This window comes from Felis catus, chromosome C1, assembly GCF_018350175.1.
Source record: "Felis catus isolate Fca126 chromosome C1, F.catus_Fca126_mat1.0, whole genome shotgun sequence".
NCBI lineage: Eukaryota > Metazoa > Chordata > Mammalia > Carnivora > Felidae > Felis > Felis catus.
In genome coordinates, this window is record NC_058375.1 from 143,804,110 (window position 1) to 144,815,152 (window position 1,011,043).

General features: G+C 35.9%; 1 protein-coding gene, 6 long non-coding RNA genes, 2 other non-coding genes and 1 pseudogene across 14 annotated transcripts; 5 read left to right on the top strand and 5 right to left on the bottom strand.

Annotated features, from left to right (window-relative positions):
- The first annotated feature begins 5,863 nt into the window (after nucleotides 1–5,863).
- On the top strand, nucleotides 5,864–110,983 carry LOC123379152. The gene is made up of 3 exons (XR_006583208.1): nucleotides 5,864–6,155; nucleotides 108,756–108,875; nucleotides 110,736–110,983. It is a non-coding gene; the product is annotated as an uncharacterized LOC123379152 (long non-coding RNA).
- LOC123379724 lies at nucleotides 82,666–82,769 on the top strand. The gene has a single exon (XR_006584611.1). It is a non-coding gene; the product is annotated as a U6 spliceosomal RNA (small nuclear RNA).
- A 108,143-nt stretch (nucleotides 110,984–219,126) lies between the features above and the next one.
- GALNT13 (polypeptide N-acetylgalactosaminyltransferase 13) lies at nucleotides 219,127–801,050 on the top strand. Of its 6 annotated transcripts, XM_045033831.1 has the most exons (15): nucleotides 219,127–219,236; nucleotides 228,148–228,229; nucleotides 292,739–292,809; nucleotides 326,110–326,355; nucleotides 480,318–480,486; nucleotides 580,304–580,470; nucleotides 581,079–581,286; nucleotides 584,372–584,542; nucleotides 597,435–597,552; nucleotides 627,906–628,086; nucleotides 736,574–736,713; nucleotides 749,262–749,360; nucleotides 788,104–788,238; nucleotides 792,491–792,520; nucleotides 796,112–796,912. In XM_045033831.1, the coding sequence occupies exons 4-15, from the start codon at nucleotides 326,214–326,216 to the stop codon at nucleotides 796,295–796,297; spliced, it is 1,746 nt and encodes a 581-aa protein (XP_044889766.1). In that variant the 5' UTR covers nucleotides 219,127–219,236; nucleotides 228,148–228,229; nucleotides 292,739–292,809; nucleotides 326,110–326,213; the 3' UTR covers nucleotides 796,298–796,912. The 6 variants fall into 6 exon arrangements, with proteins under 6 accessions (XP_044889766.1, XP_023115100.1, XP_019693678.1 ...); XM_023259332.2 differs by lacking the exons at nucleotides 219,127–219,236; nucleotides 228,148–228,229 and adding an exon at nucleotides 254,531–254,649; XM_019838119.3 differs by lacking the exons at nucleotides 219,127–219,236; nucleotides 228,148–228,229 and adding an exon at nucleotides 254,647–254,776.
- On the bottom strand, nucleotides 309,464–311,866 carry LOC101087938 (annotated as a pseudogene).
- LOC123379153 lies at nucleotides 604,725–624,655 on the bottom strand. The gene is made up of 3 exons (XR_006583209.1): nucleotides 623,136–624,655; nucleotides 621,675–621,717; nucleotides 604,725–604,858 (listed from the first exon to the last, which is right to left on the bottom strand). It is a non-coding gene; the product is annotated as an uncharacterized LOC123379153 (long non-coding RNA).
- LOC109502698 lies at nucleotides 628,038–635,690 on the bottom strand. The gene is made up of 2 exons (XR_002161464.3): nucleotides 634,518–635,690; nucleotides 628,038–628,113 (listed from the first exon to the last, which is right to left on the bottom strand). It is a non-coding gene; the product is annotated as an uncharacterized LOC109502698 (long non-coding RNA).
- Nucleotides 801,051–846,549: 45,499 nt separating the features above from the next.
- On the top strand, nucleotides 846,550–946,848 carry LOC123379154. The gene is made up of 3 exons (XR_006583210.1): nucleotides 846,550–846,741; nucleotides 868,843–869,014; nucleotides 946,184–946,848. It is a non-coding gene; the product is annotated as an uncharacterized LOC123379154 (long non-coding RNA).
- TRNAK-UUU lies at nucleotides 883,973–884,045 on the bottom strand. The gene has a single exon. It is a non-coding gene; the product is annotated as a tRNA-Lys (tRNA).
- A 939-nt stretch (nucleotides 946,849–947,787) lies between the features above and the next one.
- LOC123379155 lies at nucleotides 947,788–991,745 on the bottom strand. The gene is made up of 4 exons (XR_006583211.1): nucleotides 990,324–991,745; nucleotides 986,313–986,366; nucleotides 969,175–969,313; nucleotides 947,788–949,178 (listed from the first exon to the last, which is right to left on the bottom strand). It is a non-coding gene; the product is annotated as an uncharacterized LOC123379155 (long non-coding RNA).
- Nucleotides 991,715–992,806, top strand: LOC109503149. The gene is made up of 2 exons (XR_002162049.3): nucleotides 991,715–991,993; nucleotides 992,525–992,806. It is a non-coding gene; the product is annotated as an uncharacterized LOC109503149 (long non-coding RNA).
- Nucleotides 992,807–1,011,043: the final 18,237 nt, after the last annotated feature.

Genomic DNA, 1,011,043 nt, shown 5'->3' on the forward strand with positions numbered 1-1,011,043 from the left:
TACTTTATAATATACCAAAAAACTAACAAGAAATAGATTATTGAACTAAATGTAAAAAAATAAAATCAAAATGTTTCCAAAAGGAAATATCAGAGAAACATCTTTGTGACCTTGATGCAGGCAAAGAATTCTTTGGAAACACACAAAAAACATAAGCCACAAAAGAAAAAAAAATGTTACATTGGACTTTATCCAAATTTAAAAGTTTTACTCTCTGAAAGACGCCTTGAGCAAAGCAAAAAGGTAAGCCGCATAAAGGGAGAAAATATGCATATGTAAAATATATGCAATACTTTTACGAGTCAGTAATGAGAAGGCCAGAAGAAACCTAATAAAAATGGACCAAAAATTTGAATAGACACAAGAAAAATGTTCAAATGACCAAAATGTTCAATGGAAGAAGATTCTCAACATCTCAGTTGGGAAAATGCAAATTAAAATCACAATGAGGTACCACTACACAGCCTAATCAGTCATGTCACAAAACAGATACAGTTTTACTTGTTTTTATTGATTTTTTGGCTTTCATTTTCTTTCTTTTCCTTCATTATAATGGCTAAAATGTAAAAGATGGAAAATAGTATTGGTGAAGATGTGGACAACTGGAACTCTTATACACCCACTGGTAGGACTGAACCATGGTGCAACTACTTTAGAAATATGTTTGGCAGTTTCTTAAAATGTTGGACATTAGACCTACTACAGGTCTACCTACTACAGAAGAGTGATCTCTTCTGTTCCTTGGCATTTACTCAAGTGAATGAAACGTTTGTCCACAAAATGACTAATCCAAGAATATAGAATTGCTTAAGTCATTGTAACCCAAACCTAAAAACAACCCTAATTTCCATCAAGATATGAATGCAGAAATAAATTTTTTTCTATGCATACAACAGAACCCTTCAGAAAACAAAACAAAAAGCACAAAGAAACCTACAGCCACAAACAACAAATTGGACAAATCTCAAAATGTTAAGTGAAAAAACCCATACACAAAGAGTCCATAATATTTGGTTTTATTTCTATAAAATTCTAGAGAATGCAAACTAATTCATAATACCAAAAAACAGAACAGTGATTTCTTGAGGCCAGGGGGGAATGATGGGCTGCAGAAGGGGCATAAGAAATTTTTTGATTTTGTCTTGTTTGTGATGGTGTTTTTCTGTGTATCTACCATGGTCAAAACTTACCAAAGGCTGACTTGAGAGAAGCAATGAACTTTCACTGAGGGAAAAGTTAGTGTGAAGTAACATTGCAGGGAAAGTGCCAGGAAAACAAATATCCTGACCTCACTTTGCTTCTTCTCTTGGTCTTTTGCCAGATAAAGTTCCCATTGACTCAACTGACTGGAAATCAGAGGTTATGGCAGCCCTATTGATGTTGTCCATACCAATCAGTCTGCAGCAGAAGAAAGCAGGGTGGAGAAGGGCTTGGAGTAGAGATGAATGGGGCAAATGGAAGATACCCAGCACTGATGATCTGCCAGTGTTCAAACAAGATTTTAGAGTTTGACTCTCCCCAAGCTTCATTAACAGCCTCTATTGCAATATATTCTTCACAGCATTGTCCCATTTTCTTTAGCTCAACAAGTTCACATAAACCATGGTTTCGGCTAAGAGAATGCTTTTTGAAGGACACCCTAGTGGCAGAGGGGAATCAATATTTAACTGCCAGGAAATCTGGGAGCGTAGCTTGAAATTTACTGTGCATATGAAATTTCTTCCATGTTTCTTCTGGTTTGTTTCAGCTAAATAATTGATGTGAGTTTTGAATTGTACTGCATAAAACACTTGTTTGTTCTTATATTGAATTAATTACAAAAAGGAAAAATCAAAACCAAAAAACGATCTTACCTTTTTTAGATGTCTTTTCAGATCTATCAATTTCCAATAATTATGTAAAATTAAGATCATGTTTTCTTTCTTGAATCTAATATTAGAAGCCATAAATATTAAATCTTCACATTCTTACCATCCACTGCCATGTTTCCTACTACTTTTCAGTAGAACTCTGCTCAGTGAGATACTGGTATTCCTTAAAACGGTATCACTTGTTAAATAAGACACGAAAGGTACTGCATTCCCCTTTTAGTGAGTTACAATCCACATTCAAATATTAGAAACTGAGGAATTCTGCAATTAACAACAAGCCTGTTGATTTTTTAAATAGCCAAATGTTTTTCAAATTCATTCGACCATGGAATTCTTTTCTGCTGAACACCTATTCACATCTCAGAGAGCACTGAATATAATTGATAAATATCACTCTAGGCTAAAGAAGAACAAGCAATAAACCACCTCAAATGTGTATATTTATACATGAGTTTTTTTCAGATGAAGATCAGCTATGTTTCTTTTGGGGCTGATATCCACTACCTAAACCCTTTATGAGCCTCTTCCTCTATATTCCCACAGTCTTTGTTTATATCCCCTTCATGTGTAGATCTCCTGGTGCCTACTGATGTTTGACACATGGAGGCACTTTATAACTATCCTGAATTTGAAACACATTAAGCCCGTTAGGGAATTTTTTTTTTTTAATTTTTTTTAACATTTATTTATTTTTGAGACAGAGAGAGACACGGGGGAGGGTCAGAGAGAGAGGGAGACACAGAATCGGAAACAAGCTCCAGGCTCTGAGCCATCAGCCCAGAGCCCGACACGGGGCTGGAACTCACGGACCGCGAGATCGTAACCTGGCTGAAGTCGGACACTTAACCGACTGCGCCACCCAGGCACCCCGGGAATTTTTATTTTCAAGTCTCTCCCAGCATCTTTTAAAAGACAGACCACTTTTGGGATGAGCACTGGGTGTTGTATGGAAACCAATTTGTCAATAAATTTCATATAAAAAAAAAACAGAGACCATTATTTACTCATCAATTGCAAATATTTCTATTTGATATTAGGATTTGGGGAGGGGGGAATTGATGATGAAAAGAAAACTTACAATGTTTTGTATGTACTTTAATGTATAGAATTGCTGGCAGAGCAATTCTGCCTGTGAAAACTATTTTATTTTTATGGATGCAATTGACCAAATACAAGCAAAGGGGCCTGCTTTTGGGGAACCATACCTTGAGATTATTTTGTACCTTTGTTAATCTTGCCTATAAGGATTGCAAAGAAACAGATCAAATTACAGCCAATATTTCAGGTCATGCAGTGACATCTAGTGTGTGTAGGAGACAGTATGTTGTAGTCACATATCTACGTGACTCTCAAAAGAATTTTTCTTCTTTTTATAGTCTTTAAAGGTTTTGCCCTAAAGTTGTAAAATAAAGGTAGTGATAACCTTTGCTTATATTTAAGAGTTTGAAACTGTTGTAAATAGTTAGATTAATGTACAGGCAGTACAGAAAAAGCAGGATAAACTATTTAAAGACATTTTGCAAATAAATTGAGTAGATGGAATTTGTTAAAAGGATTGTTATGGAAGGTCATTTAATTGCTAACATATAAACAAGAGGTATCAGATTTCACCAAGCAATATTTAACTCTGTGTGTGTGCGTGTGTGTGTATGAGAGAGAGAGAGAGAGAGAGAGAGAGAGAGAGAGAGAGATCGATCTTTGTTTAGCCAAGGGATTGGCTGACTTTGATTAATTAGTTACAACTATTTTCTTCCTCTCTTGGATTGGATTACAACATGCAAAGCTTTAGCCCCTAAGAGATTCTCAGAATAGACCAGCAAAAGGCCTTTCTCTCTCTCTCTCTCTCTCTCTCTCTTTTTTTTTTTTTCCTCTGTAGATTATATAAAGTTTTCAAGAAGTCCAGCTTCATTTCATTAGGGTGGGGGGGAGGAGACGGGTAGAGGGGATAGCGTTCTGCTCGTAAATTAAAATGCTTAGTGCAGGTACAGAATTGAATTTGGACTTTAGTGACACTTATTTTGCTATCAAATATATCTTGATCTCATTTTCACCTTGCGCTATGTTGTTTGACTTTACTTATCTGCTGAATGTTTTTGTAACCATGCTAGGATTTATCCTCAGGAGCTGTGGCCCTTTAGGGTCTCAGGGAATTTAGAAAAGAGACAGAGTATTTAAATGCAAGCAGAAAATGTTCCAGCCCAAAGGTGACTCAGAGAATGCACATCTCACAATGATTTATTTTAAGCCACAGTATTGCAATATCTTTTTTAGTCTTGTCCCAATTACATTTCCCCATCCAAATCAAAGGGATAATCCTAATGAAAGGGGCCAGGGGAAAGGTTTCTGAGGTATATATTGTTTCCAAAAATCTTATCTGGTCTTTTGATGTTCTATTATTTATAATAGCACCACACACACTATGGCCAGAAGCCTTAGCTCCCCAGCTTGACTTCTATTCAGCAAGTGATTATGGAGTACCTACAACATGCCAAGAACCATGCTTAAAGATCTTGTCCTCAAGGAGTTTGTGCTTTATTTGGGGAGACTAAAAGCAAACATATATAAAGCAAAGATGGGTAATACTGAATGCAGGTTGAGGAAGTATTATTTTACATAGGTTGGTCAAGGGAAGACCTGGGTGATGAGATGACATTTGAGTGAGTCATGGGAGATACTTGAGAGAAGAAGTTTCCATCCAGGCAGATGGAATGCCAAGTACAAAAGCAAGAGTGTGTCTGGCATGCTCCAAGAATGGTACAATACCTGATGTGCTAGAATAGAAACAGAGAGAGAATGGAAGGAGATGAGGTCGACATAGTAGCACGGAGTCGTGTCATACCAGGAGTTCAAGAGATTGTTGCTATCGGACAATTCTAAGCACTGGTGTGACATGATCTAAATAATGCTGTAAAAGGAACACTCTGCTGTCTTGGTGAAGGGTAGCAGCAAGAAGACCAGTTAGGAACCATAGTAATAATGCAGAGAAAAAAGATAAGGGCTCAGATCAGATCCTAACATTGAAAGTGGTGAGGTAAGCAATCAGGTTCTGGATTTGTTTTGAAACAGAATTGGCTGACGGTTTGAAGATGAGATACAAAAGAAAGAGAGTCATATATGATGACTCCAAGATAACATTTACTCTGTGTGGGTCCATGTAGCTGGCAGGATAGAATTGGTAGTTACTGAGTTGGGGATGAAAGCAGAGGGCACGTTAGCTTTGGAAACTATGTTATCCATCCCAAAGTACGTGACAACAGGAAGTTACAAATGAAATTCCAGAGTTCAGGAAAAAGGTTTACGCTAAAGCTATACATTAAGAAGACACCAGGTGTTGGAGTATCTGAAACTGAGAGATCGGATAGGATCACCTACAGAAGTGCAGATGGAAAAGATTCAAGGTCTGAGACAAGCCCTGGGGCCCTCCTGTGTTTACAGCAGTACTTTTCATCCTGGCTGCACATTAGAATCACCTGGGGACTTTTAACAAAATTGCCTAAACCTTTCACCTTGCCTCCAGAGAGTCTGATTTAATTAGTATAGCTGAGACCTGGGCATGAATGCATTTTTAAAGCTCACTAGATGATTCTTTTTTTTATTGAAGTATGTTTGACACAGTGTTTCAGGTATACAACATAGTGATTCAACACGTTTACATGTTATGCCCTGCTCACCACAAGTGTAGCCCCATTTGTCACTGTAAAACACTATTACAATACCATTGACTATCTTCCCCATGCTGTACCTTTTATCCCTGTGATGTATTCATCCCACTTCCCTTCACCCATTTTGCCCATCTCCCAGCCCCTCCCTTCTGGTGACCAACAATTTTTTCTCTGTATTTATGGATCTGTTTCTGCTTTGCTTGTTTTTTTGTTTGTTTTGTTTTGTTTTGTTTTGTTTTTAGATTGCACATATAAGTGAAATCATATGGTGTTTCATAAGGTCTTTTATATGGTCTTTTTCTGACTTCTTTCCCTTAGCATAATACCCTACAGGTGCATCCACAGTGCTGCAAATGGCAACAGGTGATTCTTATATCATCCAGAATTGAAAAGCACTGGTGTAGAAGCTGTAGAGAGTGGAGTGTATCAGCAAAGGAAGCAGAAACAGTGTGGTCAGTGAGGCAAGATGCAAACAAGAAAGCTTGTTACAGATTTCAACCGAAGAAAACGTTTCAAGCAGGAGAGGGTGAGAAGTCAAATACTGGAGAGAAGAAAGAATTGGCCACTGTAGTTTCAGGCAACATGGAGGGTGCTGTTAGACAAGAGCAGACTCATTCCAGAGGTAAGGATAAAAAAACTCTCCCTGTCTCCCCATCTCCCCCCATCTCCCTTCCTCCCCACCCTCCACCCCTTTCTCTTTTCATCAGAGCTATTAAAGTGTGTTCACATGCTCGTGGGGATAATCTAGCAGAAAGGAAGAAATTGATGAGGCAGGGCAAAAGGAGGAATTTCTAAAAGAATGTCCTTGAGTGTAGAGGAGGGACGTTTGTATTTCTTTTGTTTCAATGAAATAGAAAGTCAGAGGAGAATGTGTTTGATGTCTGAGGCAAGAGAATATCGTAATTTTAGGAGAGAAGGAAAATGAATGCACTGGGACCACATGAAATCAGTGGTCATGAAATTAAATATAAGCCAGTTAGCATGGTTGTATATTTTTCACTAGCTACTTTCAGCTGTGTGAGTAGAAGTTCAGAGTAAATGAAATGAATAAGAGAGTTGATTTTTACCAAGGTTGGGTTTGTATCAAATGCATACGAGAAAACTGAGTAGGAGCATAAGTTTTCTGAGTGACTACACAAGTGTTCATAAATTTGAACTATGTAATGTCACAGTGGTAACAGGGAAGCTAAGACAGGAAGGAGATGGAGGGTGCAGGAATAGGTGGTCAGATAAAATAAATCAGGTCTCAGTGGTGAAGAGTAATTGGAGTCTGGGTACTATAATTAGAGTGCTGGAAACAGAGGTTGTGTTATTGCTTGAATGTGAAATTTTGAAGGAGATGCAAAATCAATTGCTTGATATAATAAAATACTTTTTTTCCAAATTTTTAAATTAAAAAAAAAATAAAGTAGTGTTCATTCATGGAAAAATAAGAGGAGATGCAGTTATTTGTAATCACTAGTGACCTACTGTATGAGAGGGTGAGATCTGATGGGGACCGTGTTTGAGGGGTGGAGGAATTGAACTGAAAGTCCAGGGAATCATACAGATTATCTGTAAGGATCCTGAAACCACTTGGACACATGAGTATTGGAGACAATGACAGTGATCCAGGGGCTGAGTCATTAAGGAAAGGAGGAGGACCCTGCAGTTTGTAGTTGACTCCTTCAAAGCAAAGCAGCATGTGGTGGAAACTGATGGTTGGAGCTTCCAAAGTGGTTTTTTTTAGGGAAGAAAAGGCAGTAGTTTGGAGGACACAGTGTGGCGGTGGGGAGGTGAAAAGCACAACTTTCAGGCATAATGAACAAAATCTGCAGAAGAAAAAAAACAGCTGTTACTTGAGAGGGCTATGGACTTTTTACACCAGATGAGAATAAAAGCAATATTTGTAAATTTATTGACAGCAGCAATATGTAATGATGGTTAACAGCATAAGCTCCAGAGCCTAATTGTTTATATTCCAGTCACGGTTCCTTTACTTACTAACTCTGTGGTATTAATGCCTTAGTGTTTTGACTTCCTCATCTATAAAATTGGGAGAATAACAGCATCTGTCTCATAGGGTTACTGTGCACAGTAAATGAGTTAATACATGTTAAAAAGACTTAAGATAACACCTGGTATGTATTAAGAACATGTAGTCAAATGTTAGCTGTGATGATTGATGATGATTACTCATTTTTAATTTGCCTTTGAGGAGCAAAGATTATTATTATTATTATGACTATTACTCATTTTTAATTTGCCTTTGGGTAGAGAAAAACAGATGCCTGGCAGAGAATGAGTAAAACTGGTTTCTGCCCAGCTGAGTTGACTTCAATGTTGTTTGAACATTTGGTCTCCATATGATTTATATTAGGTTTCTTCAGCAGCAGCCTCTGTAATATTAATTAATAATTCTCAACATATGTTATTTGTGAACCTAAAAAAAATTTCTATAATCTTCTGAGAAAATCCAAAATAGAATCCAGAGCCCCAGACGTGGTATTGAATTTTAATCTATAGGATAAAATATCCATTCAGTTCATAGTGATCAAGATAAATAATTGAATAAATACATTTCCGTTTTGTTTTTAGTCTCTGAATTCTTTTGGGTTAAATATATTTCTCACAGACAACATCTTCCTGGTCCTTCTTCCAATTTGAGAGTTTCTGAATCTTATTTACTTTTATAGATTGATATTTATTGAAATTGCTTCCCTCCTAGAACTTAATTTTGTCTTCCTATTCAGGGAATTTTATTTTCCATAATTCCTCTTTTCTATTTTTTTGCCTTCCTCATTATCTTGAACAAATCAAATTCTTCTGTTTCTTTGGGAGCACACTTTCAAATGTATCATCTGTGGTTATCCCTAAGTTACTCAGATCAAAACTTTATCTTTGTTAATGTCTAAATTTATCAATATCTGTCTAGTGAAAAAGAAAATAATCTGAGCAAATTTTCATGTCCCTTAGGTCACTTGCTCTTACCCTCCTCTTAAAAAAACAAAACAAAACACTTTATTAAGGTATGGTTGACATGTAAAAAGTTGTACCTGTTTAATGTACACAACTCCAAAGTTTAGTTATGACACGCCCATGATATCATCACCACAATCAAGACCATGAATGTACCTATTACTTCCCCATGTTTCCTCCCATCCCCTCTATTTCTTACCCTTTCTTTGTCATGTTAGTACCTAAATTTTGGATTTATTTATTTTTCCATTGGTCATATACCCAGACAAGAAAATACCTGATTCAGTTACTCTTTTACTGTTTGTATCTGTTTCTTCCTTATGAACACTCTCCTTTTTGCTAGAGTGCAGCCATCATATGTTTTGTTTTCACAATATACTTTGTAAATTACCCAAACCTTCATGCACCAGAGAATATATTTATTTAACATTTATTATTACTTTTTATTTATTTTTATTTTACCAAAGTCATTTAAATTTTTATTTATTTATTTATTTTTATTTTTTTAAACTTACATCCAAATGAGTTAGCATATAGTGCAACAATGATTTCAGTAGATTCCTTAGTGCCCCTTACCCATTTAGCCCATCTCTCCCTCCCACAACCCCTCCTGTAACCCTCAGTTTGTTCTCCATATTTATGACTCTTCTGTTTTGTCCCCCTCCCTATTTTTATATTATTTTTGTTTCCCTTCCCTTATGTTCATCTGTTTTGTCTCTTAAAGTCCTCATATGAGTGAAGTCATATGATTTTTGTCTTTCTCTGACTAATTTCACTTAACATAATACCCTGCAGTTCCATCCACGTAGTTGCAAATGGCAAGATTTCATTCTTTTTGATTGCCGAGTAATGCTCCATTGTGTGTGTGTGTGTGTGTATATATATGTATATATGTATGTATACATATATACATATGTATATACATATGTATATACATATGTATATATGTATACATACATATATACATATATATATATATATATAATACACACACACACACACACACACCACTTCTTCTTTGTCCATTCATCCATCAATGGACATTTGAGCTCTTTCCATACTTTGGCTATTGTTGATAGTGCTGCTATAAACATGGGGGTGCATGTGTCCCTTCGAAACAGCACACCTGTATCCCTTGGATAAATGCCTAGTAGTGCAATTGCTGAGTCGTAGGGTAGTTCTATTTTTAGTTTTTTGAGGAACCTCCATACTGTTTTCTAGAGAGGCTGTACCAGTTTGCATTTCCACCAAGAATGCAAAAGAAATACTCTTTCTCCGCATCCTCACCAATATCTGTTGTCGCCTGAGTTGTTAATGTTAGCCATTCTGACAGGTGTAAGGTGGTGTCTCATTGTGGTTTTGATTTGTATTTCCCTGATGATGAGTGATGTAGAGCATCTTTTCAGTGTCAGTTGGCCATCTGGATGTCTTCTTTGGAGAAGTGTCTCTTCATGTCTTTTGCCCATTTCTTCACTGGATTATTTGTTTTCTGGGTGTTGAGTTTGATAAGTTCTTTATAGATTTTGGACACCAACCCTTTATCTGATATGTCATTTGCAAATATCTTCTCCCATTCTGTCGGTTGCCTTTTAGTTTTTCTGATTGTTTCCTTCACTGTGCAGAAGCTTTTTATTTTGATGAGGTTCCAGTAGTTCATTTTTGCTTTTGTTTCCCTTGTCTCTGTAGACACGTGGAATAAGAAGTTGCTGTGGCCAAGGAACAAAGAGTTTTTTTCCTGCTTTCTCCTCAAGGATTTTGATGGCTTCCTGTCTTACATTGAGGTCTTTCATCCATTTTGAGTTTATTTTTGTGTATGGTGTAAGAAAGTGGTCCAGGTTCATTCTTCTGCATGCTGCTGTCCAGTTTTCCCAGCACCACTTGCTGAAGACTGTCTTTATTCCATTGGATGTTCTTTCCTGCTTTGTCAAAGATTAGTTGGCCATATGTTTGTGGGTCCCTTTCTGGGTTCTCTATTCTGTTCCATTGATCTGAGTGTCTGTTCTTGTGCCAGTACCATATTGTCTTGATGATTACAGCTTTGTAATACAGCTTGAAGTCTGAAATTTTGATGCCTCCAGCTTTGGGTTTCTTTTTCAAGATCGCCTTGGCTATTCGGGGTCTTTTCTGGTTCCATAAAAATTTTAGGATTGTTTGTTCTAGCTCTGTGAAGAATGCTGGGGTTACTTTGATAGGGATTGAATTGAATATGTAGATTGCTTTGGGTAGTACTGACATTTTAACAATATTTGTTCTTCCTATCCAGGAGCATGGAATCTTTTTCCATTTCTCTGTGTCTTCTTCAATTTCTTTCATAAGCTTTCTATAGTTTTCAGTGTATAGACTTTTTCACCTCTTTGGTTAGATTTATTCCTAGGTATTTTATGGTTTTTTGTGCAACTGTAAAAGGGAATGATTCCTTGATTTCTCTTTCTGTCACTTCATTGTTGGTGTATAGGAATGCAACCAATTTCTGTGCATTGATTTTTATATCCTACAACTTTGCTGAATTCATGAATCAATTCTTTTGGGTTTTCCATATAGAATATCATGCTATCTGCAAAGAGTGAAAGTTTGACCTCCTCCTGACCAATTTGGATGCCTTTTATTTCTTTATGTTGTCTGACTGCAGAGGCTAAGACTTCCAATACTATGTTGAATAACAGTGGCGAGAGTGGACATCCCTGTCTTGTTCCTGACCTTAGGGGGAAATCTCTCAGTTTTCCTCCAGTGAGGATGATATTAGCGTTGGGTCATTCATACATGGCTTTTATGACCTCGAGGTATGCTCCTTCTATCCCTACTTTTTTGAGGGCTTTTATCAAGAAAGGATGTTGTATTTTGTCAAATGCTCTCTGCATCTATTGAGAGGATCATGTGGTTCTTGTCCTTTCTTTTATTGATGTGATGAATCAAACTGATTGTTTTGCAGATATTGAACCAGACCTGCATCCCAGATATAAATCCCACTTGGTGTGGTGAATAATTTTTTTAATGTATTGTTGGAGCCAGTTGGCTAGTATCTTGATGAGGATTTTTGCATCGATGTTCATCAGGGAAATTGGTCTATAGTTCTCCTTTTTAGTGGGGTCTCTGTCTGGTTTTTGAATCAAGGTAATACTGGCTTCATAGAATGAGTTTGGAAGTTTTCCTTCCATTTCTGTTTTTTGGAACAGCTTCAAGAGAGTAGAGTAGGTGTTAACTCTTCCTTAAATGTTTGATAGAATTCCCCTGGAAAGCCATCTGACCCTGGACTCTTGTTTTCTTGCAGATTTTTGATTGCTAATTCGATTTCCTTACTGGTGATGGGTCCGTTCAAATTTTCTATATCTTCCTGTTTCAGTTTTGTAGTGTATGTTTCTAGGAATTTGTCCATTTCTTCCAGATGCTCATTTTATTGGCATATATTTGCTCATAATACTCTCTTATTTTTATTTCTGCTGTGTAGGTTGTGATCTCTCCTCTTTCATTCTTGATTTTATTTATTTGGGTCCTTTCCTTTCTCTTTTTGATCAAACTGGCTAGTGGTTTATCAATTTTGTTAATTCTTTCAAAGAACCAGCTTCTGGTTTGATTGATCTATTCTACTGTTTTTTTGGTTTCGATAGCATTAATTTCTGCTCTAATCTTTATTATTTCCTGTCTTCTGATGGTTTGGGGTTTTATTTGCTGTTCTTTTTCCAGCTCCTTAAGGTGTAAGGTTAGGTTGTGTATCTGAGCTCTTCCTTCTTTAGGGAGGCCTGGATTGCTATATACTTTCCTCTTATGACCGCCTTTGCAACATCCCAGAGGTTTTTGGGCTGCAGTGTTATCATTTTCATTAGCTTCCATATACTTTTTAATTTCCTCTTTTAACTTCTTGGTTAGCGCATTCATTCTTTAGTAGGATGTTATTTAGTCTCCAAGTATTTGTCTCCACTCTAAATTTTTTATTGTGGTTGATTTCAAGTTTCATAGTGTTGTGGTCTGAAAATATACACAGTATAATCTCAATCTTTTGTACTTGTTGAGTCCTGATTTGTGTCCCAGTATGTGATCTATTCTGGAGAAAGTTCCATGTGCACTTGACAACAATGTGTATTCCCCTGCTTTAGGATGAAGTGTTCTGAATATATCTGTTAAGTCCATGTGGTCCAGTGTGTCATTCAAAGCCATTGTTTCCTTGTTGATCTTTTGATTAGATGATCTGTCCATTGCTGTGAGTGGGGTGTTGAAGTCCCCTACTATTATGTTATTACTATCGATGAGTTTGTTTATGTTTGTGATTAATTGATTTATATATTTGTGTGCTCTCACATGTGGCGCATAAATGTTTACAATTGTTGGGTCTTCTTGGTGGATAGACTCCTTAATTATGATATAATGCCCTTCTGCATCTCTTGATACAGTGTTTATTTTATTTTAAAGTCTAGATTGTCCATATAAGTATGGCTACTCCAGCTTTCTTTTGTTGACCATTAGCATGATAGATGGTTCTCCATCTCTTTGTTTTCAATCTGAAGGTGTCTTTAGGTCTAAAGTGGGTCCCTTGTAAACAGCATATAGATGGATCTTGTTTTCTTGTCTATTCTGTTACCCTATGTCTTTTGATTGGAGCATTGAGTCCATTGACGTTTAGAGTGAGTACTGAAAGGTATGGATTTATTGCCATTATGATGCTTGTAGTTTCTGATGCTGTTCTCTGGTCCTTTCTAGTCTTTGTTGCTTTTGGGCTTTTTCTCTTTCTTTCATCTTTTCTCCCCTCAGAGAGTCCCCCTTAAAATTTCTTTCAGGGCTAATTTAGTGGTCACGAACTCCTGTAATTTTTGTTTGTCTGGGAAATTTTTCTCTCTCCCTATTTTGAATGACAGCCTTGCTGGTTAAAGAATTCTTGGCTGCGTATTTTTCTGATTCAGCTCATTGAATATATCCTGCCACTCCTTTCTGGCCTGACAAGTTTCTGTGGATAGGTCTGCTGCAAACCTGACCTGTCTTCCCTTGTAGGTTAGGGACTTTTTTTTCCCCTGCTACTTTCATGATTCTCTCCTTGCCTGAGTATTTTGTGAATTTGACTATGATATGCCTTGTTGTTGATCGGTTTTTGTTGAATCTAATGGGAGTCCTCTGTGCTTCCTGGATTTTGATGTCTGTGTCTTTCTTCAGGTTAGGAAAGTTTTCCGCTATGATTTGCTCACAGAACCTTTCTACCCCTATTTTTCTCTCTTCCTCTTCTGGGACCCCTATGATTCTGATGTTCCTTTTTAATGATTCTCTTATTTCTCTAATTCTTAAATTGTGCTCTTTTGTGTTCATATCCCTCCTTTTATCTGCTTCATTATTCTTTATAAATTTGTCCTCTATATTGCTGATTCTCTGTTCTGCCTCATCCATCCTTGCCGCTGCAGTATCCATCCGTGATTGCACCTCAGTCATAGCATTTTTTATTTCATTCTGGCTACTTTTTACTTATCTCTGCAGAAAGGGATTCTAATCTGTTTTTAGCCCCAGCTGGTATTCTTATTATTGTGGTTTTAAATTCTGGTTTAGACATCTTGCTTGTATCTCTGTTGGTTAAATCCCTGGATGTCTTTTCTTTGTGCTCTTTTTTTGGGGTGTGTTCTTTTGTCATTTTGAAGGGAGAAAAGGAATTAATGAGTTAGAAAAATTGAACTCAAAAGAAATTGCAATTAAAAAATTAAAATTGAGTTTAAACACACACACACACACACACACACACACACACACACACAAATCGATGATGCTAGATCCTAGGTGTGTTTTGGTTCAGGTGTTGAAAGTGGTTTGACAGATTAGAGGGAAAAAAAGGTGGGGGGGGGAGGAAAAAAGAAATCATTTGAGAAATTAAAAAAATGAATACAGTGAAGTAGACTAAAATGAGATGATGGGAGTAAAATAGATTTGAAAAAATTTACACAAAATAATATAGTGAAAAAAATTAAAAATACTTTTAACAAAAATTATAAATAGAACGATTTTTTTCTCTTTATCTTCAAGAAAAACGAAGAAGAGAGGATAAAAAATAAAATAGTTTGAAAATTTGAAAAAGTGAATACACGATAGTAGACTAAAATAAGATGATGGAAGTAAAGTAGAATTTGACAAAATTTACATAAAAGTAAAAAAAAATAGTTAAAAATATTTTAATATAAATTGAAAATACAAATGAATTTTTTTCTTTCTGCATTCAAGAAAAGGAAAAGAAATAAAAAGAGAAAAAAGAAAAAGAAAAAAAATCATTTGAAAATTTGAAAAAGTGAATACACTGAAGTATACTAAAATAAAATTTGGAAGTAAAATAGAATTTGAAAAAATTTACACAAAATTAAAAATATAGTAAAAAATATTTTTAATAAAAATTGAAAATAGAAATTAATTTTTTCTCTTTCTGTATTCAAGAAAAGGAAAAGAAGTGAAAAGAGAAAAAATAAAATTGAATAGATGGTCGTGCTAACAGATTGAAATAGGACTGAAATTATTTCGTTTTCCCCTAGAAGTCAGTCTATGTAGCGCTTTATAGTCCATAAACCAAGCAGCCGTTGAGACTTGTCTTCCGGTTGGCCCAGTTGGGTGGGGCTCAGTGTAACAGCTCCGTTCTCCACTAGATGGCACTGCTAGCCTACTGGGGTGGAGTGTTGTGGCGCTCATAAGTGCGTATGTGCATGTGCGGGAGTGGTGAAAATGGTGCCATCCAGCTACCCAGTTTCTAGTATGGGAACTCTGTTCTCCCCGATCAGCAATTGTGCACCGATCGTCTGTCTTTGGCTTTCATCCACTCCCTGCTTCTTCATGGTCTGTGACCAAGCTCCAGGCAGTACCTCTCTCCTGAGTTTTTTCTGTGATGCGGCTGTTTTCCCCTGCCCCTTACTTCTGAAGGACTGTGGCTTTGACCCATTCTGCCCCTCTGTGGGAGGGTCTCATGGAGCAATGACCAAATACTGGCTGCACCCAGGAATGCTTGTGGGACCCTGCTGCTGCCAGTGCCCCGAGACTGCAGCCAGGTGCCAGCCCGCCCCAGAGAAAGTTCATGAGATAGTGTAGCAGCAGCATTTCAGGGATTATGGAAAAATCACAACACACATCTGGCACGAGGCTTCACCCTTAACGACCTTGTTCCAGTACCAGCAAATGAGGCCATTCTCTGGGGTCTGCTGGGACCAGGTGGCTTCAACAGTCTCTACCAAATGTCCTTTCAGCAGTGGAACTGCTTTTCCCTGTGTGTCCCAAGAACCTCCTGGACTCCACTCTGCTCAAGCTGCTGAGTTGCAGACTCTGCACTCCCCTTGTTTACAGTGTTAATGGAATTTAAGCCCTCTCCTTTCTCCTTTCTTCCTTTTCAGTTTAGTCACTGCAGCTGTTTCCAATTTACCACTTTCTCTCCAGCTGCTTTTGGGGAAGGGTGCTTTTCCCGAGTTCTCCCCCCCCTCCCCAGTCTCTGTCCTTTCTCTGCCTGCAAAGGCAGCTCCCTGCCTGCACAGCTTCTCACTCCCCAAGTTCACCTCTCTGCACTGTGTACCTGCTGAATTCTGTAGTTCGGGTTGTGCAGATTGTTGTGTTAATCCTCTAATCAGTTTTTTAGGTTTGCAAGACGGTTTAGTGTTGGTCTGGCTGTATTTCATGGACGCAAGACACACTAAAAACTTCCATGCTGTTCCACCATCTTGGTTCCTCCCCCTATTTATTTAACTTATAATGGAAATTTTAACTCTACATAAAGACCTAAGTTCAAAATTCTTTTTCTTCAAAGCTATTAAGAGAATACTCCATTAGCCTCTTTTATCCAGTGTTGTTGTTAATAAACTTGGTGATGCTTTCCTTTATAAATGATCTTTATCTCTGGAAGATTTCAGGTGTGTGTGTGTGTGTGTGTGTGTGTGTGTGTGTGTATGTATATGCATGTGCATGCGTGGAAGCACTTATGTGCATTTCAATAGATTCTGGAGAAATTTGAGGTTCACAACAAAGTGTATTGGAAGGGACAGATTCTCCATATACCTTCTTCCCCCACACATGTATAGCCTCCCCCACTATTACCATCCTCCACCAGAGTGATATATTTGCTTCAACTCCTGAAACTTCATTGACACATCATTCTCATCCAAAGTCCATAGTTCACTTTTGGCATTGTACTTTGTGAGGGTTTGGACAAATGTACATTGACATGCACTCACCATTACAGTACCTTACAGAGTAGTTTTACTGCCCTTAAAATCCTTTGTGCTACACCTTTTCATCCCTCCTTCTCCCCTAGTCCCTGGCAACCACTGATCTTTTTATTGTCTCCACAGTTTGCCTTTTCCAGAATATTAGAATCCTACAATATGTAGCCTTTTCAGATTGGCTTATTTCACTTAATAACATGTATTTAAGTTTCCTCCTTTCCATGGGTTGATAACTCATTTCTTTTTAGCACTAAATAATATTACATTGTCTGGATGTACCAGTTTATCCATTTACCGACTGAAAGACAGTTTGGTTTTCCCAAGTTCGGGCAATTACTATGAAAAAAGTTGCTATATACTTCCATATGCAGGTTTTTGTGTGGACATAAGCTTTCAATTCCTTTGGGTAAATACCAAAGAGAATGTCTTTGGTGGTTTAAAAAAAAGGATACATTTTACTTGAAGAGGGTGAGGGGTGGGGTCATGAAGAGAATGTCTTTTATTAAGTTTCGTATTTGTACTAGATCCAGTTAGTGGACCTACCCAGATTTTCTTGACCTTTCCTGTCCCCAGCCTTTGGCCACTTTTTAACAGACTCTGGATTCTACCAAGGCTGATGACTGTCTCACATTCCCCTGATTAAGGCCATGGCTTCAGCACAGCTTTGAATCATGCCAACTGTGCTGGTTTCACTGATCAGGGTAGGCCTGACCAGACTCATGGAGGTTATGAGTTTTCCCGTTACTTTCTCGAGTTCAGGGGAATCCCAGAAGTGTGGGGAGTGGCTTCTAGAAGTCACAAAGGTAGGCAGTTGGGGTGGGGAGGGGTACATAACACAAATCAGAGGTTCAGGGATGTTAACATCCTGTGAGGAAAACTTTGATCAATGAAGGGCAGAAAATGGGAAGAGCTGGCAGATAAATCCTATTCCCTGAGCCCACTGCTTCTCTGGTATATGTACAATATATATAACTGAGCACCGAGCTGTGATTTACTTCAGAAAGCTATGGTGAACTTGGAAACATACCACCTTGTATTTGCCTCTTCTCTTTCTTTGGTTCACTTCCCATTTTCACCTACTCTTGCCACCTTAGAATTGCAGTTTCCAAAAAATCTTTAGCCTGTAAGCTTTGCTTCAAGTTCTGTTTTCTAAGGGATATTTATATCATTACATTACTTCCAATTTGAGATATTTTATGTTCTCTAATTTTGGGGAATTCTTTTTCATTATTTCTTCAAATAATCCTGTTTGTTCTTTGTTCTTGCTCTGGAATTCTTAGGTTGACATTTTTATTAAATTCTTATGTATCTTATCTCCATTATTTCCTCCCTTTTATCTCTTGTTCATTCTTTCTTGAGGACTTCCTTGCCCTAATCTTCCAGCTTATGAAATCATTTTTTAGGCCTATTAAATCTTTTTTTTTAACACCTCCACTGAGTTCCTTATTTTGATGAATATATTTTTCCAGCCCACTAACACCAATTGGCTGCACTCAGACTTCATGTTCCTTCTTTATCTTGCTCATATCTTTCCCCATCTTTGAAAATAAATGGTGATTTTGTGTTCTTACTTTCTTTGCTCTGCAGTCGTTAAGGTGGTTTTTGCACTGGCTGGCCAAACCTACAGCCTCTTCTTTCTAATAACACTAACTTCGAAGCCTGGGCCCTGGCTTCTGCAACTCCAGGAGAGTTGGGAGGTTGGGAATAAGGTTCATAGATGAGAATTTCTAGAGTTAGAGTCCAGATTCAAATCTCCCTTTTCTCTCTCTTCCTCATCCTTCACCACTCCATTCCCAGAGTACTTACAAGGATTTCCACTCCAGTCTTTGCTATTAACAAGGGGCTACTACTCATGTTGAAATTGTCCAAAGAAAAAGAGGTTAGAGTGGGAGAGAGCCAAAGCATAAGAGACTCTTCAAAACTGAGAACAAACTGAGGGTTGATGGGGGGTGGGAGGGAGGGGAGGGTGGGTGGTGGGTATTGAGGAGGGCACCTTTTGGGATGAGCACTGGGTGTTGTATGGAAACCAATTTGACAATAAATTTCATATATTGAAACAAAAAAGAAATTGCCCAAGGATTTGTAAAGGAATCAGGATTAAGAACACTCAGACACTGTTTCTTTATTCTGTTGGCTACTCTCACCATGCTCTTGGATGCTGCTATGATCCTGAGGTTTCTAGCAGAATACTACCTTCCTGCCCCCAAATCCTGGTCAGTCATCAGTCCAGAGCAATGTGGGAAAAGAAAAGCACACAGATGGAATGCTTTCCCCTTCCTGGCTTGTGGCTCCTTGCCTTCTCCAAGGTCCAAATCTTTTCTCCCTCCCCACCACCCTCTGAAGATCTGAGAGTTTCTAACTGTTATGGTTAGTTGGTAAATATTATCCTAAGATCCATTAAGCTTCCCATCTTTTTGGTCCATTTCCAGGTTGAATGTTGAGAAAGAATATTTTTACCCAAACTGGTTCACTATCTTTGCTTTATTAGCAAAATTATTGGGGTTTAAGTCCTTCAGTGGCTTCATATAAGGTATACTCTGAAGGGGAAATTGCTTAACAGATCATAGAGCCCATCTTATTCTGGTCCATTTTCTTTCCAGACAGATATTCCCACTTTCTGACCTGCCTCACTCTGTTCATACAGCAGGGGGTCCTTGGCAGTCTCCTGAACATGTGCGGCTATTTCAGGCTTCTGTGCTTTGCACTCACTAGTCCCTTTGCTATGAACATCCTCCTCTATCTACAAAATTCCTAGAAAAATTTACCCCTCTATGTTTTGCCATCAGCAAGCAATGAACCATTCTGATTGTATATTTAGTGAACAAATATTTGCTGAGCAACACCCATGTATCAAACACTTGGATATAACACTAAGATAACAGTGGTAAGCAAATGAGTTAGAACCTCCTTTGGTGAAGAAGTCCAGTCAGTAATGAATGGAAGTTATAAAATGTGATTGGTGTAATGATAAATTATATGATCCTACAGGACCACCTAATACTGGTGCCCAATGTACTTTAGGGAAATTAGGGAAAACTTGCTGCTCAAATTAAGTTAAATGCTGGTTAGAAGTTACCTGGACAAAAGGGATAAAGAAGGTATTTTCTACAAAGTGGTATTTCATATTCAGAGATCCTTAGATGAGAGAGAAAAGGAGTGTCTGGGAAATTAGGAGATCTCCTTTTGGTGGGAAGCAAGAGGCTGGATGGATTGACAGGTGCCAGGCACTGTGCCCCCTGGTATACATGTTAAGGAATTTTGTCTGTATTCTACCAATAGTCCATGACAGCAATTGCATGATTAAATTTATTTTTTGAGGAATCATTCTGGATACTGTGTGCAGAAAGAACTGTGAGGTTGGGGTGACCATAAAAGAAAGAATAATTATGACACCATTGTACTTTAGTCTAAGAAAGTGATATGAGTTGAAATAGAGTGGGTGAGGGCAAAATTCTCATTCCTCTCTGATACTTCTGAGTAGATCCATACCAATATTCTTTCATGGCATGGTATTTCAACTACGTCTTTATCTGTCTGCACAACTTAGACTAGAACTGCTAAATGTAGCTGTTGTTTATTTTTTTGGACAATGGATTCTCAGTGCCTAATGTATGATAAATCATCAGTAAATAGCTGTGGCATGAAAAAATTATTTTACTGGATGATTCATTTGGCTAAATGGATTAAGGAGGCAAAGGGTCTAAGGCAGGGACCTAGTCACTTAGAAGTTGGGGAATTTGCAGCAGTTGGGGGATGGAGGAGGATGAGTGTTGGCCTTGAATGGGAGTAGAGACAATTTTCATCATAATAGTTGGGAAAGAGAAGTATGAATATAGTTTTGGGTAGATTGCACTCAGATCTATGGAAGAACAATACAAAGGATAAAATTCAAGGCCCACCAAAATACTTCTAGATTCTCTTTAGTCTTTTCCAATTTTCTCTTGTACCCAGTACTCAGTTGGGGCTCTTTTGTTTTCTCCTCACAGTTAAACACCTTTCTCTCCCATAGGGTTTAATTTTACCTTCCCTTTCACTCAGTTCTCATTTCTTTATTTCTTTTTAAAACAATTTTTAATAAACAAAATTTTTTATGTTTTTATTTAATTTTTGAGAGAGAGAGAGAGAGAGAGAGAGAGTGGGAAGGGGCAGAGAGAGAGGGAGACAGAATCTGAAGCAGGCTCCAGGCTCTGAGCTTTCAGCACAGAGCCCAACGCGGGGCTTGAACTCATGGACTGCAAGATCATGACCTGGGCTGAAGTTGGATGCCCAACCGACTGAGCCACCCAGGTGCCCCTCAGTTCTTTATTTTTTAATTTAGTAATTATTCTTTTATCCTAAGTTCTTAGCATCTTCCTCTGCCCAGGCTTTGATTCTAGGTCAGAAGAGACTAGAGGTTGATCTTGATAAGAGACAGAGAGCATCCAGAAAAGGAGTTCTATTGGACTTGTTATTGCAGGATGGATAATTTTTTTAATGTTTCCAACTTCATTCTTTATCAGGCCATAGATATAGCAGATACTTTGCTTACTTTTTAGAACACTAGGTCTCAACCATGTAAAAATAATGCTTAAAAAATGTATATGCTTACTCTGTGGCTTTTTAAAAATTCAGGTGTCTAGGCTATGTCTTCAGAAGTTCAGATTCAATAGATTTTGACTGGTTTCAAACCCCTCAGGCAAATCTAATATGTGCTCTGAGTTAAGAATTACTTCTCCAATAAAAGGAAACCACAGCTTCCAGGAAAAGTGATTGGTTTCAGGGCTCAGATAAAAAAAAAAATATAAAATGAGCCTAGAACCCTTTGTGGGGCCAGAAAACAAAGAAATGCTTTAAAAAAAGGTTTGTTGAAACAATAGGGTGGACAAAAGTTAAGGAAGTAATGGCCAAAGCTGGAATAATTTGAGCAACAAAATAACTAATGACAATATTGAATTTTAGCCGGTATAATAAATCTCCATGAATCCTTAGGCATATAAATAATTGAATACATAAAAATTGAATGAATAAATAAATAAATAATTGAATAATAAAAAAATAAGCACTTTCTTACTGTAGAATTTCAATTAATAAATGTAAAAGGAAAAGGAGAATAGAAAATAACCATTAGGCAAATACTACAGTAATAACTATTGCAGATAAGATCCACCAATGGATGCTAAAATTAGTGGGCAACCGGATTTGCACAGTCCCAAAGTACGTCTCAACTAAGAAGAAAAATGTTAAATTTGCACTAGAGCACACAGCACACAGCAACTTAATGAAATAATCACAGGTACCATCACGGGTTATAAGACTGATGGATAGCATGAAATCCTTGCTTTGACACAGAGGAGAGTATATCGTTTTAAAAAAAAAATATTCTTGGGGCGCCTGGGTGGCTCAGTTGGTTAAGTGTCCGACTTCAGCTCCGGTCATGATCTCACAGTTCGTGAGTTAGAGGCCCACGTTGAGCTATGTGCTGACATCTCAGAGCCTTGATCCTGCTTTGGATTCTGTGTCTACCTCTCTCTCTGTCCCTCACTCATGCTCTGTTCTCTCTCTCTCTCTCCCTCTCTATCTCAAAAAATAAACATTAAAAAATTATTTTTTAAAAATTATTTTTTAAAAATTAATCTTGACAGAAACAAAGACTCTCATTACAGCCCTGAGAAAGAATGATAGTGCCTTAGGGCCTTCACACGTTTTCTCTTTCTGGAATGCACTGCCTCCATTTCCTGACCCCTGCCTAACACACATATCTTGTACTCTTGCTCTGACTGGTTCTTTTCATTTTTCCAGCTTTGTTCCTCCTTAATTTGGACATATTCTCTGACTAACCAGTCTAAATATACCCTCTTAGTAATTTTTTTTAATCTTAGTTCTTGTAGTCCTTATCATAATTAGAATCTTAGTGTCTGCAGTGTGCTCCTTGATGGGAAGGACTATATTTGTTTTGTTTATCAAGCTATACTTAATGCCTGGCATGGTTCCTGAAATGTATACAGAACACATAACAATTGTTGAGAATGGGATTGAATGAATAAACAGAAAAAGTCCTATTTCTGAAATTGAAATAATGTATTTTTCTCAACATATTCTTTTTAAGTGTCACAACACATAGGTTTGAATCATATCTGCTACCTACTTACTTTAAAATCCCTGGCAGGATTTTACTTCTTTGTATTCTAGTTAACCAAAACTATAAAATGAAAGGTTTGCAGGAGTTCCTAGTGTTGCGGAAAGATTACTATTTTTTTAAAAATTTTATTTAAATCCAAGTTAGTTGACATATAGTGTAACAATGGTGTTGGGAGTAGAATTTAGTGATTCATCACTTACATCACTTGTTGGGCTCATCCCAACAAGTATCTTCCTTAATGCCCATCACCCATTCACTCATTCCTCCCTTTCCTTTAACAACCTTTAGTTCTTTGTATTTAAGATTCTCTACGGTTTGCCTTCTTTATGTTTTTACGTTATTTTTCCTTCTCTTCACCAATGTTCATCTGTTTTGTTAAATTACACACGAGTGAAATTATGTTGTTTGTCTTTCTCTGACTTATTTCATTTATCATAATACATTCTAGTTCCATCCACGTTGTGGCAAATGGCAAGATTTCATTCTTTTTGATTGCCTGGGGGGGAAGATTATTATTTTAAATGGCAAAATTGTTATTCTAGCTTTGGCTCTGTAAGTATTTAATGGTTTCTAGAACAACACTAGCATGTGTGGACCTCATTTTTCTTTTCCCCCCATCTATATTGAGGTATAATGGACCTATAACATTGTATAAGTTTAAGGTGAATAATGTGTTGGTTTGATATACTTAATACTTAGCGAATACTAAGGTGGTAATCACTTTGCAAACACCTCCATCATATTTGTTTTTTTGTGGTGAGAGTAGTTAATATCTACTCTCTTAGCAACCCACAAAATATTTTAACTTAAACTATAGTTTTAAAAGCTGTATATAATACTGCAACATTAACCATAATCACTATTCTGCATATTAGATCTCCAGAACTTATTCATCCTGTAACTGGGAATTTTTACTCTTTGACCAACATCTCCCCCATTTCCCCATCCCCTTGCCCATGGTAACCACCATTCTAGCTCCCCACCCCCCAGGAGTTCAGCTTTTTTAGATTCCACGTATACCTTATTTGTCTTTCTCTGATTTATTTCACTTACCGTAATGCCCTCAAAGTTCTATCCATGTTGTTCCAAACGCGAGAATTTCCTTCTTTCTCATGGTGGAATAATATTCCGTTATACATGTGTGTATGCTTGCTCATACACATGCAAACAGCTCACACGTGGGCACGCAGATGGTAGCGAGTGGGAGTGGGCAGGGCTGGCGCTCTCTCTCAGGTGCAACTAACTGCTTGGGGGGCCAGGGGCTGGGCTCAGAGAAAGTGGTTGCAGTCTGGGGTTTGCGGAGTTCTCGGCTGGGCACACCCATCAGCTCTAGCAAGTAGGTGGGATAGTTCCAAAATGGTACTGCAGGAATGGACCTTGGTAAGGTAGAAAGTCACAAATACGGCATCTGCCCATAGCTCCATCCTTGGAGAAAGTCCTAATGGTTTCCTTTTCTCTGGAAGGTACTTAAGTGGATCTCCTTTACATACGTTATTGGTGCTTTCAAATTGGTGTTTTTGTGCTGGGTCCCAGGGCAAGTGAATGAGCCCTTTAAGAGCAGGTTCTCTTTTCCCTACAGTTCTTCAGTTTTCCTGGATGTAATTCCTGTTGGTTGTCAAAACCCAGTGTTTGTAGGACTCCACTCTCTCATGTAGGATGTAAGGGTTGGGGTGCCTGAGGTGAAGCATAAACCCTTCATTCCTCAGGGAAAAATTTTGAATTTTTGAGATCCCTCCTGACTGTGGATTGCTGCACCTGAGATGGGGTGTTTTTAGTGAGATGGTGTCTCTGTGCCTCTCCTACCTGTCTCAGTGCTTTTTTTTTTTTTTTTTTTTTTGTGGAGGCTCTGTTGTTTCAGGTTTCTGTTTCCCCCCCCCCCCCGCCCCGAGGAAAATAATCCATATCTAATATATATTGTTGTATCTGTATGTGGGAGTAAGTTTAGGATCTTACCCACTGCCATCTTGAACCCATCTGTTTTTTTTTTTTTTTTTTTTTTAACGTGTATTTATTTTTGGGACAAAGAGAGACAGAGCATGAATGGGGGAGGGGCAGGAAGAGAGGGAGACACAGAATCGGAAACAGGCTCCAGGCTCTGAGCCATCAGCCCAGAGCCTGACGTGGGCTCGAACTCACGGACCGCGAGATCGTGACCTGGCTGAAGTCGGACGCTTAACCGTCTGCGCCACCCAAGCGCCCCCCACATGTGTTTCTTAATGTAGGCATTTACCATTAGGAACTGCCTTCTTAGAACTGTTCTTGCTACATCTCCTAAATTTTGGCATATTGTACTTCCATTTTCTTTTGATTCAAGATACATTTAGAGGCTCCTGGGTGGTTCAGTTGGTTGAGCTTCTGACTTCAGCTCAGGTCATGATCTCAAGGTTGGTGAGTTTGACCCCAGAGTCAGGCTCTTTGCTGTCAGCGGAGAGCCGACTTAGGATCCTCTGTCTCCCTCTCTCTCTCTGTCCCTCCCCTGCTCATGTGCGCTCTCTCAAAACTAAACTTAAAATATATATATATTTTTAAAATTTCTGTTTTGATTTTTCTTCCTTGACACATTGGTAGTTCAGAAGTGTGTTGTTTAAGTTGTACATATTTTTGAATTTTCCAACTGTCCCCTGTATGATTTCTGGTTTCATACCGTTGTGGTTGAAAAAGATACTTGCTAGGACTTGAGTCTTCCTAAATTTGTTAAGGCCTATTTTGTGGCCTAGCATATGATCTATCCTGGAGAATGTTCTGTGTCCATTTGAGAAGAATGTATATTCTGTTTCTGTTGGATGGAATGTTTTAGAGATGACTGTTAAGTCCATTTGATCTAGTGTGGTTAAGTTCTAACATTTCCTTCTTGATTTTTTTCTGGCTAGGGGAATCTATTCATTCACCAAAGTGAGGTGTTGAAGTCCCCTACTATTACTGTATTGTCTACTTTTTCTTTCTTATCTGTTAGTATTTGCTTAAGATGTTTAGGTGCTCTGATGTTGGGTGTACATATATTTTTGATACATCTTCTTGCTGAATTGACCCCTTTAGCTTTATATAATGACTCTATTTGTTTCCTGTTACCATTTTTGCCTTAAAGTCTATTTTGTCTGATATTAATATAGCTACTCTTATTCTCTTTTGGTTTCTGCTTGCATGAAATTTCTTTCTCCATTCCTTTACTTTGAGGCTGTATGTCTCCTTAAAGCTGAAGTGAGTATCTTGTAGGTTGGATGTAGTTAGGGCCTGTTTTTGTTTTCTTATTCCATCAATCCAGTCTATTTGATATATTTTATTGATATACATTATAGATATAACAGTCTCTTTTACATTAACATTTTAACTTTAATGGCATACAATCTCTACCCTTCCACTCCCTACTTTTATGTTTTTGAGATAATTTACATCTCTCAGGCTCTGAGCTGCCAGTGCAGAGCCTGATGTGTGGCCTGAACCCATGAACCATGAGATCATGACCTGAGCCGAAGTTGGATGCTTAACCAACCAACTGAGCCACCCAGGCGCCCCTCCCTCATTCCTTATAAGGCAGGTCTAGGGGTGATGAAATCCCTCAGCTTTTGTTTGCTTGGGAAAGTCATTACCTCAGCTTGATTTCTGAAGGACAGACTTTCTGGGTAATGTATTCTTGGCTGCCAGTTTCTTTCTTTCAACAATTTGAATATATCATCCCTTTCTCTCCTGGCCTGCCAAGGTCTGTGCTGAGAAATCTGCTTATAACCTTATGGGAGTTTCTTTGAATGAGAGAAATTGTTTTTCTCTCCCTGCATTTAGACCTCTCTCCATGTCTTTGATCTTAGACAGTTTCATTATAATGTGTCTTAGAGAACATCATTTTGTATTGAAGTCTTGGGTGAACTACTGTAGTCATGTACTTGGATGTCCAAATCTTTCCCTAGGGATAGGAAGTCCTTAGCCATTATGTCTTTAGATATACCCTTTCCTCCCTCTCTTCTTGTGAGACTGGTGTGCACACAGTGAGCTGCAGGTGCCTGCGTAGTGGCAAGGGTCAGTTGTAGACACTCGTATAGTGGTGGGCCAACTATGGACTCACTGGCAGCTGCAGGTCTGGGGCCAACTATAGACTCACTGGCAGCTGCAGGGACCCTGACTGTTGGCATGCACTCCTGTGCTTGCTGCATCTCACCAGGGACGCGTGGCAGTGGAAGAGGGTGTAGGGTTTGGGTTGGGGACGTGCGGGTGTGCAGTAGGAGGGGCTAGCTGCAGGTGAGCACAATACTGCAGGCCACTAACAGAGACGGAGACTAATCTTGGCCCATAAGCAGCTACATAGGCCCTGAGTGTTGGCAATCACTCCTCTGGCGATAAACCTCCCCTGGACATGCCCATTATAGTGTAGGCCAGTGATGGGTGTCAGGCCAGTGGCATATAAGTGCATAGCTAGTGGGGCTGGCTCTAAGTACGTGCATAATGGTGGGGGTGAGCCAGGGTGTCTAGGCTGGTGTCTTATGCTGCCATAGCTGCAGAGGACGGGGATGGCTATAGGTTCAGTTCCTAGGCTCCAGTTAGGCGGGGAGGTGGTGAAGACTCAGGAGGCTGGTGTTAGTGGAAGTGAATGCCTGTGGGGTGAAAGCTGTCGAAATCTGCAAGGGATCCATGGAAGCAGCTGGCCATTGGTTTCTTCAGTGGCAAAAGCTGCTGGATTTGTATGCAGAGCAGGTCATGGTGAACTGTGATTACTTTTGCTGCATGGCTAGTGCTGGTATCCCCTGCTTTTTTTTCTTATTCCTAGTTGTCTCTGTATGCCTTAGTTTGCCAGTCTGGATGAGGTGAAACTAAATCAGTGCCTTTGTGTGGTGCCCCAAAAGGCTAAGGAATCTGGCTACTCACCTTCCTCTTTCTTTCCCATCAAGGGAAACTCTTTCTGGCTGGGAAGTTCCTTGACCACACCAAGCAATGCCAGTGTAGGAGCTGGGATGATGCAGGCAAAACGAAGCTGTCTTACTTCTATTCTTGTGTGCTATTCTCAGTTTTTTTGTTCTACTGTATTGCTGAAGTTTCTTAAGTGGACTCTAGAGCTCACCCAGAGCTGGTTTTTGATAATTGTCCAATTGTTGCTCTTTGTAGGAAAATGAAGGCTGGTCTCTTAGGTGGTCATGTTGGTGACATCACTCTGGGCCTTATTTTTCTTATTACTAGGAATGGAAAATTGGTTTCATCTGAAACGAGAGCTTATTGAAAAAGCTTTTATTGGTTCAGCAAAATATAGTTCTGTAATTGGTTAGTGATTTCTGCCTCAGATACATAAGGGTATGTAAGATCCATATGTTAGCTAGATGATTTTCATCCTTGTAATAAATGACTTATGTTTCTTCAATTTATGTTAATCGTGTCATTCTATACATGATAGATTGCTTATGTCTATAACTGCTCCTAAGACCTATATGAATGGGATTAAGGGTGAACCTGTTGGGTTCAAGGCTCCTAAGACCATTACAGACTCATTCAGCCTAATTTTACACCAAAGTGTTGCTATTCCACACATTTTCACATTTAAATAGGGTTCTTTTTATGAACTCTAAGATAGACATTTTCCAAAGTTAAATGGCTTTATTTAATAACCCACAGGGTTGATAGCATGTTTGTTATGAAATATTGATTGTTGATATTGTTAGCAGAGTTAATCAATAAGTCCTGTGGGTGTAACAGTTTACTTCCTGTTCTTTGATGATTGAAAACAGTTGGGCACAGCATGACATAATGCACCAAAAAGACAGGAAAAATTCAAATAAGAAATTAGAGGTAAGTAAACAGTATAGTAGGAGTAGTTCTTAAATTTCCAATTGGCTAACAATGATGGATTGCAGCGCCACCTGCTGGCAAGAAGCATTGTTTTATTACTGTTTTGTGAGTTTGTTGCCCCCTCCTGGGCTTTTTCTGTGTATTTTATCTGTGTATGCAGGGTTTATTCACATAGAATTTTTTCAGATGAATAAGCTGGCAATAGAATGGTTTGATTTGTCATTTTTTGCTGTAAAATATACAACAGTAGGCTTGAGTGGGAAACATTTCATGTGACAAAAATTCTAAATCCTACTTTTTCTTCTATCTTGTATTACAAACAGAATGCTAGTATCCAAAGCTGAAGGGAATAACAAGGCACTGTTGGAATCTATATTACATTTGATCGTTCTGGGTTTGTTTCAGCACTTCAAGGATAGTATTATTCCTTAGATGAATCTAGAGTAAAGTGTTCTGGATCCATCACAAATGCATTCCAGCATCACATAATGTGGCCTGAAGGTCTTTGCTTTTTGGAGTATGACTGCCTTTATTGGCTATTACTATCTGCAGATGTGGCCCATCTTTAATCTCTCTCCCTACAGGGTTGGCCACAAAAGCAGCAGATGCTAGATTAAACGATTAGACATGATCATGTTAGCATGAGCTGGACATCCACCTGTCTTACTAGAAAAAAAAAATCACTCGTTTTAAAATGACATATAACAACATATTTGAGCTATTATACGTTTTAATTACCTTGATAGGTATAATGAATTTTATTTCAGGCAGTAAGGTACCTAAAGGAATGGAATTGTTGCATTTTTCCCCCAGAGGTTATAAGAATAAGTTGGACACTAAGCAATTTAGGCTGGTTGAGATGCTGATTTGTTGAGGCGCTTGGGTGGCTCAGTCGGTTGAGCTTCCGACTTCGGCTCAGGTCATGATCTCGCGCGCGGTCTGTGGGTTCGAGTCCCACGTCCGGCTCTGTGCTGACAGGTCAGAGCCTGGAGCCTGTTTTAGATTATGTGTCTTCCTCTTTCTCTGATCCTCCCCTGTTCATGCTCTCTGTCTCAAAAATAAATAAATGTTAAAAAATATTTAAAAAAATAAAATTTAGAGATGCTGATTTGTTGGGATGATTAGCAGATAAATTTAGTGACCTCAGAAGAGTAATTTGAAGTTTATAATTCTCCAGAATTTTCTGGTAATGAAAGAACTGAGCTGTTTTCTCTAGTTCAGGCTCTGTGAACTATGGATTGTTAGCTTCACCGAAAAATTACAGATGTATATGCAAACATGTAACCTGAATGAATCTGAACTCTGTCCTCAAGAATGCTTCATTTCTTTCTTCTGATGACAGGAGAACTCATTAGTGGTTCCAAGCATGAGTTTCATCTCCATGCTTAAAAAATAAATGTAAATCTGAAACATTGGTATAGTGGCACCTCCTATTTTCTTGGTATTGCTTCCTTGGTGCTTATCATTTGTCTTATTAAAGGCTCATGTTCAAGACAATTTCTTTTCTATTTTGATAATTTCCAAAATAGTTTAAGAACACATGTAGTGACACATTATTATCTTGATGGGGGAATTATTAGAATGTAATCATCAAATCTGAATAATCCTGTGATCACAGACAAAAGTATATGCACAGAAGAGACGATGAGATATTATGTAAATCACAATTAAGTTATTTTGTTCGTAAATATGAACTCATTGAGATAATTGAATGGAAATTGCTTTTAAACTGCACATTTTATTAGTGGACTTTTATGACTTCCATTATAGCTTCAAAATTTTTCTTTTGGTGCACAACAGATTCAAGTATAATCTTGTTCTATAGTTTTAAATATGCTTATTTTCTTTTAAAGGAGTACGGTGACATTTAGGAAATATACCTAAAACCACTATGTGAAGGACGCTTGTATGTTACATTTGGTATATGTTGTAGGTGACTGAGTGCATAGTGCTTCTTACGAAAGAGTTCCAAGCATATTTTAAAGCAGTGTAACTAATTTACACAGGGACACTATGCAACGTGGGTGATAAATACTTTAGATTATTTTCCTAATGGAAAAGTTATAGCAGGATACTTAAGCTCCTTGCCTTGTTTATAGAGTTCAAGGGCATAAATTGCATACATTTTTAAACTGAATAAAACATCTGTTTTGTTATTTATCGCTATTTGTTTTGATATTTATTTTTTAAATGTTTATTTATTTTTGAGAGAGAGACAAAGAATGAGCAGGGGAGGGGCAGAGAGAGAGGGAGACACAGAATCTGAAGCCGGCTCCGGGCTCTGAGCTGCCAGCCCAGAGCCTGATGTGGGGCTCGAACCCACAAACCACAAGACTATGACCTGAGCAGAAGTTGGATGCTTAACCAACTGAGCCAGCCAGGCACGCTTGTTATTTCTGTTTTTGACTGTGATAATCCTTTCCACTTTAGTTTGTCACTCATTCACTTATTTATTCCATTATTTTACATTGGGCATATAATAGTATAGAACTTTACATTATCAAATAAGTGATGTTTCTATTCTCTGGGTACTTTTACTTTAGGAAGACACACAGACATGTGAGTCAAATTTTTAAGTAGTGTGATAAAGGTTTTTAGTTTGAAGATATATATAAATATAAATATATATAAATATGTATATAAATATATAAATATATATGTGTATACACATAAACATATATAAATATATATGTGTATACACATATTAATATATATAAATATGTGTATACACATATAAATATATATAAATATATATGTATAAAAATATATAAAAATAAAAAAAATTATATAAAATTATGGACATAAGACAATAAAAATATGTAACATGAAAGAATTATAAAATACATTATATATAATAACATGAATAAATATATTCTTATGAAACAGTATGATCAAGGATTTGACAGTATTCATTGTTATGCACATTTGGTTGAAAGCTAACTAGATCTGACTGAGAAATCACAACACAAACTGCCCCCCGACCCCAGCTTTGTTGATACATAATTAGTATATAACATTGGTATTGGTATTGAGCTGCTTTTCAAAGGACAAGTAGGATTTAGTAGGCAAAGTAGGTGAAGGACAATTCAGTAAGAAATCAGTGTGAATTCCCAAAAGTGTGTGTTGCCTGCTGTGTTTAAGGAAATACAGGTAGTTCTCCCCTGGTGAGTGAGAGGGAGAGATGAGGCTGCAGGGATGGGTAGGGCATGAAAATGAACACTAATCTCGCACTTGAACTTTGGGAGATCATTAAAGGATTCTTAAATGGTAGTTGGTTGGATTTTCCAAGGAACACTCTGGCAGAGAAAAACCTGTTTAATGCTTTCGCAACTACCAGGCAAGAGCCTGAACTAAGACTGTAGCTGTCTGGGCATGAGGAATCTCTTTGGAAGATAAAAGCATCAAGGTCTCTTTGGTAAGTGAGTGATTGTGCAGGTGCAATGCATCTTCTCTCTTGGGTGCCTTGTGAATACTGGGGTCATTTACTGAGTTGGGGAATGCATCAGGAGGAACAGATCTGGCAAGGAAGATTATGACTTTTATCCTACTACCTGGAGAGGTAGCACATATGATTTTTATTTTGCATTTTATACCTCATCACTAAACATACATATCTAATGAAGTTTTGAAATTGCAACCAACTTTATATATCTATATCTATATCTATCTATCTATCTATCTATCTATCTATATATATAATGATGATTTACATGATGTGGGAAACAATGACAGAAGGAAATATAGGTAAAATTAAATTTTGTTGTAACCTGCAACCTATTGACAAATACTTGAGGCTGGCAGATAAGACATTCTTCCAGGAACTCCCAACTGTCTTAGTGTTAAGCGCTTTGCTAGAGGGTAAAACAACTTTAGCTTGAAGATAGCTAGGCCTCCAGGAGTCAATGAGTCTTCCTTAGCATCTGAATATCCTTTTGGAAACTCCCCTTGCCTTTACCTTCTCCAGCTCCCAAGTATATAATCAGTCACTCCTCACAATCCTGCTTTCTGCCCATCGGTCCTGTCCCGGTGCTTCAATAAAACTGCCATTTTGCACCAAGGATGGCTCAAGAATTCTTTCTTGGCCATTGGCTTCAAACCCCAGCACTTCAAACTACATCATTACATACTTTTACAATTTGTGTGTGATGTACATTATTAATAGAAATCTTAAAAGGCTGAGATTGAAAAACATCCATAGATAGAAGTTCTGGTACTTTCTTTCCACACACCATTAATTGCTTTGTAACTGCAATTTGAAAATCCCTGCTTTAAAACAAGTCTATAGATGAGGTCACCCTCATCCATCCACAGGAGGATCAATTGTTGAGTGAAAAGTTTGGGAGGGTGAAGGTAGATCTCACATTTATGAACACACTTTAGATATTAAACAGAGGATGGGGTGCCTGGGTGGCTCAGTTGGTTAAGTCCAACTTCCGCTCAGGTCATGATCTCATGGTCCATGAGTCAAACCCCACACTGGGCTCTGTGCTGACAGCTCAGAGCCTGGGGTCTGCTTTAGATTCTGTGTCTCCCTCTCTCTGCCCCTCACCTACTCATGCTCTGTCTCTTGCTCTCAAAAATAAACATTAAAACAAAACAAAACAAAACAAAACAAAAAAACAAACTGAGGAAAAGGAGACTACAAAGGATAGTGAGATGGTGTGGCCAGAGAGGTTAAGAACAATATCATGGAAGTTAATGGAAGACCAGGACTCTTGTGTTTATTGTGCTGATCCACACTTCAATTTATTGAATGTGTGCACTGTGGCAGGAACATTCCAGGGCCTGGAGATTCGGGGTAAAATAAGACCTTGTCCTGCCTGAGAGATGCAAAAGGAAATGCAAATATTACAGGGTGATAAGTATTTTAATAAAAAATATACACATTGAGTCTTAAAGTGCATGTTTATGCGTCAGGGAGGTTGGATATTTAATGTTTCTCAGAAGAGGTAGTGGCTGAGCTGAGTTTTTTTCTGCTGTAGTTATTCAGCCAAGTGTTCCGTAGAGAAAGCTTAAAATGTTTGTGACTTTGATTCTCCAGGAGAACAAAAGTTTCAGTTAGGCACAAGGAACCATCTTTCTGGTGTCTGTCATCATCAGGAATACATGCAAGTACTGGCTCATTTATATTCCTGAAGGGAATTACAATTTTCACAAATTGTTACAGATAACAGTCCTCAACATTTAAATGAAAACTTTTAAATACCTCTCTCTATTTATAGCAGGAAAGGAAAGAAGTTCCCCAGTTCTGCTCCCTGGAGGCATTCATTAGGGGAAGTTTAATGAAGCAGGCAAACAGGTGCTTTTTATGCTTTTTATAAAGGGTTGCAACAGCTTTTCCCATCCCTTCAGCTTCCAACTGGGAGCACACGTCATCCGCTAAGCTAATAGCTCACAGCAGGGTCCTTTCGTGTGTTCCACATAAATATTCAGTTTTATCTTCCTCTGCCTGGTGATCGATCATAAGCACAATAGACAGAGAAAGATGGAAAAAGTAAATACAGAAATGTATGATTTCTGAGTCATAAATCCAAAGTTAGTGTTGGTAAAGGAAGATCTAAGAAATGTACACTGAATATAATGTTGGTACGTGAGTTAATAAAAACCCTGTGATTATATTTAAATATTTTTCTAAATCCCCAATATCTAGGGAAAAATAAGTCTAACTAGTAGCCATGTTTCTTTTCTGTTGCATGTTTTAAAGAGAGAACAAGTGGGGAGAGGGGCAGAGAGAGGGAGAGAATCTTAAGCAGAGATCAAGACCTGAGCTGAAATCAAGAGTCAGGCACCCCTCTTCCATTGCTTTTTGATCTTTCTCCCTTGCTAACAATTCATATGTCAGTGGGCACTTACAACATTTACAAGCATTCTTACCAGGTTGGACATAATGTAAATATTGTATGAAATCTTTGTTGGTTTAATTATTTGGGTGCTTGAATACTTGTCAATTTGGTAGTACTGTTTCCTTCTAACAGTAACAGAGTGGAAAATCACTTTAATTCATTTCATAAATGCTCACTTAATTTTTCTCATTCAGGTTATTTTTTAACAACAATGATTGTCTAGTTTGGATGGCAACTCATGTTTCAAGTAAGGCTTCTCATCGTTTAGGATTTATTTGGAAAACTTTCCCCAACAATTTCTACTAGGTTACAAGAATGAAGTGTTCTATAGCTGAGAGTTCAATCTCCGTGTTATGGTAGAGACTGAACCAAACTGAAGTATGTAGTTACTCTTAAGTGGTAAGCAATCATTACCTCTTACCAGGAATCATATATTAGTAAGATTATTTATGATCATTTTGGGTTATATAAAGTAACATAAAGGTATGGCAAAATGTAAACATTGAGGAATATTCTCCAGTAGTTTAAAGGCAAACAGAAGTGGAAAAGAGGTCTGGGGATTGGATAAGTTATCACCCCAACAAGGATCAGTGGTAAATGAGGTAGCATAAAAACCTGGTTATACTTTTTATGCTGTACTTAGGATTACAGTTTGGCTGTGAGAAGGAGACTCAGAAAAGAAAGACTTGAAACAAGTTAGGTGTGTATATATGTCTTTCCCTTAAGATTGGTGGTGGGCAGTCCACAGCTGGTCAGATGGCTCTGTGCCATGAAATCCAGAGGAACACAATTCCTTTGAGCTCCCTGCTCACTCATCCCTGAAGTATGGCCCTTGTTCTTAAGGTTCAAGACGACATCTGGAGCTCCAGATATGCTATCCATGTTCTGCACAGCAGAAGAAAAGACAAAGAGGCAAAGGATGGGTACAGATGTTGATTCGATTTATACATCATTAGCCACTATTTAGTCACCCCTCATAGTTAGCTGCAAGGCTGACTAGAAAATGACTACTTTATCCCAAATGTCCTTGTGCCTAGCTAAAAGGTGAAGGTTCTGTTACTATAGAAGAAGTGGAGAATGGATATTGGAGGGCAAAGAGCAGTCCCTGCCCAGGCTGCCTCTATAGTAAATGATGTATTAGTAAGCAAAACTATTCCACGGGCATGGGACTGGCGCAGTGCATAAGTCCCTATGGATGGGTTCTGGGTTGCTCACTTCTTTATCTCCTGGAATCCTGGACCCCGTCTGGCCTTGCCTTCATCCCTACCGGCCACCACTACTACCCTGCCCTCCAGAGAGGGCCTGGGTGTGGGTATGGCAAAAATTGGGGTCATACTCTTGCATCTGGGGAGAGGAAACCTGGTGGCAGCCATCCCCACCCTGGCCTGGCAGCTCCACAGGAGCCTCTCACCCAACCCTGACCCGATGTGGGTACCCTGCACTGAGGTTACAATGGCCTTGGTTGCGGTGTGTTGGAGTCTTAGCCCTTAGGGGGAGGATGTGGCTGACTCAATTTCCCTGGCTGGCTGGAAGGAGAACCCAGCTGTGGTCAGGTATCAGCACCTGTTAGCTCTGGGATGTGAGCCAAGCTCCTGGTAGCTGTGAGGGTCTGCACTTGCCACATGGATATACAAATTGATGTTGGGGGACATTTTCTTCCTGAATCTGGCTTGAGTTTTTCTCTTCTGGTCCTTTCTGTGGACTGTTAAGGGACAAGTCACAAAATTAGTCTTAATCTCAGTTGTTCCTAATAGGAGTTAAATGCTCTGTTAATTACATTTAAAACTGGCATTTCATCATACAAAGATAAATGGTAAAATTCACGCTAATAATTTAAAATCTTAACATTCTTAGAATGAAATTAAGTAGTAAATATCGCATCATCATGACAAATTGGAAGACAGAGTGCAGAAGAGAGTAAAAAGCTTTAGGTTTTAATGCCTTTAATGGCATTTCTTCCCCTCTTCCCTCCAGTGATTTGGAACAGGAAACCTTGCATTTTCATTTTGCGCTGGGCCCTACAAATTATGTAGCTGTTTCTGTAGGTGAGTTTCTCTATTTCAATAAGAGTATCTTGCTTTTGAAGTTTTGGAGGCAAGTTTGTAAAATTTCATGAAAGGATTAATTAGAACAGCTCCCCTTTGGCTGTGCAGGTGTGCCCTTTTTGTCAGGTGTCAAATAAGATTATGCAGTCCCCTTCATCTCATTACCTAGTTAGCCATTTGCTATCCACAGTCAAATAAGATATTCTCATTAATGCCAATAAGACTTGTGTGCAGATCAAGATTGGTATTAGCATTAGATGCAGAATAGCTTTGTCAATAAATCAGTGTGGATGTTGCCTCAATAACCACAATGTAATTTTCAGCATGTCTGATGTAGATTTATATCCTTTTATTATATAAAATAAATGATGAAGGTCTTCTGTGTTTTCCTAAATATTTTTGAATAATTGTACCCTTTCCTACCTCTCTCTGACTAATTCTGACAATTCCTGTACGTATAAATGGATAAGACAATTTCTCCTCTAAAAGATGAGATTATATAAATGAATGTATTCTCTTGTTTCCCTTCGGCTATGGCCCACCTACTCAGGGTTCTATTTATAAAGCTAGCTTGGCATGTAATTTGGTTGTCTAATGGAATGGAGGTGAATAACAAGTGGTCCCACTGTAAAATAATCATGTGAAAGATGGATGAAGTAGAATGTTTGGTTTCAAGAATTTCTTGCACTATTAGTCCCTTGGGTAATACATCTTAACTTCTCCCAATGCATATTGTGTCCCTATTATGCTGCACATTTTCAATTTTTGCAAAATGCACCAATGTGCCAGGCCCACACTGACATTTCCACATTGATGTTTCCTAATAAAACAACAACTGACAAGATACATTTTTTGCCCCAATACAGCTCCTTCAAGGTTGTACTGTGTCAAAATGCTCTGTGATAAGATGGCTTGGTGAGATGTTACTGCTCATATAGAACACCATATTACTTCTGTTTTCATTGAAGATAAATGCATCAGTACCACAATAAACCAGCCATTAGCATTCATATTACAGGTAAATTCCAAGGTTGAGAAATTGGATGAAAAATGAATGAAGATGAAATTTCTCTCATTTTAATAAGCTATGGTTAGGGTTTTGATGTATAAATTAGTTTGGTCATTCAACAAATTTAGTGAGGCTTAATGTTTGCTAGGTACTATTCTAGATACTGGAGATATAGCAGTGACAAGGACAAAAATTCCTACCTTCGTTTCCTGAAGCTTGTGTTCTCATGAATAGATAAGAACACATGTAACTAGTTAGGGAAGCTTAGACATTATACAGAATAGATCTTTTTTTTTTTTTTAATGAATTAGATTATGGGAGTGTTATTTGCAGAAATTACTGAGCAAGATAGAGTAGTGGTGTGGAGCTTGAACTCTAGAATCAGCTAAACGAGAGTTTGACTCCTGGATCTTTTAAAAGCTGTGACTATTGGCAAGGAGCTTGAGCTCTCTGAGTTCTAATCTTGATACCTGTAAAATAGGACAAAAGTAGTTGATTGCCATAAGAATAGAATGAGAAAATTCTTGGAAGCACTTGGTGTAGTGCTTGAAACATAGCTGACATCCAGTAATTGTTTTCTTTATTGTTGGTAATATTATTTAATGTCTCTATTCTCATAGGTAGACTTTGGAAGACTGAACCTCCAGCTTTAAGTTCTATCGGAGCTGGATAAAATTGCTATAGGACATTGCCTCTCCAACTTTAATGTGCATGCAAATCCATGGGGGCGGGGGTCTTGTTCAAATGTAGGTTCTTAATGATGTAGATCTAGAATGGGGCCTGACATTTGACGTTTCTAAGAAGCTCCCAGGTGATACCTGTGCCGTAGCTACTACTCTGTGGATCAAGCTTATGCAGCAAGGCTTATAAAGCACCTTGATTTCACATTGATAGGAGAAATAAGAGATATAGGGCACTATAGGGCAATATGAAGCAAAGGGTATGCTTCCAAACAATAGGGGATGTCAATGACCTCAACTGATGATACATATTAATAACCCCAAAGAACAGTAAGGAAAATACCTTGTTTATTGTAAAACACACAAATGTAGGTGATGGGTTAGGGATCACTGCTGCTGCCTCTGGAAAATTGTCCTGTCTTAACTATCTTGGACAATAGGAATGAGTTCAAACTTCCTGGGAAAAGGGCTCCCAAACCTTTCCATTTGACCTACCCTACCAGAAACCTGTATCAAAGTGGACTTTTGTTTCCACTTTTGTATCTTTAAGAACGTATAAAACACATTGGTATGCTTCAATCAAGCAACCATACAGTGAAAAATACTTGATATAATATTACATCCAATAATTCCACTTCTGATATATACCCAAGAGAATTAAAAATATGTACACACAATTTGTACATAGATATCCATAACAGCATATTCACAATAGCCTCAAGTATAAGCAACCCGAATGTCCATAAATTGATGAATGAATAAATAAAATGTAGTATATTCCTATGGTAGAATATTATATTCAGCCATAGAAAGGAGTAAAACGCTGATATATTTTACAATATGGATGAACTTTGAAAACATTGTGGTAAGCCAGACACAAAAGGCCACATATTACATGATTTAATTTATGTAAAAAATCCAGAAAAGGCAAATCCATAGAGACAGAAAATAGATTAGTGGTTGCCAGGGGCTGTGGGAAGGGGAGAATGTGGAGTGCCTATTAATGGTTATGAGGTTTCTCTTTGGGGTGATAAAAATTAGATAGTGGTGGATGGTTGCACAACTGTGTGAATATACTAATAATCACTCAAATGCACACCTTAAAATGGTGAATTTTATGGTATATGAATTATGTCAATAAAAATGTAGAAAATAAAAGCATATCAAATGCCAGATGCTTCAGCAGCTGGAGACCTGTAAACAAAAAACTTGAAGACCTTATACATATTCTTTAATTGTGGTTTTAAGGACTCAGTTTCATTATATAAGTCAGTGGTAGATGAAAAATAGGAATAAATTCTTTGTGATTCCTCAGTTCCTGAGGTGGAGTCCATTTTGCCACTCTTTAAAACTGGGATGGTCTCTTGGCTTGTTTTGTCAGTAGAACATGGCAGAAATTACGTGTGAGAGCTCCAGGCCTGGGCCTCAAGAGCAATTGAAGTTTCTACTCTTGCTTTCTTGGAACACTGCAGGTGATATGGAGAACAAAGGAAAAAGAAATCTAGAAAAAAAAACTAAACCTCCTTATAACTTACAGCCAGCCCATTGACAAGGACTTGAGGCAGGCAGAGTGACCTTCTTCAAGTTGCTTAGCTGCGTGAGAGAGACTGTGAGAACAGCCTCAGCTTTCCTAGCCATCCCGGCTGTCTCAGCTGGAGGCCCAAATTCTACAATGGGCTCAGCATAGACAAACTTTCCAGTTTGTCTGAGCCCAGTCCAAATTGCCTACCCATGGAATCTGGAACAAATGCATAATTGTTGTTTTTAAATCACTAAGTTCTGGGGTTGCTAGTTACATAGCAAGGTCTGTTTTGTGAAGTAGCTATCGTTTCTTAACAGGACTTTGCTGATGACCACATTAAAATAAGAAAGACTAATGTATTTGGTAGTATCTAACCAGAGTTTTCTTGGTATCCCACTTTCCATTTCCAACCCCCCCCCCCCTTTTTTTTTCAAGACCTCTCTAGCTTTGCCTTCTTCTGAGTTAATAAAGGCCTGACCTCTGAGAGACCGTGGCAATATTTAAAAGACTTCATGGGATAGGTCCAAATGGGCACTTGGTCTTGTACCAGAGAGAAGAATCTTGACTGAAAGGTCATTGCTTTCCTGCTTCATGTTTCTGGGAATACCATTTATGAGCCTGGCTCTACAAGATACCAGCTAACTAGTAACAAAGTGATTTCTCAGTTCTGGGTTATTTCCATACATATTTGCATATTGACAATGTATAAAATGTCTTGGTTATGAATCCCCTAAGTTTTGATTTAGCTGTTCAAGTATGCAGAGCACTCTTCACTGGTCTTTAGAGCATTCAGCAGGCATCACTATAATGCCCATCACTATTACTGTCACTAACAGGCACTTCCTAAGTGCCTAGTACATGTAATGAACCTTGTCTACATCCAAGTCAGTCTCCAAATACTTCTATCATTGATAATCCTCGACTTTGCACAATTTATATAATTCTTTATCTTTAATGACAGCATTGTCATTGCATACATTGAACAGTGTGATTGGTATGTAAATGACTTAATTCACTAGTCCATTTAACAAATATTTATTAAGTGACTACCAGGTCTTGGCAATTTTCTAGACACTGGGGATACAGCAATGAACAAAAAGATCTGCCTTCATGGAGAATATATTCTATTCAGGGCAGGGATAAAAATTAAATGTGTAGATTATAAATATGCCAGACAGCAATAAATACTATGGAGAAAAATAAAGCTGAGAGGGTCTAGAGAGGGCTGTTGGGTAAGATATTGTAATTTTAATTGGATAAGACAAATTGTAATGTCCAACAAAACCTTGACCAAGCCAATGGGGATCCCGGAACAAACACAGCTCATCAGAGTTGTCTTATATCAGGCCAAAATGACTGGGCCTTTCTACACCTGCTTTGCTTAGTTGTTAGATGCAGGTGAAGCAATTTTTGCACCTGATGTAGATCCTGAGGGAGTGACAACAGAGGCTGTCAGATGACCACACTCGACATTTGGGAGGCAGTTTCCTCATTGAAAGTGCGTCTCATGGTACATCTTATATTTACCCCAGAAACCAACAGAGCTTTTGGACCGAGGAGTAGTGAGCTATAAGTGATAACATAAAACAACGATACTGGATGCAGTGTTGTGAATGGACTGTGAAAGAGACAAAGGAAGGGAATCCTGGGTGGCTCAGTTGGTTAAGCATCCGACTCTTGATCTCTTCTGAGGTCATGATCTCACAGTTCGTGGGATTGAGCCCCATGTTGGACTCTGTGCTGACAGGGTGGGGCCTGCTTAGAATTCTTTCCCTCTCTTTCTGCCTTTCCCCTGCTTGCACTTTCCATCTCTCTCTCTCTTTAAATACATAAATAAACTTAAAAAATAAAAAGAGAGACAAAATAAGCCTTAAGGAAAGACAAAGGCTGGGTAAAGGAGACAGAGTAGAAGACTATTGTAATACAGAAGAGATGTGATTAGGGCTTGGACCAAATAGTATCCATGGTTTTGGTAAGAAGGAGTAAAATTCTGAATAGATTTTAAAGTTTGTGCTAACAGTGTTCACTGATGAATATCAGATGTGAGAAAGAAATCAAAGATAACTTAAAATTTTTTAATGTGATGAGCCACTGAAAAAAATGCAGTTTTCATTATTGAGATAAGGAAGTTTGTGAGGAGGATATCAGGAATTAAGTTTGGGACACATCAAGTTTTGTCCATTCAGTATCAGTATATGATCTTAGGCTGGTCGTTGGACATATGAATCTGGAGGTCAAAGCATAATTATATTTTGTAGATATATGCTTTGGAGTCAGTATATAGATGGCCTTTAAAGACATGAACTGACTGAATCAAGTCAGAGTGTAGACAGAGAAGAGAAGCGTGAGAACTCAGCCCTGGTGTGCCGCACTCTGAAATGCTTATGGAGACGGGGAGGAATCAGCAGAACCTCAAAAAGAGAGGCCAGTGTAGTAGAAAAACAAACAGGAGAGTGGAAGATCCTGCGAGCCCAGTGAAATAGTGCTTCAGGGCAGAATGGTCAGTTGTGTCAAATGTTGCTGGTAAGTGAAATCCAATGTCAGTTTTTACAGAAATAGAAAAATACTCTTAAAATTTGTAAGCACAAAAGACCCCAAATAGCCAATGCAATCTTGAGAAAGAACATAGCTGGAGGGACCACACTTCCTGATTACCAAACTATAGTAATCAAGACAGAATGGTAATGGCATAAAAACAGACACATAGGCTGATAAAACAGATTCGAGAGCCTAGAAATAAACCCATGCATATATAGTTAACTAATTTTGACAAGAAATGAGTGAAATTCTTGACAAGAAATGAGTGAAAATGAGTGAAGCTTGTCAAAAGGTATAGACTTCCATTTTTTTCAATATATGAAGTTTATTGTCAATTTGGTTTCCATACAACACCCAGTGCTCATCCCAAAAGGTGCCCTCCTCAATACCCATCACCCACCCTCCCCTCCCTCCCACCCCCCCATCAACCCTCAGTTTGTTCTCAGTTTTTAAGAGTCTCTTATGCTTTGGCTCTCTTCCACTCTAACCTCTTTTTTTTTTTTTTCCTTCCCCTCCCCCATGGGTTTCTGTTAAGTTTCTCAGGATCCACATAAGAGTGAAACCATATGGTATCTGTCTTTCTCTGTATGGCTTATTTTGCTTAGCATCACACTCTCCAGTTCCATCCACGTTGCTACAAAGGGCCATATTTCATTCGTTCTCATTGCCACGTTGTACTCCATTGTGTATCTAAACCACAATTTCCTTATCCATTCATCAGCTGATGGACATTTAGGCTCTTTCCATAATTTGGCTATTGTTGAGAGTGCTGCTATAAACATTGGGGGACAAGTGCCCCTATGCATCAGTACTCCTGTATCCCTTGGGTAAATTCCTAGCAGTGCTATTGCTGGGTCATAGGGTAGGTCTATTTTTAATTTTCTGAGGCACCTCCACACTGCTTTCCAGAGTGGCTGCACCAATTTGCATTCCCACCAACAGTGCAAGAGGGTTCCGTTTCTCCACATCCTCTCCAGCATCTATAGTCTCCTGATTTGTTCATTTTGGCCACTCTGACTGGCGTGAGGTGATATCTGAGTGTGGTTTTGATTTGTATTTCCCTGATAAGGAGCGACGTTGAGCATCTTTTCATGTGCCTGTTGGCCATCCGGATGACAGACTTCCATTTTAAGATGAGTAAGTTCTGGGGATCTAAAATACAGCATAGTGACTGTAGTTAAAAACAAACAAACAAACAACAAAAAAACCTAACCTGTGTTGTATACTTGAGAGTTGCTATGAGATCTTAAAATTTCTCAACTTCCTTTCCTCCTAGAGATAACCATGTGAGGTGATGTGTTAATTTTATTGTGAACATTTCACAATATATACACACACCAAACCATCCTATTGTACAACATAAACTTACACAATGTGACATATCAGTTATATCTCAATGGATGAAATGTTTCTGATCAAATAAATATGACCAAAAATTTATCACCGGATTTAACAACATGGATGTTATTTGTGGACACCAGAGAGAAGTTTCAGTGGCGTTGTGGCGCAAATGCCTGTTTAAATGGATTCAAGAACAAAATGAGAGCAGAAGACTTTAAGAGAGTAACAGAACTCTGAGGTTGGCTACCAAGGATAGAAGAGAAACAGAGCAATAAGTAAGGGAAATGTGGGTCGAAAATATTTTTAAAATGAGAGAAATTTTAACACATTGATGTGTTGCTGGGAATGATCCAGTGGAGAGGAACAGATTGAAGGTGCAGAAGAGAGAAAGGACAGTTTCAAGGGGGGTGTTCTAGAGCAGGAGAGAAGAAGCAGGATCACGCGCGAGGTAATTGAAACTGACAGAGAGGGAGCCAGAATGGCCAGCTTCTTAGTCTCTGGGGGGTGGTCAGGGTTTATAAACACAGATGCAGACAGGTGAGCAGTGGAGGTGGAGGGAACTGGTGAGGGTCTTCTGTCTAATTCCATTTGTTTTTCCTCCATGAAATTGGAATCAGTCTCATCAGTGAGAATGAGGATGATAGAAAGAAGATGTTTGAAGTGAAGGAGAGAGCAATGGCATAAAATGGTTTTCTAGGAAGTAGGGAAACCATGGTTAAATAATTCTTGGATTGGAGTGTATTAAAAAGAGAAAATTGGAAAAAGAAGGAAATAATGGCCAGTGAGTAGCATGTTGGAAACTAAGATTATAGAGGTTATGTTTATTGGTAAAAACCAAGTTTAGATTGATCATGTGTGTGAAATTGGGTGTAAAGTTCACTGGAAAAGACCATATCAATGAACAGCCTGGACTGTTTGCAGGATGTTAAAATCATCAGGACGTATGATAAGGATATTCCTGGAAGGTATGAAAGTGAATGTGAACCTTGTCAAGGAATTAGGAAAAGTACGCCTAATGGTAGAATTCAAATGGATGAAATAAAAAACTAGGTTTTAGGAAGGAGAAAGTGGAAAGATCTGGAAATGGCAATGGGGAGCCAGGATAACAGCTACCTACTTTCAGGATTAAGAGGATGATGGGTCGGGGAGCCTGGGTGGCTCAGTCCGTTAAGCATCTGACTTCGGCTCAGGTCATGATCTCACTGCTTGTGAGTTTGAGACCTGCGTTGGGCTCTGTGCTGACAGGCTGGAGCCTGTTTCAGATTCTCTTTCCATCTCTCTGCCCCTTCCCTGATCACGTTTTTCTCTCTCTGTCTCTAATATATATATATATATGTATATATATATATATATACACATATATATATATATGTATATATATATATATATATACATATATATATATATATATGGATGATGGGTGGGGGAATAAAGAAGCTTCAGGTGAGCGTACTCTGGTGAAGCAATGTCCTTTGGGGAGAGTCAAGCTCCAGACAGGGGAAGCAGGTGAAAGGAGCTTCCATAGATGCTGAAGATATAAGAGGCTCTGCCCAGGATGGACTGAGTCTCCATGGGTTTCCCAGATTGGGGAGTGGATGAGGTATACCTTAGGCAGCTTGGGTTTCTTATGGTGTTTGACATGAAGAGGGATACAGGAGATAATGAGAGCTAGCTACTGTGTCTTCCAAGAACTAACTTGAAAATCAAAGTTTTTGTGATACACTCAAGTTAAAAGGAAAACACAAAGCTTGGTCAGTTGCCTCAAATGTGGCAGTTGGTGCCACACAGATGGGAATGGTGATAGTGACAGAAGCTATTTATGCTCTGTCATGCAGTTTCTTCTCTCCTTAACTCAGCACTTTGTAGATGCATTTTTCCAAAGCATATTTGAAAGAAATGCATCTGGAGTTTAAAACAGTTCCTAACATTACAAATCAGTCTTTATGTTGAATCATATATTATTGTCTCAGAAAGGGCTTTTACCACAACCAGAATCCTGGAATGCTGTGTGCATGTACTTATGTGCACATATTGGGTAATATACACATACCATATCGACTGTATACACAGACTGTCTTTTGTGTACTTTCTTGGAGGACTGAAGTGACCTTTTCACCATGTGTTAATTCTTAGCTCTAGTCAAGTCCTCCTACCATATGATATCCTATGCTTTCCTTTTGTGATATTTTTTCAAAATGTAAAATTATTGTTTGTGTGTGAATGTGAGAGACAAAGACTGTGTGTATGCGTGTGTGAGCGACAGAGATAGTGTTTGTTTAATGTGTATCTCTTCATTTGCATATAAGCTGTGTTTGGGCAGAGACTGGTGTGTATCCCCAGACACAAAATATCACCTAACACATAGTAGATACTCAATAATATTGGTTGAGTAAGTGAAAAACATGATTACAGTCTGTGGTGCCTTTCAAAAATTTCATTTGATTGTGTGTTTCTATAGCTCACATGGGTGGAATGGATTGTATTCTCCTTTCTTGATCTTTTTGGGCTGTTATAACAAAATATTATAGACTAGGTAGCTTGTAAATAACAGACATTTGTCTCTTACATTTCTGGAGGCTGGAAGTCCAAGATCAAGGCTCAGGGAGATTCACTGTCTGATGAAGAGTTGCTCTCTCATACATTTTGCTCAGTTCTCACTTGGTAGAAGGGGAGAGGGCATTCTCTTGAGCCTCTGTAAAAAAGCACTAATGCCATTCATGAAAGGTCCACCTTTGTGATACAATCACCTCCCAAGGCCCAAACTGGAAGTAACATCTCTCTGGGGATTAGGTTTTCAAAATATAAATTTTGAGAGGACGTAAACGTTCAATCTGTAGCATCTCCCAAATATATTTTGGTGTTCTTTTGATTATAATTTCATGAGTGGGAAACAAAAGCTTTGGTTTTAAATAATAATAACAAAAGTAATAGTAACAAACACTGTTTGTTACCTGCTAGACATTACTGTAAGCACTTGCAGTGATTAATTTGATTCTCATGACCAACTCCATGAGGTAGTTAGTGTTATTATCCTATTTTACATATGGAGAAACTGAGACATAAACTATTGAGACTCAAACAGTGGGAAAGCAGCAATGTTTGACGCCTGAACCCAGGCAGTTTGGACCTGCGCTGTGCATGCTCTTAACCACTTTGTTATGGTGCTTCGGAATGATTGTTCTTAAGAACAGATTTAATTTTCTTTTAATGTATAGTTGAACCAATTACAGTATTAAAGGAGAAAGATGATAATTGCATAAGATTATAAGAAGATTATTATTAGCACGTAACTTATTTGAATACTCATTAATTCAATGCATTAAATACAGCATAATGCCTTTGCCTAAAGCTGGGGAAAATAAATTTGTTGTGGAAGGACAAATGCCACTATAAATTTTTATTATAAGGGTTGCAGATGAATGATGATCCTTTGTCATCCTAATATTTCTTTCTGCAGTTAGAGTGAAATAACTTTTTTTCAGTTAAGTGCTTCCACACATTTTCGATATTTTTCATTCCTTATTCTCTTTTTATAGATGGTGATGCTGGAAATTATATAATGACTTCCCAGTTTTTCAAAATGGGACCATGTAGGAATGAAGAATTACATATGATAGCCTAATGAAATAATTTCTATTATATTTAGGCTATTGTAATTAGAAAAAAATGACAGTAAGATGCATTGTAAGTTAAAAGAAATTTATACCTCATTTAAATGTCTATTTCCCCATTAGAGTATAGACTTTATATCCTTAACACATCAGAGAAAAATGAAATTTAAAATGAATATTCTACAGTGCATAACGATCATGGTTCAGATAATGTAAAATACATCTTTAAGCAAATATCATTTTCAGAATTTTACAAATTTTTCCATAAAGACATAATACTTTTTAAAAAAGATTTCTGTCCTAACCCTTAGCATTTCAGCCATTTTCTCAATTTCTTTTGTGGGCTTCATGGGTCTCTACCCAAATGTTCAGTATGTAATGAAATTGTTCAAGACTACCCTACATCCTCTTCTTTTCTCCAGCCATGTTACAAAAACTGAAATGCCTTTAAAACAAGCAGGTATTGCAAATGTACTAAGAGGCCTGGTAGAAAAGAGAGAAAATTGTTAAACTGGAAAATGCATGTAATATAGAAATATTCTTAAGTTCAGAAAAATTGAAAACATTTGGCTGGTAAAAATCAAATCAACCTTCCCTGTTGACTTGATTCAGCTCACTGAGGGCCCTGCTCTGTACCGTCTCCCTTTAGGATATCTTATTTTTGCTTCTGGCCTCATTTACCATCTGGCTAATGCCTCTCATATTTCTAGACATTCCTTTGAGCTATATATATTTGCATTCATTTGTCCATTTGGCATTTCCAATAAAGTGTCCTGTATTCAACCTATCTCAGACCTAACATCTCCAAGCCTAATTTTCTTTGAATGTTTCTAATCTCCACAAATGTGGCCTCCACCCATCCGACTGCACAAACAAGACACATAAGGGGTTTCCTTGACAACTCCCTCTGCCTTACATCGCTTGACCCATTCCCCATTCCCCCGTCCCCTAAGTAATCCCTTCCCAAGTTATGCCTTAACATGTCTCTTAGGCTTTCTCGTCACCTCCACTGCCACAAACTTTGTTTTATTTACTGTAATATCTTGCTTGGACATTTGCAACACCCATTTACTATCTTTCCATGTATTCAACTTTCTTTACAGTGCATTCTCCATACTAAAACTAGAGTGATTTTCTTAAAATAGAGACTTGATCTTGTTACTCCTCTGCTTAATATTCCTCAGTGACTTCCAATTGCTCTTAAAATAAAATCCAAATTCCTTAATGTGGCTACAGAGTTTTTAAAAGTTAGGCTTACCTCATTCTCATTTATACTCATTCTCCTTGTAGTTCTGTTATGGGCCTTCCGTCCTCCTGTAGCTGTATGTTTACTCCTTCAGTACCTCTGCCTGGAAAAGTTTCTGCCATATCAACTTTTCCCAGAGCATACTGTTTCTTCCTTCAAACCTCAGATAATTGTCCTTCCCTGGGAAAGCCATTTTGGAATCCCTAGCCAACTAAAGGATCCCTTTGATACATACTCATAAAAAACAAAACAAAACAAAACTTATCACAGTTTGTGATTTTATGTTCCTCATGCTCATTAGTGTGATTATTTGATAAAAGTATGTTCCCCCACTTGACGAGAAGCTCTACCAGAGCAGAGTTTTTCTGGTTTTGCTTAGAGATCACAGGTATCATAAATATGTTTAAGTGCACAGATGTTTAAATAAATAAAAGTATAACCTAATGCTCAGTGCAAATAGCACTTAGAAAGACTTCCAACTTAGAATGTAGGAACACCTAGCAAACATCTGAGTCCCTCATATGTTTACTGTTTGGGGATGCTGTTATTTTCTACTGCTCTGCGTGAGCCTGAGGCAGCTCCATATATCCTTAGTGGGCAGAATTTGCAGATAGGCCTAACGGGGCTTCACTGAAAACAGAGCCAGCAGCAACTCATGAAGAGTTGTTCTGTCATTTGTAATAGCTCCTCCAGCTGTAGCCCACATATTTTAGAGATGGCATCATAAACATCCGCTGCTGACCTCCTTACTGTGGTTTCTAAAAGTGGTTTGTACTTGAAGTAGCAAATTGAGCCCTGCTGTCTTTCCTACCCAAGGTCCCTTGTAGGTTGACATTTATAAGTGTACATCTAATTCTATTGTTTTTGACAATAATCCCGAGACAGGTGCAGAAGCAATCAACTGCCTTCAGGTGATGACCCTCCCCAAATCAGAAAATAATTCTTCACTGTTCCTGTACATAGATACCTTCTGTTAAAATATACTGGTTGTGTACTCCTCAAGTTATGTGTTACAGCTCCACTGAAAAATCCTAAACTCTTGAGGGTCAGGTGATCATCAGTTTTGCCTTTGCTTCTTTCCCAACAGACAAATGCAGTGTTCTGAAGCAGTGGATATTTTATAAATATCAGTATGTGAAAAGTTAGGAAAAATGGCCAATGACACCAATAAGATGTGGTAGTGTGTCTGGGAAGTTGGATATTTTGGCATACAGAAATTTCATTATATTTTTGTGGTGATAAGAATGAATATTGGCAACTCTGAAAATCTCACAGGTATTGCTTTGTTTTCAGGGTATATATATATATATATATATATATATATATATATATGTTATATATAAGTGTGTATGTGTACACACACACATTCAAGTTTATTTATTTTGAGAGAGAGAGGGAGAGCACAAGTGGGAAAAGGACAGAGAGAGAAGGAGAGAGAGAATTCCAAGCAGGCTCAGCAGTGTCGGCATAGAGCCTGATGCAGGGCTCGATCTCAGGAACCAATAAATTATGACCTGAGCTGAAACCAAGAGTTAGACCCTTAACCGACTGAGCTACCTCGTATGTCCCTGTTTTCAGAATTATATTAAGGCAACTCCCAGGTATTATGTTATTTCACCCAGAAATACATGAGTATGCTTCTCTAATGAATAAAGTCATTCATTTTTGTAATTTTGTAATATAACCACCATTATTACAGCTAACAAAACTAGCAATCATACCCTAATTGTATTTAATACCCAATTCATTTTGAAATTTTCCTAATTGTCTTAGGTCTTTTTACAGTTGGTTTGAGTATAAATCCAAGAAGGATGCCACAATGCTTTTGATTTTTATGTCTCTTAAATATTCTTTGTGCTCTTAACAATCTCTAGTCCTTTTGCTTTCCATACCACAGTTGAGTTGGAGAAATTGAGTCCAACACCCTCTTCATCTGATTGTTTCCTTTTAGTATCATTTACCATGTCTCTCTATGCCCTTATTATAAAAATTGTAGAAATATATAGATGGATAATTAGATTTGGATTCAGTTATTTGACAAGACATCCTCATCGGGTGTGCTCTATACTTCCTGGTGCATCACCTTAGGAAGAACAAAAATGTTCATTTCACTTTTTACTAATGCTTACATTTAAGTATTAACAGCCTGATCCCTCCATTAAAAGATTCCCATAAACTTTTTACTTAGTAATTTTAGAATCCATGGATTGTTGTCTGTATTCATTATTTAATTAGCATTTGCAAAATGGTGATTTTCCAATTTTACCACTTTAGCTGTGTTGATTAGCTATAACTCTCTCTAAAGAAGAACTGACTTTGTTGTTTTTCAATAAGAAAAAAGGATGTCTTTTAATTTTTTATTAAAAGATCAATTTTCAAGCTAGTAAGTTGTTTTCTAGCAAATTTTATAGTATCTAATCAGTTTGTAAAATATTATTTCTTACAGATTTTACTGTATCAAGTGTTCTCATCCATTACAGTGTCTATACTTTTTGATGCTCTATGTCATGTAATTTAGGACAGTGGGAGTCCCACCAAGTTGACACTTATAATCTTTAGACATGGTGCCCTAGTGTTACCTTGTACACTACTCGCCCCAGACCTGGTATCAGCCATTTCTTCAAAGAGTACTAGTACCCTTTGGTGGGAAAAAATAAAGACCATAATATGAGTCCTGTAAGTATTCTCTGCTAGTGGGCTGACATTGCTTTAGGGCTTTCCAATGGACAAAGCTAGGAAATAGATTCATCTTTTAAGGGAAAAGTTTCCAGTGTATATAGATGTTACTAATCAAGTGTACAATTACAAGGTTATAAGGTGTATACTTTGATTTTTTTTTCTTGTATCTAATTCCTTTAATGCTCCATGGATGGATGGATGCATGGATAGATATATAGAAAGAATTTTTTTCCTCCCAGATTAAAAAACAAATTCACCAGTTTTCCAGTACTTTTGTAAATTTATTTCTTCCTTCTTTCCTTTCTTTCTCTCTTTCTTTCTCTCTTTCTTTTTTCCTATTATTTATTTATTATTTTTAAAGTTTTTTAGAGAGAAAGAGCAAGTGTGAGTGGGGAAGAGGGGCACGGGGGGAGGGGAGAGAGAGAGAGAGGGAGGGAGAGAGGAAGGGAGAGAAAGAGAGAGAGAATATCTTAACCAGACTCCATCCCCAGCACAGAGCCTGGTGTGGGGCTTGATCCCATGACCGTGGGATCATGTCCTGAGCTGAAATCAAGAGTAGGGCACTCAATGACTGAGCTACCAGGTGCCTCATAGTTTTATTTCTTTATTTGGAAATCTCTGATTCACTTGGAATTTATCCTACTATATGATAGGAGGAATGGATAAAATTTTTATTAGTTTTTGTATGCTTATCCATTTGTCCCAATGCCATTTATTAAAAATCTGTCACCCCTTGACTTTAGATAACACTTTTATCATTACTAAGTTCTATACATGCTTGATGTTTTGGATATACTATTCATTTCCATTGTTTTTTCAGTTTATTAGTGAAATAATACCATGTTGTTTTAATTATTGAGCCTTTAAAGTTTTTTTTTATTTTTTTATTTTTTAAATATTTTTTAATGTTTATTCACTTTTTGAGAGACAGAGTTTGAGCAGGGCAAGAGCAGAGAGCGAGGGAGACACGGAATCCGAAGCAGGTTCCAGGCTCTGAGCTGTCAGCACAGAGCCTGACGTGGGGCTCAAACTCACCAGATGTGAGATGGTGACCTGAGCCGAAGTCGGATGCACAACCGACTGAGCCACCCAGACGCCCCTAAAGTGTTTTATATTAGGAATGATAATTACCCCCACCACATACTTTTTCAGCATCTCCTATGCTGATTTGGCTTGTTTATTTTTCAATGAACTTTGTGATCAGCTTGTCTTATTCCAAGGTAAAACATTATGGTATTTTTATTGGGACTGATTACATTCCAAAATTAGCTTAGAATTGACACCTTTATGAAGTGGAATTTTCATATTCAAGACTAAGATATACACTTCTGTTTGACCATGTATCTTTCACGTCTTTCTATATTTTTCCTTTTATCTTTTATTGCACTTTTACTTATTTATTTATTTTAATTTTTTTTAAACGTTTTTTATTTATTTTTGGGACAGAGAGAGGCAGAGCATGAACGGGGGAGGGGCAGAGAGAGAGGGAGACACAGAATCCGAAGCAGGCTCCAGGCTCCGAGCCATCAGCCCAGAGCCTGACGCGGGGCTCGAACTCACGGACCGCGAGATCGTGACCTGGCTGAAGTTGGACGCTTAACCGACTGCGCCACCCAGGCTCCCCCTATTGCACTTTTAAAAGTTTGTACCTAACAATTAATAATAATTAACATTATTATTATTATTATTATTATTATTATTATTATTATTATTATTATTATTATTTCACCATAGAGAAAGCCTTTCTTTCATTGTATCTTGAAAGTGGTGTTGTTATTGCTTGTAAATGCTAAGACTATTGATTTTAGAATGTTAATTTTATATCCCACCATTTTATGAAATTCTTACTGTTTAGAGTAGATTCTCATTGATTCTGCAAATGAAAATCTTTCAAATTTTTATGCCATATCTATCTGTCTAAAACCACTTGGGTTTACATAAGGCCTGCAATTTAATGTGAAAAACAACTGAAGATACACCTAACTTGTTCCAGACTTCATTGGCAATGCTTTTAGAATGTTCCCATTGAGTTTTGAGTTGAAATAATACAAATTTTATTAAACAAATGTCTTCTTAAATCTATTAATGTGAATTATGTTAAAAAACTTCCAAATTTTGAATCAAACATATAAAACAACATTTTCAGGGGTGCCTAGGTGGCTCAGTCGGTTAAGCGTCCGACTTCAGCTCAGGTCATGATCTCGCTGTCCGTGAGTTGAAGCCCTGTGTCGGGCTCTGTGCTAACAGCTCAAGCCTGGAGCCTGCTGCAGATTCTGTTTCTCCTTCTCTCTCTGCCCCTCCCCTGCTTGTGCTCTGTCTCTGTCTCTTTCTAAAATATCAACAAACACTACAAAAAAAAATTAATGAAAACAACATTTTCCGCAATTATATAAGAAACTCCTATTTTCCTTTTACCAGTATTCATCAATGTTTTTTACATTCTGCCTCTTTATCATTCTCTGTCTCCACCTACATGTGTGTACACATTAATGCATGTATCCAGGGCACATGTATATATTTTTTTCTGAACCATTTGTGATTAAGTTGGAGATACTGTGCCTATTTTCTGTGTTTGCTTTTTTCTAATAATTACCTTAATATATACAGTTAGTCTATTTTAATGATACTGTCTACCACTTTCATAACAATGATGAAATGAGTAACTTCCTTTTTATTCCTTTTGTTTCTCTCAGAATTTAATTAGATATGATAACCTCTTATACCAATTGGCATCCTCTGAGTTAGTGAACCATACACTCTGCCTTTTTTACTATTAGCTGTAAAATGTATTTTTTTTTTTGGTCACAGAACATGTTTACACCCTATTTGCTCATGTTATCAGCAGCGATTGGTATTAGTTGTACAATTACATTTATTGTAGTCATCATTTTACAATTGAAATGCTGAAACTTGCCCTGAATTCGTGGTGTTGGGCTTCTCCATTTTAAATTCTTAGGAATAGATCTGGTGATCAGTGTTCTCTGTGCTCTTGCAAATTTATAACAGTATGATTGAAAATCAATTTGACTTAATTTAAAATCCTGAGCTCACACTTCTCCCTTAAGTATTTATATCTCAATTGTCTTATGTTATGAAGTGTTTCTGTTGATGCCTACTTCCAATGTAATTATCTACCTGATTTCGTCTTTTGCCTTAGATGCTCAAGAATTCTTTCTTTAATTTTAAACCCAATAGTTTTACTTGAAGTTGTTGGAATGTTGGCCATTCTTCAGTAATTTCTTCCAACTGTATGAGTACCTTTACAAATACTGCCTTTTATTTTCCAGGATTATATGAATTATATTATTTATGATGATTCTTTTCCTTGGGATCATGTATTATATCTATGTTATACTTGTTTTCTATGTCTATCTAACCATCCATATATACATACATAAACATTATTGGTCAGTTTTACTCCTTTTTATCCTTTGCTTTCCTTCCTTTACCTCCTGTAAGGTATCCCTTCATAACAAGTTTATTCTACATGAGCTTTCCATACTGACAGCATGGTTTTGTTTTTTGTTGTGTTTTGTTGTTTTGTGGGGTTTTTTTTGTATTTCTTATTTGGTACTTCTAAAAAGTCTATTTGCAAAAGCTCCTCTTGTTTTTTAATCTTATTTTTAAGAATTTTCTATTTATGATTTATATATTTCATGAAGCACTTTAGAGTTTTCTTGATTAACATTTTTTTCCCCTCTGTTTACATGCTGTGGTACTGTTTAATTCTGATTTGTAGGCAGGCTTTTTAGTGGACTTCCATGTTTTTATATTTACCTTAATTTCCTTTTCTTCATTTTTTTCTTTTAATAAATGGTTTTCTTGTATTTTTAAAGGAATGCTTTTGTGATAAGTGGGTCAGACTGGCTTCACTTCTTGATAGCCCTCTTCCATTTTAACTGTAATGTATTAAAAATAGGATTTCCTTGTGGAATCATGTCCACAATTCTAAGCAGCACCTCCTTGGGACCTCCCTCCATCTATTACCTAGAATCTGAAACTTCTTTTTCCTTTATTCCTTGGGTTTTTGCCTTACTCAGCTTGCCTTCTATACACCGAATTTTTAAAAATCCTCTTGAGTCTCTGTCCTTCTGTCCTTCCATAGAAGAGTTTTTGTTCTGGGGAGCTTGGGTGACTCAGTCTGTTAAGTGTCTGACTTCAGCTCAGGTCATGATCTCACGGTTCATGGTTTTGAGCCCCATGTTGGGCTCTGTGCTGACAGCTCAGAGCCTGGAGCCTGCTTCGGATTCTGTCTCCATCTCTGGCCCTCCCCTTCTTGTGCTGTCTCTCTCTGTCTCTCAAAAATGAATAAACATTAAATTTTTTCTTTTAAGAAAGAGTTTTTGTTCAATAACTCAACACCCTTCTTTGGTGGACTTGACTAGTGTCCTTGCCTAGTTCTTTATGTTGGAACTCACTCTCAAATGGGAGCCAGTGTAGTCTTTTTCAACTTTCACTATTCTTAGATCTGCATGGCTGAGAATTCCAGAAAGAGACTACTCTCTTCTTGCATGTAAGTTTTTTTGGAGGGGAAAAGGTGGGACTACTTACTGTTTCTGAGCTCTTAGTACCACTGGAGCTACCCTTTCTCTGTCTTAAACTACTTTTGTCCTATACAGGTCATGCTACTTACGGTTTGACACCACCAGCCTATATTCTAAGAAATTGATAGCAATATTTTGTCAGTAGATTTTTCCCAAATGTCCATGTTTTTTTTTTTTTTTCCTTTTCACTGTCCTGGTTGTTTGACTTTATGAAAAGATTGGGAAGATTTGAAGAGTACATTTATAAAGCCCTTTATTACATACTATCTATGCTGTCTCAATGTTCTATCCTCTCCATTTTCATAATTTGCTTTGATAACTAACACAGTACTAAATGAGTATTCATTTGGCTTTTAAAATAAGTGGAGAAGTAGACATATACTTTTGTTGTCATTATAAAGAAGAACAAATTTTTCAGTATAAATTTTAAACAGAAAAGATAGTATTCTCATGAGAACCATGCTGTTTTTTGACAACATCAATATTTTATAAAGTGCTTGTCAATCAAACATGTGAAAACAGTAGATGTAAATATTTAAATGACTCTTTGGAGATACCGTTTAAGTGGGGTCAACATATTAGCATTAATTTCTTTTTTTGGAAAAAAAACATTGTTTCTGATTAAAAAGTAAACTTAGTGGAGTCTGTACTAAAGGCTAAAGGTGGGCAGTGTGGGTAAATTGGGCTAGTGATCTTTGAAAAGGAATTGTTAACCAAAAGTATAATCATACAGTGTGGACACACCCTAAATTGACTCCCAGGGTGTCATATCTTTGGATTAGATTAGATTATATTGCAAAGGTGATGGGATGTTGCTCTTATGATTAAGTTAATGTTGTATATGACTCTGTAGTGGCAGAATGGAGTCAGAGATTCTTCTGCCGGCCTTGAATAAGCAAACACCCTGTTTATGGAGAGGGCCACCTGGCCGGGAGCTCTGGGCTGCCTTTAGCACATGAGGGTGTCTTCCAACAGCCACAAGTAAGTGCATTCTTTTGACAACCTGATGCAGATTCTTACCTAGTTGAGCCCTCAGATTAGCACCTGTGAGAGCCTGAGCAGAAAACACATCTAAGCTGTTATGCCTGGACTCCTGACCCGCAGAAACAGTGAGATAAATAGATGTGTGTTGTTTTAAGGCGCTATGTTTTTGGTAATTTGTTGGGCATCTATAGACAACAAATGCACAGAACATTACACAAAGAAAAAGTGAAGCGTGAGGAGAAGGGAAAGGAAAGCGAAGGAAGGATCACAAGGAGGTAAATGCTTGACTATATGATCTCTATAAGTGCTGGAAACTCTTAAATCCAGAGGCTTTTCTCCAAATACTTTGGTAAATGATAATAGGCGTTCTAAATTAACATTAATGAGTGGATATTTTTCCTTCATTGTTAGCAAATCTTGTGTGTAATGTCATTTGCTTCCAGATTAGTTTTAAACGAACTTTAGGGGACTTAAAATTGGGTGTGTATGTATAGATAAAAGCATATATTTATATCTCCATAACATATATATTATATATTTTGTACATAAATATTTTAAATATATATTAATGTTTATAAATAATAGATATTATTATATAATATATGTATTATATATTATATACATTATAAATTATTATATGTACATTATATAATATTTACTGTCATAATATAATTGTCATATATTACTTGTCATATAATATTGTCAAATATATACTACTATGTATTACATACATTATATACTATTATCTCTAATATATATTTTATGCATACCTAAGTGTGTACATACACAAATGTACATACACATGCATACATATGTGCCTCTCTATATATGCACACAGATTATTTAATCTGAAGTTATTTCATATTTAATTTTCTGTGACTTATAATGAAAATATCCCTCTATAAGGTTTGTTAATTATGTTAGGCAAAAATAAAAGACAAATTCCAAATAAAGTTTGGTAGGTAAAAAATGCAAAGGGAGACACCTGCAACTTCATGTACCATACTGCTGCTTTTTAATGTAGTTGTATTTCTGCCTTCTTTATGTCTCTTAATTATATGATATCAAAGGTAATAAAATACATCTTTACTAATAAAATCTCTTTTGCTGTTTTATTTAAATGTTTGTTTACTTTGAGAGAGAGTGTGTAAGCAGAGGAGGGGCAAAGAGAGAGAGGGAGAGAGAAAATCGAAAGCAGGCTCCACACTGTGAGCACAGAGCCCAATGTGGAGCTTGAACTTACAAACCATGAGATCACGACCTAAGCTGAAATCAAGAGTCAACGCTTAACCGACTGAGCCACCCGGGATTAATGATATTTTTGAACTCATGTGGCTAGGGGTAAGGCTAAGTTAAGTTCTAGTGTGGCCAAAGCTTGCTCTTTATAGTTAAAAAAATGAAAAAAAAAATAAAGCAAAGATGAATGAATATACACTGACTGATAAATAGGGCAAGGCCAGAATGAGCAAATAGTGGAGAGGTGGCTATAGAGGTAATGTGATCTACAAAGGAGACTTAATAATAGCAGATGAATGAGAAACAGCAGTCCACAAACTGCCCTAACATATTCCTCCTTTTATCTCATACTCTTCTTTCTTGCCTCTTCTTTTGCTTTTCTCAGTCTTTCCTTTTAGTTCCATCTCAGTGTCCTAATGCATGCTCAAATGGGACAGGATTTGGTAAACATTGCCAGGGATGGGGAATTCTAGGCCAGTTCTTATCTTGTTGCATCTCGAGGCTGACTGAGTAAAAAACAAATGTATTTTGCTCTGATTTCTGTTGCCTTCTCACTGGAGTTGTCAGAGGAACTGGCTTGTACTGGTTGGGGGTCAGAGGCGTGAAGAAACCACTGGATTTGGAATGCACACCAGAAAACAGCATTTTGAGATTCTAGAGAGGCAGATGCATAACACATGCCAGAATGTGGCTCCTAAGGGTGTCTTTCCAGGTGAGGTGAGGTGAGGAGGTTGGAAAAGAAGTCTGAAATCTAGTATTTGTGGTAGTTCAGGCAAGGCTATGCAGGTTGGTGAAGAGTGAGTGCCACGTGAATGTCTTGGCTTGTAGGCAGAGCATGATTTTGGAAAAGCTTGGAAATAGGCATAGGTCACTGTCCAAGGACATGCTGGCTATCAGCACCAAGCAAATCCAGTGAGAATCTCACAGAAGGCAGGTCATGAGAAAAATGAGAAGCAGCACAGTGGGACTTCCATTCAGGAAGTATTGAAATGTGAAGCAAGGCACCATCAGGATATTCCTGGACAGATATTTCTGGTCTCAAAACAGAAACCAAGTAATGGGAACCAGGTTACTAGGCAAAATTGCTTAACAAAGAAGAGACCAGAGCTAGTTATAAAAATAGGTTATATATACAAAAAAGCTGGTGATAAATAATGCTAGCCTAGGGAAATATCAAGAACAGTAGGATTTAACATTATCAAACTACTGAATTCCTGGATAGGATTCTTTAAAAGTATTCCTAGTTATTTGACCCCAGGATCTGTGAGTAGGCTGAGCATGTAAGGTCATGGAGTTTAATTAGCATTAGGTTTGGGCATCTGAGGAATGCAGGACAGAGAAATACTTTAGCTTCCTTATGCTTCCATTAAATTGTTTCCTCTTATTTTGACCAAGTGATTTCTGTTATTTCTGCTGTTTACATCTCTAACTCTACTGAAGGAGATTCTCAAATGGTAGATTGAGCCTGAAACTCTAATTTTGGATTCTGTCTCATAGAGGGAAAGTGTGTTTAACTTTAAACTTCACATGTTAAGCATAGATTGACTTGTATCATGAGGCCAAAATATCATTAGTTCTTTGAATCTGCTATTTTGTGTATTAAAATTTAAATATTTTATCAAGGTTTCTATTAACATCAGAATCTGAAACTGTTACTTGGATACATGGCCATCAAGTAGTACTAGATTCCTAGACTATCAAAGAAAGAATGTTTTTTAAAAAAATTCACTCATCTCCATAGCGGTGAATTTTTATGCTTTGTTGAATAAAAGTATAGTTTTTTTAAATACTCAGTTTTGAGATGACATTATTCTGATTGTATTGTGATACACATGCCTGAAGGTGCATCTATTACAAATGTACAGCTCAATACATTTCCAAAAAGGTGAACGCACCCATGAAACCAGAGCTCAAGTGGGGGAGAGGGGAACAATACTAAACAATACTAGCCCCTAGCCAGTATGTAGTTCCTCCAACGGGATCACCAATTGACCTTGTAGCCTCACAGATTAATTAGATTAAGGATGAGTTTTTTTTTTTTTAATTGTTGTTGCTGTTCTGAGATAAATCTCACAATTTCATAATCTAATACAGTAATATATAATATAGTCACGATTAACTACTAAAAATGAATGTTATTAATACATATATAATTCTTTATTGTATAGTAATAGAATAAATATTCCTTATTAGCATATTCCTTGAGTCTAAATTTTTCTTTCAACATGTCTTGCAATTCATCTGTAATATTGAAAGAAGTTTATAGCTCATTTATTCTCATTGTTGTATTTCATTTGGTGAATATGCCGCAATTCATTTATCCTGATGAACATTTGGGTAATTTCTGACTTAGGACTGTTGTGAGTAGTACTGCTGTAAACATTTTAGTACATGTCTTTTGGAAAATATATGTATGTTATTCCTGTTGGGTGGAGGGGAATTCTAGTCCATAGGTTATACTTACGTTCAATTTTAGTGGAAGCTGCCAAATAAGTAGTACTTGAGGGTTTGACTTTTTTCTATATCTTTGTCAACACTTATTTTTGGTTTTTCTCATTTTAGCCACTCTGAAGTCTGTGTGCTGATGTTTCTTTGGGTTTTAACTTTCATTTCTCTGATAACTGAAGAAGTACCCAGCTTTTTGTATGTTTGAATAGTTGCATATACACTTTTCAAAATTGTTCAAGCCTTTTGTGCATCTTTTCATTTGATTGCCTTTTTTAGTTGATTTTGAGTTTTCTAATGTAATTTTACATGAATCCTTTGTTGGATATATAGCATAAATGTCTTCTCCCACTCATTGGGCTTGCCTTTTTATTCTTTTTTATAATTTTAAGTTTATTTATTTTGAGAGAGTGCATGTGTGTGACAGCAGGGGGGAAGGGCACAGAGAGGGGGAGAGGGAATCCCAAGCAGGCTCCATGCTGTCAGTACAGAGCCCAATGCAGGGGCTCAGTCTCATGAACTGTGAGATCACGACCTGAGCTGAAATCAAGAGTTGAACGCTTAACAGACTGAGCCACCCAGCTGCTTTGGGTGGCTTGCCTTTTTGTTCTTAATGGTCTCTTTTGATAAGCAGAGTAATTAATTTTAACATAGTGAAAATTATCAATGTTTTCGGTGATTGCTGGTGTTTTTAACGTGCTGTTTAAGAAACCTTTATTTGCTTTCCACATTACATCTGAAAATCATTTAGAATGGACTTTTTGTGTGTTTGGTATGAGGTAGAAGGCCCAAGATACTTCTGCACCCCTCATATGTGTATTAGTTACCCCAGAACTACTTACTAAAGACACCATCTTTGATGTATTTTGACATGGCATTATTAGAGGAATTTTCACAAGAAAAGAATATTCATGGCATGTGCCATTACCTTTCTTATGATACTTAACCTTTTCTTTGATTTATCCTAAATTTTAGATTGCAATGAAAAAAAAAACACCTCTTAGCAAGGTCTTAAAATTTCAAAGCTACAGTGTCGAAGCATTGCTGGATTGCTTATCATTTACAAGCCAAACATGCTTTCTTTGGCAGACACATTTCCTTAACACTGCCCTTCCAGTAAATTAAAGGAATACCTGTGGTTTTCTTTTCTTTCTTTCTTTTATTTTTTTTTAAAGTTATTTATTTTTGAAAAAGGGAGACAGAGCGTGAGCAGGAGAGGGGCAGAGAGAGAGGGAGACACAGAACCCAAAGTAGGCTCCAGGTTCTGAGATGTTAGCACAGAGCCTGATGCGGGTCTCAAACCTAAGAACTGTGAGCTCATGACCTGAGCCCATGTCAGACGCTTAACCAACTGAGCTACCCAGGTGCCCCCTTGATTTGCTCTTCTAACTCACAGAATAGCTGCTTCCTTTACCTGAAGCAGAAAAAAAAAATTAGTATATAGTATTTCTCAAAAAGAGAAAGACTTGATTTTCTTTTTTTTTTGTTTTTTTGTTTTTTTGTTTTTTTGTAAGTACCTTCTCCCTGAGTTGTCTTTATTGGGTACTACAGCCTAAGAGTGTATGTGTGCATAGTACACACACACACACACACACACACACACACAAGATACTCTTAATTTTGTAACAGTCTTAGACAAAATTGGATTGATGGCTTTATGCTACTCACTATTGTTCAGACACATTCCTTTTGTAAAAGACTGCATTCTTGGATGAAATATTGTGGAAAAAAATTCAAAATGTTTTAAAGATGAATATAAAGTCTTTTGTTTCCATGTCTGAAAATTTTACTTAATTATTTTCAACAAATGTATGTTTAAAATTTATACTCTAAACATGACAAGCCATCTCTGTATACATATGTATTTATAATTGTGCATATACATATACATCCAAAAGCACACATAAAAGACCTTTTTATTCAAGGATCTTGTAATCAAAATGTTTATTTGTATATACATTTATATATAATTTTATACACATGCATATTATTTTGTAAGTATTGATGTATCCTTAGAATCATTTTAAACATTTTAAACTCTAAATTCTTAAAGAAATATAACTTTAAAATAGTTCTCTTTGCACATTTACCACCAGTTTTAACATAGTCCAATACATGGCACCAATATATGTGATTTTTTTATGTCACTCCTTTTGTTTAAGCGTCAAGGGTAAATCTGTAACTGAGTCAATAAAACAGTTTTTCTTTCATGCTGGATTGTAATAATTTAATCTCGGGGAAAATAGCATATATAAAACTAATTTTAATCTTATTCTTATTCCAGTATAAGATCTAAAATCTAAATTCATAAGCTGTAATATCAACTCAAAGACAACGTGTTTGGTACAGAGTCATTGTAATAGCCTCCTAGGACAGTTGATATCATTAGATCATAGGGAAGTCAAATTACCCTAGTAAAAGATAATGTGCCATTTGTTAAGTCAAACCTCCTCTCTGTGCTGAAAATTCACAAAACTGTATGAAGAAGCCTGATTGGCAGTGACCTTGACTGTCAGTGGAAATAAAGACCTTAAGATTCTGAAGGCACAAATCCAATAGCTTTAGCTGTTTAAGTCTAGAAAGACAGCACAAAATGAGAAAGTTGACTGTGATTTTGTCTCAGAGAATGAGAACCATTTCACCTGTGGGATAGTAGAGATCCAGGGACTCGAGGTCAGCTGAGCAGAATGTTGTGTGACTTTAGGAATGGTCAGTAAGCAATATTTTATGGCATTATTCTCACAAAACTAAGACTGCTCAAGTGTGTGAAACACATTGGTGTTACTCCTGGAATTGTTAACAGTCCTTTGCAATTTACAATGGATTTATACAGGAGAATATAAAAAAGACATAAATGCTATGAGCACTTACATAATTCAGCTTTCATTGCTAACATGACAATTAAATCAGACAATGAGTAAAAGTCTTTTCGTCGTGGGCTAGTTTTCTGTCTAATATATTCTGGTCGATCTCAAGTAGCAACCTTAAACTTACAAAGGGTCTATTATCTCCTAAGGTTCTCCTAGGCATATTGTTTAATATTTAAATGTTTTATTTTTGACAGAGGGAGAGAATGAGTGGGGGGAGGGGCAGAGAGAGAGAGGTGGACAAGGAAATTAAACAGTTTCTGTACAGACAGCAACAAGCCCGATGCAGGGCTTGAACTCATGAACCAGGAGATCATGACCTGAGCTGAGGTCAGATACTCAACTGACGGAACCACCCACGTGTCCTAGCATATTGGTTTTTATTGAGTAGGGAGCAGGGAAACTCCAGCTTTCCCAGAGTATAACCTCATAGCTGGGAAAACCTAAAATCCCTCTTGTTAGGTGATACAGATTTTTGTGCTACTCTCCAGTTTAGGAATTAAGATCGATCCTAGGTGTTGTCAATCCCAGATTTACTGGAAGATTTTACCAAGGCATCAGAGGGGCTTTGCCCAAGAGTCATGGGGCTAAAAGAAAAAGAAAAAAAAAAAAAGAAGATATTTAGTAGAGTATCCCAAAGTTTTATTTGCTTGCAAAGTTTTATGGCTTTCTATTTATGTTTAAGGTGATTATAAAATGTGTTGTTAAGCCATCAATAGAAGTGAGGTCAATCAGAGAAAATCATTGGTCTTCAGAGAAACGTTTTGGGAAAGGAATATGCTATTGTTCTATTTGTAATGGTATTTTGAATCATTTAAAAAATTTTAATTTATAAAGTCACCTACATGATAAAAATGTAAGCATAATACAAAGATAATTGATAATAATTTAAGACCAGGAGTAGAATTGCATGAATGTTTCCCTGTTCATTCCTTATGGACTTTTACATAATTCATTGGCTTGAGTATGGTGAATTATAATCTGCTTTCTTCTTTGTGATTTCATGAGATAGAGAAAGCGTGCCATCAAGAGCACCCAGGAAAAGCACCCATGAGTTTCAATTTAGCTCACTCAAATTTAATTTTTAGTATTTCTTATCTCCTCAGGGAAATGGTGTCATAGCTACATAAAAACACAGAATGGGAGGGAAAATGAATCATATATGTGGACCCTATAGTTTTCTGCAAAGTAAGGCATCTTTCATACACTTGAGTCCTCTGTACATTATTTCATTCTATAGAAAATTTCATGGATACAACAATTTCTAGATCAGCTAATTTGAACAGATGCTTTCCAACAGCACAAAAATCCATTTGACCAAAAAAAAAAAAAAAAAAAAAAAAAAGTGCTGCCAGAGATAAACCACACCATCATGTTTCCAGCTGTCTTTAGAGAACTGATAGAATAATCAGTAGGCCCACCTGGAACTCAGTTTTAGCTGAGGAACTCCAGTACATCTGCTTATACAGCAGGTGAGAGAACCAAGAAAAGCATTATGGGAAGTAAGTTTTTTTGCCAGAAAAATCTACACCTAAGTGAACAACTGATGTGAGGGGACATAAGAAATTGTGGTTTTATAAAAACAATACAGGCGTGTCTGGGTGGCTCAGAGTGGTTAAGTGTCCTGATTCTTGACTTATGTTCAAGCCATGATCTCATGGTTTGTGAGTTCAAGCCCCACATTGGGCTCTGTGCTGACAGTGAGGAGTCTGTGTGGGATTCTCTCTCCCTACCTCCCTCTCTCTGCCCCTCCCCACTCCCTCTCTTTCTCTCTCTCAAAGTAAATAAATAAATAAACTTAAAAAAAAGACTACAGACAAGAAGGGAATGTAATTTATTTTTTCCATTTTATTGAGATATAATTGACATAATTTCCTGTTGACAATATTGTCAATGTATTGACGTATATTTCCTGTATCACACTGATTGATTTGCAGATGTTAAACTAATCTTGCATCCCTTGAATAAATCCCAGTTGGTCACGGTATGTGATGTGCTGTTGAATTCAGTTTTTGTTGAGGATTTTGCATTTATGTTTATCAGGGATATTGACCTGTAATTTCTTTTCTTGTAGCATCCTTGTGTTGGTATCAGGGTAATGCTGGTTTCATAACATGGATTTGGAAACATTCCCTCCTCTTCTGCTTTTTAGAAGAGTTTGAGAAGAGTTGGAATCCATTCTTTTTAAAATGTTTGGTAGAAGCCATCTGGTCCTGGACTTTTCTTTGTGAAAGGTTTTAATTACTGATTCTGTTTCCTTGCTAGTAATTGGTCTTTTTGGATTTTGCATTATAACTTCGTAATTCAGTGTTGGTGGGCTTTATATTCCCAGGAATTTATCCATTTCTTCTAGGTTGTCTAATTTCTTGTACATAATTGTCATCCTAGTGTCTTATGATTCTTTGTATTTTTATGGTATCAGATGTAATGTCTCCTTTTCCATTTTTAATTTTGTTTTAGTGTTCTGTCTCTCTTCGGTGAGACTAGCTAAAGATTTGTCTATCTTAAAAAAAAACACAAGCCACCTGTTTCATTAATCTTTTCTATTGTCTTCAGTCTCTATTTCATTTATTTTTGCTCTGATCTTTGTTATTTTCTCATACTAGCTTTGGGTTTTTTAAAAATTATTTTTCTAGTCCTTGAGGAGTAAAGTTAGGTTCTTTGATGTCTGTCTGTCTGTCTGTCTTTCTTTCTTTCTTTCTTTCTTTCTTTCTTTCTTTCTTTCTTTCTTTCTTTCTTTCTTTTGCAATGTAGGCATTTATTGTTGTAAACTTTCCTCTTAGAACTTTATGGTGAATCCTATAATTTTTGGTGTGTTGTGTTTCCATTTTCAGTTGTATAAATATTTTTTTAAATTTCTCTTTTGATTTCCTTTTTGACATATTGATTTTTCAGTAGCATGTTATTTAGTCCCATGTATTTGTGAATTTTCCAGTTATCTTCTTGTAATTGGTTTTTAGTTTCATACTATTGTGGTTGTTGCAAGATGCTTGACATGAATGCAATCCTCTCAAATTTTTTTAAGACTGTTTTGTGGCCTAATGTATGATCTATCATGGAGATTGTTCCAAATGTTTTTGAGAATAAAGTGTATATTGTTGCTGTTGGATGGAATGTTTTATAACTATGTGTTAAGTCCATCTGTTCTAATATGTAGTTTATGTCTGACACCTTCTTATTGTTTCCTTCTGGATTTTCTATCCATCATTGAAAGTGGGGTTTGGACTTCCCTACTATTATTGTATTACTGTCTATCTCTCCCTTTAGGTCTGTTAGTATTTGCTTTATATATTTAGGTACTCCTATATTGGGTGCATAAATCTTTATAAATGTTATATGCTCTGGTTGGATTGATCTCTTTAATATTATACAATGACTTTTTTTTTCGTGTCCTATTAGTCTGTGGTTTAAACTCTATTTTGTTTGATAGAAGTATAGCTACACCTGATTTCTTTTGGTTTCCATATGGAGGGATGTATTTTTCTAAATCCTTTCTAAATCCCAAATTTCAGTCTGGGTGTATCCTTAGAGTGAAGTGACTCACTTGTAGGTAATATGCAGTTGGATATTTTTTAAATCCATTTGACAAATCTGTGTCTTTTGATTGGAAAATACAGTTCATTTACATTTAAAGTAAGTATTGATAAAGTAAGTATTGATAGGTATGTATTTATTGCCATTTTGTTCATTATTTTCTGGATGTTTTTTTTTCCCCCCCTTTGTTCCTTTTTCTCTTGTTCTCTTCCTTTGTGATTTGAGGATTTTCTGTAGTGGTATGCCTAGATTGCTTTTTTTCTCTTATGTGTCTCTACTATAGGTTTTTACTTTGTGGTTACTATGTGGCTTATAGTAAACATATTTATAAATGTCTATTTTAAGCTGCTAACAATTTTGAACACATACACAAGGTCTACATCTTTACTCTCCCCCTGCACATTTCATGATTTTTATTTGTTTAATGAAGTGTTTGTTTTCACCTCAATTACAAAACGCCACTCTAATAGCAGAGTGCCAAATATCAACAAGCCAAGACATTGGTATTGAATCTCAGATTTTACACCAATAAATAAATCAGGAACTTGACTCTCTACATTAGTCCAAAACATCAAAGTTGAGAACGTATAAGGATCTGATAAGCTAGCAGATTTCTTCTCAATTTTGGCTTAATTCTTTAAAAAAATTTTTTTAATTTTATTTTTTATTTTTTATTTTTTAAAATTTACATCCAAATGAGTTAGCATATAGTGCAACAATGATTTCAAGAGTAGATTCCTTAGTACCTCTTAACCATTTAGCCCATCCCCCCTCCCACAACCCCTCCAGTAACCCTCAGTTTGTTCTCCATATTTATGAGTCTCTTCTGTTTTGTTCCCCTCCCTGTTTTTATATTATTTTTGTTTCCCTTCCCTTATGTTCATCTGTTTTGTCTCTTAAAGTCCTCATATGAGTGAAGTCATATGATTTTTGTCTTTCTCTGACTAATTTCTCTTAGCATAATACCCTGAAGTTCCATCCACGTAGTTGCGAATGGCAAGATTTCATTCTTTTTGATTGCTGAGTAATACTCCATTATATATGTATACTACATCTTCTTTATCCATTCATCCATCGATGGACATTGGGCTCTTTCCATACTTTGGCTATTGTTGATAGTGCTGCTATAAACATGGGGACGCATGTGTCCCTTCGAAACAGCACGCCTGTATCCCTTGGATAAATGCCCAGTAGTGCAATTGCTGGGCCGTAGGGTAGTTCTATTTTTAGTTTTTTGAGGAACCTCCATACTGTTTTCCAGAGTGGCTGCACCAGCTTGCATTCCCATAAAATTTTTTTTTAATGTTTATTATTTTTGAGAGAGAGAGAGAGAGACAGAGAGAGAGAGACAGAGAACAAGCAGGGGATGGGTAGAGAGAGAGGGAGACACAGAATCTGAAGCAGACTACAGGCTCTGACCTGTCAGCACAGAGCCCAACTAGAGGCTCAAACTCACAAACTGTGATATCATGACCTGAGTTGAAGTCAGCCACTTAACTGACTCAGCCACCCAGGCGCCCCTTGGCTTACTTCTTAAACACATTTCTTGTTTTAATGTCACAATTTACATCTTTTTAGCTTGTGAATCCATTAACAAGTTATTGTAGGTATAGTTATTTGTAATACTTTATCTTTTAACCTTTTACTAGATTTATAATTGATTTAGCCACCACCATTACAACATTAGAGTTATTTTTTTAAGTCAACTACAAATTTACCTGTACCCAAGATTTATACTTTTATATATCTTCCTGTTACTACTTACCCTCCTTTTGTTTCAGCTTAAAGAAGTTCCTTTAGCCTTTCTCATAAAGCTGGTCCAGTGGTGATGAACTCCTTCAGCTTTTGCTTGTCCTGACAACCTTTTATTTCTCTTTCAATTCTGTAGGACAGTTTTGCTGGGTAGAATCTTCTTGGTTGCCAGATTTTTTCTTTCTTCTTTTTGAATATATCGTGCTGTTCATTTTTCACCTGCAAAAATCTGCCAATTATCATGTATATGAACAAGTTGCTTTTCCTTTTCTCTTGCTGCTTTTAAGATTCTCTCCTCTTTAACGTTTGTCAATTGTAATGTCTTTGGTGTGATTCTTTTTGGATTCTTCTTGTTTGGAATTTTGGATTCCTGTCTCTGAATGTCTGTTTCTCCAGGTTAGGGAAGTTTTCAGCCATTATATCTTTGAAAAAGCTACCTGCCCCTTTCTCTCTTCTCCTTCTGTGACCCCAATGATGCAAATATTGGTCCACTTGATGTTGTACCATATGTCTTGTAAGATAACACATCCCCCCCTCCCCTTTTCTGGATAAATTCCACTGCCCTGTTTGCATCCACTAATCCTTTATTTCTACTTGGTCTAGTCTATTGTTGAACTCCTCTATTGAATCTTTCAATTCAATTGTTTTCTTCAGCTATGTTGTTTTTGTTTGGTACATTCTTATATTTTCTATCAGCTGAAATGCTCTTTTTTCATGCATTGTTTTTCTGACTTCAGTGAGCATATTTTATGACCATTATTTGGAACTCTTTATCAAGTAAATTACTTATCCATTTAATTAAGGTATGTTTCTGGAACTTTATCTTGTTCTTTTGTTTGGAGCATATACCTCTGTTTCTTCATCTTATTTGATTCTTTGTACAGTTTCTGCACATTAGAAAAAAAATAGTCACCTCTCCCAGTGTTGACAGAGTGTTTTTTTTAAATGTTTATTATTTATTTTGGAGAGAGTAAGAGACAGATCATGAGTGGGCAACGGGCAGAGAGAGGGAGACACAGAATCTGAAGCAGTCTCCAGGCTCTGGGCTGTCAGCACAAAGCCTGACGTGAGGCTCAAACTCACAAACTGTAAGATCATGACCTGAGCCAAAGTCGGATGTTAACTAACTGAGCCACCTGGGTGCCCCTTGACAGTGGTTTTGTGTAGGAGATGAAACTTCTACCCTGGTTCAAGCTCTTGGTTGTCTCTCAAACCTTTGTGATTGTCTGAGCTGCCTTTGTTCTTAATAGCTCTCAGTAGTTGGGGGTGTGTCAAGAACTTGTTCATGTACCAGTGGGCAGTATCTTGGTGAGCACCTAGATGTAGACTAACTGGAAGCTGGACCCTCAGGCAGCATCTTTTAAACTACGCAAATAGGTATGTTTCAGGGAAAGACTGGAAGATGGGCCTTCCTGTCTGCCCTCTGTGTACTGAGCCCTGGGAAAATGGCTTGTTAAGAACTCTCATTTGCTACAATTGTGTGGGACCTGTGAATGCAAGCCCTGCTGGTTACCAGAACCAGGCAATCAAGGGTGTGTTCCCTGGTGGCAGCTGCAAAGACTGGTGTGTCAGATGTGTGCAGAAGCTCTCTCTAGGGAGACACTGGTATCCTGTTGTGGGCCAGAGAGACAACATGGAAGTGACACCCTCTGGGCTTCCCAGTTCCTAGAGAGGATCACAGTCTCTAGAAAAGGTTAGAGTCTCCAGATGTGTGCTAAATGAGATGCCTGAACTTTAGGCAGCAACTTTTAAAGTTTGCAAATAGGGCTTTTTCAGAGAAAGATAGGGAGATGGATGTTTCTATCTGTTCTGTCTATGCTATGCCCTGGGTGATAGACTGACTGAGCTCTTGTGAACTCACCAAGAATTGTGTCTTTGTTTGCTATGCTCTTGTGGGTCTCATTGATGCATGCCCAGCTGGCTTTCAGAGCTTAGTGTTTTGGGAACCCATCCTTCAGGTAGAAATTTTAAAAGTTGGGGCCCCAGATGTTGTGTCCAAACTCTTTATTCCTCTGGGAGAGGTTGGAGAGTTTCTTCCTGATTGCATGTTGCTGTGTGAGGATGGGGTTTATGGTGAGAATTTGTTTCAGCCTCTTTTGCCCTTTTCCATGTGAGTTCATCCAACATGTATAAATCTCTTAGCCAGTTTCTGGATTTTTTTCAGAGGGAATGGTTCCATGTGTAGATTTGGTATGTCCATGGGGTAAGTTCAGGACCTTCTAATGGCGCCATCTGGGACTAGAACTCTGAAAATTTATGAAAATCAAAGTAGTTTTGCTGGATCTATAAGAAAAATAAAAATGGAAATATAACCTTTCAGTAAAAATCCTTTTAAAATTAAATCCATTGTATAGACTTTTTGTGGCAAATGATTAAAAAGGAACAACTATGGGCACAAAATTGTTATTAATAGAAGGACCAACAGTAAAATGTACATTGTAGTAGTGATATTGGTTACAGCAGTATGATATACTCCAGTCAGTAAATCGTTGTGTGTAAAGGAATTGTTTTATCTTTTTTTTCTCTTGAAATATTAGATATTGGTGTTCATATTTAAAATTCCTATCCATCCTCCAAGGCTATTTCCAAATGAAACTTCCTCTCTTGCCTTCATTTATCTAATGCATATCCTCCTCCCTTAAAGATCTTTACACATTCTTTATTATAGTGTTTGACTTTCTGCGTTGTAGATCATTGTTCATATGTCTTTGTCTTTGTATCTTATGTCACGTTTATGACCTGTTATGAGATGTCCTTATGCTTTGTTGGGATCTTTAATATTTGGACATTGTATAGGACATTGAATTGCCCAATAAATGTTGATTGTATTACTAAATATTTTGAGAAAGTACTCTTTTCTAGAGTGGCACTTGATTTTTAAAATAATTCTTGTTTTGAGCCAGTCATTTAACCAATGAATAAATACAAAGTACCTAGAATTTTGAGGCAGTCTTCTACTCTAGTGTGTTTACCATCAGTAACTTTGATTTTTTTTCTCATTTCTTTCATTTATTTATTTTTTCTCCATTCTTTTATTGGTAAATGCTGAATTGTTAATGTTAACCTTGTCTTTTTTCATATTCTTTCTACAAGTGTGCATAAAATAGGTATCTCCAAAAGGATAATAAAAGTTGATATTTCTATTCAAAAATAAATACTAGTACCTAAAACTTTCTTATTATCTTCTGTGTGTGTGTGTGTGTGTGTATGGGTATGTGATTGGTTATTTTATCCTGCACTATTCATTAGGACTGAAACTGTAATAATTAGATGTAAGATTCTGGATGTTCTTTTGATAAGAGAGAAGCCTGGTGTGTAAGAATAAGAAAAGATAAATAGCCATTAATTCATTTATTAATTCATTGACTTAACAAAGATATGTTGATGCCTTGCTAATTTGTGAGAGACGGTAAGCCTACAAAAGACCTGGGTTGTGCCCTCAGAAATTATTTTGATTTTCTACCTCTCCCCCGCCCACCCATTTTTTTTTTTTTGCCATAGTGTAATAAAGAATAATTATTGTTACTTTTATTTCTTTTCTCTTTCCTTTGGCCTTGATCTCTTCATAAACAGTAAATATTTAGATTTTATTGTTTCTAAAAGTGAGTTGTGGAAGGAATTTTTAGTCTTCCACTGTCACTTACAAGGCAAGGCTGCCAATTTCTGTAAGAAGACAGAAGTTTATATTCTATGTACCTTTTAGTATTTGTAGTCTATTTGGAGTGAACAGCTAGAACATCTGGGAAAGTAGTCAAAGTTTCCTGGGTATTTGCCAAAATATTTTCAATTTCTTTGCATGCTTATCATGCAATACAGAATCAGCCATTTTTCAGTTTAGTCAAGAGAATATTTGTAGTTCCTAAGCCATTAATTGCATTCAATTTTCACTTGGCTTGATTAATGTTCTACATTGATGACCATCTCCAGAGTAAATACTGATTTGCCTAGTCTGGCATATAGTGGTTTCTAAGGGATTTTATTTATCCATGTAAATAATTATGCTGTTATATATGTTATTGGCTTTTGAATTATTTGAGTACCCGAGCAGAGTGTTTATAAATTAGTCTACTAGAATTGATTATAAATTAGTAATAGTAAAACTCTGGTTATATAGACATTCAGTAACTTCAGGTACCAAAAACCATTTAAAGTTTTTGGCCAAAAGAAATATATTTATCCAATTTACAAGAAATAAAAATCTTTCTTTAAGAACTAAAATTATATTACAATATTCTTAGGGATCACTTTTTACCATTTAGTTACTTTAAAATTTATAAGAATATGGTTACATCAATAGAAATGGTATCTTTGATAACAGGATCTATAATTCACTATCTATAATTCACTCACTGTTGATTAATGAGTCAGATTAGCTCTACATATTCTTGAAATAATGAATAAACAGACGGGAAAAATAAGCATCCATTTTCTAAGTACTAAGATATTTGAGTATATAAGATGCTTTTAGCTTTTTAGATGCTATGTTTTAACTTTACTGGGTATAAATTTTAAGTGCAGAGTACCCTTAGAGTACCCTTATTGAATAAGGGTACAAAAGGGTGCAAAATAAATATTGTATTTTTAAGATTATTCATTTCTTCCACCTTTCAGTTATTTGACACATACTATATGCCAGGCATAGTACTAGGTACTGGAGACAAAAATGGGTAAAACAAACATGGTTTCTATGTTCCTGTTGCTTAAAGTCTGATGAGCCAAAGAGGCATTGATTAAATAATCACAATTATAAATGTAAAATTTCAGCTATGAAACCTCTTATAAAGGAAGTGTGCATGAGTGTCCATGGGGGAGAGAGGTAACTTAGTACGGAGGTTGCCATGGTCTGAATATTTGTGTCCCCCCAAAATTCATATGTTGAAAAGTAATCCCCAGTATAATTTTGACGTGGGGCCTTTAGGAGGTGATTAGGCCATGAGTTTGTAGCCCTCATAAATAGGATTAGTGCCCTTACAAAAGAAGCCCCAAAGAGCTCCCCTGCCCTTTTGCTTTGTGAGGACACAGGGAGAAGGTAGGTGTTACCGAGGCAGCAGGCTCTCACAGATGCTGAATGTTCTGGTTCCATGAAGTTGGACTTCATGAACTGTGAGAAAGAAATGTTGGCTATGTATAAGCCACCTAGTTTATGGTAGTTTATTTATAGCAGCCTGAATGGATTAAGAGGTCAAGGAAAACTTCTAAAAGGAAGCATCACTTACACTGAGATCCCAATAAGCAATTGGTCTTACATGATGGAAGAAGGGAGAAGGGGAGCCGCTGACTGAGGGGCAGATGCAGTGGAGTGTGTGAGGAGATTCATGGAAATAAAATTATCATTGTTTATGCATGAAGCACATGAAATTACCGGGATTTGACCGTTTGTGACATATAACATGGCAATTTCGTATTTCGCCTAATGTTAATGTAACAAATGTGGAAGAATTAACAATACAAAATATCAAATTTAGGAAAACAGTTGCTCTGTTGTTCTTAGGCCTCTTGATTATTTTCTCTGTATAAGGTAGAAAAAACAAGGCAAGGTGGTTAAGTAATCAGTATAACTGCACAGGTGTTATTATAGCAAGGTAAATGGCCAGTTTTAGATTTTCTCTTTGAATTATAGAACCACTCAGCCAAAAGTTGCCTAAACTACTCAAGGTAGACATAGTTCAGCTATAAGCAAAAGTGCCTTTAAGAACCTTGCAAAGTTTTAACTACAAAATACATAGAAGTTGTAAACTAAAAGTAGAAAGATAAATGTTTCTTTTTCTTTTTTAATTTTTTTTACGTTTATTTATTTTTGAAACAGAGAGAGACAGAGCACGAATGGGGGGAGGGTCAGAGAGAGGGAGACACAGAATCCGAAACAGGCTCCAGGCTCTGAGCTGTCAGCACAGAGCCCCACGTGAGGCTCGAACCCACGGACCACGAGATCATGACCCCAGCCGAAGTCAGCCGCTTAACCGACTGAGCCACCCAGGCGCACTGAAAGATAAATGTTTCAATTAGATTAAAAGAAGTCACTTAGAGGGCACCGGGTGTCTCAGCCGGTTAAGCCCTCTGACTTTGGCTCAGGCCATGATCTCGTGGTTGGTGAGTTCCAGCCCTGCAATGGGCTGTTTGCCATCAGAACAGAGCCTGCTTTGGATGCTGTCTCCCTCTCTCTCTGCCTCTCCTCCACTGGTGCTCTCACTCACTCTGTCTCAAAAATAAACAAAACAACAACAAAAAACCTCAAGATGCTGGGGAAATGGATCCTATGAGCACGTGATTAGGTAATCCTTTCTGCCTATTGTGTCAACAGTATCCTTTTCTCAAAATCTTTCATGACCCTGTTGTTTTTGTTTAGGTTCTTTGCCAGGTGTTTCCTGTCTCAACAAAATGTTGTTTATTTGCCATCCTCGTGAACAATTTCTGCCTGGTGGAGTGAAATGGGGAGTAAGTGTGAGGGTAGAGGAGATGGTGGCAGGGTGGTGGAGAAGACACGAGAGGGCTTATACCCTTTTTCCCTAACAGCACGGATTCCTAGAAAAATTATGTTTCCATGATTTAATATGCAATGTTCCCCACTCAATGTTACACTAGAATGTAACATAAAATACAATCACTGGGTTTGATAAGTCACTGACCCATTCTCTCCTGCAATAAGAACTCTCCCAGCAGCTAGTGGCCTTTCCATTTCTCTAAAATCACATACAGAGTAATGTTCTACAAGTCCATGAATGCTGAAGTTTCGTGAAATGGGGTTAGTTTTAGCTAAATAACTCTCCACAAAATAATCTGACCCATATTGACGATACATATCATAGATATTCTGTACTTGGTAATTATCTGTCCATGATAGGCAATTTACATCAATGAGGGTAACTAATAATCCATACAGCCAAACCAGATTTCTAGTTTACTTTGCTGATTATTTGAAATCTAAAAGTCAAATGAATGTGGAAAACGTTTTCCTTGATGTTTACATATTTCAGTTTTCTTGCACTCTCCCTTGGTTTCTCACATACAGTTTACTAGATATTAATTCCAATTACAGTGCCCATGACAATCAGAATTTTGCCCACAGCACTCTACTAAAACTGTTGTAATAAAGGTTACCAATGACTAAAGGCACATGATGAAGGTTTATTTTTTTAATTAAAAATACTAGAACTTACTGTCTGACTTACAATATGTGCTCTGGGTGATCATACCTTGCTTTGGGAAACATCTTCTTCTGCTTCCACAACACTGATTTCTCCTGAATTTCTTCCTACCTCTGACTGTTTTCGAATCTCCTCACGTAAATTATTTCTTTTCTATTTCCTTTTTAAGTGATCACCTTACACAAAAATCTATCAGTTATCTATGTTTAGTTTTGGTGATCCTCTCTTTTCCAATAAGTTCAACTACTCCATATATGGTAATAACTCTAATACCTTTCTTTACCTTCTGAATCTGATCTTTCTGCTGAACTACAGATCTATATTTCCTATTGAAAGTATCAACAGAGTGCTCTAGGTAAAAACGTTTGTTCAAAACATATTTTTTCCCTAAACCTTCCTCCTGACCATTTTGCTAAGTATAAATTTTAAACACAGCAGATTTTTTTTTTTTGAAGTACAATTGACACACAGTATTTCATCAGTTTCAGGTGTACAACATAGTGATTCTGCAAGTCTATACATTACCCTATGCTGATCACAAATGTAGCTACCATCTGTCACCATACAGTGCTATTAAGTACTATTAACTATATTTCCCACACTACACCTTTTATCCCCATAATCTATTCGTTCTATAACTGAAGCCTGTGTCTCCCACTTTCTTTTACCCATTTTGCCCCTCCTCACACCTCTCTCCTCTGGCAACCATTAGCGCTGTGTATTTATGGAGCTTTTCCTGCTGTTTGTTTATTCATTTGTTTTTTAGATTCCACATATAAGTGAAATCATACAGCATTGGTCTGTCTCTGACTTCTTTCATTTAGCATAATACGCTAGAGGTCCATCTACATTGTCACTGTGGCTATTGTAAACAATGCTGCAATGAACATTGTTGGGGGGCATGTATTTTTTTTAAATTAATGTTTTTATTTTCTTTGGGTAAATACTCAGTAGTGGAATTACTGGATCATATGGTTTTTATTTTTAATTTTTTGAAGAACCTCCACACTGGCTGCACCAGTTTGCATTCCCACCAACAGCGCACAAGGGTTCCCTTTTCTCCACATTGTCACCAACACTTATTATTTCTTGTCTTGTTGATTCTAGCTTTTCTGACAGGTGTAAGGTAATTTCTCATCAGAGTTTTGATTGGCATTTCCTGATGATTAGTGATGTTGAGCATCTTTTCATGCAAACACAATAGTTTCATAAGCTAGAAGCAATAGGGAATCTGTGATTAACCCTTTTACTAATTACCCCTTTCACCCTCATCCAGCTTAGAACAAATTTATTCCCAAACATGCAAAACCTCACGTTTATAGAACCCAGAGTACTTGGGGTAACTACTTGATTACAAACTCAACCAATCAAGAAGCAAATCAAAATCAGAGTGTCTAGAATGATAAAGCTATAAGAAAGAATACTAAAATACTAAGAGTAAATAATAATATAAATAAATTTTAGATCCATAAGAAATATAAAATGACATGTCTAGATAAAATATCAAATGCTAGTTAGTATGACATACTGGGGGATGGAGAGAGTATGAGAAAGTCAAGAAAATATAAATGCATATTTTTATTTATATATATTTACATTAAAATTTTTCTTTATGTTTTTATTTTTAAGAGAGAGAGAGAGCACAAGTGGAGAAGGGACACAGAAAGAGAGAGACACAGAATCCGAAGCAAGCTCCAGGTTCTGAGCTGTCAGAACAGAGCCTCACACGGGGCTCAAACTCCTGAATGGTGAGATCATGGCCTGAGCCGAAGTAGGATGCTTAACCAACCGAGGCACCCAGGTGCCCCAGTATAGTTTTATGTTTAAAGAATTTTTTAGAGCTGATGAATTAAGAAATGTTTAATTATATAATTTGAGGTGTTAATAGTACTTACTAGAAAATTAAGCATAGTCTGTAAATCTTCTGGGTACTTTGATAGGAAAAAAAAAAACACTCAAAAGGGATAATATAGACCGGGTACCAAATATTAGGAAAAACAAGATTAAAAACATAAAACATAAAATTATTAAACTCGACCATTTTTATGGCATTAAATGTAAATAAGAGAAATCATCTATTAAGAAAAAGTCTCTCAGATTGTATAACAAAACAAATCCAATTATATGTTACAGAAAATAATAATTCATCAGAAATATTATTCCAGAATGACTGAGCAAGATGCTTTGAAAATTTGATAAACCTGAATAGCTATTCATGATATTTTAAAAAGCTATTTAAAAACTCTTAGTAAAGTAAAAATACAGGGAACTTTCTTTACAGTGGTTTTGTTTAAATCCAGGTAAGATATCTAGAAGGATTTTCATTGACATTAGCAATAAAACAGGAGACCTATATTGCCACTGTATTTTCACCTTGTTCTAGATGTATTGGCCAATACAATTAGACATGCAAATAAAATAAGTAGTATAAAAATAGGTTGCAAATGGTATATGAATTCATATATGAGAAACCTAAAAAGTAACTTAAAATCGACTAAAAATAATATGGGGGTGCCTGGGTGGCTCAGTTGGTTGAATATCTGACTCTTGATTTCAGCTCAGGTCATGATTTCAGGGTTGTGAGATCAAACCCCATGTCAGGCTCTGTGCTAAACATTGAACCTGCTTAAGATTCTCCCCCCACTCCCTCCCCCTTTCCCTTCCTCCCTATGCCCCTCTTCTCCCCTGGTGTGTGCACGCTCTCTCTCTAAAAAGAAAAAAAAAAAAAGAAAGAAAATTCAACATAATGAGTTCTTAAAATTTTAATTTATAAAATAAATGATATATAAATAATATACAAAAGTGGTCTTCTTGTATGAACAAGTGAGCAAATAACAAGATGGGAAAAAGGGAAAATTTTCTATTTACACTAGCCATGAAAACACAAATATTTAGTGTTCCAGTTATTCACTGCTTCCTACTAAAGCAAACTTAGTGGACTAAGACAACATATTTTTTATCTTTCACGATTTTACTTCTGATTAGGCTCAGCCAGGTAGTTCTCATTTATTTGCTTCTAAATGACTTCTTAAGTAGCACTTTCAGTAGCTCTTAGGAAGTTCAGTCTTCTGTGGCCTTAGTATTTAACATTGAGATAGGAGTCAATACGACTTTATTAGCAATTTTAGGAAATCGCAGTTGACGTTGTAAATGTGCCAGGCACTGTGTTAAGCCTCTCACATTTAAAATCTTACTGAGTCGTTTTGTATCAGGAAAGTGCTATCTTCTCCATTGTACTAATTGACCCAAGGGTACACTTCTAGTTAATAATAGAGCTGGGATTTGAACCTAAAGCCAGACCTCTTCACTACTGCTCTCTGAGGCCTCCTGACTGTTTTACCATATGCATTATCACATTTTGAGAAGTGAAAGATCAAGATGTGAAACCCCCCAGGAGATGCCCGAATATAATTAGGGGAGGCTCTGAAGGTGGCTGGACGCTGTAGTAGGAAGGTTGGATTTTCATTATTACGACTCTGCTCTTTTTAGTTCCTAAACTGGTGTGACTAAGAAAGGATAATTTATACATGTCTCCCGATTTTATTCTCATTTCACAAAATCACTTGTAAACAGGTTCTTGAATGGATCACTTTGTCCTGCTTCTCAGAGCTGTCACTAAAGCATCGCAGCTGTAGCAACAACTTTGGATGATATCCGCGGCTACAGGGCTGATGGACACGTCTTAATGAGGTGGCACAGCTGAACTTATGTAAACATTCACCCACTCCCACCTCCACATCACTACCATCCCAACGCCTTCAGGCACAGAGGACTAGATAAATTCTGTCCCAGCCATGAGAAAACATGTTTCTCCTCCGCTGGTGTGAACAAGAGAAGCCAGAATCAAAGAGAGGGGGCAAAGTGAGGTGTTTTATGCATTTGTTTAGTTTATGCTATAAACGCACAGCCTGTGTTTCTCTTTCCCAATTTCTTCTTGTCTCTTTCTGATAGACTGTGGAGTGGAACATTTTTCTGTTTCACACTATCTAAAAGTAACACTTTATAATGAAATATAAAACACAATTTGATTTTCTTCCAAAGTCCCACTGAAACATATAAATATATCAATCAGGACTTCTGCTGCAAGTATGAGAAAATCTATCTCAAATGGGCGTAAACTAGAAGGAAGTGTTTGGTTTGTGTAACTGAATATTATGGGCGTGGTGCTAGTTGCAGTATGATGTGATCTCTGCGTTCGCGCAACGTTTCCACCCCCTGGTTCTGCACTTACTGCGTGTGTGCTTCCTCCTCGAGCTCTACGGGCCCCTAGGAGCTCCAGCTTTTCATTCTTCCAATCTCACACTCCCCAGTAAGGGAGACTTTCCTGACTGGAGTTTAAATCCGAGAGATTTAAATTCTGCCTTAGTACATTCACTGTTTCAAGACAATGGATGCATCACACACGAACAATTAACTTTTTTTCCTCGGCATTTTGCACGTTAACAGTGAGGTGCTGTCTCTGGGATAATTGAGAATGCAGTCATGAAACCATTTGCCGTGTTGTGATTCAGGTGAGGAAGACCAGCTGAGAAAGGCTGAGGGAATTCTAAAAAAAATATCTGGATCTCACTCTTAATGGTTTGAGTTATGCCACATAATCCCCCATGATTCACTTAGTATGGTCAGAAGGATGAAATACACAGATGGGCCAGGCCTAACTCATAAATACACACGAAGGTCATAGACCGAGTGGCTTAAAGTACAGAAATTTATTTCCTCACAGTTCTGGAGGCTTAAAGCCTGACATCTGGGTACCAGCATGGTTGGGTTCTGGTGGGAGCTCAGACAGCCAGGGTACAGACAGCCCCCCTTTCTCTGTCATTACATGGTAGAGAGATTTTTTTCCCTCTCCTCCCTCCTCTTGTAAGGGCAAAATCCCATATGGAAGACCCCTCCTGGGGTGCCCAGGTAGCTCAGTTGGTTGAACATCTGACTCTTGATTTCACCTCAGGTCACAATCCCAGGATCATGGGATTGAGCACTGTGTCAGGCTCCATGCTCAGCGTGTATTCTCTCTCACTTCTCTCTCTTCCCCTTTTCCCCTCTCCTCCACTCATGCTCTCTTTCTCCAAACTAAAAAAAAAAAAAAAAAAAAAAAAAAGAAATTAAAAAGATCCCACCCTCATGACCTCATCTAAGCCTAATTATGTCACAGATGCTTGTCTTCCAAGTAGCATTTTAATAGGGTTTAGGTCTTTAGGTCTTTAACATGTGAATGTTGGGAGCACAAACCTGCAGACTATAAGAGTCGTGAAAGGAGTCAAATCACATACAGATTGTGAAAGGGGAAATGATGGTACTGGGAAAGAAATAGAAGGCATTGTTAACCAGAGAAGAAGAGGCTAAACAGAACAGTAAGTCTCAACCACACCATGTTTAGACACACTTACTATCTTTAAATTTACTTCTTTTGTAGGCTTTTTGTTCTTCCAATTTATAGTGCAGTATTGGTTAGAAATTTATTTCTAAATCGAGAGCTATGTTAAGTGCCTTAGCCACTGATGAGTTTTCCTGCCATGATTTTAATATTACATGTTCCTGAAGCAGTTTATAGCAGTAATGATGGGAAAATATTGTCTTTTGTGATTTGAGACTATACAATGTAATAAACCTAAACTCTATTAAGTAAACTATAAGAAATAACTTGCAAAGGATGCTGACACTTTTAATTGTTAAAAAACATGATATATATTTTTTTCCTTGAGGAGAGGAGTATAAAGAATGACATTTTTCTTCCTGTGACAAATTTCACTGTTTTTCTTTTCTGGTTTCAACATTCCCACATATTTCCTTTCACTTCGTGTCAGATGCAATTTCTCAAGCTGAACAGGAGTAAACTCTTTTCATTTCCACATTGTCACTCCTGTTCAGTTTGGTTATAGATGAAATGAAAGCGTGTTGTACAATAGACATTATGTGTGTTATAATGCCAGAAAATGATTTCAGCGCACGCACAGAAGCAAATGTTGTGTGTATTTAGGCCTCATATAATGTTTTAATCTCATATGGGCACACAAAAGATGCACCTCTTGGGAAAAATGAAAAAAAAAAAAAAGGGCTCCACCAAATGGAAGATGGAGTGCAAATTGAAAGACAATATACACCAAATAATATTAAATATGTAGGCAAGGAAGAGTGCTAGAAAGCTGCATTATTCCTATGTAATCAAAAGGGACTTAACCATGGTGAATCATTTGATTCATTCAGCCATGTGTAATAGGTCAATTAAAATGCGTACATTGGCAAATTCTCAGAAGAGCAAATGTTTAGTCTGATGTGGATCTGTATCCAGCTGATCTGTTGCTATTGCATAAATAAAACAAAAATAAAGAAAGGCAAAGAGCAAACCATGAGGATTTATAGATCAGCAAATTTCCATTAACTATGGATCTGGCTTAGCAAACAGAACAGTAGATATGAGGAGTTCACACAGGTCATGTTCTATGCTTTTTATGCAAAGATACAACATTAGTTTCTTTGGCAAACACATTATGCATTTTCTATATTATAAATACTGGTCTAGGTACTAAAGATGTAGTGAACAGAAGCCTGAAACCCCTGCTTTCATGGTGCTTAATTTTGGTTTGGGGAGACTGACAATAAACCGAATATGTCAATAGAAGTTGGTGAAAAGAGCTTAGGAGAAAAATACGTGTGTGTGTGTGTGTGTGTGTGTGTGTGTGTGTATACACACACATGCCAATGAGCGAAAACTATGACCAGGAGAGTAGAAAGTCATGGAAAACAAGTGAGGAATGTTCTTGGAAAAAATAATCAACTCTACAAAATACTGCTGATATACCATACTATGATAGAACTTGACACCTATTGCCCTTTTGAATGTAACGGACTGATTCTTTGTTCGAAGAGTATTAATTTTGAAATGGTTGGCTTTGTGGTTGTGCTAAATTTGAAATTCTGACCTGGTTTACTTTATGATTAATGGAATGCATTTTTAAGATGGATTTTGGGGAATGTTTTCTTTTATAAGCAGAACCAAAGACACTGACCTTTCAAGAGGCATGATGTCTGGGATTTAATGTCATCAATACCACCCTCCAGTCAAGGAACTTAAGAATGGGTTCAAATGTTCATCATTAAAAGATAGGTCTGGTGCTCGCTTCGGCAGCACATATACTAAAATTGGAACGATACAGAGATTAGCATGGCCCCTGCGCAAGGATGACACGCAAATTCGTGAAGCGTTCCATATTTTTAAACCACACTCAGATACCACCTCACGCCAGTCAGAGTGGCCAAAATGAACAAATCAGGAGACTATAGATGCTAGAGAGGATGTGGAGAAACGGGAACCCTCTTGCACTGTTGGTGGGAATGCAAATTGGTGCAGCCGCTCTGGAAAGCAGTGTGGAGGTTCCTCAGAAAATTAAAAATAGACCTACCCTATGGCCCAGCAATAGCACTGCTAGGAATTTATCCAAGGGATACAGGAGTACTGATGCATAGGGCCACTTGTACCCCAATGTTCATAGCAGCACTCTCAACAATAGCCAAATTATGGAAAGAGCCTAAATGTCCATCAACTGATGAATGGATAAAGAAATTGTGGTTTATATACACAATGGAATACTACGTGGCAATGAGAAAAAATGAAATATGGCCTTTTGTAGCCACGTGGATGGAACTGGAGAGTGTGATGCTAAGTGAAATAAGCCATACAGAGAAAGACAGATACCATATGGTTTCACTCTTATGTGGATCCTGAGAAACTTAACAGGAACCCATGGGGGAGGGGAAGGAAAAAAAAAAGAGGTTAGAGTGGGAGAGAGCCAAAGCATAAGAGTCTGTTAAAAACTGAGAACAAACTGAGGGTTGATGGGGGGTGGGAGGGAGAGGAGGGTGGGTGATGGGTATTGAGGAGGGCACCTTTTGGGATGAGCACTGGGTGTTGTATGGAAACCAATTTGTCAATAAATTTCATATAAAAAAAAAGGTCTGTATTCAGCACAACTTGGTTGCCATATGAGGTTATTATGTCTTGGGTAGCTTTAATAACAGGATATATTGATCACTCATCTAAAAAATAAAAGTGTTATTCCAGTTTTCTTCTTTATTCTACATATCTGCAAGTACATATGGCTGCTTACAGTAAGACTGACTGCTGTCAGGTGTAATCTTACCATTAAGTTCTGGCCTGTGGAACATAGGAAGTATTTATAAGTACTGGGAAGTATCTTCTAGGAGGGAACATATCCTTCTCTTTTCATTCCATACAGATATAATGACTAAGCAAAAGAAGCTATTTTGGAACATCAGGTAAACTTAGGAGTGACAGCTTCTCATGATCTAGAAACAAGAGGAGAAAAGCTGGGATCTTGAGGAATTTGTGAATCGGAGCAGCCATATGCTGACAGCCTACATCAGGACTAATTCTAATTGAATTAGGTCTATTCTAGAGTGGATACCCAAATGTCACATGTTTATGTATATAATGTGTTTAAAGAAAAAAAAGACACAGTAAAGAGGCACCTGGGTGGCTCAGTTAGTTGAGTGTCCAACTTTAGCTCAGGTCATGACCTCATGGTTTGTGGGTTTGAGGCCCATGTCAGACTCTGTGCTGACAGCTCAGAGCCTGGAGCCTGATTGAGATTCTGTGTCTCTCTCTGTCCCTCCCCTGCTTGTGCTCTCTCTTTCTCTCTAAAAAATAAATAAACTTTTTTTTTAAAAAAAGAAAATAGTTATTTGACTCAAGGTGATCATAACCCTATTCTTTTTATGTTGGTATACATGGGGCATAGTATTATTTTATAGACTAAAAAATTTCAGTATTTCTTTCATTTTCAGACTCTTTTGGTAAACTCTACTGTAATATTTGCTGTGAAAATAATTACTCCTCAACATCTTTTATGAGCAAAGAGAGAAGGATGTCCCGTGTTTTATTTCACTGAATATTTGCAAATAAATTTCCCCTTAGGCTGATTTAATATTTTAAAAACAAAAGGCTGGAGGTGAGATTATACATGATGTAGAAATGGTAAAACTCCATGTAAAATGGTCTCAGGCTTAGGTGTCAGGAAAGGAACCATGTTATTTTAGAGTTTTGTTTCAGCTTGTAGACACACATTAATTTTTTTTAATGTTTGTCCATTGTTGAGAGAAAGACAGAATGTGAGTGGGAGAGGGGCAGAGAGAGAGGGAGACCCGAATCTGAAGCAGGCTACAGGCTCTGAGCTGTCAGCACAGAGCCCAAAGTGGGACTCGAATTCACAAATCTTGAGATCATGACCTGAGCCAAAATCGGATGCTTAACTGACTGAGCCGCCCTGGGACCCCTACACCCACATTTAAAACTCTGGATATAGGAAAATTTAATGTGTATACATCATTATCTGTGTTATCATTGTTAGGAGAGCTTCCCCTTCCCCACAGATACCTTTTACATTTATCTTTAATAATCTCTTTCATGTATGGCCAGAAGTCAACATACTACTAACTAGAGAAAGTAGTTAGAGAAGCTGTAGCATTTCCAAAGGTTTTCCCTTTCTTTCTGTCGTTGTCTCCCCCTGCCAAGTTGTGTTCTGACTGCCTTGGGGGCCATCACCCTATGTCCTTAGCCCTTTGATTGTCCTTAGCCCTTTGATTGTAGTGAGTGTCACAAAGGACTTAGCCCCATACCACATCTCTTTCAAAGGGGCATCAGTGTAACCTGAGAGTGGCATGTGGAAATTTTATGCAAATGTTGTGTTTACCAATCACTCTCTCAATCTCTCTCCTATTCACATAGGACTTTCAGAATAAAAAGAATTGCAATTAGACTTCACTGCAGCCAATGATTTGGTTTCATTCTTCAGTTATTTGGCTTTGATCATTTTTATCATGACAATCTCAGTAGAAACAAGTATCCCCTCCTGAACAAGATCATTATTGTAACTGGTATCCATAAAAATATGTTAGAAAGTATTGGTCATACTTATTAGTTGCATTCTACGTCAAAGTGCCATCTCTATGAAACTCTTAATATTTATTTCAAATTATGTGTGGTTTCCTTAGTTATGTAATTTGTTATTCTAATCAATGTACATTGTCAATATGTATCTTTTATGAATTATTTTAACCTCTAAGTATATACATGCATGATGTTTTTCTATCAAGAGAAATGTAACATAGTTTTTTTTTTTTTTTTTATTAGCACAAGGAGCACTTATTAGATCCCTACTGTGTACCAGGCTCATTACTGAGGCAAAGAAGAAACAAAGTTTTTATTTTCCTGAAGCTCATAGACTAGAGCTCAGAGAGTATCTAGTTCAGTTGTTCATTTTTATGTGTGAGGAATATAGGGCTCAGGTAAGTTAAGTGACTTTCTTAGGATCATGCAGTTAGAATCCAAGCCAAGGCCAGAGGTCAGGTCCTCTCACATTCTGTCTGCACAGGATGATTTCTACTATAATTTTCTGCCTCCCTCTGTCCACCCTGGGTGCATTAAGGCACAGGAAAAGAAAAACTCAATGTGCTCGGTCCATTTTCCTCCATTCTTGAAATTCCAAATAGCTTTCTGGCAGCCTTCTATTCTGCTTGGTCTAGACCCCATTCTTTTTGCTCTCAGGTAGCAGTAATAGATAGGCTTTTTTTTTTCCTTAACACAGAGCTGGTAATCACTTCTTGACTCCAGACCAAAATTAAACTCTTGCTAAGCAAGCTCATCTGACTTTATGGATAGAGGCTTTTCAATTACCTAAGGCCATCATATATGCTCCTAAATTGTCTTGTTTTCTTTATTATTATACACTACTTCAGCATACTGCAGTGAGCTATTAGCTCTCATGGAAAAAAATGATTTTTTAACTTAAATATAAGGATGTTCTTTGAGAGAGCATGGCATATTTGATGAAAGTTTTTTAGTAGAACTTTTTCCCTTGGCTGATCCAGATTTAAACAGTCTAAAATCAATTCCTCTGGAGCCACTTGTCATTTCTTGTCTTCATTTTAGCAATGTGGGTGAACGTGTGTCAGACTTTACTTTTACCCAGAGTTAAAAAAAAATTGGTTATCAGTTCTTGGCCTTGCTTCTACTTCTGTATAAAAATAAACTGGCTTTTTCCCACACATTTAAGCAAAACTGTCTGCAAGAAAGACTGGTCAGAGTTTTGAGGATAAGGTAAGCAAATGTTATTGCTATGTTTGATGAATTGTTCTGAGTCCAATCACTCTGAAAGATTAGGCTCAGAGGAGAAAGGGGAGCCAAATTTGCACTCGTGCTGAGATTTCATGCAGTACCCTCATATTCATGGACTTCATAAATTCTGGCACTAGAGTCTCTTGGGTTGATATGAGGACCCTTATAATTAGAGCAATAGTGAGGAGGAGGTCAGAGGCCAAGTTCTAAACAAGGTGATATTCAACACCCTGCCCCCCCCCTATTTGCACTCTCATATCCATCTGTAAAAGTGGTAATAGTGAGGGAGTGTCATGCAAGATAGTGAGCACCCATTAGATCCGAAGCAAGAGTGGGTTAACAAATATATATACTGCCCTGCATGCAGTTGAAGCCTTGGGAATCTGTGGAAGATATTCTTTCTATAGGTTATTTCTGACTAGTAGAAGTAAAGGCTTTAAGAGAGCTCTCTGCAGAATTATCCAATACACCCTAATCTAACACTGTGTTTTGGAGACCAAGAAGACATAACCTTGAACTCTCAAGACAAACCAAATGTTCCTAGTAAGTTACCCATTGTGAAACCCGGATTAGTGACCAACACAGTAGCATGACTAGTAGCCACATGGCCCAGAGCCAGGTATTCTATTTCTTCCTAAAGTTGGAGATGTGGCCCCTGTTTACCTCTGCTGTCTCTCGTCTCACTTCTGTCCTCCTCACGTTCTATTCTCCAGACTTACTGAGCTTCTTACAATTTTCTAAAAATTCCAAGTGATGTCTTTCTCTGGGTTGTTTTTTTTTTTTTTCACACACTGTATCTTTTGCCTGATGTGTTCTATCTCCATGCCTTCCATCAACAACTTCTATTCTCCATCTCCCTTTGCCTGAGTAATAACTACTTATGCTTCATATTTCAGTATATATATCCATTTTCTCTTAGGAGCTTGTGTGAGATGCCTCTCAGCAGCCCCTGTAGCACTCAGTACCATCTCTGTATTAGCAGTTATTGTGGTGGCTTGTCAAATTTTCATCCACTAGGACCCTATGTTCCGTGACTTATTTGCCATTAAATTCTCAAAATTAACTCATGGTAGGTGTCCAGTACTTACCTGATGAGTGACACCAAAGGTTAGGCATACTCTTCGGAATAAATTTAAGGGTGGCTCCATTCCTGCATCATTGAGTAATATTTATTGCTACCTTCTACATGCAAAGAACCATGCTAAGAACTGGGGAAACAAAACAATGATGAATAAAAGATAACATCAGACAGTAAAGCAGACTTCCTTCATGGTTTGTATAGTCTTGTTTTCTAAATATGTTATTAGAGAAAATTCACATTAAATGGATTATTCTGTGGTTTAAGCCTATGATAAGAAAAAATTGCTGCAAATGTTCAAGTATGACTAAAGGCAGAAAGTATCCAATTAAGTATCTTTTGTATTCAGAACTCTTAGCACCACCAAAGGAAGACTAACAAAATTATCATTATCTTTCATTTCAACTGAAATAATATATATAAAACATCACATACATTTTTATAAGAACATATTTTCCTAGGAAGTACAAAATTGGACACAGAGCCTAAGTTGAATGTAAGTATGTATTTGCTTAGAAATAGACAAGGCTCTGTTTTCTCTTTCTTTTAATTTGACAAACTCAGCTATAAGGTAATTTTAGTAGGAAAAGGTGGTGGTATTTGCTATTAATAAAACTGACAAATAGCTATTTGTAACTTTGGTAGCTATGGTCTCCATAGTTCTTAAACATATCCAAAAATTTCCTTGGAAATGTTTGTAGAAATTTTCATCACAATTTAGAAAATGATAGTGCAGACTGAGAAACAAGCATACGAAACAGATGCACATATGAGGGTCTTCCAGAAATAAGTATGAAAATGAAAGGGGATAGTGCTATTATCTAATTTTAATGAGGCTAAACAGATTTTTTCCCCAACTCCTACATATAGAGTTCTTGTTTAAGATGCTAAGAACTTCCCTGGAACAAATAGCGAGAGGTACTTTAAAGCATAGCTGATATTTAAAGGAATAGCCACGTATATTTAGCTAGATTTCCTAAAATTTTTGTTTGTATCCAATATATATGTATGTTTTTCCTCCCTTGAAACTATTTTCCTTCCGTAGCCCACCATCAACTTTCTTTCTGTTCTTGAACTAGAGAGGCAGCCTCCGGGAGAATTAAGGACTTATTTGAACCAGCTGGAGGGACTTTAATCTGAAATGTTTACAGCAGAGGTGTTAGATTCTGAAAGCCTTCTAGATTGTTCCCTGTTTGGTGACAACATGCTGCAGAGGAGGTCAAGAGATTAATAGCAGATGAATCACATTTTAAGTATCTTCTAACAAATTGTATTTAAGCTTGTATCTGGTTCTATAACCTATTTAAAGATGTTTCATTTCTCTGAGGGCTTAACAAAAGTCCTAAGGACAAGTGTTCTATCTTACATCCACAGTTTTTCTGTCCTGTATCCCACCCATGGTGGGATACAGTACTGAGTATAGATTGAAAAAGAAGGAACATTATGTGGCAATTTTGAAGCAGGTAGAAGATGAAAGGAAAATACTTTGTTTTCCTTTTAAAAGCATATTCACACACATGCCTTAATTGCTTCTGAAATTCTAAAATGGTACCTGAGGACCCATCACAATGATAGTGCTTTATGCTTTAACAGCAACAATGGTTTGATAAGATTGAAGGGACTTAAAGACTATTATTTTAGTACTTAAAATATGAAGGTATATATAATATATAGTATATATACACACATATAAATATATATACCTCTGAGAATCCCAGAGGTAGTCACACATTTATACATATATAAATTATATGTAAAATATACTCAAATATAAATAAATTATAAATATAAATATATGAATAAATATAAAATATACAAATATAAATATAATGTAATTATATATATACTTGAATATATAATAAATATAATTTTTATATATAATAAGCTATGTATATATAACATACATAAAATCTGAGAATCCCAGAGGTAACTACAGGTGCAATAAAATGTTCTTTAAGCCATACTAATTTCTGGCTCTTGGGTCACTCTTCCTAACTAGCGAGAAGTGCTAGGGTGAAGGAGGTGATGATTTAACTACTAATCAGAGATACTGCCTGCACTTTGAAAGCTGTTCTGAGCTACAGTTTGGGAACAGAGCCAAACTTCTGGTCTGCTGTCTGTTGTTGACTGCTGGGAGTGAGGTGAAAGTCCCAGAGATTATGCTCCCATCTCATTATTTTTAGTGAAAGTTGTTAATATTACCAAAGTAGATGAATAAATAGGATTTTTAACATATTATAGAAAGTTAGCAATATAGTGAAAGCAGAAGGAAACCATCCAAAGTATCATACTAAAACATTCACATACAAACACGCACAGAAAAGAAAAAAAATATACTAAGGGAAAGAAAGTAAAGGATTAGGAATGCAGAACACGACATCAAAGAAAACATTTTAATTTAACATTTGCGAACAGATTGGGTCAAAAACTAAAACCCAGCTGTAGGCCGTTTACCATAAATGTAGCTAAATGAAATGTTTCAGACATAGGAAAAGTAAATTAAAGTGAAAACAAACTAGGAAGATGTCAACAGTAAGAAAATATGAATTGTGTTATTAATATTAGAAGATGTTGATGCCAAGACAAACCTTTCCAATGAGAAAAGAGGAAAAGGAAATTTATAAGAGATTACAGTTCACAGTGAGGCTCAAGAATTTTTTTTGTACCAAGAAGCACAGTATTAAAATACAGAAAAAAATATAAGAAATACAAAGAAATGTGACAAAATAGTCCAGTAATGCATAAATTAGATAAGGAATGTAGTTCTGATAAAGATCAAATGTCAAATAAGAAAAAGAATTATTATTTTAATTAAGTGGTTTTTCAGACAACTGGTTAACCATTAAAAATATAAAGTTAACTCCCTAAATTGTACTATATACCAAATTAAATCCAAAACAATTAAAACTTCACCTATAAAATACATAATAAAAATACTAAAAGAATAGCCAAGTATTGTAGGTTCTAAATGACTTCTTTTTGACCTAATATTTATGATTTAATTGCACAAAGTAGCATACCTAAAATGTAGCTGACTGGGACTTGAACCTCAATAAACGAGCTCCAGGGTCAAAGCATTTAATGTACGCCATGGGTAAAAAAACAGAAACAAAGAAATTGCATATAACTCTAGGGTGGGGAGTGCATGTTAAGAGTAACATGGAAAACTAGGTCTTCACAGAAAAAACTTGATGGATTTGACTACCTGAAAATTATAATCCTTTCAAAGTGAAAAAATACAAACATAAAAAATCAAAAGTCAATTGAGAAAGTAGTTGCAATATATATGATAAAAATTAATATTTGTAATATATTAGAGGTCTTATATCAATGAGAAAACATAGTATAGCAGAGGGAATATAGTCAATAACATAATACATTTATCATGGTAAGCATTTCATAATATATATAATTGTTGAATCACTGTTGTATACCTGAAGCTAATTTACCATGTGAATAATAGTTCAATTAATTTTTTAAATATTAAAAATGAAATGTAATATAATTACAAATATTGTGGAAATAGTGAGTGAAGAAAAACAGGCAAAGAACACTCACAAGAATACACAAATGGTTAATGATTTGGGCAGTCACAAAATTAATTGCCGATCCAGTCAATAAAAATGATCTTGTAAGAGTCTATTCATTTCCACAGAAAGATGAATAATCTATTGCTTAAAAAAATGACAAATAACATAATATTTGTACATTAATATTTTCCATGATGTATATGTATATGTGGCATAGAAAATTTAATGTATAGTTATTTGTAACTTTAGCTTTCCTTATTTTTTTATGGATGATTTTGTAGGGCCGTATGGGAATAATACTAATATGTATTGCAAGAGCGAGAGAAGATCAATAGAAAGGGCACATAATAACTACTGTTGGTTTCCTACTCAAAATTATGCCTCTTCTTTCTAAACAGATCAGCATTTTGTCAGATACTTCATAGGCTCCTCTCCAACCTCATGATTTGAGTCTTGATTATATCAGCTAATTATAGTCTGTCTTGCAGATGTATAGGTACATGACAAAATGCTAACCAGTGGGACATTAAAATATCAGTTGGTGGGGGCGCCTGGGTGGCTCAGTTGGTTAAGCGGCTGACTTCGGCTCGGGTCAGGATCTCACGGTCCGTGAGTTCAAGCCCCGCGTCAGGCTCTGTGCTGACAGAGCCTGGAGCCTGTTTCAGATTCTGTGTCTCCCTCTCTCTGACCCTCCCCCGTTCATGCTCTGTCTCTCTCTGTCTCAAAAATAAATAAACGTTAAAAAAAATTAAAAAAATATATCAGTTGGTGGTTCTGAGAAAATGTTCTTCATTGTTAAAATGGAACATGCGTAAGGGTCTTTTTTTTTTTTTTTTTTCCTGCTTTGGATGTTTTAGGGTTAGAATGTGATATTTGGAGTTGTTGCAACCATCTTATTGCCATAAAAAGAGAACAAAAATTGAAGAACAACCAAACTGAAGGCCTCACATTTTTGAGCCACTAAGTAACTGCCCTGAACTCACCTTGCCTCTATTCTTATTTAGGAAGATATGTTTTGCATTATCCATGTGACTTTTGTTTGACTTTGTATTTGTTTACTTGTGGCTGAAAGTATTCTGATACAAAGAGGGAGATACTTACGGAAAGAATTAGTTTGGAAGCTGACAGGAAGGAGAAGTAGAAGAGGGATATATAATCAGTGCAGATTTCAACTTTTTCTATAGCACTTTGAAGGCAAGAAAGCCATAGATTTTTTAGCAGATAGTATGAGGATTTGGCAGAGTATACAGCAGGGCATGGAGGTTTTATAGAAGTTGTGCTCTATGTCAATACAATGAAATTATCTCTGTGCTGTCTACTTGAGCGCGTTCCATAAAGATGTGCATTACTTTCTGAATATTAAGTTTGCATTGGTCTTTCTGTTGGATGTATCACCACATGTAGAGTGGCATGAGCTTTACTAGGGCTTTTGATTAGATGAGAAAGTCTTTCCTTTTGAATAATAAGTCTAAAATATATTCTACAGAGACAGATTTTATGATCAAATTAGTTCAGGAAAACCTTAAAACATTCTTATTTTATAAAAAAAATATTAAATCTTCATACAAGAAAAGTGTGTAACCAAGAATTTCCCACCTTGAGACATGGTTAAATCACTGAAGGAATTCCAGGAATTATCTGAGTGGCTTCTCCATGGGGGTGAAGGTTGGATGAAAGGATGATTATTCCTTGACAGTGAATCTTAAATGTAAATACTCAGACCACTCGACAGATGACCAATGCTAAATCAATAATAGCATTTGAGTGAAGTCTCATTTTATCTTTGAAGACATTACATGTAAAATGGAACTCATACAATATTTACTTGATAGGACTGTTCTGAGAATTAAATTAGATTATTGTGAAGTTTAAGGAAGTATTGCATTTAGAAAGTACTTAGCCCATTGAAAATATGCATTGTTATTATTTTAAAAAAATTTTAATGTTTATTTACTTCTGAGACAGAGAGAACGTGTGAGTGGGGGAGAGGCAGAGAGAGGGAGACACAGAATCTGAAGCAGGCTCCAGGCTCTGAGCTGTCAGCACAGAGCCCAATGCGGGGCTCAAACTCACAAACCATGAGATCATGACCTGAGCTGAAGTTGGTCGCTCAACCCACTGTGCCACCCAGGCACCCGCGTTGTTATTATTATTGAGATGATTACCACTGTTATAATCATCATGTCATGGAGAAAATAGTAGCATGCAAGTTTCTCCAGAACATTGGGAGAAGTAGGTTAGAGTCCTCAAGCAGAATAGAGTTGATGTTTTGGGTTGGGGTCACCTCTAACCTCTAGCTGACACAGGCACAACGACTTGAATGATGACTAGTGTGCCAAGGACTATTTGGGACTTTATGTCTACTTTTATACTAATTTTATATTGTTATTTTCTCAAAATATTTTTTTGATTTTCTATTTTGGAATCCCTGTCAATTCTTGAACACTTTGATTTTGGGTCATAATAAAGTGAAATGTGCAGGGTAACATTTAATTTTTGGGCAAAAACATCAGTTAGAAGTTAGTTTGGCAAAGTGAGTAATACATTGGATCACAACATTTTTGATTATAAGTAAGGTATAACTCTAAAGGAAGGCCACACTGGGGAATATTTACACCGATATCTGTGGTATTTTTGAAATAGGTAGCATCATTGGAATTCACTTAAGGTGTTCAAGGGGACAACTTTGAAGAATAGCATTTCATGAATATGTAAGTCCTAGTATGTTAATTATAAATAAATATTACTATTTTATAGTTCTCTTCCCCACCGCCCATGAACAAACTGTGGATTTTCTACTGATATTAGGTATAAAAAGTGATTCAAATTTCACAGAGATCAAAAGGTCTTATTTACTAAGATCTTAAGTGATTTTGACAGGGAAGTGAGTCATATAAATTTATACCTAAGAGGTAAGAATAAGGTCATATTTTAAGGTATTCCTGATATCTGCTAAAGTAGTTGTTTGAATCCTGAGGCATTGGAATAGCCACAAAAGCACATTTTATGGCATTTCTTCAAAAATTGAGTGTGCATGCTATCTCAAGGTTGAGGTAAAACAGAGATGATTTGTGTATTTAATTTATGGTCTAGCCGGAGGGTCAAGGCGCTATGATTATTGGTGCCAGAGATACACATAATAGATATGGTAATGGACATTCCATAAATTTTCCTAGAAAAGGAGTCCAAATGTCTCAGGAAAATGCAAGCACAGTGTCCCGTATCACCCTGCTGATAATTGTATTCGCTATTTATTATGTGTGCTCAGAATTTTTCACAAAATAAAAAACAAAGATCTTATTAATGAAAGTTCTATCTTTAATAGGTAGTGCCTGGAGGTCTCATCCTTTACAATTTTTCACAATGACCTTGTGGCAAATATATTCTGCTCTGATCTTTATCCCAAATGTTAAAATTGCATTAAATGGCAGACAAGTGGCAATAGAATTTTTAACCATATATATAAAAGTAATACATATGTACTCTGGATTAAGAATGATTTTTTGGTGAATAAATGAATGATGTGGTCACCCCTGTTGAAAATAGAAGAGCTTAGGGAAGTCCTGTAAGTTCTATGATAATACAAATTTTCTAGTTTTTTTTAATGTTTATGTTATTTTAGAGAGAGAGAGAGCGAGTTGGGGAGGGGCAGAGGGAGATGGAGACACAGAACCGGAAGGCTGCAGTCTCTGAACTATCAGCATAGAGCTCGACATGGGGCTTGAACTCCAGAGCTGTGAGATCATGACCTGAGCCAAAGTTGGATACTTAACCGACTGAGCCACCCAGGCTGACCCCAAATTTTCTAGTTTTTATGTTTAATATATATCTTGAAATATATAGGTAATATGATTATTCTTTATTAATTTTGATGTTCAGCTATTTAAATACACATTCCCCACTGAAATAGGTTCCTATGATGGGAGGCTATTTATTCCTGCAGTAGAAATGCTGTAATATGAGTGAGTAGTTTGTAATTTCTAGAATCTTCCTTTTCGCTGTAACCTGCTAGGGCCCTAGTCCAAGATCAGCTGACTACTTTGACATTGGGCAAATTACTTCATACTTTCCTCAATCTTGCTTTTCCTCAACGTAGAATAAGAATACTTAGCTGTACTTATCTCAACGGTAAATGTGCTTTATTAAAGACCTATTAGCTTTTTGAAGTATAAATTTATAGTGTTGGTGAAGTTTGCTATACTATGGCACTTGGCATCAAATCTTTTCAAATCTTTATAAATGCCACTCTGTTTAAATGTGCTTTCCAAGGACAAGTGAAAAGGAGTTTACTGTGCTACAAAGGAGGACACTGCCTTTATTCTAACAATAGCTGAACCTAAGTAGGTTCCTTCTAAATAATGGCAAATATTCTTTAGGTCTTTAAAGTAAAATAAAAATGGCATAATTATATAAGGAGAAGAGGACTAAATATAATTATTATGAAAATATATGGCTGTGATAAAGAATAATATGCTTCAGTTTATTTAAAATGTTGTTTGACTTGGAGAAATCCTATAAAAGAGAAGCACTTGAATTTCTAGGACAAGATAAATACAAGAGATGATTTAAAGATCAGAGATAAAATTTTACACATCATTAAAAATTAATTTCCTGCCTGCCTTTTAAAACATTTTTACCAGTGTAATTTTTATTTAGGATCTATGGAGCCAGGTATTTGTTTTACAACGGAGGAATGATAGGAAGTTTTTAGAGATGGTACACTCTGAGGAGCCAATAAACAGATTGGCTTAAACATAACACCTGCCAGTATTGTGTGGCAGTCATTTGGAAAAACTCTTGCCTATCACAGGCCCCAAAATTTGTTTTAAACGTGAAAATGTTTTTACCTCGTCTGATAAGGACGGTGTAGAAAGGTCGGGCAAGGGAGTTCGTTTGGAGATTGGAAGAAGGAAACGAGATACCTAACTTATTCCAGACTCTATGTTGACTCTTTGAACACATTATCCCTAAGGATTCCAAAGTTAAATGGAAAAAAAAATGTAAGGACTTATTATGATTCTTTCTCTCCTATTTAAGAGCTTTTATTGTGATCCAAGGAGTAACTCATTCAGGAAACATAATCTTAGAAGGAGCCTCCTGCTGTAGAGCATTTGTCTTAGACTATATTTCTGGTATATACGGCCTTCCTCCCTTTCCTCCTCACTGATTCCCTGTGACCTGGTGCCCCCCTCTGGTGGGAAATACTTCCCTGCCCTTTTATTTTGATCAATGGATATGAACAAATGGGATGTATGCTTTGAACGAGATTTTGTAATTCATCTCACTTGCTTTTGCTCTCTTCCATAAAAACCACATGTCCCAGACAGGGACTGCACCTCCACACTGAATGAGAAGACTCATAGAAGAGCCAAGCAGAGTTGAACACTGACATAGTAGTCATTGCCAAACCACAGTTTGCATGTAATGTGAGAGAAATAAAATGCTTTCTGAGGTAATCCACTGAGCTAAGGGGTTATTTGTTACAGCAGCAAGAATGTCCAATTGAGAAATAGCTGTTAAATCTTGTGGGCTGCTGTAACAAAAATGTCAAATATATGTGACAGAGATTTCGTGGGACACCAGGAGGAAGAGAAACGGTTATTGGAAACTAGGAAAGTAAAGTATTACATGGTGGCAAAATATTTTGTAACATTTTTGTTTGAGACAGTTTGGAAGGCAGTTGATGTATAATAAAGGGTCATGGCTTTGGGCAGAAAGGTTTCAAAACTGTACATTACTAGCATGAGTTGCTTGTTGTTAGGTGCATTTGAGAAGGCACCATAAGAAAGCTGAGATCAGAAAAGAAATGGTGTGTCTGGAAGTAGAGATGAAAGGAGATGGAGAGCCCAGCAATCCTAGAACTTGCAGAATTGGAAAAAGGAATGGTTTCTCAATTCTCATCATCAGACATAAAATTAGGAAATCTTTTGTCTACAGTCTCAGGGTAAATACTAAACATGGCCATGCCACATTCCACGTTAAGATTTCTGAGTGGATTCAGGTGTTCTTTCCATTGGACAAAATGTGGTAAAGAGAAGGGCATAGTTCCACAAAAATCTGACTCAAAGAACCTGAAATTAAGTCAGGAGAAAAATCTACTTTCAACAGGAATTGTGGGGCTAGTGATGGCTTATGGAGCTGACTGTCATAAAACTGAGTTTTAAATAATGTTGTTTTTGAGAAATTTGTGTTGACAAAAGTAACAGGAGCCTAAAACAAAGACATTGTGACTGTTCAAGGTATCACAAAACCCTTGATCCTCCAACTTTAATTTTCACGTTGGGAAGCAGGCTGAGAAAGTGGCTTCATCCAGGAGAATTTAAAGCTCAGAGAAGTCACACAGTCACAGCACTTTTGAATTTTGAGAAAACATTGTGAAAAGTCCTTGTGCTGGAGTGGGCAATGATCTTTCACTGGGCCGCTGCTCTGCAACCCTGTTCACTGTTCTGCATGGATTTTGGCTCCGTGGTCTGGGAAGTTCTCCCTTTCCTATTATCCTTCTTGGTTACTCCCCCCCCCCCCCCCCGAAGAGACCAATGGAGAATCTTTAAATATGATTGCTTGGTTCATCTTGGTCTTTTCTCATGCCTCTGCCATAAAAACAAAATGTCCTCCATAGGAGTTTATTCTCCACAATGGGTTCTAGAATGAGACTGTGTTGGAGAGCTGATGAGTTCCAGTGCATCCGCAGCCCCCCTGCAGGATACATGTTACATGAGGGGAACTAAATGAAGGTTGATGGAAGCCACCTACTGAACTTTTGGAGTTGTTTGTTGTCCAAAACTGATTTAGGGCATCGTTAATCTTTCCTGTTTACGCACCAACTTCTTACTAGTTTCTATGTACTCCTTCCATTTTGCAAATTGAAGAGGATGTTCTAAAGGGAAAACATTTCTCAAGAGCGTGAAACCTATACCCTCATAAGAGGTGTATTCCATGGAGATACCATCTCAACTGCCCCAATAATAATCAATCACCAGTTACCAAATTCTCACATAAGGACTTGGTTCCCAGCTGCAGATATGGGAATTCTTCCAACTCAAAGAAGGATAAACTTATTCATGGGACACATAGAAGGTGAAAAGTGAAAAGAGGAAGACACTAACACAAAGATACATGTTATTGTAATAGGAGCATAGAACTCTTTGAGTAGTTTTGTACATAAAATAATCAACACAGAATAATTCAAAGGGAGAGAGAAATAAAACATACATACTTTTTCTGAATATGGGCTTTAAAAATAACACTTCTGGATGCTTTGTTCTTTTCATAAGGGATCTTCTGGATTCTAAGGATTCGCTATATTCAGTGATTTCCTCTGATTCTACAATTTTTTCCTCAGTTAAATACCTATTGTTTGAATAGGAACCTGCCTCACTTTTAACATGGTGGCATTTTCCATGTCTGGCACAAAAGCAATGCCCAGTAATATTTATTCAGTTGAACTGTGTTCATGATAAAACATGAAATATTGTATCGTTTTGCATCATTATTGTTGAAAGCTAGTTTTTGCACAGCCTTAAGCTAAGAATGGTTGTACAATTTTAAAGAGTTGTGAGTAAAACCAAAATACAACAGACAATAGGGATTCCATGTGGCCCTCTTCAAAGAAACATTTGCGTACTCCTGGTCTAAATTGAAAAAAATATTTCCTGGACCTAGTGCCAGACATAGGGAACTTAGTTGGGGACACACATAATGATAATTCAGATTAAGGAACAACATGACAAATAGAGGACGATGCATATGGGAAAAAGAAGTTGCTGGAAAGTTATTCTCAGTCATAAAAAGCAACAAAGGAAGAAATGCAGTCTTTTTCTCCTTTAAAGTCTTTGAATGTTGTGTGGGGATATCATACTTGAAGGTTCTCATAGTCCTCTTTTGACCGCAAGAGGACAAGCCAAATGATAAAAAAACAGCACACTTGATGAAACTTAAGCCAGACTTATGAAAAGGAGAAAAGACCCAAATAAATAAAATTACAAATGAGAAAGGAGGTAGAAAAATCAACCCCACAGAAATACAAATAATTAGAATATCATGAAAAACTATATGCCAACAGTGGACAACCTAGAAGAAATGGATAAATTCCTAGAAACCTACCCTACCAAAACTGAAACATAAAGAAATAGAAAACTTGAACAGATCGATAACCAGCAAAGAAATTGAATCAGTAATCAAAAAACTCTCAATAAAAAGTCCAGGACCAGATGGCTTCACGGATGGATTCTACCAAACACTTAAAGAAGAGTTAATACCTGTTCTTCTTAAACTGAAAATAGAAATGGAAGGAATGCTTCCAAATTAATTTTTATGAAGCCAACATTACCCTGATATTAAAACCAGATAAAGACACTACAAAAAAAAAACTATAGGTCAATATTTCTGATGAACATAGATGCAAAAATCCTCAACAAAATACAAGCAAACTGAATCCAGCAATACATTAGAAAAAGTTATTCACCATGGGGTGCCTGGAAGGCTCAGTCAGTTAAATGTCTGACTTCAACTCAGGTCATGATCTCGAGGTTTGTGAGTTTGAACTCCACATCAGGCTCTCTGCTGTTAGCACAGAGCCCACTTTGGATCCTCTGTCCCCTTCTCTGTCCTTCCCTCACTCTGTGTCTGTCTGTCTATCTGTCTCTCTCAAAAAAATAAACATTAATTTTTTTTTTAATTATTCATCACAATCAAGTGGGATTTGTTCCTGGGTTGCAAGGATGGTTCAGTATTCACAAATCAAAGTGAAACATCAGATTAATAAAAGAAATGATAAGAACTCTATGATCATTTCAATAAAGACAAAGCTTTTGACAAAAGTACAGTATCCATTCATGATAAAAACCCTCAACAAAGTAAGTTTAGAGGTAACGAATCTCAACAACGTAAAGGCTGTATATGAAAAACCCACAACTAATATCCTCAATGGGGAAAAACTGAGAGCTATTCCTCTATAATCTGAAACAAGACAGGGATGTCCACTCTCACCACTGTTATTTAATGTAGTGCTGGAATGTAGTCCTAACATATCTAATGTAGTCCTAACCACAGCAATTAGATAACAAAAAGAAATAATAGGCATCCAGATCAGCAAGGAAGAAGTAAAGCTTTCACATTTGCGGATGACATGATACTCTACGTAGAAAACCTGAAAGAATCCACCAGAAAAGTGCTAAAGCTGACAAATTCAGTAAAGTCTCAGGGTTTAACCCTGATCAGGGGTTAGTATCTAAAATATGTAAAGAACTTATAAGGTGGCCAATATACCGATGAAAAGATACTCAGCATCATGTATCAGGGAAATACAAATCAAATCTACAAGAAGATATTACCTCATACCTGTCAGATTAGGTAAAGTCATCAACACAAGAAACAATAGGTGTTTGGTGAAGCTGTGGAGAAAGAGGGAACCCTCTTGTGCTGTTGGTAGGAATGCGAACTGCTGCAGCCACTCTGGAAACAGTATGGAGGTTCCTCAAGAAGTTAACTAGAGGGGCGCCTGGGTGGCTCAGTCGGTTAAGCGTCCGACTTCGGCTCAGGTCACGATCTCGCGGTCCGTGAGTTCGAGCCTCGCATCGGGCTCTGGGCTGGTGGCTCAGAGCCTGGAGCCTGCTTCCGATTCTGTGTCTCCCTCTCTCTCTGCCCCTCCCCCATTCATGCTCTGTTTCTGTCTGTCTCAAAAATAAATAAAGGTTAAAAAAAAAAAAGTTAACTGGAACTACCCTACAATCCAGCAATCACGCTACTAAGTATTTATCCAAAGAATACAAAAATACTAATTCACAGGGATATATGCACCCCAATGTTTATAGCAGCATTATCAACAATAGCCTAATTATGGAAATAGCTCAAATATCCATTGATTGATAAATGAATAAAGATCTGGTGTATATACACACATATAAAAAGAAGCTGTGGTTTATGTATCCATATACATATCCATATGTGTGTGTGTGTATATATATACACATATATATATATACACACACATATATGTACATACATATATATGAAAATGTGTATACACACACATGCATAATGGCATATTATTCAGCCATAAAAAAGAATGAAAATTTGCCACTTGCAATGACATGGATAGAGTGTGCTATGCTAAGCAAAATAAGTCAAAGAAAAATACCATATGATTTCATTCATGTGGAATTTAAGAAACGAGTGAGCAACGGGAAAAAAAGAAAGATAAATCAAGATAAATCAAGACACTCTAACAGACTCTTAACTGTAGTAGCAACTGATGGTTACCAGAGGGAGGTAGATGGGGGGGATGGGTAAAATAGGTGTTGTGGAGTGAACTTGTTGTGATGAACACCTGTGATGTATGGAAGTGTTGAATCACTATGTTTATATACCTGAAACTTATACTGTATGTTAACTGGATTTAAATAAAAACTTAAAAACAAAATTGAAAGATAGGGAAAAAAAAACCCAACACACTGAGTATTATAGAATGAAAAGATGAGAAGAATCTGGGTCCTATATCATGTTGTGAAACCTCACAGTTACCAAACGTAAAATATCATAAGTATGTATCTTGCTATGAGTGATAATTTCTTCCTACTGTTTAAGTCTGTTCGTGCAAATTTTAAATTGCTTGCATCCGAAAGGATTTTGAATGATACTGTAATTAAATCTGGTTGGGATACAAACACCATGCCTTTTTGTAACCACCGAAATGACTTAACCCCCTTCTCTGACTAACATCAGTAACTATTGCTTCTTTAGCAATGGTAAAGTAAGGTTTAATCCCTCACTTCTTAAAGATTATTAAGATACCCATTGTTCTTGCCTCTGATGACATTCAAGCCAGAACTGGCTCAACTCTTTCCTAGAACCTCTTTGAAATTATCAAGCTCCAGGTGTGTGGGTGGCTCAGTCATTAAGCAGCTGATTCTTGATTTTGGCTCAGGCCATGGTTTAATGGTTTGTAAGTTCGTGCCCCGCACCACACTCTGTGCTGACAGCTCAGAGCCTGAAGCCTGCTTCAGATTTTGTCTTAGTCTCTTGCTGCCCTTCCCCGACTTGCACTCTATCTCTGTTTCTCTCTCTCTCAAGAATAAATAAATATTTTTAAAAAATGAAAAAAATTACCAAGCTCAAATCAAAATGCTATTAAAAGCCTTCCTGAGTCCTTGTAATAGATAATTTCCCAGAGTTCTCTAGTTTATGTTTTTCTTGCTGTAAAAAACATAGTAATTCTATTATTTTTTACTTCAAGTATTTTCCTGGTGGTCTTTTAACTTTTTGTTTTTAATTAATAGACTTTTTTTTTTAGAGCTGTTTCAGGTTTACAGAAAAACTGAGCAGAAAATACAGAGTTCCCATATACTCTCTTCACTCAGTTTTCCCATTACTAGCATCTTGCATTGGTGTGGGATATTTATTATAATTGATGAACCAATATAGATAGATATTATTATTGACTAAAGTCCATAGTTACACTAGGATTCACTGTTTTCATTGCACTTTCTGTGGATTTTGCCAAAGGCATGATGTCTTGTATCCACCATTAATTATCATATAGAATAGTTCCACTGCCCTAAAAATCACCTATGCTCCACCTGTTTTTCCTTTCTATCCCATGCTGTGAAAAGCATTGATCTTTTTACTGTTTCTGTTTTTGCCTTTTCCAAAAGGTCATGCAGTTGATCATACAGCAAGTAGCCTTTCAGACTGATTTCTTTCACTTAATAATATACATGTAGGGATCATCAAGCCTTTTCATGACTTGATAACTTATTTTTATCAGTGAATAATATTCCATTGTTTGGGTATATCAGTTTATATATCCATTCACCTACTAAAGGATATTTTTATTGCTTCTAGTTTTGTAAATTATGAATAAATAATTACTTTTGTGAGGGTTTTTGTGTGGGCATAATCTCTCAGCTTATTTGGGTAAATACCACAGAATGTGATTGCTGAATAGTATGGTACAAGGATATTTAGCTTTGTAAACAACAACAACAACAAAAGCACACACACAAAGAAACCCCAAACTGCCAAACTCTTCCAAGGTACCATTTAATTTGCAGTCACACCAACAATACACGTGAGTTCCTGTTGCTCCGCTCTCTTGTCAGCACGTAGTGTTGTCAGTGTTTGGGAATTTAGCCAGTGTAGTAGATGTGGAGTGGTATATTATTGTTGTTTTAATTCACAGTTCCCTACTGGTGGTATGTGATATTGACACCTTTTCATATGCCTGTTATCTATACATCTTATTGTGAGGTGTCTGTTCAGGTATTTTGCTCAGTTTTTAATTGGGTTTTTTTTTTCATTGTCCGGTTTTAAGAGTTCTTTGTATATTTTAAATGAAAGTCCTCTATCACATATGTGCTTTGCACCTGGCAGTCTTTTGTTGTTGGGCTTTAACAACAGAGAGGAGACTTACTTTCTGAACAAGGCAGATGTCTCAGCTGCAACAAAAATTGAGAAATTATGAACGAGGATTAGAATTGGTGGTGACGGAGGGAGGATGTTTTTGAACACTAAGTTGGATTAAGGTTTGTTACAAATCTTAATATCTAAACAAGTCTAAAAATGTTTCATTATTTCCACATTTCTAATGGGGATGGCTGAGTTCTTCCCAGGTGTTAGTTTCATGCTTAATGAAACTTCTTTCAAAGCTTTTGATTTTATCATTAATAGCACTTTTCACTCGTATTTATTACAGAGTTGCAAGAAATCAGCAGGACATAGAATAGCTATGTAGATTTGAGAGTGGTTATGCCTTTTGCTTCTCATCAAGTTGTCCAGTCAAATTTCAAGGAAATTGCTAAATATACTTTTAATTTCTAAAATAGATAAACAAAAAGAAAATTTAAGCTATGTCTTCCCCACAAATTGCATGTAGTTCAATTCATATTTGTAAATTGTATAGCTGATAATATAAAATTTTCTTCTTAGGAGAAATGTGCTTAAGCCAGAAGAAAATGAGACATTTTCTCAAAAACTGTCAAAAAATTCAGTTTACTTCCTTTCATCATTGCAGATAATAATAAACTTGAGTAGATATTAAGTCTTTTCCCCTTCAAGATTTTAACAATGTTTCAATTATAGAGAGACTAGAAATATGTTTGGATACTTTATGTTATTTTTAGATACTCTAAAACCATAGTCTCTTCCAAAAAATGTTTTCTCTTTGTTTGCCTACTTCAGTAGTCCTTTCTTAGCCACCTTGCCAGGAAATATTCATCACCGGGTGGTGAATAACCTGATTCATTTTCTTAAGTTGGTCCTCTTTGACATATTTTTAAGAAGTGGTTGACTAATGGGTCCAGTGCGTAATCTATTTGTAAGTATGGTGTTCGTAGCTTATTTTCAGAACACTCTAATCTTTGAAATTTTGATGGTGTAGTTCCAATAAAAACCTGTAATATTTCTTTGGCATCCTATATAAAACCCTCTGGATTTTTCATAGAAAAATATTTTGGTACTTTTTTTTTCTCTAATGTTGTGGTTTTACAAATATCATTTTGTAATCAATAAAGTCTGTGGACAGAACTGTCAATCTCTTTCCTTTTAATAATTCCCGATGTCTGACTTTTAAATCTTACATACCCTAAAGATTTGAAAATCTAATTAGCTACTTTTTCAGTGCTGTTGACTTAAAGATCATGATTTTCCATCATCTCATGGAAATATGTCAGATGCAATGTAGAAGAATTTCCATAACTTTGTGTGGTATATTGACAAATTGTCAGGAAAATAAACAGAAGTTATACAGGGACTCAGTAGTCCAGAACCACTGGGAAAATTCTTCAATAAAAGAGTCATACATAATTTTGAGTTTATGATTTCACCCAGAAGACACACATGTTGAGCATAAATAAGTAAATAATCATACACAAGTGATCAAACTCAAATTGTTAACTTGTATGCTACCTATATTCAGGTTTTTAAAGTTTATTTATATTCAATATTTTTATTTTATTTTATTTTATTTTATTTTTTTAAATTTATTTTTTAATTTGGAGAGAGAGAGAGAGAGAGAGAGAGAGAGAGAGAGAGAGAGAGGTAAGAAACCAATGAACAAGTGGGAGAGAGGGGCAGAGGGGGAGAGAGACTCCTAAGCGGGACCCAATGCTTAGCATGGAGCCTGATGCAGGGCTTAATCCCATGACCTTGGGATCATGACCTGAGCCGAAATCAAGAGTCAGATGCCCAACCAACTGAGCCATCCAAGGCACCCCGAAAGAGCATTTTTGTTGGAAATAATATAAATGTGTTGAAAGTAATAGAAATTTATGGCTGTCCATTCAGCTCATACTATCCTCTGATAATACATTGTTGGGATATTTTTATACTTGTTCTTTATGATTTTTCACTCCAAGAGGTGGATACATGAAACCACTACTCCTAGAGAATCTCTTCTTCATCTCTACATCCTTGGGAGAAGTGACAAATTATGTCATTAATATATGATTTAATGATTGAAAACATATGACTTAATGATTGAAAAACAAAAATAAAGATCTTTATTGAGCATAAGTTACACACTAAGCACTATGATAGATTTTTTTTTTCCTCATGTATTGCCTCATTTTGGTTCTCTGTCTTACTTCTGGAAGGCAGGCATCTTTAGGTCCAGTTTGGAAATGTGAAAACTGAAGTTGGGAAATACCAGGTGGTAAAAAAGAGTGATTTTTGCAAAGCAGATTGCCTAGGAATCAGGAGACAATTACTTTGGAGGAAAGTGTATGTTCAAAGAGAGGAAAAAGAACTTTCCAAGAAAAGGTAAAGGGGCGAGCCTCTTGGAATCAAACACGTGCTTTATTATTTTCCCTTGTCTAGTTCTTTTAGTAGATGCATTTCTGGGCATCTGCTCAGCCAAAACTTGTTCTTTCTTGAGAACTGTTACTGCTCCTCATGTGGTAGTCATAACAGCACAATATCTATCACAATACACCTCTTTTACTTCAGGTAGTTTGAAGGGAGTACCTGGCATTTGCAACCAAAGAAACATATATGGAGGAATTTTTTTCTATAACCGCCTACCCACAGCGTAGTAGAATTTTTTTGTGGTTGTTGTTTTCAATTTACCTTTTCAGCATTCAAGATTAAAGGAAACTGTTATTTAGTTGACTAGAAGAAATTCCATGACACTAAAAGTAAGCTAGGGCAGGAAGTTGGAAATGTAGATATTTAAAAATGTATACCAAGGTATTTGGCCAAAGGATGAAGTTTGCAGAGTTGGAGAGGTGCCTCTCCCTTTCCCTCCCATGGAAAGATTTTGTGGTTCTGTGTCCGTGTCTGTTCTGCCCCGGATTCTACTAATTTTGTGTACTGACTAGAGATATGTGTAGACTGCTTTTGTAGTTTCTGTATTGCATAAGTCAGTAAGCTTCAAAGGCCTTGCAAATCATTCTGGGGCTTTGTTTCTAGTATCATATTTTATGTTTTAGAAAATGGGTTTTTAAATTTCAGATGTTTTAAGTCAGGGAGAAAAAGGAAACGAGAAAATGCTTCATTTGAATAACATTGATCAGAAACTGAATGTGTGAACATGAGGTGCGTGTGTGTGTGCGCGCGCGCGTGTGTGGAGGTGTGTTGATGTGTGATGGGGAAGACTATGAAGAGGAAATCCCAGACTCCATGCATTTCTGTATCACATTTGGTGATTACATATTTAGCATGCTGCGAAGGAAATCAGGCACAAAACACTCATTATGTGAGAAGATTTTTTTCTGTCCAATACCCCATGCACCCTGCTGAATACATACCCGTTTATGTTTAATTTTACACAGCCAAAATGTAGTCACATTTTGAATGAAAAAAGAGTTTAAACAAAGACAGGCAGTTACCTAGTTATTTTCTTATGTCATCCTCTGCTCCCTATTACGTTATCTAATAAAGACATGAAAAGCACAATATGCATTTTAAAAACATTAAATATGCCTTTCTAAACAGGCTCAAAAAAGTCATATTTAATAGTTTTAAACCCTCCTAAGAAAGAGAAATTTGATCTTCTCCAGTGACATTAGTGTGTAAAAAATTCCTCCTGTAGCTTTTCTTTCATGGAGAAAATTTCCTCGTAGACTGTGGTTGGCAGGAAATGTATAGTTACAAAAGCTTTCTATTTCATGACGCATTCTCCTACCCCAATCAAAGACCCCCTTAGATAAAATGGGGTATTCCTCTGGTTTTTAAAATTTGGATACATTAAGACTCAGGGTGGTAAGTCCTTTGTCCAAGGCAACTATAAAGAATAATTAAAATAACTCTAGAATCTAGGCTTTTCACTTCCTAGGTCAGGGTTCTTACTGCTTCTCTATCCTATTGCACACCATTTAAGCCCTCTGAAATAGTGTGTCCAGCTATTGGTCCCTAAATTTCTAGGCATTTAAGAAAGAAAGAAATAATAGAGAGGACTGACAGAAATGATTACAGTCAGAAAGCAGAATCTATGAAGGAAAGAGCAGTTGACATAGTTTAGCCTGGAGAAGAGAAGTGGAAAGGTGACTTGATACGTGTCCTTGAGTAAAATGTTCCTGTGAAGAGGTATTCTATATCTCTGTCAAGGAGATAGTGTAAGTTATAGTGATGAACTACCGGGTCAGATATAAGGTAACACTTATGGGCAAGGAGTGCATTAAATTCAAGAGTAGGCAACAAAATGGGTGAAACTTCTTTTCACATTGAAGTACATAAAATAAACTCTTAGGATCCTTCTTACCTTTGTATATTATAACATTGTTTGTGGTTATTCAAGCTTGTAATATTATTTCTCTGGTCATATACCAAATTGCTGAATTTCTAAAATGCTTGTATCTTATGTATAATCTATATGATGTGTTAATTCCCTTTGAAGTCTTCATTGCCTCATCCCTACTGAATTAAGTATTCTAACTAGAAGGAAGCTCAAGATATTGCTTTCTGTTACATGGTGTGTAATTAAACAACAATACCTGAGGGTAAATCCAAAAGATCTGCTCAGGCAGGAGGAAGTCCAATTCTGGCTTCCCCTCTCCTGCCTTTCTTTCTCCTTTTGCTTCACTTTTCTTTTGCATAGACACAGTAGAACTGAGAATTCAAGGTTTCCTAATGTGATCACTTTTTACTGGACACTGTTTAAAATAGCAGAGGTAAGAGAGGGAAATATCAGCAAATTGGTTACATTCTCCTTCCTGGAGCTTTTAGATCCATGTTATCAAAGAGTATTTTAATCTATATGCAAGATTTTATGAGCACCTGACAGTAATTGAGAAATAATTAAAGTACAGTGGCAAATGTAATATAAATTTAAAATATGGTCTTTACATATGAGTTGAAACTGGTAACTATTGACAGAAAAAAACCTTTATAATTAGGTGTTAACTGACATGATATAGGCTTTAAGTGTTATAGAAGCTTACAAGAGAACAGGATTGATTGTGCCATTTGATAATAATTGGTCATATACTATGTTTATTCATTTATTCATGAATTCAATAATCTTTCACAGAGTGCCTACTAAGTGTCATATACAGAGGCAGAGCCATGAATTCTTGCTGTCATAGAGCTACAGTTTCACTGAAGGCTGGAATGAGAAGGCATATGATAAATATGAAATAAGCAGATATTGGTGAGTGTCATAAAGGACACTAACGTGAATTAAGGGGGCTAGGGAGTGTGAGGCATGGAGGAAGGGTGCCGTATTATGTAGATAGCCAGGGAGACTTAAGTGATTCCTTGAAGAAGCTAGGTACCTTGGCAGGGTCATTCCAAGAAGAAGGAGGTCGAAAGCAAAGGCTGGAGATTTGGGAAGTGATTGAAATGGAGCGAAATAGGGTCATAGCAATAGAGAAGATAAGAGGGGTAGACTGATAGGCAGATCATTTGGGGCTTTGTAGATCACTGTAAAGACATTGGCTTGCTCTCTGTGATAGGGAATCATTGGAGGGATTTGAACAGAGGAGTGAAATGATCTGAGTTATTTTGGGTGTTGCACAGTCATTCTGGGTGGTCCACTGAGCATGGGCAGTAGGAGGGCAAGAGAGGAGGCAAAGCAGGGACACACGTAAATAGTTATCAACTAATCAGGCTAGATAAAAATGTTTGCCTGGGCATCAGGAGTAGCCGTAGCAAGAATGAAAAGTGGTTAGATTATGGATATATTTCGGAGTATGTAGCAATGCTGTTGGTTGGCGTAAAGTGGGAGAGAAGCAAAGAAATAAACTTAATAACTTTAAACATGGTTAAATAAAAAAATGAAGTTTAAATTTGTTGCTATTGGGATAGTGGTACAAGGATCAAATTTGTAGTGGGTGGAAAGATCAGAAATTTTATTTTGGGACATGTATAGTTTAAGGTACCTGCTAGCTACTCCAAGGAGGATACTGAATAAACATTTGCACGTACAAGTCTTGAACACAGATCCAGGCTGGAAACATAACTTTAAAAGCTGTTGGCTTAAAAATAGCTTGTAAAATGTGATACATGACATTATCAAGGGCTTGTGTGTAGAAAGAGAAGAGGTCCATAGACGGGTATATTGGGGAATCTGTCAGCAATGGAGACTGAAAAGGAGAACCCAATGAGATAAGATGAAAACCAAGAGAGTGTGTCACACAAGTGGAGAAAGTATTTTGGGAATAATAGAGTAATTGATTATGTCAAATGTTGCTGATAAGTATATAAGATGAAGACTGATCATTGGATTTAGCACCATTAAATGCATTGGTTATTTTAAAAATAGATATTTCAATGAATTGGTAGAAGTAGTTTGAGAGAATTTGAGTTGAGAAAGAAAAATGAGAGACATTTTAAACATTAAATATGAGTAATGTTTGAGGAACTTTGATAAAAGGGGACCAGATAAATGAGATGATAGCTGGAGGAGGATTGAGATTGTGGTATGTTTTGTTTGTTGATGAGAATAATCACGGAGAATGAGCAAGTGATGAAGTAGAGAAAGGAAGACAAATTGCTGGAATAATAGATCTTTGCATAGGAGAGGACAAAGTCTAGTACACAGGTGAAGGGTTGGTTGTGGACAGGGAAATGACAGTTCTTCTATACTAAGAGCAAATGCAGAGTATGTGGAATAACTCTAATCTTAACCTTAAACCTAATTTATGTGGCCACAGTAATAGGTAGTAATGAAAAAATAGTGATGGAAGCTTCTGGAAGTTGTCTTTTGATGTCTGTTTTCTCAATGGGATAAGAATAAATGTCATTGGCCAAGAGTATATATGGGCTAGAGATTCTGGTGATTTGAAGAAAATTAAAAAAGTCTGAATTTTCCCTTAAAGAGAGTGGGTGAATAAAACAACTGTACAATAAGGCTGGATTGCTGAGCAATATTAAAAGTCCATTCGAGGTTATTGGTCATGCAGTTAATGTAAACTGGAGAACACATTTGTGTATTTTTTCCAGTCATGATAATTGCATAGGCCTAGATAAAGAGTATTTGAAGAGTTAATGATAACTGTGTTTTTTTCAGGCACTGTTGTAAAAAGAGGAATGGTGAAGGCAGTGATAAACACAAGAAGATGATTGTAATGATTGTACATGGTTTTCAGTGGGTGAAAGGAAGACCATGATCGGTGTTAGAGCCAACGAAAAGGAGTTGGGATGGCAGTGCCTGGCTGGCTCAGTTGGAAGAGCATGTGACTCTTGATCTCAAGGTTGTAAGTTTGAGCCCCATGTTGGGTGTGGAGATTACTTAAATAAATACATAAATATTTAAAAGAAAAAGAAGTTAGGATCAATAGATCTATATCTTGGTTTAATTAAAGTTTTACTGGAGTTGAACAACAAATGGAATGAGCTGGAAAGCAAGGAATTAGTAGGTGGAAGAATTCAAGATGCAAGGAATCACAGTTTTGGAGGGAACATAGTAATTGATAATGCCAAGGTTTCTAAGAATATGATTGAGTGTTTGATGTGGGGGAGGGGGGACATCTCAATATATAGAAGAAAAGAATTCAAAGAATGGGATGGCTGAGAGTTTGAATGACCATGCACATGAACATTGGAACCACCAAAAATAAAACAGAGGAGTTGTTGGAAAGAGTGACAGCAGGGTACAAGGGACTAAAATTATTAAGGAGTGAGGGGAAGTGGCCATGACTGCTCTGGCAGAAGATGCAAAGGTAGGAGAGTATAGGGAAGAGAAAGAATGCTCTGAAAGTGATAGTGAAGCACAATCCACTCTATCTCAAGGACTTGTGATGAAAGAGGTGGATGAGGGTAAACATTTCCAACTTGTGAGGATTAGGCTTAAATGGATTTTGGTTAAAACAAGAAATGGAAAGTTCAGAAAGGAGTTTGAGGATGTGGGGGAATTTGCTGATTACTGACCACCAGTTCAGAGTACAGGTTTAGAAGAAGGAGTCAGAAGAGTTGATATACAAGGCAATCTGAGGATTAGAGTCTTGAGGAAAAAGGAGGACCTGGGAATTATCAGCTTCTTGTAGTAATGATATATGCAGGGATACATTTCACAATGAGATTTGTCCTGATGGTTTCAAGGCAGAAACTGATGAAGAAGTTTGAGAGCTTATAAGGGGTAAGATGAGGTAGTTGCTAACTTATACCGTGTTCTGGAGGCCTGATTACCTAGTGATGGTGATACAGAGGTTGAGAGAAGGAAATTGGTCTTAAAGGGAGCATCAGGATCTCTATGGCTTCCTCTTATCTTTAGTTCTTGAAGATGAGGAAGCTGGAGAAAGGCAGTCTTAACCAAACCTTGGAGAACACCAGCATTTCCTGATGGCTCCTTCCAGTGGAGACCTGGTGGTCAAATTGGTATTACCACATCCTCAGACACTGGACCACTCCCAAATTCAGGAATAAAAGGTGGTATGAGAAACACCCAAGAGGGCATGGTGTTCTGCCCTGTTTTTATAAAGAGTTAATTGTAGAATTACTTTCTACTGAGCTTAAATGTTGACTATATTTGAGGATAAAAAGTCAGTATAACTTGTATGGTATTTCCATGTTTAATTTTGTGAAGAACCTCCATCTTTTCTACCAACTTACATTCCTGGGCATTAACTCATAGAAAACAAAGCCTACTTTGAAAAGATAGATGCACCCGACGTATACTGCAGCAGTATTTATAATAGCCAAGGTATGGATGTATGGATGTAAGTGTTCACTGATAGATGAATGGATAAAGATGTCACACACACACACACACACACACACACACACACACACACGGAGCCATAAAAAGAATGACATCTTTGCATTTGTGATAACATGGATGGGTAGTATGCTAAATGAAGTAAGTCAGACAGAGAAAGGCAAATACCATATGATTTCACTTATATATGAAAGCTAAAAAACAAGGAACAAAGCATAAACATACCTATACATACAGAGAGCAAACTGGTGGTTGCTGGAGGGGAGGGGAGTGGGGGATGGACAAAATGGGCGAAGGGGAGTGGGAGATACAGGCCTCCCGTAATGGAATGAGTAGGTCTCAGAGATGAAAGGTGCAGGATGTGGAATATAGTCAATGGTAATATTGTTCTGTGGTGACAGATGGTAGCTATGCTTGTGATGAGCACAGCACAACATATAGACTTGTGGCATCACTGTGTTGTACACCTGAAAGTATTGTGACATTACTAATGTAACATAGTATGTCAACTATAAAAAAAACTATTACTATAATGCTAACTTTGACATTCATATATGTACGGTTTCCTAATTCTCACCCATTCTCTCCACCCTCTTTGGAATTGCCCAAACCAGGAAGGAAGAGTTACAGTTTTTTTTTTTAATTCAGTGTTAATGCTTGCTCTGTGTTTACTTGTGACAGGGGCCACAGTGCGTTAAAAGAATATACTTACTGGTATCGCTCTCAGAGCAAGCCTGATAGTTTATGTGAGTTTCCTTTATGATTGTCTGCTTCATTTTTTTTAATGTTTATTTATTTATTTTGAGAGAGGCTCAAATCTCATGGCTCTGGGATCATGATCTGAGCCCGAGAGTTGGACACTTAACCAACTGAGCCACCCAGGTGCCTCTGTTGCAGGATTTTTTTTTTCTTTTTAACCTCAATACCTGGGATTCGTTGTCATGCTGCTTCGAAGAATGAAGAGGTGGACACAAAAGAAAAAGAGCCGCAGGCAAAAGTTTATCAGAGTATAACATCAGAAAGTAAGAATAGTAAGAAAGCTCTCTTTACAGAGAGGGGGCATTCAAAAGTGAATACCCACAACAATAGGCAAGGGACTGTTTTACAGGGTTTTGGGGGTCCCCTTTCCTTTTCCCTTGCTTCTTAGGTTCTACACTTATTGGCTAGGTAGCTCTAAATGGCTAGTCACTCCTTTTTGATTGGCTTGTTTCCATATGAGAGGTAGTTTATGGCTATACCATTCGTTGTGGGTCATGCGTTTTATGGTATACTATACTGCTTATTTTTAGTTAAGTCTTTTGTCTAATTGCTTAGAGGAAACGGAAAAGGAATAGGTATCTGTTAACATTCTTTTTTTAAATGTTTACTATTTTACTTTTTAGACAGACAGACTGTTAGCGGGAGATAGGCAGAGAGAGAGAGGGAGAGACAGAAGCTGCAGTAGGCTCCAGGCTCTGAGCTGTCAGCACAGAGCCTGACACAGGGCTGGAACTCAAAAACTGTAAGATCATGACCTGAGCCTTAACAGACTGAGCCACCCAAGCGCCCCAGGTGGCTGTTAACATTCTTAAGAGGAACCTTAAGCCTGAGGGAGTATGCTTGTGGTCAGCCATTCCCAGCATTGTCCTAAAACACGTGCTTTTCCCAACCAGGGACCTCAGGTCCTAACATTTTCCTCTCCGCTGATTTTATCCTATCTTTCCCTATCATACCCTATGATTTTCTGCTTTTGTTGTCATGCTTAGAAAATACTCACATTTTCCTTGACTTGTATTATTTTCTTAATGATTATTTTTGGCACTCTAATCTAAAATCTTTGGGGGAGGGGCGGCGCCTGGGTGGCTCAGTTGGCTAAGCATCGGACTTTGGATCAGGTCGTGATCTCATGGTTCATGGGTTAGAGCCCCGCATTGGGCTCTGTGCTGACAGGTTGAAACCTGGAGCCTGCTTCAGATTCTGGGTCCCTCTCTCGCTCTGCTCCTCCCCTGCTTATGCTCTGTCTCTCTCTGTCTCTCTCTCAACAATAAATATATAAAAAAATAAAAATAGCAAAATCTTTTTGGGAACATAGCATGAGAAAAAGTACAAATCAGACTGTGTATTTCTTGTCCTATTATTTAACCACTTTTTTATCTTAGTATATTCTAACTATTGTTTATAATATCCCACTAATAAAATTCATATCATAAATTCTACTTAATAATATTTTCAAAGGGCTTAACATTTCACTTCAATCACATATTAATTTTTTATACTTATTTAGATCTTTTTTAGATATACTTATTCGGATTTTTCTGTTTTCTTCAGTTAATTATATGTTTATCCTGGTGGGGGCACTAAGTTATTTAAATTATTTTATCTTCACGCTATACTTTAAAACCTGGTTTTCAAGTGCTGACTCTGTTATTCCAGCAGTCCCCCTTCATCTGCAGTCTTGCTTTCTGTGGTTTCACTTATTCCCAGTCAACCAAGGAAGCAGATGATCCTCATCCTGAGTATTGTCAGGTCAGTAGTAGCCTAACACTATGTCACCATGTTTGCATCAGTCGCCTCACTTCATCTTGTCACAGAGGTATTTTATCATCTCATAGCATCACAAGAAGGGTGAATACAGTTCAATAAGATATTTTGAGCAAGACCACATTCACATAAATTTTATTATGGTACATTGTTATAATTGTTCTATTATGTTATTACGTATTGTCGTTAATGTCTTATTTGCCTAACTTATAAATTAAACTTTATCGTGGATATTTATATATAGGAAAAACATAGTGTATGTAGAGTGTGGGACTATCTGCAGTTTCAGGCATCCATGAAGGGTCTTGGAATGTATCTTTCTCAGATAAAGAGCAAGTACTCTATTTTCTAATATTTTCTTGGCTATTCTAGGAGACATTCCTAAGCTTGTTGCCTTTTAATAACTTTTAATCTTCAGTGGTTTTCAAGTTTTTTATTAAGTTCCGGTGGTCTTATTTTGTGTTTGTATGTATATATATGTTAATTGTGATAAAACACATTTTATTCTGATTTTATAAGTTGTTTACAATAAACATTTAATGTACAAGAACATGGAAAGGTATGAAGGAAAGAATGAAAATATATGTAGCAGGCAAATACTATCTAAACAAAAAGTAGCTATTTTAATCAGACAAAATAAATGCCAACAACAAAAGTCATTTCTAAAAAACAAAAGTAATTGTCACTACAAAATGATGAAAGGTTTCATTCTCCAGAAAGATACAGCAATTCTAAAATTGTATGTACCTAATAACCTATCTTCAAAAACCTATAAGCAGAATTTTATAAGACTATGGGATGGAAAAGAAATTCACCATACAGGAGATTTCCACAACATTTGTCAGTTATTGATAGGACAGACACTCAACAATTATTGAGCAACACAACAATAAGTTTGCCTTAATTCAACCCACAGTTAAAACACATATGATTTTAATGTATAAATGAAACCTTTAAAAATGTTCATGAACTTGATATAAAGTGCATTTCAACAAAATTCATACCAGTTCTGCAATCAAATGCATTTATATTAGAACTTGATAACTTATATAAAACCATATATTTGTTAAGGAGTACACATCTGTTGCTAGGCCAAGAAATTTAACAATAGAACATAAAAATTATTAGAATTTACTAGTAATTTAAATACTATTGTAATTTGTGGGGTGAAGGAGGCCTAAATTCTCAAACATTAAATTGTATGTTTAAAAAAAGTTTGAGTAAAAAATTCAGAAAAATGTAGGGAAAGAACCAATTAGAAGTAGAGATATGCAGAGTTTAACAGCAGGAATTAATAAAACAGAAAATAAAACATGAAAAGTAGACCCGGAAAGAAAAAAAAAATATTTCTCTGTAAATAAACAACACTAGTAGGAGGATCTCCAGATTTTTGTTTTTCTCCAGCAATTGTTACTATCCAGGCTGCAGGAAAATTGTATGTAATGAATTATGTGTCCTGGCCTCCATTCCAGACATAAGGTGTAAAACTGACACCCCTTCCTCACAGCCCCATCACCACCACCCCAACCACCACCAAAGCTAGGCCTACTTTGTGACTCACTGGCTATACCCTCAGTCTCCTTAGTCCTGTAGGTTCTCCCTACATTAAAATCCAACATGGGCGTGCCTGGGGTGGCTTTTAGTTAAGCGTCGTACTCTCGATTTTGGCTCAGGTCATGATCTCATGGTTTGTGAGTTTGAGCCCCACGTTGGATTCTACACTGACAGTGTGAAATCTGCTTGGGGTTTGTTCTCTCTCTACCTCTCCTCCACACCCCCCTCTCAAAATAAATGAATGAACATTAAAAACATTAAAATCCAACATGGTATTATAAGCGTGTTTTCAAGATCAGGCAAAGCATATGAAAATTCTACATTCAGATTGGGGCTAGGGCAATGATAGCACTAATTTGTACTATTAAGATCACTTCTTGAGCTTTTTATATTGTTCTTTCTGTCCACTTTGCTTCATGAACAAATGTGTCCGTAGGGCAAAATCTGTCAGCACAATATCCTACATATCCCTTTGCTGTGCTTATATTCCCATTTGTACTATTTTAACACTGCTCTGAAACATTTGCCATTGTGCTGCTGCTTTTAAAATTCATATAACAGAAAACTCTATCTGCATATGGCAAGTTCCTATATCCTCACTATAGTAAAAAATTTTCCCTAATTAAAAACATTTATAAAAATTAACCGTAAAGAGTTAGAGGCAAGGTTACTTTGGATTACATCCTATAAGAATATGAAGAAAAATGTGTACTTCATGGTAGAATGGTCTCTGCTGAGCAAGAGACTGGATGTGTCTTTGCTCAAAGCTTGAGTTATATACTTAATTTTACACATTAAAATGTAATGGCCTTTTAAATGTAATATGCCTTTACAAAATAGACTTTTTCTTTTTTAATAGTGTAATTTCATAGTCTTGTAATAATAATATTCGGGAGCATAGTTGACAGGTTTTTTTCCCCAGTATACAATTAACTGGGTTTTTTTGTTGATTTTTAGAAGCTTTTTTCTTTAATAGCACTAAAATTCCAGTTAAGTTATGACAAAATCCTGAGATAAAATGATTTAAAACAGAATAGTGTGCTTCTTTTAATGTAGAGAAAGATTAAAATTGGGCAAGTACAATACTTTTCGTTGACTTGTTAAATCTATCATCATATGTACGTATAGAGTTGTTTTTTACTCATCAGGATTTCTTAATTAAAATGATCTTAGTGTGGAGACCGCACATTTTGAAAAAAAAAAAAAAAGACTCCAGGGGTTGTCAGGGACAGCTAGACTAGGGAAAGCATTTTTATAGGTGGGATAAATGCTTGTTTCACAGTACACTTGTTTCCAAATGTTCTTTCCAACACTTACACAGGATCTTAATTCTACATTCCTTTCTCATGTGTACTTTTTTATTTCCTACACAAAAATGAGGTAGTGAAAAGACATTAAAGAGTGGCAGGGAGACCTGTTGTTACACTAGGTATCTAGGCAACCAGCACCCAGTTCAGTGTTTTTGCACAAAATGCTACTAAAATCTTAAATTTGTGGAGAGAGTTTTACACTTTACAAAATGAGTTCACATTTACAGGGTCACATTTGACTCCTGCCTTATGACGTATGCAAGAAAAATATTATCATTGTCTCTGTTTTGTGGATAATAATACCAAATATGGAGTAGATTGAGGCTATTTTGGATATGATAATTAATGGTAAAGATAAAATGTGACTCGGGAATTCTGATGCCTTATCTGTTCTTCCTCTACTTCACTACACACAGTGAACTACCCAATAGGTGTTGGCTGACAGGCCGAATAAAAATAAAATAATACATTCTCACTGCTTTAAATAAGCATGTATAAATAATTTTAAGAAAAGTTTAATAGCTTGTGAAAAATATTATTCACTAGAAGGTTACAATTTTAAGATTTTGGAGGCATCTGTATTTCTAATGAAATTACTATTTATTCCAATAACAAATGTTTAGCAACTAATGGAAAAAGATCTACAAAATGAAATAATTTAGAACTATGAATAATATTAGCATTACAAAGTTTCTTAACTGAGGCACTGTGTTTAAACTATTTTCAAAAAGTAGGTATCCCATTCAGGTTTAAGAATTATAAGATGGAAACTTGGGTGTGTTGCACATTCATGTCCTAAAATCAAAATTGTACTGTTGAGACTGCTTTGAACTCATGTCCAGAGTAAGAGTCTGATGTGAGATAACAAAGGATTCGAGGGAAGAAAAAAAGGGGGGTGGGGGAAGAAATGCTGTGGTATAAGAGGATGAAAGAGGAGTCTGGAGACTTGATGGGTACCGGAGGTGAGAATCAAATTTATAGGATAGAGTCTGTTTCCAGGGTAAGAAAAAAATTTTAATGAACATGTGCAAGGACAAATTGTGTGAAAGAAGTCAGGGATCATACCGGATTAGATGGAACAACTGTTGGCATTTGCAACAGGGCCATGGTGAGTGAATGAAAAAATCCTTTAATGGCTCAGGGCAGAATAGACAATACTTTGTCTAGCATTCCCCCAATATACCATTCTCTTTCCCTGGTCAAGAATATCCTGAGTTCACCTGCACACAGCCCTTAAATACTTTTATTCATTCTTAAGTTGACAAAAATCTTGAAATGGAAGCATTCTGTACATTGAAAGGACAATGATGACCGTAGTAATGAGCATTGGCACTGACCATGGTGCTGTTGAAATGTACTTTTCCTTTATGAGAACAGATTTGAGCAAGTGTTGAGAAATGGAGTGTGTGAGGAAGCTAGGATCCTGATAAGGTGAGCAGAATAGATAAATGCCATTAGGTTGATGGCATCCACTACCTAAAATGTACTAGGTGGTGATCACACAGTTTTTATCAAAGGAGAGGATATGGTATTTGCATGTCAGCTGTTTGTATGTTTGCTTCTGACTACCAACTTCAACGTAACATTTGCATATTTTTTTTGTACTAGTGGGTATCATTCTGCATGAATGACCTGTAATCTTCCCAGATATTATCTAGCTGATGAAGTTCCAAATGGTCAAAAAAAAAAAAAGACTGTTAGCACCAAAGATAGAAGCAGGTAGTCATCATTTCAAAATCCTTTTCTTCCTCTTTTTAGTCAATTCTATTCCAGTTTACATATAAATAAAATTTTTGTTGTATGTGTCTCATAGGTCATGTATAAAGTTAGATTTCCTGAATTTTTCATGTTGGTGATACTTCTGAGGGCTTAAACAAATATGTTTTATTATACTGTGGCACATTCAAATACCTGAACCCAGTATCACAGGTGTAAAAGCTTTTTACAGTTGACTTGAACTTGATAATAATTTTATAAAACAAATTTAAAGGCAAAAAGGCCAATACTTAGGATTGATATACATTCCTTTGCATCCTTGCCATTAGTTTAAAAAAATGCAATAAGGTCACCAGTTTTTCCAAATGTAATTAGTCCCCTATGCATTTAGAAATTCCTTCTAATTTTTCACCATTTGAAGCAGAAATTCTGATGTCATTCTAAAATTTGGAAGAGCTATATTCAGATTAATACTATGTTATCAAAGAATTCATGATAATGCAGTAGAAATTCATATGTTAATTGATTTTTTTCCTTTTTAAAATTTTTAGGTGTAGCTATTGTTAATAAAAATAAGATAGTCTAAATTTTATCTGTCTATGAATTTACGGATCGGAAAAACAATAGGTAGAATATAATTTTGAGAGATTATCCTTGCAATTGGGTCAGGTAGTCAAGTAATTTGAGGTCCAAATTCATGGAATATTTGTGCTGTGGGTTGGATTCCCTAGAAGAGGCTGCTAAAATAACAATTGAGCTGAAATATATTTATTAGTAATCAACACCATGCTCGCTTTGGCAGCACATATATTAGTAATCAACACACGTGCAGGGCAGGAGGAAGAAGCAGGACTAGACAGAAGAGAAACTGATTCAGGTTGCCATTAACCCACTGGGGAGTTTTGAAGACAGAATTTCCCTTTAAAAGGAGGGTCCCACACTGGGACAAAATGGCTGAACTTTTATAAACCTTTCTTATTTGGTCATCAGATGCTGGCTTCCTTGGGAAAGGCATGACCTTGGGTAAAAAATTATTGAGAAACTATTTGGCTCTAAATACTCTGCTTATGTTTGGAAAAGTATTTTAGAAGTTTTTGCTTATTGAAATACTTATGAATGTAATTATATGCTGTGTGAAATCAAGATAAAATTGAAAAAAAAAAACCAAGAAAAGATCTGATTTCAAGTAGTTTCCAGTGGCTAAAGAGGAGACAATTTGAGCATGCCCCCCTCCCCAAGACCACAAGGTGTCAAAACACCTAAAGTATATATGCATATGTTCATAATAATAATTTTTTCGATAATATTTTAAAATAGTATCATATCAGGAGGTTGATTGGGCACCTACTCATTATTTTGAAAATACATAAGGAAAACAACCTAGCACTTTTTCTGACTTTTTTTTGTGCAACTATATTTCATAGTAACCAAGTTTTTGAGAAAAAGTTCTTTGTAAGAGATTTTCAGGTAATAAATACCTGAAAGAAGGATGACAGAGAAATTATTTAGCAACACTTAATAAGATAATGGATTTAGGCAATGGTCATCAAATACTGCTCAAACATTAGGCAAAAGATTGATGGAGAAACTAAAGGAATCAGGTTGAAACAGTTGAACCCACTGTCCAGGTGGAGAATTTACATATTAAATGTTTTATATATTATACATTATATGCCTCCTGATAAGATGCGCTAAGATGTTCTTGGCATCTCCTGTGCTGTATTCCCACTAATAGTTAAGCCTACTTCTGATTAAGTCTTTAGTTCAGAGTTTAGAGAAAATATGAGAGGTGGAGAAAGAATATAAATAATAGTCAAATCCAAATCCTAAAGTGAGAATATGGGAAATATTATAAGACACAGTTTTTCAATAAATAATTGGTATGATAAAGAAAAGGAAGAAATATTATAAATTTTCAAAGACTTATAAGACCTATTAACCAGATGCAATTGTATGGATCTCGTTTGAATCCTGATTTGGAAAAAAAACAACTTTATATAGAAATTTTAGCATAGAATAAGTGTTATATTAACAAAATATTGTTGTTAACTTCATATGTATAATAACGTCATCATGGTTATTTTGAAAAGGCCTTATTAGAAATGTCCACTGAGTGATTTTTCCAGTTTTATTGAAGTATTATACAAATTATGCAAGTATTATATGAGTTATTTATGGGTAGAATGGTTAATAGTGGTAGTGAGTAGGGGAAGAAGTGAAATGAAATTAGCAAAGGTTGAAAAGTGTTGAAACTGAGTTATATGTGGTAAGTACATGGAAATTTATTATAGCATTCTCTTTTATCTATGGCTAAGAATTTCTCTAACTGTTAAGATATTAAATTATTTGCAGGGACACATAGAATAAATTTTTATCAAACCAGCATACCCAAAAATATCATAAATGATATTTGAAAATATGTTGAATGGCAAATCTGGATTCAAAGGCACCTTGACAGTCCTCATTATAGGCTGAATCCCACAAGATAAAATTAGACACAAATGCCATTGCAAATTGTCAGAATGAAGGTAAGCTTACTTAACTGAAGTTTGTGAGGAAGAGCCCACAGAGTTTATATCAAATGAATAACACTGTATCTATGAAGATTTTTTAAACAGTGGAAGCATAGAAGTAATTTTTATTTTCTTATTTCATAATAATAGGCTACCTAGGAGGCTTAGTTCTGCAATTTTTGTTATATAATTAATGGGCTTGAAAATTCTGTTGCCTTCCTATCATCTTAAGTAGGGTATATTGAGTATATTTTGTGCATTGTCTTGATGTCTTACATCACTTTTGCTCATCAAAAGTACTTGTCTTAGTATACTTGATCTCTGTGGATGCTGAGTTGGGATGAAGAGTTTGCTTTACAATGGTAGTTCTGCTATCCTTACTACCTCTGTAGCTCATTGCTAAGTTCTCACTTCTCAATATTTCAGCTATCCAGAGCCTGCTCAGAGCATGCTCCCTTCCCAAATGCCCTAATAATGGAGCTATGCTGCTCTGCTTTACCAAGCGATAGTACAGTTTGAGGATATATCTGTTTCATGAGGGTAGTTAGACTAGGTGTCTTGGGAGGTGTCTATTTTTTTAGGGTTTCCCATTATTGAAATAACTGCCTTCTACCCCAAATTCTTTGATTTCTATATTGGCCAGCACAGCTCTGATTTCTCTTGAGGAATAGCACAGATTTAGATTGTAGAATTGAATTATTTATCATATGTAATTCACTCATCCCCAAATATTTGAGATATTAAACATTTTTGTGTTTGTTAGTTGATGAATTTAAGAGGCAGAGAGCAGATATTTTTCTCATTCTTGAAAGTATTCAATTGATTTTTAACTAAAATAGTTTCCACAGATGCATTTTCCATTTATATTTTTAAATTTTGGTATTCTCTAACAGTCACTTTTGATCCTTTGATTCAAGAGATTGTCATGCTTTTTTTTTTTTGCTGTCAAAATGATGTTGCAATGCTCTAAAATGAGAGATTTTTTATGACTAATAATAAATACATCAAGATCATGAACATAAGAATTGTGGCTAGGTATTTGAAAACTGCTACCCTAAATATCAGGAAAAATGGCCGAAGTGAAGGTAGGGCAGGGCACACAAAGCCATTTAGAATTATTGGTGCTTTGAAGATCTGGGAATAGAATAGTTGTGTATTATGTCAGGAGGAAACTGAAATGTGACATTTTATAGAAGTTGGGACATGTAAAAGCTGGCAGCTTCTAAATCTTAGTTACTTTATATAAGAAAAAAAATCTGACTCCTATTAATAGAATACTTCATGAATGCTCATTTACTTGTAGTATGATTTGTGTGATTGGGAGAGGGGGAAGGGTGGCTGAAAACCAGGAGGTGAGAGTAAGGTAGATATCACAAAGTGAGCAAATTTACAACCCAGGGTGTATAATTCAAGAGATATCTAGAATTAAGTCCTTTAGGTAACGTGTTTTCACATATAGAAATTTTCTATCCGTATTTCATTTAATCTTTATCAATAGAAGGCATTGCCTACTATGTTGAAAAAAATGTTAGCGATTAAGCCTTACCAATTAAATATTTTAATTAGGTTATGAATTAGATTTGAAATGTCTTAGTAATAGAGAACTCATTTTAAAATCCTGCCAACAGGTTTATTGATTCTGCATGTATTTATTTAGCACCTACTCTATAAAAGATGCATTGCCAGATCCTAGAGAATAAGATGAATACAATAACTAGACAGTGTGCACACATTTCAATTACAGCAACTGTCACAGTGCATTGTAATTGCTTTTTTACATGTTTGACCACCTGTGCTTCCATTATATATGGGTTTGTGTGTGTGTGTGTGTGTGTGTGTGTGTGTGTGTGTTCATCATGTAAAAAAGTATTCTAAATGGATATAATCGAAAAGGTCGGAAAATACTGCACTTAGGTATGAGTTGCTTAAAAACAGAGAACTGTGGGTTACGTGAGAACAGAGCCTGTTTAAACTGTTTTTCTTGTGACCCACACTATAGCTGGAATGTGGTAGACACTCAATGTTTGTTGAATCTTAGACAAGAGAAAGAAAACGAATTGTTGTTAGAATAGTGATAGAAGGTTCTTGAGGGTTCTTCTAACCATTAACCCTCAAGACAAATGATTCCATAAGCAATAAAGTTGTATTATTTTTGTTGTAAATGTCATCTAGGTATTTTTTTTTAAGTTTATCTATTTTTGAGAGCCCAAGAGGCTCCACGTCATCAGTGCAAAGCCTGATGAGGGGCCTAAACTCACTAACCATGAGATCATGACCTGAGACGACATCAAAAGTCAGGCACTTAACTGATGAGCCACTCAGATGCCCCATCATCTAGGTAATTTTAAAGCCACTAGTCAGAGGGAAAAAAATTCAGAGAAAAAAAAAAAAACATTCTCCACCATGGTGGAGAATGTTTTTTGAATATGTTAATGCAACTTGCTTGGTAATAATGTCAGAGCTGAGAAAGAGAAGAGGTATGTCAAATCTTGGGTCAAAATTTCTTGAAATGGGCAACAATCAGACTTTGGAATGAAGTTGAAGATGTGAGGTCAAAGCCTGCCAATGGAATAGGAAGTGCTACTCCAGCTTTAAGAAAGTAAGGGCTTGTTATCGTAGCAGTGCGAGAGAAAAACAAACAGTAAGGCAATGGCAAGAGCCCAGATCCTCCCTCAGCTGGATAATGACCAGATAATGATGAAGAAAATAGAGGAAAAAATGAAAAAGGGATGCATGAAACTTGCAGTAGGGTTGCAGGTAATAGTGACCCTTCAGATGTATCCCCATGAAGTTATCAGCTCTACCATAGCAAACACACAGCATATTGAGAAAATGTAAAATATGCTCGATTTGGTAATATGAGGATGTTCTAGAAAAATACACAGCAAAGACAGGTTTCAGGTGCAAAGTCCAAGGTAAAGAAAGGAGAATATTATTCTGAGGCATTATTACGTTTTTGAATGGAAGGGAATTATTATGCTTTTGAATGGAAAAGTTAGAAGATCAAAAGCGTGTGTTATGGCACTGTCCAGAATGAGCAGAAGAGGGAAGAGAATTCAGTATGGTAGGGAAATACTGAAATAGAAGTAAAAATAATAACCGTTCCTAGGTGGCGTGCATGGTACTAAGCATCTTATATGCATTGCTCCTAGTTAATTCCATAATAATCTTATGAAGTAGACAACAATTTTGTCTGTTTCACAGTTGTCGAATGTGAATTACAGGGGTGCCAGGTGGCTCAGTTGGTTAAGCTTCTGACTCATGATTTTGGCTTAGGTCATGATCTCACGGTTTGTGAGATCAAGCTCTGCACTGACAGCACAGAACCTGTTTGGGATTCTCTCTCTCCCTCACTCTCTTCCCCTCGCCTGCTCTGCCGTGCGGGCTCGCTCTCTCTCTGTCTCTCTCAAAATAAGTAAACATTAAAAGTATATAAAGAAAAATGTGAGGTACATGTGTGACATGCTAAATGTATGACATGCCAAGATCAAAGTGCTAGAAGATGAGAGGGTACAGCCAGGAAACAATGCCTCTTTGAGTATAAAGACTGAACTCTCAGTTACCAAGCCACATTACTTCCATAGATAGCATTCTACATCCGGAATACATTATATTCATTACACATTTTAGAATAAAATAGCTCTGTCAACCAAGTTTCTCAAGTTTAACTTCTTTTTTAATCTCTAATTAGTGTCTTATAGCATAAACCAATTAGGCATATGGTTGAGACCAACTTGGCAGATTTCACTATGGTATAACAAGCCTGGGCTCTTATTATCCCTTCCATGTGTACCCTTCAGAGCCTTACATACAGCCTCTGGCTGGCTTTGGGTATTGATTCCATTTTGCTGCCAACATCCTTCAATTGATGTAGAAAATCCAGGCTGATCTATTAATATACCCAAGTCTACCTTCTGCAGCCTAGGCTTGAAGTGAATTTTTAAAGAACATGCTTGCAGGCAGCTGTATTTCTAGGCTTTTCACATAAAATTATATATAAATTGACATAGACACTGTCTTATTCAAGACCTCCCAAAATATTGTCTTCTGGAACTTGTCTAGCCACATCTTTTCTGTTGTTTTATATAAACTTTTCATTCTGTCATCTGACCTAACTACCCTCTGTTCTTGAAAATGCATCCCTTTTAATACAGTTACGTATCTGAATCCCACTCATTCCTTCAAAATCAAGATCATGCAGGGCGGGGGGGTGATGGGCATTGAGGAGGGCACTTGTTGGGATGAGCACTGGGTGTTGTATGGAAACCAATTTGACAATAAATTTCATATTAAAAAAAAATCAAGATCACATCCCACTTCTGCTTGTGGCCAATTACGTACGCCCTGGTGTTACCTCCTTGCACTTCCATAGCACTGATTAGATATAGTATTTATTAGTAAATTTGTCTCTGACTCTCTTACATGGTTAATCATATTTTTATATGACCATATTAGTCTTAGCACAGTAGATTATAGTCACTCCCCTACCCCAACTAGAGCAGGGTCTTGGCTGTAACATTTATATTTCTGCAAACCATACGCCGAAGTATTTTTCTCATAAACCTTTAGTAAGTATTTTTATTTGATTGTCATTTTTAAAAGTTATCAAATAATTCTTATTTTGTTGTTATTAAATATAATAGCATGTACCGTATATGTATTGTTGGAGTCCCAATCTCACGGAGAAGACAGATAAAAGTTTAGCAAGTCATTTAGAGATTACATGCCTTATCTAAAATGGGAAACACTTTAGTGGCAAATTATAGCAATATAGGAATGCATGTTCAGTGTTACCAGATCTTGTTTATTTTTCAAGGCAATCCAGAAATCCATACTTGTGAAATTTCTTCAGTGTTGAATATTTGCTGAAACAAGTTTTAAATGCCATGCAAGGCAAAATACACCCATATGTTGGTCCATGTTTGTGCCTTCTAAAGTATGTATCTGTCATTTCAATATATTTAGAATGCTGTACTCACACAGTGATCATAATTTAATGTATTAATATACACTATTTTTTCCTATAGGCCACAATGTAACAAAATAGAAAAAGACCTAGCCCTATTGAAAAATTCCATTTCATATATATATTTCAACAAGACTTGATGAACAACTTCCTATTGCACAGAAATGCAGTTGTGATGGGAAATGCAACCATCAATTCTAGCCAGAATTACTGTAGCATTTATACAGGTATTGGTATATATATCTGCCAGGCCCTAACTCCAGTTGCCAGAGTCTATATCTGCAAAAATCAAACATTTGTGTGAAAACCCAGGAAGTATAATTCTTGCTCTCTGCTTTTTTTTCCAATCTGCGTTTAGGTTTTCAGTTTAATTCAACCAACATGTATTAAATGTCTGCTTTGAGGGAGACCTCATGGCAAAGGCTGTAGAGAGCACAAAAATAAGTAAAATGCTCTACCATTTCTGCACTTCTGTTCACATCTTCTTTGCCTATCTAAATTCTACCTATTTCCTCAAAACCCAAATCTTATCCAACTTCCCTTGAGTCTAGTTGAGGGACAAAACAAATACTCAGTTAAGTATAGTAGAAGAGACACTATAGTAAGCTCCTTAAAGGACATAACAAAAATGTTATCTGAGTGCATAAACATTGTAATATATGAAAATAAGCATAATAGTAAATGATCAATTAGAATTGAAAGCAACATTATTTAGGTTGGTTCTACAAGTTCTCTTTGAGATGTTGTGAATGGAGATCTAGTAAGAAGAAGCTAACCAGAAATGTGACTAGCAGGGAGCCAGGCAGAGGGCACAAATTTGGCGTATTCTATGAGGTGGAAGAAGAGAAGGACCAGCATGAGCAAGGAGGAGAGTAGTAGGAAGTGAAGGCAAATCACGCAGGGTTTTGTTAACCAGCATAAGGACTTTGGAAGTCATTTGAAGTGCAATGTGCAGCCATGGAAGGGTTTTAAGCAAGGAACTAATACTATGTAATGTATATACTTAAAAGGTCACTTTGGCTTAAGTGGACTGTGTTGATGGCATTCATTTGTTGAGATAAAAAATAGGTTGGGGGGAGCAGCAGATACAGAGTATTTGCTCTTCTGTGATAACAAACCCCCGAATGGCTGTGGTTTACAAAACCATTTCTCATTTATGTTATCTGCCAGCTGCTGTAGTTCAACTGATGTGGATCTGTTCTGTGTGCCTTTGTAACACACGGCCAGGTTAAGGGAGGAAACCCTATTTGGGACTTACTATTTTCAAAGCAGAGAGAAAAGAGCAAGAGTTAGAGCCTACTTTTGAAATTGTTCTTAAAGTTTCTGCCCAGGTGGGGTATAGTCACATCACTCCCATTAGCTAAAGCAAGTCACATGGCCAAGATCTACAGTGGGAAGGAGCAGCATTCTTCCATTGGGAGGCTCTGCAGGTCAAACAGCAACATGTAAGCATATGTAATCATTTTACAGAGGAGGGAGTGAATACCTGGGAGCAGTAGTGTAATCCACCACAAGAAATTAAGGGGATAGGTTTAAATGGATAAATATAAAAGTGCTCATGGGAATATCTTTAGAAGAATACAGATCTCCAGTACTGGATTCATGTGACAGGAGGCAGAGTTACCTGGGATCTAACATTGCTTTGCCAATAATATACTTGTGACCCTGAGAAATTCACTTACCCTACCTGAGCTTTATTTTCTTCAACTGTGAAACAATAAAGTTATACTAGGATGGGGGAAAATTAAATTTGCTTTTGAGAGATCCATGTCCCCTAATGTTGTACTTAAATAGATATTTATCTTTATCTGACATCTAACTATGTACATTTTCTGGAGAAAGATGCTCAGCTTCTCAAAACCAGTGGGACATGAAGAAGGTTACAAACACTAGGAAAAAAAATAATTTCTTTGATTCACAGTCAGCTTTAAAATTCTTCAAACATACCTTCTGAGGCACATAGAACCCCCCAGTTTAATTAATCTCTTTTTTCAATTTCCCTCCTTTTTCAGTGAAAGCATACCAATTATAATAAAAACAATACAAACGAGCAATTAGTGGTCTCCAAGCAACCCTGTAAATAATTGATATTAACTCCCTGGTATGAATTCATCCATGCTATTCTCCATGAACATACAAGCGTATATGGCCACTTGAATAATGCAGACTTTAAATCTTGCTTTCTTTTTACAAAAAAGGTAATGCAAATATATTTGTGCCAAACACATTTCTGCAGCTTTTTTTTTCGTTTACATAGTATACGCAATATATTGTGAAGATCCTTCCAGAGTAGTGTATATAGATCTAAATTCTCTTCAATAGCTTTATAATTGTTCACAGTGTGTGTATACTGTAATGCATTTGATTCACCTACTTAAGCACATTAATATTTCTTTATAAAATTTCCACTAGAAAACTGTTGATATATTTTTATGTATAATTCTTCACATATTACTCCCTCTATTTTTTTTATAATACGTTTTCCCAAGTAGGATTGCTGTGCCAAGGATATGTGTACTCAGTTTTGTTGAAGTAGTAGATGTGATTCTTGCACAGATCCTCCAGATCTGTGTACCTCCAGAACCATGGTACACATTTCCCAACTGCTGGGAGTGTTGATGGCCAACTTCTCTTAGCTGAGTTTCTCTCTGAATAAAAAGAGTTGAATAACCCAAAGGTTCTTGAATTATGACCCAAGGGTTATTGGGTTATGAAAAGTCATGGGACATGACCCATGGGCATTTCAAGAAGCCATTGCACATGTAATGACTGGTTGATGCAGAGATAGGAATGTCTAGTCTCTTTGCTCCAAACTGGGGCAAATCTAAAGGGCCATCCCAGCTCCAGATTTCTCAATATGATTGGCAGGGTTTTGATTGCAACTTTACCAAAATTCAACTATTCCATCTGCCCAGTTCAGCTTTCTTTGTTCCCCCACAGGTGCTTATACTGAGAGTATTGTCCATTAGACTGTTGCACATTAATCCCACTAATCTCCATCTCTTCTCCCTAGGGAACTTAGCCTGTGACAGATTGATTTATGTAGTGACTATTTAGATCTCTCTGATAACCAGGAAGTCAAGCCTAACAACATTGTTCTGTGGACTTTAACAAAGTATAGTTTCCATAGGAGGGAGCATCCTGTCACTCAAATTTCCCTCAGCAACGATTTGTTTATCTAATTATAATGAGTGTTCTCTCATGAAAATACACTGCAGTGAATAATTTGTTCCTTTTGTCCAAATAGTAATCATCTTCCATAATCAAAGTGCCTTGCTATAAGATCTTTATTTAAATCCTTTATCTGAGATGAGTTCAGAGAGCTGAGTTTACTACTTGTAGGAAGTGAAGCAAATGTTTACAAAGTATTTATAAAGCCAGAATTATGTTTATTAGGTATGCAAAAGCAAAGGACAATGTCTTGAGGATACCCTCATTTTCTATGCAGGGCTGGACTTTTACCATTTTGTCTGAAAACTCAATACTATTTCTGAGACTGAGACTATTAAGTAGGCACTTTCAAGCCATCCATTCCCATAGCAACCCTTTTGAGGGCTCCTCAGCTCACCTGTCAGTGTATCAGACACACCCAGGGAGACTTGTGGAAAGAAGATACAAGGACAACAGAAAGGGTGGGGAGAAGGAACTCTTTCAAAGCAACAGGAAAAATAAGCTCCAGGATGGCTCTTTCTGTAAGGCATTGACTATCTAGTAATAATTTTGTCAGAATATTTGATTTTCCATAGACCTGCCTGATTTGAGAAGTTTCAGTAGCCATTAACTTTTACTTTTAAAAGTGTAAAGATAATACAAAATAGGTATATACAGAAGCATAAAATGTGCTTATTAAAATCAGCAAAGGGGTATGGTACAGTAACTACAATGTTATAAAACTAGACTTTTTGAGATTTCCATTAGGTGGGTAAGAGGAGGCCAATGTGGAAAGAATATACTTTAAGTTTATAAGCTTCCTTGTAATGTGCTGACAATAAATCACTATTTAATTTGGGCCATGTCAGAAAAAAAGTGAAAAGAAAATGTTTACCGAGCTTTAAGCTATTCCGTGTGCTGCACAGAAATATAGTAGATCAATTTCATTACCTGAAAGTAACTGATTGACATTTTGCATGTCAGTTTGAAATATGGCTGCAACAACTCTCATCAAATTAAAGAATTCCCTCCAAAGAACAATCTTTTGCACTCTATACTGAGTGAGGGACAGTATTGTGCTTAGGATAATAATGTAAATGGCAGCAGCTGACAATAAGAGTGCTTCTCCGTCATTGTCGACATCCTGCCCTTGTTAGTGAGCTCAACCTCACCCTGGGGAGAGCTGTCTGTTCCGGGTAAGGGAAGTTATTCTTTCTCATTGCCAGTTTGCTTCTAATTCCTTCCTGAAAAGAAAGTGTCAGTCATGCTTAATTGCATTAAATTAGGTGTGATAGTTTAAAACAGCATACAGTCTTCTGCAAGCTCAACTAGATCACTCAAATTCTCACTTCTTCCTTGAGCCCCAGGTTGGGGTTTTAAGTCATGTCTAAGACGTGTTACTCTAGGAAATTAAATGGCATGTGTGTCCAAGGTCACCTAAATTCATTGTCTGACTACATGTCATAATCATCATCAAGAGGAATTAAATACTACCATGTGTATGGAGCTCTCCTAGGAACAGCCAGAACAACAGGGGCCTGGCATGGCTCTTTAGTAGAATTCTGAATCAGACAATATGGTTCATCACACACACAAGTGTAGTGATGAATACAAAGTCATTATTAATTTGAATTTGACTCATTTGGAATCACTAATTGTTCATGCCACAGACTTTACCGCATCTTTGAAGGACGCATTTCTAAGGAAAGTAACAACACAAACATTTCACAAAACAAGCTTGCCTACATAAGGAAATATGTTTTCCAAACACACATATATTTCTGCATTCATTTATGTATGAAAGGATTCATTGAACCTTGGTTCTAAGTGTTCATTGGATGCCTTCAGTGATCACACAGAGATGTTCTAGGGCCTGAAATGATAATACAGTAAAGGTGATACAATTACATGGTCATTTTGTTGGAGCTTAAAGATATTTGCTGTTAACAACATTGTCTTGAACTAATAGGACATATCTTCTCAAGGTTTTTTTTTTTGGCTTATTTACTTTAAGGTTTAAAGTTTGATTGTGCAGAATAAAGTTTTGCTTTTCATGTTAACCTGAGCTGATTCATTCTAGCTGATACTTAAAATTAATTCTAAGAGATACATTATTTATTAAGTTATCTGAATTTTTATAGACATCATTAGCAGATCCTAAGATAAACAGCATTCACAAAACATACACATGTGTATACCTGTCCAGATATAGGTATGCATTAACTTTGAGAGCACTTTTATTTATTTTTTAATTTTTTTTAATGTTTATTTATTTTTGAGACAGAGAGAGACAGAGCATGAACAGGGGAGGGGCAGAGAGAGAGGGAGACATAGAATCTGAAACAGGCTCCAGGCTCTGAGCTGTTAGCACAGAGCCCGACGCAGGGCTCGAACTCACGGACTGTGAGATCATGACCTGAGCCGAAGTCAGACACTTAACCAACCAAGCCACCCAGGTGCCCCGAGAGCACTTTTAGTACCAAGCACAAAATGTGCATTCACCTAGTATATATTGATTTAGCCAACAACAACAAAAAAAGTGATAAAAAAATTCCTTATCTAGGTACTACACTCAACTAGCTTAGCTTAACTCACTTTTCAACTTATTTTCCATATAAGGCTTTCAACTTCCTCAGATTTCTCATTGCATCTTTTAGCCTAGTCTTTCTGACCCATGTCCCTGAAAGAGATGAGAGTTATAGGAAGGGAGTCATTGAAGCAGGTAACCTCTATATTGTTGGTAAATACATTTCATCTAAGTGTTACTTTATACTACATTAGAAAAAGCAAAGCTACTTTTGAACTTTATTTTTACATAATCAGAGTGTTAAAAGGAGATCTTAATTTCTACTATGATAACTGACAATGAAGTCATTTATATTCTTTATTAGTTCATCCACCTATGAGTCTGCCCATCTATTGATCTATCTGTACAAACGAGCCAGTCATTCAGCCATCCAGCTATTTTATCGAACAAAATATGTTTTATAAACTACCATAAATATAGGAGTGGAAATACAACATATATTCACTGTATTAAAAAATCATAACAATTGGGGTGCAAGGAAAACAACATAAGTATTGTTATAATTGGAGACAATAGATAAGGGTAATAAATAGAGGTTAATAAATAAGTTGATGGCTCAAGAAAGGGAAAATTCACCTCTAGAAAAAGGTATTTTGATATGCTTTTTTTGGGATCTCAGTAACCTTAATAAAGATTTGTTGAATGAGTGAATGAAGAAATACATGAATTAGAATTAAAGCTGAATCAAAAAATAGCAGAATCTTGATAGAGATACAAACTTAGGATGTTCTTGGAAGAGAAAACAATATAAACACCTCTGTTCATACTTTAAAAAGTACAGGGTAATTGGAAAACTGTGTGTGGTCTAAGTAAACAGAAATGTAGAGAATATGAAGGGAATCACAAACCATTATCATAGTTTCATAAAATGTGGTCCCTGGTTCTTCAATATTCTTCCATCAGAAGTTAGGGTTGATATACCCTCTCCTTGAAATAGGTCAGTCTGATGATTGCTTTGACCAACAGTGGAATCAATGATTCATGCAGCTTCCCCAAGCCAGGTCATCAAAGACCATACTGCTTCTTTCTGGTTCTATTAGAATGTTCACTCTGGTGGATGCCAACCACCATGTAAAAATATTACCTCCCACCCCTACCGAGACTGCTCTCTAGGAAGGTCATGGATAGTCAGTCGGGTTGATAGCCCCTTGAAATGCAGCATCAACTGCTATCCCTATAAGTAGACCCTTTTTATGACCAGCCCCTGCAGCTCACTACTACTACCCCTGCCAACATCTGGCTGCAAACAAATGAAAATTTTCCTAGTGGTCCTCTCCCAACTTCCTGACCCACTATAGGCAGTACTCCTACTGACCCAAACCTTTAGGAAATAAAGATTAGGGGCACCCTACCTGGCAAGGACTTACGCCCAATGGAAGTGCTTACCGAAGGCAAAGAAAACATTGAATAGGTGAAGAAAATTCTAAGTATTGGCTTAGCCACACAATCAGTTGCAAAAACCAGAATCGGCAATAGTTGTAAATATTCCTTATTTTAGGTGAATATATATGTGTAATGTGAATCAGTTATCTTCCTCTACCACATCCCAGTATTAATATGGAATGTATTCTTAGTAGCTAATGTTACATCTCATTATTTAAACTGTAGGGATACCAAAAGAGGAGAGTGACTCAGCTAGAAGAAGAATTTGTGTTATCCAAAGATGGATAAAGGGAGTTAATACACTGTTTTGGGGATAGGGCCAGCACACTTTTGGTTGTATTAGCATATTTGCATCATATTAAGTACAAACACAATTTTGCTACTGTATTTATTTGGAAGTTTTAGGTGCAATTCAAAGAACATGGTTTAAGATGATTCAAGTATGGTGCTAGATTGTCAAGGGATAGACTGGTGGCTTTGTATTATGTCAGTTTAGCTAAATTAGAGCTACATTTCCCTGAATCCCCTTTCTCTATGCTTCCCAATAAACCACAAAAGGAATTAACTCAGAGTTTAGAAAGTGGAAGTGAAGGAGCAGCTATGTCTTTATGCTCTGTAGGTCAGGACAGAGCCAGGTACTGTTGAAGCTCATGCACATTGTTGATAATCAGTTGGTTCACCTTGTTTGTGTGGTGCAATGGTTGTTTTAGCAGCTTCCAGTTTCTGTTGGATCTCTTCCTTTAGCTCCTCTAAATTCTGGGCCAGGTTCATGACCAGTTGTGGAGGGAAGAGGGCCAGCTTATCATGCATACCACTTGCATCATCATGATTGGAGGTTGTGAGAAATAGGCATGGGTACCAGTTTATCTTTGGAGGTTCCTGTTTGTCCTCACAGATTCCAACTTTTCCTTCCTTCCCCTTACATAAATTTACATATCCTTCCCAAATTCCAGCCCTGCTGACCTTAGGAAAACACGAGATGAAGAGGCAATGGCATTACGCTCAATTGCCTAAGCAGCTCTCACAACTGTATAAAGCCTAAGTTCTATAAAGATCTCTAATTCTACTAATATTCATAGTGATTCTGCTCTTTTGATCAAATCCTGACTGTTAAAACTTCAGAGACTTGTAATAGTTTGATGAAGAGAATTCTGAACTTGTGTTTTTCTCCTGTCTGTAACCATTGACCCACTAAATGGCTTATCTCTTTGCCTCAATTTCTTCATTTGGAAAATAAGAAGATAAACACAATTCATTCCAGAAATGTGCACTTGTTAGGCATAATACATGTCATTCACTTTTTTGTATTTTCAGTTTTAACAAATCTGTCCAATTCTGGTCCTTTTCTGAGATTGTCTTCACCTGATCATCCTTCCCAAAACTTAAACACAACATATCCAAAAATAAATGTAAGGTCATTTTTTCCCCATAAATCTTCTCTTCTGACTTTTTAAAAAAAACCTGCTAATAATACCACTGTTTTACCAGTAATCCAGACCTCCAGATCAGTTTAATTCCACAAATTATTATGTACATTCTTTGAATTTAGGATATAATGTAGCAAAATCTATCATGTGCCTTCTTTCCCCATTACCCTCCTACCCCCACCTTTCATTCCTCAGTTTCAGTCCAAATTCAGTTTCTTTCATGAATCTTGCTTAAACTTTCCTTGATGTACTTTTATACCTGTAAAATGAATTCTCTCCAGTATAATCCTTTGTTATTTTGAAGTCCATAACATAGTCTTTATCTGTAGAATTTATCATCTGCCCTAGATTTTATTGTTTGGGACATTTTTCACCTGTTTTTCTACCCATATCTCACAAAACTATAGGTGGAGACCATGTTTCATCTTCCATTAAGAAAGCAATAAATATTTGTTGAATGAATGGATGAGTGAATAAATAAATATAGGAAAAATATGGGAAGAGAAGTTTAAAAATTGGATAAGTAGAGTGCATTGTGAAATGGGTAAATGTTGTGTCGTGTCATGTGACAAATGAAGAGTGGAAGGATAACAGCTGTTTTATCTCTTGTCCTATATAGAGAGAAAATAAATGTGCCTATTTCTACTACCTCAAAGGAAATTAAAAAAAAAAAAAGGCTTTCACCCCCTACCTATAGGGAAACAAAATGATGACAATTTTTAAAAGTAGAAGACAGTAAACAGCAGGTATCAATGTACAAATATATATATGATAAGATTAGAGTTTATATAAAAGAGTGGAAATATGCTCAATGTGCAAATGGTAAGAATATACAATTATGGATTCCTCTCTGCACACAAACTTTGCACAAATACATATCTACTTTCAGAGAATTACAGAATGTCCATTAGGCGTCTTAAACTTGATCACCTCTGATTTAAACATGAATAAATGCATTTCTAGACTGCTGCATATAGAGTCAGTAAGGGTGACCATGAAAATTTTAGTTGTCTTTATGGGGTGTATTTTTTTCTACCTCTCTGCCCACTTTGCCCACATTCAGTGTGTTCCTAGGCCAACGCTTTTCACTCAGGACAATATAATATTTGTCTCTTCTATGAGATGTGGCTGTATATGAATAATTTACCATGCTGCTGTTTTCATCACGAGTCCATACCATTGAAACAGTGATTAGAGGTACACTGTACATAAAACCCAGATACAATTAGTATTAGTTTACCAGGAATAGCCTTTAGTAAAGCTAGATAACTTCTTATTTTATACCTTAAAGGATGTAGTTCAAGACCCTGCCTCTGATTCTGGGAAGACAAGGTCATAGAGACAAGTCCTCACACAAAATGGCAAACATCCACCAATTTCCCTAAGGACATACACACTGCAGTAAATCCTTGATTGAGCTACAAAACACATTCCAACCTGACATGGATAGAGAAACTTTGTAGAGGGGGAAATAAGGACAAAGCCTCAGTTCTGCAGGAATTACACTGGCATCAATTGATAAAATTTCCTTGATAAATGATACCTTTCTGAGAAAAACCAAGTAAATATTAGATTCTGTGCTGAAAAGACCTCCTCGTGACCTTGGATTATGTCATCATAACATTAGAGGTATCTGGGAGACTAGACTACTACTTCTCTGTAGTTTTCTTGTTATCATTCCTCTAATCTCTGGAATGTTCTTCAACCTATAATTTCCTCTCTTTAATATTCTCGTCTTCAGTACTGACTCCTTCACTTGAATCTGCAAATATGCTCATCTCCATACTGCCCACTATTAAGAAAGACAAAAACAAAATAAAAATCAAAGAAAAACGAACAACCAAAGTTTTCTCTTCAGGCAATCACACCATTTTCAATTTCCCTTCAGTGTCCCTTCTCTGAGTACTCTTGATTCACTATCTCTGTTTCCTCATTCTTCTCCTCCATCACCCACTCTGTGACACTTCTGCAATCTGTTTTCTGTTCGCAACATCCTACTAAAAATGCTTTTTATCAGTCAGCATGATCTTCCCCACTGTGAAATCTAGTGGCCATGCACCGGGATCTGAGACTTATTCCAAAAGTTCACATTTAGAAGATATACACCAAAATTATGGTGTCAGATTTTTCTTCAAGAGAAAAATGGTCTGGGTTTTAAATGTCACAGAACATGAAGTTCCTACACAGATATGCACAAGTAAGTTACTACCCCTCCAGTTTTAGGAGATAATCTTTGATAGTCCTCAAGCTTTTTCTCCTATCTACTAGGCTTGGATGGTGTAGACCCCTTTCAATTGAGTAGGATTATTACACATTCCTGCCCTAGCAACTAAGCATCATCCTGAATGTTTACTTTTATGACATATGCAGTATTATGCACTGTATGCTATTTCTATTTAGAGAATTAACGTTGAGATCATCAAAGCGTAGTTTGGTGACTTGCCTATGGATGCCCCATAAACTATTGTTTATTCCTATTTATTTTGTTCTTCTGCCATATTTATGGCATTTGTTTAACAGTGGAAAGTGTTAATGTTGTTGTCTTTGGGTCTCCAATTTCCTTCCTTTAAACCTCTCTTGTTACTTCTGATTACCCATATTTCTATCATATTCTAGTAACATTTACCTCTCATTTTATACTCGCTTCTTTTATCATTCTGTAACCCAGCTATTACCTTTGTATACATTCCTCAATCAGCATCTTATCTTCCCTCCTGAACTCCAGCTCAGATTTCCAACTGTACTTGGCTTATCCACATTCATCAGGACAAACTATGCATGCTTTTCTATCCTCAAAAGACAGTTAAAACACCTGCTCTCAAATAAATATGGATACAAATTGATAACCTAGTTCCTTAGAAATTTATATTTAACATTTGCGTCAATGATAGGATGAAACCTCAAGTGACTTTCTCATGAAATTTGCAGATTACTGGATAATGTGACATATGTTACATGCAGCTGAGTTATCTTGAAATATTAAGCAGGTCAAAATTATTTGATGTGCATAATAATATGAAAAGTAATTGGGAAAAAGTTAAGTCCTATTCTTGGTTCTGACACACACATACTCCTACAAAAAAAATGTTGCCATGGCTAAAGACCATAGCCTAAATTGTTCTAAAGTAACAAGACTCCTGTCCAATTTGATTAGAAATGAAGTGGCCAGAAGGAGGGCATGATTTGCTCTATTCTGAATCAATTAGAACACATCCGGATTATAGTGTTTGGTTACAATTTCTACACTTAGAGATTTTCCACAAATGGAATGAAGGATGTTATGAAAACCAGGTAAATGGTTAGGAAGAAAGAAAAAACAAAACAGAATACTTCAGGAAATATCACAAAATTCCATTATTTGGTTTTAGTTACTTAAAAGGTTTTTATGTAGATCGAGATGTACAGCATACTTAGTGATGCCCAAGTTCAGATAACAAGCAAACCTGGATCCAGATCTTGGCTATGAGATTCCATAGTTGTGTGAAATTTGTAAAAGTCCTATAACCCCCCCAACCTTCAGTTTCCACAACTTCATTAAGTGATTGGAAGAATCAAATAAAATACAGGTGAAGTGCTGAGTAAAATGTCTAACACATAGGGAGTGGCCAGTCATTATAAGTTATAATGTTAGTGGAAATTAGAAAAGCAAATACTTGCAGTTTTCATCAAAAGTACAGTCTGCATGCACATAATTGGAAAGTTAAGAAATTTCTCTTGATCAAGTTCAAAATGATCTTCATCTCAATAACTTTCAGTGTTTGGAGGGGAGTTAATTGTACTATATATTGTCTAATATCTGCTGTAATTCTAATCTATCCTGATTCTCCAGTGTTTCTAATCCAAGAAAGCATTTTATTGGAAGGAATAAATAGAACAGTAAGGCCAATGAGAGAAATGTCCTTGGCCTTGTGATGCCTCTCAAATTGTACCACTGCTCCAAGGATGCTCTTTCTGCCTCCAGGTACAATCTGCTTATGTAGGCTTTGAAGTAAATGGTAAAAATATCTCTTGCCACTTTCCATCCTTTCTAATCTTTTCAGAGTAACTACTTTTTCTAGGATCTGTATATCTTCAATGGTAAATGCTTTTATATCTCTTGAGAGGTTCTGTATTTTCATTTCAAACTAGTGATGGTAGAATGAAGCAAATAAATGGATAAAAGTGTGTAACAAGAAACAATTACCCCTCACACCCGGCTACCTCTCTCCTTCAGAAACCAGAAGTCAGTATTAAAAGAAGTCACCTGGTAGAAGTTTTTGGTGACATTGGCAGCTCTCTCTGAAGTCTTATCTCAATATTTTCTCTTCAGAATGAAAATACATGCATATCTCAGGCCAGAAAAATAGTTAAAGCACTTATTTGAAAAATTATATATCATTTTACAGATATCCTGGTAGAAGTTAAAATTTGACACAGATAATACACAAATGATATTCGTGGGAGCAAAATGATCAAATCTGTTATGGTAATTATTAGTGTGAATTTATATGTATTATCAGTGTGAGGTTTTCTGCATATTGTTTTCACATTGTTCATTGTTCCTAGCCTTTTTCCATAACAGTTGTGAGTTACTGTGTCTGTATTATGCCTCTTCTGACTATCATTATGTGTGAACTCTTCTTGCTTCATAGGGGAAGGTAGAGTATTTTATTCCAACTAAGTGCTACAGAAGTGGTGATTAACCTATTTTTTTTTCTGCTTGAGAATCACATTGCGTTACATATTGAAATATTGAACTTGGGTATCAGACAGCTCTATGAAGCATTCTACCATGCAGAATGGTGACAAATGGCATGAAACATCATGAGAACACACATTTATTTTGGCCCCACTGATTCTCTCAAATTGTTTTTTTCTTGATTTCGTTGTTGGTAGTGTCAAAAGAAGAAATTTTCACCTCTTATTCAGAATTATTTCTTTTCTACCTTAAAAACTTTTTACGTAGCCTCGCATTCACCCATATCAGTACACTGGTTTTTACCTGCATAAAAATTAATAATGATTTATTAAATCTTTGATCCTGTTGGAGCTTCAGTAACTCTCTAGTGCAATAACTTGGATCCATGTGGAAAACACAAAACCCATCAAAAGCAAATTATTACTTAGCATATATAGAAGAATCTCTCAGCTTCCAAATGTAAGTGCTTTCAGATAACACCTGAAAGTACAAATTGCCTTTAAAAGTTACAAAAATTAAGAAGTAGGAAGAAAAGTAAGTTTTCAATATGTTCCTTAGACATACCCTTTTACATTCTATCTTATGGAAATTAATGGTTACTTTTGAAGATTTCATATCTACTAAAATAACGGTAGGAGACACCTAGGTAAATATTATTATTCCCAGTGTTGAAAATATGCTGAAGTTACTGCACAGTGTTTTTAATCTTAGTGAAATTCTCAAATCCTTTTCAGAATACTACTTTAAATTAGAGTAGGGGTCAGCACATCATGGCCTACCACCTGTTTTTGTAAATAAAGTTCTATTGGAACATAGCCACATCCATTTATTTACATGTTGTCCCTAGCTGCTATCATGCTATGGTGGCAGAGTTGAGTAGTTTTGAAAGACTATCTGGCCTACAAAACCCAGAATATTTGCTATCTGGTTCTTTACAGAAAAGTTTATTTCTGATGGTAGAAAATTTTCCTAGAACATGACTGTCTTGAGGGGCCATCATGGTCACTGATCTGACCAAGTTGGTGGAATACCATTATCACTAAATAATTTAACTCTCTTCTTAATTTTTTAAAATGAGATTTTTAAGTGAACTTTTTATTGAAATATGGTACAAATACCAGAAGGAATATAAATTAAGTTGACAGAAAATAAGTGTTGGTGAGGATATGGAACAGAAATTCCATACATTGCTGGTGATAGTAAAAGTTAGCACAGCCACTTTGGGAAAAAATGTTTAACAGTGTCTAATAAGTTTGAACATATACATGCCCTATGAGCCAGAAATTCCATTTTAGGTGTATACTCAACTGAAATGTATACTGATAGTCTCCAAAGACCTGTATCAGAATGTTAATAGCAATGCTATTTGAATTAGCCAAAACAGGAATTAGCCCAAACATGCATTAATAGTAGCTTGATTAAATAAGGTGTAGTGTAGTTAGAAAATGGAATATTATACACTAATGGAAATGAAAGATGTACAACTCCACACAGCAGTGTGGATCAATCTCACAAATACAATATTGAGCAAAAGAAGCAAGATACATAAGCATACACACTGTATTATTCCTTTTATATAAATTATGTAAATAAGGAAAACTAATCTGTATTTTTAGAGGTGAGGATAGTGGTTACCTATGCGATTGGTAGTAACTAGAAGGGAGCACAAAGTAGGTTTTGGAAGTACTAGTACTATTCTGTTCATCTGGCAGCTGATTGAGGAGTTTGGCCTTAGAAATTTATCAAGAAGTATACTTTTGAGCATTGTACTTAGGTAGATTATAATTTTTAAAAAGAAAAAAAAACAGTTGCATCCCTGGAAATATCACAGATTGATTCTACCTTCAAAGACTTGAAAGCTATGTGTATGATGATTCTATTTGGTCAGTACTGAAGTCGAATGCATTCTTGGAGAATGAAAATGTCTTATCATAAACATAATTGCATTTTGGTTTAAATCGTGCCACTATTTCAGACATTGTTCCTATAGTTGGATTGAATCAACCCAGGGTCTAGTTCCTGGTATGCAGCTATTGATCTGGTGAAAACTGTTTTCTCTTTATTGATTAGCAAACACCACCAGAAGCAATTTGCTTTCATTTAGCAGGACAGCAGCACACTTTCATCATCTTACCTCTGATTGTTTGTCTTCATCTAGTACCCAGCAACGTTGACCAACCTGCTATTCCACATATATTGGGGACACGTGTGCAGTCTATTATATTGGTTTTATTTTACTGTTTAAAAATTATGAACAGGTTTCCTACGTGCTTGTGTAAGATACATGTGTGCTAGAGGGTGGAGAATATTAAGCCTCAAGAAAACTCTTGGGCCACTACCTCAGAAATTTCTAGAGATTTAATACCAAGGCTTATGTTGTAATATTACCTCCAAGTGCAAGCTATTTTGCACATTATATTCCCAACACTAAAATGTTGGTGGGACTTTTTCAATATTAGAATCAATATATAGCATATTTGAGTGTGCTACAATCCATTCAGTATTTAATCCAGCTTTGAGAGTATTCCAGAGCAAGAAAGAAACCTTTGAAGCTGGTCCTGGATACATGTGACCTGTTCTGCATATGAATTTTCTGACCCAGCAGATCCAATGATAATTGAAATTTTTGGAAATTATTCTTGGAAATGCTGTCTATTGTCTTTTGTAGATCCCAAAAGTAGAATCAAAACACACATCCTTTGAGTTTGGCAAAAGTCCATGCCTTAGTCAAGTAATAATTCTTATTTTTGTGAAACAGATTTAGGTTTACTCCTGAGCTCTGGGAGTTCTAAGAAGTCTGTTATCAATGAGTATTATCTTGCTTATCATGTCATAAAGCTGGGCATATATAGGAGCCGAAGATCAAATGCATCTTAAATTGGCCCCAGCATCTCCTAAAGGTACAAGACGGTTGCTTGTGTGGGTGATTCTAGCATCCCATGCATCTATGTCTGTTGCTCTGCCTATTCTCAAACTACATATGTGACCTAAGGAGAATTTCTTAAGATCTCTTGACAGAAATGTAAAAACTAGTGCTACATAGGATTATATCAATGAATCTCACAGATATAATGAGAAGCCAGAAACAGAAAGGTACATTCTCTATCATGCATGCCTTTTAAAACATAAACAGCTGATTTGTGGTGTTAAAATAGGGTTTATCTTTAGGGGTATTAGAAACATATGTTATCTTGAGATGGGTGAGTTACATATATACAGATGGTACCTGATTTACAACGGTTCAACTTAGATTTTGTCAGCGTTATGATGGTGCAAGAGTGATATGCATTCAGCCGAAACCATATTTTGAATTTTGAATTTGGATGTTTTCTTGAGGTAGGGTATACAGTAGGACACTCTCTCCTGATGCTGGGCAGTGACATCCAGCCTGAGCTCCCAGCCAGCCACAGGATCACAAGGATAAATAACTACTAATACTTAACAATCATTCTGTACCTACACAACCATTATTCTTTTTCCCTTTCAGTAGTTTTTAATACATTACATGAGATATTAGACACTATTACAAAATAGGCTTTGTGTTAGGTGATTTCACCCAACTATAGGTTAATGTAAGTGTTCTGAGCACATTTCAGGTAGGCTAGGCTAAGCTATGAATTTCAGTAGGTTAGGTGTATAAAATGCATTTTTGACTTACAATGGATTTATTGAGACATAACTGCATTGTTAACTGAGATAGGTCTGTTTTGTAAACGTCATTGAGTTAAACACTTAGCATTTGATTTTCTCAAGTAAAAAAATTAAACATAATAATGAGTGGTAAGAGAATTTTCACAAAGCTAATTTCCATTTAAAGGGACTATGTAAGATACTATTATTGGACAATAAGCTTTAAATATATTTTTCAAAAATAATGAAAGGTACGGCAACATCGTAGGGACCCCAAGACAATGATCAGGTTCAGTGATTGACTAGGAGAACACACATGAGTACAGCATATAGTCGTGCTCACTGATGTGATTTATTACAGCAAAAGGATACAGAGAAAAATCAACAAAGAGAAAAGACACACAGAAGGAAGTCCAGGGGAAATCAGGCACACGCTTATAAGAATATTGTCCCAGTAGAGTCAGTCAGGATGCACTTAATTTCTCCAGCAATGAGTTGTAACTACATGTGAAATATTATCTACCAGAGCTCAACAGAGACTCGGTGCCAGAGTTTTTAGTGGGGGCTTATTGCTTATGCACCTTTTAGACATGTAGCAAAATTATAGATTTCCACAAAAAAAGCAAGTATTCAGCATAAACAACATTGTTTGTACAAACAGTTTGGATACTGTGAGCCATTCTTATCAGGAAATGATTGGAACCTTTCCCCAAGTCCAAGTTTCCAGGCACTAGATGACAAATATTGCAAGCAGGCCTTTCTAAGGATACTAGTTCCACACCTGAAGAATTACCTATTCTCAGCCCAGCAATCAAATATGGACAGGTCCACTACAGTCTCCAGTACTTTAGGAATGAAGATTTGATTTAGTCTACTAAGTGAGAATCATGACCAGCTGAGATAATGGATGAAAAGTAAAGACGTCCAAAACATATGGTAGAAGACAGAAGATAAAATAAATATCATTTATGGCCTCCTGACCACTTTCAATTTCAGAAAGGAGGAAATTAGTAGTTGGTGTTCTCTTCCTGCCATTAGAATAGTGTTTTTGTTGATTTAATATACAGATTAAATTGTAGTTTTATAAATGTGAGTTGTAACTAAATTCGAACAATCATCACAAAGAAGATAGGACTTGGGTCTTCATTTTGAAAGGAAGTAAGCACATTTTTGTTTTGCAAGAGTTCATTGCATTATGTTAGGCAGAAACATGTTCTTGATATTTTTTATGCAAAGATAACATGATTAGCATATGGATGCTGATTAACCAAAGTAGAGAACTTTTTCTCTTGGTAACTTTATCCCTTTGTAGATCTGCCTCCTTTTCTGATGGGCCGAAAATGGGGGATCTACATGTTTCAGACACTCTTGTCTCTAAGGATCTGAATTCTGCCACATTTTGCCAAGGAGACATACTCTCATAAGAACTGAGAGGGAGACAAAAGTCAGAAGCCATTTTCTAAATGTAATAACAAAGATTGGTGGCAAATGTGAGGTTTTGCAGAAGCCATTATGTGTTTCCCTGAAGGAAAAGCCCTCCATTGCTGCAGGGCATCTGTGATTTCTGAGTTAGTTCCTCACAATTCTAGTGTAGTACGGCAATTTCTTTCTTCTGTGGTGCTTTCTTTCACCACTGTGGTTCTGAACCTCACAGCTAGCAGTGGTCTTTTCTGCCTATTGCTCCTCTAGCACTTACATTGGCTTCGCAATCACTTGATCTCCTACATTAAATTCTTTTGGGTTTTAAAACCTAGAGTCCTTTCTGCTTTACTTGGCTTTCTGCCTGTGCTTTCTTCAGTTATAAATTCTGCAACTTTGTGGCTTCCCCAAATCAACACAGTGTTTTCATATTCACCATAACAGGAGGAAAGAAAGACAAGAGCATCCTGCAGGGTTTAGCCCAGAAATGATCTCACTGTCACTCTTACCTCATTGCCTATAACTAGTCATATGACCCCAACAAACCGCAGGAGCCCTCAGAGATACAACGTTCTCTGATCAAGAAGGAATGGAGAACTAGAGGTTAGTGAGTATGACACGTGAATATGTTGGGGGGAAATATTCCAAACAAGGACAAAATAAATTACAAGGATCTTGAGGCAGGAAGATATCTGACCTATTCAAAAACTAGTAAGGATGCCAGTGTGGCTGGGGCTGAATGACAGAGGGAGAGCAGCAGGGGATAAGGTCAGAGAGAATGGTGGGTCAGCTCCCAAAGTGATTCAAAAGTCCTAATAAGGATTTTGGCTTTTAATCTGAATAACATGCAAATGTACCCGAGAGTTTTAAATGTAGGAATGACATAATCTGACTTGTATTTTAAAATCAACTTGCATTTGTCACTCCAGCAAGGAGATAAGCAGTTGGAATTTATTGTCATAATCCAGATGAAAGATACTAATGGCTTAGACTAGGGTAATAGCAGTGGGAGTAGTGAAAAGTGATGAGCTTCTGTACATATTTTGAGTGTGTAGTCAACAGGATTAATTGGTGGACTGGATATAGTGTATGATAAAAGGAATGAATCAAGGATCACTTCGAGTTTTTGGCCTCAGTAACAGCAAGAATAGAGTTGCTGTTAACTTGCATGGCACAGTCTTCAGAGGAATCAATTTGAGAGGATATTGGGACCTGGTTTTTAGACATGTAAAGTTTAAGATGATAATTCTGAGTCATCGAATATAAGATAGTAATCAAAGGCACGAAACCAGGGATCACCTGGAAAGTGAGCATAGATAGGGAAAAGTAAAAAAAAAAGGACTGAGCTCTAAGACATATCAATAGTAAGGCGTAGGGGAGTTGAGAAAGAACCAACAAAGACACTGAGAAGCAGAGGCCAGGAAATAAGAGAATGGTAAGGCTTAGGGTATCCTAGAAACATAAGGGATATGTTTCAATGGAGAGAATGAATAGATGAGCTAGGTGATTTTGGTAGTCAAGGAACAAGAAGCTTGGGAACTGACTTGTAGCTTCAATAATGTGAAACATTTTGATAGTACCAGTTTCTTTGAGATAGTTTGAGTTAAAGCATGATATCAGTTTTCTATAGCCATCATATACTTTCAAAATGCTTTACATCGTCTCTTTCTCCTCCTCATTAAAAAAACTTAATTTATTTTTCCAGTTTGCTGACTCTATTCCTTACTGCATCTCATTTATTTATTATTTCTTAATGATGTAAGTTTTTTTCTTTCATTTGCTGTATTCTTTTTTTTAATGTTTATTTATTCTTGAGAGGAGAGAGAGAGACAGAGCATGAGCAGGGGAGGGGAAGAGCGAGAGAGGGACATGGATCTGAAGCAGGCTCCAGGCTCCGAGCTGTCAGCACCGAACCTGACACAGGGCTGGAACTCCCGAGCCATGAGTTCATGACCTGGTCTGAAGTTGGACACTTAACCGACTGAGCCACCCAGGTGCCCCTCTTTATTCTTTTATTCTCATTTCATATTCTTTCGATTCTTTTACATTCCTAGAGGGCATAAATTTGTATATGTTTCCTTTTGTTTCCTAAGGGTGTATATTTTTCTAGAACAGATTTTTCATCTTTCCTTTTTCTTTCTTTCTTCCCGCCCTTCCTTGCTGTCATTCTTCTGCCTGTCTTCTTAGTATTTTTGAAGAGTTGCTTTCATTTTATTTAGTTTAATCATGGACATCTCTAGTTAGGAATTCTATTTGCCTAACCATAGGGCAATTAAATGGTGCTTGAAATCTGCTTCCTCTTTGCCTATCTCGGGTGGTCCTATTTAGGTTTATTCTTATCAATCCGCACTGAAAGTAGAATTGAATTAATTGCATCCTGTGCTTTCTTTGTACCAGCTATCAAACACACAGTGCATAGACGCCAGCATGTACACTGCTTAGTTAGAGACTGTATCAGATAACGGAGACAATGTGGATTCTACCATCATGGAGTAGCAGCAGCGAAGTCACTTCAATCATTTTCGCACAGCTACTTCAGAGTAAAATAAGGTATTAGATTTGATTATTTCTTTTCTTTTCTTTTCTTTTCTCTTCTCTTCTCTTCTCTTCTCTTCTCTTCTCTTCTCTTCTCTTCTCTTTTCTTTTCTTTTCTTTTCTTTTCTTTTCTTTTCTTTTTTTTAAGTACTATCAAGAGCCTAAGAGAACCTAAGCTTTTTTATTTAACCTGGTGGTTAAAGCCAACAGCATCATTTGTTAGAGAGGCCTGGAAAGGGTGCCTGGGTGCTTAGTCAGTTGAGTGTCCCACTTTTGGTTTTGGCTCAAGTCATGATCTCAGAGTCATGGAATTGAGCTGTGCATCTCTCTCTATGCTGAGCATAGAGCTTGCTTAAGTCTGTCTCTCTCCCTCTCTCCCTCTCTCCCTCTCTCCCTCTCTCTCTCTCTCTCTCTCTCTCTCTCCCTTCCTCCCTTTGCTCCTGAGATCTCTCTTTCTCTCTCTCTAAAAAAAAAAGGCCTGGAAGAGATATAAGTGAGCCCCTGTCTTCCTCCTTACTCCCAAGCCCCCAACTAGCCTCATTTGTCAAATTGAAATTATGCAAAAAGGACAAAATGTATGCAGCATTAGAACCAGGAATTTAAATTACCTTCATCATGGTGTAGTCTCGACATGAGACTCTCTTGAATTTGGCTTTTCAACAGAGTTTTTGCAAGCCATTGATATTTCAGAGACTAAGTGGGAGTAATTAAGAGCATGGTTCTGGGTTCTGGCAGATCTGGGTCCCAGCACTGCCACATACTCCCAGGGTAAACGGAGCCTCTGTTTTCTCATTCATAGGATAGTAACTACTTTGGAATTGGTGAAAGGCTTTAGTGGCAAGTGAAGCTCTTAGTACAGAGCTTAGCATATGCCAAAACTTATTAGATATGAGCTACTTTACTTTTTATTGAGTGTTAAGATAATTACTATTGTATGAGCAAATGAATTAATGAATGAGCTAAAACTATACTTGATTTTACTTTGTTTTCTTCCCAGGCTTAGACTAGTTATCAGTGATTCTCAACCCTGGCTGCGTATTAGAATCACCCTGGGAGATTTAACAATTGTTTAGTCCTTACCTAAGAACAGTTGAATCCCAGCTTCTAAGGGTGGCGCCTGGGTATCATATTTTTCAAAAGCTCTCCAGGTGATTTTAATGTGCAGCCAGAGTTGTGAGCTACAGAGCTCTACAGAAATGAGGAAGATACCCTTAGGTTAGCTAAGCTACTAGACAAAACTTCCAGGGTAGGCAGTACTTTACTGCTTTCTTCCCACCCATCTGCAAACAAAAAGAAAGACAACCAGGGCCACCTGGTTTGACTCTAATGTGGTCCTGCACTTATCTTTAGCTTGAACTGACTCTTGCCCAAATCTGACCCCCTTTGTTGGCTTTCCCCAGGGTGGCTCAGTCAGTAGATTTTATTATTTCTGAAGACCATTCCAGATGGAAATTACTGTGTTTCTAATTACTTAAACGTATTCCTTGGAATATTAACATAGAATGGAATATTCCATTTTTCCAATTCTACAAATGTTTTATTATACTTTTGCAATATGTGGGGTCTTAAAAACACATTCATTCCTGAAGAAAAACAACTTATAGAAGTACTAATATAATAAGAATCACAGGAAATGACTCACATTTACATATAATGTATTATATTATCCAAAACTTTCATTTTTTTTCCTTATCACCAAAACGTTCAAGCCCAAATATCCCTCAATAGTTTGACTCATAGAGGATCATTTTTTTGGCTCAATTCCAACAATTTATGATTAAATTTGTAGACATTTTAAGTAGGATTTTTTTCTACTTTTTAAAAATTATAGTTAAAAAAAGTAAGCCATTCGCTCAATTGACACAAAGCACAGCTATATTATTTGAGCATCATATTAACTTTTCCTTAAATGCCTTCAAAAACTACCTCTAATTTTATTCTAATTTTCAATGCACAGTGAATGGCATGAGTATAATTTTCTCATTGAGAATACAACACACTTCCCTTTCAGTGTACAAATGCACCTCAGTTTTCAGTGCAGGAGCAAAAAAATCTCTTTTTAAAGCTTTGGAGCTTACTGCAATTATAATAAAATAGGCAAAGCGGCTTTTGTGTGCGTATGCATGCGACTTCGGAGAACTGTTTTGGAAAGAATAATATTTTCATTTTTCTGCTTCTTAACAGCAACCACCTCCTTTCTGGAATATAAATGCCATCTGAACCAATGACTTATTTCTAGTCAGATAGCAAATATGGGCTGATGTCTTGCAGTTAGGTTAATAGAAACTCAAATATTTTCACACAGATTAACGACACAAGGAATTTACTACAGCAGGAAAACAGAGCATTATCTTTCTAATATATATTTTTAAATGTAATAAACATATCCCAGGGGACTGCCACCAAATAAGTTCTTGGATGCACTCGCAAGTCATATGATAAACACTAACAGTAAAGCTAAACTTGTGGGGGAAATTCAATAATCTCATTCATACCGATTGAGTTAATTTTGGAATGGTTGTGTCAACCACTGAACATTGCATACCTCAGCATTCTTTAAGGCAGCCAAGTATATTAGACTGTACTAAATATTTTGCTCTGTGTGTAGATTCAGCAGCTGATGTTGATTTGGTGCAGAAATTTGTTCTTGCGCCATATATCTAACACAAATAGGATTTGGAAGAGAGCACTGAGTTGGGAGTAAAAGTTGGGTTTGAATTCTGACTCCTCCACTAACTAGTCTTGGGAGAGTCACTTGACTTTCTTTAGCCTATGTTTTCTCTCTGTAAAATAAAGGTTATAATACTATCTGCCCTGATGGGTCAGTAGGTTTGTTGATAAGAGCCATGGCAGCATTTCCGGGAGAGTTTAGGAAGACATTTCTGTTCTTTGATGGAGGTCCCAGTATTAAACAACATAATGAAGCTACTGTCACTGATAACAAACCACCATAAAACTCAGTGGTATGCAAAAATATCCATTTGTTCTTCACTCATGCATCTGCAGTTGGCTGGCATTCAGCCCATCTAGGCTTCATTTGTTGGGCTTGGTTCCAAACTATGCGTTAAGTCCAGGTCTGTTCCACGTGTCTTTTATTTTCCTTGGACCGACAGCTATCTGGAACCTGTTCTTCTTAAAGGGGAAGGAATGAACAGCAGAAGGCAAAGCCAACTGCACAAACACATTTCGAGTCTTTGATCTTAGTGTAACTGCTAACATTACATGATCAAAGCAAGTCACATGACCCAACCCAACATCAGCAGGGCCAGGGAAATGTCCTCTGCTTCCTGTGGGAGAAACTGGAGAGCAGCATGGCAAAGCGGGTGGATACAGAGGGGAGAAAAGTATTGAGAACAATATGTAGACTACAGCAGCAGTAAGATTTTTTCCTTAGCATGATTTCTCTTCCACTTAAATATCCATTTAAAATAGCATCTGTCATAGTATTTCCCTCTTCAATTAGCTTTTGCAAAATATATATGCTTCTTATTTTAGACTGTGTCTTTTACTGTGATTATTTAAATGTGTTCAAAAGACTACTATCCCAACTCTAGGACAACTATGAAAAATAGTCTTTAAAAATTAAAACCCTATAAACACTACAAAATTTTCTTGGAATTGAAACTGTGGGGGATAATTTTTCCACTAGAGATCAATATATTGGATGAATTAAATGTTATCAAATCATCTTAACATTTAATGACCTAGTGAGATGGGCTGAACAGTGTTTCACTCCAAAATCATTTCCATTAAATCATATGTTGTGCACATAAATACATACCTGTAGGAACATATTCATCATGAAATAGACCTTCACATTCCTAAACGTATATTCTGTATCTCCAGCTGAATGAGCCCTTTTCTTAGCTCCCTTTCCCATCATTTTTACTGTCCTTATTTTTTGCTTCCCTTACAGAATATAATTTCTGCTGCAATTTTTGTTCTTTCCCAAGATAGCCTAGAAGAAAAGAGGATGGATTGTAGAATGAAGTTCTCTGGCATTTACTATTTACTCCACACTGAATGAACTACCTACTTTCAGTATGAACACTTCTTACCTATTTTTTTATTGAAATACAATTGGCATATAACATTGTGTAACTAACTTTAAGGCATATGACCTGTCTGTCTGATACATTTACATATGGCAGTATGATTCCCACTGTAGCAGCAGCTAACACCTCTATCATGCCACATAATTATCATTTCATTTTTGTAGTGAGAACATTTAAGATCTAGTCTCTTAGCAACTTCAAAATATATAATATGGTATTGTTGATTATAGTAGTTACAATGCTATGCCTTAGATATCAGGAACTTAATCATCTTCTAATTGCAAGTTGGTACCCTTTGACACACATCTCAGTTCTTCTACCTGCAATCCCTGGTACTCACCATTCTGTTCTGCTTCTACAAGTTTGCTTTTTTTAGACTCCATATAAAAGTGGTATCATACAGTATTTGTCTCTCTTTGTCTGACTTATTTCAGCATAATGCCTTGTGGTCCATCCATCTTGTGGCAAATGGCAGGATTTTCCTTCTTTCTCATGCCTGAATAATATGCCATTGTGTGTAAATACCCAGAAGTGGAATTGTTGGATCATATATTAGATTCATTTTTAATTTTTTGAGGAACCTCCATATTGTTTTCCATAGTGGATGAACAAATTTTCATTCCCACCAGCAGTACACAAGGGTTTCCTTTTCTCTACAACCTATCCAACACTTATCTGTTGTCTTCTTGATGATAGCCATTCTAACAGGTGTGAGATGATATCTCATTGTGGTTTTGATTTGCATTTTTCTGATGACTAGTACTGTTGAGCATCTTTTTCACGTACCTGTTGGCCATGGATGTTTTCTTTGGAGAAATTTCTGTTCAGTTCCTCTGCCCATTTTTAAATTGGATTGTTTGTGAGCTTTTTTGTTACTTATTTGTATGGATTCCTTATATATTTTGGATATTAAACACTTATAAAGGGTTTGCAGATATCTTCTTTTCAGTAGATTGCTGATTGTTTCTTTTGCCATGCTGAAGCTTTTTGGTTTGATGTAATTTCACTTGTTAATTTATGCTTTTGTTGCTTGTGGTTTTGGTGTCAGATCCAAAAAAATCATTGCCCAGAAATTCTGTATGTTTTTTTTTTTTATCCTTAGAATAACGTTGGGAAAATAAGATCTAAATTGTAGAGTTTAAGAAGAAATGTCTTGATTTCTACAACATTGCCATTAATCAAAGTCAAAAAGCCATATGCTTTATCTTTATCATCACACACATCGTTCCTCATAATACTGAAGAAATCAAAGAATTCTATGGAGACCTTCATCATATTTGTAGTTCTCATCCACCATCCAAATTTGGAGAAATACTCACATTTTAAATTCAAATCAAGCCAGAATTTTACTTCCCAGCTTCTTTTGAACATGGATGCAGATATATGATCTAAGTTCTCCCTATCACGTGAAATAGTAAGAGACCTCAATGTATGTGCTCCTGCATCCGAGCCTCCCTTGTCTCTTCACTGCTGGGCTGCCTTGCTTGAGAGCAAGTTCACTTGAGATAGTTACTTTCAGTGGGAAGCCAATTATTTTCATGCTGCTCCTTTACCACCTCTCAATATTGCCACACCTATTACTAGGGTCATAGCCTATCATGTCCTTTGTGATTAATTACAAAATCAAACATGAAAGGAGAATATACACATGAGCAAAAATGTGGGTTATACGTGTTAGTATGGACACTATGGATGTTAGAACAGGAGGAGCATAAATTTTTATCAGGCCAAGGTTATTGATTTGAATGTAGTACCAGGAGAGTTCTGGATTGAATTTGAGCTCCAGCAAGTGGGGGTGGTTACATAACTTCTTCTTGGTCGAGTAGACCAAAAACCCAATTACCATTGCCTACATTAAATGACATTAGGATTCCAGAAGTTTTTCGATATAAAGAAGGGAAGGGAATCCACAGAAACAGAGAGAAAGATGGCAGCATTAGAGAGGATTCAGCGTGTTGAAACAGTTCTCTCCATCCCCATTCTCTGCATCTGGTTAGATATGTATTAGCTGTATTTTATGTATAATCAACTCAGAACCTATCCTACATTCACTCTTTCAGTTTCATCAGGTGGTGTAATAATCCGCTAACAACCTTAAAAAATAGAAGCACTGTTACTTTAATGTAAATCAGTGGTTCTCCCTATCCCTTTACATACCTAAAAGTTTTTTTTTTGAGGACCCAAAGAAATTTATACAGGTTTATCTATTCATATTTACCAATTGGTAATTAAAACTGAGAACATTTAGAATACAAAAATACAAATGTACACATTCCATTGGCTGTCACAGAGATGTTATCCTCACACCTTATGTAGTGTCTAGAAATTCAACATACACTCAGAACGGAAGTAAAACTAAGTAATATCTGGTTATTATTATGAAAATACTTTTGACTTTGTGGGTTCCTTAAAGGTCTCAGTGACCACTCGGAGTTCCTAGGAACAATTGGTTTAAATCATTTTCTCTCTTCTGAACCCTAGTATAATTATCATCTGAACTGTACATATTAACCTTTGAAGGAGAAGGAATATGTATTTTTATTTCTGAATTATAGCTCCTAAAGGGCCTATCTTTTTTTTATGCTTTTTCTCCACTGGACAGTAGTATGTATCCAATCATCCAACAATCTTGGTTCATTTATTCCATGTGTAGTTCTTGAATACTATTATCAATTTGTCAATAAAATGAATATAAACATCAGGAAGTATTTAAGTGAAGTTGTTATGGTAAATCATATATGTCACACTCACAAGTTCATACATGTCATTTCTTATTGCCGTTGTGAATTTGATTACTTTTAAGAATCAAGTGGTCTCCAAGAGTACAAATTTCCAAGAACAATGAGATCGTATGCAGCAAAAGATCACTATTTTCTAGTCTCTTTTTATTTTTAGTTTCCTTTAAGAAAGGAAATCTTGGATACAAGATTTGATGTTATTGAAGAAATAGACAAGAAATACTTGTATCATGAGTGAAAAGATCTGTCTTTAAAACACTATATCAAGGCCTTTATTTTCCCCAGCTTTGCCACAGGAACTTTGTTGTACAATAACTCAGCTCTAAACTCAGCTCTCTGAACCATTTTCAGTCACTACTAAAGCCAAGTTTTTGAAAGAGTCATTTATCAAAATTACTAAGATCAGGATGCTGAAATGGATTCATAAAAATTGCTATTATAATTTGGCCTAAATCTGTAGCTTTATAACATTCATAGTGTGCATGGGGTTACATTAGTAGAAACATTAAAAAAAAATCTGGCCTCAAGTTAGAACTTGATGTCATTGTAAGTAACCTGAAATAGCTGAAGCTATAGTCTTCTCAAGGAGATAATTATTGTAAAAGCTGCCGCATATTTTATAGCTCAATATGACATGGTAGGAACTGTGTCCGGTCCTTTGTATCTCTTCACTGTAATTCATGCAGCCACCTTGGGAAGTAGTTACCATAATACTCATTTCATAGAGGAGTAGATGGAAGTCTAGAGAAGTTGAGAATTTTAGCAATGTCACCTAGCTAAAAAGTGGCAGAACCACTATTTGAATTCCTGTTTGAAATTAAAGCTCTGTTTTCTAATAAATTACTGGTATTTTTTTTAGCAAAAAGGTTAAGCAATTGTACCAATCAAAAGCAGTTCAGTTAGTAGTAGCAAATAAACCCAAATTCATGATGGTGCAATGCAATAAAGGTCTGTTGTTGGCTTGTGCTACACGTCTATAATAGGACAGCTGTGGGCTCTGCTCCATATTTTCTTTACTCAGAAATGCAAGTTAAGTGGTGTCTGTCCTTTGCATTATCACTGGTTTCTGTGACAGAGAAGGGGACACAGAGAATTATAGCTGTTAAAGTCTTCAATTTTATTCACATTTTATTTGCCAAGGCAGAAGTACCCACCTAACTGTACGGGGATGGGGATATTCAATCTTCTTGGATGCTGGGAAAAAAGAAAACCATAATCCCAGTAGTCTTTTTGGAATTTTGAGTAAAAAGCTACTACCTCTCTAAATATCGTTCTTTTGAGGCCACTAAAAAATAAAATTGGTGGTTTGTGATTTTTGACATGATAATTGTATTTGAAATTATAATTGTTTCCTTCTTTAGAATCTTCAGGTGAAAATAAAATATCTAGAAAATATAAAAGATCCAGAGAATAATCTACAATTCTTATACCTCCGGTTCTTACTAGCAAGTTTAAAAATGCCCTTCAATTAGATGTACAACATTTCTATTATTTTAATATGACAGTTATACTATTGTATATGATACTCTTAGAAATTATGGCTTGCTTTTTGAAAGGAGCTACCATTTTATTTGTCCTTCAAAGAATAAGCTCACTGAGATTTAATAAATTTATATATATATATATATATTTTTTTTTTTTTTTTCCTTGAGAGAGAGAGAGAGACAGAGAGAGAGAGTGCAGGAAAGGGGCGGGGAGGGGGGTGGGGAGAATCTTAAGCAGGCTCCATGTCCTGAGCGGACCCTGAAGCAGGGCTCAATCTCATGACTGTGAGATCGTGACCCAAGCCAAAATCAAGAGTCGGATGCTTAACCAACCGAGCTACCCAGGCACCCTAGATACCATGTTTTTAAATAATGAATTTCTGCCCTCACTCACCCAATTATTTCATCATACATGGCCATAGACTTTTTTTTTTTTTTTTTTTTTTTTGGGTGGTGAAACATTGGAACTGTGAAGCTTAAATAATTGAGTTGCAATTAAGGAAGAGGAAAATAGGCAATGATCAAGTGCTAAGTAAAAGGCACTTCATGTATCTATTCAGTCTTCCCGAGAGCACCACCAGCTAAATGAAGTAATGCAAAGTGAAGATGGTAAAATCCTGTTTCCCACAGTTTGTGTTTTAAGGCTAATTTATTTTATCTTAGTATTTAATCTGGGTCTAGATCATCAAGAAACAAACAGGACTATGCTACTTTATACTTTTACCTCCTCTTTTCATTCACTTTGAGTCTCCTTTGTACCTTTTAGTAGGAAATATTACCATAAGTTGTTAATTGAGAGCTAATTAAAATTTCAAATGCCAATTGGAGACTTCACATTCCTTATTTCTTAAGTTTATCCATGAATATAAAATGTATGTCTGACAAGGTTATCTTCTCTGTCAGTGTCTAACATGTGTCATTCTATTCTACCATGGCTCTGGGGGGCATTGCTCTTAGTGAACTATCAGCTTGCAAGGAACAGGAAGGCTCTGAATTCCAAATGGTTTACCTCAAAATCAGGAGGTAAATGGTGGCTGGGCTCATGCAGCTCTGTTGCTAACTTCACTGGGATGTGTGCAATTCCATTTTAATTGATCTGTAAGGGCTAATTGTAATCAAGGGTAGTTTTGTGTGCCTACTAAGTGTTAATTGGTACCAATGGCTTTTGGAGGTAATTAGATCTGGGAATGAAGTCTAGAACAAACTGTCTTTGGAAATACACAGAGTCTCAGAGACAGTGGCTTGATGGCTGTGTACCCCTCCAGTCTCCTGAGCTCCCCGGGGGGTTTTAGCTGGCTCAGCTCCACTGCAGTGTGTCAGCAGCTCTCTCAACTGTGACTGGTGCACTGCCTTTTAACAGCTTTAAATGGTAGATGCTAATGGCTCTGCAGCCTTGCCTTCTCCCAGCAGGTTTCTGTGCTTTGTATTACTTTAAACACAATGTACTTTGAAAACATACATAAATTAAGGCTGTAATTCCATCTCTAGTCTTTGGCATATGTTACTTGTTAACTTTTTAAGAGGCAAAAGGCTGATGTAAGGCATTCTAGCAGGCTTGTGTCAGAATATTTTCTCCTTCGGCTTCCCATCTAAGTCCTGGACCCTCCATCTTTAATCTACCCATTCCTCTTATCTTACATTAACACTCTCAACCCTAAAGTCACTGTCTCATTTGGCTTACCCTTTAGTCCTGTTTTCTATTCCTAGGTGTTTTGCGTGATTCACGGATTGGCTTTCAGAGCTGAAAGTGGCCAAAATTTCAAGTTGGCATTTTTTTCATTTTATACACACATAGGGAAAACAGCCAAGGGAAGGGTTTCTGAGTAAAGGACTTTGGGATACTGAGCATTTCTTTTGTTCTCATATTGTTGAAAGGTCAGCGATGTGTTTCAGTTGTAACTAAGGATTGAGAATTGAGGAGAGATGGGAGAGATAGATGCAAAGAAAACTCTTGCTCTGTTGAATATCAGTTGATTGCTTTCTCACCTGTGACAGGACCTACCACCATTACCTAAAGAAGTGAGTGAGAGAGAAAAAACAAGATGGAACTTAATTGGGATGGAGGAGCTTTGGTCTCATGGGCTATTTCAGAACCTCTACAGCACACTCAACGGGGAATGGTAGCTCCCAGGCAGCCAGCCATAACATTTCATTCTTTTTTTCTTTTTAATTTTTTAATGTTTATTTATTTTTGAGAGAGACAGAGAGAGAGACAGAGAACGAGTGGGTTAGGGCAGAGAGAGAGAGGGAGACACAAAATCCGAAGCTGTCCGCACAGAGCCCGATGCGGGGCTCAAACTCACAAGCTGTGAGATCAGGACCTGAGCCGGAAATCAGACACTTAACCGATTGAGCCACCCAGGTGGCCCATTAACATTTCATTCTGAAGTTCAAAAACTTTTAAGTCTTTATGAGTAGGAAATATATCTTTTAAATGTTTTTTTCTAAATTTATTTTGAGAGAGAGAGAGAGAGAGAGAGAGAGAGAGCAGGGGAGAGGCAGAGAGGGAGAGGGGAGAGGGGAGAGGGGACAGGGGAGAGGGGACAGGGGAGAGGGGACAGGGGAGAGGGAGAGGGAGAAAGAGAATGAATCCCAAGCAGGCTTCACACTGTCAGTGCAGAGCCCAACGTGGGGCTTAAACTCACAAACTGTGAGATCATGACCTGAGCCAAAATCAAGAGTCTGACACTTAACTGACTGAGGCATTCAGGTGTCCCGAATAGGAAACATTCTGAATTGCACACAGCTCAGATTAAAAATTCTAAGTGAGGTGTTGCATTATTGGGCACTGCTGTCCACTAAAGACCTGGGTAGTATAATGACCGAATTTAGGGGTCATGACAATGACCACCAGAGACCTTCTAATGGCTCACTAATGATTTACTCAGTTTTCAATACTATACCACTTAACACTGGAAACGCACTGCTATGTCTGTCTCATTAGCAGACCTGTGAGTTTAAAATTTCTTCTAGCTCCATAGAAAGTGAGCTAAAAAATAAAGTTTCCAGCTTCTCTGTTCTTAAACCGGCCAGATGAGAAAGCCTCCTACTCAAAACATAGAATAGAAGGGTAATATTTTCATGTTCTTCATAAAGAGATGCTATTCCTTTGGAGATTAATCCCGAATCCTAGTAAGAACACTTATTCCAAATACCATTGGTTTACCCGCATCTCACCTGGCATACTCTGAACCACACACCCTTGTCACTTTATCTGTAAGAGTGAGAATTAAGGGGTAGGAAGTGCTTTTAACAACTGTATTCAATGTCCCTGAGACACTTTGGAAGCAATGAAGTTTCCCTGCCTGGTGGCACTGCTCATTCCCCCGCCACAAAAACATTCCCTGATGAACCTCTCAAGATAATAAACATTCTGCTTTGCCTTTTTTTCTTCCGTTGGCTGTTTGTCAGTTGTAATTGCTAGCAGTGTTGCCACTGATGGGAAATAAGAGGGCATATTAACCAGTTCTCCTTCCGTTCTGCACGGATTCCACTCCGCTTCAGTATTCTTTTAGACAATAAGCAGAGTGGAATTTATGCTACTGCTGTGGCATTTTTAGCAGAGATTTAAGATTCTATAGAAGAAATAACTTCTAAACTATTCCAGGACACTCATTTATGCGTTTTTTAGGTAGGATGCTTTCTCAGGTATTGCTCCTAAATTATTTGGAATTTTCTTGTCTGGAAAAAAAAAAAAAAACAAAAAACCTTGAACACGGTGTGATGTGGAGAAAGAATACAACTTGAAGAATTATTTCAATATTATCTCCTACATAAAATAAACACAACTTGAGTGCCTATATATAATATTTATAACGAATTTTAAAATTTCTACATACTAATTTTAATCCTTTCTGCTCTGATAGAACATTTCATAACAAGAAAAAAAAAGGAAGAGGTACACATGTTTAATATTTTAATAATATGCTGAATTTTTAAAGACCAACAGTTTTGTAATGACTATAAAGCTAATATAATAGCCGTCTGGTAACTGGCTTGCTTTGAGTAAAAATTGAACAGATTGTACAGCAACCAGCCAGAAGTCTTATTTAAGCATTGAGTAAAACCTTTCTCAATATTTAGTGCTTGGTCATTAATTATTTACAGCTAGATTTACTTACAAAGTTATCAAACCTAGTAGAGACAAGAAATAAAAATAAAACTGGTACATTTTTTTAAATGTTTATTTATTTATTGAGAGAGAGGGAGAGAGAAAGCACAAGGGGGAAAGGGCAGAAAGAGAAGGAGAGAATTCCCAAGCAGTGTGGGGCTTGAACTCACAAACCGAACTGTGAGGTCATGCCTGAGATGCAAACAAGAGTTGGACGCTTAACTGACTGAGCCACTCAGGTGTCCCAACATTAGTAAATGTTTTACTCAAAGCCACAGGATGTCTACAAACTTTCTCCTCTGTTGGTGCTCTGGAATCATTTGAAATTCTGAGAACGCTGCTCACCTCTCCTTTTCCTTTAAGCATGTCAATAAGATTCCCTGTGTTTTGTTTTTTTTTTTTAACTGAAGAAGTTCATACATTTTGGAAAATGATTTTGAAAACAAATGCAGTTTAATTATTATTACTATCACAATACAAACCTAAAATGGCTGCTTAAAAAATAAGGTAGAAATCATATGAGGGATGGAGAGATTAAACTAGTTGTTAAGAGTCAAATACAAAATGAAATAAAATGGACACAGACAAAAACAGAAGAATGATAAAGCGCTAGGACCAGGACACAAAAAAATGAGACAGTGAAATTTGTCTTGAGTGTCTTTCAGTGTCTCCTATTAACATCTTCCTGCTGAAAGGTATTCTGATATAAAGTTAAAGGTTTTTAGTTTGTTTTTTTTTTCCCTTTATTTTCACAAGCTATTCTTAAAAAGTTAGAAAGCTTTTAAGCGCCACAAGAATAAATCCTTATTCTGGAGTTTAAGGCTCACAAAAGTAATGGAGGCGATGTTTGCAGCTCTGGGCGTCCTCGGTATCCTTTACACCTTGCCCCACAGCCCTATGCACATTCTCATACCTCCATGATGTGAAGAGGCAGCGAAGTGTGGTCAGGATTGGACATGAGAAGAAATCCTGAGGGAGGATTTGTTTCCATTCTTCACCAGTTATAGGAACTTGTAGCTCTTTTACCTTTATGAACCCTAGCTTTCTCATCTATGTATTGTTAGTAATAACTTTTATTCTGCTGACCTCACAGTCTTGTGATGATCAGGATTAGAATGCATTTTGAGATTCTATTGATCCCACTGCCTTACTGACATGGTGTTTGAGATTCCCATGATATGTTACTTTCATTAATATCCAGGTTAAACTGAAAACGTATTACATAGAGGGAATAAACACTATTAATTTCTAAAATAAGAATGCGTTTTGAAAGCAGAAGGCACTAGACAAACATAATGCACTGCTCCTGAACAGGATGTTTGAGGTCTGTATCTAAACCTTATGTTTTTACACTAGATGTCTCATTAAACTCCAGGATTCCACGTTTTATGTAGGAAGGAATGCCATGGAGATTACCCTTTTAGTTCCAGGAAGGATTGTCTGTTGGTTGCAATGAACTAGATGAGGTTAACTCCCACTGGCACCCCTTCCCTGTTTTTATTCCAATGAACCTGTGATGATGATATCAGGGAGCCTAAGCGTTGGTTTTCTGTTTTTACAGTCGGTGCTGATATTATCAGAAAGATTGCATCAACTATCTAATCAGTGGCTTAAAGAAGCTGAGAATGTTTAGCTTGGAAAAGGGAAGACCGGGATGATAAGTTGAGATAGAAATTATGGCTTGGATATTGGATTATTCAGGGTTCCCCAGAGGAACAAAACCAATAGGATAAAGATACATAAAAGAGGAGATTTATTACAGGAATTGACTCACAAAGTTATGGAGGCTGAGAAGTCTGCTGTATGCACACTGGAGAGCCAGGAAAGCTCATGGTGTAATTCAGTTGAGTAAGGCCTGAGAACTAGGTATGGGGTGAAGTAGGGGTAGGGACTTAATCGGGGGTGGGGGGTGGTACTGGTATAAGTCTCACAGTCCAAAGACCTGAGAACCAGGAGCTCTGATATCCAAGCGCTGATGTCCCAGTTCAAAGAGAGAGAGAATTAGCTCTTCCTCTTCCTTTGCCTTTTTGTTCTAGTGGGCCCTCAGATTGGATGTTGCCCGCTCACATTGGTTGAAAGGGGACCTTATTTCTTCATCCAGTCTACTGATTCAAATGCTAATCTCTAATCTTTTGGGGAAACAGGCTTGCAGACTTACCCAGAAATTAAGTTTTTTACTGGCTATCTGGACAGTTCCTTTTTTTTTTTTTTTTTTTTTTTTTTTTTTTTTTTTTTTTTTTGGCATTTCTTAGTCAAGTTGATGGGTAAAATTAACCATTGCAGGTGTTATCAAATGTTTGAATTCCTGTCACATGAAAAGAGACTGGGCTTATCTGTAGTTACTCCAGTTCACTAGATGGTGTGTTGATGTGGCTAGCCTGCATAAAACCTTTTTTGGTGGGGGGAGGGGTACCTGGGTGGCACAGTGGGTTAAGTGTCCAACTCTTGATTTCAGCTCAGGTCATGATCACAGGGTTTGTGAGTTCGAGCCCCGTGTCAGGCTCTGTGCTGATGGTGTGGAGCCCTCTTGGGGTTCTGTCTCTCCTTCTCTCTCCCCACTTGTGTGTGCAGGTGCGCTCTCTCTCTCTCTCTTTCTTTCTCAAAATAAATAAACTCAAAGAAAATGTTTTAAAGAAGTCTTTTTCTGGGGGCTCAATTGAAATTGACCAGAAGATGCTTCTTTACTATGTAATTGGTCATGAAGAGATATCTGTCTGCTCTGTTTTTTTCCAAAGTCCCTTTAAAAAACTAATATAACCAAGATGTTGTTGTTCTGCCTTTAAACTCCAAGATAAGATAAAACCATGAGAAGTTTTCAAAAATTAAATGAAAGGTTGAGAAAAGTTCAAGGAGATTTTTTGGGTGGAAAAAAACATAAAGCGTATGATAGCCTACCCCATAGTGTCCAAAAATCTAGTCCCGTGCTGCCAGCTTCACAGATGTTACTTCTGAGGAAGATGGATGCCACTGGCAGTTGGTTCCAAAAATGTAATTAGAAACTTTAATTGGCATTCCTAATGTGCTACACATTTTAATCCTATGAAAAAAGGGGTGTTCCTTGAATTTCCACCCTGCAGAGTATTCACATTATGCTGAATGTTTAAAAGGTCTCCCCAATCCTGTTTGGTTGGAGTAAATTATAAAACATTCCTTGTACTATCTTGTGTGTGTAAGTGTGGCAATCTTAATTAGTAAGAATTTTTTGGTGTAAAGTGTTACTAGGAAATGCATCAAGCCTCTATTTTTTATTTAACAATGACTTTTCTGAACTGGTATGGAGTTGTTATTCTGTTGAGGAAGATTTTAATTCCAACATAATCTTAAAATGAAGACTTCTGAGGAAAACCTGAACACATTTCATGTATGTTTGGAATAGTTTTTGTGGTCCTTTAGTAGCAGCACACATAGAAACATATGCAGTCACACACACGTGTGGAAAAATGACTCAAATGTGATATAGATCTCCATGTGCATGGGCTTCATACATTAGTTTTCCTAAATTATAGCTTGAGCCATTTGGGAAGGTTCAATTAAAGTGATTGATTGGAATCAATACAAGTCAATGCCTTGTAATTCTCTAGTAACTTTCATAGAAATGACTTCAGTAGGTTTTAAAAATTGCAAGTTTTGGGGCGCCTGGGTGGCGCAGTCGGTTAAGCGTCCGACTTCAGCCAGGTCACGATCTCGCGGTCCGTGAGTTCGAGCCCCGTGTCGGGCTCTGGGCTGATGGCTCAGAGCCTGGAGCCTGTTTCCGATTCTGTGTCTCCCTCTCTCTCTGCCCCTCCCCCGTTCATGCTCTGTCTCTCTCTGTCCCAAAAATAAATAAATGTTGAAAAAAAATTTTTAAAAATTGCAAGTTTACTTTTTTTCATAGGGAATAAATGCTTTAGGTTAATTATTCTTTAGCCATCCCCTAATACAGCCATAATTTGACTGTAAAGAAATATGACTGAGTGAGCCACACTTTAATGAAATTCCTGCAAATTAACTTTAATAAACGTTACTCCAACCTAGGCGATGATAGGTCACATAAGACTCATTCAGATAAAGATGGCCTAAACTTTTACCTATTCTATGTGTCACATGAGAAATTTCTTTATTTTGAAGATGTACACAAATAATGCATAGCATTTAACTCACAAGTTTTTTACCTTTATTTTCCATGTTAAGGAAACAAATACTAAGTAGCTGACTTCCTGTTCAAAATTATTATTCGCAACTCATGGGGTCCTGGTTGCTGACCAGAAATCGCACAATTAGAACTTCTAAATAGCAATATTGAGTCTTAGATGACATTAGCTAATTATCATATGAATTTCAATTATTTGATATAGATTCTAAAGCTTACTTTTCTCAGAAACCCATAGGCAAAATGACCACACTTAGGGTTATTCTGAAGTCATCTATTTTTCTTGAATTATCTTAAATCCTGCTACTTTGCCATTATTAACTTTTGTCATGAGTAAATACTACTCTGATCTCTAATAGAATGGATTGGTTTTGTCTGTTTAGAAGCTTTGCATAAACAGAATTATAAGGTATTGTTTCTGGCTTCTCTTGCTCAGTAGGTTTATGATATTTATCCATAGCTTTGTGTATAGTTGTACATCATTCATTCTCATTGTTGTGTTATTTATTATTCCACACATGAATAGGCCACAATTTATCCTTTCTACTGTTAATGGCTATTTGGTAGTTCCTTTTTTGTTTTTGACCATTATAAATGTGCTGCTGTGGACATTCAACATTCATTTCTGTTAGGACTGGAGTGGAATGGAGTTGCTGGATAAGAGTGTAGGCACATGTTGAGCTTTATTAGATAGTGTGAGTCTGAAGTGGCTCTATCAATTTCCACTTGTACACAGTCTATGAAAAATCTAGTTTCTCCAAGCCTAACACTGGGTACTTTCTGTATTTTTTATTTTAGCCAATCTGGTAGGTGTGTCATAGTATCACATTGTGGTTTTACCTTACATTTCCTATTGACTAAGGTAGTTGAGCACTTTTTTTCTGCAATAAGCATATAATAAAGCTATTTGGATATTTTCTTTAATGGAGTGTCTGTAAAAACCTTTCCCCATTTTTCTTTTGGATTTCGTGAACTTTCCTTATTGATTTTATAAGAGTTACTTAAGATATTTTGGATATTAGTATTTTGTCAGATGTTTGCATTATGAATACCTTTTTCCTTTTGGTGGGTTGAGTTTTCATTCTCTCAATGCTATCAATAAACATAAGTTCTTAATTTTAGTATAGTCTAACTTATTATTTTTAATTTTATGGTTACTGTCTATTGTGTCCTGTTTCAGAGATATTTGCCTGTTGCTGTACAGAGTTATTGTGCTGTGTTTGTCATTAAAAGCTTTATAGTGTCACCTTTCATATTTAGAGCTCTGTCCTTCTGGAATCAATTTTCATACAGATGGGGAGTCAAGATTTATTTTTCTCCAATTTCACTTGACCTAGCACCATTTATTGGGAAGACCATCCTTCCTCCATGTACTGTGTTGTTCCTCTGTCATAAATCGAATGAATATATTTTTACCATGTTATATATGTGCATGTACATATATACTTACACATATATACATATAAACTATTTACAAATAACAAAATTTAAAAAATATTATGGACTCTGTTTTCCTCTATAGGTCCGTTGTCTGTCTATGCCAATAGCATACTTTCTTTGCTTCTGTTTTTTGTTCATTTGTTTCAAGTTTTTAAATTCTAATTGGTTAACATATAGTGTAGTATTGGTTTTGGGACTAGAATTTAGTGATTCATCACTTATATATAACATCCAGTGCTCATCACAACAGATGCCCTCCTTAATGCCCATCACCCATTTAGCCCATCCTGCATCCACTTCCCCTCCATCCATCCTCAGTTTGTTCTCTATAGCTAAGAGTCTCTTATGGTTTGCCCCCCGTCTCTTTTTTCCCCTTCCCCTATGTTCATCTGTTTTTTTCTTAGGTTCACATATAAGTGAAAACATATCTTATTTGTCTTTCTCTGACTTATTTTGCTTAGCATAATAAGCTGTAGCTCCATCCACATCATTGCAAATGGCAAGATTTCACTCTTTTTTAATGGCTGAATAATATTCCTGTGTGTGTGTGTGTGTGTGTGTGTGTGTGTGTGTGTGTGTGTACATGCATACAGGCACACCATATCTTCTTTATCCATTCATCAGTCGATGGTCATTTGGACTCTTTCCATAATTTGGCTATTGTTGATAAAATGCTGCTATAAACATTTGGATGCATGTGCCCCTGTGAACCAGAATTTTTGTCTTCTTTGGGCAAATACCTACTAGTGCAATTGCTGGGTCATAGGATAGTTGTATTTTTAACTTTTTGAGGAATCTCCATACTGTTTTCCAGAGGGGCTGCTCCAATTTGTGTTCCCACTGATGATGTAAGAGGGTTCCCCTTTCTCTATATCCTCATCAACATCTATTGTTTCCTGTGTTGTTAATTTTAGCCATTCTGACAGGTGTAAGGTGATAACGTAGTTTTGATTTGTATTTCCCTGATGATGAGTGATGTTGAGCATCTTTTCATGATACGCAACATGAAAAGGTGTCAATAACATACTGTCTTAACATTTTATAAAATATTTTGTTCTCTGGTAGGTAAATCATCCAGCTTTGTTCTTCCAATTTGCCTTGGATATACTTGACCTCTCCCTTTCCATACAAATTTTAGAATCTGATTTTTAATATCTACCAAAAAAATCTCACAAGGATATTAGTATGCACTGAATGGAAAGATCAGCTAACTAATTTAATATTGAGACAGCCAATTCATGAACATGTTATACCCCCATTATTTGTTTTCTTTCATTTCTCTCATGTTTTGTAATTTCAGACATAATAATTTGGCTAACTTTTAAGCATGTTTTTAGTGCATATAAGAGTCCCAAAATAATAATAATGATCCCTTTATGAATTGAATTTTGTGTTGTAAAGAAAAACAAAAAACAAAACAAGCTGTGATCTATAAGAATTCAGTTTTAGTTTTAGCTTTGCTCTCAAACTGCAAGTAAGTCATAAAGAAGTGTCCTGAGTGTCCTCAATTATAAAACTAGTCCAAATCTCAAATCTCATCTAGCTCTGTCTCTGATTTTAAATCTGTAAGTTTGGAAAGTTTATATGAAGCTGGGAGGGTGTATAGATGCTGTTTTATGAAGTATGGAAATGCTATAAATAACTTTTACTATGTAAAAAAGGAGTACATTTGGTGCACATTATTCCATGTATCCAGCTTGCCTATTTACATCTAAACATGGCAGAAGCAGATTGAGGCTTGAGTTTAATATCAAAACAACATGGAGTTTCATTGGTCCCAATAGCTTACTCATTTTCCAGGTCCACACCTGACTAACAGTGGAGCTTGGTATTACTGAAGTATATTATATTGACAGAGTGATATAAATATAGGATCCGAAGCTTACCATGTAGAAGGCTAAATATATTTTTGTTGGTTAAATCTATTTTTTAGATAATTACTAAATTTTACTGTTAAACTAAGATTTCAAGCTAAGGGTTGTGGTTAGGAAATAGTTTATATTTGTCAATTTCATATTTTGACATAATTTTGTCTCCAATATTTAGGTACTATATACCATTGTGAGAAAGACGCCCTGTAAAAAGAACTGGAGAACAAATTTCTTGGCTAGTGATGATACTAAATGCACACAAACATTTTATGTTTTTTGTTGTTGTTTGTTTTAAGTAATGTGCTTTACTGCTATATGCATCAGCATCCATTGACATTCCCAGTGCTAATAAATAGTGATATAGTCATGTGCTTCTTTCTGAAATGAATAGAATACTCTTTTCTCTCATATTAGAAAAAAAGAATATAAGAGTCCTTGACATATCTGACATACTCTACAGGGGAAAAACAATGAGTAGTAGATCCAGGAAAATTCATCATTCTAGAAGTTTTACTGGGGTGAAACTATCACTGGCTTGTATGTGAATTTAAATAGATTCACTTATGCTAAGTCCACAGCAAATCATTAAATGGGGTTCAAGAATTCATCCCTAAGTTTTTGGAACAGACATTGTAACAGCCTCTTGTAACATCTGTCGATTTCACATTTACTGGTTTTGAATCCTTTTCCTAACTCATGTGAGCATGTGAATGTGTACATTAATGTTGAATGAAAATACATAGAACTTAATACATTATAACCTTGTTTGGCAGCCATTATCACAGTTGATTATTATAAAGGGTTAATGAGGCAGAAGTCATGGGTTTAATTTTTGGATAGAGCAGTTTCTATGTTGTAATATAATTATAAACTCTACCCTAGCACCTTCTCGGCTTGAAAGTGAGTGCAATGGCTGAGTCATATTTTTCTATCAGCAAGTGAATAGGAACATATGAGAAAAACCCATACCACTGGCGAATGTGCAAATGGGTATGAAAACATGTGCAGAAACTATGATTGCCCTTAAGCATTTCTTCCATTTTCAGTAAACAAAGCAAATATTTTTTAGGTAACGGATGGAGGACTCTGAATTTCCAGAAGGTGGTTTTGGAGTCCATACTGGGAATGGGCATGTGATCCAATATCAGCCAAAAATATAAGGGAATTTTTGTCAGTTGGGACTTGTGGAATGTTTTGCTCCCTAATAAAAGCACTGAGACAGAAGATAAGTTCCTTCTCAGCTGTGGCCACTCTCCTACCCTTTCTTTCCACCTTTTAAGGTGTTGTGTTACTTGGAGTTTTAGTAGCCATATTGCAACCATTAGGCAGCAAACCTAAGGATAGGAATTCAATATGTAGACATGGCAAAGAGGAATAGTGGAAAGATGGATCAACATTAACTACTGTTCATCTTAGTATCCTGTAATACAAGGAAAACAACCCCCTGTTTGATTAAGCCTTGTATTGGAATGAATGAAAGGATTCCTACTTAACAAAATATAAATGTTGTTGGGTTGCAGATAATCTTTCCTCTTCATCCATTGTGTATTCATTGATGTAGATTAGAATGTGCAATAAACTGAGCTAGTGAGGTTAGCCTGCCACTTAAGTTACTCTGTAAACTTGAAGAAGACAGGATCTGTGTTTCTTTATTCATATATAGTTCCTTAAAGGTAAAAACATTTTAATATTTGTAAAATGATTTTCTTTAGACCACAGTGATAAGATTAGTTGGGTACTACTCTTCTCTCCCTAATTATCTCTTTCACACCCAACACCCACATGCATACATATTTGCACATTCATGGTACCATGTTGCATCATGGGCTTAACATCACTTTAAGGAAACTCTTTCCTGTTCTCTATAAAAGGGCTAATTCCAGCAACAGTACAATTCAGCCCTTTTCAGTGAAGACTTTTAGAAGGAGTGTGATTAAGTCTCAAAGGTAGCTTCCTGTCTGTGTAAGGCATTTATAACTGCTATTGAGCAAATGGTTGTTGGCAATAATGTGGTGGTCTAAAGTGGAAGCCACTGCAGGCATGTTGTGGCAAAGTATTCATTTCATAGCAGGCAAACATGTAGAGTGAGACTTACTGTAAGTTAAATCATTCTGAGTAACTTAGGAGTGTGAACTTTCCAGCAGACTGTCCATTTAAAACATCAAAGTTCCCCCCGCCCTGCATTCAATAGCATTCTCTTTGACATTTTCAATTCATCTCAGAGCCATCCCTTTCCACCCTTCAATATTTATGCTTTCTTCCTCCTCAGGGAAGCAGTCAGGTTGCTTGATTGTCTTAGGCACTCGGGCACAGCTCAGGACCATGTTGGGTACATGTTTTATTGTGCAAGTAGATATTGTTTGACTAAGTTTTGTGACTCCCTTAAGCCATGTGTGTCACAGACTACAGTCCAAGTACCTCAATTAACTATGCTGGCCTCTGATGACCTCTGCATACACCCCAAAAATGTGCTTGTTTTTTGTTTTGTACTTAGGGTTCTTCCCTCTACCCTGTAAAACTTTTACCAGGAAGGGATTTTGCTTTTCAGTTTCATAATGTGTTATGGTTAGCATGCCTTCACACAAACAGTTGTTTTCCCTTTTCCCTTATGTGTGAACCCGGTGTTAATCTCCCCGAGAAGAATCATAGCTGCAGTTGGGTAAACAAAAACAGTAACCTGAATTGGAAGTGCTTTGATTTAGCTTATCAAAACACAGTTGTGTCAAATCTGGTCTCCTGAATTTACAGTAGGCAAACAAGTTTGGAGTGGAATCTGAAGCAAGAGCTCAGGAATAGGTTTGCACATTGAAATGGCAGACCCTGTGAATGGTTGATGTCATGCAAATGTACTAATATCCTAAAGGCCAGTTTTGATTGACTGCAAAAGAATGGATCCTGCCCAATAACTTGGGCTGCTTTCCTTTTTAGGAAAGGAAAAGGTGCAACCATGGGGCTGACAAGTGTAGCATTCATTCCTCTCTGGGCTGTGACTCTAGATACAACTGTATTCTGTGCTACTTTTGAGGTTGGAAATTATACTCTGTCAAGCTAAATCAGAGTTGAACATTTTTGGGCCTTAGTTTTTTGTTGCTGTGGTTGTTGTTCCCTGTTTTTTTCTTTTTTTTTCCCCGTACATGTGGGCATTTTGCTTTTTAATTGAAAATACCAGCTTTTGAATTTTGGATTGAAGGCCATAATCAAGACCAGATCTGTCTTTTCTTTAACTTTAATTTTTTTTTTTTTTTTGCATCTTCCTCAGAATCTGGTGATGTGAACTTGAACCATGAATTTACCATCAGTACCTCTAGCTCCCTGGCTGCTCTCTACAGTGACAAAATCACTGCTTGATATTACCTGAAGGACAAAACATAACAGTCACCACTGTAGGGATTCATTACAGAATGTTCTGTTGTCATGTTCTGAACTGTATTTTTGAATTTGTATTTTCAGGGAGTTTAATTAATATCCATAGGCACACCCTACCTGCTTTTATTTATAACAGCCAGTCTTGCTTACTTGAGTTTTTTTTTTTTTAATAAAAGAACTTGGATTTTTCGTTCTGAGAGTTTACTGTTTTATTGTTTTTTTTTAATCTAAATTATTTTAAGTTGTTTTTCAGAGAGAATAGACTTTTTCCCCCAAGCTGTCATGCATCAAAAGTATTAAGCTGTCATATGCATAGTATATTACTGAGTGACACACAGAGTAAGATGCCTTTTTAAGAAGTTGCAATTTGAAAATTGGCAAAATCGTGTTACTCAAAAGAACTCTAAATACAGGTTGTTGTTGTTGTTGCTGCTGCTGTTGTTGTTGTTGTTGCTGTTGTGTGTATGTTGTGATGATGCCAGTTGTCTTAATAATGTCCTTGATGAGAACAGGCATTGACTTTGCTTTTGTAATAACTACAGTGAGACAGCTGTTGCTACTCTACATTCCACAGACCTGCTCAAGCCTTACCAGTTGTCCTAACAATGTTCTTCACAGTTAAAGGATCCAATCCAGAATTGTGTGCCACACTCTGTTGTCATGTCTCTTCAGGCTTCTTCCATCTAGACAAATTTCCTAGTTCCTCATTGGGAACGTTTTTTTTAAAGCTCATTTATGTGGAGAAAGAGTGAGTGGGAGGGGAACAGAGAAGGAGAGAATGCCAAGCAGGCTCTGAACTGTCAGCACAGAGCCCAGTGTGGGCTTCGATTCAACTTACCAACCATGAGATCATGACCTGAGCCAAAACCAAGAGTCTGCTGCTCAACCGACTGAGCCACCCAGGTGCCCCTGGAAACTCTTTTTAAGATGACAGGGCAGTAACTTTGCATAATGTCCCTCAGCCTGGTTTGTCTGATGTTTTCCTAAGATTAGATTCAGGCCTTGAATCTTTGGGAGGAAATACCACAGAAGATACTGTGATCATTTTAGTGCTTTCTGGCGGGTAGTACATGATTTTGACTTATCCCATTACTGGTGATGTTAGCTGTGAACACTTGATTTAGGTTGGTGGTTGACAATTTTCTCCACTGTAAACTATTCTTTTTAGATTTGGAAATAAGTATTTTGTGGAGAAGTGCTTTGACGTTATTTAAACACTCCTTCCTTATCAATTTTTTACCCACTAGTTCAAGCATCCACTGGTGTTTTGAGTTTTCAAATGATGGGCTTTTCATTTCCCCTCATTTATTCTATATTTGTTAGCTGACAATCCATCACAAATTAGTGTTTTCTTCTTGCACTTCATTTATTCATCCATTCATTTAAATCAGAGCGAACTTATGAGTGTATTTTCTGCACACTGGGTTTTAATCTACTGCTATCATTATTTATTTTTATGTCCAAATTGTCTGAGTTGGCCAGTGGGAACCCCTTTAAGATAACTTTTGTGTCCTTTTGACATACCCTATCAATCTTTAAGATGTTGTGGGTTCACATTGTTCTTTCTCATCTTCAACTCTGGAATCAGAAAGTTCTCTCTCCCAGGAACCTTGGTTATTTTCAATGTTAAATTGTATTTAGAAACCAAGTTCTAGGAACTAGATATGTTTATTGCTATTGGGATATTGCTGCTCCTATGACCTATCAATAAACAGAATTTTGGATTACATGTATAAATTGACAATATATATATTCACACTCAAATACCCACATTTTTATGTGTATTTTGATCAATCTATCTTTTAAAATTAGTTGCACACTAATAATCTAATTTTGATCTAACATTGTAGGATTCATTTTACATTTCACTTTTCAAGGTACTCCTATTTGTCTCTTCCTTTTTTGACAGTGAGAAATCCATTTCTCAAATCTCTTTGAATGCAACTTAGCACCTGTCATTGCTGTCACGGATGCCACATGCTGCCATGTAGATGTCCTCCTCACTACTTTCAGCCTAATTCCAGGACCGCTGTCATACATTGCTTCATCCCTGACTATGTGGATCCCTTTTTACTCCCACAACCTCTAACAACCTATCCTGGGCTGCTTCTATGACTCCCATAATTGCCATCACCCTCCCAGTGGAAAGCTCTCCTCGAACCCATTTGGGATCCAACATTCCATGGTAGGATTCCTTCTACCACAGATGTCCTCTTTATCCTGTCAGGGTCCTTCACCTCACACTGAGTCAGGCGTCCATCCTAGACATGCACTCTGAACAGCTTATAGACTTAGGGAGGAGGGGAGGCAGTCATGAAGACAATAATTTTAAAGGATCAGGAAAGCCAGGACACTAGAGATGGATAGGAATGTGTTTTTTACATTTTTTTAGTTTTGGGAATTTCCATTTTTATTTTTTCTACTCAATATCTTTGGTTACATATGTTGCTTTTCAATATGCTTTTATGTATATGTTGGAATATGTTTGGATTTTTTTCATCTTTTGGTCACCTAGCATATTATCAGTGTTTTGGATATTCTCAATGTATTTTGAAAATAAAGCAAACCTTCTGTTTGCATTGTAAAAAATTGATAAATATCTATGAGATTTCAAATATTCTTTGATATTCAAATTTTCTTCCTTATGTTAATCTGTCATTTCTAAAAACTTAGAAAAATGTATCAGAATCTTGTGTAATAGTTCTATTTCAATTTCTCCTTAATATTTTAGTGGTTTTATTTACATATTATAATACAATATTATATAGCACATAAAGATCTATGAGAATTTACCTACTATAGTACTTAAACCTATGGTTTCCTCATCAGCATAATAGAGATAATTATAATTGCTTCATGTGTTTGTTTGCATTAAATTGTAAAGTGTTTAAATTAGTGTCTAGTTCCTAATACATACTATCTAAGTATTTATTATAGAAATAAATATAAGTAGTGTTTATGGGGATTATATATTTCATAAATATAACCAAATCTTAATCATTATTGTCCCACTTAATACCTTTCATCTTGAGGTTAACTTTATCTGATGTTAATCCTTCTATCTCTTTTCTTTTGCTTTGCTTTGGGTTTTTATTTTTCCAGTGTATCTTTGTTAATATTTTAATTCATTTATTTTTATGAATCTTTTTTCTCTTATATGGAACATTTATGGGGATTTATTAATCACTGAAGGGTCTTTGACTTTAATATATGATTTGAGTATATTGTTCTTATTTTTATCGTTTTTATCTTATTTTTATCATTATCTTATTTTTGTCGTTATTTTTATCTATTTTAAAATTCCTATTTTCATCATAATTTACATTTTCTGATTTTATTCTTACCAGTTCTCTTTTCTATTTAAGCCTCTCTCTGTATTATCCATGCTTTCTTGAAAGTGACACTGCCCTGTCCATTTCTCCAATACAGCAATTTGAAAGTTATATAGTTTATGTTTGCTAATCTCATTATTATTTTAAAAATGTTATATCACTGCTTAAACTAATATAATTATATTTTTATTTATTAGCTTCTGAAGTCTTGTGTCTCATATGAATTATTTAAGAAATTAATTTATATTTCTTTCTCTTTATTTGTGCCATCTGTGACTTTTTTTTAATTAAATTTTTACATTTTATTTATTTTTGAGAGAGAGAGGGAGAGAGACAGACAGAGCACAAGTGGGGGAGAGGCACAGAGAGAGAGAGAGACACAGAATCCGAAGCAGGCTCCAGGCTCTGAGCTGTCAGCACAGAGCCCAATGCGGGGCTCAAACCCACAAACCGTGAGATCATGACCTGAGCCAAAGTCGGACGCTTAACCGACTGAGCTACCCAGCCGCCCCTGTGACTTCTTAATGACATACAATGAGATTTTTGTTTTAGTCTATCATAGTTCTCATATTTATGTTGGTTTATGTTTTTTTTATTGTGACATTTACAATTTATTATATAATTATAAATGTAGATAAACATGATAGCTCTGTAACTTTTCTTTCTTTTCCTCCTTTGGTTGGATTATGCATGCAACTTGATTTTTTAGGAAAAATAAGTAATTTAGGCCCTCTGCTTTTTAATATTTGAACATGAATATCTATTGCCTATATATGTTTTAATTGACTTAGTATACAATCCTTGAGAGATCTACTTTACCCTGAAAACATTGTAGATATTCCTCCATTGTCTTCCCCCCCCCAGTATTTTATTATGAACATTTCAATCATAGAGAAAAATTGAAAGAATTTTACAGTGAACACCAAAATACTGACTACTTGGGTTCTACATTAGTTTTTACCATTCTTGCTTTATCACACATTCATTTATCTATCCATTTTTGTATCCATTCATTAATCCATTGTATTTTTGATGATTTTGAAATAAATTGAAAATACTAGTACCTTTCTCCCACCAAATACTTCACATGTGTATCACTAATCAGGTTTTAATATTTATAACTTGTAGATGTATAAATTACATCCAATAAAATGCACAAATCTTAATTGCATATTTGCAACATTTTGATACATGGATACCTCCATATAACCTAAACCTCTCTTCAGGTACAGACTATAACTCCTACCCCAGAAAGTTCCCTAATGCCTTTCACAAGTCAATCCCAACCCTATTTTCTGAGGTAATAATTAACAACTTTTTTTGTTTTTGGATCAATATAGAATGTTCTAAGTTTTTAAAAACTCTACAAAAAATGGAATTATTGCATTTTTATTATTTTGTGTAAGATTTCCTTCATTTGGCATGCTTTTCAGTTTTGTTGCGAATCTGTTGATGTATTTTTCAGTTTTTTTTTAAACTGTATTTCATTATCTTGATTATTGAAGTTTTATAGGAAATCTTAAAGGAAGGTAGGGCAAGTATTTCAACTTTGTTCTTTTCCTAGAATGCTTTTAATATTCCTGGGTCTTTAACCGTTCATATTAATTTCAAAATCAGTCTGTTAATTTCTATAAACATCTGCTAAGATTTTAATCTTATTTTTATTTTTTATTTTTTTTTAAGTTTATTTACTTAGCACGTGCATGTGTGAGGGAGAGAGTGGGGGAGGGGCAGAGAAAGGGAGAGAGAATCTCAGGCAGACTCCACACTGTGAGTGTGGAGCTGGATATGGGGCTCGAACTCAAAAACCCTGAGATAAGGACCTGCGCATAGGATCATGACCTGAGCTTAAATCCAGTGTTGGTCACTAAACCGGCTGAGTCATCAGGTGCCCCATTTGTATTTTAAATTTTATTTAAACTTTAATTTAATCGAGCCTATAAATTATTTGTCTACAACAGTGAGTCCAAACTGTGAAAATGGTTTATTCTCAATTAAATTAGATTTCCTCTTATGTATCTTAGCACTGTTTTATAGTTTGCCATTTAGAGGTCTTACACATTTTCTTAAATTTATTCATATATATTTTTGTTGCTATGGCAATGGAATTTATCAGTGTTTATTTTTATTTTTCAATATTTTGCTTGACTATATAATAATCAACTTCTGTAATTAACCTTGAAACCTGACATTTGAAAATCCCGGGGAGCAATTATAATAGTTGTTTTTGTGGATGCCTTAGGAAATTTCCTGTAAATTTTTTCATTTGAAAGTAGAGACATTTTGTTTCTTCCTTTCTAATCTTGATACTGTTTCTTTTTTCTTTTCTCTTATTTTGCTCTTCAGCAATGATTAGGATTTCCACCATAACAGTGAATACAAGTCTGAGAGGGGGCTCTTTGCCCTTCCTCAACCTTAGAGAAAAACACTAGTTCATAATTATGCATGACGTTAGTTTGTATGGTTTCATATATGCCTTTGTCATACTGGAAAGTTCTCTTCTAGTCCTAGTTTTATGAGAATTTTTATCATGAATAGTTCTAGAATACTAAAATGATGTTATAATGTTTCAACCTTTAGTGTTTTAATATAGTAAGTTATGTTGATTTATCAATGTTATCACTTAAAATTGAGATAAACTCTACTTGATCATAACAAATTATCATTTTTATTGTTGCTGATTTTGATTTATTTATATTTTGCTAAATACTATTGCATCCATAGTCATGAGGGATACTGGTGTCAGTTTTGGTTTTGTTGAGGAATAATACATGTTGGTCAGGTTTTGCTAGTAGGTATACGCTGGTCCCTATCTTCTGATAGAATTTTGCATAATGTTTGTGTTTTTCACTTATTAAATGTTTAATAGAATTCAGCAGTGAACTAACCTGTGCTTGGAGTTTTATTTGTTGGAAAGATTTTTGACAAGTTCAAAATTTAATTTCTTTAATAGATAGAGGAGTATTCAGAATTTTGTTTCATCTTCTGTTGGTTCTGGTAAATTGTATTTTGCAAAGGATTGTCTATTTTGTCTAAGTTTAAAAATATTTTTTGCTCAGGATTCTCTAAGTTTCTTTTTTTTTAAATTTTTTAAGGTTTATTTATTTTTGAGAGAGAGACAGACAGACAGAGGGTGAGTGGGGGAGGAGCAGAGAAAGGGAGACACAGAATCTGAAGCAAGCTCCAGGCTCTGAGCTGTCAGCACAGAGCCTAACGTGGCTCGAACTCATGAACCACAAGATCATGACCTGAGCTGAAGTCGGATGCCCAACTGACTGAGCCACCCAGCGGCCCCTCTAAGGTTCTTGAATCTTTAAATTTACCTTTTCACTACACTTGTGAAACTATTTTCAAATACATTTTCTGCCTTTTAAGTTATCTTTTTTTTTTCTCACTAGGGTGCTGATTATCTATGTTATGAAATTCACTTCAGATTCTTTTCTGTCTCCATTCTGCTGTTAAACCCACCACATGTATTTTTAATCACAGATATTACACTTTCATCTCTAGAACTTTTGTTATGTAAATGCAAATTTTTACACTGAAAATTCTTAACTTTTTGTTTTTGTTGGTAGCTTATTTTTCTTTACTTAACGGCTACTTTTAAATCCTTCTTGACTAATTCCAACCTCTGAATCATTTTGGTATGTCTTTTCTTTCCAGATTTATTAAAAATTTCCTGGCTTATTTATGCTGAGTAATTTGGGATTTTATCCTGGATATTATGAATGTTTTGCTGTGGAGAACTTCATTCTGATAATATTCCTTCAGAGAGAATTTTTGAGTTCAAATCTTCAGAGAGATTTTGTGTTGTTTCAGATGGTTATTAACTTTGTCCAATTCAAACTGTAACCACTATCTGTCTCTTGGGTGGCAGCTCGGATCTCACTTGGGCTAATTTGTGAATGCTCTACATATGTGCAGTTCAGGTTCAACCAGAAACTTGAGCAGAGGCCATGCATAGAATTGGGAGCAGTCCCTTTCTAGCCCTTTTCCAAGATTTCACTTTGACTTTCCAGTGGCTCTGTTCTTAAGACCAGAAAGACTCTAATTTTTCTACCAGAGTTTTAACCTTCCCATTCAGTGCCTGTGCTTACTAACACCGTTAAAAGTGGGGATCTTTGCCACACCAGAAGCAAAAGCCCAACTACATTGTATTTTGTCATTTAATATTGATTCACAGAAGCCTGCAAATATCCTGTATTTTTCCAATGTGTTGAGCTACTTCTGTCTAGGTTTCTTAAGATGATTTGTTTGATTTGAAGTTTATGTCTCAGTATCTATTTTATTATTTTTTTGAATTATGATGAGTGCATTTGATCTTCATTCAGTCAGGAAAGAGATCTTGTCTTATATTAGGAATGGTTTTCTGTTTTAGTATTTCAGTTTTCTTTTCCTATAATATCAGTTATCCATATGTTAATCTACTTTGCCTTTCCATTATATCTATCAGTTACTATCTAATATCTGTCATATCCTTATCTTTTGCTCTGCTCTTTGGGAGATTTTCCTTTAAAACTGTTACATATAATTTTACTCCGATTCCCAGAGTTTTTATTTTTTTTTATTATTTTTTTTTTAAAATTTTTTTCAACGTTTTTTATTTATTTTTGGGACAGAGAGAGACAGAGCATGAATGGGGCAGGGGCAGAGAGAGAGAGGGAGACACAGAATCGGAAACAGGCTCCAGGCTCCGAGCCATCAACCCAGAGCCTGACGCGGGGCTCGAACTCACAGACCGCGAGATCGTGACCTGGCTGAAGTCGGACGCTTAACCGACTGCGCCACCCAGGCGCCCCCCAGGCGCCCCCCCAGAGCTTTTAAATCTATCCTTTAGACAAGACGTTTGTGTATGATCTGTGTTTATTTCCTTCATTCTTCATTCTTTCCTACCTCCTAATCCCCAGAAAACATGCAAGGTGCTTAATACAATTTGTTGTTCAATAAAGAATACACATTGAAATATGGCTGGCTAATATTTCTTACATTTTATGATATGAGGCTAGAACCATTGCCTGGCTTCAGTGTTGATGTATTTTTCTCTTTTTCTTTCTTTCTTTCTTTCTTTCTTTCTTTCTTTCTTTCTTTCTTTCTTTCTTTCTTTCTTTCTTTCCTTCCTTCCTTCCTTCCTTCCTTCCTTCCTTCCTTCCTTCCTTCCTTCCTTCCTTCCTTCCTTCCTTCCTTCCTTCCTTCCTTCCAGGTATTTTATAAAAGAGAATTATGAATCTGTACATACATCGTAATTTTCCCCAGAAATGGACTTGTGAACTTTCCATAGAGCATTCTAATTTGGACCTTTAACAATTTAAGTTTGATGACTATTTAAATTTTATTTCTTTATTTAACTAGACTACATTTATTGTGGTCGCTTATTTTAAAAAGATATCCTGGCAAGATATTTATCAGTATCCTTTAAATATAATTTCATTAAATGCCCAAATCCCTGTCTCCCACTTACGTCTTTAGTAGAGCATAAAGTGATGGACATTCTCTGTAGCCTTAAGTGACTATTCCTGATTAAGTTTATACCATACTGATTTTGCAAGAAGTTACTTCCTATCATTCGCTGCTGCATTTCCAACAGAGAATGCCCCTTATGCAGGTTGTTGAAAAAGTAATTTCAAAAATCTTCAATCTAAGAACCCAAGGAATAAGTTATAAGATTATATAGTAAAGTTGGAGGAGTCATAGAAGTATATATTTTATCTTTCTTAAGTACTTACAGTTGATTGAGAACTAAATAGCATTTAAGCTTAAGGTGTAAAACTTTGTCTTCAGAGGCTAATCATATAAATAAGGTCACATACATGAATAGTTTACAAGGATCAATTTAATATCTTTTTTGGAAAAGCCAATTATTTAAATAAATATTTTGCCTTATTCAGAACAAAATGAGAAAAATGGTTGGTGACAAAATGTATTTATAAACCTAGTAAAACCATTAACTCAGATTTTATTATTTCAATGTATTTAAACTTGGTTTTGCTTTTAAATCACACATGAAGATTGCCCTTAAAATACAACTATACAAGTAAACAAAACTTGCTTCAAATGCCTTATTTCTATACATGTTGGGCATGTGTTTATTTCCTACCTAATGAAGAACATTTTCTATGTATTTCAACATCCTTTCCTGCTTTCTAGACATGCCATTTTAGGACTCACTATTGACTAGACCTTCCATTCTAGACCAGCATCTTCAAAATGCTCAGTGAAATTTATCAGTCCTTTATCTAATCTCTCTGGGCCTTCGTCAGCAAAAATACAAAATATGTGCTCGAGTGCCTTAGACTTCATTTCTATTGCACTTTTTTTTCAAGTATTTATTTTTTCTCACCTAGTCCCTGTAACTTTCACACATTAAACACTTCTGTCACAATCAAACCTGTCCTTTTTACATCACTGGAAATCAAATTAATCATTTATCATTTTAATATAATTCAATGAGGTTTTTTTTTAATATCAAGTGTATTTGTATTTAAGCTTTATGTAGTATAGAAGATAAGATTCCCTTATTGGAGTAATTTTAGTATCAGGAAGAAAATATTTCTCTTCTTTTTCTTACTCTTTCCTTTTCTTTTCAAGAGAAGAAGTGTATTCTGAGTTTCCCTAAGGTCATGCCATGTAGGCAGCCACCTCAATATTTAAAAATTTCAGATATCTGAAAAGTAAAAACAGGTAGATATAATACAAGAGATTATTTTAATTTCTCTCTGGAGAAAGTATTGCTACTTTCACACTTTAGAGAGAGTGTCTAATCAAGTTTGTAGAGTGAGTGGCACCATTACAGGCTGCTGAAAAAAAACGAGTATTTGAAGATTTCTGAAGACCTCACGTCACATCTTATTGATAGTTTAATAACTTTATCGTCTTTCCACTAAATTAACCTATACCAAAACTTAATGTGAATTCACACACATACGCTTTTTAGAAACAATACTGGATTAGAAAGCCTAAATCTAATAAAAACCTAAGAGCAGATTCTAATAACAAACCATGTATAACACTAATTATAAACTTGACCCTAATCTTAACTCTCTTATAAGCCCAAATTTAACCATTAATGTATACCTAAATATAAAAGTAATTTAGGATACACAGAGCCAGGAACACCAAATATATATTCATTCATTCATAATTGATATTAGTTTGTATAATTAACAGATGCTTGATTAATTAATAATTAGTTATACATTATTGGGTAGAATTAATTTAATGTTTAAGAAATCTTTTTGGAAAAGCTGTTGAAATACCTACTAATGCCCATTATGTTATATAGACTAACTTATAGCCTTTATATATAAAAAAATTTTATAATGGAGAAAGTAATCGAATAAATCATTAATATGTATAAATAAATTTTAACAAATGTTATCTTGAAACAAATCAAGAAAAAATTCTGAAGTCTAAAATTTGTTTAATGGATATCACTGGATGGTGGGGTTATAGATGTTGTTTCTTTTTTTTTTTTCTCCTTTCTCCCTTTCTAAGTTTCCTCAGATATATGTAAATTAATTTCATAATCAGAAAAAAATATTATTTAATAGTAGAAGGCACCATTGCAATTATAAAGAAAAATAGAAGATAAAATATAAATTTGATTATATCTTACATACAAGGAGTTTTCAGTGCTTTTCAGGTGAATGCAGAGTTTACTTGGTTCAGCAAACCATTTATCAAGTTATAAAATCTGTACTTCTATGTTTCCATTATCCCTTTGACAGGAAAATTCCTTTCATCTTTTTTATATGTGAACTTATCCATGTGAAAATTTACCAAAAGATAAAAATAATTTCTTGTCTTGTAAGTCTGATCAGTATTGCAAATGATCTAGTATATCACCTGAAAGTGGAAACCATCTGAATCATATTCCTTTGTTATAGAAATAAAAATAATTAATCCAAAGCACTTTTACAAAGAGGGACGTTGGTTTAATGGGTCAGATAAGAGGTAATGAAAAATTATTTTCCTTTTTGTAAGTCAATAGAGGAGGATGGGGAGAGGCAAAGGCAGTGGAGGAAGTTCCAGCACTCTTTAGAACACCTCATGTGTTACTAATGTTGTTATAGAGACCTAGAAATAGGTTGTAATACTTTCATTTTGTTTTTAATTTAAATCAAAGTTTGTTAACATATAATGTAATAATGGTTTCAGGAATAGAATTCAGTGATTCATCACTTACATATAACACCCAATGCTCATCTCAAAAAGTGCCCTCCTTAATGCCCGTCTCCCATTTAACTCATTCCCCCAACCACCTCCCCTCCAGCAACCCTCAGTTTGTTCTCTGTATTTAAGAGTCTTTTATGGTTTGTCTCCCTCTCTGTTTTTATATTATTTTTCCATCCCTTCCCCTGTGATCATCTGTTTTGTTTCTTAAATTCCACATACAAGTGAAATCACATGGTATTTCCCTTTCTCTGACTGACTTATTTCACTTAACATAATACCCTCTATTTCTATCCACATTGTTGCAAATGGCAAGATTTCATTCTTTTTGTTTGCCAAGTAATATATATTGTATATATCTCCATCCTGTGTGTGTGTGTGTGTGTGTGTGTGTGTGTGTGTGTACACACAGTCCCCAGTCTCTCTCTTTTTTTTTTTTTTTTTCACAGAAAATATAGGTTCATTCAAGAAAGTGGTTTGGATCTGGCTGTCTTTTTCTCCTCACCAAATATTAACTGAAAGCTATTAGAAACCCACAGAAGGAACAATACATTTTTAAAGTGACATTTTAGGGGCGCCTGGGTGGCGCAGTCGGTTAAGCGTCCGACTTCAGCCAGGTCACGATCTCGCGGTCCGTGAGTTCGAGCCCCGTGTCGGGCTCTGGGCTGATGGCTCAGAGCCTGGAGCCTGTTTCCGATTCTGTGTCTCCCTCTCTCTCTGCCCCTCCCCCGTTCATGCTCTGTCTCTCTCTGTCCCAAAAATAAATAAACGTTGAAAAAAAAATTAAAAAAAAAAGTGACATTTTAAAATGTATAGACACACACACACACACACCACATCTTTATCATTCATCATTCAATGGACATCTGGTCTCTTTCCATAATTTGGCTATTGATGATAGTGTTGTTATAAATACTGAGGTGCACATGCCCCTTCAAATTAGCATTTTGTATCCTTTGGATAAATACCTAATAGTGCAATTTCTGGGTCATAGGGTAGCTCTATTTTTAATTTTTTGAGGAACCTCCATACTGTTCTTGGGAGTAGCTGTACCAGTTTGCAATTCCCACCAGTGCTTTCACTTTTTAAATCTGATTTGGGGCATTAATTTGAATACAATATATTGGTAGAAATGAAGTCAAGTCAAATATTGACACTGAACATAATATTATTAAATAAGTATTGATTTATTTATTAAGACATTTTGAAATTTAGTTTTCCAATGTATTGTCAGAATCAACAAGGAGGTTGCATAGTAACCCCACACGTCCTTATTCATATATTGCTATATTCCCCCCTCTTTTCAGATTTCTAGTACGGGTGAAATTCCAACTTACTAAATGGAGAGCACTCATATTTTCATATAACCTATTTGCTTAATAATAACTTCCCTTTTTCCTATAAACTTTCTTCACTCTTTTCACAAACATAAACTTACTCTGGGCCACAATATATAATTTCCAATTAAGATTAAAGACACGAATTTTAACATTTTTTGTCATAACAGCTTATATTATACTACTTACATTTAATGTTATGCTGCCTAAAAATATTTAAAAGCTGTATACATATCTCTGTAAGACTAAGAATCATACCACGCTTCTATGGCCTGTCTCAAACATAAAGCAATGCACTGAATAACACTGAATGAATAGTTCTGTACAGTTGCCAGAAATTGTTTGTACTAAATACATTCCTCAAAGATTTGTTTGAAGGTTTTTGTTTTTGTTGTTCCTTTTTTAATCCACTGTATGATTTTACCTTTAGTAAGACCTAGAATTATTGAGTAGAAAATTTGTTCATAACAAATTATGAAATCACCCTTCAAATGAGGTGGTGACCCCAAAACTGAAAATGAAAGAAAATAAATAGGAAACAAGAGAAGACTAATTTTAGTAGAGAGACTAGTATTAAAATAAGGAAAATCTGGGGTGCCTGAGTGGTTCAGTCGGTTAAGCATCCGACTTTGGCTCAGGTCATGATCTTATAGTTCGTGGGTTCGAGCCTCGCGTTGGGCTCTGTGCTGACAGCTCAGAGCCTGGAGCCTGTTTCAGATTCTGTGTCTCCCTCTCTCTCTGCCCCTCCCCTGTTCACGCTGTCACCATCTCAAAAATAAATAAACATTAATAAATAAATAAATAAATAAATAAATAAATAAATAAATAAATAAAATAAGGAAAATCTATTCTGCCTGTTTAACCACTTTTAACACAGAATTTTGATATAGCTGAGAATATTATTGTGGAAATTAAGTAAAAGACAAATAACTAAATCTATTTCCACTGATGTACCCTTTGTGAAAGTGGTTTAGATACTTTGGAAGTGTGTATCCACAAATTTTTGAAAATTAAAGTACAAAAGGGGGGAGAGTTTATTTGTCAGAGCTGGTGTGTACCTTTTCTGAAAACATATGTATAAGACTGGGGTTGCTTCTCTAACTCAGTTTGAGAAGCTCTGAAAATTTCCCTAAAACGTGTGGCTCAGACGGTTCAGTCGGTTGAGTGTCTAACTCTTGATTTTGGCTCAGGTCATGTTCCAGGGTCATGGGAGAGAGCCCCACATAGACCTCCATGCAGAGGGTGGAGCCTGTTTGAGATTCTCTCTCCCTCTGCCCCTCTTGCCAACTCCAGCACTCTCTATCTCTCTAAAATTAAAAAAAAATAAAAATTAAAAAAACATGCTAAGAGAACCAGCACTTTAGGTTTCCCCCTGTTTATCCTCCCCATAGCACCCTCTTAGCTTTCTCCAAGGACAAACATTCTCAGTGCTTACTGCAACTATTAAATGATTTTTTTGTAACTCCAAAATGTCAATTCCAGCAAAGCATTAACATCCAAAAGAAGCTTCTTTCAATTTCTCAATTGCTCATGGCTTTCATTCCTGATGCTATCTATTGCAAAGATTTCTGGACTACCTCTGAAGCACACGCTTACTGAAAACATTTGTAAAGTGAATGTTAAAGAAAAAAAAGCCTGTCACCTTCCATAAGAATCTTTGTAGCTTGTCTTTGCTGTGCAACCCTGACATTTCAGTAATTGCTTCAACCTTAGTGCAGCCAGGCTTTGTGCCTTCCCTAGATGAAACATTTCCTAGACTCTCTATTTTAGAAGTTCTCCGCTTTGATTACTAAGGCACTAAGTTTCTCCTCTGACCGGCCAAGGCTGCTTTTAGCCTGTCAACATGTCTGAATCAAGTTTTTCCTCAGTGAAAATGGAGTACCCACAGTGAAAAGTGGTTTCATCATTTCCTGTCTTCTTTAAGCTTGTTCTGAGTGAACTAAATTTACTTGTGGGAGTTTGTTTTTCTTTTCTTTTTCTTTCTTTCCTTTTGTTGGCTTTATTTTATTATTTTTCAAATAATACTGATTGGTATTTGGTAATAACTGCAAAATGACTGAAAAGAGAGGTTTATAATAAGTACACCCAAATGTGAGGGGCTTTTTTTTTTTTAATATGGGATTTGTTGACAATCAAGACTGTTTCAAACTGAAATAAAACTCTGCAAGGAATTATAGATGCATGGGGGAGAAATTCACCAAAATTAAAGGAAAGAGTAAGAAGTCACTCATATTATCTTCGTTCAGTGCACCAGACACTTCCCAGTGTCTCTGTTACCTGTTAGAATGAGAGGTGGTGGCAGGGGTGGCTAGTGGAGAGGAATTAGATGTAGCGCCTTTGAAAGAGGTCATGGCTGGAATTATAAACTGGTACATTTTCTGGGGAGATCTAATGGAATCCTTTCCTTAAGGATTTCCTTAAATTTGAGGGTAAGAGATGATCCAGATACCTAGTTAAGCAACTATAAAGGGTGTGCTGGCAGAAGCTCTAAGCACAACAGTGATTAGAAATTTTAAAACTTTGAAAATCAGTTGAACATTTTGTTCTCGCTTCTTGTTTGGAAAATAGATTCAGGATGTTGCCAGTGGTGGTAGAAAGGACAGTATTGTGATTAATACTCGTGTGTGTTTCTTCCCATAGTTTCTTTTTACTTATGACCACCTTTACATGCAATCAGTTAAGCATTCTGCACCTTGCTTCAGGGAAGAAATGGTACTATAAAAGGAAAAGGAAACAAGGCAAGAAGTCCATTCTTGGGTTTTGAGTTTTACAACCTAGGCGACAGATAAATAAACATTTAAGCTATGAGCAATAGTCTTGGAATATCATGGCAAATATTGCAAAGTATCCCTGCTTCAACCTCTCCTTCTATTCCTACCCTATATTAGATATTTTTCTTGACTGTAAGGGGGAAACAGAATGAAGATAGTAAAGGTGGAGAAAATGGCTTAAATGTTAAGTTTAGTGGCTCTATTTACCAAGCTTACATGCTAAGGCAATAGCCCAGAAATTATCACATAATACTTCTAGGCCAAAGGAGCTTGAGACAGGCTCTCAAAATTTCTCCATACCATGGCAATGCCCAGGATCAGTAGGTCTTCTCTTGTGTACTTCAGGAGTAGCATGGGAGTAGTACAAGGCCTTGGGCAGTCCTGCCCTATGTCCTTACACTTGAAAGGAATGGGAGCATAAGACAGAAAAAGGAATGGATCCCCAAATGGCTTAAGGTCCAAAATAGGGACCAATGAACATGTACTTGTGGACTGAATTTCATTGGATGCCAGTGAGAACAGATGGTGAGGCAGACCAGTTATACCCACCCACATTTTGTACCATCTACACTACCTCTTTACCTGAAATCTCAGGAATTTACATATGTAAATGGTCAAGGGTACCCATTTTAAAATGACTTAAGAATCCTCAATCCAGCTGGAGTGAGAGCTCATACTTAAAATTAAACGGCACTACAGAAAAATAAAGTTATATTTTACTCTCTGAGTTAGTGAACTAAGACTACAGTAATTTTACCACTTGTTTTTGTAGTGGCAAGCCAATTCCATTGTGTATGCCTAATACAGAACTTTTATTTTGAATTGTATCTAAAACCAGAACAGAGAGACTGCAATCTTAATATCAGAAAAATACGGTGTTACAATAATTTTCAGAAGCATCAAGTCAGTATGTTGAATTCACTGTTAGTCCTGGTCTTAGCAAAGAGAAGGTGGTAGCTATTTTTTTTTTAATTTGGCAAATATTTTGAATTCACAATACATGAAGAGGTCAGAAGTCATGTTCTCCTTTGTACTAAATGTCCTACTTTTGTTTCCATCTCTATGTGGCTGTGGGAAAATGCAGCAATAAAGGATTGTCATCATGATTCTCTATTTCTTACCTTATCACTGGTTTCTTTTCTTCCTTAGTTGTTTTCATTTCTCTTTCATTCTTCTGTATCATCTTCATCTTACCTCCTGCTCATTCAGTTTCTCCATTTCCCTTTTCTCTCTCTTCTCAAAAATCAGCAATCAATATGGAGAACAAACAGAGGGTTACTGGAGGGGTTGTGGGGGGGTGGGGTATAGGCTAAATGGGTAAGGGGCACTTAGGAATCTACTCCTGAAATCATTGTTGCACTATATGCTAACTAACTTGGATGTAAATTTAAATAAACAAACAAACAAATAAATGAATAGCATCAACAGGATATACATAAAAATACAGCATAGAACAAAACTGATTTAGATAAAAATTCACTGATGTTTTTTGATACACTAAATAAACCTTCCCACTCACATTAATTACGTTAAATCATGATTAAAATATTAATAACAGGGATGCCTGGGAGCCTCACTCAGTTAAGCGTCCCTTTTTTGATTTCAGCTCAGGTCATAATCTCACAGTTCAGGGGTTCAAGCCTCCTGTCAGGTTCTGTGCTGTCAATGCAGAGACTGCTTGGAATTGTCTCTCGGTCCCTCCCCTGCTTGCCCGTTCATGGTCTCTCTCAAAAATAAATAAATCAACATTAAAAAATATTATGAACAAATTGTTTATAAAAATCAACATTAAAAAACACTATGAACAAATTGTTAAAAAGTTGTTTATGTTGATAGTCAAAACAGTGTCAAAAATATGAAAGGCACTTGATCTCATTCATCATTTAAAAAAGCAAATCAAAGAAAGGCATTAACTTTTGTATACAAGACTTGGAAGGTTTTAAAGTTGGTGAAGTTTTACACTTAAAATAATTTAAAATTTTATTTGTCAGCTACACTCTAATAGAGTGGAAAAAAATTTGTCGTTGAGACCCAGTTCAAGTTAAGTAAGGGGTGAGGAGGCAAGACACATGCATGCACTGTTGGTAGAACTACAAATTGATGCAATCTTTTTGGCAATATCGATCCAAATTATTAAAAATGCACAAATTACTAGGTGTAGTAATTCCATGTCTAAGAGTTTACCTCTAAGATGTATTTGCAAATTAATGACAAGGTATGTGAAAAAGAATATTATTTATGCAGCAAGACGCGAGACAACTCCAATGTCCTCCACTAGGATACTGGCTGAATAAAATTCTTGGCGACTATTATAAAGATTAGATATGTGTTGGTATGCAAAGCCTTCCATAGTTATTATGAAGGTATTATATTTGCATGATATGACACCTTTTGTGTAAATACAAATACATCTATATGTCTAGAATTGAATACATAGAAAGCTACATAATACGAAGATGTAGAATGAAGGACTGATGACATTAGATGCTGTTATATGACAAGTTTTTGGAAAGATATAAAAATGGATAACAGCAGTTAAGTTTGGTGAAAAAGAAAGAGGGCTGGGACGAGGGAGCCCTTAAGGCTTTAGTTTTGTGATTTTCTAAGCTATTTAAACATTCTTAACTTATGTACATGTTTCTTTTTCCTGTCAAAAGCAGTTGTCTGGGCTGGGACATTAATAAGCACTCATTTTATACTTTTCTATATCAAAAGAGACCACATAAAATGTTACTTTAAAAATGAACAAAATAACCAATCTCTAGGTAATTTCTCTCATGCACTTTAAAGTATAAGATTTTAAACAGTAAAATCTGTAGTACAATCTCCTTTGGGGCCCTGCCTTCACTTAGCATGACGCTGAAACTACCTTTTGATGGTTTTCAACACTCTGCTTTTCATCGCTCTTCTAGAGTCTTTTATTAGCTGTTTTACAGATTCTCCCTTCCTTGTTCTGACTTGGAGTTGCCCAGGCACTTATTCCAAAGGCATGCCTAATATTCGCATGGAATTACTGTTAGCTAGAACTATCTAATATACATTGAAACATTGGTGATTGATACACTTTTATGTATCATCCTTCCAAAAATGTTTGCATTTTATTTTTTTTTTAATTTAAAAAAAAATTTTTTTCAACGTTTTTATTTATTTCTGGGACAGAGAGAGACAGAGCATGAATGGGGGAGGGGCAGAGAGAGAGGGAGACACAGAATCGGAAACAGGCTCCAGGCTCCGAGCCATCAGCCCAGAGCCTGACGCGGGGCTCGAACTCACGGACCGCGAGATCGTGACCTGGCTGAAGTCGGACGCTTAACCGACTGCGCCACCCAGGCGCCCCAAATGTTTGCATTTTAAAGACAGTAATTATTAACAGTGTATATCCTCCGTTATGGCAGAATTTCAAACATGATTTGTATATTTAAAGGATATGTATCAGAGAAAATTCATATTTTCCCTGAAATGGGGTCATATGAGAGTGGCCTAGTCTGTGTAGGAGTAATAATATCTGTACCAGTTAGGATAGGGTAGGATTTCTATGGTAATAAAATGATAACCTGTCAGTGACTTAATACAACAGAACATATCAAATGAGCTCCCTTGATAGTTATGTCAGGAACAAATGGGCTGGAGAATTGAGCAAAGACAATTCAGCATGTTCATGCACAGAACGGACACCTTCCTCTGTCACTCCCATTTCATTGGCCAATGCAGCCCTGTGGCAGGCCTGACCCTAAAAGATATGGGAGCACAATTCTCGCTGTGGAACCAAGAAGAAACAGGTGGCTGGCTGACTCTGTCAGTAGAGCATGTGACTCTTAGGGCTCAGGGTCATGAGTTCAAGCCCCACACTAAGGGTAGAATTTATTTTAAGAAAAAGAAAGGAGAAGAGAACAGGACATTGGAAACAGTGGAAAAGTCTATTAAAATGGTCTTTTCTCTAACCTCCTGAACTCTATTTCCAAGTATTTGATGACTGATAACAGATGAAACTTAATACAAAAATAATCATATTAAAAGACTTTTTAGTCCCATTTTCTTTGCTAAATAATTCCAACTCTTCTCAATCTTTATTATAAACTCTATTTCTAAGTGTTTAATTAATTTTTTATCTTTTCCTTAACTCTTCTTTGAAAGCCAGAAGTTAATCCATATAGCAAAGTAAGAACACAGAAGAGAATAGGAATAGGAAAGCAAGTATTTGAGGCAGATCGAGCCTCAAATCGCAGCTCCAAAATTGACTAGTTATGTACTCCTGGACCCATTACGTTCCCTCTCTAAACTCAGCTTCCTCAGATGAAATTTCAGACAACGTACTATTAGGGTTTTATAAAGGGCAAATAATGTTTGTGAGTTCTTAACCTAGTGCCTACTGCATAGTATATACTCAATAAATTAAGTGACTTTTGAAATGGGCACATACATTGGGTGATGAAATTTTTTTCTCCTGTTTTCTCTGTAAAGAATTTTATGCATAGAGGTGAAGAACGCATGTTCATTGATGCTGTTTCTTGAAAGTTTGAGTTCTTTTCTGAGCCTGTGAAAAGATGCTATTTAGTAGTTAAAGTGTAAGAAATGTGTTGTCTTTCACTGTAAACTGAGCCAATGGCACTGACACAATTTTAAAAATTAAATATGTAAGTAAGAGACACTGCATCTGATTCTCTGGTGTCTGTTTTTTAAAATGCACTAATGCGATTTATTTCTTAAAGTGCACATATCATATTATTAGTACTTAGATATAAAAACTGGTAAAATTGAATATACAATGCATTTCAAATAACGTCTATTTTAACTTCAACTACCATGGTAGTTGAAGAAAGATTTTTAAATAGTACATTTAATATTTCAGTATATTGTTATGAACAGGGATGTCTATGTTAGTCCCAAATGCATTACTGTGTTCCATTTTTGTATTATAAAAATAACCTGGAAGGCTAAGCCGCAATGTATATTTCCAGACTCGCATTAAAAAAAAGGTGTAATTTCTGATGAGTGATGGTTTTGCTAGACACTACAGTTTTCATAAAACATCTGGATTACAATAGTTCAGTTGGTTCTGGTTTTTATTAGTTGTAAAAGTAATATTCATTCACAGCACAACAAGAAGATTTTCAACTTTTTTTTTTTGCCAGCCCCTGTAGTGTCTGAATAAATCAAGAACTGTTTACATTTGTTCAGTGTCCGCTTCATTTCCATGTAGTTTAACATGTGTGGCGAATGCAATGTATTCATTTTTCGAAAAAATTCTCTCTTCTTCTGACACCATGCAGGATTCAGCAAGATACCATCAGTGTCAATGATAGCTTTAGTGAACTGCCCACCTCTCTGACTACACAGAAAATAGTCTTACAAAGTAGCTGGCTTTTTTCTCTTCCACGCCAGTGATCCCTTCTATAATGGCTCCATACAACATGTATCTTAAATCATGCGATCCATGGCAATATAATCTTTTGGACAGACTTTTAAGATTTATACCTTTGAAGCTATCTTTCTGCACACTTGACCTTAATCTAATTCCTCTTACACTTCACTTTAACCTACTTCTTGAACCACCAAAGTCATTTAAAGGATCAAGGTGAGCTACTGATCTCTCAGTGCTATTCACTGTAATCATACTGGGCAGTCCTCACCTGTGCCTAACCTCTTATTGCCACAAATCTTCCTACCCTCCAACTCTTAGTTCTGTGTTCCCAATTTCAATCATATTTCTGGCCCTTAGGATTAAGTATAAATCTTTGCGTTCACTAACAGACTCTTCTATAAAAGAATCTTTTGCTCTCCCCATGTACACTATCTTCTTGATGTTTACAGAGTCAAGCCCTAACACCAACAATTAGATAATACCTTATAGATGTTGATAAGAGAAATACTTCAGGGAAGCACTGGGGGCATGCAATTAATGTTCCTTGGAGACTTTTTAAATTATACATTCAAATGATAGCCTATTTTCCACTCAAATTTGAGAAGAGCAAAATATCCCTTACTTGTGGTAGTATATGAGTCTTGTCACGTGCCAAGCACTGCATTGGATGCCAGGGATACAGTGATGGCTAAGAGACACATTATTCTTGCTTCCTCAGAGCTTAAAGTTTATTCAAGAAGATGGATAACTAAACACGTAATTATAACAGAGCAGGACAAAACCTATGATAATTTGTTAGTGAACATATGAAATGGTCAGATGGATATTTCTGAAGGACAATCATATAAACTGGGACCTGAGAGACAATGGGTGTTGGCTCAGTGAAATGACAGTGGTGTGAACATTCTTGACAGAGTGAACATCATGTGTAAAGGGACTGAGGATTTTTGGTCATTTGCTTTAGCAAATTGAAGTCTCATTTCATAAAATACTAGAATCCTCACACAGCCTTGATATTACATTTTGCCACTTTGTGGAGTCAGGCATATTGGACTGAAAACCATCATGGTGTCAGAGACTATAAAGTTGTTCAGCAATGTGGCGTGACTTCCTATTGTCTCATTTTCCTCATCCTCACCCTGCTGTCTCCCATCATTTTAAGAAAATGCACTGATAGACTCTGTGGTGTCACAAAATTCCAATGAACGTATCTGTAGAGAATTGATTAGTTTTCCTTTTAGCTGAGATGTATAGCAATGCAGTGGAGGATACAGCTTTGGTGCGCATGCCAGGCGAGAATATGTAGGCAGTTCTTTCCTGGAGTGCAGATTCCTTCTCTGTGGCTAGGGAAACTGCCATTTAAAAAGGAGGCTTTAGTTCAGCCAAATGTGAAGCCAAATATTCTCAATTTTCAAATGGAAAGAATACCAAAGAACGGACATTTATTTTGTAGAAGCCTTCAAATGAGATTTAAAAAAAAAACATAAAATCTGAATGTAATAGGATACCAGATGTGACATTTTCTGTTGTCCTAGAAATACCTAGTAGTAATCAAGGATGAAGACAAAGAGATGGCAGTTACAGAGATTATAAATAATTGGGATTAGAAACCGCTTCGAATGAATAGAATATGGCAAAGTGATAGTTCCAAGATTCCAAATAATTCCAAGATTAGGTTACAAAGAGACGCTGCTCTCTGTTTTGTTTATTTATCATTTATCTGCTCACTCTGAGGGAAGCAAGCTGCCCAATTGTGAGGTACCCTGTGGGCAGGTGACAACACAAGGAACTGACATCTATGATCAATAGCCAGTAAGAACCTGAGGCATGCTAGTATGAGCTGAATTGTGTCCCCCCCCCCCAAATTCATATGTTGAAGTCCTAACCCTAATATCTCAGAATGTGATTATACTTAGAGACAGGGAGTAATATGGACCCAGGTACAGAGGGAAGAGAAGGTGAAGACAAAGGTAGAAGATAGCCATCTATAAGCCAAGAAGAGAGGATTGGAACTGATTGTGCTGCACAGCTCCCAGAAGGAAACAGCCCTGCCATCAGGGCTCAGACTTCCAGCCTCCAGAACTGTGAGAAAATCAAGTCTGTTGTTTGAGCCACCCGGTGTGTTGTACTTTCTTAGGGCAGCCCTAAGCAAACTAACATACCTACCAACAACCATGTGAGCTAGCTTGTTAGGGAATCTTTTGAGGTCTGTCAACAGCCAGGTCAATAAGTTTTGAAGATGACCCTCCCCCAAACTGAGCTTTGAGAAATGCTTACAGAAGCACTTTTGAAATGGGTAAGTCAGGAAAGGGAATTTAGTGTGTAGTGAGAAATGATGAACATGTTGACTTTGGTGTTAAAGTGGAAGGGAATTCATCCAAAGAGTTCCTGGATATTTGAGCCTGAAGTTTAAGAGTGAGACTACTTCAAAACACGAAAACAACAACAAAAAGAATAAAATCTTGCCATTTGCAACAATGTGGATGGAACTAGAGTGCATTGTGCTAAGTGAAGTAAGTCAGAGACAAATACCATATGATTTTACGCATATGTGGAATTTAAGAAAGAAAACAGATGAACATAGGGGAAGGAAGAAAAAAGGGGGCAAACCATAAGAGACTCTTAACTATAGAGAACAAACTGAGGGTTGCTGGAGGGGAGGTGGGTGGGGGGATGGGCTAAATGGATGATGGGTATTAAGGAGGGCACTTGTGATGAGCACTGGGTGTTATATGTAAGTAATGAATCTCTAATTCTACTCCTGAAATCAATAGTACACTATATGTTAACTAACTAGAATTTAAATACAAACCTGAAAAAAATAAAGCAATACATAGCTGTATTTTATGGGTTTAAATCTACAGGGGGAAAATAGAAGGATGTAATCTATTTTCATTCAAATAAATATTGAGATATCTAGACTGTGTACCATTTTTTGTTTTCTATTTAGCACCCTTGTTCTTGGCATTTATGTTTCTTCTGTTTATTTTATAAAGAGACACTATCTTGTAAAAAAACAATGAATTTCAATATCATAGTAAAAATAAAAGAGTGAGGCTGATATATAAAACTGTGTATCATGAGACTACATTGTGTTTCTGAGGTAGAAAATACATGGCAAAAAACATCAACATGGAAAGAATAAAACTTTGGAAAAGAAGATTAGAGTGGGAAACAGGATCTAGTAGGAAAGCAAAGGAAGGAAAGATCTAGAAGGTGGCCACTAACACATGTATATTGAAACTGAAAGGAGATGGCCTAATCTTGAAGTTAATAAAATTTAAAAAAGAACCTCCTGAGAGTAAATTTCTGTTTCTTTTCCTAGATAAGAAGATATACCAAAAAAATCTTCTTCACTCATTTTCCTCACTTTTCTTCTTTCATCAGTCCCCTCCACTGCTCCTTATTGCTTTGATGGTCCATTTTAATCACAGTCTGGTTTCCACTCTTCCTGTCAGTTCATTAGTTGGCAAGGCCCAGCCTTACTTCTACCAAATGGGTAACATTTACTCAGAGGAATCCTTCTGCGCTGGCTCATCACATCTCCTTATTACACCTTCTCTATACAGTTGGCTATTTCTAACTCCATATCTCAAAAACTTAATACATGCCTAATTTGAGTGTTGTGCCATTCATGTTCTTTTCTCTATGTTTCTGTTTGAAATATTTCATAATTTATTAACTCGATGAAAAAATATTTGGAAGCCATGGAAAATTAGTTTTTATAAAATAGAAATTGTTTGTAATTCTATTGCCTGTTGGTAATCCCTATGAAATTTTGACCTGCATCTTTCTTAGTTTTTTTCTCGATATATCTTATTTGAGTATTTCTTGAGTAATTTCTTATTTGAGTATTTTAATTGTATTGAGATGACATTTGATAGTATACTGTAACCTATTTTTTATCACTTAAAATTCATGCAGAAAATTTTTACAACAGCTTTAAATATTTTCCATGCAGAATTTTTGAAGGCTATGTACTAAAGCTTTTTATACCCTAGTTTGTGTAATCAGTCTGCTATTCTTGGTCATGAAAGTAATTTTCCTGTCACGTAGAAATGCTTATTTGTATCGTTCTCTGTCTTGAGAGAAATTTCTACAAGAGGATAAGAATGTTCTTAAGGCACTTGATTTGCATTGTCAAATAGTTCTTCAGAAAGTTGTATAATCAATTTGGGAAGAATTGGCAATTTTATAATACATATGCTATTCCTAGTAGAAACACAGTAGATCTCTCCATTTATTTAATTTCACTTTGGTGTTCTGAGGTAATATTTTATAGGTTTTTTTAATATAGGTTCTATACATTAAAAAAAATCTATGCATTTTTAATATTGTTCTTTGAATTAAAATTGTTCTAGTACTTCCTCTCTGCAGCCCAAACTCACAGCATCTTTCAGAAACCGTACATAATGTCCAGCAATCTAAAACTTAGCTTCTTAACCCTTTACTTATACAGAAGAGTGTTTCTCAACTGATACTTCTTCAAATGACATGGCCAAGTTTAGTACTTCCTACTGCTGTTTCTGTCTGTTTTCTCACTTGTGGAATCAGTTATAAAAGTGAAAGGTTTTTTTTTTTTTTTTTAGAAAATACCCTTCTAAAATTGGATAATGGACTTGTTAATTTTCTTGGTTCTTTTCCATGCAAGAAAATAGCCTTCCTGTCCTCCATGTTATGTACCAAAGGAAAATTCAAATCTTTGGATTTAAGGACTAATAATCTAACCTGGCAAGTAAAATGAAAGGCAGAAAGCATTGCCTTCTATTTTATCCCTACAATATTTCTTGCATCTGTATAACACCTAAAAGGCAAACAAAACAGAAACACATCTTAAACAGATGAGTGAGTATTCTAGAAATTTGGCAGTCATGGGTATTTAATTTCCCACAGTATATATAGATTTTCTCTTATAAGGAACTTGATTGTATTAATGGTATATATATATCGTTGGTACCTCTTAGATTACTTTGAATTTTCAGAAGGTAGAAGATTGTCCTTTTTACTGTGAAATGTCTGTTTTAGTAGTTGGTACCAAAAAATTGGCTTCTACTTCAGTTTGGAAGCCAAAAAAACAGATGGACAGCTCTAATGCTGAAATTAAAAATTATTTGTCAAAAAGGACTTGTTTTTCTGTCTTAAGATCTAGGCTAATCAACTTTTAAATTAAATTTCACCTAAAATTCAAAAACATACAATTTTTTTTTATTATAAAACCTTAACATGAAAACATTAGGTAATAATTTAGCTCCTTTCCTTTTTATGTTGTTGTCAATTTAGGAAATTTCACTGGTGGTTCCCATAAATGTCTCTCCCTTCTAAATCTTTTCCCTTTTACAATTAGCTTATTGTCGGTTATCCAGAAAGATTGCTAGCACCATAAACAGTAATTTAATACAGGAACCTGAAGCTAAAAACAACTGTGCTTAACATTTTGAAACCCAGTGAGTGATAGCTGAGCTTCTGAGAATATACTCTGTTAAGTATAGTAGGACACTTTTTATTAAAGCAATATGTCAGAGATTTTTTGAAGCAAAAATAAGATAAATTTAAGCAATGATAAACACGGTAAAAAGCTTCATTCTTCCTATTTTTAAGGGAAGCCTGTATTTATAGATAAAATAATGCTCCAGCACAGTTTGTTCTATGTGTTCCCTACCACAGTTTCAAAGCACAGGCAACATTTAAATGAAAAATACAAAGAGAAGGCTAAACAGACCCAGCAAGTTTGACTTTTATCGGAGGATGCTGGTGAGTGGCCTAAATTTATTTGAACCTCTTTCCTCACTGGGTTAGTCTGTCTTCATTTCTCTTTAAGCGAGCTGCACTTATCACTATCTTGCTATTGACAACCCATTTATAATATTATAATTTATAGACAAAATAATGTTCCTGCATTATTTAAACTGTTTAGTTTGGTTGGAAAATTGGCTGAAAATGGAATCAATTTGGAGAAATTATAGCACATTAGCCAATTTTGTGGATACATTCCTCGACTGAGGCAGTAAAAAATGAGCTCTCTGTTTATTAACATCAAAGCCGAAAGGATTATTCTCAGTGGAGGAAACAGTGAGCTGAATTACTTGACCTTGGACCTGATACACACCTGCCAGTGATCACAGTAACTACCTGACGACCTACTGAACCCAAAACAGGTGATGTATTCAGGAAAACAAATTCAACTAGGCAAATGTTGGTCCCATTTCCTATAGTTTTGGTGAGCAAAGCGCATCTTGTAAAAATAACCTGTGAAAGTTTGCTTTATGATTTCTACATAAAATATGCATAAATTCCTCTTGGATTCCACCCAATTTCAGGTTGTAATTGTTTCCTCAAAGAGAGCCTGTCATGGATATTCATTATTGGAAGAGATTATTTCACATATTATCATCAGGTCTGTTTGCTTGTTTTTTCCCATATGTAAAAGGTTACTTTCAATGCCCTAAGCCTCTTAAATTCAACTACTATATCAAGGACAAAAGAACTATGCCCACAGGCAGTCAATTCAAAATTATTTACTTAAACCACATGTGGACATATTACACTCATAATAGCTATGTAGGTTGGAGTGCTCTCTTACAAGCATGTGTTCTTTCCTCTGCTTATGCCCTTGGCTGGCATGCATTGGCAGAGCAAATTCTACCAGAGCACAGGGAAGAAGAGAGCCTGTCCTTGTTCAGCATACAGTGTTCTTATTTCAGATCAAAAAGTACAAATAATCACTTCAGTTGTTTTTCTTGCACACTTGCAATCTTAGCAATGAAGGCATTCTTTGCAGATGGGGACTTGATATACATGAAATATTTAATGCAGAAAGGGGCTCATTACAATGCACAGCATCCACATTGTCCACTTGACTCATTGCCCATGATCAGGCTTCTGGGATGCTACAGATTGGGAGGATAGGGGCAGCAATTATTGTGTAATAGAGAAGAGGAAAGAGGATAGAGTGCAGAATATTTATGCCCTAATACAATGTGTTACACACACACACACACACACACACACACACACACACACAGCAAAAGTTATCTATGCTGAGATCCTACATTATGAAATATTTAATGAATCATATCTGTCATAACTCAACATAATCTGATGTTTATATTCCATAAACCATCAGGTGACACTGAAATTGCTCATATTGGAGTAATTTATATTAGAAGCTCTAGATTATTAATTCCGTGGCAAATGATGACTTATAAAAATAATCATTAACAAAAGTTATGTCCCCAATTTACATTGAAATTTGAAGAAAATGTCCATCATACTATAAAATGTTTGAAATCCAGCATGTTTCTAAACAAGCGTAGAAGATACTGATATAAAATACATTTTTATAGGTTTATACATTTTATATATAGTTTTATAAATTTTCTGTTTCTAATACAAGTTTGTGTAGTATCTCACGAAGGTGAACGTAGCCTTGTCTATATTTTCTTTGGTGCCATGTTAAAAAAAAACAATAGGAGGCCTTCCTCTCTTGCCTAGAGTTACTCAGCCCTTCCATTCTGAACAAAAGCTATGTATTATAATTTCAGCAAATGAATGTAAATCTTTAAAGGCAGAAAATTCTCTTCCTTTACCTATTTGATGCAATGAATTGAAATACTTATTTCTAACATTTCATTTTAGTCACATTTTGTGATGAGTGAAATGTTTCAAGCTTTAATTTTGTGTGATCTATATTATCAAAGGAAGAGTTAAAAATGCATTTGATGAGCATTAACATGAAAGCTAGCACTGGAGCCACAATTAATGCTTACCTTGTCAGCAGACACAGGAGAGAGGTGAATAACAGACTAATGGCAAGTCTGTTAGATATGCCATTGACAGAAGACTTTTTTTTTTTTTAACAGTCAAAGCATCTAGCACCCAGCTTCAATCTGAGAGAGAAAAATGCCCAGAAGCATTGCCATTAGGCTATAAATCACTATTGGAAAGGGGTAAGCTCTGTTTCCATAAGTAGTTAGAAAAAATGACTCTGCAATACTCATGGTCCTTTGAAAAGTGTTCGGTTGTCACCTGACCAAAGGTCCTTTTTGAATGACTCTCTAGACTGACAAAATAACATTCACTTTATGCAGGTTACAGAAGATTAACCATCCTAAAAATTAATCACATTGGCTCAACACATTTAATTTCACAGGATCCCTCTAGGACATTTCCTATGACTCTGCTTCCTATTTCACCTCCAGTCAGCATGGGTAGAGATCAGAGGCTCAGTGTATTTCCCTGAAGAGCCCATCAGCAACATTCTTTTTGGTCACTGCAAGAGCCTTGTAAAAGAATTGAAAACCTTCCCCTGCGAACACAGGCTAGTACTCGGGTGGGATTCAGTTATACCTTCAGACAAGAATCTTTGAAATGAAGTAAAGATAAAATTACAATAAAGACAGCAGTAAATAATTGATTGTATAATTTAGTTTAGCAATAAAATAGAAAGAGAAAATGACAATGCTCTTTGCAAACAGAAACTCTCTCTCTTTTTTCTCACCATGGGAGTGGCATGTACCATATAGGAACTGTTCCTATGACCTATGTTGTACATAATATGAGGGGAAAATGAGCATGTTTTTATTAGACATTAAAAATTTAGGTTGTTTGTTACTGTAGCATAATCTTGCCTAGGAGGACTGATAAGGTGATTTGCTATTCTCTGTCACTATCAACTAATTTCTCTTTCATTTCGTGTTCCCACCCTCTCTTTCTCCCCTCACCCATACGTATGTTTTTCCCTTATTCATTGTGTTTGCATAGTATCACTTGCTTCACATCTCTTCTGGAGTGATTTCAAGTATTTCTTTTTCTTTTTCTTTTTTTTTTTTGTCTCCTATGTCTTTTTTTTTTCTATTTATAACCCCTACCTACTACCAACCCTCTAAGATTCCCAAGAGCATAAGTAATTTTGTCAGCCTTGTTGTGTGGAATGTTCATCTACAGCCACTAGTCAGCCTTTATATTGATACATACGAGGACTCTCTGTGGTATGTCACTTACAATGTGGATAATATTTTTGTTATCAATTTGCACGATTGAGAAAATGTCACATGCCCTTAAGTTTTCCTAGAAATAATGAATAGTTATTACAGTCTCTGTCTTCAAGGCTTTCTTTAAACGTTAGCATCTATTAATGGAGTTATTGTACCATTATTATGAAGTTTATTCAAGAAATCATATGTAACCAGATACTACATCAAAACTGAAAAGAAAATGGAATATTTCTACTATGCTTCCTCTATATTAGCCAGGAAATACATATTTTAATGAAAATCACATTAATCTCTTATTTTAGGATATTTGGTTTCCTCTACTATTAGTCACCCTAGTATTAGTCACAGGAGATGAATGATGTCATTCGATTCAATGACTGTATTATAAACTTCATAACAGAGTAAAAGAGTTCTATATAATCTCCAGCCACTGCTCACTCTGCTGTTTATGAGTCCATCTAATTCTTATAGTCACCTTTCAGGTTGACGATTCTTAAAACATCAGTGGATATGGATGCCAATTTCATGAAATATCCCTGAGAATAATACAGCCTGAGTTATTTTTATAACTTAGAGTATTCATCCTGCAGAGGAGAAATAGCTTCAACATTCTTTCATTTTTGTTCAATCAGTTTTCACAAATTCATATTCCTACGCAGGCTTATTTCATTTAGTCACAGCATTGCAGAAACCAAAAACTCAAGATACGTGAAACTAGTGAATGGAATCCACTCAAAATAGAACCTCAGGCTCATGGCTTAACATCTACCCTCAGAAAAATTGTGTGGTTTATAATGGCACCATAGGGAGAGAGAACGTGTTAGAAACAACACTGGTGTTGACCTACAATATTTCTAGGGGGAGTTCAGATTCTCCTACTTTCTGGGTGTGTGATCTTTGCTCTCCTGAGTGTCAGTGCTCTCAAACATAACACAAATTGAACTCAGTGTTCATTACAACCATTTAGAGGTTCTTGCTTAGCTGACATCTTGTTTCCCCCTAATTCAGTGTCTGTAATTTCAGGCTGCCTCTGTAAGAATAGGGTCTTTCTCAGAACCGGTGTTAGTTAGCCTAATAGGCTAAGCAGTGTCATACTTTTTACCTTTCCCCATGTTCCAAATCAAGATGGATATTTTCATTGTCTTATTTCAGGTAATTAATTTATTTCATTGTATTGATGCTATGGATAGAATTGTGTCCCTGTAAAATTCATAGGCTGAATCCTAACCCTCAAACCCTCAAAGTGACAGCCTTTGGGGACAGGGCTGAAAGGAGATAATCAAGGTAAAATGAGGCCATCAGGCTGGAGTCCTAATCCGATAGCAATGGTGGACTCATAAAAGAGGAAGAGCAAGACTTTCCTCTCTCCCTGTGCTTACAAATAAGGGTCTTGTGGGCACAGTGAAATGGAAACAGCCTACAAAGCAAGAGAAGAGTCCTCAGAATGAAGCCTAGCTTACTTGCATTTTGATCTTGGACTGCCTAGCCTCTAGAACGGTGAGAAATCAGTTTCTGTTGTTAGAGCTACCCAGTCTAGAGTACTTGCTACAGCCCCCTGAGCTGACTAATAGAATTAAGAACTACCCTACTTTCCATCCTCCTAACCCACAACCTGCTGGAGTGAACACATCTCCATTTGTCAAGAGCTTCTTTAGACCTTCTTAAACCAATGGAATGGCATTAGTAGGAGCAATAGAATGTCTGGCTTAGAATGCGGCAATGGAATAGAAATTAGGTTAATATGAAGAAAACCAAGGGGCAGATATAAGTAAGACTCTGCCAACAAAGGGAATGGTGGAAGGTGACAAGAGTTATAAGTGAAAATCCAGTATCTGATTGTTCTGATTTTCTTCCTTGGTTTTCAAAACACATAGTGACTAGTTAAAAAGAGAAAAAGTTTGTTTTCTTCATTGTTTAAAACAAATGCTTCATTTTTTTTTCTCTGAAGAAGTTCTGAATAAATGATTTGGAAATGACTTGAAGAAAAAATGTAACTAATTCCATGTAAAAGAGTAAAAGAGTGACCAGAAAATACAAGGTCAAGTCCCACATATGATATTACATAATAAAAAAGAAAGTGAGGAGCAGAATGATATCTACAGAGGATAAAAGCACACTAGAAAGATATGTTCATATAAAATATGAAAAATTTTACATTTTATTTCTAAATAAGCTGAAAGAGCTAAAAATATTACAAAACAAAGGGAATAACTATAATAAGTATTAGAAAAGCTTAAAAGATAAGTGAAAGTAATTAAGAGAAAATATTGAATAGAGATTAAAATTAGACAAACTTAAACACAAGAGCAAATGAACATAATATAAAATATAAATGTATATGTAATTATGTAAAATAAGTATCATAAAACATAGGAAATATGGTATGTAAGGGATGTGAACATATAAATTATGAAATAGAAAATTAAAAGAAAAATCAAAAAGAACTGGGAAAAGATAGATTAAATTAGGAAACGAAAACTATTAGGAAAAGAAATTAGGAAAAGAAAAGTCAACATATGGATAATGGGAATCTCTGGAAAAAAAATCAAAGGAAGAGTACACTAAATATCCTTGTATTAATTATTATAAATTTTACCTTGTATTTAATATGAAAATAGCAAAATACAGCAAGCGACTTGTAAAGAAAACTGTGTTATCATCAGACTTTAACACACCAATGTTTTTTACCAAAAGAAAATTGAGTAATAACTCAAGAAATGAAAATGTGCCCACAAATTTTATATCTAGCAAAATAAACTTTTTCACATAAAGTTAACACAGTGTTGTTGAAATGTAAAAACTCAGGGAATATTGTTCCCTTTTCTGAGAAGACTACTAGAGGGCAACCATTAAGACAATCAAGATGACCAGGGAGACATTGACATAAAAACTAGTAATGAACATTAAACATAGTTACATGTAGAATTAATTCTAAGTGAGAATTAAACAGGAGAGAGTATAGTATACTCAGACCATGTGGATGTAGCACAACACCAAAAATGGGGAGGAAGTATGGGAAAGATACATATCCAAAAATATTTTTGGAGAATTCTCAGTGGATGTGCTGACATTATTATTGATATTCTAAACATATGTGTGGGAAATTAGTAATTATGGATTTGCTAATTCTGTAATCCTCAGTGGTCTTTAAAACCAGGATTTTGATTCACTTTGAGAAAGAAAGCAGATTCAGATGTAATACAAATGGTTAAGTTTTAAATCCTATGTATTAAATTTGAAACAGAAGTTCAAGTATGAAATCAAGAGTTTATATATCTATGTGACATATGTGTGTGTGTGTATATATATATATATATATATATAGTATGTGTATATATGTACATTGTATTGTGTGTGTGTGTGCGTGTGTGTGTATACACGTATTCATTCCTAGTTTTAAAACCAGAGTTCAGATACAATGACCAACTCAGGAACAATTAGAATCTATATCACCTAGTACCCAGGTTGTAGTCTTGAAATACCACTTACCATCAAAAAATATTAGCACTGCTTAGAAAAATATCTGATAGTAGATCTGGGGCAGAGAAGTTCAAGTCTAGAACACTTGGTTATAAAAATTGGTGATGAAGCTATCAAAGATTACTTGGGTTTTCTCAAAAGGAGGCAATTTGAAGAAGATTCCACTGACCAAAGGGACAGGATAATTTATATTTTAATAAGGATAATAATTAAAATTGATTTAAATCCATCAATATGCCCTCTTTTTAAATTTTTTTTTAAATTTACATCCAAATTAGTTAGCATATAGTGCAACAGTGATTTAAGGAGTAGATTCCTTAATGCCCCTTACCCATTTAGACCATCCCCCCTCCCACAACCCCTCCAATAACCCTCAGTTTGTTCTCCATATTGAAGAGTCTCTTATGTTTTGTCCCCCTCCATGTTTTTATATTATTTTTGCTTCCCTTCCCTTATGTTCATCTGTTCTGTGTCTTAAAGTCCTCATATGAGTGAAGTCATATGATATTTGTCTTTCTCTAATTTCACTTAGCATAATACCCTCCAGTTCCATCCATGTAGTTGCAAATGGCAAGATTTCATTCTTTTTGATTGCCGAGTAATACTCCATTGTGTGTGTGTGTATGTATGTGCATATATATATATATATACACACACACACATATATATACACATATATATGTATATGTGTGTATATATATATATACACACACACACACACACACACACATATGCACACACACACACACACACACACACCACCTCTTCTTTATCCATTCATCCATCAATGGACATTTGGGCTTTTTACATACTTTGGCTATTGTTGATAGCATTGCTATAAACATTGGGGTGCATGTGCCCCTTCGAAACAGCACACGTGTATCCCTTGGATAAATGCCAAGTAGTACATTTGCTGGTTGTAGGGCAGTTCTGTTTTTAATTTTTTGAGGAACCTCCATACTGTTTTCTAGAGTGGCTGTACCAGTTTGCATTGCCACCAGCAGTGCAAAAGGGATCCCTTCTCTCCGCATCCTCGCCAGCATGAGTTGTTAATGTTAGCCATTCTGACAGGTGTGAGGTGGTATCTCATTGTGGTTTTGATTTGTATTTCCTGATGATGAGTGATGTTGAGATTTTTTCATGTGTCGGTTGGCCATCTGGATGTCTTCTTTGGAGAAGTGTCTATTCATGTCTTTTGCCCATTTCTTCACTGGATCATTTATTTTTTGGGTGTTGAGTTTGATAAATTCTTTATAGATTTTGGATACCAACCCTTTATCTGATACGTCATTTGCAAGTATCTTCTACCATTCTGTCGGTTGCCTTTTAGTTTTACTGATTGTTTCCTTTGCTGTGCAGAAGCTTTTTATTTTGAAGAGGTCCCAACAGTTCATTTTTGTTTTGTTTCCCTTGCCTCTGAAGATATGTTGAGTAAGAAGTTGCTGTGGCCAAGGTCAAAGAGGTTTTTGCCTGCTTTCTCCTCAAGGATTTTGATGGCTTCCTGTCTTACATCTAGGTCTTTCATCCATTTTGAGCTTATTTTTGTGTATGGTGTAAGAAAGTGGTCCAGGTTCATTCTTCTGCATGTCGCTGTCCAGTTTTTTCCAGCACCACATGCTGAAGAGACTGTCTTTATTCCATTGGATATTCTTTCCTGCTTTGTCAAAGATTCGTTGGCTATACGGTTGTGAGTCCATTTCTGGGTTCTCTATTCTGTTCCATTGATCTGAGTGTCTGTTCTTGTGCCAGTACCATACTGTCTTGATGATGACAGCTTTGTAATATAGCTTGAAGTCTGGGATTGTGATGCCTCCAGCTTTGGGTTTCTTTTTCAAGATTGCTTTGGCTATTTGGGGTCTTTTCTGGTTCCATACAAATATTAGAATTGTTTGTTCTAGCTCTGTGAAGAATGCTGGTGTTATTTTGATAGGGACTGCATTGAATATGTAGATTATTTTATGTAGTATTGACATTTTAACAATATTTTCTTCCTATCCAGGAGCATGGAATCTTTTTCCATTTTTTTTTGTCTTCTTCGATTTCTTTCATAAGCTTTCTGTAGCTTTCAGTGTATAGATTTTTCACCTTTTTGGTTAGATTTATTCCCAGGTATTTTATGGTTTCAATATGCTCTTTTAAAAAGAGATAAATAGGGGGAGAGAAATAAGTATTTATCCTGAACCACAGAAAAATAAATAATGTCTCTTTATTATAATATTTCAACTAAAAAGTAATATTATTCAACAAAAAGTAAGCAACAAATTATAGAATTGGAATATCATTAATTTGCGATCCCAAGTAATTAATGGATCTAGGCATTGAGTATCAAGCTGCCAGCATCACACATGCGCACACGCACACACACACACACACACACACACACACAACAACCATGTGTTATATGCCTATCTAAGAAAAAAATCAGTACCATTACAGTCTTGTCAAAGAGATTGAACATGGGTCATGTTAAACCTCTGAATTTACCTGTCCATTTGGAAAAAATAAACAGAAGAACACGCAGATCTTTCAAATGAGTGTGAAGTCCACAAATTCCAGACTGTGAAACACTGTATAGGCCGAATGGCTCAGATTCTTCAACTGATAAATTGTAATGGCAAAAGGAAAGGAGGGGAAACTCGTCCATTTAAGGTACTGAAAATCATACCAAATTTTGTTTTAAAGTTGGGCAAAGCTACGATGTCTAGGGATGTACGCTTTTGTGATAAAACTATAAAGAAACAAATAAAAATGACTACCATAAAAGTTAAGAGAGTAGGTACCCTGTGGGGAGAAACAGGGATGTGATTGGGACTGGGAATGTATAGGCTTCTTGGTGGCTGGCAAAATTCTTAACCTGGGTGATTGTTATAAGTATTCATTATCGTTATTAAATGTGTGCGACTCATGTTGTATTCTCACAAAGTAAAAAGTGAATTTCTTCTTTTAGCAATCTCCTCTGTCACAGTAAGCCATTACTTGTAAAACACTAATGTAATCCTCCCAGATATTTTTCTAATTTTTACATGTATACTAGATAGATAGATGATAGATGGATAGGCAGGTATGTATAGGTATACAGATACATATGTAGTAATAACTACAAATATAAATTGAATTTTCATGTATTTTCTTTATAGAAACACAATCAGGATGTACATATTACTGACGGACAACTTTTTCTCACTGAAAAATAGGTCTTTGATATATTGTCCATTAATTACTCTAACTTCATACTTTTGAATGGCTATGCGATGTGTTTTAGAGTTGCCTATAATTATTTAGTGGTTAGATTAAATATTGTGTGTTTATAAACATTTATAAAAATATGAAAGTTATAAAGAGTAATAATACAGTGAACATTTGTGTTCCAATCCCCAGGTTTAAAAAATAATCATTAACCTTGAAATTATTTGTATGTTAGATTTTCTCTCATTCTTTTTCATGGGTTGCTTTACAGATCAACTTGGGTATTCTCAAAGTTTCTTGTTCTGTGCTCATATCTTCAAGATATTATTACATTTCTTTAAACATATTATACATAATTATTTTAAAATATGTGTCTGATAATTCCAATATCCAGTTTTGAGATCTTGAGATTATGCTGTCTGGTATTTCCATTTGTCCATGGTATCAATTTCTTGTACATTTTGTGAATTTTTTTCACCATGAGTTCATAATTTTTGGATCTTTAATTATGGAAATTCAGTTTGAAGCTTGGATTAGAGGTGGGGTTTTTTTGCTGGTTAAATTTGCATATGCTTTTGATAGATGCCTGGCTGAACTATTAATGTGAAACCATTTTCAAATGAATTCTCAACTTGAGGCTTTTAAGGCTGCCCCACAAAGGTGAATTTTCTCATCACTGGCTCTTCAGTGTCTACTTAGGAGTGCATGGAGCAGAGTAAAAAGTCAATACAAATAGCCAAAAGAGCAATATTTAATACTGTGGTAGACACTCTAAAATGTGAGTTACAGGGATATGACTGTTTTTTGTTCTATTTATAATGCTGACAGCTCTCTTGTCTTATATGTTATCTCATTTTATCCTCAGACTGCTCTAGAAAGTCAGTATTAGCAACATTCTATAGTTAAGGAAACTGAAGTTCGTAAAACTTAGCTTTTTCCTGGAGTATTCTCAATCTCTTTTTCTGCCACATCCCACTACCATTGGGCCTGGCAATGTGTATCGTCCTCCTTATTTCTCATTACCACTTGCAGCTCATTTCTCCTTTCTGTTCCTTTTTTTCATTGACAGTCCTTTTGGAGTGCCTGATTTCAGGCTAGATCTGGTGGTTCTCCTGTCATCTCAAGGTTTTAAGGTTCTTCTTTTGGTTGTGAAACATGAGTCCCTAGCTCACTCCCTTTCTAACTTGATGCCTATTATTACTCCATGTAACTTTACCCTCCATTTTATTGATGTATCCAATATTTAGCCTCTCAAAACTCTCATGCGTAAGTACCCTACTCTGACCACTTACATGCTCTCTTTCAAATTCACTTTAGCTTCTTCTCTCTAACAATTCTTTTGCCTCCATTGAAATATCCAATCCTTTGACCCAAACTATTCTTCACTGTCATCTGCCTTATCTTATTCTCAATTTTCCCTTTACTCATGCTAGCCTCCATGATTAATCACTTTAATCACTCCCTTGTAGAGACCCTTGACTCCTCTGCCTTCCTCTAGTGGTTTCAAAACTTGCCTGGCAAAGTGTCAAACCTGATTAAGCTCATCATTTTCCTTACTCCGCGCACGCACCTGAATATCTGAACGTGTCTGAAGAAACAACAGAACCATGCTAACTGTTTTGCACTTTAAATTTATAGTCCCTAATCTTCAGTGGGCATTCAGGAGTGCTAAGACGCCTTATATTTCCCTAGTAAAGTTACTTGCCTACCCACCAGAAGGACTTTCATATTTCCCTTTTCTCAAATATCTTAAACCCTCTCACTTTCTTCACAGTCAGTAAAAGCTATTCTTACTCCACTGATAACCTAGAAGGCCCTGGGAGAGAATACTCATCTCTTTTTATCAGCAAATCTTTTAGCATCCGTCTACATGCACCCATTGTTAATTGAACCAGTTATGATGCTTTTGTCAACAAACAGCACAATACACTACTAAAATCTGTTTTAAAATAGGGTTTTAAATATCACATTAAAGAAAAACAGAGATATGTGGTTTCCAGGATGGGTAATTCTGCAGTTCAAAAATGTGAGAGTCTGGGGGAGCTCCTGTGTGCTCCTCTTGATTGTAAGATAGCTGTCACAACTCCAACATCATGTCCTAATATACCCAAACAGGGAGAGCAGGAGTTTCCCCTTGAATGTCTCTCCTTTTTAATCAAGGCGGAAAAAAGTTCCGCACAGTTTTCAATAAACTCTCTCTGGTATCTCTTTGAGTATATTACATCCTATACCTACCCCTGAACCAATTGTTGCCCAAAACTAAATATGGTTGGTTAGTCCAGAGAAGGGGGTAAATCGATCCTAGGCATATCTTAGCATAATTTGAGTTAGGTTAGAAGGGATGAAGGAGCAAATAGTAGTTTTGGAGACAGCCAACATTATGTCTTGCTCCTTTGCATTTTGCTTTCTCCACTGTTACAATGGATGACCCATCTCTATACCTGTTGAAGATCAACCCCTCGATTTATGCATTGGACCCCATCTCCTCTTGCTTATTCAAGGATTTTTGTGTTTCAAATAACTTCTGTTTCCTTTGCATCAACAATCTCTCCCTTTCTAATCAGTTATTCCCATTCACATACAAATGTGCTATAATATTTCTTAGCTGAAAATTCCCCTTTTTGACCTGAAGACTCCCTCCGATTACATCAGAGAAAGAAAAAATATTTAAAATGTGTGTATAACTGTCTTCAGTTTTCCTTATTCTCTTTAGTCTGATTAAGTCATTGCTAATCTATGTTGCATTTTAAGAAATTTTATATAATAAAGTTATAATTATTGTGGTTTACCCTCACCACAAGTGCTCTGAATGTACTTCCTTAGGTTCTGTTTTGCTTAAATCTTTGTCATTGTACAATAGCATTCATTATTTCAATTAATACCAAGTAGAACAAGGAAGGCTAGGGAGTGAGAACCGAAGAAGAAGAAGATAATGAGGCTGTGGAAAAGATCAGCAGAATGGAAAAGCATGCAAATAGATGGGGAGTCGAGGGAAGACCTTCTTATATGAGGGCCTGTCATGGCTGTTGCTTTTAGAGAGGGGTGATCCTTTATTAAATCAAGACAGAATACCATTTGCATTTTTGTGGACTCCAATTTGTCTAGTAAAATGCTTTGCTTATAAATAGGTACAAAATAGTTTCTTGTGAATTTTAATTTTTCACACAGCAGAGTACTTTCAGTAAGACTAACCAAGCATCACATGTGATTTGCATAATCACTTGCTGAATTAGGTTAGAAAAGAATTGATTATCTTTGTTTTACTACATGTTGATTTGGAGCCAGTTATTTATCTTCTCTTACCCCTAACTCCATCATCAGTAAAATGGGTATAAGGGCCCTTATTAGTAAGGCTTTAGCGAGGATTGAATTAACTCAGCACCCAGCACATGTCAAGCGTATTTGTGTTACCCGTTAATGTTATTATCATTATTATTTTAGTTTGTAAGTTTATGTTGAGAGAGACAGAGAGTAAGTGGGGGAGGGGCAGAGAGACAGGGAGACAGAGAATCCCAAGCAGGCTCCACACTGTCAGTGCAGACAGAGCCTGACATGGGGCTTGAACTCACAAGCTTTGAGATCGTGACCTGATCTGAAATCATGAGTTGGACGCTCAACCACCAAGGTTGCCACCCAGGTGTCCCCATTGTGATTTTAAAGACAGGGAAGTTGTGGTTCATAAAGTTTGGAATTACCTAACTGCACAGTGATGAGTTCTTGACCAAAATCCTGGTCTTTTCATTTCAATTCAACGATGTTTCTACTTCTACTTCACCATCTTGTTGGATTCAGTGGGTGATTTAGACATAAATTTAATTCCAGACCAACTTTTATTTCCTTTAGGGGGACTGATATTTGTCTTCTTTCCTGACAATGAGAATTAAAAAATACTGATTAGCTTTACCTCTGTTCACTGGCTGCTGAGAAACTGAATCAAATTTAAAGTGTAATCATAGCAATTATCTGTCTTTATTGCCTTTATCTTTATTGCCTTTATCCATGTCTTATTTGTATTCTGCTTTTTCCTGGTAATTACTTTTTACATATATTTTCTTATTAGCTGTTCTTCTGAATTTCTTAGAAGAATTACTCACCATTGTTGAACAAATAAATCGCCGCAACTACCATTGTTAAAAGTTGCAATGTAGAGCTGCCCATGTGAGAAGTAGATAAATTGCAAGCCAAAGCCCACAGTTTGGAACTTCCACCCTTGTGGCTCTTTATTTAGGGCTCATAATTGAAACCACTATTTGTTTTCTCTGCCTGTGATGTCTTAATATATGCAGGACGATTCTTCCAATTGTCAGTTACACAAACCTCTTTTTGTTTCTCAGGCTCAGCTGCTCTGGGGAACAACAGTCTTTCTTTTGAAGTGCTCACACCAGGGTTCTTCAGAATTAACACTTGTCACAGAGTCTCTACGTACTTTCAATTGCTATCTCCTTTTAAGTTAAGATATAATATACATATAGTAAAGTGTGTAAAGTCCATTACTCTTAATTGGGCAGTTTAACAATTATTTGCACATGTTTACATTATTTTAATCGCCGCCCTGATCAAGATATAGAACATTTCTAGGATTCTATCAGATTCCTTTGTTCCCCATCTTATGTACACCCCCCACCTCCAACAAATAACCACTATTCTGGTTTCTATGATCATCAGTTAATTTCACCTGTTCTTGAACTTTCTCTAAATGAAATTATACAGCATGAAGTCTTTTGTGTGTCTTTGTTTTTTTTTCCTACTCAATAAATCTATGAGTTTCATTCATCTTTTTTCTTGTACCTGTATTTGGTTGGTGTTGTTTTTCACTATACCTGTAAATAGCTGTATTTTACTAATACAATAGATTATTTTTTATTGTTATGTCATATCTCATTGTATGAATATCCCTCAATGTATATAACCATTCTCCTTTTTTTATGTTTATTTATTTATTTTGAGAGAGGGAGAGAGAGAGAGAAAGCACAAACAGGGGAAGAACTGAGGGAGAGAGCGAGAATCCAAGTAGGCTCCACACTGTCAGCACAGAGCCCAATGTGGGGTTCGAACTCACATACTGTGAAATCATGTCCTGAACCAAAATCAAGAGTGGGAAGTTTAACTGACCGAGCCACCCAGGCATCACTATGCACTCTCCTTTTGATGGGCATTTGAGTTGTATACAGTGTGTAGGACTGCCATTAGTAAACCACTTTGAACATTCTATATTGAGTGTAAACCTATCTACGTGTTTATGTGATGCAAAAGAGGCAAAGTTATACAAATATAAGTTATTTTTGTTTCCTTCACTGCTGAGTTTTTCTTGCAAATCTCTCCAATTTTTTTTTTTGTAAAAATATGATAAAGATGGAAGTCTTGTAAAGAAGGAGAAATGAAACTAAAAGTCCCAAAATACCAGTGAGAAGGATAGGATAAGAAAATCTCACTTACTATTATAAATGTTTCCCTATACCATTTCTTTATAATCAAAAGCAATAATTTTAGTTTTTTACACCCCATTCTCGCCCTATTTACTTTGCACCCAAAACATAATAGAGAGAAGGAAAGGCTTATTTCTCTGTGTCCATCTTTACAGATTATTTTCCTACCCAACCCTAATTTATATTCCTTTTCCTTTAATACTGTGCCCTTATTTCTTTCCTTATCTGAGGTCGAGGCAAAGAAAACCCAGTGCTTTTTCTATTCTGATATTATCTGGAGCACACTGGCAATTTCTCTCTACATTTATATACTGCCTTCCCTGTGCACACAAAGTATTCCCTTTCTTATCTTATGTAAATGGTAATATCTTATAGGAATGTTGACTATAAAAGATCCTCCAGGTTTTCTGTATCCTTACAAATTTCCAAACCATTTTACATACAGACATACAGTTTTTGTGCTATCTTATTCACCAATATTGTTGATAGATTGAAATATATTAAAAATTTCAGAATGATTTTTCTCCCTTTATCTCATCTTTTTTTTCTTTTTGTCTATATGCTTCATTTCTTATCAACTTTTTACAGAAATCTGAATTCTTATTGTGTTCATCATTGCATTATCATTTCTTACTTAGATTAGAGGCTGTGTATGAATTTTGAACTCTTATCTATTTTTTCAGGGGCTCAGAATCTAAGTATACACTTGTCTATTACAAATGAGCAGAATAATATTACTGAAGTAGAGGTAGGAAGGTGTGGATGAGTGTAACACATAGCTGACTTCTGGCTGTGTTTTTACACGGCCTTTCTTTGGGGTACACACACACCACACCACATTCCACCATACCCCACCGCACCACACTCGACCACACCACACCCCATAACACCCCACCCACCACACCAAAAAAGGGAAAAAAGGGAAGGGGAAAGAGAGAGAGGGGGAAGGAGAGAGGAATATTTTTTCCTCTTCTTCTAAGGCCACTAATCTCATCATTAAGGCCTCAACCTGATGACCTAATCTAACCTTAACTACCTCTCAAAAGAAATCTCCAAATACCATCACATTAAGGGGCAAGGCTTCAACATATGAATTTGCGGGGTGGGGTACAAGTTGTCAGTCTGTAATAGCCTCGTTATGGTTTATAGGGGAAAACACACTTTATCTCATTTTCCCCCTAAAAGCAGAGGACCTGGAAGAAAGTTCCTATAGTAGTTAAGTATCAGAAAGAACCTCAAAGGCCATTTAGTCCACCTTTACCTAACCTGTGCATAGGGTATTGAATATCACCAGTGGCTAGAAATCTCAATCTGACACAAAACATTTTCTGATCATAAACACTTAGTGTTTCAGGTGTCCATAAATGTAGAACAAATAACCCCTCAATTTGAGGGCTTTTAACAACAATAATTTTCATTTCCCATAATTCTGTAGGTCAGGAGTTTGGGCAAGAATCAGCAAGGCTGTTCCTGTAATTTACATATAGTCAGCGGGGTCACTCATTCACTTGCATTCATCTGGCAGCTGGGCTGGGCCTAAAGATTCAAGGTTGGCTTCTTGGCACTTTGGTCCTTCCTCATCAACTCTCTCTTTCATGTGGCGTCTCATCCTTCAGACTCTCTGTGGCCCTCTCTCCAGCAGGCTAATCTGTAACTCCTTGTAGCATGGCAGGTCCCTTTCATGAGCGAAGACAGAAGCTGCCAGGCATCTTAAAGTCTAGGCTCAGAACAGACACATCATTGCTTCTTCGCATTTTATTTATTAAAACAAGTCACAAGCAGTCTGGCTGCAAGAGATGAAGTGGAGGGAAGCAGAAATAGACTTCATATCTTGATTTGAGGAGCCACGAAGTCTCATTGCCAAAGTTGTAGGACTAGAGATACTGCAGCCACCTTTGAAATCTCTTTACCGTGTCCAAAATGTAATAAAACCGGCCAGGACCACCTCTTCTCCCTTACTCTCTACCAATCAATGTCCCTGGTTGCTTTCATTTCCATGTTCTCTCCACACAGTTTCAAAGACCTTCTGACTCAGTCTTTATGAACTCTAATCTTGATCCCTAATTCTGGCCCAACTGAATTAAAAAAAAAAATCAGTAGACTTTTTTTTTTTGAGCAGTTTTAGAGTCTTAACAAAAGTGAGTGGAAGGTACAGAAATTTCTCATATACTTCCTGCTCTCATGCATGCCTTTCCCTATTATCAACATTCCCCATCAGAGTGCTCACTTTGTTATAATCGATGAAGCTGCCTTGAAATATTGTTATGTTTGGACCCAAAGTCCATTGTTTGCATTAAGGTTCACTCTTGGTGTTGTACATTCTATGTTAGGACAAATGTATATATATATGTGTGTATATATATATATATATATATATATATATATATATATATATACATATATATATATATGTGTGTGTGTGTGTGTGTGTTTGTGTGTGTATGTAGTATATCTACCATTATAGTATAAAATGGCCAAATTGAATTACTTAAATATATATTTTTTATTCTTTTCATAGTCTGAGGTAGAAAATTCAATGTCATAAAAGGGGATGGGGAAGAGTTGAACAGGGCTCTTCATATCACGTTAAGACACTTGTACTTGTCAGAAAGAGTCACCGCAGAGTGAACGAAAATCCAACTTCCTGTAAATATTAATTGTTCTTAGTTCTATATGTAAGTGCTCTTTATGTACTAAAGACAGCTACCATGCTCCCACACAAGCTTTTGCCTGATGTTTGTGATACACGCCCCGTCTTCTGTCACTGTTTCCAAATCCTTCTCTAGCCTGACAGTTCTCTTACGTATAGGCTACATTTGGCTGATATATCTCTTAATGGGAACAGAGTTCATTTGGAGAGTCTGAGCAGTACAAAATAGATAGTGTTATCTATGTCCCAGTTCTGGGCACTATAAATCTATTGATACTGTTGTCTTCTATTGAGCTTGTGAAAAAACAAAATTGGGTTTTGTACACTCTTTCTGTTCACTCATCTTTCCCTCAACCTAGAGTTAGTACACCCATCTTGTTGTGTATACACCTGGTGTGTATAAACTTAGGTAAAGTGTCTGGGGACATTTGGGGAAACATTGAGAATTTACTTCCATCTCATTCCATTCAAGTAGAGCCTAACAACCAAGTTAAGGGATATATACATCTTCAAATAAACCTTCCAAATGAGAAATTCATTTAATACCGCTAAGATGTACTTCTTCAGACTCATACTCTCCAAAGATGCAAATCCTGAATACTTTTAGTTAATATCTGTAAGTGTGGTATGCAGGTCTGGTTAGGTAAAGTCAAAAACTATGCATGTCTTAAATTAAGAATGTTTCCATTCTGAATATTTTTTGCCCTAAACATAATGGAGCATCAAGAAAAAAATTCTTCAAATAGTTACTTGTCATAAAATCCTAAGGCAAGATTTTGTTATAGGCCTCAACTCCTATTATTGTGTTCCATTAAAATGTGCTAAAGGTTTATTCTTTTATATTAAGAAAATACTTCACACCTGAGATTCTTTATTCTAATATCAACCTGAGTTTTTAAAGCCTACACAGTAGGATACGTTTATTTATTCAGTTAAAATGTCAATTTATTCTTTCTATAAAATGACTATCCATGACAATTCGTCTATTTTCTTCATTCACTCATTCAGCCTGTGTGCTAGATGGAAAACATATACCAGTGAGCCAGTCAGGAAAGTTCCATGCTTCTGTAAAATTTACATTCTTATGGAAGAAAATAAATAAGTGAATGGATACATATGTGCTATAATTTCAAATATAATTTCTATAAAGAAATAGAATGTAAAAGAATTCAAAGCAAGAAGTAAATGGAGGGAAGAACTATGTCAGAGGCAGTCAGCAAAATGTGGAGGCGTTTGAACAGAGACATGATTCCTGCAAAGGAGCCAATCTGAGGAGATGTATGTGCAGAGCATTCTGGTCAGAGACACAGAATTTATAAAGGCTTGAAGATGGGTCAAATTTTGCACGTTCTAGAAGCAGTAATAAAGTCATGGTAAGCAAAAGGAGAGTGATAGAAGCTGAGGTGAGGAAGGGCAGCTCATGAAGTGATTTCCATGCCATGCCACATATTGTTCAGCTTTGAGGTTTAAATACAAAGACAACTGTAGCAGACACTGCTGGTGTTACACATAGAAGTATTTCTCTGATCCATTTATCTGGCTACTCAGAATGATGTCAAGTTTTGAGTAGGATCTATAGCTAGAGACAATTTTGTGGCAAGTTCAGATTGTGGTGTAAGCAGTGTTGCTTTTTGGTCCGTGTGATCTGGCAAATTCCAGAGTTCTAGAAGTATCTGTGGTAAACAGTGGCAGCATGCTGAGTCTCAGGCGAGCTCCAGTAGAAGATTCTCCAAGCAGATTCCTTGGATTCTGGAGCAATGTCATATATTTTGCAGAAGAGAATTCTTCACTGTTCTAAAAGCATCTCCTGCTGTGGTATTAGGCCTTGGTTAGAGTATCTCGATGACAGAACATCAAATGTCTATGTAACTGGAGTTTCCATGGTAAGCTAGTTGTTTCATTCACCAAGTTATAAGATCTGGTAGGAGCAGCAACAATCCACTATACAAAAGAAGTGCTTCATTTGGGATCCATTCTAAGCTGATGGTTCAGAGCTTCAGGGTATCTGTTGTACCAATGGCTGTCCCTCACTGTAATCACATGCAGGGTTTCATGGAATATTTAAAAGGACCATCTGATGAAGGAGAAAAATTTGGCCAAGTTCTAAGGTATATCGACCCACACAAAAATTGCACCTGAATGTTCATGGAACCATCATTTGTTGTAGCCAAAAAGTGAAAACAGCCCAAATGTCAACAACTGATGAGTAGAGAAAAAATGTGATATATCCATAAATGGAATATTAGTAGTCTTAAAAATAAATTAAGTATGAATGAATACAAGCTACAACGTAGATAAGTCTTGAAAACATTATGCTAAGTGAAAGAAGCCAGTCACAAAAATCACGTATTTTATGATTTAATTTATATGAAATGTCCAGGGTAGGCAAATCTATAGAGACAGGAAGCAGATTAGTGATTTTCTAGGGCTAGAGCAGCTGAAAGTTTTAGGGATGATGGATAAGGGCTTTCTTTTTGGGGTAATGAAAATGTTCTAAAATGGATTGTGATGATAAATGCACAGCTTTGAGAATATACTAAAAGTCATTGCATTGTACACTTTAAACAGGCGAATTGTATGGTTCATGCTTTATATCTCAAAAAAAAACTATTTTGAAAAAAAAAGATGAATTGGCTCCTAGTAATGCTGAAAGCTTAAAATGGATTACCAATACACTATAGCTCTAGGTACTGGTGGTCCTTAAAGTCCCCAATAGGGAAAATCCTTCCAGTTGGTGGAACTTTGAGCAGGATACCTAGTTATCACTTTAGAATGGAAAGAGAAGTTGTTAAAATTAAGAATATACACAGATTTCTAGCTGGTTGAACATATTTTGGTTGATTGGTCAGGAAACCAGAAGGAGAAAACCTTGAAGACCTAATCAAATGAGGTCTGGGAAAGAAGCATGTGGGAAGATCTATGGTCTGCACAAAATATGCAGATCTTTTTGTGTTACATTAATGACTACCAGGAATAATCCACCATACTAAATAATTGGTGATGAATTCCATCTCCTGAGATCAGCCAGCTTCTACCCTCAACCACTCCATTGCTTGCACAATGGACATAAAATGGAGAGGCCCTGGAAACACAGATAGAGCACGTGCATGTGTCTGAGCCTGATCTAACTCCTGTTGCTGCTGAGCATATACCCAGCCTCAGAGAAAAACTCTGAGACCCCATTCTTCCAGGTTAACAAGAAGTTAGCACAAACTCATTATATCAGACTACATCCACCCATAGTGGGCCATCAGTTCTTCATTATTTAGATAGATACATATTATCAATAGGGGTTTACCTTTCATGCCGACGGTGACTTAGCTAGCATTACTATTCATAAGTTCACAGAGTATTTCATTTATCAGGATGATATCCAGCATGATACATTCTTGGACCAAGGAATCCACTTTTCTTTTGTTTGGTTTTTTTTTGAAGGAAGTATGACAATAGGCATATGGCCATAGCACCCACTGCTCCTGCCTTCTACCATATCATGGAGAAGCTGGTAGATTGAGAGTGCATTGGAATAGAATTCTAAGATGGATCCCCAAGATTCCAAGCCCCTGGTATGTATATACCTTCTCCCATTATTCAGTCAAACACTAATCTAGGTTTTCCTATAAAGAGATTTCGTATATGTAATTAATATCCCAAATCTGTTGATCTTAAGATAGGGTGATTATCTGGGTGGAGCTAATTGCATGAGCCTCACAGACTGACAGTTTTCTCTCTTCGGTGACAGAAGAGAAAGTCAGAAATGCAAAGTACCAGAATGATTTGATGTACTGTTCCTGCCACTTGGCAAGGAATGTGAACACCATTGACGAGCTGAATGTGGCACCCAGATAACATTCAGCAAGGGAACAGAGATTTTAGTCCTAAAACCACAAGGAACTAAATTCTGCCAATAACCTGAATGAACTTGGCAGTGGATTTCCCCCCAGAGCTTAGATAAGAATGCAGCCCAGCCAACACTTTGATGTCAGTCTTGTGATACCCTGAACCCAGCCAAGCTATGCTGAACTTCTAACCTGCAGAACCATGAGGTAATAAATGGGAGTAGTTTTCAGCCACTAAGTTTGTGGTCATTTGTTTGCAGTTATAGAAAACTAATACAGATAGCCCCTCAAGGGTGTATTTAGAATACCGGCCTCATGGAGTTGGGGCATTCTCTTTCAAGTTGCAGTATATATTTTGAGTCAATGGCTATTATATGGTGTTGTCTTCCAGCGGGTAGAATAATTGGGTCTGGGAATAGAGACGTAGAAGTTGGAGTGATGTATCTCACTGTTAGTTTTTACTTTTCACTTCTACAACTTTAGGTTGTTTTAGAATAGAGTTCTTGGTTCCAGGCATGGGATGATAAGGACTTCTACCAGGAGACACAGATCAAGTTCTGTGAAACCTAAAATCCAGGGACTGCATGGTAACTTACAAATCCCTCATACCAGTGGACCTGCTGATAAAGTAAGGAATTATTTACTAGCAAGAAGAATTGAGCCTGATCTCCATGAATAAATAGGTCTACTGTTATATAATGGTAGCAGACATAGTTATGCCTGAAACTCAGGGAATTCACGGAGTCTTATCTCTTGTATGCTATGATTTGGCAATTAGAGCTACAACGTGACAACAACCAGAGGTTTAGGCCCCTAAGGACAGATGGTAATGATGACCTAGTAGGCTATTCACCCAGTGATTCTTCATGAGTGTGGGGGGTAGTTCCCCCCCCCATCCTAGGAATATTTGGCAATATCTGGAGACATTTTTGTGATCACAACTTAGGAAGAGGTATGCTACTGGCATTAGTCAGTTGAGGCCTGGGCTTAACATTCTACAATGCACAAGACATTTCCCATAGCCAAAGAATTATCTGTCCCCAAATATTAATAATGCTGAGGCTGAAGATATCTGACTTAGACCAGCAGAAATGCTGACCAAGGTTAAAGAGACTATAGAAGCAGTGATAGATATATATCAGTTTTAGCTTTGGGATCAATTATAGGAATGGACTCCTACTGTTGTGTGTCTATATGTATGTAAAAAATATAGCAGGCCATTTTCTTGAGATTAAGGAAGAGATTAATGGATCACGGAGATACAAAGTTGCACTGATTTGTAGCTCTCAGTGTCCCATCTTCAATGTCTTGGAATTTAACAATTCTAGGCACTCAGGGCTGATTTCTAACCACCAACGTCTGAGTGCTTGTTCACTCAATCTGTCCATTGTGGCCTGCTCCACCTGAAAGAATAGCAAGCTGGATATGCTGCAGAATTAGTGCCTACAGTCCCCATCCACTACCCCTTAAAATGATTAACAAGAACTGGAATCCTTGGCCATCCAGAGTAACACGAAGCCCGTGTCCTACACTGGCTGTTGGAATTCCCCAGGGGATTCATCCCCACTTGCTTATAGTGGTAGCTTGCTTGGTAATGCAGTGTTTATGACTTCCTCCCTTTCTAAATCTGACATCCCCAGTCTCCTACTAGTATTCTTTGGGGTTACCTGTCAAGTGAACTCTTTGTACTGCCAATCTTTACCTGCTTATGCTGAAAGAAGATCTGCCTCTGGGGAAACCCAAACTAAGGCAAACTTTTGGAGACTTTTAAGGCAGAGAATGACATTACTTAATTGTTACTTTGAAATAACCACTGTAACTATTTTGTGAAAAATTGGCAGTTGGGAGTGTGAGCAATAGCTTAAGAAGGGAAACTAGATAGGAAAGCTATTTCGTATCCAGGAGATATGCTAGGGGCTTGCACCTAGGTAGTAGCATTGGATTGGGTTAGAATTGGATGGATTAAGGATAGAGGTGGAGATAAAAGTATAAAATTTTGGCATGAATAATTAGGTATGTTCTTTTTTTTTTTTCAACGTTTATTTATTTTTGGGACAGAGAGAGACAGAGCATGAACGGGGGAGGGGCAGAGAGAGAGGGAGACACAGAATCGGAAACAGGCTCCAGGCTCTGAGCCATCAGCCCAGAGCCAGACACGGGGCTCGAACTCCCAGACCGCGAGATCTGACCTGGCTGAAGTCGGACGCTTAACTGACTGCGCCACCCAGGCGCCCCTAATTAGGTATGTTCTTAAAAAAATAAGGAGGAAGAAGCTGATGATGCAGGGGTGCTGAACAGATAGGACAGGAGGAATAAAAATGTCTTCTTTGCACGTATTCACTTGGTGAACTCTATTAGACTTCTAAGGCTAGATGTAGACAGTTAAAATATTTTAAATTACCATCATTGTACCACCCCAAGCCATTTATATCTATAAATGTACTTGGGGGAAAAGGACATCAGTTGTACCATTTGCTATGCTGTTTGTTATCTCTCAATCCCAACCCTACTCCTCTATACTCCACCTTGGGATCCTGGAGCTAAAACAAATCTCTGAAAGCCACATTGCCTCCTTGACAGCTGCTCTGTGTCAGACTCTGCCAATAGGGAGTCCTAGAGGGAGGCTGCAAGGCTAAAAGAGGGTCAAGGGACTTTCTCCTTCTCATCTGCTTCCTGTGGGCTCCTAGTAGACTTCTGTTCCTGTGAGCTTCTCCCTAGTAACACCTCTCCCCTTTGGCAGCAGTAATTCCTTCTGCCTATGTAGCAGAGGAGTTGTAGCAGTGACTGTATCCACTTTGCAGATTTCCCAACCCCCACAGAATCGTCTTCTGTATATCTCCCCAGAGGCCCCAGCACCAACTGCCAGTGCCCCTTTCTCAAAGGTCTGAGTTTCATCTTTTTCAAACCCTGTCCTCAAACTTCACAGTGTTAATAAATCCAGCATCTCCCCTTTGTTTCTTCAGCCCTAGGAGTGGTAACTGTTTCTGAAGTTGCTATCTCTGTGATTCTTTTTACCTTTTCACCTTTTCAGTTGCCTACTTAACAACTTTATACCTCCCTATTCTAACGGGGTTGATTTTTTTTTTAATAAGTGGGACTCAGGCTAAAAATTGGAACATAGTATTTCTCCCCTGTATGAGTCAGAGTTCTCCAGAGAAACAGAATCAATCAATAGGATGTGTATTTGTATATTATTATATATGATTATGAAGCAGGCAAGTCCCAAGATCTGTAGGTGAGTCAGCAAGTTTAAGACCCTGGGGAACTGATGGTTTACTTCCAGTCACACTCCAAAGGCCTGAAAACCAGGAGAGCTGATGGTGTAGCTCCTGTCTGAAGCCCGGAAGGCTAGAGATCACAAAGAGCCATTACTTTAGTTCAAGTCAATCAGTGAGGAAGAATTCTCTTTTACTTGGGCGATTATTATCAGCCTTTTTGTTCTATTCAGCCCTTCAACTGATTTGAGTCCCATCCACATTAAGGAGGCAATTTGCTTTACTTGGTCTATTTCAATGTTAATCTCATCCAAAAACAATCGCATAAAAACACACAAAATAATGTTTGGCCAACTATATGGGCTCCCCGCGGCCCAGTCAAGTTGACACATAAAAATAGCCATCATATCCCCATTGATTCACTTTTTTAAAGTTTTTTTTTTTAAGAAGAATTTTACAGTTGTATTTCTATGTTCATATTACAAATTTCTATTTAGATGTGAAATATTTTACACTTTGCTGTTTGTATGCAGGGCGTAACTTTCCAATACATTTTCTAGCTGGTTATTGCTGGAATAAAGGGAAACTTTTTTTTTTAATTTCCATTTTAAGTAATTATTTTTTTTTCCTAAAGTTAATTAAAGAAGAGAATTATACATTTGGGGGAATAATCATTGGAGATGTTTCTACCCGAGTATATGTTAAAAGCTGACACTGGCATAAATTGAAACTATTTGCTCCATCAATGCTAGAATAACCTAACTATGTAGGCAAATGTCTGTATCATAATATGTATTCACTGGGAAAAATTGGGAAAGGCATGGTGGAGACTATTAACACAAGAAATATCACATCAGACAGTACTAAGAAAGGCAACACTTTCCCAAGGAAATACTATTTATGGTGAATTACAAAAGTTATTGGTGATGTGATCTGTAAAGGTATAAAAGAAAATTTCATTTTTTTCAGTATGAGAGTCTTGATAGGTCAGTTTTACCATGATTGAAAGAAGTTTAAAAACAAGTGGGGTTTTTATGAGATTTAAGTTGTTCAGAGAATTAGGTATGTAGCTGTGAAAGGTCTTTAATTTGATTCAAATGCTTATGTAGGCATTGAGGAGGGTACCTGTTGGGATGAGCACTGGCTGTTGTATGGAAACCAATTTGACAATAAATTTCATATTTAAAAAATAAATAAAGGCAAAAGTACAGAAATTAAAAAAATCCTTATGTAGGGACTATGATTAGCAGAAAATAAAAGTTGGGAGTTTCAGCGAAGAAAGGCAGAGTTGATTGTTTGCTAACAGATTTCAGTGCAAATAAATGTTACTGATGATATTCTGTGGTAGTTCTTCATTTCAACCAAGGTCAAAATAAGAGAGTTAAATTGAGTTCAAGCAGAATTTATATTAGGCAGAGGAGAAGTTGGGTTATAAGGGCAACTTTGTAATATATTTTGGGTACCTAGCTATGTCTTTCTTTAGAACAGGGAGAGGCAAACATTTTCTGTGAAGTGTCAGATGGTAAATATTTTAGACTCTGCAGGCCCCACAGTCTCTGTCACAGTTATTCAATCTGACTACGTAGTGTGAGAGCAGGCTTGGACCATAGTAAACAAATGGGTGTAGCTATGTTCCAACAAAACTTTGTTTATGAAAACAGCAGGCCAGGTTTGGGCCATGGGTTATAGTTTACCACCCCTGCTTTAGAAGAGTAGAAGCAGAGACTGTAAAATCAATTTTCCGGGGAGAAATATTTTTGGGGAATTTTGTTTTGGCATCTCTCAAAATACGATGAGAGCTCAGGGGTTCTGTGCCACCAACCTTTCTATTCCATGTGATCCCCTTCTGAGGATACTATGAGATTGCTGTACCCTTCAGCCTTCAGAATTATCATGCTGAAAAATGTATGATTTCTAAGCAGTGTTACTGATAAAAAGTTGTTGAATCTTCTTCTGATGGAAGTTTTTATTTTGTTCTTGAACATATTAAAGTGTGTTTTCATTATAATAAATTAAATAGGCTAATATAGTGGTCAACCTATCCTCATCATCTTGCAAGGGCAATTGCATAATCTATAGGTTCTTGTGGCTCTATTTTCCATTTTAAAGCTGCCCTGACTTTCAGGATCACTGGATTGTGTACTTTATTCTAGGGAAGCGCAATAACAGGCTGGCCACTGTGCTAGCATGTACTTGGTGTGCTAACATGAGATAGACCAGGAAGGGCAAACTGGAAAGCTCCCAGAGGTCAGGCAGATACTGTAAAAGACTGAAAGATTCCAATGACAAGTACTGTCATTAATTTTCTGTTGCTTAGAGGCACTCCTCTGAAATAAGCCAGTGCATAAAGACTTAGATAAACGGCAAAAGAATCTCAACTTAGTGTGAGGCACAGCTGGGAGTGGTCACAACCTGTCTGGGGGACTAGAGCTAATTTGTTCAAGGAATTGTTATCAAGAAAAAAAAAATGCCTGGTATTGCCAGAACTCCTGCTTTTTGCAAGAGATGGCAGACATTAATATATACATTTTTTTTCTTTTGGCAAATGTTTCCCAATGTTTAAATGTTCAGAATAAATTCAATTATTTAAAGATCTGTGAGGGGGAAAACAGTGTATGTGCTTGAAACCAAACAGATCTGAATGCTTACAATGAACTTTGAGTCATAATTTACAACTTCTGTAGTAGAGAGCAATTTTCTTTTTGCAGAACTTAAATTTGAATCATAAAGAGGCCTATAATAGGCTTGGGTTGTGTAAGACACATAATAGGTGGAAAGAAACTGATGGAAAGTGAGACAGAGTTGGAGCTATGTCAAAATGAAGCCATCTATACCTAGAACATAGTCTGTGCCTAGTAAATATTTGCTTTTCAAATTGAATAAATTGAGTAAACAAATCTTCAAGTTAAACATTTGAAATACCATAAAGTATGAGTAAGCAGAGTGAGTTGGCAGTAAGTCAAGTGAGAGAAGAGCAGACAAGACATGCAAAGAAAAGTAGAAACTCAAAAGAAGATCATGAGAGAGAAGGGAAAAGAATCTCATCCCTGGAGTTGCCTCTTTTCATGACGATTTTCTCATTCTAGTTCTAGATCTTTGTCACCTGTAAGCTTGTAATAAAGTCTTCTTATCCTTAGCTAATCAAGTAGATTTCTATTCTTGGTAACAATCTGAACCAAGCATATAACCTTATTGACTAATCTGGTTGTTACAGAATTAGTGAATATGGGGACATGATGGGCAATCTTACCTGTGGGGTCCCAAGGAAACTCATATGCAAAATACATACAATTTCAACATATAAGAACGTTCATTACTCAATGATGTACATTGTTGTCGGTTAATTTGAGATTATAAAAGTTGTTACTTATTCAAAGGCTCTGATACAATCTTTGGTGATATTTTGAGCAATAGAAAATAATTCAAAGAATGAAGTTCTATGCTATACAAAATATTTTATATTTTGGTTGTATGCTATACAAAATATTTAAATATCATAGTTTCTGGTAAACTGGGATTTGAGTTTTTTCCCCGTTTAAAATAATGTTATAATTTTTTTACAATGAAATTTCATAAATTTGAATTGCTGTAAGAATTCATAAATGTGTTGTTATAACCCAGTGAGTCTACACTTCATAATATAAGAATGAAATTCATCCACTTATCACATATATTTACATGATTATTTTAGTTCTCTCATTTCATGTCATATAAAAATATTTTAAATATAAATCTCAAGAACAAGTTTTAGATTTATGGAAACCAAATATTAACTCCTGGTTTTTGTTGGGTAATAAGGCCACTTGTTCCACATGGCTTGAAGCAGTGTGGCTACTCTAAGATTGATTATTGGATTCATCTGTGCTAAGTAACACATGTCCATTTTAGCCATGCCTCTTTTTAGAGTAGTGAATTTAGCAAGAGCATTGAATTTGCCTTACTGTGCTGAATAAAACAAAGCAATATGGATTGATCTTTTCCACTGATCCTGGGTTAGGATAAAATAATTTTAAAGACTTTAATCCTAGACTTGCTTTTCCAGTTGGCAAATTACCTAAAGATTTCTGAAAACAACATGCTACTTTAGCTATTGCTTCAACACCTGGAAGCAATTAAGGTGAAAGAACACATGGAGGATTTATTGATGTGACGAGACAAGGAAAAATATTATAATTAATCATCAACCATTTTACATTTCTGAACTTGAAATCCTTGTACTATTCATAATTTGCAGCTTCATTCGATGCTGAACTTTTCCTCAACTGTTTGGAGTATAAATATTTATTATTTTTTTTTATCATTGATAAAATTAGACCCTGGAAAATCGGGGTCTATGCTAGCCCGGCTCTGTTTCCTAAACCACTAAGGAGTCATTGTGTGTTCATGAACTAACAGACTCACGACTTCAAAATGTTGAATAAACAAAAAACTATTTTAAATGTACTGGTAAATGTACTGCCACAAACATGACAAGGTGATGCTATAAATAACTAAATTGCCACCAGAGGATGACAAAATAATGGGGATAATCTGACTTAAAACATTTCTTTTAAAAAGTGGTGGGAATTAAGAACAGAGGAAGGTCCTCCTGGTAGGTGACTATACTTGTTTTCTCTACTCCCAATTAATGTTGTTAGCACATAATAGCTATTACTTGTTCATTAATTTGCTTTGTTTCTATGTAAATTTGCTCCAATGCAATGAGGAACTTTGATTACAAATAGAAAAATAAACATACAAATAAAACCAATAAATAATTTAATATAAATCCATTGGCAATGGCATTTCATTGAGCTGTTTTGGATACATCATTTTTCTGGATTTTGAAAGTGTTTGGTACTATGTTGTTGTTACCCTGAAGTTTTTTCAAATGTAAATTTGCTTTTACATTTAAAACTACATTTTAAGAGAGAAAAAATAGGAATAAGCAACATTATGCAGGAATGGCCTTAAGAACATACTTGAGACTTGGGTCATTCTATATAATGTATGTAATAAATCAACACCTTTCTAAGCAGCAATAATCTGATCACCATTGAAGAGAAAATGTTGACTAACAAAACACAAAGAGCTAGGCTCCCAGTTAAAGTTTGGTTTCCATGTGCATCAAGGTCCAAACAGAAAAAATAAAAAAATAATAAATAAATAAATAAATAAATAAATAAATAAATAAATGACACATGCAATTGGGTAATTTGAGGAATGCTTACTTGATAAAGGGCAGAGCCACAGGTAAACCACAGGTATAGTGCGGTACTCTGAGGCTTTGTAACAATGGCTTCAACAGCTACATGGTGATGGCTGACTGGCAGAAAATATAATCTTAAATGAGAAATAGTCAGCCTAGAATTACCCTTGGGGAGGCAATGGGGGGACTATATACCCTCACCTCACTCTACTGCTTCCCTCTAATCTCTTGATAGTGCTGCCTAGTGGATGAAGTCAACCAGAAGCCTTTTAGACCACAGCACAATATGCAGAAGGATGGAGAATGCAACTGAAGAGGTAAATCAAAGGTATTCAGTACAGATTTTAATCTGTGATTTTCTCAAGACTCTTTTTGTGTGTAACCTTGGAAAGTTACTTAACCTTTCTATATCTGATAATTCTTATCTTTTAAATAAGATCCCTTACAATTCTACACTGGCCATGATTCTCTGAAAACAACTTCAGAATTGGAAAACAACTTCAATTGTCCCTAAATTTACAGGGTATTGTACTACATAATGGAACATGTTTTAAAGACTTGTAACAATTTAAAGGTTTACTTTCAGTTACTTCTAATTTTTATATGGTTTTATGACCCTATTACTTTTGACAATTAACCTAACTTTTAAGTACGAAGGCTCTACAGTAAGAACTTTAGCTATTTAATATTTTCCTTCCTATGAAAGAATTCTTTTGAACCTCAAGTAATTTTCTGCTACAGTTTATTTTGTTTTATGTATAAAAATTTTCACCTTTAAAAATATATAGGTATTCTTTTTAAAATAATCTGTTCTTTTGTAATTTTAAAACCTAAAATCCCATCACAATTCTAATGTATTTCTAGCTACTTTTACTTAGCATGGGAAATTGTTTTAAAAAAATGAATAAGTGAGTAATGTTGATTGAGTCAAGGATATTTTGAATTACATATTTATACATACTTCATTTAAACTTTCACACTCATATAAATATCAGAGACATTTCACAGAAAAGGAAACTGAGGACTAGAGATATTAAATCCTAGGTTGGGTAGGTAAATAAATGGTCAAGCCAGGATTTGAGCATGTATCCATCTTACCCCAAAGCTGAGACATTTCCTAAAATGTGCAGCATAGTATTTACACTCTCCCTCACTTTCTCTAATAATTTTTACTACACAATATTTGCCTATGTTTTGAGAAAATCACATGAGCATCTGTGTTATGGTTAAATTTCAAGTTTGAAGCAGAACATCTGTAGGTACAGAATTATTCCAAGGTTCTTGTTTAGTAAGTGGTCTGTGTCTATAGAAATATATTTTTGAGATCTAGAAAGTTGAAATTAATACTCAACACAAAGTACACAAAAGATGGTATTTACCTTTATGATCTTCATTGTTGACATATTTCAGGTTTAAAATTTAAGCTTGTTAATTCAACAGAAGACAAATGAGGCAAGAATTGAAATCTTAGGGGATGTGCTTTCCTATACAAAAGAAAATTCAGTGGGTATAAAAAAAAGAGAGTGGATGTTTGGAGAGATTCTATTTCCAATAATGGTAAAATAGCTTGTTGTGGCACAACATTGTCACTGAGAACACCTAGGAAAGATGGAGCCTGCCCCTGCAAAATCTGACCCACAACATCAGAGAACTGGCAAGGTGGCCAGGGTGAGAAGGAAGGGAAGTAAATTGAAATAAACGTGGCATTCCTTATCCCTTTTCCTTTTAAAATTATTTGCCAGTTCATGTCATATGCAACTGAGAGGCCAAGAAGTTTAAAAAAAAAAAGAGGCACTTACTGGACAAGAAACAGCAGATTTTTGACAGTATCAGAGGCTGGTGAGAAAAATACTGGAAATCAAGGAGTATATAAGAGCAGATGTCCTGGAAAACACTCAAGATGTGCATTTAGGAACCTGAAATTATCACAACCTAAGAGGAAGGGTGAATTAGAAGTATACCAGCTCTCACAAAGGGCTGAAAAACAACTTCAAACCAGCTCAGTCCTAAACTGTATGGTCATCTTTTGCTACCCACACTGCTTGCCATGAAGCAAATATATGTTTTTTATTTGTTTGTTTGTTTTGTTTTGTTTTTCTGGAGAGAGATTACATCAGCCAGAACCTGAGTTCATTTTCTTTCATGTTTTTTTATATGCAGGACTGGCATACAATAAAAAATAAAAATATCAAGGATTCCAAAAGAAGGCAAAATAACAAAAAATATTAAAATTAGAAAAACAGTCCACCAAGTAATCCAAATATGGAGTAATCATACATGGACTTTTTAACTGAGATTAAAATGTCCAAGAAAATATACAACAAAATTGAAAAAGTCGCCAAGAAACTGGAATATATATATAAGAGAATATATTGAGCATTCTAGAACTGAAACAAAATCCAATAGCCTTAATTAAGAATTTCATACATGTATTTAATTCAAATTAAGCACAGAAGAAGAGAAGATTAGTGAACTAGAAACTATGTTGATAGGAAATAGCTATATTGAAGCATAGAGTAAAAAGGATGGAAAATACAGAAACAAAGAGATTCTGAGACATGATAGAAAGATAAAGCATGGTATTCTGGGTATCTTCTGAAGGAGAAGAAAGAGAATGAGCAGAATGAATATTTGAATAAATAGTGGGGAATATTATCCAAAACTGTCAACAGATATTATCATTAATTTTATGTGTCAACTTGATTGTGTCACAGAATGCCCAGATAATTAAGTCAAATTTTATTATGGCTCTATGTGTGTGAGGGTGTTTCTGGGTGTTATTAACATTTGATTCAGTAGACTGAGTGAAGCAGATTGCCTTCCTAATGAAGGTGGGCCTCATCTAGTCAATTGAAGGCCTGAATAGGAAAAAAAGGGTTCTCTAAGGGGGAATCTCCTTTCTGACCACTTGATCTAGAACACTGGTCTTCTTTGGCTTTCAGACTGAGACTGAAACATTGACTCTTCTTGGGTCTTGCATCTGCCAGCTTTCAGACTAGAATTTACACCACCTGATTCTTGAGCCTTTGGACTCAGAGTGGAACTACACATTGTCTCTCCTGGGTCTCAGTTTGCCAACCACAGATCCTTGAACTTCTCAGTTTCCAAATCACTACATGAGCCAAATCCACTATACACATACACACACACATGCACACACACATGCATCCCATTTGTTGTAGAGAATTCTTATTAATATAGATATTAAGCCACAAATTCAAAAATTTTCTTTAAAACCCAAGTCAGATAAGTATAAAATATCCTGCTTGTGTATATCACTGTCAAATGATTATAAACCAAGCGCAAATCTTAAAAGCAACTGGGGTGAAATATACTATTAACAAAGAAGAGACAATAAGATAGGGAACTTATTTTCTAACAGAAATAAGGGAAAAAATAAGACAATGAAATGATATCTTTAAAGTACTAAGAAAAATCGTCAACCTACAATTCTATATCCAGTAGAAATATGCTTCAAGAATAAAGACAAAGTAAGGTAAAAGCTTCTCTGGACAAACAACAATTTAGAAACTTTTGTTCCCAACAGAGAGACACTAAAAACAAATAGTAAGGAAAGTTATTCAGACAGAAGCAAAATTATTCCTTATGAAACATAGGAATATAGAAATAAATGACAATGTATGAAAAAGATAAACATATGGGGTAATCCAAATGAATATTTCACAAAACACTTATAATTATTGCTTCAGAGTTTTAAATATACGTACAATTCAAATAGAGGACTATAATATATAATAGGTGGGAAGAACTTAAGGGAGATAAAGTTGTCAAAATGCTGACATTGTCAGGGAAGAGACAGAAATAGAATGCGTGTTGTAATGCCTAAGGAATGTTGTTATGTGTAGGTATTCACTAAGAAAATAAATGAGCGCATAATTAATGAGTAAATGAGAGTTTAAAAAGTGATGAAAAAGCTAATTTATAAGAAAAGAGGAAATTGGGAGGTTAACTAGAAAAAAACTGTAAGATGTTAGATTTAAATTTAAGCAGAAATTACATTAAATGTAAGTATTCTAAATAATTTCTTTTGGAGATCATGTTAATAATTTTCATAATAAGTTATTTCACAATTCTTATACAGAACTAAACACTTAGTAAAGAGTTTATTTAATTCATACTCATGAGTAAACCTGGCATATATTATATAACCATTTCAAAAAAGAATCCTAAGAACAAGCGCTTTTATAAATCAGGAAAGATGAAATGAATATGTATATACTGACAAAACATTTTTCATAGGAAAGGAGGGAAGGCAATTGAATCTTCACCAAACCAGACATAATTTGCATGTCTATAAATTTACAGGCTTATACCCAGAGATAATAAAAGGTTAGAATTAGATAACCCGGAGAGGTGTCCACATTATTACACTTCCTCTCTAATAAAGATTTCTAGAATGAATGTAAAAGCAAAATAGGATTCATGCCCTTTGTAAGAGAAACATCTTAAATATGAGGGTTCATGAAAGTTTAAAAGAACCAAAAAATATATTCCATGTAAAAACTAATGAAAAATTCAGTGTAGTCAAATTTTCATCAAAGACCTCATGGTAACACATTTCACAATGATTAAGGGAACTATCAGGATAGCTTATTCATACTGCAATTATAAATTTTAATGCATCTAATATTGCCCTCCCCTCAAATTATATAGAAAACAATAGACAATAGATTTGAGTCAACAGACAAATATACAAACATAATAAAATATTTTGAACATGTTTTTCAGTAACTTATACAAACAGATAAAAAAATAATATAGAAAATTTTTAATACCATGGTTAACAAGTATACATCTCTTATTTTTTTTTCTAATCTCATATAGTTCTGTTCTAACAAGTACATGTGCTTTTAAAATGCATACACGACACACATAATATTGCACTCAAAAGTAAGAAAGAGTAAATATGGAATAGATACCAAAATCTCAACAAATTCCAGAAGAATGAAATCATACATAATATTTTCTATGATCATAGTGGAAATAAGCTAAAGATCAATGGCAAAGAGGTACCATGAAAATTCCTACATATTTGGACATATAAGCAGTATACATCTAAATAATGCAGGGGTAAAGATATAATTATAATGAAAGTTAAAAAATATTTTCAGCTAAGTGGTAATAAGATATATGTCAAAGTAGTGTTATCCAGTTAAAGCAGAGCTTGTAGGAGAATGTATAGTATGTCTTAAGTTTGTTTCTCCCAGAAGCACTCCCTAAATCAAAGATTTATTGTGAAATTCTCCAGACAGACACTGATGAGGGAGGGGAGAAATCAGGTTGCTGAAATGTAAAAAGCCAAGATATATGTGATTTCACGTAAAAACTCAGCCTGTTTGATCCTGTGGAGAGCTCCAGAACTAAACATTCGCGTCAGTGTGATGTTTCTCTTCTAGAAGCAAGAGACCTAGCTTTTCAGTCTCTGGATCAGCTTGTAACTGACTGTTCCGGGAAGATGTAAATTCTTAGACACTTCAAGATGTAAATTCTTCGGCACTTCAAATTCTCCAAATAATCAAAGTTGCTCTGGTAATCCAAAGGCAGTTCTCTGAGAAAGGTCTCAACTGCAAGTTGAAACTGGATGATTGAGAGAAACTGGTATAAGGTAGCTAAGGAAATTTGTGTGCCATTAAAGGGAGATTTAAGTTCCTGGTCATTTACAAATCTCCATATGGGTAAGATAGTTTTAGTTCCTGATGGTAATTCTCTGGAGGTTATAGCCACACACTAATAGCAACAAAATATAGAAACAGGGTGAAGAGCACACAGCATTGGGGCTTACAGGAGGGTTTAAGCAGGGCATCATGGTGTCAATTAGATTGTTTTAGGCTGAAAATTAATCTCTAAGATTGATTCCCTCTCAAGAAGTCAGAGAAATAAAACTGTATTAAATACAAACAACGTAGAAATACAAAAATGATAAATATGAGAATAGAAATTAATGACTAGAAGGCAGATATGAAACAGCAAAAACCAACAAAGTGAAATATTATTTCCTAGAAAATACTAATGGAATTAATCTGTTAAAATTATCTATTTAGAAATGAAAAGAAATACAAATTGCCAATATCAGGAATTTTAAAAAAGGTAAATATCACTATAGATCTTATGAGTAGTAAAAACATGAGAAAATAATTTAAAAAACTATTCCATAAATATGAAAACTTAGAGAAGTAAACAAATTCTTAGGAAAAAATAAACTAACCCCCAAGGAAACATGATGAAATAAAAATATGAAGTTTTTATAGCTACTGAAGTAATTGAATCTGTATTTGAAAACCTTCCCAAAGAAATTACAGGCCCAGACGATTTCACTGGTAAATTTTACAATATACATAAGGAAGATATTATACTAATATTATGAAAATTCTTTCAGAGAATAGAAAAATTTATTTTCCAGGGCTAGCAAAATCTTGACCCCAAGATCTGACCAGAACATTGTAAGGAAAAAAAAAATTACAGGACATTCTCTTCCATTAGTTTATCTGCAAACATATTTAAATACAATATTAGTAATCAAAACAAGTTAAATATGGAAGTATACTATAGTAAGACCAAGTTGGATATATTTCAGGAATGTACAATTACTTTAACATTCAACAACCAGTCAATGTAATTCACCACACTAACAGAATAAGGGAGTAAAAACTATATTATCATCTCAATGGACACAGAAAAAGTATTCAAGAAAAGTTAAAATCCATTCATGATAAAACTAGGAATAGAAGAAACTACCTTAAACTGAAGAAGAGCATTATATCAAAAAAATCATAATAGTGAAATATCTAAAGCTTTCCCTTAGAGAATAGGAACAAGACTACAATGTCTGCTCTTAAACCTCAATAATGAATAGAACCTAGTATTGTATTTCACTTAGTAGTGAAATGACACAGAAAAAGGGAATAAAAATAAAATAAATTAGAATTCTGCTTGTGGCAAAGTATATAAAACAATAGTTTTCAGACAGTGATTATTGGGCAATGGTAGACAGTGATTTCTGAGAAAGGAGAAACAAACAAGGTGAGTCCCACAATTGCCACAGTGTATGAGGAGAATTTAGGGAGGGAAAACTGTAGAGGATTGCAACAGTCTACCTAAGTTGATTGCAACAGAACTGGAAGGCCAGGGAAGCCAAAGTTAAGTTTACAAGGCAGAGATCTGGAGGGTAGACAGATGTACAGAGAACTCTAGAAATCTGTAATGGGTCTTTGAGTATTTGGCAAATAACTAATGAACATGTGTGTAAGAAAATACGTGAATCTGGCCAGAGCATAGAGAGCATATCCTTGGAGTTCCCAGAGGTCTGGGAATGTTTCTATGTCTACTAGCAGGACACTGGTTAGAATAATCAGAATGGGGTTTAATCTCAGTGATGGGAGGAAAGCCCTAAAGAAAAGCTGTCTGATCCTGCCTAGCAAAGCTTGAAAGCTAGCATTAAAAACAACAAAAACAAAAACAAAAACAACAACAACAAAAAACATTTACCAAACAAATTAGCTGATTTTTAGAAGAGAGCCCAAGGAAATTTATAGAAATAGAAATACTCTAGCAGTCTGTAAAATTCACAATGTCTGTCAACCAATCAAAAATTACCAGGAAAGAAGCCGGAAAATATGATTCAGAATGTGGTGAAAAATCAACCAGTAGAAACGGGTGCAGAAAAGACATGTAAGATAATTAGTAGACATGGACACTGAAAAAATTTTATAATAATATTCCATATATTTAGTTGAGAGAGGAAAGATTGTGCATAATTAGGAGATACAAATGTATATAAAAAAGAACCAAATAAAACTTACAGAGGTGGAAACTAAAATTCCTGAGATGGGAAATGCACAGGATGAGATTAAATGCATGTTAGACATTGTAGAAAAAAAATATTAGTAACTTGAAGAATAGGAACCAAAAGTAAAATTATGATACAGGAAATAAAAGATGGAAAAAAAGGCAGGTAGAGACTTCCAGGGTATGTGGAACATCTTCAAGAAGTCTTGGTATAACTTGAGATACTAAGTAAGTGTGGAGGGAAATAATGAGAAAATTTTAATGACAGATTTACCAAATCCTGTGGAAACTAAAAACTCATAGTTGTAAGAATCTCAACAATCCCAAGGACAAGAAACAAGAAAACTACACATCAGGTTATCATAATCAAATTGCTTAAAATAAGTAATAAAGGCGATCTCAGAATTAGCGAGAGAACAAGACATTATATTTAGAGGGACAAAGATTAAAAATGACAATATTACTCTTGTTGGAAATAATTCAAACCATAAGAGAGTACAGCAATATCTTTAAAATACTGAAAGGAAAACACAGTCTGAAATTCTATGTCCTTATCCTATCTAAGAAAAACTATCTTTCAAAAATAGCTAAAATAAGGAATTTTAAGGACAGCAAAGCTGCAAGAATTGGTTGCCAGCAGATCTCCAGTACAGCAAATGGTAATGAAAATCCTTTAGGCAGAAAGAAAATGATTCCAGGTAAAAATCTGTATCTACACAAATGAATGAGGAGTATCAAATTTGTAAACATAGAGATAAGTATAAAAGACAATCTTTCTTAGTTTAAAATTTTATTTTTAGGATAATGTACTATTTGAAGCAAAAGTAATAACAGTGTATTGCGACATTTTAGCATATGAAGAAATAAAATTTATGACAAGAATACTACAAAGGCTGGAAAGGAGAAAGGAACCATATTGTTTAAAGGTCTATACTGTGTGTGAAGTGATACAATATTACTTGAAGGTAGGCCGTGATAACTTACAGAGGTACACTATTAACCTTAAACCATGTTCCAAAATAACACAACACGGAGTTACAGCTAATAATAATGATAATAAAAAAAGGATATAATGGAGTCATAAATTTACTCATTCTAAAAAGAGGCAAAAATAGAAGAAAAAGGAAACAAAGAAGACATGGATTCAGTAGAAAACAGAGTAGGATGGTTGATTTAAATCCAACCATATCGATAATCACCTTAAATGTCAATGATCTAAGGACAATTAAAGCCAGAGATTGACAAATTGCATAAATTTAAAAAAAGAAATAACAAACAAACAAAGACCCGAGTATTTACTGTCTTCAAAAAAGACACTTTAAGAGCACCTGGGTGGCTTAGTCGGTTTAGCGACCCACTATGAATTTTGGCTCAGGTCATGATCTCAGGTCATGAGATGGAGCCCTGTGTCAGGCTTCATGTTGGGCATGGATCATGCTTAATATTCTCTCTCTCCCCCTTTAGCACTTGCGTGTGTTCTCTCTCTCTCTCTCTCTCTCTCTCTCTCTCTCTCTGAAAAAAACCAAAAAAGACACTTTAAATATAATGCTAATACTAATCAAAAGAACATTAAGAACATTGCAGTGGTTATATTAATACTAGATAAAGTACTTAATTCAACAAGATTTTCAGAGGTTCAAAATACATAAAGCAAAAATGCATAGAACTGAAAGGAGAAATGGGAAAAATTACAAGTAGCTGGAGATTTCAACAAACCTCTCACAAAAATTGTTAGAAGTGCATGCAATATCAGTAAATATGTATAAGACTTCAAGAACACTATTAATTGACTTGGCTTAGTTAAAATTTATGGAACACTCCATGGAACAATACCAGGATACACAATGTAAGATAGTGTAATTACTCAGGAAAAGAGTATGGTGATTACACAAATGCTCATAGCACCTTTATTTGTAAGACCCCAGATATGAAAATAACCAACTATCCACAACAGACAAACGGATAAACAAGTTGTGATATGTATATAGAATACTCAGCAGTGAAAATGAATGAACTATTGATACATGCAACAACATGGATGAATCTCAAAATAATTGTGCCGTGTGAAATAAGTCAGACCAGTAATATATACTGTATGGTTCATTTATGTAAAATTCTAGAAAATATAAATTAATCTGTACTGACATAAAGCAGAATAATGGTTGCCTAGGAATGGTAAGGGAGTTGGTGTGAAGTTCATGAAGTGGTTACAAAAACACATGAAGAAATTTTGAGGACTGCTGGGTATGTTCATTATTTATTGTGACGATGGTTTTAAGAGTATATACATATGTCAAAATTCACCAAATTTTACATTTAAATCTGTGAATTTGTTGTATTTTAAGTATACTGCAATAAATCTATATCTATCTATATAAATATTGGAAAGAAATACTATACAATTGTCATTATTCCAGATATATAATTAACGTTCACAAGAATAAACTCAAAATGGGTGGAAGACCTGAATGTGAGACAGGAAACCATCAAAACCCTAGAGGAGAAAGCAGGAAAAAACCTCTCTGACCTCAGCTGCAGCAATTTCTTACTCAACACATCTCCAAAGGCAAGGGAATTAAAAGCAAAAATGAACTATTGGGACCTCATGAAGATAAAAAAGCTTCTGCACAGCAAAGGAAACAACAAAACTAAAAGGCAACAGACAGAATAGGAAAAGATATTTGCAAATGACATATCGGATAAAGGGCTAGTATCTAAGATTTATAAAGAACTCACAAAACTCCACACCCAAAAAACAAATAATCCAGTGAAGAAATGGGCAGAAAACATGAATAGACACTTCTCTAAAGAAGACATCCAGATGGCCAACAGGCACATGAAAAGGTGCTCAACATCACTCCTCATCAGAGAAATACAAATCAAAACCACACTGAGATATCACCTCATGCCAGTCAGAGTGGCTAAAATGAACAAATCAGGAGACTATAGATGCTGGAGGGGATGTGGAGAAACGGGAACCGTCTTGCCCTGTTGGTGGGAATGCAAACTGGTGCAGCCACTCTGGAAAACAGTGTGGAGGTTCCTCACAAAATTAAAAATAGATCTACCCTATGACCCAGCAATAGCACTGCTAGGAATTTACCCAAGGGATACAAGAGTGCTGGTGCATAGGGGCACAAGTACCCCAATGTTTACAACAGCACTTTCAACAACAGCCAAATTATGGAAAGAGCCTAAATGTCCATCAACTGACGAGTGGATAAAGAAGATGTGGTTTATATGTACAATGGAATACTATTTGGTAATGAGAAAGAATGAAATCTGGTCATTTGCAGCAACATGGATGGAACTGGAGGGTATTATGCTAAGTGAAATAAGTCAGGCAGAGAAAGACAGATACCATATGTCTTCACTCATATGTGGATCCTGAGAAACTTAACAGAAGACCATGGGGGAGGGGAAGGGGAATAAAAAGTTGCAGAGAGGGAAGGAGATGAACCATAAGAGACTCTTAAATACTGAGAACTAACTGAGGGCTGATGGGGGATGGGGGATAGGGGAAAGTGGGTGATGGGTATTGAGGAGGGCACCTGTTGGGATGAGCACTGGGTGTTATATGGACACCCATTTGACAATAAGTTATATTTAATATATAAAAAAACATAATATCTTGCTAGATACAATATTGCTGGAAAATATATAAAAGGTGTTTCTATATATTAGAAATAATTTAAAAAATAAATATAAAATACAATTTATATTATAAAATAAAATAAAATCTTATAATGTATTGAAAAATGTATAAAATATTTACAAGGACAACTTCAAATATAATTGAAAGAAAGCAAAGGAAACATGATAAATGGGAGCATATAACATTAACAAATAGGGAGAGTCAGTCTTTTAAAAATTCAATTATCCAAAAATTAACATATGGTTTTAATATAACTCAAACAAAACCATACACATTGGGGGAGAATTGATAAAATGATTCTGAATTTATTTACAAATACAAAAGACCAAGAATAGGAAGAAAATGGACAACTTCCATAACAAATCAAAACAGTGTCATAGTACATTAATTTTGACAATGTGATATTGTTGTGAAACAGATCTTCTAGACACCAGGAACATTCCTACATCTATATAAACATAAATTTGTGGCAAATTTGGAATTTAAGAGCAGTGCAAAATAGATTGTTTTCCCAGTAAATGATGTTGAATTGCTTACTCATGTAGAAAGAGTTAATCTTGACCCACACCATCACATAAATATTAATGCCAACATATTATAGTTCCAGATGTCAAAGGTAAATCAGTAATGCTTCTAGATATTAAAATTGGAGAATATCTTCATGACCTAGGAGTGGGTAGAGGACTCTTAAATAAGCCATTGAATGCATTAAAGATTCAAAATGTTTTTGTGAACTCTTAGAACTCAATATAAAAAGAAAAATAATCTGATTAAGAATGGGCAAAGGAGGGTTGCCTGGGTGGTTCTGTCAGTTAAGTGTCATACTCTTGATTTTGTCTCGGGTCATCATCTCATGGATCATGAGCCCCACATAGGGCTCTGTGCTGGCAGCATGGGGCCTGCTTGGGATTCTCTGTCTCCCTCTCTTTCTGCCCCTCCCCCCCTTACGTGCTCTCTCTCTTTCTCTCTCTCTCAAAAATAAATAAACATTTTTTTTAATGAGCAAAGGAAAAACATAAATGAACAAAGTCCCTGAATAGACATTTCTCCAAAGAAAGTTACAAATGCTAATAAACACATGAAAAAATGTTCATCATCAGTAGCCACCAGAGAAATGCAAATCAAAGACACAAAAAGATACCGCTTCACACCCACTAGGATGGCTATAATCAAAAGAACATAATAACTACTACTGTCAAGAATGTGGAAAAATTGTAACCCTCATACATTGTTGGTAGGACTGTAAAATGGTGCAGCTGCTTTGAAAAACATTCTGGCAGTTCCCCAAAATGTTAAACATGGAGTTACTGTATGGCTCAGTATTTCCACTCCTAGGTAAATACACAAGCAAAAGGAAACCATATGTCCACACAAAAATGTGTATATGAATGTTCCTAGCAGCATTATTCATAATAGTTAAAAAAGTGGAAACAAACTCAAATGTTGAATGGATGAATAAAAAAAAGTAGTGTATTTGTACAATTGAATATTATTCAGCTTTAAAGAAGATTAAAGCATTGGTACAATATACCACATGGATGAACCTTGAGACCATGATAATAAATGAAAGAAAACTGTCACAAAAGACTATATAGTATATGATTCCATTTATATGAAAAATGAAGAATATGGAGGGGCAGAAAGAAGATGTGTGGTTACCTAAGACTGGTGCGGCCTTCTGGGAAATGGGAAGTCACTGAAAATAAATATGGGGTTTATTTTGATGGTGGTGAAAATGTTCCAGAATTTGTCATGATGATGGTTCCACAATTCTGTCAATATACTAAAAACCATTGAGTTATATATTTTAAATGGATGAATTGAAAGGCATGTGAATTAAATCTCAAAGCTGTGGTAGATAGGTAGGAAGGTACAAAACTAGACAAATGACAGATATATAGATAGATTATTTTAAAACAAAGGACTTCTTCTCATTCAAGATCTGCCTTAAAAGCATTAAAATGCAGGTCCCATAGTGGGAAAATATGTTTTCAGCAGCTGTAATCAACAAAGGTCTAGCATTTGGAATATGTAAAGACCTACAAATCAACCACGTAACCTAAAGAAAAATAAACCTAAGACTTAAGTTGACCACTTCACAAAAGTGAATATCCAAATGGTTCACTAAACATATAAAAATGTGCTCAATCTCACCAATCATCTGGGAAATAGATTTAAATCCAAATGAGATATACCAGTATGCATACAATTAAAAAGGCTGAAAATCCCTTCCCTATAAAAAGGTGTGGAGAAACTAGAATTCCCACATACTCTAAACAGTGGTCCCTTTGGAACCATTTTTGGCAGTTTCTAATAAACCTGCTATATCCCCTGATCTAGCAATTCTCCTATGAAGAAGGTGTGGTGAGTACTTCTGTGCAAACAGAGGACATATGTTCACCAAAGGACATGCATAAGGATTTTCATAGCAATGTTGTAACCAATGATTATAATAATCATATACTGTAATAAACAATGATTAGAAACAAACCAAAGGTGGGGCTTCTAGGTGGCTCAGTCAGTTGAGCATCTAACTTCGGCTCAGGTCATGATCTCATGGTTTGTGGGTTGAAGCCCCACATCAGGCTGTATGCTGACAGCTCAGCAGCTGGAGCCTGCTTCCGATTCTGTGTCTCCCTCTCTCTGTGCCCCTCCTCCACTCATGCTCTTTCTCTCCCTCAAAAATAAATAAACATTAAAAAAAATAGAAACAAACCAAATGTTTACCATGACCTACTATACGGAAAATGAGTGGCCTACCACTACTTGCAACAAAGGGATATATTTCATAAACACAAAATTGAGGAAAAGTAACCATATGCAAAAGAGTGTGTATTGTTCCTTTGTATTATGTTCAAAAATAGATGCTGGAAGTCAGGATGCTGGTTGACTTTGGTGAAGAGGGGGTGTAGCCATTAGGTGGAAAACACCATAGGGCTTCTTGGGTTTTAGTGATGTGTTGCAGTTGTCTTGCATCAAGTTGCAAGAATTGATTGTTAAATGTTGGAAGTTTGCAAGCTGGTTGACATCGAGTTGGTAGCTTGAAATTGGCCATGCTGAGATATTTATATCATGGAAATTGTGTTTTTTCAAGGTGCTTTTGTTTAGTTTTGAGGTGGGGCAGCTGGTTGCTATATACTTACCAGCCTAATACTGGTGCAGGATGTACTCGCTTTGTGAAATTCACGGAGCTATGTACACGCGATTTGTGAACTTTTCTTTATGCTGTACTTTAAAAAAGTAATTGATATTTCAGAGGAGGAAAGATCGGAGTCACTGTAATTTCAAACAAGTATCCCTATAGCATCGACCAACTCAAACCCAGGGAAAGTAGAGCAGGAGAGCTAAGTAGGCTCTATGAGAAAAGCAGGAGAGCCGAAGTACTAATAAACAGATTGATTTCTTCTCCATTTTCACCACTTAAATCAAGAGTCATGATCTTTTATTTTTACAGAGGTCAGACAGATGGTGCAGAAAATGAAGACAGAGTTAGCATATTTATTCACATAGCAACATTCTGCACCTCCTCACAGAACTGTTCTTTCTAATTCTTTAAAAATCGCGTACCTCTCCTTGATACTGTAACCTAAAGATTTAGGATATTGAGCCCTGGTAACAGACTGCTTTTTATCTTTGAGGCATGTGATCTTGGACAAATTGCATGTCTAACTTCTAGTTTTCCTCCTTAACAAAGTAGGGAAAACCATACTCCATCACTTATTCATTCATTCAAAGCAGTTTATGGAGTGAGGACTATGTGTATGGCATTATTAGAGCGGGGGATATAGCAAGAAGTAAAATATACAAAGATGTATGACATAAAGTTGCTGATATTATAAGAGGGACACAGAATAAATAAGATATATAAGTAAAATCTATATGTGGTGATAACTATTGAGGAAAGTTAACTAGGGAAAGAAGAAAAGGTGTGTCAGTTGTATGGGTGGCTAGTTTTCACTGAAAACACAACACTTAAGTCAAAACTTGAAGGAAGAAAGACAGCCAGATGCAACTGTCGTCATACGCAAAGGGGACAGGAAACGCAAAGGTCCTGAGGCATAATCATGCCTGAACTGTTTGAGAAGTAGCAAAGAGACCACTATGTCTAGAGCAGGGTGGTAGAGGGCCAAAAAGATAGTCCACTGTAAGGACTCTGCCCTTTACACTGAATGAGGCGTGAAAGTGTGTAGAATTTTGAGAAGAGTGAAACTTGGGTTTAATGGGATTAGTTTAACTACTTCCTTGAGACTAGATTTGAAGAAAACAAGGTTAGAAAAAGGAGGCTGTTTTAATAATCCATGTGAGGTATAATAGCTTCTTGGTCCAGTGAATTAGCTCCATTTTGCATGTGATAAAGTGGGTTCAATTTTTCCATATCTTCTAATTTTTAAGACAAGCCAGATATCAAGGTTTTTAAATAAGAAATATCCTGATTTTCTAATATTGGATCAATTTATTTTGTTCAGTTTTGGTTTTTAACCCATGAAGACGCACATCTACAAAATTCACATCCACAGATTTTCTTTTACTAGAATCATTGTGTCACTGAGACACTGCTCCTAACCCTCATTACTGCTTTTTGTAGCCAGGTCTATTTTTCATAAACAGAGAAGTCTCCAAAATGTTCTAGCTTGGTGTCTCCTTACTTGTTCCACACCTTTTGGTATCTATTGCTTTCAGTTTTCTGTACCAAGTCTTGAAATATGACAACTTGAGAAACAGAAGAAACAAACAGGAGACTGACTAGTGCTCTTTTAGCGCCCAGTGAGCTATTTAATAAATAAATGAATGAATGAATGAATGTATTTTAGAGAGGGAGAGAGAGTGAAAGCAAGCGAGGGACGGGGCAGAGGGAGAGAGCAAGAGAATCTCAAGCAGGCTCCATGCAGAGAATGGAGCTTGATCCCACGGCCCTGGGAACATGACCTGAGCTGAAATCAAGACTCAGATGCTCAACCAAGTGAGCCACCCAGGCACCCCTCAAAGAGGTATTTTTGACACTTTTTTCCTTTGATACTTATCTCAAAATATGAGAGGTTAGTAACTGATAAAACAAGTAGATGAATGAAACACTGTCCACGTTTTGCTTAACATTAAGAAAGAAGAAGAGTAGCCACATAGATTGGCTCTGAACCACAGATAGTAGCTATAAAATACAAATTGGGGAATACTTTCTAAATGTTATTGAAATATCCATATAAGTTTCTATTTAAAGAGTGTGTACTTGTTTTAAAATCTAGAGATCATCACTTCTATACTTTCTAGTGGAAGACTTTGCAAAAGCCTTGTAGTAAATGCTGCAATACTATTCAGTATTAATAGAATAATTGGCTTAGAATTCTATTCAGATAGTTCTGTGGGATGGTATATTAGGGGTGAAGTCCATAATTTATATGTATAAAACTGGTTCTTCTTTCCATTGACACTGATAACAAAAACTCAATAGTTTAAAAGTAGATAAAAAAGTGGGAAAAAGTTCTAGATAATCTGTTTTTCAATAATAGGTGAGAAAATTACATGCAAATGCATTAATTTATTCAGGAGTTTATACTTTCTTCTGAAACTCTAGAAACTGGACTGACAAAAGACAAAAAAAATGTGGTAAAATGGAAATTATCTTCCATAATGCTTTTTGAAGAAGTTCTGAATTGGAAAATGTTAGAGTTATTATCAAAGTGCTTTGAGTCCTGAGTAACTGATCATGTTTCTATTTCTGTTCTTTCTTAAGAGCTTGCTACATTTTTCACATCTTAGGCAGTTTAGGGCATCTTTGTAGTTGCTAGAGTTGGCTAAGCAAAGTTCAGGCCAAACTAGGAATATGGAGAAGAGTTACTTTGTTGAATTGGATGAATTCTATCCTCCTCTTCTTTAAAAAAAAAATTTTTTTAATATTTATTTACTTTTGAGGGAGAGAGAGCATGAGTGGGGCAGGGGCAGAGAGAGGGAGATACAGAATCAGAAGCAGGCTCTAGGCTCCAAGCCATCAGCACAGAAGCCAATGCGGAGCTGGAACTCACCAACCCTGACATCATTGAGCCACAGTTGGACGGATGCTTAACTGACTGTGCCACCTAGGTGCCCCTTTCTTCTTCTTTGTGCAATGTTTATGGAGGGTTCAGTAGGTAGTTTTGGCAAGATGATCTTCTCTACAGAGAAGAGCACTCATTGCCTATTTAGAAGGCTATTAAAAAGGCTGATCGTGAAGAGACTGATAAAAAGCCTTTTTTTTTCTTGAATGTAGGAGTTGTTGAGAGAAGAATATGATGATTTATGCTATTTATTTGGCCCTTATTAAGTGGCACGCACTTAGTTCTGTCTACTGGGATATTTCTATGACTAAAGCAGACAAAGACCATGGAACTTACATTTTAATGTGGGAATCTGTGTGCTCATGTGAGCTCATGTATGGTTGTGTATATGATGGGGAGGAATTAGGGCTAGGTGACTATTCGTAGTACAAATGCTTACTGCGATTCTAAGTTAGGGCCATTATTGAGTTTAGAGACTTGAAGCAGGGAAAAGCAGTGAGAGAATTTTTGATATGTAGCCAACTGGTGTTGATCACTTTACTTCCCTTTCCTAAACTGTCCCCATAACAGGGAAAATGAAATCTTCCTGGGTTCACCTTAAAGCCTAATTATCTTTGAAAATTGATTAAGAGCATTTACAATACAAGAAACACAGAAAGTATCACTTATTGAGTGTCTAGTATGAATCAGCTGTATATACTGCATCTTTTATTTCTCAAAAAAAATCTGTAATAGTACATAGTATATAATACTTATTTTACCCCAAATATTCCTATTTCTCAGAGAGGTGCATGCCTAAGGTCACTTGGCTGCTAAGTGATAGAACTGGCCTTTTGATACATGTCTATTTTGCTTACATACTCATATGCTCACATATACATACATACATTTCATATATATTATGCTAAAATTGCTAACATTCTAGAATATAAATTATGAAAAGCCAATTCCATGTTTATTAAATTCTTCTCAGAGAGTGTACCATTAATACCTTTATGGATAATTACCTTGATTGCTTTTATATTATACTAATGACTGTTCCAAGGCAATAGTACTTCAAAACATTACTATATACTCTACCCTAACATATCTTCCTTCATACTGTCTATTGAGTTTAGAATCATGGGGTCTCTTGTTTTATCATTTTTCTTGTTCATATTAATCTGCTAAGTTTTACTTTTTACTTGTTATTATTATACTTTACATTTATAAAATGCTTTCTACTTTTCAAGGGAACTACATATATGTAAGGTATATTATATATATAATATATATTATGTGTATATGTTATATATATATATCTCCTTTGTAGATATCTTAATAATTATTACCTATTTATGACTTAATGAATTGTTACACCTTTTAGGCTAATGAATGAAAAAATCCTAATAGCATGTTCTCCTTTTATATTTAATTTGTAGTATAATATCCGCTTCTATTCTTTCAAAATAAAAATATGTCCCTTTATTTATTTACTTAAGTTTTGTAAATTCCTCACAGTTAGTTGTGGCCATCTTCTCCTAGTAAATGATAGTCATTCTTCTGTCCTTTAATGTTGAGAAAATTGCCTTATCACATCAATTTGGCAATGCAGACAAATTTAAAGTGAAACAGATTCTTTCCTTTTCCTCCAGATTCTAATGAGATATTTAGTTAAAGTCTAGGACCAAAATTTGTGACACTGTACTTAGTACTTTCTAATTCTTGTTCCTTGTTAAACGTTGAATAATGTATGAGTTTGCTTTTTTAAAGTTATCCAGTATACATAATTTTATACATTGTATAGCAACATAAATAATTTTCTTTGAATGGGATAACTGAAGAAAAATAAGACTGAGGAGGACAATTAAAATTTTTTTTATTGCATTTCCTTATTTTTGAGAGGCAGAGAGAGACAGAGCATGAGTGGGGGAGGGACAGAGAGAGAGGGAGACACAGAATCCAAGCAGGCTCCAGGCTCTGAGCTGTCAGCACAGAGCCCTACATGGGATTCAAACTCATGGACCATGAGATCATGACCTGAGCAGAAGTCGGACACTCAACCCACTGAGCCACCCAGGAGCCCCTGAGGAGGACAATTTAGTATGATACTGGGAATCTTTTCAAATGTTAAAATTTAATAAGTGTCTTTGATAGATTTCTTTGTTACTTATATCTTACTTCCTCTGTAAGACAATGACTTACATTTGTGCATTGATGGGGTAGGCAGCTGTAGTAGCTATTGGTGGACTAAAGGATTTTTGTGGTTGTTACATTTTTTTAATATGCTGGAGTATGGGTAAAGGTTCAAACAACTAATTAAAACACACTGGAAAATCCTTCATTACAAGAAGGTGGTATTTTAAATATGTTTAGATGTGTTTATGTTTTAAAATATGAAAACAAAATTTACCTGCTATGTAGCTATTTTTGATAAGCATTCATATTGAAATTTTAAATAATTAGATTTATAAAAGTAGAAATACTTTTACCAATATAATGGATTATTCATGAGCTTTAATAAGCAAGTGAAATATTATTTACAGGATGATGTAATATATTTGCTGTATCTATAATAAATTTAATGTATATATTTACTAAATAAATGGGTGTCTATAATGTGATAAACATTATATTCAGTTCTGGAAATCAGTAATACAGCCCCTGCTTTTCAAGGACTTACCTTCTAAAAGAGATATATCTATATGGGGTACACAAGTAGTGACGTAGTGAATATGTAATTGCTTTATGCTTTAAACTCTGATTATGTTTAACATTTACTTCATATTTGCCTTGTTAAAAAACTATTTATTTTTGAGAGAGAGCAAGTGCTAGAGCATGAGAGGCAGAGGAGCAGAGAGAGAGAGAGCGAGAGAGAGAGAGAGAGAGAGAGAGAGAGAGAGAGAGAGAGAGAATCCCAAGCAGGATCCCAGGTGAAGTCCCAAAGCATGGCTTGATCTCAGAAACCATGAGATCATGACCTGAACTGAGATGAAGAGTTGGATACTCAACTAACTGAGCCACCCAAGGGCCCCTCATATTTGCCTTTTGATTTAATGGAGATACAGAGATGTTAAGTGACAGCAAAACCACATTCCCTTAAGTAAATGCCAATGCTTTCCCATGTTGTTCTGTTTTCCACTTATTTACTTATCTTTGTTTATGAATGCTCAATAGTAGCATAGTTATTATTATTATTTTTTACGTGTTGCCCTACTTTCTACCTATTTACTTATCCCTGTCAACGTATGCTAAATAATAGCCTATTCAGGCTGGCATGGCCACAAAATTGGTTGGGAGAGGTACTTATGTCGCTCTCCGTGGTGCTGAAAGATTATGGTGGGCTGAAATTAGTTGTCTCCTCTCATTCTTTGACACTAATGATTATTGCCCTATCAAGAATTCAAAACTAGGAAAAGAAAAGTATGGTGGGGAAAGGAAAGATGAAAAAAAAGGGAGGTTTAAATGCAAGGCTTAGCTATTGGTTAATAGATGGTTGGGTTAATTTATTTGAATTTTACAACAGGCACTGTGCTTAGAGTGAGGCTACAACTTTGCATTTCCACTACTGTCCTGCAAACCTAAACTTTATATTGGTGTATCCCACTGTATATTGAAGAAAATAGACATCAAGCACACAAGTATGGAAAAATGTAAATTTGAAACTGTGGTAGATGCTAGGAAAGATACAGGGCTTTATGGATCATGAGATAAACTAGAGCAAATATGAGTATATCAGTATAGAGCTTGATTGAAAATTAATTACTTTGCTCTCATATTATTAAATTATTATTATAAAAACAATATGTTAAAGAAGATAAGGTCTAGTGAATCATATAAGACTTCCCAATAAAATCTTTAAAAAAATAATGAGATCTTGCCTCCATGAACTGAACTTTTTAATAACAGATTTTTATACCTGAAATAGCTATATTTCCTGATCATGACATTTTTTAATTTTTAAATTAAAAAAAATTTAATGTATATTTATTTTTGAGAGAGAAAGAGACAGAGAGTGAGCAGGGGAGGGGCAGAGAGAGAGGGAGACACAGGATCCAAAGCAGTTTCCAGGCTCTAGCTGTCAGCACAGAGCCCAATATGAGGCTCAAACCCACAAACTGAGATCATGACCCGAGCTGAAGTCAGATGCTTAACAGAGTGAGCCACCCAGGCGCCCCCTGATCATGACATTTTAAATGATGATGTAATAATTATCATCACAGGTGGGAAAATTTGTTTGCACAAAGTAGGTGTAAAAGATTTTAAACTTTTTCTTTTATGACAAAACATTTATATCAGCTAAAATGATATTTAGAATATATCAGCTTTATTTTTCTTTCCTATCAGTTGTGATCTTGAATTTTTGTGGTTAGAAGTAGATTTCAAATCTATTAAATTTTTATCAGCAAGTTGAAAATAACTATAAAGCTTAAATTTGAAAAAATATTTAATCATTATTAAAGCAGTCAATCTGCTGCTGACGTGGCTAACACAAAAATAGCAATTCAACATATGGTACAGAATTATAGTATATTTATGTTACTAGAGCTTTGGGTCATTAACTGAAGCTGTGCTCACTAGAGTTTTCTGCCCAGGCTCCCTGCTCCCCATATGCAATAGGCTACATTTTGAAATGTATGCAATATTTCTTGGCCCCTAAAATAAAAATCTTTAAACCATTCCATGAGCTTTTGCAAACCACTGGGTCTTTAGCTGAATGCTAAAGTAGATGGTTAGATGTAGACACTTCTTTATTTATGTCACCATCAGAAAGAATGGGACTCATGCTCAGATTCCACTTGTTCAGGCCATCCTGCAAAGAGCCTTAAACAAGCTTCTGACCTGAAGCTACCTGTCTGTGAACTCTGGCAATTGTGGCAACTCCACTTGGCCGCTTTTTGTGGTTCAGGTGGTCAATATATCATGGGATATCTGTAAACTATTTGTGATACACTCGTTGGAAAGCTCAGCTCATAGCCTCTTTCAGTTTTCTTCTGAGAATTTATTACCACCTGATATAAGTACATATTTTCTTTTTGTTTAGGACATATTACACTAAAATGTATCATTCATGTAAGTATAGTCTTTATCTTTTTGCTCACTGTTGTATTCCCAGAGTATGATGTAAACATTCAATACATATTCACTGGATAAAGGGCTAGACTCTAAGTTTCATGAGGGCTATCTTCATTTTCCTGTTTTTCTTTTAGTACCTACTCCAGTGCTTAACTCATTGTATTGCACTCAGGAGATAAGCACGATCAAGAATATAAATATTCTTCTTGTAAGATGTGTTAAGGCTTTTAGACTATATCCTAAAAATAGTGAGAATCCACTGAAATATTATAATTTATAAAAAAATGTTTTTAGTTTTTTTATTTTAGAAAACAAAGTTGTTTCCTGCATCTCTAAATAATGGTATCTCCATTCTCTTACTCACCCAATTTTAAACTCTCACAGTAATGTAACACTTTTGTCCTTCTTCACTGCTAATAATTTTTCAAAACCTGACAATCAAACTTCAGCAATATGTCTCTTCTTTTCCTTCCTTCCTTCCTTCCTTCCTTCCTTCCTTCCTTCCTTCCTTCCTTCCTTCCTTCCTCCCTCTTTCCCTGCCTTCCTTCTTTCTTCCTTCTCCCCTCCCTTCTTTCTTTCTTTCTTTCTTTCTTTCTTTCTTTCTTTCTTTCTTTCTTTCTTTCTTTCTTTCTTTCTCTTTCTTTCTTTCTTATTCATCATCCATTCATCTGTTTATCATCCATCATCTATTCTTCTGACATCACCCTTTGTTTTCCATTTTAATTTGGGCCTTGGTTAATCACAGGTTGGTCCGTTGTATCTGCTGAACTCATATTTCTGTCTTTAGTATATTCTCCATCTAAGTCACTTTATGCTTATAGATGGTCAGTTGCACAATATTGACCATCCTGTTTATCTAAACAAATGCTTTCAATAACTCTTACCGATTAAAGATAAATTCCTAGCTTTCTATTTGAAAAAAATTACAAAATAAATTTTTATTACTTTTAACACTCAGTCACATAAATTATTGCATTTATTTTTGTAAGAGAAGCAAAGAATGTTTCTCTTCCCATTTTAAAAATGAATTTGAACTTTAAAAATGTTCAAAATTACTACAAAAATGCCTTAGTAATCTTCATCTAAATTTACCAACTGTTAAAAGTTGGTCACATTTCCTTCATCACTCTCTCAATAGGTATTTCTGAAAAGTTGTGAATAAAATACAGGCTTTATGCCTTTCTTACCCCCAAATATTTCATTGTAGTAACTATAGTAAAATTATCAAAATGCGAACATTTGATATTGATACAAAATTAATTATAATTTAACATAAATAAATGGTATATAAATTAGATATTATAGACTTTATTCCTATTTTGCCAATTATCCAGTAACGTTGCTATATATTTTTCTAGTCTAGTATCCAATTCTTGATTAGACACTGGATTTAGTAGTCATGTCTCTTTAATCTCTTGTAGTCTGGAATAGTTCTCCAGCCTTTCTTTAATTTTCATCAGAATGATATTTTTGAAAAGTACAGAGAAGATATTTTGTGGCATTTTCCTCAAGTTGGAATTTTCTTTTGCTTTTTCTCATGGTTGCAGTCAATTATTATTATTATTATTATTATTATTATTATTATTGGTCTGAAATACGAAACAAATTACATTGTGTACTTTTTCGTACATCACATCGTGAGGTTCATGATTTCACCTGGTCCTATTACTGATAATTTTAACCTTGATCACTTGGTTAGAGATGACGTCTACCAAATTTAGTCTCTAGAAGGAGACTAGAAGGAGCTCCTCTAGAAGGAGCTTATGTGTAAGCATAATCTTGAAGTGCTCTACCTTGGAGGTTGCACTCCATTGTTGCATTTTGGAATCCTGCATGAACCATTAGTCAGGAAAACAAGGCTAGCCTATTGAAGAATAACAGCAGGTTGAACAAAGATGAGCCCTCCCAGCTGAGCCCTGCCCCCAATCAACTGGCCAACCAGCAGATATGTGAGTGAGGCCATACTAGACTATCCACCGCAAACTAAGCCAGCCAGAGGAGAAAATTACCCAGACAACTCACAGAACTTTGAGAAATTATAGATGTTTTATTTATAGATACTGTGTTTGTAGGTGTTTTTGTTGCTTTTTTGTTTAATGGTTTGTTATGAAGCAAAAGTTAATAATTCCCAGGGAGATGTTTTGAAACTACTTAAATATCCTGTTCAACATACAGTCTTTATCCACCAGAATTATGCTTCTTGCTTCAGTTAAAATATTAGTACAAAAATTGCAAAATGGAATTATACTTTTTTAAGAGATGAAGAATGTAAGGATGGGGGGTTATATGTCTTCAAAGGACACATGTCTGGTAGGTGACTATGCCAGCATTAGAACCCAATCTTCTACTTGCTGATCCATACTTTTTGTTCAGTTTGCCATGCAGTGGTGAGTAGACTGATGGTAGAATTGCAACTCCCAAGAGGGAGCAATAGAGAGAAATTCCAGAGTGTCCGTGGTATTAGGAGTGGCATCCTGTGTCCTCATACATGCACAGAATCACCTCTGGTAGATGCTCCTTGATTGATTGTTGGAAGGGGTGGCGGGATGGACAGTGTAAGAGAAGACATTAAGTATAACATATCATACCAATTTAGATGATAGTTGATTCATGAAAAGATATAACATTTCTAGAAATTTCCTTTTATGAGTACAGTCAAGAGTGTCATTGACATACTAGATAAAAATAATAATAGATACAACATTGCTCTTAATATTTTTGAAGCAGCTATTTTATCTTCCCCCAGTTTTGCCACATAAACTAAGAAGAGGGACCTACCACAGGTGAGTGACCCTGGGAGAGGAGGAAAGGACCCATATTTTACTCTCTCTTACAAATAAGAAAACTGAGACCAATGAAAGTCAAGGGCCAAAAGTAACCAAGGGCTAACAGTGAATAAATGGCAAAGTGGGGATTTGAACTCAGCAATGCCAATTTCCTAGAAGAGTACCTCCCACATGGCAGTGAGGGATAGGTCCTAAGTCATCAGATGTTAATAATATCCGAGTCTTGTCTGTGCTTTGTGCCAGGCATTGTTTTAAGATCCTTACGTACATTTTAACTCATTTCGTACCAAAGACTTCCGCTTACATTATACATTAACTTGACTTAGGAAGGACTTCACATTAACTTTACTTTGAAATGCAAGCATTCCGGCACTTCAAGGTGCGTCCATGAGTGTGTTAAAGCCCATACCACGTTGACTGAGAAAGGAATTCAAAGCCTCACTTTTTATTTTTTTTCTTTACTTTCCCTCAAAAATATAAGAGCGCAAGGAAGCATTTTTGCGTTCCCAGATCTCTTACACTGTGCAGGCTAGACGCAGCTGTCGCCAGCCAGAACATTAGAATCTTGTCAGGGTGAAAGAACTGTAAGGGACAAGAGGCCAAACTCTTGTCTGTCCTTTCTTCTTCAAGGCTCCAAACCTCAACTCCCCCGCAGCATCTCTCTGGGGGAGAGACTACGACGGGGGTGGGGTTGCCCCAGCTTTCCCCGAGGGCAGTCTCCTATCCTCTAGCACCCCTATAAGAGGCTCGCTGGTGCACTGGGCTAACACGGTGTGTGCAAGCCTGCTTTTCCACCATGGGAACCCTGGATGGCCAGGGGCCGCGAAGCTCTCTGTGGGGGGAGAGGAGCCGACCCCACAATTGCTCTTGGGGGCCGTGCCTGCCAAGTATCGCGGGACTTGTGCACATCGCTGGAGCAGTAGCTCCAGGAGCAGCTGGAGCGCGCTCGGTGCACACCGCCCCAGCCCGGGGAGGAGCGGGAGCGGGGAGGGAGGAGGGCTGGGGGGTGCTGGTTACGTAAATGATACTAGCCCAGTGAGAGGCCTCCAGGCTGGGGCTACGGGAGGGGGAGGGACCGCGCGAGGAGGAGGGGCTGGGAGGGAGAGGGCTGGGGTGGGAGGGGGGCGGGGGCCGGGGGCGAAGTGACCAGGCGGCGGCGGCGGCAGCTCTGCTGAGGTGACAATGTGCTAGGAGCCCTCGCTCGGTCTCCTGTGCCTCCTCGGCCTCGGCGCCCGCTCTCGCGGCGCTCCCGGAGCCCTCTAGCCCGCCGCTGCGCTATGAGGGCGCCTCTCTTGGGCTGGCCCAGGCCGGAGCCGGCTTGCTCTGCTCCAGGGGAAGTGTGAAGAGAGAGGCGCGGGCGGGAGACGGGGCTGCGCGCGGCGTTCGCGGACCGGCGCGGGTTCCAGGTGAGCGCGGGCTCGGCGCACCCGGTGTTCGGCGCGGCCGGCGGGTGCCTGCTGGGCTGGGTCAGAAGCTGAATCCCGTGCGTGGACTGCCTTTCCCTCTTCGCGGGATCCTTGGCCACGATAGCAGGTCTCCGTCTCTCTCTTGCTCCCCCTCTCTTCCTCGTAATTGTCTGGGGCGAGTCTCCTCTGGGTGGCCAGGGTGCCCGGGTGGGTGCCGCAAAGTCCTGCAGCGAGTGTCGGTCGCCGCGTCCAGCGCCCCGGGCTGGACGGGGGGTAGGGGCGCCCGCGGACCCGGCGAGACTGCCTCCCGGAAGCTCGGAGCGTGCTAGCCGGCTGCTGCAGGTGCGGAGGGTGGATCGAGCGGCGCGGAACTTTCTGTCGCCACCCGCTCTCTACTCCTTTCTCCGCTACTCGCTTCAGATCCGGGGCGCTGGCCACCCTCTGCGCCCTGGTGGCGCTTGGCGGCGGGGGCAACTTTCTCCCCACCAGCTGCGGGCGGCCGGGGCTGGCTGTGCGCGACGCTCCTGTTAGGCTTCACACCGGGGACGCACTAGAGCTTGGGTATCTTCCTCGACGGTTGTCTTCCTTCCTTTCTGCCTCTCTCTTTCGGTGCCCCTCGACCTCATTCTCTCTGCGAGTCTCTGTCTCTGACTCAGTTTCTTTCTCTGACTTTCTCTCTGACTCTGGCTCCCCCTGCGACCTCAGGGTCTGTTTCTCTTCCATTCTTTTCCTCCTTGTATCTCTTGGGATGTCTCTCTATTCCTGTTACCCTGTCTCTTACGCTTGTCTCTCCGTCTTGGCGTGTTTTCTCTCTGCCTCTCGCTGCCTGTCTCCGTCTGCCTCCTTCGTCTCTCCTGCCTTGTTCTCCGGATCCCGAGGCGCCCCGGCCAGTCGAGCACGCCCCGGCCCACCTTCTGGGCACCTCCAGGTACAGAGATCTCCCTGCTCTGAGCCAGAGGGGATGCGGGGGTTGCCCTTGTATGGGTTTGCATGGAGCAGAGGGGCTGAATGAAGGGCTTAAGGGCCAGTCTCCCCTGCCCGGGTCCGAGGGCCCTGTGCGGCAGACAGCCGGAGCGCACTGAGGCTACTGGCAGTGAAAGCGGCGTGCGTCCCTCCCCTCAACCCGTAAATTGACTAAGATCGGTTGAATTTCCTGGTAGAGAGTCTACACCTCCAGCCTTTACAGGTAGCCACATAAGAGACGGTAGGCAAACACAGAAAGCTTTGGCATCCAGGGAAAACTAACCTCGAAAGGGTGGGAGCTTTTGTGAGGCAAAGGTGTGCTAGCGGAGGAGAGGAGCATTGGGGACTATCTGCCATAAACTGCCATAACACTCAATCCTTGAGCCGTTTCCTTGGGAGAGGTCGCGGTCACTCTTCCTAGGAACACAGCGTGGTGATTTTATTTGCAGGGTAAAGACACTTGGCTTCCCGAGACGCCTGAAATCTCGGGTTTTCTTTGGGCCCCCAGATCTCTAGTTTTATATGAAGGCTGCCTTTGCTTAGGGTCGCTCCCCTCCCCGTGTGTGTGTGTGCGCGCGCGCACGTGTGTGTGTGTGTGTGTGTGTGTGTGTGTGTGTGCGTGTGCGTGTGTGCACTCGCTTCCTTGCATTCATGCCCTCTAGTGTTAAAGAAACCAGCTTGTTTGAGAACACTGAAAAGTAAGGTCAACCTACTGGTGACATATTTTGGACCTTTCACCTTCTCAGGTCATTCTCCTTGCCTTCACTCAATCTTTCCTTTTTCCTCATCGTGACTTTTGCATTGCATTATTAATTTTTCCTTTTCCCTAATCTCTACAAACTCCTCTCTCCTTCAGAATTAGAACCTTTATGTTGAAACCCTGTTTGAGTGACTTCACAAATGGATAGATTTGGAGAATCTTCATAGCCTAAGGCAGGCTTTGAACATGAGAAATGTGCATTTCTCTGCACTGTTTGCCACAAGCTGGGATTCCACATCTCTTCCTTATGCCCCTGCCCACCTTCAACTCCAATGAGGATTTTCTCTGGCTGCTCTTGCTTGTTTAAATAAATGCTTTTAATTCTCCGTTTGTGTGATGTTCATCCCATTTCAGGGCTTAAGCCGCTTGCTTAAGTAGAGGCACTGTGTCTGAGATCAGGTTTGGGGAGGAAGAAAAGAAAGCCTTTCCAAAGGAAGTACAGTGTTGCTGGTGTAGATTAATTCTGGATTCCAGAGTGCAGAGTGGACCCGGATGCAGTTTCAGATACACAGACCTTAGCACAGTGTGGGAAAACTAGTAAATGCTTATTAAAAACTTGTTCTTTGAGTGATTAGCATGCAGCTAATTATAGGCTTTGATTACCCAGCTATGTGAATGAGCTTCATACAAGAAGTTAAATTATGCCTCTTTTTTTTTTTTCTTTTTTGTTTCATTTATTTAGTGTTTTATGAATGGGAATTGAGGACTACTAGTAGAAGCCATGTTGAAACCTGAGTGCCTTTTTGGCTCATTCACTTCTTGAATTTGCCTCTCTTTGCAAGTCTTTACCTTGGCTGATGTTCTTTAACAAGTCACTGCAGAATTGAAGAAATGATTTTAGAGACTCTGATAAGTGGCATCTCTTAATCTTCCTATGAGAAAGCAAACTGGAACATGACATCATTTGTTAGTGAATACTTTCTTGTGGTCTTTCACAAGTGAAAAGTTTTCTCTTTTAACATAAAGAGCAGATCTATCAGCTTGAAATATTAGGGTGCTATAAATTGATCTCTCAAACTGACTCACTTACCTTAAATAATTTATAGGCTTCCTTACTGCTTCAAATATATATGAGAGGTGTGATGCTACATACATATGAAAATTTGCCAAAGTACCTGGAAATATAGTGCCTCCTGATACAAGGTACTGGTAGGAATTCATAAGCTGCAGTATTGTTTTTTTTTTTTTTCAGTGTTGTTTTTTTGATGATAGAGTAGTCACCTCTTTAAAAATTTGAGGATTTACTGTGAGTATTGTACAGGAGCGTGATCAAGGCAGTTTTGCTTTAAAAATGTTACTTATAGATGGCTTGATACTGTACCCAATGTTTTGCATTTAAAAAATAGCAAAGACACACTGAAGGTGGAAATTCTGCTGCTGGTTGAGATAGGTTCTGATTTCTTACTGATAATATTGAGACACATTTAACTTTTTAACTTCCTGTGCATTAATTTTAAGTTAAACAGTTTGTCAGAGTGAAATACAATGTTTCATTTTGCTTATAGATTTTTAGAAGTGGTGATGCTTGCTTTCTTTCTTTCTTTCTTTCTTTCTTTCTTTCTTTCTTTCTTTCTTCTTTCTTTCTTTCTTTCTTTCTTTCTTTCTTTCTTTCTTTTGTTCATTCAGAGGTAGTAGTTCTGACAGGAACATTTCCATGTAATAGAGATTGTACAGCTTTTTAATCTTGGCATTTTAGGGAGAGGGTGAGAGAACAAGCAATAAATGAATATTTTTATTCTTTCTCGTTGGACAAATGAAGAGAATATTGGTGTTTTGGAATAACACCAAGTAAAAGTAAAGAATATTATTGAGAATAAAGCATGAATAAAGTCCACTATGGGAAACAAATAACAATGCCACATGTCTTTGATAAGTGTTCATTGTGCTTTATGAAAATGAACAATCTCTACAGTTTTGTCCTTTAACTATTGGTGTTATTAGACATTGTATTCTCAAGTGGCACCTCTTGCAATAAACAAGAAATTCTTGACTGTGACTTTTAATATATGACCTTCTTGGGTTTAAATTGCTATCAGTAGTAGGAACATGTACACATCTTAAATCTAATGAGGCCTAACAGGATCACTACTTTGAAATCTGAGTGACCATATGGCTAATTATAAAAGAATTTTAACTGGTTTTTGGTTCTCAATTCTTCCTTCTGCTCTTGTCATCCGAATAAACACATGCGAAACGTCAAATCAAGACTAAGTATATGCATTCATGTTGACTCTGACAATCTATTTCATGGCCTTTCTTATAAATTGTATTTTTTTTCAACGGTTTTTTTTTGTTTTTTTGTTTTTTTGTTTTATTTTTGGGACAGAGAGAGACAGAGCATGAACGGGGGAGGGGCAGAGAGAGAGGGAGACACAGAATCAGAAACAGGCTCCAAGCTCCGAGCCATCAGCCCAGAGCCTGACGTGGGGCTCGAACTCACGGACCACAAGATCGTGACCTGGCTGAAGTCGGACGCTTAACCGACTGCGCCACCCAGGTGCCTCATCATGGCCTTTCTTAATATCACCCCCCACATCCTCGCATGGACACATACACACTAAGTATATGTTCAAACACAGAAATCACATTTAAAGATCTGGTACTGTCTGCTTTGATAAACCTGTTGTCATTTTAACAGATTAAACTTCAATTTACAATTTCTATCTTAAATCACATTATTTAAGGATGTCTGCTATTCAGTTGAAGGCATGTGTGTTTTTGAAGAGTCCAGCTTTGTATTGTGAAATTTAATACTTAGAGAATTCAAATAACTTAGTGAAAATGAATGCACACATTATTTCAGTAGTAGTTGATCATCCATTCAGGGCATTATAAACAATTACCCTTTAGAGCAAAATATAAATCAAGTAGACTTTATTCATTTGATACTTGTTTGTCCTGGATTCAGATTTAGACCTGTGTATATGCTTTCAATGTAGTATACCATAAAAATATTTTTTAATGTATCTTTGCTTGATTACCAAGAAGTAATTACAGGTGGCTAAAGAGACCTGTGTGATTAATGTATGTTCCAATTCCGTTGTAAATGAATTAGCTAAAATTCATTTTTAGATATGAGTTTTCTAATAATATTTTCTTTATGTCACTCAGGAACTATTTATTTAAGCTGAAATACGCAATTTTGAAAAATTTTGACTACAGATTATTAAGAGATTTCTGGGTTCTAACACCTAAAATGTTAGTTAAAATAAGGAGATGTGCCTTTCCTGTATGGGCCCAACTTCACTCAAGTGTGCACATATAATTATTGTCCTTATGAACTCTTGGGTTCTCTCTTAATGTTTACTCTACTTATAATTTTCCACCGTTAACAAAAGACCTAAAGCAAGCTGCAAAATATCATTTGTTAAAAGTTGTTCCACATTATGGGGCACTTGAGTGGCTTAGTTGGTTAACCATCTGACTTCAGCTCAGGTCACGATCTCACTGTTTGGTTTTTGGGTTCGAGACCTGCACCAGGCTCTGAGCTAACAGCTCAGAGCCTGGAGCCCGCTTCAAATGCTCTGTCTCTCTCTGTCTCTCTCTGCCCCTCCCCTGCTTGTGTGTTTGTGCACATGCGCTCTCTCTCTCAAAAATAAATAAACATTAAAATCTATCCCATTGAGAGGGATGGAGAGAAAATAGTGACTGTTACCACCCTAGATATGAACATATTTGTGATTGTATAATTAGTTATGTGAGAAAAATAAAACACTGCCCATACTAAATATTCAGGCTTCTTTGTATTTGTTTTTTTTTTTTTTTTTTTAGAACTGCTTACTGTTAAGATAGATGGGAACTGTCCAAGATATAGCATATCAGTGTTTTAACATGATGTGGAATTAATTAGGATTCTGTTGGATACATTAAACTACACTGATGTCACTTAAATCTTACTTAAGCTCTTATAGAACATTACAGGAAGTGTGATTAAACTGCTAGTTGGCATTTTGGTGATCATAATACATGTGCTCAGTAGCCACTGTAAACAGAAAGAAGAATTTAAAGCAAAGCCTGAACATTCAAAATCATCCAAATTACACCTCAGAGATAGTAGTAAATGTCAATTTAATCTCTTGCCTAATATTAATTGCCTTGATATTATAACTACAGGACCTCTTTTTTTTGTTGTTGTTAAAAAAATGGATTTTGACATATGGGGAGGATTGTGCTCTTGTAGATCAGAAGCATAATAACTGACTTAATTTCTTCTTCAGATTTTTATTATATAATTAGTTTCAGATGGAAAGGATGAGAGTTATATGACTATCAAGACCCCTATGCAATACTACCATTACTCTGATGAAACAAAAATGGGAAAACATACTTGGGAAACAAATCTCTGGGGAGGTATAGCCATTTGATTTTACTTATGAGGGAGCTAAAAATGGTGAATTGAGTTACAAATTGAGAAAAGAGCTAAAATCTATTGGATACTTACTTTGTCCTTGTACTGTGGATACGTAAACATCTGATAGGTCTTGCCACATTTTATCCTCATAGCCACATGAGGAGTAAGTAGAATTACTGTCCCCATCGTATAAACAAGGACTCACTCACTCAAAAGCGCACAGCTAATATGGTTTAGTGCCAAGGAGCCCATCAGTTCTTTTCTGTCTCTGAAGCCAGTGCACTAGTAGTTCTCAGTCTGACATTTTCACTGACTAATAAAATTTTTAAAAAATTGAGTGCCAGCCTCCATTGAACATTTTCTTTTGCATGGTAAGAATGGTTTTAAAAGTCTACTTATATCATCATCTTATAAAAGAGTGGGCATTTTAACACCAGCTAAGATGGCAGAACTAAATATCAAAATATAGTTCTTAAAAGAACTATATTTAGCTTCCTGTGCATTTTTCTACATTGCACTTAATTTTCAAATTTAACAAAGACTGATGAAAATTTTATCACAGTCTGGTAATTCATTTCACCATATTCTGTAGTTGATGCTTAGGAACCTTCTTAGTCTGAACCAGTATAATATCCTATTTACCCCGTGCACCCTGTGTATACAGAGAACACAGGCCAGCATGGTAGTCATATCCATGACTTCATGAAACCTACATAGCACTTATAGCTAGCTATTCCATTCTCTTACTAGTCACTGGCCTGGGCAATAAAATTTGGACCCGGGAAAGATGCTAACAATCGCTCTAGCCTCAGTTTACGGTGTCAATGTTTGTTGAAAGGATTAGAGAATTGGGGGTGACTTGTTCCTTCGTGGTATTTAACTGCAAATCACTGTCACTTAGCTAGTGCCAATCTGTGTCCTGGGACAAGGAATGAATGAATGCCTGGCAGAAATAAGGGAACATGTGTCAAGAATTTACTCCTCTGTCCTTCCCCACTAACCAATGTGTTCTAGCCTTAGGGATCTTTTTTTTTTTTTAATTTTTTTTTCAACGTTTATTTATTTTTGGGACAGAGAGAGACAGAGCATGAACGGGGGAGGGGCAGAGAGAGAGGGAGACACAGAATCGGAAACAGGCTCCAGGCTCTGAGCCATCAGCCCAGAGCCTGACGCGGGGCTCGAACTCACAGACCATGAGATCCTGACCTGGCTGAAGTCGGACGCTTAGCCGACTGCGCCACCCAGGCACCCCTGCCTTAGGGATCATTTTGTTCCTTTTTTACTTCTTTGGTGGCCTTGGTGAGGACAAAGAAGTTTTGTTTTAGGTAAGAAAGAGAAATCCAAAGCTAAACTAACTGCTTTTGTAAAACTGACTGATGCTGTTAAATGGCAAGTTTCTTTGGGTAGTGACTATTGTGGCCACCAGAGAGAAAAAAAATGATGGTGTGGGTATGTGAAATGTACCTAAATTGTCCTTGTTAACAAAACAGTCTTTACATTGAAATAACTAACGAAGTTTTTGTGTGTGTGTTTGTTTTAATATAGATTGTCAGATCCCACTCATACAGATTCTCATTTGTCTCTGATGAGTTTATGGAATTTATTTTTTTAAATACTTTTCCAGATGATTCTGATATACAGTGATGTTTTAGACAACTGATCTAACTCATCATTTTTCAGGTTAACTTATTAATTTTTATTTATTTAAAGAAGAAAGAAGTTACTTTGTTCTGGACATTATCCTAAGTGTTACATATATTAATTCATTTCATCATAACAACCCTCCAAGGTGGGTTTTATTGTACATCCATTTTACAGACAAGGAAATTGAGATACAGAAAGGTTAAGTAAGTTGTCCCAGACTAAGCTGGTAAGTGACAGGACAAGGACTATGCTATTTTGATGAAATTATTAATAAAACAACTTGCTTTATGTCACAAATTTTGAAATAGCTGAATTGAAAACGGAGCCCAGATTCCTATGTCTTGTTTCCTATTTGAGTAAGTTTTACCTTTAAAAATGAAGGAAGAAAACCTGACCAACAAGGTGGATTTTTAGAGCTGGAGACAAAATGTTTGCCTTTTAGAAGTCATGGCACTGGATTAAAAAAGACAATTATGAAGAAGACAATGGATATGGAAAAATTGGAGTAGATTTCTTCCAAGCACATTGTTGTTTCTACTTAGATACGCACTGCTCCCTCCTACCCTCCCCGTCCAAATAAGAAGAAACTAACACATAGTGATGCAGGCAGAAAGAAAAAAAAATTAAATCTATAACTGAATAAGATTTCTCTACATAGACTTCAATTCATAACTGAGATCTATATCTGTAACTAATCTAATAAATAGTTTATTTTCCTGTGATACTGCTAATAATTGTTTAAATTACATTAAGAAATGTTCATATTTATGAAAGCACTGGGGAAGTCCTGCTGAAATTTCTGGATTTTTTTCCCCATGTGTTTTAAGTTTTTTTTTGGGATAGAATATTTGCTAATTTGTGATCACTAGTAATCCACAAAACTGATGTATTAATCTTTGATACGATACATTTTCTCCTTGCAAGCTTTGGTTGATTTTCAGCAACTTTCTCTTGCTTACTATTTTTGTTTAATGCACTAAGACAATGTTTTAATGTTTTAATGATTTTTCTTTAGTCTTTAAAAAAATAAATATTTTAGGCTGACTGAAAGTTGGTTAGATTATGTAAATTGTTTCAATTATATACCTTCAATAATGAGTCACTCCACCTTCCTGGATTTTTTTTTAAGGTTTATTTTTTTATTTTGAGAGAGAGAGAGAGTGCGAGTGTGCAGGGGAGGGGCAGAGAAAGAGAGAGAATCCCAAGTAGGTTCTGCACTGACAGTGCAGGGGCTTGAACTTGGGGCTTGAACTCACGAAATGTGACATCATGACCTGAGCCAAAATCAGGAGTTGGACACTTAACAACTGAGCCACCCAGGCGCCCCTGGTTTTTTTTTTTTTTTTTTTTTTTTTTTTTAATGTTTGTTTTGGGAGGGAGTGGGAGGGACAGAGAGAGACATCCCAAGTAGGCTCTGTGCTGTCAGTGATGGCAGAGCCCAATGTGGGTCTTGATCTCACAAACTGAACTGTGAGATCATGATCTGAGACTAAATCAAGAGTCTAGTTAACTGACTGAGCCACCCAGGTGCCCCAGCCTGATTTTTTTTTTTTTAAACTGAAGATCTGCACTTAAAACAATGCTGTTTTCAGAGTCTATAAATGAAATGAAGGGTTTATGGGATTACTAAGGAACCCAGTATCAAAATTCAGTACAGTTTTTTTTTTCCCTTTTTCTTGCAGGAATTCCACCTCTTTTTTTCTGAATCCTCAAGCCTCAATAATCTTTGATTATCTTGATAGTTCAGTCTCAAATGGGACTAAATGTCATTTGTCCTAAAAAATGGTAGAAGCCAGACTGTCCCTGATTGTGGTTCAGATGTTACTCATCTCCTCTAGGTTGTCACTGTGCCTTTGTATTTTCTTAAGTAAATAATGTGTTTATTATTTCTCAATACTCTTTTTCTTTTCCCTATCTTTTCCTTGTTCCTTTGTTCCCTTTCTTCTTCATGGTACGCTCTACTTTAAATGGTCTTTCTTCTATGGCTTAGTAAATCCACTTGTAGCAGGACTAGATTATTACTGCTCTTGAATAGTAAATAAAAAAAGAGCTTCTGTTCATTTCATCAGTTAGTTCTGAATAGGTAAGAGACAGACGAGCTAGCTTCTGCATCTGGGTCATTTAGCAGGAGGCTGGGGATGCTAAATTCACATCTCATTACCTCTGTCTACTTTTAGAATTGTGTGCCTGGGCCCTGTGGTCAGTTGGCAGTTGGCCGGCCCAGGGCTCAGAGGGAATGCTGTGTTATTTGAGGGGATGCCAACTTCAGTTGCCACATGGCTTTCTCGTTTCTTGGTCAGATTTTCCTCATACATCCTCCAATATGTGTTTTCTTACTAACTCTAGGCTATTGACTTCATGTCAAAAATTTTTTATATTAATGGATAGATTGTGATGAACAATTTTAATAATTTATATTCTATGGCTCCCACTCCCCAACTTTGGGTAGTAGTTCCTCTACCTGATAAACCTAGAGCAGACATTTTGTCACGGATTTTTTAAGAGTTTTATTGTTGTGCACTAAGTTGAGATGAATCGTAGGTAATTGGATGGTGCAGCTGAATTAACACATTGAATTGCTAGTTATGAGACACTTCATTTGCCGTTGCAGACGACAATAGGCCCATTTTGCTTCTACAATGCACAAATTCTTATTATCTATATAGAATTCTAATTCGAGTGGGATAACATGTATGCATCATTCCCATTCCTTTTGTAAGGAAAAATAACCTTCACAAATGTAATATACTTGCAACTATCTCATTAAATACTTTTGAACTTTAATAAATCTCTTTTTTTTGAGAATGTTAATTCTCATTCTCCACAAAAAGGACAGAGTATAAGGCATTTCAAAAACATGAAATCAGTAGTATTGCTGGGTACCATAAGACCCGTGCAGATGTACAGTTTGCATTCATTTCAACAGAGCACCTTGTTTGAATCACTCAAGACAGCATTGTTGCTATCATTACTCTGGTGATATTCAGTAGTCTAATAGTTTTGTTTGTTCTTGGGTTTTATTCATTTTAGATGTTTTAAGGGTAGTTTCTCTAGGTCAGTGGAATTGCTTTTCAACAAGTGATTATCCATTTGAAGAGGAAGAATGGAGACATGTCTTTATTTATTATACATCCTTTTGAAACCTCATTAATTTAAATGTTAAAGGGTCAAAAAGATATCAGACTGTTAAAAATTGGATAGAGTAAAGCAAGACACAGGAAACTAAGATATAGGAAAGTGGCCTGAGGTTGAAGAGGGAGACACTGTGCCCTGAACAGTCCCCCCAAGGCTTGAGTTCCATGCCAAGAAAAAAGGAGAGCAGAGGTGAGACACTGAGTCTGAAACAAAATAATTAATCAACAAGTATAGTTGGAATAACTAACCTTCTACTTACCAATTCTACTTCTTAGGCAAATGTCCCTATAGCACATTTTTCTCACCACCCCTCTCACTACACTCCTTAGTACAAACTAATGAAATTGCTTACATGGCTGAGGGACAATAAGGGCAACTAGGGACACATCCTAGAACCATAGGATAAAGTCCCTTTTATTTTGACACTTAGACTCTACAAGCCTAAATGATCAGCAAGTTGCTTATCCTAAAACAAAGTCTTCTAACCAAGAAGACCCACTCAAATACAGAAGACTCAGTATTTTCTGTTCCCTCATTCTTTTTTTTAAATTTTTATTGTTTATTTGAGAGAGAGAGAGAGAGAGAAAGAAAGGAAGGGAGGAAGGGGCAGAGAGAGACAAAGACACAGAATCCGAAGCAGGCTCCAGGCTCTGAGCTGTCAGCACAGAGCTGGATACAGGGTTTGAACCCATGAGTGGTGAGATCATGACCTGAGCCAGAGTTGAACACTCAACTGACTGAGCCACCCAGGAGCCCTGTTCATTCTTAAATATAAAGTAGCAACCATGGATTACCAGACATTTAAAATATAATGTAAGAAAAAAATACTAAGAAAAGTCTGCAACATGAAAAGAGAGACCAAGATAATTGAAAAACCACTAACAGTAAAATGACCTTGTAGGGAACAGATAATTAAAAGATCATAAGAAAGGCAAAAACGTTAAAATCCTTGAAGAGATGGAAGAAAATACTTATAAAACAAGGATGATATGGAAGAGACACAATAAATGAAGAAACATTATGGAAATTAAAGATTTTCAAATTAATAGTTTAAGAGACATTTTATAATTTCTGATAAAGAAAATATCTCAACAGTGCAAACAAAAAGAAAAAAAAAAGAAACACATAAGAATCATGGTGAACATCCCTAAAGTGTGACTTTTTACTACTTAGAGTTCTGTAAGAAAACTAAAAATATAGTTAGAACAAATATTAAAGAATTAATATGAGACTTCCACAAGATGGGGGCATAGGAGAACACTGAACTCACTTCCTTCCGTGGACACACCAAATCTTCAGTTACATATGAATACCATTTCCCTCTGAAAAGATTCTGAAAACTAGATGAACTTCTCTAAATCAGAGGATAAAAAAACCATATTGGGAAGGGTAGGAGAGGCAGAGACACAGTCTTTCACAAAATCGGCGCCCTAGCCTGGCCACACACGATAGGGAGGGATCTTACTCATGCAGCACTTCTCCTGGAGGAGCAAAGCCTTGATGTCTCACATCAGGCACCCCAGCTTCCCATGGTCCACACCAGAGGTGCAAGGCCCCAAAATGTGAGTGGGGCTGATGCCCAAGAGACCCAAAATACCAAGGAAACTGAAATTTCCCTGTTCAATGGCGCATGTATAGTCTCCCTCACCTCAGACCCAAGGGAAAAAAACAACTGAAAAGCACCTAGACTACATGTGGAGGAGATTTATTTGCTGACCTGAAAGCATCTGCTGGAGGGACAGAGGACAGTTGAAACTCTCCCCAGAACTAGAGGCGCTGGCAAATGTTCTGCACTTTCCACCTACCCTGCCATCAGGTGGGTAAGCTCATACATAGTGCCCTCCCACTGCCTCTCTAGGACAGTCATGGGCTAGCAGTCATGGCACTATCCTGCTGCTGTGTGAAGTCAGTGGGAGTGGTTGTAGAATTTCCCTGCTCCCTGGCTGGGGCAGGTGAGTGTGAATTGTTGTGGGATTCTCCTGCTCACTAACTGAAGTTAGTGAGCTGAGCCGTTGTGATATTTTCTTGCTCCCTGGCTGAGGCTGGCAAGTGTGAGTGGTCATGGCATTCTTCCACTCCCAGCCTGAAGCCAGTGGGGTACAGATAAAGCCCTCTCCCATCATATTTTCAAAGCCCACGGGCATGCATACATACATTTTCTAGCTGTCTTTTTGAAGTTAGCAACCATGACCTACTCCCTACCCTCTCCAGATGCTCCTAAAGCCAGCAGATGCATACAGTCTATAAAGGGGGAGACGCTAGTGGCCAATGGGACTGGCATTCCTGAGCTCCTTGGGAATGCAACACTTGGAAAGCCAGTTCTTGGCAGGCCGCCACCTTCAGGGCACTGCACAGACAACAGACCAAAACACAAACCCAGTCTTCCTGTGAAAAAGGCCTCTCAGCCTGGAGCTTCAATCAGAGGGAAATGACTCAGACTTCATGCACGTCTATAGATTAAGGAGGCACTCCCTTGGGATGTAAACAGGGAAACACCATCCTTGCATTCCCTCTTGCCCTTGTTACAGTGTGACAAGGCCTTCCAGAAAAGAACTTATAAACTCATCTGGAGCCCTGATTTTTGGAATTGTCACCCAGGGACACCTCCAGATCTCCTGGCCTAGAGACCACCAGGGATTATGATTGTGGCCCCGCAGGGCTATATGTATTTGTATACTTCAAAAGCTGCTGTGTGAGGGTCTGACTTTCCAGTCAATCTGAAACTAGGTGCTAAATGAGATTCCTTCCTTTGGACCACTGACAGCTCTAGCCACACCCTCAAAAATGGGGGAATATGAAGAATAAATCAGGCAAATTTAGATGGTCAAGGATTTGAGAGACAAGCAAAAGCTAGGGCAAGGTTGAATGAGAAGTTTCATCACCTCCACGAGGCCACTCCTTTAAGACAGAGAGGTAGCTGTTTCACCTCATACATATAAAAAGAGAGTCAAGGAAAATGAGGAAACAGAGAAATATGTTCCAAACAAAACAATAAGGGAAAACTTCAGAAAAAGATCTTAATGATATGGAGATAAGTAATTTACCTGATAAAGAATTCAAATTAGGTGTGCCTGAGTGGCTCAGTCGGTTAAGTGTCCCAACTTCAGCTCAGGTCACGATCTCACGGTTCGTGAGTTTGAGCCCCGTGTCAGGATCTGGGCTGACACCTCAGAGTCTGGAGCCCACTTCGGATTCTGTGTCTCCCTCTGTCTACCCCTCCGCTGCTTGCACTCTGTCTCTCGCATTGTCTTAAAAATAAATAAAACATTAAAAAAAAAGAATTCAAATTAATGATCATATAGATGCTTACTGAGCTCTGGAGAAGAATGGATGAACACAGAACATCAACAAGAAGGTAGAAAATACAAGATAGTACCAAATAAAAGTCACAGAGCTGAAGAATACAGTAACTGAACTGAAAAATATACTAGATGCATTCAGTCGCAGACTGGTAAAGCAGAACAAATCCATGAACTGGAAGTAAAGATAATAGAACTCACCCAGACAAAGCAGCAAAAAGAGAAAAAAAAAAAGAAAAGAAAGATAACTTATGGACCTGTGGGACAACAGCAAGTGGAATAGCATTTGCTTTTTAGGGGTCCCAGAAGTAGAAGAGAGAAAGGAGTAGTAAACTTATTGGAAGATAATGGTTGAAAACTTCCCTAATCTAGGCAAGGAAAGAGATATCCAGGTTCAAGAAGCCCAGAGAATTCCAAATAAAATCCAAAGAGATCCACACTAAGGTACATTGTGAAGACATCAAAAGTTAAAGAGAATATTAACAGCACCAAGAATTAAACAAATTATTTCATACAAGGGAACCCCTATAGGAGTATCAACAGATTTCTCAACAGAAATTTTGTAAGCCAGAAGGGAGTAGCATAACATATTCAAAGTCCTGAAGGAAAACAAAAAAACAAAACAAAAAAAAAAAACAAAAAAACAAAAAAAACAAAACAAAAAAACTTCCAACCAAGAATATTCTACTTGGCAAGATTATTATTCAGAACTGAAGGAGAGCTAAAGAGTTCTCCAGAGGAGCAAAAGTCACAGGAGTTCATCACTGCTAAATCAACAGATTTAAGCTGAAAACAGATGGCACTAATTAACAATAAGAAAACATAAGAAAGTAAAAATCTCACTGGAAAATATATATGAAAGGTAGTGGATCAAATACTTTTATAAAACTGGTATGAATGTTAAAAGAAAAAAAATAGTAAAATTAACTAAAGCCACAATAATTAGTTAAGGGATACGTAAAATACAGAGATGTAAAGTGTAATATCAAAACATAAAATGTGCAGGGGGAGTAAAAATGTAGCTTTGGAATGTGTTTAAATTTCACTTAACATTAAATTAAAATAGACTATTATTTACAGAAGATGATATATGTTAACCCATTGGTAACCACAAAACAAGAACTTATAGCAAATACACAAAAGAAAATGCAAAAGGAAAACTAAACATAAGCTAAGGAATCATCAAGCCACAAAAGAGGAGAGAAAAAGAGACTAAATTATCCAATTAAAAGACAGAATAATTAAAAACAACAACAAGAAACAAACAAAAACAACACCAGTCTATATGCTGCTTACAAGAGACTCACTTCAGAAGTAAATACACACAAAGACTGAAAGTGAAGGGATCAGAAATATATTCCCTGCAAATGGAAACAAAAAGAAACCCTTATCAGATAAATTAGACTTAAAACATTCTATAATAAAAGACAAAGGGGGCATTGCATAATGCTAAAGGGGTCAATCCAGCAAGAAGATATATTTTTGGAAACATAACAGTCTTCCAAGAATGAAACTTGAGAAAATAGAAAATCTGAATAGACAAATCACTAATAAGAAGATTTTGAATAGTAATGAAAACCTCCCAAATATGAAAAATCCAAGACCAGACTGCCTCGGTGGTGAATTCTACCATTCAGAGACTTATCCTTCTCAAACTCTTCCAAGTAACTCAAGAGAAAGGAAAGCTTCCAAACTCATTTTACCAGGCCAACATTACTCTGATACCAAAACCAGACAAGGACATCATAAAAAAAGAAAATTAGAGGCCAATATTCCTGATGAGCATAGATGCAAAAATCCTCAATGAAATATTAGGAGATCAAATTCAGCAACACATTAAAATTATCATATCCCATGATCAAATAGGATGTATTTCAGGTATGCAAGGATGGCTCAACATCCACAGTCCATCAAAATGTTAACAAAATGAAAGCAAAATACTATACAATCATCTCAACAGATGCAGAAAAAACATTTGATAACTCTCAGGATTCATTTATGATAGAGACTCTCAACAAAGTGAGTCTAGAGGGAACATTTCTCAACATAATAAAGGGCATATATGACAACCCACAGCTAATATCATACTCAGCTATGGAAATCTGAAAGCTCTTCCTTTAAGGTCAGGAACAAGACAAGGATGCCCAGTCTCTCCACTTTTATTCAACATGGTAATTTCTCCCTAGCCAGAGAAATTAGGCAACAAAAAGAAGTAAGATGCATCCAAGTTGGAAAGGAATTCGTCAAACTCTTACTATTTGTAGATGATATGGTATTATATATGGAAAATCCTAAAGGCTCCACCTAAAATAGCCTTTTAGAGCTAATAAATTAATTCAGTAGAGTTGCAGGAATGAAAATCAGTATACAAAAATCTGTTATGTACACTAATCACGAATTATCAGAATGAGAAATCAGGAAAACAATCCCTCTTACACTCATTGGTAACAGATTGGTGGTTGCCAGAGGAGAGGGGGATTGAGGAAGTCAAATGGGTGCAGGAGGTCAAGAAAGTACAAACTTCCAGTTAGAAAGAATAAATTGCCTTGGAGTAAATTCAGTGAAGGAGGTGCATGAAAAGTATGTAAGTATAAAAGATTAAACTGAAGAACACAGAAATAAATGGAAAGGTATTCTGTGCTCACATATTAGAAGAATTGCTATTAAATTAATATTAAAATGACCATACTACCAAAAGCAATATAGATTTAATGCAATCCCTATCAAAATGCAATGGCTTTTTTTTTGAAACTTGAACAAATAATTTCAAAATCTATATAGAAGCACAGAAAATTCTGACTGGCCCAAAACAATCTTGATGAAGAGAAAAAGAGCCAGAGGTATCATACTCCCTGATTTCAAAATATTCTATAAAGCTGTGTAATCAAAATAGCATGATGCTAGCTTAAAAACATATACACAGATCAGTGGAACAGAATAGAAAACCTAGAAATAAATCCGCCTATTTTTGGTCAATTAATTTTTGATAAAATGGATAAGAATATACAGTAGGGATAGCACACTCTTTTTAATAAATGATGTTGGGAAAACTGGACAGATATATGCATTAGGATGAAACTGGATTACTATCTTTTTTTTTAAAGTAGGCTTCAAGCCCAGTGCAGAACCTGATGTAGGGCTTAAACTTATAACCCTGAGATCAAGACCTGAGCTGAAATCAAGAGTTAGATGATTAACCAGCTGAGCCACACAGGTGCCTCATTATCTTATACCATGTACAAAAATAAACTCAAAACGGATTAAAGTCTTTAATATAAGACCTGAAGCCATAAAACTTGAGGAAAAAAATATGGACAATAAACTTCTTGACATTGGCTTTAGCAATCTCTTTTTGGATCTGACTCCAAAGGCAAGGGAAACGAATGCAAAAATAAACATATGGGACTATATCAAACTAAAAAGCTTCTGCACAGTTAAGGAAAGAAGCTACAAAACAAAAAGGCAACTTACTGAGTGGGAGAAGATATTTGGAAATCCTATATCTGGTAAGGAGCTAATATTTAAAAAATATAAAGAACTTAAAACTCAATAACAAAAACAATCTGATTTAAAAATTGGCAGAGGATTGGGGCTCCTGGGTGGCTCAGTCGGTTAAGCGTCCAACTTCGGCTCAGGTCATGATCTCACGGTCCGTGAGTTTGAGCCCCACGTCGGGCTCTGTGCTAACAGCTCAGAGCCTGGAGCCTGCTTCAGATTCTGTGCCTCCCTCTCTCTCTGACCCTCCCCCGCTCATGCTCTGTCTCTGTCTCAAAAATAAGTAAACGTTAAAAAAAAATTTAAAAATTGGCAGAGGATCTGAATAGCCATTTTTCCGAAGAAGATGACTGCAAGCACATGGAAAGATACTTGACATCGCTATTCATGAGGGAAATGCAAATCAGAATCATACGGAGATATCATCTTACACCTATCAGAGTGGCTATTCTCAAAAAGATAAGAAATATCAAATGTTAGTGAGAATGTGGAGAAAAGGGAACACTTGTGCACTGTCGGTGGGCAAGTAAATTGTGCAGCTGCTATGGAAAGCAATATAGAGGATTTCAAAATATTAAAAATAGAAATGCCATTTGATCTAACAATTCCACTCCCAGGTATTTATCCAAAGGAAAAAAAAACCCCACTAATTTGAAAAGATACATGCACTGCTATTTTTATTGCTGTATAATTTACGATAGTCTAAATGTGGATGTGGAAACAGGCTAAGTGGCTATTGATGAATGGATGAAAAAGATGTGTATGTATGTACACATATATACATACATATATACATATATATACATACATACATACACAGTAGAATACTACTCAGACATAACAAAAAGTGAAATCTTGCCATTTGAACCAACCTGGATGGACCTTGATGGTATTCTGTTACGTAAGTCAGAGAAAGACAAATACCACATAATTTCACTTATATATGGAATCTAAGAAACAAAACTAAACAAAATCCAGTCTTGTAGGTATAGAGAACAGGTTGGTGGTTGCCAGAGGAGAGGGGGATTGAGGAAGCAGGAGGTCAAGAAAGTACAAACTTCCAGTTAGAAAATAAATAAATACCTATCAAAATATATTATATTATATTATATTATATTATATTATATTATATTATACTTATTATATTATGTACAACATGGGGAATATAGTCAATATTGCGTTAACTTTGGCAGGTGACAGTTGGTAACTAGACTTATCGTGGTCATCATTTCACAATGTATACAAATGTTGAATCCCTATGTTGTACACCTGAAACCAGAATAATTTGCATATCAATTATATCTCAATAAAAACAAGAATTAATAGATAATTCTCAGATTTCTGAAGAAAAATGATTTGCAACTTAAATTCCATATCTGCTCAAAATGTCAATCAAGTGCAAGGGTAGCATAAAGAAATATTTAGACCTACAAAGACTAAATTTATTTTCCACAAATATTAACCTTTCTCACAAAGTTACTTGAAGTCCAATTCCATCAATGTCTAATTAAGAGAAAAGACATGGCATGCTAGCTGTGAAGTAATCCTGAAAGGCAAACAGCTTAGGTTGCTCCAGTCTGGTATAGGATTAGTGTAAAAAATGGAGTGCTTAGGTCAGTGAGAGTCTCTCTGACAAAAGGAGGCATTATAAAATGTTTATTGTTCAAGATGTATTTGGAAAGAAAAGAAAAATCGTGCCAGGGGAAAAAATAAAGGTAGTATCTCCAGGAAGAAGAAAAGGATAGGCAAGAAAGGAAAATAATCCTACAACTTTAGGGGTGCTTGGGTGGCTCAGTCAGTTGAGGATCCAACTTCCGGTCAGGTCATGATCTCGCGGTTTGTGGGTTCGAGCCCCATGTCAGGCTCTGTGTTGATAGCTGGCAGCCTGGAGTGTGCTTCAGATTCTGTATCTCCCTTTCTCTCTGCCCCTCACCTGCTCACACTCTGTCTCTCTCTCTTTCAAAAATAAATAAACATTAAAAAAAATCAAACATCAAAAAATAAACATTAAAAAAAACATTAAAAAAATCCTAGAACTTTAGTTAGCTCTTAAATGAACATAGTTTTATGTTAATTAAATATAAATGGTGTTTACTCGTTCTAAATTTTTAGTATCAATATTTAGATGAAATGTAGAAGATAATCAGGACTACAGAACAGAATGCAAACATTATCAGCAATGATAATGTTACAGTACACATAAAAATGGTGGGGGCTGGGCATTTGGTATGGGGTTTGGAGAAAGCAGCAGGAAATAGTAGGGATTGGAAGATTAGCTTAATACCAAGTGGGGTGAAGAGACAGTCTACAGTTGATGACAAGAAATAGCAGTGACGGTGTATTCTTTAAAGTTAGAAAGAAAACCAAGAGGAGGAAGAATGAATATATTAGGAGGAGGAGTACAGAGAAGTGGGGAATGTGGCATGTGAGATAATTTAGATAATGTCCAAAACACTTCAGATACATTTGTTTAGTTAAAGTATGCTTTGATTTCATTTTTTAAAAATGTGGCTGCTTTTGGGGCGCCTGGGTGGCTCAGTGGTTAAGCATCCGACTTCAGCTCAGGTCATCACCTTCACAGGTCATGAGCCGGAGGACCGCGTCCGGCTCCGTGGTGACAGCTCAGAGCCTGGAACCCGCTTCAGATTCTGGGTCTCCCTCTCTCTGCCCCTCCCCCCACTCGCACTCTCTCTCTCTCTCTCTCTCTCTCTCTCTCTCTCTCTCTCTCTCCTTCAAAAATAAATACACATTAAAAATAATTAAAAAAAATAAAAATGTGGCTACTTTTAAATGGTTACATACTCTCAGATTTCTACAAATTCCAGTTACTTTCTTCTGTTAAATCACCCTGGTTCATAGAGACAGTCTATCTTTTTATAAAGTCTGGACAAATTTAAGAGTTCTGTTGTAGAAGTAATAAGCAACTAATTATGGTTCCCACTGGGGAGAGGAACTGGCTGGGCTTGAGGGAGGGGGCTGCACGATATAAAGAAATAGAAATACCGAACTGAACACTAGCACAGTAGCATTCATCCCTTAGGGAATTGGAAAGATCACGGGGCTAAGAGAAGAACTGGATTCTAGTGTGGATAAAATCCATTCATAAAGTCTGTAGCATGCCATTTCACTTTTCTGAAGTTCAGTTTCCTTGTCTTTAAATAAAGCAACTGGTATGAGCAAATACCTGGTATCACTCTATATCCTAGTGTGTATTTTTTACAAAGATAGGCCTATTATTTTCTTGGAGAATGAAATGAATTCTTCTAGGTATGATAGTTCTTAAGACTGACTCAGGCTTCTTGCTTGCTCTAGCTCTTTATTAAAGGTGTAATTGCCTTTTCACCAGTGGTCCTCATTCTCCTTTAACTTTAGTTTTTGCCTTGTGTCTCACTGAATTGATCACTCAAATCAGAATCATGCTCTTTTATACAGTTTTGTTAATCTGGAATAATCACTCCCTAGATAGAGTTGTTTCGATAGGATTTTTATTTCATTATGCAACACTTTATTTTCTTATAATTAAAACAATGTATTTTTTTTTTTGCTGATGTAAAGATGCAGAGCATTACCAGAAGCTTCTGTAAAAGATCTTATCTTCATTCCACCTCTGTTTTCCTGACAAAAGGAAATATTTTAATGACACTAAGCAATAATTTTAAACAACTTTTTGTAGTGGTTTCCAGATATAGATGGTAAATTTTATAGTCCTCTGTGTCATTAAATTATACCAGTTACTGTGATTACCTAATGTATCTGCAGACTCACAGAACTGATAGATGAAGGATGGGCATTTCACTGTTACACAGATGTGAGAATATTGCCCTCTTAGATTGGCAGCTGCTCTTGAATTTCTCCCTGCATCTTATCATTTGGCTAACATTTTAGTTTCATAGCTAACCAGAAATAGTTGCTGTAAATAAAGTTGGTAGCTATTCCTAATGAATGTGAGAACACAGATGCATTTCACAAGAAATTACTAACCTGCTAGTTGTTGGAAGAATTGTGTGTGTGTGTGTGTGTGTGTGTGTGTGTGTGTGTGTGTGTGTGTGAGAGATATGTGTGTGCATGTGCATATGTGTATATGTGTGTGTGCTTTAGCATCTTCAGACTATGAACATCAGTTCAGCAAACCAAAAGAAAATTTGTAGTAGTGAGAGAGACAGAGTCGGAGAGAAAGTTTCCTAGTTTTCCTCCATAGCTTGGAACATAGGTAACACAAAAACGTACTGTGGAAAATTAAGAAAAAAAAAACCCTTACTTTTAATTGATATGTTAAAATCTAGTATTTTTATGGTATGGAAGGATAGGGGATTCTGAAGTCAGAAAAGTCAAATTAACCGTGAGACATTCTTTAAAGCTGTGAATATCTGGTTTCTGTGGACATCTTGTGATTACAATCTCCTTTTACCATTTTCTGAGTGATCTGGTTTTTGAACAGTGACATAGGTGCAGTGAGAGCTGCTTTGTCCTGTTACATCACTTAGTTTGATGAATCAAGGGTCTGTTAAATTCCCTTTTAAAGGTAATGTTCTTGGCAATTCATTAGAACATTTAAGTATATGAACTAGCCCTTGATTGGAAGGTAGAAAAAATATAGCCATTCAAGTTTGGAGGAGGCAATGAAACTTGGTTGGGTTAAAGGCACAAGTCTGACTGTGGGGCTTGCATAAATACAGTTCAAAAACTATGACTCATCCAATTACTAACAGAATGGCAAATGACAGTTACATAGCCTCTATGGAATTTAGTTACCTGATCTTAAAAATTACAGTAATAGAAATAATAGCTAACACTAATACAACCTAGGTCTCTAATTGGACATGAGGTTCTCTTTTAAGAACTTTTCATAGGATTAGCTCACTTTATTTTCACAATAGTAAGAGCTAAATATTTATTTTCACCCACCTAAGTATTTTAATAGGTTGTCATGAGGGTTTAGGTGGCATGCATGTAGTGTATCAATTATTGTTCTTGGTATTTAGCACATGCTCAACAAATGCTAGCTATTATTAATGCTATCTCCTGTTCCAGGATCCTCTACTGGCATTTAGCATGACAGGTGCCTAGTAAATCTGGCCTGCTTAATTAGTTTCCAAAATAAAATGATCAAACCTGGAATTGCTATTGTAAAGAGTAACTGCAAAATCAGATCCCAAGAGACAATAAATAAATAGGAGTCAAAGATAGGATTGAAGCCAAGTAAAACAGAAACCCAGTTAAACTGTATTAGCAAAATATTTAGAAATTTTATCTAAGAGAGAAGAGAAGGTAAATGTGTGAAGGCAAAAATACGTCATGATGAATAGCATATCATAATATTGTACAAATTGTTCATAGTGCTTAACACTGAATGGCTGCTTTGCAGAGAGTGCATCTAGCTTAGCAAAAGGGTGGGAAGCTTCTTCTATTTGCTTTATTTGGAAAATTCCAGTGTCACTGCTGATTTTTTGTTAGGTGTTCTTAGTTAAGTTGAGCAGTCGTCCTCCATTTTCCCTTTAGTTTTCTGATCAGCTTTGACTGTGTTATTATTTTTGTTTCCTGGAGGATGATCCTAAGAGAAATTGAAAGATGAGAGCTTAGTTTGTGTGTGAATCCGAAAAATAGTAAAAATTTTAAAATGTATCGCCTTCCGAGCCTTAGCGCCTGAATGAAAAAGATGTGACATGTTATTATTTTTTGTGCTTCTGAGTTTCGTATTCAATATGTGATGTCTAGTTGTTTTAATGATTTTTTTACCAAAGGTAATTGGAGGTTTTCTATTCTTTTTTTTAATTTAGAAGAACACATAATTTGAAATAGCAAATTGTAATTGATTTCCCATTTAGACATATTTGAATACCAATTTTCTTATCATATGAAGAAAATGTGTTGTTTTAAACACTGATAGTTTGTCATTTCCTCTACAGTAATTTGAACAAATGATAATTGTACATAAATTAATAAACTACTGATAGGAATCTAATGGTGCATCATGCTGTTTTTGATTTATTTTGGAATGATTTTCAGACTGTTGACATGTTCCAGAACTAATTGTTTAATGTAACCTACAAGTTCCTTAACTGCAAAAACATGCTCAGTAAAATAGAATAGTTATTTTTAAAAAGTGACAAAGGACTAACTTACATTATGTTTTGTGAGAGTTAATTATATAAGTGGTTTTATAGGTTATTAAACAATGTATGTGTTTTATGTGTTTAAGAATTCATTTTACATTACAAATAATGATATTATTAAAATAATTTTTTCTTAATTTTTTCTTATTGTGATTCAGACAGTTTTCTAGTGCAGCCTAGAAATAATGTTGAGTCCTCAGTTTGTATTTGCTTAGTAGTCCTTTTTCCTCCCATCATGATGTTTTCTGTGCCTCCTGAATAATATTTTGAAATTGATGAAAAAGAAAACTTTATTATCAGCTTCAACAACCCTGTAAAGAATTTCTAAGTGAGAAATATTTAAAATCAAGTTATAGCTCCTGTGATGTGTGGGAACCATGTATGAGGTTAACAGTTTTCAATAAAGTTTACATTAAGTCACAGACTGTTGGTTTTCTTGTACTGTTGTGTCTATCGGCCAAGATACTATACCACCTGTAATTACTTTATAGTGTGATAGTCCACTGATAATTAACCTTGTAAGCTTGCTTTATGATCAGTTTTCATTTTATTTAACAAGTGTTTTGGAAGTTAGTTACTCACAAAAAAAATTCCCCATCATTATAAATATAAAACCAAGGTATAGGAAGGAGAGCAAAGACTGATTTTACAATGCAGTTTTAATTAACTCTAAATCAAAGATATATCCTGTACTTCCTGTTTCCTGTCATAGGACAGGGCTAATGGCTACCGTGTGTATGTGTGTGTGTGTGTGTGTGTGTGTGTGTGTGTGTGTGTGTGTGTTTCCCAAAGGGCTTCTACTGAAAATTGAGTGTTCATTTCTATGGGTTCCCTGGGTGTTTTGAAGTGTGACCTCTGCCATCTTGTGCTTGGGTACCACTCAAGCTAAATATAAGTTACTGATCTTATTTTTTGATAATTCAGTTTTGAGTTTTTCACCAACCTTAAAACCTTGTATATAAGGTTATATATAAAACCTTATATACCTTATGGTATATACATATACACAAACACACACATACATACATATATGTCACTTCTCTCCATAATAATACACCACACCTAAAACTACCACATTAGTCATTTTTAACTGATGTTTTCTTTCCATCTATTTTTTAATTCATATATTCATTCTATTTATTATATGTACATATTACATATGTACTTAGCACTTGCCATGATAAAATTTACTTTGTGAATTTAATCAATATGTATTATAATCATCTGTGTTTTATTACTGTCTAAATCTCATACACTTTTAATTAGCCAAAGGGCTATTTCTCACAAGAACTCGATATATACAATTGTGGGCCAATAAACTGTTGCTGCATTTTAATACAGAAGTACCCTTGATTAGTGCATGAAATGACTCCTTCTTAAGCAGTCAGTGTACATAATTAATAAGTCTAGCCAGTGGTTTTTGGATCCATTTATTTTAAGGTACCACGTAAATGGTGCAAGGTCAGGTGCTTCCAAAATTTCATTAAGGGGCACATACTTACAAATGAGTTTTCAGCAATGGGTTCATGTTCACTGCATGCAATTACTGAGTGCTTTTGCAATTCTAAAACCCTGGGGGTCCCCTAGGCAAAATCCCTTTTTCTCTGCATCTGCTCTTACTGCTTCCTGTCAAGTTTTTGCCTTCCTGAAGTCTCATACTATTAAAAAGATCATTTTCTCATTCTGGCTTCTGAGGATTATTTTCTTATTCAGAGATGAACATCTGCAGAATAGAGCTGCATGTTTTCATAAGGCCATGTGTTCTAACAAGAAAGAGCCTCGTGCCATAAACAAATATAATTATCATCTTTATGTATCAACATTATAAACTTACAATTTATGAGTACATTACTGTGTATTGGTATTTTGTAGAAATTTTACTTTTTCTTCTCTGTGTTTTCACCACTTGTCTTCATACCATGTTATTCATGACTGTATTTTGTAGGAAAACATTCACCTCATTTGTTCATTTACCACTGAACAGGGGCTTGAAGGACAGTGAGGTTCTTTATATCAAGAATTGCGATCTGATGATATACTTGGCTGATTGCCATCAAGCAACTCATTCAGAGGACTTAAGGATTCTGATGTCACACACTATATATTAGTCTAAAGGAAAAAATTCACACTGCACCCCAATTTCTAACTTTTTCATGTGTTAACTTTCTCAGTCTAGGTTCATACTTTATTAGGTGTTTTATGAATTCTTACCTTTTGCTGTTACCCATATATAGATCTCCCTGTGCAAGGCTGCATGCGCACGTTGAATTGCCCAACACCAATGACAAGGAAAGCAGGAAAGGAAAGGAGCTAGTACCCGAGAACTGATGCCGTGTCATGGTTGGCCCATTTCTCCTTCCTTTAAGCACCTGCAGTCCTATGGCATGTTGTGCCTCGGACTGCTTCACTGACCTTGGCTTTTAGCACTGTTAAAGCCAGATAGAGCTTAGATTTCCTTTTTTCTTATAACAAGTCTCTGGAGTGAGATCTGGTCACTGATATTTATTCTCTGACCCTTAGCTGTGCTTTTCTTTGAAATGACTAATCAAGGAGTTGTCCTGCATATCAATGCTCATGAAGCATTCAATGTAAGTACATGTATTTTTGCCTGTTCCTATAGTTAAATGAAACCTTTCTTCCATCTTCATAAATTATAGATGTATATCTACATCTGTCAGTCTTTGATAGATTATGAAATCCAAGAAGGCAGTCCAACACAGTTTTTTTTTTGTGCTGCACCTAGCAAAATGTCCTACACAATTAAGTCCTTTCTACATGCATTTAATTAGATTGCACATGTAAGGATATGTCCCCTGGGCCTTCCAAAGCAGTAGATGCTACTTTGGAAAATGGCGCGGACCGAAAAGGATTTAGGTCACTCAAATTTTTATGGTTTTTCCAGTAAGATAGTTGAAAATGCCTTCTCCCTGTGCTATGTTAATATCTTCCTTGTGATTTTTTTTCTCTCAAATTCCACTATCAGCCAGTCAAGATTGTACACTTTATATACTTTTTTTTAAATGTTTGTTTTTGAGAGAGCGAGTGAGCGTGCGCACGAGTGGGGAGGGGCAGAGAGAGAGAGAGAGAGAGAGACAGAATCTGAAATGGGCTTCAGGCTCTGGGCTGTGAGCACAGAGCCTAGCATGGGACTCAAACTCATAAACCGCAAGATTGTGACCTGAGCCAAAGTGGACGCTTAACCAACTGAGCCACCCAGGCGCCCCTATATACTTCTTGTTAAATACATCGGGTGTTTGAAATGACAGTGTTGTTATGATTTTCGCCATTGTGGCCTGAGAGTTCTGCCACTTCTGTCATGTATAAGAATTTGTCTGGATCACTTTTCTTTTGCAAGGGACAGAAATTAGAGTTTCAGGTTGAGAAGGATCTTGAGGGGTGATCCTGTCACCCTACCTGCCCTCAGTCAAATTTGTACCTAATCTAAACCCAAGACTAACGTGCTTCTCTAAAGAAAGCCCCCCCACACTGTCCAGTCCATTGCATTCTCCACGTTGTCAATGGAGGGATCTCTCTGCAATTTTGAACATGTCATTCCTGGGTGTAAAACCTTCAAAAGCTCTGCAGAGTAAATGTCAAATCCCTTAGTGTATCGTTCCAGATCATTCATAGAATTCTATCCCAAATGACCTTTGTAGCTTCACAGTTCATCTTTTAAACCCTCCTAACCTATTTTCAGGACTCTCTGGATTCTGTGTTACCTGGATATGTCATCGATGTCCATGGCAGCTTCTTTGCTCACACTGCTTGTCAGCTTTGAATTGCCTGTCCCCTCACACCAAGGATCAAATACTTCTTTTTTAAGGAATTTTTTCAAGTCTTCAAGCCAGAGTTATTCTGTTCTTTTTTTTTTCTGTTCCCATAACACTTTTTGCCTATTGCTGTTGCTAACTTACACCATGTTATCACAGTTAATTGTGTCCTCATCTTGCTCCCATTTTAAATTATGTGCTTCCTCACAACAGAGGCGTTGTATTTCTTATTGTTCCCCCGAGGCTTACCAAAGTCCATAACATAGCTAGTCATTCAATAAATGTCTTGAGAAATTGTTAAATATTGATTCAGTGGATAAAGGGTTATGAGTTTAATGATGCTCTATTTGAATGAATCTTTGCGACATTCCTGGTATCTTTTTCTGGAATATGACGGGGATGTAAAAATATTAGTGCAGTGTATTCCAAAGTAATCACAAATTTATCAAAATCATGGATTCAGAAGGGTGCTTAAAAACCATTTAATTTCAGCAACTAGCCAGTACTTGAGGTCTCTTTCCACATTTCTGAAGTATGGATTTTTAACTTTTTCTCAAACTCTTCCTTAAGCCCTTTCTTGGGACAGCCCATTCTGTTTTGGCATTTCTCACAAGAAGAGAACATTTCCTTGTGGTGCGCTTCAATATGATTCCTTTTAAATTTTCTCCTTGGTCTTATTGGTTTCAGTTATGCTTTGGGGGAGAACAGAAAACAAATTTAAGCTTCTTTCTGTATTGTCAGTTCCTCATATGGGAACGGCATTCAGGTTTCTGCTATATATTCTTTTTTATAAGCTGAATGGCTGCCCCAAAACACTGTGTGTGTTTGTGTGTTTGTGTGTGTGTGTGTAGCCAGAAAACCATTGGAAATAATTTTAATTGGAAGTAAGATAACTTGCATAGATAAAGCTAGAGACAGAGACAGAAAAATAGAGAGATTATCATAAAAACAATTCACATTCTGGTCAGTATATGTTTATATATATAATTTCATGTAAATAAATAAAAGATGTTAGGTTATTGCCTCATAACTTCCAGATTTTAGACTCTAGAATGATCACATTTTTTTTCTTGGTTATCTTATTGCTATGCAAGAGATTGTCCTGAAATTTATTGGCTTAAAGCAACAGTTTATTCATAATGTCTCATAGTTCTGTGGACTGACTGGGCTCAGCTGGGAGCTCCCCACTTGGGCTCTCTCATGTAGTTGCCGTCAGGTGGTGGCTGGGAGTGAAGTCCTCTAAGGCCCGATGACCTGGATGTCCAATATGGTTTCTTTGGTCACATGTCTGATGCCTGATTGCTCCTCAACATGGCAGAGTAGCCTTCACTTTTTACATGGCAGTTGAAGGCTCCAAGGGGCAGAAAACAGAAGATTCTAGGCCAGTGAAAGGCCACACATAGTAATGATACAGTATTTCTTCTACCATATCTTCTTGGTCTAATGAGTCATGGAGTCTGCTCAGATTCCAGGAGGTAAAGTTATACCTTCATCTCTTGAGGGGTGGGATGTCAGGGTCACATAGAAGAGCATGCTGCATAGGAGATGTTGTGACCATCTTTGGAAGATACAACCTGCCACACCATGTATTTGGATGGTGTGGTTGAGGTAAGGATGCATTCTCTACAAATTTTAACTAATTCTCAAAAGAAGTTAATACAAATGTTACACACTTAAGCAATGACATAAACCATGAAGAAAAACACAAATATTGACCATAAAAATACAGAATAAAACAATCACTACCTAAAGTTCATCATATATTCATACCATATTTCTGATTGGATCTCATGATTTGAAAGGCCTCAGTTCTAAATGTAGATTTAAAGATGTTTAAAAGAGTCTTTGTTTTTTTAAAAAATAACTAGTATCTAAACAATTTTTAGTTTCTGGAAATTCATTTTTAATATGTAATGTAATCTCTTCTGCTACTATTAATGCTATTTCACTGTTTGGAATTTAATTTTAAAAATCCTTTACACACTTAAATATAAACTATTCAATATTTCTTTTTATGAAATATAAATTTCTCACTTGAGTCATTATTAAGGTATCCTAATTTCCTAAATGTTAATTCTTTCTATTTCTCTTCTCTGCACTCCTTTAAATTCTTCTTCATTTTAAGTATTATTTGGCATATGAATCTTAATATTTGGTAATCCATATGCTGGTCAAGTAATCATTACATCCATCACAGAGAAACATTTTCTTTATTCATATCTGAAAACCCTTAGATGATAAGCATCACTTAGAAAGTGTAGCCAGTGTATCTCCCACGTAGCCTAAAGAAATTAGTGATTTATTTTTTCCTCACGACATATGAAATCTTAATATTGGTAACCCAAGCGTGATAAGATGGCTCTGTCATGTCACCAGGGGGCTAGGATCCTTGTAGCCAGCCGAAGATTTATGCACTCAAAACAGCTGCCCAGAGTTCTAACAATTTTATCTACATTTTAGACAAAAGCCAAAGGGCATAGGGTGAACGTAATAACCAAGGAAGGAGAGAATAGATATTGGGGAGGCACCTGACAAGTCCAGCCGCATCACATTTTAAAATATGTTTTACTAACTTTTTGACGGTTGCATCTTATTATGCCCTACTTTTGTCTATGCTGGTCTCCAGCTCTTTCAATGCGAAGGTTTTGTCTGATTTATAGCCGTGCGTTTGGTTCTTATATATGTACTTTGTTGCTTTTGTTCCCTCTGAGTTTTTGTAAACTAGTATTCTTTCTTTTTGGATTATAACATGATGTATATTTTTGCAGAAGATTTGCAACATTAAGAAAAGAATGAAAGATTAATACTGCTTATATTTTAACATCATTCAGAGGTAACGATTAACATTTTGCTATATAGTCGATCTTTCTGAATTTTATATACATATATGTAAATATATATTTATAATTATTTATGCAGTTGCCCCTTTATTCATATTATTTTAGAAAGTAAACTGTTTTAAATATAGTTTAGATTTCTGCATATAAATAAATACTATTTGAGACATGAGTTTTGTGACTACATAGAATTCTATTATCTGCACAAACCACAACTTATGTAGTTGACGTCTAATTGTTAGACACTCTGATTGCTTTTAAATCTTTACAATAGTAAATATTATAAATTGCACTGATGACATTCTCTGAACATCGATCTTTGCCAGTATCTCTAATTGGTTTAGAATAACTTCATGCAAGTGGAATGGGTCAAAAGATAGGGATATGTAAAGGAAAAGGTAAAATTTCTGCAGAAACTAGAAAATGCTAAAGCGAAGGGTATAAAATATGCCATGCTTTACTGTGTGTTTGCTGAGAGTGGGGTGGAGTGAGTTAAGCAAAACTGTTTTAGCTTTCAATTTACAGGATAAAGGATCTAAATTTTCTCATCTCCATGTAGACAGCAGCAGGTGATGAAGGGAAAGGTATTCAAAGCTCTTTGAATGGAGAGACAGGTAAAAGGCACTTTGCCAGTTCCTTGAACATTCAACGAAAAAAAAAATGACAGGAAAACAAGAATTGACTAGGTTTAGGAAAAGGTCTTGACTTCTCCCAAACTGGGCAAATAGAGAAGAGGGATAGATAAACATTTTTCACAGCATATAGACTATACAGTGTAGACACACTGTCAGAAATCAAGGGGCGAAGGTTCCCAGGAAGTTGGTCAAAGCATTACCTATGCATTTAACCATGGAGTATAGACTGGATATGGAATTATGTACTCATATCAGTTGGTTAATGGTCTTCAGGAGAATTACATGGAAATAATGTACAATATTCAGGAGCTTCTGATTTGTCATGCTTTTCATGATTGAAATTATCATGGGATGATTATTAAGTTGTATTTGCAATAGAAATTGTGCAAGGGAGTTAGCTTAGGGTTCTTGAAGGCCACGTGAAAGTGTAGGGAGTGGGGAATGATCAGGAGAGGGAGAGAGAGAAGGAGACAGGGAGGGAGAGAGAGGGAGAGAATGAGAATATACTAGTGATGACTTTAGATGTTATAGATTAATCACCGTGCTTTGATATCTAGGAAAATAGAGGAATAAATAAAAAAGGGAGTTGATGCTCACACATCTCAAAAGGGCAGAACAAATGGGAATAACAACCAACATGATTTTGAGAGAAGTAAATCACTCTGATTTAATCTAATTTTATTCTTTGACACAATGACAAGGTTTAAATATGAGAGGAAACAAGAGTTTGTCACTCTTCACTTTGGTAAAGTTTAGCTTTTGTCTCACATGGCATGTGAAGGGAGGCATAACTTGTGCTTGTCAGCGGCTCGGTGACCTGCCAGGGAAGACCAGCGAAGACTTTAGAAGGTTGATGGGTGCTTATATTGAATGAAATTGGTATTAATCTCCAGAATTAAAGTTAAAAGAATATAAAGTATGTAATCTACAGACCAGAAAGTTGCTAAATCTGTAGGGGAGCTGCAAGAATCCAAAGTGAACACAGGAAGAAAGAAGAGTGGCTGCAGTAAGTTGAAGATTGGTGCAAGCCATCAATTAAAATGACACTTGAAAAAAAAAAAAGGTACTATTTAGTGTAGTAAATGTAAATGGTAATAGGTCATGTAAATAAAATGACAGTATGCAGACATTCTGACACCATTCTGTAATTAGAAATGAGACATGGAAGAACTGCTTGGATTATTCAGGGGACCCTGCAGTGAGTCCCGCCTTCCCCTTACCACCTTGCCATGTGGCAAAACAGTTACAAGACTGTAATGCATGTTTGTCTATTTGTACTTATATTCCTTCTTTAAGTCCTATGAAGTACTTGATTGTTGCTTTGTAAGAGAAGGAATTGTGTTAAATCCTCCAAAAATAAATAATTATTTAATTAAAATGTTCTGTTTTTTTTTTCTCATAGAAACAGTTTTTTAATTTCAAGTCAAACTTTGCGGTAACTTCTTTGAAAGTTCTACTCAATATGTATAATACCAAGAATGCGTGGAATCAATTCAAGACATGACAATATGAAGAACTAGGGCCAAGTCGAGTTATAAACAGACAACAAATACTATGTCAGGACCACCCCTGGCCGCAGGGATTATAAAATATAACCTGACTGTGTGGTTCAAATATGAAAATTGCGCACATATGTATTAATAAAATATGTCAGGTATTATTAACATAATTGATATATTAATGAATGCTATATTATTTAACTTACTATATTAACATATTAATAGAGTAAAATATTATCAAGTCTCAACAGCCTCATGCTGTTTGACTTAACAATTCCCTTTCTATGTATTTTAGCCTAAGAAAACAATCATGCTCTGGCAGAAGATATATACAACAGTATACAGCAGTGTTCTTATTTTTAATATTTTTGGTAACAGATGTGAAAAAGTACAAAATAAATAATGGCATGCATGGGATATCAATCAGGAAAATTGTTCTGCATTTTAATGATAAAAAGCATGATATTGCTACAGAAAGAAATTCACAAGTAAAAAGAGAAATTAATTATAAAATAATATGTATATATAATTCTTTAAAAAATGGTCTGAAAATAAAGACAGAATAGTTATACATAAAATATATTGTTTAAGGAATTAAGGTTGATTTTATTTTTAATTTTTTTCTGAATTTATAAAAAATAACTTGGTAATTTTTTATTTACCAAAACAACTATATAAGGAATAACCACTTATACTGATACCCTTTAAATACTATCTGATAATCTTTTTCTTTATTTTTTTCCCTTTAGTTGTTGATGATCTTTTTTGTTAATAAAATTTCATTATTTAACTTTACTTTTGCTGGATATAATATTTTCTGTACTATTTATGTAAAACCCAAAGCTAGACTCCAAAATTATTTTCATTCTGCTCTATTTTATGTATTAATATGCAAATACAAATATATAGATTGTAAATAAACAATATTTTATTTTAAATATAGGAGTATTTAATATATAAATTATATATCAACATAAAATATGTAAAATGAAGGAGGATGTATATAGAGAGATAGATAAAATGGATTTTTGTCATATTAGCTGTCCAAAACCTGGCCAATGATTCTATTTATTTTTAATTTCTTAATTTTTTTCTTGATCTGAAAACATGTCATTGATTTATCTGTTTGACCACTTTTTTGTAATCTCAAAATATCCTAATGAATGTAAAACATTTATTTACTTCTACCTTTTTTCTCTAATTTACAATTTTGATATACTTTCAAACATATAGAAAATTTGCAATTATTGTACCTAAGACCCTAAATGCTATTTGTCCAGATTTGTTAGTTGTTTACATTTTGCTCCTTTTTCTTTATTATTTCTGCTTGCTCTCTCTCCATATGTGTGTGTGTATGTGTGTATATAGCAAAATTACATAATTGTATGTTACATATATTACATATATGTTACATATATGTAACAAATGATGTAACATATTACATACACATGTAACATACTTAGCATATATATTTTTTCCCTGAATCTTTTGAGAATAAGTTACAGACATCATGATTCTTTATTTGAAGTATTTTAGTGTGTATTTCCTATAAATAAGGACATTGTCTTACATAACCACCGTAAAATTATGGGAATTAAGAAATTTATTATCAACAAAATACTGTTATATAACAGTATATCTAGGATAATATGTGCATTTGGTTGTCATGCCTTTTAATCCTTTAATCTGGAACATTTTCTCAGTCTTTCATGACTTTGAATTTGAAGATATCTTCAGACTTTCCTCATTTTGAGCTTGCCTGATGTTCCCTAATGATCGACTTGGGTTATGCATTTTTGGCAAATGTGTGTACCACAGAAGTGATGTGTCCTTTTTAAGTGCATCAGACCTGGAGGCACATCATGTTTATTTGCTCCATTATTGATGTTGTCTTTGATTGTTACAGTGGTCTCTGCCAAGTTTCTGCATTGAACGTTATTATTTTATTTATTTTCCTTTTTTAAGCTTATTTACTTACTTTGAGAGAGAGTGAGTGAGTGAGTGAGCAGGGAAGGGGCAGCGGGTGGGTGTAGAGAGAGAATCCCAAGCAGGCTCCATGCTGTCAGCCTGGAGCCCGACGAGGTACTCAAACCCACAAACTGAGATAATGACCTGAGCCAAAATTAAGAGTTGGACACTGAACTGACTGAGCTACCCAGGTGTCTGTGGAAGTCATTATTTTCCCCATTATAATTAATAAGTGGTTTGTGAGAAGATGCTTTAAGACTATGGAAATATCTTGCTCAACCTCATACTTTTACCCATGAGTGTTTTGCTGATCCACAGGTGTTTTGTTGACAGTTACCTATCATGTTTGCTTAATGGTGATTTTCTAACTCCATCAATACATCTACATTTTGTTAGGTGGCATTCCAGGCAAAGGAACAGGTTTTTCTTCTTCCCTATATACTTTATTCACTTCTGTTATTTATATTTACTATAATGAATTTTTTTCTCTATGATAATTACGTATTTCAATTTTCCACTTGTCCCAGATATGACTATTAAGAACTTTTTGAAGCTGAAGTCTATGTCTTTTTGACATAGCCCATCATTTTTAAATGCCTTACTTGTCCCTCAGAAAAAATTGTCACCTTGAAATTTATGTATTTTTGTCTCTTCCCTGTGTACATGTTCTAAAATGCCTGGATAGGTTTTTCACATTTTTATAGTTTTAGTAGACATTCTGAAAACGAGTTTTGTGTAACTTTTAGGACCTTTGCTTTCTTCTTTTCCTCACTATTTTTCTGGACTTCTTAGATCTCTGTAATACATATAGTGTGAGTTTGAAAGGTAACTCTGTTATAGATTGGTGTTTAACTTTCTATTTGCAGATAATTTGACAGTTTTTATTATTGTCCAACTTCCAGTTATACTGAAGGCCTAGGATTTGTGTGTTTTTATTTGTTTTTGTTGGCTATATGTGTGTGTGTGTGTGTGTGTGTATTAAATGTTTATTTATTTATTTTGAGAGGGGGAGACAGAGGGAAAACACATGAGCAGGGGAGGGGAAGATAGAGTGGGAGAGAAAATCCCAAGCAGACTGGGTGCTGTTAGTCCAGAACCCTACACAGGGCTTGATCCCATGATATGTGAAGCCATAACCTGAGCCAAAATTAGGAGTTGGACACCTAACCAACTGAGCACCCAGGCACCCTAGCTGTATATTTTTGCAGAATGTGTGAATAGTTTCAGATTTAGGTGGCTGGTATTACCACAACTACCCAGAATTTCAGGTCTGTGTTTTTTAACATTATACAAAACATATTGACATTTCAAGTTATTTGCAATATGTCATGATGTAACCAGAATTTATGGTTTGCAGATTTTCACCTTCAGTGGTCTGTATTCTCTTAATCTAGTTTATTTAGTTAAATTGAAGTTTTCTTTATTATTACAATTGTTTTATCAAATAGTACACCTGCCAGTCTATGAAGTAACTTTCTGGAAGATATGTTCATGGTAAATATAATCATTATTTTAGATTATTTCATCCCTTGATTTGTCCCAATCAGTTGGGTTTATAAATTTCTCTCTCAGCTTTAAAAATTATCAAAAATATATTTGAACAAATGTAAATTCAAGTCCATGAAACTTGAAAACGTGTATAGATTAAAACAACATAATCAAAAAATAAAATAAAACAGGATAATCAATAATACCTGATTATAAGAATCCAATGAAATGTCATTATAAACAATTGCCTCTTGTAATGAAATAAGCTTTTTGACTATAAATAAGGAAAGTTCCTCCTCTCCAGCTTCACAGCAAACAGGTCTTACTGTAGTTGGTACATAGGGATCAGGAACAAAATACTTTAGTGCTAGCACATGGCAGGGTAGAAGGCAGCTTGCGAAAGTAGGAAAGAGGCAAGTGTAGAAAGTGTGCACATCCAAGAGGGGCAGCCATTTCTCTGTTCTTGGAGGTTGTGAGCCCAGCCTTACAAAATCTTTGCTCTTTCAAAGAGGGTAGAAATGTGGGTTCTTATGAGAAACCTCCTACTTTAACTAACTAACTAACTAACTAACTAAATAAATAAATAAATTGTTTTAAAACCATGGCATGGGATACACAAAACATGTCAGTAAGCAAGCCAGATCTAGTTATTATGTTCCAGTTTGCACCCTCTATTCTGGACACGTTGTAGGGACTAGCAGGTGCTGTAGTGAGAAGAGTCTGTGTTAGAAAAGCTTTTGCTGAGCCTAGGATCACCTCTTAGCTGTGTCAAATTAGGCAAATGGCATGCATAGCGCTAACTTCAGTTCTCTTGCCTAGGAGGGTGAATATGCTAAAATATGAAGAAATATAAGGTCTGGCAAATTGCTAGAACTTTATAATTCTTTTGAAATTATATGTGAACCTGAATTTGTATCTTCTATTAAGCTCTAAGTTTTACACATACAAAAATGAAATTATAAACATGCATAGCTTCTTAAAAGTGTCTTCATTCACTTTTGGCATTTAACTGTAAATTGCTAACTCTGTCTAGTTTCCTCTTGTTTGAGAAGCTTTGTGTTGAGTATTAGTAAACTCATCCCTTCTTGGGCCAGGTAGAGGTCTATGTCATCTTGTCTTCCATTCACTAGAGGAAGAAAAATGCCTCTTCTGCTTGTCAAACTGTTGATTTGATTACACTTGGTTTTGAACTCAAAAAGTACACACCCCTCATTAGTAAGCTCCTATTTCTGTTCAGTACTGTAAACCAAATCTCTGTGGACGGAGATTCTGCTGGTCACTGAGAATGCCACTAACGATGCTTGCTACTTAAGAGGATTTTTATTTCTACCCTCCATAGTGTGTTTGATCTGCCTGAAATAACACATTGTACTTTAAAGGGTTACATATGTCATCAGGTTGTGTTTGGTTTTGTTTCCTTTTAGGTATTTCTTTTATAACACACTATACCCAGTAGAATAAAATCCATTGAAGCTGAAAATATTTTGAGGTTTGAAATTAATGCGCTTTTCCCAACACCTCTTCTCTAAAACAACTTAATTACTAGAATCTGACGAACTTTCCCCTTAGTAGTGACCTTCTGAGAAGAAAGAAATGGATGTTTGTGTATTTTTGTAAGGTGTGCAAAAGGCATGCATGCGTTTTTCTCAGTGTGTGGTTTTCAATTAGAATCGAAATGCAATTACAAAGCGAATTGGTGCAATTCTCTGGATAAATCAAGCAAAATTCTTTTCTAACTTAGTGATCTTCATGTATTAGACAAAAGTACATTTTAAAAAGCTTGAATTATTTTAATAAGCACCTCAAGTCTCCAACTTAAATTTACTTATAGTTATGCTTTTGAATTGCCATGTTCTGGGGAAGCTGTGTTTGTCACATAAATTCTTGAAGTCAATGTGCAGACTCTTCTTACCTCTTAAGAGTATTATCTTTGACTTAAATACGGGATATTTGCATACAGTTGGGAATATTTCTGTTCATCAGCCCATTATACTTTCCTAGGTGTATAAACTATATTTTGCAAAACCTTATTTCAGTATGTTTATGTATTGTCTAAGTTTCTGTTGGTCTGGATTAGTTTTTCTGTGACCTTGGCAAATCGCTTACTCATTTGGATTTTTTTCTCTTCACAGATGCATTTTGTAGGAGTATTTTGAAGATGAATGTTTGCAAATCATTTTGAAATTGCCAAACGCCACATACAGTAAGTAATATGTATTTTTATTTTTCCACTCAATTGCAGTCATGCTGAATGAATTTGGCAGTCATAAAAGAACACATTTCTATTTATGGTTCTTGATATTTGTGAATATTGAGGCAAAATGTATATAAAAGATAAAAAATTTGATGAGCTGTTTGCTAGTCTGAATTAAGTTGTATAAATTCAAGATTTCTGATGACAAATTTTACTATTGTTCTACTTATATAACTTGCACATGGTATTTCTCACTTATATATAAATGAGATGTTTTTCTCTTGATCATAAGTTGAGTAGAGGGTAGAAAGCAGGTGTTATTAACCAGTGTTGATACGGAAATTTTAAAAAAGAGAATTAAATTAATTATTAAGATTTGCCCAGTATTAAGATTTACTGTGAATCAGGTAACTTATGTGTGTTGCCTATAATTCTCCCTGAAATATTTTAAGATTATTATTTTTATCCCCATTTTATAAATAAACCTGAGACCTAAGAAGTTTTACTACCTTACTCAACATCTTTTCAAAGTGGTGAATCTGGGCTTTGAACCAAGACTTTTCAGAAAATATGGTCTCCATCTATTAATGTAGACAGTTAAATAACCTATCTAAGAGGCTGAATATTTAAGAGTTTAAACGTATTCTGATAATTTATTTATATTTCTGTTTTGTTTAAGCATTATTCTGAAAATGTATTTTTTTCTGTATTGTCTATCATGTCATTGCTTTCTTGTCAAATGACACTTTCCAATCTCCAGTCCAACTTGGAATGCTTTAAATTTTTTTTAATGTTTATTTATTTTTGAGAGAGAGAGAGAGAGAGAGAGAGAGAAGGGGAGGGACAGGCAGAGAGGGAGACTCAGAATCTGAAGCAGGCTCCAGGCTCTGAGCTGTCAGCACAGAGCCCGACATGGGGCACGAACCCATGAACCATGAGATCACAACCTGAGCTGAAGTTGGGATGTTTTACCGACAGAGCCACCCACACACCCCAAGCTTGGACTGCTTTGAACTGGTGTGAAATAAATGAAAATGTAGGTCCTGAAAAAATCACCTAAGGTAATCTTTGATAAAAACAAACAAACACAAACAAAAACAAAAACAATAACAACAAAAAAACAGGTTTAGAATTAGTATTCTGAAGTTATTCAAGAGTTTTCTCTCATTCATTAAAAAAAAAATGAAATTAAAGCCTGTTATTATTTTCAGAGTTTGGAGGGACCACAGAATCAGACTCCTAGATTTTACATGCTTGCATTCCTTGTTTGATGAAGTGAGATGTTTAGGAAGACAGTTCTAAATTAGAATTTCCAAAAAATGTAGAAACAATAATGGTAGCATTGATATTTTTATGTTGTCTCCCAATATAACTACTTTAAAAAAGTAGTCTAGAGTATGTTTAGGAATTCAGACCACCTGGCTTTAAATACTGGATTTATCACTTATTAGCTGTATGACTGAACAAATTACTTAATGTCTCGGGGCACCTGGGTGGCATAGTCAGTTGAGGGTCTGACTCTCAATTTTGGCTCAGGTCATGATCCCAGGTTTGTGGGATGGAACCCCATGTCTGGCTCTGCTCGCTCGCTCTCTCTCTCTCTCTCTCTCTCCCCCTCCCTCCTCCCTCTCCCTCTGCCTCTCTCCCTTGCTTGCCCTTTCTCTCTGTCAAAAAAAATACTTAATGTTTCTTTAAAATGTATGTAAGATTAGATGGAACTGGAGGGTATTATGCTAAGTGAAATAAGTCAGGCAGAGAAAGACAGATACCATATGTTTTCACTCATATGTGGATTCTAAGAAACTTAACAGAAGACCATGGGGGAGGGGAAGGGGGAAAAAGTTACAGAGAGTGATGGAGGCAAACCATAAGAGACTGTTAAATACTGAGAACAAACTGAGGGTTGATGGGGGGTGGGATGACAGGGAAAGTGGGTGATGGGCATTGAGGAGGGCAGCTGTTGGGATGAGCACTGGGTGTTATATGGAAAACAATTTGACAATAAATTACATTTAATATAAAAAAATAAAATGGATGTAAGATTAGGAACTATTTCGTTTGTAGTGTGTTAACACATGTAAAGTATAGCACAATTCCAGGTACAAAGCAAGTTGATAATTCAATTTAAGTATATTTGTTAATAAGCATCCTAATGTTACATAAAGTACACCACAAAAGTACTCAGTGAATACTGTTGATTGACATGTGCCAAAAGAAACTAAAGTTCAGCCTTCTTTATAAATGTAGACATCTTTTTACTTTTAGTGAAGAAACAAACCATTTAGGTAATCAGCATGTAAATATACAGTATATAAAATCAGCACACATATATATCCTATTGTGTGTTGTTTGTATATCTAGGCTGAAACATGTGTGCTTTTTGGAGAAAAGAAGAGGCAGTGTGAAGTGTTTCCAGAGTCTGAAATGCTTATTTTGAAAGAGACAGGACAAACTTACAGATATAAAGAAAATATTGAAATGATGGTCAATTAACTTGAGGTCATAATCTCATCTGATGCTTTATGAAACAATTTATGGACATTGAAGCCATGTGGACAAGGAAACAAAATTTATTAAGTATTTACTCTATCCCATGTACTTTGCATTAAATATCTCATTTAATCTAAGCAATAATATGATGAAGTAGGTATGTTATTGTCCCCATTGTTTTGTTTGAGGAAAATGCACAATAGGAAGTTTCAATCTATCATTCATGGCAATGAAGCTTTGAGGCTGATCCAGTTCTAAAGTCCTGTTTCTTTATATTTTTCACCTGAGTGTTAAGGACTGAAAATTTGTGGTTGATGTAACTTTCTTTTATTTGCATAAAAACACTGCTCCCAAACCTCAGATCATACATAAGAATTCTTTAGTATATAAGTAGTTGATTATTGAATTTCAACTAAAATAAGTGATAATTGCCTTTCATTTGTAATCCAGCCCAAGCTTATTCTGCTCCCACAGGACAGGCGGCAAGTCAAGAGGCAAGGGGTTGGGGCAAGGAAAGCGACTCTATTCAGAAAGACAGCAAACTGAGGAAATGGCAGACTACCATCCCAGAGAAGCATCTTCCGTCAGCATAGAATTTGAGCTGCTTGTACATTAGCAAAAGGGGATGGTAGAAAGGAGTTGGAGTCAAAAGGTGACTAATATCTGTAGAAATCCAAGAAAGGTCATGTAACTTCTTTGTCCTTGCTCAGTTCATCTTTGTGTACAGGAATCTGGTCATGCCATTCCTATAAGTGTTAATCATAGAATAATCATTTCTGTACTTCCTTATCTTCTGGGTGAAGTAGGTTTTGGGTAAAGAGTGGTTTCTGCAGATCTTAGCTATAACGTGCCTACATACAGGGCTAAGCAGAATTACTAAACTATACATCACAGCAGCAAAGGAAATAGCAGTATGAAATCAGACATGCTAAGTTTCTCGCTGTTACATATTGCTAATAGGACCACTTGGCAATCTGAAACAAATCGCCTTTAAAAAATGCTGCTTGTGGGTGCCTGGGTGGCGCAGTCGGTTAAGCGTCCGACTTCAGCCAGGTCACGATCTCGCGGTCCGTGAGTTCGAGCCCCGCGTCGGGCTCTGGGCTGATGGCTCAGAGCCTGGAGCCTGTTTCCGATTCTGTGTCTCCCTCTCTCTCTGCCCCTCCCCCGTTCATGCTCTGTCTCTCTCTGTCCCAAAAATAAAAATAAACGTTGAAAAAAAAAATTAAAAAAAAAATGCTGCTTGTGTAAAGAAAACTTAAAACGTGAAAAAGTTCCCTCTCTAAGGCAGAGACCGTATCTTATGTTTCTCCTCAAAATTTGAAATGCCTAACTACACTGTTTTCCTGCAGTTCTCCTGCCATTTCATGCAATGGAATGAAGAGTTTAGCTAGACTTAATTATCGCCCTCCCTATTTGTCCTCGTAAAGTGTGTCATCACTGAGGGACGTGCTTATGACACCACACTGACCACACTGATACTTTCCCTTTCCATCTCTTTGGTGATCTTCATCTTTTTCCATTTCAACCATCCACTGATCCCAGTCCTTTTACACATAACTTCTTGAAACAAACTGCCAGCAACATTTTACCTGAGGGATATTTTCGAACTTACTGGTATTTAAAATATTATTGCCCTAAGAGAGAATAGGTCACTCTGTGTTCTCACACTACTGTTGGTTTTGAGAATAAAGGACTTACAGAATGCTTCTCCTTTCAATTTTCGTGTTTGGTCTCTGAAAAACAAAGCTAGTGATTACAGTTAGTGATAATATTTCACTTCATTCAACAGATATTAATTGCATGCTCCGCTAATATGAGAAACCATGCTGGTTTAGTACTAGAGCAGCAAGTAGGAGGGAAAGACAAAAATGACTCAAGAAAATTCTGTGTTCAATTTAAGGAAATAACATAGGCACAGGCATAAACGAAGGATGTGGTATTAGGATGTGGTGTCAGGAGAATGGCCTAAAGTAATCGAATTGATAAAGCCATTTAAATAATTTGAGAAATAATAAAAAAACAAGTCCCTATACCTGAAAAAGAATAAAGCATTAGAGGAGATTTAAGAAAGGTTTAATTCTGAACAGCATTTGCTCAAGATTTCATCATGGAGGTTGCATTTGCACTAGATCTTGGTGCAGGTGGAAAATGTTCACTGAGAAGTCAAGGAAATGGCATAAAAGAGCTTAGAATTGAAGTGGCATACTTGACATTAATTAGGCAGCAGGATAAGTTTCCTGTGTTGGTCTCAAAACAGATAACACTGGAAAATTAAGGCTGGGGCTAGGCTGTAGGAAATAGTGATAAACACATTTAGAACTTTGAATTTAATTGGTAGGCAATAGAAAAAAAAACCCAAAGAATATTCTGGGAAGGCCAATCATGTGAACAAAAATTTCTATTTGAATACTAGCCTGGTGGTGTCTTCACAATGGATTCCAGTTGGAAGACTTGTAGATAAGATAACAAATTTTAGGAAAATAGAGCAGTATAAGAATAAGAGTGGAGGGTAAGACCTGAGGTAGCAGCAGTGGGAATGGAGACAAGGACTAGATGGAATGGACAAGGACTAGGCTTTGAAGGAGATGGGGACAGGGAGTAATAATAACCAGAATCCCTTGTGTGGTATTTGCTGTGTAACAGACTCTGTTTTAAAAAACTTATATTTGTCATTTAATTTTATATCAGACAACTCTGAGAGGTAGATACTGATGTCATCCCCATTTTGCACAAGAGAAAACTGAGGCAGAATTTAGCCAAGTAAATTGTTGTTGGTTAAATAGCTAGAAAATAGCCAAGGTGACACTTGAACGTGTTAAGTCAAGCTCCAGAATCTGTAACCACTGCACATCATTTCTGTAAAAAATAACTGAGATTTCCAGGTTGAATGAACTGGAAAATGACGTTACCAATAGTCAGATAAATAGTTGTTATTTGTTTGTTTATTTTGTTTTATTTTGTTTTGTTTTGTTTTTCTTCAGGGTTTGCCCCTTCTTCAGTTAAGTCTTTGGGGTAGGGAGAAACGTCTTCTGACTTTTAGGGAGAAGTATCCCTTATGGTTAGTGATGAATCTCTTAGATACATTCATTCCTATGCTGGGCAACAGGAACAGTGTAATTTATGATATTGCTCAATTATAAATTAGACTAGTAAATATGTCATCTTAATATGATTTGTCTTCCTTCCTTAGCAGAGCTTAAACTGAAACAAGGATAGAGTGCTAAATTAAAGGTTAAATATCTTGGGTGCATGAAAGACCAATATTTTAGAGTTAGTTTACCATCATACTAAACAATAATTTTGACAAGGGAAAAAAACTAACACCCAACATAGAGAGTATCTCTCTTTTCCTATATTGGAGAAGTAGCATAATAGGCTGCTTAAAAGCCTGGCCTCCAGAACCATACCGTTGCATGGGTTCAGATCCCAGAATGAAGCGTCTTTAGCCATGTGACTTTTGTAATGTGAGATTTTAGCTACGCGACTTTAGCTGTGTGACTTTTCATGTGTCAAGTATGTAAGCTCTCTGGCCTCAGTTTCTTCACCTTTGAAATGTGATAGGAGAAGTAGTATGTTTTCTGAATAATTGTGAAAGTTAAATAAGGTAAAGCACCTACAGGGACCCTTGGGTGGCTCAGTCGGTTAAGTGTCTGGCTCTTGGTTTTGGCTCAGGTCATGATCTCATGGTTCATGGGTTCAAGCCCTGCACTGGGCTCTGTGATGGCAGCACAGAGATTGCTTGGGATTCTCTCTCTCTCTCTCTCTCTCTCTCTCTCTCTCCCCCCCCCCCCCCCCCCCCCCCCGCCTCTGGCCATCTCCTACTAGTGCCATCACTGTGTCTCTCAAAATAAATAAATAAACTTAAAAAATTTAAAAACAAAACAAAACAAAAAAGATAAAGCACTTACAGTGGTCCCTGACACATAGTAAATTCTCAATATATGTTACTTATGTTCATGGAACTCTATCTCATTTATCATAATTTTAAATTTATAAGATTTAATTCCACAATTATTGACATTTTGCATGTGTTTACTGTGAATTTTTATGCATTACGAGCACAAAACAATTAACTTTACAAGCAAAGACCCATGTAACTTCATTGTGCAGATCAAGAAATATAACATTTTCTGGAACACCCAGGGGGCTCAGTCGGTTAAGTGTCTGAATCTTGATTTCAACTCAGGTCATCATCTCACCATTTGTGAGATGGAGCCTCTTTTTCAGGCTGTGTACTGACAGCATGGAGCCTGCTTGGGATTCTCTCCCTCCCTCTCTCTTTGCCCCTCCCCTGCTCATAGATGTTCTCTCTCTCTCTCTCTCTCTCTCTCTCTCTCTCTCTCTCTCTCTCAAAATAAATAAATAAACTTACAAAAAAGAAATAGAATATTTTCTGCATCTCAAAAATCCTGTTGTTTTGCCTCTAAACATTACTCCTCTTCCATCAATTCCATAAGGGTAACTTTTTCGTGACTTTTGTGATCACTTCCTTGCTTGTCCATTGCAGTTTTAACATTTTATCATGCATCCCTAAAAACAAAATGTTAGTTTAGCTTGATTTTTTAAATTTATATATGTAAGTCATACAACATGCATTCCTGAATTTATATATCTAAGTTTCATTAATGTTTTTGTGTGATTCATTAATTTTCATTGCTAGGTAGTGTGCCATTGTAGAAAAATACTACAGTATTTATCCATGTATTGTTGATGGACATTTGAGCTATTTCTGGATTTGGGCAATTATGAATAGTGCTGCTATGAACATTCTTTTAAATATGTTTTGCTGTACATATCCATGCATTACTGTTAGTGATGAAATTGCTCAGTTATATTGAATACAACTTTTCAATTTTAGTAGATACTGTTAAACGGTTTTCCAAAGTAGTTACACTAATCACATTATAGTCAGTAGTGTACGAGAGTTCCCTTTGTTTCATCTGTATCCATGCTTGGTATAGTCTTTTTAGTTGTAGCCATTCTGATGAGAACAGAGTTTACATTTCCCTATTGTAAATGTGGTTTTGTTATGGGTTTAACTGCCATATAGATATTATTGTCTGTAAGTTGCCTGTTCAAGTGTCTTGCCTACTTTTCTAGTGCGTTGATTTTTTTATTGTTAATATGCAGAAGTTAATTGTATTTGAATTGAGTCCCCTTTCAATTACATATTGCAAATACCTTTTCTTCTCTGTGACTTGCTTTTTCAATGTCTTTTTTCTTTTATTTAAAGTTAATTTATTTATTTTGGGGGGGCAGGGGGAGAGAGAGAGAGAGAGAGAGAGAGAGAGAGAGAGAGAGAGAGAAAGAGACAGAGAAAAGGAGGAGGGAGAGAGGGAGGGAGAGAATCCCAAGCAGGCTCTGTGCTGACAGCTCTCATGAATTGTGAGATTACAACCTGAATTGAAATTAAGAGTTGGGTGCTTAACAGGTTGAGCCACCCAGATGCCCCAACTTTCTCAATTTCTTAATGGAATTTTTGATGAGGAAAAGTTTCTAATTTTAATTATAATCATATTTTTGCCTCTTTACATTTAGATCATTTCCTTTAAATTTATTTTTGTGGCTGGTTTGAGGTAGAAGTCAAGTCCTATTTTTTCTTCCAGCTGGATATCCAGTTGTTACAGAATCATGCTGAAAATTCCTCTCTTTGCCCACTGCTCTCAAATGCCATCTTTATCATAAATTGAGTGCTGTATATGTCTGTGTTTTGGGGGCCTACTACTTTTATTTGGGCAATTAATTTCTTCTTTCTAATTAAGCCACTATTTTAACTATTGTCATTTTTAAATTATTTATATTGTCTATTAAAACAAGTTCCCTCACTATGTTTTAATCCAGGAATCTTGACCTTGCCTTATTTCATACAAATTTTAGAATTACTCTGTCAAGTTTGACACACAAAAAATAATTGTTGGGATTTTAGTTGGAATTGCATTCAATCTATTGTTAAGTATATTTTTAAAGAATTAGTATGCTTAAAATATTGACTTTTTAAATCTGTGAACATTAAATTAATACGCTTAAAATATTGACTTTTTAAATCTGATTGACTTTTGGGGCGCCTGGGTGGCGCAGTCGGTTGAGCGTCCGACTTCAGCCAGGTCACGATCTTGCGGTCCGTGAGTTCGAGGCCCACGTCGGCTCTGGGCTGATGGCTCAGAGCCTGGAGCCTGTTTCCGATTCTGTGTCTCCCTCTCTCTGCCCCTCCCCCGTTCATGCTCTGTCTCTCTCTGTCCCAAAAATAAATAAAACGTTGAAAAAAAATTTTAAAAAATAAATCTGATTGACTTTTTAAATCAATATATATACTTCATTTGTTTAGGTCTTTTTAATTTGTCTCAATCATATATGTCTTATACTTTGTAGTTAATTTGTCCTAGATGTTTTATGCAGTCAGATATTCTTATATATTATCTAATTTTAAAACCTTATTTTCTTTTTGTTCCTTTAATAGAGTTTTGTTTTAAATATTGAGCTTGCCTGCAGCAGATCATAAACTCACTTATTAATTCTAATATTTTAAATAGGTTCTTTTGGATTTTCTATATAAAGAGCTATGTTTTCTCTGATCACAGATAATATTATTTAATACTTTTCAAGCTTTACACTTTTCTTTTTCATATTTTATTCAATTGGCTGCAATGTCCAGAGCAATGCTGAATGAAAGAAGTGGGAAGAGTGGACATTATGCTCTTATTCCCGAGTCAAAGGCAATACTGTCACCAATTTACTGTTAAGAATGCTATTTACTGTACTAATTTTTGATAAATATCATACATTAGATAGAGAAATTTATTTTTCTCTTGTTTTGCTGGGATTTTTAATCATAACTGGGTTTTGAATTTTATCAAATGCTTCCTTTGCATCTATTGAGGTTATCAGATGATTTAAATTTTTTTTAATGTTTATTTATTTTTGAGAGATAGAGAAACAGAGCATGAGCCAGGGAGGGGCAGAAAGAGAAAGAGATACAGAATCTGAAGTAGGCTCCAAGCTCCGAGAACTGTCAGCACAGAGCCCCACATGGGGCTCTAACCCACAGACTGGAAGATCATGACCTGAGCCGAAGTCGGATGCTCAACCGACTGAGCCACCCAGGCACCCAATTTTTCTGTTTTTACTTTGTCAATCTGATGATTTATATTGATTGGTTGTTTTTTTCACAGATGTCACGTTCCAGAAGCAGAGCTGCTGCTTTCTTGGGCTTACTGTGGGACCTAGAGTGCCAGAGGATTTCTTGTTTGTTCTCTACCCTTCCCTCTTTTAGGATGTGTCCCATGCTTCCATAGCAAAGTTCTTGTTGCACCCTTGTACTCCCAAGTGGCAGAGCGCTATTGCTTGTTACCAAGAATAGTGCTCCTGGTGGGTGCAGGAGGATCCTGGGTTCCTTTCCTCCAGTCTTAACCTTAGACATGCCTTGCGCATCTGGAACTTGGGAGAATGGCTCTTTCTGCATTCCTGCCCATTCCTCCCATGGTGCCTGCCCAAACTTTTACTTGTCTCTGTGGGGTTCTTTGGTGGAAGAGGTTCCTGTTCTTCCCCCAGTGGTAGCAGATCTCTGCTTTGTGTCCTAAAAGGCTAAGTTTTGCTTTGCATTAGAGAAGGGTCTGGGGAATCAGAAAAGATTTTGTGTTTTTGTGACACCAAAGTGCTTTTTCTGGTCTCCTGCCTTGACCTCAGTCTTTCTGCTAAGCAGCTGGTAGACGTCTGAAAAAAAAAATGCTTACACATGAATGCATATTCCTTTGTGTCTGGGTGATCCCAGGGTGTCTATATTGTTCTGGTGACCCATTCTGGCCTTCAAGTATTTGTTACAATTTTAGCTATTTTCTTCTTACCTTCTTTCATAATGAGCACCTGTTCCTCTCATGTTCTATCAAAGGTGAAAAGGCTCATATGTCCTGTCTCTCCTCAGAATGACTGTTACCCTTTGAAATTTGGTTAATCTCTTTGCCTTGCAACTCCAGCTCTCTTATGAGCTCAAGAAAAGTTATTATTTTGTAGATTATCTGGCCTTTTCTTACTGTTAGGGTAAGAGCAATATTCTCTGGTGGCTTTTGACTTTCAAAGTATTAGAAGCAAAACTGCATTTTTTCACATATATTTTAACTCAACTTTTCAAGTGTTCCAAAGCATGATGAGTTTTTTCCTTTACATTACTTAGTCGGCAATTACTGGAGCCAGAAATCTCAAATTAATGCTATCTTCAGTAGCATTTCCACACAAAAGTGAGTTGTTGCTATCACTGTTTTGTGAGCAACTGAAGCTCAACGGATTATGTGTAACAAGATTTCATTGTTTTAAATAAGGTGAAGTTCAAGTTTTTTCCTGCAAAAGGAACTCTGGCCACTGGCATTGTGGAGCTGGGATTGTGGTACCTTGTTCATTAGAGAATCTAGTCTCCTTCTGTAGTCCTATTCTACCATCTTGGTCATATGACTTCATCCTCAAGGGTTTTCCAGTGGTTTAACATGACTACTGGAGCACAGCCATCAGTTGTATTTGTATTCTATGCAGCAAGAATGGAAAAAAAAATACTGCAATAGCAAAGGGGCATGCTACCAGCTGATTTAGCTTTCTTCAAGGAAATTCTGTGTAAACTCTACCCAATATTTTCTACCTAAGCATCATTACTCTTTGTTGTAAAAGTAGCTGGTGTGTATAGTATTTTTGCTGCACACACAATGGCTCTGAATATGTCCCTAGCAGGGGAGACGATGGTAGCTATTTGGTGGGCTCTTAGCAATCTCACTCGCAATTAGAAGATGGGAAAAAATGCATTCTGGTAATCTAATTTCTGAAGCAGGATGATGTGCGTTAAAATGCACAGATTCTATCATAAAACAGAGATGTTGATCTCTGGGTTCTGATCTCAGCTCTGCAAATTGCTAGTTATGTGACCTTGAGCCAAGGTTCTTATCCTAACTTGTTCTACTTTCTCAGTTGTAAAGGGGTATGATAATTAGTATCTTAAAACATTTTGGTGAGGATAGAATATGATAATATATGCAAAGGGTCTGTCACATAGGAAAGGATCAATAAATAGTATGTTTTATATTACTCATCTTATATTAACATTAGATTCAGTTATTTAAGGGAGGACAGAGTTTATCCAAGCCTAATACTGATTGATAGGGCAGGAAGGCAATTTACCTTGTTTTTCTTGGATGAAGCTTTATCTTTTAGATGGGATTGAGAGTCTCCATTTCTGCCCTTTAAATATATCATTTTTATACTTTGAACCATAGTGAAATATTGCTCAAAATTTAGGTTTCTGATAGCAGTACTTTATGTAATGTCGAACCAAGAGACAGATAAGATGACTTCCAGTTTGAATTCTACCATTAAAAGTTATGAAACTTGTGAAAGTCATTCTAACCCTCTGGACATCAGTTTTGTCAGCTGACAAAGAAGTTAGGTAGCTGAACTGACCTCCACCACCTATGTGACAGCTTTAAAGCACCATGATTCTATGCAGTTCTCCTTGCCCCAGACATAGCCTCTTGTCAAAAGAAACATCCTAAAGATCATCAAATAAAATGATAAAGACTTACTTACTCGAATCGAAGTTGAATTTTTACAGGAACTGGCTTTGTTGTGAAGTTTTGCCAGTTCTGAAATGAAAAATAGGTATTAACTGAACAACAACATGGTGTTGTATTTAGAAAACTGGCTTCCAGTTCTGGTTGTGGAGATTGCTTGCTTAGAGAAAGTGTGTCACTTTGGGAAAGTCACTTAAATTCTCTGTGCCTTAGATTGCTCATTTATAAAATGGGCAATATATATTAAGGGCATGATGAGGATCAAATGAAATAAGAACAGTGTGAAAGTACTTTGAAAAATTGCATAATTTTAATGCTAAACTCTTTAAAATTTTTTTTATGTTTATTTATTTTTGAGAGAGAGAGAGAGAGAGAGAGAGAGCGAGAACATGAGCAGGGGAAGGGCAGAGAGGGAGACACAGAATCTGAAGCAGGCTCCAGGTTCCAGCTGTCAGCACTGAGCCCAATGAGGGGCTCAAACCCATGAACCATGAAATCATGACCTGAGCTGAAGTTCGAGGCTTAACCAACTGAGCCATCCAGGAGGCCCCTCAATGTTAAGCTCTTTAGAAAGTCCAGTGGGTAAAGAACAGAAAAATGCCCACATTCTGTAACATGGAGATTGTACAATAAAATGTTATAAATAAAATGCAAGGAAATGAAGTGACTAAGGACCTCTGTTTTATTTTACTTTTCATTATTTTGTTAAGTTTATTTATTTCTTTTGAGAGAGAACCAGAGAGTGTGAGCAGGGGAGAGGCAGAGAGAGAGGGAAAGAATCTCAAGCAGGCTCCCTGCTACCAGCACAGACCCTAACACAGGACCCCAACCCAGGAAAGTGTGAGATCACAACCTGAGCCAAAATCAAGAGTCTGATGCGCGGCTGACTGAGCCACCCAGGTACCCCAGACCTCTCTTTTTAACTTTATGTTACATTTTGCAAATCTATTTTTCTGTACACATTACTTTGTAGGATGTTATTGGTCTTAGACACTTCAGAAACCAGACTAGCAAGGCATATCTATGACTTTGTGCATGAAGTGTCTTCTTGAGATAAATTTCTGGATGTGATCTTTGCATCTGAGGCATTCCGCTTTGTTCCAGTGTGGCTGAAGCAAATAGCAAATCTTTTGCAGTGTGTGGCTATTAGTGCTGTCTGCTCTCCTCAATTTGCCCATCTGAATTGACAGTTAAAGCTCCTTTTCTATAAATAGCAAGTTATTAGTTAAAGCATGGTTGCCATATGGCCAAATAGTCTCTATTGTTAAAGTGATTAAATGCAGTAGCGATGCCCAGTCTTTAAGAAGATACTATGTTCCGTGATAAAAGCCTGGAGATTATTTTTATTCCCAAACTAAAATGTATCAAGCTTATATAGCCTCTGTTTCTATATGCGTATGTGTATTTATTCATCTTGTCACTACTTTTTAAAACTCTCAAAAAATGCCGTATGTATATTAAAGTGTGCAAAGTGCACTAATATTAAGTATACAGATTGATATATCTGTACTTTTTACATAGCTATACACTTGTGTTACTACTACCCAGACCAAGATATAGAACCAATCCCCAAGAAGTTCCCCATACTTCTCTCCCTGTCAATAACCTTTTGGTTTTTAATATTTAAAAAAAAATTTGTCTTTATGCTAATAAGCTTCCAAAAAGTAATTAAGTATTTGGAAGCACAGTTCCAATCTTATAAATTTGCTGGAAGTATTAACAATTATGATGACAAATAAAAACCTCTGTACAATGCTGAATAATGCAATAAACTATAATAATGATATTGTAAGTAATAAACTTCATTAGATGCTCACTGAAATCAAACAGAATTGCAAAGCGGAAACCTCATACAGTTCTATCCAAATCCCCCACCTGCGAACCAAAAAATAGAGCTGCCACACAGGCTGGTGAATGTTCTATTGGTCATGTTGCCAGGCAACCTCAGTCAGTACTGGAGACACCCAATTGAGCAGCAAAGACTCAGACTAGAAGGTGTCTTGGAAACAGAAGTGTCCAGCTGAAGGAGAGGAAGGGAGGAGGGAGACAGAAAAATCAAGAGTGCCACTTGAACATTTATACATATTGGTCATGACCACAAACAATATTTTTCCTAGCAACATGCAGCTAGTTTAGAGTGAAATTCTTGGGGTTTCTACTTCCTTCGCTGTGTTTTCCTCCCTCGCTGTGTCTACAGGTATGAGTGCAAAGGTTTGGTAAGATGCATCATCATTAAGTCATTTTCAGCACATTCAAGCCATGCTGACTAAAAGTTCATTGAGATTTGAATCAGACAGTATTATATCTGATCTGGTCACGCTGAAAACAATCTCACTTTTAAATTGATATACGTTCTTTAAAAAAGATGGAAAATACAACATGAAATCCTCACCACCTGGAGTTAATCCTCTTCTTGGAAGGTAAAAGTAAAAAGGAAGAGTGAGGGAGGCGTGCCGAAGTCCTCTGGGAGGGCGTCAGAGGAGTGCTGCCCACCAAGGAGATGGGGCAAAAATCTGGGATGATGACCTCAGCTGAGCCCTCCACTCTGAGATGCAACTTTTATGTATTTTTCTAGAAATTTGTCTTCCATTCTCCACAGTTCTCTTTTTTTAAGTTTATTTATTTTTGAGAGAGAGAGACAGAGAGAGCGCGAGTGGTGGAGGGTCAGAGAGAGAGGGAGACACAGAATCCGAAGCAGGCACCCAGCTCAGAGCTGTCAGCACAGAGCCCAACACGGGGCTGGAACTCACAAACCCTGAGATCGTGATCTGAACTGAAGTCGGACACTTAACCAACTGAGCCACCCAGGCTCCCCCGTTCTCCTCAGTTTTATATAAAAGCTTTTCTACTTTACGATGCTCTACTCTCCTTTCTTCTTTCTTAACTGCTGACATACAGGGAAAACAGCCTCCGTGAGCCAGGAAGCTCCTGCTAATTTACCACTACCCACACATTCTTTCATTCTTCCCTTCTGATGCTTCTTCCTCTTTAAGCCAAAGCCTTCACGCATGTTCTGGATCTTGTACCTGTGCATGTTCTAAAAGCCCTGACTCAAAGAAATATTTTCTTTCTTCTGCATCTTTAGCCTTCTTCCTCTCCCCTGATTTCCTGATTTCTTCCCATTGGCATTAGACATGTCAAAGGATCGTTCCCCTTATAAACAAACCTGCATCCGTGCACAAATCCTCCCTTTATTCCAAGTCCAATTTCACCTACCCGGGAACTCTTGTCTCTACTCATAGCTAGATGTTTCCCAGAATATGTATTTTCTCAGTCTTAAATCTAAATTCTCCACTCACCCCAGAACATACCGGGAACTTGCTTTTTCTGTTTGTCTGAAATTGTTCTTTCTAAGGCCACAAAAATTAGTTCTGGGGGTGTCTAGAGAACATAGGTTTTTGATCTCTTGGCATAACTTTGTACCATTGATCACTTCCTCTCTTTTAAAACATTCTTTCTGTTGGAATTTACAATGTTGTGTGCTCCTGTTTTTGTTTTTGTTTTTCTTTCTTCCCCGGATAGCCCTTGCCCATTCTTACCTGTGGGCTTAGCTTTCTTTTAAATTGGTACTCTATAAGGTTCTTTGTGGCACCCTCTTTTTTCTTCCCCTCACACTCACACTCACTGAACACATTTGTCCAACTTCCATGGCTTTAGTTAACGCTGGTTTGCTGACTCCCCAGCTTTCCCTCTCCTGAAATTCGTTTCTTATACTCACCTGCCTTGGCGGCTCCACCTGTGTGTCCCATAGGAGCCTTTGGATCATCAGTCTACCAGCAAATTTATGCATACTCCTATTTTTTTTATAGTAAACTTAGTTTTTCAAAGTATAAAAAAAGTGATGAAATGCATAAAGAACAAAATAAAAATAAAATCAGTACTCTCTTTTAAAACTTTAAATATTTTTTTTACAGAAAAGTTGTCACATAATTGGATATTTCTCTACTTTGTACACAATTATTCTTACTCTCTACAGAAAGGCTGTTTCTTTTTTTTTATTTTTTTATTTAAAAAAAAATTTTTTTTCAACGTTTATTTATTTTTGGGACAGAGAGAGACAGAGCATGAACGGGCGAGGGGCAGAGAGAGAGGGAGACACAGAATCGGAAACAGGCTCCAGGCTCTGAGCCATCAGCCCAGAGCCCGACGCGGGGCTCGAACTCACGGACTGCGAGATCCTGACCTGGCTGAAGTCGGACGCTTAACCGACTGCGCCACCCAGGCGCCCCAGAAAGGCTGTTTCTTAACTTTTCATCTGGTGATGGGGTGATGGCAAGCACCAAAATCCTGCTTTTAACAGAATGGTAGTAAAAATGCCTCAGCGATTTAAGTTGAAAGCGGTGCATTGGTACATAGCTCTGACACTCGGTTATCGGGAATGTACAAATGTCTTTTTATTCAAAAATACAAAATAAATTATCCAGAAGCATGGACAATGACTGCGGTAAACCATTACATTGTTGTCAACTGAAACCAGTAACTGATGGTTATAGTGATTTTCTTAAATAACAGCGAGCCTTTTCTCCGGTCATTTCCTTCATCTGACTTTTTTGAAGTTATTGTTGAGGACCTCTGCCTTGAGTACCCTCTCACAGTTCATTCATAATGGTAAAGCACTATTCTAGGAATTAGAACATGCCACCTCCCACACCACCTCCCCTTCCACCCATTCTGCCCATTCCAGGGTCCTTCTCTTTAGGAATTCCGGTGATCACAACTTCGGCTGTAGTGAACTGAGAGGCCACCGCAGCAGCCTTCAGTAAAGCAGTTTTAGCAACCGTAGTTGGATCAGCGATTCCTTTTTCAACCATATTCACAAAATCTCCATGCATAGCATTATAACCAACTTCTGAGGAACTTTTGCGTAGTTTTCACAGCTATCAATGGTCCTTCAACACCTGCATTTTCAGAAATGGTCATTGCGGGAATTTTGAGTATTCTCTTAATAATGTCTGTACCAATTTTCTGGTCTTCGTTAGCTGGAGTTATGGAATCCAAGGCTGGAATGCACTGAAGCAGGGCACAACCCTCTCCCAGAACAGTGCCTTCTTCAACAGCAGCTCGTGTAGCATTGAGGGCATCTGTAATTCCTTCTTTCCACTCACTTCAACATCATTTGTCTCACCAACCTTCAGCACACCTGCTCCATCTGAGAGTTTTGTCAGATATTCACTCAGTTCTTCCTTTTCATATTCACTAGTTGTGCTATCTAACTGCTCAGTGATTTCTTGAATACATTTTTTATTGTGAGCCTTGTCATCTTTCGTCATGATGACCTCTCCTAATTTTCCTAAGTTGTGAGGATGAACATCTTTAAGATTTAGAGGCAATCCTTCTTCTCCCAACACTGCACCATCGGTAGCAACAGCCACATCTTTAAGCTGGTTCTTTCTATTGTCACCAAAACCTGAAACTTTGACTTGCTACAACCTGAAGACCAACTTTTAGCTTATTCAAAACCCGTATCCTCAGAGCTTCTCCATTAACATCTTCAGCATTTTATGACCAAAGGCTTATGATGAGCGTTGGCAATTTCAAGAGCAGGTACGATGGACTGAACATTGGACATTTTCTTTTTGCTCAAATCAACATAGGCATCTTGGACTTTACATTTCTGACCTTTTTATGTACTAACAAAGTTTAGAGAAATATAACCTCGATCAAACTTCATGCCTTCAGTAATTTCTAATTCATCCTTTAGTGTTTTTCCATCCGTTACTATAATGACACCCTTTCTTCCAAACCTTTTCATTGCATCAGAAACGGTGTCGCCAATTCCTTTGTCTCCATTTGCAGAAATCATAGCAATCTGAGCAATTTCTTCAGGGGTATTCACGGATTTAGACTGCTTCTTAGTTTAGCAATTACAGCATTAACAGCTGACATGACACCTCTCCTGATTTCCATAGGATTAGCACCTTTGCTAATCTTCTCGAAGACTTCTTTGGCAATAGAGCGTGCCAGGACACTAGCAGCAGTAGTGCCACCTCCAGCCTCTTCAATTGTGTTATCGGCAAAATCCTGAACAAATTTAGCACCAGTATTTTTATATTTACCTTTTAAGTCAATGGACTTTGCAACAGTCACACCATCTTTTTTTACTCTGGGATTTCCCCAACTCTGTTCAGTAATCACTGTTCTTCCCTTTGGCCCCACAGCAATGGCTACAACATCTGGTAAAAGGTCTACACCTTGAAGCTTGGGCATTCACACCAAATTTTATGTCTTTGGCATAGGCCTGAGTGAGATGAGGAGCCAGTGTTGTGGACACTGGCCTCATTTGGTGAAAGACTGTAATGGAAGCAGTTCTGCGGGGCAACAGCAAAGCCCGTGGGCCGTGAGGCAGGCCACTGGAAGTGAGTCAAGGCATCAATACTCTTAACAGTGGTGTTGACCCCAGAAATCTTAATCTTGAACAGGTCTTTGATTTTATCTGGAATTGCTGTATTATAAACTCAGTGAAGTAAGTTGTCCCGTATCTAGCAAAGGGTTGGAAGCATATAGGTACTTCACTTTGCTAAATGAGAGAAATAAATAGCTTCTATTTGAATAAATCTTAAATGCTTCTCTCTTTTTGAGTTGTATTAACAAATTATTTTGTTCATAATATCGATCACAATAATAGTGATAGCTAACATGTACTGATTAGTTACTGTGTCCCATTTCCTCTGATTCTCATTCTATGTACGTAACTTTACCATGCCCTTACAAGCAGGTATTGTTCTTATTGCCATTTTGTAAACATGGGAACAACTGGGGTTAGCCTGGGCAAATTAATCTCTGCAGTATCTCCAAATGAAACGGTGGTGGATGTGAGGACTTAAAGTCTGTGTAATACTCCTAACCATACTATATTGTGATGAAGTTTAGAGAAAAAGAAATAAAACACCCCAACACTTTATGTATTTCTGTCTCTTTGGTACAAATATGTATTGTTGTGGTACCTGTGCTGTTATTTCAGCATCTCAGTACTCGCACTTAATTGGCCCATGACTATAAACACAGTCTTTCGTAGGTGTTAAAATTACCATTTTGGTTTGGTTTGAAATGAAGAAGGAACTGAGAATATACAGTCAGGCCTGGAATAAGAGAAAAGGAGTTTCTGTAAAATGGCAAGTGGAGATGATGGGGGAACTTTGGGATAGCCAGGGGAGATGGTGTCATCTCCACAGAAGAGGAAGACAAGAACTGGAAAGTTGGGGAAAGAATGGAAGAAACATCTGATGATATATCCCGCAGAGCCGATTTCAAATTGAAGTGAAAATTCCTGGTTAGGTGATTTTTATAAGTTAAAAAAAAAAAAAAAGGAGGAGACTATGGAGAGGAAATGAGATGAGTGAAAAATGAATCTAAAAATATGGTGAAGAGAAATAAGATTTAAATATGATCAAAGAGAAATATAATTGAATAAAATGAGAAGAGTGGGAATAACCAGGAATTAAAAATGGCGTAAAGAAAAAGATCCAATGCATCAGTAATAGGCTTCATTGATTCAGATTGGCTTCATTGATTCAGATTGCTGCCTTTGTAGGTATCTGCCAGAAATGTGGAGCAAAAAGAAAAATAAAATGTTGATTACTGTTCTGCGCTGGGGTGGAGCTCTGAATGAATGTGGGACATCTGAGCATCTTTATACTGATTGCATTTTTTTTTTTTTTTTTTTTTTTTGCAGCAGAGGAATCATACTAGCATTTTCTTTCTCAGTTTGAACAATGTGTCATTCCACAGAAATTAATAGATAAGACATGTGGTAATGGAGCACACTCACTGATTTGTTTGGATGTCAATCAGTGGTTAGAATGTATTTACTAGGATTATCAAAATCAAAAGAAAACATTATAACCATCCAGCCACATAAAGTATAATCTTCCTGTGGGCGAACCAGATGTTATTGATATTGAAGCATTATACTTTTGCTATTTGAGCTATAAAACTATAAAACCTTTGCAGAAAATTTATGAACTATTTGCTTTTACAATTTGAACTTTGACTCACAAACTATAATAAGAAAAATTGTCCATTAATAACTCATTGTTTCTCACTGCAATATTGTAAACTACAAAAATCTTATTTCTAGAAAAGATATCTAACAATTGAGGCAAAATTAAGTAGGGTGGTAATCATTTCTCTCCTGCCCCCCACTGTTCTCCAGCCTCCCACTATATTCCACATAGCTCATTTCTGGTAAATAATTCTGAAAGAAAAATTATTTCCAGAAGTTGATTTAATTGACAATGACTGGCACAAAGTGATAAATGGACATACAGTTTTTGGTGACCTAGAGACTTAGTATTATTTAATTATTGCATTAAAATGAGAATTAAGGTCATTTAAAATAGCATTTTTAGATTAGACATTTAAAAACAGACCATAGGATAGATTATATTCGTTGTACAGTACATCTTTTACATTTTTTTTTGTCTCAGTGGAAACAAATAATATGGGTGCTTGCTTTTAACAGGGAGTTTTTGCTCGTGGTAATTTGCTTTTTGAATCTAATCATTCTGTCATTAACTCAATAATGATTTTTTTCAGATTACAGGATACTATTGATGGAGACCACGTTTTTCTGTAGCAGCAATCACTGTAGTTCTCAGGCACTTTATTTAGCATGCCATTTTAATCTAAATCATATAGAAGGGAAGAGCCTTTTGGGGCTCAAGTAGGTATGTCTTTAATATATTAAAGTTTCCTTACATGAGCAACATAAAATTCATTCATGTTGTTTCTTCTTAGTTGAATTTGAGGAAATATAGGTTACAACAGTAAGAGTGATTAGAAGTGAGTAGTCTTCTTCCGGAAACCATCAAAATCCTCAGAGGAGGACCCAGGCAGCAACCTCTCTGACCTTGGCTGCAGCAACTTCTTACTAGGCACATCTTTAGAGGCAAGGGAAACAAAAGCAAAAATGAACTATTGGGACCTCATCAAAATAAAAAGCTTCTGCACAGCGAAGCAAACAATCAACAAAACTGAAAGGTAGCCTATGGAATGGGAGAAGACATTTGCAAATGACATATCTGATAAAGGGTTAGTATCCAAAATCTATAAAGAATTTCTCAAACTCAACACCCCAAAAACAAAGAATCCAGTTATAAAAAGGGCAGAGGACATGTGTAGACACTTTTCTAAAGAAGACATACACATGGCTGACAGACATATGAAAAGATGCTCAATATCACTCGTCATCAGGGAACTAAAAATCAAAACCATGATGAGATACCACCTCATTCCTATCAGAATGGCTAAAATTAACAACACAGGAAACAGAAGGTGTTGGTGGGATGCGGAGAAACCCTCTTGCACTGGTGTCAGGAATGCAAACTGGTGCAACCACTCTGGACAATAGTATGGAGTTTCCTTAGAAAGTTAAAAATAGCACTACCCTACAATGCAATGATTTTACTACTAGGTATTTTCCCAAAGAATACAAAAATACAGATTTGAAAGGATACATGTACCCCAATGTTTACAGCGACACTGTCAACAATAGGCAAACTATGGAAAGAGCCCAAATGTCCTTCAACTGATGAAGTGATAAAGAATGTGTGGTATATGTACACATTGGAATATTAGCCATCACAAAGAATGAAATCTTACCATTTCCAATGATGTAGTTGTAGAGTGTATTATGCTAGGTGAAATAAGTCATAGAAAGGGAAATACCATTTGATTTCACTCAAATGTGGAATTTAAGAAACAAAACAGATGAACATATGGGACGGAGAAAAAGAGAGAGAGAAACAAACCATGAAAGGCTCTGTAAGATAGAAAACATACTGAAGGTTGATGGAGGGATGTGGGTGGGAAATGGGCTAGATGGCTTATGGGAACTAAGGAGGGCACTTATTATGATGAGCACTGGATATTGTACATAAGTGATTGACCACTGAATTCTACTCCTGAAACCAATATTCCACTGTATGTTAATTAACTAGAATTTAAATAAAAATTTGAAAAGAAAAAAAAAAAAAAAGAAATGAGTAGTCTTCCCCAATTTCAATCATTGCTTTTAAATACTGGTCCTGATGGTTTTGGGAAGGTATTTATTTGGAATAAAAACCACAAATGCAACCAAAAAAAGATAGTTCCTGAGTCCTGCATGAGACTCAGGTTTGGAAAGTTAGCTAGTTTCTTGAAAGGAATGTAGAGTTTTAATAGAATTTTATGTGGGGACTAACTTTTATCTTTCCAAAGTCACATAGATTCTGTAACAGTAGACAGTTTTGGAAACAAAAAAGAGAAATCTGGAAACAGAATGCTTAAACCAGGCTTAATTTTAATAGGGAGTTCTGCCCTCCTTTTCCTTCTCACTTTCTTTTGACAGTCCTTTGGGTCTGTTCTCTCTATGTGTTACATTTCATCATAGCTCCGTGTGTGCTCATACACTCACGTATATGTATGCACAAATATCACATCGCTAAGAATTTTATACTTTATCACTATTACATGGTAATTTTCTTACTTTCAGGCAAAACATATATTTGCCATCATTCAGTTAATATATACTATTTCTGGATAATTTGAAAACTAGTAAAAATAATATGAGGAATGAAAAAAAAATCCACACATTCACCTCTGTTCTTTCCAGTACTTTTATAAGAAAAAGGTAAAAAAAAAAAATAGTTGTGATTATAGTCTATAAGCAAGTGTGTATGTTAAATTGTTGAATTTTACAAGTATCATATAAGCTTTTTTCATGTTATTACAAAATTGCATAAGTTTCTAACAGCAGCATAATATTCTGTCAATTAGTTACGTATCTATTTTCAACTCCTTTTAATAAACAATGATGTGATACTATCTCCCTGTAAAAAGCATTTTCTCTCCTATAGGGCTTTTAAAGAGAGTTTTCCAGTTCAGAAATTATTGGTTCAAAGTATATGATTATTTTTAAGAAAATAGGTAATAGAGTTATACTTATTTCTGATAAACCACACTTTTCCCAAGAAGTTTCTATCATTTTACATTACCCACAAAGTAAAAAAGGACCCACTTCATCCCACCTTTGCTAATATATAATTTTGTCAAAACCAGTATTTACTTTTTATGTACAGTTCTCCAGTTAGCACAATCCTAAATTGAATTAATAGGTAGTTTTCCCTGAAGACAAGGAAAATGTTGCTTTGTTTTTGGTCTGCTTGTTCATTTGCTTGTACATTAATGGTAATCTCTGCCCAACTTTTATATCTTGAAAAAAAGTTATATCTTTCCATTTATCATGTGTTTTTGGGAAATTTCCCTAATTTATAATACTTCTATGTTTTCTGTTATTGGACTATATACTCCATTATATTAGATTCCTTTATATTGATTAACAAATTACACTCTTCAGCAATTTGATAAGACAAGATTGCTTTGCTGATACGAATACGAATTTTCATTCTTTGGGTATCTACTAATTTTACTTTACTGTTAATTAATTGGAGACTAATTAATCAATATTCTGATTTTTAATTGTTTATTTATGTCTTCCCTCTAATTGCCTGTCTTTTAAAGCCCTTAATTTATGATTAATAACTTTGCCAGGAAGCTTGCAGGAAATAAAAAAAAAACATAAACTGAAGTTGCAAATCAAAGTAGTAACTAAGTATATGGTAGCTTTATTACAGTGGGCTTTTTTTTTTCCCTTGGAGTGGAGGACTGAATATTTTACCTGTTATTTTTGGAAAGAGTGGGCATTTCTTTCACATATCAATTACGCTTAAAAATTCACTATATTAAAATATTCAAGCAGGCAAATAAAATTTTATTTACATTTATGCAGCTCTAAGGTAAAATTTCAGAAAGCTCTAACCAATTTTCTAGAGTTTTCTGTGGTCAAATCTCTTTTCCTTTGTGCTGCTAGGGTCCTTTTGTGCCCTAGAGTTCTGGGCTTTTCTTTGACTCCCCCCCCCCCCTTTTTTTTTTGTATCCCACTAATTGCCAGCTGGAGCAGAGTGATTCTGATATAAATTTAAAGATAATTTAATATTATTTTTCATTATATTCTACAAATAAATGCCTCTGTTTTGGAAAGAAAGCCTAGAGAAGAAATAGCCTCTGTATGCTCCCCATTTCAAATAAGGAACACTTGTAATTCATTCCTTACACCTTTGGTTATGAAGAATTGAAAAGCCTTAAGGCCAGCGAGGAAGCTGAGGTTAAGGTTTTCTAATGGTTTGATATCTCAGTGGAAACATTTATTTTCTTTTTAATCATGTGATTTATGGCAGAAGATGGCCAGCTCACTGGCAGATGTCTGCTGGGAACTGTCTAAATGCTCTACTGTTGTCTTAAATCTCTAGGTTTTATATCCAGTTGAACATTTTGGATTTCTGTTTTTCCCTCTTGGTAACTGTTAATGAACAAGGTTAAACTACTGGTATGCCATTTTATAAGACGAATACTGAGCTGTCACTAAATACCTGAAACAAATAAATGATGAACAATTTTTAGGTTGACGAATACACTTTTTAAAACTATTGAATTTCATTATCTTTTTGAAGGTCATATATACTTTTTACAAGCTTTCTTTATGAAGACTTAATTTCATTATGTTTTAATGATAATCTATTGCTTGTTAAGTCTCATTAAGATATATTTTAGGCTTTGACATTTGTAACAATTTCATAAAATGTATATTCCTATACCCAACCATGACTAAAAAGACCAGCGTGTAACAGACCGTCTTAACAAGTGGCATCTGCCTTATAAATATTCTATATAGAGTTTCACTCTTCTTTCAATCTCTCTATGCTCAATAATTCCATTTTTTTTGCTGCATTGTCTCACATTAATAATTGCATATAATAACTACATTAAAAAGAGTTTCACATATTGGAATCATTCCTAATGTTTCACATATTTCCGTTCTTATCTCTACTCCAATAGTCTTCTGTGACTCCCCTACTGGGTCCCAAACCAGAAGGCAAGGCTTATGTCTTTCTATATCTTTTATCTTTCGTGCCAAGCACATTGACGGCATCTGTGTAGGCACTCAATTGTAACTGTAGGATAAATTAAAGAAATACTTAAATTTTTCTAACTAGGTTAATAGTTTTATGCCAAAAGTAATACATGCTTATATTAAAATTCAAACCTACAAAAGACTATAAATCAGTTCTACTCTTGAGAAATTATCGAGGTTTAGGTGACAAATGTAATAGCAGTCAGACTGCCAGCCACAAGAGCTGGTTCACTCGAGCAGGCCATGTGATGATTTTGCCAGGCTCTGAGGCTGGATTGAGGTGACAGGGAGAACATGAACTGTCCCCACCCCTTTCCTCCATCTCTTGGAATGCAATCTGTTTTCTCCCCAGGTGTCAAGGTTGTTAATCTCCCTTGAAAGCCATGACATTTGGTGTGTCTTAGCTCAATAAACATAGCTGCATCTCTGTTTTCAATTATCTCCTACTCTGATCCAGACCTTTCATATGGAAGAGGTAAATGTAAAAAGGAAGAATATATTTTTACAAAATTACAGATTCCCTTCATGTTGGCTCACATGCGCCACTGTAGGGGCATTCAGTTAGCAGTATACACAACCAAGAGCTTCTTGCCCTATGGTCTGGCACCATGTTGATCAAGAGGAAGATGACCCAGAATTAAATTGGAATACTCTAGTCCCCTTTTGTCTGGGCTGTTACCTAAAGGTATACTTGGGGCGCCTGGGTGGTGCAGTCGGTTAAGCGTCCGACTTCAGCCAGGTCACGATCTCGTGGTCCGTGAGTTCGAGCCCCGCGTTGGGCTCTGGGCTGATGGCTCAGAGCCTGGAGCTTGTTTCTGATTCTGTGTCTCCCTCTCTCTCTGCCCCTCCCCCGTTCATGCTCTGTCTCTCTCTGTCCCAAAAATAAATAAACGTTGAAAAAAAAAATTAAAAAAAAATAAATAAAGGTATACTAGTCAGGCTGGCTTGGGGTTCTTACTACGGCCAAAAAAAAAAAAAATGTGCCATGGACTGGGTGGAATCCCGTATTTTCAGAATGGTTTCACAGAATTTCCTACCCTTTTCATTAGTAGGTAGTCAAAAAAAGACCCCTTTTTGGGGAAAGGCCAAATTTAGTAAGCCAACTGCCTTGCTCAGGTGGGTGGACTGGGAGTTGATTAGAAGGTTGGTTAGGTATCTTTTTTTCGGTCATTTTTTGAGGACGTCATTGCAACAGTCAGCAAAAAACTTTGAATGGTAGGAAGTGTAGAAAATCCATCTGATACCATGATTATCATTCCGTTTTTGGGTGGCCTTTGTGACAAGAGACATACCATTGTCAGACTGCAGATGGCCTGAAAATAAGAAAACATGACCCACTTTAGTTCTGTGGGCCACAGTGGTGTGGCCATAGGTGGCTGAATGGACTAAGACAGCAACACTGTAACCTGAGACCAGGTAGGCTGTGACTTGGGTAGGTTGGTAACTTAGGTGTCTGTACCAAACACCGCCGTATTCAAACAGAGCTGTTCAGAATGGATAACTCTACATAGACAGAAATTAGATTAGTGGTTACCTAGGGCTAGAGTCCATGAGAACATTAGGAGATTATAGCAAAGGGGAACTGTTTTCTTTTGGAGTAACAGAAGTGTTCTAAAATTGTGCATAGCTCTGTGACTGTACTACAAGCCATTGCATTGTACACTTTAAATTAGTGAATTATATTGTCTATACGCTGTATCTCAATAAAGCTGTATTTTTAAAAGGGAGTTAGGAGTGGTGGCTTGGTGGCAACAGTGGAATTGGTAAGAAGTGAGTCAAGTCTGAAAGCAGAGCCAATGGAATTTGCTGCATGATCAAATAAGAAATTAAAAAAAGGAAAAGAGAGAGAGTTCCACGGGAAACATGTGTTGTCAAGGATTTGGAGAAAGGGGAACCCTCTTATACTGTTGGTGGGATTGCAAACTGGTGCAGCCACTCTGGAAAGCAGTATGGTGGTTCCTCAAAAAGTTAAAAATAGTACTACCCTACAATCCAGCAATTACTCTACTAGGTATTTACCCAAAGGATACAAAAATACTAATTTGAAGGGATACATTCACCTCAATGTTTGTAGCAGCATTATCAACATTAGCCAAGTTATGGAAAGAGCGATGATGGGATAAAAAGTTGTGGTATGTGTACAAATCTTGCCATTTGTAATGATGTGGATGGAGCTACAGAGTATTATACTAAGCAAAATAAATCAGAGAAAGACAAATACTGTATGATTTCACTCATATGTGGAATTTAAGAAAGAAAACAAATGAACATAAGGGGAAATAAAAGAGGCAAACCAAGAAGCAGACTTTTAACTATAGAGAACAAACTGATGGTTACTGAAGGGGACATGGGCAGGGGATGGGTTAAACAGGTGATGGATGTTAAGGCAGGCACTTGTGATCAGCACTGGGTATTGTATGCAAGTGATGAATCATTAAATTCTACACCTGGACATAAAGAAGAAGATTTACAAAAAAGAGCACAAGGTTTTTGACCACGCTATGTCAAATGCTGCTTAGAAGTTATGTAAAATGGTGCTTGACCATTGGATTGACCATTGGATTTGACCATTACACTGGCTGTATCAAATAAGGTTTCCATATAGTTGCAGGGGCTAAAGCCTTTTGGGTTTAAGAGAGAATAGGAAGTTAGGGATATGGGATGTATAGACAATGATTATACACAATTCTTTCCAGAAGTTTTGCTTCAAAGGTAACCAGGGTGCTGGAAGAATCACTGAAGAGGGATGTGGGGTCAAATTAGTTTAAGAGTATTATTCATGTAGCATCTTCGTATTGGTAACGTTGACTTATTAAAGAAGAAAAAACGATGCAGAAGAGACAAGTGCAATCAGTGAAACCCTATGTGAGAGCAGAGGGTGTTGCCCTCCTAAAAGGACAGTCATCTGTTCTAGACCTGGGACTTGCAGATTTAGGGTTGGCAGTAAATAGGAACAAGAAAATTTATAAATTCAACATGGCAGTAGGCAAAATACCCTTCTTATTGTTTATATCTTCTCTGCTAAGTGTAGAAGTGTAATGATAAGCTAAGAGGAAAAAGTGCGGAGATGGCCGTCTGAGGAAGGCAAGCAAGGTGGAGATTGATTTGAGTAGGAACTGTTGCAGGATTGCAGCAAAGCACAGAGAGTCTACTTGTAGTGTGACGTGAGTTTATAGAGTTAAAATGAGAACAGGCAGCATATTCTGAGGAGGTTCTTTCCGGTGATGTTCGTCTATTTGCATGTTAGGAGTGGAATAGGGAAGAGTTGGATTTTTAACCTGGGTATTATTGATAAGGCTGCCATAACAAAGTATCACAGATTGGGTTGCTTACACACAGCAATTTATTCTCTCACAGATTGTAGAAGTCCAAAATCAGTGTGTTAGCAGATCTAATTTCATTCTGAGGTCTGTCTCTGTGGCATATAGGTGGCTGCCTTCTCTGTCTTCACATGGTCTTTCCTCTGATTGTGTCCTAATCGCCTCTTCTTGTAAGGATGATTTGGATTAGGGACAATGCATATGACCTCATTTTACCTTAATTACCTTTTAAAAGACTGTATCTCCAAATACAGTCACATTCTAAAATCTTGGAGATTAGGACTTCACATACAAATTCTGGCTTGGCAAAATTCAGCCCATAACAGCCAGTGCTGGAGTTCTAAAAACATAAAAATATTTGAGGGAGAATGGGGGTATATAAGAGATATGAATTCTTGTTCTCATATAACTTACTATTTAATAAGGAGGGACAGACAATAAACAAATTTAAAAACTAATTTTTTTATATATGTTTGGGGGTAAGAGGTACAAAGGAGAAAGATTAAATGAGGTAAGAAATCCAGAGTGACTAAGTTCTGTGTGTTATTTTAAATGCGTTGATAGGAAGGCTCACCAAGATTTGACATTTGAGCAGGGGGAAGTAAGATCTGAAGGAAATAAGAGCAGGCAGCCATGACCAACCACATCAGTGAACAGAGAAAATAGCATATGCATACGCCCAGAGGCAAGGTATTTGTAAGGAACAGCCTGAGACCCAAGTCACTACCATAGAGAAAAAATGGTAGGAAAGGGGTCAGAAAAGTATTAATCAGGGAATCAAATGATTGGTACATAAACATTTTGTTTTTGCCTTAAAAATATAGATGTAATTTACACAGAATGAAATGCACAAATCTCAAGTGTATAGTTCAACGAGTTTTGACAATTGCAAAATCCTGTGTAATTCATCTCCATCAGAAACTCTTCTAAATATATTTTGAATTATTATATTTAAATTATTGTAATTTGTAATACTCATAAAGAGTGATATTAAATATATTTGTGATGTTCATCTTGTCCCCCGACACCCTGAATACACACAGAGTATACACTACTTCTGGAAAGGTGGGCAGAGAATTCTTACTCTTTTTCTCATTCCCTTGATGATGTTCATGTTGATAATAATTTTACTGTTACTACTAATAATCGGTAATGTATATTGAGAACCTCCTAAGTTCCAGGCACTCTTATAAGAGTTTTGCATGTATTAATTAATTCAATACTCATCATAGGCTGTGAGGTAGCTATTATTGTTCATATTTTCTGAATAGAAAAACAGAGGCACAGAAGATTTAAATAACTTGAATTAAGCCATACAATTAGTGAGTGTTGGACTCAGATCCAACTCATGGCATTATAACTGTGCAATATATAATTTTAGATCTCATGCTAGGTTGCCTCCTAATAGTCAAATTTTATGTTATGAATATTCAAACTTTCCTTGGTTTAAATGCCAGTGAGGCCCTTTTGGTTTTGTTTTTTGTTTTTCTTTTTTTGCTTCTATTCCATTTTTCCCCCATAGGCATTCATTTAACATTATCTTTGCTTCTTTGTCTCATGGTATATCTTCCAGTGTGGTATGATTTTTAGAGTGGATCCTTTGTTTAAGCTATGGGTAGATGCCTCTAGGTAATTTTAATTTTTAACCTTCCTTCATACAAAGATCAGTCTTCCTGTCAATCATACCTGTGGCTAATGCAGCGCATTTTATTTTCAGTGCTTACACATTAGATTTATTAGTCTGTAAACCAGTTCTGCAAATTTGTCCAGTCATCAGCTCACAGAAGCTCCTGCATAGCTATTTAAAACATTTGAGGTACGTTGGTGCCTGAACCTTCTGGGAGCACTACCAGCAGTCTTACACTAGTTCCCAGGATGCTTTGGCAGCCTCACATATAGCCTCACAAAATAGAATGAATAAATTTGCACCTATTATGCAAGTTTTACGAAATAAAATAAATGAGTACAGATAAAAATATGTCTAATAGCAACTAAACTAGACTCTCCATGGAAGTGATAACCTCCGAATTTTAAAACAAAAAACTCTTTCTCCTTGTTTAAAAACATATTTACCAACTCCTAAGCTTTATCTAGATTGTTTTATATTTGAAATATGTTTTTGATAAAGATAGGAAGATGGTATATATCTTCAGACAAAAATCCTGTAACGCATCATAGAATATCTGATGGATATAATGATTGGTGGGCAAGAAGAAAAAGAAAGGCAATCTGACTAGCAAGATGGTACTTGATGGCTTTCTCTTAAAAGTACTCCCACCCAGAGAAGTACTTTTAAAGAGAGAAGGAACTGTGCTCAAAAGATACTGAAACAATTAGGAAAGGGGCTGTGTTTTCAGATAGAAGAGCCTGTAGTTTATGCAAGTTAGTCATGCTCCACATTGGTTTGGCAAGACAGGGATATTGCAGAACTTGGATTTGGCTTCAGAAACTGAGAAGTGTTTGCAAATAAATAGAGGCTTACTGGAATAAAAACATAATACAGATGCTGATTCTCTTAAATAAACCTGGGCTACCAACTGTGCTTATGTTGGTTAGTGTTACTGTGTGTTTTGTACCATCCTTCTGCTCCCATCAGTTTTGTTCTCATGAAGAGTATTGGAATACAGTATATGAGATTACCATTATGCAAGTGCCAGCAGATATGGCTCAATGAATGATAAAATTTAGTGCATTTTCAAGGTGGAGGCAGGTGTTTTCAAAGTAGAGATAGAATTCGAAACTTGAAATATAAATGAAAAAAATCACACAACAACTTAGTTTTATCAGTTAGAATAGTGGGATTAGACTTCTCTTGGTGCTAATGACTTGATATATAGCTCATTCAGGCTATGAAATTAGAATAATTTGAGTAATGCTTTAAATGGCAATAAGATATGATTTTGACTTTCTATTACAGCTAAAATTTATATTAAATTCTGAATAACATTAACTGTTAGGCTCCTATTAGGAAATGTCTTATCTTAGACATTTTAATATTTAAAGTTAAGCGATTTCAGATTTTTTATTATAATATTCTTTATATTTTCTTTTAAAAATGTTCTCATTCTTTATCTTGCTTAAGCCTTTACAATATTTTGCGAGCTGAATAGGACAGGAAATATGTTATAAATAAAGACAATGAAGCACAGAGAGGCAAAATCCTGACCCAAAGTCATCATTTCATTTTATTACAGAGCCAGGGATGGTGCTTTTATGCCTTTCATTATAGATCTTTATATAACATGTAAGATCTTTATGATAGGATCTTTTATTTTAAGATATTCCCATCTTAAATCTGGGGATGGCTATTTGGCAACCATCAGTGTTATATATACTTTTCTGTGGGACTTTTTTCTACAATAAACTGAAGAGAACTACTTCATCATAGGACCAAGAAACACAGAACATTTGACAGTTTGAATTGTTTCATACCTTGTATTCAGTAAAGCATGCATGCACAAAGTAACAGGAAATATGCGTCAGGGAATTCTTCACTTGTTACCAGGTTTAGAGGCTGAGTTCCAATGTTTAGTTATACACTTTACAGGAAAATGAAGTTGAAATGAAATAAAGTAAATAATTAGCATGACATTTGTTTCCAGAAAAATCATAAGCAAACAGATAAACCCCACATATCATATATTCTGTAGACTTGCACATTTTATACCTTTTTAAAAAAATATGCTGCATAAATGTAAATTTAATGTAGACAGTGAAGATAGACTCTGTTATGTTTTCAGCTGTCACTTTATGTAAATTTTGAATTCCTTGCTAGTCTGGATAGGTTGTTACAGGCAGTAGCCTTTGTATTGCTTTATGATGCAAAGTCAGCTGCTATTAATTTAAAGAGCATTTGCCTCAGCAAATTGCACTTTGATGTTTTTGAGACAGATATTTATGAAGTATTCTGAGTACCTTTGTATTTTGTAGCTGTTCTTCTCAAATATCTTTCAAAATTGTATTACTTATTCACCTCAAAAATTTTAAACTTCAGTTGATATTAAGTGTAGCAAATGGCATGAACCTATCTTTGGCCTGTTATATTTACGGTACATGACTTAACTGTCAATTTATTGTAAATGAATTAACCAGGTAATTATTGCTTTTTATAGTGTCAATAAAACAAATATGTTTGTGGTATTAATTCTACATTTATTTAGAATACCTCTCAATAGGTAATTTTGCACATATCTGTATGCCTTTTAGACTTTGTGCTTTGGTTATCTGAAGTCACTTTAAACTAATATGTTGTCTTCCCTCTCATAATTTTTTGAATGTATGCTATCCATTCCAAATTACACATTTGTTGTGGATACTTTCTATGCAGACCAGATGGAGTTTTTAAGGTGAAGTAACTGATGAGTTATTTCGTGCAATGGTCCTTTTTGAGAATTTGAGAGTTTATTTTGTTTTATACGTTAATAATTATCTGTCTTGCAAGATGCTTAACAAGCATTATTATGGCTAGTCCTCATAGCACATCTTAGGTTTGGCATTGTTATTCTCATTTTATAGTTGAGAAAACAGGCTTTTTAAAAAAGGGTCCCGCAGATAGGAGGTGAATAGACACAGGCCTATCTGTGTGTAAAGTCCAGTTCTTAGTTACTCCAATTTATTGTATCCGGGGATGATTTCTGTTTTGGCAGTTATTAGCTCCTCAAAAGTGCTGAATCAGGGTAAATTCAAGGATGCTCTATTTGATAACCTACTGCTCTACAGAATATCATCATAGGGCTTTTTAAGAAAAGAGTACAACCTGAAAAAATCAAATAGTTGTCAAGTGCCCAGCAGAGTAGTGACAGATCTAGGATTAGCTGGTAGCGTTTTAGCCACCTGGTTTGCTTACAGTTCTCACTTATTTAGGCTTTTCATTCTGAATTTGAAGGTCAAGTGCTTATAAATATGGGAATATTAAATACATCATGTATTTCATGTTTTATCCCCTTTATACTAAAAAAAAAACCTATGCAATAATGACATTTCTTTTCCTTCTTTTTTAATATAGTGGGATGCATCCTGCTTTTTTCCTGGAGTTCACCCCTGTGGCTTGGATTTATCACTGTAGCATCTGTCTTCGATCTATGTGTTAACTAGAAATCAAGGGAAGACATGAGGAGGTTTGTGTACTGCAAGGTGGTTCTGGCCACTTCACTGATGTGGGTTCTCGTCGATGTCTTCCTACTCCTGTACTTCAGTGAATGTAACAAATGCGATGACAAGAAGGAGAGGTCCCTGCTACCTGCACTCAGGGGTAAGTGCTTACGAAGCAAATGTTGCTTACAGAGATGACAGCTCTGGTGACTCTTGACAAAACGTGAAACTTTGAAGTAGGGATTTTTTTCAGCTCTTGCGTTAGCAGAGCATTTTGACAGAACTGTTAATGTACATTTAACCGGGGGAAAGTTACTTCCTTCTCTCAGCCTCAGGTGTCCTGGTGGGAGAAATGAGAAGAGTTAGGTAACCTCTAAGGTACCTTCCAATTTCATAATTCCAGTGTTCTGTGACTGTATGGAAAGAATAATTTAGTGAACATTCAATTGGACAGAATTTAAAATTTAGGCCCCCAGAAGCAAAAACCCTTGGAGGCTAAGCACCTAACAAACAAGGGGACAACTACTTAAGTAAGATGGTGGGGGTTGTAGCAAAATGCAAGGACACATGACACCCAGACTTCCAGAAGCAATAAACAGATGAACAAACAAACAACTTTTTAAACAAAACACATGTTGATGGCCAGATTCAGATTCAACAACCAGATTATTGCCTTGTGTTAAGTGCAAAAGGTAATGTCAGGTACAGGATAACATCACTTTAACTCAGTATTTCCCTCTTTAGGGATCGGTTTCATTGACAGCATAAGAGTGAATGATAAAGAAACGTAAAGATTTTTATACATGGTGGTTTATTAAGTCAAGTCGTAGGGATTCATTTTCTGCAGTTTATTAGTGCAGAATAAACTGCATTAGTGCAGAATAAACTGCAGTTTATTATTTATTACAAAAAGTAAGCCTTCAGTTGCATTTGAAATGTTTGTGCCTTTTGGGGCACCTGGGTGGCTCAGTCAGTTAAGCATCCAACTTTCATTTAGGTCATGATCTCGCGGTTCATGAGTTTGAGTCCCTCATTTGGCTTTGCACTGACAGCTCAGAGGCCCCTCCCCCGCTCGCATTCTGTCTCTCTCTCTCTCTCTCTCTCTCTCTCTCTCTCTCTCTCAAAAATAAATAAAACATTAAAAAAAATTAAAAAAATTAAATGTTTGTACCTTTTGCAAAAGTAAATCTAAATGACTGGCTTGAGATTTGCATTTATTTGCAAAAAGCAGATACAGTCTGCTTTTAATGTTACAGATATTTTTGAGGTCATCTATGAATCAAAATATGTTAATAAGCAACTGTTGGTTATATGAGGCTTGGGAAACACAGAAGAGCATTTCAAAAAATTAGTTTTTGTGAAAAAGTATTTTGGACATTTTTTTTTTTTTTTTTTTTGCATCAGATTGTAGCAGTGCTCTTACTCAATTGGAGGTATTCTGATGATCTTCCTCTTTGTGAAATGAGTTTCTTTCACTGTAGTTTTTGCCTAGCACAAAAAATCGAAAGTACCTTGGAAGTGACTGAGCCTCGACCCATTTAGGTAGTTTATATGCATATTTTATGCCTTTATACTAGAATTATTCAAAGAGGAGAACTTTATGAGTCTATCGGTTTTTGATAAATGAACATGAGGATTGATATGCTGATCTTTGGTTAAAATCCCAGAAAAAAATCCTCCTTCTCTGCTTCTTTGTTAACTCAGTTGAGCTGCTGCTTGGCTGAAAGTGGAAATGTGGTTTGTTGGATCTCATCAGTTTGGAATGATCACTTTGTCATTTGTTGAATAGAGACTTCTAGATTGGTCACAAAAAAAAATGTCATAATCTGATTCAGCAAAACTATGACAGCTTATTCTGCAAGTACCAAAAAAGTACAGCTTTGCTGATTTAAGTCCTTAATGCTCAGTCTTAAATCTCAAAATGTGAAATTTAATGACGCAAGGCAAAAATAGTAATTTTTCCTTATACTTAAGTTGTAAAATTAAACTATATTCTCCTTATTTTTAAGACTTAGTTAATGCTGTACATTAATATTTGTCTTGAATAAATGGGACTAAACTATAGGGTTTTAATTTTATTTTCCAATGTTACTTATTATTTCAGAATATTGCTCTATGTAGGAATTTCTCCACATATTTAAAATAGTAACTTATTTACAGGCAGAAGATGCTGTGCAAAGCGTATGTGCCTCAAAATTTCATGTCCTGCACATGTTAGAAACAGTCTTTTTGACTTAAAAAAATGTTGATCCTTTTGGACTTAGGTGTCTCCATTATTTAAAAAACAAGGTTTTGTACTAGGTGATTTCTCAGATCCCTTTTAGTGCTAAATTTTAAACTGGTTTAAAGTACCCGATACTTGCATACACTAATGAATTCATTTTTAAGATACTCGTATTAATTTATTTATCAATTCATCAATTATTTAAGTGCCTATTGGGTCGACATTTTGTACACCTTAAACTTATATAATGTTCTATGTCAATTATATCAAAAAAAAGAAAAGAAGGGAAAAGCCCAGTGATGGACAAAGGAAGACAAATTTCAAGCACCAGGACTTCTCAGTTCACATTTAGTACAGATTGCCACATAGTTAAAAGCCCAGATTTTTTCATCAACCTGGTCCTTGTCTCCTCCCCCTTGATCCAGTTGTATGACTTTGGCAAATCCCTTGGCAAAATCTTAATGTTTTCACTTCAGATCAGAACCTGAGAAACAGTAATTCTGCTTCACAGGGTTGCCTTGAGAATTAAATAGGATAATGTGCATAAACCGTACAGTGAAGTATTGGTTCATGATAACCCTTTATCAGTATCTGCTAAATGTTGTGAAGGTGCATGAATAGTCTGGATGATGCTCCAGACAGACTTTGCTCTTCAAGGTGAGTCAGATCCCCAGTGGGGCATGTGTGTGGGGGTAGTGGTTATTTTGGGTGTAGCCCCAAAGGAGGAAGTCACTCAAATAAAATATTTATTAAGTATCTACTAACTGCTAAGACCTGGTGGTATAAAGGAACTGAGGTTCCTACTATCTGGAACTTATAGTCAATAATAAAGTAAACATTTCTCTCTCCCTCTCTCTTAGTCTCTCTCTCCCTTTCTCTCTGTAAAAAACATAATTTAGAAATGATTACGAAGCATAATGTGTGCAATGGATATTAGGATGAGGAAGAGGGATGCTCTCAGTAGAGAAAATGTGTCTAGATTCTTAGATAACATTTCACAGAGGCTGTGGCATTTAAGCTGAGTCTAAATTATGCAAGAAGGAAATAGCTAATTAGAGAAGAAGGTACTAAAATTTTTATGAAATAATAGAGATTACAGGATAATTCTGAATGAGATAATACAGAACTCTTATAAGATTAGTAAGACTGTAATATTGGTACAAGAGATCACAATGGGTAGACAAATTGCCTAATGGAATCGCATACACTCTAGAAGTAGACTTATGCATGTTTGGGCATTCAGAATGTGACAGGAGCACTGCAGATCAATGGGAGAGAGAAGGGCTTTTCAATAAATGGATCTGAAAATAAAATGGTAATCGATGTGGAAAGCATGAAATTGGATGCCTACCTCATGTCATAAACCAAGACAAACTTTGGCTTTATTAATGTCAACAATAAAACTAAAACTTTTAGCAGAAAAGTATTTAGACATAAGGCTTTGAATTAAGGGAGAATTCTAAAAATACTAAAGAAATAACATTGACCATAAAGGAAATTATGGATAGATTTAACTATATTAAAATTGAGAAAGTTGTTTTATTCAAATATGCCTTAAAAGAGAAGTTACAAACTGTAAATGTTAAAAGAGCATGCAACTGAGAAACTATTAAGTGTATGTATGTATATACAGATGTGTATGTGTGTGTGTGTGTATACATGTATATATATATATATATTTATACACATATATATCCTATTAATAAGAAAAGTACAAATAACCCAATAAGAAAAAAATGGGCAACAGCCATGAAGAGACACTGCTTAGAAAGGGAACACATATAGCAGAAAAAACTTATGAAGAAATATTAAACATCAACTGTGATCAGGGAAACACAGACCGAGGCTACAATGACATATTATATCTATTCAGTTGGCAAAAATCAAAAAGGTTGATAATACCAATTGTTAGAGGTTATGCATCTCCACATTTTTTATAACTTTAGATAACAGTTTATTTCTGAAATCTGAACATTGATATGTAACCCATGAATTATTATCATATACTTAAGCAAATTTCTTCCACATAGACAAATATCTCATAGTACTCCTGTTCATAAAAGTAAAAGCTGAGAATAACCCATGGACGCATCAATGGGAAAGCTGATGAATGAATTGTGATATATTAATGCGAGAGAATAGTACATATATTTTACAATGAATCTATGAATGAATTTTGATAATACAATAGTAAGTTTTATCCCTCAAAAATGATAAACAACATGGTACAGTTTGAAAAGCTGTAAAAATTTTTAACAATTGCATTTTAAGAATATGTAGAAATGCAACAAGACTGTATAAAGTGAGCAAGTTTAATTATGATAATAGGATTTAGGATGTTTATTGTCATGTGTTGGATGAGACAGGGTCATGAGATGGGGATGAACATTTTGACTGAATGTGGGGCATTAGTAGTGCCCTAGATTTTTTTTTGTTGGGGGTTTAATATGTTTGTTACAGTATATGGATAACAAATGAATAAGAGCCAGTGAATGGATTTAAAAATTGGGAACCCAATGAATGGCTTTAAAAGCGAGCAGATATGATTTCCTTTATGTTACGGAAAGATCAGTATGGATTCAGTATGGATTCAATTGTGGAGAATGGATTGGAGAAGAAACAGTCTCATTAGGGAGGTTGGGTAGGAAGTTGTGGTAGTGTTCCATCAATTTTGTGTAGGCAGTGATGCCTACTTAGAGCAGAGGAATGGTGGTGAGGTGTTACGGAAGTAGATAAAATGGAGAGGTATTTGAGATATGGGAGCTGGATGCATGATTGGCTCTGGCAGGTGTAGGATATGGGAGGGTTAAGGACAAGTCTTGGGTTTCTTGAGGGCATTGTTTGGCCCAGTTTCCTCAAAGGGAAAAATGTAGGAGGAGAGGATTTGAGAGCAGACAGGAGTTTATTTTAGATAGGTTGAATGTGAGACACCTGTTAGGCAACTAAATGGAATTGTTCAGTAGGAAGTTGGCTACATTATTAAACTCCAATATCAAACCATCACTTTTATGGAAACTTTTTTTCTAAAATAGATTACATTCTTCTTTATTAAATAAGGCATATGGGATATAATTGAATCTTTGTTACTGAGTCAGCATTATCATTTTTTAACATCAATTATTGAATGATGCTTTTTTAAAAAAAAGATTAAAAGATTATTTCAGGGACTTTATGGGAGCATGCAGACCTGTTCCAATATTAAATACAGACACGTAAATCCTTTTTCTTCTTCTATTTTCTAAAGGATTGCTTTTTGGTGACATAAGTACTTGTTAGGGGAGGATGTTAGCTTTTTATGCCACCCTGGGGCCACCTAGAACTAAAATGCACTGAAGGATATTTTGAACTCCTAAATGGCATGGAATACTAACTAGTGGTACTCCCAATTTGGAAGAATTAGATATTTGAGAGAATAGGCATTTAAAAAGACCAGTGCTGCGGCAGTGCACCTAGATACATTGTGGACAAATTTGAGGTCATGTGGCAGGTTTGCTTGAACACTCTGTCATAGTGGATCCTACTCCTGGCTGCACTACTAACAGTCTATATCTGAAGGCAAGTTAATTCATCTCTCTGGGCCTCAGTTGCCATCTGTGAAATGAAGTGAATATGAGTCACGATTTTAAAAATCATGCTGGTCTTTAAATGAATGATTATATGTTTATAGCTCTCCCCCCCCACCCCACCCAATGAAAATATGAAAAGTGAACTCTTTTACTATCTAGCTTTTGGTCAGTCTACAAATAATGTGTGGTCCAAGAGGAGAAGTAGTGATATGGAGGTGACATGATGGGTGGATTTTGCTTAGAAACCCCAGAGGGGTTCTTATCATTACAGAGAACAGGAAGGATATAAAGTTATGATATTCAAGACAGGGGGTAACCTAGCTTTCTTTACAGATCCTGATATTATGCATACTTAGGTATGTGTATAGTATATTACACATACTTAGGGAATGAAATGAAATTTACTTTAAAAGGGAGGGGGTTTCTGGGGCACCTGGGTGGCTCAGTCGGTTAAGCGTCCAACTTTGGGTCAGGTCATGATCTCACAGTCTGTGAGTTCGAGCCCCGCATTGGGCTCTGTGCTTACAGCTCAGAGCCTGGAGCCTGCCTCGGATTCTATGCCTTGTTCTCTCTCTGCCCCTCCCCCACTTGTGCTCTGTCTCTCTCTGTCTCTCAAAAATAAATGAATGTAAAAATAAAAAACTTTTAAAGCGAGGGGGTTTCTAAGAAAGAATTGTTGCTTGTATGTAAACAAAGATAAGCACATAAGCCAATAATGATCAGAATAACAGTAATTATAAACTGTTAACTATTCTCCATTAGTTACAAATGTTAACTCATTAATTTTTTAACAAAGTATTTGTGAAGTAGGCATTATTCTTTTACATATGAAGAAACTGAGGCGGCATAAGTATATGGGAAAAATACTCGGGTGTTTTCTTTTACTCACACATAGAATACAACTAACAGTTCCAGATGTGTGGGCTTTATCTCCACACCAAGCTATTGTCTACATTAGTTGAGGGTCCTGTAATCCTGATACTATCTCCTGGAGTGAGCATCAGACCTCACCAGATAAGGGCTCATCCCATAAGACTGCTCCCACTTCAGACACCAATCTCAAGTCCCAGACTGTCACCTGTACTTTTGACCCACCAGCTATGAATTGGGGTTTCTAGGACTCCCTTTTTAAGTTTGATAATTTGCTAGAGTGCCTCACAGAAATCAGAGAAATGGCTAGTTACATTTACTGGTTTATTATAAAAAATATAATAAAGGGGATGAACGAACAACCAGATGAAGAGATGTATCTACATAGGGTGAATAAAGTTCAGAAGGGTCCCAAAGGAAGGAGCTTCTGTTCCCATTGGATTTGGTGTGTGCCACGTCCTGTCAGGTTGACGTGTTTACCAACCCAGGAGTCTCTGAACTCCGTGTTTTTGGGATTTTTATGGAGGCTACATCTCATAGAAGTGACCAATAATTAACTCAATCTCTAGCCCCTCTCCCCTTCCCAGAAGATAGAAGTGAGGCTGAGAGATCCAGGCTTCTAATCATGGCTTGGTCTATCTGGTGGCCAGCCCCCAGCCAGGAGCCATTTAGATGGCCACCAAGTGTTGCCTTATTAGGACAGAAACCACTTCCATCACGCAGGAAATTGCAAGAGATTTAGGAGCTTTGTATCAAAGACCAAATATTAGAACAAGAGATGCTCCTAGTGCTGTTATCATTTAGAAAATTACAAGGGTTAGAGGTGCTGTGTGTGTGTGTGTGTGTGTGTGTGTGTGTGTGTGTGTTATTATATAGAGTTTGTTTAAGGGGGAGTGCCAGAATTTTCACAACCAATAGAATAGGATTTGGTTATTAAGGTATTGGTTACTAACACTTTTATTACATAAAGTACTCTGTTATCAATAAATGTCAGTTTGTACTAGGACCATTCTTTCATTTGGATACCAGTATGGAGTACATATTCTGAAAACTTGAACTGAGTGTTTTGTCTTTACTCTCAGAGGCACTGTAGGCCCTGCCAGGTCTCCCTGGCTAGTATGATGTATAAATTCCAATGAGGAAAATATTTCCTAGGGATCCTCTGTTTTCAGATCATTTATCTAACACTGTCACCTTATCTGGCATTTTAAGGTTTTACAAAGTTGCTGTTAACCCCTTGTGTCGCTTAAGACCTTTTCACTGCTGCTCTGAATTAGGGGAAATGAAGAAAATGAGTGGAATTGCTGACCAGTAACCCCAATTTAATACTTCCATGTTTCCCTTCATTCTGCCTGGGAGAATGACTTGTTTTGTTTTGCTTTGTTTTGTTTTGTTTTGTTTCCTCATAAATCCAAGGACGTCACAGGTAGCCTTGTTCTCTTGGAATCCTGACAGTGGGCTATTGCATCAGTCTTTTATTTCTTTCTAGATGATCTCCTCATTACATTAACACCCATCCATGTAATCATTTATTAAACAGTGAATGTTTGATTGATCTTTGGTGCTTTAAAGAAGAATTCCTGTGTACAGGTGTGAGGGAAAACTGAAAACTGGTAAAGTGTTCAAACTAACACCAAATTTTCCTTTTTTTTTTCAAAATAAAAATATGGTTTCAACTCTTGGGGGCAGGGTAGAAAAGTGAGATTGATTAAATACATTGTCAGTATTGGAATCGCCCTGAATAAATTATGATGACTGCTGGAGCTCTCAGGCAATAATATTTATAGTCGTTCAAAAAGTAGGACATATCGACACAGTTAGAGTGGAGAACATGTATTTCCCAGATAGGTTTCAATCAGATTTATAAATAGTTTTCAAAAATCAATAGACCTTATAGAATTATGACCTTTGATATTTTCTTTGGCCTTCTATACTTTATCCACAAGTCCCTCTGATCTCTCTTCCAGACCGCATTGATATATCAATGTTGGGAATGAAAATAAATTATAATAATGAACTATTATTTTATAATTTAAAATAAATTATAATAATGAACTATTATTGAGTGTACTTTTTCAGGTTACTATCTGACACAGTAAACTTAATTTTACATGTGTATATATATAGTTTTGATTAATTCTTAGTGTAGCATTGAGGAAAGGTACCATTATTATCCTCATTTTCATAGGTGAAACTGAGACCTCAAATGGTTAATTGAATTCCCCAAGGTTGCAAAACTGGTACGAAGGAAAAAGGGACTCACAACCTGGTTTGTCAGACTTCTGAGCCCGGACCTTGAACTGTACTCTGTGTCCCTGAATTAGGTGTGCCTAGACTCCTTTTAGGGAAAACAAATAAATAGCATTTATGTGCTATTTATGAAATATTTACATAAATAGGGGTATTGCTAGAGTTCATAGAAGGAGGTGGCCACTGACCTTGGGGGAAAAATGTCTTAGTTAATATACTTAAGAGACAAGTATTCTGACAGGCACTTTGCCTTATTTCAGACTTTAGCAATTTTGCAATTATTAAATATCTACAGTGTATTAATTTATGTTGCAGTTTTCCTCAGCACTTGTCTTTGGGGCTAAGCCTCTGAAGTCTTAGAAAGAATAGTTAAATTTATGAACAGTAGTGAAACATTAATTTTTTTTCAAAGCTTAATAAGACCAATTGATACAATTCTTTCATCCATTTATTCACTAAAAGTACTGGGCTGGATACTCAGAAATATACAGAATTTAGTCAAATAAAACATCTGTCTTCAAGAATTGCAGCCTAGTGGAGATATGACATGTACGTACATGATGCGTATATAAATAACTACATTACGCAATAGAAAGTAGTGGCTGTTGAGAGAAGGATACCAAAAATGAATTACAAGGAGAGGACTTGAAGTATATAAATTATGTGGACTTGTGAAAATTGGGAGGGAGTGAATACAGGAGGAAATAAAGTGCCGTTTTCAAAGTGAGGATGTAAGAGGACAGTGAATTGATTGATTGAAGCAGAATCAGACATAAAGGGAATTTCTAGATTTTATATTGAAAGTTGGGAGACAGATTTTAAAGGACTTTGAGTGCTGGAGAAAAAAGTTTCTAACTTTGTTTTCTAGGAAATGGGGCACCACTGAAGGTTTCTGGAAAAGAAAGTTATGTTGATCATCAGCTGAGGGTTAGCAGAGAGTGAAATGGTGTCATATATACACACACACACACACACACATACATATATATATATATATATATATACACACACACACACACATGTACGTGTATATATATATACGTGTATATATATGTATATATAGATATATATATATACACACACACACACACACATACACATATATTTAAATTGTTCACTTTGCAAATTCATTGGTAGGCACAAGAAAATTTTATGTTTTGTAGTATCAAATTTAGATAGTTTTAATAAGTTTTCTACTCAAATCTTAACTAATTCAGTATTAAACAAGCTGAGCCAATTCTTTCAATGCTTAATTTGCACCAGAGCTGGGGATAGAGAGATAAAGAAGCCATTCTTGTTCTCATGTTTAGGAAAGGGAGAAAATAATTCAGAATTGTATGAATGAAATGTCAGCATATCAATGCTGTACTATCAGGAGGAGAGAGAATTTATGACATAAAAATAAAAAAAGAAAAAGAAAAAAGTATCACTAAGACACTATCTGTCTTTTGATGGCAAGATCTAATTTTCAATTCCATAAAGACTTGAGTTAATTGACGGATAAAACTATTTGCATATTAACCCACCAATAAAATGGGAATGGGCAAATTTTATCTCTAATCATTGGAAACAATTTTTACTAAAGAGCTATGTTGCAGCAGAGATAATTGGCTAAACAGAATTTTTATCAGTTTTGTCCACTTCTGTCCTTAGCACCTGAAACACTACCTGGTTCATTGTGGATGCTCAAAGAATAATTATTGAATGAATAAAGAATAGAATGTGTCATCAGCTTGATACTTTCCAAGTGTTCTCATGATTATAGGATATCCAGTTTAGGTTGATAATCAAGAAATTTGGAATAATTCACTTATCACGGCAAAAGTATTTTTTGTTGTTTACATACCTGGTCCAAACTACTTCTTTTATCCTTTATTGGTGTATTTTACAACCCAAATGATATATGTATAGCCAGGGGACCATCTTTTTTCTTTCAGAATTTGTCTTGTGTTACACTATACATACTGTCTCTGATGCAGAGGCATGTAAGATCACTGCATACTGACATGTGGTATTTCTCTGGATCAAGCATGTGTATCATGTGAGATATGTGGAATGAATCAATACATAGAGGACACAGAGGAATGTTTATGAAAATTAGATTAAGGAATTTTGAGAAAAAAAAGATGTAGATATATGGTATATTTAATTCATCTGTGAAAAGAAGCTAGGGGAAATGGAGATGACAGAAAACAAATATTAGAAAGTAATATTGGAAAGCTTTACAAATGAAAAATCCAATCAAAAAGGAAAATTACCGAGGATAAGTTGCACAACAGGACCCATGGTTAGTCAGTAATCAAGGGTATATGTAAATATAGCTTTGGGAATGAATGAGGATAGTATTTGGTTAAAGAATATTTTTGTAATCAATTTTGTTGAGGTATAATATAATGCTCAACTTTAAGTATCCAGTTGAAAGAGTTTTGACAAAGAAATCCCAGGGTTCAACCTCACAATCAGGTATGTCCCCCCAAAAAATTCCTTCACACTCCCTGCGCAGGCAATTCCTCCACGCTAGCCACACAACCACTGATCTGGTTTTTGTGACTGTTGGTTAGTTTTGCTTATTCTAGAACATCTGATCAATGGAATGTACAGTATGAGCTCCTGTGTATCTGGTGACTTTTGCTCAGCATAAGGATTTTAAGATTAATCCATGCTATTGAGTGCATCAGTCGTTACTGCTGAGAAGTCTCCTATTACTTCTTGCATACACTACAATTTGTTTACCCTTTCGCCTGATGATGGACATTTGGGTTTGTTCAATACCTGTTATGACTAAAGCTGCTGCATTTGTACAAGAATCTTTGTGTGGACATATGTTTTCACAACTCTGGTAAATATCAAGGAGTGATAGTGCTGAGTCACAGGCTAAGTGTATTTTAATTTGGTGACATAATGCCAGTTTATTTCTTCAGGTTGTTAAACTATTTGCTTTTCTCATCAGTGACATAGGAGAGGTCTGGTTACTCCACTTCCTGGCGAACATTTCATAGCCAGTGCTTTCAATTTTAGCTATTTTTGTAAGCGTGTGATAAATATCTCATTTGAGTTAATTTGCATGCCTGGTAACTAGTGATACTGAATAACTTGTCATGTTTTTGTTGGCCAGTCTTCTCTTATGAAGTGTCTGTCATATTCTTCTGCCTATTTTGTAATTGGGTTGTTTGTGGCTTGCTTTAAAAAAATGTTATCTTTTAAAGAGCAGAGATTTTTAATTTTGATGATGTCCAGTGTATCATTTTTATTTCTTTTATGGTTCCTTTTGTGTCCTATCTAAGAAATCTCTGCCTATGCTAAGGCCATGATGACTTTCATCTGTATTTTCCCCAGAAGATTTATAGTTTTAGCCTTTAAGCTTTGAGTTAATTTTTGTGTATGATGTGAGAAGAGTCAAGATTACTTTTTTCCTAAAATAAAAACCCAGCTGTTCCAGAAACATTTGTTCCTTGAAGATAAAAAAAGGCATGGATTTTCGAAATCAGCATGATATTTTCATGTAATACTCCCCAGTATATACCTATACATTTTCCTATTATATGTATGACTTGGGTTCAAATACTTGAGTTTACTTTCTAGAATTCATTTCATATTATCCTTACTGGTGTATTTATTATGTAGCTTGAAAAGTATCCAAAATGTTACTAACCAAATCTTCTTTAGACATTTTTTTTATTAAAAACATTTTTTTAATGTTTATTTATTTTTGAGACACAGAGAGACACAGCATGAGCAGGGAAGGGACAGAGAGAGAGAGAGACACAGAATGTGAAGTAGGCTCCAGGCTCTGAGCTGTCAGCACAGAGTCCGACGCAGGGCTCGAACTCACGAACTGTGAGATCATGACCTGAGCTGAAGTGGGACGCTTAACCGACTGAGCCACCCAGGCGCCTCTAGACATGTTTTTTTAATTTGTTTTCATGTTTATGTATTTTGAGAGAGAGAGGGAGTGAGCACACACACACTGAGGAGGGGCAAACAGAGAGAGAAAGAGAGAGAGAGAGAGAGAGAGAGAGAGAGAGAGAGAGAGAGAGAGAGAGAATCCCAAGTAAGCTCTGTGTTGTCAGCGCAGAGCCCACATGTGGCCCCATCCACAAACTATGAGATCATGACCTAAGCTGAATCAAGAGTTGGACACAACTGACAGAGCCACCCAGGTGCACCTAGACATTTGGATTTGAAGGCAAATGGAAATCTAATATAAAGCTATGTTTAAAAATATAGTAATATTTTTTCTGATAATAAAATTAATAAATATTGTAGAAAAAATTTAAATACAAATAAAAATAAAGAAATATAACCAGGAAATCCATCCAGAAATTGGCATCATAAAATAAAATTTAATATTTTATTTTTTTGATGAATATAGCATGAGCATTTTGTTCTGCATGAAATATTTGTTCAAAACATGATTTTAGCCATTGCCTAATAGTTTATCGTATGTATAAACTATAATTTTCATAATGAAGTACTTTTTAATTTTTATAGATTACTTGTATTTTTTTTACCACAAAATAATGTTATAAACACCTTTAGGAAGTTTGAAATATTGAAAATGTTGCTAATTATATACTTAGGTTAGATTTTTGGTTGTGGGATTTACTTTTTTCAAGGCATACATATTTTTAAAAGGCTTTTCATAGATATTTCTGATGACTTCCTGTAAAGCCTTTTAATCTTCAAATCTCATCATCAATGTATGAGGACACTTATCTCACCACACTATTTATAATTTAATTTAAAACATATTTGCTAATTAGAGTACTTTCTACTCACAATTTTTTTTTACAGTTCTCAGTTTTTATTGTACTTACATGTAAATTTTATCATTAAATACTAAGTGTAAGTATATGCTGGCCTTCTGTACAGATTTTTGAATTAAAAAAATAAATGGAGGGTTGGCTTAAAAATGTTATATATCAGAGGCACCTGGGTGACTCACTCGGTTGACTGTCCAGCTCTTGACTTCAGCTCAGGTCATGATCTTGCAGTTTGTGGGTTCCAGCCCTCTGTCATGCTCTGCATTGACAGTATGGAGCCTGCTTGGGATTCTCTCTCTCCTCTCCTTTCTGTCCCTCCCCTGCTCACTCTCTCTCTCTCTCTCTCTCTCTCTCAAAATAAATAAATTAAAAAAAAATTAAAACTGTGATATATTAGTCACTGTAGATATATTCAACAATGATAAAATCTAGGTGGTGGTAAAATTTTGTTTCTATACTATGACACATTTTGCAGTACAAGTAAACTCCATGGGGCAGGAAAAACAGCATAAAACTTTGGGCTGCAATTGGAGGAAAAACCTGTTCAGGAATAAACGGAGAGGTCCTTGTAATCCCCAGTTCTTTTAGTTTTTGTTTTTACACTTTTTTTTTTTACGTTAAGTGATTTGATCCATATGTATTTTGTTTTAGTGTAGGAATGAGGGTATATTTTTTTTCTATAGTTACTTGTGATAGATATCTTTCCCTTCATCACTGATTTGTAATGTTAAAAAGAACATTAGATAGACAGATTAGATAGAAAATCTTTGTATCTACCAAGGTCTTTATGTCAGTCTGTTTATTTGATTCTATTGATTTGTCTTCTAATTCATATCTCAGAGCTAAACTCTTTTGATGATTTAACTTTATATTATCTGATGAAACTCTTGACAAGTTTGCAGACTGCTCTGGTCTGGAGAATGAGAACATTTCACTTCTAATCTTGGCTTTGCTACTCTCAGTGTGTTGCTCATATCACTCTATCTTCATCTGTAAAATGAGAGGCTTGCTACAGACCTATTCTTTTTCTATATTTTACAATTATATTTTTATGTTAACTAATGGGAATATTTAAATCTTACCATATTTAAATATAAAAAAAAGTATGATAAATAAAATCAGGCTGTAGCAATGTACAGAAAATGCATCTAAAACTTGTATTTGGCATTACTATAACCAGTATACTTTATCTTTTTTGTTTCATACTGTTTGGAGATACATTTATGTGTGTTTTCTTAGAGATCTGTCATACTGATTCCGTTAGATTGGTAGAATGAGTGGGGATATTGGGAATAAAATATTATAGTGACAAGAACATTGGTGCTGTGGTTGTGAGATATGGATTTCATCATGATTCTGGATTTAACAAAAAGTGTGATCCAGAGAAAATTTCACTTCTCTCTTTCCAGGATTAAATATTTGCTTTAAGAAATGTAAAAGGCTCTATAGAACAACATTAGTGCACAACATTCACCTGAAGTTAATAGTTCTGAAAACAAAACCTTGTTCCTTGAGTATAAATGCTTTTAAAATATTGTTACTAAAAATCATTTAAATATATGATTCTTTCTCTGGAAAATTAATTCTCCTTTCAGGTTATAGTAACACATAATATTTATTTAAAAATGTTTTTTTTTCAATGTAAAAAAATATAAGATAGGATATAAAAAAACACCTACAAGCCAGCCACATATAGATTATTATAATTAAAGTTTTGGTTTATTTCTTTATGTTTCTAATAGGGATTCTACTGTGTTTTGTTTCATATATCTTGCTTTAATTCTCTCAATTTGTATTTTGTACATTTATCTGCATCATCAAATGTTCCTTAAAAGTTTCACTGGCTGTACATTATTCTAACACATCATAATTTGTTTAAGCATTACTGTCTTTTAAAAAGGGGATAAAAAATTAAAAGTCTTTCTTTATTAGTTCCTCATTTATAACTGTCCTTATTATTTGCTGCTATATAGTATGGTTCTTTTGTAGTTTTCTTTCTGTCTTTTAATCTGTCAATTGTAATTTACATCATTATTGGTTATACCCATTCTGAGCGTGCCAAATTCTACCAATTATTATATGAGCTGTGAACTAGATCACAAAAGATCAGATTCCAGAAGGTGAGAAATTGTTCTTGAGGAACTTGGCACTCTTGTGGAATTGGAAGGATCGTGTGCATTATCAACATCTTCATCGTTAGAGCTACCTCATTGTCCCCTTTATACCAAGCCCTACACTCTGAGTACCACGTGCCATAGCATTAAGGCTTCAAATATCCTTATGGAGAAGGTAAGAGAGAATCATCTTGACAGGATTTTTTGGCACTTAGTGTCTTTGAATTATCTGTTAAATGCAGGCTACTCCAGTAAGGTTCTTTTTACCATGACTCCACCAAAAATGCTTTTACAAAGACCACTTTATGAAATCTTCATCTTGCTAAATCCGAGTGCCAATTCTCAACCTTTATCTTACTTGACCATGAATAACAGTTAATCATTTCTACCTCCTTGTAATACTTTTGTTCTTGTTTTAAAGGCCATCACAGTCTCCTGATTTTTTATCTCACTGACTGCTCCTTCTCAATCTGCTTTACAAGCTCCTTCTCATCACCTCACTTGTGAAGGTTGAGGTCACCCAGGAAATGAGATTTGATTTATCTATTCTTTCTCTATGCTCACTCTTTTAGTGATCTCATCTAATATGATCTCTTTGTTTTATAGGCTATCTTACAATTTTACAACCTCCAAACTTATATATCCACCCCACACTTTTCACCTAATTTTTGGACATTTATGCCCAAGGCTTACTTGATACAGTCCATTGGATTCTAAAAGATATCTTAGTCTTACTGAGTCCAGAACTGAACTTCTGATCTTCCACCTAAAGCTTCCCTACCTGTAGTCCTCTCCACCTCAGTTTTAGCGGCCCCAGAACTCTAGTTGCTTAAGCTAAATATCTTAGTCATCCTTAACTTTTCTCTTTCTTTCACATTCCATTTTAGCAGATCCTTTTTCTTCTTCCTTCAAAATGTGTTCAGAATTCAAACATTTCTCCCCAATTCACTAGTTTCTCCGCTTCTATCTTTGCTCACCTATAATGTATTCTCAACAGACCAGCTAGAGTGATTCTTTTAAAACTTAAATCAAGGGGCGCCTGGGTGGCTCAGTCGGTTGAGCATCCGACTTCAGCTCAGGTCATGATCTCTCAGTTTGTGAGTTTGAGCCCCGCATCGGGCTCTGTGCTAACAAACAGCTCAGAGCCTGGAGCCTGCTTCAGATTCTGTGTCTCCCTCTCTCTCTCTCCCCCTCCCCTGCTCATGCTCTGTCTCTCAAAAATAAATAAATGTTAATTTTTTTTAAATAAAATAAAACTTAAACCAAATCATGCGATTCCTATGCCCAAACTACATCATTGGCTCTCTGTCACTCAGAATAAAAGTGAAAGTTCCTAAATGGCAGAACCAAGTTCTGTAACACCTGTGCTAAAGTCCTGTTAATCTCCCTTAGTTCATTCTACTCCATTCAGCCTGCCTTTTTTGCTATTCTTGGAATATGTCACCTCAGGGCCTTTTTACTTACTGACTTTACTGTCAATAATGTTCTTTCTCCAATTGTCTTCATGTCCTATTTTTTGCACATTTCCTCAAATGTATATGATAGAGTGTGGCCTCCACTGTGTCTACTATTTAAAAATTTAAATTGTTTCTTATCCCTGAACTCCTTATCTTTCTTTTCTGTGTTGTTTTCCCCTGCAGCATTTTTACCACCTGAAATATTATATGTTTTTCTTATTTACATTATTTTCTCCCTCCCTGCTGACAACAAAAAAATTGATCTATATAGTTTACTGTTGTGATTCTGGTGGCTACAAGTGCCTGGCACATCAGCTGTGTGAGTGAGGCAAGAAATACTGACTGATTACTTGCTTTATGCTATCATGCTACCATGATAAAGGGATCTGTAGAGTAAAAATTCAACTTTTGTTCCATAAATAAAGTACTACTGTAAAGAATCATTTCAAATCATAACTAAAAATCTAATCAGAGGGGCGCCTGGGTGGCTTGGTCGGTTAAGCGTCCGACTTCGGCTCAGGTCATGATCTCACTGTCCGTGAATTCGAGCCCCGCGTCAGGCTCTGTGCTGACAGCTCAGAGCCTGGAGCCTGTTTCAGATTCTGTGTCTCCCTCTCTCTCTGTTCCTCCCCTGTTCATGCTCTGTCTCTCTCTGTCTCAAAAATAAATAAACGTTAAAAAAAATAAAAAAAAATCTAATCAGAACATAAAAAGTACATAAACATGATCACTATATAAAGAAAACATGAAATTTTCAAATACAGGTTTTCCTCAGCTGAAAGCATATTTTTTTTCACGTAACTTTATAATATTAATAAAAATGTATGTATTATCATAGGTGCTATTTTTCATATTTCAACAAATTGGTAGAATACTTCAAACAAATTGGTGTTGTGGGTTGAGTAGTGTCTGAAAAAAAATTCTACCTAGAATGTCTGGATGTGACCATGTTTGGAAATGGGACCCTTGTGGATGTAGTTAGTTAAGAGATCATACTGGATTAGGTTGGACCCCCGTTGCAATGACTAGTTTCCTTAAAAGAGAAAGAGTGACCAGAGAGAGAGACACAGAAATGAGACCATGAAAATGAAAAGGAGACCATGTGGAAACAGAGACAGAGATTGGAATTATGCTGCCACAAGTCAAGGTGTTCCTTCTAGAAGCTGGAAGAAGCAAAGAAAGATTCTTCACTAGAGCCTTTGAAGGGAGCATGGCCCTCTGACAACCTGATTTTGGACTCCTAGCCTCCAGAACTGTGAGAGAATAAATTTCTGTTGAAGACACGAAGTTTGTGGTAATTTGTTATGGTTGCCCTAGGAGACTACTAGTTTTATTAGTACTAGTAACTATTTTTTAAATACAACTACTAATAACCATTTTTTAAAATGTTCCACAGTCATAAAAGTACAGGAAGAGTGAGACATGGCATGTCTCAAGTCACAGAGTAGTTGTCAGGATACTGAAGATGATATTCGGAAATCTTCATCAAGATTCAAGATGCTACTACAAATACACTTCTCTAATCTTTCTAACTTTAATATCAGGATAAGAATAAAATATTTAGAGTTCTTTGAAGATACGAATATATATTTTAGAAAGTCACCTATACTAGAAAAGAAACTAAGAAATATTAAATTATACAGACTTTAAGTAACTTCTATAAGCAGACTGCTGAAATGATCATTTATATTATACAATTTGAAGTTCTCACTTCTCATGACAAATGGAACTACAAATGAATTGGAAGCTATATCATAATTTGTCCATGGAACTCTTTTTAGTAAGTACACAGAGTAAAACTTACTAGTAAGGATCACACAGGGTACTCTATGAAATGGCCTCATTGAAAGAACTTTATGTATATAACATTTTGGAATTGGTACCCACATGACAAAGAACAAATGAAAGAATGATGTAAAGATAGTTATTGCATTTTGGAGATTGTAACAGTCTTAGAAATCATCTAGCCCCACTATTTTCAAATTTCTCAAAATTTTCAAAGACCTAGAATACATTTTTGAGTCAATTCTTACATAAATACAATTTATAAATCAATAAAATAATATATAGAACTTCTATATGTAAAGGAGGAGTTAGTGATCCATATCTTTTTGTTTTGTTTTGTTTTGTTAAAGGGAATGGAGATCCAAGAGAATGAATCACTTATCAAAGTTAGACCAGTACTAGAGGCTAAGGTAAACCTACTGAGGATTCCAACCTAGTGCCCTGTTCAGAAATTATAGTAACTGTGAAAGGGCCTATACGGTTCGCAACCTTGTTTTCGGCCTCATGAGTTTTGTAATATCTCTTGCTGAAATGTATCACTATCATTATATCTACTGTGCCCAATATCATTAAAAGTTACTGATATTTACCAAGAACTACCCAAAATCCATTAATACACTATTTTTGATGTTCTCTGGTGGAATGTATTTTATAGTTTAATTATTAACAATTCACTGAAGATTTCTGCAATCTAAGCTTAAGGTAACCAATGTTTTTCCTCTTAGTCTACATAATACCTTATCTAAGCTTCTTCCATTATAATCTCTTTATTTTCAAGCTATTTATGTGGATTTTTGTTGTTCTACTAAGGGCGCTTTGTATTTAGGACTTAAGATCCATCTGTGACTCAGGAAATCATGTGCCGTAGTGTCTTTCATAGAGCAAGTATAGAACCAATACATGGTGAATGAATCAACTTTGATCTAGTTTGTATACCCTCTTCTACTTTTACTTTATGGTGGTTCTTTGAAGATCCGTAACTTGTCTGTGCTATTCTCATGCCCACCAAGTGGAATGAAATGAACATGGCTATATATAGATGATCTTATCTGATCACTTGACATAAAATGTCTGGAAGAGTCTATTGATGGCTGTTATGAACATTGTGTGCCCTCAATAAATATTTGTTGAATGAACATTTATAATAGGTCTGCATTTCAAAGCTGAAGACTAATTTGAGGTTGCCAATGATATATAGACTTTACTTAGACTAGTTCCTGAAATTATCTTTCACTTGTGCTTTTTTCTTTGAACTGTCTTGCTGCCTTGATGTTCTCCTTCCAATCTATTCTACACACTGATGGGAGATAAATCTTCATGAAACACTACTTTGATGCTGTTACTTGCCTGCTCAGTGTCCTTCAATAACTTCCTACTAATGGCAGCTCAAAGTCATAACTCCTTACTCTGGCACTAGAAGTTGTCTATAGTCTGTCCACTGCACATAATACTAGTCTTAGCCCTAAATGCTTTACGAAATATTCAGTGTATAGTGGTTAACACATGGACATTAGCGTGAAAAGGATTTTCATTTTAATCCTAAATTTGTCATTTCATAAAGGTGTATGTGACCTTGTACAATTCATTTGCCATTATAAGCCTGTTTCTTCATTTTGAAAATGGGAATAATGACCTCATCTACTTTCATTTGTTCCTTCAGTAAATGTCTATTGGGTACCTACTATGTGCTAGATGCTTCTCTGAGTATTGGGATAAATCAGCTAACACAATAGACAAAATTACTGTGGAGTTGCATGCTAGTGAAGAGGACAGTGTATTCCAGAAGGTATAATTACTATGAAAAAAATGTGGGTGAGGACTATCAAGAATTGGGAGGAGGTAGTGGTGAAGAGGAAGGATGGAAATTAGTCTTGGAACAACTGAAGTATTCTTCCTCCCTTACTTTTCAGAAATCACAGATCTACCATAAGAATTCATATTTTAGAGATAAAACTGATTCAAACTTTCTATTACTTGTTTTGTCAGAAGGTCCTAGGGAATTGTAGTTATGTGTAAGAAAAAGAAGTTGATTTTGACAGCTTAATATTCCTAGGCCTTTATAATGTAAAATAGTCTAGATGAAGAAGTGAATATTTTTTGTTTCTACTTGATGAGTGAGAGACTTTCAGAATTCTCGATTAGTATATTGTATGGGTATCACCCTTAGATAATATTTTATACCATTCTCTACTTTGCATCTGACTGTCTTTGTTGTTTTCCTTTTGTTTGTGTAAAAATGCACAAATTAAGTAGGGGAAATGGGGAATTTGCGCAATGAATTTCAAATCAAAGTAATATGAATTTACCTGAATTTCAATTCAAGGTAATATACATCTTCATGACATTATTATTGGTTTTCTTCTGCTTATAACCCTTTCATGGCATACCTTGGCAATAGACTCAAACCCAAATTCTTACTGTGCCTTGTAGTCTGTGGATCACTGGTTCTGAACACTGGATGCATTGGATGCATATTAGATTGATTGGAGGCCCTGGAAACAAATGCTTCTGTTTGAACACCACTCCACCCCCCCACCCCCCCCACCCCCCCCCATCTCTGCTGATACAATGGTCTCTGGTAGAACCTTGGCATCAGTGCTTGTAAAACTCGTCAGGTGATTTAATATGCAACCTGGCCTGGATTTAAGCGAACTAACCCGTTTTTCCTCTCTAACCTCGTCTCCATAACTTACTTTTCTCTGCTCACAGGCCTTGTTTCCATTCCTTCAAATTACATGTTACACTCATCTCAGGGCCTTTGCATTTTCTGGTTAAAATGTTTTCTCCCAGATGCATTCATTTTACATTTCAACAAATATTTATTGATCACCTCCTCACCCTTTGAGGATAAAACTGAAATAAAATGAAATAAAATAAAACAAATCCCTGTTAGCCTGGCTGCTAGTTTCTTTTCATTAAAGGATTCAATTTAAATATTAGATTATGCACCTTCCCTGGCCATGTCAGCTGAAATAGCTACTCCTAAGCTATTCTCTGTCCTCTTACCCCATTTTAATTCCATAGCCCTATCTTCTGTATTCTGGATTTGCCTTGATCTGTTGTGTCTCCCACCTATAGAACATATGTTCTATGATGATGAAAATTTTGTGTTTCATTCAAAATTTCATTCTCAGTGCCTAGAATAATAGTATTGGCTATTCTATGGTTTTTGAATATAGTAGGTATTTGATAATTAATGAATTAATCAACTATCTAATATAATGAAATATGAGCTCTATAGTTACTAAACTGAGTTTCATTTACCGTGAAGCTATTGGAGCATAAGCTTTGGGGTCCGATATGATCAGGAACCATTTCCAATTTTGTATTTTTTTGTAATGAGATCCTTCAAAATGAGTAAGTTTCAAGGCTTATAAAACATGGGTGTCTCCTATACCTAAACTAAGTTTTCTTCTAAGCTAATGAGGCATTGACTTATCAGAAAAAAAAATATTTGTATGGCTTTAGTTAAATAAGTAAAATAACTTTGCTCTAAAGAGCAGGCTATGTTGGAATCATGTGAGCTGGGAGAATAACAGATGAATAAAACATTTGGAACTAATAATAAATGAGAAATAGCTCATTTTGGAAAACGAGAGGAGTTCATTTTAGCTTTTATTGCAGAAACAGGCTTTTCTGTTAATCTTCTGCATTGGGCCATTTACAATAAGTTACATAATACATATATTTAATTTCATACTATTAAGTAATTAATTGCTGCAGGGCATTTGATGTTTGTATTTTTAAGTACATTTTTGATAAAAAATGAAAAACATGGAAATATATGATTGGCAATCTTCAATGCTTGATTGAAAGTGGTGTGAATTTAGACTTTTCAAAAATTAATCATTTGAATGTACATTTAAAATACATTAGAGCTTTAGTTAGAATAAAGTCTTGAAATAATTCCATCTAAAGAGTATTTTTAAAAGCGTATTTTTCTAATAATAGAAGGCGTGGTAGCCTTAACTAAAATTAATCATTTATGTTATAGTTCTTTTAAACATTGCCCTGGTCAATTTGAGGGGATATTTTTCTTTGAGAAAGGCTTGGAAACAAGTAGTATATTTGCAATAAAATCTCACACTAATAAGCTGTCATTCAAGGCCCTTCATAGTATGACTTAAATATTCCTTCCCATCTCTTGTTTCCCCAGGAAAAGGGTGCTACTGACTCTCTTCAAAATGCGTATGATTTTGTCCTGCCTTGTAGATTTGCTCATACTGTTTTATATTTCTAGACTCACCTTGCCTCTCAAAGCATGGCCCTTAAGCCAGCAGTATTGGCATCACCTCAGAGCATTTTACAAAAATGCAGAATCTTAGATTCCACCCAAATCAACTGAATCAGAATCTCCATATTAATGAGGTTTCCAGGTTATTCATATACATATTAAAATGTAGAAGTAAAGTCTAATTTTTGATCTGCTAATTTTTCTTCCTACGCATACCTCTACCTATTGAAGTCTCCTCTGAATCCTCTAGAGAAATGTGATGTCTCAAACCTGGAGGTTATTGTATTTTTAAAAATATTGCCTTTAATTATTGCTATTTATGTACAAGCTTCTTCCCTGAGGATACTATTCATGCTTAAACCATCGCCTAAGTAAATGGATTGTTTAGATCTTCCAAACATGTTCTGTTAAGTGATGATATACACGCTTCCCAGAACATTACAAATGGAGTACTGAATTTAATGCAAACTAAATTTCTCTGAGGTAAGAAGACAGATTATTGTCTATAAACTCCCTAAGCTATTGTTTAATTGCTGACATTGCTGGTTCTCAGAGTCAGAAACTTTCCATCTTTTCCTCTAAAATGGTAATGGGGAAAGGAAATCTGAAGACGCTCCCTTCATTTTTCTTATGGCTGAGACCCTATGGAATTAGGCCTGGATTATCATCTCTGATTTCATTGAGGCAGCCTGACTGTGAATCCCTGCTTTTCTTCCTTGCTTTGGGTGACCTTTAGCAAGTATCTTAGCTAAGTTTCCTCACCTATGAAATGGGGATAATGGTAATATAATAACAATACCTACTTCATAATTTTGTCGTTAGGATTAAGTTATATCTGCAGACAATGTTGCATAGTTTTTAGAATGTAATGAACACTCTGAAGTGACTATTATTATTGATATTATTGTTAGTTTGTTATTTTAAATCTAGGTTACTTTAGTGTACCTAAAGGAAGCTCATACAAAATTTCTTGAAGTCAAATTATTTAATTTATATTTACTTTTAACAAATTGCCCCAAATCAATAGTTTTGATCTTTAAATATGGATATTTTCATGAATCTTGTCAGTAATTCAGCTAGCCACACTTATTTAGATGATTTGCCAGATTGCTAAGGGGCATAGGATCCAAAATTAATGTAGCACTAAAGACTTCCTTGCTTTTGAACAGATCAATATCTGTACGTGAACCAGAGGCACTTACAACCTAATATCCAGGAATAAATTAAAAATAGATTCACTGTTGTTAGATGGAGTTAGGGATCTAAGATTATGGTCTCCGCCAAAACTTAGTGACCCAAATACATGTTCCTCTTATACTATCTCACGTTCTGTAATGTTTGTCAATTTCAGTAGGCATTGATATGCCTGGATGCTCAAAAGGATATTGAAGAATTGAGCTCTTTAATCAGTAATAGCTTTCAAAATACAAATGCAAATCATAATCATTCTCTAATAGAATCTTTGTATAGGACACCATACATACAAATAAAACATTTTGTATATATGATTCTAGACATTCTTCAACCACATTAAAGAGGTTGAAAAAATAGAGGAAAGCAATTTCAGAATCTAAAATGAGACTGATCTGCCTCTTGAAAGAAGACTAAAAGGATTCAAATTTTAAATCTGGTCGAAAGTCTATGAAATCAGATGAAAGGTAGGCCATATTTTCATCCATATTCCAGATTATCACTTAGTAATTCAACTGACAGATACTCCTGGAGCTCTGTTCTGTGCAAGACACTATAATATATGCTAGGATACAAGGGAGAGCCAGAGAGTCCAGCCAGCATGGAACATAAACTCTAAAAATAGAATTGCATGTTGATTTACAATTATGATAATGTTTCCAATCCAAAATGATATGACAGCATGTAAATGGTGACCTGATCTTATCTGTGCCAAGGCCCTGGGGCAAGGAGGAATTGCCAGATTTGAAGGACTGAGAAAATGCTAATATTGCTGGCAGACAGAGATCAGGGAAGCTAATGGTATGGTCAAATTGCTCTAGGCTATAGTAAGAGTATTGCTTTTAATTCTAAAAGCAGTGGGTCGCCACTGAAGGATTTTAAACAGGGAAACCCAAAGGTCATAATTAACTGCTATGTGAAAAAAATATATTGGAAAATCTGAAAAGTGGGTGAGAGGGAAGACCTGTTGGAAGGTTACTGCAGTAGCTTGGAAAATGACATAATGGTAGCTTGAACCAGTTTAGTGACAGCAGAGATGGAGAATAGGGAGAGTAGATGGATTTGAGAACAGAAGATTTAAGAATAGTGGGCATAGCTCAGAGACAGTTGGAAATTGGGGATGACTGAGTAAGGAGGTGATTAAGATGGTTCCAGGTTTCCTTCTTGAGCTATTGCATGGATAATAGTGATCTTTGCTAAGAAAATTAGTTTAGTCTTGGATAGGTTGCTCTTGAGATACCCCTGAGAGGCTGATGTAAAAATGCTCAGTAAGTAGCTGAATACACATTTCTGAAGCTTAGAGAACCATGAAGCAACTTTAAAATGCGAAAACTATCATTATAAAGCAAATGAAGGGAAATACTTCTGCAGTAATCATATAAACCTAAGTAACTTGTCTTCTTACCTTTCTTGAAGTGCAAGTAGAAAATAGAAGTAGGCTTTCAAAGGATTTAGGTGCATGCAGTGGTTTGCAAGCTTTGTTTCTCAAGTCCTAAGGTATCATGAAGGAGCCTCAGGGCATCTTGGGTGCTGAGGAGGTATTTGGGAATAGGAGACCAGGCCCTTAACCTTCTTTTCTAGGAAAGGGGCTCTGATTTTATCAGCTATATTAGCAGCAATTCAAATTATACTTTACTTTTAAAAGGATTCATTTTTAAAATTAAAAATCTCTACATCTATGGATGGAAATTCTCTGATCCATTATTAAGGAATAGGGCGGGATCTGAGTTCACATAGGGCAACTACTCATACTTATCTTCGAAACTAAATATTAGATCGGAAGGACTATTTGGTCTCGTGCAAAGTTATTTGCATCTCTGTGATATATTTGAAAGATCATTTTCAGCAACAATAGGGCAAAAGTCGCTCCAGTCCACAGTTTCATACTGTGAGTTTTGCCTTGTCACCTGAGACCAGTGGTTCATTGTACCAGATCATATCCTTTCAGTTTACAGATTTTTACCAGTTGCATGGAACACACACTAGTGGTCCATTTCCAGTATTCCTCTGCTTGAGATGGAATAACCTGAAATAAATTTTGTCTAGCTAGTCACCTTTTCTATTGTCTATTGTCTTATTATTAATTTACTGTATATTTTATCATGTCTATTACTGTAATGGCATTTTCGGGATTAGGAAGTGGTTTAGCCCTTTTTCTTGCTACGAAGGACAAATAATTACCATGCACAGAATGCTCCTGTACTACAGGAACTGAAAAGGTCTAATTTCAGCTTTCTAGTGCTCTTTCAAATTGACACTCAACTGTAACAAATGTGTGCTGGGAGAAATTAACATTTTTTTTCTCATATTTCACTACAATCCACAAGAACAAATACAGTTCCAACGTTGATCATTTTAGGCCAGTGAAACGTTAAGAATCAAAGTGACAGGCTCAGAGAGAAGTTATACTGTGGAATTAAACTTTATGATCCATTTGCAAGGATTAAAACGTACTTGGCTCATCTTAGTAAGTAAATACTGCTACATTTATTTAAATATTGATCTGTTTTCAGTGGAAGGATTAAATGAATTTCAAAATGTGGAGGTTATAAATGTATGCAAAACATTTTCTACTGCGATACAAATCCTGTGCCATTTCACTTTACAAGTCTGTAAATAGGTTGCTGATAGCTGCAAATTCTGTTGTTAAGTTGTAGCCATCATCTGTCACCAAGTTTGTATGTTGAAGACAGGGAGAGATTAGTTTCTGCATAACATCTGTCAGTGAAGATAGCTACTTCCTTTTGTGGTTGAGAAGCTTAACTCCCTTTAGCAGGTAATATAGGGACTATTCTAAGATTCACTCTGTATTTGCTTTAACAAGTGGCATGTTGAAGCTATAACTTCTACCTGGACTTTCAGAAATATGTTGAATGATCTTCACCAAACATTATGTTTCATTCCATTTTTCAAAATAATTTGTACATGGTCTCAGAAATATAACTTATACAAAACAAAAGAGAGAAGAGTTGTTTTTAATCTGCCTGGAGGGAAAAAAAAGTATGTATTCAATAAAAAGTTTGATATTTTCTGTACCAGAGTGCTGAGAATATTTCAGGTACTAGTATATTTCAGATGATGAAAAATTTTGTTATTTGAAGAGAAAAAACAAGACTAAATTTACTCAATTTACTGAAAGGAGAACTATGTCTATTTGGCAATAATTTAGGTGAATATTAGCTATATTTTATAAAGTTGATTTATCAGAAACATGAAAGCAATCCTGATTGATATAAGCCTATTTTATTTATAAACTAATTTTCTTTATGTGGATAGTGAAATTTGGCATCAACAGTGAGTAGTGAAATTTGCTATAGTTTCTTTAATTTTTACTGTTTTTTAAAATAAATACTGGGGTGCCTGGGTGTTTTGGTTCATTTAGTGTCTGACTTCGGCTCAGGTCATGATCTCACGCTTCGTGGGTTCGAGCCCTGCATCAGGCTCTGTGCTGACAGCTCAGAGCCTGGAGCCTGCCTCGGATTCTGTGTCTCCCTCTCTCTCTGCCCCTCCTCTGCTTGTGCTCCGTCTCTCTCTGTCTCTCAAAAATAAATACATGTTTAAAAAATTTTTTTTAAATAATAAAATAAAATGTAAAATAAATACAAGTGTTACTTTTAGTCTTTACCAATTCTGAGCTGGAGTAGCACTTCCAAATAAATCTAATGCAAGTTATTATAGTAGTTTAGAAACATATAATTATTTATGGCATTGAAATGTTTTCTCCAAATAATATAACTTTAAATGAGGAAATGGTTTTCTTTTTTTCTTTTCTTTTCTTTTAAAAAGAGGTAATTTCTATGTAAAAGTTAATTGTTAATCAGGCTAATACAGATATTTATTTATAAACCATGTAGGTTTTAGAAACTACAACTTAGAATATGCATTTACCATAATGTGATTTAATTCCCTTCCTCCTCTTTTCTCCATTTAATTTTTGGGTTGATTAAGGTTATTTGATAAAGCTGATCTGTGACCATATGCTGAAGTGTTCAATGGATGGTTTATGTTCACAGAAATGAAAGATTTAGGCTTCAAACATTCCCTTACACTGATTTCTAAATATGACAAATAAATGTGATTTTATTTGCATAATAAAGTAATAAGAAAGAATTTGAGTGTAATTTATTTCATTGCAACCCTTTATGTCTTTGGCATTCTATTTTAATTTTTAACACCCATTTAACATGTGGCAGTGTATACGGTCTAAATGAACATATTTCATTCTGTGCCCTTTGTAGTGAGACATACTGGCAATTTCAAGAAAGATGGTGTCACTTACCTTGTTCCCTTTAGAAAAAATATTGTGCTTCTTCCTAAAGGAAAGGAAAGATCATGTGAGAATAAAATGGGTAATATTTAATGGTATCACAGAACTGCAATAAATTTTACTGGTTAGCTTAAGGAAAGATCTATCAAATTTGATTCTGTCATCTTTAATTTTAAATTTTTGTTTTTTACAATAAAATGGTTCTTAAAGGAAATCCATTGAATGCTAATTTTTACTTATAGGAGCTAAAGCTTTAAAAGTTTAATGAAGTACTTAATTCTTAAAGTGTATTATGGTCGGAGATGATTACTAATTATGTAATGCTTTCTTTGAATTCCTATGTCTTAGGATTTTTGTGGAATTTGAAAGGAAAAAAGATAGATGCCAGGTTTATGCAAACCTTAAATTATTTTTGTAATTGACTTCTTGGCTTATCAGCGGTATTTCTGATGCAGAACACAGCCTCTTTGTGTATAGTTTCACCTAGATATTTGGAAGTGTATTTGGAGGCTAGTGTTATAAAGGGTATTACATTAGCTCGAGAAGACTTTGATAGACTAAAGGCACCCAGAAAAATTAGCATTTACATATAGCTAAGAAGTGAAATTTAGAGAAACAATTACCTTTAATATTACCCAAATATTATTAGTAATATTATCAATATTAACATTAATATTAGTTATAATAACACTAATATATTAGTAATAATACTTAATATTACTATTACCTTTAAGAATATTTAAATCTCATTATTTGAATTACATAAATTCAAACTTTAATTTTTCTGAGATGTATCTTTTTTAAAGCCAAATGGTGAGTTTCTCGCTATTCAGTTTTTTCTTTAATCAGGTTTATTGAAGTGTGACTGATAAACCATTACATTCACCCATTTTGATGGTGCATTATGATGAATTTTGACAAGTGTATATATAGTTTTGTAATCACCAGCATGATCCCTGAAAACACTGATCTGGTTTTTGTAACTATAATTTACAGTCTAACATATCACTGATGCTTCTGTTTATATTTTTAGGGTGGTTTTCCTTTGTTTTATTTTTGATAGTGTTCATTGCTATCTTGGTCACTGCTCTTATCTTCTGAAGTAGTGAATCTGCTGTTAATTCTACCTAGTTCCATTGTCTCTCTCTATAAATACTTCTGTAATAAAATATGCATAATTTTTCAATTGGCTATTCAAGACCAAATCCTGTCTTTGATGTTTGAACTTAGAGTCTTTCACCTGAAAAAAATGGAAAAAAAATTATTATGTATGCCTCATAAGATTAAATTCAATTATCCATGTGTAGCCCTTAACAGTAAATAGTAAGCTCTTGATGAGTACTACCTGTTATCTTTATTATTACTTAGTCTTCATGACTTATTAAATGCCATTTCTTAGATAATTAAATATGCTTATTATTTCCAGTTCTCAGCTAAGAGCATCACTTTCCTAGGAAGATGCCTCTTGCTTCCTGGTTAACTCATTTTCCTTACATGATTAGTTCAAAGGCCAATTTCTTTTGAAGTCCTCTGGACAACATCCTGCCTAGTCTCCCCTTGATACATACACTGTACTCTCTCCATCGGTAGTTGATTTGTGTGAGGAATTCCTTTCCTGTTTACTTGCTATTCCTCTTTTATATCAATTTTTTACATTAAAATTATGTTTACTTATGAATTTTCCTTGGGACTAGGAGCTCTTGGAGGAAGTGGGTTTTCATTTTATTTATTGTATTTTCAGCACCAAACATAGTATCTTGCATAGTAGTTACTTAATATTGAAGGGCAACATACAAAATAATAAACAAGTTCTGGAAAAAACAATTAACTTTTACATGCATCATTTTCATTTTTCTCACCTATCTCAGCAAAATGAAGAGTTGACCCCAACAACTACTTGACAATACATGAAATCATGTCTTGACTGAATGTCTCCAGAAGACTTGCAGGCCTATTTTGCCTGATGCATTTCCTTGTTTCATTATTTATTAAAATGCTATTTAAAAAGCTGGATTTGGTGATGGTTTTCAATGCTGCATTTTTTATTGGAAATCTTTGGCTGTATTTAGTTTCCTTGATGTAAATTGTTATGTGATCTTAGCACAGTTGTCTAGGTCAGAGCACTTTTGTACTTTTGTGGTAGTTCTAAAACTGGCCCTTGGCCAGATTATCAAGAATTATCTACAAGTAATACGAAATTTCTAGATACCATTTCCACTGATGAGGTACTGAAACACTGAGCAGGAGCCCCTGGAGGCTGGCTTTCTCCTATTATTTGATTCTGGCAATAAAAAAGACAACTATGCCTCTGTGACTTTGCCTCTTTTCTAAGTCATTACCTTATATTTGCTTTTTATAGTAAATAGTTGGCTTCCAAATATCAAAAGCTATGTGTGTTAAAATGGAGGTTGGCTTGTTTCAGAATAAACTTAAGGCTTAAAATATTTTCTTTTTGATTTTGGACCTCCAAATCAGGGGAAAAACATTCTATATTCAAAAATATATATTACTTATTAAAATAAAAGGGAAATATTGTTACTTTTCCAAATAAGATGTTCTAGTTTTAATTAGTTATGATTTATAGTAATCAATACATACTAGAGGGGTCCCTGCTGGCTCAGTCGGTAGAGCATGAGACTCTTGATCATGAGGATTTGAATTCAAGCCCCACGCTAGGCAGAGAGTTTACTTAAAAAAATAATAATAAAATAATTACTAGGACTGTAGTAATAAGTTTGATCATATAACAAACATCAACTATATAAATATCAGGATTTGGTAATCACACATTTGAAAATCACTGACATGGAGATATACTCTTGGAATTCTAATTTGAATTTATGGACACTCACAATTGTAAAGTAGCTTGACATTTATTTTTAACCTCTCTACCCCTAAAACCCTTTATTTCAAGTTTGTCTCAATCATCCCGTAACTAGATTTTCACATTAGAGTGGAAGACTCGATGTTCTGTAATAGTATTTTGAAAAGTAAAACACACCCTAATTGTGGAAGCTTCTAAGAAGAGCTCAGCATGCTCAAGGAATTAAGGCCAAATTGGGTTTAGCCACATGGATGAAGGGTAGAATTATAAGAGGCTACTATGGAAAGTTAGGCAAAATGCAGATAATGATACAGGTCTAGGTCCTGGTAAAACTGAATTTATTTTCTTTCTTTCTTTCTTTCTTTCTTTCTTTCTTTCTTTCTTTCTTTTTTTTAATTTTTTTTTAATTTTTTTGTAATTTTTTTTTAATTTTTTTTTCTTTTTATTTTTTTTCTTTTTTTTTTTTTTCTTTTTCCAACGTTTATTTATTTTTGGGACAGAGAGAGACAGAGCATGAACGGGGGAGGGGCAGAGAGAGAGGGAGACACAGAATCGAAACAGGCTCCAGGCTCTTTCTTTCTTTTTTAATGTTTTATTTATTTTTGAGAGAGAGACAGAGACAGAGTGTGAGCAGGGGAGAGGCAGAGAGACAAGGAGACACAGACTCCGAAGCAGGCTCCAGGCTCTGAGCTGTCAGCACAGAGACCGATGTGGGGCTCGAACCCACAAACTGTGAGATCATGACCTGAGCCGAAGTTGGTCACTCAACCAACTGAGCCACCCAGGCGCCCCTTGAATTTATTTTCTGAAGTGTAATGAAAGATTGAAAACTATGAACATTAAGAGGAGGGGCATGAGAGGGAAATAACATAATTAGATTCGCGTTGGAAAAAAATCTCACTATGGATATTATTTGGCAATTAGTTTGGAGTGAAATATGAAGAGAAACATGAGGACTATTGCAGTAGTCTAAGGGGAGAGAGAAAGGTGCTTTGAACTTGGGAGGAGGAAATGGAGAGGGGAAGAAATGCATGGAGTTGAGATACATTTATACGTAGAATGAATATGTCTTGATAATAGATTGGATTGGATCTGACAGATGAAAGAGTGGGAAGAATCACAATGAAATCCAGCTCTTTGGCTTAAGCTTTGTATAAAAGCTGAGGTCATTTATATAAAATTGGACAAGCCAATTGGGAGTGGAATTGTTTGGGAGTAGAAGGAAAGGTGATTCTTGTGAAACCAGGGTTTGGTGTTGGCTGTTATATTTGAGAGGCTCATATTCATTTTAGCAGAGTTGTTAGGTTATGTAGTTAAAAATTAGTCTAGGCTCAGGGAATAGGAACTTTTCTGCCTCTACTTCAGGAATAAAACAAATACATAGAAAGGGAAAGGTATCTGTCCAGGCATTTAAGGGGCAAATATTGTTAGGCCCAACCCTTGTGTTGAAAGATCTTGTACTTTAATTGGAGAGATCACGTGTATATACACATGTTTAAATGGTCCAAGGATAGAGCCTATTCTTATGCTTATTGTAAGAAATTTGGGCATGTTAGTTTATGCCAGAGCAGGACATAGGAATTATATTCTGTAAAGTATCTTTGGAAGAATTTTGCTGCAAAAGTAGGTGCTAACAGGTTACCTCATAGATGATCACAGAAACAGGATTTGCGCCTTAATTTCCTGGGCATGGTATTAGATGAAATGGAACTCATGCTGAGTTTCAGGATACTTGATATCAAGCCAATGAAAATATCTTGTTTGAAGAGAAGGATGTTATGGAATCATTCATTTGTTTTTCTGACCAACTCTAATGCATGTTTGGCAACAGAATTATTTTTTTCTTTCCATTTTTATTTAAATTCTGGTTAACAAACAGTGGAATATTGTTTTCAGGAATAAACTTTAGTGATTCATCACTTACATATAACACCCAGTGCTCATCATAACAAGTGCCCTCCTTAATGCCCATCACCCATTTAGCCCAACCCTTACATACCTCCCTTCATCAACCTTCCAACTCTATGGTTTGTTCTCTCTCTAGTTAAAAGTCTCTTATGGTTTGCTTCCCTCTCTCTCTTTTTTCCCCTTCCCATGTGTTCATCTCTTTTGTTTCCTAAATTCCACATATGAGTGAAATCATATGGTCTTTGTCTTTATCTGACTGACTTGTTTTGCTTAGCATAATACACTCTAGCTCCAGTCACATCAGTGCAAATGGTAAGATTTTATTCTTTTTATGGCTGAGTAATATTCTAGTAATATATTTTTTTCTGGGCTCTTTCCATAGTTTGATTGTTGTTGATAATGCTGCTATAAACATTAGGGTGCATGTACCCCTTCCAACCTGTATTTTTGTATCCTTTGGTTAAATGCCTAGTAGTGCAATTGCTGGGTTATAAGGTAGGTCTATATTTAACTTTTTGAGAAACCTCCATACTGTTTTCCAGAGTGGCTGCACCAGTTTGCATTCCCACCAATAGTGTAAGAGTGCCCCCTTTCTCTACATCCTCGCCAACATCTGTTGTTGCCTGAGTTGTTAATTTTAGCCATTCTGACAGGTGTGAGGTGGTATCTCATAGTGGTTTTGATTTATATTTTCCTGATGATGAGTGATGTTGAGCATGTTTTCCTGTGTCTATTAGTCATCTGGATGTCTTCTTTGGAAAAATGTCTATTCATGCCTTCTGCCCATTTCTTAGCTGGATTATTTATTTTTTCGGTGTTGAGTTTGATAAATTGTTTATAGATTTTGGATACTAGCCCTTTATCCGATACGTCATATGCAAATATCTTCTCCCATTTGTAGGCTGCTTTTTAGTTTTGCTGATTGTTTCCCTCACTGTGCAGAAACTTTTTATCTTCATAAAGTCCCAATAGTTCATTTTTGCTTTTGTTTCCCTTACCTCCGAAGACGCGTCTAATAAGAAATTGTTGTGGCTGAGGTCAAAGAGGTTGCTACTTGTTGTTCTTCTCTAGGATTTTGATGGTTTCCTGTCTCACATTTAGGTTTTTCATCCATTTTGAATTTATTTTTGTGTATGGTGGAAGAAAGAGGTCCAGTTTCATTCTTCTGCATGTCAACATAGTTGAAGAGACTATCTTTTTCTCCGTTGGATAATCTTTCCTGCTTTGTCAAAGATTAGTTGATCATATAGTTGTGGGTCCATTTCTGGGTTTTGTTTTGTTCCATTGATCCATGTGACTGTTTTTATGCCAGTACCATATTGTCTTGCTGACTACAGCTTTGTAATATAGCTTGAAATCCAGAATTGTGATGCCTTCCACTTTGCTTTGCTTTCTCAGGATTGCTTTGGATATTCAGAGTCTTTTGTGGTTCCATATAAATTTTAGGGTTATTTTTTCTAGCACTGTGAAAAATGCTGGTGATATTTTGATAGGGATCATGTTAAATGTATAGATTGTTTTGAGTAGTATAGACATTTTAACAATGTTTATTCTTCCAATCCATGAGCATAAAATTTTTCCCATTTCTTTTTGTCCTCTTCAGTTTTTTCCATAAGCACTCTATAGTTTTCAGAGTACAGATATTTTACCTCATTGGTCAGACTTATTCCTAGGTATCTTATTGTTTTTCGTACAATTATAAATGGGATTGATTCCTTGGTTTCTTTTTCTGATGCTTCATTATTGGTGTATAGAAATGCAACAGATTTCTGCACATTGATTTTATATCCTCTGACTTTGCTTAATTCATATGTTAGTTCTAGCAATTTTTTGGTGGAGTCTCTGGGTTTTCTACATAGAGTATCTATCTCATATGCAAACAGTGAAATTTGACTTCTTCCTTGCTGTTCTGGATGCCTCTTATTTCTTTGTGTTGCTTCATTGCTGAAGCACATAGAAGGAAAGATCCTGACCCTAGAAGGAAAGATCTGTTTTCCCCCCCTGAGGGTGATATTAGCTGTGGGTCTTTGGTATATGACTTTTATGATGTTGAGTTATGTTTCATGTCTACCTTCTTTGTTGAGGGTTTTTATCAAGAATGGATGCTGTATTTGTCAAATGCCTTTTCTGCAACAGAATTAAATAGAAACGATTGGTAAAATAAAAAGTGTTGTTTTATTACAGGGTTTACAGAAATACATAGAAGCTCCTTATGAACTTGATGGGAAGGAGCACTATGAACCAGAAATATAACATATGTGTAGTCCTGAAGTAAAGCACTGGCAGTGATGTCTAGGTCAGCTGACATCCTAGGTTTGTGGGAAGCAAGGATATGAATGATCCTCCTGAGTAAAATGTACCTACCCTGTTCTAGAGGAAAATTTAAAAATTTGAAAGAATGGTGAAGACCTAAAGTGCTAATACTACTAAAAGCTTTAAATTAAAAAAAATGTTTAGTTGTTTATTTATTAACTTTTTTTATTTTTTACTGAACTCAGGTGACTGGTTGAAAGAGAAGTATAATTTATTCATAAATCAGGAAATAATACTAAAAAATAGTAAATGCCAGGGATGGTAGCAAAAAGGAATGATCCCCTATCCCTGAGAGAGTCATCAGGTTGGATTTAAACTGAATCTTGGGGCGCCTGAGTGGCTCAGTGGGTTGTGTCCGATTTTGGCTCAAGTAATGATCTCACGGTTCGTGGGTTCCAGCCCCGTGTTGGGCTCTGTGCTGATAGCTTGGGGCCTGGAGCCTGCTTTGGATTCTGTGTCTCTGTCTCTGTTCCTCCGCCACTTGCTCTCTGTCTCTCTCTCTCTCAAAAATAAACAAACATTAGAAATTAAAAATAAATAAGTAAGGGGCGCCTGGGTGGCTCAGTCAGTTAAGCGGCCAACTTCGGCTCGGATCATGATCTCGCGGTCCGTGAGTTCGAGCCCCGCGTCGGGCTCTGTGCTGACAGCTCGGAGCCTGGAGCCTGTTTCAGATTCTGTGTCTCCCTCTCTCTGACCCTCCCCCATTCATGCTCTGTCTCTCTCTGTCTCAAAAATCAAAAAAAGAAAAAAAAAGAGAAAAAAGAAAATAAAAAAAATAAATAAGTAAATTGAATCTTAAAAACTGGGGTAATTTATGTCAAATTTGGTTAATCCTGGTCATGCCACATGCTTGCAATGATAGATAGAAGTGTAATTACGGGGTGACAACTAGCTATTCTTAAAACATCTTGACCCATGCATCTGGAATACCTGCATCCCTCCTGTTATAACTTTACTAAGCATTTTCTAAGGGATTAATGCATAATGATTGAAAACAGCGTAAAGTAATACTTTACAATGGTATATTTGGTTCTAATGATAACTCTATTATCTGATTTGTTTGCCCTCAATATTCTATAATCAGAGTACAGTGAGAGGTCTGCATCACATATTTAAGCTCTAAGTGGAATCCTGAATCTCAAATCATACCCCTCTATGCTTGAAAAGGACACATCCTGTAGGGCCAAGGGAAGAAGTAGAGTGGAGAATGTTTAGTATTTGCCTTACTATTTGTTTGCTTTCCTCTAAAGTATCAATTTTTAAATATATGTTGCCCAATTATGATGATAAAAGTCAACCCATTTAATTTCCCCCTTTGGGGTAGTTGCAAGGTAGCATGGAGATGAAGTGAATTGGACTCCCTTCTCTTTGAAGCTACCTGATGGCTAGAATTTAGATATCTGTAAAGACATGGAAAGATATTTTCGGCAAAGTAGATTGTGGGAGGAAATGTAAATGAGTGTGGCAAAGTCCAGGGCAGTTTTACAGAGAGAGTGAATATCACAGAGAATGATTTGTCAAGCATTTTTTCACATCTATTCACGTTGCAAAATACTGCGGCAGTAAAAAGATGCATATCCCTTTTCCTGCCCTCATGGGTCTTAGGAATTTAGTTAGAAGTGTTAGGAAGTGAAAAATACTGGTTGAAGTGATGTTTTAAGGTATGTTGGTATGATATCAGAACATTTTTTGGACGAAGTTTAGAGAAAGAAAAGTCTAGGAGTAAATAAACTTATCAGAGGACAGTGGTATTAGTTCTACTCTAAGAAGGATGATATTAGCCTGCAGAGATAAAACAAAAAGATCAATAATGTATCACAATATGCTCATTGAAATGGAGCAAAACATCAGAGTTTAATCTTTCTAGGTCTCAAGGAGGCAGACCATTGATAGCATAATAACTAACATTTACTGAAGGCTTCCAATGAACAGTATTTTTATTTAACCTATTTATAGGTTGGTGCTCCCCCCAGCCTATATATATCTATATCTATATATTTATCTATATAGGCACACATAGGTTAATAACTTGCTCAAGATCACACAATTATTAAATACTGGAATTGGCATTCTGTGTGAGTTAGCTATCATTTACGAAAGATGAAGAAGTGAAAAGGGTGTACAAAGGTGGAGTTGTCACAGAAAAGCAAGAGAGAAGATATATTTATCAACAGTGTATTCTTTGTATGATAATTTGTATTTAGAAGACTTTCCACACTTAATTATATGGATTGCCAATGTTAGATTCCTAAATCTCTGTTGTATAAGGCACACTTGTAATAAATAAATGAGTAGCTAATATGCATTTTCAGTTTCTTAGAATAAAGTCTTTCCACGCATAATGCAGAAATGAAAATGAATCACTGGAGGATGATAAATTTTATAGATCCTTGTTATAAGAGAATTAGGCTCACTTAATCATATTTAAAAATCTGTTGTAGAGTCTGACATGACATTCATTACATTTAGTGGTGATCTGTTACTTTGGAAAATAAAACAAAAGAGTAGGTTTGAGAATATGGAATGATAAACATCCTAGAACTATGCTAGAAACAGGTCTAAATGAATAATCTAATGTGGATTTTCCTAGCCAAACAGCTAAAAAAGCAGAACTGAAAACTTTCTTCTGCAACTTTGAGCTAGTTCAGACTAACATTTTAGAAAACCGGTGTACAAATTGTGATAGCTATTGTCTCAACATTTGATAAGCAGACTGAAACACAAAATTGGCTATTAGCCTAACGCCCAAAAATGCTTTGTAGGAAGGGGAAAACAACTGAAGCTAGCAAATTGACTTCCATTTGGGATGGGTTCCCAGAGTTCTGACTAAATTCACTTGTGATTTTCAGATCTCTGGGGACTTATGTTCTACTGGCCTTTGGGAAATGGAGCAAAGAGAATCAGGGAAGCTTTAACAAAAGTACTCTGGGAGTTTCACTCAGCAAAACCTTCTCCAAGATACTCAGTCAGAACAAATCATCACATAAATCTCATAGAAATTGAATCCCTTCTGGGAGAAGAGCAGAAAAATTCTTTCATGATGTTGGGATTAGTTTACAACTCATTCCAATAAACCCTTGGCTGGGGCTGGATTGCAATGGGACAGGTAACGTGAGAAGGACCTGACTTTTGGCCGAGTGGAAAGCTTAGGGTAGAGAGGTCTGAGAAGAAGTCTGACTGGATAAATAGAGTGAGGGTCTAGGAGTTGAGAGAGTCAACCCAAATCAGATAACTTGCGAGGAGTGAGGCTGCGTTGGAGGATGTGGGCAAGACTCAGAGGAGAAAGGGTGAGCTTGTCCTAAGGTCCAAGTCACAAGGGAGCCCATGGTGGGAGGAGTACACCGAGTATTTCTCTCTCAAACTGGGCTTCTCTCTTCAAAGAAAGTGCTATTGAAGCTCTTTGGGGCTATGTTACAAGAGAATTAATTTGGTGTAGTTCATGCCATAAACTATTGGTGGAAATAGACCTATAAGCAAATAATTATTATATAAAGCATTAAACACAGATATTATTGTGCAGTGGTTAAAGGAAATGTCTTGACCTACACTGGATTCTTCTTTCTGCCATTCCTGGCCATGTTAACCTTAAGAGATTATTTACTCTTTAGACTTCCATTTCCAGTTTCTTATAAGAGAGTGATGAAGTTACTGACGTTATTGGCCTGCTTTGGATCAGTGTGTTGAAGATGATCAGATGTGGGGACAGGATTGGACTCAATGACAAAGAAAAACAATGTGGAAGGCTAGTGGCTTCAATAATGTGTTTGCATGATAGAAAAGTAAACCACATAAATGAAATAGTAATTTGATAATTGTTACCCTGTTTGGGGGAACTAAACTTTTTAGAGACATAATAATATCTGAGTATTTTGTCCTGAATTTTTTAACTGAATGAATTAGCCGTGCTTTTTTTTTTTTTAATGCTATGCTTTCAATCTATGATATCTTCTAAATAACTAAAATATCAATTGATTGGGTTTGGGGTGATGGGGGTGCTCAGAGCTGATGGCTAAGAAAGAATTCTTGAAGACTTCTTTGGTTCAAAAAGGTGATTTTATTAAAGCACGGGGACAGGACCCTTGGGCAGAAAGAGCTGCACTGGGGTTTTGATGGGTAACTGATTATATACCCTCAGGTTGGGAGGGGGTCAGGGATAGAGTAATTCTCTAAGGTATTTTGGAAGCAAGGTTTCCAGGACCTTGAGAGGCTAGTTTAGGAAAATACCATTTATTACCGTTTAGTAAAACCTCAGTTGTGAGACCCTTCAGATGTATAGTATATCGGGGGCGTGGGGGGCAGGAGGGTCATAAACTTGGAGTATGATTGCCAGCATATATCTTGGGGCAGTTGAGATAAAGGAAGTTTCCAAGAGAATTTTTATATGTTAAAACATATTTATAGGTTCCTGGGGGGTCAGGATGATGTTAAGCCAAGATTTCCTTTTGCTCCTAGCACAGTGTCATCATCGAGGCAGCTGAGCTCCTAGAGGGAGGTTACTCTGCCTGTTTCAAGGACTTGTCAGTGGGCTGTAAGCAGTAAGGGAATTTAATTTTTTATTGCCTTCGTTTCCCACATCACCATGGCAAGCACTTAAACACCTTTTCTTTGTTCTTGGGTAGCCAGGAGTGTCTGAGGAATATCAGACCTATTCCACCTTGGGGAACGGGGTGCTAGCTTATACTTTATCCTCAGCTTGTGTTATGCTCCCTCATCATCAACCACTGTGTTTATTTCAGTATCTGGATAGCACAATGTAAAAGAATGTGAAATGAAGTGGTAATTAATATAGTTAAATGTATCTTAATATCACATATGCCTGTTTATAATTAGTGTGCTAGGATAGTATACACTTGTTCATTTGACTAATTTCTAAGGGAAAAATCCAGGCACAAATTGTGCTTCGATGAAAATAAAATGAAGTGAATGTCAAGAATTTTTAATGCTATTTAGAATGCATGTTGCAATCTACCTTACTGTGTGGACACATATCTGGAACTAAAGTAGAGTAGGACCAGGTAATTTAATACTCAATTATTCATTTTATATATAATTCATTGAAAAATACATGTATGGATAAAGTTGGATTCAACCCGAACCCTGAATGATCTGATTGTATAATTTGTTTCCGGGCTTCTAGGATCACAGAACTATTTCCATAGCAATAGTGGTAGGTGGTTCTGGAATATGGATATCCCCTCCTATCACCCTTCTCAAAACAAAGTGCATTTGTAACATATTGTCTTAGATTATCATTTTATTCTGGGAAAACATAATAGTACTTATGCTTTCCCCCCCCTATTTTAGAAAAGAAGGTGGAATAAAAAAGCAGAAAAGTCATGACAGCATTAAGTGCTGCCTCATCACCCAGACCTATTAGGCAAATTAATTATTTTCCTTGAGGCCGATAGAAGTAAACTAATTTTCATGATTTTTTTGGGGAGGGGGGTACATCTTATGTCTTTCTGTAGTACTCAGTTTTCTTCCATGATTAAAACTTAAAACCTTACAAATGTCTACTTTGAGAAGATAATACTGTGAAATCAGACATGATAGAGTATAGGGAAGCATTAACTTGCTTAGGAAAGCTTAGTCCCAACTTTTCTTTGTGAAGTAATTTTGAGAAATTCAGAAGGTGCTATATATATGATTAATATATTTTAAATTCTTAGCAAGTATGGACAGTTTATAAACACACAACAAAAATGTAGATACTTCAAACCTCAGTTTATAAACACACAACAAAAAATATAGATAATTCAAACCTCAAACTGTACAATTATTAGATATTTTAGTAACTATCGATGTTTGCTATAAATTAAATATCCAGTTTACACTGAGTAGATGGCATAACATTTTTAAAGATGGCTATACATTTACTAAATAAAACACATTAAAATATTAGTATTATTTATTGAATTGATCATAACAGATACAGTAGTAGAATTAACAAATTATTTCTTCCACATTCAAATTCTCCCTAGAAGCCAGTATCAATATGATCAAATTCCACTAACATATTAGAAGGTATGCTATAAAAATACATTTTGTGGTAATGATTTTTATTCTCTTTTCAAAAAAAAATCTGTATAAGCCCACTATGCATCCATGACCATGACTTAATTAGAATAAGGAAAATTTGTATTATTATAAAATAATGTTATAATTTAACTCATATTTTCAAAAAGTATTTGTTATTTTTATAGTATTTTTATAGTATTTTATGTCTAAGAAATCATCTAAGAAAGTTGAAATTTTTAGTAGCATGAGCTCATATATTTCTAAATATGATGAAGGATATTATCATGGATACCCCTTAGTTTAGTATAGATACTTTTGAATTATTTGCATCTACAAAAGTTGTTTATCAGCTTTTAAATAGATTAGTTGTGAACATTTGCATATCTATATTAGAAATTTTCTATTTTTAAAGTTCACTTATATAGTTAATAATTTTAAAATTCCATACTGATACTTGTTTAAAATCTGTAAATCAACTCTTGATTGCTTATATGGTATAAAAAAGAAGTTTAAACAATTCTCAACACATTTTTGCATGTATGTATGTATATATTTATTTTAGAGAGTGTGTGTGTGCAAGCAAGGGAGAGGGGCAGAGAGAGAGAGAGAGAGAGAGAGAGAGAGAGAGAGAGACACTTCTAAGCAGGTTCCACTCTCAGCACAGAGCCTGACGTGGGCTTTGATCCCACAACCCTGGGATCATGACCTGAGCTGAAATCAAGAGTAGGGCTCTCACTCAAGTGAGCAACTCAGGCATCCCATTTCTCAACTAATTTTAATTAAAGCATATTTTACTTTATTAAGTTTTCTAAACTTAGTGCTGAGTCAGATATATAAGTAAATACCAGCTGCATATTCATTTGGAACCCATGAAGGGTTATATGTAAATTAATAATAATAAATCATTGCTATTGCTCTCAAGGAGCTTAGGGACAACTTAGAAATATTTGCATTTATTTAATTACTGATAGTTTGATTTTTCAAAATTGTGTTGAATACAAAGTCTTGTTATCTTTTATTTTTTTCCCATAGGACTATTCCTATGGGTTACTAGCTTACTATGGAGTATCCAAATAAAGGATTCAATTTGCCTGAAGTACAAAACCATTTATTGTAGACCCGACTTCATAAAATGGAGTTAAATCCAGTACATTGAAAGACAGAGATTAGTTTCTGACAGAACATGGAACTTAAAATAATTTGGGGTCAGTCTTTCTGACTACGTACTGTAGATTGACCACTCTGTGTTTTTATTTGCAGCTACTGTCTCCATGGGTCCATAGATCAGGACTTAACCTTTGATGGTTTCACTGCCACAAAAATTGATCTGCTGTCTCTCAGTTAGCTCTGATCATTGATAGGACCAAGTTTGGGGGAACAGGTATTAAAACCTTTCCGTTGGTGAGGAGAATACTTTTAGCATAGTTCTCTTTCAAATATGTATCCTTGATTGCGAAGAGAATAAATCTTTACATGGTGCTAATAAGCAAAATACCAGGTAGATGATTGGTTAGTAACATCAGCATTTTGTATATTATTTTATTGCTTGTAGTCTTAGGAAAATATGTAATCACTGAAGAGTATATTTAAACTTAAGAAGAATGGAACAACAAATTCAGTAATTTTTAATATAGGATTTCTGTAATAGGTGGCTTTAAAATTCCATCAATGTGAGGAAAGCAGATCATATTCTGTGCATGTTTCACTTTTTGACCTTAGGTTTTTCTGCTTTCAAGTTCTGTGAATACTGTAAGTTTTTGAATTTTTTCTTTTTAAACCATATTAAATAATTAAACTTTATGTTTATATCATGGTTTTACTGAAAGTAATTTCAAAGTGTTGGCGAAATGTGTAAGTCATATTGATATTGATATACGAGCAGTAGTTATCTTCTAGAAGAATTACAAGCAAGATAGTCCGATATTATAGTTTGGGAAGTTTGATTACTTATGTCTTTTATTGTTTATAAATTTTATCTTCAGGGTAATGCTTTTATTCTGAGTGATTTTAAGTAAGTTGGAAACTTGTGCCCACTGTTGTATTTTTTTAAATCCCCTTTTAAATTCCTCACTGCATATTCCACAAGACTGAAGTGCTAGTATCTTTGATTTATTGTTCAGTTTTCTGCGCTATGATGGAATTTATGGCCTCAAACCATCATGTGGAAATGAGAAATAACATTCGAATGTACATTCAGGCTCTGGCCCTTTGCCCTTAGTCCCAGAGGCCTATCCAAACATGGGATGGGTTTATTGTCTTTTTCCTTGCTGATGGGACAGTTTGTTGACTAATTCAAACATAGGCTTAAATATCAGGGGAAATTTTCACATGTGTATTTTGATCTATTTGTTTTGCTGTTAAAATCAAAATTCCCATTGCTTTCAAGATGAGCTAGGTAAATGCTTGTCACACTTGAGTGTGCATAAGAATCACCTAGAGAGACTGTTAAGACAGACTGCTAGCTATAACCCTGAGATTCTGATTTAGTAGGTCTAGAAGCAGGGTACTTTAGAATTTTCATTTTGGATAAACTATCAGGTGTTGCTAATGCTGCCTGGACAAGGACCATATTACGAGTAGCACCAAGGTGGATAATGTTAACCAGAGATATTAGCCAAATGTTTAAAACTTTGAGGAGAATGAGTACATTAATTAGGCTCACAAAAGCATTTTCCACATGTTTGGACGTTACTAATTAACAGACTGTAAGGGTGCAAATTTGGTGGTAATTATGCTGAACATCTATTTTGTTCTATAAAATTTTTACATTAGAATAACCCTGTAAGATTCTTAATTCCCAACGCTTATTGAATGAGTTTAAGCCTCAAAATGGAAGCTGCTTCTATTATGATCACTTACTAAAAAAATAATAACATGAAAATTATAGATTATTTTAAAGAGGACATTTTTAAAAATAACATTTCTGGTGCATGTACTAAAATTTTTGCTTAATGTCCTTGGTGGTGTAGAGTATCATCCATAAAATTTACATTTAAGTAGAATGATTAACATTAAAAGCTGATTTCTAAAATTTATTTTCTAATGCTGCACAGATTTTAATGATAAAAAAAGAAGTTAACTTTCTTTCAAACTAAACCAGTTGCCAGCTTGTTACTGCTGTGCTACATCTGGTAAATTCACCGTCTGTGAATTAAATCTCATAAACCACCAGAGAATTGACTTTGGGTTTGAATAATGGTGGACCTGCTTATTGCAGATTAGCATTCCTAATAGAAACAACCAGAAAACCTGGATGCTATTTTTAAAAATGAAATAAAAATAAATTTAAAATACACCACAGCCAACATGTGTCTGAAAGTTAAATAGTTACCAAGGTAGGGAGCACATGAGGGGTCAAGGGTCCTGGAAAGGAAGGAAGCAGAGATTGGAGCCAGTATTCAGCACAGATTTATTTTTCTGGTAACTGCCAATTTGCAAGTAAGAGTTACTTGTTAAGAAGCCAAGCAAAGCTTCTGTTGGTTTTTCAGAGTGATGGAGTATAACAAGGAGCATACCAAGGTAAATACCCAAGCTTTCAGTTGATAGCACTGAAGAACTACACATTGGGTATAGGGGTTTGGTAGAATTTTAAGATGATGCCCCAATGTTGGGGTCAGCAGAATTCTGAGATGGCCCTCAGTGACCCATATCTGTATATCTTTCCCTCCTCTTAAGTGTTGGAGGTCCTCAAAATATGATGGGATATCATACAGTGATTAGATTCAGTGCTATGGCAAAGGTGAGGGATTTGCAGATTATTCTGAGTTAATCACAAAGGTGGTTAACCTAGGTGAGCCTGACTAATTAGGTAATTTCTTAAAAGAATGACTGATTCTTTTCTGAGAGATATTCTCCTACTGGCCTTGAAGTGCCAAGCAACTATGGTATGAGAGGGCCCTGTGGCCTCTAGAAGTTGGGAGGAGCCCCTGGTTGACAGCCAGAAAGAAAGCAGAGATCTTATTCCTATAACTACAAGGAACTGATTTTGACAACAGTCATGTGAGCCTACTAAATTCCAGAAGGGAACATGGCCTGGCCGACAACTTGATTTCAGCCTCATGAGACTCTGAGTAGATGGCAGAGCTAAACTGTGCCTAGACTCCTGACCCATGGAAATTGTGAGAATCCTCAGTAGTACTAATGACAGGTTTTGATTAGGTAATTTTAACAGTTCCTTTCATTTCTAAACATTATGTTCCCAAATTGTGTTACTGTCATATTCTGAACTGATGGTTTTAGAATTGACTCTATATGATTTGTTCTTTGTTTTATTGAAAAGGATTTTGTAGATGTAGGAAAAGCCATGCAAGAATATTCACCAGACTCTTAATATTTAATATTTTAGTAGCTACAGTAGGATTAGGAGGTGGTGGATGGGAGAAAAAGAAGGGAACTTTAATATTTTCTTTATTCATTTATATACTTCTGATTTTTTTTTTTTTTGTATAAGGAATGCTTCCTCTTCAGTCTCTGGCACCCTGATATCAACTTTGATCTAGCAGTATGATGTACTAAGGTCAAAAATTATTACCATGCAGAGTATTGAGGAAGTCATGGAAGTCCCTTATCAACTATAGCCTCATCTAGACTTAATGCTGGTGGGAAATCCTTTCTACATTCAATGAAAAGATAGAGCCCTCACAAACCTACTCCTTCCCTCTATCTACTACTTCCTTGGCACTTCCCAATTATACCCGTGTTCTTCAAATACTGGCCTCTGGATGCCCAACCTCAATTTATAATTTACTTCGTTATGCTTTACTGGAATCTCATTATAGTTGGCAAGTTCTCCAAAAGCTTTCTGTCTCTAGAGACAGGGAATCAAGTCAGATCACTCAGCTTTCCTTTAAGGACATATGGGTTATCCATTATCTTGCAACATAATATCACCTTCTTTTCCATCTGACCTTACAATGATTTCTTCCTACTTGAGGTCCATTATGTTTTTTGCTTTTCCTGCAACTTTTTATCTTTCTGACAGTTCCCTATATCTACCTGACTCTAAAGAAACTAATAGAAAAACATATAACTTCCTTTTGTTGACATATACATGAAATAGAAAATCAAAACAAAACAGAACACGTGCTATCTACAGGTAAATATGTGTCCAATCCTCATAGGTAAATATCTAATTAACAGTGGGATTGTACAAGGCCTTATACATGTCAGCACAAGAAATAAAGGAGACTAATAGTTACTGCTTTTCCAAAATCAGAATTTGAGTACTTCAATTCTTTAATATTTGCCACAGTAACTTAAAATACAAATTACTGCTATTAGAATGAATCTAATTTAGCATATTTAAGCAGTTTTATTTTTAAGTCATGGATTGAGAGTATTAGAAAAAATAAAATAAGTTACTTCCTAATACTAGATAAGACAAAGGCATGGCTTCGTGAATGAATTTTCAACAAAAATCCATTTGCTGAAGGGGATGTTTCTAATCAATGGGTAGGATTCCATATCATTTATACCCATAAGAGGTGTCTGGTACATTGTGGCTGGTAAATCATTATGTCTCCTTTTCCTTAGCGATGTCTCTTGTGGTTGCCCCCCCCCCCCCCTTACTTCAGGAGAAAACACAGCTCTCAGTGAGCAACTTTTCTTCTATTTTTCTGGATTTTAAAAACTATCTTTCCTTTTTTACCCTTGGAAATATATATTACTGACTACATTGCCTTCTTTTGTACTAGCTCCTCTAAGGCTTGCAGGAAGTAAGCAAAAGCTTAAATTAAAAATAAGATTATATCTACAGGGAGGATTTTACTTTTAGGTATTTTGAATGTTCCTAATTGCAATAAATTTTTTCCCTCCAATATTTAGCTTGTTAGGGCCATGATTTTGTACTCTCCTACCTGAAAAAGAAATCCTGTATTATCTCTTAAAAATTTTAAATCTTTGTAGTCCCCTAACATTGTACATAACAATAAACAATTACCCCTAACTATTTACATGCTGATGTGAAAATGTGAAAGTGTAGGTGCTATGGCTACAAGGCAGATACTGCACAATCAGTATCTACTTGTTCTAGGCAGTTTACCAACACAGATGGTAGCAAATTAGGCTATTCTTCGGCTTAATGTATATATTAATGGTGCATAATTGTATGTTTTCTATGCTGGGCAAATACCTGACCAAATGACATGAACCATTTTAGAAACATGTGTCCTTGATTGATGATAGCATGGGAATACTTAATATTACAACTGTAAATTAATTTAATACATTCTAAATGATTTTAGATGGCAGCCTCTCCATCTTACTTGTCTGATCTTACTTTTCATATTTGGAAGCTGGGACAAAGTAAACAAAATGGAAGTTCAGTGTGTTTGTTGAATATATGATTATACTCGAGTATCGGGATCAGTCATTTAGAAGCATGGGGGCAATTTTTACAGATTCATCTTTTTTTGTTTCTGTTATTTTTTTAGAGAGCAAGTGAGAGAATAAGTATGAAGAGGGCAGAGGGGCAGAGGGAGAGAGAGAGCATCTTAGCAGAATCTTAAGCAGGCTCCACACTCAGTGAAGGGCTTGAACCCATTACCCTGGGATCATGACCTGAGCTGCAGTGAAGAGTTGGGTGCTCAACCAACGGAGCCACCGAGGTGCCCCCAGATTCAATTTTTGAAACTTAGTATTGATGATTAGCCTCCTGAAAAGAGATCAGGCAGATATTCTTTGGGCCAGACCCTTAAACTGACAAATCAAGCAAACCAGATAATACGAATGAATTATATGAAACAACCAGAAAACTGAATAACAATAATAAATTTTACTTTTAAATGATGAGCAATCAGTATTTGAATGCTAAAAGGTGTGATGTAGACGCTCATTATTGAAAGGGAAGTGTTATTAGTCAAGGGGAAATTTTTCTTTCTTAAGACGTGGGAGCTTAAGAAGGAAGAACATGGAATTAATAAAATTTTCTGAAAGTGTGGGTAGGAAAGTACAAGCAGAGACTTGGAGAAGGTGCAAAATATGTGGGCAGAAAAGAGCCTATTCTTTTGGGCAGGATTATCATATTGATATTAAAAGATTAATGAGAAACCCGTGGTCTTGGGCAGAACAAAGAATACTGTATCTGTAGGTAACATGGTACTCCAGGGAGAACACTGGAATAGGAATATAGAGACCCTCTTTTTTTTTTCATCTACAAAATGGAAATTGTTGGGGTGCCTGGGTACCTCACTCGTTTGAGCATCCAACTCTTGATTTCGGCTCAGATCATGATCTGATTGTGGGGTTGAGCCCAGCATTGGGCTTCTTGCTGAGTATGGAGCCTGCTTAAGATCATCTCTTTCTCTCTCTCTCTCTTTCTCTCTCGTTCCCCCTGCCCCCTCCTTTGCTTGCACTCTCTCTCTCTCTCAAAAAAAAAAAAGGAAATTGTTGATTCTGTTGACTCTGACAAATATTAAATTTGTGACTATATTTTGAAATTGTAAGTTATTAAACATTATAATTGTTATTAAGTGTTAACTACAAAGTAAGATTATATCCACATATACCTTTAATTTACCTATATGAGTAGGAATAGGGAGTATGGAAGTACTCAATAGACATTTTTTTTTAACTATCAAAAGCCATTCTCTTATTAAATAAATGATTGCTATGACATTACAGTATAAACTCAAGAATTCTGTCTTTGGAAATTACTCAATAGATACACTATGTTGGTCCTTATTTAAAGTTTTGTTATTTATAAATTACTAAAGTGTTATTTGTTATAATAACATTCAGAAGTCTACATAGTCTCCAAGGAATTTGGGAAAACTGTAATGACCAGCTTTTTTATTGTCTGAACCCACAAAAATTAATGTGCCCTAGTTGATGGGCAAAGATACTCAGATTTCCTTGCCAAGCATAAGCAAAACTTCAGTCCTTCTCTGCTGTATAGAGTTAACTTTTCTTCTCTAAACAAATAATTATTTTTATTATTTTTGAAATGTGTTCTGTTTATATCTTGCCGCTGAAGCTTGACATGCACATTGTGGACTTTATTTTGGTTCTGGATATGGAGGATGTTTGGCATTGCATGATCTAGCTATCTCCTGAAGTGCTGAAATGAACTTCGGTTCTGATAAGTATTATCTTCAAACTCTTATTTATATTTTTAGTACAGATGGAAATAAAGTTCTTTGTTGACATTTGTCACTATATGTTGCTGAATTTTTTTGCCCCCAAACTTTGTTTTTTATTAGTGTACCTTTAATCCACTTTAACCTTCATAGCGGTACAAAAAAGTAAGCATGTCAGGCTTCAGTCTCTCTATTTTGCAACTGTGGAAACTGTCAATCAGAGGAATTAAATGATTTACGATTGTCATATATATACTAAACGGAAAAACTGGAATTAGACTCGGGTCCTCTGATGTCATGTCTGGTGGACTTTGCTATATATCTCTCTAATTTGTTTAATGAAATCTGAATGATTTTTAGAGAGTCAGACATGTATGTAGTCAAACAGAAGAGCAAACAGTGTATGAAGATGTATAATTATTTTTGTTAGCAATATTCTATTGCTATCTAGTTTTATCTACTTTTATGTTTAGATACTCAAGGGTAAAAGAAAACCTAAGAATTGTTCTTTTTGAAATATCATGTAGTATATTCTCAATTATAAATTCATGAACCTAGTAAATATATGAGGGAAAATATTTCATATTTTTACTTCTTTTGCTGTTATGAAATTGTTATTTCTTGTTTGGGATTTATTCTCTCCTATAACCTGCCACTCACGACCATGTGAGAAGGAATGCGTTTGTAAAATCTAATTCTGTGGGACCCGCCTCAGCAGCCTGGACACAGCTGATTGGCTACACCTAATATAGGCTGGGCTAATTAGATTCTGTCAAATGTGTGGAATTGAGATTTATACAAGTTGGTCCCTGTGGTCATTCAAACTAAGGTGGTATAAACTCAGGATGGAAGGTTCTATACACATTGGCCTAGGTACATAGAAAAGCAGAGAAAATCAAACCAGAGGGGACAAGAAGGGTTGGGGAGATTGTAGGAAACAGATGTACGGAGAAGAGCAGGATCAAGAGATTAGGTTTCTGCTGGGAAATAGAGATCCAGGTCACGGCACTGTTTTCGTTCCCTGATTTTAGTTCCCAGAATCATGATTGCACCTCCCTATTCTTTCTTGGCTTTCTTGAGGTCCACCCGTATTGTTTTTTTCATTTATTTTGCTTCATTCTTACACCTTAAGAACCGTGACTAAAATATAAATCAAATCAGAGTTTTACTACTCTCGTGCTTTGAAATCGAAGGGATTGTTTCTATTTTTAGACATTTTAATTTCATTTAATATTTTGTCTTGCTATAGGAATAATAATTTTGTTTGTCATATTTTTAAAAAGTACACATAGTTAACAAAAATAAAATAAAATTTACCCATAATTCACCGTATGAAAGTAGCTTCTGTTAATGTTTTGATATATTATCTGGCAATCTTTTGTGTATGCCAGCATGCATGTGCACACACACACACAAATTCTTACTGAACCATGATCAACAGTCTATACAGTTTTATGTTCTACTATTTTTATTTAACACAATGATTTGTGGAGATGTTTTTTATTTACTATAACACCGTTTAGCTATTTTCCTATTTATAATCATTCTGCTTTTTAATTTGCAGAATATTAACGGTAGCCTCACTGGAGCTTTGGTTCTTTTTATTCCTTCTTTTATTCAAGAAATTTTAATAAGTGCTACCACGTAATAAAGTTCGATACAATAAGATTTATTTGCTTACCTTGAGGAGATGAGAGCCTTACTGTGAAAGAGAACCAATAGGATCATCAAATTCAGGCCAGTCAATTCTTTGAGAAAAGGGGGTGAAAAATGTTTGTGAGGGGGAAACTGGGTCTGAAATGAGTCTTGACATATGAATTAATGACTGGCGAAGAGAGTACATATGAAACAAGAGGTAAATTAGAAATGTAAGAACGACCCAGATGATGGTAGAGGACGGCTTGTTTGACATTATATAAGCAAAGGATAATACTGAAAGTTTTGAAGTGGGGTGGGAGCTTGGTAGAGTTGCATTTTCATCTGATTGTTTTTATAGCAGAAGATGGATTGCTCAAGTGTAAAACTTGAAGCGAGGCAGCTACTGGAAGTGAGAAATCTACCGAAATAGTCCACGTAGGAAATGGGATCTAATATTGCCACACTGGTAGTGGAGACAGATTAAGTTATGGCAGTATTGAAAAGAAAATTTATGGTGTTTGATGAGCAGTTAGCATTCAGAAAGTGAAGGGTAAGGAGAATCTCAAATTTTTCTCAATCTTCTGGCTTCTACTATTATATAAGATATAGAATACAAGAAGAGAGCAGGTTCAATGGAAAGATACTGAGTTTCTTTCAAGACATGTTTGGCTGGAGATACCTGGTGGATATCCAGGTAGAGATTATTAGCAGTCATCTAGGGTATTAGCTCAGATAGCCATTTAAAAAAATGCTCATTGTTGGGATGAGCACTGGGTGTTATATGTAGGGGATGAATCACTGGATTCTACTTCTGAAATCATTATTGCACTAATATGCTAACTAACTTGGATGTAAATTTTTTAAAAAATAAATAAATTCAAATTCAAATTAAAAAGTACCCTTAACTGGGTAGTTTAAACAACAGAAATTTTATTTTCTCATAGTTCTGGTGGTTGGAAGTCCAAGATTAGAGTGCCAATATGACCAGATTCTGGTCCCCCTTCTCTCTGTGTCCTCACATGGTGAAGGGAGAGCAAGCAATATCTCTCTCTCTTCTTAAAAGAACATAATCCCATCAGATTATGATCCAACTTTAATGACCTCATTTAATCTTAATTAGCTCCTAAAGACCCTACCTCCAGAGTCTACTCACCCTGGGATTAGGGCTTCAGCATATGAATTTTGGTAGGATACAATTCAGTCCATAGAAGCTAGATATAAATCTGGAACTTAAGCGACATCTTGGAGCTAGAGTAGAGATATAGTTGAGTATGCCTCATCATGAGAATAGATGAGTAAGCCCAGGTGGGCATCTAGAGTAAGAAAGGAAAAGAGTCAAGAACTCAAACATTTATGCTGCACTTAGAAGACAAGATAGCAAAGGAGACTGAAAAGGAAAGGTCAACTAGAGGACAAGCAGAAGGCAGGATATTTCTGAATTTAACAAAGTAGAGAGTTTAATAATAGAGTTGAAAATTCAACAGTATCAAACAACATTTAGAAGGCTAAGAAAATGAGTCAGAAACTATTTTACCTATCTAAACAAATTTTTAGCTCTTGGCAACATATGGTAGTGATGGTATTCACCCAATCCTCAGTTTTTCTGTGTTCCTAGTTTTGCTTTGGCTACTCATTTGTCCTATTTTACCACTATTCTGTGTTATGTTTCTTGTAATGAGCAATGTTAATGGCACAGCATTAGACTTATCTAATATGTAGAAATCTTGCTTGATATCTATTCTTCTGTAGTAAGCAGATTATAATTTTTTATGTTTGATCTTAAAAAAAAAAGTGATCCTTGATAAAAGGTTGCCTGGGATTTGTTGGAACAGTGTTGAATAAACAGAATATATCTAATTGGAGAAAAATCATCACTGGTGATCCCTCCTTCAGATGCCAAACAATACTGGTTCTCTGTTTGGAGTCATTTGAATAACATGTGAGATATATAATGCAGAAGACATGAGCTTACAACTGTTTAAGCATAACCTTTCCTGGGAGAAATAAAAATGTTTTAAAGAGCTACTTTTTTTTTTCAGAAGGAAGGATATTGAGATTTGATGTTTAGAAAACTTAACATTCCCAGTGTTAAGAAACGAATGTTAGTAAAAAGTGTACAAAATAAATTCTTTGTAATATCTGGAATTATCATGGGAGGATAGATAAATAGAAACTGGGAATATTTCTCCAGATATTTTCACAGAAAAGTTTTATGGCAAAGGTATTTCCATAAACTTGAATTTAACATTATTTTGAATAAAAAACAGCAAGAAAATAAACAGAATGTTAGTTGTAAAAATATCTCACATTTTATTACATATTATATATCAAAATATTTGTGAATGGAAGAGATCCTTTTTTGTCAACTTTGCCTCAGAAAAATATAAAATTTGGGGTTTGGTTATCAGAATGAACCTTGGTCTTCACATGGTTATAGCTGCATCTCTAGAGCATTGTGGCCAAAGAAGGATGTTAAACTCTTAGGTAATGCTGAGCATCCTTGCATGTAAAGGCATTTATGATACACACAGTGATATTAACTGAAGGAAATGTTGACATTGTCCTAAATAATACATTCTGGATTTTTAAAATTATTTCATTGTGGGCAAAATCAGAAGTTATATAAGGTCACTGCCCATGCTGTTTTGCTAAGGAAATAAATTTTATTAGTCTGATAAATTTATTCTTCACAAGGGCTTGATGATTTTTTTTTTTTTTTTTACTCAATAGCCTGTAATTTCATTAGAGCTCACAAATTGACTTTTTGTTTTATGGTATGCACCAGTATATATCCAAGCATGAAATTTTAGATAGGTATCCCTATCATTTAGAGGATTATTCCTTCATTTTCTTTTTTCTACAGAGGCAATATAATTGCCCATTTCCAATCTTCTAACATCTTAAAATATTCCATGTGTTAAAATAAATAATAGATAACTTTTCTCTGATTAGTTTAGCCAATTCTTTAGGGTAATTGAGGCTTTCCAAGAGTACATAAAATTTATTTATTATTTAACCTGACATATCTTTATTAGAATTTGCTTATAGTTTAGTCCTAGCTTTTAATTTTGCTGCATTTTATGGGACATAATCATGCCTTCATAAAGGAATATGATACAATATATGGATTAATAACTAATAAGAGACTTCTGCTTTCTGCTTAGGCTATAGAAAGCTGGAAGCAGTATCATTCTCAGCTTTAGAACAGTAACAACAACAACAAAAATAAAACAATAACAAGAAAAATTTGAAAAATCTTAAAATTCACAATTTATATTGAACACCTCAGAGAGCTGAGGTCATAGGACAGGCAACTAACTGGAAACTTAAGACAGGACATGAGCACTTGTTTGCCTGGGGTAGATGCCACCAGTCAGGGGTTATGTATGATATCGCTTATTTGTGGAATCTAGAAATGCCAAATTCATAAAAACAGAGAGCAAAATGTTAGTTATCAGGAGTTTGGGGTAGGAAGGAGAGATGTTAAAGTGTACTGACTTGCAGTGAGCAGTAAATAAGTCCTAAGGATCTAGTGCACAGTATAGTTAATATAAACAATGATATTTATAATAATCACCAAACTTGCTAACAGACTAAATCTGAATTATTCCAACCACTAAAAAAATGTTAATTCTGTGATGAGATAGATATACTAATTATTGTTGCAATGGCAGTCATTACAACATATAAATGTATCAAATCAATAAGTGTATACCTTAAATTTATACAATGTTATACGTCAGATATGTTCAATAAAAATAAATTTAATAAGGAATTTAGCTAAACTCTTTATCTAATATATAAAGGCATTGTGGGCTAGAAAGAGAATACAGTACCCCCAGGGACTGCAGATATAAGGGAAATTTGCATTCACTAGCAGGCTTTTCTTCATGGTTCTCAATGGATGCATGCACATGCACAAACACACATGTATGCACACATTGGTTAGAGTCCTCAGAAAGCATCTCCTCTAATACCAGGTTATTTTAGGATACAGCAGCCACTCCAGGAAAGGAAGAAAACACCATCTGGATCTTTCTGTCCTTCTTCTTTGTAGAAAAAAGGCCTTAAACTGCTGGTGGAAGAACAACAACTATGACTATTAAAGTCCCCAAGTGAAGCTGGGGGAAGGTAGCAGAAAAATACCCTCTTTTCCCTAGAGACAAGGCAAGAAAAGTTCCTACTCCCAGAACTACAGCTGGAAGAAGAAGTTGGAGTGCTGAGAAGGCCACAATCTCTAGACCCAGGGGCACACAGTCTAGTTAACACTGACAGTTAATCAGAGCTACAAAATACTCACCATACTTATTCTGCACCAACCGGGCCAACAAACTTCAAATAACAAGTGACAGTGGAATACTGCTGGATTAGTGAAAGAATGTAAAGAGAGACTTTCTCTGAGGAACAGAGCAAAGGGAACATCTAAAGTTGAGGGTGGAGAAGCATTCAGGAAAAACTGTCTATTCAACTGGCCCCTATCCTAAACACAAGATAATACCAGAGGAATTTGAAGCCTGTGGTACAGAGAGTAACCTTGGTAATAGCAAATCCTAAACCTAGCTGAACTCCTAAATAGATTGATTGAAACCCAGCACTAGCAAAAGGACATTCTCATTTAAAGACATAAAAACTGTTTACTCATTCTCTATTATCCTACACAAGATGTTTAGCTTCAAAAAACAAAATCTATGAGGTACAAATAAATGACAATAAATAAATGACAATAAAATGGACACACTGCCAAGATATAAAAAAAAAAAAAAAAGACCTAAGGGTGCCTGGGTGGCTCAGTTGGTTGAGCATCTGACATCAGCTCAGGTCATGATTTCATGGTTTGTGAGTTCGAGCCCCACATTGGGCTCTATGCTGAGAGCTCAGAGCCTGGAGCCTGCTTCGGATCCTGTGTCTCCCTGTCTCTCTCTGCCCCTCCCCCACTCATGCTTGCTTTCTCTCTCTCTCTCTCTCTCTCTCTCTCTCTCTCAAAAAAATGACCCAGATAATGGAACTATCAGATAGAAAATTTTAAATAACTATTATTATTTTAAAAACTCTAATGTAAAAAGTGAAAAATATGCACATCACATGGGTAGTTTTAGCGACCTAGAAATCATAAGAAAGAATCAAACAGAAATGTTAGTAATGGAAAACATCAGAAGGGAAATGAGGAAAGCCTTTGATGGGCTCATCAGTATGCTTGTTACAGCTGAGGAAAGAATTATTATACTTGAATGTAGGTACACAGAAATTACTCAGACTGAAAAAGAAAGAGGCAAAAAAAGTTTAAGCACATGGAAAAATTAGAACACATCAAGAGTTATGGTACATTATCAATTGTAATCCCAGATGAAGATGAAAAAACAGGACCAAAGAAATATTGTGGAAATAATGGCAAAGAATGTCCAAATTTAATCAGAAAAAATGTTGAGAATTTAATGAGGAAAAAATCAGTGAGAAATTAAAGCATCTGTTGAATACACTCAGAGAACCAATTAATACACACACAAACACATACAAGGCAAATAATATTCAAACTAATAAAAAACAAAGACAAAAAGAAAGTCTTGAAAGCATCCAGAGGAAATGACATCGCATATAGCAGACTTCTCATCAGAGACTAAGTGAGCCAGAAGATGTAGGAGTGATAACCTTAAAATGGTGAAAGAAAACAATTGTCAACTGAAACTTTGATGCCCACCAAAATTTACCACAGAGAAGGAGAAAGAAAGGTGTTCTGTGGCAAACAAAAATGGAGAGAATTCATTGTCCTCAGATTCCCTTTAAAAAGTGTTAAAGGAGGCACCTGGGTGGTTCAGTCAGTTGAGCATCTGACTTCAGCTCAGGCCATCATCTCATGGTTTGTGAGTTTGAGCCCCACATAAGGCTCTCTGCTATCAGCCTGTCAGTCTAGAGCCCACTTCGATCTTCTGTGCCCTCTCACTGCCCCTTCCCTGCTTGTGCTCTCCCCCCAGAAATATTTTTAAAAAATGTTAAAGGGGTTCCATTGGGATGTGGAATATGATACCAGATAAAACCTGACTGTATGGAAAGAAAAAAAAAAAGACACTCGAAATGAATGAAGGTAGAAATAAAATTCACTTTTCTCTTATTTTTACTTTGAAAGAGAACTGTCTAAAGAAAGTCAGAAGATTTCAAATAAAATATATTAATAAGGTTAAAGAAGGATAGTAAACAATGGTAAGAGGTCAATTTTCCAAGAACAGTTAATGATCCAAAAAACGCATATACTTAACATTGATTCAAAATATAAGACAAAAGTGAATAGAATTGAAAGGATAAAAAGACAAGCCCAGAATTATAATTGAAGCCTGCAGTATTCCTCTCTCAATAATTAATAAAACAACTGGAAGGGAAATAAACAAGTATAAAGGACCTTAGCATCATAATCAACCAATTTTGACCAAATTAACATTTATATAACAATCCATACAACAATAGAAAAATACACATTTTTTGGAAGTACACATGGAACATTTACCATGATAGACCATATCCTAGGTCATAAAATAAACTTAATAGATTCAAAAGAATAGAAATCATAGAAAACATGTTCTCTGAAGGTACATAATTAAACTAAAAAATAAAACAGAGAAATATATCTGGAAAATCCTCATATATTTGGCAATTAAACACACTAACAGTTAAGCCACAGAAGTTTCTAGAGAAATTGAAAATATCTTTAATATTGAAAATATGAAATGATAACATTTGTGGGATAGAAATAACACAACTCTTAGTGGGAAAATCATAGCATTAGATGTCTATGTTAGAAAAGAAGGAAATATATAAATCAGTAAGCTAATTTTCTACCTTAAGATACTATAAACAGAAGAGCAAATTAAATCTATATGAAGCAGAAAGATGAAAATAGTAAACATAAGAGCAACACTAATGAAATTTAGAACAATAATAGAGAATAATAATAACAAAATTAATAATAGAGAAATTAAGGTAAAAGCTGGTGTTTGAAAAAAAAAGAACCCCCCCTCCCCCCCACACACACACACACTGAAATTGACAAACCCCCAGTTGGGCTAACCAAAGGAGAAAAAAAGACAGAGATGGAGGGAACTGTCAAAAATGGAAATGAAAGGGCATATCACTACATACCCCACAATGTTAAAAAAAGTATTCAAATATTATTATATACTATTCTATACCATATATTCAAAAATTTAGATAAACTAATTCCTTGAAAGACATAAAATGACAGATTTAACTTATGAGAACAGATCACATGTGTTTGTGGTTAAAAACCATTTGACAAGGAAAACTTCTAGGCTCAGATGGGTTAACTGATAAATTCTACTGAACTCTTAAGGAAGAAATAATATACATTCTACCTAGTCTTCCAGATTATGAAAAGAACACTCCCAATTCATTTTTTGAGGCCAGAATTTATCTAGTATCATAACCAAAACATAAACATCACACATACACAAAAAGCTACCAACTGATGCTAGGTGATAGAAGATGCCAAAGTCTTCAACAAAATTTTAAGAAAAAAAAGTCCAGCAATATATTAAAAGATTATATCAGGAACAAGTGAGTTTACCCAAAATATCCCAGACTTATTTAACATTTCAAAATCAAAGCAATACATCATATTAATGGAATAAGGAAGAAATTCCACATGTCATCTCAGTAGATGCAGAAAAAAAATCTGACAAATTTAATGGGTATTCATGATAAACCTTTGAAAATTTTAGAAATAGATAGATAATCCTTTAATGTGGAAAAGACATTAAAATAACTAGCATCATATTTATTAATGAAAGGCTAAATGATTTTCCCTTAAGATTAGTAACAAGGTATGTGAATATACAATTTTTTGTTTTGTATCAATCTTGTAGCCTGCGACCTTAGTAAATTCACTTAGTAATTCTAGGAGTTGTTTTATAGATTGGAATTTTCCACATAGAAACCAATGCTGTCTGAATAGGTCTTTGGGGAAAAGATAGATTCCATAACTAGACCTACACCAATATTGTCAAATTTTCTAAACAGTGTGAAGGAAATTCAGTAGAGAAAGATAATCTTTTCAATAAATAGCACTGGAAACAATTGGACGACATTGATTCGTATCTGACACCTTATACAAAAATCAACTCAAAATAATTATAGGCCTAAATGTAAAACATCAAACTGTACAAATCCAGGAAAACATACAAGAAAATATAAGAATGAAGAATTGTTAGATATTATGCCAACGTCATGATCCAGAAGAGAAAACATTAATACATTTAACTTTATCATAATAAATTGTTGCTCTGTGGATGACTCTGTTAAGACAATGAAAGACAAGCCACAAATTGGGAGAACTTATTTCCCAGTTGTTAACAAAAGATTTGTATCCAGGATATATAATGAATTCTTATGAATCAATGATAAGATAAAGAATTTTTGGCTGCATATTTTTCGTATTCAGCACATTGAAAATTTCCCACTGCTCCTTTCTGGCCTGCCAAATTTCAGTGGGCAGATCTGCTACTAACCTTATTGTGTCTACCTTTGTAGGTTAGGTATCTTTCGTCCCTAGCTGCTGTCAGAATCCTCTCTTTGTCCTTTTATTTTCCAAGATTCAATACAATATGCTGTGTATTGACCTGTTTTTGTTGATTTTGAAGGAAGTTCTCTGTGCCTCTTGGACTTGGATGCCTGTTTTCTTCCTCAAATTAGGGAAGTTCTCAGCTATCGTTTGTTCAAATACTCCCTTTTTTCCTACTCTTTTCTTCTGGGACTCCTATGATACAGATATTGTTTCATTTCTTGGAACCACTTAGTTTTCTAAGTCTCCCCTCATGATCTAGTAACTTCTCTTCCCTCTTTTTTTCAGTTTTATTATTTTCCATAATTTTATCTGCTATTTCACCTGTTCTCTCCTCTGCTTCTTCAATCCTCACTGTCACTGTGTCTACTTTGTTTTGCATCTCAGTTATAGCATTTTTTAAATTCATCCTGACTGGTTCTTAGGTCTTTGATCGCTGCTGCTAGGGTTTCTCTGGTGATTTCTATGCTTTTTTCAAGCCCATCTAGTAGTCTAATAACTGTTGTTCTAAATTCTTGTTGAGGTATATTGTTTATATCTTGAACAAATCCCTAGCTGTGGTTTCTTCTTGACCCTTCCTTTGGGGAGAATTCCTCTATCTCGTCATTTTGGCTAAGTTTCTGTCTTTAGCATGTTTTAAAATCTTGTTATGTTTCCTGCACCTGAGAGTACTACTATGTTAAAAGGGGTTATTTACGGGGCCAGGGCCTGGCCCTCCAGGAAAAATAAGATAAAAACTGACAGGGAGACAAACCATAAGAGACTCTTATGAGAACAGACTAGGGGTTGTTAGAGGGAGGTGGGTAGGGGGATGGGCTAAATAGGTGATGGGCATAAAGGACATCACTCGTTGGGATAAGCACTGGATGTTATACGCAAGTAATGAATCACTGGGTTCTACTCCTAAATCCAGTACTACACTGTATGTTAGCTAACTTGAATTTAAAAAAATATAAGTAAAAACACTCCACACATCAATAATAAGAAAACTTATCCATTTAAAACAAATGAGTAAAAGATGAACAAGTTCTTTACCAAAGAATATATATGGATAGTAAATTTGAGATGCTCAAACTCCTTAATCCTAAAGGAAATGCAAATAAAAAATACAATGAAATATCACAACACACCTTTTATTGTAGTTCAAAAAAGAAAGACAGACTGACAGTAATGGATGCAGAAGAGGATATGAAACCACTGGACAATATGGATATGGAACAATAGGGAACAATTCTCACATTGCTGGTGAGAATGTAAAATGGGCCACTTTGGAAAATAGTATGTCAGTTTCTTATCAAGTTCAGCGTACAATTACTGTATAACCTAGCAATTGCACTAAGAGGTATATATCTGAGAAAATAAAAATTTATGTTCATGAAAACTCTTGTACATAATTGTTTTTAGCAGCTTTATTTGTAACCACCAAAAAAGTGAAAATGATCAAAATGCCCTTCAACCAGTGAATGGTTAAATGAACTGTAGTACAATCAGACAGTGGACACTCAGCCCTGAAAAATAATGAACTATTGATATACACAAAAACATGAATTAATCACATATATTTTGTTAAGTGAAAGAAGGCAAACACAAAAGACCACATGCTATATGATCCCATTTGTGTGATATTTTAGAAATGACCAACAAATAAGTTTTCAGAATAAAATTAGAGTCAGTGGCTGAAGTTTCTCATGGTTTGGTCATCCTTCATCATATCTCTATTCTCATTATTCAGTGGTGTATGTGCATGTGTGTGTGCGTGTGGTAATTTTTAGTAGTATATTATTTGCCGTGGAGATGAATGTGAATAACCTGTAGCTTAATTCTTTTCATTTGCTAGAGTGGTCAGTCGGAAGTCAAATAGACACTGGGTTTTATCGTATTTATTTTTTTAATTTAATTTTTTTCCTTTGGACACTGGGTTTTAGTATAATCTAGAGCATTAGCCCTATAACTAGATTATATTTTGTTTACACTGGTTAATGTCACTGCAAATTGTTTCTCCATCACTGAATTACAAATAGAGGAGTAGTAAGAAAAGTAACAGATATGTAGCCTGTTATGATTAAATAATAATTTTGTTAAAATAGAAAACTTAAATATTGGAGTAGTTTAAACTATTAATTAAGGTTTAAGTTTAAACAGGATGTTAGATCCATGAGGGCAGACATGCTTTGATCACTGTGTTATTTATTAATGCCTAGAGCAATGTTTGGAGCATAGTACATATCTGATAATATTTGTTGGATAATTTGTTGAATAAATGAGTTTTTAATGAGAACACATCCTAACTAAATATAAACAAACATTTTTCTAAGATACTTTTCAGCAAAATCTAGAATGCATCTATACCTTGAACATATTTTGCGATTTTAGCATTATTATAGTACAGATACAAGTTGAACCCTTAGTTGCATTTCGGAAGGGAAAAATGAAGAACAAAAAATCCTCTTTGAGGTAAAGATCTCATTCCATGCCTAATATTGAAGATACCTAACAAGTCTTCACTACTATTAGATTTATAAACCTGGCTTTCTATTATTTACTAATTTTTTGATGATTTCTTTGTTCTGGTAATTTAAATTTTTTTAAATTTAAGTTTGTTTGTTTGTTTATTTATTTATTTAGAAAGAGAGAGCAGGAGAGGGGTAGTGAGAGAGGGAGAGAGAATCCCATCGGGCTCTGCTCTTATAGGGGCTCAAACTCATGAATAATGACATCATGACCCTGAGCAGAAATCAAGAGTTGGTTGCTCAATGACTGAGCTTCCCAGCCGCTCCTGTTCTAGTATTTTTAACTTGTCCATAGTATGAGCTGATTGGTTATTTCTTCCTCAATATAGATGTAAATTTATCTATTCTGAAGAACTATTTATTAAGACAAATTGGATTTTAGTACCACCTACTGATACAAGTTGCCAGCTGTTAGCGTGCAATTTAAGAATAATGCTATAGCAACAGTGAGTTTCCTAGAGGGCTTTTTTTAATCATATAGTGAGAATATTTTATATTATAGCCCTTCTGTTTATATTTATGTATACCTAAAATAGCAAAATTGATCCCTTGATGTACCTGATATATCCTAATTGCCTTGAATGTGAACCACAGATTCTGAATTGCAGATATTGTCATAGTAAATGCTATTTAACTTATGCAAAATTTATACAATGATGACAAACAAAAGCTTCTGAAAGAATAATTGTTTTACCACAGGTAGTTTATACATCCCAGACTCAATTCTTAGAGTGTAAATCAGCCTTGACTTATCATTGACTCATTTATGCACACAAGTAATAGCAAGAAAATGTTCTTAGTAGCCCATGTGTCCATATGGGTGTGAACGTGTGTTTGAGTGTTTAAATAGACATAACTTTTTCACATACCTTCTTTTTTCAACTAAAACTTTTTTTTCACTTTCCTTTGCACCATCATGTGTTGATTGTTACTTTGACCTCTACAAACTAACAAAAGCTACCCTCTAATCCAACAAGGGTCTAAATAAAACACTGCAAGAATCTAGGTAAAGTCTGAAGGATGGTCCGCAAACTTGGCTTCACATTGGAAACACTTGTGGAGTTTTAAAGAAATACTGATACCTTGAATCTAGCCCCTGGGGTTCTGATTTAAAATTTACTGTGAGTAGACTGGATATTAGGATTAAACAAAAGAAACCCCAACTCCCTGGATGATCCTAATGTTCAGTGAAGTTTGAAAACCACTGCTCCAGAAAACATAGTTTGTATAAGCACCTAATAAACAAAGAGCTTGGGTATTTACAAGAAGAAACCATTTTATTAACCTTTTATTATTTAAACAATGTATATATTATTTTTTGAGGAATTTAAGGTGATTTGATGTACCACATCAATGTTAAAGAAAGGGTATGAATTAAATAAAGTATAACTTGTTCTTTTTGTGGAGTGTATGGGACGGAAATGGACCCACTAAGAGTCAGAAAACATGGTTTTGAGGAGTGATTTGCTATTTTCTGAATATATTGCATTAGCTGAACTTCTTATAACACTTACTTTCCTATGTATAAAGTGCAGATAGTAATGTAGTCCCTATGGTATTTTGAAAATTAAATGGTATGTGTGAAGGTAAATCTTAAAAGCTTTAAGCACTGTACAGATTTCAGGTATAATTATTCACTGCCATCCACAGCCTGCTTCTGGCCTTTCATGTGTATAAAGTATGTTTTTTTTAATGTTTATTATTTGAGAGAGAGTGAGACAGAGAGCAAGCAGGGGAGGGGCAGAGAGAAGGATACACAAATTGGAAGCAGACTCCAGGCTCTGAGCTGCCAGCACAGAGCCTGACGTGGGGCTTGAACCCACAGACCACGAAATCATGACCTGAGCTTAAGTTGACTGCTTAACCAACTAGACACCCAGGTGCCCCTAAAGTATGTTTTTTGAAATCATTTTACTAAAGAATATATTTATGTTAACTCATTCATGTATTTGTTTATTAGAAAATCATTCATTCAAATGGCTGTTGTGTGTTTTTCAGACACTTGGTGGGTGTTGTAGATACCTGGCTCTTGTCTCAGTTCAATCGCTGTCTAAAACAGAAGAAAGACACATGTGTGCATGCACACGCATGCATTTGTATTTTGGACGGTGGGGGAAAATCCAGAATATGCACAACTAAACCATGAAAATGGTAGATCAAGAAGGTCATTTTGGAGTTCTTTAAAGCTTAATCCAAAAATACTTAACTTTAAGGCATTTTTCTGATGCCTATTGGGCATTGACATGGTGGTGCATTAAGTGAGTTATTCTGTGATTAAGAAATGTTTTTATTGGGAGGTTACAAACTAATGGATAAAGGTATAAGCTCTGAAATCCTATTGTTTCGGCTCAGATCTTTGCTCCACCACAAGTCAGCTGTATGATCTTGGGCAGATTTTTCAACTTCTGTGTTTTACTATCATCTGTGAAATAAAGTAATCATACTACCTGCTTCTTGGAGCTATTATGAGGATCAATGGTGGTGATACCTTTAAATTTTCTTGAATGATGCCTGATACATAGGGAATGGTCATTATTCACAATTTATTATAAAATTAGTTTGATTATATTGCTTATTCAGGAAGAATATTCTTTCTGATTTTTTTTATGCATCAAAATACTCTTACGGCAGGTGCTAGTAATTACTCAAATGGAGAAAAACAAATGATTGCATCAGTAAGACATAGGGAAATGTTGACAAAAGTAAAATACTCTTATTTTAAATCAACATATCAATATTTTATTTTTCTGCCTTCTGTCTCCAACCTAAAAATTGTTATTCAGAAGACACTGGCATCCTCTATATAATACTGTGTGGTAATTTTAAAGAGAACATCTGTTTACATAGAAAGTGATGCTATGAAACTTCATTAGTAGAAAAAAACAGCAAACCTATAAAAAGGGACTGTAGCTAAGGCATGGGAATATATTCATTTGGTTTGACTATTTATTATTAGTAGGACACAATTATAAGCTAAACCATGCATTTCAGATGTATTGGTATTATAAATTCAGTGGTTATCTTGTTCTTTGATAAAAATCTTTATTTTATAGATTTCACAGCCTCTGAAGGGTTTTATAAAATGTGTATTCTTCCACACCTGAATGTGTTTTGCTGTAGAAATTACTCAAGCTAGTTTAAATGAAGAACCTTTAGGACATTTTTTAGACTACAGTATTTTGCTTGTTTTTTTACAATAAGTACATCATTACTCTTAGGCATTCAGCTCTTGCTTCTGACACCAGAATAATATATTTGTATATATATCTGTATATTTATGAATATACAAACAATAAATTTATATTAACATATTTTAAGTATATATAATGTAGATAATTATATATAAACTTTAAGGAGGGAGTCTGATAGGCAGAAAATGCAAAATTTTCATTGCCTTCTAATTATATTTTTTATCTTAGAAAATGTGCTGTGTTTTCTTTCTGGGCAAGTACTATTACAGACTTGATCAAAACCAATGTAAACACAGTATTAAATTTATACACAAGAGAAGAAGTACACCGTGAGTTAATTTACATAAATCTTTAAGATGACCATTAAACATATTAACAAATGAGAAGTTCAGAGTTCCTTCAGCCTGGCTTATCTTGCTGATATTTAGAGTATATTTTTTAAAACAGACATAAGAATTTATACAGACACTATAGATTTTTCTCTTATGGTATAAAACATAATTTGTATGTAGTTACTATTCTTATAGGAAACTGATAATGTCTTTCACAACCATCATCATATTGGAGATGAAATTTATAATGCACATGTAATTCAAATATAGGTTTTACTGCTTTTTCTTTTTGCTTCAGTATAATCTTTTAAACCAACCAAACTGTTGGCTAAAATATGATGTTTTCCTCACTATTATTTGAGTTCAGCCACAAATCAACTGCTAATTTTAATTTTTACTGATGTCTTTTTTTAATGTTTATTTATTTATTTTGAGAAAGAGAGAGAGAGAGAGCAAGCATGCGTGGGGGAGAGGTAGAGAGATGGAGAGAGAGAAATCCCAAGCAGGCTCCATGCTGTCAGCGCAGAGCCCAACGTGGGGCTCAGTCTCACCAACTGTGAGATCATGCCCTGAGCCAAAATCAAAAGTCAGACGCTTAACCAACTGAGCCACCCAGGTACCCCTTTTTTCTGATTTCTAAGAATCAAAGTCATACAAAAAGAGAAAAATTCAGAATAGGTAAAATCATTTTGCCAATTTAACAAGAAACACCTAATTTATTCAGTTAAATAGCATATAGATGCATTTTTACCTTCGATTATAAGCTTCTTTTAGACTCTAGGAAAAAGGTCTGTGTATTTTCTTTTGTTCCATACCCTTGAACAGTCCTTTAAATATTTGAATGCTGCCTCCTCTGTGTTTCTCTTAAATTTCATACCTTATAGTGTGGTTAATAGTTAGTTTTTCTCACGTTTGTCTTCCTGACTAGTTTGTAAACCTCATGACAATAATCACTATGATTAATAATGTTTGTTTCCTTCCATGGTGTTATATAAACTAGATGTTTGATAAATTTATTTTTTTATTTTTGGGGCTCCTGGGTGGCTCATTCGGTTAAGTGCCAACTTCAGCTCAGGTCATGATCTTGTGGTTTGTGAGTTCGGGCCCTCATTGGGCTCTTTGCTGACAGCTCAGAGCCTGGAGCCTGTTTCAGATTCTGTGTCTCCCTCTCTCTCTGCCCCTGCCCTGCTTATGTTCTCTCTTTGTCAAAAATAAAATAAACATTAAAAAAATTAAAATATTTTTTATTTTCACTCCTAATATTTAAAACTGGAATGTTTTATTATTGGTGTATTAAAATCATAATATGCAATATTTGTTCTATACAATAACTGTGTCTTTAAATATATCTACTCTGTGACTTGATGCAGCAAACTTATTGGCTGTATATCATAGCTCTTAGAAGGAGGGATTCAATGGGTGGAAAGAGCACTGGAGGAACTCAAGTAGAACTTGGGTTCTCCTCTGAATATCCATTACCATTTCACTTCTTTGGATCTGTTACCTTGCATGTAAATTGGAAATGATGACATTGGCCCCATTAATCACACAGTTTTGTTTTTTTTCTCCAGCCACCTTAGAAATATGTACTGAGTGTCTATTATGTGCTCTCAAGATTCTAAGTAGTGAGGATTTAACAACCTGCTTTCAAAGAAAGATCTTACAATCAATGGGGTAGACAAACTAACAGATTCTTACTACAGGGTTAGATGTTATGACTATCAATTGAGTCTTATTTCTTGGTCACAGCCTAAATGTCACCTCCTCAGAGAGGAGATCCCTGACCATTCAGTCTAAGGCAATCTCCCAGGCATTATCATAATCATTTTGAAAGCACACAACATTCTGTAAATCATCTTTTTTATCTCTCTCTCTCTATATATCAATTTCTATGACTATATATACAATTTCAATGTCTATCAATTTCTCTATTATCTATTTAATTTGTTTTCCTCAATGTGAGGTTAGACCTGTGACAACAGATACCATTTTATTTATTTTGTTTCAATTTTGTTGAAAAAAATTGACATGTATCACCATATAAGTTTAAGCCATACTGCATGATGGGTTAATTTACATGTATTGTGAAATAATTACCATAGACTAAGCTAATATCCATCTTCTCATTTAGATACAATAAAAAGAAAAAGAAGAAATCTCCTTGTGATTAGAGCTCAGGATTTATTTTCTTAATAACTTCCTTAATAACTTTCCTATATATTGTTCAGCAGTGTTAGCTATAGTTACAGAGTTGTGCATCATACCCCTTGTACTTATTTACTTATTTTATAATTGGAAGTTTGTACCTTTTGACCATCTTCCTCCGTTTCCCTCTCCCTGCTTCTGCATCTGACAGCTACAAGTTTTATCTCTTTTCCTATGAGATTTTGTTTTGTTCATTTTGTTTTTTAGATTTCATGTATAAGTGAGAGACCATATAGCATTTGTCTTCCTATGTTTGACTTACTTCACTTAGCATAATGCCTTTTAGGTCTATACATGTTGTCGCAAATGGGAGGACTCTCTTGCTTTCTTTTTATGGCTGAATAATATTCCTCTGTGTGTGTGTGTGTGTGTGTGTGTGTGTGTGTGTGTGTGTATCACAACTTCTATCCATTGCTCCATCGTTGAACACTTAGATTATTTCCATCTCTTGGCTATTGTAAACAATGTTGCTATGAATATCAGGGTGTAGACATCTTCTCAAGTTAGTGTGTTCACTTCCTTTAGATATATTCCAAGAAGTGGAATTGCTGGATCATATGGTATTTCTATTTTTAATTTAAAGAATCCTTCTCACTGGTTTTCGTAGTATCTATACCAAATTTACACAGTACGCATAGGGTTTCCTTTCCTCCACTCCACTCCAGCATTTGTTATCTCTTGTTCTTTGGTGATGGCCATTCTAACAGGTGTGAGGTGATTTCACTTGCACTTCCATAATGACTAGTTATGTCCACCATCTTTTCAAGTACCTGTTGGTCTTTTCTATAATCTCCTTTGTAGAAATGTCTGTTCAGGTCCTTTGCCCGCCTTTTAATTGGGTTGTTTTGTTGTTGTTGTTGTCGTTGTTGTTCTTCTTGTTGTTGTTATTGAGGTGTATAAATTCTTTATATATTTATAACTTTAACCACTCATCAAATATATGATTGCAAAATATTTTTCCCAGTTTATTAAGTTGTCTGTTCACCTTATTGATTTGGTTTGCTGTGCAGAAGCCTTTTAGTTTGATGTAGTCCCACATTAAAATGTTTGATTTTGTTTCTTGTGCTTTAGGTGTTATATCCAAAAATCATTACTGAGACCCATGCCAAGGAGCTTTATTCCCATGTTTTATTCTAGGAATTTCATGGTTTCTTGTTTTATATTTAACTCTTTAATCCATTTGGAGTTAACTTTTGTGAGTAGTATGCAATTTTTATATGTGAATATCTAGTTATCCCAACAACATTTATTAAAGAGATCATATTTTCTCCATTGAGTCTGCTTGGCACCTCTGTTACATATTGCTTGGGCTTATTTCTTGGCTCTTGCTTCTGTTTTATTACTCTGTTTGTCTCCTTTTATGCCAGTACCATACCATTTTGATGATGATAGCTTTGTAGTATAATGTGAAATCAGGAAGTATACTACCTCTTGCTTTATTATTCTTTCTCAGGGTTTCTTCAGCTATTTGAGATCTTTTGTAGTTCCACTTGTAAGAGTGTTTTTTTTCGACTTTTGTGAAAAAAAACTGTCATTGGAATCTTGATAGGGATTATGCTGAATTTATAGATGGCTTGGTTCCCTATAAATGTGAGACTATAGGAAGGGCTCTACAGTTCCCTGAATTTTGTGGTCAGGTTCCCTAGATGGTTGGACTGGGTGCTATATTCAGTAACAGATGCAGCACTGGCAGGTCAGCAGGTCAGAGCCCACAGCCTGTATAGCTTATTGTTGAGAGGTTTGAATCAGACCAAGTGTACACTGAATTCTTTGATCAGGTGAGGCCACTAGTTTTGCTCTGCCGATGAGGGAAGCCACAGGCTGTGCTCCTTTGCAAGTGCCACGGTACATAGTGCTGTTGAAATGGGCTTCACAGCTTCCTGTGTGCTCTGGTTAGAGTTCCTGGTTAGACTGGATGAAGGCTATATTCAGCGATGAGTGGGGCTACAAACTAGATTCTCTACCTGGGTGCAGTGAAGGAAGCAGCTCTAAAGCCAATGAAGCTTTGTTGTCTTAATTCAAACTGACCTGTACCCCAAGTCCGCTGCCCTAACAGCACCACTGGCTTTTCTCTACAAACTGTTGGCTCTGCCTGTCCTTCTCTTTGCTAAGGCACCAGTGTGCAGCACAGCTTTCAGGTGTTTTCACCAGCCCTTCTGGTCAGATGGGGCTGGGAGCCACAGCAGGTTGGGCTAAGTCCCAGTCTCCTTGCTTGTGTGGGAAGGGGAGGGGCCTCTCCATGCTATACTCAATTTCCCAAATAGGCTGTCTGTTTGGGAGGACTTGGGAGCTATCCTCTACCTTGGTCCTGAATTAATTAATCCTCCTGACTGTGTATGTTATGACAAGCCTTCATGCTGGGTACTGGCTTTGCTGTGCAGGTGATCAGCTCTGCTTGCTCACCTCTCAGCTGGAGCGCCACTGAGTTGCATAGCTTCCAGAAGTTGTTGCCAGTCCCTTGGTTCAGATGAGATGAGAAGATGCTCTCTACTCTCCAAGGGGCTGTGATCCAGCACCTTGCCTGGGCATGGGCAAACTGGGCTTTAAGTCAGGTAAAATTCCTCATTTAAGGATCCTCCAAATCTGCATCCCTCCATATTCCCTGCTCAGAATGCATCTTGACCTGGTACTGCAGGTAAGCAAATCCACTGGTTGGGAATTGCAGGTATGAACTTGGTTTGCCAAGACCCATGTACTGGTTGTTGCAAGCCCCTCCCCTCTTCTCTATCACAGTCAGATTCCCAGTGGCTGGGCCCCACAGACTCCCTTGTAAGGTCCCCATGGTGCAAGATCATTGTGGGAGCTCCCACAGTGACCCACATCCTGGAGGAGGCTGGTTGTCCCATCTGGGTTATCTTTTACCATTGTAGGAACCAGAAGCTCAAGGGAAATCTCTCCCTATGGTATTTGCTGGTCTGAGGGAGGGGCAATGTGGTCAGTGTGTAGCCCCTATTCTTACCCTTCTAATGCAGTCTGTCATGGTCTCTGAGGTGCAGATGGATGCTTCACTTTCAACCCCACATTCTAGCATTCTCTCAGTGGTATCTTGTTCTTGAATAGATGTTAGCTGGCACAAAATCAGGATTGACCTATGCTGCTATTTTGGTGATGTCACTTTGTTTATTCACTTCTTTACTTCAGCTCTTATAATTATGTCTGATATGTATAAGGCTTTCATTGAATACTTGTTAAATACATGAGTGGAAGAATATTTAAAAATACTTGTGCCGTGGCATTACAGGCAAGAAGACTTCACTAATTTCATAGATATTTATAATGTGTCTGCTATGTTCTGAGAATTCTATTCATCTTAGTTGGGTGGATAGACAGACATCAACCAATTACATAATTAAAAACAATTGTAAGTACTATGAAGGAATAGTCTAGAGTGACATGTGAGTATATAACAAAATTTTTAACCTGATATGAAAGTTCATAAAACTTGTGAGGAAGCTCCATTTGAGCTAACATCTGAATGATTTGAGTTAATCATACAAAATTAGTGAGACATTTATGTGCGAAGGCACCATGATGATGGCAGCCAAGCTCTTTTTTTTCTTTTTCAGTGTTTATTTTTGAGAGAGCGAGACAGAGAGTACAAGTCAGGGAGAGGCAGAGAGAGAGGGAGACAGAGAATATGAAGAGAACTCTGCTCGGCACTGACAGCAGAGAGCACGATGCAGGGCTTGAACTCACAAACCATGAGATCATGACTTGGGCCAGAGATGGACACAACTGACTGAGCCAGCCAGACACCCCAGCAGCCAAGCTCTTTTAAGGAAATGTAAAGAGGCCAATATGGATGAACTCTAGGGAGAAACTGATATAGTGGGAGAGATGTGACTGACACACTGAACACAGAACTTATAAAGTTCTGGGTTGTGCTCTATGTCAATATTTGATATCAAAAAGCAAAATGTATATAAATGGAATAGTATGAGCAAAGGAAAAAGAGAAAAAAGAGTCAAAGAGTCAGTGATACATAGCCCTTGTCCTGGTATATAACTGGGCTACCCTGAAAGATCAACTTTTTGTAAAACTATTCTCACACTTTTACTGTAAAGATATTAAATGTTATACACACATGCACATAAGAAATCTAAGAAACAGTCGTCAACAGTGACTAAACATGTAAGTCTTTAAAAAAATAAAATGCTATCTGTCCAACTGTGAAGCAAGTTGAATTGAAAATTATGTCTACTGGGGGTCCTGGGTGGCTCAGTCAGTTAAGCGTCCGACTTCAACTCGGGTCAAGATCTCACGGTCTGTGAGTTCGAGCCCCGCATTGGGCTCTGTGCTGACAGCTCAGAGCCTGGAGCTTGCTTCAGGTTCTGTGTCTCCCTCTCTTTCTGTCCCTCCCCCGTTCATGCTCTGTCTCTCTGTCTCAAAAATAAATAAACATTAAAAAAAAAGAAAAAGAAAAGAAAATCATGTCTACAGTATAAATAATAGAGAATTGAGAATTTTAAATACATTAATAATTAAGTCAAAATATTTATTGAATACCTACTTTGCATAGAAGGGGAAAGTCTAGTTCTACTTTCAAAAACCAGCTGAAAATTAAAATTTATATATGTGAAAGTATCAGAGCAACTATGTGACTGATACGTACTTTAAAAGGGAAGAGATGAGCAAGATCTGGACTTGGTTAAAGATATAAAGCTCTGTAGGGAATCAGATTTTAATTAAGTTTTGAAAACAGAAGTGGATGTGTATTGATAAGTAAATGGAGAGAATGGGAAAGATGTTAATAACACAGACACAATGTCCAAGTCTTAGAAGTAAGATTTAATAAGATTTGTGAAGTTAACATATAAATTGATTTTATGAAAAGACTAAGTTCAAGAGTATGAAAACTAAGTCTGTAATTGAAAGCTACCTTGACAAAATAATTTTGATGAAGTAGATATTGGACTATGAGTTTAAAAAGGAAAAAAAATTCAACATCTAGTTAATATTCTAGAGAAAGTGGCTAAAAGTCTTTGTGAAGCATATTATCACTTATGTGCAAGATTTTGGATTAGCTTCAAGTGTAATATAAATTGATATCGCTTAAAAATATTGCCTTAAAAAGTATTTTTTCTGTTTTCAAAGTAAATATCTTACTTGTTTTATTGAATTTCCTCCTAACATACTGTCTTCATTTTCAAATAATATTGAGCATAAGTAATAATTTTTGATTAAAATATGAAAAGACTATCACAAGGCCTTTGAAAATAGCAAAATGTTGCTTTTCTTTTGTTGAATTGGTTACAGACTGGTTGTTCACTAATAAATGGATATTATTTTACCATGTATCAGTTTCCCATCACATATAATTGCAGTATATTTTCTTGTGATCTAGGATTTTTGTGAAATATTTCACATGTAGTAACCCATTGTTTTTACTAAAATATTATTTTTATTAGTGCAGCTAACATACTTCTACTTATTTTAAATGTAAATCGTAAAATACTAAGGCTTACAATCTTATTAAGCCTCAGAAATTAAGTAATGCTTTAGGCTTTTAAGGAAAACATCAAAATTATACTTGCATCTATAAAAATAGTCTGTGGATTGTCTTTTTAAAAATGTTTCTAACTAATACGGTACTATACATGTAGTAGAAAAGTAATCCTTATATGTTCAATCACTTACCATGTACCTACTTAAAATGTGAAATAATTTATCTGATAATTTCTGGGAATATATACATGAAAAATGTATGACCCAAACCAAATTACTTATAGGCCACTCACAGGAATAATGTGTGAGGGCTACATTATAACATTATCAGTGTCAAAACAGAGTTTGTATAGAATACTCTAGAATTATGAGGAAGACATGACCCAGTCTGCCTGGTGAAGTCAGGGAGACTTCATCAAATAGGTGTGTGTGAACTGCTTTAAAGAATGTATAGGAATTTATCTAAAGGAAAATGGAAGAAAGGACATTTCAGATAGAGAGCTGCCTTAGCTCCGAGATACTTAAGGTCAGTCATGTTATATGGTGATATTGCTAGCTTGAGGATTTCAGAGGGGTAGAGGTTGACCACCAGTCCAGGTGCTAGATCAGGATGGGGGTTGGTTGCCCTGTTACAGAGCTATAGTTTGGTTCATTGAGAAAGGATGGAATGACAAGGAAGAGATGGCCCTAATGCAGTGGGCCAGGTGGGAAAGCAGGAATAACAGGGAAAAAGTTTGAAAGAAGTGGGACTAGATGTCAGAGGCTTTTAAGAGGTCAGTTCAGTAGAGTTTAGTAAATGATTGGATGTGGGGGTGGGTGAAGAGGAAGGAGAATGAAGGATGATTCTCAGGTCTGTCTTGGCTAACTGAGTATTTAAAGGAAAGCCTGAAGCAGCTTTTTGGAGGAGATAATGAATTCAATATTAGTTATGTTTCATGTGAGGGAACTTGGGGAGATACAGGATAAGAGATCTAGAGGGTAGATGGAGAATCAGGCCTGGCTCTCATATTATCTATTTGGAGACTGTCACTTGGGAATAGATTGGATATTAGCTGAGCTTCAGAAAATGAGATGTCTATGGTCAGTGCAGGGAAGAAGAGAGGACATTCTGGCCTGACTAGTGACATGGTCTTAGAATAATGAGGAGACAGGTATTATTAAATTCAGTGTGTGTTGGAGTAATGCATAAGAAGGATGGATATGGACCTGTAGGGTGAAACCAAATTATGGAGGGAAGGAGTAGAATAATTAAGAGCTGATGTGCTTTTAAATTGTAGAGCCTTTTAGAAAAAGGGAATGAAACCACATGATGAAAAAGCTGTTGAAGTACAACTAATAAGGGAGAGATTGAAGGGGGAGACTGTATTACAGTCAAACTCAAGCAAGTTTTAGCTGCTGTTGTTAGAAGAGATGGGAGAGGAACATAACAGCCATGATAAAGGAGACGAAGAACAACAATGAAATGGAAATTTATGTTCAAATAATTGACAATCGTATTAGTGATTTGTTTACACTTAACAAATGTTCTGTGTTGTTACCATGTTAGGCTTCTTATCTTTCTTCCTCTTGGCTGTGTTGTCCAAGAAAATATTGCTCTGTGACCCTTGTTTCAATCCATTTGGTCTTTTCCTTCTGTTCTGCTTTACTCTCATCTTTTTCTCTTTGTTTTTGCTGACCTGCTGAATAGGCAGACAGCTCTGGAGGCAAGTTGTGTTGCTTCAAGAGGAGAGGGGAGAAAAACATGTTCTGCAGTTATGATCCTGCTTTCTTGGCGGGCATAGAAAAGCAGGCTTTCGATTCTAGTGAGAACAACTGCCTTAAATTCAAGGCAGCACTTCTGATGTTACTGTGACTTTAGAACCAAAAAGAAAAAAAGAAAAAAGCAAAAAAAAAAAGCAAAAAAGCAGTAACAAACAAACAAAGAAGAAACCTAAGTGAAAGCAAAGGAACTGGAGATTGCATTTATCTCTTTCTCACACTGGTATAGACAATGATCCATGTACTTTGGCTATCATTGTATTTTTGCCATCAAAGTCGTTTATTTGTTTGTGTGTCTGTCTAGTAACAGCAGGGAAAGCATTGTAGGACTACAGATGAGACTGTGATTGCCAAGCACTAGCCATTGCTTATAGACACAAGCCAATTTCGAGTTTTCTGGCAGAGCATTTATCTTTAGGTTTAGCAACTGTGGTGCCGCCTTGGGATGACATGGTTTTATTTGTTCTCATAGCTATCTTGTAGATTTAAAAATATATATTGGACAAACTATTTGTTTAGTCCTCCATGAAACAGTTCTTGGCGGGTTAAGCCCATGTCTTCTTAGGAACTGTCCTTGCCATATGTTTAGCAGAATTATGGACTCTCAAATTCTAATGTTGAAGTCTTAACCCAGTATCTCAGAATATACCATATTTGGAAATATGGTCTTTAAGGAGGTGATTAATTAATTAATTTTTTAATGTTTTTTTTTCTATTATTTATTTTTGAGACAGAGAGCATGAGCAGGGGAGGGGCAGAGAGAGAGGGAGACACAGAATCTAAAGCAGGTTCATGATCTCACAGTCCATGAGTTCGAGCTCCGCATCAGGCTCTGTGCTGACAGCTCAAAGCCTGATGCGGAGCTCGAACTCATGGACTGTGAGATCATGAACTGAGCTGAAGTCGGACGCTTAACCGACTGAACCACCCAGGCTCCCCATAAGGGGGTGATTAATTTAAAATGAGTCTACAAAGGAAGGCCCGGATCCAATTTGACTGGTGTGCTTATAAGAAGAGGAAGAGACACCAGGGATGCACACACAGAGGAAAGGCCATCTGAAGACACATGGAGAAGGCAGCCATTGGCAAACCAAGGAGAGAAGCCACAGGAAAAACCAGACCTGCACACACCTTGGACTGCCAGCCTCTAGAAGTGTAAGAAACACATTTTTGTTATTTAAGCCACCCAGTCTGTTGTGTATTGTTATGGCAGATATAGCAAACTAATATACTATACTTTCTAGTTAGTAAGTTTGTCTTTCCCTCAGTGAATTTTTGGTAGCATATAACTTATTTTTGCTGTACTTGGGAGTATGAGATGTTCTGATGATTCAATGAACCTTTCTCTTCCACTAACTTGCATTTACACTTGTAATATTATACCAGAGCTAAGTGCTTTCTGTTCTCATTTTCTTGTTAGTGTGATATGTTTCACTTAGTTGCATTTTTCATTTTTGTAGACATTTTGAGTACGTTTGCTAAAGCTGAAATGAGAATCTCAATAAATTAATAAGTAATGATTTAGTGACATCTGTGTGCTTGAACTTTTATTGATCTTCAAGAATGAAATTTTCCAGTAGAGAATAATACATTAGGGGATTTTATAGATCGTATTAAATACAATTTTTAGAAATCTATATCAGAAAGCAGGTTCTCTGATCAACATGAAGACAATATAGTGATGTAGTCAAGAGTCTGTGATCTGGAGTGAGCAGACTCATTGGCTCAGCCTCTTGGAAGCTGGGTAACACTGAGCATGATAATTAATGATATTAAAGTTTCATTTTCCTCATCCATAGAATAATGGATGTAGAGCACAAATGGCAGGACTATGGTTAATACCGAGCAAGATAATTAATAAAATAACACCTGGTTCATGGTAAATACTCCCTGCATCTAAGCTATTTTTTTTATTAGATTTATTTTATTTTTGAGAGAGAGAGAGAGACAGAGCATGAGCAGGGTATGGGCAGAGAGAGTGAGGGAGACACAGGAGCAGAAGCAGGCTTCAGGCTCTGAGGTGTCAGCACAGAGCCCTACATGGGGCTTGAACTCACAAACCTTGAGATCATGACCTGAACTGAAGTCGGCAGTCATCAGACTGAGCCACCCAGGCACCCCAGAGCTATTATTATTTTTTTCCCTAAAGGTTATTGTTTGCTAATTTGAAAAATCATTTTGAATAAATCTTATTCCTCTTAGAACCTTACTGTGATATTAACTTAAATTAGGATTTCTCACCCTTAGCTCTGTTGATATTTTGGGCTGAATAATTCTTTGTGGTTAGGGCTATCCTGTGCATTCAGTATGTTTAGTGGCATCCATGGCTTTATCTATTATATTCTATTAGCTAACACCATGCCCTCTTAATATCTATTGTTAATATGTAAAAATACCCCCAGTCTTTGCCAGATGTCCTCTGGGGCACAAAATTGTCTTTAGCTGAGAATTACTGAAAAACACTTGATTGACAAATAAAATTTTTTGAAAAAAAATTTCATCTATTCCCTGCTTCTTTTTTTTTTAACATTTATTTATTGTTGAGGGACAGAGACAGCATGAGCATGGGAGGGACAAAGAGAGGGGGAGACAAGAATCTGAAGCAGGCTCCAGGCTCTGAGCTGTCAGCACAGAGCCCAATGTGGGGCTCAAAGTCATGAACCATGAGATCATGACCTGAACCAAAGTCGGATGCCCAACTGACTGAGTCACCCAGGCGCCCCTCTATTGCCTGCTTCTTATACAAGCTAACCTGATGCTTGATTTATTTTTTTAGTGTTGAGACTTGGTAAAATAGGATTTCTTTTAAAATATAATTAAAACAGGTCAGCCGAGGAGCACCTGGGTGGCTCAGTTGGTTAAGCATGACTCTTGATTTCGGCTCAGGTCATGACCTCATGGTTTGTGGGTTCCAGGCCTGTTTCAGGCTCAGCACTGACAGCATGGAACCTGCTTGGGATTCTCTTTCTCCCTTTCTCTCTGCCATTCTCTTGCTTGCATGCTCTGTCTCTCAAAATAAATAAATAAAATTTAAAAAAAAAACAGGTCCGCTGAAATGTAACACATAATTTATTATGGCATAAGGCCAAAATATCTTGGTATGTCTTTTTTTTCTGAAATAATAATGTGTAGCAATGAAAAAGTATAATTGACTTAAAATATTGATCACATACATTTTAATGAAGGTCTCTATTTGGATGAAACAAGTTACAGCTACATCTTATCATAGCTAACTCAAATGTTATCACCATTGGAAGTAATTACTGCCTGATATTTTTCATGTACTGTAGAGCACTTTGGCTAAAGTAGTATTGGGGGGGTTGGAGAGAGAAATTTAAGTATTCATCAAAGTGTGCTGTCATATTTCATTGTTAAATGTGTAGAAAGATGAAGTATGTGGGGAATCTTTTAAATTGCCATAGAGGCTCTCCAGTCAAATGTATACCATCCTTCTAATTATAGTATAAGGGGAAATTATTGTGGTTCAAGAACCTAATAGGAAGTTAAAAAAAAAGTTCAGTGTATATATGGGAATCTCAAAGTATAACGTTATATTAAACCTTGTCTGTAGCATCTCTTTTGGATCAGTCAAAATGATCAGCACCTGTTAATTACTATTAGTAATTAGTTAATTACAATTAGTCCTATGCTGCTTGAAAATTGGGGTGCATCGTTACTGATATACTGGTCTGTGAAATAGGCTTATCTATCTCTATCTATCTATCTATCTATCTATCTATCTATCTATCTATCTATCCCTTACTACAATGTAAAAGTCAAGAGATATAGGTACCAAATGGATCCAGATTTCAAGGTTTACCAGATATAATGAGAGATGATTATCTTTCTTATTAAAAAAAATTGTAAGTATGGTAACTTTAAGAGCCTAATGGGATGTCCACATGTTTAGTATTTACTATAGTAGGTTTTCGTGCTAGGAAGTTACATAACCTTTTATTGTCAAGGTGACAAGCCGGAAAAGAATGTGCTGCCTCTTTATTGCTTATTCAGTCTGTAAGAAAAAGTTTCTTTTGTTGCTGCTTTGAAAATGGTACCCTGCAGGTTTTGTCATAGAATTTTTTTAAAACATCTCTTTTCATTTTGTTGGATACCCTTTCTCTTTGACCGATACTAGCAAGTCTTTCCAATGTAAGGGTATAGTTCTATATAAATATATATTTTCCTTCCTCAGTTATATTAAGTGTTGATTATTGACTTTGGTAATTTTTTTGTCCATATGTTATTTGAAACATACCACCTAAAGATTGGATGTGAAATTTTTGTCAACCCCATTTTTTTTTTCCACTTTCATTCTTTTTGTCTTACAGAGTCAAATTTGAAATCAAGAAGAGAGACAAACAAGGGGTTTTAAATGTAACAGTAATTAACAGTTGTATAATTTTGCTATAATGATTTTTTTTATTAAATTTTTTTTTCAACGTTTATTTATTTTTGGGACAGAGAGACACAGAGCATGAACGGGGGAGGGGCAGAGAGAGAGGGAGACACAGAATCGGAAACAGGCTCCAGGCTCTGAGCCATCAGCCCAGAGCCCGACGCGGGGCTCGAACTCACGGACCGCGAGATCAGTGACCTGGCTGAAGTCGGACGCTTAAGCGACTGCGCCACCCAGGCGCCCCTATAATGATTTTTTAAAAATCATAATAGTACTGTGATAAATGTGTGGGGGGAAGAAGTGAGCCTTTGGGTGGACAAGGTAGAGCAGAAAGTGGCAGAAGTTGTACTGATCCTCTGGCTCCAGTGCCAGTACCCTTACGCTCCATCACGGTGCCTGCTGGATAAACTTTTCTCAAAATTGTTGCTGAGGAAATGAACTTCAGTTACCAATTGCAATGTGCCATTCCCCTTGGTGGCATCTTCCAAAGACTGATAAAGACCATCAGAGGTTTTGGAGAGTGATGTGGCTCTGCTCCCCACTTTCTGTTTATTTTTTGTTTTATTTTACAAAGCCTTGAGGATCTCTCCTTCTGATGCTGAAAAACACAGCAGCCAATTTAGGAGGGAAATATTGAAACATGAATATTGAATATATGAATATTCATAATATTGAAATATGAATCCACATTTAAACAGCTAAGTTTCAGATATGGTGGGGTGCTCAAAGAGGGAATATGTGAATAGATTGCTGCTTGCTTTCTGAAGCTTCATAATATCATAATATCACACACACATATACAGAAACACATAAATACTGTATATATAAACTATATATTATATATAACATATATAATATGTGACATATATATGATATATACTATATATGATATACAGAAAGTGAAATATTCTAGTACTTATTATTTTTGTTATTGCTTTCTCCTACACACTCATCATCTTTAAAATAGTCTCCACTTCAGAAATACTGTCTTTATATTGTATTGTACTAGGAAGTAACAAAACATTATTGAAAAATTTAGAAGAAATCACATGTCATTTCTTTCAGCAACAAAGGCTGAGTATTTTGAGTCTGCTTTCTACCACAGACACAATATTTGACCCCCTATCCAAGGACACAGTATATTATAAACTCCGGAATAGAATATCCTCTCGGAAACTTGGGGAGCATCATGTCAGACTGAGGAGTGATGCTCAGATAAGAGCCAGCAGTAGTTCAAACTCTCAGTAACAATATCTCTCCTATCATCTCATGAATCAGACATTGTCTGAGTGGAAATCAGAAGATAATGCCAAAGAGACATCAGATGTGCAGAATGTTCTATTCTGTAGAGTAAAACTTGTTAAATTTCACTCCTGTTTAAATCTCAATTACTGAAAGAAGCAAATGGTGAAAAATTATCTCATTTCTTCTTGAAGCTGAAGCTCTTAACAATTAATTAATAATGAGGATTCAAATCAAATTAAAGAGTTGTTTTATTAAGCTTTTGTCTTTAAATAGAGTATACATACTCATTGATACAGGTATCATTGGATGGATGGATGTCATTAGGTATATAGATACAAGAAATTTTCCTTTCTAGGTAAACATATTAAAAAATCTATTCCAACATATGAACTGTATGCTGTCTATGTGCAAACCGTGTGATTCCCTTATTTAACAAAGGATTTCATTCAGCGTACTGTCCTACCCTAACTCCCAACTTTCAAAAGTTTATTTAGAATTTTTTTTAATTTGTAAAACTATATATTTCTCAGTTTCCACACTTTTTAGCAAAGTCAGCATTAGGATGCACAAGAAAATATTTTTTGTATTTATTTTTTTACTTCTTTTCATGGTTAGGCTAATACCTGACTGCTCGAAAATCTTCGTTAATAATCATTGCCTCTTAAATAAAGTCCTAATTCCTAAGCCTCTAGTCTTTAACCTCCACAAGGGCAGATACCTTGTGTGTCTTCTTTGTGCCTACTATTGCCAGTGCTTGCTCTTGTGCCTGTCTTGTAGTAGGCTCACAGGAAATATTTGCGAAGGAATAAATGGCACAACAAAACACTCATTTATCTGACCTGTCTACTTTCCCAAGGTGATCTCTCAGAATTTATCTTCATATATTCTATGTTTTAACCCAATTAGCTATTTTCCTCGACTCCTTACATATGTCCCACTTTCTTCCATGCATTTTAGGTGCTGCTTCTCCTTAAGATGGCTTGCCCTCGTATCCTCAGGCTCCATTTTTCCTATCATTCTGAGAAGGACCAGTTCAAATCACCTATAATTTCTCTAATCTCCTCATTTAGAATTTTTTTCTCTTCTAAAAACTCCCTGAGCACTTCATTTCCATTTCTTTTACTAAATTTCTTTCTTTTTTCTTTTGAATCACAGTTACTGAATATATCCTTTCTCTCTTCTTGAGGTAAGTGAGTGTAAGAGCTGGAGAGGGTCTTAAGTCCTCTATCTTCTAAAGCATCCAGCCCAGGACCTTTAATGTGCTGGGTGCTCATTAAATGCCTGTTGAAGGAACGGACACATGGCTTCTTTGTTCACACTTAACTATAGAATCGATTCTTTCTTTGTCCCTTTTCCCCCTAAGTATCTTCAAAACTTCCCACAGCTGTGATTACTTAAAAGTCCAACAGAACTTGCCTCTTAAAGATATCTGAATAATAAATTTTGGGGCGCCTGGGTGGTTCAGTTGATTAAGCATCTGAATTCAGCTCAGGTCATGACCTCGTGGTTCAGGGGTTTGAGCCCCTCATCAAGCTCTGTGCTGACAGCTCAGAGCCTGGAGCCTGCTTAAGATTCTCTGTCTCCCTCTCTCTCTCTGCCCCTCCCCCACCGGTGCACTCGCGCTCTCTCTCTCTCTTTCTTTCTCAAAAATAAATAAACATTAAATTTTTTTTTAAAAGTATAACTTTTGGTTCCAGATATATAACAAGATTGAATTTGAATTAGGAGAATCTTAACTTCTATGACTGGCTTTTCTAAAGACTAGTTGAGTGCATTTGCATCAGAATTGATTAAAAAAAATCATATCATATGCAGAAACACCTAATATGGTACACGTCAAGAGTAAGTGTTCAATAATTGCTCCTTTTTCTATTTCCCATTATTATGTCCTTTCTCCTTTCTCTTTTTCTTTCCATTTCCTACCTATCCTCCTTTTTAAAAATAGTAATTTTCTTAAATAAATCTTAATTCCTATTAAATTTTCAAGTCCTTTTGAAACTTTTATGATCTTGATTTTATGTTATATCAATTTAGCCTTTTTCTTTTATGGCCTTTGACTTCCCATATACAAAAACTGGAAGAAAAATCTATTTGCTTTGTATTGAAAAGCAGAAGATTAAAAAAAAAACAGTGCCTTAAGCTCCTAGGATGAAGTGTATAAATAAAAACTTAAATATAAATTAAAATAATGTGTAAAAAGTATAATTGGCTGGCAATATCTAGTTGTGCTGCCAGCATCTACTTCCTACGTCCCCTTCAGAAATTAAGTGCATACAGAGGCCATATCTAGACACACCTACATGGTTAATTCATTTTCAAAAAAACATACAAAAGCTATTCACAGAGAAAGGTAGCATTTTCAAAAAATGCTTTTAGAACAATTAGCCATCCATATGTAGCATTGATCCATACTTTGCATTATATCCAAAAATTCACTCCAAAATGGCTCACAGATATATATGTAAAAGTTAAACTCTAAGACTTTTAGAAGAAAACATAGTAGAAATTTTTGTGACCTTGAATTAGGCAATGGTTTCCTAATACAACTACAAAGCACAGCTCATAAAATAAAAATGGTGATTAATTGGCCTTCATCAAAGTAAAAATACCTGCTCTTCAAAAGACACTGTAAGGGAATGAAAATGTAAGCAGACTACTTGTAGAGAGAAATTGAAGGAAAATAATTCTAAGTCATATACCTGATGAGATTTTTTTTTTTTTTTATAATTTTTTTCAACGTTTATTTATTTTTGGGACAGAGAGAGACAGAGCATGAACGGGGGAGGGGCAGAGTGAGAGGGAGACACAGAATCGGAAACAGGCTCCAGGCTCCGAGCCATCAGCCCAGAGCCTGACGCGGGGCTTGAACTCACGGACCGGACCGTGAGATCGTGACCTGGCTGAAGTCGGACGCTTAACCGACTGCGCCACCCAGGCGCCCCCCTGATGAGATTCTTTTATTCAGATTTTATAAAGAAATCTCAAAACTCAATAATTAAAAAAAAACAAACATATATACCTGTTAAAGTGATTAACAGCAACAAAATGATAGTACCATATAGTGCAACTTGATCCATACATTGCTATGGGATGCGAAATAGTCATTTAGGAAAACTGTTTGACTGTTGATTAGAAGGTAAACTTACAGTTACATGACCCAGCAATTCCACACTGAGTATTTACTCAAGGAAAGTGAAAACTTATGTTTACCAAAAAATACCTGCATGCAAATACTTATAGCAACTCTTTTCATAATCACCACAAACAATAATCACTGCAAAGAAGTGTCTTTTAACTGGGAACTGGGTAACAAATGGGTGGAACCATACAATGCAAGAGTTCTCGGCAGTTGAAAGTGACAAACTACTGATAAATGCAACAACATGAATAAATCTCAGATTCACTATGCTAAGTGAGAAAAACTAGACTCAAAGAGCCGTAATCTGTGTGGTTCTTTTTATATGACAATCTGGAGAAAACAACAGAAAACAGATCAGTGGTTCCCAGGGTAAGGAAATAGAGGGTAAGTAAGATTTTCCACAAAAGGGCACAAGGAAACCTTTTGGGGAGATGGACCTATTTTATGTCTTGATTATGGTGGTAGTTATATAGCTGTGTGTGTTTTCCAGAACTGCTACAGCTATACATTAAAAAGGGTGACTTTGGTGTGATGGAAGTATTTTATATCTTGATTTGGGTGGTGGCTACATGGCTGTAGCTCATAGAACTGTACATCAAAAACAGTGGATTTTATTGAATGTAAATTAACTTTAAAAAAATAATTAAGGGGCGCCTGGGTGGCTCAGTCGGTTGAGCGTCCGACTTCAGCCAGGTCACGATCTCACTGTCCGTGGGTTCCAGCCCCGCGTCGGGCTGGGCTGACAGCTCAGAGCCTGGAGCCTGCTTCCGATTCTGTGTCTCCCTCTCTCTCTGCCCCTCCCCCGTTCATGCTCTGTCTCTGTCTCAAAAATAAATAAAAAACGTTAAAAAAAATTAAAAAAAATAATTAAGTATTTTATATTCTTTGGGAAAAGGATATCACTTCTGATTACCTTGGGACCAGAATTACATGAATAATGTTAAATAAACTATGGTTTAAATAGAAAATTGGAGGGTAAAGACCAATGTTAGCACAACTGATGCCGTATCTAGGTCCTATTATGGATATCTGTATCTTAAGATGTCTGAGAGGTGGAGCATTATTGGGGAGTGGGTGTTTCTACTTCGATGCAAATGGTAAATGGGCAAGGGAGCTGGCTGAATTAGCCTGCAAGAGGTAAGCTGGCCTTGGCTGATCAAAATGACAATTGATCATCCACTTTGTGGCTTATTTAGTGAAGAAGAGTCATGTCTTGCATGGCTTCTTTCTTTACACTCACAGATTCAGGCAGAAAAATATTCTTTCATATCCTTGCAGACAAGTGAATGTATTGAATAAATATGAAGACAAAAGGAAGAAAAAGTTTGTTTTTTAGGAGAAAAGATCTCCTGTTGTCATATTGCCTTAAGCTGAATCACTCTTTGATACTACTGAATTCAAATGGTCTCTGTTTGAGACCTAGAGAATTTAGCTATTGTTACAAACATTTGAGGCAAATTTTATGATTAAAGGAAACTGAGGCACATCTAATAAAGTTTAAATAATTTGCATAGCTAGTTAGTTGCCAGGTTAACTCTTTAGCTCACAAAGCTTAATGTTTAAGAGCTCAGCCTTAGCTTAAGTTCACATTCTTCTCACCTCCCTCAGCCTTCAGGAGGTACATCCTTGGGCAAATCACTTAACTAATTTATACCACAGTTTTTCAAATTAGTTGTAATGATAATTCTTATCCCATAGGATTAATATTAAATAATACAAATAATAGTGTTGAGCACATAATTATTGAATAAATTTAGCTTGTTTTTATTTAAAATACATTCTCTTTCTATAGGACTACCTTGCCTCCCAAGCTCAGACAGATACCACATTGAACATTTTTGCATCAGGGCTTTTAGATTGTGTATCAAACCGTGGAGTAGATATTTGTAGATAACAGGATACTAGTAAAGGGTTTAGGTAATCTGTGGCTTTGTGGCTTCATTTTAAATAAATAGAATTTAAAGAAATCTATAGTTTGAATCTGGGTCCATAGTGAATGAAAGCCCAGTGTTGAGAGTCATTTTTTTATGTAAATGCTCTTTTTTTATTTCTTTTTCTGACTTTCCTTTCCTTCTAGAAATTGATAGTGCATGTGTCTCACTATGTTTTGGATGATGATAAACGCATTTAACAGAATTGAGAGATTTCCTATTATTTTACCTACAGATAAATGCCAGGTTCTGGACACAACTGTCTCCTTTTATCACTTTTTTTGCCTGAGGAATTCTGATTTATTTATTTTCTCTTTATTTTATACTCAATATTTTTCTCCCTTGCATTTTCTCTCTACATAGGAATACAATGCGTTGTTCTTGCATGGAACTTAAAACAAAATAATTCCAGTGTAATTAACATACAGTGTTATATTAGTTTCTGGTGTACAATGTAGTGGTTCAAAAATTCTATAGATTACTCAGTGCTTATGATAGGTGTACCCTTAATCCCCTTCATTTATTTCACCCATCCACCCCCACCTCCATCAGTAATCATCGATACTCTGTACTTAAGAGTCTGTTTGTCTCTTTTTTAGTGTGTTCATCTGTTTTATTTCTTAAATCGCACATATGAGTGAAATCACATGCTATTTCTGTCTGACTGATTTCACTTAGCATAATACCCTCTAGATCCATCCATGTTGTTGCAAATGACACGGAACTTTTTTTTCAAATGGATTCACTTTTCATATTTTATCATTTGAATCTATAGGATGCAAGGAAGTTTTCCATATATGTGATTGTTTCCTTTTTATGGTACAGGTGTAGTTCTTTTTCTTGGTTTTCTTTTTTTATATTTCCCTACCCCCCCCCCAATGGTTTTTAGGCTTTTTCCTTATTTTTTATTTCCCAGAATGCTTTCTGAACAAGTGCATTGTTATTTTCCAATAATTGTTTTTATTTTCATGCTCTGAAGTGACACTCTCTGACTCTGCTACTATCGACATGAGGAGCAAAGATGGAAGATCTTGTGATAAAATGACTGTAAACTCCACCATGAAAGTAACTGCCAACTGATTACTTATTCCAGTGTTTAAGAAATTTATTCCTGAAATATTTTGTTTTTCTCTTAAAAAAAAAACCCTATGTCAAATAGGAAAGAAATGCTTATTTCCATTTTAAAACCTTGGCAGACATATGCATAATTCCTCAGAAATTATCTTTCTGGGTATAAATATTCACAAAGTAGTTTCCCCTTTCTTTACTGGCTCCTTTCTTGGCAGACAGGAGCGTGGGTGCCTTATTCTTTCATTTATAACATCATTTGAAGAATGCATACTAGTAGCCAACAGAGAAACTTGAATGTGAGGGGAGGGGATCAAGCTGACAACAAACTTATTGGTAGAAGTTCCTTCATAGGAAGCTTTATGAAGTGAACATGATATCCATAATAAAATAAGAAATTAGAAATTATAAGCACACCTTAAAATGATCTTTAAATGTTCTGTAGGATTACAGTGCACTGTGTGACATGTTCAGTTTCTAATTATATTGGTAAAATATGATGTGAGACATAACTTTGTTAAAAGTAAAAGAACTCCTATTGTAACCCTTTGCATATATATGACAAATTGCTCTCTTTAGGCAAAATTAATTGGAGGTTTGATCAAGGATCTAGACTCTCTGGTTCAGTAAATCCCACATAATTATTTCTCTACTCATATGATTTCCCTCATAAGTAGGGATTTTTATCATATAATGTTTTATTTTGCTACTTCACTTTTGTAGGTACAGCTACCACGTGGAAGTGGAAGCTCCACCTATGAGAAAGCAGGATATTTTTGATGCATTTGTTCATAGCAGGAGTCCTCCCTCTGGAGCCATGTATTCCAACACATAGCTACTTTTCTTTTCTTCTTTTTAATTGAACCAGTATTTTTCATGGTATTACTTACGGTTGTGTATGGATTGAAGTAAATACAATGCCTTTTTTATGGGTGTCTGGTCAGTTCATTACCCATCTGGAATTTATTATCTGACCACAGCATTCATAGTAATTTAAACATATTCCTGCCTCTGTAACATATACACATTTTCGGAGACAAAACAAATGTATAATCATTAAAACAGTTAGAGATAAGCACATAATTACAAGATTGCATTGAGTTTCAGCTTTAAGAATGGGAGTGACTAATTGGAGGAAGTATCCTAGAGGTGCAATTTTAAGGAAGAAAGCTCTAGGGATAGGAGGAAGGATGCTGTTCCATGCAATTAGAATAGTCTGAGAAAAACAAATGGGATTTACTTTTAAAACTAAGGAGCTAACTACAAAGACAGCAGTAAGGCAAGCAAGTGTCGGTACTCACAAATATACTTTTGTTAAATTTCTAGTTTCAAATCCATTCTCTATTTTGTAGTAGACCTTTTGTAGACTTGTGACCTAACCAGAACAAAGGCAATGGGGTTGTGATCTAATGGCCATTCTCCAACTTTAATACATAATATATCTATCTACTGGGTCAAGTATTGACTGTCCCCTCAGGCAAAAGAGATTAATTGAAATCTAAATTTTACTGTTAAATAGGCCAATATTAAGTTTTATCTTTGTGTTATAATTCCGTGAAAGGATTTTTTTCATGTGAGAATTCCTGATCTCCCATAAAGCTAAAAGCTTAGGTAAGAAAAATGTGTTAAGCTGATTTTCTCCTATTTCTTAGACTTGGGCATCTTTTTATATTATCAAATATGAAAAGATAAGAAAAGAATTATTTTTCTATGTAAAAGATAATTGAAAACATGTTGCTGCAAAGCCAATATAATTCTGTTGAGTTTGCCATTCTTCAAATATGTCTTCTAACTTGTTAAAAAATAAATAAATAAATCCCCAGTCTACAATACATTTTGTTTTCTTATAATAATTTAAGTATGACTGGATAGCTAGGTTTACCTTATTCATCATAGAAATATCATAGTAGCATCCTTCCATTTTTAATCTAAGGCAAGATATTGATCAACCTATCCTAGGACATAGTTAATAGATTAGTTGATCAATTTCACTGCCCTGATAACTTTAGGTTCATGCATACATCAGGTGTTTTTTATAGTACTTAAAAAATCCTTGAGTTCTTTGTACTTGAATTAATTTTCAATCTTTCTTCTTGACGTACTTAAAGTTATTGATGGTAGAGTCATCATTAAATAAATGGGAATTAGGAATCAAGCCTATAGCTGATACTGATGATAAGAACAGCTCAAATTTTAGTTAAACACTTAAATATGTCTTTGCTTAAAACACTTTGCCTAGATTCCCTGAATTTGTTACAAACTCATAAATTTTTCATGATATTTTAAGGATGATAAAGAGTGTCAAAAAAGTAAAAGTGTTAGCATATTTATATTATTTTGAAAGTAGTCAATTACCTAGATGTAAAACTAAAACATTACAAAAAATTAGGAATATATATTTTAGTCTTAGATTGAGTTCTGATCCTTTTACCTGGGCTTGTGTATGGGTTTCTTTTACCTGATTACTTAAAACTAAAGAAACATTAAGAAAAAGGCAAGAAGGAAAATTAGTTCTTTTGTAAATTTTTTTAAAATTTTGAAACAATTGTACATTGACAGAAATCTGTGCATTTTCTTATTCTCTTTTTTTCTCCCTGTTATTCTTTAAATATTTACACAGTGCTGACTTTAAGTGCTGGAGAAATCAAGGAGAATATAATAGACATTGCCTAGGAAGTTTCATAAACAATTGTGGAATAGACACTGTTATGCCCAGAATTCGTGATCCTCAAAGACCACTAGGGATCCGATGCAAAAGCAAAGAGCCTTTATTCGAGCTAGCTCGAGCTCAATCCCCTACCTGCACCGACAGCGGTGAGATACCAGGGAAAGAGAGCCAGTTTCAAAAGGACAAAGGTTTTATTGGGGCCTGGGGGCAGTTGGTGAGGTAATGGCTATGGCTTCAGCCGATTGGCTGGGGAAGGGTCCTGGGGAAGGGTCCGAGTCCTGTTAGGCAGGTGAGGGAGGGTTTACTCAAGGGGAGGAGGTGTGGTCAAGGTGAAGGACACAGAACAAGATGGAGTCAGCTGGCGTAGGCCCGCCCTTTCAACACATTAACAGATAACCCCAATTAAATATATCAAGTGACATGGTGGAGAAAAGAGAAGTCAGCCACCTAATCCAGCTGGGAGCTAAGATGGGAGTATAGAACAGAGACAAGAGGGACCAATGACAAGGAAATCTTTCATTTTTTTATGTTTGAAATATTTGTGCAGAAATATTTAATAGAATTTACTCAGAAATTTAAAAAAAATTGTGTGTGATAAAATCATATAATATGATTATTTTTAAGTTTATTTATTTATTTAAAGAGGGTGGGGGGGGTCAGAGAGAGAAGGAGAGAGAGAATCCCAAGCAGGCTCTGCATTGTCAGCAGGAGCCAGATGTGGGGCTTGAACTCATGAACTGTGAGATCTTGACCTGACCGAAATCAAGAGTCAGACGCCTAATTGATTGAGCCATCCAGGCACCCCTGTTATTTCAATATCATTTCGATTTTGTGGTTAATCTACAGAGTAAATGTTCATTAAAAAAATACTTTTAGAGTATACAACAATTTTTTTTTTCAACGTTTATTTATTTTTGGGACAGAGAGAGACAGAGCATGAACGGGGGAGGGGCAGAGAGAGAGGGAGACACAGATCGGAAACAGGCTCCAGGCTCTGAGCGATCAGCCCAGAGCCTGACGCGGGGCTCGAATTCACGGACCGCGAGATCATGACCTGGCTGAAGTCGGACGCTTAACCGACTGCGCCACCCAGGCGCCCCAGAGTATCCAACAATTCTGAAGGCATTTCAATACACATTTGTTGAATAACTCATCAATTCATTTCATAAATATTTATTGAAAATTTGGTTAGTGCCAGTCATTGCACTTGAGTCACAGGAGGCCGTCAATAATGAGTGCAATGCATAAATGATACAGAAAGTTATAAGGCAATGACCCTTGTGGAACAAGAAAAAGTTAGAAAAGAGAGGGGGATAGGAAGTGGTGGGATGAGGAACATCTTACAAATATTAAATTGGAGGTATGGTTCAGCCTCACTGAAGCGGTGACATTGAGCAAATGTTTGTCTTGTGGCTATTTGGTAGTTGATAACAATTGGCAGTGAGAACAGCTAGTGTCAAGGTGGCATCATGCCTTGTGCCTTTGAGGAGCAGTAAGGAAGCCAGTATGGCTAGAGGAGAGGAAACTGTTGGAAATTAGTAGGCAGTGAGTTTAAAGAGGTAATGGGAACAAGATCACACAGGGGTTTGAAGCAATTATAGACTTGGGTTTTTACTTTGAGGAATAATTGTAGAGTTTTGAGAGTAAGTGTGACATAGTCTGTTTTACATTTAAAGGGATGACCTGGCCATTGTGTTAAGAATAAACTTTGATGGAGGCCACATAGAATAAATAATACCAATAGACTATTATAGTAATTTCGGTGAGAGAAGGTGGAGCAGTAGAGTAGGTGACAAGTAGTCAGATGTTATGTTTTAAAGTCAGAACTAATAGTTTTTGTTGATGGATAGGATTTGTGTTGTGAGACCAAGAGAGGAATCAAGGGATGACTGCAAAGTTTTGAGACCGAACAACTGAAAGATGGAGTTATCATAAACTCAATGAAAGAAAACGTTCCCTTTTATCTAACTTGCTGATGTTAATATTCAGTGGTTGTATTCAGGTGGATTTGGTTATAGAATATGAATAGAATATTTTGAGAAAAAATAGAGGAAAGATAAAGAAAAACTAGGAAGAATAGTCATGGTTTTGTACTTAAGTTAAAATTTTGCAACTTCTTTTCGTGAGAATAGTCTTTAGGGTCTTGAACCTGGCTGCAAGCGAGTGATAAAAGTTAAGTGATAAGAATTTACAATATGAAGACGTGATCAGAAATAGTGTGGACTCCATTTTGTTGTTAAGGCATTGCCTTTGGTATCCACTTATAAATATTTAATTCCTACCAAATTGTATATGCACTATTATGTTAAGATACTCTATAGAAATCTTTTGAGAAACGTGATACTTTTTTAACATGATTAAACTAGTTTCATCTATTTTTCATCTGTAAAACAGCCCATACAGATATTTCAAAATGATTAATTTTTCATACTATTTCACTGCTCTAAATTGCATTTTTCATAATATACTATTTTGAAAATATTTTAAGTATTTAAATACATTACATTTTTTATAGTTTTTTTCCCCATTAGTATTATGAATCTTGCAGACAAGATTCCTGCAAGAAAAAGATAACACACTGAAAAAGAGTGAATGGGGAAAGCTAAATAAAGGAAATATTTACAAAGGTGTGGGCTGGATTAAAGGAAACCAGTAAGAGATAGTGAAGCTTAGAGAGTAGGCTCACAAGGCCAAGGTTGGTTATTATACTTCCTAAACAAAGGGAAGGAACAGTTTTGCAGGTACCCAAAGATAGTTATAGCCTTTAGTATAGTTGTATTATACATGATGGCCACTCAAAAGAGACAGTAAACTTTGATAGAGGAATAGAGCATGGAACAGTGCCAACTTGATCTAACTTGTCTTACACGTGGTGATGCAGTTTAAAATTTAAATATGTGTGAAACATCAAATGGACATGTTAGAACTGAAAAATGCAATCTGTGAAATTAAAACTTCATTGGATGAGAATTAACTGAAATCTAGATACAGCAGAAGACAGAAATAGTGAACTCACATCAGGCTAATGGAAAGCATACACCCTGAAGCATAAGACTAAAAAACAAAGAGAGGGAGGCAAACCATAAGAGACTCTTAAATACCTAGAACAAACTAAGGATTGCTGGAGGGGAGGTGGGTTGAGGGGGATGGGCTAAATGGATGATGGCTATTAAGGAGGGCACTTGGGATGAATACTGAGTATTGTATGTAAGTGATGAATCCCTAAGTTCTATTCTGAAACCATTATTACATTATATGTTAGTATATATGAATTTAAATAACATTTAAAAATAAATACAGTTTTAAAAAGAAGAAGAAAAACAAAGTAATATTGTTAGAGATAATCATGCAGCCAAGGGAGATAAAAATACAAATGATTAAGATCACAGAAAGAAAAGAGAGAGACAGAATGGCACAGAAGCAATATTAGAAAAATAGTGCCTAATAAGCCTTTTTTTCCGAATCTGATGAAAAACATCAATCTACAGATTTAAGAAATTTATCAATCTGTAAGCAGTGTAAATATAAAGAAAACATGGCCAAGCCTAAATGGAGCCAAATATTGGAAGCTAATGATAAAAAGGAAATCTTGAAAATACCCAGAGTAAAATATATGCATTACATTTATAAAAGCAACAGTAAGACTGACAACTGACTCTTTCTAATAGATGCAAGAAAACATGAAATGATGTCTTTAAAGGGCCAAAAGAGAAAAAAAAGTCAACGAGGAATTCTATACTTAACTCTCTGTTTTTCAAAAATTTGTACAAAATAAATATTTTTAAAACAAATATTTTAAAGAAATATTTGTAAGCAAATATGTTTAAACAAAAATAAATATTTTTTTCAAAAAGAAAACTCTGTAGCAACTTTCACTACCAGAAATGCTAAAGACATTTCTTTGCCTTGAAGGAAAATAAATCCAAATGAAAGCATATAACTGCAGAAAGAACAAAAAAGCTCCAGAATGGTCAACTATAGATCAGGTCAATATATAAAAGTCACTTCTACTTTTATACCCTAGTGACAAAAAATGGTAAAATGAAATTTTAAAAATACCATCTATAATAGCATGCAAACATAAAATATCCAAGCATGAACTTACTATATGTGTGAGCATTCCTTAAGTAATATTTGAAAATATTACTTTACTTAAAATATTACTTTTATTTTTTTTTTTTTAGATTTTTTTTCAACGTTTATTTATTTTGGGGACAGAGAGAGACAGAGCATGAACGGGGGAGGGGCAGAGAGAGAGGGAGACACAGAATCGGAAACAGGCTCCAGGCTCTGAGCCATCAGCCCAGAGCCTGACGCGGGGCTCGAACTCACGGACCGCGAGATCGTGACCTGGCTGAAGTCGGACGCTTAACGACTGCGCCACCCAGGCGCCCCAAAATATTACTTTTAAAATATTACTTTAAAATATTACTTGTAGAATTTAGTGAAGACCTAATTAAATGGAGAATATAATTGATCTATAGATTTATTACTATTCTAATCTATATCCAACTATTGTTTTCATTTTGATGGACATTAGAAAATTCTAATATTTACATGGAAATTCAAAGAACATAGTATAGCTAGAATACTCTTTAAGAACACATGCTATCAGATTTCAGGACTCATCATAAAGTTAAAGAAGTTAATAGAGTATGGGATTAGTTCAAGGATCAAAAAGTCAACCAGTAGGATAGACTGTATAGTATAGAAATAGATCAACACATATATACTGGGGAAAGGGCAATCTTTTAATGAAAATGGTGATTCCTTCTTTCTACACATAAAAATTAACTTGAAAATGACCATTGAGAGACATATATAGTATCATTCATTTTCTATTTCAGATGGTTTGCACAATTCACCACACATGTTAGATATTCAACAAATCGTTGATGAATCTGTGACACTTAAATCTCGTTATTGAGAAAATTTTATTAGAATGCGTAATTAAGACCAGTAACATGACTGACCCAGAATTTAGGATCCTGGAACTTTCCTTATTGAGAGTGAAGGAATATAAATAAGGGCTGTTCCTATAGGTGCTTGATATGTTACTCTACATTTAAATTTAAGGGGATTCATAACTGAGCTGCCATCCAAGAATTTAGAAATCTACATTTATTGAGCCTATCACAAAACAGAGTTCTTTACTTGGTGTAGGAGTAAAGAAGAAATGAAAGGATGATCTTTCATGTTCCTTCTTTGTCACTAAATAAGGGAAACCTCATTATATAAGATGATTTCTAAATTTCTGAGACTTAACATGATACCATCATATAGTTCTATTTTTTGATAATCCCATATAAAATAGTTGACTCAAGAAGGCTTAATCTAAATTAGCATCAAAACGAGACATAGAAGAGAGTAATATGGATGAAGTAAAAGGCTGGCATCCTTTAATAAAGAATATGAAAGGACTTGATAAAAGATACAAAGAAACTGTTAAAAGTCACCAAAAAGAGAAAAAAATAATAATCTACTATCCTTTCCTCTTTCCTATTGTGATAAAGATTCAAGTTTGAGATAAGAAAGGTTTTGGCACTTAGCTCTTAATAAAGATATCTTTTTAAAAAATTCTTTTAATGTTTATTTATTTTTGAGACAGCACAAGCAGGGGAAGGGCAGAGAGAAAGGGAGACAGAGGATCCAAAGCAGGCTCTGGGCTGACAGCAGCATGCCCAACACGGGGCTCGAACTCGTGAAGACCATGACCTGAGCTGAAGTCAGATGCTCAACCGACTGAGCCACCCAGGCACCTCAATAAAGAGATCTTAACATACTTATGAATTGTTTAAAGTGGACAAGAAGAAGGATTTTCTGCAAATTATATTTTTATGTTTATTTGCCTTTTCTAAAACATCTATAATCAGTCACAGTAAAGAAAAACTGATTTTTCAAAAATGATTTTCAAAATAAAATTTAATGCTTCAGAAATGTTTTCTGATTTATGACTTTTTTGTTGCAAGTTAGCACTTTATCTTCATTAATTCAAACATCATGGCTTCTCTACCCATGTTTCATTCAATACTAAAAACTGAAATAAGGGGAAGGGGCGCCTGGGTAGCTCAGTCGGTTGAGCGTTTGACTTCGGCTCAGGTCATGATCTCGTGGTCTGTGAGTTCAAGCCCCACGTTAGGTTCTGTGTTGACAGCTCAGAGTCTGGAGCCTGCTTGAGATTCTTTGTCTCCCTCTCTCTACCCCTCCCCTGATCACATTCTGCCTCTCTCTCTTTTAAAAATAAACATTAAAAAAAAAAACTCAAATAATTGAAGTTTATTTTCTTTAATTGGACCTATCTTGAGAGTTGTTGGCATTTGGATGAAGAGCTCATATTTAAAATTGTCCACAGTTTCTGGGTTTTTAATGTTACACCATGTGTAACAAGCTACTTTACTACCTTTAACTCCACCACAATATCATATGTCCCTAAAAAACAGGAGTTTATAGATGAACACTTTTATTACTTACAGAAAGAAAATACACTTGGAGTTTTTTCTTTCGTTTTGCTTATACCATTTTTGTAATTCCAAATACCTTTGAACTTTAAATACTGTTTAGGTACAGTCAATCCTCATTAATCATGAATTCTTTGTTTGTGAGTTTACCTACTCACTAAATTGTATTTGTAATCACAAATCTAATACTTAATGGCACTTTTCCAGTCATTCTTGCATATACACAGAACAACAAAAATTTGAGCTGCCCAAGGCACAAAATGCCATCTGAGAACAAGGTAATGCTCTGTTTCAGTCTGTCTCATGCTGTAAATAAGTGTCCTTTTAGCACTTTATGTAGTGCTATGTTTTTTGGGTTTTTTTTTTTTTTTTTTTTTGCATTTTTGTGAGGTTTGTTGGCACTTTCACTTTTGAAAATGGCCCTTGAGCATAGTGCTGTCTGGTGTTCGTAAGTGTAAGAAGGCTGAGATATGCTTTATGGAGTAAATATGTGGGTTAGATGAGCTTTGTTCCAGGATGAGTAATGGTGATGTTGGCCCTGGGTTCAGTGTTAATGAATCAACAGTATGATACCTCCAGAAAAAGGAAGAGGAAATTCGCTGATCATACATGAGGTCACTCTGCAAAGTGCTAAACTAACATCTGTAGTGAATGATGCAGCCATCAGAAAGATGGGAAAGTGGCTAAGCGCGTGGGTTCATGAGATGATCACCAATAAAATGCATAGTGGATAGCATTGCTGTGAAGCCGGTAGCAAATAAATTTACAGCCACGTAACCCAGGGTCAGGAAAATACTAAAACTTTCTCAGCTAGTGCTGGCGGGTTTGCACATTTCAAAGGGTGATACGACATGAAAATGTTGGACTAGACTTGCAGGTGAAGCAGGTTCTGCGGATAGGATGCTGTAGAAGAACTTTAAAAATGTCTGCTGAATGTTATCCAGGAAGAGAGTTATATGACAAGCAGATTTTCAAGGCTAATGTGACTGGCTTATTTTTAAAGGACTTTAGCAAATGAACCTATATGATGCAAATAGTGTTTTTGGTGACAAACATGTTATGACCAGAGGCTTGCAGGAATAGAACTCTGTATTTCCCCTGAGAACAATAGTTCACTATTTGTTAATTCAGGGTTCACAGCAACTTTATAGAACGTGGCTACTGCAGATAATGAGAATCCACTGTACTTGATCTAATATGGGCATGATTGTTATGTTTGAACATGGGACTTGTATATATGACTGGTGTTTATTTTTGTGATGGAAAGCCCTGACATGTAGCTTACAGTCTGTTATTTACTATCAAAGAGACGGGCTAATTGCAACCTTTTCTCTTCATCACCATGTATTCAAGACTTGGCTCAAAAAATCACAACCTTGCCCTGCCTCTCATAATGATTAGCAGTTGTCCAGAGCCCATAGGTATATTTCCTGGTTTAACACTGCTTCATTCACAGTGTTTTCACCCAAGAGATGATGAAATGCTTTGCAGAACCAATAGAACATTGTTGCCCGGTCATAAATAACGGAGGACTGAAGCTACTCATCTGTTTATCCCTGTGGAGCCTTACAGCAGGTTGGAGGTGGGGTTCAACTTCACCATTTGCAACCTGTGGTGATGACATTGCAACCTGAGGCCAGATTTTTTATTGGGAAATTGTTCACTAGTTATCAGGGAAGAAAAAAAATAATTAAGCGAAGACAGGAGAAATTTCTTTTAAAAGGATCAAAGTATGCTAATTTCCTACCTGCCACAGAGGAGTAAGGATATGCGATGCTTGATGTCAGTGATCATCCAGTCAGTCTATGGATCTCTAGAGATCCCTCTGAGACTTCTTCAGAGCATATATGATACAAAAAATTTTTTTCATGGTAATACTAAGATATTCTTTGCTCATTTCATGTGCACTAATGGAGACAGCAAATCGTGCTGTTGCCTTTGCGAAAATGAAGGTAGTGAGTCTATCTTTTATGATGAAATGGGAAGCAAGTGCAAAGTACTTCCACTTGACGCTGTTGATGCAGTGACTGTCGGGAGAAAAAGCTCTTGTGCAGATGTTTGAGTGGAAGCTGAAGTAGCTACCTTTTTCAGAGAACATCACTTTAATGGGAAGAATGACTGCCAGAGAAATTATGGGGCTTTAAAGTTGGGTACTTGGCAGGTATTTTCCTCGAAATAGGAAGTGAATCATTTACTTCAAGGGAAACAAAAGCAATATTTATTGCCAATGATAAAACTCAGACTTTCAAGTGAAAATTAGAATTTTAGAAAACTTACATTCATCACTGTGAGCTGGATACTTTAATCCTTTTCTAAGGATAGTCATGATGGTACAAACAAATATATTGCTTTTTATATGTCATCTGAAATGTGTCAGCATTTGGAATATCCGCTTAACTCCATGAGCAGGTATTTTCCATGCATGATGTTACATTACATGATGTTGCAAAATTATGCATGGCTTTAAAAAACCTGCAAAGTGCAAGATAGACCAATAAATTTAACCTAGTTGAGTATGAAATATTCATTGTTGTGGCTTCAAGTTCCACAGTGCAAATAACCTTTAAGAAACTCTTGCTTGTTGAGTTTTGATGTAGTATCAAAAGAGGGTATTCACAGTGATAGGGAAAATGCCATAAAAATACTATTCCTTTTTCTAACTGAATAAGTGGGTGAAGCGAAACAATGTAACCAAAATAATCTATTGTAAGCGATTGAACTCAAAAGTAGACACAAACATACAGCTCGCATTTTATTAGGATGAATATTACAGAATTCAAAAAAAATTTTTTTAATGTTTATTACTGAGGGACAGAGCGTGAACAGGGGAGGGGCAGAGAGAGAGAGGGAGACACAGAATCTGAAGGAGGCTCCAGGCTTTGATCTGTCAGCACAGAGCCTGACGCAGGGCTCGAACTCACAAACCGCCAGATCATGACCTGAGCCGAAGTCAGACACTTAACCGACTGAACCACCCAGGCACCCCCAGAATTTTTTAACATACAAAATATTACTCTTCTCACTAGATTTTGGAAAACATAATTATTTTTCATTAAAATGGTTTATATATTAATATAGATTAGGTTTATTAATTTTACATTAAAAACTTTAAAAATTATAGTATTAATTTGTAGTACAGTAATTTTTGGTAGATATAGCCAAAACAAACAAAAATGCTCTTTGGGTCCTTAATCATTTTTAAGAGAGTAGAATCCTAAGACTGTAGGTTTGAGAGCTACTGCAATTCTTCTGAATATCTCAATTGTATAAAGTTTCATTTTTGTGTTTTAAAAAGTTATTCTTAAAAGCAAAAATGGCGGGGCACCTGAGTGGCTCAGTCGGTGAAGCAATAGACTCTTGATTTCAGATTAGGTCATGATCTCACGATTTGTGAGTTCAAGCCCCTGTGTCAGTGCACAACCTACTTAGGATTCTCTTTTCTCTCTCTGCCCCTCCCCTTTCACTCTCTCTCTCTCTCTCTCTCTCTCTCTCTCTCAAACATAAATAAACATTAAAAAATAAAAATAAAAATGGCAGTTACACAGGACAATTAAAAGGAGGCTCTTAAGACTTAGTGACTCTTATTACCAATTGGGGTAGTGCTATTTGGCACAGTCCCTGTGGTAAATACATGGAAAAGAGAGGACAAAAAATTCCCATTAACTTGTTATATGGTGAAAAGATGCAGATAAACCACAAAAACTGAAAAAAAAAATCTTTGCTTGATGTCTAAAGCATCTGCCACTGGTACAGTGTAATACCTCTTCTTTTTCATGAGTGGGTGTTAAGATGATAACATCTATTGAGAATAATCAGGTTTTCACTTTCATGATTTTATTTCCTTTCCATACAACCCAATGAGGTGGGTACTACTATCACCATTTTGTAGATTGTGGAAATGTGTCTCATCAACTAAACTGAAATCATATAGAGGGTTGGACACTCTACACTCAGACTAAATATTTTCAGCACCATAGTACTTTCTATTTCTGTTGCACTGCATTGCTATGAGAAAGATTTCTTTTTTTTCTCCTTTTTTTTTCCAGCCACATCCATACAATAAATGAAACCTAGTATATTTGAATTTTAAATTATTTATGAAATTACTGTATATAGATACATAGATATATACACATGATATGTATTAATAAAGTTAACATTTTTAGGTGTTATTAATATTCTTCTACAACAGTTTTAGTTTCCTAAGTAGAACTTAACTGTATGCTATACCATAATTTATTTAATGAATTCCTATTATTGGGAATCAGATACATTTCCAACATTTTGCTATTGTAAATAATGTAGCAATAGATACTCTTCGATTATAATTTAATGTTTATTTTATTTTTGAGAGAGAGCATGAGTGGGGAGGGGCAGAGAGAGAGGGAGACACAGAATTGAAAGCATGCTCCAGGCTCTGAGTTGTCAGCACAGAGCCTGACACGGGGCTCGAACCCACAAACCGCGAGATCATGACTTTAGCTGAAGTCGGCCATTCAACCAACTGAGCCACCCAGGGGCCTCATTAACCAACAATGGTTCTTAAAACTTCTCTGCATAAGTGGTATTCACATCGCTTTGACCAAAAGAATCCAAATGGTGAATCCTGTCTTAATGGGATGAAAATTCCATGTGGATGGTTACCACAGGTCACAGGATCAGTCATGCTTTCTATGGGGAAGGGAAAGTATAACTTTCTTATTAGAAGCCTTGCAAATATTTAGGAGCAAAAAATAAAATCTATCACTTTAGGTACAGGCATGTTCCACATTTTACAGATGAGAAAACTGAGATACAGAGATTAAGTAATTTATCCATGCTCAGAGATTTAATAAATGGTGGAGCAGAGTGTGACCCCAAGAACTATGGTTTCAGGGACTGTGCTCTGGCTCAATGATGGGAAATAAATTATGCCCAGTAAAAATCACCTTGCATTTTATAGTATTTTATAAATATAGTAGTCCTAAAAATTTTTTAAGTTTATTTGTTTAGTCTGAGAGACAGAGAGAGAGAGAAGGAGAGGACACAATGGGGGGAGGAGCAGAGAGAGAAAGAGAGAGAGAATCCTAAGCAGGCTCTGCATTGTCAGCACAGAGCCTGATGTGGGGCTTGAACTCACAAACCATGAGATCATGACCTGAGCTGAAATCAAGAGTTGGATGCTCAACCAACTGAGCTACCCAGGTGCCCCTAATAGCCCTATAATTTATAGTCAAAACATGGACCCTTTTACTAAGTGCTAAATCTAATGGAATGCATGGGCTAGTTTTAACCTGGGTCTATGTCAAAGAAATCAAGATGAGTGGTTAACCTTGAAGCAAATTTTATAAAATGCTCTACTGGGCAGTAATTAAAGGCTTTTGGAAGTTTGGGTAAAGAATCCTAATCATGTAAATACTAAAAGAGATTTCGCTGCAAAACACATGACTAGTAATAACCTCCAATGCATAGTAAATTTCTAAGTTGGTTTTGCTTCTTTGCTCCATACTATAATTGGAAATTATTAATATTTGTAGTGTTTCCCAAGATGGTCCCGAAAATCTGTTCTATTTTCATTCATTTTAGATACCATTTATAGTAATAAATATTCTTAAGGGAAGCCAAATAATAATTCTGAAGTTTTAATAGCTAGAGTACAATGAATACTAAAATATACACTAAGAATCGATTATTGTAACAATGAAAAGGATCAAGATTTTCTGACCTGAGATTCGGTGCTCATTGTTTTCTGTGCTCCATGGGGGAATTTATAAATGCAACTGGGTATACAAACTACAAAACCTCATTAATTTCAACATCGCTAATTCATGTACTAAAAACCTTTAGGGGATTTTTGGTTTATAAACTCTTATAAGTTTACCAGACTCAGGAGTTGTTCTCGTACAACTTATATTTACAAGGTTCCCATCAGTTTTCATCTAACATTTGAAATTGGAAAACTTAAGTGACACATAAATTCCACATAGAGAACTGATCACAGGATCTGAAGCAGGTGATGCTCAAAAGAAATATAATGATAAACAATAATATATTTCATACTATTTGTGACATTATTTGTGAATAAACACCACTTTAGATTAAAATAGGAAACCATTTACATCTACCAAATAGGCAAAGATTAAAAAATAACAGTCATTTTTGATGGAGGTGCAGTCAAATGTGCATTGTCATACCTGATAGTTAAATTGACATGTTTAGGAAAAGTAAACTAAAATAATAGGGCAATATTTTATAAATAATTTTAACATTGACATCAAGGAATTTATCCTTTGGAAATGCTCATAATTTTTAATTATTTATCTACCAACTTTATTTCTAACATTGAAAAACTGGAAATAATAATGAAGGTTAAGCATATTATGGTCTATGTGAAGAAATCTTAAATAGTAATTTAAAAAAAATGCCTTCAAATAATTCCAGAGGAAATATTAATTGTTCAGTGTTGAGTGAAAATAGCAGTCTATAAAATTTTTTTTTTTTAGTTTTTTAAACAATACTTATTTATTTTGAAAGAAAGAATAAGCATGAACAAGTAGAGGAGGGCAGAGAGAGAAAAAGAGAGAGAGAGAATCCCAAGCAGGCTCTGTTCAGTCAACACAGAGCCCAATGTAGGGCTTATACCCATGAACCACAAGATCATGACCTGAGCCGAAATCAAGAGTTGGTTGCTCAACTGACTAAGCCACCCAGGCACTCCTATAAAATTGCTGAACAGAGGATGATCACAATTTTAACAAGTAGGAAGAAATATAAATAAGTTTTTAACATCAACTTTTAAACTTTTTTAAAGTTTCAAGTATTTAACAGCAGTTAAATTGTAAGCTGTGTTGTGGGAAAATGGGTGACTTGTTTCCAAAACTCTGGGTATTTTCCAAATACTCTCCAAAAAGCTTTTATTATAATCAGTGTTATAATCATAAAATAGTCACTAAATGAAATTAAACCATTAGAAATTTAAATTTACCAGTAGAATGTTGTTTTTGGAGGAGTGTATTTTAATTTGTTGACCATCATCTGATTTGCTAAATATCTCCAAATCTATAAAATATTATTTGTTTAGTTTATTTGCTCCAGGTACAATCCTTCTATTTGTGTTACAGTAGAATCTATGTTTAATGAATTGAATTTGTGTTGTAAGTAGAGAAAATTAAAATGATTTTCTCATTTCAGATTCATCCATTTCCTTTCTGAGATGAAAGTATATTTCTCATACTATAACTGTTGGTGGGTGGCTGGCTGGCTCGCTGGCTGGCTGGATGGGTGGATGGATAGATAGATGATAGACAGAGAGACAGACAGACTGACAGACCATTTAAGGAGGCAAGCAAACTATAAGATATCCAAGTAGAGTTAAAGTAGGTTGGTTGAAGTTTCCTCTTTTATCCTTCCCTATCTCTGAATAATGTTAGAACTGATGAAGTATCTCTCTGATTACTATTGTTGACATCTTGATTCAGAAAACAGTAATTTTGCCTCATGGTCATTTAAATGTACTTATGTTTTTCCTGTTTGTTTTATGCATTTATATGATGAACTTTTTGTGGACAGGGGTCCTAATTTCCTTCCCTTTTCTATCTGTCCAAACTACCGAGTACATGGCATATGTGAGATAAATGATAATATGTTACTAAACACATGTTTGCATTCACACAGAAAAGCAGTGAATGCAGTGGTTGAGAGAGCAGACTCTAGAGCCAAATTGCTAGTGTTTAAATTTTAAGATTGCTGTGTGACCTCAGGAAAATTACCTCCCTGTGCCTCGGTTTTCTCAAGTATAATAATAGGGGGAAAACAATACTACCTATCTTTGGAGTTTTGAGGATTACATGAGTTAATTAATGTTTATAAGATGCTTAGAATAGTGCCTGGCACATGACATGTGTAGTTATTATTATTTCAAATTAATTTTTTGGCTAAGTGACTATAATGATTACAACCCACGGCTATAGCTTTGAGAAATACATAAACATATTCAAACCTGGGAATAATTTTTTGGGAGCTCTATTGTTACATAGAGGGATGTAGAAGATAATCAACATACATAGAGTTAATCATCAAGAGATTTCTGGATATAGAGAAATGCATAATAACCAGAATGTTTATTGATGAATTTGTAATTAGAGAGATAAAAATTATGAATGTTATGGGATATCATTAAAGAGCTTTTAGAAAAGGAAGTTCTTATGGGATTCCCAAAACAGTGTGGTGATAAATATTTGTGGAACAGAATAAAAGCAGATCTTTCAATCCTGACAGAATGCATTTTGTAAGTAGTTTTCATTCATTGAAATGATCTTTTTTTTAATTTAGATACTTGATAAAAATAATAATTTTAAAAACATAAAATAACTTTTTAGCAATTTACACATGATTACTACTGTTTCCTTTTAATAATATCATCAAACATAAACAGTTAAAATGAGGTAAAATTAAGTTAGATTGAGGGGTACCTGGGTGGCTGTTGGTTATGTGTTTGACTCTTGATTTTGGTTCAGGTCATGATCTCATGTTTCATGGGTTCAAGCCCCATGATGGGCTCTGCACTGACAGTGTGGAGCCTGCTTTGATTCTCTCTCTCCCTCTCTCTCTGTCCCTCCCCCACTTGTGCTCCTTTGTTCTCTCAAAATAAATAAATAAACTTAAAAAAACTTAGAGTCTTTAACAACATTGACAAAATTGAGAAAGAATATTGAGCAAAATAAACATTACATTTTATCCTTTTGTTTATATAGTTTTTTATAGGTAATTAGTATTTTGGACTTGAATATGTTTGGATATAATGTACTCAAATACTTTGGACTCCTTTCATCCGTTTGATTTCTTAATGTTCTTTATTTCATAGAGTTGATGCACTGTGCAAGTATCACTTCAACAAAGGGTGCTGGGAAAGAGGTATACTGTGGACATTTTTATGTAGGCAACTTGACTACTTTACTTGCAACATCTGTTCATCTTGTAAAAATTCACCAGACATAAACTAGAATATAGCAACTCCTTTCTAGTCTTACCCCCTGATGATTGAATGAAGCTGGAGGCTGGGGAAGGTGGGGAGAAGACAAAGAGGAGGAAGGATTAAGTATTTATTGCATTACCTTTATAACCAAGGTGTTGAAGTGGGTCCTTAGTTTTTAATGAAAAAAAAAATAAAGGGAAGAAAGAGTTAAGTAGCAATAAGGAAAAGTTAAAATGCACTTAGGGCACCTAGAAGACCCAGTCCATTAAGCGTCTGACTCTGGATTTCAGCTCAGATTATGATCTCAAGCCCTGTGTAGGGCTCTGTGCTGTCAGCGCAGAGCCTGCTTGGAATTCTCTCTCTTCCTCTCTCTGCCTTTCTTTCCTTCTCTCTCTCTCTCTCTAATAAGTTAACTTAAAAAAAATAAAAGGCATTTGGGCTAGGATATCAATCTGTAAATATGATTCAATGCTAGAGCCAGAATCAATGGAAAGAAGCTTTCAAATGTTTTTTTTGTGTGTGTGTGAGGGATCATTTAAAAACATGATATCCCTCCATGGAAGTGGCAAGGGGAGGAGTGTATCCTTGATTTACAACTTTGCAGGTTTTAAGGATTCTCTTGACATATTAATATTGACCAAATTCCAGGGTATACAGAACCCAAAGCACCCTTCCATATTCTACAGACACCTGTATTTCTCTCTAATCTTTGGCTGTTCAAATGATGTTATCAAAACAATGATTTCAGCTCTTTTTCCTCATAAATTGGACCTTATGTTAACTGAAGTAAATAGCTCATCTTATCAGTGTTTGAAAATTTTGCAGTTCCTTGGGAAAACTCAGAGGTCAGGATCCCTCATATTTAGTCTCTGGGAGGGAGGGCAGGAAATAGTAGATTTTGAAGAAAGTTTAGTATTTCATGTCTTCCATGGCTTCTAGTGTAAGTCACCATGCTATGTGGTTACATTAAAGCATTTGGTATTATATTTTATATTATTGTGTATCCAAGATTCACCTAGACTTCTAACTCATAGACCAAGTTTTCTGTCCTCACTATCTGGATGCACCTGAGGAAGCTCAGCTGATCTAGCTGATTTTAGTAAAAACTTCACATAGAAGTTATAAAGCCTACGGACTCATCTTCTATACAAGCCTCTCCTTCCTTTCTGGGTGCTGATCTCCACCCTAGCACCCTTCTCTTGATGTTTTCACTTTCATTTTCCGTCGACGTTGTTTCCATATTTGAAACCACCACAGTATTGGCATACAGATCTGTCTTCCCAAGACACGAGCAGATATTCTTGTACCTTATTACCTTCTGCTCTGTGTTCTATAGCTACATCTCTTCGGGACTTACCGTCTCCTAGTGATTTGTGTCACTTTTGATTAAGGAGTGTCCTTGTGTCCTTTTGCCAGAAAATCCACATCACTGCCCATCACTTTGCTCTGTGTGGCAGCACCAGCAGTTCTGTTTTAGTCCTTGCCATGAGTGAGTGCGACTCACTGAAATGGACTATGATGGATGAAGCATTATCATTCCAAAAGTACTCATACCTAACACTCGGGCCGTAGACCTTGAACACACTGCAGTTCAGGAGTCTTTTTACTAGTAATCCACACTCAAATGATACCACTTTACCTCACACTGCAATGACTTTTCACATGGTATTGAGCAACTTCTCACAGATGTGAATGTTATCAGAGATCCAAATGTACTTTGCTTTGAATGTAGGCCATTGTCAATGACCGTTGATTTATCTTATTCGTGCTTTGACAATATGTCTTGTGTTTAACAATATAAAGTAGCCTCAACCTTTAATGGACACTTGCGGTTGAACCACAATAAAGAAGTATGCTGGAGCCTTGGGTTTTCTTAGTCTCAAGGCTCTATTTCAACCAATTTCCTGTTCATACACCAAAAATTTCTTTAAGCACTTTATGAATATGGCAGATTTCTTCTAAGATAGCCTAAGTTATTACTTCCTAGCTTCTAGATTAAAATGTAGAAACCAGTGTACTTTTCCCCATCCAGGTGGATTCCCTAGGTATAGACTTCTTTTTAACTTTTAGGAGTTCCTTATATACATGGGTCTGAGAGTTAAAAGAAAAAAGAAGAAGAACTTGATTCTGATTTTATGATATATGTTTATTTCATGATTTTCCTTCTTTGTTTTATAAATAACATAACATATGCAAATTTTATTTTCATCTTGTACAAAATGAAGCTGAAGTAAAATAACTTACCTGAGGTCATAAACATGACTGAGCTGGCGTTTGTCCTGATGCTTCAAAGCAAGAAATTTTCTCCATTTTATGCACCAGAGCAGTTAAAATTTATGAATGCTATTAAAATCTCTTCATTTTCATTTCATAAACCTTGAAAATTGATCTAATTGCTGATTCGATTAACTTTTTTGTACCTGTGTTTCCTCACTTTTAAATTAAGGGTGTTAAACATAATGGTGTCTGCAATTCTTTAATGCTCTTGCTTTCTGAATTAGCAGGGGCACTTGTGTTTTGAGCATAGCTTATATGCATACCTATTATGATGAATACGACGAAGTGTAACAAACAGCTCCTTCCCTCAAAGGAACAAATGATAAATATCCAAAGATTGGTTCAAGAAATAAGTGCACTGTTGTTTGTCATCTCTCTGAGCTAGAGAAGGAACAGTCTTCCTTGAGTGGCTTTGAAGGAGGACTTGAAAGATGAGAAAGACATCTTGCTTCCATCTTCTGCTCTCTGATCTGTGGATACCTGTTTTCAGGACTCACCTTTACATGAGGTCTTGCACCCCTGGTAGTGAAGCTGCACCTGTTTCTTCTCTTATCTGTTAATGACATCCCTGCCTGCAATTTCCCATTACATTGACAGTAACAGCAGTTCTGGTTTGGTACCTGCTAAAGTGAAGAAGACTTCAGAAGTAATGGTGTGGGAGAAAGGGTGACGATGACAGGCTTTAGTGACAAAAGGAGATTGCCAATGCTGAGTGTTAAGTTAAGTGTCAGGATGAATAACGCAACCTTGACGTTTCCATGGACAGCAGGAATGGAGAAGAGCAGTATTCTGAACCTAAGGACTAAAGGGGCAGGTGTTTTCAGATTGTGCATCTGATGGGAGTGGAGAGCATATTGAAAGGGTTTGAGTGAGGCTGCCTCTAGAACACTAAAGAAAGAAAATGCACTTTTCAGTTTTTACTGTTGGAGAAATTTAGCCTAAACACTATCTGATGGTTGCTGTTTTTAGAATCCCAAGCAGTAATGGGCCAGAAATAGTATTTTATGTGTAAATGTCATTTTTTATTATAATAAAGAATGTTACACGTTATTGTTACTATGTTCCTTACATTTGTTTTCCTGGACATTCTCTCTACAATAAGCTAATTTTTAACATGGGGAATTTGTTGCTGAACTAGTTAATGAGATTCTTGACTTACATAGTTTCTACTATACAAATCCTATCTGAGTTTTATAAAAATTAAATTGATATATCTTAAATGGGAAAAGGACTATTTAAAATTGAGTTGTAATCCACAAAACAGTAATAACAACTCTAAAGTAAGCCCACTAAATTTCAGGGAATTGATTTTAGGTTAAGTATAATATAATCCTTAAATTAATTAAATATACTTAGATCATATTATGTTCTAAAACTGCTTACTGTAACACTAATGCTTTCACTTGCCTCTATCACAAATGCTTGAAAACCCCATGTGTTTAAAACAAATCTATCTTTCATGCCACCTATAACACAGGTATTTATTTTAGCTAAAATAATGGGAAGCTCATTGCTAATGTTCAGGTGAGATTTAATGCTATCAGTACTAAGAAAAACTTTATGCATAATAAAGATTTCCTTCTTCATGCTAAATGCCATTCTTTTGTTTTTACCCCCTCAGTATAAACCAATTAGTTACATCATATTTGAAATTTTTTTTAGAAATCTCTTATATTTTGAGTATTTTACCACAAGCATTGATATTAGACATGCATACCAGATTTGTTGCTTAAGAAATCCCTATAATCTGTCACTGTTTGTTTATTTAGTTATTTATTTTTGCTCTCTAAGGCAATCTAATTGCTTTTAGTAATTTCAAGGTCACACTTAGTTGTTGCTCCTCTGCCTGTTCCTGCAGAACAGTTTCTGTAATGAAAATGCCTGAGACCCCAATTGCACACAGTCGATCTGTACTTATATTTTTGCTGAGCTGAGTCCCCCTTCACTCTCGTACTCAAGAGTACCACCCCCTGCCCACTCAAGAAATAGAAATATTTGGTAGGGCTAATTCTCAAAAGATAAAAACACTCTAAATGAAAGAAAAATGCCAATTGAGATCGTTTCTTTGGATGAAGAAAAATGTTCTTTATTAATTATTATTATTATTATTATTATTATTATTGTTATTTTGCCTAGGTTTGAAATCGTGGCAATTGAAAATTGTGAATTGGAACTAATAGCCGAGTAAAACAGTTCAATTATGTTTAATGTAAACTGTAGGAGAGCTGTGTGAGAATGACTCCTTTGTTCATGTGAACCTTTACTGTTTTCAGATGCAGCCTAGCCTCACAAGGCTAGTTGTAGAGATAATACCATCCAGATTCACAAATTGGGAGAGACATAGACAGGGACTTCCTTCAAAATTCAGTGACTTTCGAGAGATAAGGGTGTGTGAATGAGTCTATATGATCTGATAAGGTGTATTGTAAAGGAAGGTCTTAAAGGTTTGAGTGTCCCAGAGTCTTGGATTTGATTTATGCTTCCATTATTTACTTTATGTAGATGTCAGGTGAGTTACCTAAACTAGCCTCAGTTTCATTTTGGTTCACACAACAGAGCTTCTCTGAGGATTGCATGTGATAATAATATATTTTAGGCTTTATGCATAAATGGAGTTCATCTCCCACCTTCTGAATTTCTTTTAATGAAGAATTCATTCATGAAAATTGTATTTTCTTAAGTAGTTTGTAATTTGGCTTGTTTAATTTTATACTGATGCTAGTTGTATACATTGGGAAGTTATTATATTGTCATTGTTTGCTCATGGTCACTCGATGGCATTATACCAAGCTATAATATGAAACTGACTATACCCTTTTCTCCTTTTTATGTAGTGATAATTGTTTTCTCTGCATAGAGAAGTCTCTTTATATATATATATATATATATATATATATATATATATATATATTAGATTTAATAGATTAATAGATTTAATAGATTTAATAGATTTAATAGATTTAATAGATTTAATCTAATTAATAGATTATTAGATTATTATATAGTATCTTAGCTATAGATATGAGCACTTAAAGATTTATAAATGTAATCAGTGTTCTACATATTCATCTGCATAAACTATTGATTGTATTCAAATGTATTCAGAACATTGATTTTTTTTTTTAACCAATAATGTAATTTTCTGTCTACAGAGAATTTACTTTTGAATTTATTTTGGTGATATTTGAAGCATGGCTTGACTTTCAGAAAACCAATAATTAAAGTAAAACTTGGCAACTGAAAATTTACCAAAGTAGAGCATACTAATCTATAATTTTAAATTTTATAAATATAGTATAGAGGGACCCTGCAGATTGATGTTCGCCAGAAAGTAACTTACATTGGCTAACGAAGATCAAATGAACTTACATTGGCTAAAGAAGATCAAATGAATTTATAGGTATAAAAGACCAAAATATCTTATACAAAACTAAAATATCTTTCTGGATGAAAAAAAAATCTAGGTTGTGATGAAATGGATGCAATGAGTTCACCACATGCACTGTGTCATCATTATTGGTTTTTCATGAGAGAATGTAGTTATTTATATTGAATGTTTGCAGGTGTGAATTCAGGTCCCTCAGAGGGAAAATAAAAAGATAAATTGTTATTGTCTGAGAGGAAGTGAGGATTGTTGACACTGTGCAGATTTTATATTACTGAGAAACCTTGACTATTGAAAAAATAAATGTTTTTCTAACAATGCCACATGTGCCATTGGTTCATAGGCTAATTTTTCAGACTATTCTTCATATTAATGGAAACTTACATAAATGCTATGGTAGATTATTTAAAAAAATTCTCTGAATAATTGAGCCTTAAAATATATTGCATATTAACTGAAGGCACCTGTTTGTAAAATTTATAGCACATATTATATTCTGATTATACGGAGACCTCTTTTTTATAGGAACCTTTTTAACTTTTGCATTCACAAGTATCTTGGAGTTCCTTCAAATTAATTTTATTTCAGTGGTACTATGATTTGATATTACAATCCATTGAGTTTAGTTGTCCAAGTCTAGCTGTTAATTTGTCTACCTTTATCACTTCCTGACTCTAAATAGCTGAAAGACTTTATTGCTCTAAAGTGTGGTTATGTTAGCTTGGTCAGTAATCTTCAAATATATTTATTGTGTACCCCGTAAAGCAATAGAAAAAATGGTGTGAACTCAATAATGTTCAGATCTGATCAATTTGATTTAGGATACCACTACATAAGGGTTCCATTTTCCTGTCATTACTCAATATTCTCAGAATGAGTTCATATGGGAGATGTTTCTATCAGACCTCAGTGCTAGAACAGTAGGCTGGCCTTCAGAGCAACAGTATACTTTTCTTGGAATAAAAATGTGAAACTCTAACTATTCATATTTTCTCATTTTTTTGTCAAGGAAAAAAAAAAGGAACCAAACCTGTATCCCAATTGTGTTAAATCTTATAGCATTTTTGTAGGATTTATCCATGGCTTTATGCTACTGATTGTATTTCACTTTCCGGCAATGCTTTTGTATCAGAAAGTTTTAAATGTTTCTGTAAATTGCCTTATATCCTTTTTGAATGAAGTAGATCATAAATAAATAAATATAAACAGATAACTACAAAACTGTGAAAAATTTAAGGACAAGTGGCCGTATGCTGTGTCCCGTACTCTGTATTTCTTTATAATAGCCTTGAATCTCTAATTGATTTTACCAATGTAACCATGGCCTTCCTCTCTTGTGTTTATATTCTCATATTCCTTTCTCTTGTTTCCTCTTTAGTAGACATGAAGAAGAAACTATTGTGAACTTCAATTTTAACTAGATTCAGACACTATTTCCTTCTGCTCATTAATCCTACTTTAACCTTCAAACCCACATATTTTAAAACCATTTTGTACATGTTTTCTAGAAAAGTGCTATATACACAGTTAATCATTTCTACATACAGTTAAAAAGTAGTGGTAACAGTGCTTGTTTTAAAATAAAGTATCAGAACAATTTGGGGAGGCAGTGTGCACAAAAGGATCAGACCTGCTTTTTTTCCTCAACACCAGTTGCCACCTGATTGCTCTTTGTTTTCAACCTGTCTGGGCATATAAATTGTTCCTGAATCTGATCCAATTAAATTCAGACTCCTTTGCACGAATAGCGTTAGAGACTAGTCTTTGAGATTTGTTCTGAATTCAGGAGGACTCTTATTGACTATCTCTTTACCTGCTTCTCTATGGTGAACTGTAAACTGTCTATACTTTAGCTTGCTATTCTCTTGGAGCGACCAGCCTCTTCTTAAATGCTCACTTCCAAAATCCCCATTGTTACAGAGAACATCTTTAGGCTTTATTCTTCCCCATATTCTGTTCCAAAGTCATCCCTTTGGGGAGAACTTTGGAACTCTCTCTCTGTTCTTAAGAACTGTCTTAACTCCTGTGCAAAGTCTCTGTGCCTCACTAGTGTATAGCTGAGGGCGGAACACTGGTCTCCTTTTCTTGGGTGACACTCCTGCTTCTCCAGCAAGACATTTGGAGGGAGTGGTAGTTTCTTTTCTTCCTGGTTTGCCTCCCCTAGCATACAACTTTGGCCCTCATAGTGTGATTTGGGGCAAATATAACCAGGGCCCTTCTATTCTTGGCCCACCAGGTGTTTTCTCAGCCTGTCATATGTGTTGTATACCATACCTGTGAGTGAAGGCTAGACAAAAGCATAAAGCCTCGGTCTCTCAGCATTGTTGTATGGAATAGAGCTTCTGCAACACAGACTTGAGGTGGGGGATGAGAAATGCTGTCTGCCTGCAATTTAAAATATATTTTATCAATGCAAACCCAAAATATAAGTGCATAAAAAAATAGCTAACTTAATTTACTCATTCTATCCTTTTGAAAACCTAGATTTCCTATCCTACAAAATGTGTCTTCAGCACTTCTCCCAGTCTATTTTAAAATAACCTCTGTGATTGAGCTTCTTCCAGAGTCTCAGGAAGCTGTTCCATAATTCATTTATTGTTCATAGTTAGGATGTCAGTCCAGATATTCAACTCAAATTTCCTTTACCTTTATAAAAATAACTTTTCCCAATTAGGATATTTTATATTTATCCTGCTCACTTACATGACCCTAATTTTGTTCCATTTTGCATAAATATGTATGTCACGATTACTCAACAGAAATCTCTATACATCAGCATTAAATCTGAAAATTCTAAAATGCAACACTCACAAATTTAAACCACTGTATTGGATAAGATTTCTTTGATATAGGAAGAAACAGCAAATGTTTTTATTAGAAGCTTTTGCATAATGGCTTAGGGTTTTTTATTTGATGTAGACTAATTATTAAATATAAAATTATCAATATTGTTAGCAGGAATGAAAAGGAATAATTCAGTAAGAGCCTACTCTTGTCACATTAAAAATTGCTTTAAATGTCTTAGACTGCATAGATTATAGTAGAATATTATAATGATATGCAATAACTAATTCTGTTTTACTGCTAAAGTTGTATTTGAGGTCTACTGCTCAAGATATTTGGTGAAGTCTCATAATATTTTTGTTAAGAGGATCTCCATTTTGGGATAGTGATGATACCATATATGCTAAATGATACTTTAAACAAGTTAATTTGTTTTTTTGTTTTTTTTTTTACTTTATTGAATTGTGATAGGTTTATTTTGAATACCTATATAATTTTACATACTTTTATAAGTGCATAAAAATATTTGATTTATATTCATTTTTTCCTGTACCTATTGATTCCCTTTATCTATTTCAGTATATATATATATTATCAATATAGATAATTTTAAATTATCTACATTCAATTTTTAATCTTCTACTCTTATCATTGATTAGAATGAAGACAAAAGAGCATGCTAATTGCATATGTAAAATATGGTTGACTTGGAGAAGATATTGATTATAATGGTTCAAAACCTCAAGATACTCAAAATGATCTTCACAAGCTGAAGTAAATGATCATATAAATATATGTATTCTCTTTCAGGCATTTTAACATGCTAAAGAAAAGGGATGAGTTACCTTTTATCATTTTTATAGCTTACATCATACTTTCTGGTTATATTTCATTATTATACTTATGTTTTCAGCAGTTTTAAATAGAAGAATTTAAGGTAATTAATCCAAACGTGTATGTCCTTTTCCACATCTTTTGTAAGAGGAGATCATTGTATTAAATCATTTTAAATGATTTAATTCATCTGTAAAAATGTTAATAAACTCTTTTCCTCAGAATTACAGTCATATCTGTGTGAAAACGACATTTAGCAGTTAAACTGAAAGTTTTTATTTTTCAGTCTATTGAGGTAATTTTAAATTTTCATTGAGATGCTAATTAATGACCTGATGAGACTTACCAAGTAATCACGAAAGGCTCTATGGTCAGTAACTAAATGGTTCATTTAGATTACGGGACTGCTTTGAAATAATCAGATATTTAACGATACTCTGAGAATTGATTATCAAAATTCAGGTGGGCAGAAGCCCTGTCTGGCAACCCTATTGTCAAAGCTAAGTATAGAGAATCTTGCTGCCAGTGGAGGCATTTCATGCTTCATGTCTGCAAAAAATGCTGTCATTTGGTTGTGTACGGTTGTTCAGATTGGTTTCAAGTCGGTGCTTTGACAGTCTCCGTTCCAGCTGCTCAGGCCTATGAGTCTGTCCTCCTGTGAAAAACTAAACTCGCAGCCAAGTTAACGGCAGTTGTTTTTGATAGATCTCATCTACACAGATAAGAATTACTCTACACTGCTCTCTTTAAAACTAATTTGGTTCTAAAATAAGAACTAATTAAAATTATTAAGGGGAAAATTGAGGCGAATGTTTGACATTTTGTATGCATTAGAAAGCCCTATCTTTTTTGTGAAGGTGTTTTGCTAGATGAAATGAGATATGCAAAATGTCTGTTATGATATGGATCTTTTGGAGTTTAAAAGCAACTACTCAATTTGAAATGCATGCTCCTTGTAGGCCGTATCTCCTGCAATGCTGAAAATATCTTCTCAAATTAACTTAATTAACTGAAAACTGTCACTATTGGAATTGCACTGGCATAGCCAAGTACTTAAAATGCACAAGTATTCTTGCTAGAATCATAAGCTGCTTTAAGCATACCTAGGAATGTACTTAGGGACTAGTTAACAGTATCGAGACTAAGAGAAATTTAGAGTTGCACAGGAACATCATTTATTCAATAATCAACACTAACAATGGTAATGATGTGAGGGCAGGCGAATGAGCACCGAATTTTCTATGAGAAAAAAATGTACCACGTGTACTTGGTGAATAAGAAGCATGGAATTTGATGAGTGCAGGGAACATTATGGGGTGTTGGCAACTGATGGTACTTCTTTGGTGTGAAGGACTCCATGTAGAGAAAAATGACACTAGTGTGTCTGCCATGCCCAAGTAAATATTTGGATTGTGTCCTTTCCTTGTTCAAAAAATAAATATACAGTGCTCAACACATCTATTTTAAAAGCAGTTAGTACAAAATTTTAAATATAAATTCAAGTACTTAAAAACTCAGATTTCATGTCCCATTAAATGAACATAATATAGTCCTACTTATGTCTCAATAGATTCTCAATTGTGGAAGAAATAAAATAATATGAACAAAGAAAATGAGATGTGAAATAGACAGTAAATGGTGAATATACATTTTACACTGTATATTTTATAAACTATTTGAAGACAGAGGATTTTCCTTTGTCTCTTTCTTTTGTGCTTTTTCTTTTTTTTTAGTGATATCTGTAACCAAAATATCAATGATTGCAGAGATTAAGACAAACCCCAAAATATGCTTGCCTGTAATAAAAACTAATGTCCTTAAGCATTTTTAATTTTTTTAAGATTTAATTCAAGTATTGTTAACATAGAGTGTTAACATTAATTTCAGGTGTACAATATAGTGATTCAACAATTGCATACATCACCTAGTGCTTATCACAACAACTGCACTCCTTAACCCCCACCACCTAGTTTCATCCAACCCTCACCCACCTCCCCTCTTGGAACCATCAGTTTTTTCTCTATAGTTAAGAATCTGTTTCTTGGTTTGTCTCTTTTTTATTTTTTTTTTCTTGGCTCGTTTGCTTTGTTTCTTAAATTCCATATGAGTGAATTCCTATGGTATTTGTCTTTGTCTGACTGACTTGCTTAGCATTATACTCCATGTATGACTCCATCCATGACATTGTAAATGGCAAGATTTCATTATTTTGTATGGCTGAATCATATTGCATTATGTATATATGCTGCATCTTCTTTTTTTAAAATTTTTTAACGTTTATTTATTTTTGAGACAGAGAGAGACAGAGCATGAATGGGGGAGGGACAGAGAGAGAGGGAGACACAGAATCGGAAGCAGGCTCCAGGCTCTGAGCCATCAGCCCAGAGCCCGATGCGGGGCTCCAACTCACAGACCGCGAGATCGTGACCTGAGCTGAAGTCAGACGCTTAACTGACTGAGCCACCCAGGCGCCCCATGCTGCATCTTCTTTATGCATCATCTATTGATGGGTACTTGGGCTGTGTCCATAATTTGGCCGTTGTAAATAATGTTGCTATAAACATAGGGGTGCATGTATCCCTCTGAATTAGCATTTTTGTATTTGGGGGGTAAATACCCAGTAGTGCAATTACTGGATTGTAGGGGTAGTGCTTAGTTAGTTAGTTAGTTATATTAATTTTTAATATTTTTATTTATTTTTGAGACAGAGAGAGAGCAGGGGAGGGCAGAGACAGAGGAGACACAGAACCCAGAGCAGGCTCCAGGTTCTGACCTGTCAGCATAGAGCCTGACATGGGGCTGGAACCCGTGAACTGGTAGATCATGACCTGAGACAAAATCAGACGCTCAACCAACTGAGCCACCCTGGTGCCCCATGTTTTTTGTTTGTTTTCATGTTTATTTATTTTTGAGAGAGAGATAAAGTACACACACGCACGCTCAAGCAGGGGAAGAGCAGAAGGAGGGAGACAGAACTGAAGGGAGCTCTGCTGACAGCAGAGAGTCCCAGGAGGGGCTGGAACTCATGAACCACAAGATCATAACCTGAGCACAAGTGGGACACTTAACCGGCTGAGCCACCCAGGTGCCCGGGGGTACTTCTAATTTTAATTTTTGAGGAACCTCCATACTATTTTCCATAGTGGTGGCACCAGTTTGCACTCCCACCGATAGTGCAAGAGCGTTCTTTTCTTTCCACATCCTCACCAACACTTATCGTTTCTTGTGGTTTTGATTTTCGCAATTCTGACAGGTAGCAGGTGATATTTTTTTTTTTTTTTTTTTAGAGAGAGAGAATCTTCAACGTTTATTTTTGGGACAGAGAGAGACAGAGCATGAACGGGGGAGGGGCAGAGAGAGAGGGAGACACAGAATCGGAAACAGGCTCCAGGGTCTGAGCCATTAGCCCAGAGCCTGACGCGGGGCTTGAACTCATGGACCGCGAGATCGTGACCTGGCTGAAGTCGGACGCTCAACCGACTGCGCCACCCAGGCGCCCCAGCAGGTGATATTTTACTACAGTTTTGATTTGTATTTTCCTGATGATGAGTGATGTTGGACATCTTTTCATGTGTCTGTCTTATTTGGAGAAATGTCTATTCATGTCTTCTGCCATTTTTAATTGGATTATGTGGCTTTGGTGTGTTGAGATGTATACATTTTTATACATTTTGGATACTAATTCTTTATCAGATATGTTATTTTGCAAATATCTTCTCCCATTCAGTAGGTTGACTTTTAATTTTGGTGATTGCATTCTTCGCTGTGCAAGAGCTTTTTATTTTGATGTAATCCCGATAGTTTATTTTTGCTTTTAATTCTCTTGCCACAGGAGGCAAATTTAGAAAAATATAGCCATAGCTGATGTGACAGAAATTACTGCCTGTGCTCTTTTCCAGGATTTTTATGGTTTCAGGTCTCACATTTAGGTCTTTAATCTATTTTCAATTTATTTTTTGTTTGGTGACAGAAAGTGGTCCAGTTTCATTCTGTTGCATGTAGCTATACAGTGTTCACAACACCATTTGTTTGAAAAGACTTTTTCCCATTGGATATTCCTCTAGCTTTGTCAAAGATTAATTGCCCACATAATTACTGGTTTATTTCTGGGTTTTGTATTCTGTTCTGTTGATATGTGTGTCTGTTTTTGTGCCTGTACCCTACTTTTTTGTTCACAACAGATTAATAATATAACTCAAAGTCTGGAATTGTGATAACTCTAGCTTTGCTTTCTAATTTTTTTCCAAATTGTTTTGTTAATTTGGGGTCTTCATGGTTGCATATAAACTTAAGGATTGTTATAGTTCTGTGAAAAATGCTGTTGGTATTTGATAGGGATTGCATTAAATCTGTAGATTGCTTTGTATAGTATCGACATTTTAACAATATTCATTCTTTCAATTCATGAGCATGAAATGTCTTTCCATTTCTTTGTGTCCTCCATTTCAGTTTCTTTTATGAGTGTTCTATAGTTTTCAGAGTACAGGTCTTTTACCTGTTTGGTTAGGTTTATTCTTAGCTATTTTACTATTTGTAGTACAATTGTAAATGGGATTCTTTTCTTAATTTCTTTTTCTGCTGCTTCATTATTAGTGTATAGAAATGCAACATATTTCTTCAGATTTGTTTTGTATACTGCAACTTTTCCTGAATTCATGTATTAGCTCTAGTAGTGTTTTGGTAGTATTTTTAGGGCTTTCTATATAGAGTATAATGTCATCTGCAAATCATGAAAGTTTTGCTTCCTCCTTACCAATTTGGATGCCTTTTATTTCTTTTTGATGTCTAATTGCTGTGGCTAGGACTTTATGTTGAATAAAAGTATAGATAATGGACATCCTTGTGTTGTTCCCGAGCTTAGGGGGAAAGCTCTCAATTTTCCCCTATTAAGGATGATGGGTTTTTCACATGTGACCTTTAGAATGTTGAGGTAATTCCCTCTAAATCTACTTTGTTAAGGGGTTTTATCATGAATGAATGTTGTCCTTTGTCAAATGCTTTTTTTCTGCATATGTTGAAATGATCATATGATTTTTATCCTTTCTCTTATTGATGTGATATATCACATTGACTAGTTTGTGAATGTTGATCTTCCCTTGCAGCCCAGGAATAACTTCAATTTGTTCATGATGAATGATTTTTTTAATGTATTGTTGGATTCTGTTAGCTAGCATTTTGTTGAGGATTTTTCTATCTATGTTTATGAAAGATGCTGGCTTGTAGTTCTCTTTTTTTGTGGTGTCTTTCTCTGGTTTGGGTATCAGGGCCTCATAGGATGAATTTGGAAGTTTATCTTCCTCTTCTATTTTTTGGAATAGTTTGAGAAGAATAGGTATTTAACTCTTCTTTAAGTGTATGGTAGAATTCGCCTGTGAAACTATCTGATCCTAGACTTTTGTTCATAGGCAGTTTTTGGATTACTGATTGGTCTCCTTGCTCATAATTGGTCTATTCAAATTTCCTATTTCTTCCTGCTTTAGTTTTACTAGTTTATATGTTCTAGGAATGTATCCATTTTTTTATAGGTTGTCCAGTTTGTTGGCCTATAGCTTTTCATAACATTCTCTTACAATTGTTTGTATTTCTGTGGTGTTGGTTGCTATTTCTTCTCTTTAATTTTAATTTTATTTGAGTCCTTTCTCTTTTTTTTTTTTATGAGTCTGGCCAGAGGTTTATGATTTTTGTTAAGATGTTTATGAATTCTTTATAAAGAATCAGCTCCTGGTTTCACTTATCTGTTGATTTTTTTTAGTTTCTATATCACTTATTTCTGCTCTAATCTTTATTATTCCCTTCCTTCTACTGGCTTTGGGTTTTGTTTGTTCTTTTAGCACATTTAAGTATAAAGTTAGGTTATTTATTGGAGATTTTTCTTCTTGAAGTAGACCTGTATTGCTATAAACTTTCTTCTTAGAACTGCCTTTGCTGCATCCCAAAGGTTTTGGACTCCTGTGTTTTAATTTTCATTTGTTTCCATGTACTTTTGGATTTCTTTTTTGATTTCTTGGTTGACCCATTCATTTTTCGGTAGCATGTCATTTAACCTCCACATATTTGAGGTCTTTACATATTTTTTCTTGTGGTTGATTTCTACTTTCATAGTGTTTTGGTCAGAAAAGATGCATGGCATTATTTTGAACTTTCTGAATTTGTTGAGACTTATTTTGTGGCCTAATATGCAGTCTGTTCTGGAGAATGTTCTATATATTCCTGAAAAGAATATGTACTGTGCTGTTTTAGGATGGGATGTTCTAAATATATTTGTTAATCCACCCGGTCCAATGTGACATTCAAAGCCATTGTTCCTTTGTTGATTTTCTGATTGGATTATCTGTCAGCTGATGTAAGTGGGGTGTTGAAAATCCCCTATACTTACCATATTACTATAAATTAATTCCTTATATGTTTGTTGTTAACTGTTTTATGTATTTGGGTGCTCCCATGTTGTGTGGATATATATTTACAATTGTTATATCTTGTTAGGTTGTCCACTACATTATTACATAGTGTCCTCTTTGTCTCTTGTTGCAGTCTGTTTTAAAATCTATTTTGTCTGGTATAAATAAGTATTTATACTCTGGCTTTCTTTTGACATCTGTTTGCTTGATAGATGTTTCTCCATCCCCTCACTTTCAATCTGTAGGTGTCTTTATGTCTAAAATGAGTCTCCTGTAGACAGCTTAAACATGGGTCTTATTTTTTTTATCCGTTCTTTCACCCTGTGTCTTTTGAGTGGAACATTTAGTTCATTTACATTCAAAGTAATTATTCATAGATATGTATTTATTGCCATTTTATTACTTTTTGTGGTTGTTTTTGAGGTTTTTCTCTGATCCTTTCTTTCTCTCATGGGTTACTCATTTACTTTAGTGATATATTTGGATTTCTTTATCTTTATTCTTTGTATATATAATTTAGTGGTTTTTAATTTGTGGCTACCTCTAGGTTTTTACATAACATCTTCTGCATAGAGCAGTGTATATTAACCTGATGGTCATTTAAGTTTGAATCCATTCTTTACTCCTCTCCATGTTTTAGACATATGGTGTTGTATTTTATATCATCTTATTTTGTTATTCCTTGACTGATTTTATACAGAAGTATCTATTTTTACTACTTATGTGCTTCCTATTTTCACACTGTTACTTTTGGTCTTTCCAGTCAAAAGGAATATTAATATTTCTTACAGGGCTGGTTTAGTGGTTATGAACTCCTTTAGTTTTTGTTTGTCTGGGAAACTCTTTTACTCTCCTTCTATTCTGAATGATAGCCTTGCTGGATAGGGTATTCTTGGCCTCAGATTTTTTCCCCTTCAGCACTTTGAATATATCATGCCCCCTCCCTTCTGGTTTGCAAAATTTCTGCTAAAAAATCTGCTGATAGTCTTACAAGGTTTCCCTTGTATGTAATTATCTTCTTTTGTATTGCTGCGTTTAAAACGTTTTCTTCCTCACTGCATTTTGCCATTTTAATTACAATATGTCTTGGTGTGGATCTGCTTTTGGACTTTCTTGGGGGTTCTCTGTGCCTTCTGAATCTGGATATCTGTTTCCTTCTCCAGATTAGGGAAGTTTTCAGTTATTACTTTTCAAATAATTTTTCTATCCCCTTTTCTTTATCTTCTTCTTCTGGGATTTCTATAATATGAATGTTACTACTTTTTATGGAGTCACTGAGTTCCCTAAGTCTATTCTCTTTTTGCATAATTCTTGTTTTCTGTCTTTTGTTCAGCTTGGTTATTTCAAAGTCCTCAGTCTTCTAGGTCATTAATGCTTCTTCTAGCTTGCTATTCATTCCATTAAATGTGTTTCTCATTTTGTTTATTGAACCCTTTATCTTTGGTCTGTTATTATTTACCTTTGTGTTGAGAGTCTCACTGATATCCTCTACTCTTCTCAAGTCCAGTAAGCATCTTTAAGATCATTTCTTTAAATTCTCTGTCAGGCTTATTACTTATATGTGTTTCACTTAGATATCTGGCTGTGGCTTTGTCTTATTTGTTCATTTGGGATAAGTTCCTCTACCTTCTCATTTAGTCTAAGTTTCTATACCTTTTTTTCTGTATGTTAGGAAAGCCAGCTATATCTCCTGTTCTAGAGGGTAATGGCCGTATGAAGAAGAGGTCCTGTACTGCCCTGTAATGTCCCCTGTTCCTCAGGAACTGACACTTCAGAGAATGTCTCCAGTGTGTGCCGAGTATCCTCTGCTGTTGTGCTGTGGCCACTTTATCCTTCAGACCAGTTATCTGCAGAGGCTCTTTTTGCCTATTGTGGACAGTGTTGGTCCCTAGTCTGAATGTGGCAATTTTTTTAAAGTTTGTTTTTAACATTATTTATTTTTGAGAGACAGAGAGAGACAGAGCATGAGCAGGGGAGAGGGAGAGAGAGAGATTGAGAGAGAGAGAGAGAGAGAGAGAGAGAGAGAGAGAGAGAGAGAGAGATACAGAATCTGAAGCAGGCTCCAGGCTCTGAGCTGTTTGTTAGCACAGAGCCCGACGAGGGGCTCAAACTCACGAACTGCAAGACCATGACCCGAGCCGAAGTCGGACGCTCAACCGACTGAGCCACCCAGGTGCCCCACGCGGCAAGTTTTAACTAGGAATGTTATGCTCTGCTCACGAGGTGCATCCTGCCACCACCGCTACTGGAAGCAAGGCCCCTCAAAACTCCCGGGTTAGGAGAGGTGGTAGGCGCAGCAGACTGTCTCACTGGGACTGAGTCAAGCAGAACTGGAAAGGGTGGCTCTCCTGGAGCATGTGGGGAAAGGGCTTGGTGTCAGGAAGTTGGACAGCCACTGTGCTGGCTCCTGCAGGTGGCTCTGTGCTCATGGTGAGGGGCGGGGAAGGAAAATGGTACAGGCCAGTGTCTTTGTTCCCAGAGGGGTCACTTTGTGAATGCTTCCTCTCTGGGACAGGCTCCTGGGTGAGTAAATAACCTCCCCACTCTATGCAAGAGGCACTCTGCAGATGACTGTGTATATGCCGTATGCCTGTGGGCTGTTTGCCTTGCCTTCTCTCCAAGTACAATCCCAATGCCTCTGAGCTCTCCCGGAGCCGAGCACAATGACCCTTAGAATGCCAGGCTTAAAGTCCTGCTGTTGCAAGAACTCAAGAAATTCAGACCCTCTCTCACTTTCCAAGCCAACTGTTATGGGGACCCGTGTGTTAGTCTGCCTCTCACCCTTTTCCATGACCTCAACTCTTTCCCCACCACACTGGCCATGATCCATTTCTCTTCCGAACTACATCTCTGCACTCCCTACTTTCTTCCGTGCGGCCTCCTCCTTACTTTTACTTGTGGAGTTTGTTCTGACAGTGTTCAGGTTGCTTCTGGAGCATTTAGGATGATTTCACAGTCCATGTATTTGCATTTCTGGGACAAGGCAAGTGTAGGGCCCTCCTACTCTGCTGATATCTTCCCAACCCTGCAGTTTTTTAAATTATTAATTTTAACTTAATCCAATTCAGTACTTGTTTAGCATCTCTAATATACTTTGCTCTAATATACTCTATGAATAGTGCATAGTTTCTGTGTGTGTTTGGTGAGGAAGATGAATTAGCTTTATATTCTTATAAACATTTGCACAGACAGGGTACTATGTAACCACAAAGAAGGATAATCGTCCAAACTGGGAGTTGAGGGGAGACTTCTTAGAAGAGATGCCGTATTAAATATAAAACAGTTAAATAAAAATGAATACATAAAATCATTTATGAAATACCCTGTAATGTTTAAAGCATTTTGCCAGACAGTATTTCATTTGAATCTAAGGGGGTTCCAGACATTTCATAGGGTAGTTATCTTCCTCATTTTGCAAGTAAGAACATTTATGATAATATGACGAATATCCTTGCCTAATATACATATACTCCAGTATACAATTAATATATCAAAGAGCATAGCACAAACCCAGGTAATCTTGTTCTAAATACTAGCCACCTCCCCCAACACAACAAGATGCTTGTTAAATTGAATAAAAGCAGTATGTAAATATAGCCATGTAAGGCAATAAATGGAACTTGCTCTTGGTGTGCTAAAAGTAAGATCTTTTGATGTGGTAGTTTTGTGGCTATTTACTACATATAAAGCCTGTCAGTGTTTAGCATTTGGCATTTAATTTTCAAAGATATTGCATAAAGAGTCATCTTATCATTCATAAATGTAAAGTGCTTGAAAACTGAGCACATGTTCTGCATGGATAAGTTATTATTATTGTCTCTTTCAAGCTTATTTCTTTTGTGCAAAACTCTGTGCTGTTGAACAGCCCATTAAAGCCAGCTAGAGGAGTTCCTATAAAACTAGGCCACTGGTGGGGCACCTGAGTGGCTCAGTCAGTTAAGTGTCCGACCCTGGCTCAGGTCATGATCTCACAGTTCGTAGGTTCAAGCCCCATGTCGGGCTTTGTGCTAACAGCTCAGAGCCTGGAGCCTGCTTTGGATTTTGTGTCTCCCTCTCTCTCTCTGCTCTTCTCCCACTTGTGCGCTCTCTCTCTCTCTCTCTCTCTCTCTCTCTCTCAGAAATAAATAAACATTAAAGAACAAAAACAAAACTAGCCCACCAGGAAGTTTCCAGGGTAGCAAAGTATAGTGCCTTCACAAGAAGAAGAACAAAAAGTTCAGTTACAAAAGGAAATATTTGGGTGATGTCCTGTTCCCCTCTGAGGTTATTTGCTGTACTCAAAGTCTTAGTGTTATGCTGCATAGCTTCACCATCTATTCTTATCATCCTTTATTACTTTAGTCTCTTGTGATTAATTCGGCATTAGTTTTAAGACACAATAGTATAGCAAATATGTAAAACTTATTTTCCAGCAGTAACTCTTCCTTAAAATTGTCTAAAGACCTATTTGGTTGAGGAAATAAGTTTCTGTTAAAATAAAAATTAAGATTTTTCGTTTTAATTGGTGTATGATTTTGTAATCAATTTATCTCTTTCTCTGTTTCTCTGTCTCTGATTCTCTGTTTCTCTCTTGCTCCCTCCCTCCCTCTCTCTCTTTCTCTTCGTGTCTCTCCAAAATACATTTCAATATTTAACTTGGCACTGAGTAGTTATGTACAATATTTAATTGGCAGACTGACTTCACTTTCAAAGGAAAATATTATTCACTTAAGACATTCTCTTGGCTTAAATATAAACTATTTTTTTTTCCCAGTTAGCTATCTTGCTTGGCCTTACTTTCAATATTTTCTATTTCCAGAGCTTTTTGTCTCACCTAACCTATATCCATAAAACAGTAAGTTATTCTTAAATTAAGGAGAAAAGATAAAGTATATTTTATGTTCAATATAATGCATTTAACTGTTTCTTTCACTATGCAGTGTTTCCTATCAGTTAATTTCCAAGCAGCTACGCCTATTTCGTTGACTCTAGGTACAGTTTAAAAGCTGAATATTTTTTATACTTTTTTTTAAAGTTTAGTTATTTATTATGAGACACACACACACACACAGAGAGAGAGAGAGAGAGAGAGAGAGAGAGAGAGAAAGCCAGCAAGCATGAATGGGGGAGGGGAAGAGAGAGAGGAGAGAGAGAGAATCCGAAGGAGGTTCAACACTGCCAGCACAGAGCCCCATGTGGGGCTTGAACCCATGAAGCCCTGAGATCATGACCTGAGCCAAAACCAAGAGTTGGACATTAACCAACTGAGCCACCTGGACACAACTGTTTTTTTTGTTTTAATAGAAAAATATACTTTTATATGAAGGATAAATTTCTTCAACATTTTTTTTTTTAATTTATTTTTGGGACAGAGAGAGACAGAGCATGAACGGGGGAGGGGCAGAGAGAGAGGGAGACACAGAATCGGAAACAGGCTCCAGGCTCCGAGCCATCAGCCCAGAGCCTGACGCGGGGCTCGAACTCACGGACCGCGAGATCATGACCTGGCTGAAGTCGGACGCTTAACCGACTGCGCCACCCAGGCGCCCCGATGAAGGATAAATTTCTTTACCAGCTCTACCTGATACATGATTGATGGATGTGAGAAATGTTTTTGAAGTCAGAATGCCTATTGCGAATGCCCAAGACTTAATAGATCTGACCTATGTTCTTCATATGTAAGCAATTTAATGTTCCAGTGACATTTTTTTAGTGGCTGTTCTTTTTGTGATTCCTTCAGCTGTCAGCGTATTATCTAGATGTGCTAAAATCGTTAAGTATCATTTAGTCTCATCACTACTTCATAAATGTTGGTGATACTAGATTTGCTACTAGATCATGTTATATAATGTGTTAGCAGAGAAGAATCCATACTACTGTATCACACATCTCTAAAAACATTTTAACTACTTATATTTTAATAGAGTTGGTTTCTGTTTTAACTCGATATCTTGTCTCTATTTAAAACATTAATCTTAGGTCTGCCTGGCTCAATTGGTTAAGCAGCTGACTCTTGATTTTGGCTCAGGTCATGATCTCATGCTCCTGAGATCAAGCCCTGTGTGGAGCCTGACACCTACTTAATATTCTCTCCTTCCTTCTCCCTCTGCCCCTCCCCCACTTGTGCATCCTCTTTCTCCCTCTCTCTCTCTAAAAAATTAAGACATTAATCTGAAGAGAGCTACAGGAGCTTCACTAGAATACCAAAGGGATCTATGCAGCAAAGAAGGGTTAAGAATCCCTATTTTAGAAGTTTTAATTTAATATTTACTTTCAAATCATTGCCAAAATAGGCTAATTTTTGCATTCCACCTCCAATTCATTCTTGTCCTCAAATCTCTTTCATTATGCATAATGCATATGGTCTCTCTGCAAGAAGAAAAAGAAAAAAAAAGGATCATTTTTCTTAATATCTCAATAGAATGCAATGGTATTTATTCAGTTCTATTTATTCGTGGGTTATACCCAAAAATGTTCTATTTATTAAACTTAAAAAGAAGTGAACAACATGGATTATTTATAGGTTAAATTAGAATTTGTATAATTTCCTCTGAATAAATCATAGGAAATTAAGTAATTCACATATTTTATTTTATTTTATTTTATTTTATTTTTTTTTAATTTTTTTCAACGTTTATTTATTTTGGGGACAGAGAGAGACAGAGCATGAACGGGGGAGGGGCAGAGAGAGAGGGAGACACAGAATCGGAAACAGGCTCCAGGCTCTGAGCCATCAGCCCAGAGCCTGACGCGGGGCTCGAACTCCCGGACCGCAAGATTGTGACCTGGGTGAAGTTGGACGCTTAACCGACTGCGCCACCCAGGCGCCCCAAGTAATTCACATATTTTAAAATATACTGGCTTTAATATTTGTAATATTGAATGTGTTTTTGATTTTGTAGCTTGTGAAAGGTTTAAGCATTAAGCATAAACCCTTATAAGTTGAATACTGTCATTTCAAAGTGCATTTATCAGCTTCTGCAAACCACAAAATATGTAGATTAAAATAATTGGTTTTATTCTCCCTAGGTACAATATCTATAAAGCATGGCTGATGATGTCTTCTTAGCATGGTGCTAGACAACATAATAACTTGAAGTTTCTTTCAACTCTAAGAACAGATAATCTATTCTATGTATTATTAGTGTATATATAGTAAGGAAGAATTCTGTTTATTCTTAAGATATCTCTTTTATTAAACTATTTATTTGCTTTGGACAAGCAAATCAAAATAGAGTTTCAAGTCTTCCAGTGGAATTTATATAGCATATTCAAAGAAAATCAAATCACAGGTTCTAGATAGTGTTTTCATTCCTCTCACCCCTAGTCCCCTGCTCCTGTTCCTGGTGTTAGTTAGGTACATGCCCACTTGCCTTCTGACTTCTGGTTTTGGAACATATCGAGCTAGCATAATTAGTAGAGTGGAGAAAAGAGACAAATATTCTTGCAGTGAACCAGAGGTTCATAAGACACTTGCCATCTTTTCAACTGGTTATGGGCAGTGACATTGAAATGGTTTATAGTAATCTCAAACTCAGTTAAAAATAACAGAAAAAGTCTCAACACTGAACTGGTTCTCAAAGCCTTCTTATCTCTTGTATATACAGATTCAGGGGCTTGTATACGCAGAAGTGTTTGTCATTTTTTATAATATTTTCTTAACTGATATTCTTGCTTCTAATTTTCATCATAAACAAACATTCCCTATGCCACTACTGATTAGTTATAAAATACTATATTTACACCATGTGGTTCAAATACTGTTAATAACTTCTTATTGTCTCCAGGATAAATCCAAAATTAGTAGCACAGTATGAAGTCCTTGGTGGCAAGGACTGTGAGAAATACCAATCAGTAGCAACCCTCTTCCCTAAATGAGTTCTAAAAATTGAAAAATAGGACAAAATGTTAGCAGTTGTAGGTTAAAGTAGTACTTTTATTAATGATAAAGATTAAATTGCAGGACATAGCTTAGTATGAGAACCAACTGAATCAGAGAATCAAGGAAACCTAGCCAATGTGACACGGAGTATTTGGGGAAGAAATATCCTATATCTTCAAAATAAATGCATAAATAAGAAAGTAAATAAACAAATTAATTAATTAATCATTTTTAAAGCCTTAAAGCACACAGCAGATCACATCCTGTTTTCTTGCAACACTAAGAAGATTTTATTTTCACAAGAGTTTGCCATATTACACAATTTTCTGTTTTCAAATTAATGTCAGGTTATTGTTTCAGTGAAGTTTTATTGAGTGCTCACTCCACACAAAGCATTATATGCTAGGCTTTATGGGGAAATCTGGTATAGGCTTTGGTATTCTCCTGTGGCTTTTCCTTGTAGTTCATAACCTAGTGGATGAGACAGACACATAAATAAAACTAAACAATAACACAAAACGTTTAGAATGATGCAAAATATGAGAAATACTATTATAGGTGAATGATGTGCTATGATGGTAGGAGGGATGAAAAGTTAATTTTCTATCCAATAACAGGTCCCCCTTAGAAGAAAATGTTATAAATAAATCAGAGTTAATAAAAGGCCTGTTTCTGTATTTATCTTGATAAACCTAACATGGAAGATAATATACACCGTTCATTAACAACATCCAATTATTGAAATATCTCTCCAGAAATATTTTTTTCTGAGAGAGACAGAGATGCGTGGGGGAGGAGTAGAGAGAGAGAGGGAGACACAGAGTCCAAGGCAGGCTGCAGGCTCTGAGCTGGATGCGGGACTCCAACTCACAAACTGTGAGATCATGACCTGAGCCGAAGTCGGACACTTAACCGACTGAGCCACCCAGGTGCACCTCTCCAAAAATATTCTGAAATGTGAACCTTTATTAATCAGTCCGTGGAGACCCTTCCTTCATTACATAATGCAGTGCTCCGAATTTCATGAAATATGCCTAATAACCATTAGCTTGTGAAAGTTTCTTCAGAATTAGACCTTTGCTGAGAAATTAAGGATCTTAGAGGCACCTGGGTAGCTCAGTCAGTTAAGTGTCTGACTTCAGCTCAGGTCATGATCTCATGGTTCAGGAGTTCAAGCCCCATGTCAGACTCTGTGCTGACAATTCAGAACCTGGAGCCTGTTTCAGATTCTGTGTCTCCTTCTCTCTCTGCCCCTCCCCCATTTGTTCTCTCTCTCTCTCTCTCTCTCTCTCTCTCTCTCTCTCTCTCTCTCAAAAATAAATAAACATTAAGAAAATTAAAAAGAAATTAAAGATCTTAGCAAAACTGGGAGATTATAAATATATACATACATATATGCATATATGTATGTATATATATGTATGTATATATAGAGAGAGACAGAGACAGAGAAACGGAGAGAGAGAGATGGAGAGAGAGAGAGAACGTGAGTGGGGAGAGAGAGAGAGAGAGAGAGAGAGAGAGAGAGAGAATGAATGAATGAATCTTAAGCTGGCTTCACATTCAGCATGGAGTCAAGGATCATGACCTGAGCCAACATCAAGAGTTGGATGCTCAACCGACTGAGCCACCCAGGTACCCCCCAAACTGGGATTTTTAACATTTATACAGAACTTTGACAGGATAACAAAAGTCCATTTTGACCAGTATAGAGAAACAGAAAGTACTGTTTCATAGCACTTTTTTCAGTAATGGAAATGTTTTAAAATTCTCACTGTCCAATATAGTAGCCTCTAGCCCCATGTGAATCTTGAGTACTTGAAATATGGCGATAGCAACTGAGGGACTAAATTTTTATTTTATATCAATTAATTCAAATTAAAAAAACCCACATATGCCCAGTGGCTATCATATTGTATAATACAGCTCTAGAATGAACTTCTGAAAATTAGCTAGGGTATTCTTGGTTAATTGATGAGGTAAGGAAACCAAAAGTGACAAACCAAGGTGGATACTATTGGAGCCTCTGCTAGTCCCTAAAGCCCATTCACCCCTGACTTTCCCCTTCAATGTACAAAACTAATGTGGCAAGCCTGCCACTTGATACTAAAAAAATCAAGTGATCCTGACCATTGGAAGTATGATAAATGATGCATCTTGTGGGTGGCAAAGTGTAGGAACTTCCATCAGGAGAGTTACCTCTAATGAATTTCATCATTTCCTTTCTAATATGTGCTTGTCCAACAGGAAACAATCAATAATTGCCTGCTGAGTAGATCATCAAACAAAGTGAATTAGCTATACAATTGGAAAGGAATAAATAGGAAAGATTGCAAATGTAGAATGTATGTAATTTGAGATTTTGATTGTTTTGAGTTTATACATTAAGTTGGGAATAATTGATATTTTACCAGTATTGAGTCTTCCGATTCATGGACATAGAATATCTCCTATTCCTTTGTGTCTGATTTGTTTCATCAAAGTTTTATAAATTTCCACATATAGATTTCATACATCTTGGTTTCCAGTGTAATTCCATTGTGGCCTGAAAACATATGTCATATGCTTTTTATTATTTTAAAATTTTTATGGTGCATTCTGTGTCTCCAAATGTGGTGTATCCTGTGGAGTCTGCCATGTGATTGAGAAAATGTGTAGTCTGCTGTCATTAGGTGGAGTATTCTATAAATATTAATTAGATCAAATTGATTCATTGGATTCTATATTCTAGTGATTTCAGGTTCAGTCATCTATATTCTTACTGATTTTCAGCCTGCTAGATCTACCAGTTATTGAAAGAGAGTTGTTGACATCTCTAATCATATATACATTTTAAACTAATCTAAATATACTACAAATTGATGTTCTATTGCTTCACATATAGTATAGGTAATTTTTAACAGAGTTTACTAATTCCCCCCATCCTAAGCCTTATGACAGACACTTCTTTCACTCATTTCACTTGTCTATATGTTATATAGCCCAGTACGCTATTACTGTTATTGTTTTAGACAATTATTGGTCAATTGATTTTTAAACAACCTTGGCAAGGAAATATAGGAGAGGTAGAATTGTCTTTCCAACAAGTGGTGCTAAACAATTGACTATCCATATAGAAGAAAATATAGGAGAAATTTCAGTGTCGTAGGGTAGGTAAGTATCGATCAGGCAGGACACAAATGAGCAAATCATAAAAGGAAAAAGACAGTGATAAGTTGGGCTTCATAAAAATTTTAAGTTCTGTTTTTCAAAAGAAGAAAATGCCACAAAGTGGCAGAAAACATTTGCAAAACATATAGCTTATAATAGATTTTATCCAGAATGTATAAAGAACTCTTATAATCATAATGAGATAATAAACTACCCAAATAAAACAAATGGGCAAAAAATTTGACTAGACACTTCACCAAAGAAGATAATGTGATAACAGACATGCATATAAACAGATGCTCAATGTTATAGCATTAAGGAAATGCAAATTAAATCCAAAAGAAGAACATACATCTACTAGGATGGCTAAAGCCTAAAGACTGAAAATACCAAGCTCTGGCTAAAATGAAGAGCAACTAGAAATCTTATTAATTGTTGTAGAGATGGAAAAGATACAAACACTTTGGAAAACAGTTTGGTAGTTTCTTATGAATTCAGTCATATATTTACCTTATGCTTCACCAATCTAATTCTTTAATGTTTAATTTTATATATATATATATATATATATATATATATATATATATATATATCCACACAAAGATCTCTGCACAAATGTTTATAGCTGCTCTATTTGTAGCATGCAACAACTGGAAGCAAATTTCCATTTACTGGTGAATAGATTAAATGAATTTGGGTACATATTTACTGAGAAATACTACTTAATAAAAAGGGAACAAATTGATGCACAGAAGAACATGGCTGAATCTCAAAATATCACATTAAGTGAAAGAAGAAAGACACACAAAAAACACAGAAACCTGAATGATGTGAGATTCTATTAATTTGAAATTCTAGGAAAGAAAAAAAAAATTATAGGAACATAAGACAGTTACAATGACTATCAGGGGCTGGAAATGTGAAGAGCTGATTGTCTGCAAATGAGCACAATCAAACTTATTGATCAGGAAGTAGTCTATATTTTGATTTGGTGGTAATTATATGCTGTCAACATTTGTCAAAAATAATCTTAACAAGGATAAATTTCATTACGTCTAAGTTACATTAATATATATATAACTTTAATGGAATAGAGTAAACATCAAATAAACCAACTCTTAGCCAGATTCTCATAAATTCTTACAGTAAAGACTTCTATACCTCAGTATCTATTGTCGTATACAAATTTGCCTTCAGGAAAAAAATTATAAGCCTTGCCAAAAAGCAATATAAAACATAATCTGAAGCAACAAAGTCATCATCAGAACCCGATTCAGATATGGTTCAGATGTTGAAAGTATCAGATGTGGAATTTAAAATAATTAAGATAATACATTATAGAATCTAATGGAAAAGGTAGGCAACATGCACCACCAGATTGATAATGTCAGTAGAGATATGGAAACTATGAGAAAAAATTCAAAAGAAATATTACATATTAAAAACATAGTAATAGAAGTGAATAATGCATTCAGTGTACTCACAGCAGACTTAACCAAGGAAAGAAACAGCAAACTTGAACATAAGGTAGCAGAAATTACCCAAACTGAAATGCAAGGAGAAAAAAGATTGGAGAAGGGAAACAAAACAAAACAAAACAAAACACCCAAGACTATGAGACAAAGTAAAAAGCACAACATTTATGTAATTGGAATAACAGAAGGAGAAGAGAAAATGAGTAGATGAAATATTTGAAGGCATATGATTTATTTCCTCAAATCACAGATCCCAGAAGTTCAGAAAACACAAATAAGATAAATATCAAAAACACAGATGTAGGAATTTCATATTGAAATTGCAGAAAACTGAAGACAAATAATAATCTTGAAGGCAGCCAGAGTGGGGTAACCTTATCTACAGAGGAATGACCATAATTAGAGCCAGCTGCTCATCAGAAACCACACAAACAAGGAGAGAGTGGAGTCGAATAGAGTATTAAAAAAAAACAAAAAACAAAAAACAAAACAAACAAACCACTCTCAATGTAGAATTCTATATTGAAAGAAATTGTCATTCAATAATGGAAGAGAAAGAAACATTTCCCAAACAGTAATTGAGGAAATTTATTGCAGACATGTATCCTAAGAAATTTGAAAGAAATTCTTTTAAAGGAGTGGGATAACATGTCAAAAACTTGGACCTACATAAAGAAAGCAAGTATATCAGAAAAGAAATGCATATCAGTATATTGATATATCTCTGCAAGAAAGATCTCTTGTTATAAGTAAGGACCATGGGAAATAGAAGGGACATTCACAGAAACTTCTGAGATCGAAACAATTAGAAATGGGACCATGATTAACTGACATACAGAGATACCTCGGATAACCTCTATGATATCAGCCTGGAGAAACAATTTCTGCCATGTTGACATAAGGTATGTTTCTATAAAGTCCTCTCTAGAACAGTACAGGGGATTGAAGAGAATTGTTTGTCTGTTAATGCCCCTACAGTGCCTCAGTATAAGTTCGCCTCTGAACATTGGTCAGACAGATCAAGATGACAAAGATAGACACTATAGCATTAGTCTAAATACTTACAATGTATAAATCAAAATAAAACTATTAAAATATTTTTACCCTCAAAAAAAAGCTACAATGAGATGTCACTACCTACTCATTTTTAGGACCAAATCAGAATGGATAACAGTATCTAGTAATAGCAAGGATGTGGAGGAACTGGAGCTGGTAAGAATGTGATTTAGAGGAAGCCTTGCAATTTCTTATAAAGTTAAAAATATACATCATACAATCCAGCAATTTCATTTCTAGGTGTTTACTCAAGAGAAATGACTACCGATGTATTCAATAATACAGATGAATCTTAATATGCTAAGGGAAGAAGTCAGACACAAAGAGCTACATACTATATCATTTTATTTACACAAATGCTATAAAAACAAATCTACACTGTGGTGACAGAAGACATATGAGCAAGTCTGAGCAGTTGTGTGACTGGAAGCAAACATGGGGACTTTGAGAATAATGGATATTCTTTGCGTTTTGATTGGAATAGTGGCTAAAGGGTATATACATTTGTCAAAAATTGAACTGCACACATGCAATGAGTGTATTATATTTAAATAATACATTACTGATGTTAGTTTTGAAAAATGTATCTTCAGGTGCCTGGGTGGCTCAGTCGGTTGAACATCCACTGCGGCTCAGGTTGTAATCTTACGGTCTGTGAGTTCGAGCCCCACATTGGGCTCTATGCTGACAGCTCGGGGCCTGGAGCCTACTTGGAATTCTGTGTCTTTCTCTCTCTCTGCCTCTCCTCCACTGTCTCCTCTGTCTCTCTCTGTCTCTGAAAAATGAATAAATGTTAAAAAAAAATTAAAAAAAAGAAAAATATATCTTAACACTGAGGGCCAAGAATTAACCTTAAAATTAGTAACATATCTGGATCTCCTTCTCTATTTCTCTCTCTCTTTTACTTGAAGATGGGCATAACTAGAACCCCTTAATTATCTTAAGATATATTTAATCATCCAGAGGAGGGAAATCTCATTTATATGCAAAATAAGGAAGCTATATATCTAATAATTATATGGATGTGATAAAAAAGAAAAAAAAAGACATATCCACCGTTTGCACGTTTCTAGGCAGGAGGAATATGCTTACAGGCTGGAACGATGGATCCAGAATAAGAACCAGGTATCTTTGTCATTATGTATTAAATTGATTTACTTAATCTGATGTAGTAAAATTTCCTCTTTTGTAGTTTGTTATAGGTCTGTGTCCAATGAACAATATGCAAATAAGGTCACTATCTAAGTACTTTATATTTCCTGCAGAAATAATTATATGATTATTAGAATCATTTTTTCCAGGACAAAATATTTGGAAATGTAGACTGCCTATGCTTTGTCACAGCCCAGAAAAGTCATGGCATTAAGGACTAGTAAAATATATACATTATTCTCTTAATACAATATATCCTCACTTGTAGGGAAAATTTAATTATTTTTAACAGATATGAATTCTGAATTAACATGAACAATGGTCAGTTCAGTATTAAAGAGGAAATTTTTAAATCAGTAACCATGAAATTAAGTTAAATTGGTTAAGAAACAGATTACTGTGCTCTGAGACTTATTAAGTAGAATTTGATGCCTTTAAATTGACTTTAAATATACAGCATAATTACAGCTAGATCAGAGATTGTGAACTGAATTTTGGATTACTACTGAACAGATAATTAAAGTAACCACATTAAAAGAAATGGTAGATAAACCTTTCAGGAGAGATTTTGGACAAATACATGTACATATAGGTAAATAGCACAAAATCTGAGGTTATACTGCCTGTGTTTGATCAGGGCTTCACCTGTCAACTGGGCAAGCATCGGAGTTTTTTAGGCTTTCTGTATTTTTGTGTTTCCTCTTCCATAAAATTGGGATGATGAGAAATAGTGCCCGCCCCATATATTTGTTATGCAGATTACATGAATTTACATATATAACACACTTAGAACAGTGCCTATTATTAGTGGTACTAATAAGAACAGATAACATAGAAGGAAATGGAAATTGTTGGTGGTTGAAACAGAACTGAGGAATGTATATTAAAAGATGTAAGAAGCACTAGGGTAGGAATATTTTTCTCTATTGATATATGCCAAGTATCCCAAATAAAGCCTAGCGTATAGAAGTCAATAAACACTTGTTGAATTGAAATTAACCTGAAGAGACAATTACATCATATCCAACACTTTTATAAGTTAAACATTCAATTACATCTGAACAATTATAACTAAACATGTAATATACATGAAAATAGAATTGGAAATTGTTGCATGAATACTGTCCCCAACTTGATAAACAAAATCTTCATGAATTAGATAATCTTCAGGTAGGAAAAAAGGCTACAAAATGTCCTTATACGGAAGGAATTGGCATCTGACAGGACAAAGGGAAGATGGCAATAATTTACATTGCTGAGGAGAAAATGAGAAGCGATGGAAGAACTCTAAGATGAAAATTTTTTTATTGATCTAGAATTTCTGAGTTGTATTCTTTGAGGAGTGTATCACATTGAACCTTGCACAATTAAATTTGACAAAGTTTGGTTCCATTTTACCCACTTCCTTTTTGCCAGTCCATGTGATTAACAGATAACAAATAGGAATGGAGTTTCCCTAAATAATTATAGTGAAAATTAAACTTTTAATTTTGCCTTGGACCTCCATGTATAGCTTGCTTTAAAAATCTTAGGAGCATCTTTTCATATGAGCAGAATGGCTTTACATAATGGTTTCAGATGCTTTGTTACAAGAGAGATAATGTACCTTCTTCCACATCTCAAGCTGAGGATCCCTGATTTCTTTTCACTGAATAAACAAATTATGTCAGTTAATAGGCAAGTTGCTACTATTGTGTGATTCTGTTTAGTTTGATGTGATACTTAATATGAAAAGGAACTTTACTGCATTACTCTACTTTGCTATTCTCCCAACAGTCTATTTTTCCTGAAACACATATGCTTACTCTTTAAATTATCAGAAACTTGTTAAGATCGTGGATGATTTGCAAGACTGACTTACACTAAACTCGACTTTATTTTGTAAATAGTTAATGTAAAGAGAGGTACTCTGGCTCTAAGCAATTCTCTATTCAGAACACTTTTTGTGCAATCAGGCAAAAAAACCTAAATTTCCAATTTTGAGATATTGTGAGTCTATAATTTTATAAGATATGCAGGAATGTGCGTTTTGATGAATGCAAGTCAATATGGACATGCATCTGTCCAGATTCAATCTTTTCATCAACTGGTCTCTTTTTGGAGAGCTCATGAAATAGGACAGTACATAAGAAAAAGGAAGCCAGAGTGAATAAATAGAGCTGGAAGGAAATAATATCTAAGGGGTAGTGAAATCTTTGTCTTTTTTTTTTCTGTGCTACAATGGAAGATGAACTAAAATTTGATCAATAAGCAAGCTTAAAGGCCACTTTTAAAAGAACACTCACCTTATAGCTGAACTTAAAAAAAAAAAAACCTCATTCTGAAATTACTAGAGTCTTTTTACCTCTGTGTGCTATGAAATAAGAAAGGAAATAATTCAAATTAGTTCAGTGATGCAAGAGAGTAAATATAACTGTGAAAATATAACAACATAATGATAGGTAGTAAATGAGTTGTCCCTTCCCAGTAGTATGAATAAAGAGCTATTAGCCATAAATTGCAATAGAATTACTTATTGGATGACAAAACCCCTAATATAAAGAGATTTTTAATCTGTTTCTTAAAGTGACTACAACTACTTACTCTTATAGAAAACTGGATCTATTACTGAACATTGGCAGGCAATTATGCCAGAGTAAACTGCTTTTTTCTTCAGATTAAAACAGGTTCATGGGAAAAATTCCTCAAAAATTTCATAGTTACCTTGAAAATTAAGTTCAAGTGCATAATCTCCATCAAAAAATGTTAATCATGATAAGTCTTAAGTAGTACAGGATTTAAATTAACAATGCATATATGATGAAAAGTAAATACTTTTGTATGTATTTATGAAAAAGTGAAGATGAAATAATCAAATATGAAAGAAAAAAGTAGTATCAAAATGATATTTTAAATATTACCACACAAAATCTGTATATATTCATATATGTGTGTATGTGTGCATTTGTATGTTTATATAATTTTTTCCATACATATAAGCATATATATATTACAATATGTATACTTATTATATAGTCAGGTAGAATGTTAAAGATTTTAAGAGGAAACTATAAAGAAAGAAGAAGGAGGAGGTTACTGTTTATCCTCAGCCTGTTATTTTATATTGGTTTACTAATTTAATCTGTAGCTTGTGTAGGTGAATAAACATCTACAATATGCTTTTGACCTTGTAATGTAACCAAAATTTCCTTTAAAAAAATACAAGGTTTATATAATAAAAGCCAGGGTATATTTGATAATATTTAATGTAGTTCTGATGAATTTTATGAAAGATTATGTTCATGTAAACATAAAACATGTTGGTTGAGTATTTTGATTTTTATGAAAAAATTTAAATTTTAGAATTATCATATTTCTTTGGCACAGACAGCAAATACTTATGAAAATGAGTATTGACTTAGGTCTTGGGTATTTTGAATGGTTGAGTTCCTGGAATATTTGGATACTTTAAAAATGGTAAAAGTAGTATATGATGGATTTCTGAAACTTTAATGGCATATTTACATTATTCAGCCAGGACATTCTGTTTAACATTTTTGACTCTTACATAAAGCCATCCTTTATTATAGTACAATATTAATATCCTGGTTGCTTTTATTAGTAACTAACAGAAAATGTCCAGAGGCAGTAGAAAATTCAAAACTTAGTGTAAGTTAATACTAAGCAATAAGATTTGTAATTGTGAATAAATGCAAAGATCAGCAGCTGGTTTATACAGATGGCCAATAAAATGTTGGAATGCCCAAAACACAAACATAAGGAGTGGCAGTAGGAGGCAGGTAGTGATTAGATATGTGATGGCTGAGGTTAGCTTTTAGTTTGGGTAGAACACTGGACTTTTTTCTTCTTCCAGTAGAAATTTTCTCTATGAAAAAATAATTATCAAAATATTACATTTCACATGATGGTGCCCCTTGTAGCAAATTTTATTAATTATTTTGATGGCTTGAAATTATTGCTGGAGCTTCTGAAGACGATCTGATTTAAAAATCAAGTAACCATTTAGGTCCATTACTTGTCGGCTACATTGAAGACCTGACATAATTTCATTTTTATAAGTTTACTGATGAAATATGCAAGCTTTCTTTTAGGGTTACATCTGATCATTCAGAAATGTAAACCTTAAAAACCTTCATTAACTTCAGGATGTTTTTAGTATCCATAGAAACTGGCAGTAATTTAACCTGACTTCAAAGAATACATTCTGTTAGTATTTAGAATAAAACAGCAAATTGTACTTTTATGATCCCACTCTGTGTGCCACACCATTCTAAACTTCCTTTTCCAGTTTTTGTATTCTGCCCAACCCAACCCTTCCTACGACACCACATCAGAATATACACATGTATATAGTACCTTAACATACTTTGTTCCATGAAATGTGACAAGGGTATTATCAGGAAAGGCAGAAAAGCAGGTGTATGACTTGAATCTAATTTATAGTTTTGTCCTAAAAAATCCTATACATTAACTTTCTCTTTTTCTTGATATTGTACCATTAAGTATAGTCAAGTAAGAAGGTCAACCCCATGCTTGGCATCAGGTGGTGAATACCAAAAATGAAATAGTATCTACATAACAGCCAACCAACCAACCATGTCAACAAACAGCAATTTTTGAGTAAAATGTCTTGAGACAAGAAGAAATGCATGTTATGATCAATTTATTGACAGCGTTTCCAAAATGTACCAAATGCACCCCAAGGATGCCTAAGATACTTCCCTTGGGTGGGAAAAGAAAATATTAGAATTGTTCTTTATTTTTTACCCTACTTTAAATTTTCTATTTTTGGTTTGTTTTAATATCTATATTAATCATCAATAAATAAACATAATATATTACAGATACATGCTCATATACTTTTAATTGGTTGAAGAATATAGCCCTCCAAAATGTTGAAGACCTTTAGGAAGTCATATTAGAGAGTTAAATTGAAAAGTAAAATTGAATCCAGAGAAAGTGATGGGTTAAGTGCTTGTTAGGGTGCTTTAACTGTAAACTTTATTATGTAAGTGGGAAATCCACTACACCTCTCCCATAACGTTCCAAAAATTTTTAGCAGTGGGAAATAGATGGCACACTTCAAGCAAGTAGCCATGGAAAGTATAATACAAGAACCATTTATGAAGGAGTCAACAGAGTTTAGATAAAGCAACAAGGAATGGTTGTTTGTATACTGGGCTAGAAATCAGAGGTTATGTCATCTCATCACTATTCCTAGATCTTAAATGGAAAGGGAGAAAGGAATTATAGGAATTCATAAAAAAAATACCTCTTTGCAGAGGGCAACTTTACAGAGACTGTGGCCTTTGGTTAGGAGACAGAGCTGACGGCTACTATCCAAGGAAGAACCAAGGGAATAAATACCTTGACTCTATTTTTGTGCTACTCTCCAAACTCTTACCGGTTCCTCCCACTGGCCAGATGTAGTCCATATAGGTCAGCCTCCTCAGGCCTAGTTTGAGAAAGAGAGTGGAGTGTGGATCTGCAGGAACAAATTGAAAATTTCCTGCATTCCACTTGTCTTTATTTTCAGCATCTTCTCTTTTCCAGATGAAAAATATGTGTCTCTAATGCAAGAGATACATAAATCCCATCACCAACATATGCTCATGATTTGATGGCAGATTAGTCATATTCCCAAACAAATTCTAAAATGTTAGCAAACCTCAGTGCTCTTTACAGAAGATAATCTACAAAAAAAGTAGGGAAAGAAATTCTTTTTTTTTTTTTTAATGTTTGTTTATTTTGAGAGAGAGAGAACAGGGAGGGGCAGAGAGAAAGAAGTGGAGAGAGAAGACCAAAGAGGCTCCATGCTTTCAACATAAAACCCAACACGGGGCTCTATCTAATGAACGATGAGATCATGACCTGAGGCGCAATCAAGAGTTGGACGCTTAACAAACTGAGCCACCCAGTTGCCCCAAGAAATTTTTAATTGACATAAAATATAGCTTCCATAGTCTCATGATTTACATAGCTACTCATGAGAACTTCAATGATAATTATATATTCTTTTTTTTAATTTATTTAATGTTTGTTTATTTTTAGAGAGATAGAGAGAAAGCCCAATCAAGGGAGGGACAGAGAGGGAAAGAGAGAATCCCAAGCTGGCTCCATGTTGCCAGGGCAGAGCCCAATGTGGGGTTTGAACTCACAAATCTTGAAATCATGAGTTGGACACTTAACACTGAGCCACATTAGTGCCCCAACAATTATGTATTCTTTTAGCTACACTCATTCAAGTTGAATTCTAAGCTCTGTCAGTGACTAGTCTGTAGTATTCTTTACCTGGTGATATGATCCTGTGGTATGAGCCTTTGATTAGTTCTGCCTTGATTGGGTTGCTTCATTATTCTGTTACCCAGCCTATTACAGAAGTGAGGCAATCTAGAGAAACCTCTAGGTTCCAGAAATAGTTTTTCTTGCCTCAATTGTGTGGTAGCAATCTGATTTCCTATTGTTAAATGACATCAGTCACTTCAACCATTATTGTATTCCCATTCTCTGCCTATAAATTTAACAGCTTGAGGATCTTATGATGGCCAGGGGGCATACTCAACTTCCAGTTTAACAGAAATTGTGTTGTCTAGTGGAAGCATTTCTTCCATTGAAACTAGTGCACTTCTTTCTACCTATAAAGCCTGAAGATAGAGATAGAAAGTAAATATCCTTTTAAGTAGTTATTTGCTGAAAGAGGCCACTCTAACTTTCTTTCTTAGTTCCTTAGTGCATTCTGTCTGTAGGAGAGATGACATCATACATTTGATACTGGTGTAAGGTCTATAACATCCAGTTAGACATCATCCCAAATCCACAAGATTTTGTCTCTCAAAAGATGCTATAGCAGTCTTTAGCAGATTATTCCATTCTATCAGGTCAGCTGCTTCTAGTTGGTGAGACCAATGGGTTTTGGGTGAGCCCATGGACATATTTCTTTTGTTACAAATTACTTCCCCTTGTCTGAGGTGAGATTACGTCAAAATCCAATGAAAATAAGAGTTTTAAATGCCTACAAGTTGTAGTGCTGACAGAACTGTGACCAGAGAAGACATTCCAGATATGTCTGTTCCTACAAAAAAAAAAAACAAAAAAAAAAACAAAAAAAAAAAACATTTTTCCTCATAGTGATGTAAGGGGTCTGGTAGAATCAACCTCATATCAGTTAGTCAGGAATGTGCCACATAAATGGCTTTGCCTTGTCTTCTGCTATTGGTTAGCTGGGTGGCCATAACCGTATCAACTGTAGTGAGAAGTTCATGGTGTCAAACCTCAGCATAGTATTCCCTTGTGTTATTGTTATTGTTATCCTGGCCTATTAAGTATCTTTTCCATTGAATAAATACTTGGATTAAGTGAAAACAGGCACTGACAACTACAGGACAGATAATTTCGTATGTCTGATTATTGAGAGGGTCCTCTGTATTGAAAGCCTTTGCTGGAAGATTACATAGTACAGAAATATCAATATTCTGTTCTCTTTTTATGGGGACCACTCATATACTTTACCAGAACTTCTTGTCATCAACTTTACAATCAGTTTCCTTTAAATCTCTTAACCAGCAGCCCAACCTGTCAGCTACTGCTCACAGGTTAGTGTAGATCCCTACTTTAAGCTATCTCTCCCTTCATGCTGGTTAGGAGGTGGGTGGGTAAAGTAGGTATATTTTTGTAAATTTGATGAATCATATGTGTGATGGTATATCAACTGCCAAGAGTTTATCACTGTGTATCTTAATTTATCTTGAATGTTGAGCTATGTCAGGGGCTTCTTAAAATGACCATTGTTAGGTCACCTGGGTGGCTCAGTCAGTGGAACATCTGACTCTTGATTTTGGCTCAGGTCATGATCCCAGGTTGTGGGATGGAGCATGCACAGCATGGAGCCTGCTTAGGATTCTCTCTCTCTCCCCTTCTGGCTCTCACCCCATTCTCACTATCTCTCAATTAAAAGAAAATAATAATAATAATAATAATAATAATAATAATAATAATAATAAATAAATTACAATGATCATTGTTCCACTTAAAATGTGCCTTTACAAAGGCTACCCAAAGCAGCCGACAGCCCAAATTGATACTTTTGTTTCCAAAGAATTTTTTTTGTTGTTGCTGTTACTGTAGGCAGAGGTAGGAAGATAGGATTTCCTACTTAAAGCTGAAACTAAGGCTATTACTAGAGCCATTGCAAGATGAGAGCCTTTTAAATACTTTTAATGAGGAAGCTCATTCTTAATGTAGAAGGGAATAATTTCATATTTCAGCATTATTTTATTACCTTAGTGAACACTGAACACTTTAAATGCTGGGCCAGTTGTTTCCAGGAAACATTTATGACTAACATGTGCCAAACAACTTCTTACTGTATGTAAGAATAGAATTGGCTTAATAGATGTGTACAGTGTTTTGTAAGGATGACTGTGAAAAAAAAAAAAAAGTAAAACATTTGATGCTAATATAGGAGTTTGCTTCTTCCTAAAAAGAAACCAAGAATATTGCTACTTGTCCTTGCTCAGCTACTAAATGCTTTCCTTATCTATAAATCATAGTAAACTTCCTGTGAAGAACTTTCTTGCTAAAAAAAAAACATAATTCCTTATGGGCGATGTTCTACCTGTATGCCATCTTATCTACATTGAGAAACTTTCCTTCCTTCAGGAACTCTGCCCAACACGGGTCCCTCTGTTTTCATGCCCCCAGCATCTACTGACTTTTCTTTGTACCTGTCATGTCATAGCAAGTTATGTCTGTCTTCACTGAAGACAGATTTGTGATTCATATGTGACTGAAATCACCTTATGAGGTGATGAACTGATTTAGAAAATACAGATAATGCTAAAGAAATAATGTAAAAGCTCCTGGGATGAACCACTGCTAATCTTCACTGGTGACATGTGCAGATATATCATGCAACTTAACTTTTTTATAGAAATGAGTTATTATGTAGCATTGCTTCATGATCCTCTTTTCTCATTTTTTAAGTTTATTTATTTGTTTTGAGACAGAGAGAGCACAAGCAGGAAAGAGTCAGAGGGAAAGGGAAAGAGAGAGAGAGAGAGAGAGAGAATATCAAGCAGGCTCTGTACTGTGAGCACAGAGCCAGATGTGGGGTCAAACTGACAAACTGGTGAGATCATGATTTGAGCTGAAATCAAGAGTAAGACACTTAACCAAATGAGCCACCCAGGCTCCCCTCCTCATTTCTCATTTAATATGAACTGTATGAACATCTTCTCAAATAATATGAACATCTTTCATATCATTGAATATTTTTGCACAGAAAATTTTTTATTACTGCATAGTTTTATTTGTATATAACACAGTTTATAGTATTTATGGTGTGTGCGTATACATATATACCTGTACATATATACAGAGAGAGAGAGAGAATATAGATTTATTTTCACCTGCATGTACAAACACATAATATTAATTTAATCATCTATGTAGGTAAAACTTTGGAAATATATAGCCTTCCTTAGGATATATATATTTTTAAAAGACTTCTTGAGTCATAATTTATAAGCTCTGCTTCATTTTCTTGTATAGAACATTATAGAAAGGTATGCTAGGATGTCCACTGTAGTACTTATGTGCATTGGCATATAGCATAAATTCAAACAACACCATGAAGTTATTTAAATATTCTATAGGAGAGGAAATTGTGGATGAGAAAGGCAAAGTAACTGGTCCATGATTTTTTTTAAGTTTATTTATTTTACTTTGGAAGAGAGAGAGGGAGCACACGCACAAGTGAGGAGGGGAGGAGTAGAAGAGAGGGAGAGAGAATCCCAAGCAGGCTGCTTGCTTCAACACGGAGCCCAATACAGAGCTCCACATGGGGTTCAATCACATGAATCATAAGATCATGACCTGATCCTAAATCAAGAGCTGGTCGCTTAACTGACTGAACCACTCAGGAACCTCTGGTCCCTGATTTTAAGGCTCAGAGCTGCTGATATTTAAACAACCATACTTTGTATTGAGTTACTATTGAGAATCATTTGTAATAGTTATACAAACTATTATTAAAAGTTACCATTGGGGATTGAAAATAAATTAATCAAGTGTTCACTTTATTTAAATGGCGGTTTCTTTATCTGCTTAGGATCTCACTTGTGATATAATTAAAACCCCTTAAAGACATAGGCTTCATACATTTTAATTGTGTGCCACTATCAGAAATTTTTGAGCTTGTACTAATGAATAGAAATTTATTTATATTGTATAAATTATACAACCCAAATACTACACACTAGTGAGGACTAAATTTTAATATAAAAAATAAACTAGAAGTTTTACATTTTTCAGATACCATAATGGAAACTTTTGTGCATCTCTGAGATGGGGAAAACCTGTATTTTAATTACTCTGTTCCTCAGTCTTTGCACAGAACTAGATCGTCTCAAAATTTTATTCTACTTTTTTCAAATTACTCACTGATTGAATGAAAGGTACCAGGCATTGAGTTGAAACAGAATGCATTGATGAGTCTTCATAGAATAAAAGGGAAAGAACAAAATGCATTAATAAAAATAACACTATCAAATAGGTCCAGAATCCCAACAATTTTACAAAATAGAGTTGATTTTTTAAATATAAATTATGCAACATATATACCTGATAAGTCAGTGGTGGTCCTCCAAGTGGTGATTCACATACCCATGTTACTGCCTTCCTGTGATGGCCCTGCTGTTTATACATTCTGGCTTCCAGAATTGCTATAGTGAGAGAGAAAACATGGAGAATCACACATGGGAAGTTTTTATACACTACACTTGGACTTAACTCATATCATTTCAATCCTCAGTTACAATACCACATTTAACTGCAGGAGAGACTGGGGAATGTGTGTCCAGGCAGGAGAGAAAATGGGCTCAATAGTTAGACTCTCTGCCATAACATATAAACAAGTAGTGGTAATGTAGTTTTATAAAAGGGTAATGGAATAAAGTAAAAGTGCTATACAATCATAGAGGAGAGAACAATTATCTTTCCTTAACGTTTGAACTGATGAACAGGGACTATTTTGGTCATCAGATACAGAAGGAAGTTCCTGGCCAAAGGTATATATGGAAAGTCAGAGACGATAAAAAGAATAATTCCTATATAGCATGGTTAATATGTAATTTCTTCATTAAATTCCTGCCACCTTTTCAAAATAAATTTTCAGACAGATCTATAAGGATGTATGCCTAGGGAAAAATATTAATTGAGTCATGGTTTATAATAGAAATTATAGAAACAACATAAATGTTCAATGAAAAGGTATCTGTTAAATAAATCATTGTATAGCCAAGCTATGGCATATTTTGCAGCCAATAGAAAATGTATGGGTTCACATGCTTATTTAGAAAGATTCCCACAATTGCGGTTCACATGATAAAAATAATCATAAATAATAAAGATAATGACAAATGATAAATTTTAGTGTGCATGAATGATTCTATTTTAAATATAGAAGTATGTTTCTGCATAGATTAAAGTGAATCATCCAAGCAGTGGTTTCATTGTTTTTACATAGTGCCCACCTACTTCCCTCTGTCTGTCTCTAACTCTAGTCTTTGTCTATATCTATCATCTTTCTTCTTTCTTTTGTTATCTTTTATTGTTTTTTTTTTAATTTAAAAATAAGTGAAAATTTGGAATCAGTGTTCCCTTGGTTCTGCAGATGATCTCTCATTTAGCTAGCTGGTGAAAATACTACCTTATTAATATCTAACAGAGGCACCCTCCTAGAACACAGTAGTTCCGTCTGTTGGACTTGATCCCGTCAGAGCTAGCTTTTTACAACTTTCTGCTGCATAAACATCTAGTTACTGAAATGTAATGGGCACAAATCAGAACACCACATATGGCTAGGATAAGAAACAAAAATAAAATGTTACTGTGAGATGTGTCAGATTTATAAAAGTTGTATGTAATTCTTTTTCAAAGAGATAGTAAGTAAATTGCCATTAATTTATACATTAATTAGTATGAATTTGGTTGTTTAATATATATTAAGCTATATGTTATAATATCAATACTATAATATTCATATTTGAAGAATATGAATTTATTATTTCTAATGGAAATGAGCCTAAGTAAGTAGATATAAAGTTCCTTGTTCCTAAATAAGAGTTACCCTTGACAAATGCAAGGTCTTTAGATTGGCACAAGAGCATGGCCCAGGGAACCCTGAGTGGAGGGCAAAATGGTTTGTTGTCCCAGTGCTGGTTTGATATTCTGCTCTCTGACTCCACCCAAAAACATTTATGATTGACAAGACAAAAAGCATTGTCTTAGAGGAAATGCTTTACTGGCAATGGAGTATAAATATTCTAAGATGAGAGAGACTAAAAAGCAGGGTTTTAAATTGAGTACAGTTGACAAATTGGTAGTGATAACAGTGAGAGAAAAACTATAATTTTCCCCCAAAAGAAAGCTTTTAAAGGCAAAAATACAAAAATTAACAAATTGAGTAAATTTGAGAATAGAAATACCATTTGAAGTAATTTCCTGGAGAGTGTGAAACATGGAATAACATTAGATTTTGGTTCAATATTATGCTTTTACCAATATACATCGTATATTACTGTGTTCTTTAACAGAATAAAGTAATTAGTCTAGAATCAACTTAAAAATTTTCTTACTTGGGTATTTTTTTTTTTTTAGAAAAAATGTAGATTGTCTTATCTCTCTTTTTTCAAATAAACAATGCTCATTGTTAACGGGACATTTCTACAATTGAAAAAAAAATATCCATAATACAGTGTACCTAACCAACAATGAGATTAATATATAGTGTTCCTTTTGGTAAATTTATCAGTTGGTTTGTTTATATTTATATTTTTATATTTTGGTTATCCTCTTTATCAATACAAATTCTAAGATTAAAGTGAATCACCTTGAAATCTTTGCAGTATGTACTATGTTAAAAAATAAGATGGATATATATATATATATATATATATACACACACACACACATATATACACACATATATGTAATGATTCTACTTTTATATTTCTGCAAGCTTTACAATGTCATTTTGAATGACGTTAATTATTACCTTTTAATCACTTCACCATATAATTAGGAATAAAATAACTTATAGCACAACATATTATTTTTCTAGTCCAAACCAGCTTTGGAATTGGGTTATTTCCATTCATGTTCAGACTAACAATCATGAAATCATAATTTAGATTTTGTTGCCTTTTGTATTACGTTTGCCTGTTAGAGCAGTAAAGTCAAATAAATACTTCAATGATTTTTTTTTAAGGTTGGCTGTGGGGAACATGATATTGTCAGGTTGTAGGTAGCTTTTTTTTTAAGCTATGTACAAGAGAAAGATTAACAGGTTAGAAAAGAAAAATAGGAGTTGCTTTTTAAAGCAGACCAGCAGACCAGCCTCATACTCAATTGCATAATCTTTCCCATTTCCTATTTACACTATTTGAAGAAAACATTCTGTTTTTCTTTTTCCTAGCAAGATGCATTCTTCCAAGTAAGACCCAGAAAAACAAAAAGGCTAGTTCGACATTGTAATTATTTAGCATTATTTTTGCTTAAATGAGGTGAAACACACCAGTAGGTCTGCTCGTGGAAAAGAAAAAAAAAAAAACATTTTATAAAATGTCAACTATGCATTCATTAGTGGCTATTATAGAAAAATGTTTAACTTTAGGGAGGAGACATTTAACCCGATACACATTAAGTTGTTTCTATTCTCCGCTAAGAAAATGAGGATAATTAAGGAAAATTATTATATGTGCTTGCTAACTGGTTTTAGGTATAAGGATACTCTTTATGACAATTTTGTTTTTATTGATGATAATTCCATAACATGATCACACTTACTCTAACGACCACTGACAAAACTGTCATCCTCAGAGTGCTAAGCCAAGCAAATGGCTACACCTTTGAATAAACTGCAAAACCCAAATACTTTTGTGTGTCTTAACTTGATCTTCATGCCCTAAGATGTAGCTGAGTGCCATGTCTTTTCCACGTAGAATAAATGTTAACCCTGCTAGCTTCCTACACGTGGAGCATTATGTTGACCCTGGTACATTTTTCTGCAATGGAATAAACCTGTGTTGGAGTACATAGAGGGCATTTAAAAGAACTGTAAATTGCTTTCTTAATTTCTAGAAATTCTTAACCTCAAATTTTTAAATCACTTTTTTATTTTCTGAAGAATTTTCAAAATTTTATTTAATGAAATTATTTTGAACAGCGATTCTTTTAATATTATTTTTCTCAGTTTTTCCCTTGAGCTCTCTGCTCTGTTTTTATTTTTTTATATATTTTTAATTTTTTTTACTGTTTATTTATTTTGGAGAGAGAGACAGAGCATGAGTAGGCGAGGGGCAGAGAGAGAGGAAGACACAGAATCTAAAGCAGGCTCCAAGCTCTGAGCTGTCAACACAGAGCCTGATGTGGGGCTCGAACTCATGAGCCATGAGATCATGACCTGAGTCAAAGTTGGATGCTAAACCGACTGAGCCACCCTGGTGCCCCTCTACTCTGTTTTTAAAATATCATGTGTGTATGTGTGTATTTATTTATATCATGTTACTGTTTAAAAAGTCTTCTCTCTTCCCATAACTGCCATCATTTTTATGAGAAAAAGTCAATTTTAAATGGTGCATGCTCATTCTTCTCTTGTCAGTTACCTTACCTTATAGAATTGAATAACTGGAACTTGCTGGTAGAATGGCACCTAGTTATATTTAAGCCAGAAATGAATTCCAAAGGTATTAGGGGTAGAAACAAAACAAAGACTTTGGATATAAATTATGATAAAGAAAATAATGTATTATATTGTATTCAATGCATTACATTGAAAAATTTAAAAAAAAACACTTTTTTTTGAGAATCTTATGCCCTTTCTCTAAAGCAGAGATGATAGGCCGTATATGAGCTATAATCTAACAGCTGATGACAACAATGATATTTAAATATACACATTTTATTACAAAAACAGTGAATTATTAAAGAAATGCAAATTGAAACAACACTAAGATATAATATTTTGCCTATCATATTGGGGCAAAAGATAATAGATACTACACAGTGCTGGCAACAGTATGGAGAAAGCAGTGCTCTGATTTTTCTGTAACTGGGAGTGCCAACTGGAAAAACTTTTTTGGAAGTCAATTTGAAAATACATGTTTAAGTCCAAATATTGCATATCCTTTGCCTCAGCAATTTTATTTATAAATGCACCATGCATGCATACTAACACAAACATACAACAATGTATGTACAGAAGTATTTGCTGAGTGAGTGTTGAGCTTTGGCTCCCGAATCAGACAGACCTGAGTTGAAATTACCATTCCATTACTTTCTAGATATGTGACCTTGGGCAAGTTACATAGCATGTCTAGATTTCACTGTCCTTTGAGGATTACATGAAATGATGTCTATAAACTGTGTAACAAAGTGTGTAACACCTTAAGAGATGTTTTTACTCCTTGTAATGATGACAATGTTATTATAAATATGCAGCATCACTGATAATGGTAAAGAACTAAAAACAACCCCATTATCCATCAACCTAATAAACTTAGATTGGTTGAATGGAACACAACATAGTCACTAAGAAGAAAAAGAACAATCTACATGGAACAAAAGGCAAAAAATACTTCGAAAAAATCAAGTTTTAGTATTAATAGTATTATTCCATGTGCGTGAAAAGGCACAGTAATAGGGGCACCTGGGTGGCTCAGTTGGTTAAGTGACTGACTTTGGCTCAGGTCATGATCTTGCAGTTTGTGAGTACAAGCCCCGTGTCAGGCTCTGTGCTGACAGCTCAGAGCCTGGAGCCTACTTCAGATTCTATGTCTCCCCCTCTCTCTACCCCTCCCCTGCTCATGCTCTGTGTCTGTCTCTCAATAATAAATAAACGTTAAAAAATTACAAAATAAAAGACACAGTAATATATTTTGCTACTTTATATCAACAGAGAGAGAGAGGAAAAGGATATGAACCAATATATTAAGAGTGATTATGTCAGGGAAGTGAAATAATAGGGCACTTTGTTTTCTCTATTGTAGTTTTGATATATTTTATGCTTTTAAAATCATTCCTTAGTGTATCCAAAAGTCAAAAATTATCAAAAAAATAATATTTATGATTATGTTCTTTACCTGAAAATTAGAAGGACTCCTGAGAGAATTACAAGTATTGTGGAATCAATACTTAAGAAATCCTAGAAATGGAAGGTACCTCAATACTTATCCTAGTCTAGCATCTCACAAAGACCACAAATTCACTGAAAACCAACTCCACCAACTTAATCTGATTTTAGGGATAATAAGCTTACTAAGTCCCAAAGCAAAGTTTTACTGTTAGAAATTTCTTTTTTTTCTTTAAATTTTTTTTTTTTACATTTTATTTATTTTTGAGAGAGAGAGAGAGGGAGAGAGAGAGAGAGCACAAGTAGGAGAGAGGCAGAGAGAGAGGGAGACACAGAATCTGAAGCAGGCTCCAGGCTCTGAGCTGTCAGCACAGAGCCTGGCACAGGTGGGGCTTGAACTCATGAACCATGAGATCATGACCTGAGCCGAAGTTGGACGCTTAAACGACTGAGCCACCCAGGCGCCCCAGAACTTTATTTCTTAAATTGAATAAAATGTGCTTCCTCATAAAATTCCTGCTATCATTTCTATTTTTGCTTCATAAAGTGAATGAGGCTTTTTATAAACTTTCTTTAAATGACAGCTTTTTAAATAGTTTGAGGTTGAAGCATATATCTTTTTCATTTAAAATTTTCCTAGTTGTTACTATTTTTCCGTATATAAGAGGATTTCCAGGCTTATCACCTTCTTGGTACCCCTATCTGAAGGTACTTGGAGATACCTAGTGTCTTTTATAGGCTGACTCATGACATTCCAAAGTCAGGATAACCTTTCAAAGAGAATATTAAACTAGGTGGCCCAACTGTATATTAGTACTAATAATATCCAGTTTGATGTTCTATATCTATGAATGTCAAGTCAAATGTTTCTTTATGTTCTGGATTTCAAACCTATTCTGTTATTTTGGAATTATATTTTTATGAAAGGCTATAATTTACAAATTATTTTCATAGGCTTTATATCCTTTATAGTTTTTATAATTTTTAAGATAGTCTGGGTCCAAATATTTGCCCTTTTAAGTAATGTGGGAACTAATTTCAGTAAGATTAAGGTGTTAGAAACTATAATATGGCAACATATTGGAAGAGTCAAGATCAGCCTTCCTTTCATTTTAACTTAATTTAACATCATTTATGAAGAGTAAATTGAGGTTATATTAGGATTGACTGGAACTTTTTTCTATTACATATTTATATACATACATATGTGTGCAAACAGACACACACGCATGTACACGTACACACACACACACACACACACACACACACACACACACACACACACATTGACGCATGCATTTCGGAGCAAGAAGGGACATTAGTGTAGTGATATCTTGCGAAATATGACCAGAACATTAGCCTGTATGTGTGATCCTGAGTTCTCTTAATAATCTTTTTAATATTGATTTATTTTTAAGAGACATAAAGAGACAGAGTGTACATGGCGGAGGGACAGAGAGAGGGAGACACAGAACACAAAGCAGGCTCCAGTCTCCAAGCTGTCAGCACAGAGCCCAACATGGGGGCTAGAACTCACAAACCGTGAGATCATGACCTGAGCCGAATTCGGACAATTAACCTGCTGAGCTCCCAGGTGTCCCCTGAGTTCTCTTCATAAACAGTCAAGCCCAGAACCTTGTGAAGTTCCAGTTATGGAGCACATTGTGTCTTAATCTAACTTGGCATTTGAAATTATATGTCACCACTGTGAAAGTTCTCTTAGTTTTTGAAAATGCTTTGACAGAGAAATCAAATTGCATTTGGGATGAAGGATTATCAATGTTGCTTGCTTTTATAAAGACGTAGTGGCAGTAGATATGTCAGACATCAGACCATTGAAATGGATGTGAACATAAATTTATCTTGGTATATTTTCAAAAGTTCTCTTTTATTTTGTTCAGTTTGGTCTGCCTAGTGTCCAAGTTCATCCCTTCTCTAATAATTTTATATTAAAAACTATGAGAGAGAAGTTTTAAATTTTGGTGGTTTGTATTGCTTAACTATCAAGTCTTAATGATTAGTCAGATCTTATAATATGTCTAGATTTAAAAGACAGCGTGCAGCACTGAGATAATGAATTAAAATATGTTGTTTCATTAGTATAGTATATGGTTGTAAGTAAGCAATAAAGACTTGATGATTGTATTATTAAGCCAGTGTGTATAATAGACATCAGACTCTAATTAACACATGAGTTTATTTATTCAGTTCATTATCTGTGTGTTTGTATGTGTGTGTGTACCTGTGTGTGTCTTACAGCTGTTATTTCGAGAAACCAAGAAGGGCCGGGAGAAATGGGAAAGGCTGTGCTGATTCCTAAAGATGACCAGGAGAAAATGAAAGAACTATTTAAAATCAATCAGTTTAACCTTATGGCCAGTGATTTGATTGCCCTTAACAGAAGTCTACCGGATGTAAGATTAGAAGGGTGAGTTTACATGTGTTATATAATCTTATTTTTAGTAAACTCCATATCTCACAGTAGCTTAGAACTTCTAGAACTCTGTTTTTGAATACCTGTGCTGTAGTGGGGATGAACTGTGCATGCATATGATGGGAAATATAAACCAGTTTCTTCTCCGGCAGAGCAGAATATTTTACTTGCAAAGATATCGTGGGAGACACAACACTAACAGGTTTCTCTTCGTGAGATCCTTTTTTTTGTTTTGCTTTATCTTGCCAAATACTGAGTAAACAGGATTTTTGATAGGTTATGTGGTTGCCTGTATAGAAAGGTCTTATACTTTGTATTTGAAAACTATAGGCTTTGCTGTTCCAGTGTAAAAATGGCCAGTTGCCAGTATGATTCTTTGACCTTTTAACATTATTTATTATGGATTCCAGCGAATTATGGTACTATTTTATAATTAGAATGCTCAGTTATCAGCCATGGAAGAAATAGTCACTTGGAAATAATAATACTGCATGCAAAATAATGTTGAAAAATTCAACTTGTTTGTGATTAACTGTAAGTCATGCTCTAGATAGTTGAATGAATTTTAAATGGATATAATAAAAATTAGAATATTTAGTGGCAGTATTGTCATCCTAATAATATAGTCCTTAGAAAAAATGGGTCCTGAGACTTTAGAAAATCTCCAAGTTTACAAATATGTTGCAGAATACATTTCTACGTAAACAGAAGTTGTTCTTTTAGACATCTAATGACTTTCTCCATATAGAATAAAATAACAGTTAATGCAAATAAAATTTACCACCTATAATGGGTTGTATTACATTAGTAACATAGTGATATTATCATATTTATCATATCTCTTTTTTTTCCTTTCTAAATTACTTCAAAAAATACCAAAGTAACCAAATCTTGTTGAGATGGTCGGGCTGGATTGTCAGAAGGTTCATTTGATAGCTAAGTACTGGTTTTGTACATCCTTGTATGCTTTTGTCTCTCTCAAAAAAAAAACTCATAAATAAGTACATATTTTGCACATTTTTGGTCTCTAACAAATGACTAAAACATGAAAATTACATTTGTGCATTTCAAAGATCTATAGCATTTTATAGGTAGTTATGTCTATATCTGCATATTTGTACATAGACACATTTGTATTTTTAAAGACCTACAATAAGTTTATTCTTCTAAACAATTTTGAAACATTTTAGATGCTAAGCTTAAGCCATAATAATTGTGCATTCCTCACTTTCTTTTATATACTATGTTGTAATAAAATGGATACAGGTGATACCTTTTCAGGAAAACCACCTAAACAGTATTTCAAATTTTTATGAAATCTTTATTTGCAACTATCAGACCATAAATTTTATATCAGATCTGGGATACTTAAGGTAACAACTGCCTTAGTACAGAGCCATCAGTTTAAAAAAAGGAGAAGGAAAATGTTCATTGAGCATCATTTAAAATATTTGTGGCCAATGGCATTTCTTCTTTTATGAATCACTTAGTAAATTAAGTGCTTGAGTAATTATACCTTAAAATATAGAACAATTCAACTTTTTAAAATGGAAAATTCAAATGGAATACTGTAAATATTACACAAAATGCAATATTTACTGTGGTTGTTTTTATTTATTTATTTTGTGTGTGTGTGTGTGTGAGTTAGATACATCTTTATTACAAGAATTTCTAAGCACCATGAGCCTCTTTTTTTAGGTTGAGATATAATTGTATAAGATTGTATTTGTTTCAGGTGTACAACATAGTGATTTTATATTTGTATACATTGTGTAATGATCACCATAATAAGTCGAGTTAACATCTATCACCACACAAACTTTTTTCTTGTGATGAGAAACTTTTCAGATTTACTCTCTCAGCACCTATCAAATATGCAACATTGTATTATTGACTATAGTCATCATGTGTACATTATTTATTTATTTTATATGACTTATTTATTTTATAACTGGAAGTATGTACCTCTTGACCTAATCCACCCATTTCTCCCAGCCCCCAAACTTCCTCCCCTCTTACAGCCACCAATCTGTTCTCTGTATCAGTTTATTTCTTTTGTTTTTAAGATTCTATCTGTAGGTGAAATCATACAGTATATTTCTTTTTCTATTTGACTTATTTTACTTGGGCCATCCATGTTGTTGGAAATGGCCAGATTTAATTCTTTTTAATGATTGAGTATTCCATTGTATATATACCACTTCTTTATTCATTTATCCATTGATGGAAACTTGGGATATTTCCATACCTTGGCTATTGCAAATAATGCTTCAATGAACATAAGGAGGGTGCATATGTGACTTCAAATTTGTGTTTCTGTCTTCTTTGGGTAAATAGAAGAGAAATTGCTGGATCATATGCTGTTCCTATCTTTAATATTTTAAGGAAACTTCATACTGTCTTCGATAATGGCTCCACCAATTTACATTCCCACCAACAGTGCACAAGACTCTTTTTTTTCTACATTTTGTCAACACTTATTTCTTGTCTTTTTGATATTAGCCATTCTGGCAGGTGTGAGGTGATATCTCATTGAGGTTTGGTTTCCATTGATTAGTTATATTAGACATATTTCAGGTGCCTGTTGGCCATCTGTATGTCATCTTTGGAAAAATGTATGTACATATCCTCTGTTCATTTTTAAATTGGATTATTTGTTATGTTGTTGTTTTTTATGAATTTGTTATATTTTGGATATTAAGCCCTGATCATATATATGATTTTCAAATATTTTCTTACATTCAATAAGTGGTCTTTTCATTTTGTTTGTGGATTTCTTTGCAGTACAGAAAAATTTCAGTTTGATACAGTCCCAACTTGTTTATTTTTACCTTTCTTGTTTTTGACTTAGGAATCACAACCACAAAATCATCACCAAGATGATGTCAAGTAGCTGACTGCCTGTATTTTCTTCTAAGAGTTTTATGGTTTCAGGCTTTAACATTCAAGTATTTTAATCCACTTTGAGTTAATTTGTGTGTATGGTGTAAGATAGTAGTCTAATTTCATTCTGTTTCTTGTGTTTGCCCAATTTTTCTAACACCATTTGTCTTTTCTTTAATGTATTTTCTTGCCTCCTTTGTTGTAAATTAATTGGCCACTATATGTGTGGGTTTATTTGGGGGCTCTCTATTCTGTTCTAATGACCTCTGGGTCTGTTTTTATGCCAGTACCATACTGTTTGATTACTAAAACTTCATAATATACTGTGAAATCAGGGAGCATGATGCCTCCAGCTTATTTCTTCTTTCCAAATATTGCTTTGGCTATTTGGGATCTTTTGTGGTTCCATACAAATTTTAGGATTGTGTGTTCTGTTTCTGTGAAAAAAGCTATTGTAATTTTGAATAGGGATTGCATTAAATCTGTAGATTACTTTGGGTAATATATGCATCTTCCTTCACCTATTCCTCCTCTTCCTCTTCCCCCGTCCCTCTCTCCCCCTGTCCCCACTCCTCCCCCTTCTTCCTTTCTCCTCTTCTCTTCCTCCTCCTTCTTCTTTTCTAATTGCTCAAGTTAGGACTTGCAGTGCTGTGTGGATTAAAAGTGGTGAAAGTGGAACTTTTTGTCATTTTCTTGATATAGAGGAACAGCTTTTCACTGTTGAGTATATTAGCTATGGGCTTGTCATATATTGCCTTTAATATGTTGAGGTATGTTCCTTCTATACCCACTTTATTGAGAATTTTTATTTTAAATGGATATTTAATTTTGTCAAATGTTTTTTTTTTTCTGCATCTATTGAGATGATCCTATGATTTTTATCCCTTGTCTTGTTAATGTGGTATGTCGTATTGATTAATTTGCAGATGTTGAAGCATCCTTGTGTCCCAGGAATAAATCCCACTTAGTCATTATGCATAATCTTTTTAATACTGAATTGGGTTTGCCAATAATTGTTGAGGATTTTTGCATTTATGCACATCGGGGATGTTGGCCTATAATTTTCTTTTTTGTGGTGTTCTTGTCTGGCTTTTGTATTAGGGTAATGCTGGCCTTGTAAAATAAATTTGTAGGTATTCATTCCTCTTCCATTTTTTTGGAAGAGTGTGAGAAGGATATGTATTAAAATTTTGAATGTTTGGTAGAAAACACTGGTGAAGCCATTGGATCCTGGACTTTCATTTGATGGGGGGTCTGATTATTAATTCAATCTCCTTACTGGTAATTGATCTGTTCAAATTTTCTCTTTCTTCATGATTCAGTCTTGGAAGGTTGTATGTTTCAGGAATTTATTCATCTTTTCTAGGTTGTCCAGTCTGGTGGTGTATCATTGTTCATAGTAATCTCTTTTGATCCTTTATATTTCTGTGGTATCAGTTGTAACTTGTGCTCTTTCATTTCTGTTTTATTTATTTGTGTCTTTTCTTTTTGTTGTTGTTGGTGAGTCTAGCTAAAGGTTTATCAATTTTGTTTACCTTTTTAAGGAACTCACTCTTTCAGTGATATTGTCTACTGCCTTTTAGTCTTTATTTCACTTGTTTCTGCTCTGATATTTATTATTTCCTTCCTTTTTCTAACCTTGTGCTTTGCTTGTTCTTCTTTCTTTAGTTCTGTTTAGTGTACAACTAGACTGTTTGAGATTTTCCATATATTAAGGTAGGTCTGTATCACTATGAACTTCCTTTTTAGAACTGCTTTTGCTGCATCCTGTAGATTTTATATGTTGTATTTCCATTTCCATCCTCCAGGATTTGTTTGTTTGTTTTAGTTCTTTTGATTTCTTCAGTTCCACATTAGTTGTTTAGTAGTATGCTGTTTAATCTGCACATATATTTTTTTAAAGTTTATTTATTTTGAGAGGGGGAGAGGGGCAGAGAAAGAAGGAGAGAGAGAGAGGGAGAGGGAGAGGGAGAGAGAGAGAGAGAGAGAGAGAGAGAGAGAGAAAGAGAATCTCAAGCAGGCCCCATGCTTTCAGAGTGGAGCCTGACATGTGGCTCCATCTCACAAACCGTGAAATCATGACCTGAGCTAAAATAAAGAGTTGGTCACTTAACCAACTGAGCCACCCAGGCACCCCAAGTCTCCACATACTTAAAAAAATTTTTCAGTCTTCTTAAAAATGATTTCTACTTTTAAACCAGTGTGGTTGGAAAAGATGCTTGATATGATTTTAATCTTGTTAAATATATTTAGACTTGTTTTGTGGTCTAACATAAGATCTATCCTGGATATCTATCCATGTGTCTCTGAGAAGAATGTGTATATTGCTGTTTTGGGTGGAATGTTCTGTATTTATAGAGTCCACCTGGCCTAATGGGTTGTTTAAAGCCAATATTTCCTTATTGATTTTCTGTCTGGACAGTCTATCCATTGATATAAGTAAGGTACTAAAAACCCTATTCTTACTGTATTACTGTTAATTTCTCCCTTTAGGTTTGTTAATATGTGCTCTGTATATTTAGGTGCTTCTTTATTAGATGCATAGGTATTTACAAATTGCTGTATCTTCTTGTTGGATTGATCCTTTATCATTATGTAATACCCTTCTTTGTCTTTTATTATAGTCTTTGTTTTAAAATCTGTTTTGTCTAGGGGTGCCTGGATGACTCAGGCAGCTGAGTGACTGCCTCTTGATTTCGGCTCAGGTCATGATCCCAGAGTGGTGGGATTGAGCCCCACACCAGGCTCTATGCTGAGCATGGAACTTGTTTAAGATTCTCTCTCTCACTTTCTCTTTCTCCTTCTGCCCCTCTCCCTTGCTTATGCTATCTCTCTCTCTAAAATATGAATAAATAAATAAATAAATAAATAAATAAATAAATAAATAATCTATTTTGTCTATATATAGCTACTGCAGCTTTCTTTTGGTTTCCATTTGCATGAAACATCTTTTTTCATCCCTTCACTTTCAGCCTGTGTATATTCTTACATCTGAAGTGAGTTTCTTGTAGTCAGCACATAGGTTGGTCTTATTTGTTTCTTTGTTTATTTTAATCCATTCATCCAGGTTTTTTTTTTCCATTGGAGAATTTAGTCCATTTATGTTTAAAATAATTATGGATAGGTATGTACTAATTGCCATTTTGTTAATTGTTTTCTGACTATCTTGTAATTTTTTAGTTACTTTCTCTTCCTTTTTTTCTTCTTTTTCTCTCTTCCCTATGGTTTCATGACTCCTTAAAGTTATGCTTAGATTCTTTTCTCATTATCTTTCATGTATCTTCTACAGGTTTTAGATCTGTGATTACCATAAGGCTTACATATAACAGCCTATATAATCAATAGTCTATTTAAAGTTGACAGCAAGTTACATCTCAACATATTCTAAAACTACATTTTTACTGCCAGCCCACACATGCATTTTAATTTTCATGTCATGCTTTTTATTTTCATGCAAACTTCATTTGCATCTTTTTATTTTGTGTATCCCTTAACTAATTATAGTTGTTTATACTGCTTTTGCCTTTTAACCATCACGCTAACTTTACTAATTTAATCCACTACCTTTCCTATATACTTACCTATACCATCAAGATTTTTACTTTCATATGTTTTCTTGTTACTCGTTAATGTTTTTTCTTTTCAACTTAAAGTAGTCCCTTTAACATTTTTTGTAAGTCTCCTGTAGTAGTGAGGAACTCCCTTAGCTTTTGCTTGTTGGAAAACTATCTTTCTGCTAATTCTGAATGGTAATCCTGCTGGGTAGAGGATTTGTGGTTGGAAGTTTTTTTGTTTTTTTGTTTTTCCCTTCAGCTTTTTAAGTATATCCTGTACCTGGTGAAAAGTCTGCTGATCATTTTATGGGGGGGTTCTCTCATACATATCAAGTCCTTTTTTCTCTTGTGGGATTTAAGATTTTATTTTTATCTTTAACTTTTGATATTTTAATTATAATGTGTCTGGTGTTGATTTCTTCCAGTTCATATTATTTGGAACTCATTTGATTTCCTGGATCTGGATGTCTGTTTCTTCCCCAGGTTAGAGAAATTTTCAGCTATTATTTCTTCAGATTAGTTTTCTTCCTCTTTCTCTCTTTATTCTCCTTCTGGTACCCCTGTAATGTAAATGTTTTATTTGATGTTGTCCTATTGGTCCCTTAAGCTACTTTCTCTTTTCTAAATTTTTCTTTTTGCTACTCTGCTTTGGTGAGTTCCACTACCCTGTCTTCCAGATCAATAATCCTTTTTCTACTTCCTCTAGTCTGTCATTGAAGCACTCTTATGTACTTTTAGTTCAATTATTTCATTCTGCAGCTCTGTGACTTCTGTTTAGTACTTTCTTATATTTTCTATCTCTTTGTCAAAGTTCTCACTATGTCTCCTGGTTCGGTGAACATCCTTATACCATTACATTGAACTCTTTATCAGTTAAGTTACTTATATTCCTTTCATTAAGTTTTTTTTTTCCCTAAGGTTTTGTTCTTTTATTTGGAACTTATTTATCTGTTTCTTCATTTTCCTTGATTGTTTGTGCCCATGTATTAGGAAAGAGGCCTACCTCTTCCAGTCTTGAAGAAGTGGCTTTATATAGTAGATTAATCTTCTCTTTCAACCTTGTCCTAGCTCTTGGTTGTGTCTTGAACCTTTGGAGTTGTCTAAATAGCCTGATTTATTCTTGATCGGTCCCTGTTTTTGAGGTTGTATCAAAACCTGTCATTGTTTCAGAGGGAGGGATCTTAGCCCCTACTTTCAGGCTGATTGGAAATGAAACCCTCAGGCAGCAGCTTTTGAAGTATGGTAATATATACAGTCCTGTAGGACTACAGTTGTAAACCTGCTGGCCTCCAGATTGGGGGTATTTCCTTGGCAACATTTGCAAAAATCAAAACTCCCAATGATTGTATAAACTTCTTTCTGGGAGGTGCTAGCTGGCTGTAGCAAGGTCCCTGGAGAACACAAAGATGGCATCCCCTGGCCTCTGTTCTCTAAGATCAACTCTATTCCCTCTGTAGATATCTGCTGAACTGGCAGTCTGCCCCTCAGACTAAAATTCCAGGACAAGCAAGTAGGCCTTTTCACAGAAGATTCAGGTGTTTCAGTCTTCTGTCTGTGTTGTGCCCTTGGGTTATTAGCCTGCCAAAAACCGCCTTTTCAATTGTTTCAGTACTGTAGGGCCCACAAATGCAACCTCCCCTAGCCAACATAGATCAACACTCAAGAGGTATCCCCTATATGGATTTGGCACACCAGCCAGCTTTAATGGAGCAATGGGGATCATGCGCTATGTTCCCATTAGTTTTAGTGTGTTGTGGGTAGTGCTGGGCCTGGGCGTGCCTGCCAGCTTTATTGGGTCTGTAGGATAGCACTGAGGTGGGATGTACCTCCCAGCCATAGCAAAGCCATGGAGAGTGCAGGGTTGGGACATTCTCTCTGGCACTAGCAAGATAGAGGGAGAGTGTAAAAAAATGACACCCATAATTAGTGACACTACTAAGTAGAATGAGATCCCCCAAATGGTTCTCACTGGCATCGCCATCTCCATAGAGTCCCAACAGGCTCCTGCCTCTCTAGCAGACACTTGAAGATTAGCAAATGAATCTCTTTCACATATGGTATCATGATTTTCAAACTGCTGGTTTTGCACAGGTCTTGGGTGCATGAGTCTACATGCAATCTCTTTAAGTGTAGATTCTCAGCTTCCTACATCCCTTTGGGTTTCCTGGACACCAATTCTGTTGGTTTTCAAAGCCAGCCATTCTGCGGCCTTGTCCCTTCAGTACAGGTCCTAAAGGCCAGGATGCCTGATGTGGAGCATGTACCTCTTGCTCATCAGGGAGAAACTCTGTATATGTGAGATCTGATTATGATCAGATTGTGGATTGTTGATTGTGGGTTGCTATGCTGGGGTGAGGATTTTGGTGAGACCAAGCCTTTGCCTTTCCTACCCATCTTAATGTAACTCCATTATCCTTTGTTGTGGAGAAACTGACAAGCTGGTTTTCAGGTCTCTTTTTTTAGAAGGAAGTGTTCTATATGTAGCTGTAGATTTGGTGTCTGTGGGAAGAAGTAAGCTGAGGATCTTTTGTGTCACCATCTTGAACTACCTCCTGTGTACTGTGATTATTAGTGCTTGAATTTTGAGATTTTTAAAATAGTCTGTGAAATAATATTAATGAAAAGAATACTTTTCTATTTTATGTGCCACCATAATTTATGATATCAGTAAGAAAACATAAATGCCATCCAAACTTTCTAGACAAATCATCAAATGTGTGGAGGCTTATTGCAGATATTTGCAAGTCATGTTGAATGACTCAATTGTGTGACTGTCTGGGAAAAACTAATGTTGAAAAACACATCATGAATCAGATATCCAAACTGTTAGTTAAAAGATGTACAAATCTGTCAATACTTGCTTAATGTAGAAAATATCTTTTTTTTTTTTCAATTTTGGTATTAAAGTTCAATTTTTGAATAATTATATCTTAAAAAGATATGAACACATTAAAGTAGCCAAGTGATGACTGATAAATTATATAAAGGTGTACAAAATTGGTATTGAGAAATAGTTGTTAAAAAGAACTTAGTTTTAGTGGAAAATTTGAATTGATATCTACTTACAAAGTGTCTGAATGACACAAGCAGTGAATTCATTCAAATATCTCAGCCTATTTTACTAGAATATACCCTTAAACTGGATTGACTGAATTCAGAGATTATCCTAAAAGTTTAATGTTGTGTGTACCCTTAATATCAATCTACAAATATTTGAAGATATGTACAGAGCAAAAAAATTAAGCAAATATCCCATGTTTTCTCAGAGAAGGGACAAGATGAAAATATTTTTTCTTGGAAGTAATTGTAATGAAACATCAGGACAAATTAGAGTTGAGTTTTGGAAAATACAATCCTAGTGATTGAATATTTACATTAAGTTACTTCTTTATTTGACATATTTAATGTATTAAATGTATAACAAATTTATATATATTCTAATTACTTGAGCAAATGAAATGATAGTATTAATAACAGTCATGGTAACAGGATATTTTAAGTGCAGTTAAGACTGAAGACCTTACTAAATTTCTTATTTTCTTGAAGTCCCTCCATTTCTGGGATTCTTGTTGTATATGATTATAAATAAACTTTTTATAAATAAAACTTTTTATGTATAAATAAAAATACATATATTTATATAAATATAAATAAACTGACAGCTGTTATCACCTCCTTTTCTCTTTTTCCCATCTTTCCTAACAACAAAAAAAGTGAAATGTCATAAAATTCTGATTCAGAATTTTGAGGAAAGTGAATATTTTCCTCAATGGTCATCATTGAGGTTAATATGTTAATGGTCATCATTAGAGATTTGTTACCATGCTTCTCAATAATCATGGTTCTAAGGGGCTCAGTTGGTTAGCATCCGACTTTGGCTCAGGTCATGGCCTCATGTTTCGTGAGTTCAAGCCCACATCAGGCTCTGCAGACAGCTCAGAGCCTGTAGCCTGCTTCATATTCTTTGTCTCCCTCTCTCTACCCCTCCCTTGGTCACACTCTGTCTCTCTCTCTCTTTCTCTCTCTCTCTCTCAAAAATAAATAAACATTGAAAAAACAATTATGGTTCTAAGATTTTGTAAATTTATGTAATTTATATTTAAGAACAGGGATAAAAATTTCTCTTTTCAGGATGTCATTTGTTTTTTTTAACATAAGATTTTTATGTTAATATCTGGAGAGAGAGAGTTACCAAATAAAAAAATCCATTTAGAGACATTAAATGCACTTTTGTTGAGCATTTAATATATTAATATGCACCACATACTGTTCTCTGTGCCTGGGATATAGCAGTGAACAAAATTAAGTCCCTCCTTCATGGAATTTGCAATCAGTAACAGACTAAGAATGGTAAGGTATGGAGAATAGAGAAGTGAGGGAAAGCCTCTTTGAGAAATTCACATTTGAGTAAGTTAATAGACTTTAAGAACATAAATATTATAATTTCTTTTTACCAATACACAGAGATATTAAATATTTACTGGGTGCCTGGAACAGTCAATCCTAGAAATAAAATGAATCTATGGATATGTAAAAGTCCATAAAAACTCAAAAGCCAAGGAGTGATCATTAAGCAAATGTATAGGTGTGTGTGTGTGTGTGTGTGTGTGTGTGTGTGTGTATTTGCATTACTTTTGAGAATAGTATTTGAATTGCATATTCAATGAATGCCAGTAAAAATCATATTTTAGTTGGCTTAGGCATCAGTAGTCAGTATTATCTCATGCCTGTAGGCTGTCCTAAAGTAGAGAACACGACTATGATCATAATCACTGAGGTAGGTACACGACTCTATTCCATTATATGCAAAACATATATGAGAAGAAAAAGCCCACTGTGGAGAAATATTCTTCAAGTAAATGGAAAAAATCTCAGCTATGGAGCCAAAATCTGTAGCTTTGGAGCCAAAACTATAAGTTTAAGATCTGGCTGTATGGCTCACTATTAGACCTTGGGCAAGACATTAATTTTCTAAACCCCAGTTTCCTTTCACTGATTAAGCCAAAAAGTCAGTCAACCAATCAAACAATCTGTCATTTACCTAATATAAGCTTAGCTTTAAGAACAAAACAAATGCATATAAATAACAGCCCCTGACTGTGAGGAGGTAAAAGGGGTATATTTACATAAACAACTAATTAATGATATTGTATGAGCATACCTATAATTGCAAAAATAACAAAGTATATATAGGATTGCCCTGAGTTCCTAGTGAGATTTTATATGTTTTATTATTATTACTATTATTATTATTATTATTATTATGTGGAATTCTCATGCCCTGGGCTCCATTTGTAGACTAAGTGTGGGAAGTTTTTAAGCAGTCTGATTTTCCCTTTACTCTGCAATTATTTTTGAATAAGAAATTAACAGTAATTATTGGATGAATATTTATAAAAACGCTATGGGCAATTAAAACAAAATGCTAAGGTTCTTTAGCATTTACTTGTATTCAGACATTAATAGTACTTCAAGTTCTGGCATTGAGTTATTTGAAGGTTATAATGCAGCTGGCATTTAAATATATTTCATCAGGGAAAAAATGAAGAAATAGGAGATTTATTTCAGCTATTTATATCCTAGACCAAATAACTGCTTCTTACGTATGCACACAAGCAAGCTGATAAAGAGAAAAAGACTCTAGCAGTCTTGCATTATTAGTGGAAGAGCTACAGCATACAAATTCTGAATAAGTTGCCCTCGAAGGACAAGTTTATTTACTATATAAAACAAAAATAAACCATAGGATATATTTTCTCTGTTCTCAATCTCCTAAGTGTACCTGCCCATATATATGGATTGCCTTTCCCATGAATTAAAATATGACAAGTGTAGCATTGATTGCACAAAGGAGAAATGGAAAATGAGAATTTTAATTGGATTTCTGATCTCTGTTCCACATCTTTTCTTTTTCATTTGAGAATTACTATAACTTTCATATGCTGGCAAAAATTCTGGCAATAATAATAATTTCTATGATATTTGATTTATGTAATGTGCTCATGTGTGGAATTAATTTCACTGCCTAGATTAAAAGTGGTGTGTAAGAATATTTGTCTATGTGTGTTTGTGTATGTACTTCAATACATATATATTTGATGAAAATGGAGATGATAGGTGTTATTATTATCTTTGGGTTAATATTATTATACCATAACTTTCTTTTCAAATAAGAAAGTGGAGTAAAACATTTCTAGGTATTTTCTCAGGGACACATCTGTGTACCACTATAGGCAAAAAGCATGCTGCATAACCCAATTTACACTTGAACTACCCCTCAACAGTCCCTTTATTTAATTTTTGGACACTATTACATTGGATTTTTTAAATTATGGTAAAATATATATAGTATAAAAGGTATTGTCTCGAGTGTTTTTAAGTGTACATTTTAGTAGTGTTATGAAGAAGGGGATAAGAATATGTCGCCACAAACCATACCACTTTTTTTTTTCCAAACTGCAAATTGCTCCATGTTTTATTTGTAGTCCATACAAAAGGTAAAATGCCACTTTGACATAAAGCTTATTTTAAGTTGAAAGCAGCTGAGAAAAGGCAGATACAGGAAAAGCTCTCTTCAACTTCCCTCTGCCTAAAAGCAAAGCATGCATTTCCATTTCCAAGATGTCCCTCTATCTTGAACCAGGAAAGGAACAACCTTTCTCACTGTAGTCAGAGCTATTCCTGCATAGCTATGACTACGCATAAACTGAACCCTACTAACTAGCCCTTATCTGCCATTAGTTTCTTCCACATGTTTGCTTTCCCACAATTTATCACCCCTGGGGACACAAATACCTTGTTGCGTTTTGTTTTGTTTTTTGTCAGGTCATTTCTCCACAATTTATCACCTCTTCTTAAAATGATATATAAACTCCCAAGTTTAACCACTTCTTTGGGTATTCACTACTTTTCTATGAAGACCGCCATACACATAAATACCAAAAATAGTAACATCAAATAAAATTGATATGCCTTTTCTGCTGTTACTCTTTCATTTGTCAATTTAATATGTGGGCTTCATGTTCTAAAAACTAGAGGGTAGAGAGAAAAAGTGTTTTTTGTTTATTTGTTTTTCCTCCTCTGTAAATATATTCACATTGTTGTGCACCCAGTCTCCAGAATTCTTTTCATCTTGCAAAATTAAAACTGTATATCCATTAAATGACTACTCCATATTTCCTCCTACCCCTAGCCCCTGGCAATCACCATTCAAATTTCTGTCCCTGTGAATTTGACTACTCTTGGTACTTCATATAATTGGAATCATACAGCATTTGTCTTTTTATGACTGGCTTATTTCACTTAGCTGAATGTCCTCAAGGTTCATCCATGTTATCGCATATGTTAGAATTTCCTAACTTTTTAAGACTAGATAGTATTTCATTTTGAGTATATACCACCTTTATCCACTCATCTGTTGATGAACATGAGGGTTACTCTCACCTTTTGGCTACTGTGAATAATCCTACAATGAACTTGGGTTTACAAACTCTCTTTGAGGCTCTGTTTTCAATTCTCTTGGATATATGCCCAGAAATGGAATTACTTCATCACATGCTGATTCCGTTTTTAATTTTATGGGGAAACACTATACTGTTTACCATAGCAGCTATACCAGTGCACAGGGTTCCAGTTTCTCCATATCTTTGCCAACACTTTTTTTCTGTTTTGTTTTGTTTTGTTTTTTCTTTTCTTTTCTTTTCTTTTCTTTTCTTTTCTTTTCTTTTCTTTTCTTTTCTTTTCTTTTCTCTTTTCCTTTCTTCCCTTTTCCTTTCTTTTTTCTTTTTTTTTAAGACTAACCATCCTAACAGATAGAGGTGAGGATGGTATCTTGTATTTTTAGTTATTAGTGATGTTGAACATCATTTCATGTGCTTTACAGTCATTTGTATATTTTCTTTAAAAAAATATCTATTCAAGTCATTTGACTGTGTTTTAGATTGTTTGTTTGCTGTTGAGTTGTAGGGGTTCTTTACATATTTTGGATATTAACTCCTTACAGATATGTGATTGGCAAATATATTTTTCCCGTAGGGTGCATTTTCACTCTGTTGCTTTTGTCCATTGATCAAAAACAGAAATTTTAAATTTTGACATTATCTGTTTTTGCTTTTTTTGCCTGTGCTTTTATGTCATATCCAAGAAATGATTGCTAAATCCAATGTCATAAAGCTTTTTCCCTATGTTTCTTTTTCTAAGAGTTTTATGCTTTTAGCTTCTGTATTTAGGTCTTTGATTTATTTTGAGTGAACTTTGCTATATGGTATAAGGTAAGTGTCCAATGTGGATATATCATTTTACCAATATAATTTCTTAAAAAGACTGTACTGTCCCCATTGCATTGTCTTGGCACCCTTATTGAAAACCATTTGACTGTATATGTAGGGGGTTATTTCTGAGCCTTCTATTCTGTTTGATTGATCTATATTTCTGCTTTTATGCCAGTAACAGACTGTTTTGTTGTTGTTGTTTTTTAAACGTTTATTTATTTTTGAGACAGAGAGAGACAGACCATGAACGGGGGAGGGTCAGAGAGAGGGAGACACAGAATCTGAAGCAGGCTCCAGGCTCTGAGCTGTCAGCACAGAGACCGACGCGGGGCTCGAACTCACGGACCGTGAGATCATGACCTGAGCCGAAGTCGGCCGCTTAACCGACTGAGCCACCTAGGCGCCCCAATAACAGACTGTTTTGAATACTGTAGATTTGTAATAAGTTTTGAAATCAGGAAGTGTGAGACTTCCAACCTTGTTTTTTGAACATTTTTTATGATAGATTCTTTCTTCCCACAGTTACAAATATAGTTTTCATACACAGCCTCATCTTACTATAAAATGAATTTTTAAATCATTTTTATATATTCATCATTTATCAAGATCTGCTTGTGTACTTATGAAAACCAAAAGGTAGTTCTTCATTGTAGAACATTATGCATGAAAAATAGAAAATATCCAAAAAGTTTAGTATAACTGACCCTTGAACAGCATGGAGTTAGTGGCACCAAACCCCATGCAGTCAAAAATCTGCATATAACTGTTGACTCCCCCAAAAACTTAACTAGTACTAGCTTACTATTGATCAGAAGCCTTACCAATAAAATTAATTGTCTATTAACACATATATGTTATATGTATTACATATGGCATTCTTACAATAACAGGAGCTAGAGAAAAGATGTTATTAAGAAAACATCAAGAGGAGAAAATACATTTATAGTACTGTACTGTATTTATTTTAAAAATCTGTGTATAAGTGGACCCGCACATTTCAATCCTATGTTGTTTGGGGGTCAACTGGACCTAGAAGTGTGAATTTAGATGTACCACTGTACGGAGGTGAAATGAAGGAAAACTTTATAAGTGGTGTATTTGAATCCTAGCTATATAGAAATGGATATGTATGCAACCAGGCTTAGACAGAAAGAAGATAGCTCTCTGTGTAAGAATAAAAGCACATTGAGAAGGAAGCCATTTTTTTTTTTTTTTTTTAAGAAGAGAGCCAATGAAAGTACTTGTTAAGAATATGGAGGGGCGCCTGGGTGGCGCAGTCGGTTAAGCGTCCGACTTCAGCCAGGTCACGGTCTCGCGGTCCGTGAGGTCCGTGAGTTCGAGCCCCGCGTCGGGCTCTGGGCTGATGGCTCAGAGCCTGGAGCCTGTTTCCGATTCTGTGTCTCCCTCTCTCTCTGCCCCTCCCCCGTTCATGCTCTGTCTTTCTCTGTCCCAAAAATAAATAAATGTTGAAAAAAAATATTAAAAAAAAAAAAAAAAAAAAAGAAAAAAAAAAAAAAAAAAAAAAAAAAAAAAGAATATGGATTATAGGTCAACTTGGGTATGTTCCCTGACTCTGTTTTTATTTATCCTTTTAAGAATTTATATATCCAAATTGACAAATACCTTTCTTTCTTTTATTTTCTGAATCCTAATTTTAAAAATCAGATAATTTAATCATATAACCCAATCATATGATTTAATCATATAATTTAAGAGTGATTATACTTTTATTTATATTTTTCATAATTTTAGGACTAAAATTTGTATATTTACCCATTTTATGTCTATTAAAATTTTCTTATATTTCTAATTTTTTGTACCCTACATTGTCATTCTATGTGACTTATGGCAGAAATGTTTATATCTGTAATCTTTATTAAAAATCAGAGCTCATATCAATAAAATGTGGTAGATTTTATTCTAAAAAATTTTTTTTGAAATAAAAGCCATTTTTAAAATGCAAAGATTTTGGATAATTGAGGAATGGAAAAGGATGATAAAGTTTAGACAGTTAAGTATATGAGGCCATGTGAGGAAACAGCCCAATTAGAATGCAAGGTTGTAACTATCCATTCCAGATCATTGGCCTAAGGAGGATGATGAAGAATCTTAAAAACAATGCCTTTGCCTTTGTTTAGACATATCATTGTAGGCAACTAGGAGGTGTGAGAGGAGAAACATGACATGAAGGAAATGATATTTAGGAAGAACTATTTCTGCCATTTTATGTGGAGGATTTGATAGAAAAACTTGAATTTAATAGGATTTGCTATTGGCTATTATATTCATGTAGATATTATTAGATAAGGAGCTTGCCTAGGATAGTTGCCTTAGAAACATAAAGCAATATGTAGTAATAAATTAAAATGAAGGGGAAAGATAAACACCAAATTCAAAAGTGTTTCAGGAGGGATGGGCATGTAACTGAATTTTCAATTTTATGTGTGTGTGTGTGTGTGTGTGTGTGTGTGTGTGTGTGTGTGTGTTTTAAATCTGAAGCCAATTAGGCGAAGGGAAAGGAGATGATTCTATGTACATTTTGAAATGCTATTTCAGAATTGGTGACTGGATACAAGAAAAGAGAAAACAGAGGAACCAAAACATGACTAATGTTTCAAATTTAGGTGACTAGGAGTTTGGTAGTATTGCTGATTTTACACACACACACACACACACACACACACACACACACAGAGTCATACTAAATACCAATTTTAATCGGGGTAATGAAATTAATTCCATACATGAGCACATTAAATAAAGTATTGTGGAAACTATTGTTACCAGTACAGGCAAAGTTTTTGCCAGCATCTGAAAGTTGTAGTATTTCTCAAATTAAAAAGAAAGGATGTGGAACAGAGATGAGAAATCTAATTAATATTCTCATTTTCTATTTCTCCTTTGTGAAACTGATGCTACATTTATCTGTATAGTGTTAGCATAATTGGGTAAAGTGTAATTTTAAAAAAATTGAGATTCTAATATTTCTAAAATTGGCCCTTGAAAAGTAGACTTTGTGGCAAAATGTATAGTTTTTAACTTCCCATATGAAAAGTATCTAATTTAGAAAGTAAAGATAGCTTTTAACAAACATTTGCAGATTGATTCAACTAAAAAAACAGAGTTCTGCTATTGTTAGAATAATCCTATTATTTGACTTCTGTATGAAATTCTTCCTCACTATTTTTTCCCACAGACAGATGCTTCCTGTATACATATCAGTTCCTTAAGCAAAGCCTAAATTGTTTCTGTTGTCAACTTCCAGTGTTATTTTGCTGAGGAAGATCTAATTTCATAGTCAGTATAGTTTAATACAGATATGACATTAAGTCATCGTTTTATTGACATGGGAGATGTTGGGATATGCAATTAATTATTCACACTGTATATCATAATTAATATTTTCATGACCTTGCAAAGTCTTCTTGCTGAAGCCAATATACTGTCTTAAGGATAATTGCTATATAAATGAGAAAAGTTGTGTCCAGATTTCTAATTTTAATATTTAATACCTTAGTATTCCCATGTTATTTTGTTGCATTAAAACATATTAAAACATTGTAAAAAATAAAAAAGCAATTCAAAAATTTCAAGTTATTCAAAAATAACTTGAAATACATGGAACATATGTATTTAATGGTTATGATCTTAGGGTAAAAAATATATGTGTATAAATATATTGTCCACTATATGCTTATTTACTGCATTTGTCATGTCTTGATTTATTTTTCTACTGAGGAAAGGCATTCTTTCTGTTTTTTTTTAATGTCTTTTTCTTTATAAGTAATTATGCGGTATAAATATAGAGATATTTTTACTAAAAAATCACAGGAAGCTAGGTTGTTATATTTAATGAGTTAGTTAATTTTCTAAGTAATTCAAATGGAAAGATCCATTATAAAATAACTGTTGTATCATCGTGCTATGTAAGATAAAGTTAAATTTTACAATGTAAGTTAATAAGTAAAATATGGCTTTGTAAACACTCATCCAGTTTTTCCTTTCTGACCACTACTTTCTGAGAAATTTAAAAGCAAATATAGCACACAGTTCATATCTTTAATGGGGTCATGTAACTTAGTGATTAATGAAAGATTTTCCCCATGAATCAATTAATATACCTGAATTAAGAAATGAGGTAATAGTAACTAAAGCTAATTGTCAATATTTGTTGAACTTTTTCTACTTCGCAGGTGTTACATTAAGTCGTTTACCTGCATTTTGTCAGGGAATTCCCCAACAAAAGCCCCTTGAAGTATATCCTGTGTTTTGTTGTGTTTGTTTCATGGATTGGGAAACATGCTTAGAGAGGTTAAGGAACTTCACCAGTCATACAGCTGACATTTGAATCCAGGCAGTATAACTCTGAGTATGTGTTCTCAGTCACTAGAGAACACTAGTGAATATAAATAGAGGAAGAGACAAGACAGAGTGTTGTGTTACTAAAAACTTCAGAGGAAATATGAACCATGGGTTAGCCCTTAAATAATAGGCAGAACTTATGCAGCTATAAGGAAGAATATGGAGTTTCCAAGGGAAAGGAACAGATGAGAAGATGCACCAAATAGGATGTTATACAGTGTGTTGAAGAGACTGATCTAATGTAATAGTTTATTTTGAGGACTGTTCCTATGATCATGCTGACAGTCGTGCTGACACATGATCACTACTGTCAAGCAGGCCCTCCAGCAGTCATGGGACATTTCCCTTTTCTATTCTCTCCTCCACTTTATAACTTATTATTTCATAAGTTTGGCACTCCCCTCACACCTCCAGTACATCCTTCCTCTCGGTTTATGATCTTACTTTCTATTTTATTGAGAAAACAGAAGCAAATAGAGAAAATCCCCACTGGTCTCACCATCACATCTACTTCTTACTTGCATTCGTAGCCCTCTACCTTCTCTCCTGTTGCTGTGAGTGTCTTGTCCATGCTGGTAAGGACAACTAGCCCATCTATCTCAACCTAGATGCTATCCCTGAGTACATTATTCCAACAATTCTGTGTACCTCTTCAGTCATTAGTTCCGTTTCTCTCTTGAGTTATTCTCACAAGGAGTGAAGCATGCTGTTTATTCTTCCTTAAAAACAAACATGTAAACAAAACACCCTTTAGACAACACTTCTCCTTACAGATATATCTGTTTTTCTTCCTTTTCAAAATCTTCTTGAAAGAATTGGCTATAGTCACTGCCTTGAACTACCCCACACCTCCAGTTTGTCTTAAACCCACTTCCGTTAATTTTAATTCTCACAGTACCAGCAAGACTGCTCCTGCCAAAGTCACTAATGCTTCTTATTTGTTCCATTTACTTGAAGTTCTCAGTCCTCATGTTTCTTGAGCTATTAGCATCAAAATACAGCTGATTCCTATCTTTTTTTTTTGAAACAAATTTTTACTTGGGTACCAAGTCACTGGTGCTGCCCTAATTTTTCTTGTACTTCTGTGACCATTGCTTCTCTTTGTTATTTCATGGTGCCTTTTCTTCTCTGAAACCTCCAAACATAGGTATGTCCCAAGGATAAATCCTTGGAGCTGGCCTATTTTCTGTCAGCATTCACTCCCTTGGTAATCACAGAAGATCCCTTCATTTTAAATATCATCTTCATCTCCAGTCAAGACCTCTCCCATTACATCCAGAATTGAACATCCACCAGTGTTCTTGATTTATTCTCTTGAATGTCTGACACTAATCTGAAACTTAACACGTTCAGAACTCAGTGCCACATGAGGTCCCTATAAAACCTCCTTTTTTCTCCTCGTTTCTTGGAGTTTATCATCTTAGGAAATGGAAACTCCATTCTTCTAATTGCTTGTGCCAAACCCTGAAGTCTTATTTGAGCAATCTCTTTCTCCTGAACTCCACATATGCTGCCTCAGGAAATTCAAAATATTAATTCTTCTTGTTATCTCCACTGCTATCATCTCAGCCCAAGCTACTACTATTTTTATCTGAATATTGTAGTAAGAAAGTGTTTTTTTTTCTTTTTTTGAGAGAGAGAGAGAGAGCATGAGCGGGAAAGAGGGGCAGAGGGAGAGGGAGAGAGAGAAAAAGAATCTTAAGCAGCCTCCAAGCTCAATACAGAGCCCAATATGGGGCTCGATCCCATGACCCTGGGATCTTGACCTGAGCCAAAATCAAGAGTCAGACACTGAACTGACAGAGCCTCCCAGGTACCCCTCCAACTAAGTGTTTTTATTTTGTTTTTGTTTGTTTGCTTCCTTTTGGTAAAAGGGAAGAGGAAGACTGTAGGGTTACAGTCTCAAAACAGCATAACAGAGTGATCCTACCTCTACTTTGTTCTTTGCTACAACTTTGCTTACCTCTTTTCAGTGCTTTGCATCTCTTTCGGTGTAAAACCCACCCTTTGCAATGCCTACAAAGCTCTACATGATGTAGCTTTCCATTACTTCTTGCATGTTCTCTGTCTGTATTCACCCACTTTCTCAGTTCCAGATATGGATGAACACCAAGAACACTACCACTTCAAGGCTTTTGCACTTTCTTTTCCCTCTGGCTGGTATGTTTATTTGCTGAATATCCACATGATTTGTTCCCTTCTCTTCAATGTTTTTAATCAAATGTCGTCTCTCTGAGGTCCTCTTTGACACATTATATAAAATTACACCCACATATGACGCTTTCTATATCATTTCTCTGCTTTGTTTTTCTCCTTTGTACTACTGGCTACTTCATGTTGAGCACATTTTACGTATCTGTCTTCTTTATTATCTGATTCCTTCATTGGAACATAAGTTCACTGAATGCAGAGATCTAGGTTTTATTCACTGCTTTATCCCTTGCTCTAAGAAGAATTTCTTTAAAACATTTCTTTAATGTTTGTTTGTTTGTTTATTTATTTTGAGAAAGCAGGAGAGACAGAGTGCAAGCAGGGGAGGGGCAGAGAGAGGGGGAGACACAAAATCTAAAGCAGATTCCAGGCTTTGAGCTGTCAGCACAGAGCCTGATGTGGGCTCGAACCCACAAACTGGGAGATCATGACCTGAGCTGAAGTTAGACGTTTACACTCCTCATCAGGGAAATACAAATCAAAACCACACTCAGATATCACCTCATGCCAGTCAGAGTGGCTAAAATGAACAAAACAGGAGACTACAGATGCTGGAGAAGATGTGGAGAAATAGGAACGCTCTTGCACTATTGGTGGGAATGCAAACTAGTGCAGTCGCTCTGGAAAACAGTGTGGAGTTTCCTCAAAAAATTAAAAATAGACCTACCCTATGACCCAGCAGTAGCACTGCTAGGAATTTACCCAAAGGATACAGGAGTACTGATGCATAGGGGCACTTGTACCCCAATGTGTATAGCAGCACTCTCACCAATAGCTAAATTATGGAAAGAGCCTAAATGTCCATCAGCTGTCAAATGGATAAAGAAATTGTGGTTTATATACACAATGGAATACTACGTGGCAATGAGGAAGAATGAAATATGGCCTTTTGTCGCAACATGGATGGAACTGGAGAGTGTTATGCTAAGTGAAATAAGTCATACAGAGAAGGACAGATTCCATATGTTTTCACTCTTATGTGGATCCTGAGAAACTTAACAGAAGACCATGGGGGAGGGAAGAAAAAAAAATGGTTAGAGAAGGAGGGAGCCAAAACATAAGAAACTCCTAAAAACTGAGAATAAACTGAGGGTTTATGGGTGGTGGGAGGGAGAGGTGCGTGGGTGATGGGTATTGAGGAGGGCACCTGTTGGGATGAGCACTGGGCGTTGTATGGAAACCAATTTGACAATAAATTTCATAATAAAAAAAAATTAATAAAATGAAAAAAAAAGTAAAATGAAGTTAGATGTTTAACCACCTGAGCCATCCAGGCGCCCAAGAAGAGTTTCTATTGTATGACGGACACTCAATAAATATTTGTTGATGGAACGTATAAATTGATGAATAATTATATAAATTCTGGTACTATATAGAGTATATTATATACAGGATGTGACTTTGATTTCAAAAAAGAGCTGGGGGTGCCTGGGTTGCTCAGTCAGTTAAGCATCCAACTTCAGCTCAGGTCATGATTTCATGGTTCATGTGTTGGAGCACTGTGTTGGGCTCTGTGCTGGCAGCTTAGAGCCTGGACCATATTTCAGATTCTGTGTCTCCCTCTATCTCTGTCCCTGTCCTGCTCCTGCTTTGTCTCTGTCTGTCTCAAAAATAAATACACATTAATTTTTTTTTAATAATGAGAAAAAAAGCTGTTATCAGCTTTCATAGGGATACTGACATGATAAAAGAAATATAGATCTGTATTGGGCTAAGTTAGCATTTTTGTCATCTTGTTTTTCTTTTTCCAACAGGAAAGTTTAGCCTGGAGCAGAGTAAGAAAATATGGACCCTGGAAATTGTCCACTGTTGGGAATGACTACATTGTGCTAAGTAGATCAGCGCAAAATTGAAGTAGTTGGAATTTAATGATAGCTAAGAGAGGACTAACAAATTGTTAACTATAAAGTTGGGGGTCCTTTTTTAGCTTCCATTTATCGAGAAACTAGTAGCTGCAGATCACTATGCTGGGTGCTCAAAAATTCTTAACCTTAATCCTCAACTCCAGTGTTCAAATTAGGCTTAAAAAGGAAATGGCATTATTCCCATTTACAGTAAAGGAAACTGAGATAAGAAGAGACATTTTGCTTGAGCTGAACTTTTCTCCCATAATTTCTCCCATAATTTCTTCTAAATATGACACTAGATCTCTCTTCCCAGGCTTTGGTTGACTTATCTGCAATTTTCTAGCCATTTTAAGCTAATAGAAAAGTTTTATTTTCAAATAGTAATGATGCAGCCTAGTGTGGAGTAACAGCGGGTGGCCCTTATACCCTCCCATGTGACAAGCATCCACATTTTAATTTTTAGTGAGTTGCCTTTTGAAGACTTCTTCACTCGATAATTGCCGAAGACTCCCAGCTAACTACTTTGAGTGTCCCCATTCAGTTACTGCTTTAGATGATGTACTTATGCAATCACTTGCTTCTGGGGCTCCCTCGCCTCAGCAGGCAACTCTGGAGAGCAGAACCCATTGAGAGGCTGTGAGTCCAGCTACTTTCTACCTTGTCCACTTGCCCTTAGAAATTCATGTCCCCATGCCACAAATAACATGGAAATGGGCTTCTGTGACCATTGACTTCTTTATCTCACCCTGCCCTTACAGACTCCTCTAGAATGCTTCCTGCCTTGCATGTCTCTAGACACCAAGCAAGTCAGATCACAGTTCTTCAAGTACTTTTTCATTGCATTCTGTGATGGCCCCAAAACATCATTTCAGGTTAAAATTAAACAACCAGTAAACCTCTGTTCAAAGAGTGAGACCCTGATCTCTTACATATAGTCACAACCTCTGAGAATGCATATTTTTAAGTCTCTATGGTTTAGCTTAAGAAGTACTTTTCTCCCTTGCCTTAGATGTAGGAAATACCACCACATACCCAATGTCTTTGATTCCCTCATTTCACTGAACTTATCTCCAAATTCCTCATCTTCTCTGGTAGAAGCTAAGGGTGAGTGACAGAGATTCATAGCCACTGTATTAGTTCTGTTATCTTTCCAGCATTAGCTGGTTTATGTTTTGAGACTTGCTGAAATTCCAAGAACAAGTTAGTTTTTTAATCCCATTATACCCATCCACATTTATCTGTTCTCAGGCAGTATAGTATACAAGTTACATGGCCAGAAATTGTACAAGGTTCTCTGACTCCAAAGTTATGCTCTTGCCGATATTCCTTACTTGAGTTCTGTAAGAGGGCAGAGGACACTGAAAGTACATACAACAGTGAGGGGGTAATGGTAAGAAGATTGAGATCATAAAAGCAAGCATACGTATCTATGGAATGCTCCTGTGTGCCTTGTTCAATGAATATATACCCAAGGTCCAAAGATTGTGTACTATACCATTAATGAGCATTCAACTAGAATGACTATGTCTGCATTTAAAGCATCTAGAAATTCATGCCAAATGCATTTCCAAACCAGATGATTGGAGTGGACTCTGGAGTAGAAATATAAACGTGACTACTACCGTGATATCATTTTAGGGAGTCCAGAATTGATATGCATTGTGGTGGGAGCGGGGACAAGAGAGAACAACAGGGATGATTAAGTGGGTGGCTGAGACAGATGGTGTGGATTTCAAATAAAGAAACCCAGAGGGTGGTGGGCAAATAATGGTGTGAGTAGCACTGGGGAGTAAGGAAGAAAAGGATAATCCCATCCCAAGAATTCAGAAAATATAGGATGAGATAAGACCTTTACATCTTTGAGAATAAAAACTATGCAACACTTTTTCAATGTTTTTGTTAAAAATGTCTTGTTATAGCCAAGAGGATCCATTTATAAGAAAAGATAAAGCTGAGCAACAGAACAGAATCAAGTGTATTTTTTATTTTGAAAAATTTTGTTGCAGTTTTCCATCCTAACATAAATACTCTGAATCAGAGACCAACAAAAACAATAGAGTTAAGGAAAAAAAAATTGGTCTTTTGTCAGAAGTTAACTAATAAAGAAATTTGTACTGATGGAAGAACCACCAGTGTTTATATGTGGGGAAATATTGATTTAACTGCAAAATTTTTGTGTCATGTATAACTCCAAAGTAACATAATAACTTTTAAAAAGGCATTTAGTGCCTTTCATACACAGTTTCGGTTGTCTGAGAGTCAGTTCAGCTGTGAGTGATTTTAACAGAAGTGAATTGCTTCAACTGTGTGCTTAATAGACTGTGTCACAAAAATGCAGCCCTGAAAACAGGAGGCTGAAAGCCAGGAGGTATACATGAGATGAGTATGTTTCAGTCATAGCCTGGCTATGGCAGATGCTTTCGAGAGAATTCGGCTGAGACCACACAGCTAACATATCTTCATATTTATTCTTGATGATATAGTGGATAGTGATAGGGTCTTCCTAATAAATAATATTCATTTATTTTTATATGCACATTGAATATTTGTGTCTTACAAAGAACATTGTTAAATAAAGAAATAGAGTTAAGTAACACAAGTTTCCCATCCTAATTATGCTTAAAAATGGCAGCCAAAGAATATTTGTTGGCAAATTATTAGTTTTATTTTCATAAAGTTATAATGATGAAAGTGTTAGTTTGGTTCCACCTTTAAATATGTGACTAGATTTCACACTATCTTTATTGTGTTTATAGTGACCCATATACAATTATTATGACCATTACCATGAATTATATTTTCCACTTAACAGTTTATCACATTCAATACACAAAACATCAGATGAGTTACTGTCATCACCATCACTTATAGTGGTTAGCTGAGTTTCCAAAATCATTTATGAGAAAGGATGAAACTATGTCTCAACACATATTCTTTGAATACATGAGTGTTTCACTATTCATGTCACTGCCATTGTTTGCTTGACACCTAGGCTGTGGTGGCTGTGTGATCATTGGGGCAGTTTTTCATTTGACATATAGTAGTTAGGGTGGCTGTGTGTTCTTTGGTGCTGTTCTATATTTTATACTTAATGCCTGGGGTGATTGTATATTTCTTCAATTTTCTTTCTTTTTGCTGTAACTTTTTCTTTTCTTTTAAGTTTTTTTTTTTGATGTTTATTTATTTTTGAGAGACAGAGAGAGACGGAGCACAAGTTGGGGAGGGACAGAGAGTGAGGGAGATACAGAATCCGAAGCATGCTCCAGGCTCCAAGCCGTCAGCACAGAGTGCAATGTGGGGCTCGAACCCACTAACTGTAAGATCATGACCTGAGCTGAAGTTGGCACTCAACCAACTGGGCCACCCAGGTTCCACTTAAGTTTTTAATTTTAGATCACTGGTAGTTTTACAACAAAATCAAGAGTAATGTAGAGAGGTTTCTCTTATTCCACCTATCCCCAAACATGCGTGGTTCCCCATTATCAACATCTCCCATTAACTTTTGTTTCAACTGATGAACCTATTTTGATACATCATAATCACCCAAAGCCCACAGTTTATATTAGGATTCACTCTTGGTGTTGTGAATTCTACAGGTTTAGACAAATATATTTTGATATATAGCCACGATTATAATATCATACAGAGTGGTTTCACCACCCCGCAAATTGTCTGTGCACTGTCTGTTCAACCCTCCCTCCCCAAGCGACAATGCTTGGCAACCACTGGTTGTTTTTGCTCTCTTCATACTTTTGCTCTTCCAAAATGTCCTATAGTTGGAATCATACAATATGTAGCCTTTTCAGAATGCCTTCTTTTTAGTAATATGCATTTAAGTCTTTTCCATGTCTCTTCATGACTTGATAGCTCATTTCTTTTTAGCACTGAGTAATATTCCATTGTCTAGATATGCCACAGTCCATTTATCCACATACCCACTAAAGGACATCTTGGTTGCCTCCAAATTTGGGAATTATGAATAAAGTTGCTATAAACATCCATGTGGAGGTTTTTGTGTGGCTATATTCTTAAGTTTAGAATGGTGTCTACATAGTAACAACACTGAAAATATCATAGGAAAAGGAATAGTAAGTATAAATATCCCTAGGCACAAGATCATAACAGTGGGAAGTTGGTGAAAATGATGGAATCATTAAGTAGGGGCACATAGAAATACCTATTTTAAATTGGGGTCTAAGAAATACCATTATATAAGCGTTCAGAATTCATTTTAAAAATATCATCCTCTGTCATAAACTAGTTATATCACATCATTTACATTCTATAGGTCTTGTTTCTCATTTGTAAAATAAAAGCATTTACCTTGATGTCATTTGAGATTTCTTTCAGCTCTAAGATTCTTTCTGAAAATGAAGATTTTGTAAGATGTAACCTCTGCCTAATGAAGATCACTGGACCACTTTGCACGTGAGATGGTGGAAGGCATTTACGTCACAGTGAATTACAAATACTGGGCTCTTTATTTATATAACCTATACAATAAGTAGACAGCTATGCAGACATAGTGTAGGCAATGTATTAATTATTCTAATGTTCCAACACAGAAGGCAGAAAAATACAGTCAGAATTATTAGTGGAAAAGAAGTCATGAATCCGGATATTCACAATATTTTTAAGGCCAATCTGATAATAGTGGTAAATTATCATAAAAATAGTCCAAGGGCTCCTCGGTGGCTCACTTGGTTAAGCAACTGATTTCAACTCAGGCCATGATCTCATGGTTGTGAGATTGAGCCCCACGTTGGGCTCTACACTGAGCATGGAGTCTACTTGGGATTCTCCTTCTCCCTTTCTCTTTGCCCCTCCCCTGCTCATTCTCTCTCTCTGTCTCTCTCTCTCTGTCTCTCTCTCTCTCTCTCTCTCTGTCTCTCTCTCTCTCTCTTTCTCTCTCTCTCTCAAGATAAATAAATAAGCATTATATATATACACACATATTGGATGATAAATAACTTAAATGTAACTGGAATGTGCATAGAGTATATATAACTTTCCATTTCTGTATTACATTGATTGCATTTGATATTTGGAATTATAGCTTAAATACTCAGAATATTTTTATGATTTCAATATTTTTATGATTTAAATATTTGTTAAAAATATTTTTTAACAAAAAGTAATAGAGGCAGGAGGCACCTGCCACCCAAATGAAAGATATTTTAAGTTCATTAAAACATATAAAAAAAAAACCTTAACTTGGCATTCCAGACAACAAAATATAGGTTCCATTGTTTGGGAATAGAAACTGTATTGACTAAATAAAGAACTGTCATATTTGGTTAAAAGAATTACTCAATTTATCTACTCAAAAGTTTTATGTAATTTTAATATTGAAAAATTATTCATAAGGAACAGAAAGCACATAATGTGTCAGCTTCAAATACTAGTAATTTAAATTTAGAATTTGAATATAAAATACAGGATTTGAATTTGAATACACACACACAGAATATATCCTAATTTAGAACTGAGAAAATTGAAAGGTTTGGAAAAATCAGCCATGTTATTTTTAAAAACCAAAAAAGTTTATTTATAATAAATCTTAAGTTTAAGGAGGACAGGAGTTGGGACTTACTTTTTTCATTATTGCAATTCTGAAGTCTCCAAAGTATTTAACACATAGTCTATACTCACTAATTATGTATTGAATAAATTAACAAAGAAACGCTGAAAATCCAAGTGAAAATCCCACACCAAATGAAAATTGTGCCAATTGTCTCAAAAGAGTTCCAAAAGAGAACTCGAAGAAGGAAAGCAAATGAAAATAGTAGAATTCTACTTTTTTCTCTTTTAATCAGTATTAGTGTGAAAGGATGATCAAATAAAAATATTGTTCTTTAAGTAGTAGAAGTTTGATAGTTTGATATTTTTGTTTGGAGGTTTTTGCCTCTTTGTCTATGAAAACAAAAGGCATCAATAAATTTGGAAAGAATCATCCAATTTTCCTGATTCTGTTTGAGGAAATGTCCTTTCAGTTTGGTGTTTCTTTCCTTTCTTTTTCTTTTTTTCTTCTCACCAAAATGCACATAAAATCAGCTTTAGAAAGGGCAAAACATTGATTTGGGTATCTAATCATTTTAATATGATTAAGAATGCTATGAATAAATATTTACATTTAATCATTTGAGCTTTTTAAATTCAGTTTTTATGAGTATTCAGAATTGTTGGAATGTAACTTTCTGGCATAAGATATAATACATGGTTCTAATCCTTATAGTGAGAAAACTTATGGGATATTCTGGACCTTTCTTTTAGATGAAGAGGGAGTCTGAAACAACCATTACTGAGGGGCACTGATTGTAGTTTTTGGTAGAGAAAGTGAAATTAAAGCAAGATCTGGGTTCCAAGCTGAGAAGAAAATTACACAAAGTAAAAAGCTGTTAGAAGAACTCACTGGCAAGGATATCATTGGGTCATACTCCACAGGTGGCAGAAGACTTTTACTTGATTATGAGCTCAGCAGAGTAGTGGGCAGAGGCATGTTTTCCTTGCAATCTCTGGGCACAAGATAGTTATTATCTCAGGCTCTGTGTGAGGTGTTTGGATGTCATAACCTAGGTCTGGTATGCCAGTCAGTTTCTCCCAAAGTCTCATAAGCCTAACAAAATAGCTTTCTGTTTGTTCTGAAAGACTGATCTAAAGGAACTCAAGTAACTCACTCACTGAGAAATGTTGTTAGGATCTACCAGGAGTCAGGAACTGTACCAGATCCTCTGATTGCAAATATGAGTTAAACATGTTCTGCGTCATGGTGGAATTTGCATTCTAGCTGAGGAAAAGTAACAAGTACACAATAAATGCCTTACGCGTCAGAAAACTTAACACAAACAATTGATATGTTTCTCCAACATACACACATAGCACTTTAAAAAATTATATTCTTCTAGGACTGATAGAGGAATATTAGCACTAATTGAACCTTTCATATTTAAAGAGTTTTCAGGAATTAGTTTAAATGTCTGAAGTTTGAAAAGAAAAGACAGTCTCTTCTTGAAAGAACTGTTGGGGAGGATCACAACAGCAAATAAAGCACAAGGCCTTTTCTCCTCTCCTTCCCATTTCCCTTCTCTTCCTAAACATGTCAGTCCAAAAGCCATTAATGGTGGGGCTGATCAGGGGGGGAGGAACATTGTCAGCTGATCAGATAGGATGAAGAAGGCACCCTTGTGTAGTGCAAGGCATCAGAGCCTGTAGAGTACAATGAGGGCAACCATACGGGCATCAGAACCCAAGCTGGGTGAGTGAAGAGTCCTCATAGAAAGGCAGATTTGTATCTGGTAACAGAACCTCTGCAAATTTGGGCCCCTGGGTGGCTCAGTCAGTTAAGCGTCTGACTTCAGCTCAGGTTATGGTCTCGTAGTCCATGAGTTCGAGCCCCGCATTGGGCTCTATGCTGACAGCTCAGAACCTGGAGCCTGCTTCAGATTCTGTGTCTCCCCCTCTCTTTGCCCCTCCCCCTGCTCATGCTCTCTCTCTCTCTCTCTTTCTCAAAAAGTACACATTAAAAAAAAACAAACCTATGCAAATTTAGGATAGCAATCCCATTGGAGGTGGCATGGCCTGGCATGTCAGAACCTGAATGGCATGAAGAAGACATCATCATAGGGGGGAGCTTCCTAGAAAAGAATTTTAGAGCCTGAGTGAGATGAAGTGTGCTTTCACGTGGGGGCCAGTTTGTGGTTTCAAAGCCAAGTCACGTGTGCAGGGAATCATTGCGTGAGGAGAGGCATTCAGCATGAGCAACTGGACTTAAGTGGTGTGAATGGGTTTTCCATGCAGGTGCTGGCCCAGGGAAGGTTGTTGGAGCCTGGGTAATGGAAGGAAGGCTGCTGGGTGGCAGAATAGTCCAAAGCTACATATCAGAGGATGAGTAGAGTGGGGAGACAACACATAAGACTAGAGTGGCGCTCTGTACTGAGTTTCAGAGCTCAATTTTATGGGGAAGAAGATGATTGTGGGAGATTTGTTACACACAGTGGGGGTTGATCAAATAAGTCAGCCTTCTTACTGTTAAAAAAATGGAGATTAAAACATGGAAATGGAAGAAGTAGGATGAAATATTTTTTGAGATGGAATTGGGGATGTCAATGTTCACTTTGGGATTTTAATGTATATATATATAGAGAGAGAGAGAGAGAGATTTAAAAAGGTAAGTGTGCGAGTGCATGCATGTGCAAGTGCACACACACACACACACACACACAAACACACACTGCTGCTGGGTGACTTGGCAACAATGACATCCCAAGAACAGGGAGCATACCTACCACCCGTATCTTGGATTTCTTAATACCACTCTCTACTAAAAGAAAGAAACAATAGTTCCTTAGAGAAATGGCTGATTGCTGGCCTGGGACAAGGATAGTATAAGATGATCTTGGAACATCTTGTTGTACCAGAGAACAAAGGCAAGGACATAAAGAATGATGGAGGATATAGAAGCCAGGTTGAAGGAGTTCCACCTACCCAAATTTGGGAAAAATTTTGCATCAAAATAACTAATGCTATTATGGACTATAACCTACTGAATAACATACGATTTCATGACTCTATACTGTTGTGAATAAATGAATATATAAATAGGCATTTTGATGAGCAATGGGACGTTTAAATGGTTTCAAAGGTCCTTCATACAAAAATACTTATTAATTACAAGGGGAAAATGCAATGCACTGCCTTAATCAAATGATGAAAGTGAACACCATTAGCAATGGGATGAATCAAAATCTTGCTCCACCTGAAACTGTGTAGCAGCTCTTCTGTGACATTCCTGCTGGAGATGCATAATTTGAATGTAATTATAAAAAACATTAAACAAATCCAAACAGAAGGACATGCAACAACAGTGACAACAAAAAACTGACCTATAAACTTGAAAATGTCAAGGTCATTGAAGTCAAGGATAACCTGAGTTTGAAGGAAACTAATGAGATATGACAATCACCTGCAACTCACAATTTTGAACGAGGCTTTTGCTCTAAAAGCATTATTAGAGAAGTCAGTGAAATTAGAATAGTATCTGAGGATTAAATAATAGTAATGGATCAATTCTAATTTTTTTATTTTTATTAAAACAATTTTAATGTTTATTTTTGAGAGAGACAGACAGACAGAGCAGGGGAAGGGAAGAGAGAGAGGGAAACAGAGAATCCGAAGCAGGCTCCAGGCTCTGAGCTGTCAACACAGAGCCTGATGTGGGGCTCCAAATCACAGACCGTGAGATTTTGACCTGAGCCGAAGTCAGATGCTTAATAGACTGAGCCACCCAGGTTCCTCTGATTTCTTTATTTTAATTGTTAATTTGTAGTTATATAAAATGACACCCTTATTTGTGAAAAAATTCTAAAGTATTGGAGTTGATAGCCCATTGTATTAGCAACTTAGTCTTATACATTCAAAAAAAACTTCTTTGTACAATTCGTGAGGTTCTGAAAATATAAGTTTGGAAGTATTAAAATGGGCTCAAAATTATTTCAGAATTTGATTAAAATAAAATATAGCATCGTGTTACATATTATTGTTTTGTGTGTATGTGTGTGATGCAGGTTGAAAGATTATCTTGCAGTAGGTTTACTGGGGATTGCTCTTGGGTTCATTATCTTTGGGAAGAAAGAGAAGGAAACAGGAGTGGACAGAGGGAGAATTCCAGTGGTTTGCGGATAAATGTTTAATATCTGGTTCTCTGGAATCATAGTGATTTTTTAAGCCCTGATTTATAGTGTTTGTCCTTTTCTGTTGTACAAGTATTCTCACTATGGCTGATTTTAAGCTACCCATTTGATATCACTGGATATGAAGTAGAGAAGAGTTAGATGCACAAGTCAGCTCTCTGAGATGGTACTGGCTGGTTCCAGCATATCAATGTGTTATGCTGTGTTGCAGTCTGAATGGAAGCTTCAGCAAACCCTATGGCGTTTTGAGGATGGGAGGCCCCTGCAGAGCTGTCCCAGATTGGCATAAGTGGGCCAGATCACCATACCCTTTGGGTGATCAATCATTGGTTACAGACACCTTAGGGAGGGTCATGGCTTTGAAAAAAGGAGCCCTCTTCATTCTAGGCAGTCTTCTAAACCAACCTGCGATGGGAGCTATTTGTCCACAGTCCTCCAGAAGCTTGGATAAGTTCTTTTTTCCTAGATGAGGATTTGGGCAACCCTTTATAGCACCCATCATGTTTAACGATGAATCTCAATATTTAGCTCTGACTAAATTCATAAGAAGCAACTGGGGATGATATACATATGGAGAGACTCTAACGCTAAAGAACTCTCTCACCCCCAACTTTGTATCTGTTCATACTATGTCAGGAGTTCCAATTAGTCTTGTTTAAAACTTTTGACTTTGGTGCACTAAATGACATTTAAAACAAAACAGTTGGCGGGGCGCCTGGGTGGCTTGGTCGGTTAAGCGTCCGACTTCGGCTCAGGTCATGATCTCACGGTCCGTGAGTTCAAGCCCCGCGTTGGGCTCTCTGCTGACAGCTCAGAGCCTGGAGCCTGTTTCAGATTCTGTGTCTCCCTCTCTCTCTGCCCCTCCCCTGTTCATGCTCTGTCTCTCTCTGTCTCAAAAATAAATAAACGTTAAAAAAATTTAAAAAAAAAAAAGAAAACAGTTATGAAAACCATGTTTTTAAATTCTTTATAAATAGAATGATAATTTGAGATTTAAAGTAAAAACAGTTTTCTATCTCTTTGGATGGGGCTTTTTCCTGCAACACTCTATCTTTATTTCCATAGCATTTCATCAAGTACATAAATTGCCATCTTTAGTAGGCTGAATGATGCCATTTTCCCTAACCCTCCTCTGTTTGCATCTTAATGCCCAGAATTTGTGAATATCATCTTATATGACCATGGGGACTTTGTAGATGTGATTAAGTATATTGAGATGGGGAGTTTATCCTGAATTATTTGGGTGGACCCAGTATAATCATGAGGGTCCTTTAAAAGAGTGTAAGAGAAGTCAGAGTCAGAAGAAAGCCATGTGACAATGGAAGCCAAGATTGGAATGATGCACTTTGAAGATGGAAGAAGGGGCCACAAGTCAAGGACTGCAATAGCCTCTCCAAGCTAGAAATGGTAACGAAATGGGGTCTCCCCTTGGAGTCTGCAGAGGAAATCAGCCCTACTGACACCTGGACTTTGGCCTAGTGAAGCTGTTTTTAGACTTCTGGCTTCCAGAACTATAAAAGAATACATTTGTGCTGTTTTTTTTTTCTTTTTAATATGAAATTTATTGTCAAATTGGTTTCCATACAACACCCAGTGCTCATCCCAAGAGTGTCCTCCTCAATGCCCATCACCCACTTTCCTCTCCCCCCAATCCCCATCAACCCTCAGTTTATTCTCTGTATTTAAGAGTCTCTTATGGTTTGCCTCCTTTCCTCTCTGTAACTTTTTTTCCCCCTTCTCCTCCCCCCTGGTCTTCTGTTGAGTTCCTCACGATCCACCTATGAGTGAAAACATATGGTATCTTTCTCTGCCTGACTTATTTCACTTAGCATAACACTCTCCAGTTCCATACACATTGCTACAAATGCCCAGATTTCATTTTTTCTCATTGCCAAGTAGTATTCCATTGTATATATAAACCACATCTTCTTTATCCATTCATCAGTTGATGGATATTTAGGCTCTTTGCATAATTTGGGTATTGTTGAAAGTGCTGCTATAAACATTGGGGTACAAGTGCCCCTATGGATCAGCACTCCTGTATCCCTTGGGTAAATTCCTAGCAATGCTGCTGCTGGGTCATAGGGTAGGTCTATTTGTAATTTTTTGAGGAAAGTCCACACTGTTTTCCAGAGCAGCTGCACCAGTTTGCATTCCCACCAACAGTGCAAGAGGGTTCCTATTTCTCCACATCTTCTCCAGCATCTATAGTCTCCTGATTTGTTCATTTTAGCCACTCTGACTGGCGTGATGTGGTATCTGAGTGTGGTTTTGATTTGTATTTCCCTGATGAGGAGCAATGTTGAGCATCTTTTCATGTGCCTGATGGCCATCTGGATGTCTTCTTTAGAAAAGTGTCTATTCATGCCTTCTGCCCATTTCTTCACTGGATTATTTGTTTTTGGGTGTGGAGTTTGGTGAGTTTTTTATAGATTTTGGATACTAGTCCTTAATACAATAAGTCATTTGCAAATATCTTTCCCATTCCATTGGTTGCCTTTTAGTTTTGTTGATTGTTTCCTTTGCTGTGCAGAAGCTTTTTATCTTCATGAGGTCCCAATAGTTCATTTTTGCTTTTAATTCCCTTGCCTTTGGGGATGTGTCAAGTAAGAAATTGCTGTGGCTGAAGTCAGAGAGGTTTTTGCCTGCTTTCTCCTCTAGGGTTTTGATGGTTTCCTGTCTCACATTCAGGTCCTTCATCCATTTTGAGTTTATTTTTGTGAATGGTGTAAGAAAGTGGTCTAGTTTCATTGTTCTGCATGTTGCTGTCCAGTTCTCCCAGCACTATTTGTTAAAGAGACTGTCTTTTTTCCAATGGATATTCTTTCCTGCTTTGTCAAAGATTAGTTGGCCATACTTTTGTGGGTCCAATTCTGGAGTCTCTATTCTATTCCATTGGTCTATGTGTCTGTTTTTGTGCCAACACCATGCTGTCTTGATGATGGCAGCTTTGTAGTAGAGGCAAAAGTCTGGGATCATGATGCCTCCTGCTTTGGTCTTTTCTTCAATATTTGGCTATTTGGGGTGTTTTGTGGTTCCATACAAACTTTAGGATTGCTTATTCTAGCTTCAAGAAGAATGCTGGTGCAATTTGATTGGGATTGCATTGAATGTGTAGATTGCTTTGTGTAGAATTGACATTTTAACAATATTTATTCTTCCAATCCATGAGCACAGAATGTTTTTCATTTCTTTGTATCTTTCTTCAATTTCCTTCATAAGCTTTCTATAGTTTTCAGCATACAGATCTTTTACATCTTTGGTTAGATTTATTCCTAGGCATTTTATGATTCTTGGTGCAGTTGTGAATGGGATCAGTTTCTTTATTTGTCTTTCTGTTGCTTCATTATTAGTGTATAAGAATGCAACTGATATCTGTACATTAATTTTGTATCCTGTGACTTGCTGAATTCATGTGTCAGTTCTAGCAGACTTTTGGTAGAGTCTATCGGGTTTTCCATGTATAGTATCATGTCATCTGCAAAAAGTGAAAGCTTGATTTCGTCTTTGCAAATTTTGATGCCTTTAATTTCCTTTTGTTGTCTGATGGCTGATGCTAGCACTTCCAACACTATGTTAAACAACAGCAGTGAGAGTGTACATCCCTGTCGTGTTCCTGATCCTAAGGGGAAAGCTCTCCGTTTTCCCCATTGAGGATGATATTAGCTGTGGGCTTTTCATAAATGGCTTTTATTATGTTTAAGTATGTTCCTTCTATTCCGACTTTCTCGAGGGTTTTTATTAAGAAAGGATGCCAAATTTTGTCAAGTGCTTTTTCTGCATCAATTGACAGGATCATATGGTTCGCATATTTTCTTTTATTAATGTAATGTATCACATTGATTGATTTGCGAATATTGAACCAGCCCTGCTGCCCAGGAATGAATCCCACTTGATCATGGTGAATAATTCTTTTTATATGCTGTTAAATTCGATTTGCTAGTATCTTGTTGAGAATTTTTGCATCCATATTCATCAGGGATATTGGCCTGTAGTCCTCTTTTTTTACTGGGTCTCTGTCTGGTTTGGAAATCGAAGTAATGCTGTCTTCATAGAATGAGTCTGGAAGTTTTCCTTCCCTTTCTATTTTTTGGAACAGCTTGAGAAGGATAGGTATTATCTCTGCTTTAAATGAAATTTGTGCTGTTTTAAGCCACCATGTTTGTGTTAATTTGTTACAGCAGCCATAAGAAACTAATACACCAACCCCCAAGGAGAGCCCCAGGGTTCGAGGTGTTCTAGATCTGGTATCCTAGTTCTATTTCAGATTTACAAGAACTTTAAGATGCTAATTGTAGGTGATAAGCAGCTCTTATGTAAGCAGTCCTCTAGGTTGATTTTTATGCCAATTATGTTTCTTTGGTTTCAAGGAAAAGAATCCCTGTGTAACTAACATAACCAAAGAGTAAACATTTTTATAGTATATAAGGTAACACACAATATTCAAGAGGAAGAAGAATATGTAAATGTATGAAAGCACAAGAACTGAGCATGTCTAGATACCCAGGAAACAGGAGCATAGCTTCTGGAGTGAAAGAAGTTCACCTGGGTTTTAGGTAGACCAAGATTTAAATTAAAAACAAAACAAAACAAAATGCAGCCTTTTTATTGGCTTACTTGGATCATGGAGCTAGTCCTTGACCACAGAAAGAGTACTTCTAACTAATGGGCCCACCAAGACTATAATCAATGAGACAGAGGTAAGAGATAGGATCCTGAAATGCTATTCACTTTGTTTATGGTAACCATATACTGTATCTCATTTACTCAAGTCTATACCTGGTTAATTATTAATAAATAAAAGCCCAATATGGGCAATAAATCACATAGTTATCCTAGCTCTATTGCTTCTACCAGAGAGGCAGCATAACATCATGGCTAATGTCAAAGACTTCCCTTCTCATGTATAATGTTGAAATAATGATAATAAGGCCTGTCTTTTAAGATGTGGTAAGAATCAAGTGAACTAAAATATGCAAAAGTACGTATGCTAAATTATTGAAACAACACCTGAGTATTATTACGTTTTCCTTGTGATGTCATTTTGTATTTCCTTCAAATGAGCAAGTAATAAAATGACCCTACAATAAAATTTCAACATGAAAATATCCAGGACTGATGGTAAATAGAAAGAAAGGTGTGCTACAACAAATGAATCTTCTGGAAGAATTTTTGTAGTTTGCTGGAAAAGCTTTGGATTGGAAAGTCTTCAGTCAATTCTAAAATCTAAAAAGCAATAGTGGGACCTCGAGTAATTTGCTTAAACTATCCCAGACTGGCCTTTCTCAGTTGTGTTGTTGATTATCAAAAAAAGATATCTTTAAAGAATATAGCATATTCATCAATGTCAATTTCCTTTTCCTGGCTCAAAAAAGTGAGATTAGAACTATTTTTGAGACTGAACAACTACATACAGGGCATGGAAGGAGTTTTCTCAACAAATGTCCCCAGACAGAGAGTCTTCCATTCCCAACCACTTCTTAATGAGTTATAAAATTCTCATTCACAAGGTGGGGTGGGAAGGGGTTAACACTGTCCGCTACTGTAGGAACTTATCGTCAATTCCACTTGCTTGTTACCATTACCCTATAACTTGAAGCACAGTATGTATAATGACTATACTGTAAATGTCTATGCTTTCAATATATAAAATAGTTTCACCTACTATATCTCAATTGAACTTTAAGACAGAGCATGGATTGGCAAATCAGATAATAATCCCATTTCACAGATGGGAGATATGAAATTCCAAGAGATTAGTTGACTTGTCCTGGACAATACAGTTAATAATTGAAAAAGACAGGCAGAATCCAAGCCTAGTTTTCTTGACTCTAAAGTGTCTGTCTACTTTGGACACTCTGAGGTCCTTGACTTTAAAATAGAAGCTCTAAATGTCTTATTAAGGCAAGCATCAGTGAAGTATGAACACATAAGTGCTAAACTGTTTCTCAGCTTCACAGCTTGTTTTATCAGCTATTTCAAGATTATTCCACTTGAGAGTTTTGTACTTCTGGCCTGCTGTGAGTCACTAATGATATAATCCATTTGTGAAAGTGGTGGTAAATTGTGGGGTATGATAACTCTGTTATGAGTTTCTCATTAATTCTTTCCTCTCACTTTCCATCTGATACTTTGTTGTTTAGTAGACCTGGTATTTGTGCTTAATACAAGAATGGAATATATGTACACACATACACATCCAATGTTAAGGTAAACAAGTGAGTTTCAATTTTACTTTACCTTGAGTATGAACACCAAATATGAATCTGGGTTCCTAAAAAAAACCTGATTTTTTTAAGTTTATTTATTTATTTTGAGAAAAATACAGCACCAGTGAGGGAGGAGAGAGAGGGAGAGAGGGAGAATCCCAAGCAGACTCCGCACTGTCAGCATAGAGCCTGAAGCAGGGCTTGAACTCACAAACAATGAGATCATGACCTGAGCTGAAGTCAAGAGTTGAACTTGTAACCTACTGAGCCACCCAGGCGCCTCCTGATAAGCTGTTTTTAACTAAGTTTGTCAAATAGGGCAACCCAAAGAGGGTGTTCAATGGTCATTTTCAAATGACCATTCCAAGTAAAAATGTTCTTTGAACTTAAATTAGATAGGTATAGGCATAATTTAATGCCTATGGCATTAATTTAATTATTAGGTAGCCATAATTTAATTGCAGTCGGTTTACAATGCATATTCAGCTCATCATGTTTTCTTAACTTAGCTCATTTAGGATTTTCTCAGGTTATCTTTGGAAGAGAATTTAAGATGCATTGCAATTGCACGATCTCAGTCTCTTCATTGATAAATTGGATGGTCTAAGAGTAGCCCCAGCTACATAGTGCCTGAGAGTGTCTGCGAAGTCTTCATCAAATACCAGTATTCATGTGAAGGGGATGTCCAGTCGTGTACTCGCAGCCACAGTCTGAGCCTGGATAAGCAGTCCTAGCCTCAGGCACAGAATGCCTGGGGCCACGCTGAAAGCAGGCACCAATATACAGAGTCAAAATAGACTGAGAAATGGGAGGTAAGGGGTGTAGGAAGGTATTATTAGACAAGAAATTTAGGGAGGTAAATATGAGAATTTTCTAAGGTTGCATACAGTTCCATGGGCATGAAATAGACACACATGAAGTTTGGAAAATGAACATTAAGTTGTCTAAATCTTTTCTAGTCAAAAGAAGCTTTCGAGCAAGACTAGTTGAAATGTTTGCCTTCTATTAGATTTACTTGACGATAAAACCTATATTATCTGTTTCCCTATGTAAGGATATATAGGAAACTTGACTTTTGTTTTACTAACTTTTTAGATTTGGCATTCAGAAATAAAGCTGAAGTTTTTTGAAAATTTGAAGCAATTGTGGAAGTGGGACTTTTGTTTTTGTTTTTGCCATCATTTGTTATTATTGACTATAATAGATCATCACTGCATTTTTCTCACTGCGTATTTATTATCATAAGAAAATGTTTATAGTCTTGGGGAAATAAGGAGATTCTTCTTGTCAATAAAACTATATTGCTTCCCATATGCTTGATTAAAAAAGTCCCTGTGTATTAAAAAGAGATTTATCATAAGTTCTTATGAAAACATGAGATGATATTATTTCATTTCAATGCAGTTATAATAACCATTATTTTTTTCCTGAGCAAATCGTGTGTAATATTCCCCATCATTTTATTAGTTTGATTAGAGAAGTTGTAAATTCAGGTCTTCCAGTCTTTGAAAAGGACAAGTGATCTGCATGTTCTTAGCAAATAAAAATTATTAGGAGCTTACCTAATAATTTGAATAATTTTACTTTTAGTTTTTTTTTTCTTTTTTACTTTCTGGACCAACTAAGTTATGCAGCAAATATATCAGTATATGTGGCATAGCTAATCTGTTCATGTCAGCTGTTTTCCAGATCAATACTGTGGTCAATTCAATTTATAGAGATCTGCATTGATCATATAACATAACACTTTCAACATCCTGCAGTTCATTCAGAAAGAGCTGAGTCTTTACATTGAGTGGCCACATTTCTAATATGGACCCTGATTATGGGAGGCACTAGTCAGATGACAGAACTGAGAACCATTCTGGATGGAATAATTCAAGCCCAAGGGATCCTTAGTGGTAATTTGTAACAGGGAAGATGTTTTTTACCAAGTTCTGTAGAGTTTCTTAAACTTTCAGTGTCACGGGCTCCTTGGGAAATCTACTTAAATCTATGGACCCCTTTTCAGAATGTACAAAATATGATGAAAATAAAGCCATTTACAGTTGACTCTTGAACAACATGGGTTTGAACTGTGTGAGTCCACTTACATCTGGATTTTTTAAATAAATATGATATTATACCATAAATGTGTTTTTTTCTTACAATTCCCTTATGAATAGTTTATTTGCTCTAATTTTATTGTAAGAGTACAATATATAATACATATAACATGCAAAAGTTGGAGCCCCTCTTTGGGCTCTGTGCTGACAGATTCTCTCTGGGATTCTCTCCTCTCTCTCTGCCCCTCCCTGCTCACAGGTGAACTCACTTTCTCTTTCTCTCTCTCTCTCTCCCAAAATCAATGAATGAACATTTTTTTTTAAAGTTATATGTGGATTTTTGACTGTGCTAGAGACTCAGTACCCTGACCCTCACATTGTTCAAGGGTTAACTGTATATTGAAATACAGTCACTAAAATACTTTAAAATAAATTTGAAATAGTATGTCCTACCTCTATCTTGAGGTACTTCTGATACCAACAATAATTTCAAAATAGTGATAAATATAGATGATAATCCTAGGTACCTGCAACTATGATGTGCTTATGAAAATATCCTTAAAAATATGATTGCTATCAGTGTCAAAGTAACAGGTACTACATATGTCTAGGGTTTGTTGCTTACATATACAGCTAAAGTAACTGCTGTCTCTCATTTGGAAATTAACAAAATATGTATTTTTTCCATGTAATCTCATGTACGCCTGATTTGTATCCATGAAGCCCCTTTCGGAAAATAGAAACCAGGATAAGAAGTCCCATGTCAGTGATTCCTCTGAGAGACCAAAATGATAATAACAGTCTTTGATTGTGCTACTTAGGCTATACATACACACACACACACACACGCACGCACGCACGCATGCAGGAACAGAAGGACCATTTCTTATTTTGTATTAAATCTTCTATCCCTTTGGGTGTGGGAATATGTGCCTCTTGGAAGTCAGCATGATCCAGGATTTTTTTGTTGTTGTTGTTCAAGTTCTGGTAGAGGAACATATAATTTAATAACTGATTTTAAGAACTCCTGGTATCAAAAGAATGAAAAAGCAGTTACTTTGTTTTGAGATGCAATTCTTTTATGAATAATGGTATGAATGCTGCTACATAAAAACAGAGAAGGGGAAACAATCTTTATGGAGATGTGACTTTATTCCATAGTGTTTCTATTATGATAATTGTTCTATTCATATTACTTTTAAAAATGTGAATGTTGAGAAATAGTGTTCATTATGTCTCATTTAACATATCAATTAAAGCAAAGGACAAATTCTTCACAAGAATAATGTCAGTGACTTAATTTTATCCAAAAAGTCTTAGGCCACATTTATAGCTTGGGTTATCCATTTTTTTTAAATTTCTTTTAACATTTATTTATTTTTGAGACAGAGAGAGACAGAGCATGAATGGGGGCGGGGGCAGAGAGAGAAGGAGACACAGATTCGGAAGCAGGCTCCAGGCTCTGAGCCATCAGCCCAGAGCCTGACGCGGGGCTCGAACTCACAGACCGCGAGATCGTGACCTGGCTGAAGTAGGACGCTTAACCGACTGCGCCACCCAGGCGCCCCATAGCTTGGGTTATCTAAACCAGTGTTACTCACACTGTAGACCAGGGACCAGCAACGTCTGAACTGTCTGTTAAATAGACAAATTCATGAGCCTCCTTCTGATCTATTGAGTCATAATTTGGAGGAATGTGGCTAAGGGGTCTGTCTTTGACACAGACAGTGGTAAACAATAATGACAACAAACTGGATTAGTTGCCAGTGTTTAAATATTGAAACACCTCATGTTAAAATAATCTAGAATTCTGGTCTCATGAAAAGAGAAAGAAAGAAAAAAGCAATGTTTTTGTGGTACATGTAGACAATAGAATGTTATTCAATAATTAAAATTATGAGCTTTCAAGCCACCAAATGGCGTGGAGGAATCCTAAATGCCTATTGTTAAGTGAAAGAAGGCAATTGAAAAAGGCTATAGACTGCATAATTCCAATGACATGATGTTCTGGAAAAGGCAAAACTATAGAGACAGTAAAAGATCAGTGTTGTCAGGGGTTATGGGTTAGGGAAGAAAGGGGAGCACAGGATATTTTTTTAGGATATTTTTAAATCAGTGTAACTGTTCTGCATGATACTGTAAGATACATGTCATTATACATTTGTTAAAAGCCATAGAATATATAGCAGGAAGAGTGAACCAATGTAAACTATGGACTTTAGTTAATAATTATATATGTGTGTGTATACACACACACAGACACACACACACACACACACACACACACACACACACACACACATTGGCTTAGCAGTTGCACCCTGGTGCAAGAAACATCTTGCACATAGGGGAAACTATGTGGTAGGAGGCAATGGAGTGGGAAAGGGTGTATATGAGAACAGTATATTTCATGCTCATTTTTTTTGTAAACTTTAATCTGCTGTAAAAATAAAACCTATTTAATATAGGTGTAGACACCAGACCAGAAAGGATCTGGCCACACTGGACTAGGTTCTTAGCATAATAATGCTCCACAGCTGAGTAGTAGCCATTCTCTTTTGAAAGGCCAAGACACGTCAATTTTCCACAATGCCCAAGTTCCCTTTTTAGGAATTTGAGCCCTCACACCTTAATCACTCAAATAATCCAAAAGTAAGTGAAGAGCAGGATTGTAATTTAATCCATCAATACTTCAAATCCTTTGCTCTCCACAACACTTGGTGAAGGGCCACTGCTACTATATCTCCTCCTGCTCCTGTGCACAGCTGGGGTCATTCTTTAGATGGGCCAGGTACAGTGCCAAGTGCCTGACATAGATGAGCTCATTTACTCCTCGGTTCACCTCCAGGAGATGCCAAGAGATGGAATCAACTAAATGGGGAAGTAGCACTTGTCTACTGGCCTACCAGCCTCCATAGCCAGTACTCAAATGACCAGCTTTTAACCAAAACGTCTCTGACTGCTTTTGCATTTGACAGATTTGACAGGTACTTTTCAAATGGGAAATTGAATATAGAGTGAAGAAACACCATTTAAAACATGGAAGCTGCTAAGTGAGAAAGTAACTCAGAATTTTGCGTGTCTTCCCTCTTGCTCATCCTGCATACCCAGATAGTCACAACGTCCTTAATTCTGTCAATTACATATTCCCCAAGTCTCTCTCCACTCTTCCAGTTGCACTGTCCTCATCTTTTGCTGCCTGAGGGTTTGCAATAGCTTCCTAATTTATCTCCTTGTCACCAGCTATGCGGTCAACTTCCTTCCCAATTCAGCCAGCTCCAATTTCTTTCACAAGTCTGCTAGAATCATCTTCTAAATGCAAATATGATCATATGGCTCCCTTCCTAACACTTTTCACTGACATCCTAACTCTAAATGCCTTGGCATTATTTAAAACTCCTTCAGCCAGCCTTTCTAAGTTCATCTGCAGCCGCTGCCCCAGAGGTGCCTTATGATCCAGACATTCAGAACCGACTTGGAGTTTTAGAGCACTCAGTTTTCTTTCTGACATGCTCTTTTACCACGCCATTGTCTTTTCTAGAATCCACTTCCTCACCAAATCCACCCGAAAACCTCTCAGTCGACTTTCATGAGCCAACAGAATCATCTCCCTGCTTTGAAACCTTTTCTGAGCCCTTCCACCCCCAACTCTATCCCAGGTTTGATAAAAAGTACTGCCCAGCAGAGCACTCTATATACACCTTTGTGGTAGCACTTAATACACAGTTCATTGTGGTTATTTTTTGCACATCTGTTTTCCTCTTGTAGAGTACAAATTACAGACTCTATTTTCTTCATCTCTCTTTTCCTAACATGCAGTGAATGTTCAGGATACATGTATAAATGAGTGAAGGAATATGAATGTGAAAGAAAGCGCTATTTTTCAGTCTGATTCCATTACATTAAGTTACCAAAAGGGAAATTTGGTGGTAAATTCCACATATGATTCAACTTCTTCTTCTGGATTTTCTCATAGTCATTTAAAAATGATAAATGTGCATAAAGTTTTCCAAAGTGTAAAATATGGAAGATAATCCCTTAAAATGGAGTTATTTTTTCCAGGGTTGAAGGATTGACTGTCAAAGGACTTTTCTAATATTCACTGTTAAATAAATAAAATGTCTTGAATTTGTTCTTTTTATTCTGAAATAGGCCATGAAGATATACTAAATGCTAATTTTAAGGCCTGTTCCTTCATCTGACATTTATAACTTAACGAGGACTCAGCTGTGATTTCATATCCAGGCAAAGCAGTTTTTCAAGAAAGGACATTTACGTGTCAGTGTTTTGGGTTTTGGGGCCTCTTTCATGACGAAAATCTTAAAGAATGTTTGCAGCTAACTTTGACAGAATTCTGTTTGTTACTTGACTGCATATCCAATTAGATACTTTGGAAGGCAGATGTTTTTGGACACACATTTCTCTATAGCTGCCTTAGAGTACATTTTATTATGTGCTTGATTTGAAAACAAATTTCACAGCAAAATTTGCAGAAATATGCTGCTTAGTTCATACTGTGATTCACATACTCAGCACGAATACCAATTTATGAAGGTGTCATCAAGTTGTTTAAACCAACCCAAACACACATAATACAGATGGCATCAAAGGCATTAGTGCCTGAAAAATAATTTGTGACATCTGTAGCCCTCTCATAATCATTTCAGGGTTTTGTGTTTTTTGTTCAGTGACTCTTTTAAGCTATTTCAAAATACATGCAGACTCATAGCAACATGGAAATTGTTTTCCTGGGCATTAAAAATAAAAGCTGATTATATATAATTATTGTTCTTTTATCTTCCATTACTTTAACATAACTAGAATGTTAAATATGTTTTGATAGTTCATTTTCCTTTTTTTTTTTTTTTTGGTATGTGTGTAGTGCTTTTCCTCAGTTAATGAAACACTCGTTTCAAAAATCAGTATAAATATTGGTTTTAAATACCTACATTTATAATTTCTTAATGAAAGGTACACATTTCTGTAGTTTCATGTATTTGTTGTAGCAAATAGATTTATTTTCATTCTGATTATAAGTGTAATCCTTTTGGAAAAGTTTCCAGAAAGAATCATAACTGTGTGATAAAGAATCTAAAAATCACCTCCCACAATAATCATAGTTAAAATTTACTATTCATATTTCCAAACTTTTCCTTCTAAACTAATATCCTTATATAGATATCTCACCCTGTGTATATATAGATATCTCACCCTGTGTATATAACTATACAATCGTCTATGTGTTACTTAGGCAGATTTTATGGATACATCTTTTCTTTAATCTTCTCCATGTACTTAATTTCATGGCTATCTTTCAATGTCAATAACCATAGATCTCCCTAAGCATGTTAATGATGAAACAAGTGTTCAATGGATATACTCGTTTGTATTGAATTAATCTTTCATTGCTGTATATTGAGTCATTTTTATTTTTTCTAAGCTATATGGACAATAAAGAATTTAATAGAATAGGTTTTAGAACTGAGATCAGAACCCAGATGTATGTAGTTTAACAAAATAAGAATGTATTCTTTTTTTTTTTAATGTTTATCTATTTTTGACAGAGAGAGATACAGAGCATGAGCGGGGGAGGGGCAGAGAGAGAGGGAGACACAGAATCCGAAGCAGGCTTCCGGCTCTGAGCTGTCAGCACAGAGCCCAACGCGGGGCTCGAACTCACAGACAGCGAGATCATGACCTGAGCCAAAGTTGGATGCTGAACTGACTGAGCCACCCAGGGGCCCCAAGAATGTATTCTTAAAAGAAAAATATTTTATCCTTGATGAGAAAATAATCTTGGACTTTAAACTAGTAATAATGCATTTATTTAGTGCTCATATTTATAGCATTTTTCCTATTTACATTAACATTTCCTCTCTGCTAAGTACTTTAGTAAAATAACAATTTTAGTTTTTATTACTTGATTTAAAATGAATGTGTGCTTTTCCCAAAGGGAAAATTAAAACTTCAAGATGAAGCAATACCATACTGCATTTTAAAGCATTGAGTTTGGTCAAATTCCACAACATGAGACACAGCCTTTTAAGTTTTAACTATAAAACATACTCTTTTTTTTTTCAGTTCACTGTAAATAGTTACTAAATTTCATAAGTAAAAATAGAAACAATTTAGGTTTTATTTGACCCAGAAAACAGCAAGCTATGCTTGCATGTCTCTTAGAGATTGTAAACAATGACGTTTCTTATTTTAAAAAATGAATTACAGATAAATACTTAATATTAGCAGTATTTCCCCCATTTTAGACATTCCTTCAATGTCTAAGCCAAGTGTATTCTTTAGGAACATTTCAGACTTTCTCTTTTTCCTTCGTATGTTAGTGGTAATTATTTATCTCTCCTCTCTAAGAAAGTCTTTTAATCTGGCAACCTAATAATAGTTATGATAACATAATTTGAAATACTGATAGGTAGAGAATTCTTACTGAATGTTGGATACTGTGCTAAATACTTTATATGCATTGTTTATTTAATGTTTTTAAAACCTATTGAGGTTGGTACTATCATAGCTGTCTTTCCTTATTAAGAAACAGGGGCTTATTAGAAATGTCAAATAAATGGTCCAGGTTGACAGAGTCAAGAGATTGAGAAATGGAGTTTCAAACTCAGGCTGTCTGACTCCCAAAATTAGACAGTCATTTAACTACTAACCTCATCCAGTGTTTTGTTTCCCCTGCGCATCTCTAGTTGAACAAATAGCAAAAGCACAAATTACTATTTTTTTGTGAATATGGTGGAAGTATTTCTAGATGTTTGAAAGTTGCCAGCCTATCCTACACACCATGATCAGAACCTGTCTTAGCCTCAAAGGACTGCTTTTTGTTAACAGTGGCGTTGGTTGTATTCTGGGGTCATTAAAGATCCTTCTTTCTCACTGTCAGTGTGGAGGATAAACCAACAGTTCTCAAACTTTAATCTTAGAAATTATTAAAGAACCCAGATTTTTTTATATAGAGTATAACAAATTATATTTATCATATTTGAAATTGAAACAGTTTTAAATATATATTTGTTGATTCATCTAAAATAACAAAATCCCTGTGATATGTTAAATAAAATACTTTTATGAATAGTAAATGTATTTTACAAATTTAGAAACTAACAAGAGTAGTAGTGACCTCATGTAAGTCTTAGGAAGCTGCTGAATTCTCGTGTCTGCTTGTGCATTCAATCTGTCAGGAATGTTGCTTTTGTGTAGGTGTATGGAGACTATTAGACATCACAGATATGGATAATTGGAAAAGGGGGATGCATTTTAATAGTCATTTAAGATTACTATGGATATTTTTTGATACTGTACCAAAACCTCACAACCTAGTTTCTTAAAGATGACCTGCAACACAGAATCTGAAATCATATCAATGAACTTTCTACTCTGCTTTATTAAAATCTTTTACTCATGTGAAACTTCGTAACATAATTCATTATGCATTTGGAAAATATTTGTTTACTAAATTTTGCTAGTCTTCCAAATTTAATTAATTGCCTATCATACAGTTTAACAGATCTATATGAAAAAGTCACATCAGTTAATATCACAACCAATCTCATCAGAAAACTTTAATATAGCTGTAAAGCTCTTTACAAAACTCTCAAACTCAAAGTGGAGGATTCAAGATTTCTAAAATTATAAATTTTGCTTTAAGTCTTGAATTTGTACCATTGATAAAAATCCACTACTGTCAATTGTCTTCCTTGAAAAAAAAAAACCACGGGATTATTTTTGTTAATTTTCAGGAAAATGTCAAGCATTTTCCACTTGTTAAATGATAGTTTGTCTGTCAGTTAGTTGTTCCTTCAGGTAAAAATGTCATTCCATGAAACAAGTAGCTAGTTTAGCTTCCAACTCAATCTCATGGGTGCTTTTCTTTAGACGACCAGCATATTATGTTATGTAGCCCAAGAGCTTTATCATTGTATTAGGTTTCTCCAGAGAAATATAACCAGTAGGAATATATATATTTATATATTTGTATATATTCCTACTGTGTGTGCATATATATATATGTGCACACACATACATATATACAAACACACACATATATACTTATAAGTGTGTGTATATATATATATATATACGCTTATATATGTATACACATATATATATATATATACACACACTCATATATAAATATATCCTGTGTGCACAATATTCCTACTGGTTTTATATATATATATATATATATATATATATATATATATATATTCGTACTGTGTGTGCATATATACAAACACACATATATATACTTATAAGTGTGTGTATATATATATATATATATATACGCTTATATATGTATACACACATATATATACATACACAGTTATATATAAATATAAATATAAATATAAATATAAATATAAATATAAATATAAATATAAATATAAATATAAATAATATATATATAATGTGTGCACAATATTCCTACCGGTTTTATATATATATATATATATATATATATATATATATATATATATATTCCTACTGTGTGTGCATATATATATATGCACACACATACATATAAACACATACACATGTATATATATATATATATATATACTTATATAAGTGTATATATATATATATATATATACACTTATATATGTATATATGTGTATATATATCTCCTGTGTGCATGATGGAGAACAAGAATTCCAGTGGTGTAATTCAGTCCAAAACTAAAGGCCTGAGAAGGTGGGGTGGAGTAGAGGCTGATGATATAAGTCTCTATTTGAGTCCAAAAGCCCAAGAACTAGGAGTGCTGTTTTCCAAGGGTAGAATAAGATGGACATCTCAGCTCTAGCAGAGAGATCGCAAATTTTCCCTTCCTCTGACTTTTTTGTTCTTTTCAGGCCCTCAAAAGATTGGATGATGCTCACCCACGCTGGGGGGGCCATCTGCTTTACTCAATTCACCAATTCAAATTGGTGGAATTTTCACAGACACACCCAGAAATAATGTTTTACCAGCTATCTGAGCATCACTTAGCCCAGTCAAAGTGCTACATGAAATTAATCATCACAAGCTTCCTTCCTTTTCATCACAAAGAATATTTAAAAGGTATTTGTTATTATGGTGCTTATTTTTTTCTGGGATGTGTATTTCTATTGCTTTTTACTGGGAGTTGTATTGGCGAAGTAGTTTAATGATCTCTAGCACAATTTGGTGCTGAAGGGGCCAGCATTTACTCAGCATTGATTTTACACCATCAGTGCAAATGTCAAGTCTGAAGTAAAGGCAAACAACAGCTTAGCTTTGCTTTGAAACCATTTGTGAAATACTGCAGTAATGCATCTACATTTCTTTACATGATTTTTCCTGTTTCAAATAACAGGTTTGGGCTAGTAAGTCCCGTTGTACATCTATGAACATATGTGCTTAGGTTATACATCTTTTATCATTACTATAGTACATGATGGCTTAATCATACTAAAAGTTCTAGATACTCTAGTAGGGCAGCGAGACATATGGGTTCAAATTTGAACAACCATGTGAGATCACATTTAGAAATTAAAGACTGAGTGTGGAGGAAAGAAGTACAACTAAATTGCAGTATATATTGAAGATATTAAAGATGGAATTTTATTTATATTACAATTAAAAATAAAATAAAAATCTCCATTCCTATGGTATTTTTATTGGGGTTCTTTAGGCTATAAGTAATAGAACCTAGCTCACCAAAAGGAGGCAAATAGTGTGCATTATTTTTTCTATTAATGTCAATGAGAAGAATTTCCTTATTTTACAGAATAATTAAGCCAAGGAAAGAGTAATGATACAGCTGGAATCAGACATATTTCTATCTCTTGGTTCTGCTCTTCTCTCTGCATTAGCTTCATTTCCTCACACTTTTGTACAGCTTCCCCCAAATACTGGAAAATATGGCCTCCCAAATTTTCATTTTACTGTAACTTGACTCCTCTGGACAGACATCCCAAAATCACACGGAAGGGACTCACTGGCTCAACTTTGGTCAGATGAACAGTCTAGACCACATGAAATAATGACCAAGAACTAAGAATCATGGCAGTCCCCACTTGGCCTATATGAAGGGAGTATGGGATGATGACAGTCCCCAAATCAAGAATGGTATTGTCCCTGAAGAAAGGAGTGGCTACTAGGCAGACAAACTAAAGGTATGCATTGTAGAGATTCATTATTACAGGTTTTTAAAACTAGGTCTATTAAAAGTTACTATAATTTACAGTTACAAAATGTATCCATGTTGAATAAAAATAAAATCCAATACTAAGCTGACTGCCAGCTGGGGAAACAAAACATAAAAAGATGCTATGATTATGAGCCTGGCTGAAGCCTTGCATGTAAGTTAATTAGTATTTATTAATGTTAGAGCAGGAAAGATAAGCATATTAATCTCCTAACAGCAAAGAACATTTGATAAACAGCAGACTATTTCTAAATTAGATTGGCGAATATTTTATTTGTCCTTGTATACAACAAATGGAGTAAGATATTACTTTTGTTATTTTTATTTACTTTAATATGCCAGAAACAAAAATCATCACAGAGAAAACAAGTACATTTTATTTCATTCTTAAAATACAAAGCATTATCTTACACTCAAACTGACCTTTCATTCTTAGACACCTTGCCCTCGATTGAAAGTAGTTTTTAAGTACCTGGTTCTTCCACTTACTAACTATAATAATCTTGAATCAGTGTTTAAACTGATGTGCCTCAGTTTCACAATCTGAAAACCAGATTTAATAATTCTGTCGTCTCACAAGATTAAAAGTTATGAATGAGGTGATGTAACAGAGACATTTTGAACTGGGATAATTAAAGTGTTTCTCTTATTTATGTAATTATACTTTTTGGCCTTTTCAACAGTATCATGTAGACAGAAGGAAGACGTTCTCAATCATAAATAGGACATATACATCTATCGCTTCTCGGCCTCTTGGCTAAGATCAAGTGTGGACATATACATCTAAAACAGGAGATAAAAATTTGAAGGTATTTAGAAAAAAATAGACTGAGTTGGAATGCTGGAGTGATGTCAGCTTCTATGTCAATAAATATTATATGCCTAACCACATTTTATGCTGCCACCCATTTCCGCTGAGGCAGGGTGCAGGGTGAATGCTTTCGTGATAAGAAAAGCTGTTTTACCAACGTCAGTAAAAATTGCCTCACCTCAGAAAAAAAAATAGAAAAAGATTCACATTCTTATACCTATAATAGTGCTGCTTGAATTTTTCTATCATGAGCTTTCACATGTAAAATACAAATGGTTATCAAAACTATAAAAGGTATGAAAATAAAAGATTTTTAAGCCAGAGTATCTGATCATAAGACACCTTATTTGGTTTCCTTGTGTGTGTTTCTTTTCAGTGTCTTGTTCTCGATGAAATTCCCTGAAATGCTCCTTTGAGGCAAGCTTGCTTACAGCAGGTTCCATGATGTGAGAGGGCTGTAACTCAATTTTCTGATTTAATAGTGCAGGGCTATTCAGGCATGAAATTACCTCCTTCATGTAGAGCGATCCCCTTTGCCAGGCATGTCAAGGCTCAAAAACTTGATGTCTACTGTGATTACAGCTGTTGACCCAACCAATTGTTGCTGGAATCCGACTTAAGCCTTTCTGTATATCCCACTGAAGAAAATATGTCTCTTCAGTCAGTTAAAAGGTGAAAATAGGCATGTGGCTCTTCTTAGAATTTTACCACTATGTGATTAACGTGCTGGGTTAAAAAGAACCAGATACGATTATAGCACAGATAGAAAATACTGTGTTTTTTAAATTGACTAAAAAAATGCTTCCAGTAGATATAAACAAGTTACTTTCAATAAAAATTCTACCAGGTCTCAAAATTATAGAGGGGGCAAAGCCTAGATCAGCTGTCTCTGACCATGTGCTATGCAGGAAAAAAATCAATTTGTTTTTTCCTCATTAACTTAAGCAAACACCCTAAATACTGTTATTTAGTAGAAACCATGATCTCTTTACATTGCAGCCTCTGAAATCTGAAAATGGTAATAGTCTACAGAGCTGTCCGGTAGTAATATAATTCCTACCACAAATGCAAGGCAAATATACAATTTTACTTCTTCTAAGAGTCACTTTTAAGAAGTAAAAAGAAAACAGGTGAAAACAATAATAATAGCATAAGTTTTAATTGACCCAATATATACAGATATATGGTTGTTTCAACACTTACTTAAAAAATATGCTGGATGATATATTTTATATTATCTGTTATATTAAGTTTTCAAAATCTGGGGTATATGTTATACTTACAGCGCATCTCAATTTGAAGGAGCCATATTTCGGATGCTCAGTACCCACTTGCTCCTGTCATTGGGCACATGTAGGTCTGCCATTGTTAACATCCTTAAAAAAAAGTCTTCACTCAAGGGTTTGTGGAACCCTTTAATAAGAGGCAAACACAGAGATGTGAAATGATTGACAGGACTGGATAAGAATATTTGCTTTATTGAGGCTCTTTCAATATGCTAAGACTATAAAGGATAAATTTCCTTGCATTCCAGTGGGAACCATAGCAAATGTTCACACACACACACACACACACACACACACACACACAGCACTTAGTTTCCTGGCTTACTGACTTTTCTTGTCTTGAGCAAAGTATGATTTAAGTTTAGATTTATTTAGATTTTAAAGGATGAAAAACTACTGTTTGTAAAGAAAAACATCTGAGAAAGCTGCATTGGGAACAAGAAAAGTATCATTGTTGGGTGAGATTTAGGGGAGAGTGATAGGAGAGATTGAAGATCTCCAACTACAGGAAGAGAAATGCAGAAAGGTAACATTTTGTTGTGTGATAGGCATGTAATCTCCCTGAGTTATCCATGCCAGAGCCTTGGATAAAGATTTAAATGACTTTTCAATTTGGTGAGATGGTGAATTGATGCTTTTTAGAAATGTGACATGATACCTAGATGGGCCATAAGACTGGTTACGTTTATTTGGGTTACATTTATAACTACGGAGGTTAAGTGACCAATGATACTTCTTTTTTAATGTTTTTTGTTTGTTTGTTTCTTTTGTTTTGCTTGTCTTCAGTTACATAGTGTACACAATTGTTTATACTTGACAGAAACATGAAATAAAAATCACTTGTTTTGCCATTTTCTGTGTGCGTGAACATGGCATAACACTTTACCTTTATCTTTATAAAATCTGCTTTCTCATTCATTCCCATACTTAGCTAGAAATTAGATCCATTTTCATAGGTCTCTTTTTATTTATTTATTTTTTAATGTTTTTATTTATTTTTGAGACAGAGAGAGACAGACTATAAGCAGGGGAGGGGAGGAGACAGAGGAAGACACAGAATCCAAAGCAGGCTCCAGGCTCTGAGCTGCCAGCACAGAGCCTGACACAGGGCTCAAACTCACAGACTGTGAGATCATGACCTGAGCTGAAGTTGGACACTCAACTGACTCAGCCACCCAGACACCCCATTTTTCATAGGTTTCTAGTAAATAATTTCTAATTGTTTATGTCAAATACATAGAATTTTCAGAAATACTTTTTAAAGTTTTGTAAAAGGCAGAACCTAGAAGTTTTCTCAACAAATCCTAAAAGTTTAAAGGTTGTTCTTTTCTTACTTACTTAAGGCTTAGGTACAGCTTGAATTAAATATTAATATATTTGTTTCCAAGAGCTAGATTCCATATTTTAGGAACACGTAGGTTAAAATGTTTCATTGCTAATTCCATTAACTACTCAAGTTATAATTAAAGTTTAAATTTGTTGAGTTCTTTAAATTGGCTATAAGTTCCATTTCTTGAGGAAAAGCTATTGATAAATATCAATTAAAATAGTTAAAGAATAAATATCAAACATGCATTGAAACATTTTGATAAAATATCATATCACTGTGTGTGGTGTGGGTATGCGTGTGTTTCTGAACAACAAAATATAAGCATGTGTGTGTTTTCCTTGAGATAAGGATAAGCACACAAGTATCTCTGGCTATTTCTGAACAATTAGAGCAAATAATTTTATTTGACAGTATCTGTAAATAATTTATAACTTGTGCACAGAATCAGATGAGCTTAAATATTATGTGTATATATTTATATGATTCACTGCTTCTTAGCTCCTAAAAACTTACATGGTACTGATATCTGTTACTGCTTTTTCATTATTCTTAAGTAGAACCCATGATCTCAGACTGAGAAGCATGCAGGCTTGTGCCTTTCTGGTGCATTTCCAGAATTAGGAAAGCTATCTTTGGGAGAGATGACCAGTCTGCTGTAGGCAATTAGTTCCTGAAGAACCATGACCATGGCTATATGTCACTTTAATGTCAAAGTTTTTCTCCTTCTGCAACATTCCTCCAGGAGCCTGATATACTCCAGACACCTGGTCTGTGATTAATCATAATCCTGATCTTGACAGTGTCTGACAGAAGCACACTGCCCTGTCCCAAGAAACTCCCACAGCAGTGCTCCACAGGATTCCCCTTTGCCATGGAGATAATAACTAATGATAATTTCCCTCATCTAATTTTCCTCCACTAATTCCTTGAGAGCAAATGTCAAAAGTTTGCTTTGCTTTCTAATATTGACAGGGAAGAGGTCGCCTCTGGAGTCAGAATTCCTGGATTTCAATTCCAGCCCCATCTCTTACTAGCTATGCTGCTTTGGGCAAGTTACTTGCCCTCGCTGTGCCTCAGTTTCCTCATCTGTGAAATGAAATAATAATAACAGCCTGCCTTTTAGGATAGCTGTGAGGATTAGGTGAGTTGAGAGTCAAATGTGTTAATTCATGTAAACCACATTGAATCGTGCCTGGCACTTGGTAAGAACCAAGGAGTACTAGCTGTTATTATCACTGTAGGATAGTGTAGGCAGAGCTTCGAGATTGCTCACCAGAACTGCTCAACAAAATTTTTAAAAATCATGATACTTGAGCCTCAACCTGGACTAGTATCCTGTGTCCCATCATGGGTCCTTTAAAAAAAAATGTTCTATAGGTGTTTCTGATATGCAACCAAGTTCAAGACTAACTGCTATAAGCTATAAGAAGACAATATCAATCCATTTGGTGACCAGTTATGAATAGTTACAAACTAAGTATATAGTAACAGTGGCCGGGATGCATTTTGTTGATTCTGGACCACTATTCAATGTTATCATTTACTTGAAGATGTCAAGACTAATTCTCTCTGTGCCATTCACATGCAGTTAAAAAAAAAAAAAGTGAATTGGAAAGAGGAGTAAAGGGTATCAAAATTTAGCTATGAAAATAAAACGTACACAAGGAGAGAAATCGTGATTCCTGTTAAGCTCCTTAGAGGAAACATTCATTTTTGTGCATTTGGTGGTGAACTAGTTTTATCTGTTTGAACCAGATAGGACACCTGAATGTCTTTGTATCTTAGTTTTCCCTAAGATTTCCACTGTTCCTTCCAGAGCAAAACTGCATTCTACTCAGATGAACTGTGTCAGTAACATTGTTAGTGAAGATTTGTTAAATGTCCTTTGGGAGCCAGACACTGTTCTATGTATGGACTCTGCATGGTTTTCTCACAAAAAATATTCAATGAACCAGGAACTATTAATATCACCATTTTACCTGGAAGGGACCTGTAGTCAAAGAGATTAAAGCAACTTGCCCAAAGTCACACAATTTATAAGCGGAACAGCCAGGATTTTGAGTATTTTAACCTTAAAGAGTCCACTCCAGAACCACATTCTTAAGTATTGCCCTGTGCTACTGCCTCCTGTAACTGCTGTCCTTAGGCCAGATCTTTTTTTGGTTTTGTTTTTGTTTTTTGTTAAGTTTTTCTTTAAATTCCAGTTGGTTAACATGCAGAGTAATATTAGTTTCAGGTATACAATAGAGTGATTCAACGCTTCCATACAGCACCTGGTGCTCATCCCAAGTGCAGTACTTAATCCCCATCACCTATTTCACACCCCCCCCTCCCCTCTGGCAGCCAGATCCTTTTGAGAATAAACACATCCCTTTCTATAGACTACTGTTTCTGGAAACCAGCAATATTTTCACTTGAAGTTTCTTTCTCTCTCCTAACTTTTGTCTTCAACCGCCAGATTGGACCACTACCATACCTTCTTAGTTGAAATTGCTGTTCTTAGCATTTCAAGTTGGAATGCTATGGACCCCTTTTTTCCATTTTCTTCTAAAAACTTACCATGGGAGAAATGCAACCATTTATCCATCAGGGTTCTTTCCTTTAGACATGATTAGATAATCCATTATCAATGAAAGTATTTAACCACACAAAACAGAGAATTCCTAAGAAATTATAATCCTCATAAATTTGAAAGGGTGCTGCTCACTTCAAATTATTCAGATAAAATACTTCACCTTAAATTCAACATTCATCATTCCATCCTGATCCTTCTCTGCCTCCAGCACTTCTCAGATTTCCAACCCTTCAGCCTGACAAAGAGTTTTTTTTCTTTTTTTTTTTCTTTTTATCTATCCTTTCATTGTTTAGAGCTCAAGGCTTTCCACACGTAGAGGGGATATAGCTCATAGGTTCCTTTTAGTAGTAATTAACCGTGAACCTCTTCAAATTTTGAAAAAGTTGCAGCTATGGGGCTTTCATGAATTACTCTGTCTCAACTTTTAGACCTTTGAGTAGTTATATGCAAACCAACTCTGCATGGTTAAGCTCTTGTAGTGAAATGATTTTGCCACTGGTGAGCATCCTTCCTGCCACTCCACACCTCTTCATGGTGACCCCACTTCACTCTGAAAAACTGTATGGCTCCTATTCCTAGATGTTTGCGGGTAATATTGACCAGCCAGGCCAGAGGCTGAATCCTTGAAGTCCTTTCTCCTGCCCACATTAATTTCATCAGGCCTGGGCTTATGAGTCAGTTTGAGCAATGTGACATTTCAAGTATTTGTTGGTATCTTCTGAACAAGAAACTCCCTCTGTCCATGGAGAGCTGTGGGGAAATACAATCTTTCTTCTGGACATTGCAATATGAAATTGTAATGCTTGGGGTTGGTGCAACTATTTTTGACAGAAAGGGAAAAACTAGTCTTTGAAAGGATACAATACTCAGAAAAAAAAAATTCTCTAATGAGATTTTTCAGATTGTGAGATGCAGATTGAACCCTATGTAAAGTCAGAGAACTCTGAACTTTTCAAATCCTTTTCATTCCTTTTCAAATCCTGTGTTGTCTGAGATTTTGATTGCATACCACAGAAAAAGTCCTCATGACACTTCAAGGGAGAAAAAGAAAATTTTATTCTTAAATTTTATAATCCTTTAGTTATTTTATCTTCATTTATTTTTTAATCCCCTTGTGTTAGCCACACTAAAGACAGAGGACAGTGAATTTCTTAGGTAATCATACATTCAGAGGTAACATAAAGACAGAAATAAAAAAGTAGGGCATGATAAAACTCAGTTTCTATTTAGTTTAAAGGTTTTGATTCAGTCAATATGAGGACTAATGTGTATTTCAAAACAAGGATGATAGTACAGGAAGCTACTTCTGGTCATTGTTGGTAAGTTATAACATTATATACACTCTGTGATACAAATAAAACCATGTTTGAATAGTAACATTTTAATTACAGATATGGGCTTTCAGAATAGAAGTTACTGTTCTTTTGATGCTCTTTGTATTCTGATTTCAAATAATTAGATTCTCTTAAAATTGTCATTTCATGAACTTTCTGTTGAATGCCTTTTGGCAATATATTTGCTAAGTGGTCATTCAGCCTGCATTTAAGTCCCGTGAGTTCTAATTTTGATTGCTTCTATTATTTCCTGCTTCCTACTTCAAAACATGAATCATTCCGTTGCTATCCTATTCCCTTGGTGCCATATAGAAATTCTACTTACACATGAAAGCCTTTTAGAAATTTAAACATACCCTTCATAACTCTTTTCCCCCCTCAATCTTCAACATCTTCTTCAGGATAAATTCCTTCAACATACTCAAGTTATTTCATTATTTTTTTTCAATATGTTATAAATATAACAGTACTTTTCTCTTAAGGCTGTGACTACTATCTTGGAAGAAGAAATTGGGGTAGAGAAGGTACTGAAAAAGATTGTAACTTCCTCCACCTTTATGGAGTGAGACTGTGAGTTCTAAGGGATACTTCTGAGCATATAGCCTTTTCAGCTGAGACTGCAGAATAGAAAATAAATGTTATTAACCTTGGCAAAATAAAAAGTAAAATGACAGCCACAAAGGAGAAGATGGAAATGGGAAAAGTTGGAAGGTTGAGGAGTTAACATGCTTACCTGAAAAAACTGGAAAATCAAGACATACTATCTGTGGTTGATGTAACAAGAAATAGAGACTTAGATCTGGTATTTACAAATACACAAATACAACTGATAGAGTTATTGATGATAGTATTTCAGCTATATTGGAAAGAGTAGCATGATATAAAACATAGCACAGCAGAATTTTAATGGTTGATGTTAAATAGTCCAATAAAATGGGCGTATGTGTTCAAATTTCAAAAAAAAAAAAAAGTTTCTTGTTTATAGCTTTAGAGAACTAACAACAAAAAGGTTCCAAACGCACGCATCTGAAAAACTGGACTCAGATTGGAGAGGTTAATCAGGCGACTGTGGCTTTTAATTCTTAGTTCCTCTGTATTTTTTAAATCATTTGAATGCATTGCTTTTATTAAAAAAAAATGATCATTCTGTTAGGTTCAGGAAACTGATTCTGTTCTTCCCTTAAGGTCTCTTAAATTTGTGTTATATATAAATTTTAATATTTTACTGCTAATGGAATTGTATACCTATTATAGGATTACTCTAAAAAATTGAATGCAGGAGGAAAGCGGACGTGTTTTTACTCTAAGAAGTAAACTAAAATGAATTGCAAATAATTTTTTGGATCTAGCCAACTTGAAAGAAAATTTGACCTTGCTTTTAGGGAAGATTTTAAGCTGCATCATGCTTTCTTTATAATCAAACACAGGGGCGCCTGGGTGGCGCAGTCGGTTAAGCGTCCGACTTCAGCCACGTCACGATCTCGCGGTCCGTGAGTTCGAGCCCCGCGTCAGGCTCCGGGCTGATGGCTCGGAGCCTGGAGCCTGTTTCTGATTCTGTGTCTCCCTCTCTCTCTGCCCCTCGCCCGTTCATGCTCTGTTTCTCTCTGTCCCAAAAATAAATAAAAAACGTTGAAAAAAAAATTAAATTTAATCAAACACAAGAGCAGAGTGGGTGTGTTAAACTTCAGAACACTTGAGATTTAGTCACCTTTCAATCTTAACACTTTACCCAGTATCACAGTGGTTTCATTAATTCAATTTTTTTTTTCTTTTGTGTAATTTACTCATAAGGCAGTGTAGTTAGAGAGTTTTACAGTTAATAGTAGAAGCTAAACAAAATATGTCTAAGTAGAGTAATTTTTGCTTCTGTATATGTTAGAAGTTTTTATTAGTACAAAAATAATCAGTCATAATTTTATCATAAAATTTGATTAGGGACATAAAACTGGAGATTGTAATACAATTAGCGTGCAGAGAGTCTGCAATTTTTTTAAATCTAATTTTGGGATGTGTCTCTTTTGGACTCCAAAGATAGGGCTTTTTGAACCTAGGGTAAGAAATCTTTTATCTGAACTCTGTCTTGAATTTTTTAAGACTTGTAATAATCAAGGCTTGGATTCAAAGCATAATATATTATTCAGATATGCATTATGTCCTTGATCTTATAATTGCCAAGCAGGAATCTCAAGAGATATGCACAGTTCTCATATTCCACATAGACACCTCAGAAATCATATCTTCAACATTTTAAAATTATTTCTACTAGCAAGACATTTTTTAAATGTTTATTTTTAAGAGAGAGAGCATACAAGCACACACATGTGAAGGAGGGACAGAGGGGGTACAGAGGATCTGAAGTGGGTCTGTTCTCAACACACAGTCCCATCTGGGGCTTGAACTCAGGAACCACAAGGTCATGACCTGAGCCAAAGTTGGACGTTTAATCAACTGAACCAGCCAGGCACCTCTAGCAAGACATTTGTTTGTTTGTTTGTTTGTTTGTTTGTTTGTTTTGGTGGAGGGTGGGGAGGCAGGGGGGTTTACTAACTCAAAAAACCTATTAAGGTATTAAAGCTGTCTATAAATTGTTATCTCTCTGAGCTCTGACTTGAGGGATCAAAACATGTTGGACTGTGAACAGAGAATTACATGTTGTCCTTACATATTGAAGTCAGTTGTCTAGGTATTATTATTTAACTTATACATGAAGCATACTTTTTCTTATCTCTTTTACTTCCAATTAAAAGCCCTTGCTGCTTTAACTATGGGGGTGGGGATGGTAAATAAGGAGGGGGTCCTACCAAAGATACGAATGTGAGATCTGGAGGGCATTATGACAAGAGGGATGGCAGGAAAGCCACTATACTACATTAAAATGCATGTTACTGGGGCGTCTGGGTGGCTCAGTTGGTTAAGCCTCCAAGTTTAGCTCAGGTCATGCTCTCCCCAGTTCGAGCCCAGCTTTGTGCTGACAGCTGAGCCTGGAGCCTGCTTTGGATTCAGTGTCTTCCTTCTGTCTCTTCCCTTCCCCCACTCATGCTCTGTCTCCCCTGCTCACGGTCTGTCTCTCTCTCAAAAATAAACATTATTTTTTTTTTAATGCATTTTCCCATGGAGACTCTGCTATAAAATTTGGCTAACATATATGATGATTTTTTTTAATCTTTTAGCTATATTGTGAGCAAAAGAAGTTTTAGGGGCTAGCCTGGAAAATTTAACATCTTATATAATTTTCTTTCTAAGAAAATGAAATCCAATTACACAACAACTAAATGAACTTTAAAAAAAGACATTTTGGAATATTACCAGTTCTTACATTTAAGGTCACTTGATACGTGTGTGTGTGTGTGTGTGTGTGTGTGTGTGTGTGTGAGTACTCCTATTGGGTGGGTTATGTATAAATAATATCTGTATTTTTTTACACATATGATTATCGTATTGGTTTGTGAGAGCTGTTATCATCAAGTTCAGCTGATTAACTGATGGAATCATGAGCAGCCTATGAAGAGTTGTCATAAGTATTAATAGTGTAATCTAAATGACTTCACAGTGATGAAATGATGATGTTGGTAGTTAATAAAGACAACAGAAAGTCTTCTGTGAATGTATGTTGATGACGGTGTGGGAGAATAATTCTCTCTAGGTGCACTTTGAAATCCTGGCATGTCATAGAAGCTTTGTCTGATTTGTTGCTGTTGCTTTCTTGACAGAAATTCAATTTAGGAAGGAAGCCCTGAGACCAACACATCTGTTACCTGCTTTGTGAAGCATGGCATTGAAAAGTGTCTCACACCTATTAGCAGTCATGATGAGAGATGTTAGTGATGGTGACATACATGTGTATCATCACCCTCTAACTTTATTTAGGGTGACATGGGATTGTGCCCCTCAAATAACTATTCCATTTGGGCCTAGATAATTTTTCCACTTCAACATACAGGGACAATCAAAATTATAGACCATAGGGGCGCCTGGGTGGCGCAGTCAGTTAAGCGTTCGACTTCAGCCAGGTCACGATCTCGCGGTCCAGGAGTTCGAGCCCCGCGTCGGGCTCTGGGCTGATGGCTCAGAGCCTGGAGCCTGTTTCTGATTCTGTGTCTCCCTCTCTCTCTGCCCCTCCCCCGTTCATGCTCTGTCTCTCTCTGTCCCAAGAAAATAAATAAACGTTGAAAAAAAATTAAAAAAAAATTATAGACCATATAATGTTCTTCTTTAGACCACATTTTTTAAAGCATTTTTTGTTATCTGTTTCTCTCACAGGCTTCCTTTGTCTTCGTTTGTGTTCTGATAATGGTAAGAGTCCATTCTAGATGTTTTTGCCATAAGATGTTTTTGTCTTGTGTATTTGAGAATTCTCTGCTCCTCAGTTACAGAAGTGGCATCTAGTTGAGCAGATATGTCCAAAAAGATTGATTTGTCTGTCAGCTCTTCCCATTCACCTAAATTCTTGTTCAGTTGGGGTGGCTTGTATTGATGAACACTGGTACACTCTGTGATTTGTCCTTGACATCTCGAAGACTCTGAGAGAATCACCTAACTTTATTATTGCTATTTAAAATTTGTTGTTTGACAATCACATGTTCACAACTAAGCTACACTGAAAAAAGTTACCCTCTGGCATTAATACTTCTTACACCAAGATTTAATTGAATCCAAAATACTTTTATGAAAAACTTACTGAATGTCTGGCTACAGGAGAAGTAGCTCTATATTGCAGGGAAAACAGCTAGGTAACTATGTGCCAGAATAATGCGGACATGTATAAAGTCTTAATGGAGTGTCTATAGTGGAGAAAATGAAAACTTGGCGTTTCATGGGAAGGGATTAGATCAGAGTAGCCAGAGAAATGCCAGTAAAGTAATATTTGAGCTAGAATTTGAAGGGAAATAATGTATATTAACTGCACATGGTAAGTACTGTATGTTCCCTGATTAAAGATATTTGTTTTCTTTAGGGAAAACTACACTGAGTGTCCTTGAGAACACAATTCTGCTTTTGGATTAATATAAGCATGAAAGGAGGTAGTGGGCTTTTTTGTTCTTGTTGTTGTTTAAACATAGACCTTTCAGGTGGACTGTTCACAGATTGATTATGACTAATAGTATCCTCCTTCTTTAGATACGGTCCAGGAGCCCAGAGTAAGTTAAAACCATAGAATAAAGTAACATATTGGTAGCCTGAGAAAATTTAGGAATTTTATTGGCTACCTGATGGTCAATACCAAGGTCCAAACTTCTGTCACTAAAGAGATTTTATAAATTGAAACATTCATTAATTTTCTCATAACTCTGTCCATTTTTAACCACCATGGCATTCTATTAAAAATAGATTAATAAGATTTGTTTGTGTTTAAAGTCTACTGTCTTTGGATATTACACATGGGCTAATATTCCTTAGCACTTTAAGATATATATCTTAAAGTGTGTATGTATAAATAATCCCAATTATTAGCACTTTAAGATATATATCTTAAAGTGTATATGTAAAAATAATCCCAATTACACTCCATCAGTGGTTTCAGCCTAACTAGACATTAGGTCCACCCATGGAAATTAATAAAAGTACAAAATCTTGAAACTAACATTGGATGTTTTGCTGTAGTAGTAATTCTAGGGACCAAAAAGAAAGACTTTTAATATGCAATTTAGGTAATTGTCTATGAAATGGGGCCTGGAAACCATTGATATAGATTTTGTATATGAGCTAATGAAATATATATTTCTTACATTTTCCAGTCTGTACTTTTATTCTCAGGGGCTGTAACTGACCCTCAAGCAAAAGTATCTCAGAACTTAAATCTTATTGCAACCCAAATGTGGGTAGGGAGAGACATCATAATGAAATTCATTACGAGTACTCATAACCAGTCAGCCATTTTTGCCTTGAGCAGCCCTGGCAGAAGATGATGGGCAAATAAATGTGAATGTTTTATATTCCTCCTTGTTAACTTCCAGTTCTGTTTTCATGTGAAACATCTGGATGATTAATAACTTATTAATATTCTGCAGTAGGAGGCTCTCAATTTATCAAGGTTGAAAGCCTTTCTGTCAAGGTATCAGGATTGGCAGTTATAACTGAATTTCCTTTACTAGTATATGTCTCAAGTCACATTATATATGATATGTTTTATATATATCATATATATATATATATAATATATCATATATTTTTAAAGGAAATTTTACTTTTGCTGTAAAACCTCCTCCTAGTTCTGTAATTTCTTTCAAAGTCATTTACACTAGAAGCCTGAAGGCTCTCCCTAGCTCTTGTTTCCCAGGGGACCCCCTTCATCTGTTCCTCCTCTAGTCTTTCCTGCTTAAATGTGTGACAACACTTTCTACCCAGTGATATGGAGAAAACTCCAGGAGTCTTTCTGGATATTTCTCTTTCATTTGTATCCCACTTCCAATTTCAACTATCTGAAACACTTATTCATTTAACTCCATAATATATCTTGAGTCAATTCACTTCTATCAGACACCTAGACTGGCACCATATGCCACTGCTGTTGCTTGTGTTTCCATTGTGGCCTACCTCCAGTCAATTATCCACAGATAGCAAAAGGGGACCTCATAAAAACTAAGCATGACACTGTCCCTGCCTCAGTAGTGATTTTCCAATAGATTCTTATTGCATTAAATAAAATGCAAAATCCTTACCTGATAGGCCTTTAATAATATGGCTACTACCCGTCTCTTTGGCCACATTTATACTATCATATTCCCAGAAACCCATTTTGATCCAGACACACAGGCCATAATTCTGTTCTTTTGGACATTAAAACTCATACCCTCTGCAGCACTACTCTTTGCTTTCTTTTGAGGCACTTGACTTCTGACCCACTCCTTGTTAATTAAGTCTAAGTACAAGCATCGACCACCTCAGAGAACCTTCTTTAATCAGCTTAACTATAATTCTATCACTCCATTCTCTCTCTCAGTACTTTACCCCATTTAATTGTTTCATGGAACTTATAACATTGTTTTAAACCATGTATTGATTTAACCAACATTTGTTCACAGTAAAATAGAAGACTGTTTTTGTTTTATTAGTATCATTTTCCTCACCCTGGAAAAGTGTCTTATGTCTTGTAGGTGTGCAATAAATATTTATTGAATGAAGAAATACATTTTAATGCATGATGATTTGAATTCTTGACTTGACTTTCTTCTTTCCATTCTAAAACCTGAATTGTGAGAGGACATTTGTATGTATTCTTTTTTTAAGCTCTCAGTTACAATGATAACATTTGAACAATTCTCCTTTCCTCAATTTTGATCTCAGTGCAATTCATCTTGCACAGAGTTTGCCAAAGTTAAATTTCTAAGTCAATCAGATGTTGGACTTTTACAGTTTCCCAAATCCATAACATAAAGTCAGAAGTCCTGAGCAAGGCCTAAAGGCATTTTATAGTTTCGTCTCCATCTTTATTTCTACCTTTATTTTCTGCTACTTCCCCCATAATAACCCCACTATCCAATTACATAAAATTATGAATAGTCGCAGAGATACTATCTTATTTTGTGATCTGTGTCTTTGCTCATGGTTGGTATACTATTCATTTGGTGGTTCACCTCGTGTCAGTTCTTCCTTCTTTGTGGGCAGCTAATGGTTTGCACAAGTCTCTCTTTAGCTCCTAAGCATTTACTGCACCATATGGTAAATTATTTCTTTATATATTATTCTAGCCCTCCAGAATAACATAGTGATCAGCTTATGTTCCATATTTGCAAATTGAATGCATGGATGGTTGGAAGGATGGATGGATGAGTGGATAGATGGATCCATAAAAGATATCTTCTTTCTAATCTATAATCACCATGTGGACAGAATACTTTTAAATCTTCTGGCTGTCCCCTTGACACAGGACCTTAAACATGTTAAGGGCTTACCACTGTTTATTAAATGAATGGATAAAATGACTAAGTATTTATTAAATAAGTAGCTAAATAATAGTATTTTCATAGTTTTCTCCAAAAGAGATTTATCTTCCTCCTAAAAAAGCACAGTGTCACATGGTCTATACCTGTGTTCTCTAATATAGTAGCCACTAGTCACTTGATTATCCTGAACATGTGGAATATAAGTAGTCCAAACTGAGATGTGCTGTAAGTATAAGGTACCTATGTGGACTCAGTAGGAAAAAAAAGAGTGTAAATTATCTAAATAATACTTTTAAATGGATTACATACTGAAATGTAATGATTTGGATATATTGAAGTATATAATTAAAATTAATTTACTTATTTCTCTTTACTTTTTTGATTGGGCAACTAAAATTTAGAATTACAGATATGACTCACATTTTTATGTTTGTTAGTGTTTTATTTATTTTTAAGAGAGAGGGAGAGAGAGAGAAAGAGCATGAGCGGGTGAGGGACTGAGCGAGAGAGGGACACAGAATCCAAAGCAGGCTCCAGGCTCTGAGCTGTCAGCGCAGAGCTTGATGTGGGGCTCCAACTCACAAGCCGTGAGATCATGACGTGAGACGAAGTCAGATGCTTAACCGACTGAGCCACCCAGGTGTCCCTACTTACATTTTGTTTCTATTTTACTATAGCTGTAGTTGTCTTTTTCTAACATGTCTTGTTTGTTAATAGTAGTTATTTCTAATTCTCACAGTGTTTATGCCAATGATGCTACTCTGTTCCTAGGAGTGCCTCTATCACTTTTTTTTTTTTTTTTCGGGATGAAATAGTTAAATCAGATAAGTGTCATGTAACTTTTTGTTAGTTCCTCTAATTTATCAGTAACCCTCCCAAGGCATAATTATCAAGTGACCTCTTTTCCATTTTACCTCCACTGCCTGAAAAACCTAAGGATTACTTATTACACAGTTTTGGAGTATGCCCAACTTTAGTATCAGAAAAAATTCATTGCTTTAGTTTTCTTTATTTAAATTGTATTCAGTTTATCTTTAAATGTCTTCTCTTGCATTGAATTTTATTTATAAACTTTGCTTTGCATGGTTTGAGAAATTTATGAGTTTTATGCTTACTGTTTATTTATGGTAAGGCAGATTTGATTTTTGGAAACTTTTATATTTTTTTCTTTAGTTGAGTGAAAGTTGTGGTTCTAAGTAAGCCTCCTTATTCAGAGACAGAAATTTACCTTGTACGCATCCTAAGTTTAGGACCACATTTGTCTAGTGTTGTAAGAGGAAGAAGATTTTGAAGTTAAGGGCAAAGTCCAAGGTCACTAATAAAGAGGCTACTTCACTATGCAGAATCAGCCACTGGGATATATTTATCAAATCTGTTCATCCTCCTTACCTCTTGTAGTATGTCTTTTTTTTTGCTAGGGCTTTATTATCTCTTACCTAGATATCTTCAATAACCTTCTAACTGCTCTCCTTTTCTCCACTATTGTCTCCATCAAATCCATTTTCTACATGGCTACCAGAGAGATGATTAAATATTTATCATCTAAATATACCACTTTCCTAAGCAAGAACCTCTGTTAATCATTAACTATGAGCTCATTAAGTACAGAGATGAAGTCTAAACCCCTTGAAAGGGCATCCATGGCCCCTAAGTAATTGAACTTCTGGCTGCCTTTCCAACATTGTGTCTTGCTTACCACTCTCTGTTTCCTGCCATATTTTCTAGCAACACCGATATGCCTTTCTCTTTCTCATCTCCATACTCTGTTCTGTCTGACTTTGCTGAATCCTTTTGTTGCCCTTCCCTTAATAACCTGTTGACTTATCTATCATTGCTATAACCAATTTTATTACGAATCTATTTATTATAAATGTCCCCACTAGACTATTGCTGCTGTTGTTGTTGTTGTTGTTTTCTGAGACCTTGTCTTATTTTGTGTGGCTTATTTTCCTCATCAGAAAAATGAGAAGGACACATTATTTTATAGCAAGATTGGTTGAGTTAATACATATACCTGACAAATAGTCAGTGATCACAAAGCATTATATTGTGATTATTGTTGTCTTATTATAATTATCAATAGTAGTCATAGTACGTAATTATCACACATAACAGTGGCACAGTTAATGTGGCTCTCAGTAAATGTGTGTAGACTGAATAAAACCCAGGTGATTAACTACACTGAGGAATCCAAGAATAAGGGGTAGGAAGAGAACCAAATTGAATTAAAAAGCAAAAAACTGTGAAAAAGAAAGCTTGAGGCCAGAAATTTCCAGCTGAAATTAGTAACGCCTCCACCCTGGCCTGAACCTTGATCACTGAGCAGTCATTTCTCACAGTCATTGTAATTCTTCTCAGAGACCACATTATGTATTAGGTGATGTTAGGGCTAAGGGAGCATAAGTAATGCTGACATGGGATTTTTCAGTGTCCCCTCTAAAACAATTTTCTGATTTACTTCCTATAGTTCTGTACTGCTAATTTGGCTCTTTTCTACTTACACAATAGTGAGGGTATTTTTTTTTTTTCTTAGCAACAAATAAGGATGTTAGCAATTTTTACTAGGTTTCCAATTAGGCAAAAGAGGAGGTATATCATGAACTTGGTAAAAACTGAATTAATAACTAAAAGATCATCCCATAAAAGGCTGTAAAAAGAGTGGGAATAATACCACAGTAATCAATAGTTGGTTCTTTCTTTGTTTCTGACACCTACATTATTCAGTAAATGTAATATATTTGCTTATAGCATGGACCTAGTTCCTGGGCTTTGGACTATTTATTAGGAGAAAAATGGCACTTACTGTCATAAAATTGTATATTACATTTATATAAAGCTAAATATAAGATTATTTCATATATAGTGTTATAAATGTAATGCATAACGTGTCAAGTGTAACAGTATTATGTAATACTTACTGTGCATTTATTATGTTTTCATATTTAATCCTCCCAATAATATAGGGCTAAGGTTAAATGTGTTTCCTGGAGCCATGAAGTCACGGAACCACAAGATTCAAACTAGATCTGCTTTACCCTGGGATCTTCTATCTGAAGCACTGCACTAGTCTGTTTTAGTCACTTGTGTGTCGGTGTGTCTAGCTCATTGAATATTTATGTCTACAACAGCCATAGTCATACTTTAGATGAGCATCATATATTTTCATTATTTCAAGTGCCCTCTAGTCATAGCTTTTCGTAATCACATATCACTTTGACTTCCCAATTTCTTTGAACCTGTATGTACTTTAATTCCATATGAATGCTTTTTTTTAATGAGATCCATAAATGTGTCAGCTGATTGAATACTAAGAAGTAGAAATTCTCTTTATTTCCACTAACTTTGTCTCCGTTGTGTTGCAAGGGGTATCCATAATAATGGTGATTAAGGATTTGATAAGTAGTTCCATATATCCTGTTTTCTGCATGACTTTATAAACACTGATCAAGTCCCTTCCACCCTGCCCTAGTTCGCAATCAGAGTCAAAATCTTCAGTATGTATGAGTATAGCCACAAAAAAAGGAAGAATGATGGTTTTCTAAGAGAAAAAAAAAGGAAGGAAAAGAGTTTATGAAAGTTAAGAAAAAAAAGAATATCAATAAATGGGAGTAAATGATGTTTTCAAATGGAAAAAAAAGAAAATACCCAAATCTTTCATAAATGTAATTAAATTTTAAGATCCAGGCGGTTTGTTATTATAGTTGTTGTTGACCTATTCTTAGGCCACAAACCTTGGGGGAGTATTTAATGAAAGCTAAAATTCTTTTCTCCCAAGAAAAATGCAAGTATGCAAATAAACACAAACTCTTTTCATATGATCTCAGAGAATAGGACCCAAAGGATGAACCTTAGGTTAATAACTTTTGACCAAATCTATAAATTAGAATTCACTTTACTGAATTGCACTGAGTGTCCACTATCTCCTGCTAAAGATTTTTTTCTTCTAAGCTGTAACATTTCTTACTGCTTCAGCAGTAAGCTGAAAGCTTCTCCCATCATTTATATAATGCTGATGCTAAGTCCCCAACGCTGCTAGAAAGTTTATTTCCAGTAAAAATTTTAGAAAGAAATCCAACCTTTCAAAAATTGTTCTACATGCCAGTACATTATTTGAGCATTGTCTCAGAGTGCTCAATTCATCTTCAGTTCCAATAGTGTCTCTGTATGTCTACGGTGACAAAATCAGTAAATGTAAACTTCTGAAAGGATGATATTATAGCAAACTTCTACCCTACTTTTTAAACTAGAATGATACACAGTCTTTCTGTATTTTAACTTTCCTACATGTTTATGTAAGAAATTTTGTTGAAATTCCTTGGATATTTGAATGACATATCCCAACAATGTTTATATATTTTTTTCTATGTGTTTTTGTACTTTCCCCATTTTTTATGAATTTTTAGTTATTGGAAAATGCCACCAAACCTTGGCGATAAAGTATAAAATGCATTTTAGACTGTAACACCTTATTCATTTCTTTATTGAACATACGTGTCCAAGAGTTCATTAGATGTTTGGAATACAATGTGATTGATCCAAAAGAGATTCTGCCCTAGTAAAGCCTACATTTTAGAAGAAGATAGCTAATAAACTTTTAAGCTACCATGGACCTGTAATTATAATTTGTGATTACTGGAAAGGAGGAAAAGACAAGTGAAATAGAATAATTTGTGAAGGGGTACACTTCTTTGAGAAATATATATTTGAGGTAATACAGATTTATGACATTTGGGGGAATATGTATATTTAAAGTGAGGACAGTAGAATGACTAGGATCTGGCCAATAGAGTTCCCATCAAAGAGAAAAACCTGACTTAAAACTGGAAAGATCTTGGCACATTTAAGGGACTGAATGAAAGTGAATGTGCTGGGGAGCCTAGGTGGCTCAGTTGGTTAAATGGCCAAGTCTTGATTTTGGAGCAGATCATCATCTCATTATAGTGAGGTAGAGTCCCACATCAGGTTCTATGCAGAACCTGCTTGGGATTCTCTCTCTCCTTCTCCCTTCCTTGCTTTCTCTCTCTCTCTCTCTCTCTCTCTCTCTCTCTCTCTCTCTCTCTCAAAATAAATAAACATAAAAAAGAAAGCCAATGTACCTACACATATAAGTTTTTGAGAGAATGTCAGACAATGAGGTTTGAGAGGTAGGCATGGTCCACATTGTGCAGGGTCTAGAGGGCCATGTTAAGGCATTTGTATTTCATTTAAATGTGATGAGGGCCAGGCACCTGGGTGACTCAGTTCATTAAGCATCTGACTTCAGTGCAGATTATGATCTCATGGTTCGTGAGTTCAAGTCCCACATGGGGTTCTCTGCTGTCAGCGTAGAGCCCCTTGGGATCCTCTGTCTCTCTCTCTCTGCCCCTGCCCACTCACGTGTGCTCTCTCTCTCTCTCAAAAATAAACAAACAGTTTTTAAAATGATTTTTAAAAAAAGCAAGTGTGATGAGGCCCATTTAATTGTTTCACACTGGGGAATTATATGATCATAATTTCATTTTACAAAAACCATTTGAATGGTTTATGAAATTTGGAATTGGGCAAATGTGGTGGCAGGGAAACCATTTAGGATGCTGTTTTCCTATTGCTGGAAATTATGGTGATTTAAACTATGAAGGTATAGTGATAGATACCAGGTGGATATTTAGAGAGTATAGTTGACATACTGAAGGTGGGGGCAGTATTAGAAATGACTCTTAGGTTTCTGGTTTAAATAAATTAATAGATGTGGCATCATTTATGGACATATTGAAAACTAAGAGAGTGGCAAGTTTGATAATTCAATTTTACATACATTAATTTTGAGATGTCTTTGAGGTATTCAAGTGGATATATCAAGTTGATAGCCCAGAGGAGAGATTAGGCTTGGCATAGAAAGGTGTGAGTCATCACCATATAGTGGTATTTAATGCCACGGTCCTAGATGAGATTTCCTAAGGTAAAAGTATTAGAAGAGAAGTGCATTGAAGGGATTCTTGAAAAATTTTTAAGCATAGGTCAAGAAAGACAATCCAGAGAAGTAAATTGAGGAGAAATGATTAAAGAGATAACAGGATAACCCAGAGAGAGAGTAGGGCAAGAAAGCCACAGGAAAGGAGTAGTAATCTTTGAGCAATCTACCAAGGTGAGACTTATAAAATGTCCACTGAATTTGGGAAAATGCATCATTGGTAATACTCCAAAGCAATTTTCCTAAACTGTTAGGTTCAGAAGTCAGACTGAATTGAGATTCAAAGAGTATGGGAAGGAAAGAAGTGGAGACAGCAAGTTCAGGCAGTTTTCTAAGGACTTTTGCCTCTGAAAAGGTACAAAGTATTTGGGGAGGGGGTAGCATTTTGGAGACATGCAATCAAGCAAAGATTTTAAGCATAGATTCCCTTTCTCTCCCTCCTCCATTTCTTCTTCTTTGTAAAGTCAATAAATACTACTAGAGAAATTTTAAATGCCTAAAGAAATATTCCAGTAGAGTATATTCAAGGAGATTGCAGATGAATCAATATATTATAATGATTATTGATAACTGCATGTGTTCTTTTCCATATTTTTTTCATTTTGAGGCCTACTTGTTTTATCACAATAGTAGAAATAAAATAGGGTTAGTCTCAAAATATTCTATAGTCATACAATATACAGAAAATGTAATGTTCATTTTGGGTATTAAAATCAAAGGACCAAGCCAGTAATTGAAGATTGCTTTTCAGATTTGTTTTAAAGAGTAAGAATGGTCATAGTTGCTATAAAGGTAAAGTGTGGCTAAATGCACCTAAATGTGAAGAAACAATCAGTTTTCTTTATATTGAGGCTGAAGTTGTCAAATGACTTTTAGTTTGAAAGTAGATGTTGCAGACAAATGAGTAGAAAGAAGGTTGCAGGTATAAATGTATAACTTGTCTTCATGAAGTTGGATTCAAATTAATAAAATAAATATGTAGCAGATACCAGACTAGAAAATAGAAAAGAATATTTAGGCGGGTTGGGGAATGAGGGGGAGAGGAAGGTAATGTTGCTTAGTAGGGAGAAAGGAAGTGGAGTAGGCACAGGCTGATGGTGAGAATCTGGATGTTGAAAAACCAGAAAGAGAAGGTGACTGTAACTTAACCTGGGGAGCCCTTTTCTGAAAGAAAGAAAGAAAGAAAGAAAGAAAGAAAGAAAGAAAGAAAGAAGAAAGAAGAAAGAAAAGGAAGGGAGAGAGAGAGAGGGAGGGAGGGGAAAGAAAAGAAAAAGAAAAAGAAAAGAAAAGAAAAAAAAGAAAAGAAAAGAAAAGAAAGAAGAAAATCATGTTTCACCAAGATAGCTCATCTTTAAATAACAAGACAGATGAGACCAAAAAATATCCATTAGCTTTTATTTTATATTTACCTAAAATGATTCACATGTTCCAATTTGTTCATAATTATTTGAGAAGAGTTAGAGTAATAGTCACTCTCATGTGTCTCCCTTCTCCCCATCTGTTCTAGACCTCAGTCTTTTTCCCCTTTTCACTTCACAAATTTTTCTTTAATTTTCCATTCATCTAAACAATTTTAACTTCCACTTGTCCAGATCTCTCTCTTGAGGTCCACCTGCGTACTAGACTATCCCACTGATATCCTTACTTAATTTATCAATCCCAATTACGAATCCACAATTAGGATTCTTTCTCTGTGAATAGCTCTATGATCCAAACTATTTACTAAGATGGGACACTAGGAAATCTCCCTTCTCTTTCCACTCTCCTAAAACTGAGAGCCAATCCTTCATCAAATGATGTCAGTCTTTGCTTTTGTCCTAAGCTTGTCTTGAATCCAACCCTAATTTTCCATCTCCTTAGTTCAAAACCTCATCATTTATGACATGGTGTACTAAAACATTCTACCTAATGATTCAACATGTGGATCTTGCTTGTTGTGCTATTGCTTTTGCTTCTCATCCTCAGTCCCATTTTATTTAAATAGCATTATTCCAGTTCATAATTAGGGAAACCACCTTTCCCTACCATCAGTCTATGTGACTGGAGTGGAATTGCTATCAACTTCCTGTACTGAGGGATAGGCTTGTGATGGGTGTGTCATTGAGAACAGCCCTTTACTCTGCCACATTATTGGATTCAGGAATGGCACATGACTAAAGATGATCTATGCGACACTCACTCAACTTTAATTTGGGTTGTTTGAAGAAATGCCATATTTTTCAGAAGTATTGCTGAGCTTGGTAATAGATATAAGTCAAAGATTTCTGGTGGCTAATTCTGCAACCATGTGTGGAGAGAGGTTAATGTAGAGGAAAATCAAACCTAGACAGAGGAGAAGGTTGAAAATTTCAGCCCTATCCTTTGATCTCCATGGAGAAAAGAGAGGCTGGATATTGAGTTCAGTCACCAATGGCCAATGATTTAATCAGTCTTGACTATGTAATGATGATTTCATAAAACCTCAAAGGTTAGGGTTCAGAAAGCTTCCCTGTTGGTGAACACATAGAGATGCAGAAAGAGTGGGGCACACCTGGAGAGAGCATGGAAGCTCCATACTCCTTCCCCATACCTTGCTCAAAGCATCTCTTCCATCTGCCTTTCATAAATTATATTCTTTTATAATAAATGGGCAATCCAGTAAGTAACCTGTTTTCTTCAGTTCTGTGAACTGTTCTGTGGAGCAAAACTGAGGAGGGCATTGTGGAAAGGGCCTGTTTACAGTGAATCAGTCAGAAGCACAGGTAACAACTTGGACTTGTGATTAGTATCTGAGAGTGGGGGTAGGCAGTCTTGTGGAACTGAACCCTTAATCTGTGGCATCTGATCCCAACTTCAGATTTGAGTTAAACTGTAGGACACCCAGCTGTGTCCCAGAATTGCTTAACACTGAAACACTATCCCACATTTGTTGATCAGAACTTAGAAGTGAAGTAGAGTATTGACAGTAGAAGATGTTATTATATTTGATGGGGTCACTGAGTTCCCTAAGTCTATTCTCATGTTCCATAATTCTTCTCTCACTAATTTGTTCCTCTGCTTCTTCCAGCCTGCTGTTCATTGCATCAAGCCTGTTTCTAATCTCGTTTATTGCATTCTTCATCTCTGACTGATCCTTTTTTTAACTCTTTTATCTCTGTGGAAAGGGTCTCACTAATGTCTTCAATTCTTTTCTCAAGCCCAGTGAGTATCCTTATGATTGTTTCTTTAAATTCTCCATCAGGCCTGTTACTTATATCTGTTTCACTTACATCTCTGGCTGTGACCTCATCTTGTTCTTTCATTTGGAATGAATTCCTTCATCTTGGCCTTTTGTCTAAGTCTCTGCCTTCTTCTCTGTGTTAGAAAAGCCAGTTAATGGTTCCTGCTCCTGAAAATAATGGCTTTATGAAGAAGAGGTCAGGCCTGGAGCTTCAAGGAATGTCTCTGGTGTGCACTATATGAGCTCTGCTATTGTGTTTTGGCTGTTCTACCCTTTAGGTCCGTTGTATCCCTGCATTGGGCGGTATTTGGTCCTTGACCAGAATGTGGCAAGTTTTAAGTGGGTGTGCTCTGATCTGCTTGTTAAAGACACACTGGGAGAGTGTTTTGCCTTTACAATTTGATATACAAGACTAGATTTAGAATATGTCATCATTATGAACTGCCAGCTGAAGGTGTGACTGAGGGGTCTTTGTTCTTATAGACTAAAAACCTATTTGTATTGCATAATGGAACATTAGAGAGCCATTTCCCTTACATATTTCTATATCCATCATTTTCTAGGTTTAAAATTTTACTGGCTTTTGATTATTTACATTTAATAAATTTCAAGAAGTTAGTGAAATAGAGAAGCCACTTTTCACATGAGTCTATCAAGCACTTGAATTATAGCTAATCCCAATTGTGATGTTCTATAAATGTAAAATATACACTGATTTTGAAAATAATACAAAAAAGAATGTAGAATACCTTAATAATTTTTATATGGATTTTGTGATGAAACAATGATATTTTGGACATACTAGGTTAAATAAAATAAATTAAAAGTAAAAAAAAAGAAGTTAGTGAAAACCTAGTTGTTTTGTGGATCCTGTTTCCTCTATACTAAGTATTTTTTGTTAATTGTTTTTCTTATTTTTGATAATGATAACATATTATAAATTTGAAATATGAATGGTTTCCATTTTTAAAATTCCCCAAATATTACTCTTTAATAAAATGAAGTTAAATAAGGATAATCTAAAATATTACAATAGGGTTTCTTTCTTCTTTGTTTTTTATGCATTGCAATTTGGTATAGGTAGAACTTTCAGGAGAACTACTTTTTATAGATACTTTTAAAGTATATTTGTTTATTTTGAGACAGAGAGAGAGAGAGAGAGAATGGGAGCAGGAGAGGGGCAGAGAGAGAGAGGGAGAGACAGAGAGAATCCGAAGCAAGCCTCCACATGGAGCTTGAACTCACGAACCATGAGACCATGACCTGCCCTAAGTTGGATGCTTAACCTACTGAGCCACCCAGATGCCCCTATAGATTTTTTTTTATCAATGTCTTTACATATACATATTAAGAAGAAAATACAAAACCAATTTGTTTTCCTTTCTTTAAAATTCTTCATAGATGGTAGCTATATTAAACATTTTCCATTTATTTTTCTCTCTTTTTTTTAATTAAGTTATTCATGTTGCTTCTGTCTTCCTAAAAGGCTTTTATATTTTATAGTATTGGGGGTTAAAAAAATGTACTTATTTCCCTTACTGCTTATAAACACTGTGCCTGAAGAATGTAGTAAAAATGTAAACTTCAATTTCCAGTGATGAAATTCTCACTATTTAGTACATAGCTCACACGTAACTTCTTATTTGGAAACATAAAGCTGAGCAAAGTACTATTCCTGGAGGGGATTACATCTGGCTGTACATTTGGAAACCAGTTCAGTGTGTTTGAAGGGAAGATATAATTGTCTAAATTAGTAGGAAGAAAGGTTATCAACATTTTTCCATTTATATTTTAATTTAATGTATCATATGTTGTATTCTAATTTATATACCTCTTGACTTCAGTGACATCAAATGATGTTATGTACATGTTCTGTCAGTTGTTAGCTTCATGAATTTTATAGACCATGCTCACTCTGATGATTTCCTTATGTATACAAAGCTTTAGATATATCTATCCCCTGCAAAAAAATAAATAAATCCCTGGCTGAAGAATCAGCATTCCAGTAATATGAGAATTATGCAGTGTTAAGATTAAAATAATTTTCATTTTTCATGATTCTAAGAGACATTGAATGCTCATGGCTAAAATAACTAAAATAATAACAATAAATTAAAACCGCATAGAAGTATTTAAAGTAGAAAGTGAAAAAAAGCTCTGCTCAGAAAAAGACATATTTTAAGACTTATTTTCAAAAGAGTCTGTGTGAATGGAATTTGTGTATACTTAATCACCTCTAGAATTCATTGATAATATACAAAATCATCCAGAATAAGACCCTAGCCAAGCATTAGGAGTCTAGGAGTTATATATTGCAAGGGAAGACCAGGAATATCTACTGAAACAGGGAGCATCCATCAAGGACATGGTATGGTGCCAGAAGGACATTTCATTTTCCAGGACACCAGATTATCCCATCAGATACAGATCAGATATTAGATTCCAGAAAATAAAAATAATAACAATTCCACAAAAGATCTAGTCAATAAAAGGTAAAGTACATAGATCGGTGAACCCAAACAAAGAATAGTCTGAGTTTCATCAGCTCACTTTCCATAGTCACCTGGGATGTTGGCATTCAGCCAGAATTACATTTACTCATTTTACTCAAAGAATGTGGAAAGGTGATTCTCTATATATTCCACCGTTAGCCAGGGGCAGAGATGTGGCAGTAACCACATTTCCTCCTCAGTCCTCAAACCCTCCTTCGCTACTGACTATTTCCTCAGCTGATAAACATTCTCACATCACATCAATCATATAAAAAAAAACAAAAACAAACAAAAAAAACAGGTAAATAAATCTTCAAACAAGAAACATGCCCTACCTTGACCCCAAATCCTCCAGTGGTTGAACTATTTCTCACTTTTTCTTAACAGCCATCATTCTAGAAAAATTAGTTTTCAATTGACTGTCTACTTACTTACCTTCAAATTATTACATTACCCAGTGTAATCTGTCTGTCAACCCAAGACTGTTGGAATCCTTTCAGTAGGATTAGAGAGGAATGGACTTCTTATTGGGGAATCCAACAGAAACTTTTCAATCTTTCTCTTACTAGTCACTACTGGTTATGCCTTTCATGAAATCACTTTATCTTGAATCTTATCCAAATTCTCTGAGTTCTTTCCAAGGCTCCTCCAAGAGTTCTTTTGCCTCTCATGGCTTGAACATTAGTATCCGTTCTTGAGTCATATTTTTTCATCTATTAGTGGATGAAATTTTGTCAACAGTTGTCTGTGAACCAATTATCTGTCTGAACCTTTAAGTAACCCTAAAGCTTCAAAGTCAAACATTTTTATCTTTTGTTTTCCATATCTTCTTGCATCTGTAAGAGTCAATATATAACCTAAAGTGATGCATGATCCTTCTCTTTGCATCTCCCATACCAGTTCCTTTGGACATTGCTTATCTCTATTAGTGATAATAGTGATAATAGTGATAATATTCTTGTGAATCTGGAATCCTCTTAGACTTCTTTGTGTCTTTCCCCACACATCATAATCAATCAACAATATGCAAATATCTCCTAAGTATATGTTTAATTGTTATCTGTTTTCTAGCCTACTTCAATAATAGTGATAAATAATAACTAATAAATGATAAAATAATATTTATTGAATGTTCACTATCATGCAGGCATTGTACTAAGTGCTTTTCATGTATCAATTCATCTGATCTAACAGCCTTATAAGGTAGAGGTTGTAACAAATTTCATTTTAAAGGTAAGGACATTAAAGGGAAAGGTGATTAAATCATTTTCCAAAAGTCCCATTGAAAGTAAATGGTGTGGCACAAAAACAGACACATAGACCAATGGAATAGAATAGAAACCCCAGAACTAGACCCACAAACGTATGGCCAACTCATCTTTGACAAAGCAGGAAAGAACATCCAATGGAAAAAAGATAGCCTCTTTAACAAATGGTGCTGGGAGAACTGGACAGCAACATGCAGAAGGTTGAAACTAGACCACTTTCTCACACCATTCACAAAAATAAACTCAAAATGGATAAAGGACCTGAATGTGAGACAGGAAACCATCAAAACCTTAGAGGAGAAAGCAGGAAAAGACCTCTCTGACCTCAGCCGTAGCAATCTCTTACTCGACGCATCCCCAAAAGCAAGGGAATTAAAAGCAAAAGTGAATTACTGGGACCTTATGAAGATAAAAAGCTTCTGCACAGCAAAGGAAACAACCAACAAAACTAAAAGGCAACCAACGGAATGGGAAAAGATATTTGCAAATGACATATTGGACAAAGGTCTAGTATCCAAAATCTATAAAGAGCTCACCAAACTCCACACCTGAAAAACAAAGAACCCAGTGAAGAAATGGGCAGAAAACATGAATAGACACTTCTCTAAAGAAGACATCCGGATGGCCAACAGGCACATGAAAAGATGTTCAGCATCGCTCCTTATCAGGGAAATACAAATCAAAACCACACTCAGGTATCACCTCACGCCAGTCAGAGTGGCCAAAATGAACAAATCAGGAGACTATAGATGCTGGAGAGGATGTGGAGAAACGGGAACCCTCTTGCACTGTTGGTGGGAATGGAGATTGGTGCAGCCGCTCTGGAAAGCAGTGTGGAGGTTCCTCAGAAAATTAAAAATAGACCTACCCTATGACCCATCAATAGCACTGCTAGGAATTTATCCAAGGGATACAGGAGTACTGATGCATAGGGCCACTTGTACCCCAATGTTCATAGCAGCACTCTCAACAATAGCCAAATTATGGAAAGAGCCTAAATGTCCATCCACTGATGAATGGATAAAGAAATTGTGGTTTATATACACAATGGAATACTACGTGGCAATGAGAAAAAATGAAATATGGCCTTTTGTAGCAACGTGGATGGAACTGGAGAGTGTGATGCTAAGTGAAATAAGCCATACAGAGAAAGACAGATACCATATGGTTTCACTCTTATGTGGATCCTGAGAAACTTAACAGAAACCCATGGGGGAGGGGAAGGAAAAAAAAAAGAGGTTAGAGTGGGAGAGAGCCAAAGCATAAGAGACTGTTAAAAACTGAGAACAAACTGAGGGTTGATGGGGGGTGGGAGGGAGGAAAGGGTGGGTGATGGGTATTGAAGAGGGCACCTTTTGGGATGAGCACTGGGTGTTGTATGGAAACCAATTTGACAATAAATTTCATATATAAAATTTAAAAAAAAAAGGCAAAAAAAAAAAAAGAAAGTAAATGGTGGAGTCAAGGTGTGAGTCTAGGCAATCTGGTGCCAAAACCTGCCTCCTAACCTCCTCACCCCTCTCATTCTTTCTAATAATGCCACTTCCCAAACCTCTATCTAAATGTAAATCTTGCTATCCATATTCTGGAGTCACATTAATGGTATACTTAACATCACTAGCATGCCTCAAATTTGGTTTCATCACTTCAGATGCCTCTTACAAATAAGACACTTCAGCTCTGCTTAGGATGAAGCTACACCTCACCGGCCCAGTTGTGCTTCCAGTTAAGCTATTTTCAGATGGCCTTGGCTTGAGTGCACTTTCGGAATTAGAGCTATCAAAATACCAACATAGTTTTGTGGTCGCTGGCAATGAATATGCCATGGTCAGACCCTGTTTCCTGCTGAGGCAGAATCACTTTCCACCTAGGAAGTGATAGTGTTTAGCAGAGCTCGTGGTTTGATGAAACCTTCAGTCAATGGGCACATATGGCCTCTAGATGCCTGAGACAGAGACAAGACAGTCCTCAGCCAGCAGCAAGCTAATTTCTGGCTAAGTGAGGAATAAGGAAACGTCTCATACACATCATGCTTAACTTCCAAGCACGTCTGTGTTTGTGGGTCTTGGAAACTAAAGCCATTTGGGGTCTTCTTTAAGAAAAATAATAAAACTTGTGATCATAAAATTAGATTGAGAGTACTGAATGAGCCATGTAGTGTGGGCTCTCATGCTTGATCTTCTTTGGCTTTATGGTACATCTGCCTTCATCTACTTCATTAGGTACTGAAATCATGTTGACCAAACAGTTCCCTCCACAAGTGGATGTTCCCATATGTTCCAAGAGTAAATTTTATCCATGACTCATAAGTGTAAGTTTGAATGTCTAATACACAGGAAAACTTGAAGCAATAGAGATTACAAAGTAGAATAAGAAACTGACAATAACTATTAGGATTAGTAAAAATCTTAAAGCTCAAAGAACTAAAAAGAAACTGCTTATTCAATGAGGTACCAAAGAAAGGGATCACATAATTTTCAGTATTTACATTCTTTCAGCAATTGTAACGTCACTTTCTTCTACATTACAAGACCTTAAATTAATTTCTTTTTCCATTAATTTCTTCACTTTAGATCTTAAAAATATATGTGCACATATTCATACATGTGCCTGTGCATAAATACACCCATGTATATCTTTGAAGAATCAAATGCTATTTTAACTTGCATATTTACATTATGGCCCTATGGTAGAAATTCTTAAAATTTTGATCTCATATGAAATTCTACATTTGAATTTCTTATGAATTCTACCATTCTGGTGTTAATAACACTAATAAAGCAAGTTGTAACATCAGTAATCAAGAGTGAATCATTCTCATCCACTGTGTTTAAAGCCAGTATCTATTGTAATTAGAATTCTTATGAGAATAATTCCTTGACTTCATACTGCACCTAACTGAACTGTTTTGTTGGGCAGGTAGGTGTTTCCTTTGACTTTGGGCTTAAGTTGATTTGGTTCCCTAAAATTGGCATCCATAATGTACCATTTGACATCCGAGAGAGGAGTGACCTTGAGTATGTAATAACTTGACAATCACAACTGCAGTAATTTCTCCTTGGAGAATGAAAGGCAATATTATTTGAGGCGTCTAGTAACAAATTCTAGTGATAACTTATTCCTTCCTACAACATGTGGAAAAAGGAATTCGATTTCAGACACTAACTCTATTCACTCACTACTCTTGAAACCTTTCTCGTGATGTGAAAACATTTTTTTTAGAACACAAAGACTGACATTAAAATGAAGTTTATTCTTGCCCTGGCTGAAAACATCTCTTCTTTCTCTTATTGTAGAAAGTCCGTTGTTTTACTTATTATTAGTATTTGAAGTAAAGCACAAAGTGGCCTTTGCTCTTTCCCAAGAGGCCACACTACTATAGTCCTCCAAAAGATGAAATAACCACAACATTTCTTTATAATAGTTACTAGTTTCTCCATTATTGTCTCAATTCAAGCTTTGTTTGCTATACTGGGGAAAATTTCAAATGCTATGTGTGATTGCCTTTTCCTAGCATTTGAGGGACCCTCACCATTTTTTTCTTTCACTAATTATTCTCTCTATACCTTTATTCTGTTCCTGCCTGCTCTCTTTGTACAATTTATAGGTTGATCCTCCTCCCCCAAGAGAAGAAGCTATTGGATATTTTATCTATAAATCCTATGTAGGAAATCTTAATGAAATCTAGATAATCTAGATAAAATTTAAATTCCTAAAAGGATCCTATAATAAATTCTGTAAGGAATTATATAAATTATTAGTCAATGAGAAAGGCTTTTGAAATAGTTGAAAAATTTCACTTTTCCTGTGTTGTTTCAATGAAAATGTGATGTGTATGTTAAACAGCCAACTTCATGAAAGATAAAGAAGGCTTAATAATAAGAAAATCAGATAAAGATAGACTATACAAAAATGAGAGGGCGGGTATTTATATTGATCCCCAACATGATTTTTGGTAAACTACTGAATGAACTTTGACCTGGACTGTTTCTTTTGTTTGTTTAATCTGTTGTCATATTCTTCATAAGACGTGGAATGTGTAAAGCATTTGTGTTTTATGGGGAAATTTCTCCCAGTAGCCCCTGGACACACTGAAGAGGCAAGGTCACTCTGTTTAAGGAGTTCAAAAACCTAGATTCTGGTGATAGCACAGCCACCACATATTTGTGAGCCTTTGCCAGGTTTCTTCTTTGTGATGCAGTTTCCTCATCCATAAAATTAAAGGTATTAGATGTCTGTAAGACACTTTCCTCATCTGTGATTCTGTGAATATTAAATAACCTGTAAAACCAGGAAATGGGAAATCCACATATAACATTGCTCATAGTGGCAAGAATCATGGTCTCTTAAGGGTCTAGGTTCCTTACTGTGTTCCAGACCTTGTATCAGTCACTTCTACCTCTTTTTTACCCGTTTCCATTTCTCCTACCTGTCATAGTGCTGGATGTCTCTATGGGTTAAATTCTTCAGAAAGGAAATTAGGTTAACTGTCCTAGGGAGTAAATTCCCATGTTGGTACCAGGAGTCTAAACCATCTAGAAACTAATGAAATAGGGGTTGCAATGAAGAAGCCGAAGCTAAATCTACCCAACATAGTTATCTCTCAGGAAGAGAACTTAGGGAAAAGAGCTGATGTACATATGTTGCCTCTTCAAGTAGGGACTGGTTTAGCAAGTATGAGAACATGGAATAAGTTGGATTAGTAAGAGAGCATCATCGAAATAGTAGGGGCTATGGTGTGCACAGAAGAGAGGCAGTTTTTGTTTTTTGTTTCCACTTTATTCCAAAAGAATTTAAGGACAAAAGAAAAGAATATACTGATTAAATGAATCATAAAGAAGACTAACTTAAGGGTTTTGTTAGGTCTAGTCCAGACTTTACATTTAGCAGAGGAGAACTATTTGGTTTAAGAAGTTGATTTCTATTTTTTAAATCAAAAGTTGTATCACTTGGTTAGTTTATTTGAAGATAGTATCTAGAATTTCTTTAGCATACAAAACTATCCACCTTTAGTTATTTAACCAAGTAGATTTAAATCAGAAATGTTTAAAAGAGAAATCTATTATACTGATATACAATTTGTGGGATTTTTAAGTCCTTCTTATTTTTTTATTATTTTTTAATGTTTATTTTTGAGAGAGAAAGAGAGGGAGAGAGACAGAGGGCAAGCAGGAGAGGGGCAGAGAGAGAGGGAGACACAGAATCCAAAGCAGGCTCCAGGCTCCTAGCTGTCAGCACAGGGCCCAACATGGAGCTCGAACCCATGAACTGTGAGATCATAACTTGAGCTGAAGTCAGACGCTTAACCGACTGAGCCACCAGGCATCCTTTATAAGTCCTTTTCAAATCAAATGTATATCTGAATTTTTTTTAATGAAATTATGTAGACACATACCATTTTTTAGACAGCTCAGTAGAATAGCTACCAGCAACATGCAAAGGCTGCTGGACAGATACCAAATCTATTTGGCAATCATTATATTCACTATTTCTCTAATTCATCTAATTGTAGATGAATAGATGGTGTACTATGCTAAAATTCACTACTTCATTTTTAATAAATCATTTAGGAATTATCTTATTACAGGTAAAAGTATTTATCACCCAGGATTCTCATTCTTCAGTAGCCATGGCTGCTCTTAACTAACATTACATTGAAATTAAGAATAGATATATTTGACATTTCGATATTGCTTGCAGTCACTGATGCATGGTATTTTATGTTACATTTAGCAATAACAATTGAGGCTCAGAGCATTTATGAGGTGTAAATGATGGGAAGGGAGGAGTTGAAATATAGAGATGGCTTTGACTTCAATTATTCATTATAGTTTAAAAAATGCTTGGTAATAAGGTTGTTGTTCAGAATCTGTTTAGGTAAAAAGAGGAGTTTACATTTTTTTTTTGAGTGTGTGTGTGTGTGTGTGTGTGTGTGTGTGTCTGTTTAGAGAGAGAGAGAATGAAATATCTTATATAAAAGAGCACTTACTGTACAAACCATAATTATATGGTTTAAAAAAGTAGATAAGTGGTTGATTTGGGATAAAAACTTGCTTATGAAGAAATTTTATTCAGTTATAATAATGTTTCATAACTTGATAGAAGTTTAGCTTATACGAGTGCATGCATTTATCAAAGCTTGGGAAATTTACATTTAATATTTGTGCATTTCGTTGTATTTACATTTTACCTTAAGAGAAAAAATTGATTAAAATTCAAACTCTAGTTAATAAGCATGCTGCAAAGTTTGGCATGATGGAGGGTATTGATACTTTGAAACTCATTAAAATAAGATGGATATTGTGGGGAATAAACATGCCAGAATAACTAGGTAAGCAAAGGAAAAAAGCTACTAGTCTTACCAGATATTAACACATAGTATAAAGTTCTGTAAGTAAAAGAGTGTGATAGTGGGGTATGGGTACACAGATAAGTGGAATGAAATAGAAAGTATAGAGATAAATACAAGAATAAATTGAAGTTTAAATATGATAAAAGTGACATCTGAGATCGCTGTCCTAGTGCTAATAAGTGAGGCTGAAAACAACCAGTTAGTCATTTGGAAAAACATGTCATTAGATGTGTGCTGCACAACATACAAAAGAATAAGCACCATATCGACCAGCAATCTAAATTAAAAAACAAAAAAACAACAAAAAAAAGCTGACTTCCTCTATCTGTGAAGGGTGAAGGGATATTCTCTATCTGTAATTATAGTGCAGATACAATGAAAAAAAAAATTGAAATATTTGCATGTATATAATAAAATTTACATGGCAAAAATATAAGTAAAATGAGAAGAGAAATATCAAATAATAGAAATAATAACATATATCACTGATAAAGGATTATATCACTATAATGTATAGGTCAGAAAGATCAAGGAACACAAAACAAAACAAATAAGCAAAGAAACAAACAAACAAAAAAGCCCTTCAATACAAAACTGGATAAGGGCGCCTGGGTGCCTCAGTTGGTTAAGTGTCCAACCCTTGATTTTGTCTCAGGTCATAATCACATGTTTCATGAGTTGAGCCCTGCATGAGGGCTCTGTGCTGACAGTGCAGAGCCTGCTTCTCTCTCTTTCTCCTTCTGCCCCTCCCCCATTTGTGAGCTCTCTCTCTCTCTCTCTCTCTTTCTCTCTCTCAAAAAAAAAAAAGAAATAAAAACTTAAAAAAAATTTAAGTGGAGAAAACTAGAACAGTGATTTGCACACACACATTCACACACACACACACGCATAGAAACAAAGACTATTAAACATATTGAAAGATGTGTGACTCCATTCCCAATTGGAAAAATGCAAGTTAAAACTATTTTGAGATATCTTTACTCACCTATCAGACTGGTGAAAATTTAAAAGTTTGCTAGTACATTCTATCTGCAAATCTATGGGAAAACAAAGATGGTTGAACATTGATGATAGGAAAGCAAATATGCTCAACCTTTAGAATGAGAGATTTGCCAATATCTAGTAAAATTGTATGTGCATTTACCTTTGAATCAGCAATTCTACTTTTAGAAATTTGCCATGAGAATGGACTTTCAAATGTATGAAAACGTGCATGCCCAAGATCTATATTAAAGGCAATAATCATCAGTAGATGGCATAACTAGCAGATGAAATATATATAAAAAAACAGAAAAATATACAAAATCTCAAATTATCTTCTCACAAGCTCTTTATTATAATGAGAAAAACACTGTACATTAGAGAAACTTGGAAGATACCATCCTACTCAAGTGATCATTGTTAACATTAGTAACGGCACATATCAACATCATGTGACTTATACTATGATTCACTAGAATGGCACAACACTTTCTTCAACTGTGTCCTTATCCAAAATGGTCACCTGAATCTGATAATGTGGAAACATCAGACAAATGTCCCTTCCCCTAAAATGATGTGCCTATTGTTGCCATTGGTAACAATGGCTATACTCACTGAAAATTAATGTGAAGAAAAAAAATTCATTTCTTACTTAAAACTAGGTGTGGAGAAATATACAAGAAGAGAAATTCATGATGCATACTGTCTTTTAATTGATACTTAATTTAGCAGAAATTAAACCTTGCAATTATTATTTGGCATTTTTAAAATTTTATTTTTGTAGGTAATGCAATTTTGTTTCTATGCTTTAATTTCTTCATTTATTTTACACATGGGGCTTTGATCTTAATTTTGTTCTTTTCATGGATTTAAAATGGTTTTATAAATATATATAACATAGGGTATTAAAATTTTATGCCAGGAAACAAAGTATAGTTCCCTGAAGCATTTCTTTAGTGTTAAAATCCATGATATTCAATTTTGTTGGATATTTTAAATATTATTGAATATAACTTTTGTTTCTTGAGAGAAAGAGCAGGAGTGGGGGAGAGGGGAAGAAGGAAGACAGACAGAGAGAGAGAGGGAGAGAGAGAAAGAGAGACTATCCCAAGCAGGCTCCACACTCAACATGGAGCCAGATGCGGGGCTCAATGTCATGACCCTAGGATCATGACTTGAGCCAAAATCAAGAGTCAGATGCTCAACTGACTGAGCCACGCAGGCACCCCTATTAAGTATAACTTATGTTGATTTGTATAGATAGATAGATAGATAGATACATAGATAGATAGATAGATAGATAGATAGATAGATAGATACAGGCATAGATAAATATATAGATATATGTTGCTTTATAGTAAATAAATCTAGAAATAAATGAAAACATTATCTGAGCCAAAGCAAAAATTATCACAAAGCCCACATACTTGACTCCATACATGTCGACTCTCCACATTGAGGCCAAATAAAATGCACTTACCTCCTTAATTTTTGCTCCACTATTCATTCTACCCCAAATTCCATCTAAAGATGGAACTTTGCCTCTCATAACAGAACTAATTGTCTTCATGGACAGGATAATTAAAGAATTTCTAGGCTTAGGGCATCCTTACAGAGTTGTCCAGTCTGTGCACTGCACAAAGATACCCAGCTGAAAGAGTAGATACACTCTGCTTATGATTTTGGCAAGGGGCCATGTTTCACTGGAAGAAGGAGTGCCTTTTTTTCTGGGCACAGAGTCCTAATTTATATAAGAAGGAAAAGAGAATAAATGTATAAAATTTATCAGTATTTTAGGACAGTGAACAATTAAATATCCCTGGGGAAAATATGAAGTGTGACTTGAGCCCTGCTAGAATATGTGTGTCGTCTTCAGCAAAGAACGCTGTCCAAATACAAGGAATTCTAGAGATAGAAAGAGATAAAGGCATGAGAAAGCTTTGTTTCCTGAAGGAAATTTGAGATGTTCAGTATTGCTAAGAGTTAAATGCCGTAGTGAGAAGAGAATGTAACATCAGTGGGGCTGAACCAGATCTAGAGGAGCCTTTAGATTTTAGCATTAGGCAATGAAGGCAATGTCAAAAACATTTGAAGAAAAGGGTGGTTTTTGGATCTGCATTTTAGTCTGCATTGAGGAAGATAATACTACGGGGATCAAGAATGTTCCATAAATGCACCGTTTTGACTCTATGCAATAACTATAAGGAGAGGTGGTGGTCTATGGAGAGGGCACAATAGCAGGGAAGCATAAGAAAGACACTGAGGTAGGAGTCATCAGGATTGGTAACTTGTGATGTCATCATATCACCATCATGTCAACATCAGAGTTTCTGGCTTTGAACCTGGGTGGATGGTGGTTTCATTGTCTCAGAGAAGTGAAAAATGTGAGGTTCAGCATGGGTCAGTTGACTTGACATAAATGACGGCCCAAGCAAAGCTTGGTTTAGAGTCCAAGTCTATTGATATAAAAATCAGTGTTACTTTCACTAACAAAGGTAAGAATTTAAGCCTAAAAATGGCAATAGTAAGTAAGTTTGTTGCAAAGTCACTTTAATTGTATTTATCATAGTCAATAAACATGGAATTGTTTTCATTGTTAAATACTTTCAATAGCATGAGAGAGTTATACTGAGAGATCACAGAAAGGGAAAAAGCTCATAAATTCATTTTCCAAAACCCCAAAGGCCACACACACACACACTTACTTGAATGTATTCTTTTTACTTTTAGCTACAGAGTTGAATTATAGTTGATTTCCAAAATTTAGGAGAATTCTTCACAATAGAAAGAATATAAAACTTGCTTGAATGCTTATCACTTTTATATCCTGGAAAAAACAAAAACATTGCTTATTAATTATTAGCATCATAGAAATAACTCCAACAGTAGTGTATGATTGCCATTTATTTGATAGAAATTAGATCTCCTATAAAGTTTTGTGGTTTTGTTTTTTTTAATATAAACTAGATGTCAACTGCGTGTACCTAGTCTGTTAAAGTCAAGATCAGGTTAGCTTAAACCCCAAAAGAATAATGTGTGGAAGTCCAGAGCCCCTCCCAATAATCGTTTAGTTTCCGGGTGAACTCTGCTACTTTATCGTTATTTCTGTGACTGGTTTCTCTGTTCTTCTCAGCATAATCCAGATACAAAATGGGCCTCTTCCTCAAAATAGAGACAAACTCACTTACCCACGAATGCAGTGCATTTATGAGTAGGGTAAACGTAATGGACAATAGGAGAGGAGGCTGGAGTGCATTACAACATTGTAGTCAAATATGAACTTTAGACATAACTCATCTTTAAACTATCCTCTAGGTATCACACCCCTGAAGAAAGTCTGCTGAACTCTTTAGCTTCTCATCATTTTATTGCTATCTCCTCTCACTAGTCCCTTTTTACTACTTTCTTAAGTATTTTCTACCTGGAGCTCCCACTCTTCTGGAGCAAAGCAGTCTTCTCTCATCTCCTTCAAATAGTTAATTATTTCCTTTGTTTCCTAGAAATGCATACCTTCAGGCCCCTACTTGCTTCCCAGGTACCTTGTCTCAGAATTTCCCCTAACAAAGGCAGTTTCCTTCCTAAGGGGGGAAGGACATTATTCTTTCAGGAAAGAGGTAGAATAGCCCCTTTTTAAGTCAGAGTTCCAAGGTTTGAAACTGTGTTCACAACTTAGAAGCAAGCTATAGGAGTCTCCCCTTATCTGTGGTTTAGCTTTGTGTACCTGAGGCTGACTTTAAGTTACCAAAGCAAATAATCCTCCTTCTGACATATCATCAGAAGGTCAATTGTAGCCTGACCCTAGGTCATGGTACCTGTGTCATACATCTCACTTCTTCTCATTAGGTAGGCATTTTATCATCTCACATTATCACAAGAAGAAGGATGACTATAGTACAATAATATATTTAAAGAGAAAGAGAGATTGCATTCACATAACTTTTATCACAGGATATTATTATAATTATTCATTTTTATTTTTGTTGTTAACTTCTTATCATGCCTAATTTATAAATTAAACTTTATCATGGATATGTATGTGTTGAAAAAATCTTAGCATATACAGGGTGTGGTATTATCTATGGCTTCAGGCATCCACTGGAAGGGTCTTGGGAGGTATCTTCCATGGATAAGGGGAGACTATTGCATTTAACCGATCTGAACACTAGGTTCTTGACTTATCATTATCAAATGGGAATAACAATATAGCTAGTTCATAAGGAATATTATAAAGATAATTAACTGCCGATTCCATAAAAGGCCACCAGAATAACCACCACATTGACAGACAGTCCTAGCCATCTTTCATGGAAGAGGCCAAGGTGGACATTTACAGAGATTGGAGGTCTGGGCTTTAGTGGTTGAAGACTGATCTTTCAATGCAGGAATCTTACTGAGATTGGTCAAGTTAAGTGATGTAATAGTTTAGGATTGGTGGATACAATGAGGAGTCTTGAAGTCAATTGATAAGCAAGCCATTTGTCTAGTTAAGTTATGTACGATCCTGAGAAGACAGCTGAGCAACCTATTTTCCTTAGAAGGGGATTGTTTGAACAATTTATTGTTTGTATCCATTTATTTTCTGGAAGCACTTGAAGCATGCAGTCAAGCTATTTATGAGTTTATAGCCTTGTCACAGCTCTGATAGCAAACCTATGTGGTTGCAGAGGTTTCAGTTCTCAGGGTCAAATGAGAACATAAAGCATATAGTACCATGTCTGCTGCATGATTAAGAATTTAATAAATGTTCATCACTTAGTGCTGGTTATCTTATTATGATGTTTCTTAAACCAGGGCTTGACTGCTGGAGGAGATGGCCTAACCCTGGCTGAGGAATGCAATATTTGATAATCAGACTAACTCATAGCGTAAAGCAAGTAGTGGGGTAGGAGGGGGGAACACAAGTTGCTAGATAGTTAGTTCATGGATATTCAAAAGCAGGCAAAAAGCTGAGATCTCAGCAGGCAGGCAGAACATGCCCTCGGAGTTTTTCCAGCAGAAAATAATAAGCAGAAATTAAGGTAAGTAAGCGGGAAGATTAGCAGGCAGCCACAGGCAGTCAGAGAAATTTCAGATTAGGGCAATAAATGGTTTAGGAGACTAAAGAAGACTAAAGGAGAAGGAGGCAGGACCTGAATTCCACACCACTGCACTAGACAAGCAAGTAGCAGTTCTCAAGCCATGGCAGTCTAGACACCAGATCTGTTATCGAAACGGCACTGGAAGTAAAGGATAAAGTGGCAGGTTAGCCAGAAAAACTAAGGACAAAAGACATGTTATTAGAACATGGCAATGGTGGGGCGCCTGGGTGGCGCAGTCGGTTAAGCGTCCGACTTCAGCCAGGTCACAATCTCGTGGTCCGGGAGTTCGAGCCCCGCGTCGGGCTCTGGGCTGATGGCTCGGAGCCTGGAGCCTGTTTCCGATTCTGTGTCTCCCTCTCTCTCTGCCCCTCCCCCGTTCAAGCTCTGTCTCTCTCTGTCCCAAAAATAAATAAACGTTGAAAAAAAATTTAAAAAAAACAACAACATGGCAATGGTCAGAATCCTATCAGCAGAAAAGCTGACCCAAACAATTATGGACACCTTATCTGTCATATTCGAGACAGTGCTTAGTAATATAAGAATAGCATAATAGATTGAATTCACATAATCCCTTTATAATTTCATGTGCTTTCTGTAAAAGTACTGCAATATAGAAATGACAGCAGTCTTCCTTCGATTTAGGTGATGACAAAACCAAAATTTAAGGAGTTTGCTCACAGATCCTATACAGCAGAAGGGGGAGGCAAACATAGGTTTCCAGACACAGAGCTTGCTCTCATATTCCAAATAGGAATGATGTTACCTATTTTAGAGGGGACTGTATTATAGTACAATGACGTTCAGATCAATTTTCTTATACTCTTTCCCTTCCCTATTCCTAGCTCATTTATTTGCCCTGGCTCTAGCAGCTAGAAAAATAAAACCAACTGAAGATTAAGGGGAAAAAAAAAGTAGAAAAAGTGGTATTTCTACACCTCCAGTTCAGATTATAACAATGCAAAGGTGCAATTGAGAAGTCGATCTGATAATTCATACAATAGCCTGCCTCATTGTGAAATTTTCATGCAGCAGCCCTCCATATTAAATGTATTTTGTAACATGCAGGATACTAAATTCTGGAAAGGCAGAGATACGTCATATTAACCTTCCTTCTTTTGAAGAATCCCTGAGTCTATTGAATTAAATAGCTAGATTGTGAAAAAGGATAATATGTCAAGAGGATTGAGGCACACATGAGGTACGAGGCTGGGGAAGGGGGCTGAGTGGTCTTCTCTGAGATGTGTGGGAGATGTAGAAAGAAATATCCTAGCTTTCTGTTCCTGTTTCCTACAGCATGACACTCTCCTAGCCGAGGTCCTTATGACACATTTAAAACAGAAGGCAACAAATATAGGATATTTGGAAAGGCTTATTTCCCAGTAACCCTCCCTCTCCACCCAACTCGATACTTCAAAGAGCACAGAAGATGTGAGGAGAGGATCTCATAGCAAATAGGCCAAGGATGAATACAGGGTCCAACCAGATTTTAAAATAAAGGTGCTTGGGACATATGAATTTTAAAAACAAATTAGTCAATAATTATGACTTACAGGAACTTACTCTTGGAAGGTTTAACACAACGTACATATAAATCAACATATAGAAACCTACGCAAAATTAAGTGCTTCATTTTACTTGGGGCCCCAAGCTGTTCAGTTATGAAAGAATCACTTTGCTGTTGCCCAAGTTTTCTTTGCACGGATGCATTGGCGAATGATGAAATTTCCCTGTGTGAATATGAATTTTAATGATTGGGAAACATAGAAACCACACATAATTCTGCAAGGTTCAAGGCAATTCCCATAGCTCTTAAAAATAAGAAGTATATAGAGGACTTGTATTGTAAGTCTTTATTTTTAATTACTATTATTAATCTTCTTGATTGAGGCAGTAAAAGGTAACCACTGACTCACTGAGCAGCAATTCAACAAGTCATGCAAACTACAATGTTGACAGGCTTTGTAGTCCTAAATGGATTGTGTCTAACTAAACCACTGTGTAATTACGGATCCTTTGTGATTTCACATTCTCCTCTTATAGTCAATTTTTCTTTGTTTGATGTGGCATGTTGTGTTCAGTAACTTATCTGAAAACATCAATATGGCTTTGAAAAGGATAAAATCAAATTGTAACGGTCTATGTTCCTATAATGTGTGCATAGCCAAGGGGAAAGATGGTAAATAGGTATGCTATTTCATTGTATTTCCATGCTCCCGGCATTGGAAATATGATTCTACACCCACATTCTCTCTAAAGAAGACCAACTGGATTTATTTCTCATATATTTATAAATCAACAGCTGATACACAGAAGACTACACCACCATCAGTATACATTCAGGTGACAGAACAGATTGTAAATGAAGTGGAGAAGACTTTTTGACTCTAGTGCTTACAATTACAGGAAAAGTGCCTATTAATTTCATCTGATATAACTGCAAAAAAGAGCTATATTAACCTTAAGCATCTAATTTTAAAATTTTGATGTAAATAAATAGGTTTTACATATATTTATATGTAAATATATGCGTACATATACATACACACACACACACACATATATACATATTTAATATCAGTGTTTCTGTTAAATAACTTTAGGCAACCTTTCTTAGCTTTGGCTGCCCATTCAAATCCCCAAGGGATTTTTAAAATCTCGTCGCACCTGGCAATCAGAATCAGAATCTCTGTGGTTGAAACCCATAGGCAAGTATTTTTTTGGTAGCTCATGGGTTTATTCCAGTATGTAACCAAGATTAAAAACCATAGATACATTATTACAGAATTAAAAAGAAATAATCTTTCACTTCCTCTCAAGTATTACAGATTTAGAATGTCATAATATAGTATAAATATAAAACACTGCTATAATAAAACTTATGATTTTACTGGAATACCAGATTTCAGGAACTTCATCTGAGTAAATGGGCATCAAATATTCCTTTCAAATTGATGAAAATTGCTATTGCCGTCTGCCACTTTTACTCTCAAAGTTAATTACATATACATTGTATTCCCACAATAATGTCAACTTTTGCCAATCCCATTTAGACGTTTACATAAAAGAAAAATAATGTCTCCATTGGACAGATTTATAAAAGAATATTTGGTCTCTATTTAATCTCAATGAAAACTGATATTCTATGCAACGTTTTAATCGAATAATTCTAGGGGAATAGCTATTTCTCTGATTTAAAGATATATGCTTGAGTGTAAGATTAAGGCATATTTTTAAATTCAAATGTTTTTTTTAATATTGTACACACCAATAATATCACTTAAAACACTTAATATAGCATATAATATGGGGCAGAAGCATTACTGTTACTAATATTATTAAATAATAAAATTATTATTATTATTTATTACTTCAGTGTGTGGAATACTGAACCAGTTCTGTGACTGGAGGCTTGGACTCTGTAAAACAAAGGCTTGAACTGGTTAACATTTGAAAGTTGTTTCCAAATCCACCATTTGAAGGTTCTAGGTTTTATGTGTAGTGCACACCAAACAAGGTCTGCTGCACATGTCAGATTACCTACTTTAATCTTATTATGTAAAAGATGTAAAAGCTGAGGTAGACAGTGGCGAAATAATTCTTGCCAACAAAGAAGTCGTTTGTCATGTCTCAGGAGAAGAGGTTCTTAGAGAGGTCCAATCTATTTAAGTACTTACCCCACCTCCATCATACAGGTTTCTTGTTTTTGTTTTGTTTTAAATTATTTCTTATAAAAGCAGTGAGTTGAAAACTCTGACAGCTTAGATATGTAAAGGCTTTAGAAAAGAAGGAAACTAAAACTAAACAACCTTTAAGTACCTTTTCTTGGCTAAACGAAAAAATATCGGGGGGCACCCTGGGTGGCTGTTGGTTGAGTGTCCGACTTTGACTCAGGTCATGATCTCATGTTCTTGTGTTGGAGCCCTGTATCAAGCTCACTGCTGTCAGTGCAGAGCCTGCTTCGGATCCTTTGTCTCCCTTCCTGTCCTGCTCACAGTCTCTCTATCAAAAATAAATAAACATTAAAAAAAATATTGTATTTACCTGTTCTAAGATGTACCTTTTTAGTTTTGTATGTCTGAAATCAGGATGAGTTTTACAGTCAACAGTTAGTTACATTCATTGCCTACCAGGTGGCAGTTGTTATATAAGCAGTTGTATTTCTTAAGCTTGTACAAACGAAAGTGGTCATGGCTATTCACATAGGCGTACCTCATCCAAGCTACATACATTGTTTGTACTACAGGTGCAGAGGTTAACTGTCATTCAACATATCTTGAGAAAAGTTACAATCTGATTCAATATTGGAAAAAAAAATGTGGGCAAAGAAAGGCAAGGGAACAGTGGCAAGTATGAAATTTCATACCAAAATATTTATTGTTGGAGTAACGACCACAACTCTGTATTTTCTTGTTAATCAACAGCTGACTGATTTATATAGCCTTGCTTCTTTAGTATGTCAACCAGGAAACAGCAGGGACAATATCACCAGGATCTCATTAGAAATGCAGAATCTTGGGCCCATCCCAGAACTACCGAATCAGAATTTGCATTTTATCAAGATGCCCACCTAATTGCTTTGCACCTTAAAATTTGAAAAGCACAACTTTATAGTGCCAAGAAAGAGAGTCACAAGATGAAGCTGTTTTATATTTTGTTACTGAGATGTGTGCTAAATATATGCCTCTCATATGTTAAGCAATGTAACCTCAAGCTGGAGACCGTTGGACTAGATGAAAGAAACTTCAAAGCCACAAAAAGCTGGTGTGACTGATTCATAAGCAAGCATGACAATATTGATAGAAATCTATGTCCAAATAAGTTTAAAGGATTGTTCTGTAAGCTCTATTTTAGGTTTGAAATAGATTTTAATGATAAAAAAGCATATGCGATGGTTTGATAACTTGCTTTTCTTTCCTAGGGATACACAAAATGATAGTGTATCTTACTATAGGTGAAACAATAGACGTGATGAAGTACAGGCAATGGTAAAGGTACAGTGTAGAAACCATGGAAATAATGACTCCCGTTCATAAGCATCTATGCATTTGAGATAACAGGATAACTGATATTGAAAATGATTAATTTGTATAGCTTAAGAATTATTCTTATTATTCTAGAAATTGTTTTATTATCACACAAAACTTTCTTTGCTTAGTTGTTTAAATAGGAAGGAGAGGAAGAATTAATAAAAATGTTAGACATTTTATTTTTATGCTACGTTAAATAATGATACAGTGGAAATTTTCTCTAAGTAAACATAATAGTTGCATTAATAGTAAATTAGTTCATCGTAACTTTGTCACATATATTGAATATAAAATTAACATTTGTGACTAGATTTTTAACCACAAAAACAAAGCATGATAGAAATAGTTTAAGAAGCTGGATTTGAATATATGCTTTTCATTTTAAAAGATTTATCTATGTGCCTGGATGACTCAGTCGGTTGTGTCCAACTTCAGCTCAGGTCATGATCTCATGGTTTGTGGGATCAAACCCCACATTGGGCTCTGTGCTGACAGCTCAGAGCCTGGAGCTGCTTCAGATTCTGTCTCCCTCTCTGTCTGCCCCTCCCCCACTCACACTATGTCTCTCTTTCTGAAAAATAAATAAACAAAAAAAATTTAAGGGGCACCTGGGTGGCTCAGTCGGTTAGACGTCCGACTTTGGCTTGGGTCATGATCTCACGGTTTGTGGTTTCAGGCCCTGCATCAGGCTTGTGCTGACAGCTGGGAGCCTGCTTGAGATTCTGTGTCTCATTCTCTCTCTGCCCATCCTCTGCTCATGCTCTGTCTCTTTCTGTCTCAAAAATAAATAAGTATTAAAAAAATTTAAAAAAAAATTTAGATTTATCTAAATGTCTCATCCATTCTTTCTTTGTTGGCATTTAGAGTACAAAACATACAACATATATGCTTATATAACATAAAAAAAAGTTAACTTAAAAGAAATCACTGTTTTTCCAATGATAGCCCTTACAGATAAACACTTTTCCTTGTGTTAGACCAATAATTGTTGGCTGTTGGACTGCTTTCAGCCTGATTTTCTAGTTTTATTTTTTATTGATGATGATGATGATGATGATGATGATGATGATGATGGTCTTTACCATACTTTTTGCTTAGCATGCTATTTCGTTGAGGCAGAAAAATGGAGGTTTGAGGAAAATCGTGGAGAAAACATTTCTGATTTACCAAGATGGCTTTCTGAATTCATTTAGCGATAGGCTTCTTGGATGCCCAAGTCAAATGCTGATGAGACATATAGAAACCATTTCCATCTTGCCACCAGAATGGGAAAAGAAGACTGCAGATCAAAGCACTTTTTCCCATTATATTTTGATTTTCCTCAATACACAATATATTCTAGAGTATGGATGATAATTTATTTCCAAATAAATATATGCAGAAAAATGTAATGGTTCAGGTATAGTACCTTCTTACCTGACTACATTGCAGAAGGCTTCACTGCGTAGATGATATTTTAGACCATTTTAAAAGATGATTAAAGTCTCAATAGGCATACAATCAGTATGTCTTTAATTATATGCCTTACCTCCCCCATTTTATTAAATTTTTTTCATTCACCTGTGAAGGAGACTAATTTTAACAATGCTTATTTTGTGTCATATATTAGATCATTCAGGAGTGGCAGGAAGTATTGAGTTCATTTTATTTTATGGGATGATTTTAATTCTCTAGCTCTTTAGAATATTCTACATGAAACAATCACCTAAGGTGAATAAACTTCCATTCCTATTTCATATACCAAATGTCATTTTTTAATGACTTTTGTAATTTTATAATATTATAATTACAATGACTTAAATATCTGAATGTTGACAAGTTGATGGAGTAAGGACCATCTACATGTTGAACTTGGGATGATCACTAGAGCACCACACATACCATTTATCCATGTGTATCTTTTTAAGTTTATTTATTTTGAGAGAGAGAGAGAGAGAGAGAGAGCAAGCGACAGGCACTGACAGCACAGAGCCTGATGCAGGGCTTGAACTCAGAAACTGTGACCTGAGCCAAAATCAAGAATCGGACGCTTAACCAACTGAGCCACTCAGATGCCCCTTTTAAGCCTTTGTTAAGTTTATTTATTTTGAGAGAGAGAGAGAGAGAGGGAGAGTGCAAATGTATCTTTTTAGATTGCTCAAATACTTAAATCTGGGCTTCTTTGGATTTCTAAGAAAAATTAAAAGTTTTTCTCAAAACATCAAGTTCTAAAAGTAATGACAATTATGGCCAGTCTGTGTGACTGGCAGCATCTGAATCACTAGGAAGTTTTTTTAAAAGACAAATGCAGAATCTCAGGCTGCACCCCAGACTTACTGAATCTGAATCTGCATTTTAACAAATCTCTAGGTGATTCCTATGCGCATCACACTTCGGGAAGTGCTGGTAGCCTATTCCCTTTCCTCATCTCCAGTGTTGATTATAGAGTACTAATTGGGAATCTGCAAAGTAAATCTAGCCCCTAAACCTTTCCTTCAAATCAGACATGGTTTATAGCATTCTCAAACTGAATGGAAAACACATATGCCTCGATTTTAGAACAGAAAAACAATCTCAGTTTTACATGCTTTAAAACCCTGGGAACATATATCTGTTCGTGTTCTTATGACTTTTTGAGCTATATGATAATCTTTTTTCTAAACAAGGAATAAAATTATATCCAGTCAATGAATTCATATGTCCCTGTTGTACCCTAGACTTCTATTGAGAGTCTCAGAATGTTATTTTAGCTTTCTTAGCCTTGTGGAAATCATGTTGCTTTGTTCCCTACAGGAATTAAGATAAAATATTAGTAACCATGCATATTTAATTTTCAAAATGCCAAGTAATTACTCAAAGCATTTTAAAAAGGAAAATTATCTTAGATAATCATGAAATGTTTCCTTAGTAAGGGGCTATCAAGTCTAAAGTTGTGTTATCATGGATATTCTTTATTACAATGATCAGAATGAAAAATGAATTTATTAACATGTCTCTCTTCTTTCTTTTCCAGATGCAAGACAAAGGTCTACCCTGATGAACTTCCAAACACAAGCGTAGTCATTGTGTTTCACAATGAAGCTTGGAGCACTCTCCTTAGAACTGTTTACAGTGTGATAAATCGTTCCCCACGCTATCTGCTCTCTGAGGTCATCTTGGTAGATGATGCCAGTGAAAGAGGTATAATTATTTTTCCTTCCTAATAGAAAACTTTATTATGGTCAAAAAGATAGCTTGGCAATGATCTGTATTTTCCTTGTAATTACATGAGTCCTGAAATTACCTGTCAAATTTTCATCACTGTACCTGGAACTCCAGGAATATGAAACTAATTCTCCCAGTTTCTCCCATGATTCCATTTGGTCCATACTAACCTAAGAAATCAGCCAAAATAATTTTCAAAAGTGTTTATTTTTTTCGCAACTCAAACAATCAAATGATTGAGACTTAGTATGACTTTTTGGACATCTATCGTGTTTTGTTTTGTTTTGTTTTGTTTTAAGTGCAGGTAAAAGTGAAATAACTTATAATTAAGAAGTCTCTGTTTGTCAATGTGGTCCAATTTCTAAATTAGAGTCTGGTATATTAAGGTCCTATAATGTCCTTATCTTTGCCAGGTTTACTGATAAAAATCTCTACATATCTATTTCACCTAATCCAAAAAAAAAAAAACATGTTGATAGAAGTCTGCTACCATTTCTGTTTGCTGAATTCCATCTGGGTAGTAGTATTTCTGCTATGTCTTAAAATAGTTTCAAAACTTTATCAATTCTTATTGCACATTCCAGATTTTCTCAAGTTGACATTAGAGAATTATGTGAAAAACTTAGAGGTGCCAGTAAAAATTATTAGAATGGAAGAACGCTCTGGGCTGATACGTGCCCGCCTTCGAGGAGCAGCCGCTTCAAGAGGGCAGGTCATAACTTTTCTGGATGCACACTGTGAGTGCACGTTAGGATGGCTGGAGCCCTTGCTGGCGAGAATAAAAGAAGACAGGTAAGAATTCATGTGTTACATATGCCTGGGTTTTGACTCGGCCTGTTAGGACAGTTCCAGGTGCCAGTCAAAACTTCTCTGTAAATTGCTTTTTGAGATTCATTTTCTAGCTTTAATTTTTTTTTTAACATTTCTTTATTTTTGAGAGACAAAGAGAAACAGAGCATGAGCCAGGTAGGGGCAGAGAGAGAGGGAGACACAGAATCCGAAACAGGCTCCAGGCTCTGAGCTGTCAGCACAGAGTCTGGTGCAGGGCTCGAACCCACGAACCCTGAGATCAGGACCTGAGCCAAAGTCGGCACTCAACCAACTGAGGCACCCAGCTGTCCCTTCTAGCTTTTAAAGAGCACCCTCTTCCACTGAATAAAGACCTTGGCTTATTCATGCTGAATATGAATATTTGATTAAGAAATAGTCAATAATCCAAACAGTAAAAAATGTGTTGAATATTCATTTTGTAAGGTGATGAAACTGAGTCCAATCTGAAATGGTGCCATATTTTATAAAATACATTTCAAAACACCTGATTTCATCCTCACAAGCACCCCATGAGGTAGGCAATGTAAATGTTCTTGTGTGTACCTAGTAATAGGGAAGGATGAAGAAGTGAAGGAGCTTGACCCAGTTAGTTATTGGAAGTGATGGGAACAACAGTTCAGTTCTTCCCATTCCTAGACCAGTCTTCTCTCTACTAGTTCACTGCCTTTATTCAATGTCTTATTCAAAACCACCTAGAGGATCTTAAAAATGAAGACACACACTCACACATTCCATTGGAATGAAATCATGATACAAAAAATTATAAGAATTTTAGTTATATAAACGATGTTGTCAATCTGTATACACAAATTGTAAAATCTGAAAACTTGAATAATACTTTATAGAAATTAAGAACCCTCATACTTACCTGCAATTCTTTCTGATGATGATGCAGTCAAGTACAAGCTTCGTTTGTGGATATTCATAAACATTGATGATAAATTATTATAATTCTTAAGCACTTAATGAAGTCACCTATGTCAAATGCTCTCTGATATAATAACAAAGCATCTTATGACACCTTGTTTGCGTAGTCATTTCACCTACAGTAGAAAGGTCTTCTTAGAGTTGAAGTTTTTAATTAAACATCCAAGACAGGGGCTGCTTAGTGTGAGCTAGTCCAGCTACATCAGGATTTGGTACTTGCCAGGAAGATAGATGGAGGTTGTTAGTAAAATGGGCCATAGCGGTTGAAGAAAGCAGTGAGAACCTTTTATTCAGCTGAGTGTTGTATACAGCTAGTAACATTTTCCAGTCTGTGTATTGTCCAATATGCACAGGAGGGTGAGACTGGCAAAGTAAAATGAACTTAGAGCATCTTAAATGCATTTCCTGGCAACTTTTCATACATTTTGCTGCTTTTTAAAACCTGTGTTTCATATTCAGCTTACTGAATTTTTTATGCAATATTCAATATCATCAAGAATAGATCGTTTATTTTTTAATGTAACATGTTTAGATTGCACTTTCATATAGTGAACTCTAATGTTTGTCCATCTTATAAGTTCTAAAGTTGCCACAACTAGATAATAAAGTCCTATTCAAAGTTAGTAGATCTAATTTTGCCTCCCTAAAAATTAAGTCATTAAACTTAATGAAGAAAGGTATTGATTTTGTAGGGACCAGAGTTACCAAGAAATGTTTCCAAGGCTAGATAAATCCTATTGATTTCAGAGAACTCTAGGCTTTGGCTAATTGTGTGGAATAGAAGACCTAATTGAAAAATGAACATTAGTGGGGCACCTGGATGGCTCATTCAGTTAAATGTCCCACACTTGATTTCGGCTCAGGTCATGATCTCACAGTTCATGGGATCAAGCCCTGCATTGGGCTCTATGCTGACAGTTTGGAGCCTGCTCAGGATTCTCTCCCTACCTTCTCTCTGCCTCTCTCTCACTCACATGCACACATGCACACTCTCTCTCAAAATAAATGAATAAATGTTAAAAAAATAAAATAAAATGAATGTTAGTGATACTGGTGTTACAAAACCAGGATAAATAATGGACAACATTTATTTGCTTTCCACATTTATGGGCTATTCAAAAGCATATTTGTATATTTACCACCTAGTAAATATGAAAAATAAGCTCTGGTTTCCAGAACTAGCTACCAGCAAAGCAAACTTGAGTAGACCTTAACATTTGCTGTAGAGATGACAGACTGATCCCATAATGCAACATATAAGCCAGGAGTAGAGGAAGACTGAGGAAAGCACAAAATGGATTAAAAGAATATCTAATTTTCTCTCAAGGTGAAAGTCTCTTACCCTAAAAAGCCACCATCGAGAACACCAAATCTCCTGTCTCTTCCTCTTAACTTTAAGAAATGGGTCATGAGATAAAATGCCAGAAACTTAAGTTGCGTATCTTTCCCTATTTTAAAATACACAGATTGTTTACAGTAAATTCCAAGATCTAGAAAGGACACACTTAGAAATTGTCGAGTCCCTAATATCTTCCAGAGGAAACATTTACTTACACTGATGTTCATGATTTTTATTGTTTCTGTGTGTTGATTTTTATTTGTTTTTTTCCAGCAGGTATTTTCCCATGAAAAGAAGTTTAATTTTTTTCTTAAAACTATCTTTTTAAACTAACTTATCCCCTTTCAGATTCAAAATACCAGGTCTAATTTGCCATCATCCACTCTCTACTTCCTGAATGCTATTGTTTTTCAGTTGGCCCTAGCTAAAATGATGCATAATATCAAAGCAGCTCTACTAATCATGGTGTTGGTGGAGGTTTTATAAAAAATAGACCACGTTCATCCTGCTGAGTTAGTACTTTAGAATGCATTTGGAAATCAGCTTGAAGACCAATTAGTACATTTGATTAGATTATAAATGATAGAATGAAGTAGAGACTGTAAAGAGGATGTAGTGAAAGGAAACAATTCCACAGAGAGAAAGGATAAAATTAAAATAAAATCATATTAAAGTCACAAGATGATTAAATTTCAACTAGTCAACTATACTGAGTTTGAAAAAGCTAATGTAGTGTTTAAATTATTATTTATATGTAAACTGTTTTTGATTTTTCTGCAGGAAAACAGTTGTATGCCCCATCATTGATGTGATTAGTGATGATACCTTTGAATATATGGCCGGATCAGACATGACTTATGGGGGCTTTAACTGGAAACTGAATTTCCGTTGGTATCCTGTTCCCCAAAGAGAAATGGATAGGAGAAAAGGAGATAGAACATTACCTGTCAGGTACGTAGCTCATATCTTCCAAAGGATAGCATGTGTTTTCCTGTAACTAAGGAGTATTATGAATTTGTGCTCATTTTTAAGTCTTTTAAAGGCATATACCTTTTATTCATATACACATTTACATTATCACCGCTCACATAATTATCTAAGAATCACTGACAGTATTTAAATTTAGTTTAAATTAACACAGGCAAATTTAACTATTGGCAGAAGTGCCGAATTTCTCTTGAGACTTTGTATATTCTTATGTTCAAAATATATTTACTGTGAATTTTCTATGTGATATGTGCTAGCCTTGATGCTTCAGGTACATATATATCTTAGCTAAATGTGTATGCTTTATAATAGAGTTATTCTCAAAATTGAAATAACCAAAAATGTTTTGGCAAATACTCTAAATTTACCAACTTCAAAGAGCTGTCTTCCTTATAGATACAAAAGAAAGATCCAGTTGGAAAATTTTAATATATTAATGATTATGAAATATTTATTGTTTGTACTAAATTAATTTAAAAAGCTACTTAACGTGAAGTATTTATTCATAAATGTGTTTGCTCTTAATACAAAATAAGAAATATCATATGCATCTTTAGTTGCTTAAATAAGCATTACTCACCTTATTAACACAAAATTACCACCTTCTTATTTTACTATATTATTGTGTACCTCTTATCTGCAACCAACAATTGATTTCCTAACAATATATTGTAGAGGGAGTTCACTGATTTAGCTCTTTAAAAACGAATTTGGGGGGCACCTGGGTGGCTCAGTCAGTTGAGTGTCTGACTTTGGCTCAGGTCATGATCTTACAGTTAGTGAGTTCAAGCCCTGTGTTGGGCTCTGAGCTAACAGCTCAGAGCTTGGAGCCTGATTTGGATTCTGTGTTTCCCTCTCTCTCTGCTCATCCCCCACTCACTCCGTTTCTCTCTCTCTCTCTCTCTCTCTCTCTCAAAAATAAAATATTAAAAAGAAAAAAAAATAAAAAATGAATTTGGAAAATCATTATTTAGTTTGAACAATAGAGAAAAGCCCCAAAACAATATGTATAAACCATTATCTAAACAAGAATGTCTCCTAACCTACTGAAGAAATGACTTATCCATTGGCAAGACTAATTATCTAATGAATTAAAACTAACTCTAAGAATTGGCTCATGGAAAAGAACAGCTCTGTTTATTACAGAAGAGTTAAATATTGTGCTTGTTAATCCTCTTGAGATATTACTACATGGAAGGGAAAAATAAAATGTGCCTCCAAACAACTGCATGAAGACATGAAGTTATTATGTCAATATTTAAAGTGTAACTTAGTGATCTTCAAGTCTTGCTGTAATCTCCACATTCACCAAGTCTTATGGATCCTTGCTCCTAACAGCTTGAGCAACAGCTTGAGTTGCTCATTTTACCGTTGTTTATTAGAAATCCTGTTTTCCCAGATCATGGTTTCATTTAGTGTTAGGTGATTTTTCAGCTTCAGAGTCCATGTGAAAACTATCAAAATACTTGGCCAGTACACTCAAACATAATGTGTTTATTCATTAAAAAATGAAGCTTAGGGGAACCTGGGTGGCTCAGTCGGTTGAGCATCCGACATCAGCACAGGTCATAATCTTGCAGTTCATGGGTTTGAGCCCCGTGTCGGGCTCTGTGCTGACAGCTCAGAGCCTGGAGACTGCTTCGGATTCTGTGTCTTCCTGTCTCTCTGCTCCTCCCCTGCTCACACTCTGTCTTTCTCTTAAAAATAAATAAACATTAAAAAATGTTTTAATGAATTTTAAAGAATATGTGAGTGTGCTCATTGTTTTCTTAAGTGCCTTGGCAAAAGACATGCTTCATTTAACTTATTTTCTTACAAAGTCAAAAGGTAGATAACTAAGAGGTAGCCAACATTCATAGTAAGAAAATACTGATATCATTCACAAAGGTAAAGATCTACATAGAAATTGACCATTATTTTTCATCTTTCATTAATTAAAACAAAAAAGGAAACATCCAACTTGCAATGTTTTAACCACAATTTGTGTGCTTTTATTGTCGTAACATGGAGACCCAATAAAAATCTAAGAATATTTTATCTATTTGCCTCAGTAATTGCACAATATTTCACTTTCTAAAATGCTGAGGGAGCTGGAACAAGAGAAACAGAGAAACCTCAGTCTTTGCTGAAGTTTCCAAATTTTTATGGCAAAAGGTTAATTAATTCATGGGCTGTGTTGTAACAGCCTGCAGGTAATTTTCATCAGCATAGCTGTAATGTGAACTTTCTTTGTACTTGTAATCTATTACTTGAAGACGTGATCATTTTTCTCACATTCGTACAAACAGATAAATCATTCTAAGGTGTTGAAGACACATTTTTTTTCCTACTTGATTAACGGAATTCTGAATAGCTACAGTGATTAAAATGGGGTTGAAATTTTAGTTTTCTTAGCAGAATGCTTCATTTAAAATGTCAGCTGTGACAGAACTTTCTAGTGACTATAATTGGCTAGTTAGTCATCATTTAGAAATACAATCATGCATCTGCATACATAGAGAACCAACTTGAACTTATGACTTAAGCTTAGTTGTACCACATTTAAAGTAAAGTTTATAATGGTTATATGTATTATTCTACTGTCACCTCTGGGCTTTGGTATTTTCATTTGGATATTAAGTGGAGTTTGCAAAATACTTGGTATTTGTGAAATTATGAGTACGGAATAATAGCACACATAATCTTGAACATTTAGTCTTCTTTAATCAGTAAACTGTCCTTGACATTTCAGTAGTCCTATTATGTGACTTTTCAGTAATATCTCAATTATATGTGCAACAATAGGGTAATCAAATTGTTACACTAGAGGTCATAAACGGGGAGCTTATGTGTCAGACATGCTTTGTAGATGTGTTTTTTTGGCGTACATAGTTTTTTACATTAAAAAAATACCAATGTTTTAAAAATGAGATGTTCTAAGTAAATATATGAATTTTTATCTATTCTTGAAAAGTCAGAAGATCTTGCTACAATGGTCCTGTATTCCTACTTGGCACCATCCGGTGGAGTTAAGTAGAAGCCACCCTTTAGAAATGGCCTGAAAGGTTAGCCCAGTGCCCCACCTCTATTTTTTGTGTGTTTCTGACTCAGAGGCTGAGGATCAGTGTCCATTTGTCATCATTCTTATACTTAAGGAAATGTTTTGGTACCTGTGTCCCAGTCAAAAGTCAGAGAAATATGCTTATTGCAACTATAAATCTTTTAAATTTGTGACCTTGGGGTGCCTGGGGGGCTCAGTCAGTTAAGTGTTTGACTTTGGCTCAGGTCATGATCTCACCGTTCATGAGTTTGAGCCCTGCATCAGTCTCTCTGCTGAGTCCATTCCAAATCCTCTGTCCCCTTCTCTCTCTGCCCCTTTGCTGCTCATGCTCCCTCCCTCTCTCTAAATAAATAAACCTAAAATAAATAAATAAAAATAAACAAATTTGTGACCTTGACTTCCAAACTACTGCCTAAGAAATACCTGAGTTTGAAACTCACCAAACATGTTAACCCAGTATGAATATGCATCTGCATTACCTGATGGAATAGGCAACCTGTAGCAAAAGTTATCTGGTAGTGCAGATAATCTCCCAAATGATTTCATTAGTTTGGAGGTGCATGCCTTTTTCCAGTACATGTAATTTTCGACTTGATATGCTTCAGGCTATTAAAATGAGTTAGGTTACATATGCAAATGCACATGCCATCAAACTGTTGAGCACTGTGCTAGGTTCTGTACATACAACGATGAATCTGGCTGATTCTGCCCTGATGTGGCCCACTGGCACTGGCCATGTGTATGCTAGACAAGAGAATGAGGCCAGCCTAAGTGGCCAGAGTGTTGATGCACAGGAGTTAGACTACGTCAACAGCTAGAGTGCTATGTGCTTCTGGAAAAGAATCTGACTTTAATCTTATTGATGGTTTTAGTCTCTTAATTTATGCCCTGTCGTAAATCCTCAATAAGTCCTCAATAAATAAATAATAAAGTTATAAAGATATTAGATTCTACTTTAATCTCTCATTGATTAAAATAGATTATTAATTTATTAAAAACTACCAGTGAGGGGTGCCTGAGTGCTTCAGTTAGTTAAGGGTCTGACTTTTTATTTCGGTTCAGGTCATTGTGAGTTCAAGCCCCGACTGGGCTCTGTGCTGACAGTGTGGAGCCTGCTTGAGATTCTCTCTCTCTTTCTCTCTGCCTCTCTCTCTCTCTCAAAAATAAATAAGTAAACATTAAAAAAAAAACTACCAGTAATTTATCAAGTCTGTATAACTTTCTTTATCTTTTGTGTCTTGCCTTATGGACTCTTACATTTTGTCCTTATTAATATTCTTAATATGACTTCATCCTTATGTGGAGTACCATGCTCAATATCTTTCTAAAGTAAAACAAAGAGTTTTAGATTTTCTTCTAATATTTGCTATCATAATAAATCAAACATAGATATAATGATGAGTTTTATTCTTTACATATTTTACTTACTTGAATATCCCTTTTTATTAACATTTGTCTGATATTATAGCTTAATTTTTCTCTCAATTGGAATCAGGAGTTTATAAAGAAGATCAAATAAATTAAACATTATTAATAATTTCTCAGATTATAATTACTGTTCCTTTACTGTGAAAAACTCATAAGATGTTCACATATATTATTTCCTGTAACCTTCTAGAATGATATCATTGAAGAAGCATTGAAGCTGGCTTTGGAAGATCTGGGTTTTATTTAAAAGCTACTCCAATAAGGAAATTACCCATTCTTTTCAATAATAAAAGGAAAATTATTCTTCCTCTCTTGTTTAACTCATGACGTACTAAAATATTAAATGAGAAATATATTTGAAAGGAGTTATTTAAAACTTATTTCTGATAATATACATCACAAACATATGCATTGCTAAAGAAATGTGACAAGTATCTGGAAGTATAGAGAAGCAGAAGTATTTTGTTATATTTCCTTCTAGAGTGTTTCTTTTCAGATATGTTTCTCCACAATTTAAAAATTTATATATTATGGGGCTCAGTCAGGTGAGTGTCAGACTTCAGCCAGGTCATCCCCTCATGGTCGTGGGTTCAAGCCTCGTGTTGGGCTAGCTGCTATCAGCATGGAGCCCATTTCAGATCCTCTGTCCATCTCTCTGTCAGCCCTTCCCCCACTCACATAGGCTCTCTCTCTCTCTGTGTCTCAAAATTAAATATTAAAAAATTGATATATTATTAGTATTTGCCCATGGCATTTTTTTTTCCAAGTAAAAATTGGAGTGGCTGCTAGAATCTCAATTATTTACTTAGATTTTCCTTTATTTTTTGCAAAGACAGTTGAGAGTTATTTTACACATTGTTTTTTGCCAATTATGTTTTCTGATCTATAGTTTTTGCATATACTGTGGTCTTTTTAGAATTATGCAACCGAGGAAGATGAAATTCGTTTTAATATTTTGATATCTTTTGCCAGTTTGAATCCCCCCCAAAAAATTATCACTAACTCTAATTTATTGTTCTTCTAGTACGTATAATTAAAAAAACACTTATTTTATCCTATAAAATGTTATCCAAATATAAGACAATATTTCCTATTATTTAATAACAGCTAAGAATATATTTCTTAATTTTTATCTGTTAGATTTTCTCTATTTGATTTTCTCAGTGCAATGAAAATACATTTTTACTTTGGAGGAAAGAAACAGAGATAGATACTCGCAAATCCTGTGAGACACTTCTTTACAATAGGAGATATTAACACAAAACACAGGGAGGGGTCAAATTTATGTGAAGAACAAAGACTTTGATAGAAAAAGTTGAACTTTGGAATGTTCTAATTGTTCAACATTCCCATCTATTCGTGTTAAGTTATGATATGTGTTGGTTTTGAAAGAAAAAAAATCCACCTTAGGTGGAGTATGTGAATCTATATTCATTGGAGAAAATAGCGCATTTATATCATATTACCTCCTAATGGTTCAGAAGATAATTTACCACACTTCCCTTGTGGTCTGTTGAGATGAAATGAAAACAGAGCATTAATTGAAACATTTAAAACATCTTGCCCCATTGTTTATTTTGTCCCGTCCTAAACATAAATGAAAGAAAAAGGAAAGATAAAAAAAATTACACCAATTATTACAATTGGAAGCTTGGGGTTTTATCAGGTTGTGAAGATTATGAAAAAGGATTAAGAAAAAAGGGAAAAAAAATAACTATTCCCTTCCTGGCATATAGGTCTTTAAGCACAAGTTAAAGTATTTGATTCCAATACTTGTTGGTAAATGGATCTTTGGCAGCAAAATGAGCCATTTGCCCATATCAAGCAGAATTTTCTTGTTTTATTCTTATCCTTTAAAAATAGCCTTGTTTGTGTTCCATAGGCTGTACAGGATGGAACATGCTTCCTTGTGCAGAGTCTAAACCAGCATGAGTGCTTAAATAGTCTCTTCTCTACCAAAAGCTGCATCTTCTTACCCAAATACATGTTCAAATGAGTACCTCAGCGTGCAATATTTCACTAAACCCCATTTCATTTCTCTGTAAAAACCTTTAAATAAATTCAGCATCTGCTTATTCATCACTAATAAAATAATAGTTATGCTACTGCTTCCTTTCTATCTTTTCTGCTTTCTATTTTGGGGATAGTAGAATAAAGAATGAAGGAGGGAAACTCAGTTTCTAAACCTGCAAAATGGTTAACCAAATTATATTTTATGATTAAAAAAATTGAGATTATGTGACTATTTCAGCTATTTATGCTTCACATTTGTGTAAATAATAAAATATGTGTGTTTATCATTTCTCTTTATTATGGCATATAGTATATGAGAAATGTTATTAACACAGAGGTACACACTTACAGTCTAGATATTGTGTTATTTGATCATTGTGAATAACAGCCTGATGCTGAGCTATAGTCTCCCAAATCTTTAGACTTTTTCCCCCAGAGACGTTATTTATTTGCCAAGTGAGATTAATAGAGTCCTAATATGTTAAAGGGAAAAATTAGTGAGAAGAAATGATGTTTCAATAACTTTAAAGGAAATTGCTTTGAACACAGTGCTAAAATTCACAGGACAACATTGTACATAATTTTGGAGCTGAAATCAGGAAAAGTGTATTCCTAATTATCTATGCCAAATTCTGTGATGTATATTGATAAATTGAGTGATTACTAATTGGTAAAGAGCAAGAGAGATATGTAGGGAGAAGGAGAGAGGAAAGGAAAGGAACATTATTTCCTTAACTGGACCACTACCTAACTGGGGACTCTCAAACAAGTCATTTAAACACATTGCAACTAAATTTGGTTAACCAAATCTGTAGGGATTTTAAAGCTCTAAAATACTACAATTCTATTAAAAATTAATTAGACTTGGAAAATAATTCTTAAAGAGCTGATTATAATCTTGCCAAACACAGATGTTTTCTCTTCCTTATTAAAATTAATATTTAAATATGTAGTTCTTGTTTTGTACTGGTACTATTCTAAGAGTGTAACATGCATTGTTACATACATCCTCATTTTATAGATGATTAATTGGAGCCCAGAGTTTAAGTAGTTTACCGAAGATCACACTGTGGGGTTGAGTTTTGAGCTTAATCAGTCTAGATACATAATCCAAGCTCCTAAAAACTAAACTCAGTCCCCTCTCGAGTCTCCCGTGGTCTACCTGCTTCTCACACACATAGTTATCCTAGTGTGGAATACCGGATATATCATCTTATTGGTGGAAATGCAGGCATCACAGTTGAACATTGCTGAATGATCAAATGTATTGTCATAATTTCTTTAAATTTACCAACTTCTGGTGAAATACTTCTGTATTTTTCCATGTCAAATGCTTACTTTTTGGAGTCCTTTCCTATATTCTACATTGTTGCAAAACTTTGCATCTTTAATTCTAAAATACTACCAAACTCAAATCCCAAAACTTTTACTAGATGTTACAATCCTGGAATTAGCAAAGGCATCTTTGTTACTCATCAGTTTAGCCAATGTGAAGAATGAATATTTTTTTTTTAATTTCAAAGATAAAATTGCACATGATTTTAACTTACAAATAGATTGTATTATGGTCATGGGGATACGTGCTTATTTGTTTATTTCACTTATTTAACAAATATCTATTAATAGTCCAATAATATTAAACCAATATATTAGGTATATGTATAGAGGTGATAAAATGTATGCAGAAGTAAATATAATACTCAAAAAGAAGTGACACAATGCCTTGAGAAAGACAGGGCTATCGAAGGAGGCAGAAGTGGGAGATGATATCCAGACTGGAGAAGGAGGGCTGTACTGAGGGCAGGCTGCATGGAATAACAGCCTTCAGCATAAGAATAGAGCACATTTGAACATACAAGAAGAGTTTAAAAAGGAAAATCCTTTTTAAGTGACAAATGGATGTGGACACACGTACCAGGGTGGGAAAGTATGAAGCATTTATTATTAACAGCTTAACACTTGGAATACAGGGAAATAGCTAAAAGGAATGGAGATATCCTTCGGACGGCACCACATCACTGATGCCAGAATAGGAGCTGGGATTTATTTCTTAAAATAGGTATTTAAATATCTGGTTGACACTTTGAGGGGCATTTTGATTTAGAGAAATTAATCTGGCTATGGTTTGTAGAATAAATTTTGGAAGCAACAGACTCTAGAAGCAAGAAGATAACAAAAGAGACATGAGAGGACTAAACTTGGACAGTGACCATGATAGCAGAGAACAGAGATAAGAGTCAAAAATACTTCGGGGTGGGGGGTTGAAAGAAGTATTTGGGAAATGATTAAGTGAGGCACAGAAAAGAAAGTTGCTAAAAAGGGTCTTATCACTCGGTATTGAAATTCTGAAAGGAAATAGAAGACAATGAAGGAAAAGCAGATATGGAACGGGTAGCATATTCTCAGTGCTATTTTATATACCCTGAGCAGAGTCAAAGGGGTTTTTTTTAGAAAACGTCTAGAAAGGAATTAGAAAACCACAATGCAGAAAGAAGAAACGAGAAAAGGAAACACAGATTAGGACTCTGCCTCACAAAGATGACAATAAGAGGCATAAAACAAATGAACTTATGCAGGTAAGGAATATAGGAAGAGGAAAGTTCCATTGAGAGACTCTTAGGGAGACTACATATTGGGACAAAAGAAGACAATTATCAAGTGCACACATCTACAAAACATTATTATGATTGTATATTTCACTCATGTCATAGATATGCAACTAAGAACTGGAGACAACCAGCAAGGAAAAGGAAGAGGAAGGGAAATCAATAAGATTCATACAATAAATAGGACAAACCTCTCTGGAAGAATGCTGTTGGAGTCAGAGATGAAAAGCATTTCATTCAGGGAGGTTGCTGAATTATGTCCAAATGCTTCCGAAGGAAGACATTTTAAGGAAAGCCGATTCAAGTTCAGAATCAGCAGGACTCTTTTAGAAAGAGGTTACTGTAGAGATGGGAACAGAATCCAGATTCTAGTTAGAAGGTCAAGAGGAATTGAGGGAGTATGTAGAAAGCATCCTTTCAATAAGGTTACCAGTAAAGGGAATAGATAATATATGTTCCCTCATTTCAGTGAGTAGCAGGATGGAGTGAAGGGCTATTTTGGTTTAGTATAGAACTTGATTGAACAGTATTGTAAGCTCAAGGGGACGATCTAGAAATCAAAGTCATAGAACATAAATGTAATAGTCAATGAACAAGTAGCTGAAAGTGTAGTCAGAAAAGAGCCAGCTGAGGCCAAAAGAGTAAACGTTAGCTCACAATGAGGAAAGGAGATACTGTTTCCTCTGAGGCAGGAGGAAGGAAAAGCCATGAGGAGATATATACACATACTGAGGTAGAGATTGGGGGAGTGTAGATTTCATGACTGATGAAATTTTTTATGTATGCATTGCCTTAATTGTCAGTGTTTTGAGGAGAGTCTGAGACTTAGATAAGAGTCAGTTAAAAAAAATGAGACAGGTGAACGGATTAACACAGATGAAAGGATTGTTAGGTGTTGTAGACTAAGCAGAGAGTCAATAAGTTGGACTTGTGGTATAACTAGTTGACCTCATCTTATTACTCTTTCAGTGAGTCTCTGGTTCCTAGATCCAGAAGTGAATAATACAAGGGTAGATTTACCCAGACACTGATATTTACGAAAAGAGAATTGGGTCAGATAAGGGAAGGATAGAGAATTTAGGAGGCTAAGCTATTTTTTCACTGACATGGCAAAATCCTGGAGAGAGATTGAGAGGAGGAGAAGGGAACAATTCCTGAAGCGGGTCATTACGTGAGGCGATGGAGTAGCAGAGGAACCCTAAGCAGCATTATAGGATAAAAAGTGACTGTCACACGCTTGAAATAGGGGGGTTAAAAATAGAAAGCTGTGTTTAGCAAGGCAGATTTCAGAGTTCAACATCTTGGATCTGAAGTAGATTCAAATGATTTTGAAATCCAAAATGAGGGTGTGTATGGGACGTCGTAAGTGAAGGACACTCAAGACCTTTGAACGATTATCGATAACAGCAATGATGATGACAAAGATATACCACCTAACCTTACCAATGATTTGTTATGTGCTGGGAACTGTGCTAAGTGCTTTACTTCTACTAACTCAAATCATCTTCACCTACTGACTGTGTAGGTAATATTCACAGCCATTGGGCCGATTATTTTTCCACCCAAAATGGATTGAATTGATTAATAAGGTTAGATGATATATAGATTTTTAATTTTCTAGGCACCCTAAACATTTAAAGTCCACACAGGCATATGTAAATAGTTCATTAGGGACAATACAGAACGATTAACTTAGAACAGAACATGTTGCATAACACCATAGATATTATATAAGGCACAGTCTCTAGATTACTTGAGAGAGCTGACATTGCAAATACAAAAAAAAAATCTTTCTAGGAGCATCTGTCTTCAGAAAATACAGGATTTTTTTTTTTTAGTAATTGTGATTTTATGTTTTTATTTTTGTTACTTTTTAAGCATAAGTGAAATCTGAGTCATTCTTATGGTTAAATATAGAAATTATTTTAGTCATTTATTGTACATTTCTCATATATTTATAGGAACTATGACCAACTGTAAGATGAAATTCAATGCATGTATTTAAGCTAAATGCATTAGCACTTTATTAGTAAATAGATAAGTGGGTAGGCATTCTGAACTGATCATTAAAAATGCATCACTTAACATTCTTAAGCACTTGGTTGCATTATGATAAGATAATTGCAATGAGTTTTGTTCCTTTTTTCATTAAATAGACTATGTAGCACTATTACACCTTATATAGTAATTGCCATAGAGTTCCAAAACCCCAATCAGGTGAGGGTCATGGCTACTCCATAATTACCATCTGTTTAGCTCTGTTAGTGTTTCTCATTATATCTCAGAAGGTCAGTGATTCTGTTCATGATAGGAACACAGCAAGACCAGAAGTAATAAAATAGTTCTGAGACTAAGGATGCTGTGCTAGTCCCGCTGACGGACAGTTAATTGCTTGAGTATAAAACAGTGAGAGCACTGGGAGAAATAGAGAATTTTGCAATATGGTAGATATCCAAGTACAGTATTATTTAGTGGTTTTTCAATGAACTATACTGTTCAATTAGAGGACACGAGCATATCCTGTGACAGAAGAGGATATAATCTCCAGAAAAGGAAAACACTTGTTTTTGTTTTGTTTTGTTTTGTTGTTTTGTTTTGTTTTTTTAACAATCTCCATCTACTCGAATGTCCAAACCCCGTAGACCAGTGTTTCTCCTTTTTGCCAGCACATTAGAGTCAGCACCGGACTTTACACACTGTCAAAGGTTTGGCCCCACCCCAGGCCAATTAAATCTGAATCTGTGGAGTGTGAGTGATACCCAAGCAGGGAAACGTGTTTTTTAAAAGTGCTTCCAGTGCCTCTAATGTACTATGAAGGTTTAAAACTACTTTTCTACAATTAACATTAAAAAATAATCATCATCAGCGTAGATAGGTCCATTTGTGAAAAACTAGAATTTTCTTTTTTAGTTTGAATCATACTGGTTATATAGGAAGACTTGTGCAGTGTTAGCCATTGACTTTAATTAATCTTTTAAAATTAATAATTAATCCTTTAAAAACTGAACATCTGACTCCTTAGTTTCAGTAGAGAAATTTCAAGTGTGAGAATCAAAAGGCATTTATTCCTAGGAAAAAGTTTTAAAATCTGTGCCAAATATTCTTCTAAGCCTCTAAATAACAAATGTGATTTATGTTTATCTAGGGTCATCTGATTAACTCTATCATTTTAATTGGGTAAAAAGAAGAATAAACAATTAGATGTAAAGCTCTTGCATTAAAAAGTATGTAATCACCATTAGATACTTAATTGCCTATAAACATTTTATAGCGTTTGATATTTTTCATATGAAATAGGCTATAGATCTTTTCACAGAGAAACCATTTCCACAGGTTTCTAGTATTCATATTAAAATGATTTATAATTAGGCAACAAAAGATCACAACTTGTAGTTTCATGACCAGTTAATCTCTTTAAGGGTAGGGCTAAGAGCCCTAACTTCTTTTCACTATGCTTTTCAGAAGGAATTTACATACCCGCCTCTTAAGTGGCCAGTGTTCCTTCCATTATTTGATCACCTATAAGAAAAACATAGACTAACCTAAATTTAGTTTTACAGAAAATGTGAACTAAAATGCTACTTAATAATTTTAAAACCTCTTACACTTTGGTTTTATGTTTCCAGTTTGAGATTTTTGAGTACTAGTTTTTTTGTTTTTGTTTTTGTTTTTTAATTTAAAATGTCTCAGAACTATTTGCTACAATCTCATTAAACTCCACACATTGTTTTCAAAAGATATTCTTTTCTTTTTGTTTTTTTTCAACTAGGACCCCTACTATGGCTGGTGGCCTATTTTCTATTGACAGAAACTACTTTGAAGAGATAGGAACTTACGATGCAGGAATGGATATCTGGGGTGGAGAGAATCTTGAAATGTCTTTTAGGGTAATTGCATTTTACTTTATTTTTTTTTTTTTTTACTCTGAACACACTATGCTGTAGCATGCACATATAGACCCAGTAATTTACTGTCAAATCTTTTTTTTTGTGAAGTGATGCAAATTACTGATCAGTTGGTCATTTTAATACTTATTTTGAAGCTCTGCTAGTCTTTTTGCATGCAATATTTATTGTTAAATGGGAAATTGCAGCTATTTTTAAAGTTTTCGCAAATAATTCTTTTATTCATAGTAGAAAGACTTCAGGGCTTTCAGGTTTTGAATAAAGAAGGGCTTTATTTTTTAAATAAAGCATTACCCTATAAAATCAGATTGTGTTTTTGAACTGAAACTTGGAAGTATTTGTGTTACCTGAATTTACAAATGGTTCCTGTGGCTATTCCCAAATACCTTTAAGAATAACCTGTGGTCAAAAGAACTCTGGATAATTCTGCAAGTAGCATGTTGGATTTCACATTTATAGACATTATTATTTGATGAATCAGTTTGAATAATGCAAAATTACTTATTAAATGACTTCCAAACAGATGAAAATTAAGAGCTAATCCTTTGTACGTATGATATTGGGAAGTATATGAATAATTTTAAATTTCATTATTCAGAAATTTAAAATGGGCACATAAATGTGCCTTCATGCTAACAAATGATAAATGCTGGGATACTGTGATTTCTTCAAACCACGTATATTATTATTTTTAAATGAAATAAGTTAGTAACACTGTTTTTTTTTCCTTTAATAGAATTTAACATGAAATATTCAAAACATTGTATTGATTTTGCCAAAATTGTGTAATGAAATTATTAGTATTTAGATATATTTATCTATGAAGTTCAAGAGTTATGACTTAATTTCTCATTTAGAAAGTAAAGTTTGTTTTTCACTAACAAAATAGAACTATATTTGATGTTCTGTAAGAAAGGTCAATATCTGAGAATAAGAATTACTTTGAATTTATATAATATGGAATTTAGTGAATCTCAGATAATCTGGATCATTTTAGGAGCACAGAAATGGCCTTGTTATATATTTTTTGCCTATAAACCTTTTTTATAGCCAAATGTCTGAGAATACCATTAGTTAATGGATTGTTCTTGTTTCCATATTTGCTTATATACTTATAGTCAGATTAGAATTTGCTCTACAAGATTTCATACCATACTCAGGAATATATTCTTGACGTCAGGCACATGATATACAACCTTTAGGGACATTTGGGGACCCAAGCTTTTTACCTGGTGTAGTTCTCAAAGTGCAGTAAATAAGAGATGGTAGTTAATAAAAGAAGAACAAAAGAAAGAAAAGGAAGGAAGGAAGGAACAAAGGAAAGAAGGAAAGGAAGGGAAGGAAGGAAGGAAAAAGGGAGCGTGGGTATGCAAAAACTGAAAAAAAGTTTTGTTCTTACCCTGAGATGTGTGATGAGAGTATTTATCCATTCATTAACCAACATTCCTTAGATGTTGTGCTGGGATCACATAAGGAAAAAAAAATCAGCATACCAATATTGCTATTATCTGTCATCCTACTGCCCACCTTTTCCCCTAAGATTCTTATTCACATCTTTTCTCCTCACCCATTAAGCTTGATTCTCTGCCAAGGAACTCCCCTTACTTTCATCACATAGTTCACCTACTGGATGGATACTCTTCATCTAACTAATTGAAAGATGCATTAGGGAGGAACTTGGTGGAGTATTATGAGAAACCAGGAGAACATGATCAGGAAATACAACAGAAATATAAAAGTTCCAAAAAGAGGGATTTGAGAATATGGTAGGCAAAGCAGATACTAGGAGGACAGAGTGAATGCAACTGGTGGCCTTAAGAATGATTAGATTCCTAGAAAATGACACAGGAAGTTGGTTGTGTTTGGTTGGTTGAGATTACTAAGAAATAGAGTACAGTAACTCCCCCATATCTGTGGTTTTGCTTTCCATGGTTTCAGTTACCTGTGGTCAACTATAGTAGAGAAACAGATGATCTTCCTTCTGACATATTGTCAGAAGGTCAGTAGTAGCTTAATGATATGTCACAATCATTCACGTCACTTCATCTCATCACATAGGCATTTACCATCTCACATCATCCCAAGAAGGATGAATACGATACAATATTACCAGAGAGAGAGAGGGAGAGACCACATTCACGTAACTTTTATGAGAGTATATTGTTATAATTGTTCTATATCATTATTAGTGATTAGAGTTAATCCCTTACTATGCCTAATTTTTAAATTAAACTTTATCATAGGCATGTACGTGTAGAAGGAAAACATAGTATATATACATATATGGTTCAGTGGCATCCTTGGTTTCAGGAATCCACTGGGGGTCTTAGAACATATCCCCCGTGGATATGGGAGGACTCTGGTAATAAGTGACTGTTTTTTGAATATTTTAAAACACATCACTGTCTTTAGTTTCCATATCCTTTCAATAGAAACAAAACATATATTTTGCTTTCTATTAGACTCTTCATTCATGTTTTACTTTTCTTTCTATGACATGAATGTAAATGTACACTTAAGAATTAGTACTCTAGCTGAGGAAGATAATTGGGTAAGAGAAAATACTAGATAGTATATAAGCAAAAGAATGAGACTCACTCTTTAGATCAATTTTATGAAAAGGTGTGTGACTTAATGAAATGATAATATGTTGAGTACTTAAACTCAGATGGCCTGAAGCTAATATCCAGGTCAATCATTATGCAACTGACATATATTAAACATGTTGTATGTTCATTTTTCAGATACTGAGGCTACAAAAGTGAATAAGGCATGATGCTTTTACTTTCACAGAATCATTTCTTTGAGAGATACATAAGTATTATTGACAATAAAATGTGGATCATTTCTTTTATAAAAGTATGTATGAGTTTTCTGGTCTCTGAAATGTTAGTATAGGCAAATCATTTAACCTTCATTGTGAAAAGGTGATTATAATAATAGTGAAGCTCGTGTTGTTTTGTAGCTCTAGTCTATGTAGGTAGGGCAAGGAAAAAACATAGAAATATTAAGCACTTGCAAAATATTAGGATTTGGGCTGGCCTTAAGTATTTCAAGCCAACCCAAAGGAATATATTTGTGTGGATTTACTTATAACAGTATAGCTTGATATTTAATGTCCAGAGTATTAAAAGTACTGAGAGATATTTAAAATTTGATGAAAACTCTAGATTTTCCAAGAAAGATACATCCATTCCCTCACACAAAATAGGGCTGAATACAGTTTTAAAGGGTTGACGAATTCCTTGAAGTGTCAAGATAAACATCTTTGGCATAAAAAAAAAAAAACAGTGACTTCTAATACTTACAAACCTTGTAAGTGGAGTCGTTGAGAATTGAACTCCACCATTATGAGACCAGTGGCTATGCTACTAGCATAGTACTACCTTCCCATTAAGATGTATCTCTTCCTAATCTGACAGTCCTAACAGCTGATAGTATTAGGAGAAGCTAACAGGTAAATGTGATCTTCCTCCACAGTTCTGAAATGGTTGTGTCATCTAGTAATCTTATCTTCCTCCTACAGGCTTTAGCCTTTTATGGTAGATGACATCCAGATATGGATGGGAAAATATGTACAGCTAGCTCCTAATTCTTCTGAAAATTTAGTCCCATATATTGCCCTCCACTCCATTATGTAACAGTCATTGAAATATCATAAATTCTGAGAATATTGTCTAAACATACATGTTAATTTATTCAACCTATATTTATTGAGTTCCTATTCATTAGTTATACGGGATACAGTTGTAAACAAAACAGACAAAACTGTATGTCCTTATGGCACTTAATTTTAGTGGAGACAAATAATAAAAGAAATGAAATATATTAATGTATTAGTGATAAGTGTTAAAGAGAAAAAAATAAGGAAGGGAAGAGGAATATGAAACGGTAAACATTGGAGATGGGTAGGGGTTGAAATTTTAGATAGGAAGAACTCAGAAATGAATATACATAAAAATAACTGGTGGCAAAATGGACCCAATATGGATGAATTTACCACCAAAAGAATCATCTATCTTTAAATGATATCCCTGATGTCAGCATAAGTACCACCCAAGAAGCATTATCACCAAAAGTCCTTGCCTTTTATGAGCAATAGCAAAGGATCAGTATTTCCAAGAGTGCACAGTATTTTGTTCATTTTAAAATCAGATAATCTACCATTGTGGAACCAATTGGGGTTATGGAAAAAGAGAGTAAGAAGGTTACCAGAGGAGCATCCGACTTCCATGAGAGGTAGGCTAGGGTTACAAGAATCGTCTGGGAGTCAGACAGCCTGGGTTCAAGAGCTGGCTGGAGCACTTAACAGCTGTATAAATTTGGACAAGGTAGCTTGTCTTCTAAGCTTTAGCTTGTTTATATCTGGGCAAAGGAAGATTGTGGCACTTTCCTGATATGTGTTTGGGGAAGATTAAATGAGATTGTATATACAGTGCTAAGTACCCTACTTACCCCACATAAAGTGTGTCATGAGTGGCAGCTGTCATGACCAAGTCATGACACTCCTGAGCATCACTTAGTAACAACCTTGACCTTAATTATCTGGCCTTGAATACAAATAATCAAATGAGAGAGTATACATGAAAATCCCTTTAAAACAAGAATATGCAATACTTACATAAAGTGCTATTGCTCTAAGCGGTAGTCGAGGTGTGCTTCTAAAACTCCTCTGGCCAGAAAAGAGGTCACATTTTAGAAAAGAAAAAAAGAAAAAAAAAACTTTTTTTTGTTTATGTTTTCTTTTACACTGCTATAGCATCCTTTGAGATAACTACAGGCATTAAGAACCTAGACTTTATTTCCCCATGCTCATAAAGCAGTTTAAATAAAAATTTCAGTTGAAAAAATGTTATTTAGACTTGGTATAATATGTAAGATTTAAACACACACCTAAATCAATCAAAAATGGACAAAATGTGTGAAATAAGACTTTCATGACATGGGACAGCGAATCATGCAGGACAATGGTCTCAGAGATGGGAACCAAAAAAGGAGAGCCCTTATGTTTGCCCCAGCTTACTGCCTTGAAAAAGTGCCTAGATGTCAGCGCCAGAAGGAGGACCTCAGCAGATGCCACTGTACTCCTGAGTTGAGAAGCTAAAGCTGAGTGCTGGAGGAGACCTGGGCAGGATAGAATTTGGTGGACAGAATATTGGAAGGAGAGCTGCACAGACAGAACTTAGGACACATTGAGTACTGATAGTGCCTATGTGTGAGAAAACAACTAAGTTTGAGGAAAGAACCATCAGTAAGATTAGAGGCCTCACTGCCCAGTGCTGACTCAGGACCAGCAATAGTGCCTGTACTCTCCAGCCAGAGTGATTCATGGGGCATGGGGAAAGATAAATATTGGGAAACTATATAATACACGTCTTTTTTAAATTTTTTACTAAGGGTTAAGATTTTATTTCCAGTATAGTTAACATACACTTTTTCAGGTATACAGTTCAGTGATTCAACAATTCCATACATCACCCAGTGCTCATCACCACAGGTGTCCTCCTTAATCCCCATCACCTATTTCACCCACCTCCCAACCCACCTCCCCTCTGGTAACCATCCGTTTGTTCCCTACAATTGAGTCTGTTTCTCTTCCCTTCTCTCTCTCTCTCTCCCTCCTCCCTCCCTCCGTCTCTCCCTTCCTCTCTCTTTTTTCCTTTGATTATTTATTTCTTAAATTCCACATATGAGTGAAATCATATGGTGTTTGTCTTTCTCCAGCTAATTTACTTCGCTTCGCATAATCCTCTGTGGCTCCATCTCTGTTGTTGCAAATGGCAAGATTTCTTTCTTTCTTTTTTTTTGCCTGAATAATATTCATATATATATATATATATATATATATATATATATATATATGTATAATGTGGTCTTTATCTATTTATCTGCCAATAGACACTTGGGTTGCTTCCATAATTTGACTATTGTAAACAATGCTGCTATAAACATAGGGGTGTGTGTATCCCTTTGAATTAGTGTTTTTGTATTTTGGGGGCAAATACCCAGTAGTGTGATTGCTGAATTTATTTTTTTGAGGAGCATTTACAGTGGCTGTACCACTTTACATTCCTAGCAACAATGCACATCCTCCAACAACACTTGTTGTTTCATGTGTTTTTGATTTTAATCATTCTGACAGGTGTGAGGTGACACCTCATCGTAGTTTCCCTTTACGTTTTCTTGATGATCAGTAATGTTGAGCATCCTGACATGTATGTGTTGGCCATCTAGATGTCTTCTTTGGAGAAAGGTCTGTTCATGTCTTCTGCCCGTTTTTAAGTGGATAATTTGATTTTTGGGTGTTGAATTGTATCAGTTCCTTATATTTTATTTATTTATTTATTTATTTATTTAGCATTTAAATCCAAGTTAGTTAACACGTAGTGTAATAATCATTTCAGGAATAGAATTTAGTGATTCATCACTTACATATAACACCCAGTGCTGATCCCAACAAGTGTCCTCCTTAATGCCCCTGACCCCTTAAGCCCCTCACTCAACCCACCACCCTGCCAGCAATCCTCAGTTGCTTCTCTGTATTTAAGAGCCTCTTATGGTTTCCATTCCTGTTTTTATATTATTTTTGCTTCCTTCCCTTATGTTCATCTGTTTTGTATCTTAAATTCCATATATGAGTGAAATTATATATATTTGTCTTTCTCTGACTGACTTATTTCACTTAGTATAATACATTCTAGTTCCATTCACATTGTTGCAAATGGCAAGATTTCATTCCTTTTGATCACCGAGTATTATTCCATTGTATATAAATATATGTCATATCTTCTTTACCCATTCATCAGTTGATGGACATTTTGGACTCTTTCCATACTTTGTTATAGTCAATAGTGGCTGCTATGAACATTGGAGTGCATATGCCCCTTTGAATCCATACTCCTGTATCATTTGGATAAATACCTAGTAGTGTAATTGCTGGATCGTAGGGTAGTTCTATTTTTAATTTTTTGAGGAACCTCCATACTGTTTTCCAAAGTGGCAACACCAGTTTGTATTCCTACCATCAGCTCAAAAGTGTTCCCCTTTCTCCACATCCTCGCCAACATTGGTTGTTGCCTGCGTTGTTAATTTTAGCCATTCTGATAGTGTAAGGTGATATCTCATTGTGGTTTTGATTTGCATTTCCCTGATGATGAGTGATGTTGAGCATGTTTTCATGTGTCTGTTAGCCATCTGGATGTCTTCTTTGGAAAAGTTTCTGTTCATGTCTTTTCCCCATTTCTTCATCGGATTATTTGTTTTTTGGTACAATACACTTCTAAATAGCCTGTGGATCAAAAAAGGAGTCAAAAGTGAAATTAATCATTTTTTAACTGAATGAAAATGAAAACACAGCATATTAAAGTTTGTGGTACCACTAAAGCAATACTTAGAGGGAGTTCATAGCATTAAACATCTATATTATAAACAAGAAAATAAGATCTAAAATTAATGAGTTCAGATTCCACATTCATAAAAGAGGGGGGAAAAGGAGAGTAAACCCAAAATATCTAAGAAAAAAGGAAATAATAAAGATTGAAGCCAAAATTACGAAATATAAAAGAGGAAAAGTTTAGATGAAAGCAATGAAATAAAAAGCTGTTTCCTTGAGAAGATCAATAAAACTGATAAATTTCTAGCCAAATTTAATAGGAAAAATAGAGAGAAGACACAAAATACCAATATTAAGAATGAGCAAGCTAACTTCATTATGGATTCTACAAATATTTAAAGTGTTATAAAGTAATGTTATTAACAATATTATGACAACAAACTTGACAGCTTCGATAAAATAGACTACTTCCACAAAAGACTCAAATTATCAATGCTTACAAGAAAACATAAATCAAGCAAATACCCCTGTATCAAGGAAAGAATTTGTGGTGTAAAAAAAATTTTACAAAAGAAACTCTATGTCAGATGACCTCACTGGTGGATTCTACCAAGCATTTTGGGCAGAAATACAAACAGTTCTACTCAAACTTCCAGAAAACTGAAGAGGATATACCTCCTAACTCAAACTACTAACTAACTCCTAACTAACTCCTAACTATTACTAACTGCAAACTCAAATCACAAAACTTGACAGACATTACAAGAATAAAAACAAATGAGTAAAAAAAGGGGAGTATTGTCAATATATATTGCTGGAACAACTGGATATCCATGTGGACAAAAATTTCTTAAATCCATACCTCACACTATTTAAAAATTTATTCAAAATATAAAACCTAAAATTATAAAAGGAAGTATAAGAGAAAAACTTTTCTACCTTTGAGTAGACAACCCATAGAAGTACAAATTGATACATTGGACTTCATCAAGGTGAAAACTTTTGCTCTTTAAAGCCACCATCAAGACGTTGAAAGAAAAAGGCACTCGATAGGAAGAAATTGTCAACAAATAATATACCTGATAATAGACTTGTATCAGAAAAAAAAAGACACTTAAAACTCAATATTAAAAAAAAAAACAATTAGAAAATGGCTCAAAGCTTTGAACAGACACTTCACTAAGGCAGGCATAAAGATGACAGGTAAGCACATGAGAAAATCCTTAATGTTATTAGAGAAATGGAATTAAAGCCATAATGAAATAACACTATGCATCTATTAGAACTGCAAAAGTTAAAAAGGACCTTGTTGGTGAGAATTTGGAATAACTATACACGCAATGGAGCTGGGAGTGTAAAATGGTACAATAACTGGGAAACAGTTTTACTTTTTTTTTTCTTTTTAAATGTTTTACTTTTATTTTTATTTTTGAGAGAGAGAGAGTCAAAGCATTAGCAGGTGAGGGGCAGAGAGAGAAAGGGAGACACAGGATCCAAAGCAGGCTCCAGGCTCTGAGCTGTCAGCACAGGGCCCGATGCGGGTCTTGAACTCACACACCACGAGAATATGACCTGAGCTGAACCATGAGATTATGACCTGAGCCGAAATCAGACATTCAACAGACTGAGCCACCCAGGCACCCTGTTTTTACTTTTTCTTAAGCAACTCTTAGCTATTGCTCAAAGGAAAGGAAAACATAAGTTCATACAAAGAGATGTGTACTAATGTTCATAGCAGTTTTATTTACAATAGCCAAAAGCCAGAAACAATCCAAATGTCCATCAAAAGGTGAATGGATAAACTATGGATTATCCATACATGGAGTACTACTGAGAAAAATAAAGGAACTATTGATACACCCTACAAAATTTTGAATTTTGAAATAATTAACTCTGAATCAAACAAGCTAGACCAAATAGATTCCATACTGTATGAGACAATTCATATAAATTTTTAGTAAATTCAAGCTAATCTGCAAGTGACAAAAAGCAGGTAAGTTGTCCATGAATAGGCTATTGGGATGGGAGAGGAGAAGTGGAAGGAGGGGGCACATGAAAACTTAGGAGGGTAATGGATGTATTCATTTATCGTTATTGTTGTGATGGTTTTGCATACGTAGTTTAAATATATACAGTTCAATATATGTTAATTATACTCAATAAAGCTGTAAAAATATAAACACACACACACACTCTGCAGACATCCTCCAAGGAGAAAGAAATGAAGGGAAAATGTAATAGATGGTATCTAGTCAACTGTAGACCTCTCTACTTTAGTCTAGATTCTCACTACATGTTAGCCCAGTTACTTTTAAATACCATATTTATCAGAGTCTAATAATTTCAGGGCAAATTGTGTGGATTAAATGAGATTTATTGAACTTTTCAATAAGCTCTACCATACTATGGAAATATGAATTTTATTATTATCATTACCCTTAAAATATCAGCTATTTTGTCAATAACCAACATTTTAATCAGCAGGATGGAATTTTCTTTAAATGCCTCAATTTTCTTTTTCTTCCAAATCACAATGAAAACAGCAGTATATTTATCTGAAGGATATAACCAAGTAGAATGTCTTATGATGTGAAATCCATTTATTTCCAAATTGCACAAGCAATGAAGTGGAAAAGAAATGGAGCTGACATAATAAATAATGGAAAAATGAAAGGCAAAGGTTCTTACTGAACAGAAAAGTATGGTAAATGAGACAAAGAAGTTTGTAGACTTTTTGGGGATTATAGTATCCAGGTTCTTGAAAGTATTTAAAGAAAGTAAAGAACTTCCTAGAAATGTCCACACAATTCAAATATTGACAAGTAAAAATTTCAGTTATGATAATTTGTTAGAAATCACTTTAGAGAAAAAAATCTAATTATTTTTTAGAACTCTGCCTTTTTTAAAATTTATTTCATGCAAATTTGAGCAGAGTGGATTATCAGTGTGTAAAACTTGACTGTGTTCGTTTATTTGGTTATAGAAACTGGATTATCATGGAAATATTTCAGTTAAGTGAACTTAATCTCACCAGATTCATGTGTTGTCCACAATTTTGGTGGACATGATTTTGTGGAACCCTTTCCTTTAAATATAATAAAGCACTTTCTTCATGTTAATATAGAGATTTCTTAGCCTCTTTTTCCCCTAGCTTCATCGAGGTATAATTGACAAATAAAAATTGTATATATTTGAAGTTTCCAACACGATTTGACAATATATTTTGTCAAATGATTACCACTATCAAACTAATGAACACATCCATCACCTAAGATAGTCACTTGTGTGTGTGTGTGTGTGTGAGAGAGAGAGAGAGAGAGACAAGAACAGTTAAGATCCACCCTCACCAAATTTCAAGTATGTGATATAACATTATTAAGTATAGTCACCATACTGTACGTTAGATCACAGAACTTATTCATCTCATAAGTGAAAATGTGTACCCTTATAACCTCTTTTCTAAAAAAAAGCTAGGAGATCATAAATGAGATCATGTTCATATGTAGACTCATTAAAGATTATAAACCAATATTAATGATTATTTGGTCCATCAGACTTTCCTCTGGTTACCTATTTGGTGCAAGATAAACCTTAAACTTAAACCTAAAAATGTTTATAATTAGCTCTTCTGGCATCTGGGCAACCACTCTACCCTAAACCATTGTTTAAACATATCTCTTTATTCAACCATTTTATTCTTTATTTAATTAAAACCACAGAATAAAATATCTCCAGGTAAGAGGTAGCTGAGACATTGTTTCTAAAGACCGTATTACATCTATTATATATGTTTAAGCATTTGGGTCAGTAGGAGCCATATGGTATTCAATTAAGCCGTCTATAGAGGACTCAATTTTTCCAAAATAAATGTTCTAGAATTTTATTTTGAATGTTAATTACAACAAATACCTGATTTCATATGGTTCGTTAGAAAAAACAGGTGAATAACAGGAAATTATATATTAATTAAACTTTAGAAGAATGTTAGCAAACATTAACAGAACTTGTTTGGCTTTTAAAGCTTGTAATAGTCTAAGGCTTGGTTATTTTGATGTGGTAGCTATACCTCTTCATTTAAGCTATTCTGGCGCACAAAACCAGATGTGAGAATAAACTTATATTGGATGGTCATTGACATGATTCTTCACCTTCCAAACATACTACATGGAGACATATTTTTAGAAATATAAGGCATTGTAGGAGACTTAGGGATGCCAGAAGTTGTTATTAATCCCTGACTGTTTTTAATAGTCACTTAATTATCTCTTAAAGTGTTTTTTTTTGAAAAATAATTTTTTGTGTTGTCTGTACCATTCACAGTCTAAAGCCTTCTAGAACTAACATTTACTGCTTCTTTTTCATAACTTCTCACAGTCTTATCACGTGAGTGTTTCTTTGGAAAATGTAAACGTGTACTATATTTACCAACCTGGAAATACACTCATCTAATGTCTTTCCCATTCTTACACTCTATTTGCTATTCTATCCATTTATCTACCTATCTATCTATCTATCTATCTATTTATCTATCTATGAAGTCTAGGTGAATGTGAATAATTAAATATTTCTGAAGACCCGGAATGTACATCTTTAGTAGTAGTTATTATAAAGGAAGGATATAATGTGATAAAAAATGTATGTATTTAAGAAGTTTATAGCATAAATGTCTGTATTGCAAATGAGTGCTGAGTGATGCTCACCAGACATCCTGAAGGAATTGAGGCTCAGATAATTAAGAGAAGTGGGAAATTATGAAACTCTGGAACATGGATAGGAATTAAATGCATAGAAAGAGGAAGAAATTGAATTAAAATGATATAAAATAATACATTTTTGTTTCCATAAATGTATAAAGCAGAGATGAATTACATTTTTATAATTTTATTTGAAAATACACATTGGAAATATATTTTTTTAAAGATCACTCTAAGTTTTGTTCAATCTTCTTGGATTAAACTGTTTAATGGAAATAAAGGTACACCAAGAAGAAGCTATTGATTTCCAAACTGTGATAACAGCATCTTTGGCAATATTGTTCTTTAACAAATACAGGAATATTTCAAACATTCTAGGCAGAATTTCCCTGTATATATCAATAAGCCAGGTATACCTGGCTTTTTCAGTGAGTTTTAGTGCATTGAGAAACTTAACAATCAGTATTAGAGACAAATATCTCAAATGTTGGGAAACACACCCCAATTCTGTGACTGTTTTTTGACGCTTCTCTGCTAACATGTACAGATATCTTATGCACACCCACATGAACTATAAAAATCTTTATGATCCTTCTGATCCTAAATATGAAAGACCTCAGTTTAACTGTTTGAATTTATGGCAGTAAAAAGAGCTATATGAAGAATGTTAATTTGCTCAGAAGTATTGCACAGAAAAGTTTGACACCTTTCATTATGGCTAAGCTTACTAACACCTCCTATTAAGTGTACTTAATCATTAAAAAATGGTCCTGAGAAGTAAGGCAATTATCCTACTGATTTACATTTGAAGGGAATCTAAAATATTCTGATAATGAAATGTTTAACTTTCTTTTTGTATCTAAATGTGTGCTGCTGTGAATTAGATTTAAACTATTTATTTTACAAATTAAGGTTCTATTTTTGCTTCATGGAAAGGGCAAGTTAAATAACTTCTAAACAGATTTCTACTATTGACATTCGAAGAATCATTGACATATACTGTGTTTGATTAAAAGAAATAAACCTGACATTAAATTCAAATAAAGTGTGCGAACTTAGTTCAGAAAATATACTCATGGTAATTTAGATCTTATGCTAGAGGATGATGATAGACAATAAATCCGTAAAGAAAATTAATCCCTTAGTCTCAGGTAACGACAAGTGCACTGAAGAAAATAATATGAGAGGTGGAGACCTGCACTATGTTAGAGTGGTCAGGGAAGACTTCTAGGGAGGCATTTTAGCTAAGACCGAACTGACAACAAGAATCCAGCTGCACAAGGATTTATTCTGAGGGAAAATATTCAAGGTAGAGCAGAATGCAAGATGGAGTAAATACAAAAGGCCTTAGACAACTATGAAATGATGAGCTGAATTCTCTCATTCCAAATAAGATCACAAATATCCTAAGGCTTTTGGAGAAGGAAAGTTTTCTTGTTCAAGGATTAAGAAATAATCAGTCTCTCAGAACAATATTTGGTTGATTGATTTATTAAGCCAATAGTTAATATGTACCTGCTATGTACTATGCACTGTACTAGCTACTAGAGATGTAGAAATGAACAAAAATGGTGTTTATTTTTTGATGAGGCTTTACATTTACATAGCACTTTGTAGAATTCTTTTACACATATATGATCATAATACGTCTCAGCATGGGTTAAATATATGAGGAGTTTTCTCCCCCATAGATTTAGTTTTATCTTTATTGCCCTTTGTAATGTTTGTATTATACTTCAGGTTACCTCTCTGTAGCAGCCAGGTATCAACCTACCCTCATTTTACCCATCAATAAATATAGTTATAAACTTAGACCTGCATTCCACAGTGTGGTTGTTATATATAAGAGATGTGGTTCTTGATCTCTCTTAGAGACTCCAGTATGGTCTAGGTATTGTCTGCAAGTTCAGATATAAAGTGCATCAAGTTCAAAAGAAGGACAGATTTCTGTGATGGAGGATAGTCAGGGAAGAATCTATAAATTAAAAATCCAAGGGTCTTTTCTTTTAGACAAGGAGAGAGGAGAGGAACAGGGGCTAGAAACTGGCAAGCTCTCAGATCTGTATTCCTGTGGCCCTGCTTTGTGCTTGGAGCCATACCTAAGTTTCGGCTAGAATATCTGGTCTCCCCACCTTTTATTTTCCCTCTTGAAAATTATATGAATAACATATAACTAAATCATGAAATATGTATTTTGCGGAACTACGATTCAAGTGACAATTAATGAAGTATCCATTAAAAACTCATGAAATTGAGCCTATTATTTTTATAAGCCCATATTTGCTCCATTAAAAAATTTTAGGACAGAGTTCTAAAAGTGTTGTTTTTATATAAGTGCATTCAGTTGAGAAACCTAGTGCACCTTGCTAGCCAAACTTAATGCATTCAGAATTGAATTCATGCACTTTTTATTAAAGAGCTAAATTTAAATCTCTATGGTAACTACTGCAATAAATGTGCAACGTCTTAAGCTATGATTATACTGTCACACTTAGTGATGTCTATCTTAAGTACATGACTACCAATCGTTTTACTGTTGTTCTAGTCAACCAGAAATGTAGTTAAAAAAGGAAACCAATTATGAGATTTATTTAAATAAGGCTGACTGATTTCAGCAATAACAGATTTTAGATACTAGGAATGATTCTTTTGAAGGTGTGAAATAATGTTGAGGGAAGACTTTGATTCAACTGTTCAGAAATTGAGTATTAAGTACCAATAAAAGTCAGTTTTAAGTATCATTTGAAAGGTAGTCTGATACTTTATGTTGTATCTTTGTGTTTTTAAACTTTACTAAACTTTTTTATTATACTTTTATATTTTATTAAGCTTTTTAATTTTATTTTATTTGGTAGTTGTAGATTTTTAATGTATTTTTTAAATGAGCCTTAAAAATAAATCCAAATTAACAGTTTTACGACATCTGAAAATATTCAAACTTTATGAATTGAAAAATTTTAAAATCCTTTACAATCAAAGTAGCCACTGGTTTACACTGCAAATAGGGTAAAATTGAAATAAAAATTTTGGTATAGAGGGGCACCAGGATGGCTTAGTCTGTTAAGCATCCGACTTGAGCCCAGGTCATGATCTCATGGCTCGTGGGTTCCACCTGTGGGTTAGAGCCCACACTGGACTCTCAGCTGTCAGCACAGAACCCGCTTCAGATACTCTGTCTCCCTCTTTCTCCCCCTCCCCCAGTTGTGCTCTCTCTCTCCCTCTCTCAAAAATAAACATTAAAAAAAATTGATGTAGAATTATTAGCACTTCTCATCATTATGTGTCTGAATGCTAAAATATGTTTCTGCACGAACTACTCCATTATCCAAAATTTGACTACATTTTTCTATTTATTTCATTACTTCATAGTCCAGCAACATGCAATTCCAATTTTGTATTTTTTCTCTATTTAATTGGTCAACCATGTTCTTTATGTTTATATTTAAATTCTGTATTTTAATTGGCCAATCAACTTTATATTCTGTATTTTTAACTGGTCAAACAAAGCTATTGGGATTTGAACAATTATCAGACCTTTTAGAATTCTTGAGTTAATATAAGAATCCATAAATAAATTATTCAAGAGCAAAGTGAAATTCTATAATGATGTATTTGGATAGTGATTAAGACTGATGTAAGACTCACGCTCCTTGATCACGCTCCAGATCATTTTCTGGCCCTTTAGAGAAGACCCCAGGAGCTACACGCTTTCGTTCCTCATTTTGAGAACAGAATAGAAACTCTTGACTCTTTAAGGTCATGAAAAGTTGAAGATGTACCTGAAGAAGTTGGAAATGTGTTGCAAGTGTGGAGGCAAAGTATAGGGAAGGTGACAGATTTGAGTTAGCTTTACAGAATTTATAATTAAATGAGCGTGTGAGGATCAATGAGTTTGCCAAGAAAGAAAATAGGGAGAGCAGAAGAGCAAGACATGTCCTTAGGTAGCACCTACATTTAGAGGTGGGAGAATAAAAGAGAAAGTGAATGCTAAGTCAAAGCTGTCAGAGAAGAACAAATATATATCAAAAAAAACTTAGAAAGTTATGGTGATTGTCAACAGTGTCAAATGTTGCAGAGAAGTAAGAAAGAATAATGAAAGCTCATAAAAAAAGCTTTATGAGCAGTTGCAGATGATAGAATCAAGATACTAGAATATAAGATCTGAAGAAAATTGGATTGTGAAGATATGTAGACAAAAGAACTTTTTAAGAAGTTCCCAGCAAATCAGAAAGAAAACACATAGTAACTTAAAGGGTAAATATGACCAAACTAATTCCTTTGTATTTACTATCCTTTTATTTTATCATAGGGGGTAGAATAAAATGTAAGCTTATAGGAAAGAGTAGAAAAAGTAGGTGATATTGAAAAAGAAGGAAGGCACAAGTGATGAGATACATACCTGAAGGTGTTGAAAGATTATTATAGAGATAATAAAAGTTGTCTGTGCAACACTTCCTAGTTTATAAGTTTTGTGCTCATTATTCCACCATGTCTGTACCAGAACACTGTGGATGAGTAGCCATTACTGTCTTATTCTTTTTTTTAATTTTTTAAAAAAAAATTATTCATCTTTGAGAGACAGAGAGAGAGAGAGAGAGGGAGCGTGAGTGGGGGAGGAGCAGAGAGAGAGAGAGAGAGAGAAACAGAATCTGAAGCAGGCTCCAGGCTCTGAGCTGTCAGCACAGAGCCCGATGCAGGACCTGAACTCACTGGCTGCGAGATCATGATCTGAGCTGAAGTGGGAAGTCAGCTGCTTAACCGACTGAGCCACCCAGGTGCCCCATTACTGTCTTATTCTTTAACTAATGATTTTAAATTTCAAAGAAACTAAGACATGTAAATAGAAATTTGCAAGGCTGAACATTAAACCCATGTCTTTTGCTCCTAGTCTAGTCCTCCCCTATTCTGAGTTCAAGATCCCAAAGGCAGGGTTTAATTTTGGAAGGGAGAGTTGACTCATTTTCCTAAAGAAGAAACTAGGGCAATATGAGATGTTTCAAGGTGGAAATGCATAGAAAGTCAGGTCAGCTGTTCTTGAATTCAAAAAAAGTAGAAAGCCAGAAATTCTCTCCAGAGACGATGGTCCTGATAACAGGTTTTGCTAAGAGGAGCAAGTTTCGGATTAAACACATCTTCAGCAAGCATGTGAACGAGCATTGATGTTCCCTATTAAACAATCTTTAAATGTCAAAACAGTAACATCTTGCAATTCTAATGAAACAGAGACTGGAAACTTACCTTCACTGTGCTTAAGCATCATATCTGGATAAATAAACTTTGCCCTGCACTCTCTTTTTTTTTGTGACGAAGTGAGCAAAGTAACATGCTAAACGTGACTATTTTCACTCTCCTTTTAAAGTGTAATGCAGCCTACAATGACTACTACCAATTTATTTTTAAAAGATCAAAAACCGTCAAAGTACAATATTATTTTCCTTCACGGTGGGTCTTGTGGGTATTTGTAATGAGTGCTGGAGGTGACATCAATATGGATATTTTTATATCTTTCACATTTATCTCACTAAGCATTTTATGACCAAAAAAAAAAGAAAAAAAAGAAAAAGATGCCTGTAAGGTGATTTTTGGAAGGGAATCATAGTTTTCCACTGATAGCATTAGAGCTTTATATGTGCTCCCTAGGGAAAGTATTTATCTGAGGCAAAACTTATAGCTTCCTATAAAAATGTTTCAGGTCCAGGACAAGAAACAAAATGTCTCTAGCTGACTAAAAACTAAGAAAAGAAAATCCTGTCCATGAAAGGATGACTGTTAGGATAAGTGCCTCTTAAAACAGTCCTTTTGTTGTAGGCAGGACAGACTACTCTTCAACTGTCAAATGCAAATTGATGACTGGACTTTAATGTGCCCAGTACTAACACTCACAACTAGACGGGGCTGCAAGCCACTTGAAGACAGAGAGCCGCGCTTGGTTATTCTTCCTCTATGCCCCAGAGCCCAGCATGGTGCTTATCACAAAGTTAATGGCTACTATCTGTTTGTCAAAGACACCAGCCAAGGCCTAAGGGAAAATGCTTGAGAGGGGAGAGGTCATTTCCTCTTCTCAGGGCCATACATTTGAAAAGCATTGGACGACTTTACAAGTTACACAGGAAATTTCATTTAATCTAAAATCCTGGGGCCGCAACCAGGGAGGTGGACGGTTTATAGATGGAGATATCAAGTAACTGAAGGATAACTCTTTCTGAGGTACCAAGGTTCTTCCCTTACCCCATTCAAGTACTTTTTAAGTATCTCTGGCATCCATAAAAAGGGCAGGAGATGCTGTCACACACTGCAGCTGGGTACCCAGGTGGTCTACTGATATTCAAAGAGGACTGTTTTGGCATGGATTCTAGGGCAGCTTCATGCAGCTGCCAGGAGCCGCTCTGTGGCTGGAAGCAGCAGATGTTACTAGTATCTGACAGGCAATCAGATCATCCAACATGGGAGGACACCAAGGTAAAATGCAAAATATCTGACCCAAATATCATTTAATAAATCACAGACCCTTTTTCTCCAGTTCTCAAAAATTGCATCTAAATACAGTTTTTTTCCACATTCAAGATTTATTCATAGGATTAATTATACAATGAGGAAAGCACAAATTCCAATAATTGTACCTTTGTCTTCATTAATATTCCCCTTAAATGCATTGAAAATACTTCCAAAACCTCTAGTGTTTATCACACTTTAAAACTGATAGTTGAAAGATAAAAGAGTATGACTGTCTCACATATTATTTCTCTTGCTCTTTTATGAATTAATCTGCTTGTAGTAATCTATGCTAATATAAAAAGCAATACTTTTTTATAAATATGACAAGCTAGACACTAATTTTCTTAAGCAGAGCCACCTTATATTACGGAGGATTTGCAATATCTGGTAGGCTGTTTTATGTTCTTCATTTCTTGCCTGCTATACTCATACATGTCATTTAAGCGGAAGATACAAGATTTGCCATAACACAATCAGGATCTAGAGGAGAATTGGGAATTTCTTCAATATCAGAAGTCCTGATAAGATGTGGAATAATGACAAGTTACAATTCTCCTGACACTGAGAAATACAGTGGCCATCATATGCTATAATTCTGAAGGTCAGACAGCTCCAAGGCAGAGGAAGTCATTGGAAGGCAAAAGGTGATAGTAGAATGTACATTATAAAATGTTGGTGTGTATATGTTGGAGGTATCTCTACTATGCATCTTAATTGATGGGAATGGGTGTTTGTATATGAGGAGAGTGGGAGATGTGATTAAAAAGCTCCTGTTTGTAACCCCTACCATCTCACCCTACCTCTGATGCACACTGGTTCATATTCAGACTGTCTCAGCTCTATTCCAAAACAGTTCCCTCACTTCCAGCCACACCCAGTATAAGCACACCCTTCCATTCTTCTTCTCTATTTTCTCCTTCCTTGTCTTCCTTTCACTCCCCTCCCTCTCCCTTCCGCCCCCAACTCTCAAGAGTCATTTGCTAAGTCTTAGGCAAAGTAAAAAGATGGTTGGGTTGTCGCTTTGCCAAAGACTTAGCAAATGACTCTTGAGAGTTGAGGGTGCAAGGGAGCGGGAGGGGAGTGAAAGGAAGGCAGACTTATTTCAGGATTAATGTGTTAGGTCCTATAGAAAATGAGTAGGTGTAAAAGCGTCCATTTTGAATTTGAGGCTTTCATGAAATGTATTTCTAGGTTGGAAAGAGATCACAGATTCAGGATGTCCAAGGATGAAAAGTACTTTGGAAGGGAAAGTACTTGATAACTAGATATTTTTGTATCAAATTGATGGGAAATATGAAATAGTATAGGTTCAATTTAGGATTGTCTGTATTTAATACCAATATGAAAATAAAATCTCTGGGGCTCCTGGGTGGCTCAGTTGGTTAAGCATTTAACTCTTGATTTCAGCTGAGGTCATGATCAGATGGTTGATGAGATCAAGCCCTGCATCAGGCTCTGTGCTGACACAGTGAGGACCCTGCTTGAGATTCTCTCTCTCTCAATCTCAAAATAAATTAAAAAAATAAAAAATGAAAATAAAATAAAATCTTCACAATACTCTAATATATAGTGATTTCCTGAAAAATTCTCTGAAAGAAGAAAAGTACTTTTGTGATTTCCCTTGTTTTATAACATTTATGACCTTTCTTAAATAGGACACTCCCAAAACATGCACATACACACAATGACTGCCTCATAATATTTATAGTGTTATCCCTTTCATACTTTCTCATGTTTAAAGAATAATATCTACACAGCATGTACTTCTAATACAGCTAAAGTCAAGTCAACTTGCCTAAGTAGGGAAATGTTGATTAAAATTTTGGGGAGATGTGTCATTCCTATCTAAAAATGATGTCTAAAAGTGGTCATATACCCTATACAAAGGGATCAATCTGAATCCTAGAAATCTGGAAGAAAATTTAGCCATTATCAACCTCAGTTCCTCTTCTTTTACATGTGAGTTTTGTGAGGCCTCTCAAGATTAAGTGACTTATTCCAATTTCTATAATCAGTTTTTATTTCAAGTCAAGAATATAGCTTTCCAATTTCGAATCTGATGCTTTCTTTTCTTTTCCATAAAAATGATTATTTTTGCTTTAAGCATTAAATTATCCGGTAGTGGGTAGATTCCTTGGGCATGTTGACTCTGTGATCTCTTGCAACTCAGGTGCACACTTAAAGTCCATACAGCAGCTTGCATACAAGAGTCTTTATCTTGAGATGTTACAATACCAGCTCTAGAGTGCCCTTCCAGATCACATAAATCTCCCCAATTATACTGTGGAGTGAAAACTAGGTCAAGAGTCAAACCAACCAATTAAAGCAGATATTCCCTCCAGTCAAAACAACTATGTGGAATAACTGGAAAATTTCATGTCAAGAGTAAATAGAAATGACTACTGAACACCTTGTACCAGCCCCTTTCGATTAATGACTTCTGTGCCTCTTGTGTTTGTGCTAACCTATCAAGGACCATAGTGCCTTCAGGATCTCACTAAGTCTCTTTTAGACTTTGTTTCTGTTGTAAGATTAAAGGATTTGTCATCAGTCTACTTGAATATGTATAAACAAAGTGGAGAGTTGAAGTGCTGAGAGGGATTATTCACAACAAACAATACACGTAGAATGAAATAGTTTGAAAATTGAGTAATCATTGTTTTATTTCAGTTTTCCCTTTGCCAGAACTGAGAAAAGGAATCACGTTTGGTTTCTAATTGCATCTCATGGTAGACACATTTTGTGTATGCTGTGTAACTTTCTAGATTTCCCTATATCACTATTAATAGATTAATCAGTCATGTCAGTATATATCAGCACCAAGATCAGCAAAACATCGTAAACCATGTAAGCCCCGATTTAATGGTAAATTTAAGTTCTGGGTTTTTTTGTGTGTGTGTGTTTTGTTGTTGTTGTTGTTGTTGTTGTTTGTTTGTCTTTTACTATATGTGACTTATGCTGATTTCATGAAGTAAAACATGTGATGATGGAATTCAATTTCATAAAGTGAAACACGTATTACTCCCCACAGAGAGATAATAATATAGATGGGGAGATAAGATTACTATATGTAAATAGTGTATATATACATAAACATACATACACACAAATATACATGCACAGACACACACACAAGAACATTTTATAAGATGACAGTCCGTATAGAATTGAGAGCTGCATGGGGTGACGTGATGAGGAGGAACGGCTGTGAGTCAGTGGAACCTGAGACCCATGAAATCTGGTAGTTGAGAACTGTTTCCCAAAACAAAATGTATGGTTGGGCCTAATAGGGACCCATAGACAAGGCCTATAGACAAGGGAAAACACATACATTAATTATTAATCTTAATTCCCCAAATTATATCAAGTTATTACAGGGGTGCCCGGGTGGCTCAGTTGGTTGACCTTCCGACTTCGGCTCAGGTCATGGTCTCGTGGTTCGTGAGTTTGAGCCCCGTCTCAGGCTCTGTGCTGACAGTTCAAAGCCTGGAGCCTGCTTCGGATTCTGTGTCTCCCTCTCTTTCTGCCCCTCCCCCGCTCATGCTCTGCCCCCCCCCCTCTCTAAAATAAGTAAACATTAAAAAAAGTTTTTTTTAAGCTAATACATTCCTCTGTTTTCATTATCATCACTCTGGTCCAAGTCATCATCATCTCTTCCCTAGATTACTGAGATAACCTCTAAAGAAATCTCTCTATTTGCTCCATTTCAATCCATTTTTCACATAAAGGCTAAATATCTTTGCGAGCGCCGAACTGCCTCAATCCTCACAACAAACCTCTCTGCAGTTGGTTCTGCTAGTCTCGTGTTCTTACCTGAGACTTGAAGCACAGAAGGATGAAGTCACCAAGTTCACCCTGCTAGTAAGTGTCAGGGCTAGGGTATGACCTCAGGAGCTAGAGCCTGTAGCATCATAACTATTGTGCTCTGTGGCCTCTGTGGTATATTGTGGTTGCTACTAAGGCCATATTAAACAGTGACTTTGTGCCAGAGATAGTATGTGTGTGGGTTGGGGGCAGGGGCATAAAGATTAGTATAAAAACAAGCAGCTGCATGAATTTGGCACAACAGGTGTAAAATTAGAAGGAGAAGCACTAGAACTGAGATTGCAAAGTTGGAGCTTATGAAGTTTACGAACCTTAATTAAAATGTCACTGATGTAGGTGCCGAAAAACATGAAAAGAATAATGTATGTTAGTTAATTGTCTTCTAGCTGGGGGAAGAAACTCAAGTAGATAATCAAATGAGCAATGGGCATTTTACATTTTGATTAATAACCTTTTCCATCATCAAAAGACACTCATAAAAATATCTGGGAAAGAAAACAAGTAACTAGCTGGCTTCAATTCTCTGTGGATAAAAGGACAGTTTGTATTTCATACATGGTCAAATTTACTTGAGAGAGATACACTATACAAGTATTAATCTGTTGGAAGCCTGGAAAATAAAAATCAGATATGCTCAGTGATACAAAGTAATTTGGACATCACATGCTTGTGTGGATGAGACATCATGTTTTATTCAGTTTATGCTGTTTGTTCAGACACTGTAAAATAATTTCAGAGAACAAAATGTAGTGTTCTAATTGGAAACTAATTGGCTATTCTTTTAAACTCTGTGCTGTACCTAAATCCTTAGGCGTTAATATTACAATTCAAATAAAAGGCAAAAATGAAGGCAAAACTTACCAAGGTTTAAAAGAAAATATTTTTTAAGAAGCAACAATAAGCAAATTATCTACAGATATTGGTTTCCCTAAACAACAATGGAAGTTAAATAATATACAAATAACATTTAACTTCTTCCCAGGTGGAGTGTCAGGCACAGCGCTTGATATACACTATCTTATTTGAGTCTTAGGGAGTAGTTATTATTATGCCTATATTCCAGTGGGAAAATTAAGGCCTTAAAGACTTAAATAAGTTTTACAAATATGTGCAGATAGTAAGTGACAGAACCACTAGGAAGACTATTTGCTTATTTCCAAGCCCAAGTTCTTAATGAGTATGTCATACTTTTCCTTCCTTCTTTTCTTTGCTTCATTTCTTCCCCTTTTCTGAAATATTTATTGAAGATAACACCAAGGAAAATTATTATGGTATCATTGGGTCTCCACTCAACGTGAGTTCTTCCTACTTTAATATTTAATCATGTAGTTTTCTGGGCAACTGTTTATGTCTTAATTCTTTCACATTACTGAAGTGTCTACTAAGTACAGAGTACTTAGGTCAATATTTGGTCAATATTTTTTTAGTGTTTGTTTATTGTAAGAGAGAGAGTGAACGTGTGTGCACAAGTGGGGGAGGGGCAGAGAGAGAGGGAGAGAGAAAGAGAGAAAGCATGAGTATCTCAAGTAGCCTCCACGCTGTCAGCACAGAGCCCGACGAGGAGCTCAGTGTCACAAACCATGAGATCATGACCTGAGCCCAAATCAAGAGTCAGATGCTTAACCCACTGAGTCACCTAGGCGCCCCCTATTTGCTCCGTATTTGATCAATTAAGTGTTTTGCTTTTATATTACCTAACTGGGTGTTATTATGACCAGATATCAGCCTAACTAATACATAACGTTATGCATTCTTACCTTGATCTTTTCATTTTCATGCAAATTTTGAGGAGAGGTTTACCTGAGAAATGCAATATAAGTGTTAATCCACACATTTTGTAAATACTAGTGGCAATGCAAGATGTTCTCACTTTATTCCAGGAGTCAGTAGACTATGACTCACAAGCCAAGCCCGGGCCAGTAGTCACTGAGTTATGGAACAGTTACTTCTACTTCCATTACCTCTGCTAAATATACCTAAGAACTGCCTCCATCTGTGAGAGTCACAGTCAGGGGCAAGTTTGCTTTGTGTCTCAAAGTCAACAGCCATTACTGCATTATGCCTGTATATGTGCACACAGAGTCTCATTGCAAGTTAGCATGATAATAAAAAATCAACACTTTCATGTATCGTTACCTTTGCCTATGAGGCGGGAAAGGAAAGAGACTAACGGAACTCAATTTTTGAACATTTTCCAACTAGGTATCCTTGTTTTTGTGCACATATTCAGGGCATAGAACCAATAAGCCTACAAACCAGGGTAGGGCCAAGAAGTGACAGAGTGGAAATAAAGCATCCTCACTTACCCAGCTACAGTGCTAATCCGTATTTTCTAACAGGTAAACTGTGGACTCAGAAGACAATTGTCAGTCCCTGATTTGTAGGCAACAGGGCTTATTGAACAGCCTAAATTTAGAGAAGCACAAACTTAAAATGATTTTATTCCCTCCAATCATTGCAAAATGCTCTGAGGAGTATCCCTTTCCAATGCTGATGTCATTTAGGACAGACTCAAGAGCTTTCCAGCCGTTTCCACTTATTAAACGTACTAGTAATGCTCTGTTTCAGGCTTTGATTTCACAAGCAGGGCATACCTCAGATTCTCTTCTCTTCCTAGGCCCGTGCTGACATGAGCACTTGGAAGGGGGAAGGCAGGGTATTCCGGGTTGCCGCTCGCCCAGGGTATGTCAAATAGGAGGACTAGAGAAATGTGAGGTCTCATCTGATTTCATGTTTTACGATGGCCACTTGCTCAGTGTGGTCCCACTTGCTACTAGGGGCCGCCATCCATGAGTCTTGTATACACAGCTTCACTGTTTTCTCACAAGTGCTCTCAGCTTCACCTTCTATCCCTTCTGTTTTCCAAGGGCCTTTTGAGAGGGAAATCTTAGTTTCTTTCTCACCCTACGTGGTCTCCAACTGCCCTTCTCAATATTACGTCTCCTTGCTGATCTGCCATATTGCTAGTTTCACAGCTCATTTTCCCTCTTCTATATTCCATGATCTATAGCATTTGGGAACCACTAAAGTCTTGTTCAGTTGTCTCCAAAGACTACCCCTTCCCAGGATCACTGTATCACTGCACCTACCAACTCTGCTACAATAAGCTGTCCAATATGTCCCAGACCACCTCAGGTTTCTCTAGGACGTAAGTGTTTCCTATTTTATTAGCGTCATGCTTTTCCTGACACTCTAGGCTTTCCCACAAACTCACTCACCACATTGGGCTGTGTTCTTCTGGTAACACCAGGGTAGTCAGCTGATTGTACTGCTCAGCAAGTATCTAGCAGGGAGTGAAATGCCGGTCTCTTCTTCACTCATAGAGCTCCCCTATAGAAGTTGGTTGAAGGAAGAAAGAGGCTCTTCATTCATGCCTAATCTGTAGAACAGGAGGGGGCACGATGAAGAGAATATCTGAAATTCCCTCCAGGTGAAACACAGCATATGCTATTTCTTCTGAACTTGGGGCACATTGTGGAATGGCCTGGTCACAGTACAAATACCTGAGTACTTCACTAAATCATGATTTTCAGAGAGAGATAATGTGAATTCAGCCAAAGGGTTACTTTAATAATGTTAAAAAGGAAGATTGTATCATTTAGCCACCTTGTTTTTCATAAGCCATCAACCATGTCTAATGTTAATTGTTTGTGTTGTAACCCCCAGAGAACGTCCTCAATTCCCAACGCATGTTAAATAACCATTGGATTTGATTTTACTTGACCACTCTACTTAGATTGATACTCAGAGTATTTCCTTAAAAAATGCTATTTAAAACCCCTTAAAAATATGTCTACTTCATCTCATCATCTGCCAGGAATGCTTTTTTTTAATATTAATCTTGGAAGTTACTTTTGAGTTATCCAGTTTTTCATTCAACCAACATGCAATGATACCTCCTGTGTAACAAGCACTGGGCTTGGCTCAGGGGTGCAACATTGACCAGATAGCTCCACTGCCCTTTTAGAGTCTACAGGCTAGTTGGGGGGGGGGGGGGCGGGGATGCACAGCAAAACAAATACAAATATTACAGATTGTGATAAGCCAAGAAGGAAATATACAAGGTGCCATTGCAGAAGATAACTGGGCTGGGACCCTTTAAATATGGAAATTAGGGAAGAGCTGTCTGATGCAGTGATGTTTTAGCTAAGATGAGAAGTGTGGGAAAGAGGCAGTCAGGTGAAGGGCAGACAGAATTGTATTCCAGGTTTAGGGAAAGCCCTTGGCGAGGCTTCGGTGTGTACAAGGGTATGCGATTTGTTATTCTAGGAAATGGCAGAGGGCCAGGATCACCAGTGCTTATTGATAGAGGGAGAGACTCATGCAGGGTCTGAGAGGCCCTGCCTAAAGGATTTTGTTTATATTCACAGTTCAGTAAGAAACCATTGAAGTATTTAAACACAGAAGTAAAATTAAATAATTAAATTTTTAAAAGACTCCTCTGATTTCTCAGTACAAAACAAATTATAGGAAACACCAGTGAGAGCACCAAGACAGTTAAGAGTCCATTGCAATTGACCCACAAGAAATGTTGGTGATTAGGACAAGGATTGTGACAGAGAGACAGGGAGAGATGGATATACTGAGAATTATTTTTATAGATAGTAAAGCCAGGATTTGTTAACAGATTAAATATAAGTGATGAAAGGGGCGCCTGGGTGACTCAGTTGGTTAAGCATCTTGACTTCAGCTCAGGTCATGATCTCGCTGTCCGTGAGTTTGAGCCCCATGTCAGGCTCTGTGCTGACACCTCAGAGCCTGAAGCCTGCTTGGGATTCTGTGTCTCCCTCTCTCTCTGCCCCTCCCCCGCTCACACTCTGTTTTTCTCTGTCTCTCAAAAAATAAAATAAAATGTTAATAAAAATTAATATAAGTGATAGAAAAAGGAGAAATCTATAATGACTTCTAGGGTTTGCAAGGGAGAGAGGCTTCTGTTTTCTCTTTTATTTAGTTTTTCTTTTCTTTTCTTTCCTTTTTTTTTTTTTTTTTTGGATTGACCACATGAGTAAGTGGTGGCACTATTTATTGATGATTAAAAAGACAGACAGTGGATCAGTTAGTTGAGCACCGATTTCAGCTCAGGTCATGAGCTAGGAGTTCATGAGTTTGAGCCCTGCGTCGGGCTCTGTGCTGACAGCTCAGAGCCTGGAGCCTGCTTTGGATTCTGAGTCTCTCTCTCTCTGCCCCTCCCCCACTATGTGTTTGTCTCACTCTCTATCAAAAATAAATAAACATTTTAAAAAATTATTTAAAAAGAGAAAGAAAGTAAGATCTGGCTGACAAAGCCAGGATGAATCTGCAGTTCCACTTCAGACGTATTTATTTAGGTGTATCTGAGACACGCAAGAGGAGATACCCAGTAAATGTTTGGATACTCAGCTCTGGATCCCAGAGGAGAAGTCTGAGCTGAGATGTCACTGTTGACTTTGTGAGTATTCAGATCCTATGTAAGGTCATCGGAGTAAATAAGACCACCTGGAGAATGAGTAAAGGAAGGTGGAGGCTAACATTTAAATATTTACAGTGAAAATATGTAAACATTGAAGTACTGGGAGGGAAAGCAAGACAATCTAAGAGAGGAGTCAGCTAGATAGATATTCATCAAGGGAAAAGTTTGTGTTTTCCACCATGGCAGTTTTGAGGGAGCTGCAAAAACAGACAGCATTTCACTATGCATAGGGAGATGGATGAAAATTGAGGAAGGGAAACAACGCATATCAATAAACATTTGAAGCTAATTTACAGTGAGAGGAAGCAGAGAAATGAGGTACTTTGGACCAAGGGAAGAACTTTTTGTTGGGTTTGTAATCTTTTTAGTTGTTTATCTCTTTAAGAATCTATTTGAAAGATAAGAGATTTTAGGTTGGGGTGCCTGAGTGGCTCAGTCAGTTAAGCATCTGACTGGCTCAGATCATGATCTCCTTGTTTGTGGGTTCAAGCCCCACATGGGGCTCTGTGCTGAACTCAGAGCCTGGAGCCTGCTTCAGATTCCACTCCCTGATCATGCTCTGTCACTCTCCCTAAAAAATAAATAAACATAAAAGAAAAAAGATAAGAGATTTTAACAGATATTATATGAAGGTAGTCATAGTGTAGTAAGGAGCAAAATTATCAACATCTCAGGTAAAAATCAAAGGGAGAACCAGACCAGTGAAGTTCTTAAGACAGAGTTAGGCATAAAGTTGACTGACACACAAGTATTGATTTGTCTTTGATAGAAGGATCAACTTCCTCAGTTTTAATGGAATAGAACAGTGTAAGGATTTCATAATTCCAAGAAGGTTTATACATTTAATGCTACAAAGATGAGAGAGTTACCAATCAATTAAATACTTTGATTATTTAAGAAAGCTCTATCCTGTGTCTTGAGGGTAAGAGCGAGTTCCATTCTTCTTTTGTATTTCAGTTATATTTTATTCTTACATTTTAGGTTAGGCTGAAACTTCTTTCCTGTTAGCATTATGGTGTTTTGACAGTTAGAAAATGAGAAAGAATAGATTGCACATGTAATGCAATGTACAACACATGTACAAGAAGGTTGATGAATATAACTTGTCATTTAGCATCTTCCATCTTCTGGTAAATTGAATGTCTCTACTGCTACCCGAGCTCAACGACAGCCCTCTTCTAAGATGAATATTGCTTGAGAGGTCAACTGGAGAAAACTTTATCTTTCAAAAATAAGCAGTTCTCCTTTAAAGAACAATGTTAATTACCATATAAAACCCAGTCCTTTCAGGGAAGCCTGGGTGGCTCAGTCAGTTAACCATCCAACTCTTGATTTCGGCTCAGGTTATGATCTCACAGTTCATGAGTTCAAGCCCCGCAAGGGACTCTGCACTGGCAATGCAGAGTCTACTTGGGATTCTCTCTCTCCCTCTCTCTCTGCCCCTCCTCCACTCATTCCCTCTCCCTTTCTCTCTCAAAAATAAATGAACGTTAAAAAAAAGAACAATGCTTCCAATATATAATGATAAGTATGACTTGTTTATTGGGATAAACAACCTGTAGCACATATGCAATATATTATATGTATGTAATAAACATACACATATGAGTGTGTGTCCTATGTTTGTGTGTGTATATATATATATATATATGTTTGTGCATGTATATGTGTGTATATATTAGTATATTTTATAGATAGCATGCATACACACATATGCTATTAGTATAACCTGTAGCTAAATAATATAATTTTATAGAAATAAATGTGTTAGGGATACTTAATAATTAGCCTCAACTGCACGGTAAATCTAGGACACCAAGAAATATAGGCAAATGTTTTCTAAGAATTTACAGTTTTAAACAAGAGATAGTGAAGTAAACAATTGCTTACAAGACAGTGTAATCAGCTCTTCATGAAAGGATGTTTAAAGTACCAAAGTCACAACTACAAAACCTCCCTACAGAACCTTCTAGAAGAAGTGATCTTGGAGATAGATTTTGAAGGATGCGTAGATGGTGATTGGATATAAAGGAGTCCTAGCACATTTTAATAAGAATAATATATCCAAAGGTGTAAGATACTGACAATATATGATAGCTGAAATTGACAGTCATTTAAAATGACTGGAGTAAAATGAGTGGAGTATAATTGATTTTGCTTTAAACAAATTTAGATATTTACCATGGCATCTAACATGTATAATAAATTCATTAATTCATAGCAGAGTTTAGATACTAAATACTATTAAGTAGCGATTAGGTTAACTACTAGAAACTGAAAATTTGGTAGTTTAACAAAGGCAATGAAAAAATAATTGAAACTTACAAGTCCAACACTACAATATTTACAAATATCAAGCTCTTCTAAATTAGAATCCTTTGCCAAGCTAAGTATACCAGTTCTAAATTTTGTGTCCATCTGAGGTTTGCTTGAGCCATATAAGATCTAAAGATCTGGCCTTAGTTAGCCTCAGTTCCTTGTCAGACATTATTACTGCATTATTTACAATGATTGAGATAGGATTGCTTTTTTTCCACAGATTTGGCAATGTGGAGGCTCTTTGGAGATTGTGACTTGCTCCCATGTTGGTCATGTTTTTCGGAAGGCAACTCCTTACACTTTCCCTGGTGGCACTGGTCATGTCATCAACAAAAACAACAGGAGACTAGCAGAAGTTTGGATGGATGAATTTAAAGATTTCTTCTATATCATATCCCCAGGTAAACAATTCTAATATCTTTCTTCATCTGCTAGGAAAAATAAAATATTAAACATACTAAATATGTGTTTCATTATTGCTACTATTCCACCAGTTTAACTAAAATGTATTTTATCACCATAATATTACAGAAAATCGTATTTGAGAAGGTAGTACTATGAAGTCATTTTTCATCTCAAATGAGAAGGACTATACTTATCTCAAATGGCTAAATATTCCTTTTTCTTTGTTTCTTTCTTGGCACAAGTATTATGCCAGAAAAGTGGAGTAAGCAGAGAGATCTACATTTAATTAATATGTATCAGCTCAATTTAAGAAAAAAAAATTTTTAAAGAAGTAAGACTTTGTTTCCTTATTTCCCAAATAAAGTTGGATAAGTTGGCAAGAAATTTTGTTAACATTTAAACAGAGATGTTCCCTCCTGCCTAAATGATTTCCTAAAGATATAGGATGGTAAGTTACACAGATATAAAACTTTATCTTTTTAAAGAATATTAAATGATGTAGTAAATTACTCATTAATAGATATGTAGAAAAGCATAATATAGGATACTAATATATTATCCTACTTTAGTTACAAAAAGTAGATATGGAGATAGAAGTAAATGTAAGCTATCACTGGATGTAAGCAGTGCATGTGTAAATGTAAGCTAATAGGATTGTGAATAATTTATTCTTTTCCTTATATCTTTTTAAATTTTTAAAATAAAACATAGCATTTACTGTTAAATTTATTTGAAATGAATTTAAAGGGAAAATATATTTTAATAAAGAATTTAAAAATTGTTTTAAAGAATGTTACTAGCCATTAAAAAAGAAGAAAAATATAAAGTGTGAAAAAAAAATCCCATACCTGAGTGGAGTGATTATGAATGATTTTATTTTTATAATTTTCTAGAATTTTCCTAATAGCTGTATTACTTATTTAAAAAAACAACCTCTGAGACATTGCGTTGTTTTCTAAGGAAGTAACATGAGACATTATGAGAAAATACAAACAAGGAGAAGACATAGGGGCCTTCAAGATCTCAAAGTTTAGACAAAGAGAGAGAAACATAAATTAATACAATGGGAATTCAACTGTATTGATAAAATAATTTTTTAAAATTCTATTTTGATAGTTTATGCATAGGCCTTGTGGTCATCAATGTCATCATTATGTAACCCACAAGAATACCAAAAATTCATGCTTACATCTTCTCTCCTACATTATAATCTATTGAACGGTTTGGAAACACCAGTTTAGGTTCTGACAGGCTCTGATTTCTGAAAGTATATATGCGGCTGTGAAAATTCTTCTTCTACAGATAAAGGGACAATGAGCAGTATGAACTTCCTTATTAAGATCCAGTATTACTATAGAAAAGAAAAATGAGAGCAATGCATGTGTAAATGTGTGATTAGGTGAAGGATTTTTCTTGCACATTTTCAAGCCTCTTCCATGTCGAGAAGCTATTGTCAGGAACACTATTTCACGCATAGATGTATTTCTCTTTACAGTAGAAAGCCAGTCCAGATATTCAGAGTCGCATTTGGCAAGAACATGTAAAATTCGTAGCAAGGCAGTGACATTTATATAACCTTTTCATTTTCTTTTGATAATGCCTTCTGAACTCAAATCATTACTTGTAGAAATATATAAGCTCAAATACGAAGAAAGGAGTAGTGGAAGAAAGAAATGTGCCATGTGTGATTATATACAACTTATATTCAGGAATAGAAGTATTTGAGAATAATTGCAACCATGTGTATTGTAGTCACCCATGATGAATATTATTTGTAAAAAGCAATGTGTTAGATTTTGTATAATTTCCCATTGAGTGAAAAAGGCAGATAAATAGTAGAACCATTTCTCAAACTGTAATGAAATGAAAGCCTTAGAGTTTAATGGGTAAAAAGGAACACTTGCTTTCTTGAACTATTGACTTTATATTACTCAACAGGGACTGTTTGTATATTCTGGAAACTGTAGCTATCATTTGGAAGCTTATTGTTCTTATGAAATGGGCTTATTTAAATCCAAAAAGGTATTTTGGAAAGCAGGAAAAGGACATTTGGGGAATATGCTGAAAATATCTAGGAACTTCTTCAGGACGTTTGCGTTTTTGTATGTCTCTGAGACTGTCAGCGTGGCCAAACATGGAACCTGCCTGCTGTAGTATGGGCAAGAAGGGAGAACCAAAAACACAAAACAATAAATTGCTTGTCAGTGAAAAAGGAAAGGAAGTAAGCTGGAAACTAGAGTTGGATGTCAAAAACAGTTCTAGCCCTAGACAGCTTTCAGATCATCCAAAAATAGATAAAATGTGTTTTATTGGGGAAATCAAGACTCTGTCACTTGTATGGTGGTGAGCCTTTTTTGAGTGAATGACTATTTTAGTCATTACTGATCGTCTCTGATACTCTTAAAATCAACATCATGGATTTCTTTGCTATCATCCAGAATTGTTGGGATTCTGTTTTTCATCTCCTTGGGTAAAAGGAAAGTTTGTAAAGAGAGAAGGTGGTGTATGGGGATAGCAGAGAGATCCATGCGTGCACACCTACACATAGACTTACATCCTTTACTCTGATATACATACACGCACACAAACACACGCATGTATTTATGAAAAACTCTAAAAAGCTTATATTGAATTCTGTCTAATTCTCCAAAACTTCCTTAATAAGCGGGCTAAGGAAAATGTTATAATGCTTTCTAGAAGGACCTTTATGTATCTGTTAATTTGCCCAAGATGTTTTGTGAAGAGACTCCCATTTTTTACACCCAAGGCTTCTATTAAAAAAAATCTTGTTCTCCTCTTACACAGCTGTTCAAAGGGTGATCTTTAAGTGCTGAACCTTTATGAATTGAATTCTGACAACTTTGTTTCCTTCCAATATACTCTATAAAATACTGCCTGTTTTATTGGTTGGTTTCATGCTTCAGCTCTGTCTTGAAAAGACTGGGTATTCTTTCTCTCTCAAAAGTGTATTCCCTATAGTTTTAATACCACAGCCAATCCATTATTACCGTGTACCATATTGTTCTTTGTCTATTACTTGTCTCTTTATCCATAGTTCAGAGTAGTTACAGTGTTTAGCAACTTTCCTGTCATTTTACAGTCCTAGAAAAACTGTGTGTTGAATAATTAGAAGAACCAATGAATGACTAAAGGGAATGACCAATGCACTTTAAAGGGAAGCCACTTTTGTTTCTTCTTTTCTACTGAATTCTCCATGGATGTCTGATCTGTGCCAAACTCCTCACAAGAACTGCAGCACATTGGAAGCTTTTGTCCTCCTTCCCTGACCTAACCCCTGAGTAAAGACCCACTTCCCTGATCTAACCCCTGATTTAGGACCCACTGATAAGAGGGAAATGAAAGGTACTCTTCATATATCTGTGATGTCTTATAGGTACTTATAGGTACTTAAAGGTACTCTTCATATATCTGAGTTTCCTCTCCGAAAAGAAGGTTCCATTGGTTTACTCGTGTTCTTAGGGAATTATGATTACACCATAACTATAGACACACACAGTAATATAATCCTACCTTCCAGGACTAATATAAAAGTCTAACAGGCACGATTTAGGCAAACAATAACATTCTGCAATAGAGCAGCATAGTATAAGAGCCCATAAGCTTAAAATATGACTACTTTTACACATGTTGATTTTTATTTTTCTCATGACCCCCATTAATTTAAAGTTAAAATGGGATGTATAGATAACTATGTATGTGAATTACTTTATCTGACTTTTTTGCAAAATATTTACTGTACATCCTAATTGTCTCAGCCTATGCCCATTAGCCACTGGCAATATTGATAGAGCTGGCTGTATCTAATTATGTCTCCCAAATGGGTATATGAATGAAGAATAGAAATACTTTGAAATAGTGTTGAAGAATACATTTTCAACACTTGTTTAGTTTGCTTTCTGGCTGCCTTTTTGAGGATGCAAATACTAAAGCATCATTGATTTTTAAAGCCCTGTAGGCTCTTAAAGTCTGAGGCAGTTTTTGCTAGTAATTGGGCTGTTACAGCTGGAGGCAATGTGATTGTCCTAGCAAATCCTTTGAAATGAAGTGATGTCAGCAGAAACCACTCTTCACAGAGCAACCCATTATAAATGCCCACATTTTTTTCCTATCAGTCACAGGTAAAAAGCTTAAGAACTTTAAAATACAGTGTAGTCATAACACTAACCATGTATTTGAAATGCTGGATGCTCTATAAATATTGATTTTCTTTTGGGGGGAGATAGATTTCTAACTGTGTATCAAAGGACATGGTGATTAGAAGAAGCTGTCCTTATATAACCTCCAGTTGTTCTTCCTTTTCTTTTTTTTTAGTTTTTTTTTTTTAAGGTTTATTAACCTTTCAGAGACAGAGAGACAGAGCACTAGTGGGAGAGGGGAAGAGAGAGGGGGAGACACAGAATTGAAAGCAGACTCTAGGCGCTGAGCTGTCAGCACAGAGCCCAATGTGGGGCTCGAACTCACAGATGGTGAGATCATGACCTGAGCCGAAGTCGGTGGCTCAACTGACTGAGCCACCCACGTGCCCCTGTTCTTCCTTTTCTTAATGAACCACTTGTGCTCTTGTTTTGAGCAGACACAAATTGAAAATAGACTTTAAAGATCCCCCAAACATACCTTTAAAGGTATTTATATGTGACTGGGAAAACAGCTTATTTTCCTTTGGCAATTCTGTAGCATTTTGATCTGTATTCCAGATAAACAGAAACCTCACATTTAGCAACACATCCTTGAACTTATTTTGAAGGTTAACTCTATCTGTTAACCTTTTAAAAATACTTTAGAAAAGTCAGTTCATCAGAGGCAGCGTTTGTTAGAAGCATCTTTGCATCATTATGAAAGTTTAAGATGTATGTTCCTTTCTATCTCTTGAAATTTTTATCTATGAAATACCAATGTTTTTCAGCATGCTGTTTTTTTGAAGATACAATATTTAATAACCAGCCCTTTGAATGTAGGTCCTAATTTCTTTTATGAGTCATAAAAATGTGGTTCCAGGCCGATTTCATGAGCACAGGTTTTGATGTTCTCCACAAAATATGCAGCATGCACATTTTTTTAAATAATAGTCCAGGGATATCAGTTTTTGGTTGGGTTAACATGAATTCATCTCTAAAGAGTGCAGCAGTTCTCAACATAAAGTACATTTGCACCTGTGAATTTTGTATTTTTATTAATAAACACTTCTTCAGCAGCACCAACCATGTTCTCACCAAGTGCATAAGATATCAGGACAAGGAAATTCTAAATCATTTTAATATGCTTGATTGTAATAGCACGTAATTCATGTATCTGGTTGATACTGTGAAATGCTAAATGTGGAAGAAAGGAATGATGGCTATACTCAATACTGTTGGTATTGTGGGTGGACAGCTGTTTTTCCTTGCTACAATTAATTAAAGACACTAGGTCAATTTTTATTGTTGGTATTTTATGGGTATTCATTTGTGTTTCTTTTATAATAATGATATTTTCATGCTTCTGTCTTCATTGGGTAGGTATTTATTAAATTCCTGATCTGCACCGTGCCAGGTAGGGAGGGTACAAACACAGAAAAGATGTTGTTTTTGCCTTTAAAAAGTGAACGGCAGGGGCGCCTGGGTGGCGCAGTCGGTTAAGCGTCCGACTTCAGCCAGGTCACGATCTCGCGGTCTGTGAGTTCGAGCCCCGCATCGGGCTCTGGGCTGATGGCTCAGAGCCTGGAGCCTGTTTCTGATTCTGTGTCTCCCTCTCTCTCTGCCCTTCCCCCGTTCATGCTCTGTCTCTCTCTGTCCCAAAAATAAATAAACGTTGAAAAAAAATTATTAAAAAAAAAAAGTGAACTGCCTATATCATCACAATTAATTAGTTTAAATGAAAAATGAAATTAAGTGCTTAGTACATGGGGAATACACTGTCAAGATTTAAAAGGGATACTTATGTGAACGACCAACATTCTCCTTGATTTCTACTCTCACTCATAAGCATCAAAATCAAATGAATCTCTAAGTCTTTTCCCTTCTACCTGCTAAGTTTTCTCAAATCCGTTCAGTTATTCTTGTTCTTCCACTCATCTCAAATCCAGAGAAACTCCTGACCATCCTGATGGGTCCTCCTGCCTCAAAGCTTTGCCCACTTTTCACCCACTTTTACCATGTTGTTCGAGGACGCTCCTGAAACTAAATTTCATTTGATCTCTCACTTACCTACCAAACTTTTAATGACTTAACAGAAAGTCAAAAATCTGGAATGTGGCCAGATCTGATGCTCACCCAGCCTTTCGTCCTCTATTTTCAACCCTAGCTTTCCACACACCAACCATGTGGAACTAAAGTCTCAACATGTTTCCTCCAGCTTTTAGAGTTTTGCATATGTCTAACATAGTATTTGATGAGTTAATAGTATTTGATGAGTTAATGAGTGAGTTTACCTCTGCATAAAGTGCCATCATCATCCACCGACATTCATGATTCATGTGTAATGTTTATTAGCGTTTTTCCGGGAACTCCAATGGCCTCCCCTGTTGTAGTATTTATGCATTTTTAAAGTATTTCTTCCCTCCACTAAACTGTGTGAATAAAGAGACAATATTTGTTGTTTGGTTAGTTGATTGGTTGGTTGGTTTTGTTTTTAGAGTTCATTGAACTCAATTTTTTCTTATTATATTTGTCAGAGGCAAAATATATGTTTCAGTCACCACTGCTGTTTCCCCCTACTCCAAAATAACCCTCTGTGAAGCATTTGATGCCTATCCTTCAAATCCTTTTCCCATGCATTTGTATACATATATAGACATATATACATATATTAAGTAAATAAGATCATATAATAGATACTGTTTTAATTTCCTTTCTTTTAACTAGTTTGTCCTATAATGTTTTACACAGAATTCACATAAGATTATATCATTCTACCTTGGAACTAAATAATACTGTACTGCATGGATATATCAAAACTTATTTAATCATACCCATAGTGACAAACATTTGTCGGCTTGTGGTTGTGTGTTATTATAAGTTACAGAAGCGTTCTTGAAGCAGTATCTTTTGAACCTGGTAGGATTTGTTTAAACAACATAGCAACCTAAAAAAGAGTTGGTAGCAGACTACCTGGATTATTTCAGGTCCTGGCTCCACATAACCCCTCTCTGTATTTACTTAACTTATCTGCACTTAGTTTCCTTACTGTAAATGAGACTTATAATAATTGGGCCTTCCACATAAAGATTTTTGAGACTTAAATGACAACTAGATATATAAGGCATTTTGGACAATGCTTGGCAACATTAAACACTCAATTAGTGCTAGATATTTGTTATCATTAGCCAGATATATTCATACAAGTAGATTTAGTGAATCAAAGAATATGTACATTTGTATTTTGGTAGAAACTTTCAAAACTTCCATCCAAAATGATTGTAACCATTATTCCACCAACAGTTCTTGAGCACTTATAATATGATATCACCACTCTAGATTTTTAATACTTTTTATTTTTGCATAGATATGTGTGTGCACATATATATGTGTATATTTATTTATATTTGCATATAGAATTAATACATATCTAGTTTCTTTTCTCATATTGCTACTAGGTATGAACATCTTTTTTATTATTACCTGGATTTCTTCTTTTTATTCATAACTTTTGTTCATTTTACTATTGGATATCTTTTCCCTTTTATATATTCATAGATCTTTATGTATTTTTGTAACCAATATTTTGTATGTTATATACACTGCAAGTATTTTCTCCCAGACTGCACATGTTGTAATTTTTTTGTATATAAAAATATATCTTAAAAAAGAATTTAATTGTTGAAGTGAAATCTGGCTGGCTTAACCTTTATGGCTTTAGAGATTATTTTGTGTTAAAACAGACTGGCAAATTTTAGGTACCCCACTAATATTTGTTGAGCGATTTAAGTTTGAAGTTAGTAAAATGTGCAGGATTTTTTTTTAAGTAGTCTGTGATCTCTCTGGGCAATAAATGGAAGTAGAATGCTAGAATCCGATAATTCTCCTTATGCAAAGTATTATCATCTTTATCCATGGAACATAAATAAAAGTATTAGCTTCAATAGTTACATCAGCTATAGCTAGTTAATCAGTTATAACAGTTAAAATTTTAAATAAATCTATTAAATGATTATATCAGTTCCCATTACAGTAATTATTTCCAAATATCTTGAATTGTATTCATGGTCCATAAAGTTAATAAACAGATGATATAAATAATGTTTATTGAATGCTACAAAAATATTGAATTTGAACAGTAAGGGTGGATCATTGTACCCTCAGAGTCTTTGATTAACCAATCAACAACTCAGATAATTAGTCCCTGAAATAATTTTATCATTACCAAATCTGAGTAGTTTCAAGTATTTCTAGAGTGAATAAATATTACTTAAGCTCTAATATAGATTTATTCACATAATTATCACTACCTCCTAGGATTTAGATATCAAAATTATTCATACATTTAGTTTTTGGTTCATCTTTAAATGAAAAATGTATAGCCCTAGTCTAATCAGTGTGTGTGCGTGCGTGTGTGTGTGTGTGTGTGTGTGTGTGCAACTTCTGCAATATTCTGAAGTTTCCAGTAAGTAAATTCTACCTCATTTAGATTGGTTGCTCATGATTAATTTTCATTTCCTTAAAGCTTGTTCAACTAGTCAGAATAGGACATTACAATGTTTTTCAAATTGGTGTAAACGATCAAGAACACTTGTGTAAGATGGATGGATTTTTACTCTCAGAAGTTGGCCAAGAGTTTTTATTGATGTAAGAGCATTAAATATGGATCAAACATGATTCAGGTGCATACAGAGGTTTTCCCATACCTACTTTCATCTTGTGATCTTCAGAGTGCCCCAATTTTACTATATAATTTTAGCATAACTAAAATTGAACAGCTTAATACTTGTATAATCAATTACATTAAATGTCGATTCTAAGTCTTACCTCAGTTGAACAGGTCATTCTGACACTCAGCAGCAGTCATTGACATAAAGTTATTGGCAGTCAGATGGTTACAAATTGCAGATTTCTTTTCTTTTTTTTTTTCTCAAATTGCAGATTTCTTGTTTTAAATGCTCTCAGGCTAAGTCCCCTGCATTAGGTGTTCTGGTGGATTATCTTTACCTGGATTTCTATGTTATCATCATCTTTAGCTGTTTTAAATAACAGTTACTTATTTACATATACTCTTAGGAGAGTGAGCAGAGTCAAAGATAACTTTTAGAGAATTAGGAAACACAGTCTTTTCTAGATACAATAATGATAGAATGTGGATTAAATTCAGTGTGCTAAGTTGAGGCTCTTTAAAATAATTCTTGGCAAAAATAAAACAATACAAAAAGGAACTAGCCACATGCTAGCCTACCAGACATTAAATACTAATGACATTGGGTGCCTAGATGGCTCAGTAGGTTAAGTTTTTGACTCTGTTTTAAGCTCAGGTCATGATCTCACAGTTTGTGGGTTTGAGCCCCGCATCAAGCTCCATGTTGACAGTGTGGAGCTTGCTTGAGATTCTCTCTCTCCTTCTCTCTTTGCCCCTCCCCTGTTCACTCTCTATCTCTCTCTCAAAATAAATAAACATTAAAAAAAAAAAAAAACAACTACTAACGATAGATTACCTTAGCATCCTAATAACTTACAGTCTTTTGGGAGTAGCTCTCCTTTAGCGTGTTAACACAAATTATCTAGAAAATAAAAACTATTTTTAGTAGTTATCTTTATTCAATGAGGTTATAAGTTAAGGAGAGCTTTGCAGCTAATCGTTGGTAGAAAAGAATGTGGGGCAATAGTTATAGGCCAGAATGGAAAGGTGATTTAGACAGGGTGAGAGTTTTGCAAAGGAAAGTAGAAACAATTTCTGAAAAGGTAAGATGCCTATTTAACAAATAGGCCTCTTGCATGTTTTCACCAGAAGCAGCATTAATATGAAGTAGTTATAGTTAATGTGGGGTTGTCAGTGCCTTAAGACAGGTGGCCACCATATTGACAACCATCTATGAGCCCCCAGATGTGAAAGCTCTACTTTAGACCGTTTGCACACATACACATAGATTTATTAACACATAATCAATGAGGTAAGTAGTAATTTTGTATTAATTGCCTACAAGTATTGATGTTTAAAAAAAAATTTTACATTTATTTATTTTTGAGAGACAGAGAGAGACAGTACGAGCAGGGGAGGGGCAGAGAGAGAGAGAGACACAGAATCAGAAGCAGGATCCAGGCTCTGAGCTGTCAGCCCAGAGCCCAACACAGGGCTCGAACCCATGAACCGTGAGATCATGACCTGAGCCAAACTCGGACACTCAACTGACTGAGCCACACAGGTGTCCCATAGAAGTATTGATGTTTTAATTGCAAGAGACATGAACAAAAATTAAGAGATTATTCTTTTTTTAATGTTAATTTTTGAGAAAGAGAGAGAGAGAATGTTAGAGAGAGGAGGAGGGGGAGGGACTGTGAGAGGGGGACAGAGGAGCCAAAGAGGACTCTATGCTGACAGCAGAGAGCCCAGTGTGGGACTTGAACTCACTAACTGTGAGATCATGACCTGAGCCGAAGTTGGATGCTTAAGCCACACAGACACCGCCAGAGATTGTTATATTTTACAAATAGATTGAAAGTGACAAAACTATGAAGATCTCAGATTAGCATTTATCTTTGGTTAGTTTGGCTGAGCAAGTAAAATTTTAAATAATACATGATATTAGCAATTTGAATTAAGGCATATTCTAAACACGGAAATAGCGATAAAATATATCTAACAGCTAAACTTTTCTAATGTACATTGTTGAAAATAAGATAAACGAAATTACAGTGATGGTGTTCTTATGACTGAAAGTTATTCTGTCAGAATTGTCATTACTAAATGAGATCCATTGTGACATTATTTTAATTTTTAAACTGTTTTGTATTATAAACTGCACATTTTTGGCACAACATCTCAGTTAAAAAAATTTTGAAAACTTAGGAATTTTTCACAACTTAGTAATTTAGGAAATTCTATTCTTTCAGCACAATTTAATTATATTTCCAATAAAAAATTCTTATTGGAATTAAAGAACATAGATCTCAAGTGTCTGAATAAGTTATTTAATTGATCAAAATGAACGTTCCAAATTAGATGTAACTATATGTAACTAGCCTTCGATCTATGATATATGAACAACAGTGGAAAGAAGGGGGGGCTTTGATTGAGAAATAAGGTAAGAGAGGGTGCAATGTTTTTACTAAAAGGGGATATTATGTGGAAAAGCTCAGGCATTTGTATAGATTCAGAAGATAAGAAATTATAAGCAGACAATTTTAAGTTCTCGACCAAGAAGCTTTCCAGAAATATAATGAATTGATTTGCAATGCAATGAGTTTCTTGTCTATGGAAATATTCAAACAGAGCCTAGATGTCTGTCTTTTAGAGACGCTTTAATGAGAATTGAGTAAGAGGCTGGATTTCGTTATCTGAGAAACTTTCATATCAATGAATAAAAACACATTATATTTATTAGCCCCTGGTTTAAAATTGAAAAAAAAAAGCAGATTTCAACTCAAAATGAACAACTTCTAATAAATTTTTCAACCATGTACAGGAAGTCTTGAAAAAGGATGACTATATGTCTTTGTTTATTTGGGACAGTCATGGTGCATATCTGTTATCTGGGCATAATTATTAATAGCGTCCCCTTTCACTCATAACACTGTCCTGACTTGAACAACAAATTATTTAGTCATTTTACTTATAAAGCATTGAGTAAATTGTATGTGGAAGTGACTGCCTCTGGAAGGGTCTAAGTGGACTGATAGAAATAGCAATCATTATGGCATTGAGCGGGACAAGACTTCTATGCCGGCAGATTCTTGTCTTACCAAAATCTAGAGAAAATCCCTAAGTGTTTCAGACTTTTGAACGACCAGTTTCTAGTAAAGGCTCTAGTTCTGTGACCTCTATGACACCCAAAATAAGTGCCCTTCCTTGAAATTCTATCCACAAAGATATGATTAGTTTTTGAAAAGCTATCTCTTTGAAGATAAACTGATGTCACTGAATTCTGATTCATCTTGATAATGTATTTGCCAACATCTTCCTATTAATATGTCTGATTATAGTTGGGTTACTTTTTTTCACTTTTTATATATAGTAAGTTTAAACTTGCATTTACATAGTAGAATATAAATTTATTCAATTTCTTGGCTATTCCAGACATAAAAGAAAAATTGTGCTGATATGCATATATGAAATATATATAGTGATGTAAGAGTATATATTTTACCACATAATAGAATGTATGTGTGCATATATGTGTGCATTTATGTATGTATATCTCCACATGAGAAAAATATACCTATGCATAAACATATATATTTTACTAGATTCAGAATTGTTTAGGAGATACTGACTTATTTCTATCTGATTTTTTGACTGTTTAATACATTGTACTTTCCCTGGCAATAATAAAATACCTTACTTTAAATATATTGAAAGGTAGGAGCACCTGGGTGGATCAGTTGGTTAAGTGTCTGACTCTTGATTTTGGCTCAGGTCACGATCTGATGGTCATGAGATTGAGCCCTGCAATGGGCTCTGCACTGAGCGTGGAGTGTGCTTTGGATTCTATCCCCTTTTCTCTCTGCCCCTCCCTCACTCTCTCTCTCTCTCTCTCTTTTTCTCCAAATAAGTAAATAAGTATTTAAAAATAAATAAGTAAATAGGAAGATAAAGCCATATAAAATCCTCATTTTGATTGAAAAGGTTACAATATAATGATAGATTTTCCTATAAGTTTGGAAAACTAAGTAGACATGCCATAATAATATAATGCTAGTACCCTTCTTTCCAAAGCTCAAAAGTTCTCCTATGAAATTATTTTGTAATCCCAGACCATTATGAAATCCTTCTTCTTGAGAGAATAGGTATAGCAGATATCCATGCACCTCCTCACTCCCTCCATTAAAATCCTGTGCAATCTATTGTAATTTGTATTTTATCAACCCCCAAATTACAAAATCATATTTTCCTCTTACTGATGTTTATGTGTGCCAGCTAGTGGACATCTTGATGCTTATGTGTTCACCAATGGAACACATAAATCAGATGAAATGTTATCAAATATATAAATATTTTCCATAGTCATGGGTCCTATTTTTGATAAAGTACATGTAATATCAGAGTTAACAATTATTTCTGTGAATATGGTGAATCATTATTTGAAAACTGGACATTTTCAAGAGAAGTTATGTATCGAGGTTAGATGTTTCCCTGCCAAATCTGTAAAGTACACAATTAGAATATAATTTATCATCTAAAATTAATAGTTAACCAATCTAGAGTCTCCACTTTTGACAATGAAAATATAATTTCTTCATTGTCAAATAAAATAAGAACATTTGGAAGCCGATGCTGATTGGCTGAAAACAATGCAGGAAGATTTTGCGTGGACTGTGCTTGACTTTCTTCCATTGGACTTTCCTGTGTTTAGAGTCACTGTATTTTATTAATGAAGAAACAAACATGGAAGGAAAGCAATGAGGTGTGGGCTTCTTGGCAAGTTTCTGAGTGTAGGTTCAACAGGAATGTTGCCCAGAAATGTTCGTTTATGTCAGACCCCACAGTGTACTTGGAAGCCTTTTACCCCATGGATGTCAGTAAAGAGTAGTAGAGGAGGGTGGTAGCTATGCAAGAAAAATTACAAATATATGGTCTAACAGAAGCTGTGGGATAAAAGCTGTGTTTTATTTGTAAATATACTAGTTTCTTCTATGGCCCACTTTCTCCACTCTCACTGTACACAACTTTCTTTTTTTATTTTTTAAATTTTTAAAAAAGATTTATCTCTTTATTGAAGTTCAACACAATTCAGAAAAGTGCACTATTTTTAAGTACGTAGTTCAATGGATTTTCATACCCCAAACGCACCTGTGTCACCAGGATCCAGATCAAGAACCACATCATTTCAAAGCCGCTTAACCTCCCTTGCTCCTAGAGCCCCTCATGCTCCTTCTGGTTGCTACCTTTTTATAAATCCTGACTTCTGAGATCATACATTTGCCTATTCTTAACTTTTACATTAGTGGAACTCTACAGTGTGTGTTCATCTGTGTCTGGCTTCTTTTGCTGGGCCTAATGTTGTGTAGATCAGCCATTCTTATTGTTATGTAGAATTCCATTATGTGACTATAACATACTTTATATTGATTCCCTTTTTGTTGATGGGCATTTGAGAGGTTTCCAAGTTTGGGGCTGTTGTGAAAGTCTTGAGAATTTATGTACTTGTCCTTGGATGAACATATGAATGCATTAATGTTGATATGTTCCTGGGAGTGTAATTGCTGGATCATAAAATTTATAGCTTTTTTTTTTTTTTACATAAAACTTACATGTTTTTTTTTTTCTGATTATGGGTTTTCTTTTCTTTTTTTTTTAGTTGAGTATAGTTGACACACAGTGTTACATTAGTTTCGGGTGTATGACTTCATGATTTGACAAGTTTATGCATTATGCTATGTTCACTACAAATATAGCTACCATTTGTCCCATTACATTGATATTACAATTTCATTGACTCTATTCTTTACGTTCTTCTTTTAATTCCTGTAACTTTTCCATTCCATAACTGGAGGCCTATATCTCCTTCTTCTTTTCACCCATTTTGCTGAACCCCCATCCTCCTCCCCTCTGACATCAATCAGTTTGTTCTCTGTGCTTATTGTTCTGCTTCTGCTTTTTGTTTTTTTTTTTTATTTTTGATTTTTGTTGTTTCAAATTTTTATTTAAATTATAGTTAGTTAACATGACTGTAATATTGGTTTCAGGATTAGAATTTAGTGATTCTAAATATAACAGCCAGTGCTCATCCCAACAAGTGTCCTCCTTAATACCCATCACCCACTTATCCATCCTCTGCCCACTTCCCTTCCATCCACCACAGTTTGTTCTCTGTGGTTAAGAGTTTCTTATGGTTTGCTTCTCTCTCTTTTTTCCCCTTCCCCTGTGTTCATCTGTTTTGTTTCTTAAATTCCACATATGGGTGAAATCATTTGATATTTGTCTTTCTCTGACTGATTTATTTTGGTTAGCATAATACACTCTAGTTCCACCCACTTCATTGCAAATATCTTCTCCCATTCCGTAGGCTGTCTTTAGTTTTGCTGATTGTTTCCTTCACTATGCAGAAGTGTGTGTGTGTGTGTGTGTGTGTGTGTGTGTGTGTGTGTTTATCTTGAAGAATCCCAGTAGTTGATTTTTGCTTTTGTTTTTCTTGCCTCCAAAGAAGTGTCTAGTAACAAATTGCTATGGCCAAGGTCAAAGAGGTTGCTGCCTTTGGTTGCTTCTAGGATTTTGATGCTTTTCTGTCTCAAATTTGGGTCTTTCATCCATTTTGAATTTATATTTGTGTATGGTGCAAAAAGGTGGTCCAGTTCCATTCTTCTGCATGTTGCTGTCCAATTTTTCCAGCATTATTTGTTGAAGAGACCATCATTTTCCATTGGATATTCTTTCCTGCTTTGTCAAAGATTAGTTGTCCATATAGTTGTGGGTCTATTTTTGGGTTTTCTATTCTGTCCCATTGATCTATTGGATCAATGTCTGTTTTTTGTGCCAATACCATACTGTCTGGATCACTACAGTTTTGTAATATAACTTGAGGACCAGAATTGGGATGCCTCTACCTTTGCTTTTCTTTTTCAAGATTGCTTTGGCTATTTGGGATCTTTCATAGTTCCATTCAAATTTCAGGACTGTTTGTTCTAGCTCGGGGAAAAATGCTGTGGTATTTTGATGAGGATTGAATTAAATGCGTAGATGGCTTGGGTAGATATTTTAACAATGTTTGTTCTTCGAATCCATGAGCATGGAATGTTTTTTTTTTTCATTTCTTTGTGTTACCTTCAAATTCTTTCATAAGTTTTCAATAGTTTTCAGCATACAGATTTTTTACCTCTTTGGTTAGGTTTATTCCTAGGTATCTTATGGGTTTTGAAGCAATTGTAAATGGGATTGATTCCTTGATTTCTCCTTATGCTGCTTCATTATTGGTGTATAGAAATGCAACACATCTCTGTACATTGATATTATATCTTGTGACTTTACTGAATATATCACTTCTAACAATTTCTGGGTGGAGTCTTTCAGGTTTTCTACATGGGATATCATGTCATCTGCAAATAGTGAAAGTTTGGCTTCTTCCCTGCAATTCTAATGTCTTTTATTTCTTTTTGTTTTCTGATTGCTGAAGCTAAGACTTTCAGTACTATGTTAAATAACAATTGTGAGAGTGGACAAGCTGTTTTGTTCATGACTATAGAAGAAAAGCTCTCAGTTTTTCCCCATTGAGGATATTTGCTGTGGGTCTTTTGTTTATGGCCTGTATGATGTAAAGGTATGTTCCCTCTATCCCTACTTTGTTGAGGGTTTTTATTAAGAATTGATGCTGTATTTTGTCAAATATTTTTTTTTCTGAATCTAATGAGAGGATCATATGGTTCTTTTCTTTTATTAATGTGGTGTATCACATTGATTGATTTGTGAATATTGATCTACTCCTGCAGCCCAGGAATAAATTACACTTGATTATGATGAATGATTCTTTTAATGTAATGTTGGATTCAATTTGCTAGTATCTTTTGAGAATTTTTGTATCCATGTTCATCATGGGTATTGGCACATAATTCTTCTTTTAGTGGGGTCTTCGTCTGGTTTTGGAATTAAGGTAATTCTGGCCTTATAGAAGGAGTTTGAAAGTTTTCCTTTAATTTCTAGTTTTTGGGATAATTTCAGAAGAATGGGTATTAACTCTTCTATAAATGTCTGATAGAATTACCCTGAGAAGTCCTATGACCCTGTACTGTTGTTTGCTGGGAGATTTTTTTATTACTGATTCAATTTCCTTGATGGTTATGTGTATGTGCAAATTTTCTAGTTCTTCTTGTTTCAGTTTTGGTAGTTTGTATGTTTTTAGGAATTTATCTATTTCTTCCAGATTGCCCGATTTGTTGGCATACAATTGCTCATAATGTTCTCTTATAATTGTTTGTATTTCTTTGGTGTTGGTTGTGATTTCTCCTCTTTCATTCATGGTTTTATTTATTTGTGTCCTTTCTATGTTCTTTTTGATAAGTCTGGCTAGTAGTTCATCAGCTTTATTAATTCCTTCAAATAACCAGCTCTTAGTTCCATTGATCTGTTCTACTGTTTCTTTGTTGTTGTTGTTTCTATATCATTTAGTTTTACTCTAATCTTTATTATTTATCTTCTGCTGGCTGTAGCCTTTATTTAATATTCCTTTTCTAGCTTTTTTGGGTGTAAGGGTGGGTTGTACAATTGAGACTTGTCTTGCTTTTGATGTATTGGTATATACTTCCCTCTTATGGCTGCCTTTGCTGCATTCAAAGTTCTGGATTATCATGTTTTCATTTTCATTTGCTTCAGTGTATTTTTTTTTAATTTCTTCTTTAATTTCCTGGTTAACGCATTCATTCTTTAGTAGGATGTTTTTTAACCTCCATGTATTTGTGGTCTTTCCAAATTTTTTGTTTTTTTAAAGATTCCATGTATGAGTGGAATCATATGGTATTTCTCTTTCTGACTAGCTTATTTACATAACATAATGCCCTCTAGCTCCTTCCATGGCTCAAACAACACAAACTCATCCTTTTTTATAATTCTATAATATTCCATTATGCATATATGCCACATTTTCTTTATCCATTCGTATATTGAAGGGTACTTAGGTTGTCTTCATGTCTTGGCTATTGTAAATAATGCTGTAATAAACATAGGGGTGCATATATCTTTTCAAGTTAGTGTTGTATTTTCCCTGAGTAAATGCCCAATAGTGAAATTATTGGATCATATGATATTTCTATTTTTAATTTTTTGAGGAAAATACTATTTTTCACAATGGCTATATGAATTTACATTCCCACAATAGTGCATGAGGATTCCTTCTTATCCACATCTTCACTAACACTTACTGTTTCTTATCTTCTTGATTTTAGCCTTTCTAATAGACATGAGGTAATATCTCTTTGTGGTTTTGATTTTCATTTCCCTGATGATAAGTGATGTTGAGCATTGTTTCATGTGTCTGTTGGCCACCTGTAGGTTTTCTTTGGGAAAAATGTCCATTCATATTTTTTGCCCATTTTTAAATGGGTTTTTTGTATGCGTGTGTTGAGATGTATGAGTTCTTTATATATTTTTTATATTAATCCTTATTGGATATATCATTTGAAAATATCTCTCCCACTCAGTAGGTTGTCTTTTTGTTTTGTTGACTGTTTCCTTTGCTGTGCAGAAGCTTTTTATTTTAATATAGTCTCAGTAGTTTATTTTTGCTTTTGTTTCCCTTGCTTTAGGAAACGTATCTAGGAAAATGTTCCTATGTCTGATGTCAGAGAAATTATTGTCTGTGTTCTTTTGTAGGATTTTATGGTTTCAGGTTTCATGTTTAGGTCTTTAATCCATTTTGAGTTTATTTTTTGTATGATATTAGGAAATAATCCAGTTTCTTCTTGTACATGTAAGTGCTCAGTTTTCCCAGCACCATTTATTGATAAGACTGCATTTTCTCCATTGTTTATTCTTGCTTGCTTTGTCATAGATTAAGCGATCATATAAACATGGGTTTATCGTAGGGCTCTCTATTCTGTTCCACTGATCTGTGTCAGTTTTTGCGCCAGAGCCACACTGTTTTGATTATAGCTTTGCAGTATATCTTGAAATCTAAAATTATGATACTTCTAATTTTGTTTCTTTCTCAGGATTGCTTTGGCTACTTGGGATCTTCTGTGGTTCCATAAAAATTTCAGTATTATTTGTTCTAGTTTTGCAAAAAATGCTATTAGTAGTTTGATAGGGATTGTATTGAATCTGTAGCTTGCTTTGGGTCATGTGGACATTTGACAATATTAATCCATGAACATGGAATATTTTTCCATTTCATGGTGTCATCTTCAGCTTCTTTCATCAGTGTTTTATAGTTTTCAGAGTACAAGTTTTTCACTTCTTTGGTTAAGTTTATTCCTAGGTATTTTATTCTTTCGGTGCACTTGTAAATGGTGTTGTTTTTTTCTCTTTCTGTGACTTTGTCATTAGTATATAGAAAAGTTGCTAATTTCTGAGTATTAATTTTGTACCCTATGGCTTTACTGAATTCATTTATTCTTCTAGTAGTTTTTTGGTGGAATATTTAGGATTTTCTATCCTAATCATGAGTTTAACTTCTTCTTTACCAATATGGATGCCTCGTATTTCTTTTTCTAGTCTGATTGCTGTGGCTAGGACTTCTAGTATTATGTTGAATAAATGTGGCGAGAGTGGACATCCTGTCTTGTTCTTGACCTTAGAAGGACAGCTGTTTTTCACCTTTAAGTATGATGTCAGCTGTGGGTTTTTCATATACGGCCTTTATTATGTTAAAGTATGTTCCCTCTAACCCCATTTTGTTGACAGTTTTTATCATGAATGGATGTTGAATCTTATCAAATGTTTTTTTCTGCATCTATTGAGATTATCTTATGATTTATTTTTCATTTTGTTAATGTGGTATATTACATTGGTTGAATATTGAGCAATCCTTGCATCCCAGGAATAAATCCCATCTGACTGTGGTGAATATTCTTTTTAATGTATCATTCTGTATGGCCCACAGGTTTCTTAATTATCTTTTCAAAGGCCAGTCTAGTCTGCCCTAGGCATGGACCAGAGAGGCTAAAGAAGGCTCTTTTATTCTACTTTCAGATGCCATGCCATTCTGGTACTAAAAGCCAGATATTTCCCTGACAAACCTGTCATCCAAGATTCTGTATTTAATTTGAACTCCATCCCAGATCACACTCGTAGGGACATTGACATTGAAAGGAGGTTTTGTTTTTGTTTTTGTTTTGCTTTGTTTTGTTTTACCTGTAGAGTCAGAATCCAGTAATAGCTATATAACCTAGAACAAATTATGTAATCTTTTTTTCAAGTTTATTTTATTTATTTTGTGAAAGAGAGAGAGGGGGTGAGCAGGGGAGAGGCAGAGAGGAAGGGAGAGAGGGAGAGAAGGAATCTCAAGCGGGATCTGTGCTGTTAGCACAGAGTCCAAAGTGGGGCTCAATCTCATGAACCATGAGATCATGACCTGAGCTGAAATCAGGAGTCAGGCACTTAACCACCTGAGTCACCCAGGCACCCCTGTAAGCTTTTTATGCCTTAGTTTCTGCATCTATAAAGTAGGGATTTTTATAATTATCTCAATGAATTTCATTTTTGAGATTTTGAGATTTTCATTTATCTCACAGATCCAAATTTTGTAAGCATCAATAAGATAAAGAATAAAGATGTTGGAACTATATCTGAGACATACTAAGGACTTAATGAACTATAAATAATAATAAATTTCTTAAGAAAATAATATAAAGAAATACAAATCTAGGGCTAAATATTTTATATATATATATATATATGTATGTATGTAGTTATTGTTAAAACAGTTATTTAAAATTTTATTGATAAATATTAGATGTGACAAAATTATTTACATAATAAAATTATACTTTTATGTAAGAATATATCTGACTTTCATCAAGGCATTGTTTTCTAGCTTGGGACAGAGATCACAAACCACTTTGAAAATGTGATGAAGTATATGAAAATTTAGATACATATATACACAACTTTATTCATCCCAATTTGGAATTCATGGAAGGTATGGTTCCCATTTATGGAATTCACAGCAGCCCAAAACCTCATGTCTAGAACTTTAGCTTTAAAGACAATATGGTAGATTAGAAATCTTGGATTTAAGATCTAAACATGTAGATTTTTTTATTCTGGGAAAGTGATTTAATCTCTCAGTCTCTGAGGTATTCAGTCTCTGAATATTTTTATTAAATTGGCAATTGGAAATGATGATCTCTAATTTCAACTCTAATGTTCTACATTCTTATGACATAACTAGCTTCTCCAATTATTTTAAAATATGAGACCATTTTCTGCCACCTGCTTATGTAGGTATGAATGGGATGATTCAGCAGCAAAGACTAAGGAAGTATATATCTTTCTCTGACAAAGGCCTGTTAAATTGGAGCCAGACACAGAGGGAAGAGCCAAAAACAGAAAGGATAAGACATTTGCCCTCAAGACTAGGAGAACAATTAAGTAGAAATATAACTGGATATTAGTGGCATCCTTAGATTGAAGTACTCTGATTCAGGGTAGGAAGCGGTTTCAGAATGTGTACAATATTGTTTGTCTTTAACCTTTCAGTCCTTCAGAATTTTATCCTTGATTCTTAGTCATTAAAGTTGGTGGTAGTCAGGTTTTGTTATTTGTTTGTCTTTGTTCTCATTTTCTGTTACTGCATAACAAATTATCCCCAAACTTAGTGGCTTAAAACAGAATATTTTTTTTTGTATCTAATGATTTTGTGAGTCAGAAATTCAGGCAGGTCCCAGCAGAGTAATTCCTGTGCTTCATACGGCAATGACTGAAGTCACTCAGTCGTATTCAGCAGGCGCATGGCTGGTCTGGAGAGTCCAAGATGGCTTCTCTTGCATATCTGGCACCTTGCTGTGATGGCTAAAAGGCTGGGCTAACCTAGGATGGTCAACTAAAGTGCTTTTCTGTGGCCTCTCAGCAGAGTAGTCTCAGGGTACTCAAATAACTATCAAGGAAGCTCTAGGGGAAGCTTTGTGTATGTATGCATGTATGTATGTGTATGTATGTGTTTGTTAATGTTTATTTATTTTGAGACACAGACAGAGCACGAGCAGGGGAGTGGCAGAGAGAGAGAGGGAGACGCAGAATCTGAAGCAGCCTCCAGATTCTGAGCTATCAGCGCAGAACCTGGTGGAGGGGCTCAAACTCGAGCCATGAGACCATGACCTGAGCCAAAGTCAGACCCTCAACTGACTGAGCCACCCAGGCACCACTAGGGGAAGCTTTATGTTTCCAGAGGCCTGAGCAGAAGCTGCAAACAATCTTATGAGCTAGACTTGGAAATCCCCACATGCCTCTTCAGCCACATCCTATTAGTGAAGCAAGTCATGACGCAAACTCAAAACCAAGAAGAGAGATTTTATGCTCTGTCTCTTTTAGGAAGGAGTAGCAAAGTATTTGTGATCATTTTTAATCATCACGATCAGCCACCCCTAAATTTTGAGTAAAGAGGTTCAGTTAATAATAGTTTTTGTTTCATGGCTATGGCTTATCTAGCTAGCTCGCTAGCTGTCTACCTATTTATTCCCTTAATCTCCCGTCATAAGCAACCATTTTAATTTCTTTAATTTGTGTATTTTATTTGACTGTTTTGTTTGAAAAATGTACATTGTTTAGGGTGAGTTTGCTTGCTTATTTATTTATTTATTTATTTATTATTTTTATTTTTGAGTGAGAGAAAGAGACAGAGAGCAAGTGAGGGAGGGGCAGAGGGAGAGGGAAAGACAGAATCCCAAGCAGGCTCCATGCTCAGCATAGAGACTGTCACAGAATGCTATCTCATGAAAGTGAGATTGTGACCTGAGACAAAATCAAGAGTTGGCCTCCTAATGGACTGAGCCACTCAGGTCCCAGGTGTTGAGTTACAGATCTCCTTATTTTTCTCCTTTTTATACCACAAACACTATGACTTTAACACCAATTCCTGGTTTCTAAGTGTACATCTATGTGCTATAAAGCTCTCAGTTGAGGGAATCCTCTGCATTTCACCCCTTCGTCCTTTCTGACATGCTTATCCAAAGTAGCTCCAACTTGCTGCCACCATTAACTTATTAGTTTCCTCAACAAATAGTATCAAATATTTACTGTGTGCCAAGCACTGTTCTAGGTACTAACAACATACATTTTCTTATGGACTTATATAAGAATAAGGAGTGAGATTTATGTCCAGGAGCAAAGTTTCTGGGTGACAGAATATTGTCAGGTGGTTTTGCAGAATCCAGCAAGTATCTTCTCCCAGGTGCCTATTAACTTTGTACATGGCTGTTTCATTAAGTAAGGCTTTCTTTTTTTTTTAATTTTAAATGTTTATTTTAAATATGTAATACATTCACATAATTCAAAAATAAAAATAATATAACAAAACCAATATGGAGAATTATTTTTATTTTACATATCTTTAATTTAAGTGTAATAAACCTACATTGTATTCCTTTCAGGTGTATGACATAGTGTTTCAACAATCCTATGTATTACTCAGTGCTCATCATGATGTATAATTATCATCTGTTTTCAAACAATATTTTCACAATCTTATTGACTATATTCCCTATGCTGTACTTTTCATCTCTGTGACTTACTTATTTTGTAACTAGAAGTTTGTGCTTTTTGACCCCCTTTTATAATATGGACAAATCTGGCTCCAAACTAATTTCCTTCTACCAAACTTCTCTCACATACTTTGTATTAATGTTTTCTGCATCCTTTCAGTGAGAAATCCTTGATATTGATGTAATCAGACTCATTGATTTTTTTCTGCATTTTGGTGCTCTTGAAGATCATTTAGAAAATGGTTTCTAGGGGTATTTTTTTTAGTTATTCGTTCTTTAATATTTTTGTTCCTTATCATCTTATTATTGTTGTTAGGTATTTTATTGTCTTTATTTTATTCTGAACGATGTCTTGGTTTTTATTTTGATTCGTTTTGAGTTCCAGTATAGTTAACACACAGTGTTATATTAGTTTCAAGTATAGAATGTAGCAGTTCAACAAGTCTATACATTACTCAGTGCTCATTGTAGTAAGTGTACTCTTAAATCCCAATCATGTCCTTCACTCATCCTCCCACCCACCTCCCCTCTGGTAACCATCACTTTGTTCTCTATAGTTAAGAGTCTGTTATTTGGCTTACCTCTTTTTCTCTTTGTTGTTGTTGTTATTGTTGTTTCTTAAATTCCACATATAAGTGAAATCATATGGTATTTTTGTCTTTCTCTAACTTATTTCACTGAGGATTATACTCTCTAGCTCCATCCATGTTGTTGCAAATGACAAGATTTCATTATTTTTGTGGCTGAGTAATATTCCTTTGTGTGTGTGTGTGTGTGTGTGTGTGTGTGTGTGTGTATACACCATTTCACTTCTTCCTTACCAATTTTGATGCCTTTTATTTCTTTTTTTCTTGTTTATAGTTTATTTATTTTAAGAGAGTGAATGAGAATGAGGTTGAGGGGAGGGTCAGAGAGAGAGGGAGAGAGAGAGAGACAGAGAGACAGAGAGAGAGAGAATCCCATATATATATATATATATATATATATATATATATACACACACCCCGCATTTTCCTTATATATTCCTCTATTGATGGACACTTGGGATGTTTCCATAATGTGGCTATTGTAAACAATGCTGTGATAAACATAGGGGTGCATATATCTTTTTGAATTAGTGTTTTCATATTCTTGGGGTAAATACCAAGTAGTGTGACTTCTGGTTCATATGGTAATTTTATTTTTAATTTTTTAAGGAGCCTCCATACTGTTTTCCACAGTGGCTGCACTAGTTTACATTTTCACCAACAGTGCATGAGGATTCCTTTTCCTCCACATTCTCGACAATACTTGTTTTTCTTGTGTTTTTGTTTGTTAACCATTCTGACAGGTGTGAGGTTATATCTCATTGTAGTACTGATTTGCGTTTCTCTTATGATGAGTGATGTTGAGCATCTTTTCTTGTGTCTATTGGCCATCTTTGTTTTCTTTGAAGAAAAAAACTGTTCATTTTCAATGGATTTTTTTTGTGTGGTTGAGTTGTATTAGTTCTTTATATATTTTGGATACTAACCCTTTATCAGTTATGTTATTTCCAAATATCTTCTCCCACTCAATAGGTTGTCTTTAATTTTGTTGGTTGTTTCCTTTACTGTGAAGAATATAGTCCCAATAGTTTACTTTTGCTTTTGTTTCCCTTGCTTCAGGAGATATATCTAGAAAAATGTTAGTCCAGACGATATCAGAGAAATTATTGCCTGTGTTGTCTTCTAGGATTTTTATGGTTTCAGGTCTCACATTTAGGTATTTAATCCATTTTGAATTTATTTTTGTTTATGATGTAAGAAAGTGGTCCAGTTTCATCTTGTACGTGTAGCTGTCCTGTTTTCCCAACACCATTTGTTGAAGAGACTATCTTTTTCTTATTCGACATTCTTACCTCCTTTGTTGAAAATTAATTGACCATATAAATGTGCGTTTATTTCTGGGTTCTCTATTCTGTTACATTGATCAATGTGTCTATTTTTGTCAGTACCACACTGTTTTGATTACTACCACTTTGTAGCGTGTCTTGAAATCTGGGTTGTGATACCTCCAGCTTTGTTCTTCTTTTCAAATTGTTTTGGCCTTTTGGGATCTTCTGTGGTTCCATACAAATTTTAGGATTATTTGTTCGAGTTCTGTGAAAAATGCTGTTAGAATTTTGATAGGGATGTCATTAAATCTATAGATTGCTGAGTATAGTATGGGCATTTTAACAATATTTGTTCTTCTAATCCATGAGCAAGGAATATCTTTTGATTTGTTTGTGTCATTTTCAATTTCTTTCAGCACTGTTTTATAGTGTGCAGAGTACAGATCTTTCACCTCTTTGGTTAAGTTTATTCATAGATGTTTTATTATTTTTGGTGCAATAATAAATGAGATTTTTAAAATTTCTTTTTCTGCTACCTCATTATTAGTGTATAGAAATGCAAGGATTTCTATATTGATTTTGTATCCTTCAACCTTACTGATTTATCAGCTCTTTTAGTTGTTTTTGTTTTCGTTTTTGTTTTGTGGAGTCTTTATGGTTTTCTGTAGATAGTATCATGTCATCTGCAAATAGTAAACATTTCACTTCTTACCAATTTTGATGCCTTTTATTTCTTTTTTTCTTGTTTATAGTTTATTTATTTATTTTAAGAGAGTGAATGAGAATGAGGTGGAGGACAGGGTCAGAGAGAGAGAGAGAGAGAGAGAGAGAGAGAGAGAGAGAGAGAATCCCATGTAGCCTCCCCACTGTTAGCATGGAGCCTGACATGGGATTCGATCTCACGAACCATGAGATCATGACCTGAGCTGAAATCAAGAGTTGGATGCTTAATCAACTGAGCTACCCAGGTGCCCCATTGCTTTTTATTTCTTATTCTTTTTTGGTTGCTGTGTCTAGGAATTCCCATACTATATTGAATAAAAATGATAAGGGTAGACATCCTTGTCTTGTTCCTCATCTTAGGGGAAAAGTTATCAGTTTTACCCATTGAATATGATGTTAGCTGTGTTTTTTTTCATATAAGGATTTTATTGTGTTGAGATATGTTCTCTCTAAACGTACTTTGTTGAGGATCTTTATCATGAATGGATGTTGTACTTTATCAAATGCTTTTTCTGTGTCTATTGAAATGATCATAAATTTTTTACCCTTTCTCTTATTGATGTGATGTATCACATTGATTTATTTGTGAATATTGAACCAACCTTGCATCCCAGGAATAAATCCCACTTGATTGTGGTAAATGATTTTTTTAATGTATTGTTGGGTTCAATTTGCTACTATTTTCTTGAGGGGTTTTGCATCTGTGTTCATCAGAGATATTGATCTGTGGTTCTCCTTTTTTGTAGTGTTTTTATCTGGTTTTGGTATCAAGGTAATGCTGGCCTCATAGTATGAATTTGGAAACTTTTCTTCCTCTTCAATATTTTTGGAATAGTTTGAGAATAATAGGTATTAACTCTTCTTAAAATGTTTGGTAGAATTTGCCTGTGAAGCCATCTGGTCCCAGACTTCTGTTTGTTGGGGGTTTCCAATTACTAATTCAATTTAATTGATAGTACTTAGTCTGTTCAAATTTTCTGTTTCTTCCTGACTCAGTTTTGGGAGGTTTAATGTTCCAAGGAAGTTATCAATTTCTTCTAGGTTGTCCAATTTGTTAGTACAACTATGTCTTGTTCTTACTAACTTTAAAATCACATGCAATGGGTATAAATTTGCTTTACTATTTTTAAAAATATTTTTAAAGTTTATTTATTTAAGAGAGGGAGAGAGAGCATGGGGGGGTGGAAGAGAGAGAGGGAGAGAGAGAATCCCAAGCAGGCTCCACACTGTCAGCTGTCAGTACAGAGCCCAATGAGAGGCTCGAACTCACAAACTGTGAGATTATGACCTAAGCAGAAAATAAGAGTTGGAGGCTTAACCAGCTGAGACACCCAGGTGCCTGCCTTACTAATTTTTTTTTTTTTGAGAAAGAGAGAGAGCACGTGCATGCACATGTGTGAAAACAGGGGAGGGAAAGAGGGGAAGGGAGAGAGAGAATCTTAAGCAGGCTCCATGCTCTACATGATCATGACTTGAGCCAAAGTCAAGATTCAGACGCTTAGCCGACTGACCCATGCAGGCACCCCTGCTGTACTATTTTTTAATAGATAAAATCAGATCTTGGTCCATTGGATGTTATTGAGCAGTGAAGGGCATGAAGATCTATGTTTTTACATTGTACTATACTTGAATGACAAATTTTGAAAAGCTTTTCTGTGACTGGCTAATGCCATCCCAGCATCTTTTACAAAGCTCTGGTCTATGGAGATAAAGTCAATTGATTTGCATGAGGAGCCCATGGCCTTCCTCAAGCAATTGATGCTCTTTCAAGTTCCATATTTAAGGGGTTAAACTATCATGGCCACAAGGAAGAAAATAGGTTGCAGAGAAGGTAAGGAAGAGTAGCAGGCTGGTCCTGACCCTGAAACAAAGAGGTGGGAATGGATACAATGGTTCTGGTGAGAGAGCAAAAATGAGGCCACCCTTTGTAACTGAGTGCTCCTAGAGCTTGCTGCTCCCTGGAAGGAATGTGGTCACTTGGGGCTACAGGTCGGAATAGTGGGTGGGAATAGTTCAGCTCTGCCACAGTGCCTTGGACATGGCCTCCAGAAGTAGTAGTTGGTTTCCAAGAAAGAGATCCAACCTTATTTGTGGCACAGTTTCTCCTACTTAAATTGTGTGCCTCATTTTTATTCCTGTGCCATTCCTGAGAGACCCAGTCACCATCCCTCCCTGTCCTGAAACTGGTGGTTCCACTATGGTCAGAATCTCCACAATCTCATCTGTGTGAGGCCAAGCCCTGACATATCTTAGCTCCGTGGAAGTGACTGGGTGAGAAAATAAAAAAAAAAAGATGCTTCTGCAGGAGATCCTGGGCCAATAGAATAGGAACCTCCTCCTCTCTGAGGCTACCCCTGAGAAATGAGCCAAGCCAGCCTCACAGGAGAGCAAGATACCAGCTTGTGGCTCATGGCCATGCCAGAACAGAAAGCTTTGCTCTTTCTCTTTATGTGAGACATGATTATTTAAGGTGAGCTTGAAGTACCAGTCTATTGTACTTTATTATAACAGCCTGAACTAAGACACCACTGTATCAGAGTCTGCATTTTATTTATTGTTTAATGCAATATAATAGATATACAATGTTAATTTTAAGTGTGCAAAATATTGATTCAACAATTCTATACATTGCTGTGTCTACCATGATAAGTGTAGTCATCATCTGTCACCATGCGATGTCACTACAATATTCCCTATGCTGTATTTTTAATATGCATGACTTATTTTATAGCTGGATGTTTGTACCTCTTAATCTCTGTCATCTATTTCATGCACCCTTCACTCACCTCCCCTCTGGCAATCAACAGTTTGTTCTCCGTATTTAAGAGTCTGCATTATAACAAGAGTCTGGAGATTCTTGTGCATGTTAAAGTTTGAAAGAATTATTAAGTCTCTCTCTCTCTCTCTCTCTCTCTCTCTCTCTCTCTCTCTCTTTTAATCTCCTCTTGTTGGTTTCCTTGTTTCTCTCTGGTCCCTGTAATAGGTACACAGGTTTTTCCAACACTGTATCTCTTAATTTTAAAATTATTATGGTCTGTAATATGATTACTACATATAGAAAGGGATTCAAGCCAAAAATAATAATATAAGACTTTCTGTTAATTTTTTTTAAATTTTATTTGAGAGAGAGAGAGCATGAATGTGAGCAGGGGAGAGGGGCAGAGGGAGAGAGGGAATCCTAAACAGGCTTCATACTCAGTGCAGAGTCTGATGCAGGGCTCAATCCCACGACCCCAGGATCATGACCTGAGTCAAAATCAAGAGTCAGATGCTCAGCCAACTGAGCCATCTGGGTGCCCCAAGATTATCTGTTAAATTTGAATGTGGGATCAGTAACCAGAATACCTGACTACCTCCGCATTAAAAGAACTAGATTGGACTCCTCCAAATTCAGACACTCAAATTTGCTTGAATATTTAGAAGTAAATGAGATGAAGTTTTGAAAGCAATAAGTCTTACTATTATTGGCATTAGTTTTACACTTCACAGTCTAAGAATTAAAATTTCCCTTTAACCTTCTTTTTGTAACTTATTTTTAAAATGAGGCATTTCCTTTTCATTATATGCAGTTACACATATATTGCCCTTCTTTACTTTTTTACACATATATTGCCTAGCTTTACTTTTTCATGCATACGCACATAACTTTTACTTAGTGTATAACTAGCTTAGGCATTTAGAGATCAACTGCGCAGGTAAACTCAAATCCCGTGGTTCTTGTGGCGTGGGCCCAACCAGCCAAATGAGCATCACCTGGCAATTGAGAAACAAACTCTGAGGACAGTGCCCACGAATCTGTTTCTAATAAGCCTCCAGCTGCTTCCAATGGGCAGTAAAGCGAGAACCACTGTTGTAACTCCTTTCTATTCCATGTGTTCCAAGTACCAACAGTGTATCATTCCCTGTGCTTGTCAGAAATGCACAGTCTCAGCCTTCATTCCAGACCCACTGTTGTGGAACTAAATGTTCATGAGCCCTAGCAATTCATATGTTGAAATCCTAACCTCCAATATGATGACATTGGGAGGTGGGACTTAGGGTGATAATTAGGTCCTGAGAATGGAGCACTTGTGAATGAGATTAGTGACTCTATAAAAGGAACCCAGAGAGTCTTTCCACCTTCTGTCTGCCACGTGAAGCTGTAACAAAAAGTTGGCAGTCCGCGACCTGGAAGAGGGTTCTCAACCAAACGGGACTACGCTGGCATCCTGATCTCAGATTTCCAGCCTCCACATCTGTGAGAAGTAAATATCTGTTGTTTATAATTCCCCACTTCTCCCCAGTCTATGGTGCTTTGTTACAATAGTCCTGAGACACCACCGTAACAAAATCTACATTCTGACAAGATTTCTGGTGATTCTGGTGCACTTTAAAGTTTGTGCAGGCTCGTTTTTGTCTTCTCTGGTTAGCCTTCTTGTTGGCCCCTGAAATAGATGCACAGGCTTTTCCAACATTGAGCCCCATAATTCTAAAATCAAACCACTAAGCTTTATGATTACTCCATATAGAAGGGATTCTAGCTCCCTTCCCCCAAATGAGACTTCCTGTCAAATTTGAAAATCAGATAAACAACAAATAGCATTTTAATGTGTGTCCTGTGTAGTATTTGATACTTGGGACATATTTATACTGATAAATTGGACATCTTATATTTTTATGTGTTACATTTGGCAACTCTACAGATAGCTCAAAAATCCCCCTTCCCCCAGAAACTTTTAATTCCTGGCAACATCAATGTGGATATTTGCTAAAACAGTCATATGTTTTTATATGACAATTTTTCTGTTCCTTTTGGATGAGATGGAAGCTGAAATCCTAGTCTCTACCCTTCAGTAAGTCAGCATCTATATGCCTTTGTTTACCTACAAAAGGCATCATTGACTAAAGCCTTAGAAAGCAGGAATTGGTGTTAACCAACATTTGTCAGCAGGAAGGACTTCAAATCAACTATGAAAATACAAAAAAAAAAATCCTCCTTTTGGAAAATATTCTCTGTCATCCAAAATTCAGTGTCAACAATTCTCTGCGATAGGTTAAATCTTTCAGGCGTCAAGGGCATATTTTGCCATGAGGTCATTCTGGCATGCCCATCAGGAGTCCCTGTTGCTTTAAATTTGATACTCTGTCTGCTGGATCACAGATGAAGGTTCTTTTAGTCTTGGAGGTTCTGGTAATGTCTGCTTTGAGTGTTTTTGTTTTTGTTTTTGGTTAAAACTGTCTCTGCTATAATCCGTGTTGGGGATTTGCAGTGGAATACTAGCTCAGTGCTGGGAAGTAACTAAGATGCTTTCCTGAAGAAATTTCCTATCAGTTGTCCTTGGGCCCAACTCCGTGAAGAGATGAAGTGTACTTTTATTTGGATGAGAACACTGGATGAGGGCACTCTTTTGTTTCAGTAATATAAAGCCTGTCTCTGTTCAATAGGTTTCCAGAACTGACATAAATGATCTGAATCAGCAAACTCATTATTGCAATTTAAACTCTTGCTATAGGAGTAGAGTTGACGTAGAATTTGTGGGTTCTACCAAAAGTCGTACAGAAGATATTTAAGGGATATGATGCTGACAATGCACTCCTCTGTATGTGTAAAGTCTGTTTTTTAGTTCAAATTAGCACTGGAGAGGTGTAAATTTGATCATATCACTTTGGCAGAATTGCATTTTCTGAAATCTCTTTTTAGGTCTTGCCTTCAAATTTTATCATTCGTTATATAGTCCATGCATTTTGATTATCCTTTTTTTTATTTTGTTAACCTCCATTTTCTTTTTTGTATTACATTTACATTATTTTAATTTATAATTAGAGAATTAGTATAGAATACTTTTTGTTTTAATTATGAAGACCAGCACTGGCATGATAAGGTGCAGATTAAAGAAGAATATGAAACATCCTTGTACCCAGCATGCTATTTAAAAACTAGGTACTGGGGCGCCTGGATGGCTCAGTCGGTTGAGCGTCTGACTTCGGCTCAGGTCATGATCTCACAGTCCATGGGTTCGAGCCCCATGTCCAGCTCTGTGCTGACAGCTCAGAGCCCTGAGCCTGTTTCAGATTCTGTGTCTCCCTCTCTCTCTGACCCTCCCCAGTTCATGCTCTGTCTCTCTGTGTCTCAAAAATAAATAAATGTTAAAAAAAATTAAAGTAGGTACTGATTGTACTAAGAGCACCTGTGGGTCCTTTCTTAATTGCAGCATCTTGGCTATCCTGCTGCCTATCCTAAATTTTGAATTTTGTGATAGTCTTTTGCTTCCTTTCCTTGCTAGTTTTTACCACATACATGTTTATTTGCTTGTCTTTGATCTTTTACACAACTGGAACTATTTTTTATGTATTCTTCTGGAGTGTATGTTTTTGCTGAATATTATGTTTCTAATATTCATCCATACTGATACATTTTCACTGCTGCATAGTATTCTATGATATAACTATATCATAATGTGTTTATTCCTGCTGCCAAATATAGATATTTGGGTTGTCTTCAACTGTCTCTTATTGCAAATGGTACTGCTGTGAACATTCTTTTACAAGGCTCATGATGCATAGGTACAAGAGATTCTCTGGGGCATGGTACTGAAAGTGTGTGGTTCACGGACCAGCAAGAGCAGCATTATTTATAGCTTATTAAAAATGCCCTGCCCTCTGAGGCACCTGGGTAGCTCAGTCAGTTAAGCATCCAATGCTTAATTTTGGGTTAGGTGATGATCCCAAGATCATGGGATCAAGCCCTGTGTAGGCAATGCCGCCCCCTGCCCCCATGCTGCATGTGGAGCCTGCTTAGGTTTCTCCCCCATCCCCCCTCCCTCCCCCCTTCTCCCTCTCTCTCCCTCTCTGCTCCTCTCCCCAGCTCATGCTCCAGTGCTTTATCTCTCTCCCTCCCTCTCTCTCTCTCTCTCTCTCTCTCTCAAAAAAAAAAAAAAAAGCCCCACCCTAGATCCACTGAATCAGAACTACATCTTATTATATCCTTCTGTGGCTATTAAATTTGAAAAGCACTAGGTATATACCTAGGGTGAAATGATTGAACAAGTTCAATTATTTTTTTCCAAGAGAAAGCCCAGTGTTTTCCCAAAGTTGTTGTGCCAGTGTATTACTGCCCAAAAAGTTCTTATTGCTCCAATACTGTCACCAACAGTGGTATTTTCAGGCTTTAAAATAGTGTAACATGGAAATGTGAAAATGATGTTATTTTTATATTTTGCTGATTATCAATATGGTGTATAAATGCAGTTGATATGTACATATCAGTTTTCTATGCAGTCATCTTGTTAATGAGGTTGAGCATCAATTATTTGTTGACCATTAATCGATATTTCTTAAAACCTTGTTCATAATCTTGTTAACTTTTTAATTTTTTACCCCTTATTGATTTTAAGGTATTCTTTGTGTATTTTGTGTACTACTCTTTGTTGTTTATAAGTATTGAAAGTATTTTCACCCATTTTATGACTTGCAATTTTAATCTCTATGAAGTCGATTAATTGCAGTTTTTCTTTTTTTTAATATAGTCACATTTATATTTTTAAAATGAGTATCAGGTGTTTTTTTTTAGTTGTTGAGCCTTGCCAGTTGGTTTCTCTGGACATCTATTACTCCACATTTTTGGGAACAGAAGTCACAGTGAAGTTCTCATACCTGGACCTACCAACCCCTTTATATCCTAGGCAATTATTTCCTAGGAGTGTATAGACAAGAAAAAAAAATAGCTAAATGGGAATCAAAGAATCCCTATTAGAGCCAGGGAGAGCTAATGTGCCCATCCTGGTAGCAAAATTCCAGAGAAGGTGCAATCTTACCTAGGAACCCAGTCAAAGGAAATTAAAACACGCAGAAAGAATGACCACATGTTCGCTAACCACAAGCAAACAGGAAGTACTGGAGAGACTAGAGCTTTTGTCTCTGCTTGTGGGGGCAAGGAAATCCATTTGCATAACATGCTCAGTGAGTGTTTGGGGCTGATCCTAGTCAAATTTGCCATGCCTGCCTCCACAGTTGGGGGTGGAAATATCCACAAAGGCAATAGAATGAATATAAAATTCTCCAGTTCCCTCACCTGTTGGCCAAAAAGCAAATATGGTAAAATTAGACATTAATAACCTTATGCCCCTAATGTATACATCTGTTTTCTTTTTTCTCTATTAACACATTGGGCTATGGTCAACTAAGAGTGAAGCTAGTCTGATTCCCAGCTTACTCTGCTTCTGTATGTCCAGGGACCAGTGATTTGGGCAGTCAGCTCTTATTTCCAGAAATCTCTGAAATACCTCTCAACAGGCATATAAATTTTTTAATTCAGACCACACCACAACATGGATCAAAAGTTCACACCTTATTCTAACCTCCATTTGACATTAAGTTCAGCTGTATTATGTAACATAACGCACATGAAATTATAGAAGTTTAAATTACAAAATGACCTGAAGTATGACCTAAAATAACCAGTATGACCTAAATTTAAACAATGTAATCTTATTCCTCCCATTACTATGTCTCCCACTGGTTTTAAATCCTCCTCCCTTTGTAATGTAAATTCAAAGGAATTGCAATACAAATATTTTTCTTCCACAATTTATGATTTCCCTTGTCTTGGCTGGAAGGGTAACAAGGACAAAAGATAATATGACAAAAGTAGGATTGAAGTAATTAACATGCCTGGGCACTTTGTTATTTTATCATTATGAGGACATAAAAAACTAATGGCTCATCATCAATATTCCCTTTATAACACTATTCTTTATTAAAATGAAATGTAAGGTAAAACTTCAATCAAGGCATCGGCTATACATAAACAAAAATAATGCAAGGTTTTGAAAATGGAGAGAAAAGTATGTGGCAAGATTTGGATAAAATTATCTCTGAAATAATCTATAGTAGCAAAAATCTGTTAAAAAAACACTTTTTTTTTACTTAGAAATGTTCCTATATTTCTGTTTCAAAAATATAATTTTATTTACAAATAACAACTCCTCTAGAATTTTAATCCAAATAAATTTCTAAAAAGTTAGTTTAGAAAAAGTGAGGATATAATCACATTTTGACAAAGGACAAAGTAATGTTTATGCATTCTGTTTTGTACTCTGAATGATGCCTATCTTTATCAACAACCTGGAAGCCTTAACATGTGAACATCTGCCCTGGAGTACTGGGAATTAATTTGAAATACCTTTAATTTTTTTCTTTCAAACCACAAACAAGGGCACTTGGGTGGCTCAGCCAGTCAAGCATCGGATTTTGGCTCAGGTCATGATTTCATGGCTGGTGTGTTCAAGCCCCGTGTCGGGCTCTATGCTGACAGCTGAGTCTGGAGCCTGCTTCAGACTCTGTCTCCCTCTCTCTGCCCTTCTCTCTCTCTCTCTCTCTCTCTCTCTCTCTCTCTCTCTCTCTCTCTCAAATATAACATTAAAAAATTATTTTAAACCACAAACATCTCACTCTTGGAATAAGTTGATACCTACTTCTTGCTACAGAAATAGAGAAGGGTAAATGTGTTATTTCTGAAAGAGAAAAAAGCTCTGGAGGCAAATGCCCAAGGCTCTTCATTAATGAAGAAATTCATTTGACTGGTTTAAACAATTTAAACAGCAGCTATGTGCTGACTCTGTGTGACCTATTTTGGGCTTGAATAAAATAGTAGTGGGTTATATAATTTATTATATCTTCTGGAAAATATTTGAAGTTATTAATTATTGGACTCAGTATTCAAAATACCATGCTTCTCATACTTGGCAAACAGTCCAGACACATTTTAGCCTCTGTATCTTTGTACATACTCTTATTTTAGCCCAGAATGTCCTTATCCTTTATGCCTTCAAAATCCTAATCAACTATTAACTTTGTGCTGAATCTTCTTCCATGGCACTTCATCCGTGTCTCTAAAATTGCATTTATAACTATGTGTTTTTCTTTATATCTCTAAGTTAATTAGGAGTTTCTCAAGGGTGAGCACGTTGATTTATTCATATATTTTCACCCAGTGCTTGGTGCAAATGCTCCCCTATGTGTGAGCAGGAAAATAGATAAGTAGTAAATGAATGAATGAATGGATGGATGAATAAAAGTAGTGTTTATTGATTCAAGCACATTTGAACACTATGAATTTATAATTTGTCTAATCACCCCATACTGTCTAGCATGTAAATTGCTTCAGACATGATGACCTATGAGAAAAGCTAGTGCTTGGTGGTATTAAATTTTGTTTAAATTAAACGTATTAAAGGTATTGAGGTTGTTATTAAGTGATTAAAATGTGAATGTTTTATATGTCTGTGAATGTTGTGTTAGAGATAAAAAGATAGTTTTCTACCTTGGCCAAGTCTAGAAATGAGGAACATAGACACATGCTTTATGGCAGATGGTTCAAACCCTGTATTTGCAAGACTTCTCTCGTTTTAATAAATCCTTGACCTACACTGAGCCTCAGCAACTCATCTATAAAATGGGAATAGTAAATTCTACCCTAACTAGCCTCAGAAAAATTGAGTATCTAACCAAGTGAGGTATTAAAGGAATGATATATGGTCTATAGAGCCCTGACTTGTGGTTTGCAAATGAGGTGTCTTTTTTTAAAGTAGTAGTCTTTACTGGACCCAATTTTCTAGATGCAGAGCGTTCAAACACACGAGCTAAGGGATGCCTTTACAATAATTCACGTAAGTCATCTAGTTGCTCACCCAGCAACCAAGATATCACCAAAACATGATTTGGGATGGCTTCCTTGTGTTCAAACTTGTCAATAGCTGCAGCCTGTACTTACCTCCCCCCAGAGCTAGATTAGTGGTAAGATGTCTTTTGAAACTGGGGAAATTTATGAAATTATATTTCAGCCTAAAGGCAAATGCAGAAAATTCATTAGTGGTCTTTTTAAATACCTGACAACAGAAGAAAATGAAAAAATAAATCTATTTATTCTTACGTGTTTTCAGAGCACATAGGTGTGGGCTGTGTCCTCTTGGAAGCATACTCTTCCTACCTCTTACCTTTCCCTTTCCTGGTTCTTCCTGAGCAGAATCAATCAGTCCATTCTCCATGCTTCTGTAGAATTCCTCAAAACTTAGATTTAAAATGTCACAGTGCTTTGGAATTATCTGTTTATGAGTCTGCCTCCCCACCCCCACCCAAGAAGGAAGATTGTTAGGAGACTAATCTTGTCCTTTTTGTATTACCAAGACCTGCCTCGCTCTGCATCTAAGATTTAGTAGGACCTCGAGAAATACTGACTCTTGAAAAATGATATGGACTCTTGAAAAACAGTCTCTCTGAATCAGAGAGACCTTATTTTTCACAAATGTTGATAATAATGGAAGGCTGTATAGCTGCTTCAACTTGGTGCTAAGCAAGTGAGGGTTTTTTCATTTGAAACAATGCTCTCTATTCACATGGATACATTTATGGAAGGGCTATAAGAAAGAGCAAGCTACTCCAACAAAGGCCATTATGGAGAAGAGTCCAAGGAGTCTGTTATTAGGTTATTGTCCTTGGTGTTTGGGCACTGTAAGGACCCAGCTATAAAACTAATAGGAAACTTGCTTGTGAGAGAGAAATGGATTTTATTTGTACAGAAGGCAGAAAAATCTCAGCCTCTGAAAGGAGAGGGGAAAAAAATTGGAACAATATAAAGGAAGTGTGATGTCTTTTGAACGATTATTTAAGGTACTCAAGATAAGGCTAAGGAGAAGCCCTGAGCTGGAAGAAAATTAGGTAGTTCTAATCATCTGGCAATAAATTAGAGTTGTCATGAAATGTATATGAATAATTTTTGCTGTTAAGTCTTGAATCATCCTCCCCTTTTTAACAAATGTTGAACAAAAAAACCATATTCCCATTCTCATTAATGTTACCCCATAAAGGTAAGTAAAGGCAAGTAAATAAGCAGTTAGGATGCAGTTGCAAAGCAGGATGTAGGATGGCAGCATGGACAACAGAACATAGAGGAAGCCTTGGGAAAATACTTTTAGGAGGTCAGAGCAGTCTTTCTGAGTGCAGTGATTTCTAAGCAGAGACCTGAATGATGAGCTGAAGTTAGCCAGGGAAAAGGAGACTAGTGGGAAAATGGAGTTTTTCTGACAGAAAGATTAAAGTCTGTCACTGCAGAGAACTAAGAGAAAGCATGATGCTTTCCAGGAACTGAAAGTGAGAAATTTGATATGGTTGGAAGAGTTACACGGCAGCACGGAATTTATCTCACAGGCCAACTGGGTGCCATCAAAGAACATAAGTGGAAAGTGAATTGATTTTATTTCGAGAGATCATTCTGGCTGTTATATGGTAGAAGGATGGGAGTGGGGCGAGGTTGGAGACTGCAAGGTGTGGTGTTCTAAACCAAGGGTAAACGTTGATAGCCTAAACTCGTATAGTAGTGAGAATGGAGAGGTGTGCACAAAGTCCAGGAATATTTTGGGGGGTACAAATAACAAACTACTGATTGTTTAAAAGCTTCAAATTCAGAAAATGGAGCCCACGATGACACAAATTTTCTGTTGCAAACAAGTGAGTGGATAGTTATTGCCTTTGTTTGAAACAGGGACACCAAGGAAAAGTTCTGGTGCAGGGATTTTAAGGGTTAGATGATAAGGACTGAAAACCCACATCAATTCCTCAACATTGTGTGCTGTGTCATATTTACAGCTTCAATTTTTCGAGGGCTGAGAATGTTTCTAGTTCCAATTCAGTTTAAAGGGTGTTTATTGATTTCTTGGACATCAGTGAATTATTTTGGTGGATGTTATAGGAATTCATAATGAACTTATAGTGTGTAGAAGGCTATGGCATCCTATGGTTTTTCATAAGCGCAGACAGAAAAAGAAATTCTCAAGATAATAGTGATAATGGTTTCAAAAATTTGAGAATAGCTTGAGGAATCATATCTTGAACATTAGTGGAATGAAAAAACATTTTATTCCTCTGTTTTGGCAAAGAAAATCTTATGGGGATCTTCTAGAATGTCATTTGTAAGGATATAGAATGGAATGTTTAAATATTCTATGAAAGAGCAGAGAAAAGAAATGTCCATGAGGAACCATAACAATGAAAGTTCAAAAGCAATATAAATGACTGCCTATGTGATTGGCAGTTCCAACATAATGAACTCAGCTGTCTGTGAAGCTTTGCAAGTTACTACAATTGTAGATAAAGGCCTCTCTGATATTATCTTCCATGATTTGTAGCCAAGCAAAGACATTAGATTAGTTTCATATGTTAAAACAAAAGGCTAGTTTTAAAGGAAGCATCCCCTGCCATTTGCAGATTTGGTAGAACAACTCACTTTTTCCTTTAACATGGAGAAATATTCATAATTTTAATTTGTCTACGAGAAGGGATAAAGTGCTAATCGCCTTTACAATAGCAGGAGGTATTGATTTACCACTATTAGTAGTCATTGCTCAGTACTGATATTTTGAGACATTTTTTGGCATTTCTTTTACAGTTAAGCAGAGATATAAAGAATTCATTGCTATTTCAAATGAATTCACAATTAATATTATAATGCGAAATAACAAGGGAAAGTAGAACAATTTTATAGAAAATGTGTCCCCGCAATTAGAGACTTACAAATTTCTTCAATGAGTATGTTCAACAAATGGCAAATGCTGAGCACCATTATTTTGAAACTGAAAATATAATTGCATTTCTTACAAAGAATAAAGTTTCCTAGATAAAGCATTTATGTATTCAATGCAGCACTCGAGCAACTGGCTAAGAAAAAAAATCATTTTAATCATTAAGCCACTTCATGTAATCATTTTTAATAATTCATATTTTATCATAAAATGAATGTCTATGCAACAAAAATAGAAATAAAATATATTTTTAAAAAGACAATGAGAAATAGCTGTAAATCTAATACTGGGAACATTTTTGTACATATTTTTCTCATCTCTAGATCAAAAAAAAGGAAAGCAATTAACTTTATACTTTGAACATATTCCCATTCAGAAATTATATTTATACTTTATTAATTGTGACTGCATTATGTTAAATTATATAGATTAATCAAAGTTACTCAAACTCCAATTAGTGGGATTTTAGATCATTTTAAATATGTTGTAAGCAACATAGCAATGAATGTTTTGGAACAAAATCTTTGACCATCCTTAGTATAAATCATTAGAAGTTAAAATGTTGAAATACACAGTAAAATAAAAGAACTGAGTTTTTTCATGATCTGACAACTTCCTTTATTCCTTATATCACCTTTAAGTTTACATTTATTTCTTTTTAGTGTCTATTCATTAATTATCTACTTGGTGCATTAATTTGTTAGGAGGCCTTAAGGCTTCTAAGATGAATAATGTATAGATAATGGTTATAAAAGAACATCTAACTATCAGGATGAATGACAAACACATTATAATACCAAAGGGCTGAAGAGCCTGACTAGCGGATAGGAGAGACATAGGAGACAGAATGGAGTGCTTCCTGCATACAGAACTACCAACCACATCTAGAGGTCTAATTGGCTAAGCGAGCTCCTGCTAGGTTTCAGATTAAAAGAACAGATTGTGAGGAGCAACTGGAATGACTAGTGGTAAAAAATATTTTAAATAAGAAGTGCAGTTTGTGAAGTTAAGAGCCATAAACTTTTTGGTGTTCTTTTAAAAGTGGTCCTCGCCTGGCCAACCCAAAGACCATCTGGAAAACCAGACAGCTTTGTCAACTTGGGCAGTAAGAGCCCATGCACTTGGGTTAGAACTGCTGCACTCTGATGAAGGATATTCTTGGCTCTGAGCTCATTTGTGAGACCACAGGGGTCAATTTAAATTTCAAATCATCAGTTGGGTTTATTTCAAGTGGAGAACTTCCCCTGTTAAGCACCAAAGGAATACAAAGTTACTCTACAGGTGGAACATGTTATTTAAAGTGAGGTTATGTTTAAAGGGTGCTTTTTAGAATTCAATTTAGAATTGGAGATCTTGGACAATTTCTTCTGTCTAAGCAAACTTCATAAAACCAGAGTCTGTGTCAATATAATTATAACATTAGTTTGAAATGGTCAAATTTATTATTCTGATTAAATTTTATTGATACAGTAATTATAACTTGGCATTCAGTTGTTTCAAATTTTAATGTTCTGATATTTATTACTAAAGGAAATGGTGAAATTACTTCAAGTTAACAGTCATTCCCCTGGAGTGGGACTTATTGGTGCAAAGAATTTCAGTTTACCTAACTGCTAAATCCCTGGTGCAAGAGTTCTTAATTTTTTTTTTTAACATTTATTCATTTTTGAGAGTGAGAGAGACCAAGCCTAGGCGAGATAGGGGTAGAGAGAGAGGCAGACACAGGATCTGAACCAGGCGCCAGGCTCTGAGCTGTCAGCACAGAGCCCAACTCAGAGCTTGGACCTCAGCCAAAGTCGGGTTTAACTGGCTGAGCACCCAGACGCCCCTCGTGCAAGAGTTCTAATTGGTTCAGGATATTGCCGTTTTTTTTCTAGTTTGATGCGAAATTTATAATCAGTATTACATCAGTAACCATTATAATCAGTAACTTTGTGAATTTACCATTTTTAATTATTAACAAATGAATATAAATCTTAAATGGTTATAATATTTCTCTATAAAGAAATATATACATATCCCTGTCAAAGGATCCCTGGTATGCCCGGCAGCCTCTAGTGGAATGTCAGGACCCATACGATAAGTATTGCAAGTTAAAGTCAAGGTTTTAGTGGAAACGCTACCATTTAAAAAAATAAAATAGTGATTTAGATTAACATTAGCTCAGTATGAGGATATGTTATAGTACGACACCAGATAAATTTAATATGGTTTTCCTAATTACAAAGTAATATACATATTTACTACAGAAACTGTAAAAAATTACGTGGAACATCATTGTTTTGTAGCTAAATTATGGGGAGGAAGGAAAGGAAGAGGGTTAAGTGGCCTTTTGGTTGTGTTTGTAATGCTTTATTTTTTAAAAAGAGATCTAAAGCTAATATGGTGAACAAGTTGCCTCTGTTACACCTAGATTTATAGGTACGTAGTTTAATTTCTCTATTTCTTAATATTTAAAATTTTTAAATAAAAATACGTAAAACACTCCTAAACTCACTGCACAGGATACGCATTCAGCACTTCAGTGTTTAACCTTCCAGCCTTTGTTGTATGAATAACCAAATACATATTTTCTTATAAATGTGGAATTATACATTTTATATTTGTCTTTGAACAATGTATTATACATTCCCTGAGAAGATATAGTACATGTTATAGAGTCATGTATATTATTAACATCATTCTCTTCCATCATGCATTTAAGCTAGTTTTTTTGTTGTTGTTGTTTTCCTATCACAAGTTAATCATTGCCTTATTGGTCTAAGTATTACCAAAATGCTTTACCAAAGTGGAAAGTTAGCACCAAAGTATACTCAGAATGACCAACTTAAAAACATGTGCTAACTTCACAGGTGAGAAGTCTCTCATCATCTGTTTTTCCAAATGTAGAGTTATGTTTCATTTCCCATTTCATTTGAAAGGAAACATTTTCCCAGAGATTTGTTTTAGTCAGGTAAGATAAAACATGTGGGGATGAAAACAACTATCAGAAAGGAAGTTTGTTATACTCGCAGATCTCTAGAAACAGATATGACATAGGGGTGGGGGGCACTTGGGGGGGTCAGTCTGGAGGCAGGGGGAATGAGGCAATGTGTACAAGAGCCTCTCCTGTAGTTTCCATGGGAAGGAACAAACAAAGCAGGGTGAGCAGGCTTAGGATTGGCTATTTTAATGTGTCCATCAGGCTCTAGTATATAGGGACTGTCCCTTGTTATCTGGTGCTTAGCCCTGGGTGATTAGGACAAGTGGATTATTTGGTTACTGAAGAGCAGTATAAAACTGTGAGAGTCCTATAGAAGTCATGGGGGTGTGGGCTCCATATTGGTTTATGTGTGGCAGGCACGTTCCCTGGTAGGTTGTTTACTGTATCCGGAAATAAACTAACTTTGGGAGGGTCAGTCCGTTCAGGGTCAGCAAGGTCCCGGATGTCAAAGCATCATAATATAGAAAATAAAAGGTATGGTTAACACAAACTGATATCACATATGATGGTTTTAATGAATGAGCTGAAGTGCATAATGCACATGAGGACTAAGGGAATTAGACCAAAGATAACATGGTTGTGAAAATTATGTATTTATTAGGGAAATATTTTATGAGCACCTACCTCACGTTAGGCATTTAGTCATGGACAAAATCAGGCACAGACCCTGCTTTCATTTAACGTCTATTCGGAAACTAATTTGCAAGTGCATCATACTAATGTAGCTTTCCCATAAAGTATATTAATACAAGATGTCCCAAAACCAAGAGTAACTAATATGTAGTTGGTATATCTATCATTATCTTCTGTATATTCTCTATATAATAACTTGTTTAGGCTTTCAGACTTGCCTTACTCTTTAATAAGCCAATACTATTATATAATTTGATCTTAATTTGGAGGATAATTGATAGCCTTTTTTTTTTGCAATGACTCAATAAAATAATAAACATATTTTAAGCTAGCATTAATGTTCTAATACAGTTCAGTACTTACCACCCTCCTTAATAAGTCAAGAAGTATGCTGGCCAAATGGGATGTTTAAAATATACTCATTATTTGGAAAGAAATTGCAGGGTTTCTTCCCTAATACAGATGTTCTTACACACATGTTTGACTGGAAATAATATAAGGATTAAAATTTGCTGTGAGGACATGTGTAGAGTTTTAGCTTTGAATTGTGTTCAGTTCACACACAGAAATGAATATACACTTTAGTGACAGTGGGTACTAAATTGTTAGGTTTTTGCCAATTACTGATTTAAATTCTGATTTCCAAGAAATGATTTGAATCACTATTAGTGATAAAAACTCTATGTTGACAATCAGTTTTGGGACCTGAGCCTTCTCTCTCCGTGTATACCACAGTTTCTCAGATTGATGGTTTATTTCCCAATGACTGGAAGGGATTTTTAAAAAATTTTTTAACATTTATTAATTTTTAAAAGACAGAGCATGAGTGGGGGAGAGGCAGAGAGAGGGAGACAGAATCTGAAGCAGGTTCTAGGCTCTGAGATGTCAGCACAGAACCCCACGCAGGGCTCAGACCCATGGACTGGGAGATCATGACCTGAGCTGAAGTAGGGTGCTTAACCGACTGAGCCACCCAGGTGCCCCTAGAAGGGATTTTTATGTTCAATCTACTAGAAGTTTATTGAAAGATAAAAATATACTTTCAGGGGCACCTGGGTGCCTCGGTTGGTTAAGCTTCCGACTTTGGCTCAGGTCATAATCTCACAGTTCCTGAGTTCCAGCCCCATGTCAGGCTCTGTGCTGCCAGCTCAGAGCCTGGAACCTGCTTCAGATTCTGTGTCGCCCGCCCTCCCTCCCTCCCTCCCTCCCTCTCTCCCTCTCCCTCTCTCTCTCTCTCTCTCTCTCTCTCTTTCTCTCTCTCCCCCTCCCCCGCTCATTCTCGCCTTCTCTGTCTCTCAAAAAATAAACTTAAAAAAATTAAAATATACACACACACACACACACACACACACACACACACACACACACTGTCAGTTGCAATACATTCCTTGTAAATATATATTTCATGTTTATTGCAAGAATATTTTGCAGGTACATTAGATGATTAAGCAAACTGATCTTTTTAAGTTTATTTTTTAGAGAGAACGAGCATGCACGAGCATGAGGGAAGGGCAAGGAGAAAAAGAATCCCAAGCAGGCTCTGCGCTGACAGTGCAGAGCTTGATGAAGTGGGGTTCAATCTCACAAACTGTGAAATCATGACCTGACCTAAACCAAGAGTCAGACACTCAACCTACTGAGCCACCCAGGTGCCCCCAAACTGAATTTAAAAAGAACTTTCTCATTTCCCTCTTCAAATGATAGATGTGGAAGGAAATGGAATATTGTATATGGCTTTTAGGTAATAGAACCTGTTGAGACTTCCTAAATCAGCCAGCATAGTATTGTGTTAATCCCATTGTCGATGTCTTAGCAGATTTCCATCACCCCAACTGTCTAACTTGGTTAGGAGATCAAGGCTCCCTCATCCTCTAGCTGCAACTCCACAAATCATCCTTGAACCCCTTCATTCCTTCTCATCCTTCCTCATCTGTGTAATACACAGATCTTCTTTAAATGCAGTGTATGAAAATTATTTGGCTTTTAATGCTGCTTGACATTGTTTCATTAATAACTTCAACTTAATAAAATGGTTTTCCAATTCATTTTTTTATTGTTCCTGTGTCACCTGATGTACCTTATTGATGTTGATGGTAAAATTGAATTTTGTTCAAGACTTCTTTTCTTCTTCCATAGCTGAAGAAAAAAAAAATCAATATACCATCAACCTGAATTTAGATTCAAAATGATTCCTTCCTTAAATTCAGATTATAGAGTCTATGGAACAGAAATAAATATGTGAATATAATTGAGTCTATTGCTTATCCTAAAATGATTAGTAGAAATACATATAGTAAACTTTCTAATGATCTCGTGTTGAATAGCATTTAATAGTTTACAAAATATTTTCAAAAACACTTATATTTTATCTTCAAAATAATCCATGTTAGGCAGTCATAGAGTATCTTTTTACTTCATTATATATATGTATATATATATAATCCTATATATATACATATATATGTATACACCTATATACATATATATACACATTATGTAATATATACCATTTTATCATATTTTAGTCATACAGATAAAAATTCAGGTCACAGACTTTTGAACTTACTCAAGTTCACACAGATGTAAAGTGACCTATCCAATACTAAAGCCCAACATTTGTGTCTCTTGATCTAAAGTTTGTTCTACGTTCTAAATAGGAAATATAGGCATGCACAAAGGAAAAAATAAAGATCTCCCATAATTCCAGCACTAAACTGTTCAATTATTCAATAAATACATTTTGAAGTCCCACTCTGCCAGGTGCCATTCTACTTTAGTAGGGATAACTGCAGTGAGAAAAGAAGCAGATGAAAATCCCTGATCTCATAAAGATTACATTGTGATAGGATGGTTTAAATAGTTAAATTGTGCAGTATTTGTCAGTGACAGTGTGATGGAGAAAAATTAAGCAGCAATGTGTTGGGATTAGATTTGTGGGATGAAATCAATCAGTAATCAGGAAGTGCCTCATTGAGAAAGTAACATTTGAGTAAAAACCTATGTTACAGCCTTAGGTACAGTATTACAGACAGAGGTGTGCCTGTCATACTTAAAGTACAGCAAGGAGACCCATGTGGCTGCAGCAGGTGATAACTACAAGAGTTGAGGAAGAGGAAGTTGGCAGTTTGGGGAGGGGGAGAAGAGGAAATGAGGAATATGGGTGAATTATGTAGGAAAAAGCATGACCTTGGCATTTTCTCTGAGTGAAATTGAGCCATTTCAGAAGGTTTTGAACACAGAAGTGACATGATCTAGCTGAGACTGGAACAGATTACTCTGAATCTTGTATTGAGAATAGACTATAGATAGCCAGGAGTTGGGGGAAGGGGCAGATAGTGGGACTAGTTGGGGGCCTATTGCAATAATTCAAGTGATAGATGATAATGACAGTAACCATAGAGATGACATGAAATGATTGTATTTAAAATATATGTTTGAAGATAGAGCCAAGAGTATTTGCAAGTAGACTGAAAGTGTGTTGTAAGAGAGAGAAAAGAATCAGGATGACTCAGTGTTTGACCTGAAGAAACAGAAAGGAGTTGCCATGAATTGGGATAGAAAGACTATGAGAGAAACAATTTTAGAAGGAAGATTATGAATTTAATTTTGGGCACATTAAGTTTGAGGTCAAATTTAGACATCCAGGTGAAGATGTTGAATAGGGTTTTTGAAATATGAATCTAGAGTTCAGGAAAAAAATTAGGTTGAAGATATAAATTTGGGAGCCATCAATTTGCAGATGATTTTTAAGTCAGAACACTGGATGAATTCACAAGAGTAGGTGTAGAGAAAATGAGATCTAATGCCATTCAAAGACACTAATAATAACAGTCAATTCGCCTCTCAAAAGGTGGTTGAGTTATTAAGTTAGCACATAAGGAAGAAAAACTGTATAGTAAACGTAATCTTAAAAATTCCCTAAATCACCCATAAATTCAGTATACATGACTTGGTTTATACGAGAAGTTGGCAAACTATGGTCATGGGACAAATCCAGCCTGCTGGCTGCTTTTTTGTTTGTTTGTTTGTTTGTTTTTATGGCCTGTGAGCTAAGAATGTTGTTTGTTGTTGTTGTTTTTACATTTCTATATGACTGGGGGAAAAAATCAAGAGTAATACTTTAGGTCCTGAAAATTCTATGGAATGCATATTTCAGTGTCCATAAATAAAGTTTTATTACAACATAGCCATGCTCATTTGTTGATGTATTATTTAGGGCTGCTTCAGCACCACCATGGCAGAGCTGAGTAGTTGTAAATATGTACCGTCTGGCCCTTTACAGAAAAATTTGACAACTACTGGTTTATACAATTCTATGCACTTACATGTAAGTAAAGCACACTATATAATTAAGCGTGTGTGTATACATACAGACATTTATAATGTATACAGAATTTTCTTTAGGATTTTTAATTTTAAAGATATTTAAAACATGTTTTTATGGAACACACATTTAATTTACCTGAGTTAAGCTCACTGAGCCTATTATTACCATGTCTTGAGCATCTGCTGTGTGCCAAGTGCTTTGCAAATTATCACATTTAGTATGAGTTTTCTATCCCCATTTTACGGATAAGAAAGTTGAGGGTAAGAGAGATTGACTTAGATATCAGAGTACAAACTCGTTTTTAAGTCTGGGATTTCTTTTACTCTATTGTCATCCTAACATGTGGAATTAAATATATTCGGTATCAGCACCTGACCCGCCGTATGCACCTCCAGCAGGTCCTCTCAAAGAAGATGCCAAAGAATTGGAGAATATTCAGAGATTTAGAGAAAGGTAATTAAAATGGTTTTTTTAAATACAGTATTAGAGACTATTGCCTGCTTGAAAAGATTAAAGCTATTTGTTTTGGGTGGGCTGGAATTGAGTGATATCTGTTAATTACACGTATTACTCTTCATAAATTTATTTTCAGAAAGTGACTTTAATTGACACTCTCCTGGAGATAAGTGATAAATGACACATTCCTTGACTTCAGAAATTTTAAAACCAATGGTCAGATAGGCGACTTTATTATGAAAGAGGTATAAATAGGCGTGATCTCATAGACCCGATACATTAGAACACTAGAGCTTTCATTAAAAAATACTTTGGTGTTGAAATTTACATCCAAAAAAAAAATCAATTGACAATCAAACAGCCGTGCCCTTCCCCGACATGCCTTTTGTCCCGTGTCCTGGAAATTGTAGGTCATCTTGAATATGCTATCCCAAATCATGATTGTAACACTGTGTGCAATGAAACAGGTCCACTCATAATTACTGGTATTGTTCGAAAAGGAAAAGTCCTTGGGATTTGGCTGCATAAAATAAGATAATTATGAATTTTTTTTTAATATGGGTTATTCAAACCTGGGAAGGGAGTTGCTCTTGTTGACTTACTAGGCCTAAGTGAACCCCTGAGAAGAACATTTTGCATTTTGAGAAGATATATGATTCTGTCACTTGTCTCTTTACAGACAGAATGCTTCAGTGTTTTTGAGTGTCCCCTCAGTGGCTTGGAAATAGGAATATGGCTCCAAATATATACTACTTTCTCTCCCCTTTGTAGATTTTATGACCCATTAGTTGATAGAATATTTCTAAAGAAGGGTTTTATGCATCCTGTCTCTATGATCTTTACAAACCCTTTATCTGGCAGTAACATTAACCTAAGATCTAAAATTTTCTGCTTTTAAAGCACAAAAGACTTTGTTTGCAAACTCCGTAATTACATAGTATAAATTTGCAAAACTTAAAGCAAATTAACTCCTACAACACAGCTCACAAATAGAAATTTCTGCTTGTTGTCTGGCCTGACAAAGACTGTTAATGTGCCATTATGTTGCCGTTACTGTCATCCTTTTATCTTCAGACTAACAAATAACATTCTGACAGTGTTAAAGGACATCTGAATTTTTCTGCAGAAAACAGCCCTGAGCTGACATCAATGCTTTCACAAAGGAATAAAATAAAACTGGTGAAGATATTAATCTGACATCATGGGGAAAAATTGTTAGAATGGATTTATATCCAAATCCATTATCTCATTTAATCTTTGCAAAAACCATGTGTTGTAGGTATTACTGTCTCTATTCCTCATATGAAGAATCCAGCTCAATATAGTTGGATAGTTGAATACTATGCCTGTAGCTACATGATTAAGACATGGTGGAAACAGCACTAAATCCAGGTGGTTTTATCCCAATTTTCATTCTCTTTCAAGAATACAGACTTGTAAAACTACTACAAACACATGAAATCCAACTACTCTTATTTCTAGGGCATTCTTTTTATGACATCACCATTAACTATACAGACAAGAATTCGTAATGCAGTTAGCTGGAGAGAAGTATGAAAGGTGTATTTTTATGGCAGATGGAGGGATAAAAGCAGGATAAATTTTGAGCTTGAGAAGTTATCTAGGATCACATGCCGAGTGGTAGGACCATGAGAGGAAGTCTTAAAGCCTGCAAGCCTACTGTGGTTAAAAATATGGAAAGATAGAGACACTTAGAACAATATCTGATTGTTGCTAAAAACAAACTCCATGTACCGTACAACTTTGCTTCAAATTGGAAATGCCTGAAGATTTACTATTTGGGGAATTATGTCAAGAAGAGTAGAATTTCCCATGAGCAGCTTTTGTATATCTCCTGAGATAGAGCTCTTCTAGGAAACTTTAAATAAGTACACACTGCACTCCCAACAGTACTGTTGATTGATGTGATTCCTTCTAGCTTTTGCTGTTCTTTCCTGACTCTTTGGTAGGTGGAAAGTACGTAAGTAATCCCCAAACACCTGGAGCATGAGACAAATGGTCCTCTGAGATAAGAACAACCCTAGAGAAAGAATTCAAGCTTGCCAAATTGTTCAACAACTTCCCATGTTCTCAGAGTTTGAGAGTCATCCCCCTTCCCCCACCTCCTGCCCCACAAAGAAGTAGCCAGACTCTAGGAAATTTGTTACCAATAGAATATTCTACAATAATTAAAAATGTTCTACCATTTTGCACTGTTCAACATGGTAGCTACTACCTGTATTGCCTATTGAGCACTTGAAAAGTACCTAGAATGATTAAGGAACTGCTTTTCTAATTTTATTTGAATTTATATTATGTGGATAGCACAGCTCTAGAGAGAGTAATACTTGACCCAAAGCATAGCTCTAAAATCAAATCACTTTTGAGACCTACTAAGGAATGCTATAGTCACACAAACTTCCAATAATTATGGAAGTTCAATCTCTGCTGGGATCTCCATTAACTTTGTATGGAGAGCCTCAGAGCTGGTAGCTATTAACACAAGGTCAGGTGCAAATGCTCCTCTTTATTCCAAGCCATTCAAGTTCCAATTTCCAACAATGCTTCTGGCCTTCACTGCAGTTAATCTAGCAATTGGCAGAACATTTTATCCAATGTTCTCAAAACAGTAAAAACTTGAGAAAACTTCATTTGTATGTGTCATTCTCCCTCTATCCACCTCATTCTCTGTCCAAAATCTCTATGATAGTTTGCTTTTTATCATTGAAGCTCATATACCAATTCTTATTCCATCAGGCTGGCATAGTGGACAGTAGAGAACCTTTAATCAAGAGATTGAGGTTCAAGCCCTGGCTGAAGTCTTTAACTGGCTTTCTGAACTTGAGGAAGGAAGTCATTTAACCTCTTTCGTGCTCTTTATCCCCATCTGCACAAGCACAGTAATATATATCTTACAGAATCTTTGAAGGGATTAGATGAGAGAAACATGTATGGCAGTGCCTTAAAAAAATAAAATGTTAGGGAAATGTCAGAAATTATAATTTGTCAGTTGTCCATCCTTTCTTCCCATTTCTTAAGTTTCATATTTAATATCAAATATTCACAGTGGACATTATATTTTCCATTTTTAAATGTAACACTGCATGCATTTACTCCCTGATGCATAGATTTTCTCTTAGACTTTGATCAAATACCCATGTAACTTAGTTTCCACAAACACTCTCAAAAAAAGATTTAATATGTAATCATCATAGATAGCAATGAACTGTGGGTTCCCTGTGTCTCATTCTGGTATGAAAACTTCTGTAAACTACTCCAAACCTGTTAGTCTAATATCTATATCTATTAATTTTACATAAAATTAATAGATTAATTTTATGTAAAATTAATTTTACATAAAATTAATAGATATCTATATATTAGTAGATATAATTAATAGATATAGTAATGTATATATATACAGATATATATGTATGTATATGTAATGGTTAAAGATATCTATATATTAATAGATATAATTAATAGATATATTGTATAGATATACAGATATATATAGATATAGAGATATACAGATATATAGATATATAGATATAATAGATATATCTATTAGATATATAATAGATATATTACATAATTATAATATACATTTATGTAAATATATAAATATATATAAATATATATAATTATATAATGTATTTTATAATAGATATATCTATTAATCTATATTAATTTTACATAATTTAGTATATAGATATCTATCTATTAATAGATATAATTAATAGATATATTAATGTATAGATATACAGATATATAGATATACAGATGTATAGATATAATAATATCTATATTAATAGATATAATTAATGTATAGATATCTATATATTAATTTTATGTAAAATTAACAGATATCTGTATCTATTTTATGTAAAAAGGTCAAGAATAATCTGCATCAAAAAGATTGAAAAGTAGAGGAAATTCAATGTTAGAAAGTTAGAGTTTTATTAGACATCATCACCAGTAGTAATTATTAATTTAAATTTTAACATAATAGCTGACTAATACTATTTCAGTATTTTAGTTTACATGCTTGCATTAAGAAAAATTCTGGACATCTTGGTTTATGTTTATTTAATAGTTGTGTTTCTTCTTTTGTAAAGTCTAGTTTTGGTTTTGCCCATTTATTTATCAGTCTTAGTATCTTGTCAATTCATGTGAGCACATAGTATACAAAAGAAATAACCCTTGGTCTCTCATGTTTGTTATAAATATAACATTTTTTCCAAATGCCTTTTTTTAAATTTCGGTAACATAGTTTGAGGGTATGACTTCCAAAATATTTATTTACCGAAACCTGAATTTATTGTTCTTTGTAACTTTTTTCTATCTCTCCTGAACTTTGTAAATCATTCATTCCCCAATGGTTTGGCCAATTATTGTCAAATTTGTTATTTCTCTAACAATCAGTTGCTTATATATTTTGTTTGCTCTTATCTCTGTCTTTGCTCATAATTGGAAGTTAACAGAATTAGACTAATTAGATTAATATCATCAGAAAGAAAGAAATATTTGAAAGAAATATTTGGTTTCTTTGGTTTTGCCCAACTAAAATGATGGAAAAAAAGATTATAAGATTAAAGCATTATAACCACAGATTTCCCATGAAGGTCAAAGGGACTTGTCAAGTACTACAGTAGGCATTCGGCATCTGTGACCTTATTTCATGTTATTTACAAATTTCAGAAGTAGATATTATTCTTATTCAGAGGGGAAGCAGCTGAGTCTCTGAAAGGCTAAGTGCTAAAATCATGTCCTAGAAATTAGTGGACCTGGCTTCCTGATCCAGATCCAACTGCTTCTGTCCATATTCTCATCCCCAGAATGATATTTCGAAGGCCACTTACCTTACCTTCAGGTACATTCATGTTAACAATTATTCAGAAATAGCTAATAATTATCGATCCTTCCTAGGAAACATGTACCCTACTCAAGACTTGTTATGCTTAATCTTATTAGGTATTGATCACTATTTTATAGAGTTGTATTACATCCCTGTTTTAAAGATGAGAAAACAGAGGCTCAAGGTCACAGAATTGTCAAGTAGTAGAGGCTTATAATCTTGGTTTTGTTCCAAACTCTTGGCCCTTAACCAGTCTATAGTCCTGCTTCAAACTACTGTGTATTATCTCATACTTTAAATGACTTCCCAGCCATTTCAGAGTGGAAAGAAGTTACTCTCAGGAATTGCTGCCCAGGTAGTTTGTTATTGTTGTTTTTAGCACATTGGCTTGATTAGGCACTTAATGTATTCACTGCAAGTTTAATAGTGCTGGTACTATTTAATAGTTTCACAGTGTTAAAAATTTGCTTTCTTTAAGTGTACGTTCTGTTAGTCAGAAATCAGAGTTAAGAGAGAAGAAACACCCACACAAGTGAGGTTTCCTAGCATGGACTAGAGCTCCTTTGAAAAACAGTGTGCATTCCCTCCTGACTGGAGCTTTGACCCTGAAGTCTGCCATATTCATAACAAAGCCACAGCATCTATTTCATGTTTGGGCCTGGCCTGTCTCTGATGTGTTGTGAGTTGCTTCCCAACTGTGTGTCTCAGCAGGGGAATCTATTTGAGGAAGTCCCAATACCATTTTATACCAGACAGTCGGAAAACCTTCACAAAGCAGTCCTTGACACTTTTATTCTACAAGGTCCTGGAAATGCACTTGAATGTCTCACTCTCTGGAGTTGACACATTATTCAGAGGTGAGCATTAAGGATGAAAGAGCATAGTCAGAATCAAACAGAGCCTTTCCAAACTTTTTAAAGGGTCAGGGAAATGAAAAGACTAGTGAATCCCTTCTAATAATTCTGCCTTTCTGCACTTTTCACTAGATTTTTAGAAATGAATACTGTGATTTCCAGATCACTTCTGTTGCCGATTCACTAAAATACCTTAAATATTCAAGTATTTGAAATTACCATAATATTTGAAAATGCCGTAACTCATACTTGTTCTATAACCCAAATGCAATTCTAGAGAGTACCAAGAATGTGCACTTGGGCAATCATCAGTAAACAGGTTTGTATAATCCAAGGAGAGAGCCATAAAATAGGGATCCAAGGATCTCCATTTAGTTATCATTAATAATCAGACACATAACTGAGGGAATGAGTCAGTGGATTTACCCTGTTAAATTTTCCTATTCATGAAATGTGGATAAAGTACAACCATCATATCTTGCTTATGGAAATATTGCAAGGATAATCTATGTACCATGTAGAATAGTTTAAAGAATTTTTGACAAAAGGGATTGACATGCAGACTTTTCTCCTCCATGACTAAAATATAGATGAACATAAATGCTTTTAATGATATTTTCCTTAGAAAGTGGAAGAAATCAAAATCTTCTTTGTATAAAGTCAAATTATTCACAAGCAGCACTGCTGTTAGATCTAACATTAAAGCTATCAGAAGCCACTCTTTAGGATGTGGCTCACTATGGCTTAATTTAGTGTGAAATCATTCAAATTGGGAAAGATCAGGGAACAGACGTAAATCCAAACCTAGGGTGACACAGGTGCAATAAAGAAGCCAAGAAGGAAGGAGATGGGCGTATCCAGAAACTAAAGTTTGGAAGATGTCCAACCCGGCAAACTTAATATCATAAGTCTATGGACACTTTCTAGGTGGCCATCTAAGCCCTCAAACAATGTAAAATGAATCCAGTGTTCAGTAACTTAGAGGCTTGCTCATTGACTGCAGAGCATGGCAATTCTGGATGAGAAGCAGAAGGAGGACCATGTCAGTCAAGTCTGCTGGAAGTCTGAGGGTTCTGCTTTATTAAACTATGAGCAGATCAGAAATAGATGTCCAATCTCGTAGGTGCTGCTTAGAGCAAGAGAGATTCAGTAACCTAGAGCTTATGGGATTCAAGGACAAAAGAATAAAGCAGAAGCAATGTATTTAAAAAGTTAATTCAGAGTCAGCAGTAAGGGTGGTTTTTATTTATTCACTTCATTTATTTTTTTAAGTTTATTTATTTATTTTAAGTGAAATACAAAGCATGAGTCGGGGAGGGGCAGAGAGAGAGGGAGAGAAAGAGAATCCCAAGCAGGTTCTGCACTGTCAGTGCAGAGCCAGACATGGGGCTCAATGCTGGGCTCAAACCCACAAACCATGAAATCATGACCTGAGCTGAAGTTGGACGCTCAACCGACTGAGCCACCCAGGTGCCCCCCATGAATAATTTTTAAATGACATAAATAGGGGTGCCTGGGTGGCTTAGTCCATTGAGTGTCCAACTTTGACTCAGGTCATGATCTCACAGTTCATAGGTTTGATCCCCACGTGGGGCCCTGTGCTGACAGCTCAGAGCCTGGAGCCTGCCTCGTATTCTATGTCTCCCTCTCTCTCTGGCCATCCCCTGCTTCATACTCTGTCTCTCAAAAATAAATAAATGTTAAAAAATTTTTAAATATTCATGGATTCCCTACTATTTGCAAATGAACATACTGGTTTTAGGAACATAGAAATAAAAGGTACAGTAGCCCCCATATGCTTCTATTCAAGTTAAGAGACATGTGGGTAAACAAATGGAAAGTAGTATCATGTAGCAGAGGGCACAAGGTAGCCGGGACCAGGCAAAGACTTCCCAGAAAGCCTCACACTTGAATCATGTCTTAAATGACCAGTAGAAAGTAGTAATTCCACTTCAAGAAGAATATGACAGAGGAAGTGTGTGTGTGTGTATGTGTGTGCGTGTACATGTGTGTGTATGTATTATTAAGGTTTGGATTACTGGAGAGTGAGAAGTAGTTTATCATTAAAGATTAAGAAGATATGTATATGGGTGTGGGGTAGGAGCTGGAGGTGAAGAAGGTGGAGGATGCAGGATTTGAAGCTGAAGAGAAGGGACATTTACAGTTCCATGAAGTTTGACATATGCCACATAAAGAACTCTGGTCTCTATTATGAAGAACATAGGCATGGAAGGACTTTTAGCCACAGGGGTGACTTAGCACTGTTTAGTTCTGACTCAGTCTGAGCATTAATGGCAAAGTCATGGAATACTTTTTTGGAAATGGTGTCGTAAACATAATTTCATTATTTTGAAAGATCTCAGATTAAATAAAGCTGAAAAATTTATTTGGAAGCCTAAGTTAGCATTATAATATTCTTGCATCTTGTAGGAGTTTGCAGTTGTGAGCTTTTAGAGCTGAACTGAAAAAAAAAAATTCAATAAAGACCAGAGCTGTATTTTATGAGATCACTCAGTCACCAGTACACAAATAAATCTCTTATAAGATTGTATTGATCCATGCATCTCTATCACAAGGAAAAATATAGGTTCTCACCACTTTGATCAATAAAGCAAGTAGTTTTATATAAGTAGATAAAAATGAAAAAGTAAAATACACATATTAATCAGCCATGGATTATAAAAGCTTTGCCATAGGGCTTGATTTTCTTTGAGACAAACTATTTACTAAATACACCAACTCTCAGAATGTCTAATTATTTCATAAGAATTTTTTTCTACATTTCAGTTTCATGAGGAACATTTTTTAATTCTTTTTCAATGCTGTTTGATAATACAAAGCTAGTGTCCATAGTGTTCCAATTTAGGAAGTGTAGTTACACAATTTTAATTGGTTACAATCCTTGTAACAGCATAGGAAATAACTAGCACTAACCCTTTTAATAATAAATTGAAGCCCAAGGGTAGCAGAGATTCACCAATTATCACTGTACCTGCCTTAACCCCATGTTTTTTACGGTAGCCTGCCCTGCCTATACTCTAATAAACAATCAGCTGAACCACAGACCTGCCATTGCAATTGCCCTTCCACAGCTCTGCCCAACCTGCTCCTAGTCTGGGCCACTTTCTCTCTAAATTTGTGCCATGCTTGGTTTCCCTAAAACTTGGCTTTAATTCTCAGGTAGATGAAACAGGTATTTACTTATAACCAACTTCTGAAAAGTAACCTGCATTGCCTTCTAATCAACAAATGTTGCTCTTTATTCAGTACTTGCTGATGTTATCAGACACAGATCTGAGTGGAGTCCATTGCGTTATCTCATTTAAAACTTACAGCCCATGAGGCAGGTCCTTTTATTTTTCCCAGTTTACACATGAGAAAAGTGAGGCAAATTTGAGTTAAAATAACTTCTTGAAGTCTGCCATGTAGGGAGTGGTGGCACAAAAAGCTTGAACTTAATCTGAGTCAGCCTAACTCCATGGCCCCTATCTTGCCCACACTCATCTCCTTTCCCCTTCCATGGCAACCATTGTAAGAAATGATTCCCAATACTACCGAAGGTCCCTTGGTGGATCTACTAGTGTAGGAATCGTTAATGTATGTCCTACCCGGTGTACCCATTCACTCTCCTCCAGCTCTGCCTACCAAAGCTTGTTGAGTCAGCCTCCTCTTAGCATTCTGAGAACTTGGCAAGTCAAGTGCAGAGTCTAACAGGACAATGCTTCTCTGAGCAGCATTAGTCTTACTGGTAGTATCTTACGGATCTTGTTGCTCTGGTTCCTTGGAAGCTGGAGTCTAACTTGGAATGCTAATTACTCACAGAGGGAGAATGGGCCTTTTTATGTGGCGAATGGGTAATTTTCTTGTAGAAAGTTATAGAATGATCATGACTTTTGCACTATAGTGATCCCATTTCAAACATCAGCTCAGCTATTTACTAGTTGTACGACTTTTGTCAAGTGACTTAAACTCTTTGAGCTTCATTTTACCATCTGAATAATGGATATATACTATATTTCTCATTGGGCTTATTGCCAATTCAAACTGAATAATGGATGTAGAGGCTATTAGCATAATGCCTCCTATAATTAGCATTCAATAAACCTGTCTTGTTAAGATTCTTTTAAATATTTTTTTAATGTTTATTCATTTTTGAGAGAGAGAAAAAGAGAGCAGGGGAGGGGCAGAAAGAGAGGGAGAGAGAGGATCCCAAGTGGGCTCTGCAATGACAGCAGAAAGACAGAAAAGCGACTGAGCCACCCAGACATCGAACAAGCAAGCCCCCCCCCACACCACCACCCTCATCTTGTTAGAATTCTTAACCCTTTCTCTCCATACCAATTCTTTCTTCTGTATTCTAGTTCCCTTATGTCTGGATTCCTCTACTTGCATGCTAGGGTTTCCATGACTGGGACTCTCCATTTGTTACTATGATACTGATTTTCTTCCTGTCTGGATCTCTGCCATAATCCTTTCCAGCCAGAAATTAGACTCAATTGGAATTTAAGATTAAACATGTAATTCTTAACTTCTGTGGACTGATTTTGAATTTGCAAACAACTTTTAAGTGTTAGTCCTCACTCACCTACAAGCAGAATAATACACCCTAGCCTTGCACCCATACCTGGCCCCATATCTTCCCTCTTCCCAAACTCAGGTTGTATTGCCAAAGATATATTTGTCGTGTACTAAGTACTTTCAGATTCATTCTGACAGGGTGGTATTTACCACACTGAAACGAGAGAAGCCATCTTTAGGCTTTCTCTTTGTACAAAAAAATGGGATTCTATCAGATGCTGTCCTGACATCATCAAGGGATATAACATGCAAGCCTCCTTAGCTTCTTCCTTCTCTCTCCAACTCCCAAAGATAAATTTCCAGTCATGCTTGGAAGTCTGCCTTGATGTTCTTACCTTGTGTTATATTCACTAATCCTTCTTTAGTTATGTGTTCAATATGAAAAGATGGGTAACCTTCTGTACAAACCTATAAATTCAATATATCCTTCTTAGCACAATGACTGACACTGTAGCTGCTTAATAAATCTTTATTAACTGAATTGACAAATTAACCAAAATTATCAGGCACTACTTAATGAGTAGTATATGTGTATTAAGCCTTCATTATGGAAAAAAGCTTCGTATCTATTTTTCCATTTGAGAATAGTTGACACATAATATTACACTAGTTTCTGGTACACAACATAGTGATTCAGTAAGTTTATATGCTGTACTCACCAGAAGTGTAGGTACCATCTGTCTCCATACATCACTCTTACAGTATCATTGACTATATTCCTTATGTTGTGCCTTTTATTCCCCTGATTCATTCCATAACTGGAAAGCTGTACCTCCCACTTCCCTTAACTCATTTTGCCCAACTCCCCACCTCCCTCCCCTCTGGCAACCATCAGTTTTTTTCCCCCGTATTTATCAGTTGGATTCTTTTTGTTTGTTTATTCATTTTTTAAAGATTCCACTTATGAGTAAAATCATCTGGTATTTGTCTTTCTCAGTCTAATTTCACTTAGCGTAACACCCTCTCTAGATCTATCCATGTTGTCTCAAATGATCTTATCTCTTTTTTTAATGTTTGTTTATTTATTTTGAAAGAAAGAGAGAGAGAGAATGTGCAGAAGGACACAGAGAGAGAGAGAATCCCAAGCAGACTCAGTGCTGTCAGCACAGAGCCCCATGTGGGGCTCGATCTCACAAACCATGCGATCATGACCTGAGCCAAAAATCAAGAGTCCAACGCTTAACTGACTGAGCCACCTGGGTGCCCCACAATCTTACCCTTTTTATGACTATGTAATATTCCATCATGTGGTGGTGGCAGTGTGTGCGTGCCTGTATCTTTATCCATTCATCTATTGATGGACACTCAGTTTGCTTGTATCTGGGCTATTGGTAAAAATAGGAACCTAAGGGGAAAAAAAAAAAAAAACAGGAACCTGAAATAAATGGTTTTTTGAACTTCATTCATTATGAGATATCTCTTGTATGAGATTAGCAAACTCATATTACCCTTAGAACATCAGTTTTCTCAAAATAGATGAAATAACGTACATCAATGAAACATTGTGCCTTGGGCACTTTAATTAAAAGTGTTTAAGTGTTTTAATGATTTATAAGCAGTACTCAAAAATATTGTTGAGAGTCTCAAAATGCAAAGAATAATTATTATATTTTAATTAAGCTCAAAGCTTTTAACATGAAACAGAAACATAGTTTTTGTATGGACACCATTTCACAGAAGTTGTGATCAAAGATGCATGGATAAGTACTACAAAAATATTGTTCTTGCTTTAGGTTGCAGAAATCACTGGGTGCCTCTAACCTTCTTTTAAGGATGTCATTACAGAATTCAAATAAGTTCTAAAACCTTGTTGATAAGTGTGGTGTTTGATGAGGAAAAGAGCTTTTTAATCTGTCATCAAACCAATTTTAACATGTGATAAATAACACTGTCCTTATATTCTCCATATTGAAGTAAAATACCCTAAATAATTTCATTTTGTGGGGATATAGTGTCCTATGTATATATTTTTCAATGTACTATCAGTTATGTTAGCTTTCTACTATTTTATCTATAGGTAAAATAGTATACTTTTTCCTGAAAATTTTATGAAAAATTTTAAACATACAGCAAAGTTGATGGAACTTTACAAAGAACAATTGTGTATCCAACCACCTATATTCTGCTATTAAAATTTTATTGTATACTTCCTTTATCACATACCTATTAACCTACCTAACCTTTTACACATTAATCCATTTTATTTTTAGTGCATTTTAAAGCAAATTGCAGACATTAGTACACTTCCCCTGTATACTTAACTGTAATAGTTTATGTAAATACTAAATATTTAAGTATTTCATACTTAATATTAAATATTTAATACTTAAATACTGAAACAGCACTGAATACTTAAATAGCACCAGCTAAAGTCAATATTTGTTGAGACATTTTTTTTGAGGTGAAATTTACCTACAATGAAATATAAATATCTTAAGTGCATATTTCTGAGTTTTGACAAATGGATACTAACTACTATGTAACCCAAGACTCTACTCAAAATATAATACATTACCATCACCCCCAAAAAATTGCCCTTTGCCCTTCACCTGCCAGTCCCATCGTCCCGAAATCAGCTGCAACTCCACTGCAACTCTGATGCTTGGCCTAGGACGTCGTATCAATAGACTCATGGTATGTAAGGCCTCTTTGATTATGCATTTTTAAAGATTTGTCTGGGATATTACATACCTCAGTGGTCTCTTCTATTACTAAAATAGAATGCCATTATACAGATATACTACACTTTGTTTACCAATTAATTATGCTATTAATCAATGCCTGGGTGGTTTCCAGTTCAATTTGGTTTTGTTTTGCTATTATGAATCAAAATGCTATGGCCATTTATGAACAAATATTTTTTTGTGAACATCTGCTTTCATATAATTTCCATAAATGTTTAGAGGCAGAATTTTTGAGTCATGAGATAGTTGCAGATTTAAGTTTTATGGGAAATAATCAGATCACTTTATAATCCCACCAACAATATATGAAGATGTTGCCACATCTTCACAGAGATTTGATGTTATCAGGCTTATTAATTTTTACCATTCTGGGGTGTCTATGGTGGTATCTCCTTTTAATTTTCACTTCCCAAGTAACTAATGATGTTTAGAACCTTTTGTGTGCTTATTGGCCATTTGAATATCCTTACTTGAAATAGTTCTGTACAAATATTTTCCAGTTTTTAATATGGAGTTGTCTTTTTATATTATTGACTTGTGGAGAATTTTATATATCTTGTATGTAAGTCCTTTGTCAGATATGTTTTCTAAGTATTTTCTCTCTGTGATTTGCCTATTCATTTTTTTAATTTTTTTTTCAACGTTTTTATTTATTTTTGGGACAGAGAAAGACAGAGCATGAACGGGGGAGGGGCAGAGAGAGGGAGACGCAGAATCGGAAACAGGCTCCAGGCTCCGAGCCCTCAGCCCAGAGCCTGACCCGGGGCTCGAACTCACGGACCGTGAGATCGTGACCTGGCTGAAGTCGGACGCTTAACCCACTGCGCCACCCAGGCGCCCCTGCCTATTCATTTTTAATAGTGTCTTTTGATGAGCAGAATTTTTAAACTTTTGATGAATTCTAATTTATTCATGGTGATTTTATGATACCCTAAGACTTCCTACCTCTGGGTCACAGACTTGTTTTCCTATGTTTACTTCTAAAAGCTTTATGGGCTTAGCTTTTATATTTAAGTCTGTGATTAATCTTAAATTATTTTTTATATGTAGTGAGGTAGGGGTGGAGTGTTTTGTTTTGCCTGTGTTGTTACTCAGTTATTTCAACAAGAGTTTTGAAAATATTTTCATTTCCTCATTGTGTTTCTTTGGCACCTTTCTGGAGAGTCAGGTATCTATTTAAATGTATATTTATTTTTGGACTCTTCATTTTGTTCCACTGATCTATAAGTCTCTTCTTTTGTGCATACCACAGTATCTCGATTACTGTAGCTTTATAGGTCTTGAAGTGAGATAAGTCTTTTAAAGTGATTCTTTTTCAAGGCACCTGGGTGGGACAATTAAGCGTGTGACTTTGGCTCAGGTCATGATCTTTCAGCTCGTGAGTTTGAGCCCGGCGTCAGGCTCTGTGCTGACAGCTTGGAGCCTGCAGCCTGCTTCAGATTCTGTGCCTCCCTGTCTCTCTGCCCCAACCCACTCACATTCTGTCTCTGTCTCTCTCAAAAATAAATAAACATCAAAGAAATTAAAAAAAAAATAAAGTGGTTCTTTTTCAAGACTGTGTTGGGTAATATAGATCCTATCATTTTAATGAACCATTTTAAAATAATTGACTATTTTACACTGTTGGGAGGTACAGCAGAGGCTGGCAAAAAATATTCACTTTATCTGAATATTTTTCTAAAATAACTCAGTTTTTATTTTTCTTAAGTGTCTATACATCTAAAAGTTTAAATAGAGTTTTGACATCAATGGATTGGTCATCTTAGGAAAATGCAATGTTTCAAACATTTCAGAGAAGGTAGAGATTCTTTAAAAATGATAAGATATATTTCAATTATTCAAACATAATTTAAAGTTAAAGTGCATTTCAATTATTTAAACATAATTTAAAGCAATGAAATATGTAAGACTTTTGAGGTTGAAAGTAACATGATTTCTGTATAGAAATGGAGACATAAGACTGATTTCACAAGTATAATGCCAATTCTTGAAATGTCCATGTGTATCTGCACTGTCTCTTACTTGTCCAATATTCTGGTAACCCCTAACTACTGGTAACCTAGTAGTTGTCTATGGACTTAATTTATTGGCTCTGTTGGTTATTTTCACTACTGAGCCTGAAAGAGCATCTACTGTAGTCTTAATGAAACTGGTGGGGAACCTGTGGTTGTAAGACATGTTTAATTTTGGCACCTAATAGGTATTTGGCATTTATTCATAGCTACTATTGATGGGGGCCCCAAATCTTTTGAACCTTCTTCACTACCACATATACTATTTTATTTATTTATTTATTTATTTATTTATTTATTTATTTATTTACTATTATTATTTTATTAAAGTTTGTTTATTTTGAGGAAGACAGAGACAGCATGAGCAGGGAAGGGGCAGAGGGTGAGGGGCAGAGAGAGAGAGAGAGAGAGCGAGAGAGCGAGAGCACAAGAGCACATCCCAAGCAAACTCCGCCATGCCAGCATACATGACCTGAGCCAAAACCAAGAGTCAGACACTTAACCAACTAAACCACCCAGGTGCCCCTACACTATTATTTTAGATAATGTGATTACTGTTTCTTTTTAGGCAAATGTAGTTTATCTTAATCCATGTGATATGAATCACAACTCTGGTTGACATTGTTTAAAATTTATCTTTAGGAAACAAACATATTTCAGATGTTGGTAGATAGCACCTCAGAATGTATATTACATATTACAGAAGCCATCTGCTTTTTAAAATCATATATATGAAACACTAAACACATACAATAAAAGTTGATTCTAGAATTGTGAGAAGTTTATTTTCATTATTGCTGATATGCTTAGCTGATAACCCTAGAGTTTATTTGTAAGCATACTAGTAAAATCTCATAGCATCCACAGGACAGCTTTTTGTTTAGTAGACGGCATAAAATAAGTACTTTCCTGAAGCAAAATTATCTATTTCATTATGTTCTAGAACTTTAGACACTATGTTCTGAGGTCAAATCATTTTCAATAATGGACTGTGAGGTCACATTTTTCCTCCTGATACCAGGGCACCAAGGACAGGATTTAAGTTCCCTTGCTAGTGAAAGTCAAAATCTCAGCACTGTCTCTTCCTCTCAAGATCTTTAATTGCCATTTGTTCTTACTGAGAACAGAATTTTTTTTTTGTCTGTCAAGTTCCCCTTAAAATTAAAATGTTTCACATATCTCAATTTGACTTCATTTAGGTCTGATATTGTTCACTAAATCACTACTAAACATGATTTCTAATTATTTCTCTTTGATCACTGTTTTATGACTATTTGTGAGCAAAGCCTCTTAGAATTGTTTTTAAAACCTGTTTGCCTTCATTTCAACAAAGTTATCTACAGATCTTCCCATTAGCTTTCTGCTATTAATCAAGTAGATTTAAATCTAACTGCTATCAAATAGATTTTTCCTTAGCACTCTTTGGAACAAAAAACTTGAAGAATTGTGCATTATTCACAATACAAGAATTGTGCATTATTCAGATTTTCTAAACTCCTACTCTAAAATCCTGAATTTTCACTTAAGAGCCTAGGAATTGCCAGTTTTCAATTTGCTCGGATTGGATTTCAGTTATGAGAAATCTAGACCCATGTAAAAAGTGCTTCTTAATCAGTTCTTGAAATCAATATAGCAATAAAGCAAAGCACGAGAAATAAATTATCTTGAAAAAAACCTTTATAGGGTGAATATCATGGAGTATTCTAGCTTATTTCATATTTAGGTGAGGCATTTAATCACACTAGATTATTCCACTTAAGAAACCGAATCACTGATGTAGATTTTGGTAAACAACCCCTATTCTCAATTTTCTATGTTAATATATTCTTTTTCAGATCAGTAGTTCCCAAACATGTAATTAATTTATTTGCATATTTTACTATTGTTGCCATATCCTAACCTATATCTACTTTTTCTTTATTTAAATAAATTTTAAATCCACCAATTTAACCAAACCTTCAACTATGAAATTATAGATTGATGCACGTTAAATACATACATAGCTATTAAGATTTAAATTTGTATCTACCACATCTCCTAAAAATCATGTTTTCCCCTAGGGGCACAGGTACCTTTTTAAGAAAAGCTTTTGGGGGAGCCTGGTGGCTCATTTGGTTGAGCATTGGACTCTTGATTTTGGTCAGGTCATGATCCCAGAGTCATGGGATCGGGTTCCACTACTGGCTCCATACTGGGCATGGAGCCTGCTTGAGATTCTCTTTTCCTCTGCCTCACTTCCCTGCTTGTGTTCTCTCTCTCTCTCTCTAAAATAAAAATTGAAAACAAAGAAGAAGAAGAAAAGAAAAGCTTTTGGTTTCCTACCTGTTTATATAAATATGGATATTTGACCTGTTTCTATTAACCTGGAAGTTAATTGTAGAGAAATAGGGGTGCCTGGGTGGCTCAGTTGTTAAGCATCTGACTTCTGCTCAGGTCATGATCTCACAGTTCCTGAGCTCGAGTCCCACATCAGGTGAGCTCGAGTCCCACATCAGGTGAGCTCGAGTCCCACATCAGTAAGCCCTCGCCCTCCCCCTCCCTCTCGCCCTCCCCCTCCCTCTCGCCCTCCCCCTCCCTCTCGCCCTCCCCCTCCCTCTCGCCCTCCCCCTCCCTCTCGCCCTCCCCCTCCCTCTCGCCCTCCCCCTCCCTCTCGCCCTCCCCCTCCCTCTCGCCCTCGCCCTCCCCCTCCCCCTCGCCCTCGCCCTCGCCCTCGCCCTCGCCCTCGCCCTCCCCCTCGCCCTCGCCCTCGCCCTCCCCCTCGCCCTCGCCCTCGCCCTCCCTCTCGCCCTCCCCCTCCCTCTCCCCTCCCGCACGCCTTCCCTCTCCCCCTCTCTCTCTGTCCCTCCTGGAATTCTTTCTCCATGCCCCCACTCACTTGCACCCTTTCTCTCAAAAAAAAAAAAAAAAAAAGAGGTGTGGAGACTCAGGCAGTATGTTAAAAGAACATAGTATTGGGAATTAGAAGTGATCTATCTTCTAATTAACTTTGTATTTCTTTCTTGTGATACAGTTTTGGGTACATAATCTTATGAGACAAGATCAGTTGCTTCATCTCCACATTAAACTATAGATTTGCTAAGACACCTTCAAGCTTTTAACTTTCCGGGAGAGTCAGAAATGGTATATAGAACTCTTGGATGATGCTTTATCTTGGATAACACATCTTTGAAATTGTGTTACTGTTACTACTTTTAAAAAATTGTCTTCTATCACTGAAGAGAGGTTGTTCCATGTGAGTTCTTGTAACCTTCCTAGAGTTCAAGGTCTGGCTTGGCATCCCAGGTCTGTTCCTCATTCTTATTTGACTACATGTTCAGTGTAGGAAGTAGGGTGCTTCTGATATTTAAGGAATGCAAATTATTTGGTTAGCTAAGTTTAGCCACTAGCAGGAGGTAATTGTGAGGCATTGTGCTTGGTGGAAAACAGTCCAAGAAAGACTTCACTTTGATATTCTTTATAACATTGGGCAAGCTACTCAAATCCTCAGATCTTCCATGTTCTCCACCTGTACCAAAGCTACAATTATTTGAACTGCCATGAGAGTATTGGTCAAGGGATAGCTGATCATTCAGTGGAGGTGGTAAGGACACTCTCTAACACATCATTATCAGTCAGGTTTGAGGTTAAGCTGGTGAAATGGCAGGAATAGATAGATATCATTGATCTTTCAGTGTGTGCCTTAGAGAAGATAAAAATGGCAGTATGATGCTTGGTTATGTTTATGGATTCATAAAATAAGCTACTGATTAAATTACTACTAGATAAAATGAAACTATTAACATTTTGACTTTTCTCCTTTGTTTAAATTTACCTCTAATTGCTCTTTGGTCTTCTATACTGAGGTTCTAACTTAGCAGATTTTGAACATAGCTTTATGTGGACTATGCCCTTATGAACTATAAATATTTCTACAGAATGTGAATATTTTTGCATATTGCTTACTAGAATACCTATTGAAATCATCTCCTTGTTTTTTTTTCGCCCTGACACTAATTACATGGTGCACTACATATACGCACTAAAACCAAGACGACTATTCTTCCAAACAGCAAGTTCTGTTACTATGAAAGAGGGATCTAGTTATCTTTGATGTTATTTTTCTTCCCTCTTATTTCTTTTAGTGAATCACTCATTTGAAAATTCTGCCATTTATGTCATAAGGCGATTATTTTAAGTGAATTTTGGTATTTCCAAAAATAGTTTTTTCTCTGCTCTTCATTATGTGAACTCAGAGTTGCTCACATTTTTTTAAAGATGGTTGCATTTTACTAGATGCTTTGGTTAAAGATCAGCAGATTGAGAAATCACTTATCATTCATTCTAAGCCAATTCTATGTGCGTCATAAAACTATGTTTGCTTTTCTTTAAATTTTCTGGTCTTATCTATTAAAACATTATTTGAGTTAAAAATCACTTGACTTTTCCATGTGTTTTAATAACTTCAAACTATAGGAAAGGTTATACAATACCAAATGAAAGATTCATAACAGGTGCTATTTTGTTTACTAGTTTGTTTAATTCTTTTCCCTCTCAGGACTACAATCTTACCATTTTCAAAATATATCTTTATTTGATGATTTGATCTGCAGATTTGCAGGATCTTTGAGCAAGGTACTTGCCATTTTCCTTGTGCTATTCCAAGTCTTCTACATCAAGCTTTACTATTCACATACTTGCCAAGTACAATCTCCAGCCCTTTTAGTCTACAAGAAACTTCAGTGAAAGAAATGTGTGGTCTGCATTCATGGTACTATGATTTTTTTTAACCTCACTGAAATTTACTAAAGAGAGAACCTATTTTCAGCCATTTCTTATTTCATTCTGCATTCCTTGCCTGAATAACTGTAATAAAATAGGACAAAACAAATTTTGATGGGCAATTTCATCACAGCCCATCTGTTCGGTTATGCTGTGTGGCAGGAACCTGGGCTTATCTGTCCTGCTCTTTGTAGAGCTGCCTTATGAAAGTGTGGAGAATCAAAACAACAAGGTATTTCATTTATTTCTGGGGCTGTTGCTTGACTCCCAGCCCCAGCCTTCGCAGTGGGACTACAGCAGCAATCAGGTATCCAGTGGGACCAGAGAAGGGAGCTCAGGTGGAGTTGGAATGAGCCCAGGTATCCTATTAGAGAATTAGCGGGATGAGTCCAAGTTGTAATCCACTAGGGAGAATGGATTCAGACACAAGAGAGACCCACCTTATACTCCAAGTTCAAAAAACAAGAGGGGTAATTAAAATGAGGGATCAGAGCCAAGAGCAAGCAGGTGGATAGAGACCAGATCTGGTCTGGAGCTCATCATTATCCAGCAAAGAGGGCTACTGCCTGGAGCATGGTGTCTGGAACTGCAGTTCACCAACTGGAGAGTTCCTAGGATTGAAAGATCATGAAATTGTTGACAACTACCTCCGTACTTAAAGGCTAAAATCAGGCCACACTGAGACTTCCTTTTCTGGTAAAATTCCTTAGATCCTCTACTCAAAGGAAGACAGTCTGCTTGTGATTCATGGGTCACTTGTTCTTCCTCCAAAATGGCCTTACAGATTTTATTATATTTTATTTGAATGTAAACACTATTACTGAGCAGTAAATAATGATTTTCCTTACCCATTGATTACTTAGTGCATGTTGATGCATTGATTTGTACAAGTCCAGCTTAAAATGGAGCAGATGGGTATGTAAAGGTTTATTCAAAATCAATGTGAATTAGATTGCTGCTCCCCAGTAAAATGGATTGTAAGTTAGAACAGCTATTTTCTTAAACCTAATGTGATAGAATGCTGTCTAAGGCAATCTGTTAAGGTGAACTGACTGAAAATGCAGCTCTTGATTTCAAAAATAAACATTTGCAAAAGATACTATGATTTAATGAGCATAGATATAAATATCATACGAAGGGACCATATTGTGTCTTTGAAAATGTAGTTAATGAATTTTAGCAAATCTCTGGAAAAAAAAAAGGCTTGGCAATAAATCTTATAAAAAAAGATAGATAATCATGTTCCTTTGAGTTATACAGTATTACATCGACTGCTTTTCCTCCTAGATTGGGTGTTTGCAAATATTCACATATGCATGTTACAGTAGTTTAATCATTGCTCTGAATGCAAGAGTGCTGATGGGATGGCTTCAGCTAAAAGAAAATCATTAACATTTATGTCCTTGTTTACTGCTGTTGCTACAATGTAAAGAAAATGATAATCCATATACAGTTCATTGGCTCTCTATTCAAGCTTGTTCTTGAACACAAAAACCATCCAGTCATTCATGTTCCTGATCATTAAGGGAACAAGCAATTCTCTGTCCATCTCTTTTTCTTAGGTAGATCTTGGAGGTTTGGAAAGACCAGACAGGAGAAGAAGGTGTCAGAAGGGATACAGAAGATTAGGTTTTATTCCAGTACAGGGTGCTACTTTGGCAGAAAACAAAACATATTTCAAAATGATTGTGAGCTTTTGGTTTCCCACTAGAAATGTTCATCATGGGTTGTGCTTCTGATTCCATGTCCATTTATAGTGACAGATTTGCAACAGTACCTGTGTGTGGATAGATGTCCCAGAGAAAGCCTATTCTCATAGATGAGACTACTCACTAGACTTTTATTGAGTATATAATTTGTACCAAGTAGTATACTATACACCAGGGATGTAAAGAAACATAAAGCAGACCTTCTGCTTTCAAGGAACTGTTTGGCGTGGGATGGCAATAACGATCAGGCAAAGTAAGTCCTATGCAAACTGTGTGCATACAATGCTCCAAGAACTCAGAGAGGAGAGAGTGAGATTACTCCATCCAAGGGGTGTTGTGGCATCTGAGTTGGTCCATAAAGATGAACTGTACTTTGGAGGGTTGGGGTAGCAGGGTGAAGTTGTTATTGGTGAAAAAGTTAGGGAATTCAATAAAGCAAGAGAAATACAGTACCTAATTTGGAAGGGTGGTTTGCATAAAGTAATTGGAGCATGGAAATTTGGTGGGGAAAGAAGATAGGGAGACCTTGAACAGTCTAATTTTCCTATGTATTTTTCAGACTAAAACACCTAAAATAATATCTTATTTATTTTTTTATTATTTAAGTTCAAAGAAGATTTTATTGAGCATAATGTGTTCAACACTGCTGGATGTAGTAACGAATGGGCATATTTGCAGATCACCAGACAGAACAATGTATCTGTGTAGTGTGTGTGTGTGTGTGTGTGTGTGTGTGTGTGTGTGTGTGTGTGACATAAATTATAGTTCCAGTTCTGACAGTGACCAAATATGTGACTTTGGCTTAAGTTATCAGCCCTTCTGAAATGTAACTAGGTGGTCTCTAGTATTTCTTTCAGCTATAATCTTCTTTGGAATGACTGTATAATTCTGTGGTTCAAAGCAGAACATAAGGAGTCAAACTGTCTTGGGCTCAAATCTTAGGTATAATACTTACCAGCTGTGTAACATTTTTCATTTTGCTATAATACGGGGCATTCTCTAATCCTCAAATTCCTCTTGTGTAAAATTAAAATAATTTATAAAATTTAACATCATTTAATAATAATTTGAAAATAGTGGTTCCTACTTCACAAAGCTGCCTTCAGATTAAATGTGAAGTGTTTAGCCCACTTTCTGTCATTTAGTGACTTGCTTAACAGATGCTACCTTTTATGATACTATATTGGTTAGTAAAATAACAATGTCCACTCAATTTCTTACCCTTTGAATCTGGAAAACCAGCCTTTTTAAAAAAATCTTTATTTATTTTGAGAGAGAGAGCACAAGTGGGTGAAGGGCAAAGAGAGAGAGAGAGAGAGAGAGAGAGAGAGAGAGAGAGACAGAATATATCCCAAGCAGGCTCCACACTGTCAGCGCAGAGCCTGATGTAAGGCTTGATCTCACAAACTGTGAAATTGTGACCTGAGCTGAAATCAAGATTTGAACACTTAACCAACTGATCCACCTAGGTGCCCCAAAAATGTTTTTATCAACATTATTCGCCTTGGCCTTGGACACTGACTGCTAATACTTGAATTTTAGTTCTGATTTTCCTAGGACTTCATAGTTTAGCTTCTGGTACTTCCCTAAGGCCTGACTTATTTTTGGAAAACTAATTAGACCCATTTTTTAAGGTAAATCTTTCTGGGCTGCCAAACTTGATTTAGTTTATTCACAGTTCTAAGTAAGAGATGCCACGACTAGTATACCCAATCACAGGGAATTGACAAAGACTGGGCTATCACTTTAGAAATAGGAAATCAGGGGTAAGGCAGGCATCCAAGTTATGTAAAGACCTAGATGACCACAGAGAAAGATGATACTCTCTTATCATTACAAAAACATAGGCAGTAAGAATCAGCATGGTCCTTAGAAGTTTCCACTCTAACACGTATTATGTGAGAGTGCAGAAAATGACCACAAATCCTTCCCTCCCACGAAGAAGTGAGTCTAGTTTTCCACCTCTTGAATCTGGACTGGTCTTATAATTTACTTTTGTGGCATAAATGACTAAGTTCTGAACCTAGGACGAAAGAGGCCTGTGCACCTCAGTCCTCCATCCTGGGGGAGAGAAGGCTACCATGTGAGCAAGCCAAATTCTAGCCTGTGGCAATGTGAGAGACCAAGTGGAGAGAAGTTTCACTTCATTCCAGCCTTCCAGGTGAAATTGTCACGAACAAGCCAGCCCCACCAATTAAGTGGCTCTTTGCAAATGCAAGATGAACCTTCAACCAGCAAAGACAAGAAAAAAGCTAAAAAAAAGCCCAAATTGATGACCCACAGAATTGTGAGCAAAAAAACTAGCTCTTGTTTTTAGACACTGTTTGGAGTGGTTTGTTCTGTAGCAGAAGTTAACTGCTATGCTTACCGATGCATCGCATTGGTAAATATCTAAATATCTCCACTAAAATATCTCCACTAACAAGTGGCCAACTAGCTTTTCCCATTAAAGAAGAGATTCCAGCTTTCATTTTCTCTATATTTATTTTCATAACTAGGGAGACTATTGGCCCCACAGTGAGTTTAGGTCAATCTTTAAAGTCTTGCAAGTATTAAATACATTGTTTGAATTTTCACCATAACAGATTTAAATCACAAGTAAAATTTATAGTCTGTTTTTGAGGTATCAAACTTCATTATGCAGATTTTAAATTATCATTGTCCCGCATTTATTTTTATTTCTGATTTACTTAAACCCATGAATATTTTCTAGGCTTAAATGCATTCAGTGCTTGTATTTTGTTTTTTGTTTGTTTTTTCTCATCCAGTGTTACTAATCTCTGGGACTTGCTGAAGTTTTCTGAATCCAGGTCTGGTTTTTGTAACTCTCTCTAGCACTGTAATACCTTAGTTATGTCAAAAACCCAAAAACGTTTGGTGAGCCAGATGTGTACCTGTCCAACCAGCTCATCCCAGTTTGAAACACTACCCTTTCATCATCAACCTTGTCTTCCCGTTACGGCTTAGATGTTCTCAAACTTTGGCTTGCCTCCAGCCTTCTCAGAGCAGCACTCTGAATTATGTCTATGGCATTTGTTTTATCTTTTTTGGGTAAATGTCCTAATCATTTATTCTATGGATTTCTGTGATGGACCTAGTGAGGATTTGCCAACCATAGTTATCTCTGTCAATCCATCAGCTAATTGCACGACCTTTTCTTAAAAACTCAATTTTGCTGCAATCACTTTTCTGCATACTCTGACCCATTATAGTAATGAAAGAAAATTAAAGCACACTCCAAAATATGAAAAAAAGCAAAGAGCAGCAAGATGAAATGAAATGGTTATGTCTATAGACTGAAATTTAAATGTGGGCAAATTCTTTGTCTGTAGGGAGTTTTTATGTGAAGCTCTTTTAGAATAAATATAAAAGATAAAGACTGGAGTTAAATAGAAGTGTTGAATTGACTTCCCAGACCTGTGCCTTCCACATCATGTTTATGCAATTGTGTTTTTAAGTCAATGTCTTTATTCATCTGAAAATATCACCCAAGTGCTTTATCCCAGCTACAAAGGAATCACATTTCAGTACTGCTCAGTGGATTGGCATAAAAGTTTTAATCCCTTTATAGCCATCAGATGAAACTAACTAAGGGGAGAGGTATCTAAAAAGTGAAATGGTCTCAATCATTTACCTTTCAATAATTATTTTTTGATGTAAAGAGCATCTAAAATCCATCATCCTTCAGCTGCAAGTTGCATAAGCCAAAGATCACACAGGTTATGTATTGAATGGAATACAGTGCAAAATCTCTTATATTGAGCAGAGATAAGATACTATTGTCTCTCATTATAGAATTCAAATAATCTCAGAATACCTATTTGTAAGCAAGTGATATTGCACTAAGAGACAAAGAAATAATTTACAACTCTTATAATTGTAGACATTTCTAATTTTATCTCATGGAGTTAAAATAGAAACAGTTTTTAATTAATGTTTTGGGAACCTCATAATGCAACCTCCTTGTTGGCAAGAAGACATTTAGCCTAACCTTATAAAGCATTAACATATTGTTCAATATTACTTCCCCTGTGGGAAATCAGCAAAATTTGATGATTACATTGGAATGGCCTTGAAGGTTGAAGGGAGAACTATCATTTCTGGGGAATTCCTTCAAGACTGTGAAAATGATGTGATAGCAACTGGAAAAAACAACAAATTAATATAGTTAGACTACTTTGGGCCCAATGAAATCAGATCTCACCCAAAATGCTGTGTTTTAGAAATTAAATTTTAATCCATCTTCTTTTAAGACTAAGTATTGTTATTCTACGCATGTACACTCTTATATTTTATATAATAATTTATGTACACATATATATATAATTCTTATATTTTCTGCATAAATATAATTGCCAATTTAGCACCTCCTAGATAATCTAGTTCAATAACCCTTTCTTGGCATATGTGAAATAGAATCCCACTTAGTTGGGGTGGTTTTTACATTCTGCTCTACGGCTTTCTTCTTTTTGAATGGTTCTATTAACTCATTTATTCCCTTCACTAACCACTCCCACCAAGTCTGTTCCTACAGTAGGCTCTGGGAAATCAAAAATAGGCATGTTTTTCTCCTAATCCAATCAGTTGTTAGATACAGTTTTTATGTACATTGTTCCCAACTGCAACCTTAAATTTAGATAAACCAGGAAAACACAACTATGGTACCAATAAAGAATAGAAAGAAAAGTATATTCAGTTTTTGCTTTAAAATCCCAATATTTAAAAAAAAGAATTAAAAAACTTGACCCCATAGAATGTGCCATTTATGTTACACAAAGTTCCACAGTCTCACAGGTGCACTATTGTAATGATTCATACCAAAATTTCTTGAAAGAGTAAGCTTTCCCAATAAAGGTAAGATTCGATATGTGAAAGCATATTCCATAAAGTAATATGGGCTGGTGTGACACAATCATCCCGTAAATGGACCCAGACTTGCCATTTTGTCTAAAACAAGGAAATGTGTCTCCACTGGTTTTATTCAGAGTAAGTAGAAACCACTGGTTTTATTCAGAGTAAGTAGAAACATCCATAAGCTTAGGATTCCATTGCCTCCATTCTTTCCTGTTAGATATTCAATAAATGTAATTAGATTGATTGACTGACTAAACAGTCTTATTTACTTCATAGAAGGAACTATCTCTGTAAAAGGAAATCCCCCTTGATAGCCAAATCTTCTGAAGGATGTCTTCAATGCAAAGAGTAATGAATATTTCTCTCTGGAGAAATCTGACCTAATACCAGCTTGGTGAAGAGACCTAGCCCTGTGTCCATTAGTATAAAGTCAATGTTATTGACAATCATCAAATGCTTTTATGTTTTGCACTAGAGTACTTAAGAAATAAATATCATTGATGAGAACTAAAGGCTGTTGATGTATTCCTGTAATTAATCTTAATTAATAATACATTAAATATTTTCCTGATTGTGTGCACATACATCATTTAATGCTGATTTATGCCAAAGCCATTAGGAAAGATTTAGTGGCATATCAGTTCTAGGGCTATTCTTCTATTTATTTTTCATCTTCCTTTTCAAAAAATGCCCTAATTACCAATAATGAACTAATCTGATATTATGTTTGAAGCCATAGTAAAATTCCTGCTTAAAAAACAAAAGTTTTCAAAATTGTCTTTGATGTATATAGTTTAGAAAATATATGTATGTATATATGTAAACAATAATACCTATGAGTATGTGCATGTGTCTATAGAAATAGGAATATAAACATAAATGTATTTATATGTATATATGCGTGCATGTAAGAGACAAACATCTCTTTTGAACTAATAAGACATCAAATGCAATGAGTTAAACTGTTTTTTTTTAATTTATTTAATGTTTATTTATTTTTGAGAGAGAGAGAGAGAGAACGCACAATTAGGGGAGGGAGAGGAGAGGAGAGGGAGACAGAATCCAAAGCAGGCTGTAGGCTCTGAGCTGTCAGCACAGAGCCCGATGTGGGGCTCAAACTCATGAACCACGAGATCATGACCTGAGCCAAAGTCAGACACTTAACCAACTGAGCCACCCAGGCACCCCACAAAGAGTTAAACTGTTAAATCAAGTTCATATCTGCTCCAAACTGGCATTAGTTTCCAAAATGTGATATAATATGTCAACACTTCTGAACAGTGTTAATTAGATGAAAATTATCAGGTGAAAATTAAGGTGACCTCTCAAGGGACTGGGCAGGAATTGACACAAAATGGAACAGACCCTCTCTGTGAAATGGATAGAAACTGGAGTGGAGATGAGCAATAATTAATGTATGAAAAAAGGTCAACAGGGAGGATAGAAGGAGAAGATAGTTACACAGAAAAAGCAAGTCCAACTTTGAAGTCAGGTGATCATATATGAGTCAATTCCAAGATGTCACTAAAGGTGCAAGAGTCCCAACAAACTGGGTCACACATTGAAGGTAGGTGTATGGGGACTGATTAGGCTGGATTATGAGTGATGTAAATCAAGAAATACCATGGAGTACTCTTTTTCTTATGCCTGGTTGGACACTGTGAGAAGGAGTTTCATTGCTACTGCCTTGTAGCTTCATTTATATAGATATCATAGGCACTGTGATATCTTTCTTAAATCTACCCATAAGTAAACTATGTATTATCATAGAGTCTAAAGTTGATTTGGTCTATGACAAAATAGAACTCGTTGACCATATCCTTGGAGGAATCAAAATAGAGTAGTTAAAAGCATAGTTAGAAACGGCTACCCTTAGATCCAGATTATGTTGATTATTAGTTACGTCACATTAAAAGTTAACATTGCCTCCTTTATCTTCAGTTTCTTTTTAAAGAAAATGGAGAAAAAATTATCTCTAAGATAGTAAAGGACATTATTAAATGAATTAGTGTATACATAAGGAGATTTTACTACAGAGCTTAGAATATAGTAAAATCTCAATAAATGGTTGGAGTGGTATAACCCTGAGTTATACCAAGGTTTTGGAGATTACCATTACAAATATAAGTTAAGAAGATTGAAGAAATGAATATTTAATCCTGAAAGAACAGGAGAAAATATATGCTGGAAATCAAAGAGAAACATATGCATATAAAGATGGAGTTTGAAGGCAATAAAATTAAACTTTTTTAAAATTCAAATTGTTATAATGGGGTAGAAATAGAATCTACTTTTTACTGTGTGGAAAGTTCCTGGTTATAAGATAACTGTGGTGTAAACCATGAATGAAGAGAAAAAACACAAATGATCTAAGTATGATCATTCTCACTGGCAGGGAACAAAATTATAAGGCTAAGTTTTTATGACCTTGCCAATTTCTCTATTGATAAAGCAAGACTGGGAAAGGTAGAGATATCTAAAAGCATTTTTAGATGACAAGCAGGGATAAAAAATTGTCTAAAGTAGAATAGTGATGGAACAAAAGCAGTTAGAATGAAAACATTTGTCATGGGAAATGGGAATCCTGGAGGAAGAATAGAAAGTTCAAGAGTAAGGTGTAATAATTTATTATAATAGAGATTCTCACGATATTTTCTGAATTATGGTTGAAAATGAATAGTGCTAGATTGTAAAGAATCAATAGGCCAGTCTTACAGGTAGGAAAGATTAGGTTTTAGTAAAATATGAACTTTGAAACGTAGGGTCTTTTTTCCCTTAGAATAAACTATGTGTGTATGTCTCCAATGAATTCACTTTGATTTAAAAAAATCAGTAGATAATAAAGTGGATAAAATATGTAAAAAAATATTTGTGGCTCTGATGTCACAGACTTGCTACTACAACTTCATAATGAAAATCCTGCATTAATATTTTTTGGTATTTTTACTATGAGCTTGTTCCTATAGTAGAATAGACCATGCAAAGGTCACTATTGCTCAGGCAAAGCTGGCCACAACTTGGAAACCCCCCACCAACACTGAGATAATAGCAAAGCCCCTTCTGGGAGGGATGGCTGACCAGCTGCAGGTCAGTCTTTCTCTTAAAGAATCGTGGGTGCTGTTTAGATGGGATGAAGGAAAATCTTTATGGAAGATATTCAATCAGATGTCTCCCTAATACTACCTTGTTCATGTTTTACTTGGAGAGTAAAAATCGACTGGGTTTTAACTTTGGAGGAATTGACTAGTGGGAGGTAGGGAGTGGGACTGAGTTGGCCTAGAGAACTAGAACTCTGGAGCCAGACCCATGTTTGAATCCTGTTTCTGCCGTTGCCTTGTTGCAGGCCTCACAGTTAATTTTTCTGAGTCTCGGTTTTCTCATTCTGAAAATGGGGATATAACACTTGCATAATATAGTTATGGGAACAGGACCTGGGAGAGGAAATTCTTAATAAATGTTGACTACTGTCATTATTACCTCAGTGTAACATCCCAGAAAATTCTCCACAACTTTGTGGTGGCTAGTAAGAGGTGGTGGCAATAAGATGCTACAGAGGCACCATTGTCCTTAACTACCTTCACAAGTTACATCTTGCTAGTTTTATACCACATTTCATCAAGTGAAGGTTCCATTATGTTCCCATATCACAGAGTATCTAGTAGAGACTTCAAGGGGCCACCAAGTTTATTCTCTTGTGGATTGTATTTAATTTATCCAAGACAAAGTTTTCCTTGGGGAGCTTTTTTTTTTTTAAAGTTCATTTATTTGTGTGTGTGTGTGTGTGTGTGTGTGTGTGTGTGTGTGTGTGAGAGAGAGAGAGCGCGCGCGCGCGCGCGCATGAACATTGGGGGAGGGGCAGAGAGAGAACTAGCGAGAGGGAATTTCAAGCAGGCTCCACACTGTTAGGACAGAGTCCTTGGGGAATTTTAAAGCCTGAGACAAAATTTCTTTCAGATAACATTGTGCCTAGTTGCATCTAAAGGGACTTTGAGCATGACACCATTGAGAGAGCACAAATTTTTAAGCAGACTGGGCTAAATCCTGCTTACTTTGTAACTTTGGTTAAGGTTCACTTATAGGAGCTTTGGTATTCTTAAATGAAATGAAATCATAATCCATATGTGCCTGAGTTTTGTGAAAATTATTTAAGAAACAGTACAATACCTATGCAAAATTTCCACCCAGTCCATACCAGCTCTCAGGAGAGGAAGGAAATCAAAGACCTCTGTTTAATCAATGCATGTTTGCCACTACTGTATCAATAACCTTGAGTAGCTCCTTCAAATCACTTAAGTATTTCTCAGATCATGGAATTTGTCTTCTTTTTTCAGAAGTCCTTTGGCTTTATTAAATTATCTTATGATTTTTAGGTATTTACTCATTTTCAACAAGCCTCTATTAACCTAGGTACTGTTCTAAATGCTAGAGATACTACATGAGCAGGACACATACAGTCTCAGTGCTCACAGAGTTTAACTTTAGTGGAGTAGATGAATAATTTACAAGGAAATAAATAGGACAATTTCAAAGACAAAGTGCTATGAAGAAAATAAAATAGGGTAAGAGCAACTGGAGGAGATGGCTGCTGTAGATTGAATGGTTCAGAAATGTCTCTCTGTGCAAGTGGCATCTGAACCAATGAATAGGTGCAACAAGGTAAAGATCTGGGAGACAGTGGTCAAGGCAGAAGACAGTGCAAAACTATAAGGATGCACTTGATGTTTCTGAGGAAAAGAAAGAATGTTCTCCTTATTCTGCCATAACAGAATACTATAGACTCGGTGGCTTAAACACCAGACATGTTTTGTCTCAAAGTTCTGGAGGCTGACTAGTCCAAGATAAAAGTATCAGTGAGGTAGGATTTATGCTGAGGCCTCTTCTCTTAGCTTGTAGGTGGTCCACATCCCACTGTGTGCTCACAGGACCTCTTCTTTGTGAGTGTGCTGAGATCTCTCTTTTTTCCTCCTCTTGTAAAGCCACTAATCCTATTGGAGTAGGGACCCACTCTTATGACCTCATTTAACCTTCATTACATCCTAAAGGCCCTATCTTTAGATATAGTCACATTGGAGGCTAGAGTTTCAACATAGTATGTGGGGGAGGAGAGAAGGGAGTACATATCAATCCATAGCAGCCAGTAAGGCTTAATTAGTGAAGGAGGGATTGTTATATAGATGGACCAATAGAGAGGCACTAGATCATGCAGAGTCTTCTAGACTATTCTAAGGAGTCTGATTTTATCCCAGGTAATAGAACTCATTGGAGAGTTTGTAAAGCATATTAAAATTTGACTTACATTTTAAAAAATTACTATGGTGGCTCTTTGGAATATTGAATATAAGAGGAAACAGTATAAGCAAGAAAACCAGTTTGAAGGCTACTTTCACAGTCAAAAGGAGAATTCATGCTAGCTTTAATGGGGACAGTGGTAAGCAGGGTGACATAGTGATCTACACTAGTGTATACCATAGTAGAGTCAACAGGCTTGTTAATAGATTGGATGGGAGGGGGCATGGTAAGAGAAATAGAAATAAGAATCTTCTGAATTTTAGCGATGAGCCACTGAGTGGTTGGAGGTACCATTTGCTAAAATGGAGAAAATTGGAAAAGAGACGCTTCAGGTTGAGTAGAATTGAATCCAAAGTTGTTTTGTACTTCTTAAGGTGCCCTTCTAGATATTCAAGTGCAGATGTCAAATAGGCAGTTGGATTTACAAATCTTGAGTTGTCAGGAGTAGTATTAACAATTTGAGAGTCATCTGTGTATAGCTAGTATCTAACTCCATTGGAGTACATGAGATTCCCTAGAGAGAAAGTTGAGATTAAAACATAGAGTCTCAGAATTGAACTTTGGGACATAATATTTTGAAGCCTAGCAAGAGAGGAGGCACCAAAGAGAATCTAAAGTGGCTGTTGAGATAGAAGAAAACCAAGATTGTGGTGTTGTGGAAGCTAAAAAAAAGTAAGCTGGCAGGAAGGGAATAGTCCCCTTCAAGGGATACTACTTAGAAGGTAAGTTGAGGACAAAAAGTGACTATTGTATCTGGTAACGTGGAAGTGATTGGTGACCTCCCTTAGTGGAGTTTCAATGGAGTAGTGTTGATGGGAACCAATTTAGAGTAGATTGAAAACAAAATGGGAGGTGTGGAATTGCAAACAGGGAATACAAACAATCGTCTTTCAATCTTTCAACTTAGAATCACCTATGGAACTTTGAAAATTACCAGTGCCTAATCCTAAACCAGTCTAATATCAAATCAGTTAAACAAGAGCCTCTGGGAGGGAGGAAAGGAGTAGAGGAAAGAGCTTAGAAGTATGATTGGAGCTTGGACTATTTTTCAAGAGTTCCTCAGGCAATTCTAATTTGCTTCCAGTATTGAGAGACACTTTTATTGTCAAATGTTTCTAGAAGTTTTGTGTGTGTGAAAGAAGACAGGCGACAGTGGCAAGAAAAGTATTTGTTGTGGTTGTTATTGTCATTATTGTTTTGACTGTGTTTTTTTTAAATCAGAAATACTAGAGGATATTTATGTTCTAATGAGGAGGATCTAGTAGAGAGGGAGAAGTTAATAATTTAGGATAAAGAGCAACAATAGCAAGAAAGAAGTCCTGAGGAGGCCAGAAGGGACAAAAACTGTATAATTTCAGGTATCTTATCTTCTATTAGCAGGAGCAGACATGTTTATTTTCTATCACTGAAGGGATTCATTTTGCCTGACTTGCAGCTGTAGTCTGATCCTGACTGGAGAAAACATGAAACAGGTCATTAGGTTTTTTAAAAAATTCATTTTCAAAAACAATTTTATAAACTGTTCATGATTTTTCTATCTTTTATGTTTCTTAATAAAGTTCTCAATACACGTTAGTGATTTAGTTAAATTTTTATTTCCCATAGAAGCATTAGTCTTTTGGGGTCACTGTGATCAAAAGCTTTGGAAGACATGTCCAGAAATACTCACCTATCCCATATTTAGTTAAATTAGCATGAACAATTTATTCAATACAGAGCTTTTCTAAGTTTAAGAGAGCAAGTTACACCTGACATAGTGCTTACACCTAACCTAGTAACAAAATGGAAATCTCTTGCCTAAAATCATATTCAATGCATCGTTGTAATATAGTAGAATTGAAGAGATGCTTTCATCAAGCTTGGAGAATATAGAAGGCTACTTTTTGATGAATAGTTCAGACATCTTTGAGAAGATTCTGAAGCTTAATGGCTTTACAAAAAGCAAATAAGCCTTTTTTTTTGGATTACAGGAAAGTTACTTGGATTTACACAAAATGAATGTGTAAACTTACACATTCATTCAAAATTCAAAACTTAGAAAATTCATCAAGTTGAGTGAGATTTTATTGTCAAACTAACTTGAATTTGATCTAGAGAGGAGTCTAGAACTTGCTCAGACTATAATCCTAGGGGTCTCAAGATCTTAGGGTGTGGAAGAATTCACTATTCCCTTTGCTTTTGCTGATGTATTGTGTGGTTGTAAGTTTTTCCTAGCAACTAGAGGCAATAGAAAAAAGATTTTTGCTCCCTGGAGCCCCATTATGAAAGAGGTTTACAGGTTATTACAAAATCCATGCAAATATTTATTCACAGGTGTATTTATCACACTGTTACTTATAATATTGTACAGGGATAAGATCTAACAACAGTTAGGGGCTAAGTAAATAATGGTGCATCAAATAGATTATCATATGCCCATTAAAATATATATATAAACTGTTTTCATTAGGAAATTGCTTAGGAAGTATGATAAAATATAAAAGCAAAAACAAAAATGTAAAATACTGTGTGTTTTTATGTTTTCAGTGAGATGAAAAATGCATAGAAAATAAATATTGAAAATGTGATAAAACATAACTTTTACTTATTTCTGGGTAGTGGGGATTGTCTATGATTATTTTTTCTTTCTTTTCCATATATTTGAAACTTTACCTACTGAGCATATATTTCTCTATATTTAAGAAAAAGTCATGCCTTTTGTAGATGAACTCAATGAAAATGTTATAAACTCCATTTACTTTTTTTCCTTTTCAATACATTAAAATAAGTTAAAAGATGGAGATTTGATCTTTCAATTTAATTATATATACATATATATACATATATGTATTTATAATGTATATAAATGTTTTTAAAGAACATTATTTTTTAAAGGATACTATTTCTAGGAACCAAGATAAGTGAAAATTATATTTTTGTATTAAAAATTCAAAACATTTTAATAAGTATTTTAATGCAAAAGTCAATTAGAGTTATGGAAACATTTTGAAAAACGAATAATGTGCAAAAAGAATCCCTCATTTTGTAATAAAGCTTCAGCACTTGTAATTTATTACCAGATGCTGATGCAGAGACTGAGACATCTGGCATAATGTATGAGGAAACACACTAATTAAAAAGGAAAAAAAAAAGCGTTGAACTTAGCTGTTTTAGTCATCAAAGTAAATACAGGAATGACATGAGAAAATTGTAGTATGACATGTGTATTCTCAAAAATTTAATTGAGACTTGAATCTGAATGACACCAGGATTTTTCTGTCCCTTTCTCCTCTGATTTTGTTCATGTCTCTAATAATTCAAAAACCTTGAATGTAATGTACAGATCATCTGGTCTATCCCCCCAACTGACTAAGAAAAGCAATGTACAAAAATATATTTTCTTTGTTGGAGATCACACAAAGACAATATGGATAGACCACAGTACTCCATCACTGGACTTTCTTTTTCTCCAAAATCTTATATAAAATCTATACCTGCTTTTAAAATAAATGAACAACTCATTTAAAAAATTTAAACTACATTTAAAAAGTTTAATTAAAAAATTACTTCATCTTACAACTGGCTAAGTCAAAGGCACAAAATCGGTTTTGATCACAGAATGATTACAACAAATGCTTGTCCATCTTGGGCACAAATTTTGTCTTGACCTTCTAATTGTAGTTACATGTGTAGCGGGAATACTGCTTTAAGGACTTTTAAAGATTTTTAAATGGGGTGTGAGTAGTAACAAAGATACTAATAGCTCTGTGGATTTTATGTGTATTATGCTTTGTTTGGTTTGTCTAAAGGCAAATTTCATACATCTGAGTGCTATTTTTGGCCTCATGTTGTAAGGTTAAAGTTGTGTTCAAATATGCAGTAACTCCTCAAAGCCTTTTTGTGAGTTCCTCCTTCACACCTTGTCAACTGAAACCGTTCACCAGTTATAATGATATTTCTTCTACTTCTGGCCTCCTCCCTTTTCCTGCTTCCTTCTCTCTTGGTTCTTGTGCAGTATAGAAATTAGGTCTGTGACTGGGAGATGAAACTCTTCATTTTGCAAATTGGAAAATTATTTAATTGCTTCACTGTAAGCCATTTAGATACATGATGAATTTCCAGTATTCAGCAAACATCATTCAAATATTTTATCCAGATCTCTGCGTGTTGAAGAATGCTTCCATACTGTTAACCTAAAGAAGTTGTTGTAGCTGTTGTTTTTCAAATCTTAATTAAGTATATTGCTTTGTTGTCCTTAAAAACATATGGGAGATGGTTAAATGAGTTTTCAATGAAACGTGAGCTGATGGCTCCTGCTTAGTACAAGGAAAACTGATGAGCAGTTAGAGCAGTTAGGAGCCATTACCAGAGATAAAGCTCTAAATTAAAGCTTAACTATAAACTTCAAAACTGAGTAACAAAGGGAGCGGGAACCATTATCTAATTGTAATGCAATTCAGTGGAAAGTAGGTAGTGTTGACTTCAAGTACCCTAGCTACACAAGCAGAGGTTGCCATTGTACATAATCGTCTCATTAGTTTGACTTGTAAACACATAGAAAAACACCATTCAACTGCCCCTTTTAGAATTAAAGAAAAGTGTAGGTCTCCTGCCAGAGTGTTAATTCCATATTGAGATTTGAACTGACAAAAATACTCAGCTTACACTGTATAGTGAAATGCTCCAAACCCAGACATTGTAACTATCCTAGTTTTGAATATCTTTCTGAGAGACAGAGAGCTAAACAACCAATCTAATAGACTAATAGTGAGTTAATTCAGCTTTGTAATTAAATCTGATCAATTATTTAGAATGCATTTATTCCCTGGATAGTCAAGTGTCAGAACAATCTATAGATGTCCTCAGAGATAATACTCAGGATTCTAGTAAGAAGGCAGAGTGAGAAAGATAGAGACCATACACAGGTACAGAGAGAAACATCCAGGCCATGCACTTATGTGTCCTCTGTCAGGAGAAATCCCGGCCCAGGGGAGCCTAATTCTAGATGTCCTCGCTTATCTGAGTAAAGAACCATAATGGAAGGAAACAGATGTAACCACTAGCCTAAGGAATTTATCACTGAGGTAGGGCAACTAGAACCTGGACACTAATGCAGGAAGACAAACCAAACTTTAGCCACCAAGAGCCTGGCCTCAGGAATCAATCGATTTATTTATTTTTCCCTTTCTCCTTCACCTCATGGGGGTCAAAACAACTTGACTTTGATAATGCAATTTTCAAACCACTTACAAAGCAGGTAAATTGTGGTCTTTCTGATATGCTCTTAAGAGAGCAAGCTTCCCTCACCACCGCCCCCCCCCCCCCCCCCCCCAGCTATTTTCAGCTACTCTCTCATCGGGAATAGCAAATACAACCACAAGCTTTTGAAGCAGTTTGAGTTTTAAAAGGGAAAGGCTTCCATCTACTGGATTCTTTGAGTAATAAGGACTATGATTCCACATTAGATTTTCTTTTGGTGATGGCAGTGCACAACCCGGCATGTCCACTTAGAAGTTTCATAATTCTCTTAAATTTTATTTTAAGACTCTATTTGTTAATGAACACATCCAGATTTCACAAAACCTCCCCCCTTTATGTTACACAAGGGAGTCAAAAGGAATACATAACACCTTTTCCCTTAAAAAATGCTACGAAACAGTAATATATCCAACAAAAAAGTTCTCTTAAGAAAATCTGCAATGAAAATAACTTTGACATGGAGTATCAAAATGATTGAAAGTAATGGAATGTCTTATTTATACAAATAGTCACCTCACTTTTTTTCTTTTCTAAAAATTGCCATTTCACAAACTCCATTAGAGCGACCCTAGTTTCAGTTCAGTTCATGTTACTTTTTTTTTCATGTTCTTTTTCATGTTTACTTTTTTCATGTTTTTTTAAAGACTTTTTGGAGGTTTATTTATTTATTTTGAGAGAGAAAGAGTGTGCCTGCACACGAGTTGAGGAGGAGCAGAGAGACAAGGAGAGAGATAGAGAATCCCAAGCAGGCTCCACTTTGTCTGCCTAGAGTGCAGCGCAGGGCTCAATCTCACCTGGAGATCATGAACTGAGCTAAAAACAAGAGTTGGATGCTTAATCTACTAAGCCACCCAGGTGCCCAATGACATATCTTTGTGCCAAAATGTTGCATTACAAAGATAATAGCAGGGGTCCTTTTAGGGGGCATACACTGAACTACACTAGGGGGTAGTTCACAATTTGAGATAAGTCATGTGATAATTCCTTTTTTATAATCTTTTGCTGAGTCAATACAAAGAGGTAAAGATCTATCCCCTACCAAAGGTTGGATTTTTTTTTTTTTAAAAAGAACATTAGAATTTAAGGCTTTTATTTAAAACAAACTTAGTACATGCAGCATAAGTTGTAGGTGTCTATGTTTTACTGAAGTCTCTTGAATTTGTAATCCTAATTCATGTATAAATCATACTGAATATCTTTTATACTGAATGAAAATGAACTAGAAGTTCCAGGTTAATGTCTATGTATAACTATGTGTATGCATTAACTATTTGTCTGACAAATAAGACAAAATTTAAAAGTCCTGAGAAAAAAAATTTTTTTACTTTAAACTCATAGATATCTGGGACACTATTATCTGTGGGTTTTCCACAGTCCCAAAAGACTTGGTTGAAGAAATAAAGCAGAGGAATGTTGATTTGTCTCCTAAAGTACAATAAATACCTAAATGTTCACAGGTGAGTTCCCTAGGACTTTAAATTCCTTCCTTTACAAATTAGTGAATATATAATTATAATTCCACATCTAAAAAAAGTTTAAGTCTTGCTACAACAATTCATTAGGGTTGCCATGGACCTCATCTTGAATACTCTTAGCATCAGAACCTGGAATATACTAGATGTTAGAATCTACCCAGTTGAGATATGACCTTATATTTATACCTGAAGACTACCCTAAAATAGGATTTTTGAAGACTGTGAAATGGTTTGCTGAGAATAATAGATACTGTAGTTTATATTTAAGTATACATTAGCTTGATATGTATATTCAACAAAAATTACAAACAATGATATGATGGTAATTCTCTTTAGTGAGGACCTGTTTTAGTCCCATAGCTTTCTCATTTTGAATTGTGTATGTTCTGTTCATTATCTTTTGTATGACCAACCTTTATCACATATCTATAGCCCATGCTAATTGACACCAATAACTTTTTTTTTTTTGCATTGGAAAATTTATTGCCATTGGAGAGACAGGCAGAAATTATCTTTTTCTTTGCACTTTCCCCTCTAACAAAATCAAGCCCAGACATTCTAAATTTAGCAATAAATAATCACTCTGTTATTTTAATCTGTGCATTAACCTTAAATTATTTAAGGGGGACTTTACAAATGAAACAAAAATGAGAAGTTATAGAATTAGTTGATCTGACTTGAATAGTTTATTCATTTACTTAACAAACATGTATTGACTTTTTAATACGTGCCAGGCATTCTTCTAGGTTCTGAGGATCGAGAAGTATATAAAATTGACAAAAATCCTTATCTTCATGGAGCTTACCTTATATTAGGAAGACATTAAATAAGATAAATAAATAGTATGTTTGATAATGATATAGCTAAGGAGATTAGTAGGTCATGAAAGGGGACTGGGCCCGACTAGCTGTGCCAGGTTAGATAGGGTAGTTAGGAAAGGCTTCATGGAGAGGAGTTAGTGATTTGACTATACTTGGCACTGTGGCCTGCTGGTGGAGAAGCTCAGAGGTCTTTGAGGACATAGTATGTTTTTAGCTGGGTTATCCTAACCCCTCCTTGTGACTATGTTCATATAAGCCCCATTATCTAGGAGTACCCTTAAACCTAAGTAGACTTCTCAAATTTCAGACCCACTGACCATTTTACCTCCAGTTTCCTGTCGAGGGAACTGTCGCAGGGAATCCCATCCCAATACACCACATTTAAATTAAACACCCATTTAAGAAGTTCACAGGGATCATAGCAGGAGGTTGCTCTAATACACATACTCAATGTTCAGATTAAGAATTGTTCATTTATCATAAATGTCACTGAAACCCCCTGGTTGACTACCTTATGAATGATCTGTGATGTGCAATTCCATGCTTCTTCTCTTGATTTAATGAGTAAGTGTATAATTAATATTTTATGTTAGGGAAAATGACTTCTTCCTGAATATCCTTTTAATAGGAAAAGCCTGAACTCTAGGAAACTTACCAAAACCATTATTTCTCCTCTGTTCAGGCACCTTATCTGAAATAGTTTACATATGCATAAAAATTGCATTCTATTTTGTCTAAGTTAAACAAGGCAGAGGGCAGGTTGGCTGCAACAATTTCTTGTATTACAAAAGTATGTATTAAAACTTCTATATTATAAAGTCAAAAGTAAATTTCCCTAGGATTAACCATTAATCTGCACCATTTTATCATGGTGTTTCTGCTTTGGCTTGCATAATTAAGAAAACTATTCTCTGCACTTAAAATTTGATAAACTGTAGTTTTATATTTATATTTAAGGCCCAGGCTCAGGAAAATTTAGCTTTCCTGTATAAAATTAAACCCTAAAAATAGTATTTCAGAGAACATATAATAGGTGGCTGGAAATATATAATGTCTGCTTAATAAATGATACCTAGATCTTTTAAACCAGGAAACAAAACCACATCAGCAGTTATTTTTTAAAAAGCCATCTAAATTTTATGTCTTTGGCCCTTCTTGGTAAAACAGTTGAGATTTTTATATTTATGTATAATGACACATGTATCATATTGGCTAAGGACTAATAATTATATGTCCTAATGAAATAAACACACTATGTAAAATGTCAGGGAGATTCCTCTCCTTTTTAAAGAAAGACTTAAATTGAATTTTTGTTAACAAGGCTTGATAAAATCTTAACCATTTGTTAATGTTACTATTGACCATATTTAAGAGTAGAGACCTTGGTTATGAAGCTATGATTCAAAATTAACATAATATGCTTTAGTATAGGTAATGTTATTTTATTTTTTTTTCAAATTTTTATTTAAATTCTAGTTAGGTAACATATACTGTAATACTGGTTTCAGGAGTAGAATTTAGTGATTCAGCAATTATATATAGCACCCAGTGCTCAACACAAGTGTCCTTAATACCCATCACTGATTTGGCCCATTGCCCCACCCACCTCATTCCATCAACCCTCAGTTCTCTATAGTTAAGAGTCTCTTGTGGTCTGCTTCCCTCTCCATTTTTCACTTCCCTTTCATTGTTTTGTTCATTAAATTCCACATATGAGTGAAATCATATGGAATTTGTCTTTCTCTGACATTTCATTTAGCATAATACACTGTAGCTCCATCCATGTTGTTGCAGTAGGCAAGATTTCATTCTTTTTGATAGCTGAGTAATACTCCATTGTGTGTGTGTTTATGTATGTGTGTGTGTACATCACACATATCATCAGTCGATGGACATTTGGGCTCTTTCCATAATTTGGCTGTTGCAGATAATGCTGCTATAAACATTGGGGTGCATATGCCCCTTCAGATCAGCATTTTTGTATCCTTTGGGTAAATACCTAGTAGTGCAATTGCTGGGTCGTTCAGTAGTTCCATTTTTAACTTTTTGAGGAACTTTCATACTGTTTTCCAGGGTGGCTGCACCAGTTTCGATTCACACCAACAGTGTAAGAGGGTTCTCCTTTTCTCCACATTCTCACCAACATCTGTTGTTTCCTGAGTTGTTAGTCATTCTGACAGGTGTAAGATGGTATCCAATTGTGGTTTTGATTTGTATTTCCCTGATGATGAGTGATGTTGAGCATCTTTTCATGTGTCTGTGGTCATCTGGATGTCTTCTTTAGAAAAATGTCTATTCATGTCTTCTGCACATTTCTTAACTGGGTTTTTTTTTTGGGTGTTGAGTTTGATAAGCTCTTTATAGATTTTGGATACTAACCCTTTATCAGATAGGTCATTTGCAAATATCTTCTCCCATTCTGTAGGCTGACTTTTAGTTTTGTTGATTATTTCCTTTGCTGTGCAGAAGCTTTTTATCTTGATGAAGTCCCAATAGTTGATTTTTGGTTCTGTTTCCCTTGCCTCTGAAGACATGTCTAGTAAGAAGTTGCCACAGCCAAGGTCAAAGAGGTTGTTGCCTGTGTTCTCCTCTAGGATTTTGATGGTTTCCGGTCTCACATTTAGGTCTTTCATCCATTTTTAATTTATTTGTGTGTATGGTATGAGAAAGTGATCCAGTTTCATTCCTATGCATGTTGCTGTCCAGTTTTCCCAACACTATTTGTTGAAGAGACTGTCTTTATTCCATTGGATATTCTTTCCTGCTTTGTTGAAGATCAGTTGACCATAGAGTTATGCATAGTGTTGATAATGTTAAAGAAATTCATATTTGGTTTATTGACATTGTCTAATATTTTCCCCACATAGTTTCTTAGAAGGCTATTTGATTCTCATGTTGTATATCTAAAATTAAAAAAAAAAACTAAAAAATTAAGTACCTAGCAACCATTTAAAATGTAAAAGCATGCTAATATGCTAATAATTACTGGATATGAATTAAGTCCAATAGTGTTTATGTTATGTGCAATACTGAAACAGGAAACACTGGTTTATCATCAAGCAGAAATCTGTAATTATACTATATGGTAACAATATAATTTTAACGTTCTTAAAAACTTGTGATGAAATCTGTAACACTACTTTGTAGAGTACTTCTTACCTCAGTAAACACTGAATACTGGGCAGGAAGGGAAAAAATGCAATATTAAGGACTACATAAAAAATATGAAAGGGATTAAGTTCATTGAGCCCCATGAAAATATTAATAACTATCTTAATGACTAATATCTGCAATAGCAAATATCCTAATATGTGACTAAAATCAGTTAAAATTGCTTTAAGATTGTTCCAATTCAGCAGCAGGAATGTAGTTAAACGTGAAATTTTTCTCATTTGTATCTAAATATTCAAAAAGTGGAATAATAAGATGGCAACTTGTCATTAGATTATGAAATTCTTAACTGAAAATAATAACTGAATAAAAGGCATTTATAATTTTTTTGACATAAGAGTAGTTGAAATTCTTGAGCTCTCTGTGTGCCAGAGTTACAACACGGCAACTTATTCACCAAGCCAATAATGGAGAGGGTCTGCTAGCAAGATGTAAGTAAGGAACTTATATTAATACAGTAGTGACATCCCCTCATCATTGTTATATTCTCTTCATTAGAAGCAAGTCACAGGTTGTGCCTATGCTCAAGGAAAAAGAGCCCACACAGGGGCTTGAATGCCAGGAAGTCAAGGTAATCAAGGCCATCTTAGAGTCTATTTGCCACAGAAAATTATACAGAAATTTTAAAAAAGTGAGTATTCCTTGGTAAGAGCTGAAGAAAAATACCCTTTTAATCAGAACATTCCTAAAAATGAAAACCAGGTGACATTTGCTGTAATGCCCACCCAATTCACTCTCCATCTCATCTTACCCACATCTGATTACCATTTCAGCTCAATGACAACTTCCTCAAAGAAGCCTTCCCTGACCTGCCCTTCTCTAACCAGCAGAGGATCAATTCTATGCTTTTATACTCTGAACATCTCTCAAATACATTTTGACTTTACATTTGGTAATTTTCATTTGTGTTGGTTATTTGATTACTGATTAGGCTGTGAGGGAAGAAACCATTTATAGTTTTTGTTCAACATCCATATCAGCGAGCACAATATGTAACACAGAGAAACAATGAAAACAAGTTGAGCGAAAGAGCAGAATTATGGGCACTGACCAGGAAATCAAGAGACCTGGGTTCCAATATAAACTCTCTTATCAGCTGTGCTACCTCACACAGGTCCAATCAACTTTTTGAGCCTTACCTACGTTTTCCATCCATGAAAGGTCAGTTGTAACTCAAACAGTAATAATTTTTTTGCCGCAATTTTGTGATTTTATACAGTTGTTAATTAGTAAATTTCCACTGCTTTGAATTTTTTTTCCATCAGTTTTCAGTAACTACTCCTCTGTCTTTTGACCACTGATTTTGAGGTTTTAACCTTCTGGCAACAAGTCAAGTCAGAGGATAGAAGAAATAGCGTGAGAAGCCTAAACAGCATCTGTAAGATCATTTATATTTTAAAGAATACTGATATCCTTCAGAGTTTGTATTTGAATACCATAGCTATGATGTGATTCAGAATGCTTTGGTTTCCTCTAGACAAATCACACCCTCACCAGAAAACAAAAAACTACATTGCAAGCATGCAACAATGCAAGATGTTGGTATTCTGCCTTTCGCTTCAGCTGCCCAATCCTCTGTATGGACCCAGAGGCCTCGTTCAATTAGAGGGTAGTATAGACTTAGCCCAGTAACATCCTAAGAATAATACAAAGCTCTAAAAAAGAAGAGAGACATGTTAGAATTGTCTAATGGGGTACTAGACTATTATGTAGAAGGATATTTTAGCATCACAATAGCACAGCTGACACACTTGGCCTGTTTTCATCATTACTGAATGTTGCTCTTGTGTAGTAACTGCTGAGAAGTTCTCATGCCAACCAATGTTAAGTCTGGTTTGTGAACTGCATCTTATGTATGCAATAAATAAACTTTGTGTTGTTTTCCGTATCAAGTCTTTGACATGACTAGCGCTGGAAGAAGATAAATACTGCATGGGAAACCCAGGAGCAATATGTTACTCGACCATTCCCAACATCATAAGTCAAACTCATGCTTATTGAAATTTTTGTCATTGGCTGTTCCACAGTAATGGCACAGTGTCCCAGGGGGTGACTAATGGCTCTCCTTCAGCCTTTCCCAGCTCACTCATTTATAGTATGTTTAGGAAACAAGGGGGAAATCTGTTGACAATGGAGACTGAGTATACTTGTGCAATTTTTCTTTCAAAACATAAAATCAGTGTGTTCTCCTAGAACGTTTTTTTTAATCTTAACTCATACTGTACTTAGTAGTGTATCATCTACACTGAAAGACCGTGATTATGGAATTTGTGTGGCATATGTGTGACAATCACAGCAGTGCACAAATATGGATGGGGGAAGTGACTGGTGCAGAGAAATGTGGCACTTCAGCTTCATTTTATTAGTAATTTGGGTTTACAAAAATGTTTGGGTAGAGACCTTGAATGGTGTCCATAGTAGTGCCATTCTGAGGAGTCTTAAGAGCAGTGCACGGTATACTTCTCACTGAAAGGGCATCTGGGCTAAAGTTGTTGATTTCCCACTTTATTCGTCTAATAAACAACAGAAATGCACACAGGCTTAGAGAATAACCAGCCTACTCTTCTATTAGGGAATGAAGTGCCCCTCAAAGTCCATATCCACCATAAAACAACGAACATAACAGGTAGCATTTAGTGAGCACTCACTATGTATCATGCACTATGTTTTACATGTTAACTCAGTGAATAAGCACACTAACACTCTGAAGGAGGTTCTATTATCATGCCCATTTAATAGAGGAAAGAACTGAGGCCTTGTGAGGTTGCTTATATTGCCCCAAATTACACATCTGGTAGGTAGCAGAACAGAAATCAAACTCAGGCAGTGTGAATCAGTCCTTAAGTGCACTGGTGTGTTCTTAATCTCCTTTAATCATATCTGCATATAATCAGGATTCCTTTCCTTTGCTGCATAAGTAGAAATATTTAATGCTATAGAAGTCATTCTACTGAGAAAAATTATATACCCTAGGTTTACATTCTGTTAAACTTGATAATCAAGAATTGACTATGTGTACTTAATATTGCCTTTAACACGTCCCGTAATATAATCTCAGATATCGTTTGCCATAATAAGATGGGATAATCAATTCACACTAGTTTTTCTGGGTCGCGTTAGGGTTTTTTTTTCCTTTTTTTCCCATAATTCAAAAACATAATTAGACTTCCTTATTGGCTCTGCAGACAAGAGTGCTGAATACAAACTAGGAAAATGCACTTTAATAAATACTAATAATTATTGAGACCAAGTAGCACTTTGGAACCAAACTTTGCATAAACTCACTCTCCCCTCTCCTCTAACGTATGTGTGTGTATACATGCATACATACTTTTATATGTATGTATACATGTATATACATGTGTGCATATGTATACGCACATGTGTACATACACACATGTGTATATATGTATGTATATTTGAGCATCTTTTCATGGTCTATTTATAATATATATGTCAAAACATGTTTAATACATATAGTCATTTTAAGTCATGAAAGCAAATTATATAGAGCCATATTTCTTATACATACATATATGTGAGGCAGAGAAAGAATGAGATGGGAAGAACAGGAGAAGAGAGAGCATATGCCAGAGAGTAGTGCAATTAATATCTAAAGAATGTCCATTAATGCCAGATACTACTCTAGGAACTGAACATAAATACATTAACAAATATGTATAAGTATTTCATACCATTTTCTTGGTTTAATTAAAATCTTAAGATGGAAACTTCCTAATGGAAAAAAATTGAAAAGCATATAGAATTTTTCCCCACAAAGATTTTTCTCTAATATCAGTTTATGTCCTGTGAATGACTAATGTATTGGTTTAGACATAGAAAACACAATAAAGCTGTGTTTCTCAAAATGTTTTCAATGGAGCATTGTCTCAAAATTTTGGAAAAGGACAAATAAGCTTGGGAAATATTATCCAGTTAGGATATTTTTAATACTCTTCATCATAAGAAAAGTTATGAGAAGTCCTGTAGTAAAGTTACCTGTGTTTAACTCATTGTTTTTATTAAAATATGACCAGATAATAAATGTGTAAGTACTGCATTTAATCTAATTTAAGCTGCCATCAATTTAAAGATCACCATTTTATTATATACCACTAATAAAAAGTTCCAATTAAACTATAATGTAAAACCTCATCACTTAGAATTATTGTGTCCCTTTTAAAGTGTTTCAAGACACAAACTAATTCAGACAGCTTCTTGATCATATCTCATTCTTGTACATACATAGAATTTTTTTTTTAAATAAGAAAAGTAAATTGATCAAGAAACTTCATATTTTGAGGTTGACTCGTTTGAATCACTTTTTGGGTCAAACTTGCTGGTATGTACGTGTTTTCCATCTACTCTGTTCTCAATGCCATCAAGATGATCGGTGATGTAGTATGTCTACAAACATTGTCATTCCTGGGATTTTCTTTCAAGTCCCTGCAACCATTTGGCAAATTTTCATTTTAGTACTTTCTTGATTTTTTTTTTTAAGTATTCTGTAACACCCAACGTGGGCTTGAATTCACAACCCCGAGATCAAGTTGCATGTTCTACTGACTTAGCAAGCCAGGTACCCTGACACTTTCTTAGTTTTACTAGAAGTATCAAATGGAAGTTTTTCAGGCAATAGGGGTGTATTTAAATGCCCATTGATTTAAATGCTCATTAATTAATTACTAAAATTGCAATTTGCTAGTTTACCACAAAGAGAAAAACAAGTTTGCACATGGTCAAGCCATGCCTACACTACAGTTGTCTTTTCTCAAATGTAAGAAGCAAGGAGCAAATGTAAGATAACATTGATTATAAAATATATCACTACTTCAGGGATGATATAATAATATAGTATGTGTCAAGAACTGAAGACACAGTTATATCTAGCATTCTACAATTTGTGAAGCACTTTACAGAAATACATTGGTTAGTCAATTGCACACTGAAACTTTCCAGCTTGTATTTAATTGTCCTATCAGTAGAATAAATTCCACTTATATCATTACTGATCATTTGTCTCTGTAAATTCAAGTTTGTCCAGTATCCTGGGTCACATTGATCTGTTGAGACGGGGAGAATTTTCCAAGTGGATCCTATTCTATACTTCAAGGAATGATAATTACTATGTTTTGTACTGCCATCTAGAGAATATCTCTGTATAGATTCTTTCAAAGTTTCTCCAGTGTTTTGCTCCCATTCCAGAATGGTTTGTAAGAGCATGGAGTTAAATATTAGATGGGTATGAGTGACTTCTAATCCTTCTCCTGCTATTTTCTAAGTAAGCTTGAGCAAGTTATTTAACTTTCATCCTTAAACCAAAGCCACCATAATAGAGAAGTTATAGACACTTAATGAGAAAGTATACAAAAAAGTGTTTATTGTGGAATTTTGAGAATGAAGTCCTTTAAATAATGCTGTTTGTATTTTTCTAATACTTCTGATATCGAACCAAACCATACTATGCCATCATTGGTTGGATGGATGTATGTTTGTCCTAAACCAAGAATGGTTTGAGAGGTCTTCCTAATTCTAAATTCATATGATACACTGGAGAGAATATAGAAAGCTACCTTATCAGCTATAAAGTTACCAGTGTTTGTAGGATAAAAACATATCAGTTGTTAAGGAAAAATACAACCTTTCCTGTTTCTAGATTCATAAAAGAAATTGCTACTGAGGCTTCTTATTAAAAACAAAGCAAACAATGTTATGTGATGAGATACTCAAGGACCTCAGCTTATCCATAATGCAGGGTTTTTTTTGTTAATTTACCCTTAATGAAAACCAATATCATAAAGCAAATTCTCATTTAGATTTCAGAGGGGTCAAAATAATGTCATCTAAAAGCATAGCTCTACTGTACTGGCAGCATGGAACCTACTTGGGATTCTCTCTCTCCTCTCTCTTTACCCTTCCCCTGCTTGTGCACACACACACTCTCTCCCTCTTTCTCTCACAAAATAAATAGACTTAAAAAAATAAAATCCCAGCTCTATATTATACTAAGTTGATCCTAGATAAAATTTACGTTACAAAAGTGGATAGCCTACAGATGGTTCAAGCAATAAGATATATTACAGAGCTAGTTAAGTGTCCTTAATTAAAGCAAACTGAAGGAAAGACAAGTGAATCATTTTAAAAAATATGTATACTATATGTACTAAGAAACAAAAACAGCAAAAGCCAAAAGGAACATGGTTGGAGATACACTAAAATTAATTTCAGATGATTATATGAAAAAAAATATGAAGTGAAAAATTTTAAGAATGTTAGATATGGCTAGGCATTTTTTACATCTTAGGATAGTAAGGGCCTTTCTAAGCATAATATAAAGGGCAGAAAACAAAGGGAAAGTTTTTTTTTTTTGTACTGCAAAAATAAGCACTTGAAAATTTAAATATTTGCAAGAGATGTCCCCAGTATAGAGTAAAATCTTGGTTTGTGAGCATAATTCAGTCTGGAAGTATACTTGTAATCCAAAGCATGTGTATAATCAAAGCAAATAATGGAAACTCACATGATTTGTTCCAAAACCCCAAAATATTCATATAAAAATGATTACAGTATTTAATACAAAATAACAAAGAAAATACAAAATATAAAGAAAAATAAACACATTAACCTGCACTTACCTTTGAAAACTTTCATGGCTGATGTGAGGGAGACGAGAGAGAGGAGGGTTATCATGTAGTATGACTTTCACTATCACTAATGGAATCATCACTATCTATTGGCTCAGTGGAATCTTTTTCTTTTCGTGCAACTTTAATAGGAACCTATCCGATGACACTTGCTTTTACTGCCTTTTGAGGATTTCACAGAAATGTGACATTGCAGTGTCATTAAAAAGATTCACCATTCGCACCGCTACAGCCTTATTTGGTTGGTGCTTTTCTACAAAATTTTTCACTGTTTCTCACATTTTACACATATACCTAACCTCATTTGAAGTGAACGATTCCTGTTTTTCTTCTTATAAAATCTTCTCCTCCTCTCCAGATGAGATGCAGACGAGGACTTCTTATGAAACCTTGCAATTTTGGCCACTCGCCTACCTCATTTGTATTTCTATATGATTCCCTTCTTCCAACGTAATTATCTCCTTCTTACCACCTTTCTTTTCAACCTTTTTCTGCATAAGGGACATATATATACAGTACAGTATTAATAAACTCTTGTCATATACTGGTAATATAACTAGCAATAAGGCAACAGAGGAAAAGGGTCTATATCTGCAGGCAGCCTGACCTAGAATGAAGCAAAGCATTCCTAAGCTACTCTTGCATGGAAAAGCAAAGGACTGTCCATGGGTGCTTTGAAGTGACAAAAAATACACTAGTGACAGTTGTGGGCACCTTCCAATGTTTTGAAAAATCAGATTTTTGCCAAACACTGTGGCCTGAGACTAAGCATTGGCATAAGTGAGTGAGAGAAAGAGAAGAACCACTGATTGGCTCAATTGTAATCGTGTGACATTCAGTGTTTATGAAGTGATGCAAGATACCACTCATTTATCAAGTTAAAAATTAGAAACGTTTGCTCATCTTGCAGAATTCTTGCAGAACAAGTTACAGACTAATGTTTTACTGTACTTCACTTTTTCTGTGTGTGAGATTGTGCATGAGTGGGAGGAGGGACAGAGAGACAGAGGGAGGGAGAGAGAGAAAGAGAGAGAGGGAGAGGGAATCCCAAACAGGCTTCATACTGTCTGCATGGAGCCAGATGCAGGACTCAAACTCACAAAAGGTGAGATCATGACCTAAGCTGAAGTCAGACACTTAACTGACTGAGCCACCCGGACACCCCACCCCCCAAATATATTTATATCAGGGGTGCTTAAACATCAAAAAGTGAACACTTCTATGGAGATCTGAGAAAAGGGGAAGAATAGGCAATTCATAAAAGAAAAAATTAGCAAGGTTACCAGAAGAATTCTCACTAGTAATCAGTTTTATTTTTTTAATGTTTATTTTTGAGAGACCAAGAGAGACAGAGTGTGAGCAGGGGAGGGGGAGAGAGAGAGAGGGAGACACAGAATCTGAAGCAAGCTCTAGGCTCCAAGCTGTTAGCACAGAGCCCAACGAAGGAAGTGAGATCATGACCTGAGAGGAAGTTCGACACTTAACCCACTGAGCTACCCAGGTGCCCCTACTTTTAATTTTTTTGAGGAACCTCCATACTGTTTTCCATGGTAGCTGCAATAGTTTGTGTTCCCACCAAGAGTGCAAGAGGGTTCCTTTTTCTCCACATTGTCATCAACACTTGTAGTTTCTTCTGTTTTCGATTTTAGCCATCCTGACAAGTGTGAGGTGACATCTCATTGTGATTTTGGTTTGCCTTTTTTAAAGGCAAACCAATAAATAAAATTGAATTATTTTTTAGTGTTGATTTCCATGTCTTTATGTCATCTTCAATTTCATCAATGTTTTATAATTTTTAGAGCACAGGTCTTTCACCTCCTTTAAGTTTATTCCTAGGTATTTTATTATATTGGGTACAATTCTAATTGGGATCCTTTTATTAATTTTTCTGCCGCATTATTAATGTACAGAAATGAAATACACTTCTGTATATTGATTTTGTATCTGCAACCTTATGAATTTATCAGTTCTAGTAGTTTTTTTTCATGGAGTCTTTCTATATATATACTATCATGTCATCTGCAAATAGTGAAAGTTTTACTTCTTCCTTACAATTTGGATGGATTTTTATTTACTTTTCTTGTCTGATTGCTATGGCCAGGATTTCTAGTGCTATGTTGAATAAAAGTGGTAAGAGTGGGCATCCTTGTCTTGTTCCTCATCTTCAGGGAAAATCTGTTTTTCACTATTATGATGTTGGCTATGGGTTTTTCACATATGGCAATGGCTCTCTTTGCCTGTTGTGGGCAGGGTTTGGTCCCTGTGTTATTAGTGGGCCAGTCTAGGGCTACTTTGGGTTTAAGTTAGGCATTTGCCAGAGATGCAGTAGCAGTGAATTGTAGGGTGCTCTTGCTATGTTGTTTCCTGGGAAGTATTTGTTGGTCCATGGGGCCTGCAGTCAGACCAGATTTCTGCCTCCAGCCCATTGCAGAGACTGCAGTTGTACTGGAGCATGTGGTTGTCTTCCTATCTCCCCAGGGCAGGAGTTACTTTGGAGTGATGCTGGCCCCTATTGGGGCTGCTTACACACTGCCAGGCTTGTGGCACCACCGTGGATGGGCTCTAGCTGAGAGCATATTGGAGAAAATAGGTCTACGGGAGAATGCAGGTACAGGGCATGGGGTGCTAGGAAAGTTTTCGCACGTCTGCTGTGGGAAGGGGCCTGGAGCTGAGGCCTGGCTGGAGGGGGCATGCTAGTTCCTGTAGGTGCCTGTGTATCTAGGCTGGGGGCCAGAGGAGAGAAATGGCACCTGCCAGATCTTTTGTTCTTGAAGAAGTCTCTCAAGGATCCCTGCCTCTCCAGCATAAGCTTTGAGATTAGTAAACAAATCTCCCTCTCATATACAACAGGCATTTTTCAACTTGTTGCTTCTACGCTATAGCTCAACCTGCTGATTTTTAAAGTTATAATTAAGCCCTCCTAATTGTAAGAACTTATGAAATTAGGCCCCTCTGGTTTTCAAAGCCAAATATTATGGGGATTGTCTTCCCTATGTGAGTTCCCTGTGGCTGGGGTGCCTGGTATGAAGGTCTGTTTCTTTCTCTTCCTGTGCCCATGGCATCCCTCCCTCCGGTGTACAGTCCCACGGGTCTATTTAGCTCCTGACCTCCTCCCCAGCCTTCCTAACCTCTTTGATGTGGCCTTTCTGTACATTTAGCTGTGGAGAGTCTGTTCTGCCAGTCTTCTCATTGTTTTCTGGGTTATTTATAGTCATGTAGGTGTTATCTAATTGTATCTATGGGATGAGGTGAGCTTACCATACTCCTCTTCTGCCATCTTCCCCAGAAGTCACTAGTAATCAATTTTAAATAGTAATATAATACCATTTACCTTCACATTATTTAAAAAATGGTAAATTAAAGGATAAATTAAAATAGCCAGTGTTCTGGAAGGGAAATTAGCTTCCTACACTGTAAGAAGTTATGTAAATTTGAACCTTTCTGGAAAGCAGGTTAGTTTTATATATACATATACATATACATATACATATATATATACACACACACACACATACAAATATACACACACACATATATATATATGTCTTGAAATCACATAATTTATCAAAATACATTGCTTCTAAAAAATTATCCTAATGAAATAAAAGGCATGATAAAAATGTGCAAAGATGTTCATTGATTTTAAAGTCCAAAGTTAGAAATAACTTGAATGTCCAAGTATAGGAAATGGATTAAGTTATTACTAATTTGTAAAATAGAATACCACAGAGGCATTAAAAACTAAGGTATAGAAGAGTTTAGTTGACCTGAAAAGTTATCATGACATACTGTTTTAGCAAAAAAATTACATTGCAAGTTAATATTACATTATACATAGTACAGAATCATTTTTTGTAAGAAATGTATCTTACAGTTATACATAAATAGAAATCTAGAAAAATCAATACCATAAAGTAAATATAGCCATATTACAATTGATTTTTATTTTACTTTTCATATTTATTAATGTTTTAGAATTATCTGCAATGAATATATCTCAAATAACTATAAGAAGTTTTTTTTTTTTAATTTTAAAATGTTTTTATATTATTTTTGACAGAGTGAGAGACAGAGTGTGAGCAGAGAAAGGGCAAAGAGAGAGAGAGAGAGATACAGAATCTGAAGCAGCTCCAGGCTCTGAGCTGTCAGCACAGAGCCCGACATGGTGCTCAAACTCACAAACCACCAGATCATGTCCTGAGCTGAAGTTGGGCGCTTAGCCCACTGAGCCACCCAGGTGCCCCTGTAAGAGGTTTTAAAAAGACCAATATATAAATTGTGTGCAAACTTTTCCTTACTGCTGGGGGATAAAAAACAAATTCATGCAAGTAGATCATGGTATTTTTTAAAAATCTGTTTAATGTTTATTCATTTTTTGAGAGAAAGAGAAACAGAGGGTGAGCGAGGAGGGGCAGAGAGTGAGGGAGACACAGATCCAAAGCAGGGTCCAGGCTCTGAGCTGTCAGAACAGACCCTGATATGGGTCTCGAACCCACGAATCACGAGATCATGACCTGAGCTGAAGTTAGACATTTAAGCTACTGAACCATCCAGGTGCCCCTAGATCACTGGTATTTTTATTGGCTCCATATCTCCTTTGCATTTTCCATAGAATATGGAGAAGATGACTACATAATCTGGCTGTTCTAGTGTTCTAAACACTGCCTTGAACATCCTTACTTGGATTTTTTTTTCCTACCATAGATTTTATAGTCCATTTGCCTTAACTGATACTAAATTGACCTTTATTTTTAAAGGCCATTGCAAAGATCCACTTTTCTTATTTCCCATATTCTCCTTGATCTGGGAGTAAGCAGTTGAAAATGAGGTTTTTATTACCAAATTGAACTGAAGTTTGAGGCAATTACCTAGAAAATGTAGCCTCAAGACCTGCCCAAACTATTGACTATGGAATCAGACAGACTTAAATAAATTGAGAAGTTGTCTTTTATTTGCAACTTCTATGTGATATCTCTCAGTAGAAGCTATAATCATTGCACAATTCATCATCTCATTTTTATTCCATTAAAATAAAATTGCAGTAATAATAGGAAATAATAAATTCAACAGATAATCACTATATATTATTAGCTGGCATGTGCCATCAGCCTGTTAATGTAATTCTACTCAATAACTTCCTAGTGAGTGGTTATGAGCCTGGGTAATTTGTGTGTGTATCAAGAACAGATAAAAATTAAAATGGTGACTTAAAAGAATAATTTTCAGTAAAAAAATTTGAAATATAGTATTTAAATACTCTAGAATATAATAATCTCTAAGTGGCTTAAAAATGATTTTTAGGGGTGCCTGGGTGGCTTAGTTGGTTAAGCGACCAACTCTTGGTTTTGGCCTAGGTCATGATCTCACAGTTCCTGAGTTTAAGCCCCACATCTGGCTCTGTGCTGACAGCGCAGAGACTGTTTAAAATTCTCTCTCTCCCTCTCTCTCTGCTTCTCCCTTGCTTGTGTTCACACTCTCTCTCAAAATAAGTAAATAAATATTTAAAAAATGATTTTCTATTATGAATACTTTTGAGGAGAAAGAAATGCAGATCTTCATCCATAAAGCTCCTGATAAAGTTTCAAAGTAAATAAGAAAATAAAAAAGAAAAAAGAAAGAAGGTGATTTTCTATTAATAAGGAATTTTGAAAGTATATTAAAAAATTGAGTTGAAACTATGTATAATGGTCTACTATAATATACAAGTATATTATTAATATGATATCACTGTACATAAAAAACACTGATTAGCTGCATAGTTTTAAGTGTGCTTAAGGAAAAAATAGATTTTTTTTAAAGTTTTTTTTCCTCTCCTTTAGTAGCAAAGGGAATGTGCTGTTTTTTATTTTTCTGTTTTTTGTTTCACATTTGTTTTATTTAGTTATAATGACAATAAAAACATTTATATATATTTAAATTTATCTGTATTTTATTAACATTTTTCCATATTCTCATATAGACCTAATTGTTTCAATATATGTATTTTGGTAATTAGATATACATACCATTGATCTACTTACATATTCCTGATTGAAGGAAATAATGTCCCCTTCTCTCCACATTAAGCTGTGCTGCAATATATATTCTTGCATATAAAACTCTAAGCTTTGGCTTATAATCAGGCCATTCTGTCTTCAGGTACCTTGATTATAGGGAACCAGAACTATAGGCTTATTAGCCATCTACTAAGGAAGAACTTAACTGAGATTATTGATCTTCAATTTATTATCAATTTAAAATTTTAAGGCATGATTGCTCTACATATCTAAATTTAATACTACCTTGAAATAGATTTTAAAATGATGAACAAAGGACAGGTTATTAAAGGATAACAAAACTGTACTTGTTATTTACCTATTAATCACACTTACAAATCATGAGTGGATAAAAATAATCTTTTTAACTTATTATGAAGCTTTATCTAATTGTCAGAGCTTTCCCAGTGTCTCTGCAAGTCTCACTGAAAGACTTACTTTAAAAACTTGAAATTTTTATAAGTTGCCTTTGAAAAAAATAATAGCATATTAAGATGAATTCTATTACAACATTCCTCCCTCACACTAGTGTATTTTTGTCATAACATGTATCACCTTTGAATGTATTACTGTTTATGTCTCTCTCCTCTAGAATGTAAACTCCACAGAGGAAGATATTTTTAATTTGTTTTGTTCATTGATATATCCCAAGTGTCTAGAAAATGTACCTTGTATATAGTTGGGACACAATAAATATCTGCAGACTTAATCTTGGCTTGGCCTCTGTTCTGTATTTTTGTCTTTTTTTCACTTTCTTTTTCTATCTATGTGTTTATTTCACTCCTGTATTTATGTCACTGTCTTAGGCATTCTCTATATGGTAGCCTCAGAAATTCCAGGCTTAAATCATCTTTACAGCTAGCAATTCCAGAGGAAATAGAACTTCAACTTCATAACAGTCCTAGAAAATTCTCAGAGTATATATTTTTATTAGGCTGGCTGGTTCATAGGTCCATTCCTGAGCCAATCATCATGATGGGTTATGTGTAAGATGGAAAAATGGAAAGCCTTGATTGTCTTGGGTGTTACTTGGATTTGGCCTGAACAACAACAGCATCGCCTGGGAGCCTATTAGATATGCAGATTCTCAGGCCTCATTCAGACCAACTGAATCAGAATCTGCATTTAAACAAGATTCCCTGGTGATATCCCTTTAGTTTATGTATCCAGTTGGAGCTGGGAAGATGGGAAGAGCGGTGTGGTTATCAATTCACACAAACTGAAAGTGAGAGAGGAGTGATTGCTCAAAGAGAATTTGAATGCCCTTATCAGAAGGCAGAATGGATGTCAGGCATGCAGAAACGAGATATCCATTAAAATATACAATATGTATTCAGTAATTATTATATACCAATAACGTATACTATACTACATACAGTGCTCTTTTCATATATTACATAGTTTTCACAACATCACACGACACATTATCAGATAGGATACCCTGGGCTTCAAGAGATTAAGTAACTTATACAAAATTTTTATTGGGGATATAATAGAGTTAATCTATAATATGATGTCAGTTAGTTATAAGTACCCTGGAGAATGATTAAACAGAATAGAGGATAGAGCAATGATGCAGGATGATGGGAGGGAGGGATCCATTTAGGTAGGAAGGTCAAAATGACTCTGAGGAAGTGAAGTCTTAGCAGACACTTCAGTATACTGAAGGACAACTCATGGGGGGTCCTGATTAATACCATACCAGACAGGAAAAAGGACAAGTAGAAGCTGTGAGTTGGGAAAGAACTTGGCATGTTTGAAGAAAAGGAAAGAATACAAAAAAGCCATTGTGGCTACAGTGAAGTGAATACAGATGGTTAGGTAATAGAGATAATCAAGATTCATTTCATGAAGGATCTTAGGCAATGGCTGGGATATTGTCAATTATTCTTAGCACAATGAAAAAAAATCATTGGAAGCTTTGGGGCAGGATAGTGACATGACTTTATATTTCAATTGTATTGTCCAGGGAGTAGGCAATAGTGAATAAAGGATAGATGGAGAATTGTAGATGCCCGGGGGACTATTTAGGAGCCTGTTACAATGCTGGTTCAGGCAAGAGATGAGAGATTGTGCAACCAGGATGGCAAAGGGGATTTTTGAGGGGCTGAGGACATATTTTGAGTGTAGAACAAATAGGAATTTCTAATGAGCTGAATATGTGTGTGTATGAGTTAAAGATAATTACTCTTATGTTTTTGCCCTGAGAAAATGGGTAGACATTTGTGGTAGTTGCTGAAAGGAGAACCCTGGAGATGAATGAAGCTGGAAAATCAAGAGGACTATTTTGGACATATCAAATTTGGGATGCCTATTTAGATCCCAGTGAAATTGCTAGGTAAACAATTGGATAAAGTACTTTAGAGAGGTTTGGGTTGTAGATAAGAGTTTGGGAAACAAGTGGAGAATGAGTAAGCAGAATAGAGGATAGAGCAATAACCCAGGATGATGGGAGGGGGGGATCAATTCAAGCCATGGAACTGGATAATTCAGGCTCCACTTCACAGTCTCTCACTGACACAGGCTAATAAAGGCCTTACCATCTTGTAGCCGTACCCACTGTGGTACAAGGCCTCCTTAGCCCCTGCGATAGATGAAAAAAGAGCCAGAGGGTGTCACACCTGGTCTTCTGTCTTTAGGACAAGCAGTGACATTTATCCCTTTCCCCTAATAGCTTATTGCCCAGGACTAGTCAATACCCTTGCCTAATTTCCAGCAAGGGCTGGAAATGTGGAAAAATACATGAATGTTGGGTGACCACTGCTGTCTCTCACATACCACGTTTTTTTAGGGCTCAATGAATAGTTTTTTTTTTTTTAGTTTTATTTTATTCCCAGTATAGTTAACATAGTATTATATTACTTTCAGGTGTATATATAGTGATTCAACAATTCCAGACATCACCCAGTGCTCATCATGACAAACGTACTCCTTGATCCCCATCACCTATTTCACCTACTCCCCATTAATCTCCCTTCTGATAACCATCAGTTTTTTCTCTATAGTTAAGAGTCTGTTTCTTGGTTTGTCTTTCTCTTTTTTCTTTGCTCATTTGGTTTCTTAAATTCCACATATGAGATACATCATATGGTATTTGTTTTTCTCTGACTTATTTTGCCTAGCATTATACTCTCTAGCTCTATCCATGTCATTGCAAATGGCAGGATCTCATTCTGTTTCATGGCTGAATAATATTATATATTCTTCTCTATATATTCATCTATTGATGAACACTTGGCTGCTTTCATAATTTGGCTATTGGAAATAATGCTGCTATAAAGAAGAGGTGTATGTACCCTCCTAGTATTTTCATATTCTTTGGGTGGATACCCAGTAGTGTGATTAGTAGATTGTAAGGTAGTTCTATTTTTAATTTTTTGAAGAACCTCCATACTGTTTTCCACAATGGGTGCACCAGTTTGCATTCCCACCAACAGTGTAAGAGGGTTCCTTTTTCTCCCCATCCTTGCCAACACTTTTGTTTCTTGTGTTTTTGACACTTGCGATACCTCATTGTAATGTTGATTTGGATCTCCCTGATGATAAATGACAATGAACATCTTTTTATGTCTGTTGGTCATCTGCAGGCCTTTGGAGAACTCTGTTCATGTCTTATGCCTGTTTTTTAATTGGATTGTTTCTTGGCTATTGAGTTGTGTAAGTTCTTTATGTATTTTGGATACTGACCCTCATAGTATCTGATTTCTATGTGGGTAAAAACAGAGGGAAAAAGCCATCCACACCAAAATATTAACATAAGCCCATAGTATTTTGGTACATTTCTAACAGTAATTTAAAGTAATTATCTAGGACTAAGACAAACCCATGTTGTAGTGGCAATGCCAAGGGGTGGCTTAGAGGTGGTAAGGTGAGAAGGTTTTAGCTTCTTCTAATAGCATCTGTCATTTTCCACCAACCAAATCTTTGCCAAATCTGATGTGGGCAATTAACATTTTCTCTTATCTAATGTAAAACATATGTAAATGAATCTTCAAACTCCTTTTCAATCAGAAAACTGCTCATAAATGCCTTCTAGGAAAGAGGTGCCTGGGTGGCTCAGTTGGTTAAATATCCGACTTTGTCTAAGGCCATGATCTCATGGTTCGTGAGTTTGAGCCCTGTGTGGGCTCTGTTCTGTCAGCCCAGAGCCTGGAGCCTTCTCTTGATTCTGTGTCTCCCTTTCTTTCTGCCCTCCCCCCACTCTATATATAGCATCTCTATATATGATTTTCAAGAGTGTTTATTAGGTCATTGCAATTCATGTAGCAGTTAATACAAAGAGAAGTTCTTGTAGTGATCTGTTTTGTAAATGTTTTCCAGCCTCTTTTTTTAAAGGTTACACTCCAGATTGGAAGTTCTGAATAGAATTATTTTGAAAGCAAATATTTATCTGTTTTAAAAGCCCAAAGACCTTATTGTTTTCCATCCAAACACCAGCTAGAAAAATCAATATTGTCTTTTAAAAGGAAATGGTTTGGCTGCTTAAGCATCATCAGAATGCTTTCTAACAACACTAAGGCATTTAATTTTGGAAAAACAAAAATTCTGAAGAATGTTTGAAGAACAGTGGGGGAAGGGGGAAACTAACAGGTAATGAACTTCAAGAGTGTTGCCTCTTGAATACAGTGACTCAAATAATGACATTAGTTACAGATATTTGGACGGTCTAAACAATTATTCATTATTTTATAGGATTGTTAGGTTTTGCTGCTTAATTGGGACAGTATATACCAAGTACTGGGCCCTTTGGGTGTGTGGGTGTGTGTGTGTGTGTGCGCGCACACGCACGTACCCAAGTCTGGTTGCTTATTCATCTCAAAGGAAACAGGTTAAACAGAGACCTTTTCAAAGTAATCTAAGAAATGTAATCTTCTCATCATTATTTCATTCAAATCATTTTTAATATTGATAGTAATGAACAAATAATACCACCATGATTTCTTTTTATGTAAAAATCAGTAGCATTGTTGGTTTTAATTCTCAGTTGGAAAGCATCTTTTATGACCATCAATGGAAATATTCGTTTTAATTTCATATATTATACTGTTACATGAAGTGAAATTAAGCATTTTTAATGTACATATGTGAGTATAAGTCATCTGTGTATGTTAACCTCTTATCTATTTACTAACTTATCCAAGAATTCAAGCTGGCTTACATTAATTAATAAAATAATACAGGAAAAAAATAAAGAAAAAATCAGGTCTATGGCAGACTGAGATAGAGTAAAATTTCTAGAAGAGAGAAAGAACACACAAGTGTTCATTGTGAGGATCATATTTATATAAATTTATCATGAAATCTATGGTGGTGAGTAAAAGACACTAGGAAAATATGAGGATTGGAATTTTTAATAAAGAGAAGCAGCTACATTATCACACGGCTCAGTTAAGCTTTAATTATGAGATGCTAAATTAATACCAATTTACACTTATTTGATTAATTATTCAATCTAAGAAGTGTAAGTACTTGGTAATAAATATTTGCATTTGAAAAGCCATAACCAAAGGAAAATCTGTTTTTGATACCTATTTCATGTACTAATTTGTTGCTAGTAAGAAAATCAGTTTAGTAGCAGCTGCAAATGCACTTGAATTTGATGGAATTGTAATTATAGAGGGGGGAAAAAACTGATAGCAAAGTAAACAGAGTGAAACAGTACTAAAACGGAAATAGAACTGATTTGCCTGTTTCTCTGAAAAATTCCAGGTGTTGTCAAAGTGGATTACGGAGATGTGTCAGTCAGGAAAACACTAAGAGAAAATCTGAAGTGTAAGCCCTTTTCTTGGTACCTTGAAAACATCTATCCGGACTCCCAGATCCCAAGACGTTATTACTCACTTGGTGAGGTATGAATTATTTATTTTGGTTAAGTTATAAATATATTTTGCAAATGGAGCAATTTCTAAGGAACTCAATGTTTTTTTATGTTATGAATAAAATGGTTTAAGCGTTTTTAAATAGATCTATTTGAAGTAAATTCTCAAGTCACTTATAGTCTCAAAGACTGTAAAGGTCTTTATCACTGAAATTTGCAAAAGTAAGGGGTAGTTTAAGACTATTTTCTTATTTATTTACCAACAGGTCAGAAACTTTTTGGTCATATGGATCTTCCACTTTTATAATTTCTTGTGAACGCTAAGAACTTTGGTTTAAGTGGGATAAAATCTACATTTAATGTATTGAAACTAAACCTGATAATTTTAAAACTTACTTATTAATCCATTAAAAATAATGTTTTCTGGGGGCACCTGCGTGGCTCAGTCGGTTAAGCGTCCGACTTCAGCTCAGGTCATGATCTCCCAATTTATGGGTTCGAGCCCCACGTCAGGCTCTGTGCTGACAGCTCAGTCTGGAGCCTGCTTTGGATTCTGTGTCTCCCTCTGTCTCTCTGACCCTTCCCCACTCGTGCTCACACGCGCTTGCTCACTCTCAAATAAACATTGAAAATTTCTTTTTAAAAAAATCATGTTATCTGGGGACACCTGGGTAGCTCAGTTGGCTAAGCATCTGACTCTTGATCTCAAGGTCATGAGTTCAAGCTCTACATTGGGCTCCATGCTGGGCATGGAATCTACTTAAAAAAAAAAATGGATGATGATGATGATGATGATATCCATTACATGTTAATATAAGTAATATGTTTAAAAAAATATATTTTCCAAAGCAAAATCAAATAGTAACATTAGCATCAGTTATATTTTTGTAAATTGCATTACTGTCTGGCCTAATAGAAGTTAACTGGAATCATCTGTTTTGGTACTCAGCCTACTGTAATATCACACATCTTGTAGCCTCTGAGAGTCTCCTTGTACATCCATGAGGAGTAATATCTCAGTGTAATTTAAATCGTGTTGACTCTGTAGGCCCACTGAAAACCACTGACCCTATGCCATTGTTTTCTAAAATGTCTATTATCTTTAGAAATACATAGTTGGTTTCATTATGACTATATAAACATATATTCAGTGTCTCAAACTTAAAACCCATTCCTTTATGAATTATATGTTCCAAATTTGTAATTTTCCACTTAATAGGGATTAGATTTGAGAATCATAACTAATTTAATACTGGCTGTAATTAAATAATTTTGACAGCAATGATGCAATGCGCTTGGAAAATAATTATTAATTAGGTCTGTCCTTAGGTTAAAATTGCCATTTTCTTGGATCAAAATAGAATATCTGAAATGTATAGAATATAATCTAGCACTTTTTTGGTTCATTTGCTGAAAATAAAAATCTGTAACTTTAATCTATAAATGTAATTTATTTATGATTAAGGAGAAAATGATTGAAGAAAAAAAACACTGAAACTGGGTGGACCCCTACCTGAATTGGTTTTTAAAGGCTGTTTTTCTGTGCCACATCCCGGCACTATTTGTCAAATCTCCTCTTCCTGGTTAACCATGTAAATATCTCTTTATAGAATCTTTCAGTTTACATCTATTTAACCTTAATCTGAATAATGTAGTGCACAGATTCATGTGTAATAACAGTGAATGTATGACTTTCTAAGTGTCATTCTAGTTAATAGTCCTGTGCCTCAGGGTGTTGTTGTTTTTAATTCTTGTTGGCTTTTATTGGGGGGAGGTTGTTGCCATTGTTTTTCAAATATGCAATATTTCCACGTAAGTACTAATGTTACAGTGATTTATATTTAATACATAAAAAAATAAGTGCTTTTTAAACTAAAACACTGTTTGCATGCTAGTTTTATGATCTAATGCTACTGAAGATCATCAATATCTAATACTTTCTTTCATTTCTTTACTGAAAAGTTTAACAATTGTGAACTTGACAGTACCCTAAGAAGAAGGGCATGTTTCCATTCTTGTAGTCGAGTGTTTCTCTGGCTGCAGTCAGTGGACCCAGCTAATGAGTAAATATGGATTACTTTTTCTAAAATGAGGTATCACCAGGGCATATAACAAAACAGATAAGAGTAAGGAGACTTTTTTGAAATTCTCTGGGGCCACCAGAGTGACTCCCAAGAAAGGGCTCTAAAACAGAACCTAGATATTTACTTCTGTGTTAAAAATCCAATTTTATGGGGTGCCTGGGTGGCTCAGTCGGTTGACCATCCCACTTCGGCTCAGGTCATGATCTTGCAGTTCGAGGGTTTGGGCCCCACGTGGGGCTATGTTCTGACAGCTCAGAGCCTGGAGCTTACTTCGAGTTCTGTGTCTCTGGCTCTCTCTGTCCCTCCCCCGCTCATTCTCTCTCTCTCAAAAATAAACATTAAAAATTTTCTCTTTAAATCCAATCCTATGGTTTCCTGTGCTACATCAAGGAAACCTAATTAACTGACTTGCTAAAAAACTAAAAATATAGTGTGGGTAAATTCCTTTGTACAACCTACTGATTTTGAATTGGCTGTCTTCTGTGATAGATCAGTTGGCCGTATTTTAATGTACAGAAATGGGTTGAAAGAGAGAGATTGCACCTTTCTGGGTTTTTGAAACATATCCAGAAAAGGCAGCATGTTGTATTGAAAAAATCCCAGACCTTGGAGGCAAGCAGAGGAAGGTTTAAATCCTGAAGTCATAGCTTACTACTCAAATGGCACCTAGGTATCCTCTCTGCTGCCTGTTAGCAATGTGAAGACAATCATAAAGGGCTATAGTGATGATTGAAGATATAAAGCATCTAGCATAATGCCTTGCAAGGAGTAGTAGAGCAGCATCAGTAGTAACAGTTATTGTAATTATTATAGCTACCATTTACTGATGTCTCATTTAGTCAAACACTACGCTAGATGCCTTATAACAATTCCATGTATATTTAAAAAGTATTTAATTTCTTACTAAAAAATCTCAACTCCATGACTTGGGATTTATTATTATCCCCGTTTAAAATGGAAACTGACATATAGAAGTTTTATGTGATTCACCTATAGGTCATTGAGCTACCTATTAAAGTCAGGATTCAAATACATGTTAGTCTGACATTAAAGCTTGCTTTTTCTTATAATTAGAAAGACAAAATAGCTTGTATTACTACAGTTTATTCAAAGTGCTTTCATTAAATAAGAGGTGGAGTTGGAATCTATATGTTACATGCTAAGGATGCAAAGTCAAATAAGTGAAACCCTTTACTCTTAACCCATTCTACCGAAATGGGGGCAGGAGATATGGCAAAAAAAAAAAAAAAACCAAAAAAAAAAAAAACAAAAAAACAACAAACCCACAAATAGTTAAGAAATCCCAAGAAATAAAAGATGCCCTATATGAAGTACATAGGCATGCTATGAAGTGCTGCTTCAAAATCCCCCAAAATTCAAAAATCTATGAGATATAATAAGTTTTAAACTTGGATAGTGGGATATTAATGTGCTGTAGTTTTCCACTTTAAAACAAGCCTTAAAGAGATGCAATCTAGCATCTGTTTCCATGGAAACAGAAGGACAATTTTACCAAGCACTACTTCCCAATTCAATTTTGCATAGTCATGTATACATAATTTAAGACGGACATTTTGATAATGAGTTTGGGATCAACTGTTAATGGACAACAGACATTTACTTAAAGCTTTTTCTTTCTTACCTCCTGCCATTAACCATTTTTGGAAGAAAGTAAAAAGCTGTCTTTCCTTATACAAGAAAGAAGGTTATTTTTTTTTTTTTCAAGTAGTGGGAGCCTCAGAGTGGTATCAGATATCTAAGCTACTTATCAAGACAACAAATGATTTCTTTGTAATATGTATATTTCTCATAGGTTCTCATCACTTAATTTAAAATAAAATTGGTAGCATTTAACAATTTTAAGTTTCCTTAAACTTCAATGTTGTTCAAAGCCTGTTATTTAATATCACAGTGTACTGGTGAATATAAATGCTTCCCTGTCAATTTTTTCTTTATAACATTTTTAGCTGTTTTGGAAGATGCAAATGTGATATTCAGTTTCTCATTATCCTGTATCATCACCAAAATTATCATTAGGAAAATTATTGATATCAGTGTCTTAATTTCTTATGTTTGAATCTTACTCAGGTAATTGAAATATTACTTTATCCAGCCCATGAATTACATACAATTCCCAATGGGAAGTTAAAAGCTGTGCAATTGTTTTGAACTAAAACCTTTAAATAGCTTAATGAAGCATGTGCCTTTTAGGCTCAGGAAGCATACCATAATGGAATAAGGAAGTTGAGTTCTTCATAGCATTAAATTCTTTCTTAACTAGCCCTTTAGCTTATGGAGATTTAGAATGTCAGTTTCTGATCTTGTAAATATAAAGGCCAATTTCAGTACTATAGAATTGAAAAATAAGATTCGAAAGTTGTATGTCTCACCTCAAGTTTTTGGACCAATGACAGGCCAGCATTTTGAGGGGAAAAATGCATTGTGAGCTCTGTAGAATACAGGAGTATCAGGAGAAAGGGGTTTCTGTAGCCAAGTGACTTGACTCTTGGGGCTCATAATTTACACTTGCATGTTGCCTCAGAGACATTTAGACATTAGCCTGTGCAGTTTGGATTGCCTTCCTGACCTCACAACTTCTTTTTCCTTTTGTATCCTTTAACCATAGCAGCTTTAGTTAAGGGTGCTGTTGCATATTGGTACCATATTCTATAAATATTGTTAAAAAGCAAATTTGTGTAACTAAAAATAGGAAACGTGAAGCTGCTAGGCTTCAGGGATTGAGGGTAAATCAGTGACAGCTGAACTCAGAGGCTAACATGCTTAGAGATTTACCCTCTGTTGGTAATCAGATCTATTTATAGATCCACAGCCTTCCTGACCTTTCAATAGGATAACCAGTGAGGAAGCCTCCTTTTAGATGATTTACACAAACGGGCACATTCTCTCTGCCCATCATTATGTTTCTAAAACTCTTTGGGATCCAGTAGCTAATTTTCAACCCAGGATAACTGAACATGCCTATGTACAGAAAAAAAAAATGTTACTCCTTCATCAGATGTTAATTTGAAGGCTGTTGGGTTGTGTAACCCACCTGAGAACAAAGAGTTTATCACCTAAAAAAAAATTTTTACTTCACATTGCTGATACAATTAGAATTAGTTCTAGTCTATTACTTAAATAGATACTGGCACAAACAATCATAACAAATTATATGGCAATTAGGCATTTACTGAATTCTCTCAATATTCTTGTTGTGTGCTTTTGTTATCCACCAAAATAAATGAAATTATTTGATTTTCTATGCTCTTTACATTGAGTGTATGTGTGTGGACAGGGATAAATATGTCATATAGTCAGAATTTTAAAATTGGGGCATTTTAAACCCAGGTCTACATAAGCAGTCAGCTTGGATTTTTTAAATATATAGATTTTGCACTCATCCTTCTGATTTATGCACAATTTGGTAAAGAGAAAAATCTACTTAAATGCATATTCACTACAGCAATTATAATATGGAAACATTAACATTAAACTGGAATTCACTGAAAATGTGCCTATTTTCTTTAGAAGTAAAGAGAAACCAAACGAGGTTGACATATGTAAAATAATGATAATGAGTAACATAATGTGCAATTGAAAGATAAGCATGTGTTGGAGTAATTAAAGCAAAAAACTATTTTAAGTTTAGATTATTATCTTTAGAATGGATTTTACATATTGGTTTCAAAATGCAAAGGTATGAGGGTGAGGGGGGAGTATATGCCTCTTTTCTAGAACTGAGAGTTCTCATTGTTGCTTGCTGTTACAATCCAGCAGAGGGAGCAAAAGCTAATGAACAAACTATGTAAGTGGTAAGAACATTACCATGGGTGCTGCTGAGTAGAAACATTTAGAAAAAGGCTTGCTGATTTCAAACACAAAAACACAAGTGGGAAAAATACTCTCAATTTTATGTCATTAAAAATTGTTTCCAAGCAATAAAAGATTATGTGTAAACAAAGGAATCTCAAAGCAGACAACAATTAAAGTTAAAACTATGTTGGCCCTATGCCACATATTCACAGATACCCCATACCATAAGCAATGAGTCAAAAGAATTTTCCAGGTCTGAGAAGTACCAGCCTGCTCTTCTTATGTGGATACAGGTAATAAAATAGAATCGGTAAGGAATTTCTAATGAATGAAGATCATCAGTGGTTGGCTGCCTAGATTTTTCTCAGAATTAATGGCATTACCAAGTAATTGGTAATGTTTTTAGGTAATATGGTACCAGTGATGAGATCAGGGTCTTTCCTGAAGTTGACTGTTTTGCTTAAGCAACATTCTTTGAGGCCCCAGGGTACACTTAGAAAGGTTCTGATTTTTTTTTTCAACGTTTATTTATTTTTGGGACAGAGAGAGACAGAGCATGAACGGGGGAGGGGCAGAGAGAGAGGGAGACACAGAATCGGAAACAGGCTCCAGGCTCTGAGCCATCAGCCCAGAGCCTGGCGCAGGGCTCGAACTCACGGACCGTGAGATCGTGACCTGGCTGAAGTCGGACGCTTAACTGACTGCGCCACCCAGGCGCCCCAGAAAGGTTCTGATTTAAAAATCACACAGGATCATCCTAAATCACATGTTTTGCATCTCAAAAGATAAGGTATATAGATTGAACTTTCCTGTATGCCAATACCTTATCATTTACAGTAAGAGTTGCTTGATGAGGACTGTCAGTACACATTGGTGACCATTTTTATATTTTTATGAAAATAAAGCAGATTCCCATAGTGTTGGGTTCACTGACTTGAGAATAATGTGGTGTATACTAACCTGCATGGATTTTTTTTTTTTTAATCTGGATTGTATCAGCCTAGTGACATAAACCTTTTTATATTGTCTCTATCCAGGTGCTGTCTCTGTCTCTCGATTTTTAAGTTGGCTATTGATACCCATTCTGTGTTCTATCCTTTTTGCATCTAATGTCATCCTAGCCATAGCCAGAAATGATTTACATGACCTCAGCCCAACAGTGGGGCATCTAGTCTTCATTATTTAGTCCCCTAAGTCTGATCCTAGCCTGCTTTCATGTGTCTTGTTCCATATGTCTTCACCATTGTCTGAATGGCCTGTTGTACCCTTTACCTCTGGTTAGCTAGAACTCAATCCTTCCTTGCTCCTTCCTCTCATCTCCTTTCTGATAAATACTGCTTGCCTATCTGGAGGTCAGGACTGGGCAATTCCCAATGTCATTATAATAGCTCTCAATTCCTTATTTGGACAAATTATTTAACTTCATTGTATCTTAATATTTTCATTTATGAAATGGGGGTAATAGGTTGGTTGTAAATATTAAATTACCTGTTACACGTAAGTGCTTGGAACAGCACATAGCACATACAATTATAATGATTGCTAATTATTATTGCAGTGGCAGTGGTATTAGTGGTGGTGGTCGTCACCCCATCTCATCTCATTCTGACAGCTGTCCTAAACCACTGACTCCTATCTGTTTCTAGTCCAGATCCCAAATCTAGCCAACTTCATCAGATTTGACTTGAGCTTCTATTTTATATCTTCTTAGCACCTGCTATATCCTCAGGGACAGGTAATATTACATGTCTAGAAACTACCAAATCATTTTGTGGAATAGTTAGAACGTTATCAAAAATAGCACAAGCATCTTTTCATGAAGTCCCCCAAATCAGTCTATTTTAGAAATCCAAAAATAGTGGCAGCAGTGATGCAGTGTTTGAATCTCTTTGAGTTCTCCCATTAAAACAGAGCATCCAGGATAGCAAAACAAAAAATTGATAGAAAACACTATCAAATTAGGTGGCAGGTATTCTCACAAATCCCAAAATAGAAGTTGTCAATTTCATGACCATGTGATACTCTAATCTTTGCCGGAGGAAGCAAAGAAAGCAATGGGATGTCTGATGGAAATGAGACCAAGATAACCCCCAAAGTGCTAACAGATACTCATGAGAAATTGCCTCAGGCCACTTTGAGAATAGTAGCTGAAACTGGGAGAGGTGTTTCCATACAGTCCAATTTGTAAGTCAGTGAAAAGTCTCCTTTCTAATGTCTGAAAGGCTTACACACTCTGAGACTTCTGATTTCTTTAAACTCACTAGCTGAAGTTCCTTCTTAGAAGAAACTTCAAGGAACAAAGCCCAATTAAGGGGTTAGAGACAATGAGGACAAAGGAAATGGAAAATCCAGATGAAAATAGGAGAAATGAACAGAACCAGGAGATCTCAAAAAATAGAAGGCTATTATTTCAACTTTTCAGAAAAGTACAGGAACAGGAGAGCCAGACTTGTGAAGTTACTTAGAAGTGGTCTTCTATATAAACATTCCCAGTTGGGACAGCTGGGAACATTTGCCCTTCAACTTTCCCACAGGGCACTGAGGGAATCAACTTTACTATGAAGACCTCCTTTTCTCTCCACCAGCACCCAGAGTCTTCAAAATAGGTAGTCCTCCAGCTAGCAAGTACTCCACTATGTTCTATTGATGCAAGGGGTTTCAACCCTGAATATACACTCAAGTTATGTGCAGAGCTTTAAGCTCTCTCCTGGTCCTATTCTAGACCATTTGGATCAGAATCTATGAGGGCGAGGCCAGGCAGAAGCATATTATAAAAGCTTTCCAGATGGGAACCACTGAAAAAGTTACTTTAGAAAGGAAGACTAATTATAATAGTACTGTCACCATTGAACATCAAAAACCTGCATAACTCCCTCCAAAATGGTCATTGCTAAACTTTGCTGGACATTAGAATTACCTGGGGGGATTTTAAAACCCCAGATGGCCAAGTGATACCCTCCACCATCTAAATGGGAATGTGTGGACTTGGGAATCAGGCAACAGAAGAGTTTAAAGATTCCAGCTGATTCCCAAAAATAGAAAAGAAAGAAATGGTCTCCTGATAAAACCCTCTCTCTTAAAAGGTCAGGAGAATTGGATTCATGTAATAATAAGAACAATAATAATTAGAAGAGAATGGCCACAGTAAGAATAAAGATAACAAGGAGGGGAATGATCTCTCTACAAACAATACATGGACACCAAAACTTTATGCCCATAGACAGGAAAAGTGTACCTAATATTTCAAAATGAACTAAAATAAATTGTATAATGATAAAATGTAGAAAAGAATGCTATAAATCAAACAGAAACACTTTTAAAATGAGTGCGTGAAATGTAGTAAAGAATTAGAAATTAAAGAATGAATTCATTTAGAAACAAAGGCTAACCTTGAAACAACACAAGTCAATAATCCCAGAAACCCCCAATAATTCCACTTTTAATAGAAGGTCACATATAGAAGAGAAGCAAGAAGATCCAAAGCAATAGGATTTTCTAATGGGAAAAATCAAAACAATAAAATAAAATGAACATTACTAACTATAATTTAAGAAAATGCTTTCCTGAAAGTAAAATTGAAACTACATGTTGAAAAGGAATGCTATGTTTCTGGAAGAGTGATCCAGAATGAATGATATTAAGATACATAGTGGTAACTCTACTGAACTATAAAGAAAAGAAAAAGATCAGTTTGGCATTCAAGCAAATAGACATTTGTAAAAAAAGAATAAGGCAAAGAAAACCAGATTATCATTAGATTTTTCAAAAGCAACTATTTACGCTGGAAGTAAATTGCATAACATTTTAAAGATACTCAAGGAAACAGATTGTGAGCCAAGGATTTCAGATATACCAAATTGATTTTCAAATATAAAGGCCATATATATATTTATCAACATGCAAGAACTCAGAAAATCGTTTCCAGTAAAGGGAAACATCATTTGTCTATTTGCTCAGGCAAAACCTTGGAATGCTTCTTGTCTTTTTTTCCTCTCATAGCTCATATCCAATTCAATCACAAATCTTATTTGGGTCTGTCTTAAAAACATCCCCAGTTTGACCTATCCACCTCTATCACTATCCTATTTCAAGCAGCCACCATCTCTAGCCGGCATGACCACAAGACTCCCCTTACGTGTTTCTCTGCCTCTACTCCTTACTCCCTCTAATCTGTTCTTGCAGCAGCCAGAGAAAGCTATAAATAGGTCATCTTCAGGCTTAAACACTTAATGATTTCTTACTTTATTTAGCCTTGGATACCTCTCTCCTCTGCCCCTTGTTCACTGCACCCTGGCCACATTGCTAAGCTTGTTGTTTGACTCAGTTTTTCTCAGCTGCAGAGAGCATACATTTGCTCTTCCCTCTGTCTGGAATACTTCTCCACACATGGAAATATGGTTATTCTCTCACTTTACTAAGGTATATCTTCAAGTATCATTTTCTCAGAGTGGCCTTCCTAGTCCCCTATCTAAAATAGTACTCCTTCCATCACTTTCTCTACCCTTCCTGTGTTCTTCATAGAAGTTCTTGAGCTTCTGATATACTACAAATGTATTTGTGCATTAAACTCTTCTCTAAAATATAAGCTTCATGGTGGAGAGGACTATGTTTATTTCGTTCACTTCAGTAGCCTCAGCACCTTCAATGGTGTTTACATGAAGTATACATACTCTCAATATTTGTTGGATAAATGCATTCAAAAGAGGAGTTACAGACCAAGTTTATACGTCTATAAGCTATAGGTTAATAATTACTGGGGACAAAATACTTTGGAAGCATCCTTAAGTTCTGTGCTTAGTTTGTCAAAAAGTAGGATGATATGCATCCTCATATGTCCCTTTAAAATGCTACTGTCAGAGTATGTACAGGTCTGAATATGGCTTCAAATCTTCTTTTGTCCATCAAAAAGACAAAATTTTATAAATGACAGCATGTTGCCCCTTTAATTATTAACCAGAATCTATTCAAGTATCATGAATCTAGCAGAGGTCCTCTGAATCAGATTGCATAGCTTACATGTAAAGGTGAATTAATCATTTTGTGACAATTTATTCCTCTAGGGGTTATAGTATTATACTACTCTGTACTTTTTAAGAATAATATAGCATTTTATTATTTCTCAAGAAGTCTGCCTTTTATGAAATGTTAAGAAAGTCAGATATAAAGAATTTAAATATAAGCTTTTATGTCATGTGTTGATTAGGTCATATGCAACATAGGCAGCCTGATAAACATCATCTATCAATTGTTACCTTTCTCAATTCTGTCAAGCTACAGGTCCTGAAACCTTTAATCTTCGCTTATAGTCTCAGTATCCTTCAGTGCCTGAACCAACCTATATCAGATTAAGAGTGTATTTCAGCCCTAAACCTACCAGTGTGGAACTTGAACATTATTTTGCTTCTTGAAGTTTACGTCCTTTCTCTTTAACATTCATGGTGTGTTCTGATCTTTCTAATGTGTTGCAGCTCAGGTTCTTGATGAAAGAATCTATAATCCTGCTCTAAATCTCAATGCATTGACACTTCTGCTCAGCTCTTTCAACCTTTGCAAACTATGAATTCCAATCCCCACTATTCTCAATTGCTGACTGGGGCCTTAAAGCAAATCACACCACTTTTCCCAATTCCAGGAACCATTACTTGCCCTTTGCATTCTGCATCAGACAAAAAAGTGATTCATATAAACCTCATCTATCCTTTTTAGAAGTTTGTGATCTTATTCATTTGCCAATATAAAGAAAGAAATATGTACCTAAAGCATAGATGACTAATTAGATGTATGCAAATAATGTATAAGTGAATAGTAAGATATGCAGGTTCTAGTAAGAGTCACAGCTAAGAACTTTTCAGAAGCAGAGTGGACAAGTATAAATACATGCTTGTAGTTTAGACTAAGGGAAAAATTAAAAACATTCCCATTCCATTAGAAATGCCTTTTTAATTATTCGATCATGCTTGATTTAGTAATTTTAGCATCTTTAAACTCAGTGATTGGCTTTTGTAATTACATGTGTCCCAAAGACAAATTGACATTATGTTAATTATGGAACTAATGCAGTATTTGAGTTTAAACCAAGAATCTTATGCTTGCACTTGGCAATTTAATCTTGTTTTTGAGGGATTTTTAATATGAAATCACCATTTAGCTTTATAATAGCTCTTCTTAGGTCAACTCTTTTCCATTAAGTTTGGCGTTAGGTATGAAAAAAGATGAATGGATATGTTTTAGTTACAGAAATAAACAATTAATCTTTATTAACATATGATGGAATATCTAGTAATAAAGCAATCTAAGACACATAAATTTGATATTTAACCAATTTGTTTCAATTCCTTTGCATATGGTACCACAGGAGTTGAAGAATAGACTATGGATTTTTGAGTGGAATTTGGCAACTGCCCTAATTTTAAAAGGATTTGGGAATGAATAATTTGTAATATGTAGATATTTCCCCATTCTCTGATACTAAGCTATAAACAAGGAGTGCCTCTTGATTATATGCTAATGACAATGCCATTGCTGTTCAAGTTTACTTAAGTAGGAGTTTAGACAGAAAAAGACAAATATTTTGTGTTCTTCTTGGAGAAATTTCCTTGCAAACATATATCATCTTATTATCAATATACAATTTGATAACACCAGGAAGATTTTCTGACATGTTTTTGTATGTTTCCTTTAGATAAGAAATGTTGAAACCAACCAGTGTTTAGACAACATGGGCCGCAAGGAAAATGAAAAAGTGGGTATATTCAACTGTCATGGTATGGGAGGAAATCAGGTAAACTCTTTTTTTTTTTTTTTTTTATCAGCTTCATCTTTGGGGGAGAATATTGCTGTGAAGCAATCATAGTAAATCAGGACTCACATGCCAATAAAAATAAAGTCTTAGCTTAAGAAATTAATGGGCATTCAAATCAAGAACTAATTTGCCTATTACCCTAAGTATCTTAAGAAAGCACCACAGAATTTAATAGGGCAGCATTTTCAATGATCCCAATTAATGAAGATAGCCAAATATTTTAGACCTATCTCAATTTACCATGTATGGGCAAATGAGGACCACATTTTATTCTGTTATTAACTGAATAGTATGAAATAACCCCTCAACTATGATGTTTTCCCAATGGTATTTATTCTAAATTGTTTTTGTAGATGTTTATGTATATCGTGTTTTCTATGAATTTCTGGGGTTCGGTAAAATTTTTAAATGCATGAGTAAGCACATCTGTTACATTTTTGCTTTGGGTGTCTGAAGATGCTCTTTGGACCAGGTAAAAATGTAGTATTTAAACAAAATTGATGCTTGATTAAAAGTCCAAGACAGTTTTTTTTTTTTTTTTTTTTTTGCCTGTTGCAGTCCAATTATTAGAGTCCTGTCAGACTATAACAAGGTTTCTTGTATGCTCTTTAAATGTTGAAAAGTGGCTCTGCAAGGTGGGCATGTGGAGGCTGCTTAGCTGTGAGTCTTCAGATGGGGCAGCCCTACTGTTGTGGCCATTTTGAGAAACAGAATTTGGAATTTGTAGAGATTTATAATAGAGTTTGAAGTAGCTAATCCTCAGTAGACAAGTTGTCTACAAAAGTTGAGGAGATATACACCAGTGAGTTCTTTGTTTAGTACATTAGAGTAAAATTAGGAAACAAAAGTTATTCTGTCCAGCACATCATGGTTACAGAGGTAATGCAGTTGAATGTGTCAAGAATCTACAGAGAAAAAGCAATAGCCATGTTGAGTTTTGACACTATACTTCAAATAGGACCTGTGTGATTCAATGGAGAACGTTAAAAAAGGAATTTTTTAAAAACCAAAAAAATATTTATTAAAATCCTAATTGTCCAAAATTTCAATGTAAGCAGGAAAATATTTAAACCATAGTCTCTAAATTAAAGCATGGAAAAGTAACTTTATGAAACAAAATAGGAACAACAATATAGGCAGAACAATGGCAAAGCACTCACAAATAGTTCAGCTTGTATATTGATTCACCGTGAATGTGAGAGGCCTCTACTACCAAAACCAATGTAATCCTAATTAATTCAGCTGGAAATGGAAAAGTTGAACTGTTAGAGGACTAACTATGCAGTGTTTAATTTTTTCCCAAATGACAGAAATTTGAAAGTAGTCAACTCTTAACATTTGTTTGGGTCCTCAGTGACTTTGTCAAGAAACCAAAAACTTTCTATCTTTGCATTCCTCTATCCATAAAGTTACCTTTAATCATTGGCTGGTCACATGAGGGCTGCTGAAACTCCAGATATCATGTCCACTTTCAAGGCAGGAAGAAATAGGGGTAGAGAAGAGCTGCAGTAACCATGATTGTCCTTTTATTAGGAAAAACAAGACTCCCTAAAGGCTTTACATACCTCCCTATAAGTCTTTTTGGCCAGAAATGTGTTACTTGAATACCTCTAGCACAACAACACCGAATATTTTACTACACTTACATGTGACTACTCCATACGTAGAAGTGTCTCCCATACTGTGTTTCAGCAGCTTATGAAAAAAGGTCAACTGATCATCTGGACCATGATGATCTATAGAATTCCAAAAAGCCACACTATTTACGACATCCTTCTGATTCTAATGCAGATGAAAATGAAGGAGGAAGATAACCTAGATGATTTATCCTAAGTTTTTTTTAATGTTTTTTTATTTATTTTTGACAGAGCATGAGCGGGGGAGGGGCAGAGAGCGGGAGATACAGAATCCGAAGTAGGCTCCAGGCTCTGAGCTATCAGCACAGAGCCTAACGCAGGGCTTGAGCTCATGGACTGCAAGATCATGACCGGAGCCGAAGTCAGATGCTCAACCGACTGAGCCACCCAGGCACCCCAATCCTCCTAAAGTTTTTTAAGTTGCCATAGTATTAAAAAGGATAACTAGTCCTATATCTGTATTTTTCTAAATGACACAAAACACCTGGATCATAAATGTTAAAAATTACATTATTCATTTATAAGTGTTCAAATATGCAGGAATAAGCTACCCCACTCTACCATAATCTTCTTGTTGGCAGGGACTAGGTCTTACTCCTGTCTTCATCTCCAGCCATTGGCTGAGTGCCTGGGATATGGCAGGTACCTAACAACTATGTAGACGTTGCCAAAAAATGTTGTTATTGTCATAGTAACCAAAAGTATCTAAAGACACCAATCTTAGGGATTCATTAATAAAGTGAACAACCAATAAGCAAAAAGCCCATACCTACACGTATTCTAATGTTTCTATATTACCAACTTAATGGCAAGACAGAAGTTAAAACCAGTATTTTTCCATCTACATAAATTCAGGTCTACAAATACACACAGAAAAAAGTCTATATAGGAGCCCTTTTTGTTATAACATGAACAATGGATATGACTAAATATTTACCCAGACAGGAATGTTTAAAGAAATCACAGTGCATCTATAATATAGAATACTATATAGCCACTGGAGTAAGAGAGGTCTATATTTATTATCATGGAAAATTGAAAAGAAGGGAAGAAATTTGGAATATGACTTACTTTGATTTTATTTATGAAAAATATATATGAACATTTTTCTCCAAGTATCTATAATACCTATATTTATATAAATGTTATATAATCTGTTAAGAATGCTTAGAAATCTGTCTGGAATATAATTACCTCTGCTGAGACCAATGAATTGGAATGGGAAATTTTACTTTTTACCCTATTTTTCTGTATATATCTTTTGTTTTCATAATTAAAATGGAGAAAATTGAACTATTGAGTATAAAAGAGTATCATTTTAGAGCCTTGCTCTGATCTGGTTAATTGGGTCATTTATGGTAAATTAGTTAATATTTTTTAGCTTTACTATTTTATTTACCAAGTGAATAAAAGACTTTTGCCCTTTTTTTTCCTCTACAGATTAGTAACATTCGCATGACTAATACTAGCTTGGCATATTCTAGACACTCATTACATATATTGGTCTATTGCCATCAATTCTCTTATTTCCATTTTGTTCTCAATTGTTTCTCTTTTCTCTATAAGAAAAAATAAAGTGTTCATTCAGTGGCTAATGCCAGAGGCAAGATAAAATGTACAACACTTTCAATGGTATTATTAAGCTTAATAAAATTAACTGCCTCTTGTTTTAATGTATATTATGAAAAAATTAAACCATCACATAAAAACCCTATTATGATTTATATTTTGATGGAACTCAATATTTCTTGGATGATTAATCCTAGTTAGTCTATATTTAGGAACATGTTTACACTTTTGACTTTAAAAAAGAACAGATTTTAGGATTTTATTCTCAGAGCTACCTTCCCTGTTTTTTATTGTTATTCTCTTATGTTACCATGGAAGCAGTATCTATTTTTATGGTTATTTAGTTTAAAAATTTTAAAAGTAGCCCCAACCCATATAAAATATTCAAATTTCTCACTCTTGCTTTGCACAAAATTCATAACAAATGTTAACATTTTTTTAGCATTTCCACTCAGTTGCATTTTTTTTTTTATTTTTAAGTTTATTTCCTTTGAAAGAGAGAATGAGAGGGAGGGACAGAGAGAGAGGAAGGCTCCAAACTGACAGCCCAGAGCCCCATGAAAGGCTCAAACTCATGAACTGTGAGATCATGACCTAAGCTGAAATCAAGGGTCACTTAACTAAGCCACCCAGATGCCCCACTCAGTTGCATTTCTAAAAGAAGGTGCTTTATGTTAATTGACAACTATCACTTAACCATTTCTCCTTGCACAGTTTTTTTTTGTTTGTTGGTTTTAATTTTCTTGGAGATATCAGAAAAACTTCTTTTCAGTAGTTGGAAATATTTGTCTTAAACACTCAAATATCCAGCATATTCTCTCACCCCTAGGCACCTGCAGGGCTTGGGATATGGTAGGCACCTAATAAAAACTAGCCAAGTAAATGGAAGAATGCATGGAAGTTTTTGTAGCCCAAATACCATAAAAACAAGACATCAACTGTAGAATTATTATTACATTCAACATTTGATCTTGAGGTATTCTTTTAGAACCTTAATAATAAAATCTTCTATCTCAAACAATAAATTAGAAAGCCCATTCCTATTTGTTCTTGAAATGCTTTCATTAACAAGTAATATGAGGTCATTAAACACTTTCAAAAGAATGAAAATAAAGAGGAATTTGATTAAAACTTGAACACAAATTTTTGCAAGTGAAAGAAAAACTGAACAATTTCCTGGTAGAAAGTACATACTAAAAAGTTATGGGATTGTCTTCTCTATACTTCTGAAAAGATGAAATTAATTCTCTGGAAGCAGTTCCATGTCCCCTCCAGTGCTAATGACTCTGATTTATATCTGCATCCCCAACCTCTCTCCTGAACTCTGGAATCTGTTGCCAATTAATTACTGGAAATCTCTACAGGCATCTCAAACTCAATTGTTCCACACTGTACCCATTTTCTTCTCTTTCACATAAGCATCCAAAATTTAAATCCAGCATACACACTTCTGAAGTTTGATTGGCCACCAAATCCTGGTATTTCCATGAAAATGATATCCCTTGACTCCCACCTCTAAGACCCTTTGTAACTAGGGCCTACATCTTTGTTCTAGTCTGTATTTTCTTTCACCTGTGTGGTCAGAAGACCTCATTATTTCCATATATCATATGGAATTTCATACATATATTCTCTATATACAACATTAGAATTAAAATCTGATTAAAATCTCCAGCGATTCTCCACTGCCCAGTGAATAACGTAAAAATTCCTTACTAATGATATATACAAAATCCCACATAATTTCATCCCCATCTGACTTTCCAGCCTTGTCTCCCTTGATGTTCTAATAGTTTTTTTGTACTCTAGACATATGTCTGATAATTTTCTGTTCTGTGTGTGCTCTGTGCATTCATGTATCTTCAATTCACTGTTAGTGTTCTACTTACACTATTGACCACATACTACACTCACAAACTTAAGACATATTCACTGTTTAAAATCAAAAAAAATTTAGCTTTTCAGCTATCTGTTGACTAATAACTTCTTAACCTAAACAGGTTATATTTTTAATGCATAGCTCTAATTTATTTAACCAGTCCCTTATTATTTAATACACAGTACCATTTGTGAATTTTTATCATTATAGATCAGGCTCATCAATAACCTTATAGCAAAAATCTAGTGAGTATCCATATTCACTTCTTTAAAAATAGTGTCTAGAAGTAAATTCGATAGGTCAAAACTGATGCAACATTATAAGGCTTTATATATGGTGACAAATTGTCCTTTTTAAAGTTTTACCAGTTTAATGGGACTAATAGCTAAAATAGGAAGAGGTACTACGTTAAACATTTTATATGCGTTACCGCCTTTGATTCCCACAACAATCTATGAAATACATAGTGTTACTTTCCTGATTTTACTCATGAGTCTAATGGGAACCCTGAGAGATTGGTAACAAGATTAGGGGGTAAAGCCAGTTTGATTCTAAATCTGGCCGACGCCCCACCAAGTGTATGTTCACTGCATTTGTATTGATTTCCAACTCCACTCCCCCAGGATTATGGTCAGAGTAGAGAACTCTAAACAGGTATTGTATTTTTGCGTTGTTTTTCAACTTTGCCAATTTAGTATGAGAAACATTTTATCTTATTTGAAATCATATCTCAAACATTATCAATGCACTTAAGCAGTTTAAAAATGGACATCAATACTTTGAAGATATTATAGTCATGTTTTTGCCTATATTTTCGTTGCTGATTGAGGGAGTTCTTGTTTCTCTTGTCCACTTATACAAATACTTTGAGATTATTATCTTCTGTGATATGTGTTGCAGATATTCTTCTGACCTGACATTTTATTTCTGGTGTGTTTTCATGTACAGACTTTTAAACAGCTTATTTATTCCAATCATTGTTTATCTTTTGCTTTCTCTTTTTGATGTAGAAATACTTTTTTTTTTTAATTTTATCTTGAAAGACAGAGAGAGCACACATAAGCACAGAAGCATGTGAGTGGGGGAGGGGTGGAGAGAGAGAATCCTAAGCAGGCTCCAGCTGTCAGCAGAACCAAGATCACAACCTAAGCCAAAATCAAGAGTCTGACACTGAACTCACCCACCCAGGCACCCCTACTACTCTTTTTTGATGAGGTGATTTTAAATGTCATTTGCATCATCTTTAAATTTTTTTTAACGTTTATTTATTTTTGAGACAGAGAGAGACAGACCATGAACGGGGGAGGGTCAGCGAGAGAGGGAGACACAGAATCTGAAACAGGCTCCAGGCTCTGAGCTGTCAACACAGAGCCCGACACGGGGCTCGAACTCACAGACCACAAGATCATGACCTGAGCCAAAGCCAGATGCTCAACCGAGCCACCCAGGCACCCCCATTTATATGATCTTTAAAGAGCCAATATCAAAATTGGCAAACAGGCCTTAGTCTTATTGGTCATATATTATATCTGACACTAGTTTTAAAATTTTTATAAAATAAAATTGGGTATAAATTAGATTAATATTTATAAAATAACCATTGTACTTTAATATCAAGTATCAATATAAAAATTTTAGACATCCAGTGGTGAGTCCTTCCTTTGAATTATAATACCTTTTTAATCAAAAAAGGGGGAAAAAGCAGGCCCCATATATATTGTACTCAATTTTTCTAAAGACAAAAAATCTAAAATGATGGAAAAATACTCATATTTTAGCAAATGCATTTCTTTTTTTTTTTTTAATTTTTTTTTCAACGTTTATTTATTTTTCGGACAGAGAGAGACAGAGCATGAACGGGGGAGGGGCAGAGAGAGAGGGAGACACAGAATCGGAAACAGGCTCCAGGCTCTGAGCCATCAGCCCAGAGCCCGACGCGGGGTTCGAACTCACGGACCGCGAGATCGTGACCTGGCTGAAGTCAGATGCTTAACCGACTGCGCCACCCAGGCGCCCCTTTAGCAAATGCATTTCTAATGATTCTTTTTCTCCCTGGAGCCACTCATCTGGGGAGAGCTAGAAAGCATATGGAAATATTCCATGTAATTTATTGTAGTAAATGATTCACAGCCATTTTTCAAGGTAGCAAGCCTTTAGGGAAGCTTATGCTAGTCATTTATTAACCTTGTTTTCTGCCAAGGTAAAAAAGAGATTATTAGGTCTTATCAATACTTTCAAATATCTTCTCCTCTAAAATGTGATTATATTTAAAAAGAATCTCACCTTATGGCAGTAATAAATTTTGAGAGTAAACAAATACTTTCCTTATTACGACCCTCTCCTAAAAAAACTATTTTAGTAATAATTTTATTCTAATGTACTCACAGATTGTAATGAATACATTCATTCAACAGATATGAATTGACTTTACAGTTTGCATTTTTATAAGTATTATAATTACTTAGAAGCCCTTTCTACATTAATTTGGTCCCCTTTTAGTAAAGTTTGCGCACTAGAATTAAAACTCACCAGGGTAAATTTGCAACTGAAATGAAATAGCCCAAGAGGAAAGAAGGAATTTACCATTCATTAAATGTTTAAATGATCTGGATAGCAACCTAGAAGAGAGCATCATTATTTATATTAAAGGAACATCTAGTAAGCTTGAATTGATGGAAATTTGCAGGAACTTAAACATATGATGTGATTCTGCCTAGTTTGCCTGGCTAGAGTGTTTCCTGGCATAAAAACAAATAGCAAATCTGTTGTGTTCAACCCCTTTCTTTCATTACTCAGAGACTGTGAATTTTTTTTCTTAAGGTTCCCTAAAAAATGAGCCCTAATATTGGCCTTTTCTTAGATTTATCTTTTCTTCTACAGTCTAATTTTTGTGTCTCTACATAATGATAGTTACTATCTGATGGGATTCTTGAGCAAAAGGCTAAGAAAGAATTCTGGAGATATCTTTGGTGCAAAAAAGGTGATTTGATTAAAGCATGGAGACGGGGCCCATGGGCTGAAAGAGCTGCACTGAGGTTGTGAAGACTGACTGATTATAAATTTTTAGATTTGTGGAGGGAGGAGGGATAGAGATAAAGTAAGTTTCTAAGGAATTTGGAAGACTTTCAGAACCTTGAGGGGCTAGCTACTATTAAGATAAGGTGACTTTTAGTATTTAGTAAAACAAAAGCATTAAGGAAGTAAGGCAGCCATGAGTTCCTTGAGGAAGGTCACACTGCATGTTTCAGGTGTCTACAGGTGGGCTGCAAGCTGTAAGGAGATTTCATTTATGCTACATTTCTTTTGCCTTTATTTCCCTCATCACTATCTTATCACATGACATTTTTTTTCAAAAGCTATAGAAAAATTGGCAGTGCAAGTTAACCTAGCATATACTTTTACTATTTTACTGTAAAATATTTAAAATTAATTTCCTGAAATCCTACATTCATTTCAACAAGCCACACCTTTGGCTTTGAGCTTTCTAGCTAGTAAGTATGAAATTGGTTATATGATTAGCTGTGTCAATAATATAAAAACAAGCCACCCTCAAAATGATTCAATTATTCCTGGTATTGGAAATGATAAAAATTTCTAATGTGAATCCTGATAAAGCAGCAAGGGTCCATGAAATACAGTCAGACCAACACTAAACCATCCTACACACCTAGAAAACTGATTGGAGGATTAACACAACAATCTGCACAACCTGAACCACAGAATTCAGCAGGTACATGGCACGGAGAGGTGAATTTCGGGAGCGAGAAGCCGCTGAGGGTAGGGAACTGATTTGCAGGCAGAGAGAGGATGGAGACTGGGGGGGGGGGGGGGGGAATGAAAATACGGGAAAAACATCCCTCCCCAAAAGCAGCTGGAGAGAAAGTGGAAAATTGGAAACAGCCGCAGCGACTAAACTAAAAAGGGAGAAAGGAGAAAGGCGAGGGTTTAAATTCCACTAAGACTGTAAACAAGGGGAACGCAAAGGCTGCAACTCTGCAGCTCCATACCTGGCAGTGTCTGGTGGGAAGGGCGAATCCCCAGGAACAGAGTGGGGTCCAGAGGTTCTCGGGCCACAGGGGGAAAAGCGGTTCCACTGCTGGAAGGACATTTGGTAGAAACTGTTGAAGCCACCTATACCCAGCAGACCCCAGAAGGCAGCCACATTTGCTGGTGCTGGGGCAAGGTCCGTAAGGGTGAAACCTGGTGCCAGATGTGTGTTGTGATTTTCCATAATCCCTGAAACGCTGCTGCTACACCATCTCACTAACTTCTGGGGCGGGCTGGCACCTGGCTGCAGTCTCTGGGCACCTGCAGCAGCAGGGTCCAGCAAGCGTTCCTGGATGCAGCTGACATTCGGCCATTGCTCTTTTGGCCATTGCTCAGTGAGACCCTCCAGCAGAGGTCAAAGCCACAGTCCTTCAGAAGTAAGGGGCCGGGGAAAACAGCCACATCTGAGACAAAACTCAGAGAGAGGTAATGCCTGGGGCTTGGTCACGGACAGTGAAAAAGCGGGGAGTGGACGAAAGCTGAAGACAACGGACAGATGCACAATTGCTGATCCGGAGAACAGACTGGGTAGCAGGGTGACAACATTTTTCACCTCCCCCATGCATGCGCATACACACCAATGAGCACCTCAACAATCCACCCCAGTAGACTAGCAGCATCATCTAGCGGAAAAACAGAGCCGTTGCACTGAGCACCTCTCAACTGAGCCAACTTCGCTCTTCAAGAACACAAGTCTCACTGCCGGCTTAGTTTATGGACTATAAAGCACTACATTGACTTCTAGGGGAAAATGAAGTAATTTCAGTCCTACTTCAATCTGTTACCAGGTTCATCTATTCAATTTTCTTTCTTTCCTTTTTTTCTTTTTACACTTTTCTTTTTCTTGAATAAAGAAATTTTTTTTTCAATTTTCAATAAAAATATTTTTAACTTTTATTACTATATTTTTTTACTTTTGTGTAAATTTTTTCAAATTCTATTTTATTTCCATTTTATTTTAGTCTACTTCAGTGTATTTACCTTTTCAAATTTTCAAACAATTTCCTTATTTTTGCTTTTCCTTTCTCTTTCGTTTTTTTCTTTTTCTTGAATGCAGAAAGAGAAAAACTTCATTTTTACATTCAATTTCTATTAAAAATATTTTTACTATTTTTTTTGCTTTTATGTAAATTTTTTCAAATTCTATTTTACGTCCATCATTTTATTTTAGTCTACTACAGTGTATTCACTTTTTCAAATTTCAAACGATTTCCTTTTTTCTCTTTTTCATCTCTTTTTTCTTAAATACAGAAAAAGATTCATATTTATTTTTAATTTTTCTTAAAAACATTTTTTCTACTATATTCTTTACTTTTGTGTATATTATTTCAAATTCTATTTTACCCCCATCATCTCATTTTAGTCTACTTCAGTGTATTCATTTTCTCAAATTCTCAAGTATTTTTTTTACTCCCCCCCCCCCTTTTTTCTCTCTAATCTGTCAAACCACTATCAACACTCAGACGAAAACACACCTAGGATCTAGCATCATTTATTCGATGTGTGTGTGTGTTTTTAACTTTTAATATTTTCTTAATTTTAATTTTTTTTAATTTCAATGTTTCTACCTCATTAATTCCTTTTCTCCCTTCAAAATGACAAAATGAAGGAATTCACCCCAAAAGAAAGAGCATGAAGAAATGACAGCCAGGGATTTAACCAACACAGCTACAAGCAAGATGTCTGGACCAGAATTTAGAATCACAATAATAATAATACTAGCTGGAGTTGAAAATAGATCAGAATCCCTTTCTGCAGAGATAAAGGAAGTAAAAAATAGCCAGAATGAATTAAAAATGCTATAACTGAGCTGCAATCATGGATGGATGCAGCAGCGGCAAGGATGGATGAGGCAGAACAGAGAATCAGCGATACAGAGGACAAACTTATAGAGAATAATGAAGCAGAAAAAAAAAGGAGATGAAAGCAAAAGAGCACAATTTAAGAATTAGAGAAATCAGTGACTCCTTATAAAGGAACAACATCAGAATCATAGGGGTCCCAGAAGAGGAAGAGAGAAATAGGGGTAGAAGGGTTATGTGAGAAAATCATACTGGAAAACTTTCCTAACCTGGGGAAAGACACAGACATCAAAATCCAGGAAGCACAGAGGACCTCCATTAGATTCAACAAAAACTGACCATCCACAAGGCATATCATAGTCAAATTCACAAAATACTCAGGCAAGGAGAGAATCATGAAAGCAGCAAGAGATAAAAAGTCCCTAACCTACAAGGGAAGACAGGTCAGGTTTGCAGCAGACCTATCCACAGAAACTTGGCAGGCCAGAAAGGAGTGGCAGGATATATTCAGTGTGCTGAACCAGAAAAATATGCAGCCAAGAATTCTTTATCCAACAAGGCTGTAATTCAAAGTGAGGGAGAGATAAAAAGTTTCCCAGACAAACAAAAATTAAAAGAGTTTGTGACCACTAAACCAGCCCTGCAAGAAATTTTAAGGGACTCTCTGAGGGGAGAAAAGATGAAAAAATACATACATACGTACATACCAAAAGCAACAAAGATTAGAAAGGATCAGAGAACACCACCAGAAACTCCAACTCTACAAGCATCATAATGGCGATAAATTCTTATCTTTCAGTACTCACTCTAAATGTCAATGGACTCAATGCTCCAATCAAAAGACGTAGGGTAACAGAATGGATAAGAAAACAAGATCCATCTATATGCTGTTTACAAGAGACCCACTTTAGACCTAAAGACACCTTCAGATTGAAAACAAGGGGATGAAGAACCATCTGTCATGCTAACAGTCAACAAAACAAAGCCAGAGTATCCATACTTATATCAGACAATATAGACTTTAATATAGACTGTATCAAGAGATGCAGAGGGCATTATATCATAATTAAGGGGTCTATCCACCAAGAAGACCTAACAATTGTAAACATTTATGCGCCAAATGTGAGAGCCCCCAAATATATAAATCAATCACAAACATAAAGAAACTCATCAATAGTAATACCATAATAGGAGACTTCAACACCCCACTCACAACAATGGACAGATCATCTAATCAAAAAAACAACAAGGAAACAATGGCTTTGAATGACACACTGGACCACATGGACTTAACAGATATATTCAGAACATTTCATCCTAAAGCAGAAGAATATACATTCTTCTCCAGCGCACATGGAACATTCTCCAGAATAGACCATATACTGGGACACATATCAGCCCTAAGTAAGTACAAAAAGATTAAGATCATACTGTACATATTTTAGGACAACACGATGAAACTTGAAATCAACCACAAGAAAAAATTTGGAAAGGTAACAAATACTTGGAGACTGAAGAACATCCTACTAAAGAATGAATGGGCTAACCAAGAAGTTAAAGAGGAAATTAAAAAGTTCATGGAAGCCAATGAAAATGATCACCACAACCCAAAACCTCGGGGACATGGCAAAGGCGGTCATAAGAGGAAAGTATATAGCAACCCAGGCCTTCCTAAAGAAGAAATAACCTTACACCTTAAGGAGCTGGAAAAAAGAACAGCAAATAAACCCAAAACCAGCAGAAGACAGGAAATAATAAAGATTAGAGCAGAAATTAATGCTATCAAAACCAAAAACAAACAAACAAAAAAAAAGCACCAGTAAAACAGATCAATGAAAACAGAAGCTGGTTCTTTGAAAGAGTTAACAAAATTGACAAACCACTAGCCAGTTTGATCAAAAAGAAAAAGGACCCAAATAAATAAAATCAAGAATGAAAGAGGAGAGATCATAACCAACATAGCAGAAATAAAAATAATAAGAGAATATTATGAACAATTATATGCCAATATAATGGGCAATCTGGAAGAAATGGACAAATTCCTAGTAACATATACACTAACAAAACTGAAACAGGAAGAAATAGAAAATTTGAACAGATCCATAAGCAGTAAAGAAATCAAATTAATAATCAAAAATCTCCCCCCAAAAAAAGAGTCCAGGGTCAGATGGCTTTCCAGGAGAATTCTACCAAACATTTAAAGAAGCATTAACACCTATTCTCTTGAAGCTGTTCCAAAAAATAGAAAGGGAAGGAAAAATTCCAAACTCTATGAAGCCAGCATTACCTTGATTCCAAAACCAGAGACCCCACTAAAAAGGAGAACTCTAGACCAATTTCCCCTATGAACATGGATGCAAAAATCCTCAAGATATTATCCAACTGGATCCAATAAAACATTAAAAAATTATTCACCATGACCAAGCGGGATTCATACCTGGGATTCAGGGCTGATTCAATATCCACAAAACAATTAATGTGATTTATCACTTCAGTAAAAGAAAGGACAAGAACCATATGATCCTCTTAATAGATGCAGAGAAAGCATTTGACAAAATACAGCATCTTTTCTTGATGCTAAAAACCCTCAAGAAAGTAGGGATACAAGGAGCATACCTCGAGATCATAAAAGCCATATATGAACGACCCAATGCTAATATCATCCTCAATGGGGAAAAACTCAGAGCTTTCCCCCTAAGGTCAGGAACAAGACAGGGATGTCCATTCTCGCCACTGTTATTCAACATAGTATTGGAAGACTTAGCCTCTGCAATCAGACAATGCAAAGAAATAAAACACATTCAAATTGGCCAGAAGGAGGTCAGACTTTCACTCTTTGCAGATGACATGATACTCTATATAGAAAACCCAAAAGATTCCACCAAAATACTGCTATAATTGATTCATGAATTCAGCAACATTGCAGGATATAAAACTAATGCACAGAAATCGTTTGCATTCCTATACACCAACAATGAAGCAACAGAAAAAGAAATCAAGGAATCAATTTCATTTACAGTTGCACAAAAAAACCATAAAATACCTAGGAATCAATATAACCAAAGAGGTGAAAAATCTATACACTGAAAACTATAGAAAGCTTATGAAAGAAATTGAAGAAGACACAGAAAAAAAATGGAAAAAGATCTATGCTCCTGGATAGGAAGAACAAATATTGTTAAAATGTCGATACTAGCCAAAGCAATCTACATATACAATGCAATCCCTATCAAAGTAACACCAGCATTCTTCACAGAGCTAGAACAAATAATCCTAAAATTTGTATGGAACCAGAAAGACCCCGAATAGCCAAAGCGATCTTGAAAAAGAAAACCAAAGCAGGAGGCATCACAATCCCAGACTTCAAGCTATACTACAAAGCTGTAATCAAGACAGTATGGTACTGGCACAAGAACAGACACTCAGATTAATGGAACAGAACAGAGAACCCAGAAATGGACCCACAAACGTATGGGCAACTAATCTTTGACAAGGCAGGAAAGCATATCCAATGGAAAAAAGTCTCTTCAGCAAGTGGTGCTGGGAAAACTGGACAGCGAGATGCAGAATGAACCTGGACCACTTTCTTACACCATACACAAAAGTAAACTCAAAATGGATGAAAGACCTCAATGTAAGACAGGAAACCATCAAAATCCTTGAGGAGAAAGCAGGCAAAAACCTCTTTGATCTTGGCCGCAGCAGTCTCCAGAGGTAAGGGGAAACAAAAGCAAAAATGAACTATTGGGACCTCATCAAAATAAAAAGCTTCTTCATGCAGAAAGAAACATTCAGCAAAACTAAAAGGCAACCGACAGAATGGGAGAAGATATTTGCAAATGACATATCATATAAAGGACATATCAAAACTCTATAAAGAACATATCCAAAATCTATAAAGAACTTGCCAAATGCAACACCCAAAAAAGAATCCAGTGAAGAAACAGGCAAAAGACATGAAGAGACACTTCTCTAAAGAAGACATCCAGATGGCCAACCAACACAGGAAAACATGCTCAACATCACTCATCATCAGGGAAACACAAATCAAAACCACATCGAGATACCACCTCACACCTGTCAGAATGGCTAACATTAACGCAGGCAACAACAGATGTTGGTGAGGATGCAGAGAAAGAGGATCTCTTTTGCATTGTTGGTGGGAATGCAAACTGGTGCAGCCACTCTGGAAAACAGTATGGAGGTTTCTCAAAAAACTAAAAATAGAACTACTGTATGACCCAGCGATTGCACTAGGCATTTATCCATAGGATACAGGTGTGCTGTTTCGAAGGGACACATGCATCCCCATGTTTATAGCAGCACTATCAACAATAGCCAAAGTATGGAAAGAGCCCAAATGTCCATCGATGGATGAGTGGATAAAGAAGATGTGGTATATATATACAATGGAGTATTACTCATCAATCAAAAAGAATGAAATCATGGGGCGCCTGGGTGGCTCAGTCAGTTAAGCGTCCGACTTTGGCTCAGGTCATGATCTCGCGGTCCATGGGCTGGAGCTCCACGTCGGGCTCTGTGCTGACAGCTCAGAGCCTGGAGCCTGTTTCAGATTCTGTGTCTCCCTCCTTCTCTGACCCTCCCCTGTTCATGCTCTCTGTCTCAAAAATAAATAAACGTTAAAAAAATTAAAAAAAAAAAAAGAATGAAATCTTGCCATTTGCAACTACGTGGATGGAACTGGAGGGTATTATGCTAAGTGAATTTAGTCAGAGAAAGACAAAAATCATATGACTTCACTCACATGAGGACTTTAAGAGACAAAACAGATGAACATAAGGGAAGGGAAACAAAAATAACGTAAAAACAGGGAGTGGGACAAAACAGAAGAAACTCATAAATAAGGAGAACAAACTGAGGGCTACTGGAGGGGTTTTGGGAGGGGGGATGGGCTAAATGGGTGAGAGGCACTAAGGAATCTACTCCCGAAATCATTGTTGGCCTATATGCTAATTTGGATGTAAATTAAAAAAAAAAAAAATAGAAAAAAGCAAAGAGGGACACCAGACCAAACCTAGAGGAACAACAGTCTTAGGAAATGATATCAAAGTATGTCAGTGCACACAGCAGGACAAAAGAACTATTTATTCTATTGATTAATTATAGTGTATCATCAGTCTATGCTCTAAAGAACTTAAAATTAAATTTCTATAGGGCTTAAATGTTAAAATATTTTAAGCTCTTAGGGAAATAATTCATGTAAATCTGTATTCATTTTACTAACGGGATTCCGAGAATATTTTTTAAAAATTCCCTTGAAAAGTTAAAATATCATACATTCTCGTAATGAGGAAAGTTTAATACTACTCTAGTTTAATAAAATCCACCCCCCCAACACACACACACCTGTGAGCACACACACACAGTACTTCTCTTATCTTACACCATCAGAAGAACTTTTCATACTGAGAAGGGTAGGCTGTTAGCACAAAAATCTTAGCAGGGTCCATCTGTTCCTGGCTCACCCTGGGCTCACCTGTTTATCTGCTCCGCAGCCCTGTTAAGTACAAGACAGACTCCAAGCTTCCCGCTAACATTACCAGGATAGGCTTGTCTCCATTAAACCATTAAGTGCCAGCAGAGCTCTCCTCTCTACACTTGTTTCAGTCTTCTGAACCTGATTCCTCTCTCCATTTTATCTTCAAGTGCTTTTCTCCTGACTTGTGCATAATTCTTCTTGACTCCACACCTGAGTCTTAATCATTACCCTGAGCTGCTTCTTTGTTCAGGTGAACTTCCTGCCAACGTTTTCATACATTTAATACCAAAAAAAAACTAATGGTGTGAATGCATGAATTTACTATATATAATGAATATTAAGGTCCTTTGAAATGAACTCCTATTCTCCCCCTTTTTCCATGTGTATGCCTAAATTTCACAGAGGACATAAATAATTATTTAAAATTACCATTTGAAGCAGTTTAGATGAAATAATTTAATTTTGGCTTAATCTAATAGTAAAGGCCACTCTATTAGTTTCTAAGTAAGGTAACAGTGTCTATGATTTCCAAATTAACAGGGTTGGCTAGCTCACTTTGTCTTCACTGGAAGCCAAGCAGAATCCATCCTTATTTTGATTTGCTTTGCTATACCTAAGATATTCTTCATCCTACTGTGTTCTTAATTCTATCATAGTTATTAAATTCTATAGAAGTGACAGAAAAGGGAATTTCTAGGTCTTTGTTTTCCTTTCAAATATGAAAGCTTGTTTTTTTTTAGGAAAGAAAAGGTAGTACAATAAAGCCTCAGTAACAACAAAACTAGGGAAGAAATTCATAATCAAATACTTGACTAACCAATGCCAGGAAAAGAAACAAAGTTTGGAAAAAGAAAAAAAATCCATAAAATCTGCAAGGCAAATAAAATGTCAGGTATAATTTTTTACAGCACCAAGATTTGTAAGAATTCCTTACTTAAAACACCAATTTTTAAAAGGAGTCATCATATATAAGATATTATGAAGATGAGCCAATTAAATGCAGCTTACATAGGGGTGCCTGGGTGGTTCAGTCAGTTAAGCATCCTTGATTTGGTTTCAGCTCAGGTCATGATCGCACAGTTCATGGGATGGAGACCCTTCACACTGACAGCACAGAGCTTGCTTGGGATTCTCTCTCCCCCTGTCTTTCTGCCCCTCCTCCTCCTTTTTCTCCTCCTCCTCCTCTTCTTTCTCTCTCTCCCTCTCTCTCTCATGCACACACTTTCTCCATCTTTTCAAAAAAAAAAACTTTAAATAAGTAGGTAAATAAATAAAAGCTTACATATCTATGATATGCAAGAAAACAAAATGTTTTAGATATTTTATTTGTTCAGAGTATATATTCCATAAATATTTTTCCTTGTTAGAAATGTAGACATAATCGTGACAAAATATCAAAATATCTTTCATATTTTAATGGTCCTAATGGTTTTAGGATCTTTAATGATTCTTTCTCACTCTATTGCGCTGTCTTCCTAGTTAATAATTTATTCTCATCATTAAAACCTATCACTATTTAAATAGAAGTATACCAATAATTTCTTCTTTGCATAAAACAGTACTCCTCAATGTCTTTTTCAGATTAATTGCATCCTATACTAAATTAAAGCCCAGATCATCAGTATGAGATAGTTTAATTATTATAAGCTTTTTAAGAATGGGGCATGAATTCTTGGTCCCAATAGTCTATGACAGTGATGGGCATGGAAACTCTTATATATTGAACACTAGTCCTATGGTAGACCTTTGCCAGATGGCTTAAATATGCCTGGAATTTGATTCTCACAATAACCCTAATAGAAAAGTATCATAAATGCATTCTATTTTTCATATACCTTACTGTACAGCATTATTTATATCTGATCTGAATCAGCCATGCTAAAACATCAAGATAACATCAGAAGGCCTGAGTGTCCACTACCCTAAACCTGCTCAGGCTGCAATAACACAAGATCATAGACTGGTTGGTTTAGACAATAGACATTTATTCTCTCAACAGTTCTGAAGGCTGGAAGTCCCAGATGAGGGTTCCAGCACGGTCAAGTTCTTGTGGGGACACTCTTGCTGGTTGGTACACTACACTGCTGCATTCTGGCTGTGTCTTCACATGACACAAAGAGAGCTGACTCTGGTCTCTTCCTCTGCCTGTAAGGGCACTAATGCCATTACGGGAGCCCCACCCTCGAGACCATATCTAACCCTAATTAATCCCCAAACACTTCACCTCCAAATACCATCAGATTGGCAGCTAGGGTCACATTATCAATTGGGGAGAGGGGAAAACACAAACATCCATTTCATAGCATTGGCTGAATGGAAGTTCTTTATCCTTTCTGCCCTCAGTTTCTAGTACGGTAAAATTGATATGGTTGAACTAGATGTTCATAAGTTCTAATAGTCTTTATCTCTATCTTTAGACAAGTAAGAGCAGCAAGTCCAGATGATTTGTGAAATCTCTGTTCCAATGACAGGGGACATGGCTGGAATTTAGAGAAAAAACATGTAGAAAATAAACGTTTTTAGAAAATATATTAGAACAATGTGAAAATTCTGAACTGTCAGTAACCAAAACCTAATGATTTAAAGAAACAAACTCTATCAATCAAGAATTCATTGAGCACTGTATATATACTCAGCAATGTATGGGCACCAAAAGGAATACAAAAATATACCTAAAACTCAAACTATTTTGTGTATAAAGAAGTTGTGAAGATACTGTTTGTTACATCTCATAGATTCCTTCCATGAGTATCCCTGAGAGAATTTTATACCCCACGGAGTAATAGGAAGGGTTGTCTCCCAAGATAGGTTTTTCTTTTCTCTTTTATTGCCAAATACCTGATCCATCCAGAGGCCATTAATGTTCTATGGAAAAATATATTGACCTTATATTGGATACTTTCTTTTAAACATTACCAATGTTTATGTGGATGGATTTTTCTTATTACTATCTGTATGTTACATATCTATGTAAAATTCTGTTGAAATCCACTTCCACCTTTTTATGAGATGAAACATAATAGGTACACAATCCCCATACTCAATCTTGATGGGAATACAAAACAATCATCATTGAAACAAAAAGTATTTGTACTGCTACACCTGAGGAAGCCTTAAGAAGGTCAGATAAGAACAGGAGTGGGTCTGAAAGGCTTCACAGCTGTCAGTGAGCACAAAGAACGGAGTATATGGAAGGACAGCAAAGATATTGGCCCAAATGGAGTAGAAAGCCTGCTTCTATTGGAACTTCAGTTCCAGTATAGTGGAACTAAGTTTTCTAAGTAGAGGAGATAAGATAATAGAATGTAAATTTCAAGCAAGGGAATTTTGATTTGAAGGGACAAAAGGAGCAAAGGGCTTTCAGGCTGTAAATGTTGTCAAAGGAGAGCTTGTAACCTATTTCTAATACAACTTCATGAAAATACTTGGACATGCACTTCTGTTATTAAAAATGACATGGTGAATGCAGCCAAACTGAAAAGGGCTTTTTATTCTGGTTATTTAGAACCCAAGTATAATTTGACCACAAGCAGAGACAGACTATAGACCTTTATTTCAGCTCATTTCTTTTATTCTTGTATCAAAGGACTTGATCCAATATAGAGCAAGAAGCTACATGTAGTATATACAGAAATTACACCTTTCCATTCAAGAGAAAAAGGCTTCAGTAGGTTACCATAAAAACAGCCTAGTGTCCATTCCAGTTTCTAATGAACGATCTTAACCTTCTAACAAAAACCTATCAGATAGATATATTTCTACTCAAACTTTCTAGTTACTAACATTCTCAACAGATTTGGGGATTTTTTGTTTCAGTTTGGTTTGATTTGGGGTTTGTGTATGTTTTTAGAGAGAAACTGTGTGGGCAGGGAAGAGAGGCAGCAGGAGAGACAGAGGAGAGAGGAAAATCTCATGCAGGCTCAATGCTCATCTGAACACTGGGCTTGATCCCACAACCCTGGGATCATGACCTGACTTGAAATCAAGAGTTGGACACTCAACTGACTGAGCCACCCAAGTGCCCCAGAATTTTTTTTTTAAGTAAAATTTGTGTATCTGGTGGGGATTTGCAGAATTTTTTTGAGGCATTTTTTTCAAAAAAAAAAAAAAAAAGCTTTCAAATTCAGAGGTGCATTTTATGGTCATGGAAACACCAAGGAATGATCACAGTGGTTTTTATTGTTTTAATGCCACTTCTCTGTGGTAAAAATGGTCACATTATAGTTCCATCTACTAAAGAGAACTTTCCTTCATCTTGCCGGTGAAACAAGTGGCCCAGAGAAGATTTATTACGGGAGTCGTAGTGTGTTACAGATAAACCTGTTATAAAGATAGGGCCCCCAATTTTAGCCTGAAGTTTTTAGAGACATGTTAAAATTTATCTGAGATCTCCTGTAAAGAAGAATTCCAAATAATTTATGTAGAGAATCCCCCTTCCAGAAGGTAGACTTTAACTCTCTTGCCCACCTTTCAGGTGGTCTGTGCTTCTCGACTTACTTTTAAACAGTAAACAGAGAAGGTGGTGGTGATGGTAAGTTTACAGTGGAGAAACATGGCTGATACTGCCTAAGTGATCAAGACTCTACGCTGTGAGCCATGTTGGTACCATGAACCCCTGATATGATGTGATGAGAACGGCACTTCACCTTCATGGTCTTCCTCTCAAAAACATTCTAATCATGAGATAAACATTAGACAAACCCAAACTGAGGGACATCTATAAAATACCTAACCAATACTCCTCAAAACTGTCAAAGTCATCAAAAAGAGGGAAGTCTGAGCATCTGTCTGAGTAGTTTAAGAAGACATGATGACTAAATGTAATGTGGTATCCTGGATGAGATCCTGGAAAAAAATGAATAGGAGATTAAATGGACAGTTTAGGGGAAAATATTGAAATCTGAATAGTCTAGAGCTTAATGTTTAAACTATCAAAGAAGGAAATGTTAAGTGTGTGAAAAGAGCATGGGATTTGGAGGCTGATAGGCTGTACATCAAAGACAGTGAGTGACTGAGGGGAATTTGTTTAACCTTTCAAACCCCTTACCCCTCATTTATAAAAGAAGAATTCTAATGCTTACCTTGAAAGGTTATTAAAGAAACATAATAACATATGATATGTGGATTATCATACCTAGGGTATGCAATCTACTTAAAATGACTTCCATCTTGCCTAACACACAGCAGGTGTTCCCCAGTGGTCTGTACTTTCTCTCCTTCCACTTGCTTTCATCCCAACATCCAAAGGCCACAACCTCTGTCCCTTTGCCTGAGGGTTTTCACTGCCAGAACCTGCTTTGCCTACCTAGTCACTCTTGGGGATTTCCATCCGGAAGCACATCCCAAGCAAACTGATGGCAGATAACATTAACTCAAATTCTTCACCCTTTGAGGGGACTGCTTGTTCTATGCAGAGATCCCAAAAGGCGTAAGTTCCAGTTATCCTTAGTACAATTAACTTGTAATGTACCATTTGTTAGTTCTTTTCCTTCATTACTCATCTACTGGTTTTTCCTGGGATCATCTAAGTAATAAAATACTTACGCTTGAATCTTTGACTTGCAAACTAAACAGAGTCTGATCTTTGCAGCAATGATGACTGGCATAAATTAAAAGGACTACTTTAAGTTTGAAATCACCTGGAACATTTTAGTTTTATTTGCATTCAGTGCAAATGCTATAATAATCTGGAAATTATTTTTTTTTAATTTTTTTTTCAACGTTTTTATTTATTTTTGGGACAGAGAGAGACAGAGCATGAACGGGGGAGGGGCAGAGAGAGAGGGAGACACAGAATCGGAAACAGGCTCCAGGCTCCGAGCCATCTGCCCAGAGGCTGACGCGGGGCTCGAACTCACGGACCGCGAGATGGTGACCTGGCTGAAGTCGGATGCTTAACCGACTGCGCCACCCAGGCGCCCCTGGAAATTATTTTTAAAATTATGTCTAATTCAATCTAAAGTATAGTTTACCTTTACAAATAAGAGGCAGTTGTAACTGATACACAATAAATGTATCTTTGTGCCATCTACAACATAATTTGCCTTTCGGGGCTTTTCATATATTCAATCATTTTTATCTAATTATTATTCCATACACCAGACTTTCAAGAAGTACCTAATGATATAAGTGAATACCTTTTAAGATATGAAATATTCTCAAAATACCAGTTAAAATATATTCAGAAAGGATGGCACAAAAGTCTTTTACCATGAATTTCTGGTTAATAAACACAAACAAATATACTAGTTTATATAGATGTCACATGAGAGATATACATGATTGCTGTTGTGTCTATTTTACATTCGCAGGGATAAGTCAGTAAGAACCTAAAGACCAAATATCTTGGTGCTCCATGGTACTAGTGATAAAGGGTATCACTCCATGAGCTAGTGATAAAGGGAAAGTGTGTATTATATTGCCCATGGCTGAAAGAAAATATCCCATCCAGTAATGCATTTGACTTTCCTTGCAATTTATATGTGTGAGGGCAAATTCTTCAGAGAATATATAAGGAATAATATAATCAGGGTAAATGTAGCAGAGAATACCATCAAGAGAAAGATAATTTGTTACAGAAAATCATTACAATGGGAACATGGAAAACAGAGTTTAAGGTAGGCTGGAATAGTGGAGGAATCTCTTACAAAAATGTTGGCACCCAATTAGATGATTTGGGTTTTGAATTCAGTTTCAGGAAGAGCCTATATACTTTGGATAAGGCCTGAAGCATTTAACATGCCCAAAAGTATTTGAATAAATAGATGGATGAATAATTGAATACCTAAATGATAGAGACATAGCATGGGAGAAGGTATTCACATGGTAAGAATAATTCGAATTTTTGTATATATTTCCTTTTTCCTAATGGTCACCATATTAGTTTTCTATTGTTGTATAGCAAGATACTACAAATTTTGTGGCTTAAAACAATGCAAAATTATCATCACACAGTTCTACAGGTATAATTCAGGAGCAGCATGACTGGTTCTGTGCTTAGAGTCTCATAGGACTAAGATCAAGATGTTGGCCAGAGCTGAGAACTCATTGGAGACTCAGGGCCCCCTTCCAAGCTTCCTGGTTATTAGATTTTAGCTCCTTGCAGTTGGGGAACTGAGCTTCCATCATTGGTTTTTGGTGTTGTTTTTCTTCTGGCTGTGTGCCAGGAGTTGCTCTCAGCAGCTGGGGGCTCTTCTAGTTCCCCAAACAAGGCTGTCTCCAAAACAAGGCAGTGTGCATCTTCAAGGGCAGCAGGAAAATCTGTCTCTTGGGTTTCTAATTCTAGGTCTTATATAACAATATAGTTATAGAGTGACTTTCCTGTCAGAGAAGAGTCTCACACACACTCAAGCAAAGGGTGTTTATAAAGGGCATGTGTATTAGGATAGGAATCTTGGGGCCATCTGAGAATTCTACCACAATGGCATAGAAAACATCTGCACATGCAAACGTATCTAGTGGGATATCCAATGGGGCTTAAATTTGTAAGTTATATTCTTCAGTAGCACAATACTAAAATATGAGTACTTGGAGCCTAATGTTTATATTTTACATTTCTTGAAGCCTTCCTTTAAACCCCTTCAAGACAGTAAAGTATTAAACATACATAAACTTTAACATCAATAGTGTCTAAAATGGGAGGATTTAACAATGACATAGAGGGAAAATAGAAACAAAGAAAAAAAGAAATGTAACATTTTGTTATTGTATTAGTGCATCCTGCTTATATTACCTAACTCTCCTGCACTAATTTTCACAAAGTGAACTAGAGATTCCAAAGACAAATTGTTTTCATTTCAATTAAGTAATTATTGGGCAAATATTCTTTTCTTAGAATTGTTTCCATAGGTGTTCAAAAGTACATCCTTAGGATTTGTTATTGGGGCAGCAAGATTTGAAATATAAAATAAAATAGAACACAGAGATGAGACAGAATGTAATCAAATGTGAATTATATGCCTGGATTTTGTACAGATAACAACGAGTACTGAAATGTTACTTACATCAAGTACTGTGTTTAGAGTTTACATGAATTACCTCATTCAACCTCTGAAGTAGCCCAGAAAACAGTGGGCATCTTTATCCCTTTTCCCAGATAACGAAGGCAAGATTCTGACAAAGGCTCACAGTAACTGTGGTTCTGATGAGTAGTAGAGGGAAGGCCAAACCCAGGTCTGTGTCATTTTCCCAAAGCCCATTGTTTGAGTGCCATCCCACTCACCATATGTGCAAATGAGACCATACCTGCAATACAGTGCAGATGAGTAGATGAGAGTAGTTACAAAGTGCTACAAGAAGAAAGTGAAGAAGGTAATAAAGCCTTAAGGAGAGTTGCCCTTTTCTGGGAAAAGTGGAATGGGAAGGAGAGCGCTAATGAAGTGATCAAAACATACCCAGAGTCAGGGATGGAAGGATGAAGTGACTTGCTGATCACAAATTCAGAAATATAAAGTTGTTACATCAAAGTAAAAGGGGAAAGAGTTGATGCATCATGGCTGATGTTGAAGAGAGGATGGGAATATTGAATACGAGATATGTACCAACATTCCTTTTTTAGTAATAGAGTTTTAGAGCATCAAATCTGTAAAAGACCATAGATATCATCTAGGCATGTAAGATAAGTAAAGAGCACACAGCCAGAAGCTTCCTATTCTCCTTACCCTCTTCCACACAGACCGCTGAGGTAACAGGCTGGAGATGAAAACTGAAATAATCAATTAAGACAGAAAAAGATCCGGTCTAGAAGCAAAGGTTCTTTCTTTGGCAGCTCCATTGATGAATTCAATTCCATGTATGCATTCTTCATGCTAATGTCACAATGGTGTGACATACACTGAGAGGATATTTTGAAAAATAAATCACATTGCTAAAGGTCTTTTATTGTTAAACAATTCTCCTGGGCTACTTTTACAGAATGAGGGGAAGGAAAACTACTATGATATGTGTGTGTTAGTGGGGGAATGTTAATAATTTATCCTTCTGGATTCTTAACAGATTTCTCAAATTGACCACACTTGAAATACACACTTGAAATACCTAAAGTCATCTCCCAGAGGGCGCAAATTTCCAAAATGACCAAGTGACGGGGGTTTAAGGGGTAGTGTACTCAAGTAAAAGAATAGTGGCAATGAATTTGGGGTCTGGAAAGACCTCCGTCACTAAGTGGCTCTGGAAAATTGTGTGAATCCTGTAACTCTGTTGCTTAGTTTCTTCATCTAGAAAGTGCAGCAGTTGGCATACAGTGACAGCGCGTCCCTTCAAACTGAGAACATTTATAGTAAATAGGACGACTCAGCAGGAAAAGTATTTTACAAATTCAAAACTAAATCTAGAAAAATCACAGCCTATATAATAAAGGTGAATAAAATACACTTATGAACCCTTTAAACACAGAATACATATAAACATAATATAAATATAGAAAAATTAGTGTGTGTATTACAAAGTATTTCGTCAGGTTAGAAGAAATACTGTAACAATACAGAGCCACCAGAGGGCGTTTTAGCTCCTGAACCCCTGGCTCAGAACAGTGAACTTCCTTTTGCAACTTGTGTTGCTTGAGTGGTTTTGCATACAGCTGCTTATGCTACAAATCTGAGCAAAATTTGCTTGCAGTTTTTCTAACTTCAAATTTTTCAAAGGGGTAAAGATAAAAGTAGTTTCAAAAGAGTATCTGTATGACATTAGCATTTTAAGCAAGGTATGTATAGACACAATCTTTAATTGTGTGAAATAAAGAATGAATGCAAAAATACTTTAGATCATTCTCACAACAATCCTTGAAAATTGTTAAAATGTTTTAATTGTAGATATTTGAAAAGATATGAAATAAATGCCTTTGAACATACTTCCGAAAGTGAAAAATCCAGAACAAACCATACGCATAGGTGAAATAATGAAAATGCTTACCTTCTCTAAAAAAAAAAAAAAAAAAAAAAAATGTTGATTGAGAGGAACAGATTGAAATTGGCTATCATCTTTTATATGTTGGGCATTACTCCTACAGTTATTTGAGTACATCAATTCAGAGACAGAAATTAATCTGATCTCTATAAAATCTACAATAAAAGCAGGTTATTCACCTCATACAGCAAAGAGCCACTTTATGAAGATGTATTTAAATAGAAAAATGATTATAAAAATGATTGATGCTTTCGGAAAGTATAACTGGATGTTACCATTTTCAGCCCAAACACCAAGATGCCACTGATGTGAAATCTAAAATCAGACTTTACTATGCAAAATTTGCAACCATCATAAGAAATAGAAGGAGGTATATAAGTTTCTTAGGGCTGCCCTAACAAACTATCACAAACTGGGTGCCTTGAACAATAGAAATTTATTGTCTCTCAATACCTGAGGCTACAGGTCTGAAATCAAGGTGTCAGGAAGGCCATATTCCTTCTGAAACCTGTAAGGGAGAATCATCTGTTGCTGCCTGTAACTTCTGGTATTTGCCTGCAATCCACATGGCTTGTAGATGACACCTGGCTCCAATCTCTGCCTCCGTCATCACAGAGGCATTTTCTCTCTGTCTCTGTTTTCTCCTAAGGACACCATTTTGGATTAAGGGTCCACCCTACTCCAGTACGATCTCATGATAACTTACCTAATTCCATCTGCAATGACCTTATTTCCAAATACATTCACATTCCGAGGTGCTTACAAGAAAGTACTTCAGCATATCTTTTGGGGGACACAATTCAACCCATGACAGGAGACATCAAAGGGTGGAGAAGACTGAGGTTTTCTATGGAGGGAGTAGTTGCCCGCCCTCTAGAGAGGAGGGGGTGGAAGTCTAGCTTCCAGGGACAAACCTTATTGAGAGGACTCAAGGCAGGGGTGGTAGCTTCATGGGTGCACAACCCATGAGGTCAAGCAGGGTTTGAAATTTCAAAGTCTCAATTCTTGAAAAAAATCTTGCTGGGGTGCCTGGGTGGCTCAGTCAGTTGAGCGTCCGACTTCGGCTCAGGTCATGATCTCGCGGTCTGTGACCTCAAGCCCCGTGTCAGGCTCTGTGCGGACAACTCAGAGCCTGGAGTCTGCTACAGATTCTGTGTCTCCCTCTCTCTCTGCCCCTCCCCTGTTCATTCTCTGCTTCTCTCTCTGTCAAAAATAAATAAACATTAAAAAAAAAAAAAAAGAAAAAAATCCTGCAGTTCATTGTGCCCTGAACATTATGTAGAACACCATTTTAAGGGCTTCATTACTATGCGCTTCATGCTTTTGGGGAATATGGCAGGCTGTGACTTGACTCACACATAGTACAGCTGGCCTGTGACAACTGAATTGAAGTGACTGCACCGCCTGAGTCAGCTTGCCTCTTTGGTCAAGCCATAAAAAGTGGCCCACTTGAGGCACCTAGGTGGCTCAGTTAAGTGGCTGACTTCGACTTAGGTTGTGATCTCACTGTTCCTGGGTTTGAGGCCCGATTCGGGCTCTGTGCTGACAGCTCAGAGCCTGGAGCCTGCTTCTGATTCTGTGTCTCCCTCCCTCACTCTCCCTGCCCCTCCCCTGCTTATGCTCTCTCTCTCACAAAAATAAACATTTTTTTTTAAGTGGCCCACTTATAAAATATGCATTGTCTTCTCAGCACTGCAGTAAGAGGTGCTTAGCTATGGGAATCTCTAAAGAACCTTAAACACTCTCAGGAGAGGGAGCTTTAAATCTCTGCCAGGCCAGAGAACAGGAAGGAGTTACCAAGGACAGTTCAGGTAAGACCCCTTATACTTTCTACTACCCTGGTGGAATCAAAAACCAATTAGAAGTGTGGGGGAATGTGGGAGTGGGCAGGAGAGATAAGAAAGAAAAGAAGTTCTTAAAATGGTGAGATAAAGGAGTCAACTATGTTCTATCCCACTGCAGGCTTCCAACCTAGGAACAGGGAAGAAGGTCTGGGATTACATTTCATTCAGAATTTTCACTAGTAATATTCAACAGGCCATTGTGTTTTCTGAATTGAACCCTAGGGGTCCTAGACAAGTGGAAAAATCTACAGTTTTCATCCAGAGGTAGGGAAAGACATGCTATTTCTTTCAGTTTAAGGGGTTAATAGGCTTTAGGGGCTGAATCGTGTCTCTCCCCAAGCTCAAATGCATATGTTGAGGTCCTAGTCCCATACCTCAGAATAGGACTACATTGGGAGATATAGGATCTTTAAGGATGCAATTAAGATTAAATGAGATCATTAGGGTGGGCCCTAATAAGAGTGTTGTTTTTATAAGAAGTGCCTAGGACACGGCCACAGGGAAGACCATGTGAAGACACAAAGTAAAAGAAGTCATCTACAAGCAAATGAGAGGGGTGCACAGAAGAAACCAATCCCGCCGATACCTTGATCTGGGGCTTCTGTCCTCCAGTGCTCTGAGGAGATTAAAAACCACCTAGTGTGGAGTACTTTGTTACAGCAGCCCTAGCAAACTAATGTAATAGGAGACAATAAAAACTAAAATGTTATAGTCATCAAAGTAGTTTTGGAAGACATAATAACTAAAAGGGCTCACAAAATGGAACAAAGGATCAATCACTTTTTATAAGATAGCTGAACTTAAAATAATTGAGTAAAAATGGCCTTTTTAGTGGCTGTTTGTAGAGCTAGCTTGACCAGCAGACTACAAAAGAAGATGCATAATGCTAGATGGGTCATAATGTTATGTGTTAAATTTGCTGATCATGTACAAAACAGATTTTGAAAGCACCATAAATTATTGCATCTGTACAATTCACGTAAAGAGATCTACTTACTATGCTTTGCAATAATGTTAAGTTGGTGTGCATAGGAACATGAATGCAATTGTACAATGATACAAAAGGGCAAATTTAATGTAATATATAGGAATCATTATACATGGTTTCTAAAACAGGTGCTCAATTAATGTTAACCTCCTCCTTATTCCTCTTTTATAATGGATGGGAATACACTGAGATTATTTTACTCTGCTTCTAGTCAACTTAAAGTGATTAGACTTTGATTTAACCAGTTGTTATTAGAATCAAACTGCATTGGAGCAACTGGAAATATATGCTGAATATAGTACTTATGTAACTCACATCTGGTTTTGGTAAGAATCAGTACTGATAACCAATGATAAAGCAATCTCAGTGCTTTAACTAGAAAGGGAGGAATAGTGTCCAATTTTTGTAAGAGAACACACAATTAGACTTCACTAATGAAGGGCTCGATCTCAAAGTCATCAACATGTGTGATGTTTAAGTTAATGTGCTTCATATGTGTTCAGGATTTAAATACCTTACCTTATAATCAGGAATAAAGGTTTTAATTATAGCAGGAGAACATATTGGGCAGATACTCTTCCAGGAGCTACACATACCACCTGAGGGAGCCTATGTGGGGTACTGACACAGCCAATAGGCAACAGCCATAAGGAGCACCTTCTTCCTAAGGAATCTAAGGACATTGTCCCCAAAGTCGTAAGAAATTCAGTAAAGGGTGACTATATATGCTGCAAGTGTCAGGATAGTCTTCAGGTATTACAGCCTCTCCTCAGAACTGCGTGCAGAGGGCTCAGCACAGATAGGTAAGAGCAAAACCTGCTGGACCCTGTCCTAAAAATTCTTTGGGTACTGTGCATACTATCAAGGCAGGAATTCACATACAAGGCCACAACCTGGGAGGACCTCTAACACTAAATATCAATTACTGACTGCTTTCTGGGTACCTGGATCTCTGCAAAGTATTTTGCATATGCAATTTTAGTCTATCCCAAAGTGAATTCCATGAACCTCCTACAGTAGGAGATATGAAAAAGCACAAAGATGATAATTATGGGTAAAAAGTGGATAGATAAAAAGGAGTAAATAATTGAGATCAAGCCTAATAATTTCCAAATAAAATCAAGAAAGACATGTACATGACATACACTAACCTTTTTATTATTAGAATAAAAACCACCCTAGAAATACTCAAGCATAGTAGAGTAAGGGGAAGATGGCAGCTTAGGAGGACTCTGGGCTCACCGCATCCTGCTGATCACTTAGATTCCACCCACATCTGCCTAAATAACCCAGAAAACCACCAGAAGACTAGCATAACAGACTCTGGAGCCAAGCATAGACAAGATGCCCACAGAAGAGGGTAGGAAGGGCAGAGAGGCAGTGTGCACTACACAGACTGGCGGGAGGGAGCCAGGGTGGTGGAGGGGCAGCCCGCCCAGCAAGGCGGAGCCCCCGAGTCTGGCTTGCAAAAGCGGAGTGGCAAAAGTAGAGGGGCCGGACTGCGTGAGTTCTGACAGCCAGCGGGACTTAACATCTGGAATGTTAAAAGTCAACAGCTCTGTGCTCAGAGAGTGGGGAGGGTGAAAGGACTCCAGGAGGGAAAGGTGTTGAGCCCCAGAAGACAGAGCTCAGCTCAGCAGGGAACAAATGTGCTGGCCAGCGCCATCTCCCTCGCCTATCCCCCAGCCAAATTCCCTTTGGGAATTTGGGAACTTTCTTTCACCATGCAAAAGCCCAATGCTGTGCCTTCTGTGGATCCATCCCTCCAACAGGCCTGCCTCCCTCCCCTACCCCAACCCTGGTGCTGTAGGGCCCCTTCTGCAGGGGACCACTGACAGCAAAGCTAGCTAGGCCTGCCCCTCCCACCCCTGTGCACCTTGCAGATCCACCCTGGCTAATACGCCAGATCCCATCACAGCAGCACCACAAACCTGGCAGTGTGTAAGCAGTCGAGACAGGGGCCACATCACTTCACAATGAGTCCTGTCCCTGGGAGAGGGGAAGATAAGGTACACACCATTCTGACTGTGGCCCCAGCGGTGGCCTGGGGACAGACATCCAGTCTGACTGCGGCCCCACCCACCAACACAAGTTTCTCCAGACAGCACAGGGGAAGTGCCCTGCAGTTTGGAGCTATCACAGGGACTACCCAAAATGATGAAATGGAAGAATTCTCATCAAAAGAAACTCCAGGAAGTAGTGACAGCCAACGAATTGATCAAAACCAATTTAAGCAATATAATGGAACAAGAATTTAGAATAGTCAAAATTAATTGCTGGGCTTGAAAAAAAGCATAGAACACAGCAGAGAATCTATTGCTACAGAGATCAAGGGACTAAGAAATAGTCATGAGGAACTAAAAAATGCTATAAATAAAGTGCAAAATAAAATGGAGGCAGCCATAGCATGGATTGAAGAGGCAGAGGAGAAAATAGGTGAGTTATAAGATAAAATTATGGAAAAAGAGGAAGCTGAGAAAAAGAGATAAAAAAATCCAGGAGTATGAGGGGAGAATTATACAACTAGATGCAATCAAACAAAACAATATCTGTATCAGGAATTCCAGAAGGAGAGAGAGAGAAAGGGGCTGAAGGTGTACTTGAACAAATCATAGCAGAGAACTTCCTTGATCTGAGGAAGGAAAGGGGCATTGAAATCCAAGAGGCACAAAGAACTCCCTTCAGACGTAACTTGAATAGATCTTTTGTATGACATATCATAGTGAAACTGGCAAAATACAAGGATAAAGAGAAAATTCTGAAAGAAGCTAGGGATAAACATGCTCTAACATATAAAGGGAGACCTATAAGACTAGTGATGGATTTATCTACTGAAACTTGGCAGGCCAGAAAGGAATGGCAGGAAATCTTCAATGTGATGAACAGAAAAAACATGCAGCCGAGAATCCTTTATCCAGCAAATCTGTCATTCAGAATAGAAGGAGAGATGAAGGTTTTCCCAAACAAAAACTGAAGGAATCCACCACCACTAATCCAGCCCTACAAGAGATCCTAAGAGGGATTCTGTGAGTGAAATGTTGCAAGGACCACAAAGTACCAGAATCATAACTACAAGCATGAAACTTACAGACATCACAATGACTCTAAACCCATATCTTTCAGTAATAACACTGAATGTAAATGGACTAAATGCTCCAACCAAAAGACATAGGGTAAGACCTATCTATTTGCTGTCTACAAGAGACTCATTTTAGACCTGAGAACACCTTCAGATTGAAAGTGAGGGGATGGTGGGGCGCCTGGGTGGCGCAGTCGGTTAAGCCTCCGACTTCAGCCAGGTCACGATCTCGCGGTCCGTGAGTTCGAGCCCCGCGTCAGGCTCTGGGCTGATGGCTCAGAGCCTGGAGCCTGTTTCCCATTCTGTGTCTCCCTCTCTCTCTGCCCCTCCCCTGTTCATGCTCTGTCTCTCTCTGTCCTAAAAATAAATAAACGTTGAAAGTGAGGGGATGGAGAACTAGCTATCATGCTACTGGAAGTCAAAAGAAAGCTGGAGTAGCCATACTTATATCAGACAAACTAGACTTTAATTTTAATGTTTATTTATTTTTGACAGAGACAGAGAGACAGAGAGAGAGAGACAGAGAGAGAGAGACAGAGAGAGAGAGAGAGAGAGAGAGAGAGAGAGAGAGAGCGAGTGCACGAGCAGGGGAGGGACAGAGACAGAGGGAGACACAGAATCCAAAGGAGGCTCCAGGCATTGAGTTGTCAGCACAGAGCCCGATGCAGGGCTCAAACTCACAGATCACAAGATCATGACCCGAGCTGAAGTTGGACACTCAAACGACTGAGGCACCCAGGAGCCCCCAAACTAGACTTTAAATTGAAGGCTGTAACAAGAGATGAAGAAGGGCATTATATAATAATTACAGGGTCTATCCATCAGGAAGGGCTAACAATTATAAATGTCTATGCACCAAATATGAGAGCCCCCAAATATACAAAACAATCACAAACATAAGAAACCTTATTGATAAGAATGTGGTAATTGCAGGGGACTTTAATACTCCACTTACAACAATGGAGATCATCTAGACAAGGATCAATAAAGAAACAAGGGCCCTGAATGATACCTTGGATCAGATGGACTTGACAGATATATTTAGAACTCTGCATCCCAAAGAAACAGAATATACTTTTTTCTCGAGTACACATGGAACATTCTCCAAGATAGATCACATACGGGGTCACAAAACAGCCCTTCATAAGTATACAAGAATTGAAATCATACCATGCATACTTTCAGACCACAATGCTATGAAGCTTGAAATCAACCACAGGAAAAAGTCTGGAAAACCTCCAAAAGCATGGAGGTTAAAGAACACCCTACTACAGAATGAATGGGTCAACCAGGCAATTAGAGAAGAAATTAAAAAATATATGAAAACAAATGAAAATGAAAATACAACAATCCAAATGCTTTGGGATGCAGCAAAGGCAGTCCTGAGAGGAAAACACATTGCAATCCAGGCCTATCTCAAGAAACAAGAAAAATCCCAAATACAAAATCTAACAGCATACCTAAAGGATCTGGAAGCAGAACAGCAAAGACACCCCAAACCCAGCAGAAGAAGAGAAATAATAAAGATCAGAGCAGAAATAAACAATATAGAATCTAAAAAATCTGTAAAGATCAATGAAACTAAGAGTTGGTTTTTAAAAAAAAATAAACAAAATTGATAAACCTCTAGCCAGGCTTCTCAAAAAAAAAAAAAAAAAAAAAAAAAAAAAAAAAAAAAAAAGGGAGAGGACCCAAATAGATAAAATCATGAATGAAAATGGGATTATTACAACCAATCCCTCAGAAATACAATTATCAGGGAATACTATGAAAAATTACATGCCAACAAACTGGACAACCTGGAAGAAATGGACAAATTCCTAAGCACCCACCCACTTCCAAAACTCAAACAGGAAGAAATAGAAAACTTGAACAGACCCAAAACCAGTGAAGAAATTGAATCAGTTATCAAAAATCTCCCGACAAATAAGAGTCCAGGACCAGATGGCTTCCCTGGGGAATTCTACCAGACATTTAAAGCAGTGATAATACCTATCCTTCTCAAGCTGTTCCAAAAAAACAGAAAGAGAAGGAAAACTTCCAGACTCATTCTATGAAGACGGCATTACTTTGATTCCCAAACCAGACAGAGAGCCAGCAAAAAAAAGAGAACTACAGGCCAATATCCCTGATGAATATGGATGCAAAAATTCTCAGCAAGATACTAGCAAATAGAATTCAACAGCATATAAAAACAATTCCTCACCATGATCAAGTGGGATTCATTCCTGGGCTGCAGGGCTGGTTCAACATTCGCAAATCAATGTGATACATCACATTAATACGAGAAAAGAACCATATGATCCTGTCAATCGATGCAGAAAAAGCATTTGATAAAATTCAGCCTTTGTTAATAAAAACCCTCGAGAAAGTCGGGATAGAAGGAACATACTTAAACATCATAAAGCCGTTTATGAAAAGCCCACAGCTAATATCATCCTCAATGGGGAAAACGGAGAGCTTTCCCCGAGATCAGGAACACAACAGGGATGTCCACTCTCACTGCTGTTGTTTAACATAGTGTTGGAAGTGCTAGCATCAGCAATCAGACAACAAAAGGAAATTAAAGGCATCAAAATTGGCAAAGATGAAGTCAAGCTTTCACTTTTTGCAGATGACATGATATTGTACATGGAACACCCAATAGACTCCACCAAAAGTCTACTACAACTGATACATGAATTCAGTAAAGTCACAGGATACAAAATTAATGTACAGAAATCAGTTTCATTTTCATACACTAATAATGAAGCAACAGAAAGACAAACTGATTCCATTCATGATTGCACCAAGAAGCATAAATACATAGGAATAAACCTAACCGAAGATGTAAAAGACCTGTATGCTGAAAACTATAGAAAGCTTATGAAGGAAATTGAAGAAGATACAAAGAAATGGAAAAACATTCCGTGCTCAATGATTAGAAGAATAAATATTATTAAAATGTTAATACTACTCAAAGCAATCTACACATTCAATGCAATCCCAATCAAAATTGCACCAGCATTCTTCTCGAAGCTAGAACAAGCAATCCTAAAATTTGTATGGAACCACAAAAGACCCTGAATAGCCAAAATAATATTGAAGAAGACCAAAGAAGGAGGCATCACAATTCCAGACTTTAGCCTCTACTACAAAGCTGTAATCACCAAGACAGCATGCTATTGGCACAAAAACAGACACATAGACCAATGGAACAGAATAGAGACTCCAGCATTGGACCCACAAATGTATGGCCAACTAATCTTTGACAAAGCAGGAAAGAATATCCAATGGAAAACAGTCTCTTTAACAAATGGTGCTGGGAGAACTGGACAGCAACATGCAGAAGAATGACCTAGACCACTTTCTTACACCATTTACAAAAATAAACTCAAAATGGATAAAGGACCTGAATGTGAGACAGGAAACCATCAAAACCCTAGAGGAGAAAGCAGGCAAAAACCTCTCTGACCTCAGCCACAGCAATTTCTTACTTGATGCATCTCCAAAGGCAAGGGAATTAAAAGCAAAAATGAACTATTGGGACCTGATGAAGATAAAAAGCTTCTGCACTGCAAGGAAACAATCAACAAAACTAAAAGGCAACTGACACAATGGGAGAAGATATTTGCAAATGACATATCAGACAAAGGGCTAGTATCCAAAATCTATAAAGAACTCACCAAACTCTACACCCAAAAAACAAATAATCCAGTGAATAAATGGGTAGAAAACATGAATAGACATTTCTCTAAAGAAAACATCCAGATAGCCAACAGGCACATGAAAAGATGCTCAACGTCACTCCTCATCAGGGAAATAAAAATCAAAACCACACTGAGATATCGCCTCACACGAGTCAGACAGAGTTGCTAAAATGAACAAATCAGAAGACTATAGATGGTGGAGAGGATGTGGAGAAACGGGAACCCTCTTGCACTGTTGGTGAGAATGCAAACTGGTACAGCCACTCTGGAAAACAGTGTGGAGGTTCCTCAAAAAATTTAAAAAAATAGATCTACCCTGTGACCCAGCAATAGCACTGCTAGGAATTTACCCAAGGGATACAGGAGTGCTGATGCATAGGGCACTTGTACCCCAATGTTTATAGCAGCACTTTCAACAATAGCCACATTGTGGAAAGAGCCTAAGTGTCCATCAACTGATGAATGGATAAAAAAAATTGTGGTTTATATACACAATGGAATACGACTTGGCAATGAGAAAGAATGAAATATGGCCTTTTGTACTAATGTGGACGGAACTGGAGAGTGTTATGCTAAGTGAAATAAGTCATACAGAGAAAGACAGATACCATATGTTTTCACTCTTATGTGGCTCCTGAGAAACGTAACAGAAGACCATGGAGATGGGACAGGGGAAAAAAAAAGTTAGGGAGGGAGGCAAACCATAAGAGACTCTTAAAAACTGAGAATAAACAGAGAGTAGATGAGGGGTGCGAGGGAGGGGAAAGTAGGTGATGGGCATTGAGGAGGGGACCTGTTGGGATGAGCACTGGAGGTTGTATGGAAACCAATTTGACAATAAATTTCATATTAAAAAAAAAGTCCATCCTTCCATTTACCACTGTGTAATAAAGTATGCTACTTACTTCAAGAAAAAAAATAGTAATCAAGCATAAAAATGAGATTCTCAGGTATGAAAAATAAATTAATCATTAATTATTAGGATTTGTGAACAAATTAATGCCAGAAAATAAAGCATTATATACAGATTTTTTAGGAAAAAAATTATCTGTGGACCAAACATTTTAACATCAGTTAATTTTTTTTCAAGTGCAAAGGCCAAAGAAACATAATTTCAGGTACTATATGTATATAGGCTCAGAATATATTCTACAAATATATCTTTATTGAGTATAAATCACTTAAGATAGCTACTGATTGAATTAAAATTAGTAATCAAGGAAAAAAGAATGTGGTAAAGTTTCCAAACTATCATAAGAGACCTGAGGAAAAATCATTTTCAGGCTCTGATTGTATTCCTCAAACAAAATTAATGGCAAATGTGAATGCTTTGGTGTTTCCATTTACACTGGCATCTGTATACAACTAAAAGAAAATACTTCAATGTGGAAAATTATACTTCACATTAAAACAAAAGATAAAAGAAATTTCTCCAGAAATTTCCCTCCTTCAAATCAAGGTCTCCTACTAAATTCAGCTATTAAATATGTTTGTATTAAATTGAATATTGTATTAATAAATACCATGTTTGGAAAGGATATAGTACTTATGTTTGATAGGTATTTCTTTTATTCTCTTGGTTACTCATAATTCCCATTAAAAGTGTGAGCATTAAAAAGTACAAAAGATAGGAAATTTTTTTCTGAGTGCAATACATCAAATCTATATTTTACATAGTTTAATTAAATGAATTTCATATACTTCTCAAGGTTTTATACTGTTGAGTAGAATGTACAACTTTTGTGAAGAATATCCTTATCATTGACTTTGCATTCTCCTCTTACCACTTGTGATTTTCAGAGAAGTCCTGAGTCTCGGTGCTGAAGAGGCCAACCCCTTCAAGACTAACTTGTTTAGCTTACAGGCCAGGGCTCCAGCGTGTATAATTGATTTCTAGAGCTGACTTCCTCCAATTTTATCAGACTGCATTGGAAAACTAAAAGATCCTCATATAATCTTCCTTATTATATTCCCTCTTGACATTGCAAAGAAAAAAATACCCACAAAACACTGAACCATGCTTATCATAGCTAACAGAAGAAAATAACTTTTATAATTTAGGTACTTACTAACTCATGAACCTTCAATAATCAATGTTATAAATAAATTATTCATACCAGGAATTTTAAAAAAAGAGATTCTTATAGTATCAGTTTAAATTAGCTAACAATGAATCCACAATCCACCTTGACATTTGTTGGATATTTTGAGAATTGTAGCCAAGCCCAGCTATAACCGTATAAGATAAGCAGAGAGCCTACCTTTAATGAGCTCTCTGGAGAAGCTAATTCTACAACCTTTGGAAACACACTGACAATATTTAATAAAATTTACATGATGTACCTATGGAAAGAAAGATTTAAACGTCTTTATGAAAGACATCATGAGCTCTATAGAGCTGGGGTACTGGTTGTATGGTGGTGAGAATAAGGAGTGCCCTTTGTTGAGCCCCACATGGTTAACAAAGTTTGTTTTATTGAACCAGTTGTATGATATATGAGACAACTATAGTGCAGGAAATGTGGTGCCACAAAATAATAAGTATTTACTATTTTAGTTTATTAAACTGAGGCCTCACAAAAACTTTATGAAACAGATGACACTGCCTTATTTTGCAGTTCAGGGAAAGGACTCAGAGGTCAACTAGCTTTCTCAAGATCACACGGCAGACACTATTTGAAAACACAAGTTGATATCAATGCTTCCACAGAGAAATCTGCTATATTGTGGGGTTTCTTTTTGTTTTTAAGAAGATTATTTTATTAGCTGAATTTTATATTCCCAGGTGTTTTCTTATACTGCTGACAAAGAAATCCGAACTGATGATTTGTGCTTGGATGTGTCTAGACTCAGCGGACCTGTAATCATGTTAAAATGCCACCACATGAGAGGAAATCAGTTATGGGAATATGATGCGGAGGTACAGTATTTTCTTCAATTTACTTATCATTTAGTGCTTAAACTCATTTATATATTTCAAATACATTTAAATGCTAAGCTACTTTTTCTGCATTGGAAGAACTGTATTTTCAAGCACGCACGCCTCTATCTGATAGCATGAGGATGGTATAGCATATAAATAGGTTTTTGCCAAACTAGTCCACTAGTGTAAAACACGAATAAGGAAAGTAAATTCATTTTTATGTGCTTAAAACGTGTTATCATATGTACATGCTTCATATAAGTTAGGCAAGCGGCCAGCTACGCTTAGGTGAGAGGTATATATGAAGATGCGCATTACAGGACACTATCAACAATATTTTCAAATTTAAAATTTTACAGCTTCCCAACTTAAAGGAAAAAAGAAAAAAGCTGATAAGATTAGCAAGAATGCTCTTTATAATGGTAAATACTTTGCAAAATTCGATAACCTAATTAGGTACATAATCAGCCAAGCAGCATTTCCTCAATGTAGTACATCTTTCTGATAGAAGAGAGGGAGAGAAAACAATAAAATTACTGTTGGGAATTTATAGCCAGGCTGTGTGTAAAAACCAGATCAACCATCAGATGGAGCTAATAAAAAAGAAATATTTTCTTCTCCATAAGGAAGTTGCCTTGAAACAGCTTCGTTCCTTTCCACTCCCTTTGCTTAACAAAATGAATTGGGTCATCCGTGTTACATTTTCCTCATTAAATGGTTGGTGACTTAAAATAAGAACTATTCTTGCAAGATAAATAATGCACTAGAGGTAAACAAATTTCACAAATGCACTGTTTTACCTAAGCCTAAAATACTCTGCAAGTGTAACATTTTAAAAACCAATCTATAGTCGTTGGTATTATTGATATTGTAATAATGTCTTCTTTTAAAAAACTTTTTGAATGTCCTTCCAATTTGCATGATGTTGTAGTTTCTTAGCAGGAAAACTTACTGAATTTTTATGTAATTTGAAATTGATTATGTAGGGTTAAAATTTGGCTCCAAAATTTATATAATCAAGCTCTTTGGACATAAAATATTCTTCTTCTGTGATATAATTAAGGGCAAACATCCTGAATCATTCCGATAACACACCAGTGTGTTCTATTCAGACTCGTCTTCTCTGTACCTTGTTCACCTTGTCTGACCCCCATTTTTTCTCTTGAGCTATCATCATCACCACCCTTTATATTAAGACTGCAGAAGATACTTCCTTTAATAATACATGGGGGTAAACCTGGACCCTTGGCTCTCTCCTTCTGTACAGTACAGATAAATGTACAGATAAAAGGAGAAATCCTACAACTAGCATTTTTTTAAATAAAACTTTATGTTGCTGTTGCTCTTTAGTTTTCGCAATGAACCCAGAACTTTATTGGCCTGGTGTTAAAAATTAAGAAATCTAGAATATATATTTATAAGGAAAGGAGAAGGAGTATATGTACTTTTGATAAGGTAAAGCAGTGTTGAATTTCAGAGTACCACTTTTAATCTTCAAACTTTCCTTATTTTTTGAGTGGGCAATGGCTACTATGGTCATAACTCAGATTCTTTAATTTCTGAAATAACTATATTATTCGTACTTAGGTGTGTATTTTGTTTACGTTTTTATCAGCCAGCAGTAAGACTGTTGAATACTAAGGGATTTTGAAAGAAAAGAGGAAAAAAAATAGATTGCTTCACCTAAGACAAATAAATAGTTTTTGTAAATTTACTATTTTGGATGACTAGTAGTTAGCTACTGTAGTATTTTTATAGCATTGGAATATTTTGTGTCATGTAAACTTCATTTCTGGAACACACATAAAGCTTATAATATTCCATAAATATTAAGAAATGTTTAGGTTTTAAAAGATCTGATCATAGTAATAATTATATAACATACTTTACCCTCCTATGTTTGTTTTTAAAATTAAATCATGATGTTCAACTTGTCTAAAATTAATATTTAAGTCATAGTATCGATTTTTTGCCAAATTTATGAGTGCATAAATCATTCTGTGGAGAGGTCATAAGAGAATAGAATAACTGTAGGAATAATGAATCACCTTTCTGGAATTTTCAGCTTTGAAATAAGACTGATTTTATTTGTAAAAAAGTCAGAAGAATAGAGACTTTTTTTTAAAAGAAATTTAAATCTAATACTTAGTCTACAGAACAGTCCCAACTCCTACCACTCAAAGTGTGATTCTCAGACTAGGAACATCACCTGGGAACTTTTTGGAAATTTGGAATTTTACAAGACTATATCGGAGTCTGCATCTTAACAAATCCCCAAGTCATTTACATACATATTAAAGTTTGAGAAGGTCTAGACAGTGGCCAAACATCTACTTATCTTCCTTAGTCTTTTTATAAACTGTTGGAATTATCACAAAGTTAAGAAAAGGCATAAATATACTTTGGAAAGTGACAGGCCTTCAGGAGAGATGGGGGAGGGACAGGGAGTAAAGGGTGAGAGGTGCTGGGAAAGAGGAGTCATTGCCAAGTAGTGCTGGTCTTCTGGCATCCACCCTGTGGGAAGTAGAAAGTGGTACTTGCTGCTTCTTTAATTCAGTTATTTATCTACTGCTATCAAAGGCAAAATTAGTTTTCTTTGAGGAACCTGAGGGTGGTATACTACCAAAGCAGAATAAAACTTGGTCTAGTTCACAGGATTACAAGAGCTGAAACTTTTCTTAAAGTTCTCTTCATTCCGCCTTTATCAGGCAGGAAGTAAGCACAAAGATCACACTGCCAGCCATGGGGGCAGAAATGACATTCTAATATAGTAATCGAAGAAAGCTAGTGACTGGTACCACCGCAAATCTCATAGTGTGTACAACTGAAACATTCCATCACCTCATCTCCCATAGCACTTTCAATTTTAGAAAAGTCATTAAAGGAGAATTATTAGAAAATCCAGAGAAAAATTCAAACAGTATCATAAAGCCTCAAAACATGGAGCCTCTCCAGTTTGTTTGCTTCTTGGGTGAGTGAAGGGAAAAGCGAAGGGAATGAAATTTAGAGTGTCTATAACTTCATCTGTTTTCTCAAAAAATTCTAATAGTAGTCCTGTAAGATATTATTATTATTTGTATTCTTTATATTAGTAAATGTAAGCTTACAGTGTTAAAACAGTTTCTCTAGGTTTTAGACTCCAGGTTTCTGGCACCGAATCCAGCAATTTTTCCACTACCCTACATTGCCTTTTGAGGTCACTGAAAAACTAGGAACAATTTGATGCTTTTAATGATGCTGATCTGATAAGCTAAACGTATATTATTATAAATGAAAGGGATTAAATATCATCAATTATCAATTGGTTAAATAAAATTTACCAGTTTTACTCACATAGAATTTCTCCTTTCCTTAATATTTGGAAAGATGTTCTGCAATAGACTATTTAGACGAACAGTCATAAAACCACTTTGTCAGTATGGTCTAATTGCTTATGAACTTTATACATATTCATAATTTAATATCTAATTGGTTCTTTTATTTGAGTGAAACTAAGCACATGTTGGCAACAGATACATGTCTTTGGCCAACTTTAATTTGAAACATAGAATTTTTCACTTTCTTAATATTTTTTTTAATACAGCCATGAATTTAATTCGGTATCACTTTATACCTGGCTAAACATGTTCAGTTTGGGGGCAACTGAGCATCACCAACAAAACTACAAGATCCTTACCTGGTCTATAACCTCTTAAATCAATTACCCGAACACTATGGTGCTATGAAAGCAACTGCCACAGAATTAGAACAAAAAAGAAAAACAAATCTAAATTTCATCGCACTGAAACATTTTAAAAATTATTTTTATAAAGTTGTCATCCATCCATTCTATTCTACTTAGATTTCCTTATATTCAATTTGAACATTGCAGTTGTGTTCCAATGCATTTGAAATTTACATTTTCTGACAATAAGCGCATATAATCACATTTCTTTTTGAACATTCAAGCAGCTATATACAGTGTAAGAATCTAATTTTAGGACAGAGCACTTATGCTCAACAAACACTACGCAACAAAGAAAAAAATAAGGGAGCAAAATATGATGCTAAAAATAAGTCTTGTTTTTCATGTGACTGAGCAAGTTGACTGAAAAAATGAATTCAATATCCATCTGTATCAAATGTTTCCCACAGTCACAAGATAAGGGATTTTTTTCAGTAGGTAAAATATGTTGGACTGATATTTACTGAAATCACAGAAGCTTATATTTAGACTTTACCTAACACCTCCTCCTTTTACCTTCATCAGAAAGCAGGTAAATGGCAATATAATTTCAAGGTAAGTAATCTATAATGGCAACCCAGCCATTTCCCTGTGTAGCACTCCTAATAAAAACAGTGACTCAATTTACCTTTAGAAGACTGTGTATATCTGACTAGTGTTACCTTTCCACATTCCCATTGTCCCATAGCTGTGGTTTCTTATGTAGACTCAATTAATGAATAGGAGTTTCAATAGTTTAGTATTGTAATTTTAGTTCTTGTTTCTGAAACATTTACACTCATTTTTTTTAGAATACTCATATTCTGTTCTAATGAAACACAGTTCACCATGTCAGGAGATCATACTTAATATTTTGAATAACTTCATTATATATTACTCTTTAAATAATTATTATTTCATACTTTATCAATAGGGGAAATCTTACTGCCTTTGCTATTGAATATAACATTGTTTTTGCATATTATATATAACAATCGAGTTTCATTTTAAATTTTTAACTTTCTAAACTAAATTTTAGTAAGGAATCTTTTGAACTGAAGCCTGTATGATTGATTGGTTCTTTAACCGACCAGGCAGTCACTTCTATCCATTCATTAAATTATCAAGTTTTTCACTTAGTGCTTTCTAATAAAGAAGATGCAAAAGTATGACCTAATTTTATAATTCTTACTTTGTCATTAAACTCGTTTTCTTAGTCTGAGGTCACTTGGCTTTCAATAGTAATTATCTTTTCAAAAGGGTAGATTTAGGGATACTCCATGCATGACACATCCTGTCTTAGATAGCAAAACATATGTATATGTTTAAAGACAGGAATTATTTTCTTATACATCTTTAAATAGTATAATTCAAATTTTGTAAATCCCAGAAAATACTAATGTTTTATACTTCAAAGGAAAATGATTAAGTAAGGTTATAAACAAAAACCAATCCTGGCTTAGGGTTCATCTTACCTTGTTTTCCAGCCAATATTTTAAATAAAGCAATAGGAAGATATTCGGCAGTATGCTTCATGTCAGCCTGTATGTCACATTACCTTCAAAACTGAATTAACATGACAGTCCTCCAAAGTTGTGAGAGGCATTTGCAACAAGTACGATAAGGGCTGATATGCTTAATAAAGAGTAATTCATAGAAAATAAAAAGTATACCTAATATAAAACTATGCAAGGTCTTGAATAATCAGCACAGGAGAAATATTTAAATTAACTTTCTCTTTCATTGTCATTGGCTATTTAGAACTATCAGAAATACGTAAATAAAAAAAATCATTTCACATGTGTTCTTATATTTATTTCTCTATCCTGTCTGTCAAGAAATGTTTTTAATGGAACACACAACACTGGTGTAGATGTAGTAAGACTGACACCCATGCAGTATCCTAGCATATAATAAGCATGAGAAATGTTAGCTGCCACTGCTATTATTACAAAACAAGTATCGGAGATTTTTTTTAAACTTTGCTAGTATGTATTAAAAGGTTTATACCTTTTGATCTTGTGATTTCACTTCAAGAATAATTTCTAAATAAGTGACTATACATGTGGAGAGAGATGTTCAGAGGTGTTTATGAAAACATTATTTATAATAGCTCCAAATTGGAAAGATACTCCCCCAAATGGAAAAGGGAAAGGATTTTTGGCAAATCTACTTTGTAGAAATTGTGTAATTCTTATGTTTTTAGATTATTTGAATACAGAATAAGAAAGATCACGATAAAGTGGAAGGATATTTCATTAGATGAATATAAATTTGCATAATATGAGCACTAAAAATAACTAGAAAACACATAAAATATTAATCATTGAGAAACACTGAGAAAAAATAAGTAAACTACACTTATTTTTCAAATGAAAACTCAATGTTTTTGTGGGTTTTTTTAAATAAAAAATACTTTTTATCCCAATGGGATTATTTGAGATTTCTAATTTTTCTTCTGGCTTAATGGCTTTAAAAAATTTTTAACATTTATTCATTATTGAGTGATAGAGACAGAGCATGAGCAGGGGAGGGGCAGAGGAGGGGGAAACACAGAATCCGAAGCAGGCTCCAGGCTCTGAGCTATCAGCACAGAGCCCAACGCAGAGCTCGAACTCACAAACCATGAGATCATGACCTGAGCTGAAGTCAGAGTCCCAACTGACTGAGCCACTCAGGCACCCCCTTACTGGCTTTTCAGAAGTACCAGGAGTGAAAGTTCTTTGAATGTTTTTCATGGTCACTCATGTGATAAACACTTTAGGGGAAATATTATAATAGTATTTTTTATGGAAAATTTTATACTGTATGCTCTGGAGTTATATTTCCTGAGAATAGGTAAAGCAAGTTTTGTTTTGTTTGAATTCAAGGAAAACTTTATAATTCATTTTTCGTTTTAATAAAAGATGAAATTCACAATCACTAACACTAAAGTCTTTGATGTTAACATGACATTTACCAAGAAGAATTTATTATGAAAAGAAACATCACTGAAGATAGAGGATTATCAAGTTTAGGAATTTTCAACAGTATAGATAGGAAATTCAAGTTTGGCTAAATATATATATATATATATATATATATATATATATATATATATATATATATATACATATATATATATACACACACACACATATATATGTATATATAAAATCTTAAGTATAAATTATATATGACAATCATATATATGATAATATATACATGTTACCCTTTGTAGATTTATAAATCATTTGTCTACAATTTTACTATAGACACTAAGTCCTTGAAATAGAAAATCCAATGATTTGTGTCCATTAAGCAGCAAAAGAGATGTAGTTTAATTTTAACAGAATTTATTTTCTGCATTGGCCTTTCATAAGTGTTTCAATCAGAACTTATAAAGAGCCTCCTGTGGGCAGGCACTAGGCTTGATGTATATATAGTTATAGTTACTGGCCTTCCTGGAGCTAATGCTCCTGAGGAGGAAATAGACCGAAAACAAGAAACAAATTAATTACAAATTGTGTTTGGAGAATTAGGTCAAATTAAGAGCCCAAGTGGAGCTGACCTTTTCTTTTTCCTCTCTTCATTAACTTGCTAATTGACATTTAGATGAATTCGGCAATGCACATGTGCAACACTTTTAACACAGGTCAGCTGCATGAAACATGGTGGAAACAATTTGAGTACCATACTGTACAAAGTAAAGCAAAACATTAAATCAATATATTCTCCCCTGGATTCTTCCCTGGCATCTGTTCAAGTTTAGGGCAAAGGAGTGAGGAACTCACAAACCGTAACTGAAAAAAACTCTGGGTATTCAACAATTTTGAATATCTACTCACAAAATAACCCACTTAGCACTATAAAAAAATATTTTTATCACTAGAGTGAACATTGAGAATATACCTTTTCTGTCCAAAATAACCTTTTGCTCAAAATGTTTCAACATCTGATCTCAGGCTCTGCTCCATCTTCCCAGTCTTATCTTCATTTGCTCCTACTTAATACAGTTGATACTAAAGTCATCTAAAAGGATGTGGCTCTTAGCTCCATGGATGCAATTATTATGACGTGTGCCTTCCATCCTTACCCAGTAGAAATTGTATGTTGCCAAGAATGATTGATTTATTACTGCCTTTGTACTTGATTTTGTCATTATTCATTATTTTCTTTGTCAAACAGACCCACACTCTTCTTCACATAATCACCCAGTCCTGTCTCTCAGTAAGCAAAGTAGCTGATGGCTCCCAGAAGCCCACTGTGGAAACATGTAATGATAGCCCTTTGCAAAAATGGCTACTAAGAAACTATACAAGAATGGAAGTTTTTAGAAATATTTTTGAGAATCCTACTGATTACATTCTCTAATAAGTCTTGTAAATTTGTTTTGCAGACTGTTAAATTTATTTTACTATTTTTGTTATGTTCTGTTGTTGAAATCTAGAAATTCTTTAAAATGTACTTAAGAAAAATCTTTATGTGCTATTTCTCCATGGAGTTACTTTTCTGTCTTTTACTTTTAGCTGCTTATTAATTTGGAGGCTGACTATATTAAGAAGTGTTTGGTCAATTATTAATAGACATTTTCCAGTTTTTACTTTATTTCAAATATTTATATATGCATAAATATAATTAATGGAATACATTATGACATATTAGCTTTCTTAGGCTAACTATAGTCATGTTTATATAATAGATTTTGCATTAGAGCTAAAAATAATCAATTAAAAAAAACATAGCCAAAACTATGGATTGTTTTGGGGACATTAAAATTAATAAATCTTGTTAATTTTTTATTCAGATACTTCCATTGTGTGCAGATTTAGGGTAGCTTTTCTAAAATTTATTATTTTAACCTGAAGCTTTAAGGAAATGCATTTTTGAAAACTAAAATGTAATTTTCAGTAAGTTTATAATGTAAATTATATCTAAGATTTTCTTTGTGGTTGGCTAAGTGATACAATAAAAGCTTTTTAAAAATTATACATTTTATCACCTGTGTGATTTGTGAATATCTTCTCAGTAAGCAATGAAAAGAATTGTTATTCAGTTTAAGTCAAAAAACCAGTATGGAATTCTTATAAAGAGTGCAAATAAGAACATGTCCTAGTTCTTGATCTTAAGGGGATTATCGTCCTGTAAATAAAGGACATTACATTGTGCAATAGCTTCCTATGAGAACACATGGGAAGTTAGGGCATTATTCTGGTTCGAATGAACCAGTTCAAGTTGTTAGTAGAAGACACAATGGAGCTTGGAATGCTCAGTGACAAGGCTGAATGGGGTATGGAGACGAGTGAAGACAAGGGGCATTATTTACATTAGAACTACATTTGAGACGTGTTAGAAAGCTGGGAAAGTTTGGACGTTTTGCACAGAGAACTTGTGTACAAGGTAATTTACATGTATTATCTTAGCTTGTTTTCAAAGCCTACCTGGCAGTGTAATGCCCAAAAGGGGTCTTCTTAGAGTTAACTTGACACTTAGTGTCCCAAGTTTATTTACATAATTCTAGGGCAGAAACCACGACTTGCTTCTGTCAGCAGACCCTGCAGCAGTTCATCTAGCCTTAGGGGAGCTAGCTCTTCAACAGGTGACAGCCCTCTGTGAAGGGATGAGAGCCATATCAGGGTGGTGTGGCAACCACCCTTGAAGCACTGAACACGTATGTATGTAACCACTCCATAGGCCCAGCTCTGAGGAACCCAAAAGAGTATGCAAAACTACAAGCCTTGGTGCTTAGAGATGCCCAGGATTTGGTTTCCTATCAGGTGTTTATAATGTGGCGTGTCAGATACAGATGCAGTTTATCATTCAGAAGTTATTTTTAATGTTGCCTAGAAACATGTTAACATTGTTACCCTTATCAGATCACTAAGGGGGATCACAGTTATATAGTTGAATAAAGGTTAAATTTGTTAAGCAGATGGGAAAAGAGCATTTTTAAATACTCATATGTATAGTTAAGCATTTTCTGATAAAGAATCAGGTCCTCAGAATGATTTGGTGGCTTGCCCAAGTGTTCATGGCTGGTAACTGGGGCAACAGGAATTCAAACTGAGGTCTACCTGACGCTAAAAGGTCTGGTCTTTCTACTGCACTACGTTAAAAAGGAGAGGTTTTTGGTGAGTTCTTTGTTATCTTTACAGTGGTGACTTTTGACTATTAACGAATTCCTTCAAAGAAAATACTTTTTAGGAAAATATACTAATATTGTGTAAATTATCATTATGTACTTGATAAGCTGGTCCTTAAAGTCACATTAAAAAAAAATCTAATGGAAGCAATCAAGGCTAAATTGCTTTTTTTTGAAAGAGGACATGTATATACGAAGGACCTCAGGTAAGTAACAAGAATAAAGAATATTTTGTTGATTTTAATGAAAATTTTCTAGAAAAAATGTTTTGTTTTTCAAGTTGGTTGCTGGTTCATTAGCCAACAGCATAATTTCTAGCATCATAAGCCATCTTCTTGCCTATATTTTGCCATTTCATTTTCTCTCTCTTTTTAGTATAAATAGCTTGATTTCATGTATTGAAAGAGCAACAAAGGCCTCAATCTTGAAATCTTCTTCACGTTTAATAGCCTTGTGCTTTTAATTTCCTGCTTGTTGTCTATTAAGCATCCCCCACAAGCCTATTTTCCATCCCATCTCTTCTCAGGACAGTGCAGTCCAGGGTATTTGCAGTCCTAATCCAAACAAATTACAACTGTCCAGGCAGTGTTTCTCCACCATTTTTATTTCATGCCCCCTGTTTTTTTTTTTTTTTTTTTTTTTTTTGTTTGTTTTTTTTTTTTTTTTTTTGAGAGAGAGGGTGTGTATGCACACAGGGGAATGGACACAGAGAATCTTAGGCAGCACAGACCCCTATGCAGCTAAATCTCAGAACTGTGAGATTATGACCTGAGCCAAAATCAAGAACTGGGTGCTGAATTGACTGAGCCACCCAGGTGCTCCCTCCACATTTTTAAAATCCAACTTTCAGGGTAATATCAAGATCCACCCCCCACTTCCCCCAAAAAGACTTGTCTACCTTTAGTTTTGGTATTTGCAACAAAAGTATAATGTGTGCTTTTTTCAAGATATACCGGCAAATCACCTGCCATATGTTCAAACACTTTTCTTCAGGTTGGGAGTTTTTCCATATAAGAGGATTCTAGGCATTGCCCATGAAACTGAGCAGAAATTTATATAATTTATGTGCATAAGTCAATATGCATAAAACATGTGGATTTAAAATGTATGTTTGAAAAGTTTAAAAGTATGATTTCAAAATATAAATGTGAACTTGGGGCTCCTGGGTGGCTCAGTTGGTTAAGCATCCAACTCTTGTTTTGGCTCAGGTCATGATCTCATGGTTCCTGAGTTTGAGCCCTGCATCAGGCTCTGTGCCGACAGCACAGGGCATGCTTGGATTCTCTCTCTCTGTCCTTCTTTCTTTCTCTCTCTGTCCCTCTCCTGCTCATGTTCTCTTTCTTTCTCGCTCTCTCAAAATAAAACTTTAAAAAATTATATAAATGTGAACTCAAAAGACAAAATATGTGACGACTGGTTCACATGGTACAATTACTGAAATTACATTTCAGCATTTGGGTACTGAGAGGATGCTTATTAATGAAAATCACTATTATGCAGAAAGTAAAATATAGATATAAGATTTTAAAATATATGACCATAACATCCCTTTTTATATTTGGCACTGACATTTTTAATATGCTTAAAAATGAAAACCAAAATATGGTGAACATACTATCAAGTTCTTTGTTGCTATGATAATCATTCTTCTACACTGAATGTCTCATAGGCACAGATACTATGGTGTGTTTAGTATTTTGAAATGGGAACATCTCTAGCAGTTTTGTTCATTTGGGTCACAGCTGTGACATCTCTTTGCATGTTTACCAAATGGTTACTGAAGAACACACGCCTAAGAAAACGAAGGCTTTGTGAAAGCATGTTAATATTTGCAGCCCTCAAGTGAACTCAGAGCTCACAAATGGGCTTTTTGCAAAGGAGCCTGAATTCTTGGCAATGCATGATAAAGGTCAGCCAATTTCCTTAACCATCTGCAGCTAAAGGTGCATTAGACAATGAAACTGTAACACTAAAAGTTATATAATAATTCACAGCCACATGCACAGTTTGATTCACAAACATATAGATCACTGGGTTTACAGTAAAAAAAATAAGGGATTTTTAGAAGAGATTTAATCTGATGAGCTAGTGAAGTTCAAGATAAAATAGGTTGCACTGATTATTGGTTATCTTTTACAGAGACTCACCTTGAGGCATGTTAACAGTAACCAATGCCTCGATGAACCTTCCGAAGAAGACAAAATGGTGCCTACCATGCAGGACTGTAGTGGAAGCAGATCCCAACAATGGCTGCTAAGAAACATGACCTTGGGGGCATGAAGATCGTTTCCCCAAAGCCGTGGAAGTGTCTACACTTTTGTTTTTCCATTATTTCAATTAGGGAAAAATATTAACTTTGCTGAGTGGGAAGTTTTAAAATCCTTTTAGTATTCTAAAATACAGTTGTTTATAATTCATTTTTAGGAATGTTTGCTTATTTCCCTACTAAAATTTGTATCTGATCAAAGAAGCACATAAAATACATAAATAACAGCAAACTGTTATTAAACATCAGAACAACTTGAGAAAGAAATTGTGTTTGCTTTAAAAAGAAATCTTTACTGCCCTCATCTCACAAGATTAGTCAGGGGCTTGTTTTAATTTTGTTCTTGTCCTAGTGATTGAAAGAGAAACAATGTAAATGCCTTATGAAATATCTTCATTAGGATAGATTATCAAATGTTTTTAAAACTCACTCGGTTTCTAATGGACCTTCATGGAAACATGTTGAATTTCTGTGTCAACAAGGCCACGAATTATTTCTGAGCAGTGACTTCATCGCACAAAATAAGTTTCAATTTTGTAGGAAAAAATTAAATTGGATATTGACTTCTCACAGAGTCCTCATAAAAGCATCACAGTTACACAGAATAGAGGAGAGTTTGAAAGTTCAATTTAAAGGGCATGAAATCAGAAGAAACTAGTTAGGCATTGAGGGGGGCAAGGTGAAGCTAAGGTGAAAAAAATAAATCATTTTAAAAGATATTCTGTTTGGGTTGCAATCACTCCTAACATAGTTTGAGCATAACCATCATCTTGGTCCCAGAGTGGATGCCAGAAACTCAATTCTTAACCACTGCCTCTGTGTCGCATAAACTACATAAACCCTTTTCACTCTAGAGCATGACTTGTCTCTTAGGCTGTACAGAATTGTAGGGAAGGGTAGAGTATTATCCATAATTTTTAATTCTATTGCATTGAAAAAGATTCTAGTTAGGTCACTATTACCACTTTAACTTCATGTTTTAAAAAACAATACAGTACTATCAGAATTTCATGGCCATGCAACAGTACCTAAGGTTTTCATCATCAGGGGAATGAACTCAATAAACATCCATTAAACTTTTCTTCTAATTAAACTGCTTAAAGTCATTTGCCATAAACTGTAGTTCAAGAGCACAATCATAACTAGGCTAGCTTCACATGTTCTTTTTCCATCTTAAATCTCTTTCTGTTCAAAATCCATGAGTAGAAGACGTGAAAAGGAAGGGAAATCTGAGATTTGTGCTAGTAAGTTTTAGTATCTGATACCATTTAAAATGCCCGTAGAGTTGTTCAACATATCTTATTCATTAGAAGTACACTCGGCTGCTTAAAAGAAATTTTCGGGAAAAACGAAAGCATCCTCTGGAGCGGCAAATGCTACATCTCTGGCCCTCATCTTAAAAATCTCAGAGAGATTTTTTAATCAGTTTCTCTACACATAAACCCTCTGTTTTTGCCTCTCTCTCTACACACACACACACACACACACACACACACACACACACACACACACACACCCCTTTATAATGAAAAGGAGGACACTTTCTGAAGGCCAGTAAACTCTTGTATGACTTTCTTAGCTAGCATCCCTTTCTCTTTTGGCTGTATACTGGTACAAATCTAAAGAAGATTTCTACAACCTGAAGCATTTCAGGTTTACTCCTTCAAGTGTACATACATACCCCTTACCTCACGGTGTCTTGGAATCCCTGATTTCCCAAAAATTATAAACAAAAGTTTGTTGGGGCATAATGTTTTGAGAAAAGCATCTATAGCTTCCAGCAAACTTCAAAGGAACTATGACTCCCAAGAACCAGTGAACCACTGCCTTAAATTGATAGTGTCCTCACAAGACAACCGAAGCCTGAGTTAACAATCACATTTTCCATTTTGCTCTCTTTGCCTCCTGTCTTGACTAAAATACAGTAAAATGTCCCTGCACTGTGTTCTTCTTTAAACTTGAAAAGCTCAAACACTCAAGGATTCTTTATGCTATCTGTTCCAATTATGGATTTGCCAATAAAAATGCTTAGGTTATCTACAAAGTGGACAATGACAAATTTTTAAAAATACAGCTGCTCCACAGAAACTGAATTTGACCCACTGTGGCAGCATTTGTAACATATGAAAGTCCATTATATAGCAACAATACAGGAAAAATTAAAACTGTAAATTTCATGCCACAGAAGATTTTCAAAGAACACTCAGATGGTTTAAACACATTGTATCACAGTGTCTAATAAAAAAGGTATAAAATGTTATAAAACACCAAAACCCAGAAAGCAATGACTAACACTCAATTTAAACAAAAATACTTATTGTATGCAGTACAGAAAACTAAAAATGACAGTTGGATTCACAATACATGTTATCTGTGGGGCTAGACTAATAGATAATTTCAAATGTTTTCAAACTTCCCCTTCTAAAGTTTTCCCCACCACACTGAATGCCAATTCCAACCTTCCCTATGTTCAGATCAAGAACCTTAAGTCACTTGATTCCTCTGTTCTTTCAACTTTCATCTAATTCTATCTCTGAAATATAACCAGAAACCAAGGACTTACCACGACATCCACGGTGTGCCACCACCTCTTTTTAAATTGTGATAGGGTTGTAATTTGGTTCCCCGATTTCCCAGCCCTTGCCTCTTCCAGTCTCTATCAAATACAACAGCCATAGTGATTTTGTTAGACATATATTTGGTTGGGTCACTTCTCTGCTCACGACCCTGCAAGGACTTTCCATGTCTCTCTAACCAAACTTCTTACGGTGTTCAAGTTACCTGGTGAACTACACCTCTGAACTCACGCATGCGTGCTTGATTCCACACCCCCTCGCCGCGCCCCCCCCCCCTCCCCGCAAGCACTCATTTCTGACTGCATCTGCTCAAGTGCCCCCTTACTTGCTCCACTCTGGCTGCCAAGCAAGTGTCCCTGCTATTGTTTGGCTCCCTGTGCCCCTCAGAGTTCTCTCACCTCACTTTCTTTAGGTGTCTGTCCAAATATTATCTCATCAGTAATGCAAACTCTTCTCCCCCGTGTCCTCCCAATCCCCTGTGTGTTCTCTGACAAACTAAATTTGCTTCCTTATTTTCTGTCTACCCTTTCACGTCTCCCCACTCCCCAACATTCTCATTACACACCCTAGGATATAAACCCCCTAAGGCCAGTTTTTGCCAGTTTTATTCACTGTGGTATCCCCAGCATCTAATATAGTTCTGGGCACAAAGTAAGTATTCTTTAAATATTTCTTGAATTAATGAACTGAAAAATGTGTGTTAAAGTTGCTAAGTGCTACTGTATCATATTTTTTGCACAGTATTTTAAATTTTAAAATAAAATCTAGTAATATATTTAGACAAGATTTGCATAGCTTTGTCTCCAAATGATAATTTTCTTCCTAATATTCTTTACATTAAAGTATGGACTATATTTTGTTCTCTATGGTAAAATATCCTGCCTTATGAAAGTGAAATATGGCAGATTATAAACATGCTGCTATATTATTTAAGTTGCTTTATTAAGATAAAAATTTTTAGTTTTAGTTTTTGGTTGTATTCAATGGCTACCTGAAGGAGTTCCCCCCCCCCCCCCTTAGAGATGTATCAGCCTCTGAAAAAATCACATGTATTTTCATGGTTTCATAGGAGCTATGACTTACTTTCTCAGTGCAAGTCTATGAACAAAACACAAGCATAGTAACTTTGAGAGGAATTTAAGATGATCTATTCCTCGCTTCTTCATTTACAGGTAATGAGACTGACATCCAGATATGTAATGTGGCTCGCCCAGGGATCAGATAACCATAAGCAGTGTTGCCAAGACTCATCATTGTTAATATAACCTATTATTGTCTTCCATTAAAAAGCACTCAAAAAAGTAGAAAGGGCACAACAATGAGAAAATGTCTTCATTAAATATTTTGTGATATGTACATTGATTCCTTAGAGATATATAACTTCTCACTACCTATCATATTTAAGTAAGCTTAGTTCTATAAAATACCACCACAGGAAATAAAGACCTGTAGCAACAATAAAGAAATTAACAGGAAACAGGATTCCAGAACATCCTGGCATTATTGGGCAAAATGGGTTTCAGGGAAGCAAGCCTCTTAAGAAGTAATGGAGCATACCCTCTCCTCACTTATGTTTTCCTTATAATTATGTTCCACTTAAAAATGATTGTCTTATAGCTTGCACAGAGAATTAGAAGATCTATTACTGTGAGCATCGGGTAGATTCTAGGCTATGCAGGCTTAAAGTCAGCAGGGTAATCACTAGAGATTTCTCCGCTTCCCAGTGGAGCTCTCTAGACTCCAGTAAACACCACCCGTAAATTCGATTTTGCCATGGTTCTTGGAAGAAGCCTAATAAATAAAAGGTGGGGTGGGGGGAGCAAAGAGAGAGAAAGAAAATGAATAACTACAACCATAAAACAATGGGAATGATGTTATCTTTTTTTTCTTAGTGCGAACTCAAGAGAATAGTAGGAATTGGTTCAGTAAACCTCAAAATATTGGCTGCCCACCTACATTGCTTTTTACCACTTGAGAAATGATGACTGTATGTAAATCACAACCATTTTATTTGTATCTTATTTATAGATGTTCTGTCTAGACTCAGAGGAGGCAAAACTTATATGCATTCATAAGTCATAGAGTATACTCATTTAACAAATAGGAAGATTTAAGAAATTTAAGATCTTAACGGATGTGTCATTGTCCACAAGCTGTCTCTGCAAAGTGGAGATCTGCACATCTTGGATAAATTTCTAATTAAGTTGAACAGAAAAAATTCAATTAAGTTTGAAAGCAGTTTGTTTTCCAGGATTCAGTCACTACCCACCGTTTTTCTTATTTTTCCCCAATATGTCAAAGTATGTAATAGGTAAAATCAGAGCTCTTCTGTACAGTACATGAACTCATCTGGTATGACTATACCACATTCAAAGCGCTATTAAGTGTCAGCTATTGTAGGAATTGAAGGCATTGAACGGACACCTGCAACGTATTTTAAATAGTTTGTGTGCATGTGTCCAACTTTTCTTTTATATTGTTCAATAAATTCTAAAGGCAATTTTCATTGTATTTGTTCACAAAATCTCTCTGAAATCCTAGTGATGAAGGGCAGATCTTTTGTTAACTATCTTTTTAGATAAAGACCGCTTCTACGTTAACCAATATCATCATTATATAGAGTTATTTTGTTTTTGTTTTTAGTTGGGGAGAACAAATCACTTAATACTAGGTTTTTAATGAGTTCGAATGAGAGTGGAACATTAGATGATTAAGGCTAGATCTATAATGGTTTAAAAAATGAAATCTTCCTCATGCATTTAATTTGGTGTAAAAAGGAATGTAAGCCGCTGCTTGCTTTCAGTTCTACTCTCCACTAAAAATAGCACAAGTGAAAAAAGAGAACTTGATGATTATATGATTTTTATTTTTTTGGAGCTTTTGTTTTTTGTTCAGTGTAGCCACAGCTAACGTGAAATAATCTTAAAAATGGTTTAGATATATGCTTGGCACATGGTTCTTTAACATTTATAAAAGTAGCTTGTGCATAAAGAATTACACATTTTAAATATTGTAAGCATTACTAAATGGTATAATTGTTCTTTTGCTATAAATTTAAATATTTATACATTTTTGTAGAATTAAAAAAATACCAATTTAGTTTTCTGCTACATGCTGTCTTTTTAAAAAAAAATTGTTAGCATTTTAAACAAACAAGTTCAGTGTTTCATGCTTATGCTCCATTTTGTAGATTATTTAAATAAATGATTAAGTGCCTATGGATATCTCTTAGCAGTAAGAAAATATTGTGATCCTACAATTTTGACAGCAAAAAATATATAAAATAGAAACATTAAAATGTGCATGATTGAAGAATTTATCATTTTATTTTTCTTCTAAAATGATTTGAAATTGATCATTTTTTTCTTTCTGGTTTATAAAAATGAAACAGGAAAGCTAAAATGTTTCATATTATATGATGAAAATTTGGGGCGCCTGGGTAGCTCAGTCGGTTAAGCGTCCGACTCCGGCTCAGGTCATGATCCTGCATTTCTTGAGTTCCAGCCCAACATTGGGCTCTGGGCTGACAGCTCAGAGCTCGGAGCCTGTTTTGGTTTCTGTGTCTCCCTCTCTCTCTGCCCCTCCTCTGCTTGCTCTCTCTCTTTCGCTCTCAGAAATAAATAATAAAACATTTAAAAACAGAAAATTATTCTTCAGACTGATGTGACTCATGGCAAATTCCTTGCTTCTGATACTGGAATCCCAGACGACCCTCTGTCAGGGTTAGGAGGGGAAGGTGGACGAGGCTACCATTTCCAAGGGTAGTATCTCCCAGGATCAACCCTGCAAAGCTAGTCACACACAGACTCGAGGGAGAGAGTTATCCCTTCATTTGCTAAGCTAAAAGAAAGAAGGAAGAAAAAAAGGGAGGAGAGAAGGGAGGAGGATGGGAGGATTCGAACGCTAGTTTCGTATTTTATTTTATTCTGAAGAAAACTCACCTAAAATATCGTTCGCATGATTCGGAAGCTGATTGATTTGCAAACACCATGGATAGCTCATTAACTTTCCAAAAAGTTCTCTATGACTATTAGTAAGAGGAAAGTACGTCGTCTAGACTTTGTGTCTCACGCACCCTAACAAGTCCCTTCTTGCCTTTCTGTACCCAGGCGGGACTCTGTTAAACCGGCTTTCTTTCTGTTTTCTTACTCTTGCCCAGCAGCACAGCCTTGCATTTCAAGCACTAACCAGGCTAACCAGGAAAGCAGCTCCTAGTAAAGCAGGTAGTCCTGTACCTTACCTGCTTTGCTTTTCTTCAGCGCCTGGTAGCAACAAAATGTGGGCTCTTCTGCTCAACAGCGGCTCCTTCCTGCGTCCTCAGTGGAGGAGCTGGCCTCTGATAACTCCCTCTTTACAGACATAACGATTACGTTTTGCCACGTGGCAGAGGATATTACCAGGCTCAGCTTCTACCGTCAGAAAAGAGTTGGCAGAAAGTCGACTGAATTTCTGCTGACAGATCTTTTCACCAATTTCGTGGAGCGGAAACCTAGATAAACACACAAACACCTGTTCATAATTTTCTGTTGAGGAGACACGTGAGCCTGGCGCAGCAAGAACCCCGTGCGGACCACGTCGAAACTTGTTTTCCAAGGCGGAGACCAAGAGATGGGCCCTGTCGAAACGATTGAAAACGGCCTTCACAAGGATGAGTGCCACCTGTGCTCTGGGCGCCTGCCCGGGAGGCCTTCCTCCTTCCTCTCCTTACTATTGGAGCGCTCCAGAATGCAAGCCTTGGTCATCGTCTCTGATTTTTTTTTTTTTATAAGTTAACTTATTTATTTTGTGAGATCGAGCACAAGCGGCGGAGGGGCAGACAAAGAAGGAGAGAGAGAATCCGAAGCCTGACGCAGGGCTCAAACCCACGAACCATGAGATCATGACCTGAACCCAAATCAAGAGTTGGAGGAGGCTTAACCAACTGAGCCACCCAGGTGCCCTGGTCATCTTCTCTTAGGTACACTCGCTCCCTTGGGGATTTCTTCTAGAACTGTGGATTTTGGTACCTGCCACAGGCTGCTGTCTACCGAATGTCTCTCCTGGGTCCAAACTCTTTAAAATCCAACTCTCCACTGGACTTCTCCACTGGATGACTAATACGCATACCAAACTTTATGTGTCTGAGACTGAAGTCCTTACTTTACCCGACAAATATGTTCAATTCAAAGATATCTTTCCATCTCAATTGGTGGCAACTCCATTCTGCAGTGACTCAGTCCAACAATATTGGTGTCCTTGGTACCTCCTTCTCAATTAGCAAATCCTGTTGATCCCACCTTCACGTATTTCCCAGGTTCGAGCCCTTCTTGACACCTGTGCTACCCCACGCCTGTCAGGGTCATCATCGTGTTTACCACAGTGCACTTGTAATTGGTTACACCCTTGCGTCTTCCATCTGTTCTTACCAGAGAACCAGAATGATGCTGCCGGATGTAACCCAGTATGCCTCTGCACTGCTCAAAACCCCCCAGTGGCTTTCTGTTTTACAAAGAATAAACGACTGTGGCCTCACAAGAGCCTAAAAGCCACTGCATGCTTTGACCCCTGTATACTCTCTGGCCTCCTTTCCTACTCCTACCCCATCCTGTTTGCTTCATTCCAGTCACTCCCCTTGCATTTCTTTGAGCAAGCCAGGCGTGCTCTTGGTTTAGGGCCTCTGCCTGGAATACCTGCTCTGAGATATCCACATGCTAATTCTCTCACGTTGATTACAACTTATGTTTTCAGGTGGCTCCCCTTCCCACTTGTTTAATGCATTGGCCTACCTCCCCTCTCTCGCCAAATGAACCAGTCCATGATCCTGCTTCACCTTTTTGTTCCATAGCACTTATTACCTGCTCACATATTATCTAGTTTACTTATTTATTATTTTTTAATGCTTACTTATTATCTCTTTCTCTCCAACTCCCACCCCTACCAAGCATCCACCATTTGAATACAAGATACCAAAGAGCAGGGATCTCAACATCATTGTGATACATTGCATGTATCTAGGACACAATGCCTAGTACATACTAGGCATCCAACAAATATTTGTTGAGTATTGAATTAATCTGCATCTTTTCTCCCCTCTACTGGTGTACTATATTCCTACATGCAGAGGACAAGGGGGAGGCAGAGAGAGGACTTAAATATTTTTCTCATTATTTTTGTGTTGATATTTTAGCTTCCTCGTTACTTTTTAAATGTCCTCCTGTAAGGATTACACTGTCTTTCTTCATTGCAAAACAGTTAATTTTTAAGATAATACATTTGGAACTTAAGAAAATGCATAATTATATGAATATTACAGTAATTAAATTTGAGGTGACCCCGATGGGCATTTTTCCTCTAAAAGAAGCATGGTATTTTGTGATAGGATAATGAAATGTTAGGATGACGGGGCAACACCTGAAATGTAAAAAAAAAAAAAAAAAAAAAAAAGTTTGCTATCACAGGCAAACTTTATTTGTACAAATTGATTATAATTTATAAGCTTTGTTTCGCTTTTTTTAAGTTTATTTATTTTGGGAGTGCTAGCGGGGGAGGGGCAGAGAGAGAGGGAGAGAGAGAGTCTGAAGCAGGCTCCATGCTGTGAGCATGGAGACCAAAGTGGGGCTCCATCTCATGGACAACAAGATCATGGCCTGAACCAAAATCAAGAGTCAGATGCTCAACCAACTGAGCTATCCAGGTGCTCATCTAAGATTTATTTCTGAAAACTGCATCCTTAGACATTTCTGAAATGGACTTCAGACATATTCTGAAAACTGCACTTAGACATTTCTAAAGATGTATGTTTATGCATTTAAAGAAAATACATAGTATATATGTATACATTTCAAATTTTAAAAATACTGAAAGTTAAATTTTCCCTGCTGTGCCCTTCGTTGGGGTCAAAATGTATGTGCACAAGTCTCTGGATGTGGGCAAGTAGATGGACTGTTCCCTATTATGTTCCCAGGTCTAAAGTGGTATTACCTCTACACTAGGACTTTCTCTTTTCCATCTGCCATGGGCAAATCCAGGAAGCTCTAACCACTATGTCACTTTTGGCAACAGGTGGAAGTAGAGGCTCTTGTTAACTGCAGCACAGGGGGCAGACTTGGAAGATCTAATGACAGTTGCTTGCACCTGTCAGAAATCCATTTCAATACCAGTCAAGCACCAGAAGAGCTATTCTTGTTTAGATAACCACGGGGGTCAGTCTTATTTGCCTTGAAATGCATCCTGACCTTCTAACCCTGTAATTAGAGTGTAGTAGGAAGAATACGGATTTTGAAACCAGGTGACTTATATGGCCATTTCACGTGGGCCACACATCTGCAAAGCTGCAAGCCTCCTGGTCCTTATCAGTCAACGTGCCCACCCAGGGCATACCTTGAAGAGCCCTTGGGAGGGTTAGCAATGATTCAGGTAAGTGTTTCTTGAACAAAATGCAAGATACGTAGGGCAGGTTTATGCTGTGTCTGGCATGCTCATTGTTGATCCCTCGATCTAGAAGAATAGCTGACACAAAGCATGCTTTGGATGGATAGGAAATGTCCAAGCATTTCATACTTATCCCTCATTTTCCCACCGTGTGTGGAAATAAGCTTCTGTTTTGCACAATAAGCAGCTAAAAGCCCTGTGTTTATCCCTGTGGCCCCACAATCAGTGGGATAGGATTTAAACTAGAGCACCCTGAAGCAGATTCATTCTGGAATTTAGGAACTTTATGTAAGAAGCACTTCAGATCAGCTTCTCTGAAAAGAAGCAACATAGATTTGCAGAAGCCCAGAATGCAAACATTTTAAGCTGTTCCTCAGTAGCTACCGAAATACAAAACTCCTTGTGATAAGCTCTACTGATCCCTGATTCTGGGTTCTGCAGATAAATATTTTTAAAAGATGTCCAATGCTGTTAGAGTAATTGCTGCTTTGTTTTTCAAAAGACTTAACTGTTAGCAAAGCTCAAGTTAATGTACATGTGCCTATACACGAATCATTATATAAATTAGTTCTGACCTGAGAAGCTGAAGTTGCCTATAGCATTGAACTTAAAAATATCATTAACTATTATCAAGGACTAAAAATTAGAACCATTTATTTTGCCCATAATGACTTGTTAGAATATTTTCTGATTAAAAAAAAAAAACTATTTACAGTATTTACAGAGAAAGTCACTAAGTGAGAAACATTTGACTACAGGTACAGTTTGTGATTCTGAAACCATTTGGTTTTGGTCAACTGCCAGATTCTCTTAGAGGATAAAATTTATTGACTTTTTTTTTTTATGCTCTGAATTTTGCTAGGAAGGTTAGCATAAGAACACTGGGTGAAAGAAAGTGATCGCAGCGTGTGTGGTGTGTGTGGACTTGCAGTATGCATTATAATTAAACGTCAAACAGCAGTTATTACCTGATTACTGTCTAATGTCACTATCCAAAAATTAAAGAAAGGTGAAAAGCATCTATTTGCATTTTCTAACAGTTAAGTTTAAATTGACTCATGAAGTCATAAGCTTCAGAAAGGGTAAGGGACCCAAGTAAAGCAAAAGAACTCACCTCATTCTTTGTTCTCCACTCAGGCAGAATGTTTCAATCTGATTCCCCGCCCCCCTCCCTTTCCCAACCAGGATGATGTGCTTTTGGCACTTGGGAAATCTGCCAAGATCTGAGGCAAGGGAAGGTGGGATTAAGGCAAAAAAAGCAGTTGAGAAAAGTGAGTTTAAAAAAAACAAAACAAAACAAAACAAAACTGAAATTCTTATAAATCTCTGTAAAAAAATATCATTCTAATTAAAATAACACGCATATGTAAGGAAAATTGTGATCTGCTAACCCAAATGCACTGAAAACAAGAAGGATATAGTAACATGAATCCTTATGCTTGTATGCTAGTATTTCATGGTTAGAGAACATGGTTAGAAAATCATTCTCAAATTAAAGCTCTTGAGCTAACATGTAATTAGATAAATCTAGTTTCTGACAGATGCTCTGTGAGGAGACTGCTGTTTGAATATTCAGGTGGTGATGAAATGGGTAGACAGAGAGAAATGCTCACACATTTACTGTGATGTTGACTTATTTTATGACTTCCTGCCTACTATAACAACTATTTATTTTATTACTTGAAAATAAGAAGTATCCCCTCTACGTCAAAGCTGTATAGTCAAAAGAAAATGTGATGTTTCTTCAATATAGTTTGACTCAATTTTAACCTAACCCTCCATAATTATAGTAAATGTGTTTTTACAATAATGTGGTGCATTTGCAAGGACAGCACTGGAGTTGATAGATCCCAAGTGAATTGACAGTGGCAGCATTGGGAAAGTGTCTTAAAAATATTGCTTTCATGGGTCAACTACACCGACCATCCCTACCTCATACCCTCTTCTGATAAGAGGTAGCAAGCCCAAACAACAGGAATAAACACATGGTTCAGAATGAGCCAATGGAACTCTCTGTTCCTGGCTGTGGTGATTGTTCCAGAAATGGACCTGTGACAGAAGCTAAGCCAATTAATTTTTTTTAAGTGTTATATTTGGACCTATTGGGAAATATTCTCATTTTCTCTAAGAATCAATTAAAAGAGCCTGTGCTCCAGCCTCATGCAGAAAATGAGTTGAAAGAAAATACAGAGAATAGAGAATAATGAAAAAGAGTTTAAAGAGTTTGGGGTCATAGATCCAAACATCACTAAATCCAGTCCTATCCTCATCCTTTCTTTTGTTTGACTAATGCATCAATAACTGCCTTTTTTCCTTAAACTAGTTTAGATTAGGTTTTAGGCACATGAAAATAAGATTATGCTAGCTAATCACATAAACTGGCTGGGTCTGTTTCCTTATTTGCACGGTGTAAATGATAAAATGCATGTCATATATTTCTTTTTTTTTAATGTTTATTTTTGAGAGAGAGGAAGAAAGAAATAGAGCATGAGCGGGGGAGGGGCAGAAAGGGAGGGAGACACAGAATCTGAAGTAGGCTCCAGGCTCTGAACTGTCAGCACAGAGCCTGATGCGGGGCTTGAACTCATGAACCACGAGATCATGACCTCAGCCAAAGTTGGCCGCTTAACCAACTGAGCCACCCAGACGCCCTGTATGTCATATATTTCTTATAAATTGTAATCTATGAAAGTCATCTGACTGTATGTGAGTTAAGAGGGTATACGAAAGAAATTAGTTTTTTCTATCCACTCTTATTTCCAATACACCAAAGAAAAAGAGCATGTAAAACAGACATTATTATATACCCAAGTGACATGCTTACACACCATTAATGTACCTAGAGTTTAAGCTAAATGACAGTGACTTTTTTTCTTTAATGTTCAGTGTTTTAGTAAAAAAAAAGTGGGCTTTAATATCAATTTTTCTCAATTGAGATGATTTTTTTAAGTTTTTATAAAGATAAAAATATCTTCTGGACTATATTAGCTACTTTTAAAATGTAATGGCTTCAAGTGTAAAAATGTGTTTATTAAATAGCATCTGAGGTACAGTGATTTTAAACTATAATTCTACCTGTTTATAGCCAAAACCTTCACCTCTGCTAAAGTATGCCCTTGGTTATTATAAAGGAAGCCATTATAATTCTGCTTCCCATAAAATAGATTCTCCAAACCTGTAGCATCTAATAAGAAAGTCTTTTTAAAGTTTTCTTTTAAGTTTATTTATTTTGAGAGAGAGAGAGACAGAGAGAGAGCACACGAACACAAGGAGGAGAGAGGCAGAGAGATAGGGGAGAGAGAGAATCCTAAGCAACATCTGTGCTGTAAGCATAGAGCCTGATGCAGGGCTTAAACTCACAAACTGTGAGATCATGACCTAAGCTGAAGTCAAGAGTTGAACACTTAGCTGACTGAGCCCCCAGGCACCCCAAAAAGTCTTTTTAAAATCAAGACACAACTAAGTGTCTTAGTTGTGGACAATGAGTGACAAGGGATATGACTGGATTAAAGCAATGATGAAATTTACTTTGGAGAAGATAAATCACTTTGTATTTGATTAGATCAAGTGAATGTTTTCATCACTTAAATTATCAAATAATACCAGCAATAACATGATTAACATGAGTAATATGAATATTAAGTAATATTCATCACAATTTTAAATTATGACTAGTCTTGTGAATAACATAAGTAATATGAAAATTAATACTCATCACAATATGAAAATTAATACTCATCACTTAAATTTTTTAAGCACCTATCTTCTGAGAACTAAAGCTAAATACTCTGTGAATGATTTAATAGACCCAATTTCTACTTTCTAGGAGCCTTTATAAGTAAGATGGTTAAATAATGATATTATGAAAAGACATCAACATTATTGTCACCCTTGCTTACCTTCATGTGTCATCTGAGAATATATTAACTTTGTAATTTTGTCTAGTATAATGGAGTAAATGCAATATTCTAGTAATACAATATCATTTAGTATATTGTCTGTGGGAAAGGTGTGCTATTGAGTCAGTGCTTGAAACCAAAGTAGCTGTGTTATAGCAAGAATAAAAGCTCAAAGGTAATCCTTCAGAGGCCAAAGCAAGTATTTTCGTGACTGGCTTTCCTAATAAAGATGTGAAATCAAGACTTTTAATAGTTATAAAATGTAGACCTAAAGCCAATACACAAAATCTTAAATTATAAAAATATTCTTAAATTCTATTGAAGAGAAACCTTTCAAAAGCACCCATCAATTAGCATGCACATGTGTGTCTGTGTATGTGTGTAAAGAGATCTTGTTTTAAAAACCAACAATAGATACAAGCTTGCAACCAGCTTAAGAATAATCTGCTATGCTTCCCTTGGTTTGATGGAACAGGTTTGGAGTTTAATTTTTTTTTTTTACATTTATTTATTTTTGAGAGGCAGAGACACAGAGCACAAGTGGGGAGGGGCAGAGAGAGAAGGAGACAGAATCCGAAGCAGGCTCCAGCCTCTGAGCTGTCAGCACAGAGCCTGATGCGGGGCTGGAACTCACGAACCGCAAGATCATGACCTGAGCCGAAATCGGACGTTTAACCGACTGAGCCACCCAGGTGCCCCCAGGCATGGAGTTTAAAGTTGGGTATTCTGAATTCAGTCTTCTGCTAAACTTCAGAGAATAAAGCTTCAAGGCACTTTTGCCATCTCCGATAAGCAGAGCAGGGGTGGGAAGAACAGCGGGGCTTCCTGTGAAGATTTCTTGTCAGAGCTGATCTAACCCGGTTGCTTTCCAAGGTCACCTTTCTCTTTCAAGCTGCCTCCAGGATGTTTTCTCTGTGTATTCTTTTCCTAGGACTGTTTTATTTTTGAGAGAGAGAGAGAGAGAGAGAGAGAGAGAGAGAGAGAGAGAGAGAGAGAGAGAATGCCCACGGGGAGGGGCAGAGAGAGAGGGAGACACAGAATCTGAACCAGGCTCCAGGCTCTGAGCTGTGAGCACAGAGCCCGATGCGGGGCTCGAACCCACAAACCGCAAGATCATGACGTAAGCAAAGTTGGATGCTTAACCTACTGAGCCACCCAGGCACCCCATATTTTCCTAGAACTGTTGTAACAAAGTACCAAAAACTGGGTAGCTTAAACAACAGAAATTTTTTCTGTCCCTATTCTGGAAGCTAGAAGCCGGGAATCAAGGTGTCAGCAGGGCAAGGCTCCTTCTGAAGGCTCTAGGGAGAATCCTTCCTTGACTCTTCCAGCTTCTGGTGTTTTCTGGCAATCCTTGGTGTTACTTCACTTATAAAGAAGTATCATTTCAGTCATGTGGCCACCTCCTCTCATATTGTCCTCTCCGTGCCTATCTGTCTCCCCTTTTCATAAGCTGGTTGTATAGGACTAGGGCCTCCACTAATGACCTCATTTGTCTCACTTATACCTGGAAATACCTTATTTTAAATAAGGCCACATTCTGAGATACTGGAGTTTAGAATTCCAACATATCTTTTTGGGGAGACACAATCCAACCCATGCCACTTAAGGTTTGCCTCTTCCTTTAAAGCTCACTCACAAAAACAAAAGTGTTAAGGAAGTCATGGAGGCACTTTAGTTGCCTTCAATTACTGCTATTCTTATCTATGCTCTATACCTTATGCGTGCTTTGTCCCTATTCTTCCATACCCCCTTTTCTTCCCAAAAAGTGAATATTGTTTTATACTCACACATTTTCTCTGTAATACTCGCCCCTATTCCCTACCTCCTTTATACAAATACTGATGATCACCAATCAGAACTTCCTCTAAGAAACACTAAGAGGTATGCAATGTTATTTTCAAGCTTTCCACTTGATTCGAGTCTCACCTCATGCGGTTCTAACGTCTACATGGACAAGACTCCATTAATAACCAGGGCAGTCAGGCCGAAATAAGAAACATTGCCGTATCACTGCAGTGGAGAAATCTCTCTGAGAATGTGGTAAGATGAAGAGAGCTGTCCCTTTCACTCCTTATTCTGTGAAATACTTTAATTAAAGAAATGGGGAATTGGAAGTGAAACACGATGAAACTCCTTCCTTGAAGGGTCAGACATTTGATAACCATGTGTAACAATCTGCTTTTCATAAGGAAGGGGGTTCTTTTAAAACTTTTTTTTTAATGTTTATTTACTTTTGAGAGAGAGAGAGAGCGAGAGAGAGCGTGGGAGGGACAGAGAGAGAGGAGGACAGAGGATCTGAAGCAGGCTCTGTGCTGACAGCAGAGAGCAGCCGGACATGGGGCTTGAACTCAGGAACTGTGAGATCATGACCTGAGCCAAAGTGAATGCTTAACCAACTGAGCCACCCAGGTGCCTCAAGGAAAGGGGTTCTGATGATGGCTTTTGATTTGCTTGGTAGGAGTTTATATACAGGATTGTTGCCAAAAGTAATCTTTTCTACCTGTCATCATTTTTCCAAAATCTCCTGTTAGAACTCTTCACACTGAATATTAGGTTAAAGATATAGAGATGATGCTATACCTCAGTCTTTAAGACAGGTGATGGTTTCTGCTGCCAGACTGTGCCATGAAGCATTGCTGTATACTGATAAAGCACAATGCCCAAAGACAATGAGAAACACACCCACTGTCAAACAAAATCAAGTTTATTAATTTGTCACAGCAAGGTGAATATCATGGTGAACCACGGGATGTCTTTGTGAGAGAAAGTTGGTAGGTCAAGAGGAAGAACTGTCTGAGCAGAGGAAGTAATATATGCAACGCATAAAGATACAAATTTTGATGGTACAATTAAGGAGCTGTATGAGGTTTACTGTGCCAGGAGCTTGCAGTTTATATGGGGGCAGACAGGAATAAGAGGGGGCCAGGTCATGGACAGCTCTGTATGCCTCATAAAGATTTGGAGGTTTTATTTGCATTTTAGAAATACCTCTTTAAAACCAGAAGGGATAGAGTAGAGAAGTTGAGACTTTTGCAATAGATTAGGCTTGAAAGGATTAGACCTTGAAATAGAGCTGTGACTTAGGAGTGATTTGTGTCAGAGATGAAATTCTATGACTTAATAGGTGATGGGGATGAAGTAGAAGGAAGAATTCAGGGCAGGAATAGCAAATAGATTTCAATACAGAGTGATAACTCTGATGAATTTAAAGTGCCTGCCGGGAGTCCTCAGTTCAGAGTGATTGGAGGGCTATTTGAGCATGTTCTAGAAAAGTGATGGATTAAACATAGTTGGTTGGCATGAAGGGAGAGATGGGGTACATTTGTCATGTGAAAATGGCATTATTGGTTGCCTAACTAGAAACTGTTTCCCCATTCTCTCTTCCTTCAAGAACTTTAATTTTCTCCCAGACAGCTACTCTGGGATATAATTCATATTCTTTGAGAAAAGTTGTTCACATAAGGAAACTTCAGTAGATATTCATGATAAGTTATCCAATCCATCTTTGCAGATGGATTGGTTTATGAACTGAGGCCAACGCTAATCAGCACTTGACACTTCCCCAAACATTGTGGTTAGTTTAGGAATGAGCATGGCAGTTCAGGTCAGTGAGATGCCAGGGGAGTTTTTCTGTGAGTTTCTAGGAAAGAAGTTTCCTGCTCTTAAGAGTAAGCCAGGATTTAAGCCAACCTTAATGATCTAATAAATATCCTTGTTTAAATCTGTTTAAGATTTCTGTTACCTGCAGGTAAAAAGCATTAATTAATAACTTCTTTTCTCCATCTAGCACAGCTCCCATATTTCTACTTTCAATGACAAGGTGGATGTTGGTTCCATTCATTAGCTGGAAAATAGAAGAGAGAAGGTTTGATAGGTAGTTGGATTTGTGAGACATGTAGGACATCTATAGAAAGATACCCAATAAAAATACGTATATGCATGTCTAGACTTCAACAATGAAATCTAGGTTGGAGTTTTAGATTTGGAAATCATTAATGTACAGTAAGTACTTTAAGGAATTATACAAATTAGATATTATATCACCCTACGGGATGGAAACCAGCGTGTTTGTGTGTGTGTGTGTGTGTGTGTGTGTGTGTGTGTGTGTGTGACATAGTAATACACTAGCTGGGTTGGATAGAATACAAAATATGAGCATATATTGAATGTAATGGAGGAAAGTATTGTGTCTTAAAACTTTTACTTTTTTAATTATGCAGATTTGTGTTCTGGGTCATAATATAAAATATATTTATTACTATACATAACAAAGTTTCCAAAGCATTAATGTAGAGTGAGAAGTAGAGAAAAGTGGCAATAAAACTGGGGGACCGTGTAAGGAGAAGGCATGGGAAGAGAAATCTGAATAGGAGGTGATAGAGAAAGTAAAAGGGAGCCAGGGAAGTAATGAGCTGCAAAACCCACATGGAATGCTCTCATCTCTTTTCAAATCCACCTATAATTCCCTTTTAACGAAAATTTCTTATGCAACCACAGGCTGATGGATGTCACATTTGGGTAGTTCAACATTTGGTGTAGTGCCTATTACACATCTTATCTGTCCTGCCCCTACAAACAATATACCCTTACTTCACGCCCACTGATCCTATATGCCTGGCTCATCCAGTCTCCCGAGTCTTGAACCCTCATCTTTTTCTCAATACCCCATTTCTTTTTCCATAGTAATTTATGAATTTTCATCAGCTTCAAAAATTTTTTTTTCAGCATCCTTTCATACCTGCTTAAGAACCCTCTACTTCAGGAGGTGCCCGGATGGCTCAACTGGTTGAGTGTCCAGGTCTTGATTTTGGCTCAGGTCATGATCTCAGTCTTGGGATCCAGTCCCACGTCAGGCTCTGTGCTGAGCGTGGGGCCTGCTTAAGATTCTTTCTCTCCCTCTCTCCCTCTCCCCACTCACATGTCTGCTCTCTCTCTAAAAATATTTTTTTTTACTTTGAAAATTAAAAAAAAGAACGCTCTACTTCAGGTATTTTAAACTTCTTAGATTACTTCACACCTTAATGACTAAGAATATAAAGCATGACTAAGAATGTAAAAAAAAAGCAAAGAAAATCATCAGTTTCAATTCTTAGAGCTGAATTATCTCACATAAATACAGTATTTTTCAATGAAAAGTTTAATGATATTGGTGCATGTGGACTTAGATTGACAGACTGAATCAGTTTTCTTTACTTAAATCATAGAAAAACCTCATTTTCACAGAGAAAGCTGTAGTGTGATGTTAGAGGAAATCCCCACAGACTTAGTTGGATCAAAATTGAATTCTGCTTTTAACTAGATCTGAAACAGCATGGATCACTGTTTTTTGCAGAATCCCATGTAGTCATAAAAATTTCATGCTGGCGTCAATGGTATTTTTTAAACCAATGGTATTTTTTTAAAGACTTTCTCTTCTTGTGGACTTGTTTGAGAAGCTAGAAGGATTAATTTGCTTTCTCATCAAGGTACAAACCACATAATACTGCATAATGAATATTCTAATACACTGTCTATTCAATGATTGCCTCTTTGTTATGTAATATGTACCATAATTTCCAAATATGTCTGGGATATTATTTGGTTCTTATTGTATAATGTTAATTTATAGTCCACAAATGCATCCCTCTAAGAATCTGTGAATAAAAGTGGCTCATCTCAAGAAAAGAATAGAATGTTTTGTTTCTCACTGAATTTGGATTAAAAAGCAAAAATAGAAAATTTACAAATGCATACTTTTAACTCTGAAGACACACAAAAAATAAAAAAGAGTGACTTTTGAACAAGGTTATTCACTACAGCATTACTTGTATAACAATTAGTTTTGTTAAACAAACCTATTTTTTATACCAAACCAAAATATCTACCAGTAGGGAGCTGGTTGAATGAGCTATGGTATAATCACGCAATGGAATATGATGCAGCTATAAAAAAATATCTGTCTATATTACTCTGTAGTGATCTCAAATACCTATTCTTGATAAAACTTCAGTTTATAGAATAGTATATTCTATTTTCCAAGAATTGTTCAACTTATTTTTTATCCAACATTAACATGTTCATTTGAACCCTGCTACTCCTCCTTCAAGAAGTTGAGTATATAAAGATACATATCTCACTTTGAAACTCGGGAGAGTTTTTGACTATCTCATTAAGGTATGGTGGAAGTGAATTATGTCACTTCCAAGACTAGGTTATAAATGGCAATTAACTTCTGCCAGTCACAAGGTTGATTACTTTTGACTATATTCATCATGGATAGAGTAGCACTCTATTTTCAGTGGAATACACACTAATTCTAGATGTGGATTTCCCTTCCTTCCCCCAATATTTCCACAATCACCATCTTTGCATTTACAACATGCCTTCTTCACTTTCATGATATTCTACAAAGAAACTTCTGACCAAGAAACTAATTTTTCAGCAAATGAAGCAATGAGTTCATGTATATTGCATGGATTGGCCTTTGAAGACTCAGTAATGGAACCAGCTTGTTTGCTATACCTTGTGGGGTGAGAGTGTATATTTTCCAGGATGCAGTGTATATTCTAAATGAACTACTAATATATAATATGGTTTCTCTCAGAGTTAGGATTTATGCATCTGGGAATCAAGGAGTGGGAGTAGGAGTGGCTGTTCTGTCTATAACCCCAGGGATATAGTAGTTGCTTCCTATATCTGTAACATTGGGCTCTGCTCATATGGAAGTCTTAGATTACAAGGGCAAAATGCTTCCACCAGGGGGTACAGGAATGAATCATTAAATTGGAACCAATAGGCAAAAAGGGAGTTATTACACTTATAGGTTAGATTGATCCTAAATATCAAGGGAAAATTGGGTTGCCATTATATTATGAGAGTAAGGAAGAGTACAGCTAAATTCAGGAGATCGTTTAGGGTGCCTCTGAGAACCCCCATGTCTTGTCACTAAAGTCAGTGGTAACTAGAATGGATCAATAGAGGGAGAAATTCCAATGGCCCAGACCTTCAGGAATGAAGATTTAGGTCACCCTCCTAGGCAAGGAACCACCATGCGTTAAGGTGCTTGCCAAGGTCATAGCGGAAATGGAATGTGTAGTGGAGGATCATCATAAAATCAGTAACGACCATTTGTCAAGTTGAAGAAATGAATTGATAGTCATGAATATTTCTTCCTCACATTGATATACATACATAAACATATGTGTTTACATATATGTTTACATATATGTGTTACATATATACATAAGCCATCTTTTTCTTACTCTCTACCATTCTCTACCATCTAATGTGTTAATAGTAGGAAGCACCATGTCAGTACTTAAGTTATAGAATACCAAAGGGGAAGCATGCTTCACCAAGAAGAGGAATGAACATTACTCAAGATGAGTAAAAGAACTTTGTGTCCTCTTTTGGGAAGAGGGTGGTATGTTTTTGGTTAAATGAGGTATAGTTGCATTATGTTAGATGGAATCATGATTTTGCTATTGAATTTTGGGGGACACTTAAGTATGAATAAAAGAGAGATGTATATTGGATAACAGATTGACAAAGGATGGACTGTGGTAGCTTTGTATGGTGTCAGCTTAGTCGGAGCTAAGTTTTCTAGAGTTCTCTTCCATGCATAGTTCTAGGTTAGAATTGGCCACAAGTGAAATTTGCATGGTATTTGAAGACTGATTGGAATCAGCTGCTAGACATTTACTTCTATCAATGTGAGGTCAGGCACCATTGCAGCTCATACAGCCTATGTCATTGTGATGGCTCTGCATAGGGCAGCGGCTCAGCAGGCAGCTCCTTCAAATTCCCCTGGATTCTCCTTCAGCTTCTGCCAATACTGGTGGTGTGGGGGACTAACATTGTGGCAAAGCATTCCAGCTCTTGGGCACGTCATCCACATCATCAGAGTCAGAGGCTTGGAGATGCTGAGACACCATTGCCAGTGCAGATGAGAGACAGATGTAGGTTCCAGCGCCTCTTCAGAGGCTCTGGTTTGTCCCTATTCTCCTCCCTTTATGTGCAGCATTCCTTCCCCGACAGCTGGGCAGGCTGACTTTAAGCCCAGCACGAGATCCAGGGGCACCAGGCTTACATAGACAGCTTAACCAGCATTCTTGATTGCATAATGTCTAATCCCTACAATAAATCCTTTATATCACTCATAGTAGTTCTCCTTCACTGATCAAATCCTAATACATTTAAGAAGAGTTTGTAAAGTATGCTAACTTTTTTTTTAAGCGGAAAGATAATCTGGAAAGTAAGAAAAATGGTTACTCTATGGGAAGGAGAGAATAAGGAGGGAAGAGGATGAAGCTGGAAACTGAAAACAGTTTTGACTTTGAAATCCTGTCAATATTTTTCATTAATTTAAAGCCAAAATAAAATAAAAGCAAACAGAAAAACCAAAGTAATCCCTTAAAATGGAAGAAACCAAAAATGAGCCTGTTAGAATATAAACTTGGTGGAATAACCAGGTACAGCAGTTATTTGAAATGACTTTTAAAAACAATACTTGACTCAAAAATGCAGAAGTACATATTCTAAGTTCTGAAAAGAACAACACAGACTGTAAACTGCCCTCAGTGGACAGGCTTATTTTTAATGACAATGTGGATAATCATATTTTGAAACTATATAATACACATATACAAACTGTGTTGGATGTAACACACATACATATTAGCATAAGATAAAGCAAATATAATTATGCTAACATCATTTAGATTCCCAAGTTTTTAGGAGAAAAAAATACATATTTTAAAAATCATGTAAAGTGTTACACATTAAACCATATGATGCTAATTCCAAATATCAGCATGAATTCATAATTTATTGTTTTTCTACAATTTGTATATCTTCTAGCTCTGTGCCCTGAAAGTTCTAGAAGCAAGCAGCATTCCTAATGCCCATAGTGTCATCCCTAAATGTAACTTACCAGTGAAAGGAACTGTGGTCCTTGGGAAAACGGCTGATTCAGAGTCTAGGGCAGGAAATGTACAAGATCAACTTGAAATAGACTGCTGTACCTAAAAGCAAGAAATCCATCAAAGAGGAAACAGGAGTCACTGGCATTGACAGGATAGCTTGAACACACGCATGCACACACACACACACACACACACACACATTATGGTTGCAATGGACTGAAATCATAAAGTATGCTAAAATGCATGGGTTCTTAAAACAAATGACAGAACAGAGAAAAAAAAATGTTGGTCTCCTTAAGAAAGGGCACCAACTCAAAATTATTTTGAGAATTAACAAAAAGGAGGAATCAAACATTCCCCTGTCTTCAGTAGGTTTTCTAAGTCATCAAATTGTTGATTCAGATTCTTTATGTAAGAATCAAGGCTATTCAATGCAGGAGGACTGCTAAACTAGAAAGTCCTGTAAGTCCAATAACTAAAGGAATAATATACCTAGGCAATAACATTAATAGATGCTAAAATCCTTCAGTGAAAACTTGATAGGGATGTAAGAAAGGGATGATATTGTAGGAATCTATCGATGAATCTTTATAATATTAAATTCAGAGGACTGATACAATGTGTCTCTTAATGCAATGCAATGGGATGCTCAATATAATACTCAGTAAGTAGATCTAACTAACTAGATCCAGTAAATAAAGGAAATTATTGGTAAAATAATAAAAATAACATGTTGGTAATTATTGAAGCTTGGTTATAGGAACATGGAAGTTTATTCTCTCATTTTCTATGTACATTTGCAATTTTCATAGTAGTTATAATTTCTAAACATTGTATATTTTGATTTTTAAAAGAAACGCTCAATTATTGGTGAAGAAACAATTTTTATTTTTGTTTTTTAAATAATTTAAAACTCTTTCAAAACCTGAAAATTGTGTGATTCCATGTTGCTTCTTTTTCTATATATCCTAAGGCATAGTATATATATATTACTCGATAGTGTAAACAAAGTATTATGATAAGCAGGATGCTGCTCTTGAGATGAGAATCAAACTCAGCAATATTTCTAATATTTTTCCAATGTCTAATATTCAATTACTGAAAAAAAGTAAAACACTCTTCTGGTTTTAAATGCTTTTAAATTAATGTTTTGTAACAGTGTTGCAGAATAAATGTCATTTGCTTTTGTAAATATTAAAAGTAGTCTTAAAACTATGAATTAAACTTACTTAAAACTATTAATTTTCAGGAGTTACTATGATGACTTCAGCCCCCAAATTCAGATTTTTATCATCTCCTTTTGATAATTTCTTCTAGCAATTGATTTGTGAGGCTGTGTGTCTTTTTAAGTTAATAAGTGATTTTTACCTCCTGAACTCAGAATCATAGGGATATACTATAACACCAGCACAATCTCAAGGTTAAATGAGTTTGGGAAACTCAGTTAGAATTCCAAATTTGCTGTTTTCTTGAGATAGGTAATGGGCCACCGGGGTCAAGCTTCCTAACATAGCAGTGGTCAGCACAAGTCATTTGCAAAACCCCCTTTCTCAAAAGAAACTGTACTGATGATTTTCTTTTAAAGACAGTATTTGTGGTTTGATGCCTGCCCTCTTTGTTCTCCAGCCTACCTGAGCCTTGGTGCCTAGTGGGTGGGAAATTAATGAATGAATGCAGCAGTCTGGGAGAAATTAGAGAAAAGAATGATTAACCCAGCTCTAAGAGATTAAGCAACGACCAGAAGAAAAGAAAAAGCTGCTGGAAAAGCTGCTCACTGGAGCCCTATCAAGGGGATGTTTTCCAAAGCAGCTGCACAAATATACCCACTAGAGTAGGGCAGCTTTCACCCTGCAAATGTTTGGAAATATATCCTCCAGGCTTCTCCCTCCTGCTGTAGATCCGTAGGGTATATTAATGGCTGGCAGACAGCAGTATGCTGTGTCTGATTGCTCATGGCATTATTTTTTCCTCCAAAGTTTGCATCAGAGAATATTTTTCAAAATGTTTCTAAAGGTCATTTCGAATCTTATTGAAAGTAAGAAAATAATGAGATGCCTGGAAATGTTGAAACACTTCCTTTCAAATTGGTAGCTGAAACACAATAAGCCTTGATGTATATGTCATCAAGACAGGCTTCATTTTCTGCAGAGATGCTCTCTCCCAAATGAAGCATCATACCTAAACTTGGCAGAGTTCAGTCTCATCTGTGCTAAAGTTTTTAGGACATATATTGTGAAATTTCTAAAACATTTTGTGTATTTCCAAGAATATAATTTCATTTCTGCCTCTAGTAATTTCCAATAATTATAAAAGAGTTACTAAAATGCAAAAGAACAGGGGAGCCTGGGTGGCTTAGTTGGTTAAGCATGGGACTCTTGAATTTGGCTCAGGACATGATCCGAGTCTTGGGATTAACACACGGCTTCAGATTTTCTCTCTCTCTCTCTCTCTCCCCCTCTGCCCCCCTCCTGCTTATGGGCATGCTCTCTCTCTCACTCTCTGTAAAATAAAAATAAAAAATAAAATAAATACAGAAGAGCAAAATCCTTGCAAAAGTGTCACTAACAATTCACCCAATGCTAAGATTCCTAAATATAAGTTGCACTTGTTTCTCTAATAAACAGCAAAACCATACAATATAAAATGCTGTGCAAGCAACACTTTTCAATTCTAATGAAATAAATAATGATGATGTTGATGATTAAAATAATCATTTGGGAAGTATAGTTGTTTACTACCCCTGAACGAATTGGTAGTATTTACTGCTTATAAATTACGACAAAATAGCTATAATATAAGGTTGCAATTATTAGCAAATGTAAAAATTTGACTTACTAATTTTAATTTTTTTTTAATATTTATTTACTTTTGAGAGACAGAGAGACAGAGGGAGAGTGGGGGAGGGGCAGAGAGAGAGGGAGATACAGAATCTGAAGCAGGGCTCCAGGCTCTGGGCTGGCAGCACAGAGCCAGACATGGGGCTAGAACCCACGAACTGTGAGATCATGACCTGAGCCGAAGTCGGTCACTTAACCAACTGAGCCACCCAGGCACCCCTTGACTTACTAATTTTGGCGCTTATAAAAATCATGTCCAAATAATCCCTTCTGAGGAGAGTGTAAGACGGAAAACTTACAAAATCATGCAACTTTAGAGCTGAAATGAACCGCTGAGATCATTTCATTTAACCTCTTACTTTTTCACAGGAGGAAATAAGAGGCCCAGACAGCAGAAATTTTTTGCCCACAGTAATTAGTGCCAGCGTTGGAACTAGAACCCAAATTGTCTATCTCCAAATTGAGGGGGCAGAAAAACAGTAAGGTTGGCAAGCATCACTACCTTCTTTTGGAGCTGTCAACCTTCAAAATGAAACAGGCAGTTATTTACTAGCAAAATGAGTTTGTTCTGGAATGGCAGGGGAATAACGATTTGAGATACAAGCTGTACTGAATCATAGGCAGATCTGGAGAGACAAAGGGAAGGTCAGCTTTTATTAGATTTTATGAGAAACGTGGGAAGAAGGGTTGTTTTAAGCAAAAGTTCATTGGAGAAGAACAGAAGTTCGAGGTCGGAGAGGTTCCTTGTTGGTTGCAAGCGTTGGTTAGTGCGTTGTTGCTGGGGCACAGAGGGATCTTCCTTCTTTGTCTTAAAAACAGGAGATAAAATGCCCCTGTGAACAATATCCTTCCTTGTCAAGACAATTCTTACTTTCCTTTGGTGGTTATGCAGGCTGCAGCCGGTGGTGTATGTGTGAAAGCACTCTTCCATGGCAGAATAAGATGGAATAGATGTAATGTAGACAACAACTTACTATGGACCAGATACCGTCCCAACGCCTTTTATATGGATAATCATATTTAAATTGTTGAAACTCTATGAGATAGTTATCACAGATAATAAAAGCAAAGCACATAGTTTGTAAATGATCTACGCAAATCACATGGGTAAGAAGTGTCGGAGGCAGAATTTCATTCCAAACACTGTGACTCTAGAGAAGTGTTCTTGATGATTATTCCACACCATATATGAAAATGTGCCAATTCCATCATTACAGATTATAGTCACAGTCAACTTTTGAAGTTTCATTTTGGTAAATAATTTCAATCTTATGCAGCATGCATTTTACCACAACTCACAAGGAGTAAACATAACTGATAGGATTTTTAGTTCCTTTGTCTGGGGGACAGGAGGTGATGCTTATGGAAAGGAGATTCATCAGTCTATTTAATAAACAGGGCCTATTCTGCATGCCCGGCATCAGGCATGGAAATACAATGGGAAGCAAGAGAGGTGTATGGAAGATGAGTCATATAATACATAATGAAAAATAAAAATCCAAGACATATATCACTTATGTTAGATTTAGAAAATTTTCATGAATTCTCTTAAACAAGTAGAAGAGATGGTAACTTGTTTAGAAAAAAAAAGAAAACAAGGTAGTTTCAAAAAGCCAAACTATGAAGAATGATCTCTAGGAAATATTGAGTGCTGGAAACAGTGCATGTCAAAGACCTCCATTCTCCAATATTGATTAGAATTGAGAGAAGACTAAACTCCCTTTCAAGGGTATTAACTTTCTTGACAGATATTTTACTGGGGCAGTAAGTGAGGAGAGAAAGAACATCTCTTTCTTTAGCTCTCAAAACACCATCTTACCCATTTTTATTTCTTATTCTTCCCTGAACTAACAATGAAAGGTCAAGGGAATTTTTTTAAACCACTGCTATATACCTACTATCAGAAGTTTCTAGTATATTTAAGAAATGGCAATGGGATTAGTAGGCAGTAAGACCTTCCAGAACATACTACATGGAATATGATTTAAAATCTTTTATTCCCCCAAGACAAATCAGAATATTGGTTAAAAAAAAAAAAAGAGGCATCTCATTTACCCTAAAATGGGAAACATCAATGAACTTGGCACAGGCTTTTATTTGTAATCACATTTTTCCAACCCAAAATACTTCACTTTGATCAAAATTGGAAGCAAACATTTTCATATCTATGTAGTCTTCATACAGATTTGATCAAGGATTTCTGGATTGTTTTATTGCAAAATGTGTGTGCATATCCATATTAGGCACATTAGTCTTAGGTGGAAAATCTGCTGGGTTAATTGTCTTTGTTCTATTCTAGAACAACACATGTAATTAGCTGTTTAATTAAAGCTTGCTGAGGAGGGTGATTCATATTCAACTATGTCTTTGCTTTGAGTATGCAGCAGTGACGAAAGGGGTTATCACCTCCAGTCTCTGCCTACTGCTTTAAATTTCATCCCCTAAATAATGAGGAACTTAAAGTTCTCTCTTTCTTACTGGCCTTTGGGATTGAGTCATTATTAATCTTTATAAAATAAGGCACTCTTTAGGGTAGCAAAGTGGCTTTACTTGCTATGATTTGGTTGATACTGGGTAGTACCCTGATACAAACAAGTGAACAAACAAACAAAACAAAACCAATAGCTTATGTCACGTATAATGTTTTCATACTTAGCAACAGTTCCTATACGTGGCTGGCACCTCACAAATATTTATGGAATGAATGGATGAATCCCTTTCAATCCAATACTTTAGAAGCACCCTATCAAAACGAGATCAGAACTAGTTGAAATCAAAGCCCCTAGTGGATGAAGCAGGTTAAGCCTTTGGAGTGGTAGAGAACAGTGAAGGATCTGGAATGATTCACAGGCCAATAAATTCAGAGGAGAGAGTCTCAAAGCCAAACACCAATTAACTGCTTTGCACAGCACCTTGGAAAGAAGGCCATAAAATTATAAAATCATGTGTGTGTGGACCTTATAAATTGAAACTTTTCGGTGATGATGCTGGTGTTGTTATTCTGTAAATGGGAACTGTTCCAATTATGAATTATTGGTCTGGGGACAACTCTAATGATGAATTATCAGAAATGACATTTGATAGTCTTCAGAAAAAATGGTTAGTAAATCTCAGTATTTTGGGCATTGCCGAAGATACAAAGAAATCTGGAAGGTTTCCACTCTCTGTGATGCACATTGCTTTATTTAGTGCTTATAACAATAAGTGAATATTATTTGCCCTTGTATTACAGATGGGCAAATGAATCTCAGACAGTCTAACTACGTGGTATAATGCCTCATAGATGTAAGAAGCTAAGCTGGAAATTAACCAGAAGCCCATATCCTTGTTACTACTTTACTCTGAAAACCCATAGTAGAAGATAGTGTATAGCAAATACCAATACCCTTGTAGAAATCCTCAGCCTGGTCCATAATAGGCTCACCTAAGAAGTTAGTAAATGAGTAACCCATTTAGCATGTCAAACATTTTTATTTTATTTTTTTTACTGAGCTAATACCATCAGAACTACCCAACCCCAACACCCCTGTTTTGTCAAAATTAGCTGAATGTTTGCCTCTGTTCTCTAATTTCATATCAATTGAAGAGATTTAGTGTATAGGGTCTTATTTTCTGATTATAGAATTTGCAAATTCTAGCCCCTGAGGACTGAATTGTGCAAGGTCAAATTAGAAAAGTGTTTCCTTATGTTCTGTTCTTTAATAATTTTGGATTTGAATCGTCAGATTCAGAAACCAAGTTTCATGATTTCCAGTTACAGGAGAGCATGGGATTCAGTCTTTAAAAGACAAAAATGAGGGGGCACCTGAGTGATTCAGTCATTTGAGCTTCTGACTCCTGATTTAGGCTCAGGTCATGATCACATTGTTCATGGGATGGAGTCCCATGTCCGGCTCTGTACTGACAGTGCAGAGCCCGCTTGGGATTCTCTCTCTCTGCCCCTCCCCTGATTGTGCTCTCGCTCGCTCTCTCTCTCTCTCTCTCTCTCTCTCTGTGTCTCAAAATAAATAAACATTTTTCAAAAAGAGACAAAAATGAGACGAGAATGTGTCCTAATATTTAGAATATTCTTAGGGGTTTATTAATATTTCCTCTAGCAAGATGAAACTATGGTATCAACTACCCTTGAGGAAATATGCTTAAAAGGCAGGGATCTGGGTGTGGACTTTGGTCTATTTTTATTCCTCCCCGGATATTCTGTATGATTTTCACACAAAGAAGTGTTGGAAAGGATGGCACTACTAATTAATTTCTTCCTGGTTTATTTATATATATATTTTTTTCATACCCTGAGTCTGCTAGATTGAATTTTGGGGGAGAAAGTAAAACAAATCAGTGTATTAAGAGTGGTATGACTATCTACCTGGAGATTCCCTCCAAGATGGCAGGGCTAAACAAAAAACCTAGGGAACAGGTATATTGACTTTTTTACCTGAATTACTTTGCATTCCCTGGAATGCAAAGGTGAAAGTACAGAAGAATGCTACCTACAGAGAATTGACCTTGCAACTTGGCATGGTAAATTTGTTTTAATGTAAATCCAGCTATAGATGAAGAGTTACATAATTTAGACTACGTAAGGATATCATTCAGAACATGTTCAAGAAAAATATACCAGTTCTAACACTTACTTAAATGTATCCCCTTGAGAAGTTATTCTCCCCAAGCCTCAGTTTTTCCCTCTGTAAAATGGCATAGTAATAATACCTACTTCAAATGGTTATCTTGAAAGTTAAATGAGAGAACCCATGTTTACTATTTAATGACAAAAGTTCTGACACACAATGAGTGCTCAGTTATGGTGAATGATGACAATCACATTCTTTTAGAGCTCAAGTTGTTGTCACACACTTGCTCTTATTTTTCTTCAAGTGACTACATGTATGTAATAGCCTTATTTTCTCACAAGGGTGGAGAGTAAGATTTTGTGAAACCAAAGGAAACATTTCATTAATTAAAAACAAAGCAAGCAAACAAACAAACAAAAAACCCTCCTGAAAATTAGGAAGAACAAAGTAGAAAAGGAAGATGGGTGCATTCAAGGTTGTGTTATTCTACCCTTAAAAGCTAGAGGAAGAGCAAAATCACAAACCCCTTCTGTTAATATAGATTCAGGAGACTGAGAATAAGTGACTTTCTCGGGATCACAGAGTGATATTGCTACAGATGGGAGACTAAAGCTTCATGAATGGTAAATCCCCACAGTCACATCTGCATCTTTTCAAGCCTTTTCCATTTTTCTGATTGCTCTTTCTACTATTTCACAGTGGTATGTTGAAAGCACTCATGGAATTTTAAGGCTAAGAATATTTCACATTTTATTACATACTTATGAGGTAATATCTGTCATCCCGTGGTAATGAAGACACAGATGACAGGTAATAGTAGTTGCTGTTCCTCATGGAACTGCAGGGAACAAGGGGGCACCATTGCTATGGGCATGTAGGCCAGGCTTAGCTGCAAGCCTGAAAGTCTTAACTGGAGGGGAAAATCATATTCAATACAAAAGTGTCGGTTGGGAGGCTCCTGGGTGGCTCAGTAGGTCAAGTGACTCTTGTTTTCCGCTCAGGTCATGATCTCACAGTTTGTGGGTTCAAGCCCCCCATTGAGCTCTGTGCTGACAGTACAGGGCCTGCTTGGGATTCCCTCTCTCTCTCTCTCTCTTTCTCTGCCCCTCCACCATTCACACTCTCTCTCTCTCTCAAAAAGAAATCAACATTAAAAAAATTTTTTTTGAAATGTCGATTGTAAGAAAAATTCCTAAGGTTGTGTCTGCCACATGAACATTTTACTTGACCCTATTCTTGTAGCTATGTCCTGTTACACTGCATGTGACTATAAAGATCAGACTGTGGCTGAAGGCTAAACTGTAGCTCTCTCCAGGGATTTTTGTTTTCAAACTGCAGAGTTTCTGGTGTGTTGTTAGTCACTTTGGTTTGAATGAAAGCTGAGCTAATTACGTCCGGTTAACTTCTTTAATCCTTCTCTCTCCCGTCTCCTGTCACTTCCTTATGGAGTTCTTACCCAATCCTCACTCACGGCCAGGAATCTAGTTATAGGTGCAAGCTGGGATCTTGTTTCCTTCAGGACAGTTTGGTTACCGGGCATATTTCCTTCGTGCTCAGTACCTCCACTGAACTGTGATTGTAGTCAGAGCTGTGGCTGCGTTCCCTTTGCTCGGCAGTGTTTCCCTCGTGCATTGTGGTGCTGGGCACCAAGTGCCTCCCGCAAACATTTGATGAATGAACACGTTTTGAATTAGGTGGAGAGATGGTTCCTGGGCTCTTCGTGAAAAATTTACCTGTGTCATTTTTGGAGAAAAGGTTTATCTGGCAATAATATTAATAGTTCTATATTGTAGTCTTGATGAAGTTCTGATCAAGGAAGATGTTCAGGCTTTTCCCAAAAAGTCAGTCTTTTATTATAGGTAGAAAGAGTTAATGAGTTTGTGTTTACAGTGGTACTCAGGAAGTGGATAAACTGATTAGGCTGGTGATTGGCTCTGAACTTTTAAAGAAGATTGGAAACGTGTGTGATACCTAAAGTTGCCTCATGTGTTTTATCTGTAAGACCAGCCCTGAACAGCCTGGTCCTTCCTTAGGTACTCTGCCCACAGTTTCAATGGCAAACAGCTTGATGGCCAGTCCAGACATGGTTATCTGAGAGACAGTATCGGCTCCCATAGAATCAATTTATCTAAGCCATTCCCAAGAAAAAATGAGCTTTTGGATGTTTTTGTTTTTGCCAGTTTATATTGGTAGTTTAGTCATAGTTTTAACTGAGAAGTATGTTGTTTCTAACACTACAAAAGGGGTACTTCACCTGTACCTTAAAATCTTTTCTGTCAGCTTCAGTGCCAGTATGGCTTCTTCCCATTTTGCTTTGACTCCCCCTTGGGTCTTGCCTGATTTTGTTGGAGAAATTTTGCCATTACCACAACCTACATGGGGATGCCAATACCTATGCCAGAGGATGGTGTCTTTCTCTCAATATGGGGTAGTAAAGGTTGTAGATAGTGCTGATTGCCATGCGGGGAGAGAATGAAGGTTCTCTCCAACTTCCAGACATACCTTCTTGTCTGCGACCTGAATTTTCAGAGTCTCCAGGGAATTGTTCCTGCAGATCTGGCCAATATTCCTCACTCACGGGCAATCAGTTCTACAGTCAACATATGCCAGACATGGTGCCCTAACTTGACACTGAAGAATGGAAGACATACAGGTTTCAGTGTCATCAGTGTCCTTTTCCCCTATCCCTTCCTGCTACACGGAGGGAAAGATTTGAATGTAGAAAATTGGTACTTAGCTTAGGGTGAGTTAGGCTGTTGATTTATGTTAAACTAGTCAATGTCTTTTTACCTTAGGTTGCAGTGTCTATAGCAAGAATTTTCAGAGGCACCCTGAAAATGGACTAGTTTTCTCTTTGTCACCCTCTTTTCTCCATCTCTTATCCTTCCTTCTTCCCTATGGGAATTAGGAGCTTCTTTAGTGTTCAGTGTCTAAACATTGTCCTCCTGCATCTTTCTGGCCATCCAAATAGCTTTATATCATTTCTTCCCCTTCTAAAGCAAAAAGTCCCTTTGTTTCAGTCCTTGACAAGGTAGATGGCATTTTGATGTTAATAATTCACAGTAAGTGATAATGGACATGGTAATGGAGGATGGATATTAACATGAGATATTTCTTTTTAGGGGCGTCTGGGTGGCTCAGTTGGTTAAGCATCTGACTTCAGCTTGGACCATGATCTCATAACTCATGAGTTCGAGCCCCATATTGGGTTCTGCACTGAAAGCTCAGAGCCTGAAACCTGCTTTGAATTCTGTGTCTCCCTCTCTTTCTGCCCCTCCCCCACTCACACTCTGCCTCTCTCTCTCTCTCAAAAATAAACATTAAAAAATTTTTAAAAATGAGATATTTCTTTTTAAAACAACTGACAGCCCAAATGAACCTTATATTGAAGAATATATGAAAAAAAAGTCATTCTGCCCATTACTTCCAGGGAGAAAAACTTGAGCCACACAATTCAAGCTAGGTTCTTGTCATTCCATCAGATTGTGTAACACTCAAGTCATAGTAAAGGGAAGAAGACAAGCATTAGTTGTTAGATGTAAGATTCAATGAATTGTTAGATTTTGAAAACTATAAACATAATTTTTAAAAATATAAAAACCTTTCAAATTAAGGAAAGGTACAATTTTAAGCAAAATTTAAACAAACAGCTGGACAACTTTCTGAATCCTTAATTATTAGTAGTAACTTTTGACTTTAAGCCTAATTTTCTTTTGGGGGGATTAAATTTTCTCATATTGGCAATAAAAAAATGTTTTTAGTTAAGTATTAAAATTCCTTTATACAGTGGTGGGATAAATCATTTGTGATTTTTAATCCCGGAAGTCTACATATGAGGCCTTGATTTACATCAGAAGGCAAACTTTCTCTCTCATTATTAGCCTTGGCCATGAAAGAGATCATTTGGATAGGACCTGGTGAGCCCATTACCAAACTCATCTCTTTAAAAGGTTTTATACTTAAGGATGCATTTACCTGATAACTACATTTATCCAGCACTGATATCTATCACAGTTCAACATGCCCAGGCTTGGGGTACAGAGTCCTAACACAAAGAGACAGGCGGAGGTGAAGAAACTCTGGCACTAGCTATGGTGTGGGGGCATGCAGCCATGGCCGAACGCTGGAGATCTGGAAGCCTGGCAGCTGGAACAGCATCACCAAAGAGCCCATCTACACCTCTTAATCTAATTCAGCAGTTTTTTCAAGTATACCCCAAAAGTGTAAATATGCCATTCAGTACACAGGTAACGAGCAGTCTTTGCATTATTCAAAAATTCAGTCAGGCAGGTGGCTTAATTAAGGAAGAGTAATACATAAGCCCTAGGGGCCTGGATGTCGATATTTAACCTGATGTTTTCATGAACGCTGGAAATATAAAGGTATATTGATTACACATTTTAGAATATGTTAGCATGACAACATAGAAATACACTGAGCTTAGAGTTAGATCATGGGAATTTCATCCAACTTTTTCCAGTGGCTACATACTCAGATTGTGAAAAATACTGCTTTTAGTTTATTAATTTATAATGGGGTTTATGTGGCCTACCCTTTTCATAGGGAGGGTGTGAGGCTCAGGAGAGTGGTATAAACAAACACACATATGAAGTTAAATGCTAAGAAAAAAACAGAAGAAAATAAGGAACAGAAGACAATAGGAGAAAGAGAGCCCAGCATTACCAATATGATGGGAAACAAACAAGCTGGAATAGAGGGTAATGTCCACAGAGAGAATTTAACTCTGTACTCAGACATAAAGGAAGGTTAGAGTAGAGACACAATGAAAAAGATAGACAGCCTACTTGAATATTCTTTGTGGGGTAACTCCCAGAATATAATCACTTCTCATTGCCCTTAAATGCCGGAGACCAGCTCCAGCAACCAGGGGTTCCCGAAGGAAGAACGGCATCAGTGAAAATAAAACAAAACTAAAATAAAAAACTAGAAAATAAAAAACTAAAATAAAAAACTAAAACTAAAATAAAAATGGACACAGACAACAGCAGTGTGTTGAACTGGCCGATTTATTGCAGTAAACGTGGCATTATGTATGCTAGTGATTTCCTTGTAGCATACGTCATCTATGTTTTTCTAACATTACCTAATTTTGAAAATGTTCCTATGTATAAACAACCTTTAAGAAATAACATGGTGATTTTCCCCTAACTTTCCCGCATACCCTTTGATTATAGATTAATTTCTTACATTATCCCATTATGCATCTGCGTTTATCTATAATCTACAAAGCATTTGCTTTGCTGTTCTTGTGAAAGGCCCTCCATTTCTCAACACCTCAAGTGGAACAGTTACAGGGACATGACCTCCTAACCACATGAGGCCAGAAGAACAAAGTGTTTGCCTCAGTCCGAGATGCCAGAAAGGGGCTGAAAAAGCCTTAGAAACCCATGCCTCATACATTCTCAGAGAGACAATGCACCTAGGAACCAATGAACCATTCTGTAGCTTAACCGACTAGGTTCAGTCATCATCTGGAATGCTTCCGGGGGGCCGGGTGAGCCTAGGGGTTGAAGTCACCTGTGCCCAGAGATACACTCCTTAGTTGCCGGAGTGGGGCTTTCAAATCCATATGTCTCTCCTTTACAGGCCCTCCTTGCTGGCAAAGGTGCGAGGCTATCCTTCCTGTAAGTAGAGGAGTCTCCATAGAGGATGGCAAGGGCCAAATGTAAGGCGGCACAATTTTTTGCAGAACCTTATTTTTTTCCCTAATGGTTCTTTTCCCAGGGGGCCTGCCCAGAGCAATTCCCCAACAAACAATACCCCAGGTAGTTTTAAGGCCAAATTACCTAAAAGCGGGAGTACGAGAAGCTTCACTCTCGGCGGGCCGCCCTGCAGTCACCAATCTGTCCACAGCCTGGGCCCTGCCACTCAGGCTGGAATAGCTCAGTTTCCAGCACTTAAAATGCAAATCAATTAACTCTTTATCCCAGCTCTTTGGCTCCTCTGTATTCTTAAAGCCTGAGTAATGATGAGATTGGTTAATCATAGCCGTCCATATGAAGCAAAATTATTTTTGGGTGGTTGTATTAACAGAGAAATGTAACACTGTGGACTTACAGTAAATAAATTGAAGCCTATGGAGGTCAACTTGTCTAACGCTTATCCATGCAACTATTGTTCCCAAGGGAAGAAATTCTCGAGTGCTCTCCCACCCCAGGTCAGGAAGTGTGCCTGTCTCACCTAATCCCTATAGTCATTTTATGATGAGAGTGCTATTTACATATGGGGAAATGAAGCCCTATTGAAGTTCAGTAGACAGAAAGATTTTTTAAAGCTTATTTGAGAGAGAGACAGAGACAGAGAGAGAGAGAGATAATGTGCATACGAGCAAGGAAAGGCAGAGAGAGGGAGAAAGAATCCCAAGCAGGCTCCACACTGTCAACGCAGAGCCCAACATGGAACTTGAACTCACAAACTGTGAGATTATGATCTGAGCCTAAATTAAGAGTCAGACACTTAACTGACTAAGCTACCCAGGCTCCCCAAGAAAGATCTTCTAAAGGCACTTAGATACTCTTAACTGTGGTATTGCTAAAGTAAAAAAGTCACACTGGTCGGTCGGAAGACAGAAGTTAATTTCATTCTATACTATTGTTAGCAATAGGGGTGAGCACAGGTCAAGTGTAGACAGCCAACTCTACTGGGACAAAGGGTGGGAGGGTTTTTATGGGTTGGAGTGATTTAGTTGAGAAGTCCTGGAGGACATTAGAAGGAATATTCCTCAATGGGGTATAATGAGCACATTGAGTTACTCCTGAGTGGGGGACTTTCTCTGTGAACGTTTAGATTCCAGAAAGTGGTAAGCAGGTCCTTGAGAAAGATACTTCCTGGTCTATAAAACTGGCAAGAGGCTATGGAAAGATTTCCATACATTTCAAAGGAGCAGAGAAAAAAAAAATTCAAGCTTTCTAAAGTAAATGCTGTAAGAAAAGGAAGGGCAGAGGCCTACAGTGAGGAAGACACCTGTTTTAAGTTTGGTCAAGCTAAGGGAGCCATCGAGACTACCTTGGTCAGTTATACTTTAGAATTGTCATGGTAATATATAACTAACCAATCAAAAGCCAAACCAAGAACATCCCAGGCCCTAGCCCACACAAATTAAATCTAAAAATCAGTATCTCTAGTGACAGACATTTACGTGTGTGTGTGTGTGTGTGTGTGTGTGTGTGTAATTGTGGTAAAAAACATATAGCACTAAATCTACCGTTAACAAGTTTTTAAGAATACAATATGGTATTGTTAACGACATGCACATTGTTATATAGCGGATCTCTAGGACTTCTAGAGATTAGAAAATGTGGTATATAGACAAAATGAAATGTTATTCAGCCCCAAAGAGAAGGAACTGTTGTCACCTGCTACATTATGGATGAACTTTGAGAATATTATGTTAAATGAAATAAGTCAGCCACAGAAGGACAAATACTGCGTAATTCCACTTAAGCAAGGCATTGAAAGTAGGCATCAGTACTTTTAAAAGCAGCTCAGGCTTTTAGAATGTGGCTTAAGAATCAAGTGTGTAAGTGCTTGTGCCTTTATGTCACACACCAAGAACCCCTGACTGAGCCAAGAATCTATTCCTCATCCTCCACAATTTCACCTTTTTTGCCCCGTGATTTTGTATCAGCAAAAATTATTTTAGATTTGGTGATAGTATAAGTCATTTGGTGATGGTGCAGTTTTAGTAATGATGTAATTGCTGAGACTTTGGTTATATGTTCTGGCAGATTCTCTTGGTTGTCAGTTCTGTTTTCCTCCCCTTTTTGGGTCAACACAGTTTCAGATTTGTTTGGACAATGACAGACTCAGGGAAAGCAGGCCCCTCCACAGATTTAGGAAATGATCTATAATTGCTCAAAGACAAGTAGGATGACTGTTTTCCCTTTGGCTACGTAATTCCTTTATGTGTAAACATGACTCAGGACTGGCAAAGAAGATGTAAGAGAAATGTCCTGGGTTGCTAGTGGGCAGGATATTCATCCCTACTATAAAGAAACAGTGAGAAATCTTACCCCTTTCTTCTTACTATGGATAGATTAGATAGCAAATGATGTTTATAGCTGAGGCAGCCCTCTTGCAACCAGAGAGTAACAAACTAAATAATTAAAGATCAAGTACTGAAGATGACAGAGTGGAGAGTTAGAAAGAGCCCAGGTCCTTAATGATATTCTTTTTTTTTTTTTTATTTTTTTTCAACGTTTATTTATTTTTGGGACAGAGAGAGACAGAGCATGAACGGGGGAGGGGCAAGAGAGAGAGAGAGACACAGAATTGGAAACAGGCTCCAGGCTCTGAGCCATCAGCCCAGAGCCTGACGCGGGGCTCAAACTCACGGACCGCGAGATCGTGACCTGGCTGAAGTCGGAGGCTTAACCGACTGTGCCACCCAGGCGCCCCTTTAATGATATTCTTAAGGTACTGCATCTCTCTTAGAAATCACCTACGTCAAACTATATTTTCTGTGTGTAAGATTTATTTTTCTCTCTAAGCCAAAGCTAATTATTATTGTACTTGCAACTGTAAGTGTTGTACTTAGTAATATGTCATAGCACGGTGAGCAAAAATTGAGTCTTCTGTGAGGAGGTTGCAAAAGTCATCAATGGAAGAAAGAAAATGGTCTTCCTAGATGCTTGCACACAGTCAGAATCATCTCTCTTTCCACACATAATAGTAGAAACACTCATCAAAGATCCCCTTGTTTTACTTATTTATTAAAAAAATGTTTATTTATTTTAGAGAGAGGGTGTATATGGATGAGGGGCAGAGAGAGAGGGAGAGAATCCCAAGCAGGCTGTCAGCACAGAGCCTGATGCAGGGCTCGAGCTCATGAACAATGAGATCATGACCAGAGCCGAAATCGAGTTGGATGCTTAACTGACTGAGCACCCACCTGGGCACTCCATGACCCCTTGTTTTATAATTACTGATGTATGTTTCTCTCCTCCCTATTGGACTGTGATCCCTCGGGAGAGTGGAGACGATGTTCTATTTATCTTGGAATCCCCTCAAGCCCCAATTCAATCCTTGGCACTTGCTAGTACTCAATAAGTGTTGAACTGAGTGCATTGAAGTTTGAAGTCAGTAACTGAGTGATTTATGAAGAGTGGGATAATGTGTGAGCTAAATGAAGTTCTCCATGGAAATAAAAGTGCTGGTAGGATTAAACATTTTTTTTTAATTTTATTTTTTAATTTACATCCAAATTAGTTAGCAGATAGCGCAACAATGATTTCAGGAGTAGATTCCTTAATGTCCCTTACCCATTTAGCCCATCCCCCCTCCCACAATCCCTCCAGTAACGCTCTGTTTGTTCTCCATGTTTAAGAGTCTCTTATGTTTTGTCCCCCTCCCTGTTTTTATATTATTTTTGCTTCCCTTCACTTGTGTTCATCTGTTCTGTGTCTTAAAGTCCTAATATGAGTGAAGTCATATGATATTTGTCTTTCTCTGACTAATTTCGCTTAGCATAATACCCTCTAGTTCCATCCACATAGTTGCAAATGGCAACATTTCATTTTTTTGATTGCCAAGTAATATTCCATTGTATATATATACCACCTCTTATTTATCCATTCATCCGTCGATGGACATTTGGGCTCTTCCCATACTTTGGCTATTGTTGATAGTGCTGCTATAAACATGGGGGTGCATGTGCCCCTTCGAAACAGCATACCTGTATCCCTTGGATAAAAACCTAGTAGTGCAACTGCTAGGTCATAGCGTAGTTCTATTTTTAATATTTTGAGACACTGCCATTCTGTTTCCCAGAGTGGCTGCACCAGCTTGCATTCCCATCAGCAATGCAAAAGAGATCTTCTTTCTCCACATCCTCGCCAACATCTGTTGTTGCCTGAGTTGCTAATGTTAGCCATTATGACAGGTGGGAGGTGGTATCTCATTGTGATTTTGATTTGTATTTCCCTGATGATGAGTGATGTTGAACATTTTTTCATGTGTCTGTTGGCCATCTGGATGTCTTCTTTGGAGAACTGTCTATTCATGTCTTTTGCCCATTTCTTCATTGGATTATTTGTTTTTGGTTGTTGAGTTTGATAAGTTCTTTATAGATTTTGGATACTAACCCTTTATCTGATATGTCGTTTGCAAATATCTTCTCCCATTTCGTCAGTTGCCTTTTAGTTTTGCTGATTGTTTCTTTTGCTGTGTAGAAGCGTTTTATTTTGATGAGGTCCCAATAGTTCATTTTTGTTTTTGTTTCCCTTGCCTCCAGAGACATATTAAGAAGTTGCTATGGCCAAGATCAAAGAGGTTTTTGCCTGCTTTCTCCTCGAGGATTTTGATGGCTTCCTGTCTTACATTGAGGTCTTTCATCCATATTGAACTTATTTTTGTGTATGGTGTAAGAAAGTGGTCCAGATTCATTCTTCTGCATGTCACTGTCCAGTTTTCCCAGCACCACTTGCTTAAGAGACTGTCTTTTTTCCATTGGATATTCTTTCCTGCCTCGTCAAAGATTAGTTGTCCATACGTTTGTGGGTCCATTTCTGGGTTCTCTATTCTGTTCCTATGATCTGAGTGTCTGTTCTTGTGCCAGTACCATACTGTCTTGATGATTACAGCTTTGTAGTACAGCTTGAAGTCTGGGATTGTGATGCCTCCTGCTTTGGTTTTCTTTTTCAAGATTGCTTTGGCAATTTGGGGTCTTTTCTGGTTCCATACAAATTTTAGGATTATTTGTTTTAGTTCTGTGAAGAATGCTGGTGTTACTTTGATAGGGATTGCATTGAATATGTAGATTGCTTTGGATGGTATTGACATTTTAACAATATTTGTTCTTCCTATCAGGAGCATGGAATATTTTCCTTTTGTGTGTGTGTGTGTCTTCTTCAATTTCTTTCATAAGCTTTCTATAGTTTTCAGTGTATAGATTTTTCACCTCTTTTGTTAGATTTATTCCTAGGTATTTTATGGTTTTTGGTGCAATTTAAATGGGATCGATTCCTTGATTTCTCTGTCACTTCATTGTTGGCGTATAGGAATGCAACCGATTTATGTGCATTGACTTTATATCCTGCAATTTTGCTGAATTCATGAATCAGTTCTAGCAGTTATTTTGGTGGAATCTTTTGGGTTTTCCATATATGGTATCATGTCATCTGCAAAGAGTGAAAGTTTGACCCCCTCCTGGACTATTTGGGTGCCTTTTATTTCTTTGTGTTGTCTGATTGCAGAGGCTAAGACTGCCAATACCATGTTGAATAACAGTGGCAAGAGTGGAAATCCATGTCTTATTCTTGACCTTAGGGGTAAAGCTCTCAGTCTTTCCCCATTGAGGATGGAATTAGCTTTGGGTCTTTCGTATATGTCTTTTATGATCTCCAGGTATGCTTCTTCTGTCCCTACTTTTTGAGGGTTTTTATCAAGAAAGGATGCTGTATTTTGTCAAATGCTTTCTCTGCATCTATTGAGAGAATCATATGGTTCTTGTCCTTTCTTTTATTGATGTGATGAATCACATTGATTGTTTTGTGGATATTGAACCAGCCCTGCATCCCAGGTATAAATCTTACTTGGACGTGGTGAATAATCTTTTTAATATATTGTTGGATCCAGTTGGCTAAGATCTTGTTGAGGATTTTTGCATCCATGTTAATCAGGGAAATTGGTCTATAATTGTCTTTTTTAGTGGTGTCTCTTTAGTGGTTTTGGAATCAAGGTAATGAGGCTTCATAGAAAGAGTTTGGAAGTTTTCCTTCCATTTCTACTTTTTGGAACAGCTTCAAGAGAATAGGTGTTAACTCTTCCTTAAATGATTGGTAGAATTCCTCTGAAGAGACATCTGGTCCTGGACTCTTGTTTTTTAAGATATTTTTGATTATTAATTCTATTTCTTTATTGGTTATGGGTCTGTTCAAATTTTCTATTTCTTCCTGTTTCAGTTTTGGTAGAGTATATGTTTCTAGGAATTTATTCATTTCTTCCAGATTGCCCATTATATTAGCATATAATTGCTTATAATATTCTCTTATTATTGTTTGTATTTCTGCTGTGTTGGTTGTGATCTCTCCTCTTTCATTCTTGATTTCATTAATTTGGGTCCTTTCGTTTTTCTTTTTGATCAAACTGGCTCGTGGTTTATCAATTTTGTTAATTCTTTCAAAGAACCAGCTTCTGGTTTCATTGATCTGTTCTACTGTTTTTTTGTTTTGATAGCATGAATTTCTGCTCTAATCTTTACTATTTCCTGTCTTCTGCTGGTTTTGGGTTTTATTTGCTGTTCTTTTCCAGCTTCTTAAGGCATAAAGTTAGGTTGTGTATCTGAGATCTGTCTTTCTTCTTTAGGAAGGCCTGGATTGCTATATACTTTCCTGTTATGACTGACTTTGCTGTGTCCCAGAGGTTTTGGGTTATGGTGTTATCATTTTCATTGGCTTCCATGAACTTTTTAATTTCCTCTTTAACTTCTTGGTTAGCCCCTTCATTCTTTAGTAGGATGTTCTTCAGTCTCCAAGTATTTGTTACCTTTCAAAATTTTTTCTTGTGGTTGATTTCGAGTTTCATAGTGTTGTGGTCTGAAAATATGCACAGTATAATTTCAATCTTTTTGTACTTACTTAGGGCTGATTTGTGTCACAGTACATGGTCTATTCTGGAGCATGTTCCATGTACGCTGGAGAAGAATGTATATTCTGCTGCTTTAGGAAGAAATGTTCTGAATGTATCTGTTAAGTCCATCTGGTGCAGTGTGTCCTTCACAGCCATTGTCTCCTTGTTGATTTTTTGATTAGATGATCTGTCCATTGTTGTGAGTGGGGTGTTGAGGTCCCCTACTGTTGTGGTATTACTATTTATGAGTTTCTTTATGTTTGCGATTAATTGATTTATATATTTGGGTGCTCTCACATTCGGCGCATAAATGTTTACAATTGTGGATAGACCCCTTGATTATGATATAATACCCTTCTGCATCTCTTGATACAATCTTTATTTTAAAGTCTAGATTTTCTCATATAAGTATGGCTACTCTGGCTTTCTTTTGTTGACCATTAGCGTGATAGATGGTTCTCCATCCCCTTATTTTCAATCTGAAGGTGTATTTAGGTCTAAAGTGAGTCTCTTGTAAACAGCATATAGATGGATCTTGTTTTCTTATCCATTCTGTTACCCTATGTCTTTTGATTGGAGCATTGAGTCCATTGACGTTTACAGTGAGTACTGAAAGATATGAATTTATTGCCATGATGATGCTTGTAGAGTTGGAGTTTCTGGTGGTGTTCTCTGGTCCTTTCTAATCTTTGTTGCTTTTGGTATGTATGTATGTATGTATGTATGTATGTATGTATGTATGTATGTATTTTTTCATCTTTTCTCCCCTCAGAGAGTCCCTTAAAATTTCTTGCAGGGCTGGCTTAGTGGTAACAAACTCGTTTAATTTTTGTTTGTCTGGGAAACTTTTTATCTCTCCTTCTATTTTGAGTGACAGTCTTGCTGGATAAAGAATTCTTGGCTGCATATTTTTCTGGTTCAGCACACTGAATATATCCTGCCACTCCTTTCTGGCCTGCCAAGTTTCTGTGGATAGGTCTGCTGCAAACCTGACCTGTCTTCCCTTGTAGGTTAGGGACTTTTTATCCCTTGCTGCTTTCATGATTCTCTCCTTGCCTGAGTATTTTGTGAATTTGACTGTGATATGCCTTGTAGATGGTCAGTTTTTGTTGAATCTAATGCGGGTCCTCCGTGCTTCCTGGATTTTGATGTCTGTTTCTACCCCCAGGTTAGAAAAGTTTTCTGCTATGATTTGCTCACATAATCCTTCTACCCCTATTTCTCTCTCTTCCTCTTCTGGGACCCCTATGATTCTGATGTTGTTCCTTTATAAGGAGTCACTGATTTCTCTAATTCTTTTTTTTTTTTTTAATTTTTTTTTTCAACGTTTATTTATTTTGGGGACAGAGAGAGACAGAGCATGAACGGGGGAGGGGCAGAGAGAGAGGGAGACACAGAATCGGAAACAGGCTCCAGGCTCTGAGCCATCAGCCCAGAGCCTGACGCGGGGCTCAAACTCCCGGACCGCGAGATCGTGACCTGGCTGAAGTCGGACGCTTAACCGACTGCGCCACCCAGGCGCCCCTGATTTCTCTAATTCTTAAATTGTGCTCTTTTGCCTTCATCTCCCTCTTTTTTTTTTCTGCTTTATTATTCTCTAAGTTTGTCCTCTATATTGCTGATTCTCTGTTCTGCCTCATCCATCCTTGCCGCTGCTGCACCCATCCGTGATTGTAGCTCAGTTATAGCATTTTTAATTCATTCTGGCTATTTTTTACTTCCTTTATCTCTGCAGAAAGGGATTCTAACCTATTTTCAACTCCAGCTAGTATTCTTATTATCATGATTCTAAATTCTGGTTCAGACATCTTGCTTGTGTCTGTGTTGGTTAAATCCCTGGCTGTCATTTCTTCGTGCTCTTTCTTTTGGGGTGAATTCCTTCGTTTTGTCATTTTGAAGGGAGAAAAGGAATTAATGAAGTAGAAAAATTGAAATTAAACAAATTAAAATTAAGAAAATATTAAAAGTGAAACACACACACACACACACACACACACACACACACACAAATCGAATAAATGATGCTAGATCCTAGGTGTGTTTTGGTCTGGGTGTTGATAGTGGTTTGACATATTAGAGAGAAAAAAGGGGGAGGTAAAAAAAAAGGAAATTAAGAATTTGAAAAAATGAATACACTGAAGTAGACTAAAGTGAGATGATGGGAGTAAAATAGAATTTGAAAAAATATACACAAAAGTAAAGAATATAGTAGAAAAAATTAAAGAAAAATATTTTTTTCAACGTTTATTTATTTTTGGGACAGAGAGAGACAGAGCATGAACGGGGGAGGGGCAGAGAGAGAGGGAGACACAGAATCAGAAACAGGCTCCAGGCTCTGAGCCATCAGCCTAGAGCCCGACGCGGGGCTCGAACTCACAGACCGCGAGATTGTGACCTGGCTGAAGTAGGATGCTTAACCGACTGTGCCACCCAGGCGCCCCAAAGAAAAATATTTTTAATAAAAATTATAAATATGAATCTTTTTCTGTATTTAAGAAAAAAGAAAAGAAATGAAAAAGAAAAAATTTAAAAAAAGGAAATTGTTTAACTTTGAAAAAGTGAATACACTGTAGTAGACTAAAATAAAATGATGGAAGTAAAATAGAATTTGAAAAAATTTACACAAAATTAAAAATATAGTAAAAAAAATTAAAAATATTTTTAATAAAAATTGAGAATAAAAATGAAGTTTTCCTCTTTCTGTATTCAAGAAAAAGAAAAGAAGGAAAAAGAGAAAAAATAAAGAGAATTGAATAGATGGTCCTGCTAACAGATTGAAATAGGTCTGAAATTACTTCGTTTTTCCCTAGAAGTCAGACTATGAAGCACTTTATAGTTCATAAACTAAGCATCTGGTGAGACTTGTGTTCTTGAAGAGGTAGGTTGGCCCAGTTGGGCGGGGCTCAGTGTAACAGCTCCGTTCTCCACTAGATGGCGCTGCTAGCCTACTGGGGTGGATTGTTGCAGGGCTCATAGATGCATAAGCGCATGCGTGGGAGGGGTGAAAATGGAGTCCTCCAGATCCTCAACCTCTAGTATAGGAACTTTTCTCTCCAATTGGCAATCGCGCACCCATCCTCTGTCTTCAGCTTTTGTCCACTCCCCGCTTTTTCACTCTCTGTGACCGGGACCCAGGCAGTACCTCTCTCCCAAGTTTTGTCTCAGATGCGGCTGTTTTCCCCGGCCCCTTACTTCTGAAGTACTGTGGCTTTGACCCGTTCCGCCCCTTTGCGGGAGGGTCTCACTGAGCAATGGCCGAAAGAGCAATGGCCAAATGTCGGCTGCACCCAGGAACGCTTGCTGGACCCTGCTGCTGCAGGTGCCCAGAGACTGCGGCCAGGTGCCAGCCCGCCCCAGAAAAAGTTCGCGACATAGTGTAGCAGCAGGGTTTCAGGGATTATGGAAAATCGCAACATACATCTGGCATGAGGCTTCACCCTTAACGACCTTGTTCCAGCACCAGCGAATGTGGCTGTTCTCTGGGGTCTGCTGGGACCAGGTGGCTTCAACAATCTCTACCAAATGTCTTTCCCAGCAGTGGAACTGCTTTTCCCTGTGTAGCCCGAGGACCTACCGGACTCCACTCTGTTCCTGGGGATTCGCCCTTCCGGCCAGAGCACCGCCAGGTATGGAGCTGCGGAGTTGCAGCCTTTGCGCTCCCCTTGTTTACAGTCTTAGTGGAATTTAAACCCTCTCCTTTCTTCTTTCTCCCTTTATAGTTTAGTTGCTGCGGCTGTTTCCAATTTTCCACTTTGTCTCCAGCTGCTTTTGGGGATGGGTGATTTTCCCATATCCTCCCCCTCCATCGCCGTCCTCTCTCCACCCCCAAAAGCGGCTCCTTCCCCACCGCGGTTTCTCCCTCCCCAAGTTCACCTCTCCGCGCTTCCGTACCTGCTGAATTCTGTGGTTCATGTTGTGCAGATTGTTGTGTTAATCCTCCAGTCAGTTTTCTAGGTGTGCAGGATGGTTTAGTGTTGGTCTGGCTGTATTTCATGGATGTGAGACACACAAAAAGCTTCCATGTTGTTCTGCCATCTTGGCTCCTCCCATATGTTTTCACTTATACGTGGATTCTGGGAAACTCAACAGAAGACCAGTGGGGAGGGGAAGGGGGGAAAAAGTTACAGAGAGGGAAGGAGGCAAACCATAAGAGATTCTTAAATACTGAGAACAAACTGAGGGTTGATAGGGGGTGGGAGGGAGGGGAGGGTGGGTGATGAGCATTGAGGAGGGCACCTGTTGGGATGAGCACTGGGTGTTGTACGGAACCAATCTGACAATAAATTTCATGAAAAATAAATAGAATAGAATAGAATAGAATAGAATAGAATAGAATAGAATAGAATAGAATAGAATAGAATAGAATAGAATAAAATAAATTTGTCTCTGGAGTTCTTTCCGGGAGATGCCCAAATGCTACCTTTCTCATGGGGTGATTCTGTGACTACTAAGAAGTCCCACTCATTTGTGACCTCCCAAAGCTGAGTTGCTCTTCAGGTGACACCTTTCTCCAGCTGGCTGCTTATGACTTCTTCAGCTCTTGGCTTCTGTTGTCAAAAGATGCTCTTGGTGGGGCGCCTGGGTGGCGCAGTCGGTTAAGCGTCCTACTTCAGCCAGGTCACGATCTCGCGGTCCGTGAGTTCGAGCCCCGCGTCAGGCTCTGGGCTGATGGCTCAGAGCCTGGAGCCTGTTTCCAATTCTGTGTCTCCCTCTCTCTCTGCCCCTCCCCCGTTCATGCTCTGTCTCTGTCTGTCCCAAAAATAAATAAACGTTGAAAAAAAAATTAAAAAAAAAAAGAAAAAGATGCTCTTGGTTGAATGGACTCTGGCCATGCGGTTAGGCCTTGTACATGGGGTTCCTTTCAAGGTAACTGAATTTTAACTCAGTTCTTCAGGTGCCATAGTTGACTCCTCGAAGCACCTCTGCCCTGTCACTGGTAAAAGAATGGCTTGTTCCCATTGCAGATTTCTCATTTCTCTTCTTACAGAGACAGCTCCAGCCAGGCTTTGACCATTAGCAATTATTTACATATGAGGAAGATACCAGTTGTTGTGGACACCCAACTTTTAAGTTCTCCAAGGGGTTCTCTTGAGCATGACCCAACGTGATTGATAAAGACAGAAGCTGCTCCCTTTTCTGAGCAAAAGGGCAGGGAAAAGAAGACAATCCTTGAGTAATCTTTGCAATGAAGTTTCTCCAGGCATTCTTCCTTCTGTGTTTTGCAGCCTTTCTTTCTGTAGCCTGGAGGTGGAAAGTGCTAGCCTTTCAGGATGCTTTAGAAAGTGAGCATTTTGGGGCACATCTTGTTCTTTGTTTACTTCAGTCAATATTCCCAAACATGAAGACTTGTTTTTGCCTCCTGTTAAAAATCCTAAATTTGATCAAAGAATGCAGCAGGAAAAAAATGCAAGAAATGATCTGTTGAAAATATATGTTGGTATCGTTTTTAGGTTCTGGTAATGAAACAGTGAAACTGTATCTTTTCATATCAGCTCAGTTTTTGGAAACAAATAAATCACCTCTTTGTATACTGTAATTATTTGTAAATCAGAATATTATATAAGGACTATTGAGTACATAATTGTATCCTATTCAAGAATATAAAATGGAAAGAGATTAATGATTATGGGAAGAGAGTACTCTAATAATTGTTAATAGAGCTGACATGTTCTTTTTAATAAAAAGTAGAATGAATCCATTGCTTTAATTTTCAAAAAATGCTGGGCAGTGGAGTTCTTATTTTGAAAGTTAAAAATTAGAATGATAATCTTGCTCATTCTAGTCATAGTTTTTTAAAGAGCATGAAATAGTGGAGGTCAATGTCAACATCAATCATCGCTATAGTAAATGAGAGTATTCATCTTCCCTATCCTTTTCATGTGCCAGAAAAATTTCCATATGAATTTAATGCACCAGAGGGGTATACCTATGATTGGAAGAAATAATTTATGTTCAGTATTTCAAAATCATTAGTGTATACACATAGCATTTAATAAATGTAATTAACAAAACAGAATGACGATGTTTACATATTTATCTGTAAATACTTGAAAATATAGGCATTCTCCTGCCTTAATTATGCATAATAAAAACAGTACTTAAGATCGCTTTAGATATAATAGTTAAATTTTGGCTGTTATTCTTCAAATCTGGTAATGTGAAAACTGTGACTTGTTTACTTTCATTGCTAGTCCTCCAGGAAGAAATGTTTACAGATTAGTTACTGAGAAACTGTCATTCTGTATTCTTAGGAGGCCACCTGTTGTCAGACAAGTAATTCTAGGAGGATAAAACATATGCTGAAAAGAAGTGACACCCAAACAGCATATTTATTTTGTACTTTTCACAAATTAAGTTACATGGTATTAACACCTAATGGCTCTGACTTCATACAGAGAATTCTTAGTGTCTTTTTACATATAAAAAAGGTCAGGCAGGAGATTACAGTACATGTTATATATGGTGGTAAATATTTTGTATCTGGATCCAGATTTGGATCATATACACTAAAATTACTTGTCTCTACATCCTAAAAATGTGTCAGTAGGTTATATTGTATGTTGATTCACTTGGCCAGTGAACAGTTAGGTAAAACTGACTCAGTATTTTAAATACTTTCTCTGATCATGATCTTGCAGCTTATGGGTTCAAGCCCTGTGTAGGACTCTGTGCTGACAGCTCAGAGCCTGGAGCCTGCTTCAGATTCTGTGTCTCCCTCTTTCTGTCTGTCTGTCTGTCTGTCTGTCTCTCTCTCAAAAATAAATAAACATTAAAATATAAATGGATAAAATAAAACTTTCTAAACAAGTTAAAAGGGACAAGCTCAAGATTTATTTTATTTTAGAAAGTTTAACAGTGATTAAACCTGCATTTTATAATAATTAGATTACAAATCTACCTAGTTAATTCTTCACATTCATTACAAACAGAACTAAAGTGGCCTGCAATAGCTACACCAAAATAGTGAACCCTGGTCTCATTTGTTCTGTTCTCATCTTTTGCTTCTACTTTGAACGTCCATCTCCTCCAGATTTTAGATGGTAAAGTGCTTCTGTTCTCTTATATCTGTTCATCCTTTCGAAACAGAGGAGACATTTACTTCATCTTTTTAAGCTTGGTGGTTAATGGGCTGATCACACATTCATTTCAAGGAGTTTTAGCCATGCCTTAACCAATTGTTTGTCTTGTAAGCCTGTCTAATTATAAATGTGGACATCATCACATGTAACGCATAGTATTCTGGGGTGCTGGCAGGTCTCTGAAGTTATTCCATAGCAATTAACAAGAATCTTGTAGACGATTAGGATGGCTTTGAGGTGAGGACTGACAATGAGCTAGAAGACAGAAAGACTTGTTTCCCATGTAATTTTTTTTTTTAGAAATCTTAGCATTGAGACTAATTGCATCCTGAGCATTTAATTATCAGGATTTGGAAATGAGATCACCTGTGTCAACTTGATGTAAACATTCCTTCCAGGAAATTCTTACCCAAGACAACAATGCTGTAAAATAATAAATAACTTCAGGAAATTCCTGAAGATCCATTTATTTAGGCAAATAATTTCCTCACCTGAGCAAACAGCTAACTTATCAAACAAAAGCTTTATTAGACCTGAATTAAACCACTGAGACAAAACCTAAAACCCTATAAATATCTTTATGTGATTTCCCTCTTCTGAGATACTATTAAAAATGTCAAGATATTGTTCATTCTTTCTGAAATAACTTAAGTAAACTTTGCTTGCTTGATCACAGATTATTCTGTTGGTCTCCTGGGGGAGGAGTAGGCAGTCGACAGGTCTTAAGTCTTGTTTCTGGTGGGAATTGTTCCCGTTGTCATTTTTTTTTTCCCTGAAGCTGACCTTTCCTAACACAGAGACCCCATGGAGTAACTGCTCTGCATTCTCTACTCTGCCATCCTCCCTATCTTCACATGTACATCTTGGGTGTCTTCTGTGCTCCAGCACCACTGGGGAAATATTTTGTTTCTAAAACTATGTGCATTTTGGTTGTTATTAACATACGCTCGTGATAAACTGAAATGTCTACTGTCTTGAAACACTCCTTTATCTGACTGAGAGTTGTCTAAATTTAGGTAATTTAAATAATCATTGGTAGCAAGAGATTTGGGGAATAAATAACAAATGAGGTGGCTTTGCAAATATTTCAGGATTCTTTGAATCTAGCTTGACCTTGGATTCTGTTCTATTTATGAATAGACAACAGGACCGTGATATCTGCCATTCCACTAATCTATCACCATAGATCTAACTGACCTTCCTGGCACAATTCCTCTTTTCTTGTCACAAGAACTGCATAGAATCCTCCTGAATCTCCAAGTCCATTTGAAAGAATAACCTTCTTTACTAGTGATCTCTCACATTTATTAGAGTTCAAAGTGCAGTGCAGTAAAAGTGTGAACACCAGGTTAGAAATCTGTGTACACGTTGCATTTATTTATTTATACTCTCTAGGGTCTTAATAAGTTTCGGTTGAGACACTCAGTCCAAACTGACTACCAACAAAAATAATTTAGGAAGTTATCACTAATATGACCTAAAAATCAGTAAAGAATGGACAAACTAAAATAAATACTTTTCCAGCTCTGCTCACAATGACCAAAAATTGCATGAAGCCATTGGACTTTAATGTGTTTTTAATTTTTGGTTGACAAACATATGTATGATATTTTCCAGAAATGAAAATGGATTACAGCGTATGGTAACTTGAGCTTTAAGATAATATAAAAATTTTACAGATTTTATTTCCTAAAATTTGAAGTATTTGTATAAGAGATACTATTACTGTTAAGTTACAAGCTAGGAAAAGTGTATAACTTCTGGAAAGCATTAACACCCATAATATATAATAAATCCTACAGATAATAATATGAACATTCAAATGTAAAATAGGAAAAAATAATTACATTAGGAAATTACAAAAATTGAAATACAAAAGGTCAATAAGTATATGAAAGCATTCAATTTTGCTAATAATCAAATAAATAAAAAATAAAAATACCAAATAAGGTATAACTTTTCAGCTGCCACATGGGTAGTATTTTTAAAAGTCTGAGGTAACCAATACGAAGGCTCTTACACTGTTGATGGGAGTGTCAACTGATGTCGCTTTTAAAAAAAGAGCAGTTTGGGGGCAGAGCTAAGGGGACAGAGTAGAGGTCTTCCCTCCAACACCGCTAGATAACTATCAAATCTTCCTAAATACCCCAGAAATCAACCTGAAGACTGACACATCAAACTCTACAACTAAAGAGAAAGAAGAAGCCACATTGAAGAAGGTAGAAAGTGTAGATCATAGTTTGAGGGAGAAATGGATTGGATTGCAGAGGAAAGGGAGCCATGGTCACGGAGAAGGGGAGGAAGGGAGAGAGGGAGGGAGGGAGAGAGGGAGAGAGGGAGAGAGGGAGAGAGGGAGAGAGGGAGAGAGGGAGAGAGAGAGAGAGAGAGAGAGAGAGAGAGAGAGAAGGGGCACATAGGGGAATGGACAAGGAGAACACTTCCCCAAAGCCATAGACTGGAAAAATGAGAGGGGCTGATTTTTGTGAGTTCTTGCAACCAACGGAGCTTAAAGCCTGGAGTTTTAAGGGTTGGTGGGCTTGACTGGAATAGAGCCCTGAGGGAGCCGCCCTGCTCATAGACAGCAAATTAGGAAATAATAATTTTCTAATGTAATTAGGAACCCTTCAGAATGGGAGAAGGTATTTGCAAATGACGTGCCTGATAAAAGGTTAGGATCCAAAATATGTAAAGAACTTATCAAACACAACACCCAAGAAACAAATAATCCAGTGAGGAAAAGGGCAGAAGACATAGACATTTTTTAAAGACATACAGATGGTCAACAGACACATGAAAAGATGCTCAACATCATTCATCATCCATTGGGGAAATACAAATCAAAACTACAATGAGATATCACCTCCTCACACCAATCAGAATGGCTAAAATTAACACAGTAAACAACAGATGTTGGGGAGGATGCAGAGAAAGGGGAACTCTCTGTTCGTGGAAATGCAAACTGTTGCAGCCACTGTGGAAACAGTATGGTGTTTCCTCCAAAAATTAAAAATAGAACTACCCCACAACCTAGCGATTGCACTAATAGGTATTTATCCAAAGGATACAAAAATACTAATTTGAAATCATACATGCACCCTGATATTTATAGCAGCATTATCAACCATAGCCGAATTATGGAAAGAGCCCAAATATCCATTGACTGATGAATGGATTAAGAAGATGTGGTATAGGGGAACCTGGGTGGCTTAGTTGGCTAAGTGTCTGAGTGGCTCAGTTGGTTAAGTGTCTGACTCTTGATTTCAGCTCAGGTCATGATCCCATGGTTTATGAGTGCCCCATGCTAGGCTCTGTGCTGACAGCATGGAGTCTGCTTAGAAGTCTCTCTCCCTCTCTCTCTGCCCCTCACCTACTTGTGTGCTTGCACTCTGTGTCTCTCTCTTTCTCAAAATAAAAAAACATTTAAAAAGTTGTGGTGTGTATATATATATATATATATCACAACTTTTTAAATGTTTATTTATATATTAAATATATATTAAATATATATATTTATATATTAAATATATATTTATACATTATTTATATATATATTTATTTATATATAAATGATATATATTTATATATTATATATTATATATATTTATATATTAAATATATATTAAATATATATATTAAATATATATATTAAATATATATATATTAAAAAGTTGTGGGGTATATATATATATTTATATATATAAAGTTGTGGGGTGTATATATATATATATACACCCCACAACTTTTTAAATGTTTATTTATATATATATACACACCCAATAAAATGAAATATTACACAGCCATAAAAAAGAATGAAATCTTGCCATTTGCGACAACATGGATGGAGGTAGAGAGTCTTATGCTAAGCAAAGTCAGAAAAAGACAAATACATATGATTTCACTCATATGTGGAGTTTAAGAAACAAAATAAATGAACATGGAGGGGTGGGGAGAGAAAACAGACTCTTGACTATGGAGTATAAACTGATGGTTACCAGAGGGGAGTTGGGTAAGGGGATGGATAAAATAGGTTATGGGTATTAAGGGGGGCACTTGTGATGAGCACTGGATGTTGCATGTAAGTGTTTAATCACTGAATTCTACACCTGAAACTGATATTATACTGTATGTTAACTAACTGGAATTTAAATAAAATCTTATAAAAATGAAAGTAAAAAGGAGCAATTTTGGCAATGTAGAAGTATACCTTAAATGTATACCAAGTAAGTTATCCTTAAAGATATTCACGTTTTCATATAAGTATGCAGTGATGTGGATTCAGGATACTTTCTGTCACACAGTAATGACGAAATAAAATGACACAAAATATTTATCCATAAAAATTTGTTTTTTTTTTTTCAACGTTTTATTTTATTTTTGGGACAGAGAGAGACAGAGCATGAACGGGGGAGGGGCAGAGAGAGAAGGAGACACAGAATCGGAAACAGGCTCCAGGCTCTGAGCCATCAGCCCAGAGCCCGACGCGGGGCTCGAACTCACGGACCGCGAGATCGTGACCTGGCTGAAGTCGGACGCTTAACCGACTGCGCCAGCCAGGCGCCCCAAAAATTTGTTTTTTTTTACAATATGGCTCTGTACAATTGACTACCTGCAGCCACTAAAGTAATGGCATAGATCTAAATATCCTGACAGTAAGATAAATTTATAATTTATTATTAGTAGATGAGTGCATGGTACAAAATAACATGATTTGTATAATCTAAATTTTTGAAAATTAAAATTATATTAATTGGGGCGCCTAGGTGGCTCAGTCAGTTGTGTCTGACTCTTGGTTTTCACTCGGATCATGATCTTGCAGTTCATGAATTTGAGCCCTGCATTGGGTTCTGTGCTGGCAGTGCAGAGCCTGTTTGGGATTCTCTCTCTCCTTTCTCTGCCCTTCCCCTGCTTGTGTACTCTCTCTCTCTCTTTCAAAAATAAATAAATAAACTTTATAAAATTATAGATGTGATAGGGAGACAGGTAGCCCTGTAAGGACTAATCATCTAGCTTAACAATGGTTGTTTCTGGAAAGTAAAATTGTAAGGACAAGATTGGGAGTGGTTTCAGTTTCTGTTTTTAGCATCTTTGTATTATTTAAATAATCCTATATTTTATATAAAAAAAGGAATTTTCATATTAAAAATAAACTAATTTTGGAGTCCCTCTCTATTTTCCATTTCATACCATCACTTCTGTATGCTTCCCCAGTTAGTCTTTGTCTGAAGAAGCTGCTATTCCTATCCAAGTCAAACATTTTCCCAGTACTACTTCTTTGAAAAGGCAAGTAGAATTACTTTCTGTTATACTTGGAAATCTTTAATACCTGAAACTTTGATTTTAAATCCCCCAAGATGGTAACATAGAAAGTGGAAACAGGGCAAGGTCAAGTCTCCAGAAATGGATTTTGCATGGCTAATAATGGTGCTAAAGTGACCCTAGAGAAAAAGGGAAAAGTAGAACTGAGAAGATCCTGTGTGCTTATCATTTCTTGTTAGATTTATGAGCTTTGGAGCCTTATTCACCCGATATGGATGGATAAAATGCTCTTCTTGGCCATTTCCACCTGAAGATGCAACCACCACGGCTACTAGGTGTAGTGATCCCAGGGTAATGTTCTTACCACTTCCATGTTTTGCCCAGGGGCATAAGCCCTTCTGCACGCAGAAAAGATGGTCAAATTATCATGGTTAGGTGTTCAGTGGGGCTGAGTTTAATTCCCAACTCTTCCAAGTAATGGCTCTGTGAACTGAAGCAAACTATGGAAGTTCTCAGGTTTTGCACCCAATCTGTAAGATTGCAATAACAGCAGTACCGACCTTCTAGAGGTATCATGAGGGTTAAGTAAGATAACACATACAATGTACTTATCATGGTGCCTGCACATAGTAACACCCAAAATATTAGGTCTTAGTATTTATATATAGTATTATTATATAAGTAGTAATATGATGGGGCTTAAAGTGTGCTTACCAAATATTTTAATGTTAGGAATCTTGTTAAAATTCAGATTATTATTTTTTTGAAATTTTTAAATGTTTATTTATATTGAGAGAAAGACAGACTGAGCACAAGACAGGAAGGGGCAGAGAGAGAGAGGGAGACACAGAATCTGAAGCAGGCTCCAGGCTCTGAGCTATCAGAACAGAGTCCAACGTGGGATTGGAACTCACCAGCTGCAAGATCATGACCTGAGCCAAAGTCAGACGCTTAACCAACTGAGCCACGCTGGTGTCCCAAAATTCAGATTATTATTGATCAGGTCAGGGGAGGGACCTGAAAGTCTGAGGTCTACGCATTGAGTAGCAAAGTATTAAGGGATACTAACAACCAGCTGACTAAAGAAAAATATTCCTTTAAGCCCAAAATTAGTGCCTGAAATCCCAAACACAATATAAATTTCTTTAGATTAATTGTCCCTAGAAGGCTTAGATTAGTTTTTACCAAAGATGGATAACATTGTACCATGGAGTCTTACAAACTAATTAGTATTTGAGTTAAACAAATTAGCTAGTTTTCACTAAAACATGGGTTTAAGAAAACAAGACACAGAAAACTTATGTTTATATTATAATTTGAAAAAAGAAGCAAAGATCTAGAACACAGAGATATCTGGATACAGGAGCCAGCCTGTGTGGCAAAATGACATCAATGTCCTCATGGTCTATAGTGGGATATTGTAAAGAAAGAAGGAGCACGATTAGAAAATGGGAGAGTGTTGGAGATGAATTATCCTTGCAAATTTAGCACAGAGAGAGCCTTGAAAAAATATGAGTATGATATAAACAGTAGACATTAAAAAAAATAAAAACATCCTAGTGGCATTTGGTCTTAAAGACAATGATAACTATTGTACAATTTTTTAAAGGTTTGGAGTATGAACTCATCCTTTGGTTTAAAAATACTAAATGTAACAGAATTGTTTATTGACTTATACTCCTGCTGGAGAAACTTATTTAATTGCCCACACTAATGAAAACTAAGAAATACAAGTAATTAAAACACTATTCAAGTTACTTAGTACTGCTTTATTTCTTTTCCTTTTTTAAGTTCACTTATTTATTTATTTACTTATTTATTTATTTAGAGAGAGAGAGACAGAGACAGTGAAAGTGGGGGAAGGACAGAGAAAGAGGGAGAGAGAGAATCCCAAGCAGGCTCTAGCCTCAGGACGCGACTGACACAAGGCTCAATCCCACGGCACTGGGGTCATGACCTGAGCCAAAGTCAAGACTTGGACGCTTAACTGACTGAGCCACTCAGGCACCCCTGAAACTCTATACTTATTAAACAATAACACTCCATCCCTCCTCCCTCCAGTCCCTGGCCACCATTATTCTACTTTCAGTCTCGATGAATGTGGCTACTTTAGGTACCTCATACAAGTGGAATCATATATTATTTGTGCTTTTGTGACTGGTTAATTTCACTTAGCATAGATGTCTTCAAGCCTCATCTATGTTGTAGCATTTGTCAGAATTTCCTTCCTTTTTTGAGCCTGAGTAATATTCCATGGTATGTATACACCACATTTTGTTTATCTACTCATCTGTCAGTGGGCACTTGAGTTGCTTCCAACTTTTGGCTATTATGAATAATGCTGCTATCAACAAGGCTTTAGCGCCTGATTTCAATTATTTTGAATATATGCCCAGAAGTGGAATTGCTGAATTATATTGTAACTCTATTTTTAATTTTTTGAAGAACTTCCCTATTATTTTCCAAAGTGGATGCACCCTTGTACATTTACACTACCAGTGCAGTAGGGTTCCGATTTCCCTACATCTTTACCAATGCTTATTTTCCATTTTTATAACAGCCATATTAATGGATATAAAATATATTTTACCTACATTTGACAATATTTTAGATTTAAGCTTGGTAAAGCATGGTTATTAGAGAAGGTGTTGGGTTTTGCTTCCATTTCTGGGAGGGACCATGGTTATTAATAAAATAATAACTTGGTGGATTATTCATATAAAACCATAACTACTTTTCTTTGACAGAAGATTTCCACTTCTCTTACAAATACAGTGTGGAAAACGTCCTTCCTAATTCCTTATACTATCTATTAAAATATTACATGGATTTAGAAGAACATCCTACCTTTCTGCATAGACAAAAATGAATTTGTAAATGATAAAGTAGTACATATGACATGTATCAACTTTCTGTTCTCTCTGCTGACCTGGTGTTCTTTAGTTTTGAGTCTGCCAAAAATAATCCAGATATTTCTGTTAGCCATTAGCATGAAGAGTTATGATTAAATATTTTTAAATATTTTAAGAAAAAGAATTTATAGGCAACTTTATGTATAGGAAATAACCTTTGTCATACGTGTTTTACTCTCACTAATTGCCAAACAGAAGCAAACAGAGCAAATGAATGGTACACCTGAAAATAAGACAAAAGTAGCTTGATGAAATCTACTATTTTGATTCTATTACTGTATAACAATATAATAAGTACAGCCATCTCCCAATTGCTTAAACATCAGTTTTATTCCTGGGCTCTTCAGACTGATCATAAGTGCTAGTGCAGGTATTGATTGCATGCTATTGAACAAAGGAATAAAGAGAACACTGATCTGGTATTTTTATCTAGTACACATATCATTTAAAATTATTTCAATTCTTAGGGAGAGTTAGTAGGGCATGACATTATTGAATTGTCAAACACACAAAATCTCTCACTCATTTCAGTGGTTGTGAGCTATGTCAACTGACATCTGTAATTGCTGACAGCAACGTACAAAGGAAAGGAATAAAAATCAAATGGGAGGCTTTAAACAGAACTGCGGTCAATGAGCACATACATAAAGTGAAAGTATCTGATTATCCAGTTGCTGCCCACAATTAAGAGGACTTCAAAAGGTCTTGACCCTTAGTTCTTACCTAAAATTGAAATTTGGCTTGAATTACCCAACTTACTAGGCTTTAATTCTCAGCTCTCAATCAGAGTAAAACTAGAGACTTTCAGTTTTGACTGCAGTGGAACCAACATATGTGGAGCATGTGGATTTTGTGAATAATGTACTTTGCTGGGCCAACAGCCTCAATGCCAGCCTAATTGTTCCAAGTAGTGGTTTGTTCCTTAATGAAGATTCCGCAATGCAATTGTTGTAGAAAAATAATGGTTACTTTAGGACAGATGGCAGAGTGGAAAGATGGGGAAATTGTCCATATAATTCTGCCTCTGAATCCTGAGCTTGATGAAGGGTAAGAGTCTGACTGAATACTCCAGGAGGGGTGTTTATACAGCTTTGAATCACTCACTTACTGCTCAGCTCTTCATTCTTTTTTCCTTAAATAATGCAATCTTTGCCTATGGGGCTGAAAAAGGGAATGACAATGTTTATTCTTTAATTAAATGCTTCGAGTAATGCTAAAGCATTGTTGTATTTTTGCTTCTGTGTGTGTCTGAAATTCAAAGGGAAAAGTAAGACTGAAAGTCCAGAAAAATACATTTTAAAAATTAACATATGCATGAGACAACCATCTGGATTTTTTAGATTAAATGTGAATAGCCACGTTTTTTGACTTTCACAATTGTTTCTATACTGATGGACCTATGTTCAAATATCATGTCTGCATCTACTTCAGCAACATGCCTCTGTGAGACTGTTAGCATATAGATACACATCTTAATTTAATAACAGAAATCTTTACTACTAATAAAACTAATTTTTAATTGACCTATTATGCTTAAACCAATCATTTGCCTTTTGGTTTTACCATCTACTCTAATAAAGTCTATAACACTATTGAAATTTTTCTTGATATAACCTTTAAACCTTACCTAACCAAACAATAGGGGAAATTTAATTCGTATTAAAGATTGATTATAGCAGGGATTTTTAAGTCAAGCTCAGTAAATGCACTGAAATTTTATGTAAACATTTGCGAACGCAGGTTCATATATACTTTTCTTCTAAAAGTGCCTTTAGCATTCATTTAGTTGCTGTAGAAGGGGTCTCCAATTCAAAACGGGTAAGGACTTCTTAAAATAGAAAGAGTGTTATGGAACACCTCATTTTCAAAAGATTTTGCCCAATTGTTCTTAAGAGGTTTTATTTGTATCTAGTTCTAGAGCAGACAGATACCAATCAGTGGACAAATTAATTGTCTTATTGGTGCAACACATGTGTTCAGATTGCCATATCAGCTGTTTTATTACCCATCACTACTGCTTAGCTATTGGCAATGTTGTTATGTCACTGTGCAATCACTTATTGTTGCCTATAGATCTTTTTGTCCAGTCATCCATGATAATATTACAATATGTCTAGCGTTCATTTAGTAATTCACTTCTGAATATGTTTTGTGTGCTACTAAATACCATACAGAATGCTCCATGAATCACTTAAATGAAGATAAGATCTACTGCTACAGGGATAATCAGGGGCTATATCTTCAGAAATTTATGTGTCAGCCTAAGGATTTGGGAATTTATATGTAGAAAATAAAAAAGCACTGAAGGATTCTTGGCTGGGAAGTGACACATTGAATTAGGATTTTCTTTGGATCACTCTGGTAGTAGAATGAAAGATGAATCTGAGGGAGATAAGATCAGAGGCAAAAGTAAGAGGTAAAGAAAACCTGGGTTTTTTTTTTGTTGTTGTTGTGTGTTTGTTTGTTTGTTTGTTTGTTTGCCAAGTGGAGGCTGTATCTGAAATAATGAACCGATTTTAGAAATATTTAAGAGGAAGAGTCACAGGCCACAAATACATTTAGCCATAAGTTGAGATAGAGAAAAAAGTTGGGGAAAAATCTAAGATTTCCATTCAGGATTTTTGCTTTCGTTTGTTTTGTGTTTTTATACCCAGCTTTGAAACTGTACAGCAAACACCTGAAGATGGAGATTTTAAGCCAGAGGAGTAAGTTGGGAATTAAAAAAGAGAGATTTAAAATATCTCTTTTCATCTTTTAGGAAGTAGCTAAATCATAAAAACGGCTGAAATTCTGAGAATAGTCAGAGTAATAGTACAGTGAAACGAGTGATAGGAGTAGATGTGAAGCTTGAGTTGTGAGACTGCTTACACTTGCAGGGTAGGCTCAGGGAGCAGAACCCTGGCGAGACAGAAAAGGAATAGTCAGAAAAGGTTGAGGAGAAACCAGTACACGTAATGCCATGAAAGCAAGGTACAGAGTTTAAGAAAGGCTCAAAAGTATCAAATGCAAAGATATAGAATAGCCAAGAATAGAAAAACATCTTTTTTAATTTGGCGTTTTATGAATGGCTTACTGCACAAAGCAATCTCAACAAATCTGCTTGTCTCCTTCAACATATTTGACCAATTATGTTAAAAGCCATTTTATTCGATTATCTGATTATTATTTTATTGACATTATACTATTGTTATTTTATATGCAGAATCAAAGTAGTATACCTGTTGATACGATGTTACATATACTGTATTTCTCAGCTAATATTTACTCTGATAGGTCAGTAGCCTAAAGGACTGTTAAGAACTCATTCAGTGAAAGATTTAATAGAATAATGCATAATTTTCATAAATATGTTTTCACTTTACAAGAGTGAGGGGGAGAGGCCTTTACCTGCATTAACCAGTCGTGGAGTGCGGGTTGCCCCAGGGAATGAGCATAATCTTACAGGAGGCAGCTGTTCTGGTCAAGGGAACTTTGGGGTGGACTGGGTTTTGTGTCAGCAGGCAACACTCCCAGCAGCCAGGGGAATGAGCATTTCAGTCCTGAAAGGAGCGTGGTTTTCTGGGCAACACCACAGCATATCCCACACCGTTCATATAAAATAAACACAGAACCTGCCATTTAGTATATACTTAATAAGTGTTAACTGATCTTATCAAGGGCTCGAATCAAAGACCTAAATACTTTACATGGCTGAAAGGCTTCATTGCCAGCCCTGACATAAGTCCTCATTATAAGCGCTCCTCCCTTGTCCCTCCACATTTTATGTTCCCTAAACTTGTCATCTTCCTGGCCTGAAAATATAAAATTCTCTTTACCTAAAATCAATTCCCACATTCCCAATTCATAATTACTACTTTTAGTTCAGAGGGGTCATTCTCTAAGGTTTTTATTTCCTACGCCTAAATATGTGCTCTTTTTCTCCTATCTGATAGTCCCATGGTGTTATGTGACTTTGCTTCAAAGCACTTATTATAGTTGAAACTATTTTCATAGTCATGAGTCCATATGAGAGTCTTTATGTTAGGTATTGTCCCCATTACCTAGCACTGTGGCAATAAGTATCCCTTGAATAAATAAGTGAATGAATGAACCAGTAATAATAATAAATGCCATGTAGTGAGTATAACATGTACCATAAAATAATAACAAGCATAGTAAAGATTTGTATAGAGTAATCACATCCCAATCCTCAGGATCTTCTTATCTCTATTTGAAATTTCTGGTTGTATTTTACAAACCTGCATTTAAAGAAATAAAACAAACAACTACTGGATTGTATACTATATACACATGTAAATAGGGAACACATCTCAATTACTTGTGGGTTACTTACCTACTAGGAAGAGTTTGCTTAGTGAAGTAGGGTGCTTCATTAAATAGCAGTAGCTTTTTCCTTTGTTTTCTGTGATAAACCAGGAGAAGTCCATACCTGAAAGTAGGCAACTGTTGCAAACCTAGCCATGACCAGGACCATTCTGATGACAGCAAGTTATTCCCTTGCTAAAGCTTATATTTTTTTATTAATTTATTTATTTTGAGAGGGAGAGCATGAGTGCAGGAGGGGCAGAGAGAGAGGGACAGAGAGAATCCCAAGCAGAATCCATGCCTTTAGCACAGAGCCCAATGCAGACCTCAGACTTAAGAACCATGAGATCAGGACCTGAGCTGAAATCTAGAGTTGATGCTCAACCAACTGAGCCAACCAGGTACCCCCCATCCCGCCCATTGCTAAAGCTTTTTATTGGCACAGCTGAAAATATGTTTCTGACCAGGATGAAATCTCTCCCTTTTCTCCAATTTACTAAAACATGCTCAGATTAAACTGTATACTTCCAATTTCAATTAAATTCTAGTGTTATAATTTGCTCACTACACAGAAGGTTCTTACTAACTAAAATTAAACAGCTGGAATGCTGCTTTTGCTTGGCCCATGAAGGGGATTCAGAGAGGCTGTGGATGCAGGTGCTGATACGAGCCTGGCCTGCTCTAGTGTGAGAAATATTTGTGAACACACGAGTTAACTACTCAGCATGAAAATTCCCAGAACAGTCTGAGCTTCACGCTATAATGGTTTCCCAATTTTTAATCATCTAGAAAGCTTGTGAAAAATGAAGATTCTTAACCCCATATCCAGATATTCTGATTTGGTTGTCTTAACAAGCATCTTGGAAAATATGATACAATTGATCTGTGAACTACAGTTTCCAGGAACACTGGCCCAGGGGATTATGTTCCAGCTCCTCAGTTTACATGAAATGGGACCTATGATTGTCTCCTGTTGAACACTAGCCTGTAACTCCCTGGCTTCTCTTCCAACCCGCTTTCTAGTTATAGGGAGTGCTGAATGTAATACTGCAGCTATTTTATAACTTTGCCTTTCTTCATACTTTCCCCTTCACTTTGACTGCCCTTCACCACTTTCTTCAAAGTTAGGTCCAATTTTCAAGGCTCATCACAAATGTCAACTCTTTCCTAAAACCTCAGACCACTATATATATAATTTTATTTTATTATTTTAAGAGAGAGAGAGCATGCACACAAGTAGGGGAGAGGGGCAGAGGGAGAGAGAGAATCTTAAGCAGGCTCCACACTCAGCATGGAGCCTCATCTAGTGCTCGATCCCATGACTCCAGGATCATGACCTGAGCTGAAATCAAGAGTCTGATGCTCAACCCACTGAGCCACCTAGTCACCCAGTGTACAACTGTTCTACGCTACACAGAACAGCAGAGACAGCAAATAGACAATGTGAAGACTGACCTTCTCCATCCCATAGACATCACTGATCATATCTCTGACTCCATTTCAAATGCTTCTACATCATGCTCTAGAAGTTAACAGCAACTAGGGTGACTGAGTGGCTCACTTGGTTAAGCATCTGACTCTTGATTTCTGCTCAGGTCATGATCTCATGGTTTCTGAGTTTGAGCCCCACATCAGGCTCCACATTGATAGTGTGGAGCCTGCTTGGGATTCTCTCTCTCTCCCTTTCTCACTCTCCCTCTCTATTCCCTTCTCTACCTCTCCCCTATGCTCGCTCGCTCTTTTTCTTACTATCTCTAAAAAATCAATAAATACACTTTAAAAAATATAGAAGCTAACAGCAACCTTTGAGGTTTGGTAGATAAGATGAAACCCATTGACCATTCCAGCTCTTAGTTTTTCAATTTTATTTACTACTACTACTATAGGTATACTATTCTATAACATTAATTTGTTTATATATGTGTCTCCTACTAGACAGAAACAAGAACATGCCTTATTCACCAACAGCTCCTATCCTAATAGCTGGCATAGAGTAGGCTCACAATAAATGTCAATTGATGAATTCATAACTGAATGATACTGCTTGCTTGAGGAAGATATATTTTCTATGTTCACCTATACTTTAGAAATAGCTTCTGGTCTTTTCTTCCTTTGATTATAGCTTCACTCAATAAATGTCTTCATAATCATTCAACTGAGAACAAAAGCTAGATATAAATTAGTCTTTATGAGAAATATTTTCATTATACCATTTGTATGCGGGGAAGATTTCTAAACCAAGATATATAATGATGAACCTTTTCTTAGTGATGCTAAAGCATCGGAGACTGCTCAACCTCTGATCATCAAGAGTTAATAGAAGACGAACAATCTAAGGCTAAAGAAGTCTCCTCTGTCTTAATTCCTACTTATCTTGGGCAAATGTCATTTTATCATCATTACAGCAATAACATTTATTGAACATCCTCTAAGCTTCTGACTTTAATATCTGAGGGTTTCACTCTACTGACCTGCCCTTAAAGAGCTTTAATAAAGCTTATTCTCCTTAATGGGGTGAGATAAGATTGCATTGGAATGGGATTGGCATAATCAGAAAGAAAGAACCAGAAGGAGCAAATGTTCAGAGAACAGATACATTTAGTAAATATCTTCAAAATAGAAGCATTAAAATTTCCAAAGTCCCTGTTATTAACAAGAATAGTATCATTCGTAACTTTACTGTGGGTTTATATAACAAGTATCCTCCGGAGAGCTCAAAAAAAAATTGATTTGCTGAAGATAGTTGTTCAGTTTTATGAACTGACTCTCCAAATAACTAATTAATATGGGTGAGAAAAAAATAACCTCTAGGACTAATTATTATAGCTTCCAGAGCTCTTTAAAGTATGTCTAGGCATCAGGCAAATGTTTGGTGAGAGAATTAGCTGGCAAAACACATGCAGTGTATTAGCCGGGATATACATTTGTGAGAGGTTAGTTTCTGAAGAATAGCCTTGCTAAAACATAGGAGTCATTAAAGACCTCTTGATGACTAGTCTTGTTTGTCACTCCTAATTGTTCTCAATCCTGTTCACCCTTTTTTTTCTAACGTTGTCTCCCACTTGTTCTATTGGTTTAACAAATGCTTTGAGGTAAAAATTCATGTTCAGTCCTCCCTAAGTGATGGAAAATACTACACTGACATATTGGCATATCTCAAAATGTGCTAACTTAAAAAAATATCTTGGGTTTATACCAAGAATGATTTAGGTATCTCAGAAAAGCAGCATGGATAGGAATAAGAGGAACTTGGGAGACATGTAAGATGAAGTAAATACAAGGTTATTAATGGTAGTAACTGCAAATGATTGAGAACAATCTAAATGCTCAACCCATAGTGGGCTGGTTAACAAATTATGATACAGCCATATAAAAGAAGACTAGGTAGCCATCAAAAATGACAACAACAACAACGACAACAAAAGCAGTTTCTTCTAAGCTGATATTGAAAATTGGTAACTTAAAAAAAGCATGTTATAGAGGAGCCTACATTGTGATAGGGGGTGGGGCTTCTTTTCTAATTTTTTAAAAATTTATTTACGTATTTTGAGAGAGACAGAGACAGCACAAAGTGGGGGATGGACAGATAGAGAAGGAGAGAGAGAGAGAGAGAGAGAGAGAGAGAATCCCAAGCAGGCCTGATGTGGGGCTCAAATCCATGAAGCTGGAGATCATGACCTGAGCCAAAACCAAGAGTTGGACACTTAATGGACTGAGCCACCCAGGCACCCTGATAGTTTGTGTTTTAAAAATAGCAATTATACATACACATATATATGCATTTTTGCTTATGTATGCTTATAGTCTTTCTTTTAGAACATAACGAAATCTAACATTGATTACTAACATTTGTAATTTGAACCATGTGATTATAAAATTAAAAAAAAATAGCAAATACAATTTTAAAACATCAGTTGAATTATAAATAAAAGGATATAGATACAAGACTTCTGTCAGGGTTTGATCTTCGGCTCCACTACTTACAGGCTGTGTGAATTTGAGTAATTTCATTTTAACTTTGTGGAGCAAAGACCTCATCTAAAAAATGGGGCAGAAATAGTGCTTTCTCTACACCCTCTGGGAAAGATTAAATGAGATAGTACATTGAATGCCTTGACTGACACATAACATTATCAATAAAGGGGGTCATTATTATTAAGTTACAACAACTCATTGGGCTAACTTGCCTGATTTAGTAATCCTTTTTCTTTCAAAAGTGGCCCAGAGTTCTGACTGGGGAATTTAAAAAAATTTCTACTTTTCACCAACCAAGAATTAGAAGGAAAATGGAAAGTTAAAAGAAAAAAATATGTTGAATTTCAAAGTCTTTTCTTTTTTAAGGGTTTTTTTTTTTTTTTTGTGGTTTCTTAGTTACATACTCCTTGAAATAGGATTTTTCACTCTATATGAATTTGTAATATTGAAGGTTTCAAATGACCTCTTATCAATGTAATTTTTTTCTCTGTTTTCCTTCTTCCTAGCTGCTATGGCTTCAACTTGCCTTTCTTACCCTCTGAATTCCCACAAGTTACCATGTTTAAACAAATTAGAGTAATATTGAATCCTTGCTCTGCCATGTAAAGAAACTTGATGCTCCAGACTCTCAAGCTCCTTAAGCATCAAGTTCCCTATATTAGGATAGAGTTCACTCTGCTGATAATTTTTGACAATAAAATTAGGCTGCCAGTGTGAAAATTCCTGGCTTACCATGAAAGTCCCATTTTTCTTTCCATGAACGATTCTAATTCTCACTGAGTCTGGAATTAGTGTTGTTTTTTTTTTTTTTTTAAGTACTCTTTTGTTTTTGTTTTTATTTTTTTCCTCTTTGCTGGTCCTTTGTCTCCTTTACACACCACTCTTTCCACAAACACTAGCCAATGCAGCCATTTCTGGGGTTAATTACTAGCCTATTCCAGTAGTGAATAGATAAAGAAAGTAGACTAACCAGGAGTGAACCTCATGATATTGTTGATTAGAATTGTCAAGTCATTTTCTCCGTAGTACAATAAATGCTTTGAAGATACAATCATTGTCTTATCAATTTGTTTTCTTCAGGGCTTTATACCTCTCAGAAAGCAGGCACTCAGAAAAGATTTGCTGATTGCTCATTGTAAGCACATGAATCTGAAGATGGTTTTTATGAGAATGTGATATTTCTTTTCAAAACATACATCCTATTATAAAAATAAAAGAATGCCTGGCTTGAACAAAGGCTATTTGTCCCTAATTTGTGATTTATATAAAATTTATAAATGAATAGCCCTTAATCAAACACTTTATAAAAATATCTTTATTGAATAGAATTTCATTACATGATATGTCTGTCTTAGACAAATGTGGAAGAATGGCCAACTGTTTCAGTTATTTGTTGCCTCATAACAAACCAGTTATATTAATTCAGGTCTTCCAAGAAGTAGATAGCAAGATGGGGTAAGATGTGCAAGACATTTCTTGAGAGAAATGTCTGTGAAGGATAAATAGAAAGGAAGCCATGGAAGGTCTTCCTTCCTGTGAAGGAGAGGAAAGGAGGAAGGTCAGGTAAAAGGGATTTGAGATTGTAGCACAGTCACGGATAATGTTTCTGTCAGGCCAATAAGGAATATTCAAGCCAAAGTCATAAGTTGAAGCATTATAGCAATGGATCTACATTAGTGCCCCTGCCATGCCTGACCATTAGATAGGAGAATCTGGAGTAAAGTATGGCCTCAGTACTGACCCAGGGGTGGATCCAGGAAGAAAGCTGTTGAGGGTCCAGTCAACCAGAATCCCTGCAAAGTCTCTTAAAGGATAGGCCAAGAACAGGCATAGCTTCACTTCTGCAAACCAGAGTGTCTCAAACCCCAACCAAGATTCAAGGGGAGGAGACATAGCTTCTGCGTATTTATGGAGAGCAACTGAGAATTTGCAGCCATCTCTAATCCACCACTCTTTGTTCTCAGATCAACTACCTTCACTTAAACTTCTCTTGACTTAACAGGCCCAACTTGTTGTGCCCCTCTAGTCCTCTTCTTTGCATGGTTCTGGATTATGTTGACTAAAAGGAAAATTTACATGAGATTTGGAAAGTGGGAGTGATGTGGCTCCTCCCTGAAGGTCTCTATCATTAGATGTGGTGACAATACAGACACACAGGTGATAAGAGATTTCAGCTTCTCTTCATTCTCCTCCACTCCAGGTCTGGCCTCCACCCAACTGCTGATTTTGTTGACTAACAGCAGCCTCAGGCCCATCACCAGACCACTGGCTAAAGACCCATAGAGGCAGCAGCTTCCTATAGACTTCTCTACCAACTCACCGTTCTCAGTTTGACTTCAATGGTTTCAGTTGCTGGCTTCTCAGATGGACTGGTAGGTGCCTCCTCTGATCCTCTGACTCTACCTTCAGACCTTTCCTTACCCAGTGCTTCCTCCAGGGGCTGATAGTCACAGGTGTTGGTTATCCTACTGGATATAAAAATTTCATATCTGGTACAAAACAATTGGTTTTTTCTTGAAAAAAAATTGTTCTGTTGTCCTTTGGGTTATAGCCTTATGTTTATGGGGAAAATATTTCCTCGAGCAAACAGCTATATTGATGTAAATGGCGTCAGTTCTCAGACCCAACAGTTGAATTATATGGTGCAGGTGATTTCAAATATCAAAGCTTATAGAGAGAATAAGATTTATCTGTGAATACTACTGAAGGAGTATAAATTGATTCCAAGATTGAGAAACTCTGGAACTTAGGGATGTGAAAATACTTTGCTGTAAGGACCTGTATGGCTAATATCAGTTACCTGGAAAAAATGATATTACATGATGGTTACAGAATTGGGGATAGAAATTTGGTATTCAGTCTCAAACAATTGACAGCTGAAATCCCATGAGTGAATGAATGCAGAGAGAAAATGAATAGGGTTGGAAATAGTGGAAGGGCAGAAAAAGCTTGAAAATCAGCTTGGGGGGGGGGGGGTAGTGCCTAGTAACCAGAAAAGAAACACAGACTGATGTTAGAGAAGATAAGGAAGAGTTTACAGATGTGGAAGCTATGCAGGATAGGTAGGTTCACAGGCATAGATTGAGAGTTTCATGTTTGGTTGTAATCTAGAAAAAATTTTATTTCCTAAATGAGAGAACTGAGATCAAGAATAGTTGTGATTTAGGCAAGATCTTACAACTGCTATAGTTTTCTGAAAAGCTGTAGCCTATAAAACAGGTCTTCCTAATTTTTGACTGGCCTCTGGAACCCACTGGGTGGCCTTTGGTCCTCAATGGAAATGAGACATCCACATGTATAAGCACTTAGGAAAGAGTGTTAGCTTTAGCCTGGAGGAATGTAGCCAATGACTATCAGCTTAACCCTTGAGTGAAGTTATGACAAAATAGATCTGATAGCGAAGCCAGGAGGAGAGGAATTGGTGAAGACAGGGAGAGACAGGAGATAAAGACTGTCTATATGCGTCTATTTGCGTGGCTTAGAGAGCGTTGGGGTGGTAATTAAGAGGTATTTGTACTTAGGACATCTGAGCTGAATTGTGACTTACGCTCTTTTAAAATTACAATTTGTACTTCATATTTTTAGAACCTTGCAGTTTTGTTTCTTCCAGGTTTTCTTGCGGCATAGCCTGTCACAAAATTCAACTTTAAAAAGGTCAAACCTATTAAAAAGCAGAAGTGCTTGAGATATTTCCTTTTTCTTCCTTTATACATTCTGCTTTAATTTTGAATGGTTAATTGGAAACCGGCTTCAACTTCAAATGCCCAGTTGTGGTTGAAGAAAACTATCCTTGTAACCATGGCTAGCTGACGTCAGACCTCCTTTAGCAGGTCATGTCCTTACTCATTTGGGTAAATTTGGGAGCGAATTTAACCAAAAGTATCCAGCCTACCAGTGTAAGGGAGAACAGCAGGCTTTTAGCTTTGCTCTGCAAATAGGAAGTTGTCCTTTGACAGTTCCCTCCTGTGAATGTTAGAAAGTCCTTTGATTCATGTAACTGGTTCTTATTGTAATTAGGAAGGTTCATCTTCTCTTGCCATCCCCCAATAACCCTGAAATCCATTTTGCTAGCAAGGACATATGCAACATGTTATTTTTTGTGTAAGTTTATGTCTCTCTCCGGGCAAGACCACAGCTCTGGCTCTCAATCAAGGAAATCCTGGCCTCTTTTCTTTACTAGCTCTGGCCCTTACACAAACTTCCCAGACTTCGATTCCTTCAGTCTTAAATTGATCTAATAATAGAAGCTGTCATGCAAGGTTATGTTGAAACTTAAGTGAGGTAACACCTATGAAGTCTTTAATATATTGTCTTAGGAATATTACATAACTTGATCAAAACCTCAGAGCTAATAAATGGTGAAGTTTGGATTGAAACTCACTTATATCTCTTCCTCCACAGTCAATACAATGATAAGTCCATAAATATAGCTGCTTATCATCACTATTCTTATGTTCAAGAAAACCTGCTAGCTTCTGTGGAATCATTTTTTTTTCTTTTATTTTCTTCCCTACTGCCTTAGTGCAATATGGTTCAAGACCAAGGACTTCATGTAAGTGGCAAATACTGTTCAATAGCAAATGTGTGCCAAATGAGCAAAATGCATTAGGCATTTTAAGGTTTGGATGAGGAAGAGATTACTCAAGGCTGATGTACACGGGCAACCCTCATGAAGAAGGGACTTGAGCTAGACTTTGAGGGATTAGTTAAGTGCAGAGAAACAGAATGAAACAGAAAGGAAATTCCAAGGAGGAATCAAATGAACAAAGACCGAGACGTTGTTGTGGATGGGGGATAACTTGCAGATTTGGCTGCTGGAGTGATTTGTGTCAAGGAGTAAGAGGAAATACAATGAAAGAGAGAGACAGTGATGAATAGCAGAGCACTTTGAACGCCAGACCAGAGGTTAGACTTTTCCACGGATAATGGTAAATTGATAAAGGGCTTAGGACCTTTGCAGAAAAATTTTATCTTCTGATCAAATTTACTCAAAAATGTCATCTGAAATTGTGTCATGTCTCTAGCTAACATTGGACCAAATCTCCTTAGAGAAGAATCTCAAATTTACTCAGTTTAGTAGAATCTCTCTCTCCATATTTTTTTACAGTGAAAGCAAAGAACAAAATGCAGATTTGAAATCCTGCATACAAAATATTAAAACAAACAACAACAACAAAATTTAACAGAATTCCTGATGCAGAAATAATTTTCATTAGAAGAAAAAATAAATATATATAGATTTTAAATGATTAGAAATTTATTATGCCGGATATTTTCTTTAGTACTATTATAAAGATAAGTACATCAAATCTAAAGGCTAGAAACACGCTCTGGTTTATTGGGAAAGTTGCTTTATTGATGTAGAATTTGACATTCCACAGGCTGTGAGGAGAAGTTGTGACTGTGTATCTTTCCTCTCCTAGTTTTCTATAGACTCTGCCTTTGTTAGCATGGTGGGTGATTCATAAAAGTAATCATAGATATTACTTGATCAAACAAAAACCAAACCCTAGTTCTAAAGGTACACACTCACACACTCACTGCTATGTTCTATCCTTCCTTTCTAGTGTTCTGTTTTAACACATAGGACAATCATCTAGGGTTTTGTAAGTCTGGTGTTTATAGAAACAGAATCCAGCTCTTTAGTTAAAGCTTACCAACATTTATCAGTTAGCTATAAAAATACTGTTATAGTTTAGATTTGGTATTTATGAGCTCATTTGAGACAAGCTGATCACATATCTTTTTGTTTCTCTTTAAAACAAGCTAATTTGATTACTTCTTAGTTTCAGAAAAACTGGGCTAAAATGAGAGATTGTTATTTTTATACTTACTTTCTCACAGCCATAAAGATGGCTCCATTAAATGAGTTAACTCTTTGGGGGGCACCTGGGTAGCTCAGTCAATTGAGCTGCTGACTCTTGATTTTGGCTCAGATCATATGTATCCCAGAATTATGGGATCGAGCCCCATGACGAGCCCTGTGTTGAGCCCCATGTCGAGCCCCATGTCATTCCACATTGAGCCCCACATTGGGCTCTGAACTGAGTATGGAGCCTGCTTAAGATTCTCTTTCTCTCTCCCTCTGCCCCTCTCTCCTGCTCGTGTGCTCTTTCTCTATCTAAAAACAAAAGAAAACAAAACAAAACTGGGATCATTATGCTCTTATATGGAAGGAAATATGTTTAGCAGCATAGCAAGAATATGGTATTTTAAATATAATTAAATTCTGAAAAGCAAAAGGCTACTGAATGACTACCAAATGCACATATAAAAGGGAGAGTTTAAATAAAGGTTATTTCTTTTGAGACTTAGATAAAAAAATATTTTACAATCTCAGACTCAGACTCTATTTCAAAATTCCCTATATCCACCCCTTCTTGGATATGCTTTTTAATTTATTTTCATTTTTTAACTCACTGAGTTTTAAATTGATTGAAAAGAATTAGAAGGATATTGTTTGAGTCTCAGATATAAACATTTTTGTTGTTAAAGGAGAAATGACAATACTAAAAACATTATGACAAATAGCAGCTTGTCAATAAATTACAGATATTTAGTTATTTAAATTTCCTTGATTAGACATATTACGTATATCTTATGAAACTTAACTGTTTTTAAATCACTTTCTAAGAGAGCTACGTCACTTTATACTCACAGTAATAAGGAAAGGAGGAGAAATGTTACCTCCATTTTATACCAAGTAAAAATAAAAGCTCCCAAATTTGTACTTCAGTTGCTCTCACCGCTACCAGTAGCCTTTATTATGAAATCAGGGTGCATATTTGGAAATAGACATTGCTTTGTCTGGCATCAATGGTTATCTCTCCCTATTTCACCTGTAGCCACAAGGCTAGATGGAAAGCAAGGTTGTGACTTTGCTTCTCTGAATATAATTGTAACGCCGCTGTCTTGCCCTCCCAAGGCAGAACAGTATGGCCTGAAGCACAAGGTATAAGCCACTTTAGCTGTTTAGTTTTCTCTGTCCTCTATTTTGTTTAAACTTGCTTTCTGCATTCATATCTAATTTCAAATCCCTTTCATTTTCTTCCTTTGTTACTACGTTTCTGTCTATTTTTAAATTACCTGATAAAACTGCGAACACAGAAACATTTGTCAGTTTGAGGTTGTGGGTTTTGTGTGTGTGTGTGTGTGTGTGTGTGTGTGTGTGTGTGTGTGGTTAGTAATACTGCTGCAGTGGTTGTTATAGTAACCAGTTCTCTTCAGCACAGGAAGGAGTATGGGCATTCAACAATGCTTAAGATGTAATAGAAGATGATAAGATTCCTAGATTTCATATTTCATTAGTAGATGATTCCAGGGCTACTGCTATCTTTTAAAGTCCATTTTTAAGTAAAGGGTAAAATAGAGTCAGGTGCTATCTACCCATTTTCCTGAACTAAGCTGAAGAGGTGGTCTCCATTGGGTACTTGAATTTATTTATGTAGTTATTTGTCTAATGCATATCCAGAGATTTCAGACAAGTTCCCAAGTTATCCAGAAAAATGAGCAAATTGAAGAAAGCTACAAAGTGAGTTCTGTATGGCATGGCCATGCACAGCAGGCAATTTGCAAAGAACAACTAGGTCCTCAGAGAGTGCTTCCCTCTTCTGCTTCTTTTATTTATTCTTTATTTTAAAAGCCATTTGTTGGTTTGAAACAGATACTTCTTTACTCTCTTTCCATTCTCAATTGTTTCCCAGAAATTAGTTTCATTAACAAATCAATTTTTGGATTTTTTTTTTTTTTTAATTTTTGGGACAGAAAGAGACAGAGCATGAACGGGGGAGGGGCAGAGAGAGAGGGAGACACAGAATCGGAAACAGGCTCCAGGCTCTGAGCCATCAGCCCAGAGCCTGACGCGGGGCTCGAACTCACGGACCGCGACATCGTGACCTGGCTGAAGTCGGAGGCTTAACCGACTGCGCCACCCAGGCGCCCCCAATTTTTGGATATTTACGAGAATATCCATACAGATACTCATGTCCTACTTAAATGAATCACCATACACATATATGAGATTTAAAAATACTTTTGATCCTAGGGTATGGGAATTACCTTTATTCACTTAATTAATATACTATGGAATTCTTTCTAAGTTAATACACAAAGATATGCTTTATTAAGATACAAGTATACATTTTCTGTTTTGCCATAATTGATATAACCAGTACCTATTAATGAACGCTTACGTGCTTATCAACCTATCGCCGTAACTGGTAATGGAAATGTTTTATATCTTAATGGGAATATGGGTGGTTACATCAATCAAAAGTTATCAAAATGTTTACCTAAGGTCTGTTCTTCATTTTATGTAAATTTTACCTCAATTTAAAAATACACGTCACTATTTATTGCTTTGTTACTTGCTATGTTACTTAATATTATTTTATTGCCATGTTACTTAATATTTTGCACAGCATTTTTTTGCTAAAAATCAAGCAATTTCCCAAGCTTATCAAATATGATCCTGACCAATGTTTTCTAAAGCATACCACAGGACAGATGAATGATGAACAGGACTGATTATTCTTTTGTCACTATTAAAAGCACTGAAGTGAGAAATCTGCAGCTTGAAATAGAAAACAAATATAATCAGTGTTCTCATGGCAACAAATGCTGAAGCCATTGTCTTCTCCTGTGAACCACCACAGGATGAGATTGAGGTTCTGGGGTAATACTAGTGGCAGTAAGTGGTAACTTCCCTGTTTATTAGAAATGCCCTTCTGTAGTTAACCATTCTCTCCTTCTTTCATCCTTTTCTGAATATAATGTAGTCTTTCTGCATCAGTTTTTTTTTCAGAAGTTTCAGATCCTTTTCTTAAAAATTGTGTGTATAACATTGTCCATTTGCTATGGATTTGGGGTTTTGTTGGGGATTTTGAGGAGCAAGGATTCGGAAACAGTAAACAGGGTTCCAATATTTGGCTAAACCAGCTGTTAACTCTGGGATCTTAGGTAAGTGAACAAGTATACTAGAGCTATAACTAGACTGGGTTGTTTTAATGTGTAATTATATAAAATATACACAAAGTGCCTTGGTTTTGGTAAAGGCACAGTAAATGTTGGTTTCCTTTTCTTCTGTTTATATACATTATGTAAGAGGGACCAAATTATTCTACATTATTCATTCATTTATTAAATAATTCACTGGAATACTAATCATTATACTCAATGGGTTCTACTACCAATTCCATGTGTGTGTGTGTGTGTGTGTGTGTGTGTGTGTGTGTGTGTGTATGTGTGTGTGTGGGGGGGTGTGTATGGTGGAGAGTTCCACACACCATCAATAAGCTCTTCTTGGCTACCAACAGGGTTTCCCTAAGAATTCAACTAAATTCTGACTTGATCTATCTGGAGATGAAATCAGATTCCACAGTTTAAGGGTTCAGTCCTTACAAGACTGCCTCCCGTCACACTTGAGATGCCAGTCACAAGCCATATAGATACTCATGTCCTACTTAAATCAATCACCGTACACATATATAAGATTTAAAAATGACTGGCCATAAATGAGAAGTTCCCACCACCTCTTCTTGGGCTTAGTTAATTTGCTAGCGTGGCTCAAAGAACTCAGAGAAACTTCCAAAGAGATTTTACTTACTTACTAGATCACTGGCTTATTATAAAAGGATATAACTCAGGAACAGCCAGGTGGAAGAGATACACAGGGCAATGTTTGAGAACAAGGCACTGAGCTTCCACGCCCTCTCCAGGCTTATCACTCTCCTAGCACTTCCAAATTGTTCATCAATTGGAAATTCTCTGAACCCTGTGTCTTTGGTTTTTTTATGGAAGCCTCATTACATATGAGCAATTGATTAAATCACTGGCCATTGGTAATTTAATAATCTCCATTCCCTCTCCCCTCCCAAGAGGTCAGGGGGTAAGACTGAAAGTCCCAACCCTCTAATCCAATGGTTTGTTCTCTTGGCACACAATCCCCAGCCTTAGGTACCTTCTGAAAGTCACCTTATTAAATAACATATGAGACACCTTTAAGCTTTTGTCACTTAGGAAATTCCAATTGTTTTTGGAGCTGTGAGTCAGAAACCATGGACAAGAACAAATATATGTGAGAAGCATATTTTGGTCATCTGAATGACCAAATACGTATTTTTTCTGATAAATCACAATATTATAGACAGTTAGAAATGCACAAAAATGAATAGTAATAGCACAGAAGAATATAGAAAAATGAGGGGAAATGGGAAGAAATAAAGATGAAGTTCTAAAAGCAGGTGACAATGACTCATAAAGATTTTCACAAACTAATGCACAAACATACACAATTGCTTTTGGACTTCATTGAACATGTTTTAAATATATGAAAGGATGCTTTTGAAATAAATTTTAGGACTCCAATGTAAACTGGAGTAGAAAATTCTACTCTAAAATATAAGCCTTTGGTGGGGTGCCTGTGTGGCTCAGTGAGTTGAGTGTTTTACTCTTGATTTCAGCTCAGGTCATGATCCTGGGGTCATGGGATCAAGCGCCATGGTGGGTTCCTCACTGAGCGTGAAGACTGCTTGGGTTTTTCTCTTCTCTCTCTACCCCTTCACCTCTCTCTCTCTCTCTCTCTCTCTCTCTCTCTCTCTCTCAAATAAATAATAAAAGAACAATTTTAAATATACCTCTTTGGCATATTGATTATTTAGAGCTGGTTATTTTTAAGAAATATCAGACACAGCTTAAACTCTGAAAATGCAGAAGTTACCTCTTTATGTAAGAGATGTTTTCATTTATGAGGGAGATCTTCGTTTGTAAAGTTGTATCCCTCTTTGTACCTGGAAAAGAAGAATGACTCTAAGTCTCTAGAAACTTTTATTCTGCATAACAACCTATTCTTGTTTACTGTGTTTTTCCTGGTGTCCTCCTATAACTGATTCCCCTCACCCGCAGCTTCTCTTGTCCTTAGTTGGAGATGTTAGTAACATCTCCAAAATGTTAGCTTCAAATATTTTTGAGTTACTCAGTTTTCCAGGATATATTTTATGTATACAAGAGGTATAAATATTATTAAACTTTTGTTTGTTTTTCTCCTGTTAATCTATCCTTCATTACATGGTGGTCTCAGCTAAGAATCTAGAAGGGTGGAGGGAAAATGATTCCCTTCCCCAACCCCAAATAGAGTTGACTGATCTTGTGTACTTACTTCTAGTCATTTCCCAAATCCCAATGAAATGACAGGGGGAAAAAATGTGATCATGAGAATAAATTCACAACAGTACTAGGCAGCTAGAGAAGTTCCATCAACAAGACAAAATAGATAGGAATTCAAAAAGTTATAAAGCAAATATTATCAGTGTGAGACAGAAACCCAAAGGAACTGAGGATTCTGCCAGCTCAATGTAGAAAATCCCAAAAGCTGAATTTTTCTGGTAGAAACATAATAATTCCATCATCAGGACTGGTGGAGGCTAAGCAAAAGAAAAGGCTATGATGAAGAATTTTGCAGATTAAATCTATGCATATAATTCTCCAAATAAGATGGATCTTGTGACAAGGAGATTCATAGAGTTGGTACTGGAGCCAGAGAGGTGGAACAGTACCACAGTTACTGTTAGGCCACCAGACGGTAAGCCATCCTCCTTAGAGTAAATGGTAAGTTAGTCACAATACCAGTGGAAAGGAACCCTCTTGGCAGGCCTAGCTCTCCCCTGCACAGCCCCTGACTCCACCTTCGCTCTGACATACAACCAACTTCTCATGGTGAGATTTTCTCTAATTTGAATCTCAGACAATGTCATCTTTTCAGGGAAGATTTCCATGACCACCCTACCTAGATTAGGCCTTCCTTTGTATTCTCTATCTAAGCCCTTATTTGTTTTTATTAGAACTTTTGTTAATGACTTGAAATTATTTTATTTGCTTACTTCTGTTTATCTGTCTCCCTTATTTCAAATGTAAGCTTTATCCCTGTGACCTTGTTTCTTATTCATGGTGCTATTCCCTGCTTTTTCCACAGCCTGGCACACAAAAAAAGTTGCTCAATAAAAGTTTGTTGAAAGAATGAGTGAGTAAAACACACATGGAATATTTAAAGATAAACCATGTTTTTAGCAACAAGGAATATATTATTTCTTTAGAAATTATATGGGCTATGTTGTGTAAATGCAATCCAATACTCTAGAAATTAGTCACAAAAAGCAAAAAAAAAGAAACAAACAAAATCCATTTCTATATAAACCCCTTATACATAACTGTTGAGATTAAAAAGAAAAATGCAGGGGTGCCTGGGTGGCTCAGTTGGTTAAGCATCTGACTATGGCTCAGGTCATGGTCTTGCAGTCCATTGAGATCGAGCCCCACATCGGGTTCTGTGCTGACAGCTCAGAGCCTAGAGCCTGCTTCAGATTCTGTGTCTCCCTCTCTCTCTGCCCCTCACCCGCTTGTATTCTGTCTCTCAATCTCTCTCTCAAAAATAAGCAAACATTAAAACAAATTTTTTTAATGCCACTAAAATTATAAATCTTAGAAATTTATAGATTCTATAGATAGAAAGAAGGGACTATATAGGTAAACTGATGGAATCAGTTGGAATAAGCCTTAAGTATATATTTATAAAATTATGAAAGTTTGGAGAAAGTAGAAACAAATGAAATAAGTTGCTTTTTAAAATACAGGAGACTTAATAAAAGCCACAACAGAAATAGCTTAAAATAAATTTAAAACTATGAACTTAATAAAACTAAAAGTTGGTTTTAGGCAGAGGAAAAATAAAATAGCAAACTTGTGGTAAGTCTGATCAATACCAGATATATTAGTCTCTTTGGGCTGCCATAACAGAATATCACAGACTGGGTGGGTTAAACAACAGAAATTTATTCTCCCAGTTTTTGAGGTTAGAAGTACAAATCAAGGTGTTAGTAGGTTTTTTTCCCGAAGCCTTTCTCCTTAGCTTGAAGATGGTGGTCTCCTCACTGTGTCCACACACGGCCCTTCCTCCCTGTGATGGCTTTCCTGCTTTCTCTCCTGGTATGTCATAATTTTCTCTTCTTATAAGGATACCAGTCCAATTGGATTAGGGCCCAATCTGAAGCCCTTATTTTTACTTACTTACTTCTTCAATGGCTCCATCTCCAGATACAGCTGCATTCTAAAGTATAAGGGTTAGGGACTCAGCATATGAATTTTGAGGAAGAGCACAATTTGGTCCCTAATACTTGGGAACAGATATTAAGAAACCATATTAAACGTGAGAAAAGGGTTAGAACCACATATGTGGAAAATAAACATTTTAATAAAAATTTCATTAAAACTTTTACCAGTAAATTTAAAACTTCATTAATGGATTCAATAAATCTCATAAAATCAAAATATCCAAAATTGGTTCATGAAACAGTAGAAGATTTGAATCTTGTACTAATTTAAAAAATGGTATCCAAATCTAACTCTCCATCCTAGTTTCTAACCTTAAAGTCACTAGACCCAGGCAACTTCAAGTAACATAGTTTTAACGTATATACATTTTTCCCCAGAAAACAGAAAAATATAGTTTTCTAATACTCTGTAAGAGTAATATCCCTGATTATACAACAGTATAAGAATAATAGAAATACAAAACAAAATAATCACATCCAAAACTAATTAAAAATAATTACAAATAGCCTATAGACCTTTGTTTATGCAATCCAGCAGAGTATAAACAGACTAATACAATATGTCCCAGTCATCCTAAAAGTGTGTAAGAATAGCACTAGACAACATATAAGCCTAAATATTTTAATAAATTAAAATACTAAAAACATTAAGGAAAGATAAATAATATATTTGATATGACTTATTAGATATTCCTAACTTAAAAAAAACAGTAAACCAGAAAAACAAAGAACATGTCCAAACTTGATAGACCAGAAATATACAAGAAACATTACACTTAGGGTTGTAATATTAGAAATATTTCCTCTAAAATCAATCAACAATTTAAAAAAATGTCTTATATTCCGATCTTACAGTCTAATAAAGAAAAATACATGTAGATTAGATTTCTATTTGGCCAGCATTCTCTTAGGAGGTATTACATTCTTATTAGAGTCTTGACATTAATATCCCTAAGTATTCAGATCTTTGTGTTACATTATCCCAACACATGTCTCCCTATGCACACGCACACGTGCATGCGCACGCGTGCGCGCGCACACACACACACACACATACACATTGTACAATTTAAATATTATTTAAAAACATCTGGTAATCCATGAATCTAGAATACAGGGTACCATAAGCAACTATCTATGCATTTTAGAAATTGTCTACTACTGAATAATGTATGGACTGCAATTGAAAACTCTATTTTCAATTAAGACTCTTCTAACAGAAGACCCTCATGGAACTATTGACAGTTTGTATTACAGGTTCCCTGTGTCAGCACAGCACTGTTAGCAGACCTAACAGTGATAAGCTATTTTAGGATCAGTTGCATGCTTATTATGGGGAAGACACAGTCTCGTGGCATAATTTGCTGTTCTTAATAAGTAAGATTTATTCCAGTGTAAAATATGAGCTGTGAAAGATACTTAGGGTCCATTAATAGCAATCTAACCCTACAGATACTCTTATCAGAACACTGCTTCTAATGACCACACCAGTACAGCACATGTTTCTTATATATAATACCAATAGATATCAATCATCCCTCCAAAAAAAAAAAAAAAACCTTAAAATATAATTATTCAGTATCTGTCTAGGAATAGTGCTAAATAGGTTTCTGAGTCCAATTTCTCATTCACCCTGCCCTGTGTTATGGGCTAGAAACCTGAAATTACGTTTCTTAGACTCTCTTGCCAGCTGTTTGGTGGTTAAGCTCTACCGAAGTGAGGCATTTGTACTCGAGTAGAATTCTAAGAAGAAGCCATGTCATTGTTGCTCTGTCTTCTGAGGTCTTAGATAAGCTGCTTGTTTATCTAACTTGGTGACATTTCCACTACATTCTGCTGACACAGTAGTGGCCTTGGAGATGGGCTCTGGGTAATTCTACTCTCTGTTTCATTTCCTGACGCTTTAAACACTTTTGTAACCAGTTCTTTCTTCTATTAACTACTCTTTGTTTGAAATGCTAGAGTAGTTTCTGTTTCTCTGGATGGATCCAATGAGATACAGAAGGATTTGAAGACTTTAGAGGGTTATAGAAGACAAATATAAAATCTGAATAAACTAGGAAGTCTAGTGTTGTAGTTAAGAGTTTGGGCATGTAAGTGCTAAAGAAATACAAGAAGCTATTATTTATTCTCTTTATTTGATGGACAATAGTACCATTTTAGAATTACTCTCAACCTGTATTAACTATAGAGGTTTGTTAGTTTTAGGAATGCTGATAATTGTAATGCCTAACTCTCTGTGTATGGGATCTCATGTTTCTTTCATTATCTAACTAATTGGCTTATGATGGTTCTGGAAATCTACCACATTTTTCTTGTCTATAGCCTTTTTGGCTGTATTAGGAAACTAGGTTTTCCTTTGGCATAAAAAATTTTTGCAAATTAGGATTTAAAAAACCGCATCCTAAAATTATCTCTTGAAATGAAAATACTCTTGGAAACTATTTACCAAGAATATATGACTCAGGATAAATATTCATTTCAGTGATGGTATTTTTGTAATTGATACCAACATTCATCAAAACATACTTCTTGGAGAGCTTCACCTTCTTCACTTTCAAGTAGTCCATTATTCTGAGCAGTTTTATATTTTCCAGTTTTGTAGACTACACTGGAAGCCAACAAATGCCATAATTACTGTGGAAGGAGTTTGGGAGTGAGTGTGGAGTGAGCGGGGGTAGGGTGGGGTGGAGAGATGTTTATGTGAGAGGTTAAATAGATGAATTACAACATGGAGTTTTATGTGAAGTGGATGCCACAAAGGTAATGAAATTGGTAGGTGTATGCAAGTGGAACGTTTATTTATTTGAAATTGTGTATCATTTTTTTTCTAAAATATGTGCTCTGTATATACAGATCTGTTTCAGATCCACAGTGTTTGTAAAATAAGTACAGAAATATAATAGCATACACATTACCCAAGGAACCATACACTTCCACCTAAAGTGTTAGAATTGTCCTGCTGAGCAAATGATTCCTGGCAGATGAAATGTTAGATGAGCTATTTTAAAAAATGCTCAGATGTATCACAATGCTCTTCAAGAAATACATACTTTAAAACCTAAAGTTGTGTGTGTGTGTGTGTATATATATATATATATATATATATATATATATATATACACACACACATATATATGTGTGTGTGTGTGTATACATATATATATATTATTTTTTTAAGTGTGTACTGTTCCTCTAAATAGAAAGTCTAATACAGAAAATAGAAACAAGTTAATTTCAGTTCTTAAAATTTCATGTAACAAGTCTGCTGGAAACTTTTGTAGAATTTGGTGAAGAGAGCTTGGCACGGGGGTTGAGAATTTATATTCTAAAGTTGTGTTGCACTGCTTCATATGGACAAAAACAATTGTGGTGGCTCCCTATTCTTATTCAGGCAATGAGAGAAAAAAATAACTCTTCCATTTGATGGATGGAAAAGTGAAAAATAAACTATTTTATTAATGCATTTTTAGAAGTTTATTTATTTTGAGTGAGAGAGAGAGCAAGAGAGAGAGCGTGTGAGTGAGAGAGGAGTAGAGAGGGAGGAGAGGGCTCTGTCAATGCAGAGCCCGACATAGGGCTTGAACTCATGAACCTTGAGATCATGACCTGAACCGAAATCAAGAGTTGGATGCTTAACCAACTGAGCCATCCAGGGGCCCTATATTTTATTAATGCTTTCTGTCTCAATTTTTAAATTAATAAAAATACATGAAAATAACTTCATAAAACTATCTTAAGGTTGAAATATGAGAAATCTAAGTGTATAGTCCCTAAACCGCTCATAATTGGGGGTGCTATCTTATTCCATTCAGAATCATTGTTATGGATTATATGAGGTACAGACAGTAAGAAGCACCTGTTAATAGGGTAACTCTATTCTCATGATGAGCATGTAAATCTGCAGAACTCTTTACTTTCTTCTGGCTTGAAATGTTTCTGGCCTTGTTCAACAGCAAGAAGCCTCTGAAGAATGGTTTCCTTCTCACCAGGAGAATGGCCTCTTCCTTGGCTGTTCCACCATGGATGAAACCAAACAATATACAGAACACTAGCAAAAACAGAGTCTGGAAAAATAATGTTAGCTTTCCTCTCTCTGAATTGCCAATATATGAAGGATTATGGGAATGAAGGTGAACAATCATATACAGCACATGTGCAAAACAAAAATAATGTAAAAATTGTTTTTATTCATAAGGGGGTTGATTTTATTTTAAGTAATCTCTACACCCAATGTGGGTCTTGAACCCACAACCCTAAGATCAAAAGTCTCATGCTCTACCTACTGAACCAGCCAGGCGCCCCCATAAAAAGTTCAAATATACACTCTGAATCCTCTTCTGTTTTCCATAGTTGATTTGTTTATTTGTTTAGCCAGTAGGATTCATGGAGTGCTGTTAGGGGGAAACATTTGTGGAAGGTAAAGAAAGGAAGCAAAATGAGGCAGAGAGAGATACAGTCTTAACAAAGTATCAGCTGACTTTACTAGGATAAACTTTCAGAGCTACCCCAAGTTGGGTCAAAAGGGCCGGTCCTTTACCCCATGTCGTTTAGGCATTTCTTGTGGTCTGCCTTGAGAAGAAAGAATGGCCTTGGGTGAGGCATCTATTATTATATAAGGCAATCCCCCAAAGGGACTAATAGGTGAGGAATATGTGTTGGCAATATTCCCAGCATTTGGGATAATAAGGCTTTTAATTCTAAAGGGTGTCTAGGTGATATAGGCAGCATCCTTTACAGACTAATCTTTTCAGACTCTGATCCATTTCTTCATATAAGGCCTGAGAAAACTCTTACAGGATTACAGTGGACCTGTCTTCTTGATGTCTTGACCATCATTTCTGAGAGTTCTGTGTCTTTGGTCACCATGACTTTCTCAGACCATTTACTGTCAAATTGACCAAGGGAGAAAAGAGTGGCACCCAAGTTAATCACTTAGGTGCCAACCATATTCTTAAATGCTCTCCCTGTTTAATAGCAACATGACTTTTTCCTCATGATCAACGTTAATAACTCATTTCAAAATGGTGACTCTTCTTGCCTCCTAGTCCCTTGCCACAGGAGCCTACGTGCTCAGGTAGCAATTGGAGTTTATAGTTCAATGGAGCACTTGCCAATCCCCGACAAAAGCATTTCCTAGAAGAAGGAAATTATTTTGTTAGAAATTAAAAATATTATTTTGAAAGTATTTTCTAACCCAGAATATTTTAAGAGTGAAAAGGAAAATGGTAGACAAATGTGCTATATGGTGATATGACTCAGTGAAAATAATTATGCAACTGTTGCTAGAGAAGAAAATCTTGTTTGATATAATGGCATGTAGAGTTTTATTTTAATGGAGTTGTTTATTTTAATGGAGTTGTTATTTTGTTATGACTGATGATTTATGAGTGGTACATTAACATGAAATAAAGTTATCTTCTTTTTGTGTGTATATGTTAGAACATCTATGCAAAACAAACCTTTTGGTAGATAGATTAGCTTTGAGGACTTCACAATTTTTACCATAATTCAAAAATAATAATTTTAGACAAAGGCTGATGTTATTGTATCTACTCTGTAAAAGAGCAAAATAAAAGAAATAATGAATCCATTATAAATACACTGAGACATTCCTGCTTTGAGCATGTGCTCTGAATAACACGTAAAAATAGTATTTTCCATTGAGTAGATTTTTTTTTAATTGCTGATCTAATATCAAGAATGCTAGTGCCTTGGAATATCCCAGAATGCAAATGAGTCAAAATTCCTCTTTTGGGCAATGGAGGAAAAGGGAAGAAAACTCTAAGATTACAATATTTAAAATTATGTATGATTTGCTGACATATATGTATTTATGAGACTACATAATATGCATTTATATATGTAAGAAGAAATTGCCTTTTCTAAGAGTGTGTATGCACCTGAAGCTATACTCACTGTAAACTGGATATTTAAAGAAACTGATGAATGATTTACATGTTCTGTGTATACTCAAGGGTTAATTGCCCTGAAATAAAATCCCTTGTGCTTTTAAGGTAAAGGTCTAGAATTTCTGACTATTGAGTTGTCTTTATAATCCTCATTATATATATATGTGTGTGTGTGTGTGTGTGTGTGTGTATGTATATATAATATATATTATTATAATTACATATAATATATAATCTATATTATATATTAATAATATAATCCTCATTATATAATTAATATATATAATTCCCATTATATATATTATATTCTTCCAGTGGATTTATTATTTATTTCCATTCTTCCATTTTTATTTAACTGCAACATCAAGTTAACTATCTCCGGTTCTTCCATTTTCTTGTACAAATAAGGAAGCTTCCCCACAAAGTCAGTTTAGAGTCATGCTTGCAAAATATTGGCTAGTTGCCAGTAGCTGGGTGCTAAGAAGAGTGATGCCCTCTTCCAATATTTTTTCATAAATGCTTTGCCTGTAACTATAGAATATTGAGGTATTTGTGTAATTGGATGTTCAATATTTTGCATTCTTAACTTTGGGGAATTCTTAACTTTTGGGAATGAGCATTCTTATTAAGCAAGAATAGCACAACTTGGAATTTTCTCAGCATGTGGAATTTTAAAAACCTTGTATTATTACCTTTATCGATGAATGAACTAAGTGGTTTTAACTAAAAAGAAGTAATCCAATAGTAATTACCACTTACTTTAGATTCCTAATTTTAATGTAGAAAAGTGATATCATCTTTATTGTTGTCAAAGGGTTGAATCATAGTTTATTTTTTTCTCTTATCATTATGATTTTCTATTTTTTTAAAATAGATTGGACCTCTAACTCTGGTGTATTTACAAGAAGATTTTCACTCAGGAGTCTCACTAGAAAATTCTAAGCTCAAATAATTTTTTTTCTTGTTTAGTATTCAATCATTGAGCCTTAATTAGAAAGTACTTCTAACAAAGAGTATATAAAAACCAGTATCAAAAAACTTGTATCATTCCTTTTAGGTCAATGCATGAAATACTTTGATAGGAAAAAGCCACAGCAGAGAAAACAAGCTGGTATTTCTTCAAAGGCATAGGTCACAAGTACTTATAGGTGGAAAGATACTGAAAATTATGATTAATTCCTGTTACATAATGATTTATGATCAAGAGAGAATCTATCCTAAAATATTTGTATTCTGCTAGTGTTATTAAATCAAAGATAACAGACTGTCTGCATCATTGGTGATCTAATCACAGGAAATAACGTTAATCAAATATTTAACATTGGCTAATTCTTCCATAATTTCTACAGTATACTTTCTTTTTCACAGTAGCACACAGTATTTCAAAAACAGTAGACATAAAAGGAAACTTAGTTCTTCCATGGTATCAGAAGAACCATAAGCTCAACCATCATTTTTTTTAGGTATCAGCTCAACCATCAATAACTCAGAAAAGATTTCCTAGTCTCAGTGATCAGTTTATCTAAATTTTATATTATTATAGTTTTATTTATATCCAGTTATTAATAATTATCACAGTTGTAATTTTACATTTTGTGAAAATATGTGATGGTTGGCTCTCCTATTAAGCTGTGAGCTAAAAGACAGGTATTTTGTTCTTTGATTTTAGTTTCCTTTTCTGGTGAGGATCAAGATGGTGGTTTCATCATTCTCCAACCAGTAGAGTGCATGGCAGGTAGAAAGCAGAATAAATGTATTTATGACTTCATTGACTGAATAATAAATAAGGAAAGAATTGAAAATCCTTACTGATTTTAATGATCTAGGTAGCTGACAGGTTGAAAAATGGAGAGAACCCGGTCAACAAGGTCCTATGTTTATTTTAGCATTTCCCATCAAAACATCAGAAAAAATAGCAGTGAAACATAAAGTGCATAGGCAAGGTTGAAGAGGATTAGTTGTGGTAACCAAAACCAATAACCCAACAACATGTTAAAGAGCTGTGTACACCAAAAATGAGAGAAAACACAGCAATACGCTTGGTGGATGCTTCACTGAAATCTGAGAAAAAGATGGGCGTGGGTGGAATAATGATGAAAAGCAATATACAAGTGGCAAGGTCCAAAGCCAAGAGGAAAGTATGAAAATTGGGGCAGTAATAGCCTGTGCAAGGAAATAAAAAGATTTCAATCATTGTATGAAATCTGCACTCTAAGCATTGAAATTTTAAATCCTCGTTAGCTATTTTATTGTGTAATTAGGGTTGAGAACCACAGACTAAGAAAATTTATCTTCATATACTTAACAATGTAAACATTATGTAAAATTCCTGCTACAAATAAAAAAAATAGATTTTGCATACTAGCAAATCAGAGAAGAGAAAATATGGGTATCCCGGTTAACTGGTAACCATAGAAGTGGAAATTAAAGCACTGTTGAATATTAGTCCATATTCAGATAGTCTTAAGCAGTAAAAAAAAAAAAAAAAAAAAAAAAGAACTGTAGTTATTACAGAGGATGTAGAAAATAGAAACATCTATAGATTGCTGATTTTAATGTAATAGCAAAATTACTTAGGAACATTCGGAGTTAGGACTAAAGGCTTGATTAGTTTTTTATACACTTTTGGCAAGAATATTTCATCAATGATGCTGGGTATTTCATACTGCATCATATCAGGAAGCATGGGGCGTTAGGTAGTACCACTCGTGGTGTTAGGTTTGATTATTAGGTTATGGTAGTCACAGTCAGATATTTCTCTGGAAAGCCTTTTCCCTTGCATTCAGAAAGTAATCTGTCAGGTAATGTGCAAATATCTGCTTCATCAACCTTTTACCTCATGGTTTTATTATCTATTAATGATACTTATATGAACTAATTACTTCATGGAGGGTTGAAAAATTGTGATTTTCTAATTCTGCCATTTTTTCTTGTTTTATTAGCTAGTATTATTACCTAATGATGAGACTTTAATTATCCACTGGGATGAATTTCAGTGTCTTATGAAAATGCAGGGCAAATGATTAGTTTTTTATCTTTAATTCCAATTTTGGAGTAAGGAGTTCCTGTAATAGTCAACCTGGTTAATGATGTATTTTTTTTCCTTTTGGTTTTTTGATTTTCATTACAGGTTTATATGTATTCAGTGTGTAACCATCAATTTCAGATGTTATTTATTTAGATGTTTATATTTTACCTAATTTGGTGATAAGTCTGTTTCCAGGGTCTATTTGATACAGCATCAGTAATTTTTAAAATTTTTCTTGCTTTCTGACATGAGAAGATGTCCCACAATTCACCTGTATTTTCCCTGACCTTTACTTGGAATAGCAATTGTTCCACAAAGCCCTTATTTCTTTTAGCTGGGTATGTTATTGGAAACAAAGATTTGGGAACAAAGGGTACTTACTATTGAGCTGTTACTGAGATAATTCTACTTACTTTCAGCAAACAGAGCTAGGAATTTTTTTAATAGGCATGATGTATTTATATTGATATTTTTTATTTAGTGTGCTTGATATAATATCTGCATCTCTTTTCTCTTGCATTGAGAATCTTAGTACCTAATAATGTTAATATATAAACATAATTACTTATTTGCTTTATCTTATAGTATGATTAGAATGGTGTGAATATTACATTGGTAATTTATAACTAACATTATACCTATTGAGTTAGATTTAAGATTTCTTTGCTGATCTCCCTTCCTCTCTTTTTTCCTTTCTTCCTTCCTTCCTAATCCCCTTCTTTCCTTCCTTCCTTCTTTCCTACTTTCTTTCCTTCCTTCCCTCCTTCCTTCACATATATACTACCAAGAATGTACAAAATACAGTCTTTAAAATCTCTTGATATAATATCCCTCCCTCTGTGGTTAATGTTAAACTGATAAATAGCTAGAATCATTTATATCTATCTATTTGAAGTTTTAGTGTTTGCTTTTTAGGTAATTTTATATTATTGAATAGATAAAGCATATATATAACTCAGGGTAAAAATTATGTAGAATTTTTTATTCAGAGAAGTGTCTTTTCCTTTTTTATTTCTAGCACATTTTCGCTGCCTCATGTAGTTGTCTACTTTAGCTTTAGGTTTATATTTCCAATGCTTCTTTATGCAAAAGTAAGCAGATATGCATGTGTTTTGTGTACTCAATTTATACAATTTCTTCTTTCTTATAGAAAATGCAACTACTATGTGAACTGTTCAGCTTTTTGCCTTTTTTAACTAAAAATGTACTTTATAGATTACTCCCTATTGGTGTACAGATTTTCTGTCCTTTTTTAGTTGCATTTAGTTCCATTGTGTAGGTAATTAAGTAAATTAATTAAGTAAATAGTTATTTTCAATAAGTGCCCTATTGATATACATTTAATTCATTCTTTTTGCTATAACAAATAATGTTACAATGAATGATCACATGCACCCATTGTTTTGTTGTTTTGTTGTTGTTGTTGTTTTTAATTTACATCCAGGTTAGTTAGCTTATAGTGCAGCAATGATCTCAGGAGCAGATTCCTTAATGCCCTTTACCCATTTAGTCCATCTCTGCATCCATTGTTTTATACTTGTACAGAAATAAAAGGGCAAATTCATCTATAATTTTGTTAGTCTCAGGACATATGTGTGTTTTAAATATTAATTTTAAAATAATTTATATATTCAAATAATATCGAATACTATAATTTATAAATAAATTCAAATTAGAGTTTAATGAATAGAAACAGTGTGTGAAGACTACTCTTGAGAAGCTTCATGGTTTATAGAAAAGTAAGGTGACAGAAGGATATAATTATTTTAAAAATATAAATATAACTTTTAAAAGAGTACTTTTATATTCTATGAATATGCACTAAATGTACCAAGTGTTTAACTTACACAGTGAAAAACCTTATGTCTTACATACCAAAAGTATTTTGCTAATCAATTATCTATGTTAGATTGTAATGCATTAAAACTATGCCTCTAAAAATAAATTTCATAGTTTTTTTTCCCACATACATTGGTCAGATAAAATAGAGTATAACCAGAAAGTCCATTAAAATCTGTCTAGAAATGTTGCTTATTTCAGGATCTTCTTTTAATAAGCAATTCCAGGAGAAGGTTACACTCTAGAAGTTTACCCTTTACTGCCTTTTAAAGGCACATTATAGTTTGTGTTTGTTATTTCTGAAACCTTGAAATCTACTAGAAGTTGTTTCCTAGAAAACAACAGATAAATGAACTCATTTATTGTTGGTGTTACTTTTGTTATGTTAACATACAGTAGGTAAATTTACAGCATTTATGATCTGACTTTCTATCTCAGTTGCCACGCTCAAAATGATTTTTACACTTTAACCTGTCTTCCTATTCACCCTCAAAAGGTGATTTTCCATTATTTAGTGAATATTTATGAGAAATGGCCTGTTTTAAATGACCTTTAGACAATTGATGCCTTATTAATCTCTTCTAGGGACTGTCTTCATTAAAATTTAAGCAAGGGTCTTTAAAAAATTCTATGAAAGTAACATTGATTAGTCAAAACAAGAAAAAAGAAAATTAGCTGTACTCTGTAAAGTGTTAGCGTCTGAGAAAATTGTTTAATAACTCTACATCAAAATTTCAACTTACATAATCAAAACATGGCAGTATTCTATGCACCATTCATTTACATTTTTATCTCTCAAGAACATTATGGTAATTAAATAAAATTGGTATGATTATACTCTACTTTTTTTGTTGAGGTATCATTGACATATTATATTAGTTTCAGGTGCACAACATAATGATTTGGTATTTGAATACACTGGGAAATGATCACCACCATAAGTCTAGTTACATCCATCACTACATAAATTTACATAATATGGGATACGATATTGTTGAGTATAGTCACCATGTTGTACATTATATTCCCGTGAGTTATTTATTTTATGACTGGAAGTGTGTGCCTCTTGACCTCTTTCTCCCATTTTGCTCACTCCCATTCACTTGTTCCATGTGGCAGCCACCAATCTGCTCTCTGCATGTATGAGTTTTGTATCTTAGATTCCACATATAAGTGAAACCACATGGTATTTGTCTAGCTGTGTCTGATTTATTTCACTTAGCATAATACCCTCAACTTTTATTCATGCTGTCACAAATGGCAAGGTTTCATTCTTTTTAATGGCTGAATAGTATCAAGAGAGAGAGAAAGAGAGACAGAGAGATACACCACATCTTTATCCATTCATCCATCAATGGACACTTTGGTTGTTTCCATATCTTGGCTATTGTGAATAATACTGCAGAGTACACAAGGGTGCATATATCTTTCCAAATTAGTGTTTTTGTTTTCTTCAGATAAATACCCAGAAATGGAATTGCTAGATCATATGGTAATTATAGTGACTGCACCAATTTACATTCCCAACAGTAATGTAGGAGTGTTCCCTTTACTCTATAACTTTGCCAACACTTTTTCTTTCTTATCCTTTTGATACTAGCCATTCTGACAGGTGTGAGATGATAACTCATTTTGGTTTCAATTTATATTTCCCTGATGATTAGTGATGTTGAACATCTTTTCATGTGCCCATTGACTCTCTGTATGTTTCCTTTGGAAGAATGTCTACTCAGGCCCTCTGTCCATTCTTAATCAAGTTGTTTTTCTGTTTTGTTTTGTTTGAGGATATATGAGTTCTTTTTATATTTTGGCTAATAATAATTTATTGGATATATAATTTGAAAATCCTCTCTCATTCAGAAGGCTGCCTTTTTATTTTAGTGGTGATTTCCTTTACTGCACAGAAGCTTTTTAGTTTGATGTAGTCCCATTTGTTTATTTTTGTTTTTGTTGTCATTGCCTTTAGACTCAGATTTAAAAAACTATTTCCAAGAGTGATGTCAAAGATCTTACTGCCTTTTCTTTCTTCTAGGAGTTTTATGATTTCCAGTTTTATATTCAAGTCTTTAACCCACTTTGGGTTAATGTTCGTGTATAGTGTAAGACACTGGTCTAGTTTCATTCTTTTACATGTGGCTGTCCAGTTTTCCCAACATTATTTGTTGAAGAGACTTTCCTTTTCCCATTGTATATTCTTGCTTCCTTTATTGTAAATTAATTGGCCATATAAGCATGGGTTCATTTCTGGGAGCTGTATTTTGTTCCATTGATCTATATATTTGTTTTTATGTCAATACCATACTGCTTTGATTGCTTTAGCTTTGTAATGTAGTTTGAAATCAGACAATGTGATGCCTCTAGGTTTGTTCTTTCTCAATATCGGTTTGCCTGTTTGGGGTCTTTTGTGGTTCCATACATATTTCAGAATTGTTTGTTCTAGTTCTGTGAAAAATCTTATTGCAATTTTGGTAGGGATTGTATGGAATCTATAGGTTTATTTTTGGGTAATGTGAACAGTTTAATAATATTAATTCTTTCTCACCCTTTCCTAACATTAAATATCTTAGCCAGGTGAATTCATTTGGACTTTAGCAAGACATGATGCTATTTGCTATGAAACCAAGGTATAAACAAACAGTGGGTAATAAAACTTCATCATGCTCAATGTTAAAAATATAGAAACACAATTGTGGTAAACAGACAATTTAGGGAGATTTTAACCCTCACCTCTATGCTTTATGGGGCAATGAATTTCTCTGCCCAGTGGTATTACCCAAAACATAGTCTATGGTCATATTTTGTCTGTAGTTTGTCATTTGAGTAGAATTTGTTGCTAAAGAAAAAGATATATTGTCAAGCCAGGAACTCTATTGGTTTTGTCAACAGTCATGGTAATAGGTACTGGAATCCCCACTTGACTACACCAGCCACTAACAGGAGTGTACTCTGTCACAGAGGCAATTTAAACTCCCTAGCTAACTATTCTGAGAAACCATGAACTTGATTGTTTATTTTGACAAGTCTGGTTTGTTATTCTTCATTTGTTTATGCTTCACTTATTTTATTTTTAATCTCAGTCTTTACGGAGATTATTGTAATTTTGTGTAATTTATTTCTTTTTTTAAATTTTTTTTAACGTTTATTTATTTTTGAGACAGAGAGAGACAGAGCATGAATGGGGGAGGGGCAGAGAGAGAGGGAGACACAGAATCTGAAGCAGGCTCCAGGCTCTGAGCCATCAGCCCAGAGCCCGACGTGGGGCTCGAACTCACGGACCGCGAGATTGTGACCTGAGCTGAAGTCGGACGCTTAACCGACTGAGCCACCCAGGCGCCCCTTGTGTAATTTATTTATTAGCTGATTTAAGGAATGTTTGAATAACTAACATGTTAAGGAAAATAATTTACTGATAGTTTTCTAAAAAGATAACCATGAGATAATATTTTGTATGTTTTAATCTTACATTTAAAGCAAAATAAAAGCACATACTACTGCTGTATGAATGAATTGCCTCCCATCTCACTCCTAGGCTGAGCGAAAAATTCCATAAAAAGAAACTTCTTAGGGTGATTGTATTGGATCTGGAAACTACTACCAATATTTTCAGTTTGGCATAAAACTAAAGTCAGCAGGACAATTAAAAATAAGTTAAAGACTTCTGGTTTCAGTTCTGGCATGTAATGAGGTTCAAAGTCCTCAATTGTTTCTTTACAACAAGAAAAAGCTGAGCACAGCAAAGAAAATCAATAACTTGTCTTTGATCCATCAGAGAACTGTAGTTGCAGGGAAAGTGTCACCCTGAAATCTGGAGAGACAGGAGAATTCAGAGTTACAAGTAAGTTTTGTTTACCTGGAGTAGAAGTCTCTGGAGCCATGTATTAGCCAGGTCTTTTATTACCTGTATCCTGATGTTTTAACATCTGGGACCTTTGCTGACCCTGGAGGAACTGCCTTTTCCAAGGTTAGCCAACATCTAGAGATAGTAAACAACTTGTCAGCAATTGTGCTTTTCAAGTACAAACAAACCAATCCAGAGCTCACACCCCAGTCACCTCCTTTATTAGGCTACATCTCTCAAAGAAATGGAGTCAAAAATTGATAATTCTCCAAAAAAGAAAGTGACAGGCCCAGATTGTTTCACTGGTGAATTCTACCATACATTTAAGGAGCGAATGATATCAATTCTCTACAATCTCTCCCATCAAAAAGAAGCAGAGGGAACATGTGCTAACTCATTTTGTAAGACCAGCAGTATCTTAATACCAAAACCAGTAAAGATATTACTAGAAAACTATAGACCGATATCTCTCATGAACACAGATTTTTTAAAGAAAACTTCAAAATATTAGCAAATCAAAGTCAATAATGTATACAGTGTATAAATTATATGCCACTACCAAGTGGGATTTTTCTCAGGTATGCAAGGCTGGATAAATATTTGAAAATCAATAAACCAATGTAATCTATCACATCAACAAGGTTAAGAGGAAAATCATATGATTATATCAATTGAGGCAGGAAAAAATTTCATAAAACCCAGAAGTCATCAATAATAAACATTCTCATCAAACCAGGAATAGAGGGGAATTTGCTCAACTTGATAAAGAACATCTAGAAAAATTCCTATAGTCATGTTGATAGTATGTACCCTTGATGTGATGTGATGTAAATGGCACCTTGCTTCTGTGTTTTTCCTCCCAAAACATATAACCTCAGAGTAATCATGAGTAAAACACCAGGCAAATACTAGCTGAAGAATATTTCACAAAATATGTGGTTAATATTCCTTAAGACTGTGAAGGCCCTCAAAAACAGAAAATCTGAGAAACTCTCATAACCTAAAGGAGTCTAGGGAACCATGATGACTAAATCTCAGGTAATATCCTGGAAGGACCTTAGCCAAAAAAGGATATTAGGTAAAAACTAAGGAACTGTGAATAAAGTATGGATATTAGTTAATAATATATACCAATATTGAGTCTTTAATTATAACAAATATATACTCAGATAATGTGAATAATGACTCTAAACATAGGTATATATGAACTCTCTGCATTATTCTTGCAATTTTTCTTTAAATCAAAAACTGTTCCAAAAATGAAGTTTACTTTTTAAAAGATATCCAAAGTATGTGATATCAGTATCAACATTTTCCCAACAGCTTTGTGTGTACAAGTCTTTGCTGTAGACTCTGCCTTAGCTTGATCTTAAATTGTATATAAACTTTGCTCCATGCTCAGAGGTTCTGTCTACCTTCTTTATGCTGTTTGCTTGTTTGTCACTTGGGTAGAATGGACAGAACAAATTGGAAAACCCTGTACCTGTTTCCTTTTGAAAGCATGCCTTGTTTTATAAGAAAATATTTGAAGTATAAAATTTCTTATATCTTTGTTATAAGCAAATAACTATTTTTAACAGTGAGAAAGCACATCTTCAAAAATGGTTGAAATAAAATATTTATTTCTGTCACTTTCTTCCAGATGATGCCTTGTCTTCCTTGGCTCTTTACAGCTACTGGCACTGAGGCTATTAAGTGTCAGACTCAGTCCTGCCTTCTTTCTGAGCAAACCCTTATTAATTAGTGTTTTGATACTGACTAGGTGGAGTGTGGGTTTTCTACCCTTGTGCATGGCTACACTGCAAGTCAGGTCTTGTAGACTTGATTCCCACATGCACTGGCTTCTTCCTTTTTCTGAACTTGTCCATGTAACCAAAGTACCATCATGCTTTCTGGCTTAGCTTGAAGCGGAAATAATAATACTAATACAGTATATAATATTCTGTCACAAAGAGTCCAATCCCAGCTTCCTAGGAAGTCCATTCAATATTTAAGACAGTTATCAGGTCACCCACAAATTATTTTCTCCAGATGAAGTATACATATATCTGGCTCCAGTATCTTCATTGTCTTTTGAGAAAGGGACCTTCCATTTGGATATTGTCCCAAAAATAGTACTTCATCCCAGTGCTGAACCCACTAATCACATCTTCACCATCAAGTGTTTATGAAAATACCAGCAAAACTAGCATATGGAATGGTTTTCAGATTACATGCAAATGCCAGAGAGTGTCTCTGCCTTTTAAGTTCTAAGAACTTTGCAAAACATTTAGAAAATAATGAAGCATATGATAAACCTCCATTGAGTGTCTAGCCATGAAACCCTCTGAGAATTAAGAAGAATCAGAGGTTACTTAAAAACTTGATATAAACAGAGAAGGCTTTTTGGAGAATCTGGACCTTAAAGGACATGAGAGATATATTCTCAGAGAAAGAAAGCTATTTTCAGTAGGGGAGAAGGAATGCTCAAATCATTACGAGGGGCTCATCTTCTGTTTAGACTTCAGTACGTAAAATGACACAAGTAGCTTCAAATATGAGAAGCTTAGAGATAAAGGGGGGTGATTCTGTACACAGAAATTCTCCACCAGTCCAGTACCCGATATACCAGACTTCACAGGATCTTCAGGAGTTTCAGGGGAAATTATTTTTTCCACCCCTTAGCCCTCAAAGGCCTCACTCTTAGTACAGCAGAGACATGGATTGCATAACCAGCACAGACCCCAAAGAGTCCTAAATATCATTTGTGGTCTAAAATAATAAATCTTGAATTCTTGAAACTGTAGAATCATCCATCCCAAATGTGGGGCTAATGTAGCATAGAAGGCTGTGGAAAATGAGAAGCCTTAATCACAGCAACAAAAGTCTTCTAGGATTCTGATCTGACCTTCTACAACCTTTACCCTGACCACTAAGTCTGTGATTAGATTACTTTGAATCTTTGTCCCTCTGGGCAGTCTTTCTGATAACAAGAATAACTAATTGTACTAATCAAGGTTCTCCAGAGAAACAGAACCAATAGGACGTGTGTGTATGTGTGTATTTTTATAAGGAATCGGCTCACATGATTATGGAGGCTGAGGAGTGCCAAGATCTGCAGTTGCCAATTCGACCCAGCAGAGCAGATGGTATATTTCTAATTGGAGGCCAAAGGCCTGCGAACCAGCAGAATCAATGATGTAAGTCCTAATTCGAGTCTGAGTCTGAGAGCAGAAGAAAACCAATGTCTCAGCTTGAAGACAGTCAGGTGAAGAGCCAATTCTCCCTTACTTAATCTTTTGGTTTATTCAGACCTCCAAGACCTACACATACTGGGGAGAGCAATCTGCTTTACTCAGTCTACTGACTCAAGTGTTAATCTCATTCAGAAACACACTCATTGATATACTTGCAATAATGTTTAATCAAATATCTGGGTTCCCAATGGCCCAGACAAATTAATACATAAAATGAACCATTTCATTAACATTTACTGAGAACTCAATATATTTCTGCCACTTAAACTGGACTTTTATCACATTCAACCTAATCTTCTCAGAAATTCACAGAGGTCAAGTCTAATTATTATCTCTACTTTTCCAAATGAGGAATCAAAGGTACAAAACTGTTAAGTATTCCAAATAGCCTACCTGTAAGTGGTGGAACAATATTGATCTGGCCCCAGAGCTGGCTAAACTACCATGTTATACTAACTGACCCTACTGTCTCTGTATCTCGAGTCTAACTGAGCCAGCCAAAGGACTACAATTCCAGCCTTGGTAGTAATGGTTGCTATAGTGAAAATGGACTTAAATTGTAATTTTCCCTATATATCGGACACAGTAAGCTTGGCTGAAGATCTGGCATCCCTACTACTACAACATAATTTTGGGAAAGGAACAACACAAGGCCTTTTGGGGGTGGTCTAGAAAATCTAACCACTCATATATGGAGCATATGAAGGTGAATGATGGTAATTTATGACTAAAATTCAATGATACCCATACGAGTTGAGATGTAGTGTCCTTTAGACTTTGCCTGATTCTACCCCTTGATTTCTCTAAGAGTAAATTGAAATCTAAGGAAGTGGGTTTTGTGACTAACCCAAGTCTCCATAAAGTGTTAATCTAAAAGTCTGGTTAAATTATGGAAAATCCTGAATAATAGCATCCAAAGACATACTTTATGTTCTGGTAACACCAAACTACTTATAGTTCCCTGCTCCCCTTTCCACACTGCTGCATACATCTATTAAGTGATGTGCTGAGGTCTGCTCCTAGCTGCTCGAAAGAGCCAACTATGTACACTTATTTCCCAGAGTCTCTTGTTGAAACATTTAGCATCCCACCACTACCTTTTTGCTCTTGTTCTGCTGACTACTTTTCTTCCATGAACTTCCCTATTTTCACCTGGCTTTATTTTCAAAGCTACTCATCCATCCACTAAAATTCAGAAATTCTTCTTAAACATTTTTCTGATGCTTTTATAACATCTCATGGATATATTTATACCACTGTCTTTTTCTTATTGTTTTAAAATTGTTTTGTTATGTCTGAGCTTATCAGAGATAGAAACTGTGTTTTTTAATCTTTGTATTCTTAGGATTTAACAGAGATCATCCCATCATACAGTTGATGGCCAGTAAATGAATCTTAGGCAGGGGATCTACTGAAAGTTTCTGAGCCCAGGGGGAATGTGATCTAAAAGCTGTTTCGAAGTGATGACTTTGGCAGTGGTTAAGATGTGTGAATCGTAGTGAGGAAGACTAAAAATCAGAAACAAGGTTGGGAGGTTAACTGTCCCTACCAGGTGGGCTACAAAAGAAATGATATTCAAAGTCTGTAGAGAAAGAATAAACAGGATTTATTAATAATCATATGTGTTAGAAATCCTTGCTACATAAAGTGTGAAGATTGGGTCGGAAGTATTGGCATGTCTTGGAAGCTAGACAGAAAAGTGGGATCTCAGGCCCCACTGGAGACCCAGTGAATCAAAATCTGCATATAAACAAGATTCCCAGGTGATCTGTATGCACATCCATGTTTGAGAAGCACTGGACAAGGAAGACAAAAGAGTAAAAAAATGACAGGACTCAATCCTTTGTTTTGTAGTCAAAGGATGTCTCAATATTTTCTTTACAAATTCCTATAAAGTGATCATAGAACAGGAACGGGTAAAACATCTTAGTTTTCTCAAAGAACTGTGGAACCAATTGAGAATTTTTGTGCAGAAAATAAAGCCCTGTTATTCATAGAAGTTAGGCATTTCTTTAGAAAGCTCATGATGAAACATGAAGCAATGAACTTGTTTTCTATTGCATATTTATGGCAAACGCCTCTTAATTATATGTAGAAATTTCTAGGTCCATAAGTAGTCTTCATTCTCAGCCCAGTGAGTCCTTCAACTCAGGCTTGTCTTCCCAGTAGAACTTTTTAAAATCATTTTGTTCATTATTTTTAATAGTCTTGTTCTTCAAGGCCATTCTTAATGATAAATTCTGATCACTTAATTCAGTAGATTAGTTGTAGTGTGATAATATGTTAATAATAAGGATACATAATGTATATAATGCTTATAATGTGCCAGGCACATACTCTACATATATGTTCATAACAACACTGTGAAATAAGTAGTATTAATGTTGCCTTCATCATTTTACAAAAGAAACTGAAGAATAGAGATAAAGTGATTTGCCTAAGGTCATATACTTAAGTGGCAGGCAGGGATTCAAGCCAAGTGACTGACCTCAGAGACAGTGCTCTGAACGATTCTGCCTATGTTCTTCCAATTTCAGCATGTATCAAAATCACCTGGAGTGCTTGTTAAAATGCCTTTCTAAAAATTTCTGATGCAGTTGGTCTGCAGCATGTCCTGAGAATTTGTGTTTTGTGAAGAATTGACATGGATTGAGCCAGTTTTAAATGGAGCAGCCACAGCAGAGAACCTGCCTTATTTGTTTCCATTTAAACTGGGCCCAAAGCTTTGGACTAGACAAAATGACAATCTTTTTAAGCAATTTTTTAAGATGTCATCAGAAGAACAGACATCCTAAACACAAGACTGATAGTTGTGGACTTTCTGAAGATAAAACCAGTAGTCAATCAATGTATAACCCAGATTAATTTAATTTGTTGACACTCTTAGCTTTTCCTTTTCCTCAACACCTGTAATTGTCTCTCTTCCTTTTTCTTCATAAAACCTCTTTGCTTTCAGTTATTATAAGCAGTGGAGTGCAAAGTCTAAGAAGTCCATGCCATCACCAGGGTCATCCTGGCAGGCTTAGTGGTGCTCCTGTGGGGAAGGAGGGCAGACACCCGAAGTGGGCAGTGTGGTCTGAGGATCCCCTAGGTTGCATGGGGAGAAATAGTTCCCCGGCTTGGAGTGCATTTAGGAGTGGTGGCATGGCCTCTCTGGGTACAAAAGAGCTGGTGATGCCAATGTACTGCCCCATTCCCTAGCAAAGGAACAAAGACACCGGCTGAGGGCAGCGAACCTTGGTGGTGGCTTTTTGCTGCATTTCACCATAAACTCTGAACCACTCCGTGGTCATGTGACTGATTTTCTGGGATAATCTGGCAAATGGCAGAAGCATGGCGAGGCCCTCCCCTGGAAGATCAGCACAGGTCTGCACCGTGTGTGTCCATAAAATTTGGTTTTTTGAAACCCAGCCATGCGCCTGAGAGAAAACACAGGAGTACTGTGCAGCCTGGCAGGCAGACAGCTTGGAAACAGATGGAGTGAAGGCAGATCTGACAGAAGCCAGGGACACAAGAGGGATGTTTGTTTGCTCTTCTATGAGGGCTCCTTAAAGATTAGTGGGCATGAACTGCCCAATCCAGGGATGAGAGCGTGAGATGACCCTATTTTCTCTAAGCCCATCAGCAATGACCAACTTCAGTAAGCAACATAATGGCCCCCCAGTGGAGACCAGAGCCACTTAAAGCAAGCCCCACCTACCTGTGCCCTGTAGGTGCATCTCCACTAGGACAAGTCTACCTGAGAATCAGTGCAGCAGACCACACTCCCACAAGAGCAGCCCAAACCCCTTGCCTGCACCAAGTCTACTTATCATAGCGTGCTACAAATCTTGAGCTCTCAGGGAAATAGGATCTTTCTTTTTTTCTTTCTTTTCTCTTTCTTTCTTTCTTTCTTTCTTTCTTTCTTTCTTTCTTTCTTTCTTTCTTTCTCTTCCTTCCTTTCCTTCCTTTCCTTCTTTTCCTTCCTTTTCTTCTTTCTTCCCATCTAGTTTCTTATTAGCAGACCAAAAAATACCTGCTTAAAACTTGCCACACAGTGGACAAGTTCTAAACACCTCTCACACTAGGCAAGGAGAAACTCTGCACAAAACTGATCTAAGAGTAGCAGCAGCCAAAACACAATAGCACAGTGCATATTGGATCCTCTGCCCCCTTTTTTGGGACCTCTTCTTAACATAGCCATTACTCTCAGGAGCAGGAATATAATAGGCTTTTCTAACAATTACACAAGAAAACAGTGACCTAATAAGATGACAAGACAGAGGAATTAGCCCCAAAAGAAAGAACAGAAAGAAGTAATGGCCAGAAATTTAATCAATACAGATATAAGTAAGATGTCTGAAGCAGAATTTAAAACAACAATTATAAGAATACTAGCTGGGCTTGAAAAAAAAGCGTGGAAGACACAAGAGAATCCCTTACTGCAGAGATAAAAGAACTAAAAACTAGGCAGGCCAAAATAAAAAATGCTGTAACCGAGATGCAAGTCCAATGGTTGCCATGACAATGAGGAAAGACGAATCAGAGAAATGAATCCGTGATATAGAAGAAAAAAAATATGGAAAATAATGACGCTGAAAAGAAGAGGGAAAGAGAGGTATTGGATCACAAATATAGACGTAGGGAACTCAGCAACTCCTTAAAGCATCGTAACATTTATACCATAGGAGTCCCAGAAGAAGAGAGAAAAGGGGGCGGAAGGTTTATTTGAGCAAATTGTAACTGAAAACTTCCCTAATCTGGGAAAGGAAACAGACATCAAAATCCAAGAAGCACAGGGAGCTCCCACTAAATTTAACAAAAGCTGGCCATCCCTAAGACATATCATAGTCAAATTCACAAAATACACAAAGAAAGAATCCCGAAAGCAGCAAGGGAAAAAAAAAAGTCCTTAACCTACAAGGGAAGACAGATCAGGTTCACAGCAGATCTGTCCACAGAAACTTGGCAGGCCAGAAGGGAGTGGCATGATATATTCAACATGCTGAATGAGAAATATATGCAGCCAAGAATAGTTTATTCACAAAGACTGTCATTCAGTATAGAAGGAGAGATAAAGAATTTCCCAGACAAAAACTAAAGGAGTTTGATTACTACTAAACCATCTCTGCAAGAAATATTAAAAGGAGCTTTTTGAGTGGGGAACAAAAGACCAAAATCAACAAAGACTAGAGAGGAAAAGAGAACATCACCAGAAACATTAACTTTAAAGGTAATACAATGGCACTAAATTCATATCCTTCAGTAATTACTCTGAATGTAAATAGACTAAATGCTCTAATCAAAAGACATATGGTATCAGAATGGATTAAAGAAAAAAAAAAAGACCCATCTATATACTGCCTACAAGAGATTCATTTTAGACCTAAAGACATCTGCAGATGGAAAGTGAGGGGATGGAGAACAATCTGTCATGATAATGGACATCAAAAGAAAGCTGGGTAGCCATACTTATATCAGACTAATTAGATTTTAAAACAAAGACTGTAATAAGAGATGGCAAAGGGCATTATATCATAATTAAAGGGCCTATTTATCAAGAAGGTCTAACAATTATAAATGTTTATGCCCCAACTTTGAAGCACCCAAATATATAATTCAATTAATAACAAACATAAACTCATTGAAAATAACACAATAATTGTATGGGACTTTAACACCCCACCTATAGCTATGGACAGATTGAGCAGAAAATCAATGGAAGCAATGGCTTTGAATGACACATTGGACAGATGGACTTAACAGATATATTCAGAACTTTCCATCCTAAAGCTGCAGAATACACATTCTTTCTGTGTGTACATGGAACATTCTCCAGAATAGATCACATACTGAGTCATAAATCAGCTTTCATCAGGTACAAAAAGATCGAGATTATAACATGTCTATTTTCAGACCATAACGCTATAAACTTGAAGTTAACCACAAGAAAAAAATTGGAAAGCCCCCAAATACATGGAGCTTAAAGAACATCCTAACCAAGAATGAATGGGTTAACCAGGAAATTAAAGAAGAAATTAAAAAAAAAAACACGTGGGAGCAAATGAAAATGAAAACATGACAGTCCAAAGCCTTTGGGATGCAGCAAAGGTAGTCCCAAGAGGAAAGTATATTGCAATATAGGCTCTCTCAAGAAGCAAGAAAAGTCTCAAATACACAATCTGACCTTACACTGAAAGGGGCTAGAAAAGTAGCAGCAAATAAAGCATAAAACTAGCAGAAGGGAAATAATAAAAATTAGAGGAGAAATAAATGATATAGAAACAAATGAAAAACAAATAGAGCTGATCAATGAAACTGAGAGTTGTTTCTTTGAAAGAATAAAATTGACCACCCCCTAGCCAGACTTATCAAAAAGAAAAGAGAAAGGACCCAAATAAATAAAATCATGAATGAAAGGGGAGAGATCACCACTAACACCAATAATTATGAGAATATTATGAAAAACTATATGCCCACAAAGTGGGCAATCTGAAAGAAATGGACAAATTCCTAGAAACATACAAACTACCAAAACTGAAACAGGGAGACATAGAAAACTTCAGAAAATTCAAAACCAACAAAGAAATTGGATCAGTAACCAATCCCAACAAACAACAGTCTAAGGCCAGATGTCTTCCCAGGGGAATTCTACCAGGCATTTAAAGAAGAGTTAGTACCGATTCTCAAATTCTTCCAAAAAATAGAAATGGAAGGAAAACTTCCAAACTCCTTCAAGGAGGACAGCATTACATTGATTCCAAAATTAGACAAAGACCCCCACTAAAAAGGAGAATTACAGGCCAATGACCCTAATGAACATGGATGCAAAAAATTCTCAACTAGATATTAGCAAATCAAATAGAACAATACATTAAGTGAATCATTCACAATCAAGTGTGATTTATTCCTGGGCTGCAGGGCTGGTTGAATATTCACAAATCAATCAGCATGTTATGCCACGTTAATAAAAGAAAGGATAAGAACCATATGATTCTCAATAGATGCAGAAAAAGCATTTGACAAAATACAACATCCAATATCGTTACAAACTCTCAACAAAGTACATATAGATGGAACATACCTCAATATCATAAGAGCCAAATAAGAAAGACACACAGCTAATACCACCCTTGATGGGGTAAAACTGAGAGCTCTTCCTCTACAGTCAGGAACAAGATAGAGATCTCCACTCTTACCATTGCTATTTAACATAGTACTGGAAGTCTTAACCTCAGCAATCAGACAACAAAAAGAAATAAAAGGCATCCAAATAGGCAAGGAAGAAGTAAAACTTTCACTATTTGCCAATGAAATACTCTATGCAGAAAACTTAAAAGAATCCACCAAAAAATTGCTAGAACTAATATACGAACTCAGCAAAGCTGAAGAATATAAAATCAACATACAGAAATCTGTTGCAATTCTATACACCAGTAATAAAGCAGGAGAAAGAGAAATCAGATAATCAATTCCATTTACAATTGCATGAAAAATCATAAGATACCTAGGAATAAACCTAACCAAAGACATAAAAGATCTGTACTCTAAAAACTAGAGAATACTTATGAAAGAAATTGAAGAGGACACAAAGAAATGGAAAAACATACCATGCTTAAGGATTGGAAGAACAAACATTGTTAAAATGTTTTGGCTCAGTCAGTTGAGCGTCCGACTTCGGCTCAGGTCATGATCTCGCGGTCCGTGAGTTCGAGCCCCGCGTCGGGCTCTGTGCTGACTGCTCAGAGCCTGGAGCCTGTTTCAGATTCTGTGTCTCCCTCTCTCTCTGACCCTCCCCCCGTTCATGCTCTGTCTCTCTCTGTCTCAAAAATAAATAAATGTTAAAAAAAATGTCCAAAAAAATGTCTATATAACCCAAAGCAATCCACACATTTAATGCAATCCCTATTAAAATACCACCAGCATTCTTCACAGAGCTAAAATTTGTATGGAACCACAAAAGACCTCAAATACCCAAAGCAATCTTGTAAAAGTAAAGCAAAGCTAGGGGCATTACAATTCCAGACTTCAAGTTATATTACAAAGCTGTATTGATCGAGACAGTATGGTACTGGCACAAAATACAGACACATAGATCAATGTAACAGGATAGAAAACCCAGAAATGGACCCACAGCTATGTGGTAAACTCATCTTTGACAAAGCAGAAGAGAATATCCAATGGAAAACAGACAGTCTCTTCAACAAATGGTGTTGGGAAAACTGGACAGAAACATGCAGAAGAATGAAACTGGAACACTTTTTATACCATACACAAAAATGCATTCAAAATGGATGAAAGACCTTAATGTAAGACAGGAAACCATCAAAATCCTAGAGGAGAACACAGGCAGAACCTCTTTGACCTTGGCCATACCAACTTCTTCCTAGACACTCACCAGAAAAAAGGGAAACAAAAGCCAAAATGAACAATTGGGATTTCGTCAAGATAAAAAATCTTCTGCACAGCAAAGGAAACAATCAACAAAACTAAAAGGCAGCCTATGGATTGGGAGAAGATATTTGCAAATGACGTACCTGATAAAGGGTTAGAATCCAAAATCTATAAAGAACTTTTTCAACTTGGGGTGCTTGGGTGGCTCAGTCAGTTAAGCATCTGACTTTGGCTCAGGTTATGATCTGGCAATTCATGAGTTTGAGCTTGGCATCAGGTTCTGTGCTGGCAGCTAAGAGCCTGGAGTCTGCTTTAGATTCTGTGTCTCCCTCTCTCTCTGCCCCTCCACTGCTCACACTCTGTCTCTATCAAAGTAAATAAATATTTTTTTTAAAAATTAAAAAAAGAAAAAAAACACTTTTTAAACTCAACAGCTCAAAAACAAATAACCCGGTTAAGAAATGGGCATAGGACATGAGCTGACATTTTTCCAAAGAAGACATCCAGATGGCCAACAGACACATGAAAAGATGCTCAACATCACTAATCATCAGGGAAATACAAATCAAAACTATGATGGTATACCACAACATCCCTCTCAGAATGGCTAAAATTAACAACTCAGGAAACAACAGATGTTGGCAAAGATGTGGAGAAAGGGGAGCCCTCTTACACTGTTGGTGTAATGCAAATTGATGCAGCCAATCTGCAAAACACTATGGAAGTTCCTCAAAAAGTTAAAAATAGAAGTACCCTACCACCCAGCAATTGCACTACTAGGTATTTTTCGAAAGGATACAAAAATACAGATACGAAGGGATACATGCACCCCGGTGTTTATAGCAACATTACCGACAATAGCTAAATTATGGAAAGATCCCACATATCCATTGGCTGATGAATGGATAAAATAGTGGTATATACATCCAATGAAATATTACTCATCAAAAAGAATGGATTCTTGCCATTTGCAATGACACAGATGGAACTAGAGTGTATTGTGGTAAGTGAAGTAAGTCATTCACAGAAAAATGAATACCATATGATTTCACTCATATGTGGAATTTAAGAGGCAAAACAGATGAATAAGGGGAAGGGGGAAAGAGAGGGAGGCAAACAACCCATAAGAGACTGTTAATGGTAGAGAACTGAGGGTTGATGGAGGAAGGTGGGTGGAGATGGGCTAAATGGGTGATGGGCATTAAGGAGGGCACTTGTTAAAATAAGCACTGGGTTTCGTATGTAAGTGATGAAGTAGTAAATTCTACTTCTAAAAGCAATATTACAGTATATGTTAACTAACTAGAATTTAAATAAAAATTTAAAAAAGAGGAGAGCCTGGGTGGCTCAGTCAGTTAAGTGTCTGACTTCAACTCAGGTCATGATCTCATGGTTCATGAGTTTGAGCCCCACATCAGACTATCTGCTGTCAGCACAGAGCCTGTTTCAGATCCTCGACCACACCCCACCCTTGCCCCTCCCCTGCTTGCTCTCTCTCTCAAAAATAAATAAATATTGAAATTAATTAATTAATTTTTTAAAAATTCGAAAAAGAAAAAAAAACAAAACAAAAATCCTCTTTGCTTTCATCTCACACGTGGGAGACTCTGAGTTTCTACCTAGATCTTTGCTCCTCAAGTTACAATTCTTTAATCCTAAATAAACACTTCTTTGCCTCTCATTTTGGCTCTTTATTTTCAGGTTGATGATTTCTAACAAGTTCCCAGATGATTGGCTCAGGCATCACCCTTGGAAAATCACTTCATTATGTGACATACTACCTCTCTGTGATTGCTAGTTTTTAACTTACATAATTATGGCTTAAAATTGTCCTTTTTAAGACCCAGATGAATTATGTGAATTGAGAATTGTCAGATGATTCAGAAAATAGCTTTTCTGAATTAGGTAAAACATCTTTTGGAATTCCTCGTATCAGACTTTACAGTTAGCTCATTTCCAGTAATTCTGTCCAGGAAATTCTCCTCATAAATTTTCCCATTGTCCCAGAAAATAATTTTCTAAGTATTTGATTTATGGAAAATGTTAAATCCTGGTACCGAAATAATAAGCAATATAACAAGTTCAGTATAATAACTTAAAATAGCAAGGGGCCTAGATACTCGATTTGTTTCGCTTTGTTATGAATTACCTACCTGCCTACCCTCTGACAGGTCATATGACCTCTGTCACTTTCTCTATGAAATGAGAATGTTGGACTAAGTCTAATCATTTCCTTTGTCTTAATCCTGTGGATGGGCAATTCAAGATGGAGTGCCAATAATCTTCCATCAGGGCCAGATTAGAGGTCCTACAGCAGAGCCACTTTATGATGTTGCAATGATGCCTATGGCTTTCTTGTTACTAAAAAGGAGGAAATAAAAGAGAACTCTGCTAGCAGTCTACTAATCATGAATCTATGCAACAGTGACAGTTAATCTTCTCTTCCTATTAATAGATGCAAATGCCTAGGGGCTTAACATTTTCCTACTAGCTTAATAAGGAGAAAAAGATTGAAGGGGGAGGCAGACAGAGATGCCTAATTGCATAACCAGCAGCTATAACAGCGTTGCTCAAAGGGACAAACTCAAAAAGAAGAGAAAGAGGCAAGATGGTAATTTGGCATTGCCCATGCCAGCAAGTTGCCCCCAAAGGAAATTAAAAGCAAGTCATTTTGATCTGTTTTGGTGCATCTCTAGAAGCACATTCAATTAAAATCCCAGATGAACTTTCAGTCACCACTGTACCTGCCCAGCTGTATAAAGCAAAGCCGGAACTCTATTGATCTCCCTGAATATGCCATGGACTACTCTGCACAATGCAAAAAATAAAAGAAAATCAAGCAAATTTTCCCTGGCTCTGCAAGATCGCTGTGATTTACAATTCAGAAAGTTATCAGATGTTTCATGGACATTTGAACACAGGAAGCTTGTGACAGGGAAAGGCCATGTATGTTTGTAAGATGGAAAAGCATTTCACACACATGTAAGTTGTGGAATTTTTTTTTCTAGTTCCATTTCTAAATTAAATGAATTTTTGTCGCATCTGAGGTACAACATCCTGACAGTTACCTCGGGTTCTTGGAGTTCAAAAATAATTTGTTCCCAGTAGAGAAAAATAGTACCTTGGAAAAACCATATAAATTAAGAAGAAATTGTAAGAGTTATAAAATAGGCCAAAACTTGCACATTGAATGAGTTTATCTTTGAACAACTTCCTCACTAAGGAATAACCACCATACAGACTATTAGAATGGTTTCACTCTTAAGTTTCTATGCCGATATTACATGTAATGTCTTATGAACCACAATGCATAGAATCTAATTGGTGCCCAGGAATAACTCAACAATTTTAAATTGAATGGTCATATTTGCATACTTACTATGCAGGTTTTCTGCTAGATATTGAGACACAAGTATAAGAAGATAATTGCCTTAGCCTCAAATAAGTTAGTGAGAAAGTGAGACTATTATTTACCGATAACAAAGCCTCCTCTGGTTGAGGTCTTGTATTTCCCCAAGAGAGAATGTACGTTTGGATTCTGGGAAGCCTGAAGTAACTAATGTCTGCTATAACTCTAATGCAAGTTTCTATAATTTAGTGCAAATATAGGAGATTTGCCTCAGACTGTTTGGGGAGTCAGGAAAGGGCTTATGGAGGGTCCTACCATTTGAGCATATGTTGAAATTATGAGCACTTTCAACATTCCAAAATATTGCCAGATTGTTTGCTAAAATGTTTGTCTCAATCCACACCCACCAGCCATATATGAGTTCCTGGTACTCTGCTTTTTGGCCAAAAGTTAACATTATCACACATTTGAAGTTTTGTCAATATGTTGGTAAGAAATTGTAAACCATTATGATGTTATTTTGCACTTTTCCATTCCATATTGAGGTTGAGTATTTTCTTTTATGTTTATTTCATGTTTAGGTTTTTTTTTTTTTTCAATTTCACCTTTTGTGAAGTCTGTTTATGTCCTTTGCCTATTTTTTCTATTGGATAGTTTATAGTTTTGTTTTTTTCTATTGTGTCGTAAATTCTGGTTGTAAGTCTTTTGTCTGTATGACTAATGATAGGGTAGGCTGTGATTCACTATTAAATAATTCCAAATTGTCAGTGAATTAGCACATCAACATCTTGTTTCTGATTGACACAAATGCTACTTCAGATCCAGACAGCTCTTTTGGGATTTAAGTTGCCTTGAACTATGGCACATTTATGGTCAAGTCAGGGAACAAAAAATGGAAAATTGCCCATAGATCACTCACAATTCACTGGGCATACGTAGTCATTTGGTTCTGCCTTACTACAAAGGATGTAGGAAATATAGGAGAAAATGAAATGTTTGATGAGCATGCTGTCTGCAACCAACACATTTTATCATGGATGAAATGTTATTAATGTAATAATGATGTTTATTATAAATTGGTGTTTCCCTTTAAAAAATTATTTCCCCATGATTATTGAGCTGGTCATATGTTTTTGTCTTTTAATATGTTGACATGATAAATGATATTAATCAATTTTTAATTATTAAGCCATCCTAGCATTAGTGGTAAAAACCCAAATTGCTCATGACCTACTCTATTTTTATATGTTAAAGGACTCAGGTTGCTAGTATTTTATTTAGAATTTTTTTCTTAATTTTATTTTTTTAATGTTTATTTATTTTTGAGAGAGACAGAGCACGAGTGAGGGAGAGGCAGAGAGAGAGGGAAACATGGAATTCGAAGCAGGTTGCAGGCTATGAGCTGTCAGCACAGAGCTGACTCGGGACTCTAACACACCCAACTGTAAGATCGTGACCTGAGCTAAAGTCGGAGGCTTAACCAGCTGAGTCACCCAGGCGCCCCACGATTTTTTTTTAAATAGCTCTAAGGTCAGTAGTTGGCTGAATTGAAAGCTAATATTTAGAGTCTTATTTATTTATAATCTTTTTAATTTAATTTTTATTTTTTTTAATTTACATCCAAATTAATTAGCATATAGTGCAACAATGATTTCAGGAGTAGATTCCTTAGTGCCCCTTACCCATTTAGCTCATCCCCCCTCCCACAACTCCTCCAGTAACCCTCAGTTTGTTCTCCTTATTTATGAGTCTCTTCTGTTTTGTCCCCCTCCGTGTTTTTATTTTTTGTTTCCCTTCCCTTATGTTCATCTGTTTTGTCTCTTAAAGTCCTCATATGAGTGAAGTCATATGACTTTTGTCTTTCTCTGACTAATTTCACTTAGCATAATACCCTCCAGTTCCATCCACGTAGTTGCAAATGGCAAGATTTCATTCTTTTTGATTGTCGAGCAATACTCCATTGTGTATATATATATATACACAATATATATATATACACAATATATATATATATATATATATATATATATATATATATATATATATATCACCTCTTCTTTATCCGTTCATCCATCAATGGACATTTGGGCTCTTTCCATACTTTGGCTATAGTTGATAGTGCTGCTATAAACATGGGGGTGCATGTGTCCCTTCCAAACAGCACACCTGTATCCCATGGATGAATGCCTAGTAGTGCAATTGCTGGGTCATACGGTAGTTCTATTTTTAGTTTTTTGAGGAACCTCCATACTGTTTTCCAGAGTGGCTGCACCAGCTTGCATTCCCACCAACAATGCAAAAGAGATCCTCTTTCTCCGCATCCTCGCCAACATCTGTTTTTGCCTGAGTTGTTAATGTCAGCCATTCTGACAGGTGTAAGGTGGTATCTCATTGTGGTTTTGATTTGTATTTCCCTGATGATGAGTGATGTTGAGCATTTTTTCATGTGTCGGTGGGTCATCTGGATGTCTTCTTTAGAGAAGTGTCTCTTCATGTCTTTTGCCCATTTCTTCACTGGATTATTTGTTTTCTGGGTGTTGAGTTTGATTAGTTCTTTGTAGATTTTGATGCTAACCCTTTATCGGATAAGGCACCCGACAGAATGGGAGAAGATATTTACAAATGACATATCAGATAAAGGGTTAGTATTTAGAATTTTTGCACTGTATTCATAATACTGAACTTCAGTTTGTCTTTCTTGTAATTTTTTTTGTTTTTTCATGAAGATTATATAAGCTTCATAAAATGGGTCAGTATATACTATTTTGTGAAAGAGCTTGTATGCAGATGAAATTATTCATACTTTGAGTGGGATCTGAAACCCCATATATTCTTAAGTTTTTGTTGCTTTTTTATTTCAGAGGTGGATAAGGGGGAATATAGGATTATCATCTGATTTAATTTCTTAAATAGTTATAGATATATTCAGATTTTTTTTGAGTCAGTTTTGCTAATTTTATTTTTCTTATAAATATCTCATTTCATCTGTTTTGGCATAAAAATAATTACAAACTTCTCTTCCACCTATGCTGTATCTATAATTTGTCTTTTCATATGCTGATCAGAAGTTTGGGTCTATTTTATTTGTTTAGTTGACTTAAAGAAAACAACTCAATACTTGTTCAACTTGTCTTTGTGTTTTCCTTTTTAAATTTCTGCTCATATTTTAATTGTTTTGTTCTATGTTATCTAATGTCTTACATTAAAAGCTGAGCTCATTATTTATTTATTTTTGTTGTCTTCTAACATAAAAAAAAAACTTTAAGAAAACAAAAGTTTCTTTAACTCCTGTGGCTGCCTGTATTACATTTTGATTTGTAGTGTTTTCTTTATCAAGTCTTTATATTTTTCAATTTATGCTATATTTTTTAGATATTATTTATTTATTTATTTGTTTATTTGCCAGTGAGTTATTTTGAAGTGATTTGTTAATTTTACTTTTAAGTATATGGTTGATTTTTCTTCTGATTGTTCTAATTTTTATATTTTTTTCTAACTTAGAGGATTTTAATTTATATTAAATAATTACTAAAATATATTTGAGACTGTCTTTATGCCTTAAAATGTAACATTTTGTTTATTAATGAAAGCTTGAGAAATATGCATTCTCTTACTTTGGAGGTAGAGAAATCAAGCTGCTAAGTCATATTGTTAAAAAGTTGCTTTATGTTTGTGTCAGCTGCATCTATCAACTAGTAAGACAGTTAAAATCTCTGTTTGATGGAGAATATTTGCTTTCTAAGTCCACTTTTAAGTTGAGAAAGGTAGAATACTTCTGATAAAATGAACCTTTTATCCTAAGGTAGTGACTCTTTTGGTTCCTGACAATGTTTTGCGTCTAAAAAACTATTTTAGCTTCATATTAATATATCAAGAGCAGCATTTCTTTGATTTTATTTTACAGGTATTTTTTCTTTTTATTTTTTATTACGTGTAAAAGAACTGTGTTTTGGTTTTTGTTTTATTTAAAGTAAATTTTATAAAACAATGCGCAAGTCGATTTTCTTTTGCATTCAGGCAATCTTTGGCCTCTAAATAGTGTTATTCTATTCACATTTATTGTGATTACTGACATTTGGATCTATTTCAACCACTTGTATTGTGCCTTCTCTAAGACCTGTTTTTTTCCCCCATTTCCCCCCCTTCTCTCTTGTCCTTTTTTATATTACTTAAATTTTCTATAACATAACTGTTTGGATGTTAAACATTATACAGATATTGTATTCTCATAATTACTTTAAACATTTTTCATATTCATGAAGTATATACGAAATCAATCTCTACCTTCTTTCTGAATAATACAAAATTTTAAAAATGTCTTGTATCTTTCCCTTCATTCCTATCTTACTGTTATTGTTGTCCATGGTTACGGTCCTTTCTGGCTTTTATTATCCAAAGAGATGTTGCCATTATTATTATTGTTTTATTCAATTAGTCTTTTATTACATTTCCTATATATTTCCCATTTCTTTATATTATTGTGTTGAGCATTAGACATTTCTACAGGATCATTTTCACATTTTCTTTATTCCTGAAGGACATCCTTCAGAAGTTCCTTTCGTAGAGTCTATTAGTGATAAAATCAGTTTTGTTTGTATGAAAATGTATTTTATTCTTGCATCTCAATGACTATCTTAATTTAAATCATAATTCTCAGTAATCGTTTAATGCTGACTTTTTCACAGCATCTTGGAAAAATTTTTCCCATCTTTTGTCTTTTGTTGTTAATAAGTCAGCCTCAATCTGCAGCCTGAGTCAGACTACTGGAACTCAAATAGACCTCTCTGTAAGACCATGCCACTCTCTCTCATTGCATGAACTCTTTTTATTTTCCATATCTTACACTTGGGGTTATATCTTCAGATCCATATTTCTGTGTCATTAATTCCATATTCAGTAGTGTCAACTGTGCTGTTTAACCTGTCCTTGGAGTTATATTTTATTTTAATGGTTGCATTCATTTCCTGAAGTACTATTTAATGTCCTTTCAAATCTGCCTAGACTTTTAAAATTGTATCATGTTTCTTGGTCATGTTCTTTTTTTTTCTTATTAATAATTTAAGCATTTACTTCATCATTTTAATTAATTAATTTGCATTTTAAAAATCCAGTCTTTTTCTTTCTCTTTGATATGCTATTTTGTATTCCACATCTTATAATTTAAATTTACAAAATCCTTGCGGGACTAATGTGTGTTGTTTTTGCCAACTCTCATAGATAGTGTTCACTGCATATTTATTTTATGAATGTGATTTTTGAGCTTATATTCAGCTGATTTTAATCCGTGGAAATGTTACGAGCCCTGTGTCGTGGGTGAATTTCTTAGGAAATGATTTGCATTTACCTCAGCTAAGGGCCTTGCCATGCTAAAATCTGGACTTCTTGAACCATTCCTTTATTTAGGATTTCCTGGAACACACAGAGTATAAATCTGCACAACAAACCAATGAATGTTAATCCAGTGATTATGAATTGTCAGAGATTTTTTTTTCTTTCTTTTCCTACTGAGAGCCCTGGCCAGGAGATATGTGTTCCTAGTCCATTCCTTTTGCTAGCCAGTGAATGGATCCTTAGCCCATGTTTCAGAGATCCAGTATTTTGTGGGACATACCAGCTCTCCACCTTGCTTGAATCCAAAGCCTCACCTCTTGTTTACAGCTTGCCTTTTAAGTCACGAGTCTCTCAGCCAGGGAGACCGGCATACTCCTAGAAACTGATTAAAACTCATTCAGCTGCCTTGTCATTTTTGGCCTCAGAGCAGATCGCTTAATCTGGGAGAATGTTGCATTTTTTCCAGTATTTCTAGATATTTGGTGGAGGAAGCATTTTTAGGCAATCTTGACGCCTAGGTTTCCAGAATAGATAGCATTTTTACGCGTTCTTTTTAAAAAAGTAATCACATTAAGGACTGTTTTGTTATGTATCATATCTAAATATGACAATGCTCAGAGGCAGCAGAATGCACAGGGTCTGGTACCCAACTGTTTAGATTCTCACTCTTATCTCATCACTTGGTTTTATGATCTTGAATAAGTTTCCTAACTTTCTCTGCCTTGGTTTCCTCATCTGTAAATTGAGGATAATACCTTATGGATTGTTTTGAGAAATAAATGAGTCATTGAACTCAGCACTGTGTGTGCATTAAGCTTTCAATAGACATACTTGTTAATCAGCACATCATAAACAGATACATGTAAGTACTTGCTGAGGACTTGCAAGTGGAATAATCTACTAACCTGCTGGTATACATCAGCCTTCTGTAGTACATTATATGTTTTCCTTTTTATACCGACAAACCTCACAAGCAGTCTGTTATGTATGTGTGTATTTTTTATTCCCATTCAATTGATGAAGAAAATTACTCACCCCCAAAATCACAGCTTTTGCATAGTGGATAAGAAGTAGAATCCAGGTTTGTTTGGTTCCAAACTCCAAACTTGAAATCAAAAGACATCAAATCTGGACTCAATCAGTTGCCAGTTTTAAATTAATAATATCCTACACTAATATTATACTTTCTATATGCCAAGAACTGTTTCAGGAACATTTAAACTCATTTACCTCTCATCATAAGGCTCTGAGAAAGGTACTATCATGTCCATTACCCCATTTTATAGATAAGGAAACTGAGAAACAGAGTTTCAGTAACTTGAACGAAGTCAACCAATAAATAGGAAGTAGAGAGGATTTGAACCTAGACTATCTAGGTCCCAAGTCCATACTTTATTGATCTGTGCTCTAGTACTTGTGTATGGTCTCTTTTCTGTCTGAACTTTAGATTCCTAATCTCCAATGTAAAAATTACATAACGTAATTTAAGGGATTTTTATGAGGATTAAATAACATCACACAGATAAAAGTTGTATTTTGTTTGTTTGTTATAAATATGTAGCACCTTAAAATGAAAGTTTTTATATGGAAACATTTTGGTATATGGGCAAAAGTTTAAGCTCATAAGATGAATAAATTGCGATCTTGATAGCTTAATATTTACTTTTAATGCGTTATACCCAAAAGAAAAATTTGTCAACACTGAGATAATTATTTCATCACCTTTGTGGAAAAGCGAATTTCACCAGAGTGATCACATCTTGACTATCATTTATAAATATTTGCTTACATCTTCCCCTTTCATTATAACAATGACTAATCATGCATCTCATCGTGATTATAATGAGTGATTTAAGGAACACTGAATTATTTTACATGATTGAGGGTTTGGGTATTCAAGAGAGTTGGAAATTGTCAAAAGAAGCACCTGTGAATAGGAGAGATTAGAAATAGTATTGTTCATGTTTGAAACTGGGGACTTAAGATATGTATATTATATAAAAAGAAAATATATATGCCTAAACTTCTCATTCCCTTCCCTTCAATTTTCCATTGTATGAAATATCTGTACAGGTACTATTGTGTGGGAAGAAAGCAACTGGGGAGGTGCTCATTTCCACTGTCACAACCAGCTGATGAGGAGAAATGACTCTGGACATTATTTGAATAAAAATGTCCCTAAGGTCATAAATGGTAATGACTGTCAAATTGAGATTAATATTAATCTTTTTATTCAGATGCTTTAGATTGAGCATGTGATCTGTACTATGCACCATATTTTTTTCATTTTAAAATGATGGCAAATTTGTTTCATGAAACTTCCTTGTAAAATATAGATTTTATCTCAATTCTTCAGTTTGTACTCACGGGTCAATTAGAATAGGGTTTAGCTGCAGGAGACCTGTCAAAAGATTGGTAAGACACCTCACCTCTGGTGGGAGCAATTGTGAATGCAAGTGGCAGGAGTGAGCAGAATGCCGTGAGATTAATCTACAATGCACTTTACACGTTATGGTAACTCAGGCAGTTCCCGTGGGCATACTACTATTCCTACATGACTCGTTAGAGAGAAAATAGTTAAAAGTAAGAGCTGTTTTATCAGAATCAATTTCTTCAAAGGCAGAGACAATATTTAAACTGAAAACTTGATACCCTTCTCTACTCTTTTGTTTGTATTTTCTTCTTATAATTTAATATTCTTTTTATCCTTCCAATGTGTGAATAATTCCATTTCTCCAATATGTATGATTATAAAATGTAAGGAGAGTTTTTAAACATAACAATGTAATTAAGCCACATTTTTATTCCTGTATAAGTAACTTTTTTTTTTGTATTGAATGACTGCATAGTATTTCATGGTAACATGATCGAATGCCATTTTCTGTTAATAACCTTTTAACTTATTTCTATAGTTTTGCTACACAAGCAAAATGACAATGGGCACTCTTGTATTATCGTATACATGTGACTATTTGTATGGATTATGGATTTCTAAATAATGAGGTTTCTAGGACAAAGACAATGCACATATTTAATTTCACATATATTGATCACTTTTCCTTCAAAAGGCTTAGGCCAATTTATGTAAACATAAGTAAGTGAATGAGGGGAGTTTTCTCCCCACATGGTGCCATCATTTTCAGTCATTAAGATATGTTTTTAGGGGTGCCTGGGTGGCTCAGCGGTTAAGTGTCAGACTTTGGCTCAGGTCATGATCTCATAGTCTGTGAGTTCGAGCCCCATGACAAGCTCTGTGCTGACAGCTCAGAGCCTGGCACCTAGTTCAGATTCTGTATTTCTGTCTCTCTTTGCCCCCCCCCAACCCCCACCCTGCTCATGCTCTGTGGCTCTCTCTCTCTCTCTCTCTCTCAAAAATAAATAAACATTAAAATTTTTTTTAAATACATGTTTTTAAATGTGGTTATATTTCTTTTTAAATTGTGGAATCCCTTCTTTTACTTTTCATTTTTATGCTTAGTATTGTATGATTCTAAATTAAAGAATTGGAATTTCTTTCTAGATACATAGTCTCTGAAGGGAGATGACCATAACAGTGGAATCTTCCAAACTGTCAAGGTGTGTGGTTTTCATAAAAAAAGAAAGAAAGAAAGAAAGAAAGAAAGAAAGAAAGAAAGATCAAATGTGATAAACTTTGTATAGTTTTAGTTATGTTATATGGTTGTTGTTGTTGTTGATGGGGTTTTTATATGAACAATGTGCAAGACTGCATTTGAAGTGTTATATAGTATTGCAATTTAACTTGTCCCTCAAGAAATGAAGAAATAATCAAATAAATTTATATCGAACAAATCATAGATAAGGATCACATTTATTATTCAGATACAGAAAAATGAAATTATCAGTATTCATTAAAAGGGCAATTTTAAAATTGACCTAATTTTTATGCTTTTACTTTATATATACACTTATTATTTCATAAGAAAGACTTTCTTTCCAATTCCTGGGTTTGGATGATGAAATAGCATTTAAATAAAAAGAGGGAGGAGAAGCGGTGTTTTCAGAATACTAAAATTATTTTTAAATCCCAGAATAGCTGCCAGCCTTGGAAAATTGAGTCATTTGTGTAAGAGACGATTCTCTAGCTGAGGTAGTTGACTAATATTGTAAAACTGAAGACCCGTTGACACTGTGTAGTGAATGCATGTGGTAGTGGCTTTCTAAATATGTCCCTGATTTTCCTTGAAAATCACTTTACATTTTAGAAGCACCAGCTATGAATAAATGTTTCTATAATATACTCTCAATTTCAGGTTTCTGGAATTATTCATAACAACTTGCTACATAGAAAGAAAGTTGTCACAATTGCAAGCTGCTAAATATTACATAGGTTGCTAAATAATTTTATGCAGTACTCTATTAAATAACTTTCAAATAAACTTAGGAGCTAAAAATGGAGTGTATTGAGTATGTTACATTTTATAAAACATTATTTTAAAATTTTATTTTATAAATTAAAACACTAAATAAAAGCCCTCCAAAATGCAGCAAATATAGCATGCCCCCCCAGAAACTATTGTTAATATTCAGTGAAATTTAAGTCTGGCATTTTATTGAGATGACATACAACTGTTTATATAAAGAAGTGAATTGTCAGTGCAGACTCATACGGATTTCATTTAACCAAAAGAAACAAACTTTTACTGGTACTGCATTGCCTACGTGTATTCAATGACTAAAAGAGTGACTACTCACTGTTTGGTAAATTCTGTATTCCATCAGTGTTTTTACTTCTTCTTGAGTCAGTTTTTAAAAGTTGGATTTTTTTTTTAGGAATTTATCTTTTTATTTGTATACATTTTTAAGTTCTTCGTATAATGTTCATAGTAATGGTTTTATATATCTCTAATGTGAAGTATCTGTAATAATGCACGGTTTTTCATTTGTGAAGTTGTTTTATAGTGTCCTCTTTCCTTTCTTAATCAGTCTGTGGATCTTTCATTATATGTGTGTTTCCATTTCCCTATTTTCTACTTTGATTTTTTATTATTTCCTTCCTTCTACTTTCTTGGGGTTTATTTGCTGATTTTCCCACCTAGCTCTTAGAATGAATGCCATATTAATTTTTAAAATTTTATTCTTTTAATACATACATTTAGCTTGATAAGTTTCCTTCAAAGTAATCTTTTAGCTGTATCTCTTGCATTTTATGTGATTCAGTTTAAAATATTTAAAAATTCTCAGTATGATTTTATTTATTCATTTATTTGTATTTATATTTTAAACTTACAAACATGGGATTCTCTAGTCATATTTTATTATTGTTTTCTAGTTTAATTTCATGTGTTCAAAGAACCTTTGATCAATAGTATTCCACCATAAAAATATACAAATCTGTTTACTCTTTCTATGGTTGACACTTGTGTACTCACAGATTTTTGTGTGTGTGTGTGTGTGTGTGTGTGTGTGTGTGTGTTATTCTCCAGTAGATTTATGGATTTTACCTTTAGCCTTATGCAACTGTAGGCTGATAGAACTGTATAATTAATATAATTTTACATTAACATACATAACTTAAATGTAACATATAATATTTATTTAGCCTTAATTACTATAAACATTTGCTTCATTTATTTTGAAGCTGTTTTATTAGGTACACATAAATTTAACGTAGTTATATCTTTCTTGATGGAATGAAACTTGGGATCTAGACTATTGTTTAGAATATTCATGATGTTTGTTTTTGTCTTTGATAGTATATAATGAGAATTTTAAGTTTTTTTTTTCCAACGTTTATTTATTTTTGGGACAGAGAGAGACAGAGCATGAACGGGCGAGGGGCAGAGAGAGAGGGAGACACAGAATCGGAAACAGGCTCCAGGCTCTGAGCCATCAGCCCAGAGCCTGACGCGGGGCTCGAACTCACGGACCGCGAGATCGTGACCTGGCTGAAGTCGGACGCTTAACCGACTGCGCCACCCAGGCGCCCCTATAATGAGAATTTTAAATTTCTAATACAACTACATGTATTAGATGTATTACATGTAAACATTTTCTTTCTTGTTTTAAAAAAATGTTTATTTATTTATTTTTGAAACAGAGAGAGCAGGGGAGGGGCAGAAAAGAGAGGGAGAGAGAGTCCCAAGAAGATTCTGTGCTGTCAGCACAGAGCTCATCCTGAGGCTTGAACCCACAATTCCTGATTTCATGACCTGGGCCAAAACCAGGAGTGGGATGCTCAACTGACTGAGCCACCTAAATACCCCATAAGTAGTACATTTTCTTACAGACCCCTTTGTGTTTCTCTTGATTCTTAAATCCTTTACCTTCATCATAGAGGAATCTTTCCACTATTTATCTCTTTGATGGCTTGTGCCTTAATCACATCTGCAAAGTCCCTTTTGTCATTTAAAGTAACATTCACAGGGATTAGGATTTGAACATATTTGGGGAAAGAAGCATTATTCAGTGTATGAACTCTGTTTTGTTTCATTCATCAATATCTCTATCATATAGATGCTCTTATTTACTATAGCTCTGTAATAGATCTTGATACCCAACAGAGTAAGGGTAAGAATTGTTCAATAGTATCTATTATTCTTTGCCCTTTACATTTATATATAGCTATGATTGACAGCTTGTCAATTTCCACATATACATACATCTACTGAGATTTTTCTTTTTCTACATTTTTTAATGTTTATTTATTTTTGAGAATCAGAGCATGAGTGGGGGAGGGGCAGAGAGAGAGGGAGACAGAATCTGAAGCAGGCTCCAGGCTCTGAGCTGTCAGCACAGAGCCCGACGTGGGGCTCGAACCCACAAACCATGAGATCATGACAGTTGAGCCAAAGTTGGATACTTAACTGACTGAGTCACCCAGGTGCCCCTGAGATTTTTCTTTTGATTGCAAAACATCTATCTATTAATTTGGCAAAATGTAACACTTTAGTATTCTTGTTTTCAATAATTGCTAGGATACAGAAGGTATATTTAAATTTTCTGAATAATCAAATTAAAAAAAAAAATTGTTAAAATAGCCTAGCCTTGTGTAGGTCAGAATCATTCAGTGTATGCCAAAATGTTTAGGACATTAAATATACTTGACTTCAGTTACATATGTACTTACTGATTCGGGATTAACTTGAAATAGTTCCTATTGGTAATCAATTTCCTTGCATTCCTTGTTTTCTGTTCATCAGCTTGCTGTGGTCAACTTTCTTCATTTTCTAACTTTATTTTTTTAATTTATGTTTATTCACTGCTTTTTCATGTGTAATCCTGATGAGTATAAAGGAAACCAAAGGCTCTCAGCATAGTTGCAAAACAAGAAAAGTCTGATTTGTAAAGAGATGATGTAGACATATTTTCCAGAATTTCAGTGCAGAGTCTTTGCGGGTTCACTACCTATACTAAATATGTCTAGAGGTGCCAGGGACTTAAAAACATACTTTAAATGACTTATCTTCTGTATTGAGTCAGTTTTCCTAAAACCAGAGACTGAAGTGAGGATTTTTGTGCATGAAAGAGATTTGTTAAGGGAGTCATATTAGGCAAAACCTGTAAGGGAATGAGAGGAGCCAGACAAGAGAAAGGAAGCTGAAGTACTAGTCCCTGGTTAGCAGGTGTAGTCTAGCTTCTGTGTACCCCTCAAAGAATGAGAACTTACTCTGCAATGCAGATTCTGTCCCAACTTTAGGCAAGAAAGCTAGACTTTTGTAAACCCCACCACTCTTTTACTAAATATAAATCCCACCATGTAACCCAAAGGAAACTCGCAAAGAAGTGGTTCCAATTAATGAAGGGCAAGGATCTGGAGAAGCTGTAGATGTGAGCCTTGATCAATACTCGTGGCTGCTCGGGGATAGGCACACTAAACAAGTACAAATGATTCCACTGGGCGGTTAAGTGCTGTCATATGTTACATCTTTATTCTCTTGAGAGCTCTCTTTTACAGAAACCAGTGCTTATAACAAATACCTCTCTCATTGTTTATCATAACCTCTTATTATATTTAATATTCCTTTATTGTATTAGAACTATTGGTAAGATATTCGCTAATCTCTAGTTACACATCAATTTTGTTTGCTTTTTACATGAGCCTAAGAAATATATCTGGAGATCAAACATTTTTAAAGGAAGACACATTGAAATTATGTGATTACAGGAATGTTAATGGAATCAGGGACTGCAAAAGACACTGGTTAGCCATTTAGCAAAACTGTTTTTCTGTTCTTTCTTGTCTTCTTTGACTACTTCCCAGCCTACCTCTATAGGGAGGGTTAGGTGACTGAATTATGGCAATAGACTGTGAATGGAAGTGATGTACGTGATTACCAAGCCTGGTTGGTAAAAGTCTCCCATTCTGTCCTCCAGACTCTATCTTTCTCTGCATGCTGATTGGATATCAATATGTAAGATGATCTTCAGGGACATGTATTCAAGATGGCAGAGCCTCCATCAATATGAGCTCCTGAATCACTAAAGTGTATTTCTTAAGCCTTTGCCTCTAACTGGACTTTAAATAAGCAAACAATAAACTTTAATAATATTAACCTATGGAGATTTCAGGGTTTATTTAATATAGTAGCTAAAGTTACCTTATTTAACATACATGCTGAAATACAAACATACTTTCAGCAACATATATATTATAAAAATTGTTGAACCATTATAAAAATTGTTTATAATAATAAACTAAGATTAAAATTCTTTCTCATTCTGGACTTATTAGAACTATATTTTAGATATTTTTCAATAGTAAATGGTATTACTTAATATCTTGAAGCCAAAACCTTCTTTGGCCTTATGTATTCTGCCTAGCCCTTAATGTAATTATTGGAGATTAAAAAAAAAAAAAAGGAATAGTTTTAGAGGATATAAAATAGAAATATTTTAAGGGTCTGAGGACAGCTGTGAAATTTCCTGCACATTTTTTAAAAATTTACTTTAATTTGATTTTTGTTTTCTGATAAGACTGGTTTATAACAGAAACTGACCCTGAGCCACAGCTGGTATTAGATTATTCACTTTTCTACTCTTAGCTCATATAACTAGACCACAAACCAGGTCCTCAGGGAAAATCAGAAAAATATCCATTCTTTCAGGTACAGATTTGATTACAGTGAACATGGCAGGTACTTAGGTGACATTTTACCTCAAAGAATTAAAGGGAAACATGTTTTCTGAGGCATAATATTTTATATTCCTGATATTCCTCCAAAACCAATAATTTTCAAAAAGGTAGTGTTTCCAGGAACATTATATAAAAATAAGAAGGTTAACTGGAAACTTGGTAACATCCATTGTCACAATAGCTTGGTTTACCAGAAAGATTATCATCAAAGAACAGAAGATAAACTTCCAAGATATTTTGACAAAAGAAGGTCTGTGTTGGGTTTCATTGTATTCATATCCTAGAAATAAACATGTGGCTTGTGCATAAACATGCCACTTGTGTCCTAATGGTGGAAAGCAATGGGCTCAGTGACTGTGGAAGACAGAATAACACCAAAACCTCCTGTTATAAATTGTAGCCAGGGCCAATCTGTTCTCAAAAAAATAAAAAATAAATTTAAAAAGTTAGGTTTATAACTACATCATATTTTAGACATTTTCTTCCTTTTGGACATGCTTGTTAATTTTGGGGGGAGGAGAGAATATACTTGACATGATAAAAAGTGTGGCACTGCTAACTGGGTCATTGTGTCTTCAAAAAGAACATTATTTGAGGAGTAATTTATCACGGTCTTTCCCACTTTTCCAGGCTACTGTCCCCTTGAAACATACTGTATTCATAATTATGCTTTGGCATTATGTATGAAGCTTGCTAAATTAAATGTATGTTCTATTTTCAAAGGTCAAAGCATGCACATCTGACAATAAATAGTTACTAGGCACCTATTGAGTTCAAGACATGTTAGAACATTCTAGAATTATACGAGTGTTTAATTTCCATTTCCCATATTTAAATATGGGTGGGATGACTTGAACTACTTCTTCAAAGGCTATTATAATAATTCATTTGTCCTTCAATGGGAGATTTCTACAGAGCTAAATTGTAGAGTTTTTTAGGTTTTGTTTTGTTTTTTTTTGCATTAGAAAGTGTAATTGGTTTTATTGTTTTTTTCCGGTGAAATATGTGGGAATAATCTCTACGTATTTTCCAGACATTTAGAAAAACAATCAGGTATAAGTTTGCATGTCCTTTTTACCATAATTATTTGAGATTGTATAAAATAAAAGTCTACCTATAATTATTTTTTTATTTCATTGGTGGTGAGGGTCACAGATGTACTTTTGTTAATTTAAGTTTCTTAAATTCATCAGTCATCAAATTTTCTCAGCAAATTGCTAAACTGAGAATGAAAACTCCTAGTTTGTTGTTCAGGTTTGCTAAAAGACAATATATTTCAAATTGTGTCATTTATGCTAAGCCCCATGTCACCAAACCAAGCCTTAACACCTAAATTAATTACCTATTTAGAGTACAGTCTTAAGTCAGTCAATTTAAAATGTGTGGTCAACACTAGTGAAGTAGTTTGCCTGATAGACCCCTGCTGTCCCTTAAAGGAAGGTGACCTTACCACAATCAATCCTCTTCTTGCTGTCAGAACTTCCTTGTCCTGCTCCTTTCTGCCTATTTAAGTCTTTCGTTTTGTACAGCTCCTCAGAGCTCCTTTCTTTCTGCTAAGTGAAATGTTGCCCAATCCATGAATCATTGAATAGAGATAATACGGTATTAAAATTTACCCAGTTGAACTTTGTTTTTTAAACAGGTTCAAATTCCATCTGCTCTCTTAAGTAAAATAACACCTTTTTCAATTACATACAGAAGTATTGCCCAAGTGTCTATTGTATATTAAATCCAAAGTATTCTTTCAAAGGTGGTTATGAGATATGGTGTGGTTGATATTCTAATCTGAAGATTTGATCCTGACTAACTGGATAATTTCAAGGAGAGCCATGAAGATTCATTTGTTCTCCTGAATCCATAGATTTATTTTGGTAAAATTTGGACTTCAAGAAGTAAGTCAAGATGTGGAGGTACCGCAGGGTGAACTTGGGAGACGCCTGGGTCCTGAGACTGCCTCCAAGCCTGTCCCCAGGATTTTGCCAGAGGCTCTTAGGTTCCTCACAAGAAAGAATTCAAGGGCAGACTGACACAGTGGTTGGGTGGTGCAGGTGGAGAGAGAGAGAGACAGGGAGACAGAGACAGAGAGAGCGAGTATAAGCTGCACACTCTGTGGGGTGGGTTTCTACCTTTTATTAACAGTTGTTCACCAGGGGGTAGAATATTCATCACTTGAGGCAGGAATTTCTTGGAAGCAAGATTTCTTGTCTTTTCTTCCTTATTTGATCAGTGGTTTCCTGTCATGGCACCCACCATCTTGGGCCTGTCTAGTTTGGTCCACTTCTTGAGGACAGGCCTCTGACTTTTCTGAGAGCTGGCCGACCCTTCCCCTATGCCAGCCTTCAGGTAGCCTGTTAGAGCCTAATTAACTGCCTATTGGAGGGAGCTTTGGCCATTTAGAGGTGGAGGAAAATGTGCACATATTTAGCATATAGTATTTGCCAAGATTTGGACTAGTACTTCATGTACAGTGTTTTACTGAATCTTCACAACACCCTTGTCGATCAGATATCATTTCCTCTTATTGTACAACAGATGGTCTTCTAGGGTTACCAGTGAGAGAAATGCAGAAATAAGAATTTCAATGGGCTATTTTACTTGAAATGATGCCTGCTTCCTTACTTAGTGCCATTTAAGACCCTTACTCTGAGCCTTCCCCCAGAGACAAAGCACATCTCTCAGTGAGTACTCCTTGGCCCTTCAACCCTGAATTTTCTTGTCTTGAGTGCAACAAAGTGAGAGAGAAAAAAAAATCATTTGGGATAAATAGTTATGGGAACACTGGTATAGACAAGGGCTTGCTTGTTTCTTTGTGGAGCTATTAACCACCTGAGGAAAACTCACAATCTTATAACCACAGAGAGACAAACCTATTTTGGAGCCGAATGCTCTAGGCAGTTCTCCGTTAGGTGGCCAAGCGTGATGCAGAAAAACCTGTAAAACCTCTGATATTCAGATTCTCCAGACTTGCATCCCAGAATAGCTGGTTTCTCACAGCTACTGAGAAAGCTTGATTGGAAAGTTTTACCTCATTAGCTTGGTTGGTTCTCTCCCTGCCCTACCCAACACTTTGCAAACATAAGAAGGTATGAGATTACCCACAGTAAATCCAGCCCTGGGTGGTCAGAATTTCTCTCTTCAGGTCATCCCAGCAGCCCTGTGCCTGAGAATGTCTGTTTGAAGACTTTATGTTGTTTGTGTTGTTTGCTGTTGTGTTGTGTTGTGTTGTTTCTGCTGTTATTTTTAATTCAAAAATAGCTTTATGGGAATCAGTATGGTCAGGAAATGCTACCCCAAAATATGGTACCATGGCATATTATATATTTCAAGCTGTAGGAATTTGAGAAATGGCATGTGAAGGAAGGGTTTGTGGACCTTCCCCAGAAGTAAGTCAAAAACCTTCATGTGGGAGACCCCCTTCCTATACCCAGAGGAAAGGAGCATCCTTATGTTCAAAGACAAAGAGACACAGAGAAGGCACCTAAAAGAACAGGCCTTGCTAATTGCACCCCCCAGTTCATTATACTTAGTTCACCTTTGTCCTGTCCTGTCACATCTTTCCACAACTTTCCACTCTTCATCATACCTAGCATAAAAGCACTTGGGTTTAACCATTGCTTTGATTCGTCATTTCCTTATGAAGACTTCTGTCATATAAAACTTAGAGTCAATAAATGTGTATGCTTTTCTCTTGTTAATCTGTCATTTGTTACAAAGGCCTCAGTTGAGAATTTAGATGAGTAGAGGAATAGGCTATTATTTCCTCCCTTACAGACTTGTTGTTCCCAACCATTTGCTTGTAGAACCATAGACATCGCTTAGCGCAGAAAGGTATTTGCAGAATTGGAGCCGCAAACTTCAGTATTGATTACCTTCGGTGACAGAGAGAGTGAAAACTCTCTTATACTATTTGTTTTTACCATTTCCTAGCTTAGCACTTCACATTTTAAATGGAAAAATGCCAAAGAAAATAAAATACCTAAAAAGTCATTACTACCATGTGTGTAACACAGAGGAAACCTATCAGCAAAAAGGTAGATTTATATTTGTATGTCTACCTTCTGAGTGGCATCTGCATCAAAGGAAGTGGGAGAAGAGAAATAGACACTTTGATTATATAAGGGAAAGCTCACAGTGTTTTTAATTAAGAGAAAAGGCTAACCAAAGAACAGAAGGGAACCTTTTTTTTTAAATATGGAAGTTATTGATGAGAATAGAAAATTGTCTGTGTATGCCCCATTACATCCTTTTTTTTGCATTCCAAATTTATTTATATTGCAGCTGTCAGAGTAGGTGCAGCTTTTCAAGCCAATAAACCCATGGCAATGTATTCACTCATGTTCCATCTCACCATTTATTTCTCTCGTTCAAGTGCAGGGTTATAAGTTGCACTCTGCCTTTTCATAATTAAACATGGTATTTCTGGCAAACCTAGTGTCAGTCTACTTAAAAACAGACTTCCATTTCTTCAGTGACTATTTGTCTCCTTCAGTCCAACATCCACTCACAGAGACTGCAAATGAAGACTCCAAAGACTAAACTAATAACATAGTTGTTAACAAGAAGACATGGTACTGGAATATATCAAGAATTTAGTAAAGCATAAATGCCTTACCAGGATATAGTATAATCAAATAAATCTTGCAAATGGTAAAAGGCCTTACAGAAATCTATATATTTATTTCATTGTGCAGATGTCAATGCCATACTTGTAAGTATGTATGAAATGGTGATTTGAGATCTTTTCCAAAGCAGCAAATGATCATTATCCATAGGTATCTTCACTATCTTCTTATTGACTGGAAATCTGATATTTAACTAAACTAGCTTAAACTGAAATGAATTCCAATTGTACAACATTCTTTGTGAGCTCGAACAGATTACAGTTTTAAAATTCAGTAGGCTATGGTACATCAGATATTAGCATACTAAGTCAGGAGACTGATTTCTTAATCAGTTGTCACTTAAAAAATAAGGAAAAAGAGTAAAGAAAAAACCCTGGGCTTGCAAACCACAGACATGGGATATTTGTTGTAAAATAGCAGCAGCAATCAGACAAGTGACCTCTGACTGATAAAAATGTGTTGGGAGCTAACGAAACAAGTTACTAGGCTTTGTTAGACAATTCCTAGAGAATACTTTAAGCTAAGGTACTATTATTTCTAAGGCAAAAAGATGAGGGGTTTGATATTTACTCAGCAATTTACTTACACACTCATTTATGTTTTCCTGTATCCATTAATAGACACATATTAAGCACCAATCTCTGGAACTACATACAAAAGGTCAAAGCAGGTAACTGACAATAAAGCGTGATCAGTTGGCTAGCACCCAGAATGGTAGGAATCCTATAATAATTACATGAGACAGGATAACTTTGTTTTAATTTGCAAAACAATAGCTATGAACTGCTTTTCATTGAACACGTTTGTAGATACATTGATATCTGTATAAATAGAGATATGTCAGGACTTGATTAGCTTTGTCAAATTTAAAACTTTTCTCTTTCATGTAGAAAGAGATGGTTTCCAATATAAGCTCAGAACACTTGAAGCACCACCCTTGTGCAAGCCCCCAGAAGTTCAGATTAAAACACTGCAAGTAGTAAAATACTTGGGCTTTTCTTTTTCTTTCCCTGATATTGTGAGCATCCTAAGATTCTTTGAATGGTGCTATTTTCAGAAGACTGCATATGTGTGCCTCTTCGAAATCTCATCATCTTTCATGTCGTCTTTACCATAATAATATTTTTAGAGCATTTTGCTATTTTTCAAGTCAATGTGTTTCTTCTTTACAGTTTTCCCAGAGTCTTGTCAGGTTTCCCCAGTATGATCAACTCACTCAATATTCAGATGAAGTAATTGGAGATCCTTGCTGCTCAAATTCTCCTCTGTATGTAGCATACATAAATAGTAGCTCTGATTAACGGCTTCACTGCTACCTTACTTGTTAATATGAACGTTTAAGAGAAGGAGCAACTCTGTTCCCAAAATCGATCCCTAATATCTAGGGATATTAGGAGGCATTACCCAGTATGACTTCAGGAAGGAAATAGACATTATAATATATGTGTTTCCTCCTTTTAATTTTTTTTTTTCCCTAAGCCATAAATCTATAACAAGTGTCTACTAGTTTTTGAGTTTTACTGCTTTGGAAAACTCCAATAATTATTTTTATGAACAGTTTTTTATTCCTCCCAGCATATTCTGGTTGAAGATGAAATACTTCTAGTCAAATTCATCTTCATGTTTTTTTCACACTTAAACAAAAACGTTTGCGAACTCTGTATTCTTTCTTTTCCTCCTTCTCCTCCACCATCACCTCCATGGCTGCTGCCCCTCCCTCCTCCTCCTCCTCCTCCTTTCTCTTTATCCCTCTCCAGAATATTAGAATCCTCTGCAGTTTTTAATTCACAGGTGTTAAAAGATACAAGGCACATTAAAATTTTTAAGAGTTTAATTGAGCAAAGATCAAGTCTAATTGGTCAGGCCAACCTGGGAGTGGGAGTGGTTAGGAGCGCTCCACCTACAGGAGCTCAGGAGAAACGCTTATAGGATGGGAGAGCCAAGCAAGGAACTTAACTTGAATGGATGTAGCTTACGTGTTTGCCTGATTTGGAGCAGCCTAGTTGGCTGTAACTGGTTGTTCTTCCGTTTTGAATTTTTTAACTTGAAGCCTTTACAGCGTTAGGTTTTGGTTTGCTTACCTAGGCCGCCAAAGCACTGCAGTCAATTCGGTCTGATGACCTTTTTGTTTAATTAATTTAACACAAGTAATCTATTTCTCTATCTTTTTCCAAGTGCACTGTATCTTATGCTACCTTTATGAATTGTGATAGTCCACTATCATCGAGCGGCAGCCAATTCCTGATCTCTCTGGCTGTTCTAACACTTCCACTGCTCACCGGGAAATGCTTACCTGGCCGTAGCAATACAGTCATGCTTGTGTCCGTATGCAATATGATGTCCAAACGAGCCCTTGGTAGATCAGCCTGATTCTTGAAAACTAAATCAACAAATTACTTGGTTTAAGTACCCAGTCAATTAAATATTTAATTTTGTAACATCTTTCTCTTGTCCCCTTGAGCTTATATTTTTGCCCCCACCTTGGCACTGTGACTTCAAGCAATCCCTTGACTACGGCCATGAGCTAAAGCTCCACATGGCTACATCATTTGAATTTCCTAAATAATGGCTATCCTCCTCTTTCGAAGAAAAAAATAAAACCAGCTTTCAAATACTGAGATATACCTGGCTTTGAACAAGACATAGCAATGATAGTTGTACGTATTCGAGTAATTCAGCAACCCACCCATGTCCTTGTCATCTAAGTCAACATGTTTAAAGAGGGAAAGGAGAGTAGTTTCGAATCTATCTGTTATGGAAACTATGTTCTTATTTTTTTAACCTTTTCACTTTGATGTGAGCTTATTATGTTTTTCAGTAAAATCCGGGATTTTATCTTTTATCTGTTACAATTGAGCATGGCTTAATGAGCCGCATGAGGCTGTTGTAAGAATTGAAAGACTTAGAGAGCCAAACCTTTGACTCCACACTTGCGTAACTTTCTGCCAGAAATTCTGCCTTCCGCTAAAAACATAATTTGAAAAGCCAGATACTGGTCAAATCAGGTTTGTCTCGTAACTCATTAGATGAAGGAGATCTGTGAGAACAACTGAAAGAATAAATAATATGAAAAAAAAAACCCAGTAGCTTAGAAAATAAGGAAAATTACTGATTATAAAATATCACCTTTATTTTTAAAAATACAGAAAGGTTATTTCATGTTAAATGTGGTTTCCATTCTCTGTGAAAGCATTTAAAAGCTTAACATTTGTGCTTAAATTTTTATGTTCTACTTATTTATTTCTATGTTGAAAGCCTAAAGAAAATCTTTTAAGACAAAGCATGCATGCAGTTTACCTTAAAGGTAATTATGCAGCTAAGAAACAAAAACCGATGATTTTTTTGGAGAATTTGAATGGTTTTTGCCTCTCATAGTTTGTAATAAGATGTCAGAATTAAATAAATATATTTTTTAATTAAAAAATATATTTCTTTTAATTCCAGGAGAGTTAACATATAGTGTTAACATTAGTTTCAGGTATGCAGTATAGTGATTCATTAATTCTATATATAATTCAGTGCTCATCATGATAGGTGTACTCTTTTCAAAAATTTTTTAATGTTTATTTATTTATTTTTGAGAGAAAGAGAGAGACAGAGCATAAGCAGGGGAGGAGCAGAGAGAGAGGGAGACCAGAATCCGAAAGAGGCTCCAGGCTCTGAGCTGTCAGCACAGAGCCAGACGCAGGGCTCAAACTCACAAACCATGAGATCGTGACCCAAAGCCAAAGCCAAACGCTCAACCAACTGAACCACCCAAGTGCCCCAAATGATGAGTGTACTCTTAATCCTCTTCACCTATTTCACCCATCCCCCACCGACCTCCCCACTCCGGTAACCATCAATTTGTTTTCTGTAGTTAAAAGACTGATGTTTGATTTGTCTTTCTTTTCTTTTGTTATTGTTTTGTTTCTTAAATTCCATATCTGAGTGAAATCATATGGTATTTTTCTTCCTCTGACTGACTTATTTCACTTAACGTTATACTCTCTAGTTGTATTCATGTTATTGCAAATGGCAAGATTTCATTCTTTTTTATGGTTGAATAATATTCCACTGTATACATGTACCACATCGTCTTTACCCATTCCTCAACTGATGGACACTTGAGGTGCTTCCAAAATATGGCGATTGTAGATACTCCTCCAAAAAACATACAGGTGCATATATCCCCTCAAACTAGTGTTTTCATATTCTTTGGGTAAATACTCAGTAGTGCAATTACTGGATTATATGGTTTTTCATTTTGGGGGGAAGCTCCATACTGTTTTCCACAGTGGCTGTACCAGTCTCAATTCCCACCAATAGTGCACAAGGGTTTTTGATTTGTTTTTCTCCACATTCTTGCCAACACTTGTTGTTTCTTGTGTTTTTGATTTTAGCCATTCTGACAGATGTAAGGTGATATCTCCTTGGGAATTTGATTTGCATCTCCTTGATAATTAGAGATGTTGAGCATCTTTCCATGTGTCTGTTGGCCATCTGTGTGTCTTCTTTGGAGAAACATCTGTTCATGTCTTCTGCCCATTTTTAAATTGCATAATTCATTTTTGGGATTTTGAGTTCTATAAATTCTTTATAGATTTTGGATATTAACCTTATATTGGATAGGTCATTTGTGAATCTCTTGTCCCATTCAGTAGGTGTTATTTTAGTTTTGTTGGTTGTTTTCTTTCCTGTGCAGGAGCCTTTATTTTGAAGTAGCCCCAAGAGTTTGTTTTTGTTTTTCTTTCCCTTGCCTCAGGAGATATATCTAGAAAAGTGTTGCTGTGTTCAGTGTCAGAGAAATTACTTCCTGTGCTCTATTCTAGGATTTTTATGGTTTTCTGTCTCACATGTAAGTCCTTTTTCCATTTTGAGTTCATTTTTGTGTATGGTGTAAGAAAGTGGTCCAGTTTCATTCTTTTGCATGTAGCTGTCCAGTTTTCTCAATACCATTTGTTGAAGAAGCTTTTTCCCATTGCATGTTCTTGCCTCCTTTGTCAAAAATTAATTGACCATGTAATTGTGGGTTTATTTGCAGGCTCTCTATTCTGTTCTATTGAACTGTATGTCTATTTTTGTGTCAGTACCATACTGTTTTGACTACTAGAGTTTTGTTATATAACTTGAAGTCTGAAGTTGTGATACCTTCAGTTTTGTTTTTCTTTTTCCAGATTGCTTTGGCTATTTAGGTCTTTTGTGGTTCCATACAAATGTTAGGATTGTTTTTTCTAGTTCTATGAAAAATGTTGTTGGTATTTTGATAGGGATTGCATTAAATCTGTAGATTGCCTTGGGTAGTATAGATGTTTTAACAATATTTGTTCTTCTAATTCATGAACATGGAATGTCTTTTTATTTCTTTGTGTTATCTTTAATTTTTTCATGAGTGTTTTATAGTTTTCAGTGTATAGGTCCTTTGCCTATTCGGTTAAGTTTATTCCTAGTTATTTTATTCTTTGTGGTAGAATTGTAAATAGTATTATTTTCTTAATTTCTCTTTTTGATATTTTATTAAAGTGTATAGAAATGCAGTAGATTTCTATATATTAATTTATACCCTGTGATCTTACTGAATTCAACTATCATTTCTAATAGTTTTTGGTGGAATCTTTAGGGTTTTCTACATATAGTATCATGTCATCCACAGGTAGTGAAAGTTTTACTTCTTCCTTACAGATTTGGATGCCTTTTATTTCTTTTTGTTGCCTGACTGCTGTGGCTAGGACTTCTGGTATTAAGTTGAATAAAAGAGGTGAGAGTGGATGTCTTTGTCTTGTTCCTGACCTTAGGTAAAAAGGTCTAAGTTTTTCACCATTGAGTATCATGTTATCTCGGTAAATAAATAATATTTTTAAAGAATCTGAAACAGTACACTCGATTCTATTGAACACTGTAAAGAAAAATCTATTCAATATATTTAAAATCCTCATATCTAAATTGCCCTCCATCAGTATGTTCCTAATTCAGCAAGTGGTTTGGAAAGTCCAGTGCATTACAACTTCAGAGTAAATACTCTTGCACTTCTGCTGGCAATGCTGAGGCCATATCCTCCTGAGAATTCTCCAAAAATCTTTCTAAGAATATTATTCATTTGTTTCTCTTTTTATTAATTCAATAAAAACATATTGATCTTTAACTATATTCTATGTTCTTTGCTGGGGATACAGCAGTAAACAAGAAAGGCAAAATCTGCCTTGCCCTCAACGAGTTTATATTCTAACCAAGGAAACCCACAGCAGGCATACAAACAAACTAATAATTAAAATATTTTTAGACAGTGAAAACAAAACAGAACAAAACTACCTACTGTGTTGTGGCAAGGCCATGTCAGGAAGAATACATTTGAGTTGAGACATGAGTGAGAGAGTAAGCCAGCTGTGCAAATGGCTGGTCTCAGAAGTCTCCAGGCAGAGGAAACTGCAAGACTTAAACCCCTGGACATGGAATGAATTTGATGAGGGATTGAAAAAAGGCTGGAGTTTTGAAGCCTGATGAATGAAGTGAGACATGAGAATCAGAGGGAGGCACCAGTGGCCAGATTGAAAAGGAGGTTGTAGGCCTTGGGAGGAAGGAGGGTTTTTGGTTTTTGTCTTTCAATAATATTATGGTAAAGACTTATGGGAAAGATAGGATCTAATTTATATTTTTAAAAGACATGAATGAAGAATGGGGTGTAATTAAACCATATAGAGAGCGACAGGCTCAAACTCAGGAGTGCTGTAATAACATGAATCTTTATAGAATCTGTCATACTAGAGGTAAAATAATGTTGCCATCAGAAACCTTTCAGTTTGTACCTTATACTCACACTTTAATAAGGTGTTTTGTTTGTTTGTTTTGTTGTTTTTCTCTCTAGCCCTTCATGCCTGAACAGCAGGGAGTTTCCACCCAATGAGACAGAGAACAGTTAGTACACATCTCTAGTAAACTCACCTCTTCCTCCACCACCAACCCCATCCAACAAAGTGGGAATCTAAAGGTCGCTGATTCCCGACCTTAAAGAGCTCTCAGTCACATGTAACTAAAATGTTGTAGTCAGACTTTGAAAAGAGCTGTATCATTGTATGAACACATTACAACCAAGACAGAAGTGGGAGAGAACATTTCTGACTTGGGGAAGTCAGGGAAGATATCATAGGGAATGTGGTATTTGAGAAAGGCCTAAAGATGACTTAAAGAGGTTCTAGGCAAAAGAAATTTGAATACGAAATTATCCCTGAAATACAAGAAGAAGCAGAATGAAGTAAAGCATGTAAGTATGAGCGTATCTGATTTTAAAAATAGAACAAAAAGCACATGACTTCATGAGAAAAAAGTGAACATTTTTAATGTAACTGGCAACAGTAGGAAATGAAATTGAAAGCTTTATATTTTAAATAGTGATAAGGAGCTTGAGCATTAATTTTTAGGCCCTCAGTGAAGAGTTAGTGAATAATTTTTGAGCAGGAGGTTTGACTTTACTGAATTTGTGTTTTAGAAAGATAATGGTAAGAAAGTGTGTGGAGATTAGCAGTGGGAAGATCCATTAGACATCTTTAAAATGATCTAGGTCAGATGTGTTAAAGGCCTGGATTATGAAAGTGGAAATAGACACAGGAAATAGAGATGAAGTCAAGAATCACAGTGGTGTGGAAATGGCCGGGCTAATGATCCACTCAGGCTTATCTGCCAGGAGAAGGGAGGCGAAGAAAGTTTAAACAGCTTCAGGATTAGACTACTTGCTGGATTGGGATTGTGATAATCAAGTAATTTACTGCCTGACCCACCTGGGATAGGCCTTCTAAGGATTACAGTCACTTAGTAGACTAGAACTTCCTCCAAATCTCCTTAAAATTACTCTGACTTTGTCTCTTTTTTTCTCCCATAATGTTTTCTTCCATTTATATAGTGAATGTGGACTTTCTTCAGGCTAGGTGTAATATGCTCTGTGTTTTCTGTTGGAAATGTCTACTTCCTGTTAGTTTTGTCACCATATTTAGTATTTGTTGTCTCCTTCACAGATGAATTAATTTTGAATGAGCCATTTACTTTTAACAGGCAATGGATTTATGTATTGTTTGCAGGTCCTGCTTCATAAAGTGGCCATATTTTTCGCATACTCCTGATTCATATCTTCTATTCATGAATTTATATTCCATCTATCTAAATCACTCAGTCTAAAGAAGATAGGGAGTTGCAATTCCATATTGATGCTATAAATTGGCTACTATATAAAGTGAAGATGTGCTCAGCTACAAATAATGAAAAAACCAACACAACTATTTCTTTTTTTTTTTTAATTTTTTTTAACGTTTATTTATTTTTGAGACAGAGAGAGACAGAGCATGAATGGGGGGGGGGGGGTCAGAGAGAGGGAGACACAGAATCCGAAACAGGCTCCAGGCTCTGAGCTGTCAGCACAGAGCCCGACGCGGGGCTCGAACTCACAGACCGTGAGATCATGACCTGAGCCGAAGTCGGCCGCCTAACCGACTGAGCCACCCAGGCGCCCCCCAACACAACTATTTCTAATGAGATATTTCCATCCAATAAATACAAAAAATAAGACAACTAGGTTGATTAATTGAGAGGTTAAATATCCAGGATACATTCTCTTTCAATCTTTCTGCGTTGCCATTCTCATTATACTGAGTTGTCTTTTTAGACTGGCTACCATCATGGTCCTGGGATAAGTCTTAGTTCCAGATATCACAGAAGAACTGATGGTTTTTACATTGTGTCGCTTTATAAGAATTAGGTGGTATCAACTAGACTTGCCTCCTTATTTCATTGGCTAGAATTTAAACATTTTCTCAGACTAAGCCAATCAAGTATAAAGGCAAGAGTAATGAGACTACCATGATTGGCGTAAGCTCATCTTCCCCTGAAACACATGACCATCTAACACCTGAACAAAATCAGGGTCCTGTCTGAGAGGATGCAAGAGCATAAAGAATTGTCTTAGAAGTAGGTAACCAGCAGTATTCACTACTGCAGTAAGCCTGAAGAATGTTTCTTCTGGAATATTCTGACACTTGTTAATTATATAGCATGATATCTGGATCATAAACTTGCCTTAATATCTGCCCAAACTTTGGAGTTTGCAGTATTTGTTAGTCACTCATTTGGAGAATGCAGAGAGGATCAGATATTAAAGGTAATCCCTATAGGGACATAGTCTCACGAATTTGAACAGGACATTGGCAAATTTCAATACTGGTTCTTGTTCAACCATTTGCTGTTAGAATCTAGTGCACTCATGCTGTTCTGTGACTGCTGAGAGTCTCATCTACATATTTTCTCCAATTAGTAGCTTTATTTTTTAAGCTTCTCTCTTCCATCAAAGTGTACTTGTCTTCTATCTTCTGAACCGTTTCTGATTAATGTAAGAAACTAAATTCTATATCTTTATTCACTGGGATTAGGGAATTAAAAAAAATAACACCTCTCAAGCAACAGAAGTGTATTTGACAAAGGTGTAATAGTGTGAAGAACCCAAAGAAGGCACTCATTGTGGCAAACTTTTCTAGTCTGCTGCCTACATGATTGACATTTGACCAGGCACTGCTTATATCACATCTCAAAATGAAATCCCACCCATCTTCGTCTATGTAAGGACCAGGTGAAATAACATGCTTGATAGGGCACTGCCATTGTGGTGTGTTGCCTTATCTGTCACTAAGAAATTATTCACAGAACCTGGGCAGAAGATGCATTTAGGAGCCTATGACCACAATGATTGGTGATTCGGGTACTGGGTACCTTCAGTTTTCAACAGAACCAAAGCAGGGAAACTGGTAAGTCATAGTGTCAAAAATCTCTAAATTATGGGGTGATCACCCTTTTCATGTCTCTGAGAAGCCACAGAGTAACTATTGTACAAACTATTGATGTTTGATGTTCAGCAACATAAGGATGATCTAATTAATTTCTACAATTGATGAGCAGCTATAGTATAGAGACGCTAGTCAGGAAATGAATATTATAATGATTATGCTAAATGTCATTGCTTCATAAAGAGATACAGCATTAAAACAATTAGAGATCATCAGCCCTGTCTATATGTAGAGGCAGAAGGAAATTATGGTGAAATTCCACACTGATTAATAAATGTATGGTTCTGATATTTAGCACAAAATGGATCTTCAATGTCCTCAGTAATTATAACAACAAGAAAACTTTATTGGAAAGATTTGATGGTAGATTTAAAGAGTTTCCATCTCTAATAATTTTTTTCTTCTTTAGTTTTCCCAGATTTTACATCTGGCTGTCTTTCTTTTCTGAATGTCAAAAGTCATTTATATTAACTTGATAGAGTATTGAAAAATTATTTAAATTATTAAAATATAGTTCCTACAGGTATAAAGAGTTCATCCATGTCATCTTATTCTTTGCTATGTCAGAATGATTCCTGCACTCCTCCCTACGGTGTGGCCTTCTCCACTCGTCTGAACACAAGTGACATCTTTTATGTATAAAGACTCGAGTGAAGTGCCATGAATCATTTCCTTTTTAATGTTTCCCATCGAGTATTTCCTCTCCCTGTCAAATAGAAACCCACATTATTCTCTTTTAGACTTAAGCCTGATGTATTTTCTCTTTGCTTAGAGTATTTTCCTCTTTTACTTTGCTTCTGAATTACTTCTTACATCAGGCTTCTTTGCTCCATAGTTCCATATACCCACACTATTTCTTTGTAACCTGGTCTTGTTTAGTGGAATAGGACATTCCAAAGCCCTAAATGTCTGAAAGCATGATGATTTACAATACATGGTATAGCGAGCCTAATAAAACATGTTTGTGAATTGTAAAATTTTATGAAATTTAGTGAATATAATTTGAAAAGCAAGCATTATAATAACCAAAAACAAAATAGAAGTTATTTGTCAACCATGCATGTAGTATAATAGGGCAAACACTAGCCCTAGAGTCAGAAAAGGCCACTAACAAGCCCTGGATCTTAGACAAGTCACTTTATCAGCCTGACCCTCCATTTCTACATTTATAAATATGTGAATTTCAAGCTAAATAATCATTATGATTCCTTGCAAGTCAAACAATCTCTGACCGTTAACATAATAGATTTCTCATTTAGGTTATTTTATCACAATCTGAGTAATTGAAATTTCTGATGTTCTTACATGAAAGCTACTTCTAAAGCACCAGTTGGTGATTATGGTTCAGGAGAGTCGTATCATAGGGTATAGGTTTTTAGATGGTTTTCTGTAATGAGTCATAAATTTTCCTAGGAGAACTTAGGATGCAGGCAGTTACATATAATGTTTATTACAGAATGGTGTATATATTTTAAAGAAATGAAAGCTATTTGAAAGGATATTGTACTACCCTGTCACTACATTTTTCATAAGTCTTTAATTCTACAATTGTTATCTGAGTCTCAATATAAAATGTCACTCCTTATTCAGAAAATTTATTTGGTAACTATCCATTTGCTATGCCATATGGGTAATACGAATTATAGAATGAGTTTATGCCCCCATCATATATCCCTTTCTCTCTCCATTGATTTGTTTCTTTATTTTGAATCATGATCACTTGGATAAATAACTTGGAGAGAAATGGTTCTGGGTTTTGTATACCAAGAGTTTATATAGCAAGAGTTTGGGTGTGAAGGACAGTGAAGGTACTGTGTATATAGGGGAGGCAGGATTCCTTTAAGAAAAGGTGTGACAATTCAAGTAAGGAGAGAGACTCATTCAAGTCTTTTTTCTGTGCTTTATGTTTGTGTGACCAGGAACTAGGGAGTTGGCAAGATATGTATTGGATTAAACCAATAAATATAGGTTACAACACACAGTCGTAAGTAACCGAAACCAATTCTAGCTAATTAACTGAACCCTGTTTTATTGTAAGGATCTACGTAAGGCTCAGAGACTGAGGAGTAGAAACTAAGACCAGCAATTCTTCTGAAGGGCTAGAAATAAGAAAAAGAGAAACTGTTTCAAAGCTAAGACAGCTGCAGGTATAAGACACCAGATAATCAGCTACTGCCACCATGTTCCACTGGGACAACTCATATTCTCTCATACTTACCTCAGATGCTCAATATTAAATTCCCTTGAGGGTGAAGATTATGATATATGTGGGCCACAGGTGCAGTTGGCCAAGAAGAGGGAAGATGTGGCCCCAATGACATTCACAATGTCAATTGTTCACTCCCTTCAATATGACTGAAATGGGGATGAGTCATTCCTCAATAGGAAATTGAGGTCCTATGAGGGGGGGAGGCCAAGATCCTTGGCAGACAGAAATTGAGTGCTGCCCATTGTACAGCAAACAAGCCCAAAGTGTTTAATTTCTCTGAGTTTTATCTTCAAAATTGGTTTATTCAGAATAATCATAACAGTATCCTATTTCTATCTCTAGAGTTCCATAATTTCTACTGTAATTTCTATAAATTATAGACACTATTACTATCTATAGTCATTAATGAAGATATTTTATAGAAAAAATAGAATATAAATTATTAAATAAAAAAGTTGAATTTGCTTTCTGGAACCTTAACAGAGTGGAGAGCTTTTAATGATTCATGCAAATGTCATTAGGTCATTGTCATAGGTAGGCAGGCTTCTCAACAGGTCTGTAACTTACCCAGATTAAAATATACATACAGACAAAAAAGCATAGCAAGAAAATGATTTATATGTATGACTGTATTCTCACCTCTTAACAGTGGTCCCATGTCAGAGTCCATAGAACATAGCCATTAAGTACATGAACTTTAGACTGCATTTGAATCTTTATATATAATGGCTTACTAAATGTGTGGTAAGCTCTTTTCTGCATCGTGATTTTGTTTATATGAAAAAATGGAGATGACAGGAGTTACGTGTAACTCATAAGGCTGGTGTGAGGAATACATGGATTAGTATTTATAGGCACAAAGCAAATGTAAAATTAAATAGACTTAAAGATTATTCTTCCAAATGTAGACTTTCATGAATTCGCATAAATGACATATATCAAATAATTGTTTCTTTCTTCAGTTTAATGAGTGTCTATATAAACCATCACATTTATTAGATGTTTAATTAATATACATGAAAAATCAATATGTATGTAAATAAGTAAAAAATGTATTTTAAAATTTTATTTCTTGTTTTATATGTCCATTGTAATTGCTTGGGCTAGAAGTAATACATTGTAAATATCATACAATTTCTGAAGTTGATGTTACACTAATGCTATTTGTGTTCTAGTACTAATATTCTGTTAAATGGCTGTTTGATAAGAGCATGAAGAACTTAAATTGGTCATTAGTTGTGAAAAGCTACAAATCCTACCATCATCTGTCAATTCGGTTTTGCCTTGTTCTTTCAGAAAATGAATTCCTAATTTATACCACTCACGTGAAAAAATGATATTGAAATCTTCATGTAGCACTATTGAATCAAATCCTAGTCAAGGGATATAGAAGTTAAAACAATTTCCTATAAAATTAACTCACCCTTAAGGTGTTTGCAAGAAACTAAGACTTCACCAACTTTTTGTTTATCCATTTTTTTGTTTGTTTGTTTTACTTTTCCCCTTAGTTTTTCACCCATCTCTACTATCACTTATTCTACCTATAGCTATCTTTATTATATGCCCATTAACTTATGGGCCACACATATTTGCTCAGAATTTCATAAGAAAATGAGGTTGTATAATTCACATTTTCCTTTTATGTGAACTTTGCAAAGAGCAAATGACCAAATTAGCCATCCAGGAACTCACAATTAAAAGGTATGGTTTATTCATAACCATATTAATCAGACTGGCAGAATTCTCTGGCTAGTCCCATGATAAGCCAATCACAAAAATGACTAAAATCCTTTTTGGTATAAAGGGAGACAAGGATAATTTGTTAAAACAATAGCTCTGGCTTGAAGGATATAGAGGTTTAGTCATTATGTTTTCTAAAATATTGGTAATAATTTAAAACATTATTCAACAATTATCACATTGATGTGAACTATTTGAATTATTGTATTTTAAATTTGATAATAAAGGAGAATTAGCTTACAGCCTGAGATCTAGGTTTCAGAATTTTCAAAATTTGAACCACTTACAACAAAAAAGAAGTATTCATTCGTTATAAACAATCCTTATTAGTGTAACAGTTTTACTTGATGGTAGAGACTAAGGAAAAGTTACTTCTTTCCCTTCAAGCTGGAGTAGACTGATGGCCCAACTAAAGTGAGTAATGGTCAATTTCAATATTGAAATTCTTGATCTGTTTGCCACAAATGCAGATTTCTGGTTGCCGCTCTCAGAGATTCTGATTTGGTCAATTTTCAAAACCACCCTTACGGGAATCTGGTGCACAACCACAAGGACCACACTGGCGAAAAGTGCCGTGGTGTAAAAGGTGTCTGACCATGTCATACATCTCCTTGACATTTTCCAACCACCCCTGTAATCGTAACTGGGTGGGTGACCTATCATTGAGATGTAGCTCTTACTTCAGCCTTGCTCTTGGCAAAAATCGATCTTGTTAACAGGGTTTTGACTGTAATAACAGGTAGCATTCTCCCCAGGCATCTTCGCCCAATGATTACAGCAAGTACTTTCAGTGATATTTTTTTGCACTACCCATGGCCTATGAAGCTGCTCTTACTGTCAGTGAAAGGATGGAGGAAATCAGGTGAACCTGGAGAGGAGAAACTCCTTACCATTAGCCATCAGCCCTTCCTTATGATAACATCATCTATTAGTGGATATCCTTGTTGTTCGGCATCAGTGACAATACACTGATTCTTTCATACCGCTGTGCAAATTAGAGAAGACCAGTAGCTTGCATCCTTTACGCCCAAGCTGCAAAAGAGAGATGTACTGACTCCATTTCTTAGATGGCTACTTTGCTATATCACACATGTGTGTCTTTCTTACCATCATCCATCTTTCTGCTTTTAGTTCTGCCAGCATAGAGTTAGTTCAGCTACCCATTGTAAGGGCCTCAGTCTTGCCATTGGAATCATCCACCTGGCTGACTTCATCTCCATTTCCACAGAAAATACATATGTGCAAATTTGATGATTTCCTATGACACAGCTTAAAAGAAAAGCCTCATAGAGACATATAAACTATTCTTTAAAAGCACGTAAGAATGAAATGCCACATTACATAACACAAACAATTAATGATTTGATACAAGTAATTGTCTGCAAATGCTGGCACTGTGAAGCTTTTCACACTTTTATAATCACCAGGCATTGAAAGTGTATTAGTATACGCTTCTTTTCTTCTTTACATACTGTTATCTGTATAGTTGGAAGGCAAAAGTCACGATAAAGTGTTTGGCAGAAAGAACGTTCTAAATTCAGACAGATTTGTTTGAATCCTGACCTCTTCTGTTAACAGCAAGTTTACTTAGCTAGTATGAAATGCAGTCCACCTCATGGGATTATTCAGAGGATGTGATACATTGATGAATTTAAAGTGACAAATTGAGTCTCACTGAATCTGGGTCTTCTTCCTAGGTGTGTGGAGGTAGAAAATGAGCTGCTTCATTATGTGGAAATGCAGATGTATTTATATCATAGACTCCCTGTAGACTGTAAATCATATCAGCATGAAAAGACATGTGGTGGCAAAGATAGAACAGTGATTTTTGCTGCCCTGGGGTTAGCATAAATAAGCGGCTTCATTCTATGTATAGCCATATGCCCTTTGGACATTCATGTTTTGTAATTCTTTTAAAAATTACATTGCTCTAAAAATTATTTTCACTTTAGAATTTATTTGCGTATATTTTTCCAAAATGAGATGTTCAGCCACATACAAATTCACAGTGATAATAACAATAAAAATAGACCTAGACAATCATAACTGAGGGGCGCCTGGGTGGCTCAGTTGGTTAAGCGTCTGGCTTCGGCTCAGGGCATGATCTCACAGTCTGTGAGTTTGAGCCCCACATAGGGCTCTGTGCTGACAGCTCGGAGCCTGGAGCCTGCTTCAGATTCTGTGTCTCCCTCTCTCTCTGCCCCTCCCCTGCTCATGCCCTGTCTCTCTATCTCTCAAAAATACATTTAAAAAAAGAAAATCATAACAGAATAAAACAGCAAATGGCCAATATGGTAAATGAAAATAAAAAATCAGGTATCATGTTTTTTTTTTTTTTTTTCCAAGCTCCTTTTAGCCAAGGTAATATTGGCAAAAGAAGGTCTAGCATTTTACTGTATCATTACTTCAGTTGAAGTAAGAAAATTTTTCATATGGGTCTTCAAAGCAGGCATTGATCATATAATGAGCAATATCATTAATGAAAAATTCAAAGCAAATATAAAATCAAGTTTCATATGACTATTTCAGATCTTTCATAATATGTGAAGATACAAGAAGTATTCATAATTCAGTGAAAGGCATCCTAAGAGGCACTAAGAAAATGTGATTCAGCCATGCATCTTTATGGTGCTATAAGCAAGAATTGTGATCAAGTAAGAAAACACTCATAGAAGTGGATGAAGGATAGAAAGCATTTTGCTTTAACAAGGTTCCATGGATATTAGTTCCATAACCTAAGATTTTAAGTGTGAGTGATTTGATGTGGGTTAGGAATGCTGGTGTTCTCAGTGCTGACCCACAGTAAAATCAGATTCTTCAGAGACCAGCTGACCATGTTACAAGACAGATGATATTCTATCGAAAAGTATATACATTATTTACTCTTCACTAAATATCTCTCTACGCATGTGGTCCAAGAAACCCCCAAAATGTATGTCTTGCAACTGAAATTCTTATAAAATGCTTTTCTGTACACTTATTTCAACATTATGTGTGACACCCCCCCTCAAAATATCCTTAATTGTCTCCCCTTCCAATTCCCTGAACATCTTTCACTGAATCTTCTCTCTTCTGACTCTCATGGATTCTCTAAGTCCTATTTCCTCAGAAGATGAGGCCTGTATTCTTTAACTTATTAATTGCTTGTACTTCCAGTGACAGACTTATTTCTCAACTTCATTATCTGGCCTCTAATCATAAATAATTCAAGGGTATTTCTCTTTTTTCAGATCAATCCTGGTCAACCCATATCAACCTCAATTGTCCCTGACCTCTGTCTCTCACAAAACTGTGAGTTTTTCTAGGCCCATTAATGTGTCCTAACCACTCTAGTATCCTCCAGCTGACATGTGAATGGCCTACCTATACGCCCTGAGACTTATTCTTATGTCTCTGCCCATTCTTTCTCTAGGGGCAGTGCCTTATGTGGAGGTCCTAGGAATTAATCACCTCTTTTGTCTGGCCTGGGTTCTGCCCTCAACTGATGACTTTATAAAAAAGCTGGGATATATCTAGTCCAGCCCTCTTGTCCTCAGGTGGGAAAACTATGAAGCATGTGCTCTACACTTCCTTCCAGAATTCACCAGCATGATTAAATTTTAGTTACCCACAGTAGCTGGCTTAATTCCACACCCTTCATTGGCTGCCATAACTTACCTGTCTCACTTGCCCCTTCCCCTACCCAAGTGCTTCCTGCCATCACTTCCCAGAGAAACACAACTTACAACCAAACCCTGTCCCAGTGTTCGCTTTTGTGAGAACATTAAAAAAAAAAAAGTTCCCTGTGGCCAACTCTGACCCTATCACATAGTCAGAACTGTATAAGTGTCTGTTGGATGAATGGATGAATAGACTAGTAAGAATAACATACCGTGAATCTTGCTGTGTTAATTGAATTTATATAAAGTCTTTCAAGGTTTGAAATGACTCAACCACTATACTTTTGCCATATTTTTACACTGCACATAATTCAGAATCATGTCTGCATTGTAGTAAATGTAGATTATCTTTGCTATGAATTGTTTCACTTTGTCATTGCATATTTTTTTACATTGATATATTTCTAGATTATAAAAGATTCCCAGAAGAATAAAGCATGTGCAGCCTACACACCAGAAATGGTTCACAAATAGAAGAAATTTAAGATAATGATGCCAGCTCTATCTTCAAAAGAGATCACGATGACAATAGTCAGCTTCTCCTGCCGGTGTGAACAACATATCTTTGCAATCCCTCCTAAATAAAAAATAAAACCTGGTCACAGAAGACACATCTGTGCTAGGGACACGTCTCTTTGGAATCACTTATTTTTCAGTTGTGTTAGATCATAATACCCTTGAATTCCTTGTGATCTTTATGTCTCCTAATTTCTCAATAATAGTAAAAAAAAAAAAGTTAATGTACCTTGTCAAACTTTAGGATTTGAAGATACTTTTGACTGTGTCCTCCGTAGTCCAGCAGAGGGAGCAGTGTGTCACCCAGAAAAGCCTCAAGGGCCTACACCCCTGACATTGGACTCTTGAGGTAGACAGATGTACAAATATCAATGTGAGGTTTTCCCTGACAGAAACAGAGCAGAGACTCAAACAAAAATGCTAGTGAAAGTGGAAAGAATAGTCACTGTGTGGTAGAATTTGAGAGATTGGCCCAAACATACTCCAATCTGAAATCTCTTTCATAATCGATTCTTTCTACTGATGCATTAAAGATTTATCTGAAAAAAAAAAAAAAAAAAAAAGGAAATAGTTTTCCAAAGAAAAGAAACACACTGAGGCCATTACAGATCATAGATGTTTCACGTGGGTTAGTGAATGTGATGGCTAAGAGATGAACCTTGAGAGGTGTCTGGATGGCTCAGTCAGTTAAGCACCTGACTTCAGCTCAGGTCATGATCTCACAGTTCATGGGTTCAAGCCCTGCATTGGGTTCTGTGCTGACAGCTCAGAGCCTGGAGCCTGCTTCGGATTCTGTGTCTCCCTCTCTCTCTACCTCTCCCCTGCTCATGATCTGTCTCTCTCTGTCTCTCAAAAATAAATAAATGTTAAAAAGTTAAAAAAAAAAAAAAGAGGTGAACCTTGAGATAGTACTCCAATTGAGCCAGGATCAATTCCTGGCTCATTCATATATTAATTGTGTGACACTTTCAAGTGATGTAACACCTTTAAAACTCAGGTTTCTAACCTTATAAATGAGAATAATATCTACCTCATAGTAGATATTATGACCATATAGTAGATATGGTTATAAGCATGAAATGAGATAATACCTATAAAGAGCTTAGGTAGGCCAATAGTATCTCAATAAAAGTTAGCCCTTCCTATTAGATGGATTGAAATTATTTACCAGGGTCCTGAGGAAAAGGGGGAGGTTAATGTAAATTTCCATATAAATAGAGAAAAAAAGGAAAATTATACAGGGAGGAAATTCTAGGGAGGAGATGAGAAAATGGGTATTGAAATTTGAATGTTGCCCAGCATGTCCTCTGATATTAGACACCTGAGTATCGAGACTTTTTTAATCTCTAAAGAAGCAGGGAATTGATATTTAAGTCAAACACTGCCTTCTTTTTAAGTGTAACTGGATTTGTTCAGCCAGGAACAACTTCTTTCAGTAAGACCAAAGTGTTCAAGAAGAGGGTGAAATAGCTAAATTCAAGTCAATTTTTCTTCAGAGTGTAAAGAAGCATAAAAATATTGGCAAAGACATAGGCACACTTGGCATTGAAGGCAGCTGGGAGTAAAGTAGGCTGAGCCTCCCTCTTGGGTAGCTACCTCACTTTGGCTCTGTTTGGCTGTGGGCCAGCCTTGGGACATAATGTGTTCCCTGTTCCTACCTTAAGAATCCTCTTTGTGTCCATTCTCCTTGCCTGTCTTTCAGAAGCAGCATCTCTCCTTTTAGGTTATCTAGAGGTGTGTTCACAGTGACACAAGAACAGAGGTGATCAGGACTAAAATAGTCTGCATGTTCTGCAGTCTGATCTTTTCCCCTTTCTCCATTTCCCTTGGATTTTTTATTCCTCCCTTGAAAGTCGACTAAATTACATTCCATAGTCCACTGCGTTTCACCTGCATTTCTAACCCCCTTCCCCCAATTCCATGCATACGTATTGAAGGGATGTTGCTGTGGCAACCTTCTGTGAGGAAGCTTTCAAGCTGTTCTATTACTATATATTAAAGAAGATTATAGCAGAGGGAATCATTTTTAAAATAGAAGAAATTTAACCAAATTTATATCTGAAAATTAAAAAGCACCAGGATTCAGAGTATAAAAATATTCTGTAATTGAGTGCCTCATTTACAAATATTATTAGTGTTATTACACTTTGTATTCATTTTCACCTTGGGTTTGGAAAAACATTTCCATTTTCCCATTTTTACCCTAGAGCACACTGCAAATTGGCGTCTAGTACAATTGTTCTCAAGTGTATTTCTCAATGTGTGCTGGAATACGTGTCTCTGTCTTTATTCTTTTTGGTTTTCAATAAATATTAGCGCATAATTTTCCTTTTCCTTCTCTGAATGATTCTGTGTGAAATAAACCTCCCATCTATAGAAGATGAATTGGCTCCTTTGTAAGATCAATCTGTCATGTCCCAGAGTGTCATGAACTCAGTGCATTAAAGCAAAGCTATGATTTCTAAGCGTGATTCTCAGGTGGGTATCAAGAAATAAGGAATATTTCTAGCCTTTTGTTGTGTCCTCCTTTTCTTTGCTTCTATAGCTTCTACTTATGGGCAGGTATTTCCTCATTCCTCCAGCTGTGCCTGGGGGCATGTTTGCCCACGCATGTGCACGCGTGCGCACACACACGTTCCTCACCCAGAGAATAGCAGACCACACTAAGGCATTTAGTATCCCATTCAGACAGAAAGACTTAGAGCACCTCACTTCCTCAGTTTCTTTTCCATGATTCTCATTCACCTTGCATAGTCCACATTTTTTGAGCTGTGTCTTTTGGTTCTCATTATTTTGGGGCTCACCAGACTCAGAATTCTTGAGAGGAGGAGTTATAGCTTGCTCATTTTTCTATTCTTTACCACAGGTTCTGGTACATTAAAGACACCTGAAAAATGATTTTTTGTTTAATGAATGACATAAACATCACATATGTCCCACAATACGTAAATGCATCCTTCTTAACATACTTGAAATGTTATATTGGATAAGGGGTTGATGTGCAAAGTATAGAAAGAACACATGCAACTTACTAATAAAAAACCCAAATAACCTGATTAAAAAATAGGCAGGGGACCTGCATAGATATTTTCTAAGTGGCCAAAAAACACATGAAAAATGTTCAATCTTCACTAATCATCAGGAGGTGCAAATCAGAACTCTGATGAGATACCTTCACATATCAGTCAGAATGGCTATTATCAGAAAGATAAAAAATAACAAGCGTTGGCAAGAATGTGGAGAAAAGGGAATCCTCAAATGCTGTTGGTGGGAATGTAAAGTATAAATTGGTGCAGCCACTGTGGAAAACAGGATGGAGTTTCCTCAAAAAACTAAAAATAGAACTTCTCTATAATCCAGTAATTCCATTTCTGGGTATTTATCCAAAGAAAACAAAAACAGTAGTTTGAAAAGATATATACCTCTACATTTATTGCAGCATTATTTACAATAGCCAAGGCATGGGAGTAACCTCAGTGTCCAATGAATAGATAAGAAAATGTGGTGTGTGTGTGTGTGTGTGTGTGTGTGTGTGTGTGAGTGAGTGTATAGAATATTACATAGCCATAAATTAAGAATGAAATCTTGCCATTGGGGAAACATGGACAGACTCAGATGTTATTACGCCAAGTGAAATAAGTCAGAGAAAGACAAATACTGTATAATTTCACTTATACATAGAATCTAAGAAACAAACAAAACAAAACAGAACAGACCCATAGCTACAGAGAACAAATTGGTGGTTGCCAGAGAGGAGGGGTGTGAGGGTATGAGCAAAATTGGTGAAGGGGTTTAAAGGTGCCAAACTTTCAGTTAGAAAGTAAGTCACAGAGATTAAATATACAGCATAGACAACAGAGTCAATTACATCATAATAACTTTGTATGGTGACAGAAGATAACTAGACCTGGACCTATGGTGACCATTTCATAATGCATAAAATTATCAAATCCCTATCTTTCATAACTGAAACTACTATAATATTGTATGGTTAATTATAATTCTATTTAAAAAGTCATAATCATTATATTATGTCATAGGAGTTAACACTATAAATAGAGTGTATGCCCTATGTTGGATACACGGCATCAGATACATGGAAATTTATTCAATCTATTTTAATACTTGTTCTACATTGTTGAACTGGTTAATTGAATATCTTAAACCGTTTGTTTTTGTACTAACTTATCATCCACTAGCATTTGTATATAGATGCCTGCCTCTACTGAAACGTAGTAAAGCAATCTGGATCTTCAAGGAATATTTCACAGTTTCTAAGGAGTCAGGCTATTACCTTGTCTAATATATTTGGTAGAAAATAATTTAAAACCTTTAAAGAATTAATCTTATTTATTTTTTTTTTTTACTTTTGTATATTGTTACTTTAGAAACTTCATATTCTGTATTCTTTGGGTTTAATATAAAATATGGCTTCAAAGTAGCCCAAATACAAACAAAACTAAATTTTTTATTTTGATGTTTTAACTTTAATTAACTATTTTAAATTTTAGATTTGACCATTTTCTTATAGAATTTCTACATATCAGAATCATGCAATTATTATTTTTGAAGATACAATATATTATTCAGGGTTATTCAGACAAATAGAACCAAGAGATTTATTATGAGGTATTGGCTCACATGGCTACAGAGGTTGAGAAGTCCCGTGATCTGCCACGTGAAAGCTGGAGACCAAGGAAAGCCAGGGGTTTGTAAAGCTTGAGAGTTAAAAGCTAATGGTATAGATTCCAGTCTGGGGACGAAGGCCTGAGAACCAGAAGTGCCCAGGGCAGGAGAAGATCCATGTCCCAGAAAGGCAATCAGGCTGACTGAATTCAAACTCTCTCTGCTTTTTTGTTCTATTCAAGCCCTCAAAGAACAGGGCGACTGCATAATGCCCACCCACACTGGGGAGGACCATCTGCCTTACTCACAGACATGCCCAGAAACAGTATTTAACCAGCTCTCTGGGCATGATGTGGCCCAGTCAATTTGACCATCACCCCTTGTTGACTTGGCATGGATACACACTCCTTAAACCATACTTATCTTCAAATGAATAGATTAACAAGATAATAACTCTGCCTTATAAGATGCAAAGATCCTGCATACAACTGAAAATACACTAACTGCTTCTCCGGAAGAGGAAGTAAAGGTCTTGAGTGATATTTACTCTTCTTCATGATATCTTGTAACCTAAATACTATGATGTAACATTAACAAACTTAAATTCTTTAATTAATATATCTTAATGTTACATGATAAGAGAGTAAGAGAGGAAAGAAATCAAACATGCATACACACACAAACATATTCATAACAAAATAAGGAGCAAATACTGAAGACAATTATAGTCCTCAGTTCTGTAGCTGGTCATGTGATTGTAGCTGATATTTATATCTACCATCTTCTGCCCATTCTGTATTCCATTTGCCTTTAGCAATTGCCTCACCTGGTAATTGTTCTCTATGGGTGTGGAGTGACCCAAACCTTCATTTTGCAGGGTCTGGGCCTTTAGTAATCTTGCCGGTATTGGGTTGTTGTAGTATTTCATTGGCCTTAATCACAGGGCATGGAAATGCCTTGAAGAGATGCTCTAAGGGATCTCCTGTATTCTAGATACACTCTTCCTTATCTCCACTGTGGAGAAGTAGTCCAATTTCCCCTTTGTAGTCATGATCAACTACCCCAGCCAGCACCATAACTCCCTACTTTGCTTGTTAATTCAGAGGCTTAATGAGCCCAAAGTGGATGGGTGGCAGTCTTAACTTTTAGTTCAGCAGAATCATTGTGTTTCCTGATCGAAACACTTTTCCCTCTGGAACTAAGACCTCTGGGCCAGCAGAGCACAGAGCCTTGAGAACAAGAAGGAAAAATTGAACTAGTGGGTCACTAGGTGTAAGTAATCGCGAGTGGTGCTGCTTCCATTTCTACCTCTGTGAACCCTAGCTATGGGAGAAACAGCACTGTATAATGGATGCTTATTCACAGCATATACAACCTTCTAGAGAACTTTGCCCTTGTCCTACAAAGTATCACCACCTAGCATCTGCTGGCCTTCCAAAGGTCATTCCACCATTCTAACTAAAGACCAGTGAATTCCATGAGCATGGGCCCATTGACACATTTTGTTGTTGTTTGTTTGTTTGTTTGTTTGTTTGTTTTTGTCTTTGTTTTTCCCTGCAAGTTAAGTTCTTTGATCAGAAGTAATGCTGTGGAATACCATGATGGTGAATAAAGCATTCTGTAAGTCTAGAGGTAGTAGTTTGGCAGAAGCATCGTGCATAGGGAAGGCAAGTCTCTATCTAGAATATTTATTTTAGTAAAACAAAATACTGTGCCTTTATGACAGTCACCTATCCACCTGACTATTCAAATCCTCCTCTGCTGAGGTTACCCTACAGTGGGTATCCATATGGGACACACATAACTTCACATCTTTTGCCCATTCAGAAGGATCTGTCCACATATTGCATTTTCTTTCTTTCTTTTTTTTTTTTTAACTTTATTTATTCTGAGAGAAAGAGAGAGAGAGTGCATGAGCTGGGGAGGGGCAGAGAGAGATGGAGAGAGTGAATCCCAAGCAGGCTTTGTGCTGTCAGTGCAGAGCCTGATGTGGGACTCTATCTCACTAAACTTGAGATATGACCTGAGCTGAAATCAAGAGTCTGGCGCTTAACGGACTGAGCCAACCAATAGCCTTACATTTCAAATTTTCTTGCCACCAATTTTTCATATTTGTTCCAAGTCCCTCAGCATTCAGCTAGACCATTGGCCACAGCCCATGAATAGGTATATAATCACACGTTTGGCTATTTCTCCTTCCATAACAAAAATTTTAATACAACAGAGTTTAAAAAAAAATCTATCAGAACATTCTTTCTCTTGAGGTTAGCATAGATTTCCCTAAGATAACTAGTTCTTACAAGTTTTTTCCATTTCATTAAATATTTCTTTAAAATAAATATTTAAGCCATTTATTTCTTTCAAATTTCATTCCACTGACAATGAAGGAAAATAATAATAATAAAAAAACCCAAAACCTTCAATGCAACATGTATTTGTTGAATCATGATGAAAGGATTCTGGTGCATAAAGGTTTTGAAAAGAACTATCACTCTCATAGTTCTTTTACGTCATCTTCATTATCAGGAGCCTCAGGTCAATATAATAATAAACACTTGAGATTTAGGATTTTATGTATTGCATTTTCCTATCTTATCTATCAGAGTTTTTAAGTAACACATCAAACTACTGGTTTTACGTACAACTCTACATTCACAATTAAAATCATACTTTTATAAAAGACATACAGGGGCTCCTGGGTGGCTCAGTTGGTTGAGCATCTGACTTTGGCTCAGGTCATGATCTCACAGTTCATGGGTTCAAGCCTCGCATCAGGCTCTGTGTGGACCACTTGCTCAGAGCCTGGACCCTGCTTCAGATTCTGTGTCTCCTTTACTCTCTGCCCCTCCCTGCTCATGCTTTGTCTCACTCTTTTTCTCAAAAATAAATAAATGTAAAAAAAAAATTAAAAAGACACAAATTGATATTAAAATTACTGGCCTCCCACTTAAAAAAATGTTTGCGGTTAATAAGTAACTCAAAGAGAAATGTTACTAAGTCTAATTAATTGCAACATTCACATGAAGCTTAACTGATTTATTAGAATGTATATTTCTTCAAGGGTGAATTAAAATATAGAGAAAAACTTTAAATTGCTGACACATTTAAAAACATGAATCTCAGTGAACTCTTAGGGCTCACAGAGAAATCACATAATCTAGCTTTCTTGTTCAAAGAAGCCAAGAGTAATGATTAGCCCAATTTGTGTTGACTGCATTTTATGGAGTTTACTAAGACAAAAGTTCCATATTTGTCAGTCTACGCTCATAGAAATGCTATTTTTAGATATATTTTTAAATTTAATTATTATTTATTTTGAGAGAGAAAGAGAACAAGCAGTGAAGTGACAGAGAGAGAGAGAGAGGGAGAGAGAGAGAATCCCAACCAGGCTCTATGCTCCTCACTGAGCCTGATGCAAGGCTTGATCTCACAACCGTGAGATCATGACCTGAGCCATAATCAAGAGTCGAACACATAACCAATTGATCCATCCAGGTGCCCTGGAAATGCTACTTTTTGATGTCAGGAAACAATGAATACTCCCACATCAAACCAGGATACTGATAATTTGCATATATGTATGTGACGAAGTTGTTTGAGGAAAAAATGAGAAGTTCCTTTTATTTCCTCCTGAAAATGTGAGCCAGGAAAAGTACTATGTTTACTCCATAGCCTCCAGTAAATCTTGGGATACCATATCAATATCCTGAAAGTACATGGAAAAATCAAGTTCAGAAGAACAGCTGGGGGTAAATTTTTAGAAGTAGCTGTCATCACAAGGTCAAAGAATACTTCCAATTAAACATTTGATTTATTTTGCTAAATTGCCTGCTAAAGATAGTACAATTTCACACTTCCACAAGTAATGGATATGTGTGCCTGTTTTCCTTTCTGTACCAGCATCAAGGGGTTCTTCCACTTTTAAAAACGTTTTTATGTTGTTTTGTTTTGTTTTGTTTTGTTTTGTTAATGGTATGTGCAGGGGGTTGTGGAGGGGGATGATTTTTATGCGAAATACAATTCCTGGGGCACCTGGGTGGTTCAGTTGGTTGAGTGTCCAACTTCGGCTCAGGTCATGATCTCGCGATCCATGAGTTCGAGCCCCGCATCAGGCTCTGTGCTGTCAGCTCAGAGCCTGGAGCCTGCTTCAGATTCTGTGTCTCCCTCTCTCTGGCCCTCCCCCACTCATGCTCTGTCTCTGTCTCTGTCTCTGTCTCTCTCAAAAATGAATAAACGTTAAAAAAATAATAATAAAAAAAAGAAAAACAATTCCTTTGTTGGAGTAGGTAATAGTTAATTGAGAAGAAATGACCACCAGTTGACCCAGGAGCCAATCCCAGGCCATCAGAGGCTCCCCACTGTCTCCCTTGTCCGTGAAATGTACATCCTGCCTACTGTTCCCACAGTGGGAACTGTTTACAAGGATGCAGCCTTGAGAGAGCAATGTGGTGTTGAGACCATCCAGAGGCTATATATGACTGAATTCAGTTAAGGCCTCTGTATAAACTTTTAAGATTCTGGTGAGCAAGTGCAGAGATTAACTTGTCTTGTGGCTGCCCAAGACAAGCCTTGTGAGTTCCTTCACTTTGTTATACCTGCCACCTACCTTCCAATCTTGTCTGCCTCTTTCTTCAGTTTCTCAGTGACTTCCACGTGTGGGGTCATTTTGAAATCAACAGTACTAGATCAGAAATTCATAGAGTGCATGTTGTATGAAACAAAGTAAAAAAATAATAGTAAGATGATGAACTGGAAAGATGTGCCAAAACAATGCTAAGCAAAATAAGTCAGTCAGAAAAAGACAGATACCATGTGATTTCACTCATATGTGGAATTTAAGGCATTTAAGAAAGAAAACAAATGAGCAAGGGAAAAAATAGAGAAAGATAAGCCAAAAAACAAACTCTTAGCTAAAAGAGAATGAACTGATGGTTACCAGAGGGGGGATGTGTGAAATAGGTGATGGGGATTAAGGAGTGCATTTGTAATGAGCACTGGGTGCTGTATGGAATTGTTGAATCACTATATTGTACGCATGAAACTAATATTACACTGTATATTAGCAATACTAGAATTAAAATAATAAAATACCTTTTATTTTCATATTTGTACATTTTAATATTACATTTTCATTGCAATTTACATAAATGTTTATGCAATAAAATCTACTCTTTTCCTTAGAGATATCGGTGATATCCTCTATTGCTATTAAGCTCTGAAAATTGTTCATTATCTGAAGTCAATTAAATATTCTGATACATTTTTCTACATTTTATTGGCTTAAATTTTTTAACCTACAAGAAAGTTTTTTTTTAATATTTGAAATACCATAAATATCTTTTAATGCATTCCATCTATACAAGTCTAAGAAATACAGAAGTGGTTGTGACCAAATGAAATTTTTACTGCCTGCAAGCTTATATGTAGAAGCGGGAGAATTTAACTATTTCCTTCATTTGGTATGAACAGTAAAACTATACATGACAGTGGAGCTCTGACCAACAGCCTCTGTGGCAACGGGTCTGGGAAGCCAAAGCCCTACCTCCACAGACCACAGCTTAGCATGGTCAGGAGTTGGTCAATGACTTCCAGCTTCTCTAATTCTTGCCTCTACTTCTAACTCAGGATCCACCAGAGGAAGCTATGTATGTTCCCGTAATAAAACACACAAGGTGCCCTGCTTCTAATTAGCCCACCTCCTCATGCCATCCCATCGACTTCCAATCAGAGCATACCTGAGGCATTCTTCTTTTTCTTGTTTTGTTTTTTCTCTTTTCACTATAAAGTTTTCCCGCTTCCTTGCCGGCCTTTAGGTCTCTGGCAAATCCAAGTGATGGTAGCTGATTCTCGCTATTATAGCAAGCTCTGACTGAATAGCCTCTGTTTGTTCTCATTTTGGTGGCCTTCATTTATTTCCAATGTTGTGTAGATTTGGAGCCTGGGTGCTTTGTGAATTTTATTTTTCTACCTTTGGAATTTGAATAATATATCAAATTATCATATGTCATGTTGTAGATTGGTCTTTTATCATCACTTGCTGCTGTGGTTTTAAAGTAGGCTCCACACCCAGTGTGGGGCTTGAACTCACAATCCTGTCACCAAAAGTTGTATGCTCTGCCGACTGAACTAGCCAGGTGCCCTATCATCAATTTTATGTAGAATTCTGTGATTACTACACATATGTATACTCAGTCCTTTCTCATTGCCAGACTTTTTCCCCCATGGGGCTTCTCTTCCTGCTTTTATATTTTACTTGAAAACCAACGCTGTTCTTGTTTACATCTCAGTTGTCAGAATTCCACGTCTTTTATCTTCTCTGTCGTAGTTTCAACATTAAGTCTTTTACTTTCATATTCTGTTCTGTCTCCCCAGTTTGTTTGCCTTTATTCTACTCTTATTAATGTAAATCTGATTCTGCCACTGTCTGTTGGGATTTCTCACACTCATATTTCTTCACCCATCTTTTTTGTCTCTCTCCTCCAATTTAATTTTGTTTACATCTTACAAATATCCAGACCGTGTCCCTTACAATGTTTTTGAAAACAGCAAGCAAGAAGCTTCCTTTTTTTTTTTTTCTGTTTACTTAAAGTAGTTTTCAAACTACTGGTCTCAAAGCTAGGCAGGTGGTATATATCAATGGTTAAGAAAGAAATAATTTTCAAGGTGAAATAATTAACACATTAGTTCTGACTTTTCCTGATTGTGCTGGTTGGTCAAATCTCTTAAGACCCGTTTCTTAATTTTTTCACCTGAAGGTAGGAATAATACTACTCATCTGTTTTGAGCCATTGCAAATTCTTCTTTTGGAGTTAAATCATAGGATAAGTTTAAATCAAAATATTTTCCTTTGTGTTTTTTTTGTGTTTTTGCCAGTGGTTCCCAAATTTCAGTGGTTATAGAAATCACCTGGTTGGTAAGGGCCTTGAGTTTGGCCCTGTAATTTGCTGTATTTGTATTTGTAACAAAGTCCCAGTTGATGCTGACGCTGCTAGTCCCATGGTCCCAGACCACACTCAGAACTTCAAGAATATGCTTTTCTGTTTGTTTTTAGAGAGTTTTTTTTTGGCTTGTTTATTTACCGAAGATAAAGCACATCATGCATAACTCAAGCCTCTGTTTCCCAATAAATTTTCACCAATAATAAAATTGATGAACATTCCTTTACCTGTTGACATATGATTTTAATTTTATCTTTAGTTCCAGTTCTACTATTTCTTGGCTTTTTGGATATAGTCATAGACACTTTAACAGGATATGTAGAGAACAAGCATTAAAACTGGAAAATCTTGTTTTCATATTATCTAGGGAATCCTATATTTCTGTACAAAATTTCACCCTATGTAGAAAGTTAGTGCTTTATGATTATAAGTTGAATGTTACAAAATCCATGCCATAAATCCAGGTAATAATGTACTATTATACCTTAATACTAACAAATGGCTAGCCAAAAGTAATTATTATTATTATTATTATTATTATTATTATTATTATTATTTGCCTAACATTTTGTAGTTCGTAGTAGAGTAACAACCTAGAGTTTATAGTAGAATATATAGTGCTTACAAGTTGGTTTCATACATGCAACCTCACTTAATCTTCATCACAAATATGTCACTTTGGTTTTATTTTTTTCCATTTTATTTTATTTTATTTTTTTTTAATTTTTTTTTAACATTTATTTATTTTTGAGACAGAGAGAGAGCATGAACAAGGGAGGGTCAGAGAAAGAGGGAGACACAGAATCTGAAACAGGCTCCAGGCTCCGAGCTGTCAGCACAGAGCCTGATGCGGGGCTCGAACCCACGGACCGCGAGATCATGACCTGAGCCGAAGTCGGACGCTTAACCGACTGAGCCACCCAGGCGCCCCATTTTTTTCCATTTTAGAAGTGACATTACTTTTGCTAAATGACGACACATAACAGGGCCCAGCTTAAGCCCATGCTTTCTGATTCTAATTCCGGTGCTGTGTCAACCACAGAACAGGTAGTGTGTTAGAAAGACTTGAAGAGAAATACCATTGAAAAATTAATTAACAAAATATGGGAATCTCTAAAATATTGGGGCACAGAACTTTTATTTGCCACATTACATTTGACTCCTGTCCCCTATAAGCTATCACAGCAGAGAGCCTTCTACTGTCACTTCTTATTGTATAAACCAAGTTAACCTTGAATTATGCATTTATGGTGGCGGGCACTATAAAATTTTAAAACTATTGCTGAACAATTTGGCATGCTTTCTATTACATTCAAAATGTCAGCTAAGATTTTCTGTGTGTGTGTGTGTGTGTGTGTGTGTGTGTGTGTGTGTGTGTGTTCATTTTTCTTTCCCTTTTCCTTCCTCCTTGAAAAGACCAGATTGCCTGCTTTGGTGGTTTAGCCAAAGCAAAGGGGAATGATTACAATGCATTAAATAGGTCTGAAATGTGTCTCTATTTCCCTTAATCTTCTTTGGAATTAGTTCGGTTTCTATGGCAGAATGCCTTCCTTGCAGTGTCGATGTGGAAATGCCATTGCTAGCATCTCCTCCTTTTTCTGTGTGGAGCTTTCTACCCTATAAACGTTACATTCTCTTCCTCAGCATGACTCACATAAAGAGCTTTTTCCACCCAAAATACATTAACTGAAGGTGGAAGCCGAACTTGATAAATTAGAAAAGGATAGCACTAATGGTTGGATTTCTGAACTTCTTTTTACTCATAGATGGGATATTCAAGCTTCAATGGTATGTTTTATGTCTTAAGCTCCTGGGATTTTTACTATTTAGTTTTTAAGATTGGATGAGGATATGTGGTTTTTATTTGCTAATGAAAGATTAATTTGGTTGCTACGAGATCTACTTCATTCCGCTTTTTGAACATATTTTACTTCTCAGCTCCTATAGGAAGTTGAAAACTGGATAGCATCCCTTCTCATGGTGAGTTGGCAAGTGTCTCTTACCTTGATATGAAGATACTCTGGCAGGCTTTGATTCATATCTCCTAAGCTGAAACTTTCTATTTTTCAGAATTTCTTTTTCATTGTGCACAATAATAGGGCAAGCTGGTCATTAGGATCCATTAATGATAATTTTAATTAAATGATTTAATTCACATAAGCAATTGCAGACTCCCTTCCGGGGTGACTATATAGCCCACTCCTCTCTTCTATGGAAATTGCTCCCTTGCAGGGTCATTTGTACCATGCAGTATAGTCCACCTGACCATGACATACTGATTAAGTTGGGTTTCTGTTGGATTCCAAAATAACTTTAAATAATTTGCTTATTATTTTGGAAGGATTCAAATTAGCTGTTTGAAACATTGAGGGCTGTGTTTGCTCTTGTGTATTTTCTTTTTTTAAAGATCTTTTTATTGTTTATTTTTGAGAGAGAGAGACAGAGCATGAGTGGGGGAGGAGCAGAGAGAGGGAGACACAGAATCTGAAGCAGGCTTCAGGCTCTGAGCTGTCAGCACAGAGCCTGACATGGGGCTCAAACCCATGGACTGCGAGATCATGACCTGAGCCGAAGTCAGACAACCAACCGACTGAGCCACCCAGGCATCCCAACTCTTGTGTATTTTCCAGATTACTTTCCAATATACAACTCAATCATTAAATCGTGTTAAATTAACAGAAGCTAGGTAAAGACAATTTACATGTAAATGACTCCTGAATATTCATGACTTGGGTATGCACAAGTGCAAATGGCATGATTAAAGGCTAAAATAAAGTGGATTTTATATTTGGCATTAGATCTTGACTTCAGCAATGTGCAATAAACTTTTCCACCTTTTTCAGAAAGCCAATAGTTCTCCTTAGACATCACTAAATAGAGAGGCAATTTGCAGAGTGATAAAATATGTAGGCTGCAAAGCCAGACTGGATTTTATTATTTGTTCTGCCAATTCCTAGCTTTGTGCCCTTGAACAAATTGCTTTAAGACCGTAAATTCGATTTCTTTATAATGGGTATAACAGCAGTATCTTACTTCATAAGATTCTTGGGACATTTAAATGTATTCATGAACTACTTATTCTAGATTTTCTCAATTGTTTTCTTACTAAAAAAGCTTAGAATGTAACTACAATAAATAAATATGCCACATATAAACTACGGAGTCTTACAGCTTTATTTCACCTTAGATTCAACTGGGAACATGTCTGTAATTCAGAATTATCTCATGATCAAAATTTGGATTTCATTTCAGTCTAGGTAATTTCATCATTTTCATGAATGTGCCAGGCCTACATGAAACTCAATAATTATGTTCTGATAAACTATATAGAGCCTCCTGATCCATGTGCCAAGACCTTCATGCAAGAAAGGGCAAAGCAACACTTCAGAAGAATTTAGCACCATTGCAAAACCACTCAGGAATATAACACATAGTATTCGGCGGCAGACCATCATCTCTGTTAGCAAGCTTGAAAACAGAGTATCACTGTGTCTCACAAGGTGTTAGAGCACTTATGGTGAACTGTTTCTTATGAAGGCTACTAAGAGGTGATCCATGTTCGGGTCAAGAAAAGTTTGGCTCAACATTCTCTGCCATGTTCTGGTAAAAGATCCACCTTACCCCAGAAAGGATTTTACTCCAGGCAAGAAAGGAAAGGAAAGGAAAGGAAAGGAAAGGAAAGGAAAGGAAAGGAAAGGAAAGGAAAGGAAAGGAAAGGAAAGGAAAGGAAAGGAAAGGAAAGGAAAGGAAGAAAGAAAAAAAAGAAAGAAAGAAAAAGAAAGAAATCCCAATAGAACTATAACAGAGGGACAAAAAATAAGAGCATTATATCAATTTATGTCTCTCCAATGATTGTATTCAAACCTCATTACATTTGTCAATGTGTCTCTCATGACTTTTTCACCTATAACAGCCTTAGGATGTGATGGGTTGCTTATTATAAACGAATTCATGATTATCTTTATTCTTTCATTTAGATCTAGGACATAGCTATGTACTTTTTCAGCTTTTAGCTGGGAGAGGAGTTTCCAAGTTGTTTGTCCTTGAGGATAACTTGGGAGGTGAGGTAGAATTGCCAGGTGACAGAGTCATGACAGAGTAGGAGTGTAGTTAGCACAAAGTACGGTCCATAGAGAATCTAAACCTTTCCTGAGAAAGTTGTGTTTTCCATTGTGTGGAGCCCTGAGAGAGCCTGCAGCTTCCATCCTCCAGACTTTTGCTGAAATACCGTTATATGCCAGACCCTTTGTTAATTGATCTGAGAGATTCCCAGGCGAATTGTGCATTCTCTCTTTTTTAAAGTGCTAATGGTTTAAGAGTAGGTCTAGACTCCCAAACCATCAATGATAGTATCATGTGGGGAATGCTCCATAATAAGTGATGTATAACATGTGATTTGAAAGCATGGCAAGAGTAGATTAATTCTGGCCAATAGCTGAGGTTGCTCCCAGGGATAGATTTTCAGAGAAGTTAATTAGCTGGATGTTGAAGAACAAACCACAGTTTTCCAGGCAGAGAATTAGGGTAAGGACATTTGAAGCAGCAAAAGAAACATGTATAACATGTATAACCACATGGATCAAGAGGAAAGATGTCATGCTTGGAAAAAAGTGAGACATACAAACCAAATGTTTCTAAATCAGAAGCTAGAAATGTGTGTAAGAAGGGCAGTAGAAGAAAATAAGCCCAGGGAGGTGGACTGGGTTGTAGTCATGAAGAGTTGTGGATGAAAACATGCTGAGCAATTTGATTTTCCTATAGGGAAAAAAGGGTGAATTATTTGTATTTTTTATTGAGAAGGAAAACTCTGGCATTTGTGTCTCAAGAATAGAAGGAGGAAGGATAAATTCATGGCTGGGAGTTCAAACGAGATTAGAACACTCCATGTGAGAGATGATGAAGAACCTGGCCTGCAGTGTTACATAATACAGGACAAATAAGAAATGAATTCAGGGATACTTTAGGAAATTAAAAAGGCACGTATGTACTACTAATTGGATTATATCTCGAAAGAGGTTGATAATGAAATGTTGAAGTTTCAAGTTAGGTTGAAAACAACACAATAAATAATGAGAACGTAGGTGGAGGAATCAGTGTTATTAACACAGATGAGAATTTCAGTAATAGAATGCCAAATTTGAGATTATTGGTGACTCAGGAAGATACATCTAATGACATTTGGAAATATGAGTTTGTTACTCAGTAGTGAGTTCTGACATGACTATGTCAATGCGTGGAAAGTCATTACAGCCATGGGAATGGATGAAATCAATGAAGGACGCGTATAGATCAAGAAAAGAGAGAAGATTGTGATCAGGATTATCTGATCTGGTCAGATGACTAGGAAATAAAAAGAAAAAAGGGAGAAAAAAGAAAAAGAAAAAGAAAAACAGAAAGAAAACCATCCTCAGTTGAAATGCTTTTGAATGCAATGAACAAAAAACCTGATCCAGATTGATTTCATATGGAGAATAGTTATGTCGAATGTTGCAATGATTTTCAACTTCAAACCCTTTCTCAGGCTTGCTTCCCTCCTCAACACCAAATGGTTGCTTAGAAGCAATTGAGGTTATATGCTTGGGGTAAGCGGGGGGTGGGGCAGAGAGAGAGAGAGAGAGAGAGAGAGAGAGAGAGAGAGAGAGAGAGGAATGAGTAAGAGAGAGAAATAATTATTTCATTTAACCATGAAAATAAAAGCTGTTCCCTTTAGACTGATAAGACCAGCTAAAATATGGGCCCATCTCTGATCAAATAATAATCACTAGGGAAAGGTCATTGTGGTACAGGCTTGCCATCATTGACATAAGGTATAAAATTGCCATATCTGACTGGGAGAGGCTACTGCTAGATAAACACAGAGGTTTCCATTGCTTAACCTGGTATTTGGTCCAATGGCTGCTGAGAGTAATGCTAATTCATCTTGCAGAGGGATGAACCATCTTATTTGAGCTTGTATTGGCCCAAAGACATAAAGGGTTTTGTGTGTGTGTGTGTGTGTGTGTGTGTGTGTGTGTGTGTGTGTAAGAACATAAATGCATATGTTTGAAAAGGTATAAAGAAGGTGGGTTTTGATAATGCCACTCAGTCATTAGTTGCTAAGCATCTCCAACTCTGGCTAATTGCCAAACCACTGGCATCCATCCTTTCTTTATAGAGGGAGATAGGCTTAAACCCATGCTATAATGCACTGTTTATTCTTTGTTAGCCTTCCTTGCTTTTGTTGAGATTTTAGTGTTTCATTCCTAAGCATTATCTGGATCTCATAGTGTAAGGCAGGTGTCATTTTGGTATAATTCTCACTTGGAATTTCACATCCTAATGCTGTCTGCTGAGTTCCACATCATTCCTTGAGTTGCAACTCAATTGCCTTCAGAGAGAGCCTCTTCTGATAGCTTGACCCCTGCCTCTTGTTCCTAAGCGTGAATTTTCTTGTGTCCATTAGTTCCCGGTTCAGATCCTATTTTTCATCCTATTCTGTTCCAAAAACTTTTAGTGTTCCTCTATCTGCCTTTCAGAAATGGATTCCTTCAGAGCTAGGAACTGAACTTTAACTCCTGCTATTTCAACCTGCCCTGGGCCTGAATAGTGAATAGAATTAAAAAACAAGTCACCTGCTGTGTTGAATATTCTAGATATGCATTCTACCCCAGTGGGCAATTTGAGGCTAAGCCTGAACTCTCCTATCCCTGAGCTATCTGACAATAAAGAAATTGCCCTGCCTCACAGATGAACACTGAGAGAGAACACTTGTCACTATCAAGTTCACTTCCTCAGTAGCTTTAAACAGATTTTCAAATATTTCTATAATACAAAAAGTTTATATGTCATGCATTTTAAAGAAAATATTTGGTATGTATTAATGATTTAATGATCTTGTTTATATATTTACTTATAAGAATAAAATCAACTTTTAAATCAGAGCCAGAAAATATGCTATGATAACTTTGGGAAGGGATTCAGACCTCTACTTGCTCTCAGCCTAAAATTTATGTGGTTGAAAATGGAGTTTTTTTTTTTTTTAAATGGAGTGTTTATACACTTTGCAGAGCTAACGCAAATTCAGCCTAGCTTATACTATCGTAGAATCGTGACTATTGATATCTATCAGTGAAGTCATCTTAAAACCAAGGCAAGTTACAAATTCTAGCCTCCATATATAGGACATAAATAAAAAGATACATTTCCCCAAACCATTTTGATATTTCCAATCTGCCAGTCTGAATCGATGTCACTAATTTGGTTACAGATTTATATGTATTACTTCTGACTCGACAAGAGTTCAGGCTGCAATAACCAGTTCTTCTGGGATTCTGAGGCTGTCAGGAAGCCACTTTTTGTAAAACATTTTAGAAAAATAACACATATATAAAATAGGGACATTGTGCCCGCAATTGATTGTGCTTGATAGGTTCCTGTCTTTTAAGCCAGATAAATGTCTGAAACCAAATCCTTTTCACGATTTTCCTCCCCCAGCTCCCCATCACCTACAGGGTGGTTAAAAAATCAAACACTTTAAAAATATATTACTCAGTAAGTTGGATAAATATGAATATGTAGTAAGAACCGATTTGAAAAGAACAAACAAGAATATCATTATACGTGTTCAATATGTATCCTTTGTCTTCTGGGGCACACATCAATTTGTGGTCTAATTCTTTCCAGATCTTTTTTTTTTTTTTTTGCACATAAGCTTTCTTGATTGAAATGGATTCACCATGTGCTCCTTCCTTTCCTTAAAGCTGTGAGAAAGAAGTGTGACAACACCAAGCTTATTAATTGATCCCTGTTAGAGTCTTGAGGTGTGCTAGCTGGGAATCCACTCTTCAAGTGTTTATTATGCATATGGAGTATATAAGTGTATGTATATATTTTTACCTTTCAGATATAGTTTATCATGATTAGAGGTGATTATCAAAATAAATAATTAAATCAATAAATCAATAAATCAATAAATCAATAAATAAAATTGTTACATGCACTGTTAGAAGACATTGAACAAATGTTTATCTTTCTGATTTAGCAGAGAAGAATTCCCAGTATTATTTTACTCAAATTTTAAATATGTTGCAGATGGCAAGAATAAAGAAAATAGGGAAGTTATAAAAAGTAACAAATACTTTTTGAGATGCTCTGAGAAATGAGCACTTTTTCATCCATTGTTGATGGACCTGGAGATCTTTTTTTTTTTTTAATTTTTTTTTCAACGTTTATTTATTTTTGGGACAGAGAGAGACAGAGCATGAACGGGGAGGGGCAGAGAGAGAGGGAGACACAGAATCGGAAACAGGCTCCAGGCTCTGAGCCATCAGCCCAGAGCCTGACGGGGGCTCGAACTCACGGACCGCGAGGTCATGACCTGGCTGAAGTCGGACGCTTAACCGACTGCGCCACCCAGGCGTCCCTGGACCTGGAGATCTTAAATATGACCCTTCTCAGTAAAATCCCTGACCCCAAAGGTGCATTTTAAAAATGGATTTAAATAGAGGCGCCTGAGAGGCTCAGTCAGTTGAGCATACAACTTTGGCTCAAATCATGATCTCACAGTCTCTGAGTTTAAGCCCCACACTGGGCTCACTGCTCGCTTTGGATCCTCTGTCCTCCTCTCTATGCCCCTCCCCTGCTCACTCTCTCTCTCTCTCAAAAATAAATAAACATTAAAAATGGATTTAAATAATAGAAAGTGGGAAATTACATCATTTTAAATCATATAGGTCATTACTTTGTTACTTGCAGACATAATGTAACAGAAAAATAAAATTAGAAGTTAGCAATGCAAACATGAATGGGAGGAAAATAAAATTTGTTATTAAAATGCAGAAGGGAACTATATATAGTGTACCATGTTTATAGGGAAGACCTGATTAATGGAGATGCCTCAAAATTACTAATTTTCATATAACTAATTTCATATGACCAAGTGATGCACTGTATTTCAGAAATTAGTGTTTGGTGTGGTAGATAAAATACATACATTATTGTGTCAGAGCCAAGAGAAAAGATGTGTTTGATTCAACTTCAACATCACAATATAACTATAGTTTCTAACATTATTTTGTTTTGTTGCTAGACAGTATTCCATAGTATTTCATTAGTGATTGCACATAATTTACTTAACTGATTTAGATTCTATCTAATATTTTACCATGACAAACAATGCATCAATGTCATTGTGCTGACATCATTTCACATATATGAGGATATATTTTTGTATAACATTCTGTAAAAAATTTCTGTAAAAAATTTCTGTAAATTTTTAGATATGGTGTTGTTGCTGGATCAAATATGGTTTTGTTCTGGAACAAAATAAAGATAAACATTTAATAATATTAGAGGTAAACTATGTGAAGTATCATGTCACATACATATCCATTTTTGAAATTTCCCTCTTATAATAAGTATTGAATTACTTACATGGAAAGAATTCTCTGGGGCATTAATATATCATTGCTACATTGGGGGCACGTGGGTGGCTCAGTTGGCTAAGCATCTGACTCTTAATTTAGCTCAGGTCATGACCTCAGTTTGGTAAGTTCAAACCCTGTATCAGGCTCTGCAATGATGCTACAGAGCTTGCTTGGAATTCTCCCTCTTTCTCTGCTTGCACTGTCTCTGTCTCTCTCAAAATAAATAAACTTTAAAATAAATAAATAAATAAATAAATAAATAAATAAATAAATAAATAAATCCTTTTGGGGTGCCTGGGTGGCTCAGTCAGTTAAGTGTCTGACTTTGGCTCAGGTCATGATTTCAGTTCATGAGTTTGAGCCCCACATCAGGCTCTGTGTTGACAGCTCAGAGCCTGGAGCCTGCTTGGGATTCTGTGTCTCCCTCTCTCTCTGCCCCTACCCGGCTCACACTCTGTCTCTCTGTCTCTCTGTCTCTCTTTCTCTCTCTCTTTCAAAAATAAATACTAAAAATATATACATATCATTGCTAAATAATGATGTCTTATTGCATTTTTCCCCCTGAGTTTTTGTCTTCTTTAAACTTTCATTTTAAGCTTTTATTTTATAGGAGTATCTGATAGAATTTTGTGTTTGCAATGGGGAAGAAGGCATAGAAAATAAAGGTAAAAAAAAATGACAAATTGGTTGTAGTACAGAGATGATTTGAAGATGACATTAACTGCCTTTTTAATTTCATTGGAACACAGAAACAATTCATTTGCCTCATGCTTGGCAGAACCATTCACATTTATTAAGTGATTTCTTGAGCCTTGCTCATATCATTCTTAAAACGCCACTCTCATCCCAACTAAGCCCTTCATTGCTCTTCAAGTAAATACCAAATTTTAGCAGATCACAGCAATTAATGCCAGTTAATTATTTAAAATAAAGCAAACATATTGAGAGAAAAATCAACATATAATTATTACCCAAGTAAATTTGAAAATTTTGGGGCAGTCAACAGACCCTGGAAGGACCTGAGTCCAGTCACGTATATGGACTTTCTTATCGGATTTCTCAGTGTGCTTCAAAGGCTTGTTTTTAAGCTTTAAAAATGGGGTCTTGAGTAGCCCTTACTGTAAGGCTGGTTTTCAATCCACTATCAAGATATGACCATAGTTGGATCTCTACTAAATGTCCCACGTGTTAGACAAGGTCTCTCCACTGCCCACTCTCATGGTTATAACTCACCTAGGTCTTGTCATTATTAATAACTTTGTTTCAGCCTCAGACCAATATCTCCTTTTTCTGGTTTATTGCCTCTAAACCCCTTCCTGACTTTTAACAGTCTGTTTTGCCGGTTCTTCCTCATCTCCCAGACCTCCAAGTACTTTATCATCTCAGCACAAGCTTTCTTTTCTATCTTTACTCCCTTCATGACCTCTTCCAGTCCTACCGTTTCCCCTCAAGGCCAGGCAAGAACCCACAGAGCAGTATGTCAGAGTAAGTTAGGAAATTGCTCACAAGTCAGAAACTGGGAATTAATTTTGGAGCTGTGAGTTTAATTCCAGGCTTGTTTTGAGGCCAAAAAATGCTCAGAGAGGAGATGGCAAAGAAAAGAGAAATATGGAAACTGGAGGAATTTCTGACTCAGAAACAAAGCTTCCTAGACTCAGTAATATCAATGGAAGCAAATTATTGAAATCTTAGGGCATTATTCCAGGATATGAATAGTTTAAATGCATTAGGGAGATAATGAATAGACTTATCTATTAGAATGAAAGTGGTTCTAATTGTTTGCAAATAAATGTTCTTTCTCTTTTCTACTCTTTCAACAAACCAAACAATCAGGAAGAATCTTCCTCTATACTTTTAGTCTTTGAAATTTCCAGTGTATCCTGTTGAAGACAAAGAAAAATATTACAGATCTTACCTCCATGAAGTCTGCTAGCTGCGTTGGAGCTGAGTCTGCTATAAGTTCTAAAATAACTCTTTCCTCTGTTGCACCTCACTTTCACCCTTCAGGGGGTATCCACTTGCGAAGTTTTCAGTTGAAGAATTTTGCCTTATTCCTGTGAGATTTTGAGACTTTATTACACAGGGTACCATCCCTTCTACCCCGGCAAAAGTTCTAGGTTCATCTAAGCATGCTAATACCTAGGCTCCAGAGGTGTTCCTAGAATTTTTCCTAGGAATGCCAAAGTAATTCTAATTCCTACATGTCAAGTTGAAGAGTCTCAAAACAGAATGCAGATTATCATCTCTTTTTTTTTAAGTTTATTTATTTCATTTTAGAGACAGAGAGAGCACAAGCGGGGGAGGGGGGGTGGTCAGAGAGAGAGGGAGAAAGAATCCCAAGTAGGCTCTGCACTGTCATTGCACAGTCTGACGTGGGGCTAGAGCTCACGAACTGTGAGGTCATGACCTGAGCTGAAATCAAGAATTGGACGCTTGACCAACTGAGCCATCCAGGTGCCCCAATCATCTTTTAATTCCATTTAATAGACTGAAGTGTTATACAGAAATGCATACATTCTTATTTCTAAGAAGATAGGGAAAAATACAAATTAAATAACATTTGACATGAGAAATTCTCCCCCATGTCAGGCTCTGCTGGGTACTTGCCTCTACAGTAAGTTTTTATTATTTAGAAAATTATGACATAATAACCTGGAGAATCTACCTGTGTAATCACTCATTATACCACAAAATAGTTCTATGTTTGAGCAAATATTTAAACTCTCTTTGCCTAAATAACCCATCTGTAGATGGGTTGTGAGGATTAAATAAGATAATTACCCTCCAATACTTTCAATAGGGCTTAGAAGTAGTCAACTGATGTCATCACCATCCCCATCTTCATGATCATTATCTTTCATTACCATTGCATTTTCATCAAATTTTTTGTTGGGATTAGCACTGGGTGTTGTATGTAAGCGACGACTCATGGGAATGTACTCCTGAAGCCAAGAGCGTACTGTATACACTGTGTGTTAGCTAACTTGACAATAAATTATATTAAAAAAAAAGAATAGATAAAACCTTACAAAAGTTCTCATATATTAACTGGAAAAAATAAAAATATAGTACACTCTATAATACGTGTTAGCAGGTGGGAAAAAATTACATAGCTATTTGCAATAATGGAAATATGTGTATTACTGTGAATTATTTCCTAAAAAAATAATATTTTGAGACATTATTGTTTTAACTAAAAAGTATAAGGTCTCTTCTTGCTTTAAAACAATCTTCCTCTCCTGACAAGTAGTCTAGCTAGCCCCACTTCATTTTCAATTTGGAAAACTCCAACTGTGCAATGAAATTCCTCTTAGAGAACTTCTGAATCCCTGTCACTTCATTGATCCTCTAGTGATCATCCTTGAAAGATAGTTCAGTCCTCTGGTGGATGTTTCCAAATCATTTCATCCCAGGGCGGAGAGTTCCAATTGTTAGAAACTGCATCTTGTACTGAGCTTAAATCTGCCTTCTGAAGCTGTATCACTAATTTGAACATGTTTTCAGGAATAACAACCCTTAACTTTTGTAGCAGAGGACTTAAAATAAGCCTAATCAAACAACAGGTCAATGGATGTACATGTCTTACTCTGAACTTCAATCTTGAGTAAATAATAGAGCATTTACATGAAATGTTGTGGCTACTTTTAGTTTATTTTGGGATTCAAATTTAATGTGATTTATAATATTAATTATATCAATAAATTATTTAAGTTAATGCTGTTGGTAAAATACATTTCTCTGTTTTTAAATTGAATTTAAATTCAAAACTAAACTTAGATATGCAGCTGAAATATTTTAAAAGCATTTCCTATTATTATGTATGATGTTCATGTTAGGAGATGTAGTACAAGCTCCCAATTTATAGAAAAATGAGGTTTTTGTTATCTTCATTTTTGGATCTGTAAAAATATATTAAAATTTGTTTTTTTTTTAAAGGAGAAATGCTTTTTGGTACAGTAACCTTGCAAATGTCATCCCAGCAGGAGAATTTTTGGAGAGCTCTGGGTAATAGAAAACACAGCTTACTAATCATAGTTATCTTGCTGGCAGGGTTTTCTTTTGCAAACACTGTTGTATACAGTTCCAAAGATTACTAAATTGTAAAAAGTATTCATAAACGTGGATCTGAAGTATTCTCAATATTTAGTATACTTTAACCTGATTTTTATTTTGGAATGTCCTAAAAGTATAACACTATTTGAAGCTAAAATACTTATTCTATAAATACAATGTTTAGCAGGAATTTAGTGTACTTATCATTTTTAAAAAGACAACATTTTATTTAGTTACCGATTTTTATGGTTTTTTAAATTTAAAGTTAATTAATGGGAGCATATGAAAACTGGTACTCTCGAATGCTGATTTTACTTCTTGTCAAGATTCTGTGATCCTTAAGAAATATTTAGAGATTTAAGGTTATTTTTCCTTCCTTAAAGATGCAATAATGCAACAGAGTAGAGGAAAGATAGAGTTCTAAAACTCTATTCCTAATAGTTGGTGTTTTAAGGTAAAGGGCTTTATTTCACAGTTGAGGTGACAGAATGGAAGTCCATTATTGCTAGAATTATCAGGCATGAAGTGTTTGTTTTCCACAAGATTTTTTTGCTTCTCAATTTAGAAATTGGAAGAAGAGTGACCAAATTAACCAAGAAGGGGAATTTTATGTGTTTTTTTTTTCAAAACAACTAATGTTTTATTCAATAGACCATTGGATATAACTAGTATTTATTAAGTATCTGCGTTGTGGTAAACTAGGATTTCCATAACTATATTTAATCCTATGAGTGAATGTTATTACATCTGTTATTCAGGAGAAACTAAGATTAAGGAATGATTCATATAATGTATTGGGGCTACAATTTTAACATAAGTAGGTCTTAACTATATAGTCGTGACATTCCCCACTTTTCCATGCTGCTCCTACAATAACAGGATACCAGATAATCAAATTAGTTATGTACAAAACTGAGTTCATATGAAATGTTCCTGATGTAAACTGGAAATTGCACATACTGAAACATACTGAGCCTGACACTCTTCTAAAAAATTATAATATGACATAATATTTAATGTGTTACACTGACACAAAATATGTTTGCACTTAGAATTAAAATTCTCACAATAATTCTGTGAATTAGATGGGATGATTGTATACTGATCACATAATTAATAGATAGGGAAATGGATAAAAGGTGTAGGGTTATGAGTATAAAAAGAAAAGTGTAAGTTTTAAGAAACTCTCAGATGTTCCCCCGTCCATCTTCCCTGTTTAAAGATTCTAGAACATTCTACGTAACCACTACTCTCACAAATACAGACTGTAATTTTCTCTTCACTCTCCCTTGTCTGTCTCTGTCTCTGTCTCTGTCTCTGTCTCTCTCTCTCTCTCTCACACACACACACACACACACACACACACACAGTGGCTTGACTCTGTAACTTGCATTCAGACATGGTACCAGGCTCTGTAAGTTTTGTAATAAGGATATGTAGAAGATCTGTAGAACTTCTTCCTCAGGAGTTATTTAAAAAAGGAAGGATTATAAGAAACTTAAATTCCCTTTTTGGTTGATATTTCACCCATTGATTTGTGTGACCACACACTTTGAAAAATTCATCATGACTTTTCTAAAGTAATAGTAACTCACCATTGGCTAATTTTATTGAAAAATACAAAAAAAAAAATAAGTGCTGAGAGATATTTTGGCTTGAGTAGCTACATTTTTTGATTGTTCTCTTTTTCAATATAGTTCTAAATTTGGCCACCTCTGCCACAATGTGATGCTGACATAATGTTTGACAGTGAAGGGCGTTTAGGCCAACAGATCCAAGAACCCTGAAACAAAACTGGATAACACTTTAAAAGGTTTCATTCTTCCTTCACAAGAAAACTGTGGAGTGTAAAATGACAACTGTGCCTTAGGCGTAACTTTTGAAATTTATCTTTTTTCCTCTAACTATCTGGTTGTTTTTTTTTTTTTTTTGAATGTGCATTCTCAGCAAATGTCTTGTCCTTGTAGACATGTCTGAGCAACCCAGCTTTTTACTTGGTTCAGTAATTTCTAAACTGGCTCTGTCTTCCAATTGTAAATTGTAGCATGGCTTATCTATGGGCTAGTGAACCTCGGGTTCTCATCCAGGAATGTGTGGACCTTTGTATATTCTGATATACTGAGCTCAGTGTGTAATTATAACAGACATAAAATGATTCAGATTGCTTTGTTGACTTTTAAAATTACATTCAAGCAAGTACTTGTAGCTCATCATTGTTCCCTCACCCATTCTTAGTATTCTGAGAGCAGAATATTCCTTTGGGATTGAAAGGTTAGGCACAACCTAGTTTTTGGAGTGTCAAGAAATGCAGGTAAAAAGATTAGCCAAAGACAATATTCAAACCACAATCGAGCACATTCATTTTTCTTGGTACTTGGTATTTTTTGTCTATTGGAGTAAAAATAAAAGAATGATATTTTACATGTGGATTTTAAATACGGATTTTTCAATAGAGAAATTCTATATATTTATCTAATCTATCATCTCTACCTATGTCTCTTATCTCTCTAGACAAATGAATAGGCATGGGTGCAAAGAGACATCTTTCTATTTTACAGATAAGTGAAATAATACCAGTTATTACAGCTGAAGTTAACATTAAAAGGATATTAACTTGACAGTTGTCTCACAGAAGAAAAGACAATCTAGTAAATGATTACAAATTAACATTGTCTATTGTTAACATATAGGTTATGCCAAAATATATGGAGATGATATGTGTTTTACGTGTGTTATCTTATTTAATATAAAAATGTTTTGATAGGCATTACAATTGTCCTGATTTTCAGATAGGACAACTGAAACTTAGAAAGATAAACTACATTGCTTCTGTTTGTTTTATGAACTGAATGTTTGTGTCCCTCCAAAATTCATATGTCAAACCCTAATCCCCTGAGTGATGGTATTTGGAATCGGGGCCTTTGGAAAGTAATTAGGCTTAGATGAGGTCATGAGGGTGAAGTGCTTATTATGAGACTAGTGCCCTTATCAGAAGAAGAAGAGACAGGAGAGCTGTCTCTCCAGGAGCGCACACTGAGGAAAGGTAATGTGAGGACACAGTGAGAAGACAGCCATCTGAGATGCAGGTGAAGAACACTCACCTGTCACCAAATCTGCTGGTACTTTGATCTTGAACTTTCAGTCTCCAGAACTGTGAGAAATATATCTCTGTCGTTTAAGCCACCTGGTATATGATATTTTGTTATAGCAGTCTGAGCTAAGACGGGTTTATATGCTAGTAATAGCAGATCCAGGACTCTAAATTTTGCTCTGCTACATTCTAGAGTCTATGAATTTAATCATTAAAATATAAACTTGGATAAATAATGTTTCACTTCCCCACTACGGTGGTTACCATGGTTTCATTCCAGTTCCCAAGATAAATAAAAGAGTGGAAAGGATGAATGAGCGCTGTTCAATAGCTTTCCTTGTTTCTGTGTCATTCCTAGAAGACCCTTTGGTGTTTAGTACTTTTGTATTTAATTCAGATGTTTTCAGGGTCCTAAGGCTTTTCTTCCTGGTTGCCATGGAATTAAGATCTTATCAGACTACTAGTTTTCCAGACACAAACTCTTTATTTCTAGGAATGTGTAGTATTCCCCCCATTATAAATGCTACATATTAAATTGAAAATGAGCATAACAAGATGATTGCTTTAGATTGAATGTTTGTGTCCCCCCTCATAATTCATATGTTGAAATTCTAACCCCCAACATGATATTAGGAAGTGGAGTCTTTGGGAGCTGAATAGGTCATTAGAGTAGAATCCCCAGGACTGGGGTTAGTGATCTCATAAGAGGCCCAAAGGAGCTCCTTCATCCCTTCTGCCATGTGGGGACACAGTGAGAGGACTTCTAGGAAGTAGATTCTCACAAGACACTATGACAATTTCTGTTGCTTATAAGTTACCCAATTTATAGTATTCTGTTATGGCAGTCCACATGGACTAAGATTGTGGTCTTGGGTAAAAATGTAGCTATAAAGTTTGTCAGAGAGGATAAAACACATATATTAAATCAGATGCAATTATTTTCATTGTAGTCAGAGTCATATTAAGTAAATTTACCAATTAATATTTTAGAATGTTGGTATATTTATATTCTTGTTTTATGCAGATTCAGTTTGAATATACATCATTTGTCACTCATTAGATTAACAACTATTTAATAAGCTACCTCTATATTAAACACATTGCATTCATCAAATAAGAAAGCAAATGTGAACACTGAATTTAAGAAAAAAACTTAGCAAATATTAATGTCATGAATTTTGCAAATAAGTAATCTTTTGAATATCTTGGCAAAATGAAACAAAAATTATAATAAGCAAATAAATTCTGGAAAACTCAATATCTTTATTTTGGTCATGCAAAGACAGTCCTTTTCACATAAACTTTTATTAGCTCTGCTATAGCACAAAACATGTATTTGATCTGAATTTCAAGTTTAATCCACCTTCTCATGAATATTAATGTGAATATGGCTGAAAAATTGCCAAAATGGGCAACGTTAAGAAAAAAGAAAAGAAGTTACCGGCTTGAATATGTGAGACTCTTTGTAATATAAGATTTCAAGTTTGCAAGTTCACCAACCAATGGAGGAAGAGACAAAGGAGATGGTCAAAAAATTTTTTACAATGCAATGAAAAACCAGAGGTTTTGTTGGAGCCTTCAGTCTCAAAGTCTAATAGATTAATCAGGAACAAAAAATGGCAAATGTCTTTTAAGCAGACAATAGAGATATGAATTGTGGGAATGAGCTAGAAATTTGGGGCTTGCTAATTAGATATCCTTCTGCATTTGGCCCCATATTCTTTAAAGATTTTTATAATGAAAAAGAACCAGCGAAGGGCAAATCCAAGATCGAGGTACTGGCAATCCACTCTAATTCTGTAAAAATTACACAACATGAACTAAAACCAGGGTCTAAGGATCACAGATCTGTGTCTGGCCGTAGTCTCTTTGCTTTCCTTCCACCTCTGATCATCCTTTGCTTTATTCCATGTATGACTAAATGCTGAACTACCTCTAATAACAATGCCTTTCTCTTCATAAGCTATTTTAGCAGAATGATTTCTTTGTAGTTACATACACATGTATATACCTCTAAAAAAGATATATATTATTTCTAAGTGTAGATTTCTTTACTTTGCATAACAACCTGTCATTTGGGTATCTTAGAAATCTATTTCAATATCTCTAGATCTATTTCATTCCTGGATAATTTAGCTATTCACATCCTGATGGAGATTTAGTGAGTGAATTTTACTAACATTTACTCTTTCAAAAAGGCTGCTCTGAGCACCCTTACACATTTTCCTTTGTGGTTAGATATGGCTGTTTTTCTGAGATAAATATACAGAAGCTAAATTGCTATATAAAGAGTACAAGATTATTTTTAATTCTGGTAGGCATTGCCGAATTGACCTCCCTCAATTTACACTCACATCAGCAGTGTTTGAGACTCCCAGTTTCTCCGTACTTTTGCCAAAACTTATCAACCTTTTTCTTGGGAGGGGATATATTGTTTCTATTTAATTTGCATTCCCATGGGCATGCCAAGTAGCTTGTCATTTGTTGATTTTTTGATTTAAAGACTGAGTTTATTTTTTTATTTTTATTAAAAAAATTTTTTTAATATTTATTTTCGAGAGAGAGAGAGAGAGTGCGAGCAGGGGACGGGCAGAGAGAGATGGAGACACAGAATCCAAAGTAGGCTCAAGGCTCTGAGCTGTCAGCACATAGCCCAATGTGGGGCTCGAACCCACCAACTCAAGCCCACCAACTGTGAGATCATGACCTGAGCCGAAGTCTGATGCTTAACCCACTGAGCCACCCAGGTGCCCCTGAAAACTGAGTTTAAATGGGAGTCTTGACTCCCTATACCTAATTTATAAAAATGAAATAAAAAGAATATAAATATTTAAAGAGCTGAACTAGAAAACAAGAAGGGGAATTGCTTGGTAGACAAGAGTCTGAGAAATCCCAATCATAATCAATCCTTTCTATTCAGTTTCCTTTGCCCAGGATATTGTTTGAGTCTATATTCTTGTGTCAGCTTAGTTCATTTTACCATACTTAACAGTTTTAAGAATATCTGCCCCTGCTAGTTAATAAGCAGGACATCACAAACCATGTTATATTATTTTTTTTCTCAATCTGCCAAATATTCAGTAGTACTCTGCCCATTCTAGACATGCAATAGATGTGCTGAATAATGTAACATTGAGATGGGAATGGAATCTTTTAAACTGGACATACTTGTTATATAGTTCTCTGAATTACCTCCCCAGAGCCCATTAATTTGTTATAATTCAAAAACAAAGCTGGTGCTCTCCAAGAGACCACACAAAGTCATATGGGTATACCTCAGAGATTTTGTGGGTTTGGTTCCAGACCACCGCAGCAAAGTTGATATTGCAATAAAGTGAGTTGAATGAATTTTTTTGGTTTCTCAATGCATGTAAGAGTTAGATTTACACTATGCCATAGTCTATTTGGTGTCCAATAGCATAAAAACTAATGTGGATACCTTAATTCAGAAATACTTTCTTGCTAAAAAATGCTAACCCTCAACTGTACTTTCAGCAAGTTGTAATCACTGATCAGGAATCACCATAATAAATATAATAATAAAAAAGCTTGAAATATTGTGAGAATTACCAAAATGTGGCACAGGCACAAGTGAGCAAATGCTGTTGGAAAATGGTGCTGATAAACTTGCTTGACACGGGTAGCCACAAACCTTCCATTCGTAAAAAATGCAATAAAATTCAGTAAAGAGAAGCTCAATAAAATGAGGTATGGCTGTACTATTTTGCTCCATGATTTTGAAATAATATATTTCTGAGTGTGTATTCCTCCAAAGGAAAATACAATCAAAAAATACTTGTTTCAAATAAGCTTTGTAAATTCATTGTTTTCATGAGCAAAAATTGCTGACAGAATTGGAATGTTCCATGGGACGTTAAGCTATGGCAGGAAAACCTGGAGAACTACCAGAGGACCCTTCTATGGTAGACATTCCCGATAAATATTTCTCAAAATACCAAAAAACATAACGCACATCACAGCTGAGACAGTATCAGTCTTTTTATTAAAAACAAAGATGTGTCGAGGTGACTAACTGCATAAAGATAGGTCTTTAAGAATTATGATCTGATATTTTGGTTGCTAGTTATGGTCCTTAAATTGTTACCTAAAAATAAATTGCTCATTTATCAATAATAGTCCATTGGAAACATAACTAATAATATTGACCTAAGGGGGCTTATTAACATATCACACAAGACATTGTTTATTTTCCAAGTTATTTTAAAAGCATGAAAAGACAGAAAAGGAAGTTTCCAGTCCAAAGAAACATATTTTCAGCACCATAATTATTGTCATTTACAGTGCTCTCAAGCTTTAATCCAGGGGAAACTCATCAGTGGAATATGACTCAGTTTGATCTGAAAGTCCTTGAGAGGAGGAGAGATATGTGCAGATGGTTGCTCATCTGCGTCTTGTAATTACAGTATATGTTCACACTCTAATAAACCTAAAAATATATGAAGACCAATATAGCCACTCCTCTGAATAAGCAATAACTAATGAACATCTGGATGTGGCTACATGCCTTATAATTGAGTAGACAATTTTCAAATCAGTCAATGAAGTGGCGGCTGTTGATGTCTTAGTTCAAGTACTCCAGAACCACCTAGGCATGGAAAAACCTGTGGCCCTATTTGAATAATTTATTTGTGCAAGTTATAATATTATATACTTCTAAATAAGTCTCTGAATGAAAATGTACTTCTTGGGGTGCCTGGGTGGCTCAGTCGTTTAAGGGTCTGACTTCAGCTAGGGTCATGATCTCGTGGTTCACCAGTTCGAGCCCAGCGTCTGGCTCTGTGCTGACAGCCTAGAGTCTGGAGCCTGCTTAAGATTCTGTGTCTCTCCCTCTCTGCCCCTCCCCTGTTCATGCTCTGTCTCTCTCTGTCTCTCAATAATAAATAAACATTAAAAAAATTAAAAAAAAATGTACTTCTTGGAGATAGACAACCACATGGTTTGGTGAGCAACTGGGAACACTGATAAAATAATTCTAGGAAAAGCTGCCTAGTTGGAAAAGAAGTAAGTTCTGTCTATACACTTCTTGTAGCTGTAGCCAAGCCATAGAAAAGAAGCATTTCAGAAACAAGACTCAGAATTGAGGCCAATTAGTACTGGCCTCAATCCCCAAGACACCCTATTTTCAGTTGTCTTTCTATTTCAGTTACAATTGTCATTTTTGTGGTCTTTGCAGAAAATGAATTGCTAAACTCACTAACAGGGAAACATGCCATTCTATAAGATAATGGTATTCCAAATTTGCTATTTTAGCTTGGTGTTCTGGACTCCTGGCTTCCTGAGTCTGCTTCCACTAGAGTAGTTCTGCTTTTCCTTGTTTTGTTTCTCCAAATGCCACTAGTGCTTGTTTTAATAAGTCCTTCTGCTACCAAATAGAAAAGCATGAAATCTACTCTCATAAAGATATTCCTGTTGTAAAGAAGATAGATCAATGTTTGACTTTCTAGAACTTCAATGTGAAGTTCTGGAAAATAACACAACAGGCCTGAAGAGTAGATATTTCTTGAAAGAAGTCTCTCCTGCTACTTACCCACAAATGTTGCATTGGAGACAAATTTTTAGCCTACAGGAAATACTAGGGCTGCTCTTCCATAAGAAAAATAAAAAGACACACAAACTAAGATAATAACAAAAATAATAATCATTTTGGATTTTGATATGACTTTCTCATTCCTGGTTTCCAAAAATACAAAACTACCCCTCCACTAGTTTTTGGATTTAAAAAAAAAAGGGGGGTGGGGGGAGAGAGAGAGAGAGAGAGAGAGAGAGAGAGAGAGAGAGAGAGAGAATGTGAAGGAATAGAAGGAGACAAGGCCCTTCTTCCTATTTAGCTTTAAGCACTGAGTTAGGCATTTAAGCATTATCTTATATAATTCTTACAATAATTTGGTTAAGTAGTTAAAATAATAGGTACTGTTTTTATTCTAATTAAATATGATAAATTTGATCTGGACAACTAAATCCTTCAAAACTGTGACCAACACAATTCTTAGTTCCAAATACTTCTTTTTCTCTCATTATCTCTGCAAGAAAATGATACTTTAAGTGAATTAAGGGTGTGGCATTATGTTAGTAAACTAACCCTCATCTCTTTTATGTTCATATTTTTTGGGGGATAATGTGAACAGCAACAAAAATCAATGCTTTATATTTCAGTAAACTCAAAACTGGAGTAACTGTTCCTTTAGATATACAAATATGATTGAGAAAAAAATTTTGAACTAACTAGGTGATCAATGCTTAGGCTTTCTCCCAAGGAGGCAATGCTCACTGATCATTTGTTTTGGTGTAATAGATGATATGAAAGGCTTTTTCCTTCAAAAATTATAAAATCCCTTATATCATACTTCAGGATTTGGGTTATTATCAATTTGAATTTATGCATTACTACTTACATATTTTCCAATATTCTGACTAGTAGCTAAGAAAAATATTTGGCTATATTTTGGTTCTTTACAACAGATTTTTTCCCCCTATTCCTAAATCTTGATGGATTTATTTTGGATGTTATTTTAAAGTAATTTTTCTACCTGACAACACACACACACACACACACACACACACACACACACACACACATTTTACCTGCCTTCATCTGACATTTTTTACTTAGTTTTTCAAATATTATATGAGTTTCAAATAGAGTAGATATTAAATGTTCTCACTGTAGAAGAACAAATGGTAATTACATGAGGTGGTAGATGTGTTAACTAATCTTATTGTACTAATTAGTGCACAATATATATGTATAGCAAGTGATCATGTTGAACACTTTAAACTTACACAAAGTTTTTTGTCAATTATATCTCCATATAGCTGGGAAACAATAAAAATAAAAAATAAAAATATCATGCTTCGTTTCTTTAATTATATATATTCTCCTGGCCACGTGGTACTGCTTTATAATTATTTGCGTTGATTTTAGGAAACTAAAATAAATAATTAACCTCTCTTCTAACTTGTAATTTTGTATGATATATTAGAACAGTTGTTGGGGCGCCTGGGTGGCTCAGTCGGTTAAGCGTCCGACTTCAGCTCAGGTCACGATCTCGCGGTCTGTGAGTTCGAGCCCCGCGTCGGGCTCTGGGCTGATGGCTCAGAGCCTGGAGCCTGCTTCCGATTCTGTGTCTCCCTCTCTCTGTGTCCCTCCCCCGTTCATGCTCTGTCTCTCTCTGTCTCAAAGATAAATAAAAAACGTTAAAAAAAATTAGAAAAAAAAAAAAAAAGAACAGTTGTTGTTATAGGATGAATTCTATCTCCCCCAAATTCAAATGTTGAAACCCAGGTCATTGGTATCTCAGGATGTGACTGTATTTGGAGATAGAGCCTCTAAAGAGGTAATTAAGTTTAAATGAGGTCATAAGGGTGAGACCCCAATTCAATATGACAAGTGTCACTCTAAGAAAAACAAAAAAAATCTAGGGATGTGGGCCCCCACACAGAAAAGTTCCTGGGAGGGCACAAGAAAAAGACAGCCATCTACAAGCCAAGGAGAAAGGCCTTAAGAGAAACCAAACCTACTGCTGACATCTTAAACTTGGCCTTTCAACCTCCAGAACTGAGAGAAAAAAAAAAAAAATCTGTTGCTCAAGTCACCCAGTCTGTAGTAATTTGTTATGGCCAACCTAACAAACTCATACAGGTAGACAGGGTTTATTAATATTTTTATTTGTATAAATAAGCCTGGATATATAAGAAAAACAAGCTGCATCTCAACAGAGCAAATAGACAGCTTACCTCTCTGCTGTTCCTCACTCAAAGACTTGCTAGACAAATGGTTAATCTCCGTGCAATGTGTAAAGAAAGCCAATTCAAGAGCCCTGCATCTACAAAATGAATATCCTGATATTCTTTTTTTCTGTCTAATTTTAAATGTGGTAATCATAATCATCTTTATACTCAATTACTGGTTGTTTAAATTATATGACATTATATTAGTTAGATTCCACATAATCACATAAAATCATCAAACATTCAAAAAGAGGTACCAGGGGTGCCTGGATGGCTCAGTTGGGTTGAGCATTGGACTTCAGCTCAGGTCATGATCTTCCTGTTCGTGAGTCTAAGCCCCACGTGTGGCTTTTTGCTGTTAGCTCAGAGCCTGGAGCCTGCTTTGGATTCTGTGTCTCCCTCTCTCTGTTCCTCCCCCACTTGCACTCTGTCTCTCCCTCAAAAATAAATAAAGATTACAAAAAAAAATTAAAAAAAAGAAAAGAAGTACCAGCTGATAATGAGTCAATCCAAATAATCAGATCATAAAATTTTCTTCCATCTCACCCGCCCCTCTTTCTAGATTTCTTTCAATCCATTCTTCTCACTCAAAAGAGCAATCTGTATAAGATATATTTGATTATGTCACGTTTGGGAGACACTTCAAGTATTCCCCCATTGATTCATGATAAATTTTCATCTCTTGAGCATGACACCAAGAGTCTGTGGTAAGTTGATGCCTGCCACCTTCCCGACCTCCCTCTCAGCACCCCCAACCCTGTAACTAATGCCCTGTAATCCAGCTACCCCACCAGCTATGTTTCTGGGTTTCCTTACCTATTTGCCATTCCACCTGTTTCTCTCTTTGTTTGGAGTTACTCTTTGTCACCCACACACACTTGACAAATGAGTATAGTGACTAAGATTAGGGATTCTGGAACCAGGCTTTATGGGTTCAAATCCCCATTTTGTCACTAATACTTTATGACCTCTCTCTGCTTCAGTTTTCTCATCCATATATATCTATATGATGAAATTTATATCAAAGTTAATATACTAGGATTGTTATACTTAAAAAATAAATTAATACATGTAAGGAGAACATTGTTAGGCCCATTATAAGCACTTAATAGGTGTTAATTATGAAGATTCAGCACAGGGAAATCGTCTCTAACCTCCTTCCCCAGCCTGAGTTATTTGCCCTGTATTTATTTCCATGTTGCCACAACCATTTTAACCTCACGTTACAATAGTGTCATGATATAAACTAAAAACATCTTGTGAAGAATAAAATCTTAGATTTCATTGCATTCTCAGAGCATTTCATTGCATTAGGCATACAGTAAGTGCTCTATAAATATTGTTTAGATAAGTAAATAAATCAGTGGAGAAGAAGTATTTGATTCAAAGATTGAAAATGCTTAATCGAAATACTCAAGAGAGATGTTTTTATACATAAATCAATTTATCTAGAGTGACAATTATCATTTTTACTATCACTGTTTTTAAATATTAAATCAATAAGAAGCAATTTTCCATTATAAAATAAATGCAAGCTTATTATTAAAAACTTTGAAAATGTAAAGAAGGAAAAAGAAATAGTAAAAACATACCATAATAATTTCATAATCATAATCATTTCACCCAAAGATACATATTATTAATATTTTAATATAATCCGTTTATTAAATACGAATTTATGTGATATATATCACTTAAATTGCACCTATAAATTGTGTCCTTTTATTCATTTTAAAAAAATGTGGCAGGTGAATGATACTATATATATAAAACCCTAAAGACTCCACCAAAAAGCTACAAGAACTGATAAATGAATTCAGTAAGGTCACAAGATACAAAATCAATATACAGAAATCCACTGCATTTCTATACAGTAATGAAGCAGCAGAAAGAGACATTAAGAAACTCACCCTACTTACAATTGCACCAAAAATACGAAAATACCTAGGAATAAACTTGACCAAAGAGATGAAAGACCTATACTCTGAAAACTATAAAAACACTCATGAAAGAAATTGAAGGCAATGCCAAAAACTTGAAAGATATTCCATGCTTGTGTACTGGAAGAACAGATGTTGTTAAAATGTCTATACTACCCAAAGCAATTTACAGATTTGATGCAATCCCTATCAGAATACCAACAGCATTTTTCACAGAACTAGAGCAAACAATCCTAAAATTTGTATGGAACCACAAAAGACCCCAAATAGTCAATGCAATCTGGAAAAAGAAAAACAAAACTGGAGGTATCACAATTTCAAACTTCAAGTTGTATTACAAAACTCTTGTAATCTCAAAAAATTAAGGTACTAGCACAAAAATAGACACATAGATCAATAGAACAGAATAGAGAGCCCATAAATAAACCCACAATTATATGGTCAATTAATTTAAGGCAAAGGAGGAAAGAATGTATGATGACAAAAAGTCTCTTCAACAAACGGTGTTGGGAAAACTGGACAGCTACAGGCAAAAGAATGAAACTGGACTGCTTTCTTACACCATACACAAAAATAAACCTACAATGGATTAAGGACTTAAATGTAAGAAAGGAAACCATAAATATCCTAGAAGAGAGCACAGGAAGTAATTTCTCTGACATTGGATGTAGCAATATCTTTCTAGTTATATCTCCTGAAGCAAAGGAAAGAAAAGCAAGAATAAACTCTTGGGGCTATATCAAAACAAAAGCTTTGCACAGTAAAGGAAACAACCAACAGAACTAAAAGAACACATACTGAATAGGAGAAGATATTTCCAAATAACATATTCAATAAAAGGTTGATCTCCAAAATTTATAAAGAACTTACACAACTCAACACCCAAAAAACCAAATAATCCAATTTAAAAATGGACAGAAGATATGAACAGGCATTTCTTCAAAAAAGACATACAGGTGGCCAACAGACACATGAAAAAATGCTCACCATCTCTCATCATCAGGGAAATTAAAGTCAAAACCACAAAGAAATATCACCTTAAATCTGTCAGAATGGCTAAAATCAGTAACTCGAGAAACAACAAGTGTTGACAAGGATGTAGACAAAAAGGAAACCTCATGCACTGTTGGTGGGAATGCAAACTGTTGTAGCCATTGTGGAAGACAGTATAAAGATTCCTCACAAAGTTAGGAATATACCTATCCTAGGATTGCACTACTGGATATTTACCCAAAGAATACAAAAACACTAATTCAAAGGGATATATTCACCCCTATGCTTATTAAAGCATTATGTACAATCCCAAACTATGGAAGCAGCCCAAGTGTCCATTGATTGATGAATGGATAAAGAAGATGCAATGTATACACACACACACACACACACACACACACACACACACATATATATCTATCTATCTATATATATATATATATTTAAAACTGTTGAATCACTATATTGTATACCTGAAACTAATATAATACTATATTAACAATACTGGACTTAAAATGAAAAAAAAAACATAATGTATCTTCTTTTATTCCAATATCTTAGTAAACATTATTTTTATAGTTGAGCCAATTATTTACATAAATATTTTCTTATTGTAGGTCATTGGGTTTGACCAGTTTGATTAGGTTGTAAGCAATGCCTCAATATCTTTGTGGATGAACCTTATTTCTGCATACAGAATTATTCCTTAGAATGCTATCTGAGCAATTGAATATCCAATCCAAAGTGTGTGAACACTTTTAAGTTACTTGAAATCTACTCACAAGGTTGATACTAACATATACTCCCATTAGAAATGTGTGTTCATTTCCCTTTAGATCTATGATATACTTATTTAAATCAATAAATTGAAAAAAAATCCATCATTGCTCCCATTTTTTCATATTTTAACCCCTCCTCTCATTGTTTTGTGAATTTTTATAATATTTCAATTTATTATTATGACTATGGAAAATTTTATTTATCAAATATATACTTTCCTTTGAATTAGTATATGCATTATTCTTTCCTTGCCTCCTTTGCTGTTTATTCACATCTTACTAGAAAAGAATTAACCATTTTCTTATATACCAATTTTTTAGGATAATTATTGTGAATTAGCAAAAATGACAATTGGAACAATAATAAGAGTTTTTCCTTGGTAAATAGGAAGGAAGGGTAATGAACATCAGAAAACTAAAGGCACAGAGGAAGAGAATTGGATGCTACCTGGGATGGATGTTTTGCTGCATAGATTGGTGTCCTTGATTCAAAGTCTTCCTCCTTAATCAGGATTAGAAATGATATTAAATTTAGAGTTCATAGGATTGTGGGGAACAAGCCTCCTGTTAAATATACTAACAAGGATCTGATGCATAAAAAATATGAATGTCAAGTGACTAATAATCAATGAGAGGAATAATTATATTCACTGCTGTAGGGAATGTTATGTGAGAAGTCACATTATTATTTAAAAAACGCTGAGTGACCATGAAGCTAGAAAGTGGGGAGTGAGTTGCAATATTCCTATGTCCAAGGTTATTGAGCCATGAATAGAATGAAATCTTCCCTACACTTGGACATATCTGTTATACAGAAACTGTGATCCTTTTTATAGAGTGCTGTTGGCACTTCAGCAATTGCTAATGGGGCTTATTTTTCCTCTATGTCACAGCAGAGAAACACCAAGAGACAAACAGCTCACATTGATCCTATGTACAAAAAGAAAAAAATGTTCACGATATTATACAATTTATTTGATTATCAATATAAAATTTATATGATATGATATAACATGTTGTAATAAATTCCTCTTTTTTTGAATTATAGGAAGTCAAGAATCTATAGGTAAGACCATTTATTCCCTTGCCTATTTACAGAGTAAGGACAGCTTCTTTTTTAAAACCGTTTCATTACCAAAACCAATTGTTGATTTGCAAAGGCTTTGAAATTTCTCAGATTCTGATGAATTTCAGAATTTAGTTGCTAACTCAATCGTATAGTCTGCAACTGAAGCCACCCAAACCACCTCTTCTATCACTGAACTTCCTCTTTCCATCTCTCTGGCTGCTGTGGCTAGAATAGATTTTTCTTTCCATTGTGTCCTAAGTCCTAATTCTTGGTTGTTGCTGATGATGAGCCTGTCAACTGATCCCACACATCTCTGCAGCTGAAAGCAGAGTGCCAAGGAAAGCCATTTATCCTGGCAGTTAAATATCAGCAAGCGCTTTTAGGAACAGCCTCACTACAGTTGTTCTAACTACAGGGCATGGCTAATGAAGAATCTCCAAGAATTTTCTTAGAGAAAGCAAGTTCCTAGTTATGGGGCTTGAATGAGCACAACACAATCTTTGAGCATGGTACTCTGTTTATTAATTTTTTTAATTACTTCTGTTCAAGGAATCCAGTAATATTGACAGCATTTTATTTGGTGGATTGGTTTTTGTACAACCCCTGGATCATAGATCAAAGAATCTTCTGTAGCAAAATTTGGAAGAAAAGACTCATTACATATTTATATTTACCATCATATTTCAAAAAATGACAAAGTGTCATTTTCACTTTGGTAACTTTGTTGACTATTGACTTATTTTGCCTTTGGTTCTAACATACGTCAGAAAAGTAAAATATTATCTATTCATCAGTTGATGGACATTTAGTCTCTTTCCATAAACTGATGAATGGATAAAGAAATTGTGGTTTATATACACAATGCAATACTACTTGGCAGTGAGAAAGAATGAAATATGGCCTTTTGGAGTAACGTGGATGGAACTGGAGAGTGTTATGCTAAGTGAAATAAGTCATACAGATAAAGACAGATACCATATGTTTTCACTCTTATGTGGATCCTGAGAAACTTAACAGAAGACCATGGGGGAGGGGAAGAAAAAAAAAGGTTATAGAGGGAGGGAGCCAAACCGTAAGAGACTCTTAAAAACTGAGAATAAACTGAGCGTTGATGGGGGGTGAAAGGGAGGAGAAGGTGGGTGATGGGCATTGAGGAGAGCACCTGTTGGGATGAACACTGGGTGTTGTATGGAAACCAATTTGACAATAAATTTCATATTAAAAAAATATATATAGCAAAAGAAACACCTACAAATGACATAAGACTCTTACTTTTGAATATTTCAAAATATTGACAGTGATGGCATGCCAGTATGATTACAATTGCAAAACAAGTCTAATTCACTGCATTTGATTTGTTATTTTCATTCACTGCTAACACCATTTCTGGTTATCCTTCTACTAACCAAAATTTGTATACATTTCTATACTTCTTTGCACAAAATGATTCCATTTACTTCTGATTTCAGTACAGAGGCTTAGTCTACGGAACTTTAGAGGGTAAACATACGAATAATTGGTATACTTTGGCTTTCTCATAGGCTGCTCTCCTAGGATCAAGGAGATCCTTGATTCATAATATAGAATTTCCTTTTATATCTATCTTCTTGTCATGTATTCTTGGAAAATATACGGCTCAACTGAATTAAAATGTAGCAGGCGATATAGATTGGTGTGTCTGTGTGTGTATGTGAATATGTGTGTTTATGCGAAGAGTGAAGTCAATGTGGGTATGTGTATATCAACTTGTGATAATCTGTGGTGAAATTTTGTTTTATATTAATTGGCAGCATTTATGTTTTAACATAACTGACAGTTCCAAATCAGCCTAATTACCTGTTTGTTGAGTACTGCATTAATTAAGAGACTTTACATTGCAAATAACAGAAAGCCCACTGTAGTTGACTAAACAAATACAGGAAACTTTTCATTGAGTGCATGTACTGGTGGAAGAGGAAAAGCAGGGCTCAGACATGACTTTATCTATCATGAGGGATCCATCTCTATATCTCTCAACCTTGTTCGTCTTCACATAGTGGTTTTTCCAGTATGGCTTTATTAAAAATGACTGCAGTAGGTGTAGACCTCATATCTACCTAAGGAAAGGGAATCCATTTGCAACACTTCACCAATTGTGAGGTTTACTGTTATTGGGCCAGCTTAGCATGAATGTTTAGCTCTGAACTCCTTAACTCTGGTGAAGTGATTGGGATGTACTGAGCCATGGTCACATTCCCACACCTGAAGCTAGGAGGGGAGCCTAGCTCCTGGAATTGTCCTGGAAACACTGGGATCTCTAAGTGAACACCAGGGATGGTTGAAAAGGGTAGGATGAAAGTAAAATGCACACTAAAGATATAATCAACAAATACAGTTATTTTTTTTTTAATCCGAATTGTCTGCTGCTCCAAAAAAAGTATGGTCTGGTACACAAACTCTCATTTCTCATTCTATAAAGACTGACATTATTCTAAAAGACATTTCAGCTATTCATTGTGGTGTCAGAGAGTGGGTGTCAAAGAGGAGTTCAGCAGGGAAGCAGAATGAAGAGAACACTGGACAATTTCCCAGCTCTCCTGAGTCAGGTCTTCACAGTATGGCTTCATTAATCTCTTTGAAGTAATTTCTCTGAACATCAGACACACATTCAAATGTTAGCACAAAAATACATTTCAAAGCTAAATATGAATGTTCTTCATGCCATGTATCATTTTGGATTAACCAAATCTCTTTGATAAGGTGTAACTATTCCTCCAGGTTTTAGCCAATAATAGCTTTAGGTAGGCCCAGGAGACATATTCAAAATATTTAACAACTCTGTGACAGAGTTTCTGCCAATCACAGTGCCCACAGCCAAGGAGATAGGTTGGCAGTTAATGTCCCTAAACTATGAGTCCTATTAAATGACAGGTTAGGTCTTTCCACAGGGAACCCTTGAGTAGTTATAGTGAACTCTTAAGATTTAAAAAGGATTTCTTATTTAAAAAATGCAACTTGAGTGGTAAAAATGGATGTCAAATGGCTTGATAGATTTGTGAGCATGAGGTCACTTGGATCTTTTTCATTATTGCTCTGAAATTTTTTCTATTACAATGAATAAGTCTAAGTTGCTTTAAAAAAACATAGATGGCTATCAACTTAAGTTTTTGACCTAGAAGAACAGGTAAATAAACCTCCAAATTACAAATTATTTCTTCGATAGTCATAACCAATTTTTTGTTTCATCTTTTTTTTCAACAGTTACTTCTATGTCAATACTCTGTCAATATCTTTTATCTCTTTTAAGAATGTATTTGCCAAAAGAAAGCCACCCTGTTTTTGACTGCCATCCACCATTGCTTGCATTAACAGCTCTGTCAACTTTAAGATTAGTGATTCCAGGGTCTATACCTGAGATCTTCCAAGCCATAAGAGGATGATCATTTTGTTGGGAAACTCAGTTTTTCCCAGAGAAGCACTGTTGATAATTTCTGAAAGACTTTTGATGACTACTGTTCTCTAGTCATCCATAACTTTCTGATGTCACAGTCACTGTTTTCATGAAAGTAAAACCTATTGTCAGGAAAACCCATTCCCGTGATAGGTCAGGCAACATTTGCACATATTTTTCTAACATTAAGAATAAATAATATCGACATATATAGATATATTAATATCTTAATAAAAACCAGGGAAACATTTGTTGAAATGATTAGAGTTAGATTATTATTGATTTTCACTGCCACTAGGAACTGCTTATTCATTGTGACCTCCCTTCCATTCTTAAAAATAAAGAAGAAAAAAAATGCTTTGAAGGATTATTTACAAACTATATTGATCTTTTTCCCCCCTTTTTCTTAGATCAGGCAATGCAGTATCTTGAGCGAAGTTAAAAGAAACACATCTTGACCATACTTTAACTTAAAAAAAAAAAACAAACCTGTACCAACTGAAACATTTCCTACTTTCTTCCCAATTCAGTCCCTTTCTCATCTCTATAATAATTCATACTCCCTGAAACAAGAGTGTTACTAGAGAAGAGAGAACACTGAGTTTGCCAGTGTGATACTCACTCTCAAATTTATATCTATCTGTATTTTAGACATACGTAGTCAACTTGAATTTCCAACTCAAATGCCCAAGATAGAATTCAAAACTTGCATTGTTTCATATTTAGTAAACGTCAGAATCTTGTTGCCATCATCTATTGCTTGTAGAAATCTAGAAGTCAGCTCTGATACCCTCACTTTTTCTAAAGCCCACACCCAGACAATCAATTGATACTTTTCTGTCAGTTTCATCTTTTAATATACCTTGAATACGTCAACTTTTCATTCTTCACTGATACTTCCCTCACTCAAGTCTCTTAATCTTCTGTATCCACATGTGTCCCTCCTCACCAAATTCACACTCTCCCAGCTGCCAAAATGATCATATAAAAAAACCTCAAACCTGATAAGGACACTCTTTTATTTAAGAATTTTTAGTGTCTTCCCATGGCTCCTAGTAAACAAACCAATAGTCCTGATATGGTACCTAAGGTCCTGGATCAACGGTTCTCAATCCTGGCTTCAAATTATAAATATATATGATCCTTTTCTTCGGTACCTCAAGGGAAGTTGATTTAACTTTCTCAGTTTTATTTCTGATGCTCCAGAGCTAGAGTCTGTTTGATTTAACCAGACGTACATCCTGGAGTGGACAGGTAGAGGAATAAATAGATTGGGAATTCCCAGAAGATTATAGAGGGCTAACAAACCAATCAGTAGGGATTCCATATTCTAGCTTGAGAATGTTGGGACTAGAGTCACTGTACAATTACTGTCATGGTTTCCCCTACATATCAGTCAGAGTTCTCCTGAGAAATAGAACGAAGAAGATTGATTCATTTGCTCTAAGGAATTGGCTCCTTAGAGCCAATCCTCATTTTGATGGAGGAGGCTGACATGTTAAAGACTCAGGAGAGTTGTAGTTGCAGTCCAAAGGCAGCCTTCTGGCAAGCCAGGAAGAACTCGTGTTGCAGATGATGTATTCAGTCTGCTGGAGAATTTCCTCTTGCTTGGGTGGGACGTGGAGCAAGGGTGAGTTCAGCCTTTTGTTTTAACTCAAGTTTTCCACTAATTAGATAAGGCCCACCCACAGTATAGTAGGCAATCTGCTTTACTCAAAGTTCACTGATTAAATGTAAATCTCATCCAAAAACACCCTCATAGAAACATCCAGAAATATCTGGGCACCATGGCCCAGCCAAATTATAACATAAAGGTAACCATTATACTGTTTATTTACCTTCCCTTTTGTAATCTTTTAATAGATGGCTATAATTAAAGTCAGGGTATGTAAGGTGTCATCTGTTAATTTATGAACCATTTGAATAAGAATTACAAGGAAAACTTGTTAAAGGACCAATTCCTGGGTCCCATACAGATTAATGGACTCAGAACTTACCTTTTAATAAATGCAGGAAATCATTTTCTGACTAGTAAAATTTGAGAATGATTTAATTCCGTGTCTTCCGAAATAATTGGATCATACAGTAGTTATTGTTTCCTTGAATTGTTTGCTTTACTACATACACAGTAATGATCAGTGTGCATGTTTTCCATTATTAGCACTGCCTTCAAGGAGTTCTCAAGGGCTTGAACCAAGAGTTTCACGAAGGATATGAATACAATCCTGGAAGAAAATTACATGATCCTTTTATTATTGTTGTGGTTGCATGGAATAGGACATTATCTATGATATTTGCTTGGAATGGCATTAGAAAATTAGCCTTGTCCTAAGATGCTTTCACCTGATTTCTAAATCAGAATTTCTAAATTTAATTGTAAGAAAATTGTACCTTAAGTCATGTTATATATTCTCCTGAAGAATAAAAACATACATGAACAGAATCTGTCTTTATTATCTTTTTACAGTGAATTAGTAAATATGTATATAGAAGTATTTCCAAGATCATTTCCTTAGGGCAGTACTCATTTTAAAATTTGGTTCACAAGTCAAAAAGCTCAGTGAATGTTTTATACTGCATTGATTTTTTAAGAGTCATGATAAGCATTAAGGACTATTAATGCTTCCAAGAAGTTCTCTAGTTTAAAGAAATTGTTCCATTTGTTTTCATAAAATGTGCCCACTGGCTTATATTAAAAAAAAAAAAAAACATGTTTTTAAGGGCACCTGGGTGGCTCAGTTGGTTGGGTGTCCGACTTCACCTCAGGTCATGATCTCGCAGTTTGTGAGTTTGAGCTCCGCGTCGGGCTCTGTGTTGACAGCTTGGAGCCTGGAGCCTGCTTCAGATTCTGTGTCTCCTTCTCTCTCTGTCCTTCTCCCACTTGTGCTGTCTCTCTCTGTCTATCAAAAATAAATAAATGTAAAAAAAATTTAAAAAACATGTTTTTATATGACATTTTTTAACATTTTTCTGGAGCATATTTTGAAATATGCTAATTTAGCAATTTCTGTCTTTAATTATTCATTCAATAACAACCATTTTTGAGATCCTTCTCTGTTCTAGGCAGTGTATTATGCTTTGGGACATACAAAAATGAAGAATATAGAGCTTCTGATATAAGGAAAGGCATGGTTTGGAATTTTCAGACACATAAGTGGATAAATTGCAAAACTATGACCTAGATATTTAATAGAGACCCAAACTGAGTGTTACAAGGGGTCAAGGGATCTATTTTGTCTTCTTGGTAAACTTGAGGTGTAAAAAAAAAAAATTATGGTTTTGAATAAGCACAATCCTTCTGTGAAAAGTGGGAACAAGAAGAGGTTTTAAAGCAAGATAGAGACATGATCAATTAAAAATACTTTCAGAAAGATCATTTGGTAGGACTATGGTGGAGGGGTGTAGTACGAAGAGCCTGGTGAGAGAAAGAACAGATGGGAAGCTATGACAATATTTCAGCTGAGTGATCCTGAGTTTCTGAACTAAGGCAGTTGCAGTGGAATTGAAGAATACAGGCCAGATTTGAGAGACATTCAGAGAATAACTGACAGGAGAAGCTGACATTTGAATATGGGGACGGAAGGGAGATGGAAAGGTGACAAAGACTGCCTTAAGATTTGTGCCTTAGGACATGGCATGGGTGGTAATTCTAATAACATCTCAGGACAGAGAGGAAGGAAAGAGGGTATTGATTTCAGACTTGAACCCACGAAGTTTGTTATGCCTGGAAGGGAGCAACATGCACATCCATTCTGGATGAAACTCAAAAAAGATCAGGGTTGACAAATTTACTTGCAAGTTATCAACCTATAGATAACTGAAGTTAGGACTGTGGGTGAGAACATTCAGAAAGCACATCGAATAAAGAGGAAACAGAAAGAAGACAGGAATCTGGCTAAGAGTGATGTGTATAATATGAACTAATGAGAGAGAGCCTTTGGTGAAGACCAAGAGAATGCAATTAGAAAACATTCAAGGAGAACAAGACGGAAGGAAGGAGTTTCAAGAAATGCATCCATGTATCCCTCAGTGCTGCACAGAGTTTTAATTTCCCTTATCATTTTCTTCTCCTTTGCAGTCTCCTCCACTGCTGGTGTGCTTAGAAGCTCTTCTCTAGATGTGCTAACTATGCACTGATATTGTTTTCTATTTGATAGTTTTATTTTCTATATTTAATTATTCAATCTAATGGAATTCATTTTATGATTAAATGTGGCATTTCGATTTAAGTTGATGCCCCTCCTCCACCCAGAAGATAATTTATCCATCTCATATGTTCACCACTTCAAAATGGTTCCATCTCAACTCCTCTGTGTCATCTGATTCACTTGCTCCAGCCCTGTGACTGTTGCCAGGACTAACTGGTGAACCTACTTCACCACACAGACCTCCCGGTCCCTGCCCTAACAGGCTTCCTTACAGATCTTACAGATACAAAGGAGTGAAAGGCAACAGTTGCTGTTCAATAAGGAAATAGGTGTAAATACTGTGGTGTGTGTGTGTGTGTGTGTGTGTGTGTGTGTGTGTGTGTGTGTGTTGTAACTAGAACAAATATCCTTGGGGCACATCCTTGACTAACCAATGACAGATGGGAGAGGGGAAATCTAAAGATCAATTTTTTTTTGCCTTTGACCTCAGATGATGTGTCATAAGAAGCAATAGTCTACACTGTCTCTTAGAAAATGGTCTCTGAGTTGGAGTAGTCAGCCAATCAATACAATTCTTGCACTTTCTATTGGCTTTCTCCTTTTCTTACTTAATTCTCCTTTTCTTTATTCTTTCTGTCTGGGATTAGTCTCCCTGATAAAAGGGTATCCTATTAGCCTTTGCCTCAGGATCTACTTTCCATGGATCCAAAGCTAAGACATTACTCAACAATAACAACATTTATTAAGAGCCCATTCTTGCTTCTTGGGTTTGGAATTCTTTCACAATATAATAGGGTATTAAGAGGGACTCTGGGTATATCACACGTCCAGTTGATGTCTCTTTAGCTTACTTATTATGGTGACATAACACATTTTAACATGAGATTTGTCGATTCTCTCCACATTATTCTTTATTTTCAAACTGTTCTTATTTATTTCCATCAATGCATAATGTTATCCATATACAATGTGATCATTGTGTAATGCAATCCATGTGTAATGTGATCAATGTTGTTGCATTGTTTCATCCATCACAGGCCTCAGAAGTTATGAACAACACAATAGCTGGCAAGTCCTTACCTTTCTAAAATAAAGTGCCAGAGCTCTTTGAGACAAGCTCAAATATTATGAAAGAGGTTTATAGCTAATTCTATTCCACTAGCCATTTCCAGTTGGTTGTGAGAAAACAAAAAATTATTTGGGGTTTAAAAGGCTGTAATGAGAATTGCTTTGTAAAGAGTTGACAGATTACTATGTGTCCTCTTCACAATTGCCCACGAGGGAAAGAGGAAGATAAAACCAGATGGAAGGAATTTCAAGAGAATATTTTGGGAAGCTTGCCATGGATTCCCTGGGGTGAGGAACACTGGAACAAGAACACTGGAACTTTCACACCTAGAAAGTATAATGATGAGCTATGCCTGGGTGTACCAGCCAAAGCAGCCAGATAAGAGAGCTGTCACTGTGAGCAAGCTGTGCTTGGTGGGGCAAAGTGTCCGTGGAGATTGGAGCTGGCTGAGCCATTTTGTAGAAACTCCCAAGGGTGCTTTTGCTAGAAAAGCAAAGAAGACAGGAGATATACTCCCAAAGGTGGGAAGGTGAGGGAGGAGTTACGGGCAGCCAGCATGGTTGGGCCATCTACAATTGGAGGACACTAACAGGGAAATTCTGAGGGCTCCCAAAAAGAATATTCAAAACCTCTTTAAAAGAGACAATCTTCTGGGGCACCTGGGTGGCTCGGTTAGTTAAGCCTCTGACTTCAGCTCAGGTCATGATCTCATAGTTCAAGAGTTTGATCCCCACATCGGGCTCTGTGCTGACCGCTCAGAGGCTGGAGCCTGCTTCAGTTTCTGTGTCTCCCTCTCTTTCTGCCCCACCCCTGCTTGTGCTCTGTCTCTCTCTCTTTCAAAAATAAATCAACATTAATTTTTTTTAAAAGAGAGAAAATCTTCAACCAAAGAGACTAATGCCCCTGAGGTTCATGTCCTTTTACTTCTCTGTCACTTCATGAATATGAGATAGTGAGGTTTGGGCTATGGTGGATGGCAGCAATGGGGACACATTGGATCTGAAGAGGGGAATGATGTGGCTCAAGGAGAGGCACTGCCTTAACCAGAACCTGATAGTTGTATCTGGAACACAACTAAGAGACTGTTTTCTCTATCCAAAGCTCTAGATCTGGTGATGAGAATTTTCTTATCGTATATATGGCTCTCTCTCCAGGAAGACAAATCTAGTCTCATGAGCACTGGGTCAGGGCAGACTCCCTGTCACTTCATGAACATAGAACACATGGCTACTATTGCTTTATTGTCATCCACATGGGGCTACAGCCTTTACCAAATTAAGTCTATGGCTTCCTACTGTACTTAAGGAAAGCAACTCTCAGTGATTCTAAGATGGATTACTCTCCTAAGCAATGTTATCCTCAGTGATTCTATAGTAACTTCCTGTTTTAATTTATCTTGTAATGTAGCACCAGCTTCTCACACTAAAGAAGAAACAGGGAGGGGACCCACACAGCCAATCTTTTGTAAGCCATCTAGGCTGGAAGGGTACCTACGACATGTGAGTCCCAGGGGGCCATAGATATCTACTTAGCACAATGTGAAATGATTGGAATATTCTAGAAAGGGCAAGGAATTTGACCAGTGATTTTCTTAAAACTTGAAAGAATAAAGTGTATACAATCCCATTCTTGTGGTTATCCTCTTTTTCATTATCACTTGATCCTAGCATCTTCTTCTTTTTTTAAATGTTTATTTATTTTTGAGAGGGAGAGAGAGACAGAGTGTGAGTGGGGGAGGGGCAGAGAGGTGAGGAAGACACAGAATCCAAAGCAGGGTCCAGATTCTGAGCTGTCAGCACAGGGCCCGACGCAGGGCTTGAACTCGAGAACTGTGAGATTGTGACCTGGGCCGAAGTCAGACGCTTAACGAACTGAGCCACCCAAGTGTCCCCTCCTAGCATTTTCTTTTGCAATTAATGCAACTTCTACCATCCATCACAATTTTAGAGAAATCTTCTGATGGTCACTCATTACTGTTAATGTGACATCCCTACCTGTATTCTGAAACTGGGGTCAAATCCACTCCCTCCCAGTTAGTCCAGGCATTCTTTGGATAACGTGATGCTTGGAAACCAAGCTTCTTCAAAACAACTCTCTCCTATAGTGTTAATATTTTTTCACAAGGGTGCCAAAATATGTTGCTTATACTTTATAGTTTTCCCCACATAATTCTTAATGAAACAGATTACTCTTTCTTTATTAAGAATTCCATTGACTATTTTTCACACCTGTAAATTTGTAATATTCATGCATCATATTAGACTGCTTGTACCTGTATGAGAGACATTCTTTTTTTTAATGTTCATTTATTTATTTTGAGAAGGGGGAGAGAGAGAGAAAGAGTGCAGGGGAGGGGCAGAGAGAGAGGTAGAGAGAGAGCCCAAGCAGGCTCTGTGCTGACAGTGCAGACATGGAGTTCAACCTAACCAACCCTGAGATCAAGTCCTGAGCTGAAATCGAGAGTCGGATGCTTAACCGACTGAGTCATCCAGGTGTCCTGAGAGACATTCTGTGTGACACGTAAACTATGGTAGAATTGATCATCCCTCTGTGACTAAGGCTTTGTTACCAGTTCTTCTCTTCAAAGGAATGAGTGTCTTTCATGAGGCTTTCAAGTCCCTCAAAGAATTCATATTCATCAGGTTGGCCTTATCATTCATCCAAATGTCAGAGAATCTCAGAAGTGGACACAGTTTGGGATGAAGTTGGCATCTCTCCCTTACTGCACCTCCCTTCTATTTCATCTATTAATTCCAGAGAGTCATGGAGGATAGACTATGCCTCTCAGAGCCATTCAGTTTCTCAGCTTTCCTGGGGACCATCATGAGAAAGGAAGATCTAAGCTGGTAGGGTTCTGTGCCCCAACCCAGCTTCAACAGGGGTAGGTCTGCTTTTATCTGTTTTATTTTTCCTCCTTCATAAGTTTTCTTAAGAAGTTGTAAGAATCTTATTTGCCCCTACCTTTAATCACAGTACGAGAAAGTGCTTAGGGTCATGAGTTACTTAGCCCTGGAAACTATTACCATAACTCTGGTATTAGTGCGGCCAATCATATTTTCTTGCAAATAGATGGTGAATAATATGCAATTTTGGAAAACACACTTTCAATGCAAATTTTTCTCTCACACTCCCATCATAATGGTTGCACAAAATTAATTTATTACATAAAAGTCCTCTTGTTTTGAAAATGAAATCCTCTTGCTTTAGAATGTGTGCATTAAGGTGTTTCTCAGAAAATAATATATATATATGTATATATATAAATTATATATACAAAATTATACACATATAAATTATATAATTTATACATATATAAATGATAAATAAATATATATATATATCATTGCTGCAATTTTTGCTTTTATTTGAACATCCCCTGAAGTTACCGCTTTTCATACTGTTTGAAAGGCACGCAAAATTGAAGTATCAGTGACACTTTCTTTAGTACAGCTCTTTTGCCTTTAAATAGCACCAATTTAAATGTGCATTATTATGTTAGGTGGGTTTATTTTCTAAAGCCACCATATGAAACACTATACCAGTGGTTCTAGATAGTTATTTACACAGTTACTTTAAATTTTTTTTTCAACGTTTTTATTTATTTTTGGGACAGAGAGAGACAGAGCATGAACGGGGGAGGGGCAGAGAGAGAGGGAGACACAGAATCGGAAACAGGCTCCAGGCTCTGAGCCATCAGCCCAGAGCCCGACACGGGGCTCAAACTCACGGACCGCGAGATCGTGACCTGGCTGAAGTCGGACGCTCAACCGACTGCGCCACCCAGGCGCCCCTACACAGTTACTTTAATGGCCTGTCCCACCCTTATCTCTGAATTTCAAACTGCTCTTTTTTCAGTTGTATCATTTTGTAACCCACACAAAACACAAGGAATGTTTACTGGTGAAAAAGCTGATTGGACCATCTCTTTCTCTTTTTTTAAATGTTTATTCATTTATCCTGAGAGAGAGAGAGAGAGAGAGAGAGAGAGAGAGCAGGGGAGGGTCAGAGAGAGAGGGAAAGAGAGATTCCCAGGCAGGGTCCACACTGTCGGTGCAGAGCCAGAAGCAGGGCTTAATCCCCAGAGCTGTGACATCATGACCTGAGCTGAAGGCAAAGGTTGGATGTTTAACCTACTGAGCCTCCCAGGCTGGACCATCTCTTTGACTTAGGAAAGTATTTTAAAATAAACCCCCAAAACAAAATCAAGAATAAGGCAAGGATCACCTTGAGCCCCATTGCCCCTCACAAAACTAGTCCAACTGAGTTGAACCTGATGGCCTTATCCAGTGCAAAGGCCTCCAAGAGATTTCTCCATTTTTAGGGGCTATTTCTTCCTGCCTATCTTGTCTCTCAGATCTCACACCTGTGAGAACCACTGTGGCTTTGCCTTGAATCAAGGTGAGTGTGGATTTCAGGCACTTCATTGGCCTGGAACACTTTATTATTCAAAAATAATCATCAGACTGATGAACTTTGCAAATGACTATCATGGGGATGGTTCACCTCCCGGAGTGTCAGACCTCCCATCCCAGCACTAATGCCACTTTGACTCTTTTCTTTCTTCCTCTTGTCTTTCTTCCTCCTTCCTAGTACTAACAAGGATTCTTGAGTTCTTATATTGAAACAGTCCCAACCACTTACAGAATCAGCTCAAACACTTTCACTTCATAAGAAGTGTTTTGGTGAATGTATTTTTCACTATTTTATTACAGAAAAAAATAAGAAATGTTTTGTTTTGCTTTGTTCCTAGTAGTAGTTTTGTTGTTGCTGAGAATGGGTAGGGGCTATCTTTTTTGTTGGACTGCCAAGAAGCCAATTTTTTTTTTCTCATATAAAGGCAAGCACTTGGGGGGGGCGGGGATGGGTTGGAATGGTAAGTGGATTTCTTCTCTATTGATAGGCAAAGGTATCCTGAGTAACAGAAGGTACTAATTAGACCATGAATAGACCAGAACCAATGGTGGGTCACTTCAGATATAGCCAACATTAAGAGAGGAGCAAGACAATGGAGAAATGTAGGGAATAAAAGCAAGCATACTCAATTCGGTTGAGTTGAGTTAAAGAAACAGCGTATGTAACTTACGAACCTACAATGTAAAAAAAGGTGGAAACATGAGAAATCCTTTAAATTATTTCTTTCATTTCATTACATGTCTGTAGTTATAAAAGCATTTGTGGGCTAATAGCAAATTAGAAGTTCTCCATGTAGATTTGTTCTTCATTTAACCATAATTTTTGAATTTATTTGTTTTTCACTGAACTTGAAAATATCTTGTGTGGGATATTAGGCTCTGTGATTTTTGTAGGTTCTCTCATCGAATTCTCACATCAAACTACATCAAATGGTAGAAGCTATTTCTATCTCATTTTAGCAGTGAGAAAAGCCAAGCCCAGGGAGGTTAGTAAATTACTTAAGATCACAAATCTAGAAACTTTGAAGCAAGGATTCATAAGCCAACAATTCTGTGCTGGCATCAGCGGTCTTAGCTAAGATCCTAAAAGTCATGATGATTTAGATGACTTTGAATTGTGTTTTAAGCCTGGTATGTGTCAGTATGATTAACAGAGTGGTATGTTAGTAAATGTTATCCCTAATAAAGTGGTATCTTTTAATTATTCTCTAATATTTAAAATGTGTGATAACAGATTTGTAATAACCTTATAATTTTACTGATTTGATGAAATATTTTCACAATATATGTTTTGGTCCCAATGACTGATGCCATGCCTTACTGAGTACTCAACGTTGAAACAGGAGACAATATGGGATTCAGGAACAATCAAGGTCTTGAATATTTTACTCACCTTGTGTTTGTACTGCAAAGACTTTATCATTGTGTTATTTGGGTTTTCTCAGTTATCCAAACTCCATTAGTAATTGCAGCCTCCTCTAAAGATGTGGACTCCAAATTCAATTCCAGAAGAAGGAACATTTTGAAACCGTGAGCAAATAAAGAAGAAAAAATAAATGACACTTCTCTTTCAGTGTGACTATCTACTTGATAGCAGAGATTCAGAAAGACATGCTAATTACTAAATAATTTACAGTTAGTTGTTAGTCAATATTTTTTCTTTTGGGAGAAGTATAGTAGTATTTACTGTGTGGCTACTGATAACATACCTAATTTAATGGCACAGTTTCAATGAATTGTGATGTCTACATTGTCCTTCATCTACATTACTTTTTGCAATTGGTATGCAACCTTTCTCAGGCATAGAGGCAGCCTTGTCATTCATTGGTGTTGTGAAGAAGCATAAATAATCACTACGTGACATTCTGACACAAGGGTTTATTTAGTGATGTTTGCATTCTGACATTGACAGAATATGTGAGGACATTTCATCAACAGCAACTCCAGCCTCACAGAATGCAAAAAAAGAATATGCACGTTACTGAGAACTGGGACTGGGCTCTGACCCCCCCCCCTTTTACATCTTTCTTCTTTCTCTCCCCTTTTCTAATTGTTACATCTTTAGTCTTTGATTTTATTAAAAAGAACTCACTGAAAGAACTTTCGACAGGTATAGAAAATCATTACATGATTTGGTCATTTCACAGCATGTTTTTTTTTTTTTTCTTTTTAAATCTCGATGCAAAATGAAACTTGATGCAAAACAAAAACAATACTGATATGTAAATGTTGAACAGCAAGCATCTTCTTTATGTTATGTGCAGAAAAGAGTGCTAACACCCATCCACTCTCTCCAACAGAGAAATTCTCTAATTTAAAAAAGAAAATGTCAATCATCTCAGTTCTGTTTGGAGAATAGGCTTTCCAATTAATAAAGTGAGGCAAGGAAAGAGAGTGGCTGTAGAGAATCATTACATTTATTTTTTATATTTTTTTAATTTTTTTTAACGTTTATTTATTTTTGAGACAGGGAGAGACAGCATGAATGGGGGAGGGTCAGAGAGAGAGGGAGACACAGAATCTGAAACAGGCTCCAGGCTCTGAGCTGTCAGCACAGAGCCTGACACGGGGCTTGAACTCACGGACCGCAAGATCATGACCTGAGCCGAAGTCAGATGCTTAACCGACTGAGCCACCCAGGCGCCCCGAGAATCATTACATTTAATTGTTACCCCAATTTCTAGAGCCGTGGTATTATTATCTGTGGGTTCATAATAAATAGGTCAAAGCTCCCTATAAATAAATTAGATATAATATTTACTTTCTAAAGTTTTACATTCAGATCAGTTTCAAACAATTGCTACTTACTCAACTGAAAATTTGAATTGCTTTAAGCACCTACTTTGTAAGCTGGAGGAGGGAACCACATGACCAGGAAGTGGAGAGTTTAATGCACTCCCACTCCACCCCTAAACTAATCCCCAGGGCCTCCTCCATTATCTCATGGGCAACAGGAAGCTTATCTGTGGGCTACTGGGTAATCACTAACGTGGGTGAGTTTACATTGTCATTTTACTGGGTGAACTCCAAGCAGTTATTTTTCCCGGAAGGTAAAGCTAAATAAAAAATTGTGAGAGTTTTCCCGGAGTAAACACTGGGAGGAAATCTAGAAATAAACATGTATAAAAATGATATCCTAGTTTCTAGCGCCTATCATTTTTATTTCAGTAATTTCTTCACCCCACCCTCACCACATAATCATATAATGGAAAGCAAATGGCCAGGTCTGCCCATCCTAGCTTGGCCATCTGCCAGTGTGGCCAGTTTTGCCAGTGCTCTTCCATTGGTTTATCGGTCATCTTTGTGAGAATTTTAATTTTTGCGCTCTTTCATCTTTTCTTTCTTCTTCCCTTTCTTTTTACCTTTTTAAATTCAGGACAGTATGATATCTAGTAGTGAAGAGAGATGGTAAAGACAGACTTCCTACAACTCGTATCTGCATCCACAGAAAGCAATAGAAACATTATCCATAAAAAAAAACTTAAAAAATTTCTGAGGCCCCATATTCTTCCATTTAGAAATCAGAGGCCCCATATTCTTCCATTCATGTTCATTATTTATGATTGTAATTGGAAGGATTGGATTAACCTGCAGTCAAGCCACCTTGTGTCCTGCTTTGCCCATGTGCTTTTCCAATGAGGGAAAGAGCCTCCCGTACCTTGGATTTAGATCCACACGTGTTGGACTCCAGTGATGTGAGAGTCCAGGGGAGCATGGGTCATTAATCCCTAGTGTCTCTCTGTTGCCAAAGGATGAAGGCTCTCAGGAGTGGGGAGGGAAGGGAAGAGGATGTCCGTATGTGACCTTTCCCAGGGAAGCTCCTCTACTAATAAGCAGGAGTTCACACAGATCAGGGTTTCTCAATCCTGTCATAATCACTAAGGGACCTTTTAAAAAAATACTGATGCCTGGGTTTTATACCCACAGAATCTGATATAATGATCTGGGTAGAGTCCCAAGGCAAATCTAATGCATAGCTAGAAACTATAAACAGGGCAATCTGATTTCAGAAAATTCTATTCATCCTTCTTCCTTCCTTTCTAGCCTGGGTTACATATTGTGAAATGTTTGAGTTCTCTTCACCATTCCCTTTGTCATCATGGTTTTTGTGCCCTTTCCTTTATTTTCCTATCTTGTCCTGTGGCCCAACTGCTCCATTACTCCTGACTCTCCCTCTCCTTCATGCAGTCTTAATACTGCCTCAGTACTGGAGGATTCTGAAAGGTATATATGTTTTTCTTTCAGGAGAACTATAGTAGTATTTACTGTTTTGGCTACTGATAACATATCTAATTGAATGGCACAATGTAAATGAAGTCTATTGTCTACAATTTCCTTCATCTGTGTTACCTCTCACAACTGGAATGCAACGTTTCTGAGCCATAGAGGCAGCCTTGTCATTCATTGGTGTTGTCAAGAAGTATATATATATATATATATATATATATATATATATATATATATATATATATATATATATTCCTACCCTCTAGCAGACTATAATCAAAGCTAAGATCCACATGGCCATTAGCTATTACCTCTCCCACCCAAAATAAGAGACTTGTGGTTCTACCAGATTCACATAATTCAGACAAACTGAAGGTTTATGCATACCTTTTCCATCAGTTGGTTAGACTATATCAGTATTTCTGGATATTTGTTTAACAAAACTTTTAGAAAGACACTGATAAATTCCACCTTTCTGTTCTGACTGGCAGCCACAGAGGTGTGCTGCTTGATCTCCCTTCAAGAAGAACTTGCCTTTCCGCTGGAAGCAGTGCCTGTAGCCACTAGCCTCCAGCTACAGTGCCTTTCCCAATCTGGTGTAGCACTCAGCAGGAATCCTCTCCTTTTGGGAGTAGCCTCCAGCCAATGCCAGCTCAGTGGGTCCATTAGGATAGGGCCAACCCTGTTCAATATGGTACTATTCCAACGGGCAACTTTCTGGAGCTCCTCATTGGGTTGGCTAAGACTTTATCAAACTTGCATCATAGAGCATCTGTGTACCCAATTCTGGCTCCTCCCACCTTTCCTATCATTGGTATTAGATCAGCATCACAGTCTATGGGTTCTTTCGGCTTCATCTTGTTCCTTCTCTTTTGTCTTAAGGGCGTGTTACCTCCTAAGAAAACTTTTGCCCTCCTAGCTTTGTGTAAGTATCTGCTTCCAAGATAAACTGTATTGACACAATCTGTCAATCTTTGTTAACATTTAAAAATAAAATTAGAAAATTTGCATTTTTATTTTCCCGTCTTGGAAAACAATTCCAATCTTTTCTGTATACAGCAAGTCAGGAAGTTAGGGTGACAGATCTACTCTTCCAACCCCAAAATGCTACTGGTTGCATTTTTTTTTTCTTCCAGTATTTTAATCCATGTTTGTAAGGTTCTATGAAATGAGTGCAAATTATTTCTTCTCTTATTCCAATTACGTTGAAATCTTTCCTCTTAGAAGTCTTGTCATTAACAAAAATCTGCAGATTTCTAAAATAAAGTCACTTGGACAAAGGTAATTTAATGCTCAACAAAATGTAAGCGACTCCAGTTTAGCAGGTTTGGAAAATTCACATTAGTTGAAGCAGTATTTCCTTAAAAGAATTGTTTCTCTGAATGTTAAAGCAATCCCCTTCCTTCAGGCACTTACCATGCTGTATTCTTCTTATTGTTGTTGTTGCTGTTAATATATTTTGTTGGAATCATATTGTCCTAATTTCTGGTTTGTACATCCCTTGGCATAGTGCTAGGCACATGGTTTGTGCATGTTCAATATTAAACTAAGCAACGTTCTTGTACATATTTTGATATCTGGGACTTCATTGATGTTCTTAGGGAAGAAATCCTTAGAAATAGCACCTCGACTGACATGGATAAGGACAGGAAATTGTTATTTTTCCCTTAGTGCTCTGCCAACAAACACTTGGGTCTGAGAAAACAATTATTATTATTTTTTAGTGAATGTTGAGTTCTGGAAGGATCGTTTAAAAGTCCTTATTCTTTCATAAACCAGAGTACTCCCATGTACAGTGCTGGAGTAAAAAGAGGATTTAAATCAGGAAAACCTTGTTAAACAAATGGCTTCCAAGTGACAATGGCGTTTTGCCTTTCTCTGAATCCTCAGGCAGAGGCCAGGGTTTGGAGCCAAGATTAAGGGCTAGATGAGTCATGCGCCATGGTATGGCAGTGCCTCTTTCCCAAGTCTGCGCAATCAAATCTCCAACTGATTTCTTCTTTTCATTTTTTTCTCCTCTTTTTGGCAAGAGAGAAAATAACTTCAGTATTCTTTTTTTAGGAGGGTTAAAAAAAAAAAAGTAACACCATTCTATTGCCAAAAATTGCATATAGAATTTCAAAGGGTGACCTCTTCCCAGATATAGCAGAACTTATGGTGGCAATGGAATGTGTCACCTTTTGAAGCATAAACACTTCAGATCCCCAGGTCTGCCCATGTCTTCATTGTACTTTGGAGAACGAGAGGATTAGGAGTAAAGGAATATGAAATATAATGTCATTTTCACCTGAGTATAATTAATGTCTCTGGCCATGAGACTATCCCATGGTGGGAGTCACAGTGGCAATAAATGAATGGTGAGAAGACAGACGCCAGGTATACGGAGATGTTCAAAGCCTCCCTTTTTTCACAGTTGGCCGATTAAGTAATTTTTAGAATTTGGACTTCTCAGGGGCAGGTTTTTTTTTTTTTTTCTTTTACATTAAATATACTCTTCCCTACACTGTTCAGTTACATAATAGGGTGAGTTGCATGTGCAAAGTCATGCCTTTTTAGTATTAAGACACAAAATCATATCCTTCATTTTTGAACTTCTAGTTATTCATGATATTACCAATTTTGGACACAGAAAATAAGACATTGCCAGAGGTACTTTCTGGGCAGATTAAGTATCTAGCTTGTTTTTAATCGAGTTTGTTGTTAAATATAGCTTTGGCTCCCCTTCCCCCCTCCCCGCCCCCCAAGAACTATATGGTAGTCTGTTTGTAGTCTATCACTCTATCTTTAAATGTGAGACTCCAAATGATCGTGTATTCCATAGTCATATTTTCCAGATTTTCCTGGCTTTGTGGCCTTGGCTAAAATTGTGAGCCTCTCCTTCCTTTGACCCGTTCTGTTTACAGCATTTCTACTTCAGTTCATCAGACAGCACCTGATTAGGTGGCCTTCTGTCATCTATTCCCCACACATCCCGCCTGGCCTCAGCACAGTGGGGCTGGCTGCCCTCCAGAACGTCATCATGGAAGCAGCTGTCCTGACAGGGGAAGAAGAGTTTGGTTCATCTTTAAACATTTTCAAGGAGTTGGCCTCAATGTCACAAACAGGTTAAAGGCTCAGTCACATTTAAAGTGTGACATGATGGGCTCCTGAAAAATATGTAACTTATCAGGCAGTACTGTTTCTCTAAGAGAGTAAGGACCTTGAAAATGGCAGAAATGGGCACATTTTGGAATCCCTACTCTACCATCGTTCTAGCTACATAAATACAAACTATGAAGTTCCAAGCACATTGACTGACACATTAAAGTGGGCTAAACAAATTTTAGTTCTCTCTAAAATTTTATTAATTATTTACCATGAGCAAGGAAAAACTGGAGACCTGGAGTACTGGGTGTATCAAAATATTAAGAGGTGGACACTCTGTTCTTGCCATTTCATAGAGGAAATTTTGGTGAATTTGGAACTCAAATAAAGAGTAGACTGTACGGAAATAAATGCCACAATGCCAATCTAGGGGAATGGGAGTTCAGAGACGAGATAGATTACTGTTACTGGCAGAATAAAATACAGCTTCACGGAGGAAGTGGCACTTGAAGTAAAAGCTTAAGAAATCCATCCATTCCCTACACACTAGTGATGGTGATTTGGACTCTACAGGGATAGAAAAAAAGGATACTTATGTGACAAGAATGTAGTTGAGCAAATGAAGTTAACATAGAGTATGTTTGGGGAACTGCTAAGAGTCGAGGTTGGCTGGAGCAGAGCCCACACCAAAGGGAAGGTAGGAGATAATTTTGAAAAGACAGAGTAGGCCATATTTTGGAGGACCTTTGATCTCAACCTGTAGGAGAAGAATGACATAGTGGAAGAAGACCCTGGCTGTGAAGCAGGAATCCTACACTCCTTTCTAGGCATCTCGTAAGGGATAGCAAAGTACCCAGATTCTGGAATGGAATCAAGGATTCCACTCATGAACTCTGTGACATTGAGCAACTTATTTTCTCTTTATAGCTTCAATTTGCTTCTTTGTTAAAGGAGAAGATTAGACTAGACCATGTCTCTTGAAGTATAAAGTTATTTGTTTATAAATTTGGTTGTTGGAAAATGGCAAAGGTTTTTCATAGAGAAGTGTTTTTTGAAAAGTGAGAATGCATAAAAGTTTGGAAATGAAATAGTCAGAGAACTCTTTGGTTTCCATTCCACTGCTACGCTTATGGTTCTAAGGACATAGATCTGGTAACACTATCTAGGACAGTTTGAAGGAGTAAAAGACTGAAGGCAAGAAAATCATTTGATTTGGGGCTTAAAATGAAATGGGGATTTGAAAAAAGTAGCATTTTTTAAAGAGAGGGGAGATCATGAGAGTTATTGCAGCAGTAAAATCAAAGGGATTTGGCAGCTCATTGAATATCAGTTCCAAAGCTAACAAGCACAGAACCTATTACTTTTTAAAAATGGACACATTCTTTTAATTAAGTCATATAATTGATTTAGCGATGACTTTTAGTTCTGTATTACTCAGAGTTTCAATGTATGTGGAGTTTGTAGTGATGCAGATTGGTACATGTTGTTGATCCAACAAATATTTTGGTGGCCGTAGTATGCGACCGGTGATGTCCTGGGTGTCGGGCACATAGCAGTGAACAAGACAGACAGAATTCTTGCTCCTATAGAGTTTACATGCCAGGACTGCGATGGAGCAGGGAGAGAAACAGACAACCGAAGAAGACAGTGGCTGGGAAAATACAAACAAGTAAAATGAAGATGAACCAAGCTGGTGTGATGGGGGTACCTGAGAGGTAGCCAAGATCTCCCTGAGGAGGATACATTCAGGCTGAAAGCTGAATGAATGAAGGATCCAGCAACATGGAACAGCAGGGCAAGAACACTCCAGGAGGAGGGAACAGACAGGGCAAAGGTGCAAGCATGGGGATTGTACCCTTGTGGGTTTCAGGAGTTGAAGGTGTCAGCCTGGCAAGGGCATAGTGTCTTAGGGAGAGTGTAGTCAGAAGTGAGAAAAGAATATATGTGTTAGTAACAGCATGGGGCCAACCCCCAAAACTCATTCCTAAACTCTTGGCCTTGTCGCAACTTTATAGCCCAGTATCTAACATCCTTCACAGCAAGCATAGTTTATTTTTTTTTTTTTCATACCAACATTGGGAAAATGTTAACACCCCCAGTTTTTCCAGAGCAGAAGATTGAGTCTCAGTGATGTTTAGCTACTTGCTCAAGGTCACACAGTTTGTAAATGGCAAGGCCAGGATTCAAATCAGGTCTTATGATTGCAGACCCACAGCAGTTTCCACGTCCCACAGTGTCACTGTCCCTTCTTATGTAATCCTAAAGAATAACAGAGTTACTGACCTCTTATCAGGGAGCCTGCAGGAGAACACTCTGTAACTCGGGATAGATGACAAATGACAGTGAAAGACCAAAGGACAATGAGAGTCCTCTACTTATGGCTGACAAGGTGCAAGGCTTACCAGCACTAGGGTTTAGGGCTAGAGGTAGAAGGGAGTACCTATTGGCAGAGAACTGGTCGAATGGTTATGTACTAATTTTCATTTGCATGGGAGTCTTACAGCATCCCTTTGCTTTTATAAACCATGATTTGATGATTTTCCAACAAAATCAATTTTATGTATCTAGGCTGAATAGAATATGTCATAAGATGTAATGACATTTTAAAACAAACATGAAATGTGGTGAATAACATGGGCGCTATATTAACTATTTCCTCACTTTGCCTCTCCGTTAAGTTAACTGCCAGGCCTGGCCCTTTACAATCCGGCTTTCTTCCCTCCATTACAGCCACACGTTAACTGTAGACATACTAAGCAAGCATTTCTAATAGAGCCATTTTCAGGGAGGACTGTGAGTCGTCCTATTAGTGTCTCCCTACCTTTCTGTTCCCGTCCTAAGGCCCCCTCTGCTACTTGCAACTCTGAGTTCTGAACAGGCTTGTCGTGAAGCCAGTTGGGTTCTCTGTTTATGGTGCGTCTCCAAATCCACGCATCGGTTTAAATGAGCGTCCTAGTTACAGCGACTATTGTTACTTCGAGAGTGCAGCATTTGCCGCTGGCTGGGGGCTTTCGGACTTGATGCGGGGTGGGGGTGGGGGCGAGGAAGGAGAGTTGGCTGGCGTTTGGGAGCGGATTTGGTTGCTCCTCATTGGAGGGGTTCGCTTTTTCCTGAGCTGTCAGACACTGCGGGCTCAACTGAGGCGCGGAGGTGCAATTCAGGCTGGTGGAACAGCGGGGGAAGGCAGGGACAGGCGGGGCTAGCGCGGCTCTGCAGCTGATCACACGCACCGGCGCATACACCGCTCTCCCGCCGCCCCTGCTCGCGCCTTGCATTTTCCACCCGGAGCCACCGAGGCGCGGACAGGGAGAGGGGGACCGAGGAGGGGAGAGGCAAAGGAAGGCACCGTGAAGCAGAAGAAAAGCCGAAGCGGCGCTCGTATTTAACCTGAAAGTCTGACCAGCAGCTCGAGGCTCGAACCCCTTACGGCAGCACCGCCGTCGCCTGCTAAGAGAGCACAGCGCCAAGGAACCCTCAAGTCCCGCGCCCAAGTCAGTCCGTGCGGGCGCTCCAGGATCCTGCTGGTGGGGGCAGCGTGGTGCCCTCAGGGAGGTGCGGAGCTTGGGGGACCTGCATCGGTGCCCACCGTGGTACACCAGGAAAAGTGGGGGCGAGGAAAACAGCCGTGAGCGCCAAGCGCGAGGCCAGGCTGCCGCTGCCGCCCGCTGCGCCGCCTCCTGCCCCCTCCCGGTGGGTGAGTGCTCGGGTTTCGCGCACCGCCGCGTCTCGGCTGTGCGCGG

Excerpts from the sequence above, each read along its gene's own strand:
- GALNT13 (XM_045033831.1), top strand. The coding sequence starts at position 326,214 with ATGAGGAGGTTTGTGTACTGCAAGGTGGTTCTGGCCACTTCACTGATG. Across the intron at positions 581,287-584,371 it reads GCGAGAATAAAAGAAGACAG|GAAAACAGTTGTATGCCCCA; the intron begins GTAAGAATTCAT and ends ATTTTTCTGCAG. Across the intron at positions 584,543-597,434 it reads GATAGAACATTACCTGTCAG|GACCCCTACTATGGCTGGTG; the intron begins GTACGTAGCTCA and ends TTTTTCAACTAG.